The sequence below is a fragment of the Brassica rapa genome, chromosome A06 (assembly GCF_000309985.2).
Source record: "Brassica rapa cultivar Chiifu-401-42 chromosome A06, CAAS_Brap_v3.01, whole genome shotgun sequence".
In the NCBI taxonomy this organism is placed as follows: domain Eukaryota; kingdom Viridiplantae; phylum Streptophyta; class Magnoliopsida; order Brassicales; family Brassicaceae; genus Brassica; species Brassica rapa.
In genome coordinates, this window is record NC_024800.2 from 6,152,498 (window position 1) to 7,139,202 (window position 986,705).

The 986,705-nt window shown below is 36.2% G+C and overlaps 198 protein-coding genes, 14 long non-coding RNA genes, 8 other non-coding genes and 10 pseudogenes across 352 annotated transcripts in view; 131 read left to right on the forward strand and 99 right to left on the reverse strand.

Annotated features, from left to right (window-relative positions):
• LOC103872627 overlaps positions 1-452 on the reverse strand; it is a gene marked incomplete in the record, with an annotated part of 6,951 nt that extends 6,499 nt beyond the window's left edge. The window contains 1 exon segment of the mRNA XM_033273183.1: positions 1-452. Within this exon segment, the coding sequence (XP_033129074.1) occupies positions 1-409 (409 nt within the window).
• Positions 453-3,267: 2,815 nt separating this feature from the next.
• Positions 3,268-5,148, forward strand: LOC103872327 (ethylene-responsive transcription factor WIN1). The gene is made up of 2 exons (XM_009150677.3): positions 3,268-3,495; positions 3,706-5,148. Exons 1-2 carry the CDS (start codon positions 3,416-3,418, stop codon positions 4,220-4,222), a joined length of 597 nt encoding a protein of 198 aa, XP_009148925.1. The 5' UTR covers positions 3,268-3,415; the 3' UTR covers positions 4,223-5,148.
• Positions 5,149-6,187: 1,039 nt separating this feature from the next.
• LOC103872328 (TSET complex member tstD) lies at positions 6,188-7,744 on the forward strand. The gene is made up of 4 exons (XM_009150678.3): positions 6,188-6,453; positions 6,889-7,002; positions 7,075-7,154; positions 7,234-7,744. Exons 1-4 carry the CDS (start codon positions 6,401-6,403, stop codon positions 7,428-7,430), a joined length of 444 nt encoding a protein of 147 aa, XP_009148926.1. The 5' UTR covers positions 6,188-6,400; the 3' UTR covers positions 7,431-7,744.
• A 4,110-nt stretch (positions 7,745-11,854) lies between these two features.
• Positions 11,855-13,313, forward strand: LOC103872329. The gene is made up of 3 exons (XM_009150679.1): positions 11,855-12,402; positions 12,478-12,583; positions 12,859-13,313. The coding sequence occupies exons 1-3, from the start codon at positions 12,248-12,250 to the stop codon at positions 13,120-13,122; spliced, it is 525 nt and encodes a 174-aa protein (XP_009148927.1). The 5' UTR covers positions 11,855-12,247; the 3' UTR covers positions 13,123-13,313.
• Positions 13,314-16,717: 3,404 nt separating this feature from the next.
• Positions 16,718-19,585, reverse strand: LOC103872332 (sulfite oxidase). 3 transcript variants are annotated; one of them, XM_009150681.2, is made up of 12 exons: positions 19,373-19,570; positions 18,916-19,094; positions 18,726-18,841; positions 18,529-18,628; positions 18,366-18,447; positions 18,177-18,295; positions 18,009-18,104; positions 17,762-17,872; positions 17,591-17,692; positions 17,408-17,455; positions 17,100-17,315; positions 16,718-17,014 (listed from the first exon to the last, which is right to left on the reverse strand). In XM_009150681.2, the coding sequence occupies exons 2-12, from the start codon at positions 18,988-18,990 to the stop codon at positions 16,898-16,900; spliced, it is 1,182 nt and encodes a 393-aa protein (XP_009148929.1). In that variant the 5' UTR covers positions 18,991-19,094; positions 19,373-19,570; the 3' UTR covers positions 16,718-16,897. The 3 variants fall into 3 exon arrangements, with proteins under 3 accessions (XP_009148929.1, XP_033129096.1, XP_009148930.1); XM_033273205.1 differs by having other exon boundaries at positions 16,828-17,014; positions 18,916-19,098; positions 19,376-19,585; XM_009150682.3 differs by lacking the exon at positions 19,373-19,570 and adding an exon at positions 19,200-19,340 and having other exon boundaries at positions 16,828-17,014.
• LOC103872331 (peptide deformylase 1A, chloroplastic/mitochondrial) lies at positions 19,525-20,953 on the forward strand. The gene is made up of 3 exons (XM_009150680.3): positions 19,525-19,975; positions 20,048-20,137; positions 20,491-20,953. The coding sequence occupies exons 1-3, from the start codon at positions 19,589-19,591 to the stop codon at positions 20,797-20,799; spliced, it is 786 nt and encodes a 261-aa protein (XP_009148928.1). The 5' UTR covers positions 19,525-19,588; the 3' UTR covers positions 20,800-20,953.
• Positions 20,954-21,233: 280 nt separating this feature from the next.
• LOC103872333 (uncharacterized protein At1g15400) lies at positions 21,234-22,112 on the reverse strand. Its single transcript, XM_009150684.3, has one exon. The coding sequence runs from the start codon at positions 21,874-21,876 to the stop codon at positions 21,457-21,459; it is 420 nt and encodes a 139-aa protein (XP_009148932.1). The 5' UTR covers positions 21,877-22,112; the 3' UTR covers positions 21,234-21,456.
• A 1,814-nt stretch (positions 22,113-23,926) lies between these two features.
• LOC103872335 (broad specificity amino-acid racemase RacX) lies at positions 23,927-25,601 on the forward strand. The gene is made up of 2 exons (XM_009150686.3): positions 23,927-25,015; positions 25,084-25,601. The coding sequence occupies exons 1-2, from the start codon at positions 24,308-24,310 to the stop codon at positions 25,351-25,353; spliced, it is 978 nt and encodes a 325-aa protein (XP_009148934.1). The 5' UTR covers positions 23,927-24,307; the 3' UTR covers positions 25,354-25,601.
• Positions 25,446-26,262, reverse strand: LOC103872334 (late embryogenesis abundant protein 1). The gene is made up of 3 exons (XM_009150685.3): positions 26,079-26,262; positions 25,901-25,966; positions 25,446-25,812 (listed from the first exon to the last, which is right to left on the reverse strand). Exons 1-3 carry the CDS (start codon positions 26,139-26,141, stop codon positions 25,621-25,623), a joined length of 321 nt encoding a protein of 106 aa, XP_009148933.1. The 5' UTR covers positions 26,142-26,262; the 3' UTR covers positions 25,446-25,620.
• A 31-nt stretch (positions 26,263-26,293) lies between these two features.
• Positions 26,294-28,454, reverse strand: LOC103872336 (WD repeat-containing protein 43). Of its 4 annotated transcripts, none has more exons than XM_009150689.3 (7): positions 27,852-28,454; positions 27,662-27,775; positions 27,358-27,587; positions 27,195-27,277; positions 27,014-27,125; positions 26,877-26,939; positions 26,294-26,691 (listed from the first exon to the last, which is right to left on the reverse strand). In XM_009150689.3, exons 1-7 carry the CDS (start codon positions 27,892-27,894, stop codon positions 26,503-26,505), a joined length of 834 nt encoding a protein of 277 aa, XP_009148937.1. In that variant the 5' UTR covers positions 27,895-28,454; the 3' UTR covers positions 26,294-26,502. The 4 variants fall into 4 exon arrangements, with proteins under 4 accessions (XP_009148937.1, XP_033129098.1, XP_009148936.1 ...); XM_033273207.1 differs by having other exon boundaries at positions 27,662-27,772; positions 27,852-28,452; XM_009150688.3 differs by having other exon boundaries at positions 27,358-27,593; positions 27,662-27,772; positions 27,852-27,985.
• A 1,053-nt stretch (positions 28,455-29,507) lies between these two features.
• On the forward strand, positions 29,508-33,917 carry LOC103872337. The gene is made up of 2 exons (XM_033273208.1): positions 29,508-32,432; positions 32,936-33,917. Exon 2 carries the CDS (start codon positions 32,944-32,946, stop codon positions 33,706-33,708), a length of 765 nt encoding a protein of 254 aa, XP_033129099.1. The 5' UTR covers positions 29,508-32,432; positions 32,936-32,943; the 3' UTR covers positions 33,709-33,917.
• Positions 33,918-34,152: 235 nt separating this feature from the next.
• On the reverse strand, positions 34,153-37,767 carry LOC103872338 (periodic tryptophan protein 2). Its single transcript, XM_009150691.3, has 7 exons — positions 36,454-37,767; positions 36,105-36,356; positions 35,906-35,998; positions 35,369-35,740; positions 34,932-35,276; positions 34,574-34,801; positions 34,153-34,493 (listed from the first exon to the last, which is right to left on the reverse strand). Exons 1-7 carry the CDS (start codon positions 37,636-37,638, stop codon positions 34,323-34,325), a joined length of 2,646 nt encoding a protein of 881 aa, XP_009148939.2. The 5' UTR covers positions 37,639-37,767; the 3' UTR covers positions 34,153-34,322.
• Positions 37,768-37,844: 77 nt separating this feature from the next.
• TRNAW-CCA lies at positions 37,845-37,916 on the reverse strand. The gene has a single exon. It is a non-coding gene; the product is annotated as a tRNA-Trp (tRNA).
• A 353-nt stretch (positions 37,917-38,269) lies between these two features.
• Positions 38,270-42,386, reverse strand: LOC103872341 (boron transporter 4). Of its 3 annotated transcripts, XM_009150692.3 has the most exons (13): positions 42,180-42,285; positions 41,461-41,652; positions 41,291-41,373; positions 40,927-41,119; positions 40,700-40,838; positions 40,272-40,604; positions 40,005-40,178; positions 39,825-39,920; positions 39,629-39,745; positions 39,226-39,563; positions 38,868-39,147; positions 38,648-38,767; positions 38,270-38,563 (listed from the first exon to the last, which is right to left on the reverse strand). In XM_009150692.3, exons 2-13 carry the CDS (start codon positions 41,571-41,573, stop codon positions 38,501-38,503), a joined length of 2,049 nt encoding a protein of 682 aa, XP_009148940.1. In that variant the 5' UTR covers positions 41,574-41,652; positions 42,180-42,285; the 3' UTR covers positions 38,270-38,500. The 3 variants fall into 3 exon arrangements, with proteins under 3 accessions (XP_009148940.1, XP_033129095.1, XP_033129094.1); XM_033273204.1 differs by having other exon boundaries at positions 39,226-39,557; positions 41,461-42,386; XM_033273203.1 differs by having other exon boundaries at positions 41,461-42,382.
• Positions 42,387-44,372: 1,986 nt separating this feature from the next.
• Positions 44,373-46,480, forward strand: LOC103872342 (serine-threonine kinase receptor-associated protein). Its single transcript, XM_009150693.3, has 8 exons — positions 44,373-44,603; positions 44,692-44,816; positions 44,954-45,089; positions 45,243-45,324; positions 45,433-45,608; positions 45,686-45,823; positions 45,894-46,033; positions 46,105-46,480. Exons 2-8 carry the CDS (start codon positions 44,714-44,716, stop codon positions 46,335-46,337), a joined length of 1,008 nt encoding a protein of 335 aa, XP_009148941.1. The 5' UTR covers positions 44,373-44,603; positions 44,692-44,713; the 3' UTR covers positions 46,338-46,480.
• Positions 46,481-46,717: 237 nt separating this feature from the next.
• Positions 46,718-49,445, forward strand: LOC103872343 (pentatricopeptide repeat-containing protein At1g15480, mitochondrial). 4 transcript variants are annotated; one of them, XM_033273210.1, is made up of 5 exons: positions 46,718-47,059; positions 47,247-47,314; positions 47,397-47,608; positions 47,660-47,922; positions 48,004-49,442. In XM_033273210.1, exons 2-5 carry the CDS (start codon positions 47,286-47,288, stop codon positions 49,252-49,254), a joined length of 1,755 nt encoding a protein of 584 aa, XP_033129101.1. In that variant the 5' UTR covers positions 46,718-47,059; positions 47,247-47,285; the 3' UTR covers positions 49,255-49,442. The 4 variants fall into 4 exon arrangements, with proteins under 4 accessions (XP_033129101.1, XP_009148942.1, XP_009148944.1 ...); XM_009150694.3 differs by having other exon boundaries at positions 47,397-47,922; XM_009150696.3 differs by having other exon boundaries at positions 47,020-47,103; positions 47,397-47,922; positions 48,004-49,445.
• Positions 49,420-53,726, reverse strand: LOC103872344. The gene is made up of 6 exons (XM_009150698.3): positions 51,809-53,726; positions 51,327-51,640; positions 50,413-51,264; positions 50,137-50,340; positions 49,868-50,068; positions 49,420-49,775 (listed from the first exon to the last, which is right to left on the reverse strand). The coding sequence occupies exons 1-6, from the start codon at positions 52,071-52,073 to the stop codon at positions 49,653-49,655; spliced, it is 1,959 nt and encodes a 652-aa protein (XP_009148946.1). The 5' UTR covers positions 52,074-53,726; the 3' UTR covers positions 49,420-49,652.
• Positions 53,727-54,461: 735 nt separating this feature from the next.
• Positions 54,462-57,245, forward strand: LOC103872345 (ADP,ATP carrier protein 2, chloroplastic). The gene is made up of 5 exons (XM_009150699.3): positions 54,462-55,214; positions 55,301-55,555; positions 55,632-55,775; positions 55,846-56,193; positions 56,636-57,245. The coding sequence occupies exons 1-5, from the start codon at positions 54,462-54,464 to the stop codon at positions 56,963-56,965; spliced, it is 1,830 nt and encodes a 609-aa protein (XP_009148947.1). The 3' UTR covers positions 56,966-57,245.
• Positions 57,246-57,495: 250 nt separating this feature from the next.
• Positions 57,496-60,716, forward strand: LOC103872347 (pentatricopeptide repeat-containing protein At1g15510, chloroplastic). The gene has a single exon (XM_009150701.3). It carries the CDS (start codon positions 57,971-57,973, stop codon positions 60,563-60,565), a length of 2,595 nt encoding a protein of 864 aa, XP_009148949.1. The 5' UTR covers positions 57,496-57,970; the 3' UTR covers positions 60,566-60,716.
• Positions 60,686-66,790, reverse strand: LOC103872346 (ABC transporter G family member 40). Its single transcript, XM_009150700.3, has 19 exons — positions 66,468-66,790; positions 66,232-66,352; positions 66,043-66,131; positions 65,829-65,913; positions 65,583-65,742; positions 65,359-65,489; positions 64,604-65,278; positions 64,211-64,527; positions 63,894-64,054; positions 63,697-63,800; positions 63,465-63,621; positions 63,212-63,375; positions 62,801-63,133; positions 62,425-62,715; positions 62,258-62,341; positions 62,042-62,175; positions 61,741-61,968; positions 61,230-61,656; positions 60,686-61,102 (listed from the first exon to the last, which is right to left on the reverse strand). Exons 1-19 carry the CDS (start codon positions 66,788-66,790, stop codon positions 60,845-60,847), a joined length of 4,242 nt encoding a protein of 1,413 aa, XP_009148948.1. The 3' UTR covers positions 60,686-60,844.
• On the forward strand, positions 66,786-71,895 carry LOC103872348 (probable 2-oxoglutarate-dependent dioxygenase AOP1). 2 transcript variants are annotated; one of them, XM_033273212.1, is made up of 4 exons: positions 66,786-68,592; positions 68,669-70,348; positions 70,606-70,930; positions 71,006-71,895. In XM_033273212.1, exons 2-4 carry the CDS (start codon positions 69,966-69,968, stop codon positions 71,270-71,272), a joined length of 975 nt encoding a protein of 324 aa, XP_033129103.1. In that variant the 5' UTR covers positions 66,786-68,592; positions 68,669-69,965; the 3' UTR covers positions 71,273-71,895. The 2 variants fall into 2 exon arrangements, with proteins under 2 accessions (XP_033129103.1, XP_033129102.1); XM_033273211.1 differs by having other exon boundaries at positions 66,786-70,348.
• A 431-nt stretch (positions 71,896-72,326) lies between these two features.
• Positions 72,327-74,092, reverse strand: LOC103872350 (gibberellin 3-beta-dioxygenase 1). Its single transcript, XM_009150704.3, has 2 exons — positions 73,387-74,092; positions 72,327-73,016 (listed from the first exon to the last, which is right to left on the reverse strand). The coding sequence occupies exons 1-2, from the start codon at positions 73,878-73,880 to the stop codon at positions 72,431-72,433; spliced, it is 1,080 nt and encodes a 359-aa protein (XP_009148952.1). The 5' UTR covers positions 73,881-74,092; the 3' UTR covers positions 72,327-72,430.
• Positions 74,093-96,970: 22,878 nt separating this feature from the next.
• Positions 96,971-100,481, forward strand: LOC103872352 (cyclin-A2-3). Its single transcript, XM_009150705.3, has 11 exons — positions 96,971-97,197; positions 97,933-98,227; positions 98,319-98,520; positions 98,625-98,761; positions 98,858-98,950; positions 99,025-99,158; positions 99,245-99,320; positions 99,395-99,505; positions 99,602-99,751; positions 99,852-99,986; positions 100,078-100,481. The coding sequence occupies exons 2-11, from the start codon at positions 98,009-98,011 to the stop codon at positions 100,129-100,131; spliced, it is 1,311 nt and encodes a 436-aa protein (XP_009148953.1). The 5' UTR covers positions 96,971-97,197; positions 97,933-98,008; the 3' UTR covers positions 100,132-100,481.
• A 244-nt stretch (positions 100,482-100,725) lies between these two features.
• Positions 100,726-103,225, forward strand: LOC103872353. The gene is made up of 3 exons (XM_009150707.3): positions 100,726-102,337; positions 102,409-102,537; positions 102,623-103,225. Exons 1-3 carry the CDS (start codon positions 101,979-101,981, stop codon positions 102,792-102,794), a joined length of 660 nt encoding a protein of 219 aa, XP_009148955.1. The 5' UTR covers positions 100,726-101,978; the 3' UTR covers positions 102,795-103,225.
• A 745-nt stretch (positions 103,226-103,970) lies between these two features.
• LOC103857952 lies at positions 103,971-106,036 on the reverse strand. Of its 2 annotated transcripts, none has more exons than XR_004448524.1 (6): positions 105,368-106,036; positions 105,147-105,285; positions 104,925-105,080; positions 104,631-104,843; positions 104,390-104,537; positions 103,971-104,316 (listed from the first exon to the last, which is right to left on the reverse strand). It is a non-coding gene; the product is annotated as an uncharacterized LOC103857952 (long non-coding RNA). The 2 variants fall into 2 exon arrangements; XR_004448523.1 differs by having other exon boundaries at positions 104,925-105,057; positions 105,368-106,033.
• A 5,551-nt stretch (positions 106,037-111,587) lies between these two features.
• On the forward strand, positions 111,588-111,669 carry TRNAS-AGA. The gene has a single exon. It is a non-coding gene; the product is annotated as a tRNA-Ser (tRNA).
• LOC103872354 (centromere protein C) lies at positions 111,641-115,783 on the forward strand. Of its 4 annotated transcripts, none has more exons than XM_033272989.1 (11): positions 111,641-112,027; positions 112,377-112,585; positions 112,663-112,748; positions 112,858-112,948; positions 113,034-113,182; positions 113,293-114,014; positions 114,105-114,180; positions 114,344-114,489; positions 114,780-115,029; positions 115,147-115,254; positions 115,346-115,783. In XM_033272989.1, exons 1-11 carry the CDS (start codon positions 111,869-111,871, stop codon positions 115,477-115,479), a joined length of 2,130 nt encoding a protein of 709 aa, XP_033128880.1. In that variant the 5' UTR covers positions 111,641-111,868; the 3' UTR covers positions 115,480-115,783. The 4 variants fall into 4 exon arrangements, with proteins under 4 accessions (XP_033128880.1, XP_033128879.1, XP_009148957.2 ...); XM_033272988.1 differs by having other exon boundaries at positions 111,649-112,027; positions 114,777-115,029; XM_009150709.3 differs by having other exon boundaries at positions 111,656-112,027; positions 114,341-114,489.
• Positions 115,784-123,209: 7,426 nt separating this feature from the next.
• Positions 123,210-124,631, reverse strand: LOC103872355. 5 transcript variants are annotated; one of them, XR_633678.3, is made up of 4 exons: positions 124,389-124,631; positions 123,987-124,059; positions 123,772-123,866; positions 123,210-123,515 (listed from the first exon to the last, which is right to left on the reverse strand). It is a non-coding gene; the product is annotated as an uncharacterized LOC103872355 (long non-coding RNA). The 5 variants fall into 5 exon arrangements; XR_633679.3 differs by having other exon boundaries at positions 123,210-123,521; XR_004448423.1 differs by having other exon boundaries at positions 123,987-124,202.
• A 236-nt stretch (positions 124,632-124,867) lies between these two features.
• Positions 124,868-127,901, forward strand: LOC103872356 (F-box/kelch-repeat protein At1g15670). The gene has a single exon (XM_009150710.3). It carries the CDS (start codon positions 125,887-125,889, stop codon positions 126,961-126,963), a length of 1,077 nt encoding a protein of 358 aa, XP_009148958.1. The 5' UTR covers positions 124,868-125,886; the 3' UTR covers positions 126,964-127,901.
• Positions 127,902-133,412: 5,511 nt separating this feature from the next.
• Positions 133,413-136,703, forward strand: LOC103872357 (pyrophosphate-energized vacuolar membrane proton pump 1). Its single transcript, XM_009150711.3, has 8 exons — positions 133,413-133,778; positions 133,956-134,530; positions 134,602-134,981; positions 135,063-135,149; positions 135,220-135,550; positions 135,620-136,030; positions 136,116-136,175; positions 136,251-136,703. Exons 1-8 carry the CDS (start codon positions 133,514-133,516, stop codon positions 136,455-136,457), a joined length of 2,316 nt encoding a protein of 771 aa, XP_009148959.2. The 5' UTR covers positions 133,413-133,513; the 3' UTR covers positions 136,458-136,703.
• A 412-nt stretch (positions 136,704-137,115) lies between these two features.
• Positions 137,116-139,863, reverse strand: LOC103872359 (COBW domain-containing protein 1). The gene is made up of 10 exons (XM_009150712.3): positions 139,478-139,863; positions 139,341-139,406; positions 139,061-139,241; positions 138,776-138,972; positions 138,539-138,589; positions 138,349-138,440; positions 138,070-138,182; positions 137,641-137,726; positions 137,453-137,557; positions 137,116-137,363 (listed from the first exon to the last, which is right to left on the reverse strand). Exons 1-10 carry the CDS (start codon positions 139,793-139,795, stop codon positions 137,226-137,228), a joined length of 1,347 nt encoding a protein of 448 aa, XP_009148960.1. The 5' UTR covers positions 139,796-139,863; the 3' UTR covers positions 137,116-137,225.
• A 931-nt stretch (positions 139,864-140,794) lies between these two features.
• LOC103872360 (F-box/LRR-repeat protein 14) lies at positions 140,795-144,754 on the forward strand. Its single transcript, XM_009150713.3, has 16 exons — positions 140,795-141,053; positions 141,328-141,550; positions 141,653-141,781; positions 141,857-142,064; positions 142,181-142,327; positions 142,501-142,575; positions 142,650-142,721; positions 142,844-142,918; positions 143,006-143,077; positions 143,165-143,236; positions 143,343-143,414; positions 143,488-143,559; positions 143,638-143,781; positions 143,890-143,961; positions 144,038-144,184; positions 144,273-144,754. Exons 2-16 carry the CDS (start codon positions 141,356-141,358, stop codon positions 144,455-144,457), a joined length of 1,737 nt encoding a protein of 578 aa, XP_009148961.1. The 5' UTR covers positions 140,795-141,053; positions 141,328-141,355; the 3' UTR covers positions 144,458-144,754.
• Positions 144,755-144,773: 19 nt separating this feature from the next.
• Positions 144,774-150,791, reverse strand: LOC103872361 (protein TOPLESS). Of its 4 annotated transcripts, none has more exons than XM_009150714.3 (21): positions 150,576-150,791; positions 150,085-150,222; positions 149,794-149,973; positions 149,597-149,710; positions 149,354-149,512; positions 149,105-149,282; positions 148,902-149,025; positions 148,540-148,815; positions 148,283-148,462; positions 148,129-148,202; positions 147,857-148,048; positions 147,267-147,770; positions 147,084-147,182; positions 146,653-146,799; positions 146,471-146,581; positions 146,212-146,391; positions 146,001-146,129; positions 145,797-145,892; positions 145,521-145,709; positions 145,261-145,427; positions 144,774-145,171 (listed from the first exon to the last, which is right to left on the reverse strand). In XM_009150714.3, exons 2-21 carry the CDS (start codon positions 150,162-150,164, stop codon positions 144,958-144,960), a joined length of 3,393 nt encoding a protein of 1,130 aa, XP_009148962.1. In that variant the 5' UTR covers positions 150,165-150,222; positions 150,576-150,791; the 3' UTR covers positions 144,774-144,957. The 4 variants fall into 4 exon arrangements, with proteins under 4 accessions (XP_009148962.1, XP_009148963.1, XP_009148965.1 ...); XM_009150715.3 differs by having other exon boundaries at positions 150,572-150,756; XM_009150717.3 differs by lacking the exon at positions 150,576-150,791 and adding an exon at positions 150,334-150,458.
• Positions 150,792-168,143: 17,352 nt separating this feature from the next.
• LOC103872362 lies at positions 168,144-169,798 on the forward strand. The gene has a single exon (XM_009150718.3). It carries the CDS (start codon positions 168,910-168,912, stop codon positions 169,516-169,518), a length of 609 nt encoding a protein of 202 aa, XP_009148966.1. The 5' UTR covers positions 168,144-168,909; the 3' UTR covers positions 169,519-169,798.
• On the reverse strand, positions 169,663-172,026 carry LOC103872629 (annotated as a pseudogene).
• Positions 172,027-172,231: 205 nt separating this feature from the next.
• Positions 172,232-176,661, forward strand: LOC117125918 (annotated as a pseudogene).
• On the reverse strand, positions 176,434-179,895 carry LOC117125919 (annotated as a pseudogene).
• Positions 179,800-182,468, forward strand: LOC117126042 (annotated as a pseudogene).
• A 1,185-nt stretch (positions 182,469-183,653) lies between these two features.
• Positions 183,654-191,112, reverse strand: LOC103872366 (mediator of RNA polymerase II transcription subunit 15a). Of its 4 annotated transcripts, XM_033273331.1 has the most exons (13): positions 189,286-189,683; positions 188,872-188,996; positions 188,633-188,744; positions 188,395-188,533; positions 187,740-188,320; positions 187,040-187,703; positions 186,868-186,938; positions 186,710-186,784; positions 185,153-186,427; positions 184,728-185,069; positions 184,430-184,636; positions 184,245-184,333; positions 183,654-184,059 (listed from the first exon to the last, which is right to left on the reverse strand). In XM_033273331.1, exons 2-13 carry the CDS (start codon positions 188,985-188,987, stop codon positions 183,852-183,854), a joined length of 3,879 nt encoding a protein of 1,292 aa, XP_033129222.1. In that variant the 5' UTR covers positions 188,988-188,996; positions 189,286-189,683; the 3' UTR covers positions 183,654-183,851. The 4 variants fall into 4 exon arrangements, with proteins under 4 accessions (XP_033129222.1, XP_033129221.1, XP_009148973.2 ...); XM_033273330.1 differs by having other exon boundaries at positions 187,040-188,320; positions 188,416-188,533; XM_009150725.3 differs by having other exon boundaries at positions 187,040-188,320.
• On the reverse strand, positions 189,991-190,510 carry LOC103872365. The gene has a single exon (XM_033273347.1). It carries the CDS (start codon positions 190,453-190,455, stop codon positions 190,165-190,167), a length of 291 nt encoding a protein of 96 aa, XP_033129238.1. The 5' UTR covers positions 190,456-190,510; the 3' UTR covers positions 189,991-190,164.
• A 726-nt stretch (positions 191,113-191,838) lies between the features above and the next one.
• LOC103872364 (mediator of RNA polymerase II transcription subunit 15a) lies at positions 191,839-197,712 on the reverse strand. 2 transcript variants are annotated; one of them, XR_004448577.1, is made up of 12 exons: positions 197,437-197,712; positions 196,834-196,958; positions 196,615-196,726; positions 196,366-196,483; positions 195,083-196,264; positions 194,909-194,979; positions 194,751-194,825; positions 194,240-194,495; positions 193,994-194,069; positions 193,718-193,829; positions 193,439-193,621; positions 191,839-192,522 (listed from the first exon to the last, which is right to left on the reverse strand). XR_004448577.1 is itself a non-coding variant. In XM_009150720.3 (11 exons), exons 2-11 carry the CDS (start codon positions 196,947-196,949, stop codon positions 193,565-193,567), a joined length of 2,175 nt encoding a protein of 724 aa, XP_009148968.2. In that variant the 5' UTR covers positions 196,950-196,958; positions 197,437-197,712; the 3' UTR covers positions 193,351-193,564. The 2 variants fall into 2 exon arrangements, 1 of the variants encoding a protein (XP_009148968.2); XM_009150720.3 differs by lacking the exon at positions 191,839-192,522 and having other exon boundaries at positions 193,351-193,621.
• A 1,206-nt stretch (positions 197,713-198,918) lies between these two features.
• Positions 198,919-208,811, reverse strand: LOC103872363 (mediator of RNA polymerase II transcription subunit 15a). Its single transcript, XM_033273334.1, has 15 exons — positions 208,706-208,811; positions 208,232-208,346; positions 208,087-208,148; positions 207,856-207,930; positions 207,206-207,616; positions 205,564-205,606; positions 201,737-201,798; positions 201,505-201,579; positions 200,833-201,265; positions 200,668-200,738; positions 200,385-200,459; positions 199,855-200,107; positions 199,609-199,684; positions 199,339-199,450; positions 198,919-199,244 (listed from the first exon to the last, which is right to left on the reverse strand). The coding sequence occupies exons 2-15, from the start codon at positions 208,317-208,319 to the stop codon at positions 199,188-199,190; spliced, it is 1,893 nt and encodes a 630-aa protein (XP_033129225.1). The 5' UTR covers positions 208,320-208,346; positions 208,706-208,811; the 3' UTR covers positions 198,919-199,187.
• Positions 208,812-208,904: 93 nt separating this feature from the next.
• On the reverse strand, positions 208,905-226,890 carry LOC103872372 (mediator of RNA polymerase II transcription subunit 15a). Of its 10 annotated transcripts, XM_033273338.1 has the most exons (12): positions 223,088-223,173; positions 222,931-222,958; positions 222,708-222,825; positions 222,413-222,524; positions 222,110-222,230; positions 221,749-221,872; positions 221,508-221,619; positions 221,204-221,324; positions 220,995-221,115; positions 214,837-214,948; positions 214,721-214,730; positions 208,905-209,246 (listed from the first exon to the last, which is right to left on the reverse strand). In XM_033273338.1, exons 3-12 carry the CDS (start codon positions 222,803-222,805, stop codon positions 209,158-209,160), a joined length of 1,020 nt encoding a protein of 339 aa, XP_033129229.1. In that variant the 5' UTR covers positions 222,806-222,825; positions 222,931-222,958; positions 223,088-223,173; the 3' UTR covers positions 208,905-209,157. The 10 variants fall into 10 exon arrangements, with proteins under 10 accessions (XP_033129229.1, XP_033129230.1, XP_033129233.1 ...); XM_033273339.1 differs by lacking the exons at positions 222,708-222,825; positions 222,931-222,958; positions 223,088-223,173 and adding exons at positions 226,272-226,379; positions 226,716-226,890; XM_033273342.1 differs by lacking the exons at positions 222,708-222,825; positions 222,931-222,958; positions 223,088-223,173 and adding exons at positions 226,272-226,344; positions 226,716-226,888.
• Positions 220,343-234,840, reverse strand: LOC103872375 (mediator of RNA polymerase II transcription subunit 15a). 2 transcript variants are annotated; one of them, XR_004448578.1, is made up of 8 exons: positions 234,693-234,840; positions 234,294-234,411; positions 234,028-234,139; positions 233,725-233,848; positions 233,348-233,462; positions 233,146-233,257; positions 232,813-232,994; positions 220,343-220,498 (listed from the first exon to the last, which is right to left on the reverse strand). XR_004448578.1 is itself a non-coding variant. In XM_009150755.2 (7 exons), exons 2-7 carry the CDS (start codon positions 234,389-234,391, stop codon positions 232,938-232,940), a joined length of 618 nt encoding a protein of 205 aa, XP_009149003.1. In that variant the 5' UTR covers positions 234,392-234,411; positions 234,693-234,840; the 3' UTR covers positions 232,808-232,937. The 2 variants fall into 2 exon arrangements, 1 of the variants encoding a protein (XP_009149003.1); XM_009150755.2 differs by lacking the exon at positions 220,343-220,498 and having other exon boundaries at positions 232,808-232,994.
• A 203-nt stretch (positions 234,841-235,043) lies between these two features.
• Positions 235,044-240,231, reverse strand: LOC103872373 (mediator of RNA polymerase II transcription subunit 15a). Of its 4 annotated transcripts, none has more exons than XM_009150753.3 (11): positions 239,861-240,231; positions 239,314-239,434; positions 239,090-239,201; positions 238,767-238,896; positions 238,539-238,647; positions 238,159-238,233; positions 237,928-238,030; positions 237,663-237,786; positions 237,374-237,467; positions 237,155-237,266; positions 235,044-236,958 (listed from the first exon to the last, which is right to left on the reverse strand). In XM_009150753.3, exons 2-11 carry the CDS (start codon positions 239,424-239,426, stop codon positions 236,902-236,904), a joined length of 1,029 nt encoding a protein of 342 aa, XP_009149001.1. In that variant the 5' UTR covers positions 239,427-239,434; positions 239,861-240,231; the 3' UTR covers positions 235,044-236,901. The 4 variants fall into 4 exon arrangements, with proteins under 4 accessions (XP_009149001.1, XP_009149000.1, XP_033129227.1 ...); XM_009150752.3 differs by having other exon boundaries at positions 238,159-238,269; XM_033273336.1 differs by having other exon boundaries at positions 237,155-237,222; positions 238,159-238,278.
• A 16,278-nt stretch (positions 240,232-256,509) lies between these two features.
• On the reverse strand, positions 256,510-257,553 carry LOC117126043. The gene is made up of 2 exons (XR_004448579.1): positions 256,908-257,553; positions 256,510-256,749 (listed from the first exon to the last, which is right to left on the reverse strand). It is a non-coding gene; the product is annotated as an uncharacterized LOC117126043 (long non-coding RNA).
• A 6,468-nt stretch (positions 257,554-264,021) lies between these two features.
• LOC103872377 lies at positions 264,022-266,830 on the reverse strand. The gene is made up of 5 exons (XM_009150763.3): positions 266,433-266,830; positions 264,785-264,841; positions 264,622-264,684; positions 264,462-264,533; positions 264,022-264,367 (listed from the first exon to the last, which is right to left on the reverse strand). Exons 1-5 carry the CDS (start codon positions 266,769-266,771, stop codon positions 264,269-264,271), a joined length of 630 nt encoding a protein of 209 aa, XP_009149011.1. The 5' UTR covers positions 266,772-266,830; the 3' UTR covers positions 264,022-264,268.
• Positions 266,831-267,209: 379 nt separating this feature from the next.
• Positions 267,210-271,015, forward strand: LOC103864326. Of its 2 annotated transcripts, XM_033273333.1 has the most exons (6): positions 267,210-267,405; positions 267,609-268,477; positions 268,559-269,155; positions 269,439-269,900; positions 269,990-270,248; positions 270,321-271,015. In XM_033273333.1, exons 2-6 carry the CDS (start codon positions 267,611-267,613, stop codon positions 270,752-270,754), a joined length of 2,619 nt encoding a protein of 872 aa, XP_033129224.1. In that variant the 5' UTR covers positions 267,210-267,405; positions 267,609-267,610; the 3' UTR covers positions 270,755-271,015. The 2 variants fall into 2 exon arrangements, with proteins under 2 accessions (XP_033129224.1, XP_033129223.1); XM_033273332.1 differs by lacking the exon at positions 267,210-267,405 and having other exon boundaries at positions 267,501-268,477.
• A 407-nt stretch (positions 271,016-271,422) lies between these two features.
• Positions 271,423-273,363, forward strand: LOC117126044. Its single transcript, XR_004448580.1, has 2 exons — positions 271,423-271,623; positions 271,714-273,363. It is a non-coding gene; the product is annotated as an uncharacterized LOC117126044 (long non-coding RNA).
• On the reverse strand, positions 272,138-274,092 carry LOC117126040. The gene is made up of 2 exons (XM_033273335.1): positions 272,665-274,092; positions 272,138-272,565 (listed from the first exon to the last, which is right to left on the reverse strand). The coding sequence occupies exons 1-2, from the start codon at positions 274,031-274,033 to the stop codon at positions 272,261-272,263; spliced, it is 1,674 nt and encodes a 557-aa protein (XP_033129226.1). The 5' UTR covers positions 274,034-274,092; the 3' UTR covers positions 272,138-272,260.
• Positions 274,093-276,353: 2,261 nt separating this feature from the next.
• Positions 276,354-278,505, forward strand: LOC103872379. The gene is made up of 5 exons (XM_009150765.3): positions 276,354-277,365; positions 277,495-277,577; positions 277,738-277,849; positions 277,932-277,984; positions 278,059-278,505. The coding sequence occupies exons 1-5, from the start codon at positions 276,492-276,494 to the stop codon at positions 278,200-278,202; spliced, it is 1,266 nt and encodes a 421-aa protein (XP_009149013.1). The 5' UTR covers positions 276,354-276,491; the 3' UTR covers positions 278,203-278,505.
• LOC103872378 (chlorophyll a-b binding protein CP24, chloroplastic) lies at positions 278,483-279,611 on the reverse strand. Its single transcript, XM_009150764.3, has 2 exons — positions 279,294-279,611; positions 278,483-279,189 (listed from the first exon to the last, which is right to left on the reverse strand). Exons 1-2 carry the CDS (start codon positions 279,518-279,520, stop codon positions 278,640-278,642), a joined length of 777 nt encoding a protein of 258 aa, XP_009149012.1. The 5' UTR covers positions 279,521-279,611; the 3' UTR covers positions 278,483-278,639.
• Positions 279,612-279,850: 239 nt separating this feature from the next.
• Positions 279,851-280,426, reverse strand: LOC103872380 (pollen-specific leucine-rich repeat extensin-like protein 1; the record flags this gene model as incomplete). Its single annotated transcript, XM_033272872.1, has 1 exon — positions 279,851-280,426. A coding segment is annotated over one exon (492 nt), but the record flags the coding sequence as incomplete, so codon positions are not given.
• On the forward strand, positions 280,385-281,764 carry LOC117126041 (glycine-rich cell wall structural protein 1). The gene has a single exon (XM_033273346.1). The coding sequence runs from the start codon at positions 280,545-280,547 to the stop codon at positions 281,532-281,534; it is 990 nt and encodes a 329-aa protein (XP_033129237.1). The 5' UTR covers positions 280,385-280,544; the 3' UTR covers positions 281,535-281,764.
• A 1,553-nt stretch (positions 281,765-283,317) lies between these two features.
• LOC103872630 lies at positions 283,318-284,574 on the reverse strand. Its single transcript, XM_033272873.1, has 2 exons — positions 283,980-284,574; positions 283,318-283,823 (listed from the first exon to the last, which is right to left on the reverse strand). Exons 1-2 carry the CDS (start codon positions 284,572-284,574, stop codon positions 283,318-283,320), a joined length of 1,101 nt encoding a protein of 366 aa, XP_033128764.1.
• Positions 284,575-285,410: 836 nt separating this feature from the next.
• LOC103872631 (glutathione S-transferase T3-like) lies at positions 285,411-286,196 on the reverse strand. The gene has a single exon (XM_009151064.2). The coding sequence runs from the start codon at positions 286,194-286,196 to the stop codon at positions 285,411-285,413; it is 786 nt and encodes a 261-aa protein (XP_009149312.2).
• Positions 286,197-288,008: 1,812 nt separating this feature from the next.
• LOC103872383 (ribonuclease 3-like protein 1) lies at positions 288,009-289,914 on the forward strand. Of its 4 annotated transcripts, none has more exons than XM_018652669.2 (5): positions 288,009-288,210; positions 288,482-288,635; positions 288,790-289,000; positions 289,270-289,384; positions 289,496-289,649. In XM_018652669.2, exons 2-5 carry the CDS (start codon positions 288,582-288,584, stop codon positions 289,647-289,649), a joined length of 534 nt encoding a protein of 177 aa, XP_018508185.1. In that variant the 5' UTR covers positions 288,009-288,210; positions 288,482-288,581. The 4 variants fall into 4 exon arrangements, with proteins under 4 accessions (XP_018508185.1, XP_018508187.1, XP_033129251.1 ...); XM_018652671.2 differs by having other exon boundaries at positions 288,012-288,210; positions 289,273-289,384; positions 289,496-289,914; XM_033273360.1 differs by having other exon boundaries at positions 288,015-288,210; positions 288,793-289,000; positions 289,273-289,384; positions 289,496-289,914.
• Positions 289,915-290,438: 524 nt separating this feature from the next.
• On the forward strand, positions 290,439-292,379 carry LOC103872384 (DCN1-like protein 4). Of its 5 annotated transcripts, none has more exons than XM_009150769.3 (10): positions 290,439-290,560; positions 290,693-290,771; positions 290,954-291,038; positions 291,149-291,223; positions 291,316-291,352; positions 291,410-291,493; positions 291,580-291,640; positions 291,718-291,824; positions 291,924-291,989; positions 292,073-292,379. In XM_009150769.3, exons 2-10 carry the CDS (start codon positions 290,693-290,695, stop codon positions 292,166-292,168), a joined length of 690 nt encoding a protein of 229 aa, XP_009149017.1. In that variant the 5' UTR covers positions 290,439-290,560; the 3' UTR covers positions 292,169-292,379. The 5 variants fall into 5 exon arrangements, with proteins under 5 accessions (XP_009149017.1, XP_009149020.1, XP_033129250.1 ...); XM_009150772.3 differs by having other exon boundaries at positions 290,503-290,557; XM_033273359.1 differs by having other exon boundaries at positions 290,504-290,522.
• Positions 292,380-293,424: 1,045 nt separating this feature from the next.
• On the forward strand, positions 293,425-294,832 carry LOC103872385 (uncharacterized protein At2g39795, mitochondrial). 2 transcript variants are annotated; one of them, XM_033273358.1, is made up of 4 exons: positions 293,425-293,803; positions 293,936-294,255; positions 294,349-294,521; positions 294,596-294,832. In XM_033273358.1, exons 1-3 carry the CDS (start codon positions 293,558-293,560, stop codon positions 294,509-294,511), a joined length of 729 nt encoding a protein of 242 aa, XP_033129249.1. In that variant the 5' UTR covers positions 293,425-293,557; the 3' UTR covers positions 294,512-294,521; positions 294,596-294,832. The 2 variants fall into 2 exon arrangements, with proteins under 2 accessions (XP_033129249.1, XP_009149022.1); XM_009150774.3 differs by having other exon boundaries at positions 293,426-293,803; positions 294,349-294,612.
• LOC103872386 (Golgi SNAP receptor complex member 1-1) lies at positions 294,665-296,351 on the reverse strand. The gene is made up of 5 exons (XM_009150775.2): positions 296,056-296,351; positions 295,613-295,855; positions 295,295-295,462; positions 295,093-295,206; positions 294,665-294,974 (listed from the first exon to the last, which is right to left on the reverse strand). The coding sequence occupies exons 1-5, from the start codon at positions 296,092-296,094 to the stop codon at positions 294,861-294,863; spliced, it is 678 nt and encodes a 225-aa protein (XP_009149023.1). The 5' UTR covers positions 296,095-296,351; the 3' UTR covers positions 294,665-294,860.
• Positions 296,352-296,490: 139 nt separating this feature from the next.
• On the forward strand, positions 296,491-299,721 carry LOC103872389 (probable disease resistance protein At1g15890). The gene is given in 3 exon segments (XM_009150777.3): positions 296,491-297,315; positions 297,318-299,291; positions 299,294-299,721. Coding segments are annotated over 3 exon segments (2,670 nt in total). The 5' UTR covers positions 296,491-296,925; the 3' UTR covers positions 299,600-299,721.
• A 29-nt stretch (positions 299,722-299,750) lies between these two features.
• On the forward strand, positions 299,751-300,423 carry LOC103872388. Of its 2 annotated transcripts, none has more exons than XM_033273361.1 (2): positions 299,751-300,138; positions 300,219-300,423. In XM_033273361.1, exons 1-2 carry the CDS (start codon positions 299,811-299,813, stop codon positions 300,407-300,409), a joined length of 519 nt encoding a protein of 172 aa, XP_033129252.1. In that variant the 5' UTR covers positions 299,751-299,810; the 3' UTR covers positions 300,410-300,423. The 2 variants fall into 2 exon arrangements, with proteins under 2 accessions (XP_033129252.1, XP_018515377.1); XM_018659861.2 differs by having other exon boundaries at positions 299,751-300,169; positions 300,251-300,413.
• Positions 300,255-303,762, forward strand: LOC103872390 (factor of DNA methylation 1). 2 transcript variants are annotated; one of them, XM_009150779.3, is made up of 8 exons: positions 300,255-300,423; positions 300,928-301,840; positions 301,922-302,103; positions 302,222-302,311; positions 302,400-302,687; positions 302,754-302,966; positions 303,116-303,348; positions 303,568-303,762. In XM_009150779.3, exons 2-7 carry the CDS (start codon positions 300,934-300,936, stop codon positions 303,344-303,346), a joined length of 1,911 nt encoding a protein of 636 aa, XP_009149027.1. In that variant the 5' UTR covers positions 300,255-300,423; positions 300,928-300,933; the 3' UTR covers positions 303,347-303,348; positions 303,568-303,762. The 2 variants fall into 2 exon arrangements, with proteins under 2 accessions (XP_009149027.1, XP_009149026.1); XM_009150778.2 differs by having other exon boundaries at positions 300,388-300,630.
• On the forward strand, positions 300,386-300,466 carry TRNAL-CAG. Its single transcript has one exon. It is a non-coding gene; the product is annotated as a tRNA-Leu (tRNA).
• Positions 303,763-303,999: 237 nt separating the features above from the next.
• On the forward strand, positions 304,000-305,392 carry LOC103872392 (probable CCR4-associated factor 1 homolog 2). Its single transcript, XM_009150780.3, has 2 exons — positions 304,000-304,291; positions 304,442-305,392. Exon 2 carries the CDS (start codon positions 304,501-304,503, stop codon positions 305,329-305,331), a length of 831 nt encoding a protein of 276 aa, XP_009149028.1. The 5' UTR covers positions 304,000-304,291; positions 304,442-304,500; the 3' UTR covers positions 305,332-305,392.
• A 114-nt stretch (positions 305,393-305,506) lies between these two features.
• LOC103872393 (40S ribosomal protein S12-1) lies at positions 305,507-306,799 on the forward strand. The gene is made up of 5 exons (XM_009150781.3): positions 305,507-305,565; positions 305,750-305,800; positions 305,990-306,290; positions 306,379-306,444; positions 306,571-306,799. The coding sequence occupies exons 2-5, from the start codon at positions 305,793-305,795 to the stop codon at positions 306,628-306,630; spliced, it is 435 nt and encodes a 144-aa protein (XP_009149029.1). The 5' UTR covers positions 305,507-305,565; positions 305,750-305,792; the 3' UTR covers positions 306,631-306,799.
• Positions 306,800-307,034: 235 nt separating this feature from the next.
• Positions 307,035-311,539, forward strand: LOC103872394 (biorientation of chromosomes in cell division protein 1-like 1). 4 transcript variants are annotated; one of them, XM_009150786.3, is made up of 13 exons: positions 307,035-307,471; positions 307,713-307,916; positions 308,014-308,195; positions 308,282-308,408; positions 308,481-308,669; positions 308,834-309,577; positions 309,676-309,771; positions 309,857-309,930; positions 310,016-310,067; positions 310,157-310,243; positions 310,362-310,405; positions 310,496-310,570; positions 310,651-311,539. In XM_009150786.3, the coding sequence occupies exons 1-13, from the start codon at positions 307,364-307,366 to the stop codon at positions 311,267-311,269; spliced, it is 2,601 nt and encodes an 866-aa protein (XP_009149034.1). In that variant the 5' UTR covers positions 307,035-307,363; the 3' UTR covers positions 311,270-311,539. The 4 variants fall into 4 exon arrangements, with proteins under 4 accessions (XP_009149034.1, XP_033129241.1, XP_033129242.1 ...); XM_033273350.1 differs by having other exon boundaries at positions 309,679-309,771; positions 310,359-310,405; XM_033273351.1 differs by having other exon boundaries at positions 308,840-309,577; positions 310,359-310,405.
• Positions 311,540-312,115: 576 nt separating this feature from the next.
• LOC103872395 (cinnamoyl-CoA reductase 1) lies at positions 312,116-315,281 on the forward strand. Its single transcript, XM_009150789.3, has 5 exons — positions 312,116-312,402; positions 312,502-312,656; positions 313,075-313,260; positions 313,371-313,723; positions 314,869-315,281. Exons 1-5 carry the CDS (start codon positions 312,270-312,272, stop codon positions 315,065-315,067), a joined length of 1,026 nt encoding a protein of 341 aa, XP_009149037.1. The 5' UTR covers positions 312,116-312,269; the 3' UTR covers positions 315,068-315,281.
• Positions 315,229-325,660, reverse strand: LOC103852491 (metal transporter Nramp6). Of its 3 annotated transcripts, XM_033273353.1 has the most exons (14): positions 325,435-325,656; positions 323,818-325,335; positions 323,669-323,710; positions 318,866-318,902; positions 318,731-318,771; positions 318,384-318,462; positions 318,197-318,301; positions 317,970-318,079; positions 317,689-317,870; positions 317,543-317,612; positions 317,298-317,471; positions 316,961-317,197; positions 316,789-316,884; positions 315,229-315,650 (listed from the first exon to the last, which is right to left on the reverse strand). In XM_033273353.1, exons 2-14 carry the CDS (start codon positions 323,878-323,880, stop codon positions 315,375-315,377), a joined length of 1,512 nt encoding a protein of 503 aa, XP_033129244.1. In that variant the 5' UTR covers positions 323,881-325,335; positions 325,435-325,656; the 3' UTR covers positions 315,229-315,374. The 3 variants fall into 3 exon arrangements, with proteins under 3 accessions (XP_033129244.1, XP_033129245.1, XP_033129246.1); XM_033273354.1 differs by lacking the exon at positions 323,669-323,710 and having other exon boundaries at positions 318,866-318,909; positions 323,722-325,660; XM_033273355.1 differs by lacking the exons at positions 318,731-318,771; positions 318,866-318,902; positions 323,669-323,710 and having other exon boundaries at positions 323,818-325,660.
• On the reverse strand, positions 315,958-316,772 carry LOC103872396. Its single transcript, XR_001959211.2, has 2 exons — positions 316,447-316,772; positions 315,958-316,366 (listed from the first exon to the last, which is right to left on the reverse strand). It is a non-coding gene; the product is annotated as an uncharacterized LOC103872396 (long non-coding RNA).
• A 658-nt stretch (positions 325,661-326,318) lies between the features above and the next one.
• On the forward strand, positions 326,319-328,321 carry LOC103872401 (photosynthetic NDH subunit of subcomplex B 1, chloroplastic). The gene is made up of 7 exons (XM_009150793.3): positions 326,319-326,790; positions 326,870-327,020; positions 327,103-327,293; positions 327,364-327,621; positions 327,695-327,800; positions 327,895-327,980; positions 328,066-328,321. The coding sequence occupies exons 1-7, from the start codon at positions 326,372-326,374 to the stop codon at positions 328,232-328,234; spliced, it is 1,380 nt and encodes a 459-aa protein (XP_009149041.1). The 5' UTR covers positions 326,319-326,371; the 3' UTR covers positions 328,235-328,321.
• Positions 328,164-331,470, reverse strand: LOC103872400 (putative cyclic nucleotide-gated ion channel 7). The gene is made up of 6 exons (XM_009150791.3): positions 331,064-331,470; positions 330,406-330,976; positions 330,111-330,323; positions 329,716-330,029; positions 329,107-329,455; positions 328,164-329,037 (listed from the first exon to the last, which is right to left on the reverse strand). The coding sequence occupies exons 1-6, from the start codon at positions 331,108-331,110 to the stop codon at positions 328,306-328,308; spliced, it is 2,226 nt and encodes a 741-aa protein (XP_009149039.1). The 5' UTR covers positions 331,111-331,470; the 3' UTR covers positions 328,164-328,305.
• A 444-nt stretch (positions 331,471-331,914) lies between these two features.
• LOC103872402 (magnesium transporter MRS2-1) lies at positions 331,915-334,323 on the reverse strand. 3 transcript variants are annotated; one of them, XM_009150795.3, is made up of 6 exons: positions 334,046-334,319; positions 333,800-333,949; positions 333,090-333,699; positions 332,549-333,016; positions 332,416-332,463; positions 331,915-332,322 (listed from the first exon to the last, which is right to left on the reverse strand). In XM_009150795.3, exons 3-6 carry the CDS (start codon positions 333,678-333,680, stop codon positions 332,092-332,094), a joined length of 1,338 nt encoding a protein of 445 aa, XP_009149043.1. In that variant the 5' UTR covers positions 333,681-333,699; positions 333,800-333,949; positions 334,046-334,319; the 3' UTR covers positions 331,915-332,091. The 3 variants fall into 3 exon arrangements, with proteins under 3 accessions (XP_009149043.1, XP_009149042.1, XP_033129247.1); XM_009150794.3 differs by having other exon boundaries at positions 333,800-333,952; XM_033273356.1 differs by lacking the exon at positions 333,800-333,949 and having other exon boundaries at positions 334,046-334,323.
• A 442-nt stretch (positions 334,324-334,765) lies between these two features.
• On the reverse strand, positions 334,766-335,408 carry LOC103872403. Its single transcript, XM_009150797.3, has 2 exons — positions 335,198-335,408; positions 334,766-335,117 (listed from the first exon to the last, which is right to left on the reverse strand). The coding sequence occupies exons 1-2, from the start codon at positions 335,310-335,312 to the stop codon at positions 334,876-334,878; spliced, it is 357 nt and encodes a 118-aa protein (XP_009149045.1). The 5' UTR covers positions 335,313-335,408; the 3' UTR covers positions 334,766-334,875.
• Positions 335,409-335,660: 252 nt separating this feature from the next.
• On the reverse strand, positions 335,661-337,828 carry LOC103872405 (heat shock 70 kDa protein 5). The gene has a single exon (XM_009150799.2). It carries the CDS (start codon positions 337,771-337,773, stop codon positions 335,830-335,832), a length of 1,944 nt encoding a protein of 647 aa, XP_009149047.1. The 5' UTR covers positions 337,774-337,828; the 3' UTR covers positions 335,661-335,829.
• Positions 337,755-340,970, forward strand: LOC103872404 (phosphatidylinositol-glycan biosynthesis class F protein). 3 transcript variants are annotated; one of them, XM_018659898.2, is made up of 9 exons: positions 337,755-337,996; positions 338,106-338,326; positions 338,414-338,479; positions 338,721-338,763; positions 338,997-339,051; positions 339,200-339,248; positions 339,370-339,437; positions 339,518-339,626; positions 340,572-340,970. In XM_018659898.2, exons 1-9 carry the CDS (start codon positions 337,951-337,953, stop codon positions 340,692-340,694), a joined length of 780 nt encoding a protein of 259 aa, XP_018515414.1. In that variant the 5' UTR covers positions 337,755-337,950; the 3' UTR covers positions 340,695-340,970. The 3 variants fall into 3 exon arrangements, with proteins under 3 accessions (XP_018515414.1, XP_009149046.1, XP_018515415.1); XM_009150798.3 differs by lacking the exon at positions 340,572-340,970 and adding an exon at positions 339,748-340,040; XM_018659899.2 differs by having other exon boundaries at positions 337,801-337,996; positions 338,077-338,326.
• A 236-nt stretch (positions 340,971-341,206) lies between these two features.
• Positions 341,207-345,095, forward strand: LOC103872406 (AP2-like ethylene-responsive transcription factor At1g16060). Of its 2 annotated transcripts, none has more exons than XM_009150800.3 (8): positions 341,207-342,491; positions 342,580-342,662; positions 342,839-342,847; positions 343,206-343,294; positions 343,469-343,542; positions 343,654-343,704; positions 343,824-343,900; positions 344,534-345,095. In XM_009150800.3, the coding sequence occupies exons 1-8, from the start codon at positions 342,301-342,303 to the stop codon at positions 344,980-344,982; spliced, it is 1,023 nt and encodes a 340-aa protein (XP_009149048.1). In that variant the 5' UTR covers positions 341,207-342,300; the 3' UTR covers positions 344,983-345,095. The 2 variants fall into 2 exon arrangements, with proteins under 2 accessions (XP_009149048.1, XP_033129248.1); XM_033273357.1 differs by having other exon boundaries at positions 343,472-343,542.
• Positions 345,096-345,108: 13 nt separating this feature from the next.
• LOC103872407 (tubby-like protein 8) lies at positions 345,109-347,773 on the reverse strand. The gene is made up of 9 exons (XM_009150802.3): positions 346,724-347,773; positions 346,510-346,624; positions 346,222-346,398; positions 346,074-346,129; positions 345,874-345,970; positions 345,702-345,791; positions 345,537-345,629; positions 345,384-345,451; positions 345,109-345,290 (listed from the first exon to the last, which is right to left on the reverse strand). Exons 1-9 carry the CDS (start codon positions 347,119-347,121, stop codon positions 345,215-345,217), a joined length of 1,170 nt encoding a protein of 389 aa, XP_009149050.1. The 5' UTR covers positions 347,122-347,773; the 3' UTR covers positions 345,109-345,214.
• A 968-nt stretch (positions 347,774-348,741) lies between these two features.
• Positions 348,742-350,338, forward strand: LOC103872408. Its single transcript, XM_009150803.3, has 5 exons — positions 348,742-349,171; positions 349,275-349,492; positions 349,578-349,706; positions 349,795-349,926; positions 350,002-350,338. The coding sequence occupies exons 1-5, from the start codon at positions 348,838-348,840 to the stop codon at positions 350,113-350,115; spliced, it is 927 nt and encodes a 308-aa protein (XP_009149051.1). The 5' UTR covers positions 348,742-348,837; the 3' UTR covers positions 350,116-350,338.
• Positions 350,339-350,493: 155 nt separating this feature from the next.
• On the reverse strand, positions 350,494-350,566 carry TRNAK-CUU. Its single transcript has one exon. It is a non-coding gene; the product is annotated as a tRNA-Lys (tRNA).
• Positions 350,567-350,642: 76 nt separating this feature from the next.
• Positions 350,643-374,215, reverse strand: LOC103872410 (protein PHLOEM PROTEIN 2-LIKE A8). 3 transcript variants are annotated; one of them, XM_033274150.1, is made up of 4 exons: positions 354,414-354,648; positions 353,569-353,951; positions 351,428-353,484; positions 350,643-351,105 (listed from the first exon to the last, which is right to left on the reverse strand). In XM_033274150.1, exon 4 carries the CDS (start codon positions 351,084-351,086, stop codon positions 350,805-350,807), a length of 282 nt encoding a protein of 93 aa, XP_033130041.1. In that variant the 5' UTR covers positions 351,087-351,105; positions 351,428-353,484; positions 353,569-353,951; positions 354,414-354,648; the 3' UTR covers positions 350,643-350,804. The 3 variants fall into 3 exon arrangements, with proteins under 3 accessions (XP_033130041.1, XP_009149052.1, XP_009149053.2); XM_009150805.3 differs by lacking the exon at positions 350,643-351,105 and adding an exon at positions 354,723-355,236 and having other exon boundaries at positions 353,139-353,484; positions 354,414-354,592; XM_009150804.3 differs by lacking the exons at positions 353,569-353,951; positions 354,414-354,648 and adding an exon at positions 374,183-374,215 and having other exon boundaries at positions 351,428-351,584.
• On the reverse strand, positions 360,486-361,751 carry LOC103872411 (scarecrow-like protein 5). The gene has a single exon (XM_009150807.2). The coding sequence runs from the start codon at positions 361,728-361,730 to the stop codon at positions 360,702-360,704; it is 1,029 nt and encodes a 342-aa protein (XP_009149055.2). The 5' UTR covers positions 361,731-361,751; the 3' UTR covers positions 360,486-360,701.
• On the forward strand, positions 361,846-364,851 carry LOC103872634. Its single transcript, XM_033272874.1, has one exon. It carries the CDS (start codon positions 361,846-361,848, stop codon positions 364,849-364,851), a length of 3,006 nt encoding a protein of 1,001 aa, XP_033128765.1.
• LOC103872412 (probable ubiquitin receptor RAD23a) lies at positions 366,064-368,950 on the forward strand. Its single transcript, XM_009150808.3, has 12 exons — positions 366,064-366,369; positions 366,501-366,662; positions 366,995-367,033; positions 367,126-367,164; positions 367,253-367,326; positions 367,427-367,604; positions 367,685-367,810; positions 367,881-367,946; positions 368,133-368,180; positions 368,262-368,371; positions 368,489-368,573; positions 368,671-368,950. The coding sequence occupies exons 1-12, from the start codon at positions 366,304-366,306 to the stop codon at positions 368,785-368,787; spliced, it is 1,110 nt and encodes a 369-aa protein (XP_009149056.1). The 5' UTR covers positions 366,064-366,303; the 3' UTR covers positions 368,788-368,950.
• Positions 369,188-371,768, forward strand: LOC103872415 (probable protein phosphatase 2C 6). The gene is made up of 5 exons (XM_009150810.3): positions 369,188-370,014; positions 370,203-370,550; positions 370,611-370,728; positions 370,807-371,030; positions 371,097-371,768. Exons 1-5 carry the CDS (start codon positions 369,760-369,762, stop codon positions 371,598-371,600), a joined length of 1,449 nt encoding a protein of 482 aa, XP_009149058.1. The 5' UTR covers positions 369,188-369,759; the 3' UTR covers positions 371,601-371,768.
• LOC103872414 (syntaxin-51) lies at positions 371,833-373,206 on the reverse strand. The gene is made up of 5 exons (XM_009150809.3): positions 372,905-373,206; positions 372,600-372,805; positions 372,416-372,516; positions 372,299-372,343; positions 371,833-372,124 (listed from the first exon to the last, which is right to left on the reverse strand). The coding sequence occupies exons 1-5, from the start codon at positions 373,117-373,119 to the stop codon at positions 371,993-371,995; spliced, it is 699 nt and encodes a 232-aa protein (XP_009149057.1). The 5' UTR covers positions 373,120-373,206; the 3' UTR covers positions 371,833-371,992.
• Positions 373,386-375,353, forward strand: LOC103872416 (F-box/kelch-repeat protein At1g16250). The gene is given in 3 exon segments (XM_033274149.1): positions 373,386-373,513; positions 373,634-374,782; positions 375,042-375,353. Coding segments are annotated over 2 exon segments (1,137 nt in total). The 5' UTR covers positions 373,386-373,511; the 3' UTR covers positions 374,769-374,782; positions 375,042-375,353.
• Positions 375,354-375,800: 447 nt separating this feature from the next.
• On the forward strand, positions 375,801-380,650 carry LOC103872418. Its single transcript, XM_009150813.3, has 9 exons — positions 375,801-376,036; positions 376,290-378,762; positions 378,829-378,912; positions 379,045-379,197; positions 379,302-379,465; positions 379,539-379,686; positions 379,769-379,891; positions 379,969-380,056; positions 380,285-380,650. Exons 2-9 carry the CDS (start codon positions 376,378-376,380, stop codon positions 380,485-380,487), a joined length of 3,348 nt encoding a protein of 1,115 aa, XP_009149061.2. The 5' UTR covers positions 375,801-376,036; positions 376,290-376,377; the 3' UTR covers positions 380,488-380,650.
• A 261-nt stretch (positions 380,651-380,911) lies between these two features.
• On the forward strand, positions 380,912-384,108 carry LOC103872635. The gene has a single exon (XM_009151067.3). The coding sequence runs from the start codon at positions 383,093-383,095 to the stop codon at positions 383,894-383,896; it is 804 nt and encodes a 267-aa protein (XP_009149315.1). The 5' UTR covers positions 380,912-383,092; the 3' UTR covers positions 383,897-384,108.
• Positions 384,109-384,159: 51 nt separating this feature from the next.
• LOC103872419 lies at positions 384,160-387,501 on the reverse strand. Its single transcript, XM_009150814.3, has 13 exons — positions 387,255-387,501; positions 386,779-386,988; positions 386,637-386,687; positions 386,333-386,463; positions 386,124-386,240; positions 385,900-386,019; positions 385,641-385,702; positions 385,269-385,438; positions 385,139-385,192; positions 384,917-385,026; positions 384,721-384,834; positions 384,477-384,605; positions 384,160-384,378 (listed from the first exon to the last, which is right to left on the reverse strand). The coding sequence occupies exons 2-13, from the start codon at positions 386,986-386,988 to the stop codon at positions 384,351-384,353; spliced, it is 1,296 nt and encodes a 431-aa protein (XP_009149062.1). The 5' UTR covers positions 387,255-387,501; the 3' UTR covers positions 384,160-384,350.
• Positions 387,502-388,720: 1,219 nt separating this feature from the next.
• On the forward strand, positions 388,721-391,876 carry LOC103872420 (glyceraldehyde-3-phosphate dehydrogenase GAPCP2, chloroplastic). The gene is made up of 14 exons (XM_009150815.3): positions 388,721-388,825; positions 389,109-389,188; positions 389,272-389,339; positions 389,415-389,453; positions 389,605-389,705; positions 389,911-390,023; positions 390,175-390,274; positions 390,417-390,563; positions 390,666-390,726; positions 390,826-390,923; positions 391,013-391,155; positions 391,246-391,329; positions 391,410-391,499; positions 391,604-391,876. Exons 1-14 carry the CDS (start codon positions 388,721-388,723, stop codon positions 391,656-391,658), a joined length of 1,284 nt encoding a protein of 427 aa, XP_009149063.1. The 3' UTR covers positions 391,659-391,876.
• A 312-nt stretch (positions 391,877-392,188) lies between these two features.
• Positions 392,189-395,351, forward strand: LOC103872421 (metal tolerance protein 10). 2 transcript variants are annotated; one of them, XM_009150817.3, is made up of 7 exons: positions 392,189-392,716; positions 392,979-393,186; positions 393,678-393,790; positions 393,862-394,107; positions 394,271-394,351; positions 394,438-394,668; positions 394,749-395,319. In XM_009150817.3, the coding sequence occupies exons 2-7, from the start codon at positions 392,997-392,999 to the stop codon at positions 395,088-395,090; spliced, it is 1,203 nt and encodes a 400-aa protein (XP_009149065.1). In that variant the 5' UTR covers positions 392,189-392,716; positions 392,979-392,996; the 3' UTR covers positions 395,091-395,319. The 2 variants fall into 2 exon arrangements, with proteins under 2 accessions (XP_009149065.1, XP_009149064.1); XM_009150816.3 differs by lacking the exon at positions 392,189-392,716 and having other exon boundaries at positions 392,794-393,186; positions 394,749-395,351.
• A 2,496-nt stretch (positions 395,352-397,847) lies between these two features.
• Positions 397,848-399,153, forward strand: LOC103872423. The gene is made up of 2 exons (XM_009150820.3): positions 397,848-398,317; positions 398,462-399,153. Exons 1-2 carry the CDS (start codon positions 397,992-397,994, stop codon positions 398,949-398,951), a joined length of 816 nt encoding a protein of 271 aa, XP_009149068.1. The 5' UTR covers positions 397,848-397,991; the 3' UTR covers positions 398,952-399,153.
• LOC103872422 (putative cyclin-B3-1) lies at positions 399,077-403,741 on the reverse strand. 5 transcript variants are annotated; one of them, XM_009150819.3, is made up of 21 exons: positions 403,481-403,741; positions 403,155-403,194; positions 403,014-403,074; positions 402,911-402,943; positions 402,743-402,797; positions 402,596-402,644; positions 402,428-402,521; positions 402,243-402,278; positions 401,985-402,036; positions 401,782-401,827; positions 401,583-401,673; positions 401,382-401,436; positions 400,869-401,156; positions 400,665-400,778; positions 400,456-400,545; positions 400,200-400,361; positions 400,044-400,103; positions 399,852-399,950; positions 399,582-399,760; positions 399,341-399,488; positions 399,077-399,255 (listed from the first exon to the last, which is right to left on the reverse strand). In XM_009150819.3, exons 1-20 carry the CDS (start codon positions 403,493-403,495, stop codon positions 399,353-399,355), a joined length of 1,755 nt encoding a protein of 584 aa, XP_009149067.1. In that variant the 5' UTR covers positions 403,496-403,741; the 3' UTR covers positions 399,077-399,255; positions 399,341-399,352. The 5 variants fall into 5 exon arrangements, with proteins under 5 accessions (XP_009149067.1, XP_009149066.1, XP_033128773.1 ...); XM_009150818.3 differs by having other exon boundaries at positions 402,596-402,647; XM_033272882.1 differs by having other exon boundaries at positions 400,869-401,150; positions 402,596-402,647; positions 402,911-403,074; positions 403,481-403,660.
• Positions 403,742-403,816: 75 nt separating this feature from the next.
• On the forward strand, positions 403,817-406,132 carry LOC103872425 (inosine-5'-monophosphate dehydrogenase 2). The gene is made up of 5 exons (XM_009150821.3): positions 403,817-404,325; positions 404,564-405,159; positions 405,240-405,419; positions 405,535-405,792; positions 405,892-406,132. The coding sequence occupies exons 1-5, from the start codon at positions 403,920-403,922 to the stop codon at positions 405,961-405,963; spliced, it is 1,512 nt and encodes a 503-aa protein (XP_009149069.1). The 5' UTR covers positions 403,817-403,919; the 3' UTR covers positions 405,964-406,132.
• A 7,784-nt stretch (positions 406,133-413,916) lies between these two features.
• Positions 413,917-416,530, forward strand: LOC103872426 (organic cation/carnitine transporter 6). The gene has a single exon (XM_009150822.3). The coding sequence runs from the start codon at positions 414,813-414,815 to the stop codon at positions 416,367-416,369; it is 1,557 nt and encodes a 518-aa protein (XP_009149070.2). The 5' UTR covers positions 413,917-414,812; the 3' UTR covers positions 416,370-416,530.
• Positions 416,531-418,045: 1,515 nt separating this feature from the next.
• Positions 418,046-423,564, forward strand: LOC103872427 (organic cation/carnitine transporter 6). The gene has a single exon (XM_033272883.1). It carries the CDS (start codon positions 419,157-419,159, stop codon positions 420,720-420,722), a length of 1,566 nt encoding a protein of 521 aa, XP_033128774.1. The 5' UTR covers positions 418,046-419,156; the 3' UTR covers positions 420,723-423,564.
• Positions 423,565-425,321: 1,757 nt separating this feature from the next.
• LOC103872636 lies at positions 425,322-426,985 on the forward strand (annotated as a pseudogene).
• On the reverse strand, positions 426,977-432,177 carry LOC103872428 (cation/H(+) antiporter 1). The gene is made up of 4 exons (XM_009150824.3): positions 430,048-432,177; positions 428,964-429,941; positions 427,604-428,532; positions 426,977-427,307 (listed from the first exon to the last, which is right to left on the reverse strand). The coding sequence occupies exons 1-4, from the start codon at positions 430,204-430,206 to the stop codon at positions 427,028-427,030; spliced, it is 2,346 nt and encodes a 781-aa protein (XP_009149072.1). The 5' UTR covers positions 430,207-432,177; the 3' UTR covers positions 426,977-427,027.
• A 252-nt stretch (positions 432,178-432,429) lies between these two features.
• Positions 432,430-434,903, forward strand: LOC103872429 (dihomomethionine N-hydroxylase). The gene is made up of 3 exons (XM_009150825.3): positions 432,430-433,489; positions 433,780-434,053; positions 434,328-434,903. Exons 1-3 carry the CDS (start codon positions 432,509-432,511, stop codon positions 434,693-434,695), a joined length of 1,623 nt encoding a protein of 540 aa, XP_009149073.1. The 5' UTR covers positions 432,430-432,508; the 3' UTR covers positions 434,696-434,903.
• LOC103872430 (glutathione S-transferase T3-like) lies at positions 434,744-437,679 on the reverse strand. Its single transcript, XM_018659992.2, has 5 exons — positions 437,271-437,679; positions 437,116-437,182; positions 436,877-436,957; positions 435,662-436,473; positions 434,744-435,555 (listed from the first exon to the last, which is right to left on the reverse strand). The coding sequence occupies exons 1-4, from the start codon at positions 437,352-437,354 to the stop codon at positions 435,662-435,664; spliced, it is 1,044 nt and encodes a 347-aa protein (XP_018515508.1). The 5' UTR covers positions 437,355-437,679; the 3' UTR covers positions 434,744-435,555.
• A 256-nt stretch (positions 437,680-437,935) lies between these two features.
• LOC103872434 (mediator of RNA polymerase II transcription subunit 22b) lies at positions 437,936-438,959 on the forward strand. Its single transcript, XM_009150830.3, has 3 exons — positions 437,936-438,186; positions 438,339-438,404; positions 438,612-438,959. The coding sequence occupies exons 1-3, from the start codon at positions 438,004-438,006 to the stop codon at positions 438,843-438,845; spliced, it is 483 nt and encodes a 160-aa protein (XP_009149078.1). The 5' UTR covers positions 437,936-438,003; the 3' UTR covers positions 438,846-438,959.
• A 222-nt stretch (positions 438,960-439,181) lies between these two features.
• On the forward strand, positions 439,182-441,450 carry LOC103872433 (serine/threonine-protein kinase RHS3). Its single transcript, XM_009150829.3, has 3 exons — positions 439,182-439,220; positions 439,459-440,057; positions 440,414-441,450. Exons 1-3 carry the CDS (start codon positions 439,182-439,184, stop codon positions 441,303-441,305), a joined length of 1,530 nt encoding a protein of 509 aa, XP_009149077.1. The 3' UTR covers positions 441,306-441,450.
• LOC108868834 lies at positions 439,341-439,807 on the reverse strand. The gene is made up of 2 exons (XR_001955048.2): positions 439,584-439,807; positions 439,341-439,501 (listed from the first exon to the last, which is right to left on the reverse strand). It is a non-coding gene; the product is annotated as an uncharacterized LOC108868834 (long non-coding RNA).
• A 106-nt stretch (positions 441,451-441,556) lies between the features above and the next one.
• TRNAR-CCG lies at positions 441,557-441,629 on the reverse strand. Its single transcript has one exon. It is a non-coding gene; the product is annotated as a tRNA-Arg (tRNA).
• Positions 441,630-441,652: 23 nt separating this feature from the next.
• LOC103872432 (thiosulfate/3-mercaptopyruvate sulfurtransferase 2) lies at positions 441,653-444,590 on the reverse strand. 3 transcript variants are annotated; one of them, XM_033272885.1, is made up of 12 exons: positions 444,303-444,590; positions 444,042-444,218; positions 443,861-443,920; positions 443,673-443,735; positions 443,241-443,365; positions 442,974-443,136; positions 442,811-442,870; positions 442,564-442,622; positions 442,380-442,461; positions 442,231-442,294; positions 442,077-442,144; positions 441,653-441,981 (listed from the first exon to the last, which is right to left on the reverse strand). In XM_033272885.1, exons 1-12 carry the CDS (start codon positions 444,414-444,416, stop codon positions 441,877-441,879), a joined length of 1,140 nt encoding a protein of 379 aa, XP_033128776.1. In that variant the 5' UTR covers positions 444,417-444,590; the 3' UTR covers positions 441,653-441,876. The 3 variants fall into 3 exon arrangements, with proteins under 3 accessions (XP_033128776.1, XP_009149076.1, XP_033128777.1); XM_009150828.3 differs by having other exon boundaries at positions 444,042-444,221; positions 444,303-444,589; XM_033272886.1 differs by lacking the exons at positions 444,042-444,218; positions 444,303-444,590 and having other exon boundaries at positions 443,237-443,365; positions 443,861-443,913.
• Positions 444,591-446,617: 2,027 nt separating this feature from the next.
• Positions 446,618-449,190, reverse strand: LOC117125921 (annotated as a pseudogene).
• On the forward strand, positions 446,916-447,437 carry LOC103872435. The gene has a single exon (XM_009150832.2). The coding sequence runs from the start codon at positions 446,916-446,918 to the stop codon at positions 447,435-447,437; it is 522 nt and encodes a 173-aa protein (XP_009149080.1).
• An 11,689-nt stretch (positions 449,191-460,879) lies between the features above and the next one.
• On the reverse strand, positions 460,880-468,049 carry LOC103872438 (transcription factor MYB58). Its single transcript, XM_018659797.2, has 6 exons — positions 467,876-468,049; positions 467,643-467,772; positions 461,841-467,564; positions 461,644-461,766; positions 461,463-461,564; positions 460,880-461,223 (listed from the first exon to the last, which is right to left on the reverse strand). Exons 1-3 carry the CDS (start codon positions 468,012-468,014, stop codon positions 466,982-466,984), a joined length of 852 nt encoding a protein of 283 aa, XP_018515313.1. The 5' UTR covers positions 468,015-468,049; the 3' UTR covers positions 460,880-461,223; positions 461,463-461,564; positions 461,644-461,766; positions 461,841-466,981.
• Positions 465,726-466,280, forward strand: LOC103872637. Its single transcript, XM_009151069.1, has one exon. The coding sequence runs from the start codon at positions 465,726-465,728 to the stop codon at positions 466,278-466,280; it is 555 nt and encodes a 184-aa protein (XP_009149317.1).
• Positions 468,050-482,360: 14,311 nt separating the features above from the next.
• Positions 482,361-486,015, forward strand: LOC103872441. The gene is made up of 2 exons (XM_033272888.1): positions 482,361-483,560; positions 483,656-486,015. The coding sequence occupies exons 1-2, from the start codon at positions 483,339-483,341 to the stop codon at positions 484,169-484,171; spliced, it is 738 nt and encodes a 245-aa protein (XP_033128779.1). The 5' UTR covers positions 482,361-483,338; the 3' UTR covers positions 484,172-486,015.
• Positions 486,016-486,762: 747 nt separating this feature from the next.
• LOC103872442 lies at positions 486,763-491,319 on the forward strand. Its single transcript, XM_009150836.3, has 4 exons — positions 486,763-487,019; positions 487,094-487,363; positions 488,816-490,008; positions 490,096-491,319. The coding sequence occupies exons 1-4, from the start codon at positions 487,017-487,019 to the stop codon at positions 491,000-491,002; spliced, it is 2,373 nt and encodes a 790-aa protein (XP_009149084.1). The 5' UTR covers positions 486,763-487,016; the 3' UTR covers positions 491,003-491,319.
• A 2,016-nt stretch (positions 491,320-493,335) lies between these two features.
• LOC103872443 (auxin-responsive protein SAUR41) lies at positions 493,336-497,159 on the reverse strand. Its single transcript, XM_033272889.1, has one exon. It carries the CDS (start codon positions 493,923-493,925, stop codon positions 493,488-493,490), a length of 438 nt encoding a protein of 145 aa, XP_033128780.1. The 5' UTR covers positions 493,926-497,159; the 3' UTR covers positions 493,336-493,487.
• Positions 497,160-497,457: 298 nt separating this feature from the next.
• Positions 497,458-498,107, reverse strand: LOC108872293. Its single transcript, XM_018659756.2, has one exon. It carries the CDS (start codon positions 497,778-497,780, stop codon positions 497,511-497,513), a length of 270 nt encoding a protein of 89 aa, XP_018515272.1. The 5' UTR covers positions 497,781-498,107; the 3' UTR covers positions 497,458-497,510.
• A 1,153-nt stretch (positions 498,108-499,260) lies between these two features.
• On the forward strand, positions 499,261-501,548 carry LOC103872444 (uncharacterized protein At4g15545). The gene is made up of 9 exons (XM_009150838.3): positions 499,261-499,780; positions 499,996-500,064; positions 500,154-500,210; positions 500,333-500,405; positions 500,482-500,556; positions 500,643-500,876; positions 500,955-501,000; positions 501,084-501,162; positions 501,248-501,548. The coding sequence occupies exons 1-9, from the start codon at positions 499,511-499,513 to the stop codon at positions 501,338-501,340; spliced, it is 996 nt and encodes a 331-aa protein (XP_009149086.1). The 5' UTR covers positions 499,261-499,510; the 3' UTR covers positions 501,341-501,548.
• A 159-nt stretch (positions 501,549-501,707) lies between these two features.
• On the reverse strand, positions 501,708-507,895 carry LOC103872445 (LOB domain-containing protein 3). The gene is made up of 2 exons (XM_009150839.3): positions 503,358-507,895; positions 501,708-502,326 (listed from the first exon to the last, which is right to left on the reverse strand). Exons 1-2 carry the CDS (start codon positions 503,532-503,534, stop codon positions 502,012-502,014), a joined length of 492 nt encoding a protein of 163 aa, XP_009149087.1. The 5' UTR covers positions 503,535-507,895; the 3' UTR covers positions 501,708-502,011.
• A 630-nt stretch (positions 507,896-508,525) lies between these two features.
• LOC103872446 (molybdenum cofactor sulfurase) lies at positions 508,526-514,578 on the forward strand. The gene is made up of 21 exons (XM_009150840.3): positions 508,526-508,853; positions 509,271-509,369; positions 509,627-509,685; positions 509,778-510,096; positions 510,210-510,336; positions 510,717-510,822; positions 510,909-510,954; positions 511,206-511,244; positions 511,312-511,468; positions 511,644-511,746; positions 511,888-512,004; positions 512,165-512,242; positions 512,336-512,437; positions 512,588-512,687; positions 512,963-513,073; positions 513,182-513,246; positions 513,336-513,490; positions 513,576-513,808; positions 513,883-514,016; positions 514,100-514,210; positions 514,312-514,578. The coding sequence occupies exons 1-21, from the start codon at positions 508,751-508,753 to the stop codon at positions 514,408-514,410; spliced, it is 2,463 nt and encodes an 820-aa protein (XP_009149088.1). The 5' UTR covers positions 508,526-508,750; the 3' UTR covers positions 514,411-514,578.
• Positions 514,579-514,681: 103 nt separating this feature from the next.
• On the forward strand, positions 514,682-516,959 carry LOC103872448 (post-GPI attachment to proteins factor 3). Of its 2 annotated transcripts, none has more exons than XM_009150845.3 (6): positions 514,682-514,819; positions 515,223-515,334; positions 515,497-515,749; positions 515,848-516,044; positions 516,119-516,306; positions 516,391-516,959. In XM_009150845.3, the coding sequence occupies exons 2-6, from the start codon at positions 515,240-515,242 to the stop codon at positions 516,687-516,689; spliced, it is 1,032 nt and encodes a 343-aa protein (XP_009149093.1). In that variant the 5' UTR covers positions 514,682-514,819; positions 515,223-515,239; the 3' UTR covers positions 516,690-516,959. The 2 variants fall into 2 exon arrangements, with proteins under 2 accessions (XP_009149093.1, XP_018515409.1); XM_018659893.2 differs by lacking the exon at positions 514,682-514,819 and adding an exon at positions 514,821-514,893.
• LOC103872447 (UDP-glycosyltransferase TURAN) lies at positions 516,910-519,982 on the reverse strand. 3 transcript variants are annotated; one of them, XM_009150841.2, is made up of 16 exons: positions 519,877-519,982; positions 519,582-519,680; positions 519,463-519,496; positions 519,337-519,392; positions 519,104-519,241; positions 518,881-519,029; positions 518,695-518,784; positions 518,554-518,620; positions 518,387-518,450; positions 518,209-518,314; positions 517,977-518,119; positions 517,723-517,895; positions 517,590-517,642; positions 517,440-517,515; positions 517,217-517,345; positions 516,910-517,130 (listed from the first exon to the last, which is right to left on the reverse strand). In XM_009150841.2, exons 2-16 carry the CDS (start codon positions 519,672-519,674, stop codon positions 517,107-517,109), a joined length of 1,395 nt encoding a protein of 464 aa, XP_009149089.1. In that variant the 5' UTR covers positions 519,675-519,680; positions 519,877-519,982; the 3' UTR covers positions 516,910-517,106. The 3 variants fall into 3 exon arrangements, with proteins under 3 accessions (XP_009149089.1, XP_009149090.1, XP_033128775.1); XM_009150842.3 differs by lacking the exon at positions 519,877-519,982 and adding an exon at positions 519,825-519,870; XM_033272884.1 differs by lacking the exon at positions 519,877-519,982 and adding an exon at positions 519,761-519,779.
• A 739-nt stretch (positions 519,983-520,721) lies between these two features.
• LOC103872450 (amyrin synthase LUP2) lies at positions 520,722-530,621 on the forward strand. The gene is made up of 17 exons (XM_033272879.1): positions 520,722-525,119; positions 526,929-527,114; positions 527,224-527,313; positions 527,399-527,596; positions 527,846-527,930; positions 528,016-528,182; positions 528,248-528,439; positions 528,531-528,644; positions 528,729-528,848; positions 528,928-529,050; positions 529,150-529,248; positions 529,334-529,390; positions 529,488-529,678; positions 529,767-529,944; positions 530,026-530,106; positions 530,177-530,260; positions 530,373-530,621. The coding sequence occupies exons 1-17, from the start codon at positions 524,913-524,915 to the stop codon at positions 530,472-530,474; spliced, it is 2,274 nt and encodes a 757-aa protein (XP_033128770.1). The 5' UTR covers positions 520,722-524,912; the 3' UTR covers positions 530,475-530,621.
• Positions 530,622-530,632: 11 nt separating this feature from the next.
• LOC103872449 (serine/arginine-rich splicing factor SR45) lies at positions 530,633-533,817 on the reverse strand. Its single transcript, XM_009150846.3, has 12 exons — positions 533,429-533,817; positions 533,219-533,293; positions 533,036-533,124; positions 532,835-532,881; positions 532,670-532,750; positions 532,412-532,577; positions 532,132-532,330; positions 531,995-532,060; positions 531,739-531,852; positions 531,387-531,453; positions 531,248-531,285; positions 530,633-530,937 (listed from the first exon to the last, which is right to left on the reverse strand). The coding sequence occupies exons 1-12, from the start codon at positions 533,611-533,613 to the stop codon at positions 530,868-530,870; spliced, it is 1,197 nt and encodes a 398-aa protein (XP_009149094.1). The 5' UTR covers positions 533,614-533,817; the 3' UTR covers positions 530,633-530,867.
• Positions 533,818-534,105: 288 nt separating this feature from the next.
• Positions 534,106-538,021, forward strand: LOC103872452 (protein PAT1 homolog). Of its 2 annotated transcripts, XM_009150850.3 has the most exons (6): positions 534,106-534,336; positions 534,563-534,631; positions 534,922-535,073; positions 535,164-535,220; positions 535,356-535,419; positions 535,760-538,021. In XM_009150850.3, exons 2-6 carry the CDS (start codon positions 534,598-534,600, stop codon positions 537,745-537,747), a joined length of 2,295 nt encoding a protein of 764 aa, XP_009149098.1. In that variant the 5' UTR covers positions 534,106-534,336; positions 534,563-534,597; the 3' UTR covers positions 537,748-538,021. The 2 variants fall into 2 exon arrangements, with proteins under 2 accessions (XP_009149098.1, XP_033128769.1); XM_033272878.1 differs by lacking the exons at positions 535,164-535,220; positions 535,356-535,419 and having other exon boundaries at positions 534,922-534,983; positions 535,795-538,021.
• A 427-nt stretch (positions 538,022-538,448) lies between these two features.
• Positions 538,449-541,649, reverse strand: LOC103872453. Of its 3 annotated transcripts, none has more exons than XM_033272877.1 (2): positions 540,506-541,649; positions 538,449-540,424 (listed from the first exon to the last, which is right to left on the reverse strand). In XM_033272877.1, the coding sequence occupies exons 1-2, from the start codon at positions 541,213-541,215 to the stop codon at positions 538,696-538,698; spliced, it is 2,439 nt and encodes an 812-aa protein (XP_033128768.1). In that variant the 5' UTR covers positions 541,216-541,649; the 3' UTR covers positions 538,449-538,695. The 3 variants fall into 3 exon arrangements, with proteins under 3 accessions (XP_033128768.1, XP_033128767.1, XP_009149099.1); XM_033272876.1 differs by having other exon boundaries at positions 538,449-540,407; positions 540,483-541,648; XM_009150851.3 differs by having other exon boundaries at positions 538,449-541,648.
• Positions 541,650-547,025: 5,376 nt separating this feature from the next.
• Positions 547,026-549,640, forward strand: LOC103872454 (B3 domain-containing protein At1g16640). The gene is made up of 3 exons (XM_009150852.3): positions 547,026-547,244; positions 547,315-548,130; positions 549,115-549,640. Exons 2-3 carry the CDS (start codon positions 548,062-548,064, stop codon positions 549,448-549,450), a joined length of 405 nt encoding a protein of 134 aa, XP_009149100.1. The 5' UTR covers positions 547,026-547,244; positions 547,315-548,061; the 3' UTR covers positions 549,451-549,640.
• A 107-nt stretch (positions 549,641-549,747) lies between these two features.
• On the forward strand, positions 549,748-552,875 carry LOC103872455 (methyltransferase-like protein 25). Its single transcript, XM_009150854.3, has 12 exons — positions 549,748-550,109; positions 550,188-550,283; positions 550,367-550,450; positions 550,521-550,595; positions 550,879-550,959; positions 551,094-551,233; positions 551,341-551,547; positions 551,630-551,804; positions 551,887-551,970; positions 552,050-552,179; positions 552,258-552,394; positions 552,475-552,875. The coding sequence occupies exons 1-12, from the start codon at positions 549,987-549,989 to the stop codon at positions 552,655-552,657; spliced, it is 1,515 nt and encodes a 504-aa protein (XP_009149102.1). The 5' UTR covers positions 549,748-549,986; the 3' UTR covers positions 552,658-552,875.
• LOC117125922 lies at positions 552,722-554,216 on the reverse strand. Its single transcript, XR_004448389.1, has 2 exons — positions 554,066-554,216; positions 552,722-553,397 (listed from the first exon to the last, which is right to left on the reverse strand). It is a non-coding gene; the product is annotated as an uncharacterized LOC117125922 (long non-coding RNA).
• Positions 554,217-554,225: 9 nt separating this feature from the next.
• Positions 554,226-556,589, forward strand: LOC103872456 (cold-responsive protein kinase 1). Its single transcript, XM_009150856.3, has 7 exons — positions 554,226-554,461; positions 554,731-554,818; positions 554,932-555,047; positions 555,135-555,345; positions 555,422-555,665; positions 555,740-555,890; positions 555,970-556,589. The coding sequence occupies exons 2-7, from the start codon at positions 554,761-554,763 to the stop codon at positions 556,378-556,380; spliced, it is 1,191 nt and encodes a 396-aa protein (XP_009149104.1). The 5' UTR covers positions 554,226-554,461; positions 554,731-554,760; the 3' UTR covers positions 556,381-556,589.
• Positions 556,590-556,635: 46 nt separating this feature from the next.
• On the forward strand, positions 556,636-559,577 carry LOC103872457. The gene is made up of 3 exons (XR_001958957.2): positions 556,636-557,407; positions 557,493-557,931; positions 558,006-559,577. It is a non-coding gene; the product is annotated as an uncharacterized LOC103872457 (long non-coding RNA).
• A 2,603-nt stretch (positions 559,578-562,180) lies between these two features.
• Positions 562,181-565,636, forward strand: LOC103872458. Its single transcript, XM_009150857.3, has 9 exons — positions 562,181-563,006; positions 563,072-563,201; positions 563,271-563,776; positions 563,856-563,936; positions 564,187-564,291; positions 564,398-564,511; positions 564,605-564,688; positions 564,766-564,837; positions 565,018-565,636. Exons 1-9 carry the CDS (start codon positions 562,686-562,688, stop codon positions 565,276-565,278), a joined length of 1,674 nt encoding a protein of 557 aa, XP_009149105.1. The 5' UTR covers positions 562,181-562,685; the 3' UTR covers positions 565,279-565,636.
• A 242-nt stretch (positions 565,637-565,878) lies between these two features.
• Positions 565,879-567,708, forward strand: LOC103872459 (NADH dehydrogenase [ubiquinone] iron-sulfur protein 8-B, mitochondrial). The gene is made up of 8 exons (XM_009150858.3): positions 565,879-566,092; positions 566,432-566,501; positions 566,581-566,634; positions 566,702-566,793; positions 566,876-566,989; positions 567,083-567,150; positions 567,270-567,381; positions 567,470-567,708. Exons 1-8 carry the CDS (start codon positions 566,039-566,041, stop codon positions 567,563-567,565), a joined length of 660 nt encoding a protein of 219 aa, XP_009149106.1. The 5' UTR covers positions 565,879-566,038; the 3' UTR covers positions 567,566-567,708.
• A 250-nt stretch (positions 567,709-567,958) lies between these two features.
• On the forward strand, positions 567,959-576,002 carry LOC103872460 (histone acetyltransferase HAC12). Of its 2 annotated transcripts, none has more exons than XM_009150860.3 (17): positions 567,959-568,557; positions 568,753-568,865; positions 569,059-569,173; positions 569,351-569,612; positions 569,691-570,038; positions 570,212-571,437; positions 571,660-571,956; positions 572,049-572,327; positions 572,484-572,612; positions 572,705-572,905; positions 572,985-573,127; positions 573,213-573,525; positions 573,641-573,780; positions 573,964-574,042; positions 574,482-574,874; positions 575,010-575,230; positions 575,402-576,002. In XM_009150860.3, exons 2-17 carry the CDS (start codon positions 568,819-568,821, stop codon positions 575,514-575,516), a joined length of 4,308 nt encoding a protein of 1,435 aa, XP_009149108.2. In that variant the 5' UTR covers positions 567,959-568,557; positions 568,753-568,818; the 3' UTR covers positions 575,517-576,002. The 2 variants fall into 2 exon arrangements, with proteins under 2 accessions (XP_009149108.2, XP_009149109.2); XM_009150861.3 differs by having other exon boundaries at positions 567,959-568,343.
• A 357-nt stretch (positions 576,003-576,359) lies between these two features.
• On the forward strand, positions 576,360-579,979 carry LOC103872461 (protein HIGH CHLOROPHYLL FLUORESCENCE PHENOTYPE 173, chloroplastic). The gene is made up of 14 exons (XM_009150862.3): positions 576,360-576,580; positions 576,680-577,292; positions 577,364-577,576; positions 577,672-577,876; positions 577,956-578,031; positions 578,149-578,284; positions 578,381-578,485; positions 578,612-578,692; positions 578,774-578,863; positions 579,009-579,074; positions 579,150-579,206; positions 579,296-579,373; positions 579,535-579,582; positions 579,685-579,979. The coding sequence occupies exons 1-14, from the start codon at positions 576,429-576,431 to the stop codon at positions 579,754-579,756; spliced, it is 1,992 nt and encodes a 663-aa protein (XP_009149110.2). The 5' UTR covers positions 576,360-576,428; the 3' UTR covers positions 579,757-579,979.
• A 343-nt stretch (positions 579,980-580,322) lies between these two features.
• Positions 580,323-581,731, forward strand: LOC103872462 (50S ribosomal protein L20). The gene is made up of 2 exons (XM_009150864.2): positions 580,323-580,655; positions 581,375-581,731. Exons 1-2 carry the CDS (start codon positions 580,338-580,340, stop codon positions 581,567-581,569), a joined length of 513 nt encoding a protein of 170 aa, XP_009149112.2. The 5' UTR covers positions 580,323-580,337; the 3' UTR covers positions 581,570-581,731.
• A 242-nt stretch (positions 581,732-581,973) lies between these two features.
• LOC103872463 (U-box domain-containing protein 35) lies at positions 581,974-587,145 on the forward strand. Of its 4 annotated transcripts, none has more exons than XM_018659927.2 (10): positions 581,974-583,049; positions 583,133-583,224; positions 583,326-583,447; positions 583,536-583,723; positions 583,813-583,867; positions 583,949-584,381; positions 584,862-585,272; positions 585,512-586,264; positions 586,364-586,444; positions 586,523-587,145. In XM_018659927.2, the coding sequence occupies exons 1-9, from the start codon at positions 582,872-582,874 to the stop codon at positions 586,418-586,420; spliced, it is 2,289 nt and encodes a 762-aa protein (XP_018515443.1). In that variant the 5' UTR covers positions 581,974-582,871; the 3' UTR covers positions 586,421-586,444; positions 586,523-587,145. The 4 variants fall into 4 exon arrangements, 3 of the variants coding, with proteins under 3 accessions (XP_018515443.1, XP_009149113.1, XP_033129276.1); XM_009150865.3 differs by having other exon boundaries at positions 586,364-586,449; positions 586,523-586,695; XR_004448586.1 differs by having other exon boundaries at positions 585,512-586,449.
• A 160-nt stretch (positions 587,146-587,305) lies between these two features.
• On the forward strand, positions 587,306-588,038 carry LOC103872464. The gene has a single exon (XM_009150866.3). The coding sequence runs from the start codon at positions 587,409-587,411 to the stop codon at positions 587,862-587,864; it is 456 nt and encodes a 151-aa protein (XP_009149114.1). The 5' UTR covers positions 587,306-587,408; the 3' UTR covers positions 587,865-588,038.
• A 1,191-nt stretch (positions 588,039-589,229) lies between these two features.
• On the forward strand, positions 589,230-590,542 carry LOC103872467 (protein FAM32A). Of its 2 annotated transcripts, none has more exons than XM_009150868.3 (3): positions 589,230-589,347; positions 589,855-590,015; positions 590,120-590,542. In XM_009150868.3, exons 2-3 carry the CDS (start codon positions 589,865-589,867, stop codon positions 590,371-590,373), a joined length of 405 nt encoding a protein of 134 aa, XP_009149116.1. In that variant the 5' UTR covers positions 589,230-589,347; positions 589,855-589,864; the 3' UTR covers positions 590,374-590,542. The 2 variants fall into 2 exon arrangements, with proteins under 2 accessions (XP_009149116.1, XP_009149115.1); XM_009150867.3 differs by having other exon boundaries at positions 589,232-589,347; positions 589,858-590,015.
• LOC103872465 lies at positions 590,387-593,111 on the reverse strand. Its single transcript, XR_633691.3, has 2 exons — positions 590,845-593,111; positions 590,387-590,765 (listed from the first exon to the last, which is right to left on the reverse strand). It is a non-coding gene; the product is annotated as an uncharacterized LOC103872465 (long non-coding RNA).
• LOC117126338 lies at positions 591,291-591,486 on the forward strand. Its single transcript, XR_004448910.1, has one exon. It is a non-coding gene; the product is annotated as a U2 spliceosomal RNA (small nuclear RNA).
• A 28-nt stretch (positions 593,112-593,139) lies between the features above and the next one.
• On the forward strand, positions 593,140-595,720 carry LOC103872468 (putative pentatricopeptide repeat-containing protein At1g16830). The gene has a single exon (XM_009150869.3). The coding sequence runs from the start codon at positions 593,808-593,810 to the stop codon at positions 595,560-595,562; it is 1,755 nt and encodes a 584-aa protein (XP_009149117.2). The 5' UTR covers positions 593,140-593,807; the 3' UTR covers positions 595,563-595,720.
• A 108-nt stretch (positions 595,721-595,828) lies between these two features.
• On the reverse strand, positions 595,829-596,830 carry LOC103872469. The gene is made up of 2 exons (XM_009150870.3): positions 596,317-596,830; positions 595,829-596,169 (listed from the first exon to the last, which is right to left on the reverse strand). Exons 1-2 carry the CDS (start codon positions 596,702-596,704, stop codon positions 596,090-596,092), a joined length of 468 nt encoding a protein of 155 aa, XP_009149118.1. The 5' UTR covers positions 596,705-596,830; the 3' UTR covers positions 595,829-596,089.
• A 497-nt stretch (positions 596,831-597,327) lies between these two features.
• Positions 597,328-598,241, reverse strand: LOC103872470. Its single transcript, XM_009150872.2, has 2 exons — positions 597,901-598,241; positions 597,328-597,809 (listed from the first exon to the last, which is right to left on the reverse strand). The coding sequence occupies exons 1-2, from the start codon at positions 598,125-598,127 to the stop codon at positions 597,587-597,589; spliced, it is 450 nt and encodes a 149-aa protein (XP_009149120.1). The 5' UTR covers positions 598,128-598,241; the 3' UTR covers positions 597,328-597,586.
• A 2,600-nt stretch (positions 598,242-600,841) lies between these two features.
• Positions 600,842-603,593, forward strand: LOC103872471 (uncharacterized membrane protein At1g16860). Of its 2 annotated transcripts, none has more exons than XM_009150874.2 (5): positions 600,842-601,189; positions 601,608-602,521; positions 602,599-602,754; positions 602,832-603,043; positions 603,133-603,593. In XM_009150874.2, exons 2-5 carry the CDS (start codon positions 601,682-601,684, stop codon positions 603,323-603,325), a joined length of 1,401 nt encoding a protein of 466 aa, XP_009149122.1. In that variant the 5' UTR covers positions 600,842-601,189; positions 601,608-601,681; the 3' UTR covers positions 603,326-603,593. The 2 variants fall into 2 exon arrangements, with proteins under 2 accessions (XP_009149122.1, XP_009149121.1); XM_009150873.3 differs by having other exon boundaries at positions 600,882-601,189; positions 601,673-602,521.
• Positions 603,594-603,879: 286 nt separating this feature from the next.
• On the reverse strand, positions 603,880-606,514 carry LOC103872472. The gene is made up of 7 exons (XM_009150875.2): positions 605,827-606,514; positions 605,576-605,742; positions 605,235-605,449; positions 604,849-605,103; positions 604,639-604,725; positions 604,384-604,556; positions 603,880-604,230 (listed from the first exon to the last, which is right to left on the reverse strand). Exons 1-7 carry the CDS (start codon positions 606,273-606,275, stop codon positions 604,119-604,121), a joined length of 1,458 nt encoding a protein of 485 aa, XP_009149123.1. The 5' UTR covers positions 606,276-606,514; the 3' UTR covers positions 603,880-604,118.
• Positions 606,515-606,599: 85 nt separating this feature from the next.
• Positions 606,600-608,735, forward strand: LOC103872473 (ACT domain-containing protein ACR11). Its single transcript, XM_009150876.2, has 10 exons — positions 606,600-606,933; positions 607,029-607,074; positions 607,164-607,286; positions 607,398-607,492; positions 607,579-607,663; positions 607,759-607,818; positions 607,963-608,018; positions 608,133-608,238; positions 608,340-608,408; positions 608,494-608,735. Exons 1-10 carry the CDS (start codon positions 606,776-606,778, stop codon positions 608,554-608,556), a joined length of 861 nt encoding a protein of 286 aa, XP_009149124.1. The 5' UTR covers positions 606,600-606,775; the 3' UTR covers positions 608,557-608,735.
• Positions 608,736-608,779: 44 nt separating this feature from the next.
• LOC103872474 (ubiquitin-conjugating enzyme E2 36) lies at positions 608,780-610,982 on the reverse strand. The gene is made up of 8 exons (XM_009150877.3): positions 610,722-610,982; positions 610,504-610,531; positions 610,317-610,403; positions 609,878-609,936; positions 609,508-609,549; positions 609,341-609,414; positions 609,115-609,212; positions 608,780-609,012 (listed from the first exon to the last, which is right to left on the reverse strand). Exons 1-8 carry the CDS (start codon positions 610,755-610,757, stop codon positions 608,975-608,977), a joined length of 462 nt encoding a protein of 153 aa, XP_009149125.1. The 5' UTR covers positions 610,758-610,982; the 3' UTR covers positions 608,780-608,974.
• Positions 610,983-611,044: 62 nt separating this feature from the next.
• On the reverse strand, positions 611,045-614,028 carry LOC103872475 (dol-P-Man:Man(6)GlcNAc(2)-PP-Dol alpha-1,2-mannosyltransferase). The gene is made up of 10 exons (XM_009150878.3): positions 613,638-614,028; positions 613,451-613,538; positions 613,198-613,357; positions 612,846-613,063; positions 612,433-612,728; positions 612,188-612,299; positions 611,961-612,099; positions 611,628-611,824; positions 611,448-611,537; positions 611,045-611,349 (listed from the first exon to the last, which is right to left on the reverse strand). The coding sequence occupies exons 1-10, from the start codon at positions 613,913-613,915 to the stop codon at positions 611,218-611,220; spliced, it is 1,710 nt and encodes a 569-aa protein (XP_009149126.1). The 5' UTR covers positions 613,916-614,028; the 3' UTR covers positions 611,045-611,217.
• A 1,298-nt stretch (positions 614,029-615,326) lies between these two features.
• LOC103872477 (ras-related protein RABA1b) lies at positions 615,327-621,760 on the reverse strand. Its single transcript, XM_009150879.3, has 3 exons — positions 621,736-621,760; positions 616,596-616,823; positions 615,327-615,923 (listed from the first exon to the last, which is right to left on the reverse strand). Exons 2-3 carry the CDS (start codon positions 616,814-616,816, stop codon positions 615,494-615,496), a joined length of 651 nt encoding a protein of 216 aa, XP_009149127.1. The 5' UTR covers positions 616,817-616,823; positions 621,736-621,760; the 3' UTR covers positions 615,327-615,493.
• On the forward strand, positions 616,829-620,782 carry LOC117125989 (cilia- and flagella-associated protein 251-like). Of its 4 annotated transcripts, XR_004448482.1 has the most exons (4): positions 616,829-617,902; positions 618,022-618,760; positions 618,837-619,007; positions 619,095-620,782. XR_004448482.1 is itself a non-coding variant. In XM_033273127.1 (2 exons), exons 1-2 carry the CDS (start codon positions 617,273-617,275, stop codon positions 618,658-618,660), a joined length of 1,269 nt encoding a protein of 422 aa, XP_033129018.1. In that variant the 5' UTR covers positions 616,829-617,272; the 3' UTR covers positions 618,661-620,782. The 4 variants fall into 4 exon arrangements, 1 of the variants encoding a protein (XP_033129018.1); XR_004448480.1 differs by having other exon boundaries at positions 618,022-619,007; XR_004448481.1 differs by having other exon boundaries at positions 618,837-620,782.
• Positions 621,761-621,819: 59 nt separating the features above from the next.
• On the forward strand, positions 621,820-623,856 carry LOC103872478 (F-box/FBD/LRR-repeat protein At1g16930). Its single transcript, XM_009150880.3, has 4 exons — positions 621,820-622,058; positions 622,134-623,058; positions 623,147-623,287; positions 623,369-623,856. Exons 2-4 carry the CDS (start codon positions 622,135-622,137, stop codon positions 623,654-623,656), a joined length of 1,353 nt encoding a protein of 450 aa, XP_009149128.1. The 5' UTR covers positions 621,820-622,058; position 622,134; the 3' UTR covers positions 623,657-623,856.
• Positions 623,857-625,682: 1,826 nt separating this feature from the next.
• LOC117125923 lies at positions 625,683-626,504 on the forward strand. Its single transcript, XM_033272894.1, has one exon. The coding sequence runs from the start codon at positions 625,683-625,685 to the stop codon at positions 626,502-626,504; it is 822 nt and encodes a 273-aa protein (XP_033128785.1).
• Positions 626,505-629,142: 2,638 nt separating this feature from the next.
• Positions 629,143-631,070, forward strand: LOC103872638 (annotated as a pseudogene).
• A 254-nt stretch (positions 631,071-631,324) lies between these two features.
• Positions 631,325-634,146, forward strand: LOC103872479 (F-box/FBD/LRR-repeat protein At1g16930). The gene is made up of 3 exons (XM_033273126.1): positions 631,325-632,734; positions 632,837-632,977; positions 633,066-634,146. The coding sequence occupies exons 1-3, from the start codon at positions 631,706-631,708 to the stop codon at positions 633,330-633,332; spliced, it is 1,437 nt and encodes a 478-aa protein (XP_033129017.1). The 5' UTR covers positions 631,325-631,705; the 3' UTR covers positions 633,333-634,146.
• A 901-nt stretch (positions 634,147-635,047) lies between these two features.
• On the forward strand, positions 635,048-637,866 carry LOC103872480 (annotated as a pseudogene).
• A 5,785-nt stretch (positions 637,867-643,651) lies between these two features.
• Positions 643,652-647,311, forward strand: LOC103872482 (F-box/FBD/LRR-repeat protein At1g16930). Its single transcript, XM_033272459.1, has 3 exons — positions 643,652-645,807; positions 645,911-646,051; positions 646,140-647,311. The coding sequence occupies exons 1-3, from the start codon at positions 644,890-644,892 to the stop codon at positions 646,425-646,427; spliced, it is 1,347 nt and encodes a 448-aa protein (XP_033128350.1). The 5' UTR covers positions 643,652-644,889; the 3' UTR covers positions 646,428-647,311.
• A 104-nt stretch (positions 647,312-647,415) lies between these two features.
• On the forward strand, positions 647,416-649,499 carry LOC103872483 (precursor of CEP13). Its single transcript, XM_033272460.1, has one exon. It carries the CDS (start codon positions 648,149-648,151, stop codon positions 648,431-648,433), a length of 285 nt encoding a protein of 94 aa, XP_033128351.1. The 5' UTR covers positions 647,416-648,148; the 3' UTR covers positions 648,434-649,499.
• A 671-nt stretch (positions 649,500-650,170) lies between these two features.
• On the reverse strand, positions 650,171-654,315 carry LOC103872484 (ATP-dependent DNA helicase 2 subunit KU70). The gene is made up of 18 exons (XM_009150886.3): positions 654,170-654,315; positions 653,975-654,052; positions 653,779-653,895; positions 653,567-653,681; positions 653,208-653,313; positions 652,964-653,081; positions 652,742-652,825; positions 652,605-652,663; positions 652,251-652,428; positions 652,026-652,102; positions 651,775-651,922; positions 651,628-651,689; positions 651,479-651,539; positions 651,272-651,364; positions 651,055-651,175; positions 650,874-650,976; positions 650,600-650,756; positions 650,171-650,505 (listed from the first exon to the last, which is right to left on the reverse strand). The coding sequence occupies exons 1-18, from the start codon at positions 654,233-654,235 to the stop codon at positions 650,392-650,394; spliced, it is 1,857 nt and encodes a 618-aa protein (XP_009149134.1). The 5' UTR covers positions 654,236-654,315; the 3' UTR covers positions 650,171-650,391.
• Positions 654,316-654,374: 59 nt separating this feature from the next.
• Positions 654,375-660,005, forward strand: LOC103872485 (probable alpha,alpha-trehalose-phosphate synthase [UDP-forming] 2). 2 transcript variants are annotated; one of them, XM_009150888.3, is made up of 17 exons: positions 654,376-655,454; positions 655,760-655,945; positions 656,031-656,131; positions 656,293-656,678; positions 656,769-656,883; positions 656,987-657,088; positions 657,168-657,318; positions 657,413-657,550; positions 657,651-657,751; positions 657,844-658,031; positions 658,124-658,241; positions 658,324-658,482; positions 658,567-658,689; positions 658,805-658,892; positions 658,990-659,120; positions 659,257-659,355; positions 659,457-660,005. In XM_009150888.3, the coding sequence occupies exons 2-17, from the start codon at positions 655,804-655,806 to the stop codon at positions 659,847-659,849; spliced, it is 2,535 nt and encodes an 844-aa protein (XP_009149136.1). In that variant the 5' UTR covers positions 654,376-655,454; positions 655,760-655,803; the 3' UTR covers positions 659,850-660,005. The 2 variants fall into 2 exon arrangements, with proteins under 2 accessions (XP_033128349.1, XP_009149136.1); XM_033272458.1 differs by having other exon boundaries at positions 654,375-655,945.
• An 830-nt stretch (positions 660,006-660,835) lies between these two features.
• Positions 660,836-667,092, forward strand: LOC103872487 (probable alpha,alpha-trehalose-phosphate synthase [UDP-forming] 3). The gene is given in 18 exon segments (XM_009150890.3): positions 660,836-662,798; positions 662,879-662,982; positions 663,174-663,559; positions 663,660-663,774; positions 663,878-663,979; positions 664,055-664,205; positions 664,277-664,365; positions 664,452-664,500; positions 664,583-664,683; positions 664,786-664,973; positions 665,071-665,188; positions 665,270-665,428; positions 665,498-665,623; positions 665,706-665,793; positions 665,875-666,005; positions 666,116-666,214; positions 666,289-666,512; positions 666,514-667,092. Coding segments are annotated over 18 exon segments (2,496 nt in total). The 5' UTR covers positions 660,836-662,671; the 3' UTR covers positions 666,653-667,092.
• On the reverse strand, positions 666,841-669,588 carry LOC103872486 (trifunctional UDP-glucose 4,6-dehydratase/UDP-4-keto-6-deoxy-D-glucose 3,5-epimerase/UDP-4-keto-L-rhamnose-reductase RHM1). The gene is made up of 3 exons (XM_009150889.3): positions 669,397-669,588; positions 667,607-669,189; positions 666,841-667,512 (listed from the first exon to the last, which is right to left on the reverse strand). The coding sequence occupies exons 2-3, from the start codon at positions 669,179-669,181 to the stop codon at positions 667,069-667,071; spliced, it is 2,019 nt and encodes a 672-aa protein (XP_009149137.1). The 5' UTR covers positions 669,182-669,189; positions 669,397-669,588; the 3' UTR covers positions 666,841-667,068.
• A 1,829-nt stretch (positions 669,589-671,417) lies between these two features.
• Positions 671,418-674,452, forward strand: LOC103872488 (protein SRG1). Its single transcript, XM_009150891.3, has 4 exons — positions 671,418-672,394; positions 673,271-673,518; positions 673,604-673,931; positions 674,006-674,452. Exons 1-4 carry the CDS (start codon positions 672,134-672,136, stop codon positions 674,249-674,251), a joined length of 1,083 nt encoding a protein of 360 aa, XP_009149139.1. The 5' UTR covers positions 671,418-672,133; the 3' UTR covers positions 674,252-674,452.
• A 1,748-nt stretch (positions 674,453-676,200) lies between these two features.
• On the forward strand, positions 676,201-678,619 carry LOC103872489. Its single transcript, XM_009150892.3, has 4 exons — positions 676,201-676,618; positions 676,926-677,515; positions 677,781-678,296; positions 678,385-678,619. The coding sequence occupies exons 1-4, from the start codon at positions 676,363-676,365 to the stop codon at positions 678,526-678,528; spliced, it is 1,506 nt and encodes a 501-aa protein (XP_009149140.1). The 5' UTR covers positions 676,201-676,362; the 3' UTR covers positions 678,529-678,619.
• A 428-nt stretch (positions 678,620-679,047) lies between these two features.
• Positions 679,048-682,449, forward strand: LOC103872490 (SH2 domain-containing protein A). Of its 2 annotated transcripts, none has more exons than XM_009150893.3 (12): positions 679,048-679,389; positions 679,563-679,754; positions 679,840-680,049; positions 680,135-680,218; positions 680,295-680,372; positions 680,449-680,613; positions 680,684-680,929; positions 681,020-681,309; positions 681,383-681,545; positions 681,622-681,959; positions 682,043-682,120; positions 682,198-682,449. In XM_009150893.3, the coding sequence occupies exons 1-12, from the start codon at positions 679,231-679,233 to the stop codon at positions 682,214-682,216; spliced, it is 2,022 nt and encodes a 673-aa protein (XP_009149141.1). In that variant the 5' UTR covers positions 679,048-679,230; the 3' UTR covers positions 682,217-682,449. The 2 variants fall into 2 exon arrangements, with proteins under 2 accessions (XP_009149141.1, XP_009149142.1); XM_009150894.3 differs by having other exon boundaries at positions 682,049-682,120.
• An 826-nt stretch (positions 682,450-683,275) lies between these two features.
• Positions 683,276-685,811, forward strand: LOC103872491 (solanesyl diphosphate synthase 2, chloroplastic). Its single transcript, XM_009150896.2, has 6 exons — positions 683,276-683,710; positions 683,839-683,963; positions 684,042-684,169; positions 684,252-684,355; positions 684,437-684,564; positions 685,131-685,811. The coding sequence occupies exons 1-6, from the start codon at positions 683,470-683,472 to the stop codon at positions 685,677-685,679; spliced, it is 1,275 nt and encodes a 424-aa protein (XP_009149144.1). The 5' UTR covers positions 683,276-683,469; the 3' UTR covers positions 685,680-685,811.
• A 2,544-nt stretch (positions 685,812-688,355) lies between these two features.
• LOC103872492 (cytochrome P450 72C1) lies at positions 688,356-691,372 on the reverse strand. Its single transcript, XM_018652666.2, is given in 6 exon segments — positions 688,356-688,597; positions 688,695-688,951; positions 688,953-689,082; positions 689,156-689,400; positions 690,095-690,312; positions 690,846-691,372. Coding segments are annotated over 5 exon segments (942 nt in total). The 5' UTR covers positions 691,129-691,372; the 3' UTR covers positions 688,356-688,597; positions 688,695-688,885.
• A 1,684-nt stretch (positions 691,373-693,056) lies between these two features.
• Positions 693,057-695,852, forward strand: LOC103872493 (annotated as a pseudogene).
• A 314-nt stretch (positions 695,853-696,166) lies between these two features.
• On the reverse strand, positions 696,167-698,412 carry LOC103872494. Its single transcript, XM_033273081.1, has one exon. The coding sequence runs from the start codon at positions 696,562-696,564 to the stop codon at positions 696,286-696,288; it is 279 nt and encodes a 92-aa protein (XP_033128972.1). The 5' UTR covers positions 696,565-698,412; the 3' UTR covers positions 696,167-696,285.
• A 242-nt stretch (positions 698,413-698,654) lies between these two features.
• Positions 698,655-699,721, forward strand: LOC103872496 (heme-binding protein 2). The gene is made up of 2 exons (XM_009150901.3): positions 698,655-699,037; positions 699,148-699,721. The coding sequence occupies exons 1-2, from the start codon at positions 698,772-698,774 to the stop codon at positions 699,575-699,577; spliced, it is 696 nt and encodes a 231-aa protein (XP_009149149.1). The 5' UTR covers positions 698,655-698,771; the 3' UTR covers positions 699,578-699,721.
• On the reverse strand, positions 699,612-704,420 carry LOC103872495 (ubiquitin carboxyl-terminal hydrolase 15). 3 transcript variants are annotated; one of them, XM_033273080.1, is made up of 15 exons: positions 704,154-704,420; positions 703,004-703,567; positions 702,522-702,891; positions 702,319-702,453; positions 702,130-702,205; positions 701,915-702,048; positions 701,742-701,830; positions 701,585-701,670; positions 701,334-701,496; positions 701,117-701,240; positions 700,885-701,042; positions 700,728-700,812; positions 700,445-700,657; positions 700,299-700,360; positions 699,612-700,232 (listed from the first exon to the last, which is right to left on the reverse strand). In XM_033273080.1, the coding sequence occupies exons 2-15, from the start codon at positions 703,408-703,410 to the stop codon at positions 699,719-699,721; spliced, it is 2,616 nt and encodes an 871-aa protein (XP_033128971.1). In that variant the 5' UTR covers positions 703,411-703,567; positions 704,154-704,420; the 3' UTR covers positions 699,612-699,718. The 3 variants fall into 3 exon arrangements, with proteins under 3 accessions (XP_033128971.1, XP_009149147.1, XP_009149148.1); XM_009150899.3 differs by having other exon boundaries at positions 702,130-702,204; positions 702,300-702,453; XM_009150900.3 differs by having other exon boundaries at positions 702,130-702,204; positions 702,300-702,453; positions 703,004-703,598; positions 704,154-704,408.
• Positions 704,421-707,708: 3,288 nt separating this feature from the next.
• LOC103872498 (splicing factor YJU2) lies at positions 707,709-709,799 on the forward strand. Its single transcript, XM_009150904.3, has 7 exons — positions 707,709-708,004; positions 708,311-708,460; positions 708,555-708,689; positions 708,846-708,962; positions 709,059-709,178; positions 709,289-709,352; positions 709,435-709,799. Exons 1-7 carry the CDS (start codon positions 707,807-707,809, stop codon positions 709,638-709,640), a joined length of 990 nt encoding a protein of 329 aa, XP_009149152.1. The 5' UTR covers positions 707,709-707,806; the 3' UTR covers positions 709,641-709,799.
• LOC103872497 (interactor of constitutive active ROPs 1) lies at positions 709,800-711,639 on the reverse strand. The gene is made up of 3 exons (XM_018652549.2): positions 711,336-711,639; positions 711,027-711,121; positions 709,800-710,939 (listed from the first exon to the last, which is right to left on the reverse strand). Exons 2-3 carry the CDS (start codon positions 711,038-711,040, stop codon positions 709,943-709,945), a joined length of 1,011 nt encoding a protein of 336 aa, XP_018508065.1. The 5' UTR covers positions 711,041-711,121; positions 711,336-711,639; the 3' UTR covers positions 709,800-709,942.
• Positions 711,640-712,329: 690 nt separating this feature from the next.
• LOC103872499 lies at positions 712,330-717,638 on the forward strand. 13 transcript variants are annotated; one of them, XR_004448454.1, is made up of 7 exons: positions 712,389-712,728; positions 712,798-712,877; positions 712,965-713,010; positions 713,122-714,687; positions 714,843-714,893; positions 714,974-715,084; positions 715,156-717,638. It is a non-coding gene; the product is annotated as an uncharacterized LOC103872499 (long non-coding RNA). The 13 variants fall into 13 exon arrangements; XR_004448453.1 differs by lacking the exon at positions 714,843-714,893 and having other exon boundaries at positions 714,894-715,084; XR_004448447.1 differs by having other exon boundaries at positions 712,390-712,728; positions 713,122-714,893.
• Positions 717,639-718,323: 685 nt separating this feature from the next.
• LOC103872500 (E3 ubiquitin-protein ligase DA2L) lies at positions 718,324-720,746 on the reverse strand. 4 transcript variants are annotated; one of them, XM_018659427.2, is made up of 10 exons: positions 720,481-720,746; positions 720,398-720,424; positions 720,006-720,211; positions 719,852-719,903; positions 719,725-719,770; positions 719,535-719,616; positions 719,298-719,442; positions 719,144-719,207; positions 718,927-718,993; positions 718,324-718,839 (listed from the first exon to the last, which is right to left on the reverse strand). In XM_018659427.2, the coding sequence occupies exons 3-10, from the start codon at positions 720,204-720,206 to the stop codon at positions 718,504-718,506; spliced, it is 993 nt and encodes a 330-aa protein (XP_018514943.1). In that variant the 5' UTR covers positions 720,207-720,211; positions 720,398-720,424; positions 720,481-720,746; the 3' UTR covers positions 718,324-718,503. The 4 variants fall into 4 exon arrangements, with proteins under 4 accessions (XP_018514943.1, XP_018514940.1, XP_018514941.1 ...); XM_018659424.2 differs by having other exon boundaries at positions 720,006-720,217; positions 720,392-720,424; XM_018659425.2 differs by having other exon boundaries at positions 720,392-720,424; positions 720,481-720,745.
• Positions 720,747-720,812: 66 nt separating this feature from the next.
• LOC103872501 (VQ motif-containing protein 1) lies at positions 720,813-721,472 on the reverse strand. Its single transcript, XM_009150909.3, has one exon. It carries the CDS (start codon positions 721,218-721,220, stop codon positions 720,924-720,926), a length of 297 nt encoding a protein of 98 aa, XP_009149157.1. The 5' UTR covers positions 721,221-721,472; the 3' UTR covers positions 720,813-720,923.
• A 1,305-nt stretch (positions 721,473-722,777) lies between these two features.
• Positions 722,778-725,839, forward strand: LOC103872502 (exopolygalacturonase). Of its 2 annotated transcripts, none has more exons than XM_018659406.2 (4): positions 722,778-723,788; positions 724,141-724,440; positions 724,533-725,051; positions 725,120-725,839. In XM_018659406.2, the coding sequence occupies exons 1-4, from the start codon at positions 723,648-723,650 to the stop codon at positions 725,228-725,230; spliced, it is 1,071 nt and encodes a 356-aa protein (XP_018514922.1). In that variant the 5' UTR covers positions 722,778-723,647; the 3' UTR covers positions 725,231-725,839. The 2 variants fall into 2 exon arrangements, with proteins under 2 accessions (XP_018514922.1, XP_009149158.1); XM_009150910.3 differs by having other exon boundaries at positions 722,799-723,788; positions 725,142-725,839.
• Positions 725,508-727,612, reverse strand: LOC103872503 (ribokinase). Its single transcript, XM_009150913.3, has 4 exons — positions 726,832-727,612; positions 726,229-726,414; positions 725,925-726,120; positions 725,508-725,822 (listed from the first exon to the last, which is right to left on the reverse strand). The coding sequence occupies exons 1-4, from the start codon at positions 727,489-727,491 to the stop codon at positions 725,728-725,730; spliced, it is 1,137 nt and encodes a 378-aa protein (XP_009149161.1). The 5' UTR covers positions 727,492-727,612; the 3' UTR covers positions 725,508-725,727.
• A 396-nt stretch (positions 727,613-728,008) lies between these two features.
• Positions 728,009-729,172, forward strand: LOC103872504 (glutathione S-transferase U24). Its single transcript, XM_009150914.2, has 2 exons — positions 728,009-728,480; positions 728,597-729,172. Exons 1-2 carry the CDS (start codon positions 728,166-728,168, stop codon positions 728,927-728,929), a joined length of 648 nt encoding a protein of 215 aa, XP_009149162.1. The 5' UTR covers positions 728,009-728,165; the 3' UTR covers positions 728,930-729,172.
• Positions 729,173-729,975: 803 nt separating this feature from the next.
• On the forward strand, positions 729,976-731,108 carry LOC103872505 (glutathione S-transferase U25). The gene is made up of 2 exons (XM_009150915.2): positions 729,976-730,419; positions 730,614-731,108. Exons 1-2 carry the CDS (start codon positions 730,105-730,107, stop codon positions 730,956-730,958), a joined length of 660 nt encoding a protein of 219 aa, XP_009149163.1. The 5' UTR covers positions 729,976-730,104; the 3' UTR covers positions 730,959-731,108.
• A 235-nt stretch (positions 731,109-731,343) lies between these two features.
• Positions 731,344-733,319, forward strand: LOC103872506 (glutathione S-transferase U26). The gene is made up of 3 exons (XM_009150917.3): positions 731,344-732,256; positions 732,344-732,683; positions 732,804-733,319. Exons 2-3 carry the CDS (start codon positions 732,366-732,368, stop codon positions 733,146-733,148), a joined length of 663 nt encoding a protein of 220 aa, XP_009149165.1. The 5' UTR covers positions 731,344-732,256; positions 732,344-732,365; the 3' UTR covers positions 733,149-733,319.
• Positions 733,320-734,288: 969 nt separating this feature from the next.
• LOC117125976 lies at positions 734,289-737,595 on the reverse strand. Its single transcript, XR_004448456.1, has 2 exons — positions 737,154-737,595; positions 734,289-736,952 (listed from the first exon to the last, which is right to left on the reverse strand). It is a non-coding gene; the product is annotated as an uncharacterized LOC117125976 (long non-coding RNA).
• Positions 737,596-740,424: 2,829 nt separating this feature from the next.
• Positions 740,425-741,637, forward strand: LOC103872507 (CASP-like protein 2A1). Of its 2 annotated transcripts, none has more exons than XM_009150918.3 (3): positions 740,425-740,718; positions 741,007-741,127; positions 741,221-741,637. In XM_009150918.3, the coding sequence occupies exons 1-3, from the start codon at positions 740,501-740,503 to the stop codon at positions 741,494-741,496; spliced, it is 615 nt and encodes a 204-aa protein (XP_009149166.1). In that variant the 5' UTR covers positions 740,425-740,500; the 3' UTR covers positions 741,497-741,637. The 2 variants fall into 2 exon arrangements, with proteins under 2 accessions (XP_009149166.1, XP_009149167.1); XM_009150919.3 differs by having other exon boundaries at positions 740,434-740,718; positions 741,039-741,127.
• A 377-nt stretch (positions 741,638-742,014) lies between these two features.
• Positions 742,015-746,220, reverse strand: LOC103872508. Of its 2 annotated transcripts, none has more exons than XM_009150920.3 (7): positions 745,976-746,220; positions 745,629-745,794; positions 745,119-745,245; positions 744,662-745,008; positions 742,798-744,565; positions 742,436-742,686; positions 742,015-742,338 (listed from the first exon to the last, which is right to left on the reverse strand). In XM_009150920.3, exons 1-7 carry the CDS (start codon positions 746,125-746,127, stop codon positions 742,267-742,269), a joined length of 2,883 nt encoding a protein of 960 aa, XP_009149168.2. In that variant the 5' UTR covers positions 746,128-746,220; the 3' UTR covers positions 742,015-742,266. The 2 variants fall into 2 exon arrangements, with proteins under 2 accessions (XP_009149168.2, XP_033128970.1); XM_033273079.1 differs by having other exon boundaries at positions 745,629-745,809.
• Positions 746,221-746,514: 294 nt separating this feature from the next.
• On the forward strand, positions 746,515-751,643 carry LOC103872511 (translation initiation factor IF-2, chloroplastic). Its single transcript, XM_009150921.3, has 12 exons — positions 746,515-748,340; positions 748,454-748,486; positions 748,735-748,848; positions 749,000-749,149; positions 749,244-749,342; positions 749,435-749,497; positions 749,749-749,904; positions 750,006-750,071; positions 750,185-750,421; positions 750,503-750,778; positions 750,935-751,123; positions 751,226-751,643. The coding sequence occupies exons 1-12, from the start codon at positions 746,802-746,804 to the stop codon at positions 751,379-751,381; spliced, it is 3,078 nt and encodes a 1,025-aa protein (XP_009149169.2). The 5' UTR covers positions 746,515-746,801; the 3' UTR covers positions 751,382-751,643.
• A 630-nt stretch (positions 751,644-752,273) lies between these two features.
• Positions 752,274-756,810, forward strand: LOC103872512 (leucine-rich repeat receptor-like serine/threonine-protein kinase At1g17230). 2 transcript variants are annotated; one of them, XM_009150923.3, is made up of 3 exons: positions 752,274-755,607; positions 756,091-756,481; positions 756,557-756,810. In XM_009150923.3, exons 1-3 carry the CDS (start codon positions 752,589-752,591, stop codon positions 756,561-756,563), a joined length of 3,417 nt encoding a protein of 1,138 aa, XP_009149171.1. In that variant the 5' UTR covers positions 752,274-752,588; the 3' UTR covers positions 756,564-756,810. The 2 variants fall into 2 exon arrangements, with proteins under 2 accessions (XP_009149171.1, XP_009149170.1); XM_009150922.3 differs by having other exon boundaries at positions 756,091-756,477.
• Positions 756,811-757,341: 531 nt separating this feature from the next.
• On the reverse strand, positions 757,342-761,830 carry LOC103872641 (receptor-like protein 2). Its single transcript, XM_009151071.3, is given in 3 exon segments — positions 757,342-758,468; positions 760,017-760,098; positions 760,100-761,830. Coding segments are annotated over 3 exon segments (2,232 nt in total). The 5' UTR covers positions 761,519-761,830; the 3' UTR covers positions 757,342-757,737.
• LOC103872514 lies at positions 758,491-759,706 on the forward strand. Its single transcript, XR_004448742.1, has 2 exons — positions 758,491-758,794; positions 758,918-759,706. It is a non-coding gene; the product is annotated as an uncharacterized LOC103872514 (long non-coding RNA).
• A 239-nt stretch (positions 761,831-762,069) lies between the features above and the next one.
• On the reverse strand, positions 762,070-764,767 carry LOC103872515 (ubiquitin-conjugating enzyme E2 34). Of its 2 annotated transcripts, none has more exons than XM_009150927.3 (10): positions 764,601-764,767; positions 763,994-764,086; positions 763,848-763,902; positions 763,572-763,610; positions 763,417-763,480; positions 763,264-763,325; positions 763,139-763,178; positions 763,037-763,064; positions 762,784-762,875; positions 762,070-762,590 (listed from the first exon to the last, which is right to left on the reverse strand). In XM_009150927.3, the coding sequence occupies exons 2-10, from the start codon at positions 764,048-764,050 to the stop codon at positions 762,320-762,322; spliced, it is 708 nt and encodes a 235-aa protein (XP_009149175.1). In that variant the 5' UTR covers positions 764,051-764,086; positions 764,601-764,767; the 3' UTR covers positions 762,070-762,319. The 2 variants fall into 2 exon arrangements, with proteins under 2 accessions (XP_009149175.1, XP_018514967.1); XM_018659451.2 differs by lacking the exon at positions 764,601-764,767 and adding an exon at positions 764,428-764,500 and having other exon boundaries at positions 762,080-762,590.
• Positions 764,768-765,025: 258 nt separating this feature from the next.
• On the forward strand, positions 765,026-766,228 carry LOC103872516. The gene is made up of 2 exons (XM_009150928.3): positions 765,026-765,872; positions 765,956-766,228. The coding sequence occupies exons 1-2, from the start codon at positions 765,649-765,651 to the stop codon at positions 766,041-766,043; spliced, it is 312 nt and encodes a 103-aa protein (XP_009149176.1). The 5' UTR covers positions 765,026-765,648; the 3' UTR covers positions 766,044-766,228.
• Positions 766,229-768,299: 2,071 nt separating this feature from the next.
• LOC103872517 (alanine aminotransferase 1, mitochondrial) lies at positions 768,300-771,524 on the forward strand. The gene is made up of 13 exons (XM_009150929.2): positions 768,300-768,503; positions 768,958-769,008; positions 769,099-769,149; positions 769,219-769,284; positions 769,370-769,431; positions 769,520-769,598; positions 769,678-769,782; positions 769,875-769,985; positions 770,058-770,195; positions 770,281-770,476; positions 770,557-770,711; positions 770,786-770,860; positions 770,944-771,524. Exons 1-13 carry the CDS (start codon positions 768,300-768,302, stop codon positions 771,262-771,264), a joined length of 1,614 nt encoding a protein of 537 aa, XP_009149177.2. The 3' UTR covers positions 771,265-771,524.
• Positions 771,525-771,965: 441 nt separating this feature from the next.
• On the forward strand, positions 771,966-774,392 carry LOC103872518 (uncharacterized protein YpgQ). 2 transcript variants are annotated; one of them, XM_009150930.2, is made up of 8 exons: positions 771,966-772,173; positions 772,551-772,682; positions 772,874-772,904; positions 773,014-773,032; positions 773,372-773,469; positions 773,625-773,723; positions 773,841-774,013; positions 774,101-774,392. In XM_009150930.2, exons 1-8 carry the CDS (start codon positions 772,141-772,143, stop codon positions 774,185-774,187), a joined length of 672 nt encoding a protein of 223 aa, XP_009149178.1. In that variant the 5' UTR covers positions 771,966-772,140; the 3' UTR covers positions 774,188-774,392. The 2 variants fall into 2 exon arrangements, with proteins under 2 accessions (XP_009149178.1, XP_009149179.1); XM_009150931.2 differs by having other exon boundaries at positions 772,551-772,650; positions 774,101-774,390.
• A 1,442-nt stretch (positions 774,393-775,834) lies between these two features.
• Positions 775,835-778,911, reverse strand: LOC108872176. 3 transcript variants are annotated; one of them, XR_004448741.1, is made up of 3 exons: positions 778,538-778,911; positions 778,332-778,446; positions 775,835-778,232 (listed from the first exon to the last, which is right to left on the reverse strand). It is a non-coding gene; the product is annotated as an uncharacterized LOC108872176 (long non-coding RNA). The 3 variants fall into 3 exon arrangements; XR_004448740.1 differs by having other exon boundaries at positions 775,835-778,446; positions 778,543-778,911; XR_004448739.1 differs by having other exon boundaries at positions 775,835-778,446.
• Positions 778,912-780,334: 1,423 nt separating this feature from the next.
• Positions 780,335-784,957, forward strand: LOC103872519 (phosphoinositide phosphatase SAC5). The gene is made up of 15 exons (XM_009150932.3): positions 780,335-780,727; positions 781,124-781,328; positions 781,423-781,811; positions 781,924-782,000; positions 782,102-782,289; positions 782,371-782,468; positions 782,583-782,716; positions 782,798-782,926; positions 782,999-783,302; positions 783,377-783,498; positions 783,581-783,691; positions 783,774-783,941; positions 784,038-784,208; positions 784,300-784,375; positions 784,484-784,957. The coding sequence occupies exons 1-15, from the start codon at positions 780,641-780,643 to the stop codon at positions 784,604-784,606; spliced, it is 2,382 nt and encodes a 793-aa protein (XP_009149180.1). The 5' UTR covers positions 780,335-780,640; the 3' UTR covers positions 784,607-784,957.
• Positions 784,958-786,435: 1,478 nt separating this feature from the next.
• LOC103872521 (auxin-responsive protein SAUR77) lies at positions 786,436-789,649 on the forward strand. Its single transcript, XM_033273926.1, has one exon. The coding sequence runs from the start codon at positions 788,486-788,488 to the stop codon at positions 788,888-788,890; it is 405 nt and encodes a 134-aa protein (XP_033129817.1). The 5' UTR covers positions 786,436-788,485; the 3' UTR covers positions 788,891-789,649.
• Positions 789,650-790,476: 827 nt separating this feature from the next.
• On the forward strand, positions 790,477-793,249 carry LOC103872522 (probable complex I intermediate-associated protein 30). Of its 7 annotated transcripts, none has more exons than XM_009150936.3 (8): positions 790,477-790,616; positions 791,253-791,314; positions 791,584-791,697; positions 791,897-791,953; positions 792,109-792,200; positions 792,382-792,462; positions 792,567-792,665; positions 792,829-793,249. In XM_009150936.3, exons 2-8 carry the CDS (start codon positions 791,263-791,265, stop codon positions 793,015-793,017), a joined length of 684 nt encoding a protein of 227 aa, XP_009149184.1. In that variant the 5' UTR covers positions 790,477-790,616; positions 791,253-791,262; the 3' UTR covers positions 793,018-793,249. The 7 variants fall into 7 exon arrangements, with proteins under 7 accessions (XP_009149184.1, XP_009149182.1, XP_009149183.1 ...); XM_009150934.3 differs by having other exon boundaries at positions 790,494-790,624; XM_009150935.3 differs by having other exon boundaries at positions 790,502-790,620.
• Positions 793,250-795,207: 1,958 nt separating this feature from the next.
• Positions 795,208-800,098, forward strand: LOC103872524 (transcriptional regulator ATRX). Of its 3 annotated transcripts, none has more exons than XM_033273921.1 (10): positions 795,208-795,460; positions 795,987-796,125; positions 796,226-796,393; positions 796,491-796,591; positions 796,679-796,706; positions 796,802-796,954; positions 797,040-797,806; positions 798,015-798,571; positions 798,653-799,769; positions 799,851-800,098. In XM_033273921.1, the coding sequence occupies exons 2-10, from the start codon at positions 796,067-796,069 to the stop codon at positions 799,940-799,942; spliced, it is 3,042 nt and encodes a 1,013-aa protein (XP_033129812.1). In that variant the 5' UTR covers positions 795,208-795,460; positions 795,987-796,066; the 3' UTR covers positions 799,943-800,098. The 3 variants fall into 3 exon arrangements, with proteins under 3 accessions (XP_033129812.1, XP_009149189.1, XP_033129813.1); XM_009150941.3 differs by having other exon boundaries at positions 798,656-799,769; XM_033273922.1 differs by lacking the exon at positions 795,208-795,460 and adding an exon at positions 795,617-795,638.
• Positions 800,099-800,110: 12 nt separating this feature from the next.
• On the reverse strand, positions 800,111-802,379 carry LOC103872523 (mechanosensitive ion channel protein 7). 2 transcript variants are annotated; one of them, XR_004448738.1, is made up of 6 exons: positions 802,165-802,379; positions 801,709-801,907; positions 801,296-801,473; positions 800,695-800,995; positions 800,410-800,572; positions 800,141-800,311 (listed from the first exon to the last, which is right to left on the reverse strand). XR_004448738.1 is itself a non-coding variant. In XM_033273924.1 (5 exons), the coding sequence occupies exons 1-5, from the start codon at positions 802,295-802,297 to the stop codon at positions 800,499-800,501; spliced, it is 885 nt and encodes a 294-aa protein (XP_033129815.1). In that variant the 5' UTR covers positions 802,298-802,379; the 3' UTR covers positions 800,111-800,498. The 2 variants fall into 2 exon arrangements, 1 of the variants encoding a protein (XP_033129815.1); XM_033273924.1 differs by having other exon boundaries at positions 800,111-800,572.
• Positions 802,380-802,617: 238 nt separating this feature from the next.
• On the reverse strand, positions 802,618-805,663 carry LOC103872642 (protein TIFY 11A). The gene is made up of 5 exons (XM_033272899.1): positions 804,188-805,663; positions 803,934-804,116; positions 803,559-803,677; positions 803,194-803,489; positions 802,618-803,053 (listed from the first exon to the last, which is right to left on the reverse strand). The coding sequence occupies exons 1-5, from the start codon at positions 804,261-804,263 to the stop codon at positions 802,822-802,824; spliced, it is 906 nt and encodes a 301-aa protein (XP_033128790.1). The 5' UTR covers positions 804,264-805,663; the 3' UTR covers positions 802,618-802,821.
• Positions 805,664-807,189: 1,526 nt separating this feature from the next.
• Positions 807,190-808,324, forward strand: LOC117126223 (annotated as a pseudogene).
• Positions 808,325-810,088: 1,764 nt separating this feature from the next.
• Positions 810,089-815,715, reverse strand: LOC103872526. 2 transcript variants are annotated; one of them, XM_009150944.2, is made up of 6 exons: positions 811,945-815,715; positions 811,749-811,827; positions 810,937-811,538; positions 810,676-810,856; positions 810,535-810,594; positions 810,089-810,443 (listed from the first exon to the last, which is right to left on the reverse strand). In XM_009150944.2, exons 1-5 carry the CDS (start codon positions 811,948-811,950, stop codon positions 810,575-810,577), a joined length of 888 nt encoding a protein of 295 aa, XP_009149192.1. In that variant the 5' UTR covers positions 811,951-815,715; the 3' UTR covers positions 810,089-810,443; positions 810,535-810,574. The 2 variants fall into 2 exon arrangements, with proteins under 2 accessions (XP_009149192.1, XP_033129814.1); XM_033273923.1 differs by having other exon boundaries at positions 810,089-810,856.
• A 12,137-nt stretch (positions 815,716-827,852) lies between these two features.
• Positions 827,853-831,864, reverse strand: LOC103872529 (transcription initiation factor TFIID subunit 12b). The gene is made up of 10 exons (XM_009150945.3): positions 831,457-831,864; positions 830,468-831,387; positions 830,008-830,223; positions 829,147-829,716; positions 828,969-829,043; positions 828,775-828,853; positions 828,626-828,687; positions 828,514-828,549; positions 828,200-828,423; positions 827,853-828,107 (listed from the first exon to the last, which is right to left on the reverse strand). The coding sequence occupies exons 2-9, from the start codon at positions 831,188-831,190 to the stop codon at positions 828,241-828,243; spliced, it is 1,944 nt and encodes a 647-aa protein (XP_009149193.1). The 5' UTR covers positions 831,191-831,387; positions 831,457-831,864; the 3' UTR covers positions 827,853-828,107; positions 828,200-828,240.
• Positions 831,865-836,562: 4,698 nt separating this feature from the next.
• Positions 836,563-837,170, forward strand: LOC103872531 (protein ELF4-LIKE 4). Its single transcript, XM_033272574.1, has one exon. It carries the CDS (start codon positions 836,609-836,611, stop codon positions 836,951-836,953), a length of 345 nt encoding a protein of 114 aa, XP_033128465.1. The 5' UTR covers positions 836,563-836,608; the 3' UTR covers positions 836,954-837,170.
• Positions 837,171-837,417: 247 nt separating this feature from the next.
• Positions 837,418-840,909, forward strand: LOC103872532. 2 transcript variants are annotated; one of them, XM_018652530.2, is made up of 8 exons: positions 837,418-837,591; positions 837,957-838,124; positions 838,227-838,398; positions 838,544-839,490; positions 839,668-839,802; positions 840,034-840,336; positions 840,434-840,490; positions 840,585-840,909. In XM_018652530.2, exons 2-8 carry the CDS (start codon positions 837,996-837,998, stop codon positions 840,726-840,728), a joined length of 1,887 nt encoding a protein of 628 aa, XP_018508046.1. In that variant the 5' UTR covers positions 837,418-837,591; positions 837,957-837,995; the 3' UTR covers positions 840,729-840,909. The 2 variants fall into 2 exon arrangements, with proteins under 2 accessions (XP_018508046.1, XP_009149196.1); XM_009150948.3 differs by having other exon boundaries at positions 837,964-838,124.
• On the forward strand, positions 840,886-844,186 carry LOC103872533 (developmentally-regulated G-protein 1). Its single transcript, XM_009150949.3, has 12 exons — positions 840,886-841,116; positions 841,471-841,568; positions 841,657-841,724; positions 842,026-842,102; positions 842,220-842,400; positions 842,515-842,571; positions 842,667-842,741; positions 842,897-843,016; positions 843,109-843,279; positions 843,418-843,531; positions 843,627-843,797; positions 843,903-844,186. The coding sequence occupies exons 2-12, from the start codon at positions 841,499-841,501 to the stop codon at positions 843,996-843,998; spliced, it is 1,200 nt and encodes a 399-aa protein (XP_009149197.1). The 5' UTR covers positions 840,886-841,116; positions 841,471-841,498; the 3' UTR covers positions 843,999-844,186.
• Positions 844,187-844,215: 29 nt separating this feature from the next.
• LOC103872534 (protein IQ-DOMAIN 14) lies at positions 844,216-846,477 on the reverse strand. 3 transcript variants are annotated; one of them, XM_009150952.3, is made up of 5 exons: positions 845,875-846,477; positions 845,515-845,787; positions 845,240-845,434; positions 845,052-845,162; positions 844,216-844,972 (listed from the first exon to the last, which is right to left on the reverse strand). In XM_009150952.3, exons 1-5 carry the CDS (start codon positions 845,938-845,940, stop codon positions 844,493-844,495), a joined length of 1,125 nt encoding a protein of 374 aa, XP_009149200.1. In that variant the 5' UTR covers positions 845,941-846,477; the 3' UTR covers positions 844,216-844,492. The 3 variants fall into 3 exon arrangements, with proteins under 3 accessions (XP_009149200.1, XP_009149199.1, XP_009149198.1); XM_009150951.3 differs by having other exon boundaries at positions 845,052-845,165; positions 845,515-845,784; positions 845,875-846,474; XM_009150950.3 differs by having other exon boundaries at positions 845,052-845,165; positions 845,875-846,468.
• An 8,580-nt stretch (positions 846,478-855,057) lies between these two features.
• On the reverse strand, positions 855,058-856,053 carry LOC103872535 (putative F-box/kelch-repeat protein At4g39756). Its single transcript, XM_033272900.1, has one exon. The coding sequence runs from the start codon at positions 856,051-856,053 to the stop codon at positions 855,058-855,060; it is 996 nt and encodes a 331-aa protein (XP_033128791.1).
• Positions 856,054-860,425: 4,372 nt separating this feature from the next.
• LOC103872537 lies at positions 860,426-861,129 on the forward strand. Its single transcript, XM_009150956.3, has 2 exons — positions 860,426-860,592; positions 860,806-861,129. The coding sequence occupies exons 1-2, from the start codon at positions 860,559-860,561 to the stop codon at positions 861,015-861,017; spliced, it is 246 nt and encodes an 81-aa protein (XP_009149204.1). The 5' UTR covers positions 860,426-860,558; the 3' UTR covers positions 861,018-861,129.
• Positions 861,130-861,240: 111 nt separating this feature from the next.
• LOC103872536 lies at positions 861,241-862,212 on the reverse strand. The gene is made up of 2 exons (XM_009150954.3): positions 861,748-862,212; positions 861,241-861,634 (listed from the first exon to the last, which is right to left on the reverse strand). The coding sequence occupies exons 1-2, from the start codon at positions 861,943-861,945 to the stop codon at positions 861,458-861,460; spliced, it is 375 nt and encodes a 124-aa protein (XP_009149202.1). The 5' UTR covers positions 861,946-862,212; the 3' UTR covers positions 861,241-861,457.
• A 127-nt stretch (positions 862,213-862,339) lies between these two features.
• On the reverse strand, positions 862,340-864,917 carry LOC103872538 (telomere repeat-binding factor 4). 2 transcript variants are annotated; one of them, XM_009150958.3, is made up of 6 exons: positions 864,603-864,917; positions 863,612-863,847; positions 863,455-863,539; positions 863,154-863,234; positions 862,714-863,005; positions 862,340-862,608 (listed from the first exon to the last, which is right to left on the reverse strand). In XM_009150958.3, the coding sequence occupies exons 1-6, from the start codon at positions 864,750-864,752 to the stop codon at positions 862,577-862,579; spliced, it is 876 nt and encodes a 291-aa protein (XP_009149206.1). In that variant the 5' UTR covers positions 864,753-864,917; the 3' UTR covers positions 862,340-862,576. The 2 variants fall into 2 exon arrangements, with proteins under 2 accessions (XP_009149206.1, XP_009149205.1); XM_009150957.3 differs by having other exon boundaries at positions 863,133-863,234.
• A 29-nt stretch (positions 864,918-864,946) lies between these two features.
• LOC103872539 (mitochondrial import inner membrane translocase subunit TIM23-1) lies at positions 864,947-865,986 on the forward strand. The gene has a single exon (XM_009150959.3). It carries the CDS (start codon positions 865,194-865,196, stop codon positions 865,746-865,748), a length of 555 nt encoding a protein of 184 aa, XP_009149207.1. The 5' UTR covers positions 864,947-865,193; the 3' UTR covers positions 865,749-865,986.
• Positions 865,987-866,016: 30 nt separating this feature from the next.
• Positions 866,017-869,889, reverse strand: LOC103872540 (U-box domain-containing protein 35). 2 transcript variants are annotated; one of them, XM_009150961.3, is made up of 10 exons: positions 869,407-869,889; positions 869,239-869,330; positions 869,044-869,165; positions 868,751-868,966; positions 868,482-868,674; positions 868,357-868,413; positions 868,187-868,264; positions 867,323-868,094; positions 866,790-867,250; positions 866,479-866,697 (listed from the first exon to the last, which is right to left on the reverse strand). In XM_009150961.3, the coding sequence occupies exons 1-10, from the start codon at positions 869,561-869,563 to the stop codon at positions 866,686-866,688; spliced, it is 2,160 nt and encodes a 719-aa protein (XP_009149209.2). In that variant the 5' UTR covers positions 869,564-869,889; the 3' UTR covers positions 866,479-866,685. The 2 variants fall into 2 exon arrangements, with proteins under 2 accessions (XP_033130086.1, XP_009149209.2); XM_033274195.1 differs by having other exon boundaries at positions 866,017-867,250.
• Positions 869,890-870,200: 311 nt separating this feature from the next.
• Positions 870,201-872,976, forward strand: LOC103872541 (protein phosphatase 2C 7). The gene is made up of 4 exons (XM_009150962.3): positions 870,201-871,438; positions 871,783-872,136; positions 872,214-872,319; positions 872,397-872,976. The coding sequence occupies exons 1-4, from the start codon at positions 870,707-870,709 to the stop codon at positions 872,729-872,731; spliced, it is 1,527 nt and encodes a 508-aa protein (XP_009149210.1). The 5' UTR covers positions 870,201-870,706; the 3' UTR covers positions 872,732-872,976.
• Positions 872,977-874,510: 1,534 nt separating this feature from the next.
• On the reverse strand, positions 874,511-876,227 carry LOC103872542 (50S ribosomal protein HLL, mitochondrial). The gene is made up of 3 exons (XM_009150963.3): positions 875,812-876,227; positions 875,444-875,532; positions 874,511-875,339 (listed from the first exon to the last, which is right to left on the reverse strand). The coding sequence occupies exons 1-3, from the start codon at positions 875,843-875,845 to the stop codon at positions 874,854-874,856; spliced, it is 609 nt and encodes a 202-aa protein (XP_009149211.1). The 5' UTR covers positions 875,846-876,227; the 3' UTR covers positions 874,511-874,853.
• A 1,571-nt stretch (positions 876,228-877,798) lies between these two features.
• On the reverse strand, positions 877,799-879,023 carry LOC117126288. The gene is made up of 2 exons (XR_004448861.1): positions 878,815-879,023; positions 877,799-878,697 (listed from the first exon to the last, which is right to left on the reverse strand). It is a non-coding gene; the product is annotated as an uncharacterized LOC117126288 (long non-coding RNA).
• On the forward strand, positions 878,821-882,810 carry LOC103872543 (TMV resistance protein N). The gene is made up of 2 exons (XM_009150965.3): positions 878,821-879,351; positions 879,826-882,810. Exons 1-2 carry the CDS (start codon positions 878,879-878,881, stop codon positions 880,511-880,513), a joined length of 1,161 nt encoding a protein of 386 aa, XP_009149213.1. The 5' UTR covers positions 878,821-878,878; the 3' UTR covers positions 880,514-882,810.
• A 491-nt stretch (positions 882,811-883,301) lies between these two features.
• LOC103872544 (NDR1/HIN1-like protein 13) lies at positions 883,302-884,467 on the forward strand. Its single transcript, XM_009150966.3, has one exon. The coding sequence runs from the start codon at positions 883,492-883,494 to the stop codon at positions 884,263-884,265; it is 774 nt and encodes a 257-aa protein (XP_009149214.1). The 5' UTR covers positions 883,302-883,491; the 3' UTR covers positions 884,266-884,467.
• Positions 884,468-884,716: 249 nt separating this feature from the next.
• On the forward strand, positions 884,717-891,158 carry LOC103872545 (putative pentatricopeptide repeat-containing protein At1g17630). Its single transcript, XM_033274194.1, has 4 exons — positions 884,717-886,250; positions 886,400-890,358; positions 890,396-890,461; positions 890,699-891,158. The coding sequence occupies exon 2, from the start codon at positions 888,057-888,059 to the stop codon at positions 890,325-890,327; it is 2,271 nt and encodes a 756-aa protein (XP_033130085.1). The 5' UTR covers positions 884,717-886,250; positions 886,400-888,056; the 3' UTR covers positions 890,328-890,358; positions 890,396-890,461; positions 890,699-891,158.
• LOC103872546 (heterogeneous nuclear ribonucleoprotein 1) lies at positions 890,978-893,016 on the reverse strand. Its single transcript, XM_009150968.3, has 6 exons — positions 892,582-893,016; positions 892,460-892,500; positions 892,139-892,305; positions 891,962-892,070; positions 891,718-891,887; positions 890,978-891,623 (listed from the first exon to the last, which is right to left on the reverse strand). The coding sequence occupies exons 1-6, from the start codon at positions 892,782-892,784 to the stop codon at positions 891,198-891,200; spliced, it is 1,116 nt and encodes a 371-aa protein (XP_009149216.1). The 5' UTR covers positions 892,785-893,016; the 3' UTR covers positions 890,978-891,197.
• Positions 893,017-893,108: 92 nt separating this feature from the next.
• Positions 893,109-895,549, reverse strand: LOC103872547 (glyoxylate/succinic semialdehyde reductase 2, chloroplastic). The gene is made up of 12 exons (XM_009150969.3): positions 895,289-895,549; positions 895,025-895,106; positions 894,830-894,895; positions 894,666-894,741; positions 894,528-894,583; positions 894,352-894,436; positions 894,196-894,256; positions 893,970-894,022; positions 893,814-893,884; positions 893,667-893,739; positions 893,483-893,587; positions 893,109-893,398 (listed from the first exon to the last, which is right to left on the reverse strand). Exons 1-12 carry the CDS (start codon positions 895,425-895,427, stop codon positions 893,234-893,236), a joined length of 1,032 nt encoding a protein of 343 aa, XP_009149217.1. The 5' UTR covers positions 895,428-895,549; the 3' UTR covers positions 893,109-893,233.
• Positions 895,550-895,726: 177 nt separating this feature from the next.
• On the reverse strand, positions 895,727-898,232 carry LOC103872548. 2 transcript variants are annotated; one of them, XM_009150970.3, is made up of 6 exons: positions 897,439-898,175; positions 897,132-897,184; positions 896,720-896,807; positions 896,533-896,631; positions 896,155-896,282; positions 895,727-896,004 (listed from the first exon to the last, which is right to left on the reverse strand). In XM_009150970.3, exons 1-6 carry the CDS (start codon positions 898,015-898,017, stop codon positions 895,965-895,967), a joined length of 987 nt encoding a protein of 328 aa, XP_009149218.1. In that variant the 5' UTR covers positions 898,018-898,175; the 3' UTR covers positions 895,727-895,964. The 2 variants fall into 2 exon arrangements, 1 of the variants encoding a protein (XP_009149218.1); XR_004448860.1 differs by having other exon boundaries at positions 895,746-896,004; positions 896,155-896,287; positions 897,439-898,232.
• Positions 898,233-906,347: 8,115 nt separating this feature from the next.
• On the forward strand, positions 906,348-906,419 carry TRNAD-GUC. The gene has a single exon. It is a non-coding gene; the product is annotated as a tRNA-Asp (tRNA).
• Positions 906,420-906,470: 51 nt separating this feature from the next.
• On the reverse strand, positions 906,471-906,544 carry TRNAV-AAC. Its single transcript has one exon. It is a non-coding gene; the product is annotated as a tRNA-Val (tRNA).
• A 480-nt stretch (positions 906,545-907,024) lies between these two features.
• On the forward strand, positions 907,025-913,352 carry LOC103872551 (general transcription factor 3C polypeptide 3). Of its 4 annotated transcripts, none has more exons than XM_009150975.3 (18): positions 907,025-907,220; positions 907,358-907,714; positions 907,978-908,092; positions 908,412-908,519; positions 908,759-908,943; positions 909,254-909,446; positions 909,577-909,834; positions 910,178-910,318; positions 910,403-910,484; positions 910,774-910,887; positions 911,134-911,279; positions 911,493-911,578; positions 911,677-911,794; positions 911,945-911,989; positions 912,124-912,250; positions 912,335-912,449; positions 912,537-912,727; positions 912,805-913,352. In XM_009150975.3, exons 2-18 carry the CDS (start codon positions 907,407-907,409, stop codon positions 913,182-913,184), a joined length of 2,712 nt encoding a protein of 903 aa, XP_009149223.1. In that variant the 5' UTR covers positions 907,025-907,220; positions 907,358-907,406; the 3' UTR covers positions 913,185-913,352. The 4 variants fall into 4 exon arrangements, with proteins under 4 accessions (XP_009149223.1, XP_009149221.1, XP_009149222.1 ...); XM_009150973.3 differs by having other exon boundaries at positions 907,049-907,220; positions 907,406-907,714; XM_009150974.3 differs by having other exon boundaries at positions 907,062-907,220; positions 907,294-907,714.
• Positions 913,353-914,081: 729 nt separating this feature from the next.
• LOC103872644 lies at positions 914,082-914,981 on the reverse strand. Its single transcript, XM_009151074.2, has one exon. It carries the CDS (start codon positions 914,979-914,981, stop codon positions 914,082-914,084), a length of 900 nt encoding a protein of 299 aa, XP_009149322.1.
• A 4,510-nt stretch (positions 914,982-919,491) lies between these two features.
• On the reverse strand, positions 919,492-923,837 carry LOC103828318. The gene is made up of 4 exons (XM_033272205.1): positions 920,709-923,837; positions 920,530-920,629; positions 920,052-920,435; positions 919,492-919,965 (listed from the first exon to the last, which is right to left on the reverse strand). The coding sequence occupies exons 1-4, from the start codon at positions 923,294-923,296 to the stop codon at positions 919,696-919,698; spliced, it is 3,342 nt and encodes a 1,113-aa protein (XP_033128096.1). The 5' UTR covers positions 923,297-923,837; the 3' UTR covers positions 919,492-919,695.
• A 268-nt stretch (positions 923,838-924,105) lies between these two features.
• Positions 924,106-925,108, forward strand: LOC103872552 (PRA1 family protein F1). The gene has a single exon (XM_009150977.3). The coding sequence runs from the start codon at positions 924,419-924,421 to the stop codon at positions 924,971-924,973; it is 555 nt and encodes a 184-aa protein (XP_009149225.1). The 5' UTR covers positions 924,106-924,418; the 3' UTR covers positions 924,974-925,108.
• A 709-nt stretch (positions 925,109-925,817) lies between these two features.
• Positions 925,818-928,490, reverse strand: LOC103872553 (inorganic pyrophosphatase 2). The gene is made up of 4 exons (XM_009150978.3): positions 927,020-928,490; positions 926,821-926,942; positions 926,532-926,733; positions 925,818-926,376 (listed from the first exon to the last, which is right to left on the reverse strand). The coding sequence occupies exons 1-4, from the start codon at positions 927,164-927,166 to the stop codon at positions 926,002-926,004; spliced, it is 846 nt and encodes a 281-aa protein (XP_009149226.1). The 5' UTR covers positions 927,167-928,490; the 3' UTR covers positions 925,818-926,001.
• A 315-nt stretch (positions 928,491-928,805) lies between these two features.
• On the reverse strand, positions 928,806-933,456 carry LOC103872554 (serine/threonine protein phosphatase 2A 55 kDa regulatory subunit B beta isoform). Of its 2 annotated transcripts, none has more exons than XM_009150979.3 (14): positions 933,013-933,456; positions 932,291-932,394; positions 932,102-932,197; positions 931,893-932,012; positions 931,552-931,734; positions 931,124-931,215; positions 930,740-930,858; positions 930,488-930,611; positions 930,136-930,259; positions 929,965-930,033; positions 929,792-929,883; positions 929,634-929,711; positions 929,487-929,545; positions 928,806-929,404 (listed from the first exon to the last, which is right to left on the reverse strand). In XM_009150979.3, the coding sequence occupies exons 1-14, from the start codon at positions 933,236-933,238 to the stop codon at positions 929,268-929,270; spliced, it is 1,623 nt and encodes a 540-aa protein (XP_009149227.1). In that variant the 5' UTR covers positions 933,239-933,456; the 3' UTR covers positions 928,806-929,267. The 2 variants fall into 2 exon arrangements, with proteins under 2 accessions (XP_009149227.1, XP_009149228.1); XM_009150980.3 differs by having other exon boundaries at positions 931,555-931,734; positions 933,013-933,455.
• An 11,211-nt stretch (positions 933,457-944,667) lies between these two features.
• On the forward strand, positions 944,668-958,854 carry LOC103872556 (leucine-rich repeat receptor-like protein kinase PEPR2). 2 transcript variants are annotated; one of them, XM_009150983.2, is made up of 3 exons: positions 944,668-948,048; positions 948,130-948,512; positions 958,693-958,854. In XM_009150983.2, the coding sequence occupies exons 1-2, from the start codon at positions 945,084-945,086 to the stop codon at positions 948,501-948,503; spliced, it is 3,339 nt and encodes a 1,112-aa protein (XP_009149231.2). In that variant the 5' UTR covers positions 944,668-945,083; the 3' UTR covers positions 948,504-948,512; positions 958,693-958,854. The 2 variants fall into 2 exon arrangements, with proteins under 2 accessions (XP_009149231.2, XP_033128097.1); XM_033272206.1 differs by lacking the exon at positions 958,693-958,854 and having other exon boundaries at positions 948,130-948,689.
• LOC103872555 (leucine-rich repeat receptor-like protein kinase PEPR2) lies at positions 955,100-958,854 on the forward strand. The gene is given in 3 exon segments (XM_033272208.1): positions 955,100-955,868; positions 955,871-958,228; positions 958,310-958,854. Coding segments are annotated over 3 exon segments (3,261 nt in total). The 5' UTR covers positions 955,100-955,339; the 3' UTR covers positions 958,684-958,854.
• Positions 958,855-967,507: 8,653 nt separating this feature from the next.
• On the forward strand, positions 967,508-976,184 carry LOC117125796 (histone-lysine N-methyltransferase, H3 lysine-9 specific SUVH7-like). The gene is made up of 2 exons (XM_033272220.1): positions 967,508-969,159; positions 969,978-976,184. The coding sequence occupies exon 2, from the start codon at positions 969,992-969,994 to the stop codon at positions 972,215-972,217; it is 2,226 nt and encodes a 741-aa protein (XP_033128111.1). The 5' UTR covers positions 967,508-969,159; positions 969,978-969,991; the 3' UTR covers positions 972,218-976,184.
• Positions 976,185-979,220: 3,036 nt separating this feature from the next.
• Positions 979,221-983,940, forward strand: LOC103872557 (histone-lysine N-methyltransferase, H3 lysine-9 specific SUVH7). The gene is made up of 2 exons (XM_009150984.2): positions 979,221-979,355; positions 980,095-983,940. The coding sequence occupies exon 2, from the start codon at positions 980,109-980,111 to the stop codon at positions 982,362-982,364; it is 2,256 nt and encodes a 751-aa protein (XP_009149232.2). The 5' UTR covers positions 979,221-979,355; positions 980,095-980,108; the 3' UTR covers positions 982,365-983,940.
• The last annotated feature ends 2,765 nt before the right edge of the window (positions 983,941-986,705 follow it).

Genomic DNA, 986,705 nt, shown 5'->3' on the forward strand with positions numbered 1-986,705 from the left:
CTACATCGCTTTGACGAAAAGCTTGACAGGTGGACATTCTCAGACTAAACAACGAGTCATTTGTCAAGTTCGCATCCCCAGTCTTGGCAAATACCGATGCTGGGATCCTCTCGGGATCGTAATGCGTCCCTAAGCATTCGTCCATCAACCGAACTGGTCGTAACCTCGAGGGGGAAGATGGAGAAGGTTGCTGCACACACGATATTTCAGAGCCTGGAGAATAACCTTTCATATTTTTTCCTTTATGGTCCTCATAAGATGTTCGGGATGTTTTCACGCTTATCTCTATCGCATCGTCATCAGATGATGCACAAGAGGAAGACAGTGAAGAAAAAGACAGAGATGATGATGTTAGGAAGACTTCCCTTGGTCGTTTGGAACCTACTACATTTCTCCTTTGACCACTCATACTCTCAAACTGGAGCAAAAAAAACAAAGAAAAGAGTCTAGTGTTGGAGGTGATAACTCTTAGGCTTTGTGTTCGACCTATGGGACAATGCAGTTGTGGAGAAGGAGAAAAGGGAAGGCAATATAATATGGAGAAATATTCAAAGTAAATAAAGAGATCAGACAACAACAAAACCTGAAAAGTTCGAGGAATGAGAGACCGTTGATCGGTTGAATAACAGAATATGGGAAACGGTTGGTCCGTTTAAAAGACTTCAGCGTGCCACTTCTATATCGGGTGATGTATATAGATATTATGGACATCAGTATAGCCCAACTTAAGCCCATTTTACTTAAATCGGGCCAGTTTGTTCACGCTGTTTTCGTTCAGTTGAAAACGATAAAACAACAACAACAACAAAACGTAAGAGGCCATGAGAACACGTGTTGATGCAAGTAAAACTTCAAAAAGGGAGATTCATATACCCGTAAAATTCGCAGTTTGGCATCTTTTCTCCAACAAGAAGCCACCACCATTAGCCTCTTGAAAATTATTTGTTTCCATCACGTGTATTTCGTGTTTCAAAAGATAAATAAGTTTGTGTTCAAAATTCATTTCATTTTTCTAACCATAGTACATTATCCAGATGAAATATAACAATGATGTGCATTATGCATATATATATATAGATACAATACTCCAGTTGAAGTTGAAGATGGGTCATACTTCCGAGAATTTCAGCTGAAGAATTCATGATTTTACTTTACTAACAGATCCAAATTATATTAACTACAGTATGAGTATCACTCTATAAGTCGCTACAGAAGTCCACAACAAAAATAAATATCTCAAAACAATAATATATTAGATAATTGGAAAAGAAAGCACATGCAAGATCCAAATACGATAATTAATGAAGAGACTATATGGCATGGAAGCGGGCACCCTATATATACGATGACAAGCAATCATCAAATTATTACCAATGAAACAAATAGTATATACCATATTATTATGTTTAAATACAAGCATAAATTAGGTTAAATATGTTTGCTCAAATATTAAACGAGATATATATGAAATTGACACATAAACAGCCTTAATTTGGACCCAAGCCGACAGTTAGGGCTTAGGTAATGTGTACTGCAACCAACTAGACATTTTTGACAAAACCTTCTACTAATTGCATATGGACCACCCTTTCTTTAATTTTTGTCCTTTCTTTTACTTTTAACTTGTGTTGACTAATCTATCTTCGAGTGTCCACCGGCCTTACAAGCATGGGAATTATCATCAACGCTGTCGAGTTCTGAAATTTTCCCGGTACCAAATATTTATGCTAGTATGGACTACCTTTTTTGGAGAAAGAATGGTATTCTGGAGCCTGATGATGATAGAGATCCTTATCCTTGGATAATTTGGTATATCTGGAAAGGTAGGAATGATAAGTTGTTTAGAGGTATAGACAGAGATCCATTGAAACTAGTTAGGTATGCAGAAGAAGAGTGCCAAGTTTGGTATAATGCAAGAGACACTGTACCGAATCCGCCAAATGTACAGACTAATGAAGAAGCACAAGTCTTAAGCTTGAGTAATATTTGTATGGTGGATGGTTCATGGACCTCCACAGCTCGGTTTAGTGGAATGGGATGGGTTTGGAAGGATACATTGGAGAAGATACAGCTCATGGGGTCAAGGAACTTGCGGAGGAGGGAGACAGCGCTACACTCAGAACTGGAAGCGCTAAAATGGACAATGGAGAGTATGATACAACACTCGACCTGTCAGAAGTTTGGGACGGACTGCGAGGACCGGATTGCAATGATAGAGCAACCACAAGATTGGCCCAACTTCTCAAATGAGCTGGAAATCATTCAAACTCTTCGGTTATGTTTTTCGGACTTCAAGATCAGCTACTTTCCAAGAACACATAATGAGATTGCAGATTCGTTAGCTAGGAATGCACATTCTTTTCATAGATTCTTATGTTTTATCGGTTGTTCTATTCCGGTCTGGCTTCCCAGACCATCTCAAGTTTGAGTAATAGAATAGCTGTTTGCCGTCAAAAAAAAACTTGTGTTGACTAATATATGATTATATTCTAGAGAAATTAACTTTTCTTCCTCTAGATATGTGTGTGTTTGTGTCTTATGATGTATATCTCATGTGTTACTTATATTTGATCGCGAGTGAACAACACTTTTCCAAGCGCCTATTTCGTGATTGCTGTATGTGGCAATCTTTCACGGTTGATTAATCTTCTAAAATATTACAACTTTAAGTGTACTCACAGTTACGACCCAACTAAGGTTTATACTTTATAGCTCAATATTATATCTGACAATAAGAATAAGAAAAGCATACCATCTCCATTAAGATGTGAGGGAAGTCCATGCATAAGATCAGGTTGATAATGATATTTTTGGACGATGGTTGGTTGTTAACCAACTTACGACGTATATAAATGAAACATTTCTGGTTCTTAATTCCCACTCGGCCTTAATCATAATACTTTGCAAGTAATGGTGAACACAAAAGGCTTAGACGTACGTACGAAGTAATATACAAATATAAGTAAGCATCAAATTAAACATGAGGGAGGCGTAGTACGTACGTAGCTATATGATGTGGACAATTGATTGGGATGTACGTTCGTAGGTATGCTAAAAAACAATGTACACGGCCATGTGACACTTGTACAACTTGTGCCTTTCCTACATATAATACGATCTTACCTTCGAAATTTATATAGTTTAATTTACACTTATAACCATATATCCTTAACATTAACAATCACTCTATACCAACAACTCCAACTAAATTCTCTCTCTATAATAGACTAGCTAGCGAGGACGTCACAAATGTAATAAGGGTAAGAACAAGTACAAACCTTTCATCTACCAAAATTTAACCTGTGTATATAAATATACAACATTACTATTTACCAAACATCCATCTTACATATACTACTCGTCATCAAGAATTCATGTTCTCTCTGACAAAGAACTCAGAGTAAGTAAGTAAGAAATGGTACAGACGAAGAAGTTCAGAGGTGTCAGGCAACGCCATTGGGGTTCTTGGGTCGCTGAGATTCGTCATCCCCTCTTGTACCTTTCTTCTTTCTTTCCTTTTTTCTGTGTTGTTCATTTATTCCCCCTTCTGATGCATTCAAGTACACAACCAAACATACACACACACTAACATATATATATACATGATCGTTTTACTCATTGTTTTCATTTCTTTAGCTAACACATGAACCCCATTTTTATATTTCATTGCTTATACGGACTATATTGTATAACATGCATGAAAAGGAAACGGAGAATTTGGCTTGGAACGTTTGAGACGGCAGAGGAGGCAGCAAGAGCCTACGACGAGGCTGCCGTTTTAATGAGCGGCCGCAACGCCAAGACTAACTTCTCCCTCAACAACAACAACAACACAGGAGACACATCGGAGGGCAAAACCGATATTTCTTCATCTTCTTCATCGTCTTCATCACTCTCTACCATCCTCAGCGCTAAACTGAGGAAATGCTGCAAGTCTCCTTCGCCTTCCCTCACCTGCCTGCGTCTTGACACAGCCAGCTCCCACATTGGAGTCTGGCAGAAACGTGCCGGTTCCAAGTCTGATTCCAGTTGGGTCATGACGGTCGAGCTAGGTCCCGCTAGCTCCTCCCAGGAGCCTACGAAAAATGCTTCACAAGACGATGTTGGTCCAGCCACTGAGGTTGGCGGCGGTGGAGGAGGAGGAGGAGGAGAAGAAGGAGTAATGGACGAGGAAGAGAAAGTTGCTTTGCAGATGATAGAGGAGCTTCTCAATACAAACTAAATATTATTTGCTTATATATAGCTATTTTTATTGCTGATTTACAGCCATAATTATTAATTATACCCATATATGCTATATATCATGTTTATATTTATATATATGTAATAGTTATATTTTGTTTTATATTTCATTTTGTGTCCAATAAAGTGTTAGTATTTGTAACTATCCAGAAGTGACCTTTTTCTTATTTGTGTTGTATGTTAGTCTTATAATTGCATTCATATTTTAGACTTAAAAAAAAAAGATAACGTTACATTGTACATAATAAGTTTATTACAAGAGGACATGAATTTATAGCAACATCCCTAATCTGGGGGCCAATTTGTCTCCTGATTAAAGCAGACAGTACGCTTTCTAATTAAAAGTGTCATGTGAAATCAACTACGTTGACTAATGATTCTTTCGTTGATTTAAAGGCCTAACAATACATGGAAATTAAATAGTTGGTTAAATTAGGTTTGTAATGTAATATGTATCATGTATCCCCACAAAGCACATGCATTCAGAATTTTCTTCAATTTAGTGGTAATATTTCAAATCTAATTTGCACGCATGATGAGACGTAACAATAGTGAAGAAAAATCAAATATTAATGGGAATCCATTAATATATCAAATTTTAGATTTTATTTATTTCGCAGCCTAGAGTTCACATGAACATTATTGAAACTTTATTATGGTATGAATGTATGTGTCAAGATCACCAGACCTTCTAATGAAATCATGGATTCAAAAGTGAGTGATGGTAACTTTCTAAACTGCATCAAGTATATTGTATAGAGAAGATATGGATATACCACGAGCTATTAAAAATATGCTTACACAAACAAAAATCTGAGTACTCTAGAATCCATAAATAACAAAACGTTCGTTGCCTAACCGAGAGAGGAATAAGCATTAAATAGAAGTATAAAACCAAGTTTTGATTGATCATGGACGCATCTTTCATTTCTGGTTTGTTTTAATAAAATAGATATATACAAATCGTGCACCAACATCAGCTCATATTATCTCATTTTCTTATAGAAAATATATCGACGTCTTATTGTGACGTTTTGGATCAAAAGATATATGATTGAATCCTTAAACCTTTCAAATCATCAAGTGCTATCTGTCTTTTGTCCACCAAAACTATAGTACGATATTTCATCATTTGCAAACTTAGAAGTATATACATAGTGACGTGATAAATTTCCAAAAGTTCTATAACACAAACGCGAAAACAAAATATTTAACAAAAAATATGGCGACGAGTTGATTATGATTTTTTGTTAAATGAACACATATCAATTAACTCTACCATCATCAGTAGTCAGTATTCAGTACATCACATAAAAAAGAACTGGAGGTGTTAATAATGAGAGATATTTTCAAGTGAAGACTTTTAAAGTTAGGATTCTTTAACTTTCAAAAAGTACAAGTGGAGGTGAAGGGATAACGAATTAGGTTAAAGAAGAGCACCAACTTTCACTTCATCAGTAGCTTGTTGGTACTTGTTTGTTTGTGCTCGTCTTTATGAATTGTCCTCTCTTCACTTTAAACTTGCACTTAACCACTCATTTCATGTAAATAAACTTTCTTTTTTATATTTTGTGATTTAAAATTGTCTACAAAGAAATTGGTAACAAGGAGTGTGAAAAGAGAGAGGAAAATGAAATAATGAAGGTAACAAGAAAGAAAAAGGGTGGTCTCTACTTTCTCTTGATAGACTTGGAACAGTGACACATTTCCTTTAACTCTCCATTGATATTGACCTTCCCTCTTTCTTCAACTATCAACATCTTCTCTTCCCCCACTCTAACTTAACTATCAAGTGCATCTACTATACCTATACATCCACTTAATATCTCAGTGTTTCTACTTAATTATACATATACCATCTTTACAAAAAAATAATTAACAAAGAAAAACTGGTTAACATATCACAGAGTGGGGTTGTTCCAGTTCACAACGATTTACGTGGGCTCAACAAGTAATAAAGGCTGGACTCTGGAGGAGGACTTTGTCAACACGTGAATCCACCATACGAAAGACTTGTTGTGAAACAGAGGGTTCAAATATTGAAGACGAGAAATTACGACAAGGCCCCTAAGCGAATTCAATTTACAATACCCAAAGAACAACACAGAGAAGAGAAGAGAGGAAGAAAGCGTAAGAAGGAATCGCAGAGGAAGAAAGCATGATCCTTGCCGTCTTGTTCGCTAATTCCGTAGGGAACGTTTTGATCGAAAGGTTCGCAACCCAGATCCGTATTTTTCTTCTGAATCCAATTCCTTTTGATCGCAAACTTGTTTGGTTCACTCACTAAAGATCAAACTCGAGCATTGCCCTAGCTCTTGATCTCGTTAATGGATCTGAAAAGTTGTTTGATTCTCTTGATTAAGGTTTTCGATTAGCTTCATTCATGTCTCTGCTTTGTTTCTTTAATCTTGAATTGAGCTAAAGTTTGAAGCTTTATCGAAATTAGGTTAAAATTTCCCTTTTTAACGTACATTTGGTCTCGCTTTGGAACTCTGAAGTGAAGGGGTTTATGTTATCTAGAATGTTTTTGTCCCAAAGTACGTTGCTTGTGTAAATCTCCTGTAATGAAAAAATGGAGAGAGCTGGAGTGCTTGTTGTGTGACTTGTTCGATTTAATTAATCAATAAGGATATTTTAATCTGGCAGGTTCAATGGAGTGCCAGCTGAGGAACGTCTCACCTGGCGATCTTTCTTGGTTAAGTTGGGAGCTGAGAATCTCAAAGGTGTTAAGAACGAGGAGCTCCTCGTCGCTTGCCACAAGTAACATCAAACTACTTCTACTCTTCCTGTGGTGGCTTTGGGATGTAATAGAGAGTTTGTGTTGTGTTGCAGGTCGGTTTATATCGTGTATACCATGTTAGGGGATGTTAGCATCTTCCTCGTTGGTAAAGACGAGTACGACGAACTTGCTTGTAAGCCTCTTTCTTTCTCTCTCTTTTCGTAGCTCAGCTGATAAGTGGTTCATTCAGAGTTTGTTGAATCTTCTTGCAGTGGCAGAAGCCATCTTTATCATAACAGGGGCTGTGAAAGACATATGCGGGAAACCTCCTACAGAGCGGGTGTTTTTGGACAAATACGGAAGGATTTGTTTGTGTCTTGATGAGATCGTTTGGAACGGACTTCTTGAGAACACCGACAAGGACAGGATCAAGCGTCTCATTAGATTGAAACCTCCTTCTGAGTTTTGATTTACTCCAAGTTCAACCAATCACACCTTACAATGTGTGTTTTTCTCACACACTGTCAATTGAGTGGCAGTTGTTGAATCACTTCTCTCTATCAAAATATTATACTGTTAACTACTGCTGTTCTTCGATCAGACATGAAGGGATTCAGTGTGGTGATGGTTATTGTATCCGGTTGTAACTGTGTGTGAAAACTCCTCTAAGGAGCTGGTTTTGACTAATCTCGTATGTGACTGACTCTTCCACAAGCCAGTCGTCAAAACAATTGTGTTAACATAAAGAACTGCCATAGTGGATCTTGGATTCTTGGTTGGTCTCTGGACACGATCTAATCTGAATACATTTGTTTAGATTATTATGTTTCCATCTAAAAGCCTCCCCGAGTTAAATATGATGTTTAGTTGTAATCTTAGCTGGAGAGCAAAAGTGGTTAACGTAAAGTATATGAACAGTCGTTGTCGCCTACTAGATGAGCTGTAAGGATCAGTACTCAAACTGCATACGCTTTTGATCAATCAATTAGAGCATGTAGTTTTACCATTCTTTAGGACAAACCAAAAGCATTTTGATTTTAGTTACCTATAGAAGAGAAACGGTTTTGTTTTCTACTTCACAGTCAATATAGGCAACTCAACGTCCACTTCAGAGACTTTCCTGCTACCGTAGAAAAGAAAAGAACGTATCAATCTTGTCTGCATCTCAGACATATGTTTGCTTGCTTTTAAAAAAATGTGTATTGGCCATTTGATGTTGAAACTTCTGCAAAGTGAAAGTTTTTCTTACAGTTTGTTATCTTTGATCGTTTGTAGGTATTTTATTCTTTTGTGTTTCCATTTTACAAAAGGACACAGAAGTTTAAGCCTAGTCATTTTAATTGTCTCTATCATTTGCTTGTTAAGCATATATTTAATTATGAATGCGGTATGCTTATTATGTCACTAGTTGTTTCGACTATGTAATTAAGCAAAACTATTTTAATAAACTTTGAAAACGAAAGAAAATGTTAAAAAAGCTTTACTAATCTTGAGTTGGATTCCATATCAAATTTTATCGGCCCTCCGACAAAAGAAAAGGCTGGCCAGATGGAAAGTAATAGTAAATGTGTAACGGGTTTAAAGTGAGTGACAAATCTACACTCACTTTTACCAAAAAAAAAATTCTACACTCACTGAAAACATAATAATTAAGTCTATTTAAATGGTGGGTTTATGGGGGCATGAAACTATAAAATGATATCATTTGATCATGCGAGATTAGGTAAAACGAAACAATCAGGCTAAAATCCAAAGTGATTGTAAGCCGCCTATCTTTTCTTTTTTCGTAAAAAGATTTTCTATTAAAATGCAAGAGAAAGAAAAGGGTTACGGAGTTTTTACTCAGTGGCCAAGTGGCCTACATATTATGGAAACAAACTTGAATCCTCACAAAGTGTAGTTTAGATGAGTAGAAGAAGCGTAGCTAGCAATTAGTTAGGAGAGCCATAACTGCATCAGTGTGGAGAAGAAGATTGGCCTATCGAATCTCAAGCTAGAGATTCTGATTTTTAACTGTGACTTTGATCTGTTTGAGAAGGCCTTCCGTTGAGGAAAAGAGCCGCCTATCTTTTCCTTACAGTGTTGTAATACATGTGTGTGTTTTCTTCTCTCCAACCCGTATAGTTAACTGCATACTCGTATCATTTTTTTAAAAAAAATAAGAAAGTTTTTATCTACCGAAAATAACACAAAGACAAAACCAAATCCCTTATATATTAATTGAGGAACATTTGAAAAGATGTAACCTCAATTTTGTATTAATTAAAAGAGGCCCCAATGCATAGGTGGCACTCAATTAGGTAGTCAATTACATTCAATTGAAAAATAAGTAGGTCCACATTCGATTTTTATATGTTGTTAGATACATAAGTTGGTCAAACTATATGATATAATGATATGATTGATATTTTCTTTCCTTAAAGAAAACCTACGGAATTACCATAAAGGACTAATATATATATGACAATTAATGAGTTTAATAATAAAGATTTGATAACAATGTATATCTCCTCTATCATTTTTTGTTTAATTTTATATTATTAAAATAAATTAAACAATCAAATTAGCTATAAAAATAAAATTTAGATTTTTTCGTATATGTTATATTTTGAATTTTTAAAAACGACAATAAATGACTAAAACTATTAAAATTATTATGTTAAAAATTAATGATCAATGGTTTAACATTTTTATTATAAGAAGATACACATGATTTTAAAACCATATGAGTAAAAAATATCATTTAATAATAAAATAAATATATATATATATATATATTAAACACTATATACCATAAGATTACATAAATATTTTAATATTAAAACTTTCAATGAATTTTCAAGAACATTTATAAATTATAAACTTATTAAAAATTTCAGATTGAAAATTTTGTTATCGATGATTTAAATATTTTGTTATAAAACGATATGAACGATCATAGAACCGTATGATTATAAATTCTTATTTAATAAATAATTATATAAAATATACTATTCCTAGAAAAATAGGTTGGTCCATCTTAACTTATATTACACTTTTTATTAAACTAATTATCGAATTGATAAATAACGTACCAAAAAATGTTTTGCACTTTCCTTAAATAAAAGCTACGAAATTACCTAATATGATTAACGTATATGTGAAAATTAATTATAATGAATAATAAATATTTGATAACAATTTTTATATCTTAGTTCTTTTTTTAATTTTATATTATTAAAATATATTTAAAAATCACATTAAATATATAATAAAAACATTTATAATTTTTTTATATGTTATATTTTGAATTTTTCAAAACGTCTATAAATTATTAGAAATTTGAAGATCCCCACTCTGAAAATTTTGTGATCAATAGATTATTTTTTTTGTCATAATAAGTTACAAATGATCATAAAATTGTATTAAGATGAATTTTTATTTAATATTATAAGAAGATACACATTATTTTAAAACCATATGAGTAAAAACATTTATAAATTATAAACTTATTAAAGATTTCACATTGAAAATTTTGTTATCGATGATTTAAATATTCAGTTATAAAATGATATGAATGATCATAGAACTGTATGATTATAAATTCTCATTTAATAAATGACTATATAAAATATACTATTCTTAGAAAAATAGGTTGGTCCATCTTGACTTACATTATATTTTTTATTAAACTAACTATCGAATTGATAAATAATCTACCAAAATTTTTTTTGCACTTTCCTTAATTAGAAGCTACGAAATTACCTAATATGATTAACGTATATATGAAAATTAATTATTATGAATAATAAATATTTGATAACAATTTTGGTATCTTAGTTCTTTTTTTTAAATTTTATATTATTGAAAGATATTAAAAAATCACATTAAATATATAATAAAAACATTTATATTTTTTCTTATATGTTATATTTGAATTTTTCAAAACGTCTATATATTATTAGAAATTTGAATATTCCCACTCTGAAAATTTTGTGATCAATAGATTATTTTTTTGTTATAATAAGTTACAAATGATCATAAAATATAACGCATATGAATTTTATTTAATGAATATATATATATATATATATATATAAACATTAATGATTTAAAGCAACAAGATTGGCTGATCAATTTAGTCGTCGAGTTGAAATCTTTCAAAAGTATGTGAAAAACAAAAGTCAAAGTAAATATAGATTTAGAATAGTAGTTATATTTTACTAACCAAATACCGAAAAAACCCGAACCGAACCGAAACCAATCCGATATCCGGATTAATCCAAATGAAGCCAAACTATTGTTTCATTTTCCAAAATATAATAAAAATAATAACTTAATCCCGCGCAAGGCGCGGGTCTTATCCTAGTTAGTTAGTAATAGTGTTACGTACGTACTATCGTGTTATATTTTAAATTCAAACATGATGTGCATGTGTAAGTTTCTAAGTTATATCTGCTCAAAAACAAAAATTTACTAACTTATAGACGACCAAAAAAACATATTATTATCATGTCAAAAGGAAAAGTAACATAAAATAGTTTCACCGAAGGTAGGTTTCTTCTTACTCCCATCCCAGAATATCGCAAACAAAAGATAACACGGCAACATATAAAACAACAAAAGACTTATGTTTGGTTACTTTGGTAATTGCTGACGTGTTCAGTATAATCTCTTATCTTATTAAAGACATGGATTTGTTTTTGTTTAAGTTGAAGGAAAAAATCTAGAAGTTGTGATAGTCCGAGTCAGCTTGGTTGAGTTCTTACGTGTCGAACTCATCCTGACAGTGCCAGGATCACAACATTTTATGTATGCAACCGCCCTATTCTCACATATTTTTCACCTTCCATGTTTACCAATCACATCGGTTCTCAATTATATATTGCGTAGTTGTTGTTTGTTGCTCATCGATCACATTCTTAATTTTGATTATGAGTTAGATTATATTCATTTTTACTTTATTATTGTTAATCTTGTTAAGTTTCTAGTAAATCCAAATCCTATAAAATACGATGGTATATATGCCTAAGTGTGACACGTTTAAGTGTGAAGGTTGATTTTTTTTCTTAAAAATCCATAATTTGCAATTTGCTTAGAGTCCTTCTATAAATACATCATCATGGCCAATGTATTTTGATCATTAGATAAGTTACGTAGTTATCCAATATTAATTTACCTTCCTTCTACACATCTATATATATCCCCCACAACTACAATTATAACATTCTGCAATCGTCTCATCTAATCAACCTCGACTATACGACGTCGACGCCATTGTTATTTAGGAGTTTTTCTCGAGAAAAAATGAAGGAGAACGCAGGAAACCCTCTCCATCTCACGTCACTGAACCATGTATCTCTCTTGTGCCGATCCATTGAAGAATCCATGGTTTTTTACCAAACGGTGTTAGGGTTCTTCCCTATTCGAAGACCTGAGTCTTTAAATTTTGAAGGCGCTTGGTACCCCCCTCTCTTGATTATCTTTGTATATAAAATTTGAAAGAGTTTTAAATTTAAAAAACGTTTTGTGTTTAGGTTGTTTGGACATGGAATTGGAATACATCTCTTGCGTTCCTCAGAACCAGAGAAACTTCCCAAGAAAACCGAGATCAATCCCAAAGACAACCATATCTCCTTCCAGGTTAGTTTTTGACTTTTTGTTTCTACCTTTGTATATTTTAAACAATTAAACATAATTTAGGTGCATGGGTAGAAGCTCTCTATTCCCCTTAAGATCAGGATTTTCCCTTCAGAAATTTGTCTATATATATGTATATTTATTTATTTATTTATTTATTGCATAACATACCGATTTTATAACTATTTATAGTTGTTGCTCTGTTTTGGGCATATAATATGGTAATTGTTGCAAACATTTGGTGTAAAGAAGAAGACTTATTGATTGTGGAAATGCAGTGCGAGAGTATGTCAGCAGTGGAGAAGAAGCTTGAGGAAATGGAGATAGAGTATGTGAGGGCGATAGTTGAAGAAGGAGGGATCCAAGTGGATCAGCTTTTCTTCCACGATCCAGATGGCTTCATGATTGAGATATGTAACTGTGATAGTCTCCCCGTTGTCCCCCTCATAGGAGGAATGGCTCGGTCCTGCTCCAGAGTTAAACTTCATCAGATGGTGCAGCCACAACAGCAGACTCAGATCCACCAAGTGGTCCACCCTTAACAATCTCTGTTTTTGTTGTCATTGTGTTTGTGTTTGTATGTATTGGTGTGCTTGTTTTGGAGTGTAATGAATAAGTGACCGACGTGAATCAGTGAATGTGATTCCACTCGAGGAAATGATCATTCTCCTTGCTCTTCTTACTATATGATATAACCAAGAATTAATGCAATAATGCTTACATATATTTTGTTTTTTCTGTAATTGGTTCCTATCAAGTCGTCCTACAACGTTTTTTTTTGTGCCGTATTGTATATCTAGATTGAATTAACCTATTTATGATTCTTGAAATCCTCAAAATATTTAATTTTCTTTTCAAAACAATGATAAAAAAATAAGTTATCGTTTTCTCTCTTATGAATGAATCCCTTGAAAATCTTAGAACCAATATAACGTGCTAAATATATAATTTTTGGTTCTAATTGATTTTAAATCATAGTGGATTCAGAAAGGTTCTCCTAAAATATACACAAGCCTGGGCACAATACAATAATACATCTAAGAAAATAAAGTGTTACAGTTTAACTAATTGTAGCAGCATTCCATTTAAAGGTTTATGTAGAGGGTTTCTAGGGTTGTTTTGAGTTTTCACAAATTTAATAATGATAGTTATATACAAAAAGACATTTGTCTCAATTTGAATGCTCTCTTGTTTTTGCTTTAGAACGATGTCAATGGTGTGAATTATTCATCAATTCACAACAAACAAGTAAAATAAATAAACACTAGGTTAAGATCCGCTTTGCACGGGATGAATATTATATATAAATTATTTCAAGTATTTTATATTTTTACATATTATGAAATGATAAATATATATTAAATAATTAAAAATTTAGTAACTATTACGTATATAATTAAATTGGTACAAATACTTAAATAAATTTTATTAATCCTGCCAAACATTTTTTTCTATTTTATATGGTATAAAATTAAGTTTAAATGATATTAATATATATAGTACATTTTTAATATTGACATATGTTAAAAAATATTTTATACTCATATTATTTTTGATCATTTGTATTTATTTATAATAAAAAATTAAATCAATGATAACAATAAAATAATTGTGGAATGTTTAATAGTTTTAGTAATTTATAATTTTAAAAACATTCAATGCAAAGTTTAAATCTAAATATTAAGTTGTCAATAATTGTTCAAAATGATTATCAAAAAAATTCAAAACAAATTCAAAATTAAAATACTTATGTATTTTATATTGTATATAATTTATTTTTTAAATAAATATTAATATACATACATATAATATTTATTAAATGAGATTTCCTACTTATGTAATTTCGTAATCATTTGTATCTTGTTATAACATAAATTTTAAACCATGGATCAAAAAACTTTCAATGTGAGATTTTTAACATTTTTAGTCATTTATATTCGTTTTTAAAAATTCAAAATATAACATATACGAAAAAATCTAATTTTTTATTATATAGTTAATGTGGTTGTTTAATTTATTTTAATAAGTTAAAATTTTAAAAAATGATAGAGAATAGACTAAGTTTTATCAAATCTTTATTATTCAAAATCATTAATTGTCATATATACTTTAGCCACATTATGTAATTCCGTGATTTTTATTTAAGGAAACAATGAAGAACATTTATGATTAATTTATGGTTAGTTTAATAAAAAACTTATTATATATTTATATGGACAAACATATTTTTCTAAAAATTCTAAGAATGATTGTGGTGATGACATGTGGCTACAAAAATATATTGTAATGCTTCTGTTTTAATATATAAGGGATATATCTTATTATCAACTAGTTTTAAGTAGAAAACCCATGAAAGTGGAGTGTAACTTAAAATGACAATTATTCTCTCTCAAATACTGCATACTAGACCTTTCAGAGTCAACCAAATAAATAAATAATACATGAGTAGTAATACATACAAACAAGTGTGCATTCATAAATAGATTTAAAGCCCCCGAGAGAGCATGTTGTCGATGGATTCGAGACGCTGGAGAAGAAGCTGCTTTCTGAAATTTGCGATGAAAGCTTCCGCGCACTGGTCCACGTCCATCGATGTCTTCCTCTCCACCTTTTTATTCTTTGTCTCTGTAACAACGATGTTAGTAGTACCATTACCACTCTCTTGTCCCGAACTCATCTTCATATTTTTCTTGTTGTTGTTGTTCTTCATGGTTGACATGTTAGAAGGCTTGTATTTCCTGATTTGATGGGTTTTGGAGAGAAGGTAAATTGTTTGATATTTAGGATGCTCCTAACCTATGTATTTATAGGTGAAATTTGATAACACTTTATTTTATAAAATAAATAAGATTTGAAGGAAACGATAAGTCTTCTCTCTACAGAAACCATATTTGAATGTTGAAGGAATAAAAAGGAATCTTGAATCTCAAGTTATGTACGCGACTTAAGAGGCAAGAGGAACCATCCTGAAACCACCGCCTTGACTTTACTTATCATTTTCTAATTCTAGTGAAATGTATTCTCCGCAAAAAATATAGTATGCTATTGTTAATTCTGAAGATGTCTTAGATCTATGTGTATCAGCAAAAGGTTCGTTGGGGCAGACATAGCCTTGTAGGCGCAAGTAATATAAATTTCCTATCAAAATTAACATCTAGAGAGTATTGTATGGTTTTTAGGATTTTTTTCTATGATAAGTATGTTTAAAAAAAAATTAGACTGAAAATGTTATAAATATGGATCTAAAGAATTATAAAATTATTCATTCCCATAATAATATACAAACTCTAAACATGTATTTGACTCAATCGTTTTTGCTTTCTTTGGTTTTTTCAAGTTGATTAGCGTTTCTTCATGACAGCTATGAATATGACAAAGAGAGACTAATTTTTTTTCTTTTTCTAAAGCGATACCACATATCCTACATTGAAGAAATATATATACATTGGCATGCACTAATCCTTTTTATTTTTTAAAAAGCGGATACTAATTTATATCTATAAAAAATATATATATACACATTGGCATGCACTAATCCTTTTTATTACTAAGAGAGCATCAAATTTAAGATTCTGCTTGTACAAAATGTAAAAGATGTTGCCTAACAATTGAATTTGACGTTGTCAATTCGGAGAAACAAGGAAGCAAGATTCCAAAAAGCTAAATATAATTTTGACCAACAAAGTTTTGACAATTTTCGCACATAATATTTTGCTTACACGTCAAGAACTACGGCTTAAGCATCGGAGGTTAGCTTCCTTAACTCGCCGCCATCTATTCCTATTGTCTCCCCTCCGGTAACCCTCCCTGCTTTTGTTGGTTTCTTTTACCAAGAAGATCAAGGAAGAGATCATGTGGCTTAAGTTTGCATCTAACCTAACTCCAAACCCAACTAACAAATTTTAGGCAGATCCATTGAATCATATTACAAACCTATACCAGATTTAATAAACTATGGCTCAAAGCCAACGCACATGGTTGTATGTCCACAATTTTACTCTAAAACTGTTATTGGCCATCACCAAACATTAATCTAATATTTAAGCACATTAATAGTTAAATACTTGAATCACTATAGTTTAAGATGTCATTTTCTAACTATGTTATGGAACTAATGTAAAATAAAGTAAGAGACACTTAGGATAAGAAATATTAAAACTCTAAACTACAAGATGTGGATAGTTATAAAAACAACGCACAAGACGACGACCAAGAGCTAAGAGTAATCACATATATTTTTCTTTTTAAAAACAGTATTGGTTTTCGAAACCGAAAAGGAGGTAAAAGGAGAAGGATACAAAGCGGTGGTAACTTGATCTACAAGTTAGAGTGGCCTAAACGAAGCAAGACACGATGCCACGATGTGTTGAGCACCCCTCTTAGGTTCCACACTGACTCCACATTTTCCGGCTGAACATTAGCCGCCGAATCCACCTGCACATTCCCATAATTGTTATACAAGATTAATGTCAATAAATCCACTAACTATCTGAGAATAAATGTTGGAGAGGCTTTTTACCGCTTTGGCGATGACCTCGGTACTCTGGGAGACATCAACGGTGGCTTCAAACAGCACCCACGCCCATTTGTCGCTGGAGCTGTGTTCAGAGATGTAATGCTTTCCTGGTTTCTGTGTTCTAGAAGCTTCCACCCAGCTTTTGCCTCCATCCATGGATATATCCACTCGCTCGATCCCCCGCCCACCTCCAGAAACCGCATACCCTTTGATGCTTACCTGCAAAAAAACCCAATATTACAATGAATTTGCTTCTGCATTTGTCAGATCAGATTGGGAAAGAAAATGACTTTCAGCTCGAAAGTTCTCACCTTTCCAGGCTTCACCATTTGCACGTCCTCCAAAGAGCAGATTGCACTCTGTTCACCATTACAAAACAAAAAAAAAGAATGATCAGTCAGAACCCATCATCAAATGAACTACAAACATGGCAAAGAAACTGGAAGATCCTCAGTTCATACAACTGTCAGAAAAAGGGTTAAATATTAATCTACCTGAACAGGGAAATCCATTTGCGGTCTCCTTGAGGACCAGTTGATATTTTCCCAATTGACAGAAGGTGGGAACATTTTGTAATCTTTTTGCATGAAAAATCCCTTTCAACACAACATTGTTAGAGCAGTTTCTGATTACTAAAAAAAGGGTAAAGTAAAGCTGAGACAGACCTGGCATTCTTCAGCGAGTACATTGATGGAATCAAGCCATTTGACCGAACGTGCACCAATCACACCGGGGACAACCACCCTTAACGGAAACCCATGATCCCTGTTCAGGATCTTCAAACAAGGACAAACATTTATCAACAAACAAGTAATGATGACACGTCAAACAAGTGATCATGAAGAAGATTAAACAAAAATGAAACAGACTTTTTGCTTGCTGAGTTGGCAAAAGAGAAAGAGATATCAATACCTCTCCATTCATCTCATAAGCGAGGAGAACGTCGGCGTCAGGATTAGTGGCTTGGCTAAGAGGGATTGACGCCTTATAAGGCCCACCATTCTCCTCCTATATTATAAACACACAACGAATCAACCAAATGCATAACTAAAAGATGAAAGGAAAGTAGTATATATATACCTTGCAGCGATCAACACTGACAAACTCAACATGCCTGCCACCTAAAACGGTGGAGCTAGTGAGCTTTGGGATCCCCAGAAGCTCAAGAACATCAGCCAGTTTGGCCCCGCTCCAGACACCTGAAAGTCACAGTCTTTGCACTATTATTATATTATAAAAAAAAGACAGTCAGAAAGAAAAAAAAAGAACCGTTGCCAATGGCAGAAACATCCCATCCAACGCCTCTAACATTCCTAACTTTGCTCATGGCAGTTCTTCTGTTACCAGCACACTGCGTTGTTTCAACACATACAAGAAAACTGAGAAAAAGGCCTGAGATATTGGAAGGGATGGAATAAATAATAGAGACCACCTGTAGAGTAGCAGTGACGTTGTACTTGGGCAGGGGCCTGATATCTTTGATGGATAGCTTTGTTTGGTTATCGATCAATCCGGTGAAGGACACGGAGTAGCTGGTAAGTGGAAACAAAGAATCCAGAATCAGACAAAAGGCAAAAAGTTGAAAAAGAAACTGAAGATGTAAGATGAAAGATGAAAGAGGATGAGGACTTTTCGATGTGATCAACAATGGGAATGGGGCCATGGTTTCGCTTGTAGAAAAGATGGACGGGAGTGACGTAAGATGAAACTAAGGCGGAACGAGGTGGCTCAGCATTGAAAGGCTCCTGCCATCACATCACCCCCAAAACTGAGTTAATACATAACATACAGCAAAAGCAAAGAAGAAAGAAGTGCTTGCCTTTGCGTTGACTTTGAGACTAGGGTCACGAGATGGTTCTTGTGAGTATTCCGACGGTCCACGAACCCCAGGCATATCTTTTTTATTGCAGATAACCACCAGAAAGACAGCTTCCTTTGCTTTGTTCTGTGGTCAGAGAAACGACTTTTGTGGCTTGGATCACAATGTGTTGACGGATTCTTTCATGCAAAAAGATTACAAAATGTCATAAAAAATATTAATACATATAGACGAATGCAGCAGTAGAAAAAATGTTTTTTATAAGATACAAAAAAAAATCATACTTTTAACCAAAGTATAATAATCAAAGAAGATAAACAAACAGTGAGAATTGGTCATCTAAACGTCAAAAGCTAAATCTATGCAGATCCAATACAAAAAAAATTGGAGAATAATCGTAGAAAAACACTTGGAACCATCGTAGTAAAGAGAATAAGTAACGAAGAAACTGACTAACCTTGGAGTGGAACGAGAGAAGGAGAGAGCTCGAGTGAAAAGAAGTGCAAGGAGAGGCGTTAGATCGAGATATGCCAAGTAGACAACGTTTTGAAGAGGAAAGTGACAAAATCACATTGGGCTAGTAACATAATGGGCCGAATGAGTATAGCAGGCCCAAATAGCCCACCAGATAAGGGACTGGGACTCCCTCAGTGACCGACCCCAAGCGACGACCATGGAAACCCTTTTCAGAGTCTCACTTCGTCTTCTCCCGGTTTCCGCCGCCGTGACACGCCGCGGCGCAATCCGTTTCCCCGTTTCAACACCCGGTTCCTCCTCCCACTTGCTGAACCATATTCTGTATAAGTTCTCTTCTTCTTCCTCCTCTGTGAAGACAAATGCAGGTTGGCTGTTGGGTCTGGGTGACAAGAAGAAGAAGCCAACGAATTTACCTGATATCGTAGCAGCCGGAGATCCGGTTCTGCACGAGAAGGCCCGAGAGGTTGACCCGGATGAAATCGGGTCGGAGCGTATTCAGAAGATAATTGATGATATGGTCAAAGTTATGAGATTGGCTCCTGGCGTTGGCCTTGCTGCTCCTCAGATTGGTATCCCTTTAAGAGTAAGTTAATCTATTTTTTTTTTTTTCTAGTGTCCCCTTCTTTTGATTTAATATGTTTTCGTGATGATTCAGATTATTGTTTTGGAAGATACAAAAGAGTATATTAGTTACGCACCAAAGGAGGAGGTTCTTGCTCAAGAAAGACGTCCTTTTGATCTGTTGGTAAGGGCATCTCCAATGGAACTTTTTTTTTTTTTTTTTATAATTTTCTATAATTTACATTATAATAGAAGTAACTTTTGCTCCAATAGTGTTACTCTATTATAGAATGGAATATAGATGAATGTCATATTTTACTTTATATTTAGAGTGAAAAAATGACATTTCTTTATATTTCACTCTATAGAGTAGCACCATTGGAGCAAAAGTTACACTATAATAAAGTTAGTTTATTTTTATGTAAATTATAGAGGAATAAATAGAGTGCTTTTGGAGATAGTCTAAAAACATAATAAATACTTTTGAATTTTGTTAAAAATCTAGACAAAAGTTTTTTTTTTTTTTGGCTTGTTAAGGTGATAGTGAATCCGGAGCTTAAGGAGGTTAGCAACAAGAAAGCTCTCTTCTTTGAAGGATGTCTGAGCGTTGATGGATTCAGAGGTGCGGTGGAGAGATACCTTGAAGTGGAAGTGACAGGCTACGATCGTCAAGGGAAGAGAATCGAAGTGAATGCTTCAGGTTGGCAAGCGAGAATTCTGCAGCATGAGTGCGATCATTTGGATGGTAATCTTTATGTGGATAAGATGATACCACGCACTTTTAGGACAGTCGACAACTTGGACTTGCCTCTCGCAGAAGGCTGTCCTAAACTCGGGCCTCAATGACACCATACAGACAGACGCTTCGACAGAAGTTTGTTAATGTAATTTTTGATTCTTAAACATGTGAGCTTAATATCTTAAAAAGTTGTTTCGGATTCAAGATTTTTGTATTCATTCACGAAAGTAATATTAATTTAAGATAAGATCATATCACAAATTAAGACAGCTATTTCATAGTTGGAAATGTGTCATCTCGCTCGATCTGGAAGAGACACGGCGGAGAAGGCGTGAAATGCGGCGGTGAAGTGGCACCTCAGATCAAGCGAAAATAGAACTAGAGCTTAAATTTAAGTTAATTAATCAATAAATAAAAAGGAAAGATCTAATCACAGCCGTCCGTTTTGCAATCAACGGACAAACCCATGTCGGAAAGTTTATTTTTATTTTTCTCTGGAACACACTTCAATCTAAAATTCGGACAGAGATTGTGGAACCCATGTCGGAAAGTCGGTTTGATTTATACAGAAATTATATCTCGATAGCTAATTTACAAATCACCCAGAAAAAATCATAAGTATCACAATCTATATAGCTTAACCGGAGGAAATCCAGAAGAGAGTTAAAGATTGTATCAGAGAGCCACACAGAGAAATACAAAAAAAAAAAAAAGAAGAAGATCAAAGACAGTATTACTATTTATCTCTTTATAATTTTGCATGCCTACCTCGATCTGCGCTTCGGTGGCCTTTTCCTCGGATTATTATTCTTCTTCCCCGGCGGTTTCTTCCCAAACGCAGAGCAGCAACCGCACGTCGACAATCTCGGAGACGGCGGCTCCACCGCAGGAGACACTCTTCCGGTAGTTCTGTGATGTCGTGCGGCTCCTCCGCCGTTGGATCGACTCCTCTCGATTGTTGGAACACCGGTTTTGATCGGCCTGAGCTTGTCTTTCTCGTCGCCGGCGATCGGTTTCGGTTGCTCTGAGGTTTCAGACATCGGCTTAGGCTGTTCGTCGCGTTGACTTTCTTCTTTCTGCTCGTTGGCCTGTTTGTTAAGCTCGGCGATGACACGGTCGTCCCAGACTATGCCGGAAGATCCCTGACGGCGGAAGGAGATGGTTGATCTTTGAAGACCTTCCATGGATCTCTCTCTCTCTCTCTGCCTTGAAATCTTCGCTTCTTTTGAGCTAAAAGACGAGTAAAAAGAAAGAAAGAAAGTGATTAGGATTATAAGTGATTAATCAATCATTGTGTTCCAGACTTTTATTTCTGTTCTCACTTTTTTAAATGAGCTCGGTCCACTATTATTATTACTATTTATTATTTTGATGATGTTTCATTGGTGGTGATGTATCCAATTTGAATTTTTTTTCGTTACAACTTGTATCAACACATAATCCTCTTTAGTTAATATGCAGATCCACAGAAAACTTGTCTGTTGGCTTTTCTTTTTCTATATTTCAAAAACTCAAACTGCGTATTTTTATTATTTATTAGTACTAAAACAAATGGTATGGTTTAGATAATAATAGCTTAGAAAGTGGAAACGAACACGAGAATTGACTTTTAGGCGACGATTTATTTAATCTAAAACAAAATCTTACTCTTCATTGGGTAACCAAATATATTGGGTGAGTGGGTGAGGATGGCATTAGATACCAAATCTCTCGTTTCAAATCTGAAATGAAAAAGAAAAAAATTATAATAGGGAGGGGTAAAAGTGGGTCAAAATAACTCGGTTGCCAATTTGTAACGAAGTCAAGTTCTTCGTCGTATACTATATAGTTTTATTCAAGCAACTCATCCACCCTCTCATGTCATGTATCTTACTGTTTTTAGTTAGTTTTTATTCTTTTTCTTTTTTGCTCCAAAAAAAAACTAACTAAAATCGGTTTCCTCAAAGAAGCAAGGAAGCGTCGGAAGGCAAAGGATTCAGATTGCTAAGATAGAGAAGGAGAGCCACAGGCAAGTCACTTTCTCGAAACGCAGAGCTGGTCTCTTTAAGAAATCCAGCGAGCTGTGCAGTTTGTACGGTGTAGAGGTTGCAATCATCGTATACTCTCCTGCTAATAAGGCTTTCTCATTTGGCCATCCAAACGTCTACTCTGTATTGAAACCACATCAGCAAGGAGCGAGTTAAGTCTGGTGTTGAGCCAGGTTGAAGAAGAAAGGTGAGGAGATGAGCAAAACTAAAAGCGATAGTCAAATGGACTGTGGAGGAAATGAGTTTTGCTTCAGTGACATGGAATGAAAGTTAAGCTAATGAACACAATTCTGGTGCCTCCTTCTTCTTGCATGAACAAAATGTCTACTGGTGTTGATGTCTACAAAAAAGATGGTAGTTCAGCTGGGTACGAGCCAGCAGGCCATGATGGATATGAGTGGCGTTGAGCCGTTATCCATCCACTGCTGAGAGAGGGAGGTGATCGCTGCTCTGTGAAACCAGCCTCACGCATTGCCCTCCACTTTAGGAACCGTCCGCGCGAAGCTTTCGCTCAGCACACACAGACCACTCTCAGCTTGGATCGGGCAGCCCAGAACAGTGCCACATCAAATCCGACCTGTTGGCCGAGCCAGTGTTCTACCAACTTATCATCCCCACATGGGTTACAAGCACTCGTTACTGAGCTCGACGTACAATCATTGGTTTAAGGACTTATATAAACACAACAATTACAAGTCAAGTAACCGATGTGGGACAAAATAGAAGTTTTAGATAATTTTCTGTTGTACTGCAATATTCATCAATTCTTTTTGTTTTCATTCTATCTTTTTCTACAAATAGAACTTCAATAATTGTATGTATATCGCATTTTACATGTTAAAATCAAATCTGTATGTGTCTCGCATGAAAGTTTGGTTCCTATTGAATATGTTATTGCTGCTCTAAAAAATTTCTCCTTCAGTAAAAAGCTCTCCCTCTTTTGTACAAGTGAGCAAAGAAACTTGAGAAGATCATCCATCCCCTCCATGTTGCAGTACATCTCTTACAAACACACGACACGTCTCTCTGGAGAAATCAGTAACCGACAAGAAGAATGTGACGTACCATGTGAGGAATCAGTAGAAAACAAGAAGACAAAGGAATCCACCTAACAAAGACAACCCACAAGTTGTGCTAGGAAATATATTTATATATAAATATCTCAAGAAACCGAAAAAAGAACCAGACAGAGACAGACCACCACCTTCTCCTTGATTCCATCGCCTTACATTTTGAGGTGATTTTTTATCACTCAACTTGATGCGACTTACTATTGGTCCGTTTCTCATCAGATGATAGAGATGGACAAGCATTAGATTCATTTGAGACCGTTGTTATGATGCCCCCACCTGTTGCTTTTAGTACTCTTTCCTTTTTGTTTCTACCATCTAACACCATAAAGGCAATCAATCACTCGTCCTGCTCAATGAGTTACATAGATTTCTTTTCCGAAAGAATCTTCTATATATAAAGTTTCTTGATTCATCTAGAGGTTTACTTCTGTCTGAATGAGGAGCAGAAAGTGAGTGGATGTTATAGATTCTAGAATCTTAGTTACACTTTCAGATATTCAGACAGAAGCTTGGTGATGTCTCTTCAGATATTCACAAACCCATCTCATGGTTTAGCTCAGGTATGGTTCTCTAAGAGGATATCATGCAAGACAAGACTGAGTCGTGTTCTCGCCACGCCACCGTCTTCAACCCTCTTGCATATGGACGAAAACAACAACAATCTTCCCAAGTCCATAAAGGGTTTTGATTCAAGAGGCAGTTTGAACAATCTCCATGCAGATTCTATGCTCAGGCAGGCCAACACGGTGGGAATTATCGGAGGCATTTCAACTGATTCCACTCTAAACTTCGTTAGGAAACTCGAGGACTGGAGCTCAAAAGATGGTAAGAGCTCCTTACCCTTTGTGCTATGCTCGGATCCTAAGCTCAACAAGGAGCTTCTCTTATACGAGGAGAACTCTTACCCTTCTCTCTACCATAGAGTAAAGCGCACTCCAGCGGATGAAAACCAGATTGTGGAGAATCTAAGGAACAAGAGGAGATCTCTTGAGAGGTGTGGAGCTAAACTAATCTTAATGCCTTGTCATATTGCGCATACATGGTATGATGAGGTCTGTGAAGGGAGTTCAGTTCCTATGCTTCACATGGGTGACTGCATTGTCAAAGAGCTTGAAGAGGCCAAGATGAAGCCTCTTGAAGCTGGGAATCCTCTGCGTGTAGGTGTGATGGCGTCAAGCGCCACGTTATCCGCAGGGTTCTACCAGGAGAGACTACAGAACAATGTGAGTGTTCATGTTGTGTCCATTAGCTCTTATCATTTTTTTTTGTCTGATACTTGTTTTGTAAGCAGGGATTTGAGGCGGTGCTTCCAGACAAGGCGACAATGGATCACACGGTGATCCCAGCTATAGAAGCAATGAAGAGAGATGACATGGAAGGAGCAAGGAACCTTTTGAGGATAGCATTGCAGGTGCTGTTGGTTCAGGCGGTGAATGTGGTGTTGCTAGGGTCAGATGAGATGAGGGACCTCTTGCCAGGGGATGATCCTCTGCTAAAGAAGTGTGTTGATCCAATGGATGCACTTGCAAGGTCTGCCATCAAATGGGCAGAGAGTCTATGATGATCTTAAGGAACGAATTAGTTGAAGTTTGTGTATTGTATACATAGTTGAACTTTGTGGGTGTGTGGACCGGTGTTAGAAAGATCATATCATTACCAAAACAAAAACCAAAGTCTTTTTATTTGTTGGGTCAACACAAGTGTGAACATGTCTAAAGCCAAATAAGTTTGAACATGTGTTGGCATTGAATGCATTGTGTAATATGCTTTATTTTACAGACAATTATTAGTGGAAATTATAAAGGAAAAGATAAATTTTGTGGAGAAGTTAAATATCTGCAGGAGGATGACCAGGCATGCTTGGACAAGTTGTGTTGTTAGGATTCTTATTGTCCAAAGGGTTCTTGTTCTTATATTCATTGTTATTGTTGTTGTTGTTTTTGTTGTCAGTGTTCATCCCCAGTGTGTTCTTCACTGCCTCTGATGCGTCATGTGCCATGCTCTTCACTTTCTCTCCTTTCTGGTTAATCAACATTCTTATTTCTTTAACAAAGACAAAGAAAGAAAATTCAAAACATACATGTAGAGTTGATGTGTTAGTTAATAACCTCCTGGAGAAAGCTTGATGCTTGAGAAGAGTTGGTGTTGTCTGCTTTGCACTCAGCCCTCTTCACCTGATATTAAACACCAGATTTCTCCACGTTACATAATATCTTTTTTTGTCATACATATTAATATGATCGCAAAAAGTCAGAAGTAGTGGGGAAATTGAACAAGATCACTCACATGTGCTTGGCCCACGATTTGGCCGGCCCTCACACTGAACTCTTCATCCTGTCTGCTCGCCATTTCTTACTTTTCTTGTCAAACAATGTCATCTGTCTTTATAAACAATTTTCTTGGTGTTCCATTTTTCAAGGAAGGCTTTTCGCTCTTATGATCCATCGTTTTCTCAACCATGCTTTTGACTTTTTCACCCGTATTTACATTTACCTTCCATATTCACGTTAATTTCTTTTTTACTTATATGAAAAAATAAAACTCTTTTCTCAAAACAAAGTCAAGTCAATACAACAACCATTACGTATTAGAGAATTCATACGGAGACTTTTTGACGTGAGACAGCACCTTTTAGACCTACTCTTGAGAATCTAACAATCAAACAGCCTCACCGCAAATCAAAACTTTTTCGGTTTTCAGGAGTCTTTCCTCAATCGCTCATGTCGTCAAAATCTTCAAACTCATTGACACCATCAGCTGCTTCATCCTCTGATTCGTCTGCATCTTCATCTGTTTCCATTGCTTCATCTGGTCCTTGTCCCTCTTCATCATCAGTGTCCTTGTCCTCATAGATAAGGGGACCTTCATCTTCTTCTTCATCATCCAAATCGTCCACAAGCTACCATTAACACAACAAAGGACAAATCAGTAACATACACAGTCCTAATGCAAAGCGATCAGAACTTTCATCGCGTTATTTCATTCCCAAAGCGATCCATCGAATCAAACACCAAATCTAATGCTACCCCTAGGCCACACATTGAAATCACATTCTTCTACGTTACAGGGGAATGCAATACATACCAAGTCTAAGCTGCTTGAAACTTCAACGGCAGTGTGAAGGGTTGATACCCGTGATTCAATGAGCTGCACAAACAAAAAGAATCAAATAGAATATTAATCACTCATACTTTCTATCTAACTAGTAAGCAGTTCCTAACCTGATACATGGAGTTCAAAGCGAGCACAGATGACTCTTGGGACATAATCCCACTGGAATGAGTAAGTAACAGACTTTTTATCCACGGAACCGCACAAGCTAAAACCGCACCCCTGCAATAAATAATAAAAATTAACACTAATCAGCTTCAACAACACACATAAACAGATCAAAACTCTTACCTAGATTGTAGTATTGGTAGAAGGGAATTGAGAAGCTTGAGTACTTCTGCTGAATTCAACTTAGCAACCGAGTTAGCAATCACCTGTTAACACACATAATTGGAACAATGAAACAAGCAATAAAAAGAGGTAAACGGAACAGATAGAACACAATCTTCGGAACCTGTTCATCTCGGTTGTACAAGCAATCAAGTAGAAGAGACCGATCATCAGCATGCAATGCTTGTCTCAGAAGAACGTTCACAGAGGCTGCGGTAGGAGGCTTATCATCGACCGGAGCAGAATCCTTACTACTCTGCTTGTCTCCCTCTAATAAGTGAAGACTCTCAAACTTATCACCCATCGTTGGCTCGTTATCAGCATCCTCTACTACCCCTCCATCTCTATCTTCATCTACACCTAACATTCATATATAAATCAAGAAACACGAACCCTAATGTAAGATTTGAGCCAATCAAAATCGTTACCGGAATCACGCGGCTCTCTTGTTGAAGGCACATCGGGATCGGGTTCAGCTCGCTTCCTGCTCTTCTTCTTATGTTTCATCTTCTCTCTAGGAGTAGTCTCGGCGATTTCACCTGCTGAATTCACAGAAAAAAGGAAAGGGGGTTACGCCATGCGAGAGGTGAAATTGAGCAATCGGAGAGTGAAGCAAACCTCCGTCAGATGTGGGAAGAGGCTTCAGTTTCTCTTTGGCCATGGTCGGCGGTGAGCGTGAGAAGCGGAAAGAGAGAGAGAGAGACGGCGCGGGTTTAGGGTTTAGCCTCCACGACTACAGAGTTAAAAGCTACGGGTCGGGTTAGATTAGGTGGAGGTTGACGTGTTCTTTTTTTTTCTCTATTGGGCCGACATGACTGAATAGTTGGGCTGAGTTTATTGTGCAATCTGTTCCCAACTATGTTTTTTGTATAAAATGGGGGTGCTTTATTTTTCCGCTTAATTTTATAACAAGCAAATGGTATTGTCACGTTTTTCTCAATACCTATTCTCCTTCTCCCAAAGAAAATTTTGAATGAAAGTATTTCTAAAAATAGTTGGAAGCCTGTCGGTTTTGATTTTAACGCAGGCTAATTCCTTACACCTGCGTAATGGTATGTGGTTTGTACGTTTCTACTAGACATGTATTTGCACGTATGTAAAATAATCTTATACCTTAAAACGTAAAGTTTATATGTATATACAATTATACATACACCAAAAAAAGAAAATACATGTAAACATAGCATATGTATTATGAAATTTGGACCGTAGTACATGATATGTCCACTCTCTATATTAATCGGAAGATATTTTAAATTTGAATTAGACAGAATGATACGTTTTTGATCTATGTAATATTAAATATATTCTTTTTGAAACTAATCGAATTAGTCTATAGAACATAAAAATATATATATTCTTAGAAAAATGCAGAAAACATAGTTTTTTAAAAAAAGATGACCGACAAATATTTTAAAGATAGCATATGTATGAAATTTGGACCGTAACACATAATCGGACAACCCCCTATATTAATTGGAAGATATTTAAAATTTGGATTACATAGAATACATTTTTGATCTATGTAAAATTAAATACATTCCTTTTGAAACGAACTGAATTAGTCGATAGAACATATAAATATATTTAAAAAGGATGCAGAGAACAAAGAAGCATAGTTTTGGAAAGAGGACCAAACAAATATTTTTAACATAGCATATGTATGAAATTTTGACCGTAACACACTATCGGTCCACCCCCTATATTAATTGAAAGATATTTCAAATTTGGATTAGACATAATGATACGTTTTTGATCTATGTAACATTAAATACATTCTTTTTGAAACTAACTGAATTAGTCGATAGAACATATAAATATATTTAAAAAAGGATGCAGAGAACAAAGAAGCATAGTTTTGGAAAGAGGACCAAACAAATATTTTTAACATAGCATATGTATGAAATTTTGACCGTAACACACTATCGGTCCACCCCCTATATTAATTGAAAGATATTTCAAATTTGGATTAGACATAATGATACGTTTTTGATCTATGTAACATTAAATACATTCCTTTTGAAACTAACTGAATTAGTCGATAGAACATATAAATATATTTAAAAAAGGATGCAGAGAACAAAGAAGCATAGTTTTGGAAAGAGGACCAAACAAATATTTTTAACATAGCATATGTATGAAATTTTGACCGTAACACACTATCGGTCCACCCCCTATATTAATTGAAAGATATTTCAAATTTGGATTAGACATAATGATACGTTTTTGATCTATGTATTGTAACATTAAATACATTCCTTTTGAAACTAACTGAATTAGTCGATAGAACATATAAATATATTTAAAAAAGGATGCAGAGAACAAAGAAGCATAGTTTTGGAAAGAGGACCAAACAAATATTTTTAACATAGCATATGTATGAAATTTTGACCGTAACACATTATCGGTCCACCCCCTATATTAATTGAAAGATATTTCAAATTTGGATTAGACGTAATGATACGTTTTTGATCTATGTAACATTAAATACATTCCTTTTGAAACTAACCGAATTAGTCGATAAAACATATATAAAGTATATTTAAAAAAGTATGCAGAGAACAAAAAAAACATAGTTTTGGAAAGATGACCAAACAAATATTTTAAACATAGCATATGTATGAAATTTGGACCGTAACACACGATTGGTCCACCCCTATATAAATTGGAAGATATTGCAAATTTGGATTAGACAGAATACGTTTTTGATCTATGTAACATTAAATATATTCCTTTTGAAACTAACCGAATTAGCCGATAAAACATATAAAAAGTATATTCTTAAAAGGATGAAGAGAACAAACAAGCATAGTTTTGGAAGAGAACCAAATAAGTATTTTAAATATAGAAAATGTATGAAATTTGGACTGTAACACATGATCGGTTAACCCCTTATATTAATTGGAAGATATTTCAATTTTGGATTAGACAATACGTTTTTCATTTATCTAACATTAAATACATTCCTTTTGAAACTAACTGAATTAGCCGATAAAACATATATAAAGTATATTTAAGAAAATAAGCAGAGAACAAAAAAGCATAGTTTTGGAAAGAGGACCAAACAAATATTTTAAAGATAGCATATGTATAAAATTTGGACCGTAACACACGATCGGTCCACCTCCTATATTAATTGGAAGATATTTCAAATTTGGATTAGACAGAATACGTTTTTGATCTATGTAATATTAAATATATTCCTTTTGAAACTGACTGGATTAGCTGATAGAACATATAAAAAAATATATTTAGAAAAAGATGCAGAGAACAAAGAAACATAGTTTTGGAAAGAGGACCAAACAAATATTTTAAACATAGCATATGTATGAAATTTGAACTGTAATATACGATCGGTCCACCTCCTATATTAATTGGAAGATATTTCAAATTCGGATCAGACATAATGATACTTGTTTGATCTACGTAACATTAAATACATTCCTTTTAAACTAATCAAATTAGCCGATAGAACATATAAAAAATATATTTTTAAAAGGACCCAGAGAATAAAGAAACATAGTTTTGGAAAGAGGACCAAACACATATTTTAGACATATCATATGTATGAAATTTGGACCGTAACACACGGTCGGTCCACCCCTGTAATAATTGGAAGATATTTCAAATTGGGATCAGCCAAAATGATATGTTTTTGATCTATGTAACATTAAACACATTCCTTTTGAAGCTAACCGAATTAGCCGATAGAACCTATAAAAATTATATTTTTAAAAGGATACAGAGATAACGAAGCATAGTTTTGGAAAGAGAACCAGAAAAATATTTTAAACATAGCATATGTTATGAAATTTGGACCGTAACACACGATCGGTCCACCCCTTATAGTAATTGGAAGATATTTCAAATTTGGATCAGACAGAATGATACGTTTTTGATCTATGTAACATTAAACACATTCCTTTTGAAAATAACCGAATTAGCCGATAGAACCTATAAAAGTAGAATTTTAAAAGAATACAGAGACAACGAAGCATAGTTTTGGAAAGAGGACCAAACAAATATTTTAAACATAATATATGTTATGAAATTTGGACCGTAACACACTACTGGTCCACCCTTTATAGTAATTGGAAGATATTTCAAAGTTGGATCAGACAAAATGATACGTTTTTGATCTATGTAACATTAAACACATTCCTTTTGAAACTAAATGAATTAACCGATAGAAACTATAAAAGTATATTTTTAAAAGGATACAGAGATAACGAAGCATAGTTTTGGAAAGAAAACTAGAAAAAATATTTTAAACATAGCATAAGTTATGAAATTTGGACCGTAACACACGATCGATCCACCCCTTATAGTAATTGGAAGATATTTTAAATTTGGATCAGATAGAATGATATGTTTTTGATCTATGTAATATTAAATATATTCATTTTAAAACTAACTGAATTAGCCGATAGAACATATAAAAAGTATATTTTTAAAAAGATGCAGAGAACAAAAAAAATCATAGTTTTGGAAAGAAGACCAAGCAAATATTCTGAATATTTTAAAATAGTAAATATAAAATCCAAAAGTTAATGTTATGATCTTATATGATTTGTTGTTATGTTTTTAAGAACATATATAGACATATAAAGCTACCTATAAAACTGGATCCCAACAAATGAAAACAATAGATCTGAGAGTAGATAACCACAAAACTTTTACATACTATGTTTGTTTTTATTTTATAGAAATGTATAGAAAGAGAATATGACTGGTTATATGTTATGTTTGACCGTATAAAAACAAACCATTTTCATATAAGTCTAAAGATATATGATTCCTAGTAGATTTGAATGAAAAAGAAGTACCATAATAGCTACTAATGATTTATATGAAAATTAATTTGATTTTGGTAAGGAGGACACGTATTGAAAGAAAAACTTTATAAGCCGTTTAAAAAAGAAAAGCAACGGGAAAAAGAAAGTCAAAAAGACAAATGTGTTAAAAATGGCAAGGAAAGTAGAGAGGGTGGACTTACACGAACAGAACACAGCAGGGCAGTTTCGTCATGTCTGAAAAGACGTCTCGACGCCTATAAAAAGGCAAGAGAGCCTCACCGGCAATCTCATATTCACGCACGCGTATCCAATAATCTTTTCATCTTCACCGTTTCATACGTAACTTCTTTACGACCCCCTCCCTCTCTCTCTCTCCTTTTCTCTCTTTCGTTTCTCCGGCGAGGTATTATTTTATTCTTTTACCCTTTTTCTTCTTTCTTTGGGCGATTGATGATTAACTCGTCGGTGAATCTCTTTTGATCCGATGATGTTCTGTCGTTTAGCTGTTTGTGGTGGTTGTGATCCGAGCATTCAATTTCACGCTCTGCTTATTTGTTTTATTTATTTTTATTTCTTGGGCAAAAATTTCCATCGAAATTGAATTGATCTGTTTTCTGCTTAGAAATCTTTTTTCAGAATCGAATGTTTATCCGTCTTTTAGAGGATCAAGAAGTCATTAACACTGTTTATGATAAGTGAATAGTTTCAAATTTTTATTGACCGATTGATTTGAGTTTAAATCATTTATCATATGTGGTTAATGTAACGTTTAGTAGGAGACTAAGCTCGTGTTCAACTACACATTTGAGCTATTCCTTGTCCTGTTTGATGCATTATTGAGTCTTTAGCCTTTTGATATTTGGTCCTCTGGATTCGAATTAACTCCTTTTTTTGTGTTGCTTTCAGTGTGCAAGATGCTGAAGGTGCCGGATTCAAGCAACAAGAACAGGGTGTCTCCCTACCCGCTTCGCTCTTGTCGGAGCAAGAAACAAAAGGAAGCCGAGTCACCTCTCGAGCCAGAGAACGTGAGTGAATGGGAGGATGTGAGGTGTGTGATCTGCATGGAGCCGCCGCACAATGCCGTCCTCTTGCAGTGCTCTTCCTTCTCCAAAGGCTGCCGCGCTTACATGTGTGACACAAGCGCGCGTCACTCCAACTGCTTCAAGCAGTACCGCAGGAACAAGAAGAACGCAAGCCGCTGCAGCAGTGGCAAGACTCTGAGCTGTCCGTACTGCAGAGGAGAGGTTGACGGGACGATGAAGTCTACGAGCGCACGGAGGTTCATGAATGCGAAACCGAGGTGCTGTTCTATGGACAAGTGCGAGTTCTCTGGGACTTACTCTCAGCTGAAGACTCACTTGAAAGCTGCGCATCCGGGTTTCACACCTCCGAAGATGGAACCTTGGGAGCATCTCCACATGTGGGAGGAAGTGGAAAGAGCGGAGTTCATTGAGATGATCAACGCTCGTCAGAGATGGGAAGCGGAGCAGAGATTGTTGGCTGAACATCACTACCAGGTTCCACACCATCATCATCATCCCATGATTGATCTCAACCTTGATGCTTTCATGCACGATGTTTTCGTTGGTGTGAGGGGACAAGCAAGTGCCCCCAGTTACCCGGCTTACATGTCCCAACTTGACTTCCATGGAGCCATGTATCCTAGGTGGACTCCGTGAAGAAGATTTCTCGTAGTGCCGATCAAAGTTTTGATGTCTCTTGATTCTTTTATCCAAAATGTATTCTCAGTGTTTAGGTTTTATAGTGACATCAGCTCTTGTTCTAGGCATAAGTTTTTTACTTTTTGTTTGTATTAATGTTTATGTTTAGTCAAGTCTTCAATAGAATTTGTCTAAATAAAAAAAAAATCACATTTTTTCATACTTAAGTTTTGATGTCTCTTGATTCTTTTATCCAAAATGTATTCTCAGTGTTTAGGTGTTATAGTCACATCAGCTCTTGTTTTAGGCATAAGTTTTTTACTTTTTGTTTGTATTAATGTTTATGTTAGTCAAGTATTCAATAGAATCTATCTAAATAAAAAAAAATATTCACATTTTTTCACACTTGTGTTATGTGTTGCAGTTTGCGTTACGGTAGTTTGATAAAGTAGTGAGGCTCCATTTTGTTACAACTCATAGATCAAAAATGTTTCCACCAAAAGGGAGAAAATTTTCAGTTACATTTTGTAATTGCAATCGAAACTCATATATCAAAAATGTTTTCCCCAACAGGAAGAAGAAAATTTCAAGTTACAGATGCCTCTAATGAGGTTGCATAATAAAACATAATCTCAATGATTGTTTGGTACAGAACACAAGTAGCGAAGCGTGTACTCGTTGGAAGAGCACATATCTGCCAGATCCTGGTGGGCTCTGGTGATTGCCTTCTGCAGTGACTTCAGTGAAGGTAGTAGGTTTCTGTAGTTTCTCTGAATAGAGCTTCCGTGTGCCTTGCATATCTCCTGAACAAGAAAAGAAGCACACAGACGTTTGATCAGCTATGAGCAGTTTGAGCAACGGAAGAAAAGGAAAGCGAGCATACCTGACACCAGTGAAGTAAGAACTCCAGATGAGGACAGTTCTCAAGCAGATCCACCAAAGCTTCCATAAGCCTTTCTAAGTATTTCTGAGGGACAGAGATTGCAACCTCTTTTATGTCAGCAGGGGCTACAGCAAAGATACATTTCTTTATGAAGCTGTCTTCGTTCAAACGCATACTCAAAGCAAGTGCTCTGACCACTTCATCCTGCTTTAGCGCATCCTCGACCGCCTACCCAAACAACACATTAACTTTGCCTTTTAAAAACCAATAATCAGAACTAAAAAAGAACATCAAGAGCTTATAGAACTAATACATACAAGAAACCTGACACAGTAAAATCGATTTACAAAAGGCTCACCTCTGGTGTCACATCTATGTCAAGATCAGTTGGATCAAAGATGAAGGATTCGTCGACTGAAAAGATGAGAACTCCTTCCGTTGTTGCAGCTGCAAAGCTCCTCCCAGTTGGGGCAATGCTGAGGCTTTTGGTCCGGATAATGGGCCTGCCACGGTTAGGCTTGGATCCAGGCAGATCATAACCCAAATTCCCACGAGACTGTTTGTCAATGCCATCTTCTTCATCGCTGTTGTCATCTTCAATTAGATCCATTGGTCCTGCTTCTGTCATCTTCTTGGAGTTCAGGAAGTCAAGAACCCCATCATACGAGAGATTATGGGATATTTGAAAACGACGCAACAGAACCTGAAAGGTAATATTGTAGATCTTTTGACTTGGTTTCTTTAACAAGCAAAGGGCAAGAGAAGCTGCATTCCAAGAAGAGATAATTAGCTAACCTGATCCGAGATGTCATACATGCATATATATCTGCTATTTCCCGCGGCTAGAATATAGCTTCCATCAGCGGAATAGCACAATGTTGTAAAGCACTTTCCAGAACTTGAATTAGCTGCAGACCGACGGTCAGTCATGTTGCGACCTCCAGCAATATCTCGCCGCCCCTCTATGGTGTACATCAACACACCATCAACGGTGTCCCAGAAATGGATCTGCCCGTCTAGCGTACACGAGGCTAACTGCTTGCCATCAGGACGGAAAGTAACTGTGAGAACATCGTGGTTGTGTTGAAACGTCTCCACTGTGCCTTTGCTTGCAAACACGTCCCACAACCGAACCGTATTGTCCCATGAAGATGAAGCTAGAATTTGCTGCAGAAAAAGAAACATGGATCAAGATTAGTCATGAAAGTTCTAACAAACGTAGGCAAGAAATATACATAACCCCAAAAAATTTCTACGTCATTAGCTAGTATTCACATAATTGTTTTGAGCCAAAAAACAAAATATATTTGCACCAAAATGAATTTATTTTACCGTTAAGGGAGAAAACATTAACCCATGAACGGGAGCCTCATGCCCATTCAGAATATCCTTTATTTGCCCAGTCTTCTTGGACCATACAAAAATCTACACACAGACAAGTGAAAAAAGTGAGTCACCTTACCAAAATGGACTGCGATTTTAGAATTTGTGACTGTGTGACTGGAAGCAGCAAATGCATAAGTTGAATTACCTCAAACGAATCTAGTGTACCAGCACAGACGACGTCACCACTGGGGTCTGCTGTTAAGGAAACAAACTGCCGGGGCGTAGGAGTTGTATACGTTTTGTAGTTCTTGTATCTTCTAAAATCCCAAGCACGAACAGTGCCGTCCAGAGATGCACTTAAGAGGGAGTGGTTGTCAGCCATAAAGTGAAGAGCAGTAACTGCGTTAGTGTGCTCTGTGAAGGTGATGAAACATGATCCTGATGCAACGTTCCACACCTGTAAAATGCAACATAAAAAGAGGATTGTCATCTTCAGAAGTAGAAGAGAATCAAGGTAAAGAACAATACAATCAAGTCTTTGAGATTTTAAATACCTTGACTTTGTTATCATCAGCACCAGTAGCCAAGAACTGTGAATCAGATGAGTAAGTGACACAGTTCACATCGAAATAGTGTCCTTGCTGCTTCAGTATATAGCTTTCAGACCGCCACTCCCAGACTAACAGCTGCCCAAGTCTCGCGCAACCAAAGGTCAGCCAATTACCACGCTGATTAAAGACAGCCGTTGTCAGCTTCTCCCTAGAGATAGACAAGAGATGGATACAGATGAAATCCGGCATCTGATAAAGCCCGAAAACACCATTAGAGAACCCCACCACAACCATGTCAAGCCCCTGGTGATAGTCACAAGCTGTAACCTTTGCTGATCCCTGATTAAACCCATCCTTCCTCAACAAAACCCATTTCCCCCTATGCATATACTCTTCCTCTTCATCCTCATCCTCACGACCTCTACCTTCATACTCTTTGCGTTTTTTGATATCAATGTCACTTTCATTAGCCCTCTCTGGAGTATCAGGAGACAATGACTCTTCTGCCTCAGCATCCTTCCCACTGTACCCCCAACTAAACATGTAACCATCCCTAGCAACGGTGAACGCCCTATTAACCTTATTAGTCATCTTATCAACACCAAAGAAGCAACCCACAACAGAATCTCTATGCCCCAGAAACAAATAAGGCTTATTCAAGACCCCCTTCAGCTTCCTAACGCAAAACAGCCTCGCCGCTAAATCCTTAGTCCCCACAAGCAAATACTCAGAGTCCAAGCTCCACTCCAAGGAGACAACTTTATCATCAGAGCTAGCGAAAGTCCTCACCCTCTGAAAGGCGAACGCCGCTCGGCTGAACCCAGGCGACTCCCAAATCTCCACCAGCTTACCTACCCCCACGGCGATGAACCTGCCGTCGGGGCTGAACTTCAAGGCGCCGACTTTCCCCTTGAAGGTCATCCGGTGGAGCACCGCGCGGCGAGGGACGTTGATGAAGAGGCACCGGCTGTTCTCGTCGACGGCCATCAGGAAAGTGCCGTCGGGGGAGGCGGCGAGGCGGCATATGTTGGTGGAGGTGCTGAGCTCGAGGGTGACGGTGTGGTGCTTGGTGAGGTCGGTGACGGAGACGCGGTTGCCGACGGGGGAGATGAGCTGGGTGTTTTGGGTGACGACGGCGTTTCCGCCTCTGTAGGGGGCGCCGAGAAGGTTTTGGAATCGGTAATTCATGGCTTGAGGATCGGTGACGAAGTCTGGAGAGAGGAAGGATGGAAATGCCGGCGGCGACGTTAGGGTTTAAGGTGCGAGTGTTTCGATCTATCTCTCGGACGCAGAACCCTTCTTCTCGATTATTTTCTAATTTATACTGGTTTAATTACCGGTACAAAAGAAAAAGAAAAAGAATTAAAAAAGGGAAGGACCAAGTTTCGGGGATTTGAACCCGACGTGAATCGAACACGCAACCTTCTGATCTGGAGTCAGACGCGCTACCATTGCGCCACGGATCCTTGGTGCTAGATAACTCATCTACATTGTTTATATCTATTACAGAATCAGTGTTCATACGTTCAAGGATGAAGAAGCTGAAACATGCGTTTGTTTGGAAGTGAATTCGTACATTTTATGAAATTGTTGGTTTATATATTTTGATTGATTTAGAAATTCAAATAGTATTTATAAATCTAATTAAAATATGCAAATCCGGAGGTTTCCCTCGGATTTGAGTCTTTGTATTTTTAACTAAAAAAATCTAAACAAATTTATTCAAATTTATTATAAAATCAAATATATTAGTAAATCCGTACGATTGAATAACACTTGATTTAATATAGAATTTATGAATCATTAAACCAATAACACATGATTTTAATACAAATTTTAAAATCACAGAACCAATAACACTAGATTTAGTTCGGATTTTCAAATTCATTAAAATACAAAAACCAATAATCCCTACTTAGAATAATTTGCACTGTAGAAGACAAGGAGAACGTTATTTATACATGTTCATCTATGTTTTTGATCTACAAACAAATACTATGTGGTCAAATAACTGGAAAAATGGTATATTCATTGTTTTTTGGTTATTACATCACTGACTGTCTCGTAGTACTCGTGTTTCATCCTCTGCTTGCACTTTTTCCTTGGGATAAATCTGCATGAGGTTTTCAACAACGTAACATAAGTGTCATGAAATGTTAAAATTCAAGTCAAGGATGGATCTATAAAAGAAATAAACCTGGTTGCCTTTGTCTTCATTAAGACTAAGCGTACGGACTTTAAGCTCTCCTCTTCTCGTCGTCAACTCGTCTAAAATCTCAGCATCATTCTCTGGGACGCCTTTCGTTGTATCAGTTGCCTAGATCACCAAGGTTGTTAGTTAACTCATGCATTAGTTCCACAAACTTAGATATTAATAAACGTCATACATGACTAAGACAAGAGGTATATATATATACCCGGAAAGACAATTCAAGCGGGTCCCTAGGAGTGCCGGGGATCTCCTCGTACTCGGCCGCGTCGAGTTCTCGGAGATGAGACGGGTTAAACAGCTTAGGGAGAATGTACTGTCTGATGGCTATCAAGAGGAAGAAAGGAACCGGAAACATTATTCCCGCCACAGGAATCCACGTCACTCCGTAACAAATCCCAAAGTAGACTATCTGCAAGATTGTGAACGCAGCCATTGACTTGTATGGAACCTTCTCCACGAACGACGCGTGTGCTCCCTCCAAGACCCTGTAAAATAATCACATGATCATCAGTCACATGTCTTTGCTTGAATAACAAGAAAGGGTGTTTTGAGAGTGCATATACTTGAATCTCCGGCTTGGTAGGACGAAGAGAAGCATCATACGCTCAAAGAATTGGTTTCCAGGGAGGCTGTCGATGGCCATGTAAGCGAAGTATCCCCATAGAACTGAAGTCGGCATGAGCTTGATGGCCGGCATAGCCAACACTGCACCTGCTACTAGTAGTGACTGTAAAAGGTTGCTCACTCTCTGCTCGTTGACTCGTACAGGCAAGTAAGCGTCCAAGTGCTTCTCTGGGTCGAAACCACTCTCCTCGTCTCTCTCTCCTTCGTCCTCGTTGCTCTTCATCACCGCTTCTTTTAGATCTTGCAGCTCAAGTATCACTGTTCTGTTTGTCTGCGCCTGTAATTAGATAAACTATTATTATTCTTAAGTCAATGAGAGTGAATCAGAAGTGTACTACTTACAATTGGGCTTTTGTCCATTTCTATGAAGACTTCTTGCATATTCTCGTATACTTCGGAAGATGTTGCTCTCTTCCTGATGCTTTCTTTGGCTGTCTTCACCATCTTCCTCCGAATCAACTGAACAGAATCCAAAAAGGTTCATTAGGACCAGCTTGGTCATAATACTGAGTGTTGAATTTACTAGTAATAACCAAACCTGTCGTTTGAGAACAGCGAGGCTTTTTGTATGCATAGGAGATTGGGGGAGGACTCCATTTGAAGGAGGCAGACCAAGCAATCCACAGATCAACGTCTAGAGAACACACACATACACACATTTTTTGAGATTTTAACTAGAGATTTGATGTTGCCAAGGTTAGCTTGCACAGAAAGTTACCATGAAGCCTAACAAGAGAATGTCATAGTGATACGCAGAAGGGTTCTTGAGGTTGAACTCCTTCTGCTGCGCGAGCTGCGAGGCAACACTATGATCAAAGAAGTAGAGTCCTGCAATCATCAGTGCTGGTATAAACGCCGCGAAAATGTATTCTGGAGAGACTTTCCCCATGTCCTGTTACATACCAAAAGCCAAGTCTTAATTATAGAGGTTCCTATGATGAGATCAAGATCTTGAATTTAATTGTTTTTTTGTGTGTGTTGTGACCTTGATGACAGTCCAGTGTTCTAAAGAAGCAGAGTCCCAAGGAAGAGGACTAAAGAGTCTTCTAGGTACACCAGAGGGGAGTTTCGATGGCGTAGTGAAAGACAATGCTGTCCAGACCACAACCATCAAAGGAACTCCATAGTCCGCTATGAAGCTTCTGTACCATCCTGTTCCATATCGCCAAGACCTAGCTTTTCTGCTCTTCAAAGCAGTGTAGAGAAGGCCAAATGTGAAAATTAGTCCAAGAAGTCCGTTTGTGTATAGCCATTCAAACTTATACTTTTCGAGTTTTGAGTCCCCTTCTTTTGGCATGCTGAACTCCCCCACCATACCCTGTAACAATTTCCATTACAAAACAATACATGTAACCTTTGGCTTAAAAATTAACCAATTCAAAGGTGGTTGAGTTTTTTTGTTGGTCTTTGTACCTTAATGGCTTGTTGGATGAACAGAACGGAGATCAACATACCAAACAGCTCACCAGCAACCCTCGTAAACCGGTTAATGATGTCAGCCGCGTTGAGGGTGGCCATTAAGAACAGTAACATAGCCGTCCATACACAAACCCTTCAATTAAGCAAAAAACAAAACCATTCAAATAAAAAAAATCATATATAGCTTTACCAAAAAAAAAAAGAGTTTTCAGAATTTTTACCAAGCCACCCAAGCTAAGTAGAGTTCTTTGCCTAACTCTGGTCTTCCTTTAGCGAAGTTGTACAAGTAAACGTACATTAAGACAGTTGGTTCTGCAACCCCAAGTATCAACAGTGGTTGTCCTCCTAATATTGAGTGTATCACTCCACATAACGCTGTTGATGCCAACGTTTCTACTGTGCTCAACGCTCCATCTATAGTTACCACCCAAAAAACAACTTTGAATAGGGTTTTTCTCAATAGAATGCAAAAAAAAAAAAGGTTAAAACTCCATAAAAAAACAGAACAAAAGTGTGCAACTTGAAGACTTTTGTTCCAACAGACAGAAGTGAACATAACCAGTGAGAAAAATGCAAGAAATAGACCTGTGTCGCGGCTAAGTTGCTCTCCAAAGGCTATAACCGGAAGCGCAGATGCAAAAAATATGTATGTTGTTGGTGCTAAAATCCTGTAAAATCTCAAACAGCAACAAAATATTCACAACTTTGTTTCTACATCTAAAAGTTTGAAGGGATGAAAAGTTTGGTCAAAGTACCCGAAACCAGAGCGGAGACCAGTGATCCAGTCTTGCTTGTAACACAAGGCTCTTCCTTTGAAATCTGCTATGATCCCTCTAAAAGGCCTCTTTGAGCTTATCTCTTTCTCCATATTTCAGAGAATCACTCAGAGACTCCAGAACTTGTTGCTTTGTTCTGATTCTTAGCCTCTGGTCTGTGCTTTTAATGACCTGCACTACAAAGGGAAGTTATATACTAATTTGTAACATAAACCAATAACTTCAAAATCTTGCATTTACTCTAATAAAATCAATTTTTATATTATATTTTTCCCCTAAATTGTGAATTCAGTCTTTTTCAAACCAATAACAAAAGAGGAATTTCATAGCTTTCGTTTTTGTATCACTAAATGTCAATTTTATTTTCTTTTTGTGAGGATAGGGAAAACGCAATGTGCCTAATACCAATTGAAGAAACAGCACGATGCACATAACTAGCCAAAAAATAATGATTTCTTCTTCTTTTTGACAAATAACTTATTAGTCTCTCTTCTCTAAAAAATTTCAACGAATTTTTCAAAAAAAAATAAAAAGAAATTCCAACGTTTCAATCAACTCAGTAAAACTAATATCCATTGTTCAACTTAAATTACTTCTACTCCTCTTTTAACCAAACACGAGAACAAAACATTAGTTTTGATATTCTATTTTTGCTGTAGGTTCGACATTGATATTATCATCTAAAAGTTGTCTGTTACCGTGGAATCAGAGGGAAGTGAGAGACTGAGAGGTTCGAGGCTGAGTCGTAGCCGGAGCCGAAAGTAACAACAATGTTAGAGATTAATAGGGTTTTTTGGTAGAGGGCAACGTCTTTCTGCTAATATTTATAGACGTAGCAATTGAGAACTAGAGAGGGCCCACTTATATGTATTTTTTGTTGGGCCTACTGACATGTGTTAATGATTTAGTGGTGGACTCTTACACTGGTGATCGTGACGCTTTAACTCCCTTCTGTTCTTTCCCCAGGAGATCGTGTAGACGAAAAGAAAAATACATCCGTTTCAAAATAGATGATGTTTTATAGAGTTTTTGATGTTTCAAAATAGATGATGTTTTCATATTTCAAGGTATCTTTTAACTTTATCAAAAACTGTGTAACCAATTATATTTTGTAGTATGTTTTGTGATTAGTTGAATAATTTTTAATTTATATTTTAATAATATTTTAATGAGAAAGAAAATTAACAATGTGCAACATTTGTATTTTGACTATAGCTATTTTTCCTACAAATTTGTTTATTCCTTTGTTGACAAAGGAGTATTAGTTTACTCAAGAGAATTCTAGAAGTAAAATATTTATTTCAAATTTGTTTCCTTTATCTTGTTTTCATATATATTCTTCCAATTAAATTGCTATAGTCAAAATACAATGTTGCACATTGTTAATTTTCCTTCTCATCGTCACATCAGTGGTCCCATAATGTATTCTTCTACTACTATATTATCCAAAATCAAACAACCTTATCGCATTTTCCAACATAAATTTTCTCAAAAAAATTCCAACTTAAATTCATCATTTTCTCCAATTCCCTCTTTATTTATAGCATCCAAATCTAACAGATGCTCTGAATGGTGACTGCGATTTGAGCGGTTCCGGTTCAACTGCGGTGCGGTTTTAACAGTTATAAAAATGTATAAATATATAGTATATATAAAGATTTTTGTTACTGTTAACTGCATGGCGGAACAGAACGATCGTCACCATTCGAAGCCAGAAAATAAGTATTTGAAAGATCAAAAAACATATACGTGTTATTACATCAAAACATGTATCAACCTTGCTAATTTTTTACTGGGTAAAAAAACAAACCTTAGTAATTATATTATTGTTATCAAATTTTAAAAACAGTATTTCCTCTGTGTTCCAACATCTCTATATAGATTAGAAAACAAAACTAAGATGCATATGCTACATACCACATACGGCAAAGTCTGTGAGACCGATATATAAATAATTTGAGGTAGTTGGAGTGGGTGAAGACTGGAGAGATGTTTTTATGTGGTAGAAACGGACACGCACACACATTTTAATAAAGTTACATTTGTTGTACCAAAACTCACTCCTGACATATTTGAAGAATAACGCACTGCTATTTATCTCCAACGCACATGGCACTGGCCCGTGCAAGTTGCCATTGTTAGTTCTAAAAAAAAAAGAAGTTACCATTGTCAGTATATGTATTTAGTTCGTACTTCAATCCAGATTATACAAAACGAGCAAATTGAGTTTTAGCTTTCATTGTAATGATGTTACTTACATACTGGCTACATGACCAAGTTGTTACGGACTTTATGTCTTTCAAGTGACACTAACACATTCAAATAAGTTCTATACAAATAACTGAATAAGTAAAGCTTTACATGGTTATAGCCCATATAAAAGATTTGAGCGAAGCTGTAAAACTACATGCATGTCATAACTAAACCAACTATATAATATCACTGAGTGCTATCCAGAGTTATAATACTTGACTAATAACATAATAATTAAGATAATTACATGCTCAGGTCAACATCATTTTAAAAATAGTTAAAATCTATGTATGAAAAGAACTCAAGATTCTAAACGCCGTACCATGAGATCATTAGGTATGTTTTCGTCGGTGTGTTGCTTATGAAACTGCACATATACAAATGTATAAATCATTTTATATTAATCAATCATTGTGTCAACCCATCAAAACCATATTTATAAAAAAAAACACATTTCGTAAAAATACAAACACTGAGGTTGGTTGAACTTGAAGTTCAGTTCTCACAAAACTCACCAAACCTCACGTAATTGGGGAGCGACTATCTTAATTTATTAAAGTATGAGCTGTTAAAGGAATTACTTCGAAACTAAGAGGCCATATCACCAATACTACTTAAATAGAAGTCCTAAATTATAAATTACAAAAGGTTTCATGTGTCTGATTTTCTAAACTTTGAACGACCATCATCGTCTCCGCGAGTTCCTCTCTGCATCAAGGCCATTAAAAACAAAAAGTCGTTCCTTCCTTTTATCATTCCTTCTTCTCTCACTTGTCTTTCCAATTAAAAGAAGTAAAAAATTTCCTCTTCAAGAGGAGCAGCAGGTTCATACATTCGCACCGATCTAAGCACTGCGCACTCTTTGTCGGGTATCATGTTACTTTAAGATCTGTCCCGAATCGGACAAAACTAATCGATTATTGTCTGATTGATTTTGATTTTTTTTTGTTTCATCAGTAAATAGAGAGAAAGGAAAAAGATGGGGGTTCCGTTAGTATGCCACGGACATTCTCGTCCCGTCGTCGACGTTTCTTACAGTCCGGTGACTCCAGATGGGTTCTTCCTCATCAGCGCCAGCAAAGGTACGATCCTGATTTGATTCAGGATCAATCGATTTGGTTATGAACATATCCATGATCTTTGTCTTGTTCATGGATTATGAGCTGCCTTGAGATTGTTGTTGTAACTCTTAGCTGACTTTTTGTGATTGATTATTCAGATTCGAACCCAATGTTGAGGAATGGGGAGACAGGTGATTGGATAGGGACTTTTGAAGGACATAAAGGAGCAGTTTGGAGTTGCAGCCTTGATAAACATGCTATGCGTGCTGCCTCTGCTTCTGCTGATTTCACTGCGTATGTTCTTCTTTGTTTTACCATTTAGTCTTTTTTTGTAAGTTTAATAGCCACTAGTGATGTGTTGTTTGCTTAAAGCTTCCAGAGAAAATGGTTAACCGAGTTTGATGGCATTAAGGCTTTTTCTTTGTGGTTATAACATATATATACCAGGAAAATATGGAATGCATTGACTGGAGATGAGTTGCACTCCTTTGAACACAAGCACATTGTTCGTGCGTGTGCCTTCTCAGAGGTAAGACTGATTCGAATCCCTTGCCAAGTGTTTTGATATAAGGGATATGGATGGTGTTCATTTTTTTGGTTCTGTTGTGGTCTTAATGCACAACTCTTTACTTTCTAGGACACTCACCTTTTGCTCACCGGTGGAATGGAGAAGATTCTTCGGATATTCGATATGAATAGACCAGACGCACCTCCAAAAGAAGTTGGAAACTCTCCTGGTTCAATCAGAACCGTAGAATGGCTTCACAGTGATAATACTATCCTGAGCTCTTGCACAGATACCGGTGACATTAGGTATGTCACCACATCATTCCTGGAGCCCTTTAGTATATTCCTGGTCTCATCATCCTTTTGGCATATATCCTCTGTAGGTTATGGGACATAAGAAGTGACAAGATTGTTCAGACATTAGAAACGAAGTTCCCAGTCACTAGTGCTGAAGTAAGCCAAGATGGGCGATACATAACTACTGCTGATGGATCTAGTGTTAAGTTTTGGGACGCCAATAAGTAAGTTTCAGATTTTCTATCCTTTTCTTTGTCCTCTTTATGCTAAAAAGCTTTTCTCCTGCTCTCCTAGTTTTGGATTGCTGAAGAGCTATGAGATGCCTTGCAACGTTGAATCTGCCTCCTTGGAACCGAAACACGGAAACACTTTCATTGCTGGAGGAGAAGACATGTGGGTCCATAGGTTTGATTTCCAAACTGGAGAAGAGATTGGTAAGTTTCTAGAAGAAATTTATTTTGGAATCTGTGTGTAAGTCTTTTAAAGCCAATCCGGTGAATTGCAGGGTGTAACAAGGGCCACCACGGACCAGTGCACTGCGTGAGGTATTCGCCAGGAGGGGAGTCATACACGTCAGGCTCAGAAGATGGGACGGTCAGAATATGGGAGGTTGTGGGTTCAGTGAACCATGAGGAGAAGGAGAGTGATCAGAGCGGTAACGTGAAGCTTGTGGCAGAGGAGGTTGTGCGTAAAGCTGAAAGTCTACGTATCAGTGAGAAAGCTGCAGAAGCTAAATGAAACATCGTTACGTATTTAGCTTTATGATAACAATAGAAGACAACGATCCCTTCAGTTTTTTCTTTTTTGGCTTACAAGTTTGGCCTGTTATCTTCTTTCCAATAAATAAATATGAACACTTATTCTCCATCATTCTTTCATCACTTGCTCTCTACATATTATCTCGTCTAATCTGAAATGACATTTCCACATATGCATTAGTCAGGCAAGGAGCATACATCAGCCATGTTAAATCCCTTAGACCTTTGCAGTTCACAATGTCTACACGTGTGGGTTTCGGAAGTAGATAGGATTTGAACTTTTCATGCGCTGGAGTGGCTTTTCCATAGTTATCTCTGTGATATTACCATATTGCACCTCCAGGCCAGATGGAGCACCTACCACTAATGATATTCTGACAGCATTCGGTTTCGATATCGAGAGAGAAGTGACGCGTGAAGTTCACTAAACTGTGATGTTTCGTAGTCGTTCCATCACAAAGGCATCCTTTAGAGTTGCAAGAGTTTCAAATGTTCCAAGGACTTCAACTCCTCTACTAAGACATTGACAAAACATTTGGGCCTCGTTACTAGTTGGATCCACTAGACAGCCCAATATGAGATCAGGCCCAAAACTGTAAAACCCTAAACCCCTCTTTTTACTCTTTTAGCTCTCTCTGCTCTCCAAGTTTTTCGATTTGCTCTAGTTCGTCCTCAGTTCACTTAGCTCTTCAGTTACACTCTGTAAATCTCTCATCCTCCCTGCAAACCCTAGTTTCGAACTTTCTGTAATCTTCTCAAAGTTTTAATTTTTCTTACTGGGTCTGATCTTTGCCAGTGAAATGCATATCATTTCCTTCAAATCCGACCTAATTTTTTTTTTTTTGTTCTTCTTCTGATTATGTCTTGTCTGTGTGTTTTGTCTTTTCAGTAGCAGATCAGTGTCGGTGATATCTCCCCAGGAGGAGAAATGTTTGCTCTTTCCAAGGTTGTAAGAAGGTTTGTTTCCAAACTTCAACATGTTCTTCAGATGCGTCACTGAGTAGTATACGTAGCTTATGTTATGTATTAATGTTTTCAGAAGCCAGAGTCTTCGACTAGGAGCTTGCAATGCTGTGTACTACTCTAAGCTAGAGATACCATTGGGAGAAAGGAACGGTTCTGTTGAATCAAACGCTTTGATACATGATAAACACGAAGCTTTCTCTAGCTCTTACGAGCTGCCATGGAACTACTCTACCGGAAGACGCTCGCTTTCCTCTGACGCCGGTGCTAGAAGCTCCGGGGAGGAAGATGAGATCGAAAGCCTTGGAACTCCAGACGATACTAGTGGTGATAGTGAAGATGGGCTTCAGTCTGAGGAGGAGCTGTCCTGTGACGAAGCTGAAATTGATGGAGCAGAACTGGAACTACTCTCTGAGGCTGGTAAAACACAGGGAAGCAAGAGATCGTCTGAGCTGTTTAAGGCCATTGTCTCTGTCTCAGGTCTATCTGTAGCCTCTGCGCTTGATAAATGGGTTGAGGAGGGAAAGGAGATCAACCGCACAGAGATTGCAAATGCCATGTTACAGCTCCGTAGGCGTCGGATGTATGGGAGAGCACTGCAGGTACTACATATTAATCTTTCTGTTTTGGTCTCTAGAGTTCAAGCTCGCTAAGTGTTATTCCTTCTCTTCTTGTTACTATAGTTAGCAGAATGGCTTGAAGAACATAAGCAATATGAATGGGAAGAGAGAGATTACGCTTCTCGGCTTGATCTTATTGCCAAGGTGCGTGGTCTGTACAAGGGAGAGATTTACGTCGAAAGAATCCATGAATCTTTCAGAGGGGAACTGGTGTACCGCACCCTCCTGGCGAACTACGCATCAACAAGCAACGTGAGGAAAGCAGAAGCCGTGTTCAACAAAATGAAGGACTTGGGGTTCCCTAGGACATCATACGCTTGTGACCAGATGCTCATGCTCTACAAGAGGGTCGACAAGAAGAAGATAGCCGATGTGTTATCGATGATGGAGAAGGAAAACCTGAAGCCGACTCTCTACACGTACAAGATCCTCATTGACGCCAAAGGAGCGACGAATGACATTAGTGGGATGGAAGAGATTTTGGAGACGATGAAAAGCGAAGGTGTTGAAGTCGACCTTCGTGCGAAGTCTATAGTTGCAAGACACTATGCATCAGCTGGGCTTAAGGAGAAGGCTGAGAAAGTGCTGAAGGAGATTGAAGGTGAGAGTTTGGTGGCTAATAGGTACGTGTGCAAGGATTTGCTTTCCATCTATGGCTTTCTCCAGAGGGCGGATGAGGTGAGCAGAATCTGGAAGATCTGCGAAGCAAACAACCCTTTTTATAAAGAGTCCCTCGCTGCAATCCTGGCGTTTGGAAAGATTAATAAGGTTAAAGAAGCAGAGGCGGTTTTCAAGAAGTCTGTGAAGATGGGGCACAGAGTTTCGTCAGGGATGTACTCCGTCCTCTTGAGAGTTTACGTGGATCACAAGATGGTCTCAGAAGGTAAGGATCTTGTCAAGAGGATGGTGGACAGCGGATGCAACATCGGGGCCTTAACATGGGATGCACTGATCAGGCTCTATGTGGAAGCCGGGGAAGTAGAAAAGGCTGACGCGTCGCTTAGCAAGGCAACGCAGCTGAAACAGATAAAGCCGTTGATGAGCTCATTCATGTACGTGATGGACGAGTATGCGAGAAAAGGTGATGTTCACAACACTGAGAAGATCTTCCAGTGGATGAGGCAATCTGGCTATCATTCTCGCTTCAGGCAGTTCCAGTCCCTTATCCAGGCTTATGTCAATGCCAAAGCTCCAGCTTATGGGATGAAGGACAGAATGAAAGCTGATAACGTCTTCCCTAACAGGGGCTTGGCTGTTCTGCTCGCTAACGCTGATCCCTTCAAGAAGACACCTCTCTCTGATCTCCTGGATTGAGTTACACTGCTACCTTTGTGAATCTTTGGTTTGATTGATTCGCTTTCTATCCATGTTAAGTAGCATTCTTAGTTTAAATGAAGCCTCCTAATATATATATTATAAACTCTGTATGGTTGCTTCTTTGCCCAATGGTATGGTTCTTTCTTTCTGTTTGGTTTGATGAATGCAAACAAAAGCATTTTACATTATATTTCAAACCGAATAATTTACAGAGAGACTTGCACGATTGTGTGCCACACTCATGTTCAAGTGAGAATAATAATAAAAGAAACACGCTCAAAAGAACACAGAAGAGAAACGAAAGGTTACAACAAATCCTATGATGAATTCACCTAACATGACCTCAAAATTTTGGGCCTCCACTAATGGATTGTAGTAAGCTAGAAGTGATTTGGCTATTGACTCTGGAGATCTGGCCTGAGTACAAGTCTAGTGATGAAAGGGGACATGGCTGCAAGAAGCGCCTTGGGACACTCCTCGTGTGGTAGATGCCCACATCCTGAGACTGCTACTAGTCTCTGTCAGTCATTAACATGAACCAATGTTAGTTCCTGTTTTTTTCTTTTTGGCATGAAAACAAACCAAAGCTGAGTGTAAATGAGGGAGTTACAGAGTTTAGGAGTTTAGACGCCATTGCTTGGGATGACTTCAATGGGACAAGAGCGTCTTCGGCTCCAGCAATGACTAGTACTGGCAGGTTTTCCACAGCCTTCAGAAGCGAAGCTGCATTTTGAGGCGCAAGCACCGTTTCAGATGAGAGTCTGCCTATCTCATGAAGTGCCTCGTCCCAGCCTTCTACGTGTAGAGGGGCCTGATAAAGAGGGAACTTGATTATATATGTTCACAGCATTTGCAATCTTTCATGACATGAGGGTATACCTTGTATAGCCTGAGGACGTCTGTAGTCATCTTTGCAGGATCATACCAAGCGCGACGATTCACCACTTGAGCTATCTCAGTGCGCAAAAGAGGTCGAACGAGGTGCTTCTTCCGTAGTGATGTGTGGAGAAGTATTCTTGCAAAAGCTGGAACCACTTCCCTTGACAAGCTCACATTAAGCAAAACCACTCCTCTGACCACGACCTATTAGAGCAAAAGACATCATGACCAACTAAGAAAAAAAAAAAAGAAAGCCAAGATATCAAGTCCACTCACTTTGATGGGATCGTTGATTGTCATCAATCTTTGAGCAGCCTTCAGAGCAAGCAGACCTCCATCATCATGACCAACGAATACTACCGAAGAGAATCCCATCTCATGGCAGAAAGCAAGAAGCATCTCTACCTGATTCTCAAGTGTGTAAGGATTGAGAAGCCGTCTTTCTTCCAGATCAATTTTATGTGGCCTGGCTGTTAATCCCCAACCAGGTCTATCAAACGCAGTGACAACACAGCCGAGATCGTGAGCCAGTGGAGACATCACATGCCTCCAGGAGAACACTCCTCCCCCAAATCCATGAACCAAAACCACACCAAACTTACCGCTTTCGTCCACGCCTTTCTCCTCATCCTCAAAACTGAACACATTCATCATGTCTTCCTCTCTTCCTTTGAAAATCAGAGGAGGAGAAGTAGGAGAACTGTCAAGAAGAGGGTCGTGCAAGGAAGAATTGTTAAACACGCTGCTGTAGCTCCTGTGGTAATGATGATGATGATGATGATGCTGGCTTTTCTCAGCCATGCTCAACACTTTCCTGTCGAACTTCAACCTTCCAGCCACTGTCTCCGGCGTGGTGCTGTAACTAGAATTGCCTTCGAGAACATTTGGGGAGATAGACTCCTCTGGTGAACCAGGCGCACAAAGCTTGTAATGCACAGTGAGACCTCGAAGTTTAATGAATAAACTGTCAGTGTCAGCAAGCAAACTCACTGGAAGCTCTCCTTCAACGTGGGACAAAGGCTTCCTCTTTGCTTCTCCATCAAACTTGGAGGCCGCCTTTCCAGCCATAGGAATGGGAGACCGTGGGACTTTCTGGTGGACGGAGAAGATACTCTTGCATAAAAGAACCTGCCACACACTACATATAAGCAAACACAAGAAAACAAAAGAAAAGAAAAAAGGAAACTCACAGCTTCAGGGTCAACTCTGTGATACAAAATCTTCCTCCTAGCTCTACAACTTGTGACGTAAGCTACAACCGTGTGACCAAGTGCAAACACTACGGACGAGAGGAACAAAACCGGCATCCCCCACGACTTCTTCAGGTGAAGCCGGTGATGCCTAGATGGAGAGAAGGAGGCTGCTTCGGTGTTGAGTTGAGAAGTTACAGTGAAAAGACAAGCTTTAACTGAGAGAAGTAGAACTGAAACCACACAGCACAGAGACACAGTTCCGAGGTAAGGACCGTGCGAGAGTCCAGGAACGTCCGAGAGTGAATAGATACCTGTTCACAAGTTATACAAACCAATGAGCCTCACTAAAAGATCAAATAAAACTCAACACAAAGAGATTGAGCAGTAACAAAGGAACAAAACATCAGTAATTAAGATTAATGCAGACAAAAATCAAGAAGAAAAAGACATGCAGAGGGCAGAGAATGAATGATTCTTACAGATGACAAGGAAAGATCTGGCGACAGAGACCAGAGGAATATCAGTCAAGGATCTCTTGAAACCGTATCGACTCAGATGCTCCTTAGCTCCGTAGCACGTCACGCAAGTGAAGCTCGACAACAAGAAGCTCGGCACTAGCACATCGCATATAGCTACAAGCAAAGGCAACGACGAAACGAGCAGAGAAGCCAACATAGCAACTAAGAAGAACACTGTCCGCAAGCATCTTCTCACTTTCTCCAGAAAGAACCAACCTTTTGCCATCCTCGATTACAATGCTGTTGAAAAAATAAAAAAGACAAGATCTTTTCCCACCTCGTCTGTTATATGTCGGAGTTGAAACATAAAGAAGCGAATCGAGGGTGTCGGAGACAGATCGGCGGCGACAAGGATGGTAAAAGACTATTCCTTTTTGCAACAAAATGTGAGATGATAGGATCAAAAGAAGAAGGCCATTGCTACGATTCTGATTTAAGAGATGAAGCAGAGAGATTTTTCAGAATCGCAGGAAAGCCGAGAGAGACAGAGAGAGAAAAAAAAATCAAAACTTTTTGGTTTCTCCAGAAACCAAAAAACCACCGTTTTCTTCTGTTCTTCGTCTTTTCTTCTGTTTTATAATATTGCACGTCGTGTAATTATTTTTCGTTAATATTTTTCACATTAGCTAAGACATGTTTGTGAACAAAAAAAAAACTAAGACATGTACGATAATCATATAAATAAGTACTTCAGTGTTTTAACAATTGTTATATTATTAGTTGACTAAATAGTAAATTATATATATTAATAAATTGATAAACAGGCATTTTTTTGTTTTATTTTTAAATCAACACAATGAAAGAAAAGAAAAAAAAACACTTTGACAACTTGGTCCGACCTGTCTCTCTGCTCGGACCGTTGTTAAATATTTTTATTGGACAATTATCACAATTCTACCTTTTGTTTGAAACTTAAAAGTAATATTATTCGAAACGTTATAATTTCTTTTTTGTTACAAATAATAACTAGTTTTCTAAGCTGTATTTCTTGCGAAACGAATAATGTGAAATAAAAAAGTATTGTAGCGTTTATTCTCTTCGTTATATGATATTGATACTAGATAATTTAGATACATTCACGGTCTATACCTTAGTGAAGCTGGCGATAAAGCGAGCAATAAAGGAAATATATCTAATAATATCTTCAGAGCACAAAGCCATAAAGTAATATGATAGTAACATGTTAACACGACCACCGTTCGAAATTTGGCTGTAAAAGAAAATATCAAATGCTCTCTCTTTTTTTATTTTGAACACCCCAAATGCTCTCTCTATTAGCCCAATAACACCTTATAACTTTTCAAAATTTCAAACTCTTGTTTTAAATTTAAAACGTCCGTCTATAGAGGGACCCCAACAACAAAACGAAAGCAAAACTTTATTAGTGTAACCGGTAGCAATTCATTTGAAAATTTGGATGGTTTCGTCAAAATAGTTTTGAAAAGCAGTTGAGGTTGTTGACATTAAAGTGCTTATTATTTGCACTTTTTTGAAGGAAACAAAAGGATTAAACAAAGCTGACCCCCGTTTAACAAAACTTAATTCGATGAGAATAGTTATGGGCTTCTCATACGCTGTTTAGAAACAGAAAGCCCAATTTGTTTAGATTACAAAGGGGAAGCTGGGCTTCACGTGAATTCTCACGAGTCTGACATCAACTGATTTGCATGCCACGTGTGAGATTAATCGACAATTAAAGGCCCACTTTTTGGAGTTTTGTTTAATTGAGGAGGGAGAGACAGTGAAGGATCTTTCTTCACAGCCTCGCAAAACCACCCAGTTGTGCCCATTCCCAAGCTGGTGCACGTAAATCAAGGCCCTCGTTTCCTTCCAAAAGCTTATCGATTTTATCTTGGTTAAGATCTATGGTGACCAATATTAACTGAAAGCAAATTGGTTTGTTGCTGTTGCATTTTCTGCGAACTAAAGAAGGGACTGGTTCTTGACTATATACTTAGAATATATACTTATTAGATTAGATCCCTATATATTATTGTCTTGATAGTCCTATCAAACAAAGCAGCAGAGAGTGATGAGTTGAGTTATACTCCCTCCGTTTCTTTTTGTATGATGTTTTAAAAAATATTTTTATTTTAATTTATATAATGTTTTGAAAATAAAAACTATTAAATAAATTGACTAAAATATTAAAAGTTAATGTGTATTTTTTTTATTTGTTCAGAATAATAATGATTAACTATTTTTATTACTTTTTGTTGTAATCAAGTGTTTTTAATAAAAATATTTTTTCTATACAAAAAGAAACGGAGAGAGTAATATTAAAGTTAGTGTTCTTAATTAGCGGCGAAATACATGCCTTTTCCTCAAAAGACAATACGACTATATGATTAAAGTAGCAAGTTTCAGATTTTTTATACACAACGAAGGTCCGCACATGGACGCATTTTAGTATAATACGAAAAAAATCATTAAAAGTCCAGTTGACGAGTGTATTTGGACAGTAATTAAGCTCGCCGTTAGGGTTTTGTAATAAGCGACCAAAACTCTCAGATATATTAATATCGCGTTAATAAAACAAACACTCTTCTTCTCCTTCTACACAGAAGCCACCTTATCATCTCTCTCTATCCCCTCCCCTGAGTGTGATAGAGAGATGGAAGGTCTGATTCAAACCAGAGGAATCCTCTCTCTTCCCGCCAAACCCACCGGAGCGAGAACTCTTCTTCTCCAACCCTCTCACGCCTTAAAGCAAAGACTTTCCACCAGAAGCCTCCCTCCCTTGTCGATTTCCTCTAATGGGCACTCCAAATTTCAATCCTTTCATAAGATTTCGATTTCCAACAAGGAGAGAAACAGAGGCTTCATCTGCAAGGCTGAGGCCGCCGCCGCAACCGCCGGAGAAGGAGACTCGACGGCCTTAACGCCTAAGGTTTTCGGCGTGGAGGTCACGACTCTGAAGAAGATTGTCCCTTTGGGGCTAATGTTCTTCTGCATTCTCTTCAACTACACGATCCTCAGAGACACCAAGGACGTCTTGGTGGTGACGGCGAAAGGAAGCTCTGCTGAGATCATACCCTTTCTCAAGACTTGGGTGAATCTCCCCATGGCTATTGGCTTCATGTTGCTTTACACCAAACTCTCCAATGTTTTGTCCAAAAAGGCTCTCTTTTACACTGTTATCGTCCCGTTCATTGCCTACTTCGGAGCCTTTGGTTTTATTATGTACCCTCTCAGCAACTTGATTCACCCTGAGGCTCTTGCTGATAAGCTCCTCGCAACGCTCGGCCCTAGGTTCATGGGTCCTCTCGCTATCATGCGGATTTGGAGTTTCTGTTTGTTTTATGTCATGGCTGAGCTTTGGGGTAGCGTTGTGGTCTCAGTTCTCTTCTGGGGCTTTGCCAATCAGGTGATTACACGTGCTTGTCATTTGACTCAGTAGTCATAGTAATAACTGTTTTATATATGTGAATCTTTTTTTTTTTTTGGTGACAGATCACAACTGTTGATGAAGCCAAAAAGTTTTATCCATTGTTTGGACTAGGTGCCAATGTTGCACTTATATTCTCAGGAAGAACTGTGAAGTATTTCTCTAACATGAGAAAGAATCTTGGCCCTGGAGTTGATGGTTGGGCTGTTTCATTGAAAGCCATGATGAGTATTGTTGTAGGGATGGGCTTAGCCATCTGTTTCCTCTACTGGTGGGTCAATAGATACGTTCCCCTCCCAACACGTAGCAAGAAGAAGAAGGTAACAATATGGTTGAATTTAATATAATACTAAATAGTTATATGTAGCTTATGAGGTTTCTTGTGATTTGTTACAGGCGAAACCACAGATGGGGACAATGGAGAGCTTGAAGTTCTTGGTGTCATCACCATACATCAGGGATCTAGCTACTTTGGTTGTGGCCTATGGGATTAGTATCAACCTTGTTGAAGTCACATGGAAATCAAAGCTTAAAGCTCAGGTGAGCAACATAGAAACTTTCTAATAGTACTAATGCTTTTCATCTTACATATCTTATTCTTTGAGCGCAGTTCCCTAGCCCGAACGAATACTCAGCGTTTATGGGTGACTTCTCAACCTGCACGGGTATTGCAACGTTCACAATGATGCTTCTGAGTCAATACGTATTCGACAAGTATGGATGGGGAGTAGCTGCAAAGATCACTCCAACCGTTCTGCTAGTAACCGGAGTTGCGTTCTTCTCTCTGATACTGTTTGGTGGCCCATTCGCGCCACTGGTTGCCAAGCTTGGTATGACACCGCTGCTCGCAGCTGTGTACGTTGGAGCTCTCCAGAATATCTTTAGCAAGAGTGCTAAGTACAGCTTGTTTGATCCTTGCAAAGAAATGGCTTATATCCCATTAGATGAAGACACCAAGGTTTCTAACTTTTTCTCTCTTCAATATAGTACATGCATTTAGGATTAGGATTTTGAACCGAACTGAACCGCCGATCGGTTAGTTCGGCTAGGAGTTCAGTTCGGTTCGTTAGGATTTAGAAAAAAAAAACGGTTTCCGGTTTGGGAATCGGTTACTTCCTTTTCTTAAAGGAAATAAAAATTATCACCAAACTATACCAAAATCTGAACCGAACTAACCAAATTTCGAACGAAAATAACCGAATTTACCCGTAATTAATCAAATTTTAACAAAATGTAACAAAAATCAAAAACATTGGTAGGATTTTCAAAACCGAACTATTTTGAGTTGATTCAGTAAGATTTATGTTGAACCAAACTATGAGAACCAAATAACTCGAACTAACCGAACCCGCATGCCTACCTGCATTTTTCTGAGCTTTAGTTGTGTCATTGAATTTCAGGTTAAAGGCAAAGCTGCGATTGATGTTGTCTGCAACCCATTGGGGAAATCAGGAGGTGCTCTAATCCAGCAGTTTATGATCCTTACGTTCGGCTCTCTCGCCAGTTCCACTCCTTACCTTGGAGTCATCTTGCTCGGTATAGTCACTGCTTGGCTAGCGGCGGCTAAGTCTCTAGAGGGACAGTTCAACACTCTGATGTCTGAAGAAGAGCTTGAGAAGGAAATGGAGAGAGCTTCATCGCTCAAGATTCCTGTTGTGTCTCAGGAGGATGCGGCACCGGGAGAATCTACTAGCCAACTGCCAGAGAAATCTGCTCCGACCAGCATTTAGACAGTGACGAATTCAAAGGATATTGAGATTTGATACTTGGGAGGTTTAAAGGTGTTTTGGGCTGAACAAGATTTTGATAGTGAGAAGATCAGTAGAGTGGAATCATTTTCTTTTATGCCAATATCAAACTGAATTTAATCTGATCAATAATCACTGTACTTTTAAGACAACATTTTTAAAGAAACTAGTCTATATTCTACTCAATTTATCACATGAGTAGTTTAAGGTTTGTACTAAAATATCAAATTCATTGTTATTTAAATAAATTATTTAGATTCTACTGTTATTAAATTTGATATTTGATAAATACTCTAATATTCATTGTTATTGAAAATTGTGTTTGGATGAAGTTTTTAGTTAAAAAATAAAATAAAAAATTTTGTTCAAAAAAAAATATAATGGTGAAACTCTAAAATAACAAAAGTTAAATTAACTTCTATAATTCACATAAAATCATCTGAAATCTTATTAAAACTAAATCATTTCAAATTCGATATTAAATAATCCCTCCGTTCTTTAATGATAGACTTTTTAGAAAAAAAATGTTTTAAAAAGATGTATTTTTTGTGTTTTCTATGAAAAAATTGTAAACTTGAAGAAAATTAATTGACTTTGTTAAATTATTATTGATTACAAGTTATTGAAAATTACATAAAATATTTATTATGGTAGTTTAATATGTTTTTTTAATGTGTCAAAATATTAAAAATTTTATTTTTGCGGAACCTAGGGAGTACATGGTAGTGTGCTAAAAACGATTAAATACACCCTAGAAGTTCTAACATATTTTGGTGTTAACTGTTACTAGTAAATATGAGGTGAATACGTTTCCAATAACAATGAAAATATCTGATTTAGTGGCGGACACGTCGTCGTTTCGAAGCTAATGATCATCGCTAATTAAGACAGGTCTTGTCCACTCTATCTTCTCGCCTTAAAACCCCCCCACTGTAAAACCTCTACCAGTACTATGAACCATAGTCTTCCCTCTCCGCCTCTCAGACGATGGCGTCTTCATCTCAAACTCCTCACTTCCATCTCAATCCATCAAAGTCGAAACCTTTCCATAGAAAATCTCGTAACCACAGAAACGTCAATTTCCACTGGAATTTCGGAATCCGAAAACTCATCTTGAGAAAATCTCAAGGACTATCAGTCCTCAGCTCGAGTTCCAGCAGCACCCACTTCTCCAATTCCCAATTACACGGCCTCTGCGCGAACGGGAAGCTGGATGAAGCCATAAAGCTCGTCGCTTCGATGCAGGAGCTGCGAGTTACGGTAGACGAAGACGCGTTCGTGGCCTTGGTGAGGCTGTGCGAGTGGAAGAGAGCGCACGAAGAAGGATCCAAGGTTTATGATATCGCTATGGGTTCAATGAGCAGCTTGGGCGTTGAGTTAGGTAACGCGTTTTTGGCTATGTTCGTGAGGTTTGGGAATTTGGTTGATGCCTGGTACGTGTTCGGTAAAATGTCTGAGAGAGATTTGTTTTCTTGGAACGTGTTGGTCGGTGGGTATGCTAAGCAAGGGTATTTCGATGAGGCGATGTGTTTGTATCATAGGATGTTGTGGGTTGGTGGTGTGAAGCCTGATGTTTATACTTTCCCTTGTGTGTTGAGAACCTGTGGAGGTATACCTGATCTCGCTAGAGGAAGAGAGGTTCATGTTCATGTGGTTAGGTATGGGTATGAGTTGGAGATTGATGTGGTTAACGCTTTGATTACTATGTATGTGAAGTGTGGTGATGTGGGGAGTGCGAGGTTGGTTTTTGATAGGATGCCTAGAAGGGATTTGATCTCGTGGAATGCGATGATCTCTGGGTATTTTGAGAATGGGATGTGTTGTGAAGGTCTTGAGTTGTTTTTTGCTATGCGTGGGCTTTCTGTTGATCCGGATTTGATGACTATGACGAGTGTTATCTCTGCTTGTGAGCTTCTTGGTGATGGGAGGTTAGGGAGGGATATTCACGCTTATGTGATAACCTCAGGTTTCGCTGTTGATATGTCTGTCTGCAACTCGTTAACTCAGATGTACTTATACGCTGGGTCATGGCGTGAAGCTGAAAAGGTTTTTAGTAGGATGGAGCGCAAAGACATTGTGTCATGGACCACTATGATTTCAGGCTATGAGTATAATTTTCTTCCCGGAAGGGCCATAGACGCTTACAGAATGATGGATCAAGATTGTGTGAAGCCAGATGAGATAGCAGTAGCTGCTGTTCTATCTGCTTGCGCTACTCTAGGTGATCTTGACACAGGTGTTGAGCTCCATAAGCTTGCGATTAAGGCGAGGCTCGTATCCTACGTGATTGTTGCAAACAATCTCATTAATATGTACTCAAAGTGCAAATGCATCGACAAGGCCTTGGACGTCTTTCACAACATCCCCCGCAAGAACGTCATATCTTGGACATCGATCATTGCAGGGCTCCGACTCAACAACCGGTGCTTTGAGGCGTTGATATTCTTCCGGCAAATGAAAATGACGCTGCAGCCAAATGCGATAACATTGACAGCTGCATTAGCAGCTTGTGCTAGAATAGGGGCTCTGATGTGTGGGAAAGAGATTCATGCTCATGTGCTGAGAACAAAAGTGGGGCTTGATGATTTTCTTCCAAATGCACTCTTAGACATGTATGTACGGTGCGGGAGGATGAACATCGCTTGGAATCTGTTCAACTCCCAGAGAAACGATGTTTCATCGTGGAACATTCTCCTAACCGGATATTCAGAACGGGGTCAAGGCTCGGTGGTGGTGGAGTTATTCGACAGAATGATTAAGTCCAGAGTAAGACCAGATGAGATTACATTCATCTCACTGTTATGTGGCTGTAGCAAATCACAAATGGTCAAAGAAGGTTTGACATACTTTAGCAGAATGGAGGAGTATGGAGTGACCCCAAACTTGAAGCACTACGCTTGCGTTGTTGATTTGCTTGGCCGTGCAGGGGAGTTAGAAGAAGCTCACAGCTTTATACAGAGAATGCCACTTGTACCAGATCCAGCGGTATGGGGAGCCTTGCTTAACGCCTGCAGGATTCACCGTGACATTAAATTCGGCGAGCTATCAGCAAAACGTATATTTGAGCTGGACAAAGAGAGTGTTGGCTATTACATTCTGTTATGTAATCTGTATGCTGATTGTAACAAATGGAGAGAAGTTGCTAAAGTGAGAAGAATGATGAAAGAGAACGGGCTAACAGTTGATGCAGGTTGCAGTTGGGTGGAAGTAAAGGGTAAGGTACACGCCTTTCTTAGCGATGACAAGTACCATCCTCAAACAAAAGAGATCAACACTGTTTTAGAGAGGTTCTACGAGAAAATGAGTGAAGTGGGTGGGCTCACTAAAACAAGTTCTATGGGCGAGGCTGAGATTTCGAGAGATGAGATATTCTGTGGACACAGCGAGAGGAAGGCAATTGCTTTTGGTCTGATCAACACGGTCCCAGGAATGCCGATTTGGGTGACAAAGAATCTCAATATGTGCGAGAGTTGCCATGATACAGTAAAGTTCATCTCCAAAACAGTAAGAAGAGAGATCTCTGTTAGAGACGCTGAGCATTTCCACCACTTTAGAGATGGAGAATGTTCATGTGGAGATTAGAATGAAAAAAAAAAGAAGGAATACATTACATCAAGGTATTGTTAATGTTATTACAAGGAAAGCTAGATTAAATTTTGGCTTTGTTTTGTCTGTAACGTGTTCTGTATGTAACATTAGCTATAGATTCAATCTTAAATTTTATTGATTATCATTACAATAAGAAAGAATAGCTTATAAACAAAACAAAACAAAACAAAAAAAAAAGTCTTTTTATTTGTGTTACAGGAAGTAGAATGCTAAGTGTATAATTTTTCAAATAATGAAGAATGTAAAAATGTTCTATCTCTTTTGGAAATTGAAACTCTTGATTCCAATAGCAAAGATGATAGCAAAGGCCAATGGAAAGATAACGTTCATGGCAGCAACCACTCCCAAGAAACCTTCTCTGAATCCATAGAAATCTTTAATAAACTGCTTCACGCTCGTACCATCTGCCATCGGTGTAGTAATATCACCGAACTGTGATGTGATTAATCCATACAATGTCCATGAAACAGGGCAAAGCCAGTAGTACCACTCCCACCAAACCGGCATACTCTGTTTTTCCAAACCAAAACAAAAGTTTAGGGTCAAAAACGTAATAACAAAATAAGTCCAAGCCCCATTTTGAAATTTATTACTAACAGTTATATAACGATAATTTTCAAGATTTTGGTGTAGTTACCGGACGAGGGATGAGGAAGCCGGAGAAAAGATTCCATATGCCGTAGAAAGCGGAGGAGACGACGGAGGCGATGTGGTGGTTAGGAGTCATAGCAACAGCCATCATACCGTAAAAGGTGAAAGTCAAGAACGATCCATACATGAAGAAGAGGTACCAAAAGAACTTAGCAGCGGTCCACTCGAACCCTATCATCGCATACACTATGAGACCGTACACCACCGCTTGCACGAGGACGTAAGGCATCTCTATGAACACCTGAGCGAAAGCGTACGGCATGGCTGAGTACATTCCCGCGGCTTGTTCTCGGTAAAAGACTGTTCTCTCGACGTTGACCACTGGTTGCACTGAAGCAGCGTTTTGTAGTCCGAGGAAGAGAACAGCTGTGTACATTGAACCCATAGCGTTTGATAGATCTTGTTGCGTTCTCCTGAAGGTGAAAACAAGAAAAAAAATTAAGTGTTTGTTTTGGAACTTGGAAGTCAAGTTTTTGTTTCTTGGAGGTTACACTTACGTTTTGCCTCCGAGGTCCCAGAACATTGTGCCGAACATGAGAGCGATACCGATTGTGAATAGGAATCTAACGGCGGTGTAAGGAGGGTTTCTCCAGTAGGACCAGTGTTGTTTCCATAGAGAAGCCATGCATTGTGTCCAGAAGGATTGTGAGTATTGTGTGGGGAAGTATAAGTCTTTTGATCCTGGAGCTGGTTGGCTTAGCTCCTTGATAAGATCCTTGTTTCTCCTACAAAAGATTAAGTTATATTGGTGAGATCACATTCTACAATGTCTTGACTTTGAATTATATAAATACTTACTTGTAAAGTTCTGAGTTCTTGTAGAGTTGGGCGAAGTCAACTCCTAAAGCAGCTTCTTGAGAAGTGGTTGAAACTTCAAGCATCCACGTTGCTGGGTTGTATCCCTCTGTGATCTTGCTGATTCCTTGAATACTCTGTTGTGGAGTTAAACATATTCAGTCCATGTCGCTACAAACAAACTTAGAATATAATTTGATTAACTATGTCTTATGTTACCTCAAAGTAGTTAATCAAATGGCTTGATTCGTGGCCAAGAGGTCCAACGTAGATCTCCTCACCTCCACGCTTCAGCAAGAACAACTGAAGATACACAAACATATTAGAACAAATGGTTTTAAAGTTTTTTTTTTTTTTCGTGTTGAAAGTGATTTTTGTTTATATACCTCATCAAAGGCTTCAAAAATGTCAATGCTAGGCTGGTGGATAGTGCAAACAACTGTTCTCCCTGTATCCACCGTGTTCCTCACAGTTCTCATAACGATGGCAGCAGCTCTTGCATCCAATCCTGAAGTAGGTTCATCCATGAAGATGATGGAAGGGTTTGCAACCAGCTCCACAGCGATGGTCAGTCTCTTTCTTTGCTCCGTTGACAAACCGCTCTCACCAGGTAGTCCCACTAGTGCTTGCCTCAGGGGCGTTAACTCCACCAGATCCATAACTTCATCTATGAACATCTGCACCATTACAACCAAAACATTTGTTAGCATTATTTCGATTTACTCATTTAATTCTTGGAAATGGTAATGTCTGAAAAATAACCTTTCTTGTGTTTGAATCAACTTCTTTAGGTAACCGTAACCAAGCTGAGTAAACCAAGGACTCGTAGACTGTAACATGTGGGGAGTGGATATCGGTTTGTTCACAGTATCCTGAGATACGTGCAAATGTTTGTTGGTTCTTAGGGTAACCGGAGATAGTGATGTTGCCATCAATATAACCACCGGTTTTCCTTCCGGCAAGAACATCCATCAAAGTGGTTTTGCCAGCGCCAGAGACACCCATGAGCGCTGTAAGGACGCCTGGCCTGAATGCACCATTCACACCTTTCAACAGGACAAGTTTGTCTTCTTGTGTCCCTTGCTCTATCATTTCCTGTTGTAAAATAAACAAAGATTAGTAGGAAGTTTATTTGATTGATGAGAACTCAAAGGGCCTAGGATGTTTTGTTACCTGAGGCATGTCTACTGAGTATATAACATTGTCGAAGGTTATTGAATGTGGCTCAAATGGAAGCACCATTCCTTTTTTCTTATTAGCATTTGCTTCAACCACGAGAAGTTCTGTCTCGTTACTTGCAGGATCTTCCGTTAAAACAGCTTGAGGCTTTCCCAAGGCTGTATACACATAGAAAGTTCATATGGTAAGAGAAATAAATAAAATGTTGTATCCGAGATGTGATCAAGTAAAATGATTGGTTACATACAGTTGAGATATGTTAGAGCTAGCGTGAAGCCAAAGTTAAAGAGCACCACGAATCCGAGTAAAGCTCCAGTTCCAATCCAGTACCAGTATGCATGTGGTAAGAACCCACGTGACTTTAGGACAGTAACTCCAAGTGTATCACTTGAGTTTGGGACAGCCTGTAATACAATCAAACGTATCAGTCACGTCTAAAAGATTAATACCAAAACCATGATAGGGGGATGGATACTTACTCGACTCCAGCTGTGTCCGAAGAACTCGTTGGCAACAATAGCGTTCTGTCCGTACATGATTGGCGAGATCCAGTAACCCCAAATCCACCACTTCTTAATATCATCTGTTTTGATAATAGTAAAATAAATGTTGAGCTTTTGATATGAGTATGTAAGAAACTTGATGTAAAACGTATATGCATGATGAGAGCACATACCTTTTGAAAGTACCACACCACCCAAGGCAAAGAAGACGAGCATCGCAAATGCACCAAATGTGTTTGCAACGATCATGTTTCTTCCCAATGCTGCCACCATCTTAAACAATGCTGAAGCCATCTGGTTCATGAGCACGAGTAGAATATACTGCTTAAACAACCTGCAAGGAACCAAGAAGCATTCATTCTTATCAACTCTTGAGTAACCAAACGATTCATATTTAGTAGTTTGGTGTATGTAATTAAAAAAAAATGTTTGTCAAACAAAATATAATCGCAAAGCGCGGGACAAAATGTAGTCTATTATTATAATGTACCTTCCAATGTTGGGGTCAAAACCGATGACATAGTAAGTGATGAATGCTGTGAGAGCGGCTTCGATGAAGCTTATAGGGATCTTGAGGAGCCAAGGAGGCAGAGAGTAAACCCATGCAGGGTAGAAGAGTAGGTCTCTTTGTTTGTAAAACACAGGAAGTTTTGCAATGGTCATTGAAAGTTCAGACATTCCATTGAACATGAGCATCATAAGGATGAAGAACAAGGCTCCTGTGTAGAGACTCCCATCTACTACAGTCTTCTTTTGCATCTCTGTCCTAAAGAACAGTGTCATTGTCGCAAATGCCATCACCAGAAGCTGTAAACAACAACATGTTCATGAATCTGCCTTGAAGATACAAAACACATGAGAAGAGTTGGTGGTATTGACTTACTTGTCCGAATTTGAAGTAGTAAACAAATGAGTTTCTTTTCATGAGTAAGTACTCTCTGGAGAAGCTGGTGTTGACAAGCTCCTTGATTCCAACTCCATACTTCTTGGTGGTTAAAGCAGCTGGATGGCTCTTCTTCTTGTCAAACGGCACAGCGAGCTCATCTCCCATTCTCCTCCCAACATGGAACGATTGAAACGCCTCTGCGAACTCCCTCACTCTTACGAACCTGTAAGGCTCATCAGGTCGCGCCCAGTACTGCATTTGGTCTTTCTTTGACGTCACTTCTTGAAGAAAATCAGCGACGCCTTTTCTTGGAGGACATTTGAATCCCATGGTCTCAAAGAACTCCACCACATGCTCACGAGGGCCCTCGTAGATGATCTCACCTTCAGCAATGAGGAAAATGTCATCGAAGAGATCGAATGTCTCGGGGGCAGGCTGAAGCAGAGAGATCAGAGCTGTCCCGTTGAAGATGTGAACATAGTTTCTTAGAGAGTTCACGATCTGGTACGTCGTTGAGCTGTCTAAACCAGTGGATATCTCGTCCATGAACAAAGCTCTAGACGGTCCAACCAGCATCTCACCAGTTGTGACACGCTTCTTTTGTCCTCCGGAGATACCTCTCAACATATCATCACCGACCATGGTGTCTGCGCAGACTTCAAGGCCTAAGATCTATAAAAGAAGCTTATATGAGTTCAGTCTAAGACTTTGATAATTTTCTTGTAAAAAAAAATCTTTGAATGAAACTATACCTTGAGGATATAATCTGTCATCACATTTGTTTCTTCACCTGCTGTTGATGTTGCCTTCATGAAGACATCAATATCAGGATCAGGTTTGATGTTTGCTTCCTTCTCCCTTCTTGCCAACTCCGTCAACATATCTAATGCACCACAAAAAAAAAGTGATGGTCAGCAAAAATCAACATATACCAAAAATAATTTTTTTGAGAAAATTGTTAAAACATATAACTCACCGTAACGTGAACCAACACCTTGGAAGCGAGCCGCGTAAGCAAAAGTCTCACGAACAGTCATTTCACCGATGTGAACATCGTTTTGACCGATGTATGCAGCTGCTCTTTGTGGCACAAACTCATTCATTCCATGACCATTGTATGTCACTCTTCCAGTTTCCTACAGACCAAATAATGATAAGTTTAATATTTTGATTCCATTTTCAAATAAAGTCTGAAACAAAGAGAAAGAGGTAAAGTTGGAACCTTTAGTTCATGGTCAAGCTTTCCCGCCAAGGCAAGCAAAAGGGTCGTTTTGCCAGAACTTGGAGGACCCAAAAGCAACGCCATCCTGTACAATGCAAAGTTTTTTTTTTTAATTTTCTTAAAGTGGCCAACAAGTTCAAATATTTTAACAACTTTTCATAAAATAACCAAATTTTTTTAATATAGAAATAGATAACGGAATCTGAAATTTTACCTGCCGGGCTTAACGATTCCACTGACGTCATTGAGTATAGTGAACTTCTTCTTCCGGTTGGGAAGGAGATGCAGAGAGTTCAGTAGCTTCTGTTAAATAACAATCGAAAATCGAATAAAGACTGTTGTTAGATTATTTTTTTTTTAATATATAAAGCAGAAAAAAGAAGAAGTTAAAAAGCATTCTTACATCTGCAAAGTTGGACATGAAATTAACGAACGTGGGTAAAGCTCTGCCACCGACATGAACCTCTGCTTCAACTTTTAGATGATCAAACCGTACTTCTATTGTCGGAAGATCGATTCCAACCCTGTCATTTTAAAAAAAAATTAGTACACAGCCCAAAAAAAAACAGAGCTCCTCTGTTTCTAATGAGAGCTAAACTAAAAAAAGAGATTGTATTAGATTAGATTAAGTCTTTTTACCTGTCGATACGGTTCTTGAGTTTCCAGAGGAGCTTCTCATGCTCGTCGTCACCGACTTTGATAAGCCTCTCGAGCAGTTTCTTGGTATCTTGGAATCCAAGCTTCTCAATGTCGATCTGGTTGATACCATGAGAGGCAGTGAGGATTCCTTTCCTTAGACGGTCAAAGGTTGGGAGCTTCTCAAGAGCAGCCCATTTCAAAGCTTCTTCGTCGTCTTCTTCTCTAGAAGACCTGGAGAAAATCTCCATTCCTGAATCTCTCTTCCACGCTGAGGAGTCTCTTCTCAAACTGTTACTCGCTTTCTGAAAACTAGTTCCTTCCATTTTCCTCGGATTAGTGAATCCCAGAAATCAAATGTTTTTTTTCTTTTTCTCTTCTCTCTCTTTTTTGTTTTTGTTTTTATATCAGATCAAGAATTAAAGAATAAGTTATGCAAACATATGGAGCAAAAAAAACTAAGAGAAATGTGAGATGAATGATGAAATGAATGTGTTCTCGTATATATACATATTTGGCAGGGAGAGATATCGTTATTCACGAATAAGCACATGCATGTATTTTGATTAAAGGTGGAAAAATCAGAGACGGAACGTGACGAAGAGACTGACGTTCTACGCTTTTTCCTTGGTGTACTTTGAATTTACAAATAGTAAAAGGACAAAGCTTACGTCAGCGGTGACTCTCTCTCTCTGGGACATCTAGAAGCAGCATATTAGGAAAGGGAATCCTGTAGATATATATACACCAACGTTAAACCTTGATCCTAAAGGTATTAGAAACTTCTAATATATCTATCTCTACGAGAAGACAATGATAAAACAGCACCGTTTCATTTCATTACTTGATCCCACTTTTATAACTTTTTACCAGAACCATATTGTGTGAACTGAATAATTTAAGGTTTTTGATACATTGCCAAACAAACAAAAAAAGTTTTTGAAACATAATCATGTCTTTTTCATACGTTCTTCATGCATCGATGATCTTGGTCAGTTTTTTTTTGTCTTTGTCATTATAAATACGATCATAAAACTTAAATTGGAGTACAAAAACCTTGATACAAAATATAAAAAATGGTCCAAATTCCACCGAACACCATATTACGCATTATTAGCAAGCAAACAAAAAGTAAACAAAAAAACTGTAATCAAATCCGTAAATTCATATTTTTGTCCTGTCAATATTTTTTTTAAAAAAATCTGATAATTATTACAAAAAAATTGCTATATCTACTTTGAGGAAGGAAAAATGGCAAATATTCTTGATAGATTTTTATTTTTTTCCCAAATTAGCACCCAAAAGTCAAAATAACCAATATAGCTTTCACTAGAAATGATAATTAAATCCTCATTTATAATTTAAATTATTAAATATATATATAGAAGAATTTCAAAAATGTTTTGGAAGAATTTCATGAACGTGTATGATATAATTTAAAATTAATTTGTAAAAAAAAAATCCTGAATTGAGAATTTTTTATGAATGCGTATTTACTTCTTGTATGTAACATACAGTTTTCTCTAAATATGTATGTCATCTTTCTAAATTTAAATATATGTATATCTAAAAGATATTATTCAATATATAACATCTCTCGAATATTTACGAAGATGTTTTTAAATATGTATATATATTTATAAAATTTAGATATTAAATTCACGGAGATCTTCTGAAAATTCTAAGAAGATGTTATAATTTTAAGAATATTTTATTAAATATATATATAATTAAAATTCAGTAAGCTATTGATGAAAGTTTTCCTAAATACACCTTTGATAAATTTTATGAAGATATTATACTTGCTCAGACTGAACTAACATTTTAGAATTATATTATACACATCCAAGAAGATATTCATAAACTCAAATTCAAAAAAAAATATTATGCATATTCAAGAAGATTTTCTTATTTTTTTTTTTTAAAACTGTTTCTTAAAAAATTCAGAAAAAATGTTGTAGAAAATATTTTCAAAAATCGATGTTTTCAAAATTTTCTAACTTTTAATAAATATTTATTTATATATAGATAATACTGATAGAATATATATATGCAATTATCATTTACTTATTTAATGAAACTTCTTTGGTTATTTTGACTCTTAATGAAAAACATTTTTAGTACTATAGTAAGTATTCCTTAAGAAAACATAATCAAGTATATTACCATCGTCTAATAAATTACATGTTAAATAATAAAAGTAGCTAAGACATAATAATACTACTGTATTAGCATGAATAATATCATATACGTGAAATAAATAGTAGTGTGAAGAAATCAAACGATTGTAAATACCTAATACGTTTAGAGTTTAGACTTTGACGCTTCTAGTTAAAGTTGCAAGGCCCTTCCTTGTTCCCAAACCGCCATTATTTAATTGAATTGTATCCCGCTTGGACTAATACCTTTCAAAATATACATATTTTACAAGTATACTTTATTTAGATTTTCTAGAGCTAAACCCACATCCTAAGTTCATGTTATGTGGTAAGAATTTAAGATGAAGTTATGTGTTTGATTTTAGTACCATAGAGTTAGGACTTAATTTGTTAATTAAACTAGACAAGATAGCACTGAATAAAGATATATTTTATTGGTAAAAAGTGTTATCGACCGTAAGTAAAACGTGTAATTAACGTATCTAGTCTCATTCGAAGATTCAAGTAGAATCAACAAAGATGAATTCAACGTTGGTCTTCATATAACTTCCTCACACAGCCACATTCTTGGAAGTTTCTATATCCAATTTTATCAAGACCTTTTAAATATGGGGTGACTGTTGTTTCAACTTTCAACCAAAAGGGTACGTCTCTAACCGGAAAATAGCTTTGGTGGAGCATTAATGTTGGCTAATGAAACAATTATTGGTAGGGCAATTAAAAATGGGTTCTTTGGTAGTTGTTGCGAATCATATTTATTGGTCCAGCGTTCTGCTCCTATCTAATTTACAAGGGTAAGCCAAAAACCGGACATAACCAAAATTCATGAGCCTAAAAACAAACCGACGGTAGTCAACGTCCGCGGCTTAAGAAAGTCAAAGGTTACACTTTACAGTTGAGAAATTGGGAAATGTCAAAGCCAGTGTCGACCAATAAGGACCCCACTCGGCTTTGAGAATAAAATAACGGGCTTTTGTTGAATTAACCTGAGTAGGCCTCATAATAGCCCAATAATGCAGAAGACTCCCACCCAAATACAGACAAAAGTCAACGAAAGCATCTTATACCCAAACTAAGTGAAGTATCTTTCAACGGGAGTATAAACACATATTCGATGCCATTTCACAACTATAAGTTTTAGGCAAATATCAGTTCACATTAGTGAGCAGACTGGTAAAATTTCCGTAATTCTTTTATTTTCTTAGTTAATAGAAAGATTGGATCATATGTTTTTTACGTTCACAAGATTGTATCATATGTTATGAACAACAATTGCATTCATTTATTATAACAGTTTATTTTTCTAATGATTTGTGTAACTCTGATTGTGTAGGATAGTCAAATGGGTGGGAATGAAACTCAAGAGCTTCCGGTCATCAACCTCTCTGACAAGAACCTGAAACCGGGAACAGAGCTCTGGAACTCGACGAGAAACAGCGTCCGTGAAGCTATGGAACACCATGGTTGGTTCGTGGCCGAGTACAACAGCTTTCCAGCAGAACTCCACAAGTCAGTTCTAGAAGCTTCCAAGGAACTACTTGATCTTCCTCCCGAAGTTAAGGTAACGAACGAGAACCACAAGGCTGGACACGGCTACATAACCATGATCTCCGATGATCAGCCCGTTCATGAAGGTCTTGGTATTGACCAAGCCAACGATATCCAACAATGCCGCCAATTCTCCCGTCTCATGTGGCCTGATCATCATGACAATGACCGTTTCTGGTATTACTTATTTATCAAGTAATTTAATATGAAGTCTTTATTACTATTATGAATGTGAACAAATAAAATAATATAAAAAAAAACTTAAGAAAGCAAAACATGATTAAAATAAATACTCATTTTAGGGTTTATATATTAATTATGTGAATGAAATATTTACAATTATTACCCAATTGAATGTGGCATTTTACTTGTGCACATATACTTAATTCATTTCCAAACTCAACAATAATTATGTGTTAACGATGTTGTTATAGTGAAATTGTTAACGCATATGCGAAAATGCAAGCGGAGCTGGAGCAACTGGTGATAAGAATGCTCTTTGAAAGCTATAACCTAGAGAGGTATACAGAGAAACACATAAGAGGATCACGTTACCTTCTTCGGTTGCTGAAATACAGAAGACTCCCTAATGGAGAGCCCAACAGGAAGTTCATTTCTCATACGGACAAGAGCTTCATCTCCATCCTCCATCAGAACCACATCACTGGACTCATGTTGAAATCCGAGAAAGAGGACGTTTGGTATCCTTTTATCCCTTCACCAACCCGGTTTGCTGTTATAGCAGGCGACGCCATCATGGTATAAACTAAAAACTACCAACTCAAGTTTTATAGTGCTGTCAAATTAATCATGTGCGCCAATATATATCATCAGGCGTGGAGCAACGACAGAATCAAATCGTGTTACCACAAGGTGGAGATGGAGAGCGTGGAAATGAGGTATTCATTTGGTTTCTTCTCGTTTCAAGAAGAGATGATATCGACACCAGAGGAGATGGTGGACAAGGACCATCCTTTAGCATACAAGCCCTTTAACCATGACGGACTTCTAGCTTTCTACGAAACGGTGGACGTTCATCTGAAGGCACACCGTACGATGACCAAAGTCTATTGCGGTATTCAACAAGCGCATGAACCATAATCACAAGCATATACAAACCTAGTTATTTTCAACCAAAATGTATCCTTTTCGTGATCTTGTTATTTAGTACCATACTACCATGTCTGCTCTATTATATCTTTGAAACTAATGATTTGAACCTACAATGTGTACTAATGATTTGAAACTACAATGTGTGAATAAAAATCTTTTTTTTTTTTTTGCATTCAACTAAAGCGGAAATGGGCCTTATCTTAGACTAACATGAGCTTTAACTAATAGTGGTTACTTCAATAACAAAATACAGTGAAACTTCTATAAATTAATAATGCTGAGATTACACCAAAACTATAATTTTTTTATTAATTTATAGAGATATTAATTTATCAATATACTAATTGAACCAAAAACTCAATTTAAAACTATAAAATTATATTATTTTATAAAGATTTTTAGTGTATATTAATTTAAAGAAGTTATACTGTAGTTTGATTTAAATAACATGAGCCTTATCTTAGACTAACATGAGCCTTAACTACAATGTGTGAATAAAAATCTTTTTTTTATCCACTTTTGGTTGTGGAAATAAATAACAAAAGAAAAAAAAACTTTTTCATGTCTCAATTATACAAATAGTTTGATTTAATTTCTAATCAATGATATATCAACACGGAAAATTCCATAAACATGGGCCATATTCTGCTGCACACATCGAGACGGAAGATATTGCTTGTAAAAAGTTAAGATAAGATAATATAATGTTATATGTTTTGGTCATTTTCGTTTTCTTTTTAGATTAGACATATAGCCTCATCTTAGATGTGCTCTGTCATTTTATATTCAGACAATCTGACAAATAGCAATCAAACAAGATGAATTGTGTAGTATTCTGAATATAACACCATGCTGTGTTGTCTTTAATGTTTAGTATTTTTTTAGCGTTTCAATCAAAGAATTTATTGGGACCATCAAACGCATAATTGCACAATTACTAAACAAGATTCTCATTAGTGGCAGTGTGGCAACATGTCATGGGACGATTTAAGAAGCGCCTGTCTTTTTGTTTTTGTTTATGTGGAATGCAATTCAAACACAATTAAAGACAAACAAGGATATTAATAGAATACTAATTTACAACATTTTCTTCTAATCAAATTAATTGGCCGATAACAAATTATTATAATCTCATGAAACTGTTTGTTATTCATCTATGTCATTTTTAATCATTGAAAGAGCTTCATTGAAGTGAGTTGCTTTTGTTCTAAGATACTCTGTCCATGTGACCGATCGGTATAGAGGCGATCCAACAGGACTAACCAGTTTTGGTACGGGTGATATCTTGATATCAGATTGTGGTCCCCAAAGGAAAGCTACTGATAACCGGGATCTGGTTTGGTTAACCCGAGCGCGGTGTAGCACGCTCTTAAACAGTCCATTCGATAAGATGTGGAAGAGATCACCGACGTTGACCACGAGGGAGCCTGGAACCGGTGGCACGGTGACCCAACCTAGATCATCACGAAATACTTGGAGTCCAGCGGTATTGTTCTGATGGAGAATAGTTAAGAGAGTGGAGTCGGTATGGGCAGCTAGACCCATGGCCCGGTCCGGTTCAGGACAAACCGGATAGTGATTTAGCTGGAGGGCGGATTGGGCCCAGTTTAAATCTGGATTAGCACTGGCCCATTTAATGTCTTCTTCGCTGACGCCAAGTGAAGTTAGCGATAACCACATCAACTTGGATGCCAACTTTTGCATTTGTTCCTCGTACTCTTCAACGATGTCGCTGTTAATTAAGAAAATACGAATTTGATCCAGTAATTAGTACATATGAGATTTATACACAATTTGCATATAAATACGTTAAAATTTTGTACGACCTTTTAAATAAATAGGAAAAACAAAACAAAAGCAAGTTGGGCTTTTTGTTTTCTCCGATAAGATTAAAAGAAATATATCTTCAAATCTTGAGGTGGGTCCAATATGCTAGATTTTCATTATGCTCGTTACTCTTAATTCCACTAAATTTGAATGACATGGCGAAATCTCTGTTGCTTCTGTTATTCATGGTCCATGTTATTACCAAACTAATAGGTATAGAAGTATATATAGTACATGAAATAAATATATAATGTTGTGTGTGTATAGATATATACCAGTAGTTGTTAAGGTGATGTTGGGGCCAAAGTTTACGGAAGTCGTTGAGAGGGGAGCCGGTGATGGTGAAACCTTCCGACCACATTTGCTTATTGAAGAAAGATGAGATACGAGCGACGCCGTAGCCAGAGAAGCCTGTCTCCGACCGAGCAGCCTTAAGCTTGCGTTGGACAGGTAGCTGAAAAAGACTACCGGTGAGAAACTCAATGCCTTGGAGAAGTTCCAAAGGCACGCCGTGGTTCGCGATCTGGAACGCACCCCAAGTTCTACATGCGCTGCCGATTTGGTTGGCCGCGTCAGGATGGTTCAGGTCAATGAGAGGGATGTTTTCACTTGCGGCCGGAGGGGAAGGAGCGGCGTCCAAGAGGGGATCGTCTTTGGGGGTCCATGTGTAAGAATCAGGGAGCTCACTGAGGGATGTGAAGTCAGGTTGGTGAGAGTGTGGGAGGTGAATGGGATGGCCTCTAAAGACGTCTGTTAACATTGTAGGCATCTTGCTTTTGAAAGAAGTTTAACTGTAGTTTGTAAATTATAAATCTGATAGATGTTTTGTGTATTTTTCTTATGAGATATGTGTATAATGTTTTGTGGTGGAAGATTATGGAAGTGTTGGACAGTCTATTTATAGTGGTAGAGCCGAGATCAAGAGGAGGCAAAAAAAAAAAGCATGTTAAAGCTCTTGTTTTTTTATTTTTTTTTGAACTTTATGTTAAAGCTCTTGTTTTGATGAGTTTGTATATTGTTTTTTTTTGGTAACAAAAGAAGAAATGCATTTGTATTGGTTATTCGACTACTTTATTCGACTAAATACAATACGAACAAACCAAACCTCTAGAAAATTATGGAGGTCCCGCCATTTCCTTCTTTTGTAAGAAAAAAAAATATTTGTTATTTTTTATGCAAGATAAGGTATATACACATGTTGTCAAACTGTATATAATTAAATTGAAAGGGAGGTATATTAGTACATTTTGTCTTTCTCATCTTGAAGCTCGACATTTTTATTAAAAACGAATTTAAGAGAGCGATTAATGTGTAATTTTATTATGACCTTAAACGGCTAGACAAACATAGTAAAAGAAAGAAAGTGACCAATGTTTTTTGTCTAACTAATTTTTTTTTGTTGATTATTGGAGTAAGTTTTATCAATTGATGGGTTGTCAAACTGTATATTATTCCTTCTGTTCCTAAAAGATCCAAATTCTAGAAAAAAAATTGTTTCAAAAAAATAAATATTTTATATTTTGATACAATTTTTATCAACTAATAATGAGAAATTGTGAAGTTTAAAAACATTAATTGCATTTTAAAAATTTTATTGCTTTAAAAATATAAAAAATATAAAATTACAAAAAACTATGCATTTATAGCTAAATTTTAATATGTTTTATTAAAAAGTGTGAAAATTCTAAAACATAGATCTTTTAGAAACGGAGAGAGTATATAATTAAACTGGAGTGGATGTATTATACTCTATACGTTCCTTAAAGTTACATATTATAGATTTTTCACACGTTTTAATAAAACAGATTAAATTTACATAATTTTTTGTGTTTATCTTTTTCTATAATTTTAAGCCAATAGAAATTTAACTAATACAATTAAGTTTTTTGAAATTTAAAAATAGTTAATAAAACATGCATTGAAAATGTAAAAAATTGATCTTTTTGAAATAAAATTTTTCTTTAGAATATGTAACTTTAAGGAACGGATGGAGCAGTACATTTGTCTTTCGTCTCTTGAAGCTCAACATTTTAATTAAAAACGAATTTAAGAGAGCGATTAATGTGTCGAGGTGATAAGATGTGATTATGACCTTAAACGGTTAGACAAACATTGCAAACGAAAGAAAGTGACAAATGTTTTTTTGTCTAATTAATTTGTTTTATTGATTATTTGGAGTAAATTTAATCAAACAATTAATTTCTTGGTGATACGCTTCCTCATATTTTCAACTATTGACAAAAAAAAATCCTAAGTTTCTTCAAAATTAGATGCAGTATATTACGTAAGTTATGTACGCAACTATGTATTTATATACTTTTCCGACCACAAGTTACTTTTTGTTTTTGTTTTTCTATGACTGTGGTCAAATTAGTGTTGATTGATTGAAACTATAATTGTAAGAGGAGGAGACACAACGAGGAGTGTTTTTGGCTCGGACAAAAGAAGGAACAAAAATAGAAAGGGCCAATGTTGTCCTCTTCAAACAATATCTAGCTAACTGCAGCAAAGAACAAAATAGCTTATCTTCTTCAAATTCTCCACCAAGAAAAATTGAAAGATTTCTGGATGTATAATATGCTTGGAGAAAAAAATAGATTTTCAGTATTTGGATATAGAAAATACTTAGGAAGAAAACAAATCAAATTTAGATGAATTAAATAACATTACCTTTTCATGATTAAAAGCGTAAATACTGATTAAACAAATTATCTAAGCAAACATTACTAATGACGTCGTAACATGCCAAGTTGAAGACTAAAGGCAGAAAGCCATGTCGAAAGTATACAAACAAACAATGCGTCGAGGCTACAAAATTATACAGGTTTTTCTCAAAAAAATGCAGCTATACAGGTGCGTCCATGCTATGTTGTAACCTGGGTTTGAATCCGGCCACCTAGAATACCTTAAGTGGTAAAAAAAATATGAATTATACGGATCTCGCGGTGATTATTCTTTAGGCCTAAAATTTTTTTTAGGATTACACCACAATTATTAAAAAAAAAATTGCAATTATGTTTATGAATTATGATTCTTCCTGTTCTTTTTTTTTTGTCATCATGATTCTTTGTGTTCATGCATGCTTTTTAGTAAAAGTGTTGCTGGTTAGTGAGTAAATAATGTTCAAGCAAAGTCATTAAAACTATGTGTTTTCTTACACTATGTGCAACAATTAAAAAATAAAAATAAAATTATATTTTAATTTTTTTATTTAATATTTTATTGTTTTCTTACCAATATTTACTTTAAATTTAAATTTAATTAAACATAAAAATTAAGATAAATTAAATAATTTTGTTTATTTTCAATTTATATTTAAGAATATATATATATATATATATATATATATATATATAATTGAAATCTTCGATAGATTATATATATTTCCTTTTGTTTAAATATATTGAATTTGAAAAGTGTATAAGATACTAAAATTATAATAGTTCGTAGCCTTTTTAATAACGATAATAGTCAACTATATTTTAAAAACATTTGGTTAAATGTTAAAATATTTTACCAAACGTCTTTAATTCAATTGAAAAATAGCATAAGCAAAATTTACAAATCAAATACATTTAAGATGAAAATAATATTAAATATTTTATTTTAAATTTGAAAAGTATAAATTTTGGTCTATCATTTAATAAGGAAAGGTTTACATAGACTGAAGTACTAATTTAAGTCTATCATCGGTATTAGATGACTCTCCCGTTTTTATGCACATATATAAAGATTAACAAAACAAATATATTGTAATAATTAGTTAATATTTTTTAAAAAATAATTATTTTTTAATTTGTATGTATGATTTTTTTAATGAATAATTATATGTTATTTTAAATATATAATATCTATTTGGTATTGGTTATTATTTGGATATATTGGATTGTATATATTTCTCTAAACTCAAATTAAAAGTTTTGTTCTTAACAAATTAAAGTTTTAATTATTATTTTTTTCATTTAGTTTGATTGTTGTTTTAGATTTCTAAATATAGTTTAGTAAGTTTATGTATAATTTAATATATGTTGTTTTGAGAGTCAAATGAATAAAATAAACTGAAGTGTTGATCAAATCAAAGATATATATATGAATATAAAGATAATCTTTTGAAAACACATACATAAATAAACTTTACAAAAGAACTAAAATGTAAAAATTGGTTCATATTTTATTTCTATTTATTAATATGTTTTGAATTTTTTGTAATTTATATGTATAAAATAATAAATAATATTATTAATAATATGTTGTTATTTTAATTATGTCTTGAATTTTGGGTCTAAATGTTTAGAGTAAAACCAATTATTTATTTTATGGGTATATTGAGTTAGATCTATTCCTTTTAACTGAAGTACAATTAAACAAAGTTATATTACTTCTATTCATTGCATGAGTTTGAATTTTCTCTAAAATTTTCAATTATGTTTTAATATTTTTTTTATTTGATGGTGATTTAAAAAATAATAATTAAACAAACTAAAGTAATAATATGTATAGTTGCATAAACAAATATTTGAAAATCCATAAAAGGATATTAAAATGCAGAAAATAACTCAATTTTTTTTTGTAAATTCTAAGTAATTTATACTTTAGATGTATAGGATATACTGAAAATTATTTTAAATAATCTTAAGCATAAAATTCGAATTAGTTTGATAGTATTATTATGAAATGTTGGGTAGTATAAATATAAACAATAAACTAAAAATAGAAAAAAAAATATTAATGCTAAGATATAATATTATAGTTCCTTAAAAGTATATTGAGTTATGATATATAAGTAGTTTTTTGTGATTATTTGATCATTAAAAATATGTCAGTTTATCTTATTGAGATTTTTAATATATAGCTTGATATAAGGAAAATATTTTATTACTTATATATATACATTATGTTTATTAAGATTATGTTTTAAAAGAAATATATTATTTTAGTATCAATATTATTTTTTCTGAAATTTTCCTTTATGTTAAATCATATTATGTATAATATATTTTTTGTTTTTAAAAGTATAATTCTTTCTTTTAATTAATATTTTCTTTAATTATATATGATATTTGAAAATAATATAAAAAGGAAATAAAAATTAAAAAATATTATAATGACAGTTGGATATGATATTTTTAATTCATTAAGAGTAACTATATAATTAATTATCGTAAAAATTAAAATGAGAACGATGACACATGTGCAAATATAAGTGATTTGTCAAATAATATAATAGAGATCACAATACAGTTTTTTAATTGAATCAAATGTCATTTTCTGAAAACACTAATACAATTAGAAGTGTAGTGACCAACAGAGCCGGCCCTTGGGCCAAGCCAAAGAAGCCATTGCTTCCAGCCACATAATTATAAGAATAATTTCGGCCACAAAATACCAATAGTTTTCTTTGGTCCAGTGGTAAAAACTTAAGGGTTCTAACTTTCATTTGCTTCCAACCAAGGTTCAAATAATAGAGGGCGGCCAATTTTTAAAATTTTGCTTCCAGTCTAATCTTTATATATAAAGAACAGTTTACTCCCTCCTGGTGAAGCCACCTCAGCTTCCAGGTCACAAATTCTAACTTTAAGGAGCCGACACGTGTCACACGGTGCGTTTCGATCGTGTGTGATTCTTATGGTCTTTGGTTATATTTGGGCTTTGGATTAACTTCTGAGAGTACAGCCCGCTTATCATCTCTCCCTAGATGAAACGACGTGATTTCGTTTAGGGTTAAACCCGTGTTTTTCTTTGCCTCTCCAGAGATCAAACGACAATGGAGATTCTTCCTGAATCGTAATTCTAGGGTTCCTCCTCTTTACGAAGAACCAACTCTGTTACCAACAATGCCAGTTCTGAAAAGAAGTGTGACTCAACGCTTTGTTAGTAATCTTTGTTTGGACTATGTTCATGTCGTTTCAGTCTCAATCCTTCACCTCTGAAACCGTTACAAATCGCCTTGATTCAACTTCATTGACCAATTAACTCTTCCTGCCCACTCCGACCAAGATCTTGCATTCAATGAATCTTTTTCATCTTTCACCTATAAAAATGTAAGCTCTCATCCATTGAGAATCATCTTCACGATTCCGATGGCATTCAATATTTCATTCTCAGTATAATGGTTAAGCAGTTTGTTCTACTTGCTAACTTGAAGCCCGGCCGGTGTTCTTGCTCAGATTTTGGGAAGGAAGCCACAAATATAGAGGCGTGGAAATATTAGCTTGATATATAGTTTCAGGTCGATTTGATTTTGATTTATTTGTAGGATGTTGATAAAGCTGTGTAGGAGAGCTATTCAAGAGGACTGATCATATTCTCTATGTAGACAAAACCATGAGAGGTATTGAATAAGTTATAGGTTTTTGACTATACTTCTACGTTTCTTCTTTTCCTTATGTTCTCATCAGATTTTCTAAAAATGTCAAACTTTGAAAAATGTATTCAGTTTCTTTTGCTCTTCATAAGCCAGGGTTCATCCAGAAGGAATGAAACAACGATCCAAGCTTCTTTGCTCCTTTGATTCTCACTTTCCAGAGATCTCTCATGATCATAAAAACAACCTTGCAACAGTAGATTCATTAGGCTCGAAGATTGCCCCTATTGCTGCTGTCTGCCCTTACGCATTCACTTATTCTAATCTATTATTACTCTCTTGGTTAAACATGACTACGTAATAGCTTCTTGAACACCCATTAAATTTTTTTCTTTCAGGCCGCCGGTTCTCAAATGCAACGTCGGGGACACATATATCTTTTGACATAGAGACTAATGCAGGGGAGATTTTGTTTCTGAGTAAGTATTTGATGACTCTTAAGCTATTTCAACCACATTCAGTTTCTCATGTTCTTTATCCATAACACCCTCACACAATTATCCATCACTTAAGGCTGGTCTGGAGAAACACTGGGAACAACCCAGATCCTTCATTCCTGAGAGGATATGCCAAGGTTGAACCATTGAGCATATCTAAGCTGAATGAGTTCATCATCGCAGCCGAGCCTCAGGTTGTACAGAAAATTTTGTTTGTTCTACATTTTGGTTGTCTAGATCATGAATGTGATTCTAACAATATTGCAATGTAGGAGACTGAATTTGTCCGCACAGGAAGGGTGACTGGAATCAAGATGGACAAAGGCTGGTGTTACGTTTCCTTCTCCAGTTGCACAAGAAGCTCCAAAGAACTTGCGCATCTTTTACTTGCATGTCCTGCAACAACACAAGCGTTGTTGGAGTGCTCTGGTATATTGGATCATCTGTTCTTACCACTTTGAAAATTCTCACATACAATCAACATGGTTTTCATACAATTTGTTACACGGTACCGGATGGAGATGAGCATTGCTGACAATGCGGATGAGGGTCTATTTGTGGCTTTTGATGGAGAGATGAAGAAACTACATAACGTGCGCGCCTATGAAGCTGGTCATTTAATGGTACGTAGCACCAACCAGTTTCATATCTTATCACATATCTTTGCAACTAAAACGTTTAACTCATATGCTGGAGAGGGAGTTAACCTAGAGAAGACTCAGCCACCTCCTTTTTTTGCAGATATAGTTGGTAAGACATACAGCTTCCAGGTCAGGGTAGACATGAACAACTTCACTGCCAACCATCAGACCTTCACTATCTCTCGCATGAACAAGCGTGTGAGTGTCTGCCACTGACTGACTTTGTTGTCGACGTAAAATGCCACATTTAACTCATTCGGGTCCTTCCGTAGAATGCAAATAATGATATGTGTTTCTCTTTAATCAGGATGGTGACGATGATGACGGAGACGACTTGCCTGGAAACCCCTCAGCCCTTCCTAACGTTTGGCATCGAAGGTAACGAACGTGTGGAAACCTCATCTCCAGGAACATCCTCCAGTGGTCCTGCCGCCAAGAAGCCTCTCCTTTCAACAAGTGGTCAAGAAGGCACGAAAATCTTGAGTGAACATGATGGAGTTTCTAGAGTTAGTTTTCCTCTTTCAATAATGCTTAGGCATCAATGTTGGTTTTTAAAAAAATTGAATTCTCGAGTCAGATTTCCTCTTTGAATAATGATTAGGCATCAAAGTTTTTTTTTTAATTTTCTCCTCATCTGGAGTTTGCTATGCTTTTTCTTAGCTATCGTGAAAATGGTCTCGAGTTTAAAGCATAACTCTTAGTTTAAAACCGAAAAATACAAATATATAAAACTCTGCGTTCGGTTGTAGATACATTTCATAATAAGCCAACGACAAGAAATAAAGCATAACTAAATAACCAATGCCTCAAGATTGAAAATACACTTATTCGTTCTACAATTTATAAATCCCTTCAAATACATATGTTCAGTTTAAGAACCCACCGCAATACCCAAGTAATTACTACACAATCAGAAGACACATATCCACTCAACTTAGACGACATACTTATTAAAACTTCCACTTCTTAGATCCATGTAAAATATCTACCCAAAAAAACGAGATCTAACGTTCCAGAGCTAAACGAAAAAGCTGCTCCATTAAAAATAAATAAGCATTAACCACCACTAACAATCTATAACTTAACGCCAGGCAATAATGTCCATAAATGTCCACTCACCTAAACATATAACTAGCTAGGATCTAACCATTTTCATTACAACTTCCTCTAAGCACTTACTGTAAACATGTCTTCACAGCTAAAAGAACATGCTCATCAACAAGACATTGAAATAATTTTAAAATTGCCTAATGACTTATATTTTATAACATATAAATATAAATACAAAATATATGCTGCACAAAACAAAAATACAAACATGTAATCAAGCTTATAGGAAACCCCGGACGTAGCAAATTAAATACAAATATTATAAAATATGAAATAATTACATAATGAAAATGAAATTTTTTTATTAGCTAGATAAACATATGATTTTTTGATAAAAATAACAAAACTGAATAATAAATATATTTTAAAATAGTTTTCACAAATTGAGAAAAAACTAAATATTTTATTTTTCTTACATCCCGCCCGTAGGGCGGGCCGATCCTAGTATTTTATAGGACCGGCTCTGGTGACCAACCTTTGCTAATTTCCCACATTGCCTTTTCGCGACATATTTAAGCCTCTACTGTTTTTGACTCTCACTAGATGACAAACTTATTTCTTATCTCGATACCATTGATCAATCTAAAGACAAAATTTGACATTCAATACTATTATTATGTATATAAAGATACACCATCATGGATCACAGGACTCTCTAGAATATACAGAGAAATGTTTAGTAGTTGTGATAATCACTCTCGAATACTTTAACAAATTTCACGTACGTCATATATAAATCAAGGAGCCAATATATAAAAAGTTTCGATGAAACCATTGATTAAGTATACGAATCTTATAAAGGAAATAGTTACAGTCTTTTTATTTTCTTATATAAAAGAAATTACTTTAAATGGATCAAACATTGAATCAATATTGGGAACCAATGAAAAGTGAGGAGAGACTGGATGATTCCCTTTTCCACTGGCATGTTAACAAGGGAAAGACTACCCCATTCAATTTCTTTTTAATTTATATAAATTTGGTCGTTTCCGTCTTATATGCATTTGGTTTTACTGTTCTTTTAATTATTTTTGTACTTTTTATATTTTGTCTTCTTCTGTCCTACTTGGCTCTCACTAAGCCATATTCCAAAAAACAAAATATCTACAAAACGACAAAAGTTAACATCTCGTGGGTCCTTGATTTTATCTTAAACACTAGTCCTTGAGATTAACGCAATATGTAAAAAGTGAAGAACATAAACGCAATAATGGCCACTGCTTATTCCGATAATCTTAATTAAATAGTTATGACACAAATTCAAATTTTATAGTAAGAGGTAAGTACTAACAATTTATCACAAGAGTGAGAGTCAAAAATATAACGTTATAATATTTTTATAGTAAGTACTAAAATGATGATCATCAATACCAAACGAGAAAATAACAACCAGGTATTCGGTTGAACAAAATGAAAACAATCAGATATTCAATATAACTAATAAAATGATATAAAGATGATGAATCATTTTTTCCCCACAACTAAACGTTTCTGGTTATAAAATGCTCTTATGCGACAATATTGTCGTAACAAACCTAGCTCTAACGATCTCACTCGGTGTTATTGGTGTTTTGATAAAGGTGATTATATTGGCGAAGCTTGGTGTTACGTTACATACGTCATTTAAAAAGAACAAAGCCAAAATAAGTTATGGAAAAGAAGCAATACGTGAGTAATACACATAACACATGGACATGCACATGTATCATCATTTTCATCATCACCCATGCACGTGCTCCTCACATAATGCTCTCTACATCGCTTTCCAAAATGTCACAAAACAGAATAATTATGATTTTCATCATAGAGCTAGAGATTGTCCTCCTGTACCTTGTCTCCCAGTTATAATCCCACATATATGTATGAGTGTATATAAATATATATGTATGCATTGAATTTGTATTTAAGCAATATGGTTGCATGTAAGAATGTTAATAAACATTTTTCATGATGATAACTATAAATATCTAAGTTTCGTTTGAGCTAATTATTCTGTATGTTTTAATAATATGAATAAAATAATTGTTTTTCTAAAAAATAGAATAATATATACTCCATCTGTTTTATAACACTTGATGTTTTAGAAGATTAATTTGTTATTTCAAAATATAAAATGTTTTAAAATATCTATGCAACTTTAACTGTTTAACCAATATATATTTCATAGTTTTCCTGATAATTTGTTGTATTATTTTTTATTTATATTTTAAATAGATTTTTTATAGGAAAAATATTTTTTCTTAATCTTTGTGATTTCATCCATAGCCTCATATATTATGAAATAGAAGGAGTATTGAAAACGAAACAAATAGGTTACTCAATTATGAATTTAACTATTACAAGCGGAATCGTATTATTTGTGACAAACAGAATAGGATACTTGTCTCTTGGCTTTAAGAGATGTATACGTCTGTGACATGGTCGATAATCATCCACGTGTAATAAAATAAACCCTATCTGGACGTATTAGGGCTTTTTGTTTCTTATAACAAAATGTACAAACGCCACTTAAAATTTTGTAATTATATGTCGGACCTAATATTGACAGTGTTTCACATATTTTAGTTTTCTTTTTGTTAGTCAAAAACATATATTTTGTGTTATCAGCATAATTAATGATTCGGATTTATTGTAGGTTGTATTGGTAAACAAATTTTTAAAAGAAAAAAAAGTTTAGATGCTTTTGCTTCCAATCTCATTGGATACCATCGCTTTCTCTAACATGACTCTGCCCCGTATCTCTATCGTTAAACTTACATGGATCCCGACACTAACTAATACAGCAAAAAAAGACTTGAATTATTTATTTTTCCTTTTTACATTTTCTTACCTGAAAATATTTTATATTCATTCAAACGAGTGTAGTAGGGAAAGAAAATTCAGACAAGTATAGACAAAGTCAAGAAAACGACAATATTCAAATATGTCGTTTTACCTAGCATAATAAGATCACGTCAAAACAAAAGGCTCTATACCATATATTTACGAGTTACTATATATTTAGTATACGTATGTAAAGTATAATTTTCACCGTAAATAAATGATTCGTTATATATGTCATTTTTTCTCCATGAGAATAAATTAATAATTCTTTTGTTTGAAACTGGGCCAACTTAAAAAAGTAGTATACTCTTTCGTTTAATTATATCGTAATCAAATGGTTGTTTATATCAACTTTTAAATATGTGTATATTGAAGTTTGTCTATCAACTACGTATACTCTTGAAACGAATGTGACATGATATATGATTCTCCTTGTCCAAGTGAGGAACAGGTTCTTTATAAAGTTTAGATTACAATAATGTAGGATTAAGGATTGACAACACATTTGTCACCAAGAAGGGATTTGACAACACACTTGTTTCTGTATCTATCACCTTCGATTAACTAACAGTCGAACGTGTTGTGTAAGATTTCGTTTAATATAACAAAGCATTTTTCTGTTAATCCAATGAGGATTTTTTTTTTGTCTGATTAATTACGCTATTACAAATTATGAGAAACATTACATAGACGATATTACAGCCGACAATTTTACCTGTCTTATGAGGATTCACATCTGACTGCATCACCTTAAATAGCCATATGAGATCCATTCCTGACGGTACTCCTTGCGCCATATACTGAAGATCTCTGGTAAGCATTTTCTCTAATTTTCTGCATAATTCGCCTTCTCCAATGAGGATTCTATTAATTAAAAATCAAAATGTTTGTCGGCTAGTTTTGTATATTACCACATATTCTCCCCCGTATTTTAGCATCATTGACACAATGCCTAAAACAACCTTTAGCATGTCATCTGGAGTAAGATTAAATCGCTAAATACATCTTCATATGATGAAAATTAAAATGCATTCGATGAAATAGATGACAAACCCATTTTTTGAAACATGTTCACATGTAGGTTAATGTATTTAGGAAAACAAGGTTCTACAAATGCCTCCACTACAGAATACATCATCTTTATTGCTACCTAAAAGCTATTATTGTAACGTCCTACCTGCCAATGCTAATAGCATCTCCAATCTCACTCCATATTTTACTCAAAAATAGAGTAAAAAATAGAATAATAAACAAAGAAAAAACATTACTCTATAAATGGAGTAATGCTTTTATTTTTTTGTTCATTACTTCATTTTCCACTCTATTTTCGAGTAATATATAAAGTGGGCAGAGAGATGCCTTAAGTCCTCATGTCCATTCTCGATCCGTGAGTTTCACTTTTATTTGACGTCCGGTCCATTATTAGAAAAGTTTGATAGATATGATATATTTGCCCTGTCAATACAACGTGATCGTTCTACGTGATTTGTCCTTATTCACACAGTATTCGAAATTGACCAGTTTTCACCAATTTTCCGATAGGTCATTCATCCTTTAATTGCTTCATATCAAACACATTTAATTTTGGAGTTCTCTCCGAATAATAACTGAAAAGATAAATGTATCATAGATAACCAAATCATTTCTTATCAACTTTTTCCATCTAATCTACTACCACAAACCAGGGGTACTACAACTATTTCCAAGATATGAAGTTTACGCTCTGGTCATCATGGTGTTTGTTTTCATGTTCATTTTTTTTTGTCAATGTTTCCATGCTCATTCTTTCGTCGTAGGTTTTTTGTTTTGAATTAAAAAAACTTCAGGTTAGGTTGAAGGCAACAATTTATTTGGGCGACGAGAATCGGTCGCTATATATCTCTTTCTGCGACTGATTTTCGGAGTCGAGCTTAACACATTTACCTTTAGATAAGAATTATTTACCTCTTCCTGATCCCATGGTTTATGCGCTATTTCAAAGAAAAGCTCAAATTATATCAGCTAACTTTGTAGATGATCACCACTAAAACTTTTTGCGTCTTCTTCATCAATAACATAATACTAAAAGTCACTTCATATCATCGTCCATCATATAATTACTCTACGTTAACCTAGCCTGCATCCAAGTTAAGCAATTGTGTGCTTGTGATCCTCATTTTCATAAACAAAAATTAATTCTTAAATTTCAAAACATCTAGTCTACTTACAAAATTGTAGATAAAACTATATTTTCAAGGGATCATGAGTTCAAAACTTAATAGTGTAAATCAAATAGTGTACTTTGTAAATAATCATTCATTTTTAAGGCTTTAATTAATTTCTTCAGGATTGTGAGGTATATAAAATAAAGCATTTAAGTAGAGTGATGAGTGCAGAGTCCTTAAGAAAAAATTAACAAAAAAACAATCATATTGGAATATGAGTATTAATATATACATGTATAAAACAACTTGGACTAATGTGTATGTGTGACACCCATGCAGACAAATTTACAGCCGTGATTTATAACTTAGTTTCCACAAAAACTTGTTTAGGAAAAAAACGCACACACAACAGTCTTTTTTTTTTCAAAGAAGACACGCAAATATGAACTTTTCTTGGTTCACTCTAAAGTGAACTTGTATTTTCACCACCAATAGTATTTTATTATTTTATATTTTATATCTTAAAAAAAACGAATAAGAACAACTTATACTATGTTTTTTAAATAAAAATGTAAAAATAAATAAAAATAGTAATAGTTACAAAAAAAAAGAATTTTTTAAAATATTTTTAACGTTATCAGTAAAACACTAAATCCTAAATCCTAAATACTAAACCTTAAATCTTTGGGTAAACCCTAAACCCTTAAATAAATCTTAAACTCTAAATCATAAACATTAAACACTAAACTCTTATTCCTAAACCCTTGGATAAATCTTAAATCCTAAAGTTTATAGTTTACCCAAAGATTTATGATTTAATATTTTACTGACGACGTTAAAAAGATATGCAATATCAAATAAAAAGTACTATCGTTTTGCAACTATTACTATTTTTTTATTTATTTTTAAAAATAATATAACTTAGAAATTTTTTATTATTTTGTTTTTTTTTAATAAAGAATATAAAATAACAAAATACTATTGATTAATGGGTGAACCCAAGAAAACTCTGCAAATATTCATTAAAAATGAAGCAATTTTAAAAACTTTTCTCTTTTGCAAGGGTGAAACTGAACATATATGTGAAGTCGTATATTTAAAAATTATACCAAAGTTACAAATTTATATATTTCCAATTATTGTCACTTTTCGCTCAATTATTACACTTTTTACTTATATTATTAGTTATTTGTATTGAAGTGTTGGTTCACTTTTTCATAATAAGTCTCTTACACCAGTTAGTAGTGACGAAAATTGAAGGCCGCTAGTATGATAAGTTATGTGCCAGTCCATAAGTCCAAAAACACATGTAGATATAAAAAAATATACTATAAAGATATCTAGAATGTTTCATTTTTTATTCTATTGGATATTAATCAATCTATCGTAAGTTATTTCTTAGTGCCAATAAAATCGCACTCCTTCAGTTTTGTTAATGTTTTTATATTATTGATCAGAAAAGGTCAAAATGTCAATTTCCAATGTTAGAAGAGATGAGGAAACATGAAGAAGAGAAATATCTTTGTTGCTGACCATTTTTTGGTTTTTAAGACAACTCGATAGAATATCAGTGTTTTACGTAAATCCAACTAGATTTTTAAATGATATTTAAACATTAAGTTGTTTATTTTATAGTTATCTAAACAATTCGCAATAACTCGATAAAAATTTGAGAGGAGAACTTAATTTTCATCGTTGACAAATGTTAAGGAGTAATCTAAACTTGTTGTTGTCAAATGTCAAGGAGTAATATGAAGTACACCACAATCTCTAGCTACTCAATAAACTGATCAAAATGATTGTACATACAATATATTCAATTTTACTTTTGACATTGTTAAATACTCAAGGAGTAATGTGATCTCTTGATCATCTATTTTACTAAAACTTACCAAAAATTTAATCTATTTTAATAAAATTGTACATGTTATAGTTTACTCGAGGTCATGTCATAATTGGTTTTTGAAATAAAATGTGGTAATAACATATAAATAATTATTTAAAAGGTACACAAAGCACATGTTTAAAGGATAACAAAACTAATTAGTTTATGATCTCATCAAAGAAAAGAAATTAGTTTGGTATCGTATTCACAAAGATACACATGCAGATTTCAATAAAATATATAACTCCAGTGACATATGTGACTCACAGCATGGGCTATTCAGTCGCACCAGAGCAATCACATTCCATGATTCCATCGACCGAAATATATTATGGTCAGTCGTCTCTAGCTGAAGCAAACCGACCAAATCATATCGTTCAGTTACTTTGGATGGCCCAAACAATGGCTATTACTCTGGAATCCGAATACACATTCGTAAGAATATATTAAATGGCCAGCCGTTCGGTCATGTAAACTTTCTTTCTGGAAATTTCAATGTTTTCTCGGTGGAAAGCATCAACGTGTTGTGAATTAGTTGGTTCTTTGTCTTGAGAAAACCAACCAACAAATTGTCTCCAACAATATGTCTATTCGACTAAAGCTGATTGAACAAAGAAAAACAATTATTGGACTCCTACAAGTTGGCTCGTTAGAACTTTTTTTTATCGGATGAGCAACGGTGTTAAAGGGATAATGATAATGTTATATTTCCTATATTGTAGGATTTGGGTTAATCACATATTTCCAATTCCTAGTTAGCGTATGATATTCTCTTTGTATATAAACCCTTTGTGGGATGATGAATAAAGTACACGTTCTATTCATATTTTATGGTATCAGAGCCAAGATCTCTAAGACCTAATTTTTTTAACCTAATTTTTCTACCCATACTACCTTAACCATCCATACGATGGATGATACACATTCTACTACATCACCATCTACTACTACTACTCCTACGACACATGCTAACGTCATGGACGCATCTCCTTACTACCTTGCTCCGTCGGATAACCCTGGAGCATTGATAACATCGGTTCTACTCACTCATGAAAACTACAGCGAATGGTCTACGGAACTCTGGAATTCACTACAAGCAAAAAGAAAGACAGGGTTCATAGACGGGACGATTGTTAAACCAGAGACAGAACCTGATCTATCTAGATGGCTTGCATCCAACTCCATGATTGTTGGATGGATTCGTACATCGATTGACTCGAAAGTACGATCAACTGTTACTCATGTACCTGAGGCGAAAAAGCTTTGGGAGACGTTACGCTTCCGCTTCTCGGTCAAGAATGGTACTCGTTTGCATCAACTACAGGATGAGATTACGCACTGTAAGCAAGACGGGAAATCAGTTCTTGAGTATTATGGGCGCCTCACGAAGCTGTGGGAAGAGTTGCAAAACATGAAAACAGCTCGCTCCTGCACATGTGATGCCGCCGCCGATATCGAAAAAGAAAGAGAGGATGCAAAGGTCCATAAATTTCTTTTCGGGCTTGATGACTCGCGCTTTGCTTCTATCCGATCGCGCATTACCGATGAGGAACCATTACCGGACCTCAATATTGTTTACTCTAGAGTTGTCCGTGAGGAGCAAAACATGGTATCGTCACGCTCCAAGGAACAACGAACAGATGCGTTGGGTTTCTCAGTCAAAACAGAACCTCTCAAAGATACTACTACGGTTGAAGTTATGCCTCCGCGCTCTCGGGATCCGGCACGTATGTGCACGCATTGTGGAAGGACAGGACATGATATCACAGAATGTTTTCAGGTCCATGGATATCCAGAGTGGTTTGTGGAGCAGCAACGACAAAACAATCCATCGTCAGGGTATCGAGGAGGACGTGGGGGTCGCTCTAGCAATAATCGCGGCCGTGGACGAGGCCGTGCCAACGCTACTCAAATCTCGCAAACAATCAACTCCGACCAGATAGCTTCACTGATCTCACTTCTCCAAAATCAACAAAGCAACCTCTCATCGGAACGTTTGTCGGGTAAAACTACACTTACTGATGTTATTATTGACACAGGAGCGTCTCATCATATGACGGGAGATCTCGCATTACTCCATGACGTCTATGATATTGCTTCCTCATCAGTAACCTTCCCTGATGGGCGTGACTCTCATGCCACAAAACGAGGGTCCTTGCGCATCAGCAAGGATTACGTTCTACATGAAGTCCTATTTGTTCCAGACTTCAATTGCACGCTTATCTCCGTTTCAAAATTATTGAAACAGACTGGATGCATTGCAATCTTTACTGATACACTTTGTGTTTTACAGGACCGTTTTTCGAGGACTCTGATTGGAGCAGGTGAAGAACGTGAGGGGGTCTACTACTTTACGGGTGTCAAAGTCGCAAGAGCTTATGGGGTTTCAAAGTCGAAAAAGTCTACTTCTACTCTATGGCATCGAAGACTTGGACATCCATCCTATAAAGCTTTATCTACTCTACCTACTTTTAAAGATTTTAAGATAGATTTTTCAGATTCTAGTCAATGCGATATTTGTTTTAGAGCGAAACAGACACGAAAGGTGTTTCCAGACAGTCTTAATAAAGCTCTTATTCCTTTTGCTTTGATTCATTGTGACGTGTGGGGACCGTATCGCACACCAGCTTCTTGTGGGGCAGTTTATTTCTTAACTATTGTTGATGATCACTCAAGAGCGGTTTGGACTTATCTAATGCTTGAAAAGTCCGAAGTCGCTTCTCTTCTACGAAATTTCTGTGCAATGGCGGATAGACAGTTTGGGAAAAAGGTCCAAACAATTCGGACAGACAATGGCACTGAGTTTATGACTCTGGCGCCCTACTTCCGTGACAATGGTATACGCCACCAGACCTCCTGCACTTATACGCCCCAACAAAACGGCAGAGTCGAACGAAAACATCGCCATATTTTAAATGTGGCTCGAGCCTGCTTATTCCAGTCTAGATTACCTGTTGAATTCTGGGGAGAAAGCATACTTGCCGCGGCACATATGATCAATCGAACTCCAACGCAAGTTCTTGATGGAAAAACTCCGTATGAAGTTCTTCATGGAACTCCCCCTATATACGATCAACTACGCGTGTTTGGGTGCCTGTGTTACGCACACACACGACCAAGAGACAGAGATAAGTTCAGTCCACGAAGTCGAAAATGTCTTTTTGTGGGTTACCCCTTCGGCAAGAAAGCATGGCGCCTATATGATCTCGAGTCTAATGAATTTTTCACAAGCCGGGATGTGGCTTTCTTGGAGGACCAGTTTCCGGGGATTGAGGATGCAGTATATGTTAAACCACCGGTAATACAGACTGACCTTCCAGCTGATGATTGGCTTCTTACGCCGGAACCACCAACGATCCCACCTGCCGGCACCAATGAATCTAGTGAGACAATAAACATTGCACCTACGTCTGTAATATTGCCAGCGGCTTCTCCTAGTGGAACACCTGTTAGTTTGGAACCAGTTGTCCCTACGTCACCTTCTACACCATCACCTACGCGTTCAGTGTCTCCTACATCATCGCCATCTCAGTCGCGTGAACAAACTGAACAGATACCATCGCCTGGACTTCTGGAAGTTCTTGGTAGAGGTCAACGCGCAAAGAAACCGTCTGTTCTTCTGAAGAACTATCTTATTAACTCTGCTACAACTTTGACACCCCCTCACGGCTCTCATACTTCACCTGTACACGATCAGAGTTCTCCAACTACGGGTCCAGGTAAGACTCTTTATCCCATATCTGATTATTCGTCTACGACTATGTTTACTCCGAAACATCAGGCATTCTTGGCGAAAATCACAACAGACTATGTCCCCAAAACTTACAAAGAAGCAGTCAAAGATCCAAGGTTTAATGGCGCAATGAAATCTGAGGTCACTGCTTTGGAGGATAATCATACATGGGACGTAACTCCATTACCACCTGGAAAAAGAGCTATAAGTTGTCGCTGGATTTACTCGAATAAATATCGAGCGGATGGTACACTTGAGAGACCTAAAGCACGTCTAGTGGCCTGTGGAAATCGACAGAGAGAAGGTCTCGATTACAAAGATACGTTTGCACCGGTGGCTAAGATGAACACTGTTCGATTTATTCTCAAAGTGGCAGCAGCCAAGAGATGGGAAGTTCATCAGATGGACGTCCATAATGCATTTTTGCATGGAGATCTTGAGGAAGAAATATATATGCAACTACCCCCTGGTTTTCAAACAGATGACGAGACAAAGGTTTGCAGACTTCGAAAATCCTTGTATGGCCTCAAACAATCTCCTCGCTGTTGGTTTGCAAAGCTCAGCAAAGCTCTTCTCTCATTTGGGTTCAAGCAGAGCTATGAAGATTACTCTCTCTTCTCGTTTGTGAAAGGCAGCATATGTCTTCACATATTGGTCTATGTAGATGATTTTATAATCGTTGGGAACGATATTTCTACAATCCAACGCTTCAAGAACTATCTCAGCACCTGTTTTAAGATGAAAGACTTAGGTAAACTCAAATATTTCCTTGGTTTGGAAATTGCAAGGGGACCTGACGGCATCTTCGTCTCTCAGAGGAAATATGCACTAGATATAATTACTGAATGCGGTCTGTTGGGAGCTAAACCGGCAGCGGTGCCTACAGAACTTAATCATAAGCTGGCTCTTGTCAAGGGCCGTCCCCTCCTGGATCCAAGCAAGTACCGGCGGCTTGTGGGTCGTCTCATTTATCTAACCTTTACTCGCCCTGAACTAAGCTACATTGTCCACATACTTTCCCAATTTATGCAGAAACCACAAGAGGATCATTGGATAGCAGCTTTGCGTGTCGTCCGCTATTTAAAAGGTTGCCCGGATCAAGGAATTATGCTCACGTCCAACAGTGATCTAAGGTTGACAGCGTACTCTGATTCTGATTGGTCGGCTTGCCCAATTACGAGGCGTTCCTTGAGTGCTTATGTGGTTATGCTTGGTGATTCCATTGTCTCTTGGAAGACCAAGAAGCAACGTACGGTTTCCAGGTCTTCAGCAGAGGCCGAATACAGATCAATGGCAGACACAACGTGTGAATTGAAATGGCTCAAACGCCTCCTCCTCCAGCTTGGGTTCTCCCATTCTCAACCAATGCGAATGTTCTGTGATAGTCAAGCTGCGATACATATAGCTAAGAACCCGGTGTTTCATGAACGTACAAAACATGTGGAGAATGATTGTCATACGGTACGAGATGCAGTTCAAGCTAAACTTCTAACCACTGAACATATCACTACGAAGAACCAACCTGCAGATTTGCTTACTAAAGCATTACCAGTCCCGGCATTTCAGTTCTTATTGTCCAAGTTGGGAATTCGAGATATGTCATTACCAACTTGAGGGGGGGTAAAGGGATAATGATAATGTTATATTTCCTATATTGTAGGATTTGGGTTAATCACATATTTCCAATTCCTAGTTAGCGTATGATATTCTCTTTGTATATAAACCCTTTGTGGGATGATGAATAAAGTACACGTTCTATTCATATTTTAGGTGTTTTCTTGTCTCATACACTAAAGTTCCCCAAGAGCCAACCCCAATTATTATAATGCTATTGATTCCAAGATTTTGCTTTATATTTCAGTACCACATTATCATTTTATTTCGAAAACTAACCAATGAAAATAGTGTATTCTATACTTCTATGTATAATATGAAAGTATATAATAATCACTTTTCTCTATCTATTATACAGTTATCAAGTAGGGAATACTGTTCTCAGCTCAGTTCAGTGCAGCAATAGAGAGAAGCCAGAGAAGCATCCAGAGAAGAACGGTAGAAATAAAAAGAAAGAAAATGAGAATGGTGGAAGAAAACATATAAATAAACTAAACATGGCCACTGGATCTTCGAGATCTTTCAAAATCACACATGTTCTTGATCCCATCCCTCAGACTCAGTTCCCTGACGCTTATCTGCACATATTTGTCAGAGCGTCTCCACTGGTATATTATTTTTTTCTTTCAAATTCACTTTCTTTTAGTCATAACACAATGTCGTCAGATATTTTGGTGAATAAAAAACAGAAGAGGATAGCGTATATATGCACATCCAAGTAAAACAAGGCTAGAGGGAGTAGTTAGTTACCCTTGAGAGTTGCAATAGAATCAGTCTCATCATGCATATGTCCTAACCATATTGAATCGGCATCTGACCATGCCACTCACTCTCCTCCGTGTCAATTTTAATTTCATTTTGAAAAGGAACATTGAAGAATGTAGTACCACACTCAGTGGCACCAGCTTTGGCCAACAGACATTTTACCTGGCCCATGAGGATACAAACATTAAACTCCTTTCCATAACACCTTGAAGCCAAAAAGGACACATGGACTGAAACTCATATTTTTTCTTTCTTATATTTTTGTGATCTTTATTCTCCCTAATCAGCTCATTGTGTAACATATATATATTGACCACCGTGTGAAAACCATAAACTCTTCTATAGATTAAAACGAAACCAAGGGGGGGAAGGACTTGGTAGAATTACGTACATTTAGTTTAAAGGGACTAATTAAAACATAATCAATGAAACATAACGAAACAGCTAACATGCATATAGTGCATTGCAAGGGAATAGCTGGATTACGAGAATCCACATAAGATTCCACGTATATATATTAGGGCCCGGTTTATTGGGCCTAATGTATAAGAAAGCGAAGGTAGAAACAAAAGCTTTTCGGATAATCATTTATCTCCTATATTTTCTTTACAATAAAACCTAATTTCTTTTCTTCTTCTTTTTTTAAATGAAACCTAATTTCAATATTTTTTCTAAACGTCCACCATAAGTAAACAAAAGGGACCATCTATCTAAGAAGATAACTTAAATGAAAAAATAACAGTTTTAATATCTTTGTTTTTTCTGTTTAAATTTGTCCAAGTCACATACGTTTGAATACTATTATACTCACGTGATAGCAATATATTTTAAAAATCATAGTAGATTTGGACCACCAAACATATGTATCCACTATGCAAAAATACATTTGAATCTAACATTTCATTGTCTAAGAATTACGCATCTTAGTTTTGTGGTAAATGCGGTAGGTGAAATGAAGGGAGGGAAAGCTGGAGTTCAAAAAACAAAGATGGACCACCACCACCATCCAGTAAAATTTGTATGATAATAAAATTGAAGTATCTGTCTTTTACTTTTTGTTTTCTTGTCTTGAGTGTGGCTGAGTGTTTTGGACATTTAGAACTAACTTTTTGGTTTGTGGGTAGACATTATTAGTAGGGTCATGACTTCTAGTTATGTCCATCTCTCTCTCTCACGAGATTTTTCTTAAAGCCATTATGAAACTTTAGAGTATAAGTCAAATAAAATAATACTGTAAGACTTTTATTGATCGACAAGTAACTAACCAAGTTTTGAATTCAAAATTCGCAAGGCTCTCTGCTTATCTATAGTCACATGTTGTAACCAATTTCAAAATAAATTATCATTGTCTCATCATTCGATAAAAAGAGGTATCGAAAAAAATATCGTTGACTCATCATACACCCTACTTACATTTTTTGGTTTGTCCAATACTTTTGCTTTGAACTTTCAAATTCAAAATACATCCTTTTATTTTAATAAGTTGAGAGTTATACATAAGTCAATATGTCTATAGTTTGAATCGGTAATCGATGACAGCAAACATTTCATATTAATATATTTTTTTTCAAAATTATCAACAAAATTTTGAATATAAGAAAAACAAACTTTAGGTTAAAGATTGGTTCATTAGTGTTAGATGTATTCTTCTAACATTTTAATTGCTACTGTTTTCTTCCTACAGTTTTTCCTTGCTTTCTTTAATTTAAACTCCTATTATATGTGTTTCAAAAAAAAAAAAACTCCTATTACATATCAGTACATCACTAGCAACAAAGTATCGATTGACAAGGCAACATCAAGAAAATTATAAAGAGGAAGAAGACGATCAAGGATGGCCTGGTGGAAACAACATCTCTGCGAGCATTTAACATCCAACCAATCGCAATAAAGTTTTCTCCTTGTTGGGGCCTTCTCATTTGGACTCTTATTAAATTAAATTTTCCTAATTAAGAGTTTTACTTCAAAGGTGAAAAAGAAAAGAAAAACACTTTAACCAAAAAAAAAAAGAAAAAGTAAAAACAAAAAGCTGTATTAATTAATGGCTAGGGGAAGGATTCTTCTAGCTCGGATGCTTCTCATTAATTAGCAAACGGTGAATTAATGGCACATATGCCCACTGTACGTGTGAAGATGATTAATGTGGGCATTATAATCATAGTTAGTATAGACAAGTACTACTAAATAGAAACTTTTAATTACCCACATCTCACGGAGAAATCAAACCAAATCTATGTTTAAATCCCCCACTAAATTACAATTAATTAACCACTAATTAAAATATATTCCTTTTTCTATTTCCCCCATACCCATATGTTAGGGTCAACAGGTCAAATACATTAAAACATTATCGTTTAATGTCGTCAGTAAAGTTTTATTTCTTTTTTTTTTAAATAATTTCTAAAAATGTGACTTCTTTATCGTTTAAACCCACACCAGTAGTGCTACGTCTCGTTCACTAACCAAAGACACTCTTTCCCCAAGGGCGGAGCGGATTCACCATCTCGATCTGCCCCCCACCCTCCAAGCTCCTTCTTTTCCTGAAGGGTTTTCTTCCCGGAGCTTCGCAGGTCCAAATCTCAATCCTTTTCACTTAACTTTTTCATAGAAAGATTTGAACTTTGTGCTCATGCTTGTTCATCCGCGTACCTGCATTGTGTTTGTGTTTGAGCCGCTGCTTTTCCGACGAGTTTTGTCTTGTGGGTTTCTTAATTAACACGTGAAGACACAAAAAAAAGGAAGAGAATTTGAGTTCTGTCGATAAGAGTTTTTGTAGATGTTTGAGGTCTGACTCATGGTTTTGCAAAGGTTTCTAGCGATCTATTCGTTTTCATGAGAAAGTGTGATTGCATCTTCTTATGGATGATATTTTATTAAAACCCAACAAAGAAAGAAACAGCATTTAGATTCACCAAGATTGGTTTTTCCTAATATATGTTTTTTTCCAAATTGGGGGAGATATTTTCCGTAGATTTAGCTATAAAGTTTGTATTATCTCTATATTACTGTTTTGCATTGTTGGGTAAGGAAATCAAATAATTTGATTCTACTACCCACTGGATCTTACTAGAGTTTAATAAAGTTTTAAGCTTTCAACTTGAAAAATGTATCTCTCTGTGATATTCTTGTTTCAACGGACCAATTCCATTGGAAAGTTTCCAAATAAAATAACCTCCATGATAATCATATGGTGATGCATATATATATGCATTGTTGCAGATGAGCAATCTATATCCCCTGTATAGTGATCTCTCTCTATTGCCTTAGCCATTGATCTTTATGTTCTTTTGACTTCATTTTCACAGATCGGAGGAAGATGATGCAGTCCTGAAACAGCAAGACTTTCAAGGCTCTGTGTCTTCTTCTTGTGGGATTTTAAACATGGGGAAGGAAAATGTTGTCTCTCGTCCTCTCACTCGTGCCTTTGCGTCTGCTTTGCGCGCTTCTGAAGCGGCTTCTACTACACATAATCAACAGAGAGCAAACACAAAAAGACCAGCCTCGGAGGATTTGAACGTCACTGCGCCACCCAATAAGAGGAAGAAGCGAGCTGTTCTTGGGGATATCTCAAACGTTAGCTTCAATGCAGCTCAACTTGAGGTTGTTAAAACTGCATCATGTTAATAATGTTTGTGAAAGATCTTTTGAAGTGAAACATGCATCTCCTGAACATGCGTGTTTACCATTTCAGGCTAGAGACATCAAGCAGGTAAAGAAGAGTCAGGGGTTGGCATCTTGTGTTACTTCAGAAGTCACAGATCTTCAGTCCGGGACCAATGCAAAAGCTGAAGTTGTATCAGTGACAGCAGGAAACACAAATGACACAGCTGATAACTGTATCGAGAAACACAAATTGCCTCCTAGACCTCTTGGGAGATCATCAGCTTCTATAGGTGATCCAAGAAACACAAATCTTCATGTGATTTTAGCTCCCCCTTGTTGAATGGTCTTTGATGATTAAATAAACTTTTTTTTTCTTTTTTGCAAATGGTTACAGTTGAGAAAAGTGGTGTTATTGGTAGTTCAACTGCACTGGATCTCCCAAAATTCACAGACATTGATTCTGATGACAAGGATCCTTTATTGTGCTGCCTCTACGCCCCTGAAATCTACCACAATTTGCGTGTTTCAGAGGTAATAATCAGATCTTATAGTCTTTTAAGAAACTTGGTAAGCCTAAGCATTCAAAGTTTGATTCTTTGTGGCTTCTCTGTCACTTTCTCCTAGCAGCTTAAACGCAGACCTGTTCCTGACTTTATGGAGAGGATACAGAAGGACGTCACACAGTCAATGCGTGGGATTCTGGTTGATTGGCTCGTGGAGGTTAGTCTTTAGTTCTGATGCTAAGTTTTGCATCTTCTTTGCAGATTCTGACAAAAGTCTCATCTCACTCACAGGTCTCTGAGGAATACACACTTGTACCTGACTCTCTTTACCTCACAGTGTATCTCATAGACTGGTTCCTCCATGGAAACTACCTGGAAAGACAGAGACTTCAACTCCTCGGCATCACTTGCATGCTTATTGCCTCGTAGGTTCCTCCTCTCCAATTTCTATTTTAAATCTCGTCTTAGATGCAAACTAAACTTTAAACTTATTTTTCTTCAAACTTTACAGGAAGTATGAGGAAATCTCTGCGCCGCGCATTGAAGAGTTCTGCTTCATCACAGATAACACCTACACAAGAGATCAGGTACACCGAGACTGCTCTCTTAACACCTCAAAAAGAATGAAACTGTGCAATGTACTAATAGTTGTGATGTGCAGGTCCTGGAGATGGAGAACCAAGTACTTGCGCATTTTAGCTTTCAAATATACACTCCCACTCCAAAAACGTTCCTTAGGAGATTTCTCAGAGCAGCTCAAGCCTCTTACCTGGTAATGCATTTTTGCAATTCACTCATCTATCTGTTCTTACTACAAACTGTATTAGAAAGACTGAGAATTTATCATTGTTTTGATTGCTCTCTGCAGAGACCGCGCCTTGAACTCGAGTGTCTAGCCAGCTACTTAACGGAGTTGACGTTGATAGACTATCATTTTTTGAAGTTTCTTCCTTCAGTCATTGCTGCTTCAGCGGTTTTTCTTGCCAAGTGGACATTGGACCAATCAAACCACCCATGGGTCTGTTAATGTTGCTTCTCTCTTTCTCTATTTCCAGACACAGTTTAGTTCCACAAATCTTGGATCTTTAACTTCTTTTTGTTTCCCTTTTCCCTCACAGAATCCAACACTTGAGCACTACACAACGTACAAAGCGTCAGATCTCAAAGCATCTGTTTATGCCTTACAAGATCTGCAGCTTAACACCAAAGGTTGCCCTTTGAGCGCTATACGCATGAAGTATAGGCAAGAGAAGGTATATTTACACCTAAACCACATACTAAACCGGTTTGGTTTGGTTTGAATTCGGTTTTCTCGATACTCATGAGACCTTTTTGGATTTGCAGTTCACATCTGTGGCGGTTCTTATGTCTCCAAAACTACTTGACACGCTATTCTGAAGGGCTAAACCGAACGGTTCAGCTCCTAACCGATAAAAGATCTCTGTGACATTGATGGTCCGGTTCGACTTCATTCATCTGTTACTCTTTTTGTTCATAAAACAGCTCCCACAGTCCCACTCATCTAATACCTGATTAGAATTTGGTTTAGCTTGGTTTAGTTTGATCTGAGGTTTGGTTCTTCCAAACACCAGACCTGGTTTAATCTAATCGGTAGCAAGAGGTTATTTTAGTTGTATCGAGAATGTACATTTTCTCCCATCTTGAGGCGCAATGTAAAAACAGTTTCGGGAATTTCATACTATTTATGTATTTTCCGATGAGGTAGTTTAATTATTTACATCATTTTATTACTTCTTGCTTTTATATATGTTACTTTTTATGTCATATTGAAACCACCTTAACATATAGCCATTGACCAAAAATTAAGGTATTTAATTATATAAAAGCCAGTATAAAAGATAAACAATATTCTACAGATAAACCCCCCCCACCGCACTGTTTTGTTGCCAATTCTTGTTTACATAACCTTATAAAGGGTTCATCTTTGTATTGGAATAATGTTGGTATTTTACTATTAATCACCTCATGATCAAGATCAGAGTTTAAATGATTAAGCGAAGTCAACGCTTCAAATATGTTGGTGAATTGACTCAAACTATGATATTTTTTTGTGAGTCATTTACCTTACAATGGGTCTTCATATAAATTTGGTCTCACCAAAAAGACTAATTTTATCAAAGTTGAGTTAGATGCCACTTTGGTCCAGATTATTTTTGTTCTGAGTCTGAATGCGGCAAGAGATGAATATCGACAAATGCCATTGTTGATATGGTTCATCGGTTATACTTGTGGCTATACTGTAAATCTCCTGTCCTCTATTGGCGTATTCACACTTTTGACCAAGATCCACCGGAAACTACATCCCTCGGTGCTGTAGATGAAGAAGTTAACATACAAGCTGTTGGGGATGAATACTCAAGCACAAGGTATAAAACTCTTTTTTTTTTTTCTTTTGAGTTTAGCTAGCTAAAAACAAACAGAAATTGTAATTTAGATGTAATGCTGTTTTTATTGGTTGTAGAATCCATAAAGTGATGGATTTTTTCAAGGTGGCGCTTGAATTTTTCTTTATTGGATGGTTTTTTGGGGTATCATTGCCTGTTTATACATGTCTTCACACGGTAGTAGGAGTCATTAGACTTGTTATCATGATTATCAAATGTGCATGCTTTTCGAGATCAAAGGATGTAGACTTTGAAAAGGAAGATGAAGATATTGTGAGTAGTAATTATCATATCATCATATAAAATGCTCAATTCAAAATCATATCACCAATTAGTGTTTTGGTTTGACTTGGCTGCTACGTTTGTCTGCAGATTTGTTGCATCTGCTTGGGAAATTGCGGAGATGAAAAAGAGGGGAAATTACCATGCTCGCACGTATTTCATTTTAAGTGTATAAGGAAGTGGCTAAAAGTTAAACCCACATGTCCTCTCTGTCAAACACAGTTCGACGTGTTTCCAACATACTTGTCTACGAATGAAAATGTACGAGGCTGATAGTTTCCTTTTTCGTTTTCTCACCAGTTGTTAACTCTGTATCAGGAATAATTCAGAGATGTCAATACCGAGAAATGTAGCAGCCTAGTAATTATTACTGGTATTTTTGTGTTTTATTTTAAAAGATTATATATAACTTAGCATCAAAGAATTTAAATAATTGACTTAGAGTTGGTCTTGATGGAGTGTTGGTCTTAAATTAAATTGATTAGAGAAGAAGTAGAATGTTTTGATATATGTTCTGGGTCTCAAGTGTATGACAAGAAATAAAACCAAAAGAGATCAATGGAGAGCCCTTTGTTGACCAAGAGTGAGTACATCGTTGACACTACAATAATCATCGGAAACTCTTCAACAGTCGATGATCAAACATCACACGAGGTTATTGAACTGAGTGATCCATATGAAGCTGAACGTTTTTGGAACCCAATCGAGTTTGTTGTAACTATTGTCCAGATTGCTGCAGCATTAGTACTTCTGATTCAGCCAAAAGACCAAGAACATCCACAAACAATATTGTTTATATGGATCATCGGTTATACTTGTGGCTGTATTGCCACTCTCCCTGTCCTATGTTGGCGTTTTTGGTATTATAAGCAAAGTGTTAGCTCAGAATCTGCAGAAGAATCCTCAGGAAGGACAAGGTACTACTGTGTTTCTTCTCTATTTTATTTTTCAATTTATTTTGATATATAATGGTTCTATTGGTCTGCAGAATCAATGAGGTGATGGACACATTCAAGATGGTGCTTGAATATTTCTTCGTGAGTTGGTTTGTGGTGTTTGTATGGAATTATATGGTCAACCCATCATCTCTAGATGATACTACAACGCAATTCTTCTGGTGCGCATCAAATGAAATTTACTGTTATGTCTCTCTAATAATAATAACGGTTACATTTTTGTCTTCTTATTGTCTCCATTTGCAGGTTAATTACGGCTCTCCTTACATTCAGTTTCATCAGATATGTACTTGTGAATCTAGCATGTGCAGTGGTCTGTTACTTGTTGCCTGGGACCTTATGTGTTCTCGCCGCTAGGGAAGTCCTGGAAATCATTATGAGGCTTATAGGTGCGTTCCTTGCGTGCATCTGCCGTTAGAAATGGTGGATCATATTGTTTTCTTCTTTCTTTTGTTCAATTATTATTGTAACTTTGATTTGTATTTTCAGTAACCATCTTCTTCTGTGCCTTCTTACTGTTTCTTTGTTGGTCAGCGGACTTTTGGTTTTCAAAAAAATAATTTAGCAAGGTCAATGCTTTGTGTTCCTCTAAAAAGACTATTATTACTAGTGGTATTCCGGCGCTACGCGCCGGGTTCGTATATTTTTTTTCTTAAATAAATTTACAATTAGAATCTTAATAGTAAACAAAATATGTCAGATGTCAGGGAAGTTCCACAAACATGTAAATAAGATTTCGATAGAGAACACTACCCCCACCAAAAAACTACAAAGCTCGCATTAACAACCAAATGAAAACAAAAAAAAAGGAGAAAAAAACAAATCGATCTTACAAAAAAAAATGTAAATTGTATCACAAAATTAAATGATACAAACTTCTATCATTTATTTTTAAATGATACAAAAGATAGATCCACCAAGATCGTACTTAGTCTGCCAAATATAACTTAATAGATGGTCTCTCTAGGATAACAAAAAAAAAGTTAATTACGATATGGTAAGGTTAATACTGGAGTCTAAAGCCATGAACCTGCTGCTGTTTTTAAAATGTGTGGGATTGGTAGTGTTTCGGTTAGAAGTATTGGGTTAAGTTCGGGTATTGATCGGCTGTATTTCATAGTCCCGTTAACAGTGTTGTGTTTTAAGTTTTTTAAAGTGTCATTCACTTGGCTTTGCCAATTGTGGGTGACCCTTTTTGTAGTGGAAAACTATGTTGTTAGTTTTTTGGTCTCTTATGCTCTAGTGGTTTGATAAATAACTTGTCTGTCAAGTAATATGTGAACCTTTAACTTATTTTGTTTCAGCGAATTGATGTATAATATCATATTTCTTTGACTGTTTTGAAGCATTTTACAGTGGATGTGCAAGAGCCTGTTCACGTCATCCCATCTGCTAAGCTGATTGTAAACCGGACTGCTTCTGAAGACTATAAGGAAGCTCATGGGATACACCAGTGGCGGAGAGACGACCAAGAGTTGGTTTCCAACATTTATTTGTTCAAATAGCTCACAAAGGTTGATTTGTTTTCTTTCTTTTCTCAATTACAATGCCCTTTATTTTCTGATTGAAATTTTGTGAATGAAGTTACAAAAACATACAGAAAATATATTTTTGCATTGAACTTTTAAGAAAAAGAAATATATATATAGCCTTCGAAATCATTTTTACTCATATATCTTCTACAACTTCAAAAACCAACTACCAAAAGAAAACCAAACTCCTAAGAAAAGAGTGAGCAAATTTGGTGGAGAAAACGGACAAAAAAACCCATCCAAAGTAAAGTAAGCAGCTTGCTGCTGCACTCAGCATGCGATTCAGCATGTGCTCGCAACTTCTGCAACACTGTTTTGTGATATCTCTTCAGCCACTTCTGCTATCACACTGGTTTCCTTAGATTTGTCTTTTGGTGTTGCCTTTTTGTCACTGGCAGTAAAAGATTGCTGAAAGATAAACAATCTCCATCAGATATTTATCTAGATAAGAGCACCACACTATGAGTTTTGTTGTTTTTACCTGTCTTTTATACAGTTGGTGTTTCTTTTTCCCAGTCTTTGATTATATTTTCACAATTCTCATAGAAGACAAAATCATTGAGTATGCATGTCTTGCTCACATGTTCCTTAAAAAAAATGATTACTTTGACTCCTTGCTCTATCTTTACCTGCCCATTTCAAAATCCACAGAAACTAAAATTTAATTTTTTTTCACATGACAGAGGGAGAAACTAAGAAAGGAAACCAGAAGACTCTCTAACCTCCTGTGTATCATGGCTATTAGTAACAGGCTTGTTCTCATCATTCTCAAGCGTAATATGCCTCAAGGAACTATTCAGGATATCTTTAACGATGTGACACTTAACAGGGAAGCAACCAACCCACTTGTCCTGCTGCCAGCACTCCGCCATCTGGTTCTAATCAACTGGTCATACCATCTCCGCTAAACCAACAAACTGCCCACTTGTGTTTACCTGTTACAAAAAAAATCATTTCATTTATATCCAAATCGGAACCAAATCAAAACAACCAAACTTTTGCCATATTTCACTTACAGAGAAGATGAGAAAAACAGGACAGGAGGACTTGTCTCCAGCTGCTTCGTTATACGCAGCGTTAAGCTTCTTGTTGCCATTAGAGGTACTGGACCACACATTATATTTGATGCTTTTGTGAATATCATCTTCGCTATACGATTTGATCACAAAGAGCTTTGCGTTGGTGTAGGTATTAGAGAAAAAATCTTTCTTGTTGTATTCCTTTAAAAAAGTACTCACCCGTTACACTTTAAGCACAAAGCCTTCCTAGAAAGCGAGAGCTTCTTCGTTGTCTCGAGATAAAGATCCTCAAGGGAAACCTTCAGAGGGTGAACAACATCTTCACCACGCCTCTGCCTCTTTCCACGGCTGCTGCCACCTAATCAAAACCAAAAAATCAAACCTTTATCATCTATTCAAAAGTCAAAAACTCTTCTCAGATTGGGAGATGAGAGACTAACCTCCGAAAGGGTGTCCACCACCACCACCAAAGAAAGAGGAGAAGATATCAAAGGGGTCATGACCACCGCCTCCACCACCAATTCCTTCCTTGAGCGCATCCTCACCGTACAGATCATAGATCTCACGCTTCTCCGCTTCGCTGAGAACCTCATAAGCCTGAGCTAGCTCCTTGAATTGCACAGAGACGAAACCAGTTGACCTAAAGCTCGCGAATTTCAGATCTAATTACGAAGTTCTAATCGATCGGACAAATCCAAAGAGGGAAAAAAGAGGGAGATGGAATGAAATCATTAAGAACGTATTGATTGTGTAGAATTGGCTCGATTACTACTCGGTTTCTTTACTCTTCAATTGGAGAAGACGAACTGGCAGAGGTGAAGCGAAGCGTCATCCTTCGACGTGTTTCTTTGTGTGTTTTGTGTCCAGTTGGGCCAATTTAAAAAACAATTGTGAGGCCCATCTGACGTGGACAATTAACTGATTCTGATTGGACGAATATTTTTGAGGACGTGGCGTTCTCTAGATACAGAATATGCTGCTTTTAGTATTGTGATTAGCACCAACAATATTAATTATGGGATTTTTGCAAAATTGACCTACAACTTAAAGTCAAACACAAAACTAACCTCTCTTTTTTTTGAAAATTGGTTTTGCCTTATTCACCCCACAAGTTCATATAATTTACGAAAATGCCATCAATTTTTTTTTTTTTTTTTTTTCGAAAATGACATTTTTACTCTCTCACCCTCATCATCTTCAAGTAATTACAAGATTGCCATTGTCATCAATACCACAACCACCATGAACAACCAATTTGAAGCTCTTAATGCTCCCAAAATCGATTTACCCTTCTTCTTTTTCCATTCTTGTGAACTAAACACAACATATCTCTCACTTTCTCTCCACAATGAGCCAAAAAAACCCAAGATTTTAATTCTAAAATTTTTATGGTTCATAGAGTCATAGAAGCCAACGATTATGGGTGGGTGACTTTCGTTTGTGATTTTGTGTGCTTGGAGAAGCCTTATGTATGCTAAGGAACTTATCTCACCAATTTAAGCTATGACATCGAGTTTTTTTCCAGATCTGTTCGTCAGACGACTTACTTGGGAAGTCGTCTGGCTGTAGACGACTTACCTTTCAGTCGTCTGGCTGTAGACGACTTACCTGGAAGTCGTCTGGTCAACGCAGAGGTTATTTTTGCAATTGACTTTGAAATCTGTAACCTGAGACGACTGAAAGTTAAGTCGTCTACTATTGTTTGGTTTCAAAAAAAATTCCAAAGAACCTAGACGACTTACATTTCAGTCGTCATAGGTTAGTTTTGCATTTGACTGGATAATTTCAGAAGTTTGACTTCCCCAGACGACTTACATTTCAGTCGTCTGGCGAAAATTAAAATAATAATATTTTTTTAAAAGTAGACGACTTAAAGTTAAGTCGTCATAGGTTAGTTTTGCAATTGAAAAAAAAAACTTCAAGATTTAATTATACACAGACGACTTATAATTCAGTCGTCCACCAGACGACTTAATTGTAAGTCGTCCAGGACTTTTTTCCGAGATTCTGGTCAAACCTCGTAAATCCTGGACGACTTACATTTCAGTCGTCTGGTGGACGACTGAATTATAAGTCGTCTGTGTATAATTAAATCTTGAAGTTTTTTTTTTCAATTGCAAAACTAACCTACGACGACTTAACTTTAAGTCGTCTACTTTAAAAAAAATATTATTATTTTAATTTTCACTAGACGACTGAAATGTAAGTCGTCCAAAAAGTCAAACTTCTGAAATAATCCAGTCAAATGCAAAACTAACCTCTGACGACTGAAATGTAAGTCGTCTAGCTTTTTTGGAGTTTTTTTTTAACCAAACAATAGTAGACGACTTAACTTTCAGTCGTCCGAAATAACAGATTTCAAAGTCAATTGCAAAAATAACCTCTGCGTTGACCAGACGACATATAGTTTAGTCGTCTAGACAACTTAGATTGAAGTCGTCCGCGTCTTCTCCACTAGTTTTTAAGTCTTCTACCTTAGTTTTTGAATAACTTGTATTTTTAAGAGTGATAAGTAACTTCAAGATATGTAAAACTCATATTTACAAAATATGTTCTCTCCCTTAGTTTTACTAAATTTGACTAAGTTTTTCAATGCAAACTTATAAAAAATATGATATGCTTTGACTAGTTACTATTGTTTGTTTCCATCTCTTACCAACATTCTTGTTTATTATGATGAGAAAAAGGCCATTGGAGTTTATTATTGGATATGAGAGATCCAAAGATAAGAAAAAGGCTACTGAAGTCTATTATTTCATTGATTTGTAAATGTGTAAACACATTGTTAGCACATTTAATACATCTTGGAAAACATTATTACTGATTTTACAAAAAATTCACAACTAAAAGAGTATACATGCAATTCACAAAACAGACCACAAACAAAACTATTATAGATCATTCATCTACAAAGACAAGCTTGGATTCCACTTGAGTAGACAAGACCAGACAACTTTTAAGAAGTCCAGACGACTTCTAAAAAGTCCAGACGACTTCCAGGAAGTTCAGACGACTTTGCCAGAAGACTTTTAGGAAGTTCAGACGACTTCCAGACGACTTTACAGGAAGTCCAGACGACTTCCAGACGACTTCCAGACGACTTCCAGACGACTAACAAGTAAGTCGTCCCAGAAGTCTTCCAGATCTGAAAAACCTGCATATTAAATCCAGATCTGAAAAACCTGCATATTCAAAAACGTTCAAATGGCTTAAAAACAGAAAAAAATGAGTGGAAGATTAGATAAATCTACCTTTACATAACACACAAAAATATATATCTAAAAATAATAGATCTACCTTCAAATTAGTGGAAGATGAGTACCATCTAATTAAAAACCTGCAAAAAAAAAATAGATTAGTAAGAAAGACATGAGACAAAATTGAAAAATTCATATAAAGTTTGGTGTTTTCAAGTCAAAGAGATTAGAGTGGGTTTGGAGAGTTTTAGTTTGGGAAAAAAGTAAGAACTTTATACAACAAGAACTTACCAAATGAAGAAAAATCAGACATAAGAACTTACCAAAACGCTCAGAAAAATCCAGACGACTTCCTGGAAGTCCAGACGACTTCCTGGAAGTCCAGACGACTTCCTGGAAGTCCAGACGACTTCCTGGAAGTCCAGACGACTTCCTGGAAGTCCAGACGACTTCCTGGAAGTCCAGACGACTTCCTGGAAGTCCAGACGACTTCCTGGAAGTCCAGACGACTTCCTGAAAGTCCAGACGACTTTGTCAGAAGACTTCCAAGAAGTCCAGACGACTTCCAGACGACTTCCAGACGACTAACATGTAAGTCGTCCCAGAAGTCTTCCAGATCTGAAAAACCTGCACATCAAATCCAGATCTGAAAAACCTGCATATCCAAAAACGTTCAAATGACTTAAAAATAGAGAAAATGAGTGGAAGATTAGATAAATCTACATTTATAGAACACACAAAAATACATATCTAAAATTAATAGATCTACCTCTAAATTAGTGGAAGATGAGTACCATTTGATTAAAAACCTGCAAAAGAGATAGATTAGTAAGAAATACATGAGACAAAACTGAAAAAATTCATATAAAGTTTGGTGTTTTCAAGTCAAAGAGATTAGAGAGAGGTTGGAGAGTTTTAGAATGATGAACATTACATTTTTGTTGCAGCCATTTGAGAGGAGGAGAGAGAATGTGTAAATTTTTCTTTATATAGGGAGACAAAAAATCCAATTAGGTTAAATATTTTTGACTCAGACGACTTCCTGGACGACTTACATTTCAGTCGTCTGGTGAAGAAATTAAAACAGACGACTTACATGTAAGTCGTCCAGAAGAGTTTAATATTTTTAGCGGAAAATTAAATATTTTTAGCGGGAAACTAAAATAGAAGACTTTCCAGACGACTTACTTGTAAGTCGTCTGGACGACTGAAATATACGTCGTCTGGACGACTGAAATATACGTCGTCCGTGTAAATTATTCAACAGACGACTGAAATATAAGTCGTCCACACCCTAAACATAACCCCTAAACTTATTTATCTAATTAAACACTTCATAAAATCAAATCAAACTTGAAAAGTGTTTACTATACACAGAAATAAACACATATTGGTGAAAACTAATTTTTGAAAAAAACATTTTAGTTTTCCAAGATCTAACCCTAACAATACATACAATACTACAACATATGTTTGCCAAACTCCTAAACCAAAGAATATAATGATACACTACTTCCACTCATCTATCTTCAAAACAAATCAATTTTATCATATCTTAATTTATATCACTTAAAACTGTTTATAATTACTTGATTTTTATTTTTCACGCATCAAAATATTTTTTACAAGATTTATAAATTATTTTTAAAATAAGCTGGTACCAGACGACTGAAACTTCAGTCGTCTGGACGATTTCCAACAATTCAGACGACTCAGACGATTTACTGGGGCTATATTCGTAAAAATGGCTTCTGTTTTTTTGTTTGGTCACAAGGGGCTGAGCTGTAATTTCACTAGGCTTTTAGGTTAGTTTTGCATTTGATTCAAGTTTGGGTATAGGTTTGGGATTAAAATCAAGTTGTGGGTTAGTTTTGGCAAAAACCCCATTAATTATTACATTGTAAATGTCTAAATGACTGACGTTGGTCTTAAAATAATCTTTCAGCACCAAGGAATTTCAAGGTCAATGATTTGTGTTTCATTGTAAAATACTATAATCTAGATTAATGGTTTATCTTTACATATATTACGTCCAGTTTAGTTGTAAGTTGAGTGAGATAAATTCGAGACAACAAGGAATAGTCAAGTCTATGTAGGCTGTACTTTGAAAAGACAATAATTTAGCGCTAAATAATTCAAGAACTGTGACTTATAAAAGACTATTGTAATTAGTTTTAAAATACAATTCAATAATCTAGACCAAAGAATTGGAAAGGTCTATTTATGTTTTGTTAGTCAGAGAGAATTTAGATGAACTTTTTGTTGGATTGGACTATAAATTGAAAGAAATCAAAACAGTGATCAATGGAGGGCCCTTTGTTGACCAAGGGTGAGCAAATTGTAGACACTTCAGTCGATGGAGGTTCCTCATCAAATGCTGAACGCACCATCAACATTACAGTGACTGACAATCTTTCATCACAAATGATGAACGAAGAAGATTTGTGCATGTTCAACCGTACGATCCATGCAGCCACATACGAAGGTGTTTGGGACTTGATCGAGTTTGTTATGGGTTTGGTCCTGATTATTGCAAGCCATAACATGTGGTTGTATTCTCTCTCTCCCTGTTTTGTATTAGCGTATTTTTTATGTCAACTCAGATATAAGGTATAAACTCCATTTCTTTCCCCCAGATTTAGTAATTATACACATTAGAAACGAAAAAGGATCAATCATGTTAATATTTGGTTTGCAGGACAAACTCGGCAGTGGGCTTTTCGCATTTACTGCTTGAATTTTTCTTCTCGTGTTGGTTTATGATGTTCACTGGGTCATTATTGCCGAATCATCGCTAGATCATAGTATTCCACTTTTCTGGTATGCACCGAACGAAATTTACTACTATTATAGTATTGTGTCCCAAAACCATACTTTATTATTCACCAGGTTGTCCTTTGTTTGCAGGTTATGTTGGGCTTTTCTTGCTTTTAGTTGAATTCGTCTTGTGCAGCGATGTGTTTCTGCTTGCGTTTAACGTTATGTATTAGCGCCGTTTGGAAAGTTATTAAACTCATTGGCACGCTTTATTGATCGGTGGATAATAAAAGAATGTGTGGATCATGTTTTGTTTTCTACTTTCTTTCCCTCAATCATTGTTGTAATATTTTCTATGTTAAATATATGCCAAGACCAAGTCTTATTTACTCTCTTGTTGTGATGGCTGACGCTGAGCAAAGCAAAACTGAAAGAACAGCCTTGACTTGAGCATCTCTTTTATGTGCACGAGAATATAAAAAAACTAATAATAAAAATGAAGTTCAGACCAAATTGAGTCACATCTCCGGTTTGGCAATGGTTCATATCCTGGTACAGACTGGAATCAATTGTGTAAAGATGAAAATACATCACTAATTTACAAAGAAACTATGGTTTTTCTTTGGTTTGGTTTTTGATTTCTGGATTATTTAAAGTAAATCTATGTAAACAGTATATAGAAAGGGTTCAGCTTTTAGACGCAAAGGTGGACGTGCCGGAGTGGTTATCGGGCATGACTAGAAATCATGTGGGCTTTGCCCGCGCAGGTTCGAATCATGCCGTTCACGTTTTTTTTAAATTTCTCCTTTTTCTTTTTAATTTTTAATTTTGTCGTTTTCCAGGTTATTATCCCGCCTATACACTAAATCCCTAGTTTTTCATTTCTACTGAATCCCAACTTTCCCAAATACTTTCAAATTGTAAACCGCACAACCTCTCTCCCTCTCAGCTGTAACCCAATCGGCGGAGAATTAACCGGTGAATCAGATGTCCGATCTGGGAAGCGGGAGCTCAACTCTAGAGTCAGATCCCCTGCATGCTTACTCAGGTCTCTCCTTGTTTCCTCGCACGCTGAAATCAATGTCCATCCCTCCTCCTCACCATTCCGACGCTCTTCAGCAGACGCATACCCTCCTTCAATCTATCGTAAACTCTCTCCCCCCCCCCTCTTAATCTGCTTCGATTAATTATTTTCTTTTTGTTGTTGCTCAAATGCGGATAGCGATTCGTTAATTTTAGGGCTGCGAATTCAATTTTTATTTTTTTTAAATTGCTTAATTAGAGAGCTGGTTTGGATGTTTTGAGCGTTAGCTTTTGATTTTCAGGTTCTCTTCAGAATCTGATGTAATCTGATATTTTAAGATGACCTCTTTGGTTGCTAAGTAAATAAGCTCTGTGTGGCTGCTAATAAACTGTATACGATACGTGCTAAGAACTGCATAACGAGTTTTAATACAACAAACTGCTGACAAAATCTATATCTTCTATTTCACAGCCTTTTGAAGTTTCAAAAGAGCATGAGGAGCAGGCAAAGTCTATCTTAGAAGATGAAAGCTCTGAACTTTTAAAGAAAGGCGTTGGGAGCAGTGTAGCGTCAGAAGATACGGATGTTGGTGTGAACCCTATCGCTAATAAGCGGGAAAGAAGACCGGCGTATGAACGTAAGAGAGGACATTTTACTTTCAAGCCTACGACGACGACTAGGTAAACGATTTATTGGGGGCTCTTTTCTTTCTTTATTACTTCATCTAAAGCCTGCCTATAAATGTTTCTTGTTGCAGTGAATCACCTCAAAAAGAACCAACCTTTGATCCTAGTAAATATCCTAAACCTGGAGATTACTTTGCTGCCTATGACAGATTCCTGCGTGAGTTTCTCATGTTCATATCCCTGTCTTGTTTATTTTATATATATGATGACATGACTACCACTCTAATATGATTTCTTTTTTTTTTTCTTTGCTGGTTTTGAAATAGTTGCTCAACGAGAATGGCAGAAGCAGACTGGCACCTTTGTGAAAGAGACACACCAGTATCAGCCCCGCCCTCGCAGACCAGAACTTCCAGGGTATGTACTATGAGCTATTCTGTTACTGCATCTTTCAGAGGATTTTGTTATCTGTTTCCCTTGATACTTACATTTTCAATTGCAGGAGAAAACGGGGTGCATACAAGCATACTTATACAAGTAGTTATCCCATTGACTTGAAAACTTCTGAAAAGGAAACCCCCACTCCTTCTGAACAAATCGTAGAGGAAAACACTGCTGCACATGTTAAGACTGTGGATAGAGAAGTAGATGGTGAGTGAGCACTTGTAGTAGAAAAGAATGTCATGAGATACTATTTTGTTCGGTCGTGTTCGCTACCAATGTTTTTAAGTCTGATAGCGTTAACCCACTTTGTTCTGCAGATTCAACCGCATACACAGACAAGAACTTAGAAAATATTTTGACTGAGTTGCTTGCTTGCTCACCGGATGAGCTTGACGGGGATGCTGGTGTCAAGCTTTTGCAGGAACGCTTGAATATCAAGCCCGTTAATGAGGAAATGCTTTCTTTCCCTGATATTCCTGACTTCCCAGATGTCAGAAGAATGGACTTGAAGGCGTCTGGAAGGAAACTATCAAAGCCAAGAACCGCGCTGTCAAACATACAGAATTTGCTAAAAGGGATTAACAGTGATGGGAGTCGGAAAAAAAGCCAGGCATCACCATCATATTCACCAGAGGATCAGTTTTCATTTCCCGACAGGCTTAATTTGCTTCCAGGAGATCAACAGCCTGGAGAGGTCGATATAGCAAAGGATTTGAATGCCTGTTTGGGATCTTCAGTGGCCAACGATGCTGATAAAGTTATACCTAATGCATCTCCGTCTAATGTGGGCTCTCACGTGGCTAGCGAATTCAACATCTCAGTGCAGAAGAGTTCTTATGAAGGTGTTCCTGATACTAACTCAAGTCCATATAGGAACGCTGACAATTGTGAGTTGGACGACAGCATCACAAACATTAATCCAGCCACACTAGAGGTGAATGTAGATATGCAAACAAAAGAAAATGAGGGAGATGTTCCCATGGGTGAAAGTGAAGCAAACATAAACACTAGAAGAAGAGAAAGTTATGTAGACAACCTGGTTAGTTTCTCCTTGATTGTACACGACTTTTAATCACCATATTTGGACCTCTTGTTGGTCACATCTCATGTGAATTTGTTTGCGAAATAGGCGGAAGATGCACCTGGAGAGGATGCAAGAATGGATCCTTTTACTCTAGAAGATGAAACCATTCCATATCAGCAAGGTATGAACCTTTTCTACATTCAAACTGTAGTGATATCTCAAAAACTAAACAAGCAAATTAACACATCTCCTAACGTAACTTGTACATACTTCCCCATTAACAATCTCAGCTCACTTTGTGGCTCAAAAGTATTTCGTTATGACGTTATTTTTTCCTACAGAAGAATCCTCGAAATCTCAAAACGCAACTCGAGAACAATACAACAGAATGGATGGATTCATTGAACATGAGGAGCATACTCAAGGACAACATGGAGAGGAAAATAACAACACAGACACCGCTTGTGGAGTTCAAGTAGAAAATGCTCAGGTTAGTTTCCCATCATTGTCTATTCACCTCTATCTGACCTCGTGGCCAATTCATCTTCACGTGGTCCCATTTGTTATACTAGATTTCATCTTCTCTTTCAACGTTTAGCCTTTGCAAACCACCAGAGGGGGTTTTTAATTGTAGTATTGTACTTGATCCGTATTTTAAAATCCATGATAACAATAACACACTGAACAGAGTCAATGAATTTTGTTTCGTTTTAGGCTAGTTCAAGTATGAGCTTACTTAACGAAACGGATATGAGAGTTTTTTATTGACTTTTTCAGCAGGAAGCTCCCAGCTCTTCACCCAAACAGACAAATAAACGAAGCAAGAGCGGAGCTTCTGATAGCAATATGAAAAAGCGGAGCAAAACCGTGCATGATGAAACTGAAAAGGACAAGCAAACGAAAACATTATCACGTGAAAGTGGAGCAAAGAAGCAACCCAAAGGAAAAGCGAACGAGAGAAAGGAGAAGACGCTAAAGAAAACAGTAACACGTGAGAGTAAAATGTTCTCCCGTAGGAAAAGCCTTGCAGGTAACGTAGACTTGCCAAAGAAACTGATGTCCATTACTCATGCTTCGAAGCTATGTCAGATTGAAAATATACTAAACTGACTTTCTTGTTTTTGTTTTTGCTTTGCCTCTATCGAAGCTGCTGGTACTAATTGGGAAGCTGGTGTTAGACGAAGTACAAGGATTAAGTCGAGACCACTTGAATACTGGAGAGGTGAAAGATTCTTGTACGGACGTGTTCACGAGAGTAAGTCGCATATTCTTGTTTTTTTTTATAACCATGTCGAATTGACTCTGCTGTTTCTCAAGTTCATAACTTTCTATCTTTGTTTCGGAAGGTTTAACTACTGTGATCGGGATAAAGTATGAATCTCCGGGAAAGAATGGCAAAGGCGAAACGCGCGCATTGAAGGTGAAATCATTCGTCTCTGATGATTACAAAGGGCTCGTTGAATCAGCCGCCTTGCATTGAAGAATTATAATAATCCTAGGAGAGTGTTCAGAGCAAATAATATTTTGATCATAACTCGCTATTGATATGGTGTTTCGTGCCTACTATTATCACTTTGGGTCCCATAACCTGTCACTTTCTTCTTTATTCAAACCGCAACTGTTTTGGAATTTCAAAAACGGAACCGAGAGTTTCAACTTTCAGTTAGATTCCTCCATGTTGATTAGTCTCAAAGTCTTTGGTATTCTTTTCATGTGCACTTTTTGTCCCCATCTCTATCGCTTAAAAACCGCCTTGACTATTATTATAATCTTTCAATCAAATATGTATTGTATCAGTTAATAACTTTGGGTGTCTTATGACTAATTGACTATCATCTATCTTCAATGTTCAAATTCAATCCGGGGCTTCTAGCTTTAGTGGTAAAGGGCTTCTTGTACAGATTCAATCCGAGTTAGAATCTTCTGAGTATGGTTTTAATCTTTTGATAGAAGCATCGTGATTTTTGTACCAACAGTTTACTTTTATGTCATATGCCAAATTGCCAATATGGACAAGAAGTCACAAATTTGGAAGGACATGATTAGAATTTGACGATTCGACTTTTTTAATGAGCTTGAATATTCTATAACAATAAAAATATTTTGAAATTTTGACTGATTAAATACGGCTGTCTTGGGAGCAACTTTTCTCGAATTTCGCCGTCCGCCTTTTACGCTTGACTTCGGGACAATAACGATGAATGACATGAAAAAGACGCTCCAAGTTTTAAAAATCAAAGCATTACTAGTACTATTTTTCACTGGTATATTAGATAACTACGAATCTACGATGCAATAGGTTCTAGAAAAACGTATAAACAAAATCCAAGTTGATTATTCACTGGTATCTTCAACCTTTTGAACTTAATTTTTATTTGATTGCCGACAGTACAAACTACAAACAATGTATTCTCCTGTTGCCGAGTAGTATAAATATGTACATAATTGAAGTACCATGTATTTTGACTGACCAGAGATATATCTGGGTTACCCAACTTGGAAAAGTAAAAACAAAACGATGTATTGATATATAGACCATGACGTATTTTAGATTTTGTAATTATCAGTCAAACACTTATACCGTTCTTTTTATTAATAAAACATGGGCAATTCTCCTAAATAGATTATTTTCAAGTTCTGATCACAAAAATAGATTACAAAAAAAAAAATAACCAAAATGTTTTATTTAATAGGTAAAATGACCCTAATATCCTAGATATATAAAAAATTAAAAAAATAATTTTTTATAGTTTAGATTATATATTTTCAAATTCGAATTTTTTATTAAAAAAAATTCAAATTTTATTTTATTTTTTTCAAATTTTCTTTTAGTACTTTTTAAAATTATTTTTAAAATTTTTATTTTCAAATTTTTAACATTTATTTTTTATTTTGTAAAAATTTAAGTCCCAATCACAAATTTTCACTCCTTAACTCTAAAAATCTTAAGGTTTGAATTAGTTAATCCTGAGAATATAAGTATATATTTATCTCTTTAATAAAGTATTTTGGTCATTTTAATCCTTAGAATATATATTTGTGACATATATATTTTTTAATGATATCTTAGAGTATTTTCCTTAAAACATTGTTCTTATTCATTTGTACAATAAAGTTTGTTTGTTTTACTTGTTTGTTTTCTTATCTACATTATTCAATTCATTGTATTAATTTTGTTTAATGCGTTGACCTGACGAACCAGCTGACGATGCTTCCCATTGGATATTATTTATTAAGGGTATCTGGCCTATCTAATTTATAAAAGAAAATGTAACTCATGGATAAATTTTATTTTCGATGAGCTAAGAGTAAAAATCTATATATATTGGGTTCTATAAATAATACTCTCTGCGTTTCGAATTATACAATGTTTTAGAAGATTTTACGTTGTTTCAAAATATAATATGTTTTGAGGTTTTTTATCAATTTTAATTTTATTATAAATTGTTCAACCAATAAAATTTTACGTTCTGTTTTACAATTTGTTGAATGATTTTAAAATTATATTTTAAAAAGTATTTTTTAGGTGAGTTTAAATTTCTTAATTTTTGTGCAATTAGCTAAAATATCATACTCCCTTTGTTTCTTAAAGATGAATATTTTGGTATTTTCACACATTAAAATATATGTAAATCATGTAACATTTTCGGAAATTATCAAGTTCCAATATTTTTTAACCAATAGAATTTTAATAAATCTAATTAATTTTATTGAAATTTACAATTTTTGTATAAAAACCATAAAAGAATATATCTTAGTGAAACAAAAAAAATTTCTAAAACTTCTATTTTAGTGAAATGGAGAAGGTATATTATAAAACGGAAAGAATATAATTTAGTTTCATACTGAATCGAATCTGAAACTTATTAGCTTCTCAAATTCATAATCTTATCATTCTATCACAAAGTTCTGGACGACTTTGCTTTCAGATGTTGACGTGCGTTTGTTATTTTCCAATTATTGCAAGTTTGACGCCGTGTAGTTTTCCCAATGCTACCCAGCCAGGTGTCGTGTCGTCTGAGTTTATTCTTACCTTCATCAGCCAGATTTGTATGTTGTGAATCTCCATGTCTTGTTTAGGCAGGAGGTGAACTATATTTTTCCAAAATACGGACGATCAAATTTGTTATTTTCTTTTTCTTCATTGCATTTACATGGAAATAAATGTATGGAATTATTCAACTTACAGTATAAGTTATGTTCATGGACTTGGATATGGTGGACCCTGCAACGTGTCCAAAGTTGCATGGGACATGCCATTTCTCCAAATCTAGTGTTATTTATTTTATTTTTTGAAACATTCCACGTCTATTGTTATTCTTTTTTGGTAAAATATTAAATAGTCTATTGTTATTTATACAAATAAACTTGATTAATGTTCTTTGAAGGGTCCAAAGATGATAATTATAAAACCTAAATACAGTATAACATTTTTAAATTAATACTCTATAAATTAATATACAATAAAAATCTCTATAAAATAATATAATTTTATATTTTAAATTGAATTTTTGGTTCAATTAGTATATCGATAAATTAATATCTTTAATAAAAATTATAGTTTTGTGTAGTCCCAACATTATTAATTTATAAAGGTTTCAATGTGTGTTGTTTTCATCATCGTTCACTTTCTAAATACCACTGTTACACGTTTTCCCAAGTATGCTTATAAAAAAATTCCTAATGGATACTGTTAAATAGAAGATTAAATATTATTATCTATGTTTTTAATATAAATCGTTTTAAAATTATGCACATAGATTAAAAAATCATTAATTTTTATATTTTCTAAACAAGAACATCTTTAATTACCTAACCACAAATCAACCAATAATAAAATAGAAAATATATTATCATTGGTCATATAACATTATGTGTTAATAAATTTTTACATAAAAACCAAAAATATTATATAATTTGGAACATAAAAGTTTCTCTAAAACGATTTATATTAAAGAACGGAAGGAATTGTATTTAATTAGAGAAATCTTTGATTCTTTGGATTATTAGTTTCTTTGAATAATTTTTGCCTAAAAGCATTTCTAATTGCACTTCACTTTATTCAAAAATATAATTTGGAACATAGTTCTAAAAATTGGTCAGTCATTGCCTAAACATTAAATTGATCTTAATCATAACATTTTCTTAATCCGTTTATACGATTCAAATTTGTTCAAACTGTTTTTAATTGGTTTATATTAGTTTAATTCGATATAAATTAGTCTAAATCTATTAAATTAAGCATTAATTTTATTAAAATCAACAAATTTGTATAACTTATTTTGTTTTATATATCTAATTTTGATAATTAAAATAATTTTATAATCAAAGCCAAAAACTTAAATATATTATATAAATTTAAAATATATATGAATATATCAATAATTTGTTAATGTTTAGGCCTTACCTAAACCTCGAATAATCCACTTATGATATTTAAAAAAAAAATGATTTGGAATAATAACTTTTTGAGATACTATCCTATTTTTATTATATATTAAAATAAAATAAATTATTTTAAAGTATAATAACTAATTTATTTTATTTTTATTCTAAAATATAGTATGGTTAGAATAAAACTCAATTCTATTTAAAATGAAAATAGAATAAATCATTTGAGATGATCCTATATATACAAAACACGTTCTAATTATGCTTACTTTAAGAACAAATGAGAAGCTTTTAACTAAGATACGCATTTCATTTCATTCCAGTGGCATTTACTAAACTGTTTAAAAATGTATATCAATGACAGCGACAATAAGCTTTTAACTAAGAGCATCTCCAATGTACACCTCTATAATTTCCTCTAAAATAGAGATCTCTATTATAGAGGTGAAAATGCTCCAATGTATGCCTCTATAATAGAGTTCCTCTATTTTAGAAGAAAATATAGAGGAAAGTTACTTTTTGCCTCTATATTTAGAGGTGAAAATAACATATCTCTATATTTTCCCCTATAAATAGAGAAACTCTATTATAGAGGCATACATTGGAGCATTTTCACCTCTATAATAGAGTTTCTCTATTTTAGGGGAAAATATAGAGATAGAAATAAGGGTGGGTTGGAGATGGTCTAAGATACGCATTTCATTTCATTCCAGTCGTCTCAGTTATCTTCTAGAGTTTCTGTTATCGCCTTTTAAGCTATGTGACTCGTTGTCAATTCGAACCGATCAAAATGAAGTGCAAACAATGAGTAACTTGCATAGTTGTATGCTCCAGTTCAATAACCATCAACGTTTATTGATATGATATCATATCATGTACGGCTATTAACACATACTAACAATTTGGATTTGGCTATTGGTTATTTGGTTAGCGCATGTCTTAGTAAATAATTAAGTTACATGAACGATGTCAAATAAAATAAAATGAATTAAAATAATAATAATAATAATAATAATAATAATAATATTATTATTATTATTAAGTTACATGGACCTTAGTTAAATTATTTCGAATATGTTAACTAGAGTAGTCTGACTTTTTCATTTGATCAATATGTCAGTAGATCAAGACATCATATATACTTATACCTACTACTCCGCTAATTTATATTTTATCTATAATTTAATTTGTATCACCTTTCAAGCGAATGTACTCATGTACATAAAAGATTGTCATTAACACGTTACTTGAAGTCTTGAAGGTTCTTTATTACCTACTAGGGTCGGCCCGCCCTACGGGCGGGATATACTTTAGTTGTGATTTATGTTATTAAGTTTTGAACGATTTTGTGGTTTGTGTTTCAGGATTATATTTGCAAGAAATGTATACGATAATGATTTTGTCTTTTAGAAAATTTATGTGAGGATGAATTATATGTGATAAGATATATTTTGCTTGTTTACGATAATTTGTTTATATGATATTTCAGTTTGCTATATATATTATTTATATCATGTTTTTGTTTATTACTTTTCTTATAGGGCAATTTTCCCGAATAATCATTTTTAAGTTTCTGTCACAAAATAGTCTTTAATAACAAAAATGACCAAAATAACCTTTTTTATTTTGAAAATTTTAATTTTATTTTTTTAATTTTTTTTTGAAAACTATCCACAAAAATCCACCACTTAACTCTAACATTAAGTCTAGATTAGTTAACCCTAGAGTATAAATATATTGTTGCCTTTTAATAAAATTCTTTTTGGTCATTTTCTTTATTGAGAGCTGTTTTTGTGACAAAAACTTAAAAATGACTATCTTAAGAAATTTCTCTTTCTTATATGTTATTTAACGTTTATAATATATTTTATATAATATATTTTATATAATATATTTTATATAATATCTATTCTATTAATTCTGCAGCATGACCAGTTGATTTTTGTTTGGTCCAACTATTATTTTAACGAAACATATTTTTTTATATGGTAACCACCAACGTATACACACCGAGATATGACAGTTACATACTTTTCCAGATAAGTTGATCTAACCGGCGGAACCCACTCCCTTTTACTACTTTTCTTTTATTGTTGTAATTAAATTATTTAATCCACAAATTATTTTCTCATGACCAAAAATACAAATATAGTATTTTTCTCAAATATCCTTTTTTATCTATTAGCTAAAAATACAGGCCATGGTCCATACCTAATTGACATTGTTACTATTTATTTAATAAATAGAGAACATATCTACGTATGTATAACAACATTTCAAATCTATAAATTTGTTGGTAACATCCAAATCCGCCTATAGCACACTACATTACTCAAATTACCAACTTTATATATTTTTTTCATATACATGACCATTAGATTTATCTAGGTCTTTTCGGGTCAACTATTACCAGATCACAGGTCAATGATTTTTTTTGGTCTTAACCGGATTTTACGGAGTTTTTAAATATAAATTTTATAATTTAATCCAAAATTTGAGCTAAATTATATGCATATCACTCAATTTACCATTTTTAACGTGGATTATGATCATGAAAATATCACGAAAATATATTAAAATTATATTGTAAATTAAATTTAGAAAAATTTAGATCAATACAATAAATCAATATTTTGAGTATATAGGTCGTATTTAATCGGATCCGGAGCCTAGACTTACGGGTAGATGCCACATAGGTTTTCAAGTATTAATATTATTAATTAGGTTAATAATTCAAAATGCTAAAATGCAAAAAAATATCCTGATTTTACTAAAACCTGATTACGTATTTCATCATCAATATATATTCTAATAAAACAATTAAACATATTATAATTTGCACAATCATCTTTGTAACATTTAAATGTAAATAATAATCAAAAATACAAATTTATATCAAAATATAGAATAGACAAATATGATTACAAAGAAACGGGCATACAAGCATATATGATTACAAAGATCCGAACGTATATCGGATCAACTTTTAAATTGCTATTATTTTATATAGATTTTGATTAAGATTTATACAAATATGATTTTAAAGAAAAAAAAATATAATTACAAGCAAAACACAAATATGAAAATTAAATTTCTAAAAATAAAATAAAAAATATACCCGCCCTTTAAGGGCGGGTCATAATCTAGTATTTTATTAAAATTATAATAGGTAAAGCTAATATTAAATATTCACTGTTTTAAGTAAAACTAAATTATCTCTTATTAAATAAATATATATTTCTTACCAAATAAAAGACTTTCTAAAACACTGTATAAGAGCTTTTTTATTTTATTTTTTGACAATGAACATTGTATAGGAGTTAAATACACTAAACTTCTAGGAAGAATATCACTATGTACTATGTTATTTGTTAAACTATAAACAGAAAACAATATACTACAAATCTAACTATAGTTAAAATATAATTCTGGGTTACAACTCAGTGTAAATATATAATCAAAATATTTTCAATAATATGCACAATTTATTAATTTTTATTATTAAATATATAATTTTCCAGCTTTGCTAACCCTTATTTCGAGTCTGTTTATTGATTTTAAAGAGTTAAACATTAACCTAGCGTTGTGAAGAATAAAAAAAGAAGAAAAAACCTAGCAATGTTAACTATCTATCTCAGTAATAGACTTTGTTTGTGAGACTTTCAAAAGAACCAATCATTTATGTTAGGGAACCGTTTTTGTGTAAATAGAAATAGAGAGAAATCTACAAAATTTATTAAGGTAAGAATTAATTATTTATAATCAAATGCTTCTCAAATTATAATAAGAGTGCTGCTAGAGTTTACACGCCCAGAACCATGGATTAACAAATGGGAGATATTCTTATTGGAAATTCTTCATACACGCACTCACTTATCTTAACAACGAATGTGAAACCGCAAATTATACAACAAATTTCCCTGGTTAGAAAGGACAGGGAAGAAGACCAACAGTAACCAAATGAGTTCTTAATCCATCTAGATTTTTCAGACATTGCACCCTTCTTTTATGTTTTTCAATGTTCTTCAGGCTCAGAATATATAGACAACGCTGTTGTGAATCCTTGGCTTCTGGATATGTGAAACACACTCACATATCCACAATAAGTTGACGTTCTCATTTTCCCTGAAACTCATATAAGAAAAGAGCACCGTATAGTTGAACTGTAAAACTCATTAGACATGAGTTCAAAAAACAACTATAACAACATTATCACTGACGGACACCAAATGTTTGGCGGCGTCTGCGACAACTTTATCAGAGATAAAAAGAGTTAACAAAGAACCTACTATCCAACCTTCAAGGTTCTAGGTTTTGTAGATCCATGAATTATTTTTAGCTAATTTTGAACATGGAAACTGAGTTCAAATTTTACACTTACAGAAAAGCTTAGTATTTGTGGTAGAATAGATTGTACGTAAGGCATCTCAACATTGTTGGTGTGGCCTCAGAATGATTCCGGTATTGGCCATCTCTCTTTGCAAAAAAAATTATTAGGTAACCATGTTCAGTTTGAAAGGCATTATAACTAATGCTCCATCACAGCTTGTATTTCAAACCGAATGGGATAAAATAAAATAAAAGTCAGATATTCACCTTTTTTACATGACGAAACACGCCACATCCTCCGTAGACATCAGAGTTCTTATTTAAAATATTGCAGATGTACCTGATAATTTGTACATAGAGAGGATAACAGAGTCAAATACGATCGAAGATACACTTTTGCCAATATCAAAAGGAAGAAATCTCTCAGAAGCATCTTGATCCTCAGTTTTTAAGCTCCATATAACAGCGTGCTCATAGATGCCCCTGGTAAGTTTTGAAATTCTCAATTTTGTACAGGTCAATAATTCTTAAAAAGAGAAATCTACCATATTGTTTGATCCAAATCATCTATGCTACAGAACAAACAAATGCAGCAATTTAACAATTCAAGTAGACCTAGTATACTGCAAGAGAGGTGAAGAAGATGAGTTGAAGGTGAGAAATATTCACATCTATTTATACAGTACACACACCGCCTCGCAGATCTAACAACGCATTCAAGCCATCATAATGGCCGTCTGAATGAATGAGATTAATCACAAATACATTAATCTGACAGTTTCAGATAGCATGGGGAAAGTCAATCGTCACCGCGCGGCCATCGAAGAAGAGAGTCGATAGCCATCTCCTCGAGCCTTTAGGATTAGGGTGTCTTTTGAATTTCTCTTTACCTGAGGCCCATAATCGTTAACAAACATGTAACAAAGCCCATCTTGCCGCAACTTAAGTGATGCTGTGCGTTTTGCTCTACGTGACACGTGTCGCGCTCTCAACTTCCAACTTTCTGACATGGACGATGACGTGTCACAACCAGGAGTGAGCAAACCGTTCTTTATATATAAAGATAATATATACACACTTTATTAATTTTGGCACACGGTAACGTTGGTCCACGTCGATCATCTTATATAATTAACTTTCCCATTCTTCGCTAATCCAATTAATAATTTCAAGAGGCTAAACTTGGATTAATCAGTTAATTAACATATCATCTCCGTTAGATGTGGTTTTCAATTCAAACACCATTAATCTATTCCTTTTGTTTCTTAGAAAATGTCACTATGACATATTTCACGAAACTTAAAAAAAAAACAATATAATAGACTACTATATCATTATTTATTATATGATTAATTAAATAAAAATTTTTTTAAAAAATATTAGTTATTCGAAATGATAAAACATAGATTTAATGCACAAAGTTACATCAAAAATATAGAATAATATGTTTTCTGAAACAAAAAAAAAATGACACATTATCAAACAGAAGAAGGACCATTTATACCAAATAAGAAGGCATGTGGGTTTTGATTAATGAACTAGTAAAACAGACCATCGACAACGAGTACTAGATTAATTAACGACAGTTATACCTAGCTAATTAGATTGATCGCAAATCCAACGGCCATCACATCATTCAAATCCAAGATGTCCCCAATTGGTACAATATCTTCATCATGAAAAACCAAAACCGCACATCGTTTCTACTAACCGATAGGTACTCTCTCCCGAATTTCGTTACGTTCTCTTATCGCACCTATCCGTTTTCTTGTTCAACGTAATTCACATACGTCTATAGAACGATGTTAACCTAAGATCAAAAGAATTCAAACACAACATATAACTTTTCCTTTTTAATAAAGAACGTAACACTTACGTTTCTATAATAAATATTCACATCAATAAATTCTCCTCGGAATCTTGAAAATATTATATAATTTACACAAATTAAAAATATTTTTTGGCAGTCTAGCGAATGTATTCAATTAACACAATAAAATTAGAGTTTCTACTAACGAATTTAAATTTCACTTTTAGTTTATAGCTTCTAGAAGACTTAATCTCTATAAAGCGGCAACACTCTTCTCTCTCACATCATCAATTACTTCTCAACCCTGAACTGAATCACAATATCATATTTCTCTTCAACCTTGAAATCTATACGACAATGGAGCTGATCCCTGATCTTCCGGAGCCCGTAGCCCGCGAGTGTCTCCTACGCTCCTCCTACCAGCAGTTTCCTCTGATCGCCTCTGTTTCCAAACTCTGGCGGCGAGAGATCAGTCTCCCTGATTTTCTCCGACACCGTAAAGCTTCAGGACATAGCCAGGAGCTTGTTGTCTTGTCCCAGGCTAGGATCAAACCGGTTTCAGAACTCGGTTCGGGAAAAACCATCCCCACTCCCGTGTACCGGATCTCTGTTCTTGAACCAGGGTCCGGTTTATGGACCGAGCTGCCTCCGGTTCCCGGTAAATCCAACGGCTTGCCTCTGTTCTGTAGATTAGCTTCTGTCGGGACTGATCTTGTCGTGATCGGCGGGCTTGACCCGGCCACGTGGCGGACGTCGGATTCCGTCTTGATCTTCAGTTTCTTGACTTCCACGTGGCGTAACGGGACGAGCATGCCGGGTGGACCACGCTCCTTCTTCGCCTGCGCTTCTGATTCTGAACGGAACGTGTTCGTCGCCGGTGGACACGACGAAGACAAGAACGCGCTGACGTCAGCTCTCGTGTACGACGTGGCAGAAGACAGATGGGCTTTACTGCCAGACATGGGCCGTGAGCGAGACGAATGCAAGGCTATTTTCCACGCTGGCAAAGTTCACGTTATAGGTGGTTACACCACGGTGGAGCAAGGGCAGTTTAGTAAAACCGCCGAGTCACTCGACGTCGCGACACGGCGGTGGGGAGCAGAGACTAAAGATTTTCTCGCTCCGGGGATGACTACTTGGCCTCCGGTTTGTGCAGCCGGCGGAAACGGGGTGCTCTACGCTTGCTGCCGTCGTGATCTGATGGTGATGAATGGTGACACGTGGCAGAAAGTTGGGGATTTACCTGCTGACGTGTGTAATGTATCATACGTGGCGGTAAGGAGGTCCGGGAAGCTGGTCGTGATCGGTTCGGCTCGGTACGGTGAACCAAGCGTAGTGTACATTTGGGATGCGAGTGATTCTCGATGGGAGAAACTGGAAACGTGTGAAAAATATGAAGGTCACGTTCAAGCTGGTTGTTTCTTGGAGATATAACAAGAGGATGCAAGATTGGTCGGTTGGTTTCTTTCAGTTCATGGTGTGACTGTACAAATATTCTATAGATATCCAAAAAGGTTCATAAGCTTGAGTGTTAATTTGTTGTTGATTCATTTTATATTTTTGTGCTTCGTTTTGTTAATAACACAGACGAGTGTCCAATTTTCAAATCCAACAAAAAATGAGACATAACACAGAGTAACACGACAACGTTGAATCGTTGATACTTTTGTCCTTTGAAGCTTCATCTTTTGTGGATCAAAAGAATAAAGTTGGGCATTTGGGCTTATTTGGGCCACATTAAGTTATTATGCAAGTTTATAAATCTACCGTTAATCATTGTTGTGTGATGTTACCGAAATTAGCGGTAGATGAATTATATCCTACTACGACCTTTTTCAATGCAGATCGAGAAAAGACTGATAGAGTGATAGCTACACTCCGAAGGTACAGAAGCCACACAAGCGTAAGATGGACATAAAACCTTCTCACTATCATGTGACCTTTCAGACAATAACGCTGAAGCTCACTCGCCTGTGTTCAAACTTTTTCCGAATGATCTTTTTGTTAATGAGTCTGCTGTACTTACTGAAGCATGTATCCACTGTACTAGGTATAAAGCACACAAAAGCACAAGAGCAAAGACAAACACGAAAGAAAATAAACTTGATTGTTGAATATCACAAGGTAGCTCTGATAAAGAAAGTGTAGGGCTAGACAAACGCGAAAGAAAAGGAAAGACTGGTAGCTCTGGTGTAGATGATTTAGAGAATTTTTAAGAGCAAGCCAACATATGAAATCTCGTGTAGAGAGTTATGGCATCCAATGTCTCCGTTGATGAATATCACACTTGTACTTAGGCCATTTTTAAGGCCGATGGCAGTTACAATTGTACTTTTCTGGATATCGTATACGATAGAACAACATATTTAATATTTTTATAATTATAAATAGTTTTATATAGAGAACTGATTATCAAAAAATCATGGGTTCAAACTTCAAACACACACAAAAGTGGACCTAATAATAATATCTAAAAGAGGTTGGACTCTTCGTCTTTATCTTTAAGTTTAGCTTTTTATGATTAGATGGCTGTGTATGTCTGCTAAACAAGGGACTATATATGTTAAATGGTCCCAAACACCACTCGTTTTTACAATTTCTAGACTTCAAACTGATAAATTAGTAAGAGTCTGTCTGGGACGACCGATCTCCAAACTTGGTTGTTTACTTGTTTATGTGTTGTGTTGTACTGTATTTTCATGAACCAGAAGAATTTATAATATCTAAGAGAATGTCACCAAAGCCCAACCATTTGGGTTGAAGCCTAAAAGTAGTCAGATAGAGGCCCACATAAAACGGTATCTAAGTGAAAGTGTAAAACAAAACAATTAAAATGGTTGGCGGGCATTTCTGCAAAATGCTAACGAATCTCGAATATTCCAAATATTATCTGTCACTTCCCTTTCTTTGATAAACAACGAAACAAAAGAAAAGAGGGACACAGATTGGAGAGGTTACGTCAGAAAACAAGCTGTTACTGATCCAATTCTTAATAGACAACTGTGTTTAAGCGTTACTTTAATTTTTTTAATGAACCCAAATCAGAGTTATTTGTTAAATAATTGTGATTCTGTCAAGACGAGTGAGAAAACAAGTTACCGGGACTTGTGTCGGTGAGACTGAATCAGAGGAAGTGTTTAAAGAGAGTTATGGAACGTTGGATCAGAGGGACCCATACACCCCCCCACCAATCCAAGAGTCGCGATCTATTTGAGGTGGTCATGGACCCCAACTTACCCGCAGGAATATTATGGGGACCGCTCCTTAACTCTTGCAAGGTCACTTGGTTTGGTGTACAATCCCTCCCTTCCCTCTTCTGTATAAGGCGATAACATACAAATTATTATTTTAATACATGATTTCCCCAAGATTTGCTATCTCCCATTACGAATTAAACAATTTTTTTTTTTTAAATCTAGATATTATACTTTAGATACCAATAAGTATCTGACACGATTCAATGGATAAAAGAATAAATTAAAGGACCACAGGTTCTTAAAAATATAATTCACGGCAATAAATAAAAACAATTCAACACTTTACCTCTAAAGTCTAAACAAATGACCCATCCGGCATCCGTCATCCGTCACTCATTTTAATGGAATAACTAGATTTTGACCCGTGCATCCGCACGGATAACTTTTTAATTTTTTTTAAAAAAAATTAAGATCGATCATGTTATTTTAACTATGTTTACATGTTAGTAAATTGCTTTTAGATATTTAGGCAAACAAAATGATATGCATTGTTTCATTAGTTGGATCGGTTTGTTAGAATGGTTCAGCCGTGACTCTTTTGTTTTGTCAGGTACATATATAAAAAAGATATGGTCTATATTAATATCTCGTGAAAATCTATAGTTGAAAACAATTTTAATCTTCAAATTAGTTTAAATGTAGTCACCTTATTTTAAGGAATCTCAATAACTGATTTTTTATCTTACAATTTAAATATAGTAAAAGAAAATCAAACGTGTCATAAATTTTAATACTAACTATAAAAAAAATTGCAGTAAACATTTTTGTTTGTATAAGAGTGTGTAACACTATACAACATTTCAGAAACGGTTCGTTTTTATTGTATTTTATTGTCATACACAAAACATGATACTAACTTATAAGTTATATATTTATTGTGACCAAACAAAGGTTTTGATGTTATTGTTTTTTTTTTTTTTGTAAACTTGTTGATGTTATTGTTCGTATAAGTTTGTTTATACTCTCTCAGCGCACAGGTTTCATTCGATCATGAAATAAATGTTAGATATAGCCATATAGGTATAAACCAACCAATCGTGAAGGTTTGTATAATTTTAGATACATATCTATAAACCAATTGGTTTATTATTATTGTTAAGGATTGTGTATATGTACACGTGAAGTTTTTTTGGTAAGCGAATAATCCAATTATTTTGTTATAAATGTATTAATTGATTTATAGTTAATTAATATTTATTATTTCTGTGGCATGAGATTGTAATTTTTTAGGAAAAGTTAGGGGTATTTCCTATTTGTACTTCACTTTTAATAGATTAGATAAAATACATTTCTATGGAAAAGCACTTCATCTGTATCAATTTCTTTTAATAAGATAGGCTGATGGAGTTTTCCACGATTTATAATAAGATAGACTGATGATACGCATCACCATTCCATGGTATTGTCAATGTAAACATAGAGATGTCACCTAAATTTGGTGAGCTCTGTTAGCCTTGATTTGAAAACATTATAATTACGACAGTGACGATGATCTCTAATCATATCATAAAAAGTTATGTTACCGTGTAAAATCATCTACTTCTTTTTTATTCAACTATTGTTACTTTAATTAGTTGGGATTGGTTTGAATTCAACGACATCTTACAAGTCACAACTAAAACTATCTTTAATAGTTCACCATATTTTTCATTATAAAATAGAATAATTATTTAATAGAATTGTGATACATGCAAACAACCGATCAAAGAGATCTACGGCGTCTTAGCTGATATCAACCGTTTTTCTCTTTTGTTTATTTCTATTTCTTTTGTGTTTATCCCTTGTTCTGAAAACGGGGAAGCTGATGAGCTAGCCAAAAACTCTTTCAGATCTTTTCTTTCTGTAAGCAGAACTTTCACATGCTGAACTTGGGTTTAAAAGCCCACTTTTATTCTTTAATATATGCATTTTCGATAAAAAAAAATAGAATTATGATATACTCCAATAATATTCTATTTTAGGGTAAAAAATATAATAATAAACAAAAAAAAAACAATTTACAATATAAACTCATTTTTACACTATTATAAAATGAAAAATAGAGTGTTGTTGGAGTATTTTAACTTTAAACTCTATTTTAGATTAAGAAAATAGAGTAAGACTAGAGATGCTCTAAATATATATACCATGTGTGATTATGTAATCTACCAGTAATGGAAACTAATAAATCATGATTGATAGGCCGTAATGTCAGCCACATAACTATGCAAGATTTTATTACGTGGTAAATTTCTATATTATTAGCAACCTGCAAGAGGGAGGAAGATAAAGCATGAGTGGTCACTACTACTCACTCATACCAGAAAAAATATCTAATGCTGAGTTGCTAACAATAATCTACAGAATCAATTTTTTAATTAAGATATTTTAAAAATGGATTTATCCGATTGGAGGGTTGCACACCATTCAATACACGTAAATACAAAAAAAAATACACGTAAATACGTCATAGACGCTCGAAAAGGCATCGGCTGTATCCTCTCACAGCACTTCTTGTTTTTCCTCAAGAGGAACTATCAGCATACGGTAGGATGGACCGTATCTTTCTATACGTCTCCCTTCTGTGAAGATAAGATAAACTCTTTTGTAAAGGTTTTGGAATCTAACCTAATCGAACCAATGCCAAAATAATTTAATAAGATACGTTGAATCAGGTCGGCAAAGTACTGTTTCATGTGTGCGTGCAAAAAGTTCTGCAGAATCGATTCTCATAAGACAGATACGAGTTTTTATTCCATTTTAAAATTGAACGAAAGATGCCTCCTATATATTTTGATGTTTAATTGACATCTAGATATTAATCGACACGAACATAGTTTATCTTATACATAAACTAGATTTTTCAACCGCACATCCATGCGGGTAGATTTTCATTTTATAAATATATAATAGATACCATCGCAAAACTTTAAAAGATATTTACATTTTAATGTTATATATTGTGTAAATCTATAATGTTATTAGTTATGTTTCTTATTCGATATTATTAATGTATAATGATTTGTTTTATATATTTTACTTTATTATTAATTGTTATTATATATTAATATATTTTCGAATTTGGTAAAATAAATTCATAGTATGAAATAAAAAATTGAAAATCTCCTTCATTTTTTTCTAATTTTTACAGACTGAATACAAGACATTTTAAAAATTTATTTAGTTATACTATAAAACTGATATTTTCTTAGCATAATTTATATTTATATGTTATTTATTTTAGTATATTGTGGAATTTTATAAGTAAATATATTATAATAATACTATATTATTAATTATGAAATCAATTTCTTCATTAATTTAAAAATATTTTAAAATTTTATTAAGATTTTGTTAAGTTTTTTCAACATATTTTGTTATAAGTAAAAATAAAATTTTAATTTACAGTTAAAATTTATTTATTAATATCTATATAATTTATAAGATTTTAAAGAAATGTTATATATTAAATAGATTAACTTAAATAGTCAAATAGATGTAATTGATGAAATAGACCTAGTATGAATTTTATGGTATTTCTTTCAATAAAGAAGATATAGAATATATTTATAAAATTTGAAAAATAGAATAAACTTTATTATATTTTGTTTTATAATAAAATTTTATTTAAATTAATGTATAATAGTATATATTATTAATTACGAAATTAATCAATGGTATTAATTTAAATAATATATTTTAAATTTTTAAAAAGATTTTGTTAGATTTTTTTTCAACATTTTGTTATATCTAAAAATAAAATATAAATTTACAGTTAAAACTGATTTGTTATTAATATCTTTATATATTGTATAGATTAATATTAAATAAATGTAATTAATGAAATGAATCTAATAAGACTAGTATAACTTTTTTACAGTAGATAAAAATGATATTTCTCTTTTAATAGAGAAGATAAACATATCCCCGAAAGGATACTTGTATTGCTTCCGATTAAACACACTGTGTGTTACAAAAAAAATTAGTAATTTATTTCCATTTTATCCTAATTATAAAATAGTTTAATCATATCCATATCTAATAATATGTACACTGAATCCCGTAAAAAGATAATTACGATGAGAATCAGTTAGTCCAAATACAGCCGCTAAGGTAAAAACATCATTAGTTTCTATATATATACTCGAATTAACATGGATAAGGTTTGACTAAATATTAATTAGTTCCTCATGTCAAAGTTAATTAGTTTCTTACCATAAGAATAATCTTTCACCTTTGTTAAAAAAAAAAAGAATAATCTTTCACCTACCTAATTAATTTCAGTCAGTGTAAAAAAAGAAAGAAAACTAAATCCTCTTGCTAAAAAAAAAGAAAGAAAACTAAATCCTCTAGTTAACGATCGGACGGATGTTAGCGCGTCGATGCACACGTACTCATTGTCTTAAGCCCTAAAATCAACGGCGAAGATTGACCGAAGACTGTACTTCGCTTTCGTGTCTGATAACTGACCTGAACCAAGATCTAGATTCCGACAATACAGAGCGTAAAATCCACGCGCCTTCTTATCAGAAAAAAATATTTTTAAAAAATCTCTAGAGGTGTAGCGTAAAGAACGGTGTAACTAACCGTACCGGATTCCAACTTTCATTGTAGAAGAGGGAGAGGAGAGGAGAGAGGAGAGTCAGTGTTATAAAACGACACGATATCCTCACCTAGTTACGCCTCATTTCCTCTCACTCCATCTCTCTCTCTCTCTGTGTTGTGTTTTGTGTGTTGTCTCGCGCGAGATGGTGGCGTTAGCTTTTCTCCCGGAGCTCTGGACGGAGATCCTAATCCCTGTCTGTGCGGTGGTCGGCATCGTTTTCTCTCTCTTCCAATGGTTCATCGTCTCTCGAGTTAGAGTCAGCGCTGACCAAGGCGCATCGTCGTCTTCCGGTGGTGCCAACAATGGTAAGAACGGCTACGGAGATTACCTCATCGAGGAAGAGGAAGGCGTTAACGACCAGAGCGTCGTCGCCAAGTGCGCTGAGATTCAGACCGCTATATCCGAAGGTAAGATCTTCTCTAACACGGTTCAGATCTCACGTTGACGCTCTTAGATCTAGGCTATGTTTCATTCTGTTATGATTGTTGTTTGTTTTAGAACATGAAAACTACTAAGTTAGTATCTGGTCTTGTCTGAAAAGTAAATATTTGTTGAGATCTGATTTGGTGTGTGTTTGGTAACAGGTGCAACTTCGTTCCTGTTCACTGAGTACAGATACGTCGGTGTCTTCATGGTCATCTTCGCCGCGATCATCTTCGTTTTCCTCGGCTCCGTCGAAGGATTCAGCACAGAGAACAAGCCTTGCACTTACGACGACACCAAGACCTGCAAGCCTGCGTTAGCCACCGCAGCTTTCAGCACCATCGCTTTCATCCTCGGCGCGGTCACCTCTGTTCTCTCTGGCTTCCTAGGGATGAAGATCGCCACGTACGCCAACGCTAGAACCACCTTGGAGGCGAGGAAAGGTGTCGGAAAGGCCTTTATTGTGGCCTTCAGGTCCGGGGCCGTGATGGGGTTCCTTCTTGCTGCGAGTGGTCTCTTGGTGCTTTACATTACTATCAATGTGTTTAAGATCTATTACGGTGAGGATTGGGAAGGTCTCTTTGAGGCTATTACTGGTTACGGTCTTGGTGGTTCTTCCATGGCTCTCTTTGGACGTGTTGGTGGTGGGATCTACACTAAAGCGGCTGATGTCGGTGCTGATCTTGTCGGTAAAATCGAGAGGAACATTCCAGAAGATGATCCAAGAAACCCAGCTGTGAGTACATCTATTATCTTTTACTCTTTTGTTTTTCTTTTATAAAGTTTCTTGACTTGCTTGTGGTACAGGTCATTGCTGATAATGTGGGTGACAATGTTGGTGACATTGCTGGTATGGGATCTGATCTCTTTGGTTCATACGCTGAAGCATCGTGTGCTGCACTTGTTGTTGCTTCCATCTCTTCCTTTGGAATCAACCATGACTTCACTGCAATGTGCTACCCGTTGCTCATCAGTTCGATGGGAATCTTGGTTTGTTTGATCACAACTCTCTTCGCCACCGACTTCTTCGAGATCAAGGCTGTTAAGGAGATTGAGCCTGCGTTGAAGAATCAGCTCATCATCTCAACTGTTATCATGACCGTTGGAATCGCTATTGTTTCATATGTTGGCTTGCCTTCTTCCTTCACCATCTTCAACTTTGGAGCACAAAAGGTCGTCAAGAACTGGTAAGATCCTTTCTTTTGCCAATAGTTGCTTTTGTTTGAACGTTCTATATTAAAGTGTGTTGTCACATTTTTGAATTACAGGCAACTATTCTTATGTGTCTGTGTTGGTCTATGGGCTGGACTCATTATTGGTTTTGTCACTGAGTACTACACTAGCAACGCCTACAGGTTTGTACTTTCATTATATTTTATTGCACTTAGTATGGCACAATTTAATGTTTTTGTTTTGTTGTTGCAGCCCTGTGCAAGACGTTGCAGACTCATGCAGAACTGGTGCAGCCACCAATGTTATATTCGGATTAGCTCTTGGTTACAAATCAGTCATTATACCAATCTTTGCTATTGCTATCAGTATATTCGTTAGCTTCAGCTTCGCTGCTATGTACGGTGTCGCCGTTGCTGCTCTAGGCATGCTCAGCACCATCGCCACTGGTTTGGCGATTGATGCTTACGGTCCCATCAGTGACAATGCCGGTGGTATTGCTGAGATGGCTGGAATGAGCCACCGTATCCGTGAGAGAACCGATGCTCTTGATGCAGCTGGTAACACCACCGCTGCTATTGGAAAGGTACGCAGCATCTTCACATGTTGCCTTTGCTTTTGGTATTGACATGTAGTTCTGGTTGGTGTTTTACAGGGATTTGCTATTGGCTCAGCTGCTCTAGTCTCCTTGGCTTTGTTCGGTGCCTTTGTGAGCCGTGCAGGTGTCCACACCGTAGATGTTTTAACTCCCAAGGTTATCATTGGGCTTCTTGTTGGTGCCATGCTTCCTTACTGGTTCTCAGCCATGACGATGAAGAGTGTGGGAAGTGCAGCGCTTAAGATGGTTGAAGAAGTTCGCAGGCAGTTCAACACCATCCCTGGACTCATGGAAGGTACCGCAAAGCCAGACTACGCCACGTGCGTCAAGATCTCCACCGACGCTTCCATCAAGGAAATGATTCCTCCTGGTTGCCTTGTCATGCTCACACCTCTCATTGTTGGTTTCTTCTTTGGTGTTGAGACCCTCTCTGGTGTTCTCGCTGGCTCCCTCGTTTCCGGTGTTCAGGTATATAATCTTTTCTCAGTTCTCTTGTGAATGAATAACTAAACATATATATATGCTCATACACGTTCTTGTTTGATATAAACAGATTGCTATTTCTGCTTCCAACACTGGTGGTGCCTGGGACAACGCCAAGAAATACATTGAGGTACATAACTGATTTTTATTACCATTTTAAAAGATGAAGTGAAGTTCTTAAGCGTTGCGAGTTGTTATTTTTCAGGCGGGTGTATCAGAGCATGCAAAGAGTCTAGGACCAAAGGGTTCAGAGCCACACAAGGCAGCTGTGATTGGAGACACCATTGGAGACCCATTGAAGGATACTTCAGGACCTTCTTTGAACATTCTGATCAAGCTCATGGCTGTGGAGTCTCTTGTCTTTGCTCCCTTCTTTGCCACTCACGGTGGTATCCTTTTCAAGTATCTCTAAACTCAACCCTGAGTGAAGAAGAAAGACGAGGAGGATGATGATGAAGAAGATATCGGCTATCGATTCAAAACTCTCTTTTTTAGCATTCTTGTTTTCGTTTTGAGTAGGTGGTTAAAGTTAAAACATGTTTTGTTAATGGGGAGCTCATTTAAAGAACCAACCAAATGATGACTCTCTCTTTATATCTTTTTGTGCTGTCTAGAATTTAGAAAACCACCAAGTATTTGAGACTTGTTTTTAGTCTTATTTCTCTCCCTGCTTTGTTTTTCTTATGTTGTTTTGGTCTTCTTTGGGACGTATGGGAAGGGCTTTAAGTGAGTGAAACATATTCCACGATCTGTTAATTCTGGCATACCATCACTACGCAAGCAACAACACAACCTTGGTTTCAAACTGAGATATAAGGGCAGCTGTTACTATGGTCTCTTATGTATAATCAGAATGCTCTTGAACAGTTGGAGAGATTGGACATGGCTTTTGAGTCTATCAAGAAGGATTTGTTTGGGAGGTTGCATCAGGTTTACAGAAAGCAAATGTTTGGTGGTAGGGGGGTCCACTCGGTGAGGATAAAGACAGAGCAGAAGCTACTCAGCAGTGGTGTTGGTTGTTCTTCCCAGTTGGAGAGATTGGACAACGGCTCATCATTATCATCACCATCTTTAAAATAAAAATTGAAGGGTTTGGTGGATTACGTTAGAATCGAAATAAAAAGTTGATAGTGTGAAAATAATAAAAGCGTTTGTGTGTTCATATTCGTCTTCTTAATAATCAAACCAAGCAAGCTCTGAAACCCATCTCTAACTCCTCCCGGTTCAAATTCTTGCCGATGAAAACGATCTTGCTCGTTCTTGTCTCATCTTTTTGCCATAACCGGTCCGGTGATCCTTCAAATATTTCATGAACTCCCTGTCCCGACCATCAAAAACCCACAGACGTCACACAGAATTCTACATCAAAAGTATCCAACAGTCTAAATAATGAGAAAGAGGAGTCACCTGAAACACGAATCTCTCCTCCATGTCTTGGACGGAGAGGATACCTTTCATTCTGTAGATATCCTCACTACGTTGGAACAACAGCGCCCCAAGCCACATGTTAGCCTGATCCATTGTCAAAAACTGAGGTTAGGTGATGCAGGTAATTAAATGGCGCATACAGTGTTACGCACTATTGGGTTATATACCTTCTCGAGGTCTAAGTCTCCTTCGCAAACTAAACTGACTGAAGAAACACCAGGGTCATGCGTATGATCATGAGAATCGTGATGCCCTGCGGATTCAGAAGCAAGCTAATCAGTGCGTGTAGGCTATCAGTATTAGACCATCTCCAATAGTTTACTCTATTTTTTACTCTAAAATAGAGTAACTCTATAATAGAGTTTGAGTTTGCTCCAATGGTATTCTATTTTAGAGTATAAAATAGAGTTATGAACAAAAAAAAAAAAATTACTCTATATTTGGAGTAAACCTATTTTTCACTCTATAATAGAGTGAGAAATAGAGTACCATTAGAGCATTTTTTACTCTAAACTCTATTTTAGAATGAAAAATAGAGTGGGGTTGGAGATGCTCTTAGGCAATACAGCTTTTCTTTGGTAACAATATAAACATACCGTGTTCATGATCATGCTCCTTGTGGTGATCATGGCAGTCATGACCATGGTCATGGTCATGGTGATGATCATCGTGATCTTCCTTCTCTTCTTCATTCACAGAGTTCTCAATTCTGAAAAGACAAAACAATTAGCCACCAGCAATAAACCAAAGTAACAAAACCATCCCCCAGGACTTCCACAACAATTAAACCGTAACAAATGCATAGAGCTACGATCCACTTCGGCAGAAACTTGAAATGACTCGTAATAAGATGACGTAGAAGAAAAAAATCGTACCTTTCAAGATCAAAACCTCCAATTCCAAGAACATAGTCCAAGTCAACCTTCCCATACTTTGTTCGCTTCATGTGAGCCATGCTGTTTATGGTCTGAAAATAACACACCGCATAAACAACGTTAACGCAGAACAAATATAATAAACAGATGTTCAGAGAAAGAAAAAAATTCCAGAAGAAGTAGACTCTACCTTAATCCGCTGCATCAATGTATCTAGTTCTTGCTCACCAACAAGATCAGTCTACAAAAAAAAAAAAATACGAACATTTTTCAGCTTGTATAATATGCCAAGGAAGAACAATACATAGGAGACCATGAAGAAGTTTCTATTACAAGCATCCACTGCACGTTTCAAAATACAATCTTTCTATAGTGATGGTAATCATGAAAATATGGCCGAAAAAAAAAAAAAAGAACCTCGCCATACCTTGTTAACTATGATACGATCAGCGTAAGCAATTTGTTCAACGGCCTCATTGACAAAGCCTTCGGGTTTGACCTCATCTAGATGCAAACGAGCATGTTTAGCATCAACCAGAGTAACAACCCCATCAAGTTTCACATCGTTGAAGATTTCATCCTCAGCATAGAATGTTTGAATAATCGGGGCTGGATTCGCCAATCCTTAAAAGAAGAAAACACATAATCAATATAACCATTACTCACTTGCAGAACCTGTACTTTCAAAGTGACACACAAAAAAACCCCGGACCTGTTGTCTCAATAACTATATGGTCAAACCTTCCTTTCTTCTTGCTGACCAATTCAGAAATCATCCTGACAAGATCGCCCCTGACTGTGCAACAGAGACATCCATTGTTAAGCAGTATTATATCCTCAGCTCCAGCAGTTTTAGCTGCAACTAGCGATCCATCAATGTCGACTTCACCAAACTGTGAAAATTCACCAAAATGTTAGTAGCACGAATTAGAAACCAAAAAAAAAAAGACATATCTATTAAACTCCTCAGGCACAGAGACTAACAACAATACCTCGTTCTCGATCACAGCTATACGCTTCCCATGATCTCCAGTCAATATATGGTTTAGCAATGTCGTCTGCTCAGAAACAAAACTCCCATGAAAACCGATTACAGATTTAGAAAATCAAAAACAAAGAAGTCTCTCACCTTACCGGAGCCGAGGAAGCCAGTGATAATAGTGGCGGGAATCCGATTGTCAGGGGTAAGCTCAGTGGGAACGTCGAAGGGGTCTTCGGTCTCCACAACAGCCAGCGAGGAAGCAGAGGCGGAGGCAGAGACGGAGATGAAGCTCCGACGGCTGTCAGAGTAAACCGTGGAGGAAGAGGAATAGAACGGCGACGTTTTCGTTCTGACGGAGACTGAGGCTCTACTGCGAGTAGCAGAAACGAAACGATTGTTCAACGCACGGGGAGAGGTGAAAGCGAGATAAGTGGTGGATGTGTCGAGTCTAAGCAGCGTCGCCATTGTTGTTAGGGTTTAAGGTATCGCGCCTGAAGGTTATAAGATTAGATATTTTGCTTTGTAAATGCTCTTCCAACACTGGATACGTTTTTTTGTTTTGGTTGGATCCAACGGTCCAGATTGTTTTCCCAAGTTGATAAAAAGTTATTCTTGAGATTAAAGTACAGTAATCAGATAAAAATGTTTAAATTCACAGGAAATTGTAAGTATTTAATCCCTTTCGAGTTTATAGTTTCCCAGACAACTGAATGGTACTTTCCTCGTTTAATAAGCTTTTACAATATCTAAGCGTTTAATAACCAACTGAATGGTAAGTATGCAGTATCAGTGTATCACTAACAAAATCCACGAAGTATATAGTCCACATACTTACACACACTAGTCTTCTAGATAAATGCTAGTCAGCCTAGCCTGCAAGTGTTGTAGCTTAGAACGTCCGTGATCATTGATTAGTGCTCTTGTTATAGAAAAGAAACCTACTCAAATGAGATTCCTATTAACCCCATAAAGTAACTAAATCTCAATTGTGTTAACAAAATATATTTGATCAGAATAGTTCCTTGCGTGCATTAAAAACCTGATACAAGGCGTAAAGAAGAAGCATAGTCCTTAATCTAGTTATATACTAACAAATGAAAAACAGCTCCATGACAATAATTTCTGATTTCAGCTTTGAGAATTAGTCTTTGTTGGCAAAATGTATATTGTATTGATATCAAGTAGAACTGTGGAAGATAAGCTGACTGAATTATTTACCGCTGATCCAAATTTAATTTAAAAATTCAAAAGCTAGAAATACTAGTACGAATTTGTAGTTAGAGTTTATTGTTTTTGTTAATTATTAATCGATTTTATTTTAATAGTTTTTGTTTGCTGAAAACAAGCAACCTCTCCTCGTCAACAGAAAACAAAATAAATAAATAAGCTGAAATTTCCAAGTCTAGTGGGACCCTCAGCCTTCTTTATTCTTCCATCTTATCTCAAAACGCAATTGATTGTCCCAAACCTAACTCCGTACCACCTCAAAGGTGATTCACCTTACACGTGTCATGCGATGGAAGGTTCTAAACCAGGTTCGGCTCACGGCCACTTTGCACATTTCTACACTCCTCTCTCTTTCTTCCTCCCCTCACCGTCTCGTCAATATCATCACCACAACAAAAACAAAACGTTTGATCAAAAGAGAAAGGCACTGTTAAACCCTCACAAAGCTTCATCCGAACACACAAAACAATCTGCGATCGACCTCCGCCATGATTAGGTAAAACCGATCAACCTTACCAGAGCAAACTGTTTTTTATTGTGAACAGTTTCTTTATACTGCTTCCCCTTTACTTTCTTTGGTTATTATGCTTTACTAAAAGTCTTCTACTTTGATGTGACCGTGTCTGAACTATGTATACTTTTATGTTTCTGGGTTTTAATTTTAGACCCTTTCCTTGTAGTGTATGTGTGATTCACACTTATCTTATCTGTTAGATCATTGTTTCTGTCACGATCTGTTATAAGCTAATTTTTTGCATACTCTGTTTCAGTTTATAAAGAAGGTTGGGTTACTTCATCATGGGAGGAGCTTGCTCAAGGAAGAGAGATCAACACGTTGAGGATATTTTAAACAGAGGCGCCTGTGGAAAATATAGCAAGAGTTCGAGTTCGAAATGGTTGGCTACTTCGCTCTCTAGGTCAGGCTCTGGTGTTAAACGGTCTAATGGAGAATGCCCTTCGCTTTTGGAGCTCTGTGTCCGCAAGATACAAGAGGTTTATATATTGTTTTGTTTATTTTATACTAGTCAGGCTGTAACTTTGATTTTTTTTTTTTTAATTCAATAACGGAATGTTTCAACTTTGTTGTCATCACAGGACATAGATAAATACACCACATTCTCAGACCTGCCTAGAGATATAAGTCAGCAGATATTTGATGAGCTGGTGTGTTCCCAACGGTTGAGTTTAAAGTCTCTCGAGGCATTTCGAGACTGTGCCATCCAGGTTAAGTCATTAGCTTTTTCTCTTGTTACGATTCCTCTTCATGCTCATCTCATATTAGTGTCTTTGGGAAAACAGGATCTGAACTTGGGAGAGTACCCTGGAGTTAATGATGACTGGATGGATGTCATCTCCTCGCAAAGTACATCACTGCTTTCTGTGGATTTCTCGGGGTCTGATATCACGGACTCTGGCCTGGTTTCTTTAAAAGGTTGCAAGAGCCTGGAGTCCTTGAACTTTAACTTCTGTGATCAGATATCAAACCGCGGTCTGGATCATCTTAGCGGTAAACTTTCCTCATTTTCAGCTGATATCTACGCAGCAGTGTGTTATATTATCCTTGTACTCTATATTTGGATGCTTCCTTAAAGTTGAATGATGACTATGGGTACACAATTTCAGGACTCTCAAACTTGACAAGCCTGAGCTTCAGAAGAAACGCTGCAATCACAGCACAAGGCATGCGTGCCTTTTCCAACTTGGTTAACATGAAGAAACTAGATCTTGAGAAGTGTCCTGGGATTCACGGTGGGCTCGTTCACCTGCGAGGTAAAATAGTTACATGTTTTTTTTTTTTTCATTTCTTGTTATTGAGAGCTCTACATGTTATGTACACACTGATGGACTAATCCAAAGCCAGGTGGTTTATGATTCCACTTGACTAAGCAATGTCTTTTCTTCAATCTTCTTTAGCTTTTCTGAAATTTTCTTATCTTTTCCAGATTTAACCAAATTAGAGTCCTTGAACATAAAGTGGTGTAACTGCATAACGGATGCAGACATGGAGCCTATCTCAAGTAACAAGAACATGCGCCTCTCCTTCACATATTTTTTTTTTTGTACTGTGTGCTTATTTATTTCTTGCTTACAGAGCTTACAAATCTGAGGAGCTTACAGATTTGTTGTAGTAGGATTACCGATTTTGGTATCAGCTACCTTAAAGGTACTTGAATTGGTCGGTTTTGATTATCTTTACTCCTGTTTTCAACATTTGTCTCACATCTTCTCGGCGTACCCTTAGTTGGATCGTCTAAGCAATCGTTTATTCACACACTCTTGGTTCAGGGCTAAACAAGCTTAACTTATTGAACTTGGAAGGGTGCCGTCATGTTACTGCTGCATGCCTGGACACACTCACAGGTTTGTATAACCATCCTTGTATTATCTCTGTGATTGTCCTGTCAATTGAATGTATAACTAATACGAGTCCTCTTATGTTTTCTATAGCTCTTACGGAGTTGATGTTCTTGAACCTGAATAGATGCAACTTCTCAGACAGTGGGTGTGAAAAGTTTTCTGGTTAGTCTTCCTCATACTTGTTTTGCTTTGCGGAAAATCTGCAGTTCTCTGCGGGTAGTTCATGATTTTGTTCCACGCACCTTGCAGATTTAATTAATTTGAAGATCTTGAACTTGGGAATGAACAATATTACAAACTCATGCTTGGTTCACCTCAGAGGTTGTCTCACTTTCCTATTTCCATTATATTTTTATTTGTTTGTTTCATCTCTATTCACCACTTCATGGTGGCTGAGAAATGACTTGATTAAATAAATACTTCTCAGGATTGACAAAGTTGGAGAGCTTGAACTTGGATTCTTGTAGAATTGGTGACGAAGGACTGGTGCATTTATCAGGTGATTGCTTGCTTACTTTTCTTGCTCTTATCACGGATTCTTCCATATTCAAAATATACTCATGTGGTTTTAGGTATGCTTGGGTTGAAATCTCTGGAGTTGTCTGATACCGAAGTAGGAAGCCATGGGCTTCGCCATCTCTCTGGTAAAACATTATTCCTTTGACCTTTCCCTTTTGCATCTTTTGTATTCTTTGATTTTGCGCATTTATGTTACGTTATAGGTCTCTCGAACCTGGAGAGCATAAACCTATCATTCACTGTTGTAACCGATAGTGGTTTAAGGAAGTTATCTGGTTTGACATCTCTTCGAACACTGAATCTGGATGCTCGTCATGTCACTGATGCTGGACTTTCCGCGCTCACGAGTAAGTCATCCCAATGCTTCTCGCTTCAGTCCATAAACTGTGACTATCAACATGTTACATGTTCCTCAAGAGTAAAAGCTAAGCTGTCTTGTCTGTTTTTTGTTATAGGTTTGACTGGATTGACTCACCTTGATCTCTTCGGTGCTCGTATCACAGACTCTGGAACAAATCATCTACGAAGTAAGTTTTGATTGCTTAACTAGATACTCATCTTCTCCTGTTTCCTGACTGTTTTGTTTGTTTTGTTTTGATACAGACCTGAAGAAACTACAGTCACTTGAGATATGTGGTGGTGGATTAACTGATGCTGGTGTCAAGAACATAAAAGATCTTTCATCCCTTACACTCCTCAACCTATCTCAAAACTCGAACCTCACAGACAAAACTCTGGAGTTGATTTCTGGTAAGTATTCAAAACTGGTTGTTTCTTGAATTCATCAGACTAGTCATATGTGCTTGAAACCTGAACCATGATCTCGTTATAACCGCAGGGTTGACGGCATTGGTGTCTCTTAACGTCTCAAACTCTCGAGTATCAAACTCAGGACTACGTCACCTGAAGCCATTGAAGAACCTGAGATCTCTGACCTTGGAGTCCTGCAAGGTCTCTGCTAACGACATCAGGAAGCTTCAGGCGACCGATCTGCCAAACCTGGTCACCTTCCGCCCTGAATGAAATATTTTCAAGTGGCAAATTCACTATCTCTGTAAATAGATCGATCTCTTATGGTTTCAGACAAAGTCACCTGTCTTCCTTGTATATACATGGCGTCCAAAACAAATGCTCTTCTTCGATTTAATTGCAGAAGAAACTGTAAATAAAGCTTTTACAAGCTATGGTTTGGACAAAAGAGTCTTCGTTGCTCTTCTATGTTGTCAGCTTATTTACTGAAGTGAACTGATTGGTCTTGTAAATGTATGTAAAGATCTGAAACATCGTTTGTATTCTTATATAATTTTAAATTTATTTTTCCCTGGCAAGAAAGAAAATCTTGGAAAGGTTTAAGCTCAGATAAGGAAAGGAGAGAAACAACTTCGCTACTGAATTACTGTGAAACAATATGTTACATCTAAAACATGTCAGAATCCTTGGGTCACAAGTCTTTCTACCAAAAACAAATAAAGAAAGACTTTTAGAAAGAAAAGAGTCTGGGAGGTAGGCGACTCTGGATCAGATCATCTCTGTGGCTGATCAGAGGCAGAGGCTCCAACAGATGGTGCAGCCGCTGCACCGCTTGCTGACCCGTTCTCGGCAGGTGGAGCCACTCCCCATTTACCTTCAGACTCAACAGGTTCGAATATATGAACTCCTCCGTCTGAGAGTCCAACAGCAAACATGTTTGGTTCTTGCGGATGTGCCGCAATCACCAGTGGATGTACGTTCGAGTTGCTGCACACATGAACAAGCAAAAGCTTCATCAAGATTGCCCTATTCTCTTGCAAGATCCTTTTTGAAAGAAAAATCACTCTGTTGCTTACCTGAGACTAGCTGGTAGATACGCAGAAGGGTTGACTCGGCAACGCAACCTTAGATTTGCAGAGCTAAACACACAGATAGTTGCATCCATAAAACTCGCATAGACCAGTTGGCTATCACATGAGAACGTGGCATGAGTGATCGGAGCTGATGATTCTCTCACTGGCCACTGAAAGAAGTCAATACAATCATTAATCAAAATGCAATACATTGTAGATCTTGGAGAGAAAAGAGTGAGGAAAGGAGGCTATAACTGAAGTACCTGTTTCATGCATTCGAGCTTGGTTGTTTCGTAAATAGCAAGCTGTGTCTCGTGCACCACGAGGAAGTGAGCTTGATCTTGGTGGAACTGAACACGCGTATCCGAAGGTGCAGTGTTTGGTCTTCCCTGTGGAAGTGGAAGAACCTTGCTTCTTTGCTTCTCCCATCCATCTGTGTTCCAAACACAAAGCTGTAACAACAAAAAAAAAAGGTTAAATCAAATCTTTTGATCATCTCATTGGTTATCAACAAAAGAGAATGGTATTAAGGCGGGAACCTGAGCATCTGCTCCAGAAGAAACCAGCACGTTTAACACATTGGAGAAGGCAAGACCAGTTATTCTCTTTGAATGACCTTTAAGCTTACTCTTCACCTGCACAAGCAATCAAGGAAACATATTGACCATCATACCAACAAACAACACAAAACACTGCTTCTTCTTATCAAAACTGTTATCAAGGGCTCTCCCTCCATTCAATACCTCATCAACACGGACGTTATAAATCTGAATAGTACTATCATCCATTCCAATAGCAATGATGTTGTTGTCTTGAGGGTGGAAAGCAAGAAAAGTTGCAGCAGGTGGTGGTGGCATGAAAGTAGCCATCGTCTGCAAATTATAAACCAAGAACATTCAGTCAAAACTGCATACACAAAACATCAAACCTTAACCATATGTGTGTCACCATTACCTTAAAGGTCATCATGTTAAACAAGGAGATCTTTCCTCCAGAGGCTGACATCACATATGAATCATTCTTGGATAAAGCAAAACAAGGTACAGCTTCTTCAGGATTGTTTTCAGCAGCGTCGTTAGTCATGAGGATCCCACTTGCTGGTTGCCATTGCTGAGGCGGTAAAGAAGCTGTCGCCTACAAGAAACCGAGAGATGTAGAGACATTAAGTTTTATCATTATTTTGACCAAGCAAGTGAGAGACTCAGTTTTGCACCTTTCCAGTTGCGTTGCGGTCATTCCTCTGCCATTTCCATAGAAGATGAATAGCGTTTGATGCCAAGGCCAGTATAGCGTTTCCTGAATTCGTGAAAATCAATCTTGATATCTGCAAAAGGTTAACAGTTTATCATCAGAACTTATATATATATGATCAGAAAATGTATATTATTTATGTACCTTCGCAACTCTCAGATTCTCAGGGAGTCTCAGTGACCTGCATTGAGAAGGCTCGCTGACTTCAGTAAGCTTCCATATCTTAGACTTATCATTTGGTTCTTCTGTAATCACTGGCTTCACATCTACCATGTTCCTCGAATCTCCATTCTACAAAGTGCAAAGTGATGATGAGTGATGGTAAGATAAAAATAGAAATGAGTAAAAAGAACAAAGAAAACTAATACTCCCTCCATTTCAAGAAGATTGTAATTTTAGAGTTTTCACACTTTTAAAATACAGTTACAATACGAAAGTAACCTTACTATAATACATAATTTATAAAACAGAAAACATTATATGTAGTACTATAAGCAAAATAAATAAAGAATCTATAAAGTTACGTTGAAAACACAAAACTACTATCTTCGTGGAAGGGAGAGAGTATTTATTACCATTCCTTGGATGGAAACTACATTGGCTGGTCGATCTGTGAGTCCAGCACTCGTAGCAGCAGCTGCGGCTGCTGCTGCTGCAAGGCTACTTATTGCAGGCTGCAAATGTAGAAATTGAAGTGTTGAAGAAACTTTCAATAGCGCATAATAAGTGATATAAAGCTTAGTTTAGAGTTTAAGTACCTTGGAGGATTCAGATGAAACATTCTCAAAGGTGTGCAACAGTCTTAAACCATCCGAGTTCGCCATAACCTTAATCACATTCTCGTTTCCAGACACGGCCAAGAGAGAGCCTTCCTTGTTAAACCGGATACGCGGGCTTGCCTGAAGACCTCCATCGCCATCAATGGCAGTCAAAAGCTGCACATTGTCCATATCCCAGAACTTGATGGAGAAGTCATCGCCCGCAGCTAGGTAACGGTTTTTAGTCGTATCAAACTGCACAACGCCGAGGGAACGCTTGTGGAAGCCTTGGTAAGTTCTTTTAACAGCTCCTTCGCTTTCGTTCCACTCAACTATGTAAGACTCTCCATCTTTACTCGTCCCACAAGAGAACAGCCTAGTTCCATCTGCACTATAGGCCATTGTAGTACACCAGCGACCAGGTGCGTCATAGTCAACTCTAGAACCCATGTTATCATACAACCATGCCTTGATTTTCCCATCTAGAGCTGTCGAGAATATGAACTTGAAGACAGGAAAGAAAACAAAACATCAGAAAAGTAGAACATAAAGGGAAAGGGAGGGAGATCAATGGGTTTAGCTAAGCTTACCTGAATGTTTTCTTTGTAGTGAGGACAGATGGAGTAAACAGGAGCTTCATGGCCTTCAAAAGTATGTCTTTTGACACCAGTTGCCGCGTCCCAGACCTTGATGGTTTTGTCATCACCACAAGTTATCACACACAGTTGCTTGTTTGGAGTTGAGAAGGAAATATCATTCACACCACCAACATGAGCATCAATCTGAAAACAATCACAATATTACAAGACAATCTCCACAGAAAGAATGTCATAAAAAGAGAGGCTTGTAAATGTTATGAGACCTCAAGGTGTTGCCTCATGTCTTCACCACCATGATAAGAGTATAGTTGTACAATATGTCTCGAGTAAGCAACTCCTGCATTCCAAGAACATATGGGCAGAGTTATATAGTTGCATTCTTGCGCACATATGAGTTTAAAAGGTGAATTTCTTTACCGAACAAGGAACCGTCAGGACTCCATATCACACGGTTGACAGATACGACAGGCTCTTTCACCAGAGCAGCCTGTAAGGGCATTGAACATTTGCTTATATCCCAGACTTTGAAGGTCTTCTGCACTAATCTTTCTCGAGAACCAACTTCCCACAGCCCTATATCTCCTACATTTGTACCAACTGGTACAAGGATGTAATCGAATTTAGAACATGTCTGATTATGATTATTAGTACATGGATAGAGCAAGAAACAGAACCTAGAAGCAGTGTCTGTTTAATTGGGTGGAAGTCCATGCTCATGGGAGATGAGCCCTGAGTCAAGGTTCGTGCAACTGTCTTGGGCAAGTCATCAGGTGCTTTGAAAGCCGGGCTGTGACCATGTGCCTGCCCTGGAAAAGACATTGGCAACATGTTCACACCTAGACTCACCTCGTCAGAGATTCCCATAGGCCTTGTTCTTTTTGAGACATGCTCAGAGTCTGCTGATGGGTAGTCTAAAGCAGTTGGAGGAGTTCTCGGATGCTTCAATGCCGCTGTACCAAAAAAAGAAAGGAGCTACACTGTAAGCACATTGCATAGATCACACACAGACAGTTTAAATGAAAGAAACACGTAGTACCTGAGATAGATGGACCACCAAGAGCAATGGGACCAGCAGAGACAGCTGGGTGTGGGACAGAAGATGGACTAGACATCCAACCAGCAAGAGGAGTTGGAACAGGTGAGGCCGTTGGTTGAAATGGCTGGAGACATAGAGGGAGATTCAAACACTTGGACTCATGTAAAACTTAAAATAAAATAAAAAAGATAAGAGTAACTTACCCCATGTGCACCCAAAGGAGGAAACCCTCCAGCTTTTGGTATCCCTCCAAGCAATGGATTGTTCACAGGAGATGGAGCTCGTGCACCATTTGGAGGGCCACACGAATGATCCACAAAAAGTGTCTTTATATCCGGATTTGGCCTTGGGTTTTTACAGAGCTGGTGTTGCCAATTCAAGCTGCATCAACAAAAGGAGGAATGAGTTAATGCTAATAACTATGGAGTGAATAAAACAAAGCAGAAGCTAACCTCTGGTTGATCAGAGTCCTGAGCCTTGAGTTTCTAAGAGTAGGAAACTGCAACTTATCACGGAACAAGGGATTAGCCTCAATCAACTTCTTGAGTTCCACCAACATGATTGATCTTGCTGACTTGGTGTCTCCATATTTGGATAACTGTTCATTCTCCCTAAAAAGTTGAAACACTTTAATCCTCTGTCTTTTGCACTTACCACACTACCTTTAGACTGCATTAATCAAATATAACTGTTACCTGAAGTTCTCTAACGTCAAGAGCTGAGTTATTTCTTTGAAAAGCTCCTCGTTAAAAGTTGAAAACACTTTCAAATCCTTCACTAATATTTCCACCGCCTTGGGACGATCATGCCTAGGAACCACAAAAACAAAAAAAATCACAAATCAAAACCTTTCATCTTTTGTTATAACAAAGCTCCATCCATCACAACTTACTTATCCAAAGCCTCGAGATACTTCTGCTTTCTAATCTCGAAGAATATCTTCATAGAGTATCTATTATCATCAACTTTTGTGAAACCAGAGAGATACTTCTCAACCTCATCCCAGTTCCCATTATGCACCTCATCCTCAAAATACTTCATGTTGAAGAAAAATCCAGATTCTTGTTCAAGCCTTAACATGACAACAACAACAACAAAAATTACAAAAAAAAAAAAGAAATGAGCATTAATAGATCGAAGTGGGCGCGTGTGATGAAATCTACGGAGACAAACAAGTACTTACTTGTGAACAGTCTCTTTAAACTTCTCCTCATCTAGAAACTGTAAGATCAGGAACACGAGCTCTCTACTAAGAGAAGACATGTTTCTCTCGGACTTTTTCAACTCAGATGCACAAGAACCGCCTAGACTATCACCAGATCTGCAAATTTTATAATGTTGACTATAAACATAAACGGCGGAAATGAGCTATAACCTGGGTTTTCGAGTTTTATATTTTTTTTAAATCAATACTTTTAACTAGAAATCGAACCTATATCTGAATAATTATCCATACATAACGAAAAATCAGGTCTTCAATAGCTTAAAAAGAGAATTTTTTTACTGCATGAAAAAAAAGCAAAATAATTATCAAAAAGGAAAGAGAGAAAAAAAGAAAAGCCAAAACCCAGAAAAGCTATGGCAAAAGGATTTAATAAAAAAAATTATTCTGAAAAATCAAAACAGCTAGATTCCATTAACAGAGGCAAAGGTAGAAGCGTGAAACTTACTTACCATAAAAGTAGAAAGAGATCGATGTTGATGAAGAAGAAGACCAACGTTTCTCTCTCTCCACAGACGAAACAGATGATGGATTGGTTTTTTTGGACTCTTTTTTTTTTCTCTCACCGAACAAAGCTTCTTTTTTCTATCTATCTAGAGATGGGATTTTCTCTCTCTTCAATATTTATATACGGACATTAAAACTTGCAGAAGTGGAGATTTTAATAAGAGAAGGTGACAGATAATTGGATGCTAATAAGTAAGCCAAGCTATCACTCGAAGAAAAGCTAACTGCGATAAGCAGGAGTGATAAGTAGAACAGCTTATCCCTAGGAGTTAATCGGCTACATTTCTCGACGCTATCAGCTCGGAATATTAGTTGCCAGCTGTACCTTTAAAGAGGGGTGATCCTCTACATCACGATGGTTTTACACTTACGTCGATCTCGTACGAAAGCGCGGAGGACCGCGATCTAACGGCTAGAGTTTTATTCAATGTGTCAGGCTTGTCTCAGATCCCTCGTGGCACGACAAAGCTTTATGTCTTTGACTTGCTAATCCTCGAGTTTGACTGATATTTACGGATATGACATTGAACCAAATTGCTCTTGAGATGCGGTACTACATCGAACATCACGTGATGGAGAAATGTTCAACTCGCAAAGAAGATGCTATAATACGAATATAAAAAAAACCCTAAAAATGATATACACTTTTTTAACTGCCTAAAAATGATATACATCTCAGTTTATGGCGATTTACCCACTATAGTTTAATAATTCAGTGAGATTCATATAAACACGAGACTGATTTTTTGTTCTTTAAATATTTTAGTGTTGCTGATCATTTTTTTTTGTCGAGCAACATGTTTGATTAATATGAACGTTATTATGATTTTTTCTATCAAATTATTCTTTTTAACGTTTTCAATACGGGTAAACTTAGTGTATGATTGGTTGTGTACATTTCCATAAACCCAACTAGAAGATATGGACTGTAGTTCTTATTTTTGTTGACTATTATTGTTCGAGAAAGAATTACACAAATTTTAACGCTTTACCGCTTGACCACACCGTATATAAATACAAACTTTATACTACTTTATAATATATTATTTAATTAAATTTTTGCTTTTAGGAGCCGGTAGATGGAAATGAGGTGGACCACCACGGTTTTCAACTTTACAAAATGGCAGAGGAAGTACAAGAGGGACCTTTTTTTTTTTTTTTCCATCTAAAAGTATATTATTACCAAAGATAAAAAACTACAAAAGATGCCACAGAAACAGGCCCAACTATTATCAAACAAAAGAAAGACCACAAACAGTCCATCATAAAACATCCAAGAAGGAGGCCCAAGATTAAGGCCCGAAACAGAACCCCCTCCCCAAAAAACACGTACACAACACGTGTACAACGACGAAGGCGAACGTATCCGACGCACAGGAAACCGTCTCCTGCCTCCACCGACCAAATCTTACGCCGGCGCCCAAACCCATCGGCGCCGTATCAAACACCGTCTTCACCGGTTAACACATCACCGGACCTAATCAGTACCCACCAGAATTCAACCGAAACGAGGAGCCACGCCAATTCTTCCACCACTTTCACCTCTTTCAGAAACACACTCCACCGTATCCCACCGGAGCCAAATCGGGAAAACGATTTTCCATCATTGTTTCCGGCCTCAAACTTCTCAATCGATCCAAACAAAGCGATCGATCACCGGATTCCACCGGAAACCAAAGCCGAATGATTTCGCTTAGAAGATCGCGAAAACATCGGAGTCAAAGCCAGCTACACCGCGTCATAGAGACCACCGTGCACCGGAATCGTTGTCGTGAACCAGAAAGGAGACAGAAAACGGGACCACCGCGACTTTCTCTATCTCTCAAAAAATTTTATGAGAGAAGGGAGAGAGAGTCTACCATCTCCGTTTTCCAACCATTATCGTCTTTAATTCTCAAGAGGGACCTTAGAAATTAATAAAAATGTAAAACATAAAGATTAATCTCAGCTTTTTATTTAGAAGAAAAAAAAAACTGAATGTACTTAAGAGAGTTTAAAATTAGGGACAAGATTTCGATGCAGGATGGGCAGTTAATGTGACTGGTGTAGTCTATTATTATTATTGGCATTCATGTATGTGACTGGTGTATCTAGAGTCGCACGTTTGAGTATTTGACATCTATCCCGTCCAAACACAAACACTGTCGCCTCACCATCACCACACGTAAAGTATAACTACATATAATATTCAAACGTATACATGTAGTGACGAATCCAGAATTTTTAATTATATTACTAAACTCGATAAAAAGTCATCCTACTATATAAAAGGAGCTAAATCATTACTTCCTAAGCCTATCCACATGTGCACAAATATTCATGACCAACCAATATGCCAGGTCATTACGAAATAGACTTGCAATTAAAAAAAAATTCAACAATTCGCAGCCCATTAGACCCATCTCCTAGCCCACTCCCGAGCCACTCTCTCATAAGTATAATCCCGTGTTCTAAAAATCCCGTGTTAAATTTTTTAAAACACTCATATCTTAGAAATAGTTTAGAAAATATGTTTATATAAATGTTTTTTCTTGAATAATATTTAATTAATTTTTTTGTATCTTTTTAACTTTTATAATAAAAATATTGTTTTCAGATAACAACAAAATATATATAAGAATTATCTTATTTTTAAATTTTTTTATAATTTTTTATATTATTTTAGAATCAAATATTTAATATTAATATAACATATAAATTTTATATGATTAAAATAAAATTTTTTTAATTATATATAAAATTCATTAAGGGTATTGTTTTAATTAACACATTAGCGAATCAGTTAGAAATTAATAATAAATCAATAACCTATCTAAAAGTCTAAAACCTAATAAAATATGACAAATAAGAAAAACAACTAAATTTTAATATAAAATAGAAATTTAATATTATTAAAATAAAATTCATTTTTAATATATATATAATATTAATTAAGGGTATTTTTTAAATTAATAAATTAGTGACTTAGCTAAAAATAAATAATAAATCAATAATTTAGCTAAAACCTAATAAAAACATGACAAATAAGCAAATTTATTAAAATTATGGATAATATAAAATATGATTGATTCTTTAATACAAAATTAAAATAAGAGTTTTGTTAAATAAAACATAAATTTGCCGTATCGGTGTTACAAAAAAAAAATCATTAATAGTGTCGTAGGAATTATGTCTTTCTCATTATCGAATAAAATTGAAGCAGAGTGTTGGAGGATAGATCAACGTATATACGAGATTATGGAGATTGATATGGAAGTTGAGGTAACGGACACAACTGTTCCTCCGTAAAGAAACGCTCCTGCTAGACATCCTGGATAAATGAAAGAGACATATTTGGACTTGGCTTTGTGTTAATGGATGGTGATTTTTCAATGCTGTTTGGAGCAAGGGCCGATATACACGCACCAAATCACCACTGCAAGCGGAAGCTGAAGGTTTACTATGGGCAATGCAAGTGATACTGAAGTTTGGACACAGAGAGATGGTCTTTCAATCAACTGTGAACAACTGGTTATACTCATTCAAAAGGAGGAAGATTAGCCTGCATTGGACTCAGAGCTCGACGAAATACAGGCTGTATCCAAAGAATTTTTTAAACTTTCTATTGCTTATATTCCTAGATCTTTAAAATTCCATACGAATAGCCTAGCAAAAGGTGTCCGATCACGCGCATCTCGATCAGCTTTTGTAAACCCTTTTGCACCAAGTTGGCTAGCCCCACAAGCTAGCATGAGGGTGCCAAAAAAGAGAATAAAATTGAAAGTGAAACTAAATATCCCAATGAACAAATTTATCAGAAGTCCATATTTATGTGGATGTCTATATGGGACAAACAATTTTTTAAGACAATTATAGAATATAGTCACGAAAATCAATCCTAAAATATATAATTTAAAAAAACTATTTAAACTAACCATCAAAATTTTCAATATTACACCAAATAAAAATATAAAGACCAACTATATTCTCTTCGTGTATAATGTGTTGTAGTAAGATTCAAAAAAATTAACTTACTTTACAGTAAGGAAAAATTAGATTTTTAATTCCAAATTTACAGTAAAAATATAACATTTTATGAAACTAAACAATTGACATAATAGTACAAAAATATGAAAAAAATTCAAAATACTATCCGCGCGTAGCGCGGACAAGGACCTAGTTCTCCTAAAGAGAAATTATTTGGGATAGCCTTAAAATACTTTTTGTCACAAATATAGCTTTTAAAGATCAAAATAACCAAAATATTTTATTAAATAGTGTATTTTTGGGTTTAGAATTTATAATTTAAGGTTTAGGATTTAGAGTTAAGAGGTGAGATTTTAGGGGTATGATTTCAAATTTTAAAAACTAAAAAAAATATTAAAATTTTCAAAATAAAAAAGTCTATTTTGTTCATTTATTTTTTGAAATCTTTTTTTGACAAAAACTTAAAAATGTTTATTTTGTCACAAATATAGCTTTTAAAGATAAAAATGACCAAAATATTTTATTAAATAGTGTATTTTTGGGTTTAGAATTTATAATTTAAAGTTTAGGATTTAGAGTTAAGAGGTGAGATTTTAGGGGTATGATTTTAAATTTTAAAAACTAAAAAAAATATTAAAATTTTTAAAATAAAAAAGTCTATTTTGGTCATTTGTTTTTTGAAATCTTTTTTTGACAAAAACTTAAGAATGTCTATTTTGAGAGAATTGTCTTTTTCTAAAGCATTAAAATAATATTCTTAGCACTTTTAGATAATTTAAAAATTCAACATGAACGCAAGCAAATAAGAAACTAATCTCTTAGTTACCCTTAAAGAATTTCACAAACGAGACTATATATGGATCGTAGGTGAGGATGCTTCAAGATGAATTTCAGGTTTTTGGAGTAAAAACCATACATTTTTTTAATATATATATATATAGTGTTAGCAACGTACGGGTTGTGCTGTCCCTTGGTCTGCAACCGACGGGTTCTTCCGGATTACTTGGTAAGGGGCTGTGGAGCTTATGCTCAATTGCGTGAGGTTTTGGAGTAGTCGATTGCCAAACATGCATCTTCATTGGCTGTTCGGGTTGGAATTTGATGTTTCTTTGGCTTCTTTGAGGTGAAGCAATGGTAAGTGTGGTGTTTGTTCGTGGTTCCTCCTTCAACCCCAATAATATAGGCCTGCTACGCTTTCTCGATCAATCCTGCTTCTAACGCTAGTTGTTTCGCCTTCCTTGATTGTATGGTTATTCTCCTTTGGCGCTTAGTTATCTTGTTCTCTTTAGTTTAAGTTAGTTTCTTGGGGGTAAGTGTTTGCTTCAGTCCTTGTTTCTGGATAGTATCTTGTTTCTACGCCGGCTTATGACTTCAGAAAGGTTGTATACCTTTGCTGACTTTGTGTGTAAAACTCTGTTTGAACTTTTTATTAATCTAATAGATGACAAAAAAAAAAGTGTTAGCAACGTAATACATAGTAGTTCAGAAATATTATATAAATTATATAGTTTTTAGTTTAAAATATCATATAATTTCCAATACATTACTTTTATATGTAGTAATGTGGAAGTCTGTGATTCGTGTGACTGACAATCCTTTTTTGTTAAAATATTTTAAAGTATTATTTTTATTAGGAATAATATATTGAAAAATTAAGTAATTGTATTTTTAAAATAATATTGTCAGTTGTATTTTATTTAAAAACAGTTATGTTTAAAACAATTTTATGCAGAAATCGGGCTCAAATCTGATAATAATTTTGAACTATCCACTATATTTATTATTTGAAGAAAAAAATATTTTGATTGATGTAAATCAATTTGGTTTTTTAAAATATATACTTAAATTAATATTCATGTGAAAAAATGTAAAAATAAACACTGTATAAACAAATATCCATCAATAATTCTATCATTTTATTATGAAAACAAATTAATGAGAGTCAAAATTTTTTTATTAATCTGAGGATATTTCAAATTATAAAATGGCTAGACTAATTCTAAAACGGATGCATGTATAGTTTACGGGCAAACCCTCTATGCTCGTTGCCCACTCGTTAAAATATAGTGGGATACGTTCGAATTTACGTTGCTTTTTTTTGACGCTGATTTATTACGATCTTACAATTATGATATAGGAATTTACGTTGCTTACCAAACCAAAACTCTAATTGAGTCAAAATATTTGATAGAAAGATTTTGTATATGAAAAAGTAACTTTTGATCAGGATCCGTGACGTATCCATTTTGTAACTACTCGGGATAAAATTACATGTTTACTCATTAGAAATCGATGTACATGATGTTACTATTGTGACGTAAATATGATAATTTGCTATCGTTGTGGTATGTATTCTTTTCCGTTTTACAGCAGTTCAATTGAGTCTGTGTATATTGTATTACGGGTATATTTATTTATAGTTCTTTTACCAGAGTTGTATTTGCCTACTTCTACGACTAAACAATTCACGGATCACGAGAGCGTGGTAAATACAATAAGCAGTACATTTCAGTTCAGATCAGATTAATTTACTTGAAGAAAGCGAAGCATCATAAATACACATACCATATCTATAGTTAACAGAAAATCAAATTGTCAGATAGCAGGGGAAAATATACTCCATTTATTCGTCAATACTCATTTCTTATTTTTACAAATCTACTTAAACAAATATTTAAATCACTTTAAAATTATCATTGTAAATCTTTCATATTATTCAGCCATATAGAAAGCAAGAAAATATATTTGAAAGCATAATTAACAAAGCACAAATCGAGAAATGATCCAATTTTTTTTTTCAAAAAAAAGGAAAAAAAACCGACAAAAAAGAAGAAATGATACAAATGCTAATAATACAGTACATTGCAAAACCTAGCATAAACAAATTTAAATTAGAAGAAAAGGATGAATAGTAAAGTATTAATAAAATAGGGAGATATGAAGGATGGTGGTTGCATCTTTGCTTTAACATAAACTACTACAATAACACTAGTATATAATACTATGAAAAAGGCTCCGGCCAAAAGCAATGCAAGCGGGTCCTGCAGGGCGTGTCCGTCCATAAATCTCACTCTCACGAGAGAAGTGACGTTTTGATGAAGCTCGCCCCTAACTTCACAATATTTATTTTTTACTAATTATTGTTCTCATTTTGTTACAACCCATTCACGATGTCAAACGCGTCCTACCCACGCGAATACGTTTCTCCATATACTTACCGAATTCAGCTTTAAATTTTGGTTTGCATCTGACAAATAGTTTTTTTTTTTTTTTTATCATTTCCTTTGCTCGGCAACTACACTGTTTTGTAGCTAATTAAATTGTCCACAGATACTGTCAAAAGCATTGTTATGTTAATAATACCGTAAAGAAAGTTTTATTTTGTTCAAAAGGTATTAATACTGATTAATTGAATATATAATAACAACAAATAAATCAAAGATGAGGTGTCGGGGGTGGGAGATTGGTCACTTTCCACTTATGTATGTGTCCCCTTCTCTTACACGTTCACATTCATATGAAAAGTTTAATTGCTTTGCTATTTTCCATACTCTTCAAGTCTTCATTTTCACAACCCATGGTTTATTTGTCTATATATCTTATCGATTGGGCATCACCTTTTTGTTAGCAAAATTTCAATATATTTTCTCATTTTGTTACTTATATATGCCCTTTTTCAACAAAAAAAGTCAGATGTATATAATGTTACATGATAAATTTTAAATATTTCTCGCAAGTTTTTAAAAGTTTCTGAAAGTGCATATTTATATTAAAGAATATTATTATTCAATGTGATAGAAAGATACATATCTTATATATTAAAACAGAAGTCAGAACCTTGATTCATGTATGATTTTTTTAAAAATGGACCTAATGGACCTATTCATAGAAATTCATACTATATTTTAATTCAGGCTAATAATAAATATAATTTTTAATATATTTTAATCATAGTATCTTTTGATATCTTTTCATTTTAAATATAAACTAGATTTCCACCCGCACAACCGTGCGGGTATATATTTTCACATTTATATATATAAATATTTGTTTTACATAATTATTATATATTTTTAATGTTACTCACATATTTAAATGTTTGTATAATTATACCAAATATAATAATTTTATAGTTTTCATGCTGTAAATTAAAAATCATCACATATATATGTTGCTTATTATATATTTGTCTTATTGAATTTGCGTTTGATTACTAAACTAAAATTTTTAATGCATGAAACAACATATATGAAAACAATTTTGTATTTAATTTATTATAATCATGATCCGTAATTCAAATCGCTAGATTTTTTTAGTAATTTTTTAATGTTTATTAATTTTATATAATAAATTACTGTATATTAAAAAGTTTATGATAAGTTAACTTTTTATACATGTATTATATAGTTTACTAACATCAACCCGTTCTACCAATATATTATATTTTTAGCATAAATATTTTATATTTATGAAAATAAAATATGTTAACTTATCAATTAAAAATAATTTTATCATATTTTGTTCAATATAACATTTTTATTTTAAAATGATAGATATTATTATAAAATTGATAAAATAGGATATAATTTTATTCTTTTAGTAACATTTCATTACTAATTACAAAATTAATTGAAAATATTTATATTCAATTTATGATAATTAAGATCTTATTATAATCTTTTTCAAGAGATTTGTTAGAATTTTAAAAAAAAAATTAAAAAAAATTAAAAGATATAAAAGATATTATGATTAAAGTAGTTAAAAATATTATGTATATAGTATTAGTGATATACATTTAATATAAAATTTAAATGATGGTCCAAATATAAATATCACTCATCAAAAAATCATGATTTTTATTTTATTAGAAAACAAATTTGAAAAAAAATTAAAATAAAAATAAATATTTATTTCTAACAAAATCTTTTAAAATTATTAGTAAATGTATTTGTGAAATTAATTAATTTCATTTTATTTAAATTTTCGTTTATAAACCAAAACTATATTCAATTTTAATTTTTAATTATATTTTTATGATAATTTAAATTAAAACTAACTAACTTTTGAAAGTAAATTTAAAAAGATTCTAAGAAGATTTTAAAAAGATTTTGTTAGAACATTTTAAATATATTCATTTGTATTTCAAATAAAAAGATAAAGATATTAAAAGATATAATAATAAACTTATGTTAAATATAATATTTTCTAGGAATGGTCCAAATTAAAAAAAATCACACATGAAAAAAAGTCATGACTTCTGTTTTAATATATAAGATATATTTATTTTAAAATTATAACAAATCAGTTTAAAAAGATTTTTACAAGATCTTCATTTTTGAAATTATATTTAAATATTTTCACTAATTTTGAAATTAGTTTAAAATATTATTATACATTAATATATTCAGTTATATAAAATGAAAAATAAAAAATCTAAAATATTTTAGTTATTATATAATCATAATCAATCATATTAAATTAAAATTATTATATTGAGCTAAATATAATAAAATTGTATTAAATTTATATATTTATATATTTTATTTTCGTAATTATAAAATATTTATGTTCAAAAATAAAATCTAATATGTTGGTAAGATGGGTTAACATTATCAAACTATATAATACATGTATAAAAATTAACATGTATTTCTTTAAAGTTAATAATATAAAATCTTTGTAACTACTTTAATCATAATATATTTTCATTTTAAATATAATATATATTTATATATTATATTTTAAAAATTCTAATAAATCTATGTAATATTTAAACAATAACTTAATGTATTTGAAGTTATCGTTTAGAAATGAAAATATATAAATTATATCCTATTTTATGTACTTTTATAGTCATGATCATGTTAAAATATAATTATTATACTAAAATAAATATGATAAAATTATATTCAATTGATAAATTTATAAATTTTATTTTCATAAATATAAACTATTTATTTAAAATATAATATGATGATAGAACGACTTAAAATTAACAAACTATATAATACATGTCTAAAAATTAACATATCTTACACTTTTGTATATACAATAATAAATTATCTAAAATGAATAAGCATAAAAATATTGGTAAAAAGAAATTCAGTTTTGAAATACGGGTCAGAATTTAGCATAAATTAAATACAAAATATTTTTTTAAATATATTTTCTCATGAATATATTAATTTGCTTAATAACTAAATACAAATACAATAAGATAAATATATAATAAGAAGTGTCAAATGCATAAGGTTTAAACAATTAATTAATTATAACATGTAAATGATAAAATTATTGTATTTGAAATAGTTATATAAATATTTAAGTATATGATTAAAATTAAAAATATATACCACTTATGTTCTAAAACAATAATTTATGTATTAAAAAGTGAAAACAAACACCCGTGCGGTTGCACGGGTCAAAATCTAGTTCACTTTTTAAAAACGCTTAACTAGAGACTAGAGTCAGAGTCGGTCATGGTAAAGTGAAATAAAATATTAGTTTTAGGTTCAAGTTAATAAATATAAATATATGTTTTTAATTAAAAATCATTAAAATTTTGTTAAAATTGTTTATGGTTTTCAAAATCTCATGGTTAATTTTGAACGCGACAAATGGAAGTTTAATTTGTCCAAGACAAACAAATGAACGTTACGCGTGATCAGGTAGGACTGGAAGTCTGGAAATTTGAATTCTGTGATGCTAAAAAATGATTAAAAAAAATAATCGTAGTAAACAAGACGTTGAGCGTCATAACAATTATCAAATGTAAAAACTAGTACTAAAAATCAGAGAAAGGGCTTTTGACGAGAGTAACGAGGCTGTGTGCGTCTCTGTTTCCAAAATCTAAAGGAATCAATAAATTAATTAAACAATAATGCAACACTTCTTACTAGTATAAATTATTTCAGTGACAACATTTCCCACTAAAGAGAGATTTCAGATCCAAAATAAAGCTATATAATAAATTCGCCGTTATATAAACGGCCGGGGACTTATTAGCCAATGATCTACAAAATCGCAAAGCCCCTTTGACTTTGACAACACACATGAGAAACAGTCCTTAATATTATAGTGTTAATATGAAACAACTGTTAAATAATTGTGTCAGTGAACTAAAGGTGGTACCATTGTGTGAATCTAATTAATATTTTAGAATGACATACCTTATAAATGTTTTAAATCGTACAAATGTAATCAACAATTTTCATACTCTAGTTTCGTTCGTAGTGTTTTTTGGATTAGCTCTCTCGAATTAACCCGAATATACAAGATTATTTAAAATTTTCCGATATATTTTGCTTATTCTATCTCTTTTTTTAATGAAGTTTATTTTATCTTTCAGAACTGCTTTTGTTAGTAAACACGGTCAAAGACGGATGAAAACATGAATATGAGACCGTTTGATAAGTGAAAACTAAAGGAAAATACACATTTACTTAGAAACATCACAATGGTCGAGAACCTTTAAAACAAAACTCAAAACTCATGCGGTCTATTTCTGATCCACCCCCAAAAGAAACTGTGCTGCTTCTATCAAAAGACATGGTCGAGAACCTTTGATGCTCGAGGAAGCCAATCTTCAGCTTCTCGTGCCTGCCTTGAAGACATACTTGCATTCCCTACTGCTAGTAAAAGAAAAGACATCAACAATTAATATGACATCAACCCACATCAGTGCTAAGTGGATTTCAGCTAAAACAAATAAGCAAAAAAATTTCATTAGTATTTAATTTTGTCCAAAACTATATAAAACAATAAATTTATTTTTACAAAACACAATGTCCCACTAAAGAAACCACTACTTAAGAAAATCATAACTAGGAGAAGTTTTACAATTAGCTTTATATCAAAAATAAAATTAGAACATAAACTCCTTAAATTTTAAAAACTGGCAAAAACAATATCATTTGACAAAAACTTATTAGTAATAACAACCTAGTTTTAGTAATAAAAGGATATTGGAGAATTTGATCTGAACTCATTACAATCCAAGGGCTACGATTAAAAGAAAAGAAAAACATATTGGATAAAGGTCGGCAAAGTAAAATAAAGAAAAAAGGAAAAAAAGGGAGACTTTGGTTTAGCTCCGAAGCTTATATATAAAAAGATGGTTACCTCATCAACATGTTCTGCAACATGGCTGTCGATGAGTTTAACAAATTTTATTTAAGAAATTGTTACTTAATTAATGCCTTTGTCCGTTTATAACAGAATAAAAAACAGAACCTAACTTTTGTCTTTGTCCTTGTAGGGAAGAAGGTTGAGTTTGTGGAGGCTCATAAGGCCGTTTGTCACTTTCAAGCCGGGCGGAAATTTTACATCACATTCGAAGGCCGTGAAGATAATCAGCTACAGCTGTACCAGGCAATGATCCAATATCATTCCATCAAAACAACTCAAGTTGTCTTCTACAGGCCTAAACCACCCAAGGTAATCCAAACTCACTTCTTGTTTTGTTGCAACCATTGATCTTTTCCTAGTATAAAAAGACTATGTCTAGCCTTTTTTACCAAACATGAATTTATTGTCTTCTTCATGGTTTCAGGCTATGTAGGCGCCCTATATGCAACCCGGAGTCATCTCTACACTGGTGGCTGCTGCTGGTGTTTTATGAACTCCATGATTATTACTCCCTCTTTTTTTTGATATTTTAGTATAAACACACAAATTTAAAAAATATATATATTTTTATTAAAAATACTTGATTACAACAAAAAAATAATAAAAAATAGTTAATCATTACTATTCTGAAAAAATAAGACAAAAGATACACATTGACTTTTAATATTTTAATCAATTGATTTAATATTTTTTTACGTAAAAAGCTTCAAAACATCATACTTTATGTTTAGTTTACTTTTACTTTTCTTTTCTTTATTTCTTTTCTTTTTATTTCTTTTTTTATTTCTTTTCTTTTTATCATTCCATTATTTGACGTCAAAAAAAAACATCATACAAATTGAAACAAAAATATTTTCTAAAACATCGTACATGCTTTTTTTATTTATTTTCTACTTTCTCAAAGGTTACAATTAAATGCACTTAAACTCATTGACTTTATCAAATTCGTATTAGTGAATTAATAGTTGATTACTTCTGAATTAGACACCCTTCTATCACTTACAAAAGAGTTAATGTCAATGAAATTTTGTTACAAAAAAAGAAAGAAAGAGAAATCTTCTGAGATCTTTAAATGTGTCAATCCATCCTCACCGATCAAGCCTCACTCAAACCAACCTTTGGGTACAAGGCACTAACGAATAGGGACTTGTCTTCCTTTCTGCTGATTTGTATCATTACTTTGCCTACACCATTAACACCCCATTCTGTTCCCCGGGCCATTTGCACAATCCAATAGTGCTTGCCTTCTGTGTCTCCAGCAGTATAGGTATTGTAACCCAATACTTCCACGACATGGAGTCCAGACCTCCGCATCTTTTTGGCTGACTTCTTGTTTGATGTACTTCGTCGAAGGCAATCATATATACTCTGCATAATCAAATAAAAGAAAACCACAATCACCAAATTATTGTTTTGAAAATGAAAAACATAATCAAATAAAAAATATACAAGAGGTTTACCTCTCGGTGATCTTCTAGTTCAGGGCAGCATTGCATCACCGCAAGAATAGACTGATTCTGGAGAAGCAAGATGAGATCTTTTTCAACAATGTTGTCAATGTAAACCAGGTCATTAACCTTATACACAAATTCTTCATCTACATGTTTGTGAGTGCATACCAGCTCTTTGTCTACATTCCCTGTCCATGGGCAAGATGCCTCAGGGACCATCCCATAAATTATAGAGATAATTTGAAACAACTGCTAAATTATCGTGTCAGTGATCTAGAAGTGGTACCATTGTATGAATCCAATTAGTATTTTATAATCAAATACCTTATGTATGTTTTAAATCGAGCAGATGTAATAAACAATTTACATACTCCTCTAGTTTCGTTCATAGTGTTTTTGGTATAACTCTCTTGAATTAACCGAATATCTATACTATTATTTACGAAGTGATTTTTCACAAAGAAACTCTCGTGTTAAAAGTTAGTGCGGTTAATGTCGTTGTTATCCCTAGTAAATAATTATATAAAATTTATAATAAAACTAACAACGTATTCTATTTAACAATGTATATCCCTTATATATCACTATATATACAGCGATGCCAATAGATAAACATAACTTAATTTTTTTACCATGTAAACTAATAAACTCAATTTGGTTATAAACATGTGTAGATATAAAACATTATTGTTAGTATTTCAACATGTGTATAAACGTTATTATTAATCTTTCGTTACAAGTTATTATTATGTTTCTGGTAGAATCATGTTTAATGTTTTTTGGTATGAATATTATAAGACATATTTGTGGTAGTATGTATATTTTTAATAACAAATTTCAAATTAAATTTTTTATATTATTTATTACATTAGATAATTAATTATAGTTGTTGCTCAAAAATAATAATTAATTATAAACTAATAGAATAAAATGCAGTTTAATTTTTGTAATAACTATTAAAAACAAATAAGATAATTCTATATATAGTGTGCTGTTATTCGAAAATCATATATATTTTTCTTGAATAAATTTTATTCAATTAAAAACTTGTTACATCAAATGCTACTGTTTTTGTATTTACAAACTTTACTAAGAAACCAAGAAACAGCTTCTTATCTTCATATTCTCGTGGCCAACCATTTACTCAGCCCTTCTTCTAGGTATCTTGTACGTTTTACTTGCATTAGAAGCAGCTTCAGACGGATCAATTTATCTACTAGCTTTGAAAGAGTTCTTCATCCATCGACTGTTCTCTATGCCTCCGAGCATTACACTCCCTCTGAAAATCCTATTTTAATAAATAAAAATTAGAAAATAAATAATGCATAATTAAATACTAATCAACATATATATATATTGATGTAAATGTTTTTCATAACTTGATTCTTTGATTTAAATTTTCGAGAACATAAACAATAATTTACCATAATAGTTTTTATACTAATAATATATATGATAATAAATATTTGTAATATGATTATCGGGCAAAACACCTAGTAAAATATTATTTTAAAATTTCCGATAGTATATACACTGGTCTGGTCTGTTAAATTTTATTTTTTGTCTGCTGGTCTTGCTGTTAATTAAAGCTTCAAAATGTCACAAAGACTGAGGTTCAACTAACTACAGTGCTTTTCATTTGAGCAAAACAACAGAGCATCAAACCTGATATCAGAATATATATACAGCATCAACATCTCGTTCCTTTAAGAAGTCTATTATGTAGCTAAGCTGGTGAACCTAGACCAAGATATAGAGAAAAACGATCATCTCTACTCACGCTTTTGGAAATAGCCTTTCGAAGTTAAGTTTGTTTTGCACGATACAAGCTCGAATGAACATAGATTGGAGAAAATCGATTAAATGCAGATATTTGTCAAAAAATGTGGGATACTTCGGCCACTCCAGATGAATTTTGCATGGCATCAACATCCAATACGAGATTTGCAATCTGAGGGGCCGTTTATACTTTCATAATGTGCAGTGTGCTTCTTTCAAACTTTGGACTGCCCAAAGTAATTCTTCTTAGTTCAGCCATGATCGAAACAGTTTTTCGCATAGGCCGGTGAGAGCATCTGTCGCGTGAAAAGAGGTCAAGCCCATGTGATTATTCTCTTGCAATCCAGGTTCCTCCTCCCACAACATAATGACGATGCATGTTGTCACATATACATCCACTATTGTATATGTAATATAATTTATAACATGTAAACTTTCACCTCTAACCCTAAAAGATTGGTTATGTAAAATAAAGTATGTGCATAATGTTATCAACAAGCAAAGGCGTGCCTGATATACATTTAAAAGCGCATTTGCCTTAGGCCCCATAATATATTATGATTTTAAAGGCCTCCAATTTCACGAAAGTGTGCGGGTGTCCTAGTGGTTTTGTTGTTACACAACCGATTTTTAATGTCCCACGTTCGAGTCCTTTACTTTACTTATGTCTTTATTTTATTTTTGTTTTGATGAGAATTCTTATGGAAAGTCAATCGATAATCTTAACCAAAATTAAACCACAAACGAAAAATAAATGTTTTTTACTTATGGTGTTCATTGTTTCGTTTACTTTCAATGTCACCATCATGTTTTCTTACGCAGTGATATTTCTTTATTCTCTTTTCTAGTTGGTAATAGTATATAATGTTATATTTTATGCTTTTGTTTCAGTTTTTCATATCGTTTCAAAACTATATTTTGTACTTATCTATACTATTAAAGCAGAATCCTATTGTCATAATTACCTTAGCCTGCCCTTTCCTTCACTAACATTGCATGTTTCATTAAGGGTAATTAAGTAATATTAATAACAAATCTATATTGGGTCATTATTTTTGGATTCAGCCCACATCAAATCTCTCTTGGGCCATTTGGGTCTATTAAAAAATCAGATTCAATTCTCACTTTATTTTTCCTTTGGGCTATTGAGTCCAAGTTCAAATAATTTTTTTCAACTATTATTAATTATTATTTTTTTCTTTTCTTAATATAATTTAAGCATTCATAAAAATATGAATTTTTTTATTGAAAAGTATAAATCTTTATTAAAAGTATATAATTTTTTTAATTAAAATATTAACCCCATAATAAAATTAATTTATCAGAGTTATACCAACTTAATTCATTAAAAAAATAAAGTTTAATTTTTTAAACATAAATAGTCATTTAAAATGAGATACAATAAATAAAGATAAAAATTTTAAGTCTTTTATAAAATAAAACACAAATATATGAAAATGTGACATTTACTAAATATTTGTCAATTAAAAAAATAAATAAATAAACCCGCGCTTTCAAAGCGCGGGTCAAAATCTAGTTAATAGTTATATTAAAGGGCCTCAGTTTTAAAACTCGCCTTGGGTTTCTAGAAACCCTCGCACGGCACTGTCAACAAGGAAAGACATCCCATAATTATTTTTCGATAACCAATAAGGGAAGACATAATTGGGCTAATATCTATAAATTACATATCCCCAATATAATAATAGATAAACATTTAAAATTTTGTAACATGTAGTTTGTACTAATTAAAAAAATATTCTGCTGAATCATCATATAATTAGAATGCTAATTGTGCTTACGTGGCAGTTTTAGAATCAATTGAGAATTTTGTTAATCCAAAATTAAATGCTAGAGAATCCCTTATATATTAATTGAGAAACATTACAACATTGTTTTGTAGCCATGTGTCACCGTGAGAATAAAATTCAGAATTTTTAGTGAAATTGGTTAGTCCATCTTAACTTATATTATACCTTTTATTAAACTAGCTATTAAATTGATAAATAGTGTACACAAGAATATTCTCGCACTTTCCTTAAATAAAAGCTACGGAATTGCCTAATATGATTAACATATATATGAGAATCAATGATTATGAATAATAAATATTTGATAATAACTTTTGTCTCTTAGCTCTTTTTGTTTAATTTTATATTATTAAAAGATATTAAACAACTACATTAATCATATAATAAAAAATAATTTTTTTATATGTTATATTTTGAATTTTTAAAATGACTATAAATTACTAAAAACGTTAAATGTTTCACACTAAAATTTTGTGATTAATGGTTTAACTATCACTAGGCTACCTCGTTTGGGTTACATTTTTTATAAGTCTCTTGTAAATGACATAATTAGAATCACCTAATAAATTCCAAGATTTCTGGCAGCACTTTCCTTTGCATATCTGGTATAAAAAGTGATTCTAGTCTCTCTATTTGATTCTTTTTTATATATATTTTATTCTGATAAAAGCAAAGCAAAGTAGATTCAAACAAAACACAAGTATCATACATACATGTTTTAAGTTAAAAACGACAATAGTAAATAGCACAAAGGATAGAATACAAGAGAGTCAGTGAGTGAGAGACCCATAAAACAAAATAAAAAGAAAGATCCCATTGGGTTTGCTACTTTACCCACACCGTGATTGATGGTCACACTCCATTGTCCACACTCTCACCACCACAAGCTCTCGATATTCTACAAAACCACTCGGCATCTTTTTTAATTTCACTTTCTAAAAAGCTGTTTTTGGCTGGCAGCAGTTTATTCATTCTTTTAACTCGAGTTTCACTTTTGACCCTACTATTTTCCACTTTTATTAATTTCACTCTCCTCTTCTTTACGCCTCAACTAACTTAACGACGAAGCCCTCACTCACTCATTTTCCTTTATATATACACCACCTCCACGCCCAAAGACACAACAACTCCCAACAGAACAAGAAATGGATTGGTTCTCATGGTTGTCGAGAACAAATCTCGAACCTTGTCTCATCCACGAATACAGTCTTTCCTTCTCCAAGAACGAGCTCGAACACGAAGACATTGCCTACTTCAACCACGAGTTTCTCCAAAGCATTGGCGTCTCCATCGCCAAGCACCGTCTCGAGATCCTCAAACTCGCGCGTCGAGAGCGCAAGAGATCTCCTCTTCTCACCTCTCGCTCCATCTCCAGAGTCGTGGTTGCCATCAAGAAAACAAGCAGGTGTGTCTCTGACCACGTACGCGCATGGATCCGCTGCGAAGAAGAGTCTTCTCGAGCTCTGGTGCTTGTACCTAAGAGAAGCAGTGGGGTCGGGAAGTGGAGAGGAGGGTTTATGAAGAGAAGCAAGAGATCTGTGATGCCGAGTAGCGCAAATGGTGGAGGAGTTCATAAGCAGCAAGAGGTGTTGCTGTTGACCAATGGGACTCCTTGTAGGATCGATAGCTTCTCGAGTCCCATGGTTTTTGATTACAGTTTCAGGGAGGAGATGGTTTATAAGGAGAACAGCCAAGATACTTATCTTGAAGAGATCAAGTGGGACTCCATGTTTCAGAATCTGAAACCTACTTGAAGTTCTGTTTCTTTTTGTTTCTTGATGGTGAGAGATGAGGTTTTAGTGTTCGTTCTTCCATCAGAAGTTTTGCATCTGTTCTTGTGCTTTGAGTGTGTGTGATTAGTGCTGTTGTTAGGCTAATTAGTTTTGTTAATTTTTAAAAAAATAGGATTGAGTGCTGAGTGTGTCAGGTCAGGTGAGTGTGGGTAATCATGTTGTGTAATGAGTCTTGTCTCTTCATTCTTTGCTGTTTGCCTAAGTCTTTGTTCCAGTCAAAAAACTTTCTTTACAGCTTTTACTTTTTACCACTTTTACAGATCAAGAATGTGACTAGAAAGTATTAGAGCACCATTAACCTAGCACCCCAAGTGGGGTGCTTATTTTATTTTTATTTTTTTTAGTTTTTTGTCTGATTTAAAAAAAATAAAATAATTAAAACCGAGCCATTCGCAGACCGCCACGTGTTAGTGGGACCCGTGAAACAGTACAAGACCCAACAAAACCCGACGCTTAATCTGGCGTCTTTGGCGTCGCTGCTTCATCTTTTGCTGTGGAGCCCACCCTTTAGCACTTCTCCAAGCGTCCCCGTTAATCCTACCCTTAGTAGAATAAAAATTTTACTCTAAACAATTATTTACTCTTGTGTTAAAAAAAAATTATTTACTCTAGGTTGAACTAAAAAAATACCAGTCAAATAGAATATAACTTTTCATTATTACTCTATGGTACTGATTACAAACAGAATAACATACACTAAACATAAATATACTAGATAAGAGACCTGCGCAAATGAAATTGTAAGAAAAAAAACAACTCAATTTATTATATTTTTTGTTCATAATTTCCATCGGACGTTATATATAAATTATAAAATATGTTATGTTTAAGTTCTATGTTTAATTAGGGATATTGTATGTTTATAAATACTTGTATAGAGCAATAATTTAGTAACAAACTGATGGACTATAAAAAGTGATGGACCAGTAATATTACTCTCGAGTTTTACCAAAGTTATATGATTTTACTCTACATTTTTTATCTTTCTTTTTCACAATTTTTATTTTACTCTCATTTACTCTCATTTATTCCTATAACAAAGCTGTTGTTACACACATAAGTACATTACCATGACATTAAGCCTAAGTGATCTTTACTCTTAAGGTACCCTGAAAGATCTTGAGCTGTACAGTGACCGATAAACTGGTCTTTTCCTAACAGTCAATATCACCCCAAGGATCGCTGCAACCTCACAGACGGTAGCTAGAATCACAAAAGTCAGCCTGAAACACTCAGGTCCATAACAAGTCGAGCTTCCCTGCCTAGTAGCCTCGGCATCATACAAACGACCAGCTACCAAACCGGAGAAGAAAACTGCACCAATTGGGTTTCCTAGGATCATGAAAGTGTAGATAATGCCGAAATGTTCTAGTCCAAAGAGCTCAGACGCTGTCGGAACCATGAGGGAGTACTGAAACCCGTAGCAAGTGCCTAGAAGCGCGGTTGCGGGATAGAGAGTGGCGGATGCAGAGAGCGCGTAGAGGATGAAAGCAAGCACCATGAGAATCTGCGCTAACGTCATCCACACGGTTCTTGGCATTGCTCTTGACTTGACAAAGTGCTCTGAGATGGCTCCTGAGATAAGCTGGCCGATAAAGTTAAAGAAACTGAAGAGGCATAAGAGGACTGTTGTGTTCTCAATGCCGACAGCAATCCCAACCTGAGCCAAGTTGTTTAAAACCGTCACTCCAGAGCCAACACCGAGGAAGTAGAGAAGCCACAGAAGCCAAAAGTCAGCTTTGATGAAAGCTTCTCTCAGTCTAAAATCTTCTCCTCTCCTCGGTGGTCTCTTCCTCTCAAACGCCCCTCCTCCCTCAGCTAAAAGGGTTTGCACATCTGACGCATCATCATCCTCCTCCATCTCAATGAAACTCCCAAGAGACGAGGAGGGTGTAAGAGGGTTTGGTTTCTTCTTGCGGAAAAAAACGTCATCTTCACAGGAATGGCAAGAGGAGACACAAGAAGAACCACCACTAAACCCACCAGTGCATACATAACGCTGCTCCTTACCGAGACCACATTGCTAACCACAGTGATTGCCAGAACAACGACAGCGGCTAATACAGCCATGGATTGAGTGAAAACGAAATGAACATGCTCAGACGAATCCTCTCCAGAAGCAGGCGCACAGGGTCTAATGAAGGACATCATAGCAAAGCAGACAACAGGGATTCCGAGAGCAAGAAACAGCAGCAAATTCGTAGAGGACTGATCAAGAAAAACGTTGTATATCACAGTGTAAACCGCTCCACCAATAGCAGCATACCCTTTGAGTATTCCAGCGACAGTACCTCTACTGAGAGGGAAGTTCTTCATGTTGGTCACTAAAACAGCTGTCCCAAACCACGCATTGCTGTTAGTAGCCACTATAAGCGCTACCCACAGCTACAATTCACAGTGAACAAAAAAGATCATTTTTGTATATACAACTTTTATTTAAATCATTAAAACACATCAATATACTATCATTTTTTGATTCTGAATGTCTAAGTTTTGTTTGTTTTGAAGTAGTTGAAAGCATCAATTAGAGATAATCCAAGAAGACCACCGTGGGTCGGTTTATCCGCGGGGGTATAGGTCGAAAGCATCAACTCTGGACTCTCTCTTGGATCTCTTGTCTGATTTTATCTCTGGTTCACAGCTAATGCCATGAGAAAACCAAACCATTTTTCATTATCCTATTGGCAAACGACGTATGCAACCTGTGGTATGTTGGTCTGTCCGGTAGCTCTTTATTTGGTTTCTGTCTATCAAGTAATGATAGTTTTACGTGTCTCTCACAAGAGAACATACATAGTTTTGCCCCAAACCAGATGATCACAAAACCTTGTGTTTCTGCCTTTGCATGCCTTGTGGAACTGAAGATATAACCCAATATCAACAGGGAATCATTGTGTTTGCTTCCGTGATGGCTACTCTTGGACTACAAGTTTTTGCTAGAGTCAGGAAGGCAACTAGTCTCCAAGTTATAACCCAATTCTTTCTTTTGTTAAAGATAGGGATCATGGCCTCTGTCACCAGAGTGAAGTTCCTACTCATGCTTTACTGCAGAGGTTTTCAGAACGTGATCGTTAGGGCCTACGCTCAGGATCACCTCTTTGCGTTGTCACCAATTCAATCGGCTTAGCAACAACTGTCTTGGCAGTCAAATTCTACTGGTGGATTGATCTCCTTGGTGCTATAATATTGACACATTAAGAGCCTACACTTTTGGGTCGCACTACTTTGTGGAGGTGGACATTGTTTTGACAGAGGACATGAGACTGCAAGAGGCTCACAACATCGGAGAGACTCAAGAGATGCTCGAGCAACTTGTTGAGGTGTAACGCGCTTTTGTTCACATAGACTTTGAGTTCACTCATCGTCCTGAACACAAGTATAGTTAGTTTCGAGCTTTGTAGAAGAACACAGACCAGAAAAAGATTCAGGAGGTGAATGATATAAGTAATCTTCTAGTGTTAGTTCTTTAGTTTATGTTCTCTTCACGTCGTTTTGTCTGTATGGACATAGAATTAATATTGTGTCTCTAAGTACGCGAGTGATGTGGGTATAAGTGTGCATTTTGGTTTAAATTCGGGTTTTGTTTGAGTTTGATCCGGTTTGGTTCTAATAAAACTTCAATCAAAACCATCTGAAATTACTTGGTTTGGTTTGTGTTCGGTTCAGTTTATTGTTTTTGTTTGTTGTGGATTAGTTCGATCAATTGATTTTTAATTTTGTTTAAGTCCGTTTAATAAAATATAATTTATTGTACATAAATCAATTAATAATTTAATCATTAAATTTTTAGTTTCAGTATCAAAACCATCATAATAAATATTGTAGAATAAGTAACCCAATTTTTTAAAAGCATTATCTTCTAACATAGTATAAGTATCATGTGTAGTTTTACGATTTTGATGATAATATAGAAGTCATATTTTTAATTGTTTAGGTTAGATGGTTAATTATGTTAAATTTCAATATTATTAACTAGTGGTATTCCGGCGCTACGCGCCGGGTTTGTATGTTTTATCATTACATGAATTTGTAAATTCATTTTGTAGATTTCGTAAAGAAAATATGTTCTAAAATATGAAAATGAAAATATGTTGAAAAAAATGATATTTTTGAATCTACTTAAATTTATATATACGAATCTACATATACGATCAACAATCAACAATCACTGTTCGTGTTATGTAACGATAAAAATTTGTTTGTGGCTATCGTTGTCTAATTTGAAAATCTACTTTTGTAGTTGCTATTTGTGTCGAGGCAGTTTCCTTTTAAAAATGTGACATGTTATTGCATCAAGGAAGTCATAGAGATGATCTTATTCTGGGTAGGTGTCGATTTTATAGTTCACATAATGTTAATAATGTCCGGTGTTTATGAGCATATTACAAAATGCTACTTGTTTGACAAAGAAAACAAATACTCAGATACAATATTTTATTGGTTGAGAAAATAAACGGGGTTGTTTATCCCTACGTTAAGCATTATTTGATGATGTAAAGTTATAGGACGCATTTCAAATGAAATAGACAATTTTAAATTTTTTCATTTGCGTACAGTAATAGTAGTAGTCGCATATTAAGAAATTAGAAGAGTTCAAAAAGTTTGATAAGAACATATAAAATTTTACAATGCTTATAAATCATTTATCAACTAATCCGAGATTCATACTATTCTATAAGTTTTGAAAACTACCTTTCAAAATCCTATAAAATGACAAAGTAGAGCAAAATCCATTTGTTTCAAGTCTCCTCTCTCGAAGGCGTCAATGACCATATTGTAGGTGACTATGTTCATGAATTCCATCACGGCACTCATCTTCTTGTAGTTTCCTCTTTCCCCATATGAATCAAGGAGGATGTTGAATGTTCTGATATTGGATTTGATCCCAAAGCTCTGAAACATGATGGAACTATTTTCGTATGTATTATTGTACGTCTATTTCATTCTCAAGCACGTATCAAGCAAAAGATCATTGGATTTGTTTTTTACTATCCAGTTGCGTATGTTACACAAGCTTCTTCCAACTTCCTCAGCTCGAGAAATAGCCAAAAAGAAGATACACAAGGAATGCTAAAGCTACAACATGTATTACCACGTTAGGCGCAATTATTACTGTTGAACCTTCAGAACAGGAAAGGTAATGACGTCTCTTATACGCGCAGAGTTTGTCAACAGCATCACCTGCCTGTCAATACCAGGCCTCTAGGAAAGACGGAAAAACAATAAGAGAACTTATATAAGTACTTGAGCATACAAAGCTTGGTAATGTTTTTGACTATGAAAATTAAGCAACGTCAATACTATTAATCTACTCGTATACAAGAAAGAAAATAAGATATAGTACCATTCCAGAAGCAGGAGGAGGCATTCCATATTCCCGGGCAGTGAGAAAGTCTTCGTCTAGGGTCACCTCATGAATCATCATCTTTTTTCTTTGCGTTTTGTTAAGGAGTGTTTGATGCAGCCGCTGCTCGATTCGGATCTGTAAAAATAATTAAAAAATATTTTTTTTTAATTACTAAAATTTTAAATAATACTTAAATCAATTATTAATTTTAGATTTATACATATATATATATATGTGTGTATAATATTTAAATAAAATATTATAATATTAATTTATGTATAAATATTAATATATCAAATATTAATATTAATGATATTTAAAAATTTAATATATTTTTAAAATACAGATCCGGATATCCATATCTAAAAAATTAAGATATCCGAATCTGGATTCGATTTTGACGGACCGTGATTTTACTATCCAGATTCATATTCGGGCACTCCAGATATCCTATTTATGGAGCGGATTTGGAGTGGATCTCGGATCAGATCCGGATCCCGGACAATAATTTCAGACCTATGTTATGTATTGTCATGCTTGTCCAGTTGCAACTTTTTACATTAATGTACATGTACTTGTCCGGACTTTGCAACTTTTTACATTAATGTACATAGTTGTAATTAGATTATGTTAATTTTTAATATGAATTTATTTATTTGTTTATTTATTTTTACTTTCCCACAAGCTTAAGTCTTGTGCTTCTGCTTCTGCTTCGTGAAGCACCCACACTCACTTCACATGGTCTTCACGTCTAGTGCTAGCTATAGGCCCTACTCATTGACATTTGTTATCATTATGTATGTTTATATTAACCCTAGAGCTAAAAGACCAAACAAAGCATAACTCGAAAACCTCAATTTTTATCATCATTACTTGAGTGTATATGTTCTTCATTATCTCCAAGACTCCACAGAGCATACAAACCGAGATGTGTTAACTTACCAGTTCGGTCTCACTCGAGTGTTAGGAGAATTCAAGAAGTGGTCTCCAAGGTTAGAGCTCTGGGGTCGTCTTCGCTAGAGTCGGAGACCATGGTCCGTGACGGTCTCTCTGGTCTCACTGATCTTTATACATGTGTAAGCGAAGATCTCTTCAAGTTTTCTCCTGAAACTCAACAAACTATTCTAAACAGTGGCTTGATGGATGAGCTTCTTGAAGTGTTCCTGAAATACTTAGAGGTTTGTGGAGGAGCTACAGACGGTGCGTCGAGGATAAAAAAGAGTGTCGTCAACTTACATCTTTAGCTTAAAAACAAATGTTTTTCATGTGTTTACTGCAATAGTAGGTGTCACACCTATTTTGATGTTCATGTTGTGAAATGTAATTGTTGTTTTGTATTCTTATATGTTGTTAAATAACATGATAGTTTGATTATTTTAATTTGTGGAAAGATCTCTTGATGAGCTTTCATTATTTGTTCGCTTTTATTTTGCTTAGTTCTCAAATTTGTCCATGTAAGCTTTACCGATCTTGAACTCTTCCCTTCGTAATATTATTAAGTCGTATAGTTTTTTTTCTATTTATTTTGAAGTAATATTTTTAAATTATATTATATATTTTCACTAAATTAATATTTGTTGACGAATTGTTTTACCAAGCACAAGTTCTATTAAGTAATTTTGTTAACTTTATGATTTTATTTGTTATATTATTATTTTTAAACTGATTTTTTGTAAAATATTTATTTTGATTACATATTAATAATTTATTGTGCTTCTATCATTTTCTGGTTAATTTGTCTATGCTTGAAATTGGTAACAAAAGAAATATATGTGAGATTCCCTTTTATTATTTTTCATGGTTCTAGGTTTGATGAAATTTGAAGAACTATATTATAAATATTTTTTTGTGATATTTTCTATTCATCTTTGAAATTTATGTATTTTAGATTATCTATACAATTAACTAATTTACTATTTGCTAAATAGTTTTTACCAAGTTGAAGCTAGTTAAGTATTTTCACTAAATATTTATTATTTTATTTTGTTATATCTATTTTATTTTGGTCAAATTTTTGTTGTTTCTAATTAGTTTTTGATTTTCCAACAGATGCCTCTTTTTTTTCATGTATATGAATTAGAATCTTGTGTGGCAACAGCAAAAATAATGTCTGAACTCATGGCCATTTGGAAGCACACATAGTGTGGACTTGCTAAAGTGATGGAACATGTTCGAGGCATGAATCAAAGCTTTTGTATTGTGTATCAAAGTTGTGTACTTAAGTTGGTACTTTCCCAAGTAAGCAAAGAAAAAGTCGTATCTTTACAACCGGAGCACAAATCTTATACGGTCAAAGTTGCACAGCTTACTAAGCTATTAGATGCAATCCTAATTTTCTCTTCTGTGGTTTTCATCATATGTTTTCCTTCTACAGTCAAGATCGGAGGACTGCAAAGAAAATTAAGGAGGTAAAAACACAATCAGCAACATGGATTTGCAATATATAACGACAAGAGAGTAGGAAAAAGACAAATGATCACCTGCAACGTGATAACGTTGTACAGAGACAATGCATTGTACCAAATTCAATGAGTTTGACTGCTCTCCCAGTCTTGCTGGACCGATTGTTCCAGCATCGCTTTAGTATTTTCACTAACCACCAATCACAGTATTTTTCTGAACCTCTTCTGTGAGTTTGGAGCTCCGGTCAAACAGGAAAAGCAAAGAACTAAATAGTAGAAACATGTTTGCATGTAATGGTAAAAAGGCTTGTCCTTGTCTTCTGTTATATCTGGGAAGAAGAAAGATGTGTCAAATCCCAAAAGATTAAAACATAAAACATTATAGGACACCACAAGCAAAAGGGAAGTAAGTGCTCACATTTACCATATCGATTAAATATCCTGGTAAGAATTCACTTGTTGTTACAAAGAAAGTCTTGTACGTTTAGAGTTCAACGTGCAGATCATCCTGAGTATGCCACAATCATTCTCCAAAGCAGGCTTCAAGATCTGCACCAACCATTAAAGTATTTACCATGCTAACTATACGATTTAGTCTTTAGACATAGGCGCAATTAACTATTTTTTAAAAGCAAAACTTACTATTTGTTGGACATAAACTTTCTCATCTGGAGATTCCTGACAAACATGAGCACACAAGGTTTGTAAATGCTTTCAATGTTGGCTCCCGCCATTCATCACTGTCAATCGCGGAATCTGAAATTAACAAAAATCCATAATAATAAAGTAAATCTATCATTAAGTATTGATCATCGAAAACTTGCAGATTCCAGACAAGAATCTCATCGGATAACTCTAAAACATGCAATCAAGGTGATAAAGAAGCTAAAATGTTTCTAATCTTACGGTGTTCAAGCAGAGGTCAACTTTTAAATCAGCAAGCAAGATGGAGGAACTCGCCATTGTTGGAGATGGTTACTAACAGAGATCATTCTTTTTGATTTCGGAAAAGATACTCTGTTCATCGCTGCGAGCATACACATTTATAAGCGGAGCGTCCTTCGGTTACCTTGGAAGAAGCTGGTGAGATTGATTCAATGCTTCAGAATGGAAGCAATGGGTTAATCACGTTAAAGCTCTGATTAAAGAACATATTAATGCAAGGTGAAGGCGTTACTGTGAGTTGGTAGGCGTTTTGTTTTCTAGAAAACTTGACTGTGAGATGCGAAAGAAAGTCGAAAGTGAGAAGATGAAAAAAACCCTATAGTTCACTGGGTTTGAGTCTATAACACAGTGATTCTACAAGCCCAGCAAGTTCAATATATTACACTAAACATGAAAACATCCTATGCTTGCTGTCATAACAAGTCGAGCTTCCCTGCCTAGTAGCCTCGGCATCATACAAACGACCAGCTACCAAACCGGAGAAGAAAACTGCACCAATTGGGTTTCCTAGGATCATGAAAGTGTAGATAATGCCGAAATGTTCTAGTCCAAAGAGCTCAGACGCTGTCGGAACCATGAGGGAGTACTGAAACCCGTAGCAAGTGCCTAGAAGCGCGGTTGCGGGATAGAGAGTGGCGGATGCAGAGAGCGCGTAGAGGATGAAAGCAAGCACCATGAGAATCTGCGCTAACGTCATCCACACGGTTCTTGGCATTGCTCTTGACTTGACAAAGTGCTCTGAGATGGCTCCTGAGATAAGCTGGCCGATAAAGTTAAAGAAACTGAAGAGGCATAAGAGGACTGTTGTGTTCTCAATGCCGACAGCAATCCCAACCTGAGCCAAGTTGTTTAAAACCGTCACTCCAGAGCCAACACCGAGGAAGTAGAGAAGCCACAGAAGCCAAAAGTCAGCTTTGATGAAAGCTTCTCTCAGTCTAAAATCTTCTCCTCTCCTCGGTGGTCTCTTCCTCTCAAACGCCCCTCCTCCCTCAGCTAAAAGGGTTTGCACATCTGACGCATCATCATCCTCCTCCATCTCAATGAAACTCCCAAGAGACGAGGAGGGTGTAAGAGGGTTTGGTTTCTTCTTGCGGAAAAAAACGTCATCTTCACAGGAATGGCAAGAGGAGACACAAGAAGAACCACCACTAAACCCACCAGTGCATACATAACGCTGCTCCTTACCGAGACCACATTGCTAACCACAGTGATTGCTAGAACAACGACAGCGGCTAATACAGCCATGGATTGAGTGAAAACGAAATGAACATGCTCAGACGAATCCTCTCCAGAAGCAGGCGCACAGGGTCTAATGAAGGACATCATAGCAAAACAGACAACAGGGATTCCGAGAGCAAGAAACAGCAGCAAATTCGTAGAGGACTGATCAAGAAAAACGTTGTATATCACAGTGTAAACCGCTCCACCAATAGCAGCATACCCTTTGAGTATTCCAGCGACAGTACCTCTACTGAGAGGGAAGTTCTTCATGTTGGTCACTAAAACAGCTGTCCCAAACCACGCATTGCTGTTAGTAGCCACTATAAGCGCTACCCACAGCTACAATTCACAGTGAACAAAAAAGATCATTTTTGTATATACAACTTTTATTTAAATCATTAAAACACATCAATATACTATCATTTTTTGATTCTGAATGTCTAAGTTTTGTTTGTTTTGAAGTAGTTGAAAGCATCAATTAGAGATAATCCAAGAAGACCACCGTGGGTCAGTTTATCCGCGGGTGTATGGGTCGAAAGCATCAACTCTGGACTCTCTCTTGGATCTCTTGTCTGGTTTTATCTCTGGTTCACAGCTAATGCCATGAGAAAACCAAACCATTTTTCATTATCCTATTGGCAAACGACGTATGCAACCTGTGGTATGTTGGTCTGTCCGGTAGCTCTTTATTTGGTTTCTGTCTATCAAGTAATGATAGTTTTACGTGTCTCTCGCAAGAGAACATACATAGTTTTCACCCAAACCAGATGATCACAAAACCTTGTGTTTCTGCCTTTGCATGCCTTGTGGAACTGAAGATATAACCCAATATCAACAGGGAAGCATTGTGTTTGCTTCCGTGATGGCTACTCTTGGACTACAAGTTTTGCTAGAGTCAGGAAGGCAACTAGTCTCCAAGTTATAACCCAATTCTTTCTTTTGTTAAAGATAGGGATCATGGCCTCTGTCAGTGTCACCAGAGTGAAGTTCCTACTCATGCTGTACTGCAGAGGTTTTCAGAACGTGATCGTTAGGGCCTACACTCAGGATCACCTCTTTGCGTTGTCACCAATTCAATCGGCTTAGCAACAACTGTCTTGGCAGTCAAATTCTACTGGTGGATTGATCTCCTTGGTGCTATAATATTGACACAGTAAGAGCCTACACTTTTGGGTCGCACTACTTTGTGGAGGTGGACATTGTTTTGCCAGAGAACATGAGACTGCAAGAGGCTCACAACATCGGAGAGACTCAAGAGATGCTCGAGCAACTTGTTGAGGTGGAACGCGCTTTTGTTCACATAGACTTTGGGTTCACTCATCGTCCTGAACACAAGTATAGTTAGATTTCGAGCTTTGTAGAAGAACACAGACCAGAAAAAGATTCAGGAGGTGAATGATATAAGTAATCTTCTAGTGTTAGTTCTTTAGTTTAAGTTCTCTTCACGTCGTTTTGTCTGTATGGATATAGAATTAATATTGTGTCTCTAAGTACGCGAGTGATGTGGGTATAAGTGTGCATTTTGGTTTAAATTCGGGTTTTGTTTGAGTTTGATCCGGTTTGGTTCTAATAAAACTTCAATCAAAACCATCTGAAATTACTTGGTTTGGTTTGTGTTCGGTTCAGTTTATTGTTTTTGTTTGTTGTGGATTAGTTCGATCAATTGATTTTTAATTTTGTTTAAGTCCGTTTAATAAAATATAATTTATTGTACATAAATCAATTAATAATTTAATCATTAAATTTTTAGTTTCAGTATCAAAACCATCATAATAAATATTGTAGAATAAGTAACCCAATTTTTTAAAAGCATTATCTTCTAACATAGTATAAGTATCATGTGTAGTTTTACGATTTTGATGATAATATAGAAGTCATATTTTTAATTGTTTAGGTTAGATGGTTAATTATGTTAAATTTCAATATTATTAATATCTAGTTAATCTAATTAAATATATTTTGGTTTTAGGTTTGGTTTGATTTAAAACCAAAGCAAACCGAACCATTTGTATTGATAAAACTATAACTGCATGGTTAGGATCTATACATTGGTTTGGTTTATGTCGGTTTGAATTTGGTTGCTTCGGTTCGTTTTTTCACCACCACTAATGTGGTTTAAAGAGCTTGAGAATATGGGGGGATAAGAAATCAAGGATTTTTGTAAAAGGTAGAGACAACAAACTCATATATTTCAACAATGTCTTCTCGATGGATTCCAATGTGTATTTCTTGAACAAGACGAAGAAGATAAATGCAGAGATCAAAAATTCAAAGAATAAGAATAGCAAAATTGATTTTCTGAAATATTTGTCAAGTTCTTAAAGATAGTTTTTTTTCTTCAGTTCTCTGAACTCTCTCTGAATATCTACGCTAGAGGTGGAATTTCCTCTTCACTACTTTTAACTACAAATTGATGTCAACTCTCTCCAAAATCCTTTTCATAACCTTTTTTTTCAAAAAACTGTTTTGAGTCCAATAACACTGGATTTGATATGGGTTGTGTAAATTGTTGATTGAATAACATGACATTTCAAATGATTTTAATAATTTTACATAAATCTCATGTTCAATAACACATGATTTGGAAAAGTATTTAGAAATCATTAGCTGAATAACAGAGGATTTTAATAAAAAAATCAAAATCTCCTAAAAGTCCAAGTTCAATACACCCCCTAGACACTTTTCACACATTCAAATATGATTGAAATGTATTTATGTTTTCATTAATTATAGGGAAATACTCTAGGATACCAATAAAAAAGTTTATGTTACAAATATAGATTCTAAGGATAAAAATGTTTCATTAAATAGATAAATATACATTGATACTTCTAGGGTTAACTAATCCAAACCTTAGGGTTTAGAGTTAAGGAGTGATGATTTAGGATTGAGATTTAAAATTTTATAAAATAAAAAATAAATATTAAAAATTTTAAAATAAAAATTTTAAAAATAGTTTCAAAAAGTATTTTCGAACTACAAACAGAAAATTTGAATTTTTTTTTTGAAAAAACAAAATTTAAATGAAACATTTTGGTCATATAAACATTATAAAAAGTTTGAATTTGAAAACATATAATCTAAAACTATAAAAATAATTATTTTTTAGTTTATTTTTTATTTTTTATATAGTTTATATATATATAGGGTATTAGAGTCTTTTTACCTATTAAATAAAATATTTTGATCATTTTCCTCCTATTGGTCTATTTTTGTGATCAAAACTTGAAAATAATATATTTAGGAAAATTGCCTTTAATTATATCTAATTGGCCAATAATATTTGAGATAAATAAATTTATTTATTAGATCAATGCATCTTACAATTAATATTCAACTAAAAGTAAAAGTAAAAATTGCATTAGAAATCTTTTTTTTTTGGGCAAATTTTTTCAAAAAAAAAAATTGCATTAGAAATCTTAGACGACATTTCTTTTGTAACAGAAAAAAATCTAAACATTCTTTAAAAAAACAGAGGGAGTATGTTATAAGTCTCTTGTAAATGACTTAATTAGAATCACCTGGTACATTCCTAGATTTCTTGCAGCATTTCCCTTTGCATATCTGGTATAAAAAGTGTTATAGTCCCTAGAGTTGCTCAAAACAAAAAAAGTTCTCCGATTTAGTTCTACTTTTTAATATACTTTAGGGCTTACTTGCCAAATAACTAAAAAAAATAGAAATTAGATTTGAAAGAAAAAGAAAGAGAGATAGGAAGAAAAAGTAGGAAAAAGAGAAAATTTTTGGTTAGTTAGTAAATTTATGGTTCTCTAAGTTAGTAGGCCTAATTTCTCTATATTTTATTCTGTAAAAGCAAAGCAAAGTAGATTCAAACCAAAACACTAGACAGTGATACTCACAAAACCAAAAAGAAAGAAAGATCCCATATTGTTGTCCAAAAAAAAAAAATCCCATTCCCATTGGGTTTGCTCCTTTACCCACACCGTGATTGATGGTCACACTCCATTGTCCACACTCTCACCACCACAAGCTGTCGATATTCTACAAAACCACTCGCATCTTTTTTATTTCACTTTCTAAAAAGCTGTTTTTTGTTGGCAACAGTTTATTCATTCTTTAACTTGAGTTTCACTTTTGACCCTACTATTTCTACTCCACTCTTCTTTACGCCTCGACTAACTTAACGACGAAGCCCTCACTTACTCACTTTCCTTTATATATACAGTGGTTGGCAACAGTTTATTCATTCTTTAATATACTACACCCTCCTCGCCCTCCGACACACAACAACTCCCAACAGAACAACAAGTAATGGATTGGTTCTCATGGCTGTCGAGAACAACTCTTGAACCATGTCTCATGACGAACTGTGAACCATAGAGTTACAATCACGACATGATGAGAGATACATATCAGATTCAGGAAGCAGCTACAAATTTCTCCCAAGTACCGTATTTTGAGCTAAAAGTTCCACCACCAAATTGCTGTGCGTATTCACATATCACAGTCCGAGCGCAAGCGTCCCATGTATTGGCAATGTCTTTGAGCGACATCGGCTGTGACAAGCTTCTTAGCAATTTATTGAACCTTGCCATAGCTTTGGACGAGAGGTCCCCGTTCTCTTTGCTGTTCAAGACACCAGACCATGTTAATTAAGGTAGGAAAATGATCCAGTTTCTTATGGAAGGTTTCTAGAAGACATGAGCCAGATGATTTCAGAGAAGATTAAAACTATATAGCAGAAGTTTTGCTTGACCAAGTATGAAAGATCTATGTTTCAATTTTCTTGAGGTTGAAGTCCTGTCTTGTACCTTGTTTCCACCGGTAGTTTATATAGGAGAGATGGAGAGACGTTGGGGTAGCTACAAGGTACCAGTAGACGCAATGATTGAATAGGAGACTGTAACAAAAGTACAAAACATATCTTAAGAAGGGATAAAATGAAATGATACGGTTTCATTTCCACAAAATATTACCGATATATGACCATGCTTACCATTTGGGTTGATGAGAGATGAGCCTTCAAGGCTGGGCTGAGAGAAACAGCTATAAACGAAAGTCTCACTGTTGTTCCTTCACAGCCTTTGCTTGCTGTTGCTCCCTCACTAGAATCAGCGGCATCTTCATCATCACTAATCTCAACAACTGTATCTATCAGCCGCTGGTTTATTTCCTTGATTTCCTCCAAAAGAGCATGCTCGGTCTGCAGTCCAAGATTGAGTCCTCAATATTACAAAAACTGAAACCTTCTTTGTTGTGTGAGATCCTAAAGGGAGTCTAACTGAACAACATACCTCAGTTCTTGCCTTCTTGCCAACAGAAGTCGCAGTAGATTCCAGATCTGATGTTTCCGAACATGCAAACTGCTTGCAGTTATCACCAACGCTTCCTTCTAATGAATAAACGCTTAACGGCATTGCAGTTGTGCCACGCTTCATCTTCTTGGTCGGCGTCATCCCCTCTTGCGCCATGAAGTTTCTTGCTTGGAGACGACACTTAGTCTTTGCAACGAAGTCCTCTCCAACTGAAGCCCTTGAATTTCCTGGGGCTGAACCAGCTATCCTATCAACCATGCTTACAACAGATCCGATGTCACTTACTGCAGAAGAGAGTGATTGTGGTGAGATGGACTTCACCTGAAAGCAAGAAAAAACATACATCAAGATCAGAATATTTAGAACAATAATATTTCAACTACAAAAGACGTAACGCTACTTACGGCTCTGATAAGGCGTTCAATAGGCAGCTCAGTAGCATTTGGTTTCCCAAATGTACTTGTCAAAGGATTTAAATTATTTCCTTCAGGACTAATAAACTCCTGAAGGAGAGGAGAGGCAGAGATCCCTGGAGTGCCAAATGCAATGGATTGAACTACACCTTGCGTTCCAGTTGCTTGTTGGCGTGCAATATTCCCCATTGACAACGAAGAAGCTCCAGATGGTTTCTCAGAGGCAACTTGCATAGGGGACGGTGCCAAGGGGGTTGAAGGGGATGGGACAACGAAAGGGGAGTTTGCAGGTTGCACTGGAGTTCCATTCTTGTTGACAGATGAGATCACATTTTTCTGGTCGACCTGGGGAGACAAATGTTGTTGTGTCATCTGAGGAGATCCACCTGGCAGAAGCTGAGGCGACGTAACAGGAAGCTGGGATCCTGGTTTTAAATGTTGAAGGGGGGAACTAGTACGCTGACTCTGCAGAGAATGTTGCTGAAACATCCCACGACTGACATCATTTTGTGCCACTTGCTGTCTTGCTTGCAACTGTTGCTGGTGCTGCTGAATTAATTGCTGCTTCTGAAGCAGTTGCTGCTGCTGCTGCTGCATCTGGCGCTGTTGAAATTGCGGTTTGAGCTGCTGCTGCTGAGTCATTTGTTGGTCTTTCTGTTGCTTGAGGTGCTGTTGCTGAAGCAGACTGGAACTTAACTGGGTTTGGTTAACATTAGACTGCAGTGTACTTAACCCACTTTGAGCAGAGGCAGAACTGTTATTTACTTCTTGATAATTATTTTGTTGCATGGATCTCATGGCAACCTGCTGGCTATTATTCAGTGCATTTCCTTGGCCTGACTCTAAACTAGAACCCGGTACGGAACAGGGAATATTCTGCTGTGGTGCTGAAGCTAGAGGACGAGATGATAAAACATTGTACTGCGCATTTTCCAGACTACTCTGTTGTACCCTAGGCATGCTCATTGATTGCATCTGCGTATTCGCTTGACCATCATGGGAATGATTACCGTTCTGAGATGACTGTTGCTGCATAGGCTGCATTTGAGATTGCGGAGGCTGCCCTTGCTGTACTGGCTTCCTCGGCCTGTGCGCAGTTACGAAATCTACAATCTGCTTCTCATAAATAGCCACCTTATTCTTTAAAGGAGGCATGATACTGCTCTTTGAAACCGATAGGAATTGCATCATTCGCTCCAACATTGTCTTGAATTGTCTCAATTTCTCAAACTGCTCTGATCTTTGTTGCTGCGGAAGAGAATCCATCTGGGGAGAAAAAGAATTGTGTTCAATCAGAAAAGATACAAGCTACAACTTTTGTGGGTTTGGGAAGGAACATAAATATCCGATGTTTACTTTCTAGTGGACAGTAAACAATACGAGCCTCAAGAGCATCTTTTGGTGAAATGGTTTTCAAAAAGTTGTACGACTTTCTTTTGCAATGTCGAACCAGTTTTGCATTGAATTCATACAAATTTTCACTCAGATACTACTGTTTCAGAGAACATACACTCTACTCTCCTAGAAAAAAAAAAAATGGCAACTTACTTGCTGCAACTTGGCTATAACTCTCTGGTAGATTTCGGTAACATCTGGTAAGTACGCATCTTTCATAATTTTGATCTGCAAAGACAAAGCACCGAGGGAACACGATTACTCTTTACGGGAGGCCGGAAGCATTACCCAAATTAGAAAGAAAAAACTACCTTTTGGAAAACCTCCTCTTGCCAATCAACCGCATTTCCACTTTCCTTCTGTGCCGTGGAGTCTAGCGATGCTACAATTAATAAACAAAAGGTTTTGTTCAGCAACAGATCCTGCTGAGGGATTATGTAAAGTATCAGAACCTAAAGTATTCACAAGGATGTAAAAGCATACATGATGGAATCTCCGAAAGGGTTCTTTGGGATTGATACAATTGTCTCTGTTGGTCCACTACATTTTGAGGTGGAAGCAGGGAACCTGTCACTTGGCCTGAAGATTGTAGCCTTTGTTGCACATCCTGTTGTAGCAGATTAGGTTGTTGTAACTGCTGATGGTGAGACTGAAGGGGCATCATCTGCTGCTGGGATGGCTGATTTTGTGACTGTTGTCCCTGAGAAGGATACAAGCCATGGCCAGCTTGGTGTGTTCGTTGCAGCGCAGCGGTTGGCTGTGATAACATGTGCACCGACTGCTGGTTAGTCTGGGAACTGAGCAACTGTTGTTGTGGTTGCTGCAGTCCTGCAACATTGCTTTGAGTGCCCAGTGGTTGCTGAGTCGTAGCCTGAAGGCTGTTTTGTTGAGACATAAATTGCTGTTGGGCCGGTGGGTGTTGCTTCTGCTGCGGTCGCATGTTCATAACATTATTTTGCTGGTTCAGCAACCTTTGCTGATGTTGCTGCTGCTGCATATCCCCAACAACATGCTGCGCCATCATTTGATTCTGCTGGATGCCTGAGCCACTTGCAGCTTGTTGCCGCGTCATTTGTGCTTGCTGCTGGGGAGAAATAGACTGATGCGGCAATGAAGTTTGTTGCTGATGGATCCCAGAGGCTTGTTGTGATTGCGGATGTTGCCTTAGCAGCGACGATTGCTGCTGACGAAGAATAGTCTGTGACGTAGTCTGCTGAGAAGAGAATTGAGGACTTGACTGCTGATTTGTGTGGAGACCCTGGATGGGAGCTGAGTTCACAGCTGAAGGCTGCGTTGCAGATGTCGTACTACCAGGCTGTTGAGACGAATGCATTTGATTGGGCTGCAATACATTTTGTTGCTGTTGTTGTATGGGATTGGGAACATTCCCTGACTGAAAATTCTGCCTGAGAAGTTGCTGCTGATAAAGATATTGTCCACCCTGTGGCTGCTGCTGCTGCTGAGAAGACATAATATGCGGCCTGCCCAACATCTGCCTTTGGGATCCTGATATCATGTTGGATGAAAGGCCATGCTGCCCAGATGAATCTTGCAACACTCCGGCAACATTTTGCATACTGGAATTCTGGTTTACAACGCTTGTGACGTTATTATTGGCTATGGAAGAAACAGGCTGCATGGAAGATGGTAAACCAGTAGAACCCGCCATTCCAGAGGCTGTATTACTCTGCATGGTTTGGGACATCAACGGCTGAGGTGCTTGAGATTGATTGTTTGGAAGAAGTTGCCCTTGATTGTTGGGTACTAGCAAAGTTAAACAGCACCAAATTAAAGAAACAGTCATCCAAAAGAGCCAGATAAGAAGAGTTAAGCAATACATGGTTGAGAATCATGATTACTTGAATCCATTGATGTGGTATTATTAGCATCAGTGGTAGTTGAGGAAGAGCCAGCAGCATTTTGAGATTTAGTCTCCATAGTCAGCATCTTCATGGATATCTTCCGAAGGTAATCAGTCTGAAAATTCAATAAAAAAAATCAGGGAGGTATATATAGCTTTACGGCTACCAAAGTCTGTTATTTTCCAGCTTGTTAAAAAAAGTGGATGTTCAGTACCTGGTTAACAGCACCGCTGAAAGTTTTCTCCTCAAATCTGGCAGCAATTCTCCTGAGATCGTTAATTCCTTCTGGTCCAGAACTCGGAAGGTGCCTGCTTAGTGTTTCCATTCTGCGCATAGAGTAAGAAAAACAGAAGTAAGGGTCAAAAAAGTGTAACACCATGTATTTCTGATGAAACATTTTGGAGACATAACATTACAACAACACCAGTTAATATTAATATTAAATAAACTTACATCTTGTTAACGATCTTCTGGCGTGAATCAGGTGGCAACTGTTTTCTCCACTCACCATTGTTAATGGCTGCAGATTCTCCATTTGGAATGGAAAGTCTCCAGTTGTTGTTATCCATCAAGTGTTCCTACGTTCGCAAACCATGATAACCAAAACATGATGCTCATATCCCAAAAAAAAAAACTACAAGAAACAAACGACCACACAGAAGATGGATTATTATTATTCACACTCATAATTTCTCAATATATGTCGCTTTCCTTTTTTTTCATTTGTGCCAAATAATCAGACCAGACAGGATAATAATAATAGAAAGTTTGAGACATCAGAAATTAAATAAGGAATCACCAACCCTGAAGAAAATCAAAACAAGTTGTGTTCACTGATCAGCCAAAATTTTCATTTTTTTTAATTACCAGCTTTGTCTCCTGTCCGTAGCAGAAAGTCACATACAGTACAGCTTGCCGAGACTCCGACCACAAGATAAAACTCGAAAGCAACAGATGGAAACCAAAAAAAAAAAAAAAAAAACGAGATTCGAAAATTTCACCTACAATTTTTAAAGTGTGTCGAGGCGATTTCGCGGTTGCTACAAACGATTAGAGTCTGCCTTTAGGAAAAAAAAAAGGAGTTAAATTAGGGTTTAGGTTGATCGAGAAATGAAATTGAAGAATATATAAAAGAATGTTTCTGGGCAAACGCAGAGGAAGGAAACTTCATGCGTCTTAAGCTGACAACTGTGTCCCCTCAACTTCGCTTATAAGTTATGACCAAAGTTTTCAATGTCGTCGCGCTGCTTTTTAAATTACCACTAACCCCCTCCAATTAAACATAAATTACAAGGTCCACTGTGTATAATAAATATGTTGAGAAAGTTCCCTACGACGACGTTTCAATATCGGTACGAGCTGTTAGCGCGTAGCCGCGTATCAACCAATTACCAAGAACGAAATAATTTGAATATTTTAGAGTTAACATAAACCGTTTCCTTTAGCTTTGCAAGTTTTTAGAATCTAATTCTCTGAGTAGATACTGATTTCGGTGATCACTAGCAGAGTTTAATGTACTTATGTACATAATAAACAAAGTAATGGACTTCTCATCTTTTTCATTCGATCGACTAGAAAAACATGCGACTATAAAAAGTCAATGAGCAAGCAACACACACAGGAAGTCTTAAAGATTTTGCAAGAAAGACCACAACTCAAAGTTTCAGTAAAATACAGACAACTTTTAGAGGGAGATGAAATCAACTTTGTAGACTTAAAAGAACAACTTTCTAGACAGACCAAAATTCACAGAGAAGAGCCACAAAAGGGGCAGAAACGGAACTCAGGCTCCACGACTCGATCGCAGAAACGGCACGTAGCTAGAGATATCGGCGGAGGGAAAAACAGATCGCAGTCTCTACAATGGAGTACTTGATCTTTCCCGGGCCATCTCCAGACAGGAACAAAGAACAGCTTCAAGACTTTGTCGTAATCCACCAAATCGGCCTCCGAGCCACATCTTATGCACTTTCCGGCGCCGGATTTGAGCACCTGCCTCACCTGTTGCCCTAATCCACCAGCGAAGAAAAAGAACATCCTCTGTTTTCAGAATTACCTGAGATCTCCTTTTTTTTTTTAAGCTCTTCAGACACTTGTGCAGGGTTCACAAGAAAAACTTGTTAAGATTTCAGATTAAGGGGAAGATATAATTTAGTCTATCTTCTAGTTGTTTCTAGCAGAGGTAAGATAAGAACATAACTTTTGATTTTGCCATGTTCTAGGTGTTTCCAGCCCTTGTAAGAAACATAGTCTTGGTTTCCGATTTTTTTTTTTTTTTGTCTTTTTTGGTTTGGCCAACATCCAATAGAATACATGGATGATCAGCAGATAATTAAGTACCTGGTTAACAGCACCGCTGAAATTAAATTTTCTCCTCGAACCTGGCAGCAATTCTCCTGAGCTCGTTAATTCCTTCTGGTCCAGAGTGAGGAAGGTGCCTGCTTAGTGTTTCCAAGTAAATAGAGTAAGAAAAACAGAAGTAAAGGTCAAAGAAGTGTAACACCCATGTATTTCTGATGAAACACTTTGCAGAAGCTTAATAACAACACCAGGTAATATTAATATTAAATAAACTTACATCTTGTTAGCGATCTTCTGGCGTGAATCAGGTGGCAATTGATTTCTCCACTCACCATTGTTCATGGCTGCAGATTCTCCATTTAGAATGGAAGGTCTCCAATTGTTGTTATCCATCAAGTGTTCCTAAGTTTACAAACCATGATAAGAAGATAACCAAAACATGATGCGCATATCGCAAGGAAAAAAAAAACTACAAGAAGCAGACAACCACACAGAAGATGAATTATTATTATTCACACTCATAATTTCTCAATATATGTCGCTTTCCTTTTTTCCATTTATGCCAAATAATCAGACCAGCCAGGATAATAGTAATAGCAAGTTTGAGACATAGCTTGAGAATCACAATCTCTCGTTCCTAGGTGAAGATGTTATGCAGCTGAATTCTAGGGTATATGAGCATATTCACTCATCAGAGTAGCTACATAGCAGGTTGATCCTGAACCGGAAGTAGCAAAATACCCAAACATGTATTGAATTAGGAGAGATTGGATATCCGAACCCGAACAGATAATATCCAAACCCGAATGAATATCCAAAAATAACCGAACATAAATATATATATATATATATATATAACCTTATATTTTTAATATAAATCGTTTATTTTATTTAAAATATTTATATTGATGTTACACTACTTTAAAATCATATAATATGCATATAAGTACATATAAAATGATATGATACTCTATAGGTTTCTTGTGTAAAGCCATATTCTTTCTACATTGATCAATAAATTTCACATTTCATAAAAAAAAGGTTTGATAGTCACTTTAAATGCATGTCAAGCTTTTTATTTTATGTATTAACAAAAGTTACATCCATTTTTTTTTTAAAAATGACCAAATTATTTATTTTTGCAATGTTATCTCCAAATCTATTAATCACTCAATCTATTAAAAATAAAAAAAAATCAGTTGAGTGAAAATTATATTTTTAAATACAAGAAACTTAAAACAATGAAAAAAATAATTTTTTATTTTAAAATCTAAATATCCGAACCCAACCCGAAATAACCGAATCTGATTTAAAAATATTCGAAGCCGATCCAAAATACAAAAATACCCAAACGGGTTCTATATCCCTATGCCAAAATACCTAAAAATCTGAAATACCCGACCCGAACGACCAATTAGAATTAGTAAGAACGAAATAATTGAATATTAGAGTCAACATAAACCTATTTTAATAAGTGATAACTCTAATAGTTTTTCCTTTCACCAAAAACAACATATGTTTTTTTTTTTTTTTCAATTTGAAATTCCACCTAACGAACAGAAACAATGGTTACAACAGTGATTTAGTGATTTAAGTAAAACCCCAACGACTTAGGACTGTCTTTCTCCGAAACACACAGTCGAGTTACTTCGCAAGCTCGGACTCAATTCTAACAAATGACACACAGCCAGACCGCTTATCATAATCTTGAATCCGATTTCTATGATCACCGGCTTGTCCCGGTTAATCGGGACGGGAGAACATAGTCTCCACTTTCTCCTCACCAATGAACCGTTCCGACTTCTGCATTTTAATGGATTTGTAAATCTAAACTAAATGTAGTGTTATTGGTTCTATTATTTTAAAATTCACATTCAAATCCATAGTTATTGGTTTTATGATTTTAAAATAAATTTTAGAATCATGTGTTATTCAATAATAAAGATTTGTGTATGGATTTAATTTGCAACTGGATTTGATTGGATTTGTAACTATTGTTAAGAGTAAAATACAAAGGATCAAATATTGGGTTTAACCTTGTTATTTTGGCTGGATTTGTTTTATATTGTTTTTTTTTCATTCTTTATACTTTTGTGTCCCAACACACATCAGTTGATGCATTACTTCAAATTTTATACATTGTTTTTTGCTCATGTTAAAAACATGCACTAAGCACATGTCCATACAAACATATTGTATAATGCATACGATAATAAAAAGAGATGCAACGAGAGATGTATTCCATATGAACGTATCCCCACAAATTGTGTGCGACCAGCTTTTGCTGCTTAGCAAAATGAAAAAGAGGCAAGAAAGATGATGAATGGTGGAGAAGATAAAGTCGTCGATAAGTTCCGAGAATACTCCGTTGAGATTTCTGAAAAAATGACAAGTAAATCTGTTTTGTCAGAAATTTTTACTTTTGATCCGATCAAACTTCCGATAACATGGTGAAAAAATAGTTTGATCCGAAATTTCTGAGGAGATGCCATGAAAAGTTTGTTCTGAAAATCCATGTTTTTGGAAGTTGCAGTCGGAGAACATAATGTTCTCTTGTAGTGTTTTATTTAGGTCTAGTTACAAATCCATTGATTTATAACAATTCATTTATTTGATTTTAAAATACTCATATCAATAATTCTCACTGGATTTTTGGAAGATTTCTAAATATAAGGAGAATTTATAAATCCACTAAACTAACAGAACCAATAACCCCCACTTAATAAATCCGACAAAAATACACATAACAAACAGAATCTTGCATTGCTACAGATACTAGAAAAACGAGAAACCACTTCTTTATATACAAATATGTAAATGCAGTTGCCTTCCCCCTTATTTGGCTTTAGCTTCCCTCTTCCATACTCTGCATCTTCAAGGATATTTTGCAAAAGTAGTCCATCTGAAACTCGAAACCAGCACACAACATCAAGAAACAAAGGAGAGCATGATATCGAGGATGTAACTCACTGAGCTTAATAAAAAAAAATAGCGTAACCTGATTTTTTGCGGTGTTGAAAATCAACTCCTCGAAGCTGACAGCAATTCTCATGAGCTCTTCGATTCCTTCTTCCCCAGAATATGGAAGATTCTTCTTCAGTGTTTCCAATCTGCCAAATGGCAAAACTCACTTCTCTATTTATAAACATATGCATGGCAAAATGTTGTAAAACATTCTACTTCGACAGAGTTTTATCATCAAATTGGCTTTGGGGAAGCAAAAAAGGAGCAAGAGTTGATAAATATGACAAATTTGGAGGAGGAACAAACTCACAGCGTGTTGACATTCTTTTGGCGTGAAGCTGGTGGATGTAGAGTTCTCCAGTCAACTGTGTTTATGGCAAGATTACCTATGTGGACAAAGCAAAGCATTAACATCAGGATTCTAGCTCCATTTAAAACCTTCAAGAGAAACGAATCAAGTGGGAAAATGGATGCAACTGATCTCCAACATCCATTTATAAAACCAAGAAAATGGATTGCATCTGCGGATTTGCTTGACCATCATGAGAATGATTACCGTTCTGAGATGACTGTTGCTTCACAGGCTGCATCTGAGGTTGCGGAAGCTTCCCTTGCTGTACTAGCTTCCTCGGCCTGTGCATATTTAAGAAATCTACAATCTGCTTCTCATAATAAGCCACCCTATCCCTTAATGCAGGCACGATATTTCTCTTTGAAACCGACAGGAATTGTATCATTCGCTCCACCATTATCTTGAATTGTTTCAATTTATTAAACTGCTCTGATCTTTGTTGCTGCGGAAGAGAATCCATCTGGGGAGAAAAAGAATTGTGCTCAATAAGAAAAGAGACAACCACATCCGATGTGTACTTTCTACTGGACAGTAATTACACGAGTCTCAAGAGCATCTTTTGGTGAAATGGTTTTCAAGACACCAAAGTTGTACGCCTTTCTTTTGCAATGTCGAACCAGTTTTGCATTGAATTCATAGAGATTCTCACTCAGATACTCTACTGTTTCAGAGAACATACACTCCAACTCTCCTAGAAAAAAATATCGCAACTTACTTGCTGCAACTTGGCTATAACTCTCTGGTAGATTTCGGTAACATCTGGTAAGTACGCATCTTTCATAATTTTGATCTGCAAAGACAAAGCACCGTGGGAACACGATTACTCATTACGGGAGGCCGGAAGCATTACTCAAAATAGAAAGAAAAAACTACCTTTTGGTAAACCTCCTCTTGCCAATCAACACCATTTGCATTTTCCGTCTGTGCCGTTGAGTCTACCGATGCTAACATTTATAAAAAGTGGGTTTGCTCAGCATCAGATCTTGCCGAGGGATTATGTAAAGTATCAGAAACTAAAGTATTCACAAGGATGTAGAAAAAGCATACATGATGGCATCTCCGGAAGGGTTCTTTGGGATTGATACAGTTGTCTCTGTTGGTCCACTACATTTTGGGGTGGAAGCAGGGAACCTGTCACTTGGCCTGAAGATTGTAGCCTTTGTTGCACATCCTGTTGTAGCAGATTGGGTTGTTGTAACTGCTGATGATGCGACTGAAGGGGCATCATCTGCTGCTGGGATGGCTGATTTTGTGACTGTTGTCCCTGAGAAGGAAATAAGCCATGGCCAGCCTGGTGTGTTCGTTGCAGTGCAGCGGTTGGCTGTGATAACATGTGCACCGACTGCTGGTTAGTCTGGGAACTGAGCAACTGTTGTTGTGGTTGCTGCAGTCCTGCAACATTGCTTTGAATGCCCAGTGGTTGCTGCTGATGAAGGCTGTTTTGTTGAGATATGAATTGCTGCTGGGCCGGTGGGTGTTGATTCTGCTGCTGTTGCATGTTCATAGTATTATTTTGTTGGTTCAGTAACCTTTGCTGATGTTGCTGCTGCATAGCCCCAACAACATGCTGCCCCATCATCTGCCTCTGTTGGATGACAGAGCTATTTGAAGCTTGTTGCCGCATCAGTTGTGCTTGCTGCTGAGGAGAAATAGACTGCTGCGGCAATGAAGTTTGTTGCTGATGGATCACAGAGGCTTGTTGTGATTGCGGATGTTGCCTTAGCAGCGATGATTGAGCAGACACTTGAGGACTTGATTGTTGATTTGTGTGGAGACCTTGGAGGGGAGCTGAGCTCACAGCTGAGGGCTGCGTCGCAGATGTCGTACTACCAGGATGTATCTGCGACGGCAAAACCGAATTGGGATTGGAAAAGTTCCCTGACCGAAAATTCTGCCTGAGAAGTTGCTGCTGCTGAGAAGACATAGTATGCGGCCTGCGCAACATCTGCCTATGGGATCCTGAAAGCATGTTGGACGAAAGGCCATGCTGCCCAGATGAATCTTGCAACACTCCGGCTACATTTTGCATATTGGAATTCTGATTTACAACACTTGTGACATTATCATTGCCTATGGAAGAAACAGGCGGTATGGAAGATGGTAAACCAGTAGAGCCCGCCATTCCAGAGGCTGTATTACTCTGAATGGTTTGGGACATCAACGGCTGAGGTGCTTGAGATTGATTGTTCGGTAACGTTCCTGGAAGAAGTTGCCCTTGATTGGCGGGTACTATTCAAGAAAAAGTTAAACAGCACCAAATTAAAGAAACAGTCATCCAAAAGAGCCAGATAAGAAGAGTTAAGTAACACATGGTTGAGAATCATGATTACTTGAATCCATTGATGTGGTATTATTAGCAGCAGGGGTAGTTGCTGAAGAGCCAGCTGCATTTTGAGATTTAGTCTCCATAGCCAGCATCTTCATGGATATCTTCCGAAGGTAATCAGTCTGAAAGCCGAAATAAAAGAAAATCAGGGAGGTGTAAATGGATTTGATACCCCATAGCTTTACTAGTACCAAAACTCGTTCTTCATCAGGCTGTTAAGAAAAACATGAATGTTCAGCAGCTGATTAAGTACCTGGTTAACAGCACCGCTGAAAATTTTCTCCTCGAACCTGGCAGCAATTCTCATGAGCTCATTAATTCCTTCTGGTCCAGATTGAGGAAGGTGCCTGCTTAGTATTTCCATTCTGCGCATAGAGTAAGAAAAACAGAAGTAAAGGTCAAAAAAGTGTAACATTTTGGAGACATAACATTACAACAAAACCAGTTAATATTAAATATTAAATAAACTTACATCTTGTTAACGATCTTCTGGCGTGAATCAGGTGGCAACTGTTTTCTCCACTCACCATTGTTAATGGCTGCAGATTCTCCATTTGGAATGGAAAGTCTCCAATTGTTGTTATCCATCAAGTGTTCCTACGTATACAAACCATGATAAGAAGATAACCAAAACATGATGCGCATATCGCAAGGAAAAAAAAACTACAAGAAGCAGACAGAAGATGGATTATTATTATTCACACTCATAATTTCTCAATATGCCAAATAATCAGACCAGCCAGGATAATAATAATAGCAAGTTTGAGACATCAGAAATTAAATAAGAAAATCAAAACAAGTTGTGTTCACTGATCAGCCAAATTGTTTTTTTTTTTTTTTTATTACCAGCTTTGTCTCCTGTCCCTAGCAGAAAGCCACATACGAAACGAATAAACATACTTTATGACATGACACAAGCAAAGTTAATCAATTCTCCTAATTAGTAAGAACCGAGAATCACAATCTCTAGAGGGCGATGGCTATATAGTATAGCTTCCCGAGACTCCGATTACAAGATAAAACTCCAAAAGCAACAGAATGACACCAAAACAAAAACGAGATTCGAAAATTTCACCTAAACTTTTCAAAGCGTGTCGAGGCGATTTCGCGGTTGCTACAAACGATTAGAGTCTGACTTTAGGAAAAAAATAGAAGTTAAATTAAGGTTTAGGTTAATCGCGAAATGAAATTGAAGAATATATAAAAGAATGTTTCTGGGCAAACGCAGAGGAAGGAAACTTCATGCGTCTTAAGCTGACAACTGTGTCCCCTCAACTTTGCTTACGAGAGCATGTTTAACAGGGTTCTTGTGGGGTTTTCAGCTATAAGAATTCATTTCTTAACTTTTTTTTCTTTTTTTTGTCTGACTTTTTTTTTTTCCTCGATAAATATTTGATTCACAGAATTAAAAACCCACAATACAACATACATAAGCCCAAGAAAATGAATTAAAATACAACAAACATCTGGATCCAAGACCCAACTATGAAAATTCTAGGAGACAAACGAGGTTCCACCGCCATACAGACAAACGCTGCAGTTTAGACGTCGCCCTCGCTTTGAAACACCACCGGATAACCAACCATCGATTCATTCGGATCCACCAGAGCTCACTAACTTTAAACCATCACCACCGCAAACGTCTTTAACTCAAGTGAACCCAATATGGGAGAGCATCAATCGACTGTTCGAGATCTCATCTGTCACCATTCATCACAAGCACCGAGAGAAAAGCTTCACGCGAACCATCACCGTTAACAATGGTCGAGCTTCGATCGTCCTCCGACGATATCTCCACCAACCCTAACCAAACCAAAAGCGTAAAACTAAAAAAAAGGAGACAACCAAACCCTAAAACGGAATTAGGGAACCAAAAATCGGCAAAGCAAAGCAAGGAACGCCTTCACCCCCCAGGATCTAGACCGACGACGGCAGAGCTGACGAAGCTTCCACCTCTCGGGGACAGGAACCGGCATCGACGGAGCTGGAGGAGCCTCCACCTCCCAGAGACAAAACCAAGTAGCCGAACGAAGAACTTCACCGCGCCTTTCTCAATACGACCGCGCCTTTACGCCAGAGACAGATCCGCCATGGGCGGCCTTGTTCCAGAGCTCAGGCAAAGCGGAAGAAAGAGGGGACAAGAGCAAAGCAAAAATCGAAAGCTTTAAAGGTGGCTTGAGGGACTCTGGTGACGGCACGCACGCTCACGCGCCGGCCGGTTACCAGACCCGGTTATAAATCTACTTTCTCTTTCTACTTTCTCTCTCCGGGTACGTAATTTATTTCTTAACTTTTAAATACCGATTTTTAGTTAAAATATTAATAGAGAGTTTTTATATTCCGTTAAAAAATAACTCAATTAAACATGCTCTAAATTATGACCAAAGTTTTCAATGTCGTTGAGCTGCTTTTTAAATTACTAGAAACCCCTCCACTTAAACTGCATTACTAGTTCACTTTGTATAAATATTGTGTGTTGAAAGGTTCCTTAAGACGACGTTTAATATCGATTCATTCATGTCGTTCAAATTTTCAAAAGTAGCTGTTGTAGCGCGTATCAACCAATCAATCAAAACGAAATAAATGAATATTAAGAGTTACATAAACCTATTTATAAGTGATAACTCTATTTTCTTTTATCAAAATAAGTGATAACTTAGTTTTTGTTTCCACCAGAAAAAGGAAGAGAGATTCTTTTTCGTTTGCTACTGTTACTAAGAAACTAGAAATCACACTTGACATGTTTAGTCATGGCTTCATGCCTCTTGCAGGTTTCTTCTTTATACACAAATATGTACATGCACTTGCCTTCCCCCTTATTTGGCTTTAGCTTTCCTCTTTCATACTCTGCATCTTCAAGGATATTTTGCAAAAGTAGTCCATCTGAAACTCGAAATCAACACACAACATCAAGAACACAAAGGAGGGGATGATATCAAAGGAAGTACACATTGAGCTTAATCAAAAATAGTGAAACCTGATTTTTCGCGGTGTTGAAAATCAACTCCTCGAAGCTCACAGCAATTCTCATGAGCTCTTCGATTCCTTCTTCCCCAGAATATGGAACATGTTTCTTCAGTGTTTCCAATCTGCTCAAATGACAAAAGTAACTTATAAACATATTCATGGCAAAACGTTGAAAAACATTCTACATTTCAACAGAGTTTTATCATTAAACTGGCTTTGGGGGAGGGAATAAGCAGCTAAGAGAGAAAATATGACAAATTTGGAGGATGAACAAACTCACAGCGTGTTGACATTCTTCTGGCGTGAACCTGGTGGATGTAGAGCTCTCCAGTCACCTCTGTTTATGGCAAGATTACCTATGTGGACAAAGCAAAGCATTAAGTTCAGATTTCTAACTCCATTCAAACCCTTCAAGAGAAACGAATCAAGTGGGAAAATGGATGCAGCTGAGCTCCAACATCCATATATTACACCACGTAAATGGACTGCATCGACAGATTTTCTTGACTATCATGAGAGTGATTACCGTTCTGAGATGACTGTTGCTTCACAGGCTGCATCTGAGGTTGCGGAAGCTGCCCTTGCTGAACTGGCTTCCTCGGCATGTGCATATTTACGAAACGTTTAATCTGCCTCTCATAAGAAGCCACCTTATCCTTTAATGCAGGTTTTATATTTCTCTTTGAAACGGATAGGAATTGTATCATTCGCTCCAACATTGTCTTTAATTGTTTCAATCTATTAAACTGCAGAGATCTTTGTTGATGCGGAAAAGAATTCTGCTCGAGACAAAAAAAAGAATGTTTTCAACAAGAAAGAGACGAGCACATAGATTGCAAGCTAAAGGAACATAAATATCCGATGTTTACTTTCTACTGGACAGTAAAAATACGAGCATCTTTTGGTGCAATGGTTTTCAAGATGCCAAAGTTGTATGACTTTCTTTTGCAATATCGAACCGGTTTTGCATTGAATTCATAGGAATTCTCGCTCAGATACTCTACTGTTTCGGAGGACATACACTCTACTCTCCTAGAAAAATATATAGCAACTTACTTGCTGCAACTTGGCTGCAACTCTCTGTTTGACTTCTTTTAGATCTGATAAGTACGTATCTCTCAAAGTTTTGATCTGCAAAGACAAGCACAAAGATCACACGGTTACTCATTACGATGATATCAAAATAAGATCGCCTGCCGTGTTGCATTTATCTCTTATAGATTTAATAAACGTAGACAGAATAGGTATAAAGATAGCAAACTTATTTTATCTCCCCCAAACACTTATGAGTACTGACGGCAAGGCCTGAAGCATTACCCAAACTAGAAAGAAAAACTACCTTTTGGTAAACCTCCTCTTGCCAATCAACAGAATTTCCACTTTCCGTCTGTGCCATGGAGTTTAACAATGCTACAATTTATAAAAATGGGGTTTGTTTAGCATCAGATCCAGCTGAGGGATTAACTTATGTAAAGTATTCACAAGGATGTAAACGCATACACACAGGATGGAATCTCTGGAAGGGTTTGTCTCTGTTGGTCCACTACATTTTGAGGTGGAAGCAGGGAACCTGTGAATTGGCCTGAAGATTGTAGCCTTTGTAGCAGATTAGGTTGTTGTAACTGCTGATGATGCGACTGAAGGGGCATCATCAGCTGCTGCTGGGATGGCTGATTTTGTGACTGTTGGCCTTGAGAAGAAAACACAACATGAGATGATTGTTGGGGAAGCTCCCCTTGCTGAACTGGATTCCTCGGCCTTAGCATATTTACCAAATCTATAGTCTGCTTCTCATAGATAGCCACCTTATCCCTTAATGCAGGTATGACATCTCTCTTTGACACCGATAGGAATAGTATCATTCGCTCCACCGCTGCCTTGAACTGTTTCAATTTCTCAAACTGCTCTGATCTTCGTTGCCGCGGAAGAGAACCCATCTGGGGAGAAAAAGGAATGTGCTCAATAGGAAAAGAGACAACCACATAGATTCAAGCTACAACCTTTGTCAGTTTGGGAAGGAAAATAAATATCCGACAATTACTTTCCACCGGACAGTAAAAATACCAAATTTGTGTGACTTTCTTTTGCAATATCGAATTGGTCTTGCATAGAAACTCTCGCAGGTACTACTGTTCTGGAGGACATACACACTACTCTCTTAGAAAAAAAAACTTACTTGCTGCACCCTGGATGCAGCTCTCTGATAGATTACGGCAAGATCAGGTAAGTACGCTTCTTGTATAGTTTTGATCTGCAAAGACAAAGCACCATGGACACACACGGATTACTCATTACAATGATATTTATGTAAGATCGCCTGTCGTGTTGCATATATATACAGCAAACTTAGTTGACAGCAAGACTAAGAAGCCGGAAGCAATACCCAAATTAGAAAAAAAGAAAACTACCTTTTGGAAAACCTCCTCTTGCCAATCAACCGCATTTCCACTTTCCGTCTGTGCCGTGGAGTCTAGCGATGTTACAATTAATAAATAAATAAAAGGTTTTGTTGAGCATCAGATCCTAAAGTATTCACAAGGATGTAAAGGCATACATGATGGCATCTCCTGGAGGGTTCTTTGGGATTGATACAGTTGTTGTCTCTGTTGGTCTCCGGAAGGCCTCCAATTGTTGTTATCCATCTAAGTGTTCCCTACGGTTACAAAAATCTACAGAAAACAAACGACCACACACAGAGATGAATTATATTGACAAGAATCAGAGCAGCCAAAGGCTAATTCTAACAAGTTTGAGACACGGAATCACCAACCAACCCTAATAGAGAATCAAAACCAAATTTTTCATTTTTGTTTACTCTTGTTAACAAAAAAAAGCGACAGACTCAACCTCAAAGTAGCATATCGTAAAACGAGTAAGCATACTGTGTCAATCACACCAAAAAAAAAGAAGGTTAAATCTATTCTCCTAAATAGTATGAGAACCACAATCTGTAAAGCGCGATAGCGAAATAATATGTCTTCTCGAGACTACTGATCACAATAGAAAACGAAATTCTAAAATTTCACCTCGAGGCGATTTCACGGGTTGTTACAAAGGAGTAGGATTGATCGGGATGAAGAAAGGATGACCAAGTTTTCAATGTCGTCGCGCGGCTTTTAAATTACCAAAAACCCCTACAATTAATGATCAATTACTGTATAATCTTGCCAAGTGTCAACTACAAGTTCACTAAACCCCAAATTTAATTGACCCACCAATATAAAGACGGCGCTTAGTCTCATCATGTGCTTTAATTTTTTCAATTGATGTTTGATGTCGGAGAAACCAGAAATCATCCCAATTCCCAATGGCATACACTCGACCATGTATGGTTTATTCATGCCTTTTCTTGTTTTTCTTTTTAAGAGCATCTCCAAAAAGAAACTCTATTTTGAAGTTTCCAAAACTCTATATTTGAAGTTTCAATGTGTTCTTCTCCAAAAGTAAAACTTCAAACCTAACTTCAAAATTATTTATATTTTACACTATGGTCCTTATATTTGTCATAGTTGATGTAAATTCATAAAATTTCTATAAATAACTAGTACATATATATAAATATTACAGAAATATTAATTAAAAAAATCTTACACTAAACGATAAAATTATAAATAAAAGTACATACTTAAATATTAAACTGCAAACAAATATTATATTATTCCATGAAATTATTTCTATAATGCTCCCATATATGATCAATTAGTGCATTTCGAAGTAAGAAATGATTCTCTTTATTTTTTATTTGTAGATTACGAGCCAAAAATTGTTGAAATCGGATATCCTCATAATATGGCTGCTGATAGTTTGATATTATCAAACGAAAAAATCCTTGATCTTTTAAACGAAAGTATAACAAGCAAGGAAAAAGGTCATGAGATGATTGAATTATGACTACAAAATAAAGCAAAAAAGTTAGCTTTTAAAAAAGTAAAAGAGAAAAATAAAATATTGCTAAAAAACTTAGCTTCTATCAATCATGTTAATATTCGTGAATACATTCGATCTAAACAAGAAAGAATCATACGAAAAATGCGTCAAGAGCAACAACAACAATCATCTTTGGTTACACAAAATTTGTTTGGACGATATTTTGTAGATTTTTGAGGTTCCGGAGCAAATTTACCATACTATTAGTGTTGTCATAATATTTAAATTTGAGTAATAATTATGTCTTCATGTGTCTTTTTAATAAGTTTGTATTATGGTTTTTTGTAATATTCTTGTTGTTTAATTCTAGTTTTAAAATATTATAAATCTTGTTTAAAAATTTTTTATTTAATTTCATGTGTAAAAATTAAATTTATAAAACAAATTTAAAATATTTATGAGATATAAATTTTTTAAAGATTAAAACAATAAACAAAAAAATATTTAAGAATTATAAATATGATGTATAATTGTAAGGACCAAAATGCAAATAAAAAGATGAAACTTCAAATTTGAAGTTTTGAAAAGTGAAACTCTATATTTGGAGTTTCACTCTTCAAAACTTCAAATTTGAAGTTTTGAAGTTCCTTTTTGGAGAGCAAAAAACTCTATATTTGGAGTTATAGAGTTTCTTTTGGAGATGCTCTAACTCTTCAAGGTGTGTTCTTTATATACAAATATAAATTATGGACTAGCTTTCCTTAGGAAGTTTTACGCCGTTTTGAAAACTCCTCTTGTTTGATTTCGCTTCCCTCTTCCATACTCTGCATCCTTGAGGATATTTTGCTCAAGTAATCCACAACATCAAGAACGAAATAAGGGGTGGATGATATCAAGGATAAATGAACACATTGAGGTTAATAAAGAAAAAAATAAAAAAGTGAAACCTGACTTGTCGCGGTGTTGAAAATTAACTCCTCGAAGCTGACAGCAACTCTCATGAGCTCTTCGATTCCTTCTTTCCCAGAATATGGAATATGTTTCTTCAGTGTTTCCAATCTACTCAAATGACAAAAGTAACTTGTCTATCTAGAACCATATTCATAGTGTCAAAGCAATACAACAAAACTTTGTGAAACATTCTACTTCTACAGAATTTTGATCATTAAATTGACTTATGAATGACAAAAGAGTAGCAAGAGTGAGAAAATATGACAAATTTGGAAGAGGAACAAAACTCACAATGTGTTGACATTCTTCTGGCGTGAACCTGGTGGATGTTGAGTTCTCCAGTCACCTCTGTTTATGCCAATATTACCTATGTGGACAAAACAAAGCATTAAGTTCAGATTTCTAACTCCATTCAAAAGAAACAAATCAAGTGGGAAAATGGATGCAGCTGACCTACAACATCGATTTATTAATTACACCAAGAAAATGGATTGCATCTACAGATTTGCTTGACTAGAATGATTACCGTTCTGAGGTTGCGGAAGCTGCCCTTGCTGTACTGGCTTCCTCGGCCTGTGCCTATTTAAGAAACTTATAATCTGCGTCTCATAAAAATCCACCTTATCCTTTAATGCAGGCATGATATTGCTCTTTGAAATCAATAGGAATCGTATCATTCGTTCCAACATTATCTTGAATTGTTTCAATTTCTCAAAGTCCTTTAATCTTTGCTGCTGCGGTAGTGAATACTGCTGGAGAGAAAGAAAAAAAAATCTGTTCAATAGGAAAAGAGACAAAGCACATAGATGCATGCAAGCTAGAACCTTGGTGGGTATGAGAAGGAACATAACTATCAGATGTTTACATACGAGCCTCAAGAGCATATTTTCGTGAAATGGTTAACAAGATACCAAAGTGTTTGCATTAAATTCATAGAAATTCTCCCAGCTACTAGTGTTTCGGAGGACATACACACACTACTCTCTTAGAGAAAAAAAATATCGTAACGTACTTTCTCCAACTTGGCTGAAGCTCTCTGGTAGATTTCGTGAAGTTCTGCTAAGTACTTTTCGTTTATAGTTCTGATCTGCATAGACAAAGCACCATGTTTTCACACGATTATTCATTACAGTGATACTCTTTGTCTTATTGCATCTATCTCTTGACACTTTAATAAGCGTAGACAGAATTAGTACTATATATAGCGAACTTATTTTATCTCCCAGAATTCAGCAAGAGTAAGAGGACACTACAGAAGCATTAACTAGAAAGAAACAACTATCTTTTGGTAAACCTCCTCTTGCCAATCAACACCATTTGCACTTTCCATCTGATGCTCAGCATCAGATCCTGCTGAGGTGGGATTATGTAAAGTATGAGAACCTAAAGTATTCACAAGGATGTAGAAAAAGCATACATGATGGAATCTCCGGAAGGGTTCTTTGGGATTGATATAGTTGGTCCACTACATTTTGAGGTGGAAGCAGAGAACCTGTGACTTGACCTGAAGATTGTAGCCTCTGTTGCACATCCTGTTGTAGCAGATTAGGTTGTTGTTGCAAACCTAACTGCTGATGATGCGACTGTTGGCCCCGAAACAGAAACAAGCCATGAGCAGCCTGATGCAGCCCAACGGTTGGCTGTGATAACATGTGCACCGACTGCTGGTTAGTCTGGGAACTGAGCAACTGATGTTGTGGTTGCTGCAGTCCTGCAACACTTCTTTGAGTGCCCAATGGTTGCTGATGAAGGCTGTTTTGTTGAGACATCAAATGCTGTGGCAACGGATTTCTCCAGTCACCAGGTTCTCCTTTTGGAACGGAAGGTCTCCAATTGTTGTTATCCATCACCTGTTCCTTACGACCACACACAAGACAATCCGATTTTATGCCAAGATTCAGAGCAGCTAGGCTAATAATGATAGCAAGTTTGAGCCACGGAATCACCAATTCCAAAGAAAATTAAAATCAGTTGACTTCACTGATCAGTCAATTTTTTTCATTTCTGTTTGCTATTGGTAGCAAGAAAGAGACAGAGTCAACCTCAAAGTAGCATATCCGAGAAAACGAGTAAGCTCAATCACACCAACAAAGTCAAATCTATTCTCCTAAATAGTATTAAGAACCGAGAACCACAATCAATAAAGCTTGATGGGCTATATAGTAGTATGTCTTCACGAGACTCCCGATCCACAAGATTTGAAAATTTAACTTGTATTAAACTTGTATCATTCGCTCCAACATTGTCTTTAATTGTTTCAATCTATTAAACTGCAGAGATCTTTGTTGATGCGGAAAATAATTCTGCTCGAGACAAAAAAAAGAATGTTTTCAACAAGAAAGAGACGAGCACATAGATTGCAAGCTAAAGGAACATAAATATCCGATGTTTACTTTCTAGTGGACAGTAAAAATACGAGCATCTTTTGGTGCAATGGTTTTCAAGATGCCAAAGTTGTATGACTTTCTTTTGCAATATCGAACCGGTCTTGCATTGAATTCATAGGGAATTCTCGCTCAGATACTCTACTGATTCGGAGGACATACACTCTACTCTCCTAGAAAAATATATCGCAACTTACTTGCTGCAACTTGGCTGCAACTCTCTGTTTGACTTCTTTTAGATCTGATAAGTACGTATCTCTCAAAGTTTTGATCTGCAAAGACAAGCACAAAGATCACACGGTTACTCATTACGATGATAACAAAATAAGATCACCTGCCGTGCTGCATTTATCTCTTTTAGATTTAATAAACGTAGACAGAATAGGTATATAGATAGCAAACTTATTTAATCTCCCCCAAACACTTATGAGTACTGACGGCAAGACTAAGAGGCCTGAAGCATTACCCAAACTAGTAAGAAAAACTACCTTTTGGTAAACCTCCTCTTGCCAATCAACAGCATTTCCACTTTCCGTCTGTGCCATGGAGTTTAACAATGCTACAATTTATAAAAATGGGGTTTGTTCAGCATCAGATCCAGCTGAGGGATTAACTTATGTAAAGTATTCACAAGGATGTAAACGCATACACACAGGATGGAATCTCTGGAAGGGTTTGTCTCTGTTGGTCCACTACATTTTGAGGTGGAAGCAGGGAACCTGTGAATTGGCCTGAAGATTGTAGCCTTTGTAGCAGATTAGGTTGTTGTAACTGCTGATGATGCGACTGAAGGGGCATCATCAGCTGCTGCTGGGATGGCTGATTTTGTGACTGTTGGCCTTGAGAAGAAAACACAACATGAGATGATTGTTGGGGAAGCTCCCCTTGCTGAACTGGATTCCTCGGCCTTAGCATATTTACCAAATCTATAGTCTGCTTCTCATAGATAGCCACCTTATCCCTTAATGCAGGTATGACATCTCTCTTTGACACCGATAGGAATAGTATCATTCGCTCCACCGCTGCCTTGAACTGTTTCAATTTCTCAAACTGCTCTGATCTTCGTTGCCGCGGAAGAGAACCCATCTGGGGAGAAAAAAGGAATGTGCTCAATAGGAAAAGAGACAAGCACATAGATGCAAGCTACAACCTTTGTCAGTTTGGGAAGGAAAATAAATATCCGACAATTACTTTCCACCGGACAGTAAAAATACCAAATTTGTATGACTTTCTTTTGCAATATCGAATTGGTCTTGCATAGAAACTCTCGCAGGTACTACTGTTCTGGAGGACATACACACTACTCTCTTAGAAAAAAAACTTACTTGCTGCACCCTGGATGCAGCTCTCTGATAGATTACGGCAAGATCAGGTAAGTACGCTTCTTGTATAGTTTTGATCTGCAAAGACAAAGCACCATGGACACACACGATTACTCATTACAATGATATTTATGTAAGATCGCCTGTCGTGTTGCATATATATACAGCAAACTTAGTTGACAGCAAGACTAAGAAGCCGGAAGCATTATCCAAATTAGAAAAAAAGAAAACTACCTTTTGGAAAACCTCCTCTTGCCAATCAACCGCATTTCCACTTTCCGTCTGTGCCGTGGAGTCTAGCGATGTTACAATTAATTAAAAAAAAAAGGTTTTGTTGAGCATCAGATCCTAAAGTATTCACAAGGATGTAAAGGCATACATGATGGAATCTCCGGAAGGGTTCTTTGGGATTGATACAGTTGTTGTCTCTGTTGGTCTCCTGAAGGCCTCCAATTGTTGTTATCCATCTAACTGTTCCCTACGGTTACAAAAATCTACAGAAAACAAACGACCACACACAGAGATGAATTATATTGACAAGAATCAGAGCAGCCAAAGGCTAATCCTAACAAGTTTGAGACACGGAATCACCAACCAACCCTAATAGAGAATCAAAACCAAATTTTTCATTTTTGTTTACTCTTGTTAACAAAAAGCGACAGACTCAAAACCTCAAAGTAGCATATCGTAAAACGAGTAAGCATACTGTGTCAATCATACCAAAAAAAAAAGTTAATCTATTATCCTAAATAGTATGAGAACCAAGAACCACAATCTGTAAAGCGCGATAGCTAGATAATATGTCTTCTCGAGACTTCTAATCACAAGAGAAAACGAGATTCGAAAATTTCACCTCGAGGCGACTTCACGGTTTGTTACAAAGGAGTAGGATTGATCGGGATGAAGAAGTAAAGGATGACCAAGTTTTCAATGTCGTCGCGCAGCTTTTAAATTACCAAAAAACCCCTACAATTAATGATAAATTACTGTATAATATTGTCAAGTGTCAACTACAAGTTCACTAAACCCCAAATTTAATTGACCCGCCAATATATTGTTTTCATTCATAAAATTATGCAAACTGAGATACATTGGATGCGTTGATGGAATACAAAGCTGGCATGTGCTTTAAAACTTTCAATTGATGTTTTGATGTTGGAGAAACCAGAAATCATCCCAATTCCCAATGGCATACACTCGACCATGTATGTTTATTCATGCCTTTTCTTGTTTTTTTTTTTTTAACTCTTCAAGGTGTGTTCTTTATATACAAATATAAAGTATATGTATATGGACTTGCTTTCCTTAGGATGTTTTACGCCGTTTTGAAAACTCCTCTTGTTTGATTTCGCTTCCCTCTTCCATACTCTGCATCCTTGAGGATATTTTGCTCAGGTAATTGATAGGCTCAAGAGGGTTTACTATCGTAAGAAGAAGGGAAAAGAAGCAACAGAAGAAGGGTGTTGATTAGTAAAGGAGCGTGAGCAATAAGGAAGAAGTGGGAAACCTTCTATTTCGAGTAGAGTGTTTGCAGTTACAACGGTTAGTTGAGCTGAGAGCTAGTATAAATAAGAGTCTGTAACTCGTAGAGAGGTATGCTTTTTGTTGTAGTTTGTTATGGACGTTATGAGTCTGTACTTCTCAATCGAGATGAGATTGAGGATCTAGAGTGAAACTCGCCATGAGAGTGTAGCTCGAGATCACACAACAAAGCTAGCTATCTTGTACTTCGTTATTCAATACAGAAGAGTATTATTCAGTTACATAGATCGAAAGTCTATCACTGGTGCGGCGAAACTGGTCGAGATCACGAGATCAGAGCGCGATGGTGGAGACGAGGAACGGCAGTGATCGCGAGAAGGCGATAGTTGCAGAACCAACGAAAACGATGGATCTCCAGCGGATTCAAGACGATATGGATTTGATGAAGCTCCGTTACGATACGATGGCTCGAAGCGATCGATCGACGACGACGAGGCTAGATTCGATGACGACGAAGGTTGATTCCGTGGAAAAGAAGATTGAAGCGATAGGCGTTGAATCCACAGCAAGATTCGAGACTTTGGAGAAGAAGATGACTGATATCGCCAATCTACTGACGCGATTAGAAGATACAGCAGTCTTCAACCAACGTCCGGGGAAAGAGATTGCCTCTCCGTCGCATACTCGCGTCGATCAGGTACCGATCACGATCTCTGAACCGGGAACATCTCCAACTCCGTTAGGTTATCGGGGAATACAAGGAACTCTTGCGAATCGTGATAAATTGTTGAGGAAAATTGAAATGCCTGTATTCTCTGGTCCATTGCCGTTCGATTGGATTTCTCGAGTTGAGAGATTTTTCAGGTACGGGAACTACAATGAAGAGGAGAAGTTGTATTTGGTATCATTGAGTTTAGAAGGTCCAGTGTTGCAGTGGTTTAATGGTGAGATTATCAGTGATCCGTTTGCGAATTGGGGAGAGTTTACAAGGAGGATGTTAGACAGATTTGGGGGTCCAATCGATAATGATCCAGCGGCAAGGTTGTTCTGTTTACAGCAAGAAGGAGACATTGTTGATTACGTCAATGAATTTGAGGCTTTGAGGAATCAAGTGACAGGGATCGATGAAAGGAACTTGATTAAGGTGTTCTTCAACGGGTTGAAATCAGAAATGAAAGAGGTGATCCGCATGAAGGAACCAGTAACTTTGACAGATCACAAACTGGCGGTATTAAAGATGCAGAGCACAGCTTTCTGTAAAGTGGTTAGTGTTGCGTCTGGGGGTGAAGGACAAAAAGGTTCTCAACGTCATTTCAGCAATGCTCGTTCTGGCAACTATGTCAATAAACCATCAGGGGAGAATGTGAAAAGCATTACAGGAGATAAGAAAGAGAACATTCCTCCTCAACGTGCCAACACAAGACCAAGATTACAATTTTCGGATGCGGAACTCGATCGCATGAGAAAGGACAAGGTCTGCTTTAGATGTCAAGCACCTTGGACTCCAGCTCACAGGATGGAGTGTCCGAATCGCCAATTACGAGTGTTAACGGTGATCAATGGATTGGAGCTTGAGGTTATTGACACAAATGAAGAAGAAGAGCTACTACATAAACAAGACCAACAAGTTCTCCATACATTGTCGCTTAATTCGTATTTGGGCATTGAATCCCCAAAGACAACTAAGATGCGGGGATACATATGCAATCAAGAGGTGATAGTCATGCTCGATAGCGGAGCATCCCACAACTTCATCTCACCCGAAGTTGTGGCCAAGCTGCGATTGAAAGTTTCTGCAGATAACAGCTTGAACGTGTTGTTGGGTAACGGGGTGACTGTGAACGCTGTGGGAACTTGCCAAGCAGTCACTTTCCAGTTAAACAAAACCAACTTCATAAGTGACTTCATCTCTCTAGAACTGGGAAACGTCGATGTGATACTCGGTATTCAGTGGCTTGAAACCTTAGGCAAGTGCGAAGTGGACTGGAAGGAGCAGGTCCTTTCCTTTGTCTATAACGGGAACAAGGTGACTTTGTTTGGGGAGAAGACCCTGCATTGCACCAAGTTCTCCTTCAAGTCATTGAAACCAGTCTTTAGAACTAGCAAGTCAGGAAGAGAAGTGCTGCTTGCTACTTCTACTGCTACATCGTCGACTCCAGATATTTCACCAAAGTTCTCACTGCTACTCCAAGAATTTGAAGACGTTTTTGCGATTCCAACTTCATTACCTCCACTCAGAGGAAGTGAACACGCAATTACACTAAAACCCGGAGTTAATGCAGTATCTGTTCGACCTTATAGGTACCCACATGCCAGCAAAGTGGCCATGGAACAGATGGTGAACGATATGCTAGTGTCGGGTATCATACGCCCAAGCACTAGCCCCTTCTCTAGCCCGGTGTTACTTGTCAAAAAGAAGGACGGTTCTCTTCGCTTTTGCGTTGATTACAGGTCACTCAACAGAGCTACAGTGCTGGACAAGTACCCAATACCGGTTATTGATCAACTTTTGGATGAACTTCATGGAGCCTCTGTGTTTTCGAAACTGGACCTCCGTTCCGGTTATCATCAGATCAGAATGATGGAAGAAGACATCCCTAAAACCGCGTTCAGAACAGTGGAAGGTCACTACGAGTTCTTAGTAATGCCGTTTGGCTTAACTAACGCACCGGCGACTTTCCAAGCACTGATGAACAAAGTTTTTAAACCCTTTCTCCGTAAATTTGTACTGGTGTTCTTTGATGATATTCTGATCTACAGTAAGGATCATCAGTCTCACGAACAACATTTGCGGTTAGTGTTACAAGCTTTGCGGGACCAGAAGTTGTTTGCCAACCAGAAGAAATGTTCTTTCGGTGTGTCTTCTGTGGAGTATTTGGGTCACATGATTTCGGTGGAGGGTGTAGCGACAGATTCTGCTAAGATCAGTGCAATGCAGGAATGGCCAGAACCGAAGACAGTGAAACAACTGCGTGGATTTTTGGGCTTGACAGGGTACTATCGGAAGTTCATCAGAGACTATGGCAGCATTGGTCGACCACTGACGGTTTTATTAAAGAATGATCAGTTTTGCTGGTCACAGTTAGCACAAGAAGCGTTTGATAGATTGAAGTATGCAATGGTTCATGCACCGGTGTTGGCTTTACCGGATTTTGAAAAGACATTTGTTATTGAGTCAGATGCATCAGGATTTGGGTTGGGAGCAGTATTGATGCAAGATAAAAGGCCTATAGCGTTTTTCAGCCATGCTTTGACGCCACGAGAACAGCTAAAACCAGCTTATGAGAGGGAGCTCATGGCCATTGTTATGGCTATACGTAAATGGAAGCATTATCTTTTGGGCAGAAAATTTCAGGTGCATACAGATCAAAGAAGTCTCAAGTTTTTGTTGGAACAGAAGGAGGTGAATTTGGAGTATCAAAAATGGTTAACAAAGATTTTGGGATTTGATTTTGAGATATTCTACAAACCTGGATTGGAGAACAAGGCAGCTGATGGGTTGTCAAGGTCAATGTCAATTTCTACATTGCTATTGTCTCTAACGGTTCCAACGGCTTTACAATGGGAAGATCTATTCAAGGAGATTAGGGAGAATAAGGCGTTACAAGAGACTATTAAGAAGATTCAAACGGGTGATTTAAAGTCTAAGAAGTACCAAGTGATTGAGGGAAGGCTGTGGTCGAAGCGTCGCTTGGTTATTCCGAGATCTTCACATTTCATTCCGGTGATTCTAAAGGAGGCACATGACAGCAAAGTGGGTGGTCATTCGGGAGTGTTAAAAACGGTTAAACGGGTGCAGTGCTCATTTTTTTGGAAGGGAATGTTCAAGCAGATTCAGGAGTATGTGGCTTCTTGTAGCGTGTGTCAGACGCATAAACATTCTACACTTTCACCTGCAGGGTTACTTCAGCCTCTACCTATTCCGGATCGTGTGTGGGAAGACATTAATATGGATTTCATTGAAGGACTTCCAACATCGAATGGCTTCAATGTGATCTTAGTGGTGATTGATCGTTTGAGTAAGTTCGCACATTTCGTGAGTCTGAAACACCCTTTTACAGCGCTGGATGTGGCAAAGAAGTTTGTCTCTGAGATTGTTCGCTTGCACGGATTTCCGAAGAGCATCGTCTCTGACAGAGATAGAATTTTCTTGAGTTCATTTTGGACTGAAGTATTTCGTTTAGCAGGAACTACATTGAAGTATAGTACGGCTTTTCATCCACAAACAGATGGTCAGTCCGAAGTCTTAAACCGATGTTTGGAGACATATTTGAGGTGCTTCAGTTCTTCTCATCCGAGGTCCTGGCATGCTTATTTGGCGTGGGCAGAGTTGTGGTATAATACCACATACCACAAGTCACTGCAAACGACTCCGTTCAAAGTACTTTATGGCAGAGATCCTCCTCCTTTGTTACGTTTTGAACCTGGTTCTACGGCTAACTTCGAGCTGGATGTTGCGTTACGTGAACGTGATGAGATGTTGGATGATCTGAAGCAGAATCTTTTGCGGGCACAGGAGATTATGAAGCAGCAGGCTGATAAGTCACGGAGGGATGTAGAGTTCAAGGAGGGCGATATGGTTTACTTGAAGCTGCAGCCTTACAGACAGAAAACAGTAGCACGACGTTTTTGTCAAAAACTGGCTGCCAAATATTATGGACCATATAAGATCATTGCGAGAGTTGGGATGACAGCTTATAAGCTACTCTTACCAGACAAGGCTCGTGTCCATCCTGTATTTCATATCTCTCAGTTAAAATTGGCGTTGGGTTCGCAGGAGCAGAGTACCGCGTTACCTCCGGGAGCCATTGTTACAGCAGAAGAAACTTTGGAACCTGGAGAGGTATTGGACAAGCGTTATGGGACGAAGGGAGAGTTGGAACTGCTGGTTCATTGGAGTGGGAAGTCGTCTCTTGAAGATTCATGGATGTCGTTGGAGGAGTTTCGTGGGTGTTTTCCTTCGTACCAGCTTGAGGGCAAGCTGGATTTCGTTGGGGGAAGTATTGATAGGCTCAAGAGGGTTTACTATCGTAAGAAGAAGGGAAAAGAAGCAACAGAAGAAGGGTGTTGATTAGTAAAGGAGCGTGAGCAATAAGGAAGAAGTGGGAAACCTTCTATTTCGAGTAGAGTGTTTGCAGTTACAACGGTTAGTTGAGCTGAGAGCTAGTATAAATAAGAGTCTGTAACTCGTAGAGAGGTATGCTTTTTGTTGTAGTTTGTTATGGACGTTATGAGTCTGTACTTCTCAATCGAGATGAGATTGAGGATCTAGAGTGAAACTCGCCATGAGAGTGTAGCTCGAGATCACACAACAAAGCTAGCTATCTTGTACTTCGTTATTCAATACAGAAGAGTATTATTCAGTTACATAGATCGAAAGTCTATCAGTAATCCACCTGAAACTCGAAATGAACACACAACATCAAGAACGAAATAAGGGGTGGATGATATCAAGGATGAATGAACACGTTGAGGTTAATAAAGAAAAATAAAAAGTGAAACCTGACTTGTCGCGGTGTTGAAAATTAACTCCTCGAAGCTGACAGCAACTCTCATGAGCTCTTCGATTCCTTCTTTCCCAGAATATGGAATATGTTTCTTCAGTGTTTCCAATCTACTCAAATGACAAAAGTAACTTGTCTATCTATAAGCATATTCATAGGGTCAAAGCAATACAACAAAACTTTGTGAAACATTCTACTTCTACAGAATTTTGATCATTAAATTGACTTAGGAATGACAAAAGAGTAGCAAGAGTGAGAAAATATGACAAATTTGGAAGAGGGACAAAACTCACAGTGTGTTGACATTCTTCTGGCGTGAACCTGGTGGATGTTGAGTTCTCCAGTCACCTCTGTTTATGCCAAGATTACCTATGTGGACAAAGCAAAGTGTTTGCATTAAATTCATAGAAATTCTCCCAGCTACTAGTGTTTCGGAGGACATACACACACTACTCTCTTAGAGAAAAAAAACATCGTAACGTACTTTCTCCAACTTGGCTGAAGCTCTCTGGTAGATTTCGTGAAGTTCTGCTAAGTACTTTTCGTTTATAGTTCTGATCTGCAAAGACAAAGCACCATGTGGTCACACGGTTATTCATTGCAGTGATAATCTTTGTCTTATTGCATCTATCTCTTGACACTTTAATAAGCGTAGACAGAATTAGTACTATATATAGCGAACTGATTTTATCTCCCAGAATTCATCAAGAGTAAGAGGACACTACAGAAGCATTAACTAGAAAGAAACAACTACCTTTTGGTAAACCTCCTCTTGCCAATCAACACCATTTGCACTTTCCATCTGATGCTCAGCATCAGATCCTGCTGAGGTGGGATTATGTAAAGTATGAGAAACTAAAGTATTCACAAGGATGTAGAAAAAGCATACATGATGGAATCTCCGGAAGGGTTCTTTGGGATTGATATAGTTGGTCCACTACTTTTTGAGGTGGAAGCAGAGAACCTGTGACTTGACCTGAAGATTGTAGCCTCTGTTGCACATCCTGTTGTAGCAGATTAGGTTGTTGTTGCAAACCTAACTGCTGATGATGCGACAGTTGGCCCTGAAACAGAAACAAGCCATGAGTAGTAGCCTGATGCAGCCCAACGGTTGGCTGTGATAACATGTGCACCGACTGCTGGTTAGTCTGGGAACTGAGCAACTGACGTTGTGGTTGCTGCAGTCCTGCAACACTTCTTTGAGTGCCCAATGGTTGCTCATGAAGGCTGCTTTGTTGAGACATCAAATGCTGTGGCAACTGATATCTCCAGTCACCAGGTTCTCCTTTTGGAACGGAAGGTCTCCAATTGTTGTTATCCATCAACTGTTCCTTCCTACGTACACAAACCTTGAAGAGAAAATAACCAAAAAAAAACTTGAGGAAACAAACGACTACACACAAGACAAGATGGGTTATATGGACACTGAGATTCAGAGCAGCTAGGCTAATAATAATAATAGCAAGTTTGAGCCACGGAATCACCAATTCTAAAGAAAATCAAAATCAGTTGACTTCACTGATCAGTCAAATTCACGGTTGCTACAAACGATTATGGTTGGAGAAACGGAATTGAACAACATATATAAAGGATCTATATGGTCAAACGTAGAATCATAACCTGACTCCATTATGTATCCTCGCAACTTATAGCTTACCAAAGTTTTCAAAGTCGTCGCTGTGGCTATTTAGTTACGTCAAACCCCTCCAATTAAATGAGAAATTACAAGATGAACCAGCCAACTACGAGTCACTTTTACGACGTTTACATCTCATCATATGGTTTATCCCAATGTTTTAAACACGACCGAACACTGAACCGGATGACAAAAAAAGTCAAAGGATATACAGAGTGTATATGTGGCAAAGGAGAAATTTAAATGTTTTTCACTTTTTTATTTCAAATATAGAACAAAATGTAATCAGGAAATTTTGAAAATTTAAGAAAAAAAATAAAAAATTATTTTGGCCGATGTTTCAATCGGTGGCCAAAATTTAAATGTTTTTACGAGTTTTGTCAGATTGTTAAATAATAGATATTTCATGAGAAAACAAACAAGTTAGTTATCAAATCACCAAATTTGCCAATTCGACCGCGGATCCAAATCAGATGTAAAAACACTGGTTTAATCTTTTCACAGCTACTGTAAGGCGTATGTATAGAAGGAAACCTATTTATAAGTGGTAACTCTGTTTTTGTTTTTTTTTTGTTTTTTCAAAAAAAACTCTGTTTTTGTTTTTAACCAAAGAAAGAAAAAACTTTTTCAATTGATGTTGGAAAAACCAGAAATCATCCCAAAGTAAGTATACATTTGACATGTTTATCCATGTATTTCCTTTCTTAACTCTTCAAGGTGTGATCTTTATATACAAATATGTATATGGACTTTGCTATTCCTAGAATAATTTAAACCGCTTTGAGAACACTCCCCTTGTTTGACTTAGGTTGCCTCTTCCAAATTCTGCATCTTTAAGGATATTTTGCTCAAGTAATCCACCTGAAACTCGAAATGGACAGACAACATCAAAAACGAAACGTAACACATTGAGCTTAATCAAAATATAGTGAAACCTGATTTCTCGCAGTGTTGAAAATTAACTCCTCGAAGCTGACAGCAATCCTCATGAGCTCCTCAATTCCTTCTTTCCCAGAATATGGAACATGTTTCTTCAGTGTTTCTAATCTGCTCAAACGACAAAAGTAACTTCTCTCTCTTTAAGCATATGCACTATGTCAAATCAATACCGACAACGTTTTATTTCTACAGATTTTTATCATTAAATTGGCTTTGGGGAGGAAATGAGTAGCAAGAGTGAGAAAATATGAACATTTTGGAGGAACAAACTCACAGCTTGTTGACATTCTTCTGGCGTGAACCTGGTGGATGTTGAGTTCTCCAGTCACCTCTGTTTATGCCAAGATGACCTATGTGAATAAAGCATTGACAACAGATTTCTAACTCCATTTAAACCCTTCAAGAGAAACAAATCAAGTGGGAAAATGGATGCAACTGAGCTCCAACATCCATTTATTACACACTTAAAATGGACTAAAATTTACCATATCCAAAACAAGCTTCTGCTACTACATGAAGGACTTCAATCTCGGAGAAAGAAAGTCATTTACCTAGATCCAAGGGTAGGCTGTTGCTGGCAGCAAGGAGAGATATCTTTGCGGATATTTGGCGAAGGTAATCAATCTGGATGTTTATATAAAATATCAGACCAAAAAACAAGTTATGAATTAAATCAAGAAGGTATACATTGATGTTGTAAAGCCAGTGAATCACCTGGTGATCAGCACTGTTGAAAATATTCTCCTCCAATCTGGCAGCAAATCCCCTGCGCTCGTTGGATCTCTCTGTCCCGGAATGGTGCTTCACTAGTGTATCCGTTCTACATTATATAATTATTGGGTGAAACGAGATATGAAACCATAACAATAACACTCTATTTCTAAAGGCTATAACATCAAACTGGCTTGGGGGAAATGATAGTAGGTGAGAAAGATGACAGCTCTTTTGAATGAGACAAAACAAACTCACATATTGTTGACAATCATCTTGCGAGTAGCAGGTGGCAGTTGAGCTCTCCAGTCTCCAGTGTCCACGGCAGATTCTCTGTTGGGAAGATAAGAAGGCCTCAGACTGTTATTGTCCATTAGGCTTCCTACATCGACATTAGCCTTACCGGCTATAGCAATCACAACAGTTACTCAAACTTTAGATACAAATTCTCTTCTTCGTTTTTTGAAAAGTTCCTTTTGGTTTAACTACAAAAGGTTACAAGCGACAAAACAACCTTCTAATGCAAGATGGAGTAATTAGAAAATATTTTGCTAGGCTTACGAAAATAGAGCACAAAGGGATTGATTGTTAGTACCCGGATCAGCTGCATTTTTAACCGTGTTTTCTATCGTCAGCACCTCTAAGGATATTTTCCGAAGGTAATCATTCTGAGACTCAAAATAAAAAAAGGGAAAATTAGACCAGAAGCATGACATGAGACAAATCTGGAAGGCATACAAAAATCAAATATATGGCTACCAAATGTCAGTTCTTTAGTCCAATTCCATCGGTATGTTTAGGACACTAGAGAAAACAAAGAAGAGATGTTGAGCATATTACCAAGTTAGCAGCAGTGTTGAAAACTTTATCCTCAAATCTGGAGGCAATTTTACTGTGCTCGTTGACTCCCTCTGGTCCAGAAAATGGAAGGTGTTGTTTCTTCAGTGCTTCCGTTCTGCGCTAACAGAAAAAAAGTTATTTAAGTTAAAACCAAAACAAAATCAAGAAACTGTGGTGGAACCGTCCATGTGACATATACATTAGGCTGAGAAACATAATCTAATAGATATAATAAAACGTACATCATGTTGACAATGCTCTCACGTGCATCAGACTGCAATTGAGTTCTCCAGTCTAATGTGTCAATCGCACGTTCCCCATTGGGACAAGAAGGCCCCATTAAGTGTGTGTCCTGCCTTTACAATCCACAAAGCATCATCAAATACCGGACAAATGAGATTCAGAAGGAAGAATCTTAACTATTACAAACAAAACGACTTCATCTACTCTCATTATTGTAAGAATACGAAACACTTTCTCTCGAATCCAAGCCACAAGGGGAAAAAATCTCAAAGCAAAGCCCTAGATTCGAGAAAACAGAAACGAAATTAGGAAACTGGACCTTGAATCGACGATGAGATTACGCAGTTTCGAGGTCAAAGTCGCAGACCAGCGTTCCCTTTACAGCGAAGGAAACCAAAGGGCGGAAGAACAACGGGAAAGGAGAAATTGAAGTCAGAGCTAGGGCTTTTATACTATGGCCCATTGAGCTTAAACAAGCCCAAACTAATAATTTAACTTTTTAACTCCTTTAATCATGGTAACTTGTTTTGTTCTGAGTGACAACAATAAAATCGAAAGTAACGCAATGCTTTTGAACCTTCTTCTTCTTCTCCTCATTATTAGGATAATAACAATATTAACTGTTTTATACTTGTGGAAAGAATCTTGTACGTAACTAAAGAAGGTTTTACATAAGCATATATATATATATATATATGTATAAATGTTGGTTAATTTGGGTTGTAACCTGAAAAATTATGAATTATATATTTGGATAATGATTGAATCGCCAGTGCTTTCTTTTGATCCTATTTCGAACCTTGGGTTACACGAAAATCAAAGTCTCACTCTTGTTCTACGCTAAGATACAAGAGAAACAAATAGAACTTTAGTGTTTATACGTGTTTTTTCAAAGTTTTGATGATTTTTAAACAATGAATCTTTTTCTCTCTCTCTTTCTTACTAACTATTAGTTTCTGATTTTTTATATTTCCATTTTTCAATGCCTACACCTCGTTATATAGAGAATGAAGAGTTGCAACCAATAGTTGCAATGGTTAAATCAAAAGTTGCAAAAATTAATGAAGAGTTGCAATAATTAGTAAATAGTTGCAATGGTTAATCACCAAAGGTTACATTTATCTATTATGGTTAATTAGCAAAGATTGCAATCATTAATGGTTGCAAGGTTTCATTGTACAGTTGCACACATTCAATAAATACCGAAGAGGAGGACTACAAGCCTGACTTAACATGAGAGAGAGCAAGGCGAGGCTTCCTCCGCAAGAAATATGTTACCGATTATAAAAACTTTTATTCATGCCTTTAACTTTGGAGGCTTTTAAGCTCTACTTCTTAACATTATCATCAATACATATGTGGAATCGCCTGAAAGTTCCAAACGCTCCCCCTTCAACGCAATTTTACTTAGTCGTCCTTTTCCATAGTCTGCATCTTTAAGGATATTTTGCGAAAGTAATCTACCTGAAACTCGAAACAAACCATGCTCAATCAAGAAATTTTCACAGCACCGTCATCCCCACTGCTTCACTAATGTTAGCTAAAAATAGAATGAAGAAGAGGGAAGTGAGTAAGACCTGGTTTAAAGCAGTGTTGAATATTAACTCCTCGAAGCTGATAGCAATTCTCCTGAGCTCCTCAATTCCTTCCTGCCCTGAATACGGAACATGTTTCTTCAGAGTTTCCAAACTGCGCCAAATGACCAAAAAAAAAAAGAAGATATTATTCATAGGTCAAGGCACTACTATGTTTATAACAAAAACAAAAATAAAATGCAACGAACTTACAGCTTGTCGATATTCTTCTGGCGTGAATCAGGTGGCAGTTGAATTCTCCAGTCACCTGAGTTTATGGCAGGTTCCACGTTCAGGAGAGAAGGCTCTGCATTGTCCTTGATCAAATGATTCACTGTGGAGTATTCACAAAGCATCAAGGGTTAAAGACCATATAAGCTCCACAACCAGCTTCTGCCAAGTACACGAAGAACGTTGCTTACTAATGTCATCCAAGGTTAGGTTGTTACTATCAGCAAGGATAGAAGAATCGGAACCAGCTGCATTTTGAGCTTTAGTCTCCATAGTCAGGATCTTCATCGATATTTTCCGGAGGTAATCAGTCTGAAAATTCAAAAATAAAAAAAGAAAATCAGGATCATAGCTTTCATACACCAACCGTATAATGGGGGGCTACAAAAGATCATATCTTATTTTCCCATGTCCATTTGTTTTTGCAAATCTCTAATATAAACCCACACTAACGAAACAAAATTAATATAAAGGAGGACAAGAGGTGTGTGTTACCTGGTGAACAGCACTGCTGAAAATTTTCTCCTCGAACCTGGCAGCAATTCTCTTGAGCTCGTTAATCCCTTCTGGTCCAGAATACGGAAAGTGCTTCTTTAGTGTATCCATTCTGCGCAAGTAAATCATGTAAGAACAATTACCAAAACTTTTAACTTATATATATAATAGCAGCATAGAAACCTTCTATTTATAGAAAAAATATATATATACAAAACAGGAGATGTGATGATGAAGTTACATCTTGTTGACGATGTTCTGTCGTGAACCCGGTGGCAGTTGAGTTCTCCAGTCACCTGATTTTATGGCAGGTTCTTCGTTCAGGAGAAAAGGCTCTACATTGCCATTATTGATCATGAGATTGTCTGTGGAATATTCACAAAAGCATCAAAGGGTAGATCTTATAAGAAAACAAAACACATAACAAACCAAATGGAATCTATTTCAAATGAAGGCACGGAGGACAAAGATGGATAACAATTAACCGCTGAAAACTTCATATTAGGTGCCTATTGTGGCATTTAGATTAGCTCACACACATGGAGAATAATGGATTATCCAAAACAAGCTTCTGCTAAGTAGATGAAGGACGCGTTGCTTACTAAGTTCATCGAAGGCTAGGTTGCTACTATCAGCAGGGATAGAAGAAGCGGAACCGGCTACATTTTGCGATTTAGTCTCCATAGTCAACATCTTCATAGATATTTTCCGAAGGTAATCATTCTGAAAGTAACAAAATAAAAGAAAATCAGGACCGGTAGGTATACATGGCCAGCATACACCACCGTATAATTGGGCTACAAAAGATCATATGCTTATTTTCCATGTCCATTGCTTTAGCAAATCTCTATATAAAACCATATACTAACGAAACAAATACAGAGGACGTGTGTATTATTTATTACCTGGTGAACAGAACTGCTGAAAACTTTCTCCTCGAACCTAACAGCTATTCTCTTGAGCTCGTTGATTCCTTCTGGTCCAGAATATGGAAGGTGCTTCATTAGTGTAGCCATTCTGCGCAAGTTGCAAGTCAATCATGTAAGAATAATTTACCAGAAACAAAAAAAGCTTATTGAAACCTTCTAGTTCTAGAGGATATATGTATAGAGAGAGAGAGAGAGAGAGAGAGAGAGAGAGAGAGAGAGAGAGAGAGAGAGAGAGAGAGAGAGAGAAAAGGAGATATGATGATGAAGTTACATCTTGTTGACGATCTTCTGTCGTGAATCAAATGGCAAATGAGTTCTCCAGTCATTTGCGTCCATGGCAGGTTCTCCGTTATTAACAGAAGGCGCCATCAAGATCAAGACTTTTATAACTTCAATTAGAACAAAAAGAAAAAACAGATTAAAGTGTGATTAGCTCCAAATGTCTTGTAGTTATGGAGACTTAGAGCACAAGAAAACAAACTATTGAGCCAAACCTCTCTGATCAAGTACCAACTTCTTTCACTGATTGGTCGACATAATAAAATTAAATTTATTATCATCCTACTTGTAAACGTGAAATAAACAAGCCACGATACTTTTCTCGTATCCGGACCAGAAGAAGAAACACAAAATTCAAGAAAACAAAATCACCTTAGATTTGCTGCAAGGGCTTTCGGGGATCGAGAGTTGCGACGAGCAGAGAACAAGACCAAGACCAAGAACTTGCTTGAACATAAATGTAAATAGAAAAATGAAAAGAGGTGACATGGCCTTATTATATGAACCCAAATATGTAATGAATTTTTCAGAGAAAAAAATGTTACAAGGGGCCCACTGAAATTTGATTAGTCAGAACTAAAAAAAACTATTTTATTTTATTGCCCACATTTTTTAAAGAAAAAAATCTGCCCGATTGCCTTCTTAGCATTTTGATTAGATTGTGTAGTAGTATTTTGTTTAACAGATTATCAATCAACTTTTTTACCTCCATTAAAATTTACTTCTGGATCCACGTCTAATTAAATTTAGTTACTGGATCTAGTATCAAACATTATGCAGTGCCTATACAGTCTAACCCTTAACTCAACTGCTCCAAAAAGGAAAACAGTTTTGATTCTACACCAGTTAAATGAAGGAAACGTTGTTTTTCCTTGTTGAGGATTTCGGATGCGTTAGAAAAATCCCTCCATGTTTATTCATTCCTAATGCCTTGAACTTTGGAGGTTTCAAGGTGTGATCTTGAAGGATGTTTTGTGAAGATAATCCACCTGAAACTCGAGATAAACAGAATATCAAACCAAAAGAAGTTTTGATATCAAGGTTCACTGTCACTGGAGATCATACAATAACAAGGTTCATTGGTTTGCAATCCATAGCATTTAGATTAAGAGAATAACTAGGTTTTGACCCGCGCTTTGAAAAGCGCGGATTTTGTTTTTCATTTACTGAAATTAATTTAAAAATTAATATTATCTTCTTTTCATATCTTAACAATAAAAATTTTTAAACTTTTATCATTTTCATTTTTTTCAAAATATGGTATTTTTCGAAATAGATTTAAAGATGATATGTGTGATTTAATAGTGTATATATATATAGAGTAATGATGTGAATTGTCGATTTTACACTGAAAATGAGTTTTTCTTGTCATATATTTGTATTATAGTTCTAACCATCAATATACAAATATTTTTTTTTATCTTTATTAGATTTAGAAGCTAATAATATTTTTGAAAGCACACCAGTTTTTTATGTCAACATTTTATTAGAAAATAAATAATTTAATGTTAATTTATTATAATGTTTGAGGTTCAAGTACTATTTTCATATCTGATCCAAATCAGTGGTTGAACCGATCAAGATGAAACCATGTATATAATCTTGTTCGGATTCAATGAAAAAATCTTTTATTAAAATCTGATTGAAAACCTTGGTAAAAACCCAACAACTTGTTATTAACCAATTATGATTTTGCTGTGACAATATTAGTTTATTGATATGATAATATTAGTTTATTTTTTATTAATAACCTATTATAATTTGTATTTTTATTTTATATTTAAATTTAATTTTATAATAATTTAAAAATATTCTTACACTTATAATTGCTATATCAATATTATGGACAAAATGACATAATAAATGATTTTATGTTAAGGTACTATATAATATAAATATTTACATAATTGTTTATTTGTATTTAACAATTTGAAATAAACGATAGAAAATAAATTATAGGTTAGATGATAAAATCAGTATTATAAAATATATTTTTGTTTAAAAAAATAAGATTGGGCCTTAAACTCGTTAGATAAGTTAACGGAGGCATTTTGGTTGGATTTTTTTTGGTTAAACGGTCTAATGAAATCGTTTCAATAATAATAGGCCTTAATTAAATAGATTAGTATGTAAATTTATTATGGTTAGTGAATATAGCATTTTTTTAAGGAAGTAAATATCCAACGTATGCCTAAATGTCCTCATAATTATAGCATAACTGATTTTGTTTCTTTTTTCATTTGATGTTAAATGAGGCAAAAATAATTAGAAAAAATCTAAATAAGGGAGTGGCATACATTTGTAAATAACTTGAAAAACTAAGGGCAGAATCCTAGTAGGGATTCTGCTTTAATAGTATAGATAATAACTAATCGTCTTGACTTGGACCACTATAAACAAGAGTTTTGCTGCATGAATTTCATTCCACCGTTCTACCAATATTCCAAGATAAAAAAAAAAATGATGAAACCTGATCAATAGCAGTGTTGAAAATCAACTCCTCGAAGCTAGCAGCAATTTTCTTGAGCTCTATATCTCCTTCTTTCCCACAGTTTGGAACATGTTCCTTTAGTGTTCCCTTTCTGCTCAAATGACAAAACAAACAGTTTAACTGTACATCATCAACATAGGTCACACCTACGGCACTGTGTCAGAACGTTGTAACATTGTTTTTCTACAGAGCTTTAGCACTAAGCTGGCTCTGAAGTGAGCAAAGATGACAATTTCGAATAGACAACTAATACGCAGTGTGTATAATGAACTTACATTTTGTTGGCATTCTTCTTGCGTGAATCCGGTGGCAGACAAGTTCTCCAGTCACCTGTGTTCACAACAGGCTCTGCTTCGACGGGTCCTTCGACTGTCATCTGATGACAACCTGTATATGTTCACAAGACGACTTAACAAATGAATTGTGATGATATTTCAAACACACCCAAAAATTTCATGTTATTATTATGTGTTCTAGTTTATATCATATACATACATCTAAGCTTACATGAAGAGATCAATGCGTTAACTTTACACACCAACAAAAGCTAATGCTACTACATGCATGAAGGGCTTTATACCCGGATTCAAGGGCAGACGGTTATAACCACCAGGGATCGGTAAAGAAGAACCAGCTGCATTTGGTGCTTTAGTATCCAAAGGCAGCATCTTGATGGATATTTTCCGAAGGTAATCAGTCTGAAATTTCGAAAAGAAAACAAGGATCAGTTATATATACATAGCTAGCTACCATATAATGGGGGGCCTTAAAGATCATATCTTCTTGATCCATGTCCATTGCCACTCGCCAATCTCCACACTAAGGGAACAAAATACATAGGAGGAAGGAAGTGTTACCAGGTTAACAGCATCGCTGAAAATTTTCTCCTCGAATCTGGAAGCAATCTTCCTGAGCTCGTTCATTTCCTCTGGTCCAGAAACTCGAAGGTACTTATGCAGTGCTTCCATTCTGCATGCAAGTAAAATCAAGTAAGAAGAAACAAAAGAGAACTTATTGATCTATACAACAAGAGATATTATGATGATGAAGAAGAAGTTAAGTTACATCTTGTTGACGACCTTCTGGCGTCCACCAGATGGCAATTGAGCTCTCCAGTCATGTGTGTCCATGGCAGTTTCTCCTTTATCAACACAAGTCCCCATCTAAGTACTTCTATTATATAACTCAATTAGAAAACAAGTTAAAAAGTGTGATTAACCCTCACATGTCTTGTAATATTTTCTAGGGCACGATACACTGAAAAAACGCACTGTACCAGCGTATGGCACAAGAAACAAACTATTCAGTTGAACCTCTCAACACTAGTTCAGTACCAACTTCGTTCAGTGATTGGTTGAAATTTTTTAAAAAAATCATATAATCTCCTCCTCCTAAAATGGAAGGAAAAAGAAAACGAGCCACAATGCTTTTCTCGCAGCCCAGCCACAAGAAGATAACGAAACCCTAAAATCAAAGACGAAAAATAACGACATTCGAAAAACAAATCACCTCAGGTTGCAGGGAGGACGACGAGCAGGGACCAATACTTTGCTTGCTTACTTAACATAGATCTAAATTTGTTTGATCAAAAAAAAAAAAAAAAAATCTAAATTTGTAAACAGAAAGTGAAACCGAAACTAGTATTTGTAAACCGGCTCAATTAAGCAATAAAGAGGAGACACGGTCTAGTGAGCCCAGATATATAGGGCCAATATATGTTACAAGGAGGACCTACTGAAATTTTATTAGTCAGTAGTCAGTACAATTATTATAATTTAAAACTGGGTGTTAAATGGTTTTTATTTCTCATTAAACCTACTAGAGATTTTTCCGGGCTACGCCCGGGTTTATTCAAATAAAATTGTATTTAATATCTATGTTATAAAAATATAAATAAAAATTAAATTAGAAATTGAGTAAGACTTACAATTTATTTTCTTACTATCTAAAATATATATGGGATGGTGAACAAATGCGAAATGAATAAAGAATTTGTTAAATGTTAGTTATATCCAAAATATATTTTCTTACATATTTAGGTTATTAAGAAAATATATTATTAATCTCCACATCACATATTTCTTTGTTATGTATACTATTTATATCATATTTATGTTTTTATATGTTATTTAATATTTTATAATATATTTTCTTATGATTATAATTCATTTCTTACAATTGTACTAAGTAAAGCTAATTTAAATACTCATTGCTTTAAATTAAAAAAAACTTTAAATTTTTTTGTATGTGTTAAATACACTGAAAAATCTATGAAAATATTATTATTACTATATTTTTTTGCCAGCAATTATTATTACTATATTGCTTGTTTAGTTATAAGCAAAACAAATATCTTACAATCTAGCTATAGTTAAAATATTAATCTGGATTAAAACTAAATCTAAAATGATAATCAAAATATTCTCAAGAGATATTCAAAATTTATTTAAATTTTATTTTTATATATTAGTTGGTTTTAAAATTACTATTTTTCAAAATACAATCATGTTATTACGCTGTTATTCAAAAATGAATTTTTAGATACTAATTAGGGGAGTTTTGGATATATTTTTAGTCCAAAACTATGATCCAAAAACATTATAATATATTTTTAGTCCAAAACTATGATCCAAAAACATTATTTTCTTATTATTATTTTTTTCCAGTAAAAACATTCTACAATCTTGTACTAATATCACAAATTGAAAATTTAAATTATTTCTAATTTGATATAGCCTTATTATTTTAATTTCCATTAAAAATGGTCATTTAGTTTTCTTCTTATTTCGTGTCTTTAATATTTGTTTTGTTAAACTTCATACACTATTTTTTTAAATTTTTTTTTACTTTTTGTGAACAGAAATTTTAAAATGTTTGTTGGCCATTATTGCTGAATGTGGTACGGTTAATCTTGTAGGTGTCTTTAGAGAGGAGGCAAAAGCTCATGAACTGGTTTTTTTTATCTTGTGTGGTTCAGTGGTTCTTTCATTATAGTTCTCTTTGTTAGATTCTAAGTCTTTCTTTTGTTAGTTTTTGCGATTGTTTAAATACCAAAAGTAAAGATTGCACATTAAGATCAAAGATGTAATTCCAGTAAAATGCCAAATAATGGAAAGAGTATAAAGAACTATGCAATAAACTAACATGGTGGAATTGAGACAAAACAGAAGTATATAATTTCTCATGATAATAATACGATCATGTTCTGCATATTACAATTCCAAACTGTATCGCAAGTAATTTGTCAACATTATTTACTCACTGAGCTAGTTTGTGTCTTTTTATCCTCTCTAGCGCACCCAAAGCCTCTTACCGTCTTGCTCTCACTTTCTGGCAGGTCCTCCAAACACAGCATCTCATAAGTGAACTCTACTTTGTCTTCTCAAACAGATTCATCATCACACTCTTCAGGAAGCTCAGTACCTTGCACATTCCCTGTCACCAACTCACAAACCCCAGTTTTCTTGCACCATCTTTTGATGTAACTGTGGTAGACATTGGGGACATGAACTGCCTCTTCAACGCTGCCAGTTCATCTTCTGGCTAACCTGCTTTATTCAGCTAGTGTTTTGCCTTCTCCACATCTACCAGCTCGTCTTTTTTTGCGTCGTGTTCTGTAGCAGAATGAAATGAGCCTGAGACAAAATATCAAATGTGGTCATGTCAGTCAGCTTCCAATTGTCAAAAGTACAACAAATGGATACTCAGAATTGACCAGAAAACAGTTGCTTGTGAGCTGAACCTGATTGTAAGAGATTAGAGAGAATACCTGACTGTAACCTGCGGAGACACTTCTCTTGATCCTAAGCATTTCTCTGTGTCTTCTTTCCCACGTTGCACCTAAGACTCATGTTACTTGGTGTAACAGAAACTTCCAAACCAGCTTCTTCCTCTTACATATTAAATTACACCAAACTTATATAATTAATCACACTGATATATATATATATATCCCATTGTATACACTGAAAAACTAAGCTGGATTCATTAGATTCTCTGACTCCAAGTGACAACAACAAAGGGAAGACAGAAGATAGATAGTCATATATTATAGATTATAATGAAATTTGTATACGTACCTTTCTTTGTTTTTCTTGTTGGTTCGCAGCTGCACCAACTTTTAATCTGGCCTCCTCTTCCACACATGCGTCACATACTTTATATATGCAATGAGTAATGCCACAACCATTCTATCACAATAGATAACGGAAAATTCATATGGAACCAAATAAATCCATACAAACCAGCTATAGAATAAGAGACAATTGAGACAAAAAGGAAAAAAAGAGTAACACAATCAATGTATAGTTTCAAGACTTTTGTCTACTAAAAGCTGATTAAAAATGCAACGTTACCTTTTTCTAGAGAGAGCTTAGACCTCTCCTTTCTTTTTGTTTCATAGCTAATTTGTTAATGCATCTCAATTCGACTATGGGATCATCAAAACAGATGGAAACTTTGTTAAAGAATAACTTCTCTACAATGAACCAGTAGAAATGCAGTACAGAAAATGGATCATACCTCATAGTCGTCTCTGAAGATGCAACCCTTGGCCTAAATAATTGCGACTTGTGAAATGCCTAGAAGCTCAAATATCAAAATATGTCAGAGATCTTTAAGCTGGGACTGAAGAATATTACACTTCATGAGATATTTGGGGTTTCTGAATTTGCTTTGTCTGCGTCCATTATCGTTGTGAGAAGAGAAATAATAGATATGCGAATCAGTTTCTTGTAGCTCCTCGAAGACAGGAACATAAGAAGCATTAAACCATTTGAAATCCTCAAATATATGAATCTCAATAGTGACTCCTGACGTTGTCTAGCGAACCATTACTTCATTGCCGCATTAGTGGATCTCGTTAGTGAGAAGATGAAAGATGACTCTCCTGGGGGCCTTGGAGTTGAGAGCAGTGGAAATGACCACAACTGAAGTAGCAACAAAGTTATTAGAGAAGAGACAAAGATTGTTATATGTGAGTTTGGAAACCACATCGTAGCTTCTTTCCATGAGCTTTGAATGTAGGTGGTGAGAGGAACACCAAGGCAGTAGAGACTGTTTGGCCCTTTCTTGGCAGCAATCTGGGCATACTTGGAGCTCTATGCGGTAACATAACACATCTGTCCTTCGAGCGACTAAATAGTGGCCTTGAGACTCATGATCATGGTGGCGCTGTCACACTTCATCACATCCTATATTATAGTGCCAAACTTCAGATTCATAGCTGTCCTGTGTGATGCCTCTCTTACTGATATCTTGATAACCTTCAGTGAATGTGACAGTGTCTGGTTGGTCCTCAAAACAGTCTGACTCAAGGTCAATGCATCCAATTTTCATTCCAACCTCATGCTCAAGGATAAAATTCCCATTATCCTATACACCAACTGTAAAGAACGACAAAAACAAAAATAAATCAAATAAGCATGAAATCATCAAAACCCTGTTGAGAAAGATGTTATAAGTCAAACTATTGACCAAATCAGATTGTAGTGAAAATGCTTTAGTTATTGAATTCTAGAGAGGACGGGTAAAGAGCTTCTGGTTGTTCCACAATCATTAGACAGAGGCTAAGAAACAAAATTAGAACTTTTTGATAGTTTTAGTTTTAAGGAATCAGACCTGCAATACAGATCCAAGCTTTGAGTTAGCCATATAGGCCAGAGATCCGAGAAAGCTACCCAAAAAAAATTTCTTAAGAGTAAGACCTTATGCTAATCTGAAAATAAAAATTGCAGGGACAAATCATTCAACGTAGTAAGACTCTGCGAATGATCTTTCGTAAAAAAAAGAGTTATATTCAGAGATTTTTCTGAAACTTACTCACGAAAAACATTTTCAGACCTGGTGTGCTCCTTCAAAGTAAACTCACAAAGGTAGAGAGCTAACAATCGCCATAGCTTGAGATTCTTGAAAGCAGGTTTCTGAGTTTGGTCCAAAGTAAATCTCTACGAAGAGATGGGAGCATTTTATATATGAGGAGAAAGAGAGGAAGGTAAAACAAACAATAAAGATGAGATTTAATAGCGTCATTGATTGATGAAGAGGAGGAAGCAGCCACAGAGTTACTATCGCAACTGGTGAAGAAGAAGCTTAAGAGTCGGGATAGGGAAGATGAGCTCCACGCTCACACGAAATTCTAGGCGAAGCATTAACGGGCTTGAACTGGCCATTTCTGTAGTTTATCTTTGGACAGCCCAAACGAAGACTCAATTTCTCTCTTTTTTCGACAGAAACCATTATGACGTGGCAAAACAAAATTTTACTATTGGTTGATTTTTTATAGTGACGTGGATAGCTTTAGAGTGGAGGATATTCCCCTTTTAGTATTGTCCTCAAAACAGTCTGACTCAAGGTCAATGCATCCAATTTTCATTCCAACCTCATGCTCAAGGATAAAATTCCCATTATCCTATACACCAACTGTAAAGAACGACAAAAACAAAAATAAATCAAATAAGCATGAAATCATCAAAACCCTGTTGAGAAAGATGTTATAAGTCAAACTATTGACCAAATCAGATTGTAGTGAAAATGCTTTAGTTATTGAATTCTAGAGAGGACGGGTAAAGAGCTTCTGGTTGTTCCACAATCATTAGACAGAGGCTAAGAAACAAAATTAGAACTTTTTGATAGTTTTAGTTTTAAGGAATCAGACCTGCAATACAGATCCAAGCTTTGAGTTAGCCATATAGGCCAGAGATCCGAGAAAGCTACCCAAAAAAAATTTCTTAAGAGTAAGACCTTATGCTAATCTGAAAATAAAAATTGCAGGGACAAATCATTCAACGTAGTAAGACTCTGCGAATGATCTTTCGTAAAAAAAAGAGTTATATTCAGAGATTTTTCTGAAACTTACTCACGAAAAACATTTTCAGACCTGGTGTGCTCCTTCAAAGTAAACTCACAAAGGTAGAGAGCTAACAATCGCCATAGCTTGAGATTCTTGAAAGCAGGTTTCTGAGTTTGGTCCAAAGTAAATCTCTACGAAGAGATGGGAGCATTTTATATATGACGAGAAAGAGAGGAAGGTAAAACAAAACAATAAAGATGAGATTTAATAGCGTCATTGATTGATGAAGAGGAGGAAGCAGCCACAGAGTTACTATCGCAACTGGTGAAGAAGAAGCTTAAGAGTCGGGATAGGGAAGATGAGCTCCACGCTCACACGAAATTCTAGGCGAAGCATTAACGGGCTTGAACTGGCCATTTCTGTAGTTTATCTTTGGACAGCCCAAACGAAGACTCAATTTCTCTCTTTTTTCGACAGAAACCATTATGACGTGGCAAAACAAAATTTCACTATTGGTTGATTTTTTATAGTGACGTGGATAGCTTTAGAGTGGAGGATATTCCCCTTTTAGTATTGTTAGATTAAGCTGAGCATAAAATACATGGAACACTAACAAAATTATAACATGAGTATCTTTTAAACTTTTTTAAACAAATTACCAACCAACAATTTTCCCTCCATTAAAATTTACCTCTGGATTCACGTCTAATTAAATTTATATATCAAACACTATACAATGTAGACCTTTCTTCAATTTTTTTTTTTTTAATGTTATGTTATAGCCACAATAGTAAATACGTATCCACTGCTACAAAGGGAATTACCATTCTTTTATTCATGTCTTTAACTTTGGAGGCTTTCAAGCTCTGTTCTTAATATTATCAATACATATATATGGAATCGCCTGAAAGTTCAAAACGCCACCTTCAAAGCAATTTTATTTAGTCGTCCTCTTCCATAGTCTGCATCTTTAACGATATTTTGTGAAAGTAATCCCCCTGAAACTCGAAACAAACCATGCTTAATAGGAATGATGTCAAGAAAGCAAGCATGAAGCTTAAAATTTTCCACAGCACCGTTCTACCATCCATCATCCCGCTGCTTTCACCAGTGTAGGCAAAAATAGAATGAAGAAGAGGAAAGTGAAACCTGGTTTATAGCAGTGTTGAATATTAACTCCTCGAAGCTGACAGCAATTCTCCTGAGCTCCTCAACTCCTTCTTGCCCCGAATACGGAACATGTTTCTCCAGAGTTTCCATTCTGCTCAAATGACAAAAAAAGTATGGGCAACGCACTATGACAAAATGTTATAACATTATGTTTCCTACAGATATATATTACCGAACTTACAACTTGTCAACATTCTTCTGGCGTGAATCCGGTGGCAGTTGAGCTCTCCAGTCACCTGAGTTCATGGCAGGTTCTTCGTTCAGGAGAAAACGCTCTACATTAATCATGAGATTGTCTGTGGAATATTCACAAAAGCATCAAAGGGTAGATCTTATTATAGCTCCATAAGAAAAACAAAACACATAACAAACCAAATGGAATATATTTCAAATGAAGGCACGGAGAACAACAACGAAACCACAAAGATGGATAACAATTAACCGCTGAAACTTCATATTAGGTGCCTATTGTGTTAGATTAGCTCACACACAAGGAGAATGCATTATCTAGCACACATCAAAACCAGCTTCTGCTAGTAAATGAAGGACGTTGCTTACCCAGTTGATCATCCAAGGCTGGGTTGTTACTATCAGCAGGGATAGAAGGAGAGGAACCAGCTGCGTTCTGATCTTTAGTCTCCATAATCAACATCTTCAAGGATATTTTCCGGAGGTAATCAGTCTGAAAATTCAAAATAATAAGAAAATCAGAATCATGGGCTTTCATACGTACACCACCGTATAATGGGGCTACAAAAAATCATATACTTATTTTCCATGTGCATTTCCCTCGCAAATCTCTTTATAAAACAACACTAAAGAAACAAATATAGAGAAGGACGTGTGTATTATTATTATTACCTGGTGAACAGCACTGCTGAAAACTTTATCCTCGAACCTGGCAGCAATTCTTTTGAGCTCGTTAATTCCTTCTGGTTCAGAAAATGGAAGGTGCTTCTTTAGTGTTTCCAGTCTGCGCAAGTGGCAAGTAACTCATTGTAAGAACAATATAAAAAAAACAGCTTAGAAACCTTCTTTTTTTTTTTTTTTTTTTTTTTTTCTTAGAAACCTTCTTGTTCTAGAGGATATATATAAATAGGAAAATGGAGATATGATGATGAAGTTACATCTTGTTGACGATCTTCTGTCGTGAATCAGATGACAATTGAGTTCCCCAGTCATTTGTGTCCATGACAGGTTCCCCGTTATTAACAGAAGTCCCCATCAAGATCAATACTTTTATAACTTCAATTAGAAAGGAAAAAAAAGAGATTAAAGTGTGATTAGCTCCAAAATGTCTTGTAATTATGGAGACTTAGAGCACAAGAAAGCAGACTACTGAGTTAAACCTCTGATCAGTACCAACTTCGTTCACTGATCGGTTGAAATAATCAAAATTCGTATATTCTCCTACTTGTACAAGGAAAAAAAAAGCGAGCCACAATACTTTTCTTGCTTCCTGACCACAAGAAGAAAAACAAAACCCTAAAATCAAAGATTTTTGAAAAATCGAGAAAACAAATCACCTCAGATTTGCTGCAAGAGCTGGGTTGAGGGTTGCGACGAGCAGAGACCTAGACCAAGACCAAGAGCTTGCTTTGAACATAAGTGTAAACAGAAAACTGAATATGTAATGAATTTTTCTGAGAAAAAATGTTACATGGGGACCCACTGAAATTTGATTAGTAAGAATTAGGCCTGGAATTATTATCCGAGATCCGGATTTGTTCCAAAATTTCGCTCCGGATCCGCTCTGAAATATGATATTTGGAATGTCCGAATCCGGATACTAAAATCTCGGATCCGTCAAAACCGAATCAGGATATCTTGATTTTTAGATCCGGATATCCGAATCCGTACTTTAATTTTTTTAAAAAAATTTTATTGATAATTATATTGATATATTAATATTTATAGATAAAATTAGTTTTTCTAATATTATATTTTAATTTTTAATATTATATACATAGATATATATATTTATAAATCTTGTATAAATATTTAATTTATGTATTATTTTTAAAAATTCAAATATTTAAAAAAATATTTTTATTCCTTTATATATTTTTACAAATTCGGATGCGGATCTGGATACCCGCGGATAATGCGATATCTAGACGGATATTCGGAATCCAGATATTCGGAAGCCACAAATCTGGATCTGAAAACTAAACCCACAGATCCGATGAATCTTGATCCGGATACCTTAATTTTCCCAGATATTTCTCTTTTGTATTTTGATTAGATTGTTTTAACTGAATACTAGTTCTCCACCCGCACAACTGTGCGGGAATTATTTCATTTTTACATACATAATTATTCATTTTACATGATTAATTGTAATATTTACCATATTACTAATTTTCTGATATAAAATTTTAAAACACAACAATTTTATAGTTCACATGCAAATAATTTGATTTATCTATTTTAAATTTTTAGTAATATCATATTTTAAATTATGTGATACAAAATTTTAAATTAAAAATTTTTATTGGTTAAAGATCAAAAAGTATTGAAAATATCATATTAAATTAATATTGCAGTTTAATACAGAATTGTATATAAGTTTAATTGTAATTACAAAATTAATTAGATAATTTAAAATTTTAGTTAAAATGAAATATGAATTTAACTTTAAAATAAACATGCGCGACATTAACTAAATATTTTAAAGTTTTAAAGTGAAAAATGAAATATATATTTATTATAAATACACACGAAATTGATTAGTTAAATATTTAAAAGTTTATTTAATCAAAAAATGGAGTATATATTTATATTTTAAATAAAAAGATATGAAAATATTTTATTCAGATATAATTTCAGAGTAAATATAGGAATATCTATTTGATTTTGTTTTAGCATAGTTAAAATAATTTAAATAGTTATACACAAATGAATTGAAAAAACTTTCTAAGACGTGGTCCAAATAAAAAAATCACACATGAACTGAGTCATGACTTCTATTTTAATAGAATAGATGGAATTATGTATCTTGATCAATGGATTTCTATTGTATTATTAGATGTTATAGTATTTATTGTTGACAAAAAAAAATATGTTATAGTATTTATTAAAACCTATTAAAATTGTGCTTAAAAGACATGGAACAATAACAAAATGTCACTTCACTTATGTAATGTTTTTTTATCTGGAATATCCAGTGGATTGAGATCCAACCGACTTATTCCAGAGATCTATTTACCAGTGCCAGACAGATCCAATTGCTTGCAAAAGAGATTAGATACCCCTTTTCACTTGGCCAAACGAACTAATAGTCTAAGTGTGAGGTTTCGAACCCGGATCTTTAGAAACTTTCCGATCCGCTTTCGTCACTCGACACTTGGTTCACTTAGCTAATGTTTCAACGTATGAACAACTTATTAGTTTATTTCTAACATATTTTAAGGATTATGCTTAAAATTTACTTCTGGATCAGCCTCTAATAAAATTTAGATACTAAATGTAAATCAAAGATTATTTAGTGTATCTCCTTATTCATTTCTTAAAAAAAAATTAAATGTCCTGTTTAAATCAACTGCTACAAAAAAAATATTTTTGATTCTACACCAATTAAATAAACTTCCTTTTAAGGATTTCTCTTAAAGAAAGGATAAAGATGCGTTTGATAAAAATCCCTCCAAGTTTATTCATGCCTTGAACTTTGGAGGTTCAAGGCCTTCAGGGTCATAGATATATGGAATTGCCTGAAAGCTTCAAACGCAATTTGACTTAGTCGCTCTCTTTCGTACTCTGGATCTTGAAGGATATTTTGCGAAAATAATCCACCTGAAACTCGAAATAAACAGAGAAAATATCAAACCAGAAGGAGTTGATATCAAGGTTCATACAAAGTACAAACGAATCAGAAGTTTTGGTTTGTAATCCATAGACAGTGGTGAAATTGAATATCTAGAACCAATCGTTACGCATGAAATTCATTCCACCGTTCTACCAATATTACAAGATAAAAAAAAGATGAAACCTGATCAATAGCAGTGTTGAAAATCAACTCCTCAAAGCTGACAGCAATCCTCTTGAGCTCTTTGTTTCCTTCTTTCCCACAGTTTGGAACATGTTCTTTTAGTGTTCCCTTTCTACTCAAATGATAAACAGTTTAACCGTACACAAACATATTTAGCAGTAAGCTAGCTCTGAAGTGAGCAAAGATGACAGTTCTGGAGAGAATGTATAATGAACTTACATTTTGTTGGCATTCTTCTTGCGTGAATCTGGTGGTAGACAAGTTCTCCAGTCACCTGTGTTCACGGGGCCTTCGATTGTCATCTGATGACAACCTATATATACAAGTCCACAAGACGACTAACAATGAATTGTGATGATACTTCAAACAAGCCCAAAATTTTCATATACACACCAATAAAAGCATTTGCTAGCATATACATCTAAGCTTGTTGCATGAAGAGATCAATGCGTTAAATTTATACACACCAATAAAAGCATCTGCTACTACATGCATGAAGGGCATATACCTGGATTAAAGTGTAGACTCTTATAAGCACCAGCGATAGGTAAAATCGTAGAAGAACGAGCCGCAGTTTGATATCTAGTCTCCATAGTTAGCATCTTCATGGATATTGACCGGAGGTACCCAGTCTGAAAATTCGGGATTAAAAGAAGATAAGGATCATGTATACATGGCTTTCATACACCACCGTGCATGTGCATTCCCCTCACAGATCTCTAGATAAAACCACACTAGCGAAACAAATATAAAAAGGAGGACGTGTGCATTACGTGATTAACAGCACTCCTGAAAATTTTCTCCTCGAACTTGACAGCAATTCTCCTGACTTCTTCTGGTGAAGAATATGGAATGTGCTTCTGTAGTGTTTCTGTTCTGCGCAAAACACAATGATTTGGTCAAGTGAATTATAAGTACATGAACTTCTGGTATAAGACAAAGCCAATAGCTAGAGTGGGAAAAGAATAAAGATAATAACACCAGGTTATATTAATTAAACTTACATCTTGTTGACAACCCTCTCGCGTGAATCAGGTTTCAGTTGAGTTCTCCAGTCATATGTGGTCATGGCAGGTTCTCTGCTTGGAAGAGAAGGCCCCGTCATGTATTGTACACTTGTATAACTCCAATTAAAATAAACAAAAAAGTGTGAATATCACAATAAATGTCTCCTAATGTCTCTAGTCAGATGGAAGCTGAAGTTTGATATCCGAGAGAGGGAGAGAGAGTAAATACTATGGAAAAATAAACTATGAAGTTTGTAAAACTCGAATAAACCAGCACCAGTTTCGTTCACTGATCGTCCAAAAACAAGTTGATTGACTTTCCTAGTTATTATTATTACAAGAATGTGTGTAATGAACTTTTCTATTAATGAACTTACGTCGTGTTGGCATTATTTTGGCGTGGATCCGATGGCAGTTGAGTTGTCAAGTCACATGTGTTCACTGCAGCTTCTGCTCTCGTAAGCAAAGGCTTTGAATTAACATTATCTATAAGATGACATGTGTTCACAAAACATCAAGAATAGATTCGTAACTCCACAAAGAAATGAATTAGATATATCACACCAAAACAAGCTTCTGCTACTACATGCATGAAGGACTTATACCCGTTTTCAAGGGTAGTTTCTTGCTAGCCTCAGGGACAGAAAACGAAGAAGAAGAAGAAGAACCAGCTGCATCTTGCCATTTAGTCTCCATAGTCACCATCTTCATGGATATTTTCCGAAGGTAATCAGTCTAAAATTCCCAAACAAAAGATGATCAGCATCATTTATATATATATACATGCTTCATACACCGTATATTAGAACTAGTTATATAAGCCTTCAAGGCGTCAAAAATTTAATCTTTTTTGCCATGTTCATTGCCTCGCAAATATATATAAAGAAAAACCATACCGAAGAAACAAATGTAGAGGATGGAGTTTTACCTGGTCAACAGCGCCTCTGAAAATTTCATCCTCGAACGTCGCAGCAATTGTCCCGGCCTCGTTCATTCCCTTCGCTCCATAAAATGGAAGGTGTTTCATCAGTTTCTCCGTTCTGTGCAAGTTGCAAGTTGAATGAGTGAAGCAATCAAAAACAGTTAATAGTATTACTCAGTGAAAACCTTTGTAGAGGAAGTATAACATCAGGTTATATTAATTAAACTTACATATTGTTGGCGATCTTCTGGCGTGAATCAGGTGTTAAATGAGCTCTCCAGTCATCTGTGCCCATGTCAGGCTCTCTTTTTGGAAGAGCAAGTCTCCAATTGTTATTATCCATCAAGTAACCTACGTTTACAAGCCATCAAAAGCAAAGTATCAAGCGTAAGTATAATTATCATAACTCAATGAAAACAGAGAAGAAACCAAAAACATGACCAAGAATTCTACAGGAAAAAAACGATCATACAACATCTGGATTATATTTACACTCAGAAGTACGCAATGGATTTATATGATGAGTATGAAAAAACTCGTTAGAGGAATGAATCCACCGAGGTATGTACAACTTGTTCTCTCTCTCTCTTTTTGTTACAGAACCATTTCAATAATCATCTCTGATATGATCAACGCCAGTTTTTTTTATCTATTCTCATTGAACAGTTCCACCTATTCTCCTAACTGTTATTAGAAAAAAGTAGATCATCCATCGACAGCAACTTCAACGGAGAGACAATATTTCACTCATAGAAGAAGAAAATTCAATAACCTCACCTCAAATCCAGAGCCTATGGACAAGATTTGTGTGGGGGTCAAGGTTTGCGACGAGATTAGAGACAAAACCGAAAATGGAGAAAATTCAAGTGAAAACTAGATTTTCTTAATCAAACCAATTCAAAAGTAATTGGTACACATGTAGGGCGAAACCAGCCACTTGTAACGTAAAATATAGTACGTCCATTGGAGTATCGAAGGCATGATTAACCCCGGTCTCTTGACCGGAGTTATTAACTCATGATTTGATTTTTTTTTTGTTTTTTCTTTACATTTTTGGCTAAGAGACGATTTTTATCTATCTTATTAAAACTCAAGTACAAATTAGATTTGTTTGGAAACATGTATAACAATTTTTTAAAAAAATTTGTTTGGTAACATAGATTGTAGTTTTAAAAAATGTTTGTTTGGAAATATGAATTGCAATTTAAAAAAAGAGGTTTGTTTGAAAACATAGATTATATTTAATATATTATTTTTAAAATTTTAAAATTCATTATATATTTGTATACTTTAAATTTCTCAAAAACTATAAAAAATAATATATTAAATATAAATTTGAATAACATATGTCAGAATACTTAAACTTAACATATAAACTATCTTAGTTCAAATATTTGGATAGATAATCAATAATTATTTTAAGTATTTTTGGTGTTTTAAGTATACTTTTACTATTTTATATATTTAGTATTTATTAATTGTATATATTTTCAAGTATGTAAACCAGCTTAAAAGTATCATATATATATTCTAGATGTTTTTATATATATTAAATCTAAAAATAGTTAATATATATATATGTATAAAAATCTATTTCAAATACATTCGGGTACCCAGAATACTTCGGTTCGGATCGGATTCGGTTTCGGTTCTCCAAAAACCAAAATTCTGAATAATTTGAATATTTATTCAATTTCGATTTGGATTTGGTACTACTTTTTCGGATCAAAATCGGTCCGGTTCTTCAGATTCAGGTATTTTGCCTAACCTTTATATTGTTGACATGAAAAACAAATATATTTTTGAAAAATATATCCGCGCGGGCACGCGGATCAAAGTCTAGTATTTCTTATTTAAGAGGCGGTTCTTAACTTTTCTTAGCCGAAACTAAGAATCCCAGCTAAGAAACTGAGTTAATCATGATCTAATAGACCATGTTTCTTTTCAATTTTAAGTGAAAACTAGATTTTCATTTTTTTTATGAAACTGAATACATTACCAAGAAAAGTCAATGTGTAATGAAAGGGAAGAAGGGGTGAAACATAACAAGAATGTACGTTACAGAAGATTGAAACTAGTAGTCAACCATTTTTCTTTAATCATTTCTTTCAACACAAAAAAAAATTGTTTTGTTTAAATCAACTGCTACAAAAAAAATAGTTCTGATTCTTCACCAACTAAATACACGTTCGTTTTCCTTGTTGAGGATTTCGGATGCGTTAGATAAATCCATCCATGTTTATTCATGCGACCAACTCTGGAGGTTTCTGTTGGAACTCGTTATTGATAAAGTGGTGTGGACTATTTCTCCGATGGGTTTTTCGACGGAAACATTTGTCAGAAGAACCGGATTTGGGCACGATGTAATCGTCACTGTGAACACTATAAATTAGTGTGTTTGATTGTCAAAATTGGAGTTGTGTTGAATGAGAAATGAAAGTCTAAAATGAATGACATGCAAAGTCTATAAAACTTTAAATTTGGCTAAATAGAAAAAAATTAGCAAATGAGTCATTTTTGGATGTATGGGTTTAAATTTTAATATATACATAAATATTTTATGTTTATTTGAGCATGAAAAATATATACCCATACAAAGTATTTTTGGTTTGAATTGATTTGGTCAAAACCAATTACTACTTGCCAAACGTGAGTAATGGAGAATCAAATATATTACTAGGGATTAATCCGGGCTACGCCCGGGATTTTTAATTTTTTCTAATTTAAGTTGTTAAATTATTTATATTTAGGTTATGATATATATTTATATAAATGTTAAGATGCATGTCATAATTAAAATTTATTTTTTAATTTTAACACATTAAATTAACATATTTTTTACTATTTAAATATTTTTTTGTAATTTTGTTGGCTATCTAGTTATCAGATTTAGCAAAACTATCTGTTAAATGTTGGAATAAATGTTTTAGATATTTAATTAAACTGCAGAGTATTTTCGGATCGACCACATGCTCAACAATCGATCGATCCGTAAAAAGATGGTCGATCTCCTTGGCCAGGTAAGTACAATTTTAGCAAAAATATCTTTGATTTTCAAATATTAAGTATATAACTATTCTTTTGAATATTGTTTTTTTGAATATTTTTTTGATTAAATTATTGTATTATAATGTTTATGTAAATATTTTTTGTGATGTTTGAATTTGTGTTGTTCTTATAATTAACCTAGATGATATAGATGTTTAACAATTTATTGTTTTCTGGAAATAGAAAATAATGATTTATCAAAACGTATCTAATACTTGTTAAATGATAGTATAATGTAAATTACATCCATTATTTGAAAATAACCATTTGTTGTTTTTACTTTTTTTTTAAATCAGAAATTATTTTTATTTTAAAACATTATTCATATATAATATAATAGTTTAAGTTTGGAAGATTAATCTATATATATAAATTATGTATATTTAAAAAAATTTAAGATATTATATATTGAGTAACTAAATAAAAGCTGAATTTCTTATCTTGAAAATCAAATATTTTTATTTTTTGTCTTCATGTTATACTCACCAATCCATCATTGATATTTATAACTCAGTATGTTTTTAAAAAAAACTTAGTTTTAAATAATAAACGAATTTAATAATTTAAATTCATCACATATAATGTTCTGTAAACTATATTTGAAAACTTTCTAAAATTATATTTTAAGCATAATATTATTATTATTTAATTTAAGTTATTTTAAGCATAATATATGCTAAACCAACTTAAATTATATTTACAATAGGACCATCCTAAACCGGTTAATAAACCTAAAACAATACTAAACCAACATGAACTAATACCTGATTCGGCGAGGAAGGAAATGTTTCGGGATAAACGCTTGAATGGTTATTAACTGTGATGGTTTGATCATGAAAGAGTAAGTATGAATATTAACAATAAAATTATGAATTAGATTAATTTAAATTTGTAAGAATACCTTTGAGTTTATGAAAAGCAAGTCAATTCTCATGAATAAGTTTGGCTTTTGGAAGTTGCGGGTTTCCCAACAATGAATCCACCTAACAAAAAGTTCGTTGTTATAGAAAATCTCCTTCAAGGTCATTAAAGGTTTTTGGGATGGCAAGAGTTGATAGTGGAACCATTTTTTTGCTCGAGCGCTTTCAAATTTTCCTTGATAGTGTGAGGTTGATGGTGATGGAATAATGAGGTTTATAGGGATTTTTTTGATGTAAAACTATACATTTTTATTTTTTTTGTTTCATGTGGTATTTCCATTTTTATATAATTTACTACTATTTTAAGATAGATTTACATTTTAAGATATATGTTTTAAATCTTAAGGTACTTTTTCTATTTTTTTAATATTTATTTCCATTTCTTATATTTTTTAGTTACGTAATATCTATATTTTATATTTTAAAATAAATATTTAAATCTTAATGTACTTTTTCCATTATTTTTTAATTGTGTATTTACTTATATTATATATTTACATTTTAAGATAGATATTTAATGCTTAATGAACCTTTTCTATTTTTTAAAAAAATTGTGTATTTACTTATTATTATATATATAATTCATATATTACATTTACCTTATTTACTTATTATTTATTTTCCTGTATATGTATTTCCATTTTTGTACTTTTTATTTACTTAATATCTCTATTTTACATTTTAAGATAGATGTTTAAATCTTAATGTACGTTTTCCATTTTTTTTAATTGTATATTTCCATTTGTTATACTTTCTATTTACGTAATATCTATATTTTAAATTTTAAGATATATTTTTAAATCTTAATGTAATGTTCCATTTTTAAATTGGGTATTTACTTATACTATATATTTACTTAGTATTTATATTTCTTTATTGTGTATTTCTATTTCTTATACTTTCTATTTACTAATAATTTTATATTTTAAGATAGATTTACATTTTAAGATAGATTTTTAAATACTAATGTACTTTTTGCATTTTTTTAAATTGTGTATTTTTTTTTCTTATACTTTTTATTTGCGTAATATCTATATTTTACATTTTAAGATAGATGTTTAAATCTTAATATACTTTTTCCATTGTTTTTAAGTTGTGTATTTCTTTTTCTTATACTTTCTATTTACTTAATATCTATATTTTACATTTTAAGATAGATGTTTAATATTTAATGAACTCTTTCCATTTTGTAAAAATTGTGCATTTACTTATTATTGTATATATAATTTGTATATTTATATATTTATAATATTTACTTATTATTTACTTTTCTATATATTGAGTATTTCTCTTTCTTATACTTTATATTTAGTTAATATCTATATTTTACATTTTAAGATAGATGTTTAAATACTAATGTACTTTTTCCATTTTTTTTAAATTGTGTATTTCCTTTTCTTATACTTTCTGTTTGCGTAATATCTATATCTTACATTTTAAGATAGATATTTAAATCTTAATATAATTTTTCTATTGTTTTTAAGTTGTGTATTTCTTTGCAGTTTAATAAAATCTTAATGTAATTTTCTATTTTTTAAATTGGGTATTTACTTATATTATATATAGTGTTATACTTTCTATTTACGTAATATCTATATTTTAAATTTTAAGATATATTTTTAAATCTTAATGTAATTTTCTATTTTTTAAATTGGGTATTTACTTATATTATATATTTACTTATGATTTATTTTTCTTTATATTGTGTATTTCTATTTCTTATACTTTCTATTTACTAATAATTTTATATTTTAAGATAGATTTACATTTTAAGATAGATATTTAAATACTAATGTACTTCTTCCATTTTTTTAAATTGTGTATTTCCTTTTCTTATACTTTCTATTTGGGTAATATCTAAATTTTACATTTTAAGATAGATGTTTAAATCTTAATATACTTTTTCCATTGTTTTTAAGTTGTGTATTTTCTTTTCTCATAGTTTATATTTACTTAATATCCATATTTTACATTTTAAGATAGATGTTTAATATTTAATGTACTCTTTCCATTTTTTAGAAATTATGCATTTACTTATTATTGTATATATTATTCGTATATTTATATATTTATAATATTTACTTATTATTTATTTTTCGATATATTGAGTATTTCTCTTTCTTATACTTTATATTTAGTTAATATCGATATTTTATATTTTAAGATAGATGTTTAAATCTTAATGTATTTTTCCATTTTTAATGTAAAACGGCAATGTTTAATACAAGAACTTGGACAAATAGTCAAATAGTTATATTTATGTTTTTTTTTCTTTATTATATAAAATGGTAATGTTACATTATGAAGATAAGCCATTTTTTTTAGTGAAAATGGTAATCTTACATATGTTTAATGTAGTTTTTCTCTTTTTTTTTATGTTGTATGTTTACATATTATTGTTATTTTTAAATGTAAAATGGTAATCTTACATATGCTTAATGTATTATTTCCATTTTTTATGTTGTATGTTTACATATTATTTATTATTTTCTAAATTATATATGGAGATAAACCGTCTTTTTTTTAGTGAAAAATGGTAATTTTACATATGTTTAATGTAGTTTTTCTATTTTTATGTTGTATGTTTACATTTTATTTTTTTAAAATAAAAATGTAAAATGATAATCTTACATATGTTTAATGTAGTATTTCCATTTTTATGTTGTATTTTTACATATATTTATTATTTTCAAAATTATATAGAATGTTTTTTGTTTTTTTTTATAAAACGGTAATGTTACATTATGAAGATAAGCTGTCTTTTTTTAAAGTGAAAAATGATAATCTTACATATTTTTAATGTAGTTTTTCCATTTTTTGTGCTGTATGTTTACATATTATTTATAATTTTCAAAAATTAGTAAAATTAAAATGTAAAACTATATTTTATGCAACTTGTCATCTTTCGAGAGAAGTTTTTTTTGCTGATGTGGACGCTCTATGGAGCCTTAAAAGGTCAATTTTATTAGTATCTTTTTTATAAAACGGTAATGTTACATTATGGAGATAAACCGTCTTTTTTTTTTAAGTGAAAAATGGTAATCTTACATATCTTTAATGTAGTTTTTCCATTTTTTATGCTGTATGTTTACATATTATTTATAATTTTCGAAAATTAGTAATATTAAAATGTAAAACTATATTTTATGTCACGTGTCATCTTTCGGGAGAAATTTTTTTGCTGATGTGGACGCTCTATGGAGCCTCAAAAGCTCCCTTTTATTAGTATAGATTTTATTAAAATGTAAAACTATATTTTATGCCACGTGTCATCTTTCGGGAGAAGTTTTTTTGCTGATGTGGACGCTCTATGGAGCCTCAAAAGGTCCCTTTTATTAGTATAGACTAGGGATTAACCCGGGCTACGCCCGGGATTTTTATTTTTTTATATTTAAGTTGTTAAATTATTTATATTTAGGCTATGATATATATTTATATAAATGTTAAAATGCCTGTCATAATTAAAATTTATTTTTAAATTTCAACACGTTAAATTAACATATTTTTTACTATTTAAATATTTTTTTGTAATTTTATTGGCTATCTAGTTATCATATTTAGCAAAACTATCTTTTGAGTGTTGGAATAAATGTTTTAGAGATTTTATTAAACTGCAGAGTATTTTCGGATTTCCTTGGCCAGGTAAGTACAGTTTTAGCAAAAATATCTTTTATTTTCAAATATTAAGTATATAACTATTCTTTTTAATATTTTTTTATTGTATTTTGATTAAATTATTGTATTATAATGGTTATGTAAATATTTTTTGTGATGTTTGAATTTGTGTTGTTCGTATACTTAACCTAGATGATATTGATGTTTAACAATTTATTGTTTTCTGAAAATAGAAAATATTGATATATCAAAACGCATCGAATACTTGTTAAATGATAGTATAATGTAAATTACATCCATTATTTGAAAATAACCATTTGTTGTTTTTATTTTATTTTAAATCAAAAATTATTTTATTTAAAAACATTATTCATATATAATATAATAGTTTAAGTTTGGAAGATTAATATATATATATATAAATTATGTATATTTTTCCAAAAATAGTTTAAGATATTATATATTGAGTATCTGAATAAAAGCTAAATTTCTTATCTTGAAAATCAGATATTTATATTTTTGTCTTCATGTTATACTCACCAATCCATCATTGATATTTATAACTCAGTATGTTTTTTAAAAAACTTAGTTTTAAGTAATAAACGAATTTAAAAAATTAAATTCATCACCTATAATGTTCTGTAAACTATATTTGAAAACTCTCTAAAATTATATTTTAAGCATAATATTATTATTATTTAATTTAAGTTATTTTAAACATAATATATGCTAAACCAACTTAAATTATATTTACAATAGGACCATCCTAAACCGGTTAGTAAACCAAAAACGATATTAAACCAACATGAACCAATACCTGATTCGGCGAGGAAGGAAGTGTTTCGGGATAAACGCTTGAATGGTTTTTAACTGAAATGGTTTGATCATGAAAGAGTTAGTATGAATATTAACAATAAAATTATGGATTAGATTAATTTAAATTTGTAAGAATACCTTTGAGTCTATGAAAAGCAATTCAATTCCCATGAATAAGTTTGACTTTTGGAAGTTACGGGTTTCCCAACAATGAATCCACCTTACAAAAAGTTTGTTGTTATAAAAAAATATCATTCAAGGTCATTAAAGGTTTCTGGGACGGCAAGAGTTGATGGTGAAACCATTTTTTTGCTCGAGTGCTTTGAAATTTTCCTTAATAGTGTGAGGCTGATGTGGATGGAATAATAAATTTTATAGGGATTTTCTTGATGTAACACTATACATTTTTTTTTTGTTTAATGTGGTATTTTCATTTTTTATATAATTTACTACCATTTTAAGATAGAAGTATATTTTAAGATAGATGCTTAAATCTTAATATATTTTTTTCATTTTTTAAAATGTTTATTTCTATTGCTTATATTTTTATTTACGTAATATCTATATTTTATATTGTAAAATAGATATTTAAATATTAATGTACTTTTTTCCATTTTTTAAATTGTGTATTTACTTCTATTATATATTTTACATTTTAAGATAGATGCTTAATGCTTGATGAACTTTTTCCATTTTTAAAAAAATTGTGTATTTACTTATTATTACATATATAATTCATATATTATATATTTACATTATTTACTTATTATTTATTTTCGTGTATATGTATTTCCATTTATTGTACTTTTAATTTACTTAATATCTCTATTTTACATTTTAAGATAGATGTTTAAATCTTAATGTACGTTTTCCATTTTTTTTTTAAATTGTATATTTCCATTTGTTATACTTTCTATTTACGTAATATCTATATTTTAAATTTTAATATATATTTTAAATCTTAATGTAATTTCCCATTTTTTAAATTTGGTATTTACTTATATTATATATTTACCTATTATTTATTTTTCTTTATATTGTGTATTTCTATTCTTTTACTTTCTATTTACTAATAATTTTATATTTTAAGATTGATTTACATTTTAAGATAGATGTTTAAATACTAATGTACTTTTTCTTATACTTTCTATTTACTTAATATCTATATTTTACATTTTAAGATAGATGTTTAATATTTAATGTACTCTTTACATTTTTTAAAAATTGTGCATTTACTTATTATTGTATATATAATTCGTATATTTATATATTTATAATATTTAATATTATTTATAAAAAATTTTATGTTGTATATTTACATATTATTGTTATTTTTAAATGTAAAATGGCGTCTACATATGTTTAATGTAGTATTTCCATTTTTTATGTTGTATGTTTTACATATATATATTATTTTCGAAATTATATATAATGTTTTTTATAAAACGGTAATGTTACATTATGGAGATAAGCCGTCTTTTTTTTAAGTGAAAAATAGTAATATTACATATGTTTAATGTAGTTTTTCCATTTTTTTATGCTGTATGTTTACATATTTTTTACAATTTTCGAAAATAAGTAGTATTAAAATGTAAAACTATATTTTATGCCACGTGTCATCTTTCGGGAGAAACTTTTTCCGCTGATGTGGACGCCCTATGGAGCCTCAAAAGCTCTCTTTTATTAGTAGAGACTAGGGATTAACCCGGGCTACGCCCGGGATTTTTATTTTTTTCTAATTTAAGTTTTTAAATTATTTATATTTAGGTTATGATATATATTTTTTATAAATCTTAAGATGTATGTCATAATTAAAATTTATTTTAAATTTTAACACGTTCAATTAACATATTTTTACTATTTAAATATTTTTTTGTAATTTTGTTGGCTATCTAATTATCATATTTAGCAAAACTATCTGTTGAGTGTTGGAATAAATGTTTTAGATATTTAATTAAACTGCAGAGTATTTTCGGATCGATCACATGCTCAACAATCGATCGATCCGTAAAAAGATGGTCGATCTCCTTGGCCAGGTAAGTACAATTTTAGCAAAAATATCTTTGATTTTCAAATATTAAGTATATAAGTATTCTTTTGGATATTCTCTTTTTGAATTGTATTTTTTGATTAAATTATTGTATTATAATGTTTATGTAAATATTTTTTTGTGATGTTTGAATTTGTTTTGTTCGTATACTTAACCTAGATGATATTGATGTTTAACAATTTATTATTTTCTAGAAATAAAAAATAATGATATATCAAAACGTATCTAATACTTGTTAAATGATACTATAATGTAAATTACATCCATTATTTAAAAATAACCATTTGTTGTTTTATTTTTTTTGAAATCAGAAATTATTTTTATTTAAAAACATTATTCATATATAATATAATAGTTTAAGTTTGGAAGATTAATATATATATATATGAATTATGTGTATGTTTTAAAAAATAATTTAAGATGTTATATATTGAGTAACTGAATAAAATCTGAATTTCTTATCTTGAAAATCAAATAATTATATTTTTGTCTTCATGTTATACTCATCAATCCATCATTGATATTTATAACTCAGTATGCTTAAAAAAAACTTAGTTTGAAGTAATAAATGAATTTAATAAATTAAATTCATCACCTATAATGTTCTGTAAACTATATTTGAAAACTCTCTACAATTATATTTTAAGCATAATTACTATTATTTAATTTAAGTTATTTTAAGCATAATATATGCTAAATCAACTTAAATTATATTTACAATAGGACCATCCTAAACCGGTTAATAAACCAAAAACAATACTAAACCAACATGAACTAATACCTGATTCGGCGAGGAAAGAAGTGTTCCGTGATAAACGCTTGAATGGATATTAACTGTAATGGTTTGATCATGAAAGAGTTAGTATGAATATTAACAATAAAATTATGGATTAGATTAATTTAAATTTGTAAGAATACCTTTGAGTCTATGAAAAACAATTCAATTCCCATGAATAAGTTTGCCCTTTGGAAGTTGCGGGGTTCCCAACAATGAATCCACCTAATAAAAAGTTCGTTCTTATAAAAAATGTCCTTCAAGGTCGTTAAAAGTTTTTGGGACGGCAAGAGTTAATGGTGGAACCATTTTTTTGCTCGAGTGCTTTGAAGCTTTCCTTGATAGTGTGAGGTTGATGTTGATGGTATAATGAGTTTTATAGGGACTTTCTTGATGTAAAACTATACTTTTTTTTAATGTGGTATTTCCATTTTTATATAATTTATTACCATTTTAAGATAGATGTACATTTTAAGAGAGATGTTTAAATCTTAATATACTTTTTCCATTTTTTAAAATGTTTATTTCCATTTCTTATTTTTTTTTACGTAATATCTATATTTTATATTTTAAAATAGATATTTAAATCTTAATGTACTTTTTCCATTTTTTTAAATTGTGTATTTCCTTATATTATATATTTTACATTTTAAGATAGATGATTAATGCTTAATGAACTTTTTCCATTTTTTAAATTTTGTTGTGTATTTACTTATTATTATATATATAATTCATATATTATATATTTACATTATTTACTTATTATTTACTTATTATTTATTTTCCTGTATATGTATTTCTATTTCTTGTACTTTTTATTTACTTAATATCTCTATTTTACATTTTAATATAGATGTTTAAATTTTAATGTACGTTTTTCATTTTTTTTTCATTGTATATTTTCATTTGTTATACTTTCTATTTACGTAATATCTATATTTTAAATTTTAAGATATATTTTTAAAACTTAATGTAATTTTCCATTTTTTTAATTGGGTATTTACTTATATTATATATTTACTAATTTTTTTTATATTGTGTATTTCTATTTCTTATACTTTCTATTTACTAATAATTTTATATTTTAAGATAGATTTACATTTTAAGATAGATGTTTAAATACTAATGTACTTTGTCCATTTTTTAAATTGTGTATTTCCTTTTCTTATACTTTCTATTTGCGTAATATCTATATTTTACATTTTAAGATGGATGCTTAAATCTTAATATACTTTTTCCATTGTTTTTAAGTTGTGTATTTCTTTTTCTTATACTTTCTATTTACTTAATATCTATATTTTGCATTTTAAGATAGATGTTTAATATTTAATATACTCTTTCCATTTCTTATAAATTGTGCATTTACTTATTATTGTATATATAATTTGTATATTTATAATATTTACTTATTATTTATTTTTCTATATATTGAGTATTTCTCTATCTTATACTTTATATTTAGTTAATTTATATATTTTATATTTTAAGATAGATGGTTAAATCTTAATGTATTTTTCCATTTTTAGTGTAAAGCGGCAATGTTCAATAGAAGAACTTGGACAAATAGTCAAATAGTTATATTTATGTTTTTTTTCTTTTTTTATATAATGGTAATGTTACATTATGGAGATAAGCCGTTTTTTTAGTGAAAATTGTAAGCTTACATATGTTTAATGTAGTTTTTCTATTTTTTTTATGTTGTGTGTTTACATATTATTGTTATTTTTAAATGTAAAATGGTAATCTTACATATGTTTAATGTAGTATTTCCATTTTTAATGTTGTATGTTTACATATTATTTATTATTTTCGAAATTATATATAATGTTTTTTTACAAAATAGTAATATTACATTATGGAGATAATCCGTTTTTTTTTAGTGAAAAATGGTAATCTTACATATGTTTAATTAATGTAGTTTTTCCATTTTTATGTTGTATGTTTACATATTATTATTTTTAAATAAAAATGTAAAATGGTAATCTTACATATGTTTAATGTAGTATTTCTATTTTTTTATGTTGTATGTTTACATATATTTATTATTTTTGAAATTATATATAATGTTTTTTGTTTTTTTTATAAAACGGTAATGTTATATTATGGAGATAATCCGTCTTTTTTTTTAAGTGAAAAATGGTAATCTTACATATGTTTAATGTAGTTTTTCTATTTTTTTGTGTTGTATGTTTACATATTATTTATAATTTTCAAAAATTTGTAATATTTTATGCCACGTGTCATCTTTCGAGAGAAGTTTTTTTTGCTGATGTGGACGCTCTATGGAGCCTCAAAATGTCCCTTTTATTAGTAGAGACTAGGGATTAATCCGGGCTACGCCCGAGATTTTTATTTTTTTCTAATTTAAGTTGTTATATTATTTATATTTAGGTTATGATATATATTTATATAAATGTTAAGATGCATGTCATAATTAAAATTTATTTTTAAATTTTAACACGTTAAAGTAACATATTTTTTACTGTTTAAATATTTTTTGTAATTTTGTTGGCTATCTAGTTATCATATTTAGCAAAACTATTTGTTGAGTATTTGAATAAATGTTTTAGATATTTAATTAAACTGTAGAGTATTTTCGGTTCGACCATATGCTCAACAATCTATTGATCCGTAAAAAGATGGACGATCTCCTTGGCCAGGTAAGTAAAATTTTAGCAAAAATATCTTTGATTTTCAAATATTAAGTATATAACTTTTCTTTTGAATATTGTTTTTTAATTGTATTTTTTGATTAAATTATTGTATTATAATGTTTATGTAAATATTTTTTGTGATGTTTGAATTTGTGTTGTTCGTATACTTAACCTAGATGATATTGATGTTTAACAATTTATTGTTTTCTGGAAATAGAAAATAATGATATATCAAAAAGTATCTAATACTTGTTAAATGATAGTATAATGTAAATTACATCCATTATTTGAAAATAACCATTTGTTGTTTTTATTTTTTTTAAATCAGAAATTATTTTTATTTAAAAACATTATTCATATATAATATATTAGTTTAAGTTTGGAAGATTAATTTATATATATAAATTATGTATATTTAAAAAAAAATTAAGATATTATATATTGAGTAACTGAATAAAAGCTGAATTTCTTATCTTGAAAATCAAATATTTATATTTTTGTCTTCATGTTGTACTCATATTTATAACTCAGTATGTTTTTAAAAAACTTAGTTTTAAGTAATAAACGAATTTAATAAATTAAATTCATCACCTATAATGTTCTGTAAACTATATTTGAAAACTCTCTAAAATTATATTTTAAGCATAATATTACTATTATTTAATTTAAGTTATTTTAAGCATAATATATGCTAAACCAACTTAAATTATATTTACAATAGGACCATCCTAAACTGGTTAATAAACCAAAAACAATACTAAACCAACATGAACCAATACCTGATTTGGCGAGGAAGGAAGTGTTTCGGGATAAACGCTTGAATGATTATTAACTGTAATGGTTTGATCATGAAAGAGTTAGTACGAATATTAACAGTAAAATTATGGATTTGATTAATTTAAATTTGTAAGAATACCTTTGAATCTATGAAAAGCAATTCAATTCCCATGAATAAGTTTGGTTTTTGAAAGTTGCGGGTTTCCCAACAATGAATCCACCTAACAAAAAGTTCATTGTTATAAAAAATCTCTTTCAAGGTCATTAAAGGTTTTTGGGACAGCAAGAGTTGATGGTGGAACCATTTTTTTGCTCGAGTGCTTTGAAATTTTCCTTGATAGTGTGAGGTTGATGTTGATGGAATAATGAGTTTTATAGGGACTTTCTTGATGTAAAACTATACATTTTTATTTTTTTTGTTAAATGTGGTATTTCCATTTTTATATAATTTACTACCATTTTAAGATAGTTGTACATTTTAAGATCTATGTTTAAATCTTAATATACTTTTTCCATTTTTTAAAATGTTTATTTCCATTTCTTATATTTTTTATTTACGTAATATCTATATTTTATATTTTAAAATAGATATTTAAATCTTAATGTACTTTTTCCATTTTTTTTTAAATTGTGTATTTACTTTTATCATATATTTTATATTTTAAGATAGATGTTTAATGCTTAATGAACTTTTTCCATTTTTTTAAAAAATTGTGTATTTACTTATTATTATATATATAATTCATATATTATATATTTATATTATTTACTTATTATTTATTTTCCTGTATATGTATTTCCATTTCTTGTACTTTTTATTTACTTAATATCTCTATTTTACATTTTAAGATAGATGTTTAAATCTTAATGTACGTTTTCCTTTTTTTTTTAAATTGTATATTTCTATTTGTTATACTTTCTATTTACGTAATATCTATATTTTAAATTTTAAGATATATTTTTAAATCTTAATGTATTTTTCCATTTTTTAAATTGGGTATTTTCTTATAATATATATTTACTTATTATTTATTTTTCTTTATATTGTGTATTTCTATTTCTTATACTTTCTATTTACTAATAATTTTAAAATTTAAGATAGATTTACATTTTAAGATAGATGTTTAAATACTAATGTACTTTTTCCATTTTTTAAATTGTGTATTTCCTTTTCTTATATTTTCTATTTGCGTAATATCCATATTTTATATTTTAAGATAGATGTTTAAATCTTAATATACTTTTTTATTGTTTTTAAGTTGTGTATTTCTTTTTCTTATACTTTTTATTTACTTAATATCTATATTTTACATTTTAAGATAGATGTTTAATATTTAATGTACTCTTTCCATTTTTTTTAAATTGTGCATGTACTTATTATTGTATATATAATTCGTATATTTATATATTTATAATATTTACTTATTATTTATTTTTATATATATTGAGTATTTCTCTTTCTTATACTTTATATTTAGTTAATATCTATATTTTATATTTTAAGATAGATGTTTAAATCTTAATGTATTTTTTCATTTTTAATGTAAAACGGCAATGTTTAATAGAAGAACTTGGACAAATAGTCAAATATTATATTTATGTTTTTTTTCTTTTTTTATAAAATGGTAATGTTACATTATGGAGATAAGCCGCTTTTTTTTAGTGAAAAATGGAAATCTTACATATGTTTAATGTAGTTTTTCCATTTTTTTATGTTGTATGTTTACATATTATTGTTATTTTTAAATATAAAATGGTAATCTTACATATGTTTAATGTAGTATTTCCATTTTTTTATGTTGTATGTTTACATATTATTTATTCTTTTCGAAATTATATATAATGTTTTTTTTTTTGCAAAATAGTAATTTTACATTATGGAGATAAACCGTCTCTTTTTAGTGAAAAATGGTAATCTTACATATGTTTAATGTAGTTTTTCTATTTTTTATGTTGTATGCTTACATATTATTATTTTTTAAATTAAAAATGTAAAATGGTAATCTTACATATGTTTAATGTAGTATTTCCATTTTTTATGTTGTATGTTTACATATATTTATTATTTTCAAAATTATATATAATGTTTTTTGTTTTTTTTATAAAATGGTAATGTTACATTATGGAGATAAGCCGTCTTTTTTTCAAGTGAAAAATAGTAATCTTACATATGTTTAATGTAGTTTTTCATTTTTTAATGCTGTATGTTTACATATTTTTTACAATTTTCGAAAATAAGTAATATTAAAATGTAAAACTATATTTTATGCCACGTGTCATCTTTCGGGAGAAATTTTTTCCGCTGATGTGGACGCCCTATGGAGCCTCAAAAGCTCCCTTTTATTAGTAGAGATTATGGAGATAAGCCGTCTTTTTTTCAAGTGAAAAATAGTAATCTTACATATGTTTAATGTAGTTTTTCATTTTTTAATGCTGTATGTTTACATATTTTTTACAATTTTCGAAAATAAGTAATATTAAAATGTAAAACTATATTTTATGCCACGTGTCATCTTTCGGGAGAAATTTTTTCCGCTGATGTGGACGCCCTATGGAGCCTCAAAAGCTCCCTTTTATTAGTAGAGATTACACTTAATAGCAATATATACATTTGGTTTCATTCATGGCTACGTAACGTTTGTGTAACTTTTTGAAGTTAAATAGAAACATGTGAAAGCTCATTCAGATGAACAGACATAAAACTAGTTTTGCCAGGCTTCTTCTGATAGAGTGACGCAAATCAGAATGTAAATTTGAGTTAAGAAAAGAGATAATATCTAGCATCTGCAGTTGAATCATCTTTCATTCTTAATCTTTGGTATAATCTTATCAAATTTATTCTTTACAATAGTTATCCGTAGTTTATATAGTACGGTCCAATCAGTTTCAAGACCTTCAAGCTGTGCTCATTATTAAGTTATGAAAGTTTCTCAAAACTTCAAACGCAATTTGAGTTAGTCACCCTCGTTCATAGTCTGCATCTTGAAGGATATTTTGCGAAAATAATCCACCTGAAACTCGAAATAAACAGAGAATATCAAAACCAGAAAGAGTTGACATCAAGGTTCACATAAACGAATCATAAGTTTAATTTGTAATCCATAGACACCTAGACGGTGAAATTGCCTATCCAAGATCTGCCAATATACCAATATAAAAATGATGAAACCTGATCAATAGCAGTGGTGAAAATCAACTCCTCAGAGCTGTCAGCAATTTTCTTGAGCTCTTTATTTCCTTCTTTCCCACAATTTGGAACATGTTTCTTTAGTGTTCCCTTTCTGCTCACGTACGGCAATATGTCAGAACGTTGTTACATTTATTTTTTGATACGAGCCGCTTGTGCTCGCGTAACTGGTGCCGTGATTACAGGTAAGAGTAGAGATAACTTGATTGCAAAGCTTCCTTTAACCCTAGTCTCTCTTGAGAATAAGGTTAATGCTGGAAGATGATCCTTTATTGATAATTAGATATGTTTATATAGGGCTATTACAAATCATAACCCTAAGTAAGAAAGGAAAAACTACTTAATATCTAAAATAGGAAAAATACCAAAACGTCTATAATGCTTTAAGGAAAATACTAGTTTCTAGTCTTCTTTCTCTGGTACGTGATACCATAACGTGTATCATTACTCTCCTCCTCGACAAGGAGCTTGTCCTCAAGCTCTATCTCTGGAAATGCTTCACATAACTTCTCTGCATCTTCCCATGTCGCAGTCTCCGATTCTTCATTCCACTTGACAAGAATTTGTCGAACACCTCCATGAATGCGAGCTCGAAGAAACTTGATTGGTGTAGCCAGTAACACTCGTCCCTGTAAAACCGGTGGTAGCAGAGGCTCTGTATTGGGTCGGTCTCCTTTGTGCGCTTTAAGTAGTGAGATGTGGAAAACATCATGAATTTGAGACCCAGCCGGAAGACGGAGACGATAGGAAACTGTTCCCACACGAGCTAGTACTTCAAATGGTCCATAAAACTTGGGAGATAGCTTTGTGAACGCTCTCTTTGCGACGGTGAGCTGTCTGTAAGGATGTAACTTCAACCAAACCCAGTCTCCAATATTGAATTCAGCTGCGCGATGATGTTTATCATATACAGCTTTCATTCTGTTCTGAGCTTCCATCAAACGTTCCCGTGCCACTGTTAAGAACTCATCTCTTCTTTCCAACTCAACATCAACAGCTTCAACTTTGGAACTTCCTATAGCATAGTCTAAAAGTCGAGGTGGTTCTCTCCCATAAACCATCCTAAACGGCGTATCTTTGAGACTAGTGTGGTAGGATGTGTTGTAGCAATACTCAATCCAAGGAAGCCAAGCAAGCCATTGCCGTGGCTCATCTCCTGTAACACACCGAAGATACATCTCTAACGTCCTATTAACCACCTCCGTTTGTCCATCAGATTGCAGTCGATAGGCAGTCGTGAAACACAGGTTAGTACCCATAAGTCTGAACAATTCACGCCAAAAAATGCTACGAAAGACCTTGTCTCTGTCTGATACAATTGTTTCTGGAATCCCATGCAATCTTACAATGTCTCGGAAGAAAGCTTGAGCTACAGAAACAGCAGTATAAGGATGACTTAAGGCAATGAAATGTGCGTATTTAGAGAAGCGATCGACCACCACCAGAATAACTGTTTTTCCTGAAACTTTTGGCAATGCTTCCACAAAATCCATAGAGATATCAGCCCATATTTTAGTTGGAATCGTCAGTGGTTGCATCAATCCTGCGGGTTGAAGTGTTTCCCATTTATTTTTCTGACAAACCTGACAAGTACTCACAAACTCTTGAATACTCTTCTTCCACCCTTTCCAATAAAAATCCCTGCGAATACGTTCCATAGTCTTTTGGACACCTTCATGGCCAAAGTTATGAAAACCAATCATTACTTCTCGCACCAATTCTGAATTGGGATCCAAATAAACAACTCCTTTGCGAAAGATAAGACCATCCTTTGCTTCCCACAGTTCTGATTCTTCTCCACGAATAATTCTATCTCTGAGTTCTCCAAGTCTCTCGTTGGTCTTAATCTCTTGACGGATTCGGGACAAAATACCGCTTGTAGAGCTGTGTAGGGCATGAAGTTGACTAACCTCTTCTGGTCCATTGTCATCACGCCTAGATAGAGCATCAGCGACCTTATTGGTCATTCCAGAACGAAACTCGACTGAAAAGTCAAAACCAAGTAGTTTACTAATCCAATGAACTTGAGGAGATGTCGAGAGCCGTTGTTCTAGTAGATACTTAAGACTGTAATGATCTGTTCGTATGAGAAACCGGCGGCCCCACAAATATGGTCTCCAATGAAGCACTGCCTTTGACAACCCAATTAACTCCCTCTCATACGCTGCGAGCTTGACATGACGAACTGCTAACGTTCTGCTAAAAAAAGCGATAGGATGTCCATCTTGTTGTAGAACTGCTCCAATACCACTCCCAGAAGCATCACATTCCACAACAAATTCTTTAGTAAAATCGGGTAGTGCCAATACTGGAGATTCAGAAAGAGACTTTTTCAAGGCGAGAAAAGCCTGTGTTGCAGTCTCGTTCCAACCGAATCCCGTTTTCTTTAAGAGTTGAGTCAATGGTGCAGCAATGATGCCATAATCTTGAATGAATTTACGGTAATATCCAGACAGGCCCAAAAATCCCCTTAATGCACGAACTGTAGCCGGTTGAGGCCACTCCGTGATAGCCTCAATTTTTTTCCGATCAACTTGGACTCCTTCATGAGAAATAACATGTCCAAGATAGCCCACTTCCTGCTTCCCAAAGGAACACTTAACTCTTTTTATCAGTAACTGGTGTTCCTGTAATACTTGCAACACATACTCAACATGTCGCACATGCTCTGCCCATGTCTTGCTATAGATCAAAATATCGTCAAAAAAGACCAAGACGAATTTTCGAAGGACTTTTGTAAACACCGCATTCATCAAGCTCTGAAAGGTGGATGGGGCATTCACAAGGCCAAACGGCATTACCAAGAATTCATAATGGCCATGGTGTGTGCGGAATGCCGTTTTCTCAATGTCTTCGTCAGACATGCGGACTTGATGGTAGCCTGATGTTAAATCAAGTTTTGTAAAGAACCGAGATCCATGTAGCTCATCAAGCAACTCATCCACGACTGGAATTGGAAACTTGTCTTTCACAGTGATCTTATTAAGATCTCGATAATCAATGCAGAAGCGCCAAGTATTATCTGCTTTCCTCACTAGTAGCACCGGTGAAGAGAATGGAGAACTACTTGGTCGAATCACCCCGTTGCGAAGCATCTCAGTGCACTGTTTTTCTATTTCATCTTTAAGGAGGTGCGGATAACGGTATGGACGTACTGCCACCGGATTTGACCCTTGAAGCAAACGAATCCTATGATCGCAATCCCGTTTTGGTGGCAGACCAACTGGTATCGCAAACACCGAACGGTATTTCTCTAGAACCATATCTAGCAAGTCCGACGTGGGCACCGGGTTGAGAGTACAAATCCTCTGCTTTGGCGCCTGTGGTATGCGTTGTATACTAGTTCCTGGAGTCGTAAACACTTCTTCTTCCTCGGAGAACCAGTGTTCCAATCCCTTCGAGTCAGCACCTAAAGCATGAAGAGATATATTTGTCTTGCCACGTTCTTCCGCTTCTCCGTGCCATATAACTGGGGTGGAGCCATGATTGAACTCGACAGTTTTATTTGGTCCATCCCATATCACTCTTCCTAATGCATTCAACCATCTGATTCCAAGAACCACATCGAAACCTTTCAAAGGAATTGCAAAGCAGTCAGTTTTGAATTGGTGCCCTTGTACCGTCATTGACATGTTTTGACAAAATCCTTCTATTGAACATCGCCCTCCGTTGGGAAGAGCTACGAACCGGCCAGGTTTCCGATGCATCGGGATGCCCAACTTCTCTACCAAACTGCTCTTGATAAAGTTGTGAGTGCTCCCTGTATCAAGTAATACCCAACCTTTTCCTGTCATGATATTAGCTTGTACTTGAAAGGTTCGCTCGTTTTGTTCCCCATTCATGGCGTTTATGGAGATTTCTAACTCGTCTTCCTCAATCCACTCATCGTCTTGATTATCTCCCTCCATGACTGGCATAATATGAAAGAGAACCGGAGTACAAACATGGCCAGGTGTGTATAAGTCATCACAATTGAAACAAAGCCCTTTCGCTCTTCGATCCGCCATCTCTGCTGGCGTTAGTTTTTTCCAAAATTTCTTCTGGCCCGTTTGCTTTTGAGGTCCTGGTTTTGGAGTTTTAACTTCTGATCCTCGATTCTCTTGCCGAGCTGAGACACCAAGGGTCTTAGTGATAGGCGCTAGATGACCACCAAACGTCCTGGTGCGTTTATCATTGTCAATCTTGTACTCGTTATCTCTAGCATACTCTATGGCTTCAAAAATTGTTTCAGGACGCAGATATTCAACTTCTTTCCGTAAGCTATCTGTCAACCCGGCACAGAATTGCCATAGTTGTTGATCACCCGAGAGTCTAGTTTGTCGGCTTAGACATTCTTCAAACTGACTGCAGTACTCATCCACTGTTCCCGTGTGTCTAAGATTTGACAATTCTCCCACTGGGTTCACTGCATCTGCCTTTCCAAATCGACTTTTGCAGATCCTTTTAAACTCCCCCCATCCAAGCCTATGTGTTACCAATCGTCGCAAGTTGATGATCCAGTGGTATGCTTGGCCTGTTAAAACAAAAGTCGCTTGTCTAACTTTCGTATCATCACTGAAAATTCTTTGGTCCACAAAGAAGTCATCACACTTTTGTAGCCACTCCATAGCATCAGTTGTCCCATCAAATGGTGGAAACTCTATTTTGGCTGCTTTCACACATCTTCTGTCGAAATTGTTGCTTCTGTCCTCACGAGTTTCGTAATATCCTCCTTCCATCAACCCTTCCGAGTTTCGATAATCTCCAACATTTGGATGTGAGTCGTGTGGTGCCGCTACAATTGGTCTTACATTCCAGTCTCCTCCTCCATCTGTCCTCCTATGCCCTCGTTCTCTTCCTACAGCTCGGTTTGGCCACGGTCCCCCAGAGAACCCATAATTGGACTCGTTTGCCAAACCACAACTCCTCACCGGAATGTCTTTATCAGCTTTGGATGGTGTAAAACTCGTACCAGCTCTGGTATCGAATGATATTGCCCCCTTGCTCCCCTTACTTCCACTTAATATTTCAACTTCAGAAAGATCTTCGGGTGAGAATTTGATCGTCTTACCGCGATCCCCGTTAGTAGTTTCGTGATGCACCATTCTCTCTTGTAGAGTTTTCATATTATCATCTATCTTTGCATTCATCGATTGCATCATCTCCATCATCTTTGCGATCTGTTTCGAAAGCGCCTCAGTGTCCCCCATCGAATCGTTCGGCTCTGATACCAAATTGATACGAGCCGCTTGTGCTCGCGTAACTGGTGCCGTGATTACAGGTAAGAGTAGAGATAACTTGATTGCAAAGCTTCCTTTAACCCTAGTCTCTCTTGAGAATAAGGTTAATGCTGGAAGATGATCCTTTATTGATAATTAGATATGTTTATATAGGGCTATTACAAATCATAACCCTAAGTAAGAAAGGAAAAACTACTTAATATCTAAAATAGGAAAAATACCAAAACGTCTATAATGCTTTAAGGAAAATACTAGTTTCTAGTCTTCTTTCTCTGGTACGTGATACCATAACGTGTATCATTTTTCTACAGAACTTTAGCTTTAAGCTGGCTCTGAAGCAAGCAAAGATAACTACTATTTCTGAGTGACAAACACACAGTGCATAATGAATCCGGTGGCAGACAAGTTCTCCAGTCACTTGTGTTCACAGCAGGCTCTGCTTTGATGGGGCCTTCTATTGTCATCTGATGCCAACCTTCACAAGACGACTAACAAATGAATCGTGATAATATTTCAAACACACTCAAAAAATTTCATGTTATTATTATTATTATGTGTTCTAGTATATACTAGCATATAAATCTAACTTACATGAAGAGTTTTTTTTTTTTTTTTGGAAACAACATGAAGAGATTAATACGTTAAATTTACACACCAATAAAAGCATCTGCTACTACATGCATGAAGGGCTTATACCAGGATTCAGTGGCAGACTGTAAGAAGAAGCTGCACTTTGCAATTTAGTAGTCTCCATAGTCAGCATCTTCATGGATATTTTCCGAAGGTAATCCATCAGAAAGTATCAAAAATAAAAGAATATCAGGAAGGTTTTCTAAGCTTTAAGGTACGCCACTGCCTCACAAAAACTCTTTGTATTACCGGGTTAGCAGCACAACCAAAAATTCTCTCCTCGAATCTGGAAGCAATTCTCCTAAGCTCTTTAATTTCTTCTGTTCCAGAATACGGAAGCTGCTTCCTTAGTGTTTCCATTCTGCGCAACACACAATGATTGGTCAATAAGAGTGAAAAGAAGAAAGATTCCACATAAAGAAAGAAGAGAAAGATAACACAAAGTATCAACCAAAGTTACATCTTGCCGATGATCTTCTCGCGTGAATCAGATGGCAATTGAGCTCTCCAGTCACATGTGTCCATGGCAGGCTCGCCTTTTGGAAGAGAAGGTATCAAATTGTTATTATCCATCAAGTAACCTACGGTTTACAAGCAATGAAAAGCAGAGTTTATAGAGTAAGTAAACTCATCATAAGTTCATAACTACATGAAAACAGAGAAGAAACACAAACATTGACCAAGAATTTTACAGGAAACAAACTACCACACAGCATATGGATTATCTTTACACTCAGAACTTCTCAACAGATTTATATGAATTGAGCTTTTATACAGGATATGGATGATGAGTATGAAAAAACTCATTAGAAGAATGAATCCACCGAGGTATTACAACTTGTTAATAATAAATATCTCATATGATCAGCACCAGTTTTAATGATCTATTCTCGTAGAACACTTCCACACATTTCATAATTGTTATTAAAAAAGTAGATCATCCATCGACAGAAACTTCAATAGAGAGAATACTTCTCTCGCATCCAATATCTCATATGATCAGCACCAGTTTTAATGATCTATTCTCGTAGAACACTTCCACACATTTCATAATTGTTATTAAAAAAGTAGATCATCCATCGACAGAAACTTCAATGGAGAGAATACTTCTCTCGCATCCAATACCACATAGCAGAAGATGGAAAGTCGAATTGTAAATTTATAACAAACAATAAAAGAAGAAACGTACCTATATAATAGATTAATTATCAAATTACATCTCATCTTTTGATAGCACAAGAGAGAGATCAAAAACTTGCTACGACGTAAGAATTAATATCTATGAAAGAAAAGAAAAAGACTCAAAAACATTTAACTCGTCTCCACTGCCATTAGAATCCTTTTCCCCTTCCGCAAAGAAGACAATGACAGGGGAGAACGATTATCTATTTATAGACTTATCCATATCATAAATATAGTTACAGTTATAGCGTAGTCTTGAACGTGTGTGGCTGACAAAAGAATATCCATGTTTGATGGCTGTGCTGTGGCTGGTTATATATTAGCTGGTTCCACAGGGCTGTTATCAAGGGGTATGTTAAGGTCAGGCAGCAAAAACGAGGAGGAATCATCATTCTTTTGTGACTCAGCAGCCTGCACATGCATAGATTATAGATACCATCTGTTAAAGATATGTGTTACATATTTACTCAAATATGTGATCATGTTTACTAGGTTTTGTTTTAACCTGCTGGATTTTCTTTAACGACTCGTTTCTTGCTCTTTGTTGCTTCAGCATATCGCGCATACTTGCGAGTTCCTGATTCACGCAACAAGTAAAAAATGTTAAAGAGGTTTTGGACTATGCACTTGACGTTCAAAGAAGATGGGAAAAGAGTTTTTTTTACATTTTTGAGGCTTTTCTTTTCCTTTAAGAGCAAGCTCTCTTCCTCTTTAAGTTCAGCAAGCGTCTGTGGAGAGCCACATACAATGATTAAACATAAGACATAATAGTACATAACTATGTGATTCTACCAGAATACGAAAATACTTATTTTTTGGTTTGCTTACCTTTTTCTTTCTTGATCTCTTGAAAGGGGTTGTTGTTGTTACACTCGTTTGAGATATCTGCATGAAAACCCACCAAGAAGATCAGATAGTGGCTTCTCACAACATATTAAGTCCAAGCCACATTTTAAACTAGTTCGCAATGACTTCAGAAAATAAAGAGATAAGTTATTCACAAGCCCATAATCAGCATATACCAATTTTGGTATCCATCATTTCAAGTTATCAAATAGAGTGGAAGTGTAGTAAGATACACAAATGATACGATTAAAGAAGAATCTCTGCTACATCTAAAGGATGATCATAAAAATAAAGTGGTCGATCAGTAACAAAGATATCACTCCTTAAAGGTCTAAACCAAATCACTAAATCTTAGACATATTAAAAAAAAAAACATTAAACGAAAGGAATCTTCTTTCTTGGTCAACTTCTTACACCAAGAAAAAAAAGCAAATATGAACAGAGGTGCCTCTTTTTCTCCTTACATCGAGACACACCCAATTCCAAAGGAAGAATAGAATCACGTGACTGGAGCGTGACTTTACGCGTGTCTTCCCTTGGCCACAAACCCCACACCTCTCCCTTGCCTCCCATTGTCACGAATTATCCACATAACCACATGTCACTATCACATTCCTTTTCTTTCTTTTTAATTACTTCTTAACCCAAACAATGGTGACTTTATGGCTTCTTCTACTTATTTAAGTTGATTCCAGCTTTAAACCATATAGAAAAAACTGCTAAAATTTTTCATTCAGAAAAAAGGAAACTGCTAAATAGACGAGGCTGTCAATAATAATAATATAATCTCCCAATGGGAGGAACAAGGGTAAGTGATTTTGACCAGACCAAAGTGTTTTGGTTTGCAGTCAAAGTATCGTGAGGGAAGTTTTTGACTTTTTTATTCCACGTCAGCATTAACCTATGGGAGTTGCTATGCGCTACGCTGCATCTGATTACACCACACACGCACCAAACCCATAGCCCAGACCTAATTCGCCACGAAAACGCCTCTCGACCCATAAAAGAGGCAACCCCTCATTATAAGCAATTTTAAATAACGCCAGCGATAACTACTCTAGTTGACCGAATTATCCCTGAGCAGGCTCTATGACAAAGGGTAATCTCGTCAATCCCGACCAGCTTCAGGAACCAAGAACAAGAAGCATCGTGACGTGAACTTGATAACCAAAGAGGCAACTTCTAGATGCGATGATCTTATTGAAACTGACACTGGAAACGCAGAAAGCTAAAAAAAAAAAACAGAGAATATATACTTCGAGTTTAGAAGAACGTGCCGCTTAGTACGGTAACTGAAGAATATAACGGTCAACGTATAGTCGGAGTATTGAATCGAAGAGGGCCTAAGGTTGCGTGACCGGCAAAGAGACCGATCCCGTAAGGAAATGACGAAAATGACCTTAAGAGAAACATAGAAAAATGGAAGTAGTTGCGATAAAAAATGAAGACCGAGATAACGTGAAGTCGGATATCGCCAAAAAAAGATATGACTAGGCTTTAGGTATTATACGGTAGCTAGTGTGGCTGTCCACCGGCGTTTGCCAGTCACGCATCCCAAATAGAGTAACGCAAGAGTTTCAAAAACTAGAGAGAAAAATAACAAAGGGATATCGAAATATCCAAAACGAACCTTAGATCTAACGGCCTCTGACAGTTTCACGCCGCCGCTTGACTCCTCAACTCCATCAACAGCAGGAGCGCCGCTGCCTCCACCTCCACCACCGCTGAGAGAGGTAGCGCCGCTCCAGGAAAGAGGCGTAGTGGGACTGGAACGCGTGTGATCTCCCTTCTTTATTGACGGTGTCGCCGCCTTGCTCCTCCGCTGTCGCACGTTCCATTTCAGCTTGAGATCGGACCCGCCGTTCTTCACAGGAGGAGGAGGCGGCTCAGCGTGGTGGAGGCAGATCAGAGCCTCGGCCACCAACGAATCATCGCTCATAGCCTCCTGAGTCCAGTCTGCGCCGGTCATAGCCTAGGTTTGGACCGTCCACCAAATTAAGAGAGAGAGAGAGAGAGAAATGAGAAATGGTGGCGAAAAGTGGAGAAGAAGAAAAATCTCCGTGGCACATTAAATGGGTGGATTTTTATAGGGAAAATTGGATAAATAGGACACTTTGAACTTGGATTTGTCACATTAGGATTTCTAGAAGATATTTTAGGAAAATAGGATTTTAGATCTTGTAAAATACCAAAGTACCCTTAATTTACCAATTATGTTGAATTTAAATTATAAATTATAATAATTTTCGTAATAGATTTTAATGTTAAAATTAAAATCTATAAAAATTAAAAAATAAAAAAAACACTAAATGGGAAAAAAGGAGACGCGGGATGCCGCAAACCTAATTCCCCTTTCTCTTTGTCTTCTCCGTCGTAGACTCGTCGCTCTCCCACGGCGATTTAGGGTTCAACGGTGAGAAGCTCTGTTCTTCGTCGGTGTTTCATCAGCCCGTGGTCTCTACTCTCGTCTCCGTCACCATCCTTTTCGATCTCACTGAAGACACAACGGCTGCGAATCGTTCTTCCTCTTCGTCGGGTCAAATCGATTTTCGAAGTGTTCTTCCATCAATTTCGCCTCTCAATCTCACAATTCTTCACAGAAGGTATTGGATTTCATCTATAGATTCTCATATTAAACGAAATCGAAGTGTTCTTCCATTAAAGCTTGATTTTTTTTTAAAATGATTTGCCGTGTTTCTTAAAATAATTTTGTTTCACGGATTGGTTGATATTATTGAAACCTTTACATGTGTGATGATATTGAAACCTTTACATGTTGAACTAATAATTTTGTCACGGTTTGTAGCTATGTCTGAGGAGCTACCGAAGAGGCTTTTTAAGGAGGGCGAGGAGCCCCGAGTTACTCAGATCAACAACAACTGCAGGATCGACTACATAATCCGAAAGTTCCAAGCGTGGCTGCCAAAGGAGTTGGATGTCGTGAAGAAAGACCCGGTTTTTCATCAGATTTTTAAGCTCCATGAGAATGGTCTTGGATACTCTGCGAGGGTGATACACAGCTTCTTGTGTAGGGAGCTGGTGACTTTCTTACAGCACGAGCTATGGTTTGTCTTTGCGAGGAGACCGCTTCGATTCTCATTGCAAGAGTTCCACGCCGTAACCGGGTTTGAATGCGATACTCACATTTCGATTGAGGAGTTTGAAGAGTGGAAATATGATGGTGGTTTCTGGAGCAAGGTTTTGAGGAGAAAAGATGGAACAATTACACTCTTCAACCTGTGGACTAAGGACAAGGAAGCTGTAAAGAAATGGAAGAATGCAGATCGCATACGTCTTATCTACTTGGCGATCATTCTTTGTGTGGTATTGGCGAGAGATGAGAAGGCTAATATCCCCCTGAAGTACATCGCGGTGGTCATGGATCTTGACAGAGTTCGAAGGTATCCTTGGGGAGTTGCTGCTTATGACCTTCTCTGCAAATCCATAGCCAAAAATCGTTCCCAACTGAAGGAAAAGACCACTAGCTATGTCTTGGATGGCTTCTCATACGCCTTGCAGATTTGGGCAATGGAAGCGGTGCCAAAAATCGGGAAGCTTTGTGGAAAAAAGCTGGATAAGGGTTTCAAGGACGGTCCTAGATGCATAAACTGGATGGGAGCTGCGAAGGTGTCATATGAGGAGATCATTCGCTTGGAGGAGATTATTACACCCAAGGTAATTTTATCTATTTATGACGACTCTTTCCGGTTTGAAATGAGTAGTTAGTATCTAACTGTATTTCCCTGTCTTGTGTAGGATGACATCTACCCATACATCTCATGGACAGGAAATTATGATGTTGTCAAAGCTCAGGCGTTTCGCAGAGATGATGATGTGGAGGATGACAGAATCAAGGTTCTGATGGAGATGATAAAGAAGGGGCATGATTTTAGTGAGCATGTTTGGGAAACTGAAGAAAATGAAGTGATTTCTTTATCTCTCGATGACGAATCAGCTGTGAATGATGAAGCAAGCGTGAATGTTGAAGCAGCCGAGAGTGATGACGACTTTCAGACTCCGAAAGGATCAAAAAACGTTGGTTCTAGATCAAAGAGGGGTAAAAAGAGGCTTCCCGATCGTGGTATGGAGAAGAGAAAGCATAAGGTTCTCGCAAGTGGCGCAAAGCAAGCTCCTTTTAATGAAGACATGAAGGCTTTTATGACACAGTTGTTTGAGCACAACTTCTCTGGAATGGAACAAAGGATACAGAAACAGATGGCCGAGACATTTGAGCAGATGCGGACAGAGCTTAAACAATCACGTAAGGAAGCCAGCGTTGAAGTTGAGCTTGGAGAGCCTTCACCGACAAAGCCATCGACGAGCCAGGCACCGTTGAGGAGGTCCACACGCGGGGTAAACAAACACTAGTCTTCACCATCCTCTTCAATGTTATTTTGTCTTGTTTAAGTTCGTGGTTTGCGTGTCTGTTTGTTTTATTGGCATCTAAGTTATCGGCCTGAATTTTGTTGTACTTTATAAGGTCTCGGTTTGTATGTGTGCTTGGTGTGTAAGTGTTCTTGGTTTGTAAGTGTCTTGTTTGAACTTATGTAATGGTCTGGAACTTTTATGTAAAATAATTATTAATGATAATGTATTTTGGTATCTCAATTATTGCTTATTTGTCATGAAATAACAGGATGGTTCCGAGACTACATTCGATGTGAATTATAGTGAAGCAGATGATTTGGGTCGCGGGATAGGTACACAAGGGGTTGAAGGGCTTTCTCAGACGTCGTATGTGCCAGGCTTTGATCCATCTCAGGACAAAAAAGAAGAAGACTGGTGGACTCCAATGACTTCGGTCCGAGGTTCAGTGGATAATCCAGTAAAGAAAGAAAAGACAGAGATGAATACAGCTCCACCGCCGTCACAGTGGGAGAAATGGTGCAAAAGAAAAGGTCATGGACTTCAGCTTAGCGATTCACCATTGCCAGAAGATGCTTCTCCGCAGGCGTCACTTTATTATATCTCCGAAGAGTCATGGAAAGGATTCACGGAATGGGCATTAAAGCCTATACCTTTAACAATTGGTCCTACATGCTTTAATTTGTCTGTAGCTACAAGAGTAGTAAGTGCTGGAAAATGGCTTGGAAACGAGGTAATGAATCTTGTACTAACCTTTAGTGAATTTATCTTCCTAACACTTCTTATATGCTATATTACTTAACTTTCATTGTAAATTTTTAGGAGATGGATGCGGTTATGTTTATATGGCGTGTGAACACTACATTGAATCGTTGGGCCCCTCGGCGTGTTGCTTTCATGAGTGCTATGTTTTGCCTCCAAGTAGACGCTGCATACAAGAAGTTTTTACCAAACAAAAAAGCCTATCAATTGCCTGATTTCCTTCTTGGGTACGGCAGAGGAGAGCTTCCATCTCATGGGCGGACTGATCTAGTTTGGGGTGTTGATGTTGATCGACTCTACTTTCCTCTGTTTGTAAATGGTAACCATTCAGTTCTTTTTACATCCTAGTATACATTTCTTCGTTTACAAATTTTTGTGGACACGAACGCAGGTAATCACTGGGTTGGTGTCTGTGTAAACATCATTGAAAGAAAAGTAGAAGTCTTTGATTGCGGTCGGGGAAAGAACAGACAGTACGTTGAGAAGTTTGCTGCTATCATTCCTAGGATTGTGAAGTCCGTTGCACCACAAGAAAGACAGAAGCAGCTACTCCTCTCATCATATTCTATCGTGGATGTGCCTATGAAGTTGAGATTGAATAAAAGTTGTTGTGATTGCGGTGCATACGCTTTGAAGCACTTGGAATGCTCGCTGCTTGGTCTTGACGTCAGTTTAGTGGATGATGAAATCATTATGGGTTGTAGACAGAAGATTGGAGTGGACTTATGGGAGGCTGCACACGACCCCATCTTTGCTGAGGTTATGACACGATATGTGCCTTCACCATGGGAGAGGTCTGAGGTCTTTGACCTGGAGGATGATTGATTAACTGTGATTTTAGTAGTTTGGTTTGTTAGAATTAGAAAACAACTTTGGCTTTGGTATTTGATTTGAATTAAGAAACAACTCTAGCTTTGATTTTGTATAAATTATGAAACAACCCTATAAAGAACAAAATCATAAAAACTGAGGACCCAAACCCTAAACAAACCCTTAACTAAAACCATAACCATAGACATACCCTAACCAAACCCTTAACTTAAACCATAACCATAGACATACCCTAACCAAACCCTAAAACCATAATACAATCATGATTCTTAATCATACCCTAAACAAACCCTAAATCTGTAATTCATAGTCAAACCCTTAACCCTAAATAAACTCTAAAACCATAACCGTAGACATACTCTAACCAAACCCTTAACTAAAACCAAATACAAATTAATCCAACGCCTCAAACACACACCTATTTATTGATTATTTTTGTACATTGGTCACTATCTAAGTACGTCCGTCCACTATGTTTGATAGATGTTTAAACACTAATTTAGAGGGTTCAAAGACAAAGTTCTTGTGGTGTTATCGATAAATTCAAAATGATTTTTTTCTGCTCTGCCTTAGCTAGAATACGCGTTCTGGGAGTATGAAACGACGTAGTTTTGGTTATTTTTTTGACCTAATCTCTTTTCTTCCTCATTCTTCCTCGACAGAGAGATTGCAGCGGCGAAAATTTGGAGATCGACTCCCTCATGTCTTCAGTAAATTCTTCATCCACTACAAGAGATCGCCTCGCGAAACAACGGGGAATTCCCACAAGATGCAATTGCGGTGAGGCAGTGAATCGTTTCACTTCAAAAACAATTCAAAATCCGGGAAGATTATTTCATTGTTGTCCTTTGGGATCTCAAAAGGTTAGTCATGTTATCATATAACTGTCTCGTTGTTGTCCGATGAGAGTAGAATTAGTCAATCTAATTGTGTATTGGATGTTACTGATGAAGGACAAAACCCACTTGTTCAAATGGACTGACAAGTCAGTTGTTGAGGAGATTGAAGACTTCCAAGACCTGTTTGACGTGTTACTCGTTGACAATTCCGAGTTTCAGAAATCAGTGAGAGCTGGTGAGGCCATGATGACACGCCATGAGAGTAGAATTCAAGAGATGGAAGATGCAATGTGCCATTGCGAAGAGAAGACCTTGGAATGCATTAGGGAACTTAGGGGCATAAAAGCTTTGTTTGTGTGTTGTTTGGTGATGGTCTTCTTGTACCATATCTATGCATGATGTTCAACTACTTTTATGTGCTTCCTCAACTTGTTGTTTCTTATTTTCAAAGAAGTTAAGACCATGTTTCTTGTTATTTCGAGGTGATCATCATCTACTGAAACGAATTATTTTGCAATTACTTTGATTGTTACTAGAATAAATCGATTTGTCTCTATAGTTTAGCAAATACCAAATTGTCAAATAGGTTCTTAAACAGAAGATCAAATTGTTTCAAAAGCAATAAAGAAAAAAACAGAGACAGATGCAGACACATAACAAACTAGATGGGTAAATCGCATGTTCCTCTCTTGTGTCCTTCAGTTCCACAACGGCTACACTTATGCTTTTTATTCTTCTTTGATCCTTGAGAAGATGCGATCTTGTCTTCTACTGATTCATACCTTCTCTTTACTGGTCGACCAGCACTCTTTCTTGTCTTTGGTGGTAAAACCTTTGCAAGTTTAACCTCAGCAGGGACATTCCATTCTGACTCTACAACTGCTATTGGATTAATGGAATCTGCATAGGCGGTTCTCCACGCTGCAGTGCTGTATAAGGCGTCAGTGAATCTGTGCACTTCCATACCTGTCAATCTCAAAAAAAACTTGATCAATATGAAGTCTATATGATGAAAATCCCGAAAATAAATAATTCTCAAGTATTCATGTGTTTATACTTCCATACCTCGTGAATAAATTGCAGGAATGGCGTGTCGGCAAGGAATTTTTCCTATATCATACTTACCACATGTGCATGTTCTTCTTTCCAAATCAACATGACAATCATATATGTCTCCTTTTACAACCGATCTGAAGTTGTCAACCTTGTAAACCTGGAATCCTTTTGCCTTCACAATTCTCCTATCAATCTTTCTCTCCACCTTAGCGGTTAAAGGATCTAGATGCTTTGAGCTTAACAAGCGACGCTCATAGAACCATCGAGTCAACAGTTCTCTTATACTATCAAGCAAAGGAATAACCGGATATTCTCTAGGTATTCTAAGAACTGAATTTATAGACTCTGCAGGGTTCGTGGTCCTAATGTCATACCTGGAACCAGGGAAGAGAGAACGAGCCCATTTGCGCACATCAGCCTCCCGTAGATATCTTCCAAGCTCAGGACTCATATCAAAAATTTCGGTGATACGTTCTTGAAATTCAGTGTATCTATATGCCCGTGAAGCCTTTTCTACCAACGCAGTCAATCCTTTTGTCTTGAAAAATGAGACCACATTGGTCAATAAGTGATGAATGCAAATTCCATGTGCTGATCGAGGGTAGACAGTCCCAATAGCTTTAGAAATAGACGCATTTCTATCTGAGACAAAAGCTAGGTCTTGACAATCAGCAATAACCACTTTCAACTGTCTGAAGAACCACCCCCAAGAATCGTCATTCTCTGAATCAACAACCCCAAATGCAATCGGATACAAATTAGAGTTACCATCTACAGCAGTAGCAACAAGAAGTGTCCCTTTGTATTTATTTTTCAGAAAAGTTCCGTCAACAACAATCACCCTTCGCATTGCATTGTAGAATCCTCTAACTGATTGCCCAAATGACATAAATAGATACATGAATCTTCCCTTCTCATTAGTTTCATAGTGAGTATGCGTACCAGGATTTGCTTCTTTAATCATATGCAGATATGCTGGTATTTTAGAGTAACTGCGATCTGGTATACCTCTAGCAGCTGCAATAGCAAACTCACGAGCTTCCCAAGCGTGCCAATAAGTAATCTCACAACTATGCTCCATTCTCATAAATTGAATGATGTCATTCGGTTTTGGGCCATCGTTTGCATCATCAAATCGATGTTGTATCAGAGTCCCAATTGTTCTTGCTGATGCTGTTTTTCCGAATTTCCTTTTCTTTGAAGGAGCACATGAATGTCTTCCATCACATTGGTTGATCATGAAATATGTAGACCCATCTATTCCTTCTGCACGCACAGTCCAGTTGCACAATGCATCTTTACATCGAATATACCACCATTTTCTCGTGGATTTGATAACAGTGTAATCGAAATTATTCTTCATCGCTAAAATTTCCATTGTTGCCTTCAGAACCCCTTTACTTGTGAAAATTTGATCCTTCTTCACGAAGTCTCCTCTCCAAGCTCGACCATCCTTATCACTGTCTCCATTGTTTTGAAAAAGTTCAATGTTTTCACTCCTTAAAGGACCGCAACCATCTGCAGCGACATGATTCGTTCTTTTAACAAAAGACTCCTTTGACGGCTTGACAAACTCTGCTCGATTTATCTCAGGAACTTCTTCATCCTCAACATTACTTGAATCGCAAGGCTCCTTATTCAAATCGATATTGACTCGTTCCTTTTGATTTACACCGGAAACAGAGAACATCACACACAAGGTAGTAGACGATTCCCTCTTTGCATAGCCCACAAAATTAGATGCTTGCCGATCATTGGTGATAATAATAGGAGGATTCCCTTTTTGATTCAACAACGAATAACTGAACTCGGCATTAATGGCATTATGGTCCACCCCATAATCCTCACACACCATTATCTTGAGCTGCTTCAACGTAGTAGTAGTTGCTAATGTTACCATTCGACCACGCCTTTCTTTGTCTACCACGAAACTCCAGTCATCACCGCGACTACACATCCATTCACCCGATTTGACATAGATTAGAACCATGTTGTATTGATAGAGAAAAGAGAGATGATTATGTCGATGAAGAAGAGAGAAACACAAAGAACGACGACAAAAGATCGTGGGAGAAGGAGAAAAACGTGGGAGAAAATATTCTTGGAGATATTTAGGGAAGATTTAGTTTAGATTTAGGAAACATCTTTAACCGATTATGGAAGTTTCCATATTTTTCGGATTTCCTGTAGAATGTATAACCTATGTAAGTCAGAACACAGTAGAGTAGATGTGAAACATATTCTTCCCTAGGCGCCACATAAGGTAAAAGGCAGACCACATCATGGCTCCAAATATAGATAGGGTATATCAACGCATTGTGGCTACATGTCGTAACCAAGCTAAAGGTATAAGAAAGACATCTTTCTTGATTATAACGTAACGTAACCTAGCTTTGGTTAGAATATATAAGAAAAGATAGGTTACGTTGTATACCAAAGATATATCTATGTATAAACATTAGTAGCCGAATTCTAGACTAAGTAGATGACCAGAATGAGTATTATAACTGTAGCTAGAAGATGAAATAAAATATGATTCATTTTAAAAAAAAAAACAATTTAAACATATATATTGTCATACTTATGTTTCCAATAGTTTTGATATTTTTTAACATTTTTAAAATTCAGTTTACTATTTTTTCTATTAAAAAAGGGTAAAATATGTCCAGAATTGTCCAAAATATCAGAAATCCTATTGTGACAAATAAAAGTTCAAAGTGTCCCATTTTTCCAATTTTCCCATTTTTATATATATGCATTAGGAACGTTTTCACACATACAGTTAGATAGATTGAAATTATATCGTCTTTTTATTTTCTTTCTTGGTGTATGTGGGACCCACAGGAATACTTATGTGGCATCATGGAGTCTTAAGCTCTGTTCGTTTCATAGTCGCCACTTCCAGCGGCAGCGACAAAAAAATTGCCTGTAACGGAGACGAAATAACAATTCCGGAGACGCAGAAAACCTAAATCAGTCGCTGATACAGTGTAGGAGACGCACAGAATTAGACGCTGATTTATTCCGCGTTCCTTTCATTCGCTATTAGTTGCCGCAGCGACTGGAAAGTCAGTTGATCGTGCTTCACCGATGCTGTGGGTTGCTGTCATTACGGTTTAAATTTCTGACGCTACCGCTGGAGTCAGCGTTGAAGAAACGAACAGGGCATTAGTGCTTTGTCTCCAAGCGAAAGTAGCGTCTGAACTATACGCGCGAGGAGCGAGATTGTTTTTTTTATTCCTTGCTTGACGGTTCGGTTACATCCACTGTATATGCAGTTTCGGGATAATTTTGTGGACGTGTGAGGTCTTTCTTATTGTCATCACTTTCACGCTTAATATGGAACTTCATAGTGTTATAATGCTATATTGCCATTGTAGTTTAAGGTATACATAGACAGAACATTGCAATCTGTACTTATTTTCCCTTTTACAGAGATGTTTTAAAGTTTAAATTATGTATACTGATGATATCTATTCATATTTACTTTGTATATTTTTTGTGCAAATCAATGTTATTATGTTAAGATTGACAAAAGTATTTTTAAACAAACCAGTTCCCATGAAATGGTCGGTTAGTTATAAAATACTCCGTCGCCTATTGGGCCTCATGGGTTTAAATAGAAAAGAGTGGGCTTTTCTCACATGTCCTTCATCGGACACTTTCCGCAAAAGATAAGTAGTTTCATTTCAGAATTATATCCGGTTAATCAGACTTCGCCTGAACCGGGAAAAGTCTTAAACATTTCATTTCAACTAAACCGGATTCACTGTAAATCCATAATCGTCGTCGTCATCATCATCCAAAGCCCTAAATCCTTCGAAGCAGCCACAACCATGGCGTCTCTTCTCGCCAGACGTCAACGAAGGCTCCAATCAAACCCATCTCTCTTTCGTTTCTTCTCCAACTCCTCATCAGACCCACCTCCCCAATCCGCTGAAAAGCCCTCCCAGCCACCACCGCCACCGTCGTACTCTTCTCCCTTCACCGACATCAAGTCCACTCTGAAGCAAAAAATACAGCAGGAGCAAGAGAGAAAGCCATTCGCTGGATCCTCCGACGCCCAATCTCCGAATCGCGGATCGAGTAGTACATTCTCCGATCACAAGTCACGCGGGTCTCTACAGGATCTGGGAATCAACCTCGCCAAGTTCCAGCGCAGATCCACCGCCGCCGCTCCACCTCCGAGGGATTCGTCGCAGTCTCGGCCGCACATTTCCTTCGAGGCGCTCTATAAGCAGAACGTGGTAGCGGATCCTCGGAATCGCAAAGCGGAGGAGATCGATTCGAGCAACTTATGGGAAAATTTGAAGACTTTGAAGTCAAAGTCCAACGCTTTGAACAACGGGGAGATGAAAGGAGTGTCCTTTCGAAGTTTCAAGAGCACTTTGAAGGGAAACGCTGGAAGAGGAGGAGAACCATTGCCGGCTTCAGTCTTTGGGAATGAAAGGGAAGGTGAAACAGAGGAGATGACGACGGAGTTTCTGAAGATTTATAGGGAAGATGAGTTGGGTGAGAAGCTAAGGAGGCTTAGGCCAGAGGGGAAGAAAGAAGAAGGATGGTTCTCGTTGGAGGAGTTGAATGAGAGGTTGGTTGAGCTAAGGCAAGTGGAGGAGAAAGAGGTTTATAATCAGCGTGGGAACGTGTCTGTAATCAGAAATGTTATTGGAACGTTTCGGAATGAAGCAGCCATCAATGAAGCTATTTCCCGTACGTTCTAAGCCTCTGATGACTCTCTGAGCTTCGTTATTGGTTTGATTTTGTTGTCTGTAGCGATGTATTGCTGTTGAAATGACATTTTATGTCGTCTGAGGACTAAGGAGGTTTATGTGATTGCAGAGCAGAATCAGGACATTATGGGATATTTGGATGGTACCCCTGAATACAAGCTTTATCCTCCAAAAGATGATCTTGTTGATACTGTAAGTATTTTTGTCGCTCTTGGACCTTGAAGCTAGTAGTATTTGGAAACAAAATGCTTCTTTGGTCTATGATGGTTTTATACAATGCTATTGTTGATCTGTTGTGGCCGTTAAATAAACTATGGGTATTGATCTTTTTTATGTGACTTCGTCAACGAAGTACTTCCACACAGATAATCTGTCATCTGCGGAGAAGATGAAAATCGAGCTCACGAAAGTCAGGGAAGATTTCAAGATGTCGGAATCTGATTGTGGGTCTGCACGTGTGCAAGGTAAATTCTATGTATAAGGCGAATGGTTCTGAGACGGTTTTGGTTAGATTGTCTTTTGATGTATCCGGTCTCTCCTTTGTAGTTGCGCAGCTCACTACTAAAATCAAGCATCTGTCCTCTGCACTGCACAAAAAGGTAAAACTTCAAAGTTTATATCGATATTCTTTATGTACCCCCTAATGCCTTACCCTGTGGCTGTATAACCGCAGGACAAGCACTCTCGGAAGGGACTTTTTGCTATGGTGCAGAAACGGAAGAAGCTGCTGAAATATCTAAGACGAACTGACTGGGATTCTTATTGCCTTGTCCTGTCAAAACTCAGCCTTCGTGACAACCCGGATTACAAGTTCTAAGCTTTGTGCACTAAGAACCCCATGGTTCTATCTCCGCACTCTTTTGGTTTAGGCAACACTCTGTTGTGAGTGAGATTTAGCTGTTCAAGCCCTGTTAGGCATTCTACTCTCTAGGGAAGAAACTCTCGCTCAGCTCTATTTTGTTTCTCTTGCTCATTGTTTTAACTTTGAGCTCTTCAGTCATGCATTTGCTGCGACAAAATGAAGTTATGTATCTCTTTCCTTGATGTTTAATAATAGGGTATTATTCCCTTCCATATTTGGAATGTGGTAATAAAAGTTAATACGAACACGCCTTTATCATGATTTCGTTTTACATTTTTTCCATAAGCAAAGTTCATTACTAAGCAATCATACGATCTTTAACCCAAAATGTCACATTGAAGAAGTGGGAGCAAGGAGAAGATATATCTACAGACTCAAAAACATCATTATTCTTACAAACCAAGGGCACCTAGAGGCGTTTTCCCCTGACCAGCCTCAAAGTAAAAGATCAACATTGCAAGCATAGCAAGCCTCGAGTGCTTAATCTCCGCAAGCTTCAACCGCTCCAGCTTCTCCCTGTCTGGCTCATAAACACCATCACGCGACTTCCCGGCGAGACCCAACGGATCAAAGAATCTTCCACCTGGATATCCTTGATCACCAGTGTAGTTAGCGAAATTCTCAGCGGTCCTCGACCACGGGGTCGCCCACTCAACAGACTGAGAGTCCGGGTTGAAGAAGTCCACCCACCGTTTGCTCTCCACCCATCCCATGAGAAGCAGCTGGGTCCCAAGAAGTGACCCGAAAGAGAAAGGTGCGATGGCACGTGGATCAGCTCCAGCTTCGAACCACGGCACGCCGCTCCATGCCTGGCCAACGAAGATCCCAAGAACAGCTGCCATCGCCCATCGGCCGTGGATCAGCTCTGCCTCTCTGTACCATTTCAGAAAAGCCGGGTCCTTTCCTAAACCCAATGGGTCGAACCCGAAGTCTCCGGGTAGCCTATCAAAACCATTCACATGTGACTCAGAAAATTCTTAACTTTTTGAGATTCAGTCTACAAATGATCGTTCATGAAACGTTGAGTTTTGAGTGAATAGACTTACGAGCCGTCGAGCCATTCAGGGTCGAGGAAGTTACCGCCACCTTTAACGGCGGGGATCCAAGATTTCTTGGGCTGAGCAGCCGCAGCAGCAACAATCAGAGTTCTTCGTCCAACTCTCGCAGCTCCAGCGCCTACGCCGCTTCCTAATGCAGCGGCACTCCTCTTGCCTCCGGCGAGGAACGAAGAACCAAGCCCGCTGAGCACAGCTCCGGAGACAGCCATCGCCATGAGTCTCCTCTGTTTTTTTCTCTCTGGAGTGGAAGTGAGTGTTGTGTTCTCTCTGTTTTCTGGAGAAAAAAGAATCGAAGAGGGGAGATTTTAGAGGGACAACGAGGAGATGATGAGAATCTATAGACGAAATCTCAGAGGCTGTCGTGGATAGATATCTACCCAATCAGAACTCAGAAACAACTTCACCATATCCACATCACTCACCCTTGTCTCGTACTTGCCAACTCAGCATTTTGTATATTCTGTTTCTTTTTAAATAAAATGACACGTGGACAACTCTGATTATTAACTTGTTGAAAATGCAAATTTACAGCCATGAATATGTACGAGGTGGCATTGCTTGCTTATTACGTTTAGGTTACGTTACATATTTATCATTTAAAAAAGGAGAAATTTGAAAATACAGGAAAATCAGCGATTAAATGGCGGGGAATCCCAAGAGGGTGCAGGAAGCTGAACCACCGGTTGATTTGAACCCATGTCCGGGTTTGGATATGGATTTTCCGGTATTGTTGGGTTGGACGTAACCGGTGGTTGCTCCGGCGGTAGCCATGGATTCGTTACTTCTGGCGGTGTTGTAAAGACCGGAGTTTGCGGTGGGAGATCTCCCAGGGCTGGTGGTGTGGAGAATACTGGAACTGTCGGTGGATCTTGTACAATCGGAGGTGTTGTGAAAACCGGCGGAAGTTCTTGAACCGGTGGGGGTAGAATGGGCGGAAAATCTTCAACTGGTGGAGGCAAAATAGGCGGCAACTCTTGAACCGGTGGAGGTAAAATGGAAGGGAGGTCTTGAACTGGTGGAGGAATAACTGGCGGGAAATCTTCAACTGGTGGAGGCAGAATCACGGGAAGGACTACTGGTGATGGTGTTGATTGGTCAATTGGTGGCTCGGTTGTTTCATCAGGTGGTGGAAACTCTGGAGTAGTTTGGTCAGGTGGTATTATCGGAGGTGGGTCTTGAACCGGTGGAGGAATAATTGGCGGGAAAACTTCAACTGGTGGAGGCAAAATCTCGGGAAGGATGGGTGGCGGTGGTGTTGACTGGTCAATTGGTGGCTCGATTGTTACATCAGGTGGTGAAAAATCTGGTGTAGATAAGTCAGGCGGGGATGGGATCAGTGGAAAATCGTCTACTGGTGGTGGTGGGAGAAGTGAAGGGGTATCTGGTGCGGGTGGTGGAGTTCCAGTGGTTATATCTGGCGGTGGAAATTGTGAAGTTGGTGGTGTTAATGTAGAACGATCTAATGGCGGAGGAAGGATGATAACAGATGATGGGGGTGGTGATCCGTTGGTTGTATCAGGTGGTGAAAACCATGTCACTGGTGGGAGGTCAGCCACCAACGGCGGAGGAGGTGTATCATTAGTCCCTGGGACTTCAGCTCCTAAAATAGGAGGCGGAGAAGGTGATTCGGTTGTTCCTGGATTTCCTCTTCCTAAAAGCGGAGGTGAACCAGTGATTAATGGAGTGCCTCCGCCTAAAAGAGGAGGAGGAGGTGAACCGGTGATTCCTGGAATGCCGCCGCCAAATAAAGGAGGAAGAGGTGAACTAATGGTTCCCGGAGTGCCACCGCGTAATAGAGGAGGAGGTGAACCTGTGATTCCCGGAGCTCCACCACCTAAAAGAGGAGGTGGTGAACTGATGATTCCTGGACCGCCACCACCTAAAAAAGGAGGTGTCATCGTAAATGGTGGCAGAGTAACTGAGCCGCCAGGTAGTGTTGGTGGTGGAGATAAGACTAATGGAAGGGGTGGTGATGGAAGAGAAGAAGATAATGGTGGTGGAAGAGGAGCAGAAGGTGGCGGGAGGGGTAGAACCGGAGTAGGTGGAGGTAAGATTGGAACCGGAGAAGGCGTTGCTGATGGTGTTGGTGGTGGCAGCACTGGAGTAGGTGGAGGTAGGATTGGAACCGGAGAAGGCGTTGCCGATGGTGTTGGTGGTGGCAGCACTGGAGTAGGTGGAGGTAGGATTGGAACCGGAGAAGGCGTTGCCGATGGTGTTGGTGGTGGCTGAGTTGGAAATAAAGGTGGTAACGGAGGGAGTATAATCGGTATAGGGACAAATGGGATAACGGGTGCTACTGGTGTCGGTGGGCAAGGCACTGGTGCAGGTGGAGCCGGTGCCGTGGTGCAAACAACACAAGGCTGAGCAGGAGGCGGTGCCGGGGCTGAGACACAAGTAATGCAAGGCGCCGGGGGAGGAGACAGTGTCGGGGTTGTGACGCAAGTAATGCAAGGCGCCGGGGGTGGAGACGGTGTCGGGGTTGTGACGCAAGTAATGCAAGGCACAGGAGGAGGAGGCGATGGTGGTGGCAATGGTGGAGGTGGGCAAGGAACAGGGATTGGCGGTGGTGGTGGTGATGCTTCTACACAAGTAACACACGGTGGTGGCGGTGGTGGTGGGCAGGGTGTGACAACCGGGGGTGGCAGTGGTGGTGGTGAAATAGGTGGTGGTAAAGCTTGCGGAGGAGGCAGGAAAGGGTTTTGAGGACAAGGCACAATTGGGAAGTTCCATTGACCGCAAGTGCCAAACACGCATCTAAAGAACACATCGCATTTAGTAGCAAAGGCTTCGCCGTTTCTACTTCGGTTTTGTCTTCTGCTTTTGACTCTTCCGTGTCTTTTTCTAACCAAACCTTTCTTGTCTTGGTCTCTTTGTGTCTGTGAATTAGCAATAGATTCTGTTATTGAAACACTAAACAACAGCAGTGTAACTAAACATATTATTACAACTCGTTTCATCTCTGTTTTTTTTTCTTCTAACTTCCTGAGCCATGCAAGAACTGAACAACGCATGTGTATACATTTATAGTAGAATCATTGACGGTCGACAATATTTTCGAATTTTGGCAATTCTTACGTTTGTCACTACGAAAGAAAGACTTTAATTTTGTAAGGATTCAATGAATGATTTTGGTAATAAAGGAGAATAGTTATTTGGTTTCACAATCCAATGCAAAGATGCAATAAGTAAAACTGACTACTCGTAATTTAGAGCTCTGAAGTGAGTGTTAGCCAGCCCACAGCCTCTCTGTTCAAAGAATATTGAAGTAAATATCGACAGAAATTGTGCTGTAGATTTGTATTAATCTCTAGTAAGTCCGACTTTAAGCAGCACAGCATATTTGGTTACGAGATAGTCATCTGTTACATCAATAGACCAACCAAGATCATGATGGTTGGATTTTAAAAGCGGTTTGTTTAATATCATGGGTCTAAAGATCCGGTTTGATCAGAACTGGTGAAATAAGGCACTCCATCTGCAAGAATGGAACGTGGAGATGAAATACATTGAGTAGAGTAGATAAGATGAACAAACAAACAATAAGTAAGAGAGTAGAAGAAGTAAAAAAATAAATGCATGCAAATAACACATATAACGTGGCGCTAACTCTTCGATTCTTCTCTGCTGCGAAGAAAACAGCATTGAATTAGAAACGAATTCTTCTTTTCGAGAATTGTAATCTTGTCTCACGCCGTTGCATAAGAGCATGTACATCAATGAACCCCCCTTTGGGGTTCATTGGATTTTTTAATATATTTAATGGTGGGGTCAGTGAACAGTGTTGAACTCTCTCATATATAGTTATGCATCAATGAACCTCAAATTCGAGTTCATACGAATAAAATAATATATTTTTGGGAAAAAAACAAATTTTGAGAAAAATTAAAAATTTGTTTTTTTTTAAAGAAGTTGTAATTCAATACATTGAGAATTCATAAACTTAGTAAATATTTTTAATTATTTCTTTAAAGGTTTTATTCAATACATTGGAAATTCAAGAACATACAAAAGATTAGTCACTACGATCATCAAATTTTGCCCATACATTTTCAACTAAATCAGCTTTGAGACGCTCATGAATTTGTGAATCCCGAAGCTGATTGCGAATGTTAAGCATATCAACATTCACACTTTCTCTCCTTGTCACCTTCGAACTTCGGCTAGATTCTCCTGACTCGAACTCAGATGTATTAGCTAGAATGTATCCTTGTCTTTCATCCTCTACTATCATATTGTGCAATATGACACAGGCTCTCATTACCTTTCCTATCTTTTCTTTGTCCCATTTAAGAGCAGGGTTTTTAACAATTGCAAACCTCGATTGCAAGACTCCAAATGCCCGTTCCACATCTTTTCTGGTCGATTCTTGATGTTTTGCAAAAGCCACTGCTTTAGGACCTTGAGGAAGCGGGATGGATTGGATAAATGTTGCCCAATTAGGATAAATCCCGTCGGTAAGATAGTAGGGCATACAATAAGTGTGATTGTTCACCTTGAACTTCACTTTAGGAGCTCGACCTTGTAAAATTTCATCAAAAACCGGTGACCGATCAAGAACATTGATATCGTTGAGTGTACCTGGTAATCCGAAAAATGAGTGCCATATCCAAAGATCTTGTGATGCCACGGCTTCTAAGACAATTGTCGGTTTTCCCGAACCACGTGTGAACTGACCTTTCCAAGCAGTTGGGCAGTTTTTCCACTCCCAATGCATACAATCGATGCTGCCTATCATTCCCGGAAACCCCCGTGCCTCTCCAGAATCAAGTAGTCTTTGAAGATCTTCAGGTGTTGGTTTTCTTTGATACTCATCTCCAAACACTTGTATTATCGCTTCCGCGAAATTCTCCAAACATAAAATTGCAGTACTTGCCCCAAGTCGGAGATACTCGTCATTCGCATCTTCGGCACGACCGTAAGCCAACATTCTCATAGCTGAAGTGCATTTTTGAAGTGAAGATAGGCCGTTCCTTCCATGACCATTTCTCCGTTGTTGAAAGTATGGAACTTCATTACCTAGACGTTCGACAATGCGAAGGAACAATGACTTGTTCATTCGAAAACGTCGCCTAAACAAGTCGTGTGTGTATGTAGGATTTTCACTGAAATAGTCCTGCCAAAGTTGAATGTGTCCTACTTCCCGATCTCTTTCGATATATACTCGTGTCTTCGGCTGTTTGGTCAGAGCAGACTCGATGTAATCATCAATTTGTTGGTCGACCATTTCTTCAAATACTTCATATACTTCATCATCTGAGTTGCTTGACATTGTTCCTGTTTTTTGAATAGTTTTAAAAATTATTGAATAGTGTTAAAATCAACCTTGATTATTAAATATTTATAACTTTGAATAATTCTTGAATATTTAAAACTTTGAATAAATCGATGAACTCTTTGTAATATCCAAACTATTGAATATTTTTAACTTTGAAGAATTATTAATATCCAAACTATTGCATATTTTTAACTTGAAATCTTTGAATAATCGGATGAATTTTTAATATCCAAACTATTGAATATTTTAAGCTTTGAATAATTATTACAGGTATGTTTAACAAAAGTGTAAGTTTTTGTTTAAAACTTACGTTTGATTCTTGGTTCTTGGTGGTTGTTTGGTTGGTTCTTGTTGGTGATGTACGTAGAGGCAAAGATGTCCGGCGCAGTGGTAAATGAGGGAGATAGAGAGTGGAGTTGATAAAGAGAAATGCTTTTATAAATTCTAAGGAAAAAACATTCAGATAAAGAGAAGAAGCAGAGTTTTGATTTATAAAAGCATACATCAAGAGAGCATATTTATATATGCTTGTTTGTTACATAACCCGTGACATGAAAAAGCATTGTAGAAACAAAGTACAACCCGTGAAACAAAGCAACATCAATGTAGAAACCAACAAAATACTACACTGCATCCGATAGACATAAAGCATCCGAGAGACAGAAACAGACACCAACCCGTGAGACAGCAACAGACACCAACCCGTGATCTTGCAACTCCTGACAAAGCAACCTGCACAACAATAACGTGACAACATAAGTTAATGACTACACCTATTGAGGCAAATAAATAATGAAAACACAGAGATTAGATCAAGCAAGTTAACCAAATCAATCAAGGAGTTCAGATATGAGTTTCTGTTTGAGGGTTATTTCGTTAGGGGTTAGATCAGTCTCAATCTTGGCTAGTAGAAGTTGTAGGATTTTGTGCTGGGAGATCTTTTTTCTCTCAGCCAGGATGGTCTCTATTTGATCGAATGCAGCTTCTTGCCCGTGCCTCTTGCGTTTGGCTGCTTTAGCAGCCTTAACACCAGCTGGTCTAACCTCGTCCTCAGCCATTACCTGTTCAGCTTCCTTCGTTTTCTCCTTCCCGCCATCTCTTGACTTCAAAACTGACTTCCACTTCTGATCATGTCTCAGTTCCCTCCAACAGTGTTCCATGGTGAATTTCGCTTGGTAATCATTGAAGAAAATCTCATGGGCAGCCTTCATCACATCATCATCATTTTGACCACTTGATTGGTGCTTCAAAGCCGCGTCGTAGCTTCCTACAAACTTGCACACTTGCTCGTTGACCCTTCCCCACCTCTGCTTACACTGACCCCACTCTCTTGGAGCGCTGCCAGTGAGCAGAGGGCTAGAATTCACGTACGCCTCTATTCTCCTCCAAAAAGAGGTGATCTTCTGCTCATTACTGACAATAGGGTCCTTGCTCGTGTTCAGCCAACCACTGATGAGCACAAGGTCCTCTTTAGTTGTCCACTTCCTCTTAGAAGCCGGTTTCACTAACCCAGGAGAGTTAGCTACTGCTTCAGGAGGGTCGCAGTCAGGGAATGGACTGCTCTGCGAAGCTAGTAGGGAAATGAAACCGGAAGTTTGTGTGGAAAAGGGTTCCATGGTTTTGGTTTATGTTTTAGTTATGGTTTAGGTATATTTTTAAAGATAATGGGGTTTTGGTTCTCTATTTAAGCTTGTTTTCACGCAGGTACATCAGCGATATTAAATTCAACCAGCCAAGCATTGAATATAAAACCTAATAGAGAACAACTACTCCACACAGAGAACTAAATACACATCAAATCAACAACTTAATACTATCACCTACTTAAACACAGATTTAATTTCACTCTACTTTTCTGAGCAAGGCTAGTCTTACTAATAAATACTTCTAGTACAGTTTAGTTTGCTTCCTAAATAATACTTCTAGTTCTAGTTCTAGTTATCAAGCCTAGTCTTACTAATAAATACTTCTAGTTCTAGTTATCAATTCTTCTAGTTCTAGTTATCAATTCACGCAAACACATTACAGTCTACATCACAGCTAGAGATGGGTTAGAACATTTACCTCTCTATTTCAGTCGAAGCACACCTTCTCTAGGGTACCGACCTGGACTGTGAGGCTTCGAACCTGTTCCTGGACATGGAAACAACAAGAACACAGTGTTACTCATTAATATTAATAGAGGACATACATATTAAGACAGAAATAAAGCAAGCTCCAGGCTCTCAATCTGGTAACAGAAATAAAGCAAGCTCCAGGCTCTCAATATGGTATTTACCTCCAGGCTCTCAATCTGGTAATTGAGACTCGGCACCCCCTTGATAACCTCCTCAGCCTCTTCTAGACGCTTCCTCAGCCTTTCCATCTCTTCCTGGACACCAACCACCCAAGGATGACTATAGTGCAACCCATTATCCTTGTTGACAACAGAAAACAAAATATTAGAGACAGTTCGAGTTTCATAAATTTTTATGACAGAGATTAAGGAAAATATACTAACTTCATAGTTTATGCACGTGAAGAACCTCTTTCCAGGATGACTGTCGTAGTCTTCCTTCTCCCGTACCTCGTCAATGATTCTCCCACCGCAAGCACACCGTATTGGAATACCGTACTGTGAATCCTCCACGAAGCCTAACATGTCACAGTACTCCTTTTGTTGTTTTGAATGTTTTCGTTCTTCTGAGGGATCCATCTGCACAACAAAACGAATTGATTAGAACAAACTAATGAAAAATTCTTAACCCAAACAGATATCTTGACTCTATTAGAACAAACGAATCCTAACAAAGAAACCCCCTTTTCAAATTCATATCGGCTCTATTAAACCCTAAAAAAAACCCAACTTTATGCAGGCCGACTCTATTAAACAAATAAACCCTCTAATCGATTTCAGCTAATAGAATTCTCTCAGACTCGATTTAGACTCGATTTAGAACCCTAACAAACAAACCCCTAATCGATTTCTCTTCCAGACTCTATTGGAGGAGAAACCCCCAATTCGAATTTGTATCGACGCTTTTCAACCCTAACAAAAAAATAGACTGAGAAGAGAGAGGATTACAAAGGCCGGTGAAGTCGATCAGAACACTCTCCCTCGTCGATTTGATGGAAAAACGACCTCTCGATCGTAGTCGCTACAAAAATCGCCTCTGACCTAGAAAACCCTAGCTTTTGGAAGAGAAGAGGAAATGAGGAGAAACACGCGAGGCCTTCATTTTCCGCGTCGACATCTGAAAAAGGTCAAGCCAATACCGTCGCGACACGTGTAGTGAACTCGCTTCACACGGGATCACTCCAGCGGCCCGGTTCACTTAAAATAACCCATTTCTCATTTTCTTTTTGGATTAAAATCCTGTGAAACCCGGCCCATGAACCTCTTATAATCTCTTGATGTACATGGTCTAAGCTGCTCTGCGTTATTACCTGACCCCACCACACATTAAAAAAGCAAAACTTAAAAGGCCTTATTCGTATTGGGCCAGTTTCTTTAAGGGCCGTTAATATACGAAACGAAGCAAATGCCTCTTTAAATTTAAACCCCACGTAATTAATTATGATATCTCCCAAGTACACGGATAAACACATGGGTTCCGAGTTCCGACACAGACGAGAGAAGACACGAACTACTTATTAGAGCATCTCCAACCCATAACTATTTCCACCTCTATAATAGTATTTAGAGGTGAAATTGCTTCAATCCACCTCTATTTCTTCCTCTATAATAGATATCTCTATTTTTTCCTCTATTTATAGAGGAAGAAATAGCATTCCTCTATTTTTTACTCTATATTTAGAGATTGTTATTTTAGAGAAATACATTGGAGTATATCTCATCTCTTTTATAGAGTTCTTCTATTTTAGAGGTGAAAATAGCAAAATACATTGGAGATGGTCTTAGTTATTACTGGCAAAGTTAAAGGTCACCAGAAGATTATCATAAAAAAATTCGAGCTAATCTATAAAAAAAATTCACTTTGTAATCTTCTTCAGTCTCAACGATGTATCTCCCTCCTGAAGAGCCCTCATCACCAGTTCCCAACGCTTCCTCTATGGTAAGAAAAATCCGATTTGATATATAAATCTCCCGGTTGAAATCTTCAAAATTGGTGAAGAAAAAGAATCAGCTTTTGCGGGATACCCTAACTTGAGTTAATGTCAGTTTTCAACTGTTTTGGGGTTTAATCCATTTGTGTTTTGGTTAATTAGCAGACACCAAAACCGAGGATGATGATACAGAGATGCGAAAATGGATGTAAGATGAGGAAACTGAATGATGATGTTGAAGAAGACAACGACTCTTCAAAGATGGAGTCAAACATCACACTTGTAGAGGCTGAGAATAAGCTTCCTGTAGTTTCTGAACCAGAAGCAGCAGCAGCTTTGGTGCCTCATGCAACCAAGCCCGAAACTACTGAAGGTAATGGACTTTTACTCATTTTTAATTATCTGCGGTTTTGTATTTAAGCTACAAGGGTTTTAACTTTTAAGAATTCAAAGCTGTCACTCTATTGAATGAAACTGTTCACTGATATGTTTCCTTTCTTGATATGTTTCTTCAAAATTTCATTTAATGAAAAGCTAAAAGTTTTCAGATGGTGTCTCAGGTTTTTAGTTATGATGATGCATGTTGTTACATCTATATTGACATTTTGTTTTGTTTTTTTTTTTCAAAATGCGTGTGTTTAGAAGAGGCTCAGAAAGTGTGCGCCAGAGAACAGTTGTATAAGCTATGTGGTGTGAGGCATTGGAAAGCACCATTGTATACGTTCTTCAACCAAGACGGCCCTGACAATACGAAATTGTAAGTGTGGGTTTGGTTTCTGCACACACTCTCTCTCTCTCTGTCTCTTTTTGTTTTTTTTTTCAGATTAAAATCTTCTACCAGTAACATGGCTTTTTTGTTTTGGTTCAGATTTAAAGTCGAAGTCAGTGTTGAAATCAAGGAAGCTTCAGGGATAACGGTACTGGAGTGTTTCGGGGATCCACACAACAAGAAGAAAATCGCAGCTGAGCAGGCAGCAGAAGTAGCGCTTTGGTTTCTCAAGAATGTTGGTCATACCCTTTAGACTGACAAAGCTTCTGGGCGGACAAGGCAACAGGAGAAGCGTGTAATGATCTTTGCCATTTAGAATCTGTTAACATGACTACGTAGTCTTCTAGTTTTTTCATGCTAATTGGCATTTGATAGAAGAAGCTCTACCTAGGTAGGGAGCTCAAAAGGTAAACATGCTCACCTCGTATGAGAGACTATGTTGATTTCTATCAAAGTTTGTGTACAAGGAAGTAAACTTTAAAAGTATGGGTTATCAATTCTATATCTTTTGTTTCTCACCGCAACAGTCAGTCAAAGAGTGGACTCGGATGAAATGATTTTGTCAAAGATATATAATATCCAGTAGATAAATAAAGGACTTGCATTGACTGAAAAAACTTCTCCTCTACCATCTATTGCATGACTAGTATACAACTGTAGATGACTATCTTACAGAAGTTTAAGTCAGAGGGTGAAAAGTGTATTTACAAGGATAGTATTACAAATCTAAGCTTAGACTACTGTTCTACTGGCTTTATCTGGAATATGTGCAAGAATTTTAGCCTGTCTTGGCAGCATCTGTATGAAACAGATGTTAATGAAAGAGCATTTGAAATGTTCAAGGCTCAGAGATCAAACAAAGTGGTAAGGGTTGAACATCTGACAACAAAACCTTGAGGGATATAATAAATTCATATACAATAGAGATAAAAATTGAATTAGTATCTCGAACCAAGTGGGAAACTAAAAAAAAAAAGAAAAAATAATGTACGTATGAGAGAATACTTTATGATTGCGTATATGTTGTTATAAAATACAGATACGTAATAAAAATGTTGTACCATCTATCTATAATAATAATAAGAGGAAATCAATCGTCTCATCTCAATTCTCATCATCCAATCAGGTGCCTTCCTTGGTCTCATCTCAGCTTTAGCGTTCGTGGTGCATCTTCTTCTCTCTCTACTCTTTCCTCTTCTGGGTTTCTCTTTTTGTTGATTTTAATTAATTAATTATTATTTTCTTCCTTATTCGTTTGCGTATTTATTAATACTTGCTTCGTTCTCTCTTCCACAGATGCGTCGTTCTGCTGCTGCATCATCGAAGAAGAAATCGGATTCAATCACATCTTCCACCACGGATCTCTTTCGCTCAGGTTCCTCCTCCTCTTCTCTTTCCCCCGATCATTGAACCAAACACATCGTCCTAGGGTTTATGTGAAAATTGGATTTAGAATCTTTCTACTTGACAATTGAAATCGAATCAACCATCTTCTTCTGCAATTAGGTTTGTGATTTGTTATGATGACTACTTATTGATTAAAAAAAATGGGTTCAGCTTCGAGTAAGGCGACGACTAAAGAGATGGATCGAATAGACCATTTGTTTAATCAGTACGCCAACACTTCTTCCAATCTCATTGAGTAACTCTCCTCTCTTCTTTCTTTCAGCTTTCTCTTTAATAATATATATGTTTTTGGTTATTATTATTATTATTATTATTATTATTATTATTTATATACCTCTGAACCAGTCCTGAAGGAATAGAGGAGCTCTGTTCCAATTTGGAAGTGCCTCATACTGATATCAGAATCTTGATGCTTGCTTGGTACTTCACTACTACTACTTTCTTATCATCCATCCATCCATCAAAGTTTTTAATGCACTATAATAGTTTAAAACAAAAATCTCACATCGCAGGAAAATGAAATCTGAGAAACAAGGCTACTTTACACAGGTAAGAGCTAGCTATAGATCGAATCAGGTTTTGGTAGCTAACTGTGTACATGTGTAGGAGGAGTGGAGAAGAGGCCTTAAGGCTTTGAGAGCTGATACACTCAATAAACTGAAGAAAGCCCTTCCCGAGCTTGAGAAAGAGGTTCCAAGTTTTATGATTTGATCAACATCTTCTGAGCAGGCACTGAATCATGCTAAGCTTTTTCTTCCTTTTTTAATCTGTTTAAGGTTAGGAGGCAATCAAATTTTGCAGATTTTTATGCTTATGCCTTCCGCTATTGCTTAACAGGTAAGGTTCTTGCATGAGGATTTTTTTTGTTTTCCACATGTTTTTTATGTGATCTTTGTTTACTGTTAAAATGCCAGAGGAAAAGCAGAAGAGCATAGACATTGAGACTATATGTCAACTCCTGGAGATCGTCATGGGATCTACATTCCGACCCCAAGTTGACTACTTTGTCGAGTATTTAAAGGTCTGCTTCACTCAATAATCTCTTCTTCTTTCTTTTTTCATGTCCAGAATACTTTACTCATCCCATGACTGTGGTTTTGTGTGTTTGACTTGACAACAGATCCAAGACGACTACAAAGTCATAAACATGGATCAATGGATGGGCTTTTACAGGTTCTGCAATGAGGTATGTATGCTTCCTAATTCTCTCTTTTTTTTAGTTACTGGCTTTGGTTGGCAGTGTCATGAACTAAGTAAAGAAATTTACAGATAAGTTTCCCGGAGATGACGGAATACAATCCAGAGCTTGCATGGCCATTGGTTCTCGACAATTTTGTTGAGTGGATTCGTGAAAAACAAGCCTGAAAAGCGCTTTTACCTGTGTATCCGTTTGGTGTTTGCAGGATCGTTTGTCTCACAACAAACAGATTCAAGCAGAATTTTATTTCAGTTTTCTTCATATTGTTTAAGAAAAAACACATTATATGATTTTTGTTACATGTGATTAACTTCAATAGAGGGGAACACACTATGTTTGAAATACTATACCCTATATCCAGTTTTTTTAGTAAACCAATGTTAAAATTGGTGCAAACGAGTATAAATTGCTGGAATACTAAGAGCACCCCCATTAGTGAAAGGGGTTCGCAAAATATTTTTTTATTATTTTTTTTAGTTTGATTTTTGTTTTAAAAAAAAAATATATTTTTTCAGACCAATCGCGGATCATCACGTGCCGTGGGGTCCGCGCTACAGTGATAAACCAGGTTTACTGGGAAGAGGTGGAGAGAGACAAGTTCATCACTATTCCTTATTTTAATATTTTTTTTTTTGGAATCTGTGTGAACCTCCCCATAAGTTCACTAAAGGAGTGCTCTAATGAGCAGAACAGAACTACGTTGCACGGAAGCTTCATCGGACGTCCGCTTCCCGCTTCGGAACCGGAATCGGAATCGGAACCTTGTGGAAGCTTGCGGAATCTCGCTTCCAAAACGTTTCTAAAATATTCTCTTTAAAAACCTGTTGGAAGCTTATGATTCCGTTTTGGAATCTCGCTTCCGTTTTAAAAAAAAATACAATGTATATCAATAAAATATAAAACCATAGTTTTAATCTATATAAAATAAAAAAAAATTAATAGTAATGAATATTGAGTTATAAATATACAAATATCAAAAATAATACTATAAATTATCTTTATGCATTGAGATTTTTTATTAAAGATATAGCACATATTGAAAATATTGTGTCAATTATTTATGAAGTATTAAAAATAATTAATTTAATATTTTTTTGTAGATATAATTTATGTGTATTTTTACAGTTTTAATATAAAATCATTTCAAAATTATTATAAATGAATAAATATTTTATTTCAAATTTAAATCATATAATTTTTAGTCCTAATTTTTTAAAAGTTTTGTATATATATATATATATATGGATATACGGTTTCAACATGTACCCGCTTCCTAATATTTTAAAAAATCTCGCTTCTGCGCTTCCTTACGCTTGCGCTTCCACGTATCCGCTTCCGTTTCCATGTAACATAGGAACAGACTACTCTCTCTGCTATTGCACACTCTCAGACCATTTTATAACCATTAGATTCGTTTTAAAACGGACGGTGTAGATTAGATTAGATTAGATTAGACCAATATTAAGAAATAAACACAGCGAAGAAGATGTTCTCTTAAACCCTAGGAGAAGACTGGATCTTTGCTTCTGTACTGTCTTCTTCTTCCATCTCTGTCAATGTCTCGCCTCGTCAGATGTCTGAGAAGAACAGTGATATCTACCAACTTATCACCTTCGTTTTCCTACCGACACCCTAGGGTATGTCTTCAGCCAATTCAAAACTCTAGTTTCTTAACTGTTCCCAAGTTTCTAAGCTCGGGAAGTTACGTGTCGGAGATGAGGAAGTCGGCGTTCGAGGGTAACATTCTCCGATTAATTCGTTCGGAGATTCAGTCCGAGCTCGATCACTCTCCTCCTCTTAAGGTATTCTTGCAACTGTTCTCGAGTTCACACCTATTATGTTTGTTAATAGGAAAGGTTGGAACTTTATGAAACTGGTTCCTGTCTCTGTCTGAATGATCTTGTCTCCTTTTTTTTTTGCATACGTATTTGCAGCCTGAGGACAGGTTTGGTCCATTCACGGTGGACGAGCGGCCAGGAGAGCAGTGGGTTAGCTTGAGAAGAAAATTTGGGGACACGGAAGATATTAAGATCGAAGCTACCATGTTTGATGGATCAGTTCCATCATCAAAATCTACAAGCGGTGACCCTGAAGATATTCAGCTTCACATTACCTTCGTTGTCAACATCTTTAAGGACGGTCAGACCTTAGAGATCATGTGTTCTGCTTGGCCTGATACTATACAGATCTCCAAGTTCTTTGTTCGTAAAAGCAGCAAGAATTCACCTAATGCCTATGTTGGACCAGAATTCGAGTACACTGATCTCATCTTCTTCTTTTTATATATAAAGTTTGATTTCATCTGTTTCTGATTAAACTAAAACTTTTCCTTTTGATTAATGTACAGGGAAATGGAAGATGAACTTCAAGACTCAGTCTATCAATTTTTGGAGGAAAGAGGTATAAGTGATGATCTTGCTGTGTTCTTGCATCAGTACATGAAGAACAAAGATAAAGCAGAGTATATTAGATGGATGGAGACTGTTAAATCTTATGTTGAGCAAAAATAAATTTTCTTCTACACACAACATTCTCAAGCATCAGATGAATGTTTGACACGTACTTAATTATTTATAATTTTCAGTATTAAATTCAGATTTATTTTCAAATACTCGTATTATCCTTCATGTGGAAACATGCTAAAGAGCTAAAAACCAGTATAAGATGAGAGAAACAGAGGGTTGAATAAGCTAAACTGGAAAGTAGGGATTGAAGTTCGCTGTACACTTGCACAAAATATTTGTAGTTTTGATCTTTAGATTCTTTACAAGAACACTGATGATCACATAACAAATCAACATAATGGGGAGAAACCAGACGTGGCCCTGCAGGGAGATGAATCCAAGGAAATGGTCATTTCTACTTGGTTAGCCAGTAGATGAGTATGAGAAAAGTGCATACAGCCGCAACGAGTGAAAGAATGATTGTATCCATCGACTTTTTCCTCTTTATCGCTGATAGAATAGTGTTCACCTGCAGTGGATTTAACCGTAGTATTGCAGAGATGAGGTATAAAGAGGCATATCCAACCAAAAAGAAAGTAAAGAGCAAAGGAAGTTTGCAAAATAAGAGAAAGGAAAGCACTTTGTACCGTGGGTAGACGGCTGGTGACATTGCTAAGCTTAGAGTTGATGCCTCCAAAAGTTGAACGCTGAAACACGAGTGTACCCAGCGTTGCCTGAGCTTGTGAAATGACACCATCCATCTGCACCGTTTATATAATAGTGAGGTCACATAAGAAATGGGGTGTGATACAGCTGTAGAGTCAAACAGTGGCATAGGATTTTATTTACCTGCGCGGTATTGCGGTTGATTCCCACATGTTCTTTGAGCAGGGCTTGTTCTGTAGAGCCACCCCCTTCTTCTAAGTCTAATCTAGTCCGATCAAATTCCCTAAAGTCCTCAAGAAGTGAAGCATGCTCTTGTTTTGCTTTAAGACTTGACCGGTGTCGATAAAACTCCTGCAAATTTTGAATTAAGTAGTCATTCACACACAGGAACAAAGACTGATTAATTAGTAATTACAACATAGGATGTCATAAACTAATCCAAAAAAAATAAAATAAATCAGATATTTGTGAAATGGTGTGAGTGAGAAAATGTGATAATACCTGTGTGAGATCTTGAAGGATCTCCTGATGTCGAGTTAAAGTATGAGAGACCATTTCTGAACCACCAGAAGAAACCCAAGCTTGCATCTGCGCATTAACTTGTTGCAGTTGCCTAAGCAGTAAATCAATCCCAGCTTCAAGATCACTCTCTGCACCATCTGACTTGGTTAAAGCCTTATTAGTGGAAACAAGTCTGCGATAAGAATGCATCTGCTCGTCAAGCTGAGCTTCAATCTTTCTAGCCTGCCAAAAATCCAAAACGCAGACAACAACAACAAAGCATCTTCATTTTAAGTACCAAAAGGCAATTGCATCTACTCAACATTACATTTATATATCCGATAATCTTTGAGAATTGAGCCAACAAGAAATCACCAACGAATCAGCTCACAGAAAACCCAATTCGAATTTCAAGCTTCGAATCAAACCCCAATTCCAGTTACCTGTTTGCGTAAAGCATCCCAAGAGCTAGGAACGTCCATGGAATCCAATTGAATCAGTCAAAATCAAAATCTCTCCTTTTTGAAAGTAGATCGTCTATTTTGCGGCAAGAGATCCCGATACTAATCAGATGCTAAACTTTCCCCAAGAAGCTTCCTCGTGATTAAACCTTCCAATTGGTTCGATATCGAGAGAAGTAGAAACGGATCAGATCGAGAGAATAAGAAGAAGAGAGTTGGGTTCGGAGACGCAGATAGTGTTTCTGCGTGCCCCTTCAGTGGCAAATTGGTTCCTTAATCAACTAATTAATTCGAGAATGACGATGATTATGAGCGCTATGATCCAGTGTTTCTCACCCCACCCTAAGGTTATACGCACTCACACGTGCTAGTCAAACTTACCATTGACACGTGATTTGCATAAAACTTCTAAGGGAAACGACAACGTTCAATAATAAAATATGGTCGGCTTGGTCCAGGATGATTTTAAGCCCATATACTAGGCCCCATAAAGACATTATTTTCTGTTTTCACTACGCCTTGCTTCACTTCTTCGACCTCGCTCTGTTTCTTTTACGCTTTGCTTCACTTGAGTGTTACGGATTGGTTTTGTGTGGACCCGTCCGTCCTCACATGGAATCTCTTGGTCTTTCACTTCTACGTTTTTTTTCACCGTTAACTCTGAACCGTAAAACAAAACTAACTTTTACTGGAAAGCTCGATTTACCCTTTTTCCGGTTTAATCGACGAGTTCAATTTGTTTCAGTATGTTTTCGGTTCATTTTGCTCAATTTGATTTTAACCGGTTCAGTATGTGGACAGTGAAGCTGCGCTGGTTTTCATATTTGTTGTTCCATATCACTTTTAGTGGATATGAGACCTCTTCAACAGTTTCTCCATTATTGGTGTAGAGTACTAAAGTGCTGTACCATTACTATACGCTTGTGTTCTTCTTTTTTTCTCTCTCTCTCTTTGAGAAAGATGGGAAACTGTGTATCGCTAGACATATCGTGTGATCAAACGTTGAATCACACTTGTGGCTGCTTATTCGGTGATGGAAACTACATTCACACAATGGAAGCAAACCTCAAGGCTCTGGAGAAAGCTATGCAAGAACTTGAAGAGAGACGAGATGATCTTCGAAGAAGAGTCGTCATAGAAGAAGATAAAGGTCTGCAACGGCTTTCTCAAGTTCAAGGATGGTTTTCAAGGGTACAATGTGTTGGATCCCAAGTCAACGATCTGCTTGAGGCAAAGTCAACCCCGAAGCTAAAAGATTGTGTCTGCTTGGATATTGTTCTAAGAAGTGCATAACAAGCTGCAACTACGGTAAAAAAGTTTTGAACATGTTAAAAGAAGTTGAAGGTCTTCTAGCTAAAGGAGTTTTTGAAGTGGTGGCAGAAAAAATTCCCGTACCGAAGGTGGAGAAGAAGCATATCCAAACCACAGTTGGTTTGGACTCAATGGTGGAGAAGGCATGGGACAGACTCATGAAAGATGACAAAAGAACTTTGGGTCTTTACGGTATGGGGGGAGTGGGCAAAACTACACTCTTGGCTTGTATCAACAACAGATTCTTTCAAGTGGTTAATGGATTCGATGTTGTGATGTGGGTTGTGGTTTCTAAAGATTTGCAAAACGAGGGTGTTCAGGAGCAGATCTTGAGAAGGTTGTGCCTTGACAAGGAATGGAAACAAGAAACTGAGAATGAGAGAGCCTCTCGCATAAAGACTATCCTAAACCGAAAGAAGTTTGTTCTGCTGTTGGATGATTTATGGAGTGAGATAGATTTGAACAAGGTGGGAGTTCCACCACCAACCGGAGAAAACGGATCCAAGTTAGTTTTCACCACCCGTTCAAAGGAAGTTTGCAAAGACATGGAGGTTGATGATATGGTGGAAGTTGTTTGTTTGTCAAAGAATGAAGCATGGGAGCTGTTTCAACAGAAAGTTGGAGACAATCCCATAAAGAGCCATCACGATGTTCTTCCACTCGCAAGAAAAATTGCTGAGAAATGTTGTGGCTTGCCACTTGCACTATGTGTCATTGGCAAAGCCATGGCATGTAAAGAGACTGTACAAGAATGGCATCATGCTATCAACGTTCTTAGCTCTTCTAGCCATGAGTTTCCAGGGATGGAAGAGAAGATTCTTGCCATTTTGAAGTTCAGTTATGATAGTTTAAAGGATGAGAAAGTCAAAATGTGCTTCCTGTATTGTTCTTTGTTCCCGGAAGATTATGAAATAGGGAAGGAGAAGTTGATAGGTTACTGGATTCACGAAGGATTTCTTGATGAAAACATCAACGAAGATGGAGCTAAGAATCAAGGTTATGATATAATCGGTTCCTTAGTTCATTCCCATCTACTGATGCATGGTGTCCTCACATTGACTGTGAAAATGCATGATGTGATACGCGAGATGGCTCTGTGGATAGCATCTAAGTCTAAGGAAACTTTTTGTGCTAGACCTGGTGCGCATTTACGCCATATACCAAAAGACATCAAGTGGGAGCTTGTGAGAAAGATGTCTTTAATGAGCAACCAGATTACAGAGATATCTTGCTGTGCCAAGTGCCCCAAGCTCTCAACCTTGTTACTCCAGAATAATAAGTTGGTGGAGATTTCAGGTGAATTCTTTCGGTTTATGCCTGCACTTGTGATCTTAGATCTTTCGAGGAACTTCAGTCTTTCTGGATTACCAGAAGAAATTTCCAACTTAGGTTCCTTGCAATATCTAAACTTATCATACACAGGACTCAAATCGTTACCAGATGGTTTGAAGAAGCTGAGGCGACTAATCGAGTTGAACCTGGAGTTCACTCGTGAACTTAAGAGTGTTTCCGGGATAGCAACAAGTGTTCCAAATCTTCAAGTGTTGAAACTATTTTGCTCCAGAGTTTGCGTTGATGACATATTAATGAAAGAGATACAAATCTTGGAGCATTTGAGGATTTTAACAGCAACGGTAGAAGATGTAATCATTCTGAGAAGCATACAAGAAGTGGACAGGCTGGCGAGGAGTATTAGAAGCTTATGTCTCAGCAATATGTCAGCACCAGTTGTGGTATTAAACACTAAAGCTCTGGGACGTCTTGAGCGGTTTACAATATGGAACTCCAAAATCTCTGAGATAAAGATAGATTGTGAAAGCAATGGGAGTCTTCAGTGTCCAAATTCTCCAGGCTTCAAGCAGCTTTCGGCTGTACATGTAGCCCGTTTAGAAGGTCCAAAGGATTTGACATGGTCACATGGGTAATGTTTGCTCAAAGTCTCAAGGTTTTATCTGTGTCAGGTCCATCAAGTATAGAAGAGATACTAAATAGAGAGAAAGGAATGAGTATTATCAATGCGCATCCAAATAGTGTGGTGGTTCCTTTCGAGAAGCTTGAACTACTTAGAGCAAGTGATTTGGATGAACTGAAGTCAATCTGCTGGAGTGCTCTGGATGTTCCAAACCTGAGACAGTTTTACTCCCAAGGCTGTCCAAAGCTTCCCGAAGCTAACACCGAGTCTTTCAGACATGTGGAGAGAGTGGAAAGTGTTTAGAAAGCGGACACAGCCTTTCACCTTCAAGCTTAAGTATTTGTGACTTCTTAGCTCGATGTTTTTATCTACTGTTAGTGTATTGATCTTATTGTTAATCTCAAGTAGGGCTCAAGGTTGCGTTATCATCTCTCTCTCTCTCTTTCCTCTTTATCTCTTTGATGTTTCTTTCTTTAAAGTTTTCACCTTTAGCCACATTTGTTAGAGGCAAGAGATGGAGACGACACTATTTAACGACGGTGGAGAAGACCCTTGGCTTGGTCGAGACAAGTTCTACCATGTAATATTCTGCTTCACCATCTCTCTCCTCTTCTCAACTCTCGCGTCTCTCTCCCGCTACTCCTTCCTGCGACGTCACTCCATCTGGATCGGATCTGCGTTCTCACTCGCCGCCGGCGCGGCTAAAGAAGCCGCCGATCAGTTGGGCATCTTCCCTTCCGCAGGTGCCTCCGCTAGAGACGCCGTCGCGGACGCCGTAGGAGTTGTCATCGCGGCCCTGCTTCTCTTCCTTTGGAAATCTCGAAGATCACGTCCGGATCCGGGTCAAACCCGACCCATCCTGCCCCTTTGAATGTACTGTAATAAAGATTATTAAATGAGATTTGAATTTTTGAGTTTACAGTTGAGAAAACGTTTACTTTCACTGAATTCAAGATAAAAGTGTCACCACCATCTCTTTGTTCATCCTCGAGATTATCGACAAAGCACAGAACTGCTCAAACTAGTATCGGTTCTGTTGTAACCATCAATTTCAATAACCAGTTCGATATGGAAAATAGTCAAACGTTAGTCAAGATGGCCGAGTTGGTCTAAGGCGCCAGTTTCAGGTACTGGTCCGAAAGGGCGTGGGTTCAAATTCCACTCTTGACATTTATTATTATGTTTTCTGGTTTTATTTTTCTTTTATCCCTAGTCGCTACCCTGCTTTACTTTACTGTTGAGCTGATCCCTAACTTTTTCCTATTGGCGCATTTGCTCATAAATCTCTCGTCGGACTCCTCTCTTCTCTCCTCCTCGCTTCATCGCCGACTCAGGTAAGCTCCACGCTTCTTCCATGCTCTCCCAATGTATCTTTCTATGGTGTTTCTTCAGGGCATCTCGTGAAAACCTTTTAACACTGTACCTCACATCGTCTGTAGAATATTTTGGACTTTTCTTTCGCTTCCTTATCATGCACGAGTAGATCTCGTAACACATCTTGTATAAGCTGTATCAGGGATCATCAAACTTTTTCTAAACATGCATTTTTAACTCAAAAGTCATGCTCTTGATTGGTTATTTTCAACTGTCTCCCTTGTAAAGTTCCAATCTTTTGCAATGGTACGTTCCAGGTAAAGATGGGTGTTTCATCTGATGAAGAGTCCGAGATCAGCGAGTCAGAGATCGACGACTACTCCGAAACGCCTTACCTGCTCCTCCAGAACGGGAAGTACAAGGTTAAGGTGAACGGGACGCTGAGATGCCCCTTTTGCTCAAACAAGAAAAAGCAAGACTACAAATACAAGGAGCTCATGGCGCATGCCTCCGGAGTCTCCAAAGGATCCGCAAGCAGAAGCGCTAAACAGAAGGCTAACCATCTCGCATTGGCAAGGTACTTACAGAACGAGCTCGCTGGTGATGCTGAGCCGCTTCCACGACCTCCTCCTGTTCCTCCTCAGTTGAACGAGTCAGAAGCCAAACCGGGTGAGGTTTACGTCTGGCCGTGGATGGGGATTATCGTTAGCCCTTTGAAAGAGACTGATGACAAGGAGGCTCTTCTTGATTCGGCTTGTTGGTTGAAGGAGCTTTCTAGGTTCAAGCCTGTTGAGGTGCACGCCTTTTGGGTCGAGCAGGGTTTGATTGTTGGGGTTGTTGCTAAGTTCAACAGCGACTGGAGCGGGTTTGCGAGCGCGACGGAGCTTGAGAAGGAGTTTGAGAGTATAGGCTGCAGCAAAAAGGAGTGGGTGGAGAAGAGAGGAGGTGGTTCAGTGTCCAAAGCCTACGGTTGGTGTGCACGTGCAGAGGACTATCACTCCGAAGGGCCGATTGGTGAGTACCTCTCCAAGGAGGGGAAGCTGAGAACGGTTTCGGATATTTCTCAAGAAAAGGCGCAGGATAGGAACAGCGTTCTTGAACAGCTTTCGGATATCATTGCTATGACGAATGAAGATCTGAACAAGGTTCAGTACAGTTACAACAAGACGGCGATGTCGCTGAAGAGGGTGCTTGACGAGAAGAAAACCTTGCACGAGGCTTATGCTAATGGTTTGTTACTGAAAAGCTAATGATTCACTTATCGTCTTTAAAGGTATCTGACTAATGTTTTTTTTTATTTTATCTCCTCAGAAACGAAGAAGATGCAGCAGATGTCGATTCTCAGCATCCAGAAGATCCTTAACGATAAAGAGAGGCTAAGCAATGAACTGGAGAAGAAGATGCAGAAACTTTCGGAGTGGTCCAAGGCGTTGGACAAAAAGGAAGCACTAACTGAATTGGAGAGACAAAAGCTTGATGAAGAGAAGAAAAAGGTAGTATCCAGTCCTGTATTAAGTATCATACATAAGAAGCAATCAGTCTGTGAATGTGTAAAAATGTATATGTTTTCGTACTTACTAATAGTCATTTTGTTTTTTCTTGGTTTTGCAGAATGATGCTATGAACATTTCCCTCCAGTTAGCCTCCCATGAGCAGAAAAAGGCTGACGAGAGTGTTTTGAGACTTGTTGAAGAGCATAAGGTATATTTTGTCGTACACAACTCAGACTGTTTTAAACCCAAAAAGGGGAGGAAGCCTTACCCTCATTTCTCTCCTTATTAAACTGCAGAGGCAAAAAGAAGAGGCTTTGAGCAAGATCCTTCAGCTTGAGACGCAGCTAGACACCAAACAGACACTGGAAATGGAGATTCAAGAGCTGAAAGGCAAATTACAAGTGATGAAGCATTTGGGGGATGATGATGACGAGGCGGTCAAGCAGAAAATGAAGGAGATGAATGATGAGCTGGAGGATAAGAAGTCTGAGTTAGAAGGGCTAGAGCAGATGAACTCAGCACTGATGACAAAAGAACGTCAAAGCAATGATGAGATACAAGCAGCACGGAAAAAACTAATTGCGGTACTAACACACAAAAGTTGGACCTATCTGTGATTGCTGCCTATGTCTGAAAGCTCTTTTCTTCAGGGTTTGACAGGATTGTTGGGTGCCGAAACTGATATCGGGGTCAAGAGGATGGGAGAACTTGATGAGAAGCCGTTCCTAAATGTTTGCAAGAAGAGATTTTCGGAAGATGAAGCTACGGTTGAAGCTGCCACCCTTTGCTCTACATGGCAAGAGAACCTCAAGGATTCGTCATGGCAACCGTTCAGACGTGAAGGAACCGGGGACAAAGCAAAGGCATGTTCTCTTTCCCACTGTCTTCTCCCACTTTTTGAGTTATGTTGGAGAAACCAGTGATTCTGTGAATGTCGATACTTCTATCTATATTTTGGTATAACTGTTTTTGTGAGTCAGCAGTAATGGTGTTAGATTGTTTATGGTTACAGGAAGTGGTAGACGAAGATGATGAGCAGCTTAAGAAGCTTAAAGGAGAGTGGGGAGAAGAGGTGCATAATGCTGTTAAAACAGCTCTCGAGGAGATGAACGAGTACAATGCAAGTGGTCGATACACCACCTCAGAACTTTGGAACTTCAAAGTAGGAAGGAAAGCAACATTGAAGGAAGTGATTAATTTCATTTCAAACGACATCAAAACTGTGAAACGCAAAAGAACCTGAAGGTATGCTTTATCCTCCTCAGTTGACACAGGTCTCTCTTTATAGAGCTTATATGTTGGTTTAAATTTGCTATACACTCCATAACCTGAGAAATGAGAACCTTCTTTAGAGTACAAATTCTTGTTACAAATGACAGCAGGGACATGGTCTCTCATTAGTTGAAGAACTTTAATTCTGATTTGGTCTGGAGAATCCAATGGTCTTTTCTACTTTGGTTGCAGGATGATGGAGGAAGTAGAAGTAATGGTTAAGCTTTATGTCTATTAAATAACTGAGATTGAAGTGATGTAAAATAAAGGAGTTACTTATTTACTCTCGGTATCCCCAAGACTTGTATCTTTGAATATTTTTCTTTGAAAGATTTCGAACAGCCAAATAAGCTAGTTTGTTTTTCAGATTAATGTTCTGTTTTATGCTCTGTCTCAAGTTCTTCATTTAAGCCTCCCCACATTATATAATATTAATTAAAAAGAAACATAATTTGGTTATGTTGGATACATAATTTTATAACAGTAATTAAAATGAGAAAGTTTGATTATTGTTTATGCTAGAATAAACAAGTTTTGTGGGGTTAGGGAGGCTTTAAATTATATTGGTCTATAGTTTTTTTTTTGTAGGTTTCTTCTTGGTAAAGAAATGAGAGCCCTAATAACTAATAAATGCTAAGATCAAATTAGGATTTAATTTGGTGTTGAAAACAAAGAAAAAATTAGTGGCGAAGAGTCAACAAAAATAAAAGCCTGAAAAGGTAAAATCGATTTATTATTATTTTGCCAAAGACTGGAGAAAATTCAATTTATATTTAACACCCTCTTCCTTCTTCTCCCAATTTCCCGCTTCTTCCATAAACCACCGCATCTTCTATAACCCTAACCTGGAGATTCGCCGCCTTCTCCAGAAAAAAGAAGAAGATCTAATCTATTTACCTTCTTCCTTTGAATCCAGGTTCGATTCCCCGCCTCCGCGTTTCGATATTACATCATCCATCTATTGATTCCCTTGTTCTCATTTTTATTTCGTTGAATCTTTACGCAAGATATCGCCATCTTTTAGGCGATTGATTGTTCTCAAGCGTTTGAATTTTGATGATCGCAGATACTGATCAAACCAGATCGGATCTTCCTCTAAGATCCGTTCTAGGTTTTTCAATCGAGATGACAATGGTTACGAAACAAGACGACGCGATCGAAATCGAAATCCGCAACGTCTGGAACGAGAATCTCCACCACGAGATGTCTCTGATCTCGCAAGCCATTAACTATTTCCCTTACGTGGCCATGGACACAGAGTTCCCCGGAACCGTGTGCAAGAAAGTAACCACGGACACCAACCCAAGGCGCGACGACTCCACCTGCTACGAGTCGTTAAAGACGAACGTGAACATGCTCAACATGATCCAGCTCGGCCTCACCTTATCCGACGACCAAGGAAACCTCCCAACCTTCGGAACCAACAAGAGGCAATGCGTCTGGCAATTCAACTTCAGAGAATTCAACCTCAGGACCGACATGTACGCCCCTGACTCCATCGAGCTTCTCCGCCGCTCGGGGATCGACTTCGATAGAAACAGCAGAGTCGGCATCGAGTCCAAACGGTTCGCGGATCTTCTCATGGGATCGGGAGTAGTGCTCAACGAGGAGATACAGTGGGTGACGTTCCACTGCGGGTACGACTTCGGGTACTTGCTGAGGCTCCTCACCGGGAGGAATCTCCCGGAGAAGCAATCGGAGTTTTTGTATCTGGTGAAGATGTTTTTCCCGAGGGTTTTCGATATCAAACACATGATTGGTTTCTGCTACGATCTCTTCGGCGGTCTGAGCTCGGTGGCGGAGCGACTCGAGGTGGAGAGAGTCGGGATCTCGCACCAGGCGGGGTCGGATAGTTTGCTGACGGCGCGTGTGTTTAGGAGGATGAAGGAGACGCGCTTCGCTGGTCGTTCCTTGGATATGTATTGTGGTGTTTTGTATGGATTAGGAAAATGTTAATTAATACTCCTTGCTGATTATACAAATTGAAAAAAAATGAAGAAAACAGTTTTATATGGTCTTTCTTTTGCATTTTTCGGAAAGAAGCCCATTATTAGATCACTAAAAGCCCAAACATGTGGGCCGGGTCCGTACGGATCCATTAGGGTTTTAGACAACTTTAAAGGCTCCATATAAATAGTTCACGATTTTCTTTCTCAATCCTTTCTGCTGCAGCCGTATTCGTCTTTTGAGGTTAGTCTCTTTTTTTTCAGTTCATCAAACGCTGCACGATCTGATCTATTCCTCACGATTACTATCTGGTCCATGTATTTGATAGTCTAACTATGTTCTTCTTAGACAGCTGTTACTGTATTAATAGTTTCATTCGTAGTATTTTGTTTGAGCTGAGAGTTTTCTTTTGGTTTAAATTTGGCAGATAACAAGGACTTACTGTTTAAAGTCATTTTAAAAGAGACACCATGTCGGGGTAAGCTTCTCTTGCGGTGTGGCTATGCTGCATTTCTCAACTTGCGGAATCAGTGATAACTAGCCAACCGTCTGTGATAATTTACCTCTAGTTGGAACTTGATTAGTTACAATGGAGATGACTTATTCTAGATAGGTTGAGGTTGTGATATGAATCCTGATAATGATTGTCTGAATCCTTTTCATTCAGTGAAGAGGCTGCTCCAGTTGTTGTTCCTCCCGTTGCTGAGCCAGCGGCCATCATCCCTGAGGATATGGACTTGTTGACCGCATTGGAGTTGACTTTGAGGAAAGCTCGTGCTCACGGTGGTGTTGTCCGTGGTCTCCATGAGAGCGCTAAGCTTATTGAGAAGCGTGTGGCTCAGCTCTGTGTCTTGGCTGAAGACTGCAACCAGCCTGATTACGTGAAGCTTGTTAAGGCTCTCTGCGCTGATCACAACATCAACTTGCTTACAGTTCCAAGTGCCAAGACCCTCGGCGAGTGGGCTGGTGTAAGTCCTTATTATGCTTTCCTTAGTCTCCATATACGTACCTGATTAAAAATTCTATTTCTGATTTGAGTATTTGATGATGTTTCAGCTCTGTAAGATTGACTCTGAGGGTAATGCCAGGAAGGTTGTTGGATGCTCATGTCTTGTAGTCAAGGTATTGTCTTTACGTCTCAATTCATGTGAATGGGATTATATAGTCTCTAATACATATAATTAATTTCGTCTTTTTTTATCTTGTATCTGGTTGCTTACTTTGTGTGTTTTTTGCTTGCTGTTTCAGGACTACGGTGAGGATACAACTGCGCTCAATATCGTCAAGAAGCACATTGAATCTAACTAAGTTTAAGGCGCATTTTAAATCTCGAGTTTCTCAATGCCTGTTTTATCTTTGGTTATAATATTTTAGCAGACAGCTCTCGCGCTTTGTTTTGAACATGATCAAGTTTTGCTGTTATGTAAGCTCGACTCTTACAAGTCCCATTTTATTAAAGTTTCTTTGCCTACTAGTATATTTTTTTTGCATAAAATAAATGTTGAAAATTTTACAGGCTAATCTTAATCAAGCTTCAATGAAGGTTATAAGAGAATGAAATAATGAAATTGGAAACTTTCCTTACTCTTTTCTTGGAAGCTTTTGTGGTTTCTTTTGTTGAACTCATCCTTCAGTTTAATCCAGCTAATCTCGAGTGAAGCTAGCTGTAGTATTCATCTGTTACTTACCCTATGGTTTTCACCTTTTTAGACGAATACAAAAACACATTCAAATTTTCAATTTCTTAAAAGTGAAAAGTTTGGAAAAAGGGCGGGAAGTGACGAGTCCGAGCTTAGCATCAATTAACAGTTGATTATAGACTTAAAACGTTTGTTCTTAACTCTTGCTGAGAGTTATTTATCTCCTCTATACATCACAGTTGTTGCATGTTCAACACAGCGTACTATAAAAGGCACATCAGACTGGTAAAGTTGTCATTTTTCTCTCTCTCTCTGACCAATTTGGATTTTGAGGCGGCAAGAACAGCTGTTTTGTAGGGTTTTGAATCAATCATTAGGTGTTGTTTTCAGAAGAAGAAAAGATGGGTCCTCTTGTCGGAGACACTGAACTCTCTGAAGCACTCCTCAATGCTGGAAAAAACCTCCTCAAGCCTCCATCATCTACCAAAGCGCTTCTCCATCTTCTCAATGTGTGAATCATTCTCTGATTTTGTAACGTTTTCTCCTTACAAATGGGTTCTGGTTGGGATTAGATTACAAGGGTTTCTCTTTTCTTGCCGATCCGAATAAAAAGTTGGGATCTTTTTTGCTCTATGAATGTGTTCAATGTTTGATGGAAGATGCCTTTGTAGAGTAAAGGTGAAACCTTTTAGTGTTTCTATGCGTTTTTATGATGTTCAATCCATCTGATTTCGATGCTTCTCTGTGCAGGAAGCCGAGGGTCAGCTCTCCAAGCTAGTGCAAGATCCTATTGTTTCAGTGCAAAACGCACTGAGACCATTGATGAAGGCTTTGGTATCTGCTCATCTCTTAAGAAACCGTGATTCTGATGTTAGGGTCTACGTTGTCTCCTGCTTAACCGAGATCATGAGGATAACTGCCCCAGAGGTCCCATATGACGATGATCAAATGAAGGTTGATTATACCATTAATCTACAGTTACAGTTATGATCCTTTGAATTTCAGTAACTCTGTTCACATGGCATTTTGTTTTGCTTCTCTGGCTTTACAGGAGATCTTCAAGGTGACAGTAAGAGCCTTCGGAAAACTAGCTGATACTTCCTGTCATAGCTATAAGAAAGCCGTCACGGTGCTTGATACTGTTTCTAGGGTCAGATTATCATTGGTGATGTTGGACTTGGAGTGTGATGACCTTATTCTAAAGATGTTTCGGCAGTTCTTGAAAACCATTAGGTAATAATGCTCATCCATTAACTCTTATATGCTGCTTTATGCAAGTACAACGCTAATGGGCTATTCTTTTGTGCATCTGTTAAAAGACCGAATCATCCTGAATCGGTACTTCTTTCAATGGAAGCGATAATGGTGACAGTTATCCATGAGAGTGAAGAAGTACCCATGGATTTGCTCGAGATCCTCTTGGCTGCTGTCAACAAAGAAAGCCGGGTGAGTTTTTCTCGACTCTCCAAAGCTTTTCAATAGACATGAGATCTGATTTTGCTTGTCTCTATGGCGCAGGACTTCTCACCAGTGGCTTCGTGGCTTGCGGAGAAGGTTCTAATTACTTGCGCCTGTAAGCTTCAACCGTGCATCATTGAAGCTTTGAAGTCAACACGGACTAGCTTGGACATGTATTCTCCATTAGTTTTGGCAATATGCCAAGGCGAAGCTGAAGCACACATCGTTGTTAAGCCCAAACAAGCTGAGGTATCATCCTTAACGCCTTGAGCTCTTGGTTTAATTGCTTATACAGTGGTTTTGTGGTTAAGTCTTGAATATACATATTTGGTAGGCTTTGTCATTTTAAGTGTTAAGTCCCTTTTCACATTGTTTGTTGCTTAACCAATATCTTCAAAAATCTTTGGATGTAGGGACAGCTGGATTTTAGGCTTTCTAACAAAGGGAATATGTCCAAGAGAATTGCAAGATGTGGAACTCGAGCCCATGGAGATGACAAAGCAAGAGATGGGGACGATTTGAAACAAGTACAGTTTCAAAATACAGACGTAGAGACAGAATCAGGGTCAATAAGGAGGAGAGGACATGAACTCACTCTAATGAATACTGGAGAAGGCTGTTCACTGAAGACATCTTCAAGCAAGAAGGTGCAGGAAAAAGAAGTTGGTGATTCGTCACTTGGAAAGCTGACTGCCAAGAAATCTTTGCCTAGTGAAGTTGGTCAAACGAATCAGTCTGTTGCCTCTAGTAAGGCTAGGAAGGGGTCACGTAAACGGACTCGGAGTAAGATCGAAGATACAAATCTTGATGCAGGCTCTTTAGCTGCACTGGTATCAAAGAAACAGATTGTGAAGAAAGATGATGCTGAAGAAGAAGGTTTCATGGAATCTGACCTTGAAAAGCCTGAAGATAGCATAAAGACTGCTGCAAAGTCAAGTAAAAAGGAGAGAGCGCAGAATGGTTCAGCAAAAGCATCTGCAAAGAAGCCACTTGCAAAGTCTAAAGATGAGAGAGCACAGAATGGTTTAGCGAAAACATCTGCAAAGAAGCCACTTGCAGAATCTAAGAGGGTAGAGGACAGTGGGAGAAAACCAGTCCACTCAGAATCAAAAGGTGCAAGCATGGATTCACATATTCTCCAGTCATCAAAGAACAAGGTAGCTATAGCATATATGATGAAAATGAATTTTCTTGTCAAAATATAAACTCAAGAACTTCCTTCTTCCTTGAACTTATAATTGAATAAACTGTGTAGAAGAAGATTTCTCGTGCAATAACGCCTCCGAGGAAAGAGTCTGAACCAACTGCCAAAAGCCATCACAAGAGGAAACGGACAGCTGGAGAGGAAGTGGTGTGAAATCATTGCCTTTTGTGTCTATGGTATGAAGCTTTAATTTGTCTGTGTGTTTTCATATGTGCTATATTCCTATTTGCAGGAGTCCCATAATAGTGAGGTTGGTGAGGAATTAGTTGGTAAGAGGCTGAAAGTCTGGTGGCCATTGGACAAGAAGTAAGTGTGTATTGTGAAACATGCCAACTTCCGTTTTGAATACTGTGTGATGAATGGAGCAATCTTACCGTTGATATTTGCACAGGTTTTATGAAGGCGTCATAAAGTCTTATTCTAGTCGTCAGAAGAAGCATGTAGTGAGTTAACTTCGCTGACTACTAATTCGAATTCTCAGTTTGTTGCATGAGTGATTGATTTAGAATTTTCCTACTGCTGCTCTTTGCAGGTATCTTATTCTGATGGGGATGTTGAAAACCTTGATCTTAACAAAGAACGTTGGGAGATGATCCAGGATAATTCTTCATCCAGTGATGTGAGATTTTTGTTTATATTGTGCCCTTCTTTATTCATTCACCTTTTTTTCTATCATTCACAAAAAAATAAAATCTAACTGATATGTGTATTGATTTATTTCCAAAATCTTAAAGCAGGAAAAGGAGATTGATCTGCCTGATTCTACATTTTTATCTGACATGTAAGTGAGAAACATTCATGGTTCTGAATCATTTATATTTTTTAACTTGGCACCTATTTAGTCTTTTGAGGTTTTGCTTTTATATGGCAGAATACGGATGCAGAAAGCGGTGAAGAGAAAAAATGTGTCTAAGAATGTGGAACTGAGCAGTTCTTCAGACGTCAGGTGTGAATATTTACTATAATTTTAGTTATTGGTATAGAAGGTTTGATCCTTGAATTAAATCTCTCATATTATGGATATAGATCCTCAAAGAAGAACGACCCTGTAACAAACTCAAGTAAGCTGAAGGGCGTAAGCAAAAGCAGAGAAGAGCAGAATCTAAAATCCTCAAAAGAGCCGAATGCTGAAACTGACAGAACAAAGGGCAGGACTGAGAAAAGGCAGAGGGTGACTCGATCTATGCACCAGGGAAGTGAAAAGGATTGCGATGACAAGGAAGAACCTGTAACCAAGGGTGAAGACAGGCTGAAATTCGGGAAAGAATCAGATGCAGAGCCTGAATGTAAGAGAGATCACCAAGATCTACCTGACGATTCAAATGATGAAACCAAAGCTGGTGGAGAAGAGTTAAAGTCTATTACAAACAAGTCAAATGCAAAATCAGAAACTGATGGAGAACAACATAAAGTAGCAAAGGAGCCAGCTGGCAAAGCTGATGGAGTAGAGCGAGAGTCTGTGAAAGAGCCAAATCAAGAACCCAATACTGAGGTACAAGGGAGAGAATCAGCTAAAGAGATACCTGCAGGCACAACATTGATTGAGAAGGAGGATATGTCTGAGGAGAGTCATAGAAGCGTGCCTCAGACTGGTAAGGTAGAAAACGAAGATGATCAGAGAGTAGTGAATGAACTGAAAGAATGAAGAGACTGATAAAGCAGAAGTCGGTACTATTCGTGTTTCAGTTTGATCCGTGAATAAGAATATGGTTAGATGATGTTAATTCAGGAAAAATAAGATGGGTTATTGTGGTTTAGGTAACTGATATGTTTAGTGGAAGCTGCTTGTTTAGAGACTTATGGTTGTTATTGTTTAGTGGAGTCTTCTGACGTATGTCTTATCATGGAACTAGTTTGATCTGATGTCATCTAGCTATCTAAATATACATATTTAAAAAACATGTGTGTGCATTAATATTTGCTGTCCATCATACACAAACAGTGATAGTGCGTGTAGTCGTCTCAGCATTTCCTGTAATAGACACATAGCTTTGAACTTTGCAGACAAGAGTGTCTGAATCTAAAACCAAACATCTATTATTGAATGAGTTGACAAGTAAACTGTAAACATAACTTACGACTTGTCTTTTCCATCTATACACATTCTTGTAAACCCATATTCTTCTAGAACTATTGTATTTGTAACATATCCAGCATAGTAATACAAGAAATCATTAGAAAAGATGTAAATCTATTTTATTTCCTTATATACACAACACACATCATCCAAATTATAGAAGATCTATGTCATTATCAAGGATTATTGATAGATATATTACCAAGAGTGAAATGATTGTAGGTGTACATTTCAAAGTTTTGTCCCAAGTTTTTTTTATTCTAAAAGGTGTATTGTTCAAAATAATTCTTCTTCCACCAATCTTTCTATTAAAATTATTATATTTTGTGAGTAAAAGTTATATCATAATTTTTTTTGTCTTTTTGGTAGATATATATGTAAATAAAATATAAATTATGTAGACCAAACACTCATTACCATGGTTAGGTGAAACTTTGACAAGTGTTGCAGCATAAGGATAAAACTTCCTTTGAGGTCTTTATATATACACAAACCGTAACTCACTTTGTAACGACGCATTAATCATTTTCTTCACAAACCGAAGCATATACTTTCGACCGCCGGAAAAATGCCACTCGACGAATCCTCACCGGCCGGGAAAACCGTCTGCGTCACCGGAGCTGGTGGATACATAGCTTCTTGGATTGTTAAGTTACTCCTCGAGAGAGGCTACACGGTCAAAGGAACCGTACGGAATCCAGGTCCAATATTATACTAATCTTTCTTCTTCTTTTTTTATTTGTTGGATTTGATAACTGAGAATATGTGTTTTTGTTAATTTGTTATAATGATTTATGCAGATGATCCAAAGAATACACATTTGAGAGAACTCGAAGGAGCCAAGGAGAGACTGATTCTGTGCAAGGCAGATCTTCAGGACTACGAGGCTCTTAAAACGGCGATTGATGGCTGCGACGGCGTGTTTCACACGGCTTCTCCGGTCACTGACGATCCCGTGAGTATCTTTCTCTGAGTGGTTTTGTATTTTTCTAGCACTTTCTGTGGCTTGTGAGAAAAATGAATAAAATTAGGGTCCTACATGAGATAATGTGCATTGGTATCAAATCGCTTTCGGTTACGAAAATTATTTTGATCTATTAGTAAATATCGCATGAAATAAGTTAAAAACCTTTTGATATATATTATTCATTGGATATGTTGTAGTTTGGTAAAGTATTATTTTGATTTCAAGACGTTGAAATACATGAGAAAATCACTATCCCATTTTCTTCTAATGAATGTATAACATCTGACCAAAAAGATGGTTAGATATTAAATTGCTGGAAGGGGCAAATCAATGAATACTATTAATATGTCAAATTAGGTAGTCATTGATTTTCTTCTAATCAATGAATACTATCAATATTATTCAGGAGCAAATGGTGGAGCCTGCCGTGAACGGAGCCAAGTTCGTAATTAATGCGGCTGCTGAAGCCAAGGTCAAGCGCGTGGTCATCACCTCATCAATTGGTGCAGTCTACATGGACCCGAACCGTGACCCTGAAGCCGTCGTTGACGAAAGTTGTTGGAGTGATCTTGAGTTTTGCAAAAACACAAAGGTCTTCTTGACTTTTAGTTTTGTATTAACTAATTATTATATGATGTGATGTACACAATACTAATTTATTTTGATGTTTGGTCTAATTGGTATTTGTTATGTGTTATGTAGAATTGGTATTGTTATGGCAAGATGGTGGCGGAGCAAGCAGCGTGGGAGACGGCGAAGGAGAAAGGTGTTGACCTGGTGGTTTTGAATCCCGTGCTGGTCCTTGGACCGCCGTTACAGCCGACGATCAACGCCAGTCTCTTCCATGTCCTCAAGTACCTAACCGGGTCAGCTAAGACTTATGCTAATTTGACTCAGGCTTATGTGGATGTTCGCGATGTCGCGCTGGCCCATGTGCTGGTCTACGAGGCACCCACGGCCTCTGGACGTTATCTCCTCGCAGAGAGCGCCCTTCACCGCGGCGAAGTTGTTGAGATTCTGGCTAAGTTATTCCCGGAGTACCCACTTCCAACCAAGTAAGTGAAACGAATACCGCATAATATTTACTAACATAACTACAGTTGGTTCTGAAAGACGAAAAAGAGTTAAAATCAAAGTATTTTTGTTAAAGATTAAAAAATCAACATAAACACATTACTTCGTAATTTTAATATTTATGTAAAATTATATTTAACAGATACATACAGTAAAATAATAAAACTCGACAAATACGTGGTTTTCTAAGTTATAGTTGGAACAGAAACATATTATTTAAAATGCATATATCACAGTTGACTGAAGTAATGCTTGTATCTTTTTTTGAAAAAAGAAGTGCTTGAATCTTTTACAGCTAACTAGTAAGTAAAAGGTAAATGTAAAAGGTTCAAAAAAGGTTCATCATATCATTATCAAGCATTGTGGTCCAAATATAATTCATGTATATTATATACTTGGCACCCATGCACCAATAACGCGTAGTAACCACATAGTTTTCCACTTCTTTAGATATAAAGAACAAAAAGAAATGAAATATGTAGCTATTAAGAGAATGACCTGTCTCAACCCTCAAGTACTCTTCTTTGTTAACAGCATTATTTCGATTATTTTTGTGTAAGACTTTATGTTATACAGTTACATGTATGGCACACGTGCTCATTAGTCATTAGTGTATATCAATACAATAAGTCATCACCAACACTAGTCTATAAACATGAATGCGTGTGTCTAGTTTAGACGATAGTGTGACCGAATCTTGACATAGCTTAAAAGTATAGAAAATTCTTTCAGTTATATTTTTAAACATGAATGTTTTTTCTTTCTTTTACCTCTTCTTATTTTGATTCAGACTCAATGATGCGTGAGTTGGCCCCATGTTCTTTTTTATATAGTTTGTGGTGAAAGTTGGTGTACCAAGAACTCACAACATAAGTCCAAGTCCACTTGTCACCTACTACTAACGTGGACATTTTGTAAACCACAGTATTATATGTTGATAGACATTTTTAATAGATGGTAGTTGTAGTAAATTTAGTCTCTGTTTTTTTTTTTTTTGTAAAAAGGAAATTTAGTCTTTGTTCTTTGCATAACTTTAATTAGACAAATCAATCGCTTTATCGTAAATAAAGTTCAAGAAAGATTGCTTACCCAAAAAGCGATTGTGTTAATTTGGTTAATTGTGCAGGTGCAAAGACGAGAACAACCCAAGAGCCAAGCCATACAAGTTCACTAACCAAAAGATTAAGGACTTAGGCTTAGAGTTCACTTCCACCAAGCAAAGCCTTTATGACACAGTTAAGAGCTTGCAAGAGAAAGGTCATCTTCCTCCACCTCCTCCTTCTACATCACAAGAAAGCCAAAATGGCATCAAGATCGAGTCTTGAATAGCTTATTCCCTGAAGTATCATCCTTAGCGATTGATATATGCTTTCTATTTCAAAAAAAAAAACAAACAAACAGATGTTTTGTTACTGTCTCTGTTTATGTGAAATCCTTGTTTCAAAATATCTTGTCTGAATTTTGATTTTGTCTTGAAGGCTTCAGATGCTTGCTTCATGTTTACTCTATTTAATATATCAGACTAAGTTAACAACTTCATGTTTGTTATATGTAATACATCACAAAAAGTAAACAATGTTTGTTCTATCTTAATAAACTCTTCAGTCAAACTTGCCTGTGACCGCTACTCCATTAGGTATGCATGTTCACAATGTCTTCTCTAGGAAGTGTATCCGCTGTCTGAGAGTTACTAGAGGCTAGTGTGGAGGATTCTCTGCTTTTACGGAAGACAAGGTAACCAATGGCAGCTAAGTAAATGGCAATGCCTGAGAATCCAAGAATTCCTAAGAAGACGACGGCTACAAGCTTCATGTGACCATGAAGAATCAGCTTGATGAAACTGCTTAATAGATAATATATGTTGATACCCATAATAAGTCCACCAATGATCCACGTCACAGATGAAATCTACAGAAAAAAAAAAGACACGATCAATGATATTATATAGAGTTGTTTACACCATGGGTCACATTCTGAGTTTGTCTTACATTCAGAGACACATTCAACATTTGAGGCACTTTTCCTTGTCACTTGCTAGTTGATCGGACAATAATACCCTAAATGAGAGTTTTGTTTTTAATTTCAACTTCATTTATTTATTTGTTTGTATCTCAAATATTGATAAATATAAATAAATAAATTTAATGTAATAAATTTTAACTTTTCATCCTCTACATTTTGACATCTATTTATATATACTTTAGAAATTTAAAAATAAAAACATAGAAAATGATTTTATAATTAAAATATTTTAGATAGTATTGGATGGATAAGCCATCCACAAGAAAAAAAATATAAATGAATGAATTATAGACAAAGAAAATGTGGATATAATTTAAAAAGTGATAATTAGATTTCATCAAATATATGAATTTATAGTTTGTGTTCGATGTAGAAAATGTAAGAAAGATAATCTTCTTTGTGGATAAAATTTTCCAGGTTGAAGCCACCCACTAGTTCCTAGAGATCTATTCAACCATCCACACATAACACATCCACGCTTCATCTATCCACACACCACTTATCCACGCAACCCCATCCACACGCTATCCGTCCACATCTTTTACAGATCTGGATTCTGAAATCGTAACTTTGCAGATCTGGATTTTGAAATCCACAACACACTGAGAATCGATTAAAAAGATTAAAAAGATCAGACAATTTCAGAGAATCTAGGATTTAGAAGATCAGAATGTCAAACTACCTTCTTCTTTTTTTCTACATCTTTTCATTTTTTTACAAACGGTAGTCTTTCAGTTCGCCTTTTTTCTTTTGTGTTAGGGAGAGAAAAAAAAAAGAAGTGATAGAATAATTGGAAGATGAAATTTGGATAAAGTCACGTTGAAAGAATGAGAGAAACAAGAAAAAAAGTAAAAAAGTGTTAATGTACAGATTTTTTCAGTTAGGGAGTTTTTGGTCTTTTTAACACTAGAAAGTGTCTTACAAGCACATTGTGTCCTGCAGTGTAATTGATAAGACAAAATGTGCCTCCAAATGTAAAAAATTCTATATGATCCATATATATAAGGGAAGTAAAAGTTATTACCAGGAGTGAATTGGCGTGTGAGCCCATTTTGGTTTTGCTGCATGTGAATTTGAGAAGTGGGACTAAAGCAAATGGGAGCTCAAAAGATAAGACCATCTGCAAACAGATAAGATGATTAATGTTTAATTATGTATAGTATGATTAAGAGATTGGATCTGAGATAATGAGTTACCGAGGCAATGATGATTAACTTTCCGGCTCCAGCTGAGCCACCTATGAGAGCTACAATTAAACGTGGGATTATAGCTAAACATCTTGTTAAGAAGTTTCTGAGCCATGGCCTTATTGTTAAATTAAGAAACCCCTGCATTACGTATTGTCCAGCATATGTTCCAGTTATCGTTGAACTCTGACCCGAAGCAAGCAACGCAATAGCAAAAAGCTTTGAGCTCCATTTACCCACAACGTTCTGTGGTAATCATAAGAATGCAAGAAGTATATATATCCTTTAGTCTTAAGTTACTTATGCAAGAGGTTGAAACCAAAGCTTGTAGGGTTTAAGGACTTACACGTAGAAGAAACGAAGCTTTGTTTAAATCCAAATCTTCACAGCTAGCTTGATCTTCTGGACTCAAATCTGAGGCATTACAAACAGCACCACTCACTGATATCACGGAGACATTTATGAGGAATGCCACCGTAAGTGCTAATCCGCTTTCTATCATGTAATACCGACAAGCTTCCTATAGATGACAACGAGGAACTTAGACTCATAACATCAACGAAAGGTTATGTATGTTAGGTGATTAATCACCTTGATGCCGGTTACTGAACGAGGAATCTTTCTAGAGAGAACTAAAGCTGAGTGTAGAAAGAGGTTGTGCCTGTGAAGAAGAAACATATGAGAACTTCTTTGTAATTTGGTTGGGGAGAGAGAGAGAGAGACAGATAGTTTCTTACGGCATAACCATGGCACCGAGGAGAGAGATGGCTAATCCAGTTGCACCATTTCCCTTCAACTGTGGAACAAAGAGACCATAGAGGACTTCTTTTGGGTCTGGCTTTGAGTAATGAAGCTCAATAAGGAAGCATACAGCAATGGTTAACACAAGAAACGCAATCAAGAACTCGAGCTTCCTAATCTGAAAAGAACAAACTTAGCAATGTAAAAGCCTCAAGAAACAGATAAGAATAAAAAACCAAGATATGTAAGAGCAGTATAAAAAATAAAATATATATACCCCATATTTTTGAAGTGCAAGAAGAATCAATGTACTAAACCCTGTGAGAAGAACACCAATCCAAACCGGGATATTGAAAAGCATGTTTAAAGCAAATGCTGTTCCAATTACTGTACACAGAGAAAATCAATAACTGACTATTAATTATATCATTTTCTTGAGATATTGAAAAGGGGAAAATGAAAACTTAATCACTGCAAGACTAAAAAAAGACGATCATGCCATGCCTTCTGGAATGTCACAAGCGACTACAGCGATTTCGGCTACTACCCATAACATGAAGTTTGGAACTTTGGAGTACTCAGCTCTACAATGCTCGGCTAGATGCTTCCCTGCAATAGTCTACTATAAGCAACTAATGTGTATATAAAGATTAGAAAGAAGATAGACTTTTATTAGATTTTAGAGTTGAACCTGTGACAACACCAAGATTTGCAGCCAGAGACTGAATCACCAACGCTGCACATGACGCCACCAATATGATCCAGAGTAACTGTTCATTGTTACCAGTATCGTTTTATCAAAATCAGTAAAACCTGAGGTCTAGATAGATTGTGTTCCAGTGTTACAAAAAAAAAGATAGATTGTGTTCCAAAACTAGATTTAGCTTTCTTTTTTTTTTACTAAAAGGCTTAAATTTAGAGTTTTCGTTAACATTTGATAAAGGACGTTGTAATAAATATATATATATATATACACAATCAATGCAAACCGTAAACGTTAACAAAGAATCGAGGCCTAGTAAAGGTTAATTAACGTACTTCATACTTGTATTGAGCTCCTGATTGCAGATCAGTCTCAACTGTAACAAAAAGAGTGAAAAAAAAATTGCATGGCTTTGTGTGTATAATATATAAAGTGGTATATTTTTTTGGAAAATAAAGAGCGAATCTTACAGTTTCCAGGATCAATGTAAGCAATGGAAACAAGAAACTCAGATCTCTTAGAAACACAAAGAGTTATAAGAACAACTTTTCTTATTAGCTTTAGAAACTACTCAAAACTAAAGCTCTCAATATGTTTCACTTAGATCATATGGAACACCTCTCCATTAGACCTATATTTATATGAAAGACAATTCCCTTTAACATGTGGGATATGGAAAACACAAACCTAACCTAAATAGAAACTTCCTTTTCCTATTTCTAGGTTTCCTTATTGTGTTTATCTTAACATATTAAACATCTAATAATATGTTAAGTTTCCACAAGCTTGGAATTATCCAACATTCACCCCCTTAATTCCAACTTGAATTAGGGAGATCAATTTCTTGAACTCCGATTAAGCTCCTCATTTGCTTGAACATAATCCTTGCTAATGGCTTGGTAAGGATGTCGGCCTTCTGCTCAACACCCGGCACATGCTCCACTTCGATATGCCCGTTCTCCACACACTCACGAATGAAGTGATATTTCTTGAGTACATGCTTACTCCTTCCATGGAAAACTGGATTCTTGGTTAGAGCAATGGCTGATTTGTTGTCGATCCTAAGCTTGACTCTCTCGCCTTCTTTGCTTAGTATCTCACTCAACAATTCCTTGATCCATATAGCTTGCTTCGCTGCTTCTGTTGCTGCCATGAATTCTGCTTCGCATGATGACAATGCAACCGTCTGCTGCTTCTGCGACGTCCAAGTAATCAGTGATGAACCGTAGTAGAATGCATGTCCTGACGTGCTCCTCCCGTCATCGAGATCAATGTTGTGACTGCTGTCACTATAACCAACGACACTCCTTGACCCATCTCTCTTGAAGAACAGACCGAAGTTTGTTGTTCCTTTCACATACCGCAGTATGTGCTTGATGGCTTGTCCGTGAGAGTTTCTCGGATTGTGCATGTATCTGCTAAGAACACCTACTGCGTAACACAGGTCGGGTCTTGTGTGAAGCAGATACCTCAAACATCCTATGATTCTTCTGAACTCGGTAGCATCTATCTCTTGTTCATCTTCAGCTTTTGAGATCTTCAAATTCGCCTCCATTGGAATTTGAGTTGCGTTACACGCTTCCATCTTTGTGTCACGCAGGATTCCTTGAGCATACCTCTCTTGTTTTATTCTGATTCCGTCTGCTCCTTGAATCACCTCTATGCCAAGGTAGTACGTTAGCTTACCTAGATCTGACATCTCGAACTTCTTAGACATCTCCTCCTTGAATTGCCTAATCACCTTAAGTGAAGTCCCTGTCACAAATAGATCATCAACGTAGATGGCAATGATCAAGACGTCTCCTCCTTCAGTCTTGCAGTACACTGATGGTTCCTTCGTGCACTTCTCAAATCTCATCTCCTTGAGAACCTGATCGAGTTTTACATTCCATGCCCTGGGTGCCTGGCGTAACCCATACAAAGCCTTGTGTAACACATATACTCGATCCTCTTCTCCTTTCTTTTCGAAACCTTCAGGTTGAGTTACATACACTAACTCCTTTAGATCTCCATTCAAGAAAGCGGTCTTCACGTCCATGTGATGTATCTCCCAACCGTTCGTTGCTGCGAGGGCTATTAAGAGCCGAATGGTTTCAAGTCTTGCCACTGGTGCAAACACTTCGTCGAAATCTATTCCTTCTCTTTGTACATAGCCTTTTGCCACAAGTCTCGCCTTATACTTGCTCACTGTACCATCCGCCTTTCTCTTGATCTTGAAGATCCACTTCAACCCTATGGGTTTCACTCCAGCCGGTCTATCCACAAGTTTCCATGTCTTGTTTCTTGTGATAGACTCCAACTCGGCCACCATCGCTTCAACCCATTCTCGTACGTGTTCAGCTTCAAAATAGTTCTCTGGCTCGCCATCCACTGTGAGCAACAGCATTGCACTTTCTTGATCTGCAAGTAACACATAATCATCGAGATATCTTGGTTTTGTTATGGTTCGGCCTTGTCTGGTCACCAGCGGTTGACCTCACCGTTTTGGTTTGCATTGTGATCCGCATCTTCTTCTTCTTCCTCATCTTGGTTTATAGCTTCCTGTTCATGATCCTCACCTTGATCATTACCTTCTTCTATATCACCCTCATGTGGAAGCTTAAGCATGCTCGGTTCACAATCATCTTGGTTTGTTGTAGACGCCCAGTCCCAAGCTTTCTCTTCATCGAAAATCACATCTCTACTCACCATCACCTTCCTTGTGTCTGGATCATAAAGTCTGTAGGCTTTGGAACCCGGCTCAGTTCCAAGATTGACCATACTCTTTGATCTCTCATCCAACTTCTTCAGATAAGGACCAGTGATTTTCGCATGAGCTACACAACCGAATATCCTCAAGTGCTTGATATTTGGTTTCCTCGATGTAAGGCACTCGTATGGTGTTTGATTCTTCAAGGCTTTTGTAGGAACTCTGTTGATGAGGTAAGTTGAATGTCGTACAGCTTCACCCCACAAGTAGTTCGGCATCTTCATTGCCTTCAGCATACTTCTTGTCATTCCCATCAAGGTTCGGTTTCTCCTCTCCACAACACCGTTTTGTTGAGGTGTGTAAGGCGCGGTTAGGTGCCTTTTAACTCCATTCTCTTCACAGAATAGATTGAACTCAGCTGAGGTAAACTCTCCTCCTCTATCGGTGCGAAAGGTTTTGATGGTTGACCCGGTCTGCTTCTCTACACTCTCTTTAAACCTTTTGAATCGATCGAATACCTCACTCTTCTCCTTCAATAGCATAACCCACATATACCTAGAGAAGTCATCGATCAATACAAAGACATACTTATTATTTGCAGGCGTTGGTGGTGTGATTGGACCACACAAATCTCCATGCAATAACTCTAATGGCTTTGTCGCACGAAACATGGCTTTGGTCGGGAATGACTGTCTGATCTGCTTTCCTGCGAGACATGCGTCACACACGCTTTCTTCGTGTGTTACACACGGCATTCCTACGACCATCTCCTTCCTTACCATGTTGTTCATCACTCCATAGCTTATATGTCCTAGTCGAGCATGCCACCTCCATGTAGCATCTACGTCCCTGACATGTAAACACTCCGGGTAGCTTATCTCCATAGGGGTCTTGTAGAGACGGTTTGGAGATCTTGTCACACGAACTAGCAACCTTCCATGCGAATCTGTGAGCGTTAAGTAGACATCTTTCATGTTAACCTCACATCCGTTCTCTGTTGCTTGCCCAAGACTCAATATATTGTGCTTCAGATCGGGTATGTAGTATATGTCCTTGAGTGCCTTCTTCTCTCCAGTCTTGCACACAAAGGTAACCACACCCTTTCCTACAATGTCAACACACGATCCATCACCAAACTTCACCTTCCCTTTGGTGTTGAGATTCAAACTCGAAAAGAACTCCTTGTTCCCTGTCATGTGATTGCTCGCTCCATTATCCAAATACCAGACACTTGCATTGCCTTTGTCGATATCAAGATTCTTCGGAATCACCTTATCTTCATTCAAAAACACCACCTCGTGTACATAGAGTGCATCAGCCTCTTCTGTCTCGTTTAGGTTAGTTTCTTGATTCTTCTCTGTCTTTTCGGGACAGACAGTTGCGTAGTGACCAGGCTTGTCACATCTCCAACATATCAGCTTTGAACGATTCTTCTTCGAGTTGTTATCTTCGGTGTGTGACGCACGGTTTTGGTTGTGTGACCTACCTCGACCTCTGCCTCTACCGTTCCGTCCTCTTCCTCTACCACGGGAATTCTCATAGCCCCTCTGACTATGCTCTTCATTGTTCGAAAACATCAGCTTCCCTTGGTCTTCTTTCTGAGTTTCTTCTCCTACACGCTCCTCGTACGCTTTAAGCCTTCCTACTATGTCTTCAAACCCCGTCGAGTTGAGATCTAGGACTTGCTCAAGTGATGCTACGATCTGGATATACTTGTGTCTTGGAAGACCCTTCAAGAACTTCTTGACCATCTTGGATTCTTCTATGTTTTCTCCCAACGAGGTTGCTTTGGATGATAGGCCCGATATCTTCCCCGCGAAGTCATCGACCGTATCTGAATCATCCATCTTCAACCTGTCAAACTCCGCCATCAACGTCTGAAGTCTCGCCTCCCTTACACGATCAGCTCCTAGGTGTCGCGACTTGATGGCGTTCCAGATCTCTTTTGATGCGGTTTGTTCTCCCACCTGGAGAATCAATGTTTCGGGAACAGATTGAAACAAAAGAGCTATCGCAACATCGTTCTTCTTTTGATCATCTGAACCGGGTTCGATTGTGTCCCACACTTCATGAACACGTAGTAGAACCTTCATCCTCATCGACCAAACTGTGTAGTTTGTCGATGACAACATCGGACATTGGATGGATGTAGATCCAAAGTCCTTCGTGCGTGGAGCCCTAGTCACGTCAGCCATCTTGCCGTCGCGATCTCTTGTTCACAAGCACCAGGATCTTAAGCTACAACTTAAGCTTAGATCGAGTCTCCAACCTGGCTCTGATACCAATTCAGATCTCTTAGAAACACAAAGAGTTATAAGAACAACTTTTCTTATTAGCTTTAGAAACTACTCAAAACTAAAGCTCTCAATATGTTTCACTTAGATCATATGGAACACCTCTCCATTAGACCTATATTTATATGAAAGACAATTCCCTTTAACATGTGGGATATGGAAAACACAAACCTAACCTAAATAGAAACTTCCTTTTCCTATTTCTAGGTTTCCTTATTGTGTTTATCTTAACATATTAAACATCTAATAATATGTTAAGTTTCCACAAGCTTGGAATTATCCAACAGAAACCCAGGGCCTAAGTATGAGAAGAAGTTTTTCCAGCTCTCTTTCTGCATGCAACAATAATAATATGTAAACAAACATCAAAAACTAGAAGACCCTCTCTCTTTTTTTTCTTGGACCCAAATTTGAGAAAGAAAGGAAAGAAGACAGAAACCTCAGAGACAAGGATCTTATTAGAGTTGGAGTTGGAGAAACTTGTGCTGCCTCCACTTGCCATTGCCTCTGTTATGTCTCTTCTCTTCTCTCTGTCTATTATGCCAACATCCAAAGTTCTGTAAAGAGGATATATATGTATATATACAGATGCGCGTGTATAAGTCAAATGTAAGAGAAAATCGAACTAAGAAACTCATTTAAGAATAATTTTGGCATTTGCATTAATGAAAAGAAAAAAATAAAGGAATGGTGGTGCTTTAGGAAAGTAATCTCTAAATTTATTAATGCAATCTATACTATATCATTTTGTCTATTTTAAAAATTTATAATAAATAAATTCTTAGGAAAAAGCTGAAATCAATACTTTTGGAAAAGGTTATATTAGATTACAAAAATTCTTCAATTCATATTCCTCAAATTTTCAAATGGTAAATAAGTAATGTCCAAAAATTTAAATATGTTTCCGAAAAAGAAAAAGATCTTAGCAAAAGAAGAAGTGATTTAAAAATGGTGCCAAGTAAACCAACTTCAAAGGCTTAACCATTAACAACAGTAAGACAACCCGTAAAGACAAAGACGGGACCCACGAGGAAGTGCGCCTGGTTAGGATCTAAGAGGGGGACCCACTACACTTTTACTTTGGTAAGATTCGATAGTCAACACTCAATACTTGTGTTTCAGTTATAATCGACACGTATCACTGAGGACGCGTAATTAGTACTCTAATTAATATACCCCTTCAATTTACTTTGATCTTCTTTTTTTTGTATAGGAGATTTGATTTTTTTTTCTTGCATGTAATTGACGACCTTTTAGGCTATATAAGACACGAGCCGGAGCCATTAGTTTTCAACGTAGGTCAAGGAATATGCTAAAGTTGAATTCGACCTCCACAATGCACGGCTGTTATTTTATTAAGAAGTTTTTTTTTTTAAACGAATAGAAAAGGATAAAATCTTTCTTAAATCTTTAAAGAAGACTACTTAAATGTGACACGATGAACACAGTTTTTTTCCCTGAAGTTGCAACATTCACCTTTCTCTCTAATCATGATACTGTACCATATGAATCTGAATATTGTAATAGCGTTACCATTCATTCAAAGATATATATACAAGTATGAAACTACTGCGACCTATATATATCTTTTCATTTTTTTTGGACAACATTGTACTAAGCATAACCCAAAAACATCTCTATACAACGCAAGAAAAATAAAAACAGAACACTTGAGCGTACGGTAGCAAAATCTCGTTGTGTTAAATAATCTTTGGAAAGAAACAACATGCATGGTACTCAATTAGCTTTCAGGATTGCACTTAACTTTATTTATCACTCTCGCTCTTCTTTTTGGCCTTCGTTGTTGTTGTTGTCTCTGCAACTAGTCAACTACGCAACAGTCTTGGTATCGGAAGCAGCCTATGAGATGGTCGTTTGTGAGACCAACTGCTTGCATGAAGGAGTAAATAAACGTTGGACTGACGCTGCGAAAGCCTCTTCGTACAATATCTTTGCTCTTCACAGGGACTTGTCTTCCATACCTGAACTGGCTCTGTGTAGGCCCCTTATTGTTCACAAAGTTCCACATGTACTTCTTAAATGATCCATGTTCAACTATAAGCAGGGAAGCAAAGAGAAAGATACGAAACATAAGAGAGCCAACAGATAGTAGAAGAGAGTACATTCTCAACAGATTGAGGCGTGGTCGTCCAGGCACATCGTTTCCGACCATCAGCGAAGCAGTCACTGTTACTAACTTCTTTCTTCTTAACCTGCTTCCTTCTCCCCGCCGCACATGTACCAGAGGAGGAGACAGACCCGCTTCACCTCACAGCCTTAAGAAGCCGCCGCGCTCAAAGGCGACGACTCGCAAGAAGAGGACGCATCAGAGGAATATGAAGCAGTCATCGAGGTTATGTTCCTTCGGTATTCACTGATCTAGTACTAAATCTACAGAATTTGCTAATTCCAAAACATATTTAGAGAGAGTAATAGCGAAAAATCTAGGCTTTATATAGCTAATGAAGCTTTTAATTCCCGTTTTAAGGAATCTTCTAGCAAACCAAGCCAAGTTACTTACGGTGGGTAGAAACAATGAGAAAGCGATAAAAATCACAGAGAAAAAGACTTGAAACAGCGACGAGAAAACCCTTTTGACTTCAGAAAAACCCAGAAAAACTTCTGAACGACGAGAGACAGAGAAGAGAAGAAGGTCGTTCACTAGTCACCGCTTGTCAGTCACGTCATCGTTTAGTTCTTCTTTTTCATTCGACCCAACAATAAGATGGGTTTGATTACTGTAATGTTTAAGCATATTCTTAATGTCTTAATGATTCAGATTACTATATTAGGGAATGTTTTGCTCGTGTAATCTCAAGATTTATTACTATGAGACAAAATTAAATGAATTATTTATTCTAAGGTGGAAAAGTAACAACAATTGGGACCCACTTATCCTAGTTTCGAACGTGATCTCTTCTCTTTCCTTAAACATTCAAAACATCCAAAAACTTTTTCCATTCTTTGGCTCAAAACACCTTCAACACTCTCCCATGGCTTCACTTCCTCAATCACCCAAACCCATCTCTCCCTTCTTCAAAACGCCGCCGTTTTCCACCAAACGACTCGTCTTCCTCAACTTCCAAACCCGGCTACCCTCCAGATCCCTCGATGTATCAGTCAACCTCAAGAAGAAGAAGAGCGCGTGGCTCGACCCATTCGACGACGGTGAAGACCTCAATAACGAATACGGTTCACTCTTCGCCGACGGAAAGCAAGAAGAGGACCCCAGACCACCGGATAATCCTGATAACCCATACGGGTTCTTGAAGTTCCCAATGGGTTACACCGTCGAGCTCGCTTCTTTGCCGCTGAAAATCAGAGGAGATGTCCGACGGTGTTGCTGCGTCGTCTCCGGCGGTGTTTACGAGAATCTACTATTTTTCCCGACGATTCAGCTACTTAAAGACAGGTAAAAAAAGTTAAAAAAAAAAGTCTTTTTTACTGAAAATGCAGAACATTGTCTGAACGTTTTTCATGTTGTTTGTAAGGTACCCTGGTGTTCAGGTAGATGTCTTAACGACAGAGAGAGGAAAACAAACTTACGAGTTAAATAAAAACGTGAGATGGGCTAATGTGTATGATCCAGACGATCATTGGCCTGAACCTGCTGAGTATACAGACATGATCGGACTTCTCAAAGTTTGTACCTTTTAAAAAAAAAACCTTTTTGTTGTTCTGTTTTTTAATCAGACATGTTTAAATTAACTTTTAAATGTTACAGGGAAGGTACTATGACATGATTCTATCCACAAAGCTCGCAGGGTTAGGCCACGCAGCGTTCTTGTTCATGACAACGGCTAGAGACAGAGTTAGCTACATTTACCCAAATGTCAACTCAGCTGGAGCTGGTCTGATGCTATCTGAAACCTTTACAGCTGAAAACACCAACCTTTCTGAATTAGGTTATAAAATGTGAGTTAGTTAGCTTCTTTCACAAGGCAATCAGAATGGAAAGTTTTATTGACTGTTTTATGGTTTTCAGGTATGACCAGATGGAGGATTGGTTAGGAAGACCGTTCAGGAGTGTTCCAAGGACTCCTGTGCTGCCACTTAGGGTGTCGGTTTCACGGAGATTGAAAGAGGTTGTTGCTAACAAGTACAGGGAAGCTGGAGTGGAGACAGGGAAGTTTATAGTGATCCATGGGATCGAATCAGATTCAAAGGCGTCGATGCAATCAAAAGGAGATAGTGATAGTTTGCTTCCACTTACAAAATGGGCTCAGATAACAAGGGGTATAAGGTAACTATACAACCTTAGAGTTGTATATGTTTTTGCTGAAATGTCGATTTTCATATTCTGAAAAAAATGGCAGGGGATTCAAGCCGGTCTATGTGATTCCACATGAGAAAGAGAGAGAAAACGTTGAAGAATATGTGGGTGATGATACATCTATAGTCTTCATCACAACACCAGGACAGGTATCTCTAAGCCTTAGGCATCTGACTTGTATCTACTGAAAAAAGGTTGAGAAACTTTAATCTAACTTGATTCCATTTCTTGACCTTTACTTAGTTGGCTGCTCTGATAAATGATTCTGCTGGAGTTATCGCTACAAACACAGCTGCTATTCAACTAGCTAATGCTAGAGACAAACCAAGGTGAAACTTATCTGATTAGGACGGACACTGATCAGTTATTTTTCAATAACTGACATGTGTGTGTTTGTTGTTCTTCTTCTTACAGTATTGGGTTGTTCTCTTCAGAAGAGAAAGCAAATCTCTTTGTACCAGACGCAGAAGAGAGGAGTAACTGTGTCATTGTTGCTTCAAAGACTGGGAATCTAGCCGATATCGACGTAGGAGCTGTTAAAAATGCAATGCAGGTCTTTGAAGGATCATTGGCTCTTGTGTAAATAATCTTAAAAAGTTTGTAAAACAAGTTACATAATATATATAGCATTTTATGTGTATATAATAAATGCATTTATTCAGCATCAAAATCAGGTTCCGGAGGCTTTTGCAGATTCAACAACCTCTTTGAACTCTCTGTGCTCCTTAGTCTGTGACCTTTCAATGCATTAGCAGCAAATCTCGAAGCAAATATCGTCGAACGTAGTCTAGAAGAAGACTCGGTTCTTGTAAACACTGGAGTCCTCTCGTCTTCCTCCTCAGCATCATCATCATCATACTCATCTTCATAACCCATCTCGTCTTCCTCTTCTTCAATCCTTCTCAGCTCAGCGTTCTTCCTTCTCGAATGGCGACGCCAAGCAGCTTGGATGAAGGAAGAAGCCCAAGTTCTCCATTGCTGAGAGTAAAACCTAAACGTCTGTTGAACCTGTCGGCTATGAAGTCTCCTAAACTGACTTGCTACAAACTTGAGCTCTTCGGCTTCGAGAGCGAAAGCCTCTACTTCAGTCAGAGCCTTTACCGTTCTTGTGGAAGAAGGTAGGTTTGAGCCTGCTTTAGGATCAAGCGCCCAAGTCAGAAGCTCTTCACCGCAAAAGTCTCCTTCTTTCAGTAACCCTCTGTTGAAGAAACCGCTTCTTCCTCCATCTGTGGTTACACTCTCTAACCGGCCTCGGATTATGAAGAGCATTTCGTTAACCGGGTCTCCCTCACGGACAATGTAAGTACTCTCCGTGTAGAGACTTGGCTTTAACCTCTCGCAGATCGCGTCAAGTAATCTTTCATCCATATTAGCAAACAGAGGAACCTGCATAAACAGAACACATTCTTAGTTCCTTGTAAAGCAAGTTTAAGCATTATGATTCTGAAGACTCACCCTCCTAACTAAATTCAGACAGAGATGGCGTTTTATGTCTCTCCTTAGATCCTTTGGTAAACTCTGGACTATGTTCTCTTCGTCCACGCCTCTTGTTTCTAACCATTTGTATTGATCATAGCGTCTGACTCTTTCCCTAAGGTTCTGTGGAAGTGACCTGTGGTGCATCCACTGTTCCGAGTCACGTCTTTTGATCCTCATCTCCTCAAGACGAACGGTAAGTGACTGAAGATAAGTCTGCATGTTCCCGATCAGAAGCGCGAAAAGAAGAAGCCCAGCTATAGCAATCGCAATGGAGAACAGAACCTCTCCTGGAAATGTACTTGTTTGCAGCCCTTGACCTAACGTACTGTGCAAGAAACACCATATTGTTTAAAAGTTAAAACCAATGTTCAAAATGTTGCTAAGACTACTAAAAGCTTTATAGAAGATTACTATTTAAGCAGCCGCAAACCGATATTTTGAATGTCTAGACCGACTTTAAAAAAAGAGATCGGTTTAAAAAGACATTTTGTTTAGCCTCAATTTGCCCCCTAAACCGATTTTTAGAACATTGTCTAAAACACCGCACAAGAAACAGGTGCATTCATAGATTTTGACGCAGTTTACCTGAGATTTTGAAGACCCCACCAAAGACAATAACAGAACTTGGAGAAAAACGTTGTTGATGATACAATGCCTGAAGATATAGCCTGGCCATAGATCCCATAGTTGAACTTTGCATCATCTGCTTTAGCAGAACAGTTGCTCTTGAGAAGCTCAGGGACTGTCTTGATCCACTCTGTTTCACGGCTGCTCACAAATTTGGTTCCACAATACAGAATCTGAACACATAGTTTTGGATCTGGTTGGACTTTACACGCAAATCTCCAACAAGTATCATTACGTTCCACTGACAACATATACCAGAAAGCTCCAGTTATCTGCCAAAAAAAAACGTAAATGACACAATCATAACAACACCTAATCAAAACAAGAGTTATGTATAGATTAGAGACACTTACGTGGCTTGCAAGCATATACCAGAGGAGATAATAAGCAGCACCAGCCCAAGCTCCTTCAGCAAAAGCTCCCGCAGTCTTCTTTAGTTCCGACGTTAACGGTATAAACCTAACGAATCTTGGAATGTACTGCGTGATTACAATGTTCAACAGAGCTGTTTTCGTAGGTAACACATCCATTCCTTTTGATCCGTGAAGAAACTTCCATACCGCAATCTACAAAACCCCACAAAAAAAAACCCTAATCAAGTCCTTCTGATGAAACCTAGAGTGTTGATCAAGGCTCTATTATTTTTACCTGCGGTAAGGGAAGCACTGCGAGGAAATCAACAATGAAATAACGTGTTAAATACCGTTGAGCGATCTTAGCAGGATCAATCACAAGCTCACCACGACCAAACACACGAGAAGAAGGAGCTATGTAAGCTGTACGAAACTGAAGAGCCATTCTAGTTAGATAAAAGACGTCAAGAATCGTTCTAAGAGTCGTTGTTGTAACGGCTAGCTTCGTGTCGATCCCTATACAGCTGCTCCCCGAGTTGTCCACAATGGGGAGATAGAAGAAGAGCGGGTCAACGGAGACAGCTAAAATACAAGAAATGACCAACATTCTGTTCCATATGAGGAGTGTTTTGTCTTGAGGGTCGAAGATTTTCTTCTCTGATATTCTTAGATCTTCAGGGAAAACAGCTCTCGTTACGGATTTGCCGATGGAAAACAGACCTTCTGATCCGATTTTGACACCTTCCCTGAAAGATTTGGAGGCTCTCTTCTTTTCGCTACCTCGATTCTTGACGGGGAATCCGAAACAGTTTCTCTTCGTCATCATTCCAGTAGAATGAGAAGCACTTGAATCTAGATCATCTAACCTGTGAAACGCTTATTTATTTATCAGAAGAAACTGTTAGGGAAACAAAAGAATAAAATATTTGCGTTTTTTCTTTTCTTTTTGTTACCTAACAAATTTTTCTCGCTGGCCGCTTATGTATTGGGATTTATACATGTTCTTGAGAAACAATCACATGTGTGCTGTGTACGTTTCATGCGTGTAATCTAGCAAGATCACCCCCAAAACATAAAACCTAATTTCACCCCCAGATCTCGATTATATGAAATAAAAATAAAAACTTGGGAGAAAAAGACTAGAACAGCCAACAAATGAGAGCATTAAAAGATCTGAATTTCTCAATTAATTACAGTGATATTCGATAACGTTGAAAAAAGTGAATGATTTTGCATAATCTAGCTAGGGCTAAAAGGAAACTTGAGAAAGAAGAAAATGAGGGTTCCTACTTGGCATGGTTGATATAAGCCTTAATAATCTTAATCATACACTAATGACAAACAATTAGCCTTGAAGGTGGTGGACACGTGTTCCTCCCTACTATATTGTTGGGAAGGAATTTGTTTGGGGTCTACGAAGCTCCACATCCTGGAATGTGGGACTGTTATAGCGTATTTACCGCGTTTTTTGGTTGGGTGTAAAACAAGTAAAAGAGAAAGGTTATATTTACACTAGCATGTAACAAAACATACTGTGTTTAAAATGATAATGGGCTTTCATATAGGCCCATATAAGTTCCTGAGTATTCATGACATTGTTTCTTTTTTCAAGCTCTAAAGGTTCCAATAGAAGCAACTCAAATCCGTACACCTGATTTTTAGTTACATCCAGAGGGTTTACTCGTTTTTTGAGCCAATTGCTTTCAGATACAAAACATGTACGTGGTCCTAAATATATATATGTATCTCTCTATCTGTATATAGATGTTTGATTTGTTTTTGAGTATAATTAAGACATGTATGATGTATCAACTATGTTCGGTTACCCGTTTCTAAATAAATGACAAAAGATTTTATCACATTTGCATTGGCAATGTTTAATTGTGCAAAGGAAACAAATCAACAGTCATGTAATGATGTAATAAGCAACATAATAACTGGGGGGCAAGCACATTCATCATGTCCTCTCTCTCTCTCTCTCTCATAGAGGCATGAGTCTTCTATACTTGAAGAACCAGACAAACGCCGAAAATATGACAAAGCCGCAGATTCCCGTGATTATAAGTACCCATCTGAATGCACCTGGCTGAGTGAAGAAATCTATCTCAAAGTTCATTCCAAATATCCCTGCTACCACCCCAAATATGGCTACCACGAATGTTGCAGTCGTCAGAAGCAACTCGAACTGGATCAGCTGATTCCTCACATTATCCTGCCAAAACATCAAAAGACTCTTGAGGTTTCTCAATCTGGATTAACCATTCAGCTGTGGTAGATATAAAGAGATTGAATCTTGAGGTATTACCAGTTGAATGTTAATGAAATCTTCAGTATCATCAATGTACTCCTTCAACTGTAAAGTGAGAGACACAGATGGTTAAAGCTGTCCAACGATGAAAGATTAAAAAGGTAAAACAGAGAGGAGGACACCAAATTACCGAAGTCAGTTTGTTTAGAGTACTATCAATGACGACAAAGTAAGCTTCCAGCAACATCTCTAGCTCTTCTATGTTCTCTGTCACGCCTTCTGAACTCCTAGCACTGTCATGTCGGCTCCTAGCAATACTCACGCTTCTATCCAGTCTACTACGTGAATCAGGTGGAGAAGAAACAGGAGAGACAGGTGCGGAAACAGATAAGCCATCATTTGATCGGTAACCGAGCAAGGACTGGTGGTCACCGTACAAAGATCCTTCCATCCTCTTCTTCTTCTCCGTGAGATACATTTCCGCCATGTCTCCATCGTCATCCATCAGCTGCTCGATCTCATCCCTAACTTTCTGCACTCTTCTTGTGAGCGCTACAAGTCTGCTCTTTAGTCTACGTACACGTTCCAAGTTTAGTGTACTGATCTTCGAGGTAAGCTCGTCTAGTAAAGGGTATGCCTCAATCTCCAACTCTGAAGCCTATAGAGAATACACAAAGTTCAATCAATGTGTACAAGTTAAATCGAACCTCAGCCACTATTAAACTACTAACCTGGGAATCGAGAAAGGTACAAGCCGCTTCGAGGGCGATTTCAAGAGCTCTAAACTCGAAAGGCAAATAATCAGGAGACGAGTTCTCAAAACTATTATCAAAACTCCTCCTCCTCCTACTCAACTGCCCATTATCCTGCTGCCAAACCTCACCTACACCACTAGTCTTTAGCCTCTGCTGCAACTCAACAACATACCTCAGGACATAGTTGTCAAGAGAGTTCAGGAGCAGAACTTCATCTGCGGTGATAATACACCGGATCTGCTCCAAGTTCACAACAATAGCCTTCTCTCGGCCGAGGATAGTTGAGGGATACACGAACAAAGGATCAAGAAGGCGTAGATCACGAGCGGGCAAGTCACATCTACGCATCATAGTGAACTTGTCGACCTCCATGACCTGAGTGTTCCCAGAAGTATCAACACGGATCCAAGAACGCAGGCCTTGTCCACGCTTCTTAAGACCCAAGACGTCAACTCCGAGAAGGGAAGTTCTTCCAGAAGCGGAAGAGCGAGACGCAGCAGCAGCGTCTCTGAGATTCAAAGCTGATGCAGGTCTTGGTGGAAGCAGGCGCTCTTTTAGTTCAGACATTGTAGCAAAGAATCAGACACTGAAAATGCAAATTTATTAACATTAAAATGTCTAGTGGATAGAAACAGTGCAAGCATCAAAAGAATAAAAATTTCCTCGATAACTCAAAAAATGTATACCAGTTTTTAAATAAATAAAAATTGATCTCGTAGTTGTTAACTCTATCCAAGGCAGATGTTACTGAACTAATCTGAGATTCAGACAAGAAAGCTGGAAACTTGGGGGAACTCGCCGTCTTGTGGAGACAAAACACCAGCAACAGGATCGAACTGCTGCAGATTTGAAATCAACCAAACAAATCATGTAGAAGCGTACTAAGCGAAGAGAATCCTAACCAGAACCAGATATATCAGAAGAATCTTTACCTCTGCTACGGAGATTGGTTTCATCACAGTGAATCCAATCAAATAGAGAGACTCGTCGAAGGGAAAACCCTAGAACCAGACAGACCGAACAGATCTCGGTGGAGGCTTCTCGGGAGTTCCCAAGTAAACACGTAATGGATATTGTTTTGCTGTAAATTATTATATGGATGAAGAAGAAGAGAAGAAGAAGAAGGAAGAAACAAAACGAGCGATGGATACGAGTAACACGCAAATAGCTTTTCGTTTAGTCGCCAAGTAGTGACCTCATGTGGGTTAACCTGACTCCTAACCGACCGACTTTAACTAATTTACTCTGGTTTGGACTTTAATTTACCGGTTATAATCCACTGTAATGTGACTAATTTTTTGTCATTAATAAGGTTCAATTATTATTAAAGTAAGAGAGAGTACGACACCAAACTGATTGATCAAAATTGTTTGAGATTTCACACAACGTGCGATCTGAAAAAGACAGAAAGAGGCAGAGATGACGTCAGCAGTAGAGAATCTACAAACAAATATTCGGCGACCCGTTTCAGATTTTTGGCCCGATTCTTTGATAACCCGACCCGATTATCTCCACCAGTCATTGTGGCTGTCGGTTTAAAGCTAGCTCGATAAAGTTTTTTTTAATTTTTTTTGGTAAAATGTTAAGTATTATGCTATGCCAATTTTCAGAGTTTGTCTAGTAATCTCCGTAGCTCGAGAAAGTGTATGCGATGTTCATAATACAATAGTACTTAAGTTCCGTATAAGGTATAATAAAATTTGAAGTTTTCTGAGTAACACATGTTAACTCTCAAGTTGAAACATTTAGGCACACAACATAGTCATCTTATCAACATGTCGAATGGACCTAATGAAAGCATTATAAAGCCTGTGAAAAGAATGGATACGGACGAGAAGAACAACTGTGGCCGGTGGTCCATGGCAGCGTTACGTTTGGGAGATGCTTTACGGCCTCCACCTCTTCCACCTTTAAACCCATGACCATGAGCTCCTTTCCCTGCCCTGAAGATGTATATGCTCTTGTCTTCTTTTTCCTCTCCTTTTATGTCTTTAACTGTAGCCCCTGCCATATACGAAGGATAATACTTTTAACATTTTGGCTATAAACTTAAAGAGATACAATAGATGCTTAAAACAGAGCACCATGGACTTGTTTTTGGTCGAGTAAGCTTGCTGATGGCCTGAGCTCCGTGGAATCTGATGAGATGGAGAAGCAGAGGAAGAGGAGGATTAACAATGCGAGAAATGTTCTCTCCATTTGCTATTTGAGATTTGGTGGATTTGAAGTGACTGTTCTGAAGCTAAAAGTGTGTATATATGCACGTAGGTGGGTCCAAGACAGAACATGTTTTGTAATATGACTAGTGATGGATTTAAGATACGTTTCTTTCTGACACTCCAAAGATCAGATTTGCTTTAACAGGACAAAACAGTGACTGCACGCAAAGACGATTCACAGATATCAACCTATATTTTTTAAAGTGTGTGTGTGTAGCTTGATGGATGATCATGTCTTAAAAGAGTTTTTTTTTAATGTCTGAAAGAGTTGTGTTGCAAGGAAGTTTCGAGACAAACTTCTTGGAGATCTGTAACTGCAACCGAAAAGTTTTGACAGGAAGAATCACTTTATTTACTAATTGAAACAACAATAAAAAAAGCATACAACTAGAGTACTCTCATTAGTTTCAATAGCAATACAGACACTCTCAGATACTTAAGACACACGATACAAATAAAGACTTTCCAACGGCACACACTCTTTGTTTTCCACTGCTTTAATCAACCTCTTCTATCTTCGGACCTCCAGCACCACCGGAGCCACCGCTTGCGGGCATACCACCATCGGGATATCCGGCACCGGCACCAGCCTGATACATCTTGGAGATGATTGGGTTACAGATACCCTCCAGCTCTTTCAACTTGAACTCAAACTCATCAACTTCCGCCAGCTGGTTACCTTCAATCCACTCGATTGTCTCATCAATCGCCTTCTCAATCTTCTGCTTACCTTCTTGATCTAGTTTCTGCGCCAGTTTCTCATCCCTGACAGTGTTTCTCATGTTGTACGCATAGTTCTCCAGCGAGTTCTTGGCCTCCACTCTCTTCTTCACCTGCTCATCCTCCGCCTTGTACTTCTCAGCATCTTGCACCATCTTCTCTATCTCCTCTTTGCTCAACCTCCCTTTGTCGTTCGTGATCGTAATCTGGTTCTTCACACCCGCCGTTTTATCCTCCGCCGACACGTTCAAGATCCCATTGGCGTCAATGTCGAAGCAAACATTGATCTGAGGGACTCCACGCGGCGCAGGAGGGATCCCCTTGAGCTCAAAAGTTCCAAGAAGGTTGTTGTCTTTAGTCCTCGCACGCTCTCCTTCATAGACTTGGATCAGAACACCAGGCTGATTGTCCGCATAGGTAGAGAACACTTGCTCCTTCTTACAAGGAACCGTCGTGTTCCTCGGGATCAACACAGTCATCACTCCACCAGCCGTCTCGATTCCGAGGCTCAGCGGCGCCACGTCAAGAAGCAGAAGATCTTGCACCTTGTCGCTTCCTTCACCAGTCAGAATCGCCGCCTGAACCGCAGCTCCATAGGCAACAGCTTCATCAGGATTAATGCTTTTACAAAGCTCCTTCCCATTAAAAAAGTCCTGCAGAAGCTGCTGAATCTTAGGAATCCTCGTGGATCCTCCAACAAGAACCACCTCATGGACACGGCTCTTGTCAAGCTTAGCATCTCTCAAAACTTTCTCCACAGGATCCATACATTTCCTGAAGAGATCCATGTTCATCTCCTCAAACCTCGCACGCGATATCGTCGCGTAGAAATCAACACCCTCGTGCAAAGAATCAATCTCAATAGTCGTCTGAGCAGTAGAGGAAAGCGTTCTCTTCGCTCTCTCACAAGCCGTTCTCAACCTCCGCAACGCCCTCGCGTTCCCACTAACATCCTTCTTATGCTTCCTCTTGAACTCCGCAACGAAATGGTTCACAAGCCTGTTATCAAAGTCCTCACCACCGAGGTGAGTATCACCAGCCGTAGCTTTCACTTCGAACACACCTTCTTCAATCGTCAACAACGAAACATCAAACGTTCCACCTCCAAGATCGAAAATCAAAACGTTCCTCTCACCAGTCTTAGTCCCTTTCTTGTCTAAACCGTAAGCAATAGCTGCAGCAGTGGGCTCGTTAATAATCCTCAAAACATTAAGCCCAGAGATCGAACCCGCGTCCTTCGTGGCCTGTCTCTGAGAGTCATTAAAGTAAGCAGGGACCGTAACGACAGCGTTTTTAACAGTGTGACCCAAAAAGGACTCTGCGACTTCCTTCATCTTAACCAACACCATCGAAGATATCTCCTCGGGAGAGAACTGCTTCTCTTCGTTCTTATACGAGACCACGATCATCGGCTTATCTCCGGGACCGGAGACAACCTTGAACGGCCAGTGCCGCATATCGCTCTGAACAGACGGATCGGTGAATCTCCTCCCGATGAGACGCTTCGCGTCGAAGACGGTGTTGTGAGGGTTCAGCGCGACTTGATTCTTCGCCGCGTCGCCGATCAACCGCTCCGTGTCGGTGAAGGCGACGTAGGAAGGAGTCGTGCGGTTGCCTTGGTCGTTGGGGATGATCTCCACGCGGTCGTTGATCCACACTCCGACGCAGCTGTACGTGGTGCCGAGGTCGATGCCGATAGCTTTATCCGATTTAGTCGCCATTGTTGATTGCGAAGATTAGGTTTTTTTCGATTTATTTGAGCTGTTGTTGTTTGCTTGTCTGCTTGATGAGGAATTTGAATCGATGGAAGCAGATATATATAGGCATTGGACAGGTGAGAGACGACATTTCGAGAGAGAGCTCGTGGAAGTAACAAGCCACGGAGATGATGTAGAAAGATGGCGAAGTCTCAAACAAGTACCAGAGACTTCTGGATTCGCCGGGGTAATGATTCATATCTGGGCCATAAAGGCCTATTATGGGTTTAATGTTTAAGCCCATATATAAATATAAAGGCCCAATAGTTTTTTCTCCGTCTTCTTCGCTCGTTCAGATCCGGAAGACGAGAGAGAAGGGGAAGCCATGAAAGAAGCTAAGCAGAAGAAGCTGGAAACCTCCATTGGGGTATCTAGCAATGGTTCGATATCAGCGCTGGGTGCGTTTTCTGTTTACTTGATGACTGAATTGTTTCTGGCCGTCGGATTCTGGGTGGCTCGATTCAAATTTTCAGTCGATCTCGTCTCTGATCCATCTCTGACTCTGTTTCTTCTCTGGGTAATGTGACTCCACTTATTTTTATCTATCACTGCTCAAGTGTTGATTTTTAGTTGATATAGACTTGTTTTGATGTTAAACTTTCAGAGTATTGAGTTTCCGGTTGTGGTGATCATCTACAGCTTTCTACGGAAAGACCCAGAGAAATGTTCGGTGAGTGTTATTCGTTTCTGATTTTTTTTTTTTTTAATTATGTTTCAGTGAAGCTGAAAGGGTTAAAGAAGCTCTTTGAAATCGGTTAAACCATGCAGTTTTACTAAAAACAATAGTTTCTTTTCATTAAGATGTTGCACTTTGTAATTAGAGAAGTTGAACAAGTGTTTTGCTTTGTATAGAGAAGGCACAATGAGTCTGCTTAACTCTCTATTAATGTTTTCTTTGAATTGCTTTCCAGTGTTCTAAGGCTGTTGGGCGAAGCATTTTAGGACTTTTTTCAGGTTTGTGTTTGTTGCTTTTCAACTTATTATCGTTGGTACGAATAATAGGAACAACCAAAGGCTTCACTTGTAAAATTTAAGTTGATTATTGTGTGATGTGAGTGATCTCCCCAGCTCTCCGAGTTAGCAACTATGTAATAGCTTACCCAGTTACATCAAACTCAAGTAGGACGGATTCCAGTATGCTTCCTTGAATGTCACTTTTCTGAGGCTTTTCTTTGTTTGATTAATAGGGGCTTTTATGAATGCTCTGGGAGCGGTTGCTTTGGGTGCACCAATTGGAGCGCAGTATGTTTCACCAATATCTTGTCTCTATCTCTTCTGATTCTTTTTCCTTTTTCCTTTTTATGGAAGTAATGTATGTGATCACCCTTCTGCATGGAGATTGCATGATTTTCTAATGCTGACATGGGCATTTACCTCTCATCTCATGCAGATATCTACCAAAAACAATTCACTGGTCCTTTCTTATGTCTGTTTTCACGGTAAGCTGCCTCCTGCTGCAGCTCATATCACTTAAAAAGATGTAATGATGTTGATACTGCGCATGTGTCTGCAGTCTGGGACAAACCTTTGATTGTCTCTAGTTATTTTTGAACTTAATAGTTTGTACCAGCAACTGTAGTATTTGGTGCATCATTGACAGATTGGCATCGTGTATTCGCTTCCGTGAAGTAAGTTATTTATTTTCTTCCTTATATGGCAGATCACACAAATTTTATGTATTTAATCCGTATTTTGTTGTTTCTTATAGACCTAGTGGAAATATAGAGTATATGATCCTTGTTCCAGCATATGGAGCAATTATTGGAGGATGGTTTGGAGCTTGGCCTATGCCGCTTGACTGGGAAAGGCCATGGCAGGTAATATTTTACTATCCCAAATTTATACGTGCAACATATTAGTTCTTGTTCTTGGTCATGGTGGATGAGTAGATGTTTATGTATAACTAACTAATCGTTATATTATTATTATTCTAAATAGGAATGGCCAATATGCGTGTGTTATGGAGCTATAGGAGGCTACATTGTTGGACAAATTGTCTCCTTGTGTTTGATGTTGTTTCTCAGGAAACACAAGAGTTTGAAAGTAGCCTAGAATGGATTGACAGTACCCAAAACGAATTTTGTTTTGTTTTGACTTGATTGTTAGCTAGATTGAGAGGCAACAATAGGGAAAGGTTTTTGTGAGCTTGAACAGAGGCTATATATTATCTTTCACATAGAATCAAGCAAGTGTTTCATAATTGCAAAATTATAAATCATTGTCTTTGCTTTCTTGCAATTCTTTTCACTCTTAAAGAAGTCAGGATCATCAGGCACATATCAAAAAACCAATCTTCTCCAAAACCATTCAGATTACTGATAATGGGCGCAGGCTCATTGAAAGTCTTGTGGATGGGGCTAGGCTCAATTTAGTTGATGCCTATATTAATCAACGTACCAGATGCCTTGTCGTTTTTTATTTATTTTAAAAACCGACGAGAAGTAAAAAGTTGCCTTACTTTTATGTTAATGGATATTATTTATGGGTTAATTTCACTGATATGAGTTAGAAGATAATAAAATAATAATTTCTTAAAAAGAAACATCATACATTTATACAAACCAAACAACAATAATCGTCATTAAGTGTAATCAGTAGATCCAAGACACAGATCAGTTCTCTGTCACTACAAAAAAAATAACAGAGCGGATGGATGTACATAGAATCTATAGATTCCGTTATTTTTTTATCTAAATTTGCTACACAGAGTAAATAAAGTATTGTACTTGATACCAACGCACAGTGTTGACTGTACGCTGCAAAGATCATGGACAAACTCTGTCGGATGTCGTGGCGAGCGGTTATTGGCTGGAAAGGTCTCATTTGGGCCTCACTCTCACATGAATGTGTTCAATGCTGCGAAAGTGCGTGAGCTCCGTGTCTGAAACATATGGTAAAACGCCGTAAAAAGATGGCATACCCGAAAAGGGTGGTGTGGTTACCATTTACTTGCATTTCTCATTTATATCTCGCCCTCATCCTTCTCTTTTTTTTTTTGTTTTTTTTTTTTGTCAACTTCTCTCTTTCTTTTTAATAGACATGACAAGACTGTTAACATTTTGATTGGTTTGAAGTTTGTAGACAAAAAAAATATCATATCAGTAAACGGTCTGACTGTTAAATGATGGCATGTATTGACTGATATAAGAGAACTTAGATCATATGATATTTTCTTAGCCAAACCAAAAACATATATCATCATATGATATTTTCTTAGCCAAACCCAAAAAATGTATAAATTTTTAGGGTCCGAAACGTCGTCAGCTCAATGTAAAACTGATAATAGTTAGTAACGATCACGATCTAAATAAGAACAATGTAATATGGAGGTTTCACTTTTTATACTTGAACGTAATTAATTATGATACGAGACCACTCTTATCTTATTTAAAACATGTATACATGATTCAACTAGCATGGTGTATCTCGTCAAACTTTTTTAGTACTAGTAATTATATTTGTTAAGTGTGGTGTATCTTTTAAGTCGCTAACTAATTGCATTAGTTATCACGCAATGTATCACATGGCTCATTTCAGATAGTCCTCTTGAAGACAATTTTTACTATAATTGTTGACATTTCCTTCCCGTCCCATCAAGGAGCAGCCGGGGGCAGGTACACACATTAAATTGTAGCTTTACTAACAATATAAATTACTGTATGGTAATCTTTTAACCTACGATCTATTTTCTATTACATACATGTCCGATGTTAAAAACGATGATGATTATGCAAAAGAGGAACTATAAGACAAGAGACGAGTACATATAGCATGTAGAATTTTGCATGGTTTGTAATTTTGTTCATATAAAGTATGTTTTGTCATTGGAAATTTGGTGTTGGAGCCTTGGAGGCTTTCCGTGGTTGTATGATTATTATTGTTTTTACTTTGAACAACAATTATGATTTGATTATTATTGTTATTTCGTAAAATGTGTGTGTTTAGATGAATAAGAGACCCAATGACACATATTGCTATCAAATATAATCCAATATACATGACATAATTATACTAGGAGGTCTGATCATTAACATTATAGATGTGTGTATCTTTCATGGCGGCCCGACCAAACAAAGAAGTAGATCAACCAAGAAGCTGAGAAATTACGAAGCTCCGGTTTTGATTGCCTACTTTCTCCACGATTCTTGGCCAAGCCTATCTAAACATCCACGTGTCCGTTCCTTATTTCTCCTGAATTAAAGATTTAATCAACCGAAGATTTGTTTTTGTATTGAAAACTGATGCTAATCAAATCAGATACAAATGGTTTTTGATTTTTATTTAATGAGAGAAATCTAATTGCATAAGTACAAAGAGAGCCGTAGAAAAGAAGACATTTTAAAGAAATAAACAATAAAAATGTTTTTTAAAAAATAAACAGAAATTATTAATTTAAATACTCAACCATTTCTCTTTATAGTCTCCTTAGAAAGAAAACCATTTCATCATTTTCTTCTCTTTATTGTTTCCCTCTATTTCTACTTCTTGTTTATGCATATCTCCGTCCAAGACTCTCCGGTAATGAAAGAGATCTCACGGCGGAGCAAGAAGACTTCCGTTGAGGACAAAACCACAGATGAGTCATCAGCATCATCGGTAGTCGTTAAAACTAAACGAAAACGCCAATCGCAACCGCGAGACGCTCCTCCACAACGCAGCTCTATGTATAGAGGAGTCACCAGGTTTGTGGGAGAAGGCAACACACTCAAAAAGTCACCGTTTTAAAACGTTTTTTTTTCCTTAATTGTTTACATGTACATTTTGCATTAGGCATAGATGGACTGGAAGGTACGAAGCGCATTTGTGGGATAAGAATAGTTGGAACGAGACTCAAAGCAAGAAAGGAAGACAAGGTCAGTAGTATGTTTACTCCGATTAATCCGGAGGAATTAGCTCGTCGTTACTGTTTTTGATTTGAATGAAAGTAATTACTATCTTTATGAAATTAATTTGTTTTTATTTTAGTTGTTAATGTGTTTTTTTTCTCTGACGATACTGACCGGAATATTGGCCGACTCATCACGTGCAGTATATTTAGGTGAGTTTGTTTTGGTCATTTTTCATATGGCGTTTTCTTTTTGCACTCCCGGATTGGTAGCCAACACTTTATAAAGGATATAATAGCATATCAGTGACAAAAAAAAGGATATAATAGCATATTAAAAATGAAAATATGTATTTTCTCAGTTCTTTAGAAAGTGGATATGTTGGCAAATCAAAAAGAAAAAGTTCACATTACATCTACTGAGAGTGACACAACGAACGAATAATGATTCTAATTTGATGGCATCCATCTTTTATTCTATTCACATTTACAGTTCACAAGTTTAAATATTTACTAATGAAAAATTAAAGCAAGTTAGATAAAACATTTATTAATATATGGTGTTGCACAGGTGCATATGACGAGGAAGATGCAGCAGCACGTGCCTACGACTTAGCAGCATTGAAATATTGGGGACGAGACACAGTCTTGAACTTCCCTGTAATTTTTCTCGGAACCTAAGTTAATTGTTCACATGATCTTTGTGTACTTCACAATCTTTTTCGCCTACTTGTTTTCTTTTACAAATAGAATACAAACGAGGAAGCATGTTTACAAATTATTAATTTCATTTTGAGTGTTTTATAATTCTTGATTTGTGTGTGTGATTTATAGCAGTGTAACTATGAAGAAGACCTCAAAGAAATGGATAGCCAGTCGAAGGAAGAGTATATTGGATCTTTAAGAAGGTGATAATTAAATAACTTATTATATTTCGTGACTGGTGATTAGCTAATCATCTTTGTCTGTTAACAAACTAAGAGTTGATTAATAATATTTTGTCATTACATTTTTAACAGGAAAAGTAGTGGGTTTTCGCGTGGTGTGTCAAAATACAGAGGCGTTGCAAAGTAAACCGAGACTCTTCAATATCCTACTATATTTTTGCTTAGGATAATAAGAACAAATAACAACCTCAATATATAGTATAACTAAAAATGTTGATAAGGTAACTGTTATGGACTTGCAGGCATCACCATAATGGGAGATGGGAAGCTCGAATAGGAAGAGTGTTTGGCAATAAGTATCTATACCTCGGAACATATGGTAACCTTAATAAGACTAGACTAGTTATGATATATGCATCTTGATCGTAGTAAGTTATAAAATTTGACGGTGATATATATATATGCTAAAGAAAAGAACTACACACATACTATGTGTGTTTTTATTTTCATAGTAGCTTAACTTTTCTACTTATAAATCTTTTAAGAGGGAGTTGCTATATCGATATGCATGCACGTAATCAGATCTTGAGTTGGTTGGGAAATAGATCACCAAACCCAACCACTTAGTCAAGCCTTTAATTTATTATATAGTTTTTTTTCTTATGTTGACATTATATATATTTATTGTATGATTTATACTCTAAGTCGCTCATCCAATTTAACTGGCCAAATTAATTCCACTATTTATGATTATGTTTCCCATTTTGTCCCATATCAAAGGGAAAAAGTACATAGAGAGTTTTAAGAAAAAAAAATCAACGGAAAAGTACATTTCTATTGACTTGTAGTTGTAGGCTTGTAGCATAGTTTTTAGAGATTTTTACCTTACGTATTGGTAAAATGTAACAACTAATAACCAGAAGTAAATCTTTTTTTTTGGGACAACTAAAGTTCCTTAAATTATGCATAAGTCCTTAATATTTTGATTATGACATTTTACACCCTCTTGTAGCTACACAAGAAGAAGCGGCCATTGCCTATGACGTGGCAGCAATCGAGTACCGTGGACTTAACGCCGTTACCAACTTCGACATAAACCGTTATCTCAAACTGCCGGCGCCGGAGAGCCCTATCGACGCCGCGAACATCCCGCATTCCGATCCCAGCCCGTTTATAAACCCCGACCACGAGTCGGCACCGTCGCAGAGCCAATCCTCCTCCGACGAAAACGATGACCGGAAAACGAAGTTCCTAAAGTCTTCGCCTTGCTCGAACGCAGAGGAGGTGGTCGGACCATCGACGCCGCCGGAGATCGCTCCGTCTCGCCGGAGCTTCCCGGACGATATACAGACGTATTTCGGGTGTCAAGACTCAGGGAAGGTGGAAGATGATGACGTCATCTTCGGTGGTTTAGATTCTTTCCTCACGCCTGATTTCTACAGCGAGTTGAATGATTGCTAAACAAAAAAAATGGATTTGATAAGTTTTGTTTTTAGTATTATTCTTTCTTTTGTGACAATCTTATATAATAAAGTTTGAATCTTTTTTAACACTTTCAAAGATTCGTTTTCGTTTTGGGATTTGAGAGGCAGTGAGATAGAGGAATTTATAATGCAGAATAGTAAGGGATACATTATGATATGATCCTTGGAGGAGATGTTCAGAGATTGAACTCTTCTCCAAGTTCTAATGATCAAACAGTACAACAAAGTTTGGAATCAATGGAAGCTAAGCAGATGCAGAATGCTTGGTAGCCTGAGAATGGATACCTGCAAACAGATAAAGCAACATGTTATTTAGACAGATGAACCTAAGGTTAAAGTATGTTTATAGTTAATCTCATTTGGTGTTGGAGCAAGTACCTGAAGTCAATTACATACTTTGCTTTGTCTACTCTTCCCATCTGAAGAATCGTCTGCCTTGAATTCTCCTGTTTTTAAATAACACAGAATGTTTAAAATTTTGGAGATTGTGTGTGTTTTTGATTAAAGCTCAGAAGAGTTGTGGAAATGTACCGTGAGTGTGAGCTGAAAGTTTTTCACCGAGCTTTGTATTTTTAGACTTGTTCTTCCTCTGTCTCTGAAGTCCAACTCATGCTGCTTGGAGATCTAATGAAAAGGAAAGAGACTGAATCAATATAAGCTTCAGAAGTTACACCAACGAATCCCCCTGAGACTTACTTTGTTGTAATGTGGTATCCTTGAGCATAGTTCCTGAACTTGATCCTTATTCTCAAGCCAATCAAGCGGTAGTTTACTAGCTTGTTGGACCTATGAAGAGATACCGATTAATATTTTTTATGTTTTAGGAATGCAAGATTTATAGAGAGAAGCTTCAAGATTAAGCCTTTACCTGCTTACTGTTGTTCTTCTGCACTGGCTGCTGCTTTGGTAGTAAAGCTCTCATTCTTCGGTAGCTCCCTGTCCAAGTTGCTATAGTAGGTGTGAAGCTGCAGAAGCCAACACAGACATAATAAGCAAAGAAACCCAAAACTAAGGGAGAGTCAACTTCACCAAAAGACACACAGCATTCACAAATCCTCAAAAGCTTACATTACAACTGAAAGAAGCGGCTTCACAATTTTACCAACAGATCCAACTCGAACTCCCTAAAGTGAAATCAAAAGAGCAGAAAGATTCAGCTAGAGTTTCAGACCACTCAGCAGAACCAACACAAATACATTCAGCTCAAGTTTCTGACCTTATCCCAAATGTAGTACTTAGAACCCATGAGATTAGCCGTCATAGAACCAACATAACTTTCATCCGAACTGCACAATAACCCCTTAACATTCTGTGCAATCCTAAACACAGACTTCCCCTTACGCCGCCTGTGGTAAGCCACTGCTAGCTTCCGGTCTTTCCTTCCACGACCTTCCTGAAACACATCATCCAACACAACACTTGTAAGCTATCAGAAACATTAACATCACTGCATCTCAATTCTCAAACAGTATCATACTAGATCAGATATATATGTAACACTTACATGTGTATAAAGTGAATATACAGAACCATCGCGTAACCCTTCTGGTGATTGTTCTTTGACAATCAGACAAGTGCATCTACCAACATCCAAAGGTAGCGTCTTACACAGCAAAGCCCTGTTCAACAAGTTGTATATATATACACATGCTCAAGACAAGAAAAAAAAAAGCACAAGAATTTTAGTAACTGAGTTCTTTTCTTTTTTTTTTTGTTACCTATTAGGCAAAGTAGACCAAGAGGAAGCAGGGGCAGCTTCGGAATCCGAAAATTCCCAGACTTTCAAATGCTCAGAATCAACACTAGTCCAAGTTTTCATACCCTTATCGACCTCATCACTGTTCAGCTGCATACACACTTGCAGCGATGTCTGCTTCAGAGCTGTTCGACCACCCGTCGAGAAAGATTTGAAGTTTGTTACCTCATTGGGAAACTTAGAATCTCCCTTCATCGATTTAGACTTCAAAGCTCGATCTTGCTTCTTAGTTTCCACAGAGGCAGAGCTGTTTTCCGGGGAGACATTCTCCTTGTCCTCTCCTTTCTTAACGGAAACAGAGCGTGAGACTGTCTCCACGTTTTCTTTATTTTCGTCGTTCTCTTTTCTCGAACCAGCCATGGTTTAGGCTTCTGGGTTGCTTTCAAGTTTAAAACTTTCTGAGGGGGCAGAGAGTTTATTTATATCTTTTTTCGAATTTTGAAGATGTTGATAGGTGTTGACAAAAGGTGGTGAGTTAGGTTTGACCTGAAAGAGAATTTGGCGATAATGAGTAACGTTTTAAAAAGTTCCACAATGTTTTCCATTTGAATTTGAATAAACCATCGGGGATTGTGCGAGAGCACGAAACCAAAGACACTCTCTGTCTCAACAACAAGAAGAAGAGGTTATGTGTTTTATTTTGCCTTTTTCTCGATTTTCTATGGACCCAAACTGTCACTAAATAATACTACTAGTAGTGGGATTCTTCCTTGTCGTTTTCCTTTGTCGGGAAACTGAGATTTTATGATTGGGTTGAGGGAGATTTGATTATTAGCGGGAACCGTGTTTGAAAAACCGAGTAATATAAACAGATTAATTACCATTTGGTTTGGTTTGGTACACTGATCAAAAAAATAAAAAAGTTTGGTTTGGTACAACTTTGGTTTTGTTGGATTAAAAGTTAGTAAACCAAAATTATTCATATCTTTGACTAGAACTAGGGCTGTTCAATATGGTAAAACCGAACCGTACCGAACCGAACCGAACCGAAATAGACAATATGGTTTGGTTTTGGTATATACTATATAAACCGAATGGATATAATTTTATAAAAACCGTAGGATTTGGATATAGTTTGGTATATAACCGATTAAACCGAATAAACCGAACAAAACCGATTAAAAGTAGAAACATGTAAATATGTATCTATTTTATAACAATACATGAAAATCTATTTGTTACATAAGTTAAATTTATGTTAATAATTGTTACCATAATTTTATAGTAATAAAAAACCTTAATTTGTAAAACAATTGAACTATAACTAAATAACAATACATCACAATTCAGACATCTTATTTTCTAAGTCTTTTTTGATTTTTTTGCTTTATTTTAGTCTTCACTAAATTAATATGAAGATTATAAATTTGATGTACAATAATTAATGAAAAATTTTCAATTGAAAAAGCATGACTTTAATGAACACTAAATATGGAAGAGTGGAAAAACTTTTCTTTCATGTTTCTGTTTTGTTTCATGTTTTTATTTTCAAAATTTCAAGCTTTGATTTTAGTTATAGATTTGATTATTTTATTTGATGATAGAAGTATTTTTACTTTTTTGTTCATTTATTTGAACATGTAATATATTTTTAATAAATGACGGTGTTGACAATATGACTCTAAAATTTATATAATATGATCTCAAAAAAAATAATTATGTTTTTGGTATAAAACCGAATAAACCGAAAACCGACAGCATATAAACCGAACCGAAATAAATATGGATTTAGAATGGTAGTTATATTTTACTAACCGAAATACCGAAAACCGAAAAAAACCGAACCGAAACCGAACCGATATCCGGATTGAACGTAGTCGTATCTGAACTGGTTAAACCGGATTTTGAGCATCTCCGAGTTTTTTTAAAAATACTCAAACCATCGAACTACTTGCCGTTTTGGTTTTCTCAAACCGCATGTCATGTTGTTTTCAGCTTCGCGAATCAACCAAAGCCGATAAGCTATAGTGGTCTGAGCCTCAAATCATCGAGTGGCTAATAACCCATCACTGTTTCCGAAATAGTCCAAAACCATGAGAGGCCACAACTTCGTCGAAGCCCATTATCATCCTTTCAATGGCTAAAGCCACCACCACTCTGTTTGCTATCTCCTCTGTTTCGACTCGTTTCTTGCTTCTCCGTCGTTCTAAATCTCTTAAACCATCAGCTCCAAGCGCAAGACTCGCGGTGCCAATGGCTATGGCCACCTCTGCTAAAAAGGTGGCTCCTGCTGTGATCGTGGGTGGGGGAAGAGTCGGAAGGGCGTTGCAGGAAATGGGTAACGGCGAGGATTTGTTGGTGAAGAGAGGAGAAGCAGTCCCGGTTGATTTCGAAGGACCCATTTTGGTTTGTACTAGAAACGATGATCTCGATGCTGTTCTTCAAGCTACCCCTCAGTCTAGATGGAAAGGTTGAAACTTTCTCTCTACTCTTAAGATTCCTAAGTGAATCAAATTTTCAGATGTTATGATTATGTGGTTCTTTATAGTAAACGGTTATGTGTAAATAATCAGATTTGGTGTTTTTCCAAAATGGAATGATGGAGCCGTGGTTTGAGAGCAAAGGTTTGGGTGATATAGACCAAGTGTTGGCTTATTTTGCTGTGTCGAAGTTAGGTGAGCCTCCTGTGGATGGAATAACTGACACTAACCCAGAAGGTTTAACCGCTGCTTATGGCAAATGGGCTTCGGATGTAGCTGCAAGACTTCAATCTGGTGGCCTCTCTTGCAAGGTTTTACAAGAAACAAACCTTTTCCTATTCTACAACAACAAGAAAACTAATGTGCGTCTTCTTTTCTCGGTGTTTCATTGGTTAGGTACTTGAGAAAGAAGCTTTTCAGAAGCAAATGCTAGAGAAACTCATATGGATTTGTGCGTTTATGCTTGTTGGAGCTCGTCATCCAGGTGCAAGTGTTGGCATGGTGGAGAAAGAATACAGAGACGAAGTACTAAAACTTCCATTCCTCTGTTCTTGTTTTAGCATTTAAGAGAATCGTTGTTTACTTCTAATTTCTAATTAATTTATAAGTTCAGGTGTCCAGACTCATCCAAGAACTCGCAGCAGCTGCTGCTGCAGAAAAGGGACTAACGTTTGAAGACAACATGGTGGAGAGACTATGTGCTTATTCTCGCGCTGTTGCTCATTTCCCAACCGCTGTTAAAGAAGTATGTATCTCTTTTTCTAAAGTGCTAGTGGACCAGACTCTTGTGTCTCAACTAGTTTGTCTTTTTATTATGCAGTTTAAATGGAGGAATGGTTGGTTTTATTCGCTATCAGAGAAGGCAATAGCAGAAGGGAAACCTGATCCATGTCAACTCCACACCCAATGGTTGAGAGAGCTAAAAGTGATATAGAGCCTTGAGAGAGTTTGCGATATATTAGTAGATAGATGATTGGTCTGAAACTAGTTTGAGCTTTGTACACGTATGAGAAGCCAAATAACGGTAAAACGTTTGACACTTTGTTAAAAAAAAGGTCCAGACTTTTATTAGTGAAAAGTCTGCGTATTCAACGATCAAATGTCTGGTTCTTGTCCCATCAGTTTAAATTGATATAGAGCCTTGCGTTTTTTTTGCATCCGAATTGCCCAAATTGAACCAAATCTTTTTTTTTTTTGGGTCAAATTTGAACCAAAACTTTTTGTCATTTAAAACATGAAGTCATCATCCATTGCAATTGTAGCAAGCCCCTGATTCCAGCCACTATAAAGAAAAAAAAAATTAAAAACAATGCGCCCACCGTGGGGCTCGAACCCACGACCACAAGGTTAAGAGCCTTGCGCTCTACCAACTGAGCTAGACGGGCTTGGTGCTGAACGTATTTGGATTACTAACTTATTCCATACCGAGTGTTCATGGAATCACCACCGCCCCCAAAACTCTGCAAATGTATACTCTCATCTCTTCGATTATAAAAATCTCTGGTTGTTCACCATGGAGTAATAAAAATAATACACACAAATAACATTGGACGATCAATTTAAAAAAAAAATAATGTTGGAGATCAATAAGAATAAGGTGGGGGTATCAGCTTCCATGCCACACTAGAAGAATTTGAGTTTGCCTTTGGAGATAGCTTGAACGTGTTGTAATTGACACATTGCCTTCTCTTTCCCGGTCAAGCCATAACATGTGGAGGAGTGCCTAGCGCCCAAAGTGACGGCAAAGTAAAGATAAACAGTGCAGAGGACGGCCAAAAGAACCAAAGCGGTTAAGAGATATCGATGCCTGTTGACAACGGTGGAGCAGCTACCCAAGTCTTCCCACTGCTTCTTCAGAGACTGGTGTCTCCTTAACGGTGAAGATACAATCCCATCAAGAACCATGGCTTTGGTATAACCAAATCTGCAAATTTTCACGCAGTGTCATTGACTTTCACACAAATGCACAACCAACCAAAACTAATCAGATTGAATGTAAAGTATATATATAGGCTTTTATCAATCGTAAGCCATTATGTTCGAGATAATTAATGTCAGTGATCAACAGCACTCCAATTCGCAAAACGACAACGTTTCGATCAATCGTGGCATCGATCTTTAACAACGATTCGTCGTCAATGCACATTGGATTCGAGAAAATGGACGATCGATTTGAAGGATACGTAATCTGAATATCATCCCCATAGCTGAGGAAACAGATCAAAAAGAAGGCGGAGAAAACGAACCGGAGACACAGGAAGAGGTGAGAATCGGTTAGAGATCTGGAGAAGAAAAAGCAGCTGCTTCCAGCTCCGTCGACAGCAAGATTAGTCCCGCCGCTAAACGATGTTTTCTCCGGCAGCGTTTCCGATATTGAGATTGAGAGATCAAATTAGTCTCCTCGCCGGATGACGCCGTACGCGGTTTGTTTAAGTCCGTTACATAAGACGGGGATCTAGCGATTTTTATATTACAATTTTTTTAAAAAGATAAATAAGGAAGAGAGAGAATGATTATGCGTTGTTTAGCTTCCACTCCTTTTTGTCTTTTAAAAGATGATGATGGGCAATGTGTTGTTTTGGATATAATGATTGGCATGTTCTAGATGGCGTTTACGAACAGGCAAAAGAATATACCTTGTTAATTTGGAATCGATGGAGAGACTTATTTGTGTGGAGGTGTATGGTGGACGTGAGAGAATGTGTTCCAACCGCATCCGAAAGTTGCGTGGATCGTGAAGCGGTCTTGCTTGTCGGGTTATGAAATCTTGGTTTCTTTCTAGTAGGAGATGATATTGTTCGGCAGGCCATAGGCGGCAGCGATAGATCCGAGTTGAGAAGACTGTGTGTATTGGGTTCTTGAAGTGGATGATATCGTCGGTTGGCCGAGGGCAACTTCGATATATCCAGATCATTGTGTTTGCTATCTTGGAAGGTCCTTTGCACTAATTTGTCTTTTTTAGGTTTAGATGTTTATTGTCTAATGGGTTTGAGTTGCTGTTTCTAGGTTCTAATCCGGTTTTGTATTGAACCTGGTATTTTACTATGAATGAATATTTTCAGATGGGAAAAAAAATTTACACTATTTTGGTGACATCCAGATTTAGAAAGAACTTTTGTCTACAACTTATTCACAAATTTGGATTAAAAAACACCTGATACTCTAGTAAAATCAAGAGTACAGTATGACACAGAGTCGTTTTTCATTTTTATGTAATATATACTTGCTTGTGTCAAGTAATGCATGAATTGCATCATTGAATGCTGTTCAGTGGCCTCAGGAGTAGTTTCATTCGGTTTGGTCTGGTCTCGGTAGCCTCAGGAGTAGTTTCCAACATCCCAGCACTAGAGTGAGTCTCTGGTGGATGGGGACTGCTCGGTCCTGGTGTGTCAAAGTGTTATGTTTCATGGAGTAGCTGCTCACCCTGCTTTCCTTTTTGTTTTAGGTAGTGACGAGTTTGTTACCCACTCGCTTTTAAGATCTTTGGTTGTATTGTTTTAGGAATTTTCTAGATTCGTATTGTGAAACATCATCTGTCTCTGTTAGCTTCGTGTTAAGGATGGGTGTCGTTAGTCTCTGTTGGGTTTGTGTGGCGAGTCTTTCCAGTTTTTCGGTTTGTATTCAAAACATTGACGCGAGTCTAGGGTTTGTACCTTAAAGCGTCGTCGGGAGACTAGTTCGTGCTAAATGGCGTCGTCGGTTTTCCTAGCGGCCTTGGCGGAAGATGATCAGAAATTGTAGTTTTTAAAATTTGTTTCAGATTTTAGTTTACCGGTTTGTTAATAAGTCTTTTTACACTTTTTTGGACTTATGCAACTTTGTAGTTTCACATTTATACATATTTAAATGTATGAAAAGACTATTAAATACTGACCAGCAATTGTCATATATGTGTTCATGCTCCTATGTATATTCGCAACATTAATGTGAAACGAACGTTTTCTACCTCATATGACATCATTTAAAAAAAAAAAATTCACATCACACCATGATAGAAGTACCATATATCTTTCTAAGCAGAACTGAGTATAGAAATGCTAACTCATTATTGATTGTCTAAACATAATGATAACAGGACCATTTTGCAAATTAAACCATAAATTATTATGAGATCAACTACTACCATTACTATATTTTTGTTTGTTCAAGCGACTCTTTTCCATGTTCTTGTCAAACAAAATGCATATCTCTGGAGTCTCGCCTCGAGGCTTAAGCGTGATACGGCTTGTTTCTGGGGTTGGACCCTGTCCCGGGGCAATGGCTTCATGAGGAGCTACAGAATTGCTTCCAGTGAAACTTTTGTCTACACAATATATTTTTTTTTGTAAAAAACAATGATTAGATTTTGCAAAATTAAACCATAAATAATTATGAGATCAACTACTACCATTACTATATTTTTGTTTATTCAAGCGACTCTTTTTAATGTTCTCGTCAAACTCGAGCCATTTCTTGCAAGGCTTGTGGGGACCATACTTAAGCCTACAAAGGCTTGTTTCTGTCGGAGTTGGACCCAGTCCCGAGACAATGGCTTCATGAGGAGCTAAAGAGTTGCTTCCACTGAAACTTTTGATCTTAGCTTCAGGTGGACTCTCTAGGTTTCCTTTTTGAGCCTTGGAGGATATGAAAGAATCCGTTTTCATTGCAGAAGTTTCTCCTTTTACTGGAAGTTTCTTAACAAGACAATTTTCGGCTTCCACCAAGGGAATGGCTTGTAGCAATATCATGATTTCCTTGACGATATTGTTAATAAAATCGCTCTCTGATAAGCTACAAAAACGAGTAAGAAAACAGACAAAATGAGAGACTTCAGTTAGATCCACCAAAGAAAGTAACCAGAATCAAGTGTATACATATTTCCTGATTTGATGAAACCAATAATAGAACTTATATAACAACTTACCTCCCTGAGGTAGGTAGATTTTTTTGATCAACAGGTAGGTAGCTTAACATATAAGTATATGGCAATTTTTTTTTTAATATGAACTAATATATACTCATGAAAAGTTGTTGTTTATTATGAAAAATCCATAAATCTTACATTAGTATGGACCAATTTAACTTTTTTACTAACTTTAACAAGTAACAATAACTATTAAAAAATGTCAAGCCTTTTCCAATATATAATATTGACGCCCTAAAACATCACACTTTCACTAGCATTTAGTAGAGATTTCTTACATATTTCAAAGAATGTAACGAAATAAGAGATTTAAATGATATGATTTGTACCTTTTATCATTGAATGTCAACCCAGTCTTACCGGAGACACAAGCCAACGCCTCTTTCCATTTACCGACTCTATGTTGCTCAGACCGATACTCCCGCTTCAAACGCCTAAAATGAATGCCAAAATCTCCCTCACGGAGTTTCACGTCGTATGTAGTGACATTGTAGAAGATTGGAAAAATCTTTGGGATCGATAGAGATTACATATGCATTCTCATAGTTAGTAGTAGTAATACAATTTATATGCAGATCTACACTACTAACAAGATACAGCATTGGTCTAGCTAGCAAAAGAAAACACAGATCATATACCTTGAGTTTACCTAGATCTGCACGTTCTTTCATCTTCACAAGCTCATCCAAACACCATCTTGATTCCGTATACCTTCTTGAGAACACGGCTACCGCGATCTTCGACTCTTCGATCCTCTTGAAAAGATTGTTTATATCTTCACCTTTTTTCTCCTCCTTGTCTATAAAGACATTAATCGTATTCCTGCGAAGGGCATCCACGAGATGGCTTATGAAGTTGTTGCGTAGCTCATCTCCACGGAAATTGATGAAAACTTGATGTTGTGGAGGCAAGACCTTGCGGTCCATTGAAAAGTGATATATAGATCTTTCACTAGACGAGATAAAGAACTAAAGAAGATGATTGGTGTTTATTGTGGAGACGCTTAGCTTTTCAAACCCCAAAGATGTATACGCTTAGCCGTCAACTCGAGTCATCAACACTCGTTCTTTATTATATTTATAAAAAAAACTATATAGTGTACGAAGCTTGACTTTTTTTTTTTTGGTAAAATTGTACGAAGCTTGACTTTTAAGTGCATTGACAAAAGAAGGAAATTAATTGGAAATTTCGAAGATCCAATCATAATTTATAAATTAATTATAACCGACCGGAACACATATATTAATATACAAAAGTGTAAAGAAAAGAACGTTAATGTGGCTCACGTGGGATAGACTTCATCTTGTCTGGTTGGTTCGTTGCATCAGATTTTTGTATTCGTAGGCGCATTTACTAGAAGATTAAATAAAGAGGTTAGACATTAGACAACCGATGGAACATGGCATAACAAAAATAAAAATACTCCCTCTAAATTATTAGAAGATGAGCTCAAAGAGTTCGTTACGATTCAAAAGAGTAAAGAGTAAAGTGTTCGTTTTGATAGAAGAATGCTTCATAAACCTTTAGTTAGAGAAGCTATTTTGAAGGCTTGGAATTCTCCCGGTTTCCATAATTTCCCTCCAGTGTCTTCTCGTCTCAGTCAATGTAGGAAAACGCTTAGTCAGTGGAAAAAAGAATTCCTCAGCAAACTCTCATCTTCGGATTATCAAACTTCAAGATGATCTTGAGAAGGAGCAGTCTTCTTTAGTTCCTTCTACTCAAAAGGTTTTTACACTCAAAAAAGATCTTCTCTTGGCTTATAGAGATGAGGAAAACTTTTGGAAACAAAAAAGCAAAGATGATTGGATTCTTCATGGAGATGGGAACTCTAAGGTCTTTCATGCTGCTGTTAAAATTTCAAGAGCTAAGAATTCAATCGCAAAGCTTTATGATAAAGATGGCAGAGTTCAAAGGTCTGAGGCATCTAAAGGTCAGGTTGCCATTGACTACTTTAAGGATCTTTTTAAATCTTCTAACTCAGAAGATTACAGGTCCTTGCTTAGAAACATTCAGCCTAAGGTTACTGGAAGAATGAATCATTTTCTTACTCAAAAAGTCTCTCCGGATGAAGTTAAAGAAGCTGTTTTTTTCTATCAGACCTGATAGTGCTCCTGGAGCGGATGGGATGTCTGGCTTCTTTTTTCAATCATACTGGGACATCGTGGGTGAACAGATCACAAATGAAGTCCTGTCCTTTTTTGAAACTGGAGTGATGCCTTCGGAATGGAATTATACACAGATTTGCTTAATTCCTAAGAAGACTAATGCCTCTCTCATGTCTGATCTTCGGCCTATTAGTCTTTGCTCTGTTCTGTACAAAACAATATCTAAGATTATGGCATCTCGGCTCAAGACTTGTCTACCTGATATTGTCTCGCCTACTCAATCAGCTTTTGTCTCTGATCGGCTTATCTCCGACAACATTATCATGGCGCATGAAGCGATCCATAGCCTCCGCTCTCATGACTATATATCTAGGAATTTCATGGCGGCTAAGACAGATATGTCTAAAGCGTTCGATAGAGTTGAATGGAATTACTTGGAAGCTCTTCTTTTAGCCTTGGGATTTGATGTTAAGTGGGCATCTTGGATTATGTCTTGCGTTTCTACGGTTAAATATTCTGTGCTTGTAAATGGTCAATCATATGGTTTCATCTCTCCAGAGCGTGGACTGCGTCAAGGTGATCCGATCTCTCCCTTCTTGTTCGTTCTCTGTGCTGAAGGTCTCTCTCATATGCTTAACCAAGCATCGGATAATGGATCTTTGCAAGGCATTCAATTCTCTGTTGAAGGGCCAGCTATTCATCATTTGTTTTTTGCAGACGACAGTCTGTTTCTCTTCAAGGCTGACTTGCTTCAATGTCGTGTCTTTCAAGAGATCTTCAACAAATATGAAGTAACTACAGGTCAGATCATAAACCTGGAGAAATCCTCTCTTACTTTTGGAAAGAACATTGATATTAATTTGAAAGAGGAGATACAAGTTCAGTTGGGGATTTTCTCTGAAGGAGGTGCTGGTACATACTTAGGCCTTCCTGAATGTTTTAGTGGTTCTAAGGTTGAACTCCTCAATTACATTCAGGACAAGATGAAGGGTAGGATGTCTGGTTGGTACACAAAATTTCTTTCTCAGGCAGGGAAGGAAATTATATTAAAATCGGTAGCTTTAGCAATGCCTATTCATGCAATGAGTTGTTTTCGACTTCCTAAAACAACTTGCAGGAATTTGACTGCGGCTATGGCAACGTTTTGGTGGTGCTCTCAGGAAGATAAAGGGAAAATTCATTGGCTTAGTTGGGATAAGTTGTGTGTCCCTAAAGATCGTGGAGGAATGGGGTTTAAAGATATAGAAATCTTTAATCAATCTCTTTTAGCCAAACAAGCTTGGAGAATTCTCTCTTCTCCCTCTTCCCTTCTAGGCAGGTTTCTAAAGAGCAGATATTTTCCCAATAAATCCTTTTTATCAGCTCCTTTAGGATCTAGACCCTCTTATGCTTGGAGAAGTATTCTATATGGGAGAGAGCTTCTAGTTAAGGGGCTGAGGCATATGGTGGGAGATGGATGTTCTTTATCGGTTTGGTCCTCTCCATGGCTGGTGGATGGGGATAGAATGCGTATACCGCTCATGAAGAATATCCTCGTTGATCTCAACCTCAGAGTATGTGATCTGTTACTGCCCAACTCTCATAACTGGAACATCTCAGCGCTGGAAGATAATTTTTATCCTCAAGATATAGAGATCATTCTCAAGATCAAACCTGTTATTTCATCGCCAGATTTCTACATCTGGAATCACTCTCGCTCAGGGGATTATACAGTTAGGTCTGGTTACTGGTTTGCTGAAAAGGAAGCAAACAAAGAAGCTTTTGTATCAGGAAGTTTGCTACCATCCTTGAATGGTATAAAGGATCGTATTTTGTCACTTGATACTGCTCCTAAAATCAAAATCTTCTTGTGGAAAGTTATCAGTGGAGCCTTACCAGTTTCAGACAAGCTTATAGAGCGAGGTATGAAGATTGATACTCGTTGTCAGATATGTGGATTGGAGGGAGAATCTATAAATCATGTCCTCTTCACCTGCACCATTGCAAGACAAACCTGGGCAAACAGCAACTTCCCTCATCCTCCTCATGGGTTTGATCCTTCCTCTGTCTATTCCAACATCTTCTATGTTTTAAAGACAAGGATCAATACACTTGTTCCAGAACAAATAAGAAGAAAGGGACCTTGGCTTATCTGGTCTATATGGAAAAATCGAAACTCCTTTCTTTTTGAAGGTAAGATCGCTTTAGGTCCTTCTCTTATTAGATCGATTGATGATGAAGTAGATCACTGGTATCTGATCAAGAATGCTGATAAACAAGAAAAAGCTATTGATTTGGAAAGAAAAAAGAGGATCATATTCGGATGGAAACCTCCACCAATCTCTTGGCTTAAGTGTGATATCGCTTCTGACTGGAACAATAGTAATCATCAAAGTGGTGCTTCTTGGATATTGCGAAACAGTGAAGGCAAAGTGCTAATGAATGGTAGAAGATCTTTTGTTGGAATTTCGAGCAAACTTGAAACTTCTTTCGAAAGTTAGAATTGGGCATTAGAATGTATGAAGACCCTACACTTCAATGCTATCATTTTTGCTTCTGACGATCATGATATGATTAGTGCAATTAACAAACCCTCAGCCTGGCCTTCACTCAAGTTTTACTCCACCAAATTATCAGTGTGGTTACGTGATATTGTGGACTGGAAAGCTCAATTTCATTCTCAAAAGGACATCAAGGGAGCTAAACTCATCGCTAGAAGTGTGATCAAGGAGGATCTGTTTCAATCCTATATTGCTGTTGGCTATCCTTCATGGCTTAGTCATCTGTTTATCTAAGCTTTCTTTGATTGATTTAGATCCTTCTTGCCTTTTGTATTGGCCTTTGTAAATGTTTTTATTATAATAAATTATTAGTGTTAAAAAAAAAAGTGTATAAGCTAATATCTGTTTACAGTGTATTGTACATGTATTTATACTACCGGTTTATACATGTTAACCATCGGTTTAATCCTAATGACTCAATAACCAACTTTATACTCTAATATAAATATCAAATAACAATAACCATGTTTTTTTCTTCCTCAAAGATTATATACATGGAGGGATACACCCACAATCAACAATCATATAATCACATGAAGATGAGATAAACCATTACAGACATCCCACATTTACCCCCAAAACATTGTCCATACAGTGACCACCAAAGAAAAATAGACAAAAGTGAAACCCTAAATCCTGGGAATCGGATATACAATAAAAACAGATGTTCACCTTTTTCTATCAGCTACCACTGCACCTAACCATTGAGGGAAACCTCTGGCTACATAATTAAGGACTGTCTCCAGTGGAGACTCCACTGATCCACTGAGGCAAATTTACATTTCTAGCAACAAAAAAGTACATTTCTTTGTGTTTCTGGTTGGAAAGTGGCCATGCCCAACGACATTCTATAACTTTAAGAAGAACTGCATCCTTTCCTGCAAAGATCATATTATCAAAACGATGAGAGACTTATGAAAGACCATGCTCTCAAAAGTCCAACAAAGAGCTTTTAACTTTGCTTCTTGGTAGATTCAAATTAAATATATTACCTATTATTAGATAAAAAAGAATAATAATTTATGAAATAAATTAACTGTCTAATTGAATTTCAAAATTTTAATAGTCAAACTCAGTTCCGAACTGATCCAATGGTTTGCTGGTTTCTAAGTTTTTGCTAGTTTGATGGTTTTTATGGGAAATTACACTCTATAGCTACACAAAAAAACACAAATTAGCTAACTAACCAAAATCTCCTTTTATCTCTTTCATCCTCTTCCTATCTCCCTCCACTCTCCCTCTATAAATCTAATTTTAGTTTTTTTTGCTATTTCACAAATTCTCCATTTTTATCTAGTTTACTTTTTCTTTTTTGGTTTTACCGTCAATCCGAATAATTTTCGATTTACGATTAATCCGGTTCAACCACTGGTCTGGTCCGGTTTTACCTGGTTGAACCATCGGTCTAGTCCGGTTTTAAAAATACTGACTAGTTTAGTTTTACATATGGAGAATTGTAAACTTTTCTTTTGTTAATTAGGAAAATTTAATTTTCTACCTTACTCTCTTTGACCTGAAACTAACTTGCATTAGTACCAAAAACATAGCTTACCATAGCTTAAGATATCTTTTACCGGATTTTAAACTAGAAGCACAATAAAACCAACTCAAACGCTTGAACCTAGTCCACTAAACACTTCTTTTATTTAGAAAGAAAAACGCAGAAAATCTAGTTTCCTAGTGTCGGTACTTGATAACAACAAGGAAAAGAGTTCAAATCAAATTTAAAACAAGAAAATCTCATCATTTATCACACTAAAACATAACAGAGTGCTATAAAGTTTTGTCAAATCATAGGTTTCTTGTGAAAATAAAAACATAATATTTAAACACCAACACCAACCTTACTACTACTACTACTATTACAACATTTGACAAATGTTTCTTCGGTTCATAAGTTTCTTTTACTTTTACAAAACAGAATCAACGAACTGTAAACATTATCTAAACTCCTCTTGCAGATCAAGCAAAGTTACCTCCAAGCACAAGAAGTGATAAGAGGCTGATTCTTCCACCCTAAATACAATGCTCCATCCCTCTCTTCAAGTGTATACTTCTCCGAGTAACTCTCAAGCAACCCTTTGATCGTTGCATTCGCATAAGAGCTCAACGGATAAGGCTTGAAACCCGCCATGTGAAACCTCGACCTCCACTTCCCCAAAGGCTCATGCCTCTCCTCTCTTTCAACCCCTTCACAACCTATCAGATTCACAACCTCCCTAGCCAAGCAATGCTGCTCCACATTGATCCTCTCCTTGTGGTCCCTAGCGAGCTTCACATCTATGGACTCAAAAACCGCCAGGTAATGGTTCATGGTCTCCACAAACCGGGGAAGAAACGGCGCCGTGTTTGTGTTCGCTTCTTGCTCAACCAAAGTCACCACGTTGGGAGACAAACGCTTGACAAGCCTCAGCAGCCTGTCTCTGTGATTCTCCACGGTCACACTCTCATCAGGCATGTGGTGAAGCACAAGAGGGAAGTTAACCGCTAAGGCCTCACCGTTTCTAACTCCAAGCTTCTCTATCTCAACTTCCGTGCAGCACAAGGCAGCTCCGTGGAACTCAAACGGCACACCGCACATCTCAGCGAGCTTCCCTAGCCTCTGTCCAACTAACTCAAGCCCTCCTTGTCTAGCAAACGATGATCTAGGATCATCAATCCCCGTGATCCTCACCCTCGGAGGTCCACCAGGACGAGCACCGAGAGCACGGATCAAACTCACCCACTGACCTCCCTGTGAGATTTGAAAATCTATAATATGCACAAAGCTCTCGTTCTTCACAGCTTCAGCTATAGCTCCGTTAGCAGATTCGTAACCGAACTTGAAGTAAGGACAAGCCTCGTACAAGATGTGCATGTAGGTAAGAAGCTCAGGACCTGTTGGGTCTTTGCATCTCAAAGCTTTGTAGATTGAGCTACCAGAAGAAGCTAGCCTAGCGACGAGACCTTCGAGCATATACGCTCCTAAGCGCTGAACAGGCTCTCCAGAGACAGAGACCATTTCTGAACGTTTTTGGCGTCAGAAATGTAGGGAGTTCTGGCTGCGGGAAGGTGATCGGAATACTTCATATTTCCACAACTGTGTTAAAGGAAGAAAAGCCAAGAACAGAGTTTTGATGCTTAAAGATGTTCATGGCGTTGAGCATTTCTCAGAAGGAGCTAAAGGACACATTGCAACCGAGTTCTATCGTGATTTATTCATGAGCACAAACCCCTCTGACCTCCAAAGTCTTTTTACAGGCTTTACTGCAAAAGTCACAAGAGAGATGAATGGAATGCTTTGTAAGGAGGTCTCAACTGATGAGATACGGAAAGCAGCATTTTCAGTCAGAGGCAGTAGTGCTCCAGGGGAGGATGGTCTTACTGGTGTTTTTTACCAAAAATACTGGCACATTGTTGGTCCGCAGTTATCTGCGGAGATACTTGGCTTCTTCAATAGCTCGGTGATCCCTTCAGGCTGGAATCATACACAGTTGAGTCTCTTGCCCAAGATACCGAATCCTACTCAGATGGGAGACATGAGGCCGATCAGTCTTTGTTCCGTTCAGTACAAAATCATTTCAAAGATTTTATGTGATAGGCTCAAGTGTATATTACCAGATATCATCTCAGACACACAAGGTGCTTTTGTTCAAGGGCGTTTAATCTCCGATAACATTGTTATTGCCCATGAATTCGTTCATGGCCTGCGAACCAATGCATCTGTGTCTAAGGAGTTCATGGCAATTAAAACTGACATGTCCAAAGCTTATGACAGAGTTGAATGGTGTTTTATGGAGGAGCTTCTTGAGAAAATGGGTTTTGATCGTGTCTGGGTCCGCTGGGTGATGGCTTGTATCACTTCAGTCTCATACTCTGTGCTACTTAACGGGAGATCCCATGGTTTTATCAAACCGGAACGGGGAATAAGACAGGGCGATCCTTTGTCACCTTTTCTCTTTATTCTCTGTGCAGAGGCACTGGTTAGTAAGCTTAACCATGCTGAAGAAAGTGGTAGACTAACTGGAATTGGGCTCTCGGCTAATGGTCCTAGGGTTCATCACTTGCTTTTTGCCGATGACAGCCTGTTGTTGTGTAAAGCTAACGAACTCGAGGGTACAGAAATTATGAATTGTCTCAAGGAGTATGGGGATGCTTCTGGCCAGAGAATTAATTTCCAAAAGTCCTCGGTCATTTTCGGGTCCCAAGTACTAGACTCGACGAAAGCAAATGTCAAGCGAGTGTTGGGGATTGATAGAGAAGGAGGAGAAGGCACCTATCTGGGGCTTCCTGAGTGTTTCAAAGGGTCCAAGAGAGAGCTGTTGAGTTTTATTAGAGAGAAGCTTCAATCTAGACTGCATGGATGGTTCGCTAAAACTCTATCATTGGGAGGAAAAGAGGTTTTACTTAAGTCTGTGGCCATGTCACTCCCGGTCTACGCTATGTCTATGTTCAAACTTCCAAAAGACGTGTGTGCCAAGATCACAAGTGCCATGACAGAATTTTGGTGGGGAGGAGGCAATGGGAAACGCAAGATTGCTTGGGTCTCTTGGAAGAAACTTTGTAAGCAGAAGAAAGAAGGGGGTCTTGGATTCCACGATATTGTTAAATTCAATCAGTCCTTACTTGGGAAGCAAGCTTGGAGGATCATGAGCAACCCTAACTCACTAGTAGCCCGGGTGCTTAAGAGTAAATACTTTCCGAACGTGGATTTTCTCCAAAGTAGTCTGGGGTCTCGTCCTTCTTACGCCTGGAGGAGTATCCTGCACGGAAGAGACGTGTTGAGTAAAGGTCTAGTAAGAGACATTGGGAATGGGGAGCGATCAAATGTATGGTCAGTGAATTGGATCATTGATCCAATCCCTAGAACACCAAATTATAGGCAAGATAGTATTGTGGACTTGACGCTAAGAGTTTCTGATCTGCTACTCCCCTTATCTTCTTCTTGGGATGCAGCACGTGTTAGAGAAGCCTTTACTGATCATGATGCGGAGATCATATTGCGCCTTAAGCCAAACAGGAACAAAGAGGATGGGTACAAGTGGGGTTTCACTAAAAATGGGGAATATTCTTCACGTAGTGGGTATAAATTCCTAGACTCCCTACCTGACGAGAATGGGCTTATCCAACCTTCGCTGCCACCCCTGGAGAAAAAGCTTTGGAGTTCGTTATGGAAGATCAAAGCTCCGGCTAAAATTAAGCATTTCCTTTGGAAAGCACTCTCTGGTGCTGTGGCGGTTATGGATAGACTTCGGAGCAGGGGAATTCAGGTTGACACTACGTGCAAAGTGTGCAATAGTGGTATCGAGACAATCTGCCATCTTTTGTTTACTTGCCCAATGGCCAAAGACACTTGGGAACGGTCAGCTATTACACTACCGGCTGCAGGTTTCTCTACCAATTCTGTCTTTCTCAACATATATCATCTGTTAGAGCAGAGTAAGAAATTTCCAAAGAACTTGAACGTGAACTCTTTTCCTTGGATCCTTTGGCATCTATGGAAGGCGAGAAATGGACTGGCTTTTGAGAGGATTCAGTACTCCTCTGTGTTTGTTGTAACTCGGGCTAAAGAAGAAGCTAATGTGTGGTTTGAGGTTAACTCTCCAAGAATTGAGGCATCACAAGTACCTCACCCTACTGGTGATAGTGTTAGCTCTTGGGCTAAACCCCCTACGGGTTTCTTGAAATGCAATGTGGGAGTCTCTTGGGTAAGTCAACATGTGCATTGTGGTGTTGCTTGGATCTTACGTGACAATAAAGGCAAAGCTATCCTTCACAGTCGGCGTGCCTTCTCTAATGTTAAGTCACAGCGAGATGCCGAGCTCCTAGGCCTTCAGTGGGCAGTCAAGGACATGGTCAACACCCATCAACACAACATCATTTTTGACTCCTCGTGCGGGTTGGCAAGGGATACTTTCCTCAATATCTCAAATCACATAGAGCAGGCTCCTATTACAAACGAGATCAAGTACATGTTGTGCTCGCTGCAAGATTGGAGTTTTCATCATTCTGATCAAAGGAAGAATACTATTGCGCAAGAGATAGCAGTTAGTGTAACATCGGACCATCGTTACCATTCTTACATAGCTGTTGGTGCACCGTCTTGGTTATCTCGGAGGGTGGCTAGCGAGGCTATGGCTTAAATGGCTGGAGGCATCCCTTTCTTTATTATTTATTGTCTTTAGATGTCTAATGACATTCCTTCTTTACTATGTTGGTTTCTGTCACTGCCATTCGTTTTTTTTTTGTTTTTGGGATGTCGTCTCCCTTAACCCTTTAGTGGGTGTACTTCTGTGAATCTTCATGGTTCCATTTGAATAAATTCATTCAGTGTTAAAAAAAAAGATTCAAATTAAATACTAGCGAAAGATTTCCTACTATGCATGATAGTCTCTTCTTCTTTGTCTCTCACTAACCAAGAGACTCCTGCCACCAAGGACCAAACAACCCCAAAATTACATTTTACCGGTTTATAAGGGGATTTTTTTTTTCCACGATCTCATTTGTTCCTTTTCCATACATGCTTCTCTTTTTTCACCTTGTCTGTCAAGCTGTTGAGCAACGAACCAAACTGATACTTCATCATGAACCTTATAACCAATATCCACTGTCAGATTCTCTCGTCTTTCAAACGTAAACTTATTCCTGTTTTTTCCAAATAAGCCAAAGCACACGCATGGAACACGCATGGATAACGTCTTTGTACCTCAAGTGGAATCTTGGTGTTTTTGATCATTTGATTCAGGCAGTTCATGTTCACAAAGATAGAATCAGAATGAAACCATTCTCTAGAGTGGGGAAATTTGAACGAGCTCTAGCTACCGCGCATGTAAACAATACATGATTTGGAGTTTCATTTTCAATACCACGATGTTGGCACAACAAATCAACTTTCATGGTCTCTTCAACAAGTCACTTGTTTCTTCGATTATCTTCCTTGACCGTGAGTTCTGAGCTTCATAAATCTATAAGAAATTCAAACAAACTTTTCATGAATCTTGACTTTGTAAAAAGAAGATTGGCTTTTTGCTGGTCCATTTATAGCTTAGATTTAAATATTTCATTTGATCAAAAAAAAATATATATATATGTTTCATTTCAAGTAATTTAATGTCTCGTGTAAAATAAAACAATTCGAAGTGAACAAAATAAAATTTTGAATAAAAATCCTTGAAATTACTAATTTGTAAAAACGTCATATTTTGGTCTTTTTGGAGTCACATGCTTCACTTAAATATTACTGGAAAATAGTTTGAAATCAAAGCAAAGTTGTTAAAAATAGTTTAAAATCAAAATGGAAGTTACAAAAATGAAAATTAGTTTTAAATGAAAAGGGAAGTTTCACAAAAAATTGAAAATACGGGAGAGATATTTATATCATAGGGTTAGATCGTGTGTCACGTGCGATGCACAAGGATTTGGCGGTGTCTTGCAGCGAACCGCACGTGGGTTCCTGTTGGCGCGTTTTAAAATCCGAAACGCTCGGTTGATTGCGACTGCTGTAGAGTTGTTGTTGGAAACATCGCTCCTTTAGGTCAATTCTCTATCTCACCGGACTCCCCCGACGCCGCCGGTAATCGCTTCAATTCGTCGACATGAAGCTCACCGTTAAGACGCTCAAGGGTAGCCGTTTTGAAATTAGGGTTCTGCCCACCGACACGGTCAGTCCCCTTGTCTTTAAAGTACCCATTTATCGTAAAATACGAATTTGATGAATTGCTAGATTCAAAATTTCAAGTTTCTCGATTAATGTGTTAGTTGAGTGGAGTGTGTGTATGTGTTGTAATTGAAGATAATGTCGGTGAAGAAGAGCATTGAAGATTCACAGAGCAAAGAAAGTTATCCATGTGGACAGCAACTGTTGATTCACAATGGAAAGGTTTTGAAAGATGAAACTACTTTGGTGGAGAACAAGGTCACCGAGGAGGGGTTTCTTGTTGTCATGCTTAGCAAGGTGCTTTTATTTTTTTTTTTGTATAGGGTGATGCAGTTTCTGATTTCTATCATCTGGTATAAGGGTACAAGGATAATGTTTAGTATGAGCAATAAATGAGATGATTTTTTTTTTGTTTTAATCTTGAATAAGTAATAGGTTACGAAACGCTACAAGATAACCTATGTTATACTGGTTCTTCAAACCTTTGGTGTTCTGTTTAATTAATTATTAACAGCTGAAGAACTTGCATGCTTTGTTTTTTTTCTTTTCTTGTTACTGAAAATTACATATAGTTCTTTGCCTGTGTCGAGGTGACAATATCCTTACCTTTTGTCTTTTGCTATTGATAGAGCAAAACTGCAAGTTCAGCTGGTCCATCTTCTACTCTGGTAAGCGTATTTCTTTTTCTTTTCTCCTTGGTGTTGCACATCACTTTATCAGTCCAGTGTTCTCATTGCAAAACTTTGTTCATATCTCACAGCCTACTTCCACGACCACTTCTACCCCATCTTCAACTACGGTAATTTTCTTGCATATATGTTCTTGTTTATCCAGTCACCATTTGATTTCCTTGGTTCATTTAATACAAGTTCGTACAAATTAACCAGCCTGCAGCTCCGTCCACAACCCAATCTATAGCTGTGCCTGCTGCAAATTCTACTCTTGCCCAAGTACAACCGGCGTAAGTTTCATTCTTTGACATAAGAGGCTTCTTGGAAAAAAAAAAAGTTAGTCTTCTTTAACATATGTTAACTGAATTTATATTTTTATTGTCTGTATAGGGCACAAAGTGATACCAATGGCCAGACTCCGGCGACTTTAATTAGTGGCAGTAGTGTGGAGCAAAGGGTTCAACAAATAATGGAAATGGGAGGAGGCAGCTGGGACGAAGAAACAGTTCTTCGTGCACTTCGTGCAGCGTATTACAACCTCGAGAGAGCAGTGGATTATCTATATTCTGTATGCTCCCACTTCTCTGTAACAGTCTTCTTTGAATGTTTTAAGGGAATGAAACTTCTGAGATTTGGTTTTGCTTTCAGGGAATTCCTGAAAGTGAAGATGTTCCACTAACTACCATATCGGGAGTAGGATCTGGTGCAGAACATGCCGCTCCTCCTCCTGCCTCTGGAGGACCTAATGCATCTCCTTTGGATTTGTTTCCCCAGGTAAGAGCTTTGTATTTTTGTGCATTGAAAACGTGTTTGTTGAAGTTAAGTTCCCTTGTTATTTACCCAGGAGGCAGTGTCTGATGCGGGTGCTGGAGATCTTGGATCGCTTGAATTCCTCAGAAGCAATGATCAGGTTGTCGTTAAATCCTTATTCCTTCTTTTCTTTTCTTAGATCAAGTAGAATGATGATTTGGAACTTGGTAGCTAGATTTGTTAGAAGCATGTTTCATCACCTTCAGGGACGTGTATATTGCTGTAATCATTCGAGACGCAGCGTCCTCCTCATACGCTAATATTGTTACGTTTCCATTTGTTTTAGTTCCAACAATTACGATCCATGGTCAATTCCAACCCCCAGATTCTGCAGGTAAGTCAGCTTTTGGGTCCACAGATTAGTAGCCTGACCTTTTTATTGTTTCTGAACATCTCATCGTTGCTTCTGTTACAGCCTATGCTTCTAGAGCTGGGAAAGCAGAACCCACAACTTCTGAGGCTAATCCAAGAGAACCAAGCCGAATTTGTTCAGTTGCTCAACGAGCCGTATGAAGGATCTGACGGGTGAGTACTCTCTAATATAGTCTGCAGATCGTTTTCTTGGCTTGGCCACTGGGTGATTAACAAAGCAATCACGTCTATATATTGTCCCATGACTCTAATTGACTGCAAAACTGTCAGGGAAATGGATGTTTTTGACCAACCGGAGCAAGAGATGCCCAATGCAGTTAACGTTACTCCTGCAGAGCAAGAAGCGATTCAACGGGTACATACATACACACATTCCTCATTACAATTATCACAAATATCAATTTTCTCCTGTTTTCTAACTCTTTGCCTTAAAACCTCTTAATTGATAACAGCTTGAGGCAATGGGATTTGATAGAGCATTAGTGATAGAAGCCTTCCTTGCGTGTGACCGTAACGAGCAATTGGCTGCTAACTATCTGCTAGAGAACTCGGCAGATTTTGAAGACTGAGTTCCCACAACAGAGCACAAGAATGAAAAAAAAATAGTTCTATTCCTAATCCCATCTTTCAACTGAACCGTTCGTTTTAACTCTACTCAGAATCTCAGATGATCTCATATCTTATTCTTACATCATCTCTCATATTATTCATAAAGAATCGTTTGCTTTCCAACGTTTGCGATTAGCGTTTGTCTTTGTTAGTAGTTGTGTGTTGGTACAAAGCCAATCATGCCCAAGTAAAAGCTAGAGTGCCAACACATTTTTAAACTTCAGTCTTGGGGACAAAAAGAAAAAGAAAGAAAAATAGTGTTAATCTATTCGAGCCTCTGTTATCAAACTAGAGGCATTTTATTCAACCTTTTCACAAAGAAAACGGAATGGGACGTTATGAAAATGTTAAATCATTGAGCTTTGATGAAACAGCAGAGGACAAAAGTATGCGTGTCCAGTTACAATTGGTTATTCTAATTTTTGAATGTAACAGTAAAGAATAATTTTAAACTGAGAGATAAATAAATGACCTCACGTGCACCTCGTTATCGTGCTGCTGCTGCAGAACTAAGCTACGACCGCTGTCTGATTATTTCACTTTCACCCTCACTCACTCAATTCTTTTGTCGAATAAAAAATATATTAACTTTATGCTTTATTGAATAGTCTTCACGGAAGTGGAGTTAGTAAAACTTTGTGCTCTGGTCTCTCTGTTCAAGTTTTGGCTTCTTTTTTCCAACAGAGAATCGTCAAAACAGCTTACGAGGTTTTGATTGTTACTACGGTTTCATAAAGATGTAAATTTGTCTCTCTCTCTTTCTCTCAGTTTTTTTCATTTTGATGTTTGTACTGGAGGAAGCTGGTGAGTCTTTTAACCGAGTATTTATTGCCGACCAAACCAAAAAGAAGTCTCTGATACATTCTTAGCTTTCGTTTAAAAAAAAAAAAGATTTGTAGATTTTTCTCTCCTGGTTCTCTGTGTGTTTTCAAATGGGTCTGTGTAGTTCGAAAATCAATAAGACCACGAGGAGCGGAACTGAGACAACAAGCAACGCCATTACCACGGTGGAGAGACAAGGCTCCGGGCGGCAAAGGAGGGAGAAAGATTTAGTTAGCGGCGGCGAAATCAAAGAGGCTGAGCAGTTGGTGGGTCCGCTTGTTGGTAATGGTTCAAGTGAAAGTGCTTGTCTTTATACACAACAAGGCAGCAAAGGAACTAACCAAGACGCCATGCTTGTCTGGGAGGTTTGTTTCTTCTTTCCTTCTTTACTAAAAAGAGTTTCACTTTCTAGGGGTTTTGTTTCACTATGATGAAATGTAGCATTGTCTGTTATAATCTCTTGTTGCTATTTATGTTCTTCTTGTGATGTTCTGAACGTTTAGAAGCAATCTTAGTTACTGCATGAAACTCTTTTTTTTTTTTCCAATTTCAGAATTTCTGTTCAAGAAGCGATACAGTGCTATGTGGTGTATTCGATGGACATGGTCCGTTTGGTCATATGGTTGCTAGGAGAGTCCGAGACATGTTACCTTTCACTTTATCAACCCAATTGAAAAAGACTTTAGGGATGGACTCCACGAGCGTCATCAACTCTGCTACTTGCATAGATGAAGAAGAGCAATGGTGTGAGAAAGACGACAAGCTGCCACTTCCCCAAATGTATCTCCCTCTGAAACGGGCGTTGCTCAAGACTTGTCAACAGATGGATAAAGAGTTAAAAATGCATCCAACCATCAACTGTTTCTGCAGCGGAACAACTTCTGTTACCGTCATCAAACAGGTGAAACTCCGTTACTTTATACTCTCATTGACTATGTAGATTAACTGCTCTTGGTTATAGGGTAAGGATCTGGTGGTGGGGAATATTGGTGACTCGAGGGCTGTTCTTGCGACGAGAGACGATGAGAATGCTCTCATCGCTGTACAGCTAACCATAGACTTAAAACCTGATTTGCCAAGTATATATATACATCTCTTCCCTTAACAGTTGATCATCTTGGAAGCATGGACTTGACTTTCTTCTCTATGTATGTCAGGTGAATCCGCAAGAATCCAGAGATGTAAAGGTAGAGTGTTTGCCTTACAAGATGAGCCTGAGGTTGCACGTGTGTGGCTACCAAACAGCGATTCACCTGGTCTGGCAATGGCTCGAGCTTTTGGAGACTTCTGTCTTAAAGATTACGGTCTGATCTCTGTTCCGGATATCAACTACCGCCGCCTCACTGAAAGAGATCAGTTCATTATTCTAGCCACTGATGGGGTACATTCTTCTTCTGCTTCTTGTGTTTTTTTTTAATCAAAGCAGCTAAATCTCTGTTTGTGCTAGGTGTGGGATGTTTTGTCAAACAAAGAAGCTGTTGATATTGTGGCTTCAGCTCCTAGTCGAAACACTGCGGCTCGTGCTTTAGTATGCACAGCTGTTAGAGCGTGGAGGCTCAAGTATCCTACTTCCAAGAACGATGACTGCGCTGTAGTATGTCTCTTTCTTGAAGATTCAGCATCCATGGAAGTTTCAGAAACCGTTAATCATTCACGTACAGAGTCTATAGAGAGTGTCACTATCACATCAAGCAAAGATGGTGAGAAGAAAGAAGAGGCTTTACCAGAGACCGATGAGATTGTACCGGTTTTGGAGATGAAGGAAGCAAAAACGTCTGAGAGTTGCAGGAATGAGTCCAAGAAAACAACAACACTTGCTGAATGTATATCTGTCAAGGATGATGAAGAGTGGTCGGCGTTGGAAGGCTTGACTAGAGTCAACAGTCTCTTGAGCATTCCTAGGTTCTTCTCTGGTGAGCTCAGATCAGGTAGCTGGAGAAAATGGCTGTGAATCAACAAATACTCAGAAAAGTGAACAAACAAACAATCACTGATTTTCATTTCATGATTGGTTTTCTTTCCAATGATGACATAAAAATCAGTGTTTACTAATGTCACAAACTGTTTATGGTTTCATATAATGAACTCGAGACTAGTTTTTTCGTGGAAGATGTCTTTACAGATACGTTTATGTCTCTGCCTTTTACTTACTACTAGCTCTTTGATATTGATGATGACAACAATTGAGAAAACTGAACACATAATATATACTTATTAAGGTTCTCACAACAGAAGAGGAATGAAAATCACAAATGTGGAATCAGAAGATACACTGAGACCATTCACACAGAGGCTGGAAATGAACTAGGGAGAAACTAATAAACAGTTTCTCTGACATTGGGATTACAAATACTTAACGAGCAGCCATATTACAACAGCGAGACCAACGATCCCGAGCATTGACAAGAGCATCGACATGCAAGAACAACCACTCCTCATATTCTTGTTCATGACAGCAAGGTTCTTTTGCACTCTCTGTAATAAAAAAAAAAACAAACGGAATATATCAATGCCTATACTAAAGTTAATTAGCTTGGAATAACATAGTTTTTGGTCGAGCACCAGATCAGGTAAATCAATTGTCTTCATGCATGGATCAACATTAGCTTATGACTAACCAAAGCAAATTCTTGAAATATTTTATATTACCCGTAAGCGAGAGTCAGTAACATCCACATGGTAGTCTAAGTCATCCTGCATACAACCCCAGGCTTTGTTACAACAATGAAAACCAAATCAAGGCAGCCAAAAAAACAAACAACATACGATAAGCCTTGTCTGCAAGCCAAGCTCCTCATTAACAGCTAGAGCAATGTGTTTTGTACTCATCACTGTTTCCTCCAACTTCTCAAGCCCTTCATCTTGTTCTACCTCGCCAAAAAAAAAAACAAACTCAAACAAAGAAACTAATACAAAACTAAACCAACAAACTACCCAAAACAGCTTTTACCTCTCATAACTTGTCGTTGAAACCCAACAATCCCTTGGTTATCCATGCTAGCAACTCTACTCATGCTATCATCCGCCTTTATCTCCGACCCAAGCAAGCTGTCTCTATTAGCAAAGTTGGACATGTTCAAAGCACTCGCCATCTGATTCGCCTGCGATCTCAAATTCCCAATCATATCCTTGCGCCTGTTCATCTCCTTCTCTGAGCTGTGACAGTTAAGTAAGTATTGATCCATTCACAATGTCAAAGATCAACACTTTTCACTTAAAAACTGTTAAAGCTTAGAGCTTTAGTGACTTGCTTACATGGGCTTTCCATGGATTTTGGCAAGAAGAGACTGGAGACTCTCTAAACGTGTTCCGAAAATTGTGATCTTTCTTCGTATAGCTGAAGCGCGACGCTGAGCGTCAGGCCCTGTTAAGGAAGACTTGTTCCTTTCTGAGATCATTCCGTTTATATCTTCAGCTAGTTTTAAGGCCTCGTTGTACTCTCTCATCCATGAATCCGACGAAGACGCCATTGACCGTGATACACAAACCACTTTCAAGAAAAATTATGAACAAAGAGAAAGTGAAATTAAGAGATCAGCTTTCTGAACGGTGACAACGAGATCAAACTGTAGAAAGGAGAGATCTTTATCTGAAAGCTGGATCGAAACGACGGCGTTTTGCGGATGATGTTATAGAATGTGGGAGGGGGTTAATAACTATTTTACAGAAGTTAAGTGGATGAAAACGGAAAAGATATATAACTGAAGGACCAAATATTGAAACTATTCTTGTCTCCCTTTTTTCTCTGTCTCTTGGGTAAAGTTGTGGACTTTAAGAGTGACTGTTGGGGTGGTTCTAAAGCAAGTTCGAGCAAGGGGATCGATCGGAATCAGTAGACATTCTCAAGTCTCAAGCTCGAATCATGTAAGCTTTAGCTCTCTAATTAGTTTTTCACACTGTTAAAGTTTGATCCTTTTACATTTATCCACGGTTGAAGATACGACCTTTAAGCTTTAACCTTTAACATAGCGTCTATGTTTTCAGGGGGACCATAGAACAGTCTATCATCCCAGGTTTGCCTGATGATTTGGCTTTGAGATGCATATCGAAGCTTTCTCACGCCTATCATGGAAAGCTCGAATGTGTCTCTAAAGATTGGAGAGATCTAGTTCGATGTGAGGCTTACTCTTGCTATAAAGCTAGAAATGGATGGTCAGAGAGCTGGTTGTTTGCTCATTCTAACAACCAATTGGTTGCTTATGACCCTGATGCTGACCGGTGGCATCCACTGCCTAGGAATGAAGCTATTCAGGATGGTTGGGATCATTCTGGTTTTGCGTGTGTTTGTGTTTCGAGTTGTCTTCTTGTGATCGGGGGTTGCTATGTGTCATCGTTTCCTCGTGAGGAGCCTTTTGTTGTCACTAATGTCGTCATGCGGTTTGATCCGTTTAAGAAAGAGTGGAAAATGGTTGCTGGAATGAGAACACCGAGGACTCGCTTTGCTTGTGCTGCTGTCTCTGGCAAGGTTTATGTTGCTGGAGGTTTCAATTTAACGCAATCCAGTTGAGTTTCATCTGCTGAGGTTTATGATCCTGTGGCTGATAGGTGGGAGGATTTACCAGCAATGCCTGGACCAGAAATGAACTGCTCTTGGTTTGGGTTATCGTACAAAGGGTCATTTCATGTGCTGAGAGCTGGAGAGCAAATTTCTACTCAAGCCTTCAGTCCATTAGAGATGACTTGGTCCACTGTGGTGGATATCTGGCCTCTCCCTAGGAAGATGAATTATGCTGTTCAGGTGATGAAAGATGATCGACTCTACTCTATAGTAACCCAAGTACTGGGAGGAAGTTTGATCCAGACTAGGGATACAGATGATGAAGGAGAATGGTATACTCTTGGCTCAGTTCCTTGTGGTGTCGTTCTTCCTGATGATCCGAGAGAGCCACAGGTGCTCGGACACGGGTTTGCAGCTCTAAGGGATGAGCTTTATGTTATAGGAGGCCGGTTCCTTAAACTGGAAAAATCAGGTGCAGGGGGATTTGAGAGATTGTCTGTCGTGAGGGTATGTGACCCTTTAGTTAGGCCTCTGATCTGGAGAGAGGCCAAACCTATGTACCTTCCAGCCGGTGGGCCTATCACTGGGTGTGCATCCTTGGAAGAATCATCTCCACCTTAACCAAAGGTGATAGATTCTTTCTGGATGCACACATTATTACAATCTATCCTTTATGTTGTGTAATTAATATTTGCTTTAGTCTTTTAAAATACAAGTAACCTGCCTCTTCATTTCTCCTGCCGAGTCTTGCATGGCTTGTGTGTATAAATAAATAATAAGAGTTGTGTTCTTTTCATATTAGCATTTTATAGTCATTTACTTTGCAGTCTATCATCGTTGCATTTCGACAAGGATACGTTACTAACACCCTTTCATAATTCTTCTGTGTGCTGTGAATCTGTGTGGTGGTCCTTTGTTGAGCAAGGACTTGGTTCCATTACTTGTCAAAGGATACAAGTTATCAGTGTGCGTGGATGCTTTTGTTTTAAGGAAACTAGTTATCAGTGAAGGAAGGCAACCTATAACTATAATGCATTTTTTCGGGTAAAAAAAAGCTTCGAACAGTTTGATTTGAAGTGAATTCAATATGTTAATGATTTGAACAAGTTTATTCAAGCAATTACTGCATCACTCACATTCAGTGTATTGGAGGGTTAGTAAGCTACTAAGCTTCATGTATTTTGTTATGCGTCTTTTTCTCCTGCACAGAGGTGTATCATAAATTCTGAATACAAACCCAACACAGAACATGCTATTAGGATTACAGAAATGCATATTTATATGAAATCCATATTAATCAGAATTCAGAAAACTGTACATTTACAGGATCCTAAAGGGAAAATAATACATTACGTATAAAGAAATTAGAGAATCCGTTGTCATGAAAAGGATATTTGAAAAGTAACCCCACGTTGTTGCTTATGAATATAGGATCTGATGAAATTGAGAGTCCCATTTAATGCAAAACCGTATAACATAAGCTTACGGTATTTAATTCCAATACTCCACCACATCTTATTCTATCATCTTAGCCGTCTATTTTCCCATCTCTTGAAAGATGAACGGTTCACTTATCTTCTGGTTTTAGAAACCGAGTCAGACGGAGTTAAGTTTATTTAATCTTACTTACCACTAAAGATTTTGTATTTTTCCATTACAAAAAGTCTGACAATTTGGTTATTTTTATCAAAAAAGTGAAGTATTTTAATATAATCTAATCCCTTGAGAGAAACGAGGACAACTAAAGAGGAAGCGAGAGAGAACAAAAAGAAGAAGAAGATGGAGATGTTAAAGTTTTTGATGTATTTATCCTGAGATTTGAGCAAAGAGAAGATGTTTTGGATTATAGCTATTTCTCACAATCGTTATTGATCTTTCTCACCGCACAGGTCAAGCTCTACATTTTCTTGTTTTTTTTTTGGTTAATTACTATGGCCTGTGGGTTTTTTTCTATTGAGGTTTTTGATTATTTGGTGAGAGTTTGCTGTTGAAAAGTTTCCATTTTTAGAATCAAAAAGCATGCTTTTGGAGTTTTCTTGTCAAAAACTATTCACTCACAATCGATTATGTCTGAATGAGATTACTGGTCTTATCTGGAGGATTCAAAGCTTCTAACTTTATATCTATTTCTCTTCATTGCAGTTTATTATATGCGAGGTTCGGCAATCTCTGAAGCAACTCTGCGGTTCAGCATGTCAGGTTCTGCCTGTGGTTGTTGTTGTTTGTTGTGATGGATAGAAACAGACCACAGTTTCCCTTCCAGCAACAGGGTATGGAACCTGGATATGTGAATGACTCTATCCCTCAAGCATTTATACCTGAACAAACAGTTTTGTCCCAGCCTCCAAATTTGAATGCTTCAGATGTTAGGCCGGGGCTTCATTACTCCATACAAACAGGAGAGGAGTTCTCTCTCGAGTTTCTGCGAGATAGAGTGATTTCTCAACGGTCTGCAAACCCCAATGCAGCTGGTGACATGGTGGCAAATGGGATGATGGACTATGAGAGAGGAAACTTTCCGCTTCATGAGTTTGGAAACAAACTTGGGCATATCCAATCAGCACCAGAGGCTTTACTATGCCAAGATAGAAGTTTAGGAAACTTCCATGGATATGCATCTTCTTCGTCAGCCTCAGGTAGTTTAACGGCAAAGGTTAAAATCCTTTGTAGCTTTGGTGGGAGAATACTCCCACGTCCAGGCGACTCGAAGCTTAGATACGTTGGAGGGGAAACACACATTATTTCCATAAGAAAGGACGTATCTTGGCAAGAGCTCAGGCAAAAAGTTCTTGAGATATACTACAGGACTCACGTTGTGAAGTACCAGCTTCCTGGTGAAGATCTTGATGCCTTGGTGTCTGTATCGTGCGATGAAGATCTACAGAACATGATGGAGGAGTATAATGAGATGGAGAACCGTGGCGGTTCGCAAAGGCTTAGAATGTTTCTTTTCTCAGTCGGTGATTTGGATGGTTCTCTTTTGGGTGTTAATCAGAGTGATGTTGACTCCGAGTTTCAGTATGTTGTGGCTGTTAATGATATGGACATTGGATCAAGAAGCAACTCAACTCTGAATAGACATGACAGTCTTTCTGCAAACAGTTTGGCTGAGATGGATGTTAGGAACAGTGAAGGCATCAACAGTGTTTCCCCTTCGCAGTTAACAGGGGTTGATCTCCAACAATCCTCTATTCAGTATTCTGAGTCTGCTCCACCAAGTTCTATGCTACAGTATCCTCCTCAATCTATTCCACACAGTGCTGCTTATCAGTATCCGCCGAACTCTACACGTCAGTATGCACAGGTCATTCCTCCAAGTCCATCTCTTCAGTATCCTCAATCTATTCCACCAGGTTCTACTCTTCAGTATCCACAATCTATCTCCTCCGGCTCCTATGGAATGTACCCACAGTACTATGAAGAAAGACAACAGTATCCAATGTATCATCAACAAGGTTCTTCCAATTACTCTATTTCCATGCCTTTCCAAGGGCAGCAGCCAAACCATCAACAGCAAAACGCAGCAGTGCAGGCAGGAGAGCTAAACATAAGTCCTGAGATGAAAGTTTGTGAGAATATAGAGCCTGAAAATCGCCAGAACACTCCTCCTCAAGGGGATAATATCGAGGGTAAGAATCACTGCGTAGTTCGGGAGGCACCACTTTCTCCAACTGTACATAGCCAGGAACCTGCACATATGTTGCCCCCAAGAAGAGACCCACGACAGAACAATAACAATCCTGTGAAGCCTTCTGCTTACCGCGAGGCTGTTTCTCCTGAGCAGGTTCCTGTATCTGGTGAGGATGATCAGCTTTCAACATCAAGTGGTACATGTGGTCTTGCTCAGACTGACTCTGAGTCAAACTTAATTGATCTTGATTACCCGGAGCCTTTACCACCCACGCGGAGGGTATATGGTTCGGAGAGGATACCTCGGGAACAGTTAGAAATGTTAAACCGCCTGTCCAAATCTGATGACTCTCAGTTCTTAATGTCTCATTCACAAGCCATCACTGGGCAGCAAGATCCAGCAAAACAAGGAGAGGGGATATCACATGAAGATTCACATATTGTTAATGAAACAATCTCTGAAAAGGTTGGGGTCAGTGGTGGAGATATCGATAGTGAAGGTCCTAATAGTAATATAGACACATCCACTAATCATGTAATCCCTGAAAACCGAGCTTCTTCAAGTGTTCTTATCGACATCAATGATCGGTTCCCTCAGGACTTCCTCTCTGAAATATTTGCAAAGGCACTCTCTGAGGACATGCCACCAGGCGCCAATGCATATCAGCATGATGGTGCTGGTGTTAGTCTGAATGTAGAGAACCATGATCCTAAAAACTGGTCTTATTTTCGGAAACTGGCCGAGGAAGAGTTCAGTGAAAGAGATGTTCCACCAGGCTTTCCATCTGACATGGAAGATAGCGGAGTGAATACCATGTTGCATCACGTTGCTCCTTTGACCAGAGATGGCGTTACAACAGAGAACCGTGGGGATCCTCAGCTGAATGTAGGTCAAGATCACGAGGGTGCACAGATGAAGGTCACAGAGAATGAGGAGTTTGGTGCTATGGTTGAGAATCTAAGGACTCCGGATTGTGAACATGAGGTATATGGCAGCTTTGATTACAAGATTCCATTACAAGAATGTACTAATGAGGATGAATACTTGTAGGATGATGAAAAGACAGAAACAAGGAATGCTCAGCTTCCTCCACTTGGTTCGCCTTTGGCAGATTATGATGCAAGTGGGTTGCAGGTATGATGGATTTTAAAATCTTATACCTGGTAAAACTTTGCAGTTTTCAGACATTTTGAAAGAAAAAAACATCAAATTAATTTATCTGGTTCCAACCTTGGTCTGATTCTTTTGTTCTTGATTGTGTCTTAGATCATTATGAATGATGATCTGGAGGAGCTGAAGGAACTTGGTTCTGGCACGTTCGGTACAGTGTACCATGGGAAATGGAGAGGATCAGATGTTGCCATCAAGAGGATAAAGAAGAGTTGCTTTGCTGGTCGATCTTCTGAACAAGAGAGATTAGTGAGTGTTTTTTACATTTCTCTATTCCATATTTTCCCTTGAGCATATGTTAAAATGATTTCAAAGTAAGTGATTTATGAATATTTTGTTTTTTCTGTTTCTAGACTGGTGAATTCTGGGGAGAGGCTGAGATTCTTTCAAAGCTTCATCATCCAAATGTGGTTGCGTTTTATGGTGTTGTAAAAGATGGACCAGGTGGAACATTGGCTACTGTAACAGAGTACATGGTTGATGGTTCTCTGAGACATGTTCTAGTCAGGAAAGATAGGTACAAATCTCTCTTATAAGTTGTCTGTTTTCCTCTATGATGATCGGTTATAGATTCTTTGGTATGTTTTCAGACACCTGGATCGTCGTAAGAGACTAATCATTGCAATGGATGCTGCATTTGGAATGGAATATTTGCACGCCAAAAACATAGTTCACTTCGATTTGAAATGTGACAACTTACTTGTAAACCTCAAAGATCCGTCTCGCCCAATCTGCAAGGTAAAAGCTTTCATTGATATGATGTCTTTTTGAACAACATCAGATTGTGTACCTTAAACTTTTTCACTTGTTGTTGCTCTAGGTTGGTGATTTCGGTTTGTCTAAAATTAAAAGAAATACATTAGTGTCTGGTGGTGTACGTGGAACTCTTCCATGGATGGCACCAGAGCTTCTAAACGGTAGCAGCAGCAAAGTTTCAGAGAAGGTAAAAATATAATATGTTTGATAGTGAGTAAGAAGAATATACGACTCCACTCTGAGTTATTACTCGTTTACATGCAGGTGGATGTCTTCTCTTTTGGTATAGTCTTGTGGGAGATTCTAACTGGAGAGGAACCATATGCTAATATGCACTATGGTGCAATAATAGGTGCGTATCAGTAAATACTATTTGATAAGATTAATGTTTTGGTTCGGTTTGAGTTATGCTATGAATGATTCTCAATGAAATTGAGGTTGTAGTCAGGTTATGTTCTTTTGGATTCGGTTGTTGTTTTTCCGGTGTGGAAGAAATGAAACCTTATTTGTATATCTTGCTGGTCGTTTTTTTTTGGGTCTTGGACATGACTATGCCTAACTACTCTACGTTCAAGTGCAGGTGGGATAGTGAACAACACACTGAGGCCGACCATACCAAGTTACTGTGACTCTGACTGGAGAATATTAATGGAGGAATGCTGGGCGCCTAATCCTACGGCACGGCCATCCTTCACGGAGATAGCTGGCCGGTTACGTGTGATGACAACTGCTGCAACTTCGAACCAGTCCAAACCGCCAGCTCACAATAAGGCTTCAAAGTAAAACAGAGTATCTGTAGTCTTTTACTCTTTTCAATGTTTTGGGATCAGGAGGAAGATATTTGTTGACCCTTTTCTCCTTTCCCTTTTCATTTACCAAAACCATAAACAAGTTTAAGTAATAAAATTGGTTTGAGGCGTTGCATCAACAGTCAAAAGTTGTTTTATCTCACGTTATTTTTCTTACTAATGTGGAAAAAAGGACCTGTTACTGGTATGTATGAAGAACTAGTATTTGCATGCAAAAAGAAAAGCAACCCATTTAGAGTCCCGCCTTCGAAATTTTCGAGGCTATAGACGATATAAAGGATTTCAATAATTTGGGGTTAAATAATTTTTTTTCATAAATTTAAGGGATAATTTATATAGAACTTTTTCAAAAACTTTTAGAGGATTTAAGGCAAATGTTTCATCCTGCTTGCCCCATGACAAGCCCTGAACCCATTATAAATTAGATGTCATATCAAAATCAATGGTCAAGGATTTAAAGTTAAGCATAGAAACTATGAAGTTAACAGTAGGTACCGATCTCATCAGTGAGAGAACCCTATTTAATTTTGGTTAATTATTTGATGTTCCAAACATAGGGTTCCACTGGTGACCATTCTGGAAACAAGAGGAATAAAATTGCAGAAATGAAAAGAAATGGTTGTTCCATCTCAAATTTAACAAGGAACAATTTTGTTCTTTATTTTTCTACAAAAAAAGGAATGAGAAGGAAAAACTATTCCTTGTGAATGGTGATTTTTTTCAAGAACATTAAAGAATGGATAATTCCTCATCGTTCTTTGGTCACCATTCATACCCATAGTATAATCTCAAATAGATTCTTTTTTTTTGGGGGTCAAATAGATTCTACACACCATTTTATTCTTGAAGTATGTGCAGCGGTAATTCAAACCAGCATCTCCGATTACTTTGATCCAAACCTTGGTTCTAGAGAAAACTAGAGCAACACTTTGATTCTCCTAGGCGTTGTGATGACGATATGAGGTCGTGAAATCAAGCTTCTCGTTTGCGTCAGCATATCCATTCCCCCTACAATCTGATAAGCTCCCTGTTCTGTTTGGTTTTTACTTCGTCTGAACTACGGTCTAAGAAGTTCAAGAAATGTACGAGAAGATGAATGAAGAAAAAACTTCGTTTGAGAAAGAGGTTTAAGAGTGGTCATCAATCATCAATAAAATCATGTGCTAGTGGTTGGGTGGTAACATGGTATTTCAGCATCGCTAAATGAACTGAATTCGAATTTGATTATATTTAGATATTCTTTACACGTGGTCTTTACACGTGGTCACCGGTGATTTAACATTCTCTGGCCGATGAACCGTTTACCACTTTTTTTTCAATCATTAATAATACTTTATTGTTTAATGAGTTGTAGGGCTACTTAAAATGTCCTTTTCTAAGTAATGAATTATCATAACTGATCACTAAACAAATTTTATATTCTTATCTTTTTCTCTTCTGTCTCTCTATTTCTTGTTAGAGAAGAGATCACTAAACATTAGCAATGTTTATCTTGTAACAATAAAAAAAAAAAAGAAAAAAAAATACTTGTTTCGAGATCAGTTATAGCAATTCATTATTTTAAAAATGAAAATTTTAAGTAAATATATGACATTTTAAATAAATATACTACTCATTAAACAATAATTTTTCTGTTTTGAAAGATATATATTTTTTTTAAAAATTGTTTCAAAAAAGATATATTTTTGTTTGTATTTTTAATGCATTTTTATCGTAATTTTTTAAAGACTAATTATATTTTTTGAATTTTTATTAGTTTAAAGTTTTAAAAATAAATAATTACTAAAATTATGTATTTAATATTAAAATTTAATATATTTTACTAATCTATGTGAAAAATTTAAAATATTATCAATTTTGAAATGGATGGAGTTTAAAACACTGCTAAACTATTTTCTCAGAGTAGTCTTTTATTCACTCATCTTCTTCTTGTAGAAGCATTTCTTAAATTTCTTCTTCCCACAGCTTCCTCTGAGTAAAAAAAAAAAAGAAGCCAACGCACGGCTAGCTTATCACAATCACAGAGCAACGCAGATTCAAACAGGAACCCAAAGCCTTGAACTGTCAGCGAGCTCTCTGGTAGGAGTCACCACAAGCGCAAACACTCCATAAGTATCTTCAGAGAGGCGATTAAGTATCGGTAAAGCAAACGCCGCCGTTTTACCGCTACTGGTCTAAGCAAGCCCCAAAACGTCTCGTCCCGCTAGAATCTTGGGCACGCAGTGAGTCTGAACTGGAGTGGGTTTACGCATGCCGAGGCTTCGAAGGTGATTCCACCTTCCTCGGGTTCTTCCATGAGCGAGTTTGAGTTCAAATCCGGTTTAGCCGAACCTTAACATTAAACCGGATCTACAAGATTGGGGTTTTCACCATTTCTATATCGGTTAACAACAGAAGAATCCGACCAATCTCATAAACCAAACTTAACCTCCTGGTCGTATTGCTTAGACGATATATCTCAAGCCCTGACAAACCCTCCTCGAAACAGAAAAAAATCTGAGACCAATCTCTCGATCTCTTTCATCTCATCTTCCCCTGGTCGTTGTGATTTGATTGGGAGAACAAACAAACAAACAGGTATGACTAGTGTCGTTGATAATAAGAAGAGAGTTCCAATTTCATCTCCTGGATCCGGTTCGGAAAGTGAAAAGAAGGATAATGCTTGTTACGTGTGTGACGGAAAAGACGATTGGGTTTTAGTATGTCATGGAGAGCAATGTCTTATATCCATTCATCAAAGCTGTACATGTGATGAACCTGACTTTGATGAGTTCGGTAATTTCTTTTGTCCTTACTGTTGGTACAAGCGTCTTGTTCTCAAGTCGTTGAAGCTAAGAGATAAGCTTTTAGGGATAGACAAGTCTGGAGTTAGTGAGAATGTAGCTGAGGTAAATGTTTCACAAGGTAGAAGAAGGGAATCGTATGAGAAATTCATGGCGATGGAGAAGGATCAGAGAATGAAAGAAGTTGCGGCTGAAACTCAGTCTCAGGAGCTAGGAGGAGGATTTAGTGAGAATAATCACATTTCTGAAGAGGATGAACAAAGAGAGCATCATCCTATCTCTACAGACAATGTTCAAGAGTTAGCTTTGGTCATCCACCAGCCAATCGTAGCACAGCCTTTTCGCTCAGTCCCTCCTCCAAAGAACGGAACTGCGCTTCATGATCCCAAGCAACGAAAACGTAAAAGAGTATTTTGGACGCAGGCAGAAGAACAGATGCTTAGGGTTGGTGTGGAGAAATTCCCTGGAATCAGGAATATTCCATGGCGCAAGATCTTGGAGTTTGGTCGGGATGTGTTTCACGAAGACCGGGTTCCAAGTGACCTCAAGGACAAGTGGAAAATGATTAACAAAATGTGTGGCAAGCCTTCTCTCAACTGAAGGACAACCAAATCATCAGTAGCTTAGCAGAGAGCAAATCAACCCCCATTGCTTTGCAGTTTGTTGTACAACCTTGTTCATAATTCTGCATGAGGTTGGCTTTTGTATAAACCTGATGGTTGTTAAAAATCATGAACCAATGCTACTCTAATATAAAACCAAAGCAGTACTAGTTTTGCTTAGTAAATGATAGCTTCTTCATAGTTTGGTTATGAGATATGCATATTTCTATATTCCAACATATCAAAGATTGTTTCTTGCCCTTTTTAAAGAACCAGTCATTCGTTTGATATATATAACGCTGTTAAATGTTAATCAATCATCATTCACATACAAAACAATAAGGACAGAGAATTAAGAAAGGACAAAAAATATAAGCAAAGAAACAGCAGAAATGAAATGTTGAGTACCAAACAATCTTTCATCATATATGTGTGTGTATTAGAAGCTCGTCTTATAGGATAATGCAGCCTCCCGTATCCCTGATCGAAACAAAGAACCATCAAATTCAGATTCTTTTTTTTTTTTTTTAAGTTTCTATAAGGTAAACATAATCGCTTAGGTTATGCACATTGATTACCTCTTCGGCTCTTCATAGTAACTCAGAGCTTGCTCGACCTTGAGCCAGAGTGGACATGATGCTGCCTCAAGATCGACGTGTTCGGGACCTTTGATATAAGCTTGGATAATGAACTGATTACTCCTTTCCCTGCGTACAAGTTTGAAAAAAATATAAATGTATTGTCTCCATTGACTCAGATTGATAATATTTGACTCAGATAATCAGGAGTATTAAGCAGAGATTTTTGGAGTGGGAGGCTTACCTTCCTTCATACTCGGATAACCAAACCAAATAGGCTACACCGAAGTACATAGAAACAAATGGTTTGGTTAGATCGTCTGCTGAATCGACTCTGTATGCTCGATATCCTAGCTCCCTTCATTCAGAAACCAGACACATTTAGATTTGAAGTTTTTTTAGACAATTTATTGTGACTAAAGAAATGAAGACAAACTTACGTGTTTAACCAGGCAGCAGTTTTGTAGTCCACTCCGAGAATTCCCACCTTCTTCCCAGTACCGTTCACAAACCTCATGCTCACAGTATCAGCAACAGCGCAAACAAGAGGCTGCATCAGTGAAAAGGAAGTTATAAATAACACAGTTATGTGTCCACTAAAGAAGTTTCTTGCCGTTGAAATGTAGTGAAGCAGGTAATGGTTAACAGGTATGCTCACTTACAACTTTAATTCCTTTTGTGCTGAAGTACTCTGAAACGATTATTTCTGCAACAGCCTGGAAAAGAAACATTACATCATATTACTCTTTTAAGCAAATACGTTGAGAACTATGCTCAGTTAAAAGACAGTACCTTCATTTCTCCTCGAGAAAGGTAAGGCCGCTTTTCACTATCTTGTGAGAAACGAACCTTTCCCCTTTCTTCTTTGGATTTTGTCCACTCTTTACATACTTCGGGATGATTCCACATATCTTCCATATCTTCAGGGGAAGCTCTAGAGTCCCAGTATGTGAAATTGGTGTCTGTCAAATCAGAGGGTACATTCTAATTCATATCAAAACATAAAAGAGAATGATATAGGTTCTTGAAATCCGCGTGCATTTGCAGCTAAAACATTGACACACTGCGCCATGCTACTCATAAGATTTATGGAGATCATAAAATGCTTGAAATGAGCTTGTTATTGTTGTATGATACATAAATATACAAATAGGGAGAGATTACTTGAGCCAGGTGAAGTGGGATTAGTAGGATGAAAGCTTGAAGGACCAGCATCGACATGTTTTCTGCAACAACAATAACCAAACAGACTGCAGTTTAAATACACAAGCTTTGCTTTTCAATCTTCTTGGTGCAACTATTGCGTACAAAAGTAACAATATGAAAGAACACTGCCAAACAAAACCTTTTCCTTGCAACCATGCATTAAATGTGACAGCAGAAACTAGGTAGACAGAAGAATCATAGAACAGAAACAACAAACCTTGAAGGGAGAGCCTCTTTCACTACAAGGTATCGTTTCCAATATGGTAGTGTAGACTTGTGAGTCGCCTTTTTTGTCCCACCATTATAGGCTCTGACAACAAACTCTTCACTTCTCTGGCTGCACATGAATGATTGTCAAATCTTTAAGTAGTCCAGGAGAAATATATAGTACTTTTGTCACTGAAATTGTAAAGCTAGCAAATTAGGGACAATGTATCATACTTATTCTGATAGTCTGTCAACCATTTCAGGTAAGCCGCCGCAAAATATACATTAATAAAGGGCTTGTGAAGAAGATCAGGATTGTCATCCACATTATATTCCTGATAGCCTTGTCCTCTGCAATAAAGTTTGACCAATACCAGAACATAAGGTTTCTTAAAAAAAGCTTAAGATGTTGAACAGGACGGAAACTAAAACTGATAACGTACCCAGCCAACCACTCTGCTGTCTTTGCATAAACTTGTAACATCCCTAAGCCAGTTTCCTTGGTCTTTTTGTTGTACCGCATAATGAGAGGCTTCCGGTCACTTTCAAGCTCCGCAATGGCGCATATCATTTCCTGCAGATGAAGAGGGAAATGCAAAACTCTGAGATCAGAAAGAGAATAAAATCGATCTCAAGAGTAACTAAAATGAAGCTCAAAAGTAATAGTTTTTCAAGGAACTGCCCACTTTGAAAATAAGTTCTGCGTCAAGAATAAAACACTCAGTGATAGGTGACAATGAAGCATACCGGATCCAGTATTGAATCAAAGTGTCTTCGTACAGTAATATCAGCAACCGCCTGCAAGTAACAAGGAATGCTTGAAGCCAGATGAAAACCATATGAAGTTTCCAGCCAAACACACAACGATTTTCAGAAAGTGATTGATTACCTTCATCTCAGTCTGTGTGAGATAAGGCTGCCCATCAGGATCCCTTGAGAGGTGAACCTTCTGCCCTTTAGTCTCCCCAACCTCTATCCATTCAGCTCTCACCGCAGGATCCATCCACATTGCCTCTAAATCATCCGGGTCAACACAATCATTCCAGTACATGAAACTATTGGCCATTCTTGCATTGCTGTACGACCTTTCCATTGGCATCTGTCAGAAACAAATAATTATCACAGAAGCTATTGAAGATCTTTACAACCACACAGCTAGCTAATGAAAAGAGAGGAGCTCAAGCCACATAATCGATATGGGAGGAGGTGCAAGCGCAAATCCAAAATCTTATTCTACACATCTCAAACACGAAAAAAAACTCAAATCGTAAAATCAGTTAGGAAACTAGGAGCAAAGAACAATCAAATTGCATTGAAAATTGACAAGTGGCATAAACGAACGAGCAGAGAAAGATTGGAGAAAACCTTGCCGAAGGCGTAAGCCCGAAGGACGAGAACGTCGACGACAGGTGCAGAGAAAAGGAGATAAAGATTCAAATTGATGTTCGGGAAATTCTACGGATACTCAGAGAATAAGAACGAGGAAGAAACCAACGGTTCGCCATTTTTAACGGGAGAGCCAGAACATCACACAGAGGAGAGACTGTGATGACGAACGAAAACGCAGAAGAACGCCACCTGGCGACTCGGAGCTGGACCAGTTCGTCGTCGTTTTAACGTCAAGCTATTTTTAGCGGGAGAGCCAGCTGGACTTTTCCACGTGTCGACCTGAAAATTGGAAATAAACGCTAGGCCCATTAGTCTGACGTGGCAAGGAGTAACGTCGCTTTGTGGCTTCCTTTAACCCCAACCGTCATTAATACGTCAACGTTGTTCAAATATGGCTGCAGGCCCTCTAATATGGGCCTGATGTTGTTGATTTTGTCGTTCCTCCGTAAAATCTCAGCCTTTAATTCTCACTGCACGATTAGCTACGATGGGCCGTGCCGCAGCTGAACACAACACCATCGTCTAGACATGGGCAAAATAACCGGAACCGAAGAACCGAACCAGAACCGAACCGAAATACCCGAAACCGAAACCGGACCAATACCCTCAAATATCCGAACGGTTCCTATATTTTTATATCCGAAATAACCGAACCGAACCGAACCGAATCGAGAACTGAACGGGTACCCAAATATATAAAAATATAATTATATATACATATAACATAACTAAATATATATTTTTAATTTAAAATCCTATTAAAAATATCTTAAAATAGTTGAAGATAACTAAATTATTATAAAGTATCCAAACTATCCGAAACTATCCGGATAGTTTTATCCGAAATATCCAAAGTAGTCCGAAATATCCGAAATTTTTATCTAAATCATTTTAATGAACAAATTAGTTCAATATACTAAAAATGGTGAAATACCATAAAATGGGGAGAAAATGGTAATGACGAAGAAAAAAAATGAGAGGGATATAGGATATGAAGTGCAAATAGGGGATATTTGGTGTGTATGGAGTACAAATTCTCTTTTAATTATTTGATATTTTACCCTAAATAACCGATATTTTATCTAAATTATCTGAATTACCCGAACTATCTGAACCCGAACCGAATCCAAATGAGAACCGAACTTTTTTCGAATATTTTCTGGATCCTACATTTACTATCTGAATCGAACCGAACCCAAAACTATCCAAACCAAACCGAACCGAAAATATGTCAAATACTAAATGGATACTCTAGCTTCTATCCGAATTACCCGAAATCCGAAATACTCGAACCGAACCTATACCCGAAATGCCCAGTCCTAACAGGCGTCGTCTCTGCAGAGTCGTAAGCATATTTACATGAGAATATCCGTCTACAGTTACACTCAGAAGCGTTTTGGGGTTTTAGCGGCGAGATCTCTTTGTTCTCTTGTAGCTTAGCGATGGCCTACTCTTCCCTTCTCAGATCTGCCGCCACTTCCGCCGCCACTTCCGCCGCCGCTCCTCGTGTCGAGCTTCACACATCTCCGTCGTTCGGCCATTCTCAGGTATAAAGCGTTTTCTCATTTCTCCTCTATCGAGGTTGAGCTCGATGTGATATGGTTTAAGCTTACGTTTCGCTTCGTCTCATCTTTAGCTCTGGTTTCGATTTATTCAGTGTAGAGTAAACTTGGTGGATGTTATTGTATCTTGATCTTCTCTTCCCGCGTCCTCACATGTCGTTGCAATTGAACGTCTAGTCGTTTAGCATGTGTTAGCTGATGAGAATCTGAATATGTGATAGGTAGCAGCACTGAGGTTTTATGCGTTTCGTTTTTTTTGAACGATTAGGTCACGTCAAGTCTTGGATTCAGTCACAACCTAACCTCGTCCAGATTCTCGGTTTCAACTAAGTCATCTTCATCTTTACAGTTCAGTCACAAACTCTCTAGCACATGTTAATTACACGATCTTTTCTATGGTTCGCAGAAGTGTTTAACATTCAAATGTACAGAAAATGCAGTGCAAGAAGTGTTCAACCTATCAAGGCGACAGCTACAGAAGCACCTCCTGCTGTCTACAGTAAGAAAACAAAAATTCGTTGAAACTCCGTAGCTGTATAATTACTACCGAATTTGATTTGGTGGACTTGTATAGGGTCAAGGAGCAGTGGAAAGACTAAGGTGGGGATCAATGGTATGTTCTTCTAATCCATTGCTTATTTTCATTTTAAAACTCCTCATCATTGGATAAGTATATGCCTCCGTTCCTTCTGATATACTTCTCGTTTCCTACCTTTTTCACTTCTTAATTACAAATGCTTGAGTCTTTACTATGTGTGGGATAGGTTTTGGTCGGATTGGAAGGTTGGTCCTTCGCATCGCAACTTTCAGAGATGATATTGAGGTTGTAGCAGTCAACGACCCATTCATAGACGCCAAGTACATGGTAGGGATGATTACTGTCTTATCTAGCAGTTGATGCGGCTTGCTGTACCGTTTTACTCTTACTAGTGAGCCGGGGATTACTTATAATTGTTGCAACTCCATCTCGTTGGCTTGAACCCAGTATAGTTTTAATGGAATCGGTTTAAGAGGGCATGGGATACTTGTATAGAAAACTTACTGCAAATCTTCTATCCCCTCGTATGCAGGCATACATGTTCAAGTATGATTCTACTCATGGAAATTACAAAGGAACCATCAATGTAATTGACGATTCCACTTTGGAGATCAATGGAAAAGAGGTCAAAGTTGTCAGCAAGAGGTAATTTGTTAAAATGTTGCCTCATATAGTCATGTTATATATCTGTTTAGACATGGTCAAATTATGAATTAGTTGTCATGTTTTTTCTATTGATAAGGCAATAAGCTTACTCTTCTTTCTAGAACCTGATATCTTATTGGTCCTTCCTCAGAGACCCAGCTGAGATCCCTTGGGCTGATCTTGGAGCTGATTATGTTGTTGAATCTTCCGGAGTATTCACCACCCTTGCAAAAGCTTCGTCACATTTGAAGGTGTGCAATTTCATTTGAACGCACTTGTTAATGTACTTGTGTCACTAATGCTAACGTTGAATACTAGTCCTTATCTTAATAATTTAAATATTCGTCTGTTAAAATGGCTTATTATTTGCTTGAACTTTTACTGTCTGTGCAGGGTGGCGCCAAGAAAGTCATCATTTCTGCCCCTTCAGCGGACGCACCAATGTTTGTTGTTGGAGTAAATGAGAGGACATACAAACCTAACATGGATATAGTGTCTAATGCAAGCTGTACCACCAATTGTCTTGCACCTCTTGCTAAGGTTTGTAAACATTGCACATTATTTTTCTTGTGAATAACTTGTTGTGAAGAGCTTTAGTAAGGTTAAATAAATTGTCGCTGGCCCCTAATTTGTATCTTTCAGGTGGTGCATGAGGAATTTGGAATTCTTGAAGGCTTGATGACAACAGTTCATGCGACCACAGGTACTGGATTCTTGGTCATTTTGTTATAAGTCTCTGTATATCAATAGCCTGAGAAGACTGAATTATGTTTTTTTGTTCATATCTTCTTTCCGTATTCAGCAACTCAGAAAACTGTGGACGGCCCATCAATGAAGGACTGGAGAGGAGGCCGAGGTGCCAGTCAAAACATCATTCCTAGCTCAACCGGTGCAGCAAAGGTACACAAAATCATATGGTTGTATATACACATCCAATCTGAAATCATATTTAATCCATAAAAGATTGTTTGTTGCTCTCGTCTCAATAGGCTGTTGGTAAGGTTCTTCCAGAACTCAATGGAAAACTGACGGGAATGGCTTTCCGTGTCCCAACACCAAATGTTTCTGTTGTGGATTTAACTTGTCGACTTGAGAAGGATGCATCGTACGAAGATGTGAAGGCAGCCATAAAGTATGACTATCCCCATGACATTATCGTTACCTGAACTTAACGTGAAACTGTAGTAACATCTCACTATTTTTATGTTAAAACTCTTGATAGGTTTGCTTCAGAAGGACCACTTAGGGGAATTATGGGGTACACAGAAGAAGATGTCGTCTCCAGCGATTTTGTCGGAGATTCAAGGTATCCCACTTAAAAATCTTGTAATGGATCACGGATTTCAAAATCTAGTTATGGTTCTCAAATGTGCTGATCATTTTCAGGTCAAGTATCTTCGATGCTAATGCTGGGATTGGGTTAAGCAAGTCCTTCATGAAACTTGTCTCCTGGTATGACAACGAATGGGGTTACAGGTAAACACTGAGTCTCTCTCTGTCTTTCATTCGTTTACCAACAATTTGGCATTTGACAGTATGCAAAGGCTAAAGATATTTTGCGGGATTTGTACATGTTACAGCAACCGAGTCCTTGACCTGATAGAGCATATGGCGTTAGTTTCAGCCATCCGCTAAAACCATGGCAGTTTCTTGTAGAAGCCAGAGATTTTCTGCATGCTCTATGCATTAGGTACCTAGCTGTTTTTTTTTTTGTGGTTGTTGGGTGGGGTTCGAATGATGGACCTTCCGGTTTTGCTATGTTATCACGACTTGGTTTTGAAACCATACGATTCTAATAAGACGAAGACTTTTATGTTGTATTAAGAGAAAAATTGTTGGCGGCTGGTATCTCATGCCCGGGCGTGAACTCCCTTTGAGAGAACGGTATCCCCTTTTAGTTAATTCATAATTGTGGAGATGATATGAACAATTGAAATTCTGTGACAGTGAAACACTCATGAGTAGACAAGAATGTGGCTCTGAGACGCTGACGATAACTAGCATAATGTTAAGATTTTAGGATAATTAGGTACGCAAAAAGTTGATTGATTTCACTTTGGACTGAATAAAATAGGTGATGCAAGAGTGACATCACATCCACTTTCAGGAAAAATGAGCTGATACACTAATTAATATAGGCTTTAGATATTTATGTGATTTTGATTTTGTTAATAACAGGATGTTACATGAAAGAAAACGCACTCGGAGAAAATGGAGGAAAAGGTATAAGGGGACAAAAGCTTTTTTGCAATCGTGGAAAACCACTTTGATCTCAACCAAATGTGGCACTGCATAATTAATCATTTTAGTCTCTATCAACATAATTCTAGAGTTTCTTTAATTTAAGTGACCATGTTTGATTTTTTCTATTAGATGAAGGAACTTGCGAACGTGTAATGTAAAAGCATTAGGGACTCATTGTTGTTTTGGTCCGGTTCTTTTGACCACGTCTTTTTGGTATCACCAATAACCACCTACTTCGTCACCTCCCTCATAAAATTTTTCACTATAAAGATTCCAATTATGTGCACATCTTAAGAACACACAGACAAAATGTATCTCGTGTGACCTATATCTCTATCTCGAAAAAGAGACAGCACTATGCTTTCTTAACATAATTTAAAGTGAAACTATTTTTCCTCGCTGTGGCGATAACGTGTAACTTTTTTACCAATTCAACTCCTAATTTAGACGTAGGTAACACTTGTGTTTGTGTGTATATATATTTTTCCTGTAAAATATTTTTTAAAAATATTGAACACAGAAAATATATAATTGACATTTTTTTGTGTTGATATATTAACATAAACTATTATGTTAGAGAGAGAGAGTTGTGTGAGACTCGTATACTTTAACTTCCCTATATTTTCTCATACAAGCAACCAGTTTTGGTTTCTCTCTCACAACTTCCCCGGAACCACTTTTTTTTTTTTCTTTTCAAAATCTCCAACGCAGAGAGAAAGTGATCGGAGAATGGCTACGGAGCATATTACACGTACGTCGGACCAATACAATGTCGAGCTTTTACCTAGCGACGAAGATGCGCCGCCGCTTTCGTCGTCGTGGCGTCTCAGCCTCGACACTTTCCGACTTCCTTCTTCCCCGTCGTCCACCGGCCATCACGACGTTCGAACTCGCTTTTCCCGCTACTTCCGTACTCCCAGTGAGTTTGTTGTTCTTCGTGTTTCACTTCTTTTGTTTTGGTTTCGTGTGGATCATCGAACATGAGTTTCTTATAAGAACTTCATCGCGTGCATGAAACAGAATTAAGTAATTAAGCAAATGTGTAGTTGTTGGATTAAAGTTATAAAGTGTCACACTCATCTGTGAGGGAATTAATTGTTTTTCTGTTAAACCTTGTTTAGAAAATATATATTGATTGATTCAAGGGAATATTAAATTTTTTCTTTTGTTGATTCAAAGCTTTCAACTTTTAATGGAATCTTAAGATTACATCTTTTGGAGTTTGTATATGCTAGATTCCTTGTTTTTTTTAATTATGTGGATGCTCTGAATCAGATTCTGTATAGAGGTTTGACGCCTTGTAGAATATGATTTAGAAACTCTTAAACCCCCATTATTATCGAGGATCAAACTGTTATATATCTTGAAAAAGGGTTTAAGCTTAACCATCCTCTGTTTTCTTCAATGTAGGGAAGGAACGTAAAGTTTCTGAATACTACAAGAAGCAAGAGAGGCTCCTCGAAGGCTTCAATGAGATGGAGTCTATCCATGAAACCGGTTTTGCTTCTGGAGCTCCAACTGAGGTCCTTCTCTATACCCTTTTTCTTTACTCTTTATCCTTTAAGCATCCTCAGTCTTTTCTTGGTTTTTACAGGAAGAAATGAAGAAGCTTGCTAAGAGTGAGAGACTGGCTGTTCACATCTCCAACGCTACAAATTTGGTGCTTTTTGTGGCAAAGGTTTATGCCTCTATGGAGAGTAGATCCATGGCTGTGATTGCTTCAACTCTGGACTCTCTCTTGGATCTATTGTCTGGTTTTATTCTCTGGTTTACAGCTAATGCCATGAGAAAACCAAACCATTTTCATTATCCTATTGGCAAACGACGGATGCAACCTGTGGTATGATCTTCTGTCTTGTAACTCTTTGTTTGGTTTCTATAGACCAAGTGGTACTTTGTGTTCTGATTCACCAATGACCAGCTTTTTCTTGTCTCACAAGAAAACTTGCATACCTTTAAGCCAAACCAAATGGTCACAAAACTTGTGTGTTCTGCCTTGACAGGGCATCATTGTGTTTGCGTCCGTGATGGCAACTCTTGGACTGCAAGTTTTGCTAGAGTCAGGAAGGCAACTAGTCTCCAAGGTACATCTCTATGTTTCCTGGTAAATGCTTTCATCTGTTATTTGATGTGTATATAAGCAAATTCTCTTTTACTTTTCTTGTTTCAGAGTGGTATTCATATGAATAGCACAGAGGAGAAATGGATGATAGGGATCATGGTCTCTGTCACCATAGTGAAGTTTCTCCTCATGCTTTACTGCAGAGGTTTTCAGAACGAAATCGTTAGAGCCTACGCTCAGGATCACCTCTTTGACGTTGTCACCAATTCAATCGGCTTGGCAACAGCTGTCTTAGCAGTCAAATTCTACTGGTGGATTGATCCTTCCGGTGCTATACTTGTAAGTAAAAAACTTTAAAAATGTGAAATGATAATGTCGTGTGGGATTTCAAAAACGTTTCTTGCTTTCCACGGTTGCAGATAGCTTTGTACACCATAGGGACATGGGCAAGAACCGTACTAGAGAACGTCCACTCGCTGATCGGACGCTCTGCACCGCCAGACTTCTTGGCGAAACTGACGTTCTTGATATGGAACCATCACGAACAAATCAAGCATATCGACACAGTAAGAGCCTACACTTTCGGTTCACACTACTTTGTGGAGGTGGACATTGTTTTGCCAGAGGACATGAGACTGCAAGAGGCTCACAACATCGGAGAGACTCTTCAGGAGAAGCTCGAGCAACTTGCTGAGGTGGAACGAGCTTTTGTTCACATAGACTTTGAGTTCACTCATCGTCCTGAACACAAGTATAGTTAGTTTTCGAGCTTTGTAGAAGAACACAGATCAGAAATAAGATTCAGGAGGTGAATGATATGAGTAATCTTCTCTCTAGTTTTTGTTCTCTAGTTTTTGTTCTCTCACGTCGTTTTGTCTGTATGGAGATAGAATGAATGTCGTTTCTCTAAATATGCGAAAGAAATGTGTGTGGTTTAACTATCGAACATTGTGTTGTCTCTATTAATGGCAAATGCACTGTATGCCGTTAGATTATGAACAAAAACAAGCAAATTAGCTTGATACGAAATTCTGTACCGGATGGTTCCCAATTTTAAGGTACCGAAGCTGATCACGCTACATGATTTTTATATCTGAAAAACCTGATCTGAACTCGAACCAAATCCAGAATGTAACATATATCCAAAAATATCCAAACTATAAATATATATCTAAAATATTAGCTATATTAATAATTATAATAATTCAAATATAAAAAATTATAATCCAGTTGTAAATGTCAATATATAAATTACTTTTTGAATAATTGAAATATTTTAAATTATTTTGAATATTTTTGTACATGTTTAGATATAAAAAAAGCATATCAAAACTGGATATTTCAGATACATTTAAATTTATCAAAAAACTCAATCCAAATTAAAATAAAAAAAATTCATTTCATTCGAATATATTTTAAATATCCGGAACCAAAAAATATGAACTGAATCTGATATGAGATTTTTTCGTTATATTTCTCTATATCTTTGAGTTACTTCACCTATTATAATTTTTTTCGTTATATTTCTCTATATAGTTTTGAATCTATAATTTTTATATAGGCGTTTGATTCTATACATATACGAGTGAAATTATTATAACTCAAAGATTTGTAATAGGTGGAGTAACTATTTTCATGTGTTTAATCACATAAGTTATAAAACTGTTTACAACTTTTTAAATACTTTTTAACTGCATTTTTATATATTTTGTTTATAATTATCTCTTACAAATTAAAAAAAAAATTATAAATTAAAAACAATTTTTCCATATACGATTTCACAATTGTTAGATTATGTCATATAAAAAATTTTATATTTAATATTTCAATTAAATATTAAATATAATTTATTTAATTTGTTTTATTCCGTGCATCTTGTCTTTTAGTAAAGTGCACTGTGTGTTGTTTGAATTCTGTTTGAAGCTAATTAATTGACTTTTCATAATCTCATTTCGGTCTATAAGAAAACTAATTTAATCACTAAACTGAAAATCCTACTATATAAAAGGGACTAAATTCAAGGCTTTTGAGGCTATCCACCTCAGCCAAAATATTCTCATCCAAAAAGAATTAAAAATAAATGTCATTTAGAAGATAATTAATTAATATAAAACTTTTGATATTTCTAAAAATTTTAAATTTGTAACTGCTAATTTATTAATAGAATCATATATCTATATTGAATTATGTTCTATTTTTAATCGTTACTTTAAGAGTAAATAAATTATTAATTTATAATATATATATAGTTTATAACTTTATATTGTAGTTATAAATAAAGAGAAAATAACCGGGAAAGGTGAAGAAGCTCATATAAAATTATGTAATTAAAATGGTAAAATGGTGAATATGATGAAGTGAATCTAAAAAAATTTGTTGTACAAATTATGGTGCTTTCTTCGTCCACTATAATAATTTAAAATAATATATATTCATATAAATAAGTCAATATTTGTTGTTTTTTCTTTGTAAGATGTTAAGATTATCATTTTCTGAAAGGTTACACTGATCCAAAGAGATTAGTTTGTGGAGCTAACCAAACGAGGATTATAGTGTTTACTTTGGAAAAAGTAATAGGTTGAACGATAGATGGCGTGCGTGTTTTTTCACATGGAAATCTGCACATATATTAAAATTGTAAGATTTGAATCATAGAGAAAATATAGTGTATATGACTGAAGTTGATTCATTCTGAAACTAAAGATGGCTAAAATTCTTCTTTGTCAAAATGCATAGATGTGAATCTTATATGAATAGAGTTCTCAATTGCTTATAGCAGTGTAATAAATTCCGTGTGTAAAGGAAAAAAAATGTTAAATAAGTGAAAACAAAAATTATGATTTTTTTCTTGTGCCTATAGGCTCTTCGCAATTTGAAGAAGAAAGAACATATTGTGTGAAAATCTTTGGCTCGGTCAAATTTTATCGAGTTGTTTATAAAACTGTTGTTATATGATTCATGTAAATTTTCAGTGTTGATTTAAAAGCCCAAGAAAACCCAGCTATACTGACCTTTTGATTTTTTTCTGTGATTTAAATTTAAAAAAAAATAAAATTTTCGATAAGTTATGTAAACTCAGAACAAGTATTTAACTTTAGAAAGCATTTACATGTTTCAAACTTATAATATATACATATATAATGTTTAAAATTATGTATATAAAACCTGTATAAAATGTGCTTAAATATGTTTCTCTTCTTTAATGTGTTAATTGTACTATGTATAACATTATTTTAAAATTTCAAAAAGTTTATGTCACATTCAAAAACTATCAATAAAAAATATAATTCTCCATCTACAACCAGAAAAAAGAAAAACTATAAACATATAAATTTAAATTAAGAAAAACTAACATTGGAAAAACAAAAAATTAATGTAAAAGAAACAAACCGACAAATAATATTATAAATAAAATAAATTTATAAGACACAATCCGCGCGAAGCGCGGAAAAAATCTCTAGTAAAGATAAAGAAAATAAAATAATGAAAGTTTAAATTAAAACCACTCAAAAGAGAAAAAAAAGAGCTTGGCTATCTATCTTCCAACAAAACTTCCGTGCTTCACTGCTCTTCTCAACCAGACATTCTCTAAGCTCAGAATCATCGCCATGAAAACGTAAAAGAAGAAACACAAAGACCCAGCTCTCAGAAAACCAGCAGCCATGTCTTTTCTTCTCTCTAATCTATCTCCTTCGATACTTCTCCAAACCGGAAAATCCCCAAACCTTAGACCCATCTTCACTCCATCTCAATCGACATCGTCTTCAACAGGCTACGTGTTTGATGAAGATAGTCTCTCTACACTCTCCCTTTCTTCCGTCCAGTCTCCTCCTCTTCAAGATGCCCAGGTTAAGACAAAACCCACTCCGCAAGACAAGCATAACCACGACAGAGATGAGTTCTACATCAATCTCGGTCTCGCTGTCCGTACGCTTCGTGAAGACTTGCCTTTGATCTTCGCTAAAGATCTAAACTACGACATCTACAGGTCAATTTCCTCATCTGGGTCGTTTGATTTTATTGATAATGGATGAAAGAACGAATCTTTGGATGGAGTTTACAATAAAGACCTCACCTTTGAACTTCTCTTTGTGAATTTGCAAATTTAGATTCTTTTATATGTTTTTTACAGGGATGATGTAACGTTTGTGGATCCAATGAACACATTCAGTGGGATTGAGAACTACAAGTTGATCTTCTGGGCACTCAGGTTTCACGGGAAGATATTGTTCAGAGACATCTCACTTGAGATTTTCAGGGTATGGCAACCATCAGAGAACATGATTCTCATCAGGTGGACTCTCAAGGGTGTGCCTAGAGTTCCATGGGAAGCTAAAGGAGAGTTTCAAGGCACTTCTCGGTATAAACTCGACCGTAATGGCAAAATCTATGAGCATAAAGTCGATAACTTGGCTTTCAATTTCCCTCATCAGCTCAAACCTGCAGCTTCGGTTTTGGATTTGGTCACTGCTTCCCCTGCAAGTAGTCCCCATCCAACCTTCTTTTCCGGTCCTGTCGACTCGTGTTCATCTTCATGGATCGAGTTCTACCAAGCGGTGAAGCGGACAGTGGACAAGACAGAGTATATGCTTGTGACAGACAGACTAATCACATGCTCCTAGTGGAAGTAGAGTTGTTATACACATACTCAGAGACACATCCTTCTAAGGTGTATATAGGTTTTACATTTGAAGGTTGTATAATATAATATATTGTGAGTAGATCTGGTTGACTTTAAGCTTTTGAGGAAACATAAAAATGTAATGTCATTGCAGAAGCTTTATACAACTTTGTCACTACATTGGAGTTTTGTCTTTGTGATCATTTGAAATAATAGAAGCACACAGCAAAACAACATACACCTAATCAAGAATCACCATTAGCCTGAGTTTTGTTTTGAAATCTGGCTAGAGCCTATGTATCTCCCTGCAGTTTCCGAGTAAGCGTGAATAAGATTCAGTTCCAATAAAAGAAGCGAATAGAAAACAAGTTTCCAGCAATATGAACATACCTTTAGATTGGTTTAGAGAGGAAGCTTGTCCAAGGGTTTCAAGACTGCGACGTTACTTAGTTCTGATTTCATGTACTTGTCATAAGTGACCCTCAGTTTTCCTGTCTTCGCAGCTTTATGGAACTTTAGGATCATGTCAGAACAATCCCTGTGATAAAACAATTGTATAAAAAGGAGTTTAACCATTGTAATCAGTCAGGTGATCTGCAAGATGTTGATGTTAAAGAGACAGTTTACTTACTTCATTTGGGAGACATTGTAGTGGGTATGGCTGTTTAGAAGCGCGGTCCATACTGGTGTCATATGTAAAGTGCAGCGGGCTACATAGATGGCTGATGCGCAGAGCAACGAAGGCTTGAACTTCAAGGCTTCATACTCAACCAAGCACAGCTCTATTAGGTAGAAGGAGAGTTGTTGAAGCTGACAAAATAGTAGTATCAAATGCCTGCTTAGTCATAAATGTTTGTTTTTACAGTTTATATAGCTAATCAGATACTAGTTCCCTCCATACCTTCTTGTTTGATTGAGCAGCTTTTAGGAACCTCAACATGAAAACGTAAGGGGTCGCTTCATTCAAACGGAACTTTAACTGTTTGAGCATAATCCTCTCCTAAAAAAAGAAGAAGATTAACAATGCAAGCGACAAATAATTGTCAAAAAAAATGGCTACAGAAGTGGAACCATAAACAGAGTTTATTTATACCATTCCCAGGATTTGTTCTCTTGTGTAAGTTTCTGCGGAGATGCTAATCAAGTCTTTGATCTGCATATGGACATATACAACAGATACTGTAAGCTTAAGTTAGAAGCCATATGGAGTTGAGGAGAGGATTTGGCTTTCAGGATCAGTGTCACTTACCCTAGGATGCCAATAGTCCTCGTATTTAGATGCTAGTAATAGCGCAGTAAGACCAATCAATTGCATCTCATTTTTTTGTACTGGAACTTGGGAGAGGTAGCGATCCAATAAATTCATTGTGAGGTAGAGAGTCTCATGCATCAGATCAAATTTGGAATGAACCTGCAAACAAATAGGCAATAGCGAGATATATGATTCAGAAACTGAGTAGCGAAAATATTAAGTTGAAATGAAAAGGATAAAAAACTGCACTCACTTCGATAAGCCAATTTATCAAAATTCCACGCGTAACAGGACTAACTTTTGTCTGAGTTGACAAGTAGTATCCCAAAGCTGGATTTAAAGCCTGCAGCAGCAGCATTTCAAGTCAAAACTACTGGATTGCTTAAATTCCTCTTGTGGAATTTATTCAATATTCAAGAGCATAAGAACAAATTTAGTATGTATGTGGAACAAGTGGATTACCTCAGCAGTCCAATAGAACTGATATATGTCGTCCACGTATTCTGCAACTTCTAGCTGATTGGATTCATCATCAATGTTTGGAAGTTTTTCTTGCTGTGCAGTCTCATCATTTTTCTTATGGAATTGCAAGTAAAGTTATTAGCAATATTGGAAAAGAAAAAAAACAGGTCACACACACAATTGCTAGTAGATTTTTGTGTGTACCTTCGATCCAGTCACTAGTAGAGATGTGAAAGACTTTCTACGTTTTGATTTTGGTCTCGCTGTAACATCCAACACTTTCGTAGCTGAGTCTGTTTTTACATCAGATGAACTCTCTCCGTGAGTATCTTCTTTGAGACCTTCTGTTTCAACCTGTTCCGGAATTGACAGTTCCGATGCAGCTTCTACAGGAGAAGGGACTGAAAGAATAGATTGTGATTTACTTCTACCGACCGGGGGCTTCTTAAGAGGACTACGGTTTTGCAGCGAGGTCTTCACAGATGTCTGGATCTTTAGTGAGAGAGAAAGCGTATTAGATATCGACTACACTACAAATCTCAATACGACTGTGACTATTGGCAGATGAAATGATCAGGAGAATAAGAGCAAACAAGAAAAGACTGAGCTTAGCAGTTCAATGATGGTAGACAGGGCAAAAATATTGTTGAGAGCTCCATATATAGTTGGCTTTTATAAGAAGAACCACTTGCATACAAAGGAATTAATGTATATTACCTTGATAGATTTCCTTGCGATACGAACGTTATTCTTACTCTGGTTGGTGCGGTCCCTGACCATAAGAAAATGAACCAGCGTATATCTCAGGCTACTGCTCCCAAATGATAATCTTAAAAAGTAATGTTTTGGTTCTCAAAGATGAGAAGCAACAGCTTCACGTCTTAACTGATGATACAATAAACAAGCATATTTACTTACGAGGGTATAGAGCCGATACTTGTCCGAGTTTTCGAGGTAAAGCTTCTGGCACTGCTTATCTGCGGGAGGACTTTGTTGCTGACTTTACTAGCTGAAACAATGCAACGCGCTCATGTCAGATACTGAACCAATCACGTTACAGCTTTAACATAAACATTTCCATCACACATCGGAAGTTTAGACAAGAAATCCATGTTACCTGGACCCTGACCCAGTTGTTTTGAATCTAAGCTTGAGACATTGTCCTGCACGAAAAATGGAAATAATCAAAATCAAGGACAGTGAGTAGAATCATAACAAATTAAGCATGATATACTAAATGATTAGCCTCACGACTCACGAGTCGTTATATAACCAGCTAACTGTAAGAAAATACCAATATCAAAGTATATTGATAACAACCTTCTTTGTGTTCTTGTCTGTGAGGCTTGTTCTTTTTAGAGATGGTAATTTTCTGCAAGAGCAAACAAAACAAGAAATTTAATCAAAGAAAGATGTAGAATTAATTTCAGCCGATACAACAGAAAACATCTGGCAAGAGGACAATTCGTTGACAAAAGGGCTTCAAAAGAAAAGGCTTCCATTCCTTAGAAAACTAAGCCTAATGCAGCCATGCAGAGAAATTTCTAATCATAGCAACAGCTATAGATTACTGCATACCTTTGCGGATTTTCACATTTTACACCCTTCCATTTCCTGCATTGTTGCATGTTCAATAGAATGACTTTAGAACAGAAGAAATATATACTTCCTAAGCAATCAGTTTGATTAAGAAGACAATGGGAAGCTGTCAATCCGATCCACGAGAAAGCACGAAAAGAACCCTTAAAGTTAAGCAAACCTACATGGTACTGCTGCCAGAAAGCGCTGGCCTTAAAGTGTTCCCACCAAGATTACTCAAATCAGCCAATGCCTTTCTTGTGACCTTAGTATATTTCTCTGGAAAAGAGACACAGTTTCTGAATTAAACTTACAAAAATACATCCCAGAAATGTAATGATAACTAAGCTTACCAGAATTTTCATTACTGCTTTTGTTCTGGCCCGTGACTCTTGAAGTTCCCTTCTTTTTCAATAACAACAAAAATGCACTTACATGTAAAATAATTGCATAAGATCCTACAATCCCTTGAACTCAAAAGGAAAAGGAAAAGGATAAACCTTCATATTGTTTGTGTTAGAAGTTGCTCCACTGCTAATTGTCACAGATTTTCTCCTAAACAATGTAAAAAGCAGAAGATTAATTTCTTAAATTAGCAATGCCTAATCTTCAATGTTCTAAGACAAATATGCACCAGTAAGAGAAACATAATCGTATTTTAAACAAACCTCAAAGGGACACGAGTCTTGTGTGCAGCACCTCTGCATAAACAGGCAAGAGTATTACTCAGATTGAACAATGAACAAATACTACCACAAGAGATGAACTTACACTTTACAAGCTGGATCAGTCTTCTGTGTATCGGAATACACTTTGAAACTCCTGGTCCATACTGTTTCATAAGTATATATACACATAACTTAGAACTAAACCATTTGTTGTAAGACAGAATATAATTCACCAGGCACGTACCTCGGTTCCCAAGGGTGTCATCTTTACCTAGTCGTGGTGCCTACGAACAAACAAAATCCATAGCAACTGATAGTAAGAACTCACAATAGAATGTATTCATTCGATTTCTTTCAAATTGAATCACTGAAGAGGCAAAAACCTTAACCTAACAAGAAACAATCAAAGATTTCAAACCCTAATCTCGATTAGAATTACGAGAACGATGGTTATCTCAATTGTAACCTTACGACAACAGGAACAGTCCCTCGATCTCAAACTCATCTCCTAAGAACGTAACAACAACCCTAATCTTGACGAAAATTAAGGATTTTTCAAGAAAAAGTTACCTTCGCGAACGCCATTGTCCTTCAATCTCCAGATCTTCCGTTTATTCAGACTCAACGCGAGAGAGAGAGAAACAGTGAGTGACGCCGCTCCTTCGAATTTTGAAATATAGCTTTAAAAAGATTTACGATTATACCCCTGCATTATGGGCTATCTGATACTCGTTATCCGTCTCGAAAAAGGTGAGTATCCGTAACTTTCGGACCTTATAACTCTCTTACCCGCGGCCCAATAAGGCCCATCAATCTGCGACATAACCGTAAATAAACCAACCGGTTTACAAACATAATTCGATTTGATTCGGTTCAGAATTGTATAATTATGTTTATTTCGCTCCTAAACTTTTCACCAACTCCACCCTCACTCACTAAACCCTAGCTTTATCCTCTCTCTCTCTGTTCATATCTCACTCTCGGCAGCGACGCCTTTACTGTAGCTTCGATGGCTTCAGGATTCGAGGATGGATTCTCAGCGGAGAAGCTCTTCGCGCAGGGATACTCCTACACCTACGACGACGTGATATTCCTCCCTCACTACATCGACTTCTCCACGGACGCCGTCTCGCTCTCCACGCGCCTCAGCAAGCGCGTCCCTCTCTCCATCCCCTGCGTCGCTTCGCCTATGGACACCGTCTCCGAGTCCCACATGGCCGCTGCTATGGCCGCGCTCGGAGGTATCGGAATCGTCCACTATAACTGCGACATCGCCACTCAGGCTTCCGTAATCCGCCACGCTAAATCCCTCCGTGTTCCGATTGCCTCCGACGCCGTTTTCAAGTGCCCTGAGAATCTGATTGGTTCGGTTGATGACTTTGGTCCTTCTTCCTTCGTTTTTGTCTCTCAGACAGGTAAAAAGTTATCTACTTTATATGACTCAAAAGCTTACACAATGATTATGATTGTCTTAGTGGTACTACTGTTTTTGTTTTGTTTTGTTTCGTTTTGTTTTGTTTTGTTTTGTTTTGTTTTGTTTTCTTTAGTTTTGTTTCTCTCGACAGTTTTTTAATGATTGAAAGCTGTAATAATGTCTGTGAAGTAGAGTTTAATGAATACTGAATTGACTTTTGTTGTTGTCTGAATTGGCAGGGACATTGACACCGAGTTTGTTGGGTTACGTCTCAAAATCGGAGTGGTCTTGTATGAAAGATGAACAAAAGGAAATGAAGATATATGATTACATGCGTAGCTGTGAGAGCAGAGACTACTATGTTCCGTGGGATATCGATCTCGACAAGATCGATGCGGTTTTGGAAGATAAGCAGAAAGGCTTTGTGGTTCTGGAGAAGGATGGTGAGACCGTGAATGTAGTGACAAAAGACGATGTGGAGAGGGTTAAAGGATATCCTAAGTTAGGGTCAGGAACCGTTGGTCCGGACAATAAGTGGATGGTGGGTGCAGCCATAGGGACAAGGGAGTCGGATAAGGAGAGGTTAGAGCATCTGGTGAAAGCTGGGGCTAATGTTGTGGTGTTGGATAGTTCGCAAGGGAACTCTATTTACCAGATTGAGATGATTAAATACGTGAAGAATTTGTATCCGGAGTTGGATGTGGTCGGTGGGAATGTGGTGACTATGTACCAGGCCGAGAACTTGATCAAAGCTGGAGTTGATGGGCTGAGAGTTGGTATGGGGTCTGGGTCTATATGCACTACACAAGAGGTTTGTGCTGTTGGACGTGGACAGGTAAATTAAAAAGCTTTTATTTTTTAACTCATACAGTTCTGAGTTGATTCTGTGAACTGATGGGATTGCTACTATCTTAGGCTACTGCTGTGTACAAAGTATCGACGCTTGCTGCTCAGCACGGTGTACCTGTTATAGCAGATGGAGGGATATCAAACTCAGGTCACATTGTGAAGGCTCTAGTCCTTGGAGCATCAACTGTGATGATGGGAAGCTTCTTAGCTGGAAGCACTGAGGCTCCTGGTGCTTACGAATATCGAGTAATTGCACACGACTTCCTACTTTTTAAAAATGGATTATAACCACTTCCAATGATTTTTGCTATGTTTCCTCAAGGATTGGGCTTTTTCTTGGTCTGTTTTGTATTAATTGCAGAATGGTAGGAGAGTGAAAAAGTACAGAGGCATGGGTTCATTAGAAGCGATGACAAAAGGAAGCGATCAAAGATACTTGGGAGACACCGCGAAGCTCAAGATTGCACAAGGAGTGGTGGGAGCAGTGGCGGATAAAGGCTCGGTGTTGAAGTTCATACCATACACAATGCATGCCGTGAAGCAAGGTTTCCAAGATCTTGGTGCTTCCTCTTTGCAATCCGCTCACGAGCTATTGAGAGAAAAGGTCCTTAGACTAGAGGTACGCTGATATTTCTACTAGTTGGAAAGTCTCTTTGAGCTTTGTTGAGTTTCGCCAATTTTTGATGCTAGTGTTTGCGTTTTGATGGTTTTGAATTAGGCTCGTACCGGTGCAGCACAGATTGAGGGTGGAGTCCATGGACTTGTTTCTTACGAAAAGAAATCATTTTAGCTTCTGAGTTTATTTTCTTATGTAACGCTGCTATAAAGACCTCGTCTCCCTTAATATTTGGTGTAATCTTATTATCGTGTTTCGTTTTTTCGTTTTGATCTTTATGTTCGTGATTTCAGTTTTGTATTAAACACAAAAAAGAAAAATAAGAAAGCTGTTTGATTGCTCAGATATATTTGTACTGCTCTCTTTTTTCTCCAATAATACAAAATGTTTGATGGCTCAAACATTTAAAAACGGACCGAGGGGAAGTCAGACGTCAGGAGGCTTTGTTTCTGAGTTTTTGTTTTTACGTATCCGCCAACAAAGTGTTGGATTACAATCTATAGCATGTTAAGTTACAACTTGTAAGCTGCAATTAGTTTATAGAATCGATCATTGATGTTATGACACTAAAGTATGCCTAGTGCTTATATAACCCTAAAGTTTAAACTTTGATTTAAACAGTTTGGATTAGCATAACACCCAACGATACCAACTTGTCCACTCTTGGTCTTGGTCATAGTCTAAACTGTATGGATTAAAGTATAACACCCAACGATACCAACTTATTCCACTCTTGGTCGCAACAATTCCACGTTTGTTTAATAGTTAATTCCCAACAAACAATGCATCATAGTCATTTAATGGATACTTAAACTTTAGAATCGATCTTCGAACATGAGTTGTCACACGTATATGGAGTCATGCTTTGGCATTCATTTAAATAACTGGAGAGAGGGTTTATCGGTGAGTTACATTTTCTTTTGAAGATTCGTCTGAACATTTCTTTAGTTTGAGATACCAAACTAATAAAAGTTGTATCGAACTTTTTTCAAAAAGAAAAAAATTTGTATCGACCTTTGTTTTTTTATTTGTCATGTTTCAAAATAAAAGTTTCAACATGATGCAAAATTCAAAATAGTAGTAGATTTAAGTGATTTTGTCATCTTATGGTTAGTTCATACGTAGTTTTCTTTTTAAAATATACAAACTAGCATATACAAACATTATACTTTGGAAATGCAAAAGTTAACAGTTGAGAATGAAAGAAAGCAAATGAAGAACTATACTCTCTTTATTACTAAATATAAAATTTTTTAGGTAAACACACATTTATTAAGAAAATTATTTTTTATCTGAAAAGTATTATTAAAATTTTAAATTAAAAACTATTTAACCAATTGCAAAATAGAACTATTAAATTTGATTGGTTACATAGTTTTTGATAAACTTAAAGTTATCTAGAAATATGAGAGCATCTACGTATTGGAACATAAAACTATTCTAAACATTCTATATTTAGGAATAGAGGGAATATATAGCTAGATGTGTGATCCAATGCTCCTACGCCCGTGTCCAAATGAACGTCCATCCTGTAGAAAGTGACACTTTGGTGAAGATGAAACGTAAGTTTTATTATCTTTTCTCTTAAGGTTCAACATTACAAGCTTAAACATATATATAGAGAAGTATAAAAGCCCTAGTGACTGAGACACATGTCGTCATCTGTGTCAGTAGCTAGATCAAGGGCTGAGAAAGGATTTGACAGCTTGATTTGGAACGCTCCCTTTTCCGTACTGCTAGCTGTCCCTTTGTCTTGTTTCTTGCTTTTGGATGAGACAGAGGACCGTTGCGGATTGTGTGACGCAGGCACAGTCGTGGGCTCTGAAGCTTTCCTGTTGCATTCCATATGGGCCTGTTCATCCTCAGCATACATCTTGGACGTTCCTTTCTCTTCTCTACTCAAAGGTACACGCCTTTGTTCTGTTGCAACTTGCCTTTGCTCTGCTTGTATTGGTTTTGGTGTGGTTTCTCTAATACCCCTCTCAAACTTTGTGTAGGTGGATCATCTACACCAAGTTTGTAGCGCAGTGACTGAAAGGCTTCGAAAGGCAAGGATTTCGTGAAGATGTCTGCTAGTTGGAGTCTGGCTGGAACATGTTTGACTATCAAGACGCCGAGAGCAACACGTTCTCTTACGTAATGCCAATCGATCTCAAAATGCTTGGATCGTTTGTGATAAGCTGGGTTGGCTGTAAGATGCACGGAAGAGAGGTTGTCACAGTAGAGCTCTGGAGTAACTGGTTGTGGAATGCCTAGTTCTCGGAGAACATGACATATCCAAGCAAGCTCAGTAGCTGTTTCAGATAGCGAGCGGTACTCTGCTTCTGTTGAACTGCGTGAGACAGTAGGCTGCTTCTGTGATGCCCACGAGATCAGATTCGAACCAAGGAAGGTAGAGAAGCCTCCAGTTGATCGTCTAGTGGAGGAGCAACCTCCCCAATCACTGTCACTATATGCTCTGAGGGTGAAGTCAGTGTCATGAGTGAAGTTGATTCCCATCGGAAGAGTGCCTTTCAGATAGCGTAGTATGCGTTTCAGCAAGTTGAAGTCTGACACTGAGGGAGAGTGCATCTTCTGGCACACATAGTTGACCGCAAATTGAATATCCGGTCTTGTCAGTGTTAGGTACTGCAGCTTGCCAGCTAAGCTTCTGAAATAGGTGGGGTTAGAGAAGCGAGGCTCCTTATCTCTTTCTTCATCAGTCTGCGTGTTGAGTTTCTGAGGAAGTGGAGTGGCGACAGCAGTGCAGTCGCTCATTGAGGCAACAGCCAGGATGTCTTTTGCCTATTGCTGCTGACTAAGAAACAACCCATTGGCGTGGAAAGTAGCTTGAATGCCTAGGAAGTAGTGCATTTGACCAAGATCTTTCATCTTAAACTGCTTGTTGAGTTCATCAAGAAGTTTGATCAAGACTGAGGAGCTATTTCCAGTAATCAACATGTCATCCACATACAGAAGAAGCATGATCACGTCTTTACCTCGTGAGTAGATGAAGAGTGAGGGATCTTTGAGACTGCAGACAAAGCCAAACTCCAACAGGTAGGTACTGAACTTATCGAACCAAGCTCTTGGAGATTGTTTGAGTCCGTAGAGTGCTTTGTGAAGTCGGCATACGTGGTTTGGTTTGGACTTGTCTACGAACCCTGCAGGTTGCTTCATGTATACAACTTCTGTGAGATCGCCGTATAAGAAGGCGTTTTTAACGTCCATCTGTTTGACATCCCATTTCATGACAGTTGCAGTGTGCAAGACCATTCTAACCGTTGCTGACCTGACTACCGGACTATACGTTTCAAGATAGTCGACGCCTTCAGTCTGATCATAGCCTTTGGCGACGAGACGTGATCTGAGTGACTTGTATGTGCCATCAGCGTTGAGTTTAACCCGATGAACCCACCTGTTTCCTAGGATGTTCATGCCTGGAGTAGCAGGTTCCAGCGACCAAGTACCAGTTTCTTCACAATTGCCTATCTCCTCAGACATAAAGTTGTTCCAGCCAGGGTGCTTAAGTGCTTCAGTTACTGTTCGAGGCAGAGGATAGTCTGCCTTTTGAGTGAGAAGACAGTAACGAGGGTTGGGCTTAGTAATAACGTCTTTCGCTCTAGTGACCATAGGATGTGTTGATGTTGATGGTTGTTGCGCTGATGTCTCTGGCCTGCTATGTGATGTAGTAGAGCTGTTGCATATAGAAACAGGATCTAAGCCTGACGTACACCCAGAACTCTCTACATCACACGCAGTAGAAACAGCAGAAGCAGAACCCTGTCGTGGTGAAGATAGCGGCGTGATGATCGTTGCGGGCGAAGACACAGGCACAGTTGAGTTGACTAAAGAAGGAGGTAGTGGAGGGAAGTCCTCCGGTGTGAAGAGTTGTGATGGATTCATTGACACTCGAAGAGGAGTTCTAGCCTTTGGTAGTGTTGGTGATGGTCTAGTCTCTGGTGGTGTAGACTGAAAGCTTTTGTACCATGCTGTCATCAAAGGTGATGGACTAGTAGGCTTGAGATGAGCAAACTCTCTGAAGAATGGGAAGCTTTGTTCGTTAAAGACTACATGTCTAGAGATGTAGACTCGACCTGTTGAGGGAAGGAGACAGCGGTAGCCTTTGTAGCGCTCATTATAACCCAAGAAGACACACTTCAGTGACCTCGGATCAAGCTTAGAAGAACCATAGTCACGAAGCATGGGGTAGCAGGCACAGCCAAAGACCCGAAGAGCTCTGTAGTCAGGGGCTGAACCATGAAGGCGCTCATACGGACTTCTTGAGTCAGAGAGAGCTGTGTGAGAAAGAAGATTACTCAGGAAGTTCGCAGTAAAGAAAGCCTCTACCCAGTAGCATTGAGGAACCTTACTGTGAAACAACAGAGAGAGCCCCAGTTCAGTTATCTGACGGTGTTTTCGTTCAGACAAGCCGTTTTGCTGAGGTGTATGAGGACACGAGATGTACTGTTGGATTCCGTTAGACTGGAGATGATTCAGGAATTGTTTGCTGATAAACTCGCCGCCTCCATCACATTGGAAGGTACCGATTAAAGCATTAAATTGATTTTGAACAAGTGACTGGAACTTGAGAAAAGTAGAGAAAAAATCTGATTTATGCTTCAATGGAAAGAACCAACAGTATCTAGAGTAGTTGTCTATAAAGACTACATAGTATCTAAACCCTTGAACTGACAAAATAGGTGAAGGTCCCCATAAATCACAGTGAAGTCTCTCCAATGGTCTTGAAGCAACAAAGGAGGAAGCTGTGAAAGGTAATCTTGAACTCTTCGCCATTTGACAAGCTTCACAGAAAGGCTTGATACGCTTATTGATGTAGATAGACTTATTTGCTGAAAGCTGTTGTAAGACTTGATAGTTTGGATGCCCCAGCCTTTGGTGCCAAACTTCATCAGTTGCAGCAATCTGTCTTGTGGAGTAGAACACCTGAGGCGAGGTTTCAGATAGCTTGTAAAGGCCCTTACTGTTGCTTCCCCGAAGAAGAAGCTGTTTGGTAGCCTTATCATAGATACGAACATCATCACAATCAAACACAAACGCACAAGGATAATCGGATGTTGCCTTTGAGACTGAGATAAGTGATTTTGCCATATCAGGACATACCAGGACATCAGTAAGAGGGATATTACCTGAGGATGTAGCAAGCGAGGTGGAACCAGTGTGAGTGATAGGAAGGAACTCGTCGTTGCCCACCATCACAGAATCGGAGCCGTTGTACACCTGAGCTTGCTGAAGATTGCGAGGAGAGTTGGTGACATGGGTGGTCGCACCAGAGTCTGAGAACCACTCATGACCCGAGCTGTTGGTAACATCTGTGATGCGAAGCGCAGCTAAGGCATGAGGCATCTCGTCAAGCTGATAGCTGTTGTCAAACCGATGCCAACAACGAAGCGCTGGGTGACCTGTCTTGCCACAGATTTGGCAAATGGGACGGGAGTCAGACTCAGAAGACACCGAGGAGTGGGAGGAGGGAGCGACATGTTGGTGGAAACCCCTTCCTCGTGTGGAGTAAGAGTACTGACCACGACCTCGACCTCTGTTGCTTTGGGAGTTTCCTCTGCCTCTGTTGGTATAAAACGCCAAGTGTGGAGTGATAGCCGACTGATCTGTGTAGCTTTTAAGACGGTCATCAAAGCTAGTTAGGCGTGGAGCAATGTCGTCAAAAGCTGGAGAGGGATCTGAGTCCATGGAGCTCTCAATATTTGTCTTGATAGGTTCATAGTCTCGTCCCAAACCATGGAGAGCGGCAAACACCTTCATGCGCTCAGTGACTGGACTCCCAATAGAGGCGAGTTGTGAGCACAACGTCTTTATTTCTTTAAGATATTCATCCATGGGCTTCTCCATCTTAGACACCGTCTGAAGCTTCCTCTGCAGCTCAAAGAGACGAGAAGAGGAGGCGCTGGTTGTAGTAGCGAGCAAGAGCAGCCCAGACATCAAAGGAGGTAGTGCAGTCAACCACCACGCTGAGAATATCTTCAGAAAAGGAACCGATGAGCCAAGATTTGATAACTTGGTCTGTTTGGAACCACTTCACAGCGTCAGGATGAGGAGCTTCAGTATCGTGTCCGTTGATGCCTGGAACCGTGATAGTAGCAGGAGGGCGTGGCGTCTGACCGGTAACGTAACCGAGCAGGCCTTGACCGTTGAGAAAGGCTTCGAACTGAGACTTCCAAAGGATGTAGTTACGTTCATTTAGAGTGACCGTAACGCTGTTGGAAATCCTCAGAGAAGGAGGAGCATTTATCTCCATAGCCATAACACCAAGGATTTACTCTTGATGCTCTGATACCATGTAGAAAGTGACACTTTGGTGAAGATGAAACGTAAGTTTTATTATCTTTTCTCTTAAGGTTCAACATTACAAGCTTAAACATATATATAGAGAAGTATAAAAGCCCTAGTGACTGAGACACATGTCGTCATCTGTGTCAGTAGCTAGATCAAGGGCTGAGAAAGGATTTGACAGCTTGATTTGGAACGCTCCTTTTTCCGTACTGCTAGCTGTCCCTTTGTCTTGTTTCTTGCTTTTGGATGAGACAGAGGACCGTTGCGGATTGTGTGACGCAGGCACAGTCGTGGGCTTTGAAGCTTTCCTGTTACATTCCATATGGGCCTGTTCATCCTCAGCATACATCTTGGACTTTACTTTCTCTTCTCTACTCAAAGGTACACGCCTTTGTTCTGTTGCAACTTGTCTTTGCTCTGCTTGTATTGGTTTTGGTGTGGTTGCTCTAATACATCCTCCTAAGTCCTAACCCACTCCGAGATGAATAAAGACAACACCAGAGATAATAAAATTCAGAATCACATGCATTCGCTGAAACATATGGGAAACTGCACCCCTAAGAATGTTACTCCATAATATGAGTTGTTGAAGCTTTACCCATTTTTGGAGCAAGAATTAGTTTGCATGTTGGATAAATCTTAAATCTGGTGAGGAAAATGTGGTAAAATGTATTAGGTTTCTAGTTTACAATTTTTAATAAACGTCTTTTTAGAAGAGACAAATAAAAAGGTATCACACATTCTACTTTGTTGACGGCTAATCTAATCTAACAAACAATACATGGGTTTCAACTATACAACTTTCAAAATTTCTCATGAAATTGACTACTAAAGATTCTTATACGACAGCCATTGTGTATGTGTGTTAGATTAAACTATCAGTAATATGAATTTTTTCCCCTATATAAAAGAACTACCTTCATAAAAGACCAAGTTGTAGAACCAAATTAGGTTGGTTATAAAATATTTTGTAAGCAAAGAAAATATAAACAACTAGCATGTTGATTGCCAACGTGATGACGACCAAGATGGAATTAAAATTAAGGCAATTGTATAGGTACTATAGACTAACAAAACAATGTAATTTAAATGTGCTAGTAGTTACTACATCTTGTCTTGTCCTGTCTTGTCTTTCGAAAGATACTTCTTTCTCTATCACACGTTCACCGCATGTTTATTTTTGATAAAAATTGTAATAAAACAAACAGATTTGTAACACCTTGAATTAGTTGGTAAATTACCTTTTCAAATACTTGACATTAAATTATCTTAATAAAGTTACTACGTTTTCAAATATAACAAAGAACTAGATCTTGACCAGCTCCCCCGTGCGGATGTTGGATTTAACTTACGTTCAATGTAAATTTATAAACCATTGATTTTATAAAATGTCCATTTATATTTTTATGTTTTGTAAAATATATTTAGAGTAGAATATATTATATTATAATATCGATGCTTGATAATAATTTTTTATTTGTACGTAATATTATATTTGTAATTTTATAATTTGATATAATTGTAATATTCAAATATTAACCTATTGATTTTTTGTTTATTTATTAAAAATGATTTAATTTTTTATAGTAGGTTTTTATGAATTATTATGAATTATTATTAATTTTATGATATTTGGTTTTCTTGAAAATTTTACTGTAGCAGATTAATATATACTATATATTACAGTTTGTGTTTTAATTTTCGGCAAAAAGAAATAACAATTAATTGTAATTAATTTAATTTTTTGATTTTAAGTGAAGCGGCAAATTTGTAAATAAGAAAGAAATACAATGGCTAAATGTGTAAATAAAAATAAATATTTAATTTGCTATCCGTGTTTCCAAACAATTCTCATTTAATCTGTTATCCAAATTTCTAAACGACAGAATCTGTAAATAAGAAAGAAATACAATGACTAAATATGTAAATAAAAAAAATATTTAATCTGCTATCTTTATTTCTAAACAACTTTCATTTAATCTATTATCTAAGTTTCCAAACAGTACTAAAATGTAATTCAGTTTTAATAATATAGATATCACATAATGAGGAAAGATATCTCTTGGGGAACTAGAATATCACATAATGAGGAAAGATATCTCTTGGGGTGAACTGGTGAAGTAATGATTTTTTTCCCTTTGATCTGAGATATTCATGTTCCTCTGCTGATGTCTTCCCCCTCATCCAATTTCAGAAAATATTCAGTACATATCTACAAATATTACATACTACATGTGGTAACTACTATATTTATGACGCGACCTATAAGTATGAACGCACTAAGAGAAACAACAAATTAGTACAAACTTAATTTCATACTATTGACTTCGTCAACCCACCCTTCTCACAAGCACATTTTAAATACAATAACTCATATCAAACCCAAACACGGCATGATTAAGGGAGAAGGTGTTACTTGTATTTTAACAAAGTTGTCAGTTAAAACTAAATTTTTGAATAAAAATTAATATTGAATGTAATTTAAAATCATCAAACCAATACAAATATTTTTTTTTACTAAAATATATAACTAATAATGTTAGATAACATTAAAATTATTATAATTTATAATTAATAAAAGTTAAGAATTATAATTAACGAAAATTCAACTCTCATTAATCCCTTTATAAATCCGAGATCTGTTTTAATGAAAGCACAGATAAGTGAGCATTTCATCCACTAGCCAAACTCCCTTCAATAAAAAAAGAAAAAGCTCTAAAGCTCAAACAATATTAATGGCTGATCAGTCAAAACCATTGTTGTTGTCTGCCGATGATTCCAACGTCGACCACAAAACCAGACCAGAAGCTTTAACTTTCGACAACATTGTCGAACAGAGTCTATCAGATTTTGGGTTCTGGCAACTCTTCCAGGTAATCCTCGTTGGCCTCGCTTTGTTCTTCGATGCTCAGCAGATATTCATCACCGTTTACACAGACGCATACCCCACGTGGCACTGTCTTAACCACACGATCTGCGATCATTCCACTTCCGACATCTGCCAGCTCCCAAGATCAGCCTGGGAATGGGACGGTGGCTCCAAGGACAAAACCGTCATTTCAGATTTAGGACTCGAGTGCTCGAGCTCATTACTCAGAAGTATGCCTAGCTCTGCTTTCTACATCGGTGCCATTGTTGGAGGATTCGTTCTAGCGTTAATCCCAGATGGTTCCTTAGGCCGCAAGAAACTAGTTTTGCTCTCTACCTTTGCTATGTCAATCACTTCAATCTCTGTTGCCTTCTCAGCCAACGTATGGATCTACACAACGCTAAAGTTTATCATCGGGTTCTCGAGATCACAGACATGGTCATACGCGCTGGTTCTCATCAGTGAGCGAGTCTCCACCAGATGGAGACCGAGAGCTACGATGATTCCATTTACCTTTTTCGTTTTAGGGTTTATGTCATTGTCTGGAATCGCCTTCCTTGCTCAACACTCTTCATGGAGATTTCTCTATCTCTACACAGCTGTTCCCGCAATATTCTACTGTATCTTCCTCTACATATTCGCACTCGAATCACCTAGGTGGCTTCACATGCAAGGAAACGACGAAGAAGCTATTAATGTTCTCAAAAGCATGTCATCCAAGAACAAACCCTACTTGGAATCACTAGTTTCTCAGTTACCTCCGGAGCAAGAAACCTCTGAAGAGCTGCCAAGGTACTCTATTAAGGACTTCTTCTTCCGAAAGTGGGCTTTTCGGAGGATTGTAGTTGTTATGATCATATTGTTTGGATTGGGAATATCGTACTATGGAGTTCCATTAGCAGCTAGAGATATAGACGTCAACATATACTTGAGCGAAACCCTAAACGCAGTGGTGGAGTTGCCTACTTTCGTTATCACTCCGATCTTATTGGAGAGGTTCAACAGAAGAAGCTCTGTTCTAGTGAATACCTTACTCGGTGGAGCCTCGGGAGTGCTTTGTTTCGTTCTCAGTCTTCTCGGGAAAACAGGGATGGCGTTTGCGTTTGAGCTAGCGACATTTTTCTGTGCAAGAATCGGATTCAACCTAATGGCGGTTTATATGGTTGAAATGTTTCCGACATGTGTGAGAAGTTCCGCAACAATGATGTTTAGACAGGCTCTTGTCGTTGGAGGAGCTTGTTGTCCGCTCATTGCTTCCATTGGGAGAGATTTACCATCAGTATCCTTTGCGATTTTCGGAGTTGCCATGTCAGGTTTTGGATTGTTCGTTTTGATTCTACCCGAGACAAAAGGTTCAAGCCTCTGCGATACAATGGAAGAACAAGAGAAGAGAGATCAAACCATAAACACTAGCCATTGTTGATGAATTTAGAAGCTTAGCTTATAAATGCTCTATCTTCATATGTTTTCGAATATATGTGGTGTCTGTGTTGATGTAAAAGACTTATAAGAAGTGAGTTGAAGTTGAAGATGAAGTTGAAGTATTGTTGTGTAATGACTAAATAATATTTTGCTATTCATCCACAAAGATATCAAAAAATTCTCAGTGGTACTACTGTTTCTGTTTTTGCTTTTTTTTTCTCTCAGGTTTTGTAATGATTCATAGCTGTAAATGTAAGTAGGGTCTAGTGAATACTGAATGGACTTTTGTTGTTGTCTGAATGAGCAGGGACATTGACTCCGTGTTTGTTGGGTTATGTCTCAAAATCGGAGTGGCCTAATATGAAAGATGAACATATATGATTACATGCGTAGCTTTGAGAACAGAGATTACTATGTTCCGTGGGATGTTGATCTCGACAAGATCGATGCGGTTTTGGATAGGATTTGTGGTTCTGGAGAAGGATGGTGAGACAGTGAATGTAGTAACAAAAGACGATGTGAAGAAGAAGCAAAATAACAGATTTAAGTGATAGCGTGTAACAGAATTTCAGTGATGGTGAAATAACAGTTCTATACGTAGTTTTTCTTCTATTAATATACGGACTACATATAGACAAATAAGTTTGGAAGTTACAATACTTTACGGTGCAGTCTGAAAGAAAGCTAATGAAGGTCAGTCAAAAAGAAAAAGAAAGCAGAAGAAGACGAACTATATATAGCAAGATGTGTAAGAACATCCGCAACAGCAATCCTTAAAGGGAGAGTCCTTAAAAAAACAATAATTAAATAATCAATGGATTCTACCAAAAGCTAAGGATTCAACCTTTAAAATTCCTAAATAAAGATTTTTTTAGTGAATCCTTGCACTATTTGTGCCTTTGTGTGCCTCCACGATATGTGTCAGCTCGTGATTGGTTGATATTTTTTTTTATTTATCTGAAAAAGAAAAAAAATAATAATTAAAAAATCAAAAAACACTTTTTCTAAGGATTCCAATGGGGTATCACCATTGGAGATGTTCTAACCCACTCAACAAAGTAATAAAGACAAAACACCATATGATAAGAAAATTCATAATCACCTGGATGCTGTTGAAACATTGGAAATTGCACCCCTACACATGTTAATACGTTATATGAGCTGTTGAAACTTTATCTATTACAGAGAAAATTTTATTATTCAATCTAGTGTTAATAGAAACGTAAATTGGAATATAAAAATCTATAAAAATCAAACATTTACAAAAAGATTTAGTGTTCTTCAATAAAAAAAATTGGCAATGTAATTAGCGGACCAAAGTATATAAAACTTGATGAATGATTAGAAGCATATTTTAGGTTTATCTCTGTAAAAGAGTTGTGCTAATTTTCAGGATGTTGGATTGTAACGACATTTGGGCAATAGGTGCCCAGCATATTGGCTTGTTGAATGCTACATTATACATTGCATTGTTCAAATGAGAGTTTCAAATCAGTAAAGAAAGACGACGTCGTTGGTTCCTAGCTCCTAACAGCTGACAAGCCTCATCAGTTATCACCATCCAGATCCACTAGAATCTTGGTGTCAAGAACCATCAACAATACAAAATTTGTGTAACCATAGGAATTGCGGTTATCGTATAGAGAGTACATATTTTGTATGATCTCCACTTAAATTTGCTTCATCTCAAGTGTTGCATGCGTCATCAGCATGTCCAATAATATCAATAAGATCTCTGTTAATTAATGTCTCTAACCATCTTTTCATTTTTTGGTTTTCATATAAACCATATAATCCAAATCTTCATTCTCGATTTTGAGTTAGTTGCTAACTTACTTTTTAAATATTGACATTAAATTTGTTTGTGCAATTGTGCATATGATATTCGTACAAATATAAGCTAATGACTAATGAGTATTGATATCACTTGGGGTGAAATAATGATCTCTTCACTTTGATCAGAGATATTTCTGTTCCTCTCTGCTGATGTGTGTTCTTCCTCATCCAGTCCAAAATTTTTAAAACCATATCTACAAGTATTAATGACAAGTTATTATTATGTGGTACTACTAAATTTATGGCATCACCTATAAGTATGAACGCCACTAAAAGAAAAACAGCAAATTAAATTCTCATTATCATAATATTGACTTCATCGTCCCCACGCTTTTCACGACTCATGGCACATTTTGTAACTCATGTCAAACTAAAACACGTTGAGATTTTTTTTTAAAGTTAGATAGACTTTAGAATTAAGAGTTTATTAGAGTTGGTTGATTTAAAAGTTTGAAATTTTGTTAAATTTACTTAACTCTGGTAGTCTTTTAAAAATTTAGTAATAGATTAAAAAAATTAATAATCAAAAGAATATCTAAAAATCTGATAACTTCTTTTAATAAGTTAAATTATTAAAAAAATATCATTTCAAAATAAATATTAATTTGCTAAACAATATTTAATTTTTAAATATTACTATAGTTAGTTGACAAAAATAATAATAATACTATAGTTAATTTTTTTTAAAAAAATTATAATATAACCAATAATAATAAATTATGTTAAGTTATTATAATTAATAAATCAATAACAATATAATCTAAAATTATAATAATTAACAAAAAAATTTACCCCCACTACTCTTGTTAGAAATGTTATAGGTTTTTATTTAATGAAAACTCAGATTCAGATTATTATATATAAGCTGTAAGAAGGGCAATGATCATCCAATCATCCAATAGCCAACCCCTTGAAAAGAAAAGAAAAATCTCTAAAACCCCAAACAATATTAATGTCTGGTCCTTCAGAACCATTGTTGCTGTCTCATATCGGCGCCGATGATTCTAACGTCGACCACAAAACCAGACCAGAAGCTTTAACTTTCGACAGCATTGTCGAACACAGTCTATCAGATTTTGGGTTCTGGCAACTCTTCCAGGTAATCCTCGTTGGACTCACTTTGCTCTTCGATGCTCAGCAGATATTCATCACGGTTTACACAGACGCATACCCTACATGGCACTGTCTTAACCACACGATCTGCGATCAAGCCACTTCCGACATCTGCAAGCTCCCAAGATCAGCTTGGGAATGGGACGGTGGCTCCACGGACAAAACCATCATTTCAGATTTTGGACTCGAGTGCTCGAGCTCATTACTCAGAGGTATGCCTACCTCTGCTTTCTACATCGGTGGCATCGTTGGTGGATTCGTTCTAGCTTTAATCCCAGATGGTTTCTTGGGCCGCAAGAAATTAGTTTTTCTCTCAACTTTTGCTACGTCAGTGACTGCAATCTCTGTTGTTTTCTCAACCAACGTATGGATTTACACAACACTAAAGTTTGTCAACGGGTTCTCGAAATCACAGACATGGTCATATGCGATGGTTCTCATCAGCGAGCGAGTCTCCACCAAATGGAGACCAAGAGCTACCATGATTCCATTTACCTTTTTCGTTTTAGGGTTTATGTCATTGTCTGGAATCGCTTACCTTGCTCAACACTCTTCATGGAGATTTCTCTATCTCTACACAGCCGTTCCCGCATTATTATACTGTATCTTTCTCTACCTTTTCGCGCTCGAATCACCTCGGTGGCTTCACTTGCAAGGAAACGACGAAGAAGCCATTAAAGTTCTCAAAAGCATGTCATCGAAGAATAAACCCTACTTGGAATTACTAGTTTCTGTGTTACCCCTGGAGCAAGAAACCTCTAAACAACTGCCAAGGTACTCTATTAAGGACTTCTTCTTCCGAAAGTGGGCTTTTCGGAGGATTGTAGTTGTTATGATCATAATGTTTGGATTGGGAATATCATACTACGGAGTTCCTTTAGCAGCTAGAGACATAGACGTCAACATCTACTTATCTGAAACCCTAAACGCAGTGGTGGAGTTGCCTTCTTTTGTTATCACTCCGATTTTATTGGAGAGGTTCAACAGAAGAAGCTCTGTTCTAGTGAATACCTTACTCGGTGGAGCTTCGGGAGTGCTTTGTTTCGTTCTCAGCGTTCTTGGGAAAACAGGCATTGCGTTTGCGTTTGAGCTATCGACGTTTTTCTGTGCAAGGATCGGATTCAACCTAATGGCGGTTTACATGGTTGAAATGTTTCCTACTTGTGTGAGAAGTTCTGCAACAATGATGTTTAGACAGGCCCTTGTTGTTGGAGGAGCTTGTTGTCCGCTCATTGCTTCCATTGGAAGAGATCTACCATCAGTATCCTTTGCGATTTTCGGAGTTGCCATGTCTGGTTTGGGGTTGTTCGTTTTGATTCTACCCGAGACAAAAGGTTCAAGCCTCTGCGATACAATGGAAGAACAAGAAAAAAGAGATCAAGCTATAAACTCTAGCCGTTGTTGATGAGTTTAATTAAGAGTTTCTTTCATCTTATAAATTACCTATCTTAATATGTTTTCAAATATATGTGGGTGTTGAAGCAAAATACTGATAAAAAGTGAGTTGAAGTATTGTTATGTAAACCTAAATAAAATTTGATATTCGTCCACAAAGCTATCCAATGAGTGTCTATGTCTTTTAACTAGTATCACGGCAAATAATCTGTCAAATTGAAGTTGAAAACCTTCAAAATTACATTACCAAATATACAAAAACCAAGAGTCGCAAATAACTTAATGCCTAGTGTTAAGATCTCTTCTAAAAAGAGAATGTTATAGAAACTCTAGTACTAGATTCTATCAAACTAGATTTTAAATAAAAATATAGAAACTAAAGTTTAATATTTTCTAAATGCTTTTTAAAGTATAAAATAATAGTTTGGATATATATATATTTTATGTTTAAAAACTTTTAAAAAATAATTAACTTTAATTTTTATATTTTTATTTTCCTTTGACATACAAAATATCAAAAAGTAGTTTAGACTATTTACAATTTTCTCCAACAAAGTAAGATTTACGTAATCTAAAAAAATCAAGACATAAAATTTATAAATATTTAAATATCTAATTAAATAATAAATTAAACTTCAAATACAAAATAAACCAAAATTAAAAGATCATTGTAATAAAATGTCAATAACGGAAATAAAATAATACCAAATCACATCAACTAATTTTGATTCTCTCTACCATCATTCACTTCATTTTCTTCAGGTGGCATAGTGAAACTGAAATCTTCATCAAAATCTAAAAATCACAAATATAAAATTGAAAAAGGAAAACCTAACTTTTTTTGTCAGCACTTAACTTCTTAATTGTAAACTTAGAATATAAAACATAATTTAAAAACTTAATTAAAAACTTAAAAAAATGAAGTAAAAGTTATTTATTGGTTCGACCGGTGGTTCAACCGGTATCGGGTTCCAGGTTTTACTGGATTTTTGCGGGCTTTTAAATATTGGGTTTTTCATAAAACCCAAACCAGATTTTTTCTGGGTCACCGGGTTTACCGGTTCAACCGCGGGTCCGGGTCGGGTTTTAAAATACTGGTATTTATACATTTTAATTAATGTTATTTTGATCATTTTATGTGCTATTTTTTGTGACATCTTATGATATTTCTCTATATGTTTTTTTTTTTTACAATAAAACTAATGTTTTGCCTTTGTTGACTTGGCTTCAATAGTCTTTGATGGTTTTCGATTGTTTTCTTTGTCATACTCATACCGTCAAAGAGACCAAGTTATAGATCCGAAATTCGGTTACTTACTTAAAGTAGGCCTAATTTAAAGTCTTTCGTAACTAAGGATATATTAATCAACTTGCATTTGATTCTCAACGTGATGACGACCAACATGGAATCAAATCAAGGGCAACTCATGTTTATGTAATGTAGATTATGTTTTGCGTATTTGAACCAAAAAAATCTATGTTTTGCTGACCAAAAAGGTGTAATATAATAATTCTAGTAGATACTATATCTTTTTCCTATCTTTGTCTTTCGAAAGATATCTCTTTCTCTATCATTCCTGTTTAGAAAGCATTAAAAAAATCGTACCCGATTAGCTGTGATTAACGCTCGAAAGAAATAAGATTGAGAAAAATCTCTTTAGGCGATCTTCCACGGAAGATCACCAACCCTATATTTTTATATAGCTAAAGAGAAGACAAAAATCACCATATATTTGACTAAACACACCTGCTTTTGTGGATATTAGTTACATATCCTTATGTAAGGTGGGATTTTTTAATTAAATGTTTTGTTGAAGAAATTATATATAGAACTTGAATCCATTAAAAGATAATCAAACGTTCACTGTATATTCATTTTTATAAATAGATTTCTAACACCTTGAGATAGTTGCTAAGTTATCTTATCAATAATTTGTCATTAAATTTTGTTCGTGCATATGATTTTAAAAAAAAGTTATTACGTTTTCAAATATAGCAAAAATATCACCTAATGAGGAATAATACTTACTTGGAGTGAAGTAATGATCTTTCCCTTTGATCAAAGATATTTTGTTCATATGCTAATGGTCTTCGATCTCTCAGAAATTATTCGAAATTGTGAATCCAGTGAAAACATTTCAGAGTTAATATATATAAGTTTATGGTTTCCAATTAATCGTAAATGTTTATGACTTTATAAATCTCAAGGTCTGCTTATACTACTTGTATTAGTTATAAGTCATTACTATGTGTGCTACTATATTCATGGCATGACCTATAAGCGTGGACGTCATTAATAGAGAGACATCCAATTAATTACTGTACTTAATTACTGACCCACGTTTCTCACGAGCAGGTTTTAAAATACTACTCGTAGTCTAGTAGTATGGACGTCAACCCACGCTTCTCACGACTATCAAACTGAAATTACACGCAGTGGCGGAGCCAGACATTAATTTGACCGGGGTCAATTTTTTTTATAATAGAATATAAATGATATAAAATTTATTTAATTAATTAATTAAAAAATAAAATTATTAAATAAATTAAAATTATTTGAGTTTATATTTATTCAAACATTAACTTACAAAATAGTATTTTCTATTCATTGGAACTCTATAATGATCTAAAATGGTTAAAGACAAAAATATAATGAAGAATAAAATAAGAATATGTTATGGAAAATGCAAAACGTTTACTTTTTTTACTGAAATATAAATGTTAGACAGCTGGAAAAAATGGAAAGACAATCAAACAAATTAAAACGTAAGGAAAATATGGAAATGATTATTAAAGTTATAATTAGAATGCCATTTCTCAAAAAAAAAGAGTATTAAAGTAGTGGAAATTTACCCACATTATCAAAATGGTAGTATTAAGAAAATAAATCATAGGGTCAAGTTACTCGGGAGAGAAAAAGTTACGGGGGTCAATAAATCAATTTTACGGCATTAAACAATTTTGTTTCTTCAAAATACAAGTAATTTTTCTAAAAAACTGAAATTCATAGGGGTCAAGTGACCCCCTTCCCCACAAGCTGCCTCCGCCACTGATTACACGTTATGGTTAAAGATCTAAGATTTGTATTTAATGATAACACAGATTCAGACTTTAGATATATATTTAGCTGATAAGAAAGGAAATATTATCATCCAACAGCCAACCCTTTCAAAGGAAAAAAAAGTTTTAAAACACAAACAATATTGATGGCTGACCAGTCAGAACCACTGCTGTTTTCTTTGTAGAAGCCGGAAAACCAGATCAAAAGAAACGATTTAATATAAATGATGTTAAGAAAAATATATAGACGATTCAAAACCGTAACGAAAATAAAAGCATAGAGTTGAGACGAATCTCTTTCCTTAACTCTTAATATTCGCTCTGTTAGTGCGATGATCTGTACGAATATGAGTTTCAGGATAAAACCATGATAGGTTATCACACGACACTCGGGAAGAGCCTCTACGAACTAATATTTCTACGAAACACTCTCTAGACTTACGCTATAGGATTTGCTGGTTTTGGTTGTGAAAAAACGTAATAAGAAATGAAGGAGGAGACGAGTTTATAAAGAGGAGAAGACGAGCCATTTTCCGTAACTGATGCAGCACGTGCGCACGTTGGCAGAAATCTTGCGAGGACCTCAGAGGCGAGGTGTTACGAAACTTCTTCCGCAAGATCTTTTCTCGTTTAAACTTATCATCAAGAAGATAGACATCGTGTTGTTTTTAAACGAACTACGTGTTATTTAAAATAAAATGCATACCGTTTTTCGGGAATTAAACGTAATAAGAAATGAAGGAGGAGACGAGTTTATAAAAAGGAGAAGACGAGCCACTTTCCGTAACTGATGCAGCACGTGCGCACGTTGGCAGAAATCTTGCGAGGACCTCAGAGGCGAGGCGTTACGAAACTTCTTCCGCAAGATCTTTTCTCGTTTAAACTTATCATCAAGAAGATAGACATCGTGTTATTTTTAAACGAACTACGTGTTGTTTAAAATAAAATGCATACCGTTTTTTGAAAATTAAATGACAAAACGTTGAGCTTAACTTTGGTCCAAAATATTATTCTTACTGGGCCGGTGATCTTCCACTAAGATCGAAGACCCCAGGCACCAAGCCGGCCTAACAGCGGCGGTAGCGGCCGTGGAGAGTTTATAAAGAGGACAAGACGAGCCAGTTTCCGTAACTGATGCAGCACGTGCGCACGTTGACAAAAATCTTGCGATGATCTCAGAAGTGAGGCGTTACGAAACTTTTTCCGCAAGATCTTTTCTCGTTTAAACTTATCATCAAGAAGATAGACATCGTGTTATTTTTAAACGAACTACATGTTGTTTGAAATAAAATGCATACCGTTTTTCGAAAATTAAATGACAAAACATTGAGCTTAAACTTTTGGTCCAAAATATTGTTCTTACTGGGCCGGTGATCTTCCACTAATATTGAAGACCCCAGGCACCAAGCCGGCTGAACAGCGGCGGTAGCGTGCGGAGAGAGCCATCCACTCTTCTGAAGCCATTTAGCACTTTATGTGCAAGATTTATTTATACTCCTCCATGTGCTTTGGTTCCCCGATGTGGGACTTTGCACAATGTCAATCTTGACATTCTGGGCTTTTTAATGCACAGCCCATATCATTTCTTTTCACTAATATTATCAAAGCCAATGGGCTTGATAATTTGATCCAACAGTCTCATATATGCGCCGATGATTCCGACGTCAACGACAGAGCCAGACCAGAAGCTTTAACTTTCGACAACATTGTCGAACACAGTCTATCAGATTTTGGGTTCTGGCAACTCTTCCAGGTAGTCCTCGTTGGACTCGCTTTGTTCTTCGATGCTCAGCAGATATTCATCACCGTTTACACAGACGCATACCCCACGTGGCACTGTCTTAACCACACGATCTGCGACCATTCCACATCCGACATCTGGAAGCTCCCAAGATCAGCCTGGGAATGGGACGGTGGCTCCAAGGACAAAACCGTCATTTCAGAATTTGGACTCGAGTGCTCGAGCTCATTACTCAGAGGTATGTCTACCTCTGCTTTCTACATCGGTGCCATCGTTGGTGGATTCTTTCTAGCGTTAATCCCAGATGGTTCCTTGGGTCGCAAGAAACTAGTTTTGTTCTCAACCTTTGCAATGTCAATCACTTCAATCTCTGTTGTCTTTTCAACCAATGTATGGATTTACACAACCCTAAAGTTTGTCATCGAGATCACAGACATGGTCATATGCGCTGGTTCTCATCAGTGAGCGAGTCCCCACCAAGTGGAGACCGAGAGTTATCATGATTCCATTTACCCTTTTCGTTTTAGGGTTTATGTCATTGTCTGGAGTCGCTTACCTTGCTTGACACTCTTCGTGGAGATATCTCAATCTCTACACAGCCGTTCCCGCAACATTCCATTGTATCTTCCCTCCTCTACCTCTTCGCACTCGAATCACCACGGTGGCTTCACTTGCAAGGAAACAACGAAGAAGCCAAAAGCCTGTCATCTAAGAACAAAGCCTACTTGGAGTCACTAGTTTCTAAGTTACCCCTGGAGCAAACCGTTGAAGCACTGCCTAGGTATTCCATTAAGGACTTCTTCTTCCGAAAGTGGGCTTTTCGTAGGATTGTAGTTGTTATGATCATATTGTTTGGGATGGGAATGTCATACTAGTTACTACGGAGTTCCATTAGCAGCTAGAGACATAGACGTCAACATCTACTTGAGTGAAACCCTAAACGCAGTGGTGGAGTTGCCTACTTTCATTGTTCATATTGGAGAGGGTCAACAGAAGAACCTCTGTTCTTGTGAACACCTTACTAGGTGGAGCATCGCGGGTGCTTTGTTTCGTTCTAAGCGTTTTCGGAAAAACCGGTATCGCGTTTGCGTTTGAACTTGGGACATTTTTCTGCGCAAGGGTACCGGATTTAACCTAATGGCGGTTTACATGGTTGAAATGTTTCCTACTTGTGTAAGAAGTTCCGCAACAATGATGTTTAGACAGGCTCTTGTTGTTGGAGGAGCCTGCTGTCCGCTTATTGCTTCGATAGGAAGAGATCTACCATCAGTATCCTTTGCCATTTTCGGAATTGCCATGTCTGGTTTGGGATTATTCGTTTTGATTCTACCCGAGACAAAAGGTTCAAGTCTCTGCGATACAATGGAAGAACAAGAAAAGAGAGATCAAACCATAAGCACTAGCCATTGTTGCTGAGTGTAAGAGTTTGTGATATGTTTTCAAATCGTTATGTGTCATATGTGATGTAAGAAACTGTTAAAAATAAGATGGAAATATTGTTTTTTTTTTTTTTTTTATTCATCCACAAAGATTTCAAATGAGTGTCTATATCTTTGAACTACTAATACAGAAGCATTTACATCCATATTTGATGAAGCCAAGAAATCTCCGACCGTTCCTAGTTCCGGACACTCTTCCCAATCGTTCATTCTTGACGTCATTAGGCAATCTCCTCTGTGTTTTCCCACCACAAACAGTGAATACATCTCTCCTATCTCTCTCAGAATCGTCAGTGTTTGCTCTCCGTTGCTTACTCGCTTCTCTATGAATCCAACTTGCCCCGTCGTTACAAATCTGCCAAAAATAAACCAAAACCAGTTCGGTCAATGAAAAAAATGCCAATGTTTCAGGTCTAGAAATTATCCACAACCCTAGTACTAAAGATCTGAAATTTATGAGGGCGATAAACATTATTAGGTTAATTGTAACAAAAAATATTTATAATTTTTGGGCCATGCAACAAATACATAATATTTCCTTAAAATTTGGATTGTAAGATTAATGTTTCATCCGATTGTGCTCAAAACCTTTCATGAACTGGCTAAAGCTGGAAATATAGGATTAGTAAGAAGTAGAATCTTGTAAATTACCTGTTATAGTATTCCTCTAAGAAACTTCGATCAGTTTCGTCGTTTGTCTGATCGTTACCAACAATCTCCATTAAAACATCGTTGTTTTCTTTGGTCACCGCGTCTCCGACAAGATTCTCTGTCTCTGAGCCATCCGCGACAAACTGTATGATAGTGAGGTGAATTTGAGAGTTATTGATAAGCCACTGGCACAAGGACAGAGCCTCACGATCATCAGGACCACCAAAGAACAATGCAGCGACGTGTTGCACCGACTCAAACCCGTGAAGCTGGCGAAACCCTGTTATGTTTCTATCCACAAAGATACCGATCGAACACTGTGCTTGCTTTAGCACCTTCCGGTTCATATCCCGAAAAGCTTCCCCGTCGTTTGTAGTTTTCCCATCGATCCTCTGGTGTTTATGGAACGGAAGAAACACGATGGAGACGCGAAGATCTTCGCTCCCGTTACAGATCTCTTCGTGCATGTTCTGCATCAGCGCTACTCGTTTCACTTGCCGGATCATGACCTTTCTGTCTCTAGTGAATGAATCAATCGAGTCATTGATCTCTAGTCCTTCGTTGGTTCCAAACTCATCGTCTCCTCCAGTGGAGTTCACTCCATCTACGTCTAGTTCGTGGTACAGTAGTTCAGTTTTTCGCTTCTTGGAGAGGGGTATGAGGTGCATGAGATAAGGTGTGAAAGGTGAAGAAGAAGCTCCATTTAGAGCAGAGATTAGAGAGATTAGTCCACGAGCTTGACGTACACCGTAGACGCAAGTCAGCACACGTAGCTCCTCTTTGGTATCGTGGAACTCAAGCGATGTTTTTTGGTGTGAGAAACCCTTTTCTTGCGTTCTAAGTAATAAAGAAGATATTACTCCGCTTAACAAAGTCGTGATCACCAGTGTCGCAATGAGCATATCATGAATTATCGGAGTAAACCATTTCTACAAAGAGAGAAAAAAATAATCAGAAAACAAAGAGAAGATTATTATCTGACTTGTTACTATTATAATGTAAAAAAAAAACTATTTAAAAAAAAACTATAATGTATCAAATCTCATAAATAACACTTTTTTTTAAAATAACACTAATTACTTTTGTCATAAAAATAGCAATCAAAGAGAAAAAATCCTAAAATATTAATATTTATTAATTAATAAAACACTAAAATATCTTATGTTGTGAATTCTAATAAGAATCTCACATTCTAAATACTAAACCCTAACCTATAATCAAAAACTCAAATTAAAACATAAAAATGTCTTGTTAATTTTAAATTAATGCTATTTTGGTAATTTTCTCCTTTGTAAACTACTTTTTGAACAAAAAACTTGATTACTGATATTTAAAGATATTATCTCTAAAATGTAGTTACCTTGTAGGTCAAGTTTGAGTCGAGGAGGACCAGACCAATATGACCTTTAACTGAGAGAATCGTAGACAAGAAAAGCCAATACTTCTTTGGGATCTTAAGGAATAAACATGCACATAAGACTCCTAGAAGCTTCGCTACCATGCTTAAAGCCACTATCATACAGAGGACTAGGTAATGACGTTTGGTTAGAGAGTGGACGCTGAATCTAAACCCGATGTAACCAAAGTAAACCGGAAGAACAAACTCGTGAATCGGGTAACTCAGCCGGTTGATCATCGTTCTGTAAGTTTTACCTTCTCTTGGAAACATTAGTCCAATCAAGAACACGAAACCAGTTGAGTTTATGTTGCTGGACTCAATGGTTAACGCAATTATTAGAATAAGGATGAAAAAAGCGAGCGTTTCAGCTTTGGAGAGGTACTTCTCTTTAGGGTTTCTTTTGGGGAGCCATGAAGCTAAGAATCTATTGATGAAAATTATAACAACCGTGGCAAATGTGTAGGCAAAGATGTCTCCTGTCATTTTCCCGGAGATGTAAGCAATGACCATAGTGTAGATGAAAATGTTGGTCATCTCGATGAACAATCCGCAGGATATCGCTAGCCTTCCGATCTCAGATGTGTGGAGTTTCCAGTCAATGATTGAGCGGATGACCACAGGAGATGCCGTGTTCGATAAGGTAACCAGGAAGGCTACGTACAACGTTAAGATGTCCCCTTTGATATGTAGAAAACGAACGAGGAACCAGAGGAAAGGGATCCAGATGATGGCACAAGAGACTAAGGAGCCTAAGGTTATGACAATGGAGTTCTTCAAGTTTCGTTTCATAAAGTCAAGATCAAGTTCGAGACCGATCAAGAACATGAAACATGTTCGTAAAAGAAATGAGAAAAAGATGTAATAGCTTGCTGAGTCTTTTTGGAGGAAGAAATCGTGGACCTTTTGGATTATTGTGAGCAAACTCAATACAATCCCAGCCTGAATATAACAATAAAAATGTTAGTTTCTGAATATCTCACGTGGGGGTTTCAGTATCATAATGTTTGGAGTCAATAAAATACAAAAATAGAAGTAAAAAACTTACGAGAATTTGAGCAACGGGACCAGCTTGGCCACAGGGTTTAAGGAAGAGATAGAAGAACTGAGAGAAGACGAGAATGCAAGCCATTTGAATAAACATTGTATTGAGTGGATTAAACAATGCATCTCCTTCCGGTAGACAGAACAACATTTTTGGATCCATTTTCTTGATTCGATTATGAGCATTCTCCAAAGTTTCGTGCAACAAAAAAAAATCTGAAAAGTGTGAAAGAAACCTAGATTTATTGTTAAGCCAAGAATATATATTTTTCAGAAAATATTTTCAATGTTTTAATTTTTCCTTTAATTTTGGTTGGCGTTTGAAGGGTTTGCATTTACTGGTTTACGTGATTATCCTTCGATTACTCCATGCCTCTAACTTTTTCCATTATTGTTCTTGTAAACATATCCAGTGTTCCTCATTAAAAGCGGATAAAATTACTAAAACCGGAAAGTACATGTAACGTAACCTACTGGTATATTTTTTTTTTGATAAAGGGTATGTATACCTACTGGTATTTTTACATGAAACAAAACTACGTCTCCTGAGTTTTTCGCTTGATTAAAGATTACTTTAAAATATATCAGATTACTTAAGCTTCCAATGATCAAACCATATACATTTTAAAAGACATCATATCTCCCATCCCCTGACAAGCTTGTACAGCTGCAGCAACTAGCTAGTGCAACTTGATGATTATAGTAACATATTAGTATACGGTAGTTATATAATTTATGAACTCTTCTTACAATAAGATTCGTTGAAAAAATATATACATATAGATCTTCAAAATGGATCCGTGTATTACATATTCACATCAAGAAACGAAAAAAAAAACAATCATCAAATAAAAGCAACAAGGTTTTTTTATAGGAATGTAAATATCATATAAATATGAAAATGTTTCAGAGTTAGAATCTGGAAATATGCTACCTTGCCAAAAAAAAAAGATAAAAAAAAACAAGGGAACAGATGATTATTTGACAAGAAGATGAGAAAAGCAACAAGGTTTGGTAAAACGTTACTTCCTGAATTCAAATACTGAAAACATTTCAATTATATTACGTTATTAAGTTCATTTATTTGTTCTAGAGATAAATTATGGGCATTGTTAATGAACTGCTGATGTAATGTTTCTAGATTAAAATTGACGACATATACCAACGGAATTTCGATATACATGTAATCTATAAACGTGGTTACCTACCCAAGAGCTCCCCTTTACTTTCTAGTCAAAATTCTATTTCCTTCGTACAAAATCACTTTTTGCCTTCTTTATCTTTTTGTTATAATTTCTTTACATACATTTATGTTCAGTATTTTTTTTCTAATTTCCTTTAATCTTCTTGTTCCTTTGGAAAAAAAAACTTTAAAAGACCATGCATAACTAAAATCATCTCCAATGCGTATTCCCCTGAAATAGCATATCTATAACTAGATAAACATAGAAAATGCTATTTCTTTATTTATTTGCAGAGAAAAATAGCAATTTTTATTTTAAATTGAAAATAATAATAAATATATAGATAACTGAGTATATTTTGTTCTAAATGTTATTATAGAGAAATATATTAAAATAGATTGAAGATACTCTAAAAGAAAACAAACAATGAATTCATTTTTAATTCATCTTTAATCATAATTTTGCTTTCAAAGCTAACATATACCATGTAGTTTTATAATCATGCATGAAACCATTAGACTGATCTCAATTATTAAACATATCCCAATTACTGGAAATTACTTTAGTCACCAAATATTAGCAACTCAGTTTGAGACGTACCGAACCTATGAAGAACATCATGATGACCTCCAAGATTAGGCCTCATATAGGAGAGCCTCCACCCAACGACTACAGACTTTAGATAGTGTACATTGGGGCGTGATATGTGCATCTCCCGAGACCGTTCCATATTTGCTCCAGGCACAATTGTTTCGATGTTCACATTTGCTAGCCATGCTTTACCCAAAAAAAAAATGTTAGTCATGCCAACGATCTACGTACCTCCTACATGCTACATGCTCGCTATAAGTGGCAGAACTATGCATTCTCAAAAGCTAGCTAGCTATTCTCCATTTCTTTCAATCAATTTGCCATTTTATAAAGACTAATTATCTTCTTTTATTTTTGGTAAACCAACTTAAAAATTGCTTTCATTTAGTTAAACTTTACTACATCACTTATACAACCGCATGCATATATTTTGATAACAAACGTTCAACTTTAAATCAACCTAAGTATAATAGTTTATTATTCAACATGATCAGTCGCTGGAAATTAGATATAAAATATATAAACGTGATTTCCTTAGTACCTACCCATAAGCCCAAACCCTCACGTGAGCATCACATGCATGATATCGAATCTATAAATACTTAAAACACAAGAGACAGATTCACAAACTTGTTAGTGTTCATTGCTAACGAGCACACAACTCTCTCTCTACTCACACACACAAACATCATGACAATGATGATGAGCCTTACAACATCATTACCATACCCTTTTCAAATCCTACTAGTCTTTATCTTGTCCATGGCATCAATCAGTTTGCTTGGCCGAATACTATCAAGACCCACAAAAACCAAAGACCGGTCTCGTCAGCTTCCTCCTGGACCACCAGGATGGCCCATCCTCGGCAATTTGCCCGAACTAATGATGACTCGTCCTAGGCACAAATATATCGACATCGCCTTGAAAGGGCAAAAACCGGAGATCGCATGTTTCAACTTCGCCGGAACACACGCCATCGTCATAAACTCTGACGAGATCGCTCGAGAAGCGCTTAAAGAGCGAGACGCCGACTTCGCAGACCGGCCAAATCTTTTCAACATGAGAACCATCGGAGGCAATCACAAATCAATGGGGAACTCACCCTACGGTGAACAGTTCATGAAGATGAAAAGAGTGATCACTACGGAGATTATGTCCGTTAAAACATTAAACATGTTAGTAGCTGCGAGAACTGTTGAAGCGGACAACCTCCTTGCTTACCTTCTCTCCATGTACAAACGGTCTGAGACTGCTGACGTTAGAGAGTTCTCGAGGGTTTATGGTTACGCTGTGACCATGAGATTGTTGTTTGGAAGGAGACATATCACGAAAGAAAATGTTTTCTCCGACGAGGGAAGGTTAGGACAAGCGGAGAAAGATCATCTTGATGCGATTTTCGAAACCTTAAACTGTTTGCCGAGTTTCTCTCCGGCGGATTACTTGGAAAAATGGTTTAGAGGTTGGAACATTGATGGTCAAGAGGAGAGGGTGGTAATGTACTGTAATAAAGTTCGCAGTTACAACAATCCGATCATTGACGAGAGGGTGGAGCTATGGAGGGAAAAAGGTGGGAAAGCAGCTGTTGAAGATTGGATTGATACTTTCATTACGCTAAAAGATGAAAATGGAAAGTATTATATCACGCCGGATGAGGTCAAAGCTCAATGCGTTGTAAGTAAACACTATACTATTTTACTACTATAATTGATTATATAACATTAGACAATTACAAGATATTAATACAAAATACTATGATCATCGAAGTAATACATTACAGTATATATATACACTACTGATACTATTGAAAATGGCATTAGGGATAGTTTTACATGATTTTTGTTTCAAAAGAAATATATCTACTAAAAATAATATTAATTTTTTTTTATTGTATGGAGAATCAACTTTTATTAATTGTTTTAGGATCCCACTAAAATCTATTGTTTGATGTTTTGTTTCTGCAGGAGTTTTGTATAGCAGCGATCGATAATCCGGCAAATAACATGGAATGGACACTTGCGGAAATGTTAAAAAACCCGGAGATTCTCAAAAAAGCTTTGAAGGAGTTAGACGAAGTGGTGGGAAGAGACAGGCTTGTTCAGGAATCTGACATACCAAATCTAAACTACTTAAAAGCTTGTTGCAGAGAAACATTCAGGATTCACCCTAGTGCTCATTATGTCCCTACACATGTGGCTCGTCAAGATACCACCCTCGGGGGTTATTTCATTCCCAAAGGTAAAAAGTTGTATATTATCTTAGGAATTACGTTTTTACAATAGTTAAGGTTATGCGTGGTTAGATTATAAAATATTCCACCAACTGTATATATAAGGAATATTGTTGATATTTTTACAGGTAAATCCATGACAGTTTTTTTTTTAATTATGATGCATCTGAATATTCCACACATACACATAAGAAAAAGATAAAATCAAACATGTAACCAGTTGAGCCACCAATAATTTGATATGATACATATATTAAGAAAGTATATATTGGTTTTGGACAGGTAGCCACATTCATGTAGGGCGTCCAGGAATAGGCCGGAGCTCCAAAGTATGGAAAGATCCATTGGTATACAAACCAGAGCGTCACCTCGAAGGAGATGGAATCTCGAAGGAGCTTTCTCTGGTCGAAAGTGAATTGCGTTTCGTGTCGTTTGGTACCGGTCGGCGTGGCTGCGTCGGTGTCAAAGTCGGGACGATCATGATGGTTATAATGTTGGCTAGGTTTCTTCAAGCGTTTAACTGGAAACTCCATCCTGGTTACGGACCGTTAAGTCTAGAGGAAGATGATGCATTGCTTATGGCTAAACCTCTTCTCTTGTCCGTTGAGCCACGCTTGGCACCCAACCTTTATCCAAAATTCTGCCCTTGAGAAGAAAGAAAAAACACATAACAGAAAAAGGAAACAAGACAGCCGTTGTTTCTCTGTTATATCATACAACGGTTCATCTTTTCTATGTTATATTCACGTGACTTCAGTTTGTTGTTGTTTAAGACTATCCTTGGCCAAATATCGCCATTGTTTCATGTGTGTGTGTTTTTCCCCTCTTATATATCAAGTCTTTTCAAAATTTCGTGTACCTCTGTTACTTAATAACAATTAAACATTTCGAGTCACGATAATTATAGCTAAAGAGCTTAGCGACGATCAGGTTGACTTGAGAATGTTAGAGCATCTTTATCCTTGCAACTCATTATGGGTTGCTTAGTAATATTTTAGTAGTATTTAAGAAGTAAATTATGCTAAGAGACTTGGGTAAGCAACTTCATTATTTTGCTCCTCCATTGCAAGTCTCTTATATTTGGTTGCTTAATTTTTTTTAACAAATTTTATTAAAATTTTTATTTTTTTATTACATTAAACATAATAAAAGATAACATTTTAAACATAGATTTTTTTTTTAAAAACTTGAAACAACAATTTAGTAAAATAAGCGATAATTATTTGAAAGAAGCATCTAAGCTTAGTTGTTGCCATCACCATCCTCAAATTGACGCCGTATATGTTCAACCAGATCATGTTTCAGTTGTTCATGCATTGGTTTATCACGAATTCTTGCTCGAGCATCCATCGTATTTGCCACACCATTCCGTGACACTACAAAACAAGAGTACAAGACACTACAACACTCCGTGACACTACAAGAGGTGAAACAAGACAGTCCGTGACAAGTTCATCAAACACAACTGGAACAAACAGTACACTCCATGACACAAGTGACTCCGATGCGTCTGAAACAAACAACAACAATTAGCAACAAGTTCATCAAACACAAGAACAATGAGCAACAAGTATATACTTATTATAGTTAACCTAAAGTTCGATTTTAGACTTAACCTAATTAGGCATCAGCTCAGAAACGAGCCTAGTCTTCAGACCTTCATCCGCATCACTTAGTGGTTCTTTCTTTCCAAGGAGTTTGTCAAGTAACCTTAACTTAACTACTCTCTCCTTGCGAACCAAATCCTCTTTCTTCAGCTCCCACATAGAATGAAAATCAGACACCTCCTTCCCCTCGACCATCGGCTTCTTCTTCCCACTGGCTTTTGCTGCCTTAACACCCGGGGGTCGGTTCGTTCCGTCATCATCTACATCAACATGGGCGTTTACAGATTCGCTTGCTGAATGAGAACCATCACCAAGATTCTTCCTTTTGTTGCCGCCTTCATCGCCACACCATTTCTGGTCATAGCGAAGCTCCCTCCACACGTGTTCAAGGGTAAATTTCTTTTTGTAGTTGTTGTAGAAGATCTCGTGAGCATGTTTGATAACATCAACCTCATTTTGGCCGCTTGTCTTCTCTCTTGTTGCAGCTGCATACGATCCACTAAACTTGGAAACTTGATCATTGATCTTGTGCCAATGGTGCTTGCACTGGTTTGCTTCTCTCTCCTCACCGGGTGCAATGTTCGGACTGGCCGCATAAAATGCTGCAATCCTCTTCCAGAAAGCACCCGAACATTGCTCATTCCCTACTAGAAGATCTTTGCTTGTGTTTAACCAGGCGGAGATAAGCACAACATCATCTGAATGCGTCCATGCCCTTCTTTCTTTACGCTCTGTTCCCTTCTCTACACCAAAGTTGGAAGCTTCACAATGGAAGACACTGTCTTGTTGGCTATTAAGAAGCTCAACAAAATTTGCTGTCTCTGCGTATGGAGTAGAATCCATATCAGGAAATGGCAAGGGAGAGAAGAAGAAAATTGAAAAGCTGGAAAGAAAGAGAAGAAGGAATGCAGAGAACGAAGCTGAATGGAAAGAGAAGAAGGAATGAAGAGAAAGGTAAGAGGAGAACAAATTTAAATTCAAACATTCATCACACAACCAACCAATGCATTCATCACGCCCAACAACCTAAACGACTTGACATTTTTCTAACTCATTCATCACACTTCACCTTCAATTTTCTATCTAACCATCAGTTCTATTAAATTCCATACACAACCATAACAATACACTAACCAAAGCATTGATTGCCCTCGATTCAATTCCTAACAGAAGCTAATTCAATGCTTTTCATTTCATTACACCAACCAAAACATTAACACTAACCTGAGAAGCAATTGAAGTCCTTTGTTCGATGAACCTTCCTCACGTCTCTTTCCACAGAACATGATGACAGAGATTTGAGCACTCCATATCACCACAAAAAGACAAGAACAAAAAGAAAAGAATCAACAGAAAGCAAACAAATCAAAATTCTTAAATTTAGCAACAAACAAATCCCAATTGTTGAACAAAAATTCTTAACAAGAATCAAAGAGGAAACAAATAACAAAAGGAAACTTTACCTGATCGATACGAGGAGACCCACCAACAGAGAGCTCCTCCGTCGCCGTTGTGAGAAACGGTATCGAACTGACAAACACACAAAACTTCCGATCAGAACGAGAATAACCCTAATCTAAGACATGCATGATATAAAAGAACACAATATCATCTTTACCTTTACATTCCCGTAGAGCCACAGAGAGATAGCAGGTCCTCGCCGTCGACGAGACCCACAAGGAAGGAGAGAATCAGCGTTCATGCGTTAGACGAGAGACACCGAGAGAGAGCGGTCCATCGCCGTGGCCGTCGAGGAGGCACGGAGAGAAACCGAATCGCCTTCGGTCGAGAGGTTTCGAAAGATAGAGTGAGAAAGAACCGTGAGATGAAACGAAATCGACGACCCCTCTCTCCTCTCTCATCTCTCGTCCCAACACGTGTCCAAGAGCGTGGTTGCTTGAGTGGGCTTAATTAAGCAACGTTGTTATTGTTAATTTGGGTTTTTTATTTTCTTTTAATCCAATATTAGCCTAAGCAACCCACTAGCAACCATGGATAAAGATGCTCTTATGGATTACAATACTAAAAGGTGATTCCACCAAATAAAAGAAGGTGTTTCCATACGTAGACAGTAGTACAATAGTAATGTCAGTGACATGACAACAATAAGATCGTTCCACTTCCACATTGTCAGGCTAAACGTGACTACCTACCCAAAGTATTCATCTACTGTTAAATATAAACTCGGAAAGTAATGGGCTCAGTATATTAGGCCCAGTAATAATTTCAGTAGTTCAGGCCCAAGAATCATTTAATAGTTTAGGCCCAGTATATATACTTTCAGACCATAATCTCGCTTTAATCCTCCGTCCGTAACAAACTGTTCTCCTGTTCTCCGCAAGGACAGAGTAATGATGATGAAGAACAAAGCCGGTGGTGCCGGTGGCGGTATGTCCGGATCCGGTGAAGGAGCCGGACCAACGGCCGCAGCAGCTGCAGCAGCATTACAGAAGCAAAAGGCGTTATTACAGAGAGTAGAGACTGACATCACATCTGTCGTCGATAACTTCACCCAAATCGTCAATGTCGCGAGGGTAAGTGATATTCCTCCCGATTTATAGACTTTAGATCAATCTCAAATGCATAAGAATAGACTCGATTGAAGACTACCACCGTTGTATTGGCCAAAGTTTTAGTCTTTTTACTCGGCTGTTAATTGAGTTGAACTTGTTTGGTTTTTGGGTAGGTGAGCGATCTCCCGGTTAAGAACTCGCAAGAAGCATACATGATGGAGATGCGAGCTTCTAAAATGGTAATTAATCACTGATTAGAGCTGCTTGAAGATGCCACCATTATTAGGGTTTAGGGCAGAATCTTGAATCTGATGCCCTTATGTCCTTATTGTGTTCTATAACATTGAGTTACCATAATATATATTATCTAGTTTGTTTTGCTAGCTTATATTATACACTCATTTTGTTTTAACTGAGTTATTTCATTAATAATGATATGATGGCAGGTTCAAGCAGCTGATTCTATTTTGAAGCTCGTATCGGAGCTGAAGCAAACAGCGATCTTCTCTGGATTTGCTTCACTTAACGACCATGTCGAGCAAAGGATCGCAGAGTTTGATCAAGAGGCTGAGAAGACTAATCGACTGTTGGCTAGAATAGGCGATGATGCATCAGCCAGTCTTAAAGAGCTTGAGGCGCACTATTACTCTTCTGCTCAGAGGTTGAGTCCAGACGTTTAAAGGGATTTATTTAGTTAAATAGCCCAATATTTAGGCCACCATTATCAAACTCTGGTTTTAATGGGCCTTGACATCTAATCTATTTTTATTATTTCAACGTGTTTCATTCGTCTACATAGAAGGTAGATATCAATACTGTTTTAAAATTCACGACGTGCTCACCAATCATCGTTGACAATGAAGCTTTTGGTATATTCGTGACAACAAGTAATGTCGGAAACTATATGATAAAGCAACAAAAGTCATGAACATTGATGCTTTAAGTTTAAAGACCAAAGTTTTCAGTTCCCTATCACGACGCCAGGAAACTCTTTGATCTAACTTACCTGCTCGACGATGTTACTAAAGCCCGGAAGCAAGGTTGTCTCGCCCAAGGTAATCATCTCTCAATCATATCATCCTTGAAGAAAGTATCAAGAGTTATACGGATATACACATATCCTATTAGATATACATGTATAGATAAGTTTGGCTACTTAGGGTGATCTTGTGTGAATAGATAAACACAAAATATCATGTCGATAAAGACTATAAAGTTGTGTCATATACACAAACTATTTTACAGAAAGTTGTGAAACTCATAACAATAATGTTCTTTTTTGGTTACTTGCAGAAGAGTCTTCATCGTGACTCGGCCTCAACATCTCAACAACCATCTAGCAAAGATGTGGAGAAACAATTTGATCAAAAGACAAAGAAGGTTGAGGGATATCTAATAAAAACAGAGTCGTCTCTCACCATCAATCTGAATCCCCGTCTTGTACACAGTAACATGAGCTCACGAAGCAACAGCATGGAAAGCACATCATCCAACAAGCCTCACACAGGAGGAGATATCAGGTGGGACGCGGTGAACTATATGAAAGCCAGAGGAGTCAAGCTCGGAATCAGCGATTTCCGCGTCTTGAAACGGCTAGGTTACGGAGATATAGGAAGTGTTTATCTCGTTGAGCTCAAAGGAGCACACAAGACGACGTACTTCGCGATGAAAGTGATGGATAGGGCTTCTCTTGTGAGCAGGAACAAGCTGTTGAGAGCTCAGACGGAGAGAGAGATTCTGTCTCAGCTTGATCATCCTTTCTTGCCTACTCTTTACTCTCACTTTGAGACTGATAAGTTCTATTGCTTGGTCATGGAGTTTTGTAGCGGAGGCAATCTTTATTCCTTGAGGCAGAAGCAACCTAACAAGTGTTTCACAGAAGAAGCTGCAAGGTTAGTGTTCTAAAAAATTTGTATAGTCATCACCTAAGCACCCATTTAGGCAGCAAATTGGTTATAAACGAAACGATTTTTCTAAAATTCAGTCTAGATAACACATGTCTAGGTGCTAATCCTTCATAAAAAACGCTTAATTGTCTAGTAATTTCTTGAACATTGACAGATACATTATATTATATGTAGTAATTTTGTTTATAAATTTATATTGAAAAGGCAAAACTATGATCTTTGTGAAACAAATAAAAATTCCAAAACTACTATTTTTGGAACAGAGTTTTTAGTATATTAAAACAGAGCAAAACCAAAGTATGGAAACACAACATGTGTTCTGTTTTGTTGTTGGTTAACAGGTTCTTTGCATCAGAAGTCTTACTAGCGTTAGAATACTTACACATGCTCGGAATCGTGTACCGAGACTTAAAGCCAGAGAACGTTCTGGTCCGAGACGACGGTCACATCATGCTCTCCGACTTCGACTTATCTCTCCGTTGCTCAGTCAACCCAACACTAGTCAAATCTCCCTCCGTCCACGTCACCAGCAGCAGCAAAACCACCGGAATCATCAACGACGATGCGGCGGTCCAAGGATGTTACCAACCATCAACTTTCTTCCCGCGAATCCTCCACTCCTCGAAGAAGAACCGAAAGTCAAAATCCGACATCGGCGAGGGATCATTACCGGAACTCATGGCAGAGCCGGCGAACGTGAAGTCGATGTCTTTCGTCGGAACCCACGAGTACTTAGCGCCGGAGATTATACGCAACGAAGGCCACGGAAGCGCCGTGGACTGGTGGACGTTCGGGATCTTTATCTACGAGCTTCTCCACGGAGCGACGCCGTTTAAAGGGCAGGGGAACAAAGCGACGCTTTATAACGTGATAGGGCAGCCTCTGAGGTTCCCGGAGAATTCTCAGGTGAGTTCCACGGCGAAGGATTTGATCAAAGGTTTGCTGGTGAAAGAGCCGCAGAAGAGGATCGCGTATAAGAGAGGCGCGACGGAGATTAAGCAGCATCCGTTCTTTGAAGGTGTGAACTGGGCGTTGATCCGGGGACAGACGCCGCCGCATGTGCCGGAGCCGGTGGACTTTTCGTGTTACGAGAGGAAAGAGAAGGAGAAGGAGAAGGAGTTTTTGCCGGTGTTGGCGGCGGCGGTCGCAGACGGAGGGAAGGAGAAGAAGGTGTGTGATAAAGGTACACGTGGTGGAAGTGATCCTGATTACATCGATTTTGAATATTTCTAGCAACAACGAGGATCATATTTATAAGATTTTTTTTCTTTCCTTTACTTGTTACTAATGTAAAATTTTATCTATCAACAAAAAAAAAACATTGTTCACAAATGAATTTGTAACATTGAAAGTACAGGTGTGTGTGCCATATGCATCACCATTACCTTTGTATGATATGGTTAGTGTTCTAACCTGCAAAAGATTAAGGGCAAAGTGATAAAGATGAGTTAAAAGAAAAAGCATAATATAAAGAAACGAAAAGTCGACCACGGTGGGACTCGAACCCACAATCTCCCGCTCCGGAGGCGAGCGCCTTATCCATTAGGCCACGCGGCCTGTTTGTCTTACAACAAAAGTTATATAATATGAACGGTCATCTATTTTACCATCTTGTTTGGATTTTTACATGATATGTGTTTGAGAGAATAGAAACTATTTGCTGGTTTTCCGTAAGGACTTCGAATTTTTAACAATCTCCACAAAGGTAACTAAAACTCCAGAATCATAATGCAGAAAGAAAATGGACAGGTTCCAATCCGAGTCTATGACATTATGATCTTGTAGCTTTTTTCATCGGACTCTCTCATGCTGATGAAGAACCCACCTTGGGCATGTTTGGTTCCATTGCCCATTCAGTCCAAGATCCATCATAGATTGGCACATCAGTTTTTCCCAGACGATGAAGTCCCTGACCAGTAAGAGAAATCAGTCTCTCTGTTTTTTTTACCGTAAGGTCACAAAAAAAAATTGACTGAATTCTCTATAAGCATACAGAAAAGTTACCAATGCCAAAATACAAGCTGTTACACCGCTTCCACATGAGGCCATGATTGGACTGTCCACGGAAATGTCTGCAAATAAACTAAATGGTGATCGCTTGGAAATTAAAAAACCTACTTAGAGAGAATGTGTGTTAACAAGATGACTTTTAGTTTACCTTCTTCTTCAAACCGTTTCTTAAGCTCCTCAGCTGGTAACAGTATTTGAGAAGAATCAAACATCTGCATACGAACATATTATCGCATTTTCTGTTGTCAAAGCGCAAAAATAATAACTGTAAGCTCTCCAATTTTTACAGTGGCTTACCTGGGGATAATGGACACACTTGCTACCGGGTATATGACCGCTTGGTATTCCTTTGCGAAGATCTGGAGCAGTACCATCAAATCTGTTAAATAGTAAAGTTTACATTTTTTTTTTTTGGTCAAAAGTAAAGTTTACATTAGAATGCAACTTTATTCCACAATAAACAACTTTTTTGGAAGCATACCTAACTTTTGCACGTGCATCTATGTGCTGATAAGTCTTATTCTCCATATTTTCCTTGACCTGTCAATTAAAAATAGCTTTTCAAGAAAACTATCCATAAACATCTAATCTATCTATACACTTGAGTTATAACAAGAGTGACAACTTTGAATATGCACACTAGTCTGCTTCAATTTCACTCAAGATTTGATTTTGAGCAACAAAAAGAGTGATCATGGAACCAATCTTGAAGTTTAGGAAACACTAACCTGATCAAGTGTCCATACAAGATGTGGCTGGAACTTCGTCTTGAAAGTTACTGGACTAATCTGCGCAAGCAGCAAAGATGTGTATAAGCCATAAGTAACAGTAAACAGACTGAAACTGCAATTTACATTGGCAAAAAGCATTTATATGAATGAACAAACTTACTGATTGTCCTTTATAAATTTTCTCTACAACCTCACTTGCTGCATTGGCTTTCAAAATGGCATCACTTGTAGCACTAGATTCAACGTCATAGCCTGAAGCACGCCATTTCGGTAAGCCTCCATCAAGTACCCATACATTTTCATGTCCAAAGACTCTAAACATCCTGTTTTGATAAAAAACAAGGGTTCATCAGATTTGATAACACCTCCAAAAGAAAAAGTATTTAGCAAAGGCAAAAAGCTTAGGGACATGAGATCTGTAACCCACCACCAAACACGAGCTGCGCTAAAGAGGCCCTTTCCATCATACACAACCACTCCATCTTTGTTCTCGATTCCAAGAGCAGAACAAGCAGCAGCAAAAGCTTCCTCAGACGGTAGCATGTGTGGTAACTGTCACATGTGATTCAAATAATTTACAAAAAAGTATTGGTGGTTGGTTGTGCATTCATAAGACGCATAGAAGCTCAAAACCAGAAGCAATACCAAAAGGTTTTAATAGGAAAGTTCTAAAGAAAAAGGACATTCGCAATCAAAATTAAGTTGACAATATTTTCCACTTTAGTATCTGCAATCAAGGGTATACTTTCTGTTAAGGTTTCACTCGGACATGAATCATAATGGTGATGGTCAACAAGTTAGAAATAAACAACATGGTAACATCGTCTCTAAGGGAAAAAAAAAGACCGTGATAGCTTACATTAGTTCTTCTATCTGATATTCCATCCAAATCAAAGAAGCGAGCACCTGGAATATGAGCAACCTGTACAAGAAGGCAGCATACAAGAAAATCAAAATAAAGTCTTGTCTTAATTTTAATCCAGATCAAAGGCTTAAAAGCTTTTATTTATTTATTTAGTTATCTAACAAAAAGTACATAGTCCTTACTTGATACTCTTGGATTGGGTTTCTTTGCTCATGTGGCATGTACCATGTGGCATCCAACACCTGACCAGACAAAGAAACAACTTACAATAAGATTAATAATCATTGGAGACGACAAAGTCTTGAAGAAATGTGAAAATTACAATCATAATAATCCATTACATCCAAAAAAATAGCTGTTTACCTTTATATCAGCCTCTCTGAGATTAGAGTGGAGCCAATCAACAGAAACAACTGGTTCTTTGGTAGACATGGATGATGTCGCGTAACCAGCTTTTGGTCCAACTCCAGTAGAAGAAGCCATAACTCGACCAACGTAGGGAGGTGAATAGGCAGAGCGTAACTGTGAGCTGAATGCTCTCTTCTGAAATTACCATCGTTACAAAAAAATATTCATCTCAAACAACAAAGGAGAGAATCTCAAATCGAATTGATTAGAACTTACATTCAGAACTGTTGCGAAACCACGAGACTTCTGCGGGAGAGTAGAAGATAGAGAAGGATTAATCACGCAGCGACCAGCTACCAATGAAATTCTTGACAGAAGGGTCGAAGCCATGTAAGTGCAGAGCAAAACAGTTGTTGAGTTTTAAAGCCGACAACTTTCTGTCAGATTCTCACCGGGAACCAAAGCTGGCAACTTTCTCTCGAGCGTTGTTATTAACGATGCTGCTTCTGATCAGTGTTCCGACACCTTATCCGGACTTTGATTGGTTAGTCTTATTAAACGTAAAAATGCTAAAGCTATATATAATTTGGTCTTTGATCATCTTTTATCCATAGCCCATTAAAGGCACAAATCTTCTAGCCCAGAAAATTTTTATGGTAATTTTTGAAAATTCTGATTAAACTTTCTGACTTTTTTTATTATATATAATACCGATTAAAGTATTTTATTTATAATTTTTTTTACTATGAAAAAAAAACAAAGTTAGCATAAGTAGTTTGGTATTAACTTATTTTTGTTATTGACAATCTATTTAAATTTAAAGTTTAATTTTATCATTCATATTTAATTTAAATACTTATAAAGTTTAAGTCTTGATATTTTTTTATCATATTTCATAAGTCTTAACTGGTTAGAAAAATTGTTAAATTAGTCTAATTTTTATTTTTATATTTTGTTTGTAAAACGAAAATAAAAATAAAGACAAATATGTTTTTAAAATGTGTTTTAAAACATAAAACATTTTTATACTTTTCAATAGCTAATATATTATTATATAATAAAATAAATGAATTTATTAATTCATGGTTAATAATAATATAGTCAGCTGCTAAAACCAGATACTTACGGGTATATAAATGATTGTTTTGTAATTCTTTCAGCCTCCAAATCTAATCGTCAGCGGCTGATAAAGAATGGGGATCACGTCATCCACCGAGCCCAATTCTAGATACCACCTGTTCACGTTAGAGAAACTCCACCAACTGAAAGAGGAGAAATTGGAGGACATGCCGGAGAAAAGAGAGTTGGAATACAAGCAATATCCGAAGCTTCTCAAGACGTGTGGTGGAACGGGATCCACGCCTTATTCCCCACCAAGGGAGAATTGTCAATAGGTCCTCCAAAGGAAGGAGGCACAGAGATGGACGAGGACGACCAAGTATTTGAGAGGTTTTCAGATTTCATGAAAGAAGGTGGTTGCAAAAAGTCTTTTAGTGCTCTGGTAGAGTACTGTCTTGAGGACACACTTAAAGTATGGGTAAGTGTAAGGAACACTTGCCGATTCTGAAGAAGTGAATGGATGCTCGCATTAGTTACTATGAGCCGATTCTCGCTCTTGCGAAAGCTAAAGAGGAAAAGGCCTTCGCATTGCAGAAGAGCTGGCTGCCAGCGAGCAAGAGGTTTTCAATATTGGCTTGTGGAAAATTTGTTGCCACTTTTGCTTTACTAAGGAATGAAATAATACTTGTTTTTTTTTTTCATGGTTAATATTAGAAGATATAATTTCCTTTGAAGTTAGATTACGTTTCTTTATGTCGACGAAGTGAAGAAATATTGTCTTGTTTATGGTTCCTTCTAGTCCCAACCTTTTTTCAAGAAGGTACAGTACGTGTCAGGATTTATATGGATATACACATATCCTATTGCGCAATTGTCAATAATAGCACTTTTTGAAGTTTATGTCTCAAAATAGCACTAGAAGGAGAAAGTCACAAAAATGATATTCATTAAAGGGTAAAATATCTCTTATATCCTTGGTTTAAAATTAAATAAACAAACAAAAATAAATAAAAATAAATAAAAAAAATGAAAAAAAAGAAATTTTTTTTATAGTTTCAGATTATATGTTTTCAGATTCGATTTTTTTTTTATTTTTTTATTTTTTTCGAAATTTTTTTTTTATTTTTTTTCAAATTTTCTTTTTATAATTTAAAAATACTTTTTGAAACTGTTTTTTTAATTTTTATTTTTTATTTTAGTATTTATTTTTTATAAAATTTTAAACCCTAATTCCTAAACCCCCACCCCTTAACTCTAAACCCTAAGGTTTGGATTAATTAACCCAATGGATATAAGTGTATATTTACCTCTTTAATGAAACCTATTTTTGTGACTTTGAATCTTGAGTGCTACTTTGGGAACAAAAACTTGGTTTGGTGCTATCCTAGTCTTTTTCTCTATCCTATTTACCACCCTTCTTTGTTCAATACTTTTTACAGTTTTTGGAAAGGACATGTTTCTTCTATCATCACTTAATGGTTATATATGTATGAGAAGTTTGAAAGAGATTACACTGTTTTGGAATATTAAAAAAAAAAGATATTACAAGATCTGATTTTGTTTGTATTTTAAAATTCTACCAAATCTCTCCTCAAAATCTTGGTCAAAGTCCAAAAATCCAAATATCTCAGTTAAATTCCACCAAATATGAAATCCTAAAACTTTTCCAAAATAGTTCAATAAGCCCTTAGTGTTTGGTGTGATAAAGCCTAAATTTCTAGGTTAAAGGTCGGCGACTTAAACTAGCTAGGGTTTGTACGGGTATATAAATCATTGTGCTGTCATTCTTTCAGGCTCTCTAAATCTAATCGTCAGCTGCTCTGATAAAGAATGGGGATCACGTCATCCACCGAGTCAAATTCTAGATACGACCTGTTCACGTTAGAGAAACTCCACGAACTGAAACTGAAAGAGGAGAAGAATCTGGACGACCATCCCGACAAAGAGAAAATACTAGAGATGGCCCAAGTTTCTCTACAAGTATGGTGGAACGGGCTCCACGCCTTATTCCCCACCACCAAGGGAGAATTGTCAACAGACCAAACCAAGGAAGGAGACGCAGAGATGGACGACCAAGTATTTGAGAGGTTTTCCGATTTCATGAAGGATGGTGGTTGCAAAGATTCTTTTAAGTCTTTAGTAGACTGTCTTGAGTCTAATCCAAGAATGGCAAAGTGTAAGGAACACCTTCCCGTTCTGAAAAAGTGTATGGATGCTCGCATTAATTACTATGAGCCGATTCTCGCTCTTGCGAAAGCTACAGAGGAAAAGGCCTTTGCCACCTTCGCCAAAGAGGAAAAACGAAAGATGGACCTGGCTGCCATGAACCGAGCTCAAGCTGGGGGTGACTGAAGTAAGAGGTTTTTAGGTTTTCAATATTGGTTTGTGGAAAATTTGTTGCCACTTTTGCTTTACTATGCAATGAAATATATACTTGTTTTTTTCATGATTTTTATTAGAGATATAATTTTTTTATAATTATTATTAGAGAATTTGCTCTGAAGTTCATTACTTTTCAACGAAGTGAAGAAATATAGTCTTCCTTGTGTTTGCTTGACTTGAACGTGAATTGTCAGACCTGTGTTCCTTCTAGTCCCAAAACATTTTTCAATAATATATCAGGATTATACGGATATACACATATCCTATTAGATAGATATACATGTATCTTATAAGTAGATAAGTATAACATGTAATTGGCTACTTAGGGTTTGTGTGAATAGCCTAATAGGTAAATACAACATATCATATCGATAAAAGTTTTGCCATATACACAAACTACTTTACAGAAAATTGCGACACTCATAACCATAATGTTCTTTTTGGTTGCTTGCAGAAGAGTCTTCATTGTGATCAAACCAGAAATCTCATTGCATCTGCCCTTTGTATAATCTTCGTATAAGATTGTTAACACGTAACTGTAACAGTTAACACATAGTTACGGAAACAATTTATCACATAAAGAACAGAAAAAGCAGGGTTACCAAATAAAAATCTTATTGGTAATGATTCAGTAAAAATCTTCTCGTGACTCACTGAGTAGATCAGATAACATTTTATAGTAACTTCTTCTTCTGTTCTACAAGAAAACTCCCACAACGTGTTGATTGCTTGGTGGGATGCGATTTGGTACACAATTGAGAGTAAAACTTCTTAAAAGAACTCAAGCCTTCTTTATTTGTTTGTATTTAAAAATCTTAGCTGCTGAATCAATTTCGAGAAAATAACAATTAATCTTTATCAATGTATATTTCTGGATGGTTGCAAGCTGATAGGGTTACTTGGTTTCAACACAAAGCAATCTTTTGCCTGAAATTTTTTAATGCATATCTACATTTCTTCTCTATTGCAACTACATGCACCCACCTGATCTTATTATTTTACTAAAAGTGCCAAGAATATACCTCTATCGTACATCGACTTCACTGAGGATAGTCAGTACTTTGAGTTCCTTTATGGCTTCATTAATGATTTATCAGGATCTTGTAACTCTCCAAGATTGATGATGACGATGATTCTATGTTAGCATCACTATGCTGTTTTTGTTGGCTATCGTTTTCTTCTATAACCCGAGTTCGCTTTCCAGGTAGTTGAACCATTTATCAACTTCATCTCCTTGAGAGTCTTGATGAGCCCTTGGAGTCAAACTGTTCTCAGGTTGTTGAAATGAATTTGAACCATTAACGAATCTCCATATGTCAGGATCTACATCAAAAGGCATCTCCAGCAGCTCTGGTTTGTCTACCTCTTATAACATCCTCGTAAATTCATTGTAACCTTGTAAAATGCTTAAAACGTTGGAACCACCAAAAGACATAGAAGCATTAGGAAATGACTCTTTAAAGGTCTCTTCTCTACTCAAAGAACCTTTTGTTGCCACTTCCTCATCGGGATTAAGGTTGGTGTATGAGATCAATCTTTTCTTGAGATGGGTATACCACGCATTCTTTATCACTTTGTATGTTCGTCCTGGCAGTTTAGAAGCAATCTTTGACCACCTGAAACCAAAATGCAAAAAAATATTGTCAGAATCCAAAAACTTTGAGCCCAGACAAGACATTAACAAAATAACACATACTTGCTTCAATGCTCTGGTGAAGTTCAGTGATGGTTTCTTCTTCCTCCACGCTGAAATTGCCACGTTTCACATCAGGTCTGAGGTAATTAATCCATTGAAGGCGACAACTCTTGTCTCTTGTCACACCTCAACAATCCTTCATTGCAATTGCAATTGCATGCATATATAATATAGACACGAGGAAACAGAACCAGAAGATTACAAAAAGCTTAAGGAAGACCAAGGCTTTATGATCAGAAACATTACCAGCTTGTTCAGGGGGAGAGATCTCCAATTCTCATATGACCATACTTGTTAATGAAAGAGATGAGTTTCAAGTCTTCCGTCGTAGCTCCATGGTCCTCTCTTCACTTTGGTTTTGTCACAACATGGCGCTCTTCTTTGCCCATTCTCTATACTATCTCACATACACACTTTTGATGATTCATTTACCAGATTCAAAAAATATTTATCTGATCATAAATTACAAACTATATAATCAATCACAATGTACTACTTTTCTTTCAGACACTTTATATGCAATCACAATGTAATTGAAATTTATAGGAAGTGTAAAATCAAAATTGGAAATATGAATGGATGTGTGATTGGAGTTACAATTTTGTTTTACAAAAACGTAGACAATGGAAATATGGTATATCCAACAGAACATTCTTAATTCATGTCTTTTTTTTGACGGCTAATTCATGTCTTATTCACAATATATTTTATTTTAAAAAATCAGGTGCAAAAATTCAAATCAAAAACATTGTCAGTAGGAAATACTCTTGGGTTCTAAAAAAAATATCAATATTATAATTAGGTGATAATTGTTTGAATGACTTTTAGTTTTTGGTTTTTGATTTTGCAGTAGTTTTTAGATTTTGAAAAAACAAGAATGGCGATTTTGGTTTTTAGCTTTAGATTTTTGTTTTAAAAATTAATAAAATATTTATTTTAATTTTTTTAGTTTTTGATTTTACTGTAAATTTAGTTTTTAGAAAAAAACATATGATAATTTTTCAGGTTTTAATTAATTTTAGTATATTTTAGTTAATTATTTTTGTTTGAAATTGAAATAAAAATTAATAACAAAAATAAAACAATAAAATAAATTTTTTGATTTTTTTTTTATTTCTTTGCATTTTTTTTCTAAAGTTTGATTACTGATATATTTCAGTTTTTCTATTATTTTTTCAAATGTTAACTTTTAATTTAATTTATTTTTTAAACAAACTTAAAATTACTATAAAAAAATATCACAGTTTTCAATAAAATAAAACCAATAGATTATTAACAAAACATGCAAACTTAAATGGTCTAGCCTTTATTTCCATTTTCAAGATGACAGGCGGCAAAAAAGTCCACATGTCTCTACCGCTAAAAGTAACTTCACTTTAGAAACAGAAAAATCGCATAAAAAATTTTGAAAGTGTCACTTATTAGCACTTTATAACTTGAAATTTTTTCACTAACACTTTTAATTTTCAAAGTGACATTTTTATCATAAAAAACCTTCAAAGAAGAAAAATGACCAGCTGAATTGGTTAAAAACAATTTTTTTTTCAAAAAATAATTATTTAATTAATAAATAAATAAATAATTTAATAAAAATCGAAAAAATAACAAAAACACTCATAAATTAAAAAAATGTGAGAAAAATAAATAAAGATTTAGAAAATTAAATAAAAAATAACTCAAAAATCAAAAATAAATAAGATCAAATTAAAATACAGAAAAAATAATAAATTGAAAAAAATGAAAATTCAAAAAAAAAATTCAGTTTCAAATAAAATGTCTGAAATTATCATTGGAGATATGCCAAAAACCGTCATTGGAGATATGGCGGAAATGAACGGTTTTTAGCATATCTCCAATGATAATTTCTGACATTATATTTGAAAATGAATGTTGATAAAAAAAATATTTGAAAATGAATTTATTTTTGAATTTTCATTTTTTTGAAATTTATGATTTTTTTTTATTTTTCTCTATTTTAATTTGATCTTATTTATTTTTTCTATTTTTTATTTATTTTTTTAATCTTTATTTATTTTTCTTATTTTTTGCTAAATTTTTTGGTTTTTATTAATTTTTTTTTGTTTATTTTATTAATTAAATAGTTATTTTTTGGAAAAAAAAACTGTTTTTAACCTGTTCAACCGGTATTTTTCTTTTTTGAAGGTTTTTATGATAAAAATGTCATTTTGAAGGTTAAAAGTGTTGAAAAAACTTCAAAATTTAAAGTGTTACTAAATGACACTTTGAAGGTTTTTTATGAGATTTTTCCCTTTTGAAACGACGTCGAGCTGGTCCAGCTCCGACCGCCAGGTGGCATTCTTCTACGTTTCGTTCGTCATCACAGTCTCCTCTGTAGTGTTCTGGCTTCTCAGTAGAATTTCCCGAAGATCAATTTGAATCTTCATCTCCTTTTCTCTGCTCTTGTCGTCGACGTTCTCGAAAGAGTCTTTCGCGCTTATGCCTTGGGCATGGTTTGTTGACATGACATGCTACTGTAGTTTCTAAATATATTTTACGATTTGAGTTTTTTTTTTCGCTGAGATGGGTTGACTCGTCTTCGTGTTTAATGTGGAATTCGATTTGAATATGGCAAGCATGTTGCTTACGGATGCTGTAAACGATGTGTTCTATATCAATGTATAGAGTCTGGTTTAGTTTATTGGTATTATGATTTCATTTGGTTTACAATATCAGTCAAGTAATAAACTAAACCGAACTGATCTTGTAAACCAAATAAAATCATAATACCAATAAACTAAACCAGACTCTATACATTGATAGTATGTTCTAAGAGCATGCGCATCGACGTATTTAGAAGGGGTCATGGGCTCGGTATCATATGGGCCAAAATTAAAAAAAAAAAGAAAAAATTGATTTAAATGAGTGATCCGGTTCATGGGAGTGAACCCGTATGATACGGGTTCATGGCACGTGTCGACGCAAGAGTGGCCACGCGGTATCGCGTCGAAGCGGAGAAAAAAAGGGAATCGCGTGAGAGGAATCATTTTCTCTTCTCCTTTCGAAAACTAGGGTTTCTCTATCTCGGAGGCGATTTCTCGTGCGACGCCGACTGTGGGTGATTTAGTGGTTCTAATCGACGGCGCACTCTCTCCCCGACGAGCTAAGGTCCTAAAGCCGAGAAATTTGCACAAAAGCAAGAATCCGCCAGAAAAGATGTCGAACGGGCTTTTGGAGTATTGCAGTCGAGGTTTGCAATTGTTAAAAACCCAGCTCTACAATTGGACAAGGAAAAGATAGGAAATATAATGAGAACTTGTGTCATATTGCACAATATGATTGTAGAGAACGAACGACACGGATACGCTCAAATAAATACTTCTGAGTTCGAATCAGGAGAGTCAAGCAGAAGTTCAAAGGTGACAACCAGAGAAAGTATTCATGCCGGTGATATGTTAGCCATGCGCAGAGAAGTCCGAGATCAAGAGAAGCATGCTCGTTTGAAAGCTGATTTAATGGAAAATATTTGGCAAAAGTTTGGTGATGAAGATGAATAAACTTTGTTTGTTTTTCTATTTCTCAATTTATGTAATCTAATCTTTTAATGTATTGAATAAATAGTTTTCAAAAATTTAATAATATTTTAAATATTTTATTCTTGTTTTCTGGATAATTTGAATATTAAAAAAAAAAATATTATTATTTTATTGTTATAAACTCATACTTCAGGTTCACCAATGCAGAAAAAAACAATTACAGGTTCATAACTATTCATGAACCCACAAAAAGATATTAAAATAAACTTGTGAACCCCAAAGAGGGGTTCACCAATGCTCATGCTCTAATAAACTTATGTTTGCGCTTGCTTCTCTACAGAGATTTTAGGATTGAGTTTTATAATTTCTGACAGATGGCAATGGAAAGGTCGTATATCAATGAAAGAATGGCCAACAGTTTCATGTACTGGAATGATTGTGTTGAACCAGATGATTTAGATGCAATGTGGATGGATCCTGTGGTGAGAGGTGAAATGGTTAAATGTTGGTAGAGGCTAAAGGGCAGAATGTTTGGATGAAAACTTGTATAGTTTTCATTTGGCTTCCCTTCAAGCATTCCTTGTTAGTTGTTACTGCAGGCTGTTGCTGATATTACTGTCCGAAGACATTTTGATTCAATACTGGATCCGGTATGCTTCACTGTCACCTATCCCTGAGTGTTTTAAATCATGACGCAGAACATGTTTTCAAAGCGGGCAGTTCCTTGAAAAGCTAGTACTTTTGAGCCTTCTTGTTTTATAGCTGCTCTTGAGATCGATTATTCCCTTTCTGAACTCAAGAGTTTTTGCATTTCTCTCTTCCTCTGCAGGAAATGGTAAGTGACCGCAAGCCGCTCATTATGCGGTACAACAAAAAGACAAGGAAACTGGCTTAAGGATGTTACAAGTGTTTGCAAAGACAGCAGAGTGGTTGGCTCGGTACATTATCATTTCTAGTTGGAAAAAAAAATATCTTATGGTCAAACTTTATTGCAGAGGATCAGGAATATAATGTGGAATATCTTTACAGTTTCAATGACAAAAAGCTATACTTCTCTTTGAACTAGTTAAATATCCATGCGCAGCCAGAGAAGTGAAGAGTTTGTGGTCAGAGCATATAATGGTGAGACAAAAAAAGGCTACTCACAAATATAATCAACACTACCATATTGGAAACGTTACCTTGTAGTGGAAGAGGCTCTCCCTTCAAGGTTTCTGCAAGGAATTGGTTCAGTGTGCTTTCATATTGATCCTACTGATCCCTCTTCACCAGGCTTTAAACATCACTTGCTTTACTATATTTCAACGGCAAGACAACTCTTTTAGTGGACAATATCCATTTCACTGATACTGTTTAAACATCACTTGCCTCTTGTTTGTGATATTTAGTAAAGCAAACATCACTTGCCTCACCAAGCTCTCATCCTATTGTATGTACTTTTTGATTAAAAGAGATGTGAACAATTAACAGAGATTCATCACACAAATGCAAAAAAAGAAAAAAACGTTTTTTCTTCTTGATCTTCAGAATCCACGGAGCTTCTTCTTTCCGTAAGGAACGTAACCGTCTCGCATCATCTCCCACGTACTTGGGAAGTGCGGTGGAATCTTCAAGCGCTCTTTCCCTGTTCCATCGAAAAGACGAATCGGCGAAGTTTTCGGCGGCGGAGTTGGCTGCGGCGGCGGAGTTGTCTGCGGCGGCGGAGTTGGCTGCGGCGGCGGAGTTGTCTGCGGCGGCGGAGTTGTCTGCGGCGGCGGATTTCTCTGCTGCGGCGGCGTAGGCGTCTGCCTTTCCCTGGTTAAATACTCCCACGCAGCTTCGGCGACGTCAATTAGGGGTGGGCAAAAAACCCAAACCGAACCGAACCGACCCAACCAAACCGAAGTTAAACCGAACCAAACCAAACCGTGCTCTTTATGTAACCCAATTGGTTCATGTTTTACTCAACCCGAACGGTTTGGTTTAGTTTGGGTTTAAACCGAACCAAACCGAACCAAACCGATAATCCAATATATATATATATATATATATATATATATATGTATTAACATATTGTAAATTTTAGTTAAAGTTTCGTTTTTCATTTTTTCATAAATTTCATATCTTTAAAAAATAATTATAAATATAATTCAAATAATACTATTATATATAAAATCATGTAGCATACGTTTTTATATTCTCACTCTATTGTTTATGAGTTGATTATTTTTTAAAAAAGTATAAAAATGATGCCTTCATATTTTATAACCAACCCGAACTACACCGAACCAAACTAGACCATAATAATGTAAACCGAACTAAATCTAAACCAAACCGAACTGAACCGAATCGAATTAAACCCAAACCGAACCCAAACCAAAGCTACTTTGGTTTTAATTGATTTGAGTTTTATAAAACCCAAATTATCCAAACCAAACCGAACCCGAAACTAAACCGAAATGCTCACCCCTAACGTCAATCAACCACGTAAAGTCCTTTGGCTTCTTTGGCCTGAGTTGGTTATTCTGCAATAAACAAGATTAATCAGAATCCAATCAACACCAAGAATTCGAAACCCTAGATTTATGAAGAAATCGCACCTGATCTCCATTCTCCATTGTTGCTTGTTGCAGAGACGTTCGCGATAGCTTTGTTTCTTTGCGCGCCGAAGCCAAAACTTTTGCTCTATTCTTTATAAGCTAACTAGTGTAGGCCCCATGCTACGCACGGAAATAATTTTTCTTGCGAAAAAAAAAATCTTAGTTATATATATAAACTGTTAAAAAACAAAATAAAAATAAATATTACTTATTTACTTTAGATCGGTTTAAGTTCAATACTGATATAAATTACTTTGTTCAAGGCAAATATTAATTTGAAGCTTTCTTAACTACCTTTTTTTCTTCCTCTCCGGATTTTCTTGTATTTTCTCTAATTCCAAACATGTTTATGAGAAATTTATATATTTTCCTTCTTGTTTCCAGTAATTCAATCTAGTGCTTCATTAAAAATCTCCCTGTAAACAATTTTACAAATCAAAGGTCAGAAAAACAATAAGACGGAAAAAAAAATCAGCATGTAACACGTAATTTAAACTACTTTACACATTAGTTTGAGAATATGTGATCTTTACTACCTAAGTATGCTGCTATAATTTAAATCTAACTGAGACATCAAACATCGATTAAAAACTCGAATCAAAATGGCTTTGTGAAAGAAATCTGTTCTTAGCTGACACATCAAAGCATATTCTTAATTGACACTTACAGTGACTGAAGAAATCTGATCTAGGAAATTATGGACTCCCTTCAAAGGTTGTTTGCAGCTCCATGTTAGAAGAAGGACATGATTCTTTAAGAGCTCAACTGCTATCATAGTTCCTGAAAATATGTTAGCAATGTTCTAAGTATGACAAAAATTCTCCCTAATAGATATCCCTCTTTTCAACGTTTATGGACTTTGAAACATTACCTTTCACACGGTATATTATCTATCCAGCTTTAGTGAAGATGAACCATAGGAACACATATAGTTGCAGAACAGACACAAAAACTATCTCAACCACAACATGAACATCAACACATTGTAGTTAATAATGACTCAGGATGATTAGGCAAAAACCAAAACATATAGCAAGATCCAAAATGGTATTAAAAATTGTAAAGAGATATACATACTTACGTATCTTGTTCCTCTATTGCTCCTCAAATCTTCCTGATGGAATCCTCCTAATATGACAAACCACACCTAAATATAAGACATACAATACAACTATGTACTTTTCAGATTTAAAGTTGGAACAGAACACCCTAATAAATACGAACATATTTATCCTATAAGTGTGTTTTTAATCGCATATTGTTTTGATATACAAAAAATAAATACACTTCCGGAATGGATTTAATAATGACTTCATATATATCAGGTTACTAGGTAATAACCCGCGTCTTGCGCAGAATGCGATCATTAGTTTCGCTCTATTTTAATAATAAGATATTAATATGTTTAATCTGGATATCGGTTTGGTTTTAGGTTGTTGTTTGATTTTTAATATCCTAAAATATAACTATTATTTTAAATCAATATTTATTTGGTTTGTTCAGTTGAAATGTTTGATGTTTTTGTTTTTTTTCCTGTGATAATCAAAAGTTACAATTATTTGTTTGTTTTCATGTTATGAATCTTAGATAGTCGTGATGTCGAACCAATGGTTTTATATTATACTACAATTTGGTCGATAGTGAAAGAAGCATTAAGAAAAAAATATTTTAACTTACAAAAAAATTAAATATTTCAGTTGTAATAAATACTTAGTTATAAGGTGCTCATGTCAATGTGCACGTGTATGTGTATGTAAAAGTATATAAAGATGGTTGATAAATATACAAAGATACTATTAATTAATATTAATGACATTTTTTTCAAAATAATACATGAAAAAAAAAATTCTTAAAATGAAACTATTTAAAAACAAAAATATTGTAAAATTTACATAAACTATAATATATATAACTTATATATAATTCTTTAAATATATGTGTATATATATGCGTATAACAAATCAAATTGGATATTCGTTCCTATAAATATTGATATTTGTGATTTGATTTTTTTTTTTACGGATATTGCATTTTAGTATTTGATTTGCTTCGTAGAGTAATAGATATCCGGATTTTTTATTCGAATTAAAGAGGATAGCGAATAGAATAAAAATTTATTAATAATTTGTCGAGCTCTATTCCTAAACAGTAAAAATAATGTAAAGAAGAATCATGCATTTGAGCTTTATATTAAAAAACGTAAAATATATAGTGTGAACATATTTATGTAGAGTTTGGTTGAAAAACTCTCTACATGTGACATGTGTCCATTTTAGTGTAAACGCATTTATTACAATGTTTATACACGTGACATGTATCTAGTTTAGTTTGAACGCATTTATTACAATGATTCTCATTTAATATATAAGGGATAACCTGGTTTTATATTAAAAATCAAACATAATTAAAGCTTTATTTTTCATAAGGCTGATGTAGACAAAGCATTAAGGATCAATTGTCAAGCAGTGGAAAGTATTTTCCTATTCAAAATGAATTTTACTTGTTAGAACATGGTTTGAGATCCATGCGTATAGTGCTAGTATCCAAGGAAATATAACCGAGCGATGAAAATATGATCAACCAACATTACAATTTAAACTTAATTTTATAACTCACCTGAACCTTATAAGTTGAATATCTGAAAAAGTTCAACCTTTTCTCCTTAGATTCTTATAGAACGGAAACTTAAGTATAAGTTTTGATATGTTTCCTGCAAAAAAGGATCACATACATTTAGGGTGAAAGTATGTATAGAAGATTGAATTGAGATGGAAAAAAAGGAGACGTGTCTAAACCTCTACAACTGCAATTACCTAGAATCCATGAATAGAAGAAAAAGTTACACAAGAGAAGGTAGGAAAGATGAAGTTCATGGTGAGTTTTATAATAGAAGGAGTCAGACCGGTTTTAGAGATCGTGAAATCAATTGGTTTTGTATGAGAAAAATTCGGGATTTTAGAGTGAATGATTTATGCTAATTTTGAAGAGAAAATGACTATAGGAGACACATTCTAAGTTCCTTATTACACAAAAGACATTTTAAACCTAGAAGACATTTTCTTTTAGTGAATTTACCAACCTAACCTCTAACTAATAGAATTGTGTATTTCTTAAATTTTCTAATTAGCCACAACAGACGTTCCTTTTTAAATCAAATAAAATATTTTATTATAAAACAAACCAGGTGGTTGCCCGTGAATTCGCGGAAATAAGTATTGTATACAATAAATATTGTACATATAATTCAATAAATTTTGAATAATAACTATAAATATAAGAAAATTTTAAAGTCAAAATATTTTGAAAATCTAAAATTTTAATGTTATATTTTTAGAATCATGAGATATAGTGATAATTCAATAATATAATTTAAGTAGCTAAAATATTTATTTTAAATGATTTTGATCAAATGATTAACAAATTCATGATCAAAGAAAATAATATCTATTTTAAAACATTGTATAATCATAGCATCATCTTATCAATTTTAAAATAATCATAGAATTATCTTATCTATCACTTCATTATTATAATGTTCGATCAATCAAACTATCAAATTAAAAAAAAATCTTAAAACTTACATGTGATATAAATGTAAGCAAAAATAACTTAAGTGACTTCTCGTTTTAACATATAATTTTATTTTTATAAATTATATATATGCTTTTATAAAGAATCTTAAACTTCTGATAAGTTGATTTCACAAAATATGATAAATATTTTTGAGTTTTTCAAAAAACATTATTAATAATTTATAAAGCATTTGTAGGCTTTATAAGATTTTAATAGTTATTATAAAATTATATACGAATATAATTCATTATGTAAAATTTAAAACTGATGACAAAAAAAAATATTTTTGCTATTTTATATAAAATATTTGTTCATTATATTATATAGTTTATAAATAATATAATTGATCAAACATTACTGATCTTTCCATAATTTCAACATTTAGTTACCATAAGTTATTATCTGCAATATTCTATAGATTATTTGGTAAGTGATATTAATTGATTATAAACTTACCATTAATTTTAGATCTAATTAAAATAAATAAAAATTAAAAATCATTGACCAATCAAATTATAACAATTTTTTGGAACTTCATCAGTGATCGACACATAAACGAAATTCATTTAATATATAGGAGGATAACCTTATCTCTTTTTTTCGAAATCCCTAAATAGAGTCAAGTCTCACGAACGAGACCAAACCCTAATACCTTTCTCCTTTTCAATATCTTCTAGATCTACAAATTTGGGCGGCTAGACACTCCGACTTGGAAGGCCAGAGAAATTGTTCCTGAATCTTTGTCTATGTGTCTCCATTTTTGTTCCAGACAACTTTATGTGTTCTCTTCCGCCGCATGTTCTTCTCCGCCGATTTGTTTCACAGACAACCACCGATATGGAAGGTTAGATTCTGATTTCAAAATCAACTACTTAAGTCTACTTTATCTTCTCGATCTAAACCTCAACTCTTTGCATCTTGTTTAAAAATTTGCAGAGAACATCGTCTTCCTGAAAGACTTTTTGAAACTGATAGATTCTCATATCGCCAGCTGAAAATCTCCTGACCACAAATATCTTGATAACGGCTCGACTGACCACCGCTCACCTGTTCACAAGTCTCCTAACCAAGTCTCCGCTGACCACGACTCGCCTAACCACAACTCTTCTAGCCACAAGTCACATGACCACAACTTACCTGACCACAACTCACCTGCCAAGTCTGTTCACAGCTCTCCTGACCAAGTCATTGCTGACCACGACCACTGAGAAGTCATTTCATCCCTAGGTTTTTTTTGTTCAGGAGGCACCTTTTGTTGTACTACTAATGTGTCCTTTCAGCTATGTCTTCTCATGTATTTTAATGCCATCAATTTAGACTGAGTTGTTCTTTTGGTATTTAACTAATCTATTGCTCTCTGTTTGTTTACTTTGCTCTACTTTTTGATATCCATCAGGGCTTATATTTGCCCTCTTAATTCATAAATTCAATCTGAAAATTTAATATCACTCACAATAACTAAACAAAGAAAAACAGCAAAAAAAAACCTTAGGGTCTTCTTTGTGGACGAGCCCTTCATGTTAGTAGAACACAATGTTTTATTTTCGACCCCTAGAAGAGCATTCCCACCTATTAATAAATAAATATATTTTTCTTCATCTTCTTCGTTAAATAATATTTTCGGTTTTATCCCCCGTACTACTTCTTTATTCCATAATTTACCTCAAATGTTTTTTTCTTATACCTATTTATTTGTTATATTATTTGGGAATTAATTTTGCTTTGTTCACTATGATTTTAGTTAATTTTTAGCTAATTTTTTAAATATTAATTTAAATAATGTCATTATTTTAAAATAAGTAAAATATTAGAATTTGAGAGGTGATTTTGGGTTAGGATTGCCGGTTCTATTTATTTGATCTCGGCTCTGGGAAATTAGTGAAAATTCTACAAAATCAAATATCGAAAATTATATAACCATATGTTTAATATAATCCAACTTCATAATTTATAACCATTTTAAACACATTTGTAAATAACTTAACATGTTAATTGTATATTAGAAGTAAAATAAAATACCCTCCCGCTCAGCGAGGGTTAAAATAGTAGTTCTTATATACCAACGTCAGATAAAACAATTTTGACTAAACGCCTCAAACCAATTTTATTACTTAAACATGTTTATGGTTTTGGTAAAAGAAAAAGGGAAAGAAGAAAATGGTCAACAAATATCTCCCTCCTGACCCAAAACATTGAAAAAGAGTAAAGATTAAAAGACTATGTTTTACTTTGAAGCTTTATTTGTGATATGGCGGTTTGGACTGGTTCGAAGTTGCAGCAGTTGTCATCACATGTAACCGACCAGCTATCTCAGTGAAGGATGGCCGTGTCGTTGGATTAGGCGCCTAACACTCTTCCACATTAGTATTCTCCAGTCAGACTCACAGTAACTTGGTATAGCTTCACTATCCCACCTGCACTTGACCGTAGAGTAATTTAGACATGGTCGTGTCCCAGACCAAAAAGAAACGATCAGGCAAAATATACAGATAATTCCCCATTGGAAAGTTGGAAACACAACAACCGAGTCCAGAAGAAGAACATAACCTGATTAGAACCTCAGTTTCATTGAAAATCAGTCAAAGCATAACTCAAACTAAACCAAAACATTAATCTTATCAAACCGACCTAATGGTAATCGGTAAATACGCACCTATTATTGCACCATAGTGCATATTAGCATATGGTTCCTCTCTCCCTGTCTCTCTCCAGTCAGAATCTCCCACAAGGCTATACCAAAAGAGAAGACATCCACCTGCATGTGTAAACGAGTAATAACTCGAGTGGTTTCGTTTCCATTCTTTTTACTCACTATGAAACATTATATTTTTTACCTTCTCTGAAACTTTGCTGCTGCTACCATTTAGAAGCTCTGGTGCCATCGATGGAAGGGTTCCACGTACACCACCAGATACTAATGTATTTCTTTTAGTTTTCGACAAACCGAAATCACCAACCTAGAGTAAGAACAGAATATAAGGCACACAATCTGATGTTGTTCAAAAAAGCATCATACCATTGAAGCTTTTACCTTGCAGACCGGGCGAGAGGGATCTTTAAGGTTTACAAGTAAGTTATCACATTTCAAAATCGAAGTGAACAATGTTTTTGGCGTGCAAATATTTCAGGTGTCTGAAAACATAACACAAGGAAAAGCAAATAATCTCTTAACCGGCCACCAGAAAAACGTTATAAGAGAGATTTGTACCTATCTTTCCAGATTAAAACATGTCTCAGAGAGCCATCAACCATGAACTCTGTTACAGTAACTAATGTTCCACCAGGTCCATCTTTTACAACACCATAAAATGGAACCACATTTGGATGATGAAGCTTTGACAGAATTTCAGTCTATGAAATAGGAAGAAAAAAAAGAAAAATATATTGATAAACACATCCCACGAAGTATAACATATGCAGTATGCTCACGGAAAAATATGCAATGGAGAAATGCAGAAACACTCACTAATCTCTCTTGTTCCGAAGATCGACCAGCAAATCAACTCTTCTTTATCCTCTTAATGGCAACATCTGATCCTCTCCATTTGCCATGATACAGTGTACCGAACGTGCCAGAACCAAGTGCCTTTAGCTCCTCGAGAACATCATTCATAAATGATCTAGAAACAATTAAGAACAAAAGAATCAGACCAAGGTTAGAACTAGATCATTAATTTGATGTATGATTCTTCTAACATGTCCGAAATTTAAAAAAAAAAAAACACTGGCACATAACCTGTTCTCAAGTCAAATGCAATCAAATAAAGGTTCTACCAGGTATAAGATTTTAAAATCCATCATACCTGCAACCCACTTGCATCATAATCTGCCAAAGGCGAACCAAGTGGAGGAAGCTGAGCATTCCTTGTTTCTGTATTTTCATCATCCTACAAGTATTCATCCTCATTAGTACATGCTCGTTATGGAATCTTGTAATCAAATCTGCTATATACCTCATGTTCAAAATCCAGAGTCCTTAGATTCTCAACCATAGCACCAAACTCCTCACTCTCTGTGACCTTCATCTGTGCATCCTCGTCAGTGCCAGCAACATAATCACAATCTTGACCTTCATTCAGCTGAGGATCCACACTATTCTCTGCTGTAATACCATCTCTGGTCGTGATGCCGCTTGGTATCCACTCCGCTATCTTCCATGTCAGATGGAAAGCCTGGGGGAACATCTCTTACACTGAACTCTTCCTCGGCCAGTTTCCGAAAATAAGACCAGTTTTTAGGATCATGGTTCTCTACATTCAAACTAACACCAGCACCATCATGCTGATATGCATTGACGCCTGGAGGAATGTCCTCAGAGAGTGCCTTTGCAAATATTTCAGAGAGGATGTCTTGAGGGAACCAATCATTGATGTCAAACTTTTCAGTGAAGATGGTGAAGATGTACTTTTCAGTTACTGACGCTGATGGCCAGCGTTCGTAAGAAGAACAAGGCTATAGAGGATTGTTGGAGATCAACCCCAGTTAACTGCGAAGGGGCAACCCCTCGGCGCTCCTGACATCAAGCTCAGCTAAACTGTTTGCAGAAAGGCTGTCCAGTCTTTCAAGGGTTTAGTTGCTTCTCGATCCATCTTCTCAAAGACTTTCAGTGAACACGAAACCAAACCATAAACTCCGTAGAGATGCAAAATAGCACTACTCAGACAGCAAACCAGCCACAAGCCGTGAAGTTGAATCCCTTGTCTTGAACATAAAACCAGACGGACCACAACCTGTTACTAAAACTGAGCAATCACAAAGCCACTTGGCCCTTATACCAAGATCACACATCATCCGCAAAAAGATATATCCCTTCCCGGTAATCGAAGAAGCTTCGTTTCTCACAGGTAGAGTGCGTGGTTGATTCGGCCAAACTCTGTGTGCAAGTTTGTCAAAGTGTTTGTGTGTCGAACACAAAGACGAACCAATCCGTTGACACAAAGCGCATCCACACCTTTCTCCTCCGTGGCTTCTCTAGTGATCTGAGAGAAACCATCTTGGTGGAAACAAGTTAATTCGAGCGAGAAACTTCCACTCAGTCTGGTAACGTTTCTTCCACCTTTTTCAAACATTGCGATATCCACTTTTGTTTCGTCGGCGGTTCCCAGAATGATTTGAAGCAAAACAAAATAACCGGAAAGTCGTACCAAATATCGGAATTATATTGAACCGGTTTTAGTTGTTTTTTTCTTTGTCGTGATAAGGCCTAAATAAAGGTCGGCGACTTAGACTAGGTTTGTACGGGTATATAAATAATTGTGCTGTCATTCTTTCAGCCTCACTAAATCTAAATCTAATCGTCAGCTGCTCTGATAAAATAGATATGTGTGTTTTCTTTGCAAAAACGTTCTTAATAACATTTTTTTTATGAAAGACAAATTATATATAGTTGTGTTTGCGTGAAAGCTACATTCTTTTTTTCTTCTTCTTTTTGCCGAAGTATATTTTTTTTGTCGAAAGCTGTAATTTACCATACTATCTTATCGTTTACACATGTGAGAGTGATGGAACTCTTTGTAAGTGATTCAAAGGCTGTTTTGGTGTGTCTGGGAATAATTAATTAGCCTCATTTGTTTACTTAGTGTCTTGAGAATGTTTCTAGTTGCCGAGAGAACAAAAATATTGGGGGTGACTTGATAAGGAGGCTGTTGCATGTGTTTATCAGTCTCATCCTTGAATCTTCTCGTGTTTTTTTTTAATGTGTTGAGTTTCATTAGTTTATGTGTAATCACTTTGTTGTCCCAAACTTAAGATTTTTTTTTGTCAGATTGAGCTTATGTTTTGATTCTGCTATAATACGGATAACTATAATCGACTCGAAACTAAAATTTTCAATTTTGATGTTTTGGGTGAAACATTTTGGAAGGAGGAAGAGAGACCTTTTTGCCTCTATAATTGATTGGATCAAGCAAAAGGTAAAGAGTTGGTCAACAAAATTCCTCTCAACTGCCGGCAAGTTGGTTATGCTCCAGAGCGTGCTCTCTCCTATCTCTTCCTATTCTAAGACATGCTTCAAACTCCCAAATTCTTTGTGCCAGCGTATCCAGTCGGTGGTCACGCGGTTTTGGTGGGACAACAACGAAAGTACTCGCAAGATGGCTTGGGTTGCATGGGATAAAATAGCAACCCCGAAGGCAGTTGGTGGGCTTGGTATGCGGGATTTCATGAAGTTAAATGACTCTCTATTAGCAAAAATTGTGTGGAGACTGCTGTGTAACCCTGATTCCTTACTAGGAAAGATGTTGAAGGGGAAGTATTTCGCAGACAACAACTTTCTTCTTGCTTTAGAAACTACTGTTATCTCTCACGGCTGGAGAGGCATTTTGGTGGGGTGTGATCTCTTGTTGGAAAATATTGGATGGGCGGTTGGAGATGGGTTTTCTATCAACCTCTGGCAAGATCCCTGGCTCAGCCTTGACGCGCAAGAAAGACCTATGGGACCCTCTCCGGAATCAGCTTCTGCCTTGCTTGTGTCCGATCTCATGGTACCAGGAGAAAGGCGGTGGGACAGAAGCAAAATCCAACTACTGATCCCTGACTATGAAGAACAGGTCCTCTGTTTGAAACCAAGCCTCTCGGGAGCGTCGGACAAGATTTGTTGGTTAGGCTCGAAATCTGGAGAGTACTCAGCTAAATCTGGATACTATATAGTTGTGCAAGAAGACAATGGTGAAGAGACCTTACCGTTGTATTTCAACTGGAGAAGAAACGTTTGGAACTTGGACATTGCTCCAAAAGTGAAGCTTTCTTCGTGGAAACTGCTGAACGGGCCTTACCGGTTGGGGAAAGACTGGTCCAGCGACATATAAACGTTGATCCGACTTGTAAACGCTGTGGAGGCATATAATCTATCACTCATCTCCGATTATAGTGTCAGTTTGCTCAAAAGGTCTGGCTTCTCGCCCCCTTTATTACTGAGATGGATGTTAAAGGAATGCTAGATTTACACTTGGTCTGGCCCTCAGTCTGCAATAAAAAATGCTTACCACCTTCTGGGATTGTTTCGGGAGGACTCTTCCCCTGGATCGCGTGGGCTCTCTGGAAAGCCCGTAATAGATATGTGTTCGAAGGCTTACTGGCCTCGCCGGAAGATACTCTTTCCTCTGCAATCGTGCTAGCTCGGGAGTGGAGTGCCAATAGTAAACCAGAAAAGCAACTAAGCAATGGAAGAAAGTTTCACGAACTTCCACCTACCCATGGAGCTACGGTGGTGAAATCAGATGCGGCTTGGAACTCTGACTCAAAGACGGCAGGCATGGGTTGGGCCCTGCTTGCACAACCACAAACGCAATCTTTTCAAAAGGTGATGGAGTTCGTCTCCTCCCCCCTCATGGCGGAAGGCTTGGCGCTTAGAGAGGCGGTGGCTACCTGCCGAAGGCTTGAGTTGAAGGCATTGTGTTTTGAATCTGATTCGGCTCCGCTGATTAAGAGTCTCAACTCAAATCCCCGGACCCGGAGCTGCATAGCATTGTAGCAGATGTTCTCTCCTTCTCTGACATCTTCGATTATGTCTCCTTTGTATGGATTCCTAGAGCAAAGAATAGTTTAGCCGATGGGCTAGCTAAGAACGCCTTAAGTGTATCTGAACATGTGGTTGTTGTGGATGCTGTTAATGCTTCCAACTAACCTTCTCATTTCAATTAAATATGTGTTTCAAAAAAAAAAAGTATACAGTTTGGGTTAAGGGTCTAGGATTTGGGTTTAGGATATAAGGTTTAGGTTTAGGGTATAGGGTTTGGGTTTAAGATTTACGGTTTAGGGTTGAAAATTTAAGATTTCGGGTTTACGGTTTAGCTGGCGGCATCAGCGTTGTTAAAATTAGCATTATTCTTTTTTTTATAGTTATTTTTAAATAAATTTAATATTCGTTAATTAATTGTTTACATGGCATTTTGATTGATCCTAGAAGGAAAAGTGAATTTAAAGGTTCATAAGTTTTGTTCAGCAATTAATCTTTCTCACCTTATATTTATGGATGGTTGCTAGCTGATAGGCTTACTTGGTTTCAACATAAAGCAATCTTTTGCAAAGAAAATTTTAACGCTCTGTGTGTAATATCTACGTTTCTTCTCTATTGATACTACATGGCACATGCGCTTACCTGATCTTGTTATTTTACTAAAAGTTCCAAGAATTTAGCTTTCACTGAGTATAATCAGTATAATTTGAGTTTGTTTATGGCTTCGTCAATGGTTTATCAAGAGCTCGTAACTCTCCAAGGTGATGATGACTATGATTCTTTGTTAGCATCACTATGCTCCGTTGTTGTTGGCTATCGTTTTCTTCTAACCCGAGTTCGGTTTCCAGGTGCTTGAACCATTTCTCAACTTCATCTTCTTGGGAGTCTTGATGAGCCCTTGGAGCCAAACTGTTCTCAGGTTGTTGGAATGAATCTAAACCATTAATGAAACTCCATATTTCAGGATCTACACCAAAAGATATCTCCAGCAGCTCTGGTTTGTCTACCTCTTGTAACGTCTTCGTAACTTCGCTATGGCCTTCTAAATACTGAAACGTTTGACCTATCTGTACACCGTCTTCTTTGCTAGAAATCTTGGAGCCCCCAGAAGACATAGACGCATTAGGGGATGACTCTTGAGATGTCTCTTCTCTATTCAAAGAACCTTTTGTTGCCGCTTCATCACGATCGGCATTAAGGTTGGTGTTCGAGCTCAATCTTTTCTTGAGATGGGTATGCCACACATTCTTTATCTCGTTGTCTGTTCGTCCTGGCAGTTTAGAAGCAATCTTCGACCACCTGAAACGAAAATGCAGAAAAGATAGTCACCATCCAAAAACTTTGAGCCACACAAGACAATAACAAGATAGCACATACTTGCTTCCAATGCTCTGGTGAAGTTTAATGATGGTTTCTTCTTCCTCTACGCTAAAATTGCCACGTTTCACATCAGGCCTGAGGTAGTTAATCCATCGAAGACGACAACTCTTGCCACACCTCAACAATCCTTTCATTGCATGCATATATAATATAGACACAAAGAATCAGAACAAGAAGATGACAAAAAGCTTAAGGAAGACCAAGGCTTTAAGATCAGAAACATTACGTACCAGCTTGTTCTGGGAGAGATCTCCAATTTTCATGACCATACTTGTTAATGAAAGAGATGAGTTTCAGGTCTTCGTCGTAGCTCCATTGTCCTCTCTTCACTTTGGTTTTGTCACAACATGGCGCTCTTCCTTTGCCCATTCTCTCTACTCTCTCTCACATACACACGTTTGATATTTTTTTTACCAATATTTATACAAAAAATTGGTGTGTGATCCTGACTTTTAAAAACATGTTATAATAAAAAAAAACAATGACAATGGTCAAATCAGATTTGTTTAAATTAATTACTATCAATATTTGTGGTTGAATATTCCTTCTTTTCTGTTCCAAAAAAAAAAAAAAAAAAAAAAAAAAAAGAATATTCCTTCTTTTCTAATTATATACTTCCCATTTATATGTCAAAATAAATAGTAATTATGTTATAAATATTATCTCACATTGAATTATAAATATGTTTGAAACTTCAATATTGAGTCTCACAATTCCTAGTCAATCTAAAACATCTTAAAATGCCTCTGATATATCCTTGTGATTATTATCGTTCTATAAAAAGAATTGACTAAGCTTGTATAGTAAACTTGCGCAACTTATATTAGTTAATAACTTAATATTAGCTTATAGTAAACTTTGAACTTTGACTAACTCAGTATGGGTCATTAAGTCTTTTCTAAGTCAAATCAGAAAGGACCATAACGATTTTTCTGTCGATGGCTACCAACTTTTGAAAACGTTTCCACAGAAAAAGAGAAAAAAAGCGGATAATTCATAATTTCATATAAAAAACTTAACTCATAATTGTTTTTCTCTATGCTTTTGAGATAATTGATCTACCAAACGAGACGCAAGTATGCTACTACCTTTAGGCCGTCATGTCATGTTAGGAAATGCAGGCCCGTGCCTCTTATAAGGCAGCTAAAGCATTAGCTTTAGGCCACAATTTTTTTTTAGGCCACAATTTTTTTAAAAAAAAATTAGGCCACATCTTCTATTTTATGTACAGTACTTTTCATTTTATTTAGCTTGATATAAAACCATGGATACTTGTTAACAAATCTTCTTCTTTATTTCTTCCTTCATATTTTTAAAAAAAATTTAATCTTCTTCTTTATTTCTTTACTTAGTATGGAAAAATCTTAAATCTTGTTAATAAGTTGATTAATAATTAGTTATAAAGTGCTTTTGAATTGAATTTTAGAATAACAATGGTTGTTGGGGGGTGGTATTTATGAAATTATTTATGTTCGGAGATCGAACTTCTAAAAATGGCACTACAAGCAGAAGTTAAAAGAGTTGCTGAAATATTGAACTCTATGAAAGTAATGGGAGATTTTAGTATAACTCATGGATTGTTTATCAAATATGTTAGCAATTCTTTTTCAAAAAAAATATATGTTAGCAATTCCAGTTTAGGTTGCTTCTGCAGAATTTGTTTTTTAAAGTTGAAGTTGATAAAAATATTTACGATTTACTATATGTCACAAAAGAGACTGAATGGGAACTAGCTAGAAGATGTGTTTTTAACAAATAAAAATTTATTAGGGTTACATTTGAAAAAAATGCTTCAGGCCACCAAAATGTTTGGGACGGCACTGAGGAAATGTACTAGATAAATAAATTTGAATAAATCATTAGTCTCTAAAAGAATAGAAGCATAAATTAGAATTTGACTGGCTAGGGTTTTAAGAAACTGTGAATGCGTAAATAATTTTCTACAACCTCATTTACGTATAAACAACAAAGCAAAAAAAAACCTAGTAAATATATATATAAGCTCACAAGATAAATCTTTTCACAGGTCCTTAATTTTTTTTTGAAACACAACTGTCATTAAAATAAAAAGATTTTAAGCAAGAGCAAAGCCCTCACTTGATACAAGTAGTACTTGTTTTGCAAGCATATCAGCTGCTCTGTTTTCTTTCCTAGAAATTCAATCAAACGAGATAAATTCAAAATAGTTCACAATGCAGCGAATATCCGCCACGACTCCATACAAGTAGAGTGTTTCTATTCTTGTTGCTATTAATAAGCAGCGATAAATCAGCTAGATATTTCAAGTTCCGGATTCCCAGGTCCTTGCATTTCAGAAGCGCTGATCTAAGTGCCAATCCTTCTCCCATGAGAAGTGAGAACACATGTTGCTCCATTACCGCAAATTGTAGTACTTCTTCATGTCTTGTGATGGTCCATTCTAAGCCAGCCGTCGACTCTCCCTAGCGCCAAGCTCACAGGTCCTTAATTAATATAAGGAAGTCCAATAGACTACAACTAATCTTTAAGAACTTTTATAATTTTGTATTTTATTTTTTTATAAAGCCCTACCTGCTGCCATTTTAACCAAACAACTATTACCTTTAGTTTTTATTAGAAATTTTTTTTTAATAGTAGACTTTCCCCGATTTAACTTCTATATAGACTCAAATTTTCAAGCATGATCAACTAAAATTATGCTGACAAAAAAAAAACTAAAATTGCAGTCATGCATCCAGTTTATGGCTTTTGTGTGAAGTTGAGGTGGCATATATCAAATCTCAAAACAGAAAATTTATGAAGGATGTATAGAATTGAATGTTACTAGTCATTAAAAAAATATACAGATCCGATCATATTTGAACCCACTAAGTGTTCCCCAATTCTAAAATGAACCTTTCAACACTAAATTACCTTGAGTTGGTTAACCAGTAAAATCAATAGAAAGTGGGAGGACGTTGCAGATGTCCGGGACGGACACTCCCTCCTCTCTACGTTCTACGTAGGCTACTTGGATCAATCGCTTACTTAACATACAGTTGGTTTTCATCTCTCATAGAGAGTTCAATTTAATAGTGAGGTTATGGTTTATATTTATTTGAGTCGATATTCAAACTTGCATGAACAATATACATAGTTTTAAGAGTACCCAATTATCTGTCATGACTATTTCATGACATTAAATTTAAAATAAATATATTGGATCTTGAACGAAAAAAATCAATTTAAATTACTGGATTGAATATAAATGTCTTGCTACAACAGTAGATTACATCTATATATAATTAAGTAAGATCTATTATAGGTTTCAATTGTTTGGTGAACAACTTACGAAACGTTATTTAAACTTGAATCAATTAAGTTTCACTGAAAGAGAAACTTTAGTAAACTAAGTTGAAAAATGTAAGAAAGTTGAACTGTCACAATGAGAAAAAGAAAAAAATATTGTACTATATCTTAACTTTCCCTTATATTTTACATGAACTTTTTCTTGTGTAAATATGTTGTAGTTCGGTGAGACACTAACAATGGTCTTGCTGAGACACTAACAAAGATATTGTACTATATCTTAAAGAGAAACTTTAAAGTTCGGTGAGACACTAACAAAGATATTGTACTTTATCTTAAAGAGAAACTTTAATGTTCACACTTTGGTCGCAATTAAACAAGATATTGACTGCCAAACAAAATCGTCTGTAGCAAGAACCATATTTTATTGACTTTTGTGTTAACAATGGTCTAATTGAACAAGTTATCCGTACCTTCACATCAGAAACCAACTATACATTAACTATCTGAATGTGTAACAATAAAAAGATCTTTTGATACAAAAAAGTTCTAAAATTGAATGTATTTGTAATGATAAGCAAACAACGTCGTCTTCCATGCTCCATCCTTTCCCTAAAACCCTATTTGAATGTATTAGATACAAAAATATTTTAAAACCTTCTGGTTCTTTCGGTCTCTCACTTTTGGTGGGCTCTTTCATGTGACTTCGTCAACCTCTTCGTTTCAACTATACTCAAGCCGAGGATTCTTGAAGTTTTTGTTGTCTCGTCTGATGGGTTGAGGCTCACTAGAGCCTGGTCTAGCGTCACCTCTCTTCCATGCTCCATCATTTCCATCATCCATGTCTCGCCTCCTCCGTCCTCCAGATCGTTTAAGCTCGGTTTAAAACGATATCCAAGATCCATGCCATCAACCACTACAAACATACCTTCTCTCACAACAAGCTGTAAATTTGGTGTCCGATGTAGGTGGAAATCCACTCCGGCGTCCATATTTGAACCATCTGTTTGTGAACTTGGCGTCCGATGTAGGTGTGAATCCACTCCGGCGTTCAGCTTTGAGCCATTTGTTTGTGAATCTGGTGTCCGATGTAGGTGGGAATCCACTCCGGCGTCAAGATATGAGCCATCAAAAGCTAGTAAGGTCATGTTGTCGGCGCACAACTCTCACTTCCTCATTTATTGTGGAGAGTACTTCACTACCATGTCTCCTTTCTATGATTGGAGAAAATTTCTCGGATTTTTTTTTGAGTTTTAGTTTCAGTTTATTCATCGGTTTGTTACCTTGTGGAGAAGTCTGTACGGAGTCTGAAAGTGCAATCGAGATTACTCCAGTTTTTCTCGTTGGTGAAGACTGTTTCTCAACGTCACTTGTGACTATCTCTCAGCTGTCTAACTTTGTCTGGAAGCTTTATCGACGCATTCAAACCTGGTGTTGAATTTGTTGTCAACTTTATATGAAGATTTATCATACTTGTTTTTATTGGCTATTGTAGTTTATAAATTGTTTTCATGTAGATGTTTAATTCCCTCATGGCTAATGCTATGTAGTCCTTGAATTTGAATTTAACGGAAGTTTGTGTTTCAAAAGCAAACAACGCATCCACGCATTATTTATTTTTTGATACGCGCGTTCACTATTGGTCATTTTAAAGTAATCTAAGAAACTCAAACGTTCAATACTATATATATACAAGAAAAATATAGTTGATTATGTGCATGCTCATGTTTTCATATTTTCTGGGTTAATAGTGACAAGCTACGCTGCGTCTCAAAACAATATGATTGATAATACATAATTTGGATGACAGGTGATTAACTCAAAATCTCTTTATAAAATGTCATATAGTGTAGAATCAGATATACTTGAGTCGCGTCTTAATTAGTTAAGTATGATATTTTATTTGATTGAACAGAAATGTGGGTGATTAGTGTTACCAAATCATCACATAACGATGTGTTCGATGAATTGAAGACTGATGAAAATTTATAAATTAACCCCAATATAGGTACTTAATCTTGTAATTATATAAAATAAAAATGTAAACATTATATGAGTTGCTTGGTAGAAGATTTGCTTAACATGAGTGATGGCTTAATTTTTCAGTGATTCATGACTACCTAACCTATCACCCATAAGGTCCAAACACAGGACTCCATTATTTCTAATCCGGAAATGATGCAGCATCATCTCCATCTTTGGCGCCAACTTGAAGACATTCAAATATTATGTTATGTTTCGGTTTTCCATAGCTTTCCTTTTATTTTTGTTTTCCTTTTAAGAATAAGTTTATGTTAACCTTTTCCTTTTAGGGTTTGTCTAAAGGAAGGGCTATATAAGCACCTTTGATCTCTTTGTTTTAGATACGTTTGATTTTAATAAGAAGAGCTTTGCTTTTATCCCTTGTTTAGATTTGATTAAATTCATCAAAACAGGAAGTTGGTCTCAAAGAGCTATCGAAAGAAACCTTTGATCGATCCAAGAACAGGTCTCGAAGAACCCTAAATTCTTAGATCGACCGTTCACCCATTCGTACGCTGCGCCAGGTTGGTATCAGAGCTTTGCTACGCTCCGAAACTTTCTCAACCACTACGATGGTCCGAAAAACTCGTACTCAGCAATACGTTGAGGACGATGATATCCCAGCTACTCAACAATCAGTTAATGAGCTTCAGGCTCAAGTCACAGAACTTGTTGCTGCGGTAGCGGCGTTAAATACGCAGAACACCGCCCCAGCCCTTCGCAACAGACGAGGCACACGACCGCTTAACCAGGACGACTCAGAGGAGGAAGATGACGGCGATGACAATCCGTTCGCTCCTCTCCAACGAACTCAACAAAATCGCAACAACAACAACGACTCCGACTCCGATGACGACGCAACCAACAACTCGTGGAAATCTAGTTTCAAAATTGAGATTCCAGAATTCAAGGGTTCAACCGTACCAGAAGAATTAATGGATTGGTTTGTCACCGTAGAAGAGATTCTTGAGTTCAAAGAAATACCATTGGATCGTTGCGTCCCCTTTATCGCAATACGGTTCCGAGATCGTGCAGCTGCATGGTGGTCTCAAACCAAAACAACTCGCAGTCGTTTAGGGAAATCAAAGATCTCTACTTGGGCTAAACTCAAAAAAGAGATGCAGAAAAATTTTTTACCTTACAATTACGATCAACTAATGTTCCAGAAACTGCAGAGCCTTCGACAAGGGAGTCGAACCGTGGATGAATATGCAACAGAGTTCTTTAAGATGATCAACCGTGTGGAAGTACGAGATTCCGAAAAGCAACTTGTCATGCGATTTATAGGAGGACTACGTCAGCAGATTCAATTCACCTTGAATCTTTTTCAGCCACAGTCCCTTTCCGAAGCTCATCAACAAGCTATAACAATAGAGAACCAATCTCGTATGGGTTCCCAACCTTGGGGTTCCACCAGACAGAGCCGTCCTACAACAACACCAGCAACCATAACCCCATCTGATGCCACCGTCAATAAAGCAGAGACAGCAATTGTCCCAGCAAACGCGGCACAACAGGCACGACCTGGAGGGCTACGGTGTTTCACGTGTGGAGAACTTGGCCATCGTCAATCAGCATGTCCAACACGTCAGCGTCGTGGGCTGCTCTTGGAAGAAATAAACGACGATCAAGAACCAATTTTTGACGACGAACCCGAAGACGTTGAAGAAGTATACCCCGATACAGGACATCTCCTTGTCGTCCGACGATCGTGTCTTGCCCCTAAAGCCGACGATCAATACCCACAACGAAATAGACTCTTCCAGTCTCGGTGCACAATCAATGGGCGTGTCTGTTCGTTTGTAATAGATTCTGGTAGCTGTGAGAACGTTATAGCAGCGGAGGTAGTATCCAAGCTAGATATCAAAGACGAACCACATCCCACGCCCTATAAACTCGCCTGGCTACAACAGACTCACGATCTCTTTGTCACTCGCAGAGCATTGGTCACTTTCTCAGTGGGTAATATATACAAGGATCAGGTTTATTGTGACGTCGTCCCTATGGATGCCGCGCATTTACTCCTTGGCAGACCTTGGGAGTTTGATAGAAGAATTATCCACGACGGCTTCCTCAACACTTACAGCTTCACCTTCGATAACCATAAACTCGTTTTGAAACCATCCCCTCCGATGTTACAACCACCTCCGGCTCCACAGAAGCCGCCGTCTAGTACCGTCTTACTCCTTCAGCACAGACCCTTCGAGGACACCATGCGCGAAGAAGGAATGGTTCTCATTCTTTTGACTAAAGTTTCACGGACCGATCGATTCATTGAGGTTCCGCAAGCTTATAAACAATTGATCCAGGAATTCTCTGACGTGTTTCCCGAAGACTTACCAGACGGTTTGCCTCCTCTTCGAGATATACAGCATCGCATTGACTTCATGCCTGATGCAGCTTTACCAAACCGCTCACATTATCGTATGAGCCCCACAGAGCACGAAGAACTTCGACGCCAAGTAGAGGAGCTCGTTTCTAAGGGATTTTTGCGTGAAAGCTTAAGCCCTTGTGCAGTACCAGCACTTTTGATTCCAAAAAAAGATGGCTCCTGGCGTATGTGCGTAGATAGTCGAGCAATCAACAAGATAACCATTCGTTATAGATTTCCGATTCCGCGCCTGGACGACTTATTGGATCAAATCGGTACAGCTACCATCTTTTCTAAATTGGATCTTAAGAGCGGCTATCATCAAATCCGTATTAATCCAGGAGATGAGTGGAAAACAGCCTTCAAGACTCGTGAAGGACTATTTGAGTGGCTTGTTATGCCATTCGGTCTGTCTAACGCGCCTAGCACGTTTATGCGGGTAATGAATCAGGCGCTACGCCCGTTTATAGGCAAGTTCGTGGTAGTTTACTTTGATGATATCCTCATATTCAGTTCATCAATATCAGACCACATTCAACACCTCGCTGCCGTTCTTCATGTTTTACGCCGTGATAAGTTCTTTGCAACTTTAAAAAAGTGTGAGTTCGGCGCTTCAGAAGTACAGTTCCTTGGTTACATTGTTTCAGACAAAGGTCTTGCTGTCGACCCTGGTAAGATTTCAGCCATCAAATCCTGGCCTATACCGAAGACGGTTACGGACGTACGTAGTTTTCATGGTTTGGCATCGTTCTACCGTCGTTTCGTGTCACAGTTTAGCAGCCTCATGGCCCCTATAACAGACACAATGCGTGATGGTCGCCTCACTTGGACTACGGAAGCAGCCTCAGCGTTTGAAATAATTAAAGAGAAGCTCTGTTCAGCTCCGGTTCTCGCCTTGCCGGACTTCACAATGCTCTTCGAGCTACATTGTGATGCCTCCAAAGCCGGGATAGGTGCAGTCTTGAGTCAAAAAGGACGCCCCATTGCCTTCTTTAGCGAGAAACTCGCTGGAGCACGCTCACGGTACAGCACTTACGATGTAGAGTTTTATGCTATTGTTCAAGCCATTAAGCATTGGAGACATTATTTGTTTCATAAAGACTTTGTCCTTTATACGGACCATGATGCTTTAAAGCACTTAAGCACTCAAGGAAAGGTCTCTGCCCGTCATGCCTCGTGGATTGCTTATCTCCAACAATTCACATTTGTCATCAAACATACTTCTGGAACAGCAAATCGTGTGGCAGATGCATTGAGTCGCAGACATTCCGTCCTGGCCATTCTCCATACATCAGTCACCGGCTTCAGCACGTTTGCAGACTTATACCCTACAGACCCGTTCTTTGGCCCTATCTTTCTTGCGGCAACAAACGGATCGTCTTCGGAGTATACATTACATGAGGGTTTTCTTTTTCTAGGCACGCGCCTATGCATTCCCGAGTCAAGCTTGCGTCTTCAACTTATTACTGAACTTCACCGTGAGGGTCACATCGGGCGAGATAGAACACTGCACTTGGTCTCGACGTCGTACTTTTGGCCACACATGCGACGCGATGTAGAGCGCTTCGTGGAACGATGTACGGTTTGCCAAACGTCTAAAAGACAAGCAAGCAATGCTGGTCTATATATGCCATTGCCTATTCCTACTCAGCCGTGGACAGACATTAGCATGGATTTCGTCCTCGGCCTTCCGCGTACTCAGCGAGGGTTTGATTCTATTTTTGTGGTCGTTGATCGATTTTCAAAAATGGTGCATTTCTTGCCGTGCAAGAAGACTACCGATGCTTTACAAGTAGCCACTTTGTTCTTCCGAGAGATATATCGTCTCCATGGGTTACCAATGTCCATTGTTTCTGATCGCGATTCAAGGTTTCTTGGGCATTTTTGGCGTTCTTTGTGGAAGCAACTTGGAACCTCTCTTGATATGAGTTCGGCTTATCATCCTCAGACGGATGGTCAAACTGAGGTCGTCAACAGATCGTTGGGGAACTTATTACGTTGTTTGGTGGGTGATGCAATACGAACGTGGGATTCCAAGTTACCTCAGGCTGAGTTCGCGCATAATCACGCTTTAAACCGTAGCTTGGGTTTTTGTCCTTTCAAGGTTGTTTATGGTACTATTCCCCGTGGACCGTTGGAGCTTTCTACTCTTCCAGATCGCACGAGACTCCATGGTGATGCTACCACGTTTGTGGACGCTCTTGCTGATATCCATGCTCAGGCAATCACCAATCTCGAGTCTTCTTCTTCAAAGTACAAGCAAGCCGCTGATACTCACCGTCGGCGTTTGGTGTTTGAAGTCGGGGACTTTGTTTGGGCTTATTTTACTCGCGACCGCATGCCTGCCCATGCTTACAATAAGCTCAAAGCCAAGAAGATTGGCCCTCTTGAAGTATTGGAACGCATTAATGATAATGCATATCGCCTTCGCCTGCCCGCTGATATAAACACTTCTGATGTCTTTAACGTCAAGTATCTTACTCGGTTTGTTTCCAGCGCCAATGATCCAGATTCGGGGTCGAATCCTTCTCACCCGGGGAGACCTGATGCAGCATCATCTCCATCTTTGGCGCCAACTTGAAGACATTCAAATATTATGTTATGTTTCGGTTTTCCATAGCTTTCCTTTTATTTTTGTTTTCCTTTTAAGAATAAGTTTATGTTAACCTTTTCCTTTTAGGGTTTGTCTAAAGGAAGGGCTATATAAGCACCTTTGATCTCTTTGTTTTAGATACGTTTGATTTTAATAAGAAGAGCTTTGCTTTTATCCCTTGTTTAGATTTGATTAAATTCATCAAAACAGGAAGTTGGTCTCAAAGAGCTATCGAAAGAAACCTTTGATCGATCCAAGAACAGGTCTCGAAGAACCCTAAATTCTTAGATCGACCGTTCACCCATTCGTACGCTGCGCCAGGAAAGAAGTACCTAGATTAGTAAACACATTAAGTGGTGGATTGAGAAAGGATTAGACGATCACATTACATGTGCATGACGCACCGTTACATGTACTAAATAAATTTATTTTACCATGCCTTGTAAAACTCATATGTATACAGTATATTAATATATGTCATGCCGAGAACTTGAGTTGAAATTGGCGGTGCATACTTTATATCGTAGTATTTAAAACAACAGGAGAGAAACAAGAAATCTTTGGAGTGTAAAAAAAATGCATTTGCCAAACGTTTTTATATGCGGATACCATAAGGACCATTTTAGTTTAAGTCAGGCCCTCGAGAACTTCTGATATGGTTAGGCTGGGTTATATGGGACTTACGTTACTCTGTATTGGCCTTTTTTTGTCTTAGCCTAAGCCCAGCTCTCGATAACTATGAGTCTGTAACTCTGTGTTGTGTGTGTGTTTTCTGTCGATGTAAAGTGATACAAGTGGTGGCGACGGTGGTGATACAACTTTGCTTATAATAGATATAGTATATTATTCCAATATTGTTTTGCTAAAAGTCGATCAAGCAACGGTTTGAACGACACAAACTTTTTTATACATATAAAAAGTTAGTTGGTGGTGGAGAATCCGATCTCAGGCTGCTTCAACTTCCTTTATGACCTCGGAATTTAAGGTTTTCAAGATACTTTTTTCAGAAGTACTAGTATTATTAATAACCCTTACCGATCCCGCATTAAAGTGCATTCAAATCCCAAGACCAGTTTTGCTATCATTAATAAATATATGTCCAGTTTAATTCATTTAAGGCGCTAGCCGTCTAGTTAGGAGTAGGAGTAACTCCCATAACCAGGCCATCTCAGAAAATAAATCCACTTCTTCAACTATTCAACGATATCTCGTGAATGCTATATGTATTATTAATGTTTATTGACCACTATGCGTGTTGAAAATGAAAGAGCTTCATTTTTTATAGGCTTAGAGCATTTCCAAAAAAAGAACTATATTTTGAAGTTTCCAAAACTCTATATTTGAAATTTAAAGATATTATTTTCCAAAAATAAAACTTCAAACTCAATTTTAAAACTATTTTTATTTTATGATATGGTCTTTATATTTGTCATAGCTAATTGAATTCATAAAACTTCTGTAAATAACTACCACATATATAAACATATTACAACAATATTAATTTAAAAAATATTATATTAAAATATAAAATTTTAAACAAAATAACTTAATTAATATTAAACTTCAAGAAAAATATTATATTGTTTCATAAAGTGATTTTCGTAATGCATATATGATCTACTAGTGCATTTCGAAGTAAAAATAGTTATCCTCATTTTTAATTTGTAGATTATTGATAAAAATTATTGAAATCGGGTGATATTAATACTTGTAAATACATTAGATCAGAACAAGAAAGTAAAAGAGAAACATAAAATATTGTTAAAAGACTAAATTTTATCGACGATATTAATACTCGTGAATATATTCAATATGAACAAGAAAGAATTGTACGAAAAAACATCATCAACAACAACAATTATCTTCAGTTACACAAAAAAATTGGATAATATTTGAAAATTCGGAAGGTTGCAGATCAAACTTACCTGACTATTAGTATTGTTGTAATATTTAAATTTATGTAATAGTTATGTCTTCATCTAATTTTTTAAAGTTTTTTTGTTAAGTTTTTTTTGTATATTTTGTTATCTAAATCTAGTTTTAAATATTTTAAATCTTATTTTAAAGTTTTATTTAATTTTGTGTGTAAACTTTAATTTTTTAAACAAAACTTAAATATTTATGGGATATAATTTTTATAAGGATTAAAACAAGAAACAAGAAAATATTTATGAATCATAAATGTGATATATAATTGTAGGGACCAAAATGCAAATAAAAATATAAAACTTCAAGTTTTGAATTTTTTTTTTAGGAAAGTAAAAAACTTCATATTTGAAGTTATATAGTATCTTTTGGAGATGCTTTTAATACTAAAATATGTTTTCTCATACAAAGTCTATTTGAATGTTTGGTCCCATCAACCTACTTTCTCGCAATTTCACCTTTTTAACATTTGTTGCTGACCAATTACTCTTATAAGCAACAAAGGTTGGCAGCTAACTATACGCATCTAAACGCAGAATGCATTTGGAGTAGCAAGAAAATCTCGAATTTATTTTATCATCGACAGTAAGTGTTGTTTCTACCAAAGTTAAGAAGGACGTTATTAATTTCGTTTGCTTGCTGAGCACATTTTACGGTAAATATAAGAGATATGCACGTATTCAAAAACCGAAACATGTGACTCATTGTAAAGTGAAACTATTGATTAGTATTATATTATAAGGTCATAAAGAATAATTGAATTAATTGAAAACAAAGGTCGAGATATAATTCAATTAGTTGGATGAGCGAGCGAAAAAGTTCGTTGCCACACCTTCCGACGAAAAGCACGTCATACGTGGTGGCTTGTGTCCCAACGAGCTTACCACAATTGACATTTGATTAAATTAAGAAGCGTATTATGCTAGTGCCCTTGTTAATCTCCTGTGTTACTATTTATATTTGAACATGCGTAATAGCACACTATTGAACAAATAATTTAGAGACAATTTCTTTGGTGATTAAAAGATAATAATTCATCTACATTGAATATAGCTTTTTTGCCGAAAAAAAAAAGAATATAGCTTTATAAATTTTAATATACAAACACCGTAACTTAATGACTATAACAATGGACACATCTATATTATTAAAGTTGAAGTACACATTAAGATTGTTTGGCAATATGGATATTAGTTAAAAAAATAGTACTGTTTGGAAACATGGATAGTAGTAAGTTAGGAAAAAAAATAATGAGCTTATGCTACTAAAAATTGGAATTCCATTACATTATATTAAAAATTAATAGATCTATGTTATTTGATATATAATATATTCAAATCAAAATAATAATTTAAAATTGATTTATATCAAAAATTCATTCAAAATATATATATATATATTCAAAATTTAATTTTTACTAACATATTTTCTAATAACTATTATAAAAATGTTTTCAATATATATAAGAAAAATACAATACAAATCCCAATTTCAAACACCAACTTACATTATGGTTTTTATATTTCACATTAAATTTTAAAATATAATATATGTGATTATTTATATGATTGTACGTATAAAATATTATTAATTATAAGAAAACTTATTTGATGGTACATATAAAATACGATTAATTATATGATAACACATATTTTGTAACCTATGATGACACATATAGGATATATATATAATAGTGATTAGGGGTGGGCGTTCGGGTTCGTTTTCGGGTCTTTTTGGGATTTCGTGTTCAGTTCAGATTTTTGAAGATTTGGTTCGGATTTGGATAACCAATTTAAATAGCTTTGGTTTAAATATTTGGATAGAAAATTAATAATTATTTAAGTATTTTTTGGAGTTTTGAGTAAATTTTAACTATTTAAGATATTTACGTTTGATTATTTGTATACATTTTCAAGCATTTAAGTGAACTTAAAAGTTTACATCATATATATAAGTATTTAAGCAAACTTAGAAGTTTACATCATATTTTCAAGCATTTAAGCAAACTTAAAAGTTTACATCATATATTTAAGTATTTACGTTTGATTATTTGTATATATTTACATCATATATATTCTGGATGCTTTTATATATATTAAATCTAAAAATAATTAATATATATAAGTATATAAATCTATTTTGGATACCCAAAATACTTCGGTTCGGATCGGATTAGATTTCAGTTCTTCAAATACCAAAATTTTGAATAATTCGGATATTTAATCAATTCTGGTTCAGATTTAGTACTACTTATTCGGATTGGGATCGGTTCAATTCTTCGAATTCGAGTTTTTTGACCAAACTTAAATAGTGACATAAAAATAAAATACCATCATTTTTTTTTAAAATACATCCGCACGGGCGTGCGGGTCAAAATCTAGTACAAAACAGTTAAAAACTAACAAAACGTACAAATTCCAATAAAAATCTGGATTCAGATACTAAATTATGACAATAAAACCCTAAAAAAAATATTTAGAACTAACTAAGCCCTATATTTGAACGACGTATAATCCCAAAACTTAATTCCTAAAACGTAATTACAAAACGTAAACAAAGTGTTATATTTTCTTAATGTTAACAGAGTATTAGTATATTTTAGATATTTCCCAGTTTTCTCTTATATCAATTAATAACGATAGCCGAATTTAGGTATGCAGTAACAAAAAGAATATAGGTAAGTCTGATAATTATGGAGATGATGAATAATTGTATTAGGTCAAAGGTGTAAATGAGTATTTTAAAGAAATGTTAGTATTTGCTTGTAATTATATGATTTCGAAAAGTCAAGAAATATTTGGTCATATTAATACCAATGCTGGTTTACTCTCAATACCACATTCGTACCACTACCTACTTCATTAAATATCATTGACGTGCCCGATACGAAAGAAGACGAAACTGCATTAAACATATCATTCATCAATGCGTAGTTAATTAAATAAGTGAAGTTTCCACGCACTTAATGCGTTCTTCTTCGCAGTTATTACACTTTGTGTTTGCTTCCTCCTCGAATTCCTCCGTCCATTGTTTATTTATTTATTGTTTTAGTCATAAAAACTTTGTTTAGTTACGGAAAAAAAAATTATGCTTCTCTTTTCTTTTATACCAATACTCTTAAGTCCTAAGTTGTATTGTAAATGTCACAAGAGCACTATGTGTTGGTTGATGGTTTATAGTATTACCTAGCATTCCCTACGTAGACATGAATTGGTTCAGTCTCCAAATTGTCAAATCAATTACACAGAGACTTGTTTTTTCAGGATGGAAACAAGTAGCAGAACAATGAAAACATATATGATTCGTCATGCAAATAAAATAATAACTTACCTTAATACAAAAATTAAATTTCAATAATTAATGAAACAATTTTATTGGCTTTAAATTTGCTATAACCGCCTCTTAAACTCTCTCTCGACTTTTTTTTCTTCTTCTTGGCCCCATCTATATAACTCTCTCTGCCCAACCAGTCCCCATAACTGATCTCGCTCTCTCTTTCTCTCTGCTTTCTGAAATGACTGCTGACGTAAGCTCTCTCGTACGGTTACTAAGTAGGTACAATGACGATAGAACCACGGTAAAAGATTCCGCCCAACAGGGATCGTCGGTGGCCCTAATGACCCGTGATCTCCTCGGAAGCGGCAGTTGTCGAGGAGGAGAAGGAGGCGATCAGTCGCTGGAACTTGACCTTGACCTGAAAGTCCCCAACGGTTGGGAAAAGCGTCTCGACCTAAAGGTTCGTTGCTATATTTCTATGTAGTTTCGTTTTGTAGCTATTGAGATTATTAATATGATATTTGATATTTATATATATATATATATTGATAACAGTCAGGGAAAGTGTATCTGCAACAACAAAACTCAACAACCTCGTCTCATCATCGTCGCGCAGAACAATCCAACCAAACTTTTCGAAAATTTCAAGATTTAAATTTTCCTAGCAAATCTCCGGTGAGACCATTGTTAAGCCTCTTCGACGACACAAGCCTTGAACTGAAACTAGTCCCCTCTTCATCATCATCGCCAGCATCATCATCGTCTTCTTCTCTCTGCGTATCATCGGCGAGTTCGAGTTTCCAGAGCGTTTGCACCCTCGATAAGGTGAAGTCTGCTCTTGAGAGGGCGGGGAAAGTTTCATCCGGGACTTTAAAGAAACGCAAATCACCAGAAGAGGAGGACGTTTGCGATCAAACCGCTTCCACCGCCGGGTCGTCTCCCGTGGCGGTTGGATGCCCTGGGTGCTTGTCGTATGTACTGGTGATGAAGAACAATCCGAAATGCCCAAGGTGTCATTCGTTTGTTGCTTTGCCTGCCGTGAAAAGGCCTAAAATTGATCTCAACATATAATGTATGAATGTTTCGTTTTTTTCTTTTGAAGGTTCAAAATTTGTAAATCATAGATAAACTAGGGGTTTAATTAATTGAAAAGAAAAAGAAAGAGATGGGTGTTAATGAAAATGGCTGTGTTAATCACTTAATCCTATGTAATAAAGTTACTCTAAGCGGTATGCAAGTGTTAAATCTGATATTATATTACATAATTCAACCGTACTCGGTACTCCTGTCATGTTCTTTTTAAATTTAAGGAATAACCCAAAGTCATGGCTTAGTTCGAAGTTAGTTGAAGTTATTTTCAATTATTTTTTTTAAACCAACAAAATATTATTCTTATGCTGTTATTTATACGCTTAATTCACTATACTTACGACTAACTATTTTATTTCGTTGCAGCTGTTTATGAAAACCTGAAGTACGCCTTTGGTGCTGTATAAGAAAACCCTGATATGCTTCATGACAGTAGTCATTAATTAAGCAAATAGCCCTTCTTAAGTGTGTTTTGTATCCAATGAAGAAGTTAAGTGGACTATGAGACGCATTTACTGTATGCGTAGACTGTTACTAACACAAAACCGACGAGTGACGAGTAAATGAGAATTTAAGTGGAAGGACGAGTCATTAAAGTTTCGCTGACCAAGCTTCATTTCATTGGCAAACAATGCATGTTCATGCACACACACAAATACAAATAATGTACATTTATTTCTTTCCGTTTTTATTTGTGAAGAGAGCCATTTTCAAATTTCAATTTTTTCTTCATTAAGTGCAGAAGTCTACGAAAAAAAATAAGTCCATTTCTCCAAAATAAATGTTTTAGTTGTGCTATTGAAACATAGTTATAAAGGAAGGATACTTTGTTCGGGTATGACCTAAAGTAAAAAGTATATCGTAGAATAACAGTTTTTCATTTAACACATTCCTGACGGAGTGGCCAAGCTATGTAGTATGTACTAGACTACTACTAGTACGTTTTAGTTGGTATTTGTCTTTATCATATTATTAAAACTCTCGTGTTTATTGAGTCGGCTACTACGAATTTTCGTCTAAGTCAATTCATTTTTTTCGAACACAAAATTATTGAAAACAAATAAGCAATTATTTTTGTGTTTAATTGGACAGTGACTTTCTAATAAATAGTAGTACCAAACGTTCAAACCAGTGTCCTTACAACAATTTTTTTTCTTTTTTTTTTCTTTTTCTGTTATGTCCTTACAACATTGTTTTTTTGTTAAAGGCTTGACCTTTTTTTTTGGTCAAGGAAAAAATCCATTAAGAATCAAGTCAAACGACTTGTGCAGTATCAAAGCCATAAAAGACTAACAAAAGAGTGGAAGGATCAAAGCAATTAAGAGAAAGCAAAGACAGACATCAATAGATGCCGTAATAGAAAAGAGAAAAGAGCTCCTTTAAAGAAATAGGAGCAAGACGCCTGAGCAGGAGGGCTGGGGCATACAGCTGCTGCAGTACCTAGGAATTGGCGGGACCACCTCGAGCTAGATAAGATTGATATATACCTGCGGTCCTTAGTCACACTAAGAGCAATAGATAATGCAATAGAGTTGATACCAGGAGGAGTCAACAACACTTGAAACTGCTCAAATTCGTTAGCTTTTCTGAGGAGACGTGAGAGTCCATAAGAAACGTTGGGGAAACATGCTGGAGAGGTCAACGCCTTCCATGCCTCAATGGAAGACCACTCAAGGATCACTTCGTAATATGCAGATCTTGAAGCGCTTCACACGTCCACAAAAAGCTTGTGACCTTATAACATTGTTCTTGAGTTATTGTATTTGTATCCTTTAAAAAGAGTCTTAAACCGGTGAGTCAGCATCTTCCATTCACTCGTTTGCAGTGAGTGTTTTTTCTTAAAGGCAACCCTAAGAAGTAGAAAAGTACATATACCAAAGAGAGCGGTTCAAAAGCTACAGATTTTTTTCATCCAGACAACGTAGTGTAACCCACTTACATGTCTCAGACGACATTATTGTTGATGTTCTTCCACTTGTCGCCAGGAAATTTGTGAATATTCATATCACTACATATGAAGAGCTTATACGATCAACCTAAACCAAAAAAAAGAGGAGTATCATCATTCATCAAGTGAGAAAAACCGACACTCATCACAACAGTTGCGCATGGATGTTCACTAGCTTCTGGTCACCCTTGGCCTTTTTTTTTCTATGTGGAAAACCTACTTAAATAATAAAGAAACTTACTTAAATAATGGAAGACTCAAAATATATCAAAAACTCCATATTTTTAAAAATCCTCAAACTTACTTAATGTTCTGAGTGTTTTTTTCAAATATTTGAGAAACTCCATAATTCAAATGGTTTTCTTTAGTAAAGTTGAGATTCTAGGTGCTCTTGTAAAAGCATTAATTTATTAGTTGAGATTTGGTAACGAGATATTAGAAACATAATTAAGAGAGTCACAAAATATAGAACAGATTTAAGTTTTAACTGAGAAAAATGAAGTAATTAAATATAAAAATATTGAATTGAGAAATATTTGCTGATTTGGTAACGAAATAGAAAAATATTCAATTGAGACAGATTTGGTAACGAAGTAAGAAAAACATTTAATTGAGCAGATTTAGTAACAAAATATCTTTTAAAAAATCATGTGAGCCGGTTTGGTAACGAACCGATAGCATAGGTGCCCTTTTCCAAAACCGCCGTCTCGAGAGGAAGAGCAACACGTTTCATTCAATCGACAGAGAGAGAGAGAATTGGAGATTTCGCGAAGCCCTGAGAATAGAAAGAAAAAAAAAAGTGAACGAGAGAGAGTGATACAATGGTGCTGAATCTCATCTGAATACGCATCAGATCTGATCACTGAAAACGATTTCGAAATGGTCTGTGTTATCCTTTCTTTCTCCACGCCGCGAGAGATTGTGCACTGATGTTGTGTGTTTTTGTGTGTTTACAGTCAGTTAGAGGCGGAGGAAGGAAGGAGGAGAGAGGAAGGAACCCTCCGTCGCGCCATCTCTGGGTAGGGAACCTTCCCCTCGGGATATCGGAACGGGAACTCGCCGATAGGTTCTTGAGGTTTGGAGAATTGGAGAGCGTTGCGTTTCAGCCTGCAAGGAGCTACGCGTTCCTCAATTTTAAACACGACGAAGATGCTTTCGCTGCTATTGACTCGCTTCAAGGCTTCCCGCTCAATGGCAACCCGCTTAAGATCGAGTTTGCCAAGCCGGTTAGTCTTGAGATCTCTCTTCCTTACTTTGAATTTGAATTTTGAGGTTAGTGTTTAGAGAATGATTAGAGAGTATATAGATTCTTACTTAGCATTTGGAAGTTTATCGGTTAGTGTGTTTTATTAGATGTCTTAAGTGTTGGTAGAATTCCACAGGCACTAAGATTGTTATCTTAGTATGTGAAAGGTTAAGTAACCTAGCCATGAGCAAAGCAACACACATGCACTCATCTTTTTAAGCATCATACTCTGGTATATAGCTACTGAATGGTGAAAGTTCAGTAGTTAACTTAGAATCAGTTTCTGTTGAAAACCATATCCTGGCCATCTGTATTCTAGCATCAAATGTGTTTCCACATCCAAGGCATCCAGTGTAACCCTCGCAAGCATCACCTTTATCATTCACATTACAGGCACTCAGCCATAATGTTTACAAGCATTCAGGTTCTCATTGACAACTAATATGAACTTGGTAGTTGAGACCCCAAGTGAGATATGTGTTGAAGTAAATCTTAAAACAGAGAAAATATAGAAATTTCCATTAAGCTTTCTGTCTCTTGGGGCTGGTGTTTACCAAACAACTCCGGATGATTTATTGACAAAAGTCTTAACTTATTAATAGAATTATCTTGACATTAGTCCACTTAGTCTGAATTTGATTGCTTCAGTAGCTATGAAGATGAACGACATGAACATCTAGATCCTGAGTAACTTTTCCTCCCTTCCATTATTTCATTATGAACTTAATAGTTACAGACGACCAAAAGTTTCAAGCTATCAGTTGATGACATACCTTCAGATTTTCTACTTGATATGTCAGTAACCCACCATGTGTTCAAGGCCTTGTTAAAGTTCACCATGTTAAAGCTCACCATGTTAAAGCTTATCTTCACCATGTTTCATAATTTGCATATGGTTCTATTCAACTACCCAATGCCATAACAGACTCATGCGTTTGAAGTGCTTACCTAATTGTAGACATCAGATGAATTGATCAAAAGCACCAGTTGCTATATATTCACCAATTCCAGCGTTGCACCAGGCCAGTAAAATTGATCATAACTTCCATTGCCTTATAGATGATACAAGAAACTTACCTGGCCAAACATCTTAAGCTTGTTGTTTGTTTCTGATTATGCTTCTCTGGCATGATTTCATTGCCTTCGTGTTATAATTATTGAAGAGTTCCATTCTATTTTCGATGTTATGCTGAGGACTGGTATATTGTTTAAAAACTCAAACATATTGATCTCCACAGGCAGCTCTTTCCATACAAAGAGTTCTAGCTGACATCCAGATGCTCAAGAATTTCCTGAACTTGATTACAACTTGTTATCTAGTGTATATCGTAGATAGTAATGCACAGTAACTTAAGAACCTTTTTGTTCTTGATCATGCAGTGAAGTAGGGCATTGGTTAATAGTTATAACTTCGTGATACTGTTTATCGCAGGAAAAGTCCTCAACTGGACCACGCACAGAAAATACATTTCGTCATGATGAGCAGCGGTCTGGAGCAAGAGGGTCACCTTTTTTCCAAAAGGACTCCAGAATGCGTTACGAGAGCCCAGACGCATATAGCAGATCAAACAAAATGAGTGATAGAGATGCAGAACCCAGTGAGGTACTATATATAGGATTCCCAGCTTCGTTGAAAGTAGATGAAGAGCTCTTGATGAAGGTCTTCACTCCATTCGGAGATATAACGAAGGTCACGATATTCCCTGGTCGTAGTTATGCATTTGTTCAATTCCGGAACCTAATGGCAGCTTGCAAGGCAAAAGAAACTCTTCAGGGTAAATTATTTGGCAATCCTCGAGTGCATATTTCTTTCGCAAAGAGTGAGCCTTCCTCATCTAGCAGTGGAAGGGGTCCGTCTGGTCGATCATTCTCTCCGCCTTACAGATCTGTTGATCGACTGGGATCTTCAGAAGGTTACTTTCATCAGGATAGAAACTATGGGAGCATCAGCAGAACTTCCAATGTCAGAGATCCACATTACAGGGATTTGGAAGAGTCTGAAGATTACATGTTTAACAGGAAAAGAGCCTCAAGGAATGAATATGATGGAGGAGGGCCTCCTTATAGAAGGTCGAGGTCTCCACACAAGTTGCCTCAGGATATGCATGAATATCATAGGGAAATGGGTTCCACATTCCGTGATGATCCTCACAGGTTTCCTCCAAGGAGTTCAGTGTACGAAGAGCCACGGGGTTTATCCGAAGAAGACTACTACTACCAGGACACCAAGAGAGTGAAGACAAGATCCTTTCAGGCAGAGAGGCAGCTCCCAGGGCATGTGGTTTCTGGTGTAGGGCAAGAAAGACGCTCTTTTTCAAGGGCATCTGCTGATTTTTCTCCCAATAAAGCCTTTGAGCGTAACTATGAGGCTGGACAAGTAAGATACAAGCAAACAGTTGAGAATCCGTTGAATATGGCTATAAGGAACGGGGAGAAGAGTAGCTTTCGTGAACCACATGATGAGTTGGTGGGAGAATTTTCTCTGCCTGAAGGGAGACGGCATACACTTGAACAGACTCGGCCATCGCTTAAGGACTGGAACTGGGAAGGGACTATTGCAAAGGGAGGCAATCCTATCTGTCGTGCTAAATGTTTTCCTGTGGGCAAAGCGATGGATATGATGCTGTAAGTTGTTTTCTAAATCTTTTATTTTCTGCACTTCTTGTGATGAAATTTGTTGATTTGGTTCGGTTTATGGTTTTGTAAATGAAGGCCCGAGTTTCTAGATTGCACGGCAAGAACTGGTCTGGACATGCTGGCGAATCATTACTACCAGTCATCTCAAGCGTGGGTGGTTTTCTTCGTTCCTGGAAGCGATACTGATATTGTGTTCTATAACGAGTTTATGCATTATCTGGAGGAGAAGCAGCGGGCAGCTGTTTCTAAATTGGATGACACGACGACGTTGTTCCTTGTGCCTCCATCTGATTTCTCCGAAAAGGTACTTAAAGTTCCTGGGAAACTAAGCATCTCTGGGGTTATTCTACGGTCAGAATACGAAGGTTCTGGATATGGGTCTGTTCAACAGCAAAGTGAGAGGAGATACGGTGAAACATCATATCCAGAGGATAGTGGAGCTTTTCCTGATGTTGGAAACCCACGTAATCCGGGTCCACCTGTTCAACATTCACCTATGGATCCATACATTGAGAGAAGGGACGATCAGTACTCTGGAAGGGTTTGGCCACCTCGTGATGTGTCAGTTACCAACACCAGAAGCTCACAGATGCAACCACTTTTGAAAGATCTTCAAGAGCGTAGCGGGTTTGTTGCTCAGCAAAACGCAGATCCAAGTCGTTTTCGTGAAACGGAGATTCCATCAGGGTTTCAGCCTGAACAGCTTACACACTTAGCTTCCTCTATGTCCAGACAGCAATACCAAGTGGACAACACATCAAATCAGCCAGAGAGATATGCAGCAGACGCTCGATCAAGTTTCCACACTTTGCAACACGAGCAGACACCAAGCGCACCTCCAGGGTATCAAAATGTACAGCTACAAGGTAGCAGCAACGCCCAAGAAGAGGAAGAAAACGAGGCTAATCCACAGAAGCGTCTCCAAGCAACGTTGCAGCTAGCAGCAGCGCTTCTCCAGCAGATTCAACAATCGAAAAACTAGTATGAAATCTTTTACTTGAAGAAGAAAAGGCGTCTAAAAATTAAAATCATCGAGATTAGCAGATCATAGTCGGTTACTCGGTAATATATATAAGCAAATCTTTTCCAGATTCAAATGATTGTAAAAGTAGCCTCATCGTGCCTCGGTTTACCTTTTGCAAGAAGAAACGCAACACGTTTTGCAGAAATAAATCATGTTTCTCAGTTGCTGTGCCATTAGCTAACAAGCAGGTGGTTGTAATTGATCTTCTAGCTTATTGTTTAACAGTTCAAACATATCATCAGATTCAATTCTGAGACTTGTTCACAGATTTTTTTTAACACAAACAGACTCCCACGGCCACGGTTCAGCTCATTTTGTGAATAAAACGTTTATGACACATCTAATCTTTAGCATTCATTATCTACATAAACGACCCAAGCCCAATCATAAGAATTGCCAGCTGTGATTTATTATTTATACTTTATGCTAACTCGTTAGCTCGTACTTAAGTTTCCTCAACATCGTACGAAATGAAGCAACACATGTGCCATAGATTTGCCATATCAACCTTCTAGCCAATTGTTGGTTGTCAGGTCACTGAATTTTGCTGATTTATTAATAAAAATAATAATTGTAGATCTCGATATTCCGGCAAATAGTCCCACACCGTACAATACCCCAAAAATATAAAAGTCCCGCACCGTACAATTCTGATCCATGCTGTTTATAATTGAGATATAATTCTGGTTCTAACACTAATTTATTTTTATACAGCTATAGTGGTGTTATACGATTACGAGCTCTGATTCGAGTTTTACTATTCAAAACAAAAAGAATTTTATTTTCATTCTACGACATTCTAAGTTATATTTTTCATAATGGAATATAAATTCCAATAGCAACCATTTTAACGTTAAGAACTACATAAAGCCTCAAAAATACATTTATTTATTTTTATTGTTATAAGCAAACACATGTTGCTATTCTTTGTTTGTCGAGTGTCTTGGAATGGACCACCTGCATATACAATTTAAAATGATATGCTGCGGTCGCAATATTATTTTTGCCTATTTATTAAATTTTACAATTTAATACAATAAATAATACTGAACAACTGAAAAAAACAATCTGAGAAATTCTCTTGGCTTTCTGTTGACAGTAATTTATCAATATATATGGTACAAAAATACTTTTTGATGTTACTAGTGGATTATCCACTCAAATGTGTCATTACATTATTAATTCAGAACTTTCGGTGTCAAATAACCAAAGAGTTTGGTTACACAGAAGGGGAAACAAACCTATAAAATGAATTTATACTTTGACGGTATGACCGGCCTAAAAACAAAATACCTTATGTCTCCTTGTTGTTAATTAGATGCAACTTAAAATCAATAAATCATGTTATCTTTACTGGTTGTCTATGTACAACCAGACAAATTTTATCTAAAATTTAATTATGTGAATCAAATCGATAGCATTTACATTTTTTTCTTCTTTTGGTAACACATTTGCAGTCCTATAACAAAGCTAAAATGAGTTCATGATATCAATATTTGTTCTCTTACAAAAACATTAAAACTCTTAAAATAATACTACTGATTAAACGTAATAACAATGAAAAGTTTGCGCCAAAAAATAATGTACGCCGACCTTCAACTATATATATACATACTATAAAAATAGTGGTAGTATAAAATTATTTTCTTAGATCTTTCCGTATTTATTGTTTATTTCAACTGCAACTTGGACGTTTAGTTGTAGCTCTCTGTACTTTATCTGAAGGGAACCGTACGGTGCACAGATATCCATACTATTACAAAATGACGAATCTGACCCGACGCTTGTCCACAATTTGCCATTGCGTCCTCTGTCCGTCGTCAACGGTTCTCGGAATATCTTCATTCCTTTTCTTGGTGGATGCAGAATATAATCTTTCAATAACTTTTATCAGCAGATTCTGATAAATCTGCTGATAAATAAATAAAAAGAGTTACAACTTTACTCACTAGACAAGACCTTATAGTTGAATTATCTGATTCTTACTCAATGTGTGATACATGGTTGAATTCAAGATTTTAGATTCAAACTTTGCGGTCGAATCCCACCATTAGTCCATTACCTTACCATCTCGTACGTTTCTTATGACATATGTAACCCGAAACGTGCAATTTCGAAATTGAGTTAATTTGATTGTTAAACCAAACGGTACATAAAACGTATGGGGCACACGTTTCTTTTGTTTTCTCTTTTTAATTTATTGGCGGCCAGAAGAAAAAAAAACACAAGAGGCGTTTCAGTTACAGAGTGGTCGGAGATCTATGTTCAGTTTCTGCAGATTCAGTCTCGAGTTGGTTTGGTCTAAACAAAAGTTATGTTTTTCGATCACAACTAAAGACAGATAAAAACTTGAATTATATTTACAAAACCGTGGAAATGAGGATGTAATTGTTTTTTTTTTAAAGCTGAGAAAACACCATCAGCAGTTTGGATGCTTTCAGAGCTACTCTGTAGTTCCAGGTATCACCTCATCTCCGGAGAGCAACGACTCCACGAGTTCTTGAACCTCGCCTGAGTCGTTGAATCCTAACCGGAGCGTTTCCACCACGCGCTCAAACACGATGACGTGGCAGGGGATGTGGAGGACTCCCTTCTGAGCGTAACCGTACTCCTGAGCGGATCTGTTGAGAAGTCCGACGAAGACCGGATGGTTCAGGAGCTCCGCGCTCACGATAAACCTCTCCATCTCTTCGCCGACGTAGACGGGTACGTGGCCTGCGGGGACGGTGTTGACTCGTCTCGCCTGACAAATCGACCACGGCGGCTGCGCGTGGAGACGGTGATGGCCGCGGCGGGTGCGGAAGGAGAAGGTGGATCTGCGGAGGGAGAACTCGGTGGATGAGTCGGCGACGCGAGAGAGGCGGCGGATCAGATGCTTCATTTTTCTTGTTTCTCCGGGGGGTTTTTGAAGAGAGATAAAATTCGAAGCTAGAGAGAGAGTGAGTGAGAAGAGAGGGATTATATAGAGACAGAACACATGGAAAGACTATGAAGAGCGCATAAGGGAGAGAGAGTACATAGGCGGTACTTGCTAGGTACATCCAAGTAAATTTAACTTTCAGAAAAATAAATTTAAAATACTGAATTCTTTATTGACAAGTTAATTAAATCTATAAAATGTATTCAGAATTTATAGTTTTATAAATTATAAATATCCAGAAACTTTTTTTAGCTATAGTTGAAATGGATAAAAGTGCACACAGTGTCGTCCCAAATATTTTGGTGGCCTGAAGCATTTTTTTCAAATGTAACCCTAATAAATTTTTATTTGTTAAAAACACATTTTCTAGTTCCCATTCAGTCTCTTTTGTGACATATAGTAAATCGTAAATATTTTTATCAACTTCAACTTTAAAAAACAAATTCTGCAGAAGCAACCTAAACTGGAATTGCTAACATATATTTTTTTTGAAAAAGAATTGCTAACATATTTGATAAACAATCCATGAGTTATACTAAAATCTTCCATTACTTTCATAGAGTTCAATATTTCAGCAACTCTTTTAACTTCTGCTTGTAGTGCCATTTTTAGAAGTTCGATCTCCGAACATAAATAATTTCATAAATACCACCCCCCAACAACCATTGTTATTCTAAAATTCAATTCAAAAGCACTTTATAACTAATTATTAATCAACTTGTTAACAAGATTTAAGATTTTTCCATACTAAGTAAAGAAATAAAGAAGAAGATTAAATTTTTTTAAAAAATATGAAGGAAGAAATAAAGAAGAAGATTTGTTAACAAGTATCCGTGGTTTTATATCAAGCTAAATAAAATGAAAAGTACTGTACATAAAATAGAAGATGTGGCCTAATTTTTTTTAAAAAAAATTGTGGCCTAAAAAAAATTGTGGCCTAAAGCTAATGCTTTAGCTGCCTTATAAGAGGCACGAGCCTGAGTGCACATGCTATTAAAAAAAAATCAAAATACGCTGAATAGTTAAGTTGAATATACACCATTTCTCTAACTTTTAAGCTCAATACACCATTTCTCTAACTTTTAAGCTCAGGGCTAGTATTCATGTGGGCTTTATAATTAATAATTAATTTTTAAATAATTATATTTTAATTTACAGAGTACTATTTCTTAGTTTTGTTATTAAGTTTGGACTACTTTGTAATGATCCAAAAGGTTAATTATATCTTGATAACCACTACGTTAAAACCAGCTAGTATAGATTAGAGAGATAGATAAGTCATAAATGTGAAGTAATACTATAAACTTAAAAATCAACATAGTAAGTAGTAACCTTTTTTTTTTTTTTTTTTTTTGGTCAAACATAGTAAGTAGTAACCATTTTTTACTTATGTCATGGAAACTCCTAATTCACGTAATCGTTTTGCTATTTTGTTGCTAGGGGTGTATGATATAAACTGCCAGTTTATTTAAGATGTGTATTATATATATGAACTGTCTCTGATGGTAAACCTCTCTTATGAACATTCTAATTTATTATTCTTTCTGTTTCATTTTAGTTGTCGTTTTATATTTATGCACACATATTAAAAAAACATATGATTTTGTATATTTTTAAAACAAAAACATAATTATATATACACCTAACCATATTCAAACCAATAGAAAAATAAAATGAAAAAATTTATTAATAAATTTTGTATTAAAATTTTAAAACGATATTTATTTTGAAACGAAATTTTTTTCCTACAACGATAATTAAATTGAAACGGAAGGAGTACGTCATTTTGTATATTAATACTACTATATAAATTATTAAATTGAGCTAGTGGATTTTAGAGCAAACAGGCGAAGTAGTCCGTGATTTTAAACATCAAATTCGAGTATGATTTAACAAGTTGTTCTTACATCATCATGGTCAAAGGTGAAAGAAACAGGAAATGTTTTTAACTCCTTGGGTTATGGGGTTGGTGGTTTAGCCTTCAATAAATATACAAAATAAATTAATATGGAGTTTCGTTTATTTTTAAGCAAATTGGTCAATAAATTAAAGATGGTTGGATGAAATCTCCGCGGATGGTTTAAGTTCAACGTTCTTTAAGACTACAAGAGTGACCAATAAAGTCAAAGAGAATAGATCGAGAAAATTTGGATCTTCGTTTTTGCTGTTTATTTGTATTATTATGATATTTTGTATATATTTTTATTAAACATATATTTTTGGCCGACAAAGTTGGACATTTCCTCAAGATTTTCATACATATATTGTTCGTTTAGATATTTACTTCACTAATTCTTGTCTGCCAAACGTTATTCGCATGTATCAAACATGCAAGTTCCTACAAAAACATACTAGTTCTTAAGAAAAAGAAACTCAAATAGTTACATTTATATAAATGACCATCGAGGCATAAACAAAACATCGGCCAACTTTAGAGTCGCTAGACAAGTTGTTCACGACACTCTTGTCCCTTGTGCGTTCTGGATATTACTAATTTTGTTTTTTTAATTAATTGTTTCATTAACTAAACGGCATGTTTACAGAAGAAAAAAAACTAAACATGCAAAAACGACATCTTTAATGATTCTATCAACAGTATATTTTTCATTACGACTTTTCAACTATTTTTATATTTTCTATTTACATACACACATAATAATCGTCTTTTTAAGAAAGTGGATGGGTTCAATCGAAAGAGGGAAAATAGAAAAGACAAAATTAAAAATCAAAATCAAGTAAAGAGTTGTATTTATTTATAAATGACGTGCAATTAAAGGTATTAAAGAGTGGCAGGTGGGTTAGGTTGTAGGTTGTACGGTCACTCATTCAAACAGAGTGTGACCCACCAACTCTCTGCCTGTCCTTCTTTCTCTTACCTCGGTACGGATCAATCTCGTATTATACAAACAAATTATCTCCAAGGGATAAATATGTTATATCCGACTTACTAAATAAAAGATCTTCATCACAAACACGTGGGCCTACTGTTTCGGCCCGAAATAATTTAATTTGTTCGGCTCTTTAAAAAGTATAAGGGCCCAATATTTTATAAACCGGACTGCATTTTCTGTATTTATTTATTTTGCATTAGCTAGTTACATAATTGACTCCAAATACTTTACACAAGATTAAGTGATTAGCTAACGATAACATATAATTGACGTTAAAAATAAAATTCAAAATATCATTTAGTTTCTGATTAGATTGTTTTATATTGTAATATGGAAAACAAATTGAACATATCTATTAAATATGTCCATATAGGATCGAGCTTGCTAAGACCTTTATCTGCAGGTATTGAATGGTTTGCAACTTGCATTATATGATTGTTATTTGACTGCCGTGGACTAATATGGATATATAGTCACACTATTGAACCGAATTAAATATTTTGTTGTCGTCCTAAAGGCTAAACTAACACAATTATAAGCTGGATTAACGCAAGACGGCATAACTACTATGCAATAAACCTCCAGTCGAACTGGAGATAAAATACAAAGCAAAGCATAATCATCGTTATTATATAAGTACATAAACATTAAACAACTAACTACAACACAATTTGTCAGCAATATCTTGGATTACATATCCTAAGAAAGCACCAGAGAAAGTTACATTCAGATCTCTCTGAGCTTGTTGTGTATCAACGATCGCCAAAAACGAAGCCGTTCTGGATTCGCCAACGTGATTAACCATTGAGATATTATGGAAAATAGAAGAGAATCTGAGAAAGACAAAAACAATTAAAGCAAGAAGATAACATAACCGCGAAGCGTTGAAGAACAAGTGATAAGCTGCAACTTGAAGACAATACATTTAGTTGGGTGACTTGGGTCTATATAACAAAAGAAAACTCAGAAGCTGGTGTTTTTCTTTGCATCGAGAGGTGTTTATATATACTACACACTGTCCGACTACACATGTGTATGTAATTTCATGTACGTGTATCTATTGTATACGCTCGAGACACCACTCTGGCCGGACGAGCAATAAATGCTGTTAGGCGAACCGGTTTATACCGGGTAAAATGCTTGTTTTAGTCCGGTTTAATAATTTTTTTATGCCAATAAACGATCATGCATAACCGGTGAACGGCATGAAAAAAAACAATACTCCTAACTGATGTGTTTAATCTATACTATTATTTGCGAAGTAAGTTTTTGGAATCGAGCTCTCATGTTAAAAGTTAGAGTGGTTAATATCCTTTATATCCTTAATGAATAAAATGTATAAATAAATTAAAAAATAAAACGAAATTTTAATTTATTCGATTAGATAATTGATTCAAATTAATAATATTAAAAATTATCCAAAATCAGAAAATATAATTTTAAAAAAGAGATAATTTTTATATATATTGTATTGTTATCTCAAAAAGTCTTTTAGTGAAAATTTAAAAACATAAATTATATAACTAAATATTAATCAAATAATATATATATTGTATTGTTATCTGAAAAAGTCTTTAGTAAAAAGTTAAAAAAACATAAATTATATAATTAAATATTAATCAAATAATTTTTTTAATTATATAATTAAAAATATAATATTTTGTTATTTTAAATTTATTTTAGTATAATGAATATAGTTTACAAAGAACTTTTCAAAATTTATAAAAATATTTAGGCCCGTTTCGCGGACAAAACACCTAGTCATATAAAACTTAAAAAGTTAAAAAACCCAACAAGTCTTAAACTGTTTTTGTTTTAGAAAAACAAGTCGGCCATATTAATCGATACTTGTCACTCATCGGTTTGGTATAGTCCGGTTTGGTATAGTCCGGTTTCTTGATATACCAGATGATACAAACGAAGTATCTTTTAGGCTTCATGAATTATGCACCCCACGACACGATATATAAAAACCTGACATATAGGTTCTGATTAAATTGTAAAACCGTATAAAATAGTTATTGCGAACCAGAAAAACCAGTTATGTGTTTGTGCATTTAAAGAAATAGGACATACGTAGATACGAAATTTATATGTATTTATACACGTGTCTGGCGATTCAGCTCAACTGCATAGATGTGACATCTCAACTTGTAACCAGAAAAATGCTAAAACTTTAACTATTGCCAATATGTTTTTATAAATAATTCAATAGGCCACTATGGAATATTTTAATAACACCTAATAATAAATGCCAATTCACGTCGCAATTTGTCAATTTGTGATTTTGAAATGTAGGACCAAAATCGCACTAGCACAAAACAAAACAATAACTTTCCGAAAGTATAACCAAAAAGTGGGTTTTCTCTGGTTTGGAGGGAAAAAGTAATCAAAATCGTTTTCTTTAAAATTCGAACCAAGAAAAAATTCAAAACATAGACAACAAAGATAAATAGCCAATTAAAAACGAACACGTGTAAAGGCTTTCGCTTCTGCAAACAACAAGCATTCGGACAAGAAGGCAAACAAACCCTAATCGTCTCGGGTTTGGCGTTTCAATTTCAAACACACTAGAAAGAGGCAACAAAAGAAAAAAAAGAAAAAAGAAACGTTATCCCTTGCGACGAGATACGAAACGTTAGTGAAAGAGAGGCAATGGGAGACGACAGGCTGGATCTGGAGCTCTCCGATGAGGTTCTGTCGGTGATTCCGATGGATCCTTTTGAGCAGCTGGATCTCGCGAGGAAGATCACTTCAATGGCGATAGCTTCGAGGGTCTCGAATCTGGACTCTGAGGTGGTTGAATTGAGACAGAAGCTTCAGGGTAAAGAAACCGTTGTCCGTGAGCTCGAGGAGAAGGCGTCTCGCCTCGAGAGAGACCGTCGCGAGGTTGATTCGAGGTTGAAGACCGTCCTCGAGGAGAATGTGAGATAACTAAAAAAAAACTCCATCTCGTTATCCCCTTTGTGTTGCTTTTACCTTATGGTTCCGTTACTTTTTTATTTAATTGGTGCATTGGTTGATGTTCAATAGAGCTATATATAATCGTTACATGTGCCATGTTTATTTTCCCCTGCTATATAAGAACTGTAACCACGGAGTATAAGTTATTGATTGTGTATCTGTTATTCTTGTAAAAGATGATCCTGACAAAGGAGAAAGATTCACTGGCAATGACTGTAACAAAACTCACTCGTGATTTGGCTAAGGTGAGAATTTTACTGATGCTTTATGGTTTGTTCTATACTGGTGGGAGACACAACAGCTAATGTTTCTATTTTATTTTATTTTATTTTAGCTGGAGACATTCAAGCGGCAGTTAATCAAATCTTTGAGCGACGAGAGTGCTCCTCCTGTAAGATATTCAAGCTTTATCTTATTCACACATTATTTTATTGTTCTATGTGTATCTTGCGTGCTTCTGGTCTCTGGTCCAAGAGAATGTAATCTTGCGTCTTCTCCATTTTGTTATTACAGCAAACAGAGCCTGTTGATATAAAGGCATGCGACCAGTCAAGTATTGGATCAACTGGTTCATATACAGGCAAAGGTACAGAGCATTAGTTTTCGTTTTCCCAATTAAAAATTTGCCTTGTTTTGATTCTGAACACGTCTCATCCAAGCAGATGAAAGGACCAGCGTACACTCAACACACCGTTCTTACAGTGGATCTTCCGACATGAACAATCCAATTGTCGAAGGTAATACCGAGTCAACCTCCTATGTTATGGTTTTATATCTATGCTGCTCTTAAGAATCACATATGACTTTCTACTTTTTTTTGCAGCTTCAAAATATGCCGGAAACAAATTCTCAATGACACCATACATCTCTCCACGCCTTACCCCATCCGCAACGCCGAAGATCATCTCCACAAGCGTGTCCCCTCGAGGCTACTCTGCAGCAGGTTCTCCCAAAAGAACATCCGGTGCAGTTTCTCCTACAAAGACAACAATATGGTACCCTTCAAGTCAGCAATCATCAGCTGCAAATTCTCCACCTCGCAACCGTACACTCCCAGGTTCATACAAGATCACTAACTTGTATACATTGATAACATGGTTCTTATAGATAAAATGTTTTTAAAACTCTTGTCCAGCTCGTACACCTCGTATGGACGGTAAGGAATTCTTCAGACAAGCCAGGTGAGACCTTCACCTCTTCTTGTCTTAGTATCATTAGTCACAGTTTAGTTTTGTTGATTTTATTTGTTTTATATCACTATTAGGAGCCGATTATCATATGAGCAGTTCAGTGCCTTCTTAGCTAACATCAAGGAACTCAACGCTCAGAAGCAAACCCGAGAGGTAAGAAACCGTTGCCTGTGCGCCATTTTTTTCTTTTTTCGGTATGTTCGGATTAAGGATTTTAAATGAGTGATGCTTTTGACAGGAAACTTTGAGGAAAGCAGATGAGATATTTGGGGAAGAGAACAAAGATCTCTACCTGTCTTTCCAAGGTCTTCTCAACAGAAACATGCGTTAAACTTTACGAGTCTTGAATCTCCACCAAATGATGATCACAACCATTGTAGTATGTGTAATTCTCGACCATATCTAGTGACATGGAAAGTGTTTTTTCTTTTCAGAACAAACAATGAAAGATCTCGCTTTCGAAAGTGTTTAGTGTTGCTCTCCCGTGATATCTCCCTTTGATCCTAAATGCATATTTAATGGAAATAGGCGTTGTCTTACGTTTTTATTTAAATAAAAGATTAGATATGGTATATACTAACATACTTGTAGAGTAACGTATATATATAAATTGCATCAGTAAGTAGCATATTATTCTTTCAAGAGTTAGAAATCATACCATGAATATGCAACACTATTTCATATTTATGTATTATGAATATGGGACATTATTTATTTTATTCAAAAGAGACATAGTACAGTGATAAAAAAAATATTTAAAGAGACATACTACATCGTTATGCCTCTATCTTTTCTTTTTCTTTTTTACTTTCCCAACATTAACTAAGGAAAATAAAATCCCCAAAAAGAAGGCAGACAAACAAAGTTTATAATCTTAATTCTTTAGTTGCTACTTTGATTTACTTTAGTTATACACTTACCACGTTCATATGACACAGGCTATATAGCATATAATCTTATCATTTCTTAAAAAACTATTGCAAGGATAAGATCAGGCTAAAGCTAGCACGACCAAAGGGACTCTCCGGCACCATTCTCGTACGCAAAAGCCATGTCGACGTCATTAGATAAGTCTTTGTTCGCCGGAAAACTAATGCCACTCGCCATGTAGGGTGGCGGTTTAGTATCAATACGGTGGAGCGTTTTCATATGAACCAGTTCGGCCTGAGCAAAAGCGAGCTGAGTTTGGAGAGTCTCGAGTTGTCTCTGTAATGATGATATTATTCCTACACATCCGTACACAGGATCCTGAACCCTCGCGTTAGCCTCGTACACAATCGAATTCACGGCGTCGCTCCGGTGGTTTTCCGACAGCACCTACGATATAACGTTATAATTGATTTACTTTATTCCTTAATGACTTGTATATATATATAGTTTATATGAACTATCTAGCATGTTTAATAAATGACTAAATTATGTTTGGTCTTCTTGAGTCTAATGTTGCACTTATGGTAAGTTTTTGTCAAACTCGTGCAATGATGGATGCAGAGATACTGTGAAACCATGTAATTTTAGGGTTTAATGGTCTTGCTCAGATAAATATTTGATTGTGTTCTTAGAAACTTTCAATGATGACTCTCAAATGATATTGCACTACTTGTGATGCCTTTACGTAATAACTATATGTTTGAAACACATGATGAAGTTTGTTTGTTTGTAATGATTTTGCAAAGACAAAAATATATTAACAGTAGAAAACAGTAAACAGTCGCTTTTATATACATAAATTATTCACCGCGTGATAAATTAGTCATAAGATAACAAATAAGAAGAAAATAATGCATGATTTTGCCTTTTAACGTGACATGCAATATAGACTTTTGTTAGAACTAGAAAGTGACTTCCTACGCTATTCTTACACGCGGTTTCAATACTTTCCAAAGATATAAAATACTTATAAAAAGCAAATATGAGTATGACATTGACAAGATCAAAAAACATATATACAAATTAATAAAATCACAACTAATCGAGAATTTAAAACAAATTAAAGGGTTTTATACGCATGAATGATCATCCAAACTAATCTAAAATGTAAATTATTTCATGACTACTATATAAATAGTTTCTTTTCTCTGCCGCTTATACGCATAACGTTTAAACTTCCACTTAAACTCACATAATGGTAAAATTGCAGCAGGAAGGAATCAAAGTTACAAGCCCTAGTCAGTTTTTTTGGTCAAACAGTCAGATTATATATACATGTTTACACAATAATGCCTTTTCTCAGTTCAAATATACATGTTTCATAGTTTTTACCAAAAAAAAAGTATATTTCATAGCTAGTTATATATATCCGGTCAAATATAACAGCAAAAAAGACAAAATAGAGAAGTGAATTTCACCTGCAACATCTTATTGACATTACTAGCACCGAAAATCTTATGGACAATGGCAAACTTGTAAGGCTCTTTAGCCGGGAAATATGGAGCAAAGACGCAGTCTTCCACACATTTTCGCCGGAGAAGCTTACACGCGGCACAAGGCGACACTGCTCCGTGACTGTGACCCTTTCGTCTCATTTAGAAGAAACAGTTTTTGAGACTTGACAGCAAATGATCAAGAGGAGAAGAAGGAGTTAGAGAATAATCAGTGAGTCTGTTTATATAGAGAAGAAGAGAAAGTGAGACATGAAATCTTCTTGTGGGTCCAACCCTAAAGCAATAAGCCATTAGATTTGCTTTGTTTGGACAAAAAATCCCATCTCTATGCCTTAAGATTTCCATGGCCCACCTGGAAAATTTCTCATAAGTTTTTTTTTATATCTATGTTTACGTTGAAATGTTTTCTTTTTGTTTTATTTGTATATCGAATTGAATACTATACACATAATTGTTTTGACTCTTCTCTATAGTTTCTTGCAAGTTGAAGCAACATTGCTTCTCTATTTACTTCTTGTTTTTGTCGTGTATGGGATTGTCACTTCTTGGTGAATCAAGATATAGTTTTCTTTATAATCATATGATATCGTTTTGATACGATTTTCTGATGCTGTATATCTGCTGATGTTAGTAGCGAGTTACTCAAGTAAATACAATTTGTCTTTACAATAATATTAAAATTTGATTGCTTAACAGTTAACACATCGATTAATCAACAAGAAACACGGCATTTGAACATATAATAACAATATTTTACAGTTTTATAAACTTCAAACAGTAGTTTGATCTCTTACATTATATACTCCCTTCTTAATTTTTCCAAAAGTAGTATTTGATATACAAATTAAATGTAGTTAAACCAATTGTAAATAAGTATATATTATTTGATTGGTCATGCTAAACCCAATAAAAATAAAAGTTATTTAAAATTATGAAAACTAATTATATTTTGAAACAAACAATTTTTATTTAAACGAGTTACAATAAAAAATTGCAAAAACAGAGGAAATATATCATATACGTATCAACAATAATAAGATCATAAAAGGATGGATAGTTAATCAATCATAATAACTACTAAAAGAAAGAGATCGTTTGGTGACAAAATTGAATTATACACTCACACTCATGCAGTTAATAGTTGGTGTTCTTGGTCGGTTGTTATAACTCATACCATTAGAAAATAAAATACTTGAAAACGATTATAACTTTTGAGAAAAAAATCAAATAATTGGTAACAGATTTTCTTTTCCTTTATGGTGTAAGCGATTATAACACTACAAGAAAACGTATTTATAACGACTGTTTTCGTGATTATTTTGTTTTCGTGATTATTTCGTCCTAAAATAGAGTTTACGACGAATTAGTTATGAAATTCATTTCCTCGTTAAACGTCGTCGTAACGTATATTTCCTCGCTAATTCGTCGTAAACTTCCGAGGAGAGGTTTCATCGTAAAGTGGGGTCAATAATTTCATCGTAAAAGTCACGTACATTATTTTTTCCTAAAAGCCACATGAACATTTTCCTCGTAAAGGCCACATGAACAGTTTCGTCGTAAAGTACACGTAAATCAATTCCTCGTAAAGTACACGTAAATTATTTCCTCGTAAAATACACGTAAACATTTTCCTCGTAAAGTACACATAAATAATTTCCTCGTAAAGTAGACGCTCAATTTCGTCTAAATTTACGACGAATCTGCGTGTCTTTCATGGTAAATTCCTCGGTAACAATTTCCAGTTTCCTCGTTAATTAGACGTAAATTAGCTACGAATTTGCTTCGATTCTTTATTTTTTACAAAAAATAATATAATCAAAAATTTATTTCCAATTTTTAAAAAATGTATATAATAAATCAATACGAAAATATTTTGTAAATATTTACGTTTCAAATTTATAATACAAAATAAAAAGAAGAAAAAAAACTAAGGGTTGTTATTGTTCATCTCGGTGAAGAACTCATGACTCCTCCTCCGCACTTCTTCTTCATCTTCCTGTGTGTGGGATGGCTCTGGAACGGGATTTTGTGTCTGCATCTCCGCCAACATGGTCTCCAAATGAGGATTTTCAGCCGCTAAAATGTTTAGAAAGCCTTCGATTGAACTCATACGAGCTGTGAACGCCGACCGCATCAAGTTCAACACGGAAAGCAGCTGGGTGACTTCATCAGCCCGTCTCAGACCATTAGACGATGTCGCTCTTGGAACATCATTGACGGAACCAATCCCCAGCGTACGTCCATTTTTCTTATGGACAACCTTAAAAAAAAATTTACGTTAGTGATAAAAAAATAGATTAAATGAATAATAATAACAAAAGATTTAAAATTTTTTACCTCTTCGTAAATCTGATCCACTTCAAGTGTGGATAATGTGACCGCCTGACCGGTATTCCATCGAGAGACTGTTGGGTCAGCTGGGTTTGGCGGTCTTCAATCCGAGCAACCACCTCGTTGTAGATTTGCTCGGACTTAGGATCAATAAATTGCCTAGATTTGTTCTTCTGCGTCCTCTCGTAAAGATCCTTAAGAGACGGGAGGTGTCCTGTTTCTTTGGCCTAAAAAACATTTAAGAAGTTAGAATATATTAAAAAAATTAATTAATTAATTAAAATATTTACCATATCCATACGGACGCCGGCGTGGAGTTTTTGACCTGTAATGTGAAGCATCGGACCGTTGACCTGTCAGGCGGGAGGCAGATCAACTGTTGGAGACTTTAATGAACGATTGCAGGTTCCAATAACGGATGAAGCCATCCTACACAGCTGTGGTGAGCTCAGCGGGTTTTCCCTGCTCATAACCCTTCATGATCTAATCATCCTTCCAGTTGGATAACGTGTCCAACAATCGAGCTTTCGCAGATTCCCCCTGGCATCCCTCTATAGTAACAGTGCTTGGCAGATTCCCCCTGCTCGTTCATAATCTCAGGTTGAGGTCCACACCATACTAACAACCATTTACCTAAATGAAAAAGAATATTATGTTTGGGAGATTGGAGGAAAATTGGTCAATAGGTACTTTACAGGGCAAGTTTATGATCACCTGTTGCAGCACATGCCTACAGTCCCTTGGCACCAGACAGTTTGGAACAAGGGAGGTATTCCTCGACAAAGCTTCCTCTCTTGGCTGCTTGTGCTCAACCGGTATCCAACAAGAGACAAAATGATAGGTTGGGGCCTTGCCACTTCACCACTCTGTCTGCTCTGTAACGTGCAAGCTAAGAGCCGAGATCACCTCTTCTTCGACTGTTTCTATACTTGGGAAATCTTGAGTTCCCTTGCTCGTCGGTGTGCCTGCAATCTGAGAGAAATTGGAACAAAGTGCTTGATCAACTACAACGTCAGAATCGCCGGTCTGCCCTTGGAATCCTCTCCCTCCTCTGTTGGCAATCATGTCTCTACTGGTCTTGGTCGGAACGTAACTCTAGGCTCCATCGGAATACATTCAGTTCTGCTCCATCTCTAATCAGGCAAATTGACAGGCAAGTGAAGGACATGATACTATCCTATCGCAATGCTAATCCCTCGTCGGCTTCGATCATGATGCAGCGGTGGTTAACCTGATCGCTTTTGCTTAATTGAAGAGAGAAATTATTCCCCTCCCCGTTACTTTCTATGTTCCAATTTGGGCCCATTCGGGCTAAGTTATGATTTTTGATTTGGTGGTATTTTGGGTTGTATGATTTAGTATTGGGCTGCTTTAACAAACAGAAGTCTTAGGCTTGTATCATTTTATTTCTTTTCACTTTTAATATGAAAAACCAGTTAAAAAAAAGACGTAATTTTACGAGGATATTTTTTTTCTCGTTAATTCTCGTCGTTAAAATTGTGTTTTCTTGTAGTGTAATATTGTACAGCCAAATAAAGATTTTACTTAAATATTTCGTAATAGAGATGTTCATTTTCATTAAAGTTTCAGTTTGAAGATTTCGTTTTAGTGTTGTTGTTGTTGGCCACAATATTTATCTTATTATAACTCAAGTACAAATTAGGTTTTTTTGAAATATGTATTTTTAAAAATTGTTTGGAAACATAGATTGTAGTTTAAGAAAAAAAGGTTGTTTGGAAACATGGATTGCAGTTTTAAAAAAGATATTTGTTTGGAAACATAGATTGTAGTTTTAAAAAATAGGTTTGTTTGGAAACATGGATAGCAGTATATTAAGAGAAAAAAAAGTAATGGCTTATATTTTTTAAAAAAATTTGAAGTCCATTATATTATGAGAAACTATCATCTATATGGTATCTAATCGGGTTCGGTTCAGGTGTGTTGGAGTTTCGGGTTTCCGGGATCAAAGATTTCAGCCTCATTCTAATATTTCTAAATTTCTGTTCGGGTTCGCTGCAGATTTTTGCGGGTTCGGTTCGAGTTCGAATAACACATTTAAATTACTTTTCAAATTTTAAACTTTATTATATATTTATATACTTTAAATTTCTAAAAAACTATAAAAATATATATTAAATATAAATTTGAATAACATATGTCAGAATACCTAAACTTAACATATAAATTATTTTAGTTCAAATATTTGGATAGAGAATCAATAATTATTATAAGTATTTTTGGCGTTTTAAGTAAATTTTTACTATTTTATATATTTAATATTGATTATTTGTATATATTTTCAATTATTAAACCAGCTTAAAAGTATAAAATATATTCTAGATGTTTTTATATATATTAAATTTTAAAATAATTAATATATATATATATATATTTCGGATACATTCGGGTATCCAGAATATTTCGGTTCGGATCGGATTCGGTTTCGATTCTCCAAAAACAATTTTTTTTGAATAATTTAGATATTTAATCAATTTCGGTTTGGGTTTGGTACTACTTTTTCGAATCGAGATCGGTTAGGTTCTTCAGATTCAGGTATTTTGCATAGCACTTATATTATTGACATAAAAAACAAATAGAAACAAACTTTTGAAATATATATCTGCGCGGATGCGCGGATCAAAGTCTAGTATAACACTAAAAGAGAATCTGCAAGAAAAGAAAACAATCAAAAGGTTAGGAAATTAATTTGTATCAGTTGTTAATAAATGGGTAGGTAATTAGTTAGTCGGTCCACTGGTCTAATCAACATTCAAGAGTTAATGTAAATGGGCTTTCAGTATTGGGCTAAAAGTTAACAGGTTTTCCACTTACAGGTTTTAGTTTTAGCTGCTTTCCATATTTCCATTTTTTCTATATTACATAAAACAAATATAAAAGAGGAAATATATTTTATTTTAAAAAAGCCGGGAATCACCGGCGTTGTTTTTTCGTCGACGATTTTTCTGAGATTAAACATCGAAAGAGAGATAGAGAGAGAGAGAGATTCCATCTCGAAGATTATCGCCATGGAAGAATTTCTGAAGGAATTCGGAGATTATTATGGATACCCAGATGGTCCAAAGAACATCAACGAGATCCGCGAGACTGAGTTCAAGAGACTAGACCAAGGTTTTGTTTTTAATCTTCTAGTTTTCCTTCTGTTCCTCGAATCTTGTATGAGTTCTTCTCCAGAGACTTCGAAAAATCGAAGCTTTTGAGCTTAAATTCCGAAGAATTGGTTGGGTCCGTGTAGGAACAGCTAAACTACTTGAGAGTTTCGAAATGAATTGAGTTTGTGTTTGGTCTTGGTCGGTGGAAAATTCGGCATTAGTTAGTAGAAATTAGAACCATTGGTGATTAGTACACTGATCAGTACACTCATATAAACATTTCAGATATTGCTTAGAATGAATCAAACTTTTTTAATGTATTTTTTTGGTATTATAAGAATTCTCCTTCTAGTATAATGTTTATGCTTTATCAGTTTGTTGTTTAAACTTATGAGTTTTGAAGCTTGAACTTAAAAAGTTTATGTGGTATGTGCAGGTGTTGTGTACTTGGACCATGCTGGTTCTACTTTGTATTCTGAGTTGCAGATGGAAAATATCTTCAAGGACTTTACAAGCAGTGTTTATGGAAATCCACGTATCCTCATCTTTTGGACCTCATAAGAGATGTTTAACATTTTGTTTTACTAGATGAGATGGCAGATCCTAGTAGGCTCTGAATCTCAGATTTTGCATTTCTTTGATAAGTTTGTGACTTAAGGATTGTGAAACTATGATGTTTATTAGTGAGAAAGAACCATGTTAGCTTCCTCTGTAGATCTTGTTAGTATGGACAGTAATTTTTTTTTTTTGTAAGATTATGTTTCTGAAAGGGTTTCCTTAATAGTGATTTAGATAGTCAAAGTGATATCAGTTCAGCAACCAGTGAAATTATAGCTGATGCTCGGCGTCAGGTACAACTTTCTTAACATTTCTTGAGCTGTTATCCAAAGAATATTGGAGAATTTTTGTTTTGTAATGTATCTGCATTGCACACTGGATTCAGGTACTTGAATACTTCAATGCATCTCCTGAAGACTACAGTTGCGTATTCACGTCCGGAGCCACAGCAGCGCTGAAGATTGTCGGGGAGACATTTCCGTGGACGCAGGACAGCAATTTTTTGTATACCATGGAGAACCACAACAGTGTACTTGGTATCAGGGAATATGCGTTGGGTAAAGGTGCTTCAGCATGTGCAGTGGATATTGAAGAGGCAGCTAACCAGCCGGGTCAGCTAGCAAGTTCAGGACCATTTATCAAGGTAAAGCCTCGTACCGTGCAGACGAGAAACACTTCTAAACTCCAAAACGAAGAGTCAAGAGGTCCGTTTGCTCGAGAATCTTCTCTTTGTTCTTTCATCCTGAATAAATTCTGTTCAAGATGTAGCGTGTCTCATCTTATCCTGTGTATCTCGTTTTTTTTTTAATATTTACAGGAGATGCCTGTAATCTATTTGCTTTCCCTTCGGAGTGCAATTTTACCGGCTTGAGGTTCAACCTCGATCTGGTGAACTTGATTAAAGAAAATAATGAAGCTACCCTAGAAGGCACTCCCTTTGCCAAGTACGTGCGTCTTACACTCTCTCCTCATCTCTTATTTTCCTCTGTGGCTTGAATTGGTAATACTGAATGTCTGTCAGCATCAATACGTGTGCATAGTGAATATTTCATGTACATGATTCTTGAGTTTGAGTTATATACAGCCTTTGAATAGAAGAAGTAGTGATATCTAGAAATGAACCGTGCACATTTTGATGACTAAACACAAATTATAATATGAGTCCCAAAAGCGCTTGGAAACTTTTGGAAGAACTAGTTTAGCTTGATCCGCTACTTTTCCTTTTTATTGATTTCAAGTGCATATAGGAGTTGAAGAAGTTAGTTTTTTTTAGTTTTTTTTTTTTAATTTTGACTTGCATCATGGCTTATGCCCTTGTTATTAGGAGCAAACGGTGGATGGTTTTGATAGATGCTGCAAAAGGCTGTGCTACTCAACCACCTAATTTATCGGAGTTCCCTGCAGATTTTGTTGTTATGTCATTCTACAAGGTATCTCCTTCAATTTTTCTAATAATAAAGAGTTAGGTCTTTAGTTTTCAGATTTTAACTTTCTTGTTTTCACTGTTCTCATGAAGTTGTTTGGTTATCCTACTGGGCTTGGTGCTCTCCTTGTACGGAATGGTGCGTAATTGTTCCTTAGGTTCATCTCCTTATGTGTGTCTTCTTAAATGTTACTGTAGTTCAGAAACATTATCTTTAATTTCACATCTCAGACAAAGCAGTTCTGTTTTTAAGATCTCCAATATTGTTTTCATTTTATTGTTCTTTCTTTTCAGACTCATCTCTCAAGCAAGATCTACTTGTACTATTTGCTGAAACAAAGATTGCAAATGCTGGTTTTTTGACATGATGCTTTTCTCTTTAATCTACAGATGCTGCCAAATTGCTTAAAAAGACTTACTTTAGTGGAGGTATGCATCTCATTTGGTTGTGAAATGGTTGAATTAGTATGCCATTTGATGAACATATTGCTTACAGGCACTGTTGCTGCTTCAATTGCTGACATTGACTTTGTTAAAAGAAGGGAAAAGGTGGAGGAGTTTTTTGAGGATGGTTCTGCTTCGTTCTTGAGCATAGCAGCCATCCGCCATGGATTCAAATTACTCAAGTCCCTTACTACTTCTGCAATTTGGATGTGAGTAGAACTTGTCTTACTTTTGAAAATTGACTATAAACTCTCTTCTCTATAGAAGATCATCTAGTTGGTCGTTTCTAATCATTGTTTTGAAATTTGTAGAACTTTAAAAATTCCCTCTAAATCATCTGCTAGTGTATTAAAGCTAAAGCTGTCTTCTGTATCTATTTCCCAGGCACACAACATCACTTTCCATGTACGTGAAGAAGAAACTTCAGGCTTTAAGACATGGAAACGGAGCTGGTGTATGTGTTCTGTATGGCAGTGAAAATCTGAACGTAAGCGCTTTCATAATAAAAGAGAGATTTCTCGTTCCACATAATTTATCAATCCTATGGCTTTCATTTATTTGGTGAAAAAATGCTTCAATAAAAAGGAAAACAATAGTATTTGATTCATTCTAATTTTTATTTTTACAGTTATCTTCACATAAGTCAGGCCCAACGGTTACATTCAACTTGAAGAGACCTGATGGCTCTTGGTTTGGCTACCTGGAGGTGGAAAAGCTTGCTTCTCTATCTGGAATTCAGTTACGGGTATGTTTTGGAAACACAGTTGTGTTTCTTTTACTCTTTGAATTCTTCCACCTACCTGAAAATAGAAGAGAAGTTACTTGAGTAAGATGAGGGTTTGCATTCTTTGGCAATGTGTAATCTTTGCATTAAGTTACTTGATGCGGAATTGATTTTGGTGTAGACAGGATGCTTTTGCAATCCTGGCGCATGTGCAAAGTATCTCGACTTGTCTCATTCTGATCTACTGTCTAATGTTGAGGTACAATTGTTCTCTTTTTGCTTATCATTCTTCTTACTGGCTTTGGAGTTACCAGATCAGGACTTGAACCTGACATCTTTTATTTTAACCCAGGCTGGGCATGTTTGCTGGGATGACAATGATGTGATAAACGGGAAACCAACAGGGGCTGTTAGGGTTTCGTTTGGTTATATGTCAACCTTTGAAGAGGCCAAGGTATACCAACATGTTTGCTGGTAGTTTTTTTTATTTAGCGTCTCCTCATTTCCATGTGTCCGAGGCTGTAGAGTTTTAGTTTGGAAAAATCTCATTTTCTACTCTTATATTGCGGCTACCTAATTTAAACTCTTATGCTTGAATCCACAGAAATTTATTGATTTCATCATAAGTTCATTTGTTTCACCTCCAAAGAAGATTGGGAATGGAATTGCCTTCAGTGGAAGATTTGCTCAACTTCCTAGTGAAGGTATATCTTAAATCTTCTATTGTGCTTTATTCCTAAACTCTCTTGATATAGAATGACTTGATTCTGCCATTCATTCCCTAGGATGTGAATTTAATTCTGTTACCATCTTTACATGCTCACCTTTCCCTTAGTTTGGTAAATTGATGCTTTTGTTAGCCACACTTATAAACCGCATGTAGCTTTCCTTGGTATGTTGTTGAGGTAGCAAATGTACTTCGTAGACTATATATATGGTGTCTGAAACAAAGCCTCCCGCTTTTTGTTGTTACACACAGAACTTGAAAGTAAAGAATCCATTCCAGGCTACTACCTTAAATCAGTTACCATATATCCAATCAAGTCGTGTGGTGGATTTTCTGTAAATCGTTGGCCACTTTGCAGAACAGGTATCTTAATCCAGTATTGATTTTCTTGCAATTATTAGTGGTTGGCCTGGGGACCTCTTTGACGTTTGTGATTGACTTGTGTGTTTATGTTTGAAAAATACTAATAAGGCCTGTTGCATGATCGGGAATGGATGATTCAGGGTCTGACGGGTGAACTTATTACCCAAAAGAAGGTACTAGAACTAGAACATCTTCTAACTTGAATCTCTATTATCTACATATCTGTCAGCAAAGTTTTAATTTGCTTGGGAATGCCTTCTAGGTGCCTGAGATGTCTCTTATTAGCACCGTTATCGACCTTGAGGAAGGACTATTGGTTGTAGAATCTGCTCGTTGCAAAGACAAGTTGTACATCAGAATCAAGTCTAATTCATATAACCCAAGGAGCGATGAATTCGATGCACATGACAACAACATGTATGCTTTGCTTCATCTTCCTCACGTATAATGTCTTACTTCAACTGCCTTTCTTGATAAATCTAACTATAACTTTCTGGCGCAGACTCGAAAATTACAACGAGGAAACAAGAATCAATTGGTGGTTCACCGATGCCATTGGTCGGCAATGCAAGTTGTTACAGTACTCTAGCTCAACTTCAAAACACTGCTTGAACAGAAACAAGAGTCCTGGGTTGTGCAGAGTTTTGGAAAGCAATATCAACTTTGCTAACGAAGCTCAGTTCTTGTTGATCTCCGAGGAGAGTGTTGCTGATCTAAACAGAAGATTAGAAGCAAGTACGTTTATCATCTCCTTTTTAACCTTTCATCTTATTCATTATTCACCCTTCCCTTAAATGATTTGGTTGCAGAAGGCAAGGATTCCAACCGGGATCTTGAGAAACTAAATCCACACAGGTTTAGACCAAATCTGGTTATAGCCGGAGGTGAACCATACGCAGAAGATAAATGGAGAACTCTCAAGATAGGAGACACTAATTTCACGGTATGTCCATGGACCCTTTTAACACTTGATTCGTGATCATATTGTACAAATGGTCACAGTTTCTTTTGTGGTGTGTTTCCCAGTCGTTGGGCGGTTGTAATCGGTGCCAGATGATAAACATAAGTAACGAAAGTGGACAAGTGAAGAAATCCAACGAGCCCTTAACAACCTTAGCTTCATATAGGAGAGTAAAGGTAAAACATTCTTGATCCATCTTTTCTCCATGAAGAAAAAGAAAATGATATTTGATAATTGTTGAAGTAACGAAATGATGGTCTTTTTCATTTGGATTCAGGGAAAGATCTTGTTTGGAACTCTTCTGAGATATGAGCATGATGCAAAAGTAGAGTCTTGGATTCGAGTTGGGGAAGAAGTCAATCCAGAGAGAGAATAGGTTCACGCTTGAACCTTCATTAATGTGTGTGTATACCAATAATTGCATAAAAAACTAAAAAACCACAGGAACACAACATGCATTTCAGAAAATATGTTACTTGATTTGTATACCATTGTATGTTCAACTTTCTAAAAGAAAAGAAAATAAAATAAATTCCGAGTAAAATAGAGTTATTTTGTAAGTAAATACAAAACTAACGGGTAGAAGATAAGACAAATAGGAAGATTAAAATAAAGAGATGGTAGAAGTAAATCATACGAAACGCATCGTTTTGTATAAATAAAAGTAAAAGAAAACACGTGCTTTGGTTTCTCCTTGGTTCTTCTCTCTAATAATTACAGCGATATATCTATTTGTGGTACTCACAAGCATAACTTTGTTGCGAAGACCAGACTCGTACTTGGAGGTATGTCCGTCCATCTGATCTACTCGATCTTTCTGCTATGTGTTTTGTTGTTGTCCCTGGATTCTATCTGATAGGTTCTCATCTTTGTGTTTCTCTCTTGCGTGATTACTAGATCTCTATGGAGGTTTATTTAGGCTCTGAATTTGATTTACTTATATATGATCTTTCACTAATCTGATCGAATCTGGAAAGCGTTAGGATAATGTTACGAATAAATGTTGATTCTTTAGATCGTTGATGAAGAGACTCTGGAAAGTCTTTTGAGTTCGAATTATAATTCAAAGGATCACTTCTTTTCGTACATTCTTTAGTGGAATAATCATATGAAGATATTCATGTAGCTCAAATTCTTTTCTTTTTCTGCTTTTGATGGTCTGATTCATATTTTGAATGCATCTTTCAGCTTGTTGATCTTCTCAGATGGCAGTACGCTACTGTGCAGCGCTATTGCTAGTGTTGTCATGCCTTTTCAGTGTTTCATATGCTAGTCTTGGCGATGCCGATCCAAACTACAGGTATAAATAATCCTTTTCAATTTCTTTAGGATTCTTGCAGAGCTTGACTTCTAATTAATGCACAAGACAGCCTCTTTGTCCTTGGAGTTTCTAGCATGAACTTGGTTTTTGGTTAGTAGAAAGCTCAAATGTTGTTATCTGCCGACTTTTTTTTGGTATCAGGACATGTGTTGCAGAATGCGAGAGAAACGGTTGTATCGGACAAGTGTGTTTTCCTCAGTGCAATTCTTCTTCATCCAGTGGTGGTCCATGGTACACACAAGAGCCTCTGTATTTGCAATGGCAAAAGCTGGGATGTCAAGGTGATTGCCGTTATCACTGTATGGTTAATAGAGAGAAAGAACGGGAATCTCTTGGTCATGTCCCTGTCAAGTACCATGGTAAATGGCCCTTCAAGCGTGTTCTTGGGATCCAGGTACTGACTTTTTCTCACGTTTAACGGCCACTTTGTTTTCTTCTTCAATCACTTCAACGGAGTTTTTGATTTTTTTTTTTACCTTTGCTTGTTGTTAGGAGCCTGCTTCTGTTGCCTTCTCTGTGCTCAACCTAGCGATGCATTTCCATGGCTGGCTTTCCTTCTTCATTACACTTTACTATAAGCTGCCTCTGAAGCAAGATAAGACGGCTTACTATGAATACGTTGGCTTGTGGCATATGTACGGTCTCCTCTCCATGAACTCTTGGTTCTGGAGTGCAGTTTTCCACAGCAGGTAATCACGTGTACACATTACTTTATTATCCACATTCTAAATCATATATCATTTATGATTTTATGGTTTCACAGGGATGTTGATATCACAGAGAGGTTGGACTACTCATCTGCAATAGCAGTTCTCGGATTCTCTCTCATCTTAGCCATCCTAAGAACCTTTGATGTTCGAGTCGAGGCTGCAAGAGTCATGGTATCCGCTCCAATACTAGCTTTCGTCACCACCCACATACTATACATCAACTTCTACAAACTCGACTATGGTATACATCAGACTCTTTCCTCTAATCTGAAACTAAGTCAATATGTTTTCTTTTGGTGTAGTGGAATTTAATGTTGGTTTACAGGTTGGAACATGATTGTGTGTGTGACCATGGGAGTCGCTCAGCTACTGCTATGGGCAAGATGGGCGGCTGTCTCGAGACATCCTTCTAGTTGGAAACTTTGGGTGGTTGTGGTAGCTGGAGGGTTAGCTATGCTTTTGGAGATATATGATTTTCCTCCATATGAAGGCTACTTCGATGCTCACTCCATCTGGCACGCCATCACCATTCCTCTTACTGTTCTCTGGTGGAGCTTTATTAGAGACGATGCTGAGTTCAGAACTTCTAGTCTTCTCAAGAAATCTAAGCCAAAGGCGAAGTAAGTCTGCTTGCCGACTCTCACATGGATGTTTGTTCGATTTGCATATGATTTCTATCGACCATAAAATTACGATCACTGGGGAAAAAGACGAGGGAATATGGATTCAAACATTAAGAAGAAAAGCAGTTTCGTTTTTGTTTAAAGATAGGTGGTCTGTGATTTTATTTACTGACAGATGCAGATGTTTCTTTTTCAATGTTTTTAATTCTGAAAAATTTACCTTGGGCTTGACTTTGATCAGTTGAGATTTTTATAAAAGTTTCTCATTCATGCACACGCTTTTGCCAGTCTTGTTCAACTCAGGCTGTTGTCATCTTAAGACAAATCTTGTGGTCTATATGATTGTGTTAACAAAATTTGATTCTACATAATAAGTTGTGAAGAACACCCAAGCACACCAGTTTTGAGTTCTCTTTCATCATTCCGCATTTTGAGACACGACCTGCATGGATCAGACATCTTATGAGAGATAGTCCAACAAAAGAATATGTGTGTGAGATAGAGACAGAGGGAGCTGATGGACTTTGCCTGAGTAATCAAAGGTTTTGCACAATCTTCCCACTCTGTAGCCCATCGACCCGAAGAACCAGTCTCCATTGCACCTGCTTTGAGTGACATTAGGGCATCGCAGTTCCGCGGAAACCCCTTGAAGAGAATCTGTTCAGAACAAAACAGAATACAATAATAACCTTCCTGTAGTTAACTAAGGTTATAGAAGTGTCTTTACAAGAAAGACAAAGAAGTTACTTACCAGTAACTGATCTGCTAATTCCGACGAGGATGAAAACAAGAGTCCGTTCTGCCCGTCCTTAACGAGTTCTTGAATGCTTCACAAATGTTTAAGGTTAATAGATATCATAGACTTTATTCGTGAAAGTATTAAAAGTCAGTGATTGTTTACCATGAGTAGGAAACTGAACAAACTGGCAGGCCACATCCAAACATATCAACAACCTAAAAACGCCAGACATCACTAACAAGTTGGCCAAATGACTTTATTAGCGCATATGAGGTCTACATTATAACGGACTTACCTTCATGGGAAGGTCTAAACCAGATGAGGAAGTGTGTAAGCAAACACCGAGATCTGCAGAGCCTAAAAGCAATGGGTAATCTTCAGCTGAGAGCCACATTGTACGAAATGCCACATGTTTGAGGTTTAATCTTTTGATTTTCTCCTCGTACATCTCCTTTTCAGGTCCTTTACCTTCATGGACAATAGCTCAAGATCAAAAACAGATACAGCGAAATATCATTATGTTCTGAAACAAGAAAACATCATCTTTACCTGTAATGATGAACAGCAAATTGGGATAAAGGCGTTGCTCTTCTGCAATTTCAGCTGTCTCGCTTCCTTCTGATCTTGCAGCAACACGCCGATCATACATCACTGCGGCTTCTAATAGGATACCAAAATTCTCATCAGGGGTCCTGAAAAAGTTCATGTTCTAGTACTCACTATCACGGAATGATGATGCCACAAGAGCGAAAGTGATCAAAGAATAGTGATGTGTCCTCACCAGCTTGTACTGCTCACAACAAGAGCTGGTCTGTTTTGCTTCAGCGATATTTCATCGTTTCTTTTGGTTGTAAAAAGGGTTTCGCTGGGCTCTTGATTCTCCAACTCTATATTTGAGTTAGCAGATTTGGTATCACAATGAACGGAGAAACTTGAAAGGAATCAAAACATGGATATACCTCTGCTAATGATATCATAGACACCAATTGGATGACAAAGATCTTTCTTCACTCGGCAAAACAACTGAAGAAGTAACCAAATTTTCCGTCACCCTCAACACCGTACTCTACCAGGAGAGGAAGTGATTGATAAAACTAATCTAAAAAGGAAGAAAATACAAGCCAACCTCATCCCTTTCTTCAAGCAAAGCGGCGCGGAAAAACTCAGGAGGTTGATCATATAAAACTCTGGCACTGTTCAGAACATTATTGCAAACGAAATCAGAATCAAAATGTTGCAGGTTATTATGATCTATGAGCCAATTCACCTCACTCCCCAGTTCTGTTCCAATTCATGTTGCATTGCTTTAGTCACACAGAGCGAACCCGTTGCCATCTTTCCGTAATGCTTCTCAAACCTAAAGCAATGCAAAGATTATCACTTTCACCCTTTGAGATAAAAAAAAAAAAGTTCCATAGATAGTTTAAACCACAATGTTTAGTTGTATACTTACCAGCGGTATAAGGATACAAAGAGATTGTTTCTTCCTAAAGACAATGCCAGCAATGTGTATCCAAAGTTATGCCAATCTACAACAAACGCCGCATGCCTCCATGAACTCGCCCACTTAACAGCAATTAGCGTTGGAACGGAAGGTGGATTCTGCAGCAAAAAAAAAAACTCTGTAAACCTTCTGAAAACTTCGCAAAATGACTCGAAACTTTCAAAGATTGTACCTGAACCAAGAAAATGTCAGGTGCTGGTACTTTGACAAAAAGAAACCAGAGAAGCATTGTAAACTGAATAAATGCCTTGAGCAATAGAGTTACAGGATACAGTATCTTTGGCAAGAGGTTAATGAACCGAGGCTGCGCCTGTTTTAGCCCCCCCAAAAAAAGAAAGAAACAAACAGATGATGAATCTACATACTTTTCAAGAAGTTTAAGTAAAGAATTTGATGGAATAATACCATGGTATGAATGTGGATCGAAGGATGCTTTAAAACAGCTTCATGAGGTATAGAACCTATTCATGAATTCCAAAGGCATTTAAAATGATTATTGATAAGCTAACATTAAATTGTGAATCTTTTTACCTCCATAAGCAACAATGTCCACTTGAAGTGATGCCTGCATTATAATGTGTGTATTGATTATTGATAAGCTAAGGATGAGATAGATGATCAAGAACCGGATAAAAAAAATGAGAGCAAACCTGACGAGCAAGAGAGAGAGCGTGATATTGCATACGAGGACTTCGACCAAGATCTCCAAGTACCACTACACAAGCTCTTCCTCTCTTCCCCATCCTATCCTAAAGATCCCATCACAAAAAGTTAACTATTAGCACCTTTCCTTGATCGAGAGCTCAGATTTACATTGATCTCAACAGACTTTGCTACTGATCCACGAGAAACTATAAAAACTCAAAACTTTCAATGCGATTCTATATACATACTCCACAAAAAGATGTCAGATCATACACACTAATTTTAAAAATGGAATCTTACGGTGTGTCTCCGTCAATAATGAGCCGGGCAGAAACTTCTTTTCCGATGAGTGACGCGGCGGAGAGGCGATACACTAGTGGACAAGCAAATTCGGGCCCGAGAAGGAATTAAATGGGCCTATTAGCTAGAAGCCCATGTCTTATTTTCTTACGGAATAAAAGAGTCACGTGCTTATCACGTGTATCTTTTGCCACTCGAACGCTCGAAGCATATTGTAGGTGGTAGGGGTGGGCACTTTACCCGATATCCGAAGTGGTACTCGAACCCGATCCGAAAAACCCGAACCAAAATCCGAACCGAAGTAGCAAAATACCCGAACGGGTATTGAATAAGGAGAGATTGGATACCCGAACCCGAACGGGTAATACCCGAACCCAAATGGATATCCGAAGATAACCGAACATATGTATAATTAACCTTATATTTCTAGTTTACATCTCTCATTTTATATAAAATATTTATATTGATACTACACATACTTTAAGTTCATAAGATGTACATACAATTACGGAAAAAATGATTTGCTACTCACTTAAAATGCATGTCAAGTTTTTTATTTTAAAAATTAACAAAAAGTTACATCCAACTTTTTTTAAAAAATAACTAAATTAATGTCTTTTTAGTTTTAAAATGTTATGTCCAAATCTATTAACCATTCAATCTAAATAAAAAAATTAGTTAACTGAAAGTTATATTATTAAATACTAGAAATTTGAGAAATAAAAATTTTAATTTTTTTTTTTCAAAATCTAAATATCCGAACCCGATCCGAAATAACCGAATCCGAACTAAAAATACCCGAACCCGACCCGAAATATAGAAATACCCGAACGGGTTCTACACCTCTATACCGAAATACCCGAAAATCCGAAATACCCGATCCGAACCCGAACGGGTACGCGAACGCCCACCCCTAGTTGGTGGGAGGGGGAGGTAAAAAAAAGTCATATTCTAAAGTCACTTCATGAAGTGGGTTAAAAAAAAAAGAAGGCTAGCTATAGATTGTTGATTTTGGAAGTGAATCTTCCGATAAAGAGTCATATTCTTTGGACTGAACGCGACGAAAATAGACTCAAGTTCAGTATCCGGGGTGTGGGGGTTACAGACTTACAGATCTGCAGTACAATATGCTTTTCAGGATTAGAAAATATATCTTTGTTAGATAATGATTTTTTCGTAAAGAAAAAAAAAACATTAGATTTTGAAGTTGATATAGTACATAAATACGGATTTAATAGATTGTAAATATTATTTTATAGTATAATTATTATAGAAAACCTAAATATTTGACTCAATCATATTTTACTTCTCAAGTTCAAATTTAATTCGCGTTTACTAACAACATGGATTCCAACAGATACAAAGCAGTAGCTGAAGCAGGAAGTTATAACGCTGGTCAAGTCTTTGAACAGCAAGCCACTCTCCTTACAGATTTACTTGGAACGTCCAAGTTTGTTTGAACCACAACCCTATCAAGCCTAGTGATGTCTTAACTTTCAGATGCAGTAAATGCATGTGCTTAGGCCTGACTGGACCTAGTTTCTGAACCATGTTGTGGCAATATTTTTTGTGCCAGCTTTCTCTTTGCAGGACGTAAAGGAGGGCCATAAATGCCAAAATGGCGTTTAACGAGCCTGAATCCTGATGCATTATTTTTGTATCGTCTTCTGTCATCGCAGAACGTGAAGGAGGGCCATCTTTTATTAAGGCCAAAGCCGAAAGGGCGTTTGAAATGTGTGGTGGTAGCTTGTGAAGTCACTGATATAGCTCATAAATCCAACGATCTTGTTGTTGTTGGCACTAAATGTACGTATGCGTTGAAGATCTTGTTGTCGTTGGAACTAAATGTACGTATGCGTTGAAGTGGTTGTTAAATAGCTTTTTTTTTTTTTTTTTTTGTAAACTAAATAGCTTTCTTTTGTATACTAGAAATAGCTTTCTTTTGTATACTAGATATCATCACACCGGGCCGGTTGATAGGGAAGACAAGCGGTGTGACCGCTCCGTCCCCAAATCTGTGTCTTTTCGCATATTAATAATTAAGAGGACCAATTTTTTTTATAAATCTATATTTTTTACAAAAATAATAATACATATCATAAATAAAATTGAAAAATGTCTAAAAATATTTGATATGTATATAGTTTTATTTTCATCACAAAATCTACAAAATATAACTGATTAAATTTTAAAAATATTTTAAGTATTATCTAAATATAAATTTTAAAGGGTAATTTTTTTTGTCCTAAGACCATAACAGTGTTAAGCCGGCCATGCTCACCGATAGGCACAACAATTGTTCATGTTTTTAAACCTGACCCGGACACTGAACCGGACGACTTACCGGGTCGCTGAGTCGTTGGGTCGCTGGGTCGACCGCAGGTGAACCGCAGGTTAATAAATGAATTAGTTATATTATATGATAATATATTAGTTATGAAAATAAATATATAAAAACTAAAGTTTAATATTTTCTAAATATTTTTTAAAACATAAAATAATAGTTTGGATATGTATATACTTTATGTTTAAAAAGTATTTAGCAAATACTTAACTTTAGTTTTTATATTTTTATTTTCATTTGACATGCAAAATATCAAAAAAAATCGTTTAGACTACTTAAAATTTCTGTAACAAAGTAAGAGTTATGACATCTAAAAAAATCAAGATATAAAACTCACAAATATTTAAATATCTAATGTGAATAATAAATTAACTTCAAATTCAAAATAAACTAAAGTAAAAGATCATTGTAATAAATTGTCAATACCAGAAATAAACTAACATCAAATCACAGCAAATAATTTTGGTGTTCTCCATCATCGTTCACTTCATTTTTTTTAGGTCACATAGTAAAAAATCTTCATCAAAATCTAAAAATTACAAATATAAAACTGAAAAGGAAAAACCTATTTTTTTTGTCAGCACCTAACTTTTTAATTGAAAACTTAGAATATAAAACATAATGTAAAAACTAAAAAAGGAGTAAAAGTTATTTATTGGTTCAACTGGTGGTTCAACCGGTATCGAGTTCTGGGGTTTAGTGGGTTTTTGCCGGTTTTTAATAGTTTTTGCAGGTTTCTAAATATTGGGTTTTTCATAAAATCCAAACCGGATTTTTTCTGGGTCACCGAGTTTACCGGTTCAACCGCGGATCCGGGTCGGGTTTCAAAACACGCCTAAAGGTATTTAATTATAAATTGCATTCTATCAAGGATTTGTCAACTTCTAATGACAAGATTTTGTTTTGCTTTAAAGTATTAAGAATATGTTTATGTCAACGCACAACAAAACTCAGTACGAATTGACAAAATCATCTACTATTAGTTTAGGGGTTTCAAAATCTTTGACAATCATCTATTATTAGTTTTCTAAACACTAACTGAAAGTCAATGTTATTCAATTATACAAGTAAATGTTGAATTTACAAAAAAATAATTTAAACTTATTTTTATTATTATAATCATTTATTTTCAGAATTGTAAATTATATAAAAAAATCAATCAAATAAAATAACATCATTTTATTTGATTTACAAATCCATATATGATTTAATCCTTAGAGAGTATAATGATTCTTAAATCAAACAAAGTTTAATTAGTATTTGTAAATCTAAGTTTTTCGGATTTATGTATTTATATTTTTGGCATATTTTTTTCTTAAGCCACTAAAATTTATAAGTAAAATGTAAGCGTAAATAAAATTTAATTTTAGTTAATGTTGAGAAATTTCTAATTAATAACATATGACTTGAGCAAAAAAATTGAAATCACAGATACAATAACACTAACACATATTTTGCTTGGATTTCTAAATCATCAAAATTCAATGTTCAATAGTCCCTACTAAATCTTATTTTTATTTCGAATAATAAACAGTTGTACGTGAACTAATTTAAATTCAAGAGTTATAATTGAAGACTCCACATAAAGATGTGTGAGGAGGTCTGTTTTTTTTTGTGGTCATCGTCTATTTGTTGTATTGGTCGGTTAAGATATTTGTTTTGTGCGTGTTTAGTTTTTTTTTTTAACTAGGGGACTTCAAACCTAGAACTCACACTATCTCCAAAACTTATGAAACTTTGGATTTTCCCCACTTAAGACATCGACGACGGCCAACCAACCATATGTAATTCATAAGTGTTTTATTGATTTTACGAGGTTAACAGTTACTTTTTTTTGCTCGGTTAACAGTTACTTAATACTCTAGAATTCTTTCCTTCGGACAAAATGGAGAAATGAGTGGGACAATAACCTGAAGACTGAAGTTATATCTTCATATAATAGAGTACTATTTTACATTTTGCTGACTAAAAAGAGAGTATATTATTAATACAAAACTTGATTTAAAAAAAAAAGTTGTATTCAAGTATATAATAAGATTTATTATTATAATTTATTGCTATAGAAAAGTATTTGAATTTTAAAATCTTATAAAATAATAAAGTTTTCAAACCAGAAGTGCATGAAGCATTGGAGATAAAACCATTTGAGATTTTCTACATTCAATAAAAACTTAATGAAAATTTCAAATTTTGTATGTGGCACTTGCCCGGTCTAGTTCTCACCTAGAACCACCCCTGCATAAGTAGTATAATAATATTTTTTTGGGGATCAGATCAGCTCCTGTGAATCTGTGAATTATGTATATATATACCCACAAAACGCCTCGTAGTACCATTTACTTCATTCCAAAGCTATCCCAAGTGTTCATCGAAGAACGATACCAACGCACCACTTGTAATATCTCTCACATCCTCTCGAGTTGATACATATATATCTTATTGTACGATGATGAAGTTATATCATATAATATCTAGATCATTCTTCTGACTCTGTGCTTGGTGTATTATATATGTATATATATATATATTCTTATTGCAAAATCCTAAGTATGATCCATTGATGCAATTGTATTTACCTATAAAGTTAGAATTACTGTCTTAGTGTTTTATGTAGTTATAACCTTTTAAAAAATATAGTTTTCCCATGTGAATATATAATATCTTTTTCTTTCCTGCTGTTTAAAGTGGAAAAATGTGGAGGTTGAATATAGGAGAAGGAAGAGGAGAAGATAATCCGTATTTGATAAGCACTAACAACTTCGCTGGTCGGCAAATATGGGAGTTTGATCCAAATGCCGGCACGTCAGAGGAACTGTTCGCCGTCGAGGAGGCTCGTCGTACTTTTTACAATTGCCGCCATCGGGTTAAAGCTTGCGGTGATCTTTTATGGCGCATGCAGGTACGTTTTCCTTATTATTAGCGTTATTATTGTTTGTTTAATACAACACTATGTTTTTCTTTTACCAAAAAAAAATGTTTTCCTTATTTCTTATAAATTTATGCTAAACATAAAAATTTTGATTTTATTTGATTCAATCTTTATTTGGAAAAAATATATTCGAGTTGTACTTTTCATTTTAATTAGTTTTAACTATTTCGATCTGAATAAGACATATATATAGGAAAAACTTCAAGAACATATACTTGTAATCTGATTTCAGTATACAATTGTGGAAAATATATTAGTAGCTCAAGGTGGAAAAATTGTAAGAATATTGAAAATTTTCATTATTATTTATTACTAAGTAACATATGGGAGGATTTTTTTTTTTTTTGGCAAACTCATATGGGAGGATATTAGAACAATATTATATGGCTGTTAATTTTACTAACTTTATTTTAAAATTAATAAAATTATCCAAAATTATGTTATTCTGGTCTGAGTTATTTTAATTATGTATATATTAGAAATGCTGACAAATTAAATGGAAAATTTTGGATAAATATTTCAATATAAGATTTTAATTTTAATACTACACTCTTATTTATACTTTTTGATAACTACACTTTTATCTAAGTAAATTGTCTAAATTATCCTTTTGAAACGTTTATATTTATTTAATATTTTACTAAACTGTGATTAACTTTAGAATTATGAATTTAAATTATTTTAAAATTTTAACATTGATATTTTAATTTTTAAATAGTATTTTAATTTTTTATTTTATAATATCATATTGTTGACAAAATCCTATAAGATATACTTTATATTTATTTTAATAATTTAAAAATAAATAAATAATAAGCATATCTAATATTTAATTTCTCGTTCACTATTAATTTAACAAATAGACATAATGAATTCCATGTGTAGTTCTTAATTCTTCATAATATATTCCTGGATGTAATTTGATTTTACATATTTTTATTTTGATCTGGTCGAATTCGTCTATTTTCTTGCCAACATCAATTTTGTTTGGTCTATGGAATTCTAACATGTCTATTTATAACAATCACATCAAAGTACAAAAATAATGAGTAACAAATAAGAACATCAGAGATATAGCATTTTCAAAAGCACTGTCTGTATTTTGGATCAACTAATAGCAAGAGAGACACAAATTAGTCTACGATCTTGTTACAAGAGAATCTCAAATTATAATAAAGAATTAATCGGATAGATAATACCAGCAACAACTTTTTATTTATATAGCTAAAAAAACTAACAATAGAAATACTTTAACATATTTCATAATAATAAAGATTTTTTATCTTACAAATTTAACGTAAGTGAATCTTGAATATAAGCAATCTCAACGATAATAATATCTTAATTTAAAATTTATTTATTAGAATTTAAACATTAGAGCTAAAATTAGGATAAAATTATCTTTTTACATATAAAAAGTGTAGTTTTAGAAAAATGAGATGTATTTTTCAAATTTTGATTCATAAATAAGGCATTTTAAAAATTATTCCTTTTTAAATAGACTAATAAGCTAAATTAAGCTAGGATATATAAAATATAAGTAACAAAAGATAGATTTTTAACATAATCATATGATATATTGGGAAATCCATGAAATGTAACTAATTTTTGTTTCTTGTAACTTAAATGTAACTAAATTTCTTGTAAACAAAATAATAAAAATTAATTCTAAATTTTCCTACAAGTGGTAATATATTTGCCTATGACAATAAATGATAATTTAATTTTCTGTAACTCAATACGAGTTGCTGATATTTGAACATAATGATACCATATTAGTTCCTCAAGGAGAAGAAGTTCGAGCAAGTAATGCCGCCGGTGAAGGTCGACGATGCACAGAGAATCACGAAAGAAGAAGCGACCAATGCATTGCGGCGATCCGTTCACTATTTCTCGGCGTTGCAGAGCAGCGACGGCCACTGGCCAGCTGAAATCACAGGTCCACTCTTCTATGTTCCGGTCATGGTAAGTTTTTATGCGGGAAAACCATTCTTGGACTACAAGTAAAGGTTTGGTAAAAGAAATTGAGTAATTGAAGTATGTGTTTTTTCGTTGTTGTTGTTGTTGCTGCAAGGTGTTTTGTTTCTATATCACAGGACATCTTGATGAGATGTTCACTAAAGAGCATCGTAAAGAAATGCTTCGATACATATATTGTCACCAGGTACAGTGTTGCACTAGTTTACCTGAGTACAGGAACTGGAAACACTGATCTGGTATTAACTTATGTGTTATATTTTGCTTCTCAGAATGAAGATGGGGGTTGGGGATTACACATAGAAGGCAAGAGCGGTATGTTTTGCACCGCACTGAACTACATATGTTTGCGTATTGTTGGAGAAGGTCCAGATGGAGGACCAAGAAACGCCTGCAAGCGAGCAAGGCAATGGATTCTTGATCATGGTGGTGTGACTTACATACCTTCTTGGGGAAAGTCTTGGCTCTCGGTAAGATTTTCAGAAACATAAGCATGACCGGATCTAAGATTTAGTGGGCCATAAACATTTTAGGTTAATTTCAATAATTTGTTTTGGTAATTTAAGAGGCCATGCAATATATGTATAATAGTTCTTTAAAATTTGGAGGCCAGGACGAATGTTTCATGTGGTTGAGAATTAACCATGCACATAAGAAATATATATATATTCAAAAAGGTAGTTGTGTTTATATCCATTATATTGTATTTGTCTGTGTAGATACTTGGAATCTATGATTGGAGTGGAACCAACCCAATGCCTCCAGAGATCTGGCTCCTACCTTCTTGGCTTCCAATACATCTTGGTTTGTTATTTTTGTAAAATCTTGGAGTAATTTCTTTTGTTGTGTGATATGATGTTTTTGAAGTAAGAAACAATAATAACAACAGGGAAAACTACATGCTTTTGCCGGCTGGTTTACTTGGTCACGTCTTACTTTTATGGAAAGAGATTTGTTGGTCCAATAACACCTCTTATTCTGCAACTTCGAGAAGAACTCTACGTACAACCTTATGAAGAAATCGATTGGAATAAAGCACGACGTTCATACGCAAAGGTTAGTTCACGCTTTTTTATTTGTTTCTTTCTTTCTCTGCAAGATTCTTATGTTGTACCATGTAGGAAGACATGTATTATCCACATCCTTCTATTCAAGATTTTGTATGGGATAGTCTTCACGTTTTCGGCGAGCCTTTGCTTACACGTTGGCCACTGAACAAGCTTGTGAGAGAAAAGGCTCTTAAGGTAGTGGTGGATTACATACACTATGAAGATGAAAATAGCCGGTATATCAACATTGGATGCGCTGGGAAGGTGAAACACATTGAGTAGTCCTTTTAAACAAAAGTTTATAAGACATGACAAGAATGATATTTAAGAATATGTATGATCTGACTAAAAACAGGCAATGTGCGTACTTGCTTCTTGGGTTGAAGATCCAAACGGAGAATATTTCAAGAAGCATCTCGCTAGAGTTCCAGATTATTTTTGGATTGCTGAGGATGGGATGAAAGTGCAGGTAAAAGTCTTATATATAGTTCTAACCTATATATGTATACGCTCAATCACTAGGTTACTTGAGTTCCAAGCATTTATGATGCAGAGTTTTGGAAGTCAACTTTGGGACACATCACTTGCGATTCAAGCTTTACTTGCTAGTAACATGTCTAATGAAACCGCTCATGTACTCAAGAAAGGACATGATTTCATTAAGAGATCTCAGGTAACTTCATATTATACTAGTGCTCTATATAGTTAGTTGAATATATATGTGTTTATTCCTGAGTCAAAGAACTTTGAAGATCAGAGAAAACCCTTCGGGAGATTTCAAGAAGATGAACCGACACATATCCAAAGGAGGATGGACTTTCTCTGATCGAGATCAGGGTTGGAATGTTTCAGATTGTTCAGCCGAAGCATTTAAAGTAATCAATCACAAAACACAAAACTTAGAGATCTTGTTGTTGTTCTAAGGATAATGTTTGTCTCAATTAACATACATCTCTTCTTGGTTTCATATATAGTGTTGTCTTCTGCTCTCCAAGATGCCACCTGACGTTGTTGGCCCAAGAATGGATCCTGAGCAGCTATACGATTCTGTGAACCTCTTACTATCTTATCAGGTGAGAATATCAATCCCTAAGACAAATGTTTTATGTTAAAATGACAAATGAAATCAAACTCTTGTGACCATTGCTTTATTTGTAGAGTGAAAATGGAGGTATGACAGCATGGGAGCCTGCCCGTGGATATGGATGGTTAGAAGTAATAACTTACTGTTCTACTTTATCTACAAATAATATTAAGAGATTTTTTATCATCAGACTAAACCCATATCCTTTTTTGTAAATATGTGTTCCAGTTGTTCAACCCTACAGAGATGCTAGCTGATCTTGTTATCGAGCGTGAGTACGTGGAATGTACTTCATCGGTTATCCAAGCATTGATCATGTTCAAGAAACTATATCCAGATCACAGGACCAGAGAGATTGATAGAACCATTGAAAAGGCGGTGCAATTTATAGAAAACACACAAGAAGCAGATGGTTCATGGTACTGTCCCATTAAACTTAAAAAAGAGTGTATATCTAAGGCCAAAGCATTAATCAGGACAAGTATCTCATTTTTTTAACTGGCAAAGGTATGGAAGCTGGGGAGTATGCTACACATATGCAACATGGTTTGCTCTTGAAGGCTTAGTAGCAGTTGGTAAAACGTATGAAAACTGTTTGGCTATACGTGAAGGTGTTGCCTTCCTTCTCAAGAAACAAAACAGCAGTGGAGGTTGGGGAGAAAGCTATTTGTCTTGCTCTGAAAAGGTACTGTCTCTTTTACAATCTTTTCAACGTTTTAGAAAGTGCTTTAAGCAACAGAGTCTTGAATCTTGTTGGATAATGCAGAGATACATAGAGTTGGAAGGAGGAAGATCAAACCTGGTGCAAACCGCTTGGGCATTGATGGGTCTAATTCAAACGGGACAGGTTTGTCAAACATTTCTTGATTAAAGTATATGTTTAAAATGAATGTCATGTTTTAATGTTTTGTTATCAGGCCGAGAGAGATCCAGTGCCTCTTCACCGTGCTGCCAAACTTATCATCAATTCGCAGTTGGAAAACGGAGATTATCCTCAACAGGTACTAATATGATCTCTCTCTCTTTTTCTACATCCAAAATATCATATTGACCAAAGAAATTATTTTTACTTGAATTATTATTATAATAACATATGTTGCTGCTTGTGTGCAGGAAATGACAGGAGTGTTCATGAAGAATTGTTTTCTAAACTATGTCACCTACAGAAACATCTTCCCTATATGGGCGCTTGCAGAGTACCGCAAAGTTATTTAGCTTTTGCAGCTACTCAAGATTTTTTAGTTATACACATTATTTCACATAGTGACCCGGTCATGTATGTTGTTACACTCTTTTCTTTTTGGTCTCTTTCCATTGGATTGTACCATGAATAAAACTATATTCAAGAAGTCGTCTTCGCTTTTTAACGGGAGTGAGAAAAATTTAGAGTCCGTAGTACTCATAAGATAAGATACTAAACTCAGATAGATAATGGACGATACACAAAAGAGTCTTTAAACATCCAAACACTACAAAAGCCACAACTCTCGTTTGGTCCACACTGGTAAACTTCAGCCGATCGAGACAGATAATATAGCTTTGAATGGGAGATGGAGAAGGTGCTGAAAGACAAGTTTTTCTTCTTCTTTTAAAACTACATTTATTACATTATGTTTTGCGAGGAGGCGGTGAGCTGCTGCTGCTACTGTTACTGCTGCTTCTTTTCCCTCTCAGTGGCCTACACATTTAACAGCCAACAACAACAAACTCATTCACATCAAAGATGATCACCACTGTTAAGCACTGCACATATTGTCTTTGATATAACTAGTGCGAACAAATATTTTCACGTTAACATATCAATCACGTGGAGCTCAATAACTAGTGTCCGTTCCAAATGTTTACTGTGTGTCTTTCATCAAGATATGGATCGACTTTACTACACATCTAAACAATGAGCATTTTCCTACTAATGCATTCTGCAAACATAAAGTGTTTCCAGTTAAGATGAGGAGTGAGGACTAGTGTTCAGTAAAGAAAGTGTTTACCTTCTAGGACTGCGGCTCCTTGAAATCTTCCTAGGAACCTGTGAGTTTCAATAACGCACACAAGACAAAAAAAATCAAAACACTACTCAACAAGGCATCAACATTTTATAGCTAAAAAGTATCTGCAACAAACCCTTACCCTTCTGGGACTTGGCGAACTAGAGTATGAAGATGACCTCCCACGTCTCCCAGCTGGACCTCGTCCCCTGCTTATAAAGAAAGACACATTTACACCAATAGCATACTCCACATAGATCTATATAACTTATCATATGCGGTATATATGTGTACAGGAATCAATATGTCACAAAACTACATGCAAGGATAACACAAAGTAGGAACTTGAAGTATACTAGGAAAAAACAAGAGCAAAAGACATGTCACGACTCATATCATCATAGGTACTATCTCAGCTATGCAACTGCAACGAAATAAAATCCCGGAGATGTCAAAGGTAGCCCAAAAAACATTCTTAATGGGTTTAAACATACCTGCGGGGTGAAAGCGACCTTGAACGAGAGCGAACAGGTCTACGAATTGGGGATCGGCTACGTCTGCGGATTGGAGATCTTCTTAAAGGACTGCGTAGTCTCCTTGGAGGTGACCTGAAACCAATTCAATATAATTACAAAACTGACACTTTTTCTAGCTCCAATGAACTAGCCTACAAAGCAGTAGTTCCTATCGTCCAAACACTACTGCTTTGTAGGCTGGTTCAGTAATTTTTGTAATTATGAATGGACTTACCTTCGTCTTAGAGGAGGAGGAGACCGTCTGCGAACAGGGCTGCCACGGATTCTTCTAGGGGAGCCCCTGTTGATACATAAAAGATGAGAGATTGATTCTAAAATAGCCACAGAAAACAAATGGTGCAAACAGCTGACCTTGGAGGAGATCTACGTCGTCTTGGAGGAGAAGATGGCGATGCAGCCCTGCGTCTAGGTGGTGTATCACCACGCCGGCGGATAGGAGAGCTTGGCCTTCGACGAGGGGGAGAATCAGGTAATCTCCTAGGTGACGCGCCTCTCCTAGGCAGAGGTGATCGCCTTCTTGGAGAAAGTACTGGTTTCCGTTGCGGAGAAGCTAATCACATATTGATGAGAATCATTGACACAATCAAAACATATGTTACAACAATAACAAAATATATAAACAAAGACGTACTCTCTCTTGGGCGCCTGGGCCCATCTTTCTCAATGTCAGCACCGGCACTATCAGATTTTGTAGCCTCTCTTTTTGGTGCACTTGAGACAGGTTTAGGGGGTGAAGATACTTTCTGACGCGGTGGTAGTGTGAACTTTGCTTTGACAACATTTCCATCAATTTGACCCTGCGGTAAATAAACAAGACAAGTACAAATCTTTTCAGCCATTATGTTAAGTAAATAACATAGTGCATGTTCATATTTGGAAAAAGACATACACCATCCATAAACAGCTGAGCTTTCTCAGCACCCTCTCTTGCCTTGAACTCAACATAAGCATATCCTTTTGGAAGATGAACCTGTTAATATGCAAAAGAGTTATGAACATATCTCTTAACACGTAATGCCAGGAAATAACAGAGAACATCGAAATAGCAGCTTACAGCCCGATCCATGGCAAGATCCACATGTACAACTTCACCAAAGTTGCCTACAAATACGAGAACAAAAACTCATTACTAACACAGAGTGTGAAGTTTTAAAATTGTAGCCAATCCAGTTGGTCAGCAGAAAACTACAATAGCAATAATGCCAGTGATGGGCTATGACAATAACGACCTATATGAAAAGATCAACCAACATACCAAATATTTCTTTGAGATGGCCTTCATTCACATTCCTGCTGAGAGAATCAACATGGAGAACAAGTGATTCTTGAACAGGTGCAGCTTTCCTGAAATCATAATTCGATTGTGTTAACTCAGCAAAAAGTGAGGATCTAATTGAAAGCATTAAACTACATATCAGTTGAAACGGTAGCGTTTTACCTAGAGGGTGAAGAGGCTCCTTTAGACTGAGGAGGAGGAGGAGAGCGACCTCGCCTACTAGCAGGCCCAGCAGAACTGCAAAGATAGATCAGAACATTCACGCCACACGAATAAAATTTTTACACATAATAATTATTAAATGCAACAGTCTCCAATCTTAAAACCTCTAAATTGGGGCAAATTGAAAAAAGTTAGAAAGACAACCCTAACCTTTTTGAACGAGGTGGAGGACTGCGACTCCCAGAGCTAACGCTCCTGGAAGGAGAAGAAGAAGAAGAAGAGAGCGATCTGGAGCGCGAAATAGACCTGGACGGACTCGAACGAGATCTGGAGCTGGAACGAGAGGAAGACCCAGAGACGGAAGGTGAACGACGTCCACGACTTGGTTTCGCCATGGGCGACAATCGAGCAGAATCGCGAAGACGACCTTCAAAACCCTAGCGGATAAAAGAAAAGATGAAAGTGACTGTGAATTTTACTTTTTTTTTTTTTACAAGCATTAAAAAATTCCGCGAGAGGAGTGATACGTGGCGGGTAATTATTATTTTAAAGGGCTTTTTTTTTAGCTTATAAGGCCATGACTAACTTTTTGATGGCGTTTTAGGCTTTTTACATGTTGCGTTTCGTTTATTCGTTTTGCCATTAATTTCATGAATTTTTTTTTTTTTTTCAAAATATAAAAAAGCTATGAAGTAGCAACTCATAATTTAAAACTCAACTAATCATTAGAAAAATGTTCTAATCGATTTAACAATGCTGGTAATCAAGAATTGTCTAAACTATGGTCGCAAAACCATACCGCATCGTATTTTCTATTAAAAAAAATTATGGTCGGTTTATGTAAGTTAAAGAACTAATCAATAAAACATTAATAAAAAAAAAGAAAGGGAAAATAAAATACACATCCTTTTCAAAAGATAAAGCTGGCAACCGCCCAACCCCACATCACCACCTCCTCTCCTCATTCTCCTAAAAGAAATTTTTGTTTGGTTTCAATTTTGTCAAACTAACCCAAATTTATCCATCATTCATTCATTTCCCTCAAATCACAAACTTCTCTCGCTCTCATCGTTCCTGGAGGCGGCAGCCAAATCTATTTCCTTTCCTCCTCCAGAACGGTTCGTTTCCTTTTTCCGCTGTAATCCGATCGTCATCCGATTTCTACAGTCCTAGTATACATTTAGGGATTTAAAATTTCGAATAACCTGAATTTTAGATAGCTGCATCGTTCAACTTTTTTTTTTTTGGTCTAATCTGGGTTTTCCGATTATTTCTTTCAATCGATTCCAAGTTTTGTTCTTTTAAAATAAAGCTAAAGACTAATCCTGGTGCTGGATTTGGCAGTGGGAGTATTACTATTCAAACAAGCTTCCGCGTCTATGGATCTAAAGCAGATGGGAGATATCTCTACAGGTTTTGTTGATTCTCTATTATTCAAGTATACTCTTTTTTTTAAGTAGGTTTTATCTCAATCTAGCTTGATATCCATCTTCGATGGTTCATGAATAGAGATTCGTTGCTGGCTTGCAACAGTTTCATCTCCTAATGAATTTTATTTAGGAAATAGATTGATCTGTTCCTTTCATTCGCTGTATACTCTATTAAAAAAACAAACTTGGTGTGGCAGTAGTAAAGTATCATCCTTTAGAGATCCACATAGCTTTCTGTTTCCTACATGTAATTTGATTATTTCTTTGGTGCAGGTGGTGATTCTGTCTTTGATGCATCTCAGTATGCCTTTTTTGGGAACCATGTTGTTGAGGAGGTTGAGCTTGGTGGCTTGGATGACGAAGAAGACGAGTTTCCTCTGCCTGCTGCTGGGATAGGACAAGATTTCGCCTTTGATAAGGAAGAGGTTATTATTTATTATACCTCAACCCCATCTTTTTTTTAATCTCTTCCATGTCTTCATGTGTGACTTACAATTCTCCCCCAATACTTGCAGACTGAACTTTCCAGAACTCTCTCCGACGTTGATGATCTTGCTGGCACATTTTCAAAGGTCAGCTAGCTTTATTAGGCCTCTGATCAGTTGTCTTACTCCCATCACGCCGTGGTTCTCTTTGCTTGTGCTCGAGCAAGAACTTGTTTATTGAAGCTTATAACCCCTGAGGAGTTTTATTCTTTGCTGTTACAGTTGAATAGGGATCATGACGGACATAGAGGCACGGTACCAATAGCTGACAATGGATCAAGACAGAGTGAGTTATTATGTGCATTGAATATTATCTCTTTACACAAGGAACGAATAACTGATATCATTGTTTGTTGCATCAGTTTTGCTCATCGCATACTGTCTGTAGGTCAGAGCTTATCTTAAGTTTCTCTATGGGGAATATAGAGGATGTTCTATTTAGTTGTGTTCTTTACTTGAGAATTTTATGGTGTGATAGATTTCCAGCTTCCAGCTCATTTTCCTTTATTCATGTTGTGGTTGTTTGGGCATCACTTGGGATCTTCCGTGTCTTGTACTAAAGGCTTTAGGGTTAGCAGTTCACTAGATCGGTAATTAACCCCTTTATCATTCATCTTTCTTCCTAGATTATTTTGTTGATGGACGGAACCAGGGGGAGGAGTTGCCAAATTTGTATGGCCAGCAGATACTGGATTCCAATGACAAAAGGTGGATATCTCAGCCTTTTTCTACTCCAGATCTTATTGAGCAAAGAAACCTGCACCGAGCAATATCATATCCTGAGCCACAGCATCACCAGCGGCCGCACCAGCATCAGCAACAATTTTCCAGCGAACCTATTCTTCTGCCAAAGTCATCTGGTGGCAGACCGCCAGATCAGCAATATCATTCTGGTGGGCCTCATATGGGATCCCCAAATCTCTCCCCTTTTCCAGGTTCTCATCCTCGGTTGGTTGGCATGCATCATGGGTCACCACAGCTCCCTGGAAACGTGCCTCAGTTTCAACCTCTGAACAATCGCCCACCAGCTCAATGGATGAATCGGCCAAACATGTATCCTGAGGATACTTCTGGGATCATGAACAACATGTTGCCACAACAACAGTTACCTCATCAAAACGGTTTGTTGCCTCCACAGCAGAGGATGCCTCAGATGCCGGTTCCCCAGAATAATATACCACATCCGATGCAGCCTCATGGGCATTTGCCAGGAATGCAGCCTCAGTTTTTTAATTCCCACCTTTCTCGTTCTTCATCCTCAGGCAGTTATGATGCAATGCTTGGGTTTGGTGATATGAGGGAAGCAAGACCAGGATCAGGTCAGGGGAACAGACAAAACATGCGGTTTCATCAACAGAGTTTTGATGGTGGTCTTCAAAGGAGAGATAGTCGTTTCCGGTCGAAATACATGTCAGCTGATGAAATAGAGAACATGCTAAAAATCCAGCTTGCAGGCACACTCACCAATGATCCTTATGTGGATGATTATTACCACCAGGCTCGTCTTGCTAAGAAACCTGAGGGTGAAAAGCAGAAGCATCGCTTCTGTCCGAATCATTTGAGAGACCTTCCATCTCGTGCACGTACTAACAACGAGCCCCATGCGTTTCTTCATGTTGACGCTCTTGGTCGAGTTCCTTTCTCTTCTGTCCGCAGGCCTCGTCCTCTGCTTGAAATGGATCCTAAATCTGGTAACCTGGAGCATAAGGATACAGCCAAGCCTCTCGAACAAGAACCGATGCTTGCAGCTAGGGTGATTATTGAGGAAGGTCTCTACCTCTTCCTGGAAGTAGATGATATTGACCGGTTCTTAAAGTTCAATCAAGTCCAAGACGGTGGAAACCAGTTGAGGCAAAAGCGGCAAGCTCTGTTGGATGGGCTTGCAGTGTCGCTGCAGCTTGTTGACCCTCTCGGCAAGAACGGGCAAAACGATGGGATTGAATCTCAGGATAATCTCGTGTTTCTGAGGATTATCTCCCTTCGAAAGGGTCGGAAGCTACTTACAAGGTACCTCCAGCTTCTTATCCCTGGCAGCGATCTGATGCGTATAGTTTCCATGGCCATTTTCAGACACTTAAGGTCCTTGTTCGGAGCGCGATCATCAGATACCGAAACCAGGGAAACTACAATCAAACTTGCGAAAGTTATCGTTTTGTGCATTCAAACCATGGATCTTGGACCCGTAAGTGCGTGCCTAGCAGCAGTTTCTTGTTCTTCTGAGCAGCCACCGCTTCGTCCCTTGGGTAGTCCCGTGGGAGACGAAGCTACGGTTATTCTCAAATGTGCACTCGACAGAGCTGCCGAGCTTCTCCGTGCTAATCATTACAACAACGCAGGCATGAATCTGTGGCGTGCGTCCTTTGATGAGTTCTTCAACTTGCTGATGAAACATTGCATCAGCAAGTACGACAGTATAATGCAGAACTTGAATTCGCAGTTGTCACCACACTTTGGCGCGGAGATGACTGAAGCTGCTGCACAAGCCATTGTCAGGGAAATGCCAATCGAGCTTCTACGTGCGAGTTTCCCACACATTAGTGATGAGCAAAAGAGAATACTTGTGGAGTTCTTGAAGCTTGGTAGCCAGAAAACGGACACAGTCATAAGTCAATGATAGTAAAGAAAAAAACGAAAGTTCCGCATGGAGCAGAACTCTTCTTTCTTTGATACTCATCTTTTTTTTTTTCTTGATGAACATTAATGATGTGAAAGAAACAGAAGAAGTTTGCATGTACAGGGAAGGTTTAAAGCTTGTTTTACATAAAAGATAGCAAATGGCAGTTACTGTTCTATGTTTGGATGTGTTTTATTTAAGATACTGAGAGGTCTAACGGTTTTGATTTTTTCCTCGGGACCAAAATCTTACCGTTCTTTGGTTTTTTGTTTCATTTCTTTGTCTTTTAATGTGTCTCGACAAAGTGGCTGATTGTCTAGCTAAGTGTTCTTGGGGCTGTGATGTGTATTACCTCTCAATCAATTCAAATCTACTTTCTGCTATGTTTCTTGTGTTTTGAACCCAAGTTTAAAGAACAACTTGTTCGAGAATTTGATTCTCTTGTCCATTTCCTTGTGAACAAAGTCAAGGTTGTAACCTTAAACCTGAGAAGCGCAGAGTTCTTAGGTAGAATATGGTAATGAAAGGGAGCAAATGATGAATCCAATGTACTTTAAGCTATTGGATTGTTAGTTATAGCTATTGTATTACCTATAAGGCTATAACTAATCAATTTATCATCGTCAACTCACACTTGAACACCAAATCAGTTGTGTTCTTGCAAAACTTAACAATCCTGGTGTTCATACAATATACAGTGATGATAACTTCAGGAAAAAAACGAACAATATTATTAAAACAAAAGGCCAAAAGAGGCTCATCACACTGTTGAAGTACAATGTCAGACAAATACTAAAGCAAGAAACTTTAAAGAAGAGAATCACATCCAAAAGCTAAAAAGATCACAAACAACAAAGTCACCATACTACTAAGCTTCAGTGAGATGAAAAAGCTTTACTACAAATCAGTAGTAGTAACACAATGAAGTCTAAAAGCTAGTTTCTAAATTCATTGTCCAGAATGTTGATGGTTCCTGATCCTGCTTGAACGCCTCACTGGTGTTACCATCTCTTCCTCTTTACGTCCACTCCTCTTTTGTATCTTCTCGTATGTTGTGAAACTTCCGTATGAGACAGAGCCCCCTATGGAGTATTCTGATGCCGAGGAAGCCATTGATTCACCGCTGTCATTACTCTTCCTACCTCCACCGCTTTGATATTCTTTAAGCTCATCTCTGTTGCTGCAGCTGCGTAATGACTTGTCCTTGTGGAAACTGAAACTCATCTCAGAAGGGAATGTTGATGATACCTCCTCTCTTTTCCTGTCATCATTAACTTCCTCTTCCTCGTCCTCATCCTTGAAGTTCAGTGTAGAAAGCCTTTCTTTGATCAGATTCTCTACTGGCGCATGCTCAACGTTTACCTCTTTAGCGTCAGAGATTGTTGTTGGTTCCTCTTCTTCATGAATCACAGGTTTTGCATTCTTGTTAGCTAACAAGAAAGCAGCAGCCGCAGCAAGCATAACCAGCACAGTCGACACCAAGACCATCACTTTCTTCTGGTTGTTCAACAGTATCTCCTTCCAGTCTTCTGCATTAACAGAAACTTCTTCACCAATCCCACTCTCTTCTTCCAAATCATTACCATCTACATCACTAGTTTCTGCTGAAACATCCAAGCTGGCTTCACCAGTTTCCCCAATACCTCCTTCTTCTGGTACATTGTCAGAGTTGGCTAATGCACTAGTGTCTTCTTGCTGGTGACCACTGATTGCAGCAGGCTCCACATCATCAAGATGGTGTCCGTTGGATTCAGATTCTTCCATCATCTTCTCGTCGTTTTGGGCTGATGTAGTTTCATGTTCATGAACTTCGTTTTCTTCATATTCTCTCTGCTCTTCAACACCATCAGTATCTTGGCCACCACTCTCTTCTTCAGAAAGAGAATCTGCATACACTTCACCGACATTCACCTCTGTGATTGTTGCCAAAGTGATCTCTCCTCCTTCACTCTCTTGCTCCAGTTCATTGCTATCCTCTTCGTAGACATCTTCAAGTTCGGTTTCACCACTGCTCTCCAGTTCTTCAGGCTCCTGAGTAACACCATTCTCTTCTTCTGTATCCATTTCTGAGCTCAAGTCTAGGCTATCCACTAGCAACCCAGCAACACTGATTTCACCACTAGTTGGCTGGAAAACAGCATCAGACAATCTTGTCTCTTCCAAAACACCAGTAAGATTATGGAACTGAAACGGACCATACCCTTCTTCTTCTCGTAGACTAGAGATCAACTTATCCATGTAAACAAGTGATGATCCAGCCCACATCCCAAGCTTCTCACTCAACTGCTCAAAGCTCTCTCTTGCGGACGTTGTGATCTCTGGTGGGATATGAAACTTGTAGAAATGTGAATCTTGACTAATGTTTGGAAGAGTAAGCGTCACTGAGGAAACCAACAACGTGTACGCCAAACCAAGAACCAACATCCAACCAAGCAACTTGGATGTCTTGAACCGAGATTGTCTTGGAACCTGATGAGTTTCTTCTGCTTCTTCAGTGCTTTCACCAACCACTACTTCTTCTTCTTCTTCACTCTCCACTGCTTCCAAGTGCTCCTCATCATCATTCTCGTCTAGGGTTACTTCAGCCTCTTCTTCTACTGCTACTACACCTTCCTGAGAAGCAACTTCCTCCACTTGTTGGCTTTCCACTGCCTCTACACTTTGCTGAGAAACAACTGCCTCTTCTTCTACACCTTCCTGAGAAGCAAGTTCCTCCACTGCCTCTTCTTCTACACTTTGCTGAGAAGCAACTTCCTCCTCTTGTTGGCTCTCCTCTCCAGACAAATCAGTATCAGCAGAAGAGCTATCAGAGCTAAAAATCTCCTCAAGCTGCTTACACTCCTCAGAAGCATGCTCGAGTCTTGGATTTGGCCTATAATGAAGAAACTGAGGCCTCGGCGACAAGTAATTCTTCTTCGGATCATAAGGCGTCACCGACGCATCAACTTCATTCGCCTCAAACGCAGGGAACGTGAACGGAACCGAAGCAGGGAGAGGACTAACGTCGAAGCTCGAATCATCCATATCAGTAACAGTGACGTCATGAGACTCCCCCTCCTCCTCCTTCTTCTTTTCACAGATAAAAATCTGATCTTTATCTTTATCTTCTTCCCCAATGAAGCTAACCACATCACAAAACGTGACAGATGACCGAACCTGAGTTACATGATGATGGGTTTTGTCGAAGGAACGAGACAGTTCGTTCTTGTCAGACAAGATTTTCTTCCTCGGAGACGGATTGATCTTAGAAACAGCAGAAATGGTCGGCGACATGAAGTTCTTGACACCCTTCGGAGCTTTGACCACGGCATCTGAGATCTGGTTCTCTTTATCCCCAGACTCGGCCCCCCGGGTGAGTTTCCCAAGAAATGGGCTGGCTCGAAAGCTCCGCCGCATCAGATCTCCTGTCTCGGAGTTTCTTGGTTTAGGGTTTGGACGGGAAGGGATCGAAGGAGAAGAAGAATCCATGATTGATGGTTGAAATCTCTGAGGGATCCTTGGAGAATTAGGAATGAGTTATTTAGAGGAAAGAAGATATCAAGAATCTGAAAGATTATGTTGGATGCTTAAGAGATCCACAGTTTTGAATTTTAAAGAGAGAGAAGGAGAGATCGTAACGGCTAGTTGCACGTTTGGCGTATTTATTTATGTTATACAAAATGGTTTTATATTTGTAAATTGAACCCCTTGGTTTTCCTTTTTTTAAACAAAACCTCTTTGTTTTCCAAAAGTTTCAATTATCTCCCATAAACTTTTACATGTGATATGCTCTGTGATTCACTATTTTAGGGGGGGGGGGGGGGGGGTTTGCAGTGGCAATATAAGGATAAGTTACCATCCTATGTAGAATAAGATTGAATACAAGCATTTTTATTCCGTTTGATTCCTTGAGAAAGAAGTTTTCTTTTTTACCTTGAGTTTGTGTCTAAATTGGATTTAATGGTTTTTTTACCTTGAGTTTGCGTCTAAATTGGATTTAGTGGATAATATAGAAACATTTGAGAAGAAATTGATGTTTCTCAAAACATTGAGGTCAACTTTAAAAATATTCTATTCAATTGGTGTTGATGAATCACCGTTGTCCATTTTGGACGGCTTCGATGAAGACACGTATGATCCTTAGATAATTATAGGGTTTCAGATAAACTAGCCGTTACGGCTTTCACTTACGAAATAAAAGGACAGAGCCGTTGGCAACCCTTTAAAAAGAACAGAGCCGTTGGAAATAGAGAAAAGCCGAAACGGTGGCGTTGGGCCCGTCCACTGATGGAAAGTCTTTGTACTTAATGGACATTTTGTTTAAGTAAACCAAAACTAGGTTGTCGGGCCGAGCTGAATTCATATACCTTCGAATTCGAAAAAATCTTTTCCGCTAGAGACCGGATGAGTTGGGTTTATTTTGGTTCGGTTAGCAACAGTACGGGTTATGTAGAGGATGTCTTATTTCCTAATAAAATCTGTAAAATTCTAGTTACTCATGATCTCTGTTTTGTCTTCGCAGCTTTTCTAATGGCCTTTCTAGGGTATATTTACCATCAAATTCTTTTAGATCAACTTTATTATTAAAATCATATCCATGATTTGTCTTTGAAGATTCTTCTGAATGCCTTGTTTTAGAAATCTTAATAATAAACTTATAGGACACATTTATAATCAAAATCATATATCCTGATATTTCCTTGATTATCACAATAAGTGCGTCTAACAAAATCGAATCGAACTTGTCATTGGCCTAACTAATGAACTAAGACCCGGTGAGACGGTTTTGGAACAAGCTAAAGCCTTAACGATATAAAATTAAAATAATAGAGGGAGAGCGAGATTCAGATGGTAGTGCATGATGTAAAATTCATCAGAAGATGTCAGAGTTGGATTGTTCTATGGTAACATCTGCGAAAGGTGAAAGAAAGGTAAAGGAAGTCGAATCTTTCTTATTGATTTCGCTTAACATCAACGTTTACAAAGCATGTCTACTTATAGGTGAATACATTGGGAAGCCCTAATACACGTGGAACACTCTGACTAGTCTGACAGCTGTAGAGAGCTGTAACGATTGTGGATAGGGACGGGGCTGCTTTTGCTTTTCGTACACAGCTCCTTCATCGTTGCTCTTCCTTTGTCATGTAGCTCTACCGCTGGTGACCGTTGGAGTGTTTGGGTTTGGCATGTATTCGTAGTGGGCTTCGACTTACTCAGGCCCAATGTATGCTCATTAAGTGGAGCGGTGTCGTTTGGTTTGACAGCCCCCCTCAAACTTGGAGTGGATGGAACATCAACACCGAGTTTGCGTCGCAGTGCTGTAAACGGAGCTTCAGGTAGAGACTTGGTGAAGATGTCAGCAAGCTGAAGATAACCAGGTATGTGCTTCACGACCAGAGCTCCAATTGCTACACGCTCTCGTACGTAATGATGATCCAGTTCGAAGTGCTTCGTTTTGGAATGAAACGCAGGATTGGCTGTGAGCATTACTGCACTGAGATTATCACAGAACAGTTGTGGCGTCAGATGCAGAGGAACCCCGAGCTCACGAAGAATCTGACACATCCAAGCCATTTCAGAAGCTGTCTCCGAGAGTGAGCGATATTCAGCTTCAGTTGAGCTTTTGGACACAGTAGGTTGTTTCTTGGAACTCCATGAGATGAGGTTTTGTCCCAAGAAAGTACAAAGACCGCCGGTTGATCGTCTCGTGTCTTTGCAGCCAGCCCAGTCACTGTCGCTGTAGGCTCGGAGAGTGCAATCTGAAACTCTGGAGAAGGTAATTCCCATAGTCACAGTACCTTTAATGTATCTCAAAATCCTTTTAAGCAAGCTGAAGTCTGAGTCTGTTGGTTCATGCATCTTCTGACAGACAAAATTGACTGAGAATTGAAGATCCGGTCTTGTCAACGTGAGATATTGAAGTTTACCCGCTAGCTTTCTGAAGTAGGAAGGGTTTGAGAACAGTGTGTCTTGCCCATGTTGCTTGTTAAGCTGGAGAGGGAGAGGAGTAGGCATTGGTGCGCAATCACTCATTCCTGCGACAGCTAGAAGATCTTCAGCATATTTTTGTTGTGACAGAAACAATCCTTCTGCTAGGAACTGAGCTTGAATTCCAAGAAAGTAATGAAGAGGACCCATGTCTTTCATGCGGAATTGCTTGCTCATTTCAGCAATCAGTTGGTTGAGAAGAGCGGTGGAGTTTCCTGTGATGGCCATGTCATCAACATAGAGTAGCAGCATGATAACATTCTTGTGTCTGCGGTATATGAACAGAGAGGGGTCTTTCTTACTGCAGGTGAAACCAAACTCCAAGAGGAAGGTACTAAACTTGTCAAACCAGGCTCGTGGAGATTGTTTCAAACCGTAGAGAGCTTTGTGGAGCTTCCAAACGTGATCAGGATGTGCTTTGTCTATGAAGCCAGCAGGTTGTTCCATATAGACAGTCTCTGCAAGGTCTCCATGAAGAAAAGCGTTCTTCACGTCTAATTGTCTTATATCCCACTTCAAGATGGTTGCAAGATGAAAGACAAGTCTGACGGTTGCAGTTCTTACTACTGGGCTGTAGGTCTCAAGATAGTCGATTCCTTCTTCTTGTGTGTAGCCTTTGGCTACTAAACGTGACCGGAGACACTGAACTGTTCCGTCAGCATTGAGTTTTACTCGGTGAACCCATCGGTTACCAATCAGATTCATGTCTGAGGTTCGTGGGACCAGAGAAAACGTCTTGGTTTCTTTGCAGTTGTCAATCTCTTCTGTCATTGCAGCAGTCCAGCCTGGGTGTTTGAGAGCTTCAGCAACCGTTGCAGGTTCTGGATGTGCCACCTTTTGTGTAAGAAGAACATATCGAGGATTTGGCTTTCGAATTCCTGCCTTAGCTCGTGTTATCATCGGATGACAACCCTCTTGGACATGTTGTTCAGTCTGAACTGGCTCCGTAGCATCTTGCCTGTTTGAAGCATGAGCGCTGTCGCCAATAGCATCTGGATAACCAGCCGTACGCTCAGGACACTCATGACTAGAAACAGTAGACGCAGGAGATGATTCAGGCTGTTGTATCTGAGATGGTAGAGGAGGGAAGTCAGCTGCGGTAAACAAAGGAAGTGATGCTTGTTGCACTTGATGTGATGTGACAACTGGATCACTTCTCGGAGGTTCTCTTTGTTGTGGAGGAGGCACAAAACTCTTCTGCCAAGCTTGAAGAAGCGGTGAGCCGCCAGCTTGTTTCAGATGAAAGTATTTTCCCGAGAATGGGAAGGAGTTTTCATCAAATATAACATGACGGGATATGTAAACTCGACCCGTTGGAGGATAATAGCACCTATATCCTTTGTAGTTGTCCATGTACCCAAGAAAGACACACAGCAACGACTTAGGATCAAATTTAGATGCAGAGTAGTCTCTCAGTGTTGGATAGCAAGCACAGCCGAAGGTTCTTAGAGAGGAATACTCAGGTCTTTTCTTGTGAAGTACTTCAAAGGGGCTTTTGGTGGAGGTATTAACAGTAGAGGGTAAAAGGTTTATCAAGAAGTTTGCAGTGACAAACGCTTCAACCCAGTGCTTCTGTGGTATGTGACTTTGAAACATCATAGCCAAGCCGAGTTCAGTGACATGACGGTGCTTTCTCTCAGCCAAACCGTTCTGTTGCGGTGTGTGAGGGCATGAGACAAGCTGTTGTATTCCCGCTGTTGTCAGAATTGATTTAAACTCAGTGCTCATGAACTCTCCTCCCCCATCACATTGAAAAGTCAGTATGGTAGTACTCAGCAGTTTCTCAATCATGGCTTTGAACTTGACAAAGGTACTGAGAAAATCTGATTTATTCTTCAAGGGGTACAACCAACTAAACCGAGAGAAGTTGTCAATGAAAATTACATAGTAATGAAAGCCTTGAACAGAGGCGACTGGAGCTGGGCCCCAAAGGTCACAGTGAACTCTTTCAAGGGGTTTTGAGGCTACAAAACTAGAGGAAACAAATGGCAGTCGTGAGCTTTTCCCAAGATGACAGGACGTGCACACCTTGTGGAGCCTTTTATTGACGACTATTGCCTTATTGCTTTCAAGGAGCTGAAGAACTTGAGGATTCGGATGGCCCAGCCTTCGATGCCACACTTCATCTGTAGTGGAGTGTTGCCTTGTTGAATAGAACGTCTGAATCCTCGGCTCAGTCAGCTTGTATAAACCCTTAGCGTTTGCCCCCACCATCAGCAACCGCTTTGTTGCCTTGTCCTTAATGCGGACACCATCACAATCAAATTTAAAGGAGCATGGATAATCTGATGTAAGCTTTGAAACTGACAAGAGAGACTTTGCAATATCAGGACAGACAAGTACATCACGGAGAGGTAGCTTACCTGAGGTGGACGCAAGCTCAGCGGAACCGACGTGAGTGATAGGAAGGTAGTTACCATCCCCAACCATGACGCTGTCAGATCCATAGTATGGCTGTGAGTGGTTCAGACGTTGGGTAGAGTTGGTAACGTGAGCGGTCGCACCACTGTCTGGATACCACTCACTACCATCAGTAACCTCAGTAATGCGCAGTGCAGCAAGGGCGTTTGGAACTTCATCATCCTGATAGCTATTATCAAAGCGATGCCAACATCTGATTGCAGGATGACCACTCTTGCCACAGATCTGACACACCATCTTCTGCTCAGAGTCGCTGTGAGGTGATGAGAACTGTTGATGAAAGCCTCGACCTCTGGTGGAGAAGGAGCCTCTTCCTCTGCCTCTGGAGCCACGGCCTCTACTGCTACGTCCTCGTGAGGTGTACATTGCAGCTTGCTGTGTGGCTGAGAAGGCGAGGTGAGATGAAGCATCTCCACCAGTGCTGTAGCTCTGGAGACGATCATCAAAGCTTGTGAGTTTGGGAATGATATCTTCAAAGCTCGGACACACCGTTGAGTCTACCGCATTTTCAATGGTGGTCTTTATCGGCTCGTAGTCACGTCCGAGTCCTCTCAGAGCAGAGAAGATCTTCATAGTCTCGCTGAGAGGATTCCCAATAGCTCTGAGTTGCTCGCTTAGGTTCTTTATCTCCTGAAGATACGTCATCATGGTCTTGCCGTCTTTGGAGACAGTTTGGAGCTTGTGCTGGAGTTCAAAGAGGCGTGAGTTAGAGGGCCTGTTGAAGTGACGGTCCAAGGTTGTCCAGATCTCATGTGAAGTTGAGCAGTGAAGGATGACAGTTTGGACCTCTTCAGTAACAGAACCGAGAAGCCAGGACTGAACGACTTGGTCTGTCTGAAACCAGAGTTTGTAGTCTGGATTCGGAGCAGTCGCATCGACGCCATTGATGCCAGGGACCGGGAGGGTTTCAGCTGGTTGCGCTTGGGTGCCTGTGACAAATCCAAGGAGCTGCTGACCGTTGAGGAAGGCTTCAAACTGGCGTTTCCAGAAGGCATAGTTGTTATCGGTGAGTTTAACGGTAATGGAGTGAACAAATCTCAAAGAGGGTGGTTGATACAAAGCAATGGCGTCGGCCATGGCTCTGATACCATGCGAAAGGTGAAAGAAAGGTAAAGGAAGTCGAATCTTTCTTATTGATTTCGCTTAACATCAACGTTTACAAAGCATGTCTACTTATAGGTGAATACATTGGGAAGCCCTAATACACGTAGAACACTCTGACTAGTCTGACAGCTGTAGAGAGCTGTAACGATTGTGGATAGGGACGGGGCTGCTTTTGCTTTTCGTACACAGCTCCTTCATCGTTGCTCTTCCTTTGTCATGTAGCTCTACCGCTGGTGACCGTTGGAGTGTTTGGGTTTGGCATGTATTCGTAGTGGGCTTCGACTTACTCAGGCCCAATGTATGCTCATTAAGTGGAGCGGTGTCGTTTGGTTTGACAACATCATCATCATCATTATCATCGCTCTCTCCGTCTCATATTTTTTTTGAGAAACACACAAAAACCAATAGTACTATTGACAAAAAAAATGATACTGAATCAGAAAAAAAACATATTTGGAACTTTTCGGCACCTAAAGGAGTGAGATTTATATAGTGGAAAACTCTAGGGTTTTCAGTTCTATTAGCTACAAGATCAAAACGCTGTCATTTTAGTCTGTACGGGTTTGAATGAGGCTACTGGGCTTCCATCACTAGGCCCAATAGTAGTATTAGGAGTTCATTTATATTGTCTGGGTTCGTTTTACGGGACGTCACAAAAGCTGGCAAGTTGTTTGAATATGACATCATCGTCTCCTTAGCTCAGAAAAAAACAACAAAACAAAAAAATTTATCTCCCCGTTTCTGTACACAAGGATTTAAAGTGTCTCTCTTTACTTTCTCTTAAATCTCTAGATTTTGATCGTAGCTACATTACTCTTTCCCATGGCTGCCCCTGATGAGGACCAACGTTTTATTAAGCCTTTCATCTCACATAAGTCAGCCAAATCATTGGTGACAATCTCTCTCTCTCTCTCTCTATCTTTCTTCTTTTGCTTGCTTTCTTCAGAGTAAAAATAATATTTTTGTACATATATTTTTAAGAAAATTTAGTGACTTATGGGGTTTTAAAGTGAAACTGCTTTTGAGAAAAAAACTTAAAGTCCTTAAAATTGTTTTTGTTCTGTAGCTTCAAATTAGCCCAAAAAGCAGTAACGTGTCATTATCAGATCTGTTGTTTGTTGGCTCTTGCTTTTTATTAACATTCTTAGAGCATCTCCAACCCATAACACTATTATAGTGTCAAAACCACACTATTTTAGTGTAATTTTAGCACTAAAAAAAAGTTCTTCTCCAACCATAACACCAAATTTCACACTAAAAGCTATTTTATAATATTATATGTATTTATAGTTTTATTTTTCATTTATTTAATTGTCTATTTTATTAATAAATTAAGTGAATAGTGTTTTAGTGGGGTGAATAGTGTTTTAGTGTGGTGAATAGTGTCACACCAAATTTGGTGTGAAATTATAGTGTTGCACTAAAATGGTGTGATTTTTAGTGTTGGGTTGGAGAAGGTTTTTGTGTCAAAATCACACTAAAATAGTGTTTTGGAGTTGGGTTGGAGATGGCCTTAGGGCATCATTAACGCTGAAACTCTTTAAAGGTTTCTAAAAAAAAATTATATTAATATTTAATTATTTTATTGTTTTGAAACGTTGCAAGAACGACAACTGTCTCAAAATATGTGGAACCGGTTCCAAAACTTACTAAATAGGAACCTTTTGGCTGTTTCTCTTTCATGATTTATTAATTTTCATTTAATTTTAATTCTTAAGAACTCCTATATATCTTTGCGTTAAAGGTGATCTTAGTTTCTTACTTTATTTATTTATGACTGTTATCTTTTTGAACTAGAGTCTCTTGTGGTGTGCGTTGCTGCTATGATTGTGTGTGTCTGAGAGGTTGAATTTGTATGTTATCAAATATGTTAAGGCGATTCCGTTGGCCTTCAACGAATACTTTCCGGATCCATTGCCAAATACGGTGGAGCTCCTAGACTACTATGGGAGATCCTGGACGATTAGGATGAAGAAAAGAGGAGAGACTGTGTTTTTAACTGTTGGTTGGGAAAACTTTGTAAAGGATAACGAGCTTGAAGACGGGAAGATGATGGAATTCATCTATGACTGCGACCGGACCTTTTATGTTGTCATATTTGGTCATGGCGGGGTTAGCGAGCTTAGAGTCTTTCCTCAAGCCGTAGTAGATGTTGGTGACTATGCAACCGGTGAAGAAGAGGAAGAGGAAGAGAAGAACAAGAGTAACTGAAACTTGAGTATGTATCATCCACGTAGGTGTGAAGCAAATGCTGCTTTTTAAAGTTAGTATATCAGTTTATTTATTTGAGCCTATGTAACAAGATGTTTAATCTAATGAACACACTTTGTTGTCTGGCTGTAAATCCTTGTTTAAACGATTTAGAAAATGGATTAAAAGACTCTTGTTTGTTTATCATTCATGTAATATTTGTATTTCCTTCTATACATTTGTTTTCTTTAACAAAAAAAAAATATATTTGTATTTCCACAAGAGTGTTAACAAAGAGAACGAGATAAAGTATATTTGGTAGCATTGTATGTTGAATACTCGGTTTCAATGAGAAGGTTTCAGCTTTAGTCACGTGACAGGAAGGATGAATTTGTTAAAAATAATTATTATTAGCCCAAATTGAATAAATTAAAAAGTCACGGGGTCTTTTTAGAAATATGTTTAGACTGGCTAAGCAAGTGTTCTTCTCTGTTATTTTCGCCGGCGTTTAGCGGCGGAAAGTTCAATCCTTTCCCTACTTGGGCCGTCGGAGAAAAATGAAGAGCGGCAAGTACTCTTGCAACACGAGATCTGAAACCCTAGAATGGATCACCGCCATTATTGATTTCCTCAAACCCTTCTCTTTCCTGATCAATGCTCACGTTGTCAATTTCTTCAAGGTATCCAAAGTTTTGATCTTTCCGGTGGAAACAATCTTAAAAAGTTCGTCTTCTTGATGGGTTTGTTGTTAATTTCAGGATAAGCAATGGGAAGCTGTTGACGAGGACTGGATGAGCTGCCTAAGGAATGAGAAGCTGGAGAATATTCTTCTTATTCCCTCCGGTACTGTCCAGGTAAAGCTGAGAACTTGATTAATAACAAAGGGTCTGGTTTAGTTTAGCTTAAAAGTAGTGATTGATACGCGTGTGTTTGTTAGGATCACTGGCCTGCTTCACTCAAGGACTTTGTCCACACGCTAAGGTCTCTATCGTTTCCTAGAGAGCAAGCTGATTTACAGACGGTATAAACTCTCCCTTTGTATTATAGACTCTAGACTGAATATGTTAAAATCATTTTTCCGCTGCTGGCAGGTGCTCTCAGATGTGAATGTGGCACCCCTTAGCACCGTTCTTTCACAGGGCATGAATCTGAAGAAAAAACATGAGGTACAGTCTCTTTCAGTGATGTCTACTTTTTTTTTGGTATATGACTTTCAGTAGTATGCAGATGTTTCTTCAATCCAAGTAACTTAAATTGAAAAGAGAATATTTGTAGCTGATCAGGTCCAACCATTTGTTACTTCACATGTAAAAAATAGAGAAGTGTTCTAGTTGTGATAATCACCTAAATCTCATAACATTTATATAAAATTTTCTTGGTTGCAAAACCCAATGTTTTAGTTCAATCGTTTATTTGGTAAATGTGTTTTCATGAATTTCTTGGTAGCAGGTTGAAGTTCTTTCCTCTGTTGTCAGCTCAGTTGTTAACAGTGTTGGAGAATCTACTGTTGTTGATGTCGGTTCTGGCCAGGTATCTGACTTCAATCCCTTTGGTTGTCCAAGGAACTTTTTGCTTGATGAGTTTTTCGCTTTTATATAACTTAAAAGTATATAGTTTTCCATAAGTGTGTTAAACAATGTAACATTGTGAAAATATTATTTCAGGGTTATCTAGCGCAGGTTCTTTCTTTCCAGTATAAGCACTCAGTTGTTGCGATTGATTCATCATCTCATCATGGAAATGTAACTGATGCACGAGCAGCACGTATAAGAAAACATTTTGCTTCACAAATGCGTAAATCTGGGTAAGCACATTGTCTATTCATTTTAGCTTGGAAAGTCACTCATTGTCTATTCCTTATTCTTGCTACTCAACTCTGGTCTTTTTGACTTTTAACCTCTTCTCTGTTAGTTCAGGAAACAAGTGCCCAGATGCTCCAACGACGATTACATGCCGTGTATTATCCACAGAGATGTTAAAATCCTTAACCAATGTTCCTCTGGAGGAAAATGACTTGGATTTAGATGCAGCTGCATTGAATGAAGGTCCAAAGAGATCGTGTTCACTTGTGCTTGCTGGCCTCCATGCATGTGGAGATCTATCCGTTACAATGCTAAGGTTAGTTTGAATGCTTTGGTTGTTTCAGTTTGCTGTCCTTAGACCCTAAAAGCTGAAACAATCTGAAACTTGATTTCGTCAGGACTTTTATGGAGTGCGAAGAAGTTAAAGCCGTAGTGAGCATTGGCTGCTGTTACAACTTATTATCTGAGAAAACTAGCGAGAGTTCTTGTTACAAATGTGGTTTTCCCATGAGCGCTGGTCTCAAATCTTTGGGATTCTCGCTTGGCAAAAATGCACGTGATCTAGCTTGTCAGGTATTGCATATCTGTTTCTGAATGTTGTATGTATGTTCTTCTCTGTAATCTTATTTTTACACATTTGATGTGGTTTTCTCAGAGTGCTGAGAGATGGAGCAGCTTGGGAGAAGATGCTGGTCTGCAGAACTTCGAGTTGCATTCTTTTCGTGCTGCTTTCCAAATGGTAAATATAAAGTCTGGTTTTGTTTGCGGATTTTCAGCTATTGTCTCTAACAAAGCAACAACCTATTCACTCTTTGAAGGTTCTTTCAAAACATTATCCAGAGGTTTTAGCGACAAGTCCTTCTATTGGGCGCCAAGGGAAGGCCTTCCGTCGTCAGAAGCAAAGAAAAGCTCTTGAAACTCCATCAAAATTAGAAACAAGCAGGAAAGGTTAGGATTTAGATGGAGTAGATTCTGTAATTAGGCGAGACCAAGATTGGTTTGCTTAATCTCTATAACTAACTGCAGACATCGACAAGAAATCCACGACGCATACAAGTTCTTCTTTTGAGAAGTTTTGCCTGTCAGCATTTTCCCGCCTGAATCTAGAACATCCTCAAGATCTTGACCTGACTGCCACATGGAATGAAGCTAATGCATTCACGGTAAAAGCTATTCCTCAACTCTCTCTCTTTTGTCTCTGATTCTCTCATGCATTTGATGGATGCTTGTCTAAAATATGTAGGAACTGATAGGACCTTACTGGTCTATTAGAGCTGCACTAGGACCAGTGCTTGAGACATTGATCTTGCTTGATAGACTTATGTTTCTCCAAGAACAAGGAGACTCCCTTGAAGTTTCAATGCTTCCCATCTTTGACCCCACCCTCTCACCTAGGAACGTCGCCATCATTGCTAAAAGGCTTTGACCGTAAAGCTTATTGAGCAGTTAAAGAGATTTCACCTGAAGTGTCTAGAGGACTCTGCTTTTTCTCCGTTGTGTGAACACAGTTTTATTTCTTTCTTGTTGTTCGTGATGTACAAGAAACAAACTAGGAAATGTATTAAGGTTTCCTTTGACTTTACCACCGTAATTGCTTTCAAAACTCATGTTTTGACTTTACATATTAAACAAACTCATTCTTAATTAGCAACTCCATTTTTTTATTTGTTATTTCACGTTCATATTACAACTTGCAATTATAAAAAACTGAAATCATCAATTTGAAACATAAATCTACATGATTCTGTTATAGTACAAACTAAACAGCTATATTAAAATCCTAGTCAATAGATTTGTTCATGGTTTTAAAAGATTAGTGTATTTGTAATTATATTTATCCATTTGACACGCTGTTCATTATTACAACATATACATTGTGTGTGTGAATTACGTGTGGAGGAATATATATTCAACTATTTGAATTAAAAAATGTTAAGCAGTACAAAAGAATATCATGATGCTTTTCTTTTGACAAAAAAAAAGATGTTTAGATTTTCTTAGGATACATGTTGAAAACAGCATTTATTTGACTATTGTAACCAAGAAGGCTAATAATTGGTTCATCCTTAGTGGACAAAAGACATTCGCCTATACTTCGAAAAGCAAATTCAAAGTGAAATGAAGAATTATGCGCATGAATGAAGCATAAAGCTAAAGACTAATAACCTATGTTACATGGAAACGGAAGCGGGTACGTGGAAGCGGAAGCGTAAGGAAGTGCAGAAACGAGATTTTTTAAAATATTAGGAAGCGGGTACGTGTTGGAAGCGTATATCCATATATAAATATATATATATATTAATTTTAAAAAAATTAGGACTAAAAATTATATGATTTAAATTTGAAATAATGCATTTATTCATTTATAATAATTTTGAAATGATTTTATATTAAAACTGTAAAAATACACATAAATGAAGTTTACAAAAAATATTATATTAATTATTTTTATTACTTGATAAATAATTGACACAATATATTTCAATTTGTGCTATATCTTTAATAAAAAAATCTCAATGCATAAAGATGATTTATAGTATTATTTTTAATATTTGTATATGTATAATTCAATATTCATTTCTATTAATTTTTTTATTTTATATAGATTAAAACTATGGTTTTATATTTTATTGATATACATTACATTTTTTTTTTAAAACGGAAGCGTGATTCCAAAACGGAATCGTAAGCTTCCAACAAGTTTTTAAAGAGAATATTTTAGAAACGTTTTGAAAGCGAGATTCCGCGAGCTTCCACAAGGTTCCGATTCCGATTCCGGTTCCGAAGCGGGAAACGGACGTCCGATGAAGCTTCCGTGCAACGTAGCTAATAACAATACAAAATAGTCAAATAGTTAAAACGATTATTAAAAGCCGTTAATCATAACGGAGAGACATTTTTAAAACATGAAGAAAAAAAAAGTTAAAAAAGAGACGGTAGCGTGCTTGGTCGTCTCGGAGCAACGTACAAGAAGATACTGACGTGTGCTTACGAGTGACTCATTGACTTTTACCCAGCCACCATTCGAAGACCAGACCCGTCTTCCTTATTCATTCCTCCCATCTATTAACTCCATTTCAACGAATCCGTAATCTGATATCCACACACGCGGCAAAAGAAGAGACAGCGACTCTGATCGCGTAAAGACACTGCCTTTTTTATACCAACTTAGCAAGTCTTCTACCTGCGATATCTGTCTGAATCTCTTTCTCTCTCTCTCTCTCTCTCAGGTGGGTTTCTCTCTCTCCATGTCTTGAATTTCGTTTTATCTGCTAATGTTTCTATGTTTTGAGAAAAAAAAAACCCAAACTTCAAAGTTGACAGCTTTTTGTTTGCTGCTGCTTTAACTTTTGAGGTTTATGGTCCCCCCACTAGGATGTTTTTTGTTTTGGGGAGATTCTTATTGAGGAAGTAATTGAAATCGATCTATGTATGGTTTCACTAGCTCGAAGTCAAATCTCTTAATCGTGTCTCGTTTTTTTTCCGTTGGTAATGGCAGAAACAGTTGTCAGGTCTCTGTCTTACATTGATGGGTTGCTCCTGGTTCTCACGAAGGGGAGGAGGACCTTCTGAAGTTGATGATGGAGGTACTTAATTAAACCAAGTGGATATGATTACTAGTTTCTGAGCTTTAACTCTTCTTAGTCATGTTACTGGCTTCCTCTAATTTTAGTGTGTGTTGTGTCTTTTTGCAAAACAGGAATCGCATCGATACAAAACGTTAAGATTTACAAATACAAAGAGATTCGTCAGGCTACAGATGATTTCAATCCCCACAATAAAATTGGTGAAGGAGGCTTTGGTTCTGTGTATAAGGTAAATGATAAAAAAAATCAATTGTTTTGCACTCTTCTTATTCAAAATTATCTAATTCATCTTTTCTAACATTTTTGATGACTTTAGGGCCATCTTAAAGATGGAAAGATCGCAGCTATCAAAGTCCTCTCGGCTGAGTCAAGACAAGGCGTTAAAGAGTTCTTGACTGAGATCAACGTGATATCAGAGATACAGCATGAGAATCTTGTCAAGCTTTATGGTTGCTGCGTGGAGGGGAATCACAGGATTCTCATTTACAACTACCTCGAGAACAATAGCCTTGACAAGACGCTTCTAGGTAACTCTCCTACTTTGTTTAATGTGTCAGCTTATCATATTTTCTAACCGAATGAATGTGTTTTTTTTTCTTTCAGCTGGGGGATACACTAGGAGTGGGATACAGTTTGATTGGAGAACTCGAGCCAAGATCTGCATTGGTGTTGCTAAAGGTCTTGCCTTTCTTCACGAAGAAGTAAGGCCGCACATTATCCACAGAGATATCAAGGCGAGCAACATTCTACTTGACAGAGACTTATCCCCAAAGATCTCTGATTTTGGACTCGCCAGGCTTATGCCACCCAACATGACTCATGTCAGCACTCGTGTCGCCGGTACAATGTGAGTTGAGTTCCACATGATTCCTTTTCTTACTCGAGCTTAAAACTTCAGGTCTTAACATGTGTTGTGTGCAGTGGTTATTTAGCTCCGGAGTATGCTGTCAGGGGACAGCTGACGCGTAAAGCAGATATATACAGCTTTGGAGTCCTTCTGATGGAGATAGTCAGTGCAAGAAGCAACAAAAACACTCGGTTACCCACTGAATATCAATATCTCTTAGAAAGAGTAAGTTTATCTGGTCTAGTTAGACATGTCTAAGATCTTGTTTTGAGAGATGATAACATTTTTCTTTTACATTCCACAGGCATGGGAACTTTATGAGCGGAATGAGCTCGTGGATCTTGTCGACGCAGGGCTAAACGGAGTCTTCGACGCAGAGGAAGCTTGCCGGTACCTAAAAATCGGTCTTCTGTGCACGCAAGACAGTCCAAAGCTAAGACCAACCATGTCCACGGTGGTGAAGCTGTTGACTGGGGAGAAGGATATAGACACAAGGAAAATAACCAGGCCGGGTTTGATATCTGATTTTATGGACTTGAAAGTGAGAGGACCCGTGGTGGAAACAAAGCCAGATGATGAAGTGAACAGAAACAACTACACGAACCCTTCTTCTTATAATGCATCGTCTAGCTCTGGGACTAGAGACAACTCAAATGCTTACTCATCAGGGGCTTCATCAGCTGCTGCGGTTTCTTCGTTCAGCAGTACTATTTAGAAAAGATAAAAAAGTGTTTGATGTTTCTGTCTCTCATCATCATCTTTTCTTCTTTATTGGATGCAAACATAGGTTTTCTGTTATATTTTTTGAATTGATAGCAACTGTAAGAGAATGAGGTTTTCTGCCTCGCTCTTGTAAAGGTTGTCTTCAGTTTTAAACTAAGATTTGAGTGTATGTATATAAGTTTGAATCTGCATTGGTCCTAATTAAGAAAGAAAATATCTATACTATATTAAAAGGGCTTGAGGGAGGCTTTTTAGAGTGTCCACGTCGGACAGGAAAATAGTCCAATCAGAATATTTCCTTTTGCCATGTCATGTACTTTTTTTTGGTTTATGATTGTACGTTAGGCTCTCTCTCTAACAGTCAAGGTGGGCTTCTGTAGGGGCTCTCTCTAAAAAAATTATTGGCCCACCCAGCTCTTACTTCTTCGTCTTCAAGTTTCGGAAGTCTCTCCCGACGATTTCACTTCATCTTCTCCAATCCCTAAATTTTTTTTTCACCGTTACCTTATCATCAATGACTATGTTAAAGCGATTCTTCAATGTTCTGTTCCACCTCCCCTTCATACTTCTCCTACATAAAGCTCTCTTTCTAAACCTAGATCCATCCTAAATCGAAAAAATTACTCTGCAGAAACGATATCCATGGCAATGAAATCCACCACGAAGTCTCAGCTAGCCACCGGTAAATCTCCCGTCGCCATGTACTTCAACGACATCTCGCCGGGACTTTCTGAGTCACAGCTTCAATTCCGATTGATCCATTTTTGGGAGGCAAAGAACATCGCCAAAGGTGGGACTTTAATTGGGGTTGGTATTGGGTTACCCAATTCAACAGCTTCTGTGCGTAACTTTATCAAAGCCTCGAAAGTAACCACTTGAAGCTCAATAGTCTAAATGTGTTTTGTCTGTGTGATGAAGAGCCACACAGCTACGATGGAGAGACACTTCGATGATATTTATAATTTTGCTGGAAATAATAGTTCATCATCGCTGCCATGGTCAATCCTCGCTGTCGTACGGTAGTGTTGGTTTGAATTTTCCATTTTGTCTGGGTATTTTTCGATCGCCAAAATTTGACTGAGGTTTTCTTTTGGTAATAAGCAGATCGACAAGTTCAGATCATTGAGAGGTAGCAAAATGTTTACTTGCAATGATCAACGCATAATTGCTCTTGAATTGGACACAGGTGCAAGTCGACTACAAAGTCTTGAGCAATTGATGGGCCATTTTACAGTGAAGATCCAATGTCCCTACTTCCCATGTTTTGTTTGTCTGTTGGTATTTTCTGTAATGGAATTGTCAATCTTTTGGTAGGGAACTGTTAAATCTTCTTTCTTTCTTTTTGTAAAAAGGCTTACAAAACTGTTAAATCTTCACAAAGCATTTTTGAGGTTTAATTCTTTTTCTTTTTACTCCTCTCTATCTAATCTAAGATCATATGGATTTACTAATTTGTATGCCTATCATATTTGTCTCAGTTAGTTCAGGCAGCAGTTGTGGTAGAAAACATGATTAAGACAGAGTGCTTGAAAAATGAACTGTGGTATTGTTCTTCTCTTTTAGCTGCTGTCAAAATGCTTTATGGGCTAACTGTCCATCTCTTTACCCTCGATGCAGCTATTATATATTACAATAAAACCATAACTCAATCAGATATGGATGAGACAAAGCCAATCGGCTTACCAGGTCAGAAGTCACAACCCGTTTCGGATCCACAAGAAAGAAGCAGTAGAGGTAAGTGCGGGAAACACAGTAGAAAAGCTTCAGGGCGCGTGCAAAAACAGAGGCTTCTTTATCAAAGTAGATTCAACGTGTGTTTATGTGTAGCAGTGTATATATATGTAATATTGTAGCAGTGGATGGCCCGAGAGAATGTGTACTGTGTACACATACATATATGTAGAAGACTAACTAATGTGGTTTTAATTAGTATCAAAACAATTGTTTCGATATATGCTAAGCTGATGTTAGGACGAAAACTTAGATTCTTTGTAAATTTCTCTCTGTATAAACAGTGGTTGGATGATTATAAGAGGCTTCAATCTTTCTTTTTCTTCATTTATGGATTTAAGCCTTGCCTTAAACTAAAAAAATTCAAATAAGTATAAGAAATTATTTTGAACCAGCATACAAAATTTAAATCGGTATTATTTAATGCTATATAATTTTCTTTATTATAGTTACTTTGTTGTATTATTCACATATAATAGAAAACCGGAATTTGCATAATAATGTTTCTCTTGCATTTAGGTTAAAATATGTATTCAGAGTATTGTTCATCCCACTAAAGAAAATTAAAAGTAAAAGTTTGTAATCTTGGAAAACTAGAGTCCAACTGGTTGACTATAGTTGAGGAAAGGAATACTACGTTCCAGTTCATTCCCAGATTATTTTACCATTTGCAAAGAAAATTTATTACTTATAAGGGTTACTAATTCCCCATCGTTCCTTTTCTATAAAGAACTATGGCACAAATATATTCCATATCAAATCATACGAGGAACAATTATTCCTTCAGTTTTTTTCTTATAGTTCCTTTAGATTTTTTTTTCACTTAAATTGTCACCAATTGGACCTTAAATTACATCATTTAACCTTTCAAAAACAATAGGTTTGCAAAATGTATACGAAAAAATCAGTCAAAAAAATGTATACGAAAAAGTATTAATGGATTCAAAAAATGTATAAGAAGGAAAAATAATTTATGATTTATGTATTGAAATTTAAATATAGTTCTGAATAATTTTATTTATTTAATAAATATAGAATAAATCATCCTATCTTTTGTCTATCTTTTGTTGATTAGCCATATCATTAGAACCACATTACTAAATGCTCTCAACGGAACCAAATCACCACCCAAACAGAATCCCACAGAGCAAACTAAAAACAAAAATAAACAAATACAATTAATTAAAAAGCGTAGTATAATTAGAGAATGAAGTGGAATAACATGAAATTAATAATATTTGATCATTAACCTCCCAATTTTTTTAAAAAAAATATTAGGACAAAATAACAACCCAAAAATGAGATAGATTGCTTGGAGTACGAGTTCGAAAACTTGAGTGTTACTCATCCGTTTTACAAGCAAGTAAAGCTATAATATTATGCCATCCAAACAATATAAACAATTAATAAGATCATCATCAAGCTAAAATTCATTTAAAATTATAAGAAGAAATTAATTAAAAATTATAAGAAAAAATAAGATCATCATCAAGCTAAAATTAATTAAAAATTATAAGAAGAAATTTATCCGGGCGTAGCCCGGACAAAGACCCTAGTTTGAATAAGTAATGAAAGAGGTAGTTGAGTAGGAACGGTGTGTTCTCTGTCTGATCGTGTTCTAAAAACTGGAATAGGCCTCGGACAAAGTCCGCTTAATGCAAATGGGATATGAGCAAAACGACATTTTAAAACCAATTCTTTTGAAAAATTGTTCTAAGAATTTTAGGCCTCCATCTAAACCATAAATCTTTTATTAGAGCATCTCCAAAATAAACTCTATAATTTCAAATATAAAATTTTTTGCTCTCCAAAAATGAACTTCAAAACTTCAAATTTAGAGTAATATGATGTTTTACTTTTCAAAACTCTAAATTTGAAGTTTCATTTTTTATTTGCATCTTAGTCCTTATAATTAATTACACATCATATTTATAATTCTTAAGTATTTTTTATTTATCGTTTTAATCTTTAATACTTTTGTATACCTTAAATATTTCAAATTTATTTTTATAAATTTAAAATTTACGCATAAAATTAAAGAAAATTTTTAAAATAAGATTTATAATATTTTAAAACTAGAATTAGACAACAAAAATATTACAAAAGAAACTTAATAATTTTTTTAAAGATACATGAAGACATAATTATTATACAAATTTGAATATTACAACAATACTAATAGTCTAGTAAATTTGCTCTAGAACTTCTAAAATATTTTCCAAACAAATTTTGTGTAACCGAAGATGAAGCATTGTGGAAATAATTTTATGTAATAATGTGATATTTTCTTGTAGTTTATATTTAATTAATTATTTTATTTATAATTTTATATTTTAGTATAAGATTTTATTAATTAATATTTTTATATATGTGCTAGTTATTTATAATTTTTTATAGATTTATATTAATTATGACAAATATAAAGACCATAGCATAAATTACAAATAATTTTAAAGTTAATATTAATGTATAGAGTCTGGTTTAGTCCGGTTTAGTTGAATAGGTATTATGATTCTCATTTGGTTTACAGGATTAGTCAAGTGTATATATATCTTGTACCAAACTCATTTTGTCAGTTGAAAAATAAGAGATCATTTTACATGCGATTCATCTTTACTCATGATCTCTATTATGGTATCAGAGCCAGGTTATGCGATGTTTCTGGGCAGTTCTTTGGTATCTTGGAGATCACAGAAGCAAGATATTGTATCGATGAGTACAGCTGAGGCGGAGTATCGTGCTATGAGCGTGGCTACTAAGGAGATTATGTGGTATTATGGTGTTCTCAAGTCTCTCCGAGTGCCGTTTTCTCCTCCAGCTTACTTATATTGCGATAACACTGCTGCTCTTTACATTGCTACTAATTCTGTTTTTCATGAGCGAACCAAGCATGTGGAGTTTGATTGCCATAAGGTGAGAGAGTGCATCGTCTGTGGCATCTTGAAGACAATGTATGTTCGTACCGACAATCAACTGGCCGATGTGTTGACTAAGGCATTGTACCCAGCTCCTTTTCGAGACATTATCAGCAAGATGGGTGTTTTTAATCTTTATGCACCTTCATCTTGAGGGGGAATATTAATGTATAGAGTCTGGTTTAGTCCGGTTTAGTTGAATAGGTATTATGATTCTCATTTGGTTTATAGGATTAGTCAAGTGTATATATATCTTGTACCAAACTCATTTTGTCAGTTGAGAAATAAGAGATCATTTTACATACGATTCATCTTTACTCATGATCTCTATTAGTTAAATATGAAATTTTGTTTTTAGAGAATAATACTTTGAAACTTTAAATATAGAGTCTTGCAAAACTCTAAAATATAGAGTATTTTTTTAGATGCTCCAAGGCGTCTGACTAACAGCTTAGAGATTTTTTAAACATTGGATCTCTATGTTTAGTTAGTTCTAGTGCTTTTGAGTTTTGAGTGAGTCTTAACCGAGAGGTTAAACCAAGTCCTGTCCGATTGATTGACATCAGCTCGGTCTGGTCAAAACAGCACGGTTCAGTTGGGATGTGGGGCCCACGAATTTAATGTCACTTAATCCAAGTCCAAAACGATAAGAAGTAAAGAACAGTAGTATAAAGGTAAAGTATTTTAATGGAGGCAACTTCTGGCGTGCCCCAAATGTAAAATGCCAAATCTCCTATGGGCTCTTAGAGTTTCCTATACCCCTATTTTATAATTCTTTTTTTAATCAAAATCTAAAAACCCAAATCAAATCCTTCTCGGTTATCAAAACTAAACTCTAAACCCCCTATGGATTAGTGAACCCATGGGTAAATATTTAAATTCTATACTTTTCAAATTCAAAAAAAAATATTTTAAAATCGTTTTTAATCATATTTTAATGATTTTTTCGAAAATATAGAAAACAAGGTTTTTGGATTTTTGAAATATTTTTATCAAATTGTATAAATCAAATAAAAAATATTAACGTTTTCATTTTAATTTTATGATTTTTCGTTTGACATATAAAATTAAAAGAATAAAAGGGTCCTTTTGAGATTGTGTTATGAGATATAGGGGCATGAGAGGAGATAATTCATTTTAATGTTGCCTTCGTCTCTAATCTCTGTCTTTATACGCCACTGTTGTATCTGCGTTCCTCTTCTCTCTCTCTCTCTCCGAAGAACTTTTTTGAATCTTTTAAAAGTTTCCAACTTTTTCTTTTCCTCCATGAGCTCTTTTTGTGGTTTCCTATTTCCCGAGCTTATCTTTACACTAGTAACCCATTTACTTTAACTAAAGCTCATCTCTTTTACTTTTTCTTCACTCTCTCTCTACGCACCGAACCTGGGGAGTGCTTGTCGGTGCGCGGTGATGCTCTAACGAAGCTGTTTCACCGGCAAATACTGGCGATTAGTTAGGCTTTATTGATCCGGTTTGAGGATGTGCACTAGACTGATTGTTGTTGGATAAAGTTAGGGTTTTGCGTTTTAGGAAGAGGGGTAGGCAATTGAATTAGCTACCGAACATCTTGTAATGGCCAATAAGCACGAAGGCTATCAATTAATCTGAGGTGTGGAGGTAGAGTTTGGGGTTTGAGAATCTTTGTTTAGTAATGGAGGATATAGGATTGGTTAAGCAAGGTTGGAAGTGGTTGCAGTCTCAGAAACATTTATGCTCGTGGGTTTGTGCTGCAATGCAATGTTATGGGGGAAAGACGGAAGCTTTCGTGGAGCGTCACTGGCCACTAGTGTGCAGTGGATGCGGGAAGCTATTAGGGCTGCTTAGTTTGTCGTTTTCTTACTGGAAAGACTGCGTTTTGAGGGGTTTCCAGTCCAGTGCCAAGTTCGGCTCAGCTGCTTTGCTCCTCATCATGTGGAGTTGCTTTCTCAGCCTGACTTCAGTTTCTTGCTTGGTCTATGTCCTCCTCGGTATGGTAAGACCCTCTTAGACCCCTCTGCTCTTAATCGAGTCGTTCTTGATTTTTTTTTATCATTGCAGGGAGCTGCTGGTGCTGTTGTTGTGTACTTAGGTTGCACTCCGGGGATCTTCATTGTAGGACTATTTGGGATTTTGATTATGTGGATGTACGCTAACTTTTGGATCACCGGAACATTATTCATAGTTGCAGGCAAGTGTCAATATACTTCTTTTCTTATTTACTCTTTTGTTTAATTTCTCTCAACTTCTTTTGAATCAGGTTATTTGTTCTCGTTGAATCACGCAAGAGTTGTGGTTCTTATGGCCACGGTTTACGCGATTTACTCTGTCAATGTCAGACTTGGATGGCCTGGAGTTATTCTCTCGATGAATCTTGCCTTCTTGTCCAACGATGTATTCATTCGTCTTCTTCAGTGGTGCGATAGCGTTAGTGAGAAAGCACAGCCGGAGGAGCCGAAGAAGCCTGAAACTGTGCTAGAGGAGGAGTTTCCAGGAGAGTTTGAGTACCCTTCTCCTCCTCCTGTTGAAGAAGTACCAGAGAAGAAGGTTCACGAGAATAAGTCGGCTAATAAGCCGGCGTCTCCGGCAACTGTTGTTAGTGACTTGAAGGAGGTTTCTAGTGTTAAAGTAGTAAGTGTGGAAGAGACGGGTTCAGCTGATGAGATGAAAAGAATACTGGATAGTTTGAATCACTATGAAGCATTGGGGTTCCCTCGGCATAAGAAGATTGATGCTGCGGTGCTTAAGAAAGAGTATAGAAAGAAGGTATGTTGTTTTGAAGCTGACTTTTGTATGTTCTACTGGCTATGAGTTAACTTTTGTGGTTCTATTTCTCTATTCTTAGGCAATGCTGGTTCATCCGGATAAGAATAGAGGAAGTCCTTTGGCGAGTGAATCATTCAAGAAACTTCAATGTGCTTATGAGGTAGTTTTCAGCTTACTTGCGGATTTGTACTGACTCTATTGCTTAATTTAACAAATTTAGACAAATTTAGATCAATTTTAACCGATTTAGAACGGTTTAAACTGATTTTAATCATATACATGAGATATTAAGACCAGCCGCCTATACCGATTTTTAGAACATACTAGGTAGTTTTCAGATTTGATGCTGTAATCGGACGCTATTTTCTTTCTATTATGAATATCTAGACATGAAAAGGATGAATTTTCAGGTTCTCTCTGATGCTGTTAAGAGGAGAGATTACGATGAGCAGTTGAAGAAAGAAGAATCTAGGACCAGGACTGTCTGTCAGACATCACATGCTTCTTCGCATCAGGTTTGTTGATACAGTCTGTTCTGAAATTTCTTATGCCTTATGTGTTATTCTTTTTTTTTCTTATAAAAAGTTGATGAACATTTTTTTTTTTTAATTGTTTTTTCAGAATGGTCCAGATTATCGATCAGAAGAGTCAAGGCGCATACATTGTACTAAGTGCGGTAATTCACACATTTGGGTATGTACCAATAGGAGTAAGGCAAAGGCCAGATGGTGTCAGGTTAGTTAACTCACTCCCACTTCTCCTTACAATTGCATGATATCTTTTTCTTTCTCTTTGTTAAATGGTTATTGCTTTTATTTAAATTAATAGGACTGTGGTCAATATCATCAAGCCAAAGATGGTGACGGATGGGTTGAACACAAAGGGACTTTGGTATTTGAGAAAGCACATAAGGTTAGTCTCACACTTCTTTCTTCCTACTTTGTTTACTGGTAATGCTTGTTTAACTCTTTTCTTGTCTTGCCCCGTAGATTGAAATACCGCGAGCTTTTGTTTGTGCCGAGAGCAAGATCTTTGATGTCTCAGAATGGGCTATATGTCAGGTTGGTGCTCTGAATCTTTACCAGTAATGGGCTACAACTTCTGTTCACAATTGGCTAGACTAAGACATATCAAGAATCCAGTAAAGTATTTTTTTTACTCGAGTGACTGGGATCTAGCTTTAAAACTTATTACAGTATGTGAAAATGATGATATGTATATAATTGCGTTTTCCATTGAAGGGAATGGCGTGTAGACCAAACACACATAGACCAAGTTTCCACGTGAACATGGTTGGTTTGGAAAAGACAACACAGAGATCAAACTCAAGCAGGTTCCCGTGGGATCTTGATGTGGAGATGATGGACGAGGATGAGGAAGAGTTTGAGCTATGGCTTCAACAAGCCATGGCTTCTGGCCTCTTCTGTGAGACATCAAAACGCAGAAAAAGCTGGAGTCCTTTCAAGTTAACCAAGAAACAATCTCGAAGAACATCAACTTGAGGGAATACCCACATCAACTTCAAATGGCGAGATCAACAACAATGGGGGTCAATGGCGCTCTATGCCTTGTTCAGTACTTCAGCCATGTGAATATGAAGAAAGACCCTAAAAGGAACAACATTTTAAGGTGCTAATGAAGAAGATACAGACATGGGCAAGCTTGAAACGAACACACTTTTAGATCCCTTGTCTGTAAATAGAACCTGTGGAGGTTTGTGTACTATCAAGTTATGTTTTTTATTATCTGAGAGAAACCCAAGAAGACCGGTTAACGATAAACATGAAGTTTTAAAAATTGTGTTTTTCTCATATTAGTAATTTAGATCCATGATCCATTCTCATGGTAATGCTTTCTAAATTAGTTTGATTCTATTTCTCTTTTCTGTTGAAAAGTTCACACATTTAACTGAATCTGTGATAACCAAATTGTTAACAGTTTGTGTTTTGTCTGACTGTGAACAGTGGTCAATGGTCTGGTTTGGTTTGGTCCAGACCTTGAGAACTTGGAATGTGTGTGTCATACACCAATTAAAATAAATCCGGTTTGATGTAAGGTTGATTTTCCCCGGTTATGACAATTAATAATAAGGGTAAATTTGTAAATTAACATCTGATCCGAGTTTTGTTGTCTTCTTCGTGTCCATGCCCTTGTCCTTGTGAGAGAGATCGAACTTTCTCGGGTTTATTTGTGTATCATCGTGTTCAAGGTTAGTGTGTAACACCAGTGAAAGACCTAAATTTGATATTTGGAGCTCCATCAATGGCTTCATTGCTAGCTCGCAGGTCGTTCAATGCTCTCCGCGCCCGACATCTCGTATGAATCTTTTGACTCTTTTTGCATTTTATGTCCTTAGTGTTGCCATCCATTCCAATCTGCATCTTTGGTCTATAGCTTGGTGGAATTTGGAATTTTTAATTTAACACCAATTGGAACTGGCTACAGATTTTAAAAATTTAGTTTATTGTTATTGTTGATTATCATCACGAGGCTTTATTATTGTATATGTCATTACTCTTCCTTTAAGGTAGAATGGGTGGTGTTGATGGTAATGTTTTAGCTCAATCTCTGCAAGTACATGTCCTTTAACTGAGAGCAACCTTTGTTGTAGTTAACTTTTACGTTCTTTAACGTTTGCCTTGTCTTTGATTATAGGTTTTTTCAGGGCAGGGACCTCATCTCTCTGCGCTACAATCCCGTGCTATATCGTATGGCACTAATAAAGGTATATATATATATATTTCTTCTCTTGTTTCAGGCATATATGATTAGACTAATTAATGGTTTGCCTTTATAACTTGCAGATGATGAAGAAGCTGAGCAACTTGCTAAGGAGATCTCCAAGGACTGGAGCACTGGTAAGCTATTTGATCCACGCACACTTTTCTACCTTTCTATGAGTATTGACGGTTCTTAATTTTACAGTCTTTGAGCGGAGCATGAACACTCTATTTCTCACTGAAATGGTCCGGGGTTTGTCGCTGACCCTCAAGTACTTCTTTGATCCAAAAGTTACTGTGAGTGACAGTCTTCCCTGACTTTTGTAATTAGGTTGAAAGAAACATATTGGGAGTTCTGAAGTTTTTGTCCTGTATGCAGATCAATTATCCTTTTGAAAAGGGTCCACTGAGCCCTCGCTTCCGTGGTGAGCACGCTCTTCGAAGGTATCCAACTGGGGAAGAACGCTGCATTGCTTGCAAACTCTGTGAAGCTGTAAGTTTTTAAAAGTCTTATGTTACTCGTACCATAGCATCACAATTCACCTGAAATTTGAGGGATACTGGGTTTTTTTTTCCTTTTCATCAGGTATGTCCAGCTCAAGCAATCACCATAGAGGCAGAGGAGAGGGAAGATGGAAGCCGCAGAACCACTAGGTCTCCACTTAAACTCCCACCATTCATTAACCATATGCTTTCTTTCCGACACTGTCTTGTCTCTCTGGTTATGTACATTTCATAGTGTAAATGTAGTGATGGTTTGGAGCTGTACACAGGTATGATATCGACATGACAAAGTGCATCTATTGTGGCTTTTGCCAAGAAGCTTGCCCTGTTGATGCAATCGTCGAAGGACCCAACTTTGAGTTTGCAACCGAGACTCATGAGGTAAAGACTAGATAGAGACATACCATTTGTCCATGATCCTAAAGTTAAGATGTGTATCTGAATCTTCTTTTTTATTAAAACGCTGCAGGAACTTTTGTATGACAAAGAGAAGCTTCTTGAGAATGGAGATCGGTGGGAGACAGAGATTGCCGAGAATCTGAAGTCGGAGAGCCTCTACCGCTGAATGTTTCCGAAGGTCTTTCGCCTGATTTATTGGTTTGAATAAAGATACTGATGTGAAAACTGGGGTTGGTTTTGTTTACGGTTTAAATTGGACCATAAATACCATACCGAACACTTTGGAATATGAAGTTATGATTACATGGAGTTGTTACTCTCTCTAGCCTAGTGTAAAGTACTGCTGTAAAGTAGCTGAAGAAAAGAAACAGAGACAGTCACGACTTCTAAAATCAGCAAAGATGGCTCTTGTTTCTGTTTCAAGCTGTGTTGAACCTCGGTGTTTGTATGTTCGTAGTCGTCCTCCCACAAAGGGCATTTATTAGCCACTATAAAAAAAAACTGCAAGGAGGCCAGTCACGACCTGCCTTGAGGAACAAGCTAATGTACGTGTCCTTGCCGGTTTGAAAATCGAAAGCAGTAGTACTACAATGGACAAAGCTCTAGTAGTATCAAATGGTGCTAATTGGGTGGGTGCCTCTAACCCAAGTAAATTTGCTAGGTTCCTTCAAAAAATAATATACACGTATGTAATGAAAAGAAACCATTAATTAAGGTAAAAATGTTATATATAACCTGTCTTTTTGCTTACTAATTAGTACTACTACTTCCAAAATAAAAATAAAAAAACGGAAAATCCCCAAAAAGGTAAAAGGAGAAGAAGAAAATCCCCAAAATCGCCCTAAAAAATCTTGGAAGAACTCCGACCCCGGCGGAAACCTCTCCGATCTTTCGAAAATTCACCGATCATATCTTCGGCTTCTCCTTCTTGTTTCGCCTCTAGGGTTTGTAATCTCTCACACTTGCTCGTTTGATCCTTATTTTGTCTCCTTATCTTCCTGGATTGTGTGAGTTCACTCACACGTGCGACACTCGATCATCACCGACTCTCTATTGCCTCTGTTCTACTGCGTTTCGTGGTCTCGATCATCGTAACGATTTTGTTTCCGTCACCTTTCGAGAGAGCGAGAGTTTGTTTCTTTGTGCATCAGTTTCGAGGTCGGATTGAGTTATTGTGTTTTTTTTAATTTATAATTGTGGGAATGTATCTTTGGTTTAATGTGGTTGATTTCTTGTTGTTCCTCTCGCTATCGTCATCCAATGTTGTTGGTTATTGCAATGCTTTGATCATCTCTAGTCTTAGACTCTTATCATTCTAGTTCAACTGTAGACTAATAAAATTCTTAAATGCAGAATTTAGTTGTTGCTTCATCTGGTGCTGGTGCTAGTGGAGGGCCTTCACGTAACATCGCTGGTCCTATGGACCATGATAACCTGAAACTCCGGCAGTACATGCAAAACTTTGTGTAAGTCTTCAACCTTTCACCTATGTTTGTTTACTTCCATCTTATATTTGCTTATAGTGGATTGAGTTACTGTTATCTCAATCTGTGGTCGCAACGATCGAACTGATTACTTTCTTGGCTGCGTTACTGTATATCTTCTTTGTTTCTTATGACCTTATATTTTAGTGTTTACTGAACCTCCTTGATCTTCCAGCTTCAACATTCTACTGCAACGGCAACATTCTCCTGTTGATGCTGCGTCAAAGGCAAAGTGTATGGAGGTTGCTAGACGCTTGGAGGAAGGGCTGTATAAGATGGCTAACTCAAAGGTATCTCAATATATCTGCCGTGTCTAAAGTTGGTAGTTAGCGTTTATGATTCGGTTTACTTGTGAAATTCCAACAAGATTGAGTGATGCTTTTTGACATCTAGATGCAGCCTATTGATTCATGTCCTTGCTTGAAATATTTGTTTTCGTTTGTGGTACGTTCCAACTTATACTACAGGAGGATTACGTGAACCGGTCAACCCTTGAGTCTCGGATTATGGCCCTAATGAAAAGCAGATACATGAGTAACTACAATCAGTTACTTGCTGATTCCTCTTCGGTTGGAGCGATGATACCTACTCCAGGATTATCACACGCAGCGGGTAATCCTAGTTCGATGGTTACAACCTCTGCTGATGCTACAGTAGCTGGAAACAACAACAGCACAAGTACAGCTGTGAACACTGGAAACCTTCTAGCTGCTGGTGGCATGCATGAAGGTTCTTTTTCCCGTTATAAAATGCTCATAGATCCTTTTCATCTCATGTGTCCCTGACACCTTAGCAATTTGTTTGCAGGCAATGTCTCTACTGGATACCAACATTCATCGAGAAACTTTTCTCTTGGTTCCGGAGGGAACCTGGCATCCTTGGGTTCTCAAAGAAGTACTGCCCAGATGATTCCTATACCTGGGTTCGCTAGCAATGGTACTGATAACAACAGTGATGGATTTTCTGCTGAGATCACGATGGTACTTCAGTCTCAGCAACAGCAGCAAAGGCAGGATATTGGTGGTCAAAATATTCAAATGTTTTCAAACCAAATGACTGCTGGCCGTAGACCTGACATGCAACCAAAACCGGCTGGTGTGTCCAATATCTCTGTAAATGATGGTGTTGGAGTGAACGAAAAAAGTGTAGAGCCAGGTACCCTAATCCTTGTATAACATCCCTGTATAACATCCCTGTCACGAAAGCTGCGTAATTTTCTCATTTTTTGTCTTGATAATCTGATTTAATATGTATACTGTATGTTTCTTTCCTGAGGTTTTGCGCTTGTGATACTTGTAATATCTAAAGCATGTGATTTCATATTTCAGGGGAAGGTTATAGAACAAAAAACCCTGACACCTTTGGATTAGGAATCCGACAGATTCAGCAAATGTTACGCCCTCAGAATATAGGTTCTGATCCTAAGAACAGTTTTAGAAATCTTGCTGTTGGAGTAGAATTAGAACCCAGTCCACGGGGTCAATGGCCTTCCCAGTCTCAGGAAAACACTCAAAATTCTAATGGTATGTCAAGTGAACAGAAGGCTGAGGAGGGTTTCCGTCGAAGAAGTACCGGAATAGATGAAGCTCAACCTAATAATTTGACCGAAGGGTCTGTTATTGATCAAAATCATACTTCTACCATATCCGAATCCCATAGTCTGCAAAATTCTATTGCATATCAACAGAGATGGCTCTTGTTTCTACTTCATGCACAGTCCTGCAAACCGCCAGTAGGGAAGTGCACAGAGCGAAATTGCGTTACTGTTCAGAAACTATGGAGTCACATGGACAGTTGTGTAAAACCTCGGTGTTTGTATTCGCGTTGTGGTATCACAAAGTCATTGATTATCCACTTTAAAACCTGCAAGAATATTCGGTGCCGCCTCTGTGTACCAGTGAGAAGAACCTACAATCAGCAACAAGCTAATGCGCGTCTCCAGGCCCGTTCACAAAACAAAAGCATCGCGGTGAACAGAGATGTAGTATCAAATGATTCACTGTGCGCTACTGCTGGAGCTGTTTCTAGTGCCCCTGGCTGTGCTGACACTTTAGATAATTTGCAAGCTTCATCAAAACGGTTGAAAGTGGAGCCGTCTTTTCAACCAGTGGTCTCTGATACTGAAAGTTGTAAAAGCTCCACTGTTTCAAAAACAGAAACAGAATTATCTCAGGATGCTGAAAGAGAGGATCATAGGCACAGCGATGCACATGCGGTATTGAAGTCGGAGAACGTGGAAGTGATAGAAGAAATTTCTGATATTTCTGTTCAAGCTGGATTCGGCATCAAAGAGAAACAGCATGAAGCTTTTGAAAATGATCCCAAGCATAGGCCTGTCAGTGAACCAGGTCAACATGATCTATCTGGTGCCTCGCCAAAGCAAGAAAACATAAAAATGGAGCAAGAGACGAAGAAAGAAGTTCTGGTGGAGTCTGCTTATGTTGTTGCATCAAAATCTGGAAACCCAAAGATAAAGGGTGTTTCTTTGACTGAATTTTTCACTCCCGAACAAGTGAGAGAACATATTCGTGGTCTTCGTCAGTGGATTGGCCAGGTGTGCAACTTTATTTACTTCGAAAGTTTAGAGAAAATCAAGTTTTATTCGTTGATTTTTCTTTGTTTACTCTTCGTGGCATTGGTTATACAGTTGTTATTTGTTCAGGATGAATTTTTAAGAGCGCAACTGAGATGCTCCGTTAAACAGTTCTCTCCACATTATCTGAAAGTATGTGCTCGCTGATGAATAACTTGTCATATAATTTCTATTTGTCTACAGAATAAAGTCAATGCAGAAAAGAATCAGGCCATGGAGAATTCGATGAGTGAGAATTCCTGCCAGTTATGTGCGGTGGAGAAGCTTACGTTCGAGCCACCACCGATTTATTGTACTCCTTGTGGTGCTCGTATCAAAAGAAATGCGATGTACTATACAGTTGTATCTGGTGAACATCGGCATTACTTTTGTATTCCCTGTTATAATGGATCCCGAGGAGACACTATACTCGCTGAAGGGACTTCGATGCCGAAGGCAAGACTCGAGAAAAAGACAAACGATGAAGAGACTGAAGAATGGGTAAGCTATCCACTCGGTAAATTTTTATAGTCATGTACCTCTCACCTTGTAGGTTTTCTTAGTTTTTTTATTGCGTTACATATTTTTTGCAGTGGGTCCAGTGTGATAAATGTGAGGCCTGGCAGCATCAAATATGTGCTCTATTTAATGGGAGAAGGAATGATGGGGGGCAAGCTGAGTACACCTGCCCGAATTGCTATATACTTGAGGTAGAGCACAATGAGAGAAAGCCTTTGCTTCAAAGCGCTGTTCTTGGAGCGAAAGACCTGCCAAAAACGATTCTCAGTGACCATATAGAGCAGCGGTTGTTTCAAAGGCTGGAGCAGGAAAGGACTGAGAGAGCCAGGGCTCAAGGAAAAATTTGTGATGAGGTAATCTCGCGGTTGACTTGTACAAGGTTTAAGGTTTCATGTGATTTTGCATCTCTGAGTCTTATCTTCAATTAAATTGTGCTTCTCTGGAAACGATGGATTGAAGTTTACTGTTTTGTCACCCTTTTTTTTTCCTTTTCTTTCTCCCACTGACAGATTCCTACTGCTGAATCCCTTGTTGTTAGAGTTGTTCTATCCGTTGACAAGAAGCTGGAAGTCAAATCTCGATTTCTTGAAATTTTTAGGGAGGATAATTTCCCCACAGAATTTCCATACAAGTCCAAGGTAAGAATGATTCACGCACACCACTGTTGTATTTACTTCACATTCACATTTTCATGATACTGTTCTTCAAACAGTAAATTTTATTTTGCCAGGTGGTTCTATTATTCCAAAAGATTGAAGGTGTAGAAGTTTGCTTGTTCGGGATGTATGTCCAAGAATTTGGATCCGAATGTTCATCTCCTAATCATCGTCGTGTGTATCTCTCGTATCTGGATTCTGTGAAATACTTTAGACCTGCGATTAAATGTGCTTATGGAGAGGCTCTGCGCACTTTTGTATACCAAGAAATTCTAGTAAGTCCAGGTTTTAACCAAGACTTGTGTCTTTACATTGCATGGAGAATTCAAGGGTATGCATTGATGCTTTTTTCAGATTGGTTACCTGGATTACTGCAAAATGCGTGGTTTCACAAGCTGCTATATATGGGCTTGTCCACCACTGAAGGGTGATGACTATATCCTATATTGCCATCCAGAAATTCAGAAAACGCCAAAGTCTGATAAACTACGGGGGTGGTCAGTCCAATTGCATTTGGTTATTTTCTTCATAAAATTTTCGAATGATAAAATCTTTTACATCCTCCATTTGCTCCTGGTATAGGTACTTAGCAATGTTGAGAAAAGCTGCAAAGGAAGGGATTGTAGTGGGAACTACAAATCTGTATGACCATTTTTTCTTGCAAATTGGTGAATGTAGAGCTAAGGTTACGGCAGCTAGGCTCCCGTATTTCGATGGTGACTATTGGCCAGGTGCAGCAGAGGATATCATACAACAAATGTGTCATGAAGATGATGGTGGAAAGGGAAATAAGAAAAGAATTCTGAAGAAACCCATTACAAAAAGGGCTCTAAAAGGATCCGGCCAGTCGGATCTGTCTAGGGATATGTCTATAGATCAGCTGCTAATGCATAAAGTAATCGTTTCTTTCTAGCACCCTTCCTCTCTTGCATATGAGTTTCAGTAGTTCGGCTCTTTTGTCTAGCTTGGTTTTGTGTTTACTTGTTAATGTTGTTTATGTACGTTTTTAGCTTGGTGAGACCATTCGCCCCATGAAGGAGGATTTTATCATGGTTCACTTGCAGCCTTGTTGCACGCATTGCTGTACACTGATGGTAACTGGAAATCGTTGGGTCTGCAGCCAGTGCAAAGACTTCCAGTTATGTGACGGGTAAGAATTGTCCTGCCTCTTTTGCTAGTTAATTCTTTTTTTTCTCTTTCCCGCGCTTTTGTTGGTATAACTTGGAAGCTGTTGTTTTTATCTTCTTGGAAGAGAGAGACCTATTGCTAAACCCATGCGTGTATTTTACCTGATAGAGTGATTCTATCTCTGATACGTTATTCAACCTTTCAGGTGCTATGAGGCTGAACTGAAACGATGGGGCAAAGAAAGGCATCCTGTTAATCAAAAGAATCAACATACACTGTATCATGTAAGTTACATTGACTTGTGATACACGTTACGGTTTAACATACAGTCGACGAAAGAACCTGAGTGTTGTGTCTATTTCCTTTCTTTATTGTAGTATTAAGGTTTTGGTGTGTATTTTATCCGTAGTTAAGGATAAAAGTACTTTTGGTTAGGTTTTAGTTTAGTTTAACTTAAACACTATAATGTCTCCTATATCATGTTCCGACAATTAACCTTATTCTCTAAGAGCCACTAGGGTTAAAACGGTTGCTTAGTTTAGTCTTTAGTTTGTTTGTTTTTTGTCGAGTTAGCAACAGCTCCTATTACGAGAACAAAAGCATAGTTGCAAAGCTCGTATCATATAGTTTTGGAATTTGAGAAGAGGTTCTCTCGTCTAGTCTCATGTGTCTCTGTATTTTATATTATATCATGAGATTATTTATTGTTTGTGTATTTTGTAGGTTGAGATCACCGATATTCCTGCAGACACCACGGATAGAGATGCGATACTTGAAAGTGAATTTTTTGATACGAGGCAAGCATTCCTGAGTCTTTGTCAAGGGAACCATTATCAGTATGATACACTGAGGCGGGCAAAACATTCCTCAATGATGGTGCTTTATCATTTGCACAATCCAACTGCTCCTGCTTTTGTCGCAACATGTAACGCATGTCACCTCGATATCGAAAGTGGTCAAGGTTGGCGTTGTGAAGTTTGCCCGGACTACGATGTATGCAATGCTTGTTACAGTAGAGAAGGCTGTGTTAATCATCCTCACAAGTTGACAAATCGTCCGTCACTAGGTGATCAGAATGCTCAGAATAAAGAAGCTAGGCAATTGCGAGTCTTGCAGGTATTAAAAGATATTCTCTCCTTTCGAAAAAGCTGCACCTTCTTCTTTTGCTCTAGGCTGCTTATTAGGTAGATATATACTGTTTAGCTCCCGAAACTTCTATGAAGTAACGTTTTCATTGTTTAATTTTCGCAGTTCACGATAATGCGCGATCTTCTGGTGCATGCGATACAATGCCGTCTTGCTAAAGATTGTCAATATCCCAACTGCCGCTATGTGAATAGGCTATTTCAACATGCCGTCCATTGCAAAATACGTGTTGGAGGAGGCTGTGATCGGTGCAAGAAAATGGTGCATCTCTTGCAAAGCCACGCTCGGGCCTGCAATGAATCAAATTGCGATGTAGTTCGATGCGGGTAATCTCTTTTAACTTCTATCCCTGTCTAACACTTTTGCAATTAATTTCTTTGTGGGATCTCGATTATTCACTAGTTACCCTTTGTTTTATCCGAGTCTTCGTGCTGTAAAGCTTTTAAAAGGAATGGTTTGTATAGTTTGTATTGATCATTGTGAATCTCCCTATTCAGGGAGCTGAAGGAACATCTGAGAAGGATACAGCAGCGATCAGAATCACGGCGCAGGGCAGCCGTCATGGAGATGGTGCGACAGAGAGCCGCAGAAGTCGCTGGGACCTCCGGTTGATTCAGTTGCATATATTTATTTGATTTAGGATATATAAACAAAAGCGAAAATCTAATTTTCCTTCCGAAAGGTAATTCACTTGAAGAAGAAGACAACGATGTGAATATTACCAGCTAGTGAAGAAGCATGGATTCAAACCCAATAACGGTTTAACAGATAGATTCGTATTTTTTTTTGTCACAAGTCATGGAGTGATGATGATGGTGGTGATTAACTTGGGGCACAAGCTCTCGGGTGCCCATTTTTAGTAGAAGGATCTTATGCTCTGGTTGTTAGGTTTCAAGACTCTTTAGTTCAGTTCAGTAGCTTGATCTGGATGGTGATTCAATGACACTATAACTTCTCTGTTTTTGCTTACCATAACTTCTTCTAGTCAAGTAAGATGAAGAGAGTGTATATGGGGGGAGACGTCTGTTAACATTTTTGAATTCACTGTGTTAATAACATTCTCACATCCTTAATTGGAATAGGTTTTGGTTTTAACAAGGTAATCGCTCTCACGACATTCTACGGATTTTTATTTCTTAAGTTTGGTATTAAATTAGAGAAATTTCATAGGATAACCTTTTAAAGTTTTTGTCATTTTTTTTTGAGAATTATTTTGTGACAAAAATTTAAAAAATGTTATTTGAAAGAATTGTCCGGTTATATTATCTATGAAAAAATAAGTTATTATAAAAAATAAAAAGAATTTTAAATTATCCATGAAAAGTAAAATTATTATCGAAAAATTAAAAGAATGCTAAATTATCCAAGAAAAGTAAATTATTAATAGAAAATAAAAAGAAGAGGAAAAGCGAGAGTGTACGTGGCTTGTTAATTGGCTCACAAGTCATATCACTGTCGAAAAACGTACAAGGCAGATTATGTGGTCATCTTCTATCCTCGTCCCTCACTCTCTCTCCTTCTGATATGTCAAACTCCTCCGATCCAACCATTTTTTATTCTTCTAATTGTTTTTATTTTTCTAAAAAATCTCACTTTCGTTATCCGTTTACAATTTCGACCAAGAAGCGTCTTCTAAGTGACAGGCTAGCATGCAAAGATTCATATAACAAGTGTATATACATATATAAATAATTATCCAAAATATTTAGAGTATTTGAAATAATATTTTTTGCTTGAAAAAATTGAACCTCGAGCTCTCTGTTTCTTTGGTGTAGAAACAGAGTTTCAAACATGGTGGGCGGTATTGTTGGGAGTAACATGGCAGCGACTGAAGCGAGGAGGTTTCTAAGTTCGAATTTTGGCAACAGTTTCAGCAGAATCCACAGATGGGATTTTCACGATCGGTCCCAGATCGCAATCCCTAGGGCTCAATCTTCCTCTTCTCCTCCACCTCCGCCGACTCCATCCTCCGACAAGAACCGCCGCGAAAAGAAGCCCAGAAACCGACCCGTCACCACAGCTACAAAGGAAGGCGAAGAGACGGCTGCCAAGAAACTCGATGTCGCTCCTCCTCCTCCGCCTCCGCAGACTCAGTCTCCGTCTCCGCCGCCGCTGAAACTCGACGATGTGAATCCCGTGGGTTTGGGACGGCGATCGCGGCAGCTCTTCGACGAGGTGTGGCGGAAGTTCTCCGGCTTGGGTCAGATCTCGAGGACGAACAGACCCGATGAGCAGGACGCTCTCGACAGTCTTCTCATTAGAGAAGGGCCTATGTGCGAGTTCGCTGTCCCCGGCGCTCAAAACGTCACCGTTTTAGTCGTTGGAGCTACTAGCAGAATCGGCCGTATCGTCGTCCGTAAACTCATGCTCCGTGGCTACACCGTCAAGGTTCTATTTAACATTTAAATAAATAAAATGCTGATTCGTATAATGTAAAGTATTGGTGTTACTGTTTATAGGCGTTGGTGAGGAAAATGGATGAGGAAGTGATAAGCATGTTGCCAAGATCGGTAGATATTGTGGTGGGAGATGTGGGAGAACCGTCAACGCTTAAGTCTGCAGTGGAAAGCTGCAGCAAGATCATTTACTGCGCCACTGCTCGGTCTACTATCACTGCTGACCTCGTCCGTGTTGATCATTTGGGTGTTTATAACCTCACCAAGGCTTTTCAGGTATATATGATTGACTAAACAATTAGTTGGTTTTGTTTTTTTGAGAAGAGAGAGTAATCATTCATGTGTGTGTTTTTTGTTTGAGTGCTTTGCAGGATTACAATAATAGACTGGCGCAGCTGAGAGCTGGTAAAAGCAGCAAAAGCAAGCTTTTGATTGCGAAGTTCAAGTCAGCTGAGGCGCTTGACGGTTGGGAAGTTCGTCAAGGGACTTACTTTCAGGATACAACTGCTTCTAAATATGATGGTGGGATGGATGCTAAGTTTGAGTTCACCGAATCTGAGAGAGCTGAGTTTTCAGGTACACACTACTCAGTCTTATGAGAGTTAGGCAAATTCTTTTGAGGTGTACGGTGGTTTAACCGGGTTTTCAAATGCAGGTTATGTTTTCACCCGAGGAGGATATGTTGAGTTGTCTAAGAAACTATCACTTCCACTAGGTTCCACTCTTGACAGGTATTAACCGTCCTTATTCTCATCTTGTTCTGTGAAATGATTGAATCATAGAAACGTAGAGAAAGGGGATAGGTAGCATTAGCTTCTTTTGTGTGCTTATTTTTTTATAATCAATAGGTACGAAGGCTTAGTTCTTTCTGTTGGTGGGAACGGAAGATCATATGTTGTGATCCTTGAAGCTGGTCCATCATCAGATATGTCTCAGAGCAAACTCTATTTCGCAAGGATTACTACCAAAGCTGGATTTTGTCGGGTATGATAAGCATCATGGTCTTGCTCTCTTACTTATTATTGGCATGCTACCTCTTTTGCGCTATTTCTCTGGCTAAAACTTTGGTTCGTTGGACAGGTAAGGGTACCATTTTCAGCTTTCCGTCCGGTTAATCCAGAAGATCCACCGCTAGATCCGTTTCTCGTTCATACATTGACAATACGTTTTGAGCCTAAAAGACAGGTTTGCTTCTCTTTTTGGATGATTCAGCACTTTTTTTTGGGGGTTTGATCATTCCTATCCAAATACTTTCGTTCCTTGGTGTGTGAATTTAGCAATGTATTGGGTTCTTTTTTTTATCTCTTTCAGAGACCAGTTGATGGTGTTGCTGGTGCACAACAAGATCTAAGAAGCTTTAGCCTTGTATTCGAGTACATCAAAGCTTTGCCTGTAAGTAGTACTCCAACTTAATGCTAAGTTCATCGCTTGAAAGACAGGAGAGGTATCAACTTTCTGCTTTTTTGTCTGCAGGCGGGTCAAGAAACCGACTTTATTTTGGTTTCATGTACTGGTTCTGGAGTAGAACCCAACAGAAGGGAGCAAGTGCTAAAAGCTAAGAGGGTCAGTCCGCTTTTTTTCTGAAACACACATTGTAACAACTCTTGGATCTGTCTTTAGGCTCGCATTTTCAAAGATTTTGAGTTAGTGGTTTGTATCTTTACACATCTCCTTACTCTTTCTCTCACTGTCCGCTAAAATTTTCCAGGCCGGTGAAGATTCATTGAGAAGATCAGGCCTTGGATACACCATTATTCGTCCCGGTCCCTTGAAGGTAACTCTTCTTTGAGTTTTAGCTAATGTATATATGTCTGTGGATTGACTTATATACACAAATTTTCTGATACAGGAGGAGCCAGGCGGTCAACGAGCTCTGATATTTGATCAGGGAAACAGAATATCTCAGGTTGGTTTCAGTCACAACCCAAGTCACTACGCTGTGTCCCAGTGAACTCACTCAACTCTCAAATGCGCAATTTATCTAATCATTTTCAGGGCATCAGTTGCGCGGATGTGGCTGATATTTGTGTCAAGTCACTGCACGATTCAACAGCGAGAAACAAAAGCTTTGATGTGAGTTGCAGTTTATATTTAAAAAAAACAGCTGAAGAAATGATTCAACTATTGACTCATAATATAAGAAACCACAACTAATAAAAATTCAGTCTTTATGGCCTATAAACAAAAGAAATCGGAACAGTGGATATCTCACATACTTTTGTTTTCACTTGCAGGTTTGCCATGAATACGTGGCTGAGCAAGGAATAGAGCTCTACGAGCTGGTAAGGAATAAACCATAAGAGGAACACTTACAGTTGCCACTTTTACATTATAATCTGACAAAGTTACTTGTTTCTCTCTCTCTCTCTATGTATTGCTTTCAGGTGGCTCATTTGCCAGACAAGGCGAACAACTATCTGACTCCTGCTTTATCTGTACTTGAGAAGAACACATGATACAAAGTTTCCCTCGCAATCCAGAAATGGAAAAAAAAGAATCCCTGATTCCATTTTGTCTGTTGTTGTATTCATCATATATACATACGTGTACTTGTATAATCTGTACAGACAAGAATCTATTCTTCCTTGGTATCTATCTATCTCCTGTGACATTGTCGTCTTATATTCAGCTTTTGAGTTTGTGTAATACAAGAAAAGGGTGCGAAAGTCTGTTTTCTATATTACACACCACTCATTATAAAATGAAATCATTTATACAGTTAGAGCGTGCATCTTCGCTCATGTTATAACAGTATAAGCAACCATGACATTATTTCTGATTGTCTCGTATTCATCTCTGATCTTTAAGTACGCGTCAAAGCTTTGTCAAAGGTTTGGCGCAAGAGTCGAAAAATGAAGACGTCGGAGACACATAGGCAACTTTCCGGCGAAGTCTTCTCCGGAGCGTTCTTTTGACTCTGACGTGTTAATGTTTTTTTCCTGACGTGGCAACACGTGTCTTATGTTTGGCGATAATGAAGTGAGGCCCATTAGATTGAATAATGGGCTTTTTCAGTTTTGTGGCCTCATTATAGTACATGGGTTATTTAATTGCGATCGGGTTTCTTTCGGATCCGACCCGACACGGAACTGAAAAAACACAAAGGGAAACACACAGAGGCGGCGTTAACAGTGAGAGAGAAGGAAAGGAAGAAGAGAGGAGGAGAAGGATGAACAAGAAGGAGATATTCAAGCTAGCAAAGGGTTTCAGGGGAAGAGCGAAGAACTGCATAAGAATCGCGAGGGAGAGAGTGGAGAAAGCTCTGCAGTACTCGTACAGAGACAGGCGCAACAAGAAACGTGAGATGCGAGGTCTCTGGATCGAGCGTATCAACGCTGGCTCTCGTCAGCACGGTGTACGTTCTTCTTTTGCATTCCCCCAAATTTCTGATTAGGTGTTTCGCCTGATTGCTTCCGTTGACTGCTAGATTCCTTTGATTAGATTAGAAATGAGACTTTTGAAATCAATCTTATTTTAGGGTTTATGATCTTTTTAGTGTTTTGTTTTTGTAAAGTTGAGTGTTTGATTACTGTCTTCGTCTACCTCACAAGTTGTAGTTTGGTTTCTGAACAGAACTCTGTGTAGTTTGTTGATCTCTTGTTGCTGTATTCTCATTATTTTTATGGTTCTCTGTGTTTGCATCCACGTAGTAGAAATAGAGCTTATTGTGTATAACTAGAGTAAGGGCATTTCAGATTTTGCTTGTTTTGCACTATCTTCGCTTGGGTTTTGATCTCTGAATCTAAATGGAGATTAAGGATGTGAATGTGTTAGGTCGATGATGCTCAAAGAAGTGAATCATTTCGTATTGGTGATATGACCAATACTTTTCTTGTCAATTGTTTCAAACGCACTGAGACCTTGGCTCCTAAGAAACATATTCATCTAACTCGATTACCTTGTTTGTTTTGTCCTCAAATTTTCTCCCTTTTTGACTTCTGTTTACTTCTAGTCTTGGTTCTATTGTTTAATGACTGTATATCTCTCTTCTGCATCTGTTTTAATATATGTGGATCAGTACCCTGTTTCTGTTGAAGAAAATTCTGGAATCTCAACGTTTAAAGCATGAAACAGGTGAATTATGGTAACTTTATCCACGGACTGATGAAGGAGAACATCCAGCTGAACCGTAAAGTCCTCTCTGAGTTATCTATGCACGAGCCTTACAGCTTCAAAGCACTCGTTGACGTCTCCCGCAACTCCTTCCCTGGAAACAAGAACGTTGTCCAAGCTCCTCGTAAACTAGACATTTCTTCCATTAATGCCTAGTTATGATATGAACAAGTTAGTTTCATCTCTCCCTTCTTGTTCTCTTTCAAATGGGACACATACCCATTTAGTTTTTTGGTCTGAATCACATGTACGCCGGTTTGGTGATAACTATTAAACTTTCGCAAATCTTGAGAGAATGCATTTCTGTCTTCTTGTTTATTAGTTTCAGAAATGAAACCTTAGTTACCTAAGTAGTTATAGACCTAACCCCTAGCAACACAACCGTGTGCGCTTTCATCACATGAGTGCTCTTTGCGGAAGAAACAAGTACCGGAACCGTGAATCAAAAGGAACAACACCGCATTTGCTACCCCACCGTTGTCTCCGGTGAATACACTGCTCAACAAATGCGGCGTGGGGAGGAGGCAAGTGTCTTGAAATCCACAGAACAACCAACTTCCCCCTGGGGCTCACTCCCACAATCAACGTTCTTCTAAATGTCTCATTTGATATGGGCCAAGGAAAGCATTTATAACAATCAAGAAATTTGATCCAAGTGGTCCATAGCATCTCCATCAATTAAATATCTTTAAAAAAATTGTTAAAATAATTCAAGCAATTTATAGTTAGCAAATAATTTCATAAAATTCATACAATAGTTTTTTCAAAAAATTTGATTTAATTTTTTTTTTTGCTTTTTATATCATTTTCTAATTATAAGAACTGTTTTCAGATACTTTATGTTTTTATGTTTATATTTTATTTATAAATATTGTTGATAATAAAAATTATATTAAACATAATTATATTTACTTATAGTACATTCTACACATAAAACTTGTAAATGAAAAAAACAACTAACTGATTATTATTGGTGTAGTAGTACACTTTAATGTTGTTTTCTAAAACGAAAAATTATCCATTATTTTTCTTCTTCTAAATTTTACTTTATTGATGTATATTTTATTACTATTTATTTTTGTACCATTCATTTTTAAGAGTAAAATGAGAGGTAAACAAAAAAATGTTTTTATATTTAGCTTTATAGTTTCCATACATTCGATAAAAATCAAATACTATATAATTTCCTAAATAAACACTTCATATGTGTGGTTTGTTTTATAAACTCCGAAATTAGATATTTCATCCAATAGCACCCCTTAAATAAGAAACAACAAAAAAAAATAGAATTCTTTCTCAACCCATTACATTATCTATTTTTCATTATATTTTTCTGTTAAAACTTATTTCCAAAAATATCATTTACTAATGAAAAAGTAGAAAAAATCCTCCATTTGTGCATGTTTTCTTTTTGTTCTTTTACGGAAAAAGGAAGAAGAAGAAGGAGAAAGACAAATAATGTGGCTACCGAAAACAGATGCGACATGTAAAGGAACATTAAGTGGTTCAGTTGCTGTTGCAATAGACAAAGACAAAACTAGCCAAAATGCTATCAAATGGACAATGGAGAATCTTACTTCTCGTGGCCAAACTCTTGCTCTTATTCATGTCGCTCCCAAATCTCAATCTTCTTCAGGTTCATTAAGGAATGCTTTCAATCCTTCATTTTTTTGCTCAATGATTCTTATGAGTGAGTTTAGTTTTTTTTTCTACTTGCAGACATAGAAGACGGAACAATGCATATGCAGCAAATGGATAAGCAAACAAAAGATCTCTTTGTATCTTTCCACTGTTATTGCAGCCGTAAAGAAGTAAATAATAATTGAAATCTAGAGCTTGTTAATTAAAATCGGTTTGATTCTTTTGTTAAAAGCTTAAAATTTATAAACTATCTTTTAATATATATGTGCAGATACATTGTCTGGATGTTTTGCTTGAAGATGCAGACAAAGTCAAAGCGATAGTTGAATACGTTACAGTTTCTGCCATCGAGAATTTAGTACTTGGTGCTCCATCAAGGAGTAGCTTTATGAGGTAATAAAAAAATTGATCATTAGGGTTTAGATTTATTGATTGCGTGCAGCAGAAGATTAACCAAAATTAGGTTTTGATACTCAAACAGAAGATTCAAAACGGATTTACCAACGAGTGTGTCAAAGGCAGCTCCAGATTTCTGCAATGTTTACGTCATTTCCAAAGGCAAAATCTCTTCCTTACGAAGCTCCTCTCGTCCTGCTCCTTACAAATCAACAGTTCTCAGCGATTTTGAAAATCAGGAAACTGCTGCCTCTGAGAAAAAACACAAACCAGGTGACTGTTTCAATCTTGAGGATAAATGTTTCTTGGTTTCTTGCGTTTCAAGCAACTCAACACACGTTCATCTTTCTTGTTTTCAACAGCTAACACTACCCCAATAACTAGGGCACGAAGATCAGTTGATTCAGATGGTCCAAGGTAAATGTTGTGTTACATTACTCATCGAGTATGATTACTTTAAAAAATCTCCCAAATCTTGGTTTCGATGTTTTTGTGTAGACCAGGGTTTGTGAAACTGCCACAAGGAAATATGAAAATGATAGGAGACTTCTCAGATTCAGGGTCCGAGTTCTCATTCATAAGTGCTTCACAACAAGGATCAGAAAACTCCTTTATCAGCTCGGGGACGCCGACTAGTGGAGATAGGTGTTCTTTTACCTACGATCTACCAGACTCAGCAAGAACCTCAAGAATGTCAACTAGCTCAGAGCAGAGCATTGGGTCACATAGATTAGGGATCAAGTTTACGGATCTAGGTTTTCTCAATAACTCTTCAACGGCTTCTGAAGAGAGTGGAAGAACTTCTTGCTCTTACTCATCTCAGAGCTTGGATGATGTTGAAGCTCAAATGAGGAGACTGCGTTTAGAGCTAAAACAAACCATGGATATGTATAGTTCAGCTTGCAGAGAAGCTTTAACCGCAAGGCAAGAGGTAATTATTATACTCATTTTTCTAAAAATCAATATAGGCGGCAGCAACTCGTTTCTAACCGAAACGATTTTCTTAAAATCTGGTTTATCTGGCTCAAATCGGTTTAAACTGATTTAAATCGGTTGAAAATCGATCTAAATTAATCTACATTTGTTAAATTGATTAATAGCGTTTGTACAAATTCACAAATTTATCTAATTTGTTTTATTTTATATATCTAATTTTGATAATTCATCAAATAAATTTTATAATTAAACTTCAAAACTAAATTATCTTATATAAATGTAAAATATATTTAATAAATCAATAATTCTTTAGCATATAGGAGGAGGCTTGGGCTCCGACTAATCTGCCTCGTACAAATTGTTTAGTTAATGCCTAACAATTTCTTGAACATCGATTATACATTACATTACTTCCTTATTGGTTTCTCAAGTGGTTGTTTTCATCAAAACCAAACTGACATCTTCATTGTTTTAGGCGACAGAGCTGAAAAATCTGAGGTCAGAAGAGGGAAGAAGAATGGAAGAACTAAAGATGACAGAGGAGACAGCAATTTCAATGATTGAAAATGAGAAGGCAAAGGCCAAAACAGCCATGGAAGCTGCTGAGGCTGCAAACAGGCTTGCGGAAGCTGAGGCAAAGAGAAGACTAACCGCAGAGATGAAGGCACTGAAAGAAAGCGATTCTCCCACTCGGTATACCATGGTTCGGTACAGGAAGTACACTGTTCATGAAATCGAAGAAGGAACTGATAATTTTGCAGAGTCAAGAAAAGTGGGAGAAGGAGGGTATGGGCCTGTGTATAGAGGTCATCTTGATCACACAAGTGTTGCTGTTAAGGTCTTACGTCCTGACGCTGCTCAAGGAAGATCACAGTTTCAAAAAGAGGTAAGAACTGCAACCACAAAGAGGGTTTTTGTAGTATAAGGTTTGGTTCCTTTTAGTTTACTTGTGTCGCAAGAAAGACTTGTTGATTGAGAAAGTTTGAAACTTCATGTGTTTACTTGTGTCACAAGAAAGTTTTGTTGAGTGAAGTATTAGGTTTTGTTAACTTTAGTTTACTTGTATTACAAGAAAGTCTTGTTGAGTGAGAAAGTTTGAAACATCATGTGTGTTTTGCCACACAGGTTGAAGTACTAAGTTGCATAAGGCATCCAAACATGGTGCTTCTCTTAGGAGCCTGTCCAGAATATGGTATCCTCGTCTACGAATACATGGCCAAAGGAAGCTTAGACGACCGTCTCTTCAGACGCGGAAACACGCCTCCCATTTCATGGCAACTGCGTTTCAGAATCGCTGCAGAGATAGCTACTGGTCTTCTCTTCTTACACCAGACCAAACCAGAACCAATTGTCCACAGAGACTTGAAACCAGGAAACGTTCTTCTCGACCACAACTACGTCAGCAAGATCAGCGACGTAGGGCTAGCGAGACTCGTCCCCGCGGTAGCAGAGAACGTGACTCAGTACAGAGTCACATCAGCTGCGGGAACGTTCTGTTACATCGACCCTGAGTATCAACAAACAGGAATGTTGGGTGTGAAGTCTGATGTTTATTCGCTAGGAATCATGCTTTTGCAGCTTTTGACTGCGAAACAGCCAATGGGTTTGGCTTATTATGTGGAACAGGCCATTGAAGAAGGGAAGCTGAAAGATATGCTAGATCCTGCGGTACCAGACTGGCCGTTAGAGGAAGCAATGTCTCTTGCTAAGTTATCGCTACAATGTGCTGAGTTGAGGAGAAAAGATAGGCCTGATCTTGGTAAAGAAGTGATGCCTGAGCTTAATAGACTAAGAGAATTAGGTGCAGAGAGTCTTGAGAGTGTGTTTTATGCTGGACATGGACCGTTTTCACATTCTAGCCAAGTCTCTTATACATCGGTAAGAAAATTGCTTTTAATTTTAAAAAAAAAATCACCAGATTATTATATTTCTCTATGGTGTTTGAGATTTTTTTTGTGCGCGTGTGGGGAATTTTAGGAAGGTAGGAGTGCTCCTTCTATATCGAATCCAGGATCTTATATATCAAACCCATAATGTTGAGAAAAGACAAGGAATCTGGTAAGGTATGGCACACTCTTGTTACATTATCTGAACCTTGTTGAGATAAACACTCATGATTGAGATTTTGATTCACAGGAGATAAATGTCAGTATAAGAAAGCCAAGAGCAATGTATATATTCAGGAAAAGAAAAACTGCCTCTTTAATTTGAGCTGTAGAAGAGAGGTGTTTGAGATTTAAAGCCAATATTATTTTTTGTGTTTTCGATTAAGAAACAATATTTTATATACAGGGAACATTATTTATTCAGAAGACGTAAATATTTGTTGCATACACTCATTCACTCAGTCGAATAACATAAGCTAGCCAGCTACACTTACACGGTATAAACCAGTGTTTTTAAAATCGGACCAATACGTCTGTTGAACTGGATTCGACCATAACCGATTACACAACCGGATTAGATCTAATAATTGGTTTGACCATAAATCGTTCACGTAGCCGGATTGGATCACAAAGTTATTAAACTGATAAAAATTACTAAAACTTTCAAAAATTTATAAGCCATTCATATAAACATAAAACTAATTATATTTATAATATTGTACGTTTTAAATTTATTTATATTTTAGTTATATATCATATTTACTAACATTATTTTTTAATTTATACATTAAAATATATATATATATTAAACCAGATTATTGAACCATGTTTGATCCGGTCAAAATATATTGAATCATGACCTAAATATTATCCGGTTCAGCTTCCGGTCCGGATTTAAAAAGACCGGTGTAAACCATAGGCATTAGACAGAATCATGTTAGGTTAATCATTTATTAAGAAACTTATTTCGTAATATTAGTGGGCCTGAGCCCAATAAAAGGTCCACGAGGAAACCATTACCCAAGGTTGAAATAGTTCCTCTATTATCATCTTTTCATCTCCATCTCCAACCTACGAGCTATACATTGAGTTTCCCAGATAAGAGAATCAATTTCTAATAAGTTTCTCCAAAGAAGATGAAGCAACCTACGTTTCCCAACGCAGCGGCGGAGGAAACCAAACCAGAACAAAACCAGACCGCACCAAAGCAGAAATCGAAGAAATTCCCTACTGCAGCCGAGCTAATCTCACACTACCAGAAGCAAGGGGGACTCGAACCAGCGGAAGCCTCGGTTAAGGTCATCGAAGACCTTCAAAACGCGCTCGTCCGAGTCGCTTCGTCTTCGAAGAACGCCTCCAGTAAGAGCAAGCTTCTAGCTGACGCGAGGAAAATCGACGCCATTAGTGGAAGGCTTGCCGTCGTGGACGCCAAGTTGGAGACGAAGCCTGGATACGTCGAGACTTTCGCGTTAGGGTTAGCTTCCGGTGCGGCGCTTAACGGAATTAGCGCCGTCTGGCCTCACGTTACCAGAGGGATCGGTCAGGTTTGGTCCGCCGTTAAGAGTGGGACAGATCCGTCAGCTGCCTCTTAAAATGAATATTCTCTCCAGTGTGATTTGGTTACTTGGTGTTGTATTAGCTAAGTTCAGTTTTTTTCACCGTTGGAACAAAAAAAATCTGATAAAAATTTAGTTTTTTGTTATCTTCTTTGTTTACTGTTGTTCTTAGTGAAATCTGCAAATAAGAAGAGTTAATTGAAAAAATCATTATTTGAGGCAAATCTTTACCCTTTGATCGCATTAGGCGGTCTTGTGTGAATGCTTGAAGCTGAACTTGGGGACAATGGTCGCTTTGGAGGTTTGGGCTTGTGTGAAGGAATCGGAGACGAATTTGGAGTGGCAGCAACAGTTTGAAGCTGTTGTTTCCGCCAGGATGTCATATCTTCAACACCTCCTTGATTACAAGAAGCATTGCCTTTGTTTATTTGTTGATCTCTCTCTCTCTCTCTCTCTCTCTCTGTTGAGTTTCATCTGTGGATTTTGCCCTCAAGCTTTGTTTGATGAATCCTACTTAGATTTCTTTCCACGCATTTGGATCTTCCTTCTTCTTCGAACTAATTACATTTGTATTCTCTGGATTACTACTCTTGTCTGTACCTTTCATTTTTTCTTGGTTCCGCCTAGGATTCACTTGGGATGTCACTTTCTCACTGATCCTTTTGATGAGAGAGGTACACCATCTCCATCAGATTTCCTCTTTCTCTATCAGAGCATGTCTCTTCCCTCTTCTTTGAAGCGCAATTGCTCAAACTGCTGTTGTTCTGTCTTTTTCTTGCAAAACATGTATGGTCTCTTCACTGGTATGATGACCTCTCTTTCTTCTTGCATCTTTCACAAGATGCTGCTGGCAGCATTGGACACAAATCCACATTTCCTCAGACCAATAACGAGTGTCTTTCAGCAATGATATGAACAAAGTGAAAGCATCTGTAACCTGAAGAAGAAGATGGATGGAGGAAATATCAACTTGAAGTGGAAACCCAATAGGTGAAATTGGATTACACTAAGTTTAAGAACGTTATTACTATCAGAGAAAGTGAGGGAGATGTAAAAGTAACCATTGTTCATTGCGCTGGTTAAGACGCCCTAGTGTAGACTGTAGAGGGATCAGAATCGTCATTCTCCTCCGCTGGCTCAAGAGCGCTCCACTTGAGGAGACTTTACTCGACACTTTTCTCCTCTCAGTTTAAAACAATCGGACTGCAAAGCCAAAATTTCCGGCGACGGGGATTAAAGTTGCCCATGTACCTGAATGAGAACCAATTTGAAATCCTTAATTTTGTTACCTTTATTCCTAGAGGGACACAAGAAACTCTTTAAATGGGCTTATATTCATCCATAAATGGGCTTCTTTAGCGGGAAACCCACCGACCTTATTTTTTACCCCCAAAAAATACAATTACTTCTCCTTGTGGGAAAGAGAAATAATTTCTTTTAAATAAAACAGAAGAAAAATATAAAATCTCCTCTTTCTGGTTCGGTTCTCGCGTTCTGCAAACTCCTTCGTCGATTTCAGGTGAGTGATTTGATTAGGGTTTTGAGTTCTAACTCATGCTTCTGCTTCGATTTGTGATTCTGAGTTTCTGTTGTGTACGGGTAATTACGCTTCGCAGCTATGGATTATATGCTGATTAATAGGGTATACACTATATAGATCTACTATGGCTCATTCTCGAAAAACATCTAGGTTATGTAATTACTCTTATTTTTTGATCGATTTTTTTCGATGCCTAAGTATGTGATATCCGATTGATTCATAGGGGGAAAATTAAGGGTTTAGCTGATTGATTTTCTTGATGTTTATTGATCTGAGCATGTTGAAGTAGAGATTTTTGGAACCTCTTTATTGATTTTGATTATGTTATACCCCTCCATTTGCTAACTGCCTAGTTTTTACTTATCATTGTTTTAACAAGTCACTGACTTTTCAAGTTTCAGACATTCTGTGCCGTTAAATCTTTTGTCTAATTCGGATTATTTTTTATTCCTAATATATATGTTGTGTGGTAATGTGTATTACTAGCAGCTGAGAGATGTCGGCATATGACAATGTTATTGGTGGGAAGCTAAAGCTAAAAGGGAAGGCTTTAGATGTGAAAGCTGGTGGAGTCAAGAAGAAGAAGAAACAGAAGAAACAAGAAGAACAAGCTTTCAAAATTACTGATCATGATGAACTCATAGAAGGTACACATGACCCGCTTCTTTCCCCAAGTTTTATATAAGCATTTGACTTGAGCTCTTTTTTTGACATTCAATCGATATGTTGTGTATTGGCGTTTTGGTTATAGGAGAAAACACCGAAGCTTTAGGTAAATTGATGGAAGGAGAAGAAGATGAAGCAGGTATGAGTGAATTGGCGAAATACGACGATGATCAGTTAACGCCTGCAGAGAGAAGGTACATAGAGCAGAAGCAGATACTTGATGTGCAGAAACTGGCTAAGGAAGCAAACAAGTCTCATCGTAATAGGATTGAGGACTTTAATCAGTATCTAGCTAACATGAGCGAGCACTACGATATCCCTAAAGTCGGACCTGGTTAATCGTATTCTTCATTGCCTTTCTTCAACTCTGCTTATCGATTTGTCATTGTTAAATAACTTCTGTTGGATCTATATTGTGTTGTCTCTTAACATTTCAATTGTGTGATCTCCACTCTCTTAATGAAAAAGAAAACACACATTGGAATCTTTTATCAACTCCTTTGAACCATTAGAGGGCTGCCAATAACTTTATTGAGTTTGAGTACACAGGTCTATATTATTTTGTCTATACCAAAACATCGGAATCTTTTATCAACTCCTTCTGAAACTTCAGTGTGTTCTCAAAGACTGTCTGCATTTCATATATTACCGTGACTGTCAGAAAAGCTGTTCTCAATTTAAGGAACAGAATGTGGAAGCATCCAGCTAACTTACAGCATGCAAGTCACCACCTACGGAATAGAACAATTCGAATTCAGTTTATCAAGGATTTAGAAATTAACAAAATAACATGCGCAGTAAACACGATACCTAATAATCTAATATATTGGGGCAGGAACTCCCAAGGACAATCTTTGTCAAGAGCTGGAACAGACACCCCACGAAGCATGTATACATGAAACATCACCACTCACCAGATTGCTTTGTAATAGTCTTTAGAATCCTCTGTGACATTAACAAAAAGATACCAAAAATAGTGCTAAGCTAGAGCTTGAATGAAATACAGAACCCGTAACAATCTAACTGTCGTTGAAACAGAGAAGAAAGATCGTAGCCAGTGAACAAAGAAGAGTGGCCACTTCGAATCACATCCTACACTAGTACACCAGCCACGTGCAACACGTGACAATTAATTAACAGTTGAGACGAAAATAACAAGCTTCTTTGAGTTTTCTTCGTCCCACATCGGTTACTGAAGATATGTTCGCTTTAATTCAATTGTGTATATAAAGCACGTCGTATACAACGTCCAATTCATACCTTTCTCGGCCTTTTGGCTAAGATCAAGTGTAGTATCTGTTCTTATCAGTTTAATATCTGATATGTGGTCCATCGGACCACACGATATTAACTCTATGTTTTAAGGGAGAAAACCCATTAAGATAGCTTGCTATCTGGGTTTTCATGAGTCGTCCATGCGTTGCACTACGGCACGGACCTGGCTTAACCCACCAATAAAAGTCCAATAAATTTCTGAAATCATCTTCTGTCGTGGGCTCAGCTCACGTAACTGAACTGTCTAGATTCGAAACTAGTTGGGGTTTCTTAACTCATTAACCGAACGGACATTTGTATTAGAACCGAAGTCTAACCGGCAAATCAAACCTGTGCTTTTGCGGTCTTTAGTTTTACATAATCGAGTGTATGTTCAAATAGAGTGTGCTTTTGCTTGATTTGAGCGTGGTTTCATCATTACAGATTAGGATACAGAGCTCAATCTTTTGTCTCTGTGAAACTATCTGCGTTTGATATCCAGAAGCCACACAAGTTTTTGGTTGTGTATCACTGTGTCATCCTCATAACTCTATAATTCTCATACCTCTTCTACGATCAATGCAGAAGTCATAAACCCAGAAGTGTTGTTGATATGATGATCACTTTGCACTGTTTGGAAGATACTTGCAGTCACATGATCTACAAAGTAAAAACTTTTTTTTATGTGAAGGGTACCTGTGGATCCATTGGAGTGGCAAATATCACAGGTTACAGCATGTAACATCATTACACTCTTAGCTAATACTGTCGGAGCAGCTGAATCCGTTTTGCGAGTTACAGCAACGGGCCATGACAAGAGGCTATTTGTTAAGGCAAGTTTCATCTATCCAGTCTCTCCGTTATTACAGTAGCAGAGATAGTTCTATTAGACCACCTGTGTTTATCCGAGTGCCTGCCTGCATGGCAAAAGTATAAAACTAAAGCATTTACTTATTATGTTTAAGACCATTGACTAACATTCTGCAAAATTCTGAACATTGTGTGTATTTACTCAATAACAAGACAAATGACGATGTTTTCAGGTTCTATGTATTGTCAAATTTCTAAACTGGATTTGTGTGAACTAGGAATGTTTCTTCTTGGCAGCTCTGAGACGAATAATACCGGGTGTGACCATTGCTTATGCAAGTAACCACCATATAATAGTTTTCAGTTGTTAAGACTATATATTGTAGTATTTGATAAAAGATGAAGGAAACGAAGCAATTTAACAAAACTTTTGGACATTCATTCAGGATATTCTTCTTCTTCCTCCTCGTATTGAAATGTATGTAAACCAATCGGATAACCTGTTTGTGACTATTATCTCTTCTGTCTGAAACAGGACTATGTTTGTTCTGTCTCTACATGCTCTGTCAGAATTCTCTGTCTACAGGAAACGCTGTACCGAAACGAACAAACCGAGAGGTTTTGGAACGAGAAGCACCTTCAGAGCTCTGAACATCTGACTCACAAATCATAATCTGTCTAAAAGTGTTTTCTTCTTTTTTCTTATCTTTCCAACCTTCCCATGTTCATATAGCTTTTGATGGTTGCATTAATATAGTTTTTAGTTGTAGACATAGTTTTTGGACTTTTTTTATTTATAAAAGATAGTTTTTGGTGTTCAAAAAAAAAGAAAGATAGTTTTTGGTAATACAATGTTTTATTTCATTTATCGTTTGATATAGATAACAAAATTCATGTTGATGTTGCTGTGGATATTACTCGTAAGGTGTAGTCATGGGCATTCGGGTTTTCGGTTCGAGTCGGTTTATTCGGTTTTTACGTTATTCGGGTTGGGATATTTAGAAACCGTTTAGGAACCAAACATTTTTGGATCGGTTCGGTTCGGATGGGGTTTTTATTTTTTTATAAAACCCAAAGTGGAACCGTATTACAAATAATTCGGGTTGGTTCGGGTTTAAAGCCTCAAAAAACAAATGCAATTCCGAAAACCTGAGTTAAACCCGGAAAAATATTCGGATAGCTCAGATTTTTTTATATATTTTCTATTTATAAATTTTATTTCATATATATGAAAATTTAAACTAATTAATATTTTTAATATATTCAAAATATTGAGGTACCCGTTCGGTTCTCAGTTCAGTTCCGGTTTGGTTTCGATTTTTTGAATTTAAAAATATAGGAACCGTTCGAATTTTTGTAATTTTTTCGGTTCGGTTCCTTTACGGATTTCAGATAATACGTCCATGACTAAGGTGTAAATAAATAATTATGGTTAACTAATGACGATGCAAGTTAAAAAAAATCAAAATCTTACAGTTAATCAGCAGAACCGGAGTGTATCGGTTTACAAAAGTACCAAACCCTTTGCTGCCTCCGCCACAAGCAGGGTTTAATTCGTACCAATCCAAAACCCTCCGCCGTTTCCTTCTCCTCTCTCTCTCACTTTCCCGGCGGTTTTCGCTTTCAAAGTCGCAACCTTTCTCTTCGATAAGTTCTCACTTTATCAAAGAAACGCGTTTCATGGTTAAGATCTTGGCGCGGAGGGTAAGATGCTATGGAGATGCAACTGGGTAAAGCAGAGGAGGAAACTCATCAACACACTCAGCTTCTCCTCGCTTCACACTCACTTCTCATCAAAACCAAACCAAATCAGCAACCTTTCTCGACACCGAGCTGCTCCCAACCCGCCACTCAACCACGACGACGTCTACTCTCGTTTACGAGAATCCTCCCCCGATCTAAAAACCTTAACTTTCTTCCTCAGCTGCGCGAAACAGAGCAACTACTTCCACGATGACCGAGCCTTTGATCACATGGTTAGTGTCGTCGAGAGACTAACTCATCGACACAAGAGCATCAATCAAGTCATAGAAGCTTTGATACTATCAGGCTGCGTAATAAAGCCTCGAGTTTTATTGCTGCTGCTTGAAATCTTCTGGCGCGGGCACGTGTACGATAAGGCTATAGAGGTTTATAAAGGCATGAGCACCTTTGGTTACGTGCCTAACACACGTGCCATGAATATGATGATGGATGTTCTTTTCAAGTACAATCTGGTTGATCGAGCTTTGGAGGTTTTCGAAGGGATCCGTGTTAGGAACTTCTTTAGTTTCGACATTGCGTTGAGCCACTTGTGTAGTAGAAAGGATTTGGATCTGGTTAGGGTTAAGATGGTTTTGAAGATGATGATTAGAGAAGGGTTTTATCCTAACGGAGAGAGGTTTGGGCAGGTTCTTGGGGTGTTTTGTAGAAGTGGATGCGTTTCTGAAGGGTTTCAAGTGGTTGGGTTGATGATTTGTTGTGGAGTCTCTGTCTCTGTTAATGTATGGAGCATGTTGGTTAATGGTTTTTTTCGTTCGGGTGAGCCGCGTAAGGCGGTTGATCTGTTTAACAAGATGGGTTGTTCGCCGAATCTAGTGACGTATACTGGTTTGATCAAAGGGTTTATGGATTATGGAATGGTTGAAGAAGCGTTTAGTGTGGTGAGTATAATGCAGTCTAAAGGGTTGGCTCCGGATCTTGTTTTTGTTAATGTGATGATACATACGTTCACAAGACTCGGGAGATTCGAAGAAGCTCGTAATCTTTTTCTTAATAGTTTGAAGAAAGGGAACCTTGTGGCGGATCGGTATACTTTTGCAACGATGCTCTCTAGTCTATGTGTGTCTAGAGACTTTGATCTGCGTATCACTATTGGTACTGAAACAGAGTTGGATCTTGTGATGGGAAACTCGCTCATGAACTATCTCTGCAAGGTCGGTAACACTTTGGCCGCGTTGAAAGTGTTCCGCAACATGTCTAACAGAGACTTAGCTCTGGATTGTTATACGTACACTGGCTTTCTCACTGCGCTTTGTCAAGGAGAAGCATATGGCCATGCCCTGAACATGTACGACGAGATCATAAAGAGGAAGAGCATTCGGATCGATGCTCATTTTCATACTGTGATGATTGACAGTCTTGTAGAGCTTGGTGAATACGGTACAGCGATGCGTTTGTTTAACCGTTGTGTCTTGGAGAAACGTGAGTTGGATGTTGTGTCGTATACGGTTGCGATTAAGGGACTTGTGCGTGGGAGGAGGATGGAGGAAGCTTGTTCTCTCTTGGAGAAAATGAAAGACGATGGGGTTATGCCGAATGCACGGACTTATAGGACTGTTATCTCTGGTTTGTGCGGGGAGAAGGACAAGGATAGGTTGAGAAAGGTTTTAAGGGAGTGCATTGAGGAAGGAGTGGAGTTGGATCCTAACACTAAGTTTAAAGTGGTGTCTCTCTTATCTCGATATACAAAGAGATTGTTCTGAGTTTAGATCGGTTTTTGAGAAATGGAGGGAGAACGTTGGTGTTTCTGATTCATACGATGAGTTAGCTGTTTCTGCTGGGTGAGTTGTATAATGTATATTCAATCAGCGCTGTAATTGTTTTGTTTATTATTATAGAATGAAAATCTAATTTCAAAATCCTGTTTTATTACAAGATCTTACTATTTTCCTACCAAAGTCATTAGTCTCTTAGGGCTTCATTTTGTTGTTACATAAGTGTTAGTTAACTTGAGAGACAATACTTCCAATGAGCTACCAACCCAGGATGATCCCATTACCTTCTCGTAAAACAGAAATATATACAAGATCTTGATAAAAAAGGGTAAAGAATATTACATTAAAAAGAGGGAAATGCTACAAGCATACAACAACTACTCTTATTCGAATTACTTTTTACATTTCGGGACAAATAAAGAAACAAACATGGTTGTCTATATGGCAGTCTATGCAATTTGGTTCGGTCGTCACATAATAGTCCATGTATGATCTGATCTTCAAATAGTGCAGTTTCACCCTTCCTCGTCCTCGGAGTGATACTCAGTACTTGAACTAGTCTCGATCTTAGTCTCCATCAATCGAGGTTGTACACCTATAAATCACAAGGACAAAAACAATATTGTCAACGAGAATAAAGACACAGTTCTACAAAACCTTCATCGATCTACTTTAAACTACATCAAACTTTAAATAAAAACTTTACAATTGCAATGGGATCTCATCGGAACAAAGTACGAACCTTTGAGGAAATAATCAGAGGAAGGCCATCCGTGAGTCGAATTGGTGGAGAGAGTTTCTTCATCAGTTAACGGGTTAGCCAGCTTCGCAACGAGCTGAGCGACCCCATGAGTCTGGGATCCAGATCCTGGAGGCGGGACGTAATAGGAAGCACCTGGAACAAACGGGAGCCAATCAGGTGCAGCTCGGCGTACGAATATCCGGTGAACAGCGTCTTCTAGCTTCTGTATTAAGGGATCCGACGGCGAGGCGGTGTCGGTTTCGTGGAGATCGCCGCGACGGTCGGAGGATTGAGATCGGAAGGAAAGGAGGTGTGATGAAGGGAGGAGAGAGGATGCAGCTGCGGTGAGTCGGACTTTAGAGAGAGAGATCGAAAGGGAACGAGCCATCTAGAGACAGAAGTAGATAGGTTTGGTTTGTGTTCTGTTTCAAAGCTGTAATTAAAAGATAAGATGAGTTTGGTTTGAGAGATAAAAGGATAAGCTCATTTCTTCCCCTTTTTATCGACAAAATTTTAAATTCTTTTTTAGATATTTTATTTTTTTAATTGTATTACCTACGATTTGATAATGTTTCTTTGATTTACTTTTATGTTGTAGTCTCTCAGCCGACTTCTAATCGCTGAAATTAGGACAAACTATGGCTTGAGTTTATTTCTAGGGGCGTTTAATTAAGACAAGTTCAACTGATTTTAAGATTCTTTTTCTTTTTTTAAAAAGGTGCTGTTCAATTCGCCATGTTAGGTACAGTGTGTGAATTGCTGTCGATGTTTTGCATCTCAAGATATATTTCTAAATTCTCACTGTATATAATTATATCTACACTTTTTATAAAGGGATATTTTGAGTCGCGAAAAGATATTTTGACTCCCAATTAGATATTTTCGTGTTTTTTTGGCATAAAGATAGAGAAAAGATATTTGTGAGGCAACTCTTTTTAAAAAAAAAAAAAAAACTATGACTCTAAATACTTATTTGATTATGAGATTTCAAATCCTGATGCAAAAACAGCGTTACGTAAATCACTTTTCTCATCAACCAGCTGAAGAAATTAGTTGAATCTAAAATGTTTTTTTACGCGCAGAGAATAATGAAGAGCGACGGACGATACTCATACAACATGTGACATGGTCGATGCGTATATAAATAAAAAAACATGTGGGTCGACTGAGAAACAATACAATCATATGATACGTGGCAAAACTGCGTTGTTCAGACACCGATCGAATAAACACACACAAAAAAACATGAGAGCTGAAAGTGACGACGTACTTAAAGTTCGTTAGTACCCTCCGACTGCTGCTGATTCGTCTCCCCGCCGGAAACGCTCCTCTTCACCTTTTCTTTCACCGCTTCAGCTGCATCACACGCCACCTCTGCCGCTGATCTGGCAGCTTCCTCCACCGTATCTTTACTATGCTCGAAGCTCCTTGTGACCGCCTCTTTCATCTTTTCTCCCGTTCCCATATCTGCTGCATCATCCTTTCCTCTAAAACTACACAAATATAAAGAAAAGAACGAGAGCTAAATAAAAGTTTATCAACAGCTTGAATTAGTATCTTCTTAGATCTGTAATACCTACTTACTCTATGTTAGGAGGAAAAAAGCGGGAGTGACCACGACCTAAAGTCTCTTTGAGTTTCGACCAATAATCATTACCAGACCGTTTGATTCTATATAGCCAAACCGTAGCCGTTTTATCTTCCGGCGGCACTGCTTCACTTGAAACATTCACAGAGAGTACAAAAAAGAAGATCACGGAACATAGACATAGCAGATGAAAAACTTGTACGTGCTTTACTTTCCCTGCCATGTTATTTACGTTTTGAGGGTTCTCTATTTTCTCTCTGTTTCTAAATAAAGAGGTAAAGTGAAATTAAAAGAGGGATAAAAGCTGGGGAAGAGAAATGTTTACGAAAGTTATTGGTTTGTCAGGCGAGTCGGCGACCTAAAAGAAGACGTGGTGGGGACAACACACGTGTACGACGCGTGAACCAGAAAGCGACGAAAATGATGAACGTGAAAGAGGTGGCTCATGTAACACTGTGACGCGGACACGTGGTGTATGTGACATCAACACTTCAAGTTTTTAACGTTTTTTTTCATGTCTGACTCAAGCCTTACCGGTTTATCATCAGACACCGTGACGATATGTTCGAAAAATATATAGTTCCTTCGTTCTTAAAAGATCTATGTTATAGTTTTTTCACAATTATTAAAAAAATATTCAAAATTATATTTTTTAATACATTATTTTTGTTAATTAACTATTTCTTATAATTATTAACTAATGAAATTTTATTAAATATTATTGTACTTTTTGAAAAGTATAATTTTTCATTAATTAATGTTTTGAAAATATAAAAAATATTTTTTTTACAACAATTTTTTTTTCTAAAAAATAGATCTATAAAAAACAGAGAGAAAGTATAATCATGAAAGTTTTTTTTTTTTATGAAAAAAGAGCTTTTTTTTTTTATAATCATGAAACTTCATTTGGTCCGTTTTAAGTTATTGTGATAGGAAAGATGTTAAATGACGAGACCTAGTATTTCAACACATCATTTTCATTCGATTAGATAAACTAAACTTTTAACAAAGCATCAAGACAAGTAATCACGTCTCTGTGGTTATTCCTAGCTTAGTTTATTATAATCAAGAGACCGACTCAAAATTCGTAAGTTAATATTTCTTACGTTACTTCGTAATTGAAAAAACATATTAAGGGGGGAAATATAATAATCCCTCTGCGAAATAAAATGGTTGAGAGAACAAAAGTCATAATCTGGAGCTGGACATCTGGGAATCTAAATATCGGAAAGAATGTTAAGTTTTGATCACATAAAACATGATATGATGAAAAAAAGACTGGTGGAACATCAATTTGATAGTCAAATCGCGAGAAGTAAAAATCGATCGAAAAATTTCGAAGAACGAGGTGGTCGAAGAATTGAGCGTGAAGTGGTCAAAGAATTGATCTCGAGTGAACTATGAATCGAATAAGTTGCTCGACTATAGTTAGAAGATGTTTTAGATTAATCAGGCGAAATTTTTGGAAGCATAACATTTTTGGAAGCACGACGTTTCAGAAGCTCGACGGTTTAGAAGCACGACGTTTCTTAATCACAAAGTAATCTGCAAACTTTGTATCAGCGGAATATTAATTCAAAGACAACATAAGTCAGAAGCAAGACGGGATTTAAGCAGGACATGAAGTAAGTACGACGGGATCAAAGCACCACAGAAAAGTCCGAAATTGGACAAAAACCATAATTTCGGTATAATAAAAAATTTCGAGGAAGCTGCAGGCTCGGGAAATATTTTTCATCAGTCATAAATATTTTGGAGTCTATTAAAATTATTTAGCTCATCAGAACGGGAGCGGAAAAATATTCGGGATTGATCACGGGTCCAAAATATGCTGGAAAGTTCAAAATCGCGTAAACCGAATAAGAAGCTCGAGGTGTCTCTATACATATGGCCATTCGTGTTGTCTAGCATCTAAGGTGCTGAATGTCAATACAAGGATAAGGTGTAGACGTACATGGGTGCTCACCGAGCTCCCTCTGTGTGTCGATCCGCATGCGCAGTTCACAGATACTGCGATACCTCGAGCTATTACTTGTCAAGCTGCATGTTCAGCATCCACGCACGTCTACACTTCATTCTTGTGTTGACATTCAACAGCTTAGATGCTAGACAGCATGTCCTGGTCATATGCATAGAGACACCTCGAGCTTCTTGGTCGGTTTACGCGATTTTGATTCTTCCGACATATTTTCGATCCGCGATCAATCTCAAATATTTTTTTTGTGCTAAATATTTTTAATAGACTCTAAAATATTTCTGATCTTGATAAAATATTCTTCAAACCTTCAGTTTTTTCGAAAATTTTCATAATACCAAAATTAGGGTTTTAATCTAATTTTAGGTTTTTCCGTCGTGCTTTGATCCCGTCCTGTTTCTGATTTATGTTGTTTAAAATAAGACGAAATTGGACGAAATTAGAGAAATTGGTTTTTCTCCGTCTTGCTTCAATCATGATAATTGAGTTACATTATTAGCTTTTACGTGTCTTTGGCGCATTAAGGTTTAGAATAATGCATACTAATAAATGAAATCTCACATATAAAAGCGGTGGCTAATAATAAATTAGGTGATGCAAACGTAAATCTTGATTTACGGGTACTAAATACAATAGCCAATCGATGTTGACCAATCATTATTTCGAATTTTACTTTGCTTGAAAGAAAAGTTTCCGATAATTAACCAAATCGACAAAAGCAAAACGAACCAATTAAAACGTCATATGTAGATTGTAGAATAGAAAGACCAACTAATTTTCATTACAAGGAAATTAGGTGAAAAGAAGATTATACTGGACATGTTAACATCATATTTCTACCAAATGATTTAAATCCTATTATTAATTAAATGAATATAAAATACAGTTTCGTATTGTCGACATTGAAAAACATTAATTTTCAAATTTTAAATTTTACGATTTCCTTATATATTTTTTGTTTTCTCTTGTTTTCTCTTGTAATAATTAAAAAAGAAGAGAGTGTTTCTTCTTCCTTCTCTCTCAGTTTGGTGGACAATAAAAATAAAACTTAGCCTTTTAGAGAGAGAGAGTAAAGGGAAGAGGAGAGAGAGAGAGAGACTGAGACAACTCATCAGCTGGTACAACTCAAAGAGAGATAGAGAGAAAGATCAAGATCCAAGACGAGGGAGAAGAGAGCTCAAGGGATATGGGATCCCGTCTTCCTCAGTATTGCTTCCTTCCTGTTTTCTACTGCCACTCCCAGAATAGCAACTACAACTACTTTTCCTGATACTTCTTTTTTTTTCTCTGAATCTTTTACTCTCTCTCAGGTACGAATCAAACAAACCCCTTCGTTTTCTCCTCATTGTTCCTAGATTCGATTTTGCTTGTGTGATCGTCTTTTGTTTTTGTTTTTTTCTGTTCTTTTGTTTAATGAGACGATTTTGATAACTTAGAGATCTGAGCTTATAGTTACTGGTCCACTTCAACTTGTGTTTGATTTCTTATTAACTCAGTTCTGTCGGTTCGCTTGTCGGCATAACTCTCTGAATCATTTTTTTTGTTTTTTGTATTTTCTGATTGTTGTCCTGTACCATCATCGCCCATGGTTTCGCCTGTCACAATCTCGATCTGGCGATGTATTTTTTTTAAAAAATTCATTATTTTAATATTTGTTTATGTCAATTACATGTGAAGCAGTCTTCATTTTTGAGTCATCTCTCTTTTCTTCCTCTGTTGTTTCTGTAGGATTTGAAGTTCTCACCTCTTGTGGGTCCTCTCATTCATCAAGTTTTTTTTTTTGTTTCTGTAAGTAAACGGAAATGGGTTCGAGATACCCTTCTCACCAGCTCGGCAACGGCCTCTTCGTGTCTGGACGCCCTGAGCAACCCAAGGAAAGACCTCCAACGATGAGCTCAGTAGCCATGCCTTACACGGGCGGCGACATCAAGAAGTCAGGAGAGCTTGGGAAGATGTTCGAGATTCCAACCGATGGGTCCAAGTCAAGAAAGTCCGGTCCCATCCCCGGTGCTCCTTCAAGGTCCGGCTCATTCGCACAATCAGGTCAAGGAGCTCCCAACGCTTCCACTACTCGTATGTCTGGCTCTTTGGCTTCCGCTGCTGGTTCTCTCTCCATGAAGAAAACGAACTCCGGACCTTTATCTAAACACGGAGAGCCTCTCAAGAAATCATCTGGCCCTCAATCCCGGCAAAACTCCGGTCCTATTCCCGTTGTTCTTCCGGCCACAGGTCTTATAACATCAGGTCCTCTGAACTCATCTGGAGCTCCTAGAAAGGTTTCTGGTCCTTTAGACTCGTCTGGTTCGTTGAAGACTCATATGCCTTCTGCTGTTGTCCACAACCCGGCTGTAACTACCCTTGGTCCTCCAGATGACTTCTCCAGCCTCAAGAGCTTCCCTAAGCCTGTCTTGTGGCTGATCGTTCTTATATTTATAATGGGGTTCCTTGCCGGAGGCTTCATCCTCGGTGCAGTTCATAATCCGATGCTCCTTATCGTTGTTGCAATCTTCTTTGCAGTTGTTGCGACGCTTTTCATTTGGAATGTATGTTGGGGGAGACGTGGTGTGGTAGATTTCGTTGCTCGTTATCCTGATGCTGACCTTAGAACTGCGAAAAATGGTCAATACGTGAAGGTCACTGGGGTAAGCTGATGAATGAATCTATAGTCATTATGGTTTGCTATGTTTATGATCTTGATTCACTTTGTTATTATATGTAGGTGGTTACTTGTGGTAATGTGCCGCTTGAGTCATCATATCAGAGAGTTCCAAGATGTGTGTACACATCCACGTGTCTATATGAGTATCGTGGATGGGGTTCAAAACCAGCTAATTCTTCACATCGTTTGTTCACTTGGGGACTGAGATCATCAGAGGTTAGTGATTCCCCCTATGTTTTTATATTATCTGCCCCAACTCGATCAATAATAAACTTCTTTTTTATGTGTGGCAGAGACATGTGGTGGACTTTTACATATCAGATTTTCAATCTGGACTCAGAGCTTTAGTCAAAACCGGAAACGGTGCAAAGGTGACACCTCTTGTAGATGATTCTGCTGTGGTAGATTTTAAGCACGGAAATGAGCAAATGTCTCCAGATTTTGTTCATTGGTTAAAGAAGAAGAATCTATCGAGCGATGATCGAATAATGCGGCTCAAAGAAGGGTAAACAAACAATCATTTTCTTTAACAAACGAGTTCTAAAGTATTTATTAGAAGTATATTGATACTGAATCTCTGTGTTTTATTTTCAGGTATATAAAAGAAGGAAGCACAGTGAGTGTGATTGGAGTGGTGCAGAGAAACGATAATGTGTTGATGATAGTGCCACCATCTGAGCCACTTGCAGCTGGTTGGCAATGGAGGAGATGCACTTTCCCAACAACCCTTGAAGGAGTTGTGTTGAGATGTGAAGACTCTTCGAACGTTGATGCAATACCGGTTTAAGTCCATCACAGCAACATCAAAGTTTGGTTTCATTGATTTTTTTTCTTTTCATAAGATCTTTAAAAATGTGGTTCTTCTTGGTGCGTCCGTTTGGTGGTGGGTGGTGTGGTTTCATATGCCTAAAATGAGCTAATTGTATTCTTCTTCTTTTTTGGTTTGTATAGAGCTCTTTTAAGTAAGTTCTACTCAAGGTGTTATATAGTGTAATATGTTATGGTCAAAATCTCTTCTTCTTTTTTTGTGAAAAAACAGAACTCATTTTGATGTATTTTTGAAATAGAATTTGTACTCTCTACACACCACTTTTCTCCTATTTGCACTCCATACTCTATATCCCTCCAATTTTCTTCTCCCTATCTTTACCATTTTCCCCCCATTCAATGATATCCCACCTTTGTTAGTATATTGAGCTAATTTACTCTTTTTGAAACTCAATTGTTTTCTATTCATTTATTTTGTTCCTATTTGGTATCATCCGTTCAATATAATCCAACGTTTGCAAAGCTTCATTTTATTGCATCAACTTTGTGAATGTGTGTGATCAACTCGTCTCATTATTAAATGAATGGCACTGATTTTATTATGAAGAGATTTAGGTCCAACCACAAGTCTTTTACAGACAAGACAAAAACCTAAACTAGCAAACCAAAATAACAAGAAATCTTCCTTTTAAATCAGAAACTGAAAAGAGTTTCTTTCCCAAGCTAATGGGATGACTTCAAACACCAGCAAAGGCCACATTAAAGTAACCAACATTTAAAAGAACTATGTTGTTTGTTCATGTGTTTGTTTCTCAACGCATGAAAGGGACTAACCAACGCATCTCTGCTCCATTTCCATTAGCCAAATAGTATATCTTCTTCCAGTTTTCTTCTGAGAATACCTCACGCCTAACCAGTCTTTGCCTGCAACAAAAGCGTATTCATGACATCAATATCCGCTTTAGGTCGGTTTATTGTCATTCAAGCAGACCAGCTTAATGATATGTAACTTATTAGCTATGTTTCAAGAGTTAACAATTGTTATTATCTCGTAAAGACGTTTTTCGTGTAACTCACCGAAGGTAGTAATAGCAGACAGCTTCTGCTTCATCTAAACTATAACGAGGGAAATTCTGACGAGCATCGGCTGGAACATCTGGCAAGTCTTTGCGTAGTTTACCTACTGCTGTTGAATGTGAGAATGCACCCACCATCATATCATCATGCATCATGCTCCTAAAGGCATTCACCTGCCAAAATGAATTGTGTGAATTGGGGATTTTTTTTGTTTGTTTGTCTGAGTTCAGACAAGAATTCACAAAAGAAATTTACCGTCGTAAGTTCTCTGGCATGTATAGGTCGGCAAGAACGTGGTGTCACGGGCTCTTCAAACTCACTGAACGTAAACCAATTGTTATACTGAAAGACAAGTAAACAACAAGAAACAAGCAGCAGTAAAAGATTAGTGAAAAAGAGGCATAGCTTTTACAGTAGTAGACGACACAAATATGGTATCATAAGTGAGAAAGTTGGGGGACTAACTTGATCAATTGCAATCAAGACTGGAACATCTTTAACGAGTGAAAGTTCTTTCCTAAGTCGCACAACGACACTAACAGCAGCGTGAGTGCTATTAATCCCCATTTGCACAAGGTCATACAGAGTTGAATCCTCTGGAATCGGCATAGTCTCTTGCCCTTTCAAGTATCCTACACCCGCACCCTCTCCAAGCACGATGGGATCATAGACGTTGCACCGCAACTCTCTTAAGCGAGGTTCATTGAACTTGACAAAATCCTACAGAAAAAATCAAGTTTATTAAAGAAACACTATTAACTTAGGAGTAAAGCCAATTTCCAAGAAATCAAGTTTATTAAAGAAATACTATTAACTTAGGAGTAAGTAAGTCCATTTCCAAGAAATCTTGCCTTGAGAATACTCTCAGCTTGTAGAGGAGTGTCCCAAAAGCCTGTATGTTGATTCTTGTAGAAGTAGCCTCCATGAGTCCAGTCACGTCCTTTGGGTGCATACAGAACTAGCCAGCCTTCGTCACGTGCCCAGTGAACAAGCATCGCCAAAGCAATACTCTTTCCACTCTTAACAGGACCATCCAAAATAATCTGCTTCTTAGGCTTCACACCACCTTTACAGAACAAAGTAGGCAATGATTTAAAAACCTATGGTGCTACAAATCCTGTAAAACTAACTAACAAGCCACTCTTCTTAAACCACTTAAAGGTAGAAACTTGGAGGAAACAAAAGAACACACCTTTACCCTCACTAGGCCCCATGGGAGGATCAGCAATACGTCTGAAGTTATCCCTCAGATCCAAGAAACTCTTCCTCACAAGCAACGCAGGTCTCCATGATTCTTTAAACTCTTCCTCAATCCCTGAAGCTAATCCCTCCGGCAGAACTGCTTTCAACGCTGCCTCACTATCATCCACACATAAACACACATAAACACACAATGATGCATAACAGAAGACTATATATAATAAAGGAAAGAGAGAATAGTACTCGAATTTGAAGTAGGAGCCGATATCTTTGTGAGAGAGCTTCGAGAGCGTAACATCTCTGGGAGTGAACAGAGGTCTCCCATTAGGACCTACATCCAGAGACGGAGTCTTCTCGTCATCAGCCAGCCTCTTGGCGCGACCCGCCTCGAGGTCGTCTCCAGCGGACCCGCCGAACTCTCCGTCCTCGGCTCCGGCGGCGGCGCCGGATTCGCCGCCTTTGGATTTGGATTTCTTGCCGTCGGACTTCTTCGTCTTGGTGATGGAAGATTTCGTACTCTTGGAAGATGAGAAGCGGCGGCGATGAGCGTGGTCTAAGCTAGGGATGAGTGTTGCTGCGGAAGCTGAAGGAGGGGAAGGGAAATGGGAAACGGTGTCGTTTGGAATCAGAGATCCACGGTTGAGATTGAGATTGAGATTCCTGGAGGTGATTCTCACGACGGATCTAAACATTTTTTTTTATAGTTCGTCTCTCTCCGGCGTCGTCAAGGTTTTAGAGAGGGATGCAAATCTGAACGAACCAACGAAAGAGAGAGGCGAAGTGAGTGGCACACTTGTAATTTCCGATATCAATCACTTTAGCGCTAGGCCCATTACATTAGTGGGCCTTATTGATGGAAAGTTAAGCCCATTTATTAAAATTAATTACGCGGTAAATTTAATTAGACCAATAGGATAAAAGAAGTTTGTCGTATTCGAAAATTTTAAAAATAAAAATAAGATATTTTTGGTGGGAATTTAATGAATTATCATATGGAAGAGTGGGGAAGGAAAGTGAAAGCAAGAGAGATGACTATCTAACGTTGAAGATAATTTGTTATTTTTTTTCTTTTTTTTTTTAAATTATCATCCTCTCATGGCGGATAACACCAGAGGTGTCCAGAGGCTCTTGTTCTTCTTCACTTTTAGTCTCTAACGTTCTTTTTTTTTTTTGCTTCGGGTTCAAGTCAGCTATGGTGGCTATGGCCTCTGCTTCTGGTTCTGCTCTTTGCTTCACTGATGCTTCTACTTCTCCCGCAATCAGACGTGATCTTGGAGCTTTATGTCTTCCTCCTAGCACAATCACGTTTGGATTTGTCGATAAGCCTATTATAAATCTTCAGCGACTCAGGTTTCTATTTTTTATGTTATGAGCTGTTTTAGCAATGATTTGTTTGAGCTTTGTTTTTGTATATTGGTGAAACTTGTGTTACTTTCCTGTGTCAGATTATCGGGGTTGAAGCCTCGAGCAGCAAACGCTACTGCTGTGGAGGTATGAAATGATCGGATTACACGAGAAGAGTATAGTACCAACGATCAAAATAAAATATTTTAAAAAGTGTTTTCTTTTTCTTTTTGAAGAATGGTAAGCAGGATTCTGACGAAGTCCCAACTCCAGTGGTCATAATCGACCAAGATTCTGACCCTGATGCAACCGTTGTTGAAGTAACATTTGGAGATCGTCTAGGAGCTCTACTTGACACTGTAATGAAGTCTTCTTCTTCCTAGTTCCTACTTTATGTTTGCTGAGTGTTGTTCTGCGAGTGTTTCAAGTCACATGCTCTCCATTCTTATCTGATCAAATGTTTTGTGCAGATGAATGCGCTCAAAAATTTGGGTCTGAATGTTGTCAAGGCTAATGTCTACCTCGATTCTTCTGGCAAGCACAACAAATTTGCCATTACTAAAGCGTATGTCTTTATTAACATTAACGTTACTTTTTAATCAAATCATAGAGCTGACTCTAGATTGAATCTTGTGTATTTATCTGAAACAGGGATAGTGGAAGAAAAGTAGAAGACCCTGAATTGCTCGAGGCCATCCGTCTCACTGTCATTAACAATTTGCTCGAGTTTCATCCTGTATAACCAACAACTTGTCGTTATCTTAAAATAAACGTTTATATCTTGCGTAGCATTTCTTAACTCACACATTGCTTGTCAATTATTTGGATCAGGAATCAAGTTCTCAGTTGGCAATGGGAGCAGCTTTTGGTGTTCTTCCACCAACTGAACAGGTAAAAGAAACTTTTAAGCTTGATGCTCTTTATTCACTTCTTTTAAGAGGAACAAAGACTTAGCTAGATAATGAACATATTTCTATTTGGCGGGTCAATAAGATAGTAAGCACGCAACTCTATTTTGGAATGGGACGTTGACAGGTTGATGTGGACATAGCAACGCATATAAAAATTGAAGATGATGGACCAGACCGCAGGTAAAGGGAAACCCATACCTTATCTCAACTTCAAAAACCTTTTCTCCAATGATCTCAACTATAAAACACTATCTTTTAATGTATGATCCATAAGTATTGTTGTTGAGAATGCAGTTTACTATACATAGAAACAGCGGATAGGCCTGGACTATTAGTTGAGCTAGTGAAGAACATTACAGATATCAGCGTCGCTGTCGAATCTGGAGAATTCGACACTGAGGTAACTAGTGATTTTAAACCTAAGATATAACCAACCACTCTGCTTTTTGCTCATGTTGCTTCTTCTTCTTCTTCTTGTTTTATGTGAAACAAACAAAACAGGGTTTGTTGGCTAAGGTTAAGTTCCACGTAAGTTACAGAAACAAAGCCCTGATCAAGCCTCTTCAGCAGGTAATTCAGAAGTTCAGAAACCAGACTTTTTATTTTAAATCTTGTTTTGCCGTTTAAATGAGTAAAGTCAAAATGTTGTTTGTAGGTTCTTGCCAATAGTTTGAGGTACTTCTTGAGGCGTCCATCTACTGACGACTCCAGTTTCTGAATCTGAAAATGCCATTTATAAGAAAGAAGAAAAAAACAAATCGAAAAATATCATTCCACATGTCTACTTTCTTTTTTACATTTGACAAAATAAGCTGCTTCATTTTAGTGGCCGTCTCATACATCTGTAATAGTAACATTTTCCCTACTCCAACCATTTATCACATTTACCTTCATTCACAACGATTAAATGATTATAGAGGATATTCAACACAGACAAAGCTATTTGAAGAAAGTTAGTTTGCAAATGTGGATAAACGAGTCTTAGACCCCCCCCTAGTTATACAGATTCATAGAGTACAAATCTTTTTCTTTCCTGTTTTAGAAAGAAGGATTCAGATAAAACCTTGAGATATAGTGTTTCACCATATATAATGTTATTTAAAATGACAAAGAACTTTCTCCTTCTGCACTCTATATCAAGCGCCACTTGCATATAGACGAGTCCACTCCTTAGCTGCACATATTGTCCACATTGATACGAGATTAGAAGATTATAGAAGAGGAAAAACGATTTTGTTGCAACTTTTTCAGTTTCTAGGTAATATATTATCATCACCTGTCTCCACAGCTTCTGCTTCATTGCTTTTCCAGTGCTTAGCTATGTTCTCAGAGAGGGGATCATCTGGATTTGGTGCACTTAGAAGAGCTTGAATACTTTTTTTTAACATCGGCATTGGAGAATTATAGTGTCAATAATTAATATTAAATAACTGATATATTAATATATTGTCCTTGGTTTAGAAGAGAATAGCGAGGGTGGATCAATGGAATATTATTTTTACCTCAAGAGCACAGTTCTTATTTGTAGCGCAGGACTCCACTTGTCTTTCAGTATATCAAGGCAGATTCTTCCAAGCTAATATAAAATTACAAAACACGTTTCATAAGGACATATAATATAAGGCATGTGTTTTGGATAGTTATCTTGATGGTAAGAGAAACAACAAACCTTGTCAATATTAGGATGGTAAATCTTGGTGAGAAACCTAACCTGTGTTACAAATCAAAAAAACCCCAAACCGTATATCAACATAGAAACTTGGGTACTTTGTGTAATCTTACTATCTTAGTAAGTGAAAATGCATTTGAGGTTGTCCAAAAATCACATTCGCCAATCTCATAAACCCATTTGGAACAATAATCCAAAAATATGAAAGAGTAAAGACAATTCACTTCTATAGCCATTTACAATGCGCTCACTTAATATTGTTGCGTAACACTAATTTTACTCAAGGTAGCACAGAATGTAAAATGAATGGAGACAAAACATGAAATGAAAAGAAAATGAGAAAAACTCAGAAAAGTTGAAGCAAGTTTACCTTGGGAGCTGCCATGGGATATTCTTCAGGTAAAAAGAGCTCCAACTTGAAAACTCCACCTAAAAAAATTGAGGATGGAATAAAAATGATTGGTGAAATAAGTATCAATTAATGTACATTTAATGAACGATAGTGTAATACACTAGACTTGATTCTGGAAGAACTTATCTAATATGAAAAAGAAGCAGACTTTCAATTTAACATGGCGTATTCAAGAACACAGAGGAATAAAGAAAAACATGTCGGATGATGAAATCAAGGGTATACAGCTTATAGACGCGTCATTAATCATATACTAACAACAATCCAGAAGCTACAAAATCTATAACCAACAGAGATCATCTGACGCAGCAGATTCATTAAACACACAACAAAAGGTAAATTATACAGTGCTTGCTTTGCATCCTCTAAGAGTAGTGTTAAAAGAGTTTGGACTTACCTTCATAAGGAGACTGGGTAGGACCAAGAATCATAACATTGAAGTAGCGCATATTTTCCTCTGACGGAGACGCACTTATCCCCGGAGCTGCCAACACACAAACCATTTTACGAGGATTCAATTTAAAGCAGCTATTTATCAAAAATCAACTGTAGAAGTGTCAACAAAGATAGAATGATGAGCTTACCGGGTTCACTAAGAAGACGTTGAGTTTCCTATCAGATCGGAGAGAAAACAAAAAGAAGTCAGATCATAAGGTCAGATAATAATATCAAGCAATCAAAATTTCTCCCAGTTCAGATGAGCTACAAGCCGGTATGTTACTTGTTCTGATTCCAGATTAAACCCCCCAAAAAAAGGAACCGAGAGAAATTGAGATCGGAGGAGAAGATCGTGAAAACGCACCTTGATGATCCTTCGAGGAAGATTACTATTCGCCATTATTGCGTGCTATCCGATTTGATCGATCTCTCAGAGAATTTAGGGTTTTTCTCACAGAGAACGGAGCTATTCGCTAAAAGAAGCTTCTTCGTCTCTCGTCTCGTTGATAACTTCAGAAAATGTTTACGAACTCTTTTTGTAGAATAAAATAAAAAGTTTTATTTTTTCCGAGATGCCCTTCAAAAATTTTTTTTTTTCGTACGCGTTGGTCAAACGCCAACTTAAAGATTCCCTCATACCCATAATGGTTGTCACTATATCCTCTAATTCTTTTCCTAAAAATTGGCTTCACAAAACCAAAAGAGTCATCTTAATTCATAAACGATAAAAGACCGTCAACCGTGGAAATGAAGTTTAAAACGATACAGATCAGTTATTAGCTATTACATTCGGCTCAAAAACTGGCCAATCAACTGAGTTTAAAGTAATCTGTCTACAACGTTTTTAAAAAAAGACGATATCATTTGGGTACTCTTCTTAGTATTACGTATTTGCCGAACACGTTTTTCTCTTGCCACTTGTAAGGGATGAAGAACGATCTATACTTTGCTGGCGATAGCTCTCTGTCCAGATATGGTAGCACAACAATCGTCTGAAAACAAAAAAAACGAGGAAGATGTTATGAACGATCTACTACTATACTTAGTTGTGTAATAGAGAAAGTGAAATGTAATGGTTTCATTCTTATACCTCCCATGTTGATAAGTCGCTGCCTCGATACGGATACGGTCTGCTTAGCTGCAACTCAATGAGGAATGTGCAACTTTCGATATTCTTTAACTGAAAAAGGGAAAGAGCAAGCAAATCAAGCAAGTTTTGTGGTTAGATAATTTTCAAGGGTTTCATGAGAGAGAAGAGTGTGGGTTTTACAAATTGTTCATCAGATGCTTGGTTCTTGTTGTTGAAGTATGGAGGTGATGCTGCGGTGCCTCCAAGTGTATTGTTAAATGGGAATGGAAGAAGACCACGGAACCCATCATCGATCCAACGTACTTCGCTAATGTAGTCAGGCACGAAAAACGATGACGGGTATCGATGCCATTCGCTTCCCACACACAGAACAGAACCTGACATGTCAATAAAACCAACCAAAAACTCAACAGGATTTAAAAAAATTGTTATTCCAGAAGTAAATGTGAGATGCTATCTTCACTTATGCTTGCGATGTAATGAACGAATGATTGGAGAGTGTTCTGTTTATACCTGGTCCAGCATCATCGTGGTGCTCCAGCAGCTTGTAGACCTCTAAGGGAGCGGAATAGCCATTAATTATAGAAAATGTGCGAGCATGTGAAGCACATAAGATAATACCAAGGATCACAGGTCGGAGGTATTTGGTTATCTGCATATCAATACGAAATGTGAGAATCGTACAACCTAATTCTTCTCAATTAATGGAAAATAATAATTCGGAAAATGATATAACTTACTGTCACCAGAAGATTTTCGCTTGTGCTATACTTTTCTCGGAACAGCTCAGGGATGTTTTCAATAACAGCAGAAGCAGAAACACATATAAGAGGGTATATTGGATAAAGGAACCTGCAACAATTGATCGACAATCAATAACATTACTTGTCGAGTATCAGGATATGCTGAACGTATCATATAATCAGTTTTCTCTAGATCTAGAAGCTATCCTTTATAACTGGTCTGAAAGATACAGAAGGATCACCTTTCTTCTTTGTGGGGCTGAAGTGACATGAACGCCAGCCAAATATACATTGGCGAAATCACAACAAGCAAGCTATGGTCATACTTTCTTCTGATAACAGGATACAGTGCGATGAACAAGATTGCCAAAACGAAACACAAGTTGAAGTTGTTAAAACCATTTCTTATATAAAACAACGGTCCTTCAGTCCCATAGAGATGGCTTTCTCCACCCCCTAAGACATTGTACACCAAGAGATTCAGAACCGAAGATGTCCATCTCTTGTAGTAATAGTAATCCACAAGTACTGAGCCTCCCTGGAAAAGAGGCAAAACTAGTTAAGAGTAGAAAACAGTAACTTAATACTACAGATGGGGATGAAACTCAGTAACATGCACACAGAGAAAGCACCTAGGATTGGTGGTTTGACTTACAAGGAGAAGAGCAGAGGTGACGGCTCCAGAGATAAACGCTTGCTTGAATCTCTTAACCAGAGAGTAAATAACAACAGGTAAAAAGGCTAGGATAGAAAACGGCCAGCCAAGAATCACCCCAACAACCGAAACTGCAACAGCCATGGCATACTTCTCGAAAAGCAACAAACCAGAAGACAGACTCATGGCATACATAGAGAACGAACTCGGGAGGAAACCTAGCCAATTATAAGGAAACAAATCAATATCTAAACTAAAGACTGAAAGAATAACTTGGAAGCCTATAAATATAATATACGCATATTAAGGAAACATTAAGAATAATCTTAAACAAGTACAACGAAGCACTCACTGGTACTAGCAAAGAAGCAGCCACTAGTTAAGCAGAGCATAGCAACTGCGTACGTCCCGAGACGCTTCCCGTACTTTCTGGAGATCGCAACAACCAGGACAGTGTCTGACACTGCAGAAACCAGTCCCAGAAAGAGCCTCACCGCATAGAAAACTCTAACCTATCCACATGATATACAAAACACAATTAAATAAGATATATACACATTTACATATAAAATTAGAATACAATCCAGAAACTCTACAATGCTTACCTTATCACCACCAAACCACCAAGCAGCAGGCCGCCCAGCCAATTCATGGAAGAGAATGTATAAGTAGGAGCGAAGAGCAAAGTTCGAACTGCAAAACAAACAAACAAACAAAAATAACTAATCTCATGATTACGATCTCAAATGCACAATAATTTGAATATTAATACATTAAAATGTAGAGCTAGACCTGTATTCCCAGGTTTGAAACCCCGACTTGTAGAGAAGGTAGTGGAGAGGCTCCCAGTAATTGAAGACTTCGTCGCAGTCGTGAACGATGTTAGAAGTCGCGCTCATGTAACGGAGATAGCATAGCGCTATAAACGGCAAGAACCACCCGAGGCCGCGATCCTCCGCGTCTCCGCCGTTAGATCGGCTGGGTTTATCAGTCTTCGAGTACGGCTTTGGTGAAGATGAAGAAGAGCCGGTTATGAGTGGACGCCTCTGCCGAGTCGTCGTTAGATCCATCGGAAAATGGCCGTGGCGAGTTGCAGATTGCGGAAGCTCCCTTCTCGGTGAAGCAATCAAAAGTGAAAAGTATCTCGCTGACTCGAGAGTGTTAAAGCTTAGTTGGTATATTGATCGTTAGGCCCAGTATAAGTATAATAATATATGAATCAGAATGTTTGATTGATGGGCTACTTGTTCTTTCGGGCCCATTAAAGATCTAAACTAAATAATCGGGAAAATCGCATAAAAAACCTTGAAAGTGTCAATTACTAGCACTTTAAACCTTGAAATTTTTTCGCTAGCACTTTTAACCTTCAAAGTGACATTTTTATCATAAAAAACCTCCAAACAAGAAAAATGACCTGTTGAACATGTTAAAAACAGTTTTTTTTTTCAAACAATAATTATTTAATTAATAAAATAAACAAAAAAATTACTAAAAATCGAAAAATTTAACAAAAAACTCACAAATTAAAAAATGAGAAAAATAAATAAATATTTAAAAATTAAAATAAAAAATAACAAAAAAATTCAAAAATAAATAAGATCAAATTAAAATGGAGAAAAATAAAAAAAAAACATAAATTTAAAAAAAAAGTGAAATTTTTTGAAACTGTTTTTTAAATTTTTATTTTTAATTTTTTAGTATTTATTTTTTATTTTATAAAATTTTAAACCCTAATTCCAAAACCTCACCCCTTAACTCTAAACCCTAAAGTTTGGATTAATTAACCCAAGGGGTATAAGTGTATATTTACCTCTTTAATGAAACTTATTTTTGTGACTTTGAACCTTGAATACTAGTTTGAGAACAAAAACTTGGTTTGGTGTTATCTTAGTCTTTTTTTTTATCAACACATATCTCTAATGATAATTTCCGACATTATATTTGAAAATGAAAAAAAAAACTTTTTGAATTTTCAATTTTTTGAAATTTATTATTATTTTTTCTGTATTTTAATTTGATCTTATTTATTTTTTAATTTTTAGTTATTTTTTATTTAATTTTCTAAATCTTTATTTATTTTTCTCACTTTTTTTTAATTTATGAGTTTTTTGTTAAATTTTTCGATTTTATTATAATTTTTGTTTATTTATTAATTAAATAATTATTTTTTGAAAAAAAAACTGTTTTTAACCTGTTCAGCAGGTCATTTTTCTTCTTTAGAGGTTTTTTATGATAAAAATGTCACTTTGAAGGTTAAAAGTGTTAGTGAAAAAACTTCAAGGTTTAAAGTGCTAGTAAGTGACACTTTCAAGGTTTTTTATGCGATTTTCCCTAATCAGCTCATGGTTTGAGTCAAAGACTAGTAGGTCTAAGGATCAAATCTTTATTACAGAAGATATTAAGCATTGTGCATAGGTCTAAGGATCAAATCTGTAATATTAAACATTGATTACAGAATAATGTTTCTTTAAAGTCTGGAACTGGTTGACCTACAATACTTTTGAAATAAAGTTAAAGAAACATTATATCATGTATAGTCTAAAACTCATATAGATGTTCATATTGTTACAAAACAAGAACAGAATAAAACAATGGACCATGGGGTTATAACTCTTTCTCAACAAATTTTTAAAAGATAAGCTTTTTTTTCAATTTGAGCAGCAGCCTAGTTTCTTCAGAGCAGAAACATCGTTTTTAACTTCGATTTTCTCACCTTTGGGGACAGATCCATTCCCGTCTTCACCAGCTTCGACTTGCTTCTTGCTTGTGATGCGGTAAATCTGTGTTAACACCTCTGCAAAGGCGTCCTCGACGTTGGTGGCTTCAAGGGCAGATGTTTCCATGAAGCAAAGCGATTCCTGCTCAGCATAGGATTTGCCATCTTCCGTCGGAACGGCTAGTAAATGGCGCAGATCAGATTTGTTGCCAACGAGCATCACCACAATGTTTGGGTCTGTGTGGTTCTTGAGCTCCTTTAACCACCGGTCTATGTTCTCAAACGTCGCACGGCGGGTTACATCGTATACTAGGAGTGCGCCAACGGCTCCACGGTAGTATGCACTGGTGATGGCACGGTACCTGTGAAGAGAATCAAGCTGCCTCTTAAGATTGTGACGAGAATAAGTGATATAAATTGAGCAAAGGTGATAATAAAGCAATAGTCTTCGTAATCATTTGTCACAGAAGAAACGATCTGATATATGCATATATATATATCTCAAGCTGTCAAGGGTGTGCATACTAATCCCATATCCTACAATTTTGCCAACAATAGGGTAAACTAAATTTCCAGGTCAAAGAAGGCAGTGAAAACAATCGTTTCAATAAGATTCAACTCAAGCAGATCATGGTCGTATTGAGTCAAAACACATAACTATTATTTAATCTAAATTAAGTTATTAGCTGCTTCCATAATCTTTCCTTCAACGGTAGTCAAATGCCATCAATTCAGACAACCGTTTTCAAAACATTTGTGAACAAAAAGTCAACGAAGAGACAAGACACTACTCCAAAGGCTAAAAACTAGTATAAACAAGCATATAAAAAGACACTGATATATAGCATATAGATTCAATTCCAATGTAGTCTCAAATGAGCTCAGACGAACGGATCAAAAGCTAGCTTCCTCAATTCAATAAACGAAAAAGATTGATCTGTGTGCAATGCATTCACCAAGCAAGATCTAGCTAGAAGACGGATTCACATACACAAATCGACAAAAAAAAAACGAAGGAGAAACGAGGAAGACACCTCTCTTGACCAGCCGTGTCCCAAATCTGAGCTTTGATGACCTTACCCTCGACTGTTAATGTCCGAGTGGCGAACTCGACCCCAATGGTGGATTTAGACTCGAGATTGAATTCGTTTTTGGTGAATCTGGATAGGAGATTGGATTTTCCTACTCCGGAGTCGCCTATAATAACAACTTTGAAGAGGTAATCATAGTCATCTTCCACTCTGTACCCTGCCATCTCCGCCGGGACATCACCTCCAATGCCCACCCTCCTTATCGGTCAATCTTTGAAGGACATGAAACAAAAAGGAAAAAATATAAAATGGCAAATTGCTGGAATTTACAGTTAACCCTAAGGAAGGTAAACTATTTACGGGTTTTACCAAGTTTAACCGGAGGGAAAACCGAATTGAATTGAAATACGAACCAAAGATCATAAATTAGACTTAACCGTTCCCAATCCAACTTAAACCCTCCGATCCAATCTCGATTTTAACCATCTCGAACCCGAATCCAAATAACCACTCAATTTCGATTTAAACCAAGTCTCCCCTTTATTTCCATTTCCCCTCTCTCTCGGGATCCCCTCTCTCTCAACGGTTTCCCCCAAATTCGAAAACGTAACCCTAGAACATCCCACTCCCCTTCGATTCCTTTGATTTCCCTTCGATTATTCACCGAAAACGTGTGAATCATGGTTGAAACTAGGCTGGGTAAGAGAAAGGATAGGCCTCCTCCAACGGCTCCTCCTCCGCAAAAGAGCGGGACCTCGAAGAACTCGAAGAAGAACAAACCGAAGAAGAGTTCCAAGAAGAGAAAAACGACGGATGAGGAATCACCGGCGGTTGATTTTGTTGGAACCGTGGGAGTTGCAGAGGAGAATGAAGTAGAAGAACCGGCTAAGGATGTAGAAGATCGGGAGAAAGAGAAAGAAGAATCGGAGAAGGAGAAAGAAAGGGAAGAAGAAAATGGAGACGAAGATGAAGAGGAAGAAGAAAATAGCGATGAATCTCAAGAAGAGAAAGACGAAAATGGAGACAAAGATGCAGAGAAAGAAGGAAATAGCAATGAATCTCAAGAAGAGAAAGACGAAAATGGAGACAAAGATGAAGAGGAAGAAGGAAATAGCGATGAAGAAGTAGAGAACAAAGATGAAGAAAAAATTCAAGAGGAGGAAGACACCGGAGAAGAAGAGAACGGGACTCCCGAAGAGAACAGAGGTCAAAATGAAAATGAAAATCAAGAACAAGGAGAACCCCCATTGGAAGCGGAATTAGGAAATGTTGATGGTGATGGTGAAGGGGTTCTCGGGCAAGGAGAAGAGGTAATAAGTGTGGAACTTGAATAGGGTTTAACTAGATATACTAGGAAAGGCTCGGATAACTTAGGAGAACTATGTTTTAGTACTTGCATAACTGATGTAGAACACAATGTTACTTGCAGGAATTAGAGGCAACCGAGGCAATCAAACCGTTGAGGATGTACTTCTATGAGTCGGAGTACAAGAAACAAATAAAGCTAGCGACCAAATGTTTCGTCAAAGACGTTATGGTTACATTTGACAATCTGGAACCGCCGATGAGTGATACTGAGAGGAAGTGGTTTGAGAAGCATCCACAATTCTGTCACGTGTTCCACCTGGAGAAGGACTCAAACCACATGGTCCAAGGAATGTGGATGTTGCTATTGCGGACAGTGGATAGCTCGAAGAGGAAGGAAGTGTGGTTCATTGTGAATGGTGTTCCCATCCGCTATGGCCTGAGAGAACACGCTTTGATCTCAGGTTTTAGCTGCCGCAACTATCCACTTGGGTATAAGGAGTTTGGTGATAGAAAGTTCGTGAAGCGCCATTTCAAGAAGGGAGAATCAATAAGGCTTGAGGATGTCAAAGCGAAGCTGTTGGCTATGGGAGAACACAGAGACCGGCTGAAGATGATGGTTTTGTTCTTTTTAGGAAGTGTTATCTGTGCGCAAACGAAAGTAGGAAAAGGCGCCAGAGATGTTTTGGAATTCTTCCAAAGAGCTGTGGACGATCTCGAGTTCTGCGAAAACTTTCCATGGGGGGGGGGGGTACTCGTTTGATTACATGGTTAAGGAGATATCGCACACCATAGATCATTTTGGAGGCCGGGTTAGAGAGAAGACTTTATGGCCACTTCCAGGTTTCTGTCTGCCACTGGAGGTAAGCAATTGAAGATAATCACCTTATCATTTGTTAATTTTATTGTGTTAAGTGTTTGTACATGATTGGTATGTAGTTGCTTGCTTTTGAGGCAATTCCCAAGTTGGGATTGAAGTTCAGAAAAGAGGTTGAAGACGTCGATGTAGACTGTCCTAGGATGTGCAGATCAGTCTTTAAATCAGCAGGGATGAAAGGGTTTTCACTTTCAAAATTGAATCGGGAACTGGACAAACTGGACAAAATAACGGTATGTTTCTTCCCCTACAAACTTTGAAAATGTTGTAGCATTATACTAACATAAGATTATTTTTTGGTTTTAATTTTTTGGTATCAGTCACGGGATATCCACAGCATCCTTCCTACCAAGACATAAGAAGAAATAGCTCTTTTGGAAGAGATGAAGAACTCGGTTATGTATTTTGTAAACTCGGTTATGTATTTTGTGGGAAGTTGGACCCATTATTTTGTTGTTGTGTGGATGTTGGAAACCTATTGACTTATTAGGTATGTTGGATGGAACTTGTTCTTGTTATCATGGATGTTGCAATCTTGTTATCATGGAAGTTCTTATGATTATTTTTTGAATGTGCCTCTTAAGGAAAACTAAGAAAAGTAGGATAACTTAATGAAAACTAGGACAACTAGGAGAACTTGGAGAACTTAATGAAAACTAGGAAAACTAGAAATACTAGGAAAACTAGAAATACTAGGAAAACTAATTCTTCAACACCACACTTAAACTAAGCATACAATTCTTCAAACTTCCTAACAATGTCATCTTCTTCATTTTCGTCATTCCCGCCCCCGCCCCTTCCCTGTCTTCTTCTTCTCCAAGTGACTTTTCATTTCAGAAATGGTCTTCTGTAATTGCTCAATCACTTTATCCTTCTCCTGGATTTCATCACGGGCTTGAAGCAATGCTCTCCTTTGCCATTTTGTACCAACCTCTTCATCGAACCAAGAGAAGTAATTGCATTCATTTCCAAGCTGCAATAAGGTCAAAATTCAAACCCAATTCAAATTCAGATTCCATTATATCCAGATTCCATCATATATTCATACCTTAAAACGCGGACAGCCATAAAAGTGTCGACCAGGATTTTTCTCAGTCCAAGCTTGCCTTATTTTCGCCGGCAAGCCACAGTGACACAACCTCAGACAAGAAAATCGGCGGCGGCTCCTTTGCGATAAAGACGAACCCGAACCCGAACCCACTTCCATCTTCACTTTTTCCATCTCACTTGCTCGGCGAGGGGGGAAGAGAATTCGATTCTCAAAATAGAGAAGAGAGACGAGAGAGGGAGAGAGACACGAGAGAGAGGGAGAGGAAATGGGGGGAGAAATAGAGAGAAAGAGAGAGGGAGAGATGAAAAAGGGATAAAAAGTCAAACTGAAAGTACTTGAAAGGCTTTGGGAGGGGAGTAAATTTGTGTGGTTGAGATAATTGCCCAAAAAAAATTTGTTCATAGTTATACCCAAGATACTAGTATTCCCAACTTTGGTCATAGTTATATTTTTGTCGGTTTCAAATTTATTTAGTGTTACTAATCTATTAAAATTGGTTATCTAGTTTTACCTTCAATATTACTAGTTTAAATTGTTATATATATAGTTCCGTGCAATTATATTTAGCGAATAGATATAACTCGAAAGTTTCGTTTGTAAGATGTCTTTGGCCAACAAAGTGTTATTGGAATTGCAAGGTCTCGTAAGGGATACATGAGAGTTTTTTTCCTAAATTTCAGAAATTGATAACCGAGTTTTATTATAAATATATGTTAGAGTTGCGAAAACAAATATAAAACTATGATATTCAGGTTTTGATAGAGAAAAAACTATGAGATTCGAGTTTTGATATAGATAATACTAATGTCATTACAAAACAAAGTAGATTTCAAGTTTTACGCAGTTTTCCAAGTCATACAACACGATACAACACGAAATGAAACAAAGTTCAAGAGCCACAAAATCAAGTACTCAAATGCATTACTCGAAATATGCATTACTCCAAATTCATCCAAATTTAAACTCTTTTCCTTCCTTGCCGCTTGATGCGATATGGAGGTATGATCTTCACCTCCTTGATCTGATCTGGTACATTCCAAGAAGCCATGTCGGGCACAACATTAAGTGTTCTGGAATACGCCAAATGCCACATTTCCGTCCAGTAGTATTTTGAGCACAACTCATGGATATCAAGGCGCCTGCCATCAACATTCCTAGCGAAATAGATATAAGCTACCAGTCCATGCAGACAAGGGAACTTTTCATAGTCCCACACCTTGCAAGTACAAGTTTTTCCAACCAAGGTCGCCCAAAACACCTTTCCTGCAGTGTCAGTGATCTCGTACTTAAGCTCGTAACTATCAAGTTCCCGCACAGGTAACTTATGTGCAACAGCCCATAGATCGTGCAAGTAGTTCTCAACCCGAGAACTCCAATTCACCTACCGAAATTCATTATACCGAAATTTACCCCGAAACTAAACAAAACTTGTCACAATTACAAATCTATTAAAACCCCCAAAACCTACTTCCGAAATAATGCTCGAACAGAGCATAACTTACCGGCAGCGTTCGAGAAGCTGAGAGAGAGAGGAGTGGAGGAGGAGTGGAGGAGGAGTGGAGGAGGGGGAGAGTGGAGGAGGAGCTGCAGGAGGAGCTGTAGGTTGGGTGGTCTGGGGGGGAGGGGAGCTCGGGGAGAATCGAGATTCACTTTTTTCTTTTTTTTTAGACCAAACCAACAAACATAAGAACCACTTTTAATTTTTTTTACAGACCAATCCAATTCAGATCCGACCAAACCCGAGTTATGTTGGATGCCGATTTTGGTTTGGGATATTCTTGGTTCCAATTAAAATATGTCCTTTTGGTCTTTTCACATATTCATTAATACTTGATGGGTATAGTATATTTTATGGTGCATAGGAGATTGATTGAGGAGGAGATTGGGCATTGGAGGTGATGTCCCATCTCCGCCCGCCGTCTCAGAGTGGTTGCTAGTGAGATTTGAAAATAACCCAAGAGACAATGGTGTAAAGGTTAAGGTCACCGTCAGTGACTGTCTGTGATAATAAGCAGAGATCTGGTCCGTTGATCTGTCATGCGCGTGGGTGATTTTTATTTTACAATTTATTTTTTAACCCTTGACACTCGATGGCGTGCCATGTGGCCTTTTAGAAAATCGAAGCGATCTCAGTGCAGGCTATTACGCCGGCGAACTGAGAGTTTCTTCTTAAACTCTGTGCGGTATTTTGCCGGAGAACTTACAGTGGTTTCATCTTACACACACACAGAAGGTAACTTCAGTAGCTCCTCATCTTTGATTTGGATAATAGATTTGAGATTTAAAAAAAAAAAGGAATTTTATTCAGGATGGATGGTGAAAGATCTGTCAAAGAGAATCAGATGAACTCCTATAGGGATAGGCTAAGCGATCTAGATGATTTATTGTTATGCAAGATTCTCTCAGGCTTTCCCACAAAGGAATCGGTCCGCACCAGCGTCTTATCAAAACGTTGGAGAAACCTCTGGTTAAGTGTTCCAGCTTTGGACTTAGATTCCAGCGATTTCTCAGATGATGACGTGGTTATGGGTCTCGTGGATAGGTTTCTGTGTTCGGAAAATAAGCAACAACTTGAGAGGTTCAGGCTGGAATATTGGGCTCATCACCAGTTTAGATCTCGCTTCAAGTCTTGTATCGATGCTGTCACTGCGCGTAGTATTCTTCAATTCAATGTTGAGAATTCTGTGGACTATCATGAGTTAGTTGAGATGCCTCCATCTTTCTATTCTTGTGAGAGAGTGGTGAACATAAAGTTGAGCCGCGTGTTCTTGGATCATCCTGAATCTGTATCCTTGCCTTGTGTCAAGACTATGCATCTAGAGAGGGTCAAGTACGATGGTGATTCGACTCTGGAGACTTTAATATCAAGCTGTCCTGCTCTCGAGGCGTTAACCATATTCCGTGGTGCCAATGATAATCTGATAGATGTGTCTGTGCGTTCCCAGTCACTAAAGACCTTCAAATTAGATTGTTTGCGTTGGACAAGTGAAGGTCATGCTGTTCAAATTGATGCTCCAAGACTCGAGTCTATGACTCTCAGTGATCACCTATCTCACAGCTTCATACTACATAGTATTGGTCCCTTAGCAAAGGTAGCCATTGATGTTCGCTTTAATGTGGAAGAAGGTGTCCCACTGGGACCAGATAATTCTTCCAAGATAACTATGCTCCGCGAATTTCTCACCAAGTTATCTACAGTGAAAGAAATGAAAATCTCTAGTGACACTCTAGATGTATGTAACACATGGTTGATTTAATAGCATTACGCTTATACAATTTTTTTAGTGAACTCATGTTTTCTTTTATCCTTTGCTTGCACAGGTTATTCATGATTACTGTGAAATGGAACAGCTACCTCAGTTATCCAACTTGTCTTTCTTGCATGCTTGCTTCCAAGAAACTACGTGGGAGATGTTGCCAACCTTCCTTGAGAGTTGCCCAAATCTACGCTCTTTCTTCCTGGTGAGTCTTATGCTCTCATGCAAACCACACTGAAGTTTATTATGATTAACTCAAAACTCCCCGGGTTGTATTTTTTGTCAGAGACTTAATTGGGATCCAAGGAGGTTGGTTGATCTTTCATCAGTGCCACGATGTTTACATTCATCTCTCGAGGTTGTAGAGCTGGAGACACCTCATTTTATATACAAGAAAAGGGAAGGAAGATCAATCCAGGGAACCTCAAGTAAGATGAAATTAGCAAAATATTTCCTAGAGAATTGTGGAGCTCTCAAAGAACTGACTGTAAGTCGGAGTTTCTCTTACATCATCAACCAAATCATGTCGATTCCAAGAAGATCTACGGGGTGTGAATTTTTCACTTTCGAGTGACACGTTTCCCTCGGAAGAAACAGTTGTAACAAACTTTGAATAAAGGTGGCGGAAGCTTTAGTGGCTCAGCAATTGTTGCTCATTTGAGGTTCTTGCGTTTAAAATACAGAGTTGAGAGATACTGTATTAGATTCATTCAGAATCTTGTTGTGATTTCTTCGATAGGTTAAGTTATCTACCCGATTCCTTGTTATGCAAGATACTCCCTGACTTCTCCACCGAGGAATCCGTTTACCCCGGGCGTTTTGAGAAAACGCCGGAGAAATCTCTGGTTAAATGTTCCAACACTGAACATAAATTCCAAAAGATTCTCAGGTGATGATGTCTTTGTGAGTTTCATGGATAGGTTAACATGATGCATCCCGTTTCAAGTCCAGGATGGATGCCGTTATCAGGCGTGGGATTCGCCGTCTTCATTTTCATGTTCTTAGTTTTAGTGTTCGTTATGAGGATACCTCCAATTTTCTATTACTGTAAGAGATATTGATTTAAAGATGATCCCAGTTGTCCACAAATTGCAAGAGAGCCACGAAGTTGTTGATATTGTGCGCCACTTTTAAGAGCAAATCGTTGCTTGATGTAGACATGTTAATTAGACCCGAGCCCGCTCGGCCCTAAAAATTATCAGGCTTGGGCTTAGTTTTATAAACCTAAATTTTTTGGGTCTTTCAGGCTAAACCCATTTGGGTCTAAACCCGTTTGGACTAGGACCGACCTGAAAACCCGAAATTTTATACTTTAATTTAAATATTATCGTTCTTGTAATCAAAATCATTATTAGTATTGACATATAATTTTAATATTTTAATTCAAACTCTAATAAAGCAAATATAAAATTTGTTAATACACTTTATTATTTGATCATTATAAGTGTTTCATTTTAAATTTTGCAAATGCATTTTCTTCTTTCATGTACAATATGTTTTTTTTTTCAAACTACAAAGTATGAAACGTTTGACTATGTTTATCATAAATTTTTTTTTCTTATATGTTTAGTTATAACTTATATTTTATTATTTAAATTTTATTAAATTTGGTTTGTTTATAATATGTTCTTAAAATATACGAAAAAAGTAAAACATTTTTGATAAAGAATAAAAATTTAAACTCACTTTATATTTTAAAACAAAAAAAAAATGAAACTGTTTTTTTTTTAAATCACATGTATTAAAATGATGAAAAATCAAAAGTAACAATGACAAATTATTTTTCGAAAAGCCCAAAAAAATCCGAAAAAACCTATAGTCCTATAAAAACCGGACCGAACTTTGAATTTTAGGCCTAAAATGTTTCCGGGCCGGACCGGGCTCAAATTTTTACGCGCGTAGCGGTTTGGACCGGGCCGGGCCGGGCCAGCCCGAATTGACACTCCTAGCTTGATGCGATCCCATAGATCTTTTGTTGCTTCTTTGTGGGAGAAGCTCCACTGGGTGTGAACTTGTAGTTGAAGCTAGATAGAAAAAATTAGATCCGGTGATTCTAAAAATACCAAAAACTAAGAGTTTGAAATTAATAAAAATTATGATCGTCACGGACTTTCTGCCGTTAGTAGAAAAGATAAGAAAAATGATAAGTTCTTGGAGAGGGAGATTCCTATCTTATGCTGGAAGATTGCAACTTATAAACTCAGTCATAAGAAGCCTCACAAATTCTTGGATGGCAGCATTCCGACTTCCTAGTGGATGTGTTAAAGAGATTGAGAGAATCTGCTCTGCTTTTTTGTGGTCTGGGCCTGAGTTAAATGGTAGGAAGGCGAAGGTTTCGTGGGAAGATATCTGTCGAACAAAACAAGAGGGAGGCTTGGGGTTAAGACCTTTGAAAGAGGTGAATCAGGTTTGTTGTCTTAAGCTGGTTTGGAGAATTCTCTCTGCAAATTCTCTATGGGTTAACTGGATAAAGACTTACCTCATTCGAAAAGGATCTTTCTGGATGATAAAGGAAACTACTCAGTGTGGGTTTTGGATGTGGAAGAAAATCCTTAATTGTAAGGAGAGTGCTAAGGATTTCTATAGAGTTGAGGTTCGAGATGGAAGGAACACTTCTTTTTGGCATGAGAAATGGAGCTCCTTGTGGGTGTTTAATGGATGTAGTCAGAGATGGAGGGTGCATTGATATGGGCATAGCAATAAATGAAACAGTGGCTGATTGTTTGCGCCATCGACGAAGACATCATCGAGTGCAAACATTAAACAGAATTGAAGTGGAGATTGAGAGGTTTAAGAGAAGCTGGGTCCAAGAGGATGACATCCCACTATGGAGGAATGAGAGAGGTAAATACAAGAAAGCTTTCTCTACTAAGGAAACTTGGCTTTGTATTCGAGAGAAGCATCCCCCTTGCCATTGGTATCAAGCTGTCTGGTTTAAATATGTGACACCGAAGTACTCGTTTATTACTTGGATTGCTATGCGTGGGAGGTTACCAACGGGGGAGAGGATGCAAAAATGGAATGGTAATGTTGATGCTTCTTGTGTTATATGTCAAGAACCGCTGGATACTCAAGGCCACCTATTTTTTGAGTGTCCTTACTCAACACAAGTTTGGGAGAAGCTTATGAAGGGTGTACTAAAAGACCAGTACTCTTTGAATTGGGACACCTTGCTTAGTCTTCTCACTGGAGATTCGAGATGGAGCAAAACTCAAATCTTTATAGCAAGATACATGTTCCAATCAGCTATTCATACAATATGGAGAGAGTGTAACAGAAGAAGGCATGGAGAGGGTTCTGTTCCTGCTGTGCTTCTGATTAAGCATTTGGATAAGAACATGAGGAATCAGTTCACTGTCATTAGAAGAAGAGGAGGAAAGGAGTATGAAGATGGAATGGCTACATGGTTTGATACTAGATAGCTTTTTACTATGATTGAATTTTTGATCATAACTCAAAGATAGGATTTACAAATTGTAAAAGGTCTTTTTTCTTGAATTAAATTTAACATTCAATTCAAAAAAAAAAAAACTTACTAATGTTTGAAATACTCATTTCCGTACTATAAAGTCATTTAAAAATCTTTCTTTTTTGTATTAAATCATCAAAAGTTCAATACAACTCTAGGTATTGAAATTAAATAACTATAAAACTATTAAAAATTCTCAAAATAATTTCAACTAGTTAAGATAAATATCAAAATAAATAATAAACTATATATATCTTTTAGTTTATTATTTATTTTGATATTTATCTTAATAAACAAAATATAACTAAATAATAATTAAATATTAACCCGAAAGAAATATGCAGGATACAACTAGTTTATAGATAGTACTTTTAAATATTTGATTATTTATAAACTACTAGATATGGACCCGTGCTTTACACGGGTTTTATTTGATGTTTTAACTTTACGGAAAACATAAAAAAATGAAAATATTGTTTACAATAGTTCTTGAATTTTTCAGTATATATTGGTGTAAGACTTATTCTAGTATAATAATCAATTTTCCTACATAAATTTTGATTAGTATTTCTACTTCAATAATCATGGTGTTTTAAATAGTATATATATATTTTTTATAAATAATTTACTTGAAATTATTTTTAATTTTATAATTAATTGAAACATATAGAATTGGTGTAAACTATCTATATTATTTATATTGTGTAAGAAAATTAAAAAAAAAATCAAAATTGATGTTAGACGAAACCAATGAATATATATGATTGATATTCAGCTAAATATCAAATATATTGCTTGATAAACATCAAATTTGTATCTTGCTACCATGCCTTAGCATCAATAGTGTGACTATAACCTCTTTCTATCATATATTATTGAAAAGTTCTTGATATACAAAATTTTGTAGAACACTATTGTCGATATGTTTCGTGTCTACTTTAAGAATTCTGAAGTCAGACAGTTGTAGTGACTCTTTGATAGTGAAGCGTACAATTGTCCATGAGAGACCATCTTGCATTTGTTGGTGTGAGACTTATTTTAGGAATATGAATATGTTGATTATTGATCTCGGTTAGGATTTCTGCTTCAGTAATCATGTTGTCTGGAATGGTTATTAGCAAAAAATTTCCATTGCAAATTTCCTTTCGTTGATTTAAATTCTGTAATAACATGACTGGAACATCTATTTTGAGATCAAGTTCGTGATTTAGAATCCCTGAAAATTTTAATGTATTTAAAAATCTGAGGGATATATTATAAAATATGCTGATTTGTAATTTCTTCTTTGTCGTTACTAATACTATCAGAACTAAAATATTCCTTTTGCTCACCTTCTAAGCAAATTAACATATAGTTATTCACTTTACCAACCGTTTCATTCCTTATTCTTTGGAGTAAGCATTGTTTTTTCGATGAGATAATTCTTGTCTTTAAAAGTGAATTTGGAAATCTTGATATATAGACGTTGTAATGCATTCAATAGAAGCTGCATTGTTTTGTAAGAGCAATTTGTTGTCTATCTCAGAAGGTAAATTACGGAACATCAGTTTAGAAATTAATTTTAATTTTGTTGTTAATTGAAACATATAGAATTGGTGTAAACTATCTATATTATTTATATTGTGTAAGAAAATTAAAAAAAAAATCAAAATTGATGTTAGACGACACCAATCAATATGTATGATTGATATTCAGCAATTAATATCAAATATATTGCTTGATAAACATCAAATTTTTTTCTTGCTACCATATCTTAGCATCAATAGTGTGACTATGACCTCTTTCTGTATATCATATATTATTGAAAAGTTCTTGATATACAATATTTTGTAGAACACTATTGTCGATATGTTTCGTGTCTACTTTAAGAATTCTGAGTTCAGGCAGTTGTAGTGACTCTTTGATAGTGAAGCGTACAATTGTCCATGTGAGACCATCTTGCATCTGTTGGTGTGAGACTTATTTTAGAAATAAGAATCTGTTGATTATTGATCCCGATTAGGATTTGTGCTTCAGTAATCATGTTGTGTGGGATGGTTATTAGTAAAATTGTTCCATTGCAAATTTCCTTTCGTTGATTTAAATTCTTTAATAACATGACTGGAACATCTATTTTGAGATCAAGTTCGTGATTTAGAATCCCTGAAAACTTTAATGTATTTAAAAATCTGAGGGATATAAAATATGCTGATTTGTAATTTCTTCTTTGTCGTTACCAATACTATCAGAACTAAAATATTCCTTTTGCTCACCTTCTAAGCAAATTAACATATAGTTATTCACTTTACCAACCGTTTCATTCCTTATTCTTTGGAGTAAGCATTGCTTTTTCGATGAGATAATTATTGTCTTTAAAAGTGAATTTGGAAATCTTGATATATCAGCAATGGTGTTCCTCTCTCGAGGGATTCGTATGGATCCCTCGAGAGAGGAACACCATTGCTGATTTATTGGCCAAGAACGCTATTAATGCATCTGGTCTCTTGCTTGTTGAGGGTGCCTTTAATGGCCCCAACTAAACATTGCTAATCAATTTATTACGAGTTTCAAAAAAAGGAAATCTTGATATATAGACGTTGTAATGCATTCAATATGAGCTGCATTGTTTTGTAAGAGCAATTTGCTGTCTAACTCAGAAGGTAAATTACGTGAACAACACTTGGATCGATAGGGTTTTGTGTTCCGAAAATGTACAACACTTGGAGACATTCAAGCTGTGCTATCAGGTTCGTGAACATGATGCAACTCGTTTCAAGTCGTGGATCGATGCCATTGCCGTGACTAGGCGTGGGATTCTTCATCTCAGTCTTTGTAATGAGGTGGATGAAGATACGTTAGTTAAGATGCCTCCATCTCTCTATTCATGTGAGAGATTGGTCAACTTAGATCTCCGCTGCGTGTTCTTGGATCATCCTGAATCTGTATCTTTGCCTTGTTTCAAAATTATGCATCTATGGATGGTCATATACGACGGTGGTGATTCGACTCTGGAGACTTTAATATCAAGCTGTCATGTTCTCGAGGAATTAACCATAGTCCGTTGTCATGATTCTCTGAAAGCTGTGTGTGTGCGCTCCCAGTCACTGAAGAGATTCAAAATAGAGTGTATACCCGGCATAATTGACGGTCGCGTTGTTGCAATTGATGCTCCAAAACTTTAGTGTCTGACTCTCACTGATTACGTGTCTGACAGCTTCATAATACACAGTATTGGTCACTCTGCAACGTTACACTTTGATGTTCTCTTTGGTGTGGAAAATGGTGAGCTGCTGGAGCCGGTTGATTCTTCCAAGATTACTATGCTCCACAAATTTCTCACCGGGTTATCGACAGTCAGCGAAATGTCCATCTCTGCTGCTACTCTAAATGTATGTATACATGGTTGATTCAATAGCACAATTTCGTTAATCACATTTCTTAGTAAACTCATGCTTTTTTTTTAATTTCCTCGCTCCACGTACAGGTTATTCATGGTTACTGTGAAATGGAACAGTTACCTCAGTTCTCCAACTTGTCTTACTTGCATGCTTGCTTTGAAGACACTAAGTGGGAGATGTTGCCTTATTTACTTGAGAGTTGCCCAAATCTACGCTCTGTCATCTTGGTGCGTCTTATATACTCATGCAAACCACACTGAGATTTATTGTGATAACTCTGACTCAAACTTTTTCCTCGTTATTTTTTTTTCCATGAATTTGATCTTCCAGAGACGGAGCAGGTTGATCTTACGTTAGTGCCACAATGTTTCCAATAATCTCTCGAGTTTGTTTACCTAAAGACACCTTACCTTGTAAGCAGAAAAAAGAAAGGGAGAGAACTTGTGCGCACATCAAGTAGGAGGAATTTAGCAATATACTTCCTAGAGAATGTTGCAGCTCTCAAGAAACTGACTTTAAGCCGGAGTTTCGGTGACGTGATCTACCAAATCAAATCGATTCCAAGATGCTCTATGTGGTGTGAAGTTGTCATAGGATAGTCGAGCCAGCTTTGTGTTCTTACGGTATCGCCCTCGTTGTGCTTTTGTTAAATTCATCTTTTTCTTTCCTACTTGGTGATGTAACAAAAATATCTTTTATTGGCGATGGAAGTGACGATTAAGGCTTATTTGGATCATGGGGGTTTCAAATGTTCCAGCACTGAACATAAATTCCAGTGAATTCTTAGGAGATGATGTCCTTGTGAGTTTCGTGGATAGGTTAACATGATGCATCTCGTTTCAAGTCCAGGATGGATGCCGTCTTAATTTTCATATTCTTAGTTTTAGTGTTCGTTATGAGGATGAGTTAGTTAAGATTCCTCCATTGTTCTATTCCTGTGAGTGATTGGTGATTTAAAGATGATCCCAGTTGTCCACAATTTGCAAGAGAGCCACAAAGTTGTTGATATCGTGCGCCACCTTTTAAGAGCAAATCGTGGCTTGATGTGATCCCATAGGTCTTTTGCTACTTCTTTGTGGAAGATATTGGATCTGAGTTTTGGCTTGATGGTCTGTTTGATCCATGTAAGTGATTATTAGCTAGCCAATCTTCAAAGTCCGGTGTTTCCGTATGCTTCCATCGCTGAAATTCAAATTTCTTTCGAGCCCTGCCTCAAAGCTACACGTAAGTTCTGAGTCCATTCTTCGTAATTTCGTCCATTGAATAATGATCGGAGCCAGGGTTATCAATCACTGACAAATCGTATGGCGAGATCGTGCTTCGGGTTGAAGTTGTGGTTGCAAGAGGAAGGTTTGGCATTGTCTGAGATTGTGGAGAGAGTCTAGATTCTGAAAGTTAAAATCGCAAGTTTGATATCGAATTTCGATGTCGTGGACATACAAAATTTCCTAATATTATGAAGAAGTGGAAAATACAACAATAATGGAAATATTCTTAAAATCTAATAGCAACTTCGTTTAGGATATGCTTTATATCCCCTAATATCGACTCGACTATGTTTAAAATCAAACGAATCTCCGTGCAGTGCAGACAGGCGAACAGAAGGGGTTTCTTTCATCTTCTAGAAAATCTGTGTGGTCTTTTGCCGGAGAACTAACGGTCGGAAGGTAGTTTCAATCGCTCATCTATGTTTGACTTTTTTAATCCATGGAGATCACTTTCGGCTAACTTTGCGATTGCTGATTTACATGTTAAATCTCAGACTTAGGCATTAGACATGGACGGTGAAACCGCTGTCAACGAGAATCAAAGGGACTCGGATAGTTTAAGCAATCTGCCTGATTCCTTGCTGTGCAAGATACTCTCTGACATCCCCACCAAGGAATCAGTTTGCACCAGCGTTTTATCTAAACGATGGAGAAATCTCTGGTTAGATGTTCCAGCACTGGACTTAAATTCCAGAGAATTCCTAGATCAAGATGTCTTTGTGAGTTTCATGGATAGGTTTGTGTGTTCTGAAGATAAGCACCACTTGGAGATATTCAAGCTGAAATATCAGGTGTTCTATCTTGATACATCTCGTTTTAAGTCTTGGGTGGCCAGGCGTAGGGTTCATCGTTTTAATGCATCTGGTTTGAAGTCTTGGATGGATGATGTGGCCAGTAGTAGGGTTCGTCATCTTGATACATCTCGTTTTAAGTATTGGATCGATGCTGTGTCCAGGCGTAGGGTTCGTCATCTTGATGTTCGTAATGAGTTGTATAATGGGATACTTAAGATGCCTCCGTCTCTCTATTCGTGTGAGAGATTGGTGAACTTAGATCTCTACCACGTGTCCTTGGATCATCCTGAATCTGTATCATTGCCTTGTGTTAAGATTATGCATCTAGAGATGGTCAGGTACGATGACGATTCGACTCTGGAAACTTTGATATCTAGCTGTCATGTTCTCGAGGAGTTAACCATATCCCGCGATCCTTACAGTGATTTTCTGGTGGCTGTGCGTGTGCATTCCCATTCGCTAAAAAGCTTCAAAATAGTTTGTGAGCGTTGGGTAAGTGACGGTCATGTTGTTGAAATAGATGCTCCAAGACTTGAGCGTATGACTCTGAGTGATCACATCTCTGAGAAATTCATAATACACAGTATTGGTCCCTCTGCAAAGGTACACATTGATGTTCTCTTTGGTGAGGAAAATGGTGAGCCGCTGGAGCCGGTTGATTCTTCCAAGATTACTATGCTCCGTAAATTTCTCACCGGGTTATCGACAGTTAGCGACATGATCATCTCTGCTGCTACCCTGAATGTATGTTGATTCAATAGCATTACGCTTGTACAATTTTGTTAATCACATTTCTTAGTAAACTCATGTTTTTTTTTTTTTTTAATTTCCTCACTGCACGTACAGGTTATTGATGGTTACTGTGAAATGGAACAGCTACCTCAGTTCGCCAACTTGTCTTACTTGCATGCTTCCTTTCATGAAACTTCGTGGAAGATGTTACCAACCTTCCTCAAGAGTTGCCCAAATCTACATTCCGTCTTCCTGGTGCGTCTCATTTACTCTTGGTCTCAAGTAAACCACACTGAGATTTATTATGATAACTCATACTCCTCCTCGGATTGTATTTTATTAGAAATATGAGCTTCTTTCAGAGACGGAGCAGGTTGGTCTTTCATCAGTGCCACAATGTTTCCAGTCATCTCTTGAGTTTGTTCGTTTAGAGACACATGGTGGTGTACTCAGGGGAACATCAAGTAAGATTAAATTAGCAAAGTACTTCCTAGAGAATGCTGCAGCTCTCAGGAAACTGACTCTAAGTTCGAGCTTTTGTAACATCATCGACGAGATCAAATCGATTCCAAGAAGCTCTACAGGGTGTAAAGTTGTCATGAAAGATTGATTGAGCCACAGATTTGTGTGTGTTTACGGTATTGCCCTCGTCGTGCTTTATTAAAGTTCACCTTTTTCTTTCTTTATTTCGTGATGTACGTTGTTTATCTTTTCGTTTTTCAAGTTGGAGGAATATACTACCTTACAAACCATTAGGAATATCACTTTCTGTCTAAAATACAGTGACAGAGAGGGTGAAAAACATTACAATTAACGGACTGTAATTTGATCCACAGTCAGCCATATAACCTAAGAGCCTAAGACCATCATTATCGGTGAAATCTTTTTTGTGTTTCTTAAATTTTTTTTTTCTGTTTTGGCTGATTTTATAAAAAATTAAATAAGGAATCAATCGCGGACCGCTATGTGTTAGTAGGATCCGTGAACAGTTAAAAAAAAACAGAACAAAGTTGGTTCTTAACTCATGCATTTTGTGACCGACTCTTAGCAAATTTGTGGGGGCCACTACCTCTTTTAGTGTAAAAACCCTCTAAGAAACTAGGGATAATTATGCTCTAAGATTGGTCTGTTGATGATCTGTTACGCCTGTTTACTTTCGTAGTGTTATGGTTTTAAACTTGACGTTGAATGCCACGTGGACGACGTATAATAAAATAATCATTGTATTAAACAAAGGTTGTAATAAATGCCGCTTATCAATTAGTGTCCGTGTTTAAATCAAGCGTGCAGACTATTTCGCAGGCGAACTAAGAGTTCTTCTTTTTCTTAAATCAGAAGGTAATTTCATTAACAAAAGGTATAAAGTACAAGAAACAAATTAAAAAGACAAACAAACAATTAAATCTCAGTAACACAACAAACAATAACATGAACTATATCAATCACATTTGGTTAAGATCCGCGCCTTGCGCGAAATAAATATTATATATAAATTATTTTTAAGTATTATATATTTTTGACATATTATGAAATAATAAATGTATATTGAATAATTAAAAATTTAGTAACTATTACGTATATAATTAAATTGGTACAAATAATTAAATAAATTTTATTAATCCAGACAAACACTTTTTTTCTATTTTATATGGTATAAAATTAAGTTTAAATGATATTAACATAGATATATAGTATATTTTTAATATTAACATCTGTTAAAAAATATTTTATACTCATATTATTTTTGATCATTTATATTCCTTTATAACAAATTTTTTAAATCAATAATAACAATAAAAAATTTGTGGGATGTTTAATAGTTTTAGTAATTTATAATTTTAAAAACATTCAATGCAAAGTTTAAAATCTAAATATTAAGTTGTTAATAATTGTTCAAAATCTTTATCAAAAAAATTCAAAGCAAATTCGAAATTAAAATACTTATGTATTTTATATGGTATATAATTTATTTTAAAAAATACTAATATACATATATATATGATATTTATTAAATGAGATTTCCTACTTATGTAATTTCGTAATCATTTGTATCTTGTTATAACATAACTTTTAACCCATGGATCACAAAAATTACAATGTGGGATTTTTAACAACTTTAATCATTTATATTCGTTTTTAAAAATTCAAAATATAACATATAGGAAAAAATCTAAATTTTTATTATATAGTTAATGTGGTTGTTTAATTTATTTTTAATAAGTTAAAATTAAAAAAAAAATGATAGAGAATAGACTAATTTTTATCAGATCTTTATTATTCAAAATCATTAATTGTCATATATACTTTAGCCACATTAGGTAATTCCGTGATTTTTATTTAAGGAAACAATGAAAAACATTTATGATTAATTTATGGTTAGTTTAATAAAAAAACTTATTATATATTTATGTTGACCAACATATTTTTCTAAGGATTTTAAGAAGGATTATGGTGATGACATGTGGCTACAAAAATATGTTGTAATGCTTCTCTTTTAATATATAGGGGATTACTAACACAGTTTAGTCCTTCATAAGTGGAGAACAATACATACACAGTTCATCATCACAACTCTAACCCTATAACAATAAAAGAAACTTGAAAAACAACTCAAAACACAAAATTTACAACTACAATAACCCTAGCAAATATTGAGATGAAATAAGAATTTTGTCCACGACTCTGCGCAAGCGCGGAGGCAATGCTTCTATTTGTATTAAACAATCGTGTTAGCGCGATGATTAATGCCGTTGACAATGTTTTAAATAAAACGATCCAACTGAGAGTTTCTTATTTTTCTTCTCCAACGAGAAAGTCTGTATATATTGCCGGAGAACTTGCAGTGGTTTATGTCTTACTCGGATCTCGGAAGGTAATTTCAGTAGCTCATCTCTGTTTAATTTTTTTATTTTCTTAGAATTCATGGACATCTTGGGTTGACTTTCTGCCAAATTTGTGATCTCAGATTTAATTGTTAAATCTCATCTCAGACTTATAATGCCTTAGAAATGGATGGTGAAACCTCTGTGAAAGAGAATCAAAGGAACTTCGATAGGTTAAGCAATCTACCTGATTCCTTGTTATGCAAGATACTCTCTGACTTTCCCACCAAGGAATCGGTTTGCACCAGCGTTTTATCAAAGCGTTGGAAAAACCTCTGGTTAAATGTTCCAGCACTCGACTTAAAAATCAGAGATGATGATGTCTTTTTAAGTTTCATGGATAGGTTCTTGGGTTCTGAAAATGAGCAACACTTGGAGATATTCAAGCTGATCTATGAGGTATGTGAGCAGTGGCGGAGCCAGCCACAATATCTATAGGGGTCAATATATATTATTTAAATTTTAAATATAAATTAGATTTTAAATATTGATTAATATGTTATATAACTTAATATTTAATATTTTAAATATTTACAAGCTTAGATGAAAAGAAAAAATGGTATACTATAAAATATTACCAGGGTTGAACTTTGAAGTAGGAAAAAAAAGAAAATTTAGATGGAATCTTTTTATTAGAAAAAAGGACAGTAGCCAAAGAAGAAAACGTTAGTTTTTAAAAAAAAAAATCATATGTTCAGTTGTCAAAAGATTCATGGGTTGAACTGTTATAAAAAAAAAACAAATCATGGGTTCAACTTGTTTTTCAGAAAATATTAATGGGGTCAATAGGCTAAAGTTACTATAATGTACCAATTTTTATTTTGAAATACAAGTAGGCTCAAATCATGGGTTCAACTCCGCCACTGTATGTGAGCACGATGCATCTCGTTTCAAGTCTTGGATCGATGCTGTGACTAGGCGTAGAGTTCGTCACCTTAATGTTCATAATGAGATATGCGATGATGGGTTGGTTAAAATGCCTCCATCTATCTATTCATGTGAGAGATTGGTCAACTAAATCTCTATTGCGTTGTTTTGGATCATCCTGAATTTGTATCCTTGCCTTGTGTCAAGATTATGCATCTAGAGATCGTCAGGTATGATGGTGATTCGACTCTGGAGACTTTAATATCGAGCTGTCCTGTTCTTGAGGAGTTATCAATAGTCCGTGATGCTAATGATTCTCTGGTGGCTGTGCGTGTGCGTTCCCAGTCGCTAAAACGCTTCAAAATAGTTTGTGAGCGTTACGAAATTGACGGTCATGCTGTTGCAATTGATGCTCCAAGACTTGAATCTATGACTCTCAGTGATCACATGTCTGAGAAGATCATAATACACAGTATTGGTCCCTCTGCAATGGTAGACATTGATGTTCTCTTTGGTGTGTTATATGCTGAGCCGTTGGGGCCAGATGATTCTTCCAAGATTACTATGCTCAGGGAATTTCTCGCCGGGTTATCTACAGTCGGCGACATCACCATCTCTTTTGACACTATAAATGTATACATGGTTGATCCAATAGTATTATGCTCGCACAATTTCATTGTCGTACATTTCTTAGTAAACTCATGTTGTTTTCTATATATATCCCTTGCTGCACAGATTATTCATGATTACTGTGAAATGGAACAGCTACCTCAATTCTCCAACTTGTCTTACTTGGAAGCTTGCTTCGAAGGCACTTCGTGGGAGATGTTGCCGACCTTGCTTGAGAGTTGCCCAAATCTATACTCTATCATTCTGGTGCGTCTCATTTACTCACGCCCTCATGTAAACCACATAGAGATTTATGATATATAACTCAAATTCAAAACTCCTCTCGGGTTACATTTTTTCAGGATTTTGAATGTCTTCCAGAAACGGAACAGGTTGATCTTTCATTAGCGCCCCAATGTTTTCAATCATCTCTTGAGTATGTTGAATTGAAGACGATTGACGGTGTAGACATAAGAAAGAAAGAGAGACCACCCAGGGGAGTTTCAAGTAAGATGAATTTAGCAAAATACTTCCTAGAGAATTGTGGAGCTCTCCAGGAACTGGCTCTAAAGAGGTGTTTCTGTAACATCATCAACCAAATCGAATCGATTCCAAGACGCTCTTCTGAATGTGAAGTTGTCATGGATTATTAGCTGAGCCACAGCTTTGTGTTTGTAGAGTATATAAGAAAAGAGTAGTGTGTAAATATCTTAAGTACAAAACCCTACTCGTAATCTTGTATATATATCGTGTATCATGATATCAATAATATTATCATTCTCATAATATGGTATCAAGAGCCTAAGATCCCTAATTTTCTTTTCTCTCTCGGCCGCCATCTTCCTCACCCCATCTTCTTGTTTACTATCACAAACATGTCATCATCTCCGGCCTATCACAGTGAGACCATCAACGTCTCCGACAATCAAACTATTCTCAACGTCAACATGACGAATGTTACCAAGCTGACCTCCACAAACTTTGTCATGTGGAGCCGTCAAGTCCACGCTCTCTTTGATGGATATGATCTAGCGGGATTCATCGATGGATCCGTTATCATCCCACCCCCGACTCTCACCACTGAAGGCACCATAGCCACCAACCCAGCGTACACTTTGTGGAAACGCCAAGATCGGCTTCTATACTCAGCTCTCCTTGGAGCCATCTCGACATCCTTGCAGCCGATTCTGTCCACTGCTACCACTGCAGCAGAGATCTAGACCATTCTCTCTGACACATATGCTAAGCCGAGCCGTGCTCACTTCAAACAACTGAAGAATCAGCTCAAATACTGGAAGAAAGAAAACAAGACCGTTGATGAATATCTTCAAGGTCTGACTACGCGTTTTGATCAGATCGCACTACTTGGTAAACCACTCGACCATGAAGATCAAAGCGAGTATGTCATTGATGGGCTTCCAGACGAATACAAATCTGTCATAGATCAGATTGAAAGTCGAGACACTCCTCCATCTCTGACTGAGGTACATGAGCGCTTACTTAACCATGAGGTTAAGCTCCAAACCGTTGCTCCTCCATCACTCTCCACACCGGTGACCGCGAATGCGGCTACTTACAATGGTAACAAGCCGCATAATAACTCAAGGAACCAGAACCAGAACCGTTATGGAGGCTCAAACCGTCAAGGAACCCGTCAGACTCAAACATGGCAGCAGCAGAGCTTCAACAACCGCCAGGACACCAGAACCACTCGTGGCTACCAGGGGCGTTGCCAGATTTGCGGCGTCTACGGCCATAGTGCGAGGACATGCTCACAGCTCCAAAATCAGAGCGGCTCTGGAACTGGTTACACTGCGGCTCCTTGGCCACCTCGCGCGAACCTTGCTGCGGTGCCTCCGTATAACGCAAGCAACTGGATCCTCGATAGCGGCGCCACACATCACCTCACGAGTGATCTCAGCAACCTATCTCTTCATCAACCATACAACGGTGGCGAAGAGGTCACCATAGCCGACGGTAGTGGTCTTGCGATCTCGCATACTGGTTCTTCTATACTCCCTACTTCTTCTCAATCCCTAGCCTTACGAGATGTGTTATATGTTCCTAATGTTCATAAAAATCTCATCTCTGTTTACCGTTTATGCAACACTAACCAAGTATCTGTCGAATTCTTTCCGGCACATTTTCAGGTGAAGGATCTCAGCACGGGGGCGCGGTTGCTCCAAGGCAAAACTAAGAACGAACTTTACGAGTGGCCAATCCCTTCAACTCCCATCGCTTCCTATCATGCCTCACCATCACCCAAAACCTCTATTTCCTCTTGGCATTCGAGACTCGGTCATCCATCTACTCCTATTTTAAAGTCCATTGTTTCTCAATTTTCTTTACCCGTTGTTGATTCAGTTCAAAAACAGTTTGCTTGTTCTGATTGTCTCATGAATAAAACCCATAAATTGCCTTTTCATATAAACACTATCCACACAAAACAACCACTCGAATGTCTTTATAGTGATGTCTGGACCTCCCCTCTTCTCTCCACCGATCACTTCAAATACTACCTTATCTTTGTGGACCACTTCACTCGGTACACATGGTTTTACCCACTCAAAAATAAATCCCAAGTCCGTGAGACCTTCATTGCTTTCAAAGCTTTGGTTGAGAACAAGTTTAACACCAAGACCGTGACGCTATACTCGGATAATGGAGGAGAATATCTTGGCCTTAGACCTTATCTTGTTGCCAATGGTATATCTCATCTTACCTCACCGCCCCACACTCCTGAGCATAACGGTATAGCTGAACGGAAGCACCGTCATATTGTCGAGACTGGTCTCACATTGCTCAGCCAAGCGGCGGTTCCTAAGACCTACTGGCCGTACGCTTTTGCTACTGCAGTCATTCTCATAAACCGACTACCCTCTCCCGTGCTCAACAACACTTCTCCCTACGCCAAGCTTTTTCATCAACCGCCCAACTACAACATACTTCGCGTCTTTGGATGCTTATGTTTTCCGTGGCTGAGACCCTATGCAAAGACAAAACTTCATGATCGATCTTCACCTTGTGTCTTCATCGGGTACTCTCTCACTCAAAGCGCTTACTTGTGCTTGGAACCTACGACAGGCCGGATCTATACCTCTAGACACGTTCAGTTTGTCGAGGATTCTTATCCATACCGTCTCCCTCAACCCAAGCCATTATCTTCCCCGCAACCACAACCTCAAGAAACCACAGTCAACACTTTTCCCATAGCCTTACCCATACCCACTCGGCCACTCGTATCTACTAGTTCATCAGCGCCACCGGGCTCAGATCATCACCAGACAATGGCTCCATCACCATCACCGGTACACTCTGTACCAGAACAGAGGTCGTCTATCCCGAGCAATGCTTGTGGAGAACAGATGACTTCTGTCATGAATTCGACAGGTACGTCATCCTCACCCCCGGTCCCTAATTCCTCAAACCAGTTACCAAACTCAAATTCAAACCCACCAAATTCCCCTGTTCATTCCCCGAACCCAAGCTCATCATCATCCTCTCAAAACACAAATGCACAACCACCACCGAAACCTCCAAACCAACACCAGATGCGTACCCGAGCCAAGAATAACATTGTCAAGCCCAACTCTAAATACAACTTAACCGTCAACACCCGACCCATCATCCCTACCACAGTGAACCAGGCTATGCGAGATCCGAGATGGCGTAATGCTTGCACAGACGAGTTCAATGCTGTCACTCGAAACCACACGTTTGACTTGGTTCCTCCAGAACCGGGCCAGAATGTCATTGATACCAAATGGATTTTTACACTAAAATATCTTCCTAATGGTCAAATTGACAGGTACAAAGCTAGACTCGTGGCGCGTGGTTTCAATCAAAAGTATGGACTCGACTATGCTGAGACGTTTAGCCCGGTGATAAAATCCACTACTGTCCGGATTGTTCTTGAGCAGGCAGTAAGACGCGACTGGTGTATCCGTCAACTCGATGTTAACAATGCATTCTTGCAAGGCACTCTACAAGATGAAGTTTATGTGTCTCAACCTCCTGGTTTTGTTGATCAAGATAGGCCTCACCATGTCTGTCGCCTCCGGAAAGCTCTTTACGGTCTCAAACAAGCTCCACGAGCCTGGTATGAGGAACTGAAACACACATTACTTGCGGCTGGCTTCAGAAATTCAGTAGCTGATACATCGCTCTTTATCTACACAAATGGCGGTCATCAGGTTTTCATACTCTTCTATGTTGATGATATTGTTGTTACCGGAAGCAGCAACACGTTGGTTGATCAGATTATTCAGATGCTTGCCAACCGGTTCTCCATCAAAGATCTTGGTAACTTATCTTACTTTCTGGGCATCGAGGTTACTCGCACTTCGTCTGGGCTACATCTGATGCAGAGGAAATATATTCATGATCTACTCACCAAGACTAAGATGCTTGATGCTAAACATGTGTCTACTCCCTTGGCCGCGCATCCTAAGCTCACGCTCAACTCGGGTAACTCACTCACGAACCCGACAGATTATCGTATGGTTGTTGGAAGCTTACAATACCTCGCTTTTACGCGACCGGATATTGCTTATGCGGTGAATAAACTGTCACAATTCATGCATAAACCAAACGATGATCATTGGCAAGCCGCAAAGAGGCTTTTACGCTATCTGGCTGGTACTATTTCGCATGGTATATTCATCAGGAAAAACTCTCCTCTATCGCTTCATGCTTACTCGGACGCAGACTGGGCTGGTGATCCCGATGATTATATCCCCACAAATGCGTATATTCTCTATCTTGGCTCCACACCAATCTCATGGTCTGCGAAGAAACAGACTGGCGTTGCTAGATCAAGCACAGAGGCTGAATATCGTGCGGTTGCCAACACTGCCTCAGAACTTCAATGGGTCTGTTCGTTACTGTCTGAACTCGGCATTGTCTTGCCTGCTGCACCGGTCATTTACTGTGATAACGTCGGTGCCACTTACTTGTGTGCGAATCCCATTTTCCACTCCCGCATGAAACACGTCGCGTTAGACTATCATTTCATACGCAACAACGTGCAATCGGGGGCTCTGCGTGTAGCACATGTGTCTACTAGAGATCAACTTGCTGATGCTTTAACGAAACCGCTTCCGCGCTCAAGATTTCAAGAGTTATTTGGCAAGATTGGAGTTACAAGAGTACCTCCATCTTGAGGGGGCATGTAGAGTATATAAGGAAAGAGTAGTGTGTAAATATCTTAAGTACAAAACCCTACTCGTAATCTTGTATATATATCGTGTATCATGATATCAATAATATTATCATTCTCATAATACTTACGGCATTCTATCTCGACAAAAAGGATTTTTATCCTCAAAAGGGTAACAACAACATGATTCCAGAATCGAGTTTTAATTAAAAATATCGAGTAAAAAAAAATTTTGATTAATTCAGACTTTCGGATAATTTAATTTACAGATAGTTCTTTTAGATATTTGATTATTTATAAACTATATATAATTGGTATTTTAGGTATATAATTTGTGTTTCAGATATTCGGATATTTATTCGGTTGTCGGCTTAATTTTGTTTTTTTTTTTGTTTTAGAAATACAGTAAAATCTCTATAAATTAATAATATCTATAAATTAATAAATTTTACCGGTTCCAACTTAGGCTAGTTTAGAATTTGGCACAAACTGATAAAATAATAATTCTTTAGAAAATTTTATGTAAATATATGGTCCCATTAAAATTATAAATTAATAGTTTATTATTTTATATAAGTAATAACTTATTATTATATTATTTATTTTATATTCACAATGAAATCATCTCTATATTTTCTTAGCACTTAATATATTTTTGATGAGATTTGATAATATTATATCTAAAACCACATTTAAATTACATGCAATATATATTATATACACCAAATAATACAATAAAATTAATCTACGTTGCATGGAAGTTTCATCAGACATCCGCTTCCCGCTTTGGAACCGGAATCGGAATCAGAACCTCTTGGAAGCTTACGGAATCTCGCTTCCAAAACGCTTCTAGAATATATTATTTAAAAACACGCTTAAAAGTTACTATTCCATTTTGGAGTTACGCTTCCATTTAAAAATCACAATGTCATAAATAAATAAAAATAAATCATTTTTGGTTTATATGAAGTCTAAATTTAATAGTAATAAAATAGAGAGAATAGAAATATACAAGTATTCAACCTCTGTCATTCTCCGGGTATAAACTATCTATCTTTAAGACTTTGCTGTTTCTCTTCCACTCAGTACCCTACCATCTCTGCCATCTGGGGTGGGTGTTTTGCTTCTCTAGGCGATGAATCAGACGAAAGCAGTCTAAACTGAGATTTGAAATAACTCAAAATGGTGTAAGAACGTGAAAGTTATAAGCGGGAGATCTGGTCCGTTGATCTGTCATTTGAAAAATATAATTTTCATAATTTACTAATGTATCAATATGTCTATTTAATTACCTAATATGGAAAGTCTTAATTGAGAGAGAGAGAGAGAGAGAGAGAGAGAGAGAGAGAGAGAGAGAGAGAGAGAGAGAGAGAGAGAGAGAGAGAGAGAGAGAGAGAGAGAGAGAGAGAGAGAGAGAGAGAGAGAGAGAGAGAGAGAGAGGAGAGAGAGAGAGAGAGAGAGAGATTCTTGTCTTTTCCCCCATAAAACATAAGGAGTTCCGGCGATGATGTATGATTCGAGCTCCGGTGATGATGATTCGAGCTCCGGCAATGACGACTCGAGTTCCAGCGATGACGATTCGAGCTCTGGTGTTGTTTTGATTTGGTTTTCTCTTTTTATTACACACAACTATGAATTGCTTTATTATAATGTGATATTTCTTGTTTAAGTTGATTGGTTTTGTTTTCAGTATTGTGAAGTGGTGTTTTTCTTAAATTAAATTTGGTTACAGTGGTGTTGTTTAGGAGAAAAGTTACTTGTATTAAACGTCACTTGTATAATTTGGTAAAGTGATTCACGATTTTCTTTGCAATCCAAATAATTAAAAAGTGAGATGGTTTGTTGAAGACATAAAACACTTGAGCCAACTTATTACAAAGATAACAACTCAATCAGATTCAAACTCAACAAAAGCTTATGCTGATAACAAAAGAAGGCTTTTAACTCAAGAACGCAAGCACAAACGGAGCTTTGTGGCATTGATTTTGATAAGTCTTTAGTGAAGTTAAATGAGCTCTCTTCAATTCTCTTACACAACTCTTATACTTGAGCATTCATGAAAAAAACTGTAGTAGGTGGTTTGATAAGGAGGCGTCCCGCAGAACGGCCCGCGAAAACCTATATATTTTGCAGTACGGGTTTGGGCCGATATTTTGAAGACCGCAGTCCACGCGGGATAGGTCCGCTGTAATCCGCTCGACAACAACCCATCCCGTTTGACATCTCTAATCCAAAGTCATATGTCTTCACGATGAGACCTTCTCAAAATTGATTTTATTTATTTAAATAGCCGCGTTCAGGCGACTACGTGATCAACGCTCCATGCCATGTGGGCGACGTGTCATAGATTATAAATAAATAATTGTATGTATACGATAATAAATGGCGCTTCTCAATTAGTGTCCAACGTTTTAAATACAGCCATCTTCGTGCAGACCGACGAACTGAGAGTTTCTTCTTCATCCTCACCGAGAAATCTCTGTGGCGTTTTGCCGGAGAACTTATAGTGGTTTCTATCTTACTCAAAAGGTAATTTCAGTAACTCATCTCTGTTTTGATTTTATTTTTATTCATGGAGATCTTGCGTTGACTTTTTTCCGAACTTTGCGATCTCCAATTTACATGTTAAATATCAGAATTAGGAATTAGACATGGATAGCGAAACCTCTGTCAAAGAGAATCAAAGGAACTTCGACAGGCTAAGCAATCTACCTGATTCGTTGCTATGCAAGATACTCTCTGACTTCTCCACCAAGGAATCGGTTCGCACCAGCGTTTTATCAAAACGTTGGAGAAATCTCTGGTTGAATGTTCCAGTACTGGACCTAGATACTAGAACATTCTCAGATGATGATGTCTTTGTGAGTATCATGGATAGGCTTTGTTCTGAAAATGAGCAACGATTTGAGAGATTCAAACTGATATATCAGTTATACGAGCATGATGAATCTCGTTTCGAGTCTTGGATCGATGCTGTGACTGGGCGTAGGATTCTTCATCTCAATGTTTATAATGAGTTTGACGATGATGATACGTTAGTTAAGATGCCTCCATCTCTCTATTCATGTGAGAGATTGGTCAACTTGAGTCTCCGCTGCGTGTTCTTGGATCATCCTGAATCTGTAACGTTGCCTTGTGTCAAGATTATTCATCTAGAGAAGGTTATATACGCTTGTGATTCGACTCTGGAGACTTTAATATCAAGCTGTCATGTTCTTGAAGAGTTAACCATAGTCAGTGACTACAATGATTCTCTGGAAGCTGTGCGTGTGCGTTCCCAGTCACTAAAGAGCTTCAGTATAGATTGTGAGCGTGACGAAAGTGAAGGTCATGTTGTGGCAATTGATGCTCCAAGACTTGAGTGTATGACTCTTAATGATCACAGGTCTGATAGCTTCATAATACACAGTATTGGTCCCTCGGCAAAGGTAAACATTGATGTTAGCTTTAATGGGGAAGATGATGAGCCACTGGAACCAGATGACTCTTCCAAGATTACTATGCTCAGTAAATTTCTAACCGGGTTATCTACCGTCAGCCACATGACCATCTCTGCTGACACTCTAAATGTATGTATATACATGGTTGATTCATTTACAAGAGCATTACGTTTGTACAATTTCATTTATCACATCTCAGTGAACTCATGTCTTTTTTTTCCTCGATGCACAGATTATTCATGATTACTGTGAAATGGAACAGCTACCTAAGTTCTCCAACTTGTCTTACTTGGAAGCTCGCTTCCAAGACACTAAGTGGGAGATGCTACCAGCCCTCCTTGAGAGTTGCCCAAATCTACACTCCGTCATCTTGGTGCGTCTACTCTCACGTAAACCACACTGAGATTTATTATGATAACTCTTAAATCAAACTCCTCACTGTTTATATTTTTTTTTTCCAGGAATTTGATTGTCTTACGAAGACAGAGCAGGTTGATCTTTCATTAGTGCCACAATGTTTCAAATCATCTCTTGAGTTTGTTCAGCTGAAGACAATTGATGGTGTTGACATGAGAAAGAATGAGACACCACTCAGGGGAACACCAAGTAAGATGAAATTAGCAAAATACTTTCTAGAGAATGGTGCAGCTCTCAAGAAACTGACTCTAAGGGAGAGTTTTTGTACCATCATCAACCAAATCAAATCTATTCCAAGACTGACTAAGGGGTGTGAAGTTGTCATGGATTAGTTGAGCCAGCTTTGTGTTCTTGCTATATTGTTCTCGTTGTGCTTTGTTAAAAATCACTTTTTCTTTCTTATTTCGTCGTATGCATTGTTTATTTTTTGGTTTTCAAGTTGGAGGAAGATATTATTGACTTGTCTCAACACATACCATTTTTATTCGCGATGAAAGGACGATCAAGGCTTATTTGGATCATGGATGTTATTTGTGTTTTCCTTTTTCCCTTCTTAAATTTATCATTATATAATAAAACAGTCATAAGTTCTACAAATATTACCAGATCTTAGTTTTAGATTTCTGTATTGCTCAAAACTATTTAAAATTACACAAAGTCTCTAAATCCTATCAATATCCAACTAAAATTCAAATCTACGATTCCATAATCTCATTCTTAGGAAGTGTCCAAATCTAAAATCTCTTGTCATGGTTAATATTTCTCTTGTTAACCAACTAAACTAACCTTAGATTCTGAACCTGTCACATATACAGTATACTAACTTGTCTTCTTTGGTTCTCTGTACTTTGCAGGAGTTCTAAATTATAATTATGGAATAATTTTTTTCATTGTGTCTATCATCGCTTGTGTTTGTTGAGGTAAGAGAAAAATATATGGAGGATATGAAGAAACTGGGAGTTATTTTATGGCTAATTCAACAACCCTCAAGAGATTCACGCTCCATTTAGAATAGATAGGGGAACAAATTATGTGATCCTCAACGAGCTCTTTGCAATGGCAAGAAAATCTATCACGTGTGAAGTTGTTGTTCAACCACATGTATGTTTTCACTAGATCTTTCAGTTAATAGAGGTATGTTTAGTAACGTCTTTTTTATAACATATACTGTAGCCCACGGATAAGATTTAGCAAAATCTCTAATAATTAGTTTACCCAAAAAAAAGATCTAGCTATAAGCACACAAAAGTCCAACAATAAAAAGCAGTCACATAATACTGAATAGTGAAGACACCAACCACTAGGACCAGATCCAATTTGGTAAAGACAAAAATGATTTGAATGAGTTAAACCCTTTAACAAAAAAATAATACTGAATAGTGAATACTAATAAACCACACTAATAATGAGCCACTCTTCAACTATGAATATGACAATAATAGCAATTTATTAAGTTGTGGTCTCTTACAGAACATATTTTCTTAGTCAGGAACTAAATAAGACATATATAAGAAATTGATCATGAGAAAAAAATTGTTTCCTTTTTTTTCTTATTTTATAATGTTTAAAGTAAAAAAAAATTAGAAAAAAAAATCGTAAAAAAATTGAATGCTTTTCTCCACAAAATATACATTTCTTTGTCATATAAACTCAATTTTGCTATTGTTATATTATTGCTAAATTATATATATGCGGAATCACAATACCAAAATGTTACTTTCGTTTTGTAACTATGTACTATCAGAAGAATGAAAGGTGAGAAATGTCTTGGTATGCTGTTCTTGGAGAAACAAGAGCACAAACACATATTTATCAACTAGTTGCAATCATGAACACTGTATTGTGTATATATACGAACTCACCAGCTTAGTTCATATGTGCCTAACCCAAATTACCATTGAACTAGATCCACTCTTTTTCTGTCTTTATATAGAGATCCACTCTATCATTCATTCACACAGAAACATACTTACCAAATCTAAAAAATAAAGCCAAAACTTTTATTTCTTCATTAAATAATTAATCTCTAATATTATCAAATCAGTTATACGGAATGGCACATCCAAGGATCCCCATTTCAACTATTTCCTTATTGCTTTGTATTGTAGGTTTTGTTTCGCAATCTTGTGAAGCTAGAAAGGTTGTAATGCCTTACGACGCAAGCAATGGATTGTTTCTTAGTGTTTTACCAAAGGGCAATGTGCCACCTTCGGGTCCAAGCGACAACGGTCACACTTCTCCGCCTAAGGATTATTCCGATCAACATATGGTTCAGGGAAACTCCGCGGAGATTTACCGCCAACTAGGATCGGTCCCTAGCCCCGGCGTTGGTAATTAGGCACATTATATCACCGACTTATATTGTCGATCTCATTTCATAATATTATCATATATTGTAAGTCGTCTAAAGATTAATGTTTGTGTGTCTTCATAAAATGATATGGTGCCGGCTATATATTGAAATAGTTGTGTTTATGTGTGATCTGTAGTTGAGTAATAAAACCACTATCTTACACTTGTAATATGTCTATGTGTGTGTTGGCATATGGTATCGTACATGTATGTAAAGAGATCTAAAACTGAAAAAAAAAACCTTTTTAAATGATATTGTTCATGATTTTTTTTATTTTTCGAGTGCTATAGTTTACAAAGTCCATTTGTGGCCATATTTACATTACATCATTTCTAGCTAGTAGTGTAATAGTTAAGCTTACAGTATAAGTTCACAAATTTAATTAAGTCCAAAGGTTATAGTAATTACTAAAGACTTTAAGGAACAAGTTTTTAACGAAAGAAAGAAAGATTCAGGACCATCCGATTACACATATATAAACATGAACATTTGACTAGTGCCCACTATGACTAGTGCCCACTATAATCGAGATAATATAAATAGGTTGCGTTTGCGTACGTAAACTAAATTCACCAGTAAGGACGCTAATGGTATAATCCTATAGCTTTTAAAGTGAATAAGCTTTGCTTTGGCACCTTTCTGGACAAAAGTTTATGAATTGACAACAATCGAGAAATATTTGTCTAGTTTACGTAAGATAAGAGACGTCTTCCTCTGACCTGTTGACGTTTTTCTTCTATGCATAGATTCAGAATTTGAAAAAGAGAAGAAAAAGGAAAATGAAAAAGACATGCAATAATATAATTAGGAACACCATTATTGCTTATCTCCGGGATTATACTATTTAAGGACTAACTTTTCGTCATGAAGCTTCTCTCGGTTTCCTCTTTTGTATTTTTTTTTAATAAGTTTAACTAATCAACTAGTAAAGATGGAGCCGCTTATTACACATTCAACTTAGATAGTTAAACTCAGGTTTCTTACATAAAATCAGGAAAATCCTATGGATTTCATATGTAACATCATGTTAGATTAACGTGCCATCAACTTTGGAAAAAAATCCATGTGTGATGATTTTGACGTGACAAAATTTTACATGTATCTGTCGAGTTTAAGTATAATCCAAAAGTAAGTGTCAATTTAGATTCTATGGCATTGCTATTGTTAGAGCATCATTATCAGTGGTCCCATGTTTTGGTCCTTAGAATCTTTTTTCTTTTTGCTTTTTGGTTTTAAAAAAAAAAAAAAAAAAAAAAAAAAAAATTAAACTTATAGCGGGCCGCCACGTGTTGTGGGGCCCGCAAATAGTGTTAAGGACTCAATGCAAAAGTTCCTTAAACTGGGACATTATGGCACAGTCATTAAGAAAAGGTGGTGGGGCCCACGCTTAAGGACTCTCCCACCACCACCGATAATGTTGGCCTTATATCAAAGGTTGACTTATGTTGTCAGATAAACGTGGTTCCGAATAAAGTCGTTTTAAGAATAGTGTTTGTCATGCACTATACATATAAATCTTGGTAAATTTGCATTATTCTAGATTTGTTTAGAAACTTGTAAACTACGTTACTTTCATTATCAGCATGTGAATCGTACCAATGTGACTTTTTTCATAACATCGTTGCGTCTTAACTTAGAACAACAAACCCATTAATTTCACTTCATTTTCTATGATTTGTTACGACGAGAAAGGTGAAAAAAATATTTACAAAAGGAATCTAATTCTTCTATTTTTTTTGTAATTGATATATCTAATTCTTCTATAAGATTTTTGGTTTTGACACCATTACAATTAAAAATCCAAAATGTGTGTGAGCCAAAACGTTGAACAATGAACCGGAAGTTAACCAGCTTCGGTTCTCATAAAAAGCCGACAAGCTTTATACAATACATGAAATTAAAAACGTAATTTCTCTAGCCGGAGTTACAAATCACGGTTAAGGTTATTTACTGACGTGAGCCAGAATCCTATTGATGAGAGCATCTTTCTTCCCGCTGAGGGGAAGATTGTTGGCAGTCAAGTATGTCTTCAGCTCCACAACCGTCAAGTCTTTAAGCTAAACAGAGAAAACAAAAACGTTGAGATCATCAAGCAGAGATCTAAAAGGGGATTATATAAACGCAAACCAATGTTAAAGGTGATGGTTTCACCTTCCCGGTTTTTGCAAGCTCGACAAAGTCATAGTCTCCTGCATCTGCAGCTTTTCGCTTTCTTGATTTTTCCTTTGCCCCTGAGTCACTTTCTTCCTCAGAGTCATCACCGTAAATAGACTCTTTAAATTCTTCTACTGCTTTTACAACTCCAGGTCTGCAAGGGAAAAAAAAAACAGGAATCAGTAGTTAAGATTCCAATTTTTTTTTTTTTTGTGTTTGGGGGACTTATGTATGGAATTACAAAACAGAGTTTCTTTTAAAAAGTTGTAACCTGTTCATTCCTCCTTCGTCAGGAAGAGTCTCATCTCTTGTTTCTCCAAGCTGGTCTTCATCCAATGCAATGGCTTGCAACATCGCGTAGTGTCTCTGTAAAGCTGTAACAAAGAGAGACTTTCAAAAGCAGCAGCTCAGAACAACTAATGGAATCAAGACTAGTGATGCGTTGAACATACCGGGATTAGCAAATTGGCAAACAGAAAAGTCCTTTAACTCTAGGCGTCGCATTAGAGCTGATGCCTTTTTGAGCTGATCTTCTGATGCTCGAGGAGCAGCTACACCAGGTTTTGAATGCAACTGACCAAATACCCCCATCAACTAGTCAGAACTTAACATACATTGAATAATTTTGGAACCAATTAACTTTTCAAAAAAGGTTTTCTTTCTTCTTGCCTCTTCGATATCTCTAATATCATTAGCATATGGAAGGTATATCATATTCATCCCTGGTGGCTCCACTTGACCACCATCACTCTCTATTTCATCCTGTTCAGGTTTAAGAAAAAAATATTTGAGTAGGTTCTTAAATAAAGCAAAATTAATAAAAATAAAAATGATATATAGTCATGTGGAAGAAAGCTCTTAGGATAGTTTTCTCACCTGAGCAACAAGTGCAACCAATCTAGGAGGTGTCGTACCACCATAAAAGGCAACAGCAAAACTGTAACACAAGAGGATACAGTGACCACAGGTTAGTATACCAGAGAGTTATATTCAACTTTATAGATTAATATATCTAATAGACTCACCGTCCAAGCTGTATCATGGATCTATGCAAGGCAATGAATGCACGAGTGCTCCCAATAACTTCCTGCATCAGTTAAATATATCAAAAGCTATGAGTCCCCAAGTTAACAACAAAGCAAAACAAACATAATCTTTGGGGAGCAGGTAACCTTATCGCTTGGATAGAGAAAGGTAGAAGGCTTCATGTTGTGATAATCTTTGAGGCAACTAAGAGGCTTGAACCCCAGCAGTCTTAAATGTCCAGTTGATATCTTTTTTAGTTCGGATAGCTCTGCCGCTGTAAACATGACATCCCGACTAGAAAGAAGAAATGATAATTAAAGCCAACTACTTGACAGGACACAACTAACGTTTCTTTGGTTAAGAGGAAATAAATCAGGGTGCTATTTCAGATGCTCACTTCATGTAAGGCTGGATCCGTTGAATAGGTTCTTGCATTATCGCACCAGTGTCCGCACAAACATATGATCTTTCCACCTGCAGAAGCAAGACCGCACATGGTGTCTAAAAACATCTACGAAAGGTAGATCTGATAGATAGCTAAATAACAAACATTGATGTCAAGTAGAATTCTTGATTCATAACAAAAGAACTCAACTGAAATGGAGCATCTCTGTCAGATTACCTTTATAGGAAGATTAGTAGTAGAGTCAAGCCAGGTTATGGTTCCAGGAGTAGCAGGACGGAGTAAAGCATAACCATTCAGTTCAATAGAAACACCATCACATATCATAAACGTTATTCGTTTTGCTATTCTCTTGGCAAGTACACGCTTCTTCAGTTGATCCTTCATGTCCTCTAACCTGACAATTTTAGATGCATTTCATCAATAATAAGACAACCAATCACATGGTTATCTATGAATCCAAATTCAAAAAAAAAACTGCTTCTGTCTGAATGTAGTACTTTGATGCTTAAGCAACGGAATAACACAAACCCATTGGAATTTCAACAGGCAATAAAGAAATAAAAAACATACTTCTGACCAACTGATGGCATGAACTCCGTAAGCTCATCACCATTTAATCCAATTAAATCCTGAAAATATTTTAAAATTTATAATACACCTCCCAGTTTTATGAGGTCAAGTTAAGAATTAGATGGTTAAAGATGAACCTTGTAGAAGAGAGAGATATCGAATTGCTTATCAGGGTGACTGAGGGGAAGAAGCTCGATTGAGATGCCAAGGTCTTGTGCATCCTTCAGGAATCACCAAAAAGCAGAAAAAAAGTAAACCAACTAAACTTCTATATGATTAGGGTGGCTGAGGAGAAAGAGATCTCTTTTAGATATATTTCGCTGTAAACCATATCTAAGTGAGGGTTGGAAGTAAACTACCTTAGCTCTCTGCAATGTAGTCCTTGTCATATCCTCTTTTACAGAAATCCTCATACTCCCAAAAGGATCATCTTCATTGGTAAACAGAAATATGCGCTTATCTGCTGTCTTTGAAGATCTTAAGGAAAAATTGTTTACAGAACACAATACCAATACAGTGATCAGGACATCAGGTCATACAGAAAATTGTAATGCATATCACAAACATGTTACAAAGTCGATTAATGAAGCTTAGATGGGTTACCCTTTGCGCAGTAGTGCTTGTGCAACCCAAAGAGCACTATAAAGAGAATTCTCCCGAGAATCTGAGACTATACCATTTTGACTCCCAATATCTTTTATGAATGATTCTGCACCCAAAATACATTAACACATTTCCCCTTAGATTTTTCTGTGTGAACAAACGCATACCACCAAACAACAAAGTGAATAACTCTTGTTCAGCACAAATCAGTTGAATATCTACCATATAGATCTCAGACGCTGAAACCTTGCTCAACCATACTAGATTTTAATTCTAACATTAATGTCTTTGGTATTATAAAAGAAAGGTTAAATCTTGTATGATAAAAGTGTAGATAAAAAATGTATCCAAGCAACTACCTTCAATGAGATCAAAGTCTTTAATCAGCCTAGCTGTTGGACGGTCAATACACTCTCTTTGTGGAACATTAAAAACATAAACACCATTCAGGTCTTGAAGATTCTTCTTTTCACGCTGCAAGTTGACAACAAAATCCAAGAAAACAAATCCAAGTGAATAAACAAAAAAAGAAAGAAAACAATAAAAACACTGTGTTCTTCCAAGAACTCACAGTGTTAAAGAAGCATATTGCAATTTCATCATTAGAACGGTTGATAATATGAGACTTGAGTGACTGAGCAATGCAACTAACAGCAATGTGAAAATGGCTTTCTTGTTTCTCATCCTCCTGTCAAAACAAATTGCATAAGCCACACAGACTATAGGGAAAGAATCGATTTTTATTAGTTTAAATAATGTAAACTTACAGAGGGGCAAGTAGAGCTGAACATTTTGGGAGAAGCGTCGATTAGATAGACTACAAACTCTTTGGAAGCTTCTTTTTCCTGCAAAACAAAACAGAACATAAACACTCAATAAACCAAACAGCAATTTATTAGGGTTTCTGTTTTTTATTTATTTATCTACTGAAACTCGAAGAAGAGAGAAGCAAAGTCAAAAACCTGGAAGAATTGGCTTTCTGGGTCTTCGTCTTCATCTCTGAAAACATCTTCTGGGTCAAGTTCCATCTTCTCTCACAAGAATGGAATCACAGGAGTAATTGCTGTTGACCTCCGCAATGCAAAATGTTCAAAGGGGTTTTAGAAAAGAACAATAAAGTTCGTCCTTTTTTTTGTTGGGCCACAACGTGAAGCTTTTTATTGGGCCACAGCGGGAAGACTTTTTATTGGGCTAAAATTAGAAGACTTTTCATTGGGCCACTACGAAAAGAGCATAGCGAGAAGATTTTTTTATTCATCTGAACAAAGACATATTAAAATTAATTAAGACACACGTTAATTAATGCGATTTGTCATTGTTGGAAATATTGAAAAACTGTATTAACAAATTAGCATACGTATCAACAAGATATTGTAGTACCAAATGGTTAAGAGTTTTAAATGTTTACTGAATAAAGTCAGTAGGAAATGACACATGTTAGCTATCCAAGTATTGGAGATATGAGTATGAGATACTATATAAAATAAACTGACATCTGTTCTCACATATTAATGCCTAACTATTTATAAAAGGAAATCTTGACTTAAACCATATCCGCGGATACACATGTTAATGAAATGTTGGTTGAAATATGAGCAAGAGGAGTTTTTTTTTTTGACAACGCATGAGGAGTTAGATAATAGAGAAATTGCACTCCATATATACAAAAATCTATTTAAAATGACATAAATATTTTTAGATATATTGATGCCAAAACTAAGAGGAAAAGTAAATATTCTAGAAGCTCAACTTTGCAGAAGAAAGAAAATAATATTAGTTGGTATACACCTGTCAATGGGCCACTGGACGAAAATTTAGATTTGAATTAAAATTTACAATTTCTACAGAAATATTACCAAATAAAAATATCTTAAAAAAAATATAATACAGTCTATATACATCCAAATACGTTTCGAATTTCTCATTTTTTTAATTTAGACAAGCATGGTCTTTTTGTTTTTAAAACTAGACACGTATGTTTTTATCCCAATTTATCTAAGATATCAGTGAAACATAACAACAACAAAAAGAGGTGTAGATATTAGATCTCATCACCTTTTATGGAATAAAATTATACCAAGATAAGATTGAAAAGTGATTATACCTTACAATGACATGTATGCAAAAGGAATACAAAACTCGAAGATACTCCATACAAAAAGTTGAATCTTAAACTTCTTATAAATTTGTAAGAAGACAAGAACAATCTTCTCACACTCACCTATCACATAATTTGCAACTTTTCTGGTAAAAGTTTTACAAATCCAAACGTATCCATATTATCCATTTTACACATACATTGCAAACAGTTTTACAAATCCAAACGTATCCATATTATCTAACAAAAAGTGTTTATAAATCTTCATGTTTGTTTACCAAAAAAATGATATTCATAAAAAGTGTGTTTAGTTGTTTCTTTTAGCAAAACAATAGCTTTACTTTAATTATTTTATTTATATTCTATTTTATTTATTCAATTAGTTGTTTATATTTGTTCATGAAAGAGCCTGTTTAAATTGATAATTAATTTGTTTTCCACGAAAATTGGGCAGGTCGTTAATTAGTTTGACAAGTGCTTTACGATTCTTGAAAGAAGATGGTGTCTTATGATGAATCATGTAATAAAAGGCAAAGACTGCTTGTGGTGGCTAACCGGCTTCCGGTTTCTGCAAAGAGAACCGGAGAAAATTCTTGGTCTCTGGAAATGAGTCCTGGTGGTTTAATCAGTGGTCTTCTAGGTAAGATCACAAATCTATATGAGTAAATATTTTTAATAAAAATTTTTTTTTAACAATAATGGTTTATTGGTGTGATCTCTTGAAGGCGTGGCAGCTGAGTTCGAGACCAAATGGGTTGGTTGGCCTGGAGTTGATGTGTATGATGTAGTTGGGAAAAACGCACTCTCGAAATCTCTAGCCGATATGGTACGTATTTGAAAACTAATCGGTTTATATATGTCAGAAACTTCACATTTCAAAAAGATATTTATAATGGGATAGATACGCATGAACATGAACTTTTCATATATCTGATGATCAAATTCTCAATTAATTTATTATTTTTGTTTTGTTCTTGCTACTTACAGAAATGTATACCAGTGTTCCTTGAAGAGGTTTTTGATCAATACTACAATGGGTATTGCAATGGTATTTTGTGGCCAATTCTTCATCACATGGGACTTCCACAAGAAGATCATAATGACACAAACAAGACGTACCAAACACAATACGATGCATATAAGAAAGCAAACCGAAAGTTTCTTGATGTCATAATTGAGAACTACGAAGAAGGAGATATTGTTTGGATTCATGATTATCATCTTTTGTTTCTTCCTCAATATCTTAAAGAATACAACAACAAAATCAAAATTGGATGGTTTCTCCATTCACCATTTCCTTCCTCAGAGGTCTTCAAAACCTTGCCCTCGCGATCAGAGCTTCTTCGCTCGGTTCTTACAGCTGATTTACTTGGGTAACATCCAAACTCCAACTGTCATATATGGTTAGGAATCATCTGACTTGGATCAAAAGAGTTTTAAATTTTCTTTATGGTTCTTTTCAGCTTCCATACCTATGATTTTGCAAGTCATTTTGTGAGAACATGCACTCGAATCCTTGGAGTTGAAGGAACACATGAAGGAATTGTTGATCATGGCAAAGTCACTCGTGTAGCTGTTGTATGTCTCAGTATTCAAATCTTTAACATTTTATTGTTTATCTATAACTTGAATCATCACATCATAAAAGTAAGCTCTATTTATTTTATTTTGGAATTTTCAGTTTCCCATTGGAATAGATCCTAATAGGTTTTTAAAAGCATGTGAGCTGCCTGAAGTCAGACAACAAATGACTGAACTTAAACAGAGATTTGCTGGCAAAAAGGTATCATGTTTTTCTTTTAGCTTTTGATGCTCAATTTAAAAGAAAACATTTTTACATTTTGGTTTTTTTATGTTGACAGGTGATATTAGGTGTTGATCGGCTTGACATGATCAAAGGGATTCCACAAAAGTTTCTTGGATTTGAGAAATTTCTTGAGGAAAATATGGATTGGCGCGATAAAGTTGTGTTAGTGCAAATTGCAGTTCCAACAAGAAATAATGTCCCTGAATGTAAAAGCTTTTATATTCTATTGTAACACTTATATAAAGTGGATAATATTGCTCATCAGGTTTCTGAGATTGTGTGTTTGTGTGTATTCTACAGATCAAAAGCTCAAAAGTCAAGTTCATGGACTTGCTGGACGCATTAACGGTCGTTTTGGGTCTGTCTCTTCTCTCCCAATTCATCACCTGGATTGTTCTGTTGATTTCAACTTCTTATGTGCACTTTACGCGATTGCTGGTAATTAATTTCATTTACTACACGTATATGATAACTGCATTGGTTTTGGTTACAGTTCATTATATAACTTGTTTGATGAGTTTATTATTCTTATATTTAGATGTAATGCTTGTAACATCTTTGAGAGATGGAATGAATCTTGTGAGTTATGAATTTATTGCTTGTCAAGAAGCGAAAAAAGGAGTTCTTGTTCTCAGTGAGGTAACAAAAGTATTTGCATTTTTATTTTTAACACTGAATCTAAAAGGTCTTAATAATGTCTATTTATTGACTTCACATGGAATTTTATACAGTTTGCAGGTGCTGCACAGTCACTTGGTGCTGGAGCTATTCTTGTGAATCCTTGGGATGTTACAGAAGTTTCTTCTGCTATTAAAGAAGCTCTAAATATGTCAGCTGAAGAAAGGGATGAAAGACATAGACTTAATTTTCAGTATGTGAAAACTCATTCTGCTAAAAAGTGGGGAGATGATTTCATAAGGTATATACTGAAATAATAAGAAGATACATACAGTTTTCTTCAGAACATGAACTCTTATAAGTAAGAGCTTATTTTTTATTAACTCTATGCAGTGAACTCCATGATACTTTTTCTGTATCCGATATGAAGATTAAGAAAATCCCACTTGAACTTCCACAGCAAGATGTGATTCAACGGTATTCTAAGTCTAACAATAGACTGATAATCTTGGTAAAGCTATCTTTGGAGATTTTATGTTGTATATCTAGAACTTTATATCATTGTGTTACTTATTTTCATTAATGTTATACAGGGATTCTTTGGAACACTCACTGAGCCAATGAAAAACCAAAATGAAGAACTGGATCTTAAATTAAACCCAGAGCTAAAAAGAACACTGAAAGCATTATGCAGTGATCCAAAAACAACAGTAGTTGTATTGAGTAGAAGTGGCAAAAACATACTAGATAAAGTATTACTAATGTCTTTTTCATATCTTTGTTTATTATCTCAAGCATATGTATCTATAATCTCACCGATTTGGTACTTAAAACAGATATTTGGAGAGTATAACATATGGCTGGCTGCGGAAAATGGAATGTTCTTAAGGGACACCATTGGAGAATGGGTGACAAATATTCCTGAAAACATGGACCTCGATTGGGTGGATGGTACAAAGGTTAGTAATTTTACATTCTTTAAAAAAAAACAATCAAGCTTAGTGATCTTGAATTCCTTTATATTAAGAAAAAGTTCCTTTATATTTTTCTTGAAATATTTATATATTGTTGTAGAACGTTTTCAAGTACTTCACCGCTCGAACTCCAAGATCGTTCTTCGAAGCAAGCGAGACTTCTCTAGTATGGAACTTTGAAAATGCAGGTGATGTAGAAATATATAGTTGATTTTCCTCGTTTTGCTTCCAGGCATTTATCTGTTTTGTTAAAAACAATATGTCTTCTTGTAACTCTTTTGATAGATGTTGAGTTTGGGAGAGCACAAGCAAGAGACTTGTTACAATACTTATGGGCAGGACCAATTTCTAATGCATCAGTTGATGTTGTTCGAGGAAACCATTCTGTTGAAGTCCATGCGGTGGGTGAGACTAAGGTATAAATATATTTCATTTGAGGTATTCAAGCTATACAATATAGCAAAGTCATTAAATGTATAATCCTGGTGCAAAATGTTCTTTTTTTTTACATCTTTGGAGCAAAATGTTATTCAATGTTTCTCTATTACATAGGGGGTAGCAGTGGGTCGTATCTTGGAAGAAATAGTGCGCAAAAAATCTATGACCACACCAGTTGATTATGTCTTTTGTAGTGGTTACTTCTTGGAGAAGGTAAAACTCTATTCATATATTCTACATTACGTACTTAACCAGATACATTTTATCGATTTGGCTTTTAAATTTTTTAAAACGGGTCGATATATATGTTATAGGACGAAGACATTTACACATTCTTCAAACCAGAAGTCGTGTCATCCAAGTTATCTCATGAAACTAGGTCGAAGTCTTCTACAAGTAACCATTCTATAAAGAAGAAGAAACATCTTTCATCGAACGTTCTTGACCTCGAGAAAGGAAATTATTTCTCTGTAGCCATTGGACAAGCTCACACAAAAGCTCGCTACGTCGTTGACTCATCTCATGATGTTATGGATTTACTCCACAAGCTCGCAGTTGCAGATACAACAACAGCAACAACGTCTGACTCATTTTCTGAGACTGAAGACTATCAGACTCGCAATGCAAACGCAGATTGGAAACCTTGGATAAACTATGTGAAAATAAGGGAACTGGCAGTAGGAGACACTGAGCCAGTCGATATATAAATCATGTGACAATGATACAGAAGGCTAGTGTTTGGATTTTACATTACATGTAATTCGCTATCAGTTCTCGTATTTAAATATTATCAATCAGTGATTCAGTTTTAGTGGATCATCTTGTTTACCAAAAAAAATTATATTAATATATAAATGAATAAAGATTATACCCTTGTTCTTTTGTGGCAAAATAAAAGTGTAATTAGGTCTTGAATTTGTAATATTATCAGCGAGGAATGCCAAAAATCTAGTATGATAAAATGTTGAATATCAATTGAAAAATGCATCAGCACAACCAAAGGAAGCAACAAAAATAAAGAAAAAAACATTTTGGGGCACAAATTTGCAGTCTACCCAATAAAATTTCAGATAAGCATACATAAAAATTATGATTTCATAATACTTTCTTCTATATATATACACTATTCACAGGGGGGCCAGTAGAGGAGCTGAACATTTTGGTAGAAGATTCAACTAGATATACTACATTAGGAGCTGCTTTTGATTTTGTGTCCTTTGTTTGGATCCCACTTTCCGAAAACAAGGCTGCTGATGCTCTGGCAAAGCAGCTCTGTCGAACGCATCCCATCCCTTGTAGCTCCCTCCCATAAACTTTGGAGTTTAATTTCTAATGAAAGTAGTGTTACAAAAAAAATACTACATTAGGAGTGTGCAAAAAAAAAAGATATACTACATTAGGAATGTAACATTAGGGTTTCTTGTTTGCTTTGTGTAAAATCCGAGTCCAACTCCATCCATTGACAAGAACGAACAAACTAACTAAGATACAGAACTGAGTCATCATGAATAATAGCTATTTCACTAAAAAGATTTGGATTGGGTCCAAAACAAAACATTAAATAAAATATTCTTATGCGTAGAGAAATCATCTGAAAGGAAAAATATATATTTGATTTAGAATTGAGTATTTTTCTACAATTAATATCATCAAATCTTTTAGAATGTAATACACAATATATGGAAATTTAATTATTTTTTGAATGTTCAAATTTGTGTTTAGTTGATGTTCAAATTTTCAATATAGATTACCACTATATAGTTTTTTTTTTTTGCAAACTTAGTTGAAGTTCTTATCCAATATACTAAGTGTTTTCTTGCATCATGTGCAGTATAAAACTTTCAATTAAATTATATATAAAAATATTTTTATTAATATGCCTTTGTTTTGTGCTTTAAAAATTAATTAAAATATATATAATTGCTTATACAATGTTTATCTTTAATATAATGATTTTAGATTGTTAAAATATTTTAAAAACTTGTCAAAATATCTAAAACGAATTATCCATGTTACTATAATCTTAATATCATTAATAATTTGTAACTTCAATATTTTATTTTTTAAATAATATGGCAATGAACCTTTTAAAAAGTAATATATTCTTTGAAATATATTTTTTCTGGATAGATTAACTTTTGGAAATGTAAATAACATAAAAATTTTATTTGCAAAATTCTAAACATTATAAAGATTAAAATATAGGGGCACTTGTTTTATTTATAGTATATAGAATAATTTAGTTATGAGATATAATTTTAAGAATCAAATACTTTCTTAATAATTTTACCATATTTGGATAAATTTTCATTATAAATATTAATAATATATAAATACTAAAAATAATAAATAAATTTAGTTGCATTTTTATTAACTTGATTAAAGTGTAAGTAATATAATTGCATATTGGATTTAAATTATTTATTTATATCTTTTAGTTATGGAAATAATTATATACTCAGTCTTTTAATTATGGTAATAATTATATACATAATATTTTATATTTGAATTTCTTTAGTTGAGTTTTGCATAGTAAATATGTTAAGTCATGTTATAATTAGATATGATTCATGTCATCATTTAAGTGAACTATATCATTATTTTTTTGCTAAAATGATTATAGTGATGACATGTGTTGCTAAAATGATTGCGGTGATGACATGTGTCAAAATCACTTTAAATAATGTCCAGAGAATATGGAAGCCAAACACACAAAAAGATATGCATCTGTATATATCAGATTTCATGACATTTCAGGAAGAAAATGTAAATCTTATTTAAAGGTAATTAATATATTCTATTGACATGTGTATACAAGAGAAGAGAACACCTAACTAGAATTATATGTCCACCCCCAAAAGTTGAAGTTCGACTTCCTATAAATTTGGAGGAAGACAAGAACAATCTTCACACTTTCCATCCATCGACAGTTTTTGAGTTTTCTGGTAAACAAAGTGCATACACTACAATCTTTTGTAACCGATTTACGAATCGGATCACATCAGTAGGCGCTTTTCTCGTTATATTAGTAATATTTAATTATCAGTAAATTATATTTTTAGTTACCTACTTTCGTGTTATTATTTTGACAGTTTGTCAGATGAAAAGTGTTCATAGTTTTCTTGTTTGTTTTTAACAAAAAATAATTAAATACAGGTTCTTTTTTGTAACACAACTGCCATTAAGATAAAAGCTTGTATTCACAAATAAATCAACACTGCTTGTTTTATTTTACTTTTAAAAATAATTAAGTTATTAATTATAATAAAGGGACTGAAGTGATCCTGATAAAATCATTTACCATCACAATTTTTAGTATCCACAAAAGTGTGTGATTTTCTCTGTTTCTCGACATGCATCTTCTATTCATCTTTTGTTTAATAATTCAAAGAAAAATGCTATTGTTTTGTTTAATGCGTCCTTATATTATATTTACTCGGCTTCTTTACATAGCCTGGTTTGCTTTGAACCCCTTTTGTTTTACAGATCATTAACTAGTTTGACAAGTGCTTTACGATCTTGAAAGAAGATGATGTCTTATGGTGAAAGGCCAAGACTGCTTGTGGTAGCTAACCGGCTTCCGGTTTCTTCAAAGAAAACAGGGGAAAATTCTTGGTCTATGGAAATGAGTCCTGGTGGTAAATTTAATCTTCTAGGTAAGTCATGAGCCATATATGATTACATAAATAATACAGTTTGAAAAGTATGTTCAATAGTTTGGTGTGGTCTCTTGAAGGTGGTGTGACAGATCAATATGATACTAAATGGGTTGGATGGCCTGGATTTGATGTGTATAATGAAGTTGAAAAAACTGCACTCTCTAAATCTCTTGCTCAAATGGTATGTACTGATCCAAAAATATCCACGTGTATATTGATTTTCGTTTGTCGTTTATTCATAAATGAAACGTAAAAATACTTCCATGTTATAAGAGTGAAAAACTCATGAGATTTTCAAAAATCGTTTTTTTTAACATAAATATCTGATGATTACTTACGCTTTTTCTATTCTTTTGTTCTATCAACTTGCAGAATTGTATCCCTGTGTTCCTTAATGAGGTTTTTGATCAATATTACAATGGTTATAGCAACGGCATAATATGGCCAATTCTTCATCACATGGGACTTCCAGTAGAATATCATCATGACGCAAACAAGTCGTTCCAAACACAATATGATGCATACAAGAAAGCAAATCGAATGTTTCTTGATGTCGTAATGGAGAATTATGAAGAAGGAGATACTATTTGGTGCCAAGATTATCATCTCATGTTTCTTCCTCAATACCTTAAAGAATACAACAACAAAATCAAAGTTGGATGGTTTCTCCATTCACCATTTCCTTCTTCAGAGGTCTACAAAACATTGCCCTCGCGATCAGAGCTTCTTCGTTCGGTTCTTAGAGCTGATTTACTTGGGTAAGTAGTTTAAAGTCTAACCTTGTAAATACATGGTTAGGTATCACGTGAATAGGATAAAAATATTTTAAATTTTCAATATATATATTTTTTCTTTCAGTTTCCATACGTACGATTTTGCAAGACATTTCGTGAGTACATGCACTCAAATTCTTGGCGTTGAAGGTACACATGAAGGGGTTGTGGATCAAGGCAGACTCACTCGTGTAGTTGTTGTATGACTTCATATTCAAATCTTCAACATCGTTTCCCATAACTTAAATTATCACATCATAATTAGTTAAGCCTAATATACAAATCCTAATCTCTATGTTTTAGCTTCCCATGGGAATAGATCCTGACCGGTTTATAAGCACATGTAAGCTTCCTGAAGTCATACAACAAATGAATGAGCTTAAAGAGAAATTTTCTGGCAAAAAGGTAATTAGACATTTTTCTTACAAACTTTAACTTGAAAAAGGTTTTTACATTATACTTTTTTTTTGGTGCTGACAGGTGATATTAGGTGTTGATCGTCTTGACATGATCAAAGGGATTCCACAAAAGTATCTTGGATTTGAGAAATTTCTTGAAGAAAATCCAGATTGGCGCGATAAAGTTGTCCTGGTGCAAATTGCTGTGCCAACAAGAGATGCTGTCCCTGAATGTAAAAGCTTTCCGTAGTCTTCTATGCATCTAAATATGCATAAGTGTTCTGAGACTGTGCTTTATTTACAGATCAGAAGGTCAGAGACCAAGTTCATGGACTCGTTGGACGCATTAATGGTCGTTTTGGTTCTATCTCTTCTCTTCCAGTTCATCACATGGTTTGTTTGCTTTCTCTATCTATTCAAGTTTTCATTATTTTTTTCATTGTTTCTTGATAAGAGTTTTCTCTCATTTTCTTTGTCAGGATTGTTCTGTTCCCTCCAATTACTTATGTGCACTTTACGCGACTGCTGGTAAATTTTTCTTCACTACACATGATGGTTGTTGATTTGGCTTTAGTCATTTTTATAACTTGTTTACTTTTTTTTCATTTAGATGTAATGCTTGTAACGTCTTTGAGAGATGGACTGAATCTCGTTAGTCATGAGTTTGTTGCAAGCCAAGAGAGCAAAAAGGGGGTTCTTATTCTCAGTGAGGTAATATAGATAATTCAGCATTCAGTGTTATATTGATTGACTCAAAAAATGCTTTAGATTAATGTTTAAAAGTTACTGATTTTTTTCATGAAATGTATACAGTTTGCCGGTGCTGGACAGTCACTTGGTGCTGGAGCTCTACTTGTGAATCCTTGGAATGTTACAGAAGTTTCTTCTGCCATTAAAGACGCTCTAACTATGCCAGCTGAAGAAAGGGAAGAAAGACATAGAGTTAATTTTCAGTATGTGATAACTAATTCTGCTGAAAAATGGGGAGGTGATTTCTTGAGGTAGTCCAAAGAAAGAAGGAACATTTTGATGATTTTCTTCAAAACATTAGCTCTCTCAGGTAAGAGCTTATAGGACAAAGTTTGTGTCTGAATGCAGTGAACTCAATGACGCTTTTGCTGCATCCGAGATGAAAATTAGGAGTATCCCACATGAAATTCCACAACAAGATATGATACAACGATATTCACAGTCTAACCATAGACTGATAATCTTGGTAATTGAGCTAGCTTTGGAAAATTTTAATATAATTTGTATTTTTCTAACGCTAAAAAACTGTGGAATATGATGTTTTCAGGGTTTCTGTGGAACACTCACTGAGCCAATGAATAGTCAAAATGACGAGCTGGATCTTAAACTAAACCCAAAGCTAGAAGGAACATTGAAAGCATTATGCAATGATCCAAAAACAACAGTAGTTGTATTGAGTAGAAGTGGCAGAAACATATTGGATAAGGTATAGTGTATTACTAAGGTCTTTTTTTTAATATATTTTCTGATCTCACTGATTTGGTACTTAAACCAGGTCTTTGGAGAGTATAAGATATGGCTGGCTGCAGAAAATGGAATGTTCTTGAGGGATCCCAGTGGAGAATGGGTGACAAATATGCCTCAAAACATGAAGAATCTCGACTGGGTCCATGGTGTAAAGGTTAGTAATTTTACTTTCTTTGAGAAAAATTTGAGCTTTGATATTTCCTTAATATATTTCTTGATATCATGTGTATTTGTAGAATGTTTTTAAGTACTTCACAGATCGAACTCCAAGATCCTTCTTCGAAGCAAGCGAGACTTCTCTAGTATGGAATCACGAATATGCAGGTGATTGAAGATTAGTTTTGCTTAACAACACTTTGTATATTCGTTAAAGTTTCCATTGTCCTGGCTATTTTTCTTTGATAGACGTTAAATTTGGGAAAACACAAGCGAGAGACATGTTACAGCACTTATGGGCAGGACCAATCTCTAAGGCATCAGTTGATGTTGTTCGAGGAAACCATTCTGTTGAAGTCCATGCAATGAATGAGACTAAGGTAAAACCTTAATTATGCTTCTCATCGCATATTATGCATTCAAAAATTATGATCTACACTATACAGTACTCGAGATTCTAAGTGTTCTATCTTCTTTCTTTGTTATGTAGGGAGCAGCAATTGGTCGTATTTTGGGAGAAATGATGCATAAAATATCAATGACCACACCCATTGATTATGTCTTTTGTAGTGGTTACTTGTTGGAGAAGGTAAAGCCTATATTATTACATATCCCTACCTGACTCATTCAGAATTCCATCTAGCTAAATGTTATATTTTTCAGGACGAAGATATTTACACTTTCTTCGAATCAGAAATCGTGCCGTCCAAGTTATCTCATGAAACTAGGTCGAAGTCTTCTTCAAGTATTCACTCCCTAAAGAAGAAGCAGGTTTCACCGAATGTTTTTGACCTCAAAAAGGAGAATTACTTCTCTGTGGCCATCGGACAAACTCGCTCAAAAGCTCGCTATGTCATTGACTCATCTCAAGATGTTGTGGATTTGCTCCAGTCTTGCAGTTGCAGATACAACAACAATGGCCCACCCATTTTCTGATAGCGAATTACATCAGACTCGCAATGGAAGCGCGAATTTGAAACACTCCACAGACGGGAAGACCAACGAGAGCCAAGAGACCAAACTCTAATCGTTTCTTCCAAGTCTTTTGTTTAGTTATTTTGCATAATAAGAGGAGTCCACTGCTCTGAAATGTAGGAGCATGACCTTAGTGGATTTCTCATTTTCTTTGGTGTACCAATCTTTTCTTCATAGAAACAAAAATAAATAAAAGTAGAGAGTTTTCTACCATCAAATGCTTTAACTAGAGACCATAAATCTAGGTTCTGGATTTAACCGTTCGTATTAATATCAGCAAATAATACAGAAATGATGTTTTTTTTATCTATAAAATGTGGAACATGAAAGAACACAATACCAACAAAACAATAACATATAAGAATCCAAACTAGATATAGGCAAAGCTAAGTTGCTTTTGGCTTACGACTCAATGGGAGGAACTAATAACAAACCAGTTTAAACAAAACTGAGATAAGTTATATTACCTCAAGTTCTCTTGTTGGGCTCAAATGCATATTTGATCAGAGACTCCTTGATTGAGAGTAATTCAGGGAACTCTTTCTTGAGCTTAGATGCGTCCAGCTCGTTGTTGCTTCTTGGAGCCACGATGACTTTGGCTTGCTCCTCTAGTGTGAAGTTCGCCCATTTGAAGTCAGAGTCGACGTAGTCTCTGTACATCTCCAGGACCTCATTGTGACTCACAACACCGGGGTTGGTGAAGTTCCAAATCCCTTTCAGGTTTCTTTTCGCCATCTCTATCGAGATTGGAAGAAGCTCGTCCAGCACGGTCATGCTGTTTGGGATGTTCACTACTTTGCTGTACCGGGAAATCTTGGTGATGAAGTTTCTCGGGTTGTTTAGATCAGAGGAGATCGGCATCCTAACCCTTAGAGTGCATACGTTATCAAACTCCTTAAGCAGCTCCTCAACCTATGACGGGTCACAACAAACATCATTTTAAGAAAACAAGCATGTATAAGTAAAGAGGAAACCTTATATTATAGATGACATCATGAGATTTTACCATGGCTTTGGTTTTTGAGTAGAAAGAACCAGTGAAGTTTGGTGTGTCTTCTTCTTTGAAGCCAATGCCTGAACCTAGCGGATGGTTTTCATCATACTCGAATATACAACCAGTAGCAAAGTTCATCAACAGGAGGCTGTGCTCTCTGCAGACATCAGCCAGAGTCAAAGTGCCTGCAACATTGGCACGGATTGTCTCAGTTTTGTGCGACTCGCACCAGTCGACATTGGGTCTCCCTGTCACACCAGCAGCATTGAAGACATGGGTAGGCTTAACAGTCAGAATATCTTGCAAGAGGGATGAACGATCCTCAAGCCGCCCTTTCCCATACTCAAAAGCAATACCCTGCTTCTCACAAATCTGCCCAAGCAATCCCCCAATCCATCCTGTCTTACCATATATCAAGAATTTCAGTGAAGGGTTCTGAGTGGAGCCACTGCTTCTGGGTGTCGGAACCATCATCTGGCTCTGGCTCTGGCTTGAGTTTCCAGACAAAGCGACTGCTCCAGAGTTCTCTTCAGACCCATCAAAGTGCCTCCCACCAGGCATCACCAGCATCCTCGGGTGGGGAAGCAACGCTCCAGAAACATCACCCCACCAATCCGGGTTCTGCGTGTACCACTCCATCGTCTTCTTCAACCCTTCTTCCCAAGTGGTCCTCTCCGACCATCCCAAGATCTTAAGCTTCTCATCATCTAAAAAGTACCTCTGGTCATTAAAAGGCCTGTTCTCCACAAACTTGATGTTAGCCTCAGGGTCCATGTTAAAGAGCTTGCAGATATCTTGCGCAACATCATTCACCCTCCTCTCTTTCTTAGTACCAATATTATAAACATGTCCCACTTCCCCCTTGTGAAGAATAACCTCAAACGCCTCAGCAACATCTTCACAGTAAAGATAGCTACGAACATTACTCCCATCTCCATGAATAGGAAGAACCTTCCCCCTCATCGCCAGCAACATAAACTTAGGAATCAGCTTCTCCGGAAACTGGTTAGGCCCATAAACATTATTCCCACGCGTGGTTATAACCGGAAGCCCATACGATCTCCCATACGCCATCACAAGCATCTCAGCTCCGGCCTTGGTAGCGGAGTAAGGATTCGTGGGAAGAAGCTGAGAAGCCTCGTGGTTGCCAACAACAGCATCCTCATCAGTCTCGCCGTAAACCTCGTCAGTGCTGACGTGGATAAACCTCCGGATCTGGCCAGTGACTTTACAGGCCTCGAGGAGGACGTGGGTCCCGTAGATGTTGTTCTTGGTGAACTCGAAGGAGTTGCCGAAGGAGTTGTCGACGTGAGTCTGGGCGGCGAAGTGCATGATGGTGTCGATGCGTTCGGTGATGAGGAGGTAGTTGACGAGGTCGGCGCTGGCGATGTCGCCCTTGACGAACTTGAAGTTGGGGGAGTGCTTGGAGGGGTTGAGGTTCTTGAGGTTGGAGCAGTAGTCGAGCTTGTCGAGGACGACGATCTTGTAGTCCGGGTAGGTTCGGATGAGCCGGTTGGCGACGTGCGAGGCGATGAAACCGGCTGCTCCGGTGATTAGAATGTTCTTGGGAGTGTATGAAGAAGCCATCAAGTTTCCTGGAGATTATCAATCGAATCGAGATCTGAGTTTGAAATCAACGGATCTAACTAACTAATCGAAGCTATGAAGCAGATCCAGATCAGAGAATCTACTACACAGCAAGCTCTAGGATTACAATTAACGTAAGTAAACAGATGAAGCAGAATGATCATACGAATAAATAAAAGTATGCAATAACATTCTCGGGGAAACTCGAAGCGTACCTTTGAATCTGTGAGGATTAGGAAATGGGATGATGAGCGAAGGCCTAGAGATGTGAGAGGAAGAAGGAGAAGAAGGAATAAATTCAAAGGGGGGGTCTTCAGAAGGAAGGAAAAGTCAGCACCCAAGGCTATTGGAGAAGACGGAGTCAGTCGCTGAATTGAATTTATAATTAAGATTTTTTCCGCGCTTCGAGAGGATTGTGTCTTATAAATTTATTTTATTTATAATATTATTTGTCGGTTTGTTTCTTTTACATTAATTTTTTGTTTTTCTAATGTTAGTTTTTCTTAAATTTAAATATATATGTTTATAGTTTTTCTTTTTTCTGGTTGTAAATGGAGAATTATATTTTTTATTGATGGTTTTTGTATGTGACATAAACTTTTTAAAATTTTAAAATAATGTTATATATATAGTACAATTAACACATTAAAGAAGAGAAACATATTTAAGCACATTTTATACAGGTTTTATATACATAATTTTAAACATTATATATGTATATATTATAAGTTTGAAACATGTAAATGTTTTCTAAAGTTAAATACTTGTTCTGAGTTTACATAACTTATCGAAAGTTTTATCTTTTTTAAATTTAAATCACAGAAAAAAATCAAAAAGTCAGTATAGATGGGTTTTCTTGGGCTTTTAAATCAACACTAAAAATTTACATGAATCATATAACAACAGTTTTATAAAAAACTCGATAAAATTTGACCAAGCCAAAGATTTTCACACAATATGTTCTTTCTTCTTCAAATTGCGAAGAGCCTATAGGCACAAGAAAAAAATCATAATTTTTGTTTTCACTTATATAACATTTTTTTTCCTTTACACACGGAATTTATTACACTGCTATAAGCAATTGAGAACTCTATTCATATAAGATTCACATCTATGCATTTTGACAAAGAAGAATTTTAGCCATCTTTAGTTTCGGAATGAATCAACTTCAGTCATATACACTATATTTTCTCTATGATTCAAATCTTATAATTTTAATATATGTGCAGATTTCCATGTGAAAAAACACGCACGCCATCTATCGTTCAACCTATTACTTTTTTCAAAGTAAACACTATAATTCTCGTTTGGTTAGCTCCACAAACTAATCTCTTTAGATCAGTGTAACCTTTCAGAAAATGATAATCTTAACATCTTACAAAAAAAAACAACAAATATTGACTTATTTATATGAATATATATTATTTTAAATCATTATAGTGGACGAAGAAAGCACCATAATTTGTACAACAAATTTTCTTAGATTCACTTCATCATATTCACCATTTTACCATTTTAATTACATAATTTTATATGAGCTTCTTCACCTTTGCCGGTTATTTTCTCTTTATTTATAACTACAATATAAAATTATAAACTATATATATATTATAAATTAATAATTTATTTACTCTTAAAGTAACGATTAAAAATAAAACATAATTCAATATAGATATATGATTCTATTAATAAATTAGCAGTTACAAATTTGAAATTTTTAGAAATATCAAAAGTTTTATATTAGTTAATTATCTTCTAAATGACATTTATTTTAATTTTTTTTGGATGAGAATATTTTGGCTGAGGTGGATAGTCTCAAAAGCCTTGAATTTAATCCCTTTTATATAGCAGGATTATTAACACTTTTGATTTGACGATTTCACCCTTCTCGTCCTTAGCTGGCTGGTGCACAGCGTGTGGTGCGTGTTGGCTGGCGCGTTAGTCAATTTTGGTGTGAAACGCTTTTGTGTCACTGTACAGTTTTAATGTATTAAAAAATAAAAAAGCTGTAGTAGAGCTTACCGTTTTTTTCAAATATTTTTTTTTTATTTAGCTCGCGGATTTCCCAGCGGTAAACTGGACTAATTCTCAAAAGACCTTCTATCCGGATACGCACAGTTTAGGCGGGAAGATGACCAAGGCGATTCAAATTTAGGGCGGACACTCCAGCTAGAGTTCCCATTATCACTAGGCTAATAGCTCTTGATTAAGTTTTTTTTAAATATTCCAAAAGAGATTTATGATTTTTATTTTGATTAAAAATATAAGCATAGTAATTTCAAGACATGAGTTGTCTACGTACAAAGAATCTAACTGAAATATACGGAAAGGAAAAATGTATGTATTTAACTATTTATATATGTTGGCAAAATATATAACAACTGTAAGAATTGAGTATAAATATACAACCGAAAGTGAATATTTGCACATGAGGACATCATGGAGCGATGAGTGGATCTCAACGTGGTGACAGACTTTCTAACCGCGTTGCGGCGTTTAGGACATTTTGGCTATGTGGCTCACCTTCACGGCTTCACGCACCGCCTATTGATTTATTCGTCATTTTCAACAATCAATTGACTTTGATGACACATGCGACACCACTATATGGTATTTACAAGAAGAAATGATGTGATCTTTGTGACATCGTTCTATACTCATTTCCATATAATCATATAATAATTCATCAAATTGCATGTGGGGGAAAAAACAAATCCTTGATCGGGGTGAACCGCTTGATAATATTTTTATGGTTCAATATGATCATTCATTCCATATGCTCGATAAAACCAAAAAGTAGTTTTTCCATAAAATTAGATAGAGTCGGCTTTTAGCTTCATATACATCATTTTTCTGTTTCTTTAAGTTGTTTTTCCATAAATCAGATAGAGTCGGTTTTTAGCTTTATATACATCAACTTTTCTGTTTCATCCAAGAAGAAACTAAGCCGCTATGGAAGCCAAAGGAGAAACTCAGTGGAGCTCTATTATAGTTCCTTCGGTCCAAGAGCTGGTGGAGGAGAAGGTGATCACAACCGTTCCTCTCAGGTATGTCCAGTCTGACCAAGACAAATCTGGAGTGACGGATGATTCTGGTCTAATACCCGATATCCCAGTCATCGACATGAAGCGGTTGTGTTCTTCCGCCGCCAAGGACTCTGACTCTGAGGTTCAGAAACTCGATTTGGCTTGCAAAGAATTTGGATTTTTCCAGGCAAAGTCTCTTAACTTCTCCGTTTTGCAAAATAACCTATGTTGGAGACCTCATGTGGAGCTTATTTTAAACTTGTCACGTCTGAGTCTACTATTTTCTTAGAAAACAATACACTATTCTTCTATTTTATTAGCATATACTAGATTCTGACCCCAAGAAAAATCATTTATACTGACACTGATAAAGATAATTTTATCAGCATTAATCATGTATTAAAGGGAGGAGGACGGATATATTTTTTGTTAACAATTTTTTTTAGAAAATTAACTTCAAATTTTTGTTTTTATAAATATTTTTATTTATAATCATATTTGTGTAAAATATTTCTTTAAATTATTAGTGAGAGATTTTGATAATTGTATTAAATTTGTGATGTTGTATAACTATATATTTATTGCATAGCTATTTCACACATTAATTTTGCACTTTAGTCCTAAACGGTTATTAATTTTTTTAAATAACAAAATATCGTTACAATTTTGATTAGTAATCAAATAGTAATTAAATAGATAAAACTAGGGATATGTTTCATTAAATTTTCATGATTTTATTTTATATATAATGATAATAACATTATTATTACACATCATATTACACATAATAATTTGTCATGCAATTAAAAATGAGTTTTGTAAATTTTGACCATTTAGATGCAGTTATAAATCAAACGGTATATTTAGAAGATGGTTATGGATGATGGTTACGTGATATAATTAGATAATCATTTAGATACGGTTATAAAATAAGTTGTACTATTTATCAATTAATCATGATTCTGATTTAATAGAATAGATTAAATCTAATGGAGCATAACACTTTATGCTTTAATATTTCTTCACTGTGGTTATGTCTTTATGGTCATGTACTCATTTACAGCTTGTGAACCATGGAATTGACCAAACTTTCTTGGACAAAACAAAGCTGGAGACTCATGATTTATTCAGCCTTCCCATGGAAGAAAAGAAAAGGTTCTGGCAGCAACCAGATGAGATGGAAGGTTTCGGACAAGCTTTTGTGCTTTCAGAAGATCAGAAACTCGATTGGGCAGATATATTCTTCTTTACAATGCAACCTACTCAATTACGCAAGCCTCACTTGTTCCCCAAGCTACCTCTTCCCTTTAGGTTTTGCATGCATACAAATGTGTTAAGGTTCTCAACTAACTCCACACAACTTCTCTCTAATTACATTTTTTTATATGTTTTTCAGAGACACATTAGAGATGTATTCCGCTCAGGTTAAGAGCATAGCTAAGACCTTAATAGCAAAAATGGGGGATGCCCTGCAGATTAAACCTGAGGAAATTGAAGAAAGATTTCGTGATGATATGTTCCAGAGTATGAGGATGAATTACTACCCTCCATGTCCGGAGCCCAATCAGGTGATTGGTCTAACTCCGCATTCCGATGCGGGCGCACTCACCATACTGTTGCAAGTGAATGAAGTTGAAGGTCTCCAAATCAAGAAAGATGGCAAATGGGTTTTTGTCAAACCCCTCCCAAACGCTTTCATTGTCAACGTTGGAGACGTCTTAGAGGTAAGCCATATTATATGGAAAGATATAATGTGATAGCATATTAGTAGAGATGTTATGATAAACGTGCAATGTAGATCATAACGAACGGGATATACAAAAGCATCGAGCATCGCGTGGTGGTGAACTCGGAGAAAGAAAGGCTGTCTTTTGCGACATTTCATAATCCAGGACTGAATAAAGAAATTTCTCCAGCGAAAAGTCTCGTTGAAAAGCAAAAGAAATGTGCAAAATTTAAAAGCCTGATAACTAAAGACTACTTGAAGGGCTTGTTCTCCCGTGAACTCTACGGAAAAGCTTACCTCGATGCAATGAGAATCTAAGGGGATGTGGTATCTTGTTTCCCAAGAAACTCTGCCTTCTCCAGACTAGTCCATGTCTCTGCTACTGTTTTTCTCTTGTCTTTGGTTTAAACCTTTTAGATATTAAACAACCAGTGAATATAGCTTGTAGGTTTGGTATCATAATGTAAGAATAGTAGCACATGTCACTCAACTTTCCAATAATAGTCAAATTATGTGTTAGTCTCATGCTATTCGTGGAATTAAGCATAGCATTAAATTACCGTCATCGTACGACTCCTAATTAACTTATTATATCAAAACATTGCATCCATCCTAATATGTTAAAACAGCTTTACCACACTCCTTCAATCTATATATATTTCTCCATCTTGGTTAGGGAATATGGACGATGAGGAATGATATAAAAAAAAATCAGAATAAGCGGTGGTTCATTCCAGATGGCAATCATGGTCTGAGAATCTAAAGAAACTGATGCCTTGTGAACCAAGAAATTATATCTACTCTGTTCTACTCCTCTGTTTTCTTGATTTCTTCTGCAAACAATCTCTATGATCTGATCTTCCTTCTCTCTCTCTCTATTTACATCTTGTTTGTTAAAGGCAAGTTTTCCAGCTGAAATTGCTTATACGTGTTGTTAAAAAGAAAGATAAAATGCTTCAACATGTTGCTATAATAAGACAATAATGTTTTTATCAATAATAAAGCTTTACCTAATAATAGTGATCACATTATTCACAAACTGATATCTTACAAGTGTGGAGGATTTGTCGCGAAATAATTAATTCTGTCCGACTCCTAAACTTAGTAGTTTTTTGTCTTAACGTGCGCTGTAAGGAAAGACTAATTCACAAGATTCTTTAGATAACTTAAGAAACCTCAACGTAAGATATACATTCCACTTAACGTATTACCAACCTCTTTTGCAGTCTTGTGGATAACAACAACAGGTCTCTTCAAGCGTAAAGTGTGACGGAAGTACTTTTTCTTAAAAACATATAATTCTCTACAAATGGATAAACAGGAAAAAAAACTTACAAATTAGGGTTAACCTCTATTTTTAGTTGGTTGAAAAATATACAGAAAATTCATAATTTTAAAAAGATAACTAGATTTTGAGCCGCGCTTAAGAAGCACGGGTATTTTTTGGTGATCGTAAACTCAAATATTAAATGAATTTATGTTTATTATTAGATATCTAAAATATTTAAAAGATGTTCTATTATTATTATTTCAGTCCGGTACAATGTTTTCATTGAGTTTTCATATCCGAATCAGACTTTTGGTCGAACCGTAAGATCTAATTACTCATATATAGTGGGATAGAATATAATAAAATGAATATAGTAAAAGTATCTGAAAATCAAAAAGACCGTTATTAACCCACTGAGAAAAATATAGTTTATTTTTTGTTTTATAAATTTTTGATATATTAATATATATTTGACTTGTATAAGAAATTTCTTTTAACAAATATTGTTAAGTTTATTTATAAATATATTAATTATCAATCTACCAAAATAGTGAAGCAAGTATTATTTTTTTTTCCTTTTTTAATTTTCTATCAAACTATTATCAATTTTTTTATAAAAAAAATCAGTTTGTGACAGATATTTTATTATTAGAAATCCATACAATTTAAATAATGTTACATTTATATGTATTTATGTATAAAATGGTCTTCATAATTTGAAATTTTATAAAAAAAAGGTCTAAAGTTAATTTGGTTATTTTTTTTTCTATAACAAAAGTTAATTGAATTTATAATTTTCTTTTCTGAATGGGTTGTATCAGTTAAATTATCTTTCTTTTTTTTAAGTTAAACGTCCAAAGCCTAATTAATAATATTTATTTTGCTGATAATAAAGTAAGATTAAATAGGGATAATATATGATATATAAAGAAGACCAAAAAAAAAAAGGAAAGGTCCAAACAACTTTTTAAGTAGATTTATTTAAATTCTTTGCCTTTTAATAGTATTGATTAAATTTGTTAACAACAGAAAAGAAAACTAAAAGAATGTGTTTGTTACCACATAACGCCAGCCACGGTGTTGCCTCTGCTTTGTATATATACTTATGAAGCTAACTAAAATAGAATAAGAAAAATTTCAGAGATTTAGCTCTGCGATAATGGAGAAGAATACCTATGGGTCATTCAAACTTATGATTATACTTTCATTTCTTTCATATTCCTTTGTCGGATCAGACTGTGCAACAACAAATATCCAATATGCATCAGCTTTGGGAGATCCCGGGATGAAAAATGATAGCTTAAGGGTAGCTATAGAATCATGGAACCAATGCAACGAGGTTGGTGAAGAAGCTAAGAACATGGGAAGCCCACGAATGGCAGATTGCTTTGATCTCGATTACTCTAGCTTGCCCGGTAAAATCCACATTGTTGTTATGTTCTTACTTCAAATGCAATTTCTGCGTTTGCGTTTACATCCAAAAAAGGAAAGTTCAAACAATCTTTTCACATTTTTGAAATTTCAAACAATTTTCTGTTTTTCTCTATAACATTTTTGCAAATTGCTGACGTCAATACCAACAAATAATTTTTGCTTGAGTAGATGTTTAAGATTATAGATTCATCTGAAGAAACTGTAAACGCAAACGCAGATGTGAAGAAAGAACTGATGTCTTAAACCTCAAGCTAAAACTGTTTTGTTATGTTATTGGGACATATGTAGTGAAGATCAACCACAAAGTTGACGAAGTAGACAATAGACTCGGTGTACAAAACGGAACATACGGAGGCATAAACGCCGGACAAAACGCAGATATCTACGCTGCTCAAAAGGAGATATACTTAGGAAACAAATGTCAAGTCACGGACGACCCGAACCCATGGCAGTTTTGGATGATAATGCTGAAGAACGGTAACACAGATACTTTAGCTGCGATATGTCCTGAAAACGGCAAAAAGGCGAAACCTTTTCCTCCTACGGGGAGGTTTCCATGTTTTGGAAAAGGATGTATGAATATGCCAACGATGCATCACAAGTACACAAGCATTGTGGATCAAGAAGGGCTTATGAGTGGGAGTTTTTATGGGACTTGGGATTTGGATACTGACCAAGAAGATGACTCCGTGGTTGGTAATAACTCGTACTATAAGGTGAAATGGGAGAAGAAAGTTGGTGGTAATGAGAGTTGGGTGTTTCATCATTTGTTGAAGACTTCTTCTAAGTATCCATGGTTGATGCTTTATCTACGAGCTGACGCTTCTCGTGGCTTCTCCGGTGGGTATCATTACGATACTAGAGGAATGATGAAGATGGTAAGATCCAATCCTCTGTTTCATTTTTCTTTGATTATGGTCGGCTAAATGAAATCCCTCAATTTTTAAGAGTTATTATACGTAGATTGTACATTCTCCATGGTATAGAAAAAAAATATTTTTATTAAGAGTAACATAAAAAAATATTTATGACTCCATACATGTAACTCTATAATGGTTTTGGAACTAAAATACTCTGTTTTGTAATCTTTTTTTTTATAATTTTGATAATTTTTTTTTTTGTAATCTTTCTATGACGCACAAGACGCTGAAATCGCCGGACTTCAAGGTTAGATTCAAGCTAGAGATTCTAAAAGGTGGCGGTTCAGGGAGCCAGTTCTATCTAATGGACATGGGAAGCTGCTGGAAAAACGACGGTAGCGAATGCGACGGTGACGTCACAAGCGACGTCACTAGGTACAGCGAGATGATAATCAACCCCCAGTCAACGGCCGTTTGCAGCCCCAACCGGCTAGGCGCTTGTCCACCGCAGCACGCGTTCCCAAACGGGACTAAAGTTCACAGGACGGACAAGGAGAGGTTCCCTTACCAAGCGTATCACTACTACTGCGTTCCTGGAAACGCGCGTTTCGCGGAAGCTCCGTACGATGTTTGCGATCCGTACAGTAATCCACAGCCGCAGGAGATTCTGCAGATCTTGCCTCATCCTGTGTGGGAAGAGTTTGGGTATCCGACAAAGAAAGGACAAGGCTGGATTGGAGATCCGAGAACTTGGGAACTTGATGTCGGAAAACTCTCTCAGTCACTTCACTTTTACCAGGTATTGTAGTAATCTATAAATACACCTGCATGTTAGCATTAACGTAAATGCATTATTATAATTTTTTGTTTACAACACAAACTTGCAGGATCCAGGGACAGAACCGGTGAAAAGACACTGGTCGTCAATAGATTTAGGAACTGAAATATATATGAGCAAGAACCAAATTGCAGAATGGACTGTATCTGATTTCGACATTGTTGTACCAAAGACCGGTATTCAAGTGGAATAATGTAAATTTTTCTTTTAAATGCTTATAGAAGACATTTGTCAATGAACTCATCAAGAATCTTGATTGTTAATATCATCGGAATTGAGAAAGATATGTTTAGGGCATCCAAATAGAAAAACAAACCGAAACAATTCGAAATAGTCAAACCGGACTGAAATTTATTATATATTTTAGTGTAACAGAGTCTGAACCAACTAAACGACTATTGGTTAAAATATTGTAATTAACATGAATATATTAATAATTAAATAAATTTTAATTATACTTTGATTTTTCTTAATTAACAGAAAAACCAAATAAAATCATAGTTGCATTGTATCAAATCAGAATAAAACCAAACCAAATTACAAAAGAAAAGACGAAATGTTACTGTACCAAGGCCAGTAAAAAGATCTAAAATTTTGATTGGCTACATACAGTTTAGTACCGTGATCGCGAAGCACTGGATTATTCCCTGATCTTCCCTATAGACTGAAACCACCGGAAGACGGTACCAACCGTTAATTAACAGCCGTCAGAAAGACCTTTCTTTTCAGTTTCCTTTAAAGCTAATACCGATTGAGTTTGTTTGTGTAACGAGAAAAGCGAGTGATAGCAAAGGTCTCTCCTTTTCTCCCGATCGAAGTTTTTTTTCTTTTCTCAAGGGCTTCGCTCGCAAAGTCGAGAGCTTTTTTCTTCTTCCTTTCCTTCAGGGCGGTTATAATGGCGGATGGTTGTGCACTCGACACCGAGAAGTACTCTCTCTTAGAGGATTTCAATGTCGATGTCGAAGTGGAGAAGCAAGAGTTCGAGACGTTCTCTCTCTGCTTCTGGGTTTATCTCTTGGATTCCACCACGTACCCTTCAACAATCATCAGACAGGTAAGGTCTCGAGAACTAAAAGTAAGCTTTTTTTTTTCCTTATGTCTTGTGTTGTCGGAAAAATGTTCATCTGTTCGGTTCTGTAATAGAGTAGATTCGAAAGTTCCAACCTTTGGAATAGAGGGAAGATATGGGTGGATCTTTTGAGATTTTCTAACGGTTTTTCTTCTTAGGTTCATTCCGACATGAGTTTTAGTGCGCCTTTCCTGGTGCTAGATGAAAACAAGAAGATGATCCTTTTGCCGTTGACACTCCTTCACAAGGAAGCTCCTGATCCTGTAAACACTGCTTCTTGGACCGAGGTTCCTAACGTTTCTACAACTGCTGAGTTCCCTCTTCAAAGATGGGTTCATGTGGGTTGTGAGGTAATAAATAACATCTCTGAAGACACAACACTCTTTATATCAATAAGTAACTCTTTGAATTTATTGATTTCTGTTTGTTTCTTAGGTTTCTAGAAACTACATGCGCCTTTATATCTGTGGAAAGATGGTAGGAGAGAAACTTTTGACTTCTGTAATGACCAATGGCACGAACTCAGATAATGTGCGAAGGGTTTCGCTGTTTAGTGTTGGTGGAGATGGTTATAGCGTTCAAGGTTTCATCCACTGTGGAGAAGTTTTGCCGTCTACTGTCCATGTAAACAATCATTACACAAAGGTATCTATCTGTTTAAAGTATCTGCCGTCTTAAAAGACTCTTTCTCCTATTTTTCTTTATTTCTCTATTCATTTCTTGGCCGCAGGACCCACCTCTATGGCTATCTGTTGAGAAGCCATCTACCTGCGAAGTAGATGAAGATGGTGTTTGGAGTATCGTTGGCGAAAAGGTTTAAAGAGTTTTTATTGTGTAACTGTATATTATGCTTTTGACGTTCTCACTGAACATCTTTGTTTTCTTAATAGGCATCTTGCGGGATGATTTTTTCCTTGGATGTTGTTTTATCAAATGCTATTGGACAACCTGTGCGCAAGGATGTGCAGGTTCATTCTCTTTATTCTTTTGTCTAAACTTGTTTACCTTTGGCAAAACATGTCTGATTGGTTTGATCACACCTAGGTTGTGGCTTCTCTACTGTATGCTAATAGCGGGACGCCTGTTGAGAAGACTAGTGACTTGGAGGCTCCCCTTCTTGTAAGCTATGATGGAGTTGAATTCTCAGCGGAAGATAAACCGTGCACCTTATTGAACGGATGTGCTTCCTTGAAGCTCAAAATATCTCAGGTAGTGATTGTAAGTCTAAGCCATTGTGAGTGACATTGTGGCATTTTCTAACTTTTTTTTTTGGTTAAAGCATTATTCCAAGTGTGACAAGAGATTGTTCTGCATCAAATTCGAAATACCAAACAAGGGCTCTTACCCTTTCCTAGAAGCTTTTACCAACCAAATGCGTTGCATCTCAAGGACCGGTGGTGATTCTGTTACCCCTAAAAGGTTGAGTCCTTTAGTTGAAGGAGTGCCATCAAGTAATGGAGCTTCAGATAGCTCCTTGTCTATGAAACGAATCAAATTGGGAGAAGAAAAGATCCCTGAGAGTGAGGTAAAATCCAGTTTCTCTCTGATTTACATTTCTCTTTTTCTATGCCAAAGCTTACTAATTATTCTGCATTGTTGTTTTTCTCTGAGTTAGTTTGAGGGTGGAAATGGTACTAGTATGGCATGGGGACCTCAGAACCAGGACGAAGAAGAGGAAGAAGAAGAAGAAGATCAATCTTCAACTGACTCAGACAACACTGAAGTTAGAGGCTCGACGGGTTCTAGAAGATATACAATCTCAGACTCGACGATTTTCAAATACTGCCTTGGAAACTTGACAGAGAGATCTCTCATTATGAAGGAAATCACAAACAACGCAGGGGATGAGGAAGTTTCTGAGTTTGCAGATCAAGTTTCTCTCTACTCCGGGTGCTCCCATCACGGGTAAATATATACTTAATCAGTCTCTCAATCACAGAGAATAGGTTGAAACGTGATTCTTTTTTATTTTGGTCAGTTATCAAATCAAAATGGCGAGAAAGCTAATAGCAGAAGGAACAAATGCGTGGATTCTGATCTCTCGGAACTATCAAAATGTTCATTGGGACAATGTGGTGATTGAGATTGAAGAACATTTCATGAGAATAGCTAAATGCAGCAGTAGATCTCTCACTCACCAGGTTCTTCTCTCTTTTCTCATATATCAAAAGTTTTGATTTGGACGTTTAGTTTTCACAATGTGACATTGTTTGTCAGGATTTTGAGCTACTAAGGAGGATATGTGGATGCTATGATTACATAACTCAAGAGAATTTTGAGAAAATGTGGTGTTGGTTGTTCCCTGTTGCTACTTCTATATCGAGGGGATTGATTAACGGGATGTGGCGCTCTTGTTCGCCTAAATGGATAGAAGGGTTCGTTACTAAAGAAGAGGCAGAACATTCACTTCAAAGTCAAGAACCGGGGACTTTCATCCTCAGGTTCCCTACTTCAAGAAGCTGGCCACATCCTGATGCTGGTTCATTGGTTGTGACTTACGTTGGTCGTGATTTCGTTATTCGTCATCGTTTGCTTGCTGTCGATCACATCTGCGAGTAAGAAAGATCTCTATTTCTATCTCTCTCTCTTGTTCTCTCTTATGTCTCTCTCTATCTTGTGACATTTGTTTTCTTTTAAGTTCTAGTGAAAGGTATACAGATGCAAAACCTCTGCAAGATATGCTACTGGCGGAACCTGAGCTATCTCGGCTTGGAAGGTGAGAGATATATAGCTTTTGGTTGAAGCAAAGAGAGTAAAGGTCTTGAAATTTTGGTTTGTTGAATCTTTTTGCAGGATCGTAAGGAGCATTTGAATGTCAAAACACACTCTTACAATCAACTGTCTGTTATTATTGAGGTTTCCTTAATACTTTTTGCTAAGTCTCTTATTGATACTAACTTCTGTAAAGCTCAGTGATTTTAAAAATCAATTAGTGGAAAGCAAGTTGTGTTTTCCTTAAAAAAAAGGTGGTGTTGGTTGTTCTGACGTTATGAGGTTTCCTTAAAACTTTTTGCCAAGTCTCTTAATGATACTAACTTCTGTAAAGCTCAGTGATTTTAAAATTAATTAGTGGAAAGCAATTTGTGTTGTCTTTTTAAAAACTGATTGGGATATTTATCAGTTTCCGACAAGAAAGAAAGGAGATACGAAATTTGCTTCGTAGGCTTGATTATATATATTTGCGTGGCCATTTATGACCCCAACTATTATTGATTGGTCCATGCTCCCTAGTTGTAAAAGTTAAAATTGATTATGGTAGTACTTAGTTGTCTCTATTCCAAATTTAAAAAGATTTGTAATTAAAGTTAGATATGCCATATCCTATATAGTATTAAAGAAATAACTTAAAATTAAGACAAATCACATATTCAGACAAAAAAAATGATGTATAATGTATTCGACAAGATAACATTACTAAGTTTTGATTGGTAGTTCATTGGCATGAACACGTCATTTAAAAAGTAAAACTACATGGATTAGAATTGTAAGATAACTAAAAAGAAAGTTAATAATCTAACTGCAATCATGCAAATGGATGGAATGGAAGTATCATCTATCAAGTATGTAATTCTTTTTTTTTTTTGACAACAGGAAATATGTAATTCAGTTTTTCTTTTGTTAATATTTAATTTTCCTAGAACCTAATAATTGTACTATTGGAGGGTAAGGAAAATAGTTATAAAGTTACTGAATGAGATCTAAAAATAATTAACATTGTAACGAGCTCCTAACTTTATTGATATCGGAAAAGGATATTCTCTAATATCGAAATAATTTTGATACGACTTAGATGATAAACCAATAGGTACTGTACACGTGGTGACATATCAGCTTCTGAACTGATAAAGTAATGTTTTTTTCCCTCTCACCATTTGTATATTGAATAAAAAAACGGACACAACAAATCTTAAATCTCTCTCTCTCTTGTTCTCCTCCAAAGGTCGAGTTTTGAGAGAGAGAGTTCTCATGTGGTTTTGTCTCGTCCACCCAAACAAAATCAAGACTTTTTACACTTCCCTCGTGTTCATAATCTAACAAGACTCTCAGTTTCCGAAGTTTCGAGACATGATGATGTCTTGTCGGAATATAGACTTGGGTGGTACGAGTGTTCTTGATCTGATGCCATGCGGGTGCTCTTCTAGCTCTTCTCCTCTAACTCGTCGAATCTTCTTTGGGAACTGTTCGAAGACAGTTTGTAGTATTGGTAGGAGAAGCTACGGTGCTGGAAACTTGGTATTTCTCCGGCGAGATTCAGGGAGCTGCAGAGCGATTCCGGCGAAACCCAAGGAGAGTGCTCTGGTCAATGGTATGGATATTTAGCTTTTTTTTTCATTTTAAAACAATCAATTGAATGATTGCTCTGTTTCGTTTGGTTAAGTAATTGAATGCTTGCTCTGTTTCGGTTCTGGAGTTTGATGAGTTCTGATTGTGTAGGTCTTGGTGAAGATAAAACAGTGATGATCAATCTAAGGCAAGAGTCACGAAAGCCAATATCTTTGGAGAGTCTGTTTGAAGTAGTGGCTGATGATCTACAGAGTTTGAACGACAATCTTCTCTCGGTTAGTTTTTACTTCTATCTCGTGTCTTAAAAGTGAGAGATAGAGTGTTAAGTGTAAGTGCCTCTTCTATGTTATTAGATTGTTGGTGCAGAGAATCCGGTTCTGATATCTGCGGCTGAGCAAATATTCAGTGCTGGTGGTAAGAGAATGAGACCCGGTTTGGTCTTCCTCGTATCACAAGCCACTGCGGAACTAGCTGGCCTAAAGTAATCTATACAACTGTCATTAAAGATTTTGTAATCTTTTAGCAATAAAAATGATGATTTCTAGTTAAAATATTTGGTGCAGGGAGCTTACGGTAGAGCATCAGCGTTTAGCTGAGATCATTGAGATGATTCACACCGCAAGTTTGATACACGACGATGTCTTAGACGAAAGTGATATGAGAAGAGGTGAGACAAAAGTTTTGATCTGGATTTACATTTTATCTGGCAAGTGTTCTTAAAACTTTTTTTTTTTTTTGTGATTGTTAGGAAAGGAAACGGTTCACGAGCTTTTCGGAACAAGAGTAGCTGTGCTAGCTGGTGATTTCATGTTTGCTCAAGCGTCATGGTACTTGGCTAATCTTGAGAACCTAGAAGTCATTAAGCTCATAAGTCAGGTTAGTACAAGATTCTTTTCCTTTTTCTTGAAATTGGAAGGAGGTAGACAATACAACAACACTATAAGTCTGAATCTTGGTTTATCACCAAAGGTCGTTACCTTAACTGGAAAGTATCATGACCATTGTGTTAGAGATCTTTGGTTCGAGATCTCTAGGACAAAACTAATATTACATATTATGGTTTAAGGGTTAGGGGATTATGGACTTGACTGAAAAGTATCATGACCATTATGTTAGAGGTCCTCAATGCTCAAGAACAAAACTTCTAGAATCAAAGATTGAAAGTATCTCAATATAACAAACTAAATCTCACATTGGAGAATTAGACAAAAAAAAGAGCGGTCCAACTCTAATAGTAGGAGGACTTTTGGGAAGGAAACCAAAAGTAAATCCATGCGGACCGGCCTCTAAAACCAAAAGTGGACAATATCGTACTAATTAGATAATATAGAGTTAGACATGGGCTTAATAAATCCCAACAAAACTAATATTACATGCTGTGGTTTATCGGCTCCGGACCTTTTTATTCAAAGAAAAATAAAACTTGATTTATCTTTTTTCAGGTGATCAAAGACTTTGCAAGCGGTGAGATAAAGCAAGCATCGAGTTTATTCGACTGTGACGTCAAGCTCGATGACTACTTACTCAAGAGTTACTACAAGACAGCTTCATTAGTAGCTGCAAGCACCAAAGGAGCTGCAATATTCAGTAGCGTCGAAAACGAAGTAGCAGAGCAAATGTATCAGTTCGGGAAAAATCTTGGATTATCTTTCCAAGTAGTTGATGACATTTTGGACTTCACTCAATCCTCAGAGCAGCTAGGGAAGCCTGCAGCAAATGATTTAGCTAAAGGTAACATAACGGCGCCAGTGATCTTCGCCCTAGAGAATGAGCCGAGGCTAAGAGAGATCATTGAGTCTGAGTTTTGCGAGCCTGGATCGCTTGAAGAAGCGATTGAAATGGTTAGAAGTGGTGGTGGGATCAAGAGAGCTCAAGAGTTGGCCAAGGAGAAAGCAGAGCTTGCTTTAACGAACTTGAGTTGTCTTCCTAGAAGTGGTTTCAGATCAGCTCTCGAGGATATGGTGATGTTTAATCTTGAAAGGATTGACTAGCTTCAGGGAATATGAAATTGTAACACTCTTATTTGTTCACACACATATTTTATTTTTTTACTCGTCATAAAAGTAATAATGAAACAGTTTCTTGGCTTAATTGAACGTTTTAATATATTTATATTATATTTAGGTCTGGGCGTTCGGGTACCCGTTGGCATTCGGATCGGGTTTTTCGAATTTCGGTTTTCTTTTATAACACCTCCTAGGTTCCATTTTAGTAAATTTGCAAGTACGGATCGGGTTCGAATATAACACATCGGATTCGGATCGGTTTTGTATCACATCATAGAACTCATAAAGTAATCATATATCATTCGGATTCGGGTTATATTGAATCAGTTCGGATATTTTCAAAATAAAATCTAAAATTTAAAAGCAAAACATAAGAAATGTATATTTATTTATATATAATTAAGTATTTAAGGTAGTTATTTAAATTTTAAATACTTATTGTTAAATACCATATGAAAATAAATATGAAATTGAATATTTGAAGTATATATAATTATATCAATACCATTAAAAGAAGATCATTCCCAAATTATATCCTTGATGAAAATTGCATTTTTCTCAAAAATATCCTTATTTTTACAAGAGTTTAATAAAATTCATTAATAGCATTTAAGTTTTTTTGGTTTTGAGCCTACAAATACACCTAAATGAATCTATAAATATATATATATATTTAAAAGATATACTAACTTTAAATTGAATATAAATATAAATATATTATGAACTATATATAAATTAACAAACATGAAAATATTATTTTCTTAAATACACATATCAATATTTAAAATAGATCATTTGAATATTATACAGATTTTCAATACAAACCAAAATCCTATATCCTACATCATATATCATATACATATTTGAATATCATTTTTATGGATAATATCATTTTATACATAATATTGATATGGCAATTACGAGTGTTCAATAATATTTTAAAAACTATCTTAAAATAAAAATTTTAATCTAAAATAAAAACATAAACTTATAATAAGTTATTAATTAATAATATAAACTAATATTTTCATATCAATAACTTTTTTATATTATCATTTTTTATTTGGATAACATAATAAAATTTCATCAAATTCTAATGAATCATTGATTTATGTAATATTAAAAAATATATGAGTAATTTAATCAATTTTTTTAAAAAATACTATCAGATATTTTATGTTTTGTCGGATCAATGTTATCAGATCGCAGGTTAATAGTGAGTTTTTTTTTTACTGGGGTATATCGAATTTTTAATTAACAATTTTTTTATTAAATACGAACCAGATTATATACAATGTATCGGGTCTATAGGTTCAACCATAAATCTAGGTCGGATATGAAAACAAATTTTAAAACTCAAACATTATTATAGAAAAACTACCATATTTCGAAGAAATACCATATCTTGAAAAGAAAAATAAAAACAAATGACAATAACCTAAAACTCAATTGTTATAGTTCGAAACAAAAATAATGGTAGTTTGTAAATCAGTTCTCGATCAATAAATGAAAAACAAACAAATCCGCGCTTTCTAAGCGCGGATCAAAATCTAGTTGTATATTATTTTAGATATTCGGATCGGTTTCTTCAGATATATTTTCGGATTTTCTGATTTTTTCAGTTTTTCGGGTTATTCGTTGGGTTTGGTTAATAACACTTCGGGTTCGGATATGTTTTGTACCACCTTACAAGATCCATTCGGATATTTTTAACATTTCGAACCGGGTACATATCGGGTTTTTCGGTTCGGGTTCGGTTCAGATTTCGAGTTATGGATTTTTTTGCCCAGGCCTAATTATATCTATCTTTTATTCATTTTCTAAATATTTATAGATAATCGTTAAAAAAAATTGAATACTACTATTTCATGTTTCTCTCCAACCATTCATATTCCTTTTATCTTCTTTGATTATGTACCTCTTATATTAGACTAAACAAGCTCAAAGCATGTTCGTTAATTATTTTGTCGAGATTTCAACAAAACTATGACAAATCCTATTTCACTTCACGTGACAAATTCCTTTTAACATATAAAAAGCATGATAATTTTTTTCTGTAACGAAGTAGAAATTAGACAAACAAAACAACAAAGGCGTCGATGATTAAGTTTTGCCGGTACTATATGAAAATGAAAACACATGTGTGACAGCACGAGCTGAGGGGTAAAACAGTCATTTAGTGTCATTTATTTTAAAATTATAAAACTACAACTACTCAATTAGTTGGAGGCGTTTCCCGCCTTTGTACCGCCACATATCTGTATAGTATGTATGGTTTATGCGTGTGATTGAACAATTGTGCAAAGAGCAATTTCGTGAACAAAAAAAAAAGTTGAAATTTACAGATTTGAATCTGTTTTTTATATATACAAAATCATCCAAATAAAGACCGGATTCAAACTGCATTTACTACACTTTCGAGTTTCTGTTTTGTTGATGAACAAAAAAAGGAAGCACCTTTGTTTTTTCTACCTCCTCTAAATTTTGCGAATGATCAAATGAGCTCCGTGTTGTGGGAACGTAGTTGCAGCTGGGAAAGGAGCATGAGTATACGATGGAGAGAGCTCTACACTAAACCGTTGAAGAACCTTTGCCACAAAGAGCTTAGCTTGCAGCATCGAGAAGTTTTGACCAATACAAGTCCGAGGTCCCGAGCTAAACGGCAAGAACGAGAGTCTTCCTTTGGTTGCGCTTGCAACTCCATTGACGAATCTTTCGGGCTTAAACTGTTTCACATCCTCTCCCCAAAGATCAGGGTCATGGTGCACCAAGAGCATTGGTATTGTGACAACAACTCCTTCGGGTAAAGAGAATTTCTCTAGCTTCACTTCTTGTTTAGTTACCCTACATGTGAAGTAAGCTGGAGAGTAGAGTCGGAGAACTTCATGGAGGATCATTGATACCTAAAGATAATGGCCCAATAAAAAAAAAGTTCATAAAACAATTTTTATTTTATTTTATTGTAGTGTGGTTTAGTAGCTTTTGAAAATGAATACTTACGACTTTCAAGTGGCTTAACCCTTCAAAATCTGGCTCGTTGTTACCAAACGCCTGAGAGATCTCCTCTCTTGCTTTGTTTTGCCAATCTTGATGTTGGCTTAGAGCAACAAGAGTCCAAACAAACAATGAAGAAGTCACATTCTGACCAGCTAGATAGAAGGCCTTACAGTCATCTATCAGGTCATCAAGACTCAGCCCTGAATCTGGACCTTGTTCTTTGATTTGCTTTGTATTCGAAGCCAACATCGAGAGCAACAAGTCGCTGTCCTTGTCGGCTTGTCTTCCTTTTTTTATCTCCTTCGCTTTTGTCTCAATCATAGATTTAAACATAGCCCTCATGTCCCTTTCGGTCTCTCTCAACCTCTTGTTGAACTTTGTTGGCAAAAATCTGCAAATACAAGAAAACATGAAATTTAATCAGCAAAATTCACTAAATTAAATAAAATTATATATTTTCGTACTTTGATCCAGGGATGTAGACGGAACGAATGGCTTGGAGACCAAGATCAATTTGTTCTTGTTGGACTTCGAAGATTTTGATGCCATCTTTGTAGGAATCACCAAAAGAAGCACGAGCAAGCATGTTTCTTGTCAAGTCATGACAATAAGTCCATGAATCAAGTTCCACTGTTCCTTTTGCTGATGCTAATTTCTCCCATTCTTCTAACATCTCTTTGCAACTTGAGCTGAATGCTGGAAGTATGCTCTATATCCATTTCCAAAATAAAATATCATTTTATCGAAAAAATCAAAACCAGTCTCATGCAATTATGCAAAAAGGTCACGATGGGATTTGTTGATTATAAACATTTATTCATTTATTTATTTGCACCCAAAAAAACATTTATTTAATGAGTTTTTTGGTTAAAGATAATGAAATGATAAATTGTCATGCCGACCAAAAAAAATTGTGTTAGAAATTCGTGATTTGAAATATGATTTCACCCTTTTGTAACATGTCTTTTTGGCTTTTTCTGTTCTTTCCCTTTTAGACTTTTATATTGTGTTGGATTCTAGTTCTTTGCTGACTTTTCTCTGTTTGCTATTTTTTCTTTAAATTAGTATTATTTTAAAATATTTATTCATTTAGAAACAATAATTAAATTTATTCTTTAGAAAAATATCTAACAGTAAATGATTAGTGTATTTATTGTTTTAAAAACTCTCAACTACCGAGAGAAACAGGTAAAAGACGTTACGCATATCTGACTTTCTTTTCGGAAAACGGGAAAAAGAGAATGAAACTGATCAAAATCAAAAGAATGAGCCGAAAATGACGTCCATGAAGTTCACAATATGAGAGTTAAAAAATGATTATAAAAAAAGCTAAAATAGTTATTAGAGTCAAAATGAGCAGTGTATATTCATTCTTTCATCACTTCACCAAAAAATAAAAATACCTTCAAATTGTCGATACGAAAAGCAGGATTAAGAATGCTTCGATGTTTGGACCAGTTAGGACCTTCATGATTGAGAAGACCACTGAGGAAAACATGATTGTGTGACCCAATCTTTGGTTTTGGGAAGAGTTCGTGTCTTGACATTATCTCCCGTAGTGTCTCTGGATCCATTACTATCACGTTCGGGTACGGTCCGTACCATGTGAAACACTTCTTCCCTATTTTTTTAGAAAAAGCATTACCGTTTGTTAATTTGAAGGTTAACTAATCTACATATGAAAACAAACACACATACAAGAATGATTCATGTATTTGAGAAAAGTAATTTGATAGGATACGCTAAAAAGTGATTATTTATTATTATAATAACCATAAGAAGAACTATATTTCGATTATTATAACCATAAGAAGAAGAAAAAAGATACCAGATTTAGATCTTAATTATGCGATTGTACAGATAAAAACATTATAATATATGCACACAGATAAACTCTGTTAGTCCCTTGCTCTGATGAATCTCTCGGTTAATATCTTTGAAAATAATAGAAACCAAGATGATGAAGATGAGCAACTCCAAACCAAATTAATTTAAAAAAAATTATGAATCTAACACAAAGTCAAGTCTAGTTGGTTTTACTTAGTTAGATTCACATGTTCTTCAAGTAACTATATATAACCACCAAAAACTTGAGAATTAAGTTAATTAAGTTTGATAGACATACCATGATTTTTGTGACAAAAAAAGACATACCATGATTTAGAACAGTGTGATGGAGAAAAGGCATCATGCGAGGGAGAAAATCAGCGGTGAGAGGGAGAGGAAGAGAGTGAGCAACTTGATCCATCTGATTACTCTCTCTCATATCTCCCATCAAAATTCTGTAAGAATTTCCAGAAAATCCTTGTTTCTTCAGATATTTCTCCAGTCTCTTGGGCCTTAACCAAACCCAATTCACGGCTCTCCATACCCAATTCAGTATCAAGATCGAAACTCCGATCAAGAACACTTTTCTTACTGCAATTATCTCAATCATCTATATCTTTTTGTTATTGATCTATGAAAAAGAGAAAAAAGAAAGGAGACAAGACTATAATGATGATGCTTATAATTTCATCAGTTGACTATATATGTTGGAGGCAGCTGTATTGCGTGAATAGATATAAACGTATAATAAAACTTGTTTATATTACACAGGATAGAGAGAAGATGTATGTAATAAATCGCTGTATGTGCAACTGGCAATGAATTTATAACAACAAGTTCTTTGGTGTAGTGTTCAAAAAAAAAAGTTATTTGGTGTGTATTTCCAAAAAATTAATTTTGTCTTCCTCTCCTTACGCTACATGCATGTGGCTTTATTGCATGAATATTTGTGTATTTTTTTCTTTTTGACACTTTTAATATACTCTATGATACTTCCATTTACTTTCATTTCTCCTTTTTGTGTTGGAGTCTGTTTTTGTCGTATACGTTAGGGAGAGGAGAGTTCTCACGCAATTCAGGTAGATAATATGAAATTCTTAAAATTTATCAAAGTTAAAACTTAGATAGTAATCGATATTGATTTGTTAGTGTAAAGTTAATTTAATGGCAGACAATAAATATGAAACCAGGTGGCGTTGTTCTTTGGAGACGATGAATAGCAATGTCAACTCTCTTACGAAACGCATGTGATATAACATTAATAATTTATATGAGATAATGTTCGTCCAACCATATCAATTAATTTTAAGTTTTAATATAATGCAATTACGCGTAGCCTAGGGTCATTATCATTTACTAAAATCCACGACGGACAAAATAGACCTAACAGCTACAGACGTTGTTGGTTAATTAAAATAGTTATCACGTAAGCTTATTTGATAATTAGCTAGGAGTAGTTTATTGTTTTGTTCAAGAAATAATAAATAGACTAAGGTTAGTGAAAAAAAAAACTTATCGCAACGCTAAACTAATGCGTATTTCTATACCGTGAATACAATTTGTAGTTATAGATTTCAACGTTTTAACAAGATTTTTGAAAGAAACAAAACTGAAAGTCTAGTCATAGTCAGCTCCGACTTTTAGTTGTAATAACGTCTAAAAAGGTAGGACGTTTATGGATGTGTTGTGGTCTAAAATCCCAAATCTGTGTCGTTTGTACAGAATAAAAGGGATTTTGTTGAATTGGTTCAGACAGAATATAACAACTCTTCTTTAAAGACAGATGAGAATGTGTTTATATTGTTGCAAACAAACAAAAGTTGGTTAGAGAAAACAAAATATTCCTAAATTTTATTGACTCTATATTAATTATACTGTGTGAACCAGAAAATATTGACTTTTATATCAGAAAGAAAAACATTGGAAATTTGAAAAAAATATAATGGAGAACTGAAACAATCACCATAATTGTCAATTTTAATTAAGAACGGGAAACTATCTCCTAACAAAAAAACGTGATTAAGTAATTTTAGAAAATACTCCATATGTTTCATATTTAGTGTCATTTTAGATTTTTGCACACTGATTAAGAAAACAATTAATTTTGCATGTTTTCTATATAAAAACACAATTACTTATACACCTAACCATATTTCAACCAATAGAAAAACAAATAATAGAATAAAATTAATAAATTTTGCATTGAAAACTGAAAATGATACTTATTTTGTAACAAAAAAAATTCATTAAAATGACACTTAATATGAACGGGAGTATGGATTAAAGACTCATACCTAGTACCTAGATTTGTGTACATGCATGTTAGTCTGATAAGAATACACCAGTTTTAGTTTCTACTTTCTAGAATAAAAACTGAACAATTAAATATTTTGGTTGTAACAGTAAAACCTTTGTAATATATTTATTGTTACCTAATGCTTCCCTTTTTTTTTTGCTAAAATACCTAATGCTTCCCTTGTAATTTGTATTATTTGAGATGTAATATACTTTCATTTTCACCCTTCTTTACCAATTTTTTTTTATGAACAAACTACTAAACAATCGCTGTTAATTCTAGCCAATGGTCACGAGACATAATAACTCATGTTTATAGGCAAAACTCGATTTTATTTTTATTAACTCTTAGTATCAAGAGACAAGGTTTTGGCTGGCCACAACAAGAGTCCAAAAGGAAGAAGATGAGATCACGTGAGACTGTGAGAGTTACACAAAAATAACAGCACGTGAGAAAGTTAAACAAACATATGGGCTCTGATACACAAATAAATAAGCCCATCATATCATTCAAAAAGCTCAATCTTGTAAATATTTTTCTTTCGATACTTACAAACCCCGAGTTGCTTGATTTGGGTTCAATCGCGGATAGTTTTTGGAATCTGTTTGATTTCGCCATGGACGACGCTTCTTACGGAGTCTTCGCCGAGAGCGATTCGTATTCCGATGATTCTAGCGGCGGAGATCGGAGGACGAGGCGGCGCATGGATCGGGAGGAAGCCGACTTAACCAAGCCGGTCAATTTTGTTTCTGCAGGTACCTTTATGCCTAATCAAGAGGTTGTTAGGGATTATAGTGAACGTAGTGATGAAATAGATAGTGAGGATAATGTGATTAATCAGGTTGATGTTAATGTTAATGAGGAGGACAGTCTCTTGCCGGGTGCTTTTGGGAAGAAGATAGCTGAGGGGGCGAAGATGAGAGAGAAGGCGAAGAAGGATGGTGATATAGGTAAGTTTGAGAAGGCTACTAAAGGAATTGGTATGAAGCTGCTTGCAAAGATGGGGTACAAGGGAGGTGGGCTTGGGAAGAACCAGCAAGGTATTGTGGCTCCTATTGAGGCTGAGGAATACGGGTGTGGGTTACCATGATTTCAAGGAGGCGAAGTTGCCTGATTTAAAGAAGGTTGAGGAGAAGAAGAATGTTGCGGTTAGTATAAGTTGGAATGATAGAGAGAGGAGGGAGGAATCTTTGGAAGAAGAAGAAGACGAGGAAGGAGGTTTATGTCACTGCATAGGAGTTGTTGGAGAAGAAGCAGGAAGAGGGTTTTGGTGGTGGGCAGACCATTATTGATATGCGAGGACCTCAGGTTCGGATTGTGACTAATTTGGAAAATTTAGATGCAGAGGAGAAAGCAAGAGAAGCAGATGTTCCAATGCCGGAGCCACAGCACAACTTGTGACTGATTGTTGATTTGGTCGAACATGAAATTCAGAAGATTGATACTTGATAGAGACTTGAGGAACAAGAGGAAATCAGCCTTAAGCTTGCAGCAGGAGAAGGAGATGCTTATAAAGGAGGAAGAGAGACAAAACACACACTCAGACAACATGGAATATATCTCAGATGAAATAAGTCGGATCGAGGTGGAGAATACGTCTGGGAGTTTGACACTTGATTCACTTGCTAGTCTTTTCGAGGACCTGCAAAGAAGCTATCCTGATGATTATAACCTTTGTAACTTGTCCACCATTGCTTGCTCGCTGGCCTTGCCTCTCTTTATAAGAATGTTTCAGGGTTGAGACCCTCTAAGGGATGCAGTGCATGGTCTGAAGGCTGTATGTTCTTGGAGAAAGCTTTTGGAAGTCGAGGATAATCAAAGTATATGGGTATTATCAATGCCTTAGCCAACTAGTTTCGGAGGTAGTGTTACCTGCTGTGCGTATAGCAGGCATCAATACTTGGGAACCAAAAGACCCTGAGCCGATGCTTAGATTTTTAGAGACATGGGACAATTTGCTGCCTTCGTCTGTCTTGCATACGATTCCGGACACAGTAGTGCTGCCAAAACTGTCAACTGCTGTTGAATATTGGGATCCGCGGAGGGAACTTGTTGCTATCCATGTTTGGGTGCATCCTTGGTTGCCAATACTTGGTCAGAAGTTGGAGTTTCTGTATCAGATCATTCAGATGAAACTGAGTAGCGTTCTTGATGCTTGGCATCCTAGTGATCCATCCGCCTACACTATTCTTACTCCATGGAAGACGGTTTTCGATGCTACAAGCTGCGAACAACTTATGCGACGTTACATAGTTCCCAAACTTCAGCTGGCCATGCAAGAGTTTCAGATAAACCCGGCAAACCAAGATTTAGACCGGTTCAATTGGGTTATGAAGTGGGCAGCTGCAGTGCCGATACACCTGATGGCTGATTTGATGGAGAGGTTCTTCTTCCCCAAATGGCTGGATGTGTTGTACCACTGGTTACTCTCTAAACCGAGGTTCGAAGAGATCCATGAATGGTATTACGGATGGAAAGGGTTATTCCCTCAGGAGCTTTCAGCAAACGAGAGGATCCGGATTCAGTTGAAACGTGGTTTAGATATGTTGATGGAAGCTGTTGAAGGAGTAGAAGTGTCTCAGCCAAGGGCAAAGGCACAAGATAAGAAACACTTTGAGCCGGTTCGGGCTCAGGTGGATGACAATGAGGTGCTGAGTTTGAAAGAAGTGTTGGAAGTATTTGCACAAGAGAAGGAGTTGCTGTTCAAACCTAAACCGAATAGAATGCACAATGGTCTTCAGATATATGGTTTTGGGAATGTGGGTGTGGTTATAGACTCAGTGAACCAGAAGCTGTCGGCTCAGAAAGATGGAGGCTGGTTTCTTGTAACTCCTGATGACTTGTTGAGGATGCACAACAACAATGCAACTGTTTCTGGAAAACGATAGATTACATTTATTTGTTTATTAATAGAAGGTACATGTGGTGGGCTATGATCAATACTCTTAAATTCATCCATCGAACTTCTAGTTCGTGGGAAGGATTATGACATTAACTAACTGCTCTTTAATCATTAAAGTTTCACATCGCTTTCTTTACCTCTATATCTAATCAATCATTTAAAATGATTTATCACCTTCAGTTTTATTCTTATTATTATACAGTTACTGAACGATAAAATAATACAAAAAGGAGAAATCTGTCACTATAAGCAGTTAGTTGTCTTTGTGTTTCTGGTTTCCTTGTATTTTTTCTTTTGTAATTGATGTCCCTGTCAACTATCAACTTCGTTGTTGAGCTTTATATTACTTTTGATGGTATATGCTGCAGAAAAAATAACTTCAAGAAAAAAGTGGTATATATATGCTGCACAGAGCATGTATCAAAACATGTTGACCTAAATGTATATATAGATAGTATAAATACATTATATTCAGACTATATTGTATCTCTCATGATACACAAAGGGAAAGAAATAAAGAAATTTTGGATTTTGATACCCAAGAAATGTAAATATAAATCAACTTTTCTTCAACAAGCACAGATATCATGCGAGCAATCTTGGCCACAATTATCACCTTCGATGGAGTCAGAAAACCCTTGGTTACTTGAGACTGCAATGGTTATTACGTTCTCCTCTGGTTCAGCTTCTTCCGGTTCAATAAGATTTTCCCTGAGTTCACTCAAGTCTCGGTCTGTCTGTGTCATGAAGCTATGTAGAATGGAAAAGCAAGTGAAACAAGAAAATACTAGATTGATTGCAAACAAGGCTATGCAGAGGATCGCAACGATACAAGTGTAAGCATCCATTCTTCTTGGGAACAGATCATGATCGTGTTGGTTTACCGGGAAAAAAACACAGAATCTATTCAAATGGAGAAATCAAGAAAAGTGGTGGACCCAATTTATGTGTATATTGATTGATTATCTGGTCCCCTTGGGAGATATAAGAAGAAAGCTTGTAAAATCTGAAAATGTTTAGTGTGTTTACACATCTCTTTATAAGAAAAAACTTAGAATAAAGAAAACAAATTATATATTTTGGGGTATGCGGTGGAGAGATTTTTCAACGGATAAAGGTGGGTAAGCATGACAAGAGCATTTGTCTCTTTCTTTCCTTTTCACCAAATATGTTAAGTTCCTTACAGGAAAAAAATCTATTAATTGTTTTAATAAATCATTACTTCACTACACATTTCGAAGTTCTAAAGAAGTTTAAGCACATAATTATGAAAGAGAGACATCAACTTCTTTTGTGTGTTTTAGATTAGTGAATTGCGTTCTAAGGTTATTTTTGGCTTCAACTGCACATTTCCATCATGGTTTGGCAATAACATTTGAAAAGATCATCATCACCATGCATGTCTATTTCAGTGACCGGTTCGTTCAGGATTTGCGAAAAGAGTTTTCTTATAGAAATAATATTTGGTGATAGCATTCAATATGTAGCTTAAGCGTGGATAAATGATCTTTAGCGATCTTTTTTTTCTTGCAAGGCTTTGAAGACTTCTAAATTTGATTATGTATACGTCAAGAAAACCATTACTACAAAATAAAACTTCAATTTAAAAGAGTAGCTTTGTGGCAATCTGAATTAGTAAAACTAGACTTGTTCTTCCACGGACCACTTATCTGATTCACAGATTAATTTGTCGCAATAACCACACAACTTTATCATTGACTACTTGCATTATCTAGAAAGGTTCAAAATGCGCCGATCTATTATATAAATAACGTTCTGTAAGGACAGCTACGATCGAGTTCGAAAGCCATGAACGAACAAAATATAGAATATAAAAAGCTTAGACCTTAACTATTTGTTTGATCGTTGTCAACACTTCAAGCGCTTTGAACTTTCTCCTTTTGGATATCAAAACTTTGCCCAATTCATACATCAAGAATTTTCGAAAATATAGATTGAAATACATATATGCATCAAAACATAGTTGAAATTTGATCACGAAAGTCAAATCATTTTTAAAAACATGGCAAGCTTAAACCAAGAACGTGCCAATGACTTCCATGAAATACAAAAGAGATTATATTCCGCCATTACATTTTTTCATAATCCCAAATTGATATAAAAGAAAATAAACTAAAAGACAAATGCAAAATGTTTTGAAATGGTCTAAAACATGAAAAAACATCGGTTAAAAAGTTTCGTGACTTATAGGAGTCATCTTTGTTGCTTTGGAAAAGTCGGTATGATTGATTCTTCAAAGTCATGCATGAATGTTTAGATACTAAAACATCAATCATCCTTAGAAAACATGAGGATTCAAACGATCTGAAAGATAAAGAATGAAACATGTCTTCAAAACATAACGCACATAATCCACCAGCATGTCAAATTGTCAATGCTCGTTCAAGAACGAAGGAAGTGACTTCCGCTGGGGCAATTTCGTACGGGTCCATGATATGTTTCTGGGCCGAACCGCTCTGGGCCGGGTGTGTACAAACTTTGTTTATTAGCGAATGTTTAGTTTCTCTCTCCCTCTCTGGGGCCTTGCTCGAGCATCAAACACGTCTCAGCGTTCTTCACAGTCCACATATAGTCCCCTGTAGTATTAATATCAGGATGATCCTTCTAGTTTTGTTTCTTACAGATTCATCCTTGTACTTTTAATAAAACATAATCACCCCTAACTTTGCTTCATCACTGAGCTCACTTTGCTTTATGGTATTACTAATGCTCCCTTGATTTTTCTTCATCACTTATGTTTTGGTAGTATGTTTATTTCCTCATTATGGAAGTAATCTATAGTTTAATTTTATTACAAATGTTTCCTAAAGTTTTGTTTTTATGTAAACATGCACCCTGTAGTTTTTTTTAGCTACACGTGTACGTGAAAAAGAAACGAGAGAAAAGATCCAAACGTTTTATTCTTACACACACACAAAACCTATCCTAAAATCAACCACACAATCTAAGAAGACGTAACAAGAATCTCCATTACTATAATAAGTCCGGCAACAAAGCAACCAGTTAGCTCTATACACACACCTTGAAAACCGCCATGGAACTAGCCGGTTTAAGCTTCCTCAAGCTCTCTTTCCTCCTCAGCCTCCTCTCCGGCGGTTCAGACCTTCTAAACCCAATATCCGAACCGGGTCTTGTCGGGAAATTCCCGCCGACGTGTAACAGAATCGAGTGCCCAAACTACGAGGTGGTTCATGCGGGAAACGGGTACGAGATTCGCCGGTACGATACAACGGTCTGGATTTCCACTGAACCTATTCAAGACATATCTCTCAAGGATGCTACAAGAACAGCTTTCTTCCAGTAAGTACACAAACTCATGTCTTGTCTTTTTTTAAAAAAAATTTTTTGTCAAAATGATTTTGTTTTTTTTAAATCCGGATAAAAGATTGAATTTTTCAATGTGTGGACAGGTTGTTTGCGTACATTCAAGGGAAGAACGAGTATCATCAGAAGATTGAGATGACAGCTCCTGTGATCAGTCAAGTCTCACCAAGCGACGGTCCTCTCTGTGAATCTTCCTTCACTGTCTCCTTCTACGTCCCCAAAAAGAACCAGCCTGATCCAGCTCCAGCTGAGAATCTCCACATCCAGAAATGGACCCCTAGGTACGTGGCGGTGAGACAGTTCAGCGGCTTCGTCTCCGACTATAACGTCGGAGAAGAAGCTGCAGCGCTGTCTGCTAGCCTCGAAGGTACAGCTTGGGCCAACGCCATAGAGAAAAGCAAAGAAGACGGTGGTGTTGGAGCTGATTCAGCTTACACTGTGGCTCAGTATAACTCACCGTTCGAGTTCATTGGTCGTGTCAATGAGATTTGGTTACCCTTTCAAATGGATGATTAAGTGAAACTCTTTTTTTTTTTAATTATGTAATAAATAAAAATCAGACAAGATGTTGATTATCATGAAAAGACAAAATGTTTCGGGTTAGGGAACTCGAGTTAAGTTACCCCTAAAGAGATTTAAAAGACAGAATTATTCTAACTACCAGTTTTGTTCATAACTGTAAGTTTGTTCCTGACAGTTAGTCTCATAATCTACATACATACTCTGCTGGTAATAACCGTGGGATGATATGTCGTCCATCACGACCGAGTTGTTGTGATTTGCTTCTTCCTCCACGAAATACCGGGTTTCGGGTTTGGTACCCGAGAACATTCTGCAGGCGACGGTGTTGTGTGGGGACGGCTCCACGTTGTGGTGTAAGTTGTTGAAGATGGAGAAAGGAGAGGAAGAGTCCAGGACGTGGCAGCCGTCTGTGTAGTCTACGGTGCTGAAAGAGTCTCTGGTTGATTCTGTGGTGAATGAAGCTGCTTCGTCTGAGCTCGTGAAGAGAGACCATTCGCTTGATGATGACTCTACTAAGTTCTTGTTGTAGTCCGCTCTCGGTTTGAATCGGTTTACCGGTTTCCTCTGCTCCTTCATTTCGTTTCTTGGTTGAGGATGCCGAACCTGAGATTTGCTGCTGTGTTCTCCTCTTTGAGGACGCGGGTACGATCTGCAAAAGTTATATATTTTCAGAAGCGAATATTAGAAGTTCACAAACTGGTAGGTGGTTTATTACCTCATGTAGAACAACATATAAGCTCCTTCTGACATAACTTGAGTCATTGGCACTTGATGAATCTGCAGAGTTTCAACAGAAAAGTTCAGAACCAGTTTGGTTAGCTGCATTAAGGAAGAGGTGGATATGCAAATTGGTTTTCTTACCTCGGAATCATCGATTCTGAACCAGTTGCCTCTCAAATCTTTGACATAAGAAATGTAATGACCGGAGAAAGATGCGTTGAGAGTATCCAAGTGAACTATAACAGCGTAAAGCATGTAAAGCGGAGGAACATCTCCTGTTCTTGTCATGAAAGGTATCATGTCCAGCATTTCAGGAAAACTTATACATTTGTTTATTTTACCGTATCTTCCCTCCTGCATACCAGAATTAAAGAAAATGAACCCAAGGGCATAATCAGTAGTGTCATTTTGAAATGACTGATACCTGGAATCTCTTGAGAACAATGGTAAGAATGTTTGGTGCTTCATGAATGCTCAATTCTTTCCTTGCTCTTACATATCCAGCGCACCTGCATTTTCAATAACGATTTAGTTTCAATACCAACAAAGAAGAACAAGCATTGTGGTGTTTTGGATCTAACCTGCTGCATCTATACATGTTTTCTCCATCGAGATCTTCTGGTCTAGTAAACTGAGTCAACGCATCTTGAAGAGACTCTACCCATCCGTAAATCTCCAGCGTGAGATCCATTATATTCTCATATCTTTCTGATTCATGATCACACCTCAAGCATTTCACCTGGTTTCAACAGAAAGAGTGAGACTATGTAAAGTCAAAATATACATAACTTGGGAGACGAGAGATTCAAACACCTTTGAGCGGAGACGTCCACCAAACATATGTTGAACTAAAGTTGTTTCTTGCAGCCTTGGATCCACTTTAGTCTCGCCTCCAAGTCTCTCTAAACATATGGATTGCATAGAGGCAACCAAAAGCCTACATCCAAGTCAAAAATATAAGATAATTTCATGAGAAATCGAAATGAAACAGTAAAATATAATCACATTTAAGAACTAGTAAGAAAAAAACCTTAAGAACTCATGAGCATCTTCTTGACTCCCATCACCAATCTGACAATTTATACTTCGCATCTGTGAGAGGATTCTGCTAGCAGAAAGTGGACCTCCAGATGCTCTAAGCATCATTACATGTTGCTCAAGTTCACACATAAGACACCAATCTTTCCCAGAACCTGTTTCAAAAGATTAGCATTTATTATCCATGCAACTAAATCTTGTAAGAATTAATGCTACAGAGATTAATTGGGAAAAAACCATTACATGATCTTGAATGTGATCTTCGAAGCAAGTAAGCAACAAGTGGTTTTGTACATGTTAGAGACTGCAACACAGCGTTTGCATAGCAACTGGACAAGAAAAGGGATTTGATGTATTAAGAAACCATTTACACAAAACAGATTTAGAAAGAAGTAAAAACCTGTTTCCACAATTGACAAGGCCCCTTGGTGATAAGTAAAACACTTCACACTGAAAGAACTTAACAAACTCCTCGTATGGAAAAAGCATCTGCAAATAAGAGATATTGACTCAAAAAAAAGTAGAAAACTAAAATACAAAACTTGAATTAGCAAAGAGCCAAAGGGAACTAACCTTCAGGTTCTTATGTCGATCATCATGCTTTGAGGAATTTCTTAAACCCATCATTTTCATCAAGTTTGAACCCATGCTTGAGGAGTTGCCATTGTTTTCTTCAGCCACGCCTGTATCCTTAGACCTAAGAGTCTCTGGATATAGATAATATAAACATGAGACATTACTACAAATGAATTCTTATATGCCAAAGCAAAGTCTCAGAGACTACTCACTTGATACCGCAGCTACTTTTCCCTTCTTACTTTTCTCTGTGCAAGCAGATTTGGGCAGTGTAGCTGCTCTGATCCCTATTTAAATTAAACAACATTAGAAGATGCAAATCTCACACAGTATCAGCCTCAACTAGAGTTAACTTATATTAGCTTCTGGAATTAGGCCTTACCGTTTGGACAAGCATAAGAGCTGCTCGCTCCCAAATTGTGTTTGTAACTTTCCTGCATACCACTTTCAAAAGTTTGCCCATTCATTTGCATACAAGAGTTATCAACAGAATGCCTTCTAGAGTTTGTTTCCACAGCACCGATGTTGCTTCTTGACTGCAAGCAAAATCACTAGGCTTTAGATTTCAAGCACATGGAGATAAATATTTTAAGAACCAGCTTACCTTATGTCTAGTGTGACCCTTGTTGTTATCTCCACCAGCACAAGCAGCTGCTTCACCACTGAATGATTCTCTGCTGGACTTGGACGGATTTGGTTTTCCTACGCTTTTTCTCCCTTGCGTGTTGATTCGTGGTCTAATATCAATCTGAGAGATACCTTCACTTGCAAATTCAACAGAGCTTTTTGAAGTCTTTCCCTTCGCTGTCTGCTTAATACTATTACTATACATTGTAGAAGAATCCATGCCGTTGTCATGCAAGACAGAATCATTCTCAAAGGAAACCCTCTCTGATGAAGAAGAGCAAGTCTCCGCAGGGATGCATTCGTCTTTATGAGCTAACCTCCAGTGAATTATCTGGCACTTCCCAGAGCTGCAAACGTCAAAAATCAAAGACTTTCATTAGTTAAAATGTCTGTAACATTTTTAGATAATGAAAAAACAAGAAACTTATCTGAAATCAAAATGGGGGTGTGGAGATATACCAGTATCTAATAGATTTGCATCTGGAGCAGCGAGTCTTGGCAGGGTTTAAACACCTTGCACATACATGTCCCTCAGTATTAACAGGGACGCCACATGTAGCAACAGCCACAGAGTCAGGTCTCTGCTCAGCATCAAAGTCGGCTCTTAGAGAACCACTCGCAGCAGGAGCATTCCTGGTCTTGGTTCTCAGAGCCCTATTCTCAGTAGCCATAGTCTCAAATCTTACACCCCTAACATCGGTCTCAGCTCTAAAAGCTTCTTCAGCTGCCATCTGAGCCAGCAAGTTAGCCTTTCCTCTTTTTTCAGAAGTTTCACTCCATTTACCTAACAATATGTAAGCTACAACAGGAAGTACAACCAAAACCAGGAACAATATTGGTATGTCCGCTCCCCTTGGTTCGAGCATGTCACTAGCCACGCATTCATGACCCGGTTTTACAGCTTCTGAGAGGTGTCTCGTCAAACTACATGAGCTCACAAAATCCTCAAATCACTCTCTTATGAAGCTTTATTTCCAGGTACTTCAGGTTACTCAAACAACTACTTCCCAATATGGACAAACACTGCAATTAAGTACACCAACTGAATGAGTTTCTGTACATTAAAAAAAAAACATAGAACCATAATCTAACCGTTAAAAAGTGACTGATTAGCTTAATGACTCATGAAAACCCCTATTTTCGCATTACCTTAGCCTATAAAAAATATAACTTTTCTCATTATCCATCTGATTTACAGATTAAATTGAATCTACTCTCAGTTCTTGCAAAATGAAGAAACCCCCAAAACATGATAAAGCATCTCAGGTCTTACAAATCCACCGACTCAAAGCAAAAGTGGGTAACAAAAGTAAGAGATGAGCCATAAAGATCCAAAATTTTTAGATACAAAACAAATCGTTTAGTCACGATCCAAGGAAAGAACCCAAAGCAGTACGGCTTATTCTACTGAAGCAGCTCAAAATCACTCAAAACCTCAAGGAGAGACGAATCTAGCTATTAAAAAAAGCAATCTTAGGTTCGTGAAAGCCTCCATTGTTTTTAGAATCTAACCATTAAGGAAGAAGTTTGACAAAAGTACAAAAGCTGAGAGAAATGGTCAAACATTAAAAGGAAAGAGTCAAGCTTTATGAGAATTTGGGCAAAATACCTTATTTAGCTAGACGAATGCGAAAGAAAGAGAAACCCTAGCTTCTCCCCCCTTATCTCTCTCTCTCTCTCTGTCTCGTCTTCTTTGTGAGCTCGAGAAAGAAAAAAAGATGCTTTGATTCCCCGAATGGGTAAGACACAAACAGTCTATCTCTCTCTTTCTTTCTAAAACACACTTTCTCTCTCCTCGTCCTGTGTAGTTTATGCTCTTCGCTTTCACACTCTTCGCATACTTTGTCTCCGTCCTTCACAGCATCTCCAAAGACACTCTATTTTTTCCTCTATAATTTACACTAAAATAGACTAACTCTATTATAGAGTTAAATTTGCTCCAATGGTTCACTCTATAATAGAGTTATCTATAATAGAGTTACTCTATAATAGAGTTACTCTATAATAGAGTGAAATATAGAGTAATCCTATTTTTTTACTCTAAATATAGAGTGAAAAAACAAAAATACTCTATATTTCACTCTATTATAGAGTAACTCTATTATAGAGTGAACCATTGGAGCAAATTCAACTCTATAATAGAGTTACTCTATTTTAGAGTGAAATATAGAGGAAATTATAGAGTGTGATTGGAGATGGTCTCAGGATACTGTTAAAAATAAAACTAAAGCAGACAAATTTGGTTAATTAACTAATATAGGGCTAATTTGGTTATTACCCCAAAATATAGGTAAGACAACTAATGTCGGAATATTTCTTTATGAATATGAGGATTGGATGAAATTTATTACTACGTATGTGAAAAATAAAAGAAAGCGAATTTACTACTCCTTCCATTTTATAATGTAAACTCCTTTCATTTAAGTAGTTTTAGCTAAAATCACAAAAATTAAAAAAAAAATATTATTTTTTAAATATTGTATAATAAATAGGTTAAATATAACTTAAACTAATCAAAAATAAATATGTTTAATTTGATTGATTACACTATATTCAATAAATGTAAAAATTACTTAAAAATATAAAAGTTATTTACTTTTTAAAACAATTTTTTTTTCTTAAAACTACTTATGAAACGGAGAGAATATAAAATAGACTTTCATTGTCCTAAAATACATGCAGGTCTGCTAATATTCTTAACGTAATTCTTTTTTTTTAAGTATGAAAATGACTTGTTAGAAGATCTAAAACTATTTCTGACGGTAATAAGTTTACTTTTTAGTTTTTTACTTTGAATTGTACTATCAGCTAAATAAAATAATGAATAATCAACAATTTTCTTACACAAACCAATAATGTTTATTGCAGATTTCTTGAAATAGCTAAATTAGTCAAGCTCATCCACGAACGTGGCATCATCTCGTAATAGACATTCGTCACGTGGCGTCAAGCTATTTGTTCTAAACTTGTCAGTGAAACGGGTCCCACGTTTTGTACCATTCATCTCAAAAGGCGATATGAGTTTCACATCTCGAATCCTGGCCGTTGGATATTCCATAAGACGACTTTCAATAAAAACTTAGGTGGGACCCGCAGTTCTAGGGTTGTACTGTCACCCTCTTTCAGTGAATCTTGCACGAGTTTAACTACAATAGTATCGTTATTTACATAACCAGTCCATAACTATTCTATAATCAAACTAAAGACTGGAACTTTATATTTATCAATCTCAACTCTCTTTAGTTACGCGTTGGCACGACCTTGTTTCCGATTAGTTAACGGAAGCTCAGCCGCAAGTGAATCTTTTCCTTGTCGGATCATTCGGTCGGTGGAGGAAGCAAAGTTTGAAAGAAGAGAGATTAAAGATCAAAACTTCAAATTGTATAAAATATCATGGTTTCTTATGTAATTTCAATATTCTTGTATTTAGGTTACAATATATTTGATTTATCTTAAGTTATTAAATTTGGTTAAAATCTCTCTCTAACTTTCGAAACCTCTGACCTCTCTCTACAACCAAATCAAGCTCCACCGTTAGCTCCGGCGTCGGCTCCTCTCGCCGGCGTCGGAGGCGCCTCTCTCCCCTTCTTCCTCTTTTGTGATTTGCTAGCTCTCTCTCTTCCAGACCTCGTCGATATACATCTCACTCTGGTAGCTTCTGCCTCTCAGATCCTTCGCCGGCCTGCTCATGAGGGTCTTCGGGTTGAGGAAGGCGTCTGCTTTTGGAGTGAGGGTGAGGCGAGTCTCCTGGTCTACAGAGGTTAGTCGGCTTTTTGGAGTTGAGGTTTTGTCGGTTTCGTTTTCATCTTACATCTCCGATGAACCTCTACGATAGACAGCGCGTGGCTTTGTGTAGCGGCTCCTCCGCTCCGGATCTGTTCTTCAGCCGCTTCTTATCTTTTGTTTTCTCCGGTGGAGTGGGGCGGTGGCGCGTGAATCTCACTTCCGCTTGGCGTCTCGTCGGAAGTGCCTCACGTCGTCATCTTCCAGGTGGTTCCAAGTGGGCTCTCCACAAGGGCGTGTCCAGAGCTTCAGGTCCCGTCGTGTGTCGGGTCTAAGGTTCTGATTACGGCTCGTGTATCTTGATTTACGGCATTCGTGGCGAGTCGTCTATGGCTCTCTGTCACTGCCGTGTTTCATGTGCCTCCTCCTTGTTTTGCTCAAGTCTCGGCTCTCCCGCGTTGCTCTCTTGGCGTGTCGTCGCGAAGGCCGTCATTGAGGCTCTGTGTCCTGTTCCGGCGTCAACTCCTCGGTTGTGTGTGTTGGCCCCTTTTTGAGCTCGACAGACTTCTGGTTCTCAGGAGCTGACCATGGCGAGTTATTATCTCGCTCCTTTGTCAGTTGGAGTGAGTGGTTCTCGGTATCTCATGGGTTGATTACAACTTCCCAGCACTAGAGTCTCTTCGAGTTCTAGTGGTTGTTATCTTTCGGCTCTTCTTCAGGCTCGGTCTAGTAATGTGTGGTAGTGCAGTGGTCTATCAGCTCCGTTTTGTGTTCAGGTTCGATGGCGGCAGTAGTGAGTTCTTTGCTCAGTTGGGAGGCGATTTCAAGTGTTGTGTGGCGCTGTGTACAAGCCTGGCTTTGGTGTGATTGCAAGGCTTCGAGGTAAGTATCTGGAATCCTCCCCTATTGGTTGTCTTGCGTTTCATAAACAGTGATGGTTACAAGTTCGGTGGAGATCATCGGAACCCAGCTACTCTGGAGACGACATGAGAATTCCCGGCATCCGAGGCAACAAGGAGAACCTTACCTTATCGTGATTTTCGTCGATGGTTGAGAACGGCAACCGATTCTAAAGGATTTCGAAAAACAGACTAGCGGAATGTGCCGGGTTTAGTGGGCGGGCGAAGCTAGTTTGTAATAGTTTGATTTTGGAAATTTTGTTCAAAACCAGTTTGTAATCGGATCTGAATCCCCAATTTCGGGTAGAATTAATATATAATATATAATTTAAAAAAAAAAAAATATTTGATTTATCTTGAAATTATAGTTAGCTTCTCTTGTGACTGTAATATAAGGCTTAGCTCAAGATCATTATGATCTTGTTATTGGGCTTGACCTTTTTACCTTAGCCCAACATTAAGTATAGCCCAATAACCCAAGCCCATGACCCGATATATAGGGCCGGTGCTTCGAGAGAGTATAAATAATACGGAGGAAGCCGAGAAAGAAACAAAAGCTTAAAATCATAATTTTCCTTTCTTTACCTGCGATCTTGTTTTAGAGGAAGGAGCTTGAGGAGGAAGAGGAAAGAGACGAGACATGGGAGAGCGAAAGGTGCTTAATAAGTATTACCCGCCGGACTTCGATCCGTCGAAGCTTCCCAGGCTCAGGCGACCGAAGAACCAGCAGATCAAGGTGCGGATGATGCTTCCCATGAGCGTCCGATGCAACACCTGCGGAAACTATATCTACATGGGAACCAAGTTCAATTCGCGTAAAGAAGACGTCGTTGGCGAGGTAATTGAATCTATTTCTCTTTCGCTTTCTTCGGATCGTATTATATGTAGCGCTTATCGTTTTGATTCGGAAGCTTAGGAGTGTTATTTGATTTTAATAGGATTCCAGTGAAATTAATTAGGGTAATTATTGTGCTTAGTTCGTGAATTGAAACTTGCCCCGAAAAAGATTTCAGATTTGGGGTTTTAGGGTTTAGATGATTTGGTCTAAGGAGATGACTTTGAACATAACGACTTCAGTAGTTAAACTTTGTGTTGTTTGATGTGCTGTTTTTCTAACCAGATAGTTTTTTTGGTTTTGTTTCAGACGTATCTAGGGATTCAAATCTTTAGGTTTTACTTCAAGTGCACCAAGTGCTCTGCGGAGCTGACAATGAAGACGGATCCACAGAACTCTGATTATATTGTGGAATCTGGGGCAAGTCGTAACTATGAACCCTGGCGTGCTGAAGACGAGGTAAGGACTTCAGACAATGTTTAGCTTTTTGAGGGTTGTTGTTGAGCTACAAGTTTGTAGTTTACTAAATTACTTTGTATTTTCTTGTGTACAGGCGGTTGATAAGGAACAACAGAAAAGAGATGCTGAGGAGATGGGGGACGCTATGAAGTCTTTGGAGAATAGGACTTTGGATTCTAAAAGAGAGATGGATATTATAGCCGCACTTGATGAGATGAAATCAATGAAGGTATGTGACTGATGCATTCTTCATTTCCCTCTCTCTCTCTCTGTTGATCTCAGTGGTCGACTCTGAGATTTGCTTATATTTTGCTTCAGTTACATGCTTGAATCAGTCTGTCTGTACTGATTTTTTTCCTTTTATTCGGTTTTTTTTTTTTTGCAGTCTAGACATGCTACTGTGAGCGTGGATGCGATGCTGGAGGCCTTGCAAAGAACAGGCGCTGAGAAGGTCAAACGTATAGAAGAAGAAGATGAAGCAGTTATAAAGTCGATATTTGGTGTAAGTGTTCATATCCTTCTTTTGTAAATGTTGTTCTTCACATGACATTTAGTTTTGCTAAACTTTTAAAATATCTCTTGTTTCATCTAAATGCAGAAACAGAAAGAAGTTGTTAGGAGAATTGCAGATGAAGACGATGAGGATGATGATGATGATGATGATTATCCCAGCCTTCAGAAGGAGAAGAAAGAAGGATCATCTTCAGATCTTTCAAAGGTTATTCCTTCATCTAAATTTATTTCTCTAAACGTTTGCAGACATGGCTCATCTTGTGTCTCCTTTATTGGAAACAGGACTAACTGTTAATTCTTTTTATTTTGATACAGAAGAGAAAGGCATCAGAAGAAAGTCCAAGCAACCCCACAGATATTCTGACTAGTTCATCTGCAGGTTAGTTATCAGTTTTTCTTTTCAAGTTTTTAATTTCCTTTTTCAGTTTAATCTTCTTAACGTTTACCCCCATTTCAATCAGATAACCCGAAGGAGCCCAAGAAACGAGCTACCAGCAAGCAACCCTTCAAAGCCGTTCACATAAAAGTCATCAAGAAGCAATCTCAGCCAGCTTCTTCGACGACTCCTGCTCCTGCAAAACCCGAGGAGAAGAAGACTGACGTTGTGGCTAACGCCGGATTAGCTTCTTTATTCCAGAACTATGGCAGTGATGAAGACGAGGATTGATTTTTATTTTCGGTTGCCAACAGGTTTCGCACTCTCAAAGTTCTATATCACTGTTTTAGAATTGAATCCATCCATGTGCTATATTATAACTGAGTTGATAGTACGATCGATCATACGATGCATATTTCTTGAGTGTTCATAAAATTATTTTACAGACAATAGCAGAGAATCTGGTAATGATTTGGATTGATAGTTAGCTTCTGATGATGAAGCTGACCAACTTACAAAAGTCTTCACATAAATACAGCAAAATGCATCCCAATTAGAAGAAGAAGAAAAAAAACAGAAATGGTAACTGCAACTTACTTCTGTCCTCTCTTCTTCCACAACTCACCAAACATCTTCATCCCAGAACTCTTCCTCTTCCCACTTCCCAATCCATCATCAGAATCATCAGCCACCCCCGGCGATTCCAGGAACCCAACCTCTGCATTCGGGTCAAACAACCCACCTGCAAAACACTTCTCTGCTGACCGAGATCGATCCCTCTCAAACTCTCTAGAAAGAACGGCAGCTGCAGCATCCGCCGCCTTCCTCCACTGCTTGGTTTGAACTCTAAGCTTCTTCATCTCAGCCTCTAAAGCCTCTTTCGCTTCTTCTACGTACTCGAGCTTCTCCTTTAAGTGAGCTGTCTTTGCTCTGCTTTCTTCTAAGTCTTCCCCCATCCGACTCACCTTTGAAGCCATCTCGTCTTCATTAGCTTTCACGTTAGACATCTCTGTCGCCGCATCGTTCAGCTGGCTCTTCAGTCTCTCGTTTTCCTTGCCTAGTGATTCATGTTCTTTCTCCATATCATACAGTCTAGCTTTCAACATATTTATCTCATCTTCCTTTGCAACCAACTTCTCAGCTTCTTCATCTTTTAATACAGCAATCTTCTCAACAGGAACCTCAAACACATCAGTCTCTTTCTGCGCATCTCCAGGGATCTCGTCTCTATCGATTGTATCAGCCTCATAAGCAGGTCCTTCCACTAGAGCCTGAGGGTTTGGTTTCTTAGATTTGACATTATGATGAAGCTCATCTTGAGCTTGTTCCTTGACAGCTTTAGCATTAGCCAACTGCTCTTTGAGCAATCTCAGCTCCTCTTGTGCTTGTCCTAACTGCGACTCCAGATCAGATATTCGGCCCCCAAGTTTCTTCTGACCAGGAGGAGCCCCACCGCTTCTAGGAGATCTACGGTCAACACCAAGCTTGGAACTCCGGTCAGTATTGATCAAACGGTTGGGGTGACTCAAGTCAGATGTAGACGACGATGTCCTCAACTTCGGAGCTTGCCTCTGAGACAACTCTGAAACTCTAAAGAGGACAACACCATAACAACCTTTATTAGTCACACGCCACATACATTCAGAGATCAATATCATATGTAGTCAAAATCTTTACCTTGGTCTTGGCATTTTGGGTCTTTTCTGCAGAGGATTTAACTAAGACAGAAGCCAAAGTTGGTGGAAGCTTGAAGGTTATGTAGTTATGAAAATCTGAAGAATATATAAAACCAGAAAATGTCATTTATTACAGCAACTATCAAAGCGATGACTCATGTCGGAACTTTTCAAGGAACTTAGACAAGGAAATAATCATTCTCAATGAAGATGATTCTAAAGCTACAAGAAATTTGAAAAGATTATTCCTTTTTATGTTCGTTTTCACTATATAAGCAAGGATCCAACAGGAAAAAGGTTTGAAACTTGCCTTAAAGAAAGATGAGGTCTTTGCATTTGAGATTCAGGAGGTAACTTGGAGAATATGTAGAAATAGTTAAAAGAGTGTGTGAACTAAATATGAAAAAGAAAGAAAGATGATTGTCGTTGGCTGATTGTGAGTTAATAGGTTTGGGAACAAGTAACAACGACAGAAAACCAGAAGAAGACCCAAGATGAGGAGAGAGAGAGAGAGTTGTAATGTAACGCATGCACATTTTCGAAACCGACGGCTTTATTTGAAGACACTCTCAAAAATCAAGAAGCAGAGAGAGAAATGGAGAGAGATGTGAGTTTTGAAGATTTGAAATAAAGTTGTTGACGAAATTGGGTGTAGTGAAGTTTTTCAGTTTTAAAATCGAGGGACCATTGGGGGCCAATAAGGACCAACAATTTCCAGTCTCTGAATCACGTCCACATATACTCGTAAGACATATAATAATCTTGTTTCTATAAGAAAAATTTACATCTACAGAAACATTTTAACTTATGATTTATATTAAACATCTCACATGTGACACACATTTTGAGTGTGGTTTGTCACTTCTACCCCCAAACCAAAGTAACTATACATTTTTTTTTCTAATTGAACGAAGAATTTTTTACTCTCTCAGACACTTTATCACTTTGGAATTTCATTCCAAGACACTTTCAACATGTGACATACTTTTAAGCAAGTGAAAGTCATATATACCCTTTTCCCATAAAAAACATGAACAAACCAAACCATCATATTGGTTCTATCGATACTGATTTAATTTCTCTACCAAACCTTTTTTTATCGATGTGAGTTTCGAAGATCTATCTATCTATAACTATAAAGGAGAGTTTTCTCCGTTTTTAGGCTGTCCACGTCATCCGTAAGGAGGGGGCATTCTTAGCCACGTGTCACCTCATGATTCTCTCTTTTTGCTTTTGTAGTCAACCGAACTGAAAAAAAAATGCGATTATAAGGCTTTCTTAAAACAAATTGTTACTTCATGTATAGAGAAGCCCACATTCTAGCCCAAATTTGCTGTAAATTAAATCCTCGCTCTAGCCGACGGAGACCAGCCTCTTCATCTTCCTCATTCCCCATTGAAGTAACCCAACTGTTTTGACCTCTTTCCGCACACTTTTCGTAACGTTGGCATCACACCTCTTAAAGAGTCATGAAGCCCCTTAATTTTCTGTAGCCATCCAACTGTTGTGATTCCCCTCAGCCTTTCATCTTATATATACCTTTATCCCGATCAAAGTTTTCAATTACTCAATTCTTCAACATGTCTCTATTGGCTTGGGGGAAGGCGGAGCTGCGTTTCCGGTAAATCGATGTTTGGGAAGCAAGGAACACAACCGAAGTGGAAATTTTGATTGGGCTATGACTGCTTCTGATCTATGAGCAGGTATGAAATCGACTTCTTCAAATAATTATTTGCCTACTATTAAATTCCAGTTACTAATATCATTTTAAGACAATGTACTTTCATACATGGGTTCATCTCACCTAACTGTTGTGTAGCTGTTGATGATGAAGGATGAGCATACGCGTAGGGTACGCTTTATTGTTGTTTGTTAGTATCAAACTGTTTTGTTTGGTTAGTCAAGTCATATTATTAACTGATTATGGAAATACACGCAGGTGGGAATGAACATGGTGTCGCAAGAGTACTGTCTCTTCCTCAAGGGTAATGAACACTATTTGCCGTGCGAAGAGACGTTGTGCCCAGAAATATTTGTCTCTTCCTCAATGTTTATCCGTGGATGATAATCCATCTGATGGTTTACCTTCTTAACAGGTTGCTGCAGGTGGTGCTCACTCAGTAGTTTTCACACGCAAAGGTTATGTGTGGACTTGGGGTCATTCGTGGCCTCCCGGTGACATGTATAGAGACAAATTAAAACTCACACAAAGCCATTTGTGCATTATTTGGCTACTACTTGAATGTTCTGTTTTGGTTTCCTCTATTTAGAAAACAAATATTTGTTCGAGTGTTCAAGGTTTTGAAAACTTCTGTTTTATTGCTGTTGGAGCGTTTCATTATCTGGCTCTTGAAAAAGATGGGAGACTATTGGAACAACCCCTCATCATGTCCCAGTCCAAGGCCTCGACGATCTCAATTAGGTTTGTTTCTTTCTCTTCCTTTTATTGGTTCATTTTCTACTTATCAAAACCTTCAGATGCTTGATCTACAACTTTTTCCCTCTCTATCTCTATCTCTCTTTAGACGTATTTTTAGGTTGATGTTGATGCATGTGGATGATAGATATTAGCGCTCATGTTCTCTCAAACGTGTTCTTAATGTTTTTTTACTCATTCTCACCAATCACCATGTGCTAGATCCCCATTTTCATCAAGAATAATTGTTTGTTTGGTCTTCTAATTTTAAGTCGGGTTGGGTGACAATGACAAGAGCAGCAAAATAGCTCCACAGAAAGTTGATATTCTAGCTGACAAAGATATCGCTTAAAATCAAACTTTACTGATCTTGAGATGTCTAAAAGAGGACATCATTCATGTAAAGAAGTATTAAACTTTAATGATCAATAACCTTATTACAAAAAAATTTCTTGTGGAGGAACACATTTTGTTGCTTTGACAACAGATGGCAGAATTTTTTTGGTTAGTCCCTTGAAACCCAAAAAACTAACTTTTAGATTTACTTCAAAAGAAAAGAGTCATTTCTAATGATTATGATTTTGATCAGTTTGGTAGAGGAGATCATGGAAGACTTGGTTATGGAAGGACAAATGTTTACCATTTTGATCAGCTTTTGTGATTATGTATGTCTGATTAATGTGTTTTTTTTTCCTTCTAGATTTAATGACGTGATCAAAAAAAGGTGATTCGAATTCTTTATCTCCCAAAAAGTGGAGGAAAAATGGGTAACTCATCATTTTAAATTTAGTATCAAAGGAGGCTAATGTTATTGCTATGAACCTTAACAAGAAAAGTGAAGCACTTTCTGTCTTGGGTTATTGGAATACGAGAATAAAGTAAGCTTTTTTGCACCAGTTTACATTGTAAAGCGAATGTTTACCGTACCTTACTCCAAAACTCAGGTCTCTACACTTCTCTTGAACATAAACTATAGATAACTGCATCAATATAGTGAATCTTCCTTGCTTACAATAAACGTAACTTTCCTTCCAGTGTGAATTTTTTTTCCTGTATATGAAATATAACTTATCATTTCCGAATAGTTGAAGTTTTTTTCAATTTTGCTTAGCTAGCTTTCATGTGACCTTTGTTGGTTTTCTTTGCAGGAAGTGCACGACTTCTGCTATTCATGTGAGGATGTTTGTCACGCATATAGAAAGAAACGTTGGGGAGTTACGAATCCAGATTTGATTGACTAAGTGAGGTGCTGATACAGTTTTTTTGCCTTAATGGATTAAACGTTGGGGTGTTATAATTCTGTACACCAATCAATTTTAAAAATATATAGGCTGTCTTCATATTTATAATGCATTACTGTTAAAAATCTTATGTAATTCCAATTTAACTTAACACCCCTAGCTGATCACTGAGCTACCGGTTACCATCCTCACTTGATTGCTCATGATCAAGGTAACCTTCATCTCATTGAGTCTTCTATTGTATCCATCCGAGGCATCTGTTGACATTGTGCCATCTCTAAAATGAATCAGCACCCTAACAAAAACATGCAATAACCATCTCCCCTTTTCTGACTGTGGTTCTAATATTTCCATGGTCATGCAATCTTCTTGAAATATGTGGACAAGTCTTTGATTGATACGGTATGTTCTTCCCTTCTGTTAGTAATATATACTAGCTCCAAAGTCTAATTTACTTTGGTCCATTGTTATAGACATATTGAACATGTGCATGAATTATCACTATCTAAGTCTGAGAGTGGAGGTGACAAACACCGCGATGGAGTCGTTGGAAAAAATGCGAGAGGGAAGTAAAGTAACACTGCAGCTGGGGGACATATTACAATACTGTTGATTTCTTCATGAAGCTTCTCCAGCTCTGAGAATGCCTGGTGGTACCAGCACCGAAAAGATCTTTAGGTTGTGTAATTTTACGAGGTGATCTACCCTCCAAGACATCATACCGGGTAGTTTTATTAAAACATCACAGTTTTATCTGTTGCCTTTTGTTTGTGTTTGTTTTTAGCCTTTACCTTATATGCATGAGCTCTTGACAGATGACTATATTTGTTTAGTTATGTAAAGATTTTACTCTTTTGGTGTTATTAAATCCTTTAATTATTTACCAAACGCTTCTTTATTCGAACTGAAATGAACTAAAAGGTCGTCTACTCAGTCCCTCATGGAAGCTATGTACAAAGCATCAAACCATTTAATTAGAATGAAAACAGCGACAACTCTAATGGTTCCGGAAAAAGTGTCTGATATAAACACAGATTCCATTCTACAAAGAAGCTATATTAAATTGAGGACTGCTTTGAGGAATTCAAGTAACAAAAACATAGGTGATCTTTCAAAATGATGAAAGCTTTGAGAGCTATTGCCTTCACTAAATCATTATGAAGCCATTTTTTTATCCAGGAAGATCATGTCTTGAGAAGTAAGGAAGCTTCCATGTTCACATTCAACATTTAACTTTATTCTAAATGAAACAAAAAAATCCATTCACAATACGACCCCTACAAAAAGGATAAAATCTAATCAAAAGATAAAATATTTAAATATTTTAAAAAACTGAAAAATAATAATCCAATTATATACAAAAATTATATTCATCTCATTCATGAGTAATACACTTAGGTTTAGTATAAAAATTAATTAAAAATTATTCAGTATAATTTAAATTTATTTATGAATAATATGTCCACAAGATTTCAAAATATTTTAAATTGTTTGGCCTTCAGTAGATCTATTGAAAATTGTAAGTATATCAAAATACAATATTAATGGTTAAATGGTACTCCCTCTGTTCCTAAATATAAGATGTTTAGGAAAAAACACACATATTAAGAAAATTATTTTTTTTTATCTAGAAAGTATCATTAAACCTATAAAATAATTGTATTCAACCAATTACAAAATAGATTAATAAATATGATTGGTTACATAGTTTTTAATAAAGTAAAAGTTACCTAGAAAATTGAAAACATCTTATATATTGGAACATCAATTTTTTTTAAAAAACATCCTATGTTTAAGAACAGGGAAAGTATATAATTAGGCTATATATATCAAGCTAAGCTTAACCATTTCAATAGAAAACCAAACTTTAGTGTTCTACACCCAAACAAAATATTGATCAGATTAAATCAAAATTTAGTTTTTAATCTGTTTTAATCAATCAAAAATAGTTCAGAAGCAAAATTTTAAAAATATATCCAAAACATATATAAAATAATAAATAATAATCATTAAATCTATGTAATAAAATGTATATTAGGATATCTTATAAAGTTTTTAAGCCATCACCACTTAGAGCTATATATATATAGAAAATCTAAGGCAAACTTCAAAAAAACCATTTATGTCAATATATCAATAAAAAAATTATAGATAACATGTGTTAAAAAAATCTATAGATGACGATTTAACATGCTAGATTAGCCAAAGACAATGTGATTTAAGTATTTGGTTAAGGAAATTTTTGAAAAAAAATATTGTTAGAGATACATTTATAATCAAAGATAGAATACATTCAGATATATCACAATCAAACATATAACTTTAACAAAAAATTAAAAAATATTAAAATACTACACCTATAATCTCGTGCAAATGTAAAAATGAGAACATATTTCTTTTAACAATTAATAACTGAAATGAATATTGAAAATAAAATAGTACAATGTCATAAAATATAGTTGATTTCAAATAAAAAATTCTAAGACGTAAAAATTATAAAAAGGTCAAATTATATATGATTTAATTAGAAACCAAATTATATTTATTCTATTCAATTTAGAATAATTTCAAATATAATTTCCAGTCTCTGAATCACGTCCACATACACGTAAGACATATAATAATCATGTTTCTATAATCATTATATAAGTCGGCTCTTTTTTTGTTGGTTTTGGGTTCGAATAAGTCAATAACACACGAGTGAATATCCCTATACCAAAGCCTGACAATGGTTACTCAATTAGAAAATGAGTATGTAATGATAAAGTTTGAGAACTGAATCTAAGATATTTGATTTTATTTACGTGCATATTTGTTTTGGTGATATAAATGTGGATTTATGTAGAAAAATGTTTAGAATAATTCTTGGGAAAATTACCAAATGTAACTCACAGCTTGAATTATAATGCAAAAGTAAACTCAAACTTGAATCAAATGCAAAAGTAACTTAAAAGACTATTAAAATTAAAACTAGCCCCTTATGAACAAACAAAAAAAACTGATTTTTGTTCACGTTTCTAACCTTCGTAAGTCGTCTGGACTAGTTCTACTTAGAAATAATTTAAAAATTTTGTAAAAAATATTTTGATAAGTAAAAAATTGAAATCATGTAATTAACATATGTTTTAAGAGATATAAATTAAGATATAACAAAAGTTAATTGTTTTCAAGATATATGAGTGAAATTAGTGAATCATGATATTCTTTGGTTTAGATTTTGCTAACGTATGTTGTAGTATTGTATGTGTTATTAGGGTTAAATTTTGGAATGCATAAATGGTTTTGTGCGTATTTTTTAGTGGTTGACTGGCTGGTGGGTTTTTAAAGTGAGATATTGCATAAACTAATTAAAACCTAAACTATTTGACGCTTTCTTGTGAGAGAGCACTCACACATTAGCAGTAATCAAGTCCAAAACTTGCATCATCAAGCGACCTTTTTATTTAACACAGGTTAGTGTTTTCTTTCATCTTTGCATGTAATACCAAAGAGACCAAAGCAAGAGATCAAAGCATGTTCTCTTCGTTTTGCTCAACTACTAACTCATTGCTTTAACTCGGTCCCTTAGCATCATCCTCCCACTATTATCCTATCCATCACAAGTCACAACCTTAACAATATTAGTTCTTATTGATAATTCTTATTGATAATCAAAACCTTTTATATTAAAAAACTGAAAACCATTTAATATTTTTCCTATTGGTACATGTATGAAATGATCAACAAACATCCTGAAAACTACAACCCAAGATCACCAAACTCACACTAACATATACATAAAGCAAAGACTATGAAGAACTTTAGCTTTCCTTTGGGAAACACTATTGCCATGTAACTTCCCTGGAAACCTCTGTGCCACTATCGTCAGTCAAATCAGATCTCATTGTATCGCTGATTCCTGTTGCTTGACGGTAATGGTTACTATCTTGGTCCATGGCATTGTAATGACTGCTGTTGCACATGCCCGGACCCATGTTGTGTGATGAAATGTTAACGTTTTGATTGGAGGAAGATTCACCAACCATTTGCTGGCGTTCAGCAAGAACAGCGATTGCACAAGCTAGCCCACCAGATGGGGAAGATGATGAAGACGACGGCATCAATGGTCCTACATTATGATCTTCTTCAGGAGAGTTATTCATCTGACTTCCAGGTTCCTGCTCAGAAACAAACAAACAGAGTTAAAGGCTTACCTTATTCAGCAAAATGATGGAACTTGAAAGTTTATTAACTGAATAAATCACCTGAACCGAGAGCCATATTGCTTCCATCACCATTATATCCTCAAGATCATAGTCAAACTCACCATCCCTGAAGAAATGATATGAAAATGTAATAACTAATTGATAAAGAGACAACTTATAAAGACCACCATATAGTCCTTCCTAATTATAACTGTTCCCAGAGCATCAAAATCCTTCAAGAGAAACAGTACTATGTTTGTTTTATCTCAACACTAACCTGCTAACCCGAGGGTGTGATGTAAGACATGAGTCTTGAGATGAAACAGTTTCCTCATCCTCCTCTGCTCAAAAAGTTATGTCACTGATATTGCTGACCAAGAGAAAACAAAATTTTAAAAGGATGCAAGTAATATTGAACCGAGAGAACTAACCTGCAGCAGAACCATATTCAGTATCAGCTGTCACTGCACTTGTCCTAGAAGAAGGTGACTCCAGACGTTTCTGCATTCTTTCTTCATCTTCTTCAACTTCCTTCTGCCTAATCCTTATTTTGGCTTCTATAACTCGCTGCTCTTCCTTCACAACGTAGTAAAAACAAAATGGGCATAATCAGGCAAATACTCATCCCTCACATAAAGGAAAGTTACTGTTATAATTATGTGACTTACAATCTGTTCAATGCTCTTCTCCTCTTTAGTCTTCCCTCCACGGTACTCAACAGCATAGTTTGATGTTTTGCAATACGGACATCTCGCATATGTTAAGGAGGACACAAAGGAGAAGAAGAGACACTAAAATTTGTATGCCTAACATAACAATCAAAAGCTCGATGCCTAACAATAGCAATCAAAAGGATACTGAGTAGGTTGAGATGAACTAGGATTCTTCATCCGGAGAAAACACTCTGTAGATTAAACCAAAAGATACAAACACATGAATGCAAAAGATTCTAAATTTAGTTATGTTTGATGAATTATTTTTTTACCTGTACAAATGCTTTTCAAACAACATCTTGACCTATTGAGGCTGGGATAGTACTACAAACACACACAACAACAAGAACATACATGATACATTCACATTCAGTTTCATCTTCTTGAAAGGAAATACAATTTTTGTATAAACCAATAAATACAAACCAGATAGCAAATTGGACATTCTTCGAGATCGTGACAAGAGGTTTCTTCAGCACCAGGATAGCAAGGAGCAAGCTTAGAGTCTAAGATGAGTTTCTTAACCTTTTTGAAGTCGACATCTTTGTTCATGTATAATAAACCTTGCTGTGGCTTTGTGTATCTTTCGTCCACAACTTGTCTCTTCTTTCCCACATTATTACCCATCGAACCTGTCTCTTGATAGACCAATAACACTTAGTAAATTTAGAGCTCGAAACAATCCAAAAATGTTTCCTTTTTCGGAAACTAACAAACTAAAACTTCAATTTCCGACAATTCATAAGAACTGAAACGACAAAACAAAGTTTAAACCTTGAAGATAATGAATAATTAAGAACCAAAGAAGAAACCTTAACAATAACAAGCTTCTAGAGAATCTCGAGGGCAGAGAGAGAGAGCAAGGCTTGGTTAACTCTGATAAAAGAGACAAAGATCAGAGCTTTGGTCTCTGAGAGAGCTACAGTAGAGTGTGTGTGTGTGTGTGTGCTTCTCTACGTATAATGTGTATATTCACAACATTAAAAGAGAACTTCGTATCATCTTTTGATGGAAAGTTAAGAGAGAGAGAGATAGATAGATGATGATGATGATGATAAAGATGAAACGGTGGAAGAGTGAAGAAAAGAATCGTCATCTCTCTTTGTTTTCACTCTTCCTCTTCCTTCTTTCACGCGCCTTTTTTCGCGCGTGAGTTTGGGTGTTATTAGAGTTTCACAATTAACGCAGAACATTTCTTTATATACACTAAACAAAAAGATTTGCCCAAAAAAAATACATTAAACAAAAAGGATCGATCGATCGATCACTCGGTGTTTTACATGGGCCTCTTAATTTAGTAAATTAGGGCTTTGTTACAGGCCCAATGGGCTTTCTGAACACAACTTAACTTTCTGACCATAGATTGTACAATTCGCCGACCGGAGGCATCTCCCTGAAAAAGCTATCGAACTCCGTCGTCTCTACACCTCCTTCTGCTTCTCTTCCGCCACCTCCGGAAAACTGTGGTGACGAGTCTTTGCTGCCGTAACCATGGCTTGAGAACTCGAAAGGACCGTCAGCGACGATGGCGTTTTTACCGGTGAGTTCTTGAACAACCGTCTTGAAGCTACGAGCATCTGTCTGGACGTACTGTGTGTTAATGAAGACAACCTTCATCGGCTCAGATCTCACTCTAGACATTTTTGGATGATTTGGCTTTTCTTGTAGACACAACAAAACTAGAATCTGATTTTTTATCTTGTTTCGGTTTGGCTCTCTGAGTACTTTGCCTTTTGAATCTCTAGATGTTTGTTATATTTATATGGGTACACAGATATATGGGACTTTATATATATATATATATAGACACAGCAAAAAAGATTATATTATTTTAATTATATCTTCAGAAACAATTGGTGGCGAATCCTTCACGAACTATGTGGATAATAGCAATTTTTTATTGCTATAGCATGGAATTTTAAACTATATAAAAGCAAATATATGTAAGTTGAAATGATATTTTGATTCTGGAACATGCTTACGTATGGAGTTACGTTCACAGGCTTTCACGACTAACGAGTTTAAATATAAACACTGTTGCAGATTTTCCACTTACTAAGGAGATTAGACTCAGTTAACTAACATTGCATTAAAAAACCCTTTACTTTAGAGTTTGGTAAACAACGGGTCAAATGAAATTGGAGACTGTTACTTTATTTTAAGATTGTGCTCATGAAAAGTTTATTTTGCTACCTTTCACCAATAGTTTTCATAGACATTTTTTTTATATATTTAAACAAAAAAACATATGTGATAGATGTTTAGAATTTTATAAGATTAGAAAAACAAAATTTATGTTCTTTTGACAATAATAAAAGAAGAAAAAAAGAACTACATATGGTTTTTGTCAAAAAAAAACTACATATGGTCAATTAAGTTGTTTTTATATACTGCGGTCTTTGACGTTGTTCTTGTATGAGTGAAACAGGTTTGACCGTCAAGAATTCAAGCAGCCTTGACTGACCAAATAATAAATGGACTTTGGTATTATTATCAAGAAACTATTGATCTGGAAAGAATCATATTGCTCGGTGGACCAAATAATAAATGAACTTTTGTTATTGTTATCAGGAACTAATGATCGAGAAAGAATCATATTATTTAGTTTACTGGGTCAAACTAAGCACGCCTTATTTGATGGAATATGGAATCACATCACATCACGTGAAACCAACCTAGAACACTTGTATCTTCTTATTTTATATACGGGCAAATCTATACTATTATTTGCAAAGTGATTTTTATAACTTTTATATTAAAAATTAAAGTGGTTAAGATTAAAACCGATAATATATTTAATAGATTTGTATATATAATTGATCATATAATCAAAAATGAATTTGTATTAATAATTTTAGATTTTTCAAAATAAGATAATTCTTCTATATATGAATATGTTGTTATTTTTTAATAAAATTTTCTATTATAAAAGTTAAAATTCTATACCACTATTTACAAAGTTATTTTTCTCCAAACTCAGTGATACCTTTTAATTATTTTTATATATAACCAATTTTTTTTATATATATAATATTAGATTTATATGTTATATTAGATAACTGATAAAACATATTTCAAAAATAAGATAATTCTTATATATATTGTGTTGTTATATGGAAATAATATTTTCTATTATAAAATTAAAAAATTAGATATAAAGTAAATTATAATTAAATATTAATCAAACAAAAACATTTGTATAAAATAATTTCTAAAATATATCTAATATGTGAGTGTTTTTTTAAATTTCAACATAATCATAAGTGTATTTAATCTAAGAAAAAATATCATATATAATAATTTGATGTTTGATTTAAACTTTTCAAAAAAAATTAATAATAATTTATCATACTGATTTTTGAATTACAAAAATTTAGAAAAAAGCTAATTCGCAACCTATGTCTTTTAATTGCTAAACTGTCAAATTAGTGTTTAACCAACAAGCCCGATCATGATTTATCAGAGGGCACATGCATTCGGAACAAGACATTTGGGAACAAAGTGGCTGTGAAATTATAATGTAGCAAAACTTCAATATAACTGATAAGGTTTGATGCTCTTCTTTATTGTGATGAGATCCTGAAAGTCGATCAACAAATTTTTATTTTTCATTATTTCTATGTTTTACAAATGCTTTTGCATTATGTAGACATCGATATAGTACCAATTGAAAACAAAAATATTGTGCGAACTGAAATTATAGTTATTTATGTTTGGATACAAATCTATAATTAAAGAATTTTATAAAAACATGGCATTAAATATATATTTTAAAGACACCGTATCTAGTTTAAAGTGTCTATTTATTGCTAATTAAATTTTGTATTAAATGAAAAGAGCTTTGTATAGACTCTACTGAGTCACAATTGTTTTTTTTTTGGTCAACTAGTCACAATTGTTTTCTACATATTTCTAGCAATCTAGCTCGAATGAAGCCAGTGCCAAAATTGGATTATTTTCGTGAGATCCTAAACTGTCCCTTGGATGGGAGATTCAAGATCTAAACCTGACCAAGACAAGACAAAATAATACTCATATAAGAATTCTGATATCCTCCAAAAATCAAACATGGCTTGCATTAGTTATGTGTTTAAGAATTTGTGTATGTTTCTCTTGGTCGTCGCGGTTGCAAGTCGATCGGGCACGTGGAAAATCTTTGATGTCCGAAAATATGGTGCCAAAGGCGACGGCAAAACTGATAATGTTAATGTACATGACATTAATTTTTTTTACCCGTTTAATTTTCCTATGATTATTTTATATCTAAAAACACCATTATCCTTCATACTCAAATTGTTATGAGATATTTTAGAATTTACTTTTGTATCCCCTAAAGGTTTAGGTTTCTAAAAGAGTCATATTTTCAAGGAAATTTGAAGCTGGGCACGAAAACGTTGAAACAACACATATTAACTGGTTGAACCATAAATATACAATAGAATCCTATAAATCCAATAGATTGGTATACGAAGACAAAAAAAAAAAAATCCTTTGTATTAGTATAGAAGATCTACAATATTTAATTTTTTTTTTTTTTTGGCTATTCACTATGGTGTTTCAGGCATTCATAAAAGCGTGGGAAGATGCGTGCGCACATAGTGGAAGAAATCAAATTTACATACCAAGAAAAAAGTTCTATATGAGTGCTGTCATGTTCAAGGGACCATGCAAAGGTAAAACTATGTTCTTCAACAATGGATTATTACTGGCTCCTCTACATCCCAAGCATATCAAACAAGACGCTTGGATAAATTTCCAATACGTCGACAATCTCGTAGTCACCGGCCACGGAACTATCGACGGCCAAGGAAGTCGTTCTTGGTCCTCCACTAACTTCGACATGAATCGTAGACTACCAGCGGTACGATATTCGTCTTTCGTTTTAAATTTAAATTTTGATAAAATATTTGTTAAAGAAAAGCCTATATTCTCTAATCTCTAATAATTTTGCAGAACATGGCATTCGATTTCGTGAGAAAATCAAGAATCAATGGACTAATATCACTCAACAGCAAATCGGAACACTTGAACTTCTTCTGCGTAGATCATTTCAACATCTCTCACGTCAACGTAACGGCTCCTAGAAACAGCCCCAACACTGACGGAATCAAGATTGGTATGTCCAGCAACGTTAAGATTCGGGACAGTCACATTGGTTCCGGAGACGATTGTATCGCAATCCTCTCGGGAAACACTAACTTCGATATCCATAACATCACTTGTGGTCCTGGACATGGGATCAGTGTCGGAAGCTTGGGAAAGCACAAAGAAGAAAAGAATGTGGAGGATATTACGGTTAGGGACACGGTTTTCAACGGGACAAGCGACGGTATAAGGTTCAAGACATGGGAATCTTCGGTTGCTGAGATCACAGTTTCGGGATTCTTGTACGAGAATATCAAGATGGTTGATGTCCGACATCCTATCAACATTGATCAGAAGTATTGTCCTTACCCACCGTGTCCGAAATTAGTAAGCTTCATACGCAAGAAACAGCCTTATCTTTCTTAATTTTGCTCAGTTTTTTAAAACCAGATTAGATCATGATATTGTTGTCTGCAGGGAGACTCTCATGTTCAGATCAGAAACGTGACGTTCAAGAATATTTGGGGAACATCGAGGAACAAAGTGGCTGTAAATTTGCAATGTAGTAAAAGCTTTCCTTGCAAAGATATTCAGCTGATTGACATCAATTTAATACATAATGGTTCTGACGGTCCAGCCACCGCGTTGTGTGAGAACGTTAAAGGTTCTGCTCGTGGCAAGATGTTTCCTCCGAGTTGTTTAAACTCAGCTTGTCGTTAGTTGATTTTGGTATATATTCATTACTCGTGTAGATGTGATTCTATCTTAGATGTCAAGTCAGCCCAAAGAGAAATCTTAATATGACATTTTTATTTTATTTTCATTGGTGATATCTCTCAGTGATAACATTGTGTTGGTAACTTTGACTCTTTGAGAATAATAAAATTAGTCAACTCACAAGACTAGACAAGTTAAAAGGAGTTGATGCACAAAGAAACAGAGACAAAGACCACATTATTGACAACCATTGATGAGTACCATCGCGAGATCCAATTCAACCTCTTCCCTCGTGATCTGAATCGCCGTTTATTCGTAAGAAGATTGAGTTGAAAGAGTATCAGTCTTAAGTAGTAGACTGAAGGAGCTTCAAGACGGATGTTCGATCAGGCATGCTGGGTATTGCACCCTTTACTTGGACACATAGAGAGGCAGCTGCAGCTGTAGGAACCGGAAAAAATAAGAACCATTGAACCCAAAGTGAGACAAAACTAATTAGTTTTATGGGTCAGAAAACTAGAATTCTTTAAAACTGAAATTTACCAGCAAATCTCAAGCATTCCTCATGTGACTTGCCCTCTACCATAGCCACTGCAAAAGCTGCTGTGAAAGTATCCCCAGCACCTGTAGTATCAACCACTTGCGCAGCCGGTATAATTGACTGCTGGATCGGTTTCTCCCCTTCTATGAATAACGCAGACCCCTTGGAACCAAGTTTCACTAGAACTTGCTTAACTCCCTGAGAAAAAAAAATATAGCTTTAACCTTATCAACCCAAAACCCACTAAACCAATTTTTCAGAGCCCAATTGCCCAAAAAAAGAAAGATTAATCAAAGGGACTTATACCAACTTATGGCACTTTGCAACAGCTTGACTGATCTGTTCAAAAGTTTCAGTAGGCATTCCGGTCAAGCGACTGAGCTCAGTCTCATTCGGGCTCAAGATGTCGACGGAATCCAATAGCTCATTCGGAATGGGCGTATCCATTCCTCCCACGTCCAGGATGACCGGAACACCTGCTTTCTTCACAGCCTGCAAAACATCCCACCACCACCACCAACCTAAGTTTCTACTCTTATGATAAAAATCTTATCTCACACCGTGTTTAAGACACCACTGCATTATCAAAACCTGAAGCTTCATCCAATCAACAGAAAAAAAAAGTTCCCACTGACGTAACTTTGAGTGTCATCAAAGCTTCTTAGAAAATCATACTCAACATAACTTTGCATTAGCTATCTCAACATGATGATTCAACTTGTATATGATCAAATCTATACTCCAATTCCAAATTCTACATCTTTTCAAGACATCATTGCACTATATAAAAACCTAAAGCTGCATCCTTTCAACAAAACTTACCAAGACTAGAAGAACTGTCACTAAAGTACCTAACTTTGAGAGTCATCAAGATTGGAATCGAATAAAGTCACAAACTTTATATCTGACCTTAGCAACTTGAACGTTGATGGAATCAGGGATCTCTCTCTGAAGCAACACAACACCAGCATTCCTAACAACCTCAAGCTCATCATCACTCATCTTCTCAGGCCACCCTCTCATATTAGCACCACCCACAATAATAATCGAGTTCTGACCGTCCGACTGCAGCATCACCACCGCGTGCCCCGTCGGCTCGTCCTTCACCGACTTCACGTGATCCAAGCGAACTCCACACCCTTCCGACCCACCCCCCAACGCACCTGCGATCAGCTTCCCGTGCGCGTCCTCTCCCAGACGACCGACGAAGTACGTCGGATAATCCAGCTTCGCTCCGCACGCCGCCTGGTTCGCGCCTTTCCCGCCGGCGAGCGTTTGCCCTGTCTTGGCCGAGATCGTCTCCCCTTCCTTGGGTAGTCTTTCGATCTCCACGTAGATGTCGGCGTTCGCGGATCCCACGACCACCAGCGGCGGCGCGTGGGGGTTAACGGTGGGTTTAGCGTTTTGATTTGCCGATGGGTCGACGGAGAGGGAGAGAACACGGAGGGATCTTCTGGGAACGCGGAGGGTTGGATTCACAATGTTGATCGGAGGAGGATTCGATCGATTGAATTTGATGTTTGGATGGAAAGTATTCGACTGAGAAAGTGAAATCCCTTTCATTATCATCGTCGTACGCTTGTTCGCCGGAGTCAACGCAGAAACTTTTTACTTTGAAGATAACTTTGTGTTCGAACTCGAAGTGTTGAACTAAAGATTCTTACGTGAAACTCACGCTCTAAAATTACTAAACCGTGCCGAGTATAATCCAGATTTTGATTTATTAAAACCGTGATTAATTCGAGTATCCACCGTCATAACTCATAAGTGCGATGATGACGCACGCAGTGGCCTAAGCAAACGCAATTATAGGAGAAATGGATCATAACTCATAAGTACGAAGTAACCCACTTATTTGAGCATAACAGATTATGTGCTAAATTATTTTGAGCACAACAAAAGAATTTTGAATAACTAACTTTTTACCTTTTTATTTACAAATCTCATGAAGATATTACATATATTCAATAACATTACTAAACTATATGATAGTATAATACAACAATATAAAATAATAGTCTTAGTCTCTTGACTATGCTTAAAATACAACAAAAAGCTAGAGTAGTCGAATCAAAATTGTCCTCAATATATAATACAATTTCTTATTATTCGAGGGCAAGCAAAATGCGATTCAGAACCCCTATAAATCACCGATTACAGTTCTCTTCAATTCAGTCAGTACAACACAATATTAGCTAAAGAAACGTAAGAGAAAGTAAAAAACAAGCTTTTAGTGAGTAACAATGGCAGAGGAGGTGATACTTCTGGACTTCTGGGCGAGTATGTTTGGGATGAGGACGAGGATCGCTCTGGAGGAGAAAAAAGTCAAGTTCGATTATAGAGAACAAGATTTATGGAATAAAGGCTCCTTGCTCCTCGAGATGAACCCGATTCATAAGAAAATACCGGTTCTTATCCACAATGGTAAACCGGTCTGTGAGTCTCTCATCCAGGTCGAGTACATCGATGAGACTTGGCCCGGTGAAAACCCACTCCTTCCTTCTGATCCTTACCAAAGAGCTCAGGCCAAGTTTTGGGCAGATTTCATCGACAAAAAGGTATTTTCATTTAGTAAAAATATATACTGGTTTCGGTTTAAGTGTCTTGGTTTGGTTTGATTTTTTTTTTCTCCACCAAATATTGCAACTTCTATAACCAAAATGGATTATATCAGGTGAATGTTACGGCGAGGAGGATTTGGGCGATAAAAGGTGAGGAGAAGGAAGCATCCAAGGAGTTAATCGAGATATTCAAGACGCTTGAATCAGAGCTTGGAGACAAGCATTACTTTGGAGGCGAGACGTTCGGGTATGTGGATATAGCTCTCATCGGGTTCTACAGCTGGTTTGGAGTCTACAACAAGTTTGGGAATATGAGTATTGAAACAGAGTGTCCAACGTTGACTGCGTGGGCCCAAAGGTGTTTGAAGAGAGAGAGCGTCGCTAAAACCCTGCCTGAGTCGGAGAAGGTCACTGCGTTCATTTCCCAGCGTCTTGGCCTCGAGTAGAACCTCTTATGATGTTCTGTTGTATTATGTCTGCTCTTGTTGTGTCTTCTCTATCTATCTAAAGTTTATTTCTGCTTAATAATGTGATTCTGTGAGTTGTTTAAGTCATGTAAGTGTTGATCTGATTGTCGGTTTTTTTTTGTATCTTCACTGTATTTGGAAATGAGTTTTCAATACGTTGAAAAGTCTATAATAAAGGATGTGTGTCAAATCATGAAATTACAGCAGTCCAGTTATTCTATTTCTTATGATTGCAGTTAGATTGGTTCAAAACACGCTAAACTTTACAAGACTTCCATAAAATAAACTTTCTTAACTTTAACTGTTTATTTATATAAAAATGACCTTTCACGGTTTGTGGTGTCTTCCAAAGTTCTAGCATCGACTCGCATGTTACGATCCATGTGGTTTTCTATTACAAAAATTCGATATAACAAAAACTAGCTCATATAGTCATTTCCCAATGTATTCTAAAATTCCCAATATCTTTATCATTTTATGACCAGTAAAGTAAATAACATGCTTACTGTTGTTAGTCAGAATTATTAAGACTTTCACTGCTATATTTTGATTATTAAATGTGTCCTTAAAGTATCCATGGCGTTGACCGCTGTTTGAAATCCAGAGTCAAAAGTTACGATGACGTAAGCAGTGGCGTAATCAACCGTCTCTCTTGCGAAACACGTGGTCAACATCTTAAAATGAGTAGGTCCACCGAAATAAGTACTTTCTGCTCGTCACTAACCTCTCGAATAGTATTTGATTTAATTTTTTATCAAAGATGTATCAGAAAACAAAGTATAAGTTTCACTGAATAATTAAAATTTAGTTTAGTTTTAAAAATCTAATCGAAGAACTCAAAATGAAAGTTCAACATAGCAAAGTACAAACCCTTTGACATCGAAGTCAGAGATTGAATTAATTTCATCAACTATAAAAGGAAAAAAAAACTTTTGAACTGGCTGAATATATCATTTTCACTAACTTCATAATTTAATCTAGAGAATTAGAATATTAATATAAATAAGACTTTAGCAAGCAAAATGCGACCACTGTTTATGTTTCGCATATATCCGCTATAAATCAAAGTAACTCGGTTCTCTTCTTCATCATACACTTGCACAGAACAAATAAATAAAAGATCTCAGTGAGAGCTTAATTATCAAGAGAAACAAATGGCAGACGAAGTGATTCTTCTGGATTACTGGCCGAGTGCGTTCGGGATGAGGACGAGGATTGCTCTTGAGGAGAAAAACATCAAATTTGAGCACAGAGAACAAGATCTATTCAACAAAAGCCAGATTCTCCTCGAGATGAACCCGGTTCATAAGAAAATCCCGGTTCTCATCCACAATGGTAAACCGGTTTGTGAATCTCTCATCCAGGTCGAGTACATCGACGAGACTTGGCCAGGGGGAAACTCACTCCTTCCCTCTGATCCTTACCAAAGAGCTCAGGCCAAGTTTTGGGGAGACTTCATTGACAAGAAGGTAGAAAGAGAAGGTTTTTTTTAATATTTTGGTTTAAAATTATAATTTACAGTAAAACATCTCATTGTTAAATGAAGTAGTTTGGTTTTTGAATAAATTTAACATTCATTCGGAAAAAATGTAAGAGAAGATTTCATAGGGCAAGAAAATCGAGATTAGTGTTTGGTTTAATCTGATTAACAATTGTGGTTTAGGTGTCTGGTCCGACGTGGGTTCTGTGGGGAGGGAAAGGCGAGGAGCAAGAAGCGGGGAAGAAGGAGTTCATCGAGGTGCTGAAGACGCTAGAGACCGAGCTTGGAGACAAGGCTTACTTTGGAGGCGAAACGTTCGGTTATGTTGATATAGCCTTGATCGGGTTCTACTGCTGGTTTGACGCATATGAGAAATTTGCGAACTTCAGCATCGAAGCGGAGTGTCCAAAGGTGATTGCTTGGGCTAAAAGGTGTCTGAAAAGAGAGAGTGTGGCTAAGTCTCTTCCTGATCCAGACAAGATCACTAAGTACGTTCCTGAGCTTAAGAAAAGACTTGGTATGGAATAGATGTGTTCCATTTTAGTTTCTGTTCTGTCTGTTTTTTTTTTACCCTTTTTCAATTTCTGTCGTGTTTTTGCTCTGTTTTGGAGTCATCATAATAATGTAAACATCCACCGATGGTTTACAATAAGATAAATGCTTCAATGCTTCAACCCACCTGGCCCGGCGTGATTATTGTTTCGGGCCGCATAGGCTAAGGTCCAATAACTAAATGCAAGCATCCAAAACTAATTACACTGGAACGGCTAAAGGTGAAACCTGTAGTCCTGTACCACAAAAATGCATCTTTTGGTTTCCTATTTCTTCCTCCCTTCCTAAAAGATCCATGTTTTTAAAAAAAAATTGTTTAAAAAAGATACATTTTTAATACATTAATTAATGAAAAATTATACTTTTCAAAAAAATACAATTGTGCTTAACAAAATCTGATTGGTCAAAAGTTATTGGAAATAGTTATTTAAGAAAAACAATATATTGGAAAGTACAATTTTATATATTTTTTTAATAAGTGTGAAAAAACTATAATATGAATCTTTTAGGAACATAAAGAGTATATATTAAAATGTTAAACATTAGACGTTCTTTCACTAAATTTATACTAAGGCTGTAACTGGGATGAAAGGAATTACAAATTTTGAAATACAAAAAATGGAATGACAGATAAAATGGAATAAAAATTGAAACTAGTTAATTCTACTCATCTCATTCATTCATGAACATTTTTTGCAGAGAATAAAAAGAATAGATTTTACAAAGGATTGTTCTGTTGTTCCATTCCAAAAATAGAATATATGGAATTGGTTTAAAAAGGTTTTAATGCGAACTGGTAAATATTTCTTGGAATTCAATGGAATGATGCATTCCAGATAAAGATATCCCACAAAAAAGCATTCTTGCACCCTAAATGAATGGCCTATTTTTTCTTTTGAACTACTACCAAAGGAATGGTTTAGTTAATCATATATTCATTCATATTATAAGTCAAACTTTGTAGCCTTACTTTATGCAAAAAGGGCACTTTCTAAGATTAAAAATACGTACAGTACTACTTTAATTTTAAAAACTCTTCAATAGTTTAGTGTGATGATATATCTCCATCTGAATCGTAATGTTATTTGACATTTAATGTAAGAAATAATTAAGTCATGGCGTAAACGTGAACAACATATAGTCCACATATTCTATAAGGATTTTATAATTTAGAAACAGAATACTAAAAGATAATCATGTCATGTTACGTTTAGCGCTAAACTAGGAAACCCTGATTTCGTGGTCGAGGATACTATAATATAAAAAACCAGAAGGTACTAATCTCATATCTTCATTCTAAATTTTCAAGAAAGATAATAATAGTAAGTGTGTATAGTTAAAAACAGTTTGTGTTCAATCAGAGCTAAACTGGATCTCAAAAAAATGACCGACGAAGTGATTCTTCTTGATTATTGGCCAAGCATGTTCGGGATGGGGACGACGAAGATAGCTTTGGCTGAGAAAGGAGTGGCGTATGAGTACAAGGAGACAGACCCTAGGGTGAAGACATCTTTGCTCATCGAGACGAACCCAATTCACAAGAAGATTCCCGTTCTCATCCACAAAGGTAAACAGATCTGTGAACCTCTTATCCAGCTCGAGTACATCGACGAGGTTTGGTCCGATACATATCCTATCCTCCCTTCTGATCCTTACCAGAAAGCTCAAGCTAGATTCTGGGGTGCTTTCATCGACAAAAAGGTCAAAACTCCTCCTTAGATATTTGATCTTTTAATATATTTTAATCACTTTTAATTAAATATATTTTTCCCACAGTTTCAAATGATTTTATGACTTTGATGTTGTGTCGTGTGTGTTCAGTTTTACGACCCATCATGGAAAGTATGGGGAACAACGGGAGAAGAACAAGTTACAGCCAAAAAAGAATTGCTTGAACATTTCAAGACACTTGAAACGGAGCTTGGAGACAAAACTTACTATGGTGGGGATGTCTTCGGATTCGTAGACATTGCACTAATGGGATATTACAGCTGGTTCAAAGCCATTGAGAAGTTTGGTGAGTTCAGTATCGAAGCAGAGTTCCCAAAATTGACTCAGTGGACCAAGAGGTGTTTAGAGAGAGATAGCGTGGTTAATTCATTAGCTGATTCTGACAAGATTGTCGAGTATGCTTATGTTCTCAGAAGGAAATTGGGAGCTGAGTAGATCTTTGTCAGGTTGTCGAAATGAGTCTGAACACATAAGGAAAAAGATGGTTTGATATCAAGAAGACTGTTATGTTCTGTTTTATGTGAAATTTGTATTTTCTTTTGTTTTTTAATACTTTCTAGTTTCTAAAGTAGGATTATCCATAATAAAAATGTTTGTTTCCTCTTTTACGCTTAGTATCCTCTGAAATGGATTAAATCAAGAAAACCAATTTGAAAATCTGAATGACTTTTGGTAAACCATTAACGTTAATTTGTTTTATTACACACCTCCATAATTTTAAACATCAGACTCAGAGGGGCATATTTGCAAAAACACACCAAAAACTCAAAAAGGGATAATAATTAAGTCACGAGATATTTCAATACAATATTACAAGATACTAGAGCCGGGGTCTGCGCTTCGCGCGGATAATATGTTTTATTAAAGTAAATTTTTATATTTTTGTAGTTTTAAGTATAAGATATTGGAAGTTAAGTTTAGTTCGTTGTAGAATTTAACCATAGAGTTTTTGTTTGAATGCGATGCGGTGATCAGTTTTTGTTTTCTAAACAATAGTAAGTTTGAAAAATATATGGTTGTTTGCATTGAAGTGTAAATTTTAAAACAGTTGACTGGTGTCGGTTTCCGTCTTGTGGTTTTATCCCATGTGGAGGTATGCCATCAGGCTTAGGATAGCAGTTTATTTCTCTTTTGAAAGCGTTGTATGATATCAATGTTGTTGTCAAAGTAAAAGAGCGATCTTGGTGTGGTTGTGTGATAGTTTCCCTAAAAAGGGAAATATTTATAAGCATTTAGTTAGACATAAACTTTATGTTTAGTTGATTACCTTCATGTAACCTTGGAATGATATTTGTGATGATTACGATTTGGTTTTTCCTGGTAGATATGCGATTTAACTCCCTAAAATTAGCCGCCTCATTATCCCACATAGTTAGATGGATCAATCTGGATCTACAAAAATTATTGTATTATATATTTATTGCTTAACGCAATCCAATGATGATTTTTGTATCTGTGTTGTGGTTATATAAATCACTTCCTTGGATGAGGCATATGCGGCCAACAACATCTGCGGGAATAATTTGTTTTTAGCAACAAAAATAGAGAATTTATTTGTATGTGTGATAGGTATGGTTTTTTTTTTTGACTTGGGAGGAAGTTGGTTGCACTTGCTAAGCTGATCAACTGGGGATAGCGTTGGGGCCATAAAATGTATGAAGGAATCGGTGGAATGTTTTCTTGAATCAGTGTTATAATTGTTGTCTCATTGATATTGATTATGTATGGTTGAACGGTAAGCATGTACCGTCGGTTATTGGGAAGAAGATTAAAATTACTAATGTGATTAATTTTTCCTTCTTCGAACCGTTGATACACTGTGTCAGACGTAGAAATAGGCACCTGCCCTTCCATTTTTTTTGTTCCTGTTGAATGGTTAAAAGCAATTATTTGAAATGTTGTTGGAATAATTAAAAGTAAGTATTTTTTAGACAAACCTAGATGTCAATATAAATGAAAGTTGTTCCTAGGAAAGCATTTTTATTTGTGTGATTTGTGATGGGCCACATCCTAATGATCCTAACGACAATTGGTTGCGTTCCGAGGTTGTCGCTCCACTTGTTGTGAACTTCGGCTAGAATTACAAAAAGATAAATTGAAAACAAAAATAGAGAAAAATTGCAATTAAAAAATCAACTAAAAAAATTATTTTAAAAAATTGTATTTTGAAAACGTATAATCTAAGACTATTACTTAATTTTTTTTATTGTTTTTTAATATTTTTTAATTAAATTTTATATATCTAGGGTATATAGATCATTTTACCGACTAAATGAAACATTTTGGTTATTCTATCAAAACTTTCCTTCTTTATCACAATTTTTTTTTTGGTTTGTTTTTAAAACATATTATAAACAAATAAAATTTAATAATATATGGAAATAAAATTTCGGTTGTATAGGGGTTTTCGAGTTTTTGGTGGTGCTGGAAAATAATTGGTCATTGTGACTTTAATCGTTTTAAAATATGCAATTAATATATGTTTTTTTGTATCGTTTAAAACTAATAAGATGTAAATAATGAAGAATATATTAAAACTAAAAATATATATAAAACCACATTTATGATAAACATGGTCAAACGGTTCATAATTTGTATGTTAAATTAAAAAACATCTTCTAGATAAAAGGAAAATCTACATTTGTATTTGTGCATTAAATGAAAAAAGGGAAATAATATGAAAAGCTTCTTTGCAAACAATAGAGTGCATTAACAACTTGTATATTTTGTTTATTAGAGTTTTGGATAAATAATTAATATTTCAATAATAATAATGTTTTCATTCAAAAATGATAATATTTAAGTTGAAGATGAGATGAAGAGGAAGAGAATCACGATGAGATGGAGTCGGTGATTAGGGCTAGGGTGAGGATGAGCGATCTTTAGTTTTTTAGAAAATTATATGTTTTAGAGCTTTTAGTATTTAGGTTTAAGTCAGCTCAATTAAAATTTGGAGTTTTAAAGTTTCTGAAAGGGTAAGTTAAGTTTTGTTTATTTTATAATGCGAAGATGTTGGAAGCGGTGGTCATTTTTTTTTAAAAAAACAACAGTAAGTTTAAATAATAAATTGTTTTGAGGAATTCAATATTCGTAAGAAAAAATAGTATTTGTGTGTGCCTATTTAATTGACGTAGGAAGCGGTAACATAAATGTTTTAAAAGCGGTGGTCATTTATTTTGTTCTTTTCTTATAGAGAGCACCACCACTTTCATGGTCACATGACACACATATATTCTTCTGGAAACTACACATTATATTGAAAGAATAGCTGAAAAAGAAGTCTTTTGTAAGGTCCACCATACACAGGAGCTACACAGGAACCTCTTGTACCTGTTTATCAACACCAGATAAAGAAACGCAAGGGTTAAATGACTTGAGTTCATAAAAAGGTGGAAGGGTATAATAAATGAACACATGTAACTCACTAACTTTTCACCGAACTGAAAAGAAAAACAGAAACTTTCTTCGACAATAAGCTTGGGACAGACAAAAAAAAAAGGGAAAAAAAGTAAAAGATATATAAAAACACCTGTTCTCGTCTCTTGAATTTGAAATGCTGCAAATCATGCTAGAATTTCGCAAAGAAATGATCTCACTCTTGGAGACTTCATACACCATGTGACCACAAATTTCGCCTATCTCTCTTCTCTAAGTGATAACCAGAATGTAGTATGGTCCCTAAAACTTAATGAATCCTGAGACCACAAAAATGGGAAGAAAAAAACAAATTGTGAGAACACGCTGTAAAAGTAAAACAATGTATGTTTCAGCGACCATAACTTGAAACAAAAGAACACAAACCAATGATGCCATAACAGAGAGTGACAAATTCGAGGCCGCCTGTGGCCTTGTTTCCTTTGTGTATCCGTTTAAGCAGCTCGTAGCATTCTTTTTTGGTATAGGCAGTGAAATCCTCACTGAGGTTAAGCTCAGACACATCAAGCTGGTCTATCTTTAGTACTCTATACACTCCATTACCATTCCAACCAATCATATAGAAATTCTGAAGACAACTAAAAAGAATGGATAAGGAACTACATAAGCATGTAATCATGTGCTAATCAATTATATATGGTTTACTGATAAACTTTTATATTCAAGTTAGGACGGGATACCTCTCTCAAGGTTCCTTGATGTTTAGCAAAAACTTCATTGTCCTTTATTTGAAGGTCAGACTTCTCAGATTGAAGCTTCTTGTAATCAGAAACTGAAGGACCTCCTAGCTTTTGCTGGATGAATCTGAAAGCAAAACCAAAGAAGGATACAATAGTAGGGGAGCATAAACAAATTATGAAATTATACTCTTTGACCTAACTCATATTAGGATAAAGTTCATAAAAGGTATCACCTGTGTAGAAGATTATAAGTCAGTAAGTTATGGTACTCTCTTAAAAACTAATATTTACCGGTTAGAAACAAAGTAGGTGTCCATGAACTTACTCTAAAGCAGAGGAAGGCTTGTCATTCTGCTCATACAAAGCAATCAGAACTACATTCGAAACCCACATTGCGTTCCAGAACATACAAAGGAGTACAAATCAAATTATTATGTCCGATCAAACTATTTGATACAGAAACTGTTGCGATAGGTTTTAGTGATGGTGTAATATAAAAAAAAAAGAAACATTACCTTTGGTGAAGAACTCCACTAACTCTAAATACTTCCTCAAAGCTTCTTTATTGGCTTCTTTCTCCTGATTTATGTAGAAACAAAAAAGTATATCAAAAACTGAAAGAAACAGATCTTTAAGGTCAACTCATTCTCTTCTTCCATCTCTATTGCAAAGAGTCTTACCTTTTCATTTCCAGCTATGTCAGGCTACCCTCAGACGAGCAAAAGTTACAGTAACGGTGGTGCAAATCAACCGCCACCTCGTCAGCCACCTTACTCCTCCGGCAGAAACAATCCGTACGGCGGATTACGCAACAACGGCATCGGAGGAAGACATTTTGAGAATCTACGCTTGATAAATAAGACAAACTGACAGAGGTTATGAAGATCTATTCTACTCTCAACCCTCTCCTATTTATAGATTTAACGTGAAGGAAACAGAGAGGTCGACATCGTTACTGGGTTTAGTATGAATAATAATTATCCCAAATTTAAAGAATACATTGAATGATAGGGGAGGTGAAGAGATGAGAGGAAGAACTTTAGTTTACAGATTAGAAAAACGGTGACGCTAGGTTGAACTGTGGAAGAATAATAACGATGAATCCCTAATCAAATTAAGTACAAAACCAGAGAATCAGACCAAACTCCGAAATATTAGACCAAACCAAAACCGGGACGAAAATGGGGCCCAAAACGTTAGTGACATGGCATATTGATTGGCTCACAATTTTTTTTGCCCATGTGGCAAGGCTTAGGAGCCAGGGATTTAGCCCCTTTTATATAGTAGGACTGTTTTGAATTTTGATATTTAAACTACACCTGCTCGTAGTATTTCATATTTTATAATAGTACTGAACTCGGAAATAATATGCACCTTGTGCGGAATAAGATTATTAATTACATTATTTTCTAAGATAAGAAAATATTAGGTCTGTTTAATGAATATCAATTTAGTTTTAGGTTGAGTTTTTTCGTTTTTTAATCTACTAAAATATAACTATAATTTTAAATCTATATTTATTTTGGTTTGTTCGGTTAAAATACTTGAGGTTTTCAGTATTAATCAAAAACTATTATTATTGATTTTGTTTCATGTTATAATTTAGACAGTTTTGATGTCGAACCAATGGTTTCATATTATAATTTTTAAATGAATGAAACATCAAATCTAGATAAAAAAGAAAAAAATTACTAAAACAAATCATGTAATTACAATTTGGTCGATGGTGAAATGAATCATTAAAAAGAAGAATATTTCAATTTCCAAGAGAATTAGAATCTTCGCTTGTGATGCGTATTTAGTATATATGTGTTCATGTCAATGTGAACATGTATGTGTTTGTAAAAATATATAAAAATAATTGATAAAAAATATATAAAGATACCGTTAATTAACATTAGTAAAAAAAATTAAATTGTCTTTCTATGTAGAACCTTTTTATAACCCGTAGAACTTTGTATGTGAATTTTATATTGGAAAAATGTAAAGTAATGAACACATTAATGTTTGAATGAAAAACTCTCTACATGTGACATATCATCATATTCATTTTCAAACCGCTATGAAACTGCCACGTGACAAACATAGTGTGAACAAACTAATGTCAAATGTTTGTATTTTACTTCTTCCGTTTCAAAAAGATCTATATTTTAGAAAAAAAATTGTTTCAAAAAGATATATTTCCTCCGTTCCACAATAGAAGATGTTTTGGAGAAGTTTTGATGTTTTAAAATATAAGATGTTTTGATACTTTTAAGGTACTTTAAATTTATTGAAAATTGGTCAACCAATTATATTTTACTGCATGATTTATGATTGATTAACTTATGTTTAATTTATATTATTTAATAATATTATCTTTTAAAAAGCAAGTTTCTTAATTTTTGTGCATTCAAGCAAAAAATGTTATATTAAAGAACGGAAGGAGTATGTTTTACATTTTCAATACATAAATTAATGGTAAACTCTAAACTTTAAAAAAACATAATGGTGTTTATAAAGATTTTATTGGTTAAAAATTGTGGAAAATAGTATATAACGGAAAATAATGCATTGATAACTAAAATCTGATATGTTTTTTTAATAGATGTGACTAAAATCTTTTTGAAATAACGGGAATCTGATATTGTATTTAGATATCGGAATAATAACGGAAAATAATACACTGGTAACTAATATGGATGGAGTAATATTTATATATTGTGATACAAAGAAAGAAAGCCTAGAGGGAGTATGTCTTTTTGCCCAACAACATAATGGATATGGCTTTATGCTTATGAAATTTTACAGCCAATTAAGAGTATTCATTAATCCACCAAAAATTCATCGTGGAATATAATTCAAAGTTAGCTGCTTTTATTAAATCAGCTAACCATGTGATCATATAAAACATAGCAACACTACGACACTATTTAATTTGTTCTCTGCAAAGAAACAACTAACTTTTGGATCTATGTCGGTCACGAGATTGGAGCAGCTTCTAATTTCAGTATCCTATAAACATGGTTTATATTTTTGTAAACATAAACGAAGAAATATTTGCTTCAAAGTTCAAACCTAGGGTTGGTGATTTTCTAGCTTGAGTCCATCGTAAGAAAGTACTCCCTTTGTTCTTAAAAGTAAGAAGTTTTACAGAAATTTGATGTTCCAATATATAAGATATTTTCAGTTTTCGAAATAATTTTTATTTTATTAAAAATTGTGTACCTAATCATATTTTAATAATCTATTTTATAATTGGTTGAATATAATTAATTTATAGTTTTAATGATATTTTCTAGACAAAAAGTAGTTTTTTTAGTATGTGTGTTTCTACCTAAACATTCTATTTTCAGGAACGGAAGGAGTATGATACAAAGTTGTAAAACTAATTATAGAGCTTTACAAATTAATTTATACAGTCTAGCTAGATCGTAGTGGACCTATGAATGTTCACATTTGTAGCGTTGTTGTCAATTTAGAAACCCCTTAAATGTTTCTCCTAGGGAAATGCGAGGAGTGTCAATGAATATCGAAATTAAATGCTTTCACCAACCCTATCGATCCAACACTTGCTTTTTATTTAATATCACACATTAAAATCACCACCACTTGTTTATAACCAACCACATTTTCCCCTCAAGCAACCATAACAAGAGCTAGAGAGAGGAAAAATCAAAGAAATTTAAGAAAATGGAGAAGATTGATGATCATCTCAAGCCTAGCCACAGTGTTTCCGCTGGTGCTGCGACAGAGAAGTGGGAGGAGGTTAGTACTGGTATCCGAACCGCCGAGACAATGCTCCGGTTAGCTCCGGTGGGTCTTTGTGTTGCGGCGCTTGTTATCATGCTTAAAGACTCTCAGACTAATGAGTACGGCGACGTTTCTTACTCCAACCTCACAGCGTTCAGGTATCTTCTCCATGCTTAGATATATATATAGTTATGTTAGAGTTACATTTTCTTGCTTATTATATACCATTAGGGTTTGTGAGATGATGTACCTAATGTCATAGGAAACAAGATAATCGCTGTCGTTCCAACAGATTGACTCTACATACGTGTATACATGTGCATATTACATCTATTTATATTTTTGGTAGACTAATGAGAACCCTATTATGTACATAATTAATTAATTTGGACCATTAAAACCAAATGAAAAAGTATATGTGGTGGTAATAATGAGCTTACAATTAGGTACTTGGTGCACGCAAATGGAATATGTGCAGGCTACTCTCTTCTCTCAGCAGCCATTGCAGCCATGCCTGGTTCTTCTTCCACTATGCCTCGTGTTTGGACCTTCTTCTGTCTCGACCAGGTCTCATATTAGTTCTTGATACATTCTGTTTTATTTATTAAACCATCCGTTAATAAAACTAGTAAAACTAATTTCATAACATGGTTCCGTCAGATTCTGACCTACGTGGTTCTTGCTGCTGGAGCTGTGTCTACTGAAGTTCTATACTTAGCCTACAAAGGAGACGATGCCATTACGTGGAGCGATGCGTGCAGTTCATTTGGCAGTTTCTGCCATAAAGCCACTGCTTCTGTTATAATCACATTCGTTGTGGTTTGCTTTTATGTCGTTCTCTCTCTTATCTCCTCTTATAAGCTCTTTACTCGCTTTGATCCTCCAGCCACCGTTGACTCCAACAAAAACGTCGAAGTTGCTGTCTTTGGAAGTTGATCCGTAGCTTTCTTTATTTAAGACATCTCTAATTTGTCGTGTTTACAATGTCTCCACTGTCTTTAATAACTTTGATCAAGAATATAATGCTTGTAATCTGATGTTCATTTTCGCGTGCTTGCTTTTTCCTATTTACCATTCCTTGCGGATGTTTAGACATGAGAATCATACAAAATTACAGGAGAAATGAAAAACTCTTGCAACCTCGACATAACGTTTAAGGGTACTCGTTAACTTAGTAACTAGAACAAATCCAACCTAAAGTTGTTGATTAGGACTAGAATAAGGATTATGATGAAGCCATATAAAGCAGGAAGAAAAACATTTAGTTACCATTAATGGTATAACATGAAAATCATTAAAAAAAAGTAATGGGAGAAATGAAATTTTTTTACGGGGTATTATAGTTAATTACAAAACAACGGTTCAAGGCACCCATTATCTTGTAAATTGATATGAATCCAACCAGAGTTGTTGATCAGATTTCAGAATGATGATAAACAGGATCAAGCAGGGAGAAACATAACTAGAAACAAGAATTAAATATAAGATTATTGAGTATCATCCTCTCACCTCTGTTTAGGTATCTGTCACTTTACTACACAAACTTAAAAACACAGGTTGCAATTCAAGAGATTATGCAGAGTTCTTTTATTTATACTGCTACGAGATAAACCCAAGCTAAAGAACCTAACCAGTGATCATACTGGTCTATATATATCGAGATTTTTTTTTTTTTTTTTTGCAATAGTACCTCGCAAGTAAATTTATTATTTTTTCCCATGTCTGCTGATGAAAGAGTGGCGTTTCAAGAGCTTCTGGGAAGGCGTTCGGTGATCATCCTACATACAAAGACAGTTGAAACCATTAAGTGTCAGTTTCCAGATCATCTTTGGGTAAAGGAAATTAAAGGAACGGGAAGGGAAGTTGTTGCAAAACCTTGCAGAGAGATGCAGCTGATTCTGATTCCATTGGCTGGATTTGAGCATTCTCGAGTGACTGGAACGAATCAAGGGCATCAATAGTTAATTGCCATCCACAAAGCGCCTCAGCGATACTTGAAGAGCTCGAGCTGTTGCTGCTACATCCAGCAGCTGCCACATTTTTATTTACCCAAGGGCAGTAGCAGTTGTGATACTTTATTGGATCAAACTCCATAATTTCATCGTTGCTATCTCCGTTCGGAGGCCCTGAAAATGAATCAGCATATGCTTTTATACTTATCATAGTACTCTCTTTCAAAGTGATGAAGTTTGCATCAGTAGGGTTTGATAAACCAAAAGGGGATAATTTATACAGACCTTGGTCATTGGCAGTGTAACTTGATCCAGGGAGTGCAAAGCCGGCGTTGAGCGGAGACTCGTTCCACGTCTGGGTCACTTCTTCTTTAGATGCTTCAAAACCAGAACACACAATGGCATTGCATGACAATGATGGGTGAACACTATCTTCGTTCATCAACGCATTTACGTTGCTCATCTTTTCGCCGCTTTCAACAGACTCAGCCTTCAATGAATCAACGATTTTAGAGCCACTGTCCGCCCTTGCAACGGACTGAGACACCCTATCCTGAATATCCCCGACCCTACCTTCCCGGTCCATTTCTTCAGGAACAAAATCATCAGTAACGCCTTGGTCCGGTGCAAACTCACCGCTTTGTCCTAGATTTTCTATGACTTCCGCAACAGGCTCCATGTCCCCAACAACGCTATCTCCCCTATGGACTGAAAGGTCAGCTCCGTGGATCTCTGCCTCGTGACTTGCACCCATTCCGACACTACCCCCACTGACGCCTATACTCGGTCCATCTCTTCCCTGAGCTGTGACAGTCTCTGTGTTCATTACTTCCTCGCCGTCATTTATGCTGCTAATGCCTGCTTCAGCGTTAGACCGAACAGGAGCTGGTTGGAAGCATGCACTCTGCTGAGCTTGATTGCTGAAATTCAGTTCAGAAGGATCGGCACTTTGACCTGTCGCCGCAGGGGGATAATTTACGTCATCAAAATCCCCTGGTTGGTTTTCCACGCTTTCCATAGAATCATCATTGGCACTGTGGCAAATTGTATCCATCGCAATGACGGAGGAAGCACGTGCGGAGTCTCTGGCGCCTGGGAAAGCCATAGCTTGTTCATTTCCTTCACTAAATGGGTCACTTCTATTTACTTCCCTCTCGTTTTCAGCATCTACTGAGTGACTTGGCCCACCCACTGATAACTCTCTCCCATAAGAGGGAAGATAAGTTTCATGCACTTCAGAGCCTCGGCTACGCTTTGAAGGCCCTGCTGAATCGTCATTAACCTCATCACCATCACGGTCAACAACAGTTCCTTCAACACTGTCTGTATGTTGTACCCGCAGATAAGGCCTATCAGCCGTGCTTCCACCATCCTCCAGGTTCCGCTTATGAGTACTTGGCCCTCGTGACTCATACGAAGCAGCACGGTCCCCAACCTCACTTCCTGATGGCTGCCTTAGCAGAATTTCCTTTCCTCTATCGCTAAATTGGTAATTATCACGTGTCACAGACATGTTCAGCTGCGCAGAGGATGATGCACCAGCTGCAGTTTGATAGAAGCTTATACCTGCATTTGATGCTAATCTCCTCTTAACTGATGTTTCAGCCTCGTCAACATCTTCATTTTGCTGCTGCTCCATGCCTTCATTAGCAAACCACCCATTGATTCCACTTGTTGCACTATTGCCACGTGTCAGTGCCGTTTTCTTGCTTGTTTCGGGAAGATTAGCATTGATAGGCGCAAGTGGAACTGGCCGAGAAGTGGTCAGGAAATCCCAAATTCTGATGGTTACACCACATAAACTACAATCCAGCAAAGGTGATCTTGATTCTGATTTATATTCTGGACCCAAAACTTCATAGTTTCCAGAGGCTTTTCGGGATGAAGCCGATAACTGTTTCCTGCTTGGACCAGGATCTTGAAAACGACTTTGATTTCTAGATGGGCCTGAAGGGCACCCATTTCTAGCTGATTGGGCCGAGTGTTCTTCACAATCTTGGATGTTTGGAAGCCATCTAGCCTCCCATCCACATAGGCTTATCAGCTTTTGAGCCTACATGTTCATGAACTCAAATTAGAAACACAGTAGCCTATGGCTAGCAAGCGTGAAGTTTCACAAATTTACAGTCACATGTTCATGAGTTCTTACGCGGGAGTAATTACTGAGAGCCTCTTGTTTGGACGTTTCTGCAGCTAAGGTATTATCCATTCTTAAACTGGGATCATCATGGGCATAGACTTGGGGCTGTGCCAAAAGGCGGTCAATTTGCAGTCGTCTTGAAGCACGCATCTGGTCAATTGCAGACACCGAAACGATGGGAAGAGAATAGAACTGTAGGAGCCCATCACAGCGATCCTTGTAACCTCCAATCAAGGCTGATGGAGGAGTTGGAGGAAACTGAACTAAGCTTTCTGGACAGCAATTTCCTATCCAAGGACAAGAGCCCTCATGTGCGTCATCAAGCTTCTTGGAGAATTCTTCCCTGCTGCTATCAGCTGCCCCAAAAAAAAAAACTCTTTTTCATTGGTAGAAGTTGGTTATTGATCAACATTCGTGAGCAGTTGGAACAAAAAAGATCATTTTGGTTACAATAACAAGAATTGACCTTGGGGATGATTCAGCTGATGCTGTGGAGGAGAGTAATGCAGACTGGATCCACAGTACTCGCATTGAATTTTGTCCAGGTCAATACTTACCCATCCTTTCTGAGCACAAGCCAAAGAACTAGCCGTCTGTAAACAAAAATATACCACGACAAGACAAATGTTAATCAAACAACATCTCCTTCAACCCGTGAAAACTTGGAAGTTGGAACATATACCACAAGATACAGAAAGCACCAATCGAAAAGAAAAGAGAGAAAGAAGAAAACGTAAATAACCTCACAAAATGAACCAACCTAAACTATTCTTCCTCATTATTTTTAATTCCCGTTTTATATGTAACGCATGCATCATTTTCATGACTTCTTATGTTTGACTTTTCAGCTCAAAGGCACATTAAATATACTGTTGGAACCGACAAAGAATCTACAGGCACTACAGATTTTGCCTGTTTCAAAAAGATCTAGTTTTGGTGAGCATGAACATACGAAAGAGAAAACAAAGACTCTTACTTTGGGTTTGCCAAGCCAATTACAAGGCTTGAAAGTGGCAAGGCGTCGAAGTAAATCCCCTCTATCCCAAGGCCTACACGATCGCCCCGAGGATCCAAGCCCATGACCCGTCCAATCCACACTGCCAGCGTTCACCGGAACAGCAGGGGAAGATGCTCCCACAGAGCTGTCAATAACATACCTTTATCAAGTTAAATCAAAGCACTACCAGAAAATGTAAAGATTCGAATCTAGAAAACGAAAACCCTAGAAACGTCTCGTTCTAATTCAACAAAACAAATCGAATTTAAATCAAAAATCACACAACAATTCATCACTTTAGGAACTCGATCTAGGACTTGGTTAACCTGGCGGCAGCAGTTTGAGGGGGAGAAGGCGATCTAGCGCGTCGGCGGAGACTGTCAACGGGAGCTGCAGAGGCGGAAGCGGAAGCCGAGGCTACACTGTTCCGGTTGCTTCTAGGGTTTACGTTTCGCGAACTCACATCGTCTTCCTTCATCCTTCTCCGTCAACAATAATACTCTCTCGTTTCTCTAAATCGGGGCTTCAAACACAGAGTCGAGAAGAGAGAGAAAAGTCACAACAATCTCTCTCTCTCTCTACGTTATTTATTAATCGAATTTACTTTTTTGTTTAATGCTCTGTTTCTTATCGATAATGACGGATTTGCCCTTCGTAGTACTCACGGCTAGAATAACGCCACGTGTGTCAGTTACGCAGCAGACGGTTATAAATGGGCTTTTTTATTATCGAGCCCAATAGCTTAACTTGATGTCTTCTCAGACAGAAAATCTAGTGGACCAGAATTTTTCGGACAAAACCTATCGAGAGAGGAAAAACCGAAAAAAGGATTTATTATGGTTTTTAATTTTTGTTTTTGTAAAAAATGGCCTTATCGGAAATCCGCGAAAATTTTCAGGCATAGAAGCAGCCACACCCACACAAGCTCAACTTCAAAGTTATCCCTCTCCTTCTTCCTCCTCCCTCCTTCACTTATCTCTTCTCTCTCTCTCTATCCAAATTGCTCATTGATTAGCTTCTGATATCGGATTATAATTCGTCGATTTCTTTTTGAACTTCGAAGTTGTCTTGGTCGATATCCGTTGGAATGAGATAAAGCTTCTGATGTTATTGTGAATTTTTGTTATTTCCTTGTTCTGTGTTGATTGAAAGATGACGTCGATGCTGGTTCTGGTCGGGACAGTGCCGTCGTTGGTTTCTCTGGTTAGTCCAGGAGGTGCTGGTGCTAGTGTTTCCGGAACTAGTTCGTCGTATGGATCGTACGCATTAGTAAAGAGGGTTTCTTTGTCAAGGAGAAGCGTCAAAGGAGGAAGTAAGAGATGGTTGTGTAGATATTCCGTTTCGTCTTCAGCTACTACTAGTACTACTGACTTCATCGCTGAGGCAAACAGCAACAGCAACTCAGTTTCTTCTATAGATTCTAACTCTTTTAAAGCAAGTAAAGAAGGGGATGATAGTAGCGAGATCGTGCTCAAGCAGGCTCCTAAACCTGTGTTGAAACCCCCTGTGGCAAGAGTGGAAAAGGGTGGTTCCGGGGCGAGTTCTTCTGCTCCTTGGAGTAAGGAGTTGTCAAACGGGGCTAAGTTTGATGGAGAAGATGAGAGGAATAAGGTTATTGAATCTCTTGGCGAAGTGTTGGATAAAGCCGAGAGTTTAGAGATTCCAAAACCGAGTAACAAAGAAGGTGAACCGTCACAGCCTCGTGCCAACACTAGTGACTCCAAAAACGGTACCTTTGCGAGTGGTGGAGAGACAAGGAAGACGAAAACTATGAAGAGCGTGTGGCGTAAGGGAGATGCTGTTGCAGCTGTGGAGAAAGTTGTTAAGCAAGAACCTAAAATTGAAAGTAGGGGACCACCTCAGCCACCTTTAAGACCTCAACCACCTTTAAGACCCCAGCCACAGCTTCAAGGGAGGCCTATGGTAGCTCCACCACCTGTAAAGAAACCCATTTTAAAAGATCTTGGTATGTCATCAAAACCGTCAGGTCCCATCTTGAAAGACGTTGGTATGGCAACAAAGCCTCCAGTTTCCGAAGAGGTTGTTGATTCCAGCAACAAAAGTAAAGAGAGGAAGCCTATATTGGTTGATAAGTTTGCTTCCAAGAAAAAAAGTGCTGACCCTGCAGCCTCTCAGGCTGTGTTAGCTCCTACTAAGCCTGGAAAAGGTCCTCCTTCTAGCAAGTTCAGAGTTGAGCACCGTAATAAAAGAAACGCATCAGCTAATCCAAGGCGAAGAATGGCTGCTCAAGACGACGCGGACGAAGATGCGTCGGAGTTAAACGTCTCCATTCCTGGATCAGGTAGGAAAGGGAGGAAGTGGAGTAAAGCTAGTAGGAAGGCTGCGAGACTCCAGGCTGCGAGGGATGCAGCGCCTGTTAAAGCTGAGATCTTAGAGGTTGAGGAAGAAGGCATGTCTATAGAGGACTTGGCTTACAACTTAGCCATCGGTGAAGGTGACATCCTTGGTTATCTGTATTCGAAAGGGATTAGACCTGATGGTGTGCAGACTTTGGATAGAGAGATGGTGAGGATGATTTGTAGAGATTACGATGTTGAGGTCCTTGATGCTGATTCAGTTCAAGTTGAAGAAATGGCAAAGAAGAAGGAGATTTTTGATGAAGAAGATTTGGACAAGTTGGAGGATAGGCCTCCTGTCATAACGATTATGGGTCATGTCGACCACGGAAAGGTAGCCACAGTTGTCTCTAAGCTTTTATTCTCACTTCTTACTCAGATATGCAGTCTCTTTTTTAAAGCAGCAGGTTTGTCCTAATGCATTTCCTAAATTTATCTATTTTGCAGACTACTCTTCTGGACTATATCAGAAAAAGCAAGGTATGAAACCTCTTTATTTAGTAGTTTAGCTATCCAACATAACTCTGATTTGCCTTTTGGTTTCAAGAAATTTTATTGTGTCCTCTTCGGTTTTATAGTAATTAATATGTTGAGTATATACATTAGCATGAGTGTTTACATTTCTGCTTTATTATCTGAAATAATTTTGTGTTTTTTCGTTCACTTGTTGTCAATATTGGTACTAGATAAGCGTTTCAGCTAATGTCTCTTCTCTGGATATCTGCCAGGTTGCAGCTTCAGAAGCAGGGGGAATTACACAAGGAATTGGTGCATATAAGGTTTCAGTTCCTGTTGATGGGAAGGTTCAGTCATGCGTTTTCCTTGATACTCCTGGGCACGAGGTAGATCCTTTTTCTTGCAACTTGAATCTTCACTCGTTCATTACTGATGCTAAAATTTTCATTGATCATACTTCCTTAGCTTTTGACTATCTCACATCTATAGCTGCGCATACCATAAATTTGCTTATCTAACTTTTAAGAACTCATCTAGGCATTTGGTGCAATGAGAGCTCGAGGAGCACGGGTCACTGACATTGCAATCGTTGTGGTTGCTGCTGATGATGGAATCCGTCCTCAAACAAATGAAGCAATAGCTCACGCAAAGGCTGCTGGTGTCCCTATAGTCATAGCTATTAATAAGGTATAGGTCCATGTAGCACCCAGAGTACTGCTTTGTCATTCTACTTTACCATTATACGTAGTTTCTCTCATTCTGAGTCCTTTTCCTGTTGCAGATAGATAAAGACGGAGCTAGTCCAGAGAGAGTGATGCAAGAGCTTTCTTCAATTGGTTTGATGCCTGAAGATTGGGGTGGTGATGTTCCAATGGTTCAGGTTGGAATACAAACTCGCATCGCATATATGTTTCAGTCTCTGTGTATTCCATGGTGTCTCATATCACGCCTCTCCATATTTGCCTTTGACAGATCAGTGCGTTGAAAGGGGAGAATATCGATGATTTGTTGGAAACTGTCATGCTCGTTGCTGAGGTTAGTTTGTTATTCATCCCATGATAACTTGTTTGCTTGATATTTTATTTTTGCTTCTTCTCTTTTTTGGTAGAGGCAAAATAGTCTTAAGTTGATGTGATCACTTTTCTTAAAAGTTCATTCTGATTTTGTTTTCTTCTTGGAAACATGATATAGTGGCTACAGAATGACTTACATACTTTCTCCAAAATGGGCTCAAAATCTTCTCGTTAGCTTATGTTTGTGAGCTGACGGTGTTTTGGTTGTTTCAGCTGCAAGAGTTAAAAGCAAATCCACACAGAAATGCCAAGGGAATTGTTATTGAGGCTGGACTTGATAAAGCGAAAGGACCATTTGCAACATTCATTGTTCAGAAGGGAACTTTGAAAAGAGGGGATGTTGTTGTTTGTGGAGAAGCTTTCGGAAAGGTCTATCCAAAATTTAGTATTCTCCACAATCCACACTGTGCAGTTAGTATAAAATGGCTAGGAACTTACCTTGCCTTGGTCTTTGCTCTTTCTATGTTCAGGTACGAGCTTTATTTGATCACAGTGGGGAACGAGTTGATGAAGCTGGACCCTCCATACCTGTACAGGTTTGTTGTTTCTTAATCTTCCTTTAAAGTCATTAACAACATTAAATACATGTTTCTTTTCTCATGTATTAATTGATTTAGATATTATCTGAGGATCTTTATTGAAATTGTAGGTGATTGGTTTAAACAATGTACCCATTGCTGGTGATGAATTTGAGATAGTCTCTTCCCTTGATGTGGCGCGTGAGATGGCAGAGGCACGTGCAGTATCACTACGAGATGAAAGAATATCTGCAAAGGCTGGGGATGGAAAAGTCACGCTTTCATCCTTAGCTTCTGCTGTATCAGCCAAAAAAATGTCAGGCTTAGATTTGCATCAGCTTAATATCATCTTGAAGGTCGATGTACAGGTAAGGAGCCAGCATGATCATTAGGTTTAATCATAGTCTTAAAATATTCATGCTGATGAAAATCACCAATGTGAATACTAGGGATCCATTGAAGCTGTAAGACAAGCTCTGCAAGTGCTTCCTCAAGAGAATGTGACATTGAAGTTTCTGCTACAAGCGACAGGGGACGTGAGCAACAGTGATGTTGATCTAGCGTCAGCGAGTGAAGCCATCATTTTTGGATTTAATGTCAAAGCATCTGGCTCCGTTAAAAAAGCTGCAGAAAACAAAGGTGTTGAAATCCGACTGTACAGAGTTATCTATGAGCTTATTGACGATGTACGAAACGCTATGGAAGGACTTCTTGAATCTGTTGAGGTTAGCATCAATTTCTTAAGCACTTCTCAACCGTTTTGTTGTTGTCTGAACTGATCAACATGCCTATTTAGAGTTACACATGATGAGATATCTTCTTTCCATTTGATAAGCCAATTTGGAGTTTTGAAAACTGAAGATTCATGTGGCTATTGATAGGAACAAATCCCAATAGGGTCAGCTGAAGTTAGAGCTACTTTCAGCAGTGGAAGCGGCCGTGTGGCTGGATGCATGGTGAATGAAGGCAAATTTGTCAAAGACTGTGGCATCAAGGTTATCCGGAAGGGTAAAACTGTCCATGTCGGTGTCCTTGATTCTCTAAAACGTGTCAAAGAAAATGTGAAAGAGGTAAACATTTTCCTTCCACCAATATCCATTTTACACGCAAATTGGACTTTTCGACTTGCCTACTTTGTCAATATCAATTTCTCTTTGTTTGTATTGTTTTAGGTGGGTGCTGGATTAGAATGCGGTATTGGTATGGATGACTATGATGATTGGATTGAAGGAGACACCATCGAGGCCTTCAACGCTGTTCAAAAGAGGAGAACGCTAGAAGAAGCATCTGCTTCAATGTCTGCTGCAATTGAAGAGGCTGGAGTTTGAGCTGTTATTTTAGTCATCAAAGAAAGCTCAAGCAAACATGGTGCAGCTTCGAGTCACACAACAGTTTGGTTGGTACATTGTTTGCATGGTCTCATGTTTGTATATGGCAAATGTTTCTACATTCAGTCGATTAATGTAGGGCCAAAAAAAAACAAAAGCAAAATGTGACAATGTTTTGTTGAAAAAGAAAATCAAAAAGGTAATTACTTATTTAAATATTTGTATAAAATCCTTCCTTTTAATTCAAGTTTTGTGTTCTATATTGACTTTCTTTTTAAAAATGTTTTTAATATTGGTTAATTGTGCTAGTAAAAATTATGATAAAACATTGGTACTGTCCTATAAGATCAACATCTAACTGTACAACTTGGATCATATAAACATTTTTCTTCATTAATATGTTACAAGATCACATGTAATCATTTTCTATCCAAATTCTTAGTATAGAAACATTAATGAATCATTAGTCAAACCATAAGACTAAGCAATTTCCACTGTTATAAATTGATTGTACACCTTATTTGATTTTCCAAATGGCTATTTAGTAGTTTACTCATAATGCTCAAAATAGTAAGTGTATCAATTATCATGGTAAAGTTATCTCATTTCATGTGAGCTAAAGTCTAGCACTATGAATTTGTGAGTCGGCAGAGGGGTACAAGTGTCAAAGAACAACGCTTTAGTGGCTATTTAACAGACAACAAGACGGGCGCGAAAAAGACATCAGTCACACTTCCACTTGCGTGGGTGTGTGTGTGGCTTTAACGGTCAACGATAAACATCATGAGCTCACAGACTCTAACACTTCTCTCTCACCCGTGACCAAAGAAAATTAAAAGCACGCTTTAAAGATCACTGTCCTGGAAAAATCATCCCTTTTTCACGTGTCGTCTTCATCAAATCCTCACCGTCCCAACCAAACACGAGATCATCTGTTTTGACGACAACCCAGAGAAACACTAAATACGGATCCAAAGAGTTTTAGTTCAATGGATCTGTACAAACCTAGCTTCTCACCACCACGTGACTTGAACCCACTTTCCGCTGAAAATCATGGTAAACCAAACCGGAAGGTGTCGTCGACAAAGAAGTTGACTTTGTACAGACAGAAACAAAGACATTTTACAAGATTGTCTTTTCTTGATCAATCAAGATCAGTCCTTTTTTTTTTTTTTAATTTCCCCCATTCCATAAATTTCCAAACTTTATGTTTCTTCATTCTTTTTGTTTCTTCAAGATTTATCCAGATGCGAAGAAGCTAAGGCACACATCAAACTCTGTTTTCTCCTCACAAAACCTTAAAAAAATGAGTGGTACTACTACTATTATATGTTTCTTGATTCTCTCTTCTTTCTCCTTCATCTCAGTGACATCACTAAACGAAGAAGGACATGCTCTTCTTGAGTTTAAATCATCTCTCAACGACTCCAATAGCTATCTTATCAACTGGAACCGTTCAGATTCAAACCCTTGCAACTGGACCGGAGTCGAATGTAACCGTCTCGGAACCGTAACTTCCGTTGATCTCAGTGGGATGAATCTATCAGGTACACTGTCTCCTCTCATTTGCAACCTTCACGGTTTAAGTTACTTGAACGTCTCCACCAACTTCATCTCTGGTCCAATCCCTAGAGACTTCTCTCTCTGTAGAACCCTAGAGATTCTCGATCTCTGCACTAACAGGTTCCATGGAGTGATTCCGATCCAGCTCACCATGATCACCACTCTTCAGAAGCTGTCTCTATGCGAGAACTATCTCTTCGGTTCGATCCCTAGGTTTATCGGGAACATGAGTTCGCTACAAGAGCTTGAGATCTACAGCAACAACCTCACGGGCGTTATCCCTTCTTCCATAGGGAAGTTAAGACAGCTCAGAGTCATCAGAGCAGGAAGGAACATGTTGTCCGGTGTGATCCCGTTTGAAATTAGCGGTTGCGTGAGCCTAAAGGTACTTGGCTTAGCGGAGAATCTCCTCGAGGGTTCTCTTCCTAAGCAGCTTGAAAAGCTTCTCAATCTCACTGACTTGATACTCTGGCAAAACCGTTTGTCCGGAGAGATACCTTCTTCGGTAGGAAACATCACTAGCCTCGAGGTGCTTGCGCTGCACGAAAACTACTTCACTGGAACAATCCCTAGAGAGATTGGGAAGCTAGTAAATATAAAAAGGCTGTATCTGTACACTAACCAGTTAACAGGAGAGATACCTTGCGAGATAGGCAACTTGACAGATGCTGTTGAGATAGATTTTTCAGAGAATCAGTTAACAGGTTACATCCCAAGAGAGTTAGGTCAGATTTTGAACCTCAAGCTGCTTCATCTCTTTGAGAATAATCTCCAAGGTTCAATCCCTAGGGAGCTTGGAGAGTTATCACTCTTGCAGAAGCTAGACTTGTCTATCAATAGACTAACCGGTACTATCCCAGAAGAGCTTCAGCTTTTAACTTCTCTTGTGGATTTGCAACTCTTTGACAACAACCTTGAAGGAACCATTCCTCCTCTCATTGGTTACTACAGCAACTTTACTGTTCTTGACATGTCTGCTAATAACCTCTCTGGTTCAATCCCTGCTCACTTCTGCAGATTCCAGAAGCTGATACTTCTCAGTCTTGGTTCAAACAAGTTATCAGGAAACATCCCTCGCGATCTCACAACCTGCAAGTCGCTGACAAAGCTAATGCTAGGAGACAACATGCTAACAGGAACCCTTCCTGTTGAGTTGTTTAATCTTAATAACCTTTCAGCATTAGAGCTACACCAAAACATGTTATCAGGGAACATATCTGCAGACTTGGGGAAGCTGAAGAGCTTAGAAAGGCTGCGTCTAGCTAACAACAACTTCACCGGTGAGATCCCTCCTGAGATCAAGAACCTCACAAAGATTGTTGGCTTGAACATCTCATCAAATCACCTCACAGGTCACATCCCTAGAGAGCTGGGGAGCTGTGTCACTATCCAGAGGCTTGACCTTAGTGGCAACAAGTTCTCAGGGGAAATAGCTGAAGAGCTTGGTCAGTTGGTGAATCTAGAGATTTTGAAGCTGTCTGATAATAGACTGACTGGTGAGATACCTCATAGCTTTGGTGATCTTACAAGGCTCATGGAGTTACAGCTAGGTGGCAATCTCTTGTCTGGAAGCATACCTTTGGAGCTAGGTAAGTTAACCTCTCTTCAAATCTCACTCAACATGAGTCACAACAATCTCTCCGGCGCGATTCCAGACAGTTTAGGAAACCTTCAGATGCTGGAGATACTTTACCTCAATGACAACAAGCTTTCAGGTGTGATCCCTGCGTCGATTGGGAATCTCATGAGCCTCCTCATCTGCAACATCTCAAACAATAACTTGGCGGGAACGGTACCTGACACAGCTGTTTTCCAGAGGATGGATTCATCAAACTTTGCTGGGAACAACCGTTTGTGTAACGCTCAGAGAAGCCATTGTGAAGGAGAGTCCCTTGTCACACATTCTGATTCAAAGCTGAGTTGGTTAATGAGAGGCTCACAAGGGAAAAAAATCTTGACAATCACATGTGTTGTGATAGGTTCTGTTTCTTTTCTTGCTTTTATTAGTATCTGTTTGGTAATAAAGAGACGAAAGCCAGAGTTTGTTGCTCTTGAGGATGAAACAAAACCGGATGTAATGGACAGCTACTACTTCCCTAAAGAAGGTTTCACATACCAAGGACTAGTGGATGCAACTAGAAACTTCTCGGAAGACGTTGTCTTAGGGAGAGGAGCGTGTGGAACGGTATACAAAGCTGAGATGTCAGATGGTGAAATGATTGCAGTTAAGAAGCTGAACTCTAGAGGAGAAGGAGCTAGCTCTGATAATAGCTTCAGAGCTGAGATATCAACGCTTGGAAAGATAAGGCACAGGAATATAGTGAAGCTATATGGTTTCTGCTATCACCAGAACTCGAATCTTCTCTTGTATGAGTACATGTCTAAGGGAAGCTTAGGTGAGCAGCTTCAGCGAGGAGGGAAGGCGTGTTTGTTGGATTGGAATGCGCGGTATAGAATAGCGTTGGGGGCTGCAGAGGGTTTGTGTTACCTTCATCATGATTGTAGGCCTCAGATAGTTCACCGTGACATTAAATCGAATAACATTCTTCTTGATGAGAGGCTACAAGCTCATGTGGGAGATTTTGGGCTGGCTAAGTTGATTGATCTCTCTTACTCAAAGTCTATGTCAGCTGTTGCTGGCTCGTATGGCTACATCGCTCCAGGTGAGTCTAATATCAAAGGTTTCTTTCTCCACACACACACAAGCTTATGTAGGCATGCGGGTTTGAACCGAACTAGCCGAACCAATCCGAAATTTTTGGTTAGTTCAGTTCGTTTGGTTATGAGTTCGGTTCAGTTTGGCAGGTTTATAAAAAAAAATTTGGTTTTCGGTTTGGTATGATTTTTAGCTCGGGTTTCAAAAAAGTAATAACAAAGTTTTGAATCGAACCGAACCAACCGAAATCGAATTAACCAAACCAACCAAAATTATGCAAATTTAACAAATTTTAGCTAAAATATAATCAAAACCAAAATTTTGGTTAATTTCAGTAAAAAATATTAAAAACTGAACTATCCGAATACCTAATCGAACTGAACCAAAAAAATTTGGTTCAATTCGGCAAGATTTGGCCGAACTAAACTATCCGAACCCGCATGCCTAGGCTTATGCGACATATCTGATTCTATGTTCTGTTGTGTTTCAGAATATGCTTACACGATGAAGGTGACAGAGAAATGTGATATCTACAGCTTTGGAGTTGTGCTTTTGGAGCTGATAACAGGAAAGCCACCAGTTCAACCGTTGGAGCAAGGAGGGGATCTAGTCAATTGGGTGAGAAGATCAATCCGTAACATGGTTCCAACAGTTGAAATGTTTGATGAAAGGCTGGATATGACAGATAAGTGTACGGTTCATGAGATGTCTCTAGTACTAAAGATTGCACTGTTCTGCACAAGCAACTCTCCAGCTAGTAGACCAACCATGAGAGAAGTTGTGGCTATGATTTTCGAAGCTAGAGCATCATCAACAAGCCTCTCTTCCTCTTCCATCACATCAGAAACTCCTCTAGAAGAAGAAAACTCCTCCAAAGGTAGGTATGTGTCCACACACACGTACCCCACTGATCCTTCCAACATTCATTAACTTTTTCTGATTCTCACATTCTGCAGAAAATAACTTTGTTGCATCACCATGAAGTCAAAAAATTGTTCCAGTTCAGTATAGAGAGGAGAAGATAGAATTGTTGATTCAGGTTCACTTGAGCCTCTATTGATCTGAGAAGACATTGTTCAGAAACATTGCAGAGCATGTAAAGCATGTTGTAACTATATTCCCAAAAGGACAGAACAGAATCAGGAACTAGGTAGTCTTGAAATAAAATATTATAATTAATTCTGTTTTATGGAGATAACTTGCGTAACAATCTATTGGGATTAGCATTAGCTTAGAGGAAACCAATAGACGCATCTTCCTGGAAACTTCTTTGCATTGGTTAACTCATTGACATACATTGAACATAAACAAACTTGCTTCTGCACAAAAACGAAAGAGATACAAAGAGAAACGTGAAACCGAAGTTAAGTGTTGATTTTTTTTTATTTTCTCAAACAAATCTTCTGTTATCGATTGAATAAAATTAAGAAAACGTGCAAGTTACTCCATCGATGTACGGCGAGATTGCCTCACGCGCAAAATCCCTAAGGTTTTGTAACCAGACCAAGTTCAGGGACACAAGATTTCTTCTAGACCCATATATATATGAAGGGGATGCTTCGTAGATTTTCATATCATTTGAAAAAAGTCTAAATCAAATCATTACCAATGGCTGGGAGAAACTCAAACTCCAAAAACAGGAACAGCTTCACTTCCAAATGCACTTCGTTGATGAGACAACAACACGCTCGTCTCTGTATTATTCGCCTCTGCGCTACAATGCTCCTCCGATCCTACTTGGATGACGACGACGATTACTAATTAGTTTACCAGAAGATTAAACATTATTATTATGTTTAACATAATAATATTTGCCGGTCGATCCCTGATTCGTCTAGTGAGCCTTTGGGCTTCTTCCGTTTTTTTTGTTGGTTATCAATGTTTCGCCGGAGAGACACCTCACGGCGTCAGTTTTTTTACATTTTCCCGGCCAGGCTGGATGTTTTTTAGTTAGTTATTAAATGCAATGATGTAATAGTCGGATGGTTGTGTATATGTAAATGTAATCGTGTAAGCAACGTTGTTTCTTCGGTTCTAGACCAGAACATGTATGATGTATGACATTGATATTATTCTTATTAATTATTCCACTTTCCATTAACCCCAGATATGCAAACAAGCTTCACATGTTATTGCCTTACACCCTCCACGCACACACGAATAAAATCGAACTAAAGCCGAAAATGTATCCAATGGCACTCCCAACCACAAGTGTTCTCTTTAGCTCATCATCTTCTGTGGTTGTAGCAGGCTCCCGACTTGGAGCTGTGCAGGAAGTCATAAGCACACCACCGCACAACAATGGGTTTCCTTCAAAATATGATTTTGGAAAAGTATCAAACTGACTTCCTGTCGGTATTGGCCCTTCTAGACTGTTGTTCGCCACGTTGAAATAGGACATGAAATGGAGGAGCCCCAACGACGGAGGTATTCTACCAGATAGATTATTATTGGACACGTCCATCCTCTCTAGATTGGTGAGGTTCGACAGTTCATCTGGGATCCTGCCAGAGAAATTGTTGCCATGAAGCTCCAGAACTTGAAGAGCCTTTAACTGGCCAATCTCTACAGGTATACTCCCGGTTAGGTTATTCCTTTCCATGTAGATGGCAGATGGGAAGTTGTACATCTGATTGTATTGCTGACTAATAATAATATTGTTGGGACTAATAAAAATAGGCAGCGGTAGATAGTTCTTTTCTGTTGCCTCGTAGGCCTTTTCGGACATGAGAGCCTTCAGGTGAAAGAATTCTTTTGGCAACTCTCCTGTTAGTAAGTTACGAGAGAGATCGATGTAAGAAAGGTTGGGGAGAGTTCCCAACCAACCAGGAATTGACCCTACGAGTCCGTTCTGTGACAAGTCCATGAGTTCTAAGAGCATGTGCATTGTGGACGCTTAAGGCGTTGCTTAGCCTAATTTTTATCAAAAAGACTTGATAATAGAAGCGTCGTAGCTTAATTAAGGTCCAGAAGGAACGTTGCTTACGGACACGTGTGGGCAAGTGAGTGGAGAGAGAGGAGAGGTGGCTTCGTCACTCTTCGTGAACTCTCCCGTGTGACGATGGAGCTCATCTGCGAGAGTTTGGGGTTCAAAGGCAAAGGAATCTGCAAAGTCCACGGCACAGTCTTCGTCGTCATATGCGACCGTGCTCTTCCCGGCGAGCGTTTCCTCGGCTGCGTCACTCGCCGCAAAGGTAGCTACGCCGAGGTTCCATTAAAAATCTCTCCTTTTGTTTTTGAAAAAGGCTTTTTTTTTTTGTTTTGGCAATAAAGTTACAATTTTTATGTTCGTAATTGCTTATTGATATGTTGTTTAGGTGACAAAGATCAAGACTTTAACTCCACACCGTGACTTAGTAGAAGCTCCGTGTGAGTATGCTTCCTACTGTGGTGGCTGCAAAGCTCAGAACCTCTCCTACGAAGCTCAGCTTAGAGCTAAAGATGAACAAGTTCATGAGCTTATCACGCATGTCGGAAGGTTCTCTGATAACAGTCCTTGTCTCGAAACGGTCTTGAAGGCTATTGTTCCCTGTGATATCCAGTTTTGATTTGTTCTGTGGAGAGAAACATGAGGAAGGTTCATCGATACTATTGCAATAGAGGTTTGTTTTACTAATTCTTCTGATGCTGTAGCTTCTGTAGATTAATATAAGTTTGCCAAACAGGTGTGTAAGTGTGGTTAATGTTAGATAGAAAAGTGTTAGTGTGATAAATGAGTTAGATAGAAACCATTGTGTAAGTGTGATTAATGAGATAGATAGAAACGAATGTGTAAGTGTGGTTAATGAGTTAGCTAAATGTCAAGTCCATTTGGTTGTGTGTGTGTGATGAATGCATTTCTCTTTTTCTCCTCTATTAAACTGAATCCTTCTTTTGTTCCATCTATCAAAAGAAGAAGCTCATCTGTTTAAGTGTATTTTTAAGGTTTCTTGAGTTGTTTGTTATATGTTTCATGTTTTTCATTGTTGTCTGTTTCATGTTTAGTTTAGGAGAATGATGTCTTGTTTGTTGTTCTGTGCTCTGTTTCATGTTTAAGTAATGAGAATGATAACTTGTTTGTTGTTCTGTTCTCTGTTTCATGTTTAAGTAATGACAATGATGAGTCTAAAAAAATTTCATCTCTCATTTCAGTCATTGTCTCTTCTTATCACACATATTCTCCTTCTTACGATATCAAGATCATCGTTTGATCATCAAAATCATCGTTTGATCATCAATTCTCATCACAAGCACACTTATAAAAATCTAAAAAAATTCATCTCATGGCATCTTCTTCTCTAAAATCCTTAATTAAGCAACTGCCAATAAACCCATATAACTAAGTGTTGCTTAACAAAATTGCTTCTCTTAGTTTTAATAATTAAAAATTAATCATGCCCCACTTAAGCAACAAATAAGGTTGCTTGCAATGCACATGCTCTAAGCTCTTCAACTTGATCAACCAAGTTGGTATTTCACCTATAATTCGACATCCACCAATGGCAAATATTTGGAGTTTAGCTAGGGAATCCATCTGAAGAAACAAAGTTTACGTTGCTTGGAAACGTTTCATCGTAAAAGTTCCTTGCTAACATCAGAATGGACAGTTTCCTGCATCGCTGCAGAATGCTGAGAGCTCCTGTAATGTTTGTTAATATGTTGTCTGAAAAAGCCAAGAACGTTAGGGACTCAAGTTCCTTTACTTGGGGAGGTATCTGCCCCGTTAACTTGTTGCCTGCAAACCTGATCGCCGTGAGAGACTTGCAGGAGAAAACCTTCTCCGGAACATCACCAGTGAAGCTATTGTTCCCGAGATCCAGAATCTTAAGTCTCTGCAACTGGCTAAACTCGAGTTCTGTTAAGTTCCCTATCAGCCGGTTGATCCTCAAGTTCAACTTGACGAGTTTAGTACAGTTTGTTAGAGAAAGCGGAACGGTACCAGTGATGTTATTAACATGTAGTTGGAGGCTTTGCAAGCTGGAGAGATGACCTATGTCCTTTGGTATTTCTCCTTCTAGGTGGTTGAAGTAAAGCTCAAGCAACGTTAGTTTCTTGAGCCGGGTGATGCTGTTATCAATCTTTCCAGTTAGATGATTGGCTGGGAGAAAGAGTTCCTCTAGCTCTGAGAGATTGTAGATCTCAACAGGTATTTCACCAGAGATATTGTTGAAGCCTGCTCGTAGGACACTAAGGTTCAAACATCTGCCTTGTCCTCTGGAGATGCGGCCAGCAAAATCATTATAAGAGAAGTCCAAGTGGCTGAGCTGAGGTGAACTCATGCACATAAAGGAAGGGATTGGACCAGTGAAGCTGTTATTGCTAACATTGAAACTGATTAAACTGAAAGCTCCCAGGAGATATATAGAAGTATTGAGGATTTGGCCTTGGAGAAGATTGCTTGACAAGTCAATGGTCTGGATTGGGAAGAAGAACTTGTTACTTCCATGTTCAAGTGGCAACTCACCACTGAAGCTATTGTAACTAAGGTTAAGAACCATGAGGTGATCAAGGGCAGAGAAAAAACCTGGTGGGAGAGGACCAGAGAGGAGGTTATGAGAAAGGTCGAGATGAGAGAGACGGTGAAGGTTCTGAACAGACCAGATGAGGTTTCCTGAGAGTCTTCTAAGGGGTAAGGAAATTGCGGTGACGTCACTCTCTGATGTGTCATCGCATTTTATCCCCTCCCAGGAGCAACAATCAATGGAGAGGTTCCAATTCAAAGGAGAAACAGAAGAAGAAACATTGCCGGAAAACCACAGGAGAGATTCTTGATCTTGCGAGTTACAGACAGCTTCTGAAAGTGTAAGAAAGAGAGCAGATAGGATAAGGACACAGAGGAGGCAGAAGAGATGTATGTGACAACTCACAGGTTGTAAAGGTTTTGTGGTTAATGGTCTCAAAAGACCTTTGGCTTTGGATCTCATTTCTTCATATACCATGGTAAGAAGAACAAAACATTGATGAAGAAGAAGAAAACTTGTTGTCAATACCAGATGTATAGGAAATAGTCAGACAAGAGTCACCAGACGAAGCAAGTTTCTTGTGATCTTGTCAATACTATAGTTGACTTTAAGACAAATAGTCAGTACCTTAATTAATTTAATCGTTTTTAGTAAATTTTCTTGCTCATCAATTGAAAAAAATAAATTCGAAATTTAATAACATTTTCTTCAAAACTAGTTTATCAAGTAAACAACGTAACTGAAAGTCTTTTCTATCAGCTTTTACAAAGACATTGGAGACTACAAACATTATAGAATAGAATAACAGGTTCTATTGCCATTGGTGGAGGTTCTTTAATACCTAAGAACATCTCCCAGAGGCTACTAGAGGATATATGAACGATCAATACATGAGTATGAGCCATGCAGAATATATATTTGATTCTATTTATCAATACATGAGTATGAGCTCATGCAGAATATATATTTGATTGACAAATCAACACACACATGAGCTCTTTGGAAGAAAAATGTGTTGGATAAGTACGTACACAGGAAAACCATAAGGTTCTATTTATCAAATGCAAACCAACCAACCATATACTATACAAATTAGTTCCAAACTTGTGTTATATATGGCCTTTAAAAGCACAAACCAGGCTAAATTGAGTAAATTCGGACACAAGAAGAGCACTAGACAAAAGAAGACTACTCTTGATACTGAAGGGGTAGAGAGAGAAGAAGAGAGATTTTATCCGAAGGGTCAACATCCATTTCTATGTTTTGTTACATAGAAAATCACAGTTGAAGCAGAGGCAGCGCCATTACAACCCCGAAAACCGACACTAGCAACAGTATAATCCACGCTGGCAATCCCTGCTTCTTGTTCTTCCTCCTCTCCTTCAAGCCACCATCTGAGTCCTCCTTTGTTGTGTCGACTGTTTTCGCCGACTCTGCTTTGCTATTGCTCTCTTGAGGAGACTCTGGTGCGGTCTGCTGCGTTTGCTCGGCGAGTTGCTGCTGGTTGTACTTCTCTACATACTCTGGAAACAGCTTTCGGAATGCTGGGCTGTAACGATGTAAGAAAACATTGGATTCAGGTTAAGAACTGAAAACACACACATAAGCTAATTATGATTCAGCATTCACTCATAATATTGTTTTCTACTCAGGTTTTTTGACTATCTTGAATACAAATGACTAAAGCTAGCTTCCAAATGAATCCCGAAGTCTGTAAAATTTTGATGGTGGGATGATCTTACGTTTTACAATTGAAAGCGAGAGATGACTTAGCCAACCGTTGTTTCTCAGCTACAGTGGTGTTCACACTTCCGGTTGTCGGACTAGTATCCATCTGCACCACAAGGACAACATTTAGAGAAAGCTCAATAACAGAATTAAAAGATATTACCATGTTAAATAATCAGATGGTAGTAAACTAGTAGGCACATGTTAGATTGTCCGTATATCTGAAATTCCCTTAAGAAAAGTGAAAAGAAAGACTCTAGAGCTTACCATAAATGAGAGAAGCCCTGTAAGTATGCTGCATTCACCGAAAAAAGATTGGTTAACTATGAACTTCTCAATTATTGTAAATGTCAAAAGGAGACTTTATACCTTGATACAGACCACATTGGATTCCAGCTTTCTGGATGAACTGAAAATGTCATGATAAGTTATTCAGATATCGAGACACTTAATTGCAACGAAACAAAAATTAGAAAGGGCATCATTGAGCTTACAGTCGCTCATAGACAAACAGATCTTCTTTTGTGTAATGAATCGACCATTTGGTGTAGTCATTCTGAAGCCAAAAAAAGGATGTGGTTCATTGGAAGCTGGACCAAGATAAGAGTAGTATTGAGATTAAATTCTGAAGAATCTAAAGAACATACGTGATTCCAGGTGGCTTGTAAGGATACTCGGGAGGGAACTTGATCTTTCCATAGTAAAATCCACCTGTTAGAGAGAAATAGAGTATCAAAATTAGACACCCATAAGGGATGCTGAAAACAAAACTAGCAAGAAACTTCAGAAAGAAGATTATCACCAGCAAAAGGTGTCCCATCACTTCCTTCCAGCACATAATCTGTAAGATTAACGTCAATAATTTAACTCCTTGTTAGTAACTGATCAAGGTACTAACGAAGTAAAGAAAAATTATATGGTTAGTGTTCTATTTATCCTCATGATAGTAACCCATTGTTTCATAGTTATATTCCCAGGTTCAAATATATCTCATCCTAACTACATAAAAAAAACGTGTGATAGATACGAGAGATAAAGTATGAGAAACATAAACAAAAAATATAAGTAAAAGGCATACGCCACTCGAGAATGTCATTTGGGGAAGGACGAGCAACAACATGAGAGACTGGTTCCTGAAGGCATAAAACAGAACATTTCATAAATCAACCCCTAAAACAAACAAAAGAACAAAGAGTTAGGAGCGGCAAGAGAAGAGAGTAGTACCTTGCAAAGTGCTCTATATTCCTTTTGGAGACGTTTTATACAAGCTTTTTCTGCCATCTATGAGCTAGTGAATAACTGCAGCTGCTGTTAAACCTGTTGCAGATAATCAACAAAACGAATAATATAGTAGCACGAAACGAAAAGGAGATAAACATGAGAATCACTTTTTCATATCAATTAGAAAATGATAGCAATACTATGCAATACTCTCATGACCTAATCGAAGATGCAAGATTCAGATGAAAACTGAATCAAGAACAACACTTTGATAACCAACGAGAAGTTTTAATAAGAAACCCTCAAAAATCTATGAGATTGGGTTAAATCATTCCAGCCCAATTGAAATCAACGGAAAACTCGATCGAATCAACCAAGAAATTAAACAATTATAAGCAAACAAGCTCGAATCAATTGCAATTTCTTAGATCAAATACCTCGGAATCCCCAAAATTCTCACAACGACAAAAAAAAGAAGAAGCTCAATTGCAATTCAAGCTTCGCTCTTGCCCAGAAACGCAAAATAGGAAGAAAATCAAATGCAGGAGCAAGTTTCTAACACCAGATCCAATAAATATAATTAAAAAAATTGGGGGAAAATGAAGAGCACCTTGATCGAATTTTGTCGAGGAGGAGGATTCGCTGTCTCGTTCGTTATTTTTTGCTTTCTCTTTCTCGTCTTCGTGTAGAGAATAGCCTAACATGTGTTGGTTTATCTTAAACCGACCCAAATTCATCGATTTGTCCCACACGTTTTGCCGGTATTGTATAAAATCATTCTTTCCGGTTCGTTATTCGTTTGCCACATGTTCCTTCACAGCCAAAAAATAAAACAGCCTTTTTGAAAATAATAAACCTTTTTAGTCAAAGGATTCATATTACTTTCCTTTTTAAAATCCTATAATTATTGTTTAATCAAAAAAATTTGCGTAATGAACTTTTCTCTGTTTCTTTATTCTCCACTTGAGGATCTACTTACTCATCTCAAGAATCTGTACCGGTTCTTGGAATCATTTTTTCTTTTCTGTTCATTTACAGTAATAAATTAAAGTAGAAATAATACAATTCTGCAGAAAATAAAAGTAGTAATTAGTAGAGCGACAAAACAGCTGTTTTACCTGCAAACCATTTAGTTATGAAAATTGGATTTACACTGATACCTCCAAGTTCTAGTGTTATGTCTTTAGAAGTTTTTTAATAAAAATAACATACTATAAAATTCAAACAAAGCTCAATTTCAGCCTCTTTTGAGTTCCCCAATAACAGTAGCCAGAAATCACGTGCTCAAATCACATGACCACCATCTCTCCAAAATTTTCAAGCATTTACATGAGTGTGCGTATGTGTGGATCCTTTGCCTCGACTCTCTACATATGAATTTATATGAATTTATAGAATATCATTGAGTAGATGATCAAGATTAAGATAAGTATAGCAGCAGTCAAAGTAAGATCACGTGATCAGATCCCCAAAACAATGTGTTCCAACACGAAATATCTTATTCTATAAAGCACTAAACTACAGAAGTCTCTCGTCTCTCTCACTTTCTCTTAACTCGCATCTCAATCCACGTTTCAGTTCTCAATAAACAGAACATACCAAAAACAACTCAAAGAGCTTTTAAGATTCCTAGGGAACTATAAGAAGAAAAGTCCGCAATGAAGAGATACTTGTCAGTGGCTCTGGTTCTGCTACTTATAGCTTTCTTTAGCAGCAAGTACAGCGTAGAGGGACGTTCTCTGTCAAGGATGAAAAATTCTAGTCAAGCAATGAGAGATTTTCAAACAAGGAAGGACATGAAGGAAGCAAAACCGCTTGTAGGTGAAAATGATAGCCTCCGAAGAAGAGTCCCAAGGAGTGGCTCAAACCCTATACAGAACAAGTAAAGAAGAAACAACACACAATCAAGATTTGTTTTTCATACATACCCACCATGTATGAGTATTAGGTGTAGTGGACATCAAGAGTGTTTCTCTTTTGTATCAAATGTAATCCACCAATAGTTGTTGAAGGAAGTAGGAAACAACAGATCACAACGGCAAGAAAACCTTAAATTTTTTAGTACTTTTGCCTTTTTTTCTGGTCTTTTCTTTTTCCTTCTTAGATCTTTCTTTGTTGTAGAATAGGTAACTATGTAATCTACTTGTAATATATGAACTCATCTTTTAATTTTGAGGCATTCAATCTTATGGAAATAGACTATAAAACCCCCACTAGCTTAGTGGTATCTTCAAATTATCAACCTCTTTGTGTTCTGCTTCCTCCTCCTAATTTCATTGGAAAGGAAATATCTACTTCTTCTCTTCTTGTTTTGTGGTTTCTTTACCTTCGAGAAGTCTTTCTAAACCTTAGCATGTTCTTCTTGGTGGTGCTTAAACCCTGAAATGTACATATGACCACCTTTCTCTGTGTTCTTGGTTCTTACGCATGAAAGGCATCAGATTTGTGAGAAACAAATGTGTTCTTTGGGAAGTTTTGATTTTCTCCAACCAAATGCAGAAAAGAAAAAAAAAAGATATTGTATAAGCTAATTTGTTTAGCTGCCTGTCATGATTTCCACTGATTAATTCACACTGAAAGCTACAACATACTGAAGTAGCTTGTATATATATAACTACTTATTGCAAGCCTCTTCATTAACAATATACATGCATGGAGCTCGCTAATGATTTAATAGCAAAATGCCAAAACCTTTGGCAACTCAGGTGATGATTGTTTTGTTAGATTCTAGATTTTGGTTTTTGGTTTCTGGCTTTTGGTTTTTGGTTTTTAGTTTTTAGTTTTTGGTTTTTGATTTTTGGTTTTTGATTTTGCAGTAGATTTTGGTTTTTTTGAAAAACTTGATTGGTGGTTTTGATTTTGGTTTTTGGTTTTTGGTTTTTAGTTTCTGGTTTTTGTTTTTAAAAATAATAAATTTTAAATGTTATGATAGTAAAATATCTATTATTGAAAAATAAAAAATAAAAAACTATCATCAAAGCATACATAATTAAAAAAATATTTTTAAAACAAAAAGTAAAATGTGTACATCCATAATTTTTAAAATAAAAATAACCATAACTATATTATATATATATATATTTTTATTTATTTATCTATGCTATTATTTGCGAAGTAAATTTTCAGAATTGAGCTCTCACGTTAAAAGTTAGAGTGGTTAATATCATTTATATCCTTAATGAATAAAATGTATAAAAAATTAAAAAAATAAAACGAAATTTTAAAATAGATAAATTATATAACTAAATATTAATCAAATAAAATTATTAATCATATAATTAAAAATAGAAATGAAATGTGTATGATCAGCAAGCTTCCTAAAACTCGACACTTGGATGCATTATTTAAGGTTTACGTTTGCTTTGCTTTGCTTTGTATGTTTGTAGTGAAATAGCTGTGTCTTATATTTAGCTAAAAATTTTGACCAAAAAAAATGAGCTAATATTAGTTAACAGAAAATAAAAAGAAAAAAATCATTTTTTTGTTTTCGTACGTAGCTTTTCATAAGGAGAATCCAATAAAATAGTGATTTTGGTTTTTGAGAAGGAAAGAGTTAAAGGAAGCAAAAACCAGATTCACTAAAAAATAAAAAATCTATTTTGTCAAAATATGATTGGATAAAAAGTGGTTTTTGGAAAATCAAAAACCAGAAACTAGTGCAGAATCTGCAAACAATCAACCTCTTCAATTGTAACTAAAACCACAAAGTCAAACAGGCTGAAAATAAAACTTTTTAAAACAGTACTTAGCTGCAACCCTACAAAAAGAAAGAGAGATAATGATAACAATGTTAGTTTGATTCAAAACGAACGAAGCCCTGATCTTTTCCCCTAAAAATTTACAATCACGTAAGAAGAGAACATATCGGGCCAGAAGGGAGACTTAGCCATAATCCGGGCCTTTAATATGGCCCAATACCACTTTTAAAGAACGAGATCTGTCTTAATTAACAGCGTCGCAGTCGCTGATTTCGGGCACTAAACACATGGTTTTGTCTGAATCCACGATTCAGATCTCATTAAATTGTTAATTAATATATTTGACCTTAAACAAAACAGAAAGAGAAAAAGAAGGAAGAAAATAAATAATTAAATATTCGGTGAAAACTGAAAAGGATTTCCTAATAAAATATCCGTAGAAAATAAATGCAAAATTCCATAAATTCCAAATCCGTGGACGCAAAAAAATTGTCAAAATCAGTGTGAAAGGGAAAGAGACGAAACAGGAACGGGGAAGTTTCGTGTTCGAGACAAAAACCACTAATCTCATAGATTGGGCAGCAAGTATTATTTAAAACCCGACCACACAGATGCGGAGATTCGTGATTGGCCAAGCCAAAAATCTCATAGATCAGACTCGTCGTCGTCCTCGTCCTCATCACAACAACATCCGCCTTCTCTCTCTCCTTGCTTCCGATCCTATTCCTGTTTCTTCATCGCGTTTCTTTTCCGACATGACTGGCTCTGATTCATCGTCCTCTCTCCCCGTTACTCTCGACTCCATCAACCCCAATGTAGAGTTTTTGTTTTCGTCTTTTATCAGTATTTGCTGTTTGTTTGTGATTTGCATTCTTTGCTTTTGGTTTGTTGTAAAGGGAAGAGTAACGTTTAGTTTCAGATTGCTATGTACATGATCTATGGTTTAGGGGTTGATCATTGACACTTGATGGATTTGTCTCTCTTGTGTTTTATAAAGTTATTATAAAGATGTGATTTTTTTTAGTCCTGCTTTTTGTGTATATTATAAAGTTTTTGCTAGCCTTTCTGTATTCATCTAATCATCCTAGATTCGATCCTCGTGATTATTATATGATTGGTTTATGTTTCCCTTTTTCACTCCAATCTATTGACATGATAACGCTCTTACTGAATAGTTTCTCATGGAACAGTTCTGCATAGCTCTAGTGACTGTTGTTTGGTTATTATTTACCTAAACAATTTGTTTTTTTTTTTCTTGGACTATCTCAGGTTCTGAAATGTGAGTATGCTGTCCGTGGAGAAATTGTCAACATTGCTCAGGTAATAAAGCAACCATCCCTTGTCCCAAATTGTATCCTTCGATTGTTGAGACTGCTTTTGCTCATTTTGCTTTCTGCTTCCACCTCACAGAAGTTGCAAGATGATTTGAAGATTAACAAGGATGCGTATCCCTTTGATGAGGTACATTATAAATTTAAACCCGTGTGGTCACACTTGATTCTAACTTACAAGTCTATCTGCTTTTAACAGATTATCTACTGTAATATCGGAAATCCACAATCTCTTAGCCAACAGCCTATAACGTTCTTCAGAGAGGTAAATAATTGAGTTTTGATGGTACTTCTGGTTTGTTCACCATATGTTAATCAGGAGCTAAACTTGTAACTTCCATGTCTCTCAGGTTCTTGCTTTGTGTTCCCACACAGCTTTGTTGGACCGAGATGAAACACATGCTTTGTTCAGGTAATCTCACTACAATTCAGCCTCTGAGTTGTTTCCCTTCTGGTGATATAAGGCTTTGTTTAACAATGGATGTTTCAATATTTATCAGCGCCGATTCTATTGCGCGTGCTTGGAAGATTCTCGACCAGATTCCCGGGAAAGCTACCGGTGCTTACAGCCACAGCCAGGTTTGTTGCATTGTCATTCTTAAACACACACTCTCTCTGTGAATGATTCCTCTCTCTTAATCTTCTGTTTTTCTCTCAGGGTATCAAGGGACTACGTGATGCAATTGCTGCTGGAATCGAAGCACGTGATGGCTTCCCTGCTGATCCCAATGATATTTTCATGACAGATGGTGCAAGCCCTGGGGTAAACTATCATCAAACTTTCCCAACACTCATGGAAATTAACAGAACAAGTTGTTTTAGTGGTGACCAGTAATGTTCCTCTCGTTGTTATAGGTTCATATGATGATGCAACTTCTCATAAGTTCTGAGAAAGATGGAATCCTTTGCCCCATTCCTCAGTACCCCTTGTACTCAGCTTCAATTGCCCTTCACGGTGGAAGTCTGGTATGTTCCTTGTACCTATTATAGTGTCTGAAGTTCCCTTTTTTTTCTTATGTTGTCATCATCTTCTGGTAGGTTCCATACTACCTTGATGAAGCATCAGGATGGGGTCTTGAAATATCTGAGCTGAAGAAGCAGCTGGAGGATGCTAAGTCAAAGGGCATCACTGTAAGAGCCTTGGCGGTTATTAACCCTGGTAACCCAACAGGACAGGTTAGTTTGATCTTCAACACTAAAAAAATACAAATCTATTCCGGTCCAGAGCTTTACAGTCTTGTCTATTTTTTTTTGGTTAAAGGTTCTATCAGAAGAAAACCAGCGTGACATTGTTGACTTCTGTAAGAAAGAGGGACTGGTTCTTTTAGCTGATGAGGTTTATCAGGAAAACGTTTACGTCCCTGACAAAAAGTTCCACTCTTTCAAGAAAGTAGCCCGGTCTATGGGGTACGGTGAGAAGGATATCTCCTTAGTCTCGTTCCAGTCTATCTCCAAAGGTTTGGAAAAAACTAAACTCTTAGTCCATTGACAAGCTTATAATCATTTGTCTCAAAACTGGATTCATTGTTTCAAATAGGATACTACGGAGAGTGTGGAAAGAGAGGAGGTTACATGGAGGTTACTGGTTTCACTTCTGATGTGAGAGAGCAGATATACAAAGTGGCTTCTGTGAATCTTTGCTCCAACATCTCTGGTCAGATTCTTGCCAGTCTCGTCATGAGCCCACCTAAGGTATCAAAACATCTATATAACTCTATCAGCTCGGTTTCTATTAACTTTAACAACTTTAATGTAATTTGATCCAGCCTGGTGACGAGTCATACGAGTCATACATAGCAGAGAAAGAGGGAATCCTCTCGTCTATGGCAAGACGTGCAAAGGTTAGCCATTCACAGAGAACTTTATTAGTAGCAATCATGTTTTTTTTTTCTGGTGTTAATACTTTTGAGCTCTCACTGTGCAGACTCTTGAAGAAGCTCTAAACAAGTTGGAGGGTATAACATGCAACAGAGCAGAAGGAGCTATGTATCTATTCCCTTGCATTAACCTTCCAAAAAAGGCGATTGCGGCTGCAGAAGCTGCAAAGACGGCACCGGACACGTTCTACTGCAAACGCCTCCTAAACGCAACTGGAATAGTCGTTGTCCCTGGGTCTGGATTTAGACAGGTACCGGGAACATGGCATTTCAGGTGCACTATACTTCCTCAAGAGGATAAGATTCCGGCAATCGTGAACCGTCTCACTGAGTTCCACAAGAGCTTCATGGATGAGTTCCGCGACTAAGGGGATTAAATGCTTCTAAGATAAGATCATGCTTGAGTAATAATAAGGAAGAAGGACGCATGCCGTTTCTTTTTCGTCGACAATCATTTTGTGTTAAAGATGTGAGAGCATCTTCTTATTCAGCTTTTGTGTTGCTCTTTTATATTTGGCTGATACTGATAAACAAGCATAAGTTTTATTGAGAAGAGTTTTTCTTTATAGACAATTAAACTAATTACTCTTGCATGCTTTTTCCATAAATCGAGGTTACGTTTTCATATCTCTGTCTTCTTGGTGGCTGATACGGGAGTGGAGAACGATTTGCAGCTGGAATAAATATAATATTCAATTTCAAAAAAGAATATAATAGCAGTTAAATGCAGTGTTTTTAAAACAGATAAAAAGTTGAACCAGATAATTTTTGGATTTGACCAAACAAGGTTAAACCTGATTTAATAATTTTGTTTAATATATTTTTAGTGTATAAATTTAAAAGTAATGTTAATAAATAATACATAATTAAAATATAAAGGAATTTAAAATAAAACATTATAAATTTAAACTAGTTTTACGTTTATATAGATACTCTATAGATTTTTGATATTTTTATTAGTTTTATCAGCTTAATTACTCTGAGATAAAATCCAGCCATATGATCAATTCATGTTTATTAGACTCAACTTGGTAATGTAACGTATTCATGGTCGAACTCGGTTCAACCATCGGATCAGTCCGGTTTTAAAAACGCTCGTTAAATGGTTAATCAGAATTTGACCTTTTTAATAAGGGCAGAAAGGTAAATCAGCCAATTTTGGAAGAGAGCTTTGTGTGACGCCCAAATAGAAAGTCAAACTCTGGTCCACTCCCTAAAACTACACTTGTTTGAAAGAGAGAGAGATGGCAGCGGCGACGATGAGGAAGAAGGCGGAGGCAGGGGCGTTCTTGGACAGAGCACAATGAAACCTAGGCCTAGGGCCCCCATTTTTCAAAGGCCTCCATTTAAAAAAAAAATTATGCAGCTAATGTTTTTTTATCACAATTTACAGTTACATAATGAAAATGTACAAATGAAAAACAGAAAAAGATAACAACACAAAATTAAAATGGGACCTACGTAAAATTTATTCTTTTAACTTTTTTCATTGACTATTTTTTATCTCTGGCTCTCTTCCTCTTTTTCCATTACTCTTAAGCTTTTAAAAAAAAAAAAAAATTATCCTAAGCTTTATGTTCTACAATAATGTGTAGGCCCCCGTTTTTTTTCTTGCCTAGGGTCTCACGTATTACAGGGACGGCCCTGGGCGGAGGAGCTGGTGGAGAAGGCGATGAAGGGAAACGATGCTTCTCACGATGCCTCGCACGTGTGGAGGGTACGAGACCTCGCTATGTCCCTTGCTCGCGAGGAAGGTCTCTCTTCCAACTCCGACTCCATGGAAATTGTGAGCCCTAAAAAAAAAAAAAAAAAAAAAAAAAGAAATTGTGAGCCTTACTAAATCCTCTCAAAATCTGTTCGCCGGAATCTGGAATCGTAGTTAGTTCTTGATTCAGTGAGAGAGAGCTGTATGTGGTTATTAGCAAGATTTTCAGAGAATGTGAGATGTTTTTTTCAATGTGTTTTTCTCATTTGCAGGTGGAGCTTGCAGCTCTTCTCCATGATATAGGTACACTTCCCTTTTGGTCATCTTTTTCTTTTCTTTTTTTAAGTCATGTGTTTTTTTTATATATTCCTACTGATTTAATCGTTATGTGTGTGTATCTATCTCTTATCAGGTGATTACAAGTACATAAGGTTTGTTTCTCTATCCATCTCTAGAGGTTTATTTATTTTTTGAACCGCTTAGTAGACTAACATCCCTTGCACCATTCTTTGATCATATTACCACGAGATTAATTGCTTACTTTCTCTATAATTCCCTGCGTTTAACTTCCTTTTAACTAACCGTAAGGGGCTGGATAGTGGATACTATCTCTTTCTATATACTGTAATCTGTAGTGGATGCCATTAGATGAGGCTTGTGAGGAATGCCTTGCTGGGTTTGCTCACCCTAGGATTAGTTGAAACTTGGTGTGGAAAGTATGAATCATGAAGACTTCGTTTTCTGCCTCTGATGTTATAACCTGATTTTAGAGACCCTTCGGAAGCTAAGCTTGTTGAGAATTTCCTGGATGAGGAGGGTGTGGAAGAGACCAAGAAGGTGAAAATACTAAAGATCATCAATGGAATGGGTTCGTTTCCTGCTCCAACTTTTTAACTCACCAAATCCAATGTACTATAGCTCGCTTTAGTTCTCACTGCGGTTAAGTTAAGAGTTTGTAAATTAAAAAAAGAGGCATTATGTTGTATCTAAATGTATGAACATGACAAATAGTATTTTTTCCAGGCTTTAAAGACGAATTATCAGGGCAAACACTCTGCGAATCTCTTCCAGAATTTGGGGTGGTTCAAGATGCTGATCGCCTTGATGCAATTGGCGCCATAGGTTAGAATGCTTCTCGACAGTTTAAAGAGCTTTTGATCTGCCACTGTCAAATTGTCTGCTCTGTTGTCTCTTTCTATGTTTGTGCTCTTAGTTGTTTTTGATCTCTTTATGTTTTAGGAATTGCTCGTTGCTTTACATTTGGTGGAAGCAGGAACAGAGTGCTTCACGATCCTGAGATCAAGCCCCGGACAGAGTTAACCAAAGAGCAGTACATGAAGAAAGAGGAGCAAACCACTATTAACCACTTCCATGAGAAACTCCTCAAGCTGAAGAAGCTGATGAAAACCGAGGTGAGATTTACTGGAAAACAATTCTCTACAACTTTGAAATTTTGTTTCGATTTTAGATTTTAATGAGGCGCTGAAAAATAATATCAGGCGGGTAAAAGAAGGGCAGAGAAAAGGCACGAGTTCATGGAAGAGTTTCTTAAGGAGTTCTATCAAGAGTGGGATGGGAGAGCTTGATAAAGTTGATAATGGATCATATGCATGGAGAAGAAAAGAGGGTTGCTTAACCGTACCTAAATGAGTAAGCTGTACCAGACCAAACCGACCTACATGTGGTTTGGTGTTAAACAGAGTGAAAAATGAACAGCTGTTAAAACTCAAATATTTACCTCGTGATGATATTCTAAACTAGTTTAAGGTTTGTCAATGCTATTTATGAATACTAGAGGTTTTACCGCGCTACGCGCGGTTTATTTGTCTATAATATTTTATATATTTTGTATGTTAAATGTTACGTAAAAATTAATTTTTATAATTAATTAATTTTATTTTTGTGTTATATTATATTATTGAATTGTTTCGATGTAATATTGGACAAATTAAAATAAAATATGATAATTACTTATGAACAATTAATTAACGTTTATATGTTTAAATCATCTTAACTTGAGCATTTTTTTTTCAAAAAAATACATTATTCAGACAAAATGCTAGAATTCTCTTATATAAATCTTAAATAATGTAGCATCCAAAAACAATTACACAAAATCAACTTTGATATCCTATTAGTCTTTTGTTGTCATATTATCATAAAATTTTCATCTTTTTCTATTTAAGTAGAACTTTTTATTATGTTGACATGTAGAGTTTTTAATAAAAAAACATTTATGTATAGATGAGCAGCTCACAAAAAAAATAAAAAAAAATAAGTGTATTTATTTTTTTAAATGTATTATTAGAAAATATTAAATATTTTAGTATGTGAAAATAACTTAGTATATGAGTGTATATGTCATCTTATGTTTTATTATTTTGGAATTTAATTTTGAAGTGCACTTCAATGTTATATTGGATAATTTTATGTTCGGACGCAAATGATAGAATACAATTAGTTTAAATATTAAAATAATTTGACTGAAAAAAGTTCAAATGTCAAAATTACTACAAATATACAAAATTAAAAAATGAACTAATTGAATTTTAAAATCATTTACTTAAATATTTTTCATATCGAACACTCATATATATAAATTAATTATCTAGAAATAAATTTTAATATAATACTTTTTTACTATCATTGTTATAACACACATAAAATAAAATAATTTTCAATGAGGTTCTTTGAATGGAAAATATATATTGGACTCCTCTGTCTTAATTTCTTCAATGTCTGGTTTATTTTATCCGGTAAACATAGAAAGTACAATGTTTTTACTATGTATATATGGTAATAAACAATTAAAATTGTGCTATATACATAACACAATCCAATATACATAGTGAAGCTACTTATATTACATTGTTGCCTTATCTTTATACTGATATTAATGACCTATATTTTTACATTAAACTTATCAACAAAATAATCATAATGTGTTTCATACTTTTTTACCCTTCATCATAGTGTAGAACTTGAAGTCCTTCTCCATGATCTACGCATTTCAGAATCATCTTAACCACAATACTAAATGATTATAACGTAGAAGTGTCATAATTCATCATGAAAGAAGGTTAACATTCTCATTTTAGTACTACTTAGGTTTATCACTTATGAGTCTATCAACAATCTGAGAGAAGACGAAAGTCTAAACTGCTAGTGACAATTGAAAATATCCCAAAAATTATAAAATATCGTACATGGTAGTTTCATTATGTTTTTTTTACCTTTAGTTATTTCCTGTTAATGTTTGTTATCGAGGAATTGGTTTTTCCGATCATTCATACTTTATGATTATCTAAAAATTTGCATGTATTTTGTCATTTATAAATACCATAAAATGAAATTTCATCAATTTCCTCCAAAATTTCCTTGTGTTGGTCATTATGAAATTACATAACTTGCCTTTAATCATTTATCTCTGATTTTTAAATAATATGATCGAAAATAGTCAGTTGCAAAAATATTAAATAAAATTATTAATATTATAAAATTTTTTGACTAATATTAGAATGTCTTTTTAGTAGCTTTTGTCCCTTTAATTATATATACTTAAAATCATTAGAGATCTATGAAGGAAAATACTACTCTTTTGTATTTTTTAAAATGATGATGCATATTTCTTTATATTGATTTTTATTAATGCGTTTTATTTTTTATTTTTAAATAAATAGTAAAACAAAACCCAAAACAATTAAAATTATTTATTATATGTGAAAAACTTGTAACATCAATTTAAATACAAAAAGATAAAGTATATATTTCAACAAAACATGATACTGCCGGGCAGAAAAACATAAAAAAATCATGCAGCTTATTTACTTATCTACTAAATTAAAGAGTTAAAGTTATTTTGTTAGATTATTTGACATCTTCTATAGGTTCATATAACTGTTGAGAAAGACAAAACCTATCATAAAAAGGTCAGTCACGAACTTGTGTCTGTAACATGTATACATTGCGATATTTTTGTCACATTGAACAATCACAAAACTCAATGTGAAGATGTGGACTATTGCCATCTACCCCGACCCATCTTGTTGCCAGTAAACTTCAACCATTACTCCAATTGAATTTTCTGCGTTTGGTGTCAAGGATCCCACCAAATCTGGCTCCCACTGGTATCCATATCTATATCTACAATGATCATATAATTTAGTGGAATTCTTCATCTGCGTTGCATTTTATATTTATATTTGCTATTGGAATTCCCTTTAAGTGAGATGCCAGATTCTAAATCGAGGGTGACCATGGTTCTTGCAGCGGTTGCACTTTCTTGTTCAGCCCGTCTAGCAATGTTCAGAGACACTTTTTCAAGAGATGCAAGCCCGAGCTGTAAGTCCGAGTTTCTAAACTCAGGTTCCCCATTTCCTACCTCCTCAAAAAATATTGCAGAAATGTCTAGAGATAATACATAGTACATTTCTTACGTAAGAAATGTCTCTTTGTCGTCGGGGATAACAAAAATCAAGAAAGCCTTGTTTTGGATCTGTAGGCTCAACTTTCAAGTGCTTCAAATAGTATATTAGTAATTAAGGTAAGCTGGCCGATAAAAACGTATTTGGGTCCGTTAAAAAAATCACTTCAGTGGCTCGTGCGAAGCTCCAACACCGATGCTATTGTTCTTTTTTCTTTCAATGAAGCTAATGGTAGCAAAAAAAAAAACAGTGCCGTAGTGAGAGTGTAAGATTACTAAGACATAGGTTATGACTCAAGATAAGGAAGCAATTAAGATTACTAAGACATAGGTTATGGCTCAAGATAAAGAAGCAATTAAGATTAGTAAGACTTAGGTTATGACCTAAGATAAGGAAGGTGGTGAATCTGGTGGTCGAAGTTTTGTGTACTTACATCGTAAAATACAACGCTGCCATTACTGTATCTGTCGTGTCTACCGATCCCATCGAATCTTTGAGGGTAGTGATCATAACAAATCTTCTTTCCCAACTTAGAAGCCACCACGAAACACATTGCTTCTCTTAGATTTTTGCTATTGTAGATGTAGTGATCACAGTCGACATTAAAAAGAATAAGGCACAATTGATAGAAACCCCGAGACTCCTATCTTCAATTGAATATATAGAACATGAAAAGACGAAAGAATCAATAAGTTTGCGAGAGACCATTATATATCAGTTTAAAATATACAATCAAGGATTAAGCATAATTATTTACCAACGAATTCATGGCGCCAGCCTTCTTATGATAGTCAAATCCAGGTCTCACAAGAAGATAAACCAGCCTTCGTCAGCTCATGGTTTTCTACATCGCAAACACTGTTGTTTCCAAGGAATACCTTTTGGAATGAGCAAACATGAAAAATAATCAGATACGTTTGGGAGTAGTGTATATACACCACACTTATAACAAAATGAAACAGTTGACACCTCTGAGCATCTCACCTTGATCATTGCAGGATGATTGGGCCAAGAAGTCATGCATAGTCCAGTCTTCTTCAGTCACTGTCTGTCAAGTTGCAACTATAAATCGTTGATGTTAACCTTGAATTCTTAATCTCTTTGTGTCAAGGAAAAGAAAATATAAATTTTGTAATATAAAGTCAGAAACTAATATTAACAAACCTTCGTGGTTCCGCATACACTAACCCAACATCCCAGCTGATGACTGCAATAAAAGAATAAAAAAAAGTGAAACCACCAAAATCAGATTTCGTGGTTTTAGTTTTATAATATAAACAGAGAGCAGTCGTTTAACCACATATACCGTTTTTATTTGCTCTATTTCGGTGATCTACTTCTTGGTCATCTTCCTCATTATCATCCTCGTCCTCATCCATCTGAAGGCCGTTTGTGACAACAACTTCATCCCAATGGTTGATCTGCATAAGAAAGAGTATATGGGTTCAAATCGTGGAACTTAATTATGAAGCAATCAGAACTGAAGATGAAATGAAAAGATGCACATCCCACCTGACCTGATATCATGGTCGTGCTTTACCCTTGGAGTTCAATCACGCTGGTGCTTTCGGGGATAAGGATGTGAGGAACTTTGGTCTTGAATCTCACTGTATATATAGCTAGGTTGGGGAAAGGGAAGAAGTTGAAGAGGGTATTGTTTTGAATGATACAGTTATTGATCTTGATAGTGGGGAGGTCGATCGGCGAAGACTTCGACGCCGTAGAGTGCAAAGGAAAAGTCACCGACAAATATTTGAGGAAGAGACGATAAGATTGTGTTAAGAAAATGAATGAGCTGACGTGGTAAGTTAAAAGCATATGATTGGCTGTTTTTTTGATCTGACGTGGACATCCTCTCTGATCAATATATCCTCCTTTTAGTATAGGTTAGATGATTGTGGAAGGAATCAAGGTTTACATGATAATCCTAGTCTTTGTTTTTTTTTTAAAGAATGTTGACTTCCTGTTTCCATTTTTAAGTCTTCGTTCAGTAATATTCTTGCCAATTGACATGGTTTAAGAAAACGTTTCTGGATGTTTGAGTAAGTCGTTGCGAAGCTATCATCGGTCGGCCATCAAATGTCATGTTCTTGGTTTGAATTTGTATATTTTATACTCAAGTGACGTAACTATAAAATTTATAAGCGGAAACTTTTTTTTGGAAACACAAGCGGAAACTTTTATATTGATAACATTTGCAACTCTATTTACGTTAATATAATAGTTTTTTTTAGGTGTTTTTCTCACAAAGTCAGTCGTTAAAAAACAATATTTGGGAAGAGTTTGAACTTATCAGACAAGTAATTCGATGGATATTCCTAATATATATATTATATATAGTATTTAAAAGCATGGAATGAACGAATTGTTAACATATAGCCAAGTCTTTTGGTTTGTAGTATTAGAAAACCATGAGACTAATCGCGATCGCGTATAAACAATAATCTATCGTTATACATAACACATGTCCATCATTAAGAGGACTCTGGTTATTCTAACAACGAATGGGTCGGCCATTGCGTGTTCAAATTGTGTGTTAAGTAAAACATTATAGTTAATCAAATCCCAAATATCTAACCGTTTCTAACATGCATTTTCAGTTCTTTATGCAACCAAAATCATAACTAAAATTGACATTTATAAACTAGAATGTTTATAAACTAATGTATCATTTATAAACTAGACTGTTTACATTCATTTTGAATTAGTCGAAATTAACATTTATAAACAAATAATAGTATCTGTTTTTTTGTCAGCACAATAATAGTATCATTTGCGAAACTTTAGATTATATATATATATATATATATATATGTAACTCGCAAATAAATAAAAAAGGTCATGATCGTGAATGATTATTTTATGGAGGTTATGTAGACCCAAATCTTCCTCCATGTGTTTAGCGTGCCTACGACATTCCATCGTTAAAAAGTTAAAAAAGTTAAAAAGGCGTGGGAACATTAATTGAGATCAATAATTTTACAATCATTTCATCCGATTAAAACTTAAAATATACACTCGGAAATTTCGGTGAAAATATATTCACAAGCTGACTAAGAGAAAGCAAAATGAGACTGTCTTTCTAAGATTTTTAAATATTTGACAAAGAAAAGGTGAAAGCGTAATGATACTTAGTTTTAGAAAAAATAATAATACTTTTTTTCTCACTAAATATGATTAGATGTATAATCTACTAGAGAGGGAGAAAACTAAAAAGAAGCAAAAAGGCTGAAATTTTTATCATAAAACAATGTGCTCCGAAAACGGCAGCGTATCGCAGAGGCTATAAATACAGTCCATTTAGCGCCGAAAAGGTAACAAAGAAAAAAAAGTTTTTTTTACCATTTAAAAAAAAAAACAGGTCTTCTCTTCTCTCCCTCTCGGACCTGGTCACATCCTCGACGGCTCCACTCTTCCTCGAATCATCTTCTTCGTCCTTATCCTCTTCTGAGAAATTCAATCCGATTTATCTTCTTCATTCACGCTCTATATATACATCTCACCTCGTCTCGTCTGGTCAGCTCTGTTTCTCTTCATCGACCGGTTCTTCATCGGGGTCAAACCGGCTCCGAGCTATCTACCAGGTTCGAGGATTTCAAATTTTAATCTGTTCTGATGGGATCGGAGCCTCGGGAAGACCCGAGGCGCGAACTGATTGACTTGCCTGTTCTTCACAAACTCAAACTCTACAGTACTCGCACGGTGCGCGAAAATATCTCCTCATCTCCCGCTTAGTTTATTGTTCTTGATTCGCATCAATGTGATCTTTTACCGTCAACTGATCTACCGATAATTACGTTGATACATTTATGGTTTTAATGGATTTTCGATTATGTTTTAAGACATAACAGCATTATTCTCCGGTTTGCATTAAAAAAACGGTTCGGTTTTTGTTTAATGAAACTGTTTTTTTTTTATGTACTTGCTTGGTGGTTTCATATGATTTGTAGTGTAAGGGATGAGAGTCTTTAGCTTGACATCATGTAGCGTCTTTGGTTCTAAGTTTTCTATTTATAAATTATTAATATAAAAAAAAATATAGTGAAAAACTACATTTTGGTTTGATGTTTGTGAATGAATTTGGTTGTTTTGGTGCAGACTTTTTACTTGATTGGGAGAGACGAGAAGAAAACTTTTTGGAGGATTCTTAAGATTGATCGAACGGACCCGAAAGAGTTGAATTTGTTTGAAGATCCGACAAAGTATACACATGATGAAATCAGCCAACTTAAAAAATGGATTAGTAGAGGGAACCAGGAGCATGGTGGACTTAGAGCAGAGACTACTTGCTATGGTATCATTGGTACGTCAGTCCCAAAGCATTGTCTTTCTTTTTTATTTTTTCTTTTTATGTGTCGTTTTGAAGCTATGGAGATATAATGATTCTCTGGGTGCAGGTTTTGTTAGATTCTTGGGGCCTTATTACATACTTGTGATTAGAAAAAGGAAGAAAGTGGGCGAGATCTGCGGTCATGCTATCTATGGTGTAGCGGAGAGTCAAATGATCATGGTTCCGTATCCTTCTAGTGAGACGAGAGTGTCTAGTTCTGCAGCCGAGCGAAGGTATAGGAAGCTCTTCAACATGGTGGATCTTAGCAAAAACTTCTACTTCAGCTACACGTATCGCCTCATGTACTCCCTCCAGAAGAACATCTGCAACACTGAGAGAGGAAAAATTCACGACAACAGCATGTTTGTCTGGAACGAATATTTAACACGAGGGATCAGAGGGATCCTCAAGAATACCGTATGGACAGTTGCATTGGTATACGGATTCTTTGAACAGGTAACCACAATAAAATGCATGCATTTATTATTGGTTAATTTGGTTTAGTCTTGATAGTTTTGCTAATTTAACAAGACCTAATCTCTACTGCTCATTTGCTGTTGTACTACAGATTAAATGTTCAGTATCTAATGAAGAATTTATTTTGACTGTCATTGCTCGGCGTTCACGCCGTTATGCTGGTACAAGGTACTTGCTATATATGTTCTATTTTCCTCTCTTTTATCTCTGTTATTTTTTTCTCTCTCATGGACTAACAATCCTAGCCTCCTCTCTCGGTTAATGTGCAGATATTTAAGGCGTGGTGTGAATGAGCAAGGCAGCGTAGCCAATGAGGTTGAGATAGAGCAGATAGTTTCCAAAGAGGTTCCAGAGGGGAAGAAAATCCCTATAACATCAGTTGTGCAGGTTCGAGGCTCCATACCGCTATTCTGGTCCCAGGAGACATCTGTGTTCAATCCACAACCCGACATAATATGTAAGCACCACTTACATATGGATCCTTTCTTCTTACATATGGATTCTTAACGCTTCTGTTTCTCTCTTTTACCGGCCACAGTGAATAACACAGACGAGAATTACACAGCTACTAAGCTCCACTTTGAGAATCTGAGACAGAGATATGGGAAGCGGATAATCATCATGAATCTTCTAAAAGTAGGCTTTCTGAACTTTACTAGGACAACAAGTCAAAAGTTTATACACTGGTTCCTCCTTTTCTTGGATTGCTGGAATTTTGAGTGTGTAGCTTTGCTATTCTGCGATATTCAGACAGGTGATAAAGACCATCGAGAGAGCATCTTAAAGGCAGCGTTTGGAAAGGCAATCTGGTTTATAAACAGACAGACGAAGAAGGATAGCCGTTTAAAAGCGATCCATTATGATCTTAACAAACACTTCAAAAGGTTCTCTACCACCTATTAAGAAGAAACTGGTGGGGGTTAGTGTAATAAGTCTTAACCCGTTTTTTCCTTACCCTTTTGCAGCGGAGTTGATGGTGCATTCGAGCAGCTGTGTGTCCTTGGGAAGAGAGCGTTGGACTTGATTGACTTATTCTTCTGTGAAGCTCCTTTAGGCATTGGAGCTGAAGGCGTTATTAACGACTCATTTTTAAAGTAAGTTTGGTAATGCTATATGTATGTTATTAGTATATATGCATCCTAATATTAATGTTACCCATGCTCCAGTAACCCTATTATGAATCAAGATAAAGAGGAAACTATTCAAGAAAATGAAGCTTTGAAGGCGGATATACATAAGCTTCAAAGTGGGGTGTTGAGGACAAACTGCGTAGACTGCTTGGATCGTACTAATGTTGCTCAGTACTCCCACGGATTGGTAGCTCTTAACCAGCAGCTGCGTACATTGGGTATCACAGGACCTCCTATCGTCGATAAAGACAACCCCGTGGCAAAGAAACTGATGGAAGTTTACGAAAACGCGGGTGATGCAATTGCAATTCAGTATGCTGGCTCGGAAGCTCACACCAAGGTGATTTTTGATCTCCCAACACATTTTTCTATTAAGCTTGAGTTGCTGTTGTTGAACTATGTGTGGTTTAACAGATGTTCAGTGCGCTGAGAGGTGAGTGGAACATGATGATGAAACACCGTGACATCATCACAGCTGTTCGTCGTCACTACAACAACGCTTATCAGGACGGCGAAAAGCAGAACGCCATCAATGTGTAAGCTTTGGAAACTTCTCATCTTTTTTTTTTATTAACTTGTTATGTATTTGTCTGTTCTAAAAATAATTTCTCTTGACAGGTTCTTGGGGAAATCCGGGCCTCAACTGGGGAGGCAAGCCCCGTGGGAGTTGGGTTCTGACCAACGCAACACTAGAAGAACTAGTTCTAACCTAGACATCGAAACCCTGAGGTACCTTGTTGACCAAACAAGCTCTCTTTATAAGTTGACATATAACTTGCAAAAGACTGAGATATGTTCCAATACACAACAGGCCAAAAATTTCAAGATCCTTATCGGATAACCTTCTCTTATTGGGTGAACTGAATCTGGAGGAGCCGATACTCGAAAATCCAGAGCCTTCACGTGAAGGGTTAAACGGTGTTATATGGGAAACAACTTCAGAATCTGGATTCATTGAAGCTGAACCAACTTCTCCAACGTGGGTTCATCAAAGTCTCTTTTATTTAACTTCTTGTAAAGATCTCGTTTGTTACTTATGTCTGATTCTTCTTCCTCTTTTGGTAAACATCTTCAGCTTCCACTCGGCTATTGTCGATGAGGATCATTTGAGACGAACAGGATCAAGACAAATGTTACAAGGGAGTAGCTCTATGTCTGATTTTCTTGGTCTGGATGATGTACCTGGTTTTTCACACTCATACAATGCTAGATTCACTCCGGCAGATGAAATGTTTGAAATCTGCAGGTAAAATTTTATTATTTTAAGTAACTGAGGTATATCTATTCTCTTATATAATGCAGGCCTGGTAAATTAATGATGTAAATGTTTTGTGCAGCTCCGTGTCGTCAGATAACATGTTCACGGACCTGGACGAATCCATCACTTCTACAACTGATACGAACATTCTTGAGGTAATAGTCCTTCATCACCATATCACCTTTTAATTATTCAAGTTACTTGTAAGCTTAGTAGCCAAACAAAGACACTGACCGGGTCGTTTTTTTTTCTCATCTTGATAGTTTCATAGCAGTTCGAATCAACCAGGACGTTTCATTGAATTTCCTTTAGTAGATGGATACTCAAATGAATTCACTCAGTGGGTTCTACACGAAAAATCATCATTGTCAAGGGCTCCGAGATGAAACTTGTGCCTTGCACGGGAAGTTAACGGACGTAAGGCAGGGTTGGACAGGCATGATACACACGCACACACACACAATAACAGCCACATCTTTGTACATACCCGATTCAGCTTTGTAAAGGTCCTTGTTTCTTGTATTTCTTTCTCCTACCAAGGTTGATTTCTATCTCTTTCTTTCTTTTTCATCACCCACAAAAAGTTGATTTTGTTTGTTTTTTGGTATATAGAGGGGTTGGTTTGGTTCAATTTTTCTAGTAATTTGTGGCGGCCCAATTGGCTGAACCGCAATGAATTGTGTGATTACTGATGACTGATTAGAAGTTGGAAGCAACACGCCATATTACAATTCCTATTCGGTCTAACATTTGTTGACCCATGCCTCGTTGTATTCAAAAAACTAACCAACAAAACGAAACATATCACATGCGAAAAGTGACACTGGGATGTCTTCTGAACCAGATCGTTGTAGCTATGTCGCAAGAGCTAAGGAATGACAGCGAGCGTCTTAGCCATGTCGGGTTAACCCGTATTTTCTGTGTTATCTGTCGGCATGATGTTAAGGTAAAAGGCTTGCATTCGTGAAGCATGATTTTTTTTTTTGGATTAATGGTATTTTAAGGTAAGGGAAATTTGCCCCTATATTAAAAATACACAAATCCACTATCTAACCAAAAACACTTTCTCTCTCCTTATTTCTCTTTCTATTTTTCTCTAACCTCTTACTAAAAATCTAATAATTTTTTTTTTTTGTTATTTGGCAAATAAGCCCTTGAGGCAAAGACAGAAGGGAAAGTCTATTAACACAAGTGTCTGTAATGTACTCTTTAAGAACAACAACAAGATACAAACTGGCTTATTTGCTCTTGCAACTAACTTGTTTGTTCAGAGTATTTTATTTAATTAAAGTATTTTAATTGTGTGGGGCTGTTGGCTACCAATTTGTTTGCCCACCAACACCAAAAGCTGTCTGTTAATTTTACGAGATAAATGAAAAACTGCAATTATTTGCTTCACTATTAAAAATTCAGTTGGATTGGGTTGGATTTAACAATGCAATAAAAGCTCTCAATCAATATAGTTGGTATATTATGTCATGTTTTTTTTGATAAATTCTATCGGCCAATCCGGTCGGTCTCGGATAGGAGTGTTCAATCCGGATATCGGTTCGGTTTCGGTTCGGTTTTTTTCGGTTTTCGGTATTTCGGTTAGTAAAATATAACTACCATTCTAAATCCATATTTACTTCGGTTCGGTTCGGTTTATATACCGTCGGTTTTCGGTTTATTCGGTTTTATACCAAAAAACATAATTATTTTGTTTGAGATCATATTATATGAATTTTAGAGTCATATTGTCAACACAGACATTTATTAAAAATATATTACATGTTCAAATAAATGAACAAAAAAGTAAAAATGCTTCTACCATCAAATAAAATAATCAAATCTATAACTAAAATCAAAGCTTGAAATTTTGAAAATAAAAATATGAAACAAAACAGAAACGTGAAAGAAATTTTTTTTCACTCTTCCATATTTAGTGTTCATTAAAGTCATGTCTTTTCAATTGAAAATTTTCCATTAATTATTGTCCATCAAATTTATAATCTTTATATTAATTTAGTGAAAGCTAAAATAAATCAAAAAGATAAAAAAAAGACTTAGAAAATAAGATGTCTGAATTGTGATGTATTGTTATTTAGTTGTAGTTCAAGTGTTTTACAAATTAAGATTTTTTATTACTATAAAATTATGGTAATAGTTATTAACACAAATTTAATTTATGTAACAAATAGATTTTCATGTATTGTTATAAAATAGATACATATTTACATGTTTCTACTTTTAATCGGTTTTGTTCGGTTTATTCGGTTTAATCGGTTATATACCAAACCATATCCAAATCCTACGGTTTTTATAAAATTATATCCATTCGGTTTATATAATATATACCAAAACCAAACCATATTGTCTATTTCGGTTCGGTTTGGTACGGTTCGGTTTTACCATATTGAACAGCCCTAGTCTCTCGGAAAAAAACGTATTTAGTGCTACAGAGTGGAATGATTACTACACTTCCTATGTTATGTTTTTATAACATTTCTAATCTTTTACTAATAAGTTTAAATAATTAAGAACTGGGTACTGGTTCTCATTACCTATACACACGTTCCTTACGACGATTAAGGTCGTGTGTTACAGTTCAGCTCTTAATTTCAAACATATTAGTAATCCAGTTTTGAAAGATATAAGTTGCCGTTGAACAAAAAAAGAAAGTTACAAGTTGCCATTTTGACGTATGATACTAAACTTTATAAGGAACTATTTATTTGCGTACATTGAAATAAGGTTAATTCTATTTAAAAAAAAAATTATCAAAAGAACTCAGAAAGAGTAAAATGTTCAAAAGAGATTTCGTTAAAGAAAAAAACTATTTCATTTAAGAGGATAAAAAAAATTCTATCATTCCATAGATATTTAAACATACATAATTATCTAATAAATAATATAAATAAATAAAAATAATTTTTATATTATAATTTTTGAATTATACGTTTTGAATTAAAAAAATTTATAAAAAATTTGAATAATTTATTTTTGAAAATCTAAAACTTAATATTGAAGCTATTTTTATAAATTTTATTTGAAATTTTTTAGTATTTAGTAAATTATTCTTTAAAATCTTAAATTTCGCCCCTCAAATCTAAACCATAAGTTTAAATTAGTTAAACCTCGAGATATAAATGTCTATTTACCTTTTAAATAAACCTCTTTTAGCTATTTTGACTCTTGAAAATTATATTTGTGATAAAAACTTTTTTATATTCATCCTAAAGAATTTCTCTTGCAATAATAACATAGTGGTGTTAAAAAATTACATAGTAAAATATACATAATTAAATATCTTTCTCTTTACATAATCAAATATCATTTGCGTTGACTTAGTTTAATAAAAGATTGCTTTTAAAAATAAATTAATAGAATGATTACTAGTACTAATCATCAGTAATACTTGATTAGGCAATGAACCTGTGATGTTTGGGATTGTAACATCTCTTGGCGTAAACTTGATTAGGCAATGAACCTGTGATGAACCTGTATATCTCTTGGCGTAAACTATATTATATACATAAAATAAAGTTTGGACCATTTTGTAAGTTATCTAAACTTCATTCAATTATTAGCTTCATTTCTACAATTTGTGTTCTGTAAGTCTATAACGACAGCTGCAAAAGGTTTTCTCCCACCAGATTAAATAAACATTTATGATTTTGATTGGTGGTCACAAAACAACTAAAAATATTAGTTGTATTCCATATTATGTCAGGCCAAGTGTTTTAGTTATATGCATGAATGTATTAAACCAAAACAAGTTTATAAGAAAAAACCATATTTCTAAGGAATCATCATCATCAAAATATATTATTTCAAGATCGTGGACATGATGTAATCTTTATCTAGAAAACCATCGATCACCCTGTATCCGATCATTAGACAACAACCCACAACAGGAGATTGTCACACACACGCGTATGCACATATCAACCATGCATTCTTGCACATATATTCATGTCAATATATAATATAAAAATAAAAACAGAGCAACGAGACACTAGTTTTACGGATTCTGTACCCTTAATCTTTTATTAGATGTTCACCTTTCTCGATCTCTCTCAGTATAAATACAAACGAACCTATTCCTTCATTGTCACGTCCCAGAAACATATATAACTTTATCATTCTGGATAAACACACACACACAAAAAACACTGCCGTAATTTCAAGAAAATCTCCAATATTATTAGTTATATTTTGAAGTTTATTTGTTTGGTTTTGGAAAACCTCCAATATTGTTCAAAATCGATACTTATACTTTACCAATGGCTAAGTTCGGGAAGCTAACAAAGCTCAAGTCGGTCATAAAGAAATGGCCTTCCTTCATCAAGAACCACCACTCAAGCACCGTATCTACCACCACCTCCGCCACCGCCACCGAGGTCTCAAAATGCAACGATCTTCGACTAGTTTACGTTGGGAAGTCTCGAAGACCTTACATGCTTAGTTCCCACGTCATTGACCATCCGCTTTTCCAGGAATTACTTGATCGTTCATCGAGATTCATGGAAGAACGTCACGATCAAAAGACAATCTTAGTAGCTTGTGAAGTCGTATTGTTCGAACACTTGTTATGGATGCTCAACAACAGTTGCTCCGATCACAACGATGATGATGATGATTGCGAAGGAGGATCCGTCGAGGAATTGGCTGAGTTCTACACTTATTGAGGGCGATATATTTTCTTTTTTCTTATAATATATCATTTTTGTACCTAATGAAAATTTTGATTTGATAGTACATTGATCTGGTGGTGGCCACAGAACATTTCCTTCGCTTTTGTTTTTTTTTTCCTCACCAATTTTAATACAGATTTAGTACCCTTAGGACATCTTCCCTAATTATATTAGCTAGAGATTGTAATTCCATCAATATGATAAAATTTATGTACTAATGATTTTTGCTCCCTTTTTGAATACATACATAGTACTTATTTTGCATGTGTTCTACTATAGTTTTCAAAAGAATAAAATGAGCCGCCACATGACGCGCATGGCCACCCAGTTGCATGCACCGTCTTACTTGCCTCTCTAGTGGCAGAAATGGCTGTCACGGATGAATTAATTAATCATAAATCTATTAGTATATATATAAGTTAAAACCTATAGTGACTAATGAGTTCACACAGTCACACTATATATATAGTATGCACCCATACATGATTTAATAATGGCGTCAAATATAAATAGGTGAATACACAAGCGAGGTAGGAACACAGTGATATATAGTTGGACCAGGGATGCAAGAGGAGTGAAGGACACTAGTGGTATTCCTTAATTCTAGTGCAGAGCTCATGTTTAACTGCGAACTTAGTCGGCGATAATTACTTGATTAGGTATATGATTCTGTAAAGATTTGCAATATATAGTGTGCATGGTTTACGGGTTCTATAAAAATGGAATGCTTTTTAACTCCATCATCATCATCATCATGACAAAAATAAAAAAATAAAAAATAAATCCATATTTATGTAATTCTTATAACTTCAATACTCTCAGAGTCTCAGTCAAACTATACAATATAATTAAAAAGTATTTTAATTTAAACGACCAAGTTGTTCGTTCATTTGATTATTTCAGGATTTATTTGACCAAAATATTTGCCGACAAATTTTTAAATTGCAAAAGAAAATATTAATATAGTCACCTGTTGGAAAATGAACTTTTAAATTCTTAACTGTTTAAACTTTAAAAGCAACATTTTTAATATCCAACTATCTTTCGCACACATTTAATCTTGAAGTCATTCCTATTTCCTGACAACACAAACTCGAACATTAAAATGTCAAACGATAACAGAGATATGAATTACAATTAAAAAGAATCAGTTTGGCTTTCAAAAAACCAAGAAATCCCTAAAATTAACTCTGTAAGTTAATGGATAGACAATTTTTGGTGAGAAAAAGAAAGTTTGGTGAAAATCTAAAACTTTTGATACTGAAAATAGAGAACATGATTCCTTTCTTCAAGAACAATATTATAAAGTTGCTTCCAGCTTCCACCAAGAATTTTGAAGAAGGTTCTCACCTTCCTTTCACCGAAATAGCCTTGATCGATTTTCATTCATCGGGAATTGCTTACTCTCTTTCGAAATTGTTCAGATAGTATCAATTTTAAAGATTTATGGGTTTTTGAAAGCCAAACCAATCCATTTTCTAATTGTAATTCATGACTCCATTAATGTTTGACTTTTCTTAAGTCCGGTTTTGCGAAGTTAACATTATATCTGCACAAAGAATAGTTGGATATTAATGGAAAGTCTGGCCCAAACTAGGCCCATTATAGAAGATATGGGTCATGAAACGCAGCGTATGAGAACGGCGACGTGCGTCTTGGTAGTTTTGACTGACGCTCCGAAGCTGATTGCGAAACGTTCGCGACGGTGACGAAAATCCCAGTGAGTGAGTGAGTTCTATAATGCTCGCTGCGTTTACAGCTGAAACTTAGAGTTAGAGATAGATAGACAGATAACAACTTGTCTGTTCTGAGCATTTCTTTTGTCATAATGATCAGATCTTCATTGGTCTTGAGTTTTCTTATGTTTCTTTTGAATCACTTATGTCGAGCTTTTATGTTTCTGAAGAATGTTGCTGCAATTTGTATTCTTTTTGCCGTCTGCATTTGTGATCTATATATCGATTTTTAGCTTACAATGTGTTCGTTGAAATGCCTCAGTGGGCTAATAGTCTTATTCACTAGTGTAATGGGAGTCCTTGTTTTTGTATTCATATGGGTCCAAGATTAAAAGGTCGTGGATTAGATCCTAGCCTCGGCTCCTTTTGATGCTTAAATCACTACATTGTTGATTTAGTCCTCTCCAATTCAATGTATACAATAGTATTTTGTTGTTGTTTTGCTATGTGTGAGCTTCTGATATAGCTTAACCTTGCAAAGTTGTTATCTTTTATACTTTGTTGGAGTGTGGTTATGATCATGGTGTGTTCAATGAAAAATAGGAGCTTTAGTTCGTAACAATTAATGTTTTATATTTACTAAAGCTTTTTTTTTTCATTTTTTTCTACTGGGAAAGCAGCTACAGAGACATGTCAAGGTTTCGATCATTGTTGCAAGCCTCAGTAAATGCAACGAAAAGGGGTATTCACTTTCCACCTTTCCGTCAATTAAAATATTCGTGATCTACTGATTTCCTGCTTGTGTGTCGATGTTCTTGCTTTTGTTCAACTGTGTTTGTGCCTTTATTTAGACGGTGAATGATAGCAAGTAATGTTTGAGAAGCTGAATGGCGCTGTTTTTATGTTCCAAGATTTATCAACATTTTGTGATTACCATTATATCTTTCTACTAGCTTTAATGCTTTTGAATGCTAGTTTCTGACTTATCTTCACCACTTTTCAAACTGTTAGCTTTTACGTGGAACATTGAAGAATGGATACCACCTCCAGAGAAGTATATATTTAAGTTTCATTCGAAAGAAGACTTGAAGAAATGGCATCTCTATTCTGATTCTGAATATGGAGGTACTTAATAAAGAGTGTCTGATATTGTTTTCTGTTGTTGTTTCCCTTGCATTTCCATGCGTTGTTGATTTATATGGACAACTAACTACTGAGACAAAATAAGATTCATAAAGATTTAGAATTAAATGATATCGTAAAGAATTCGTTATGCATTTTATAATTTATTTGGTGGCAACATGTTTGATGATTATTTTCACAGGATTATCTTCGGCTTCCTTGGAGATCCCAGATGGAGGAAAAGGATCAGATGGAACTGGTTAGCAACTTCGTAACTCTTTTTTTTTTTGTGGACATGATTTTCGTTAACAAACATATGAGACGTTTCTATGTTACGGTAGCGTTGTTTATGTCTTTATTATGTTTCTTACACTGCTCACTTGGTGATATTTTTCTCCCATATATCTTATATAGGAATTTTCTCGGGAAACCTTTCCGTAGACCTTAGTGAGGGATCAAAGTGGAACATCAGTCGGAGTGGCTTCTGTGGAATGCGCTCAAAGAAGGTTAACAACGAACAGCTTTTATTTTACTTACAATGCAAATCTTAAGCAAACTATAACTCTTACATTCAACTATTGTTTGAAGACAAGATTGAATTGTCATCTTGGTTTGTAACCCGAAGACTTTGCGAGTTAACTGATCATACTATTTCAACTAACTAACTTCCTTTTTTTTGTTTTGCAGTTTGATGGCTTCATTGATCTGGACGGGTATGATGCAATAGCCATGAGGCTTAGAGGAGATGGAAGGTGTTATATATCTACCGTAAGTTTTCATGCTCATATTCACCTTTCCTATTACTCCAGATGAAACAACAAATGTTGTAGGAGGGAAAAGGGTTGTTATACTAAACCTTGATTTTGATTCAGATCTATACCGAAAACTGGGTGAATTCACCAGGACAAACAGAAGATAACTCGTGGCAAGCTTTCGTCTTTGCTCCAAAGGACAGGTGGTATACTGCCAAGGCAAGTACTCACTTCTACAAATGTTACCGATAAGGAGTTTTAGTGCATTGTACATATCCTGTTTTCTGAACTCCCAAAAAGACAGATAGAGATTATGAGTTCACTTGAATGTTTCGCTTCTAGTCTAAGGCCATTAGTAACTGGAGTTTTGATTATATATCAGATCCCTCTGGCTAGATACTTGCCAACATGGAGAGGAAATGTAATCGATGTGGAAATGGAGATGAATCCAGGTCGTGTTCTGGGTATGTCACTGTCGGTTAACGCAGAAGGTGGTGCGGTTGGAGCCAAGTCAGGAGCAGGTGATTTCAGAGTTGAAATTGACTGGATCAAAGCCTTGAGAATGCCATGAACGGGTGAAGCGTTATGGCAATGTATGATGTCTTTGTTGCTTATTCTTTGTTTTAGCTTGTAAAAAACAGGCCTGAGTTGATACTTTGGTGGCCTTGTTTAAGCTGGTCAACACTTTGAGCATGTTTTAACTATGTTCATCAAATAAAAAATACATGACACGAATCAAAAAGATATGATCATTATCTTATGTTTTGTAGTTTATCCGTTTTTGGTCAACTTGTTAATACTTATTTATGGTCGTGATTGAATAAGAGAGAGTATGTTAAGTTACTATAATTGGTTGGTAAACAAAGAAATTAATAAGTACTTGTATTAGTGTATAACGGGTTTGCATACAGAAAATATTGTCAACAATGTAATGAATGAAGGTTTATGTTTCGGTTTCACGCATGACAACACACCTAGTTGGACCCTAACGGTGTTGCACTAACTTGATAGAGACACACGTGTAATCACCGGCAAGGCAGATGGTAGGACCCGTTCTGTACAGCTGTTTTACTTTAGTAGCTAATCTGCACCGTTGGATGGATCTACTCAATTGATTTTTATATTTCCTTTTTTTATCTGTACATAGTCGCTTGATGATGCGGTTGTTTTAGTGGATATCCGGACCCACTAGACCACCCGGCTACGTTTTGTAGGGTCAACCGAAAAGAAAAAAGGCTGCAATTGTTTGGTTTACAGAAAATCTAAACCTTATTAATTTCCCATTTCGGTTTACAGATTGCATGATTAAATCAAAATTACAAGGAAAATTTGGTTGCATTTGAGAACTTTTTTATATATAAGTTCTTATTCAGTTTCTGTATACGTACAAATCATCCAAGTCTCGTGTGGTTTGGTGATGGTTTGGTTTTACTTTGTACAGACACTTTTATTTAAAGTTGTTTTAGATCAATCACTCGTCAAAGTTATAAAACTATATTATTTTTCGCATGAAGATTAATAAAAGAAAGATTAATTATTGAAGAGAAGGACACATGGGACAAAAGGAAAAGAGAATGCGAGGAACATGCTGCATGTGCTGAAGCTTATGTCATACCGACAAATCTAGAAGCATATTGTTGTTCACTAAAGGCTCCTACTTTGTAATAGATATATACATTTTCTTCCTCCAAATTACCATAATTAGCTGCCTTAGAATACTTCAATAAAGGGGTTCTATGTTATATGATTTAATTGTTTTAAGACTTTTTGTCACATTTGATTGAATGTTAAATGTAGGGTATTCAATTGGAAATAATAGACGTACACTCTATTTGGCATGAATGATGAACGATTTATAGATCCCTTTAATATTACATATGAAGAATAATACTTTATTTTCTTTTGTTAAAAAGTGAAGAATACTAATAATATTACGCGTTCATATCACGTGAATTATTCCATGAAGATTCAGAAAATCAAAGAAAATCATATACTGTACGATTTCTATGATAAAATGTAATATTGAATAACTCATGTTATTGATCAATTAATGAACACTATATTATTAGCTACACAATGATTCGCATAGATATCAGTAACTAAATACTCAAAACAATAGTTATGATATTCTTTCATGATATATATATATATATATATATATATATATATATGTATTTAGCTTCCCCCAGTGAATTGAAAAGAAAAATCTCAAAGAAATGGACAAGTTTAGCAAAAATATGTCACACTCAATTGTTTGTCTACAAGTATTTTTCACGAAATTTAGGGAAATTATCCTTAATTTCCTCATAAGACAAAGAAAAAGATATGAGGTTGACAAAATTAAACAAGAAAAAATATATATGCGAATTTAGTTGTCTTTATCAAGGTATTTATTTATAATAATATTGGGTTCACAGAAATAATATAAAATACCGTTAAAAATAGATCATTGGATGTTTGGTCCACATAGTAGAGAGAGCCTTGACCACACTTCCTCTCCTACTATCTGACAAGACTGCCCCCATCTTAAATTACTGAACCGGATGCGTTGAGAGAAGAATCCCACTGACCGATAAAAAACTATTTATAATACCTAGGCGTTCGAATCTTTGGAAAGTTCTATGTGTTTACTATTTTTGAATTGTATAATACAGAAAAAGTTTGTGATTAATTAGGTTAATTTGGAAAAAATTATGGGGGAACACAGTCTTCCAAACCGGGTTTAGTTGATGTTTGATTAGATTCGGTTAACTAAGGAGGATACATTGGTAATATAAAACGTGGGTGGTAGGAATCTTCTTATTGACTCATGCGTCTTTCGTATTCTCTTCATTTAAGTTACAGACTGTTACGCGAAGGAAGTAATAAAAAAAGGTGAAAGTTGTCCGAAAGGCTCTCTCTCTCTCTCTCTAGAGCTTCACATTCTCTATCTACTAGAGATATTAAAAAAGGGGAAGTTCTTCCTCAATTTGGGCAAGGAGAAAGATTGCAAAACACCATTGTCCTCACGACAGGTATTCTGATTTTCAGACACACTGTTACGGCTTCTCATGTTTTTTGCTCTTCTTACAATTTTAAAAAATCTTAATTCTCATATATGAGAAGAAAAAAAACTAAAAGTAAACAAAAGTTGGGAGAGTGATTGGAACTAAAGTGTTAGAATTTCGATTTCAATGCTGGATCGGTTTTGTTGTAAGTTCGAATCTGTTTTCTTACATAAGTGATTTGGATTCTGTAATGTTTGAAAAGATGAAAATTTTCAGATTTTGGATTTTTTTATTTATGGTGTTAATTAGTGTTGGGGTCAGATCTGGGAATTATCGGTCGGTTTGTATAGTGTTATGAAGTTGCCTTTCATCTTATTATTGTTAGTTGAATTGAAGTCTGTTTTGGCTTTTTTTGTGTTATTAGTTTCAATGTTAAAAGTTTGGTAAAATCTTTATTGCTCTACAGTTAATTACTTACTAATACTCTCATGAGATTAGCAATTTTCATTGATTAACAATCTCATTCCTATTCTTCTTCTTTTTTGTTCCTCAGGTTTCTCTGGGATATATATAATCTGTTGAAGGATTCACATTTTGGTCTATAAGTTCTCACTTGTGCGTGCAGTGAAAAAAATGAAGGCTGATAGTATTCTGGACTATGCAATATTCGAGCTTTCGCATAAACATTCACGGTGAGTAAATCTTAATTCTCTCAGTGTAATGTTCTGTATTGATTGATTATGCTTCTATGTTTGATGAAAATCTTATTTGAATTGCGGTGTGTTTTAACAGATGCGAACTGTTTGTGTCGAGTAATGGAGAAACAGAGAAACTTGCTTCAGGGTTGATCGAACCTTTTGTGAATCATCTGAGTGTTCTTGCAACACAATCTTTATTTAGAGCGGAAGTAGAAAAAAGCCAAAATGGCAAATCTTGGTTCACAAGAAGGACACTCGAGAGGTTATTTACAGAACATTTTGCTTCTCCCTTTTGTCTTTTTAACATCCAAAGTAGCTTAGTAATATTTTCCTTGGAACTTCCTTGTTTTTTTTTCCAGGTTTGTTCAATTTGTTAATGGTCCAGAAGTTCTGGTAAGAGTCGGTACAATTGATTTGGAGATGTCACAGTTGGAAGCAGCTCGGACATTATATTCTCAGGGTCTGTTAAAAATCTCTCATTTGTCTAATCAACTTTTAAACGTTTAGGACCAAACTTGATCTTAATTTTCTTTTCACATATGTTCAGATGATGGAGGTGTAACGGATGCAACAAAGTAAGTCAAGCTCTCTGGTTTCATACTGAGTCAAAGTGCGTGTTGAAATGGAAGAGTGTTTTGCTGATTGATTTGTTTTTTTGTCTATTATACAGGAAGGAGCTCTCAAGAGCTATAGATTTAAGACTTGAGGCAATCAAGAAGGACTTAACCACAGCGATTGCTCAAGCCTCAGCTAATGGTTTTGATCCTCAAACTGTCTCTGATCTCCAACGTTTTGCTGATACATTCGGTGCTCATCCTTTGAAGTAAACACTTCTTTTTTCTTTCTTGATTTTTTCATTCTTGCAATTGTGTTTTAAAATTTGATCTGAACATTATTTTCTTTACCAGCGAGGCATGTGGAAAATACATATCATTATGTCAAAGAAGACCAGACCTGATCAAGAAGAACTTGACTACCAACGAAACAAACACCAGTCAAGTCCAAAGTATCAAGAATGATGAAGAGGAGAAAAAAGATGAGTCCTCTACGGTTAAGACCACTCAACATACGAGGAGGCTCAGCGTGCAAGACAGGATTAATCTCTTTGAGAGCAAAAAGACGGAAGATTCAAACTCTGCAGGACACAAACCGGTGGTTGTTGCTGCTAAATCCACCACAGAGTTGAGGAGACTTTCCTCTGATGTCTCATCAGCTGCTGCTCCTCCCGTATTCCCTCAGAAATCCGTCTTGAGAAGATGGAGTGTTGTTAGTGACATGAGCTTTGATTTTGCATCGGATAATAACAAGAAGTCTGAGGGTAGTGGCAACGAAGAAGGTCCCTTGAGTAGACCATCCTCTGGTAATCCTGAAGCCACAGTGCCAAAAGAGTCTGAAGAGGAGAGTAAAAAGGGTGATGATGAGGATGATGATGATGTGTCTTCTACTAAATGTGATGATTCTCAAAATCAGACTGAGGAGAGCTATGCTTTCAAGCCCCACAATGTGGCACCACCATCAGTTATGTTTCCTCGACATTCGCGGTCTCGATCAGCCCATATAGGAGATGGTATTGATATCAAAAGTGATGAGCTTCAATCACAAAGCCGGAAGAAAGATGTGATATTTTCAGACAAGCATCCTGCCTTAACAATCTTGACAAAACCAGCTTCTGCAGGTTAGTTTAGCTAAATCTTTATAAACACCAGAAGTCATTAACTCAACTTAAGAGTAATCCATGTCATTGTGTTAGAGGTCCCCAGTTCGAGTGACCCTAGGGACGAAATTACCTGAACTCCTAGTATTAAAAAAAAAACTCTTGATAATAATTTAAAAGTCAAAGTTTAAAATACTAAAACTGATTGATTTTACTTATACTTCTGCAGGGTCTGAACAGAGACAAAAATCATTTGGTGTAGAGCATGATCTTGTGAATAAAGATTCAACTGCTGGAAAAATCAACAGTAACAGAGTTCGTGCAACATCTGTGGATCAGATGCAAAGACCAAGAATGTCTAGGGAAACCTCTCAAGGTGTCAACGACGAGTTAAAAACAAAGGCAAACGACCTTGAGAAGATTTTCGCCGAGCATCAACAACGAAGTCGCCGTGAAGACCATCATCATCAATCAGCTGGTGATGTAAAAGACAACAACAACAACAAGAACGTTGTGATGCGTAGGAACGTATCTGATTTAAGCTATTCAGATGATTCCAAAGGAAAGTTATACGAGACGTATATGAAGAAAAGGGACGCAAAGCTGAGAGAAGAATGGAGTTCGAAAGAAGCTAAGTTGAAGTCAATGCAAGAAGCTCTAGAGAGAAGTAGAACCGAGATGAAGGCTAAGTTCTCCGAGAAGAGACATGATTCTATATCGAGTACACGTCAGCGTGCTGAGAAGCTTAGATCTTTTAATACTCGGTCGAGTTTGAAGAAGTTTCAGGTAATCAAAAATCATTTTTAGTTCCTATAATGATGATATTGTCTTATCATTTGGTTAAATTTTCTCATTTCTTGTATACATCAGCATCCTATAAGCTCATTACAGAGCGAAGAAGAAAACGTGAAAGATAAGCCACTCAGTGGAAGGAGCTCTCAAGTTAGAAAGGCTCCATCACCAAACCGGAGCTCTCGAGTCTCGAAACCATCAGGTAAAGTTTCAAACACTAACGTTACTACTTCCGGGAGAGGGAGAAGAACAACAGCTGAGGTTAATCCGGTTGCACAATCTTCTTCCATTCCCAATTTCTCTGATCTTAAGAAAGAAAACACAAAACCATCTGCTGTTAGAAACCCTCCTATGATGCGAACACAGGTGAGGGGTGGTAATAAGAAGACTACAAAGGAGGATGTACCGTCTCCTGTTAAGCCTCGGAGGCCGAGGTCGTTGAGGAAGAGCTTCTCTGCCAACATAGAGTTCACTGAGCTGACAAGTACTCTCTACTCTGATGAGAGGAATGAGAAGCAGAACACTGACGTCGATGAGGTACCAGAGAGCTTGAGGAACGAAGAGGAAACTGACTCTGAGGCTGAAGAAGAAGAAGAAGTGAAGCAAGTTGTGGAGAATCATGTCAAAGAAGAAGAAGAGGAAACTCTAGTGGCTGAGGATGTTGTTGATGAAAAGACTACACTTAGTGACAAAGTTGAGAACTCCTCAGAGGATGAATCTCAGGTTGTAGACTTACCGGTGAACACTACTCTACTACCTTCACCGTTTCAGCACCACATTGCCTCGTTAATGGATTCGCCTAGCGAGAGTCCCCTCTCGTGGAACTCAAACTTGCAGCACGCTTTCTCTTACCCTCACGAGCATTCGGATGCCGATGCTTCGATGGATTACTCTCCCATGGGGAGTCCTGCTTCTTGGAGTTCGAGAATGAGAAAGAAATGGGGAACAACAACGGGTCAGAGTCCTGTCATTGTTTCAAACTCTTCGCCGCTCCACTCTCGGAAAGATTTAGCAAAAGGGATCAAACGTTTGCTTAAGTTTGGGAAGAAAACTCGTGCTGCGGATAGCTTGATGGATTGGGTTTCTGTGACAACATCTGAAGGTGACGATGACTTTGCTTATAGATCATCTGATGAGTTAAGGAAGACAAGAATGGCATCTTCTCAAAGTCAGCATTCTGAAGATGAACAAGGTATACAATCTGTTTTACATTTTCTTTTGTTGGCTTAAATGGTTTCATGGTTATAGCTTTGAGTGTTTTGTGTGTGTTTAGGGAGCTTTAAAGCGAAAGATGGAGAGTTTAAGAAATCATTCTTCTCACTCTCTACATTCCGTAGCAAAGGAAACGACTCGAAGCCAAGATAACAGAAGAAAGAACAAAACCAATCTGTGTGTTTTACCTTTACAACAACACAAGTACAAAGTTTGTAGTGTTGAAACAAAGTTACAGTGCTTGATTTTATTTGAGTACATTATTGTTGATTTCTTTAATATTTAATTGAGATAAACATATTTTTGAAACACTGAAAAGTATGTAGAAATCTGCCCAACAGAGCTTTTGAATGCTAAAACAAATAACTTTTGCTTATATAACAACAATACAGTTCTTTTTTTGTTTTTTACATCACAACAAAGTAAGTAATAAGAAGGCATGTTAAAGAAGTCTACAATCATCCTTATGTCCTAATCTTCAAAGTCTTCAAGACAATAGCTGTAGTTAAGCAACCGTTGCATCTTTAAAAGAGAGAACAGTAAACAAAAAAGGGGTACTCAGGTCATATTATGTAATTTACAAATATCAAGCACATGTATATACTATGGAAACAAGTTACCTTGGGATTCACTCAGAATCAGTTGCATCTTCTCTAACCCAGAACTACCTCGAAAGAGGTCAATGCGCCACTTGGACCGTGGAGTAGTACTACTGATTTGATATTCCTTCATATCGAGTCCAACGAAAGTTACAGAAAAGAAGTTTATTTTCTTCACCACCATCTGGATTCCAACATCACATGACAGAATACTATTATTATATGTGTTTGATGTTGACAAAAAAAAAAAATATGTGTTTGATAATGAACTTATCTTATAAAAGGGCTATGGAAGTGATTACTTACTTCGACTCCATCGTTTATACATTTTTCGCCAACAGAATACGGATGGCGAAATAAAAACAACATGGTTGATTCGAGAATCAAATTCCACTGCTGAGAATTTTTTTATAGCACGTAACGCCAGGAAAACGAAGAAAATGTAAAACAATGATCCGAATACGCCTAGCGTTAGGTATACGGGAACAAATGCTACTACGTCTGCAATCGCAGCAGTTATGAAGACTGTGATCCTCATACTGTTCATTATAGAGTCTGTGTCTTCCATTGACAAGACAAGAGACATCTCTAGCCTGTAAGCATACACCCAGAGGCGGACCCACATGTATTCAGCTGACACACCTTAAATGATAAAATCCTAATTTGTTAAAGAGAAATTGTATATATTCAGTAGATCTGTTGGCAAAATCTCTCAGGGTGACACCTCTAAATCCGGGTTCAACACTCACCTCACACTCTCTTTACCATTTTTTTATTAGTGATTTAAAGCCCATTAAATTTTTTGACCCATGCCTATAGAGCATATATAGATAACCATAACTTAAAATAGTTGGTAAGGAAAGTTCATCAATATCAAAACGTTTTTTTTTTTTGAGTTTTTAGTTACCATAAAATGTTGCATAGATGAGCAGCTGATTCCTGTCCTCTCATTTACTATGAATGGTAGCCGAGATGGGAAGATGATTCGGGTTGTCCCATCCTCTGCTGTCGGTCCAAAGATGCGCAAAAACGACAAGGCATCATTTTCCGGAAGGAAGCGAGTTAAGTCCCCCAGTTCAATGAACCTGAAACAACCGAAGAATTGTTGTTAATGAATGAATGAAAGTCTTTCCTAGTTGGATAAATAGTTATCTAATGTATAAAGGATTATAACCAATTCGCTTATAACCAATTGGTTTTATGTTGAAAGTCCATGATAAAACCGAATTTAACATGATATCTGACCGAGTTAACTTAGAAAAAAGATCTATATTGGAAATATAAGAAGAAAAGAATAACACCGTGAAAGGGATCATTTACTTTGATCCTGGCTTGGCTACGTTTTGGAAGAGTTCCGTTGCTGCAACCTTTGCCTTGGATTCATTTTGGATCTTCAAAGTTGAGCCGTTTTTTACCCTTTTCTTCATTCTCCAAGCTGAGGTTTTCTTAGGATTTACCAAGTGCTGGATTTCCATCCAAGGACGACGGTCTGAGAGTGTTTCAGTGATGTACCAGTAGACAGGGCCGGGCCTGAAAAAGTATTGGCCCACAAGCAAGAAAATATTTTTGGCCCTTTTGTTTCATAAAAACAGTGAAAATATTGAAAATGCAGCTGGGAGATTTGATCCCGGGTCCAGTTCCATAGTGAGAGCAAAGTTACCAGTAGAGCTATATGGTTTCTTTGTTCATAATTGGCCCTTAAAACATTTATATATTTTGTCGGGCCCCAAACACATGCTTGATGGGCTTCTATTCAGGCCCGGCCCTGCCAGTAGAAGAGAAGCTCCTGGATCTTCTCTTGGTACCTCCTTGGGTGAGATTCTGCTGTGAGAATCATGAAAGCGAATGGATAGATGAACCACACCATGGCGCCGAGAACAACATCGATTGTTGAGGACGATATCACCATTGCTCATAGACTGTGGTCTTTACAAGTGTCGGAAAAGGGAAAATCCTAGGGTTTCTCTCTTCACAGAGCTAGCTTGAGGCTTGAGGGAGTGATGAGTGAGGGTCGTTGGCTTCTAGTTAATGAATCTTTCCTTTTTTAGAAAGGGATTTTAATGACAAAACCTTCATGTATCAATGGATCCATTTTTATGAAAAAACTCCCTCAACTACGCAAATATTAATAAACGAAACTCAAATATAAAAATCTATAACAAATTAACCTTCTATCGAGCCTTGTCATTCCTAGTCTTCGAATATATACTTCCTAAACAAGCTGATTGGTTTACTTTGACAACTTCTACTATATTTGAGATATAAAACAGGATTACAACTCCCTATTAAATATATTCAAGTTAGATTATGATTACATACATAGTAGATTACAGACTTTAGTAGAAAACAAAAAAAAAACATATTCAAATTAGTCAAGAGGATGGAAACTTTAATCTAAAAACTTAGTTCATAACAAATATTGAGCCAACTTTACTATAGCCTAAGCTGGAGATCTTTCGAACACTGGCCTTCTTCTTCAGTCTCTATAGACATATATTTATCACCTTCTGGTTTTGGCTGGGACATGGTTTGAGCAACATCCTCCTCCGGTGCTTTTGACGACTGCCCTGATTTAAGTGATCGACCGTGGGCAGTCTCTGGCTTGGGAGGATAATGATGCTGACCCACATTTTGGTTAACTTGGTATGGAGCTCTAGCCACTGCTCTGTAATGGTAATAAAATTGAAAATCACGTGGCTGGTGAGTATATATACTAGGATCAAGTAGGATAACATATGTTAAAAGAATCAGTAAATTTTTTGAAGTAACATTAGAAAGTATGGTCAAGTTAATTATTGGTTTTACCTGTCTTTCCGTTTAGCAAAGAATCGATGAAGCGAAGCTCTACGTGCTATACGTTCTACGACCTGATTTTGTTGATTGATGATATCCACAGAATTTGTGGGCTCGTTAAGATCAGGAAGAACCATGTTGCTTTTGTTATCGTTGTTTTCGACATTGATTTGTGTCTTAATGTTAATATCAGTCACAGGCTTGGCTTGCTTAGCCACTTCCAGTATCTCTTTAGCTTTGTCTGTAGGGAACTCGTTGTATACTAAAACGTGACCTCCAAAGAAAATAGTCAGCTGCGAACTTTCTCGCTATGATGGGTTACTATAAACCAAAACCAGATTTTAGAACAATATTTTTCTCCCAAAGATCTAAAAGAATAGTAGTATAGACCTGAGGTTGGAATCTTCGTTGGCTTTGCCTGGAGACGGTTCGCCTTTTAAAACCCTCTGAAAGACATCGAGGGTTTTGGTTTCCGAATCCGCCTTATGTTGTTTCCCTGAACAAAGAGTAAACACTTTGGTCAGCTTTGTTAGAATAAATCCTATAAAAAAATAAAACTAAAACTCTTTTCCCCAGGACATACAACATCTTCTTTGAGAGATTCTAACTGTTTTCTCATCTTCATAATGTTACAAGTGAAAGTTATTTCAGATTTAAAGAACTGACTTGCAAATAAAGGAACAAAAATATAACTAAACATTCAGTCTACTATTACAAGTTGTGGCCGTGACAGAGGAAAGAGATAAAAGTACCTGGTGGATTGGGCTTTCGAATCAACCCAAGATTAATATTTCCTAAACTACCCTTCTCCTTCAAGTAACGGCTGAGCAGACTACATCTCCGGGTAAAGTTGGACTTCTCCAGTGGTTGTGCCTTAGCGTTTTCATTTCTCGACATCTTGTAAATTGTAAGGAGCAATTCTCTAGAGTCAAGCCCTTTGTCAAAAAAAAAAAATTCTCTAGAGTCCTTATCTGTTAATATCATAATATGTATTATTGTATAATACCTTCATCTTGTTTTTTTTTTATTGTTTCCTGCGTAAAATGGAAGATAACAAGAGGGGATGTGTAGAGCTCGCTCATGTTTTTATAACCTCATTTTCTCTGGCTTTAATAGCCTCCAATATTGTTCCAAAAAAATAAATAGCCTCCAATAAATTAAAGAAAAAAAAAGAGGACAAACTTTTCATTTTGGATTTTATCATTTATGATTTAATGCTATTTATGATACACATTTGGAACTTTTTAGACTTTAATACTTTGTGGTATATCTATTATTAAAAACTAATTGGCATAGTGCGTTTGCTAATATCAAATAATATTCCCTCTGTATCACTTTAAGTGATGCTTTAAGATAATTTTTTTTGTTTCATTTTAAATGATGTTTTCAAGTTTCTATGTAATTTTATAATTTTATGTTTTTGACTATTTGTATTCTGCAGTATAATTTTCTATTGGTTGAATTATATGTATTTATTCTTGTTTTTAGACAAACGAGAAAAATTAAATAAAAATTTGTAATTTCTTAATAGATGTGCAAAAACCTTAAAATCCACTTATTTTGATATAGAGGGAGTACTCTACTAAGACCAAGTGCAATGGCGTGTTGAACAAATTAATTCAACAGTTGACCATGCGTTTAAAATGACTTGGCACACAGCTAGCTGAAAAAATTAAATCCGTTGAAAGGGAGAGAGACAGTCTGATGTGGCATAGTTCCATTGGCCAAAGAGAAAGTGGTTCTGGCGACTTTTCTTTGATTGGTTGTGTTTTAGTTTTTTTTTCTCTTCTACATTATTTCATTCAATTATTATATATTAAAATATTTATTTTTAAAAAAATTATATCAAAATTTATCATTTTTCATACTCTATAAATAGAGACTTGTTTCATTAGATTTTGACACAGAAAAAAATAATATTTAGTCTCTCATAACTCTCGTTTCTATATTTTTCTATTTTCTTTGAAAAAATGGATCTCAACCAAAACTCTTCTAATAATATCCAAAACCCTTCAAACAACCCTAAGCGTATGCAACAAATTCTTCTAAAAATCATTACAACTACATGAACCAAAAATTGTCAAAATGGATTGGCGCTTACAATAACGGTAAGCGTATGCAACAAAGTGGATGGTCGGAGCAAGATGTATTGGCGAAAACTCAAGAAATCTATTCAGGTGGTGGTACCGGAAATTTCAATTTAATGAAAAAATAGATCGCTGTCCGTGATCAACCACGTTATGGTAGTCAAGTTGGAGGGAATAGTGGCTCTAAAAGCAGTGGATCTAAGAGAGCCCACGATAGTGATGCTAGTGACTCCAACTCTGTAGGATCCACTGCTCGTCTAATGGGAATGGATGCAGCAAAGAAAAAAGCTAAAAAGAAAGACAAGAGCGTAGCCGTGGAAGTGGTCAACGAAGATTTTAATGAATTCAAACAAATCAAGGCTCAAGAGTTTGAACGCTTGGAAAAACTAGCCATGATGCAAGAGGAGGCAAACCAAAGGAGAAAAGAGGCAATCCAAAGACAAGTGGAGGCAAACCATAGGTAAGATGAGGCAAACCAATTGATGAAAGAAAAAACTCGGGCTAAGAAGATGAAAATGTGGCTGAAGCTAAGTGAAAAAGAATATCTCAATGACAAGAGCAAAGAGATGTTCCAACAGTTGAGCGATGAATTATTTGAAAATTAATTGTCTGCATCATACCACGTCCATGCTTATCTGCATCATACCACTCTATGCTTGTCGGTGTCATGGCTCTGCACGCTTTCATAATTTTTTTTTGTCATTCTCTCTTTTAATAATGTTGTTGTCAGTTGATGCTTTAATAATATATTGTCTTGTTATGCTTTAATAATATAAAATCTTATCCTCCAATCACTCAACATGATTTAAAGCGCCCGTGACTTTAAAAATGGCATAACCTTATCTTGCAACCACTCAACATGATTCAATAATGTTGTTCAGTGCCCATGACTTTTCCATCAATGTTATCCATCAATTTCGGCATTAAATGACATAACATTATCTTGCAACCACTCAACATGATTCAATAATGTTGTTTAGTGTCCGTGACTTTTCTATCAGTGTTATCCGTCAATTTCGGCTTTAAATAGCATAGTCTTATCTTGCAACCACTCAACATGATTCAATAATGCTTTTAAGTGCCCGTGACTTTTTCATCAATCTTATCTTCTAGCCACACAATGTGATTTAATAATACTGTCAAGCGCCCGTGACTTTTTCTTTAATGTAAGAATATTATCTTCCAACCATTCAACATGATCCATCAGTTTCATTGTCTTATAAATATGGACTCATTCTTTCATTGATGTACCAAAACCACAATGGATCCATCAGAAATTCCTTTTGATATGGATCCATCAGAACTTTTTTTTGATATAGAAGCTTACAAAGAACAATCTAAAATTGAAAAAAGGTATATTCTCAACCAGTTTAGTGAGCGTCGAAAGAAAATATAGGAATACTATCCATCTCGAAGCAAGATAAGATACCACAAGAGAGATCATGCAGCGGCAAATCAAAGATTGATTGACGACTACTTTTCCAATCAATCTACATATGATGATGCAATGTTTCGTCGACGATTTTGGATGCGAAAACATGTTTTTCTCCGAATCATAGGGAACCTATCAAGAAGTGACGATTACTTCACTCAACGATATGACGCAGCTAATAAAGAAGGTATATCTCCATTAGCGAAATGTACCACATCCATGTGAATGTTAGCATATTGTATGGCGGCCGACGCGGTTGATGAATACATCAAAATTGGAGGCATAACAGCTTTGGAGTGCTTGCGTAGGTTCTCCAAGGGAATCATACAAATGTACGAGCAAGTGTATCTCAGAGCCCCAACTGAAGATGACCTGCAAAGAATTTTGCATGTTAGTGAAATGCGAGGGTTCTCGGGGATGATTGAGAGTATTGATTGCATGCACTAGGAATGGAAAAATTGTCCTAAAGCGTGGGAAGGACAATATACTCGGGGAGATAAGGGAATTACCACTATTATTCTTGAAGCGGTTGCAACCCATGATCTATGGATCTGACATGCTTTTTTGGATGTCCAGGCACATTGAACGATATAAACGTTCTAGATCGTTCACCAGTGTTCGATGTTGTTGAACAAGAAAATACTCCAAAAGTTAACTTCTTTGTGAACCAACGACCTTACAATATGGTGTACTATCTAGCTGATGGTATTTATTCTTCTTATCCTACTTTCGTCAAATCGATTAGGCTTCTTCAAAGTGAACCAAACAAGTTATTTGCACAAGTTCAGGAGGGATATCGGAAGGACATTGAACGTGCATTCGGAGTGCTGCAGGCTTGATTTAAAATCATTCGCGAACCAGCTCGTTTGTGGGAAATTTATGATTTGGCTATCATAATGAGGTCGAGTATCATATTGCATAATATGATTGTTGAGGATGAACGAGATACATATGCTCAACATTGGACTGATTATGATCAACCTGAGGCAAATGTATGTAATGCACCACAACCATTCTCGACCGAAGTGTTACCTGCATTTGCAAATCACATTCATGCTAGATCTGAGTTGTGTGATTCAAACGTGCATCACGAATTGCAAGCAGATTTAGTCAAACACATATGGTAAAAATTCAGAATGTTCCGTGGTTAGAAATATTTTTAAGTTTGTGAGTTAAGTTTATTGTACTAATTATGCTATGTGTGTTTTATTATTTGTGTTGTATGCTTATTAATGTATTGTATTGAATTTTAAGTTGTTGTAATTCTATTTTTTTATTAATAGCTCTTTATATTTTTTTTATTTAATAATTGATATTTTTATTGAAATGATAAAATTAAACATAAATTAATTAATCATTTATATAGCTTTTAAATATTGTAATTTAGTTTAAACTAATAATTATTATTAATATGTAACTACAAAACAAAAAATGTAAAACAAAACAAAAATATGGAAAATAAAATTGGTAGGGTAAGGTGTTGAATTTTATTAAACAAACTATTGTAAAGTATAAAAAATGAGTGGGTGTTAAATTATTAAGTGGAAGAGAGAGAAACTGATGTAGAAGAAAGAGAAGATGATGTGGAGGGTGTTGTGTGTTGAATCTATTGTATATAGTCTAACAAGAGATGTGAAAGAAATTAGGTTTCATACTACGTCATTAATTAACAATAATAAAGTTAATAATTCATCGTTATATATTTATTATTTTCTGAGTTGTTGTACCAAATCTATCGCCTATCTTATTATTAAAACTGTATGTTAAACTTTTTTGTTTAGTTTGGTACAGTTTATTTATTTATCGACGGTCAGATTTCAAGTTAGAATTTCCTCACGTTTTCCTGGCACACAAAGATGAAATAATAAAATAATGAAGAACCGACTACAAAACGTTACTAAACACCGTTCGACAAACTCAAAAAGGACTCCAAAGATGCTTGTATCTACAAAATTGCCCTTTCACAAGAACTCATTGTGGTGGCATCATCGTAGTTAGCCCTCACATTCGTAGCCTTTTTCAATGAATGCGAAATACCCTCGCGTTAGTTACTTTAACGACGATTTTAACAGAATAGTATGTGGGGGCATGTGTGACCCTACGGCTCTACTCCTGGCCCCTCAACAAAATTTCGTGAAAAAAGCATACATATCTTGTCTGAAACCCGACAGGAATTTTAAAACACGTGATTTTAAATAGACTCATATGTTAAGATTGCAACAAGTTGTGCAATCTGTCCGGCGAACTCGCAACAGTATGGTGTGATTCGCATGTTTTCTCCACTTCATAAGTTCCTATAGAAAGAAAGAGAAAGGGAAGATATTATGATCCCACATTCCACCTAATAAGAATTGGTCAACAACTAAATCAATGGCCTCTATCACGGATGCAATAGTCCATACGTTGTTCCTTCACGTTTACGACTTGTCATAAAAACGTGTTTGGGAAAATGAAGAAAAGACATAATCTGATACTGTTCATTAAACCCATATCAAAATCTTACTGGGATATATACATGTTGGTGGTAGCAGGCTTCTCCTCTTTTTAAATAATGTGAATACTCAACCCTTGTGTTTGAAATGGGCTTGGGCTAGAACCTCAAAATTTCTGTATGGTTGAGGAGTGCTCTCTCTAAATTAACCCATAATTAACTGTTACATCAAGTTAATTGTTACATGGTACTCGCAATCAATTCGATTCTAAATCTTCCGAGGAATGTAAAAGCCCTTTTAATCTTTGATGGATTCATTAATATTTCTACACTAGAAAATCTAAGTTTTGAATCTTAATAAAAGTGAACTATGCAGATTAAAGAAGAAAATGTTCATAGAAGATATTCGGCATGATGCAAGAAGTATTGTCATATACGGATTTCACAGGGCGATTCACGTTGAATTATGAAGTCATGCGTGAATTTTTATAAGACATACTCCATATGTTCCCAAAAGTAAGATGTTTTACAGAATTTTGATGTTCCAATATATAAGATGTTTTTATTTTTCTATGTAACTTTTACTTCATTAAAAACTATGTATCCAATCATATTTTAATAGTTTATTTTGTAATTGGTTGAATATCATTTGTAGTTTTAATGATACTTTTTAGACAAAAAATAGTTTTCTTAATATGTGTGCTTCTACGTAAACATCTTATATTTAGGAACAGATAGAGTATAGAATTGTTGGATTTAAAATAGTTTTTGTAGTGTATCTTATAGTTTATAATAACATAATTAATCAGCGTAATTTTTTTTTGATGAACTAGTTGAATAAAAACAAAACTCAGTTTTATTTTAATATAAATTGTTTGATTAACTCAACCAAGTAGTGGTATATGGGTTAGAAATTGGGACAGAATGATCTAAGAGTCTAATTGTTTGAGTTGGTTAAACTAGAACAAGTATTATTATTCATTTCAAGATCTTACTTCTTTTACAAAATAACTAAATCAAATGCAGAAAGAATGTAATAATGAAGAAGCAGTACTAATCTTTATAAGCTAAGGTTATCCACCTTAAAATTACACAAATGATCACATAGGCACATCTATGTGTCCATGCATTCCGATACACATGTATGTATGTCTCAAGAACATGTTTGGTTCAGTGGACCCAATTGGCCACAGAACAAATCATGCAAAAAAAAAAAGAAGGTATACATGTGCTGATGCTCCAAAATTTTCCTCCGAAATAAGAAAACCGTTTTCATTATTTCTTTTTGAATTTTCTCGACGAGAGTTTGAATCTGCATAGTTGATAAAACCAGTATCTCACGTAAGTTTTAGGAAAGAGAAACACAAAAAGCTTAAGAGATTCACTTGTGTTGTCTTAGTTACCTTTGTTGTTGATAGGTTATTCCAGGAGTTTGAAGGACCATCAGATCTCAAGAACTATGACTGTAAGCAAAAGAAGATCGAGTCAGCTCTTGTTTCTTTTTGAATTTTAGTAAAGTTAATGAATATTTGATGAAAACTCACAGTCAGAATCTGTTTTGACCCATTTATGTCCCTCACTACTGCTTCTTCTCTCGTTGGTTTCTTCTTCTTCACTCTTCAAAGAGAGCTGTTTCTTGTCTTCCAAGTATCTCTTTGTTGTAGATGATGCTGGCTTTGAGGAGGCTTGAGAATTAATTTTCTTATGTAGCATCATCTTCAACAACTGTAAATTTATTTTGATCAGAAACTGAGATTTAAAAAAAAAAAATCTTTAAATCAAATATGTAAATACATGTTGTTTACCTTCTCCATTCTCGATTCTTGAAGCGTGTCTCTCAAGCTAGGGCTTGGTGACGTAGAAATTCCATCTGAGCAAACAAAGATCTTCTTGAAAAGATATGAGAAAGACTTCTTGCTTATGTCTGTCTTCTTCTTACTTTCTATAGATATCTCTTTGCATCTGCCTAATATAGCGTTAATCGTTCGTTCCATATCTTCATCCTTATTCCCTTCAGATGAATCCACAACAGCGCATAGCGCATTGCTGATTCGCCTCTCGACCTCTAAACTCGATGGACAATTCAAGAATCTATCCAATGGAAGATTTTTCATGAGCTCTCTATTCACATCAGACTTCCTTTTCTTAGTTCTTGACAAGAGCTTTATCAACTCCTTCTGCAACTTCCCCACCTCCTCGGGAGTAAAATCATCAATATCATCAGAGGAAGAAGGCTCTTCTTCTTGCTCGGGTTGAGAGATAGCCTCCTTCTCTTCTTCGATCTCTTCATGAACATTCTTGCTTTTGGTGTCACTCACACCGTTGCTTGTTGAACCAAAAGTTCCAATAGCAAGCAGCGCGTGGGGCCAGTCGCTAAACTCCTCCCTTGGCTCTTGCTTCAAATGATCTAAGAACAAGATTCAAGACAGGGAACAAAATTTAGAGGACCAATCAAATTCAGAAGAAGCAAAGACAAGAATCTTGTTAAAATGAGATCCAAAAACAAGAATGAGGACAAGAAATTCTAAAGTGACAAGACTCTTGGGGGCATTGCTTTGCACATATTCCTAGCAGACAACAGTCTTGAAGTTAAGATTTAATGAAAGTAAGAGCTTACGAGATGAAGCAGAGGAAGTGCTTGTTCTGTTATGATTCTCATATTTCGCATTTCGCTTGTTTTGCATCCACCCGAATAACTGAATACAACAAGAAAAAACAAAATTTCAGAAACCATATGAGAAAGAAAAAATTCAATGAAGCGCATATGATTTATGATTATATACTCAATAAACACAAAGGTTCACAAAACTAACCTTCATGTTGTTGTTTTTTCTTACGTTCTGTGACAGAGAGAATTAATATATATATGTATGAACTTAAGTTGTTTGGTGAATAAAGATTGGTTATTATAGAGATAGAATGGGAGAGGGATTTAGACAACTTGGAGTAAGATTGATGAATTTGATGGTGTTCAAGTTCCAAACTTTGACTACTTAACAGAGAGATTTTTAAGTAAAAATATATATTTTAAACTGCTTTTTGTAAATTTGTAATATTGTGTTTAGATGTTATCTCCATGTTGCTTTTTTATACAACTCAGAAACTACATATTAAAGCACATATCCCCACGAGTCCACCAACATTCTTCTACATTTTACTACGGCCCACAGATTAAACTACATTTAACTTTAAAAAGAAAATTAACCCTAAAAACTTAATTAATTATTATATATAGCCACCATGTATTGGAGAGAACGTCACGCCTTTGATCTCGGCTTATACACCGCGGAGCAACGTTGAAGATATGTAGAAATTAGACTACATTTTGATCTGTTTCAGCCTGTTGAAGTTCTAAGAACGAGAAAATAAATTGAATCCCTAGAAATGCATAACATTGAATGGTTACTATGGTGACACACGGAAAGGGTTCTCCTGGATTTGTTATTTACTTATAAACTTGTGTGTCTAGTTTACATAAATGTATGTTGGTGTTGTGATTCGATATAGAAGTTGCTTTATAAGGGTACATTCCCATTTCCACTGTTAGTATGGGCACATGCAAAACATTAGATATCAAAGATATATAATCATAGTTGTCGAGGGTGGTATTTCTAAAACAAATTATCGGTTGAGACTAGGAAATTTGAAGGAGTAAATTTAGTTTATGTCATATAGTATGTTCTATATTATATATATATATATAACTAAGTGTTAGTTCCGAAATTTATTTTTCTAACATAGGCATTTTTGGGCTAATTAAGAACCCCATACGTGGCCATAAGAAATGTGCAAGTGAAATATTGTAACGAATTTAATTCTTGATCGTCGAGGCGATACCACTACACCAAACCTTTCATGATTATTTTAAAAAATATTTATGCTCAGTTATATGAAGACTGGAGTTAAGCAATGGCGTGGCGGATGTAGCATAAAATTTTTGAGGTGGCAAACCACATATAATATAAAAATAAGGTTAAAATGTATTCTTCAGTAGGAGAGAAATGGTAAAATTTAGGTATGTTACAAACAATTTGAAATTTTCATTGGTGCAAGTGCCACCTTCTTAATCGATGTACATCCGCCAGTTAAGTATATTTGATAATGCATGTTAGTATCTTTTTCGAAGCAGTGCTGGTTTTCAACAATGCATTTAACTTGGACGATTGATGAATTGGTGTCAGCTCAGTGTCGTAACTCGTAACATACAAATCAAACGTCAAACAATATAGAATAAAAGACAAGCCGTTTAAATCCAAGTTTAGGCATGTCTGCTATAAATTGTATTATTGATCATCAATTATGTATCCACAATAGTCTTGGATATTACGGAAAAACTGTTAAAAATCGCAAAGTGCTAAAGTAGAGTGCATACAAATCTAAAAGAACAAAGTCAGAAAGAAAGAGCGAAAAATAAATTAACGAAAATCCACGAAAAAAGCTCGTGCGATGTCCCCTTAACTCTTTAACCCTTCTGTATAAGGGCAAATGTCTTTCAACTTTTTGGGCAAGTGTCCTATATATTTTTTTAAAAAGCATTGTACTTACATTGAAAAGTTTTAAATCATAAATATACTAGTCACCATTGAAATTAGATTATATAAGATTTGATTACTGAGTAATTTTTTGCTGAGATATCCAGTTTATAAAAGCTAAAAAGTAGATAAATGGAAAGTGAAAATTATACAAAGAGCGCTCGCTCTTTTTCGCGTCCCAGCTCACCATTCCCAAGTACCTTCTGTCATCCAATAAAACAACTCCACGTGACCATACACATAAATGGTAAATTAATACTGATGTTTTAAAAAGGAAAAGAGAATGTACACGTGCCTGACAACAGATGCTGCTTTGGTAATCTTCTGTCCGTCCTCTTTTACCCAAAGAGGTCGTTGACTTTCAAGCCAATACTCATAATTTTAGACGAGTGATAGAAATTTGGGTATTTCCATAATAAATTAATAAAAATTGTGTTATACAGACTTATACTACATGTGTAATTTATCTAGTACACAAGAATCAGCTATCAAATACTCCAAGAGATTCAGGGTTCTTCGTTTTAAGGAGTTTGGATGGCCTCTTCTACTATTAGTTATAATCTGGAAATTAAAATTTGTAAATAAATAGTATGGTTTTGAGATAAGTTAAATCTAAGATATTATAAAGTACACTATACTATGATAGTCAAAGGTTAAGAAGCACCTTTTTCTTTAGGTTTCAACGGGGCTTATGGCACTTGTACGTTTACAATTTAAGTAGTAAGTTGTGAGTTCACAATGATCTGTTGATTGAAAACTTGGTCATGTGTTTAAACGGAGTTATCTCATGATTAAAGTTTGATGTCCCTTTCTAAGACAATAGATTTTAAGACTCTTCATGCCAAGAAACACAAAAAAATATTTTTTTTGTAACACTCACAAAACAAGATTTAACACTCCCATTTCGTTGATGGCCGAAATTGTTTTTTTTTTCTTTTTTTTTTTGTAATTTGGAAGACATATTTAGATAACTAGATCTAATGATTCTCATACGATATACTATTTATAGAGTTTAGTTTGGAATCAATTCAAATCTATATATGTTTGATAATGTATTTGTTTGCGATGTATACATATGAAACTTATCCAACCTATATGAATAAAAAGAAGGCTTTCTACTAGTTTAAAAGGATATGTAAATAAAATAAAATATAAAATGATCATCACAGTCCAATAGAATTGCATGTTACCGAATGAATTAACATCATTGGATTAGCAAACAATTTCTCGGTGTCCATGAAACTTGTCTTTTACGTCAACTTGCTCTTCCACCTTCTTCTTCTCTTTTTTTCTAATTTCTAAATACCATCCTCCAATTAATAATCTTTAGCAGTATCTTTAGCAAAAATAAAGATAAAATGAAACATTAATCCGAATGTTTGTAGCGACATTACACTGACACGCCCAAACAATTGTTTTTAAAAGAACATTAAGAATACGTTGGAACATTGGGACAAGAATTAGGATTTGGGACCACTCTTAGCAGATTAATATGTGGTTCATACAGTTGATACGTTGCCTAAACTCTTGTGAATTGTGATTTAACACAAAATCTAGGGTGTTCTTAAGATGCTTCTTGATTTTCAAACAGTACACGTGTTAGGCATCTAAATTATAACTATTTTATTTTACTCATCTTATAAAAACTTGGAAACATATTCCCTATATATTAAATGAGAAACGTTTTTAAAAACCACTACAAGAAAACGTAACCTTAACGAGAAAATTTAACGAGGAAAAAGAATCATCGTAAAAAAACGTTGATTTTGCGAGGAAAGTACGTGGAAAAAGAAAAGCATCGTTATTCGTCGTAAGATAACGACAAAACATATTCGTCGTAAAGACGATGTAAATTGACGTGGCTTTTACGAGGAAAAACTATTTCCTCGTAAAAGCCACGTAAATTTCGCGAGTTCTTTACGACGAAATATTTTACGTGTACTTAACGAGGAAATTTTGAATCCACCAACTTGGTAGGTGGCTCACGTTTTTTTTTGGCCATCAAATTAATTTTCGTCGTAATTTCATAGTAAAATTACAACTACCAGATTCGAAATTTTCTATAAATATGGATGTTTGAACATCATTTTAAACACACCAACAACAAAAAACGTGAAAGAAAAAAAATGGCTGGCTCTGAGACTATTTACGAGTTGCGGAATTGGATGTATATGCATAGAGATGCTAACGGGAGAGTGACGAAAGAATACCTTGCGGGGCTGGAGACATTTATGCACCAAGCAGATTCAACACCGCTCGCCCAAGAAAGTGGTAAGATGTTCTGTCCTTGTCGGAAATGCAACAATTCGAAATTGGCAAACCGTGAAAATGTTTGGAAGCATTTAATAAATAGAGGTTTCACGCCAAATTACTATATCTGGTTTCAACATGGAGAAGGTTATAATTATGATCAGAATGAAGCTAGTAGTAGTAATAGCAATTTTCAGGAAGAACCGGTTAATCATCATTTGCATAATGAACATAGTTACCATCAGGAGGAGATGGTAGATTATGATAGGGTTCATGATATGGTAGCTGATGCATTCGTAGCTCATGATGAAGATGAAGAACCTAATATAGATGCAAAAAAGTTTTACGGAATGTTAAACGCGGCGAATCAACCACTTTACAGTGGTTGTAGAGAAGGTCTCTCTAAATTGTCGTTGGCTGCTAGAATGATGAATATTAAAACTGATCACAATCTACCTGAAAGTTGCATGAACGAATGGGCGGACTTGTTTAAAGAGTATTTGCCGGAAGACAATGTGTCTGCTGATTCTTATTATGAGATTCAGAAATTAGTTTATAGTCTTGGGTTGCCTTCGGAGATGATAGATGTCTGCATCGACAACTGCATGATCTATTGGGGAGATGATGAGAAGCTAGAAGTATGTCGATTCTGCAAGAAGCCACGATTCAAGCCGCAAGGACGGGGACGTAATAGGGTACCGTACCAAAGGATGTGGTACCTACCAATTACAGACAGATTGAAAAGATTGTATCAATCAGAGCAGACTGCTGCAAAGATGAGATGGCATGCCGAGCATACTCAGACGGATGGTGAGATGACTCATCCATCAGATGCAAGAGCCTGGAAACATTTCAACAAAGTACATCCGGATTTTGCTAGCAATAGCCGGAATGTGTATCTCGGATTATGCACAGATGGATTTAGTCCGTTCGGAATGTCAGGGAGACAATATTCATTGTGGCCAGTCTTTCTTACGCCATACAACCTGCCACCGGAGATGTGCATGCAACGGGAGTTGCTATTCTTGACGATATTGATACCTGGTCCGAACCATCCAAAAAGGTCCCTGGATGTTTTCCTACAACCACTGATAAAAGAGTTGAAGGATTTGTGGTCAACAGGGGTGAGGACGTACGACTGTTCAACGAAGACGAATTTTACGATGCGAGCTATGCTTTTGTGGACCATAAGTGACTTTCCTGCATATGGGATGTTGTCTGGATGGACTACACATGGGAGATTAGCTTGTCCATATTGTAATGGAACGACAGATGCGTTTCAACTGAAGAATGGTAGGAAGACAAGTTGGTTTGATTGTCATCGTCGATTTCTTCCCATTGGCCATCCTTACCGAAGAAACAAGAATTTGTTTAGGCACAAAAGGGTTGTGAGAGACACTCCTCCACCATATCTAACTGGAGAACAAATTGAAGCACAAATCGACTACTACGGAGCTAACGAAACAGTTCGTTGGGGTGGTAATTGGCATGTCCCTCGTAATATGCCTGATTCTTACGGTGTTCATCACAACTGGCACAAGAAGAGTATATTTTGGGAGTTGCCATATTGGAAGGATCTTCTTCTGCGCCACAACCTCGATGTGATGCATATAGAGAAGAATTTCTTTGAGAACATCATGAATACAATATTGAATGTCCCAGGGAAGACAAAAGACAACATAAAATCGAGGTTGGACTTGCCGGATATTTGCTCAAGAAGCGAGTTACATATTAAAAGCAATGGACAAGTTCCCGTTCCGATATTCAGACTGTCTTCAGAAAAAAAGTCGGTGTTGTTCAACTGGGTGGCATCAGAAGTGAAGTTCCCCGATGGGTATGTTTCAAATCTCTCTAGATGTGTTGAAAAGGGTCAAAAGTTCTCTGGGATGAAGAGTCATGATTGTCATGTCTTATGCAACGACTACTGCCCTTTGCATTTGCGGAGCTACTTCCAACAAACGTACATGAAGCACTTGCAGGTTCGTAGTGTTTTATATCACAATAATTTTATAACGGTCTAGTTTGCAAAATAATATACGACTAACAATGTGTTTAATTGTTTTTGGAATATAAAAGGCATTGGAGCATTTTTCAGGGATCTGAGCACACGCACTCTTAAAGAAGAAGTTGTGGAACAGCTTCAGGAGAACATTCCCATCTTATTGTGCAACTTGGAGAAGATATTTCCTCCTGGATTTTTTGACGTCATGGAGCATCTAGCTGTCCACCTCCCATATGAAGCATTGCTTCGTGGACCTGTACATTACGGATGGATGTATCAGTATGAGCGAGCCATGAAATATTTGAAGGGAAAAGCAAAGAACCTCGCCAAAGTTGAAGGTTCTATAATTGCTGGAAGTTTGACGGAAGAAGTTTCTACTTCACATCGTACTACTTTGCGTCAAAAGTACGTACCCGTAGAAGAGCTCCAAGAAGATATGATGATGGTGGAGTTGCGCCAACATATGCAGTTGCTGGTGTTCCAGACATCTTTAGCCAGATTGGACGACTCGGTGGGAAGTCTAAAGAGGTTTGGTGGTCGAGTGAACAAGACGCTCATAGTGCACACACCTATATTCTACTCAATTGCGAGGATCCATTGATGCGTTATTTTGAAAGGTAACATATATGGACACTTCAAAACACATATAATTAATTATATAATTGCAAGAGATTCATTCCTATGAAATGTGATTAATTTTACAGCCTATTTGTTTCTCAAGTCGAAGAAACATTTCCTGGTATATCCACAAGTGACGTAGACAAAAGGAAAGATCAGCACTTCATTAAGTGGTTGCGGAATCAGGTATTATAACTCAAACTATTTTTTCATACATGATTTGTATTTTAATGTTCTCTTTATTTTTGCAGGTTGATTATGACGACGATGCAGATTATCCTAAGTGGTTACACGAAGTAATTCAATCTTCACTTGTAAAGGTCACCACATCACAGATGTATTTCACACGAGGCTACACTTTTCACACATATGAGTATGGTAGACAGCGGACGACCAGTAACTATGGAATACGTGTGAAAGGGGAAACAGATTTCTACGGGATCTTGACGGAGATTATTGAAGTCGGATTTCCAGGGATACTGAAGCTGAAATGCGTCATCTTCAAATGTGAATTGTTCGACCCCGTCGTCAACAGAGGTGTTCGGTCTAACAAATTTGGTGTAGTTGATGTCAACGGTGGACGTCGGTACAACAAATTCGAGCCTTTCATCTTAGCTTCACAAGCAGACCAAGTTAGCTTCCTTCCATACCCTCGGATGAGAGATTCAGGTATAAATTGGTTAGCAGTGATCAAAGTTACACCTCGAGGACGAATCATCAGTGGAGAAGAACCACCATTGCAAGAAGAACAGATAAATGAAGTCGAGGAACCTGAACAAGAAATTGATGACATCCTTCTCATTGATCCGCATAATCACGAATACGAAGATCTTACCGATGATGCCACAGACGAAGCTGTAGAAGACGAGTTTAATGAAAATGATGATATTTCTAGTGATGACGAGAATGTCGATGTATCCGATTGATGTATTTGATTTTGTGTAGTTTGTTTTATGAATAAGGTAATGTGAGAGTTTGTTTTATGAATAAGGTAATGTGGGAGTTTGTTTTATGAATAAGAAATTGTGGGAGTTTGTTTTATAAATAAGTAAATGTGGGAATTGTGGTTTGGAATGGAAATAAAGATGGGGTTTGGAATATATGAAGTAGAAGATAAGGAATATGGGGTTTTGGGGTTTGGGGTTTCGGATTTTAGGGATTTAAACGTAATACTCGTTAATTCCTCGTAAGTTGACGTCGAATGTACGACGTAATCCTCGTTTATTCCACGTAGGACAGAATCGTCGTAAAGAACTCGTTAGCTTACGTGGAAATAACGACGAAACTAAAAAAAATAAAGAAAGCGAAACCCGTTAATTCCACGTAGGACGGAATCGTCGTAAAGACCTCGTAAGGTAAATAGACGTAAATACCACGTAAAGTAAAGACGAAGGAGGCACTCTTTAATTCCACGTAGGATGATTTCGTCGTAAACACCTCGTAACAAAAATCGTCGTAAAAACCTCGTAGACTAAAAACTAGAAAAAAAAGGAAAAGAAGAGAGACACCAGATTTACATGTGGCAAGACTTCCAGCAATTATAATACTTAAGTCTCGCCCACATAAATTCTAATATCTTCTCCTCTTTCTTTTTTTCCAAATATTTCTAATTTGGTGAAAAGCGGGACTAGCTACTTCCTCATAATATAAAAACTAGTAAAAAAGAAAAAAAAGAAAGATACTGGAATTATATGTGGCGAGACTTAAGTCTCACCCACATAAATTCTAATATCTTCTTTTCTTCTTTTTTTTTCAAATATTTCTAATTTGAAAAGTATTTTGGTGAGGAGTGTGATTTGAGATAGGGTGTGTTTTGTGAGTTTGTGTGTGGTTTGAGAAGGAAAGTTGTGGGTATTTATAGAAAATATAGGCTCGCTAATTCCTCGTAACTGGTTAACTCGTTAATTCCACGTAACCTAACTCGTCGTAAAAACGTCGTTAACGAAAACGCGGGCCTTTGTATTTCGTCGCTATTTCCTCGTAAATGAAAACGCGGGCCTCTGTAATTCCTCGTAAGTTTACGAGGAAATTACGAGGACAAGTAATCTTATATATATCCCGAGCGAGCTCGCTCTGTCTTTCCTCTCCACTTCCTCTCCACTTCCTCCCTAATTCGTAGCAATGGTAAGTCTCTCTAATTCCTCTCTAGTTTGATTAGTTTAGGATAGATTAGGTGGTTAGTATAGGGAATTTAGATAGGTTTACGGATCTTATGTTATTTAGTGTTGATTAGGTGGATAATGTTGGGAAGTATATTGTTCACGAAAATTTAAAAAATTAAATTTTTTTCTCAGGTTCGAAAAGGTAGACTTACTGCCCATTACAGAGAGATGTTCGGTGAGCCGGGTAGTCGTTTAGACCCGTCGTCTTCTTCAGCTCCCGGTTCTTCGGGTCAGGAGACTGTCCCCGAGACTCAGTACACTCAGAGAGTCATTGGATCTCCTTCTTCTAGTGCACCATCGGTTCCTCACGTGCCTCCCCAGATGGCTCCTCCTCCTGTGCCTCTCCGATGCCGGCACCTCCGATGCCCGCCGAGATTCATCCCGATTTGATGGTGCCTCCGAGTGCTCCTTACTCGCAGTACACCGTAGAGGACATTCTCCGTCTGCCAGGCAGAGAAGGTTTACCAGTCATCGACCCCGACCGACCGGACGGAACTTTATGGTATGTTTCATTATTTTATTATTCTTTTTAAATTCTTTTATAACTTAAAAAAATAATTTATATTTTAAATTTGTATTTTTCAGGTGGGGGATTGACGGATGTCTTGCATCGGACGTAACCGACACGATAAAAGGTTACTTCTCCATGCCACATCCGAACTGGAAAACGACGCCCCACTACGTCAGAAAGACGTGGTTCAAACTTTACGCTGTAAGTTTTGTTAATTAAATATATATCTTTAAATTTTTTCATTATTTATATATATTTTTTTTTCTGAAAAACTAATTATAAATTAATTTTTCCAACAGCAAAAATATAATTGGGCCTTGGGGATCACTGAGAGGGTAAGGAAGAAGTTTGTCGCGAAGGCAAAAGTACGCTTGTTGGACACGGTCTCCAACTGGAAGGGTGACTGGATCGTGAAGGGGTATGAGCGTGGCAAATCCGCTGAGCTCACCACGGATGTCTGGGATGGCCTCATCCGATATTGGCGTCTTCCTGATTCCATTAGAATCGCCCAGTCTTGCTCTAACTCCCGTAACACAGTCGATGAGCACGGGAACGGGCCGATGCTTCACACTACGGGCCAAAAACCCCACGCCGGTGTCCGTTTGGAAATGGTAATTAAAATTTTAATTATATTAAATTTTTAGTATATTTTTATATATATTCTAACAACTTTCTTAAATGTTTTTTAGGCCATGCAACTTTACGAGAGGACCCACAAGAACAAGGCGGGCCGATTTATAGATGGCAAATCCGAGCAAATCTACAACGATTTGGCTGCTCGGGTTGAAGAACGCCAGACCCAGCTGACCCAACAGTCCACCGATGGATTACCCGTCACCTTATCCACACCTGAAGTGGATAAGCTTTACGAGGAGGTAAATTTTCTAAAATTTTAATTTTCTTAAATATTCATTTAATTTAACTTTAAATTTTTACTAACAAAATTTATTTTTTGTTTTTAAGGTTGTCCCTAAAAAAAAGGGACGGACGTTGGGGATTGGTTCCGTCAACGATGTTCCGAGAGCGACATCGTCTTATGTTCAGCGACGGGATGATGAAGTCTCTCAGCTGCGTAGGGAGTCCGAAGAGCTGCGTAGAGAGTCTACTCAGCTGCGATCTCGTATGGGTGGACTCGAGGGCTTCTTGGACGTTGTAGCGGCCACAAATCCGGAATGGGAGACTTTGTTGAGGACCGTGCGACAACAAAATCCTATCCCAGGCGAGTCACCGACCGACAACTCACATGCCGAGGCGGATGTTCAGGCGAGGAGTGATGAATTCTACCAGGCGATTAACGACCACCCTTAGTTCTTTTTAATTTCGTTTCTTGTATTATGAATTCAAAACTTATTTATATATAAAATATTTTGGTTTTGATTTTTTTAGAATTTTAATTTTATTAATAATTTAAATAATTTAAATTTTATTTATAATTATAATTTTTTATATTTCTATAAAATAATGAAACGAAGTAAATTCGTAGCTAATTTTGCGGCTTCTTTACGTGGAAGCTTAACGTGGTTTTTACGAGGAAACTTTTACAAGGAAATAACGTGGAAATCTATCAAGGTTTTTACGTTTTCTTTACGTGGAAAGCTGTCAAGGTATTTACGTTTATTTTACGAGTATTTATTTACGTGGTTTTACGAGAAAAGTTTTTCGTGGTATTTACGAGGAAACTTAGCGACGTCCTTACGTGGAATCTTTACGTGGTCTTTACGACGAAATATCCTCCTTCGCTTTTACGTCGAAATTATTTCCTCGCTATCTTACGACGAATTAACGAGGATATATGCGTTACGACAAACGTATAACGACGAAACGGGTTTCCTCGCTAATTCCTCGTAACACTGCTTTTACGACGAAGTAACGAGGAAAACTGCACTCACAAAACTTGTGTTTTCTTGTAGTGAACTAACATTTAGGATATGAGATTTATCAGAGTAACAATGAGTAAATTAAATGAAGAAAATGAGAGTAAAATTATTAGAATAATTGAGAGTAAAACATAATATAAAGAAAACAAAAATAATAAAGCAAAAATTAAAGTCAGCGTTACTTGTTATTTCTTTGAGAGAACAAAATAGTATATTTACCTTTAACTAAACAGTACCTAGCGTAATAATGATGAAATCTATTTCTATGTAGTTGTCTGGCAAATTATAAGCTGAATTGAGAGTAACAATATTTTTCACCTCCTATCGCCATTAATGATATACAACCACATTCTAAATATGTAAATTATTCACAAAATTACTATTATGCCATTGTGTCAGTTTAATATATCTTCTCATATCTCTAAGAGCATCTCCAAAAGAAACTCTATAACTTCAAATATAGAGTTTTTGGCTCTCAAAAAAAGAACTTCAAAACTTCAAATTTAGAGTTTTAAGAAGTGAAACTTCAAATATGAAGTTTCACTACTCAAAACTCTAAATTTGAAGTTTCATCTTTTTATTTGCATTTTGGTCCTTATAATTAATTATACATTACATTTATGATTCTTAAGTATTTTTTCATTCATGGTTTTAATCTTTAAAACTTCTGTATATTTTAAATATTTCAAATTTATTTTTATAAATTAAAATTTTACATATCAAAGTTTTTTTAAAACATCAAAATAAAGATTTATAATATTTTAAAACTAGATTTAGACAAAAAAAATATATCAAAAGAAGCTTAATAATTTTTCTAAAGAAGATATATACATGAAGACATAATTGTTATACAAATTTAAATATTACATCTACACTAATAGTCTAGTAAATTTTCTCCGGAACTTCTAAAATATTGTCCAAACAAATTTTGTATAACCGAAAATGGAGCATTAATAAAATAATTTTATGTAATAATGTGGTATTTTTCTTGTAGTTTAATATTTAATTATGTATTTCTATTTATAATTTTATATTTTAATGTAAGATTTTATTAATTAATATTACTATAATATTTTTATATATGTGCTAGTTATCTACAAAAGTTTTATGGATTTATATTAATTATGACAAATATAAAGAGCATAATGTAAATTACAAATAGTTTTGAAGTTAAATTTGAAATTTTCCTTTTGGAGAAGAATATCTTGAAACTTCAAATATAGAGTTTGCAAAACTCTATAACAGAGAGTCTTTTTGGATATGCTCTAAATTAAAAAGTCACCTTTCACTAAAATATACCATGGATCTTACATATTGTACATTTTACTATTCCCTATATATATTATTTGTCTATTAATGGGTTTTAGAATGTAAACTATGCCATTTTTAATATGCAATGTTATTGTGGCAGTAGTTTGAAATCTTTTTCTCAATATTAAAACGTAAACTACATTCTTAAATGGAAAACAAATTATTCGGTTTTTAGAGCTAATTTATAAATGTTGATATCCGTGATGTTATGATAGACTTAAATATTTCTTGATCTGTAACTATATACAATTATACGAAGGTTTTCGTCCACATACATTTTAAGAAGATTGATGTAATATTTGGAATTAATGGTTTTTAAAGCTAATTTATATACAAATAATTTTACTGAAATGTTGATATTTGTAATGTTATGAGAGACCTATATATTTCTTGATCTGTAACTATATACAATTATATGAATATTTTTGTCCACATAATGTTGTTATACATTATACACAACTTGATTCATAATATATTATTTGGTTCATATTATATTATATAGTTCGTTTAATTATTTTTGTATTAAATGTCGTTATATACACCTTTTGATATAACGATGAGAAGATTAATAGGTCCATAAGTGTTGATTTATTTGATTAAATTCTTATACGTAATAAAAAAAATTTGTAATGCCTTAATCAGAAATTATTTGTAATAGATGTTTGAATTAGAATCGTTTTGTTCGATTTAACCTTGTAATCGACATTTGAATTCCCGATCTTCGGGTTGATTAATGAAAGTAAATATTTAAAAAAAATTGTAACATATAAGTTTATGTAATGCCTCAATTGGATATATGTATTAAATAACAAATATTTTCCGGATGTCTGTGCATTAGAATAAGTTTAATATATATCATAATTATTGCATAGCATTTGCGTAAACGTAATCAAATATCATCATAAATTTATACCATTTATCATATGAATATTGTACTCCACATTAGGTTAGTGAATTTTAGTCTTTAGAGAAACTTGATCATTTAAAATATACTAGATTTTTACCCCCACTTTCAACGCGCAGGATTTATTTCTTTTTAATTTTTAAAATAATTATTAACTTCTTATGTGTTTAAATTTATAATAGCCTATTATAGGTTCAATAATAATATTTGTAACCAAAAAAATGATCCGGAAATCCTAAAAACCGACTCGAATCCGACTTGGTTTTTATAATATCTGAATGTGATTTTTTCAAAATCTGAAAAACCGATATTCGAATGGATCTTACCCATATACGAAGGGATACTCGAAAACCCATGCATAGCCTAATATTTTTACAATTGTGTTCATTGATTATGTTTAAAAATTATTCATAAAATTTACAAGGGATTTAAATGTGGTATATTTCTACTCATTAAAATTAATTTTAAATATATTACAATGTTCATATGATTAACATTTTTAAAATATTCCATTATAAAAAAAATATATTCTGTAAATATCCTATAAGAATGGAAGAGAAATATTGTAGGTAAATAAGAAAGATACATAAACTTGATACGGAAGTAAACATTATTTTTTATAATAAAGTATAAATCATATGGCAAATGTCAAAATCATGCATATATAAACTATTTAGGAAAGTGTAGATATATACTATTAAATAAATCCGATATATAATGTTAATTGTTAGATTTTGTTAGATTTTTTGGATGGATATTAATTAATATCTATATTATTAAAAGAGAAGTACCCATTAAAAAATACCCCTAAGTTTTTTTTAACTTATTTACAATTCTATGCCACTGAAAATTAAATTAAACTACATATTTTAATGTTTGTCTTTTCCAGTTAAATTAATGAGTTTTCCTTAATCAAATTTAAACTTAATGTCATTAAATAAACCTACATATTTTAGTGCTTGTCTTTTTCAGTTAAATTAATGAATTTTTTCTTAATCAAATTTAAACTTAATATCATTAAATAAACCTAAAAATACATCATATTTAAATGAACATAAAACATCATATTATAAAAAAAGCCAATCAATAAATACAAACTCAAAATCCAATATATTCTATTAATCAAAACAGAATATCTTCAATGTCGTATCTTTAATGTACCTATTAAATATAGAAACTATAATCATAATTACACTAATTATAAAAATAGATTTGATTACAACCAATTGATCTATTACTTCGGTAATTGATTTGCTTGCAGAAGAGGAAACAATAAATTTAAAATTTGTAAAAATATAAAGATATAGAGATTCCAACCAATTGCCTATATTTGCGTATGATTTTCGCATAATATGCTTCAAATTGAACATTGAAAAAGATAGAGAATTTTTTTTTAATCTTTTACCGATACAGAACTTAAACAAAATGAAGAGTTAAATTAAATGTAATTTTTTTTGTTACACTTCCCAGAAAAAATGGTTACAACATGGACTTTCATAATATGACCTTTTAACATATTAATGTTATGGACATTTAATAAATATCTTGACAAAAAACAGAGATTATAAATAATTTATTATTAATAAAATTATGAAATTATTTACAATTTGATGACTAATTCATCGCCCTTTTTTATATGTTAAATTTTTCATAGAAGTTTGAAAATCATTGTATTTTCTTTAAACATGTATAACTAATTTATAATCTTTTATGCCATATTAAGTCATAATATAATATTTTTCATATTTTACATTAATAACCATTGTTTTTATATATCGTCTATAATTATCTAGTTACGTCTGTTTGTTCTACTTTTTATATGATATCGAATATTCGTCATAAATAAATGGTTTAAGATGCCAAAAAATTATTTACTTGGTAAATATAATACATCAAATATTATAAATACATCTTAGTTAAATAAATAACCAAAAACTGAAACCGTTTGTTCGGATATGAAAAAAAAAGAAACTCTTAAGTTTGGTTTTTTGTTGGTTTCCTCTCACTGTTCCAGTTCAAGACATGATACCAGTTAAGGTTTAACTGGATTATACACTAAAATGTTTCCAAGATGGCATATGAATCGATTTGTATTGGTCCAAACCATACTCGTCATTATAGTCATCAGTTACAGAAAACGGTTTAGTTTATTAATTAGCGAGTGAGGGAAAGAGAGAAAATATATCGAGATAACAAATTCACTAGAAACGAAGAAAGATGCAAGAGGAAGAAGAAGAAAGGAGAAGCACATGATAAATTGTTAGAAACGAGGCATTTTTCCTCTCTTTCGTAACGTTTCGGTAGCGTACCAGTAAAGTTTTCTATTTCTGGAAAGTTTTTGTTTATTTCCCTTTCTACCCTTTTAGATATACTATTATTCTTTACCATTTTTATCAGAACCATAACCATATTAACTACCAGGCCGTTGCCCATCTTACTTACCCACTTACTTGGGCTAGGCCTGATTATAAAGGATAAAGCGTGAAGAAAAAACAGCACAAATGATCTTTGGGTCTATGCATATATTCTGATATGTATATGGTTGAAATGTGAATGATATATCATGATGAATTGCTCTCTTCCCAAAATGTGAATGATACCACTAAGGATAGATCCCAAAAACTTCAATGCAAATCATTACCAATTACAATGTATGTGACTATTAAATAGATCAAACTATGGGAAGAAATAACTGTTTTATTTGTTTGCCTAGAAGACTCATATATATAATACATACAGTTTAACTTGACTCCTTGTGCCTTCACTCTCTTTAATGTCTGGTATAGATAGATGTGTAAACTCTTGAAACCTAGAAAAGCAAAAGTTGAAGGACTATCACACCATAATGAACTTGAGCTTAATTTATTAAACAAAAATATGGTAAAATTTATGGTTGTTTACCAAGAAGATTAACGTAGCTTCGGCTTTTGTATTGAAGTCCTTTAGTAGCGTGTCATATGTTGTAACATGTGAGGACCGGATGTCTGCGAAACCAATTGCTCTGAACTTGGCGATGGTCTTAAGAGATGGTTTTGACCATTTGGGTTAACCATCATTTGTCTATTAGTTTCTTTAGAATTGCTTGCATTCGTCTCCGATTTTGAGGATTCCATCAAAGCACGCACCTGACCCCAAAAACAAAAACAAAAAGAAACTTGAGAGCTCTATAAATTTGACTCTACACAGAAAGATGTGAATGATATGTTTTAGCTTACCATTGCAAGTCGCTTCTTGTGGAGATCTGTTGGTGCCTGCAATCAGTATCTTGGAATCAGCACGTTCACAAATACTATATTCTTGGAGAGTTTTATAATGAAAATCACTTACGTTTTTTGTTTGGTGTTTATCCTCACTTGAGAATCCAGGAATTGTCAAGTTCAAGTTTTTCTCTGCATATATTGTAACCCAGAGCGAACAGGAAAATGAGTAAGCTACTAATAATCAACCACATGAAACACAGCTCAAGATGTACAAACCTAGGTGGAGTAATATATCCTTCGGTTCCAATATGGATGATTTACGATGCTTAGCCAAACTACATGCAAAGGAAGTCACCTGCAATCAATTATTATACAATTAGATAGGCTAGAGATAGTTTTCCATGAATATGGAAAGTGAAAAAAAAAAACTAGAGGTAGTCAATAACTAATAATTGACATTAGCTTCTTACCGAATCAATGAAGTCATCCGCTACCTCCAGAAGGAGGTCTTCAACATCAGGATCCAATTTAGCATGCGCATCCACCTGAAAATCATATACAACTTGATGAGATTTTATTTTCTTCATATATAAACGACGAAGAAGAAGAAAGAAGAAGATAAAAAGACAAGCCTAGTAGGATAATCACCTGCGAAACCAGATCCTGTATCTTTCTTTTGCCAAGCAGTTGATTTGTTGCTTCTGTTCCTTGGCTGGAACTACCACCTGGTGTTGTTGTACCGGACTGTGTCACATCTGGTTGCGAACCTGTTAAACTAACAGATTTCTGCGCTGCATGACTCGTCATCCTTGGAGATGGCTGTTGTTGATTTACTGACATTTGCTGCTGCTGCTGCATCTGCATCTGCTGTTGGGGTTGCTGCATCTGCTGTTGTTGATGGGATTGGCTCATCTGAGCCTGGCCCATTTGTGATTGTTGCTGCTGCTGCTGTTGATGTAGCATCTGTATTTGCTGCTGATTCAAGGACATGGAATTTTGGTGTAACTGAGCAGAGGGCATTTGCTGCTGTAAGAGTAGAGCCTGCTGTCTTTGACTCTGTTGGAGCCGGAATGATTGTGAATTGGGACTGGTTATTCCCGACATCTGCTTCAGCCATTGCTGCTGCGCCATCATGCCAGCTTGTCCATTTTGGGCCAAACCCGGTAGCTGAGAATTCATGAATGCGAGGGAAGAAGGTGTTCTCTGCAGGTTCTGGACCTAAATAGTGGATTGCAATCAGGCAACTCTTTCTTTTTACTTCAAAACTGAATTCAACGGATCATAAATACACTCCTTCATTTATAAACATACAAGTCAGGTTTTACAATACCTAGTAAAAACATGCCAAATTCAAGAATCATTCTAGCGTCATGCAGGTATATTTAGTAGCCATTAACAGACAGTGTATCTATCAGCCATAAGGTAGCAAGTAGTTGACAATTTGAGAGAAGTTAACTATAATTGGCCAATTCAGGAAGCTAATAAGACTTCTTTTTTGTAACTTCATACCTGAGGGGAAGTAAGAGCGTTTTGCTGTGACAATTGCTGCCTCATCTGCGCAGGGTTGATCCGCTGCTGCTGAGCATAGAGAGCAGGATTACCTCTCATTTGCGAGCTCAAATTAAGTGAATTCATCATTCCCATTCCTTGAATCCCCTGTAACTGTTGTCCAGAACTTCCTGGATGAAACTGCGTACCTTGAACCATCCCAGGTTTCTGCCTCGGCTACAAAGGAAAGCTCATTTGTCTCAGAATAAAGAAAGTAACTTTTGTTTCACCACAACAAGATGTCAACACTCTTGTTGCATAGAGAAGATTCAATTCAAAATCGAATGCAAATACATAAAAATCAACAGTCTGACACGCTCGTTCTCAATGCTTACTACAGGAACCAGAAAAAGAAACCTAATTTACATCATGTCTCAACTTAATCAACAAAGGGAAGCATACTAAAGTAAGAATGCAATACCGAAGCTGCCAATAACTGGGACTGAATATTCATCTGAGCAGCTGCTCCAGCAGCACCGTTAAGCATAGGCAAGTGACCACTTTGACCAACCAAACCCGCCCTCGACAAATTCGGGTTACCCATCTGCTGATTCTGCTGCTGAACTGAACCCGACCCGCCAAAGTTCATCGTCCCGTACATCCCAGCCTGCTGCCTCAAAACGTTACCGTACTGACCCTGCTGCTGCTGCTGCTGAATTTGATTAAGGCGAGAGACGGAAGGAGATCGCTGGAGAGACTGAGCTATATGGTAATTCGACATCGGAATCTGCTGCTGAGGACTCATATGCTGCTGCTGTTGCTGAAGAATCTGCTGCTGCTGTTGCTGAGATAGCTGCGGAATCGAGGAGGAGGAGATTTGCTGCATAATTTGCTGAGTCTGACCACCGAGTTGTTGTTGCTGAGTCTGGGCCTGCTGATCCAACGGAGAAGGCGACGGGATCTGAGCTCCAGCGGCCGGGTTCGGTTGCGGATTGCTGATGTTGTTCTGGATTGCACCTTCGGTGTTCGTTACAGCCGCCATCGCCGGAGAAGCTGCGGAATTAGAGATCGGAGGTGTCATGTGTTGTTGTTGTTGTTGCGATGAGGAAGGTGGAGGTGCGGAGGATGCAGGGGAAGGTTCCATTGGATTAGGAGATTGGAGAGACTTGGGTGACAAAGACGATGAAGGAATAGCTTCCGCCATTAGAAACTCAGGTGTGTGTTTTTGATTGAAGGGTTTTTGTCGATTTTTCTCTCATGAATCGGAAAATTTTCCCGAGAAAATATCCTCTTTCTTTTTTTTTTCTTTGTTTGTTTAATCCCAGTGGGGAGAAAGAAGAGAAGTAATCTGAACCGTACACGTCAGCTGATTTAACACGGGAGGTTCCCCAGAGAGTGTATCTGAACCGTACACGTCAGTATTATGGACAAGACACGAAACGAAGAGCTTTTAAGTTGTAGATTGATTACCTGAGGATTTAGTGTGCGTAACGTCCATTAGATTTATGATCTCCTCCTGCCACAACTAAAATGATGGGATATATATATAGGCAATGGTGACTTCTCAGAAGCCGATTCATTTGTTTCATCTTCTAGACACTTTCCAAGGGTAACAGAGAGAGCTTTGATGGATGCTTCGTGCGTGCAAACCGCTTTGTTTGAGCCATTTCAGTGAGGTTAAGCATTGTAACCTTTGTCTTTGTTGTTCGCAACGACGTGAGGTGATGCAGATGCTAGAGACATCGTTTGACCTATGTTCTTCTAATTAAGGCTCTCTTGATGTAATTTACTGCTGGTAAGCGTTGAAGATTTTTGTCGGAAGTTTTACTCTCCTCCAAATATTTGATCGGGAGACGTAATGGACAAAGCGAGATCAGAGTGATCAAAGGCAGTTACCTGAACTGAAGTTAAGACAGCGTCTTATTAAGAATAGTTCCTTGTTGAAAAGGATGTAAAGTGATGAAAGATATGATTTCGCAGTCTATGGAACAATTATGGAAGTAAACTAACTCACCAAGCACTTTCTTAATTAATGCAAAAAACGTTTTGTACATGATAATAAAAACCTTCAAAGCTTATCCCAAATGTTCGAAGTACATCTACAACGCAATCAGAAGTTACATGGCCTGTAAATGAACAAGTACTAGAGGTTAGAACAACACTAAAGAAAGTAGAGTTAACACATGCAAAAGCGTAAGCCATTTTGCCTGATGCTTACTTGGAGTATTTTATATCAGTAATCGACGCAGGCGGGATAAGAGGACGATCGAGAGAGAGATAAAATTTGAGGTCTTGATGACGGGATCGATATCGAGGAACTGCGAAGGACAAAACAATCCCCTATATATTAAAAGAGAAGCATTTTTAAGAGTTTCCTTAAAGGTGTATTGAGAAGGTGTCTGACGTAGCTTCATGAGAAGCTTTTATTTAGCAAAACGCTTACGTGTCACGCAGAGAACGTTTTTCACAAAAATATGGATTTAATGTAAACAATTACTTTCCTTTAAAAGAACTACGATATCTTTGACACTTTTCTCGACGACGTTTTTACGTTATAAACTTCCAGCTTCGAGTACTTGAGTTTCTTTTCGACGTTATCACCTTCACCTTCATGCTAAATATAATCATAGAGGCGAGAGGTGTTGCTGCTTGATGAGTACTTGAGCTTCCTTCTTCCTCGATCATTTTCGAGTAGAGATACAACTCGGTTTTGTTGTTGCTCGAAGAGGTAATCTCTGTTTTGACGAAAGGTGTTCACTGTAAAACGTTTCGATGGTTAGTGTAGTAGTCTTCCCGAGCCATGAGAGCTCTGCATTATAAATTTTTGTTAGGATATTACTTTCTCTATTTGTGCATCGGAGGCGGGTTAGTTTTCATGATATAACCGCATATTCCTTTTCATACGTGAACAAAACTAACTTTTTGGTTAAGTTCTAATTTTATAAAATTTTGTTGAACTGATAGAACAAGAGAGTTTGGAATTTTTTTTGTATGTAGGTGTAACTGGAGAATGCTGTCTTTGATTATTATTTAATTCAGGCGTCCTTTTTTTAAAAGATCAGGAACGTAAAGAAGACAACTTTGACGAAGACCCACCAAAAAATCACAGAGCTTGGATTTGAACAAGAAAAAAAAAAAAAAAAAAAAAGAAGACAGAGATAAAGAAAACAAAGGTGGTAGTGGAGAGCACACGTTCTTTTTTTTTGGAAAAAAAAATATTGATGAAGCACACAGCAGCGAAGCAAAACAAAGAGGATGTGAGCTTTGTTTTTGTTCCTTTCCTCTCTTTTATTTATTTTTTGTTATTAAGAACATATTATTTATTTTCGGATTTATGAGAGCTCTGCATTAGATTACACTGAAGAGGAGAAGAAACTTACATAAAAAAATCACCAGCAAGTCTCATGTGTAATTTAAGAAGTTCACGCTTACGTGATGCCAAGAGATATGAGCAGAACACTTTAATTGATCGAGAAAGAAAGAAGCTATTATGTTGCTTCTCGAAGAGGTAACATATCTTGATATTTTATCTTGCGTAGGAGAAGTCTTCAATTTTTAGATATATTGACTATGTTGCTTACGATATTTTATGTTTAATTAACAGAGGAGATTCGGCAACTTTGTCCAAGAACAAGTGTTTTAGCGTGAAAAGTATGACGATTTATTTCTTTTATATTTGAAACGACACTGTTTTCAAGCTAGCAAACAATTTACTAAAAATAATTGCAGGGACAAGTAAGGCACAGACAATTTGCAGGCAGATCAACTGTAGTTTATGCGCAAGACCTTTCATGTGTACTATGATGATCCATTCAAGTCTATCAAGGTTATATGTAGTCATGAAGCTGCTATGTACACCATTTATACTATTATAAATCTGTAATTTCAACCGAAAGGAGCTCTTTATACGCATGTTTTTAAGTAGACAATTTTTCATAGAAAAAAAATTAATATTTTGTTATATTTGCTTGCAAAATTTGGTTCGGTACTAACCTTATCCATGTTGGCTTAACCGGACTATTATGCTTTTCAGATTTTTACTTGGTATTGTTTCCTTTTGTCCTATATCCTCTCATGGTTGTATTCGTATTTCCTAGAAATATAATCATAAAAACAAAATATAAGTAAAATAAATTAAATTTCATATATCATTTCGGTGTATATGATATATATATATATATATACTGTTTATTCTTCGTCACTTATATTTATGGTCGAATTTATATATTGCCTTTTAGTCACATTAATATCCTTATTTTTTCTCACAAGGAAGTCCTTTTGTGCATTACATAATAAGTGCCCCATTTTCATGCAAGTAAAATAAGATATGCATTTAGTATAAATCTCACTGATATATTTAGCATACAACCGAAAGGTTAATTGCCTGTCTCCAAAGATCGTAGGGTATATAATTTATGTATTCAATTATTGGAATATTACATTATCTATAATAACATTTTTCTCAAACGGCCAAAACAATATAGAAAAATATAGAAAGCCTAAATATTTTAAGAATTACATAAGGTATAATATATATAGTGTTTCTATATTCACAGGCACATTCAATTTATTGCAAAATTTGCATCCCAAGTAAAATATATCAAAATATGGTAGCTTTAGTAGTATAGTAAGCCAACCAGATTTTTGGCAACAATCAAATTCAAGTTTGGTTCTCCATGATAGATACTGAGTATGTGCTCTGTATTTTCATCTTTTATGTTTACAACACTTCAGTTCATCTAAGATAAAGCATTAAATTTTGCAGTTTAACTCAAATTTTGTTGCTTATGGATCTGTAGCTGAGAAGTTATATCAATACATGATTGCTTCAAATGCAAATGTTTTAATTTGTGTACTAAAGCTATGGCGAATTGAGAGAGATAATGATAAATTTTATTTTTATGAAATTTTGTAATCCTGCTAGAAATGTTTTTTAGTTTATGATCAGAACTGAATTGTTGAGTTTTATAGGCCGCTTCGGATATCTAACAACTGTTGAAGGCTGTTCGGATATTTGATTTGATCTTGAGATAATAAAGTACTACAAATCAATGTGAGTGTAAAATGATTTAAAAATATTATAATAGCAGTAGTTAACATAATTAGTATATTTTAATAGTATTGAGGTTAATTTTTTTTTGTTTTTACTTTCAGGATTCCATTCCTCGCATTTTAATTCGACTTCAAGAGAGTCGAAGACTTTAATTTATTATCTTATGAAATTTTTATTTATTTTGGGTGTTTTTATTGAAAATTAATTATGTGTTTTAGAGGGTAGAGTAACATTCAATTGCTTTTATGCTTTAATTACGTTTTTTTGAATTTCGAGAGCTATACTTTATTTATTTGACACAATTATGGTTTTGCTTATAAAATTAGGGATAATCTTTTGGAAGTTGATCAACATCAAAACGAGTCATACACTCCGGTGAACACACATATATATAATCACGAATCACAGAGTCGATAACGTCATAATTAAATGAATCATACCTTTAGTTTTGCTTAAACTTCGTTTAAGGTATACTTTATGTTATACATAATCATAATATATAATTTTAATAATGATATAAATATCTTATCCCGCGTAAAACGCGGGTTACTACCTAGTTACGAGGTATTTATCCTTACCCTTTGGGGATGGATTGGAAGAATGATATGACGATAGTGCCCTTACGCCAATAGTCCATGTTGTTGACGCATTTGCCACCGCTTAACAACCTGCCGTTTTATTTTTTCCCTTTCAACGGCATGTTGTTCAACCGAACTTGATGCAAACAACACAGCACGAATCTTTCACGGGTCGGGTTTTGTTTTTGTTTTCGGGTCGGAAAGACTCGATCCAGATTGTGAGGCTTCTTTCACCTCCGTATCTCTGCCAAAAATGAGATTCAGAGTAAGTACAAGCTATAAAGATAAACATTTTTTTTTCTTTTAAAGGAATCATCAAAGTCACGCTTTAAATATCTGTCTAAAAAAAAACTGTTTGCCTACAGAAGAAAACAAGTGTATTCTTTTATTACTAATTTTTATCCTATACACAGTATTCAATAATTGTTGTCACTATAAATTATAGCTAAAAATAATCAATCTCCAGAGAAAATAATATTCTCGTTCTCCAACTGCTTTCTCTCATCGGAGCTCTCTTTTTCTGGTTCTCAAGGTAAGACAACTGTAGATCGAAACTCTTTTCAATTTTTTTCTTGTTTAGAGATATGTTTTTTGCTTGGTATTTTGAATTATTAAGTTTATGGCTATTTCTGGAACAGCTTCTTTATATAGATCTCTTTCCCCCTTGTCTCATCAGAATAAAAGCTTGTGTTTTTTTCCTCCACTTTACAAAATTCATGACCTTTTCCACCTTGATCTTGCTTGGGATCTTGTCTTAAATTGAGGGGTTTGAGATTGGAATTAAAGTATATATGTACTAATAATGGAATCTTTATGTGAGATTAGAGCTCTGAAATCAAATATAAGATCAGGTCAACGCACTCTGTATTTGGAGTGGTCAACGTCATCTTTCTTGTAAACCGAGTCCCTTTCTTAGCTTTTGTTTGTTTCTTTGCATTTTTACAGGAACCAAAGGACAAGATTCTGAGCTTGGTGGAGGAGGAGCCTAAAGATGGAAGGAGATGTGTTCTCAGGGTTTGGTGAGAGACACAACATGGATGGCAAACTGCTGCAGAGTTTCCAGAAGAGCTTTGTGGATGTTCAAGACATTTTAGATCAGAACCGGCTGCTGATCAACGAGATCAATCAGAACCACGAGTCCAAACAGCCTGATAACTTGGGTCGAAACGTCGGTCTGATCAAAGAGCTCAACAACAATATCAGAAGAGTGGCTAGCCTTTACGGCGACCTCTCTCATTCTTTTGCAAGATCGATGGATGCTTCATCAGAAGGTGAATCTAGTGGAACCTTGAAATCTGATGGCAAAGTTAACCAGAAGAGGTTTAGATCCGGTTAGTATATATAAACCGAGAGCCACCACCCGAAGCTGATTAAAATTCAAAGAGTCAGAAAGAGAGTTTTACTACTGCAATATCTCACTGTTGGAAAATGATAGCTACATACGTTTCACCAAGATGATTTTCATTTTCAGATTAATTGTTTGTTTGTTTGTTTTACTTTGAAGAAACTTGTTGTAAAGTTCACACATTTCAGTTTATGATTTGGTTTCTCCATTGTTACCATTGTAGATTCAAACCCCATGTGAAATTTACTTTGTTGCAGCTATTTGAACTCTAAGACGGCACGTAATCCAAATCTAGAAGTCCGGGACGGAACGTAGTTTCGGATCTTTCCCGGGCAGATATTTAATTTTTTTCTTTTGACTGACGTGGAAGCATCTTGGAGCTTCCCGCAGAACAATGCGGATCCCAACTGGCATTATAGAATCGAGCTAATAAAAAGGCTTTGGAATCCGGACCTGTAATTACACAGTGTGTACTAGGGGGAAACAAAAGGCGAAAGCGAGCCAAAAAAAAACAAAGAAAAAGCAGAACACAAAAATTTCCAAAACTTTTTTTTTTGTTTTGCTTACTCGGAAAGCTTCTCTCTCCGGTGAAACTTCGAGCTCGGTATCTTCTCCGTTCGACTTCTCCGGTAAACTCCCGGACACACTCGTTACTGTGTGTTTCTGCTGTTTTTTAGTAACTTTTTGATAATGCTTTCCTGAGATTTCAGTGTTGGGTTTGTTTTATTACCTCTATTTCGAGTTAGAATCTGCCAAAGACTTGATTTTTAGGACTGCAACATGCAATTTCTACAAGAATTTGAGAAAGGGTAGCTCAAAGTTCAAAACTTTCTGTAAATTTTTGTAGATGGTGTCTCTATTAGAGGTCTCTAAGAGTAAAGATAGAGTTTTGACTCATCAGTTATGGTATTAGTGTGTAGGAGAGTCTTTTTGTACCCTTGAATATAGATTATTGTGCAGAGTTTGCTTATTCCTTTTGTTAATGTGGTTCTGGTGTGTAGATTTGAAGCTGCATTGGGTAGAGTAATAATATATGGGAACAATGGTTGGCTCTGTGGAAGACTATGGAGAGATGTTTCAAGACGCTGTTGATCAGACTAGTGGCGCATCACTCTCTTCATCAAATCAAATTGAAAATCCTGTTGTCTACAAGCTTGTTAGGGTATGTTCAAGTTGGAACTGAGAACTATGACTAAAATGCCATTACAAGTCTTAGACTTTTTCAGTATTTTGATCTGAGGCTGGTTATGTGAATCACCATTAGGTTGCACAAGATGGAAGACTGGTTCCTGCAACTGATGAAGAAATGTTGGAGGTCAAGGACTTGGTCGAGAACAACGAGAATGATATTTCTGTTGTACCGGATCCTGGACAATATGAGTATATTACCGATGAAGGCTCGCCTTCTCAGTTTCTGCAGCTAGATAGTTTAGAAGGTTCGGTCACAATCACTCCTAAGCATATTATACGAGTAGAATTCCTTAGGACTGCACTAAAAGGGTTTACTTGTCTTTTTTATTTTGGGATCATGTATGCCTCTTGGCGATAAGTTTCCTTATCCAACTCAGTTATTGAATCCAGGCTTTTTCCAGTTGGAGACTGCAGAAGCATATACAGAAAATTTGAACTCCCGGCTTGAGGTCTGTCCTCCACCTTTGGAACTTTTGCAGTCTAAAGAGGAGTTGGTGTATGGATCTCAGATGCCTTTTACTCTTCTGGATACCAACTATCATAGCTCTAATGAGTTGCCTGGGGATGAGGAGTTTGTCCTATCCGAAGTTCTGCTGCAGGAACCTGTTTGTTTTTCATCAGATGGATGTGGTATAGATCAACCTATGGATGTGTCACCATACTCAAATGCTGCAGGTGGTAGTCCTAAAGCACCTGCATTGTCAACAACTGCCTCAACCCCTGGAGCTTCTAGAGATACAGAGGAGATATGCTTGGGTAATCTTTCGATTAAAGCATTGCAAGATACATTCAGAGCCACGTTTGGTCGTGAAACTACTTGCAAGGACAAACTCTGGCTCGAAAGGAAGATCAAGATGGGACGGATTAACCCATGTGTTATCCCAACAACTAGCCTGACAGTTGATGACACTAAACTGATTCTTGGAGGTCAAGATAGTGATATGGTTGTTGCTTTTAGCAAGGATACTTTTGATGAAGGAAGAGCTAGTCCTGATTGCATAAAGAGGCATCCAAATGATTTTGGTTATAGTCCTGTTGAAGCTTTTGTGGATCACTATTCTGGAAATGAAGATTTTGAAGGTGAATATAGATCTGCGAAAAGAGTTAGGAAGGCTACAAGGAGATATATCGAAGAGATTTCAAAAGTTGATGATGAAAAGCAGCAAAGTAAAGAGTCACCGATCCCTTCAAAAGATGAGAGGTCTATTAACACCGTTTCTTCAGGAAGAAGAGTTGTTGTAACCAGGATGGTGTCTCTTGGTGGTTCCATAATTCAGGTTCCCTATGTTTCTCATGTGAGGAGAAGCCGTCCCAGGGAAAACATAATGGCTCTTGGGGTATGTCTCTTTGTTACTATAAGCTATCAAAACCTTTCCATTTATGTGGCATGTGCTAGATTCATTCCTGTTACTACACACTGTGGAAAGATTTAAAACATGGCATGATCTTTTAGTTTTCTCTTTGGTGTTGTCAAAGTAATTAAGGATAACACAGATTATCTGAACATCTTGCAGGAATTTAATTCCGGTTTATGGGAGGTGAAAGGTAATCCAGAAGAGAGTGACCTGAATCTAAGCCAATCTCAGTTGAACAATGACGTGAAGCGAGTTTCAGGTGTCAAATCTGTTTCTGGACCTGTCCAGAAAAAAGTAAGTACACTTTATCTTATTTATAGCTTCATCACTGATTAAGAGAAAAAAAAATATCAATATAATATAATCCATATTATTGTGATTCTATCTATCAAAAGAGTCTCTCAAACTTTGAGGAAGCATCGTTGATCTTGGACTCTCCTAAAGTTATGCCGGATATTTTGGATGGATTTGATTCATGGTATGATACAGTTAGTTGCTCATTGCGTTCTTGATCCACAAATGCAGATAACTACTAATGATCAGAGCTACAAGGACCATTCAAAGCCTAAACTCAGGGAGGTGGATGAAGACATCATGGAGCCAGAGTACATGGACTCATCTGGAGATAGCTCAGACGACAGTACTTATAATCGCGTTGATCGACCAATCACGCAAAGTGCAATGAGAAGGAAACATCATAGAGCTTGGTCTCTCTCTGAGGTTAAGAACCTAGTGGAAGGTGTGTCCAAATACGGAGTTGGGAAATGGTCTGTGATCAAAAAGCTTTCATATTCATCATTCCCGCATCGTACCCCAGTGGATCTCAAGGTTTTGCTTCGATTGAACTAATTAAACTCTTTCTCTTCTTAATATTTTTAATCCTCGTTGTAACTTTTCCTTTAACTACAAGTGTCTCTTTTGACAGGACAAATGGCGAAATCTACTCAAAGCATGTTTTGCTCGTGCTCCTTCAAACAAAATGGTTAGCACTTCCCCACATGTTCAAGTTCAGAAAACAGAATCTACCAACTGCGGTTTTTGAGTCTCTAAACCTGTTAATGGTTGTGTTTGTGCAGGGGAGTATGAGAAAATATGGGTCGATGGCTATTCCAAGTCAGGTTCTGTCACAGGTAAAAGAGCTTTCTCAGAAGAAATCACATGTTTCACCGGCAAGGAAGGCTAGAATGGTGAAGGCATCATCAAGACACGGTTTCTTGTAGGAAGGTTTTCGTATTAAACCTAAAATATATTTACCGCGGAAAATCTGAGCTTTTGACTTATTTTACTTTTTTGATTTCGTTAGGCTTTTAATCCCGAAGGTAGCTTTTGTGGTTAAACCGGCTTATAAACCGGTGTATGGAACAACGGTTTTCTGATATATGCTAAATGTTGAATCTGTCATGGGTTTTATATCGGTTCGGTTAAAATCAAATCCCATACTAAAACGCCGCGTTTCACAGAAACAGGCTTATAAGCATCGAATTTAATAATGGGCCTATTACGGCTTAAATGGGCCCATGAACTTTTTGTACGCCCTATTGCTCTTACGCTCGTGCTCTCTCTCCTCTCTCTCTCTTCCGGAGATCGCCTTCATCGATTGATTCCACTGTGAGTCGCACATCGAATCCTTCCAACTTGTTCATAGATATCATTATTTGTAGTAGAAATCGCATTTATTTATTTGAATCCTGCTCGTTTGATATAATTCTCGTATGTTTGAGCTCGATTAGACAATTGCTTTCGCCTTTTGTCGATTAAATTCTGTACTGGATCGATTTCATTTGATAGGTATATGCTAATTTAAGAAAAATATCAATCGAAAAGCTTTATAAGCCTATGGATATTATTGGTGTTGATTTAGAGTGAGTTATTGATTCAGTGGTTAAGCTGTCTACTAATGTATGAACTTTTATGATTCTGAGTCTTATAAATCTACTTCTTTTTATACTTTCTTCTCTTTAGTGATAGTAGCAGAAGGAGCTGAAGCAGAATGGGGATCATCGAAAGGATTAAAGAAATCGAGGCCGAGATGGCCCGGACCCAGAAGAACAAAGCTACAGGTTCCTCTTTTACAACATATACACCATCAGTTTTTTTCATGTGGTTGAGCCTCTATACTGATTTGATAATGTTTTACGTGATGCACAGAGTATCATCTTGGTCAGCTCAAGGCAAAGATTGCAAAGCTCAGGACACAACTTCTGGAGCCTCCAAAAGTAAGCCCTTAACTAAAGACTATGGTTTTTTGAAGCAACTTTTTGATTATTTTCTTACTTGGATTGGATGATCTTTGTTGTTTTCCCAGCTGTTGATGTTTGTTTACTTCTAAAATGGACTGTGAGTGGCTCGCTTGTTTTTTCACCTTAGCTTTGCCTATTTAGGACTAAATATCTACTGCGAGTTTTCTACTTTGTGACTACTTGTACAAATGAATGCTGCGTGTTCTTGAAGTAGAGCTTCAAATAATTCTCTCACAACTGCTTTAGTTTGTAATTGTCTTTTATATTTCCGTCTCAGGGTGCTAGTGGAGGCGGGGAAGGTTTTGAAGTTACCAAGTATGGTCATGGACGTGTTGCACTCATAGGATTTCCAAGGTCGAGTTTCTTTGATTCTTATACTCATTAACAAATATTTTCCACTTTTGTAAAGTTATGTTGATCCGTTAGAAGTATTGTTTAGGGAAACTGATGGAACTGGTTGTTACTTTGCAGTGTTGGAAAGTCCACGCTTTTGACAATGTTGACTGGAACGCATTCTGAAGCAGCCTCGTATGAATTTACAACACTTACATGTATCCCTGGAGTGATTCACTACAACGACACGAAGATTCAGCTTCTCGATCTTCCTGGTATTATTGAAGGTGCTTCGGAAGGAAAGGGGCGAGGAAGGCAGGTTGAAATCCAGTCCCTTGATTTTCTTATTGGTTATATCATCCTAAGTTTCTTGCCAACCCGAAAAATATAATCAGGATGATACGAACTTTGATTATGACTACTTATTTCTCAGGTTATTGCTGTTGCAAAGTCTTCCGATCTTGTATTGATGGTTCTTGATGCCTCAAAGGTTAGTCGCAGTGTGGCTGCCGTTGTGAATTGCTGTTTGATTTATGCTGCAGTCATTAGTAACCTTATTGTTTTCTCTCTTCAAAAAAATATTAGAGTGAAGGACACAGGCAAATTCTGACTAAGGAACTTGAGGCAGTGGGCTTGCGGCTGAATAAAAAGCCTCCACAGGTAAATCTCCATTGAGAAACTTGGTCAAATTACAGATGTAGCATCTAGTACTTTGAAGTCTAAATTACTTCTGGTTCGCTTCCATGTGCTCCACTGAACCTGGTTTCTTTGTCCCTGGAACTTGATTTTGTATTTTTGCTTTTTCTGTACAATAGATATACTTTAAGAAGAAAAAGACTGGTGGAATCTCTTTCAACACTACAGCACCCTTGACTCACATTGATGAGAAGCTCTGTTATCAGATCCTTCATGAATACAAAATTCACAATGCTGAGGTACGAGGCTCCATTTTTAATCTCGTTTTTTTTAAAGCTAGTTTTTGCTTTCCTCGCAGACTTCTAAATGAAATTGGTCATGAGTATTTCAGGTGCTATTTCGTGAGAATGCCACAGTGGATGACTTCATTGATGTCATTGAAGGAAATCGCAAATATATTAAGTGTGTGTATGTCTACAACAAAATTGATGTTGTTGGAATTGATGATGTGGATAGACTTGCACGGCAGCCCAATTCCATCGTTATTAGCTGCAATCTAAAGGCAAGTTAATTACATTGAAAAGACCAGTCTGCAAGGATACCAAATGCTAAAACTTCAATTCGGTCTTGTTTTAATTTCCCTGTGCATTCTGTTTATGACATTTTCAAATTTTGTGAGTGCCTTTCTTGCTTGAAACAGCTAAACTTGGACAGACTACTTGCAAGGATGTGGGACGAAATGGGCCTTGTGAGAGTTTACTCGAAGCCTCAGGGCCAGCAACCAGATTTTGATGAGCCTTTTGTCCTCTCATCTGTAAGTGTATCTCTTTTTTTTCCTCATTGCAAGACACCCTTGAAACTTGTCCACAGCATTAATATCCATCTTTGATTACTTGTCTGATTCATCAGGATCGAGGTGGCTGCACAGTTGAAGACTTCTGTAACCACGTCCACAGGACTTTGGTGAAGGATATGAAGTATGCTCTTGTGTGGGGCACAAGCGCAAGACACAACCCTCAGAATTGTGGTCTTTCTCAGCATCTTGAAGACGAAGATGTTGTTCAGGTTGTCAAGAAAAAGGTACATACACGAAAATATTTCTAATGGCTCAAATTATATAATATAATCTCTGTGCCATGATGACGAGACTATCTAAACTTATACTGTTGATTCTGGAATCTGTAGGAGAGAGACGAAGGAGGAAGAGGCCGTTTCAAGTCACACTCTAATGCCCCTGCTAGAATTGCAGACCGAGAGAAGAAAGCTCCTCTTAAGCAATAAACTCAAATGCTCAGTGATCCCCATACACACATCTTCACCATCGTTGTCAAGCTGAGTATGATTGTACTATGTTGTATCTGAATCATTTTTGCCTTCTCTCACAGTATAAGTTTTCGAACCATTTACTTTTTCAAGAATACAATTTCACATTCACTCTTTTTCATAAGTTATATTTTTGATTTTGACAAGCCTGCTTCATGTTCTTGATATATTCAAGTAAAAGTTGAAATGCATTCATAGTGAAGGTTTAAACAAACAATTAGGAACAAAATCGACTCAGATTCCAAGTTACTGAGAAGTGGCTTAAGTAGCCAAACACTACAAGCTCAAATAACTCACATCAATACCCTTATATGTAAAGGGTAAACAGAAGCTGTTTCTGTATCTATATAATTCGTGTATATGTTTCACAGGAACCGTTCCTGAAACAAGACAAAGAGAAGCCAACAGGCTGTTGAAACTGACTTGAAAAGAACCAAACATAACTCGTTTCTTTAGCTTCGCTGGCTCTTAGCCCAGAGATGTCTTCCAGTCATTATCTCTGGCGGGTATAGATCACTACACTGGTCTGAACCAGCACTGCTTCTTGCATCACCATTGGAAGATGATCCTGATCCTCTCTGCTTGGCTTGAGTAGATTGTGTCAGGCTCATGTAGCTCGGCTTCCGATAATACCCGCCACTTTCAAGTCCCCTGCCGGAGAATGCAACTGGTGATTGAGATGTTGACGAGGTTGATGTCTCGTCATGTAAAGAATCTGAACTCGTGCCAGACAAAACCTGAGGAAGAAGAAGATGGGGTGGTCTAGCAAGAACTCGAGTTGAAGTAAGATTGTTCTTCCTGACTTTTACAGTCTCGTGTTCAGACGATACGCTGCTGTCACTGCATTTCTCAGACCAGTTCCAACCAGGACCACTCTTGCGCAAACCATGATTCTTAATAGATCTTGCGTTTGGACTTGGACACGCCCTCGACTGCCAAAACAACCAAAACAAACTCATTCAGACATTATTGCAGTCTAGAGGTTTCTGTTTTGAATTGACATACACCAACCTGATGTGTGAGAGCATACACCATAGCTCTCTCCCTCTTAATAGCTCCTTCTTGCTTCATTTGTAACTTTGTTTTCACTTCCTTGATACTTCTCGGGCTACCACACCAACTCTTCTACAAAAACATCTCCCATATAAGTGTTTTAATACTCTTAGCTCAAAAGTTACTCCCAAGCTTTGAATCTTTACCTCGCTCTGCTTTGCAGGATCTTTAAGTTCAGTTGAGTCAGAAGGCGCTCTGCGATGAGCTCTTACACGAGACTGAACACGAACAAGAGCTTGCATACACCTGAGTGTAACAGCTGCTTGTTTCCTAACTTGTCTACCACGAAATATCGCCTGGATTCTCACTACAGCCTTCAAAGCTCTAAACGCCTGTCTTGCCTGAACAACAAAAAGAGCAAAACATAGAGCTTTTAAATAAAAAAGAATCAGAAACATAACAGTGAGCCAATACTATATACCAGGAAAGCACGAAAGGCAGCTTGGATTCTTGTGGAAGCCCATTCTCTCTTAACCAACAAGAAATCCTTGGGAGGAGCTCGAATGAGAGCTGCCATTGCCACAGCGAAAGCCTCGTCGGCAGAGAAGGACGGTGGCTCTGAGCCTAGAGAAGAAAGTCCGTAGCTTCCACGGCGGTTGAGAAAACACTCCTTGGAGGAGGAGGAGGAAGATGTGAAGCTCTCAGATGAAAGCCTCCACAGCTTCCACTTCTTCTTGCTGCTTAACTTCTCCTGCTGGAATAAAGATAACAAGACAACATGTTTGTTAAGAGTAGACAAGAGAAGAGATATCTATAAACATTCAAGAGATTGAGGGATCACCTGATGATCATCAACGTGTTTTCTGTGAGATAATAGTGACTTGATCCAGTTTCCTGACCCGCCCATCTGATCAAAATCGAAACTTTGGCTCGTTGGTTCTTACAAAAATCAAAACTTTGGAAGCTGTTGGGGAAAGACTGGTCCGTGGATTTGGTTGTGTGAATGGGAATGATGTTGACAAAAGTTAGCAGTGTTAAAAGAGGAAAGAAGAGAGAAAGGACGTTTTTGAAATTTGAATTTTTGAGGGAACGAAGGCAATTTCTTTTTAAAATAACGGTAAAACTTTAATTTGTTCTTTCTTTAGGGGGGAAATTAATAACGCTTCCTAAACTTTTGTTAAACCACTATTGTTTACCAGTTCTCAATTTTAGCCCCCACAAGTTCGTGGGACAATCCAAATTCTGGGAACGGGTTGGGTCCGGTCAGGGTCGAGACGGTTCCAAACTAACACCACATGTTATGGCCTTATGGGCCTTTGGAAAATGATTTCTGCTAGGATTAAGTTTCTTGTAAAAATCAATACTATTAAAACAGAAACAATTTTTATCTACTTACAAATAGTCTAGGTTAGATCATTATATTTAATTATATTTTCTATTATTTACTCATATCTAATTTAATTGTTAAATATACATCATACCTAAAATTAAGGAACTAACTAACTAATCTATTATTTTTTAAACTAATGAATTTAATTTATATTAATTTGAAATTCAAATAACTAATCAATTATATTTTAGTTATTAATGTAATAAATAATTATATATATGTCTATTCATTGGTATATATACAACTATATATTAATTCAAATGCAAAAAAAAAAAATTGTTCAAAACCCTCACCAAATACATAAAAATATAATTCTTACAGTTAGAGTATTAAAATATATATAAATATATATTATAAAATAAATATTAATAGAAATTATATGATGAAACATGTTACTATTGATAGTTTAATGAATATATTTTTTACGGGTTACTCAAACAGACATGTAATATATATATCAAATATAAACTAATTGAACAAATATATTAACACAAATATATCATAAAACATTACATTAACATAAATCGAAGCCAGAGAGTAAGAGTCGATATTTTAATTGTTTAAAAATATAATTATATATATATATTAGAAAAAATTAAGAACTAAATATAATAAAAATATATATCAAAATTAAAATAATAAATATTTACATTTCTAATGCGAATAATGAAATTAACTTTTAAATTTAAAATAAGCCATAGACAAAACATCAAAAAGTATCTAATAATATGTGAATAACAAAAGTAAACTAACTAAATAAACAATTGTATTTTTTTGCAAACGTAAATCATTAATTTGTAATTGACGTATACACATTATTGATGCTCAAATCTATTTTATTTTTAGTATGCATCCACTCAAATATTAATCCATTAACAAGATGGAATTTTAGTTGGACTAAAATTGTATTAAAATTGGAATATCAATTTCATAATATATTCTCTATTCATCTGAACGTTCATGAATATATATTACAATACTCTAAATATAATATTAAATCAAACCTGATTACATATTGGGTCATCTATCATTTCAATCGATAACCAGATCTCGGGTTTTAGCGGTTGTTACGGGTTTTATAGAATTTTTAAATAAGAATTTTTTTTTAAAACTAAAATGGATTACATAACTGCGGGTCGGGTCGGGTTTCAAAACATTGAATATAATGTTTCATTTGTAATATCTAAATGTAGATACAATTAAAATACAAATTTATATCAAATAAATTTGGAATGTTTCGAAAATAATTCCGCGCTTTGAAAGCGCGGGTCAAAATCTAGTCTTATATATTAAAATAGAAGTCACAACCTTGATTCATGTGTGATTTTTTTTTAAATAGACTTAATGGACCTATTCCTAAAAAGTCATGTTACATTTAATATCTAACTTTATCACTTAAATTTTGAGCCTACAAAAATTTTTTATTGGGCTATCAATAATTAAATTTAAAAATAGATGGTCCATTAGATTTATATATAGTATAAATAAAATAAATATAATTTAATGTTGTAATACTATACCTCTATATGCAGAATATTTAAATATTTTTCGAAGTTAACTTTTAAAATTGTAAAGATTTTTTTGTTAAATAACAAAAATCATATTATCTAACAATGATTAATCTTTAATACCTTAAACCAATGAAAACAAATTTTAAACTATATAGTTTATTTTAAAAACTAAACAAAAATTAAATGTTTAATTATTTACTCGATAATATAAATCTTTGAAACGAAAATTTTAATTTCTTAAAAACTTTCTAAATTTGTGAAATATTACAATATCTTTGAATATGACAATAAAACAATATTTTACTAATCTTTATATATATAGTTATGATTTTAATAATGAAATAATAATCCGAAAATATATATATAGAAGAAGGTACAAATACATGTGAAAGTATGAAACAATCTATTCAATGGAAAAAAAATATACAGTAAGCTTATTATGTTTTAAAAATTGATAGACACATATATATTATAATATATACTAATCTTATATATTAAAACATGAGTCACAACTTTGATTCATGTATGATTTTTAAAAAAATTGACCCTCCCTAAAAATCAGTTATCATTCATTTATTACTAATAAGATGGATTAATAATATCATTCCTAATATAACATCGACTCCTAAAAACCCGGATTGGTTAACAAACTCACCTTGATTCATGTGTGATATTTTTATTTGAATCATCATTTAAAATTTGTAGTAAATGTATTTCTTTAATGCTAATATATAATCTTTTAACTGCTGAAATCATAATATAATTTGATATCTTTTAATTTAAAATATAAATATAAATATTTAATTTTCTTAACAAATGTGTTGAAAAACGTTATAGCAATATCTTAATTATCAAAAATTGTATATAAATATTTTCTCTAATTTTGTAATTAGTAATAAAATTAATGTTATTATACATTAATATATATATTTTATTATATATTAATGTTATTATACAAATAATCAGTTATCTTTTATAAAATGAAAAACACTATATCAAATTTTACTATTTTATAGTTATATCTATCATTTTAAAATAAAAAATTGTATTTAACTAAATATGATAAAATTATTTTAAATTGATAAATTAATATATTTTATTTTGACAAACATTAAAAATTTATGCTAGAAATATAATATGTTGGTAGAACGGGTTAACATTAGTAAATTAGATAATTCATGTATAAAATTAACTTATCTTAAACTTTTATATATATATATATATAGTTATTATCTTAAATGAATAAACATACAAAAATACTGATAAAGGAAATCTAGCGCTTTGAATTACGGATCAGGATCATAATAATTGAATAAAAAATAATTTTAAAATATATATAATAAAAGATACCAAATATATATGTGATGATTTGAAATAATCAATTAACTTACAGCATGAAAACTATCAAATTGTTATATTTAAGATAGTTATATATAAACATTTAAATATATAAGTAACTTTAAAAATATATTCTAATTATGTAATATATATATAAACATGAAAATTAATACCCGCACTGTTGTGCGGGTCCAAATCTAGTATAAATTAAATGAGCTATTAGGTATTGATCAAAAAAAAAAATCTCTATATTACTCCCTCCATTTCATATTAAGTGTCGTTGTAGGAAAAAAATTTCGTTACAAAATAAGTGTCGTTTTCGATTTTCAATGCAAAATTTATTAATTTTATGCAGTAATTTATTTTTCTATTGGTTGAAATATGGTAATTGTGTTTTTATATATGAAATATACAAAATTAATTGTTTTCTTAATTTGTGTGCATAAGGTCAAAATGACACTTAATATGATACAGAAATAATATTTTAGAAGTCAGTTTCTTTTGTATTTTGGTTTCGTACTATACTTTAAGCACAAGAAAGTATTCCCTCTCTCAAACTCTTTTTTTTTTGTAGTATTGAGTTACTCTTGTAGTCTTTGTGAAGATGAACAGCTAATAATAATTTTTAGTGTCAGTTTATGGGGATTAAACCAAGATTTGGGTACTGAAAAGTGATGAGAAAAGCCAAGGAATGGGATAACATAACATAAATCATTACATATAAAATATAATCAACCGAAGAAGTTTGCAACTTTGAAGCCAAAATGCGTTGTCAATGGCCAGAACCAAAGCATGATCAAGCCCATACCTGTCGACAGCGCAAGAAAACGTATGAACTGGGAACGATGCGCACAACGCTAGCCCACTCAACGTGTCCCCAAACATCGTCCCCGCCACCACCTCTTTCAAGCATAATCACCGAGCACCAAATGTTCTTGTTTTCACACTCCTCAAACTTGTTGAAAAGTAAACTTGATTTGGGTTAAGCATTATTGGGCTAATCATGTGTTGATCCAAAACCTTAACCAAAATTCTAGAATAATCTTCCACCTCCTTAAGTTAAAAAAAAATCTAGATATTGTTATAGAAAAATCTAGATAATTAGAATAAAATAATCTAGATATTATGGTAGAATTATCTAGATTTAAGATTAAAATATTTCAGATATTTTGTATAATGGAGGCTATAAATACCTCCACTCTCTTCTCATTTTGGATTATCAAGAAGTATCCAAGTTTGTAAGAATCATCTAAGTAATAAGAATCTTCTTGTAAGTTATAAAAAAACTTTCTTCTTCACACAAAACACTTTCTTTTCAAACACCTAAAACACTTTCTCCATCTTTATAAAGTTTTTCATTCCAACAAAGTGGTATCAGAGCTACAAATTCCCTTTGAAGATGGCAAATAGTGGTGTTCCCCTCCAAGTTCCATTGCTCACTAAGAGCAACTATGACAATTGGAGTCTTAGGATGATGGCTATCTTAGGAGCACATGATGTGTGGGAGATAGTCGAGAAAGGCTTCAATGAACCGGAGAATGATGGTGGTCTATCTCAAACTCAAAAAGATGGTTTGAGAGATTCAAGGAAGAGAGACAAGAAGGCTCTCTGTCTAATCTATCAAGGATTAGATGAAGATACATTTGAGAAGGTTGCTGGTGCAAAGACGTCCAAAGAAGCATGGGACAAGCTTCGGACATCTTACAAGGGAGCGGAACAAGTTAAGAAGGTACGACTTCAAACTCTAAGAGGAGAATTTGAAGCATTACAAATGAAGGAAGGAGAACTCATCTCAGATTACTTCTCAAGAGTCTTGACGGTTACTAATAACCTAAAAAGAAATGGTGAGAAGTTAGATGAGGTGAGAATCATGGAGAAAGTTCTTAGATCATTGGATTCGAAATTCGAGCACATTGTTACGGTGATTGAAGAGACAAAAGACTTGGAGACTATGACGATGGAGCAACTTCTTGGATCACTACAAGCTTATGAAGAAAAGAAGAAGAAGAAAGAAGATATTGTGGAGCAAGTTCTCAAGATGAGAATTGATCACAAGGAAGAAAGTGGCCGAAGCAATCCAAGACGTGGTGGCGGTCATTTCCGAGGACGAGGTCGTGGTGTAAATGGACGAGGTTGGAGACCATATGAAGACAACTTCAACCAAAGAGGAGAGAATTCATCAAGAGGTCGTGGAAGAGGAAACCCAAAATCAAGGTACGATAAAACAAGCATCAAATGCTATAGTTGCGGAAAGCTTGGACATTATGCTTCTGAATGCAAAACTCCATACAACAATAGAGTTGAAGAGAAGTCCAACTATGTTGAAGAACGGTGTAAGGAAGAAGATATGCTGTTGATGGCTTACAAGAAGGATGAACCAAATGAGGTTCACAAGTGGTACCTTGATAGTGGTGCAAGCAACCACATGTGTGGAAATAAAAGCATGTTCGTGGAGCTTGATGAATCGGTGAAAACCAATGTGGCTTTGGGAGATGAATCGAAGATGGAGGTGAAAGGTAAAGGAAATATTCTCATCCGCTTGAAGAATGGAGATCATCAATTCATTTCCAACGTTTACTACATTCCAAGCATGAAGACCAACATCTTGAGCCTAGGACAACTCTTAGAGAAAGGTTATGACATTCGACTAAAGGATAATAGCCTTTCTTTAAGAGATAATGCAAATAATCTCATCACAAAGGTGCCGATGTCAAGTAATAGAATGTTTGTCCTAAACATTCAAAATGACATTGCACGATGTCTCAAGATGTGCTACAAGGAGGAATCTTGGCTTTGGCATCTTCGATTTGGGCATCTCAACTTTGGAAGCTTAGAGCTACTTTCCAAGAAAGAAATGGTGAAAGGATTACCTTGCATCAATCATCCAAATCAAGTATGTGAAGGTTGCTTACTTGGAAAGCAATTCAAGATGAGTTTTCCAAAGGAGTCGGAGACAAGAGCAAGAAAGCCACTAGAACTCATACATACAGATGTATGTGGTCCGATCAAACCAAGTTCACTTGGTAAGAGTAACTACTTCCTTCTCTTTATCGATGACTTTTCAAGAAAAACATGGGTTTACTTTTTGAAACAAAAATCAGAAGTGTTTGAAATTTTCAAAAAGTTCAAAGCCCATGTTGAGAAGGAAAGTGGTCTTAAGATCAAGTCCATGAGATCGGACCGAGGAGGAGAGTTCATGTCCAAGGAGTTTCTGAAGTATTGTGAAGATAATGGAATTCGAAGACAGTTGACGGTGCCAAGAACCCCTCAACAAAATGGAGTAGCAGAAAGAAAGAATAGGACAATACTTGAGATGGCAAGAAGCATGCTCAAGAGTAAGAAGCTACCAAAGGAGTTGTGGGCAGAAGCAGTTGCTTGTGCGGTTTATATATCAAACCGTTCTCCAACAAAGAGTGTTTTAGAAAAGACACCACAAGAAGCTTGGAGTGGAAGGAAGCCTGGAGTCTCACATCTAAGAGTCTTTGGAAGCATTGCTCACGCTCATGTTCCAGACGAGAACCGGAGCAAACTAGATGATAAAAGTGAGAAGTATATCTTCATTGGGTATGACGCTAACTCTAAAGGCTACAAGCTCTACAATCCTGAAACAAAGAAGACAATCATTAGTAGGAATGTCATCTTTGATGAAGAAAGAGAATGGGATTGGAGATCAAATGATGAAGACTACAACTTCTTTCCACCCTTTGAAGAAGAGAACGTAGAGAAACCGAGAGAAGAGCCAACTACACCACCAACTTCACCAACAACAAGTTCTCATGGAGATGAAAGCTCAAGTGAAAGGACTCCACGTTTTAGAAGTCTACAAGACATCTACGAGGTAACCGGAAATCAAGACAATCTTACTTTATTTTGTCTATTTGCGGATTGCGAGCCTATGAACTTTGAAGAAGCCCAAGAAAAGAAGTCATGGAGAAGTGCAATGGATGAGGAAATCAAGTCGATTCAAAAGAACGATACATGGGAGTTAGCTTCACTTCCAAATGGACACAAGGCAATTGGTGTGAAGTGGGTGTACAAGGCAAAGAAGAACTCTAAAGGAGAAGTTGAAAGGTACAAGGCAAGATTGGTGGCAAAAGGCTATAGTCAAAGAGCCGGGATCGACTATGATGAGGTATTTGCTCCAGTTGCTCGCTTAGAAACGGTTAGACTAATCATTTCATTGGCGGCCCAAAAGAGTTGGAGGATACATCAAATGGATGTAAAATCAGCCTTCTTAAATGGAGACCTTGAAGAAGAAGTCTACATTGAGCAACCAGAAGGCTACATAGTCAAAGGAGAAGAAGACAAAGTCTTAAGGCTGAAAAAGGCGCTTTATGGATTAAAGCAAGCACCAAGAGCATGGAACACTCGGATTGATAAGTACTTCAAGGAGAAAGACTTCATCAAGTGTCCATATGAGCATGCACTTTATATCAAAACTCAAAACAAAGATATATTGATTGCATGCTTATATGTTGATGACTTGATATTCACTGGCAACAATCCGATTATGTTTGAAGATTTCAAGATGGAGATGACAAAAGAGTTCGAGATGACCGACATTGGACTAATGTCATACTACCTTGGCATTGAAGTAAAGCAAGAAGAAAATGGAATCTTCATTACTCAAGAAGGCTATGCAAAAGAGGTGCTTAAGAAGTTCAAGATGGATGACTCAAATCCAGTTTGCACGCCAATGGAATGTGGAGTCAAGTTGTCAAAGGAAGAAGAAGGAGAGAGTGTGGATCCAACACTCTTTAAGAGTTTGGTTGGAAGCTTACGATATCTAACGTGCACAAGGCCAGACATCCTACACGCAGTTGGAGTTGTGAGTCGATACATGGAGCATCCAACAACAACTCATTTCAAGGCAGCCAAGAGGATCTTACGCTATATCAAAGGTACAATCAACTTTGGCTTGTATTACTCCATTTCTGACGATTACAAGCTTGTTGGATATAGCGATAGCGATTGGGGTGGAGATGTAGATGACCGGAAAAGCACAAGTGGCTTCGTGTTTTTCATTGGAGAAACTGCTTTCACATGGATGTCAAAGAAGCAACCAATAGTCACCCTTTCTACTTGTGAAGCGGAGTATGTGGCAGCTACTTCATGTGTTTGCCATGCTATTTGGCTACGAAACTTGCTAAAGGAGTTGAACCTACCACAAGAGGAGCCAACGAAGATCTTTGTGGATAACAAGTCGGCAATAGCATTGGCGAAAAATCCAGTCTTCCATGATCGAAGTAAGCACATCGACACTCGTTATCACTACATTAGAGAATGTGTTACCAGGATGGATGTGCAATTGGAGTATGTGAAGACAAATAATCAAGTAGCTGATATCTTCACCAAGCCACTCAAGCGGGAAGATTTTATCAAGATGAGGAGCTTACTCGGAGTAACCAAATCAAGTTTAAGAGGGGGTGTTGAAAAGTAAACTTGATTTGGGTTAAGCATTATTGGGCTAATCATGTGTTGATCCAAAACCTTAACCAAAATTCTAGAATAATCTTCCACCTCCTTAAGTTAAAAAAAAATCTAGATATTGTTATAGAAAAATCTAGATAATTAGAATAAAATAATCTAGATATTATGGTAGAATTATCTAGATTTAAGATTAAAATATTTCAGATATTTTGTATAATGGAGGCTATAAATACCTCCACTCTCTTCTCATTTTGGATTATCAAGAAGTATCCAAGTTTGTAAGAATCATCTAAGTAATAAGAATCTTCATGTAAGTTATAAAAAAACTTTCTTCTTCACACAAAACACTTTCTTTTCAAACACCTAAAACACTTTCTCCATCTTTATAAAGTTTTTCATTCCAACAAAACTTGTCCCAGAAGATTAAGAGTTTCCCACAGTAGTTAGTTACTGCAAGAGCACCAGCACAACAATTCCTATTCAATACCTCTAAGCCTTTGACCATTTTCCATTTTTGAAGCTTTGTGTCAAACCACGAGAAATATTCTTCACCACAATAGTACCAAACGTTCTCTATTAAACACGCTCTCTCAAACTGCAGTGCCTCGGTTACAACTCCCCATTTACCTTCTTTTGGATCATAATAATAATACTCATTCTTGGCATTGCTCCTAACGTAAACCTTTCCATCGGTCACCTTCGTTGACTTTAGTAAAGACGAGCGGAGCTCAGCGCCAGGGTCAGGTAAAGACTCCCAAGTTTGAGTATTTGTGTCGAAAACTTCAGCCCAGTTAGTGGTTTCATCTGCCTTGCAACCACCCACTACGTATATTTTCCCATCGAGAATAGCCACCATAGGATTATCTCTAGCCACCTTCATTCTAGGGGCTTCTCTCCAGGCGTGAGTGCTCTCATTTTGGTTACGTACCCACATGGGGAGTGGCGTCGGTGGAATATTGTAATCCTTGACTATGTATTGTTTGGACCCAACCATGCCCATAGATAAATCTGTTACATAAGGAGAATATGAAGAGGGTATTGGTACCAACAAAGTATTTCGTGTGGTGGACTTGTCCTCTTCCATGTCATTAGTTAGGATCTGATCAGGTCTTATCCAGAGGCTAAACCAGGAGGGGAGACGACGCCCGGGCAACTTTAAGCAGACCTGAAGGATGTGTTCACGTGTTTTCAAGTGATATCGAGCAAACAAGAGCTCTCTGGATAAGATGAGAGAGTTGAATCTCTTGGATACTAAGGAGAGTTTCGGGTAGTAGGATATCGATATGTGAGCTAAAAAGTTTATAACCATCTCATCTGGAAGCGACGAAAGGTTTGTCTCTTTGTTCGCCATCGGGACTAATAGCTACAAGGTTGGAGCAAAACTAGACAGAGATTTTGCTTGGGGTGTTTCTTCTAGTTATCTTCCAATCCTCGTTAACTAGGTCTTGTTGATCTTACCAAGCTGTAGATATATGTTGCGTCTATTGATAACTAATGTGTATATAAACAACATATTTTGTAAAATATAAAATTATAATCTTTTCCTTTTCCTTTTCCTAATTCTTGACTCTATCTACTTGTCTAAGTACATGTACATATCTATTCTATTAATTTATAACTAGACCCTGACCCGCGCGCCAGCGCGGATATGAATTTTCGGTTTTTAGTTATTTATTTAACTAATGATGTATTTGTAATATTTGATGTATTATATTCACCAAGTAAATAATTTTTTTGGCGTCTTAAACCATCTATTTATGAAGAATATTCGATATTATATAAAAAATTGAACAAATAGACGTAATTAGAGAATTGTAGACGATATATAAAAATAATGGTATTAATACAAAATATGAAGAAATATTATATGATGACTTAGTATGGCATAAAATATTATAAATTAGTTATACATGTTTAAAGAAAATACAATGATTTTTAAACTTATATAAAAAATTTAACATATAAAAAAGGGCGATGAATTAGTCATCAAATTGTAAATAATTTCATAATTTTATTAATAATAAATTGTTTATAATCTTATTTATTGATTTTTTTATATAAAGCTTAGAAAATCAATAGGATGATTGGTTGGTTGATACATCCTATAAAGAAAACGAAAACTATAGGTGGTTTGAATATTGCTACGGAAATATGATGTATTTTAAGTTCGATCGTTGCATAATATAAGTTGATTATATAAAACTTGAGCATGACTTTTTCAAACTAAAGTATATGTAGGTTATATGCATTTGTTATATAGTAGTTAATATATTTTAAATATTACATACGTCAAGTGATTCACGTTTTCGTAAAAATAAAATTCAAGTTCATTATTGGGCCGTACTCGTCCGTAATAAAGCTACGTTAAATATAATGTATTTTTAGATTCATTTATTGACATTAAGTTTATATTTGATTAAGGAAAACTCATTAATTTAACTGGAAAAAGACAAACATTAAAATAGGTAAGTTCATTTAATGACATTAAGTTTAAATTTGATTAAGGAAAACTCATTAATTTAAGTAGAAAAGACAAACATTAAAATAAGTAGTTTAATTTAATTCTCAGTGGCATAGAAGTGTAAATACGTTAGAAAACTTAGGAGTATTTTTTAGTGGGTACTTCTCTTTTAATAATATAGACTAGTTGATGTTCCGCACCTTGTGCGGATTAATATATCTATACATCTACTAATTTTTAATTCAATTTTTTTAATAAAATAATAATAATTAAATTAGATACAAATTTTAAATTATTATATATTATAAAATTTCAATATTCATATTGGTAATCAATTTATTATATTGTATTATTTTGTTTCATATTTTTATTTATATGATGTAGATTTTGGATCAAAATCTTTTTTATTGTAATAACTAAATTAGGAAATTTTGTATGTGAAATTAACACATATTGTATTTGGACTGAAAAGAATCATGTGGTACTATAAGGAATTAAGGATTATAAAAAATCACAAATATAAAACATTAACAAATAACAAAAGTTTAGAAGTGTTCAATCTGGTAAAACTAAACCATTCCAAACCGAAATAGAGAAAATAGTCTAGATTTGAAAGTACCGAGGATGTTATGTTTAGAAACCATCAGTATATGGATATGGTTTAATATATTAAGGGATCAAACCGAATAAACAAAAGAAACCGATTAATTCGAATATATAAGTATACTTATATATAAATTTTATAATAATACGTATTTGCTCAATATTTTCAGTGAAAATAAGAGAAATTGGCTATAATATTAGTCATTAAAATTATAAAATGAGAGAAAAATAATGATGATATTATCGGTAGATATTGTTAATATCAAATTATTAATTCCTAAATATAGTGATAATTATATATTAAAATATTTTTTTTAAAAATATTAGTTTAAATATTGGTAAAATATGTTAATGTTTATTAATTATTTTAAATATAATGATAAATATATAGATATCAAAATAAATAAATTAAATAATAAAATTAATTAAACTAATAATTTATCATATAACTATGGAAAAAAAAGCAAATTAACTAAATAAACTGATTAATTCAGATATATTAGTATACTTATATATAAATAAAATGTATTTGATCAATATTTTCAGTAAAAATGAGAGAAATTAGCTATTAGCTAAAATATTAGTCATTAAAATTATAAATGGGAGAAAAGTAACGATGATATTATCGGTATATATTATTAATATATATTTATTAGTTAAATGTTCTAAATATCATGTTTAGTATATATTAAAATATTAGTATATATGTCGGTAAAATAGGTTCATGTTTATCATGATTTTAAATATCATGATAAATATATAGATATAGAAAAAATTAATAATAATTATTTATTAAACTAATGATTTACCTAAAATCATGGAAAATATGTATCCTAAAATACATGTGTATTTTCTGTGATAGATATTAAAAATCTAGCAATCAAACGCAAGATTTTCTATATGTGTATGTAATTGTATTAGATTTAATATAATAAAAGAGATAAAATAAGAACTCCTATAAAATTAATTTAACAATGAAAAGAGATAAATAAAAAGATACCAACGATTATTTATCTCACAACTGATTTACCTAATTATACTCAACTGAACACCATCATCACACGATTGGTAGTTGCTGTAGGTGCTGTCCACATTCCTATTTATTTCTACAGACCAAATTCAGATCAATCAAACTTTAATTTTTTTTTTTGAAACCATAGCTCTTAAAATAACCTACAGCTGTACAAGTGCTCTGTAGAGCCAAATATCCAAAGCAATTTTTTAGTACTTTCCATAAAATTTTACAGCTATAAAATCTAATACCACAGCATAAAGTCTACATATTTTTTTCTACATCAAAAATTTTAAAGCTACAACTATTACCAATCAGACCCGATAGTTTTTGGGTTTGATTGGTAAGAACTGTGATTTCATTTTTTGACTGTAAGAATATTGCTGTGATTTTTTTGCTTTGGCTCTAGATTTTTAATTTTTAAAAGCTTTTAAATTTGGGATGTAGGTATTTGTTTCTACGGAGCAATTATAAAGACATAAAGACATGAGTTTAAAGAAGTGCTGTAGACTTTAAAAAAAAAGACTGTGAGTTTTAAAAATAGTACAAATCAAGATTGGTGTAGATTTAGGACTGTAGGTATAGTTGTGGCTGTAGAGAGCATCTACAGGAATAGCCAATCACACCTTTCTTAACTGAAAATGGTTAAATCCAGATTATTAAAGACATAGACCTAACTTCCGGGTGGAAGATGTAGTTTACAGATCCCGGATATTCAAATGAACCGTAAGCAATAAGTTCATATCCGTGTGACCACATGTAAAAGTAATAATTTTGCACTAGAAGAGAATCGATCTCTGGTCTGAACCTACGAGATAATGTTTCTCTTAGTGGAAAGTGGAAACCACTAAACTAATACTCCTTCTGTTTCAAAATACTTGATGTTTTAGGTGAATACACAAGAGTTAAGGCATACTCTTTTTTCTAAAAAGTAACATTAAAAATATAAAGTAAAACTAATTCAGTCAATCATAAAAACAACTATAAAACATCATTGGTGGCACAGTTTTCTGTACAACTAAAACTAATACTCCATCTGTTTCATAATAGATGATGTTTTAGAAGATTTTTGTTGTTTCAAAATAGATGATTTTTTGATATTTTTATGTTATTTTTAAATTTATTGAAACCTGTGTAACCAATTAGATGATGTAGTCATTTCTATAATTGGTTGGATGATTTTAAAATTATATTTTTAAAGCTACTTTTTAGAGAAAAGTAAATTTCTTAATTTTTGTGCATCAAAGAATAATATAATCTATTATAAAACGGAAGAAATATAAAAATATCAAAACATCAAGTATTTTGAAACATTTTAAACCCTCCAAAATATCATCTATTTTGAAACGGAGAGAGTACGATTTAGTTATTAGTTACAGTAATTTCATCTTTCCCTTTCTCTTTTTCACCATTGTTTCATCTGTATATAATGAATTATGATAGCACTGTAAATTAAATAGATTAGATTTTAAATGTTTTATTTTTTTAAATGTTTTATTTTCATCTGTGTAACTTAATCTAAATGTTGAAAAAAACATCACAAGTTAATGGAACACAAATGATTCCAAAATTTGGGCCGGGACGAGTTGGTTTCCACAGTAACCAACCGGGAAGGGTCGGTTCGATATACTCGTTCATCTGATATTTTATTAGATCGAACGGTTCACACTAGTACACGTCATTTTATCTCTTTCCCGATGCGTTGGTTCAAGATTTTATTACAGGAAATGGAACCTAAAAACAAAGATAAAAAAAGGGAACCTAGGAAGATCATACATACATGGCGGAAGAATCAAAACAAAGCTCTGTTTCTGGTAACACCGACTCTTTGATGATTAGATATGTTGATTAATTTCATGGATTTAGATTTTTATCATTGTTTCTTATGTTTTACTTGATCGAGTTTAGGGGTTTCTATATGTGATTGAATCATGAAGCTTTTGGTTTTCTATGGTTAATTTGAAGGGAATGCTAGAGGTCTCTTTTATGATCTCATTACTCGTTTATGTGTGTTTGGGAGTTTTCAGATGATAAGACGAGTGTGATTGGAAGAAGCAGCAAGGAAGAGAAACAATCAAAGGTTCATGAAAAGGAGACTCATGGAACAAGTGAAGACATCAACGAGAAGACAAGAGTGGATGATGTGAAAGGACCTGGTGTCTTCGGACGAATGAAGGAAGAAGTGGAAGCCATCGTCGATGCAGTTACTCCTAGCAAAAGTTCTGCTGATGACAAGTGATACAGATCATCATCGTTTTTTATTTCTTTCTTGTTGCTGCCTTAGTTATCTCTCTGTGTAAGAACAGTAAACAAACCCTTTTCCATCTAATAAAGACACATCCTTTATGTTTCTCTGATAAAACCATATTCATCACCAATGTGACAAAACGGAATAATCTAAACCCAAGTTAGAGCTGTTTTGGAATAATCGACACCAAAGCTTGTTTGTTTGGACAGAAACATATTCTTCTCAATGTTATTACTCATTCAGAGAATGTTTTGAGACAGTTGAAAACAACAACCAAAAACTATCTTTCGAGTGAATGCATAATAAAAATATATATTGTTCAGCAACTAGACTGAAACTCCAAAAAGAAACAAACTTGCAAAAGTAGAAATGCAAAAAGCTTGAAGCTTTATATGATTCGTTAAAAAAGTGAAGAAACAGAGGAATTTTATTTATTTCTTTTTCTTGGGGTTGGCCATGGATGGGATGTTGGTTGACTTTGGAGAAGAAAAGTCAGCGCTAGTTTTGCGGCCATCAAGTAACTTGACAGTCTCGCTGATCCCGACATTACCAGACAACATTGTCATGAGCTTCTCCTCAGTGAAATCACCCTTCTTCGTCAAACGGTTCTAGAGAAGAAACAACATACATCAAGTCATTTCATCGAACAGTTGGTGTGCTATTTCAAACAAACTACCCAAAGTGATTATGGTGAGTTTGTTAGAACGTTTCAGATTTATACCTGGGAGAGTCGGATGTACTTGGAGATCAACATATCGGTGGTGGAGCGAGGAACTTCGATAATACCCAGAAATGCTCCTACAGCGGAAGATGACGTCACACCTGGCGGTGATACGGCTGAAGGCGCCGGATGTGCTGCTAATAACTTCCTAGAGGCAGCCGACGCCGTTCTGAGAACCTTTCCCGCTTTGATCGCCATTGACTCACCTCTCCCTTTTCACTTTTCAGATCTCCTTCGTTATGATCCTTTGAGTGAAATAGACTCTTTTTAAAACCTTAAACCCATGTTAAAAAAAAAAAAAAAAAAAAAAAAAACCTTAAACCCTATCATTTTATTTTACTCGGATTCATTTTTTAACTGCGTAATTTTTATGTTTTACTCCCCAGTTTTCACTAAAAGTCTTATTTATTCTCTCTTTTGCGTGAAGCTCAAGTGTTACAAACTGATGATGAAAACTAGCATGTTCTTCTTCGCCAACTATGGTTCTCGGTTACTTGCAAGTTTAAAGGCTCTTATATGTTTCACAATAAAGATGAATTTTTTTTGTAGTTTTGATTAAAACTTTAAGGTTAAAAACATGACAACACAAAACAAAAAGATAAGAGCTTCAAAGTTACACTGTCATTTCCAGACCACATCATACACATTTCTGTTCTTGCCTAATTACTCCCAACTACCATTTTGTTATGGTAAATGAAAGAAAGGTTAAATATTGTTTTGTTAATGTTGGTAGTCATTAAGAAAAGTAGAGAATGCAAGCTAATAGCCTAATTACTATTAGTCTATATACTCACTCACTCTCTGCTTGCTTCTTTTTGTTCCCACAACCTCAGTTCAGTTCCACAATCTCTCCCCGACAACCTGCAGCCGAAAAACAAATCTTAAAACTATCAGACACCAAAAATCCTAAAGCCTTTTCAAGATGGAACAACACTGAGTTTAAAAGAAAAAAGATAAATTATTTACATCTTTCGTGGAGCTCTTCCGCTAGCAGCAGCATAATCTCAGCTCGTTCCGCCAGTTCTGTCATCCTTGCTCTATCATCTACAGCTCCACTTAGCACTTCTAATTTGCCGTCTAACTCGTAGAGCTTAAAAGCTGCCGTTCCTGAAGACAGATCAATCTTCTCCTGCGAAACCGTGAGTCCTTGGCTGTTTGCTGTCTGCCGGGGTTTCGCATTCGCCTCTTTTGGTCTCGCTGGAACTGGCGTTCTCATTGTCAAGAAGCTATTATTATTCATCCTATACAAGTTCTGCGTCTGTTGTTTGAAGAAGAACCAAAACATAACACACAAAGCAGGGCATCAGGAAACCAACCAAAAATGGAACGCAAGGTAAAGTTTTTGCCTTCTTGTTAATATTCACGCAAGGCTTTTCAAGACTTACTCCTGATTTTAACTGGCTAACCTTTTCAAGTTTGCCCTGTGCAGCAAGCCTCCTCAACCTTGAACCCAGGACCCTTTTTTCTGGCACTTCATACATTTTTTGCTATTACACAAAACCAGGCCATTATCATGAATTTGATCATTACCGGTTAGCTGACCATAAACGGATACCAAACCAAACAGAGCTATATTTTTAGATAATCATAGTGGTAGGTAGGTAAAATAACTACGATCAAACTATAACAAGTATCTGAATTTGCATTGAGAAAATCTTTTATTGTTAGAAGAGATATGGAAGAATAGAGTTGAAAATGATGTCTAACCTCGATGAAGTTGAAAATTGTAGTGACATCAGATCCATTAGCATCCTTTAATGCTGAAAGAGCTTCGAATATCATCCCATCATACCTTCCATTAAATAACGGCTCATCAATTTGTTCTGCTGGCTCAGAGAAGAAGAAAATTAAAGAAAAAGCAAACCTGGGAGCATTCTTTGCATCAATCAACATGTTACAACTATCACCAATGCTCAAATCAGAAGATCCACTACGAGGAAGGGGAGGAGCAACTGGAGAAGAGACAGAACTAGGAGATGGAGTGGTAGCGGCAGCTGCAACGGCAGCCAGCTGAAAAGCGGCAGCTTTGATTTTTGGTGTCCGTACCTTATCCTTTGAGCCTTGGATGTCAGCGGGAACACTTAGATTACGCCATTTATCCTAAGAAAAAAAAAATGAAACAATGGGGATGTTTAAGATTCCTGGTCATAGGTTCCCAAATAATGTACACACTAGTAATCTTCAAATCAGACAATTAATTTCACTCTCAATAAGATATCAACAAAACCTATGACGTAAGAGGCAACGATTGAGTATAAATGGTTCTCACAAAACAAGAACAGAAGACAAAACTTGGCTTTAAAACCTAAATTCACAACTTGCTGATGGTTGAAAATCATAGCAAGAGTTAAGACTAAATCATTACTTGATAGTGTCATACACTGTCAAAATAGCGAATCAACCAGCCCGGTCTCGGGTCAGTTCAAAACATTCCTTATCTCAGGACAGCGCAGGAAGTACCAAAAAGAAGCAAGCATAGACAACAAAATATATAACTGGACCCCCTTTTAAATCTCAAATGGTACAGAAGAAACAGAGACGACAGCATGTCCACTTGACTCACCAGAGACCAAACCCCTCTAGAAACCCAAATCCAAAAAAAAAACTCTTCATCTTTCATCCAAGAACTAATACTTAACCAACAAAGCCAAGACTGTTTAATGCCTAAACATTCGATTTCCCTAAAGTTTTCTCAAACCCAAGCAACGGAAAAAAAAAAGAGAAAATCCCGTGAGAAAGTTTCAAACTTTTTGCAACTCGGATTACAAAATCAAACCAAATTACAATTTTTTTCATTCCAGCTGTGTGCCATGAGCTCGAAGAAGACTTGAAGAAAGTAAATAAAATAAAAAGACCTTGAGGTCGATGTTGGAGCGGAGAGAGAGGACAGCAGCGAACTCAGGATCGCGGAGGATATTCTTCCACTTTCCGGGTCCATGCTTCCTCACGCCGCCGAGCAACGCATCCTCCTCATCCTCCGTCCATTTGCTCTTCTCTTTTCCCATCTCTCCTCCTCTTCCCTCCCTCACCAGCTTCTCGCTTTGTTTTATCCACAAACACTCAAATCGATTTCGTTATCGGAAACAGAGACTCGGCGACTCTTCCCCCCGCCGTCCTTGCTCCCTAAAGCTACTGCCTTTTTTTTTAATTTCCAAATCCAAAATTAAAAAAAAAAACTCTTGTTTTTATATCTCTGTGTCTCACTCAATCTACAAAGTGGGTTAATATGGTAAGTTTCCCAAATTAAGATGCGAATCGTATAAAGTTTTGAAAACTAAGGGGTCGGATATGGAAATAATTAAAACCCGGAAAGATTTTTTTTGGGATGTAAATGTTATTAAATAAAAAATCAGGGGTTAAATTCTAATTAGCTAAAACTTCTTAAACCCCTTTTAAACTCACAAGCTTTCTCTCCACTCCCTCGTCGTCTCCTCCACTCCCTAACAATGGCGACAAATCATAGCTCCGATGACGAAAGCACGCGCCTTTACCATCCTTACCAGAGCTACGAGCTCCCCATCAAAGCCCAGCACCTTTACAAGCTCCCCACTTCCCCCGAGTACCTCTTCACGGAAGAGTCCCTCAAAAAGCGTCGATCTTGGGGAGAGAATCTCACTTTCTACGCAGGGACCGCTTACCTCGGCGGTTCCGTAGCCGGAGCTGCATCTGGAGTTATCTCCGGCGTCAAGAGCTTCGAGTACGGAGACACGGCTAAGCTGAAGATCAACAGGGTTTTGAACTCGTCTGGTCATAAGGGTCGCTCGTTGGGTTGCAGGATCGGGGCTGTTGGGCTGATCTACGCGGGGATTGAGAGCGGCGTTGTGGCGTATATGGATAGGGATGATGTGTGGACTAGCGTGGTGGCGGGTTTGGGAACTGGGGCGGTGTTTAGGGCGGCGCGAGGGGTGAGGTCTGCGGCTGTGGCGGGTGCGCTTGGAGGAATGGTGGCTGGTGGGGTTGTGGCGGGGAAGCAGGTTTTGAAGCGGTATGCTCACATTTGAAGGAGGAGGAGTGATCTTTAGGGACAGGCAGGCATATGGGAATCATAAAAATCATAGCTTTTGTGGGTTTCTAGAGTAGATGACCTGTGAACCTTTTTAGTTAAATTTAATGATAAGTTTTACCGTTTGGTATCATCCTCGTTTGGTCTTTGTTTCATCTTTGTACACTCTATTGGTGTTAATGTGTTATTCACCAATGTTGGAGGACTTATTTGTTTTATAGTTGGCAATTTAATAATCTCTACTAGCATTTCTGAGTTTTTTTTAAAAGGTCTTGGCTTTTCTAGCTGGGACTTCTTTGTTGAAGGTGTAAGTATCACACAACACATTATCCGAATCTTAGTTGTACTCGCGGGACATTCTCTTCAAGCTTTTCCAGGTAACGACTTTCACAACATGTGTTCTTGATATAATGTGAACTTGTGCTTTGTTTCCCAATACTAAAGTATTTTGCTTTTTGCGTATTGTAATTGTCTCTCCAAGCCCGAATTGTCTCGAGTTAACAAGGTCCCTTTATCAGCTGATATTAATGGTGTAGCTCCATAAGTCTTTGTTTCTTTCTCTATGTTCTGGTTTTGAGAAGATTGTTATGTGCAACTAGCTACTTACATCTTTGCGTCTATCTTGTCCAACATTCAAAGAAGCTTCTACTCTTCAAATTTCGGTATGCAGTTGCTTATAAAGATTTATATGTGCTACAGATGGAATGTAGGTGACGAGATTTTGCAAGGACGAGAGAGCTCTTCTATAATGAAAGTGTTTCTTTTCACGAGACTAAAAAATAAAGTGTTTCATATACAAGATGGGAACTCCGACAATATGGGAGATCAACATTGAACTTTTGGGTGGAGCACAAATTATTTAAAAGACCAACAAAATCTTCCTTCTCATTGTCTTGTCGCCTTCTTCTGGTAGGTATGGGATCAATAGGAATTTCTCAATGCATCCACTGTTTACATAGCAAATAAAATGATTAAAATAAAGTCTCAGGAATCAATGATTATAAATCTCTAATTGCAGTTACTATAAGAAGAAACCAACCTGAGAGGAAGAAGATATTGGGGAACGGGGAACCGAATTGTGAGCACGCGGCACAGAGTATATTCTATCGTCGTCATCTACGTCATGAACCGAATTGTGAGCACGTGGCACAGAGTATATTCTATCGTCTTCATGATCCTCTGTTGCAAACTCCCTTAGCTTGCTCAGTGCAGGCAACAGAACGGTAGCAAGATCAGGTCTATCCCTTTTCCGCAGCTCACAGCACTGCAAAGCCAATTGAGCTAGCACCTGAGTCTCTTCTTCAGGCCAGTCTGATACTTTGGGATCCAAAACTTCTATGAGTCTCTTTTTCTCAAGTGCTTTCTCCACTCTATGGCTTAACCCCATCGCTGGCATAGCTGTGAGGATTTGCAGAAGCACCACACCGAATGAGTACAAGTCAGACTTCACTCCAAGCATTCCCGTTTGCTGGTACTCAGGGTCAATGTAACAAAACGTACCTGTGTTCAGCAAGTGGTCCATTGTTAGGAGATGGAAAGATTGGTTTTAAAAGGTAAACTGAAAGTACTTACCGGCTGCAGCTGTCATGTGATAATTGGTGAAGCTATCAGCAACAGCGGGAGGCACCAACCGAGCCAAGCCCACGTCACTGATTTTGCTGTTCAAATGTCTGTCTAGCAGTATGTTTGCCGGCTTCAGATCTCTATGCACTAGTGGCTCAGGTTTGGCCTGGTGAAGGAAAAGAAGTCCTGTGGCAATCTCAGCAACGATTCTAAACCGTTGTCTCCAAGACAGTGGAGGAGTGTTGTCTTTGCAGAAGAGACGATCTTCTAGCGTTCCGTTCTCCATATACTCGTACACAAGGCAGCCGTACTCGGGGCAAGCACCGAGGAGGATCACCATGTTAGGGTGTCTCATGCAACTGAGAACCTCAACCTCTTGTTGGAACTGTTTCAGGCCTTGTGAGACATCTGACTTCAAGATTTTGATAGCAACAGAAGTGTTTTCGAGAACGGCTTTATACACAGGTCCATACCCTCCTTCCCCAATCTTTTGAGCATCCGAAAAACCGTCGGTTGCACCTTCGACATCTCTGATGCTATATCTTCTGTAAGATACGTTGCTGGCCATGTCCTGTTCCTTGAATCTGGCCTGCATCTCCACCAGTCTTCTCTTCTGCTTATCCATTTCCGCAAGACGGTGCGCCAGTTCGGTAGCGTGGATCTCGCTCTGTGTTTTATGCTTATCCATCTCAGACATTGCCCTAAGCATATCCCTTGCTACCTTTGCTTCCTCCAACTTTATAGATTCGGCGGCAGCGCTTGGTCCTTGAAGATGAGGGGCCTACACGCATATTCATTCAGTGTCTGATAATTAGACACACATCTCTGGAAGGAAACTTTGTCAGTTGTGCACATGGGAAGAAGTAATCTTACACTTTCTCTGCCCATGGAAACATTATACTGTTGCAATTCGAGTCTCAATCTTCTCACCTCTGCTTCAAGATTATGATTCTGAGTATATTTATGCACATAGAACGGAAACATCTCAGTACCATGCACTTGACATTCAGACCAAATCTAACTTTTCTGAAACGTTTATTTACCTGTTCAGTGATATAACTTCCCCCAGAAAAGCGTTCCTCTCCATCGGCTAACTCGGACTACAGATTTCCAAAGAAAAATGTCAAACACGCCAGGTGGCAAAACGTGGTGAGAATGTTATACTAACCATGGATGTGGAAGAGTGGGAGCTTCCTCCATAGGTGGATCTTCCTAGGATGCTGTAGAAACTCGCATTTGACTCACCACTGTGACCGCTGGGAGAGAGTCCATTGCTAAACCTTGAGGGAGAACTCCTAATTAGAGAAGGCTTGAAATGAGCTGTAGGTGGAGAGAAACCTCCGTTTAATGCAGGAGATGACCTTCAAGAATGGCAAAAACATTAACCAGACAGAACCGGATGACAACTTTTTTATGTTTGATTAATGATTGATTTACCTTCCGGAATCACTGAAAGTGATGGAGCTTGCCGGGCCAGGATCGGATATGGCAGAGTGTGGGTGTGGTTTTGGAGGCTGGGGAGAATGTTGAGGTGTCTGAGGCCTACTCGCTGATTTGCTTGTTAATAGTTTCCCTTTAGACACAACAAAGACAGCACATGTATCTGGAGTTGTTTTAAGCAGGGTCCCTGGCACATCTACGGTCTTAAACTTCCTGATTTAAGACACCATCACAGTGAGTTTTTAGCAGAAGTTAACGCCAGGTTATATACGAGAGATTAAGATAGATACTTGAGGAAGGAGTTTCTTGCGGTGGCTCCAAGGACTATATTTGCAATGGAGTTGTTGTTGATGTAGTCAACAATTGCACTTGCTATGTCAATATCGTGAAGCAGAACCTCCTTTGCCATAATCTGTATAAAAAAACACACTCAGACTTTGTTTGTATAAATGTGAAGGAGAAGAGTGGATTGATTGATCTCTAACCCCTTTTCGAGCGCAGAAGCCTCTGAAGGGAAGGAAGAACTGATGCGCCTCTTCTTCGTTGTCTGCTTCTGTGTTCTCTTCTGCACCAATTCCTGTTTAAAGTTTTTCATTAGATGATGATAATGATATAGACAATGATGAGGATGTGGATGATGATGATGCCATTACTCAGTTTGGTTTGAACATGGAGAAGGATACAGTTTGGAGAATTGACAACAATATTCTCAACAGCCCACTTCAAAGCGTGTTGGCTGTTCTTGTCTTTGTCAATAGCTATGGCGGTAACCGCATTGCTGTCTTTTCCTTTAACTCTTCTTGCAGCCATCCTATTCTTTTTCCACCTTGAGAGAAAGAAATGTCAGAAACTTGTTTCTCAAGCAAACATATAAAGACTTTTAAGTCTCAGGAGGAAGAAACAAGGAGACCCGAATGAAAAGGGAATAAATAAAAGAACAGAGGAAACTGATTTGAACTGTTCTGTTTGTTGAGAAAATTCAAAGCTTTTTAATGGTGTTTGCAGTTTACTAATTATAGTTATTTCTCAACAGCTTTGAACAGTAAAAATGAACAGAGAAGCAAAAAGAAAAAAGAGAAGACTTTTTAAAAAAAAAATTTAGTTGACTCATATTTTTGGAAAATTCCATCTTGTAAAAATTATATATTTGGTAGACGAGTCTTGTGGTGTTCTGTAAAGATTAAGTTAATGATCTTTATCTTTAATAAATGCATAGAAAACTAAAGATTTTAGCAAAGTCTTGACCTTCTAAGGACATCTGTCTAGCCATTATTGAATATAGAAGAAAGCTTTAATTAATTAAATAATTGATTTGGATCAAACGTGTTAAGATCAAGGTCGTTGTCACATAAAGAATTTGGGATTCCTAATTATTCATTATTTTTTTTCTTTTTATTCTGTTTTATCTTCTTTTATTGTGGGGGTAGTAGCAAGAGACCATTAGATCCAGGAGAACCCATGTTTCGTTTTGGAAAGATAAAGGTTTCAACTTTTTGTGTGTGATTCATGAAACCCTCTCTGTTATTGTCCTTGCGCTTCGCTTTCACCTGATCCTCTGTTTCTGTTTTTGGATAAAGTTCCTAAAGTTTTGAGCTTTGTGTCCTCTCTTTTGGAAAAAAAGGCTGATCTTTTGGGGGGTTTGGTTTCTAATTAAGGGTCTGTGTGTCTGGTCTTTCTTGGTTTGGTGAGATCAAGAGCTATAGAGGATCTTAGGAGTGATCAAAACCCCACCAGATACAGAGGATCTGTCCCATAGATCCGTCAGATCTGTTCACCAAAGGTACGCACTTCTTCTTGATTCGCTACTCTTTGGCCAAGCTAGTGTGAGCTGAGTTGGATGTAGTATTATCACTAAAGACCATCAGACCATGACTTAGAGAAGAAGGAGTAGAAGAATATGAAGTTTGTGTAGCCGTTAAGGTGTGGTGGAAGTAGCATAAGAGTAGCTAGCTCATGGACGAGATTTCACCAGCAGTTGCACTGACTTTGAGCTTAGCCAACACCATGTGTGACTCAGGAATCTCGTCGACTTTAGATATCACCGAGATGAAGAATGTTACTGATGCAGTTGACATGTTGTCCCATCAGAAAGATCAAAGTTACAGTAATGGAGAGGTTGAACATATGATGGAAGACAAAACACTATCTGAAGCTAGATCCTTGTCTTCTGATTTAGGCGTAGCTGTCCAAGAATCAGAAGAAGATGAGGTATTAGTAGTATCTGATGATGCGACTATTATAAGCGAGGGTTTAATAGTTGTGAACGCTAGGTCTGAAATAACTTTGCCAGATACAGATAACGGGAGGGTTCTAGCTACGGCCATTATCATAAACGAGACGACCATAGATCAGGTTCCCACAGCTGAAGTCCTTATAACGAGTCTGAATCACGATGTGAGTATGGAAGCGACAGCTTCAGAGGTAGTCATTAGGTTGCCTGAAGAAACTCATCATAACGTTGCAAGAGGAAGCAGGAGTGTCTATGAACTTGAATGTATACCTCTTTGGGGCACTGTTTCAATCTGCGGTGGAAGATCTGAGATGGAGGATGCTGTCAGTGCTTTGCCTCATTGTCTGAAAATACCTATTAAAATGCTTATGGGGGATCATGAAGGGATGAGTCCAAGTCTCACACACCTCACTAGTCACTTCTTTGGTGTATATGATGGCCATGGAGGCGCTCAGGTATGCTTTAAGCGTTAATATTGATTTTAGCAATGTTCAAGAAATTGATAGGCGGTAATTAGACGCTTTATAGGAGAGTATTGATTAGGCGGGCGCCTAGACCAATTTTCTAAACGACTAGATCAATTTTTTAGATAGTCGGTCTAGAAAAATCATTTCCTTTGCCACCTAAACCGATTTTTAGAACACTAGATTTGATTTTAGCCTCTTCTTGAAGTCATGTTTTGTTGCCACTTGCCGTAGGTTGTATGTATTTATGATATTGGGTTTTACTGGAAATGGGATGCTTTGCAGGTTGTTATGTAGATATATGATGCCTTTGGTGGAAATGGGATTCTTTGCAGGTTGCTGACTATTGTCAAGATAGAATCCATTTTGCTTTGGCTGAAGAAATCGAACGGATCAAAGAAGAGTTGTGCGAGAGGAACACTGGCGAGGGTAGGCAGGTCCAGTGGGAGAAAGTCTTTGTCGATTGCTATCTGAAAGTTGATGGTGAAGTTAAAGGCAAAGTCAGTAGACCTGTTGTTGGTTCTTCTTCTGATGAGATGGTTCTCGAGGCTGTTTCCCCTGAAACCGTGGGATCAACTGCTGTGGTTGCTCTGGTCTGCTCATCACATATAATAGTCTCAAACTGTGGTGATTCAAGAGCTGTCCTACTCCGTGGCAAAGACTCCATGCCTTTATCAGTTGATCACAAAGTAAAAGAATCCTCCTTATCCTTCAATAATACACACGATCTGAGAATGTTTCTTTATTTCATATCCTCTTTTTGCAGCCAGATAGAGAGGATGAGTATGCAAGAATAGAGAGAGCTGGAGGAAAAGTTATACAATGGCAAGGCGCACGTGTTTCCGGCGTTCTCGCCATGTCAAGATCCATTGGTAGGTCAAACTACCTATTACAGTCTCTACAAAATCATTACTTTTCCTCAAGAGGATGTTCTCTGAATTTTCTTCAGGTGATGAATATCTGGAGCCATATGTGATACCAGATCCTGAAGTGACGTTTATGCCACGAGCAAGAGAAGACGAGTGTCTTATATTAGCCAGTGATGGACTCTGGGATGTGATAAGTAACCAAGATGCTTGCGAGTTTGCAAGGAAAAGGATCTTGTGGTGGCACAAGAAGAATGGAGCATTGCCTTTAGCTGAGAGAGGTGTAGGGGAAGACCAAGCTTGCCAAGCCGCAGCTGATTATCTCTCCAAACTCGCTATTCAGAAGGGAAGCAAAGACAATATCTCTATCATAGTGGTTGACCTGAAAGCTCAGAGAAAGTTCAAGACCAAATCTTGAAAACAGTGTACGCTCCAGCTCTTCTTACAATACTATATAATTTTTATTATTTTTTAATTTCCACAAGTTTTACATAAAAAATAAGAAGTGAAAATGTTGAAGGAGAAGAAGAATTAAGACCTTGATGATAGCTAAAGTCCATTCCTTTTTCTCATGGACTTGAATGTGTATGTTTGTTATGTATAAGAAGAATAGAAGAAATGTTCTTTTCTTGTCTTATAAAATGTAGATGGACATGTTGTGTGATATTTGAGATGTGGCTTAAGGAAAAATGAAACTGGAATTTATCTCTCATTAACCTTAACTAGAGATTTTTTCCGCGCTTCGCGCGGATTGTGTCTTATAAATTTATTTTATTTATAATATTATTTGTCGGTTTGTTTCTTTTACATTAATTTTTTGTTTTTCCAATGTTAGTTTTTCTTAATTTAAATTTATATGTTTATAGTTTTTCTTTTTTTCTGGTTGTAGATGGAGAATTATATTTTTTATTGATAGTTTTTGAATGTGACATAAACTTTTTGAAATTTAAAATAATGTTATATATAGTACAATTAACACACTAAAGAAGAGAAACATATTTAAGCACATTTTATACAGGTTTTATATACATAATTTTAAACATTATATATGTATATATTATAAGTTTGAAACATGTAAATGCTTTCTAAAGTTAAATACTTGTTCTGAGTTTACATAACTTATCGAAAGTTTTATTTTTTTTAAATTTAAATCACAGAAAAAAATCAAAAAGTCAGTATAGATGAGTTTTCTTGGGCTTTAAAATCAACACTGAAAATTTACATGAATCATATAACAACAGTTTTATAAACAACTCGATAAAATTTGACCGAGCCAAAGATTTTCACACAATATGTTCTTTCTTCTTCAAATTGCGAAGAACCTATAGGCACAAGAAAAAAATCATAATTTTTGTTTTCACTTATATAACATTTTTTTTCCTTTACACACGGAATTTATTACACTGCTATAAGCAATTGAGAACTCTATTCATATAAGATTCACATCTATGCATTTTGACAAAGAAGAATTTTAGCCATCTTTAGTTTCGAAATGAATCAACTTCAGTCATATACACTATATTTTCTCTATGATTCAAATCTTACAATTTTAATATATGTGCAGATTTCCATGTGAAAAAACACGCACGCCATCTATCGTTCAACCTATTACTTTTTCCAAAGTAAACACTATAATCCTCGTTTGGTTAGCTCCACAAACTAATCTCTTTGGATCAGTGTAACCTTTCAGAAAATGATAATCTTAACATCTTACAAAAAAAAAACAACAAATATTGACTTATTTATATGAATATATATTATTTTAAATCATTATAGTGGACGAAGAAAGCACCATAATTTGTACAACAAATTTTCTTAGATTCACTTCATCATATTCACCATTTTACCATTTTAATTACATAATTTTATATGAGCTTCTTCACCTTTCCCGGTTATTTTCTCTTTATTTATAACTACAATATAAAGTTATAAACTATATATATATTATAAATTAATAATTTATTTACTCTTAAAGTAACGATTAAAAATAGAACATAATTTAATATAGATATATGATTCTATTAATAAATTAGCAGTTACAAATTTAAAATTTTTAGAAATATCAAAAGTTTTATATTAGTTAATTATCTTCTAAATAACATTTATTTTTAATTCTTTTTGGATGAGAATATTTTGGCTGAGGTGGATAGCCTCAAAAGCCTTGAATTTAGTCCCTTTTATATAGTAGGATATTTATGTAATGTATCTCCTTTTATGTATATATTATTGTAATAGATAAATATTGTTTTAAGAGTTCTCTTGTTCTAACAGGGATGATGCTATAGACTGATCTATAAAACATAAACAATGCAGGTTTAGAGAGGGTGGTTCATGTAACACTTACAAGTCTGTTTTTTTTTTCACTAGGGAGCAGAAAGTAATAACTAATTGCATGAAAGACGTTAGAGCTGGGGACTAAAAGAATATTAAATTACCTTTAATTAATCAAACAGAAATCTAAATGCTGAATGGAATAAAGTAGCATAATATAAAGAGAGAATAATAATAGGAGCTGGTGCAAGAGTGGTGTATAGTCTCACTCAAACAAGGTCCTGAGCCAAAGCAAGGATCTTGAGCTGTTTTCTGAGACGCAGCTCGTGCGGGACAGGACCAAACACACGGGTACCAATCGGTTGGTAGAAACCACCCGAATAATTTTTCTTGGGTTCCTTAATTCCCAAAATAACGATGGCGTTGTCATCAAAACACACTTGGCTTCCATCAACACGCCCTTTCTGCATCTTAGCACGAACAACCACACCGTAGACGACATTCCCTTTGCGCACTTTACCTGTCCCTATAAAATCTTTCCAGTTGAACTTTTTACCTATCGGTACGGCATCATATTTCCCTTTCTTTTTTTCTGGTAATCCCTGTTTCACTGAACAAATGATGATATCGCCAAGTCTTGCTCCTTTCTTTCCCCTTAGAGATTGTATGCACACCACCTCCTTTGCACCCGAGTTATCCACCACTTTGAGTCTCGTTCCCATTTGAATGAACGTCCTTTGTTGCTGCTGCTGATGCTGCCAAAAATTGGAAATCATCATCAGGGGACAACACAGTTCACATGTTTTCTCTCATTATGTAAAAAAAAAACGTTTTATAACCAAGGTCAGAGGATATTAACCTGAGAGAGGGTGCTTCCACTCATCATTCCAGTGGATGAACTCATCAAACCAGAGAAGGCATTGGTAAGACCTCCAAGCAATGAACGTCCTGCTCATAATGTAGACCAATCATATCATGATAAATGAGCATGGACAAAAGTTTGACTCTTTGAGTCTACATTTCATGATAAGTTCTCAAAAGATAGGATTTTTTTATATATATATATTTTACCGACCTAACTCAGTAAGATGTAATGGCATAAAGTGTAGGTTTTGTTTTTCTTGGAAGAAGTTAACTTTACGAAAAAATAATACTATATAAAAACCATAATCGAATTAGCGACTCGCTGTATGAAAAAAATACGCAAGAGACGAATACGTTTTCTACCTTTGGTGAATCTGGAAACTAAAGCTGTCGCCATTTCTGCAACTAGAGAGGTTTAGATCTAAATGTTTTTGAGTGTTGTACACACAATTGTGCTTAGCTACTTTAAAAGGTGCCCGAAATATTAGGGTTCTCGTCACAACGATCATATCTAGGCTTTGTGTAATGGTTAAAAAGGGTTTTAGTAAAGTAAAAAAAAAAACAATTACATTATTGTCAAAAAGTGAACGTGTCGGAATTTATTAGGCTTGTCTAAAAATTATATGGGCTTTGCTCGCACAGGTTTCTCATCAAGTTATTTTGTTCGTCTAGTTCACTAACCAATAGGGGTGGGCATTTTACCCGAAATCCGAAGTGGCACCCGAACCCGATCCGAAAAACCCGAACCGAAATCCGAACCGAAGTAGCAAAATATCCGAACGGGTATTGAATTAGGAGAGATTGGATATCCGAACCCGAACGGGTAATATCCGAACCCGAATGAATATCCGAAAATAACCGAACATATGATAATTAACCTTATATTTATAGTTTACATCTTTCATTTTATATAAAATATTTATATTGATACTACACATACTTTAAATTCATATGATATACATACAATTACGTAGAAGATGATTTGCTATTCGCTTAAAATGCATGTCAAACTATTTATTTCAGCAATTAACAAAAAGTTACATCCAAAATTTAAAAACAATAACCAAATTAATGTTTTTTTAGTTTGAAAATATTATGTCCAAATCTATTAACCATGCAATCTATTAAAAATAAAAAATAGTTAAGTGAAAAGTTATATATTTAAATACAAGAAATTTGAGAAAATAAAAATTTTCATTTTTTTTCTTCAAAATCTAAATATCCGAACCCGATCCGAAATAACCGAAACCGAACTTAAAATACTCGAACCCGACCCGAAGTACAGAAATACCCGAACGGGTTCTACACCTCTATACCGAAATACCCGAAAATCCGAAATACCCGACCCGAACCCGAACGGGTACCCGAACGCCCACCCCTACTAACCAATAAGATTTCGTTATTTCATATTCGTTATTTTTTAAAAAATGAAACAAAATATTATCAAGTTATATTATATTTTTAAAATAAAAAGTAAAAAATAAATAAAATATAATAGTAGTTAGAATTAAAAAAATATATTTTTTTAACCTCATCAACGGGTTACTAAAACACTAAACCTTAAACCTTAAATCCTAAATCCTAAACCTTAAATCATAAACCCTAAAATTTTTAGTGTTTAGTGTTTTTGATTTAGAGTTTAGGATTTATCCAATGATTTAAGATTTACCCAATGATTTAGGATTTAGGATTTAGGGTTTAGGGTTTAGGATTTAATGTTTTGCTAACGACGTTAAAAATATTTTTTTTGTAACTACTATTATGTTTATTTATTTTATTTTTACTTTCATTTTATTTTAAAAATATAATATAACTTGACAATATTTTTTTCTTTTTTAAAAAGATATTGAATATGAAATAACACAATCTTATTGGTTGTGTTATTATTATTTTTGACTTATTCTTGGGTTCACTCCATATGGTGAACCGCTAAGTTTACCAACCAATATGATTGTGTTATTTTATATTTGATATCTTTTAAAAAAAGAAACAAGATATTGTCAAATTATATTATGTTTTTAAAATTAAAAGGTCAAAAAATTATATTATGGTTTTAAATTAAAAAGTAAAAAAATAGTAGTAATTTAGGGTTTAGGGATTAGGATTTAGGATTTAGGGATTTGCTGACGACGTTAGGGTTTAGGGATTATTTTCACTGTTTATTTCCTCTTCAAAAATCACATTTTAAGGAATTTATTTCTATGAAAACATTTAATCCCATATTGGTTGCACTAAAACAAGTAATATAACCTGTGGACCACATTGTTTTTCTTTTCCATATATTACATGTAAATACCCCAGTATAAATAGTCAAAACAGAGAGACTATTCATGAATCTAAAGCAAAATTCTTAATAATCTTCATTTTATGTCTTAATATTCCTAGTCATACAGATTAGTGATGACAAGGTGTTATGTAATTTTCTTATTCTCTGGAGGCTGAAGCAAATGCCTTTTTCATTTCGACGGCTCTGCTTGCGACGTCATGCTTGTGGTGATAATCGATCATGTCACGGCCGAAACTACATTCTCAATGGTTATTTTCTGTATCCAAGGTTGTAAGAAACTCCAACTCCAAAGGAGGTGTGAGTGTTTCATTAACATTTTATGTTTTCATCTGCTTTCATTTGTTGCACCAACAGATTAACCTTTTATTTACTTTCTAAGTCTTAACGTCAACACTTTTCTATCAAACTATCTGCAATATCGAAATTAATATTCTGTTAGATATCATATTCAAGAAAAAGTCAGTTCGATTGTTGTTAAATCCTCTACGTTACTGACCTTAATTCATAAGTTGTAATATTAAAAACTTTATCAATTATGCACCGACCACAGACAGTTTTTCTGTTTGATGAGGCACAACCGTCACCCTACCGTTTTTTCCGCGCCTGTCTTACTTACGATTGCACGTTTATATTGCAAACGTTAATAATTCGTCACAACTTTATAATATAAATACATACTTATACAATTTTCAAATGGTTAGGTATCTATATAATGATTTTATAAACTTAGAATTTGCATTACATATGTAACATACATCAAGCAAAACACGTGGACCGGTAACTCAAATATTGGTTGATGTATATGGAGATTTTCATCTTTGGACCCGTTCTGTTTCATGACTTTTTAAAACATTTTCTTGGCAAATTCTCAGCATTTTCTTGGAAATGTCTCAGTATTTTTGTTCTTTGTAATTAAAAAAAAATGCGAACCTCAAGTTATATATATTATCTAATTACCTAGTCTATATTCCTAGATAGATAAGTCCAAATCTGTTAGTGAGATTGAGATTGCGATCCTTCTCGTGTTGTATATATACTTAGCCATTGGCTTTCTAATAAAGCAAGCACATACAATACACAAATCTACAATCATCTTCTAAAGTTTTAAAGTAAAAGATCAATGCTTACTTGTGCTCGAATCCAATGTTTTCACCGTCTTCTTCTACTACTCCACAAAAGTTCGATGTCTTTCTGAGTTTCAGAGGCAAAGACACTCGCAGAATCTTCATCAGCTTTCTCTACAAAGAACTCATCCGAATGAGTATTCGAACTTTCAAAGACGACGTTGAACTCAAGAGTGGACGTCGTATCTCTTCAGACCTCCTTTTGGCCATCGAGGGTTCCAAGATCGCCGTCGTGGTTGTTTCCAAGAAATATCCTGCCTCCCCCTGGTGTCTCCATGAGCTAGTCAAGATCATGGACGTCGAGAAACAAGGTTCGCTCACCGTCATGCCCATCTTCTACAACGTTGAGCCTTCTCATGTAAGGAGACAGATAGAAAAAGTGGCTGAACAGTTTACAAAACATGAAGGGAGGGAGAATCATGAGACTGTTGTGTCATGGAGGCAAGCTTTGACCAACTTGGCTAGTATCTCTGGCCATTGCTCTCGTGATTGGTACTTTCATATCATGTTATCTTTCACAAGTCGGACCGAATCTATTCGGGTTTCAGGTTTCTTGCTAGAGATTTAATTAAGTCATATTTTAGTAGTTATAAATTTCAGTTTGATTAAGGTTCAGATCGGTTGGAGTTCCAATATCTATTTAAATTATATAAAATATTTAAAACTTAAAATATTTATTAAATTTTCAAAATCTAAAAATAAAAATAATATTCAACATTTAAATTGGAAGAAGATCTTATCAAATATCTAAAATAAACAAGAAAAGTGATTCATTTGGATATTTAGGTACATGACCCATATGTATTTCAGGTATTTTCAATATTTGTAGCTATTTTCAGATATTTTATTTTAGATACTTTTGATATTTTGGGTATTTTTAGATAAATAATTTTTTGTTATTTTAGATATAAGATTAAAATAATTAATATGTTTAACCATCTAATTTTCGTTTTCTCCCTGTTTCAGTGATGATGACTCGAAGCTAGTCGATGAGATTATTAAGAGAATATCCAACATGCTGTTACTCTCTGCAACACCATCAAGTGATGGTCTCAATAACCAGCTTGGGATTGATGCACACATGAAAGAGCTGTATCCATTGTTAGGTTTAAATTCTAATGAAGGTGTGAGACTTATTGGAATATGGGCAAGGGGAAGCAGTGTAAGATCAGCTCTAGCTAGATTCGTCTACAAGAAAATCCACAAGAAGTTCCAAAGCAAATGCTTTCTCGAAAACGTTAAAGGGATTCCTCAAGACTGTCAAATGTCGAATCTTAGAGAAGAGTTTCTAATAAGGATCCAAGGAGGTTACTCGACCATGAAAACCTCTGGATTGATCAGAACGAGGCTCATGAGTCAGAAAGTTCTACTTGTGGCTAACAATGTTGATAAACTGGAGCAGTTAGATGCTCTTGCAGATGACTTTAACTGCTTTGGTCCTGGTAGTATAGTTATTATTACTACACATGACAAACAGCTTCTTGTTGGGTTTGGGATAAAGGTTGTGTATGAAGTTGAGTGCTTGAGATGCTTTGAAGTTCGTCAACTCTTTCGTCAGTCCGCTTTTAGAGAGAGAGACCTTTATGTTGATTCTGAGATGTTTTCAACCTTATCGGTGACTGAGTCTTCTGGTAACTCTGTTTATGATTCTTGAATGGTTAGGTTCGTCTTAGAGTCACTTAATAGATGTGAGCTCTTTGCTTATTATACCTATTAGAATTAGGAGTTGCTTGTGGCTTCTGTATATAGTTGCTAGTGTACAAAGAAGTAGATATCCACGGTTGATCCAATAACAAGCCACGGAAAGCTCTGTTGTTTTAGTCTTTGAGCTTCTCTGTCTTGGAATAAGGAATCATTGGGCACTCTCTCTCCCTTCATTCCTCACTGTTATACTCTGCGTTTGTCTTTGTGATTACATCATCAGAGAACCCAGCATATTGTGTAAAAAGGACCAGAGGGTAATAACTTGTAGTCCAAAGAATTGAGTGTTTGTGTACTTCACTTTGTAGTCGCTACCTTTTACAGACTAATTTTTCGCTCTGTTTAGGAATTTCTTGATGTACAAATATTTGATCAATAAAGAAATTCATTGTGTGATTTTCTTGTTTTGTTTTTTTTTTCTAAAACACAAACGTTAGTGTACAGTATCAATCAACATAGATGCTACTACTTAACCAGTTTTCAGATAATCACTCACAAAAAAAGCGAAAGATCTAATGAAACAAGTTGCATTATAAATTACTAAAGTACATTATTATGATTCTGAATTTCGACAATCTTGTTTCCAAATTTCTCACCATTTAATGGTTGCTCCATGTACCTTGAGGTAGCAGATCCAGGTGGAGCTAATGTTTCATATCTTCTCTTTCCTTTAACAATAACGAATTCAAACGAGGAGAGATTTTATAAGTGTTCTGAATTCTAGCTCCTGTAATATATTTCACAATCTCTTTTGTTTACTCAGTTTCCACACAAAGCAAGCGCTTCTAAACGTTTGCATTTCTCTGTTTCTATGTAGCTTTCAGTTCCCTAAGGGGGTTCAGACATGAGATTCGTAAAGATTTGTTTTTTTTTTTGTAAGAGATTCATAAAGAATTGAGGACATGACAATTGCTTATTACTTCTGAATAGGAATGTCAAATTATTGTAGTCACTTGTGTCATTACGTTAACGTTACAGGGCTTACCGTTCCGGTTGGATTAGGGACAGGGCCGGCTCACTATTACCAAAGGCTCTTGAGCAAAATTTTTGTTAGAACCCTACAATTGGCTAGTTTTGTAACTAAGAACTTTTTGACTCAATCATCACAACAATACACATTTCTATTAGGTATTTTAACTAGATAAGTAGAAATTTCATGTTTTTATGCTGTCTTAACTCTGGATCAAATATGCTAATTTTAAGAATTAAGACCCCTAATATTATTACAGTTTAGACTAGGCTCCGGGGCGGTCGCACTGGCCGCCCCTGATTAAAGAAACTACAAACATTAGGAAACTCGGTTGGATCAAGGAAACTACAAACACTAGGAAATTGAGATCAAACGGAAGTAAAAAGGTTAAGCCTCAAGAGGTACGCCAGTTTCTTATACGTACGACATGGAAGAGTAAACTCAGGGGCAACAATGCCAAGAAACGGGTTAATAAGTCTGATCTGATTTGTTAATAACAAATTGTTATTTGAGTTATGGAAGAAAGTAACCAATGAACATGGGCTTTCTCCCTTTTGTGTGTGTTACTACTTACTAGTGAATGTAAAAAAGTAAGCGTATACCGTTGACTAATAACTTAAATCCTCAATAGTCATATGGTAAGTTGGCTTCAATATTATTATTACCTTCTTTTTTTTCTTAACTAGGCACATTGTTCTGTATATAATCTTGCTACAAAATTTCAAACCAACATAAGGCATGCAAGTTTTCTTACATTTCGTAATAGTAAAGGAAGAAATCAATCATATGATTCATATCACATGCATATGCAATGTTGCTCCATGCTAAACGTATGTGATAGTGCGTGCGGATAATATGCAATATTTTGTTTGTTTTTTTGAAACTAAAAAGGATTCTTTTTCTCATCACGTATTTACATATATGTACGTATATCCGAAAACCCCATATAAAAACTTCTTTTCACATTGCTTAAATATATGAAATTGCTTGCTTTAAATAAGATCTAAATGAGAAAGGGACTAAGCATCAGTTCTTTTTTAAATTTGGAAAGGAACTTTCATATATCTTTGCTTCAATACAAAGGCAATTATGTTTGGTGTACGATTTCACGTTTCAACTCAAAATTTTGTTTCTACATTTTAAAAAATAAACTCTTCTATCTTTTGTCATTTTGAAAATGTAAATATGTGATATACTCTACTAATTTAGCAATATATTGCTGTAAATAGACATATCACGATTAAAACGGACCACAAAATATATCTTCAAAAAAAAAAAAACGGACTACAAAATATGTACGTATTAAATAATGTCACCAAAAATGCTTAGCAAATAACAACTGGAACCCTCGTGACTTTTTTAGCACCGTCTACTTTTTTTTTTTGAACAACATAGGGTGTAACTGGTGACAAATAAAAGGAACATATGGAATGATAGGAATCACTATTTATGGAATTTTGTGGAATGGAATCAGTATTCCATTTGTTCATGAACATTTTTGATTTGGAATGATTTTTCAAATGATAGTTAAAATTTTATTTGGAATAATATGGAATGATGTGGAATTGAATGGAATACCCTTTCCATTTTTCTTTTGTAAATGGTGAACAATTTTTGGAATGCATAGGAATTAAGCATTCCGGAAGTTTTTATTCCAAAAACATACATTCCAGTTGCAGCCATAGCACCGTTTACTTACTCCCGAAAAGCGTGACACGAACGCGCTCATGCGACGCGCGTAAGCACCATCTTCCCGCGTTGAGCTGTCACTCTCTTTGTCGGTCTCCGTCGCTTTTTTTCCATCGCTTCCTCTCTCATTCTCCACCACTTTCATTATTAAACTAATCAGCCATTAGAAGAAAAAAGCTTCACTGTAACTCTCCCCCAACCATTTAAAACGCCATTACATTTCAACCACTCTTTTCATCTCTCTCTCTCTCTCTTCTCCTCGAATCTCCGACATGACAGACGACAGAGTTTACCCGGCGTCGAAACCTCCCGGCGCAGCCACCGCCAACCCCACTTTCCCGGCGAACAAAGCTCAGCTCTACAACGCTAACCGCCCCGCTTACCGTCAACCAGCCTCCCGCCGCCGCATGCACAGCCGCGGATGCTGCTGCCGCTGCTGCTGCTGGACGATATTCGTGATCCTCCTCCTGATCGCCGCCGCCGCCGCCGCGTCCGCCGTCGTGTACCTAATCTACCGTCCTCAACGCCCGAGCTTCACCGTCTCTTCCCTCAAAGTCTCCTCTCTCAACTTCACCTCCGCCAACCACCTCGCCACCGCCATCTCCCTCTCCGTCATCGCCAAGAACCCCAACAAGAACGTCGGGTTCAACTACGACGTCACCGACATCACGGTCTACAAAACCTCTCCCGGAGACGATGACGTCGTCATCGGTAAAGGCTCGATCCCGTCGTTTGTCCACGGGAAGAAGAACACGACTCTGCTGAAATCGACGATCGGGAGTCCTCCGGGAGATCTTGATGAGCTGTCGGCGGGGAAGCTCAAGGGGGAGCTGAAGGCGAAGAAAGCGGTGGCGGTTAAGATTGTTCTTGATACGAAGGTGAAGGTGAAGATGGGATCTGTGAAAAGCCCTAAGTCGGGGATTAGGGTTACTTGCGAAGGGATTAAAGCGGCGGCTCCGTCGGGGAAGAAGGCGACGACGGCTGCTACCTCGGGCGCGAAGTGTAAGGTTGATCTTAGGATCAAGATCTGGAAATTTACTTTTTAACCGTTGGGGTAAAAAAGGAAATGTAATTCACGTTCGTAGTTTTTTTTCTCATCTTTCCATTGTTTCAATTTTCGTTTTCTTCTTAATTTGATTTCATATACAGTTCTTCGATTCCCGTAAGACTTTATTTTTTGGTTTATGTAAATGAGATATATAATATATTTGTGTTCGGTCTGAGCTTCACTGTTTTCTATTATTTTGTGAAAAATGTTTGATTTGTTAAACAAAAGAAGTTTAATCAGTTGATTATAGTTATTGTTACTGTTCGAATTTGATTAAGAGAGGGTCATCTAGGGCACAAAGAACAAAAGAAAAGCGAGAAGAAAACGCAGCATGCTTATTTAATTAATTAATATGGGGGTAATAATGCAAGTGATGTGACGACTACTATAACTTCTGCAAGTGCTATGGACAGTTAGTGGATGATTGGTAAGTGCTGTAGCTTTATATTTTTTGCTGTAGAATTTAATCTGTAGATTTATTTGCTGTAGCTTTCATTGCTGTAGATTTCTAAAGCACTAATTTTTTGCTCTCAAAATAAAGCTCTCTACAGCCATATTTTGATTTTTCAGAGATTTTTTTGCTGTGAGTTTTTTAAGGAAAGCAAAGCTCGATTGGTTGACATATATAGCTGTAGACTAAATTTTGGCTGTCCAGAGCATCTACAGCCTCAACCAATCATCCCCTTAATCTCTTAAGTAGACAATTAAGCCGAGCTACTCTTAGTTGTAACAATTAATTGAGCCTGCCATGTGGTCCATGTGTGTATGAGAATATACTCATAAACATACCCATATTAAGAACCTATCAACTATTGCTTCACAACGAATGTATATAATTGGTGTCTATTATTAATCTCCAGGTCTGTTGGGTGGTGTATGTTTATTAATAAAATGTGGGCACAAAGTAAGTGATAAGGTCTAGAAGGTGTTGGTGAATATGTTCGATTCAACTTTAACAAGCACAAGCAAAGCTACGATGAATCATGATTGAAAAGCAGGTCTTATGTAATTATCAACAACAAAAAAGAGATTAGGTGTTATGGTGTAAAACGACGACTAACATGTGATGGAATTTGTTCGTTTTCCACAAAATAATATATAAAAAATAAAGCAGTTGCAAAATCTTCTTATATCAACTCAGGAAACCAATTTTTTTATTTTGAGTTGGTTAGTTTAATCAGTTATGAACTTATGAATATAATATCAGAGTGCGAAGGGAATAGGTGCACATAAAAGTGCTAGAAGAATTTTACCTTATGGACCAATCACAATGTTTTAGTAAATATTTTGGGTTTAAAGAAACTACAAACCAGTCTAAAATTTCTATTCACAAGAACTAATTTATTTTGGTGAATATCTCCACACAAAAAGAAGAGACTATTTTAGTTGTAAAACTATAAAATCCATGATGGCAGCAACAAAAAATATTTATTCTTTCAGTTTTCTACACAACTATATTTTCTTATTCTTCCATACAGGTATTAATGTATTATATTGAGTTAAATGTGCTATTGATCAATAAATATCAAATTTCATCGAAAAATTATATATATTTCTTTGACGGCAAATTATATATTTAAGGACATCTCCATCTCCACTCCATAATTTACTCTAAAAATGAAATCGTAAATGGAGTATGAACAAAAAATAAAAAAAAATTCAATTTATGGAGTAATCACTTTTTTATTCTTCACTATTCTATTTTTCACTCTATTTTGCAGTAAATTATAGAGTGGGGACGAAGATGCTCTAAACGAGAACTTTCATATAAGTGGTAGATAGTAAAACCAAATATATTATACTAGAAAAGCTTATTTCTACAATTATAATGTCAATAAGTGTGTAGAATCAAAATGATAATGTCACAGAACTGGAGAAAAAACATGTGACCACCACATGCTATTAGATGTCCAAGTTTGACTTTTATTAGTCACTCACAAACGCCTTGGCTAATAATAAAACTCCTCGTGCTATTTAATTGTCGTACCCAATCCACTGCAAATGAAAGAAAGAAAAACGTGAAGCTTAGATGTGACTGAAGCCCATCTGATGTGTAAAAACGAAATGAGCTGATTGGTCGATTATTTTTGATGATGTGGACAGCCTAATTGCTCACTATATCTCCTTTTTAGTATTGTGATGCTTAGTTCACCTTTACCTTAAGGTAAGGATGTAATAAGATAAGACCCGTTGTTTCAAAATAATGTATTTTTAAAATTTTCACACATATTAATAAAACACTAGATTTTGACCCGCCTTTGAAAAGGCGGGTATATTTTTGTTTTAATTATCTTTTTTAGAAATTTCAGTTTTATAATTTGGGTTTTTCTGTATTTGTATTTGTGTTTTTATTTGTAATCAAATTTGTGTATAAATTTTAGACAAAATCAATTTTATAAAATAATAGCAATTTAAAAGTTAACCAACATATACATGTTTCTTTGTAATCATATTTTTCTGGTTTAGATCTTGATCCGCAGTATATTGTTGGTTTGTAATTTTTTTGTTTTTTTATTTCTATTAATTTTTATATTTATGATATTTTTGTAATCATATTTGTGTTTTATATTAATTTAGTTTAGTTTAATTTAGTAACTATATTAAATATGTTAAATTGCATAACTATATATTTATGCTATATGCATATCAAAAATAATTTGTAAACTTTATTCCTGAAGTATGCAACATATTGTATTTTCATATTAGTTACCTAATATAATCAGTCAAGAATATTTCGTAATCAACTTGAAAATCAAAATATTATATTCTATTAAACATTACATATATATATATATTCGAACGGTTTTAAAGTGTTAAATTTGAAAACCAATATCAAATCCAACCAGCACCAAAATTTGAAGAAAGTTTTTGAAAAATGTTTGATAAAAATAATTTTTAAAATATTCTGTTAAATATATATATATATATATATATATATATTTATCTATATACATATGGTTTAATATGTTTTTCACTAACTTTAAGTAAAATCACATTTAATAAAAAAATTTAATAGAATAATCTATTTAAAACCTGTTAAATTATAAACATGTCATCTTTAGAGTTTAGACTAAAAATTAAGCGAAGAACACCATGCATGGATGGATGCCGAAGCCTCATATTGACTATCATAAGATCTTTTCTTATAATTGATTTGTTCATAAGTATATATTTTTATAAATAATACTTCCATAATAATATATTGACTTAAATAGTTTTAGTAATCTTAAATTTACTTCTAGAAATATATTTTGTAGATCATAAATTTAAATTTAGTATATTGGCCATATAATTAGGTATGAAATAGGAGTTTGATATTTGTTGTTTGTTGCCGTATTGATATGTATTGATATATACATATCCTATAAAATAGGAGTTTAAGTGGTTATAGGGGTGGTTACGTTTTTTCCCTTTAACATGAAGGTAGTTATGTTTTTGTCGATGCAATTATATTATATGTTTTACAGTTATATTTTAAATGCAGTATATTTTTATGTTGGACTCAACATATATTAATAGGTCATGATCCTAATTTAATAGTATTGATATTAAATTTTAGTTACAAATGTATAGTTTTTGTGATTATATATTTTATATAATTTTAAACCAATAAAAATTCAAAAAATAAAAATACAACTAATTATTTTGAAGTTTACAATTAATCATTATTGGTTAATAAAAATATATTAAAATTCAGAAATATATCTTTTAATTTTTTTTTTCTTTCAAAAACATGCATCTATCAAACAACGGAGGGGTATTGTATTAGCCTAATTTAACGTGTCGAGCATGCAAGTTCTCACAACTTTAAAATTTTCCTTTTTCTTTCCTTTGGTTCCCCTCTTCGACTTGATGGTTCACCCTTCTTTCTGGCGATTTCGTCTTCAAGTAACCCCTTCGCGTCTTCGCAATCGTTGTTTCCACACCTCTCCGGGTGCATACACACCAATCTCTTATCCTCAGAGGATCGTTTCGGTTTCCTCATGCTGGTCACTTACGACTGATAATTACGATCATCAATCCCTCTTCCGTTACTTCAACCTCGTTCTTGAATCATGCGTGACAGCTCAGCAATGCCAACAAGTTCACGCCCAACTACTTCTATCCGATCTAATCTACCGTTCCGGGTCATCATTACCTGCGAAACTCGTCTCGGTTTACACCCGGTTCGGTTTCCTCCACGATGCCCGTAACGTGTTCGACACTGTTCCGCTTGTTCTGTACTCGGATTTACATTTATGGAACTCGATTTTAAAATCCAACGTCACTCACGGACAACACGAGAACGCGCTTGAGCTCTACGATGCAATGCGTGAACGAGGTCTCACTGGGGACGGGTTTATCTTACCATTGATCCTTCGAGCTTGTCGTTACTCAAGTCGTCTTGGTTTGTGCAGGGCTTTACATAGTCATGTGATTAAGATCGGTTTGCTAGAGAATCTCTATGTAGCGAACGAGTTGCTCACCCTGTATCCAAAGGCGGGAAGGATGAGTGATGCATACAAGCTGTTCGTCGAAATGCCTGTGAGAAACCGTATATCGTGGAACGTCATGATCTCAGGTTATTCTCAAGAGCATGACTGTGAAAGTGCTGTTAGGGTTTTTGAATGGATGCAACGCGAAGAGTTTGTACCGGACGAAGTGACTTGGACTTCGGTTTTGTCTTGTCATTCTCAGAGTGGGAAGTTTGAAGATGTGATCAAGTATTTTGATGTTATGAAGATGAGTGTGAATGCAGTTAGCGGCGAAGCTCTTGCTGTGTTCTTCTCTGTCTGTGCTGAGTTGGGAGCGTTTAGTACTGCTGAGAAGGTTCATGTGTTTGTTATAAAAGGTGGGTTTGAAGAGTATTTGCCATCGAAGAACGCGTTGACATACGTGTACGGGAAGCAAGGGAGGGTTAAAGAAGCTGAGCAGTTGTTTAGGCAGATAAGGAACAAAGGTATAGAGAGCTGGAATGCTTTGATAACATCGTTTGTGGATGCTGGTAAACTAGACGAGGCGCTTTCGTTGTTTACTGAGTTGGAGGAGATGAATGGCTTTTGTAACGTCAAGGCTAATGTGGTTACATGGACTTCCATTATCAAGGGGTGTAACGTGCAAGGAAGAGGAGATGATTCGCTTGAGTATTTCCGGCGAATGCAATTTTCGAAAGTTTTGTCTAATTCAGTGACGATTTGTTGTATACTATCCATCTGTGCGGAGCTTCCAGCTTTGAATCTGGGGAAAGAGATCCACGGACATGTGATTAGAACCTCGATGAGCGATAACATTCTGGTTCAGAATGCGTTGGTGAATATGTACAGCAAATGTGGGTCACTCGGTGAGGGGAATCAAGTATTTGAAGCAATTAGGGACAAGGATTTGATCTCATGGAACTCGATGATCAAAGGTTATGGTATGCATGGGTTTGGTGAGAAAGCTCTGAGTATGTTCGACAGAATGATAAAATCCGGGTTACATCCTGATGGGATTGCTATGGTAGCTGTTCTTTCGGCATGTAGCCACGCAGGGCTGGTTGAAAAGGGGCGCGAAATTTTCAATTCGATGAGCAACAGATTTGGAATAGAGCCACAACAAGAGCATTATGCATGTATTGTTGACCTCCTTGGTCGTGTAGGGTTTCTGAAAGAAGCTAGCGAGATTGTGAAGAGCATGCCGATGGAGCCCAACGTCTGTGTGCTGGGAGCTCTATTAAATTCTTGCCGGATGCATAAAAATATGGACATCGCAGAGGATGTAGCATCACAGCTTTTCGATCTTGAGCCTGAGAAGACAGGAAGCTATATGTTGCTGTCTAACACTTACTCTGCTAGCGGAAGATGGGAAGATTCTGCAAAGGTTAGGGCCTTGGCGAAGAAAAAGGATCTTAAGAAACTTTCTGGAAGCAGTTGGATTGAGTTAAAGAAGAAAGTGTACAAATTCTCGTCAGGATCATCAGAACAGAGCGAGTTTTCGAGCGTCTACCCGGTTCTCGAGGATTTGGTTAGTCACATGTGGAAGAAAGGTCCTACACACGATGGACATCATTACGAGGATGATCATGACTTATGGAAAGCGTGATAGATGAGTATATCCCGCACAGACTGAGAAGATGCACAAGAAACAAACACCAAATCTACAGAACTTATCAGGCAATGATACAGACCTTTATCGAACTAGTCTCAAAAGTGAAGAGTATTGCAGGTTCTGTAATCCACAGCCAGTGGCGGAGCCACATGCATCAAGATGGGGGCCACTGAACCCAACAAAAATTTGAAAATTAGTGTAAGTTATTGAATTTTAATCTGTATGCCCCCATTCAAAAAAATTTGTTGCCCCCATATCTTTGTTTAAACTATAAACCCACTTAAAATTTTTAGAAAATAGTATTATATTTAAGTCCATTTAATATTTATGCCCCCAACAAAATATTTTCTTGCCTCCGCCACTGTCCACAGCGTTATCTTTGATGTGCTAAATGATGATCGTAGGCAAAGCTAAAGAACGCTATTGCCTGTCCTGTACTACCTAAAGATGTCGAGCTGCTGCAGAACCAAGTTGAGTTCAGCCTTGGAACGCTCAACCTGGCATTGAAGATCACACACAATCCTAGAACACCCACCAATTGGTTCATGGTCACACAAATCAGCGTCGAAGTCAATGATAATGGTGTGCATAACGATATATTGCTGAGATTCTACTATTATTTTAAATTCAATCATACTAGTACATTACTTTCAAATTTATGAAATAATTTAAATACCAACTATAATGTTTAACACCTTTTGTAATAAAACATACTTAGCATCAAGCAGGCCCACCCTCACAGCAGTTGAATGTGAAGAATTGGTTACAAGTATCCCAATCTATCTCGCAAGTCTTAACTGTTCCTCAAAAATAAAACCAAAAAAAGAAGTCTTTTTACAAAGTCTATGCAGCAGCCTGAAGTTCTTACTTCTGATAAGGATGGTATCGACCCGGCCCTAAACCATTGGTCCCATTTCCTCTGCCACTGCTCGAGCCACTGTTGCCGTCTCCGTGAGCTCTTCCACCTCCATAAGCAGCTGCCGCAGCAACACCATAGCCACCACCCATATGGCTATAACCGCCAGCTCCATAGCCAGGGTTAAACATTTGGCCTCCATAGCCATAACCATAGCCATAGCCATACCCACCACCGTAACCATAAAATCCAGCGGCATTAACCATGGAGTTCCCAGCGTAGGCTCCATAACCGCCATAACCACCATACATATTGTAATCTTCATTTGCTTGCCCACCATGATAATCTTCCGGATCATACTTGCCACTAGCGCCATAGGAGCGAAAGCTGTTATCTCTCCCGGCTCTCTTTGGTTCAGCCCTTTTTATATCGACCTATTGAGTCATAATCAATGCTTAAGATCACTAACTAGTAACTACGGTTCTTTAGCTTAAATCTGAAAACAAAAGAGGTAAAAGAGAGGGTTACCTGTTTGTCACCAAGCTCATGGACTTTACCATCGGAGAAAAGTCTGTCCACAGAATCTTCAGCCAGAAAGGTTACAAAACCGAACCCTCTTGACCTTCCAGTGTGGTGATCGTACACGATCTGATGCTCAATAATGTCACCATATACACCAAAATACTTCTTAAGTTCATCTACAAAATATGAAAAAACCACATTATCAGCAACAGTAAACAACCACATACAGAACATAGAGAAACCTTTTTACCTTCTTCCAAAAATGGTGGAAGTCCACCAACAAAGATCTTCCTAGTTTTTGATACCGCCTTGATATCAGTATCCCTGTCCCCTCTAGGAACTGTCCTTTTCAGGTCAACCTAACATATAAGTAGGAATTAATTAACTAAAGCATCCAACAAGTTAAGAAATGAGAAACTTTAACTACCTTGCGGTCATCTATTACATGCTCTTCTTCCTCCAAAACTTTCTCTGCAACAGCTGAATCAGCAAAAGTCACAAACCCAAACCCCCTTGGCTTTCCAGTCATTCTATCTCTCATGATCACAGAGTCCACAACTTCTCCAAACTTCTCAAAGTACTTCCCAAAATTTTCTGAATATCAAAAGTGGAATCAAAACGGAAAGAAAAATAAACCAACAGAACAAGAGAGACCTTTTGAGTCTTCCAACGTGTTAAGAATTTAAGACAAACCATTCATGTTAAGCTCAATTCAGACAAAGAAAAAGACACAACAGAAACATGTTACCTTCAGTTGTTTCCCAAGAAACTCCACCAACGAATAGTTTCCTAACACAACAACACTTTCCATCAAAATCCTAAGACAAGAACAAAACAAAAAAAAAGTATAAACTCTTTTATAACACGAACCCAGGAGAACACATGGACGAAGAAGAGTGACGATGGTCACTAGATTGCTTCATCTGCATCCCACCAGTATCCACAGCTGATGCACCACCGTTACTCCGGTCATCAACAGTCTCCACTACATAATCAGACGGTGGTAGCTGTTCCTCTTGTAGCTGACGATGGTAAGAGTCATCACCATAACCACGACCTGAGTTATAATCCATCGATCACTGCAGATGTGAATCAAACACACACACAAAAACCTTAACTTTCTCCTTCTCCCGATGAAACCCAAACAATAACAAGTAAATATTTTTTTTCTACGATTCAGATTCTTAGAATCTAGAGTTCCGATGGCATCAAAAACGTTCAAAGTTTTGAACTTGGAGAACGACAAGCCCAGACGAGGAGTTTTTTCTTTTGAACAAAATTATTTTTTTGATTCGGCGTTATCAACTTAATCATCGGAATGTTCGAAAACGACACCGTTTTTAATGTGGTCAACGTTGGTCAAACAATTCTTTATCGCTTTTTTTAGTCAAACATCTGGAGATCAAAGGTTGAATTGTGTTTGACGCTTTTAACAGTAAAGTTGACATCTTTACATGCAACAACGAAAAACTCTGTTTAGTTCAGGTACAACTGAAATGAAAGAACAAATCTTTTAAGCAGCTTAGCTTTGTTGAGATCTTGCAGCTTTCAGTGCTTCAATAACCGCAGAGAAGTCTTCATCGCTCAAACCGTAAGACTTGGCAACTTTGTATAGCTCGTTTGCTGCAGCTGCAATTGGAGTAGACTGAGACACAGACTCAGCTAGTCCCAGTGCAAGTCTCATATCCTATATCACACGCATAAACAAATCATTGAGAGTCAAGTCTTCGTGAGAGTTCTCAACAAGAGGAGATACCACTGTTTAACAAACCTTCTGCTGGTGCTTCAATGGGAAAGCTGTAGGGTACACTGACTTGATCATGGAAGGACCCTTAAGTGAGTACATTGGCGCATTGATAGCTCCTTGTGAAACAACCTGCAGAGGTTTTTCCTCATGTCAATAGCAAAATTAGAGAGGGAAATTTGCTGTTGAAAGGATGGTGTTTTTGACTTACCTCGACTAGTACATATGGATCAAGTCCTACTTTCTGGCTGAGAAGTATTCCCTCGGCGAATGATGCCATCATACTGCAAGATTGAATGAGACTGAGAGTCTGATAATTTCCCAAGAAATGAAATCCATGGATGGTGAAATCATATACCTTCCCATGATCATGTTGACGACAAGTTTCATTGCTGCTCCATTACCAACATCACCCAAATAGAATCTTGACTGGGATCATATAATATGCAAACTAGTAGTTTATTTACAGAAGAGAGAATAACTGGAAGCAAAGCACAAGCAAGAAAGAGAGTACCTTTCCCATGATGTCTAAGAAAGGAGCAGCTTTTTCGTATAGTAGCTTGTCACCTGAAATTGTTAAGCGCCAGGTAGTCTTAAATATCATTTCATATGTTACAAGACATAGACAAGACTAACATGGACAACCAGAACGCAAACGAAACATACTCTGGTAAAATTGTATAAAATGATGATAACCATAGATAAATACAAGCTCAGTGAGGAATAGGCTGGTAGCTAACCTGCAGTGAGGAATATCAGCTGACCATCTTCTGCAGGCTTTTTGGAACCAGAAACTGGTGCCTGTGAATAATTATTAACAGTGAATGAAGCCACCACATTTGCTAAATATTTTTTTTGAATGATTCCAAACAGAGATTTTTAAAAAGAGTCTTTACCTCTAAAAACAATGCTCCAGTATCCTTTATTTGCTTGCTGATTAAGATGGATGAGGCAGCATCAACGGTTGAGACATCAACATACCTGCATCAGCAAGGCAAGTCCCATTTTTTTATTATATCAAGTGTAGTAGAGATGGTAAATCTAACGAAGGAGTAGTAGAGGTGGTAGGTACCCTTTTCCTGAGCTAATTCCAGATACGGCTCCATTCTTTCCACAGGCAACATCGATCTGACAAAAAGCATAACATCGTTTCTGTCTTTTAAATGGAGTGGAACAAACAAACAAACAAACAAAAGTGAAACATACGCACTGCACTCTCAGGATCTGCTAGCATTGCAAATGTGAGATCACAAGTTGCAGTCACTTCTTCAGGAGAAGACTTGTATCTGCAAGACATGAAAAAAAAAAGACTTTCTTAAGCATAGGTTTTGCTTATACATTAACTTAAAAACCTTTACTGGAGATATATCTTACTTTGCTCCTAATCCGACGAGAGGATCACATTTGCTCTTAGTTCGGTTCCACACAGTCACATCACACCTAACAACCAAAGAGACCAAAGTAGAAACTGATGTGAATTGTATTGTTTACAGATAACACTATCCTCAAAGTCTAAAAACTGTTCCTTTATTGAAGGTATGATAAGTATGCAAGGCAAAAAAGTGTTACCCAGCTTTGAGGAGGTTTTGTGCCATAGGAGAACCCATGATTCCCATACCCAGAAACCCAATGCTTACACTTCCAAGTTCATCTGTCATATATAAAACAGCCATTCTTCAGACACAAGACTAACCAGAAGGGGGAAATTCGAGATTGTGATCCAAACATCTTTCTTAGCATTGGTAACACAACTCATGGTTCTGAGAAACAGCAAGACTTGTGGCAATTGAGCACCATGTGAAGGCATAAACCAGAAAAAAGAAAAGAAATTACCTTTGGTAGAGGGAGTAGGTTGCAGGGAAGAGTAAACCCTATAAGAGAGGGGAAACAAAGGTTTTGAGAGGAAAGGAGAAATGGGTTTGGGTCTGAATCGAACAGGGATGCGAGGGCAGAAGATGGAGCACAAAGCCATGGCTCTTGGAGAAGAATAAGAAGATTCAAAAGATAACGGAAGCCAAGTCAGTGGCCAGTGTTGTTTGTAAAGTTATAGTCTTGGCTCACATTTCGAGGCGTATTGTATATATCTCATTATTTATCATATTTACTGAGGAACAAAACGACAGCAGAAACACGAAGTGTTCGAAAGGACAACAAGACCAAACAAAAGACAACGCCATCTCGATTCTCAAATGATTTTTAGGTTGGTTAATTACAGTCTGTTATTTTATCGGTTGGTTAATTGATTTAACAGTCAATCACTACAATCTGGTATATCATAAACCGTATTTATGTAACTCAAAACCGAACCGAACCGAAAAATCTATTTGATAACCGGGTAATGTACTAATGTATCCCAGGGAAAAAGAAACCAACGTATGCCTATGGAGGAAACTATTTTTATGTCTGTTTAACTCTCTCTCTCTCTCTCATTCTCTATACACAGCACTTAAAAAGGATTTGGTTCTCCGGCTGAGCTCACGGCAGGGCATCAAGAATTTTGATCACCAGTTCATGTCCTGCTGCCAGTTCGCAATCTTCCATTTTTATGCCTGAAAACCAACACCGGAGAGAACAAGATGGTTTAAGAACAATCCTGAATATGAGTTTATTCGCCTTGATCTGGAAGGCTGATGTAGCAAGATTCCAATGGCAAGTAATTTAGATTTACTAATGAGCTTGAGAGAGAGAGAGTTACTAACCAAAAGGAGTCTTTCTTCTCCTGTTCCAATAGCTCTTCAAAGGAGATATCTGAAACTTCATCATCTTGACTGTCTAACTCTGTCCTCAATTTGTCTTTGAGTTCCATGGAAGCGCTTATCTCAAGAACCTACGCTATCAGAAAAAAAGTACTCATGGCTTTAGCTATAGTTAAGCAAAAAAACGAACCAGAATACTAAGGGAAGTTTGAATTGTGCTAACAGATTCCAATACAAAAGGTAACAAAAATAAGACTCTACTGGTCTATTAGACAGCATCAGTTATAAGATCTTGAAGTTTCGGATACAATCTACAGAGATCACAGAATCCATTGACAGCTGCATAAATGACTAGTAACAAGTGATCGAGTTTGGTATTACCTTTTTGTATGCAGGTGAAAGTTTTAGTTGTTGTTGGAGCCAGTTATATACAAGTGCATCTTCTTGTACTCTTTTTTGTTCCATCTCCAGCTTGTAAATCTGTTGAGACACAAACATTACTTTCTGCCTAAAAACAACTTAAAGACAGAAAAATAATCAGGCAAGAACTGATGAAGCTAATATTCACCTGTTGACGAATTCGGTCAAAGGAAGACCTATCAGCCTTGAACAGAAGAGCTTTTGTTATTGAAAACTTACGCTTGATTACCTCCGACCTACAATATAAAACTATCAGCCTCAAATTATCATCACTGGGGAAGAAAATGGTACCATCAGAGGTCAACTTTAGGATTAAGCACAGAGAACAAAGCAGCTAACAATTGTTATGAATCTAGAAATCTAATTCTCGAGGTGTCAACAGCATATGAACATCTATGACCTCTCAATAACATATTCCCAAAAGCGAACATCTCAGTGAAGATACATTAATCGTACAAGAAACAATCTTGAGTCCTCAAAATGTAAGAAGAACAAATGATAAGGATCAGAGATGGGGGTATATGATATCCTCTCATGGACTGATGGAAGTGTTAACTTACTTGTTCTGTAATTCATTTTTGGCTTCTATCAAACAGTTAGCAAACTCCCCAACCTGCAGAAGCCAAGAACCCAAAGGAACATCAATCTAAACTGATTGATCATTCAGATAGATCATAAGGAAGCAAGCTGATCATGTTGTTTATCAACTCAAGTAGTATATGATATTGAACTAACACCACCATCAAGCTAAAGGCCACAGAGGTTCAACATGCACAAAAAGCCTATTGCTTTAGGGAAATTCAGAGTCTTAGCAGACTTTGATCTAAGCTTCAAATCCTAAAAAAGTTATAACCTTTAGAAGCTAACCTGAGCTAAGGTCAATCCTTTAGCACTATTGCACTTGACAAGATGATCGTACTGCTGCTTGATCTTCCTCTGCGTCGCACTGCTCGACGAGGTAAAAGGATACAAGCAAACAAACTCCGGTTTGGTTTCCGAACCCGAAACCAACCCATCGCCACCTGATTCATCATTCCCACCTCCTCTCACCTCCGACTTCTTCTTCTTACCTCTCTTCTTCCTCTTCCTCTTCTTAGCAGACACTTCTTGATCTCCCTCCCAATCAGACTCTTCCTCCTCCTTCTTATCGCAGAGCAGTAACTCGTAAAGACGCGATTTTGCTAACCGGGTCTCGTCATCTTCACCGGTTTGGTAATGGGCCGATTCAGAAATCTCCGATGGTTCGAGTTTGGTTTCGGATTGGGATGAGAGTTTATTGCGGCTGGAGAGAGCAGCTCTGCGGCGGGAGGCTTTGAGGAGGAAGTAGGTAGCGGAGATGAATGAGAAGAGGGAGAGAGATAGGAGACATGAGAAGAGGAAGGAGTACATGAGAGGGTTTAGCGAAGATGCTGTGGTTTCGATTTGTGTGAAATGCGGAGCCGCCATTAACGTGCTTCGTACATCACAGAGGGGAAGGGAAAGAGATAAAAGAGAAAGCCACGACGGGACTTTTTTATTCTTTTAGTATCTTAGGATATTTTTATGGCAAGTTTTTAAAATCATTTTGGACTTCAGTTTAATTGTTGCATTAATTTGGTTGTGAATTTACCGATACTATCAGATTACAGTTGAAATTTTAATCTTCATTGAATAAAAATTTCTGCATTATCAATTAATAATAGTTTTTATATAACTAGAAAGATTATTTTTTAACTACAGTATTTATTTATAATTTATTAATTTTTCCAAAATTATAATTTTTTAATATTAAGAGATAAAACTCTAACTTTATAAATCCCTTATATATTAATTGAGAAACATTTGAAAAGATGTAACCTCAATTTTGTATTAATTAAAAGAGGCCCCAATGCATAGGTGGCACTCAATTAGGTAGTCAATTAAATTCAATTGAAAAATAAGTAGGTCCACATTCGATTTTTATATGTTGTTAGATACATAAGTTGGTCAAACTATATGATATAATGATATGATATGATATTTTCTTTCCTTAAATAAAACCTACGGAATTACCATAAATGACTAATATATATATGACAATTAATGAGTTTAATAATAAAGATTTGATAACAATGTATATCTCCTCCATCATTTTTTGTTTAATTTTATATTATTAAAATAAATTAAACAATCAAATTAGCTATAAAAATAAAATTTAGATTTTTTCGTATATGTTATATTTTGAATTTTTAAAAACGACAATAAATGACTAAAACTATTAAAATTATTATGTTAAAAATTAATGATCAATGGTTTAACATCTATATTATTAAAACTGAAGTACAAATTAGGTTTGTTTGGAAACATGAATTGCAGTTTAAAAAGATGGTTTGTTTGGAAACATGGATGACAATATTATATGAGAATTGTTTGGAAACTTGAATAGCAGTATATGTATTTTCTTTTATTTACACATTTAGTCATTGCATTCATAATAAATTAGGTATTTCTTTTTGTATTTCTTTTTATTTACAGATTCTACCACTACATTTAAAATCAATTTAAATTAATTAATTACAATTCCAAAACTTATCTAAACAAATTGATATTCATATATTGATCATTATTAATATTGTACAAATATTACTAAATAAAAAATTTCTATTTCATTTAATTTAGCCAAACACATTAAAATAATTTTTTTATTTGTTTACGGAATCAGTTAGGCATAGATATTTGGGTATCCATTTAAGTACGGGTTGTTTCTTTCGGGTAAAAATTTTTTGGGTTTTGAAATATCTTTTTAGGTACTTCCTTTTTGTATTTCTTTTTATATACGAATTCTACCACTGCATTTAAATTTAATTTAAATTAACTAATTACAATTCCAAAACTTATCTAAACAAATCGATATTCATATATTGATTATTATTAATATTGTAAAAATATTACTAAATAAAATTTTTTCTATTTCACTTAATTTAGCCAAACACATAAATATATATCTATACATATATTTATTTGTTTACGGAATCTGTTAGGCATAGACATTCGGGTACCCATTTAGGTATACATCATTTTTTCGGGTATAGATTTTTTTTGGTTTTGAAATTAGTCCATGTTTGGATTTAAATTTATGTGTGAGTTTCAAGTTGGATCTTCCGGGTCTGTATGAATTTGGTTCTGATGTACAGAAAAGTAAAAATATTCAAATAACGAACGTATTTGAAAATGATTCTGATATTTGAACCAAAAATCATTATATTATCCGATTCGATCTGGATCTTTTGAATACAATTAGTTATATGGAGACATATCTAAAATATATTGCACTAATCACGAAAAACAAATATCAATGTATAAATACGTAAAAACTAATACATGCGCGGGCGCGCGGGTCAAGCTCTAGGTTTGTTTGGAAACTGAAGTACAAATTATGTTTGTTTGGAAACATGAATTGCAGTTTAAAAATATGGTTTGTTTGGAAACATGGATGACAATGTTATATGAGAATTGTTTGGAAACATTAGGATTGAAGTACACATTAGGATTGTTTGGCAATATGAATAGTAGTTAAAAATAGTATTGTTTGGAAACATGGATAGTAGTAAGTTAGAAAAAAAAAAGGGTTTATGCTACTAAAAAAATTAAAAGTCAATTACATTGTATTAAAAAAATAATGAGTCTATGTTACTTGATATATATATTCAAATCAAAATAATAATTTAAAATTGATTTATATCAAAAATTCATTCAAAAATATACATATATTCAAAATTTGATTTTTACTAACATATTTTCCAATAACTATTATAAAAATGTTTTCAATATATATAATAAAAATACAATACAAAGTCCAATTTCAAACACCAACTTAAATTATGGTTTTTATATTTCACATTAAATTTTAAAATATAATATATGTGATTATTTATATGATAGTACGTATAAAATATTATTAATTATAATAAAACTTATTTGAAGGTACATATAAAATACAATTAATTATATGATAACACATATTTTGTAACCTATGATGATACATATAGGATATATATATATATAATAGTGATTAGGGGTGGGAGTTCGAGTTCGTTTTTGGGTCTTTTTGGGATTTTGTGTTCAGTTCAGATCTTTGAGGATTTGGTTCGGATTAAGATAACCAATTTAAATAGGTTTGATTTAAATATTTGGATAGAGAATTAATAATTATTTAAGTATTTTGGAGTTTTGAGTATTTTTAACTATTTAAGATATTTACGTTTAATTATTTGTATTTATTTTCAAGCATTTATGCGAACTTAAAAGTATCATATATATTCTGGATGTTTTTATATATATTAAATCTAAAAATAATTAATATATATAAGTATATAAATCTATTTTGAATACCCAAAATACTTCGGTTCAGATCGGATTAGGTTTCAGTTCTTCAATTACCAAAATTTTGAATAATTTGGATAATTAATCAATTCCAGTTCGGATTTAGTACTACTTATTCGGATTGGGATCGGTACGATTCTTCGAATTCGAGTTTTTTGTCCAACCCTAAATAGTGATATAAAAAACAAATAGCATCATATTTTTTAAAAAAATACACCCGCACGGGCGTGCGGGTCAAAATCTAGTTTTTATTATAAGAAGATACACATGATTTTAAAACCATATGAGTAAAAAATATCATTTAATAATAAAATAAAAATATATATATATATATTAAACACTATATACCATAAGATTACATAAATATTTTAATATTAAAACTTTCAATGAATTTTCAAGAACATTTATAAATTATAAATTTATTAAAGATTTCAGATTGAAAATTTTGTTATCGATGATTTAAATATTTTGTTATAAAACGATATGAACGATCATAGAACCGTATGATTATAAATTCTTATTTAATATATAACTATGCAAAATATACTATTCCTAGAAAAATAGGTTGGTCCATCTTAACTTATATTACACTTTTTATTAAACTAACTATCGAATTGATAAATAACGTACCAAAAAATGTTTTGCACTTTCCTTAAATAAAAGCTACGAAATTACCTAATATGATTAACGTATATGTGAAAATTAACTATAATGAATAATAAATATTTGATAACAATTTTTGTATCTTAGTTCTTTTTTTAATTTTATATTATTAAAATATATTTAAAAATCACATTAAATATATAATAAAAACATTTATAATTTTTCTTATATGTTATATTTTGAATTTTTCAAAACGTCTATAAATTATTAGAAATTTGAAGATCCCCACTCTGAAAATTTTGTGATCAATAGATTATTTTTTTGTCATAATAAGTTACAAATGATCATAAAATTGTATTAATATGAACTTTTATTTAATATTATAAGAAGATACACATTATTTTAAACCCATATGAGTAAAAAATATCATTTAATAATAAAACATATATATTTATATATATATATATAGATTATACTATATACCATAAGATTACATAAATATTTTAATATTAAAACTTTCAATGAATTTTCACAAAAACATTTATAAATTATAAACTTATTAAAGATTTCACATTGAAAATTTTGTTATCGATGATTTAAATATTCAGTTATAAAATGATATGAATGATCATAGAACTATATGATTATAAATTCTCATTTAATAAATGACTATATAAAATATACTATTCTTAGAAAAATAGGTTGGTCCATCTTGACTTACATTATATTTTTTATTAAACTAACTATCGAATTGATAAATAATCTACCAAAATTTTTTTTGCACTTTCCTTAATTAGAAGCTACGAAATTACCTAATATGATTAACGTATATATGAAAATTAATTATTATGAATAATAAATATTTGATAACAATTTTGGTATCTTAGTTCTTTTTTTTTAATTTTATATTATTGAAAGATATTAAAAAATCACATTAAATATATAATAAAAACATTTATATTTTTTCTTATATGTTATATTTGAATTTTTCAAAACGTCTATATATTATTAGAAATTTGAATATCCCCACTCTGAAAATTTTATGATCAATAGATTATTTTTTTGTTATAATAAGTTACAAATGATCATAAAATATAACGCATATGAATTTTTATTTAATAAATATTCAAACTAAATAATATATATATATATATATAAACACTAATGATTTAAAGCAACAAGATTGGCTGATCAATTTAGTCGTCCCGTTGAAATCTTTCAAAAGTATGTGAAAGACTAAAATCAAAGTAAATATGGATTTAGAATAGTAGTTATATTTTACTAACCAAATACCGAAAAAATCGAACCGAACCGAAACCAACCCGATATCCGGATTGAACACCCGTAATCCAAATGAAGCCAAACTATTGTTTCATTCTCCAAAATATAATAAAAATAATAACTTAATCCCGCGCAAGGCGCGGGTCTTATCCTAGTATACTAGAATTTCTCCCGCCCTTTTCAAGGGCGGGTATATTTTTCTTGACAAATTGATTAATCTTTTTGTTTATTCATTAATATGTTTAAGCATAATCATTTAGTTTTGAGTTTGATTTCAATTTGATTTTTATTTTTGTTTCTGGTCTTAGTTGAAATAAGATTTTTGATTTTTTAATTCAAGAGATATCAAAGTATTTTTTTGGTCAAAAGAATATCAAAATCTAAATTTAAATATTTAGGATAAAAATATTCCGGGTATTATGTTCTATTGAGAAATAGGCTTAACTATAGTTTTTTTTTTGACAAAGCTTAACTACAGTTTAGTCATATAATATCTTCTTTTTGGCTCGTCATAAAATATATTATTCGGTTGTAGTTTATATAATTAATAGAGTTTAATTTGTATATTTGTGTTTAGAAAGTTTATAAGTTATTATAGTTCTAACAATGCTATTAATATTGTAAACAAAAGTATTAAGGTTGCAGTCTTCAGAAAATCAAAAGTATATTACACTGCATTTCAAAGCGCATATATCAGATAACGGTTGCATCCTGTGTAAAAGTCGTTGTTAGTCTAAGTGGTTAATTACCATTCTAACATTAATGAGGGCAAATGATTTGGTTGAAAGGACGATGGCATTTTAAGTAATATTCCATAGTATTAAAAGGGCAAATATTAACAATGATTGTGTTTTAATAATATTGACTAGGATAAGACCCGCGCCTTGCGCGGAATTAAGTTATTATTTTTATTATATTTTGGAGAATGAAACAATAGTTTGGCTTCATTTGGATTACGGGTGTTCAACCCGGATATCGGGTTGGTTTCGGTTCGGTTCAGTTTTTTTCGGTATTTGGTTAGTAAAATATAACTACTATTCTAAATCCATATTTACTTTGACTTTAGTCTTTCACATACTTTTGAAAGATTTCAACTGGACGACTAAATTGATCAGCCAATCTTGTTGCTTTAAATCATTAGTGTTTATATATATATATTATTTAGTTTGAATATTTATTAAATAAAAATTCATATGCGTTATATTTTATGATCATTTGTAACTTATTATAACAAAAAAATAATCTATTGATCACAAATTTTCAGAGTGGGAACATTCAAATTTCTAATAATATATAGACGTTTTGAAAAATTCAAATATAACATATAAGAAAAAATATAAATGTTTTATTATATATTTAATGTGATTTTTTAATATCTTTCAATAATATAAAATTAAAAAAAAAGAACTAAGATACCAAAATTGTTATCAAATATTTATTATTCATAATAATTAATTTTCATATATACGTTAATCATATTAGGTAGTTTCGTAGCTTCTAATTAAGGAAAGTGCAAAAAAAATTTTGGTAGATTATTTATCAATTCGATAGTTAGTTTAATAAAAAATATAATGTAAGTCAAGATGGACCAACCTATTTTTCTAAGAATAGTATATTTTATATAGTCATTTATTAAATGAGAATTTATAATCATACAGTTCTATGATCATTCATATCATTTTATAACTGAATATTTAAATCATCGATAACAAAATTTTCAATGTGAAATCTTTAATAAGTTTATAATTTATAAATGTTTTTGAAAATTCATTGAAAGTTTTAATATTAAAATATTTATGTAATCTTATGGTATATAGTATAATCTATATATATATATAAATATATATGTTTTATTATTAAATGATATTTTTTACTCATATGGTTTTAAAATAATGTGTATCTTCTTATAATATTAAATAAAAGTTCATATTAATACAATTTTATGATCATTTGTAACTTATTATGACAAAAAAAATAATCTATTGATCACAAAATTTTCAGAGTGGGGATCTTCAAATTTCTAATAATTTATAGACGTTTTGAAAAATTCAAAATATAACATATAAGAAAAATATAAATGTTTTTATTATATATTTAATGTGATTTTTAAATATATTTTAATAATATAAAATTAAAAAAAGAACTAAGATACAAAAATTGTTATCAAATATTTATTATTCATTATAATTAATTTTCACATATACGTTAATCATATTAGGTAATTTCGTAGCTTTTATTTAAGGAAAGTGCAAAACATTTTTTGGTACGTTATTTATCAATTCGATAGTTAGTTTAATAAAAAGTGTAATATAAGTTAAGATGGACCAACTTATTTTTCTAGGAATAGTATATTTTGTATAGTTATTTATTAAATAAAAATTTATAATCATACGGTTCTATGATCGTTCATATCGTTTTATAACAAAATATTTAAATCATCGATAACAAAATTTTCAATCTGAAATTTTTAATAAGTTTATAATTTATAAATGTTCTTGAAAATTCATTGAAAGTTTTAATATTAAAATATTTATGTAATCTTATGGTATATAGTGTTTATATATATATATATATATTTATTTTATTATTAAATAATATTTTTTACTCATATGGTTTTAAAATCATGTGTATCTTCTTATAATAAAAATGTTAAACCATTGATCATTAATTTTTAACATAATAATTTTAATAGTTTTAGTCATTTATTATCTTTTTTAAAAATTCAAAATATAACATATACGAAAAAATCTAAATTTTATTTTTATAGCTAATTTGATTGTTTAATTTATTTTAATAATATAAAATTAAACAAAAAATGATGGAGGAGATATACATTGTTATCAAATCTTTATTATTAAACTCATTAATTGTCATATATATATTAGTCATTTATGGTAATTCCGTAGGTTTTATTTAAGGAAAGAAAATATCATATCATATCATTATATCATATAGTTTGACCAACTTATGTATCTAACAACATATAAAAATCGAATGTGGACCTACTTATTTTTCAATTGAATGTAATTGACTACCTAATTGAGTGCCACCTATGCATTGGGGCCTCTTTTAATTAATACAAAATTGAGGTTACATCTTTTCAAATGTTCCTCAATTAATATATAAGGGATATCCATCGAAATTAGCTTCAATTTTGTTTAATGTTCTCTGACAATAAAAAAAATTACCATTTATGATAAAATACTAATAATACATGAATACTATAATGATTTATTAATTATAATTACTTGTACCAGTATCTGATATTTCACTTTTTATGTTTTCAAGTTTGTATGTTGACATATACAAAAGGCTGATCTGATGTGGGATCATATTCTTACTTTATTATAGAGTAGAAAATAGAGTATTATTGGAACATTTTTACTCTAAACTCTATTTTAGAGTGGAAAATAGAGTGAAAAATAGAGTGGGTTGGAGATGCTCTAATAAGAAGGCAAAGCTAAAAGAAGGCAATAATAAAGAGATTGTCATCTTAATCATCTGTGGAAAAGATAATTAGTTTAAGTACTGTCATCTCAATCATCAATAGTGTCGTTGTAGTATAGTGGTAAGTATTCCCGCCTGTCACGCGGGTGACCCGGGTTCGATCCCCGGCAACGGCGTTAACTTTTTTAAAGTTTTTGAAAATTTCATAACTAATAAGGAAAAATAAATGGCTTCGCCCGGGTTCGAACCGGAGACCTTCAGTGTGTTAGACTGACGTGATAACCAACTACACCACGAAACCTTTGTGCTTTGGTAGAGCATATAGTGTATTATTTATTATAACCAGTAAGGGTTTATAAAAGCACTCTAAGCCTCGGGGCTTGGCCGGGCCCATCTTCTAATACATGTAAAGCTTTGGTTCTGACTTGTTCTGTGTTGAGATTTACGAGCCCTGTAAGGGTCTTGTTTATCCTCTTTCCATGAAACAACATTGTTGAGCTACACAATCTCTTGGCACCGGCCGGTTCTCGGTTCAATTGAGAGATTAGTTTGATAGAAAACCTTCCACGGTGTAGATAAATCCAAGCAAGTGGTTTCTATGCTCACGAAAATCTTAATAACATAGATAATAAGACATGAAAATGAAGTAGAAATTCTAGGCAATCGTCTGGTTTTGGCGTTGAAGGGAGAATAAGCGATTCTTGTTTTAATCTTTGTACATAAGAATTGAGAATGCTTCTGTTGGGCTTAAAGACATCATCTTCTTATAGAAATATCTCTCTTGGGCTTACATGTGGGCCTTTTAGTATATTGTATTTCTGACCCAATATCTTCTCTCCACCGTTCTCTCGTATTCTCTCCATCGCCGGCCGAGAGAAAACTGCATCTGGTCTTCTTCTGGTTTTGTGTTTTGTCGTTGAAGAGAAACAAAACCTTTTCTTTTTCGTTCTTCAGACACACTTCACTTGGATTTTCAGGTAACAAATTTCTTCAATTTCAGGGGTTTTGAGCCTTTTTGTTTCAAGGGAAATTGAATATTTACGGTTTCAGTGTCGAGTAAGCAGCTGCGTGGTAGAGAAAAGATGTCAACTTTTTGATTGGTTCTCCGTTGTAGATAGTGAAGCTCCAAAAGAGACTTCTTTTTGGTTTGTCTTTTGGAAAGGATGGAAGATAAGGGAAAGGGTGTGGTGGGAGAAGGAGATGAGGAACACTCGTTTTCTGTGTTGGAAGGGGGTCCAAGCAATATGGAAGTAGACGGTAGTGATGATAACTATGATGACGATGATGATGATGACGGAAACAGTGATGAAGGAGGCCAGGTAGATGATGATGATGTTGATGATGATGAGGGAGATGAGTCTGAAGACGGAGATGAGTCTGAAGCTGTCAGTGGAATTCCAACAACATTCGAACGCCTTGAATATGAAGCTCTCGCTGAGAAGAAACGCAAAGCATTTACTGAGTCTCAACGGTTCGTCTTTCACTCTCCTTTTGTTTCTTTATTTTGGTATATAATGTTTCTAGTTGCAATGACAATAACTTTTGATTTTCCTAGATTGTGCAATTCGGTGAATAAATTGTTTAAATTCTCCCTCCCATTAGTTTTGTTTAATGCTTTATACATTCAAAATCCCATTCAAGTAGCTTTTAGTTGGATTTGTTGGTCAAGTACTCCCCCTTGTGTTGCCCAACATATATATTTTGTGTTGATTATTTTTTTTGTGAATGTGACAGTGATGGTTCAAATAAGAGATCCAGGCATGATGCTATTAACATCTGGAATAGCACCTCGGGCGAGAAGGGATTCATGGAACTCTACGATACTGGCCGCCGACGAAAGTCTAGGAAGGTACGTTTTCCTTGGACAGCTTCTTCTTTTTCACAAGTTAACTTGTACTATTACATTGTGTCTTAAGTCCGTCTCTTGCAGCAAGAACTTTGTCCTTTTGTCTATTATTTAGCATTAACTCTTTTTTTTTTAAAGGAAAAAGTACATGAACTGCATGTTTGTTCTTGAACCTCATTGAAATACAAGTTCCCTCCTGCTTCACTTGTGCACTTTCTCGTGCTACACTCCACGAAATTATATGATGGGACATATATCAACTCTGCATATGCTGCCACTTTTTTTTTTTTTTTTCTAAATGACAGTGTATATACTTGTGCAGAATAAAAAAAGGGGTAGACGACAGGGGTCAAAGAAAAAAGTTTCACCTGAAATTCAGAAGAGGTTGAGTGAGGCGTTTCTTCTTCACGCAGATAATAAAGACAGTGAGGTAATCCCAGACGAAGTTTTTATTTTCTGTGGTATCGTGCCTTTTTAGAGAGAATAGCGTAGCTCGGGAACACATTTCATTATTTTCCTGAAAAAGTAAACTGATTTTTCTCTACCACAATATCGTTTTGACTTATTACATTTCAGAAACTGCTGCTTTTTCCTAAATCGTGTGTGTCTCATATTATTTATATTTATTTATGGACTGATCCAGATTTATGTTGTTTTACTTTCTTCCAGGCCTTACCTATTATATTAGACGTTATTAAGCAAGCACCAACCTTTGGTCGAGCGTATCATTACCTATCGCTTGTATATGAGAAACTTGGTAGGACCGACTCATTGTCTACTGGAGTATTGAGGATTGCTGCAACTGTTGAAGGTCCAAAATCACCTTGTTGGAAGTTGCTTTACGAGAGGTCCAAGTAAGTTCTATTTGTTCATGCCAGTCTTCATTTTTATACAGCAGAAATGGGGAACGCAGAAACATTTATGTTACTACTATGTGCTTGTCAATAACGGCTATCTAGATGTCAAGATAGTTGTTTACAGTAAGACCGTATCAGAGATTGTAGGGCTTGCAAGTAATTAAGTAACAAGAACCCAATGTTATTAGCCTTGGTAATATAGTTATTGGGAAAATGAGTAAAACGAAAATGCAGGAAGCTGTTTTGTTTTCTGTTTAGAATTTTGTTTGACTGTGCCAAGCTAACTAACAAAACTAATTGATTTCAGGGAACAAGGGGACTTGTCTGCAAGGAGTTATGCGTCCAAAGCAGTACAAGCTGATCCAGAGAATTTCTCTTTGAAATATGAATATGCAGACCTCTGCCTAAATGCTGGAAGATATAAAGAAGCTGCCGAAACCTATGAGCAAATATTTCGTCGGTATCCTGAGAGAATTGAGGTCCTCGATTGGGTGACAAAGGTATTATAAGCTGAATGAGTATAAATTTATTCTAAATTGCTAATCTCTGTGATGTAGTTTCTCTACCCAGAAAGAGACAAATGGTTATGCCCAGTTTACGAAATTGTTTTTTTTTTCATGGTTTTCTCAGTATTTTCTAAAATCCGGCGAGGGTGAACGAGCAGCAAACATCTTAGAGGATCATATAAAATCTCATCCATCTGAAGTGGGGCCTGATGTCTTGGATCTACTGGCTTCTGTTTTGATGGAAATTAATGCGTATGATAGAGCTCTTAAGTATATTCATGATGTGCGCCAAATCTACAATCTAGGAAAAGAACTGCCTTCCAGCTTGAAAATCAGACAAGCCATCTGCCATGTTCGCCTCCAAGAAATGGAGCAAGCAGAGGTTTGTGTATCTTACATTATAAACCTGCTAATCTTTTATCCCAATGATTCCCTTAAAACTATACCCTCCTCTAATTATTTAGTAGATGGATAACAAGATTTGGGGAAAAAAATGAGATTTTAAATCTACCTAAAGAGAATGTGGTTTGCATTGGTCCTTGTCATTCTTATTCCTTCGTGTTTCTTCTCAAGTTCATGTCTCACTTTCTTACATCATTTGAAGTATGTCAGTTCTGTTGTGTTATGATCTTTAGTATGATGTGCAGTCTTTTATATAGGGGTTTCTCTTTTCAAAACGTTGATGTACCTTCTCTTGTGAATGATGTTGCTTGCCGTATCTGCAGATTGTTTTAAGTATTCTACCACGGGAGGCTGTATCCGAACATTCAGATCTAATCATCAATTTGGCTGATGAGCTAACAAACATTGGGAATTTTCACACTGCTCTAAAATACTATTTGTTAGCAGTCAATGACACTGTGAATGTAAGTTGATAAGCAGTCGTACTCGATTCTCTTACAACTTTCGCTTCGTCCCTGGGCTTACTAGTTCCGTGGTTTTCCTTGTAGGATGGTGATTTGTTTGTGAAAGTTGCTCGCTGTTATACGTCGTTGGCAAAACGAGATCAGGCCATCATTTTCTATTACAAAGGTACTTTTTAATCTGCTTAGTAAGAGGTTGATTTAGTTGTTGTGCATATGTATTTTCTAGAATAAAAGATCTTTTAGATGCATATTTAATAGCCCCCTCTTGTCAATAGTAGAGATACACTTTCACTATGTTCTGTTCTTAGTTAATTAAATGGGATGTTTTGTGAAGGTTTCGAAACTCAAATATCTTATGATTTTCCATGTCGTGCAAATTAAAATCTTATTGTTTATTGTATTTTCAGTTTCTCGTTAGCTTTTTTCTATTTGTTGCTAACTGAAAATTCCCTCAGCTTTGAATGAACTCAGTGATCCAATAGATGCTCGCATAACTCTGTCTTCACTTCTCCTGGAAGATGGCAAACGAGATGAAGCTATATCAGTGCTTTCTCCTCCGGAAAATCCAGGTCAGCAGAGAAAAAAGAAACATTATCTTCTCTTGCCGTATTATCTAAATGAGTGCATAGTTTACCCATGTTACAATACCTTATTAAATATCACTTTGTCAGATTCACTGCTAAACTTTGTACAAGTAATGGATTTGCGATATCTTAACTGTTTTTTTCTTCCAAATGTTAGTTATGCGATTCGCATCCAACTATTTTGTCATAAGATATAAGTTTGCTAACAATGGTTCTTTTTTCTAAGTGTAGATCTTGATGCTTCTAAACAGAAGGCATGGTGGAAGAAAAGAAAGATCAGGATGCATCTTTGTCAGATCTATTATTCAGAGGGGATGCTTGAGGAATTTGCCAATACAGCATTGCAGTTGGTTCTTAAGTGGGTTTGGCGGCGGACGGTAACAGCTCTATATTCAAGTGTCATATAATAAGTATCCTAAAGAAATTGACAACATAAATAGTTACTGCTTCTTGAAGAAAAACGTACTTGAACCCATCTGAACTTCCAGCATTTCGTTAGGGTTCTTTCATTTAACATTAGCAGAATGTAGAAATTTTTTGTATGCTGGCGGCTTACACTGTTCTTGGATTCGGCCTCATGAAACGTGTAGGTCAAGGGAAAAAGAAAACGATCGGTTCTTTCGGAGCTTCAAAGAAATAGAAGACGCCGACGTCCTAGAGATGCTCAAGCTTCAGAGTGAGTATAAAAAAACATATCCATTATAATCTTTAAGACTTGCCGTTTCTGTCTGGGCATTATTAGTAACCTTTGTTCCGAAACATGTTGAGCTATAGGTTGAGAGGCGGACCCAAAAAGTGGCGCAAAATCAGGGCAACATTAAATGAGACAAAGAGAATCAGAGAACGGGCTGCTATTAAAGCTCAGAACGAAGATATCTGCAGTGAATCTGAGGTATCTATCTATGTGCACACAATCATACCTTCCCGTATTACCTGATAAGAACTTGTCCACAAGACTTTTGTGGGTGAAATGCATGGCGGTTATGTCCTCTTTGTTTGCCTTTTATGTTGACGGGTGTTATACTTTGACTTCTCTACTCAGGAAGAAGCTATGAAGGATGAAGAGTACCACCGTCTCTTTGTAGATGTAATTAACGGTTCCCTTCTACATATTTTATTGTTTCTTTTTACATACGGTTTTTCTTGCGAATGACCGTATAACTTCCTTGATGCCGTCTTCCTTTATGTTTGTCATGACTCCTTAAATTGCATGTCTTGTAGTTGTGCAAGGCATTGGCATCGCTGCAAAGGTTTTGGGAAGCTCTGGAGATAGTTAACCTGGCTCGTAGATTGGACGCCAAAATGCTGCCTGTTGAGATAAAAAAGGAGCTTCAGTCACTTGGAGCTAGTAATCTCCTATAACCCAACCTTGATATCCATTTTTCTTCGTGGGTGTATGGTTAACACCGCTTTCTTCTTTTGCTGTTTACAGAAATATCATGTGATACTATGGATCCAAAGCAGTGGTTTGACTGTGTAAGATCTGTCATTCAGCAACATCCGTATCGTTTGAATGCCTGGAACTGCTATTACAAAGTCATTTCAAGGTATACAGAGCGTATTTCATTTCACTTGGAAAGTGTTGTCCACCCGGTTTGGTTTGCAGTATAAATATCTCGTATGATTTTGCGCAGACTAGGGAAAAGAGCATCGAGTGAAGCTAAGTTCATGCATCACTTAAGAAGCAAGTACAGAGATTGCGTACCGCCTATTCTTATCGCTGGTCATCATTTCACCGTTACAAGCCGACATCAAGATGCTGCAAGAGAATACCTTGAAGCATATAAACTAATGCCAGATAGCCCTTTAATCAACCTCTGCGTAGGTAAGCATGTATCTATATTCTTCTCTCCTTCGATCAGTTAAATAAAAGTCTTCATCTCTTATATCTTCTTTTCTCAGGAGCTGCTTTAATCAACTTAGCCCTCGGTTTCCGACTCAAGAACCGGCATGAGTGTCTTGCTCAAGGCTTTGCATTTCTATACAACAATATCAGAATCTGCAGCAACAGTCAAGAGGCTTTGTATAACGTTGCTCGGGCGTATCATCACGTAGGTCTTGTGACTCTTGCGGCTTCGTACTACGAGAAGGTTTTAGCGGTTTACGAGAAAGAGTATCCAATGCCGAAGCTCCCAAACGAAGATCCTAATGTTGCAGAAGAGCGTAAACCTGTTAACTGTGACCTACGCAAAGAAGCTGCTCACAATCTGCATTTGATATATAAGCACAGTGGAGCGTTTGATCTCGCGAGGCAGGTCTTGAAGGATCACTGCACTTTCTAAGTTTCGTTTGTCTTGTAAACTCTACAACCAACTATTATTATTGATTTGGCTGGGTTATCACTTTATTGTGTAGTTTCAACTTCATTAACTGAATTTACTTGGAGTATTAATATATAGTTGCTACTTGCAAAGATTACTATTTCAAGGATTTATTTGTAGCGGTGTCAACTGCGCAGGTCTAACTCAAAACTCATAAAACCCGTATATATTCGAGTCCAATCCACCTGGTTTGGAAATATTTTGGGTATATTTTAAAATCCGGCTCAGTGCTAATAGGGTTATAATTTTACTTGTAAGCATTTCTGGCGTTTTAAGTTTTCCGGAAGAATTCATTAAAATATTATAAATGTCATTTTTACCATTTGAAAACATCTATTTTTTTTTAATAAAAATTGGTTTTAAATTTTTGTAAGTGATGTTGTCAAAAAAAAAAAAAAAATTTGCAAGTGTTTATCATATGTTTTAAAATCATATTATTAACAAGTTAAGTACAGTTAATTATGATGTTTCAGTGGTGGACATCGTTTATCACAATTTTCAAATTAATAGCAAATTAACAATTTGACTGCGTTTATCACAAATTTTGTTAAGGAAAATTTTAAGCCTAAAATATAATTAATAATTGTCTAATTTTATAGGCGTATGATATTAATTTTCATCACTATTTTGCTAAAATCTTATTGGATTTGCTATTCGAGCACCATGGCTTGATAGTACTATCACTATCATAAGACTATCCACAACAAAATAGCCTAGTCTTTTTTTTTTGCTAGGAATGTAAATATCATATAAATATGAGAAGGTTCAGATATACAAGATAGCTGCAAGATATCACCTTAGCAAAAAAGATAAAAAACAAGGGGATACATAATTGAGAAACAAATGATCAAGAGAAGGTTAAGAAAGCCATCGAACCATAAGACCTTCAAAGCGCTTTCTTCCCCTTCTTCCTGTGATTACGTTGCGGACCTCGCGATCAATGAGCCTAACGAAAGTGTGAGGGGGTAGACAGACTCCATTGTGTAGGCTGATATTCCTCTGCTTCCATAAATGATACACTGTCGCCTGGGCCGCCACCATTTTTAGTGTTGAAGGCGTTGCTGAAGAGGGTTTTCTGATCCATGACATAAGCTCTGTCCAAGAGTAGAAGAGGTGAGACCTATTGAGCTTCTGTAGGATATGGTGCCAAACAAATTCCGCATAACCACAAGTGATTAATAGATGGTTCCTAGACTCAGCAGCAGTGGTACACAGACAGCAGGACGGTTGGATATTCAGGCCCCATCTGATCAGCCTATCCTTTGTTGGGAGACGGTTCAGGTTTGCAACCCACATAGTGAAAGCATGCTTTGGTATGTGTCCTTTAAACCAGATAGTCTGAGCCCACTGTTTAAAAGTTGAGCGAGGTCTAAGCATATCCCAAGTTTTGCCTGACGAGAAGCCATGACAGTCGGTTCCGTTAACAATCCACATATTAGAGTCCGGTTCAGCAGAGGCGTGAGGAGGCATGACAGTTGTTAGATGGATATGAAGAGTTAGAGCACTGTCTGACCTAGGTTGTGGCAGCGTCCAGTTCACGCCGTCTGAGGCTTTGGACACTGTGGCTGTTAGTGGTATTCTCAAATTACAAGGACCAGTGGGTCCAATGTGATCCAGAAGCCGACCAAAAGGGGTCCAACAGTCGTACCAGAAGCTTGCACTGTCACCATTTCCCACTCGACACTTTAGAAACTGTTGCGCGATAGGTCTTAGTGATAGTAACACATTCCAAGTCCAAGTATCTGTCGACCTTACCATCATGATCGTTGTTATTGTTGGGTTTTGCACTTGAATCACGTCTCGCAAGAAGACATGAAGAAATGCATACACACAACATGATATACGCCTGATGCAAAATGTTTCCTTGTATTCATTCGTTTAATCGCCATTATTAAATGATATATTTATAATCATCTACATTAGCTAGCCCTTATTCAGTGATGATCTTGATTTTTAATCCCTTTTGACTATCTCGACTCGAAAAATACCATTGAGAATCTCTCATCCACATACAATGTGTCCATCATTGAAACTATCGTACCATCCTTCATCATGATCAACTGTTTATTATTGTTCAATAACAAAATTATAGCAGAATATCAAGGTTTCAACTTGGAACTTATCCCTTTCCCAAAAAAAAAAATTGGAACTTATAAAAAAGGGGGTTTAAAGTTGGAGTGGTGGCCATAAATGATCCATGCATGTTCATTTGGTTGAGTGTTCAATAATGCAAAAGAAAAAAATAAGTAACTCGGCAAGTCTCAGCTCTTTCTGGCCTGGCCTTACATGACTTGCAGTTTTCTCCTCGTTCTCATCTTACTAAACAAGTCCCATGTGGTTTGTTTTCACTGGATATCACCTCTTTTCACTTTATAAATTGAGACAATGCCAGCGTAGCCTGTTATTGTCCCCCATGGCACTTTTCACCTGTCGTTTTATTACTAGACACTTGTATATTTATTTTCACTACAAGAAAACAAAGAGATTCTGATGGCCAAAATCGTCGGAAGTTCGTCGGAAAAGGCCTATTCCGACGCATTTCTGACGAAGGCGTTCGTCGGTATCATTTCGTCGGAAAAAAAGAATTCGTCGGAATTTCGTCAGAATTTCCGACGACTTTCTGACGAATACCGAGAAATAACATTCTGACGAACTTCCGACAATATTCCGATGCGGACACACGAGACTAGAGTTCATCGGAAAAACTATATACCGACGGAGACGGATCCTCCGAAGATTCCGACGAACTAAGTTCTCGGTAAATACCGACGGAGTCTGATTCGTCGGTAAATACCGACGGAATATGACTCGTCGGTAAATACCGACGGATTACGATTCGTCGGTAAATTCCGACGACTCACCATTCGTCGGTATGTTCCGACGAATCATAGTCCGTCGGTATTTACCGACGAGTCATACTCCGTCGGTATTTACCGAGAACTTAGTTCGTCGGAAAATGTCAATTTTAATAATACGAATTAATTTTGCATTTTTATATATATTTTTTATATGAAAAATTAATTAATAAATAAATAAAATCTGAAATTTAAAACTAATAATATTATAGAATTTAAATTCATACAAACCGAAATAGAAAAAAAACATTCAGAAAATTTAAAATTCATGCAAAACGAAAGAAAAAAACATTCAGACAGTTTTAAAAAGCTGAAAAAAACTAAGAACTCGAAGACATCAAACGATCTAGCTTCTGCATTATCTCGGCGTTGAACTTCTTCTGGGATGCCAGCTCAGCAAGGATAGTGGCATTCTCCGAACGGATAGTGGCATTCTCCGAAAGGATAGTGGTGTTCTGCTCCTCCAATGCCCCAATCCGTTCATCTTTGTCATGTAGCTCCTCGAGAATCATGGGATCGGCATACGGAGCTTGCGAAGAAGACGCCGGATACGAAGAAGCACGGCGGGCCAACCCAACTAAACGGCCTCCTTTCCTTTTAGGAACCGCCTACAAAAATATTTAAAGTTAGTAAATATAGAAAATTAGTAATCGACATTATAAAAAAATATATTAATAAAAAAAATTACCTTTTCAACCATCTCATTTATTTGCAATAGGGACAAGTTGGTTGAAGCTCCCGTAGAATCGCCGTCATCAGAGAGAGGCTGAGATTGAGTTGCTATTTCAGCTTCCACCAAATCAACGACACCTTTGATCACGGGATCCTGAATTTGACCTGTCTTCTTGTTAGTGTGAGCCACCTTAATGAGTTGGAGACGATCAACGGGATTACCGTCATTTTCTTCGATCTAAAAAACCGCCATTATTAGCCAAGGAATATATAAAATATTTATTTAAAAAATATAAAGATAAATAATTAAAAAAAACTTACAAGTTCATCTTCCTTAGTAGACATAAGCAAGCGCCGAGGTTGTGCACATACATACCTTTCCCGCCACGATCGCTCTTCCGGTTCTTGGAGTTCCTAGAAGACGTCTCTGCAGTTTCTTCCTTCTCCCAATGAGCTATCAACTGCTCCCACACCGTCCCGTTGATGAACCGTGGCCTCTTGTTCTTCTGCCAAACTGTCTTCCACGCGTTTATCTGCTTCGTATAAGAGTCCATGGCTTTTTCGTTGAATTTCTTACGGACTGTTTCCGTGAGATCGGAGTGCCAGTTGAACTCTTGCTACAAAACAAACATAATTTAATAAGTAAATATATTTTAAAAAATGTAAATACTTTAAAAAAATGAAGAGTTTACCGCAAACTGACGAAACCACAACTCTCGTTCTTCGAAAGGAATCACACTCCACTTTGAATATCCAAAACGAAGCATGGAGTACATCATCTGGTTGATGCTCCTGCTAATGCCATTTTTCGACTTGGTGAACCTTTAAAAAAAATACAAGTTAGTTAACAAGTTAATTAATGGAAAAAAACATAATACTACAAATTAAAAAAAATACTAACCAAGTGCTATGTCCTCGTCGTGGGTTGGGATGGAGAACCGGGAGATGCTCTCGACCTGGTTGTTGAACCAATAGATCAACTGGCATGACCCCCGGATCCTGTTGAGCAGCAGCGGGAGGGGCAGCGGGAGCTGGAGCGGGAATATATGCGGGAACCGAGTTTTGTTCGTGAGACGATCCCGATGCACGGGAACTGCTCACCGAACTACGTCGAAGACGGGCTGCGGGGCGGGGTACATCCTCGGACCTAAAAAAAAATTAATTTATCAAAAATCTTTTCAAACCATTTCTATTTTTAATGTTTTCATTTATATATTTACAAAAGGTTTTATAAACGTTTAAAAAAAACAACTAAATTTTTTATTATACATGATTTATATATATATTGTATACAAAATTATAAATTTTTATAATTACAGAAACAACTAAATTTTTTAAAAAACGTTTTATTATACATAGTTTATTACTGGAAATTTGTAAAAAATTATTAAAATTTTAAAATTTTTTATTATACATGATTTATATATATATATATGTATACAAAATTATAAATTTTTATAATTATAGAAAAATGTTGTTAAATATTTTTAAAATTTTTAAAAAACGTTTTATTATACATAGTTTATTACTGGAAATTTGTAAAAAATTATTAAAATTTTAAAATTTTTTATTATACATGATTTATATATATATATATGTATACAAAATTATAAATTTTTATAATTATAGAAAAATGTTGTTAAATATTTTTAAAATTTTTTAAAAACGTTTTATTATACATAGTTTATTATTGGAAACTTGAAAAACGTTTTTAAAAATCAAAAAACGTTTTAAAAACAGGAAAACGTTTTGAATTTTAACAAAAACACAAAATAATTCCAAAAAAAAACTTAAACAACAATCCAAACAACAATCCTAACTTATATATCCTAAACTATCCATTCAATCCTAAAATTTTCAATCAAACAACCTAAAATCCGAGATCTAACTTCCAAAACCCTAAAAAATTGGGATAAAACAAGGTTGGGATGATTCTTACATGATTTGGGGTTTGGGGAAGATGATTGGGGGCCGGAATGGGGGCCGCCGGTGATGGGGGCTCGAGAACGGCCGGAATCGCCGTGAAAGGGAGAGAAATCGCGGAGAGAATTGAGAGAGAGCCGGAGGCGGAAATAACGAAGAAGGAAGAAGATGAGTAATTATATTTAACAATTCCGACGGATACGGGTTCGTCAGTATTCCGTCGGTATCATTAAATATATATCAATTGGCGGTCCGCGAAAATTTCACGCGGTTTGGTTTTCCCGGGTAAATTACAATTCCGACGGAATTAAGTTCGTCAGTATATTCCGACGGAATACTGACGACTCATTCCGACGGAATACTGACGACTTAGTGTTTAAGGGTTGGTTACAAGTTTCTAAAAGCAAAATCCAAATCTTTGATAATATATATAGTATTTTCATAAAGATTTAACAGTAGAAATGTTTTGATAACACGAATTTATACAACAACATTTTTTGTAGTGTAAGATTAGATGAATGTGATTGTATAAGTATATGAGTGTTAAGATGAGATGTTATGAAAACATGTGATATGCATACATAAATATTTTTATGAATTGTTATATTTGAACGGTTGCGATCTAATACTATACTAAACACTTATTATGTATTATTTTCATAGTTTTGGCATATAAATTTATAGATTTTTATGTTGGAAATGTTTTAAAAACACATGTCCTCGGTAATTCGTCGCAATATACCGACGACATCCCGACGAACTAACAGAGTTCGTCGTAATGTCGTCGGTATGTTGCGACGAATTACCGAGGACTTTTTAAAAACACATGTCCTCGGTAATTCGTCGCACTGTACCGACGACATTCCGACGAACTCGGTTAGTTCGTCGGGATGTCGTCGGTATATTGCGACGAATTACCGAGGACATCTCCAGACTTTCATGAAACTCTTTATCGTCGCTATCTCGTCGGTATTTTGCGATGGATTTCCGACGGACCAAATGGAAAAAAAAAAAAAAAAAAACTAATCCGAATCTTCTGAATCTTCATCAAACTCCCCAACCTCAGCTTCTGGTTCCGAATGTACAACAGCATCAAGTCCAAACTCAGTCAAATCCTCAACGAGTTCAACATTTGCCAAATCTTCAACTGCCTGGGCGTTGCTGGTAGACTCTGGTTGCAATGGTTCATCATCATCAGAAGTTCCATCCACTCGTCCTCTTGGGTTGATTTGCGTTACAGTGACCCATGGATCATCTCTGTACGTCACCCGAGGGTAACTGATGTAACATACCTATACATATCAATTATACAAATATTAGTAAAATATATAGCATTAATTAATTGTATTGGAAAAAAATTATGAATAGATTGACATACCTGATCAGCTTGCGAACCAAGAATGAAGGGATCATAGTATTGAAGTTTCCGCCGCGAATGAACTGATGTAACACCAAACGCATCAATCTTCACTCCTCTATCTGGGGTGGTGTCATACCAATCACAATAGAATACTACACAACGCAATCCAACCATTCCAGGAAATTGGATTTCCAATATTTCTTTTATGTTGCCGTAGTAGACATCGTCACCGGAAGAAGATGAAACACCAGCATCATATGTTGTCTTAGAATGACCTTTCCTTGTGAATGCATATCCTCGCGTACAAAATTTTGGATATGATTTGACCACATAGTTTGGTCCCTGCACAAATTCGCGTATCCAATCATCGAACACAAAACCTCTGGCCAAACCATCATTCACCTACAAATTAAAAACATATATGAGTGAAAAGTTAATTAGTTTATATTAAATTTAAACTACTCATTTGCATAGGGTAATATGATATATGACTCACATAACTACGAAGCCACACAGCAAATCCGTTATCTCTAAGTTGTTGAAGCTCATCTTCTGTTGCATGCCTGTGAGTCATACGCAACTCCGCCATATATACACTATATACAAAAATATTATCAATATGAAATAAATTTATTGAATATTAATCTAACAATGTAAATGAAAAAATATTTTTACCTCTCATATTGTAGAACATCTTCACAGTTGGTGAGCAAATATGTTTGCAAATGAGCGTGCTCAGTGTCCGTAAGTCTGCGCTTCGTGAATTTTCCGCTAAGTCGTCCTATTTCCTTGAACATGCTTGGGACAGTAACATGATATGTTGCTCTCTCCCCTCTGTCATCATGCCGAGCAGGTCTTCGGTGTTTTGTATGCACTTCTGGTGGAAAATAATTTTCAGCAAAGATTGCAGTTTCTTCATTGATCACCTGTGCCACTATAGATCCTTCCACCCTGCTTTGATTTTTGACCATCTTCTTCAGATGATGCATATAACGCTCAAAAATATACATCCATCTGTACTGCACAGGACCACCAAGTTCCAATTCTCTTGCGAGATGAATAGCAAGATGTTCCATTACATCAAAGAATGATGGAGGAAATATCTTCTCAAGGTTGCACATGCTGACTGGTGCGTTTGTCTTCAAATTATTAATACCCTCTTCAGTCACTACTCTGCTGCATAAGTCGCGGAAGAAAACACTTATCCCTGCAATTGCTTCATGAACATTACGTGGCAATAATGCTGAAAAAGCAAACGGGAGGAGGCGCTGCATAATTACATGACAATCATGACTCTTCAAGCCACTAAACTTTCCTTCGCTTCTATCAACGCAGTTCCCCAAATTTGATGCATATCCGTCAGGAAATTTCACTTTATCTGTAATCCAATCAAAGAACTCTTCTTTTCTAGCACCATCCAGCCGATAAATGGGAAAAGGGGCCGTACCGTTCTCATCAACGTGAAGTTCAGAACGATCACAGATATCGACTAAATCCAACCTTGACTTCAAATTATCCTTCGTTTTACCTTGGATGTTAAGGACTGTGTTCATCAGATTGTCGAAGAAGTTCTTCTCAATATGCATGACATCTAAATTATGCCGCAATAGATGAGTCTTCCAATATGGCAGATCCCAGAAAATACTCTTTTTGTGCCAGTTATGTAGCTCTCCAACCGCACTGACTCGAATGTTTTCATGTCCACCTACATCTGGCGTCCTTTCTGCATCAAAATCCCTAAACTGCTTCAACAAATTTTCCCCACTAACTTCCTCAGGTGGACCATCAAACACCTGCTTGTTCTTCGTAAACGAAGTCTTACTCCTGCGGTATGGATGATCAGGTGGAAGAAATCGTCTGTGACAGTCAAACCAACACGTTTTCCTTCCGTTCTTTAGTTGGAAAGCATCGGTGTCATCTTGACAATATGGACATGATAGCCTCCCATGTGTTGTCCATCCAGATAACATACCATATGCTGGAAAGTCACTTATTGTCCACATAAGTACTGCCCGCATCTGAAAGTTTTCTTTGCACGAAACATCGTATGTCTCAAAACCATGCGCCCATAGTTGTTGCAACTCATATATCAGTGGTTGAAGAAACACATCTAGTGATCTTTTAGGATGATCTGGACCGGGGACGAGAATTGAGAGAAACAAAAACTCTCGTCGCATGCACAAGCTCGGCGGTAAGTTGTACGGGGTCACGATAACTGGCCATAGAGAATACTGTCTTCCATGCTTTCCAAACGGGCTGAAACCATCAGTAGATAATCCAAGATAAACATTTCTTCTCTCTTCCGCAAATTCTGGATATGTTGACTGGAAATGTTTCCAAGCCTTCGCATCTGAAGGATGTCTAATCTCACCATTTGTGGAATGCTCTGCATGCCATCTCATTGCTTTTGCTGTGCGCTCACACTGATACAACCTCTTCAATCTTTCCGTCAAAGGCAAATACCACATTCTTTTGAACGGGATCGGAACTCTTCCCCTCGTCTCCTGATAACGAGGTTTCCCACAAAATTTGCATACATTTCGTGTCTCATCCGCTCTCCAGTAGATCATGCAGTTGTCAATACATACATCTATCACTTCGTACGGTAGTTGAAGACCGGCTACAAGTTTCTGAACCTCGTAGTATGAACCCGGTGCAAGGTTATCCTCAGGTAGAATACCTTTGACAAAATCAGTAATCGCATCCATGCATTCTTCAGCCAAATTATAGTCTGTCTTAATACCCATTAATCTAGTTGCAGATGATAAGACTGAATGACCATCTCTACAATTTTGATACAAAGGTTGTTTTCCTGCATCTAACATATCAAAAAATCTCCTAGATTCGGGATTTGGTTCTTCCCCTCTATAATGATCATGTACCATCTGCTCAGTACCTACACCATAATCTATATCCGTTCTAGGTTCTTCTAACCTAATATCAGGCTGAAGTTCACTAACAGGCTGAGGTTCGCTAGTACTACCATATTCATAACCAGTTTCCCCATGAAGGTACCAAACTTTATAATTACGTGAAAACCCTTTCATATACAAATGAGTCCAAACATCAAATTCTTTTATAACCTTATTATTATTGCAAGTAGAGCAGGGACATCTTAACATACCACTTTTTGCATCCGGTTGCTGTTGAACAAGCCTCATGAATTCTCCAATTCCTTGAACGTATTCTTCCGTAAGCAAATTAGTGTTGGGATCCAAATGAGGTTTATCCATCCACGAACGATAATAAGCTCCTGAAGACATGATTTTCACGGAATTGTTATGACTAAAGAGAAAGAAGAGAGAATGAGGTGTGAATGAGATGAATGAGGAGGGGTTGCATTTATAGGAAATTGCTTACGGATATCCGACGACTTTCCGACGGAATACCGACAGATATTAAGCATTCCGTCGGAATTCCGTCAGTATTTTCCAATCTCGAACGGCTATAAAACGGTCATATTTATTTGTCGGCAACGGTCACTTGGTTCGTCGGAAATTCGTCGGAAAATACCGACGGAATACCGACGACCGTAACGGTTATATCTTTTCATCGGCATATCGTCGGAAATTTGACGGAATATTCCGACGACTTTTCGACGACTACAACGGTTATATTGTTTATCGGAATATCGTCGAAAAGTCGTCGGAATATTCCGACGACCCATGTTTTCTCGGAAATTCGTCGGAATTAGCCGACGGAATTCCGACGACTTCAGATTTTTTGTTTTCGTCGGAAATCGGTCAGAATTCCGTCCAAAGTGTCCGACGGCTGTGTCGTCCGTCGGAATCTCCGTCGGAATTCGGCGTGTTTTCTTGTAGTGTTTATGGGATTGTGGGGGTTTACGTCGTTTTAAGAGTGTTGCCTTTGTTATACATAACTTTTTCTTTCCGTGACATTTCATCTACTAAAGACGATTGTCAATTATGATCACCGATCAGCAAGCCATTCCAGTTCATGAGATTATAAATTATAAACAAAAATCACGACAGTATGATCACCGTAATAACAAATCGGTTGCGAATTACATAATCTAAACGTTAAAACAAGTTATATGCACACAAAAAAACTAAACAAAACTCTATTTTTAAATGAACTCTAATAACAGTTATGTAGGTGAATCCTTCGGAAGAGTCAGCCGTCAAAGATATGTTCCAAAAAAATATCGTTCTTACGTAGCATTTTATTTGTGTGTTATTAGTTGTTTTCTAACGCATCTCACATTTCACTTTTTTTTTTGTATAACTCATATTTCTTATATATTATAGAAATTAAAAACTTTATATAACCTCTCCATTGTACATATTTCTCTTCACACATCACACTGACATACAAAAATATCACTCTCCATTGTATTACAAAAAAAGAAGAAGAGAAGAAACAGCATGACAACAATATACGGTACAAATCCGACGGCAGCTAACGACCTAGCCCCAAAACTGGAGTACATCACACGCACCAACAACCAACACCACGTAAGACCCGGCCTAGCCACGCGCCGCCCATGGAAGCAAATGCTCGACCTACGCTCCTTCCACTTCCCACGTAAGATAGCCTCAGTAATCACCCGAATCAAAACCAACGTCGTCTACTTCCAAACCAACTACACCATCGTCGTCCTCTTCTCTGTGTTTCTCAGTCTGATCTGGAAACCCTTCGCCCTCCTAATCCTACTGGCCCTTATCGGTGCGTGGTTGTTCCTCTACTTCCTCCGCGATGAACCACTCACTGTATTCGACCGAGAGATCGACCACCGTGTTGTCCTTATTGTCATGTCTGTTCTCACTCTCTCGGTCCTTTTCTTAACTGACGCAAAACTCAATATTGCCGTGGCCGTCGTGGTAGGCGTGGTGGTTGTATTGTTACACGCAGCTGTTAGGAAAACCGAAGAGATTAACCAAAACGAAGATGAAACCAGTCCTTTACTTCCCCAAGTATAAAATAGTCTTCATTTGCTAGAATATTTCACATTCATGGCTACGGTTGTTTAGTTGTTTATTTTGTTTTCTTCAAATCCTTTTTCACTAAACTCTTGTTACCATTGCTTATTAGCATTTAATGTTTGTTTTCTATTATGTGCGCTGATGCCTACAATATTAAAACAAGGAAACAGAAACTTAACACAACAAAACAAGTGTAGTATAACCACACTTGTGTGGTCTGAGTGGTACGGGTTTGGAAAAGCGCTAATCACATCAGGTTCGAAACTTAGTTCTCAGACCCAGAGCTACTACCTCTACTGGTAAAGCCTTTTTCCCAAAAGGTAGAGGTACCAAGTTCGAGTCTCAGCTTCTCCTTGGTCCAAGGATTATATACTTCGGCCTAGAACTTCTTCAATTCAAAAAAAAAAAACTTACTATCTCAGATATATCCGTTTGTGTGGCAGTATGACATAAGTACAATATCTAATTCTCATTGTGAGTAACCGCAACCACGTTGGTTAGGCCTCGACCCCCAAGAACACCCCAAGTTATAAAAAAAAGGGTGTCCTATTAAGCGTCCCAGTAAAAACTCATTTCAAATATATTTTTTTCTTTCTGTAGCCACTTATTTATAAACCGTGCATAGCCTATACTGGTTAATGGGCATTATGAGATAGCCCTGAAAATGTTAAATTTCTAAATCCGGTTTGTTATCTAAGCAAGGTCGGTGGGTTTTAACAAAACTTGTGGGAGAGGCCGGCGTAGAATTTGAACTATGATCTTTAATTGACCGGCAAAATTTGCAGAAAAAATATTAAAAAATGCTACACAAGTAACAAATTGAATGTTTAGGCAGTAGGTGAGTAGTAGGATTCCGATGTAAGGGGCGTTAAGCTTTCAATGGAGTTACATAAATACGAGTTCAAAACAATCCATGTATAAACCATTCAACTTTAGGTATCTTATACTTTCTTTCTCGGTTGCATGAAGAATATAATACAATGTTCGAAACAAAAATATCTTAGATTCTTTCTTATATTCATCAATCACTTAACCAGACTTAGAGGAACTTGAAGAGCAAGAGGCACCAAAGGTTCGTGAACAATCCCGACAGATATCTTGCAATGATCAGAGCTCAACATCTTCTCCTCTTCTGGTGATAATATAATCTCGTTGATTATTCCCATTAGTATTCTCTCCATAGCTTCACCATCGGTCCAGTCTCTAACCGTAGCCTTAACCAAGGTCGGGTTTTGACTGATCAAATCCCAAACCGGGAAATTCTTCCTTGGCATCATGTAATCTTCAGCTTTGAGTCTAAGACTCGGACAATAGTCACCAGCACCATCTCCAAGATAGATCATCTTCATCTTGTTTCCTTCTTTGGTAAAAGAAGCTTGAATCCTCTCAATTATCAAACCCTATAAATATAAAATTATTAAAACCATTAATTAACCGAAGAAACACACACAAGTGGATCCGTATAGTTTCAACACACGACATGAGTTGATCGTAGCGTATAAAATATTCAAATATTAATTGTAATCCGTGCATGTAACATGGTAGTAAAGTATACCTTGCACATGTTAGGAGGGCAACGAGAGCAACCGTGGGAGGATTTGGTGAAGTCATGGTAAGGAGATACTATTAACCTTCCTTGTTCATCTACAAGTCCAGGATTTGTATTAATCTCAGAGAAATACTCACGAATCCCGAGATGTTCAAGAACCGTTTCGATGAATAACGTGTTCGCGTCGCTCACTATTCTCAGCTCGCACCTAAAAATAACCAAACCGTATAAGTGAACGTGTACGTGTCTTTTCTTTAATCAGAGCATATAATCAAAATTAAAAATATGGAATTACCCTAACGCATGAGCAGATTTGATAGCAGGGATGACGCGAGGATGGATGGGGATTCTTCTCAAGACTTGTTTGATTTCTTCAATGGTTTTGCCATGATCATGAAGCTCCTTCATCATCCGAGCCTGTTATTATGAAAACCAAATATTGATATTGGGTTGAATGAAAATCAGAAAATATAGTTAGGGATGGATGCACAAACCATGAGAGAGTTAAAGGGCATTGTGGGGAGAAGCTGGTCGAACAGATCAGTGAAGCCAAGTTCATCCACGACCCAATTATCACTGTCCACGTCGATGATCGTCTTGTCAAAATGGAATACAATGACAATGTTGTTCTTGTTAGCCATTGTCCGAGAGCGCTGAAAAAGAATCTTGTGGAAAACCTTGATGTATGATTGTTGTGGAATGTGTAGGAGATGAGTTTGATTTATATACAAGTGAAAGAGAGATACGAATAGGGTTTTTTTCTCGGAAGATGCCTTTGGAATATTACCTTGCGCGTATGCAAAGAAAAATTGAAATTTGGTTCTTATTTTTATTAACCGTTGGATGGTAACAATTAAGGTCAAATATTGACTACGTGTGCTGATCGGACGGTGTTGACGGCTCTTAGTTTATTTTGTTGGCCATTTATTTATTTATTTTAGATTGGCTTGTTTTTGACCCAAAAAACAAGATTGGCTTGTTAAAACTTTCCTTTTATGTGGATTTTTAGGCAGGTGAGAAGACGCGGGCACGAGACAAAAGCATATCCACCTATTAATCCGTTTAGCTATCTATTTATTAAAATAAAAGTAAATTATTTACAAAAAAAAAGAGTGAGAAAAAACTAAACCATAAAAAAGAAGTTTTTGCAACATTGGTATATATATATACACATAATACAAGTATTATATTGGGTAAGAATATAATGTTTCATTATTGAGGGATTTTGTTTGTTCATGTGTATATTAGACTATTAGTTTTGATGAATTTTCTCAACTAATTACATTTATGTCATATTTTTCTACTTTAACATTTTTTACTGATTTGGCAAAAGGATTTTGTTCTATATAGATACAAAATTTAAACAAAAGGAAAAAGAGATGCATGCATGGGTAGTGGCTTTATCGATTAGGTCACAAACTTTACCAATAAAGTTAAAACCAAAAAATAATTATACTCGGTTGGAATAGCCTTTAGAACACTGAATTTATCAAAATATTAAAGTCTGGAATACTATGGAAAGTGCATCAGAAGGCACCAAAGCTGGCAGGAATATTCAGTGACAAATGTAAGAGGAATATTCTTGGAGTTAAGGATCATCAGAACCCACTTCGGTGGCCACATCTATCAATACTCATCAAGCTGATCTCTTCATTATATCTAATAAGAAAATATATTTTTAAAACATTTGGCCGTCGATCACCTAACCAAGTCTTAACATGACAACACAACACTGTGTCTATGTATATCGCTATCTATTTTATATACATATTTCTCGAATGATCAGACGTTATCATCAGAAGATCCGCCTCAAAAGAAGCTTCTACTCCTCTTCCTCACGTCTTTAGAGACCTACTCTAATATAAAACACGGAGGAAAATAAATTATTGTCGTTGCAACTCTGTAGCACCACGAAAATCCACAATAGTGATAACTTGCGTGTCACGCGATCTACTAGTTGAATGGTTAATTACTTTCCTCTATCTAAGGGTCGCGTGGCGTGGCCATATATGTTGCTCTCTACACTGTTTGGGAGGTTAGGATAATAAATTGTCTTTTATATTTTAAGAGGCATTTTCACAAGTGTAACAAGAACTGTGTACATGTTAATAACTTTTGCCAAAAAACAATTAAGCCACTGATAATATAGTTCTCGTAACTGAAGATAAGAAGATATACAAACTACATTTTATTGTCGGTGGCGGTAAAAATCACAAAAGGGTGTCTGCAAATCAATTGAAAAGGAGAGATATAGAGAGCTAAATGCGTTCAAGAAGAAGATATGACAAAAGAATAAATAAACAATTTTGAAGCACAACCCTCCCCATCGTTTCATTATCGTACTAAAATTCCCACACAAGATAAGCTGTTTCTTAAAAGAGTAATATAAACTAAAAAAATAAAAAAGAATCTTTAGCAACCCAAAAGAACAAAAGACAGCCTAAGTAGGTTTCTCCTTTTCAGACAAATACCCTTCTGGTAAAAAAGGTATCTCCTTCTTTTCTTTCCCAATCCAACATTTGTTTTATCTTCTAACTCCTGAAAAATATTCTGTTGCTTCTTCCTGCTTTGGTCTTGGTCACAGCATACCTCTGTTACGACTACAATGTTTCTGGTTACATAATCACTTTGGTTGTTAAACGAGAGAGCGAGAGAAAAAGGCAGAGATAGCTTGAAAAGGGAGAAAATGGAAAGTTAAAATGGAGCAAGCTGGTTCCATGTTTCTTTTCTTTCTTCTCCAGTTCATCCATAATACATGTACAAGCTGTTGGCTGCTGCACAAGCAATTGAATTCTCCGTTGGGTGCCAAGCCATATGCAGCAACTTAGTTGTGAAATCGTGTGCGTTCCCGTTCGCATCTGATCCTGGACTCTCTGATCCTGCATCCAACACACCATTTTTTCACTCCAAAAGAAAACAGTAAAAGCTTGAATGTGTTTTACTGTGACCACTACCACTAACCTCGTCTAGCCACGCTTGTCATAGATCTGGAAGATCTTGCAGGTGCCTGGATTTGCCTCCTAATGTAAACCATTGATTTGCAAATTGATCACCATAAACTACTATGACTTGGGTTTAGCTATCAATGTTCTCTGTTTTTCAATTTACCTCATCGGATTTTTGCTAGCTTCCAACGTTGCAGCTTCAGTACTTCCTTGAGACGCTCCAAATACGCGGAATAGATTGCTGGTTTCACGCATGTCAATGGTTCATCTCTTATATAAGATAGAGAAGTACTGAATTGAAAAGAAGACAAGCAATCAAACCTGTACGAGCCTGTTGCTACCCTTGATCCATCACCACTCAGACAACACTCGAATTTATCAAAGATGGAGTCGTTTTCATATAGATCGCATAGCTGCAACCGGGTAAACATAACGTGGTTAGTTTTCAAAACAAAATCATCAAATGAGAGATGCACATAGGAAGAAGCTCTCACCCTTGGTCTCAGATGTTCATGAACCTGGTAAGACGCAACTGGACCAGAATCCATGTTTATGTCCCACAGCTGAAACGTCAGAAAAAGCAGATATCAGAAAGAACTGAAGGATACAACTATATTGTCCTACCACGAGAAAGATGAAGACAAGGGAATCAGATGATTTCCAACCTTGAGGGTCATGTAATCGCGACTAAGTATGTATCTCCCATTCTTTGAGAATTTAATATCTGAAATTGAGGCAATTATCTCTGTGAAAAATGATCTTGAACCAGGTGCTTCCGGTTCTTCAAACCTGTGATAGGAAAGTAACAATTGTCAGTGGTCTGAAATTTTTAGCCTAATAATCTCCATTTCCAATGTCATCGATGACAAGATAACAGAAATATGTGAAGTTAACATACTTATTCATATCCCTTCTTACTTAAAGTTTCAACTTAGTTAAGCACATATCACAACCCGCTCCGCAAATCCAGAAAAACACTATCCTTTTTGATAAAAGGATGAGGAGAATAGAACTTACAATTTAGTATGAGAATCGCACAGAGCTGATTGCCTCATATCAATCAAACGGATGGAGCCTTTTGAACTGCTATATGCGAGCATATTACAATGGATTGGATGAAACTCAGCAGATGTAATAACCTCTGGAGAGACGATGTAGTATTAAAAAACATGCTCAACAAGGATAATGTTTTATAAAGTAAACGTGAAAAGAAGAGAATTTCAAATAAGGACGTTATAACTTCTACCAAAATAATGGAAGAAGGCATACCAGTTAAGTCCTCCATGTTTGTGGGCTTAACATCAACAATATTGAAACTCTGGTTGCTGACTTCCAAATTCCAGAGATTGACTCGCAGATCATCAGCCGAAATGAAGGTCTCTCCATCGCTTCAAAGATTAAAGGAATCGTACATTATCGCAATGCAAAAAAAGAATCAATGCACTGGAAGGCATGTATGTATAAGTTGTGAAATTTAAGATCAACGAAGTTCGATAATGAGAATGGTAGCATTATAGAATACTAAAACATATTATAGATAATAGCATTGTTTCCGGGGATGGAAAATCAAGGAGGAAAACGGTAAAAAGGCGGCATAAAAGATATCGTGAGTAAAATATATAGCCTGTGGGAAAACTTAAAGAAAAAAGTTACCTGCTATTTGAGATTGAATTAATATGGTAATCATGAGCATGCGCATACACTCTTCGGCATCTCGCCACAAGGCTTGTCTCCAGGCTAGTCACCTAAATTAAATATGCAGAACGACCATTATTCCAAGCCAAGTAACAGTTGATTAATGCATGTCACAAAAATTTGGTACTGATCTTTACTTACTACAAAGGGAAACAAGGACAACTACATTCCCTACATTCAGAACTAAATAATATTAAACCATGCAAAACCTCAAGTCTTTAAGTACAAACCAACCAGATAGATTACTGGATCAACTCTTTCTACTGGAGTGAAGCTCCGGGCATGGCAGGTTGGATATCTATATGCATTTAGTTTTCAGAATCCTGAATCTATAACTCCATTTGACACCAAAAAAGGAGAAAAAATAATATTGCATAGAGTACAACTACCAAGGGCAAACGCAGAGATGGAATGCCTCCTGGCGGGAAGGGAAAGTCCTTGCTCAGGTAATCTTGTGGTTTATCGGCATGTACTCCATTAGCGATTATTGGAAGAGGGCTACTTGAACCTGGATCTTTGGACGGATCAATATTCATTTCAGAAATTTTCTTGATCTTCTTCTCTTGTACCTGTTTGATCAAAAATGCATAGAGAGGTAAGAAACTACTCATCCTCTTTTTAATGGAGTCTTGGAAGCATAACCAACAAGCTTCTAGACAACTTTCACAAGTGAGACTGCGACCTATAATATTTGGAAACAAGATAGAAGGCTATCCAGATTCTGCACCTTCCAATATTTGATGGTTTTATCATTTGTGGAAAGCAGAAACAATGCACCATTTGCTGGCTGACACCATCTGATTTTGTTGATTTTCTCCTCTATTTCCAAACTCTTAAGATAGTCAAACTGAAAGAGATTGGAGAGCGAGATTATTTTTGTAGCACTAGCAACACATTTGATTCGTAAGTGAAATCCGGTGGTATCTTTCAATGTACCTCAGGTTCATGACTCTGAAACTCTGTTTTATATCGAAACTCAGGATGCCTAACTGAGTAATCCATCTGCTCAGCATCCCTCCTGGATCCAACATTCTGAAAATAACATCGCAGAAGAACGCATTACAGCACAATAACATGTTTTGAAAGACGATTGAAGTAAATCTCGCAGGAGAAAAAGGAACGCACATCTTTAGTATCCGTCCTCTCAAAAAGAACTACTCGGCCCCCACGGTCACCAGTTGCAAGATGGTCTCCACTTTTATCGAATTCAATTGCTGAAATGATGTCAACTGCGGAAACAAATTCATGCAAAAAAAAAAGAATCGTCAGATAAACAAAGTCATCACTAAATCTACACACATTAACGCCGTAAACAGCAGCTAGAATATTCTACTCACAGTGAAGTAGACTAGTACAACAAGAAGAGAAATGCCGAAACACAGCAAATTAAATTTGTCTGAAAACCATCTTGTAACATTAGTACTCCAAAAAATCACATCCGCCAAAAAAGAGCAACTTCAAAACTAGCTCAATATTACAAATTCAATATAACTCATGAACCAAAAATGCATAACAATTGATAACCCTACACACTTCCAGCTCGACAGACATTTCATCAAACGCTTTCCTTTGATTTTTTTTTTAGCAAAGTCGAGAAAGCATTCTAATCAGTGGAAACAGACAGAAGCTTAGATCACTAACAGTGCAATCAAAGACACATCAATGGGGCCTACTAAGCAGTAGTATAGGAAGAACTCAATAATATCATCCAAATCAGATCCAAACCACAAATAAAAAATCATTAGTCCTCCTCAAATAATACCCTCTGGATCTAAAAACTCTCATCTCCTCGAAAACACTTGACAATCAATCTCTAACGAGGTAAGCAATTATTATTATTTATTTACCTTCATGGACTTCTTCTCCGGCGGTTCGCTCGCCGAAGACCTGAGAGAATCTCCACTCTAGAGACGGAGGAGGACCACTAGCACTAGCAGCGGCGGAGGAAGCAGCATCGTCACCACCACCCTTCATTTTTTCTTCAATCCAATTAAAAAAAAGCTTCGAAAAGAGAAATCTGAGCTTCCGAATCTTAATCACCGAGTCGAAGATCGCCTCATCACTATAACACATTCCATTCCATAGCTTTCTTCATCCGTTTCGCGATTGGATGCACTTGATCGATGATTGATTTCGTCTTCTCTCTCTCTCTCTTTCTCAAGAAAAAAAATATGGAATTTCGATTCTCTCTCTCTCTGTAGAAAAGGGAGGAGCGAGAGGAGAAAATACGCCTTCCTCTTTGTCTCTTTCTAAAAGGATAAAATTGGAATTACGATCTTTTTTTCTTTCTTTCTTTCTTCGGGACCAAACGAACGAAGGAACAAATCGTATTAAGTAATGTCTATTACTATAATGTTTTTGTTAGAGTTACTGGCGGTGACATTCTTTTATCCGATCAGTAAATTATGAATGGACGGTGACATATGGCTTCGCGTATCATTGGTCAGTTGTGGAGGTGCGCTTGCCACTGTTTGTATGATGGGGAATATGTATAAATACATCATTGGTGCCATTTCTAAATAATTAATTTCCCCAGTTATCCTAAAATTCCATTTGCAGTTTTGCACATTGTTTGCTTTCCGCGAAGAAATTTTATCTATACTATTATTTGCGAAGTAAATTTTTGCAATGAAGCTCTCACGTTAAAAGTTAGAGTGATTAATATCGTTTATACCCTTAATGAATAAAATGTATAAATAAATTAAAAAATAAAAACAAATTTTAATTGATTTTGATTAGATAATTAATTATTATTATTAAGAATAGTAAAAATTATCCAAAATCTAAAAATATAATTTAAAAAAGAGATAAATTCTGTATATATTATATTGTTATATAAAAAAGTCTTTAAGTAAAAAGTTAAAAACATAAATTCTATAACTAAATATTAATTAAATAAAATTATTAATTATATAATTAAAAATAAAATATTGAATTATCCAAAATCTAAAAATATAATTTAAAAAGATAATTTCTATATATATATATATATATTGTATTGTTATCTGAAAAAATATTTAGTAAAACGTTAAAAACATAAAATATGTAATTAAATATCAATCAAACAATTTTTTTAATTATATAATTTAAAACTATTATTTGCGAAGTAAATAATACTTTTTACTCTTTTATATTATTGAACGTGTTAATTATTTCTTAATACATAGTGATAAAACAAAAAAACACACATTACGATATGGACGCTATATTATCATCAAAGCAATCTTTACCATATGTACCTCATCCTCTAATAATTTATAAAGTAGCAACGAATCTATGAGTTCAGCAAATTTGCAATTACCTACTTCAGAATTTTTAAGTATATAAACAATCAACAGTAGTGTGTTGAATATTATATTTATATGATTTAAAAGCCTTTACAAATTTTTATTTTTAAATATACACCAAAATTTTTATAAAAGTAAATATCCATTCAGCTTCTCAACCACTTCAAATACCACCAACGCCAAAAAAATTTAAGCAAGTGCATGAAAACTATAATCTAACTAATACTAAAAGGAATATATGAGGAGTAGGGAGGCTGTCCACGTCAGCCAATTAAATCAACCAATAAGAGAAATCCTTTCTGCCACATCAGCATCGCAGAGGAAGAAGAGAGTGCCACGTCAGCTCCCTCTCACATGTTTAAAATTTACGGATTGTCATTTGGTGTTTGGCGACTGGGCTTGGTTTTTTTATGCTTGACTTAAGGTTATTTGTATTGGACTTCTTTAATTTTGGCCCGTTGCAACTACCCTCCTTCCACGCCGCATCATGTTAACCCTAATTTTTCATCTTCTTCGCCGTAACCCAAAACTGAGTAACAGATCACCACGATTTATGTTGCAGCCATAAACTTAACATTTAATCTCAGTAAGGTCGACCCCACTACTTCTCATTACATCACAACCTTCGAATTCTTCACGATTGGAGCTTATAAATAAGCGTTTCTGCGAGCTGGATCGTGGTTGGGTCAGAGTGATCTCTAGGATGGGCGTCTTGTGGCAGTCAAGAAATTGACCGTCTCGGGTCTGATAAAGTCGCAAGAGGAGTTTGAGAGCGAGATGAGAAAACTCGGCAAGCTGAGGCACATGAATGTCGTTGAGATCAAAGGGTACTACTGGACGCAATCGCTGCGGCTCCTGATCTATGAGTTTGTCTCGGGGGAAGCTTATACAGACATCTCCAGGGGGGACGAGTGTGTTTGCTTGACTTGGGCGTGAATGATTCAGCATCATGCTGGGGATAGCAAGAGGTCTTGCTTATCTGCACGGGAGTAACATCACTCACTACAATCTGAAAGCAACGAACGTGCTCATAGACGCTGCCACATGGGATAATTTGGGCTGGCCAGGCTATTTGCCTCGGAGCTGGACAGGTGTGTCTTGAGCGAAAAGGTACAGAGCGCGTTGGGGTACAGAGCCCTGGAGTTTGCATGCCGGATGGTCAAGATAACAGAGAAGCGCGATGTGTACGGGTTTGGGATCTTGGTGCTGAAGGTGGTGACAGGGAAGAGGCCGGTGGAGTGATGGTGCTGTGTGAGACGGTGAGAGAGGGGTTAGAGGAAGGTAGAGTGGAGGATTGTGTTGACAGTAGGCTGAGAGCGAATTTTCTGGCAGAGGAGGCAATACCAGTGATAAAACAAGAAGATGGTGAAAATATTAGAGCTCATACAGTGTCCCTCATATATATAAAAGTTTCAATCTTACTCATTTCTCTTCACTATTATTTACTCTCAGTAAGCTTTACATTCAAAATGTATACTTTTCAGCTAATTTACAGACACTCATAATTACTATTATCACTCAGTGCTCACTCACATTCACACATGTTGGTCCAGAGAACGTATGTATAAATAACTTACCACCATAAAAGTGAATCTGGCTCTGCAGATTTTTGTGGTGGGTTACCGAAAACAGTGCTGAATGGTAAGAAATGTGAATAGTAGTAAATGTTCATACATATGCTTTTGATACTGGAAGACATAGCCTTGAACAAGGTTAGCTTTGTTTATCTCTCTGTATATATGTTCCAACAGACTTGAGAATATGAACATCTTAACAGTTTACTTTACCAATACGCAGAAACCAAAACCTTATAATGGACTGAAGTATTACATTGTTGGATATTTCGAGCTTGCTTACAAGTTACAAAGGGTATCTTTAAGATTCAGCAGCAGGAGGAACAATGTAGGCGACCCATTTCTAATGATGACTTCAACGGTCATAGTGTGTAGTGTTGAGCAAAGCTAATAGAAAACTCTGACACAAAGTCGATTTGATGTTGAAGCCTTGGCTAAGTCTTGGAGAGCAAGAGCAAGAACTGCAAACAGTTCATGGGTCTTGGATTCTGTTACAGATTGCCAAATTCTAAACTTCATACAATAAATTTGTGAAACCACAGCTTTGGGTTTTTTTTTATAGTATTTTTTTCGTTTGTGTCCTTGCCATTAATGCTTGCAGATCTTAAATTTGTAGATGAAACTGAGAGTATTGACTCATTGAGTTCTGCATCACAACTCGCTTAGCAAATATATATATAATATTTTATAGAGAAATAATTTACGGTTATGATGCAGTGCTCAGTTAGCGAATGAATGCTATAAAATGTAGTATTCATTTTTATTTTAACACAAACTGCTGCAAGTAAGTGTTATAATCTAAAGTAAGTTTTCCGAGCAATATTTCATATTAAATAAGTTCAAACTAATATGTACATTATTTATTTTACACTATCACTTAAAATATTTTTAAATTGAAAGAAAACTTTTTCATTTTGATTGGTTCGGCTTTATCTTCTTACTTTAGCTTTATTTTGTTTTTAAATCACTAACCTTTGCCAATCATGTTGTAACTTTATTTTTAAATCTAAAGCTTACATCAAGTTTTCATTATTTTTTACCAATCATGTTTTACCTTTATTTTTAGAGCTACAACAAAAAAAATAAAGCAAAATTTTTTCTTATGTAATTTAGGCAAAAAACCTACATGTTCTTTTTATAGACCGTAGAATCTGTTAAATGAAAAAAATATCTATAATATCAAATAAATTATATAATCATAATAAAAACTTTTATAAATATTCTAATTTTGAATTTGGGTGTTTTTAAATTATTAAATATTTAAATAATATAACTATTATTTACATATCACAATTTAAATTACAATAAACTTTGATAACTTATAAAAGAATATTAATATAAATTATTTTAATTGATATAAAATAATAATTTTACATATTCATATATTTTATTTTAAAATATCTAAAGGTTATAGTTTACAGCTACAACAAATTCAACTACAACAAAAGTCTCTGGAGAAAAAGTCTACAATAGTAATATATAAGGGACTTGGGCCAATCCATTAATTGCCAATTGATTTTAAGTTGGAAGCCCAATAAACTTATCATGGTATCAAAGCGGGTTGACGAAAATTTGCAAGAAGACTAAAATACCCTTCGAGTATAAATGAGACCCTTCAAGGTGGAAAGGGAGGTTCGGCAGAGATTAGTCAGAAGATCCTGGAATTGTAGGAAGAGTATCCTCAAAGCAACTCAAAGTAACCTTACGACTAAAGATGTCAAATGTCGAAGATGCGACAAGGCACCGAGATGATTCGCTAGAGGAAATGATACAAGGTGTGTGGTCCTTAGCTTGAAAGGAAGAATGAGAGATGTTAATCCAAGTCCCACATTGGAAGTTTAGACAAAGATTGTTTAATATATAAAGAGATATTCAACTCTAATAGTACGAAGCCTTTTTGGATAGAAACCAAAAGTAAATCCATGCGGGCCAGCCTCTAAGATTCAAAATGGACAATATCGTACTAATCGGATAATATAGAGTTGGACATTGAATTTAACCAATCATCTATAGCTAAATTTTTTTTCCTTGACACTTAAATTATGTGTTTGTTTTCAAATAATATATATTCTCCGTCTCCATGTACTTCCAAAGTTACTCGAAATTTGCATCTGTCAAAAATTTAACAATATAATGACGTACACAGTACAAATCCAAATGATCAAGAAGTATATAGTTAAGTTTCAAGGAGTTAACACGTATCCCATAAAAACTCTCCCCCTTAATCAAACAGCAACGATATGAATTGAAATACCTTAAATTGTTTTTTTTTTCAGATCATATATTTAAGTGTTAAATTATAATATAAAAAAATCTTATAATGAATATTAAAAAATGTTATAAAATTAACAAACATTACGTCCGAAGTGCGAAAAATGAGTTATTAAATAAATAATATATACAAATGCATAATTTTAATATTACAATTTGAATGACGAATAATTGTAATTTTTGGTATTACCGTTTAATGAATACATACAATTAAAAATCCTAAATCGGCCTGAATATTTTGCAACAGCAGCCTCCTATTCTTCGTTCCCATACCTCGACAGTTCCCAATGATTGTCCTCATATATACCGATCTGATTGGAACCCATCAAACCATCACTATAAATGTAAAAGAAAATTTATGATAAACTTTAGCTATGTTTACATATAAAATATAATACAAAATATGAATTAATGGTTTTCCAAACAGAACATTATAAACTTCAGAAGGAAATGTATAATATTGTATTACACTATTAATGGTTTTACACTATTATAAAATATATTTATGTTATGTAGTCTTATTTTATATTTTGGTTTTAAGCATTTGCATGAATTCGATATTCACAAACATTTAGGAAATACAATGCTTCCATTCCAAACAAAAACATTGAAACTTATAATCAAAAATCGATTAACAACACACTTTTCCGCGCATCACGCGGAGAGAGGACCTAGTATATTTAAAACTACAATAAATACATTAGTTAATGAAAAATCCTTTTTAAAAAATATTATGAATGCATACATAAATATTAAGAGAACTAGGTAATTACCCGCGCCTTGCGCGGGATGTGATGATTAGTTTTGTTATTTTAAATAAAAACACATTAAATATGTTTAATTTGGATATTGGTTCGGTTTTAAATGATTTTTTGGTTTATTCTGTTAGAATGTTTGATTTTTTAGTTTTTCGGTAAAAACCAAAAAATATTATTATTTATTTATTTTTATGTTATAAATTTTAGATAATCGTCATGTCGAACCAATGGTTTTATATTATAGTTTGTAAACGGATAATAGTTCAAGAAAAAGAAAAAAAATTATTAAGACTAATCATTTCACTACAATTTGGTCGGTAGTGAAAGAAGCAATAAGAAAAAAATATTTCAACTTCCAAAAAAAAAATAGATACTTAAGTAGTGGTAAATACTTATAAAGTGCGGTGCACATGTATGTGTATGTAAAAGTATATAAAAATAAATGACAAATATATAAATATATTGTTAATTAATATTAAATGACATTTTTGTTCTAAATAATACATGAAAGATAAAATTAAAATTAATTAAAAATTAAAAAGGCCTTGACATTAGTGAATTTTTTTCATATAAAAAATCAACTGTATCCATAAATAGAGCTGGGCACATGTCGAATATCCGAGTATTTGGAGGCATTCATGTCTATTCAATCTTTAGCCACTTGGATAGTCGGTGACTATGATATCCGAAATGATTTAGAATTTTAAAGAATATCCGATTTGATCCGTAAATAAAATTTTTAAAATAATTGAAAAGTTTAATAATAATGTTTTATTACAAAAATAAAATATTATTTACTTTTAAAATTTTAATACCTAATAAAATAAATTTAATTCATAAAAATATTGTAAAACTTATATAAATTGTAATATATATAACATGTATATATATATATATATAATTATGTACATATATGTGTATATATATGCATATAACAGATCGAATTTGATAATCACTTCTAAAAATATTAGTATTTGTGATTTGTTTTTTTTAATTGTATTTTAGTAATTGATGTGCTTCGTAGAGTTACGGATATCCATATTTTTTGGTTCAATTCAAAACGGATAACGAATTGAATCAAAACTTATAAATATTTTGCCCAACTTTATCGGTAAACAATAAAATTAATATTTATATATATAGTTTAGCTTTTGATTCGTTATTTGTTTTGATTCGAACCGAAAAATCCAAAGTTTTATTGGAACCATGAGTTTTATATTAAAAAAATACAAAGTATATAGTGTGAACACATTTATGAATATAGTGTGAACGCGTTAGCATATTTATTATCAAATCATTTGTGAGGCTGCCACGTGTCTACTATAGTGTGAATGCATTTATTACAATGCTTCTCCTTTAATATATAAGGGATTGTATAAAGTGATTTAAAAGTAACAATAACTTGAAGAACAAAATGTATAAGACTGAGAATATTTATGATTTGTGGTATAAGATATATTTAACTTATTGTCACAAAAAACATAATAAAAAAATACATACTTTGTTTCAAGAACATTAAAAATCACGTTAAAAATTTTAACATTTTAAGAAAAATTATGAATCAATAATACTAATATAAAATTTTATTCGAAAAACTCAACACTAAATGCATAAACAAAAAAACAAACAAACCCTAAACCCTATAATCCTAAGCATTATTCTAAACCAAACATTAAACCCAACCCAAACCAAACGCTAAACCTTTCCTACTACCTAAACCCTAAATCCTACCTAACTCTAAACCCTACCTAAACCTAGACCTTAACCCTATCTAACCCTAAACCCTACATAAACCTAACCCTAATCCCTAAACCCTTCATACTACCAAAATCCTAAACCTATCTAACCATAAACCTACTTAACCCTAACCCTAAACCCTATTTAACCCTAAACCCTATTTAACCCTAAACTCTACCTAACCCTAAAACCCTACCTAAAACCTAACCCTAAACCCTACCTAACCCTAACCCTAAACCCTACCTAACCCTAAACCCTTCTAACCCTAAACACTACCTAACCCTATCCCTACATAACCCTAAACCCTACTAACCGTACCTAATTTAAAACCTTCCTAACCCTAAACCCATTCTAGCCCTAAACTCTACCTAACCCTAAACCCTACTAACCTTAAACCCTACTAACCCTAAACCCTACCAAACCCTAAACCCTACCAAATTCTAAACCCTACCTAACCCTAAACCCTACCTACCCTAATCCATTTCTAACCCTAAACCCTACCTAACCCTAAACATGACCTAACCCTAAACCTTACCAACCCTAAACCGTTTCTAGCCCTAAATCCTACTAACCCTAAACCTTTCTAACCCTAAACCATGCTAACCCTAAACCCTACCTAATTCTAAACCCTACCTAACCCTAACCCTACATAACCCTAAACTCTACTAACCCTAAACCCTACCTAACCTAAACCTTACCTAACCAAAACCCTACCTAACCCTAAAACCTTTCTAACCCTAAACCCTTTCTAGCCCTAAACCCTACTTAACCAAAAACCCTACTAACCCTAAACCCTACTAACCCTAAATCCTACCTAATTCTAAACCCTACCTAACCCTAAACTCTACCTAACCCTCAATCCTACCTACCCTAAACCATTTCTAACCCTAAACCCTACCTAACCCTAAACCCTACCTAACGCTAAACCCTACCTAACGCTATATCCTTTCTAACCCTAAACCCTTCCTAACTCTAAACCCTGCCTAACCCTAAATACCCTACCTAACCCTAAACCCTTTCTAACCCTAAACCGTACCTAATCTTAAACCCTGCTAACCCTAAATCCTGCCTAAACCTAACCCTACCTAAACGTAACCATAAATCCCATCTAATGCTAAAACTCTACCAACCCTAAACACTAAAAAATAATCTCAAAACTTAAAGCTAAAAAAACCTAAACTCTACCGCTATGTAATTTGTTGTTGTGATATTCAAATAACAAATTACATAACGGATTTTAAATTTTACATCTATTATTTTAATTGCTAAAATATTTTGAAAGTTGTATCTTATAAATAAAAAATGTAAATTATATTTTAATAACGTTAAATTTTGTTAAAATAGAATGAAAAACTATTATCATAAATAAATAATGAATTTTGATGAAATTTAAAAATCTTTGAATCAATAACAATTAATTAGTAATATTTCAAAAACCCTTAAACTATTATAGCAGTAGAATCTCAAAAAAAAAAAAAATTAAAGTTCTCAAACATTTATTTGCCAATAACCATCCTTAAATCTTTGCTTATTCACAAAAAATAATATTCTTTACATAAATTAGAAACAAGTTTTGTTTTTTGACTAGAGACCCAAGTTTAAATTATACTACTAAAATATTTTAATATTTAATTATTAAGAAATAACAAGTTAATGTTCTTAAAACAATAACCATCCTTAAATCTTTGCTCATTCAAAAAAATAATATTTTTTACATAAATTGGAAACAAGTTTTGTTTTTTGACTAGAGACCCAAGTTTAAATTATACCACTAAAATATTTTAATATTTAATTGTTCAAAAAAATATATATTTATATATTCGAGAGTAGACAATGCATAGATGATACTAAATTGACCGCAATAATTCTTTTTGGAAAACACAATATAACTAGTATAGTATACAAAGAACTTTTCGATAATTTATGAAAATGTTTAAGCCCGCTTCACGGACAAAACACCTAGTTATAAAACAATTTTATAGTAGGAGATGCTCAGAACATTGTACTTAGAATAATACTTTCTCTTTCTTAGCAAGAAAATAATCTTTTTCTTACGTAATTTCTTTAAAATGAATTCATCTGTAGGGAGACTATCAACGCACGCGGTAGAAAAAGATTGAACCAGTCTAAAACCAGTAATAAAATGTCAATAATGAGGATCAGATTAGTCTGAATTTCAGTGTTTTGGAAACTTAAGGATATAAACGAGATCGTGATGTTTTTTGTTTTATCTAGAGTTCACAAGTTTATCAGAGCCCAATATAATAGGATAGAGAACAAGCCCAAGTTAATATAGATCCCAAAAACTCTAAACACATGGGTTTATTGGCACATCTTTAAGGCTCCTAAATATTGCATTGTTCTTGCTATTTACCTTTAGTGGATTGGGCTCTTAAAAAACTTTACTATAGAAAGCAGAGCACGTTTTTCAAATATTTTCATCAACACTATCATCAAGGTACTGGATTTTGCAATATATGGTTTGATGTTTTTATCTCTTACTGTGAGTGAAATTATCTATCACATGCTCTACTTAACGATGCTTAAGCGATACTGGAATGTTTATGGATGTGTAAGTGTCACTCTTTTGGTTAATCTCATGTTTATCTTGTTTCTTGATATCCAAGAAATGTGTATGTTCTAGTTTTAGGCTCTAGGTTTTAGAATGAAAATCGTTCAACCTGAACATGTGAGTTTTAGTTTTCCCGATAGAACTTAGAGACTGTATGCGCAATCTGCAGACCTTGTTGGCTTAGTTCCATATGACAATCCTTTAAAGCTTTTCTCTTTTATTTTTGAAAACGTCCCTTTTAAAAGAGTTTATTTATATTTCAAAAATAAACACAAACGAAAATTAAATGATACGTAGAAGATTATAGATCAAGGACGGACCACTCTCTAAATCCTATGTTGTAAATCACATTTTCTTTGTTGTTATCTAGATGGGACGACTCTCGTAAACTATTATTCAGTAGGGTTTGGTGACTGAAACATACTATATAAAAGCTCGTATTAAATTCGTTTGGGGCCGGGGGACGCGCAAACGTGGCGACCAACCAACATAAGATCGAAATGGATAAAAGAATATTTTTCTTGGTTTCGACTTTTGAATTCGTATTGCCATGTGCGTAAAACGAATAAAATTAAGGACGACATGGTTATATAATATGTCATCGTGCACATGGAATGACTGCGTTTGGTGGAATAAATTAAAAATTAAGTGTAGAAGACTTTTATTTTTGAGAAAGGGCCCTAAATTAAGTTTCGAAGATGAGTACTCAATCCCTTTATGAAAGATTTTCTAAACTTAATTTTGTTCTATAAAAATAGATTACATATATTAAAGTATTTTTATATTAAAACATTATTTAAAATATTTGAATTAGAAAAATATCATTGATTAATAATTACTGGTAAGTGTACATTAAAAATGAATAATAATTTTAATTATAAACGTTAATTAAAACCTTAATCCATGTGAATACTCTAAAAATCTTTTCTAAAGAACAAAAATATATACAACTGAATAGTTTTTAAAATGTTTTTTTTAATGGTTTCAGGTGTCTCACGTATAAGTTTAGAAAATCTTTCATAAAGGGATTGAGTACTCATCTTCGAAACTTATGAGCAAAAATATATATAACTGAAAATAGTCGGCCAACTAGTGGCAATCAAGCTTGATGGTTGTACGTGAGGTTAGATAATGTTGCCACCTGATTGATAATCTGAAAGGTAGATTTCAAATTTAAAATGTTTACACTTTTCCAAACCCGCATTACTACCCGACCATACTGACCTGGTTATTCAAAGAAAGCAGGTTATCTTATTTCATCAATACCACTCGCTTATAATGCTTACATTTTATAATCATGATAGAAAGCATTATTCAAAATAAGAATATGTAAGTGGAGAGGGTGACGAAACAGCGTTGAAGTCGCGAATCCGTAAAGTTAAGTTCACAATCTCTGACATTCATGTTAGAAAGCGCGCTTTTACCAATCTCCTAGTCTCTTTAAATAATGCCATTGCCATAGATTCCGATCAATTGTTCTTATTCAGTCCCCTTCAAAATCAAGTTCTCACCTTTCTTCTCTTTTATCTTTCTGGGTTCAGTGTTGGTGAGAGGTGTCAGAGTAATCAAGTTCTCTCCTTTCTTCTCTTTCTCGTTCTGGGTCCAGGTTTGGTGAGCTGTGAGGGTTTCAAGTTCCCACCTTTTTTCCTCTTTCTCATTCTGGGTCTGAGAGTTTTAAATTTTCAGTCTTGATTCGTCTATTGAGAGATTTCAACACAGATGATGAATATTGGGTTAGTTGGAATTACTCTGCTTTGTTGTCTCTTTGTCTCTTTCCGTATTGATTCTGTCTCCTCTCTTAACTCGGAAGGTTTGGCTTTGCTTTCGCTTCTCAATCACTTTGACACGGTACCAATCGAAGTAAATTCGACGTGGAAGAAGAACACATCTGAAACCACTCCGTGTAATAACTGGTTTGGTGTCATCTGTGATGATGATTCAGGTAAAGTCGAGACCCTTAATCTGAGTGGGTCTGAGGTTTCGGGCCAATTAGGTTCTGAAATAGGGGAGCTTAAGAGCTTGATCACTCTGGATTTGAGTAACAATAGTTTATCTGGTCCGTTGCCTTCCAGTTTAGGAAACTGTACTTCACTTCAGTACTTGGATTTGTCTGAAAATGGGTTTTCCGGAGAGATTCCAGATCATTTTGGTAGCTTGAAGAATTTGACTTATCTGTATCTCACTTCAAACTTCTTCAGTGGCGAGTTGCCTGAGTCCTTGTTCCAGCTTCCCTTGCTACAAGTGCTGAATCTTGATCACAACAATCTTACCGGTCTGATTCCTGCAAGTGTTGGTGAGTTGAAAGAGCTTTCAGATCTGACCTTGTCTCATAATGACTTGTCTGGTCCCATCCCTGAGTCCATTGGGAACTGCAGTAAGCTGGAGTATCTGTACTTGCACAAGAACAAGCTTAATGGTTCGTTACCGGAAAGTCTCAACCTGCTCAAGAATCTCAGCGAAGTGTTTGTCAGCAACAACAGCCTTGGAGGGAGGATTCGTTTCGGTTCAAGCAACTGCAAGAAGTTGGTGGCTTTGGAACTCTCCTACAATCATTTCGAAGGTGGTGTTCCTCCTGAACTTGGCAACTGCAGTAACCTTGACTCTTTGGTCATCATCGGATGTAACTTGACAGGTAACATTCCATCATCACTGGGTATGTTGAAAAAGGTTACGCTTATTAACCTCGGCGACAATCGTCTCTCTGGGAATATCCCTCATGAGCTTGGGAACTGCAGCAGCTTACATACTTTGAAGCTGAACGGCAACCAGCTCCAAGGCGAGATACCCGCTGCATTGGGTAACCTAAAGAAGCTACAAAGTCTGGAGCTTTTCGAGAATAAGCTGTCTGGTGAGATTCCTATCAGCGTATGGAAGATTCAGAGTCTGACACAGATGGTCGTTCACAACAACACTCTCACCGGAGAACTACCAGCTGAAGTTACCGAGCTGAAGAATCTTAAGAAGCTTTTGATGTTTAACAACAGCTTTCATGGAGGGATACCGATGAGTTTAGGTGTGAATAGAAGCTTAGAGGAGGTGGATCTAATTGGTAACAGTTTTACAGGAGAGATACCTCCCAATCTCTGCCATGGACAGAAGTTGAGGTTTTTTAACTTGGGTTCTAATCAGCTTCATGGTAGCATACCACCGTCTGTTGGTCAGTGTAAGACCCTTGAGAGAATCTGGCTTGGAGGAAACAAGCTTTCTGGTGTTCTTCCTGAGTTTCCTGACACACATAGTCTTGAGTTTGTGGAAATCAAAGGCAACAACATTGAAGGATCCATCCCTCGCAGCTTGGGAAGCTGTAAAAATCTCCAGACAATCGACTTTTCTCAAAACAAACTCACCGGTCTGATACCTCCAGAACTGGGAAATCTACAAAACCTCCAACGGCTGAATCTTTCACATAACCACCTGGAAGGTTCTCTGCCATCTCAGCTATCAGGCTGTGTGAAAATGCTGGAGTTTGATGTCGGCTCCAACTCATTGAACGGTTCTGTTTCATCGAGTTTCAGCAGCTGGAAAAGCTTGACTACTTTGGTTCTCAGCAATAATCGGTTTTCAGGAGCCATTCCATCGTTCTTGAAAGAGCTTGGCAGCCTAATAGATCTCCAGGTAGCTAGAAATGCTTTTGAAGGTGAGATTCCTTCCTCTCTTGGCTCGTTAAAGCACCTGAACAGCTTAGACCTCAGTGGAAACGGATTCACCGGCGAGATTCCAGCCTTTCTGGGAGGTCTTGTTGATCTCGTACGGCTCAACATATCCAACAATAAGTTGACAGGGAACTTATCCGTTCTTGAAAGTCGTAGTTTCTTTCAGCTTGACGTCTCGAATAATCACCTCACTGGTCCAATACCGGAAAGGCTGATGAATAGTTCATCAGTATTTACTGGAAACCCAAGCCTCTGCATTCAACCTTCTCACTCAGTAAGTGCAGTGATCCGTAAAGAGTTTAAAACTTGCAAAGGTCAAGCCAAACTTTGCACCTGGATGATCGCCATTATAGCAGTTGGTTCCTTTCTATCTGCATTGGCTTTACTTTTTGCTTTAGTTTTGGTTTTTACCTGCTGCAAAAGAGGAGTCAAGACAGAAGATACTCCTGTCCTCGACGAGGAAGAAGGTCTTTCCTTACTGCTTAACAAAGTTCTCACAGCCACTGACAATCTAGACGACAAGTACATCATTGGAAGAGGAGCTCATGGAGTTGTTTACAAAGCCTCATTAGCCCCAGGCGAAGAATACGCCGTGAAGAAACTCATCTTCGCAGAAAGCGTACGTGCAAACCAGAATATGAAGAGAGAGATCGAGACGATCGGGCAAGTTAGGCATAGAAACCTCGTTCGGTTGGAAAGGTTTTGGATTATGAAAGACAATGGCCTGATGCTGTACAAGTACATGCCCAATGGAAGCTTACACGACGTTCTGCACAGAGGCAATAATCAAGGAGAAACAGGTCTTGACTGGTCTGCACGGTTCAACATAGCTCTTGGGATTGCACACGGGCTAGAGTATCTACACCATGACTGTCATCCACCAATCATCCACCGTGACATCAAACCAGAGAACATACTTATGGACTCGGAGATGGAGCCTCACATTGGAGATTTCGGATTGGCTAGGATTCTTGATGACTCGACTATTTCAACAGCAACCATCACAGGCACCACTGGTTACATTGCACCAGGTACACTTTACTTCTCAGCATTAACATTAATTTAACATTTTGTTTTACTGTTGGGTTTAATCATTGCTGCTATCAAAACAGAAAATGCGTACAAGACGGTGAGATGCAAGGAATCAGATGTTTATAGTTATGGAGTTGTTTTGCTTGAGCTGATAACGGGAAAGAGAGCAGTGGACAGATCTTTCCCTGAGGAGACTGATATCGTGAGCTGGGTTAGATCTGTGTTAAGCAGCTACGAGGATGAAGAGGATTATACTGTTAGTCCAATCGTTGATCCAAGGCTTGTGGATGAGCTTCTAGATACACAGGTTAGAGAACAGGCAATTCTAGTTACAGACTTGGCACTTGTGTGTACGGACAAAAGGCCAGGGAACAGACCGTCCATGAGAGATGTGGTGAAAGAGTTGACTGATGTGAAAGATCTTGTAAGAAGCACTTCTGGTTCAGTTCAATAGTTTCTGTATTTTACAGGTTTATAGTAGCAGTATGAGTGGAGAGACATGTATACTGATATGATATGATATGTTATTAAGTAGCAGAAACATCTAAGATCTAAGAAACATGTATGAAGTACTGTATTAATTATTGCGTAAGCCAAATTGTTGGGAGTAATAGATTACAAACAAAGAGGCTTATACACATTTTCCTATTTCAATACGTTTTAGCCGGTGCTACCAGATAGCTCACCAGAGAGAACTATCATAGAATGTGGAACCTGTTTGTGTGTGCAATGAATGTTTAGATCCCTGGAGCCTTACGCATTTGCCTTAGGCTGAATATAAAACTGAAATGCTTAGATGATGCTGGAATGTTTATGGATGTGTAAGTGTCTCATGCTTTTGCTTAATGTCATGTTTGTCTTGTTTCTTGGTATCCAAGAAATGTGTGTTCTTTAGGGGTCTAAGTTTCTTGATGACAATCGTTAAACTTGAACATTTCATTTTCTAGTTTTTCCCGTAGCTATTTGGAATATAAACTGAATTTAGATTGTCACGTTGGGGGAGTTTAGGGCTTTAATCATACTCTTTAAGTGATTCTTATCGACTTTGAGACTGTTTTCGCAATTTGAAGAGCTTGTTGCAAACTTTTAACCAAAATCGAATCAATCAAACCAATCCGAGCCACCCGAACCCAAACCAACCCAAACTAACGTATATGGGGCGAAGCAGTTCGACATTCAACCTATGTCATCAACTACTGACGAGAGCTCTTAAGAACAAGACGCCTTATGAAAGCTTGCGACTGAAGAAACCAAACCTAAATCATATAAGGGTTTTCGCGTGCTTAGCATATGCAAAGATAGACAGTGCAATGCTCAAGAAGTTAGACGATAGATCGTTGGTCTTGGTTCATCTCGGAACAGAACCAGCTTCCAAGGCTTATAGGCTCTACAATCCGGATACACGAAGAATTGTAGTAAACTGTGACGTTGTGTTCGATGAGAAAAAAGGTTGGAACTGGAACAAAACAACTGGGACTACACGTGATCCAGGTATGTTCCAAATGAAGTGGGGAGAAGTCATTGATGCAGGGGAAGGACCGGTTGTGATCAACGCTGATAATGATCAACAACAAGAGGACAAGGACCATCACAATGAACAAGACGAAGATCATAATCAAGAGAATGACATTGATCAAGACGCTCAACCTCAACTTCAACAACCAATACAACAACCAATACGACAATCAACACGACAGAGCAACAAACCTCGGTATCTAGACGACTATGTTCTACAAGCTGAACTAGACATCGAGAGGCTCTTACTATCCATAAACGACGAACCAAGGAACTACCAAGAAGCAAAGGGTTGGTCAAAGTGGACTGATGCTTGCGGAGGAGAGATAGATTCAATGAACAAGAACAAGACATGGTATCTCGTTGATAGACCGATTGGAGCAAAGGTAATTGGTCTCAAGTGAATTTTCAAAATCAAAAGGAATGCTGTCGGTACTATCAAGAAGTTTAAAGCAAAGCTTGTAGCTAAAGGTTACATACAAGAATCAGGCCTCGACTATGATGAAGTTTTTGCGCCGGTTGCGAGACTTGAAACCATACGGCTTCTAAGTGCTCTAGAAGCATCACACGGTTGGCAAATTCATCACTTAGACGTAAAGACAGCTTTCTTATACGGTGAACTAAAGGAAGACGTCTACGTCGAACAGCCCGAGTGTTTTGAAGCTAAAGGCAGAGAACAGAAGGTTTATAAGCTGTCAAAAGCCTTGTACGGGTTAAATCAAGCTCCACGAGCTTGGAACACTAAGCTGGATCAAGTGTTAAAAGGAATGAAGTTCAGTCGATGCACAAAGGAGAACGCAGTGTATCACAAAGAAGAAAAATATGTGATCCTTATCGTTGCGATATATGTCGACGATCTATTCATAACCGACAACAACATCAACGCAATAAGTGAGTTCAAAAGAGGGATGTCATCAAAGTTTGAGATGTCTGACCTAAGTAAACTCACATAATATCTTGGGATAGAAGTTCATCAAGGTATTGATGGGATTGAGCTTAAACAAGAAGCATACGCAAGAAAAGTTCTTAAAGAAGTTGGCTTAGGCCCTGTTCGTTTCCTCACCCAGGTGATCCATCTGGGTGAAGATGCAAATTGATGTTCGTTTTGTGCATTATAATGCTACATCCAGATGGATCACCCAGCTAAACTCATCTCAAATTCTCATCCAAATGAAGGTGAGTCTTGATGGTGCATCTAGATGCAGATGCATCTAGTTCAGTCCAAAATAATAAATGACAAAAATGACCTTTTAAAATCAAAATATTATTTTCAAACCGTAAATTCTATTTTTTTCATATACATTTTTCCGTTATAACAAAAAATGCATTTTCTCGCAAAAATTAAAAAACACACTTTCCCGCCAAAACCGCAAGGTGCGTTTTTCCGCAAAAAAAACATAAAACACACATTTTCATAAAAACACATTTTCGGCTAAACCAGTAAAACCACAATTTTCGACCAAAACCGAAAAAACGCATTTTCCCGCCAAAACCCAAAAAACACATATTCCCGCCAAAACTCCAAAAAGCATTTTCCGGCCAAAACCATAAAAAACATTTTCTCGCCAAAACCGGAAAACGCAATTTCCCACCAAAACCGAAAAAAACGCATTTTCTCGCCAAAACCGAAAAACATAATTTTCCTGCCAAAACCGGAAAACAGAATTTTCCCGCCAAAACCGGAAAAACGCATTTTCTCGCTAAAACTGAAAAACACAATTTTACCACCAAAACCGGAAAATGAAATTTTCCCGCCAAAACTGAAAAACACATTTTTCCGCCAAATCCAGAAAAAATGCATTTCCCGTCAAAACCGAAAAACGCATTTTTCCGCCAAAACCGGAAAAACGCATTTTCCGCCAAAACCGTAAAAACGCATTTTTCCGCCAAAACCAGAAAAATGTATTTTCCCGCCAAAAACCGAAAAATGCATTTTCCCGCCAAAACCGGAAAAATGTATTTTTCCGCCAAAACCGGAAAAACGCATTTTTCCGCCAAAACCGAAAAAATGTATTTTCCCGCCAAAACCGGAAAAAGGCATTTCCCGCCAAAACCGGAAAAATGCATTTTCCCGCCAAAACCGGAAAAACGCATTTTCCCGCCAAAACCGAAAAATGTATTTTTCCGCCAAAACCGCAAAAATGCTTTTCCCGCCAAAATCGCGAAAAAACGTTTCCCGCAAAATCGTGAAAAAACAACTTTTCTTGTCAATAACACTTTTTCCGCTAAATCTTCAAAAACACCTTTTCCGTCCAAACTGCAGAAACGTATTTTTTCGCCACACCCATAAAACGTATTTTTCCGCCAAAACCATATAATGCACTTTTTCGCGAAAAACACATATTTTCTCAAAAACCGCAAAAATATTTTTGGCCAAAACCATTAAAATGCTATTATTCCACCGAAACGTAAAAAAATATATTTTTGTCATTGTATTAACAAGTCCACCTGGATGCAAATGAAAGTTAAAAAATGAAAAGCAAACAAAAATAGTTGCATTCAGATGATTCATCTAGATGCATGAACAAAATGAAAAAACGAACAACACCCAGATGAAGCATCTGGATAAGACATCTAGATGGACCATCTGGATGCATCTTCCAGATGTACAAACGAACAGGACCTTAGAAACATGTAATGCGACCAAGATACCAATGGAGTTTGGTCTTAAGGTTTCAAAAGCCGAAGAAGAAGAATAGATTGAAGCAACGCAATATAGAAGAAACGTGGGATGCCTACGTTACTTGCTTCACACACTACCGGATTTAGCATTCTCGGTCAGTGTGGCAAGTCCCTACATGCAAAGGCCTCGTAAGTCACATGGCGACATCATGAAGCAAATCATGCAGTATCTTGATAGCTGTCACAACATAGACCAAGACGATGGTAGAAGCACCACGGGTCACATGTTTTATTTTGGAACTTCACCGATTACTTGGTGTTCACAAAAACAGAACACAGTTGCACTCTCATCGTGCGAGACAGAGTTTATGGCCGCAACTGAAGCAGCACGTCAGGCCATATGGCTCCAAGACCTTCTAAGCGAGATCACGGGTTGGAAGGTAGAGAGAATTCTCATCAAGATTGATAGCAAGTCGGCTATAGAGCTCACCAAGAACCCTGTCTTTCACGGCAAGAGCAAGCACATTCATAAACACTACCATTTTATTCGAGAATGTATTGAAAGAGAGCTCGTCGACGTGAGCACGTACCGGGAACGTTACAAAAAGCCGACATCCTCACAAAAGCTTTGGCAATGATTAAGTTCGTTGAGATGAGATACTTGATAGGAGTTCAAAACTTGTGGACTCAAAGCTCAAGAGAGAGATTGTTGGGTAAGCTTTGATAGCTTGAAGCTCAAGATATCCTTTGTCAAGTTGGATAAGGATAAGATAAGCTTAGATATATACCTAGTAGTATTAGGAGTTATTTATAACTATTAAGAAAAGGAAATCTACTCTAATATATATACATACGGAGATTGTGGTATTGATATAGTCATATAGAGGAGTATTTTAGTTTTGAGCATATTTTCTAAAGCATTCAATAAAGAGAGCAAGTTCTTTATATTCTTTGTGTGTGTTCGAGCTACTTTAAACAAATCCGAATCTAACAACATGGTCCGCACATGTTTGTACACATAGGAGGTTTTCAAGTTTGTTTGTTGTTTCGGCATTATTGCTCATACTGTCATACATGTTTCAACAATTTAATTAATTATAAAATGTAAATTAAAATTTAGATATAGAAAAGATACAATATACCTAAGACTATAATCAGCTAGTTAATATTTTGTCAAATTATTTAAACCTGCGTTCCAAAAAAAAAAAACTAAAGTAACTACTGTATATAGGAAGAAATGTCAAAAGAAAATTAACACAAAAACGTGGGAAATGCGAAATAAATTAGAAACTAGATTTTGACCCGTGCAACCGCACGAGTGTTTGTTTTCACTTTTCTATACATAAATTATTATTTTAGAACATAAGTGGTATATATTTTTAATGTTAATCATATACTTAAATATTTATATAACTATTTCAAATACAATAATTTTATAATTTACATGTTATAATTAATTAATTGTTTAAACCGTATATATTTACCACTTCTTATTATATATTTATCTTATTGTATTTGCATTTAGTTATTAAGCAAATTAATATATTAATGAAAAAATATATTTAAAAATTATTTTGTATTTAATTTATGCTAAATTTTGACCCGTCTTTCAAAACTGGATTTCTTTTTACCAATATTTTTATGCTTATTCATTTTAGATAATTTATTATTGTATAATAAAAGTCTAAGATATGATAATTTTTAGACATGTATTATACAGTTTGTTAATTTTAAACTGTTCTATCATCATATTATATTTTAAGTAAATAGTTTATATTTATGAAAATAAAATTTATAAATTTATCAATTGAATATAATTTTATCATATTTATTTTAGTATAATAATTATATTTTAACATGATCATGACTATAAAGTAGATAAAATAGGATATAATTTATTTATTTTCATTTTTAAACGATAACTTAAAATACATTAAGTTATTGTTTAAATATTTTTACACAGATTTATTAGAATTTTTAAAATATAATATATAAATATATATTATATTTAAAATGAAAATATATTATGATTAAAGTAGTTACAAAGATTTTATATTATTAACTTTAAAAAAATACATGTTAATTTTTATACATGTATTATATAGTTTGATAATGTTAACCCATCTTACCAACATATTAGATTTTATTTTTGAACATAAATATTTTATAATTACGAAAATAAAATATATAAATATATAAATTTAATACAATTTTATTATATTTAGCTCAATATAATAATTTTATTTTAATATGATTGATTATGATTATATAATAAATAAAATATTATAGATTTTTTTATTTTTAATTTTATATAATTGAATATATTAATGTATAATAATATTTTAAACTAATTTCGAAATTAGCAAAAATATTTAAATATAATTTTGAAAATGAAGATCTTGTAAAAATCTTTTTAAACAGATTTGTTAGAATTTTAAAATAAATATATTTATATTTAAAATGAAAAGATATCAAATGATATTATGATTAAAATATTTCAAAAATTCTATTTATTATTAGTATGAACTAAAATGTAATATGAATATCTATGAATAGGTTTATTAGGTCTATTTTTAAAAAAATCGCACATGAATGAAGGTTGTGGTTTGTTTTAATATATAAGATTTATATTTAAAATGAAAAGATATCAAAAGATATTATGATTAAAATATTTCAAAAATTCTATTTATTATTAGTATGAACTAAAATGTAATATGAATATCTATGAATAGGTTTATTAGGTCTATTTTTAAAAAAATCGCACATGAATGAAGGTTGTGGTTTGTTTTAATATATAAGATACCGATAAAGAAGAGGAAAGGGAAGATGACAGTCCCCGGTGACTCGGTGAGGAAACAGCGTTGAAATGGCGAAGTCGTAAAGGTAAGTTCACAAAAAAAACGCGCTTTTACAAAACTCTAGTCTCTTAAATAATGCCATTGCCGTAGATTCGGATCACATATTCTTATTCAGTCCCCTTCAAAATCAAGTTCTCACCTTTGGTCTCTTTCTCGTTCTGGGTTCAGTGCTGGTGAGCTGTGAGAGTTTCAAGTTCTCACCTTTTTCTCTTTCGCATTCTGGGTTCAGGGTTAGTGAGGTGGGAGAGTTTCAAGTTTTCAGTCCCGATACGTCTTTTGAGAGATTTAAACACAGATGATGATTCTAGGGTTAGTGGAAATTACCCTCCTTTGCTCTCTTTTTGTCTCTTTCCGTTTAGACTCTGTCTCCTCTCTAAACTCGGATGGTTTGGCTTTACTTTCGCTTCTCAGCCACTTTGACAAAGTACCACCTCAAGTCAATTCCACGTGGAAGGAGAACACATCTGAAACCACTCCGTGTAATAACTGGTTTGGTGTCACTTGTGATGGTTCTCTTAACGTCGAGACTCTTAATCTGAGTACATCTGGTGTTTCAGGGCAACTAGGTTCCGAAATTGGAGAGCTTAAGAGCTTGATCACTCTGGATCTGAGTAACAATAGTTTATCTGGTCCGTTGCCTTCCAGTTTAGGAAACTGTACTTCACTTCAGTATTTGGATTTGTCTGAAAATGGGTTTTCCGGAGAGATTCCAGATAATTTTGGCAGCTTGAAGAATTTGACTTATCTGTATCTCACTTCAAACTTCTTCAGTGGCGAGTTGCCTGAGTCCTTGTTCCAGCTTTCCTTGCTACAAGTGCTGAATCTTGATACAACAATCTTACCGGTCTGATTCCTGCAAGTGTTGGTGGGTTGAAAGAGCTTTCAGATCTGACCTTGTCTCATAATGACTTGTCTGGTCCCATCCCTGAGTCCATTGGGAACTGCAGTAAGCTGGAGTATCTGTACTTGCACAAGAACAAGCTTAATGGTTCGTTACCGGAAAGTCTCAACCTGCTCAAGAATCTCAGTGAAGTGTTTGTCAGCAACAACAGCCTTGGAGGGAGGATTCGTTTCGGTTCAAGCAACTGCAAGAAGTTGGTGACTTTGGAACTGTCTTACAATCATTTCGAAGGTGGTGTTCCTCCTGAACTTGGCAACTGCAGTAACCTTGACTCTTTAGTCATCATCGGATGTAACTTGACAGGTAACATTCCATCATCATTGGGTATGTTAAAAAAGGTTACCGTTATTAACCTCGGTGAGAATCGTCTCTCTGGGAATATCCCTCCTGAGCTCGGGAACTGCAGCAGCTTGAAAACCTTGAAGCTGAACGACAACCAGCTCGAAGGAGAGTTACCCTCTGCATTGGGTAAGCTAAAGAAGCTACAAATCCTGCAGCTTTTCAGGAATAAGCTGTCTGGTGGGATTCCTATTGAAGTTACTGAGCTGAAGAATCTTAAGTCGCTTACTCTGTTTAACAACAGATTTTATGGAGGGATACCAATGAGTTTAGGCGTGAATACAAGCTTAGAGGGGGTGGATCTTATTGGTAACAGTTTTACAGGGGAGATACCTCCCGATCTATGCCATGGACAGAAGTTGACGGTTTTTAACTTGGGTTCTAATCAGCTTCATGGTAAGATACCACCGTCTATTGGTCATTGTAAGACCCTCAGGAGAATCAGGCTTGGAGGAAACAAGCTTTCAGGTGTTCTTCCGGAGTTTCCTGAGACACATAATCTTTATTTTGTGGAACTCAAAGGCAACAACATTGAAGGATCCATCCCTCGCAGCTTGGGAAGCTGCAAGAATCTCCTAACAGTTGACCTGTCTCAAAACAAACTCACTGGTTTGATACCCCCAGAACTGGGAAATCTGCAAAACCTCGGACTGTTGAATCTTTCACATAACCACCTGGAAGGTCCTCTGCCATCTCAGCTATCTAGCTGTGTGGGAATACTGGAGTTTGATGTCGGATCCAACTCACTGAACGGTTCTGTTCCTTCGAGTTTCAGAAGCTGGAAAAGCTTGACTACTTTGGTTCTCAGCCATAATCGGTTTTCAGGAGCCATTCCACCGTTCTTGGCCGAGTTTGGCCGCCTAATAGATCTCCAGGTAGCTAGAAATGCTTTTAAAGGTGAGATTCCTTCCTCTCTTGGCTTGTTAAAGCACCTGAACAGCTTAGACCTCAGTGGAAACGGATTCACCGGCGAGATCCCAGCCTTTCTGGTAGGTCTTGTTGATCTCGTACGGCTCAACATATCCAACAATAAGTTGACAGGGAACTTATCCGTTCTTCAGAGTCGTAGTTTCTTTCAGCTTGACGTCTCGAACAATCAGCTCACCGGTCCAATACCGGAAAAGCTGATGAATAGTTCATCAGTATTTACTGGAAACCCAAGCCTCTGCATTCAACCTTCTCACTCAGTAAGTGCAGTGATCCGTAAAGAGTTTAAAACTTGCAAAGGTCAAGCCAAACTTAGCACCTGGATGATCGCCATTATAGCAGTTGGTTCCTTTCTATCTGCATTGGCTTTACTTTTTGCTTTAGTTTTGGTTTTTACCTGCTGCAAAAGAGGAGTCAAGACAGAAGATACTCCTGTCCTCGACGAGGAAGAAGGTCTTTCCTTACTGCTTAACAAAGTTCTCACAGCCACTGACAATCTAGACGACAAGTACATCATTGGAAGAGGAGCTCATGGAGTTGTTTACAAAGCCTCATTAGCCCCAGGCGAAGAATACGCCGTGAAGAAACTCATCTTCGCAGAAAGCGTACGTGCAAACCAGAATATGAAGAGAGAGATCGAGACGATCGGGCAAGTTAGGCATAGAAACCTCGTTCGGTTGGAAAGGTTTTGGATTATGAAAGACAATGGCCTGATGCTGTACAAGTACATGCCCAATGGAAGCTTACACGACGTTCTGCACAGAGGCAATAATCAAGGAGAAACAGGTCTTGACTGGTCTGCACGGTTCAACATAGCTCTTGGGATTGCACACGGGCTAGAGTATCTACACCATGACTGTCATCCACCAATCATCCACCGTGACATCAAACCAGAGAACATACTTATGGACTCGGAGATGGAGCCTCACATTGGAGATTTCGGATTGGCTAGGATTCTTGATGACTCGACTATTTCAACAGCAACCATCACAGGCACCACTGGTTACATTGCACCAGGTACACTTTACTTCTCAGCATTAACATTAATTTAACATTTTGTTTTACTGTTGGGTTTAATCATTGCTGCTATCAAAACAGAAAATGCGTACAAGACGGTGAGATGCAAGGAATCAGATGTTTATAGTTATGGAGTTGTTTTGCTTGAGCTGATAACGGGAAAGAGAGCAGTGGACAGATCTTTCCCTGAGGAGACTGATATCGTGAGCTGGGTTAGATCTGTGTTAAGCAGCTACGAGGATGACGAGGATTATACTGTTAGTCCAATCGTTGATCCAAGGCTTGTGGATGAGCTTCTAGATACAAAGGTTAGAGAACAGGCAATTCTAGTTACAGACTTGGCACTTGTGTGTTCGGACAAAAGGTCAGAGAACAGACCGTCCATGAGAGATGTGGTGAAAGAGTTGACTGATGTGAAAGATCTTGTAAGAAGCACTTCTGGTTCAGTTCAATAGTTTCTGTATTTTACAGGTTTATAGTAGCAGTATGAGTGGAGAGTAGTATTTTACTATTTCTCTCTGTAACCATTGTAGCATTGAGTAACATTGAAGATCTGAGAAATATATATGATGTATCTAAAAATGCCTTCTATATTCCGTAAATGAAAATTGAGTAATCGAGTACAACAACAAGAGAGGCTTATAAACATTTTCCTATTTCAATATGTTTAGCCTGTGCTAGCTACCATATAGCTCACCAGAGAAAGCACTGCCCATAAGATGTGGAACTGGTTGGTGTCTGCGATGATGTTGAGATCCCTCGATCTTTAAGTAATTGCCTTACAGGCTGGCTTTGTATGGTTGCAGTATCATCTTCTTCTTGCCCTGGTAATAGAGAGATAGAGAGATTCAGATGAAGGCTTAAATCATTCACTTCCATTAACCAATATTAGTAATGCTTAAGCATAATTGTGGACAAAGCTTCTTAGTAGCTTACTATATAACTCATTACTCTTTATAGATCTTCTGTCTCTTAATAATCTTTGAGATTCACCTTAGGTTGAATCATTTTCACTTAGACCTTGATTGGTTATGCTCTACATTATCTAATCAATATTTGTTAAAAAAGCATTTACCAAATGCGAATGCTCCCCAATTGCTCTTTGGTCAATGCTCTTATATGGAGTTTTTAGTATAACATTTGCATTTAGAATTTATAAAATTAAAAAGAATATATAAATTTTTTTAATTTAATAATATCATAAAATTTTATATCCAAAAATAAAATTTATATTTTTACAATAAATTTTACAGTTAAAAATATATTTTTAAATAATAATTCAAATTAAAAACATAATTTATTATATAAATTATATTATATTTTAAATATGAGATATTATTTTTAAAAATATATATTTTAATGGTAAATGTTATTTTTAAAATACCATTTTTATATAAACATAATTTTGATATTATTAAATAAAATAAATTAATTTTATATCTCTCTTTATTTTATATATTGTATATATTAGAAATATATTCAATAAAAATAAATATATTATATATTAGATTAATTTTTATAATAATTTTAAATAACAGTTCATATTGATCTACTGATCATTCTATTAAATAGTTTAGTAACAACATACTGCTTTTATATCATACTGTTACTTCTTTATCATCTATTCAGCTAATTAAGGCTTTAGAACATTGCCTTTAGCAGCAAAGCTATGCTCGGCAGTTTGACCTATTGGTAAGATACTCTGTAAACATATTGACAGAACAACATCGATACTGTGTGTTGGGCCTGAAAGAATTGAGAAGATGTTAGTTAGTGGAAGCACAACAAAAAGTGGGTATATTTGGGCCTGAATTACTGCACAGCATATTAAGTATACATTATCTAGTTTTATTTTAATATCTAAGAGACATCATTTTCGACGTTTTTGTCCAATCTTTCACTAATCTCCGCCTTCATGAGTAGATGATGTTGGGGTTGGCAACTCCGCATTCATCAACACTCTCTCCGGCTAAGTTCTCTTCTATACAACGCCGCTAATCTCCTTCTTCCGAAATGTTGGGTAAGCGTTTATCTTTGTATATTATTATTTTTCTCCTTTTGTTCTCGCTACGCAACCAGTAATTTTTTTGTCTTGAGAATATCACTTTTAGCATTTTGGTAGGCACTAAACATGACCAGTGATGCATAAGGAGATCTACCTTGATTGGTGGAAGTGATAATATATGCAGGAGATTGTTTGGTAACTAAAGAGCTTGTCCATATGTAAAAGAAGATGGCACATATGAAATAAGGTTAAGGAAACATTGACTATGGTAACTAGAAACGTAATCGTAACTGGAGTTATGACATGGTGAGGATGATGCTTAATTGAGTATTTTTTTCTTTGAAACTAGTGTACTTGAAGAGGAAGAGAAGCCACTTAAAAGAGATGAATCTGATTAGAAGATATATATATATATAGGTAATCCATTATCTACAATTAATAATGGATTGTTAAGTTTTATTAAACTGATTCACTTAAATTACGAAGCAGTTTATGATTAACCTAATATCATTCCATTGTATCACTTAAACCTAACATAAAATCTACCTTTTTATGATTAACTCTCCTCGGAAATAGTGTAGAAGGTCAACTGGAATTCATTATCCGATATTTTTCCTTCATTTTAATAAAGTTTAGTTTCCTTGTCCGTCGCAAATTATTGGTCTTGTTAGGCTTTTAAAGAGAATATAACACAATGTTTTTGTTTTGCTTTGCTAGGGTTATCTTCTGAGTTTGTTCTGGTGTTCATCATGCGGTTTGTGGAAGCTGAGGGTATTAGTCTTCTGTGGAGTTGTTACTCTTTCCATTGGTAAACAGATTTTAAGTTATTGACATGTTTCTTGATCCCTTAAGGAGTTAAATGTTAAGATATTTTTGCTCCATATGACACAACTCGTCCTTCTACTTTGCTTCATAGATTTTCAATATTGAATCGATTTATGTTAATAGTTTTGTAAATTTGATTGTAGGATATCTATGAAGTATTTAATTTTAGGATTTTCAACATCAAATCAATGAAGTAGTTACTTCTTAGGATTATTAGTAGTAATTAAGTGTAGATAATACATTATCTACAATTAACTACAAGTAATAATATCATGGAATGAGCTACAAATTTCATCCGTTTTGCATCAAAAGTTTGTTTTACATGCATTAAGAAATTTCACTTGAATGTTAAAAAAAAAATCACTTGCATGCTGTAACAATTGGGTATCACATTGAGATATTGAATCCTAACAAAATATATAAGTATATATGTGATATACAGATGCATAAATTTATATTTAAACATAACAATGCATGTTTTTGTACGAGCTCTTGCCAGTAATTTAGCTTATGGATTTGCACTTTTACGATTATGATCATATTATATTATTACTTTTTCAGGTCATGCTTGATTAATAGGTTTTTTTTTTTTTGCTTCGAACTAGTGGGAGTGTAAGAGGAAGAAGGCCACTGATTTACATAAAGAAAAGAAACTGATTATTAGATAAACCCTCGAAGAAGGTCAAGCTTAATATAACTATTTCTTCGTTTTATGGTTTTCCTGTGTACTGTATTCATATATCACTGGCTCTTGTTATGCTATTTTAGCAATAGGTTATTTACTCAGGTTGTTCAGGTACTCATGCGGTTTCTGGAGGCTGAGGATATTAGTCTCTTTGGATATGGTATTCTTCCCATTGGTAAGACCTAAGAAGGGTTTACGTTTTCAAACATGATATTGACACGTTTTCTTGACACCTGAAGAGTTAGCTTATGTTAGATATTATTACTCCATGTAACATTTGCTTATCTCTTGTCCATCTACTTTACTTCATTGAGTTTCAACATTTAACAGACATAGGTCTGTACAGCTTTCCTTGCATATATATGTTAAGTGTTTATATATTTTCTAGATATATATTGGCATAAGATATCAATGAAGTATAATAATATTTATGGCAGGGTTTTCAAATGAAATCAGTCGTAGTTAATTGTAGAAAAAACCCCAATATCTACAATTGGTTACGACAATATAATGGAACGAGTTCTGGATTCCATATAATGATTTATTCATCCAACTCCTTTTGAACTTTATCCAAATTGACCTACGTTAAGAAATTTCATCTGAATGCTAGAACTGGTGTACCAATTGGATGACAAATTTATTTTGAATCCCAGCTAATATATATAGATGCATGAGTTTGCATTTTAGTAAAGACAATACGTGTGTTTTAGTACGCGTTCATTTCAGCATCTTAGCGCATGTGTTTGCGCTTGTACTTCTCGACAGCTTTTAAAAATTGTTTCTCCTGTAAATTACTTCCATCGATCATTTACTGGTTGTATTTTTAAAGAATGATTAATCTAATTGATTCAGTCACCATCAAAATTATGTACCACAGCATGATTTGTTTCACTATCTTGATTCTTGACATGTTTGTCTTGTTTTTCGACATGCTTTGTTTCTCTTTATCAACGAAAAAAAAAATTATTGTTGTGTTCTTGGCAAATTATTATCCATTATCTATCTCTCCAGCAATATGCGAGTATCTGTTTTACATTTGAAGCTGTTGGAAATTTTATTTTGAAATTTGTAGTATATACATCTCAGATTTCAGAATATATATCTCTAGTTTACACTTGTGCGTAAAAAATGTGTATGGTTCGTGTAATGGCTTTCTTAAATAATTAACTAAGAATATGAGAGACCCTTCGAAAGAAAAAATATATTAACGTTAACAACAATACTGTAATTGTATATGTATACAAACTCATGACTATATATGAAGAATTTCTCACTAAGAAGAAAAAAGAATTGTAAAAGGTGCTTCAGATTATAGTACTGTGCCACAAACTACTGCTTGGGATATTGACTTTTTCCATTATTCTTTTTTTTGGCTCAACTTTTTCCATTATTCATGTTCTACGTTTCTGTCTAAATGTTATTGCGTGTCGTTCAAAAAAAAAAGTTATTGCGTATAATGAATTTGCTAGATATGATACTGTACTAGTAATAACAACAAATTTCGTAAACATGTATGTGAAACGGAACTTTTTTTAATTCAATGACTAAAAACAAAAGAACAGTCAGAAGTTTGGTATTTTTTGGAATGTTTATCTCAAACCATTCAAATTTTGAAAGTTATATAGATATATATTATATTATCTAATCTATTAAATTAGAGTGTTATCTATCTTATTAAAACTCAAGTACAAAATTGGAGTGTTTGGAGACTTGAATAGGACTATTAAAAAAATTTGGAGTGTTTGGAAACATAAATTGTAGTCTTTTAAAAAAAAATTAATTTTGTTTGGAAACAAGGATAGTAGTATTAAAAGGAAAAAAAGTAATGGGCTTATGTTTTTAAGAAAAATTAAAAGTCCATCATATTATAAAAAACTATCTATCTGGGCGAGATTTAAAATATACGAAAACGGGTCAATCTAATCGCCTAAAACTTTTTCTTTTCTAAACTAACCATAAAACAAAATTTAAACTTTATACACATATTTCAAATCAAAATAATAATTTAAAGTTGATTTATATCAAAAATTGATTAAAAACTAATACATATATTCAAAAATGGATTTTAACTAAACTAGTTTTCAATAACCATTATACAAAAATGTTGTCAATATATATAATAAAAATACAATACAAAGCCCAATTTGAAATACCAACTCAAATTATCGTTTTTATATTTCCTATTAAGTTTTATAAATATAATATATGTAATTATTTATATGATGGTACGTATAAAATACTATTAATTATATGATTACTTATATGATGGTACGTATAAAATACAATTAATTATATGATGACAGTATACGATATATAATAATGAATAGGGATGAGATTTCGGGCACCCATACGGGTTTGGTTCTGATCGGTTTGTGTTTCGGGTTTTCGGAGTCAAAGATTTAAGCCCTATTAGGATGTTTCTAAATTTTGGTTTGAGTTTGATTCGGATCTTTGCGGGTTTGGTTCGCGTTTGGATAACCCATTTAAATTATTTTTAAAGTTTTAAATCATTATCTATTTTAAATTTCTCAAAATCTTTAAATAAAATAATATATTACCTATAAATTTGAATAACATATGTCAGAATACCTAAGCTTAACATATCAATTAGTTTGATTTAAAATTTTGGATACAGAATCAATAATTATTTTAAGTATTTTTGGTGATTTGAGTATACTTTAACTATTGCAGATATTTACTTTTGACTATCTATATATATATTTTCAAGTATTTAAACCAATTTAAAAGTATCATTCTTAATGTTTTATATACGTTAAATCTAAAAATAATTAATATATATAAGTATATAAATCTATTTTTAGATAAATTCGGGTACCCGAATACTTCGGTTCGGATCAGATTTGGTTCTCTAAATAACAAAATTTTGAATAATTCGAATATTTAATCAATTTATGTTCGGGTTTGGTACTATATTTTCAGATCGGTATCGGTTCTGTTCTTTGGATTCATTTTGTAAAACCTTAATAATTACATGAAAAACAAATATCAACATATTTTTCAAAATATACACCCGCGCACCTGCGCGGGTCAAAATCTAGTTTGAATTAATTACCATGGCATGTTTTTAATTTTAGACTTATTAAACATGCTGTGACTAAATATAAATACATACTTCATATTAAATCTATATAAGCTATAGGAAATCTTGCTGTCAAAAAAAAAAAAAAAGCTATAGGAAATCTAAATCATATCATTTGAGAAAGTAAATCCTAACTATAAATTCAAACACGATTAATAACCTACCGTATATTCCTTGAAATATACCTCTTATCAAAAATATTTTCATAAATAGAAACAAATAGATATAGTCAATATAATATAAATAAACCTAATGTCAACGTAATATCTATGCTGTTTATACGATTAACTTTTCCTTTTGATTAGTTTTGTCTGCTCTATTATTTATTCTGTAATACAAATTGATTATATTATTTTCTCGAATAAAGTTTTTGATGAAGTTCCTTTATCTTTGCATAGAGTTAAATCAATGCACCAAGCAAAAATAGTGTCTAGCTTGGTTTCAAAGAGGTTCGCTGAATTATGTTGAATTTTTGATGATTCAGTTTGAATGAATATCACCGAAGAAGAGAGAGAACTTCTTTGCCAAAGAAAATCTAAATTATATCAAATCTAAATCTAATTTAAAGCAGGAGGAGGCTTTGGATAATGACGAAGCAAAATTCTTTACAAATAAACATTTACTAACCAGTGCCAAAGAGGTTTGTCACTCACTAGAAGGCTTTATTATATTACACTAGCACTAGATTTTTTAACCGCGCTACGCGCGGATAAGATATTATATGTATTTCTCAATTCTAAAAAATAATGTATAATATTGTATTATATTATTTAAAAAATATAAAATATGACTACATAACATAAATATATTTTTTAAATTTTCTTTGTGGAAATCATTATGTTGCTTGATTGTTGTACTTGATTCACATATTTGCATAGATATTTGTGATAGATGAATAACTATATTTTTATTATCAGTAAATAATATATATTTATTATATAATATAAGAAAAATAAAATTATTTACTTTTTAAACAAACTTGTCTCATGTTGGGGACTCGGTTATAGACATATCATATACGAATGAGACATTTTTACAGTTATCAATCTTCTTAACATTGAAAAAACAAATCTACATATCAAAACAATATCTCATACGATCTATTTGTGGAATAATTACTCTGAAGAAATTGAATTTAGGCATCAAAAAGGACTGAAAATGTATGTGCATATATGTTATCTAAGTCTGCTTCACAAAGTACTATTCATAGTTCATATATCATTAATGTCCATCCTATTTTTTTGTACACCATTTCTTAAACATCTTGAAATAACTGATGCTAATTAATAATAAACTTTTTGCTGGAAAAAAAATCAAATTTGTCTAATTATCGCTTAAATATTTTATTAATATGGTCTAAGAAGCTTTTAAGTGATATCATAGTTTAATTTATTAGTTTTTTTGTTATTTTTTAGAGGTTTTTGTATTTAAGATTTTTTTCCATATTAAGCTTTTATTTCTTTCACAGAATTGATATATATATATATATATATATATATATATATATATATATCATAAAATTACCATCAAATCAGTTTTACTTATTTATTATTTTGTTTTAACAAAAATACACTTTTTAAATAATTTAATTTAAAATAAAATTATATATTAATTTGCTGTATTTTAACAATTTCATTGATTTAATTAATTTTCTTTGGTGGATAACTTAAAAAGTTTTCATATGAATCGGGGAAAGTAAATTTATGTTGTTATATTATATTTATTTTGTGTATATAGAATCTATATATAATTCTAGTGTAATAAAGAAAGAACATTATTTTTTTGTAACTTCAAAAAGATACATTATTACAATTTAAAATGAATCAAAATTGAAGAAAATGGTAATTAAATATTTGTAAATCTAATTGTTTAGTTGGATTCTCATGAAAAAAAAATCGATTGGTTAAACAAATGTTTCAAAATTTGTTGTGGTATTGTTTTGTCTATAAATTATAAAATTTATTGAATTAATATATTTAATTATTGCATCCTTAAATAATATTTTATTAAGACATTAGAAAAATATGTTTTGAGTTGTTTTGTCAAATTGTACAAAAATCTATGCTTTTTCATATTTGTAACTTCAAAAAGATACATTATGATAATTTGAAATTAATCAAAATTGAATAAAATGGTAATTAAATATTTGTAAATCTAATTATTTTTTTATCTTGTTTAGTTGGATTCTCATGAAAAAAAATCGATAGGTTAAACAAATGTTTCAAAATTTGTTGTGTTATTGTTTTGTCTATAAATTACAAAATTTATTGAATTAATATATTTAATTATTGCACCCTTAAATAATATTTTATTAAGACATTAGAGAAGTATGTTATGAGTTGTTTTGTCAAAATTTTACAAAAATCTATGTTTTTTCATATTTGTCACGAAAATTTATATGTTATACTTACTTTTACAAAATTCTTAACTTTGTCACGAAAACAAAAATCTATGCTTTTTCATACTTGTCAACGTTCTCACACTTTCTAAGAATATATTAGCTTAGTCACTTACTTATTTTTTTTTTTACAAAATAAAGTATCGGAGTCTTGAAAGTTGAATTCGTATTATTGTAAATGTACATAAGAGTTTGTGATTATATACTTAGTGGTTCTTGTATATGTGTCCAAGAAAGTTTCAATGGCTTAGTGGTAACTGTCCTATATATATATCATACTAACCCGGGTTCGATTCTCACCTTCGCATTGTTTTTTTATTTTTTACGAAAAAAATGAGATGACATGGCAATTTCGGGTTCTCTGATTGGTTGATTTTTCTATCCTATGTGGACACCCTCTCCATGGCTTATATCCCCCTTTTAGTATAGTATAGATTTCGTAAACGATGTAACTGACAAGATGTTGTCATTTGTGGTTTACTTTTTGTTACCGTGGACTTGAGTGTAAAATTAAATAGGAAAGGTAATGATAATAACCAAAATCCTTTACACGCCTTTGCTTGGAATGTGTTTTTTTTAATCTCAAACTTACATTAAACATATATACAATTATACGAAATATTGTGACAAAAAAATACAATTATACGAAATAATTCTTAGCTTGAAGCTTTATTTTAAGTTGTCTATGAGTTCGCCAAAACTAATCTGATAGAGAAACCAATGTAAAGAGGAATTGTGTACATAAATACTATAAGCGATAAAAAATAATAATGTGCTTATAATAAGACTTCTGAAATTCTTGGTAATATTTAAAAATTAAATGATACACTAGCATATATGGTTTGTTAAAAAGATATACATCATTAGCTAATCCATTTTTATTACATATAAACACTTGCCAAATACCAATATTTGAATGAGAATTGTATATCTAATTTATTAATTTAGGAATTTTTTTCACCTATTGTTTACCTTTTGTCATTTAAGTTTTGGACATTATCAAAAATGTTACAGTCTAATTACACACTATCATCAGAACTATTTAGACTAAACCAACGTGGTAACATAAAACTAAACTAACACCATATTAAATATATATTCGGTTATCTACTATTTTAGAAAGCAAAGGACATATTCATATTGTATAAATACGAGAAAATTTAAATAATGGTGATGTGAAAACAAGAGGAAATATTCTTCTTTTGGTTACTTTCAAAAATTCCATATCCTTATTCAAATCCAAGCGTTCGAATTGAACTCGAATTTTTTTCAGATTCCCAACATTTTTATATAAACCAAACTAAAAACTGAAATAACTAAAACAAATCCAAACCCAAATTCATATATAACCGAACAGTTCTTATATTTCATGAATCAAAAATTAAAAACCATAATTGAATCAAAACCAAACTGAAAATCAAAAAATACAATCTGAAAGAGAACCGAAGCGCCTAAACATAATATTAGCGAACAAACATAAATAATTACACGCTTTCAAAGCGCGGGTACTATCCTAGTTATTGTTTAAAATGGAAGAAAAAGATTTTTTATGTTCAAGTCAAAATGTTTTAAGGCAAAACTGGAAATGCCATTAATGGCTATTATTTGATTCATTGAATAATACAAAAAAAATCTAAGGCTGTTTATGATTCAAAATCTAAGACGGTTAAGATGAATTAAGCTAGATCTAAAGGCTCTTATTCTTCTTGTAGACAACACCATATCATGTTGAAATCCTTATAAATAGAGGCTCTCTCTTATGCTGTTCGTCACTACCAATTATCAATAATCAGTATATTTGTTACTTCAACATATTCTATCAGTATAGTTTTTCCTGTATCTCCATTCACCGATCTCTCTTGTTTCTTCTTTTCTTTTGAAAGCTGAGCTACTTCTCATCATTTCTTGTCTTTCAAATGTACGTGTTGATTTGTTACTTTTCTCTTTAATACATAGTTCATGTTGAACTTGTTATATAATTTACTTATCTTTTTTTGTTTATTTTATGTGTATTTATTTTTGGTGATGTTATCACTGGGACTATATTTTGTAAAATATGATTTAATTCAATTTTCATATTAATTTTCTCATATCTCTATATTTTAGTTTCAATAATCATCCTACCATTGACTATCCTTTATTTTTTAAGAAAATAAAAAGTAAAATGAAAGGACTATCGTTAATACATGTGTTCACTATAACTCAGATCTGAATATGTTGGTATGTAGTTTAGTAATTATTATGCGGTTCAAATATTGTGAACATAAGATCGAACATTGAACTTGTTCTGTTTTTTTCAGGTTGACCCTAACGATCAGTTCTAGTCTTTTATTCTTGAAGTTCTGAGATTGAAAACAATAAAATAAAGACTTGATAAAAAAATAAGACAAAATAAGAAAAATATGAGATTTTTTTTAGAAAAATATTTTTTTAATAAAAGAGAAGTTAATTGAAATTGTACTTTTCTCAAAAAGTAAATTTGATGTTTGTGTTATGATTTATATATGTACTGCTATTTGTTTTGATGATATTTTCTCTAAGCATTTATCACTGAGATTAGAATAAAAAAGAGTTTGTGGTTTTTTTGTCTTAGATTAATTAAGTTCTTAACTTTTTTATTTGATGTTCTTTTTTACGTATGCGTAATTTCTCATATGCATCTACTGTTACTTATTATATCTTTGGCTTGCTTAATGATTATGAACTTTTGATCATTATTTCTTTTTCTTAATGCAGGACTTACTTTTGCAATGGATGAGTCTACTCCAATCGAAGCTACACCGTTCAGCTATCTAATCCCGAGCTTTGCTGACGATGATGACAATCTGATGGAGAACATCACATCACCAACTTTCCAAGGGGTTACACCACTTCAAACCGTTGATGATGAGACCCCTTACACAACACCACCCGCTAATGAGGAAAACTACAACACACCACCCTCTCAACCTCTATTACTGGCCACACCACTCAGCTCCGCTTCACCATCTGATGAATCCAACACTGCTCCTGTCGATCCCAACATGGGTCCTATCAAAAGAGGACGAGGCCGACCAAAAGGTTCAAAGAATTCAAAGCCGTCCAAGAAGAAGATGGAAACCTCTCATGATCCCAACAATGAAGTGGTTGTATCTGGTCACAATGACGAAACTCACAACACATCATTCTCCCCTCATCCTCCTCTAGTGGCCACAGATCTTCAAGCTATTGTACCATACGATGACTCCAACCACGACTCTTTGGCTGATGATGATGCTGCTCCGAGTAGCGATCCTCTTAAAAGAGGACGGGGCCGACCAAAGGGTTCGAAGAGCGCCAAGACGCCTGTGAAGAAGCTGAAACCCCATAATCCCGACGAGAAAATGGTAATATTTTGTCCGAGTTTTGACTCGATGATAACCGAAGAGGTGAAAGAAAATGGGAATGAAGAGCTGGTGGACTCCGTTCGGATGCGTTTCAACGCCGTTTGTCGTCACTTAGGCCACGTAAGCTGCGAGAAAGCTGTGGTCACAACTGCCTTCAGTAGGTTTACCAATCTGGGTGTCAGGACTAACAAGAAGAAGAGAATCGGTCCGGTTCCGGGGGTACAACCAGGAGATATATTCTACTTCTGGGGAGAGATGTGTTTGGTTGGACTTCACACTCAGATGCCTGCTGGTATCGACTATCTACTAGCAAAAGATGGTGCAGCAGAAGGCTTAACAACAAGTGTCATTACATCAGTAGGACATTACAACGACAAAACGGACGAGCTTCATTTTTTGGTATACACCGGGCAAGGAGGAACGTGTAAGGATGGTAAACCTAGAGATCAAGAGCTTACAAGAGGAAACCTAGCGTTGATCGCAAGTCAGAAAAGAGGAAATGAAGTTAGAGTGATTAGAGGTATAGTAGATCCGCGCGATGAAAAAAGGAAAGTATATATCTACGATGGTCTCTATGTGGTAACCTATTATTGGATAGAGAAAGGGACCACCGGCTTTGATGAATTCAAGTTTAATCTTGTGAGACAACAAGACCAGCCTTCTGGTTTCGCCACGTGGAAGTTAGCTGAAGAATTGATGAAGTGTGGTTCGAGTAATTTGTTGAGGAAGGGTTTTGTGTTTGGAGATATTTCTCTTGGATTGGAGGCGTTACCAGTTCCGATCGTGAACGAGGTCGATGAGAACGACAAGGAGTGGCCTCTAGACTTCAACTACAGAGTCTCTTCGAAAAATTTAAGCATGATGATAGTTCCAAACCATCAATCTACTGGATGCAACAACACTTGTAAAGGTGGTCAGTCATGTGGAGATCCGACATGTTCTTGTATTCAAAGAAACGGCGGCGACTTACCGTATGATAACCACATTTTACTATATCGCAAACCGATGATCTACGAATGCAGCGACCTTTGTGCTTGCCCCGAGGACTGCAAGAGCAGGCTAACTCAAAGCGGTTTGAAACTCCGGTTGGAAGTGTTTAAGACGAAGAGCTGTGGTTGGGGGTTGCGTTCGTGGGAGCCCATACGAGCCGGGACTTTTATCTGCGAGTTGGTTGGCACAGCTAAGGGAAGAGATGAGATTGAAGAAGACGACGAGTACATCTTCGACACCTCTCGAGTTTACAAAACGTTTAGGTGGAACTACGAACCGGAACTTGTGGGTGAAGACTGTTGGGAAGAAGTCTCTGAAGTTTATAAACTTCGGTCGGAAATCTTGGTTAGTGCGAGAGCGTTTGGTAACGTTAGTCGGTTCATGAACCATAGCTGCTTGGCTAATGTTATGTGGCAGCCTGTTGAGTATGAAACGGATGGCCAACCTTTGGTTAATATTGTCTTTTTTGCAAAGAGACATATATCTCCGTTGACAGAGTTGAGATACGATTATGGAATGTCTTATGATACTGGAGAGATCGATGAAGGTGGAAGCAAGGTTTTTACAGGTAAAAGGGCTTGCTTGTGTGGTTCGGAAAATTGTCGTGGTTCTTTTGAGTGAGGTTGAACATTTTTATTATTACTGTTGTTGTCTTTTCTTTTCTGTTGTTTTGATTATTGTGGTCTTGTGTTTCCTTTTAATCATTCAGAATAAAAAACTTATTTAAGTTTTTAATCATATTGTATGTTATTTCATTATTAGTTAGATTTGTATCATAAGAAATCCAATTCATGTTTAAGTTAAGCCAATTAATATAAGTCATTTCTAGTCTTTTATTCTTCAAGTTTTGAGATTGAAAAGATAAATAAGACTTGATAAAAAGATAAATAAGAAAAGAAGATCCTTTTATAAAAATAGACTTGATACAAAAGACAAAATAAGAAAAAAATAATATTTTTTTCAGAAACATATTATTTTTATAAAAAAGAAGTTTATTGAAATTGTAATTTTCTCAAAAAGTAAATTTGATGTTTGTGTTATCATTTTATATATGTAGTGCTATTTGTTTTGATAATATTTTGTCTAAGCATTTATCACTAAGATTAGAATAAAAAAAGAGATTTAGTAGTTGTTTTAGTCTTAGATATGATTCACGATAGTTCTTTTGAGTGAGGTTGAATTTCTTCTTCTTATTGTTGTTGTCTTTTTCTTTTTTGTTGCTGTTTTGATTATTATGGTCTTGTGTTTTCTTTTAATCATTAAGAATAAAAAAACTTATTTAAGTTTTTAATCATATTGTTTACTTACGTTATTTCATTATCAGTTAGATTTGTATCATAAGAAATCCAAATCATGTTTAAGTTATGCCAATTAATATAAGTTATTTCTATTATTTTATTCTTCAAGTTTTGAGATTGAAAAGATAATAGGATTTGACAAAAAAGACAAAATAAGAAAGAAAATAAAATTATTTTAGAAAAAAAAATTTATAAAAAAAAAATTATTGAAATTGTAATTTTATAAAAAAGGAAATTTGATGTTTGGGTTATAATTTTATATATGTAGTGCTATTTGTTTTGATAATAGTTCTCTAAGCATTTATCACTAAGATTAGAATAAAAAGAAGATTTAGTGATTGTTTTAGTCTTAGATATGATTCACTATTGACTTCAGAACATTAATAGTTATAGTTATATGCAAGGTTATTTAGTTGATTTTTTATTTGATAGTCTTGTGTTTTTCTCAAGCTAACAATTAAACTCGTCATGTGACGTATTTCTCAAGTTTACAAAAACTTTAGGTGGAACTATGAACCGGAACTTGTGGGTGAAGACTGTTGGGACGAAGCCTCTGAAGTTTATAAACTTCGGTCGGAAATCTTAGTCAGTGCGAGAGCGATTGGTAATGTTAGTCAGTTATGAACCATAGCTGCTCGGCTAACGTTATGTGGCAGTCTGTTGAGTTTGAAAAGGATGGCCAACCAACCTTCAGTTTGTATTGCATTTTTTGCAAAAAGGCATATACCTCCGTTGACAGAGTTGAGGGATGATTATGGAATGTATTATGATACTGGAGAGGTTGATGAAGATCGAAGCATGGTTTTTAGAGGTAAAATGGGTTTGCTTATGTGGTTCGGGAAACTGTCATATTTATTTTGAGTGAAGTTGAATTTCTTATTATTATTTTTGTTGTTGTCTATTTCTTTTTGTTGTTGTTGTTTTCATTATTATGGTCATTTGTTTCTTTTTAATCATTAAGAATAAAAACTTAATTAAGTATTTAATCATATTTTCTACTTATGTTATTTCATTATCAGCAAGATTTATATCATAAGAAATCTAAATCTTGTTTAAGTTAAGCTTATTAATATAAGTCATTTCTAATCTTTTATTCTTCAAGTTTTGAGATTGAAAAAAAAAATAAGACTTCATAATAAAAAGACAAAATGAGAAAAAAAATTAGATTTTTTTTTTAGAAAAATAGACTTGATAAAAAAGGCAAAATAAGAAAAAAATAAGATTTTTATAGAAAAATATTTTTTTTATAAGAAAAAGAAGTTTATTGAAATTGTATTTTTCTCAAAAATTAAATTTGATGTTTGTGTTATGATTTTATATATGTAGTGTTATTTGTTTTGATAATATTTTCTCTAATCATTTATCACTGAGATTAGAATAAAAAGGAGATTTAGTGGTTGTTTTAGTCTTGGAAATGATTCACGATTGACTTTAAACAATAATAGTTACAGTTATATGGAAGGTTAATTAATGAGTTTTTTTTATATGATAGTCTTTTTTTTTTCTCAATCTAACAATTCAAATAAAACTCGTCATGTCAGGTACTTCTCGAGTTTACAAAAAATTTAGGTTGAGCTATGAACCGGAAGTTGTGGGTGAAGACTGTTGGGACGAAGTCTCTGAAGTTTATAAACTTCGGTCGGAAATCTTGGTCAGTGCGAGAGCGATTGGTAATGTTAGTGGGTTCATGAACCATAGCTGCTCGGCTAACGTTATGTGGCAGCCTGTTGAGTTTGAAAAGGATGGCCAACCTTTGGTTCGTATTGCGTTTTTTGCAAAGAGGCATATACCTCCGTTGACAGAGATGAGGTATGATTATGTAATGTCTTATGTACTGGAGAGGTTGATGAAGATGGAAGCATGATATTTAGAGGTAAAAGGGTTTGCTTATGTGGTTCGGGAAATTGTCATGGTTCTTTTGAGTGAGGTTGAATTTCTTATTATTATTGTTGAAGTTTTTTTCTTTTTTTGTTGCTGTTTTGATTATTATGGTCTTGTGTTTCCTTTTAATCATTAAGAATAAAAAACTTTTTAAGTATTTAATCATATTGTTTACTTACGTTTTTTCATTATTAGTTAGATTGGTATCTTAAGAAATCCTAATCATGTTTAAGTTATGTCAATTAATTTAATTCTTTTCTAGTCTTTTGTTCTTCAATTTTTGAGATTGAAAAGATAATAGGACTTGATAAAAAGACAAAATAAGAAGAAAAAGAAAATTTTAGAAAACTAAACTTGATAAAAAGACAAAATAAGAAAAAAGAAGATTTTTCTAGAAAAATATTTTTTTTTATAAAAAGAAAAAGATTATTGAAATTGTAAATTTCTAAAAAAGGAAATTTGATGTTTGGGTTATAATTTTATATATGTAGTGATATTTATTTTGATTTTATTTCTCTAAGCATTTATCATTGAGATTAAAATAAAAAAAAGAGATTTAGTGGTTGTTTAAGTTTTAGATATAATTCACGATTGACATCAGAACATTAATAGTTATAGTTATATAACTTATATGCAAGGTTATTTAGTTGATTCTTTTATATGATAGTCTTGTGTTTTTCTCAAGCTAACAATTAAACTCGTCATGTCAAATACTTCTCGAGTTTCCAAAAACTTTAGGTGGAACTATGAACCGGAACTTGTGAGTGAAGACTGTTGGGACGAAGCCTCTGAAGTTTATAAACTTCGGTCGGAAATCTTAGTCAGTGCAAGAGCAATTGATAATGTTAGTCGGTTATGAACCATAGCTGCTCGGCTAACATTATGTGGCAGCATGTTGAGTTTGAAAAGGATGGCCAACCAACCTTTGGTTTGTATTGCATTTTTTTCAAAAAGGCATATACCTCTATTGAAAGAGTTGAGGTATGATTATGGAATGTCTAATGATACTGGAGAGGTTGATGAAGATGGAAGCAGGGTTTTTAGAGGTAAAACGGTTTGCTTATGTGGTTCGGGAAACTGTCATGGTTCTTTTGAGTGAGGTTGAATTTCTTATTATTATTGTTGTCGTTTTTTTTGGTTGTTTTTTGATTATTATAGTCGTGTGTTTTCTTTTAATCATTAAGAATAAAAACTTATTTAAATATTTTATCATATTTTTTACTTATGTTATTTCATTATCAGTTAGATTTGTATCATAAAAAATCTAAATCATGTTTAAGTTAAGTCAATTAATATAAGTCATTTCTAGTTTTTTATTCTTCAAATTTTGAGATTGAAAAGAAAAATAGGACTTGATAATAAATAGAAAAAATGAGAAAAAAGAAGATTTTTTATAGAAAAAGTAGACTTGATAAAAAGACAAAATAAGAAAAAAATAAGACTTTTTGTAGGAATTGTTTTTATATAAAAGAGAAGTTTATTGAAATTGTAATTTTCTCAAAAATTAAATTTGGTGTTTGTGTTATGATTTTATATATGTAGTGCTATTTGTTTTGATAATATTTTCTCTAAGCATTTATCACTGAGATTAGAATAAAAAGGAGATTTAGTGGTTGTTTTAGTTTTAGATATGATTCACGGTTGACTTCAGAACATTAATAGTCATAGTTATGTGATTGTTTAATGATTATGAACTTTTGATCATTATTTTTTTCTTAATGCAGTATTTACTTTTGCAGTTGATGGGTCTACTCCAATCGAAGCTACACCCTTCAGCTATCTAATCCCGAGCTTTGCTGACGATGATAACCATCAGATGGAGAACATCTCATCACCAACTTCTCAAGTGGTTACACCACTCCAAAGTCCAAACCGTTGTATAAGATGTAAGTGCAAATGGAGACACCACAATAATACTGCAGAAAGTAAATCGAGAGACAAAACACTACAAGCAAACACTTATGTTTTATTATAATCTCTTTTAAATAATCTATTACAAGATCTGCTTAATTCAGCTTTTACACGTCTAGTGTTAACACCCTAACACCTAAAAGATTCCTAAGCTACACCGCTTATGTCTCTCTTCCGTCAAGTACTTCAGCAACTGCTTCGGCACAACTAAGACCACACTCAAGAGCTTTTCTCTCTCAATAAAATCAACCTCTGTGTCTGTGTCTTTTCCCGACGACCCTTAGAGTTATTTTATCATTAACCCCCATGTTCTTGAAACCCTAGTCTCCAAGGCAACATGGATAAGAAAATCTTCCATAACATTAAGTGCAACTTTTTTTTTTGAATGCACTTATTCCTCTTTCTTTAAGTCATAAATTTGCTCCCCAAGTTTATTCCTCTTGCATTTTCTCCAAGATATTCCTTTGCTCTCCAAATCTCCACGAGTGCAGTTCAGCATCTTGACTCCACATGGTCTTCACCATTCAACATGTCATCTGCGTCAGCAACTACTTCAACGACTACTTCAGGGCAGACATCTTGCATTTTCATGAGATCCCTTACACAATAACACCTCCCATTTCTCAAGCCTCACCGCTTCAACCTGCTAATGACGAAAACTACAACACACCAACACCCTCTCACCCGGGGGCGAATCTAGAAATGTTTTTAATCGGGGGCACCATATTATAAACACAAAAAAAAAAAAATTTAATCTGGGGCAAACCAAACCCTTTAGCATCAACTGGGACATTGAACGCCCATCCATCCTCATGCTTCATCAATTTCGTAAGCAAATTGTGACATTTTTTGAAAATCTGAACCGTACCTTTTTCAACTCCACCTCCTGTAGACATTTCTTAAGGTTTCTCTAGGGTTTTTTTTAGCTCGGACGACTGTGAGTGAGGATCAGAAATTCTCCTCGGAAATAGTGAAGAAGGCCAACTGGAGTTAATTATAGAGTTTACTTTCCTTGTCTGTCGCAAATCATTGGTCTTGTAAGGCTTCTAAAGAGAATATAATTAACACGATGTTTTTGTTTTGCTTTGCGGGTTATCCTCTGAGTTTGTTCTAGTGTTCATCATGCGGTTTGCGGAACCTGAGGGTATTAGTCTTCTTTGGATTTGATACTCTTTCCATTGATGACAAATATTGACATGTTTATTGATCTCTTGAGGAGTTAAATGTTAAAATATTAATTCCATACAATGATTTATTCATCCAACTCCTTTTGAACTTCATCCAAATTGACCTACGTTAAGAAATTCATTTGAATGCTACATCTGGTCTACCAGTTGGATGACAAATTTTAGTTTGAATCCCAGCTACTATATATATATATATATATATAGATGCATGAGTTTGCATTTTAGTAAAGACAATACGTGTGTTTTAGTATGCGTGCATTTCAGCATTAGCGGTTTAGCGCATGTGTTTGCGCTTGTACTTTTCGACAGCTTTTAAAAATTGTTTCTCCTGTAATACTTCTATATATCATGTACTGGTTGTATTTTTATAGAATGATTAATCTAATTGATTATTGTTATGTTAATTTTGTTTTTCGACATGCTTTGTTTCTCTTTATCAACGAAGAAAAAAAAAACAAATTCTTGTTGTGTTCTTGGCAAATTATTATCCATTATCTATCTCTCCAGCAATATGCGAGTATCAGTTTTACATTTGAAGCTGTTGGAAATTTTATTCTAAAATTTGTTGTATATACATATCAGATTTCAGAATATATATCTCTAGTGTACAACTTGTGCGTAAAAATGTGTATGGTTCGTGTAATGGCTTTCTTAAATAATTAACTAAGAATATGAGAGACCCTTCGAGATCAAAAAAAATATTATTAGGCTTGAGTGTATGTGTAACGTTAAAAACAATACCGTAATTGCATGTGTACAAACTCATGACTATGAAGAAAAAAGAATTGTAAATAGGTGCTTCAGATTATAGTACTGTACCACAAACTACTGCTTGGGATATTGAATTTTTCCATTATTCATGTTCTACGTTTCTATCTAAACGTTATTGCGTATAATGAATTTGCTAGATATGATACTGTACTAGTAATAACAACAAATTTCTCAAACATGTATGTGAAACATATTTTTTTTTAATTCAATGACTCAAAACAAAAGAACAGTCAGAAGTTTGGTAATTTTTTGAAAGTTTATCTTAAACCATTCAAATTTTGAAAGTTATATATAGATATATATTATATTATTCTTATTTAAAATGGAAGAAAAAGATTTTTTATGTTCAAGTCAAAAAGTTTTAAGGCAAAACTGGTAATACCATTAATGGCTATTATTAGATTCAATGAATAATACAAAAAAAATCTAAGGTTGTTTATGAGTCAAAATCTTAGACGGTTAAGATGAATTAAGCTAGATCTAAAGGCTCTTATTCTTCTTGTAGACAACACCCTATCATGTTGAAATCCTTTTAAATAGAGGCTCTCTCTTATGTTGTTCGTCACTACCAACTATCAATAATCAGTATATTTGTTACTTCAACATAGTCTATCAGTATAGTTTTTCCTGTTTCTCCATTCACCGATCTCTCTTGTTTCTTCTTTTCTTTTGAAAGCTGGGCTACTTCTCATTATTTCTTGTCTTTCAAAGGTACGTGTTAATATATAGTTCAATGTTGAACTTGTTATAGAATTTACATATCTCTTTTGTTTATTTTATGTGTATTTATTTTTGGTGATGTTATTGAGACTATATTTTGTAAGATACGATTAAATTCAATTTTCAGATTAATTTTTTCTTATCACTATATTTTAATTTTAATAATCATCCTACCATTGACTATATATCCTTTATTGTTTAAGAAAATAAAAAGCAAAATGAAAGGACTATCGTTAATACATTGGTGTTCACTACAACTCAGATCTGAATATGTTGGTATGTAGTTTAGTAATTATTATGCGGTTCAAATATTGTGAAGATAAGATCGAACATTGAACTTGTTCTGTTTTTTCAGGTAGACCCTAACGATCATTTTCTAGTCTTTTATTCTTGAAGTTTTGAGATTGTAAAGAATAATAATATTTAATTAAAAAAATAAGATTTTTTTTTGAAAAATATTAGTTTTTTATAAAAAATAAGTTTATTGAAATTGTACTTTTCTCAAAAAGTAAATTTGATGTTTGTGTTATGATTTTATATATGTACTGCTATTTGTTTTGATAATATTTCCTCTAAGCATTTGTCATTTAGATTAGAACAAAAATGAGATTTAGTGGTTGTTTTAATTAGTCTTAGATATGATTCACGATTGACTTCAAAATATTAATAGTTATAGTTATGCGGTTGTTTAATGATTATGCACTTTTGATCTTTTTTTTTCTTAATGCAGGACTTATTTTTACAATGGATGAGTCTACTCCAATCGAAGCTACACCGTTCAGCTATCTAATTCCAAGCTTTGCTGACGATGATAACCATCAGATGGAGAACATCCCATCACCAACTTATCAAGTGGTTACACCACTTCAAACCGTTGATGACGAGACCTCTTACACAACACCACCTCCCATTCCTCAAGCCTCACCGCTTCAGCCTGCTAATGAGGAAAACTACAACACACCAACACCCTATCAACCTCTATTACTGGCCACACCACTCAGCTTCGTTTCACCATCTGATGAATCCAACACTGCTGCTGTCGATCCCAACATGGGTCCTATCAAAAGAGGACGAGGCCGACCAAAAGGTTCAAAGAATTCAAAGCCGTCCAAGAAGAAGATGGAAACCTCTCATCTCAACAATGAAGTGGTTGTATCTGGTCACAATGATGAAACTCACAACACATCATTCTCCCCTCATCCTCCTCTAGTGGCCACAGATCTTCAAGCTATTGTACCATACGATGACTCCAACCACGACTCTTTGGCTGATGATGATGCTGCTCCGAGTAGCGATCCTCTTAAAAGAGGACGGGGCCGACCAAAGGGTTCGAAGAGTGCCAAGACGCCTGTGAAGAAGCTGAAACCCCATAATCCCGACGAGAAAATGGTAATATTTTGTCCGAGTTTTGACTCGATGATAACCGAAGAGGAGAAAGAAAATGGGAATGAAGAGCTGGTGGACTCCGTTCGGATGCGATTCAACGCCGTTTGTCGTCGCTTAGGCCATGTAAGCTGCGAGAAAGCTGTGGTCACAACTGCCTTCAGTAGGTTTACCAATCTGGGTGTCAGGACTAACAAGAAGAAGAGAATCGGTCCGGTTCCGGGGGTACAACCAGGATATATATTCTACTTCTGGGGAGAGATGTGTTTGGTTGGACTTCACACTCAGATGCCTGCTGGTATCGACTATCTACTAGCGAAAGATGGTGAAGCAGAAGGCTTAACAACAAGTGTCGTTACATCAGTAGGACACTACAACGACAAAACGGACGAGCTTCATACTTTGGTATACACCGGGCAAGGAGGAACGTGTAAGGATGGTAAACCTAGAAATCAAGACCTTACAAGAGGAAACCTAGCGTTGGTCACAAGTCAGAAAAGAGGAAATGAAGTTAGAGTGATTAGAGGTGTAGAGGATCCGGGTGATAAAAAAGGGAAAGTATATATCTACGATGGTCTCTATGTGGTAACCCATTATTGGATAGAGAAAGGGACCACCGGCTTTGATGAATTCAAGTTTAATCTCGTGAGAAAACAAGACCAGCTTTCTGGTTTCGCCACGTGGAAGTTAGCTGAAGAATTGATGAAGTGTGGTTCGAGTAATCGGTCCAGGAAGGGTTTTGTGTTTGAAGATATTGCTCTTGGATTGGAGGCGTTACCAGTTCCGATCGTGAACGAGATCGATGAGAACGACAAGGAGTGGCCTCTAGACTTCGACTACAGAGCCTCTTCAGAAAGTTTGAGTATAATGATCGTTCCGAACCATCAATCTACTGGATGCAACAACACTTGTCAAGGTGGTCAGTCATGTGGAGATCCGATGTGTCTTTGTATTCAAAGAAACGGAGGCGAGTTACCGTATGATAACCGCATTTTACTATATCGTAAACCGATGATTTACGAATGCGGCGATTCCTGTTCTTGCCCCGCGGACTGCAAGAACAGGCTATCTCAAAGCGGTTTGAAACTCCGGTTGGAAGTGTTCAAGACGGAGAGCTGCGGTTGGGGGTTACGTTCGTGGGAGCCCATACGAGCCGGGACTTTTATCTGCAAGTTGGTTGGCACAGCTAAGGGAAGAGATGAGATTGAAGAAGACGACGAGTACGTCTTCGACACCTCTCGAGTTTACAAACGGTTTAGGTGGAACTACGAACCGGAACTTGTGGGTGAAGACTGTTGGGACGAAGTCTCTGAAGTTTATAAACTTCGGTCGGAAATATTGGTCAGTGCCAGAGCGTTTGGTAACGTTAGTCGGTTCATGAACCATAGCTGCTTGGCTAACGTTATGTGGCAGCCTGTTGAGTTTGAAAAGAATGGCCAACCTTTGGTTCGTATTGCCTTTTTTGCAAAGAGACATATACCTCCGTTGACAGAGTTGAGATACGATTATGGAATGTCTTATGATACTGGAGAGGTTGATGAAGGTGGAAGCAGGGTTTTTACAGGTAAAAGGGCTTGCTTGTGTGGTTCGGAAAATTGTCATGGTTCTTTTGAGTGAGGTTGAACATTTTTATTATTATTGTTGTTGTCTTTTTATCTGTTTTTTTGATTATTGTGGTCTTGTGTTTCCTTTTAATCCTTAAGAATAAAAAACTTACTTAAGTTTTCACTACAAAAAACGAGGTCTGTAGCATCACTTATTTTAAACTTTTATATCACTTGTTGAATGACACAAATGTATTACCATCACTTAAATAATTGATTCCGATAGTGGCGATGCAATATAAGGCATCGGTTATAGTAACTGATGGTTATACTTCTATCAATTATAGTAAATGATACTATAATGCATCCCTTATCATAACTGATATAAATATTTGTGACGCTTAGCATAAATGATTTAATTATGTGCATCGATTATTTTAAACGTTGTAAGTACTTGCGTCAGGTTTTTTAGATGATGCATTGTTATTTCATTATCTGTTAGATTTGTATCATAAGAAATCCAAATCATGTTTAAGTTAAACCAATTAATATAAATCATTTCTAGTCTTTTATCCTTCAAGTTTTGAGATTGAAAAGAAAAATAAGACTTGATAAAAAGAAAAAAAAAAAAAATAAGATCTTTTAAGAAAAATAGACGAAACAAAAGACAAAATAAGAAAAAAAATATTTTTTCAGAAAAATATTATTTCGAAAAAAGAAGTTTATTGAAATTGTAATTTTCTCGAAAAAAGTAAATTTGATGTTTGTGTTATGATTTTATATATGTAGTGCTATTCGTTTTGATAATAGTTTGTCTAAGCATTTATCACTGAGATTAGAATAAAAAAGAGATTTAGTGGTTGTTTTAGTTTTAGATATGATTCACGATTGACTTCAGAACATTAATAGTTATAGTTATATGGAAGGTTAATTAGTTGATTTTTTATATTATAGTCTTGTGTTTTTCTCAAGCAAACAATTAAACTCGTCATGTCTTGTACTTCTCGAGTTTACAAAAAATTTAGGTGGAACTATGAACCGGAACTTGTGGTTGAAGACTGTTGGGAAGAAGCCTCTTAAGTTTATAAACTTCGGTCGGAAATCTTAGTCAGTGCAAGAGCGATTGCTAATGTTAGTCGGTTATGAACCATAGCTGCTCGGCTAACGTTATGTGGCAGCCTGTTGAGTTTGAAAAGGATGGCCAACCTTTGGTTCGTATTGCGATTTTGCAAAGAGGCATATACCTCCGTTGGCAGAGTTGACGTATGATTATGGAATGTCTTATGATACTGAAGAGGTTGATGAAGATGGAAGCATGGGGTTTAGAGGTAAGAGGGTTTGCTTATGTGGTTCGGGAAACTATCTTGGTTCTTTTGAGTGAGGTTGAATTTCTTATTATTATTGTTGTTGTCTTTTATTTTTTGTTGTTGTTTTGATTATTATGGTCTTGTGTTTCCTTTTAATCATTAAGAATAAAAAACTTATTTAAGTATTTAATCATATTGTTTACTTACGTTATTTTATTAACAGTTAGATTTGTATCATAAGAAATCCAAATCATTTTTAAGTTAAGCCAATTAATATAAGTCATTTCTAGTCTTTTATTCTTCAAGCTTTGAGATTGAAAAGAAAAATAGGACTTGATAAAAAAAACACAAAATAAGAAAGAAAAAAATAATATTTCTTATAGAAAATTTGACTTGATAAAAAGACAAAATAACAAAGAAAAAAATAAGATTTTTTTAGAAAAATATTTGTTTATAATAAAAAAAGAAGATTATTGAAATTGTAATTTTCTTAAAACGTAAATTTGATGTTTGTGTTATAATTTTATATATGTAGTGCTATTTTTTTTGATAATATTTCTCTAAGCATTTATCGCTGAGATTAGAATAAAAGGGAGATTTAGTGGTTGTTTTAGTCTCAGATATGATTCACGATTGACTTCACAACATTAATAGTTATAGTTATATGCAAGGTTAATTAGTTTATTTTTTATAGGATAGTCTTGTGTTTTTCTCAAGCTAACAACTCAAAAAGACTTGTTATGTCATGTACTTCTCGTGTTTACAAAAACTTTAGGTGGAACTGTGAACCGGAAGTTGTGGGTAAAGACTGTTGGGACGAAGTCTCTGAAGTTTATAAACTTAGGTCGGAAATCTTGGTCAGTGCGAGATCGATTGGTAACGTTAGTCGGTTCATGAACCATAGCTGCTCGGCTAACGCTATGTGGCAGCCTGTTGAGTTTGAAAAGAATGGCCAACCAACCTTCGCTTCATTTTACATTTTTTTGCAAAGAGGCATATACCTCCGTTGACAGAGTTGAGGTATGATTATGAAATGTCTTATGATACTGGAGAGGTTGATGAAGATGGAAGCAGGGTTTTTAGAGGTAAAAGGGTTTGCTTATGTGGTTCGGAAACTGTCATCGTTCTTCTGAGTGAGGTTGAATTTCTTATTATTATTGTTGTTGTCTTTTTATTTTTCTGTTGTTGTTTTGATTATTATGGTCTTGTGTTTCCTTTTAATCATTAAGAATAAAAAACTTATTTAAATATTTTATCATATTGTTTATTCATTATCAGTTAGATTTGTATCATAAAAAATCTAAATCATGTTTAAGTTAAGCCAATTAATAGAAGTCATTTCTAGTCTTTTATTTTTCAAGATTTGAGATTGAAAGAAAAATAGAACCTGATAATAAAAAGACAAAATGAGAAAACAATAAGATTTTTTTTTAGAAAAATAGACTTGATAAAAAGACAAAGTAAGAAAAAAAAATAAGATTTTTTGTAGGAAATTTTTTTTTATAAAAAAGAAGTTTATTGAAATTGTAATTTCCTCAAAAATTAAATTTGATGTTTGTGTTATGATCTAATATATGTAGTGCTACTTGTTTTGGTAATATTTTTCTAAACATTTATCACTGAGATTAGAATAAAGGGAGATTTAGTAGTTGTTTTAGTCTTAGATATGATTCACGATTGACTTTAGAGCATTAATAGTTATAGCTATGTGATTGTTTAATGATTATGAACTTTTGATCATTATTTTTTCTTAATTCAGGATTTACTTTTGCAATTGATGAGTCTACTCCAATCGAAGCTACACCCTTCAGCTATCTAATCCCGAGCTTTGCTGACGATGATAACCATCAGATGGAGAACATCTCATCACCAACTTCTCAAGTAGTACACCTCTCCAAAGTCCAAACCGTTGTATGAGATCCCTTACACAAAGACACCTCCCATTTCTCAAGCCTCACCGCTTCAACCTGCTAATGACGAAAACTACAACACACCAACGTCCTCTCACCCAGGGGCGAATCTAGAAAAGTTTTTAATTGGGGCACCAAATTATAAACACCAAAAAAATATTTTTTATGGGGGCACTTTTACATTTTTCTTCACTAAACTAATGATATTTAATAAATTAAATTAAACTATCAAAGAAAAAAATAAAAACGTGACCCCGTACCGCCGTACTTCCATCTGCCCCTGCTCTCACCTATATTAATGGCCACACCACTTAGTTTTGTTTCACCATCTGATGAATCCAACACTGTTGATGTCGATCCCAGCATAGGTCCCATCAAAAGAGGGCGAGGCAGATGTAATGGAATGTCTTACGATACTGGAGAGTTTGATGAGGATGGAAACATGATTTTTAGAGGTAAAAGGGTTTGCCTATGTAGTTTGGGGTTCTTTTGAGTGATGTTGAACTTTTTATCATTATTGTTGTCGTCTTTTTTCTGTTGTTTTGATTATTATGGTCTTGTGTTTCTTTTTAATTTATTAATAATAATAAAAAACTTATTTAAGTTTTGAAACATATTGTTTACTTATGTTATTTCATTATCAGTTAGATTTATATCATAAGAAATTCAAATCATGTTTAAGTTAATCCAATAGATGTATATTTTGTTGTGTCTCAATAAAAAGATGGATATTTTATTTTTAATTAAAGAGAAAAGTACTTATACTATTATTTCATTATTGGTTCCTGTGTTGTGATGGTTTTGGTTCAGAAAGGTATTTATTTTGGATTTGGTGTTACGTTTCAGTGTTGTCCTTGTGTGCCAGCTATGAACAAAGGATCCAAAAAAAGAGTATGGTATGGTAAAATCTACGTAAACTGGAAACTATTCTTGTGGAGGTGGACAATTTGACTTCTCAGGTACTTTATGCTAGTTTTTAAAGGCCTATCAGAGTTCTTCTCCATGTTTCCTTGGGATGTGTTTTGGTGATTTAAAGGATGTAAGAGTGAGTGCAAGAAAATGGGTTCTCTTGGTTTTCTTATGTTTGACAGGGTAAAGCTTCTTTGAGTTATCTGTAAGGGATGAACCGGAGGAAGGGATGGAAGATCAATATGAGTTCTTCATCGAAGACTTTGATGCTGCTCCATTTGTACGACA

Excerpts from the sequence above, each read along its gene's own strand:
- LOC117126041 (XM_033273346.1), top strand. The coding sequence starts at position 280,545 with ATGGGTGGCGGTGGTGTTGACTGGTCAATTGGTGGCTCGATTGTTACA.
- LOC103872479 (XM_033273126.1), top strand. The coding sequence starts at position 631,706 with ATGGACGGTGAAACCGCTGTCAACGAGAATCAAAGGGACTCGGATAGT. Across the intron at positions 632,735-632,836 it reads TCTCTGCTGCTACCCTGAAT|GTTATTGATGGTTACTGTGA; the intron begins GTATGTTGATTC and ends CTGCACGTACAG. Across the intron at positions 632,978-633,065 it reads ATCTACATTCCGTCTTCCTG|AAATATGAGCTTCTTTCAGA; the intron begins GTGCGTCTCATT and ends GTATTTTATTAG.
- LOC103872423 (XM_009150820.3), top strand. The coding sequence starts at position 397,992 with ATGTCTTTTCTTCTCTCTAATCTATCTCCTTCGATACTTCTCCAAACC. Across the intron at positions 398,318-398,461 it reads CTAAACTACGACATCTACAG|GGATGATGTAACGTTTGTGG; the intron begins GTCAATTTCCTC and ends TGTTTTTTACAG.
- LOC103872428 (XM_009150824.3), bottom strand. The coding sequence starts at position 430,206 with ATGGATCCAAAAATGTTGTTCTGTCTACCGGAAGGAGATGCATTGTTT. Across the intron at positions 428,533-428,963 it reads ACTCAAACTTGACCTACAAG|AAATGGTTTACTCCGATAAT; the intron begins GTAACTACATTT and ends CTCTCTTTGTAG. Across the intron at positions 427,308-427,603 it reads TTAGAGGAATACTATAACAG|ATTTGTAACGACGGGGCAAG; the intron begins GTAATTTACAAG and ends TATTTTTGGCAG.
- LOC103872469 (XM_009150870.3), bottom strand. The coding sequence starts at position 596,704 with ATGGCTCGTTCCCTTTCGATCTCTCTCTCTAAAGTCCGACTCACCGCA. Across the intron at positions 596,170-596,316 it reads CTCTGATTATTTCCTCAAAG|GTGTACAACCTCGATTGATG; the intron begins GTTCGTACTTTG and ends TGTGATTTATAG.
- LOC103872522 (XM_009150936.3), top strand. The coding sequence starts at position 791,263 with ATGTCAAGGTTTCGATCATTGTTGCAAGCCTCAGTAAATGCAACGAAA. Across the intron at positions 791,954-792,108 it reads AAAAGGATCAGATGGAACTG|GAATTTTCTCGGGAAACCTT; the intron begins GTTAGCAACTTC and ends TATCTTATATAG. Across the intron at positions 792,463-792,566 it reads GAAGGTGTTATATATCTACC|ATCTATACCGAAAACTGGGT; the intron begins GTAAGTTTTCAT and ends ATTTTGATTCAG.
- LOC103872359 (XM_009150712.3), bottom strand. The coding sequence starts at position 139,795 with ATGGCGACGCTGCTTAGACTCGACACATCCACCACTTATCTCGCTTTC. Across the intron at positions 138,590-138,775 it reads ATCGTATCATAGTTAACAAG|ACTGATCTTGTTGGTGAGCA; the intron begins GTATGGCGAGGT and ends TTTTTTTTGTAG. Across the intron at positions 137,558-137,640 it reads GAGACTTAGACCTCGAGAAG|GCTAACATGTGGCTTGGGGC; the intron begins GTATATAACCCA and ends ACAATGGATCAG.
- LOC103872446 (XM_009150840.3), top strand. The coding sequence starts at position 508,751 with ATGGAAGAATTTCTGAAGGAATTCGGAGATTATTATGGATACCCAGAT. Across the intron at positions 510,823-510,908 it reads TTGTTATGTCATTCTACAAG|TTGTTTGGTTATCCTACTGG; the intron begins GTATCTCCTTCA and ends GTTCTCATGAAG. Across the intron at positions 513,074-513,181 it reads TTGGCCACTTTGCAGAACAG|GCCTGTTGCATGATCGGGAA; the intron begins GTATCTTAATCC and ends AATACTAATAAG.
- LOC103872545 (XM_033274194.1), top strand. The coding sequence starts at position 888,057 with ATGCAAGTTCTCACAACTTTAAAATTTTCCTTTTTCTTTCCTTTGGTT.
- LOC103872354 (XM_009150708.3), top strand. The coding sequence starts at position 111,869 with ATGTCCGATCTGGGAAGCGGGAGCTCAACTCTAGAGTCAGATCCCCTG. Across the intron at positions 112,586-112,662 it reads AAGCCTACGACGACGACTAG|TGAATCACCTCAAAAAGAAC; the intron begins GTAAACGATTTA and ends TTCTTGTTGCAG. Across the intron at positions 114,490-114,776 it reads TTCAAGTAGAAAATGCTCAG|CAGGAAGCTCCCAGCTCTTC; the intron begins GTTAGTTTCCCA and ends TGACTTTTTCAG.
- LOC103872464 (XM_009150866.3), top strand. The coding sequence starts at position 587,409 with ATGAAGCAACCTACGTTTCCCAACGCAGCGGCGGAGGAAACCAAACCA.
- LOC103872496 (XM_009150901.3), top strand. The coding sequence starts at position 698,772 with ATGGAACTAGCCGGTTTAAGCTTCCTCAAGCTCTCTTTCCTCCTCAGC. Across the intron at positions 699,038-699,147 it reads ACAAGAACAGCTTTCTTCCA|GTTGTTTGCGTACATTCAAG; the intron begins GTAAGTACACAA and ends ATGTGTGGACAG.
- LOC103872531 (XM_033272574.1), top strand. The coding sequence starts at position 836,609 with ATGGAAGGAGATGTGTTCTCAGGGTTTGGTGAGAGACACAACATGGAT.
- LOC103872402 (XM_033273356.1), bottom strand. The coding sequence starts at position 333,680 with ATGTCTGAACTAAAAGAGCGCCTGCTTCCACCAAGACCTGCATCAGCT. Across the intron at positions 333,017-333,089 it reads GTACCTTTCTCGATTCCCAG|GCTTCAGAGTTGGAGATTGA; the intron begins GTTAGTAGTTTA and ends TATTCTCTATAG. Across the intron at positions 332,464-332,548 it reads CTCTAAACAAACTGACTTCG|TTGAAGGAGTACATTGATGA; the intron begins GTAATTTGGTGT and ends CTCACTTTACAG.
- LOC117125923 (XM_033272894.1), top strand. The coding sequence starts at position 625,683 with ATGGAAGGAACACTTCTTTTTGGCATGAGAAATGGAGCTCCTTGTGGG.
- LOC103872366 (XM_009150725.3), bottom strand. The coding sequence starts at position 188,987 with ATGGATAACAACAACTGGAGACTTTCCATTCCAAATGGAGAATCTGCA. Across the intron at positions 188,745-188,871 it reads CAGAAGATCGTTAACAAGAT|AATGGAAACACTAAGCAGGC; the intron begins GTAAGTTTATTT and ends CTCTATGCGCAG. Across the intron at positions 184,334-184,429 it reads ATCTCTCATCAACCCAAATG|TCTCCTATTCAATCATTGCG; the intron begins GTAAGCATGGTC and ends CTTTTGTTACAG.
- LOC103872490 (XM_009150893.3), top strand. The coding sequence starts at position 679,231 with ATGGCGGATGGTTGTGCACTCGACACCGAGAAGTACTCTCTCTTAGAG. Across the intron at positions 680,373-680,448 it reads CTGTGCGCAAGGATGTGCAG|GTTGTGGCTTCTCTACTGTA; the intron begins GTTCATTCTCTT and ends GATCACACCTAG. Across the intron at positions 681,960-682,042 it reads GCTGTCGATCACATCTGCGA|TTCTAGTGAAAGGTATACAG; the intron begins GTAAGAAAGATC and ends TTTTCTTTTAAG.
- LOC103872551 (XM_009150975.3), top strand. The coding sequence starts at position 907,407 with ATGGAAGATAAGGGAAAGGGTGTGGTGGGAGAAGGAGATGAGGAACAC. Across the intron at positions 911,795-911,944 it reads ATATCTGCAGTGAATCTGAG|GAAGAAGCTATGAAGGATGA; the intron begins GTATCTATCTAT and ends TTCTCTACTCAG. Across the intron at positions 912,728-912,804 it reads TTTAATCAACCTCTGCGTAG|GAGCTGCTTTAATCAACTTA; the intron begins GTAAGCATGTAT and ends TTCTTTTCTCAG.
- LOC103872518 (XM_009150930.2), top strand. The coding sequence starts at position 772,141 with ATGGCAGCGGCGACGATGAGGAAGAAGGCGGAG. Across the intron at positions 772,174-772,550 it reads CGATGAGGAAGAAGGCGGAG|GAGCTGGTGGAGAAGGCGAT; the intron begins GCAGGGGCGTTC and ends CCCTGGGCGGAG. Across the intron at positions 773,470-773,624 it reads AAAGATCATCAATGGAATGG|GCTTTAAAGACGAATTATCA; the intron begins GTTCGTTTCCTG and ends TATTTTTTCCAG.
- LOC103872541 (XM_009150962.3), top strand. The coding sequence starts at position 870,707 with ATGGACGAGATTTCACCAGCAGTTGCACTGACTTTGAGCTTAGCCAAC. Across the intron at positions 872,137-872,213 it reads CTTTATCAGTTGATCACAAA|CCAGATAGAGAGGATGAGTA; the intron begins GTAAAAGAATCC and ends CTCTTTTTGCAG. Across the intron at positions 872,320-872,396 it reads CGCCATGTCAAGATCCATTG|GTGATGAATATCTGGAGCCA; the intron begins GTAGGTCAAACT and ends AATTTTCTTCAG.
- LOC103872344 (XM_009150698.3), bottom strand. The coding sequence starts at position 52,073 with ATGGCAAAAGGTTGGTTCTTTCTGGAGAAAGTGAGAAGATGCTTGCGG. Across the intron at positions 50,341-50,412 it reads CAATCAACGATCCCATCAAA|GTCGTGGTCAGAGGAGTGGT; the intron begins GTGAGTGGACTT and ends TTGCTCTAATAG. Across the intron at positions 49,776-49,867 it reads CGTCTAAACTCCTAAACTCT|AGACTAGTAGCAGTCTCAGG; the intron begins GTAACTCCCTCA and ends AATGACTGACAG.
- LOC103872501 (XM_009150909.3), bottom strand. The coding sequence starts at position 721,220 with ATGTCTAGAGTGAGATCTGAGCCGATGAAGGTTGTCTTCATTAACACA.
- LOC103872540 (XM_033274195.1), bottom strand. The coding sequence starts at position 869,563 with ATGGCTGCAAGAAGAGTTAAAGGAAAAGACAGCAATGCGGTTACCGCC. Across the intron at positions 868,967-869,043 it reads GCAAGAAACTCCTTCCTCAA|GAAGTTTAAGACCGTAGATG; the intron begins GTATCTATCTTA and ends GTCTTAAATCAG. Across the intron at positions 868,265-868,356 it reads GAAGTTATATCACTGAACAG|AATCATAATCTTGAAGCAGA; the intron begins GTAAATAAACGT and ends AAATATACTCAG.
- LOC103872445 (XM_009150839.3), bottom strand. The coding sequence starts at position 503,534 with ATGAGACGAAAGGGTCACAGTCACGGAGCAGTGTCGCCTTGTGCCGCG. Across the intron at positions 502,327-503,357 it reads ATGTCAATAAGATGTTGCAG|GTGCTGTCGGAAAACCACCG; the intron begins GTGAAATTCACT and ends GTTATATCGTAG.
- LOC103872506 (XM_009150917.3), top strand. The coding sequence starts at position 732,366 with ATGACCGACGAAGTGATTCTTCTTGATTATTGGCCAAGCATGTTCGGG. Across the intron at positions 732,684-732,803 it reads GTGCTTTCATCGACAAAAAG|TTTTACGACCCATCATGGAA; the intron begins GTCAAAACTCCT and ends GTGTGTGTTCAG.
- LOC103872334 (XM_009150685.3), bottom strand. The coding sequence starts at position 26,141 with ATGGCGAGCAGACAGGATGAAGAGTTCAGTGTGAGGGCCGGCCAAATC. Across the intron at positions 25,967-26,078 it reads AAATCGTGGGCCAAGCACAT|GTGAAGAGGGCTGAGTGCAA; the intron begins GTGAGTGATCTT and ends GTTTAATATCAG. Across the intron at positions 25,813-25,900 it reads CATCAAGCTTTCTCCAGGAG|AAAGGAGAGAAAGTGAAGAG; the intron begins GTTATTAACTAA and ends TTGATTAACCAG.
- LOC103872534 (XM_009150950.3), bottom strand. The coding sequence starts at position 845,940 with ATGGGCGGGTCAGGAAACTGGATCAAGTCACTATTATCTCACAGAAAA. Across the intron at positions 845,166-845,239 it reads ATCCTGCAAAGCAGAGCGAG|AAGAGTTGGTGTGGTAGCCC; the intron begins GTAAAGATTCAA and ends ATGTTTTTGTAG. Across the intron at positions 844,973-845,051 it reads TGTATGCTCTCACACATCAG|TCGAGGGCGTGTCCAAGTCC; the intron begins GTTGGTGTATGT and ends TTGTTTTGGCAG.
- LOC103872393 (XM_009150781.3), top strand. Across the intron at positions 306,291-306,378 it reads CCCTCGGCGAGTGGGCTGGT|CTCTGTAAGATTGACTCTGA; the intron begins GTAAGTCCTTAT and ends ATGATGTTTCAG. Across the intron at positions 306,445-306,570 it reads GCTCATGTCTTGTAGTCAAG|GACTACGGTGAGGATACAAC; the intron begins GTATTGTCTTTA and ends TTGCTGTTTCAG.
- LOC103872470 (XM_009150872.2), bottom strand. The coding sequence starts at position 598,127 with ATGGCAGGGAAAGTAAAGCACGTACAAGTTTTTCATCTGCTATGTCTA. Across the intron at positions 597,810-597,900 it reads TTTTTTCCTCCTAACATAGA|TTTTAGAGGAAAGGATGATG; the intron begins GTAAGTAGGTAT and ends ATATTTGTGTAG.
- LOC103872533 (XM_009150949.3), top strand. The coding sequence starts at position 841,499 with ATGGGGATCATCGAAAGGATTAAAGAAATCGAGGCCGAGATGGCCCGG. Across the intron at positions 842,103-842,219 it reads GCACTCATAGGATTTCCAAG|TGTTGGAAAGTCCACGCTTT; the intron begins GTCGAGTTTCTT and ends GTTACTTTGCAG. Across the intron at positions 842,401-842,514 it reads GAAAGGGGCGAGGAAGGCAG|GTTATTGCTGTTGCAAAGTC; the intron begins GTTGAAATCCAG and ends CTTATTTCTCAG.
- LOC103872461 (XM_009150862.3), top strand. The coding sequence starts at position 576,429 with ATGTCAAACTCCTCCGATCCAACCATTTTTTATTCTTCTAATTGTTTT. Across the intron at positions 577,877-577,955 it reads TGAGAGAGCTGAGTTTTCAG|GTTATGTTTTCACCCGAGGA; the intron begins GTACACACTACT and ends TTTCAAATGCAG. Across the intron at positions 578,285-578,380 it reads CCAAAGCTGGATTTTGTCGG|GTAAGGGTACCATTTTCAGC; the intron begins GTATGATAAGCA and ends TTCGTTGGACAG.
- LOC103872473 (XM_009150876.2), top strand. The coding sequence starts at position 606,776 with ATGGTGGCTATGGCCTCTGCTTCTGGTTCTGCTCTTTGCTTCACTGAT. Across the intron at positions 607,664-607,758 it reads ATTTGCTCGAGTTTCATCCT|GAATCAAGTTCTCAGTTGGC; the intron begins GTATAACCAACA and ends TATTTGGATCAG. Across the intron at positions 607,819-607,962 it reads TTCTTCCACCAACTGAACAG|GTTGATGTGGACATAGCAAC; the intron begins GTAAAAGAAACT and ends GGACGTTGACAG.
- LOC103872411 (XM_009150807.2), bottom strand. The coding sequence starts at position 361,730 with ATGGTCTCTGTCTCTGGAGAGCCTGTTCAGCGCTTAGGAGCGTATATG.
- LOC103872419 (XM_009150814.3), bottom strand. The coding sequence starts at position 386,988 with ATGCCAATGGAAAGGTCGTACAGCAATGCAAGAATGGCCAATAGTTTC. Across the intron at positions 384,606-384,720 it reads TTATCCGAGTATGAAGGAAG|GGAAAGGAGTAATCAGTTCA; the intron begins GTAAGCCTCCCA and ends ACTTGTACGCAG. Across the intron at positions 384,379-384,476 it reads TACTATGAAGAGCCGAAGAG|GGATACGGGAGGCTGCATTA; the intron begins GTAATCAATGTG and ends TGTTTCGATCAG.
- LOC103872404 (XM_018659898.2), top strand. The coding sequence starts at position 337,951 with ATGGCGAAGTCTCAAACAAGTACCAGAGACTTCTGGATTCGCCGGG. Across the intron at positions 338,764-338,996 it reads CATTTTAGGACTTTTTTCAG|GGGCTTTTATGAATGCTCTG; the intron begins GTTTGTGTTTGT and ends TTTGATTAATAG. Across the intron at positions 339,249-339,369 it reads TTCTTATGTCTGTTTTCACG|TTTGTACCAGCAACTGTAGT; the intron begins GTAAGCTGCCTC and ends TGAACTTAATAG.
- LOC103872346 (XM_009150700.3), bottom strand. The coding sequence starts at position 66,790 with ATGGAAGGAACTAGTTTTCAGAAAGCGAGTAACAGTTTGAGAAGAGAC. Across the intron at positions 65,743-65,828 it reads AGCTTGACCATGAACTAAAG|GAAACTGGAAGAGTGACATA; the intron begins GTTCCAACTTTA and ends TTTGGTCTGTAG. Across the intron at positions 65,279-65,358 it reads TGACAGATTATATCCTCAAG|ATCTTAGGCCTTGAAGTCTG; the intron begins GTATAGTTTCAT and ends CTTCTTTTATAG.
- LOC103872472 (XM_009150875.2), bottom strand. The coding sequence starts at position 606,275 with ATGTTTAGATCCGTCGTGAGAATCACCTCCAGGAATCTCAATCTCAAT. Across the intron at positions 605,450-605,575 it reads GGGGCCTAGTGAGGGTAAAG|GTGGTGTGAAGCCTAAGAAG; the intron begins GTGTGTTCTTTT and ends TGTTCTGTAAAG. Across the intron at positions 604,557-604,638 it reads ATGCCAGAGAACTTACGACG|GTGAATGCCTTTAGGAGCAT; the intron begins GTAAATTTCTTT and ends TCATTTTGGCAG.
- LOC103872335 (XM_009150686.3), top strand. The coding sequence starts at position 24,308 with ATGTCTCTTCAGATATTCACAAACCCATCTCATGGTTTAGCTCAGGTA. Across the intron at positions 25,016-25,083 it reads AGGAGAGACTACAGAACAAT|GGATTTGAGGCGGTGCTTCC; the intron begins GTGAGTGTTCAT and ends TTTTGTAAGCAG.
- LOC103872352 (XM_009150705.3), top strand. The coding sequence starts at position 98,009 with ATGGGGAAGGAAAATGTTGTCTCTCGTCCTCTCACTCGTGCCTTTGCG. Across the intron at positions 98,228-98,318 it reads TCAATGCAGCTCAACTTGAG|GCTAGAGACATCAAGCAGGT; the intron begins GTTGTTAAAACT and ends TTACCATTTCAG. Across the intron at positions 98,521-98,624 it reads GAGATCATCAGCTTCTATAG|TTGAGAAAAGTGGTGTTATT; the intron begins GTGATCCAAGAA and ends AAATGGTTACAG.
- LOC103872516 (XM_009150928.3), top strand. The coding sequence starts at position 765,649 with ATGAAGAGATACTTGTCAGTGGCTCTGGTTCTGCTACTTATAGCTTTC. Across the intron at positions 765,873-765,955 it reads TCAAACCCTATACAGAACAA|AGTGTTTCTCTTTTGTATCA; the intron begins GTAAAGAAGAAA and ends GTGGACATCAAG.
- LOC103872383 (XM_018652669.2), top strand. The coding sequence starts at position 288,582 with ATGTATCTCCCTCCTGAAGAGCCCTCATCACCAGTTCCCAACGCTTCC. Across the intron at positions 288,636-288,789 it reads TTCCCAACGCTTCCTCTATG|CAGACACCAAAACCGAGGAT; the intron begins GTAAGAAAAATC and ends TTGGTTAATTAG. Across the intron at positions 289,001-289,269 it reads CAAGCCCGAAACTACTGAAG|AAGAGGCTCAGAAAGTGTGC; the intron begins GTAATGGACTTT and ends GCGTGTGTTTAG.
- LOC103872450 (XM_033272879.1), top strand. The coding sequence starts at position 524,913 with ATGTGGAGGTTGAATATAGGAGAAGGAAGAGGAGAAGATAATCCGTAT. Across the intron at positions 527,314-527,398 it reads GATACATATATTGTCACCAG|AATGAAGATGGGGGTTGGGG; the intron begins GTACAGTGTTGC and ends TTTGCTTCTCAG. Across the intron at positions 529,679-529,766 it reads CAAGAAGCAGATGGTTCATG|GTATGGAAGCTGGGGAGTAT; the intron begins GTACTGTCCCAT and ends TAACTGGCAAAG.
- LOC103872478 (XM_009150880.3), top strand. The coding sequence starts at position 622,135 with ATGGATGGTGAAAGATCTGTCAAAGAGAATCAGATGAACTCCTATAGG. Across the intron at positions 623,059-623,146 it reads TCTCTAGTGACACTCTAGAT|GTTATTCATGATTACTGTGA; the intron begins GTATGTAACACA and ends TTGCTTGCACAG. Across the intron at positions 623,288-623,368 it reads ATCTACGCTCTTTCTTCCTG|AGACTTAATTGGGATCCAAG; the intron begins GTGAGTCTTATG and ends ATTTTTTGTCAG.
- LOC103872544 (XM_009150966.3), top strand. The coding sequence starts at position 883,492 with ATGACAGACGACAGAGTTTACCCGGCGTCGAAACCTCCCGGCGCAGCC.
- LOC103872519 (XM_009150932.3), top strand. The coding sequence starts at position 780,641 with ATGGGATCGGAGCCTCGGGAAGACCCGAGGCGCGAACTGATTGACTTG. Across the intron at positions 781,329-781,422 it reads TACTTGCTATGGTATCATTG|GTTTTGTTAGATTCTTGGGG; the intron begins GTACGTCAGTCC and ends CTCTGGGTGCAG. Across the intron at positions 784,376-784,483 it reads CTGATACGAACATTCTTGAG|TTTCATAGCAGTTCGAATCA; the intron begins GTAATAGTCCTT and ends TCATCTTGATAG.
- LOC103872443 (XM_033272889.1), bottom strand. The coding sequence starts at position 493,925 with ATGAAGCATCTGATCCGCCGCCTCTCTCGCGTCGCCGACTCATCCACC.
- LOC103872542 (XM_009150963.3), bottom strand. The coding sequence starts at position 875,845 with ATGGCGACAGCTTTAGTTTCCAGATTCACCAAAG. Across the intron at positions 875,533-875,811 it reads AGTTTCCAGATTCACCAAAG|GACGTTCATTGCTTGGAGGT; the intron begins GTAGAAAACGTA and ends CATTATGAGCAG. Across the intron at positions 875,340-875,443 it reads GTGGAAGCACCCTCTCTCAG|CATCAGCAGCAGCAACAAAG; the intron begins GTTAATATCCTC and ends AATTTTTGGCAG.
- LOC103872327 (XM_009150677.3), top strand. The coding sequence starts at position 3,416 with ATGGTACAGACGAAGAAGTTCAGAGGTGTCAGGCAACGCCATTGGGGT. Across the intron at positions 3,496-3,705 it reads GAGATTCGTCATCCCCTCTT|GAAACGGAGAATTTGGCTTG; the intron begins GTACCTTTCTTC and ends ATGCATGAAAAG.
- LOC103872378 (XM_009150764.3), bottom strand. The coding sequence starts at position 279,520 with ATGGCGATGGCTGTCTCCGGAGCTGTGCTCAGCGGGCTTGGTTCTTCG. Across the intron at positions 279,190-279,293 it reads CCTGAATGGCTCGACGGCTC|GCTACCCGGAGACTTCGGGT; the intron begins GTAAGTCTATTC and ends TGGTTTTGATAG.
- LOC103872357 (XM_009150711.3), top strand. The coding sequence starts at position 133,514 with ATGGTGGCGTTAGCTTTTCTCCCGGAGCTCTGGACGGAGATCCTAATC. Across the intron at positions 134,531-134,601 it reads ATGATCCAAGAAACCCAGCT|GTCATTGCTGATAATGTGGG; the intron begins GTGAGTACATCT and ends CTTGTGGTACAG. Across the intron at positions 136,176-136,250 it reads ACGCCAAGAAATACATTGAG|GCGGGTGTATCAGAGCATGC; the intron begins GTACATAACTGA and ends GTTATTTTTCAG.
- LOC103872331 (XM_009150680.3), top strand. The coding sequence starts at position 19,589 with ATGGAAACCCTTTTCAGAGTCTCACTTCGTCTTCTCCCGGTTTCCGCC. Across the intron at positions 19,976-20,047 it reads AGATTGGTATCCCTTTAAGA|ATTATTGTTTTGGAAGATAC; the intron begins GTAAGTTAATCT and ends GTGATGATTCAG. Across the intron at positions 20,138-20,490 it reads GACGTCCTTTTGATCTGTTG|GTGATAGTGAATCCGGAGCT; the intron begins GTAAGGGCATCT and ends TGGCTTGTTAAG.
- LOC103872517 (XM_009150929.2), top strand. The coding sequence starts at position 768,300 with ATGCGGAGATTCGTGATTGGCCAAGCCAAAAATCTCATAGATCAGACT. Across the intron at positions 769,009-769,098 it reads AAATTGTCAACATTGCTCAG|AAGTTGCAAGATGATTTGAA; the intron begins GTAATAAAGCAA and ends TCCACCTCACAG. Across the intron at positions 770,861-770,943 it reads CTATGGCAAGACGTGCAAAG|ACTCTTGAAGAAGCTCTAAA; the intron begins GTTAGCCATTCA and ends CTCACTGTGCAG.
- LOC103872532 (XM_018652530.2), top strand. The coding sequence starts at position 837,996 with ATGGGAACAATGGTTGGCTCTGTGGAAGACTATGGAGAGATGTTTCAA. Across the intron at positions 838,125-838,226 it reads TTGTCTACAAGCTTGTTAGG|GTTGCACAAGATGGAAGACT; the intron begins GTATGTTCAAGT and ends AATCACCATTAG. Across the intron at positions 839,803-840,033 it reads CTGGACCTGTCCAGAAAAAA|ATAACTACTAATGATCAGAG; the intron begins GTAAGTACACTT and ends CCACAAATGCAG.
- LOC103872503 (XM_009150913.3), bottom strand. The coding sequence starts at position 727,491 with ATGATAATGAAAGGGATTTCACTTTCTCAGTCGAATACTTTCCATCCA. Across the intron at positions 726,121-726,228 it reads TTGCAAAGTGCCATAAGTTG|GGAGTTAAGCAAGTTCTAGT; the intron begins GTATAAGTCCCT and ends TTTTTTTCTCAG. Across the intron at positions 725,823-725,924 it reads GGAATGCTTGAGATTTGCTG|CTGCAGCTGCCTCTCTATGT; the intron begins GTAAATTTCAGT and ends CGGTTCCTACAG.
- LOC103872523 (XM_033273924.1), bottom strand. The coding sequence starts at position 802,297 with ATGGTGATATCGTCCTCAACAATCGATGTTGTTCTCGGCGCCATGGTG. Across the intron at positions 801,908-802,164 it reads GAAGATCCAGGAGCTTCTCT|TCTACTGGTACATCACTGAA; the intron begins TCTACTGGCAGG and ends GGCCCGGCCCTG. Across the intron at positions 800,573-800,694 it reads GTATAAACGATGGAGTCGAA|ATGGTGGTGAAGAAAATAAA; the intron begins GTAAGTAATCAC and ends GTTGGAATCCAG.
- LOC103872453 (XM_009150851.3), bottom strand. The coding sequence starts at position 541,215 with ATGGATTCTTCTTCTCCTTCGATCCCTTCCCGTCCAAACCCTAAACCA.
- LOC103872507 (XM_009150918.3), top strand. The coding sequence starts at position 740,501 with ATGGAGAAGATTGATGATCATCTCAAGCCTAGCCACAGTGTTTCCGCT. Across the intron at positions 740,719-741,006 it reads TCCAACCTCACAGCGTTCAG|GTACTTGGTGCACGCAAATG; the intron begins GTATCTTCTCCA and ends GCTTACAATTAG. Across the intron at positions 741,128-741,220 it reads CCTTCTTCTGTCTCGACCAG|ATTCTGACCTACGTGGTTCT; the intron begins GTCTCATATTAG and ends TGGTTCCGTCAG.
- LOC103872343 (XM_009150694.3), top strand. The coding sequence starts at position 47,286 with ATGTTTGCTCTTTCCAAGGTTGTAAGAAG. Across the intron at positions 47,315-47,396 it reads CTTTCCAAGGTTGTAAGAAG|AAGCCAGAGTCTTCGACTAG; the intron begins GTTTGTTTCCAA and ends TAATGTTTTCAG. Across the intron at positions 47,923-48,003 it reads TGTATGGGAGAGCACTGCAG|TTAGCAGAATGGCTTGAAGA; the intron begins GTACTACATATT and ends TTGTTACTATAG.
- LOC103872547 (XM_009150969.3), bottom strand. The coding sequence starts at position 895,427 with ATGGCTTTGTGCTCCATCTTCTGCCCTCGCATCCCTGTTCGATTCAGA. Across the intron at positions 893,885-893,969 it reads TCTTAGACATCATGGGAAAG|TCAAGATTCTATTTGGGTGA; the intron begins GTACTCTCTTTC and ends ATATGATCCCAG. Across the intron at positions 893,740-893,813 it reads GTCAACATGATCATGGGAAG|TATGATGGCATCATTCGCCG; the intron begins GTATATGATTTC and ends TCAATCTTGCAG.
- LOC103872401 (XM_009150793.3), top strand. The coding sequence starts at position 326,372 with ATGGCTTCACTTCCTCAATCACCCAAACCCATCTCTCCCTTCTTCAAA. Across the intron at positions 327,021-327,102 it reads ACATGATCGGACTTCTCAAA|GGAAGGTACTATGACATGAT; the intron begins GTTTGTACCTTT and ends TAAATGTTACAG. Across the intron at positions 327,294-327,363 it reads TCTGAATTAGGTTATAAAAT|GTATGACCAGATGGAGGATT; the intron begins GTGAGTTAGTTA and ends TATGGTTTTCAG.
- LOC103872362 (XM_009150718.3), top strand. The coding sequence starts at position 168,910 with ATGGATTGGTTCTCATGGTTGTCGAGAACAAATCTCGAACCTTGTCTC.
- LOC103872418 (XM_009150813.3), top strand. The coding sequence starts at position 376,378 with ATGGATAGAAACAGACCACAGTTTCCCTTCCAGCAACAGGGTATGGAA. Across the intron at positions 378,763-378,828 it reads CTCCGGATTGTGAACATGAG|GATGATGAAAAGACAGAAAC; the intron begins GTATATGGCAGC and ends GAATACTTGTAG. Across the intron at positions 379,466-379,538 it reads GTTCTAGTCAGGAAAGATAG|ACACCTGGATCGTCGTAAGA; the intron begins GTACAAATCTCT and ends GTATGTTTTCAG.
- LOC103872329 (XM_009150679.1), top strand. The coding sequence starts at position 12,248 with ATGAAGGAGAACGCAGGAAACCCTCTCCATCTCACGTCACTGAACCAT. Across the intron at positions 12,403-12,477 it reads TTAAATTTTGAAGGCGCTTG|GTTGTTTGGACATGGAATTG; the intron begins GTACCCCCCTCT and ends TTTTGTGTTTAG. Across the intron at positions 12,584-12,858 it reads ACAACCATATCTCCTTCCAG|TGCGAGAGTATGTCAGCAGT; the intron begins GTTAGTTTTTGA and ends GTGGAAATGCAG.
- LOC103872328 (XM_009150678.3), top strand. The coding sequence starts at position 6,401 with ATGATCCTTGCCGTCTTGTTCGCTAATTCCGTAGGGAACGTTTTGATC. Across the intron at positions 7,003-7,074 it reads CTCCTCGTCGCTTGCCACAA|GTCGGTTTATATCGTGTATA; the intron begins GTAACATCAAAC and ends GTTGTGTTGCAG. Across the intron at positions 7,155-7,233 it reads CGAGTACGACGAACTTGCTT|TGGCAGAAGCCATCTTTATC; the intron begins GTAAGCCTCTTT and ends ATCTTCTTGCAG.
- LOC103872384 (XM_009150769.3), top strand. The coding sequence starts at position 290,693 with ATGCGTCGTTCTGCTGCTGCATCATCGAAGAAGAAATCGGATTCAATC. Across the intron at positions 291,039-291,148 it reads ACTTCTTCCAATCTCATTGA|TCCTGAAGGAATAGAGGAGC; the intron begins GTAACTCTCCTC and ends CCTCTGAACCAG. Across the intron at positions 291,990-292,072 it reads TTTACAGGTTCTGCAATGAG|ATAAGTTTCCCGGAGATGAC; the intron begins GTATGTATGCTT and ends AGAAATTTACAG.
- LOC103872385 (XM_033273358.1), top strand. The coding sequence starts at position 293,558 with ATGTCTCGCCTCGTCAGATGTCTGAGAAGAACAGTGATATCTACCAAC. Across the intron at positions 293,804-293,935 it reads ATCACTCTCCTCCTCTTAAG|CCTGAGGACAGGTTTGGTCC; the intron begins GTATTCTTGCAA and ends ACGTATTTGCAG. Across the intron at positions 294,256-294,348 it reads TATGTTGGACCAGAATTCGA|GGAAATGGAAGATGAACTTC; the intron begins GTACACTGATCT and ends ATTAATGTACAG.
- LOC103872386 (XM_009150775.2), bottom strand. The coding sequence starts at position 296,094 with ATGGACGTTCCTAGCTCTTGGGATGCTTTACGCAAACAG. Across the intron at positions 295,856-296,055 it reads GGGATGCTTTACGCAAACAG|GCTAGAAAGATTGAAGCTCA; the intron begins GTAACTGGAATT and ends GATTTTTGGCAG. Across the intron at positions 295,207-295,294 it reads TCAACCGCAATACCGCGCAG|ATGGATGGTGTCATTTCACA; the intron begins GTAAATAAAATC and ends TAAACGGTGCAG.
- LOC103872392 (XM_009150780.3), top strand. The coding sequence starts at position 304,501 with ATGACAATGGTTACGAAACAAGACGACGCGATCGAAATCGAAATCCGC.
- LOC103872345 (XM_009150699.3), top strand. The coding sequence starts at position 54,462 with ATGGAAGGTCTGATTCAAACCAGAGGAATCCTCTCTCTTCCCGCCAAA. Across the intron at positions 55,776-55,845 it reads AATCAAAGCTTAAAGCTCAG|TTCCCTAGCCCGAACGAATA; the intron begins GTGAGCAACATA and ends CTTTGAGCGCAG. Across the intron at positions 56,194-56,635 it reads CATTAGATGAAGACACCAAG|GTTAAAGGCAAAGCTGCGAT; the intron begins GTTTCTAACTTT and ends ATTGAATTTCAG.
- LOC103872637 (XM_009151069.1), top strand. The coding sequence starts at position 465,726 with ATGGATGTTAAAGGAATGCTAGATTTACACTTGGTCTGGCCCTCAGTC.
- LOC103872505 (XM_009150915.2), top strand. The coding sequence starts at position 730,105 with ATGGCAGACGAAGTGATTCTTCTGGATTACTGGCCGAGTGCGTTCGGG. Across the intron at positions 730,420-730,613 it reads GAGACTTCATTGACAAGAAG|GTGTCTGGTCCGACGTGGGT; the intron begins GTAGAAAGAGAA and ends ATTGTGGTTTAG.
- LOC103872395 (XM_009150789.3), top strand. The coding sequence starts at position 312,270 with ATGCCACTCGACGAATCCTCACCGGCCGGGAAAACCGTCTGCGTCACC. Across the intron at positions 312,403-312,501 it reads AGGAACCGTACGGAATCCAG|ATGATCCAAAGAATACACAT; the intron begins GTCCAATATTAT and ends TGATTTATGCAG. Across the intron at positions 313,724-314,868 it reads GAGTACCCACTTCCAACCAA|GTGCAAAGACGAGAACAACC; the intron begins GTAAGTGAAACG and ends TTAATTGTGCAG.
- LOC103872524 (XM_033273921.1), top strand. The coding sequence starts at position 796,067 with ATGAAGGCTGATAGTATTCTGGACTATGCAATATTCGAGCTTTCGCAT. Across the intron at positions 796,126-796,225 it reads CTTTCGCATAAACATTCACG|ATGCGAACTGTTTGTGTCGA; the intron begins GTGAGTAAATCT and ends GTGTTTTAACAG. Across the intron at positions 796,592-796,678 it reads TCGGACATTATATTCTCAGG|ATGATGGAGGTGTAACGGAT; the intron begins GTCTGTTAAAAA and ends ACATATGTTCAG.
- LOC103872483 (XM_033272460.1), top strand. The coding sequence starts at position 648,149 with ATGGCACATCCAAGGATCCCCATTTCAACTATTTCCTTATTGCTTTGT.
- LOC103872508 (XM_033273079.1), bottom strand. The coding sequence starts at position 746,127 with ATGAAGGAAGACGATGTGAGTTCGCGAAACGTAAACCCTAGAAGCAAC. Across the intron at positions 745,009-745,118 it reads TCAGCTGAATCATCCCCAAG|CTGATAGCAGCAGGGAAGAA; the intron begins GTCAATTCTTGT and ends TTTTTGGGGCAG. Across the intron at positions 744,566-744,661 it reads CTCTCAGTAATTACTCCCGC|GCTCAAAAGCTGATAAGCCT; the intron begins GTAAGAACTCAT and ends ATGAACATGTAG.
- LOC103864326 (XM_033273332.1), top strand. The coding sequence starts at position 267,557 with ATGATATTGAAACCTTTACATGTTGAACTAATAATTTTGTCACGGTTT. Across the intron at positions 268,478-268,558 it reads AGGAGATTATTACACCCAAG|GATGACATCTACCCATACAT; the intron begins GTAATTTTATCT and ends TGTCTTGTGTAG. Across the intron at positions 269,901-269,989 it reads GAAAATGGCTTGGAAACGAG|GAGATGGATGCGGTTATGTT; the intron begins GTAATGAATCTT and ends GTAAATTTTTAG.
- LOC103872353 (XM_009150707.3), top strand. The coding sequence starts at position 101,979 with ATGGAGAGCCCTTTGTTGACCAAGAGTGAGTACATCGTTGACACTACA. Across the intron at positions 102,338-102,408 it reads GAATCCTCAGGAAGGACAAG|AATCAATGAGGTGATGGACA; the intron begins GTACTACTGTGT and ends ATTGGTCTGCAG. Across the intron at positions 102,538-102,622 it reads ACTACAACGCAATTCTTCTG|GTTAATTACGGCTCTCCTTA; the intron begins GTGCGCATCAAA and ends CTCCATTTGCAG.
- LOC103872341 (XM_033273203.1), bottom strand. The coding sequence starts at position 41,573 with ATGGAGAAAGAGATAAGCTCAAAGAGGCCTTTTAGAGGGATCATAGCA. Across the intron at positions 40,179-40,271 it reads AACACTGGACTGTCATCAAG|GACATGGGGAAAGTCTCTCC; the intron begins GTCACAACACAC and ends GGTATGTAACAG. Across the intron at positions 39,564-39,628 it reads AAATGGACAAAAGCCCAATT|GCGCAGACAAACAGAACAGT; the intron begins GTAAGTAGTACA and ends ATCTAATTACAG.
- LOC103872342 (XM_009150693.3), top strand. The coding sequence starts at position 44,714 with ATGGGGGTTCCGTTAGTATGCCACGGACATTCTCGTCCCGTCGTCGAC. Across the intron at positions 45,325-45,432 it reads GTGCGTGTGCCTTCTCAGAG|GACACTCACCTTTTGCTCAC; the intron begins GTAAGACTGATT and ends TTTACTTTCTAG. Across the intron at positions 45,609-45,685 it reads ACAGATACCGGTGACATTAG|GTTATGGGACATAAGAAGTG; the intron begins GTATGTCACCAC and ends TATCCTCTGTAG.
- LOC103872467 (XM_009150868.3), top strand. The coding sequence starts at position 589,865 with ATGTCGGCATATGACAATGTTATTGGTGGGAAGCTAAAGCTAAAAGGG. Across the intron at positions 590,016-590,119 it reads TCATGATGAACTCATAGAAG|GAGAAAACACCGAAGCTTTA; the intron begins GTACACATGACC and ends TTTTGGTTATAG.
- LOC103872459 (XM_009150858.3), top strand. The coding sequence starts at position 566,039 with ATGGCTTCATTGCTAGCTCGCAGGTCGTTCAATGCTCTCCGCGCCCGA. Across the intron at positions 566,990-567,082 it reads CTTGCAAACTCTGTGAAGCT|GTATGTCCAGCTCAAGCAAT; the intron begins GTAAGTTTTTAA and ends CCTTTTCATCAG. Across the intron at positions 567,151-567,269 it reads GGAAGCCGCAGAACCACTAG|GTATGATATCGACATGACAA; the intron begins GTCTCCACTTAA and ends AGCTGTACACAG.
- LOC103872433 (XM_009150829.3), top strand. The coding sequence starts at position 439,182 with ATGTTACTAAAGCCCGGAAGCAAGGTTGTCTCGCCCAAG. Across the intron at positions 439,221-439,458 it reads GCAAGGTTGTCTCGCCCAAG|AAGAGTCTTCATCGTGACTC; the intron begins GTAATCATCTCT and ends GGTTACTTGCAG. Across the intron at positions 440,058-440,413 it reads TTCACAGAAGAAGCTGCAAG|GTTCTTTGCATCAGAAGTCT; the intron begins GTTAGTGTTCTA and ends GTTGGTTAACAG.
- LOC103872502 (XM_009150910.3), top strand. The coding sequence starts at position 723,648 with ATGGCTTGCATTAGTTATGTGTTTAAGAATTTGTGTATGTTTCTCTTG. Across the intron at positions 723,789-724,140 it reads GCAAAACTGATAATGTTAAT|GCATTCATAAAAGCGTGGGA; the intron begins GTACATGACATT and ends ATGGTGTTTCAG. Across the intron at positions 725,052-725,141 it reads ACCCACCGTGTCCGAAATTA|GGAGACTCTCATGTTCAGAT; the intron begins GTAAGCTTCATA and ends TGTTGTCTGCAG.
- LOC103872474 (XM_009150877.3), bottom strand. The coding sequence starts at position 610,757 with ATGGCGAATAGTAATCTTCCTCGAAGGATCATCAAG. Across the intron at positions 610,404-610,503 it reads ACGTCTTCTTAGTGAACCCG|CTCCGGGGATAAGTGCGTCT; the intron begins GTAAGCTCATCA and ends GTGTGTTGGCAG. Across the intron at positions 609,213-609,340 it reads ATAAGAACTGTGCTCTTGAG|TATTCAAGCTCTTCTAAGTG; the intron begins GTAAAAATAATA and ends GTTAAAAAAAAG.
- LOC103872360 (XM_009150713.3), top strand. The coding sequence starts at position 141,356 with ATGGGAGGAGCTTGCTCAAGGAAGAGAGATCAACACGTTGAGGATATT. Across the intron at positions 142,065-142,180 it reads CGGTCTGGATCATCTTAGCG|GACTCTCAAACTTGACAAGC; the intron begins GTAAACTTTCCT and ends ACACAATTTCAG. Across the intron at positions 142,722-142,843 it reads TGGTATCAGCTACCTTAAAG|GGCTAAACAAGCTTAACTTA; the intron begins GTACTTGAATTG and ends CTCTTGGTTCAG.
- LOC103872529 (XM_009150945.3), bottom strand. The coding sequence starts at position 831,190 with ATGGCGGAAGCTATTCCTTCATCGTCTTTGTCACCCAAGTCTCTCCAA. Across the intron at positions 829,044-829,146 it reads TACAGGATCTGGTTTCGCAG|GTGGATGCGCATGCTAAATT; the intron begins GTGATTATCCTA and ends TATGATTTTCAG. Across the intron at positions 828,424-828,513 it reads ACAAGAAGCGACTTGCAATG|GTGCGTGCTTTGATGGAATC; the intron begins GTAAGCTAAAAC and ends TTTTGGGGTCAG.
- LOC103872365 (XM_033273347.1), bottom strand. The coding sequence starts at position 190,455 with ATGTTCTTTTTCTTCGCTGGTGGATTAGGGCAACAGGTGAGGCAGGTG.
- LOC103872434 (XM_009150830.3), top strand. The coding sequence starts at position 438,004 with ATGATGATGAAGAACAAAGCCGGTGGTGCCGGTGGCGGTATGTCCGGA. Across the intron at positions 438,187-438,338 it reads AAATCGTCAATGTCGCGAGG|GTGAGCGATCTCCCGGTTAA; the intron begins GTAAGTGATATT and ends GTTTTTGGGTAG. Across the intron at positions 438,405-438,611 it reads AGATGCGAGCTTCTAAAATG|GTTCAAGCAGCTGATTCTAT; the intron begins GTAATTAATCAC and ends ATATGATGGCAG.
- LOC103872536 (XM_009150954.3), bottom strand. The coding sequence starts at position 861,945 with ATGGCGATCAAAGCGGGAAAGGTTCTCAGAACGGCGTCGGCTGCCTCT. Across the intron at positions 861,635-861,747 it reads AGTACATCCGACTCTCCCAG|AACCGTTTGACGAAGAAGGG; the intron begins GTATAAATCTGA and ends TTTCTTCTCTAG.
- LOC103872447 (XM_009150841.2), bottom strand. The coding sequence starts at position 519,674 with ATGGGGAAGAGAGGAAGAGCTTGTGTAGTGGTACTTGGAGATCTTGGT. Across the intron at positions 518,785-518,880 it reads TTTGTATCCTTATACCGCTG|GTTTGAGAAGCATTACGGAA; the intron begins GTAAGTATACAA and ends GCATTGCTTTAG. Across the intron at positions 517,516-517,589 it reads TGTTCAGTTTCCTACTCATG|CATTCAAGAACTCGTTAAGG; the intron begins GTAAACAATCAC and ends ACATTTGTGAAG.
- LOC103872512 (XM_009150922.3), top strand. The coding sequence starts at position 752,589 with ATGTTTCTTCATTCTTTTTGTTTCTTCAAGATTTATCCAGATGCGAAG. Across the intron at positions 755,608-756,090 it reads GTATGGCTACATCGCTCCAG|AATATGCTTACACGATGAAG; the intron begins GTGAGTCTAATA and ends GTTGTGTTTCAG. Across the intron at positions 756,478-756,556 it reads AGAAGAAAACTCCTCCAAAG|AAAATAACTTTGTTGCATCA; the intron begins GTAGGTATGTGT and ends CACATTCTGCAG.
- LOC103872427 (XM_033272883.1), top strand. The coding sequence starts at position 419,157 with ATGTCTGGTCCTTCAGAACCATTGTTGCTGTCTCATATCGGCGCCGAT.
- LOC117126040 (XM_033273335.1), bottom strand. The coding sequence starts at position 274,033 with ATGGAAATTTTAGCGATGAAGAATAATTTCGATTACACTGTTATCAAA. Across the intron at positions 272,566-272,664 it reads TCCTGCAATTTATTCACGAG|GTATGGAAGTGCACAGATTC; the intron begins GTATGGAAGTAT and ends TGAGATTGACAG.
- LOC103872539 (XM_009150959.3), top strand. The coding sequence starts at position 865,194 with ATGGCGACAAATCATAGCTCCGATGACGAAAGCACGCGCCTTTACCAT.
- LOC103872348 (XM_033273211.1), top strand. The coding sequence starts at position 69,966 with ATGGGTGGGAATGAAACTCAAGAGCTTCCGGTCATCAACCTCTCTGAC. Across the intron at positions 70,349-70,605 it reads CATGACAATGACCGTTTCTG|TGAAATTGTTAACGCATATG; the intron begins GTATTACTTATT and ends ATGTTGTTATAG. Across the intron at positions 70,931-71,005 it reads TAGCAGGCGACGCCATCATG|GCGTGGAGCAACGACAGAAT; the intron begins GTATAAACTAAA and ends ATATATCATCAG.
- LOC103872361 (XM_009150714.3), bottom strand. The coding sequence starts at position 150,164 with ATGTCTTCTCTTAGTAGAGAGCTCGTGTTCCTGATCTTACAGTTTCTA. Across the intron at positions 149,711-149,793 it reads TATCTCGAGGCTTTGGATAA|GCATGATCGTCCCAAGGCGG; the intron begins GTAAGTTGTGAT and ends TGTGGTTCCTAG. Across the intron at positions 148,463-148,539 it reads TAAACAGACACTGCTTCTAG|TTGGTACAAATGTAGGAGAT; the intron begins GTTCTGTTTCTT and ends TCCTTGTACCAG.
- LOC103872556 (XM_009150983.2), top strand. The coding sequence starts at position 945,084 with ATGATGAATATTGGGTTAGTTGGAATTACTCTGCTTTGTTGTCTCTTT. Across the intron at positions 948,049-948,129 it reads CACTGGTTACATTGCACCAG|AAAATGCGTACAAGACGGTG; the intron begins GTACACTTTACT and ends CTATCAAAACAG.
- LOC103872489 (XM_009150892.3), top strand. The coding sequence starts at position 676,363 with ATGGAGAAGAATACCTATGGGTCATTCAAACTTATGATTATACTTTCA. Across the intron at positions 676,619-676,925 it reads CGATTACTCTAGCTTGCCCG|TGAAGATCAACCACAAAGTT; the intron begins GTAAAATCCACA and ends GGACATATGTAG. Across the intron at positions 677,516-677,780 it reads CTAGAGGAATGATGAAGATG|ACGCTGAAATCGCCGGACTT; the intron begins GTAAGATCCAAT and ends ATGACGCACAAG.
- LOC103872526 (XM_033273923.1), bottom strand. Across the intron at positions 811,539-811,748 it reads CACTTCCTCTGCTTCATCTC|ATCATTTGAAGCAAGAGCCA; the intron begins GTAAGCTCTTAC and ends TCTTGTTCTTAG. Across the intron at positions 810,857-810,936 it reads AAGAATCGAGAATGGAGAAG|TTGTTGAAGATGATGCTACA; the intron begins GTAAACAACATG and ends ATAAATTTACAG.
- LOC103872644 (XM_009151074.2), bottom strand. The coding sequence starts at position 914,981 with ATGGTAAGGTCGACAGATACTTGGACTTGGAATGTGTTACTATCACTA.
- LOC103872521 (XM_033273926.1), top strand. The coding sequence starts at position 788,486 with ATGGCTAAGTTCGGGAAGCTAACAAAGCTCAAGTCGGTCATAAAGAAA.
- LOC103872454 (XM_009150852.3), top strand. The coding sequence starts at position 548,062 with ATGGCTGCCCCTGATGAGGACCAACGTTTTATTAAGCCTTTCATCTCA. Across the intron at positions 548,131-549,114 it reads ATAAGTCAGCCAAATCATTG|GCGATTCCGTTGGCCTTCAA; the intron begins GTGACAATCTCT and ends AAATATGTTAAG.
- LOC103872403 (XM_009150797.3), bottom strand. The coding sequence starts at position 335,312 with ATGGAGAGAACATTTCTCGCATTGTTAATCCTCCTCTTCCTCTGCTTC. Across the intron at positions 335,118-335,197 it reads CGACCAAAAACAAGTCCATG|GGGCTACAGTTAAAGACATA; the intron begins GTGCTCTGTTTT and ends CGTATATGGCAG.
- LOC103872456 (XM_009150856.3), top strand. The coding sequence starts at position 554,761 with ATGGGTTGCTCCTGGTTCTCACGAAGGGGAGGAGGACCTTCTGAAGTT. Across the intron at positions 554,819-554,931 it reads TTCTGAAGTTGATGATGGAG|GAATCGCATCGATACAAAAC; the intron begins GTACTTAATTAA and ends TTTGCAAAACAG. Across the intron at positions 555,891-555,969 it reads ATCAATATCTCTTAGAAAGA|GCATGGGAACTTTATGAGCG; the intron begins GTAAGTTTATCT and ends TACATTCCACAG.
- LOC103872422 (XM_033272880.1), bottom strand. The coding sequence starts at position 403,175 with ATGACACCCTTGGGAACCGAG. Across the intron at positions 402,798-402,910 it reads AAGACTCGTGTCCCTTTGAG|GAGAAAATCTGTGACAATTA; the intron begins GTTTGTTTAAAA and ends TACATTGTTTAG. Across the intron at positions 400,104-400,199 it reads AGGACTATTGGCATCCTAGG|ATCAAAGACTTGATTAGCAT; the intron begins GTAAGTGACACT and ends GTCCATATGCAG.
- LOC103872444 (XM_009150838.3), top strand. The coding sequence starts at position 499,511 with ATGGGAGACGACAGGCTGGATCTGGAGCTCTCCGATGAGGTTCTGTCG. Across the intron at positions 500,406-500,481 it reads TGGTTCATATACAGGCAAAG|ATGAAAGGACCAGCGTACAC; the intron begins GTACAGAGCATT and ends TCATCCAAGCAG. Across the intron at positions 500,877-500,954 it reads TCGCAACCGTACACTCCCAG|CTCGTACACCTCGTATGGAC; the intron begins GTTCATACAAGA and ends ACTCTTGTCCAG.
- LOC103872430 (XM_018659992.2), bottom strand. The coding sequence starts at position 437,354 with ATGAACGCTGATTCTCTCCTTCCTTGTGGGTCTCGTCGACGGCGAGGA. Across the intron at positions 437,183-437,270 it reads GGCTCTACGGGAATGTAAAG|TTCGATACCGTTTCTCACAA; the intron begins GTAAAGATGATA and ends TGTGTTTGTCAG. Across the intron at positions 436,474-436,876 it reads GGACTTCAATTGCTTCTCAG|AGACAGCAAATTTTGTTGAG; the intron begins GTTAGTGTTAAT and ends CTCCATACGCAG.
- LOC103872552 (XM_009150977.3), top strand. The coding sequence starts at position 924,419 with ATGACAACAATATACGGTACAAATCCGACGGCAGCTAACGACCTAGCC.
- LOC103872515 (XM_009150927.3), bottom strand. The coding sequence starts at position 764,050 with ATGGCAGAAAAAGCTTGTATAAAACGTCTCCAAAAGGAATATAGAGCA. Across the intron at positions 763,611-763,847 it reads AAATGACATTCTCGAGTGGC|ATTATGTGCTGGAAGGAAGT; the intron begins GTATGCCTTTTA and ends TTAATCTTACAG. Across the intron at positions 762,876-763,036 it reads CAGGGCTTCTCTCATTTATG|ATGGATACTAGTCCGACAAC; the intron begins GTAAGCTCTAGA and ends CTTGTGGTGCAG.
- LOC103872468 (XM_009150869.3), top strand. The coding sequence starts at position 593,808 with ATGCTATGGAGATGCAACTGGGTAAAGCAGAGGAGGAAACTCATCAAC.
- LOC103872333 (XM_009150684.3), bottom strand. The coding sequence starts at position 21,876 with ATGGAAGGTCTTCAAAGATCAACCATCTCCTTCCGCCGTCAGGGATCT.
- LOC103872379 (XM_009150765.3), top strand. The coding sequence starts at position 276,492 with ATGGCGTCTCTTCTCGCCAGACGTCAACGAAGGCTCCAATCAAACCCA. Across the intron at positions 277,850-277,931 it reads TGGGTCTGCACGTGTGCAAG|TTGCGCAGCTCACTACTAAA; the intron begins GTAAATTCTATG and ends TCTCCTTTGTAG. Across the intron at positions 277,985-278,058 it reads CCTCTGCACTGCACAAAAAG|GACAAGCACTCTCGGAAGGG; the intron begins GTAAAACTTCAA and ends GTATAACCGCAG.
- LOC103872421 (XM_009150816.3), top strand. The coding sequence starts at position 392,838 with ATGTTAGAGAGAGAGAGTTGTGTGAGACTCGTATACTTTAACTTCCCT. Across the intron at positions 394,352-394,437 it reads GAAGGCAACTAGTCTCCAAG|AGTGGTATTCATATGAATAG; the intron begins GTACATCTCTAT and ends TTCTTGTTTCAG. Across the intron at positions 394,669-394,748 it reads ATCCTTCCGGTGCTATACTT|ATAGCTTTGTACACCATAGG; the intron begins GTAAGTAAAAAA and ends CCACGGTTGCAG.
- LOC108872293 (XM_018659756.2), bottom strand. The coding sequence starts at position 497,780 with ATGTATTGTCTTCAAGTTGCAGCTTATCACTTGTTCTTCAACGCTTCG.
- LOC103872642 (XM_033272899.1), bottom strand. The coding sequence starts at position 804,263 with ATGAGCGAGCTCTACACATCCCCTCTTGTTATCTTCCATTTTACGCAG. Across the intron at positions 803,678-803,933 it reads TCGAAAGCCCAATCCACCAG|GGAAACAACATAAGGCGGAT; the intron begins GTACTTTTATCT and ends CTCTTTGTTCAG. Across the intron at positions 803,054-803,193 it reads TTTGCTAAACGGAAAGACAG|AGCAGTGGCTAGAGCTCCAT; the intron begins GTAAAACCAATA and ends TTACCATTACAG.
- LOC103872337 (XM_033273208.1), top strand. The coding sequence starts at position 32,944 with ATGCTGAAGGTGCCGGATTCAAGCAACAAGAACAGGGTGTCTCCCTAC.
- LOC103872372 (XM_033273339.1), bottom strand. The coding sequence starts at position 226,369 with ATGGGGACTTGTGTTGATAAAGGAGAAACTGCCATGGACACACATGAC. Across the intron at positions 222,231-222,412 it reads TCAGCAGTTCTGTTCACCAG|AATGATTACCTTCGGAAAAT; the intron begins GTAATAAATAAT and ends TGTTACTTTCAG. Across the intron at positions 221,325-221,507 it reads TCAGCAGTGCTGTTCACCAG|ACTGATTACCTCCGGAAAAT; the intron begins GTAACACACACC and ends TTGAATTTTCAG.
- LOC103872429 (XM_009150825.3), top strand. The coding sequence starts at position 432,509 with ATGACAATGATGATGAGCCTTACAACATCATTACCATACCCTTTTCAA. Across the intron at positions 433,490-433,779 it reads AGGTCAAAGCTCAATGCGTT|GAGTTTTGTATAGCAGCGAT; the intron begins GTAAGTAAACAC and ends TTGTTTCTGCAG. Across the intron at positions 434,054-434,327 it reads GGGTTATTTCATTCCCAAAG|GTAGCCACATTCATGTAGGG; the intron begins GTAAAAAGTTGT and ends GGTTTTGGACAG.
- LOC103872377 (XM_009150763.3), bottom strand. The coding sequence starts at position 266,771 with ATGACCGGCGCAGACTGGACTCAGGAGGCTATGAGCGATGATTCGTTG. Across the intron at positions 264,685-264,784 it reads AGAGATCAAGAAAGAAAAAG|ACGCTTGCTGAACTTAAAGA; the intron begins GTAAGCAAACCA and ends GGCTCTCCACAG. Across the intron at positions 264,534-264,621 it reads AAAAGAAAAGCCTCAAAAAT|GAACTCGCAAGTATGCGCGA; the intron begins GTAAAAAAAACT and ends TGCGTGAATCAG.
- LOC117125989 (XM_033273127.1), top strand. The coding sequence starts at position 617,273 with ATGGTTGAAACTAGGCTGGGTAAGAGAAAGGATAGGCCTCCTCCAACG. Across the intron at positions 617,903-618,021 it reads TTCTCGGGCAAGGAGAAGAG|GAATTAGAGGCAACCGAGGC; the intron begins GTAATAAGTGTG and ends TGTTACTTGCAG.
- LOC103872504 (XM_009150914.2), top strand. The coding sequence starts at position 728,166 with ATGGCAGAGGAGGTGATACTTCTGGACTTCTGGGCGAGTATGTTTGGG. Across the intron at positions 728,481-728,596 it reads CAGATTTCATCGACAAAAAG|GTGAATGTTACGGCGAGGAG; the intron begins GTATTTTCATTT and ends GGATTATATCAG.
- LOC103872635 (XM_009151067.3), top strand. The coding sequence starts at position 383,093 with ATGACTAGTGTCGTTGATAATAAGAAGAGAGTTCCAATTTCATCTCCT.
- LOC103872463 (XM_033273385.1), top strand. The coding sequence starts at position 582,872 with ATGTGGCTACCGAAAACAGATGCGACATGTAAAGGAACATTAAGTGGT. Across the intron at positions 583,724-583,812 it reads TGAGAAAAAACACAAACCAG|CTAACACTACCCCAATAACT; the intron begins GTGACTGTTTCA and ends TGTTTTCAACAG. Across the intron at positions 584,382-584,861 it reads CTTTAACCGCAAGGCAAGAG|GCGACAGAGCTGAAAAATCT; the intron begins GTAATTATTATA and ends TCATTGTTTTAG.
- LOC103872631 (XM_009151064.2), bottom strand. The coding sequence starts at position 286,196 with ATGGAACCCTTTTCCACACAAACTTCCGGTTTCATTTCCCTACTAGCT.
- LOC103872543 (XM_009150965.3), top strand. The coding sequence starts at position 878,879 with ATGTTTTCACCGTCTTCTTCTACTACTCCACAAAAGTTCGATGTCTTT. Across the intron at positions 879,352-879,825 it reads GGCCATTGCTCTCGTGATTG|TGATGATGACTCGAAGCTAG; the intron begins GTACTTTCATAT and ends TCCCTGTTTCAG.
- LOC117125796 (XM_033272220.1), top strand. The coding sequence starts at position 969,992 with ATGGATGAGTCTACTCCAATCGAAGCTACACCGTTCAGCTATCTAATC.
- LOC103872435 (XM_009150832.2), top strand. The coding sequence starts at position 446,916 with ATGGGGATCACGTCATCCACCGAGTCAAATTCTAGATACGACCTGTTC.
- LOC103872500 (XM_018659427.2), bottom strand. The coding sequence starts at position 720,206 with ATGGGTAATAATGTGGGAAAGAAGAGACAAGTTGTGGACGAAAGATAC. Across the intron at positions 719,771-719,851 it reads TTTGAAAAGCATTTGTACAG|AGTGTTTTCTCCGGATGAAG; the intron begins GTAAAAAAATAA and ends TTTAATCTACAG. Across the intron at positions 719,617-719,724 it reads AGTTCATCTCAACCTACTCA|ATGTCCGTATTGCAAAACAT; the intron begins GTATCCTTTTGA and ends AACATATGCGAG.
- LOC103872420 (XM_009150815.3), top strand. The coding sequence starts at position 388,721 with ATGGCCTACTCTTCCCTTCTCAGATCTGCCGCCACTTCCGCCGCCACT. Across the intron at positions 389,340-389,414 it reads AGCACCTCCTGCTGTCTACA|GGTCAAGGAGCAGTGGAAAG; the intron begins GTAAGAAAACAA and ends GGACTTGTATAG. Across the intron at positions 391,500-391,603 it reads GACAACGAATGGGGTTACAG|CAACCGAGTCCTTGACCTGA; the intron begins GTAAACACTGAG and ends TACATGTTACAG.
- LOC103872406 (XM_009150800.3), top strand. The coding sequence starts at position 342,301 with ATGCATATCTCCGTCCAAGACTCTCCGGTAATGAAAGAGATCTCACGG. Across the intron at positions 342,492-342,579 it reads ATGTATAGAGGAGTCACCAG|GCATAGATGGACTGGAAGGT; the intron begins GTTTGTGGGAGA and ends ATTTTGCATTAG. Across the intron at positions 343,295-343,468 it reads ACACAGTCTTGAACTTCCCT|CAGTGTAACTATGAAGAAGA; the intron begins GTAATTTTTCTC and ends TGTGATTTATAG.
- LOC103872462 (XM_009150864.2), top strand. The coding sequence starts at position 580,338 with ATGGGTTATTTAATTGCGATCGGGTTTCTTTCGGATCCGACCCGACAC. Across the intron at positions 580,656-581,374 it reads CTGGCTCTCGTCAGCACGGT|GTGAATTATGGTAACTTTAT; the intron begins GTACGTTCTTCT and ends AGCATGAAACAG.
- LOC103872485 (XM_033272458.1), top strand. The coding sequence starts at position 655,804 with ATGGTGTCTTATGATGAATCATGTAATAAAAGGCAAAGACTGCTTGTG. Across the intron at positions 658,242-658,323 it reads ACAATAGACTGATAATCTTG|GGATTCTTTGGAACACTCAC; the intron begins GTAAAGCTATCT and ends AATGTTATACAG. Across the intron at positions 658,690-658,804 it reads ATTGGGTGGATGGTACAAAG|AACGTTTTCAAGTACTTCAC; the intron begins GTTAGTAATTTT and ends ATATTGTTGTAG.
- LOC103872634 (XM_033272874.1), top strand. The coding sequence starts at position 361,846 with ATGCTTAAAGATGTTCATGGCGTTGAGCATTTCTCAGAAGGAGCTAAA.
- LOC103872484 (XM_009150886.3), bottom strand. The coding sequence starts at position 654,235 with ATGGAACTTGACCCAGAAGATGTTTTCAGAGATGAAGACGAAGACCCA. Across the intron at positions 653,314-653,566 it reads AGACTTTGATCTCATTGAAG|AATCATTCATAAAAGATATT; the intron begins GTAGTTGCTTGG and ends TTTTGGGTGCAG. Across the intron at positions 651,923-652,025 it reads CGGATCCAGCCTTACATGAA|TCGGGATGTCATGTTTACAG; the intron begins GTGAGCATCTGA and ends TCTTCTTTCTAG.
- LOC103872338 (XM_009150691.3), bottom strand. The coding sequence starts at position 37,638 with ATGAATTACCGATTCCAAAACCTTCTCGGCGCCCCCTACAGAGGCGGA. Across the intron at positions 34,802-34,931 it reads ACATAGATGTGACACCAGAG|GCGGTCGAGGATGCGCTAAA; the intron begins GTGAGCCTTTTG and ends TTGTTTGGGTAG. Across the intron at positions 34,494-34,573 it reads TCTTACTTCACTGGTGTCAG|GAGATATGCAAGGCACACGG; the intron begins GTATGCTCGCTT and ends TTTCTTGTTCAG.
- LOC103872336 (XM_009150687.3), bottom strand. The coding sequence starts at position 27,894 with ATGGCCAAAGAGAAACTGAAGCCTCTTCCCACATCTGACGGAG. Across the intron at positions 27,594-27,661 it reads AAGAGAGCCGCGTGATTCCG|GTGTAGATGAAGATAGAGAT; the intron begins GTAACGATTTTG and ends TATGAATGTTAG. Across the intron at positions 26,940-27,013 it reads CTTTGAACTCCATGTATCAG|CTCATTGAATCACGGGTATC; the intron begins GTTAGGAACTGC and ends TTGTTTGTGCAG.
- LOC103872432 (XM_009150828.3), bottom strand. The coding sequence starts at position 444,416 with ATGGCTTCGACCCTTCTGTCAAGAATTTCATTGGTAGCTGGTCGCTGC. Across the intron at positions 443,921-444,041 it reads TCAGAGAGGCTGATATAAAG|GTGTTGGATGCCACATGGTA; the intron begins GTAAACAGCTAT and ends TTGTCTGGTCAG. Across the intron at positions 442,145-442,230 it reads GAAACGGTTTGAAGAAGAAG|ACATTTCCGTGGACAGTCCA; the intron begins GTAAACTAAAAG and ends GTTTATTTGCAG.
- LOC103872388 (XM_033273361.1), top strand. The coding sequence starts at position 299,811 with ATGGAGACGACACTATTTAACGACGGTGGAGAAGACCCTTGGCTTGGT. Across the intron at positions 300,139-300,218 it reads AAGATCACGTCCGGATCCGG|TTGAGAAAACGTTTACTTTC; the intron begins GTCAAACCCGAC and ends TTGAGTTTACAG.
- LOC103872364 (XM_009150720.3), bottom strand. The coding sequence starts at position 196,949 with ATGGATAACAACAATTGGAGACTTTCCATTCCAAATGGAGAATCTGCA. Across the intron at positions 196,727-196,833 it reads CAGAAGATCGTTAACAAGAT|AATGGAAATACTAAGCAGGC; the intron begins GTAAGTTTATTT and ends CTCTATGCGCAG. Across the intron at positions 196,484-196,614 it reads TCAGCGGTGCTGTTAACCAG|ACTGATTACCTTCGGAAGAT; the intron begins GTACTTAATCAG and ends TTCGGCTTTCAG.
- LOC103872405 (XM_009150799.2), bottom strand. The coding sequence starts at position 337,773 with ATGGCGACTAAATCGGATAAAGCTATCGGCATCGACCTCGGCACCACG.
- LOC103872458 (XM_009150857.3), top strand. The coding sequence starts at position 562,686 with ATGGAGGATATAGGATTGGTTAAGCAAGGTTGGAAGTGGTTGCAGTCT. Across the intron at positions 563,007-563,071 it reads TCTATGTCCTCCTCGGTATG|GGAGCTGCTGGTGCTGTTGT; the intron begins GTAAGACCCTCT and ends TTATCATTGCAG. Across the intron at positions 564,838-565,017 it reads CAGAATGGGCTATATGTCAG|GGAATGGCGTGTAGACCAAA; the intron begins GTTGGTGCTCTG and ends TTTCCATTGAAG.
- LOC103872477 (XM_009150879.3), bottom strand. The coding sequence starts at position 616,816 with ATGGCAGGGTACAGAGTGGAAGATGACTATGATTACCTCTTCAAAGTT. Across the intron at positions 615,924-616,595 it reads GACACGGCTGGTCAAGAGAG|GTACCGTGCCATCACCAGTG; the intron begins GTGTCTTCCTCG and ends TTCTCTTCACAG.
- LOC103872400 (XM_009150791.3), bottom strand. The coding sequence starts at position 331,110 with ATGTATAAATCCCAATACATAAGCGGCCAGCGAGAAAAATTTGTTAG. Across the intron at positions 330,977-331,063 it reads CAGCGAGAAAAATTTGTTAG|GTTAGATGATCTAGATTCAA; the intron begins GTAACAAAAAGA and ends AGCGTTTCACAG. Across the intron at positions 330,324-330,405 it reads CAGTGCTTCCCTTACCGCAG|ATTGCGGTATGGAAGTTTCT; the intron begins GTAAAAATAATA and ends GGGGTTTTGTAG.
- LOC103872347 (XM_009150701.3), top strand. The coding sequence starts at position 57,971 with ATGGCGTCTTCATCTCAAACTCCTCACTTCCATCTCAATCCATCAAAG.
- LOC103872630 (XM_033272873.1), bottom strand. The coding sequence starts at position 284,574 with ATGTCAAGCAACTCAGATGATGAAGTATATGAAGTATTTGAAGAAATG. Across the intron at positions 283,824-283,979 it reads CTGCCCAACTGCTTGGAAAG|GTCGAGCTCCTAAAGTGAAG; the intron begins GTCAGTTCACAC and ends AAATTTTACAAG.
- LOC103872455 (XM_009150854.3), top strand. The coding sequence starts at position 549,987 with ATGAAGAGCGGCAAGTACTCTTGCAACACGAGATCTGAAACCCTAGAA. Across the intron at positions 551,971-552,049 it reads TTCGTGCTGCTTTCCAAATG|GTTCTTTCAAAACATTATCC; the intron begins GTAAATATAAAG and ends CACTCTTTGAAG. Across the intron at positions 552,180-552,257 it reads ATTAGAAACAAGCAGGAAAG|ACATCGACAAGAAATCCACG; the intron begins GTTAGGATTTAG and ends AACTAACTGCAG.
- LOC103872488 (XM_009150891.3), top strand. The coding sequence starts at position 672,134 with ATGGAAGCCAAAGGAGAAACTCAGTGGAGCTCTATTATAGTTCCTTCG. Across the intron at positions 673,519-673,603 it reads AAGCTACCTCTTCCCTTTAG|AGACACATTAGAGATGTATT; the intron begins GTTTTGCATGCA and ends TATGTTTTTCAG. Across the intron at positions 673,932-674,005 it reads ACGTTGGAGACGTCTTAGAG|ATCATAACGAACGGGATATA; the intron begins GTAAGCCATATT and ends CGTGCAATGTAG.
- LOC103872441 (XM_033272888.1), top strand. The coding sequence starts at position 483,339 with ATGACTGCTGACGTAAGCTCTCTCGTACGGTTACTAAGTAGGTACAAT. Across the intron at positions 483,561-483,655 it reads AAAAGCGTCTCGACCTAAAG|TCAGGGAAAGTGTATCTGCA; the intron begins GTTCGTTGCTAT and ends TATTGATAACAG.
- LOC103872332 (XM_009150681.2), bottom strand. The coding sequence starts at position 18,990 with ATGCCTGGGGTTCGTGGACCGTCGGAATACTCACAAGAACCATCTCGT. Across the intron at positions 18,842-18,915 it reads GTCTCAAAGTCAACGCAAAG|GAGCCTTTCAATGCTGAGCC; the intron begins GCAAGCACTTCT and ends ATGTGATGGCAG. Across the intron at positions 17,316-17,407 it reads AAATGGTGAAGCCTGGAAAG|GTAAGCATCAAAGGGTATGC; the intron begins GTGAGAACTTTC and ends GTTTTTTTGCAG.
- LOC103872426 (XM_009150822.3), top strand. The coding sequence starts at position 414,813 with ATGGCTGATCAGTCAAAACCATTGTTGTTGTCTGCCGATGATTCCAAC.
- LOC103872412 (XM_009150808.3), top strand. The coding sequence starts at position 366,304 with ATGAAGCTCACCGTTAAGACGCTCAAGGGTAGCCGTTTTGAAATTAGG. Across the intron at positions 367,811-367,880 it reads CTTTGGATTTGTTTCCCCAG|GAGGCAGTGTCTGATGCGGG; the intron begins GTAAGAGCTTTG and ends TTATTTACCCAG. Across the intron at positions 368,574-368,670 it reads AGCAAGAAGCGATTCAACGG|CTTGAGGCAATGGGATTTGA; the intron begins GTACATACATAC and ends AATTGATAACAG.
- LOC103872475 (XM_009150878.3), bottom strand. The coding sequence starts at position 613,915 with ATGGATCTAACGACGACTCGGCAGAGGCGTCCACTCATAACCGGCTCT. Across the intron at positions 613,358-613,450 it reads GGTGGTTTGGTGGTGATAAG|GTTAGAGTTTTCTATGCGGT; the intron begins GTAAGCATTGTA and ends TCATGTGGATAG. Across the intron at positions 611,538-611,627 it reads AAGCATCTGATGAACAATTT|TTAAAGAATATCGAAAGTTG; the intron begins GTAAAACCCACA and ends TCCCTTTTTCAG.
- LOC103872498 (XM_009150904.3), top strand. The coding sequence starts at position 707,807 with ATGGGAGAGCGAAAGGTGCTTAATAAGTATTACCCGCCGGACTTCGAT. Across the intron at positions 708,461-708,554 it reads CCTGGCGTGCTGAAGACGAG|GCGGTTGATAAGGAACAACA; the intron begins GTAAGGACTTCA and ends TCTTGTGTACAG. Across the intron at positions 709,179-709,288 it reads CATCTTCAGATCTTTCAAAG|AAGAGAAAGGCATCAGAAGA; the intron begins GTTATTCCTTCA and ends ATTTTGATACAG.
- LOC103872557 (XM_009150984.2), top strand. The coding sequence starts at position 980,109 with ATGGATGAGTCTACTCCAATCGAAGCTACACCGTTCAGCTATCTAATT.
- LOC103872373 (XM_009150750.3), bottom strand. The coding sequence starts at position 239,426 with ATGGATAATAACAATTGGAGACTTGCTCTTCCAAAAAGAGAGCCTGAC. Across the intron at positions 238,648-238,766 it reads GAAACTACCCTTGAAAACGG|ATAATGTTAATTCAAAGCCT; the intron begins GTATAAGTCCTT and ends GTCATCTTATAG. Across the intron at positions 236,959-237,154 it reads TCAACACTGCTATTGATCAG|GTGGATTATTTTCGCAAAAT; the intron begins GTTTCATCTTTT and ends TTCGAGTTTCAG.
- LOC103872511 (XM_009150921.3), top strand. The coding sequence starts at position 746,802 with ATGACGTCGATGCTGGTTCTGGTCGGGACAGTGCCGTCGTTGGTTTCT. Across the intron at positions 748,487-748,734 it reads ACTATATCAGAAAAAGCAAG|GTTGCAGCTTCAGAAGCAGG; the intron begins GTATGAAACCTC and ends GATATCTGCCAG. Across the intron at positions 750,779-750,934 it reads GACTTCTTGAATCTGTTGAG|GAACAAATCCCAATAGGGTC; the intron begins GTTAGCATCAAT and ends GGCTATTGATAG.
- LOC103872394 (XM_009150786.3), top strand. The coding sequence starts at position 307,364 with ATGGGTCCTCTTGTCGGAGACACTGAACTCTCTGAAGCACTCCTCAAT. Across the intron at positions 308,196-308,281 it reads CAGTTCTTGAAAACCATTAG|ACCGAATCATCCTGAATCGG; the intron begins GTAATAATGCTC and ends ATCTGTTAAAAG. Across the intron at positions 310,244-310,361 it reads ATAATTCTTCATCCAGTGAT|GAAAAGGAGATTGATCTGCC; the intron begins GTGAGATTTTTG and ends ATCTTAAAGCAG.
- LOC103872425 (XM_009150821.3), top strand. The coding sequence starts at position 403,920 with ATGGCTTCAGGATTCGAGGATGGATTCTCAGCGGAGAAGCTCTTCGCG. Across the intron at positions 405,160-405,239 it reads GTGCTGTTGGACGTGGACAG|GCTACTGCTGTGTACAAAGT; the intron begins GTAAATTAAAAA and ends CTACTATCTTAG. Across the intron at positions 405,420-405,534 it reads CTGGTGCTTACGAATATCGA|AATGGTAGGAGAGTGAAAAA; the intron begins GTAATTGCACAC and ends TATTAATTGCAG.
- LOC103872415 (XM_009150810.3), top strand. The coding sequence starts at position 369,760 with ATGGGTCTGTGTAGTTCGAAAATCAATAAGACCACGAGGAGCGGAACT. Across the intron at positions 370,015-370,202 it reads ACGCCATGCTTGTCTGGGAG|AATTTCTGTTCAAGAAGCGA; the intron begins GTTTGTTTCTTC and ends TTCCAATTTCAG. Across the intron at positions 370,551-370,610 it reads CTGTTACCGTCATCAAACAG|GGTAAGGATCTGGTGGTGGG; the intron begins GTGAAACTCCGT and ends TCTTGGTTATAG.
- LOC103872482 (XM_033272459.1), top strand. The coding sequence starts at position 644,890 with ATGGATAGCGAAACCTCTGTCAAAGAGAATCAAAGGAACTTCGACAGG. Across the intron at positions 645,808-645,910 it reads TCTCTGCTGACACTCTAAAT|ATTATTCATGATTACTGTGA; the intron begins GTATGTATATAC and ends CTCGATGCACAG. Across the intron at positions 646,052-646,139 it reads ATCTACACTCCGTCATCTTG|GAATTTGATTGTCTTACGAA; the intron begins GTGCGTCTACTC and ends TTTTTTTTCCAG.
- LOC103872553 (XM_009150978.3), bottom strand. The coding sequence starts at position 927,166 with ATGGCTAACAAGAACAACATTGTCATTGTATTCCATTTTGACAAGACG. Across the intron at positions 926,734-926,820 it reads AAATCTGCTCATGCGTTAGG|GTGCGAGCTGAGAATAGTGA; the intron begins GTAATTCCATAT and ends GGTTATTTTTAG. Across the intron at positions 926,377-926,531 it reads GCCCTCCTAACATGTGCAAG|GGTTTGATAATTGAGAGGAT; the intron begins GTATACTTTACT and ends TTATATTTATAG.
- LOC103872486 (XM_009150889.3), bottom strand. The coding sequence starts at position 669,181 with ATGGCTTCTTCATACACTCCCAAGAACATTCTAATCACCGGAGCAGCC. Across the intron at positions 667,513-667,606 it reads ACTCAAAAACCAAAGCCATG|GTTGAGGAGCTGCTTAAGGA; the intron begins GTAAAATCTCAT and ends GACCCGTCATAG.
- LOC103872548 (XM_009150970.3), bottom strand. The coding sequence starts at position 898,017 with ATGGCGGCTCCGCATTTCACACAAATCGAAACCACAGCATCTTCGCTA. Across the intron at positions 896,808-897,131 it reads AAAAATGAATTACAGAACAA|GTCGGAGGTAATCAAGCGTA; the intron begins GTAAGTTAACAC and ends TTTATATTGTAG. Across the intron at positions 896,005-896,154 it reads GAGAAGAAAGACTCCTTTTG|GCATAAAAATGGAAGATTGC; the intron begins GTTAGTAACTCT and ends GTTGGTTTTCAG.
- LOC103872448 (XM_009150845.3), top strand. The coding sequence starts at position 515,240 with ATGGCAGTACGCTACTGTGCAGCGCTATTGCTAGTGTTGTCATGCCTT. Across the intron at positions 515,335-515,496 it reads GATGCCGATCCAAACTACAG|GACATGTGTTGCAGAATGCG; the intron begins GTATAAATAATC and ends TTTTGGTATCAG. Across the intron at positions 515,750-515,847 it reads AGCGTGTTCTTGGGATCCAG|GAGCCTGCTTCTGTTGCCTT; the intron begins GTACTGACTTTT and ends GCTTGTTGTTAG.
- LOC103872363 (XM_033273334.1), bottom strand. The coding sequence starts at position 208,319 with ATGGATAACAACAATTGGAGGCCTTCAGGAGACCAACAGAGACAACAA. Across the intron at positions 200,460-200,667 it reads AAGAGGAGGTTTACCAAAAG|ATCAAAACTTTGAGAGATAC; the intron begins GTAGTTTTTCTT and ends TTGTCTTTGCAG. Across the intron at positions 200,108-200,384 it reads TTGCAGCCAAGTTGCAGCAA|AATTCTTTTCCGCATCAACA; the intron begins GTAAGTTGCTAT and ends TGTCTCGAGCAG.
- LOC103872438 (XM_018659797.2), bottom strand. The coding sequence starts at position 468,014 with ATGGGCAAAGGAAGAGCGCCATGTTGTGACAAAACCAAAGTGAAGAGA. Across the intron at positions 467,773-467,875 it reads ATCTCTCCCAGAACAAGCTG|GATTGTTGAGGTGTGGCAAG; the intron begins GTACGTAATGTT and ends ATGCAATGAAAG. Across the intron at positions 467,565-467,642 it reads CACCAGAGCATTGGAAGCAA|GTGGTCGAAGATTGCTTCTA; the intron begins GTATGTGCTATC and ends TTTTCGTTTCAG.
- LOC103828318 (XM_033272205.1), bottom strand. The coding sequence starts at position 923,296 with ATGTCTTCAGGAGCTTATTATCGTTCGTGGATGGATAAACCTCATTTG. Across the intron at positions 920,630-920,708 it reads GATGTTCTACAATATGAGAG|TGTATATATGGCGGAGTTGC; the intron begins GTAAAAATATTT and ends TTTTGTATATAG. Across the intron at positions 919,966-920,051 it reads TTGGTTCGCAAGCTGATCAG|GTATGTTACATCAGTTACCC; the intron begins GTATGTCAATCT and ends TGATATGTATAG.
- LOC103872390 (XM_009150779.3), top strand. The coding sequence starts at position 300,934 with ATGGGTGTTTCATCTGATGAAGAGTCCGAGATCAGCGAGTCAGAGATC. Across the intron at positions 302,104-302,221 it reads TTGATGAAGAGAAGAAAAAG|AATGATGCTATGAACATTTC; the intron begins GTAGTATCCAGT and ends TTGGTTTTGCAG. Across the intron at positions 302,312-302,399 it reads GACTTGTTGAAGAGCATAAG|AGGCAAAAAGAAGAGGCTTT; the intron begins GTATATTTTGTC and ends ATTAAACTGCAG.
- LOC103872410 (XM_009150805.3), bottom strand. The coding sequence starts at position 355,010 with ATGGACCGCAAGGTCTTGCCTCCACAACATCAAGTTTTCATCAATTTC. Across the intron at positions 354,593-354,722 it reads CAGATCTAGGTAAACTCAAG|ATTTTTCCAATCTTCTACAA; the intron begins GTATATGATCTG and ends TCGATCCCAAAG. Across the intron at positions 353,952-354,413 it reads TTGACATTCAATGATAAAAG|CTTATCAGAGAGCGATTTTA; the intron begins GTACAAATCATA and ends TCGTTTTTGTAG.
- LOC103872494 (XM_033273081.1), bottom strand. The coding sequence starts at position 696,564 with ATGGATGCTTACACTTGTATCGTTGCGATCCTCTGCATAGCCTTGTTT.
- LOC103872554 (XM_009150979.3), bottom strand. The coding sequence starts at position 933,238 with ATGTGTTATAGTGATGAGGCGATCTTCGACTCGGTGATTAAGATTCGG. Across the intron at positions 932,198-932,290 it reads AGAGGACGGATACTAAAGAT|AATGTTGGATCCAGGAGGGA; the intron begins GTGCGTTCCTTT and ends TGTTATTTTCAG. Across the intron at positions 929,546-929,633 it reads GCTAGCAAAAATCCGATGAG|GAGGCAAATCCAGGCACCTG; the intron begins GTAAATTGAAAA and ends GGTTTACATTAG.
- LOC103872452 (XM_009150850.3), top strand. The coding sequence starts at position 534,598 with ATGGATCTAAAGCAGATGGGAGATATCTCTACAG. Across the intron at positions 534,632-534,921 it reads GATGGGAGATATCTCTACAG|GTGGTGATTCTGTCTTTGAT; the intron begins GTTTTGTTGATT and ends TCTTTGGTGCAG. Across the intron at positions 535,420-535,759 it reads TGACAATGGATCAAGACAGA|ATTATTTTGTTGATGGACGG; the intron begins GTGAGTTATTAT and ends CTTTCTTCCTAG.
- LOC103872442 (XM_009150836.3), top strand. Across the intron at positions 487,364-488,815 it reads AGATCGAGTTTGCCAAGCCG|GAAAAGTCCTCAACTGGACC; the intron begins GTTAGTCTTGAG and ends TGTTTATCGCAG. Across the intron at positions 490,009-490,095 it reads AAAGCGATGGATATGATGCT|GCCCGAGTTTCTAGATTGCA; the intron begins GTAAGTTGTTTT and ends TTGTAAATGAAG.
- LOC103872535 (XM_033272900.1), bottom strand. The coding sequence starts at position 856,053 with ATGGCGAACAAAGAGACAAACCTTTCGTCGCTTCCAGATGAGATGGTT.
- LOC103872546 (XM_009150968.3), bottom strand. The coding sequence starts at position 892,784 with ATGGATTATAACTCAGGTCGTGGTTATGGTGATGACTCTTACCATCGT. Across the intron at positions 892,501-892,581 it reads TCGTCCATGTGTTCTCCTGG|GAAACTATTCGTTGGTGGAG; the intron begins GTTCGTGTTATA and ends TTGTTGTGTTAG. Across the intron at positions 891,888-891,961 it reads TCCACCATTTTTGGAAGAAG|ATGAACTTAAGAAGTATTTT; the intron begins GTAAAAAGGTTT and ends CATATTTTGTAG.
- LOC103872449 (XM_009150846.3), bottom strand. The coding sequence starts at position 533,613 with ATGGCGAAACCAAGTCGTGGACGTCGTTCACCTTCCGTCTCTGGGTCT. Across the intron at positions 532,882-533,035 it reads CCATCTCAAAGAAATATTTG|GCAACTTTGGTGAAGTTGTA; the intron begins GTATGTTGGTTG and ends TCGTATTTGTAG. Across the intron at positions 531,454-531,738 it reads AGGTCGCTTTCACCCCGCAG|GGGACGAGGTCCAGCTGGGA; the intron begins GTATGTTTAAAC and ends CTTTATAAGCAG.
- LOC103852491 (XM_033273353.1), bottom strand. The coding sequence starts at position 323,880 with ATGGCAAGTGGAGGCAGCACAAGTTTCTCCAACTCCAACTCTAATAAG. Across the intron at positions 323,711-323,817 it reads ATAAGATCCTTGTCTCTGAG|AAAGAGAGCTGGAAAAACTT; the intron begins GTTTCTGTCTTC and ends TGTTGCATGCAG. Across the intron at positions 315,651-316,788 it reads CACACGCCAATTCACTCCTG|ATTTCATCTGTGACGTGGAT; the intron begins GTAATAACTTTT and ends TTTTTTCTGTAG.
- LOC103872407 (XM_009150802.3), bottom strand. The coding sequence starts at position 347,121 with ATGGCTGGTTCGAGAAAAGAGAACGACGAAAATAAAGAAAACGTGGAG. Across the intron at positions 346,399-346,509 it reads TATATTCACTTTATACACAT|GAAGGTCGTGGAAGGAAAGA; the intron begins GTAAGTGTTACA and ends GATGTGTTTCAG. Across the intron at positions 345,971-346,073 it reads CCGCTTCTTTCAGTTGTAAT|CTTCACACCTACTATAGCAA; the intron begins GTAAGCTTTTGA and ends TGGCTTCTGCAG.
- LOC103872537 (XM_009150956.3), top strand. The coding sequence starts at position 860,559 with ATGGCGGAAGAATCAAAACAAAGCTCTGTTTCTG. Across the intron at positions 860,593-860,805 it reads AAAACAAAGCTCTGTTTCTG|ATGATAAGACGAGTGTGATT; the intron begins GTAACACCGACT and ends GGGAGTTTTCAG.
- LOC103872356 (XM_009150710.3), top strand. The coding sequence starts at position 125,887 with ATGGAGCTGATCCCTGATCTTCCGGAGCCCGTAGCCCGCGAGTGTCTC.
- LOC103872471 (XM_009150874.2), top strand. The coding sequence starts at position 601,682 with ATGGGTTCGAGATACCCTTCTCACCAGCTCGGCAACGGCCTCTTCGTG. Across the intron at positions 602,755-602,831 it reads GGGGACTGAGATCATCAGAG|AGACATGTGGTGGACTTTTA; the intron begins GTTAGTGATTCC and ends TATGTGTGGCAG. Across the intron at positions 603,044-603,132 it reads ATAATGCGGCTCAAAGAAGG|GTATATAAAAGAAGGAAGCA; the intron begins GTAAACAAACAA and ends TTTTATTTTCAG.
- LOC103872495 (XM_009150899.3), bottom strand. The coding sequence starts at position 703,410 with ATGCTCGAACCAAGGGGAGCGGACATACCAATATTGTTCCTGGTTTTG. Across the intron at positions 701,497-701,584 it reads AAGATCACATTCAAGATCAT|GTTCTGGGAAAGATTGGTGT; the intron begins GTAATGGTTTTT and ends CTTTTGAAACAG. Across the intron at positions 700,813-700,884 it reads AACATGTATAGATGCAGCAG|GTGCGCTGGATATGTAAGAG; the intron begins GTTAGATCCAAA and ends TTGAAAATGCAG.
- LOC103872350 (XM_009150704.3), bottom strand. The coding sequence starts at position 73,880 with ATGCCTACAATGTTAACAGACGTCTTTAGAGGCCATCCCATTCACCTC. Across the intron at positions 73,017-73,386 it reads CATCACCTTAACAACTACTG|CGACATCGTTGAAGAGTACG; the intron begins GTATATATCTAT and ends CTTAATTAACAG.
- LOC103872414 (XM_009150809.3), bottom strand. The coding sequence starts at position 373,119 with ATGGCGTCTTCGTCGGATTCATGGATGAGAGAGTACAACGAGGCCTTA. Across the intron at positions 372,517-372,599 it reads TCAACGACAAGTTATGAGAG|AACAAGATGAAGGGCTTGAG; the intron begins GTAAAAGCTGTT and ends TTGGCGAGGTAG. Across the intron at positions 372,125-372,298 it reads TTACTGACTCTCGCTTACGG|AGAGTGCAAAAGAACCTTGC; the intron begins GTAATATAAAAT and ends TTTTTATTACAG.
- LOC103872408 (XM_009150803.3), top strand. The coding sequence starts at position 348,838 with ATGGCTAAAGCCACCACCACTCTGTTTGCTATCTCCTCTGTTTCGACT. Across the intron at positions 349,172-349,274 it reads CCCTCAGTCTAGATGGAAAG|ATTTGGTGTTTTTCCAAAAT; the intron begins GTTGAAACTTTC and ends GTAAATAATCAG. Across the intron at positions 349,927-350,001 it reads TCCCAACCGCTGTTAAAGAA|TTTAAATGGAGGAATGGTTG; the intron begins GTATGTATCTCT and ends TTTATTATGCAG.
- LOC103872538 (XM_009150957.3), bottom strand. The coding sequence starts at position 864,752 with ATGGGAAAAGAGAAGAGCAAATGGACGGAGGATGAGGAGGATGCGTTG. Across the intron at positions 863,235-863,454 it reads CAATTTTCAACTTCATCGAG|CAAAAAATGTATGAAGTGCC; the intron begins GTTAGACATCAT and ends TTTGTGTAATAG. Across the intron at positions 862,609-862,713 it reads GGAAGAGCTCCACGAAAGAT|GTTGTCGGGGAGAGATTGTG; the intron begins GTAAATAATTTA and ends TTTCGGCTGCAG.
- LOC103872375 (XM_009150755.2), bottom strand. The coding sequence starts at position 234,391 with ATGGGGACTTCTGTTAATAACGGGGAACCTGTCATGGACACAAATGAC. Across the intron at positions 233,258-233,347 it reads CAGAAGAATGTTGACAAGTT|AATGGAAACTCTGGAGAAAC; the intron begins GTAAGTTCGGTA and ends TCATTTGAGCAG. Across the intron at positions 232,995-233,145 it reads TCAACACTGCTATAAACCAG|GGGGATTACTTTCACAAAAT; the intron begins GTTTCACTTTCC and ends TTCGAGTTTCAG.
- LOC103872460 (XM_009150860.3), top strand. The coding sequence starts at position 568,819 with ATGGACCATGATAACCTGAAACTCCGGCAGTACATGCAAAACTTTGT. Across the intron at positions 573,526-573,640 it reads ATCAGCTGCTAATGCATAAA|CTTGGTGAGACCATTCGCCC; the intron begins GTAATCGTTTCT and ends GTACGTTTTTAG. Across the intron at positions 573,781-573,963 it reads GACTTCCAGTTATGTGACGG|GTGCTATGAGGCTGAACTGA; the intron begins GTAAGAATTGTC and ends TCAACCTTTCAG.
- LOC103872491 (XM_009150896.2), top strand. The coding sequence starts at position 683,470 with ATGATGATGTCTTGTCGGAATATAGACTTGGGTGGTACGAGTGTTCTT. Across the intron at positions 683,711-683,838 it reads GGAGAGTGCTCTGGTCAATG|GTCTTGGTGAAGATAAAACA; the intron begins GTATGGATATTT and ends CTGATTGTGTAG. Across the intron at positions 684,170-684,251 it reads GCGGAACTAGCTGGCCTAAA|GGAGCTTACGGTAGAGCATC; the intron begins GTAATCTATACA and ends TATTTGGTGCAG.